This window comes from Zalophus californianus, chromosome 14, assembly GCF_009762305.2.
Source record: "Zalophus californianus isolate mZalCal1 chromosome 14, mZalCal1.pri.v2, whole genome shotgun sequence".
Lineage (NCBI taxonomy): Eukaryota > Metazoa > Chordata > Mammalia > Carnivora > Otariidae > Zalophus > Zalophus californianus.
The window spans coordinates 39,661,998-40,808,213 of NC_045608.1; the positions used below are offsets into that span (position 1 = coordinate 39,661,998).

General features: G+C 39.8%; 4 protein-coding genes, 1 long non-coding RNA gene and 2 pseudogenes across 16 annotated transcripts; 4 read left to right on the forward strand and 3 right to left on the reverse strand.

Moving 5' to 3' along the window:
- Positions 1–22,022: 22,022 nt before the first annotated feature.
- Positions 22,023–954,210, forward strand: DLGAP1 (DLG associated protein 1). 11 transcript variants are annotated; one of them, XM_027575621.2, is made up of 14 exons: positions 22,023–22,307; positions 177,248–177,404; positions 369,863–369,981; positions 644,103–645,134; positions 706,849–707,063; positions 768,098–768,275; positions 781,586–781,826; positions 840,173–840,202; positions 888,869–889,158; positions 899,835–899,926; positions 926,137–926,558; positions 943,257–943,348; positions 947,826–947,978; positions 950,812–954,210. In XM_027575621.2, the coding sequence occupies exons 4-14, from the start codon at positions 644,175–644,177 to the stop codon at positions 951,019–951,021; spliced, it is 2,883 nt and encodes a 960-aa protein (XP_027431422.1). In that variant the 5' UTR covers positions 22,023–22,307; positions 177,248–177,404; positions 369,863–369,981; positions 644,103–644,174; the 3' UTR covers positions 951,022–954,210. The 11 variants fall into 11 exon arrangements, with proteins under 11 accessions (XP_027431422.1, XP_027431420.1, XP_027431423.1 ...); XM_027575617.2 differs by having other exon boundaries at positions 22,024–22,307; positions 888,785–889,158; XM_027575618.2 differs by having other exon boundaries at positions 22,024–22,307; positions 369,868–369,981; positions 888,785–889,158.
- LOC118356249 lies at positions 213,778–214,335 on the forward strand (annotated as a pseudogene).
- LOC118356250 (40S ribosomal protein S24-like) lies at positions 839,128–839,666 on the reverse strand. The gene has a single exon (XM_035723894.1). It carries the CDS (start codon positions 839,518–839,520, stop codon positions 839,128–839,130), a length of 393 nt encoding a protein of 130 aa, XP_035579787.1. The 5' UTR covers positions 839,521–839,666.
- Positions 954,211–985,617: 31,407 nt separating the features above from the next.
- TGIF1 (TGFB induced factor homeobox 1) lies at positions 985,618–997,203 on the reverse strand. Of its 2 annotated transcripts, XM_027577016.2 has the most exons (5): positions 996,677–997,203; positions 995,537–995,751; positions 995,101–995,425; positions 989,229–989,455; positions 985,618–988,432 (listed from the first exon to the last, which is right to left on the reverse strand). In XM_027577016.2, the coding sequence occupies exons 3-5, from the start codon at positions 995,114–995,116 to the stop codon at positions 987,857–987,859; spliced, it is 819 nt and encodes a 272-aa protein (XP_027432817.1). In that variant the 5' UTR covers positions 995,117–995,425; positions 995,537–995,751; positions 996,677–997,203; the 3' UTR covers positions 985,618–987,856. The 2 variants fall into 2 exon arrangements, with proteins under 2 accessions (XP_027432817.1, XP_027432818.1); XM_027577017.2 differs by lacking the exons at positions 995,101–995,425; positions 995,537–995,751; positions 996,677–997,203 and adding an exon at positions 993,473–993,739.
- A 29,201-nt stretch (positions 997,204–1,026,404) lies between these two features.
- LOC113913332 lies at positions 1,026,405–1,028,055 on the forward strand. The gene is made up of 3 exons (XR_003517158.1): positions 1,026,405–1,026,573; positions 1,026,791–1,026,893; positions 1,027,835–1,028,055. It is a non-coding gene; the product is annotated as an uncharacterized LOC113913332 (long non-coding RNA).
- A 100,225-nt stretch (positions 1,028,056–1,128,280) lies between these two features.
- On the reverse strand, positions 1,128,281–1,144,814 carry LOC113912552 (myosin regulatory light chain 12B). Its single transcript, XM_027575858.1, has 4 exons — positions 1,144,546–1,144,814; positions 1,132,186–1,132,384; positions 1,130,213–1,130,374; positions 1,128,281–1,128,775 (listed from the first exon to the last, which is right to left on the reverse strand). Exons 2-4 carry the CDS (start codon positions 1,132,367–1,132,369, stop codon positions 1,128,603–1,128,605), a joined length of 519 nt encoding a protein of 172 aa, XP_027431659.1. The 5' UTR covers positions 1,132,370–1,132,384; positions 1,144,546–1,144,814; the 3' UTR covers positions 1,128,281–1,128,602.
- LOC113912983 lies at positions 1,130,895–1,132,162 on the forward strand (annotated as a pseudogene).
- Positions 1,144,815–1,146,216: the final 1,402 nt, after the last annotated feature.

Consider the following 1,146,216-nt stretch of genomic DNA (forward strand, 5'->3'; position numbering starts at 1 on the left):
ACTAATCCAAAAATTAGAGAAGGAAGGAAAATTTCCCAGTTCATTCTACGAGACCAGCATTATTGTGATATCAATATCAGATAGAGACAACAAAAAAGAGAACTACAGGCCAATATCTCTAATGAACATAGATGCAGAAATCTTCAACAAAATACTAGAAAACTGAATTGAACAACACATTAAAAAAAGTCATTCACCATAATCAAGTGGAATTTATCCCTGTGTTGAAAGCCTCGTTCAGTATTTACAAATCAATCACTGTGATACATCACATTAATAACAGAAAGGATAAAAACCCTACGATCATTTCAATAGATGCAGAAAAAGCATTTGACAAAGTATAACATCCATTCATGATAAAAACCCTCAACAAACAGGGTTAGAGGGAACATACCTCAACATAATAAAGGTCTTACATGACAAACCCACAGCTAATACCATCCTCAATGGGAAAAAAACTGAGACCTTTTCCTCTATGGTCAGGAACAAGACAGGGATGTGCGCTTTCACTGCTGTTATTTAGCATAGTACTGGAAGTCCTAACCACAGAAATCAGACAACACAAAGACATAAAAGGCATCAAAATCATCAAGGAAGAAGTAAAACTTGCACTATATGCAGATGACATGATACTCTACATAAAAAAAAAAACCCTAAAGATTTCACCAAGAAACTGGTAAAACTTATACACAAATTCAGTAAAGTTACAGAAAACAAAATCGATGTACAAAAATCTTTTGCATTTCTATATACCAAAAATTGAAGCAGGAAAAAGAGAAGTTAAGGAATTCATCCCATTTACAATTGCACCCAAAAATCATAAAAATTCGTAGAAATAAAGAACCAAGAAGTAAACGATCTGTATATTCTAAAAACTATAAAACACTGATTAAAGAAAGTGAAGATGACACAAAGAAATGGAAAGACATTTCAGGCTCATGGATTGGAAGAACAAATATTGTTAAAACGTCTATACTACCCAAAGAAATCTACACACCTAATGCAATTACTATCAAAATACTAATAACATTTTTCACAGAGCTGGGACAAATAATCCTAAAATTTGTATGGAACCACAAAGACCCTGAATAGACACAGCAATTTTGAAAAAGAAAAGAAACGCTGGAGGCATCACAATTCCAGACTTCAAGTTATATTACAAAGCTTTCATAATCAAAACAGTATGGTACTGGCACAAAAATAGATCAATAGAACAAAATAGAAAACCCAGAAAGGAACCCACAATTACATGATCAATTAATCTTTGACAAAGCAAGAAAGAATATGCAATGAAAAAAAAACAGTCTCTTCAACAAATGGTGTTGGGAAAACTGGACAGTGAATTACAAAAGAATGAAACTGGGCCATTCTCTTTCACCAGACACAAAAATAAACTCAAAGTTTATCAAAGATCTAAATGTGAAGCCTGAAATTGTAAAAGTCCTGAAGAAAGCACATGCAGTAATTTCTTTGACATAGGCCATAGCAACTTCTTTCTAAATATGTCTCCTGAGGCAAGGAAAACAAGCAAAAGTAAACTCCTGGGAATCCAACAAAATAGTTTCTGCACAGGAAAGGAAACACTGATCAAAACTAAAAGGCAACCTACAGAATGGGAGAAGATTTGCAAATGACATATGGGATTAAAGGTTAGTATCCAAAATATATAAAAAAACTTATAAAACTGGGGCGCCTGGGTGGCTCAGTCATTAAGCGTCTGCCTTCTGCTCAGGTCATGATCCAAAGGTCCTGGGATTGAGCCCCATATTAGGTTCTCTGCTCAGCAGGAAACCTGCTTCTCCCTCTCCCACTCCCCCTGTTTGTGTTCCCTCTCTCTCTGTCTCTCTGTCTGTCAAATAAATAAATAAATAAATAAAGTCTTAAAAAAAATTCTAAAACTCAGCCCTCAAAGAACAATTAAATTAAAAAGTGGACAGGAGACATGAGTAGAAGGCATCCAGATGACCAACAGACATGAAATGATGCTCAACATCACTGATCATCAGGGAAATTCAAATCACAACTACAATGAGATATCACTTCACACTGTCAGAATGGCTAAAATCAGCAACACAAGAAACAAGAGGTATTGGCAAGGGTGTGGAGAAAGGGGAACCCTCTTGCAGTGCTGGTGGAAATGCAAACTGGTGCAGCCACTGTGGAAAACATTATGGAGCTTCCTCAAAGAGTTAAAAAAAGAACTACCCTACAATCCAGCAATTGCACTACTAGTTATTTACTCGAAGAATATAAAAATATTAATTCAAAGGGACGCATGTTCCCTGTGTTTATAGCAGCATTATCTACAATAGCCAAATTCTGGAAAGAGCCCAAATGTCCACCAATTGATGAATGGATAAGAAGATGTGAGATATATATATATATATATATATATATATATATATATATATATCATGCATACACACATACACACACAAGCACAGTGGAATATTACACATGGAAAGAGCCCAAATGTCCACTGACAGATGAATGGATAAAGATGTGATATATATATAGATATATATAGATATACTTTTTAAAAAAATATTTTATGTACATTTAATTTTTCAATATTTTGATTCAAAATGACAAAATATCTAAACAGTGACAGAACTCCTTGTGTGCTTCGACTCCTGCTGGGAGTCTTCCTCAGTCTGCAGAGTGGAGGTGGGTGCAGGAACGGTCTTCATGGAAGTGACTGCCGGGGTCCCGGGTGACCTCGCCCCGAGGGCACATCGGGGAAAGAGTGCCGCCATCTTCAAACCCAGAAGCGGCCTCCACCAGCAGTTGAGGACAGCAAGCTGGTCTCGAACCTTTGTGGAGTTGTCCTGAGTGGTGAAACTCTGCAGGGGAGACCCTCGCCCGGGTACCATCACCTCAAACATCTTTGGCACATGAGGGAGAGAGGTTTCTGAGCTCCAACAGCGAGCTGCCGCTCCTATGTACGTGTGAGAAGGCAACGTGATGCGGCGTGTTTCTCGGGTAGGAGACTGCTCAGTGGCTTCCTGCCAGGCTTCAAGAATATCCGACACCCGCTAGCACCACGTCCAGCTCCCCACCGGGGGTGCGGGACCAACCATCCCAGCGCTCTTCGCACCAGCTAGCCCGGCTGCACCAGCTTGTCCCGGTACGTGTTGCATTCCAAGGTTTGGGAAGTAAATCGCACACAACAAGGCACCAAAGAGTTCTTTAATGGGCAGGAAGATGAAATCTCAAATAGTGATGTTTTAGCTGAAGTGAGAGTTCAAATGTGTCTCCTTTGAAGTAACAAAACACTTCCAAGAATAAGGTCTAGAATACAGTAGCCAAATTAACATAAGAATTATGAACTGTGGTTAAATATCACGCGTTACTTGACGCAGGAGGCTCCGACTTGATTGTGAGGATGAATTCACTTTGATTTCTGCCCGGAGGAACGTGTTTTTACAGCCCAATTCATGCAGAACAAGGCGGGATGAGAACCAGTCTCCAGGTTCTCTGGCTGCTGGGGCTGCTGGTCAACCCCAGCACACGTGCTTACAGGGCATCCAAGAGCTGGTGAGCTAACCAGCGAGACATGAGCTGTGATGTCTTTATATATACACACATATACATACACACAAACACACAATGGAATATTACTCAAGCATAAGAATGAAATCTTGCCAGTTGCAAAGACATGGATGGAGCTAGAGAGTGTTTTGCTAAGTGAGATAAGTCAGTCAGAGAGAGATAAATGCTATATGATTTCACTCATATGTGGAATTTAAGAAACAAAACAAATGAGCAAAGGGAATTAAGAAAACACACACAAAGAGAGGCAAATCAAGAAACAGACTCTTATAGAGTCTGACTCTTATAGAGTTCTCTTATAGAGAACAAACTGATGATTACTAGAAGGGAGGTGGGTGGGGATGGGTTAAATAGGTGATGGGAATTAAGGAGTGCACTTGTTGTGATGAGCACTGGGTGATGTATGGATTTGTTGAATCACTATATTGTACACCCACCTGAAACTAATATTATACCATATGTCAACTATCTGCAATTTAAATGAAAACTTACAAAATAAAAGAAATTGACACAGCCACCTCAACCTTTAGCCATCACCATAATCATCAGTCAGCAGCCATCAATGTGGAGGCAAGAACCTCCACCAAGAAAAAATTATAACTTGCTGAAAGCTGAGATGATGGTTAGTGTTTTTTTATCAATAAAGTGTTTTTATTTAAGGTATGTACATTATTAGTTTAGACATAATGGTACCACACACTTAGACAACTGTATAGTGTACATGCAATTGTTATATGCACTGGGAAACCAAACAATTCATTTGACTTGCTTTATTGTGATATTCATTTTATTGCTGTGATCTGGAACTGAACCCACAACATCTCTGAAGTGTGCCTGTATATGATGCAAAGAATATATCAGACTTCTGTTGGGTTTTTTTTGACATATGAATATCTATATTAATTCTTTTAATGGGACTCATTTGAGAGTCAATGTTTCATTGTCTTCTTGCTTCAAGGGCTGCTATTTTAGAAGGGTAACACCATTTGTAGGCTAAGACATGTTTATTCTTTAGAGAATACTGAGATTTTCTTTTTATCAGTGGTATTTCAAAATTTTATGATGATATTCTCTAGTTGTTTATTAAATAGCTTTTGAAGATGATATAGCCTAGTTTGAGACTTTTAATTTAATGAGCTGGATACTTGGTTGGGGACATCGATGGAGAAGATATTTCAAGAAAACCATGTTGCCAGGTGAAATGGATTCCAAGATGCTCTGGGCCAGCACATGCAAGGTACAGGTGGGAGTGAAGGAGTTAAAAGAGGAATAAACAAGAGAGATGAAAATAGGTTGGATGAAAAGCCTGGCACTTGGAGTAGATGCATTAGATGATAAGCTGCCAGAAGAAACTTCCTAGGCTCTTCTCAAAAGAATTGAGCCTCATTCTCTGGGAGAACTGGAGCAGCTTATCTTTGTGTTAGTGGTCAGAGCTCCTCACATAGTACTCTGCAGGGTGGGGCAGAGTTTTGTGCATAACCTAATCAAATGGTCATTTCCTGACCATCCTAAGCTCTAGTGATCTGCAGATGCAGCTGTAAGACGAAGATAGAATAATAGACTAGGTAGATATAGTTGGATAATTGGACAACATTAAGGACCAGTTTTGTTTAGAGATCTTCTGTTTAAAGCAAGATAGGGCAGCATGGCTGTGTCTGCATCTCCAGCCACATTCATCTGCCCAGTGTGGGTACATTACAGGTGGAGAGTGGGAGTCTTGCTCAGTGCAATTACATATATTAAGTTCTGAAATCTCATAATCATCCATTGCAATTATCTAGTTGGTTCTCATCACAAAACTTTCACTCCAGTTGTTACCCAATCTCTATTTTAGGATTTTCCCAAACCCAATCTCTATTTCAGGATTTTCTAGAACTCTCCACAAATGAATAGCCCTCTCATCTGTTCACGATTTTGCCTCCTATGTTTTTATCCCTTTCTTGATTATTTTTTTATGTAGTGGAGCCCTTTCTGAAGGGAAAGGAAAATAAAGGCAAATGACCACTGTTTGAGGGGGAAGGCTACCTCCCAGACAGGTCTGCTCCAGCAGTGTCTGAAACACACCAGCATTGATGCTAGGGAGCAAGGTGCTGGAAGGAGCCAACTCAGTCCCTCACTTGTCAAGGGAAATGAGATGAACTGACTAATTATCTGAGGAGGGGCCGAGGGAGGCTGTTGGGTTCTGGATAAGTGGCATCAAATACCCCACTGAATGCCTGAGTGCCATTTGAAGAATACTAAAAACAGAGATAGACTAGAGCCTGAATGACATTCTAGAAGCATTCCCACCTTTGCACTTTATTGGATCACTTGACCTACCATATGTATATGACCAACTTTTTGACCCCTATGCTCTTGATCAGCTTCTCTCAGAAGTCTGTGAACCGGAGCTGGTCTCTGGGTAGATAAGAACCAAAAGTAAGAGTAAACATTAAAAATAATTATAAGTTTCACACTGCTGTGACATTCAAACACATTTTGTATTTTATAAATTTATTGGTTCTTGACAGATTAGGATTTTTAAAATTAAATCTGCTCTGTTCAGTAGAACAGTGTTTGAAAAAAAAGTGCATTTTTCAGGCTATTTTAAAATTTAAAATGATTTTCTTGAAAGGCAAAAAAAGGAAAAAAGAGAAAAACATTCTGCTAAAATGACTTAAACTCGTTGTTTTAAGGACCAAACCCGTTCAGTTTTTCCTTAACTGAGGCCAGCCCAGGTGTGACTGTCAGTTAGAAATGGGTTTCCCACTGGTTGGTGTTTTATTTCAGTCTTACCAGAATCATGTCAGGAGTGGGAAGGTCTCCAAATCGCCCTTTTTCTTGATTTGATTCTTTTAATTCTCTATTTTGTATTTCCTTGCATTTTCCTATTATTGATTAAAGGAGCAAGCAAGTTGAATATTTTTCAGGACCTTTGAACGGAAACAAACTGTAAAGAATGTTGCTTTTGAAAAATTGGATTTCTTGGGGTGCCTGAGTGGCTCAGTTGGTTGAAGCATGGACTCTTGGTTTCAGCTCAGGTCATGATCTCAGGGTCCTGAGATCGAGCCCACTTGTCCTTCTCCCTCCCCCTCTGCTCCCCACACCACCTCAGGCTTTCTCGCTCAAATAAATAAATAAAACTTTAAAAAATTTTTTTCTTTTTTTTATTTTATTATGTTATGTTAATCACCATACATTACATCATTAGTTTTTCATGTAGTGTTCCATCATTCATTGTTTGCATGTAACACCCAGTGCTCCATTCAGTATGTACCCTCCTTAATACCCATCACCGGGCTAACTCATCCCCCCACCCACCTCCCCTCTAGAACCCTCAGTTTGTTTCTCAGCGTCCATAGTCTCTCATGGTTAGTCTTCCCCTCCAATTTCCCCCCCGTCATTTTTCCCTTAAATTAAAAAAATTTAAACTTTATTTCTCTCACCTTTTGGTGCTGCCATCAGTGATAGCTCATTTTTTTTCATGTCCGTCATTGTCAACTAAAACACCTCAGCAGCTCCCTGTTGCTAGCTACATCAAAGCCAAATGAATCTTGCTCAAGGAGGCTGAGACTGTGGCTTTCCTCACACTGGTGAATGTGTATACATGTACAACAGAGGCAGATAGCACTTTGGCCCCTCTGTCACTTGACCCTCTTGTTTCCCAGGGGTAGCGAACAGAGTTGAGAACCGCGCAGCAGCAAAGTCAAAGGTGTGATGTTGCGAAATAAAACCTCAGGAGCTGAGCTTTGAAACATAAAATATTCACACTTCCACCTGAAATCTTTTTCCCAGTGTCTGTACAGTATTGGAATGTCTAACACAGGAACTGTGTGAAGTCTAAATTCTCTGAGGTACTTTTTGTGACCACCTCATTATTCTTAACTTGGGTATTATCAACCAGTAAGAAAAAAAAAGGAGAAAGGAATTGGCTGAAATATCAGGAGGTTCATTTTAATTTAATATCTGCAAAGAGCACAAATCTTTGCTACTAGATGCAGACTTGACTAGAACGGGCACCTGAGATTCTAAAACTGAATAGTCAAGGTGACAGGGAAGCAGCATGTAAGGGATGCAAAATGCTTTAAAAGTGGAACACCCTTACTTCACTGGTCTTTTCAAGCAGAATCTTTTCTATGGGAAGATTCCTCCATTTATCATAGGACTAATTAAATGAAAATTACCAAATTTTCAGTAAAGTAGCAACATTTATCTAGCACCTACTTTGTACAGATTATCATCCTAGCACTCAGAAAGAGGCATCTCTATTAAGTTTAATTACTCCTGCTTGCCAAAGCAATGCTTCTATAGATTTAGCATATATATATAATTCTGTCTTATATTATCTGTTCCTATTTCTCATTTTGTACTAGACTGCAAATTGTTTGAGGGCAAAAGATGAAGTCTTACATGTCTCTGCAACCCCTCAGTATCTATCACCATGCTTTCTACATATAAGATGCTCAAAAAATGCTTGCTGAAATGAAATATTGGAGGAATAATGCACTAATTATGTGGGGTTCACATGGAGAACATGACTACAGTTGAGAAGCAGGGTTAATTATTAATTAACTCATTTGGTTCCAAAAATATTTATCTTGCACCTACTGTGCGCTAGCACAGATGCTAGGGGTCTAGCTACAAAAAAGGGCACAGATCATGTAGTCAATGCTCTCGTGGAGTTTACACTTGAATTTGAGCCCAGGACTAAATGGGTTGACTTCTGGTGTTGCACCTGTCATAACTGTGCCACTGGTATTTATGTTTCTCCCCATCTCACCCATGATTCCTAACATGTACACCTGCACCCAGATTCCCAGCATTTTTCTTTGGTTGCTGACAGACGTGAAGGTTAAGAGTATCTGATTACCACTCCCATTCTCTCTATACCCTAATAAAATAAAGACCGGGAGTTTTTCAGAACTATCTCACTCTTCCTGGTGGCAGGTTTCCTCCAAGGTTTATCGGTTTGGGCAACCCCATTAGCGCAGAAACAGAGTCAACAGCCAGGGAGGAAGGCCCCAGCATTCAGTAGAGGGCAGTGCAGCCCAGGACAGAAGAGGCAAGGGCTTTAGAGACTGGGGATCTGGGTTCAAATGTCACCCACAATACATATTACCTATGTGGCCTGATGCAAGTCTCTTGGCTTTTCTGAGCTACAAGTTTCTCAGTTGTGCCTAGAAAATAAAGATGCTCATGAAGTAAAACTAATTATGAACATGGTAGAATGGAAATAGTATGATTTTGAGCATCACAATTAACTCAAAATGGGTCACAAGCTGAAACAGAAAAGCTAAAACTCTATGACTTCTTAAATAAAACAAAGGGCGGGGGAAGGCTGTGTGACCTTGGTTTAAGCACAGTTTTCTTAGATACAACACCAACTGTATGGCCCGTAATAAATAAAATAATGAACTGGATTTCATAGAAATTAAGAACTTCTGCTCTTGGAAAGACACTGTTTAGAAAACTGAAAAGACAAACTACAGTCTGGAGAAAAGTTTTGCAAGTAACATAAAGAACTTCTACCCAATATCTATAAAGAACTCTCAAAATTCAATAATAATAAAATAGACAACCAATAAAAAAATAGACAAAAAATTTCAAGAAATGTTGCCATATATGAATGGCAAATGGGCACATGACAAACATATCCAAGATCATTAGTTTGTAGGTAAATGAAAATTAAAACCACAAGGGACTACCTCTCCACACGTTAAAATGTCTAAAATTAGGAAGATTGAGCACACTGAATATTAGCGAGGATATGGAGGAATTTATATTCTTATCCACTGATGGTGAGGATGCAAAATGATCCAAATATTTGGAAGCCAGTTTGGTAGTCTCTTAAAAATTAAACATACACTTACCATATGACCAAAGTGATTACTCTCCTGTGTATTTTTCCAAAGCATATGTCCATACAAAGACGTGCTCATAAATGTTTATAAAAGCTGATTTTGTAACAGTCAAAACCTGGAGAAAAAAATATCCATCAACATGTGAATGGATAAACAAATCATGTATATACTCAACAATGCAAAACCACTCAGATTAAAAAGGAGTGAATTATTATCAGTACACACAGCATCACACATGACTATCAGATACACTATATTGAGTGAAATAAGCCAGAAGGGAAAAAGTACACGCTATGTGATTCCTAGAAAGGAATCTATGGTGGCAAAAGGGGGAACAGGATTTGCAGGGAAAAAGTGGGTATTGGAAAAGGTGGGAGGTGATCGAGGGTCAGAGGACAATTTTGGCGGTGATGCCTATATATGTTCATTATCTTGATTCTGACTGGTTTTATGAAGATTTTACATATATAACACACACACATCAAAACTGATCAAATTGTAAAATTTAACATGCATTTTATCGTCTATCACTTCTATTTCAACAAAGCTGTTTCATAAAACTGCATAGTTCTCTGGCATCTTAAACGTTGTATAAAAATAAAATTTCCTGGGGTGCCTGGGTGGCTCAGTTGGTTAAGCGTCTGCCTTTATCTCAGGTCATGATCTCTGGGTCCTGGGATTGAGTCCTGCATCGGGCTCCCTGCTCAGCAGGGATTCTGCTTCTCTCTCTCTCTCTCTCTCCCCCTCCATCCCTCTGCCCCTCCCCACTGCTCATTCTCCCTGCCTCTCTCTCTCTCAAATAAATAAAATCTTAAAAAAATAAAATAAAATGTCCTTTTTTGTTCTAACTTAGGAACACTATTGCGTATATTAAACTTGTTTTAGGACCATAGTAGACAGGTAATGTCAGTATCTCTAAAGTGAATTAGGCCCATTTACCCATACAAATGGTCCTGAGCCTCTACGGTCTGTGAAATTTTGTTTTAGTTTTTTATATTTTATTTATTGTCTATGACTTCAGATATCAAAATTACTGTTTTTCTGATTTATAGACTTAATCTGTCATAAAAATGGAACCCTTATCACGCAGTTGTTAAAAGTCAGCCAAAGAGTCTAAGGATATGTTGTAGAAAATACAACCTTTGAGGCCAGTAAATTCAGGTTCAAGTTCTTATTCTGCAACTTCGTGACTGAGGATCCCAGGAAAGTTATTTAACTCAAGCCTCGGGTTCCCTGTCATAGAATGGGACTGCTTTTGGCTAATTCATAGGATTAGTTGGAAGAATAAATAAAGTAGTGTGTATGCAAGGTCTAGTACACAGTGGACACTCTAAAAACTTTCATTCCTTATCTCACTGTATTATTAGATGAATTAACACTAGCTCTGAAACTGATAAACTCCCAAACCTCAGTGGCTAAATGCAATAGAAATTTCTTCCTTGCTCATAGAACATCCAATTGGTAGCAAGGGATAGGTGGGAATTCTTTGGGGGGTCTCTGCCATTTTCACCACAACGCACACTCCATGTGTTCATATCCAGCCAGCCATGCAGAATGAGGTACTGGGAGAAATTATAAGACGTTTCTATGGGCATGGAAGTAGCATCCATCATTTCTACAGGTATTCACTTGCCCAGAATACAGTCATATGGTCATAACTGTAGGGTCATCTGGGAAAGGCAGAGGAGCTCTGTGCCCAGGAAGAAGTGGGAATCAAGTTTTGATGAATAGCTAGCATGTTTCTGCCACATTCCTTGTATAGATTAAGAATGAATGAGGAACACTCAAATGAGCTTTAGGATATAGCCTTAGAAATACCTATTTGTTGTGCAGAGCTTATGTTATTGTATGTCTCAGAGAGTTCTGGTTGCGGGAATGTGACTTCTTATGCAATGTGTCCTCACTCTAAACATTAATGCTTACAAAACCGTAGTAACAATAATCACTGTGCACGTCATCAACTACCTTTTCTTGAAAGCCAACTTTCCAACAAGCATCACTCTATGTATTTTATTAATAATACTTCATTAGTTTCTGCTTTAGAATGAAGAATTCTTAAGGACAGAGACATACCTTGTTTTGTTTTATTTTGTTTTGCTGCAAGTCTCCTGGTGTTGAATAGAGTAAAAACAGACTATAACATTTTTTGAAAGAATGAATATCAGAAACAGAATCTTAACCCTTAGGAACTCTACCTCAGTCATTTTAGCTTCCCAGACATGAATGTACACTACCATAGTTTTAAATTTATCTTAAAATGTCTTAGATTAACATCAATATTAATAACGCATGTCTGAGGGTTATGCTTCTGAGGATTCTATAAATTATATCTTGTGAAAAATTTGTATCTAAAGAAACTGATTCTTAAGAGAATATGACTTATTCACAGGATTCTTTGTGTATAACTTATCCAGCTATTCATGCAATCACTGGAAATTCACTGCTGACTTTCCCTAAATTATACCTTCTTTTACAAGAAAAGGAAGATGTTTTCCATCTAAACCAGCTGAACACAATAGTAAATGCAAAATAAAACTCTATACTAATAATGTGCATGTTTATTGTTTTAGTTACTAGTTTATGTTAATTTAAGTCATTCCAGTTTTATGAATTATTCTTTAATCTATATTCCAACAAGGGTCATATTTAAGTAGCATTTTCCTCCAGACAAATCAAAACCATATCTATCTTTATATGAAAAATTGAAATATGAACTGGTTTGAGAGAGTCAAATTAAGTGTAATGCAAAGACAAAATATTGAAATTAATAATGTAATTATTTACTCTTTCAGTTGGCTGGATATATTGCATATAAAAGTAAAGGTCAGACTCTAACCCCATTATTTGTTTTATAAACAATTTTACTTAATGTAGTCTGTCAAGAACATTTGTCTCTGGAGAAATGAGAATACCACCTAATTATGAGCAATTTTTTGAAAGCGTAAAAATGTCTTGCTCAATTAAAATACTTAAAGGAGAACTCTTTTTTCCAGCTTTATTAAGGTATAATGGAGAAAAATAAAATTGTAAGATATTTAAAGTGTACAACATGATTTTATATATATATATAATGAAAGGACTCCTCTCTTCTGGTTAATTAACACATCCATCACTTCCTATATTTCCTTCCTTTTCTCCCTCCCTCTTTCCCTTCTCTCCCTCCCTTCCTTCCTTCCTTCCTTCCTTCCTTTTCTCCTTTCCTTTTTTTTTCTTTCTTCTTTCTTTCTGGTGAGAACATTTAAGTTCTACTATACTAGCAAATTTCAATTTTAGAAAACAGTGTTATCAATTAGAGCCACCATGTGTTACATTAGATCCTCAGATCCTCCAATCTTATTCATTGTATAACTGAAAGTTTATAGCCTTTTAGTAACCTCATCTTATTCCCTCATTTCCAGACTCTGATTTTTCTATTTTCTGTTTCTTTGAGTTTACTTCTTTGTAGATCCACATAGAAGTAATGCCATCATGCAGTACTTGTCTGTCTCGGTCTGGCTTACTTCACTTAACATAATGCCTGCCGGTTTCATCCATATTGTCACAAATGGCAGGATATCCTTTTTAAAGGCTGAATAATATCCTATTGTATATATACACCACATTTTCTTTATCCATTTATCTAGGGTGAACGCCTAGGTTGTTTCTATGCCTTGACTATTGCGAATAATGATGCAATCAGCCTGGCCCAAGCTGTCAGTTGTCTCTCAAACTTTTTTTTTTGTGAGTGTCCAAGCTTCCTTCTCTGTTCTTAGTGGCTCCCAGTAGTTGAGAGTGTGCCAAGACCTCTGTGTCCCAAAGGGGAGAATTATAGTCAGCACCTAAATGCAGTTTGATTGGAAGTTGGGCCCTCAGACAGCAGCTGGGATACTATATAAGTAAGTCCCTTCCAGGGGGTAGCTGGGAAATGAGGATTTTGCCTGCTTCCTCTGTGCTGGGCCCAGGTGTATAGCCAAGGGAGGGGTTTGCTGCACTTGTTAAGAACTGTTTGTTTCTACAGTCCTGGGAGACTCAGGAATACAAACCCCATTGACTATTAGGGTCAGGAAATCTGAGGCCCACCCTGGAAGCAGCTGCAAAAGCTGGGGCCACAGATACGTTTACAAACTCCTTCCAGGGAGATACTGGCGCCTTGGTGTTATTATTGGAGTGGCTGGAGGGAGGAGGTGGGAGAGGAATCCACCAGCTTCTGTGGTCTCTGAGGAGGATCACAGCCAGTCCCTAGTGCCTGCTGAGTTAGAAGCCTGACCATCAGGCAGTGGCTTTTTTTTTTTTTTAAGATTTTATTTATTTATTTATTTATTATTTATTTATTTGCGAGGGAGAGAAAGAGTGCACAGGGGGAGAGACACAGGAAGAGGGAGAAGGAGACTGCACGCTGAGCAGAGAGCCTGACACCCTGACACAGGGCTTGGGGCTCCCTCTCAGGACCCTGGGATCATGACCTAAACCAAAGGCAGATGCTTAACAGACTGAACCGCCTGTTCAGTGGTTTTAAAAGTATACAGGGGTGATTAACATAACATAATAAAATAAAATTTTAAAAAAAGTGTTAAAAAAAGAAATGGTAAGAATTCTTTCCATGTAAATTACAAATTTCATGTAATTCCAATAAAAATTCCAATGTGATTTATATCTAAAAAATAAAAATAAAAATAAATAACAGTACATAGGGAAACCTCATTAAAGGAAAGACTGGGAAATGGGAGAGTCGGCCTGCTCCTTCTGTGCTATACTCTGGGAGGTAGAGGCCAAGTGATAGCTCATGCCCATTAAGAATTGGACTTTTTTTGGTTTGCCATAGTCTTGTGGATCTCATGGACATAATCCCTTTGGCTTTCAGAGCTGTGTATTTTGGGAGCCCTCCCTCTGATGGGTGTCTTAAAAGTTGGAGTGCCCAATGTGGGGTCCCACCTTTCATCCCACAGGGAGAAGCTGGGAGTTGGGGGTTCACTCCCGATGATATGCTGCGGTGCCAGGCATGGGGTTTATTGTAAGAATATGTCTCAGCTTTTCCTGTCCATTTTGATGTGGACATTTTCTCATTCATCCAGTGTATAGGAGTCACTCATCTGGTTTCTGGCTCCTTCACAAAGAAAACTGCTCTGTGTGTAGCTGTATATTCAGTGCATCTATGGGTGGAGGGAGGCTTGGAAGGCTCCTATGTCACCATCTTGATTGACTCTTTCAGTCTATGCCTTATTTCTTATTAAGTGAGGGTCCTCCATACTGTTTTCTTTAGTAACTATAGCAATTTGCATTCCTACAACAGTGTAAAAGGGATTCCTTTATCCATAACCATATGAATTCCTTGTATATATTGGATATTAACCCCTTATCGGATATGTGATTTGCAAATATTTTCTCCCATTTCATAGGTGTCTTTTCAACTTATTGATGGTTTCCTTTGCTGCATGGAAGCTTTTTAGTTTGGTATCATCTCACTTGTTTTTTGCTTTTGTTGCCTTTACTTTTGGTGTCAAATCAAAAAAATCACTCCTAAGTCCAATGTCAGCTTACCTCCTATGTTTTCTTCCAGAAGTTTTACAGTTTCAGACTTAACCTTGAAGTCTTTAATCCATTTTGAGTTGATTTTTGTGTATGGTTTGATACTGGTGCCATTTCATTCTTTTCCATGTAGCTGTCCAGTTTTTCCAGCAGTGTTCATTGAAGAGACTATCTTTTCTCCATTGTGTATTATTGGCACCTTTGTCAAGGATGAGTTTACCACAATGTGTGGGTTTATTTCTGTCCCACTGATCCATACATCTGTTTTTATGCCAGTACCCTACATTTTTTGATTACTATAGCTTTGTAATATAGTGTGAAATCAGGAAGTGTGATGCCTCTTTGTTCTTCTCAAGATTGCTTTGGCTATTCAGGATCTTTTGTGTTTCCATACAAATTTTAGAATTTTTTTTCTATTTATGGGAAAAATTCTGTTGGAATTTTGATAGGCATGACATTGAATATGTAAATTGGGGCACTATGGACATTTTAACAATATTAATTTTTTCAATCCATGAGCATGGAATATCTTTCATTTATTTGTGTTTTGTTCAATTTTTTTATCAATGTTTTATAGTTTTCAGTGTACAGATCTTTCAACTTTTTGGTTAAATTTATTCTTAAATATTTTATTCTTTTTGATGCTATTGTGAATGGGATTGTTTTAAAAGGAACTCTTAAATATGATACTTCTAGACAAAAAAAACTGGAGTTTTTTTCTCAAAATGTATACAGTAATACATTCATTTATTTTTTGTTATCAGAGTGTTCTAATTCTTTTTCTCCCATTTACTATTATGCTGATATGTAGTTGGCCCAGGGTCAGGGACTATCAGCAGTCCCTACTATATATGGGTAAACATATGTACTTCTTTGTTATTTCCTGTTTTAAGATTCATTTATATTTATTTTTAACTATGAGTTATTTCCAACCTGTTAAAATTATTTTAAAAACATTTTTAATCCAGAATGTGAAAAGTCACCTTACTCAAATGAATTATTTTGACAATTTAATGAAGAATCAGATTATGAAGGGCTTTGCATGCTCTACCTGAAGTTTTAGTATCTTAAAGGCCAGGAGAATGTTCTGAAAATTTTTCAGCTGTACAGTGAAATAGATAGCTTATTGTTTTAGGAATTTGATAAAACTTGATGACTAATTGGATGTAGTGGATAAGGTGGGAGGAAGAGTCTCAGAGTGCCTTCTATATTTCTGGCTTCAGTATCTGGGTACATGGTGGAAGGGACCGTCAGTGGGAAGGCTGTGTGGAAAAGTGCTAACGCCGGATGGAAGATGGCCCATTTGGTTTGCATCTACTGAATTTGTGAGATCTATACATTTCTTGCAGGTGGACATGTTATGTGTGTAGAAATGCTGGTTTGAAATTCAGCATCCAACAGTCCTATCTCCTAAAATTCTTTCATCCTTTGGTTTCCATGGAACTTCTGCTTAGCACTGTTTCTCTGGGTTTCCTTCCACAGTCATGTTGGGCTTTTCTGTCTTTACCCATGTGTATAGCAGAGACCCTCCAGAGTTCTGACCGAGGGCCCTTTCTCTTCAGAGATTTTGCCCTACCCGGTGGCCTCAGCTACCATCTTGGGGTCATGATAATTGCAACTTAGGAGAGGTGCTAAGAAAGCTTGGGGGCAGAGAGCTAGAAGGAAAACCTGGAAACAGTAAAGTAATGGAAGTTTCTAGTGGGAAATTTGAAAAATCAGTTATTCACAGCATAACATTGTAATTAGAGATCAAGGAAAGGGACCTGCAGATGGTCTTTTCTTGGGAAAATTAGGCCACCTTTACCTGAACAAAGTCACATTGCAGTGCACATGGCTCACACCACATTGTAATGGGTGAGGGCGGGGGTGTAGGGGAGGTGACAAGAAGAGGAGATAGTGTACATAGATTAATTTGTGAACAAAAATAAAAGAAAGTTTGGGGCAGAAGTTAAAGAAATTGTAATTCCAGCATTTATATCTTTAATACAAAAGTTAAATAAAGCATAATGCAAAAATATTCATTGAAAAGCATTTGAGAAGAACAAGACTTTTATTTCACTGTATTTAAAAGAAAAAAATAGACATAATATCTTCATATATCTCTCCTCGATATTTTTTGTTGTTGTTTAGCATGAAAAAGAAAGCTTTCCATTTTTTAAACTTGATGAATAATGGGTTTTAAAACTTGGCTACAGGTTATATTATATCACACATAGGCTTCTACTAAATTTTATTAACATATATACTGACATCACAAAACATTCTCAAAGCAATTCGGGTTAATTCAGTCCCACAAATATGTATTGATTTTCTATTGAGAGGCAACTATTAAGCTAGGTAAGGGGATCCAAATAGAGATAACTACAGTCTCAAAAATACAATGCAGATAACCTAAAACTTATTTAATATGATGTGGTAAAATCCAAGACAGTAGTAGGTACTGTGAGCATTGGCAACAGTTAATCCAACTTAATGATTCAGGCATGAGGAACAATGAAGCAAACCTTGAAGAAGAAATAAATATTAGCCAGCAAGAGCAGAGAGAGGGCATTTAAGACAGAGAGTATAGTATGAGAAAAATACAGGTATACTCCAGAGTGTGTTACATGAATGACATTATAAGCAGTGTCTGATTTACTGAAACATAATTATAAATCATGGAGTAAAGGCTGAAGAAATAGATAAAAGCAAGTTTATGGAGAGCTTTATCTGTTATTATAAGAAACTAAATTTTATAACTGTATAAGGAGCTAAACTGTAGGTAGAGCACTGGAGTAACATGGTTGGAGTTATGTTTTTAGAAGACTATTTTTGTGGGGCACCTGGGTGGCTCAGTCATTAAGTGTCTGCCTTCAGCTCAGGTCATGATCTCAGGGTCCTGGGATCAAGCCCCGCATTGAGCCCGCATTGGGCTCCCTGCTAAGCGGGAGCCGGCTTCTCCCTCTCCCACTCCCCCTGCTTGTGTTCCCTCTCTTGCTGTGTCTCTCTCTGTCAAATAAATAAATAAAATCTTTTTTTTTTTAAAGAAGAAGACCATTTTTGTTACAATGAAGAGCAGGAAAGACAGCGGGGTGGTGTGTAGGAAAGAAATTAGGAGGATAATAACCCAGAGGTGAGATGACAAAGTCTGATGGGGATATGTAATAGAAATGGAAATGTAGGAAGGATTCAAGGTGAATTCAGATGGTAAGAGGAGCCAAGAGTATTTGGTGATGGCTGAGAAGTGATGGGTGAGCACAGAAGTCCAGCATGACTTGCAGGTGTCTCCCGTTGGTGCCTTGGTGGATCACAATGCCGTGAACCCATATAGTATAACAGGAAAAGAAAGAAAATTTGAATGGAGGGAAAAGGTAGAACATTTACTTTAGAATTGTTGAGTTTGGGATACCAGTGGAAGTTTCAGGTGGATTTGTCTTTGGATTCACAAATATGAAACTTAGCCCAGAGGTCTAGGCTGAAGACACAGATCTGAGATCACCATTTAAGCATTACTTAAAACCATGCGAATGAATGAGAACGCTTTATTAATGCAGAATAAACTTGTATGTCTTTCATACTTACCATTCAGTTTCCCTTCCAGTTTATTTTCTTTAACAACTCTACTTCATTTTAATGGAATGTTACCTGTTTGACCATGTTGTGGTCTAGGAGGAACACACCCATTTTGATTTAACCAAAGACATGGAAACTTCTGAATGGTAACCCTGTCTGTCCATGGTTTCTAATGTTCTGTTCTTACCAACATATCACTGACTTAGCCTCCTTTAAGTTATCTACTCCAAAAGTAGCTCTACCTTTCTGTGTTTCATGTACAGTTAGGGCTCTCACATGTGCCTGCTACCACCAATATGCTTCAGAGAGGGTGTTGTCAGTCTTTGTTCCCTGTGGTGGCAGCTCTTACTGATCACTAGAAACTTGGTGGCTTAAAGCAACATGCATTTATTATTTTACAGTTCTGGAGATCAGAAGTCTGAAATCAATTTAACTGGGCTAAAATCAAGATCTTAGCAGACTGACATCCTTTCCGGAGGCTCTAGGGGAGAATCATTTCTTTACCTTTTCTAGCTTCTAGAGACTATATATTCCATTGCTCATGGCGGCTTCCTCCATCTTCCAAGTGCAGCAGTCAACCACCTCTGCTCCCATCATCCCATCTTTTTCTTTCGCCTTTGACTTTCTTGTTTCCCCCTCACAAGGGTCCTTGTGATTACATCTGGCCCATCAGGGTAATACAGGATGACCTTCCCATCTCAAGATCCTCACTTAATCACATCTGCAAATTGTCATGTAAGATAACATTTACTGGTTCGAGATTAGGATGTGGACATCTCTCCAGGGCTACTATTTAGCTATCACATTGTCTGTGACTAGAAATGAACACAGTCGCTAGTCCTGGATTGCCATACTACTTCTAGGCACTATAAATATAAATAAGGTAACTGGTCATACTAAATTTAAATAGCATTCCTTGATTCCAAAGAAGCATATGCAGAGTAACTACAAAATAAGTGCTATCAGTTTTAGTTGCACGGTATCACTTGCACAATATCTAAGTAATTCTAAGAATTACGTGAATTTTATAGCCAGCCAATATAACATTTCTTTTCTTTCTTTCTTTCTTCTTTTTTCTTTCTTTCTTCTTTTTTCTTTCTTTTCTTTCTTTCTTTCTTCTTTCTTTCTTTTTTCTTTTCTTTCTTTCTTTCTTTCTTTCTTTCTTTCTTTCTTTCTTTCTTTTTCTTTCTTTCTTTCTTTCTTTCTTCTTTCTTCTTTCTTTCTTTCTTTCTTCTTTTTTCTTTCTTTCTTTCTTTCTTTCTTTCTTTCTTTCTTTCTTTCTTTCTTTCTCTTTCTTTCCTCCTTCCTTCCTTTTCTTTTTCTTTTTCTCTTTCTTTTTTTTTTTTTACCTCGGGCTCAAATTCTCCTTAATAGCTCCCTGAACTTGTTTTACACTTGCCAGTCATGTGTCCTTATGGAAGGGTGATAAATCCAGGTACCTGCCTTCCATTCTGGAAGTCAAAGACTCAAATGTTTTCTCTCCCTCTCCTAGTACAGCCAGGGGATTACTGCCTGACTGAAGTTTCACAGGTCAAATGCTCTACCCTGTGACTTGAATCTTGATCCAGTAACATGAGGTCAGAAGAAACAGTTGACATTTACTTATGTTGACCATGTAGCACCAAACCAGACTGCTTCTGTCTTTCAGGCCTCCTAGATCTCCTGTATTGCCTTAAATCCTGCCCGGTTCTCAGACTGCTTTCCAGCCCTCCCCTCCATTCTGGAAGCTTTCAGTATCTTTCCAATGAATTACTTTCTCCTAAGTTAGCCACATTTGGTTCTGTCACTTACAGTTAGAAAACCCTAATAATTGTAGTGTTACATAGATATTATCATTGCTAGGTTCAATCTACCATAAGAATTTTGTAAGAAAATTGATTTTCCACTTCAAATAATTTTATTCAGTAATGTCACCTGATTTGAGTTAGGGCATTCTTATTTAGGTGACCTCATTAAAATTCTATGGATTAAACATATTTACAGATCTGGAAATGCAACGTAGTTGCTTTTTCCAGATTAGGAAGGCTATTTTTTTTACTTTGCCTTTTTATGGAATCGTAGTTGAAGCATTAAGCACCTCTGCATAACCATTCTTGAATTGCCTGGGGAATATCTTTTAGAGATTTGTTAAAGCATTGGTGATCATGATACTACATACATGCTGAGGATTTACCTCCATTTCTTTGGATGTTTCATGGTTAAAAACTTTTTTTTCTTTAATGGAAAATCACTCAGTGAAATTGCGGAAAAGCGAATATTTATCTGAGTCATATTTTTTATGGAAACCGTTTTCACTTCTCTGCATTTTTAGAAGTGTTTCTTTAAAAAGGATATTCTATTAATATTTATAATTAGATATCACACAAAGCAGATGCTAAATCTTATGCTATAACTTTATCGGTAAAATTACATAAAGAAGATTATATACTCTTTGGCATAATGTTCTCTCTGGGAGCTGTAGAACAAAAGAAATTCTCCATGAAGACACCTTTTTTTTTTTTTTTAGTAGAGGAAAACAGGAAGGCGGTGATTACGATTATTTTAACTATTATCCAGAACATTAGTACTTAATTGATTGACTTTTTTCTCTTTGATCCACATCTCAGTTCACCTATTCACACTATCTCTATTCTTACTTTGAAGCCACGAGGATTCTTCCTATTTGCAGAGCATGTTAGAGGTGCCGTCCTCAGCCTCTGTGAACCGACCTGGCTTGCGGGGGGGGGGGGGGGGGGGGGTTTTGGGGAGTTTACTGAGGTCAGAGGCCGGATGGGAGAAAAAGGGATTGGTTTTTGTGATTACCGTTAGGCCAGTGCCAAGAGAAACCAATGGTATTAATCTTGTGTAATCTAATACACACAGCCACCCAAGAGCCATCTTTGTATTAGATGGGGAAACTGAGGTTCCGAAGAATACGTGTTTGAAAGTAATGGCACGGGCTTTGCACGTCAGTTCTCGTGAGTCTAGCCTCTTTCCACTACCCCCTTCTCCTCCCTGGCAATTACTTCAAAAATTCTAGTAGGGACCCCGAGGATGGAGAGTAGAGGACAGCAAACCCTCTGTCCGCCAATTGATCTCCTGTGATAAAAACTGTTAAATGAGTTCTGACTCCCTCTTAAAAAGACAAGGTTAGGGACAACGGCTGGCAAGATAAAAGCGAAGGTTCAATTCTCTCGAGACGCTGCTCCAGGGAACGGATAGGGCACGCCCACTAATGGGTGGCCTCCTTTCCGATTCCATCCCAGGGATGCGGGGCTTTCCCCTCCGTCCGGGTTGAGTGCGTGTGAGTGTACTTGCCACCGGAAGCCTGAACGGGCAGAACCCGCAGGCCAAGAGCAAGCTCCGGGAGACGCCGGGCGCCTCCCCGCGGCCTCGACGCACGTGCCTGGGCTAGGGCCAGGGCTAGTGGCCGCGCCGTAGTAGCTGGGGCGGGTGGGAGAGGCTGGCTCCGGGCCGCGGCCGCCGCCCGCCCGCCGGCTCCGGTGGTTGGGCGGAGGAAGCGCGGGACTCCTCCTCCCCACCGTATTAACATGCACCCAGGGGCGGGTGACCAGCCCAGCCTCGCCGCCCCAGCTCGCCGCGTCCCGGCACTTAGCCTCCGTGCCAGAGGCGAGCGCTGCGCTCCGGGCGCCGCAATCCCGAGGACACGGCCTCTCCGACACCTCCAGCCGCGGAGAGTCGGCAGCATCATCGGCGGGAGAGGTCGCAGCCGCCTCGGCTCCTATCTCGAGTCCTTCCCATCACCTCGCTGAGACCCTGTCCTGGCCGCGGGGACACCTCTTTTCGTCCTGCCCCCGAGGCTCGTGGGACCGACGGACGGACGCAGGGATCCAGGGCCGGACTGCGGGCAGCGGCAAGGTAACGCCGGGCTGCGCTGCGGGGCTGGGGCGTGCGCGCTCGGCGGCGGCAATCGGAGCCCGGGCCGCCGCCACCACCGTGATCCCGGCGCGCTGGGTGTCTCTTGCCCGCCGCTCGGTCCCCGCTCCTCTCGCCAGCGGAGGGACGATGGGCTGGGCTCCCCTGGCCGCTTCTCCTTCGCCATCCGCCGCCTGCGGCGCACTCCCGGACCCCCTGGGGACCCCAGGAACACGGGCGCCAGCGCGCCCCTCTCCGGGCTTGCGGTCCTGGCAGCTCCCCATTGGGGCCCAGGGAGGGGACAGATTTCTAATTGCGACAGGGTCCTGGAAGGGGGAGGGGAGAAGAACACTAGTTCTCGTCATCTCTACCGGCCAAATTCACATCTGCCCCCGCCCCCAACCCCTGGTACACCTTGCGGTGTTGGAGGAGGCTGCCCAACTGCAGGGGAGTTCTCGACAGGCTCCTGGGTTGTTTGCAAAGCAAGTTGTTGCACTTGCTTTTTAGGTGACATTTTGGCTTTGGTTGTGGAGAGAGCCTCCTCCCGTGTGTGTGTGTGTGTGTGTGTGTGTGTGTGTGTGTGTGTGTGCGCGCGTAAGTATGTGTGCGCGCGCGCGCGCGTATGAGAGAAAGCCAGAGAAAAAGAGACACAAAGAGAGACAGAAGCACGCAGGGGGAGACCGAGATACAGAAAGAGAGACACACACAGAGGATGGGATTCAAGGGGGAGGTCACTGTCGAGTCGCCCCTCGCCCGCGGCGGGGGCCAATTCCCGGCGAATCGCGAGGCCAACCTTGAGACGCGGTATTCAGTGAATTGAATGAGCGGGGCTGGAGCCGAGACCAAACAGGGACTTCTCCTCGGGGCTGGGAGAGATAACAAATTGCACTTTCATTGAGGGGCGGCTGCAGCTGCGGGAGGGACCTTCGGAGGGCCGCGTGGAGATGAAGACCCTGCATTCAGCACTCCGGCTGCTGCTCTCTTCGAGGAAGGCGAGCTGTCCCTGCTTCACCCGGTGGCCCCCGGGAGGCCGTGGGAAGGGGCGACCCGCGCCGGAGACACTGAGTTCCTGTGCCCGAGCGCCGTTCCCGCCCGCGGCTCCCGGGGTCGCCTTCCTCCAGGGCAGTAGGGCTGCGGAATTTTCTGTTTGAAAACCGGTGGTCGTGCGGAGGGGAGGGGGTTTGAAGTGGCCAGAGGGCCGGGACAGGGACGCGGGTGGGTAGATGTTTTCTTTTATGGACTCAGGCAAGACAACATTTACCCTCCTGACACAGTGAGCCTGGCTTGAGTTCGTGAGAGATTGATGCTTCCTGTCTCCCTTGGCATAACCTGTAAAGTTATGGAATTACAAGGATGAAAGACATATAATAAAAGTAACAATTAAAAAACAGATCTTTATCTTTTCTAGTCTTCATCAATGGCTTTGTAAAGTGGTGATGGATCAATCAGAGTTGTAGTCGGACACTGGGATGAAGAATGTTTAGAACTAGGAAAGCGATTTTAGGACCGAACTCAGAAACATCTTGCAAATTATTTTTGCCAGGAAGAAGCTAACTGCCTTTTGACTGTTATTTATAACGGAATTTCAGTTTCAGGAAGCAACTTTCTATTGGCCAATGTAATTTTGCATATATAGCAATAACTCGTTCTTCCAACTTGGACAGAAATGACATGGAGGCAAGAAATGTTATAAGTATCCCAATTTCTGTAATGTCAAAAGGGTAAAGTTTTCTTTGCTTCAGTTTTTACAAAGGAAATTCAAAGCCACAAAAACACATTGAATATGTATCTATGCAAAATATGTGAAATTTAAACGTCCATTGAGGTCATCAAAATTACTCGGTTCAGAAAATCTATATCTGGCATAAATAGGAAATGGAAAAGTTCATAGAAATCTGATGTCAGTAGCTATGTTTTTGATTTCCTTTGGATTTGTCACTTCAGGTTAAAGTTGCAGCAGGGGAAAGTCACTGCTTTGAAATATTCCAAGTTTCAGATCTAAAATTCCATAACTACTTTTGAAAAATAAAAAACAGAAAAGACAACAGACTCACTTAAGAGAAAATGTTACTTGAATGAGAAAAGCCTTGAGCACATTTGCAAATATAGGATATTAAAAAAGCTAGACCTATCTCTATTTCTCTGTATGTTTCTATCAAGGTTCCTATTCTAAGATTAGTTTGCCAAATAAAATATCGTATCTCAAATATTATAGGCAATATTAATATTGGCAAACTGAACTGATTGAGAGATTCCTGAAAACGTTGTGAAGGAATTTTCTGACAAAACTCCTCAAATAACACATGAGCAGTTGCGCTTTTGAGAGATAATATGCACATGAGTTTTCCCTGTGGGGAATTTTCATCGGTTAGTATCTTTAATTTCTCCTTCAACATAATTTTTTTTCTGCCGGGACTAAAACCTTGATGAAACATATCAGTAATTATTGAAAGCAAGACCTTCTTAAAATATTACCTAGCCCCTATAGAGAACTAGCTTAAAACTAAGTGATGTTCTACTTTCTAAATCCTTCTAAGCTTAAGTATCCTATTGAATCAAACTTGGAAATATAAATTGCATACACTTTGATTTAACTCTATTAGATATGTGCACCTTTGTTCCATATAGCCATCTAGATTCATTATTTTTTAAAATCTAAAAACTGGGGGGAAGGGAACTGAATTTTTACTAACTCCTCATTTAGAGATATGTAGCATAGTAATAGTTTCAGCTACAACTTAACTGTGGCAAGTACCATATTTTTTTGTAAAGCAACTTCTAGAAACAGAAAAAATCAGCATTCTGATTTTGATTTCATATAATATTTTAAATGGAGAAAGAATAGTAAAATGCTATCTAAATGTGTGTTTTTATAGTGAAGTTTATATGATAGAGTCCAGTTCATCTTCTGGTGTCTTCTTCATCATTCCCAGAAATTGCTCCACCCTTTATCAGATCCACTGTCCTCCTTGCAGAAGTTTTCTGTTCCTCTCAGGAAGCATTGAACTGGAGGGTTTCTATGAAGATTGCATCTCTATAGAAACCACACTTGCCTCTCTTTGCTTAATTTAAGGAAACAATGTAGTTGTAAGTTCTTTTGTTTCTTTTCTCTTTTTCGTTGGTAATTATGGCTTCCTGCTAGAGGAGAAGCACCATTAAAGCAGAAAGGCTGCAAGGACTTTTCAAAAATCTCAACACTTTGCCCAACCCCTCACCTTTCACATTTACAATCTTTGCCTTACCTTTGTGGGATGTTGTTCTCTTAATACATTTTTATTTTAAAGAAATACAATCACAAGAAGGCCCTTTTCTAGCATTCCCCAAATTTTTGTGCTGCTGAGACACTTGGAGCTTCAAAAGCACCCCGTGTCTTGTGCTGTCTTTTATGCTCAGAAGATCCTGAGGGCTTATAATTCTCCATTTTCAAAAAGAGGGATTTTTCACTGGCTCCCAGATGACTTTCTCTACCCGCCCCCCAACTTTTTTTAAATCATGAGGAATTTATAGTCTGATTCCTGTTACTGCCCAATGAAGGTGACGTTCTCTAGATGTGTGGTCTATCAGGAATTGTTAGAGATGCTGTTCCTTCTACCACAGAGCAGGATTTAGAACTAGTCTTCAGGCATTTGCTTTAATTTATTAAACATCCACTAATAACTCATTGTATGAGATACTAGGTACCAGCTGGTTTTCCTTTAACACATATTTGGTTTATGCAAAAAAATAATAAATATACCTTTAATACATAAAGCATTAAAGTATTTATGCATATTTGCTACACACACACACACACACACACACACACCCCACCTCCAAAAGTTGGTATTGCATATGAGATGCGTTGACCCCTCAATTTTACATTCTTCATTCTAAGAAATGGCAGGGACCAGACAAACTGGTGTACAGGTGAGAAACTAGAGTTATTCTCTTCCTTTATCGACTTAAAGGTTGGTGTGTATTGTTTTGTTTCCTCCTTCCTGTAGGAGTTCAGGATTGCAAGGTAAGTGAATCCCACTTCAGAAGACCAACTCATACACAGAAACCCACTGGACATACAGCTATAGATCTTTGGCCCAGATTCCTGGACCTTTTCCTGGGTAGTTGAGAATCAGTAAAATTGGGATATGATTGCCCCACTTGGGATTGTTGTGAATGAGATATCAATGCTCTGCATCTGCTGTGAAGATGCAAACCCACTTTCCTCCTGGAATTTGTCCCAAACCCAACAGTTCATTTTTATATTTACTTATCATCATTTGCTCACCTGTTGTCGTGGACAATTTCTAGATTTTTCTCTCAACATTTTGTGAGATTTATAAGCAGCAACACAAAAGTAAGCCATGAAGAGTGTAGTTTGGCAGTATATTAACTGTTTAATCCTGCCAGATTTTCTTAGTATTCAGCAGAGTAGGGGCTTGGTGAAGCCCTGGTTAAGCAGTTAGGAGAGGAGAGTTTGTGGTAGGGCTGGTTATTTCCCCAGCTCTTGTGTCCCCTTCTGCACCGGGAGGGCTCAGACACATTGAAATGGCTCCCTCAGGCGGCCTGTGGGGAGGTCTCTCTCTCTCTCTCTCTCTCTCTCTCTCTCTCTCTCTGTCTCTGGGCGTGTTTCCAGCCCTGCTGCTTTACTCTGTGACACGGTTTTGGATAATTTGAAAACATCTGCTAGAGTGACTCCCCTTGTAATTCTACCACTAGAGAACATTTATTAGTATATGATGGGACGACTGGCATTAACCCTTACTCTGACTTCAAGATCATACCCTTTGTCTGGAGACCCTGTCTTGGTTTCAGTTTCAGTGGAAACTCAGAGTGAAGTCTATTTCTGGACTAGAAATTTCCCTGCTAGATATCACTGAGATTTTTTTTACAAAACACATGCTGCCGTTTCAGAGGCAAATGGCATTTTGATCTTGTCTCAGACTTTGCAAACAACTCTTCCATGATATGATTCATCCTACTACTCTAGTAAAAAAGCAAGGTACAGTAGTCGCTCCCTTGGAAGCTCCTTTTCCAGACACTAACCCAGAAGGCTAAGTAAACTTTTCATTGTTTCCAACAGGGAGGCTTTTTTCCATTAGAGCCTCAGGGTGAGTGGGGTGGGAGGGGTGGGAGGGGTGGGAGGGGGGACAGGACCTTGAAGCAGTAAACCCATTTGGAAGTTTATTGTGTGAACCCTTGCCTAGGTGATTTAGAGACTCACCTGATTCTATAGCTTCTGTGAAGCAGGGTAAGATGTCTTTCCCCCACTTTCCCTGGAACACTGTTTCTTACATTATTTCCTCTTTCCTAGAACTCAGCTGAAAAGTAATTTAATCAGTGAGGCTCTCCAGTTGAATGCAGTTTTAGTGCTTTATACTTTTTTCACAGTCCTTTCACAGTAAATAACGATGCTTTTTTGACTTTTGTGATTATCCTATCAACTGTCTTCCTCACTGCACTGTGCATTCCATGAGGTCAAGAACTAAATACAGCCTGTTCACCAGAAATCAGCAATGCCTAGCACAGTCCCAGGCATTTAGTAAGTGGTCAGTAAACGTTGGTTAAGCGAGTGGGTTAATAAACAAATGAGTGAATGGAAATCTGTATTCAAACTGTGTAAGGACCATAACTGAGGGTAGTATTATGTGGCTTTTAAAAGCCCCCCACTCCCCCCCTGCTCATTGCAATCTTAAATTCTGCATTCTCTACTCTAATAATACTTGGTAAACACAAGGCTGATCCCAGCATGGCCAACATGTGAGGGGGTAGGTTTTGCTACATTTCCCAACTAGGGAAACTGCAGTCCCCTGGAAAACAAGAGGAAAGTTCTGAAATAAGGTAAGGATTAAAAAACAGAATAAAAACAAAAACAAAAAAAGCCTCCTGTCCCTTCCTCTTCCTCCTCTTTCTTACTCAAAATAGCCGTATGAATAGCTTAATCACTCCACCTGCATGTTTATTGTGAATGGAGTGCCCCCTCCCCAGGCTTAGCACTGGCTCATTTCTTACTCTCCAGGCCAAAGGATTGAGGACTCCTTCCTACGTCTCCATGGCATCTGATACATATTTGTTTCTTATTTCATTTCTGTTTATGTGCCTACCTCTATGAGACCATAAGCTCAGAGATAACGACTAGGATAGGAGTCGCATGTGGAAGAGACACAGATGTTCACTGGACGGTGAAAGATTGAATCAGATCACAAGGATGAGAGACAAATCTAGTGGGATGGAGAGATGTGGATACAACTGACTTTGTTGCTTGAGGCTGATTTCTGTGCAAGTACTTAGAACCTACGTGGCGTGCCTCTCACTAATAGGTGACGTTGGAATCTGCTATTTTTTAAAATTATATGGAATCACAGCCTTCCAAGTAATTCCGTGATTTTTTTTTTTTAATACTAGTTTCTGGCCAGGCATGTAGTATATTCTATCCCACTCTGTGCTTCTGAGATACTCGGATTGTGCAATGAGGTGGGGGCTTAACCTACCACTTGGTACCCCGCTTTCGTTGCCGGATCCACTATTCAGCCTTCAATGAGGATAAGTAAGCCCCAACATGGACATGGCTCATGTTATTATAAACTATGATGTGTAATAATTTATCTAGATTTGCTTTTCTTTTATTGGAAATTTAAAATATCTTGCTTTGATGATAAGAATCCTAGGGGATGTAGATGATTGATGTAGATACTGGCATGGATGTAGCCCCCAAGGACGGGCCAACAGACAAACAAAATTATGCTATCTCCCGTGTACTCATCAGCCTGGAGAATACAGAAGTGCAAACATTGTTCAGATCCTTGAGTGGCTTAAAATCTAATCCAAAGGATAAGATTAAAATGTAGAAACTAATTAGTAAGAACATGTTACAGAATAAAAGTAAGGGCTCAAGTATCTGGGACCAGTCATATTTATCCTGGGCTTTTATGGAGTGGCAGAGCTCAACAAAAAATGGGATCATTGTGGAATGTTCCCTAAAGACTAAGGTCTTAAACTGGGCTTCCCTGGATGGGTAAGAGTTAAATGGAAGAAGAGACAAGGCGGAACATTTACAAAGACACGGAAACGCAAAGCGACTTGGCATATTCCTGATTCAAGGAGATCCTCATCTGCTCTGGTTCCTCCAGTGCATTTTCATTAGAGCTGGAGATGAATTTGATTGAGAAGGACGGAGAATGTTTAGAGTTGATAGGGACATTGAAGGATTTTGAATAGACAGTGATACAGAGAAGGGGCCTCTTAGGCTGATGGAAGTAAATCTGTCGACCGCCAGATTGGAACAGAGAGAAGCATTAGGAGGCTGTTCATTAATTGTGGCATAAATGATGAGAACCAGGTCTCAGGAAGTAAAAATGGGGGAAAAGGAGACATGAAATATTTTGGAAAAAATTTCAACTAATGTTTGACTCCTTCCTTTCTCTTTTACGTATAACTGTGTCACAGACTTTTTTTTAACTCTTTATCATTAATTAAAAGGTATTGTGAACTACAGTAACATCAAAAAATTAAATATTAAAATAAAACCTATGTGTCCACTCCCCAGATTATGAAATAAGTCGTTATACATACTGTTAATACTCCCAGAGTACTCTTTCTCCAAGCATGTCTCCCCTCATGGTACCCTCTCTAGAGGCAGACCTCAGAGGTATTCCACGTTAGGCTCCAGAGGACTGTACTAAAACGAATATCACAATAAAGTGAGTGAAATGAATGTTTTGGTGTCCCAGTGCATTTAAGTTACGTTTACACTGTACTGTAGTCTATTAAATGTGCAATAGAATTATTTCTAAAATACATGTATGTATTCATACCTTAGTGAAAAAATACTTTATTGCTACAAAATGCTAGCCATCCTCTGAGCTTCCATCAAGTTGTAATCTTTTTTTAAATTTTGTTCAAAATATATTAATTTCGTTGCTTTTTTTTAATTATGTCATGTTAGTCACCATACAGTACATCATTAGTTTTTGATGTAGGGTTCCATGATTCATTGTTTGCGTATGTAATCTTTTTGCTGGGGGATGGGTCTTGCCTCCTTGTGGCTGCTGAGTAATCAAGGCAGTGTTTGCTGAAGGTTGGGTGGCTGTGGCAATTTCTTTTTTTATTTTTCCTTAAACGTTTATTTTCATTTTATACTTTTTAAAAATATTTTATTTATTTGTTTGATAGAGAGCGTGCATGAGAGATCATGAGCGGGGCGGGTAGAGGGAGAAGCAGACTCCCCACTGAGCAAGGAGCCCAATGCAGGACTCAGTTCCAGAACCCTGGGATCCTGACCTGAGCTGACCGCAGATGCTTAACTGACTGAGCCACCCAGGCGCCCTGTGACAATTTTTTTTTTTTAAGATTTTATTTATTTGTTTGAGAGAGAGAGAACGAGAGCTAGCACGAGAGGGAAGAGGGTCAGATGGAGAAGCAGACTCCCTGCTGAGCAGGGAGCCCGATGTGGGACTCGATCCCAGGACTCCAGGATCATGACCTGAGCTGAAGGCAGTCACTTAACCGACTGAGCCACTCAGGCGCCCAACAATTTCTTTAAAAGAAGGTAGTTGATGAGGTTTGCCACATTGATGGACTCCTCCTTTCACTGGAAAGCTTAGAGGTCATTGTAAGGTTATTAACTTTCCTAATTTCAACATTTTTGTGTGTCAGGGAACAGGGAGGCTGGTGGAGAGGGGGAGAGACAGGGAATGGCTGGTCAGCCGAGCAGTCAGAACGCACACAACATTTATAGACATTTATAGATTAAGTTCACGGTCTTATATGTGAATGGTTCATTGCACCCCGAAACAATTACAAAGTAACAGCAGAGATCACAGATTGCAGGTCACCATAACAAATATAATAATAATAATAATAATGAAATGAAAAGTTTGAAGTATGGCAAGAATTACCAAAATGTGATAGAGAGACATGAAGTGAGCAAATGCTGTTGGAAAAATGGTGCCGATAGACTTGCTCAATGCAAGGTTACCACAGACATTCAGTTTGTAAAAAAAAATGCAATAAAGTGGAATGCAATAAAATGAGGTATTTCTGTACTGAATTCTGTGTTTATATTCCCACGCATTTCCTTGTGCTTTGCTATGTATTTATGTGTACTTAAGCAATATAGTCTCATTTTGCTCTTTTTAAACTATTTAAATAATAACAAGCTCTGTAGTCTTTTTCACCTTACTTTAATTGATTAGTATTTTATTGATACATGTAGCTCATTATTAGTCATTTATAGTGCAATATGGTATTCCATTGCATAATATATCATGATTAATGTATCAGTCATCTGTTGGTAGACAGTCAACAAGGCTGCTATGAACATTCATATGCATATTTCCTGTGCTAACAAAGGAACCTCTCCTTAGCATATCTCCTTAGGAGTGGAATTAGAGGAGGGGGGGATTTGTACCTTCACATTTAGAGGATAATGCCAAATTACCAAAAAAGCATTCTACCTCTTTATACTCCCACCAGCAATCTAGAGGAGCCCTTTTCTTTTTTTCCATATCTTTGCCAATACTTGGTGATACATTTTATTTTTTGCCAGTCTTATGAATGCGAAATGATAGCTTTTTATAGTTTAAATGTGTTGTTCCCTGACTGACTGCTAGTAATGTTGATCATTTTTTCCTCTTTTGATTGACATTCAGGTCTCTTTGGAATGCTTATTCATACATGTTGTCCACTCTCCCACAGCTTTAAAAAAAGTTATTGATTTGTAAGAGTTATTTATATATTCTGAATACCAGAGTTTTTTCTGTAATATGCATTTCAATGATCTTCTCCCAACTGGTGGCTTGTCTTTTCATTTTTATGATGTCTTTGGGTGAAAAGAGTATTTTATTTTGAATTCCAGTATAATTAACATACAGTGTTATATTAGTTTCAGGTGCACAATATAGTGATTCCACAATTCTATACATTACTTAGTACTCCTCATGTTAAGTGTACTCTGAATTCTCATCACCTGTTTCACCCATCCCTCCACCTACCTCCCCTTTGGCAACTGCCAGTTTGTCTTCTGTATTTTAGAGTCTGATATTTTTTTTTGTCTCTTTTTTTCTTTGTTTTGTTTCTTAACTTCCATGTAAGCATGAAACCGTATGGTATTTGTCTTTCTCTGACTGATTTCTTTCACTCAGCATTATCCCCTCTAAATCCATCCATGTTGTTGAAAATTACAAGTTCTCCTCCTTTTTTATGGCTTGAGTAATATTTCACTGTGTATATAAACAACATCTTTATCCATTCATCTATGGATGGATACTTGGCTTGCTTCCATTTATTGGCTATTGTAAATAGTACTGCAATAAACATAGGGCTGCATATATCTTTTAAATTAGTGTGTTTGTATTCTTTGGGTAAATACCTGGTAGTGTAATTGCCGGATCATAAGGTAATTCTATGTTTAAGTTTTCAAGGACCTTCTGTACTGTCTTCCACAGTGGCTGCCCCAGTTTGCATTCCCCCCCAGCAGCATGGGGGCTCCTTTTTCTCCACATTCTTGTCAAGTGCTGTCGTCTTGATTTTAGCCATTCTAACCCGTGTGAGGTGATATCTCACTGTGGGTTTGATTTGCATTTCCCTGATGATCAGTGATGAGCATATTTTCATGTGTCTGTTGGCTACCTGCATGTCTTCTTTAGAGAAATGCCTGTTCATGTCTTCTGCCCATTTTTAAATCAGATTATTTGGTTTTCTTGGTTTTGAGTTGTGTAAGTCCTTTTCATGTCCTAGATAGTCTGAATGTTTTACCACAAACAGGGATTTCTTTTAAAATGATTGCTTCAGAGCCCTCTCTACCCTGGAAGGCTGGTCAAATCTCACCTCTCATAGGAAGTACTCTAGGCCAGGGTAAACTCTCTTCTGAATTCCAGTTACATTTTTCTGGATCATTTACTCTATGATTTACATTTTAAACCTTTTATGTGAATACTCCTAGATTTTAAGCTCCTTTAAGGGATTCATTGGCTTAGGTACTTCTGTCTCTCTCCAAGGCCTAAGCACAAGAGCCAGAAGAGTGGGTTTTCAATGGGTCACAGTTGCTTTCTTGATGATTAGTAATTAGTTACTGGAGATAACATCGGCTGAGTGGGGATTTGGGTTGTGAGGACATTGGGATTACTGACATTGCTGGAACATATAAGAATTTGGGATAGGGACCTAATTCTTAGTGAGTAAATTGAGCTCTATTTTGTTTATGTTGACTTTTGAGACAATATTGGACATGTTCCTTCAGCAACTTGGAAAACATTAAAACCGAGTTTTAGAAAATGACAAAATTTGTGGTGTTGACTAGGGGGTTAACTGCTGGGAGGTGATCGGTAGATTCATGATGCTAACAGCTGTTTCTGTGTTCCAGATAGGGATATTCCCCCAACCCCACTCTGGATTCTACTATCCTGAGTTATCTAACTAGCTAGATGGCTTTGAGCAAGTTACTTAATTTTTCTGAGCCCGGTTTTCTCATCTGAGAAATGAGGATAACTATATTTACATATCAGAGTTTTTGAAAGGATTAAATGAGCCAACCTATGTAAAGTAATTCAATGGGGGTCACCCAATAAATGCTGTTATTAACAATATATTTTATCTGGGGGCACCTGGGTGGCTCAGTCAGTTAAGCATCTGCCTTTGGCTCAGGTCATGATCCCGGGGTCCTGGGTTTGAGCCCCACATCGGGCTCCCTGCTCCACGGGGAGACTGGTTCTCCCTCCCCTCAACCCCCATCCCCTGCTCATGCTTTCTCTGGGGATCTCTCTTTCTCTCAAATAAATAAATAAAATCTTAAAAAAAACCCAATATATTTTATCTGTAAGAACTAATCTGCCAACCATTTTTTTTCACATCAAAGTAGCATCAAGAATTTAAAAAATACTTGTCTACTCATGAAATATTTCTCCTATAGAAAATTCCTACATCTTATTTTATGTTCCTTTATTATCTGACACCGGTGACAGCAATTTGCTGAACAAGTTCAATAATAGCTAGTATTTATTCAGCACACACTGGTCTTTGTGGTCTTGCAGGATACAACTTTCAGTCTTGCCTGCATGCTCCATGTGCTGCATCTATAGGGAAAGAAGCCTCAGCCCCTACAGCCCAGCCTCGTCTGATATTGTGGTGAGAATACATTATTTACTAAGGCATATTACCAGGACAGGGGAAAAAATCCAAAGGCTACCCAGAAAGAGGAAGTTACACTGGATCGTTACAGAAGAGCATGTCCTAAAGGTCCTGAGGAGCCCTGAAGTAGTTGTACATTGGCAGGTGGAGCACACATGTCTTCTAATTGCATCCACCTTCCCTGCTCCGTGGGGTGTAACTTCTGCTTTCTCCTAGAAAGGACTCAGCAGATGAAAACCAGTACAAATCAGGATGAGAATTTTACTCATTGATTAGGTGGGAAAACTCCATTGTTTTTTCATTAAAGGACATGTTTGTGGATAATTAATCCATTAAGTAACACAATATTTCTTATCTTTGTGATTTAGGTTTAAAACCCCACAGAACATCATACAAAATACTTTTTCTCAAGTCTTTATCCTTCAGGAATTCCTTTTGGGTAGAAATGTTGGCACACATGAAATGGCATGATATGTTCCATAGAGAGATGATAAAGTCACATTAATGTAATTTAAGTGTTGGCAGTACTAATTTACAGATATGGTGTGTTCCAAAGATGTGCTTAAAAGATGAATATTTTTGGACATCAAACAGGATTATCCCATAGAAATTGCTATCTGATGGTGGCTGGCTTCTAAAGATAAATTTCTAGAGTATTTTTGACCCATTTTCTACAAACAGTATTACTCTAATGAATACCACATCTATCTAAAATTCAGGACTCTGTATCTATTAAAAAAGAGTAATTCTAAATTTTTTAAAGATTTTTATTTATTTATTTATTTATTTTTCACTGGGGAGGGTATGTGCTATGGTAAGATTTTTATTTTTAACTAAACTCTACACCCAACACGGGGCTCGAACTTACAACCCGAAGATCAAGGGTCGCATGCTCTGCAGACTGAGCCAGCCAGGCGCCATAAGGAATTCTAAATTTTGACTGGGGACACACAGTACTCCTTCTGCCACAGAGTTAGGAACTCCCTGCTTCTGCCAGTGGTCAGATGCTGGATGATGCTCAGACAATATTCACAGTGGTATGGTTTCCATTGAGCCAGGACCAGAATCCAGTGAGGGGATAAGGAAACCAAAAGCTCTTACTCATTCACACTAATAATTGTTAATTGTCTACATTTATATAAACTATTTCTCTTTACTTAAATTTGAATAAAGGAAGAATAGATCAAGACATGTATGTTATTTAAAAGTTAGATGTCAGCAGGTTAGGAGTGATAAGTAGAACTGTATTTCTTAGTACTTAGGTCATTTTTGCCAGATTTTTTTCTGTATGCATTTCAGATCCTGAAGATAGCCACTACTGGATGATGGGAATTAACCAATTCATTCATTCACTCATTTAGTCAACAACAATTTTTTGTATAATTGGTATATGTTAGGCACTATTCTAGGTGTTTTGAATTTGGTCCTGCACAACAAAAACAAAAGAGGCATGCCATTGAGGAACTTAAAATCAAGTGGGAGGAAACAGACAATAAACAATAAACATAATAAATACTTCATTTACAATGTTAGAAGGATTGACAGCTGTAAAAAAGATTGGATCGGATGAAAGAGATCATTGAAGTACTGTTCTTCGATAGATTTCTGGTATAGAAGGAAATGAGGTTTTTGTTTGTTTTTTAATTCAGACCTTCACTTGAAATGTTCTAGCTTTAGGATTTGACAACTCTCTAAGAGAGATGTGTGGTTACCTTCACTATTGTGTCATTCTTTTATCCTTTCTGTTTTAACAGGTGTGTGTATACTCTGCAGACATAGTATCTCCCGTATTGCATTATAGCTAGTTGGGTTTTTTAATCTCCCACTAGACTATGAATTATAACGTAAAGCATGTTTCTTACAAACTTCTCTTCCTGTAATAATAATAGTGATTATATATCTTACTGAATGTTTGCTATGCCCTAATGCACTAAGCACATTATGCCAGCATTATTTGGAAAGTGGTATGCTTTATAGAATATCTTCTTAGACCACAGAACTACCATGGGTAGAGCTGATAATTGAACTGAGGTCTGTTAGCACTAAGTTCTTTGTTTTGTTTTGGTTTTTTGTTAGCACTAGGTTCTGTACTCCCCTGGTGCCTAACCCAGTGCCTGGCACTTGGTGGGCATCCAAGAAATGTAGAGTGAAATGGAAATCAAATAAGCCTAATCTTGTGAAACTCATTAAGTCTCAAAAATGTGTCTCCAGGTGCCTGTAAGTTATACCCTCCTCTTGTTTTAAATTGTTTGACTTCAAGGCCTCACTGTCCCAAGAGGTGGTTATTTGGAAATTTCTTGAAGTGACACTTTGCTTTTTTTTTTTAATTTCTTCCTCCTGTTTCCATATATCTCATATGTGGAGAACACGATAGAAATAGAATTACTTCTGTTGAAATCACAACCCTCTAGTTTGAAGGCAGAACTACTTTGCCCTCTAATGTCTGTTGTAATAAAGAATCTTCATGCATCCTTTTGTTGTTGTTGTTGTTGTTTTAGTTTTACCTTGATTTTTGCTAGTACCTGCTTCAGTGGGTTCTTTCAAGATGCAGGCATTTTGATGGCATCAAGAACCAAGTGCATAAATAGGTTGTGTTTGGCTTGACATCTGCTTTCTACCTGCTTCTTCCTACTTGTCAGACAAATTTTGTGTGACAGAGGTGAATCTCAGTGGGACCTTCTAGGGGTGTGACCATCTGCTTGCTCTGAGGAAAATCAGTCCCTTCTTTCCAGGAAAGGGCCTGTTGGCCGAAAGAGAAACTTGAGCTGTCTGCTTCCTGTTGAGTAATCTATTTGAAAGAATAAATGAGAACATTCCTCAAAGACAAAGAAGCACAAACACAGATGAGGTCTTCCATAAAGAACACAACTTAGAGAACACAATTAACAAACCTGACACATCTCTTGCAAGGTTCAGATTAGGACTTTGGTGGCAAGGGGAAACAAAGATGTTAGATTATCCTCCTAAAATATCCCTGAAAGAAAGAGCTTATTGCTTCTTGCTTCTTAGGATTCTTTGCAATCCAGCATGATGGAATTAAAAAACTTCCAACTGTTTAAATACACCTTGGTAAATCAGCATTATTATACCTTAACTCCAGAATAAGGTGATTCAACTGACCTATAAAGCAGTAGAATGCTCCTATAGTTTTTTTTAACTTTAATTTTTGAGGAAAAAGGCAAGTTGACTGTATAAGTATCTCTGCCTCAGATAAATAAGTGTTGATACAGGGTGTTTAGCTCAGGTCAGTTAATAGAAGCCAAAATGAAGATAAGTACAGATAAAACTGAATGCCTTTTATGAAGTCCTTGCTGTCATGATACTGTCACAGACAACAAATGCATTTTATAAATGAAATACCTTAAATCTTTCTTCCCATGTTTCTATATAGATTATTTCTAATGTTTTTGTTCAGAATTTACAATTTACATCCCAAATGAATTTGAATGTCTAATTGACATAGGACATAAACTTAGTAGAAGTTTTAGACAGGTACTAGTAAAAGTAATGTACTAACAGTAATGCATTAATTTGTTGAAGGCAGAAAATAAATGGCCAAAGGCTTGGCTATTTTTCAATCTACAAGTGTCCTACATTGAAATTCAAATTCAATTTATATTAGACATGTTCTTAAAATTAATTTGTATACACAAGTATGGAGTATACATGAGTCAAAACATTTTATTGGAAATTCTGTAATTGAAATTGAGAAGTTCACATCACACAGTTACATATGTTCAGATAAAGGTATAAGAGTAACAAATATTTTCTAAGGTATTTTGTTCCATCTGCCTGGAATTTTGCTCCATTCCTACTCTCAACTCCTTTTCACAGGACTGCTTTTTTTTTCCTCATTAATGCCACTTATGACTACCATTTGAAAAATGCTTCAACCTGTCCCCATTTTTCTTTTTCTCAGCATCCTGGCATAGAGTTTCTCAACAAATATTTGTCAAATATTTGTTCTTAATAAAAGTTTTTCCAGAGAATGAATACGAAGTAACAAAGTTCTCAGTAATTTAAATTTCTTGCTTATAATACCAAGGCATGTTTGAACACAAAGTTTCAGTCATTTTTAGTTGACTACATGGAGTTTAAAGTTTTGGTTTTAAGTCTGAGTCCTACAAATATGTCAACTCCTTATAAGTGTTTGGAACTCATCGTCAGAAATAGAATTATCCCTATTTCAGACAGGCTATTGAGAAAGAAGGTCAGAGTAGGATTCAGTCCACTGAGGCTAGTAGGATGATGGGGTGTTACAGAATGCTGGGGCAGGACTGAGCAAAGTCACTAATTCAGCAAGTGAGTACCAGGGGAGGAGGGTTTCTCAGAGCTGGGGATCAGTGATGGAAAGGAAGTGATGGGAAGAAAGTGCAGTAGTTCTTTACTGAGCCTTTTAAGGCAGTTCACAGGAAGCTCCTTCTCTTCCTACCATCACCTTGCCAGCAGCAGTGCTCTCAAAGTCTGTCTACCCTTGTGTGACAGAGATAATTGTGTGATTTTGAGGTTCTTTTAAAATACTAATATTCTATACACTATAATTTCAGATGAGACTGGTATTCCGTGAAAGTTTCACGAAATATGAAATACACACTAAAGTTGAATGACTTTACAAATCATGTGATTATAACGATCAATAGGCTAGGGACCCAGCAGTTAATTTTGAAACACTAGGAAACCCATGGAGGGAGATTGAGTATGTTTTATGTAAACTAGGTAGGTAGTAAGTGTAACAAAGGAAGCTGAAGATGAACTAATTTCTTTGGGGAACTATGGGATATATTTTTGAACAGGGAGACTGATAAATGTGATGAAGGGAAGTTGGGAGAATGAGGGCAATGGGGTGGTGTTGGGGATAAGTAATGAGGTGATGTTGGGGAGTAAGTGAGGGGGATGGTGTTGGGGTAAGTATTGAGATAGCATTGGGGTTAAGTAATGGGGTGGTGTTTGAGGGATAAGTAATAGGGTGATGTTGGGGGTAAATGAGGGGTGGTGTTGGGAGTAAGTGAGCACTGGGAGGGAGCATGAGATATTTTAAACAGTTGTGGGGGTTGAAAATCTTGGGAATAAGATATCTAAGAAGGATTTGTAGAAGTTTTCTATGTCATACACTATAAACATCCTACAGAAAGATTTACATTATTCTTCATAATTTCTGGAACCATTTTTTAATCCATCAGATGGAGTCAGGTTTCAAGTCATTACAATTGTGTATATACTAATAAGAGTGAATAAATAAAAGTTGAATACTTTTAAGGATCATGGGCTGAAACATAATGGCCAGAATCATTTTAAATAGGGAATTAAAGTAATGTGGGATGTATTAGGTGCTAGCATCAGTCTAGTATTTCAAAAACCTTTATTGGTGATTTCTTTGCCATGTACTATGTTTGGTACTGGGGTAGAAAGGTACCAGGTCATGGAGGGATTAGCATATATGCAAAATTCAGCAATATGTTGTAATAAAGCACACAAGAGATACTGGCAGAACCCAGGGAAGATGGTATGTAAATCTTCCAAATGAAACTACGTAAGTTCTTGAGTTGTTTTTCTGAAGGGGACGGCCCATTATTTTGCTGACAAAAATTAGCCCTAGTAAAAGGAAATAAATACCCTTTCTCTGGTAATTCCTGTTTCTCTACCTCAAAATATCTTCCAACTCTATGCAGTGGGCAATTCAAAGGTTGTAAGAAGCAAGTAGAAATGCCATTTCAGTATATAATTGTTTTAAAACCATATTTACTGTGCAAGGAAGAGAAATTGGTAAACAGAACTAAGATCATACCAGCATAGTATATTATTTTATATCTTGTTAATTGATCAATTATTTAGCAATTCTGAGAAATGCAAAAGAGGTTGCAAATGTTATCCCTAGCTTCAAGCATCTCCCCTAGCTTGCATGTTAGAAGAGACTTGATTATTTTCCCTATCTCTAAAGTTTCATTAAAAAGTCTTTGTCAGTGTTTCAGTCAGTCGATATTCTTCATAAAATTTCAGAAACGAAGCAGCCCGTCTGTTCCTAGAGCACTGTCATTTCTCGGGAACTTTATCGGATTTTCCTCTTGGCTGCTTTATTGTTGTTTTGGAAAAATTGTTTTTCTTCTTTATCTTGGAGACATAGATGGAGAAAACCAAAGTCTTCCTTCCATTGTTAGAGATTATTCCTTTGTTTCCTAAAGACAAATTGAACCTTTTATAATGGTTTCTAAATTATTGATGATATTTTCTAAATACTTTATTGGCATAAATTGGACTTCGAATGAACAGAACTGTTAATAGAGTGCTTTAGGTAAACATAACCATTATTAGATCTCGTGAATTTAAACCTATGGGCCTAAAGAAAGAAGCTAGCTCCCCTTCAGAAAGTTGCCTTGCTGAATCCAAATTAAGAACTAATTTGTCATCATTTAACTCTACATGTACATGTATCAGTAATCCTCGACCATTTGGAATCATGTAGAGAGCCTTGAAGAAAAAAAAAGACTGATCTAAGGTTCTATCCTAGGCCGCCTCAATCTCCATCTCTAGGTTCAGGTATGAGCATTTACGAAGCTTGTCACATGAGTCTGGGGCACATCTAGGGATAAAAATGGATGACCAACAGCAGTGGTTCTCACAGTTCTCCGGACCAGCAGCATCACATCATCTGCAAGTTGTCAGAAATGCAAATGCTTGGGCCCAATTCAGACTTCATGAATCGGAAACACAACCATTGGCCATTAGGTTCCTGCCTCCAGCCAGGTACTGCTATTTGTATGTCTCCAGGCTACAGGTCTCAGACAATTATGCTTGGGAACTGGCTCTTTTGATAAGAGGAAAAGACATAAAAGATCACTGCTGGAAACAAGAGCTCCTTAACAGTCTCTTGAACTTGGCCCTGTTGGTCTGCTCTCAGACAACTTCCCTGCTTACTTCCAGAAATACTTCTCTGAGCTCTTGACCTTCTCTTTGCTACCAAAATAAACTTTCACGTTTTGAGCTTCTTTGCAGATTGTACTGGCCATCTTTAGTTTGGTCTACTCATTTCTAAACACCGCAATTATGATACCCTTATGTACATCGACTTGACTTTGAGCCACTGAGCAGCCTCCGCAGCTCTTCATGAACTCACAGCCTGTCCTCAACTTCCCTGGCCTCCCCTCCTGAATCTGTGACCTGTTGCTACCCCAGCTTTGGGTGCTATGCAGTTTAATCTTTTCATGTATTGAGAGACGAGAGTTAAAAAAAAAAAAGAATTCAGAAATTAGGCAGTTTCCATCTCTTCAGAAATACATTTTTGTAGAGGGATTTTATTACTGTGTTTAAAGACTTAACGAGTTTGTAGAACACCTGGAGTAATTGTATTCAAATAGACCAAAACCCTTTCCAGAGTTAAATTATGGATGCAGCTAAATCACGGGAATTTCACATCAGTGCCCTCCCTCCAGTGGTTTGGGGATCAACAAGTGATTGAATAGTGGTGGCTCTTTTGTGACCCTTTTAAGTTCTCTACTTCAATTTCCACTCTCTTCTACCTTGTACCATGTTTTCTGGGATGGTAGGAGTTACCTGTCCTGAGCCCTATTCTCTCTCTTTGCTTTGTACTGTACTACCTCTCCATTACTTAGAATGTTATGCCAGTATTTTTATGTGACTATATTTTACGTTTCATGTACATTATACATCAAATGGCACAAGCCAGAAATCTGCGGCAGTTTCTGAGGTAGCCTTCAAGTAAGTCAAAAGTGAGGTAGCATCCACTTTCACTTCCTCACAGTCACTCATCAAATTCTACCAACTACCTACCTTTCTCTCAAATAAACTTCCCTCCCACAACCCAGGAACCTCAGGCTACCTGGTCACCCTCATCATCTTTTTCCTCTACTAATCTAAGAACCTCCTTATTGCCCATTCTGTGTTCCCGCCCACGCTCCTCCAAACTGCCCTCTGAAGTAATACCAGATAAATCATTTTAAAACATTTTTATTTAGCTAAGTTTCCAAATTAAATCATTTGATGTCTAGCCCTCCGTGACCTGTAAGATAAAAAGTTGCAACTTAGGGTGGCATTTAAGCTCTGTTACGACCTGGTAAGTGTTATTTTCTGGCCTTAACTCTTAACATGTCATGTGGTTTTATGCCTCAGGCCGTCTTTGTCATTTCCTAAATGACATCATGTTTCATCATGTTTCTCTTTAAGTCTTGCCCCTATGGTTTCCTCCCCTTGGGTATCCTTCCTTTCCTGCGTGGCAGACCTCTCACCATTGTTCAGGACACCATTGTTCAGGCTTTGGCAGCTCACCTTGGAAGATTTACTTACCAACTTTCTCAGGTTCCAGCAGTAGCTCATGTGTATGTATTATAACATGTTGCAAAATTTTGCCACCAAACTAGTTTCCCCATGATCTGGTTGAGAAGAACTAGCTTCTTACAGGACCAGCAGAAGGAAGCATTCTCCGCCCCCCCTCCCCCCGCTCCCCTGCTCCGAGAGGTTGGGAATTGGGAACATAACAGGATACTGTGGGAATAAATGATAAGTATGGGGGACTCAAGGTGGGTCAACTGGGTGATGGAGGACTAGCTGCATGAGAGGAGGAAAGAGAGTGATGTGTGGACTCTTTCTATAATTTGGGCAGATTCCAGAAGAAAAAAGATTTAGGGGAAAAGTTCAGAAAACAGGGTATATCTCAAAAAACAAAGCAAGAGAAATGAAAAGGTAGAGAAAATTAGTGTATCAGTTATCTTTTGTTGCTTAACCAGTCACTACAAAATTTAGTGATGTAAAACAACTATTTATTACACTTGCAGATTCTGTGGGGCAAGAATTCAGACAGGGCATAAACATTCTTGTTGGAGAGACATATGTAGATGAGCATCTGTGACACATCTTATAATACAAAGCAGCAGAGGAAAATGCTGTTGTATGGGGACATAATGCTTTGGGATAGAGAAGACTTTATGAAAGAGTTACCTTTTGGGTTGGGCTTTGAAGGAGAAGTTACATTGCCAGGCTCAAGCCCAAGATCTGGGTGAGTAATGAAAGGGCTAAATATGTTTAGGCAGTGCATAATTTGTGGTGGCTGAAGCATAGCATGTGTGGCCAGATACAGATCTTAGAGAAGCTTGGGGACATAAACTGAAGAGTTTGATCTTATTAGTCATGCAGCAAATAACCATTGATTTTTAAATATCATTAATTAGCAGAATTATCTCTTATAGAGCCCATCCAGATTTCAATACTAGCATGTTCTGGAAATAACTGAAGAGGAAATAGATGAGAGTCAAACAGATGTGTATGGGGGTTTACATTCCCAAATCTCTAACAGGTAGATGCCTTAAGGTTCTGGGGTTGAGATTATGTAATAAATGGTCAAACTGATGAAGAGTATCCTTGCTCTCTACCCTCCAGTAGTCTTTCAGAATAGTCGCTTGGTTGGGACAGGAATCTAAGCTCCGTGAGGGCTGCTATATTTATAGTAGCTAGAACAGTGGCTAGTATATTAGTAAATATTAGGTTAACACATGAATTAGAGAATTTTTTTATGTGTCTCCATCAGTATGTACCCATTTCCCTTTAACCTCTTCAAAAACAAGGTATTCCTAGTAGAACTAGGTGGTTTTTGGAAGTTTGGTTTTGGTAGCTGATATCTACAAGCTATTTGAATGCTTTTTGTTAACAGTTGGTTATTAAGTCAAAAATAGTTCCCAAGAGCAAACTGAAATTATGTAGAATTATACTATGCTGGAACAGAAAATGTTCCCAGAGAGCTTTAGTCCATTTCCAGCATCTTATTACAGTTGAGTAAATTGAGACCTAGAGAAGTTAAATGACTTCACTGCAGTTATCTGACTAGTAAATGTCAAAGCCAAGGTTAGGAGTAGGCTTCTAATATGCAGTCTGGTGTTATTTTGATTCTATAAAGCTGTATACCCCTTTGATTTAAAAGTCAAATGTTAGCTTGAACTGTATGAGAAAAAAAAATCTCCATCTGGTTTTGCTGAATTTCCAGAGGAAGAAACCACCTCATGTGGCTGTTAAAAAATTTAAATCCTAGGGTGGAAGAACTCAGGACAGGAGAGGAAATTAACGGTGTGGTATAGTTAAATAACCTCATGTTTGAAAAGGCCTATGTGGATGTTCGTACATTTGATTAACTTCTTGTGGGCTTGTTTTCCAGAATTGAATTCAGGTAGACTGGTTTTTGTCTAGAGTAGAAAGCTCAGTGATTTATAGAATTATAAATATATAATCTAATGTTTTCTTTTTTAAATTTAAATTCAATTAGCCAACATAGTACATCATTAGTTTTTGATATAATGTTCAACGATTCATTAGTTGCATATAACACCCAGCTCTCATCACATCACCTGCCCTCCTTAATGCCCATCACCCAGTTACCCCATCCCCCCACCCACCTCCATTTCCACAATCTTCTGTTTGTTTCCCAGAGTCAAGAGTCTCATATAGTTTGTCTCCCTCTCTGATTTCTTCTCAGTTTTCCCTCCCTTCCCCTATTGTCCTCTGAACTAGTCCTTATGTTCTACATATGAGTGAAACCATATGATAATTGTCTTTCTCTGATTGGCTTATTTCACTTAGCATAATCCCCTCCAGTTCCATCCATGTCGATGAAAATAGTGGGCATTCATCCTTTCTGATGGCTGAGTAATCATTGTATATATGAACCACATCTTCTTTATCCATTCATCTGTTGAAAGACATTTGGGCTCCTTCCACAGTTTGGCTATTGTGGACATTGATGCTATAAACATTGGGGTACACGTGCCCCTTCTTTTCACTACATCTGTATCTTTGGAGTAAATACCCAGGAGTCCAATTGCTGGGTTGTAGGGTAGATCTAGTTTTAACTCCTTGAGGAACTTCTCTACTGTTTTCCAGAGTGGCTGTACCAGCTTGCATTCCCACCAAGAGTGAAAGAGGGTACCCCTTTCTCCACATCCTCGCCAACATTTGTTGTTCCCTGTCTTGTTAATTTTTGCCATTCTAACTGGTGTAAGGCAGTATCTCATTTTCTAAAGAATATAATATATACTCTCTAGAAAAGACCTAAAGTGTTGCTACCTAGGATCTGTATTTTCAGGTTGGAAAAAGAAGATTCCCAAAGAGATTAAGTAATAGGTTCAAGGTTACAAAACTATTAATGATGGTATCAGAGCTGGAAACCAGAACTCTTAATTTGGGAGAAGTAAGTACTGCTTTTCAGGTATAAAATGCACATCCTTAAAGGAAATATTTGGGTTTAAGGTGGTGCATTCAAAAATGTTTTATTTTTTAAGATTTTATTTATTTATTTTATTGGGGGGGCACCCATGGGGAGGAGCAAAGGGGGAGGGAGAGGGACAAGAAGACTCCTGGCTGAGTGTGGAGCCTAACATGGGGCTCCATCCCATGACCCGAAGCTCACAACCTGAGCCCAACCAAGAGTCAGATGCTTAACCGACTGAGCCACCCAGGCACCCCTAAAAATATTTTAACTTTTTGATGTCCATTCATGATATGAAACATAACAATTAAATACCACAAGTATGCTGCCCATAGATGATAGAACATCATCACCAGCCATGAAGTACTCCATGTGCTGATTTCCTGATGTTTGATCCCCTTTCATTTTCCACAATGGACTACTCTCCAGAGCTTCCCTTATTGTCATGCTCTCACTGTTTATTCTTATACCATTATATGCCTTATTCCTGAACAATCTGTTTTTTTGGCTTGCTTTTGAACTTTGTCAAAATGGCAGCAAAATATTTGAATTCTTCTGCAAGTTGCTCTTTTTTTGGTTTAACAATATGCTTTAAAGATCCATTCATGCTGATAGACAGTTAATATATTTTCAGTGTTGTACCAATTCTAGTTTAGGACTATTCCATAATTTGTCCATCCATTTTCATGTATTTGGTTTGTTTGACAGTTGTTTTTGTTTCTATATTTGTTTGTTTTTGCTATTACCAACCAGTCAGCCACATATATTCTTATGCATGTCTCATGATAAATCTGTGCTAGAGACGTGCTATGCAGTGTGCCAACTTCTCAACATAACACCCAGCTGTTTTATAAAGTGGCAGTGCCAATTTGGAATCCCACAGTTGGTGCATCAGAGTCCCCAGTGTTCTCAATCTTTGCCAGTCTGTAGTCTCACCAATCTTCTTACGTTTTGCCAATCTGCTGGGTGAATATTAGCATTCACAGGTTATTTTTTACTGTGATTTGGGGTCTATTATTTTTCCATAAGAAAAACACATACAAAATTACAAGAAGATTCAAAAAGAAGACATTTTATAAATACTCACTTGAGATAGAATAATTAAGAAAAACTCAACACATTTACGTGAAGAAAATCTATAATGTTTTTGTTAGAGGATAGATATTTTCACACATCAGAGTGATGGTTGTTGACAAATTCAGCAATAACACCTTCATGTTCATTAGTATTTAATGAATTAATCAAATATTATAATTAATATTAATTCAATTAATAATTCAATTAATACAAATAGTAATTGAATTAATTAAGTAAAGTTCAATTTATTCGTAGTTATTCCTTATCCTCTGTTTTAACTCATCCTGGAAAAGAATATAGCAAGATATAATAAGAATATAAGAATATTAAAAATATAGTAAGAATATACATATAAATTATATATGAATTATATATATAAAAGACTCAAGATGAAGTCATATATTGACTAAATAGATTATGTTGCAGGTTATAGAAGTAATAACACTACTCTTAAAAGCCATTTTGAGATTTTTGCAATTTAATATTTTTAAAACCCTCTTAGGCCCTTGGTTGAAAATGCTCTGGCTGTGCTTATGGTATGACATTTAATGACTGTAGTGATGTGACACAGGCTTTCCTGGCTCAGGGTATAGTTTGGGACTTGATATTGTGACACCAACTTCCTATTTTATTATTATTTTTTTAAAGATTTTATTTATTCATTTGAGACACAGAGATACAGAGAGAGAAAGCATGAGCAGGGAGAGAGGCAGAGGGAGAAGCAGCCTCCTCACTGAGCCAGGAATCCAATGTGGGGCTTGATCCCATGACCCTGGGATCAAGACCTGAGCCAAAGGCAGGCGCTTAACCATCTGAGCCACCCAGGCACCCCACCAACTTCCTATTTTAATGCGGTGGTAAAGCATTGAAAACCCTAGTACCCACTCCTGCCCTCCGCTGAGTCAAGTAAAGGCACCTTTGCTAAAATAACTTGTTACCAAAAATAGAGGAATACACTCAGAGAAGTGGAACATCTTTTTTTTTTTTTTTTTAAAGATTTTATTTATTCATTCATGAGAGACAGAGAGAGAGAGGCAGAGGGAGAAGCAGGCTCCCAAGAAACAGGGAGCCCGATGTGGGGCTCGATCCCAGGACTCTGGGACCATGACCTGAGCCGAAGGCAGACGCTTAACCATCTGAGCCACCCAGGCGCCCCGAGAAGTGGAACATCTTTTGGTGAAGACCTAGTAAGTGCCCAAAGTTAAATGAGATTTAATAAATACCTCCTTCTCTGATCACAGATCTGTGCAGTATACATTCAGGGTGGGCAGAGAAGTTTGTGTTTGTAGTATGAAATTATTTTGGAATGAGACACTAAATGTTGGTATAACAGGGTCATGTCTTGCATTACCCTTGCCATCAGGACGTGGTATGGTCACACATCAATAATCGGAAGGGAGGAATCAGGAGACCAAGTTTACTTTAGGATCCACTTGGAACTCAGCATTTCCTCTATAACTTACAGTTCAAACCTGTGACCATCCCAGAGTATCTCTTAACAGTGGATGACAGTAGCAAATTTTTTTTCTCTCTGAAGCTGGATTGAACAGGCCTAGTCACTCTTGATTCCTGTCCACCCCTCCTACTCTCTCTAGGTGAGTTCCAGCCTTTGGTGACAGCAAGGATCACAATCTAAAGTTCAAGCTGTGAAAATTGTCAGAAGCCAAGTTAACTTACAAAAGCTCCCCAAAGGAAAAGCTCTACCAATCCCTTTGTTCATTATGTAACCCCCTTCCCTACTCTACCTCCAACCTTCACCCAAGGTGGACCTAACCCATCTGCTTGTTGCTCTGTCCCATTTATTTTTGACTTCCTCTGCATGTGGTTTTTGCTCAATATGATACCACTAGTATGGGAAAGCAGTCTCTCTGCTCCATTTGGTTAATTAATCTCCGACTGTGTCTGTGGCTCACCTTGTTCTTCTGTTTATAAGATTAAAAGAACTCTGAAACTTTCCCTTCTTAGTTTTCTTTATATATAAGGCCAAACAAACTATAATTTTCAAATTCCACTACATTAAGGTCTTCTATTTCTACTAACTCAAAATCTATAATACCTCAAACATTAATAATCTCATAATCATATCTCAAAAGATGATCTTCTGAAACAAATACGTTTTATATACTTCTGGGGTTTTTAATTTTTATTATTTTTATTTAGTTGAGAGAGTAAGAGAGGGAGAGATCACGAGTAGGGGGAGGGGCAGAAGGAGGGAGAAGCACACTCCCCACTGAGCAAGGAGCCTGATGCGATGAGGGGCTTGATCCCAGGACCCTGGGATCATGACCTGAGCCAAAGGCAGAGGCTTAACTGACTGAGCCACCCAGGCACCCCTATACTTCTGTTTTTAAAATAATAATAATAATAATGGACCTCTTTTACTAAATAGCCAGACACTGTCCCCAACATTTTACATCAGTTAAGTAAATTACCATATCCCCAAGATGTGGGTGTGGAAACAGAGAAGTTGAGTGACTTGCATTGACAGACTAGTCTTTTCAAAAGTGTAGTGCAAAGGAAGAGAAAGTACAAGGAATGGGTATGTAGATGGTGGGTTTAGTTTATCATTCAACTGAATTCTTATCTGAACCCTGTCCTCTTTCCTAGAGACGATGGTGGCTCTGTGCCTGGCCCAAGTGTCGGGGAAGCACCGGAGAGGGATAAGAGATGAAAATGTCAGCTTTCCTAACTTGTTGGTGCTTATAGGCTGTTTGATGGGGGCAGGAAGTAAACATAGAGAAAAAGAGAGAATAGGTGGTGCTTTTAAAGCTGGGGTGTGAGGTAGTTGCTTGGAACTTGGCATACACTTTATGTCAGGAACTTGCTAACAATGGGTACTTTGACAGCTGCATCTATAAATGCAATTTGTCCCTTGACATGGCTGAAATCCTGTGTCTTTGTTATGAAAATTGGTATGAGAAATAATGTGGTACTAATAATTAAATGAAATGAACTATACAGTTGAATAAGACACAGGTTTTAATGCTGGTACCTGAAGAGAAGCTGGTTTAATTAGGAGTGGGATAAGGTAAGTGAGGCCTTCAGTGGAGATTTCTGAATAGGACTTTGGTGCTTTCAAAGATCTTAGAGGAGGCTGTATGGGTTCATTATCATGTTTAGTTTTACTCTAAAGCATATGGCCCTTCATTCTTTAACTTGGTTGCATTCACACTGCTCTTAACACTCATCAACCACTATTAGAGCTTTAGGTTGAATCATGAATGGAACAAAGAAGAAAATGTTAAGGTCACCATAGGTCCTTTACTCCCTAGGAAGATTTTCACCTCCTACACACCTGGCCCTTAGTTTCCATTTGGCCTGTTTCCACAATACAATGACCTAGGCCCATATCTTCCCCAATTTCTGCCTTGTTGTTTCCCCTCTCCAGACTGCTTCCTTTCCTCTGTGTACAACTCCTAGGGTGACTTCTACCCATTTTTATGCCTAGCCTCTGCCCTCTCTTATACAGTCCCTAAGTGCTGTCCAACATTGACCATAAGACGATTGCTGCTTCCACTTTCCTTGAAGTAGCAATATTTGTACTTATCATATCCCACCCTTACCCATTTTTAGAAAATGGGTATCTAATTAACATAAAATATTATAATAGTTTCAGGTGCATTACATAATGATTTGATAGTTGTGTATATTGCTAAATGATCACCACCGTAAGTCTAATTAATAGGTGGGTGGTGATGTCATTGTGGGTTTTTTTAAGTTTATTTATTTATTTGTGTAAGTATGATCTCTATACCCAACATAGGGCTCGAACTCATGACCCCAAAATCAAGTTACATGCTCTTCTGACTGAGCCAGCCAGGTGTTCCCAATATCATTGTGTTTTGAGTTGTATTTCTCTGATGATTAGTTATATTGAGCACCTTATCATGTGCCAATTTCATATACTTTTTTTTTAGTAGGCTCCACACCCACCGTGGAGCCCAACATGGGGCTTGAACGCAAGGCCCTGAGATCAAGAGTCAGATGCTTAACCAGCTAAGTCACCCAGGCGCCCCATCAATTTCATGTACTTTTAACTTAACCTATTATATTTCCTCTTTCATTGCACTGTGTTTCCTTTCTGATCACTGCTACTCAGTATTTTTGAAGGTACCCAATCACATTTTGTCAATTTTACATTATTTCAGAATTAATTGAGTAGATTTGCATATATCTAAGGGGAAAACATAATAATTTAATAATACTAGAATATATTAAGATCTTATTTTGGCCTAGGCAGATGAATCTTTGCTAAGTATGTTATGTGTATTATCCTTTAATTCTTGTCATGTGTGATATAGTAGTATTATTATAGATATGGAAACTGGAGCCACAGAATTGTCCATGGTTACAGAGGAAGTAACTTAAGCAACCTGTAGAGAGAGAATGTAGACACAAGAAGTCTGACTCTAGACCCAGCATATTTCATTACTAGTTTCCACTTTTTTTATTAACATATATATTTCATACCTATTTCATCCTCTTTAAATCCTTCCTGAACAAGATGAGTTTTAAAATTTTTTTTACTATTATTATTTTTTTAAGATTTTATTTTTAAGTAATCTCTGTACCCAACATGGTGCTTGAACTCATGATCCTGAGATCAAGAGTCACATCCTCCACTGGCTGAGCCAGCCAAATGCCCCAAGATGCTTTTTTTTTTTTTAATTAATTAATTAATTTTAGGGGGAGGGGCAGAGGGAATAAGGATTTTGGGCTTTTCGGATATGGCAACCTTCATGTTGTCAACTCAGTTGTTTTTCTGGAATCAAGTAAAATTAGACAGAAGTTTGTTTAGATACCCTTCTAAACTGCATGGATCTTACTGCATCCTTTTAGGACTCTCCACCAACCTTCACCAAGTGCATAGTAAATTTGAATGGCTTCATATTCTCTGCCCTCGTCTTCCTTCTCTCAGGAGAGAATTTCCAGAAGAATCCTGAGCCCTACATGGGGCTCAATCCTACAACCCCGAGGACGCCTGAGTGGCTAAGTTGGTTGAGCGACTGCCTTCAGCTCAGATCATGATCCTGGAGTCCCAGGATCGAGTCCCGCATCGGGCTCCCAGCTCAGCAGGGAGTCTGCTTCTCCCTCTGACCCTCTTCCCTCTCGTGCTTTCTATCTCTCATTCTCTCTCTCTCAAATAAATAAATAAAATCTTTAAAAAAAATCCTACAACCCTAAGATCACAATCTGAACTGAAATCAGGAGTTGGACTCCTAACCAATTGAGCCACCCATGTGCCCCCCAAGATGGGTTTTTTAAATAAATAAATCTGTTTCTTATTCTAAGAGTGCGGGAAGAAAGTAGAAACAAGAATTCAAGAGCAAAAGCAATCACAACCAATATTTATATTTACAAAGAAAGAGGCTTTGTGGACTTTAACTCAAAGGCATGAATGAGACAGAACTTTCAAATGATGTATCAAGACCATTTAGTGAGGTAGGAGACCTGGATTTCATCTGGTCTCGGGAATTCAGCTGAATAGGGATCAAACCATTCTGAACACCTATGAACTCAACAGGAGATTGCAGATAAGAATAGTAACAACACTCTGAACAGAAAAGCGACCACTTTCTGGAAGGTAGGACGTGCAGAGAAGTGAATCCGAGGCGATATTCAGGAAGATAGACAGCGAGGGAGGGGGCCTCCGTTGGCTGCCTCTGGCAAGTGATAGAGCCGCGGAGCACAAAATCGGACCTTTTAGAACTCGGCTGCGCTGAAGGACGTGGCTCCAGTGGCAAAGCGGGGCGTGGAACCCTCGCGGGACAATGTGGTCTCAGAACCCTCAGGGTCACAGAAAGACCAGGGGTCCCTAAGTGCAGTAGATCTCCCAGGTATCGGAGCAGGGAAGCCGGCTGCGGAGACAGAGCCAAGGCGCGGGCTCTCAGCTCGGGGTTGCCATAAACTGTGATCTGCGGCCCAGTCGGGCCACTGCTCCTCCAGCAGGGACCCAACAAGCGGCAGAGCTGGGGAGACTCCTCTTTCTCCCCCGGGAGGAGTGGTGCAGAAGCACACCGCAGGGATCTGCTGGGTTTGGAGATTCCACATGGTGTCAGGTGCCAGAGATAGAAACGCTCGGTCACAGGGCGGGTGAGCACGGAGTGCGGGGACATGGGAGTGACTGCTTTTCTCTGGGAGCGCACTGAGGAGTGGGGCCCCGAGTTCTCAGCTTCTCCGGGTCGGAGATGGGAGGCCACCATTTTCACCCTGGTCCTCCAAAGCTGTACCGAGAGCTTGCAGGGAACAAAAGCTCCTGAGAGCAAACCTGAGCAGCTTGCTTAGCCCGGACTCACGAGGGCGGGGCAATTCCACCTCCCGCAAAGACATTTGGGAACCACGGCAACAGACCCCTCCCCCAGAAGATCAGCAAGAACAGCCAGCAAGCCAAGACCAAGTTTACCGATCAAGGAGAATGGGAGAACTCCAGTGCTAGGGGAATACAGCACATAGAATTGATGGCTTTTTTACCATAATTCATTAGTTTTTCAAAGTTAATTTTTTTAACTGTTTTTTTGAATTTTTCTTTTTCCCTTTTTCAACCATCTTATCAATCCCTTTTTTAAAAAAGAAATTTTTATTTTTCATTTTTAGAGTCATATTTTTATCCCTTCATAGTAGTTACCCTTATTTTTGGCATATATGTATAAGTTGTTCCCTCTTTAAAATTTTGAGATACAATTTCTTCTAACAGATCAAAATATACCCTAAATCACTAGTGTATGGCTTTGTTCTAGTCTCCTGCCTGATCACATTCTCTCCCTTTTTTTTCTTTTTTTTTTAAATCTTCTTTTTTCTTTTTAAAAAAAACTTCTAATCTTATCAATTCCTTTTATAAAATCTTTTATAATTTTCATCTTTACAGTCATCTTCCATCCCTTCATTCTATCAACCCTTATTTTGTACATATATAAGTCTTTCTTCCTTTAAAATTTTAGCAGGCACTTTCTTCTCACAGACCAAAATGCACCCAAAATCTAGTCTGTGACACTGATCTATGCACTAGTCTGATCATATTTGATCATATTCTGTTTTTTTTTTTGTTTTGTTCTGTTTTTGTTTGTTTTTATCTTTTTCTTTTTCCTTTTTCTTTCCTCTTCGTTCTTTCCCTTTCTTGTCCCCTGGTTTCAGGTATTCTCTGTTTTCTATAGAGTATATTTGCTGGAGACGTTGTTAACCTGTTAGCATTCTGTTCTCTCATTCATCTATTCTCCTCTGGACAAAATGACAAGACGAAAAAATCACCTCAGCAAAAAGAACAAGAGATAGTACCGTCTGCCAGGGACCTACTCAATACGGACATTTGTGCGATGTCGGACCTAGAGTTTAGAATCATGATTTTAAAGATACTAGCTGGGCTTGAAAAAAGCATGGAAGTTATTAGAGACATCCTTCCTGGAGAAATAAAAGAACTAAAATCTAACCAAATCAAAATAAAAAAGGCTATTAATGAGGTGCAATCAAAATGGGGGCACTAACTGCTAGGATAAATGAGGCAGAAGAGAGGATCAGCGATATAGAAGACCAAATGATGGAAAATAAAGAGGCTGAGAAAAAGAGAGAGAAACAACTACAGGATCACAAGGGCAGAATTCGAGAGATAAGCGATACGATAAGATGAAACAACATTAGAATAATTGGGATCCCAGAAGAAGAAGAAAGAGACAGAGGGGCAGAAGGTATCTTAGAGCAAATAATAGCAGAGAAATTCCCTAATGTGGGGAAGGAAACAGGCATCAAAATCCAGGAGGCACAGAGAACCCCTCTCAAAAACAATAAAAATAGGTCAACACCCCGACATCTAATAGTCAAACTTACGAGTCTCAGAGACAAAGAGAAAATCCTGAAGGCAGCTCGGGAGAAGAGATATGTAACCTACAATGGTAGAAACATTAGATTGGCAACAGACCTATCCACAGAGACCTGGCAGGCCAGAAAGGACTGGCATGATATCTTCAGAGCACTAAATGAGAAAAATATGCAGCCAAGAATACTATATCCAGCTAGACTATCATTGAAAATAGAGGGAGAGATAAAAGCTTCCAGGACAAACAAAAACTAAAGGAATTTGCAAACAAGAAACCAGTCCTACAAGAAATATTGAAAGGGGTCCTTTAAGCAAAAAGAGAGCGTAAAAGTAACATAGATCAGAAAGGAACACAGACAATACACAGTAACAGTCACCTTACAGGCAATACAAGGGCACTAAATTCATATCTTTCAAGAGTTACCCTGAATGTAAATGGGCTAAATGCCCCAATCAAAAGACACAGGCTATCAGATAGGATTAAAAAACAAGACCCATCTATATGCTGTCTGCAAGAGACTCATTTTAGACCCAAAGACACCCCCACATTGAAAGTGAGGGTGTGGAAAACCATTTACCATGCTAATGGACACCAAAAGAAAGCTGGGGTGGCAATCCTTCTATCAGAAAAATTAGATTTTAAAACAAAGACTGCAATAAGAGATGAAGAAGGACACTATAACCTACTTAAAGGGTCTATCCAACAAGAAGATCTAACAATTGTAAATATCTATGCCCCTAACATGGGAGCAGCCAATTATATAAGGCAATTAACAACAAAAGCAAAGAAACACATTGACAACAATACAATAATAGTGGGGGACTTTAACACCCCCCTGACCGAAATGGACAGATCATCTAAGCAAAAGATCAACAAGGAAATAAAGACTTTAAATGAAACATTGGACCAAATGGACTTCACAGACATATTCAGAACATTCCATCCCAAAGCAACGGAATACACATTCTTCTCCAGTGCCCATGGAACATTCTCCAGAATTGATCACATCCTAGGACACAAATCAGGTCTCAACTGGTACCAAAAGATTGGGATTATTCCCTGCATATTTTTAGACCACAATGCTTTGAAACTAGAACTCAATCACAAGAGGAAAGTCGGAAAGAACTCAAATCCATGGAGGCTAAAGAGCATCCTACTAAAGAATGAATGGGTCAACCAGGAAATTAAAGAAGAATTAAAAAAATTCATGGAGACCAATGAAAATGAAAACACAGCTGTTCAAAATCTTTGGGATACAGCAAAGGCAGTCCTGAGAGGAAAGTATATAACAATGCAAGCCTTTCTCAAAAACAAGAAAAGTCTCAAATACACAACCTAACCCTACACCTAAAGGAGCTAGAGTAAAACAGCAACTAAAGCCTAAACCCAGCAGGAGAAGAGAAATAATAAAGATCAGAGCAGAAATCAATGAAATAGAAACCAAAAGAACAGTAGAACAGATCAACGAAACTAGGAGCTGGTTCTTTGAAAGAATTAACAAGATGGATAAACCCTTGGCCAGACTTACCAAAAAGAAAAGAGAAATGACCCAAATCAACAAAATCATGAATGAAAGAGGAGCAATCACCACCAACACCAAAGAAATACAAACAATTATAAGAACATAGTATGAGCAACTGTATGCCAGCAAATTAGATAACCTGGAAGTAATGGGTGCATTCCTAGAGATGTATCAACTACCAAAATTGAACCAGGAAGAAATAGAAAACCTGAACAGACCTATAACCACTAAGGAAATTGAAGCAGTCATCAAAAATCTCCCAAGAAACAAAAGCCCAGGGCCAGATGGCTTCCCAGGGGAATTCTATCAGACCTTTAAAGAAGAAATAATATCTATTTTCCTGAAACTGTTCCAAAAAATAGAAATGGAAGGAAAACTTCCAAACTCATTTTATGAGGCCACCATTACCTTGATCCCCAAATCAGACAAAGACCCCATCAAAAAGGAGAATTACAGACCAATATCCTTGATGAACATGGATGCAAAAATTCTCACCAAAATACTAGCCAATAGGATCGCACAGTACATTAAAAGGATTATTCACCATGACCAAGTGGGATTTATCCCTGGGCTGCAAGGCTGGTTCAACATCTGCAAATCAATCAACGTGATACAATACATTAACAAAAGAAAGAACAAGATTCATATGATCCTCTCAATAGATGCAGAAAAAGCATTTGACAAAGTACGGCATCCTTTCTTGATCAAAACTCTTCAGAGTATAGGGATAGAGGGTACCTACCTCAATATCATAAAAGCCATCTATGAAAAACCTATAGCGAATATCATTCTCAATGGGGAAAAGCTGAGAGCTTTTCCCCTAAGGTCAGGAACACGGCAGGGATGTCCACTCTCACCACTGCTATTCAACATAGTATTAGGAGTCCTAGCCACAACAATCAGACAACAAAAAGATATCAAAGGCATCCAAATCGGCAAAGAGGAAGTCAAACTCTCACTCTTTGCAGATGATATGATACTGTACGTGGAAAACCCAAAAGACTCCACCCCAAAACTGCTAGAACTCATACAGGAATTCAGTAAATTGGCAGGATGTAAAATCAATGCACAGAAATCAGTGGCATTCCTATACACCAACAACAAGAAGAGAGACAAATCAAGGAGTCGATCCCATTTACAATTGCACCCAAAACCATAAGATACCTAGGAATAAATTTAACCAAAGAGGCAAAGGATCTGTACTCAGAAAACTATAAAATACTCATGAAAGAAATTGAAGAAGACACAAAGAAATGGAAAAACGTTCCATGCTCATGGATTGGAAGAACAAACATTGTGAAGATGTCAATGCTACCTAGAGCAATCTACACATTCAATGCAATCCCCATCAAAATACCATCCACTTTTTTCAAAGAAATGGAACAAATAATCCTAAACTTTGTATGGAACCAGAAGACACCCCAAATAGCCAGAGGAATGTTGAAAAAGAAAAGCAAAGCTGGCGGCATCACAATTCCGGACTTCCAGCTCTATTACAAAGCTGTCATCATCAAGACAGTATGGTACTGGCACAAAAACAGACACATAGATCAATGGAACAGAATCGAGAGCCCAGAAATGGACCCTCAACTCTATGGTCAACTCATCTTTGACAAAGCAGGAAGGAATGTCCAATGGAAAAAAGACAGTCTCTTCAACAACTGGTGTTGGGAAAATTGGACAGCCACATGCAGAAGAAGGAAACTGGACCATTTCCTTACACCACACACAAAAATAGACTCCAAATGGTTGAAAGACCTACACGGAAGACAGGAGTCCATCAAAATCCTAAAGGAGAACACAGGCAGCAACCTCTTCGACCTCAGCCGCAGCAACTTCTTCCTAGAAACATCGCCAAAGGCAAGGGAAGCCAGGGCAAAAATGAACTATTGGGATTTCATCAAGATCAAAAGCTTTTGCACAGCAAAAGAAACAGTCCACAAAACCAAAAGATAGCTGACAGAATGGGAGAAAATATTTGCAAATGACATATCAGATAAAGGGCTAGTATCCAAAATCTATAAAGAACTTATCAAAGTCAGCACCCAAAGAACAAATAATCCAATCAAGAAATGGGCAGAAGACATGAACAGACATTTTTCCAAAGAAGACATCCAAATGGCCAACAGACACATGAAAAAGTGCTCAACGTCGCTTGGCATCAGGGAAATCCAAATCAAAACCTCAACGAGATACCACCTCACACCCGTCAGAATGGCTAGAATTAACAAGTCAGGAAATGACAGATGTTGGCGGGGATGTGGAGAAAGGGGACCCCTCCTACACTGTTGGTGGGAATGCAAGCTGGTACAGCCACTCTGGAAAACAGTATGGAGGTTCCTCAAACCGTTGAAAATAGAGCTACCCTATGATCCAGCAATTGCAGTACTGGGTATTTACCCCAAAGATATAAATGTAGGGATTCGAAGGGGTATGTGCACCCCAATGTTTATAGCAGCAGTGTCCACAACACCAAACTGTGGAAAAAGCCAAGATGTCCATGGACAGATGAATGGATAAAGAAGAAGTGGTATATATACAGAATGGAATATTATGCAGCCATCAAAAGGAATGAGATCTTGCCATTTGCAACGGCGTGGATGGAGCTGGAGGTTGTTATGCTGAGTGAAATAAGTCAATCGGTGAAAAGACATGTATCATATGACCTCACTGATATTAGGAATTCTTAATCTCAGGAAACAAACTGAGGGTTGCTGGAGTGGCGGGGGGTGGGAGGGATGGGGTGGTTGCGTGATAGACATTGGGGAGAGTATGTGCTATGGTGAGCACTGTGAATTGTACAAGACTGATGAATCACAGATCTGTACTTCTGAAACAAATAATGCAATATATGTTAAGAAAGAAAAAAAAAGAATAAGACAGCAGGAGGGGAAGAATGAAGGGGAGTAAGTCGGAGGGGGAGACGACCCATTAGAGACGATAGACTCTGAAAAACAAACTAAGGGTTCTATAGAGGAAGGGGGTAGGGGGATGGGTTAGCCTGGTGATGGGTATCAAAGAGGGCACATTCTGCGTGGAGCACTGGGTGTTATGCACAAACAATGATTCATGGAACACTACATCAAAAACTAATCATATAATGTATGGTGATTAACATAACTATAAAAAATTATTAAAAAAGTCTTGAGAAAAAATTAAATATCAGCAAGATCAACAACAACAAAAAAAAGACCATTTGGTGAGAGATTTTTAAGGAGAGGACATCTACTTGTACAGTGGCCTCAAGTCAGGCTATACTAATTTCCTAAATGCATTAAAGGTGTGGAGATGGGAGTTAGGGTGGTGGGGGGGAACCAGAAATGATCGGCGGTTGATATGTATGTGGAATGTCAGTTGCATTGTTACATGACTAACCCAGCCATCACACAGGCACCCTGATCCACTGAGAAATTTTACTGTATCTGTGCTTCACGGTTCTGAACAGGGGCTGTAACTTCCCTTTGCTATTGCTTTTCCCTGGAAGATAATAGGATCTTATCCATTTTGTAGGAAAAATGCTGGGTCAATGGGAACATCTAGGCAACTGGGTGTTACAGGAGTTCATAAAAATTTCTATGATGTAGGGTTCCTGCCCTTAAGGAAATTATTATCATGTCAGAGAGAAAAGACCAGTGCAACCAAACTCACCAGGGGGAAAAATTAGTGGAAGACGTTATGGAAGTAACTATGAAACCATTATAATGTGATGATATTAGGGGGTTGCAGATGCAGAGAGGAAAGGAATAGGGTTGTTCCTTTGCCTTCCAACCTACCCTTGGTGAGTCTTATTGTTTAGATTACATGAAGGCAGCGATCATGTCTACCTTGGTCATGACAGTGTCTTCAGCACCTGACATAATGCCTAGCCTTGTAGCAGATGTTCAGTAAATGTTTGAATGCATGAATGAAGAAGCATGTGATGGTTGAAAAATACAGGGGGAAGTTTTCTGCATGCCTGAAAGCAATATTTAGCGAATTGACTATCCTTTGTGTCTGTCTTTAAGTAGATGGGCAAGCATCCTTGGCACTGGTTCAATTCTATTTGCAAGGCTGTGTTAAGTATGCCCTGTCTTAGTGGCTGTGCCATCGAGCCAGTCCCCGGGAAACGGAGCTGACACCTTCCTTCACCTTAACTTCAGCAGTGGGACAGAAGGTGCCTGAGCTCAAATCTGCCTCAAATTAAGAGCATGAGCATGAGCAGTCACTGGTGTCCAGCTTCAGTACTTGTGGCCAAATATTAAATAGTTGTTCAAAAACAGTGTACAGTGTATTGTTATGCTCAAATATGAGTTAACCACGTTGCTAACTCTCTTGTAGTAATGATTTGTGAAACCATTTATTTTTTTAAATTTAATACTTGTGCTGGTTTTGAAAGATTTTCCTAGATTTGGAGCTTGAAGAAGTAATGCCAAAATTAAATACAATGCCCACTTAAGAATATGTAGTTATGTTTCATTTCCCTGGACACTTGCACGGAGTTTGCTGTATATTAGGCATTACAAACGTGTGGGAGTGAATGGGTAGATGGACATAACTCTTTTTTAGATTTAAAAGGAGTTTTTTTTTCCAGCAGAATAAACAATAGCAGTAAATGTTAAATCCATGCTGCTAGGGTAATCTACCAATAAATTGGTTTTGGGAAAGTAAATGGAGAATAAGGTGAATATTTAGTCATCAATTTCACCAGCTCTTGTATTTCACTTTCTTTCCAAAAATAAAAAGGAAAGAAAGAAAAAAGGAAAAGAAAGTCTTCTAAGAAAAAACTACTTAAGCAAAACTGCTTTCTTTTTCTTTTTTCCAATTTGTGATTAATAACTTTGCACTTTCAGATATGCAACGAATTGAATCAGAATCTCACAGAGAACAGTATGCTCAATATTTGGTCACAGTTTGAAGGCATTCCCAGATGGCTTTAGAGAAAAACTAATTTTAAGAGAATGCAGTATAAATGACTTATTTTAGCCTGGAAATTATTAAAGATCCCTTTATCTCAATGACTGTGGTCACCTGGTATTATCTTCATATGAAATGTACATGAATTTAAATTTATATCAAAGAATTTGGATAATAATAAAACTGGGAAGATGGTATAACAACCAGAAACAGAAGAGATGGATTCTAGCAAATGTTTGTTAACATTTTAAGCTTTCTCCAAACTGGAATGAGGATTTTGGGCTTCTGGGATATTGCACCCTGCATGTTGTCAACTCAGTTGTTTTTCCAGAATAAAGTAAAATTAGACCGAAGTTTGCTTAGGTACCCTTCTGCCCTATATGGATCTTACTGCATCCTTCCAATAAGACTCTTCACCAACCTCCCCCAAGTGCATAGTAAATTCGAATGGCTTCAAATTCTCTGCCCTCTTCTTCTCCTAGGCATTGATGATATCTCTTTTGGCCCCCTCCCACTTGCTACTGTCTCACACCTTCAGGGACTTGTGGTATATCACCCTTCTAAGGATATCTATAGATGTTGTTCTAGGGTGAACAACCTTTTAAGAATCCTATGAACTGACACAATTGAAACAGATATTTCGTGATTAGCTTCTGTGTTAGAAGAGGCTCATTTAAGAAGTACTGATTTCTCTCAGTGACAGAAATGTGAATGAACATTTCTACCCTAACTTTCTATCAGACCTTAGAATTATCTAGCAACTTCTACTGATGAAATATGAATTTGGAAAAATTTTCTCTTAGGTACTTAATGATGTGAACAAAGTTGAATTATTTACTATACTTTGTTGTAGGAGGTTGAGGATTCCAACCTACAGTAACAATTTAGGGTAACCATTCTTGTAGCTTGATGTGAAATGCTTTGCATTTAGTAGGCAAACAGATAGTCCTAGAGTGAATTTAAAAAATTAACAACGTAATCATTTTCAGTTGTTAAATGAACTGGGCACTACTTCTTCCTTAGTATTAATGCAAATGTTCTGGTAGTGAACACTGCACAATTTCCATTATTCATTTTATGGAAAGCTACATAAAGTTCTCCATAAAGCCTTAAGAGGACATTTTTTGATTAATCCATTTTCCAGATGAGGAAGCAAATACCAGTGGAAGTGAATATTTATTGGTTTTGGAAGAATTGGTGGATCACATTTAATGATAACCAAAGAGCAATTTCATGATATTTTTTAGGTTTGAGCTATAAAATATACCTGTACTGGTACTATATAAAAGATCATTCTTTTATGAGTTAAATATAAATCAAATTAAATATTGAAAAATGCATTTTGTGGACAACCATATCAATAATCACGACACTTAATAAGATTAGAGCCTCTTCCAGAAACAATTAAGTTTCATAATTTATGTGTATAATTTAAGTTTATAGATGTAATTCATTCACAGTCTCATTTACCAGGGGCACATACATAATTGGCTTTTAAATGGCTTGTAGAGTATATTTACAGCCATAGGATAGCTTTTTCTTAAATAAGGAATATTTATTATACTCAGGAATAAAAGTTTTACTCTTCTTTGTTATGACATAAAGAGATAATATTAGTATTAACATTTTTACATAGGTGGTTCAAATGTTTTGACGTTTGGACTTTGTAATATTTAGAAAACAGATATTTGTTTTTTTTATGAATTCATTTGTAAGTATATCTGTATAGTTTTCTTTTTTATCTATCAGAAGATAATTTATGGCTAAATTAAATTGAAATATCTGAACGTTTAAGAAGGGTAATATATTTTTGAAGAAAAGTTAATACATGTCTAACAAATTCACATTTTTGTGGTTTAAAAAATATTGTAAATAAGCTCATTGAAGAAAAAATTAAAAATCATAGATAAAAATGAGTAAAATTTCATTGATCTTACTAATATTAATATATGTATGATCAACTCATCCAGATTCTTTTATTTTTTATATTTTTTGTTTATTTTGAAAATATTTTATTTATTTTTTAATTTTTGTTTTAGAGAGAGAGAGGATGCATGAGCAGGGGGAGGGGCAGAGGAAGAGGGAGAGAGAATATTATGCAAGCTCCACAAACACAGAGACTGACACGGGGCTCTATGTCATGACCATGAGATCATGACCTGAGCCAAAGTCAAGAGTCAAATGCTTAACTGACTAAGCCACCTAGGTGCCCCTAAAAGATTTTATTTTCAAGTAATCTCTACACCCAGTGTGGAACTTGAACTCACAACTCTGAGATCAAGTCACATGCTCTACCTACTGAGCCAGCCAGTCGCCCCTCATCTAGATTCTTTTAGATGTCCTTTTATACTAAAATGTGATCCTACTATATATACTGTTTTATAATCTTTTATTTTTTTATATTGCATATTTTTTATTATGTTATGTTAATACCATACATTACATCATTAGTTTTTGATGTAGTGTTCCATGATTCATTGTTTGCATATAACACCCAGCGCTCCATGCAGAACGTGCCCTCTTTACTACCCATCACCAGGCTAACCCATCCCCCCACCCCCTCCCCTCTAGAACCCTCAGTTTGTTTTTCAGAGTCCATAGTCTCTCATGGTTCGTCTCCCCCTCCGATTCCCCCCTTCATTCTTCCCCTCCTGCCATCTTCTTCTTCTTCTTCTTTTTTAACATATAATGTATTATTTGTTTCAGAGGTACAGATCTGTGATTCAACAGTCTTGCACAATTCACAGTGCTCACCATAGCACATAACCTCCCCAATGTCTATCACCCAGCCACCCAATCCCTCCCACCCCCCACCACTCCAGCAACCTTCAGTTTGTTTCCTGAGATTAAGAATTCCTCATATCAGTGAGGTCATATGATACATGTCTTTCTCTGATTGACTTATTTCGCTCAGCATAATACCCTCCAGTTCCAGCTACATCATTGCAAATGGCAAGATTTCATTCTTTTTGATGGCTATATAATATTCCATTGTATATATATATACCACATCTTCTTTATCCATTCATCTGTCAATGGACATCTTGGCTCTTTCCACAGTTTGGCTATTGTGGACATTGCTGCTATAAACATCGGGGTGCACATATCCCTTTGGATCCCTACATTTGTATCTTTGGGGTAAATACCCAGTAATGCAATTGCTGGATCGTATGATAGCTCTATTTTCAACTTTTTGAAGAACCTCCATACTGTTTTCTAGAGTGGCTGCACCAGCTTGCATTCCCATCAACAGTAGGTGGGTTCCCCTTTCTCCACATCCCTGCCAACATCTATCATTTCTTGACTTGTTAATTTTAGCCATTCTGACTGGTGTGAGGTGATTGTTTAATAATCTTTTAATTTGATGATATTGTAAGTCCTTTTACATGCTATAAACATGGAATTATATTACCAATTTTAATGGCTACACCTGATGTCATTGTATGAATCCAATATACGAATTATGTATTACATTATGTATATATGTGTGTATATACATATACATGTATTGCATATATGTCTATATGTTTACACACATATATAAAAATATAATTTAAAACCCATTTTAACCCCTATTGTTCGGCATTTTAGGTTAGATCCAGCTTTTCTTTTTCAAATATTAAAAAGATTTTGTTGAACACACTTGTGCGTTCATGTATGACCAAATATCTTCTTGGGATAGACTTCTAAAGTTGTAATTACTAAATTAAAGGCAATATGCACATTTTAAAAGACCTTTCTCTTGACCTTGCTGAATTGCCCTCCAAAGAGATCATACCAGTTTAACTTTGTCAACAGTGTATGAATACCCTTTCCCTCAGACCTTTCTTTTTTTTTTTAAGCTTTTATTTATTCCATTTGAGAGACAGGGAGAGAGAGCGAGAGAGCATGAACAAGGGGGAGACAGAGGGAGAAATAGACTCCCCACTGAGCAGGGAGCCAGATGTAGGGCTTGATCCCAGGACCTGGAGCTCATGACCTGAGCTGAAGGCAGATGCTTATCCATCTGAGCCACCTAGGCGCCCCTCCCTCAGACCTTTCTAACAGTGATTTTTATTATTTTAAATTTTTGACAAAGTGCTTGAAGTAATCTGAGTAGTGGTCTCTGAAAACATGAGTCTACATCCTAATCTTAGTGCCTGTCAATATCACATAATATGGCAAAAGAGTGAACGTGACCTTATAATGCAGAGATGTAATTAAGTTGATGATCTGAGAGGAGGATTTATCCTAGAATATGTGAACTCTAAAAAAAAATGCAATCACATATATCCTTATAGGAGAGAGGCAGAGGAAGTGTTGAAATAGATACTTAGGAGGGGAAAGATAATATGAAGACAGAGCAGAGAGAGATGCAGCAATAAGTTGACGAATGTTGGCAGTCAATCACTAGAAACTGCAAGGGCAAGGAATGGATTCTCTCCTAGAACCTCTGGAGGGAATGTGGCCCTTTAGACACCTGACTGGCCTTCAGAACTGAGAGAATAAGTTCTTGTTGTTTTAAACCATTTGTTTATGGTTACTTGCTACAGCATACCCAGGAAGTTAATACAGTGCCATACAGAGCTCACTATGTATGAAGAGATATTATTATAGTTTGAAGGGAAATTTTCTGATCAAAATTCTCAAGTATCATCAATACCTAGTCAAGTTCCCACTTTGTCTTTAATATCTATTTATAGTTCTCTTTTCTCATCACCTCAGTTGCCCCCAGCAGGTCCTAGAGTTACCTCATTGACTCTATCCTTACATAAGTTCTCCTTCCTTGCTTGGAAAGCCTCTTTCGTGGTCCAGACTTCAGTTACTACAGTGCACTGTTAAGTCTCAAATTCTTATTTCTGCCTCACCTCTCAGGGATCAGACGTAGGCACTAGACAGTTGCTTTCTGGATCCCTTATTAGTACCTCAAACCAAGCAAATCTATTGCTAAACTGCACATCTTGCTCCACTGTGGTTCCTACCTCCCTGCACCTACTTGTTTAAGCTAGAATCGTACATCTTCTCATGTATAACCTCCACATGAAACCATTCCCAAGGTATTCTTGGAATGACAAGGGAGGTCTTTGGATCTCTTATTCCTGCCTACCTACCCATCTGCCATGCTGGCTTTGGAAATCTATGCTCTAGTATTGGAACCAATAGCAGTTTTCCAGTTCGCATATGCTCTCACAACTTTCCTGCTCTGGGACCTGCTGGGGGCAACTGAGGTGAACAAACCATTCTCTCCCTGGATGTTTCCTTTCAGTTAGGTAACTACTAATTCTTTAAATCTTAATGAGAGGTCTCCTGTATCTGAGAAACTTGGTTAATTCTCTTAGTCTGGTACAAGCAGCATTTCTCCGTGGTCTCCATTTTATGTTGAGTAGTAATTTTTGTAAATCCTCATTAGACTGTGAGGTTCTTGAGGGTAAGGATGGTTTGTCATCCTTATCTCCAGTTCCTACAAAAATTGTTTACTAATTATTGGAAATTAATAAGAAAATTAGCTGAGATTTATTCGATACTTAACATATGCCAGGCATCGTGCTAAGAGTTCTACCTATTTCTAATCTAATCTAATTCTTACTATACCCCTAGGAAGTAAGAATTATGTTATCTTCGTGTTAGTGATTAGGAATTTGACCCACTGAGAAGTTAAGCAAATTGCCTAAGAACATATATTTAGCATGAAGTGGGCCCATATTTAAATACTGACAGTCTGACTTAAGAATCATTATTTTTCTGATATAATCATTTTAATAACTATTCTTTCAAGCATTGCTTTAGCCACATCCCACAAATATTGCCTTCTTGTATAAATTGAGTTTTTTATAATTCCATTTATCTTATAAACTTGTTATTTGTTAATTTGTATTAATTTTTAGTGTTTGCCCTATGATATGCAGTACACCTCTTTAATTACAGCCCACTTTCAAAGATCTTTATATCACTTCATGTAGCATGTAAGGACCTTATATACTCAATTCTTCCCTCTCATCTTTTGTGCTATTGTTGTTATAAATTTTACTTTCTTTTTAAAGTTTATATATTTATTTATTTTTAAGTAGTCTATATAGGCACAGTGGGTCTCAAACTGATGACTCATGATCAAGCACTGCATGCTCTTCTTGACTAAGCCAGCCAGGTGCCCCTATACATTTTACTTTTACATATGCTTTAAACACATAATATGTTGCTACTAATTTTGCTTTTGACTGTCAGTTATGTTTTTGATCAATTAAAAATAAGAAAAAAATGAATTTTATTTTATATTCATTGATTCCATTTTCAGCATTCTTTTTCTTTCTTTCTTTCTTTTTTGACCATGTGAGATAAGTTTCTCTTGCTCTTGCTTTATTTTTCTACAGACCCTTTACAACTTTTTATATCAATTCAAGTTTTTTTTTCTCCTTTCCTCTTTCTCATTCTGGAACAACATTGATTGACTGATTGATTGATTGATTGCAAAAGGTGATTTTATTAAAGCACGGGGACAGGACCCGTGGGCAGAAAGAGTGGCTGCCCATTCTGGAACAACACTTAAACAATCTCTAAACAACTACTGTAGGACAAAATTATTCTTTTTCCCCCTTCATAGAAACATATCTTACATTCCTTGAATTTTTTTTTTTAAGATTTTATTTATTTGTCAGAGGGAGAGAGAGCACAAGTAGGCGGAGTGTCAGGCAGAGGGAGAAGTAGGCTCACCACTGAGCAAGGGGCCCAATATGGGACTTGATTCCAGGACCCTGAGATCATGACCTGAGCAGAAGGCAGATGCTTAACAGACAGCCACTCAGGTGCCCCAGTACTTGTGTGTGTGTGTGTGTGTGACCTTCAATTTTCTTTTTTAAATTTAAATTTAATTAATTAACATATAGTGTATTATTAGTTTCAGAGGTAGAGTTCAGTGATTCATCAGTCTTATATAATACCCAGTGCTCATTATACCATGTGACCTCCATAATGCCCATCACCCTATTACCCCACCCCCAAACCCCCTCCCCTCCAGCAACTCTCAGCTTGTTTCCTTATGATTAAGAGTCTCTTATGCTATGTCTCCCTCTCTGACTTCATCTTGTTTTATTTTTCTCTCCCTTCCCTTATGATCCTGTTTTGTTTCTTAAATTCCATATATGAGTGAGATCATATGATAATTGTCTTTCACTGATTGACTTATTTCACTTAGCATAATCCTTCTGGTTCCATCCATGTTCTTGCAAATGGCAAGATTTTATTTTTCTTATGACATTTTCAGCATCCTTCATTTCTTTGTGTAGATGTTAAGTTTCTGTTTGCCATCATATTCCTTCTGCCTGAAGAACTTCCTTTGCCATTTTTTGTAAAGTAGTATGCTAGCAATGGATTATCTCAGTTTTCTTTGAGAATATCTTTACTTCTTTATTTTTGCAAATATTTTCACTGGGTATAAAATTCTGAGTTCACTTTTTTTTTTTTTTAGCATTCCATTGTCTTCTAGCTACAAGTCCACTATAATTTTTATCTTTATTTCTCTGCATATAATGTGTCTTTTGTAGCTGTTTACAATGTTTCCTCTTTGCTTTTTTTTTCGTCCATAGTTTGAATTTGATATGGCTAGGTGGATTTTGTAAGCTTTTTTCTTTTTTCTTTTTTTCCCCCTGCCTCACGTTCCTGAAGTTCTTGGATTTGTGGTGTCTTTACTTTTGGAAAATCCTCAGCCATTATTTCTTCAGATATTTCTTATGTCCTATTCTTTCTCTTCTCCTAGGATTTCAGTTACATATGTTAGACCATTTAATATTGTTCCACCAATCTTGGATATTCTGTTGTGTTTTCCTTTTTCTCTTCACTCACTTTTCTTTCTGTATTCTAGTTTGAGTAATTTCTATTGATGCATCCTCAAGTACCTTGAGTCTTTAACTGTGTTGAATCTACTAATAGACATGTTGAATACATTCTTTGTCTATTTTACTGTGGATTTTTTTTAATTCTAGCACTTTCATTTGATTCTTATTTTTCCTGTCTTTCTGCTGAACTTTCCAATCTGATCTTATATGCACCTTCCTTTTCCATTAGATTCTTTAATACATTAATCATAGTTATTTCAAATTCCCTATAAGATAATTCCAACATCAGTTTCATAGCTGAGTCTGGTTCTGCTGATGCTTTGTTTATGGGGAGTGTATTGTTTTTCTTATTTTTCCATGTGCCTTGTGTTTTTTTGCTGTTGTTATTGAAAACTGGACGCTGGTGTAATTCAATAGAGACTGAGATAAACAGTTTTTATGCTTAGAAATGGGCATGCTTTGGGTAGAAGACATGAACAGACATTTTTCCAAAGAAGACATCCAAATGGCCAATAGACACATGAAAAAGTGCTCAATATCGCTTGGCATCAGGGAAATCCAAATCAAAACCTCAATGAGATACCACCTCACACCAGTCAGAATGGCTAAAATTAACAAGTCAGGAAACGACAGATGTTGGCGGGGATGCAGGGAAAGGGGAACCCTCCTCCACTGTTGGTGGGAAAGCAAGCTGGTGCAGCCACTCTGGAAAACAGTATGGAGGTTCCTCAAACAGTTGAAAATGGAGCTACCATACGATCCAGCAATTGCACTACTGGGTACTTACCCCAAAGATACAAATGTAGTGATCTGAAGGGGTACGTGCACCCCAATGTTTATAGCAGCAATGTCCACAATAGCCAAACTATGGGAAGAGCCAAGATGTCCATCAACAGATGAATGGATAAAGAAAAAGTGGTATATATATACAATGGAATATTATGCAGCCATCAAAAAAACATGAAATCTTGCCATTTGCAATGACATGGATGGAACTAGAGCTTATTATGCTGAGTGAAATAAGTCAATCAGAGAAAGACAAGTACCATATGATCTCACTGATGTGAGGACTTCTTAATCTCAGGAAACAAACTGAGGGTTGCTGGACTGCTGGGGTTGGGAGGGATGGGGTGGCTGGGTGATAGACCTTGGGGAGGGTATGTGTTAATGGTGAGTGCTGTGAATTGTGTGAAGGGTGGCAAATCGGAGGGGGAGACGAACCATGAGAGACTATGGACTCTGAGAAATAAACTGAGGGGTTTGGGGGGAGATGGGTTAGCTTGGTGATGGGTATTAAGGAAGGCACATATTGAACGGACCACTGGGTGTTATATGCAAACAATGAATCATGGAAGACTACATCCAAAACTAATGATGTAATGAATGGTGATTAACATAACATAATAAAATAAAATTAAAAAAAAAGAAATGGGCATGCTGTTACTTTTTCTGATTCTTTAGTGCAGTGGTTTGAGTAAGTCTAGTTAGGAGTTGGGTTAGCTTTGAAGTATGTTGTCACTGGCATGAACCTCAGTGGACTCTGCTTCAAATCCCTCTAGTGACACCTTGTGCTCAGGATTGGGTCTGAGTTTTCTGAGGGTTCCCCCCCTCAATATCTGCTTCATTTTTAGCTTTAGGTCTTCCTTTTGCTCTGAACCTCAGAGAAGGTATCCTCCCACACCTTTGTTCCTCTCTGAGTAGTGTTTTCCACACATGTAACTTGAGATGTATTAGCAAGACATGGTGGTGACAGAGTGTTTTCTGTTGTTTTCATTTACCCTTACTATTGGGCAGATACTATATCCTTGGGTATTCAAGGTGTGTGGCTTCCTTAGTTCTCCTGCCCCTTCTCCACCTATAATTCTGAGCCTAGCATATGTATTTTCCCTTTTCTCAGGAGTAGGTTGTTCATTGTTTTGTTTCTGTTTTCTTCCCGTAGCTGCAGTGGGTTTTTTTCCAGTGCCCTAAGGTGTAAGTATTAGTTGCCTTTTTCCCAACAGATTAATGCTTTATTTCTGTAGGGGAGATAGGGAAGAAGGTTTCAGGTGGAGTTCTGTGACCCTTTTTTACTGTTCCTTTCCCCCAGGTCTTTTCTCATCTTTCCTTAGATGTTGAGCCAGTTGTTTGCACACCCCACCACCTCAGCTGTCCAGTGGGTACAAAAAGTTCATGAATTTTCAACTTGTCCAACTTTTCATTATAAGTTTAGGAGTGATCTCTCCCAGCTTTTCATATGCCTAGGTGGAAGTTGAAAGTCTCCAGAGCTCTTATTTTTTACTAAATCGTTACAATGAGGTATTCAGGACCCCTTTACACAAAATTTATTGAAAACTTGAAAGATCTTTTGCTTGTGTAGGTTATATATATTAGAAATTAAAGCTAAGATATTTTAAGTAATGTATTAATTCATTTAAAAATAAAAATAAGGGGCACCTGGGTGGTTTAGTCAGTTAAGTGTCTGACTCTTGGTTTCCACTCAGGTCATGATCTCATGGTCATGAGATCAAGCCCAGCATCAGGCTCTGTGCTCAGCTTGGACTCTGCTTCAGACTCTCTCTCACTCTGCCCCTCTCCCCCGCTTGCATAGATGTGCGCGCTCTCTCTCTCAAATAAATAAAATCTATAAAAAAGGTTATGTTAATATACAATGGACTTATCTTTATTTTTTTAAGATTTTATTTTTTTGAGAAAGAGAGTGTACACGTGAGAGAGAGCAGGAGCAGTTGGAGGGGCAGAGGGAGAGAGAGAGGCAGACTCCTCACTGAGTGGGGAGCCCGATATGGGGCTTCATCCCAGGACCCTAAGATCATGACCTGAGCTGAAGGCAGATGCCTAACCAACTGAGCCACCCAGGTGCCCTGTATTAACATAACTTTTTTTGAAAATTAAACATTTTATAGAACAAAGTATATTTAGTGATATTTTATTGATTGTTTTATAGTTTTCCTAATCTATTTACTGTCTGATTAAGACAGAATGCAGCTGGAGTTTCATATCTCCTTTCTGTATTCAGTGGATTGCAATGTCACATAATATAACTTCTGGAAAATTCCACTGAAAACTCATGAGAGAATGAGAATGGAAAGTGGAAATGACTTAATTCTTAGCATTATTATGATAATAGTTTTGATCTTGCAGACCCCCTGAACAAAACAAGGATTGAGCACCTCCAATGGGTATAGGATCACTGAAATAAGTAATAAATGCAAATATGCCCTTGACTTCTGATCCTCACAGTGATGAGTATAAATCAAGTCCCGGGGTGTTAGGAAGTATAGTTTTCTTAAAATATACTACACTTTTGAAATTTTGAGAAAGAGAAACATATAATGGCAAAACCAGGTCCAGTAAGTGACTGAACTCATGTTTGAACCCAGGTCGACCTGACTGTAAAGCCTGTGTCTGTCTCCCATGCCATTATGTTTTTGATGGATTGAAAAACAGGCAAATCAAAAGGCACTTTGCAATTAGTGCATATTTCCTATAGCATGTTATACTGGTCTTCAAAAAACTGATAACAGCATTTCTTACCTTCTATAGCTATAAGTAAATATTTAGAAGATTACTGGATCTTAAAGAAAGTTAAGTAATGAGCATTACCTTTGGGCATTTAGAATTAATAGGTGTATGTGTATATAGGTAATTTGTAGACTTCTTAATGTTTCAGATATTAACCAAACATGTTTAATATTTTTTCAAAAGTCACATTCTATGTTCTCCAAATGTCTTCTGGTAAAATTCTTACTTGAATTAGAAAATGGCTCATATCAGTAAGTAATTCTTTACATTTCATGAATGTAAGTGTAGAATTTATTATTAATGAAATGTGTCTATTCTGATATTACCTTCTAGGGTAGCATAACTCAGATTAGCAGCCTATTAACAGTCTGAACTTGGTATTAGCTTATTATGGAATTTGAAATTATTATAAATTATCCACAAAGGACACAATTGCCAGGACATCTGACAATAAATAATGACAGAATAGACAATATTTTGTGATGAAGTGCGAACATATGCTTTGTTCATTCTTAAAGGCCACTGCATCTTTGTAGATGTTCATGATGTATTAATATGTCACTACACAGTTAAGTCCTGAAGCATAAGATATATTCTAGCCAGAATGCTTGCCAAGATACTAGTGCCAGAATTGAAATACTGTAATGTGTTTATTGAACAGCATAAACATAATGAATAGGATTGCAGGTTTGTATTTTACTGTGAAACCTCAAAACAATTAAAAGAGAAAGAACTGACAAGTTCTGTAAAAATTAAAACTAAATCAATTCTCAGGGACTCACCAATAATATAATTTGTAATGCAAAGCTCATGACATAAATAGCCCCCTTTATTTATTTTTTTATTTTATTATGTTACAAAACCCCTTTTATTGAATTCCTACTCCATTTCAGTGTGTTAGGCTCTTTCCTGACTTTGCTTCTATTTTTCACAACTACCCTTGGAGGCAGGTGCTACTTCCATTCATAGATGAAGAAACTGAGGCTCAGATAGAGAGATAAGATAAGATAAGATAAGAAACGGCTTAAGACACAAAGCTAGTAAGGAACAAAGCTTATATTTGAGCCTCTATCAGCTGAAGTACAAAATTTATACATATCATTTACATTCCACTAAGCTTAGTTTTACAACAGTAGAGTAAAGGTAAATCAAACTTATAGTAAAAAATATTACTATTTGTTCTTGGAATATTGAGTTATTATTACTTTCTTAAAAGACAGTTCAGTATGTAGAATTACATTGTAATGGACTTTACAAATCTGTAACCTAATATATTACACACAAGTTTTCTGATTTAAAAAATAATAATTTCTAATGCAAGTAACAATAAATTTCAGTACTACAAACTAATTTTTTGTGGCTTATATTTTATAAAACATTGTCATATTATCACATTTAAAAAATCAATTTCATAATTCAAGTTGTAAAACGCTAATTGGGAAAGTTGTCCAGAACATGATACTGTGGTCTAAATTATGGATTCCATTTTCATGCAACTTTTTTTAATTTTTTTATTGTTATGGTAATCACCATACATTACATATTGAGTTTTTGATGTAGTGTTCCATGATTCATTGTTTGTTCCTAACACCCAGTGTTCCACGCAGAACGTGCCCTCTTTAATACCCATCACCAGGCAAACCCATCCCCCCACGACCCTCCCCTCAAGAAACCTAAGTTTGTTTTTCAGAGTCCATGGCTGTAATGGTTCGTCTCCCCCTCCGACTTACTCCCCTTCATTCTTCCTCTCCTGCTATCTTCTTCTTTCTTTTTTTCTTAACATATATTGCATTATTTGCTTCAGAAGTACAGGTCTTTGATTCAAACGTCTTGCACAATTCACAGCGCTCACCACAGCACATACCCTCCCCAATGTCTATCACCCAGCCACCCCATCCCTCCCACCCCCCACCACTCCAGCAAACCTCGGTTTGTTTCCCGAGGTTAAAAATTCCTCATATCAGCGAGGTCATATGATACATGTCTTTCTCTGATTGACTTATTTCACTCAGCATAATACCCTCCAGTTACATCCATGTTGTTGCAAATGGCAAGATCTCATTCCTTTTGATGGCTGCATAATATTCCATTCTGTATATATACCACTTCTTCTTTATCCATTCATCTGTCGATGAACATCTTGGCTCTTTCCACAGTTTGGCTATTGTGGACAGTGCTGCTATAAACATTGGGGTGCACGTACCCCTTCGGATCCCTGCATTTGTATCTTTGGGGTAAATACCCAGTAGTGCAAATGCTGGATCGTATGGCAGCTCTATTTTCAACTGTTTGAGGAACCTCCATATTGTTTTCCAGAGTGGTTGCACCAGCTTGCATTCCCACCAAGAGTGTAGGAGGGTTCCCCTTTCTCCACATCCCCGCCAACATCTGTCGTTTCCTGACTTGTTAATTCTAGCCATTCTGACGGGTGTGAGGTGGTATCTCGTTGAGGTTTTGATTTGGATTTCCCTGATGCCGAGCGATGTTGAGCACTTTTTCATGTGTCTGTTGGCCATTTGGATGTCTTCTTTGGAAAAATGTCTGTTCATGTCTTCTGCCCATTTCTTGATTGGATTATTTGTCCTTTGGGTGTTGACTTTGATAAGTTCTTTATAGATTTTGGATACTAGCCCTTTATCTGATATGTCATTTGCAAATGTTTTCTCCCATTCTGTCAGCTATCTTTTGGTTTTGTGGACTGTTTCTTTTGCTGTGCAAAAGCTTTTTATCTTGATGAAATCCCAATAGTTCATTTTTGCCCTGGCTTCCCTTGCCTTTGGCGATGTTTCTAGGAAGAAGTTGCTGCGGCTGAGGTCGAAGAGGTTGCTGCCTGTGTTCTCCTTTAGGATTTGGATGGACTCCTGTCTCACGTGTAGGTCTTTCAACCATTTGGAGTCTATTTTTGTGTGTGGGGTAAGGAAATGGTCCAGTTTCCTTCTTCTGCATGTGGCTGTCCAATTTTCCCAACACCAGTTGTTGAAGAGACTGTCTTTTTTCCATTGGACATTCCTTCCTGCTTTGTCAAAGATGAGTTGACCATAGAGTTGAGGGTCCATTTCTGGGCTCTCGATTCTGTTCCATTGATCTATGTGTCTGTTTTTGTGCCAGTACCATACTGTCTTGATGATGACAGCTTTGTAATAGAGCTGGAAGTCCGGAATTGTGGTGCCGCCAGCTTTGCTTTTCTTTTTCAACATTCCTCTGGCTATTTGGGGTGTCTTCTGGTTCCATACAAAGTTTAGGATTATTTGTTCCATTTCTTTGAAAAAAGTGGATGGTATTTTGATGGGGATTGCATTGAATGTGTAGATTGCTCTAGGTAGCATTGACATCTTCACAATGTTTGTTCTTCCAATCCATGAGCATGGAACGTTTTTTCATTTCTTTGTGTCTTCTTCAATTTCTTTCATGAGTATTTTATAGTTTTCTGAGTACAGATCCTTTGCCTCTTTAGTTAAATTTATTCCTAGGTATCTTATGGTTTTGGGTGCAATTGTAAATGGGATCGACTCCTTGATTTGTCTCTATTCTGTCTTGTTGTTGGTGTATAGGAATGCCACTGATTTCTGTGCATTGATTTTATATCTTGCCACTTTACTGAATTCCTGTATGAGTTCTAGCAGTTTTGGGGTGGAGTCTTTTGGGTTTTCCACGTACAGTATCATATCATCTGCAGAGAGTGAGAGTTTGACTTCCTCTTTGCCGATTTGGATACCTTTGATTTATTTTAGTTCTCTGATTGCTGTGGCTAGAACTCCTAATACTATGTTGAATAGCAGTGGTGAGAGTGGACATCCCTGCCGTGTTCCTGACCTTAGGGGAAAAGCTCTCAGGTTTTCCCCATTGAGAATGATATTTGCTGTAGGTTTTTCATAGATGGCTTTTATGACATTGACGTATGTACCCTCTATCCCTATACTCTGAAGAGTTTTGATCAAGAAAGGATGCCGTACTTTGTCAAATGCTTTTTCTGCATCTATTGAGAGGATCATATGAATCTTGTTCTTTCTTTTGTTAATGTATTGTATCACGTTGATTGATTTGCAGATGTTGAACCAGCCTTGCAGCCCAGGGATAAATCCCACTTGGTCATGGTGAATAATCCTTTTAATGTACTGTGCGATCCTATTGGCTAGTATTTTGGTGAGAATTTTTGCATCCATGTTCATCAAGGATATTGGTCTGTAATTCTCCTTTTTGATGGGATCTTTGTCTGATTTTGGAATCAAGCTAATGCTGGCCTCATAAAATGAGTTTGGAAGTTTTCCTTCCATTTCTATTTTTTGGAACAGTTTCAGGAAAATAGGTTTTAATTCTTCTTTAAATGTCTGATAGAATTCCCCTGGGAAGCCGTCTGGCCCTGGGCTTTTGTTTGTTGGGAAATTTTTGATGACTGCTTCAATTTCCTTAGTGGTTATAGGTCTGTTCAGGTTTTCTATTTCTTCCTGGTTCAATTTTGGTAGTTGATATCTCTCTAGGAATGCACCCATTTCTTCCATGTTATCTAATTTGCTGGCATACAGTTGCTCATACTATGTTCTTATATTTGTTTGTATTTCTTTGCTGTTGGTTGTGATTTCCCCTCTTTAATTCATGATTTTGTTGATTTGGGTCATTTCTCTTTTCTTTTTGATAAGTCTGGCCAGGGGTTTATCCATCTTGTTAATTCTTTCAAAGAACCAGCTCCTAGTTTCATTGATCTGTTCTACTGTTCTTTTGGTTTCTATTTCATTGATTTCTGCTCTGATTTTTATTATTTCTCTTCTCCTGCTGGGTTTAGGCTTTATTTGCTGTTCTTTCTGCAGCTCCTTTAGGTGTAGGGTTAGGTTGTGTATTTGAGACCTTTCTTGTTTCTTGAGAAAGGCCTGCATTGCTATATACTTTCCTCTCCGGACTGCCTTTGTTGTATCCCAAAGATTTTGAACGGTTGTGTTTTCATTTTCATTGGTTTCCATGATTTTTTTTAAATTCTTCTTTAATTTCCTGGTTGACCCATTCATTCTTTAGTAGGATGCTCTTTAGCCTCTATGGATTTGAGTTTTTTCCAACTTTCCTCTTGTGATGGAGTTCTAGTTTCAAAGCAATGTGGTCTGAAAATATGCAGGGAATAATCCCAATCTTTTGGTATCGGTTGAGACCTGATTTGTGACCCAGGATGTGATCAGTTCTGGAGAATGTTCCATGGGCACTAGAGAAGAATGTGTATTCCGTTGCTTTGGGATGGAATGTTCTGAATATGTCTGTGAAGTCCATTTGGTCCAGTGTTTCATTTAAAGTCTTTATTTCCTTGTGATCTTTTGCTTAGATGATCTGTCCATTTCGGTCAGGGGGGTGTTAAAGTCCCCCACTATTATTGTATTGCTGTCAATGTGTTTCTTTGCTTTTGTTATTAATTGCCTTATATAATTGGCTGCTCCTATGTTAAGGGCATAGATATTTACAATTGTTAGATCTTCTTGTCGGATAGACCCTTTAGGTAAGATATAGTGTCCTTCTTCATCTCTTATTACAGTCTTTGTTTTAAAATCTAATTTGGCTGATATAAGAATTGCCACCCCAGCTTTCTTTTGGTGTCCATTAGCATATAAATGGTTTTCCACACCCTCACTTTCAATGTGGGGGTGTCTTTGGGTCTAAAATGAGTCTCTTGCAGACAGCATATTGATGGGTCTTGTTTTTTAATCCTATCTGATAGCCTGTGTCTTTTGATTGGGGCATTTAGCCCATTTACATTCAGGGTAACTCTTGAAAGATATGAATTTAGTGCCATTGTATTGCCTGTAAGGTGACTGTGACTGTGTATTGTCTGTGTTCCTTTCTGATCTATGCTGCTTTTAGGCTCTCTCTCTGCTTAGAGGACCCCTTTCAATATTTTTTTAGGGCTGGTTTGTGTTTGCAAATTCTTTTAGTTTTTGTTTTTCACGGAAGCTTTCTACCTCTCCTTCTATTTTCGGTGACAGCCTAGCTGGATATAGTATTCTTCGTTGCATATTTTTCTCATTTAGTGCTCTGAAGATATCACGCTAGTCCTTTCTGTCCTGCCAGGTCTCTGTGGATAGGTCTGTTGCCAATCTAATGTTTCTACCATTGTAGGTTACAGATCTCTTGTACCGAGCTGCTTTCAGGATTTTCTCTTTGTCTCTGAGACTCGTAAGTTTTACTATTAGATGTTGGTTGTTGACCTATTTTTATTGATTTTGAGAGGGGTTCTCTGTGCCTCCTGGATTTTGATGCCTGTTTCCTTCCCCACATTAGGGAATTTCTCTGCTATTATTTGCTCCAATATAACTTCTGCCCCTCTCTCTCTTTCTTCTTCTTCTGGAATCCCAATTATTCTAATGTTGTTTTGTCTTATCGTATCGCTTCTCTCTCGAATTCTGCCCTCGTGATCTTGTAGTTGTTTATCTCTCTTTTTTTTCAGCCTCTTTATTTTCCATCATTTGGTCTTCTATATCGCTGATTCTCTCTTCTGCCTCATTTATCCTAGCAGTTAGTGCCCCCATTTTTTATTGCACCTCATTAATAGCGTTTTTGATTTCGACTTCGTTAGATTTTAGTTCTTTTATTTCTCCAGAAAGGGTTTCTCTAATAACTTCCACGCTTTTTTCAAGCCCAGCTAGTATCTTTAAAGTCATGATTCTGAACTCTAGTTCTGACATCGTACTAATGTCCGTATTGAGTAGGTCCCTGGCAGAAGGTACTACCTCTTGTTCTTTTTGCTGAGGTGATTTTTTTTTTTGTCTTGTCATTTTGTCCAGAGGAGAATAGATGAATGAGAGAACAGAATGCTAACAGGTTAACAACATCCCCAGCAAATATACTCTATAGAAATCAGAAAAGACCTGAAACCAGGGGAAAAGAAAGGGAAAGAAAGAAAAAAGAAAGAGAAAAAAAAGAAAAAGATAAAAAACAAAAACAGAACAAAACAAAAAAAACAGAATATGATCAAATATGATCAGGCTAGTGCATAGATCAGTGCCACACACTAGATTTTGGGTGTATTTTGGTCTGTTAGAAGAAAGTGCCTGCTAAAATTTTAAAGGAAGAAAGACATATATGTATAAAATAAGGGTTGATACAATGAAGCGATGGAAGAAAACTTCCAGTAAGTGGTCACTTCTCTGTTCAGAGAGTTGTTGCTACTCTCTTCTTCGATCTCCTGTTGAGTTCGTAGGTGTTCAGAATGGTTTGATCCCTATTTAGCTGAATTCTGAGACCAGACGAAATCCAGGTCTCCTACTCCTCTGCCATCTTGCTCTGCCCCCTCTCCATGCAATTTTTATTCATCCATTTTAAGTATTAGTTAATAATATGTTATTATAAGTCTCTGTGCTAGATACTAAGGTTTATATGGAATATGAAAGATGGTACTTGAGGGCGCCTGGGTGGCTCAGTTTGTTAAGCGACTGCCTTCGGCTCATGTCATGATCCTGGAGTCCCAGGATCGAGTCTCGCATTGGGCTCCCTCCTCGGCGGGGAGTCTTCTTCTCCCTCTGAGCCTCTTCCCTCTCGTGCTCTCTATCTCTCATTCTCTCTCTCTCAAATAAATAAATAAAATCTTTAAAAAAATAAAAAAAAGAAACATGGTACTTGATTTAAAATTTTTTTGAGAATTATTTATTGATGAAAGATTATTCCTCTAATATCAGCAGCCATCATGTAAACATGTCCTTGACCATAAATAGGAAAAGGAATTAGAACCATTTCAATCAACCCAGTGTTCTAAGTACAATGTTGCCTTATATAGTATAACAGAAAACCCTGTAAAGTGATCATCATTGTCTTTATTTTTAAAGATTTTACTTGTTTATTTGAGAGAAGTGGAGAGAGCTCACAAGCAGGCAGAGGGGCAGAGGGAGAGGGAGAAGCCTACTCCCCACTGAGCAGAGTTTGATGTGGGACTGGATCCCAGGACCCCAAGATAATGAGCCAAAGGCAGACGCTTAACTGACTGAGCCACCCAGGCATGCCTCATCTTTATTTTAGAGATGAAGAACTAGGATTCAAAAGAGAAATAACTTGTGCAGGTTGTTGCAGCTAGTAATTGATAAAGTTAGAATTCGAGTATGAGAATATCAAGTTATATAGCCTACGTTTATTGGATAATATGAAGATACCACTGACTCTCACTTTGCTGAGAGAGAATATAGTCTCTGTTACTTACCACTATTTTTGTAACAGACTAAATAGATGTCATAATAACAATGATTATTTATAAACTGAGCATCACATAAATATAACTCTTCAGTGTACTCTAAATCAGGTAACTTCTATTTATTTTTTTACGGCTAAAACAAAACTATCTCATCTTTATTTTGAAAAGCAATTTCCAGAGATGTTGTAGAAATAGTTTAAACACACTCTAATCCCTTCATAAAAAGGAACCATGATTATTGACATGTTTCTAAAAGTTTACTATATTCTTAGTCTTCTATTCTTTAAATGAATCGTCTTATTTATTAATTCACAGCAATTCCATATGGTACTATTTTCATTCATAGGAGAATTGAAAAAACAGGGTTAACAGGGTTGAAAATCTGATCAGTTTTATATGGTTAGTGAGTATATAAGTCTGGCATTGAATACAGATTGTTGAATTCAGAGCTTAAGGATGAAGGGTGATAATTCATATTTATCTTGATCATCTTGTGGCACCTCAAAGGTGAAATCATTCCTGAATTGTCAAGGGTTGTGAAGTGTGGATTTCTAAAAAACATTATCTTGAAGTACAGAATATATAAATAAAATGCTAGCAATCATAATTTCTAGCTTGATGAGTTTTCAGTGACCATATCCATGTCATTAGCCTCCATTAAGAAATAAAACATTATCCATTCTTCAATAGCCTCTTATCTCCTCTTGGAGCCATTGCTGCCCTTCAAAAGAAACCACTGCCCTGATATCTAACACTATATTTTATTTTTGCCTGTGTTTGAGCTTTATATAAATATGGTTATACTATATATGTTCTTCTGTGTTTAGCTTCTGACTTAGATTAGCTTCCCTAGAAAAGGTGATGGAGATTGACATGCTGGAAGTTTACTGGGGAGTCCTCTTGGCATCATTACCTGTGAGGGAGTGAGGGCAAGGGTGTTTCAGTAGAGAAGGAAGTTGAATTGAGATGCAGTTGCACCAAAGGACTCCAGAGATGGGTGACCCAGATGGGCAAGGGGGCTGAGCCCTTATAGCCCCACTTTCACCATCTTTCTTGAAGAGGAGATTGAAGAGGTACACTTAGTATCTACTTAGTACCCACACTGGGCTAATGAGATTCACTTGATTCATTTAATCTCATGGGGGAAATGTTCTTCCAGGATTTTAGTTTGTCTCTTTTCCTGGGAAACCTTGCAAGAGGAGGGCTAGTGGGGTAAAATAAAGCCCTGCTATAGCAGTTGGTTTCTGGGTCACAATTAACACTCATCATCTCCTTCCTTTCCTACTAGGGTCCCCTCATTCTCAGCCCCTCTGCTTGTCTAGATGGATTATCATGTAGAGTGATCCAGACCATCTTCTCTAAGAGGTCTGAGTTCCTAAACACCTTGTCCTTCTCAGGTTGTTGCACTTCACCATTTACCATCGGTCAGGAGGGTATCAAAAATGCCCTAGTGAATTACCTGAATATTAAACATGATCATCACCCTCTCATAACACATCAGACTTATCTCCTCCTGATGATCAGAATTCCTGCAAGAATTGTGACTTCCCTGTTTGCTGGTCTGTTGATACAAGATGCTCAGAGTCACTAGGTGGCAACTTTAGCATAAAATTTCATTTTTCTTGGGGTGCCTGGGTGGCTCAGTTGGTTAAGCATCTGCCTTTGGCTCAGATCATGATTTCAGGGTCCTGAGATCAAGCCCCGTGTTGGACTGTGCTCAGCAAGGAGTTTGCTTCTCCCTCTCTCTCTCTCTCAAATAGATAAATCAAATCTTTTTTAAAAAATCATTTTTCTTGATGTATCCTCTTTGGAAGTGTTTCCCCTCTGGGAAACTTTTAGACCTTCAGGGCCTAGGGTTTTGAGTATGGGAAGAATATTTTTCCTACATGGGTCACTGGGAGAAATGGCAAATGAACCACTCTTATATTTGCCCTTGGTTCTTAAACAATCTTGGTGTATACTGTATCTTACCCCATGTTGGCAAAGTATCACTTCAAGCTGGCACCTCAGTTGCAAATTCAAAAGGCCATTCCATCACTGCTAGGCTAGCAGCTTTGGGGTGTGATAGCATTGGTGGATCCTCGTAGTCATATGTCCACCTCCATACTTCATTTAATGTAGGTGGTGCCTTGGTTCAATTCAATCTTCGTAAGATCCTATGCCAATGGATTAAACACTTCGTAAATCTGTGGACAGTGGTGCTGGCTAAGATCCTTTGGGCAGCAAAAGCAAACTCACACGTGGAATATGTATCAATTTCAGTTGAGATGAACCAATTCCTCTTCCAGGATGGAAGTTTTCCAGTGTATTTCAGCTTGCCAAGTGTCTGGTTGTTCTCCCAGAGGGATGGTGCCAAATCAGGATATCGGTGTTTGTTTCTGTAGCTGGCAAATATGATGTGTGGCCTGGGCAGTAGGTAGATCAGTCCTAACAAGTTGGAGCCATGATGTTGGACCTATTCATAGCGTCTGGCTCTCCTACCACAGCCACTCTGTTCATGTACCCATTGTGCTACCCCTGGAGTGGTCAGTGGGGAGTTGGCTGATGTCAGCTGACTAAATAATCTGTCTCTCTGATTGTGTCTGCCTTTTCTGTGGTGGCTGCTGTCTTGTAGGCTCCAACATGGGATAAAAAGTTCTTCAAGCTCTTCATACTTCATATTCCCAAAGGTCTTTCCAGCTCTCTCTTCCCTTGACCTCTTTCCTCTCAATCTTCCATTCATTCTCTCTCTCCAGGACTTTAACAGGGCAAATCACACACTACTGCCTAATTTTGTATACTATCTCCAGCAGTCCTGTACGTGTCTTTATTCCCCTTTTCCTAGTTGGTGTATACTTAAGTGTCTGTAAGCACTTTTGCAGGGCTGTGGGAAGCATTAACACATATGTGTGATGAGCTTCTGGGTCCTTCTTCATGAGAAACCTGGTTTTTTGTTTTTGTTTTAGTTTGTAGGCTTGGTACCTAAAAACTGGCTTGGGTCCAGAAATTAGGCAAGAGATCATGAATTTTTATTGAGGCAGCTCTTCTCAATTTCATGATCATTCACTTTAGATTTGTTTTAAACATATAACTGGGAACAATACCCTTGTTGGCTGCCCATCTATCTCTGCAAAGAATGCTGAGTTTTATTAACCATCTCCATTAGCCTATATGGGTGAACAATCCCTGGCTGCCATTATGACTGCCATTCTTGATAATAATTGTGTTCATCATTGCTATCAGAAATATTGCTCCATAACAGCATCTCCTATGATCAGCCTTGGAGGACAGCACCACTGAGCATGTCAATGTAATTCATGCCTATTTAGTGCATTTCTTATGACGTTGGCAAACCGTGTCCTCTGGAATCTTCCATAGAACATGGTCACCTGGTGGGTTTTTTTCACCTTAGTATATCCTGAAATATATACTGTACCATACTCATTTTTCTGTACCTTTTTTTTTTTAAGTAAGCTCTATGCCCAACCTGGGGCTTTAATTCACAACCCTGAGATCAAGAGTAGCATGCTCTATCAACAGAGCCAGCCAGGCGCCCCACTTTTCTGTACCTTTTGATCTTTTGTTTTCCTATTGTCTGCTCTGGTGTGTACCATTGCTCCCTCCAAATTTCCAGAAGCCATCTTAGCAGCATTTTAGCACTGTCTTCCAGGGTTATTTTCAGGGAGTTAAAGCCTATATTGTAGGTGATTGTTCTCCTATCCATAAGCTGGCCCTTATTAAACTTTATGTTCCTCCCCACTTGGTCCAGCATTCTCAGGATCCAAACTGAACCCATTCTCTCAGCTCTGGCCATGCATGTTGGCAAGGTCCCAGACTTCTTTCAGTATATAAGCCCTCTCCTCCCTCAGTGGTCCCAGCATGTACCCAGCTAGGTTATGTTGTGACTTCTGGCAGGTCAGAGGGGAAATGGGTTATATTCCAATGTTGACACTATTGTCTTGCATCATCTTTATACAGGGAGTGCTGCCAGCCTTAGAAGAGTGGAGTGAGCCACTTAGTTAGGCCTAGGGGTTTCAGGGAAATCTAGTTATAAAAAATTTTCAAGTATATTGACCGAGATATGCATCCTTCCCAACAAAGAACCTGGTCTTGGTACAGCAGACTTGCTGGGACTGACCAAGAAGTCAAATTTCCCTTGTATTTAAGCTCAGAACCTCATCATTGGCCTTTTCTGCTGACTACAGGCATGAGAACCTCTTTATATGATACCAAAACTTTTTTAACCAATTTGTACTACCATCAATAATTTATGAGTCTCATTGTACATAGTTTCATATTCCATTTTAATTTTTGGAAATATGATACTTTATACATTATATACTTTATATATGTACACATATGGGTATTTCTGATAATTCTCAATTAAAATGCTACATTATTTAGAAATATTTAGAATGCACCAACTTAAAAAAATAAGTTTTTTTTTTTGGTTGTTTTGATTATGTTAGTATTGAAAAATCTAGCTGGATTTACTGAATTTTTCACCCTATTTAATTTTTTTAAGATTTTATTTATTTATTTGAGAGAGACAGAGAGAGTGCATACAGTGGAAGAGGGAAAGGAAGAAGCAGGCTCCCTGCCGAACAGGGAGCCCAGTGTGTGGCTCAATCCCAGGGCCCTGAGATCATGACCTGAGCTGAAAGCAGACACTTAACTGAGCCACCCAGCTGCTCCTCAACCAATTTAATTTTTACCTGCTTAAAGCTTTAGCATAAAAAAAAAAAACAGGATTTATTTTCCTATCAACAATGTTCATTTTATATTTTATGATCCCTTCAAAAGGAGATCAATCTGTTGTTTTAATATTTTCTAGATATGTGTAGGCTTTGATAGAGGTAGGAAGGCCAAAGTTATTATTTCTCAACATGACCTGTTTCTATAAGGTGCCCAAATTCATGGATATCACACGGTGGTTGGTTACCTTCCACATGTGAACTTTTCTACACATTTTAACCTACTTGAAAAGAGAGGATTATAGGAACTAAAGCGGAAAGAAACAAATAAGAAATATAATCTAAGGTATCATTTTTTTCAGCATTATTTTTTTAATGACTACACTCAGTAACCACCTTTCCTCACCAAACCTTTTCATTAGGGTTATTTTCTTTGTAATAAACAAAGCCTATGAGGGAGGAGCAAGATGGCAGAGGAGTAGGAGACTTAAATTTTGTCTGGTCCTGGGAATTCAGGTAGATAGGGATCAAACCATTCTGAACACCTATGAACTCAACAGGAGATAGAAGAAAAGAATAGCAGCAACTCTGAACAGAAAAGCGACCACTTTCTGAAAGGTAGAATGTGCAGAGAAGTGAATCTGAGGTGATATTCAGGAAGATAGATGGCAGGGGAGAGGCCTCTGTCGGCCGCTACTGGCAAGTGATAGAGCGGCAGAACACAAAATCGGAACTTTTAGAAGTCGGCTCAGCTGAGGGACGTCGCTCCAGTGGCTAAGTGGGGGGTGGAACCCTCGTGGGACAATGTGGTCTCAGGACCTTCGGGGTCACAGAAAGACCGGGGGTGCCTGAGTGCAGCAGAGCTCCCAGGTATCAGAGCTGGGAAGCCGGCTGCAGAGATGAAGCAGAGGCACGGGCTCTCAGCTTGGGGTTGCCATAAACCATGATCGGCAGCACAATCAGGCCACTGCTCTTCCAGCAGGGACCCAACAAGCAGCAAATCGGGGGAGACTCACCTTCCTCCCCTGGGAGGAGTGGCGTGGAAGTGAACCACACGGATCTCCTGGGTTTGGAGACTCCAAATGGGGTCTTGTGCCAGAGATAGAAATGCTCGGTCACAGGCCAGGTGAGCATGGAGTGTGGCCGGAGACTGGAGAGACGGGAGTGATAGACTGCTTTTCTCTGGGGGCTCACTGAGATGTGGGGCCCCCACTTCTCGGCTCCTCTGGGGCGGGGATTGGGAGGCCACCATTTTCACTTTCGCCCTCCAAACCTATAAGGAAAGCTTGCAGGGAACAAAAGCTCCCGAGAGCAAACCAGAGCAGATCACTTAGCCCAGCAAGGGCAGGACAATTCCACCTCCGGCAAAGACATTTGGGAACCACGGCAACAGGCCCCTCCCTCAGAAGATCAGCAAGAACAGCCCACCAAGACCAAGCTTACCGATCAATGAGAACAGCAGAACGCTACTGCTAGGGGACTAGAGCACATAGAATTCATGGCTTCTTTTCCCATGATTCTTTAGTCTTTCAAAGTTAATTTTTTTAATTTTCTTTTTTTTTAAATTTTTCTTTTTCCCTTTTTAAACCAACACTTATCAATCCCTTTTTTAAAAATAACTTTTCTATTTGTCAATTTTAGAGTCATATTCTATCCCATCATATTAGTTTACCTTATTTTTAGTATATATATATATATATATATATATATATATATATATATATATATACATATAAGTTGTTCTCTCTTTAAAATTTTGGGATACAGTTTCTTCTAACAGACCAAAATATACCCTAAATCTCTAGTGTATGGCTTTGTTCTAGTCTCCCGCCTGATCACATTCTCTCCCTTTTTTTTTTCAAATCCTCTTCTTTCTTTTTTCAACCAACTTATCTTATCAATTCCTTTTACAAAAATCTTTTATAATTTTCATCTCTACAGTCATATTCCATCCCTTCATCGTATTTACCCTATTTTTGTACATATATAAGCTATTCTTTCTTTAAAATTTTGGGAGGCACTTTCTTCTAACAGACCAAAATACACCCCAAATCTAGTGTTTGGAACTGATCTATGCACCAGCCTGATCATATTTTATCATATTCTGTTGTTTTTTGTGTGTTTCTTTGTTTTTTATCTTTTTCCTTTTTTTCTTTTTTCTTTCTTTCCCTTTCTTTTCCCCCGGTTTCAGGTCTCTTCTGATTTCTTTAGTGTAAATTTTTCGGGGCTCATTGTTACCCTGTTAACATTTTGTACTCTCATTCATCGATTCTCATCTGGAAAAAATGACAAGATGGAAAAAATAACCTCAAAAAAAAAAAAAAAGAGCAAGAGGCAGTACCATCTACCAGGGACCTAATCAATACGGACATTAGTAAGATGTCGGAACTACAGTTCAGAATGACGATTTTAAAAATACTAGCTGGGCTTGCAAAAAGCATGGAAGATACTAGAGAAAACCTTTCTGGAGAAATAAAAGAACTAAAATCTAACCAAGTCGAAATCAAAAAGGCTATTAATGAGGTGCAGTCAAAAATGGAGGCTCTAACTGCTAGGATAAATGAGGCAGAAGAGAGAATTAGTGATAGAGAAGACCAAATGTTGGAAAATAAAGAAGCTGAGAAAAAGAGAGATAAACAACTACTAGATCACGAGGGCAGAATTCAAGAGATAAGTGATACCATGAGACGAAACAATATTAGAATAATAGCGATCCCAGATGAAGAGAGAGAGGAGCAGACGGTATATTGGAGCAAATTGTAGCAGAGAACTTCCCTAATTTGGGGGAAGGAAACAGGCATCAAAATCCGGGAGGCACAGGGAACCCCCCTCAAAATAAAAAAAAAAAATAGGTCAACACCCTGACAGCTAATAGTAAAACTTACGATTCTCAGAGACAAAGAGAAAATCCTGAAAGCAGCTCGGGACAAGAGACCTGTAACCTACAATGGTAGAAACATTTGATTGGCAAAAGACCTATCCACAGAGACCTGGCAGGACAGAAAGGACTGGCATGATATATTCAGAGCACTAAATGAGAAAAATATGCAGCCAAGAATACTATATCCAGCTAGGCTGTCAATGAAAATAGAAGGAGAGATAAAAAGCTTCCAGGACAAACAAAAAATAAAGGAATTTGCAAACACGAAACCTGCCCTACAAGAAATATTGAAAGGGGTCCTCTAAGCAAAGAGAGAGCCTAAAAGCAACATAGACCAGAAAGGAACACAGACAATATACAGTAATAGTCACCTTACAGGCAATACAATGGCACTAAATTCATATCTTTCAATAGTTACCCTGAATGTAAATGGGCTAAATTCTCCAATCAAAAGACAGAGGGTATCAGATGGAAAGAAAAACAAGACCCATCAATATGCTGTCCGCAAGAGACTCATTTTAGACTCAAAGACACCCCCACATTGAAAGTGAGGGGGTGGAAAACCATTTACCATGCTAATGGACACCAAAAGAAAGCTGGGGTGGCAATCCTTATATCAGACAAATTAGATTTTAAAGTAAAGACTGTAATAAGAGATGAGGAAGGACACTATATCATACTTAAAAGGTCTATCCAACAAGAAGATCTAATAATTTTAAATATCTATGTCCCTAAACGGGAGCAGCCAATTATATAAGCCAATTAATAACAAAAGCAAAGAAACACATCAACAACAGTAAAATAACAGTAGAGGACTTTAACGCCCCCCTCACTGAAATGGACAGATCATCTAAGCAGATTAATAGGGAAATAAAGGCTTTAAATGACATACTGGACCAGATGAATTCACAGATATATTCAGAACATTCCGTCCCAAAGCAACAGGATACACATTCTTCTCTAGTGCCCAAGGAACATTCTCCAGAATAGATCACATCCTGGGTCACAAATCATGTCTCAACCAGTACCAAAAGATTGGGATTATTCCGTGCATATTTTCAGACCATGATGCTTTGAAACAAGAACTCAATCACAAGAGGAAAGTCGGAAAGAAATCAAATCCATGGAGGCTAAAGAGCCTCCTACTAAAGAATGAATAGGTCAACCAGAAAATTAAAGAAGAATTTTAAAAAATCATGGAAACAAATGAAAATGAAAACACAACTGTTCAAAATCTTTGGGATGCAGCAAAGGCAGTCCTAGGAGGAAAGTATATAGCAATACAAGCCTTTCTCAAGAACCAAGAAAGGTCTCAAATATACAACGTAACCCTACACCTAAAGGAGCTGAAGAAAGAACAACAAATAAAGCCTAAACCCTAAGCACAGCAGGAGAAGAGAAATAATAAAGATCAGAGCAGAAATTCATGAAATAGAAACCAAAAGAACAGTAGAACAAATCAACGAGACTAGGAGCTGGTTCTTTGAAAGAATTAACAACATTGATAAACCCCTGCAGACTTATCAAAAAAAGAGAGAAATGACCCAAATCAACAAAATCATGAACGAAAGAGAAGCAATCACAACCAACACCAAAGAAATACAAACAGTTATAAGAACATAGTATGAGCAACTCTATGCCAGCAAATTAGATAACCTGGAAGAAATGGGTGCATCCCTAGAGATGTATCAACTACCAAAACTGAACCAGGAAGAAATAGAAAACCTGAACAGACCTATAACCACTAAGGAAATCGAAGCAGTCATCAAAAATCTCCCAACAAACAAGAGCCCATGGCCAGATGGCTTCCCAGGGGAATTCTACCAAACATTTAAAGAAGAATTAATACCTATTCTTCTGAAACTGTTCCAAAAAATAGAAATGGAAGGAAAACTTCCAAACTCATTTTATGATGCCACCATTACCTTGATCCCAAAACCAAAGACCCCATCCAAAAGGAGAATTACAGACCAACATCCTTGATGAGCACAGATGCAAAAATTCTCACCAAAATACTAGCCAATAGGATGCAACTGTACATTGACTGTATTATTCACCACAACCAAGTGGGATTTATCCCAGGGTTGCAAGGTTTGTTCAACATCCGCAAATCAATCAACGTGATACAATACATTAACAAAAGAAAGAACAAGAATCATATGATCCTCCCAATAGATGTAGAAAAAGCATTTGACAAAGTACAGCATCCTTTCTTGATCAAACTCTTCAGAGTATAGGGATAGAGGGTACATACCTCAATATCATAAAAGCCATCTAGGAAAAACCTACAGCGAATATCATTCTCAATGGGGAAAAACTGAGAGCTTTTCCCCTAAGGTCAGGAACATGGCAGGGATGTCCACTATCACCACTGCTATTCAACATAGTATTAGAAGGCCTAGCCACAGCAATCAGACAACAAAAAGATATAAAAGGCATCCAAATCAGCAAAGAAGTCAAACTCTCACTGTTTGTAGATGACATGATACTTTCTGTGGAAAACCCAAAAGACTCCACCCCAAAACTGCTAGAACTCATACAGGAATTCAGTAAAGTGGCAGGATATAAAATCAATGCACAGAAATCAGTGGTATTCCCATACACCAACAACAAGGCAGAAGAAAGAGAAATTAAGGAGTCGATCCCATTTACAATTGAACCCCAAACCATAAGATACCTAGGAATAAATCTAACCAAAGAGGCAAAGGATCTGTACTCATAAAACTATAAAATACTCATGAAAGAAATTGATGAAGACACAAAGAAATGGAAAAACGTTCCATGCTCATGGATTGGAAGAACAAATATTGTGAAGATGTCAATGCTACCTAGAGCAATCTACACATTCAATGCAATCCCTATCAAATTACCATCCACTTTTTTCAAAGAAATCAACATATAATCCTAAAATTTGTATGGAACCAGAAAAGACCCCAAATAGCCAGAGGAATGTTGAAAAAGAAAAGCAAAGCTTGCGAAAGCTGTCATCAAGACATTATGGTACTGGCACAAAAACAGACACATAGATCAATGGAACAGAATAGAGAGCCCAGAAATGGACCCTCAACTCTATGGTCAACTCATCTTCCACAAAGCAGGAAAGAATGTCCAATGGCAAAAAGACAGTCTCTTCAACAAATGGTGTTGGGAAAATTGGACAGCCACATGCAGAAGAATGAAACTGGACAATTTCCTCACACCACACACAAAAATAGACTCCAAATGGTTGAAAGACCTCAATGTGAGACAGGATTCCATCAAAATCCTAAAGGAGAACACAGGCAGCAACCTCTTCGACCTCAGCCGCAGCAACTTTTTCCTAGAAACATCGCCAAAGGCAAGGGAAACAAGGGCAAAAATGAACTATTGAGACTTCATCAAGATAAAAATCTTTTGCACAGCAAAAGAAACAGTCCACAAAAGCAAAAGACAACCAACAGAATGGAAGAAGATATTTGCAAATGACATATCAGATAAAGGGCTAGTATCCAAAATCTATAAAGAACTTATCAAACTCAACACCCAAAGAACAAATGATCCAATCCTTGATTGGATGGGCAGAAGACATGAACAGACATTTTTCCAAAGAAGACATCCAAATGGCCAACAGACACATGAAAAAGTGCTCAACATCGCTCAGCATCAGGGAAACTGAAATCAAAATCTCAATGAGACACCACCTCACACCCGTCAGAATGGCTAGAATTAACAAGTCAGGAAATGACAAATGTTGGCGGGGATGCGGAGAAAGGGGAACCCTCCTACACTGTTGGTGGGAATGCAAGCTGGTGCAGCCACTCTGGAAAACAGTATGGAGGTTCCTCAAACAGTTGAAAATAGAGCTACCATAAAACCCAGCAATTGCACTACTGGGTATTTACCCCAAAGATACAAATGTAGTGATCTGAAGGGTACATGCACCCCGATGTTTATAGCAGCAATGTGCACAATAGCCAAACTATGGAAGGGGCCAAGATGTCCATCAACAGATGAATGGATAAAGAAGATGTGGTGTATATATACAATGGAATATTATGCAGCCATGAAATGAATGAGATCTTGCCATTTGCAATGACGTGGTTGGAACTGGAGGATATTATGCTGAGCGAAATAAGTCAATCAGAGGAAGACATATATCATATGATCTCACTGATATGAGGAAATCTTAATCTCAGGAAACAAACTGAGGGTTGCTGGAGTGGTGGGGGGTGGGAGGGATGGGGTGACTGGATGATAGACATTGGGGAGGGTATGTGCTATGGTGAGCACTGTGTATTGTTTAAGACTGTTGAATCACAGACCTGTACCTCTGAAAGAAATAATACATTATATGGTAAAAAAAAAAAAAGAAGAAGAAGAAGAAGATAGCAGGAAGGGAAAAATGAAAGGGGGGAAATCGGAGGGGGAGATGAACCATGAGAGACTATGGACTCTGCAAAACAAACTGAGGGTTCTTGAGGGGAGAAGGGTGGGGGGATGGGTTAGCCTGGTGATGGGTATTAAGGAGGGCACGTACTGAATGGAGCACTGGGTGTTATACGCAAACAATGAATCATGGAACACTACGTCAAAAACTGATGATTTAATGTATGGTGATTAACATAATATAATAAAACAAAAACAAAGCCTATGTCATCATTTTAGTTATTTTATATATTCTATGATGTAGATATACCATTAAGTGCATTATTGCTGGGCATTTGGGTTGTTTTCAGTTTTTCTGCTCTTGTCAAAAAAGCTAACATATAGCATTTTGTAGTAGTTTGATTCGTTAACTAAGCTTAAATTCTAGAAGGAATTGCTAGGTTAGGTTAAAGAGTTTTGCTAGATATTGTCAAATTACTTCCTTAAATATTCTTATTTGATAATGTCTTACCTCCACTCCTGAGGATTCAATTTTCTTACACTTTTGCTGACAGTACTAACAATGAGTTGTCTTTGACAGTCTGATTTATGAATAATATATGTTATTGTTTTAATTTTATTTTTTGCTTACTAGTGAAATAATATTTTAGCACACTTTTATCAGATATTTTACTATTTCATTTGCAAATTGTCTTTCATCCCTTTTTAACTGTTCATCTTTTATCATTTACTATCCACTCTAAACCCTTTGCTATCCCATAAGTCAGTATGTCCTGTAGGCCATATCCCACATGTCAACATCATGTTTATGTCTTGCCATTGCTTTTCAACTCTTACTGTAATTTTGACAAATTCATTTTTTGTTTAGGATTTCTGTTTTGGCTTTATGCTGATAAAGACCTTTCTAAACCCTCTTTTTCCCCCTGATTTAGATCTTAAGTTGGACATGTTAGCCATATTGGACTGCTTACTCTTCTATTTCTATGCTCCTTCATGGTATTTTTTATTCGTAGCAGAGCACCACTACCCCACTTATATATATATATTCATACGCACTCCACTATAACTACTACCAAGAATATGCGCCTGATAAATATTGACACTTTTGTGAAGACTTAGATCAAGGATAACCTTTTCCTTGGAGCCTTTTCTAAGTCTCCTCCTTTCATCCCTTCTGTAACATTCACTTTTCTTTCTCTTATTCTTCCCTCTACCACCCCAACATAGCCATCCTAACACCTCCAACACTTTAAGGCTGTAACTTGGTAACAGATTTGTATGCTTTTATTGAGGTGTAAGTTCTTTGGACAAAATTCATATTATGTTCCTCTTCAAACCCCCAACAGGATAGCATAGTTACACACAGACGTCTGTTGAGATACATGATTGAATGAAGTGATTTGCCCAGGCTTAAGCTCAGAGAGCTTCCAAGAAGGCCAGCCGAACCTAATCCCAACACTATTCTTTTGACTGCACTGTGTTGCTGCTGGTCTACCTATGAAGTAATAAGGACCAGTGATGGATATCTTTGTGCAGATACTTAATCCAGAAAGTTCAAATTCAAATGCCCTCTTTTTCTTATCTAGTATTCATCCAGCTGGAACTTATTTAATTTACTTGTATAAAGATGACACCTCTTTCTCTTATATAAGGGAAAAACTTGAGCAGCTAAATTGTACTTTGGGGTGGTTTAATGGAAGACTTTTCCATTTTCTTTAGAATTAAATTTCCTCCCACCCCCAATTTTCTTGTTTCTTGCTGCAAGTGTTACTTTTTTCCCGCTTTTAACTAAATTGTGTTTTGCCCATTATTTTTTCTGGTTGGTAAAATTTGTATTGCTAAAGTGGGATTAAACTCAACGGTTATCATTTTGTGGCTAGAATTGCGTGGAATAAGCCCCCTTCTTACATGAAGTAAATGGATTTCATGCTTCAGCAACTAACACAAAACTAATTTAATGTGACAGGAGAACACAATTTTAAATGTAAAGATCCAAATGATCATATCATCAACTTCTTTTGAGTTGGAAGCGACCACAGAAATGGTTGGCTCTTTAAATCGCCAAAGTCAACATCTTAAGAAAGATTAATCCTTGGGTGCCTGGGTGGCTCAGTTGTTAAGCGTCTGCCTTTGGCTCAGGTCATGATCCCAGGGTCCTGGGATCGAGTCCCACATCCGGCTCCCTCCTCGGCGGGAAGCCTGCTTCTCCCTCTCCCACTCCTGCTGCTTGTGTTCCTGCTCTCGCTATCTCTGTCTCTGTCAAATAAATAAATAAAATCTTTAAAAAAAAAAAGAAAGATTAATCCAGTTTTTGACTAAGTCATCTTTTTTCCCCCCACATTTTCTCAAAGGCCACTCATTTCATATAGTTCTAGTTATTATAAGTTATTTTTTCTATTTCAGGTTTTGTTGGCCCCCTTATCTCTCCATTAAGTGCCTGTTTGTGGGCATGTACTCAGTGGCTCTCATACTTGGACTATTACAATACTCTTCTGACCGGTGTGCTTATTCCCATGTAATTCACTCTGTCCCACAACAACTTCTAATTCATATTCCACATGAATTGCAGTATGCTTGGGATGCAAAAGGATACCTGCTTACCAATGACTCTCTTCCCACCTAGTGCAAAGGTATCAGCCTCTTCCAGGCAATATGACCTTGGACATTTATTGAACTTCTGTTAAACTCAGTATTCTCAGTTACAAAGGATGAGAATATCTCTGTCACCTCACAGAGTGGTTTCACAGGTTAAATGGCATGTACAAAAGCCACTATTACAACTAAACAGACTTTGTGGTACATGGTACAATGTCCCAGAGTTCTAAACTGTTCTAGTGAACTGTCACCAGAAATGTCTAATCCTGCCTCGACATAGTCTTGTGAATGTTAGAGCCCCGCTTGCATGTCTAAGTTCTCCACGTTACGGACACTCTGTCTGAGCTCAACATCTGCAGCCTGTTCACTGCTCCTATTCATGTGCTAGTTATTGATACTGTGGCTGTTCCTGTTTATGCTCCTTGAGAGCTGTACATTTTTGTTAAGTGCCCTATTCTTTTCAACTCTCAGGACAGTGCCTTTCATGGGGGGAAACCTTGGGGTGCAGTTGTTCTCACTTTTTTAGCACTCTGGCACCCTCACTTGGAAGCCAGTCCACCATTCTTTAAAGCCAGTTTAGGTTCCCAGTGAGTGACACCATTGATTCTGTTGCTGTCAGTGAATTCATTGTATCCAGTCTCTGTCATGAGAGAAAATCTTCTGAACACGTGACATAAGCCAATTAGGTAAGAAACAGTAAAAGCTGCTTTGTATTACCTGTGAGAGTGTGAAAGGTCAACTGTGAGAATTATCATGCTCCCTTTCTACCATTTATTTTTGTTGTTATATATATTTTTTTAATTCTCAGGAGGCAACCAATTTTCTGAGAAAGAATAAGAGATTGGCACTTTGAAAATTATTTATTTTATTGTTTTTTGAATAGTGCTGACCCTGTGAAGAAATATAGGGTCTTTTTGTTGTTGTTTTTAAAGATTTTATTTATGTATCTGAGAGAGAAAGAGAATGAGAGAGAGCGAGCATGAGAAGGGGGAGGGTCAGAGGGAGAAGCAGGCTCCCCGCTGAGCTGGGAGCCTGATGTGGGACTTGATCCTGGCACTCCAGGATCATGACCTGAGCTGAAGGCAGTCGCTTAACCAACTGAGCCACCCAGGTGCCCAAAATATGGGGCCTTATCCCTTCCTTCTCCTTATGAGTAATGGTGACTATTTCTGTGTGGTGTCCGGATTACAGAAAGTATGCAGAGAAAATGATCTCATACATGCTGCTAGATCTATCACCTATGTTGTCCAACAGTGGGAAATGGACCAGGAATTTATGCTCTCATTTGGATCCCATCAAGGAATAGCTATGACATTAATACTCCTGCTTAGCGACAGCTCCATTCTGGGCACTGATGTCAAGCCAGTTTCAAGTTGTAGTTAGTAACTGCATAGAAACCCCCCCTTTTTTTTCCCAACTACTAACTACGCTAAGTCCTGGAACCACATTTATGGATGTGAACATTTTTCCACCTGTGTGTAACTGCATATATTTAATCATAAGTGGATCTCTGGTATTCTTGTTCTTTTTCTATGCAGTGTAGGTCCCAGTCTCCACCCCACTTATTCTCTATCTCAGAGATTCGTTCCAAGAACTGGTAGGTTATAGGTGTTTCTATTTTTAGCTTTTATTTCAAAATTATAGGAAAGAATAAGGAACAGTCCCTTTTTAATCATACCGTGGATATTCTACATAGTTGTCCTCTGTAAACCATGCAGGGATGTTTCCTTCTGACAAGTCTTCTATGACTTTGCTATGTTTGCCAGTCCCTTTTATGTTTTCCACATATTATTGAATCCTCTGACTTACCAGGATTTGGTATTTACATTGATATTTTTCCTTTGAGGGAATTTGAGAATAAATAGACATAATGACAAAATTATGTAGAATAAGAAAATATAGAGTCCATTACAACTTACTAGATTTATTTTAACCCAAAAAGCTATTTCCCAGGGGGTGTATGTGAAAGTAAATCACTGTTTATCTATATGTTATATTTTATATAGTAGTCAACTCACGATATCTATACTATCCACCTTACCTGTGACAGGTATATACACTTCTATTGGATAAGCTTTATTTTAACTTCTTCCTCCTACTTGCCACATTTTCTTACTGCCTCACAGAGCAGTTGGTGTGTGTTCAATAAATGCATACCTATAATAATTTTTAGGAAAAATAGCTTCACAGGAAAGAAGATCAAAATGTATTTCAAACTAAGCTAGAACTGAATTTTGGTTTATCTCACACAATTATTAAATGAGATTTCATTTGCTTACGTTCCTAAGTGCATATCTTTAAGAGTTGTCTATTCTTTCCAAATAAAATGTAATAAAACCCTCATGTGCGTGTAGAAACAAGGATGTGTTGGATACAGAACATTTTCTCCACCATCTCCAAACCTTTTCCCCTTCCTCCCTCTAGAGTTCTGAGCTGGGTGTTTGGCATAAAGCCTCCCTCATCCAACACTGGCCATCTGTGGGATCTATACAGGCCCTGAACCTAAGACTATTTAGTAGAGACGGAGTTTTGACTGGGATTGAGACACTTAAAAGTTGATGACCGGATAGTGTGGGAAGGAACAGCCAGGTTGGAACACATGGGGAAAATAGGCTTCAGAAGGGAGTCAGAGAGAAACAATAAAAGTGAGATTTGTTTGTCTTTGATATTGCAAAGCCTAATAGACACACAGCATTTTCTCCCAGAATATCGTGTCGATCCTACAAATAATCCATAGACTCTCAACTAGAGTTTGGCAAGCAAAAAGAGAGAAAGGAAGGAAAGAGGGAGGGAGGGTGGGAGGAGAGGAGGAAGGGCTATTTCCCTTCCAAGAGACAATCTCTGCCCTTTGAGTAACTTTTGCTTGAAGACAGGAAGGTTCCTCATTTTGCGATGTAACAAAACATTGATTTGCATAACTGAACCACTTCTGAAAACATAATTTAGAATTTGTCAGGGATATGGACTTAATGGGGGAGGGAAACTTTATCATCAGAATTTTTATATTTTAAAGCATCGTGAAATATTACCTCTCATTTAAGAAATTGTTCTCTTAGGAGAATTTTCAGTTAAAGACATTGCTTTTTCTTTTCCTTTTAAAACAGGATAGCATTAAACATCGTTATTATAATACTGAGCTTAAGAGATGGAAAGAATTAAATAATTAGAATTGTCAATGTCTTGGTCAAATTACATTTTCTGAGTTTAAAAGAATTCAACCTGTATGTTCCAGATATATTGTAGTTGATCATGGAGAAATGGCCTTTTTGGCAAAATTTAAGTACTTTGTTTAAAGACCAAATGAACATTACATGTTCTTGATTCCCATTAGTGACTGACAGCTCATAATTACGATGGAGACTTTTAAACGGCAGTAGGGCTTATGATTAAAAGTGAATTATAATGTATCAACTTTAAGTTTTGCTGACATTTCCAGATCAGGATTAATTGTACCTTATGTGAAGTTATTTACGAAAGAAACCTGTAGTTTGCAATATTATTCAGAAAAAAAGAAAAACGAAAAATGGAAAGGATTTCACTTAATCTGATATTGGCCTAGGCCACTTTCTACCGTAACTGATACATTGAGCCAATACCTTCCACAGTATGATATTAGGTGAGGATTTCAGAGTATGCAGTAATGTTGGAGATAAGAACGTCTAAATTCTCACCGTCACCGTCAAAGCTGGCTTGACCTATAAGCATTTCAAAGAAATTTCAAAGACAGAGACAGAAAGAGAGACAGAGAGACAGAGAGATTTTTATGGGGACTATGGTGAAAACAAGTCAGACCACATTTTCTGACAGCCCAGACTTTTCTTTATGGCCTTTAGCAGTCCTATTGACTTTCTTCTTTTTCCTTTCTCTAATATTACTTGTGAAATTTTGCCTATGGCAAACTGCTTTAAAATAGAAGTATTACATAGAGTAGGAATAAAGTGAAAAGTGAGTATGATTTACAACATATAAAAGACCTGGCTGGCTGGCATACATACAAAAGCGCTTCTAGGTATTTGAGGATGAACTTTCCCTAGGCAAGTATATGACTGAAAACAATTATAATAATTATTGTTGTAGATAGATTAATCCTTTTACAAAGCAACTTTTTACCAATTCAACGCTTTTAAATAGTAAACCAGTGCTTTAGAGTGGTGAAGTCTTAAGGTCAGAAAAGTTGGCTTAGAGGTCTGGTTCTCAGGTTCATGGGCAATGTGACCTTGGAAATATCATTTTAATCCATCTGAATTTTTATCATCTGTAAAATAGAACTAACCGTGTTTGTCCTCCCATAAGTTCTTGAAAAACAAATAAGGTAATTCATATTGTTATTTTGAAAATAACTGCTTTAAATGAATGAGATGATTATGATTTCAGTTCCTAACATTAATAATGTTAAGTGGAAATATCTGTTTCTGATTAAACTGTTTTGTTCATCAATGTAAAAATAATTTCCTCAAATTTAGTGGATTTAATAAAACATTGTAATAATTGTGAGTTCAACTATGATCCCTCATGCATCTTAGTATCCTAAAGAAATATTCAACTTTATTATCACAGCTAGATAACACAAAATAATTGATTTCTATGTAGGTACTTAATGGTATGGAGTAGCGGCTTCAGCTGTTGCTCTATGTACAATAAATCGTATCGTTCTCTAAACGCTGCAATCAATGGCCCCCTGATATTGGGCTGTGTGTCTGTGGTTACTTTCTCTCAAGGGGCCCTGGGCACATTACTTTCCTGTCTGCGCCCCTCAGTCTGGTACTTAAATCACCTGGATGCTTGTTAAAATACAGATTCCAGGCCCTCTCACCAGTGAGGTTTTGGGATTATAATTTTTTAGTAAGACCTCTAGGTGCTACTGATGAACACAGATGATTAGGTATCACTATTGATCACTAAATTCTGAGTGTCTGACAATCAGTAAATGTAATTCTTCCAAATTGTATACAGGGAAAACCCAGGGGGAAAAAAAAAAAACCCTTACCATGCCTAATATAGTGACCAGTACTTTTGTTTTAGACCTTCTTCTTACCAGCGGTGATGGCTAACCAGTCTGTTCCATTCAGGATGAGCAGCATTATTTTTGAAAAAATAAATGCAAATATGAGGTTTAAAGATTTAAACCTCTTTGACCCCTTTTGTTCGACGACAGCCTATGAGTGTTCACTGCGAAATTACAGAGCCCATTTTGGCAGAAGAGTTTTGCATTGCCAACTGTAACAGGCATTGATTTGGCTCAAGGTACAGCTGAAATAAATGGTTGAAACTTTTCATCTGACCACTGACCATGTGGGAACATTTCCCCCGCCATTACCGACAGGGTGTAAGTTCAGTTCCTGCTTTTTTACATGACTGATCCACCCTGATATTATTCTAGCTATCCTGATCATGTCTTGACTTCAAAGTAATTTGGAAGATTTGCCATTTTTCCGTTACTCAAGAACAGTTAACTGGTGGTAGATGCTGGGAAAAGGGACATCTGGTGTTTTCATGGGTAGTAAACTTGGTAGGAGGAGGTAGATGGAGGTAGGGGAAACGGGTGACTGTTCTATGACAGTGGTTCTTGCAGTGTTTGCGTTAACCAGCAGGATCCCCAGGACGCGCTGGAGCTTGTTAACAATGCAAGGGTTCGGGCTGCACCCCAGATCTACTGAATCCGAAACTCCGGGAGGGGGAGGGAGAGGGGCGCTGGCAGTCTGCGGTTCTTATGCACGCTAAAGCCTGAGAACCACTGCTTTACAGCATTGTTTGTGAGCCCTGAGAGGCAGTCCGAATACGCATCCTTCCTATATTCGCAACCCAAAACAGCTCCCAGTAGTCCGGCACAAAGCAGCTCGCCCGAAAGTATGCATGTGACACCGGAAGCGCTGGCCTGACGGTTTACTTCTATTGATTCGAGTCAGTGCCGCTCTGGTCCAATCTTCTTAGAAGCGTATGGCCATCACCCATCACTAGCAGATGCTGTAGCAGCAGGTTAGAAGGCTCTGGCCATCCATTCTCTGTTCAGAACAACAGCAGGAGAATTGTCCTTTGTGATACATGTAGGGCAAAACTTGCACGATTTTACTGAATAATCCAGGTCAACTTGTCTCTAGCCAAAGTCAAACCCGATCAGCCACCTATTAAACATCTTGTCAAAAATCTTTGATAGTCTCTAGTCCTAAAAACCACACCTGCTCCCTCTATGGGGCAGGTCCCAGATTTGTTGGCATCCCAGTGCCTTTCCGGGTAATGGAAATGATTCTGAGACTGGACATATCTAGCTTTCTGTCCAATTCAAGTCACTACTTTAGTATACAAAATAATTAAGCTGTAGTATGCACACAATTATGTATGGAAGGAGAGAATGCGGGTGTTGGGAAATCTAGGGCACTTACAGAGTAGGTGCGTTAGCTACACACAACCTGACGGTTTCTTCCTCTTTCCCCTTTTTTTCCCCTTTCCCATAGCTGGCTCTTCCTATGCCTACCTGCTTTACTACCTGCCTCTCTTAATGAATGAAGCCTGCCTTGGTAATTTGTAAGAAAAAAGTCAAGCATCACATACTATGGGATTCATTGTACTGAGTCAGAATGCTGGCTTTACTCTCAACAACCTCAACAAAGGATTTCTGAGAAGAGATGGGGATAAAGCTTTCCTAAACATTATGGCATAGAGAAAAAAAAAAACATTCAACATCAGTTATTACGTTTACATTTTTGTTTCTCTATGCATTAGCTGTTTAACTTTGGGCAAATAGCTTGCTGACCCTGTTTCATCACCTGTGAAGTGGGATAATACTTATTTTACAGGATTTTGTGTGCCTCATATAATTAATATAAAGTACATGCACATAAATGATGCTTAAAAACTAGTATCTGCCATTTGTTCCTGTTGTTACATTTAGAATTTCCTGTTGGCATCAAAAGATTAAATTGATTTGCAATGCACAAAATGGTAGTTTAAAAAATAGAACTATATTCTTTCTTTTTAATAATTTGACATTGAAATGCGTTATCAAAAAGATGTTTTGAAATCATCTTCCCTGAAGGTCTTTAAAATAGGTCACATCTGAGGTAGAATTGTCTGGCTTGTCTCCGATGACTAGAGACAAGAACTTCTTCTAGTCTAGAACTTCTTCCCTATTTAGAGGTTTAGTGGTTTATCCCTGGCCTAATGGACACATAGAAAATTGATTTAATTGACACAGATGAAAGCAAAGGGATAACAGTTGCTCTCAATTTACCAATTTCCAGTGTTTGTGAAGTGGTTCCTATATTTATCTTTTAGTAGCAGCAATAATGCTTTCAACTTTCATCCCCACAATCATCTTCCATCAGTTTCAAACATTTTCTGTAATAGCTGTTCAAGCTAATAGACATTTCAGAGTTGGTAAATGATTTGTCCAGGATACAGAGGGGCCAGGCGTCTCTAATTTCAGGTTTGTGCATCGACAGCACATCCACTGAACATAAATGTAGTTTCCCCTTTCGCTCTATTTGACTTTAATATTTAAGATAATTGGAAAATGTGAAAAGTAATATTTCTGATGATGAAAAAATTGCCTTATTAAGGTCTTTTTTTTTCTGTAGTCCTGCAGAAAAGTCGAGGGGACTGTGATATAATCAGAAATACATATTTGGTCTTGATTCCAGTTTCTGGCATAGAGCGCCTTTTCCAATTTCCCAAGTGATAAAAGCAATAAAAGTGATTTTCATTATGTTACTCAGGTGATTTTGTAAGTACTGAAGGATGGGGGCTGATTGCAGGTGGAGCCAACCAGTGATCAGGGGGCGTGGAACTTTCAGCTCCACCCCCTGACCTCCAAGGAGGGGAGAGGGGCTGGAGGTTTAGCTCAATCACCTGTGGCCAGTGATTTAATCAATCAGGCCTATGGAATGAAGCCTCCATAAAAACCCACACGGAAGGAGTTTGGAGAGCTTCTGAGTTGTCGATGCGTGGGTATTTGTGGAAAAGGGCTTGCTTGGAGGACATGGCAGCTCCTTGCCCTTTCTCCATACCTTGCCCTTTGCATCTCCTCCGTCCGACTGTTCCTGAGTTGTATCCACGGTAGTAAATGGGTAGGTAAAATGTTTCTCGGAGTTCTGAGAGTCGTTCTAGCCAATTAATGAAACCTAAGGAGAGGGTTGTGGGAACCTCCAATCTATAGTTTTTCCTTCAGAAGCACCTGTGAGAATCTGGACTTGAGATTGGTGTCTGAATGGGGGGAGTAGGATTGTAGAACTGAGTCCTTATTCTGTGTCATCTGATGCTATGTCCAGGTACATTGTGTCAGAATTGAATTGTAGGACATCCAGCTTGTAAGGAAGAACTGCTTGGTATGAGGGGGAGAAAAACCCACACACATTGGAATTGGGGTGCAGAATCTTAGGGACAAATCAGAATGTGTAGGTTGCTGTGTACTGTTAAAATAAAATTGAGCTTGAGTGAATTTTAGAAATTTTACTAGTTTTAGTCAGTGATTCGTGGATCAGGCAACATTCAGTCTAGCAGATAGAAAGGAGCACTGAGGAGCTGTACAAAACGAGAGCCGTTTATAGGTAGAAGGGAACAGGAACAAGGAAGTTACACCAGGCAAAAATGCAGGTTGGTTTTTGCAAAGTTACTTTCCTTTAGGAACTGGCTGGGGTCTGTCCCACAGATTACCTCACTAGTGCTGATTAGGCAATTCTTGTTCTGCGAGATCCAGAAACTATAGTTAAGTCTTGGTTTGGTGATGTGGGGATTGGCATAGTGATGCCAATTTTTGGTCTGTTTGCTTATATTTAACACTACTCAATGTGTTTAAATGCTGAAACATATGCTGTTCTTTTTCCACTGCTTGTTTCACATGAGTATACCTTCTCTCCCAATGATTTTATATGCCCCATGGTTCTGAACACATAGTAAGAATTTGTATTTGCTGACTTTACTATTAGTATCCAGTGACATTTCTAAAAAATACATATGGCAGAAACCACACATTTTGGTACACCGTAACTGATATTGTGGTGTATGTTCCATTTCCCCTTGAGAATTGATGCCTTAGGAAGTCATTAAACCTTAAAAATAAAAGCACACACTAAATTAGAGTAACATATTGATGAATGATCTATGAAACAGATGTGTCTGCTCATAAACCCAGCTTAATGGCCAGATAAATATGTCCCGAAAAAAAGTAGAATCAAGAAAATCTTTACCTTGAACTGATTAACTTAAATATTAAATACTATGGGCTCCTAAGATGGGAGAGGATTGAACTACAAGATTGCCACTTAGTTTATCCCCATGCATCCTAACCTTTTATTAAACACAAATAACAGGTGAAATTTACTGATTTGGGTGCTAATGATTCCAGATTTGTGATAGTTTTACCCCCACTAAAGTTGTGGGCTTGGGGCACCATGGTGGCTCAGTTGGTTGAGTGTGTGACTCAATTATGGCTCAGGTCATGATCTTCAGGTGCTGGGATGGAGCCCCGTGTTAGGCTTCCCACTCAGTGGGGAGTCTTCTTGTCTCTCTCTCCCTCTGCCCCCTTGCGCCCCACCCCCCCGCCTCTCTTTCTCTCTCTCTCTTAATTAATAAATCTTGAAAAAAAAAAAAGCCATGGGTTTTGTGGTATGCTACTTAGAGAAAAAGGACTTGGTACTTTTGGAAATGTAATCAAGAACAAAGTATTTGAATAAAAGTATTTGGGGACTTGAACATATTCCTTTATAATAAATGATATTGATAATTTCAAGTGAATGTTCTCTGTTCAAGAATGGTGAGTATAGGACCCAAGAAGTATTATGATGTAAGTAAAGTGTGGTTTCTAAGTATGCAGAAGGAAACAAAATTTTTAAATGTGACCTGGACTTTTGTAATATAAAACAGTTTCAGGATTAGTGCTCACTCTCTCTTTGACATTAAACAGCTGCCACAGACAGAAATCGGGCTCCTGAAACTGAGGAATCGAGCCTCCTGATGACTTAGAAATCATGGTTATTGAGGAAACTACTGCTAATGACTATTAGAACAGCCTGTTAGACTTGGTACTCACTAGGCATTGTGTTACGCCCTTCTCATAAGTACCCTAAGGCGGAGTACTCTACCATACCCATTTAACAGGTCAAGTCATAGACACTCCTCGTTTAAGTGACCTGCCTTGGTCACACAGCTAGTTAGTAGCAGTGGGATTCGAACTCAGTTGTGTCTGGCTCTGGAGCCCATATCGGTACCATCTGGCTCTAAATTCTATGGCAGCTTTACCCCTTTACTTTTGTTCTTTCCCCCACTTTGAAGTATTGCACGGATGACATTCTAAATAGTTCAGGGAGCAAATTAGTGCAGGTTATGCAATAAAAGATTTGGAAACAATGAGCAAAACCTAGGCAGGACCCCTTAATTGAGTGAACCACAAACTCTGTGCTCCAGCCCATTGGCCCTCTTCACCTACCTAGAAGACTTGTTACCTAAGTCAGAAGGATTGTCTTCTAGGAGATACAGGAGATGTTGCTCTTCCTGTTGGGCCTCTTTTGGCTGCCCAACCCCCAGCATGTGTTCCTCCCCAAAGGAACCAGCCAGATTGTTCTTGGAAGGAGAATATGCTTAGCTTTCTGTCAGAGATCCCCAACACCAGTGCTGCTGTCAGCTCCACGTGGTTGGCTACATGGGAAAACTACTTTGTTGATTCTTGGTAAAGGCTTTTCCTTAACGTATTTTGGATCTTACAATAATTACTAAGAATAACCCTCTCCCGTTAATTTTGCTACTTTGGAGAATGCTTTGTCCTCACCATCATGAAGGTCCCTGCCCTTGAGGTGGCAATGGAATTCGGCAGTCGTGGTCTCTTTCACAAAGTGAGGGGAAATGGGCCTTCAGATGGTGTATCCCCATGTGTATTTCAGGACTATCATCTTTGTGTCTCTGTAAAACAGACTTTGTATTATGGAAGTTTCACAGTTTGCCTTCCTTACTATTTTTCTATTTGGAATCAAGTGTTAAATTTTTATTTCTTCTTGGGAGTAACCGTGGCAAAATCCTCTATTCCAGACTAACTCATCATGTTTCACATATTTACAACCAATCACTCTGGTTCTCTTTGCCTGAGAACTATGGAGTGGGACTCTGCTAATCTGTTAAGCTCAGGATGGCACTCAGTATGTCTGTTTTGTAGGACTCATGTTTCTTGAGTAGAATAAAGCTTGAGTCTGACTCCTATAGTCTGTCACTTTTCCAATAGTCTAGGGTCAAAGTGCAAGTGATCATCAATTTGTCTTTATCCTGGGGTTTAGAAACATTGTGATAGTTCCAGCTCTCACATTCAGTGTTAACTGGGCTATTGACTCTTAGTGGTTTTAGAATTCCTTTTTGGTATTCAAGAGAAGCTGTAAAGCATCCTTGCTTTCCTACAAATTGGGGGGGCTTATAATTCAATGGGTATTGACTCAAGCAGTTTGTTATAAACTCTTAGGGTATTAAAAAATCAATAGGTTGTAAAAAAAAAAAAAAGCCATTTGGCCCTCAGAATATGCATTGTATTTCTCTATATTTGCCAGAATAATTCACCTTTTAATCTTTCCTGCATCTGTTTCCATCCTTACTCTTTAATTAATGGCAGATATTTATAGGGTACCTACTTTATGCCCATTAGAATTAGTAGGTTAAGGAATGCTCATCTGGTTGGAGATCATGCCCTGAGTTCTCTCACTGAGACAGACCGTAAAAATAGGAATCTTTAAAATGAGACAAAATCTTATTTATATTTTAAACTTGCTACTCAATTTAAATGAATTTACCTTGATTGATTTCAACCCAGGAGATGGCAATACTTGCCTCCATAATTTTTTAGAGACTGTCACAGTGGTATAAGAAGAAAAAAGGTAAGATTAAATAAGTTAGTGCTCATTTGTAATTTCATCTTCTCCTCCTCCATATTTCCGATGTTGAGAGGAGTAAAATATAAGCTCAGATAGGAAATTCCAAATGCCATATGCTAGCTCTCTTAGAACATGTGTTTTGTGTTGGAACATTTCAAAGTTAAATATAAAACTCAAATCAAAGACTGAATCAAAAACTGGAAAATTAACATTGATGTTTCTCGGTAAGTAAGATGCTTCGCTTTTTGACACTATTGAATACTATTCTGACTATTCTGAGGAAGATTTTATTTGCACTAGTGGCTTATTTTCAGCATTGTTGGGCCTAAAGAAAGTATTCCCCATGTGTATCTCAGGACTGTCATTACCAAATGGGAGGCGAAACCCCTGTAGATCAGTTTATGAAATCCTTTATGATAAAAGAAGTCTTAAAATGTCACTTTTGACATCAGAACCTTAGTAATTTTTCTCATTACCAATCTTGATTGCCAAAAATAGATTTGTTCCCACCTGCTTAAAACTATTTGATTCACTGGGAGAGGAATTTAAATTACAAAGAAGGGATATTTTAACAATAAAACTGAAGCTTTCACTTAGGAGCTCTAATTTCATGAATAACTACTTCGGAAAAGCAATGGAGGCCAGAGATTTGGGGGCTTTCTGTTTTGGAGTTTTTGTTTGTTTGTTTGTTTTCTTAATTCTTCAAAAGAATCTTTCCATTTACAAGTGCATCTTTCTGTGCTAGTTTAGATGTTATGCTTTGACTGAAGTAAGTTCTTTATAAAATGCCAATGAAATAGTGAAGAAAAAGGAAATGAAATTTCAGTTCTCACACTTTCAATAGCTCCTTGTTTCTTCTTGAATGAAGAAGTGATAATTGATATTTCCTAAAATTTCAAAAATTTATTAACCACAAAATCCATGTCTTCTAGTAAATGGATACTTCTTGAAGCTCCTGAGGCTCAGTGGGCCTTACTGTGGCTTTCTCCTTTCTCTGCATACTTCTAAAGAAAGTCAAACTTGATTGTCCCATTATTACACTCAGCCATATAGCCACTTTTGTGCTCAGTCAGTATTTATTGCACACCTTCTATGTACTGGTTATACTAGGGGATGGGACTCGAGGGCAGGTGAAACACTGTGCTTACCCCCAGAGTTCATGAGCTGGCAGTAGAGACAAAAACCAATAGAGACAAATGTTAGTCAAAATTGGGTCCTCAAGTAAACGAGCTGTAGATGGAGATGAAGAATGGGGGTGGGGGGTATTAGTTTAAATAGGTGGGGTAAGGATGGCCTTTTTTAAAGAAAGAACCTTTGAGATGGGACCTAAATTGTGAGGAAGAACCAACCACATGAAAAATGAGAGTTACAGTACATTCTAGCTAAGTGCAAATACGTGCAAAGGCAATGGGCGGGAAAGATGGGCATGCTCAGGAAACAGAGCAAAAAGACTGCTGTGACTGAAGTGTAGTGAGAGTGGGACATGGAATAAGATAGAGTCTAGCTATGCAAATAAGAGTTTAGATATAATTTTCAAAGACCACAGTAAGGAGTTGGAATTCTAAGTGGGAAGGGCACACAACAGAATGGAAGGATGCAAATGACAATCTCATTCATGTCTTAAGATTTTTCCTGTTACTTCAAGGAAACTATCTCCTAGGACTTTGACAATCATTCTGGGATCTGCTCTAAATAAGGGCAATAAAAGTCTGGTTCAAGGTGGTAGTAGAGAACATAGAGAAAAGTAAATCAAGTCTTCATGCATTTTGGGGATTGAGTGGACATGATTTGCCAAAATGGATCCCAAAGTGCACAGTCATGAACTGAAGGGGAAGGGAGGGACCAAGGACAGCTCCGATGTTTCTGGTTGGTACAGTTACTCCCTGGTGCCATATCAGAAGAGGAAGAAGCTTGGGACATGGAATAGATGAAGGTCAGGTCATTCTAAGTTTGAAACATTTTTCAAACACCTAAGATGTCAAAGGCAGTTTAAAATATTCAGCTGAATCTCAGAAATGAGACTTGGCCTGAGGATAACAATGTGGGAATCATAAAATATAAAGATATTTAAGTCCGTGGGTCTGAGTGAGATCACTTTAGACTATACAGTTATTTTAGAGAGCTCAGGAAATCATAAAATTTCCTATCTTAGCCTTTAAAACTTAAGCAGATTGATCAAGCAGGTTGATCAGCCAAGATAAGACCTCAGCAGTCTCTTTTATTAGTTGTCCTCAGGAAGACATTTTAAGTGTAATACGACCTGCAGCCAAATTCCTTTTCTTCCTGGAGCATCTGAAGCTTGGCTGTAGTCTAGAATAAAGGATAGTCTAGTAAATGGTCTATTTTGAGGAATTAATCCCCTGATGAATATCTCCTCCTGAACCAAATAGTTCAGTTTCTTAAGTGTTTGTAACCTAAACTCCACAACAAATCAGTAACAATGAAAAAATCAACTATCTCACTCTCCATTGCTATCTAAGATTTTTTTTTTTTTAGATCAGTTTAAAGAGGATCCGGTATTAAAACAACACACAAATGTGGTGGGATCAAGGTCAGAGGGCTTCTCCATTTCCATGAACTACTGTCTGGAATGTTGAGAAACTCCTTTGGTCCCAGTGAGATGACTGATCAGCCTGACATCTGTTTCTGGGTGCAGACTTTAACAAAGTGTATGGATCTGCTTCACTGTGAAACAAAAGAGTCCCTATTTCTACTTCAGCAACTGTGTAAGTTGCTGCTGTGGGGAGGGACTAGTTAATTTAAGTTGCAAGCCATAATTCAAAGGGGCTGCTGTTGGCTATGTGGTTGTTTTGTCAATTGCCTTCAAGCTAAGGTGCTTTTTATCAGTTAATGCCATAGAAGTCATCATATAGGTGGCAACCTGCTATTGGTTGGGACCAACATCACTCATCATTCAAAGTTGCAAAGAAACACCCAGTGGCAACTCTAGAGGATGGTGTAATGGATAAATAAGCCTGTGAATTGTACAAGGAATCGAGACCCTTGACATGTAAGATGGTGGTTCAAGTTGGCCAAAAGCAAAAGTATGATGAAGAAAGAAAACTTTCTGAGCGCATACATAGCAACTGGACTCTGTCATCTTTGTTGAATGAAAGAATGGGGAAAATAATCTATGTAAATTTTGCTAGCTGGAGAAGTCTCCTGCCCCATGTTGGTGGGGAGGGGAAAAGTGTCTGCATTTTAGAAAGTGATCACAGGGGCGCCTGGGTGGCTCAGTTGGTTAAGCGACTGCCTTCGGCTCAGGTCATGATCCTGGGGTCCCGGGATCGAGTCCCACATCGGGCTCCCTGCTCAGCAGGGAGTCTGCTTCTCCCTCTGACCCTCTTCCCTCTCATGTTCTCTCTATCTCATTCTCTCTCTCAAATAAATAAATAAAATCTATAAAAAATTAAAAAAAAAGAAAGTGATCACAGGAGGAACAGTCTTCTCTAGGAAATACTTAGTTTTGTGGCATACAGAAACTGTCCCTGAAGATGATGTATATCCAGTTTAAAGCATATTTGTACACAGACTTGACCAACTGTATCAGTTGGGATAGGGTGAATTAGGTTGAGGCAACAAATACGGCTAATGAGGTGTGCATTCTGGAGTATGTAGTCCTGCATCCAGCTTCTTTGTGCCTGGATGTGTGCAGGCTAATGGAACTGGCCACTTAGAGATGAGAGCAAAAAGAACCTGGAGGCACCATGAGAGAGGTCTTACAGATTTGCTCAAAAGGTGCATGCACACTAGGGCAGCTTTATTCCTAATTGTCAAAATGTGGAAGTAAATAAGATGTCCTTTGGTAGGTGTGGATAAATAAACTGTAGTATGTCCGGACAATAGAATATTACTAGTAAGAAGGAATGAGCTATCAAGTTATGAAAAGGCATGGAAGATATTTAAGCGCATATTACTAAGTGAAAAAAGCTATTCTAAAAAAGCTACTTTATGATTCCTGCTATAGAACATTCTGGAAAGGACAAAACTATGGCGACAGGAAAAAATATTAGGGATTGCCAGGGGTTAAGAGGGAGGAGAGATGATTAGGTAGAACACAGAATTTTTAGGGCAGTGAAGCTATTGTGTATGATGCCACAATGGCAGTTACAACTCATTCTACATCTGTCAAAACCCATACATTGTACAACACTAAGAATGAACCCACATGTAAAATATGGTCTTTGGGTGCTAAGGATGTGTCAGTGCAGATCCATGAATTGTAACAGGTGCACCACTCTGGTGGGAGGTGTTGATAATAGGGGACGAATGCATGTGTGGGGGCAGGGAGTTTATGGGAAATCCCTGTACCTGCTTCTCTATTTTGCTATGAGCCTAAAACTGCTCAAAAAGAATAGTTTATTGTAAAAAAAAGGGGTACTTGTTTTCACAATTCAATGGCCAGAATGGTGTGGAGAAGTCTATTTCATCAACAAGGAAAAATAATATTCTAAAGAATAATACAATCTATAAAACCTACTCAAGATCAAAAGCTCTATGATTTATTCCTATGTCTGCCACAGTAACTAACATTGTGCCTTATGTGTAGATGGTGTTCAAATAGTCAAGTAAAATTGAGTTAATTTTGTAGAAGTATCTTAAAAACATGAAGAAAATAGACTTCTAGGTTAAATGATGAAGACTATTCACAGTATTTAAACTATCCATCATTAATTACAGGTTGTAGTAATTGCACATCTTTGTGGATAGTCATTGTGTGCCACCAGCAGACTCATGACACTATATTTCATAATTCAGTTGATCAGAAGGCATGTTGAAGAAATTATTCAATATGCATATATTAGATGGTCTGGACTTAATGTAATAGCCTCTGTTTTGATTATAAAGATAAACATCCCTTTATAGTAATTTTGGATAATACATGAGAATCCATGAAAATAATAATCATTTAATGCAATCAACAATAGAATTTATAGTTAATTTTTTTACTGTCACCATTTAGTTTAAAAAATTATGGCAAAATACATATAACATAAAACTTACCATCTTAACTTTTTTAAAAAATTAAAGATTACAAAAAGTTTTAATGAATTTTTTAAAGTAATCTCTACATCCAACATGGGGAACAAACTTAAAACCCTGAGATTTAAGAGTCACATGCTTGCGGCACCTGGGTGGCTCAGTCATTAAGCATCTGCCTTCGGCTCAGGTCATGATCCCAGGGTCCTGGAATCGAGCCCCACATTGGGCTCCCCGCTTGGTGGGAAGCCTGCTTCTCCCTCTCCCATTTCCCCTGCTTGTGTTCTCTCTCTCTCACTGTCTCTCTCTCTCTCTCTCTGTCAAAGAAATAAATAAAATCTTAAAAAAAAAAAAAAAAGCTGCATGCTTTACTGACTGAACCAGCCAGGCGCCGACGTCTTAACCATTTTTATGTGTTTGGTTTAGTAGTGTTAAGTACACTCAATTACCTAATCTTCAGGAATTTTTCATCTTGCAGAACAAACTTTGTACCCATTAAACAACTTCCCATTTACTCCTCTCCCCAACCCCTCGTAACCACCATTGTACTGTTTCTATGAATTTGATTATTCCAGCTGACTTATTAAGTGGGCTCATACAGTATTTGTCCTTTTGTGATTGGCTTATTTCACTCGGTGTACTGTTCCTAAGGTTCCTCCATGTTATGGCATGTGTCAGAATTTCCTTCCTGTTTAACAAGTACTCCATTGTTGGTATATACCACATTTTCTCATCTGTTGATAGGCACTTGGGGTTCTTCCACCTTTAGGCTGTTGTGAATAATGCAGCTATGAACGTAGGTGTATAAATATCTCAAGACCCTGATTGCAATTTTTTTAGATATATACCCAGAAGTAGAATTGCTCTATCATATAGTAATTCTATTTTTAATTCCTTGAAGAGCTGTGATATGGTTTCCCAAAGTGGCTATTACCATTTTACATTCCCACAAATAGTGCACAAATGTTCCAATTTCTCTACATCCTTGCCAATGTTTACTTTGTGTGTTTCTGTTGTTGTTGTTTTTATGGTAGCCATTCTGGTTGGTTCATTTGCTTTTCTGATGCGTTTTTGAGATCTATTTTTTTCAAATTTGATTTAAATTCTAGGCAATCTATTTTGATATATTTGTATGAAATAACTTAAAATATGTTAAATACATTATTGGTTAAAATGTCTTTGGCTATAAGTATAACTTTCCCTCAAATTTACTGAAACAGAAGAGTTGAAGGCAACTACTTAGGGGAAATCCCACATTATACTTTTGAGAAATTCTGCATTAAAGTTGTACTTTACCCCAAATAATAAGAACAATCTATGGAAGAGATGTTTCAGGGAATACACTTAAATGCTCTTAAAAGGAGCAGAGTGGTTTGTAGAATTAGGACATCAGGATTCAAATCCCAGTTTTATCTCTTAAAAGCTGAATGGCCCACAGATCCATTGACTTCATTAGATCATGAAATATTTCTGCAATAGGCAAATTACAATTATTTAAGTCTTATCCAAAGATTTTTATCAGTGTCAGTTATTCCTGGGATTATTTTTTATTATGTTATGTTAATCACCATACATTACATCATTAGTTTTTGTTGTAGTGTTCCATGATTCACTGTTTGTGTATAACACCCAGTGCTCCATTCAGTACATGCCCTCTTTAATACCCATCACCAGGCTAACACATCCCCCCAACCCCCTCCCCTCTAGAATGCTCAGTTTGTTTCTCAGAGTCCATAGTCTCTCATGGTTCGTCTCCCCCTCCGATTTCCCCCCCTTCATTTTTCCCTTCCTGCTATCTTCTTCTTCTTCTTTTTTTAACATATAATGTATTATTTGTTTCAGAGGTACAGGTCTTTGATTCAACACTCTTACACAATTCACAGTGCTCACCATAGCACATACCCTCCCCAATGTCTATCATCCAGCCACCCCATCCCTCCCCCCAACCAACACTCCAGCAACCCTCAGTTTCTTTCCGGAGATTAAGAATTCCTCATATCAGTGAGATCATATGATACGTGTCTTTCTCTGACTGACTTATTTCGCTCAGCATAATACCCTCCAGTTCCATCCACGTCATTACAAACGGCAAGATTTCATTCCTTTTGATGCCTGCATATATTCCATTGAATATATACACCATATCTTCTTTATCCATTCATCTATGGATGGACATCTTGGCTCTTTCCATAGTTTGGCTATTATGCATATTGCTGCTATTAAACGTCAGGGTGCACGTACGCCTTCGGATCCCTACATTTGTATCATTGGGGCAAATACCCAGTACTGCAATTGCTGGGTCGTAGGGCAGCTCTATTTTCAACTTTTTGAGGAACCTCCATACTGTTTTCCAGAGTGGTTGCACCAGCTTGCATTCCCACCAACAGTGTAGGAGGGTTCCCCTTTCTCCGCATCCTCGCCAACATCTGTCATTTCCTGACTTGTTAATTTTAGCCATTCTGACTGGTGTGAGGTGGTATCTCATTGAGGTTTTGATTTGGATTTCCCTGATGCCGAGCGATGTTGAGCACTTTTTCATGTGTCTGTTGGCCATTTGGATGTCTTCTTTGGAAAAATGTCTGTTCATGTCTTCTGCCCATTTCTTGATTGGATTATTTGTTCTTTGGGTGTTGAGTTTGATAAGTTCTTTATAGATTTTGGATACTAGCCCTTTATCTGACACGTCATTTGCAAATATTTTCTCCCATTCTGTTGGTTGTCTTTTGGTTTTGTTGACTGTTTCTTTTGCTGTGCAAAAGATTTTTATCTTGATGAATTCCCAATAGTTCATTTTTGCCTTTGCTTCCCTTGCCTCTGGCGATGTTTCTAGGAAGAAGTTGCTATGGCTGAGGTCGAAGAGGTTGCTGCCTATGTTCTCCTTTAAGATTTTGATAGACTACTGTCTCACATTGAGGTCTTTAAACCATTTGGAGTCTATTTTTGTGTGTGGTGTAAGGAAATGGTCCAGTTTCCTTCTGCATGTGGCTGTCCAATTTTCCCAACACCATTTGTTGAAGAGACTGTCTTTTTTCCATTGGACATTCCTTCCTGCTTTGTCGAAGATGAGTTGACCATAGAGTTGAGGGTCCATTTCTGGGCTCTCTGTTCTGTTCCATTGATCTATGTGTCTGTTTTTGTGCCAGTACCATACTGTCTTGATGATGACAGCTTTGTAACAGAGCTTGAAGTCCAGAATTGTGATGCCACCAGCTTTGCTTTTCTTTTTCAACATTCCCTGGCTATTCGGGCTCTTTTCTGGTTCCATACAGATTTTAGGATTATATGTCCCATTTCTTTGAAAAAAGTGGATGGTAATTTGATAGGGATTGCATTGAATATGTAGATTGCTCTAAGTATTATTGACATCTTCACAATATTTGTTCTTCCAATCCATGAGCATGGAACGTTTTTCTATTTCTTTGTGTTTTCTTCAATTTCTTTCATGAGTATTTTATAGTTTTCTGAGTACAGATCCTTTGCCTCTTTGGTTAGATTTATTCCTAGGTATCTTATGGTTTTGGGTTTAATTGTAAATGGGATCAAACCCTTAATTTCTCTTTCTTCTGTCTTGTTGTTGGTGTATAGGAATGCCACTGACTGCTGTGCATTGATTTTTATATCCTACGGCTTTACTGAATTCCTGTATGAGTTCTAGCAGTTTTGGGGTGGAGTCTTTTGGGTTTTCCACATACAGTATCATATCATCTGCAAAGAGTGAGAGTTTGACTTCCTCTTTGCCAATTTGGATGCCTTTGATTTCTTTTTGTTGTCTGATTGCTGTGTCTAGGACTTCTAATAGTATGTTGAATAGCAGTGGTGATAGTGGAAATCCCTGCCATGTTCCTGACCTTAGGGGGAAAGCTCTGTTTTTCCCCATTGAGAATGATATTCACTGTGGGTTTTTCATAGATGGCTTTTATGATATTGAGGTGTGTAACCTCTATCCCTATACTCTGAAGAGTTTTGATCAAGAAAGGATGCTGTTCTTGGTCTAATGCCTTTACTGCATCTACTGAGAAGATCATATAGTTCTTGTTCTGTCTTTTGTTAATGTATTGTATCACGTTGATTTGCGGATGTTGAGCCAACCTTGCAGCCCAGGGATAAATCCCACTTGGTCACGGTGAATAATTCTTTTAATGTACTGCTGGATCCTATTGGCTAGTATTTTGGTGAGAATTTTTGCATCCGTGTTCATCAAGGATATTGGTCTGTAATTCTCCTTTTTGATGGCGTCTTTGTCTCTTTTGGGGATCCAGGTAATGGTGCCCTCATAAAATGAGTTTGGAAGTTTTCCTTCCATTTCTATTTTTTGGAACTGTTTCAGAAGAATAGGTATTAATTCTCCTTTAAATGTTTGGTAGGATTCCCCTGGGAAGCCATCTGGCCCTGGGATTTTCTTTGTTGGGAGATTTTTGATGACTGCTTCAATTTCCTTATGGTTAGAGGTCTGTTCATGTTTTCTATTTCTTCCTGCTTCAATTTTGGTAGTTGATACATCTCTAGGAATGCATCCATTTCTTCCAGATCATCTAACTTGCTGGCATATAGTTGCTCATAATATGTTCTTATAATTGTTTGTATTTTTGGGTGTTGGTTGTGATCGCTCCTTTTCATTCATTATTTTATTTATTTTTGGTCATTTCTCTTTTCTTTTTGATAAGTCTGGCCAGGGGTTTATCAATCTTGTTAATTCTTTCAAAGGACCAGCTCCTAGTTTTGTTGATCTGTTCTACTGTTCTTTTGGTTTCTATTTCATGAATTTCTGCTCTGATCTTTATTATTTCTCTTCTCCTGCTGGATTTAGGCTTTATTTGCTGTTCTTTCACCAGCGCCTTTAGGTGTAGGTTCAGGTTGTGTATTTGAGACCATCTTGTTCTTGAGAAAGGCTTCTTTTGCCATATACTTTCCTCTTAGGACTGCCTTTGCTGCATCCCAAAGATTTTGAACAGTTGTGTTTTCATTTTCATTTGTTTCCATGAATTTTTTAAATTCTTTTAATTTCCTGGTTGACCCATTCATTCTTTAGTAGGATGCTCTTTAGCCCCCATGTATTTGAGTTCTTTCCGACTTTCCTCTTGTGATTGAGTTCTAGTTTCAAAGCATGTGGTTTGAAAATATAGAGGGCATGATCCCAATCTTTTGGTATCAGTTGAGACCTGATTTGTGACCTAGGATATGATCTATTCTGGAGAATGTTCCATGGGCACTGGAGAAAATGTATATTCTGTTGCTTTGGGATGGAAAATTCTGATTATATCTGTGAAGTCCATTTGGTTCAGTGTGTCATTAAAAGTCTTTATTTCCTTGTTGATCTTTTGCTTAGATCTGTCCATTTCAGTGAGAGGGGTGTTAAAGTCCCCCACTCTTATTGTATTCTTGTCGATGTGTTTCTTGGCTTTTGTTATTAATTGGCTTATATAATTGGCTGCTTCCAAGTTAGGGGCATAGATATTTACAATTGTTAGTTCATTTTGTTGGATAGACCCTTTAAGTAGGATATGGTGTCCTTCCTCATCTCTTATTATACTCTTTGGTTTAAAAATCTAATTTGTCTGATATAAGGATTGCCACCCCAGCTTTCTTTTGGGGTCCATTAGCATGGTAAAATATTTTCCACCCCCTCACTTTCAATCTGGCGGTGTCTTTGGGTGTAACAGGAGTCTCTTGCAGACAGCATATCGATGGGTCTTATTTTTTTATCCAATCTGATAGCCTGTGTGTTTTGATTGTGGCATTTAGCCCATTTACATTCAGGATAACTATTGAAAGATATGAATTTAGTGCCATTGTATTGCCTGTAAGGTGACTGTTACTGTATATTGTCTCTGTTCCTTTCTGATCTGTGCTGCTTTTCGGCTCTCTTTTTGCTTAGAGGACCCCTTTCAATATTTCTTGTAGGGTTGGTTTTGTGTTTGCAAATTCCTTTAGTTTTTGTTCTGGAAGCTTTTTATCTCTCCTTCTATTTTCAATGACAGCCTAGCTGGATATAGTATTCTTGGCTGCACATTTGTCTCATTTAGTGCTCTGAAGATATCATGCCAGTCCTTTCTGGCCTGCCAGGTCTCTGTGGATAGGTCTGTTGCCAATCTAATGTTTCTACCATTTTAGGTTACAGGTCTCTTGTCCCAAGCTGCTTTCAGGATTTTCTCTTTGTCTCTGAGACTTGTAAGTTTTACTATTAGATGTCGGGGTGTTGACCTATTTTTATTGATTTTTGAGAGGGGTTCTCTGTGCCTCCTCGGTTTTGATGCCTGTTTCCTTCCCAAATTTGGGAAGTTCTCTGCTATAATTTGCTCCAATATAGCTTCTTCCCCTCTCTCTTTCTTCTTCTTCTGGGATTCCAATTATTCTAATATTGTCTCATCTTATGGTATCACTTATCTCTCGAATTCTGCCCTCGTGATCCAATAGTTTTTTATCTTTTTCTCAACTTCTTTATTTTCCATCATTTGGTCTTCTCTATCACTAATTCTCTCTTCTGCCTCATTTATCCTAGCAGTTAGAGCCTCCATTTTTGATTTTTGATTGCACCTCATTAATAGCCTTTTTGATTTCACCTTGGTTAGTTTTTAGTTCTTTTATTTCTCCAGAAAGATTTTCTCTAATATCTTTCATGCTTTTTGCAAGCCCAGCTAGTATCTTTAAAATCATCATTCTGAACTCAAGTTCCAAAATCTTACTAATGTCTGTATTGATTGGATCCCTGGCAGTCAGTACTGCCTCTTGTTCTTTTTTTTTTTTTTTTGAGGTGATTTTTTCCATCTTGTCATTTTTTACAGATTAGAATCGATGAATGAGAGAACAAAATGCTAACAGGGTAACAATGACCTGAGAAAAATATACATTAAACAAATCAGAAGAGATCTGAAACCGGGGGAAAAGAAAGGGAAAGAAAGAAAAAAGAAAGAAAAAAAAAGAATATGATCAAATATGATCAGGCTGATGCATAGATCAGTGCCACACACTACATTCTGGGCATGTTTTGTTCTCTTAGAAGAAATTGCCTCCCAAAATTTTAAAGAAAAACTTATATATGTACAAAAATACAGGTAAATATGATGAAGGGATGGAATATGACCATAATGGTAAAAAGTATAAAATATAAAAGGAATTGATAAGAAGTTGGTTGAAAAAAGAAAGGAGAGGAATTAAAAAAATAATAAAAAGGAGAGAATGTGATCAGGCAGGAGAGTAGACAAAGCCATACACTAGAGATTTAGGGTATATTTTGATCCATTAGAAGAAACTGTATCCCAAAACTTTAAAGAGAGAACAGCTTTACATATATATATATATATATATATATATATATATATATATATATATACCAAAAATAAGGTTAACTACTATGAAGGGATAGAATATGACTCTAAAAATGAAAAATAAAAGTTTTTAAAAAGGGATTGATAAGATGTTGAAAAAGGGAAAAAAATTCAAAAAAAAAGTAAATTTAAAAAATTAATTTTGAAAGATTAAAGAATCGGGGGGAAAAAAGCCATGAATTCTATGTGCAGTATTCCCCTAGTGCTGGAGTTCAGCTGTTCTCATTGATCGGTAAACTTGGTCTTGGCTATGTGTTCTTGCTGATCTTCTGGGGGAGGGGCCTGTTGCCCGTGGTTCCCAAAGGTCTTTGCCGGAGGCGGAATTGCCCCGACCTTGCCGGGTGGGGGCTAAGTAATCTGCTCGGGTTTGCTCTTGGGAGCTTTTGTTCCCTGCAAGTTTCCATGCAGCTTTGGAGGACGAGAGTGAAATGGTGGCCTCCCAGTCTCCCCCCGCCTCCCAGAGGAGCCGAGAAGTGGCGGCCCCACATCTTAGTGAGCCCCCAGAGAAAAGCAGTCAGTCACTCCTGTCTCCCCGGTCTCCGGGCGCACTCCGTGTTCACTGGGCCTGTGACGGAGAGTTTGTATCTCTGGCACCCCACTCAGTGTGGAGTCTCCAAACCCAGCAGATCCCTGCAGTGCACTCCCTGCTACTCCTCCTGGAGGAGGGAGGGGAGTCTCCCCAGATCTGTGGCTTGTTGGGTCTCTGCTGGAGGAGCAGTGCCCTGACTGCCACAGATCATGGTTTATGGCAACCCCGAGCTGAGAGCCCGCGCCTCGGCTCCATCTCTGCAGCCGGCGTCCCTGCTCCGATACCTGGGAGCTATGCCACTTAGGCACCCCCATCTTTCTGTGACCCCCAGGGTCCTGAGACCACACTGTCCCGTGAGGGTTCCACCCCCCGCTTAGCCACTGGAGCGACGTCCCTCAGCAGAGCCGACTTCTAAAAGTTCCAATTTTGTGCTCCGCGGCTCTATCACTTGCCGGTAGCGGCTGACGGAGGCCCCCTCCCCCTCTGTCTATCTTCCTGAATATCCCCTCGGTTTCACTTCTCCAAACGTCCTACCTTCTAGAAAGTGGTCCCTCTTTTGTTCACAGAGTTGTTGCTATTCTTTTCTTTGATCTCCTGTTGAGTTCATAGGTGTTCAGAATGGTTTGATCTCTATCAAGCTGAATTCCTGGGACCAGACGAAATTTAGATCCCTACTCCTTTGCCAAATTGCTCCTCCCCCCGGATTTTTTTTTTTTTTAGGATTTTATTTGTCAGAGAGAGAGCATGTGCGAGCAAGTGTACACAAGCAGGGGGAGCCTCAGGCAGAGGGAGAAGCAGGCTCTCTGACGAGCAAGGAGCCCAATGTGGGACTGGATCCCAGGACCCTGGGATCATGACGTGAGGCAATGGCAGACGCTTAACTGACTCAGCCACCCGGGTGTCCCTATTCCTGGGACTAATAAATATATTCATCACTTGGTTCTGATTCAGGCACCATTCTTTTGATATTTGCTAACTATGACTCTCTGCTATCTACTCTGAAATGTCCTATCATGTTCTTAAAACTTTCTAATGTTTGTCATCATTATGTTATCTGCTCACAGGAATGAGTTGTCTTTGCCCTAGCTCCAATCTGTTGCCTTCTCATGTAAAAACTGATGTTTTGTGGGAACAGTCTATAATGCTGTTATCAGAAAGATGAGAATGAAGAGATGAAGTTGGGGAGGCTAGTAAGGAAAGAACCAGGTAAGGATGGGTCTCTTGTGCCAAGCTTGGGGACCAGACCGTTTTCTATAGGGTTTGAGTGCTAAAGTGGGAAGTATTGGGGTACACAGTGTGGATGGTGGATTGGAGACTAGGTATAAACACCAAGGTAAGTTCAGAGATCTTTTCAATGTTTTGAGAGAAATAAAGTTGTGTATTAGGGTAAGAGCAATACTAAAGAGCCATGAAGAAGGAGAATAGAGAGGACATAATAAAGTAAGGTATAGAGAAGGAGAATGACTTCAGAATTTCTCATCAGGAGATAGTGGAGCTAATGATTAAAGAAGGTTTTGACGGAAAGAAAAAGGCTTCCATTTTGGACATGTATCCATGGAACATCCAATTTGGAGATACATAGGAGTATATGGGTATGCAGTTTTAGAGCCCAGAAGACCTGGACATATAAAGCTCTAGGGGTTTTCAGTGAGGAGGCAGTGATTGAAGCCATGGGAATGATGGGAAAGGATGAACTTGCCTAGTGAGAGCAAGTAATTCAGGTACGGAACTGTGGTCAGTAGCATGTCAGCGATTGGAAAAAGGCAGAGAAGACAGTGAAGCATAATAGGGAGGTGTAATGAAATAGTGAACTACAGCAGACAAGATGACCATGTTTTTCTTAGGGGAAGTCTTTATTAACATCAGATACCACATTAGCAAGGAAAAAATTTCTCCAAACTTCAAGTGTAACTCAAAACTTGTATGGATTTGGCACTCTGATGCCTTCTCTATATCTGGATATAATAAGAGGTAGCTATGATGTAATATAAAACACAAATCTCAAGGTAAGAAATAGAACTCCTAAAAATTGACCCAGAAGAGGGACAGTGAGATGTGGTAGAAAGAGCTTGAGGAGTAGAAGACCTGAGTGCTAGTTCATATTTTGTCACTGAACAGCTGTGTGATCTTGAACATCTAATTTAACTTGTCAGAAACTCAGTTTTATCATCTGAAAATTAGTCATGTTCTTCGTTTCCTTCCTGCTCTAAAATTCTATTCTATTATTTTAGAGACAGCGTGTGTGTGAGCAGGGGTGAGGAGGGGCAGAGGGAGAGGGAGAGAATCTTAAGCAGGGGTTTGATCTCATGACCCTGAGATCATGACCTGAGCTAATTGATATCAAGAGTCAGACGCCACCTAACCAACTGAGCCACCCAGGCGGAAAAACTTCACTTTAAAATAAAAGTCATACATTATTTTTATTCGACGTCAGAGAAATATGCCCTAGAAGATATGGTATAATATCTAATAAATTAAAATTTCCACTAAGGAAATGTCCATCTGTTATTTTCTATAACTTTTTTTCAATTTGCTTAAGCACTAAAAAGCAGTTCAACCTTTATCCCACCCTCTACTCCCCACATCTGACACCCTCTGCTCCCATCTGACACTCCCCAATCTGTTTGTATCTATGAGGGCCTATTATATATATAATATATGTTTATATAAACCACATATAAGAGATCATACAGTATTTGGTTTTTTTCTTATTTCACTTAGCATAATGCCCTCAAGGTCCATACATGTTGCAGATATTAAGATTTTATTCTTTATGACTGAATAGTGTGTTTGTGTGTGTGTGTGTGCATGTGTGTGTGTGCATAATCACCTTTATTCATTCATTGATGGACACATAGGTTGTTTCCATATCTTGGCTATTATAAACCTGCAGTGAACATTGCAGTGCGTGTTTCTTTTTGATTAAGTGTTTTGCCTTCTTCAGATAAATGCTGAGAAGTGGAATTACTGGATCATATGGTAGTCTTCTTGATTTTTATTTTTTAATTAAAAAAACTTTTAGGAAGTTACATGCTGTTTTCCACAGTGGCTGCTTCAATTTACATTCCCTCAACAGTGCACAAGGATTCCCTTTTTTCCCATATCTCTACTGACATTTGTTATCTCTCATGTTTTTGACAATAGCCATTCCCCAACAAGTGTAAGATGATAACTCATTGTAGTTTTGATTTGCATTTCCCTGATAAGCGATATTGAACATCTTTTCATGTACCTGTTGGCCTTGTGTAGGTCTTCTTTGAAAAAATATCTAATCACATCTTCTAATTTTTTTTTTTCTTAAGACAAACTCCAAGAACAATGGTTCAGGTTCGAGTAGAGGCTTTGCAACATCATTAGGGACCCAAACTTTGTCTGCATCACTCTTAGGCCTTTCCAGCTGTGGTTCTTCTCCTCTTCTCCAGCAGGTGCTGTTCAGTTGGCATCTAGAAGAGTGGTTCTCAAGTTGGGTATACACACCTGGAGAACTTAAAAAAAATCTCAACACCTGGGCTACATCCCAGAACAATTGAATCAAAACCTCTGGGGGTAAGGGTGGGGAGGCAGGGACCCAGGCATTCTGCCCATTCTAGAGCTCAACAATTTTACTCACCCACCACGGTTTTGTTTCTAATATCACATTTTTTTACCTTTTTATCATGAGTACCCCTTAACTAATTTTGTAATCAATTTTACCTTTTGTCTCTTAGCCTTCATCCTAGCTTTATAAGTGATTAATCCACTACCTTTACTATATATTTACTGTTCCAGTGAGGTTTATTCTTTAATATGTGTCAGTGATAACTTTATTTTTTTAAGTTTTTATTTTAATTCCAGTTTCAGTGATAACTTTAAAATCCTCATCTGGTCAGTGATACGGCCTTGCTTTAATGTTTGTCACATATATTTTTAAAATACAGCCTTGTGTTTTCACTCATATACCTGTTATTTCCCTATTAGCCTACTTTTTTTTTTTTAAGATTTTATTTATTTGGAGAGTGAGGGTGAGAATGGGGGGGAGGGGCAGAGGGAAAAACAGACTCCTCTGAGCAGGGAGCCCAAGACCCCGAGATCCTGAGCTGAGGGCAGGAGCTTAACTGACTGAGCCATCCAGGTGCCCCCCTATTAGGCTACTTAATTCTTTTCTACTTCCCAGAAAGGCTGACATGCCTTATAGACCTGTTTGTAATAGAGGCCCAATAAATGTCTTGTAACTGATGGATATCACCTACATTGCCACTCAACCTTGCCCCATCATTTCTCTTTTCTACCATTTTCATCTATTCCCATGGCTTTTATTACCATTCCAATGAGGATTTGAGTAGTTAGAGCGCTGTGGGTGGTCAATAAATATTTAAGAACAGCACACTCCCCTTTCTAATTTAAGTCTTGCTTCATTTATAAGACAGGTTAGAATTGGTAGTTTTACTCTTGCTTATCTGAGTATTATAGAGGCAACACTTCTACCCCAAATAGTTTTCCTCCACAGATTTTATGCCCTAATTATACCTATTCACTATTTTTCTTTTTCTTTTTTTTTTTTTTTTTTGCCTCATGTCCTTTGTTTTAACTGGCATCTACTCTATTCTAAGCATAGCCTTACGTGATGCTTGTTTTCATTCTTGCATTTCTAAGTCTTAAAGTGTTGGTCTCCCAGTTACTTATCTTCTAATGTTCTCTAAAATAATGCCCACTACTCCGTTTCCCACCAATGCTATTCATACAAGATCCTTTTCATTAATACAAGGCCCTAAGCGGACTTTTGCCCATGCTTTTTCATTCCCACGTGTATTAACTTTTAACCAGCTCTTTGACCTTGGGTAGGTCTACCTATTGGGGTATGGCTAAGTCAAGAAGGTGTGATAACTGTAGCTCCTACTTCTCCATATTGCCTGTGTAGCATTCATCACGATGAACTGCAGTTATATTTGGTAACTTGCCATATCCAGTGGACTATAAACTCCGGAAGGGATGTTTCAGTTCCCAAAGGAGGTCATAGCTATCATTGTAATCACCCCACAGCCCATCTCTGGTCATAAATATGCTTAAATATTTAAGTAAATGACCGCTTTAAGCTCTTCATCAGCCCACATCACTACATTTCCTAAATCCTCTGGGCAGTGGTTAAAGTCTGTGGTTTGTATTTTATATGTTCCTTTGTGCTTTTCTATGCTTGGAAAGCTTTCATAGGCTTTCCTCTAAAGACCTACAAAAACTTCATATTCTCTACAAAAATGATTTGAGCAACAGTATGACATCATTGTCAATTGAGGGGCGTGTTTACCCTAACTTAAGTGACGAGGGCGCCTGGGTGGCTCAGTTGGTTGGGCAACTGCCTTCAGCTCAGGTCATGATCCTGGAGTCCTGGGATCGAGTCCTGCATCGGGCTCCCTGCTCAGCAGTGATTCTGCTTCTCCCTCGGACCCTCCCCCCTCTCATGCTCTATCTCATTCTCTCTCTCAAATAAATAAATAAAATCCTTAAAAAAAAGATGAAAATAAAATATGAAATACAAATCTAATTTATTATATGTATGTTTCTCTGTATTTTTATTGTATGATTTTAGAAGTCTCTAGATGGCAAGAACCCTGAATATGCAGATTTTTTTTTTTTTTTTACTGGAACAGGGTGTCAATTCTATGATACCCTGTAATTTTTTAAAGGTCCATATGCTAATTCCCATGGTTATTATTTTATTACATAATATGGTAAATTATTCCTTGCAGCAACAAGCAATCTGCACCTCTCAAATCAGATGCTGCCTGATATCACCTGGGAGTACATATATGAAGAGTGAATAAAGGAAAGGGAAATCTAGTGGTCTAATGGTTTAATCAAGGGAGTAGTTGTTAGTGACAGTAACAATGAGTTCTATTTCTGGCTCTACTTTCCTTTCCTGGCTACAGTACAGGCTGCTGAAGCTCTCATTATTACTTATTTTATTGTGTTGTATTGTTTGTTAAAATGATTATTTCCATGGCAACAAGACACAGTTCCAGGCATCAGGGAGGCATGACAGCCACAGTGGAGTTGGGAACCAGCAAAGATAAAGGGGGTGGAGGAAAAAGGAGTGGGGTATGAAGAACTTTGAGGGCAAAGATGTAGGATGGATCTGGCAAAACACCAAAGATGTTCTAATTTGAAATGTCAGTTAATGGAAAAGTTGGGTTTCTTCATGTTTACTAAGTCTAGTGAATAACATAGCTGTTTTTATTTTTCTAGTGGTAAAAAAGTAATAGAAGACTACCCTGAGATGATATTGCTGATGCAATTATAAGGTCGCACTTGTAGACCTGAGTAGGTAGTCTTTCTTGATCTAGGCATCATTCTTATGAGCGCTCAAATGATCAGTGATAATAGAATAATTTTAGTTATGTCAGAATGAGGGAATATATACAGAGAGAGTACTTGATCTAGAGGCAGCCCCGATGTGTTTAAAAGGGGGGAAGGGCGCCTGGGTGGCTCAGTTGGTTAAGCGACTGCCTTCAGCTCAGGTCATGATCCTGGAGTCCCGGGATCGAGTCCCACATCGGGCTCCCTGCTTGGCGGGGAGTCTGCTTCTCCCTCTGACCCTCTTCCCTCTTGTGCTCTCTGTCTCTCATTCTCTCTCTCTAATAAATAAATAAAATCTTTAAAAAAAAATTTTAAAAAATGGGGGAAAAAACCTCCCAGTGTTGCCATTGAGGGTCAACCTGTTTTCCAGAGATGAAGGCATAAAATTCTTCTCATCAATAAGACACAGTATATGAAGATCGATTAATCCTTGCCATTGCATTCTGACATCACAATGGACTGTGGTGGTTCCCCAGGAAGACAAAAATAGTTAACAGAGCAGTGAGAATAGTAAAGATCGCAACTTTTTGAGCCCTTACTAAGATCTAAGCACTGGTCTAATCAATTTCAATGTATTAACTTAGTAAATTCTTTGATAAAAGGGCAATCTTCTGAAATCTTAGTGTGTGCAGTTATCTTCATAATGAAAACTTCTTTCTTAAAATGTCCTCACTGGACCCCAAGAAACCTAGATAAAGATGTTAGGTAGGTTAGATATTTCTCATTATGTCAGATAGAATATTGGATCATACATTTGAGTCCATCATTAGTACTCACCTTAAGAAACATGTACGAAGGGCGCCTGGGTGGCTCAGTCGTTAAGCGCCTGCCTTCGGCTCAGGTCATGATGCCAGGGTCCTGGGATCGAGCCCCGCATCGGGCTCCCTGCTCAGCGGGGACCCTGCTTCTCCCTCTGCCTGCGGCTCCCCCTTCTTGTGTTCCTGTTCTCGTGCGCTCGCTCTCTCTCTCTCTCTCTGTCAAATAAATAAATAAAATCTTTAAAAAAAAAAAAAAGAAACATGTACGAAGCCCCCATTGACAAGAAGAATTGCTTCAAGAAATTTGCCATTTTAAGGTATTACCATAGAACATAGTGTTTAGAAGCTTTTGAACTTTTGCACATCATATTGGCAATGAAAGGGTATTTTGTACTCATCTTGTCCTGTGCACTGAATTTCAGAGAAATGATCCAGACTTAATTTATTAGATTAAGAGTCATTGAAATGATCTCAGTGACCATATTCTCAAACTTGTGGATTGTGTGTCGGGGACTGTGGGTTCAAATGGAAATGGAAGGATTTAGTTTCTTCGCTTCACTATCTGGATACATGGGTTTTCTCCATTTGGTTACTTAAAAAGGCCACGTGGGTTAAAAAAAAAAAAACAATCCCTTTATTTGAGTACTTTGTATTGTATATAGCATAGTCCCAAAACAATTCTACTTGATCCTCATGGGTAAATATTCCTTTGAAATATTCCTTGTTTTATGAATTGGGGGTGGGGGGTGACATGTTATACAAATCCATACATAGTTCATTAAATGACTAATCCATTTAGAACCCAAGTCTCTTAAATCCCAGTCTAGTGTTAATTCTAGCACAGCCTTCTGGTGCTGAACCAGAGATATCTCATATCATAATTTTATTAAGATGATATGTTCAAAATGTAATTATATGGAAAAAGAAAATGAATGCTAATGAAAACCATGAAAGTCTCATTAGTACACTGAATATTTTGGGTTCAAGTGCATAATATTTTACTTGTTAATAAATTTGCTTACAGGGCGCCTGGGTGGCTCAGTTGGTTAAGCGACTGCCTTCGGCTCAGGTCATGATCCTGGAGTCCCGGGATCGAGTCCCACATCGGGCTCCCTGCTCAGCAGGGAGTTTGCTTCTCCCTCTGACCCTCTTCCCTCTCGTGCTCTCTATCTCTCCTTCTCTCTCTCTCAAATAAATAAATAAAATCTTTAAAAAAAAAAATTTCTCATCTTTAAAAAAAATAAATAAATAAATTTGCTTACACAGTAGTTGAATTGTAAAAGTTAAAACTCCAAAGATAATCTTTCATTTAGATGAATATTAGAACATTATTCCCCAGGTGATGTTATAATATTTTGTTTGTACTTTGGTACTATCTAGAAGATAATGCAGTAATTTTTAAGACATTTAGCCTAAGAGGGAGTGAGGCTAATTAACGTCTGCTTCTATTGCTAAATTCTGTTAGAAAGCATATCAGTAAAAGACGAAAGATTTATGTGACCTGAAGAGAAACCTCTATTAGGCAAAATACTGTGGTGAAAGGACATGGCCAGGAATCCTGTTAAATCCATTTAAATACCATTACTGAAATAGTGGCTGGACCTATACATGTTACTGGCTTCCAAGTTATTTGGTTGCCCTGGCTTTGAAATAATTCATCACGTTGCCATTTAACCTACATTGCTAGAAGGTAGTGTCAAATTCATGTTAGATTTAAAGAACTTTAGGAGACCCATTTAACAGTCTTTATTCTTGTTGGATTTGAAATACTGTGCTGAAGTGAAAATTGTACACATGTGAGATAAGGTGCTTCCATAATATTTTATGCTAAGTGCCCATCGGTAGATGAATTGAATGGATAAAGAAAAGGTGGTGTGTGTGTGTGTGTGTGTGTGTGTGTGTAATGGAAAATTACTCAGCTGTTAAAATGAAATCTTGTCATTTGTGACAACATGGATAGAGCTAGAGGTTATCGTGCTAAGTGAAATAAGTCCAAGAAAAATAGCATATGATTTCACTTAGATGTGGAATCTAAAAAAATAAAACCAATAAAAAAAAAAACCCTCAAACATTCAAACAGAGCAAACAGGTGGTTGCTGGAAGGGGATGAGGGATGGGGCAAAATAAGTGAAGGTACTAACTAGCTTCCAGTTAAAAAATGAAGTCACAGCATAGGGAATATAGGCAATAATAATGTTGTATGGTGACAGATGGTAACTATACTCATTGTGATGAATGTAAGATACAGAATTTTATTTATTTTAGTTCCAGCACAGTTAACATACAGTGTTACATTAATTTCAAGTGGGTGACATAGTGATTCAACACTTCCATACATCACCCAGTGCTCATCATGACAAGTTCACTCCTTAATCTCCTTCACCTATTTAACTCATCCATCCACTTACCTCCCCTCTGGCAACCATCAGTTTGTTCTCTATAGCTAAGAGTGTTTCTGGGTTTGATCTCTCTTTTTTTTTTCTTTGTTCATTTTTGTTTCTTAAATTCCACATATAAAAATGATACAGTGTTTTGTCTTTCTTTGACTTCTTTCACTTAGCATTATACCGTCTAAATCCATCCATGGTGTTGCAAATGGCAAGATTTCACCGTTTTTATATTGCTGAATAGTGTGTGTCTGTGTGTGTGTGTGTGTGTGTGTCTGTGTCTGTGTGTATACATAGGATCCCAGGATCCTGGGGTCGAGCCCCACGTCTGGCTCCCTGCTCAGCACGGAGTCTGCTTCTCTCTCTCCCTCTGCCCGCCACCCCAACTTTCACTCGCTCTTTCTGTCTTTATCTCTCAAATAATCTTTATAAAAAAATACTGGGATGCAGGTATCCCTTTAAATTAGTGTTTTTTGTATTTTTTTTTTTTTTTTGGTAAATACCAATAGTACAATTACTGGATTGTAAGGTAGTTCTATTTTTAACTTTTTGAGGAACCTCCATACTGTTTTCCAGTGTGGCTGCACCAGTTTGCATTCTGACCAACAGTGACAAGCTTTCCTTTTCCTCTACATCGTCCCCAACACCTGTTGTTTCTTGTGTTATTGATTTTAGCCATTCTGACAGGTGTGAGGTGATAGCTCATTGTAGTTTTGATTTGCATTTATTTGATGGTAAGTGATGATGAACCTCTTTTCATGTGTCTGTTGGCCATCTAGATGTTTTCTTTGGAAAGATGTCCGCATATTATGCCCATTTTTAATGGGATTATTTGCATTTGGGGCATTACATTGTATCAGTTCTTTATATATTTTGAATACTAACCCTTTATTGGATATGTCATTTGCAAATACCTTTTCCCAGTCAGTAGGTTGCCTTTTTAGTTTTGTTGTTTCCTTCCCTGTGTATAGCTTTTTATTTGATGTAGTCCCAATAGTTTATTTTTATTTCCCTTGCTGCGGGAGACATATCTAGAAAAATGTTGCTACAGCCAATGTCAGACATTTCTGCCTGTGCTCCCTTCTAGGATTTCATGTGTCACATTCAGGTCTTTCATCCATTTTGAGTTTATTTTTGTGTATAGTGAAAGAAAATGGTCCAGTTTCATTCTTGTGTATATAGTTGACCTGTTTTCCCAGAACCACTTGTTTGAAGAGACTGTTTTTTCCCATCGGATATTGTTTCCTCCTTTGTCAAAGATTAATTGACCATATAGTTGTAAGTTCATTCGTGGGTTTTCTATTCTGTTCCGTTGATCTACGTGTCTATTTTTGTGCCAGTACCATACTGTCTTGATTTCTACAGCTTTATAATATAACTTAAAGTCCAGAATTGTGATGCTTCCAGCTTTACTTTTCTTTTTCATGATTGCTTTGGCTATTTGGGGTCTTCTGTGGTTCCATACAAGTTTTAGGATTATCTGTCCTAGCTCTATGGAAAAATGCTGTTGGTATTTTTGCATTAAATGTGTCAATTGCTTTGCGTAGTATAGGCACTTTAATATTCTTCCAATCCATGGATATGGAATGTCTTTCCATTTCTTTGTCTTTAATTTCTTTTACCAGTGTTTCATAGTTTTCAGAGTATAGGTCTTTCATAGGTCAGGTTTATTTGTAGGCATCTTAGTTTTTGATGCAAATGTAAATGGGATTTTTTTCTTTTTTCATTTTTCTTTAAGATTTTATTTTTAAGTAATCTCTACACCCAACATGGGGCTTGAATTTACAACCCCGAGATCAAGTGCCACATGCTCTATGGTGCTCTATGGACTGAGCCAGCCAGGTGCCCCAGGATTGTTTTCTTAGTTTCTCTTTTTGCTCCTTCTTTATTAGTGTGTAGAAATGGAACCAATTTCAGCATATTGATTTTGTAAATACATAGAATTGTTGATTCACCATGTTGGATACCTGAAGGTAATAACATTTATGTCAACTATACTTGAATTTAGAAAAATGTAGAAAAGACTTCATTTTTCATACAGCCTCTTCAAAAAAAATCAGCATTCCTATCTTTGAGGGTTAGCAAGTAAATATTTAAATATGGGAGCCACAGACAGAAATTACAAAATAGGATTTTTTTTAAAGATTTTATTTATTTATTTGACAGAGAAATATATAGAGAGCACAGATAGGCAGAGTGGCAGGCAGAGGGAGAAGCAGACTCCCCGCCAAGCAGAAAGCCCAATGCGGGACTCAATCCCAGGACCCCGGGATCACGACCCGAGCCGAAGGCAGACGCTCAACCAACTGAGCCACCCAGCTGCCTCCAAATAGGATTTTTTTTTAAGTTATAAAGTAATTGATTCTCCATCAAATTATAGGTACAATTTTATTCATCATAGATGAAGGAACTTTGCAAAACAATTTCATAAAAAGAAGTAAGATTTTTAAAAATGTTATGCTATATTTTTATTGTCCCATGGTTAATTATTTCTGTATTTTGAAATTTTGCCTATAGGGGAATCTATTAATTGACCATGAGAAAATAATTTTTATTTTGCATTAGTTAGTTTCATTATCTAATGATGGGAAACCTTAATTGAATACTTAAAATTTTGAAAGGACTGCAAACCTGAGCGGTAATTCCTCTGATTTCCTATAAAAGATTACTCAGGTGCGCTGTGAAATGGAGTCCAAATGAATTCGACTACAAAGCGTGGGCTTAGTCAGTGCATTCTACTGTGTGAGATGTGAACAACTAGAAAGGTAAACAAAGTCCCTGAAAGTTTGGGATAGAAAGAGCTGCTCTCTCATTAAGAAGGAATCAAGAAAGATATCATAAAAATGGCAGTGCTTTAGTGGCACTTTGGAGGATGAATGGGACTTGAACATACACATGCTAGTGTTAAAAATCAGATTAATTACAATTCTAGTAAAAGTTTATTGTGCATTAAAGAACAGTTTATGAACTGGGAGTCTTCACACTGAAAGTAGGATGAAGCTTAAAGGTGCTTGTCACAGGACCACTTAGAAATGTGGAAGTTATGTAACCTTTAAAGTGAGTGGTTATAGCAGTGGAGGTTTTCAAATGTCAGGGATATGGGTAGAGTGCTTATCTCATACCATTTTAAGAAAATGTTTTAAATCTTGTTATTTCTTGTAAATGCCTCTAATAAAGTTTTGCTTGTGTTGTAGAATATACTATGTTCGGTTTTGCTTATGTGGATCAACTGGCTTTGTCAGTGTGGTAGATTCTCAAGCATGCTCTCCATTTTAATTGAACACAGTGAATGAAAAAGATTGAGTACAAAAGGAATAGGAAATGGGGATCTCCTACCTAGTTGGTTTCTATCTGTTGGAACGTGAAATGAGTAAGACAGAAAGTTAGAAAGGAGGTAAAAGCACATTGTGGAAGACCTGAAGTATGAAATAATAGGAAGGCATAATAGTGCCACTGATTGGGGAAACTTTGACTTTATTCCATGAAAGATTATTTTAGAGGATTTGGAGAAAATCAGATTGATCAAATATTACCTGTGGACTGACTCTTGTAAAAATATGTTCCCTACAGCTTCCAGCTATTGGTTATCATTGTGATTCTATTTTATGGTATAAATACACATCCAAATATTTGATATTTCATTTTTGTATGTCTATATCTGAAAACAATCATAGGCCTAGATAAAAGAATGGCCATACAAGGTCTTAAACTTCTAGGTCTTAGCAGAAGCATAGTAATTTTAAAATGAGAAAACCAGTAAACCATAGGTCAACCATTTCAAATAGTATCTATAGAATAGAAGAAAATATGTATAATTGAGTAGTATTTACCACCTGAGAAATGCTACATAGTAGGCTGGTGGAAACTAATGAATATTTATGAGGAAATTAAATTCTATTCTTGCTTGTTGACTAGCCCTCCTTAAATCCCAAGTTAGGGTGTGTCTTACACATTAATAATCTGCTTTAATCAAGTCAGCAGTGAGGGAAGTTATATGTATATGTATAGCAGAGTAGAATTTAACTGGTATCTGCATCCTTAATTTGCCTTCTAGAGTATATCGTGAGAGGCTGAGTCCTGATGCCAGAACAATGGATCACAGACAATGACCTATGTCATTAGTGCTATGTCAGAGTAAAAGATAAGATGGGTAAACTATACACAAGCAGTGAGCTGAGATACTGTAAAACAATAATGGGACAGACAAATAGGGAGTCAGAGTTTGGGTAAAATGAAGCGCTAGTTTATGGTGAATATCTGCTAGATTATATTCTATTCTTAGTGATATTTCTTTATGCTCAGTTCAGTGTGCTTCTTAGGATTGGGAGCAGATTTATAAAGTGATCAAACTGCACATACATCTTTAGTAATGGAAAGAAGGAATGGTTTGGGAGAAGAAGAAAAAAATGGAGCTAGGTTAATATACATCTTACTTCTTTTATTACTCTTTACCCTCCATTTGCACTCTGTTGGTAGACTTACTTTCTCCAGTCAAAGCAAATGCTTGTGCTTCTATTGAGCTTGCTGAATTGTCAGGCTTTTAAAAGTCATTGTAATTTTGAAGGGTTAGTTATTAAGTTTTAATGAAAACTAGAACAAGAATAATTTTCAAAATGAAACTGTATCCCTTTTATTTTGTAATGGATTTGGAAAATCCTCAAGGACTATATATTTGGGATGCATTGTATTATCCACTTGACTACAACTCCTTTTAATACTCATGAGTGTAATTTTACTTAAAAAAATCTTATTCATTCTATTCCTGGAAGAATATTTGTATATAAGGGTTATAACACACCAACAGCAATATTTTATTTGCATTCTTCTTCCATGAGATTGCATCTGGGTTTTGAACATGAAATTGGTGCTTATCACATGTACTTTCACTCTAAATGTTTAAGCAGTGTATATTGGCTTAACCATTTTTTCAAAATTGATTGCCATTTTCTAGTATAAAACATTTCTTTAGAGACCTCTTCCTTCATTTAAATATTTTTATTACCTCTCAATTGTAGAATATATGCCTTAATTTTGAAGTTGAGTGAGCTTCAGTTATATTTTTGGAACATAGGCTCAGCAACTTAGTTAACCTATTTATCAAATACCTACTGAGTGGTCAATATACAGAAAGTATTGAAGAAATGGAACAGTTTACCTCTGCTCTAAAGAAGGTTTCAATTTAGTTACTCATAGCCTATCAATGTCATTGCATCACAGGTGGACGTTGATCCCATGTAGGCTTACTTGTAAGGCACAGACTGTGTGGTATATTCAGGGAAGGAATAATCTGTAAATTGGAACTGTGTTCTTATCCTTTCATGTGATTCAAGAAATAATTGAAAGATGGGTAGATTTAGAATTGATATCAGCTATCTAAGACAAGACCCTGTCATGTTGGCTTCACTAACAACGTATTTATTAAAATTATGGTGGTAGGCAGTAGAACCAAAGGAGATGAAGAACTGTTGGGTTTTCTCAAGGTGCAACTAAAAAGCCCTTGGGAAGAAAGTAGCTGTGTTTGTCCCCTCTTCTCTGTTCTTCTCCCTCCACTCTTGTTCTCACTGTCCTCATTTGGTTCTTCTGCTTCTAAGTGCTTGCAGTCTGAATCTCCTGTGTATTAATTAGCACAAATAGCCCCAAGGGCTTCCATGGCTCCTGATTCTGCATGATACCAGCTCCAAGAACAGCTAGTAATTGATTTGGTGTTGGAGGCTATTGGTATCTTGGTGAAATTCTTCAGAGAGGATATAATTGATTTAAATGATGGTAGAGGGTGGACTCAGTTCAAAAAATGTGATGACACAGGATGGGAGATCACATGCTATGAATATAAAATCAGGGACCCACCCCCTGGAAGGGAAATTGTGGGAGTGGAGTTGTCAAGAACTCTCAGAAAAGGGACTGAGGAGGTAACCCAAGCACATTAAATGCAGAGGTACGTGGTAAGAACAGCCTGCTGTTGATGGAATTGTGAGACAACCAAGCTGTGAGGAAAAAGGGTCTGTCTTTGGGAAGAGTAGGAAATAAAAATGGAAAGATTAGGGGTGCCTGGGTGGCTCAGTTGTTAAGCATCTGCCTTTGGCTCAGGTCATGATCCCAGAGTCCTAGGATCGAGTCCCGCATCAGGCTCCCTGCTCGGCAGAAAGCCTGCTTCTCCCTCTCCCGCTCCCCCTGCTTGTGTTCCCTCTCTCACTGTCTCTCTCTCTGTCAAATAAATAAATAAAATCTTTAAAAAAAAATGGAAAGATGTGAACTTTAAATTGTTTAATTTGAACCCGAGAAGACAGGATACTAGCTGTCTATTAGAGAATGCTTATTATGTAGACTTTTAGGTGCTTCCATATTGTGCAGACTGCTTCCTCACCTCCTCCTAAGCCCACAAGTACATGAGGATCCGCTTTTGTTTAATTTTGCTTTTTTTCTTGAAATAAAGCTCAGACTGTAGATTCGTAGAAAGTAACTGTTGATTCCTAACTCAAGGTGTCAGACTAACTTACCAATACTCTAGGACTACCACTCCTTTCAGTTTGGGTGTTAATTCTATTTCCTCAGCATACTTCATAGATGTTTATGTTGAATTATAACTGTATGATTTTGTGACTAGAAAGTTATAGTTTATTGCATTGCTCCTATGAATTTGCCCTTTAAACTTTGAAGGGATACAGAATCCATGTTTATTTTAAAACATTGAAGCAATACAAAAGGCTAAATGTGAAATACAAAATGTAAAATATGAAAGTTCCTGTTCTTACCTCTTTCCTGGCCTCCACATTTCCCATTCCTCCCCATTCTACTGTCTTCACTACAGATAACCATAGTTTGTAGTATCCTTAGGTCTAACATACACAAACACATAAATAGGCAGGTAAATTGATAGTCTTAGTTTTTACATAAATGAGATCATGCTGAATATTTTATTTGGTAACTTGGCCTTAGATTCTTCATTGAACAACGTATCTTGAGTATCTTTCCCTGTCAGTAAATGTAGCTGTACTTCATTGTATTTAACTGCTTTGTTATTCTGTAATAGGGATTTAATTTAGTGATCTTCTTTAAGTTCATGCTCATTAAAGTTAAGGAATTATATTCTTAGTATTAATGCACTAACATATTTTCATATATTGTGCATATATCATTATGTCATCGTTTTGTGCCTCCATAATGGATGATGAACTCCAAACTGTAGAATTGTTGGATCAGAGCATATATACTCCTTAAATTTTGATACAGCCAGGTTGCCTTCCAAAAAGGCTATACTAACATCCACTCCCACCAACAGTGTAGGAGATTACCTGTTTTCTGCTCCCTCATGAGTTCTATAAAGAATATTTTCTTGATATCCTTTCAAAGGGAATCATTATATTCATTAATACCTCAGTGTGTGGGTTATACTGTATTTTATAAGAAAGCAATATATATGTGACAATATAAGGACAATGTAAGATAATTTTTAAGTGATTGAAAATGAAGTTAACTTAAAAATTCTAAGGAATGTAATCTCTTGAATGAACTTATCCTTCAGAAATGTTTATTATACCAAGCTCCATGAGAATGAAATAGGCTTCATTTTTTCTTAAACAAGAAAAAGGTGGCTAATGACTAAAGGTTTTAGAGCTTTTATAAATAGACATTTTCAAGCAATACCTTTGCATAAGAAAAATTAGCTCAGAGTCTAGAAATAAAGAACTTAGGGTAATATGCCAGTTAATTTCTATTCTGAACTTGATTTTTCTTAATGACTAGAATGGTAGTAAATACTCTCTCCAACTGCAAAAAGCAGAATGTATCATTCACCTTTTTTTTTAAGCCTCTTCTGTATTCAGATGTGGAGGGAGCATCATCTACAAATGCAGCCATCATGCCAGAATCTTTGCGTGTCTGTGCATGTGTGTGAATGGCAAAGGGATAACAAATAAATTCCTTTGAAATCCTGAACATGCCTGGGTTCCATGGCAAAGTCCAGACCTTCAAAGATCCCTTATGTTAGGAAGGGAACAGTTCTCCCCTTGATTCACTAGATGGAGTCAGAATTTATGGAATCAGAAGCCTCTGGCAAAGTCTTACTCATTCCAAATGAGTTATCTAGATAACCATTGCCAAGGAAATTACATATTAATTGTGCTCTGGATGGTTGTGGATTAATCTTATCGTGCCCCAATGCACAATGCCAAATTCAAACACTTGAAAATCTAGGGTGCTGCTTTGTTTCCAATACATGTTTAATGAATCTGTTAAATAAAATTTGTTTCACCTCTAGGATTAAAGGAGAGAAATATAGCCAACTAAGAATCACTGGCCAAGTGCTCAGAATCTTTCTTCAAATAAATCCTGACTTTGTTTTAGGACTGTCATTTTAAGACAACCATTTTATTCTTCTGTCTGAGAAAGTTTCTTGTTGACACTAGTTATATCTTGGCTAAAACTAATATTTCCTAAATCAATGGGTATTCCTTCATAAGAAATGACAAAGATCACTGTTCTCAAATAGGAACAGTAGAATTCCTATCAACTGAGATTGTGGTAAAGATACATCACTTTGGTTTCACTGAAATTCAGATGACCATTTATAACAGTATAAGGCTATGTGAGATAAAGTGGAAGGAGAAAAGACACAAAAATTGGCCATTTCTATGTGGATTCCAGTGAGGGAGTTGTGGTTTTTACATCATGGAAAATGTAATCAGATTGAAAGCTCTCGAGATAGAAGAGAAGTTACAGAACTGGAGTATGTGCCAGAAGTAATTACTGGATATACTAAAAAATAATTTTAGTAAGTTATATAGGAGAGTACAATGACATTAACAGCTGGTTATTGCCTTGAATTGCATACTGTATTTGAAATAATGCCATTATATATGCCAACTGTTATTTATGCTTATGATAATTTTAGGTAGCTATTTGATATATTTTATGATCAAATATGATCCAATGTTTTCAGTTTGTTTTCCTACTCTTCTGAAAGGTTTTTCTTATTTTAGAAACTACAGATTTTCCTTTTTACATAGATATATCAAATATAAGAGTATTATAAACTAAAACTACCCATGTCTGCCAAATTTCTATATATTAACATTTATAAATGATGAGTTTAAACTGATAAAAATTTGCCTTTGTATAATTATAAGCAATGGGCCTTATGGATGGCCTTAAATACTAACTAGAAATCAGGATTTGCTTTTTGAAGAAAGCATATATTCTGTATGATAAATTCAACTCTCAAGTCATAATTTAAAGGATTTTATCCTGTTGCTGCTTATTCAGTATAGGCCTTTGCACACATACATGCTGAGATTTCATTTCATGCCAGGTGCTGTGCTCAGTGCTGGGGTGGGCATGAAGATTCACTAACCCTGTCCTCATGGCATGTTGAGACTAGGTGTGATGCCCAAGGCTTATGATGAAGACAATAAAACAACATTTTTTTAATTGTAATGTTGTTTTATGTAATGTTGAATTAAATTGACCTTGGGGACCCTTATAAATAATGCTTAGAAAACCATTTGCTTAAGAAAGAATAATGAAGCTTTGGTCTAATGTTGGTTGGTTTCAGTTTTGAATACCAAAATCTATGTATCACAAAGGAGACAACTGGCTCCTAGCACAGTATACTGTAGTGGAAGGGTCCTGAGCAAATACTGAATTTATGATATGTTTGGTTGACTAACCTCTGACTGAATGCCAGCAATAAAATGTCTTGATGAAGCTCAAATGGGGTGAAAGTATTGACAAGATTTAAGTTTTCAGACTAATTTAATCCACTTAACCCAAATGCTGATATTGACCTTAGAATACTATACTGTAACTTCATTTGGTTCCTTATCAGTATCTATTTACGTTTCTTTAAAAAAAAAAAACATGTTTTGGACTCTTTGACCAGCGGGAAATGTTAGAGTACACTGACAAAATTGTATCTGACAAAAGAGAAATATGAACTCATAGTCAAGGAGCACCCAAACACTATTTAATTTCTGGATTTTTCTCCCCAAATTATGTGAATCAAATTTCTTTTTTGTGAACTATGCATAAACTGTTTGCAAAGCATTAGATCCTCCATTCCTGGAAGAAAAAAAGTGATATTTCAACCTTTTCTGATCAGTTTTTTTATTACTAAAGTGATCTATTTTTTATTACCAATCCAGTAGTTAAACTACAGATTTACAAATTACTCATAATTATATCACATTAAACAGTATTTTTAACTCCCTAATATGATCAATGTGGAATTCACTGTATTTTCTATTTTTTTTTTTTTTGGTTCATTAACATTTACCTTTTTACTGGTAAAAACACTTAAAGCTACCATTGTTCAATTTAAATGATCTGTGGTATCCCTGAGCTCTAAAGGAAAGAAAATGAGAATCTTTACACAGAGTTTTTAGACCACTTTTTACCTTCCTCTTTGAGTTTTTGTGACAGTATTTGCATTCTATTCCATTACTATAATCCAGAATTCATTTTAGCCTTACGGTTGAATAGATCTAATGCCCATTGGTAATCATTGGTTGTACTTTTTCCATTCATCTCTTGGATGGCTCTAATAGTTTTGATTATAAATGTTCATGGAAAGATATTACTAAATATTTTTGCTTAATAAAACATACCGGAATGGGAGTGCCTGGGTGGCTCAGTCCGTTGAGTCTGACTTCAGCTCAGGTCCTCACCTCCAGGTCGTGGGATCAAGCTCCACACTGGGCTCCAGGCTGAGGGAGGAGTCTGCTTATCCCTCTCCCTCTGTGCCCTCCCCCCACCCCATGCATGAGCACATGTGCATGCTCTTTCTCAAATCTTTAAAAACAAAAACAAAAACAAAAACAAACAAAAAAACACCATACTGCTCTGTTTTTTTTTTTGTTTTTTTTTTTTACCCACATGCTACTTGGCAGCGTATAAACCTATTTTCTTTTTCGTGTGTACGTATGTGTTTAATGAATTTTGCAAGCATTGTTCCATCATTCTACTGTGATCTGAAGTAGCCAGTGACCAGCCACCTCATTTTTTCCTTTAATATGCTTTCTTGCCTATCTTCCCAAATATTCTTTTCTATTTTTACAGTGAAGTAACTATTACGTTATGTCTTAGGGTTGACTATTTTCTTGAGTTATTTTCTTAGAAAACAATGTGCTCTTTGAACCTATAGAGTAGAATATATTTTCTTTCAATATTCTTGAATTACATTGTTAAATATTTTCTGGTTCTTTTTATTATTTTGTAGGAAGTCCAATTACTGCCTTCCTTCACTACATCCCAAGGAAAAATACTTTTCTCACAAACTTGATCTTTGTGAGAAGATAAATATCATTTATTTAAATATTAAGTCAAGTATTTATACTGGCCTCTGTTCTCTCCAGACATGTAAGAAACGCAGATCTAGGGAGGATCTGTCCTTTAGATGAGCAGAGTGATGGGAGACAAATTGAAGAAAAAAGCATAATACGGGAGAATACCCTAAAAGGGAGAAGATACATGAAAGGAACAGAAGGAGAATGATGGGTATGCGTTTGTGCCTGTGTCCGTGCCATGAGGGGCAATGCTGCCCAGAGGGGGGCACTGTGTACAAGCAGAGGATGCAATAGATGCCTAGTTAACATTTAATATTTGGATTCTCTTTTGCACCCAAGTTAGAACTCCAGAAATCTGCTTGAATTCCTCCCACTTCCTCACCTTATTTTCTCACCTCCATTGCTCCATCAGTACATCTCTATTTTCTGTTGATTCTCCTTCTGAACTAGGCTTTCCTGTTAATTAACTCTACTTGCCTTTAGTTCCTGCTTTAGTTAGGCCTTCATCCTTTAACCTTAGGTTATTCCTGGAGCCATTTTATTTTCTCTTTCTCTATAATCAGTTAACGCTATGATTAGAGTGATCTTGCTGAAATTCAAATATACCTTTCTCCCAATTAAGTTTTTTCAGCAGCTCCCTACGGTCTATGCTAAAGAGGATAAAGCCCAAACTCTTTGGCATGGCCTGCGACCTGACTTTAAATTCTTTTTTAACCATCTCCCACACACTCCCTGTGCTCTAGCCATACACAGTTGTAGGTGTTATTTCTGTAATTTATATATTTGTTCTTTCTTTGACCTGTACCTTTTCCGATGTTTTCCTCTCCCTCCCCCTCCCTCTGACCTCCTGTTTCTTTAAGACTCTGCTTTAGCAGCTCCTGAAGTTTTCCTTCATGTTGGCACAAATCACCACCAACAAGTACATCCAGTGTGGGGTAGAAGACCCTCCTAATCCTCTTTATACCCTACTTGTATCTCCAGCACATACTATTTTGAACTCCTTCCTGTAAATCTTTATTGAATATTTGTACCTTCTGATGACCCAACTGAATCTCTTACAAGGTCAGACCTTGACTCTCCATAGCTACTGCCTTCCATAGCGTGTAGTAAGTGGTAGATATGTGATAAAGGCTTGTTAAATGAAGTAGAGTTTAGGAAGTATTTGTATGAATTTACATCTGTGTTATGTAAATATTAATACTTAATGTTAGCTATGTCATGTCTGATTGTATATGCCATGTGGCCTACTAAGCTTAAACTCAAGAAAGAAACCATATATTATTTCTCTTAAACTATGTCTACCCCCATCTCATAACATTGTTTATTAAATACACTGAAATAACATGGTCTTTTAGTATATTGCTGATGTACAACTTGGACTACTGATAGAAATGTGTGCTGTATTCTGCTTTAAAGGAAGAGATTATTTTCTGTACCTGAGAGCATCAACCTGGTCTTAATAATCTCTTTAGAAAGATGAATTATTTCAGGTTAAAATATCCTCCTTCATGATAAGAAATTAAAACAGCACTTTTTTTATTTTTAATTTTTTATTGTTATGTTAATTATAATACATTACATCATTAGTTTTTGATGTAGTATTCCGTGATTCGTTGTTTGTGCCTACCAGCTAGTGCTCCATGCAGAACGTGCCCTATTTATTACCCACCACCAGGCTAACCCATCCCCCCCACTGCCCTCCCTTCTAGAACCCTCAGTTTGTTTTTCAGAGTCCAACGTCTTTCATGGTTCTTCTACCCCTCCGATTTCGCCCGCTTCATTCTTCCCCTCCTGCTATTTTCTTTTTTTTTCTTAACGTATATTGCATTATTTGTTTCAGAGGTACATATCTGTGATTCAACAGTCTTACACAATTCACAGCGCTCACCGTAGCACATATCTTCCCCAATGTCCATCACCCAGCCACCCCATCCAACCCACCGCCCCCCACTCCAGCAATGCTCAGTTTGTTTCCTGGATTAAGAATTCCGCATATCAGTGAGGTCATATGATACATGTCTTTCTCTGATTGACTTATTTCACTCAGCAAAACACCCTCCAGTTCCAGCCACATCGTTGCAAATGGCAAGCTCTCATTCCTTTTGATGACTGCATAATATTCCGTTTTGTGTGTGTGTGTCTGTGTGTGTGTGTGTGTGTGTGTGTGTGTGTGTGTGTGTGTGTGTGTGTGTGTGTGTACCACTTCTTCCTTATCCATTCATCTGTCATTCATCTTGGCTCTTTCCACAGTTTGGCTATTGTGGACGTTGCTGCTATAAACATCGGGGTGCATGTACCCTTTCAGATCCCTACATTTGTATCTTTGTGGTAAATACCCAGTACTGCAATTGCTGGATCGTATGGTAGCTCTATTTTCAACTTTTTGAGAAACCTCCATACTGTTTTCCAGAGGGGTTGCACCAGCTTGCATTCCCACCAACAGTGTAGGAGGCTTCCCCTTTCTCCGCATCCCCACCAACATCTGTCATTTCCTGACTTGTTAATTTTAGCCATTCTGACGGGTGTGAGGTGGTATCTCATCGAGGTTTTGATTTGGATTTCCCTGATGCCGAGTGATGTTGAGCACTTTTTCATGTCTATTGGCCGTTTGGATGTCTCCTTGGAAAAATGTCTGTTCGTGTCTTCTGCCCATTTCTTGATTGGATTATTTATTCTTTGGGTGTTGAGTTTGAGAAGTTCTTTATAGATTTTGGCTATAATATTCAAATATCTTCTCCCATTCTGTCGGTTGTCTTTTGGTTTTGTGGACTGTTTCTTTGCTGTGCAAAAGCTTTTTATCTTGATGAAATCCCAATAGTTCATTTTTGCCCTTGCTTCCCTTTCCTTTGGCAATGTTTCTAGGAAGAAGTTGCTGCAGCTGAGGTCAAAGAGGTTGCTGCCTGTGTTCTCCTTTAGGATTCTGATGGACTCCTGTCTCACATTGAGGTCTTTCAACAATTTGGAGTCTATTTTTGTGTGTGGTGTAAGGAAATGGTCCAGTTTCATTCCTCTGTATGTGGCTGTCCAATTTTCCCAAAACCATTTGTTGAGGAGACTGTCTTTTTGCCACTGGACATTCTTTCCTGCTTTGTCAAAGATGAGTTCGCCAAAGAGTTGAGGGTCCATTTCAGGGCTCTCTGTTCTGTTCCATTAATCTATGTGTCTGTTTTTTTGCCAGTACCATACTGTCTTGATGATGACAGCTTTGTAATAGAGCTGAAGTCCGGAATTGTGATGCCACCAACTTTGCTTTTCTTTTTCAACATTCCTCTGGCTATTCGGGGTCTCTTCTGGTTCCATACAAATTTTAGGATTATTCCATTTCTTTGAAAAAAAGTGGATGGTATTTTGAGGGTGGGGGGATGGGTTAGTCTGGTGATGGCTATTAAAGAGGGTGCATTCCGCGTGGAGCACTGGGTGTTATGCACAAACAATGAATCATGGAACACTACATCAAGAACTAATGATGTAATGTATGGTGATTAACATAACAATAAAATTTTTAAAAAAGTGGATGGTATTTTGATGGGGATTGCATTGAATGTATAGATTGCTCTAGGTAGCAGTGACATCTTCACAATATTTGTTCTTTCAATCCATGAACATGGAACGTTTTTCCATTTCTTTGTGTCTTCCTCAATTTCTTTCATGAGTATTTTATAGTTTTCTGAGTACAGATTCTTTGCCTCTTTGGTTAGATTTATTCCTAAGTATTTTATGGTTTTGGGTTAAATTGTAAATGGGATCGACTCCTTAATTTCTCTCTTCTGTCTTGTTGTTGGTGTATAGGAATGCCACTGATTTCTGTGCATTGATTTTATATCCTGCCACTTTACTGAATTCCTGTATGAGTTCTAGCAGTTTTGGGGTGGAGTCTTTTGGGTTTTCCACATACAGTATCATATCATCTGCAAAGAGTGAGAGTTTGACTTCTTCTTTGCCAATTTGGATGCCTTTTATTTCTTTTTGTTGTCTGCTGTGGCTAGGACTTCTAATACTATGTTGAATAGCACTATGTGATAGTAGACATCCCTGCCGTGTTCCTGACCTTAGGGGGAAAGCTCTGTTTTTCCCCATTGAGAATGATATTCGCTGTAGGTTTTTCCTAGATGGCTTTTATGATATTGAGGTATGTACCCTCTATCCCTATACTCTTTTGATCAAGAAATGATGCTGTACTTTGTCAAATGCTTTTTCTGCATCTACTGAGAGGATCATATGATTCTTGTTCTTTTGTTAATATATTGTATCACGTTGATTGATTTTCGGATGTTGAACCAACCTTGCAGCCCAGGGATAAATCCCACTTGGTCGTGGTGAATAATCCTTTTAATGTACTGTTGAATCCTATTGGCTAGAATTTTGGTGAGAATTTTTGCATCCATGTTCATCAAGGATATTGGTCTGTAATTCTCCTTTTTGATGGGCTTTTTGTCTGGTTGGGGATCCAGGTAATGGTGACCTCATAAAACGAGTTTGGAAGTTTTCCTTCCATTTCTATTTTTTGGAACAGCTTCAGAAGAATAGGTATTAAATCTTTTTTAAATGTTTGGTAGAATTCCCCTGGGAAGCCATCTGGCCATGGGCTCTTGTTTTTTGTGAGAGTTTTGATGACTGCTTCAATTTGCTTAGTGGTTATAGGTCTGTTCAGGTTTTCTATTTCTTCCTGGTTCAGTTTTGGTAAGTTGATAAAAAATCTCTAGGAATGCATCCATATCCTCCAGTTTATCTAATTAGCTGGCATGTAGTTACTCATAATGTGTTCTTATAATTGTTTGTATTTCTTTGGTGTTGGTTGTGATCTCTCCTCTTCATGATTTTGTTGATTTGGGTCCTTTCTCTTTTCTTTTTGGTAAGTCTGGCCAGGGGTTTATCCATCTTGTTAATTCTTTCAAAGAACCTGCTCCGCGTTTCATTGATCTGTTATACTGTTCTTTTGGTTTCTATTTCATTGATTTCTGCTCTGATCTTTATTATTTCTCTTCTCCTGCTGGGTTTAGGCTTTATTTGCTGTATTTTCTCTAGCTCCTTTAGGTGTAGGGCTGGTTGTGTATTTGAGACCTTTCTTGTTTCTTGAGAAAGGCTTGTATTGCTATAAACTTTCCTCTTAGGACTGCCGTGGCTGCATCCCAAAGATTTTGAACAGTTGTGTTTTCATTTTCATTGGTTTCCATGAATTTTTTTTAATTCTTCTTTAATTTCCTGGTTGACCCATTCATCTTTAGTAAGATGCTCTTTAGCTTCCATGGATTTGAATTCTTTCCGACTTTCCTCTTGTGATTGAGTTCTAGTTTCAAAGCATTGTGGTCTCAAAATATGCAGGGAATAATCCCAATCTTTTGGTACCGGTTGAGACCTGATTTGTGACCTAGGATGTGATCTATTCTGGAGAATGTTCCATGGGCACTAGAGAAGAATGTGTATTCCATTGCTTTGGGATGGAGTGTTCTGAATATGTCTGTGAAGTCCATTTGGTCCAGGGTGTCATTTAAAGTCTTTATTTCCTTGTTGATCTTTTGCTTAGATGATCTGTCCATTTCAGTGAGGGGGATGTTAATGTCCCCCACTATTTTATTGTTGTCAATGTGTTTCTTTGCTTTTGTTATTAATTACCTTATATAATTGGCTGCTCCCATGTTAGGGGCATAGATATTTACAATTGTTAGATCTTCTTGTTGAATAGACCCTTTAAGTAGGATATAGTGTCCTTCCTCGTCTCGTGTTACAGTCTTTGGTTTAAACTCTAATGTCTGATATAAGGATTGCCACCCCAGCTTTCTTTTGGTGTCCATTAGCATGGTAAATGGTTTTCCACCCCCTCACTTTCAATGTGGGGGTGCCTTTGGTTCTAAATTGAGTCTCTTGCAGACAGCATATTGATGGGTCTTGTTTTTTTAATCCAATCTGATAGCCTGTGTCTTTTGATTGGGGCATTTAGCCCATTTATATTCAGGGTAACTATTGAAAGATATGAATTTAGTGCCATTGTATTGCCTATAAGGTGACTGTTACTGTATGTTGTCTGTGTTCCTTTCTCGTCTATGTTGCTTTTAGGCACTCTCTTTGCTTAGAGGACCCCTTTCAGGATTTCTTTTAGGGCTGGTTTTGTGTTTGCAAAATCCTTTAGTTTTTGTTTGTCCTGGAAGCTTTTTATCTCTCCTTCAATTTTCAATGACAGCCTAGCTGGATATAGTATTCTTGGCTGCATATTTTTCTCGTTTAGTGCTCTGAAGATATCATGCCAGTCCTTTCTGGCCTGCCAGGTCTCTGTGGATAGGTGTGTTGCCAATCTAACGTTTCTACCATTATAGGTTACAGATCTCTTCTCCCGAGCTGCTTTCAGGATTTTCTCTTTGTCTCTGAGACTCGTAAGTTTTACTAGTAGATGTTGGTGTGTTGACCTATTTTTATTGATTTTTGAGAGGTGTTCTCTGTGCCTCCTCGATTTGATGCCTGTTTCCTTCCCCAAATTAGAGAAGTTCTCTGCTACAATTTGCTCCAATATACCTTCTGCCCCTCTCTCTCTTTCTTCTTCTTCTGGGATCCCAATTATTCTAATGTTGTTTCGTCTTATGGTATTGCTTATCTCTCAAATTCTGCCCTCGTCATCCAGTAGTTGTTTATCTCTTTTTCTCAGCTTCTTTATTTTCCATCATTTTGTCTTCTATATCGCTGATTCTCTCTTCTGCCTCATTTATCCTAGCAGTTATTTTTTTTTGCATTCCCATTTTTTATTGCACCTCATTAATAGCCTTTTTTGATTCAGACTTGGTTATATTTTTGTTCTTTTATTTCTCCAGAAAGTGTTTCTCTAATAACTTCCATGCTTTTTTAAAGCCCAGCTAGTATCTTTAAAATCATGATTCTGAACTCTAGGTCCAACATCGTACTAATGTCCGTATTGAGTAGGTCCCTGGCAGTCGGTACTGCCTCTTGTTCTTTTTATTGAGGTGATTTTTTTCTGTCTTGTCATTTTGTCTAGAGGAGAATAGATGAATGAGAGAACAAAATGCTAACAGGATAACAATGTCCTCAGAAAATACACTGTAAACAAATCAGGAAAGGTCTGAAACTGGGGGAAAAGAACGGGAAAGAAAGAAAAAGAAAAAGATAAAAACAAACAAAAACAGAACAAAACAAAAAAAAACAGATTATGATTAAATATGATCAGGCTGGTGCATAGATCAGTGCCACACACTAGATTTTGGATGTATTTTCATCTGTTAGAAGAAAGCGCCTCCCTAAATTTTAAAGAAAGAAAAACTTATATATGTACAAAAATAAGGGTTGATACAATGAAGGGATGGAATATGACTGTAAAGATGAAATAATAAAATTTTAAAAGGAATTGATAAGATAAGAAGTTGTTTGAAAAAAAAGAAGAGCATTTTTAAAAAAAGAGAAAAAATGGGAGAGAACGTGATCAGGCAGGAGACTAGAACAAAGCCATACACTAGAGATTTAGGGTATATTTTGATCTGTTAGAAGAAACTGTATCTCAAAATTTTAAAGAGAGAACAACTTATATATATTATATATATATTATGTAATATATATATAATACACACACACACACACACACACACACACACACACATATATATGCCAAAAATAACGGAAACTACTATGAAGGAATAGAATATGACTCTAAAAATGAAAAATAAAAATGTTTTTAAAAGGATTGATAAGTTGGTTGAAAAAGGGAAAAAATTTCAAAAATAAAAAGACAGTTAAAATTAACTTTGAATGTCTAAATAATCATGGTAAAAAAGCCATGGATTCTATGTGCAGTTTTCCCCTAGTGCTGGAGTTCTGCCGTTCTCATTGATCGATAAACTTGGTCTTGTCTGGCGGTTCTTGCTGATCTTCTGGGGAAGGGGCCTGTTGCCGTGGTTCCCAAATCTCTTTGCCTGAGGTGGAATTGCCCCGCTCTTGCCGGTCCCGGCTAAGTAATCCTCTCGGGTTTGGTCTCGGGAGCTTTTGTTCCCTGCAAGCTTTCCATAGAGCTTTGGAGGACGAGAGTGAAAATGGCAGCCTCCTAATCTCTGCCCGGGAGAAGCTGGGAACTCGGGGCCATACTCCTCAGTGCGCCCCCAGAGAAAAGCAGTCAGTCACTCCCATCTCCCCGGTCTCTGGCCGCACTCTGTGCTCACTTGGCCTGTGACCGAGCATTTCTATCTCTGGCACCCGACCCCGTGTGGAGTCTCCAAACCCAGCAGATCCCTGCGCTATGCTCCTGTGCCACTCCTCCTGGGGCAGGAAGGGGGATCTCCCTGGATTTGCCACTTGTTGGGACCCTGCTGAAGGAGCAGTGGCCCGACTGTGCCGCGGATCACAGTTTATGGCAACCCCGAGTTGAGAGCCCGCACCTCAGCTCCGTCTCTGCAGCTGGCTTCCCTGCTCCGATACCTGGGAGCTCTGCCACACTCAGGCACCCCCAGTCTTCCTGTAACCCCGAGGGTCCTGAGGCCACACTGTCCTGTGAGGGTTCCACCCCCCGCTTAGCCACTGGAGCGACGTCCCTCAGCGGAGCCGACTTCTAAAAGTTCCGATTTTGTGCTCTGCTGCTCTATCACCTGCCAGAAGTGGCTGACAGAGGTCCCTTCCCCTGCTGTCTATCCTCCCGAATATCGCCTTGGATTCACTTCTCTGCATGTCCTACCTTCCAGAAAGTGGTTGCTTTTCTGTTCAGAGTGTTGTTGCTATTCTTTTCTTCTATCTCCTGTTGAGTTCGTAGGTGTTCAGAATGGTCTGATCCCTATCCAGCTGAATTCCTGAGACCAGACGAAATCCAGGTCTCCTACTCCTCCGCCATCTCACTCCATCCCCTGGCAGTCTATAGTGTTTAGATTTATTTATTTTAGAGAAAGACCATGAGTGGGGTCGGGGATGAGCAGAGGGAGTGGGAGGTAGGGAGGGAGAAATGCAGACTTCCCGTTGAGTGCAGAGCCTGAGGCGGGGCTTAATCTCACAACCCTGAGATCATGACATGAGTCAAAACCAAGGGCTAACTGACTGAGTCACCAAGGCGCCCCAAAACAATAACACCTTGATCAGAATTATACCACTAATATCTTGGGACAGTGTTTAGTACAGCACTGAGAAGTCTTGCTGAAAAGGACAGAAAGGAGGATGATGTATTCAGAGACCATAGTTTGCCTGCTTTGCCATTTTGTCTCAGGTTAATCCTGGATACCAAATATTTACTCTGTGCAAATGGCTCCTACATTTGTAGTCTTCCTGCATTTTCTATTCCTAATTGAAATAGAGGCATAAGGCCTGATTTTAATAGACAATGATTGAAGACTCAATAATTAAAACTAGAAGTTGCAAGGGTGACAAGGCTTAGGACAGTAATGAAATAGAGCAGGAGAGGACAACATTTGAAGTGAAGTTGGGTTTGAGTCATCTAAGTCTTTGGGGGTTAAGAGGGTTGTCTGTTTAAATCACAAATGCATGTGATGTGATCTGCCCTAGTAACTATTACATGGATAAGTGAACAAAAGGCAAACTTTAAAGGCAAGATGCTTAAATGCAGGATGTCATAGTGCCATGCTTTGGCCACAACAGAGATAATGGAATTTTCTTTGGCTTGTCTTCAATTACCTCCCTTCCCTGGCCTTGCACTTGGCCATATACATTGTACTTAAGTAGGCAATCACAATAGATTTTGTTTCCCTTTCTAGACTGTAAACTCCTTAAGGATATTGTCAGTCTTATGCACACATCTCTGTATCTAGCAATGTACCCAATACAACAAATTGGGTTTTTAAGGTTTTTCATTTAATATCTTATATTTGAGAGAGAGAATAAGAGCAAGGGGATTGGCAGACAGAGCGAGAGAGAGAGAGAGAGAGAAGCAGATTCCCCACTGAGTGAGGAGCCCCACATGGGGCTTGATCCCAGGGTCCTGGGATCTTGGCCTGAGCTGAAGGCAGACACTTAACCGATGGAGATACCCAGGTGCCCCAGGGTTTTTAAGTTTTAATTTAAATTCCAGTTACTTAACATACGGTGTGCTATTAGTTTGAGGTGTACAATATACTGATTCAACACTTTCATACAACACCTGGTACTCATCACAACAAGTTCCCTCCTTAATTCCCGCCCACCTCTCCTCTGGTAACTGTTCTCTATAGTTAAGAGTCTGTTTCTTGGTCTGTCTTTTTTTTGTTGTTCTTTTGTTTCTTAAATTCAACATAGGAGCGAAATCATAGGGTATTTGTCTTTAACTTGTTTCATTTTGTATAATACTTTCTAGCTCCATCCATGTTCTTGTAAAGTGCAAGGTTTCATTCTTTTTTATGGCTGAGTAATATTCCATTGTGTAGTATATACCACATCTTCTTTATCCATTCATTAATTGATGGGTACTTGGGCTGCTTCCATAATTTGGCAATTGTAAATAATGCTACAATAAACATAGGGGTATAGGTATCCCTTGCAATTAGTGTTTTTATATTTTTTGTGGTAAATACCTAGTAGTGTGATTGTTGGATTGTAGGGTAGTTCAACTTATTTTTACCCTTTTGAGGAATTCACATAAAAATAGGTACATCAATAGAAGAGAATAGAAGACCAGGAAATGAACCCCCAACTATATGGTCAATTTATCTTCAACAAAGGAGGAAAGAATATACAATGGGAAAAAGACCATCTCAGCAAATGGTGTTGGGGAAACTGGACAGCTACATGCAAAACAATGATACTGGACCACTTTCACCATACAACAAAATAAACTCAAAATGGATGAAAGACCTGAGTGTGAGACCTGAAACCATAAAAATCCTAGAACAGAGCACAGGCAGTAATTTCTGATAGTGGCCCTAGCAACATTTTTCTCAAAATGTCTCCTGAGACAAAGGAAATAGGAGGAAAATTAAACTACAGGAACTACATCAAAATAAAAACCTTCTGTACAACAAAGGAAACAATTGACACACTAAAAGGCAACCTATTGAATAGGAGAAGGTATTGCCTAATGACATACCTGATAAAGGGTTAGAATCCAAAATATATTAAAGAACTTATACAACTCAGCACCCAACAAATAACCCAATTAAAAAATGGGCAGAAGACATGAACAGACATTTATCCAAATTAGCCCACAGATTTTTAAAATTCTAGGCCTTAAGTCCCTCTGGCTGTAAGAACTCAGGAAATTTGGCCCCTTTCACTTTCAAAGCCGAATGTTATAGGGATTGGTCTTCCCCTTGTGGGCCCCCTGGTGTGGTAGTCTGTTTCTCGCCCTTCTCCATGACCCAGCTCCCTCCCAGTGGCACATAGTCAAGGTCCATTTCACTCCCAAACCTCATCTCTTCCTCTCTATGACCTCCTCTCTACCTTTAGTTCTGCCAGTCTCCCGGTTGTTTTTCAGGTTTTTATGCTGATGTGAAGGTTTTCTAGTTGTGTCTATGGGACAAGGTGAGCTCAGGGTCCTCCTACTCTGCCATCTTCCCAGTGTCTTCCTTGATTATGTTATTTTAGATTAAAAATGTACAGTTGACCCTGGAATAACCCTGGGCTTAGGGGTGCCACCCCCCCAAAAGTCAAAACTCCATGTATAACTTCTGTCTTCAGGGGCCCCCTGTACACTCTGCTGACTGTTGTGGAATCATATGTTGTTAGAGTTCATTGATTACTTCAGATGAAGGATGCAGAGGGAGATTAGAGTTTTCTTTATTTTTTTGTATTTTCCACAGATATCACAAGCATGCCTTAGCTTTGTATGCATATACACATACAAGAGAATTAGGGAATAGAGAAACAGAATGGGAATAAAAAAAACAAAAAACACTGTACTTAGTGCCACTGTTTCACCTTTTCTTTCTGAGGTCCCTAGCAATGTTCCTCTAGCAGAGACAGAATCCAAGCTCTGTTTCCTTTCTTTTCCCAGATACATGAGATTGGAATTAGCTCTTGGTACCATTAAATCCTAAAATAAGATTAGGTAGATAATGATGATAAAAGAAATACCAAGGACAAGAGAAACTCATTGAGAAGCAATTTCCTTTTTTTTTTTTTTTTTTTTTTTAAGATTTACTTATCTTAGAGCATGACTGTGCATGAGCTGAGGGGTGGACCAAGGAAGAGGGGGAGAGAGAATTTCAAACAGACTCCGCATTGAGCATAGAGCCCCACAAGGGGCTTGATCTCATGCCCTGAGATCAGGACCTGGGCCAAAATCAAGAGTTGGATTCTCAACCAACTGCACCACCCGGGTGCCCGCCCCCCAATTTCTCTTTAAAAATGGTGCTTTGGCTGAGTGATCTCGTTAAGTACTCTAGTTTTAACTACTTGTATACCTTTGGTGCTCCAGCTTCTATTTCCACCCTGACTTCTTTCATGAGCTCCAGGCCTCCTACTCAATAGATAAGTGAACAAATTAATGTGACTATTCCACAGGAACTTTGTAATCATGTTACAGCCCTCCTACTTTTTCCTCCCCACTCCAGATTTGTTTTTCTGTCTACCTTCTCAAGCTCAGCTCAGATCTTTAGATCATTCTTCACTCTTGCCCTTTCTCCTCCACACTTGAAACATTCTGTATGTCCTGCCAATTTTGCCACTTGACATTGTTTTTCAAATCCTGCCCCTCCTTCTAGTCAGACTACCTTTGTGCTGAGACTCCAATCCTTGCCTTTGCTCTTCTCACTGGGGATACAGAGCTGGCCTTCTACTTAGTTTTTTAGCCTCCAATCGTGCTCCTTGTCCAGTCCTGTAACAGCAATTGTGACAACCGTGCGTTCATGACTTTATCACTCCCTCTACTCAAGCCTGCCCCAGCTCCATATCCTCCCCAGTCCTTCGTATGTCCATCCCCATCCCCTGGATGATTCTAGTTCATCACCTCAGCACCATTCTTTTTTTTTTTTCCCCCCCAATAAGGCAAGAGTTGAGCCAGGTTTTACTTCCTCTCAGAATTCTTCCCTGATACCATTTGCCAGACCCCCCAGCCCCGTCCACACACCTCTGTTCCCTTTCACTCTGGGCAAAACTTCTGTCCTGTTTGTTACCCTCTTGGGCATAATTCTCTGTCACTAACCATGGCATTGAAGTGGAGCACTTGTTCTTACTCTTCCAGCATTGTACCTGGCTGCTCAGTAGGTGTTTTAATTTTACTGCAGAAAATATAAGACAGTGTCCTTAGATGGGTATTATAATTCTAGGGCAATCAAACAATATTGAATTATTTGAATTAGAATAATACATGTTGTGGGTAACTAAGGGATTGGTAATGATTCTAGTTTGTTTGTTTTTTTAAAGATTTTATTTATTGGGAGAGAGCAAGGGTGAGAGCGAGACAACACAGAGGGAGAGGGAGAAGAAAACTCACCGCTGAGCAGAAAGCCCAACATGGGGCTCGATCCCAGGACCCTGAGATTATGACCTGAGCTGAAGGCAGGCGCTTGACTGACTGAGCCACCCAGGGTGCCCCTGATTCTAATTCTTGATGATTATAATCAGAGTATGAGACCGGGGAGCTCTTGTCAGCCAGAGCCAAGGTATAAGAACAGTATTTGGCTTCTTGGTAAAATATGCACATACACACAAGTACGCACACGCATACACAATTCGGAAGAATTACTCCAGCTGAGGAGTACATCTCAGCTATAGGGAGAGGCAGTTCTATTTCTGGCTCTCCCATCACATGATTTTGTGACCTTACAGATCTGTCTTTGCTTATCTGAACCTGTGTCCTTCCCTTGGAAAAACAGCTCCCGGGCTCTGTCTGTGTGTGTCTGTCTCAACTCCCCTTACCACAGAGAAATGTAAATTTTAATAGCAGTTGTATTTCAAATAGCATTATATGGGATGAATTCTTAATTAATCTGAAAATGTTTCAGTAATATTATACCACCCTTAAAAATGAAGAAAGCTTTATAACTGGTACTAGTCAGGATTCTCCAGAGAAACAGAATTACTAGGATATAAAGTATATGTATGTACATGGAGAGAGAGAAAGATTTATTTTAAGGAGCAAGCTCATGATTGCAGGGATTGGCAAGTCCAAAATCTGAAGAAGGGACCAGCAATCTGGAGACCCAGGGAAAAGCTGATGTTGCAGATAGAGTTCAAAGGCTGTCTGCTGACAGAATGCCCTCTTTTTTGGGCAAGTCAGTCTTTTACGTAAGGTCTTCAACTGATTGGGTGAGGGATATCCACATTATGGAGGGTAATTTGCTTTAGTTGATGATCTCATCTAAAAATCCCTTAACAGCAACATCCAGGCATGTTTGTCCAAATGTCTGGGTACCATGGCCTAGCCAAGTTAACACAAAACTAACCCTCATGATACCTAAGTCATAAAATTTAAATACCATTGGCAAAACTGGGAGAGAAAAATGTAATGGGTAGGAAGGACAGTTTTGTTAGAAAATTCCTAAAATTTACAATCAAAACTTTAACTATGATGGTGCCTCTGATTTATCAACATTAAAATTATGTCTTAGATCTTACATTTAAACTTTTTTCTCATGAGAATCAGGAATTTTTCCCAATGTGGTTGTATTATGTATTTTGCTCTCTGATTTAAAGGTTATTAAAGTGAATGCATTGCTTATGTTCTTTGTACAAGTACACGTTGATAAAACAAGATTCACTATTTTTTTAGCCTTTTGAGTAAAATATGTGATCAACTAAATACTAAAGTAGTACCTTTTTAAAACAACCCACTTAAGATTCCTGAAGAAACTAATTTACTATTTCTGAGTATTCCTTCTGTTTCTGTAAATCACTTTTTTTGGTATAACATTTGGTAGAATTGCTAAATTTCCTAAGGAATAATTTGATTTCTTAGTACTTCTGAAAGAAGTGCATACATTTAACTTAGTTTGGAAGCTTTGCAAACTTTTATTATAAAATAAAACTTATTTGGTAAGATGAAGGCAACTTGAAGATGCAATTAGGAAAGTGATCATAATGGATATGTTCTCGAATCTAAAAATACCGAATCAAATTATTGGGTTTATTTTTCAAATAGTTCTGAAAGCAATATGCCAGCTAATTCTTCTGAAATTATACTATGCTGGTTCCTCTAATGTATCTACACTGTGACTTCTGAACAAATAACTATAGGATGTGTTTAGATGTAATTGATGCTTAAAATTCATTTGCTGGATGGTCTTGAAGTCAGTCCTTTATAATTTAGGTCAGCCAAGAAATGCCAGTGTGCTAGATTAGCACACTTCTTGCTGTTTTTGTTCAACAGCTGCAGGGTAAGAAAACTGAATACTAGATAGGGCTGTATACCAAGTTACTATTATAGAATTTACGTATTATGAAAGTAAAGAGCAAAAAAAAAATCAAGTTTTTCCATGAGATTACTTGGCTATTTGTCCGTTTGTATTGTGTTTGATTTATGGCATGAACCATCAGAAATACTACAGACTTTTTTAAAATAACCTCTAGAAATATGCATGGCAAGTGTTTTGTATTTGTAATGTTATCTCACATTGTTAGGTAAAAAGAGTTCACTTTTTGTAAGGATAACAGACATGTTCTTAACTGTAATTAAATTTTTTAAAAAATGTGGAGGGGAGAGACAAATAAATTACTTGGAAATTATCTGTTATTTTCATCATTGTCCCACTAAGAATCTTGTATTTTTTTCTAATCACTGCCCCATGAAACTTTAATACCACAGATAACATATATCCTGCTGATGTCCTCTGGCCCTTGGAACACAAACCACAGTAACATCTAAAATTTCTCACTTTCCATAAGAAACAGTCCCCTTGTTGAAAATAAATAATTTAGCTCTTAGCTCTTCTCCATCAGATTTAGAAATAGACTTTTAAAGGGATTCAGATCTTTTTCCCTCAGAACCCTAAGTTTTTAAGAAAAACTCAGTTTCCCCAAACTCCCTTAAAATGGTTTAAATTTTTCTATTCTTTTATTTATATCTGAAAACATCACAAGAGATTGTTGAGTAATTAAGACCTAGATACTCTGTTTTCAGAGTTTCAGGATGATAGAAACCCATTTGATAATAACTAGAACTCTGGTTGGTGAAATCCAGATTTAGAGCATTTTTATTGGAGAATGTGGCCCCTGACTATATCAAATAAATGAGTCATTTGGACGATATCTATATATGTCTATAAATGTTTGGCCAAAGTTATGATTTGTTGCAATTAAATATAATTCCACTTGAAAAATCAGACTCTCTTGCTAAAGAGGAGAAATAAGATATATTTATACTGATAGGCATAGGGTTTTGATTTGTTTTATTTTTTCCCCCAATGGCCAAGCTATTCACATTCATTGTGGGAACAAAGATCTAGCTTTTGACTTAATATTTCAGAGGTAAAAAACATTGAGTTTTTAAATACAAATTTTAACTTGAAAAATTAAGACAATGGCTAAATAGTTTTATCCATTGAAAATGAAATACTTAACCTAAGAGGGTATTTAATGGCTATAAAACTATAAAGAGCAGAATTAAATAAATCTTTTATTTTTAAGTCTGCTTAGCACTGGATAGCTCAACTTAATACTGAATTCCATTTATTTGTGGTATTTACACATTTGTATATTTTTCCACTGCTGGTTAGGCCAATATTTTTTATTAGCTTTATTGAAGTAGAAATGCAATAAATTTGAATTATACAACTACAATTATACCACTCCAATCCAGTTTTAGGACATTTTTCTATCGCCTTAAAAAGATCCTTCACACTGTTCCCAATTGTTGCTCCCAATTCTAAGCAATAGGCAACCACTAATCTGCTTTCCATCTCTATAGATGGGCCTTTCTGAACTTTTCATAATGAGTCTAGGAGTGCCTGGGTGGCTCAGTTAGTTAAGCATCTGCCTTTGGCTCAGGTCATAATCTCAGGGTCCTGGGATCAAGTCCTGCGTCAGGCTCCCTGCTCAGTGGAGAGCCTGCTTCTCCCTCTCCCTCTCCCCCTGCTTGTGATCTCTCTCTCTCTCTGTGTCAAATAAAATCTTTTTTAAAAAGGGAGTCTATTTGCTGTAGGATAAGTTTGCTCTTTTTCTAGTTTTTTTAAGGTGGGACTTTAGGGTACTGATTCTTTTCTAATACTGGTGCATGAAGGTATAAATTTCCTTCTTAGCCCTGATTTAGCTGCATCCCATAAATTTTAGTATGTTGTGCCTTAGTTTTTATTCAGTTCAAAGTATATTCTGGGGCCGCCTGGGTGTCTTAGTCGGTAGAGCATCTGCCTTCGGCTCAGGTCATGATCCCAGGGTCCTGGGATCAAGTCCCACGTCTCCCTCTCCCTCTGCCTGATGCTCTACCTACTTGTGCACTCTCTCTGTCAAATAAAGTCTTAAAATATATATATATATTCTAATTTTCCTTGTAATTTCCTCTTTGACCCATAAATCAGAATTGTTTAGTTATATTTGCAAGTATTTGGGGATTTCTCAAATTTCTTTCTGTTGTGATTATAGAACACACTGTATAATTGTTGTTCTTTTAAATTTATCAAGATTATTTTATGGCCTAAAATATTGTCTATCTTGGAATATGTTCCATGTGAGCTTGAAAAGAATGTATGTTGCTGTTATCAGGTGGGGTAATCTATAGAGAACAATTACTTGATGTTGACAGTATTTGAATCTTTAATGAGTTTGATTTTTCTGTTTAGTATCAATTAGTGGAACTGGGTATTGGGGTTTCCAATGATTACTATCAAATTATCTGTTTCTAATTTTGAATTTCTAATTATGTCAATTTTTTTCTCTCTAGCAAAAAAAAATTTCTTTTAAAATCTTCTTGGTCTGATATTAGTATAGTGACTCCAGCTCTTTTATGGTTACTATTTCCTTGTTAAATCTATTGCTATCCTTTTACTTTAAACCTATTTGTACTTGGAATCTAAAATCTTTCTCAACTAGGCAGCATATACTTGAATCTTGTTTGTTGGTGGGTTTTGTGTTTGTTTGTTTTATTGGTTTGTGTGTGTGTGTGTGTGTGTGTGTGTGTGTGTGTGTTTATAATTCCAGCTTCAGTCTTTACCTTTTTTTAAATAATTTTTTATTGTTATGTTAATCACCATACATTACATCATTAGTTTTTGATGTAGTGTTCCATGATTCATTGTTTGTGCATAACACCTAGTGCTCCACGTAGAATGTGCCCTCTTTAATACCCATCACCAGGCTAACCCATCCCCCCACCCCCCTCCCCTCTAGAACCCTCAGTTTGTTTTTCAGAGTCCATCATCTCTCATGGTTTGTCTCCCCCTTCGACTTACTCCCCTTCATTCTTCCCCTCCTGCTATCTTCTTCTTCTTTTTTTTTCTTAACATATATTGCATTATTTGTTTCAGAAGTACAGATCCGTGATTCATCAGTCTTGTACAATTCACAGCGCTCACCATAGCACATACGCTCCCCAATGTCTATCACCCAACCACCCCATCCCGCCCACCCCCCACCACTCCAGCAACCCTCAGTTTGTTTCCTGAGATTAAGAATTCCTCATATCAGTGAGGTCATATGATACATGTCTTTCTCTGATTGACTTATTTCACTCAGCATAACACCCTCCAGTTCCATCCATGTCGTTGCAAATGGCAAGATCTCATTTCTTTTGATGGCTGCATAATATTCCATTGTGTATATATACCACATCTTCTTTATCCATTCATCTGTCGATGGACATCTTGGCTTTTTCCACACCAAAGGCAAGGGAAGCCAGGGCAAAAATGAACTATGGGGATTTCATCAAGATAAAAAGCTCCTGCACAGCAAAAGAAACAAGTCAACAAAACCAAAAGACAACCAACAGAATGGGAGAAGATATTTGCAAATGACATATCAGATAAAGGGCTAGTATCCAAAATCTATAAAGAACTTATCAAAGTCAACACCCAAGGAACAAATAATCCAATCAAGAAACGGGCAGAAGACATGAACAGACATTTTTCCAAAGAAGACATCCAAATGGCCAACAGACACATGAAAAATTGCTCAACATCGCTCGGCATCAGGGAAATCCAAATCAAAACCTCAGTGAGATACCACCTCACACCCGTCAGAATGGCTAAAATTAACAAGTCAGGAAACGACAGATGTTGGCGGGGATGTGGAGAAAGGGGAACCCTCCTACACTGTTGGTGGGAATGCAAACTGGTGCAACCACTCTGGAAAACAGTATGGAGGTTCCTCAAACAGTTGAAAATAGAGCTACCATACAATCCAGCAATTGCACTACTGGGTATTTACCCCAAATATACAAATGTAGGGATCCAAAGGGGTACGTGCACCCCAGTGTTTATAGCAGCAATGTCCACAGTCTTTACCTTTTGATTGCAGTATTTAATAACAGTGACACTTAATGTAATTACTAACATGGTTGGATATATATCTACCACTTTGCTCTTTTTCTCTGCTTTTTTCTCTCTTCCTCTTATACTGCCCTTTTAGAATTAAGTAGATACATTCTAATGTAAAGAAACCAACAAAGGAGTTAATATATTATTACAAGTATGTTGTCTAGTGGTTGCTCTAGGAATTACAATATGCATTATTTTAGGTTAATAATAAAATGCCAAACTTAGTTGCAATAAAGTTACATTTCCTTCCATCTGTTTGTGTTACTACTGTCCTATTTTTACATCTTTAAGTGCAACAATGGTTTCACAACTCTTTATGCAGTTAACTTTAAAATCAGTCAAGAGAAGAAAAATATATGTTCAGTCTTTCATCCTATGATCCTATGTATTGGCCTTTTTTGGTGCTTTATTTCTTCCTGTGGGTTTAAGTTACCCTTGGGCGTGCCTTCTATTCAGCTAAGGGATTTCCTTTAGGGCAGGTGTGCTAGCAGGGGATTACTTCAGCCCTTGGTTATCTGTGAATATCTTTTATTCATCTTTATTTAGAAGGAAAGTTTTGCTGGATATAGGATTCTCAGTTGACAGATACTGTTCTTAAACACCCAACATTTGAATACATCATCCTACTGCCTTCTGACCTCCCTGTATGTGAGAAGTCATTTTTCTTCTTGTGTCCTCCATGATTTTCTTTGTGGCATTTCAGCAATTTGACTAGGATGTTCCTAGATGTTGTGCTCTTTTTGTTTTGGGGGGATGCTTTGGACTTTTTGTGGATTCATGTTTGTCATCAAATTTGGAAAGTTTTCAGCCATTTTTTAAAAATTCCTTTTTATCCTTTCTTTTTGGGACCCTAATTTGTACATATGTTAGTATGCTTGATAATATCATATAGGCCTCTATTCATTCTTTTTCTTTCCATTCTCAATATTGCACAATTCTTATGGCCTATTTAGGTTCAGTGATTCTTCTTCTGCAACCTCAAGCATGCTGCTGAGCCCCTTGTGAATTTATTTCAGTTACTGTACATGGCAGTACACATTTCAGACTGCGATCAGAGGAAACTAAAAGTAGATGTAGTTGCTTCCTACCAGTTATATTTCATGCTGCTCTTGGGCTGTGGAATTCCCAGGGATAAGAGGGCAGACAGGCCTTGCCCTCCAAGGGGGCTCTGTGTGTTATTGAGTGGAGAGGTCTGTGACCGTGAAGTACTTGGCCATCCGACTGCCAGACCTTGGAGAGATGAGGTGATGTCTGCTCTGCTTGCCAGGGCTGTAAGTCATAGAGCACATGGGGTTCTCTGTGGTTCTCCAGGTCTTAGAGAATTCTTAGAGTTCGTGCTACTCCCAAATACTGCAGGCTTCTTCCTATTTGGAAGTAGAGGATTATTTGGATATTACTCAAATAAAAAATCATTCCTATCACAACTGAGCCTTACATGTTCCAGGTATGCCTTAGACAATGGCAATAAAGAAGTGTAAAAATGGACAAAAACACAAACTCTATGAAGTTTGTTTTCTAATGAGAATCCACAGATGATAAAGAAATGAATGGTATATCATATTATGATATATGAGGTGGTGATTGCTATGGAGTACAATAAGACATGGAGTCATAAGAATCCATCTTAAAGGGTAACATGTGAGTACCTGAACTGGGAAGAGAGAAAGTTATTCTTGTGGCTACCCATGCTGTCAGAACAGCAAATGCAGAGGCTCTGCAGCATGTACTTTGTATGTTCTAGAAAAAACAAGGAGGCCAGTGAACTACAGCAGAGTAAACAAAGGGGCTAATAGTAAGGCATGAGGTCTGGAAAGTAATGGTTCTTTTGGTGTCAAAGGGGTGTTTTTAACTAACTATAATATAAAAGGATTGCTTGGGTCACTGCACTAAGCATATACTGTAGAGAGCAAGGCCAGAGTAGTGAGTTGGAACACCATTTGAAGAATCCAGGGCAAAAATAATAGGGGACTCAAGTATGTCGGTAACAATGAAGGTTGTGGGAAGTGCTTATTTCAGGGTATATTGTAAAGGTAGAGGCAACAGCATTTTTGATTGGACATGATATATTAGACAGTGAAGGAAGAAAATGATGGCATCAATATTTGTGGCTTGTGTTACAAGAAAGAATTGTCTGTTTTGACATAAGAAAAATTCTGGAATGGGCAGATTTGGTGGGTTAACAGGTGTTTGGTTTGGGGTGTGTGAAGTTTAAGATGCCCATGAATTATCTACAGAGATCGGCCATGGCTGCTGCATCTAAATCTGAAGTTCAGTGAAGAGGACTGGACTAGGGATTTAAGTTTGGGAGTTGTCAATGGAAAGAAAAGCCAAACCAAGAAGACTGGTTGCATTTACCAAGGGAATGGGTCGACAGAGAAAAATCTCTGGAAAATAATAGGAACGTCTAAATGAGATTGAGGTGAACCTCACATGAGAGAAAAGGAAAACCAGGAGGATTTCTGAAGTAAAGAAAGAGTACTTAAGGGTGTATGAGATCATTTCTGTCAAATGTGGTCATTAGGTCAGGAACGATGAATACACAATGAAGATTAGCAAATGACTTCTGGACTGAAGAAGATGAATGTTGTTGGTGATCTTGACAAGAGTTGTTTCAGAAGAGCTGGTGGAGGGGTCAAAGCTAGGACTGGGACAGATTTAAAATAGCAGTGTGGGAGGGGTGCCTGGATTGCTCAGTTGATTAAGCATCCAACTCTTGGTTTTGGCTCAGGTCATGATGTCATGGTTGTGAGATTAAACCCCACATCGGGCTTCATGCTTGGCACGTTGTCTGCTTGAGATTCTTTCTCTCCCTCTCCTTCTGTCCCTCCCCCCACTAGTACACAAGCTCTCTCTCTCTCAAAATAATAAAATCTTAAAAAAAAATAGCAGTGTTGGAGAGGTACTAGACAGCAAACGTAGACAGCTTTTGAGAAGATTGCTATAAAAGGGGCAGAAGGGAAAGCAGAGAACAGTGGTTAGAAGAATATGGGGGACCCAAGAGAAGATTCCTCTTTGTATTCTTTTATTTTAAAATTATAGATTCATAGGAAATTGCAAAAAAAATGTACAGGGAAGTCTTATACAAATTAAGATGTATACTTAATTTGGTTTCCCTCAAAAGCCACTTGTATCACTATAGTACAATATTAAAACCAAGAAATGGATATTGGTATATCCAGAAGTTAAGATTTCATCAGTTACACGTGTGTGTGTGTGTGTGTGCGTGCACATGCACTATAGAGTTTCATCAGATGTGTAGATTTGTGTAACCACTAGAACAATCAAGATCCAGAACTTTCCATACTCATGTGGTTCCCTTCTGCTACCCTTTTAAAGCTTATATCTTCTATCCCTGACTCCTGGCAACCACTGTTCTCTACTTCCATAATTTTGTTATTTCAAGAATATAACATAAATAGAATCATGCAGTATTTAACCTTTGGGGATTGACTTTTACACTCAGCATAATTGTCTTGAGAATCATCCAAGCTGTTTTGCCTAACAATAGTGAATACCTTTTTATTGCTGAATGGTGTTCCGTGGCCTTTTACCCATTGAGGGGTCCTTTAGGCTTTTCCTGTTTTGGGCTCTTATGGACGCAAAGTTACTATGAACAATTGTGTACAGGTTTTGTTTTTTTTTTTAAGATTTGTTTATTTTAGAGGGAGAGCAAGCAGGGAGGAGGGACAGGGGAGAGGGAAACAGAGTCTTAGGCAGATTCTGTGCAGAACATGTCCCATCACTGGACTCCATCTCATGACCCTGAGATCATGACCTAAGCTGAAATCAAGAGTCAGATGTTTGACTGAGCCACTCAGGTGCCCCAATTGTGTACAGGTTTTTATGTGAAGATAGGTTTTCATTTCTCTGGGACAAATGCCCAAGAGTGCAATTGCTGGGTTGTGTGTTAAGTGCATGTTGAATGTGTGTATGGTTTCAATTTTTTATTTAAATTCCAGTTAACAGAGTGTAAGATTAGTTTCAGGAGTAGAATTTGGTGAATCAACACTTACATTTAACACCCAGTACTCATCACAACAAGTGCCCTCCTTAATGCCCATCACCCATGTTGAGTTTGATAAGATACTGCCAGACCATTTTTAGAATGGCTATGTAGTTTTACGTTCCCATCAGCAATGTATGAGTGACTCTGGTTTTCTACACCCTGGCCAGCATTGTGTGTTGTCACTGATTTTAGCCATTCTGATGTGTGCATAGGGAGAGATATCTTTTTAAGAAGGGTAATTGCAGAAAAGTTGGGAGCCCACTTGTACCTCCAGTCTATTCCTAAATAGCATGAAGATTGTGAAGGCCTAGCCCGAATTTTAAAAGTTTGAGCAGCTGCTGTGACCCGTATGCACATAGAGGTGATGCTGGCTTAAAAGAAGGTTATGCTTAGTAGATAAGGACGTATGGAGATCATATTGCTCTGTGACCTGAAGAGCAGGGAGCTTATGCTTTGCACAGAGCCTCTGTACCTGTCACCAGTGGGACTGATAGCCAGTTCCTAGCCTGAAAGTTTAATGCATTTGAGTAGTACACATCTGGGCACTAAGACTGCTCAGACCAGGGGTGCCTGGGTGGCTCAGTCTTTAAGCATCTGCCTTCAGCTCAGGTCATGGTCCCAGGGTCCTGGGATCGAGCCCTGCATCGGGCTCCCTGCTTGGCGGGAAGCCTGCTTCTCCCTCTCCCACTCCCCCTGATTGTGTTCCCTCTCTCACTGTGCCTCTCTCTCTGTCAAAGAAAAAAGAAAGGAAGGAAGGAAGAAGGAAGGAAGAAAGGAAGAAGGAAGGAAGAAAGGAAAGACTGCTCAGACCATATGTAGGGGGAAATGTGTGATTGTTAGCAGCAACGTAGGAATTACAAATTTGAGTTCATGCATTTTTTAAGATTTATTTATTATTTGAGATGGGAAGGCAGGGTCAGAGGGAGAGAAAATCTTAGCCAGGCCCTGCACCCAGTGTGGAACCGGAAGTGGGGTTCGATCTGTGAGATCATTACCTGAGCCAAAATCAAGAGTCGGACGCTTAACCGACTGAACCACCCAGGTGCCCTCAGTTAATGTATTTTTTTAATCTATAGATCTTTTTGTCACAGGGACAGAGAATATGTAACTTCAAAGTACCTAGATGTTGATAGAAGCTCATTAAACTGATGAGCCTAACCCTAACTACATGACAAAAAAAAAAAAAGAAAACTTGAAAAACATAGTAGGGAAAATATATTTAAATATATAAATTATTAATATATAAATAAGATCTATTTAACTATGTATTTAAAATATAAAGTTTCAAGATTTCCACATTTTAGGATATAAAATGTTTTTCACTCTTAGAAACTATTGTTTCCTCTAAGCCAAATTTGTTCATCATTTAAAAAATAAAAAAGCAAAAAAGCAAAAAGCTGCAGAGAGAGCCTTTTGTAATGAAAAGGGAATTGCCTTGTGATGGAGAAATGGAGATCTGATGAGTGCAAGTTGCAGGATCCTGCAGCCTCCTGGGGGACCCGAAGGAGGCTGTGCTTGTGGTGGTTTTGCTCGGCATGGGTCTCCCTCTCGATGCTGCTTGTAATAACTTGACTGAGCAGCTGTATCCACTTCAGGTCATTTGAAACATGTCAGCTCCAGAAGGAAGGTTGATCAATGAGGCATTGTGACTTGTTGCCCCACGCTCAGGAGGAAGCCTTTATTGAGCCAGTGCATCCCCTGGGACGTAAAGAGAGAAAGGAAGAATAAGACAAAACAAAGCAAAACAAAATAGGAGATGAGCAGCCAAGTGTTCTGGAGGCAGAGAGCAAACCATTAAAAAACAGAAAGCTTTGGTGTGTGATTTGTGTTTTAAATGCTATCAACTCCTGACTTTCAATAGATCATTTAAAAAGAGTTTTCTGAGAGCTGAAATTGTGACTCAAATGCTTGCTTTCTTTCAGTTACTTCCCCTGTACTTGATATATAGCCTTTTGGTGGTACAGTTGTGCTCAGAAGACTTAAGAGGAATGAGTAAAGGAACATCTATAATTCCAGGTGGATAATCCTCATAATCACAGAGGACATTAATGTTTAATTGTGCCAAGGACTAAAAAAGTGACAAGTGGCCCCTCTTCTCCATGAATCTATAACCACCTGTACAAAAGTAATAGCCACATACAGAGGATCATTTATAAGGAAACATGAAGTCAAATAAGAAAATGGGCTTAGATATTTCCATAAAATACTGGTCATGGGTGTATGTTTTCAGGAAAAAGGCAAGAGTGTCTACAGAATTCTGGGTGGTGGTTATTGGGGAAAGGGAATATTGGTTTCTCTTAATTCAAATGGAAAGCTTAAAGAAAAGACAAGATGTCGTGCGTGGGGAAGTGGATGTTTGCTCAGAGACTTCTCAGGCATCAGGGGCTACTTCATGAAACAGGAATCACAGGACATTTATCCTGGTTTAAAGGAAGCTGCCCTGTGGCCTATGTATATATGTGTTCCCTGTGGTCCATGTATACGTGTTTTTATCACAGCCATTTAGAGCAGTGACTTTGACTTAGCAGGTGCTAAGTAAATGGCATAAGCTTGATCGATAGGACTTTTAAAAGGCAGAAGAGATGGCTTTCCAAGGCATGGTAAGTGAAGTGTTGGTGAGAGGCTAACTTTGCACAAACATGAGGGCTAATGTGTCAAGGAAATGGAGAGATGTGGGAGCATTTTTCTCTGAAGGCCAGAGTGTTTGGGCATACATAATAAAACGGGCCTGGCATATCACAGATAGAGCCTGGAAGCATAAGATTCTCCTTTTAGGTTGCATGAGAGAATAACCAAAGTCGGGTAGGAAGAAAATCTGGCAAGAGACAAGGAGGTGTATCTTCATTTTAATGAAGTTGGCATATGCCTCTGAGTGATTAAATGCGTGGTTTGATGTTATTGAAAAATTGGGCAAACTTTTCTAGAAGCAGTATTATGAATATTTTTGTTCATTGGTGATCTTATTGTGTGGCACATTTCAGGACCTCATAGGGTTTTTTTGTTTATTATTTTTTTTAGAGAGAGTGTGTGTAAGCAGGGGGAGGGGCAGAGGGTGAGAGAGAAAGAATCTTACATAGGTTCCACACTCAGTGTGGAGCCCAGTGTGGGGCTTGATCTCACAAGCCTGAGATTATTACCTGAGGCAGAAAGCAAGAGTCAGATGCTTAACCGACTGAGCCACCCAGGCTCCCCAAGTTTGTTTGTTTTTTCCAGAATTTATTTGAGAGTGAGTGAGTGAGAGAGATAGAGAATGAGTAGGGAGGAGAGGGAGAAGCAGGCTTCCTGCGAGCAGGGAGCCCAATGCAGGGCTCGATCCCAGGGCCCTGGGACCATGACCTGAGCTGAAGGCAGACGCTTAAAGGACTGAGCCACGTTGGTGCCCCAGGACTTCATGGTTTTATTTAGGATTTGTAAATAAGTTCAGCAATTTGTAATGTACGATTCTACTTATAATAGAAAGAAAAAAATAAATACTTCAAATATGCTGACACAAACTAAAGGATAGTTTTAAATCTTAGTATAGTTCAAAGGAAATGTATAAAATAAAATTTGAACCTAGTATAATCTAACAATTCCATTTGTACATTAAATCTAGGTTATTCAGAATGAAACTCATATTTTGATATACAATTAGTTTTCCAGATTTGTCTTTACTTAAAAGGAACTGGAATAAACTGAAGCAAAAATGCATGATTTTAGATACTGATTTTTCTTCAGTTTATTTTCAAATGGTATAGATTTTTAGATATAGTTCTGTATGTATATGTATCTTTTAAAGTTGGAAACTGCAGTCTATTTACCTAAGAAACAATTAGCCAGATTTTAAGAATGACCTAAGATTTTAGTATGTGTAATAAAATTAAATTTATCTCAGAGCTACTAAAAATTTACAAATGTGACCCTCGAATGAATAAGTGTGGCTATTTTTATAAATTCTTACAAATCAGAAAACTCCTCCCCCAAATATGTCAAGCTTAATTTTCTGCTCTGTGGAGCACAGTAGTAAGGCCACAGAGCCCAGGGATGTTTTCCGCAGTGTGAGTTGCCAGCCGCTAGAAGCCTGTGGCAGTGCTTAAATCTGCAGCAAACAAGCTAACAACTGGTTGAAGGACGGATTATGTAATCCTTCAATATTTCTTTGTGTGGTGTTTACCTCACTGTCAGAATTCTGAAGGCGGAGCTTGTGACTATCAGCTAAGGTAGCATTTTAGTATAGCTATGAGCCAATGTAATCTTTGCTTTCGCACAGGCTATTTTGGTTAACTTCTCCATCTTTTGCTAAACTCCTACTAAAGAGGGCGCCTGGGTGGCTTAGTCGTTAAGCATCTGCCTTAGGCTCAGGTCATGATCCTGGAGTCCCTGGATGGAGTCCCGCATCAAGTCCCGCAACGAGTCCCGCCTCAGACTCCCTGCTCGGCGGGGAGTCTGCTTCTCCCTCTGACCCTCCCCCTTCTCATGTGCTCTCTCTCTCTCTCTCATTCTCTCTCTCTCTCAAATAAATAAATAAAATCTTAAAAAAAAAAAAACTCCTACTAAAGAAATGGGTATTTGAGTGTTTTCACTTAAGTCTGTGTTAGGGCTGTGATTTCAGTGGTCATTATTTCTGCAGCATGGCCGATATTAATTTTTAAGTCTCCTGGAGAGCATTAATTAGTAAGATAATACGCCTCTATTTGGGTTCTGATAATGCTCCGATAGTTAGATGAATCCCACAAATTGAAACATTGGTAATGGCAATGGGAAGAGTTAAATTCAGAGGAATGAAGAATATTGTATGATTAGACTTAAACAAAAGTCAAAGAGGACCTCTATAGTATAATGGACAAAAATACTTGTATGCCATAAAACTTTATTAAAGTTCTAGAAGAAATATGACTGTATATGGTTCTATTGCATTTCTTTATTTTTTTTTTCTGGATCTGTAAATGACATTTTATGTATGTGCAATAATACCTCATTTACTTGGAAATGGTGTTGAACAGAAAGGTGGTAGATAAGGACATTTTCTAGATAATTGGAACATATCCCAATTGCCAGACTTAATTTATTTTGCTTTTTAAAATTGAATATATCCAGCCTTCTCTTAATAGAAGGTGTTGATCATGACATTTTCCTTTTGCCATATGCGTGTTACCTTTTAGAATTTAGAAAAACAATATATTGATAACTGGCCTTATTGAAGGCACTGTATTATAGACACTGGGTATTTTAGAGGCTAATAGAGATCCTGAACATCTGACATTCTATTGGTAGAAATCAGTACTTGTATGACTAGGACTCGGTTCATATGTCAGTTATGATTTAGTTATAATTCTGTCTTCCATAATAGAATATGAAATCCTTAAGGGACGATATATTCATTTTTTTTAAATGGGACTTTCAGAGAAAATCATGGATGACTGCAGTTGAGATTTCAAAGTCATTACTGTTAGCAGATTGATTTGAGTCGATAGAGATGGAAAATTCTAGAAATTCTATCCTTATTGGAAGAAAATGTGATTGTCATTGCAATTTAATGTTGAGGAAAATTGAAATACATGGTTTTGCGTTAGCACCTTTATATAGCTAAGCTAGAAGTATATTGTTAGTTTAGAAAAATATAATGCCCCATTAAAATGTTTCAAAGCACTCAGTTTGGTACACAGAAATTAAAAAATATTTCCAGGCTAGCCCAGAGTGCTAACTCTGCAGTATTACCAGTATCCAATATCTCCTGCCATCTTTTGAGAAGAAATAAGCACTTCATAACGGATGGAATAGTCAGCATTTATAGTAAAAGCCAGGATATTATCTTTTCTTGCTCTACCAAGTAGTAAACAGATAACTAAAGCATCCATTTCCAGCAAAGGAGTTGAAAGATAAAAAATAGTTCTTTTCCTTTCTTTTATTTTATGGAAGAATATATTCTCAAAAATTAGTACTTGGTTTTAATTGCATCCTTTGGAAAGCTCTGAGAATATGGCGTGTTTAAACTGTGAAAATTGAGACAAAAGGATGCATTCAGGAAAAAATTCACTGAATTATTACCTACACAAAGTAAACCACATGAATCTTAAGTGTACAGCCTAGTGAACATGAAGGCTCCTGGGTTATACTTGCGTAACCCCCACTAGTATAAAGGTACGGAATATTATCTCTAGCCCAAAGAACTCCTGTGTCATACTTCCTAATTAATACCCCCAGAGGTAATTACTATCATGCAATTTTCCACTATAAATTAGTGTTATCAGTTTTTTGAATTTTATATAGCTGTAATACCCTATGCTCAATTTTTGTTTTTGTTGTTACTCAGTATTATCTCCGTAGGATTGATGGTGTTATAGGCAACAGTATTTTAATACCCTTTGTTCCTGGAGAGCAGTCAGTCTTACAAACAGAGCATAATATATTAATCAGTTCTATTGATGAAAGTTTGTCTTGGTGGTTTCTGGCTTTCATGAGTCAAAAAGCTGTGAAGATTCTGGTTCACATCTTTTGATGCACACAAATGGTCATTCCCTAGGATGTACCTAGGAGTGCAATTGCTGATCAAAAACTCTGCATTTGTTCACCTTTAGCTACACAATCTTTTAAAGTAAGTGAACCAATTTACCCTGGACCAGTCACATGTGAATTTCATTTCCTCTATCTGCTAACACTAGGTTTTTACCCAAAAAAAGCCATTTTTTCTAGAAGCTATCTCATTTTACCTTTCATATTAGTCTATAATCCATCTGGCATTATTTTTATGTTTTGGGTAAAGTGTGAGGCAGTGGTCAAGACCCATTTCTTTTTCCACATGCATTTTCAATTTATCAAGCACCATTTACTGAAAAGATCCAATTCATTGTTTTCCCCATTCATTGAGATGGCATCTTTGTCATAAATTAAGTAGCTATATATGTGCGCATGTGTTTCTTGACTGTTCTGTTTTGTAAGTTACTGGCATCAAGTTTTTTTTTCTGACACTTATTTACTGCAAAGGTGTCCTTATTTTCATGTGATACTGCTAAATTTCTCTTTTCCTAATGTCTTAAGAGTTTCTAGAAACAGCATTTGTTTTTTTCCATTATATACCTGGTTTCAACTCAATTGATTTTTGTATTCATTTTTATTCATTCTTTTTATCTATTATCTTTGAATTTAGTTTGCTAGTCTTTTTCCCAGGTGCTTTTAAAATGTTTTTAAACTTTTATTTTGAAGTTGAATTTTAAAACATTTGCCAAAGTATTAAGAGTTCTTATAAGCCCATCACCCAGCTTCACGAAGTGTCAACATCTTACATAAATAACATAATAGTATACAAATATACAAACACAATATTATACAAAATTAATATTGATACAATTCATAAGCCTTTAAATTCACATTTGCCAATTGTGCTACAAATGTCCTTTTTCTAGTTGAGGATCAAATCCAAGATCATACATTCACTTTAGCTGTTGTACCTATCCTCCCTTGAGGTGGGGAACGTAGGCTTCATGTATCTTCATGACCTTGACATTTTTGAGGAGTGCTGTCCATTCAGTTTGGGGAATTTTTCTGAATTTGTGTTGTCTGACATTTCTTCATGATTAAGTTCAGGTTCCTCTTTTTTTTTTTTTTTTTTAAGATTTATTTAGAAAGAGACCATGTGAGTCAGGGGAGAGGCAGAGGGAGATGGAGATAAGCAGACTCCCTGCTGAGTGAGGAGCCCCATACAGGGCTTGATCTCAGCAACCTGAGATCAAGACCTGAGCCAACACCAAGAGTTGCTCACTTAACTGACTGAGCCACCCAGGCATCCCTCAGGTTCCTCATTTTGGCAGGAATACTTGAGAAATGATAAGGTTATGTCAGTGTCTCATATCAGGATGTACATAATATTGACATGTTTGATTCCTGGTGATACTAAGATTGATTACTTGATTGAGGTAGAATCTGTCAGTTTTCCCCACTAACTTATATATACGAATTATATATAATTAAATATATATAAATTTTTATAGTTAATAAGTATCTTGTAGGGAGACAGTTTTAGACTATGTAAGTGTCCTCTGTTATTTCCCCAGTAACGTTAGCCTCTATCAGTGATTCTTGCTTCTGCAATAATTATTATTCTGGTGTTTGTGAGATGATGATTTTTTATTTGCATCATTCCTTCTATATTAATTTGAAATCTACTCTAAAAATAAGCTGTCTTTTCCTTATTTATTCATGTAATTGCTTTTTTGTAGTATAGACTCAAGGATATTTATTTATTCCAGGAGATCAAATCCACTCTAGTTAGTTCACTTTATTCTGGGTTTGGCCATTGGGAGCTCCTTTAGGCTGGGTCCTTTATTCTTTTGACATGCCGTCAAATTTTGAGCATTTGCTTCCTTTCTGACATTACAAGATCTTCCTGGCTCTTCTTGCCCCATTCCCTTATTCTCCTCTCTGCCTCATTCCTGAAATCAACCATTTCTCCTAGGATTTTTCGTTCATTTTATTGAAGAAGGGTATTAGGAAACCAAGATCTGGGTGTTCAGTGTGCTCACTGAACTTGGTCATTGCTTCTAGGTCCTGTCTCACCTAACTGAGCTAGGACCATATGTACATATATACAAACAAGCATATACACACATCTATTGTTTTTATATCTATTTGTGTCTATACACACAAACCCAAATATGATTTCATTGATAGATCTGACTCCATTCCCACATCACAGGGTTCATTCTGGCAAACTCCCCTCCATTACTAGTGATTTTTAACAATGAGAAACCTCACTCTAATTATCATCAATAGAGTTCATTATTAATCTGTAAGTACACAAAGTATTTTAAATTGCAATTTCATACCACTGTGAAAAACAAATCTTTAACTACAATACAGCATGTGGGTAGCCTTACAGTAAGCAAGCAAAACACTTTTTCAAAAGTTACTTAGGTTAATTTTCTTTTCCTTTCAGTGTGGTTATATTATTACTTTATAGTGCAATATATATGAAAGGTATTTCTGAATATTTCATATTCTGTTCCCTTACAGAATTATTTTATTGAGGTACTACGGTTTACTCGTTAGCATTTTCCAGATGCCACATCATTCGTAAGTGAAAAGGTTCACCTCTTCCTTATCAATGCTTATAACTTTAATTGATTCATTTTGTCTAAGATCTTTTGCTAGTACTTTCAGTACAAGAGTGAATGAGATACTGTGCATTTTCCCCCTATTTCATGTCTGAATGGAAATGCTTCTAGGGGCACCTGGGTGGCTGAGTCGGTTAAGCGTTGACTCTTAGTTTTGTCTCAGGTCATGATTTCGGAGTTTTGGGGTTGAGGCCTGCATCAGGCTCTGTGATCAGTGGGGAGTTGCTTGAGGTTCTCTCCCCACTTCAACATTATACTGGTTTAATAACAAGTTTTCTTTTGATTCGAATTTATAGTGTGTTGGAACTATTTATCTCTAATGGGGTCAATTTTGGTAGTATGTGTTTCCCAGAAAACTTTCCTTTTTATCTAGATTTTAAAACTTAAAGAAAAGATGTTTGCATAGATAGTCCCTTATAAGTGTAGATATTTGTAGAGTAGTTCCTTCTGATTTTTTTGCCTTTTTTCAACAGTTAATTAATCCTTGTCATTCCTTAATTTGCATAGTTTTACCTTTATATATATATCATATATATATTACATATATATATATGATATATATATGAATAAAGGACTCCTTTCCAGATATATAAAGAAACTCCACAACTAAAATAACTTTAAAGTGGACAACCTATTAAAAAAAATGATAAACTTTCAATTGGAACTTCATAATAGGGTATATCCACATAGTCAATAAACAGATTTAAAAACTTCACTAGTCATTGGGAAAATGCAAATTGAAACCACAGTGTAATGTCATAAGTCCCCTAGAATAACTAAAATGAAAAAGAGTGGGCACCTGGGTGGCTCAGTTGATTAAGCATCTGCCTTCAGCTCAGGTCATGATCCCAGGGTCCTGGGATGGAGCCCCACGTCAGGCTCCCTGCTCAGTGGAGAACCTGCTTCTCCCTCTCCCTCTGCCCCTACTCCTGCTTGTGCTCTCTCTCAAATAAATAAAATCTTTAAAAAAATAAAGTAAAAACAGATAATATGAAAAAGACTGAAAATCCCAAGTATTGGTGATGAGATGAAGCAAATGGTAGTTTTATATACTGCTGGGATAATAAATGTCACACACACACAACAAACAGGCATGCAGGACTGGCTGAAAAACAATTGAATTGGTCTCATCTTCAGCTTATAATTTGATAGTTTTTTTTTTTTTTAAGAGGATTTGTAGGAGAAAATGCTTTGGCTTTTCATTCTCTCTAAAGCTAAAGGTTGACAGAGGTGATGAGAAGGCACCAGAGGCTTGGAATGTTGGATGAGTTCTTCGCATAATGATCAAAGTTTATTCCCTAAGTCAACAATGAAGAATGCCTGTGATGGTGGTAGATGACAAGAATGGGCAAAACATTATAGAGCTCAAAGGCATAAACTTCATAGGCTGGAGTCATTGAAAGGCACCAGTGTGGGAGATGTGGGGTATTTCTGACTCGGGAGAAGCTGCAATGAAAGAAGAGTCCTCATGGGAGAACACCACAAGGAGTTCCAAGTCCTGCATCCTAGCAGTTGTCAATTGAATGGTGGAGCTTAGGGAAGCAAGAAGGGACGAATGAGGGGCACAGGGGTTGGGGGCAGCTAGGATCGGTAGTCAGGCCGCTCCAGGTTGGTTGGGCTTTGAAAGGAGAGCTCTTCCAGATCCACAGGACTCAGAGTTACCAAGTCTCTCCCACAGGTGTGAAATAGCAACAGCAGATGAGTGTAGTGACAAATGGGCGAGGCCATGCAGGTGAGCATAAGGAACAGGAAGATACCAGTAGACAATTGTATCTCTAACTAGGGAAAGGGTTTGCAAAGATAATTGAAAGAAGAAAAAACAAATGTGATAACAAAAATGTGCAAACATTTTCATCATCACTGTCAAGTGATGATGCAAGTTAAAAGCAAGTTACAATCAAAGCCAACCATAAAGTTAATTTTCTTCACCTGCTAAATACGAAAAAATTTAAAATAAATTCAACAATGACAGCAATGAAATCAAACTGCTTGTCATTCTCTGTCATGACTGGCACAAATATCCTATTCTAAGAAGACAGTTGTCAATATACATCGAGATCTTAAACATGTTGATGTCGTGGTTCTCCTTCTGAGAATGAAACCAGTGCTTAGGAATGTTGATTTGGGGTGCAGATGCTGGAGTCAGGCTATCTGGATTCAGGTTGTAGGTCTGTTTCCTATCCATGTGGAATCAAGCAAGTTACTGAGGCTCCTTGTGCCTCAGTGTGCTCATCTGTAAGAGGAGATTAATGACAGTATCTCCAGGGCACTCCACTGGCTCAGTCAGTTAAACATCTGCCTTTGGCTCAGGTCATGATCCTAGGGTCCTGAGATCGAGTCCCAGTTTCTCCTTCTCTGCTTCTCCCTCTCCTCCCAGCTCTGTGCACGTACTCTCTCTTGCTCTCTCTCTCTCTCAAATAAAATCTTAACTATTTTATTACCTACCTTGGGTTAGGAGGGTGTTAGGAGGGTTATTATATGTAAAGCACTTAAAATAATATGCCTGCCAAGTGCTAAGCACCCCATGAGACCTTGTTATTATTTTAGATCCACAACGGCTCATCAAAAATTCTAAAGTTTTCAGAAATCAGACCTTGTTAGATTTTTAGAAAAGTAACATGAGATATTTAGGCTATATTATATAATGGCCCCCCCCCAGGGTGTTCTGGGGTAGGCCCCAGAGTTAAACCCATTCATAATTCCATTGTGAATTATAAGAATATTCATATTGAGCATTCTAAATAATAAGTGGCTTCATATCAGTTCAGGTGAGATCAGATTTTCCTACCAAATGAGAAACAAGAAAATCCTTAAGAGAATTTTTAGAATTTGGTGTTGTCATAAGGGATTATAGATCTACATTCCGTAATAAAAAAAGTGAAATTTATCTAAAATGTGTAATGCATTATTTCTTTTAAAAGATTTATTTATTTATTTTAGAGAGCATGTGCATGTATGTATGCAGAGTGGATGAGCAGAGGGAAAGAATCTCAAGCAGATTCCCCGCTGAGCATGGAACCAGATGCCCAGCTCAATCTCACAACTCTGAGATCATGACCTGAGCCAAAATCAAGAGTCGGATGTTTAACTGAGCCACCCAGGTGTCCCTGTAGTGCATTATTTAATAAAATGTTTATGAACTATTGAAACTTTGAACTGCTTGTTGTAATGTTAAGAAAATAAACAGAATATAGTATTGTTATATATCTAGGAAAAATCTCAGCATAGAAACATAGTCTGGAAAAGATACCATATTATTAGTAATGGCAATGATGATGTGCTGGGAATATGATTAAATATTTTATTTTCTGTTGGCAGATTTTTAATAAAGATACTATTATGAAAATCTGTCAAATGGACCTTAGTACATAGCTTTAATTGTTCTGTAAATTTGGCCATAGTAATTTGAACAAGTTGTCTTTTGTCCATTATCTTTCTGTGGTGGTAAACGTCACTATAAATCTTTCATGATAGAGTTAAATAGAAAAATTTCTTTGAGGGATGACTGGGTGGCTCGTTCGGTTAAGCGTCTGACTCTTGGTTTCAGCACAGGTCATGATCTTGGGGTTGTGGGATCGAGCTCCACGCTCAGCACAAGCCTACTTTGGGTTTTCTCCCTTTTCCTCTCCTTCCCCCTTCTGCCCTTCTCCCCACTGGCACACACAAGTGGGCATGGGCACACTCGCTCTCTCTAAAATAAATAAAATCTTTAAAAAAATAAAGTAAAATTTCTTTGAGTGTTCTAATGTGTTTTATGTGCTGAATTTCACTGGCTAATTTTAGTTGCACTCAATCTACTAAAACTCAGTATAAGTAAACTTAAGGCAAGTTTATAAAAAATAGTATTTTATATGAAACCAATAGTAAAAGTTAAATTTTATATGTTTGCTGTTTTGCTATGGATAGCATCAAAATACTCCAAATGAGCCCTCCAACATGGGGGTTCAGAAAGTAGCAAAGACTGTGAAAATCAGATAAACATGATTTAAGTCCCAATTATACTGCTTTCTTGTTGTCAAACTTGGGTAAATTACTAATTCCCCAGATCTTGGTTTCCTTATTTGCAAAACAGATTTAATAATATGGCATCTGAAGATAAAGTGAGATAATTTCTATAAAGTACCACCCAGTGCTTTATATTATGTGCTCAATAAATGGGTGTTCTGTTTTCCTTTCACAAGGAAAAGAAAAAAAAGGAAGAGATAATTACTCTTTGCTGAGCCACTGTTAAAAGCACTTGTATTAATTAGTCCTTTTCACAGTCCTCTGCAGGGGGTGTCCATAGCTTGCCCAAGAGGCAGGTGGGGCCTGAAGTATGACATGAAGTCTCAGCGTTGGACCCAGAGCCAGCATTCCTGATGACTAGATTAGCCAGCAAATGAACTGTTGGTTAAAAGATAGGATGAGGCTGTTATTCATGTGGTTTGACGTGTGTATAATATTGAAAAAGTAACTACAAAGCTCTGTTAACAGATTCGTGCTTGTTTTCTGTTTCTCCCTGTGTTTCAGCACCTTGTGAATGGTGCTCTGGAGCACTTTCCATGATTACTACTCATACCTCTTCCTGAGACCCTGTTGAAAGGACCAGCAAACATCCGATTTCCTCAGATATAATCTCAGATTAATGGAGTTGTGGAACAGATTAAACTCGTCTCACTAAGATCAGGTAAGAGTTTCAAAATACATTTACTCTTTGCAGATGATATCTGACATCATGACCTGCTCAGAAGTATTTCTGCCTTGTTATAAATTGGAAAGTTATAACTAAAGAAACACATGTTGGAGGGGAAAAAAATAGGCTACAACAAAAAGGCATTTGTATGTGGCTGAAAATGTTTATTATTAGCTAAGCATATGCTGATGTATTTAGAGATATTTTTGTTAACTTACGTAAAGTATAGGGACTTAACATTTAGTATAAGGGGAGTATCATGACAAGCATTCTTCTTGTAAAACATAACTGCAATACAGTTTTATGAAACCTGTAATTGCTACAATCTACATTATTTTTATTGCTGTAAAATAACTGTAAAATGGAGAAGGCTATCCCCTTGAAATGGGTTGTGATGAAAATGTACCTATTGAGATTATCTTTATGCAGATCCTTCCCTAACTGTGATCTTCCCTTACCTGTATTCCAAATGCATGTAAATTTGCTTCTGTGTATCTTTTCCACAACGTCAAAATTTTCTGCTCCAGTATATGAAATTACCAGTCACTTCGCTTGGGATTAATTAGCAAAACAGAACTGGGATTGAAAAAAGACAGTGAAGTTGAATCAGATGGCAGAATTGAAGCCGTTACTGCAGGCAATCCTAGGACGGGGGTGGGGTGGGGTGGAGAGGAATTAAATGAGCAAAGGTGATGTGCCATCTCTTAGAAATACACTCCAGTAGCTGCCATGCATGGACACAAGCTAAATGATGAAAACAGTGCTTTGGCCATGACATGAATTTATCTTGGGTGGATAGATGTTGAGAAATATAGGTCATCCAAAGGTTTTGCTTCTCAAGCATGCAAGTTATTCTGCATCTCACATACCTGAGATTCCAGGTGAGTCAGTACCTCTTAGACATAAATGGAAAGATGCTGCATATTTAGTTGGAGGACTAGATCTCTTGGAATGCATGTTCACCTTCAACCTGTGACAACTTTTCAGGTTGTCAAGTATCTTGTGAGCAGTGTAGGGAAGGGTTATCACCAAAGTTTCCTAGTGAACAAAACCTTGTAAATGGAAACTGGGAAGACTGAAGGCATGTAAACGCCCCTTGATCATGGCAAAGAACATGAGCTTTAGGAACAGATTAATATCCGTGGTTTGAACTCAGACTCTGCCACCTTTTGGCCATGACTTTGGCCAAAAAGCTAATTTACAAAGAGTGCTTAGTACTGGTCTTAAACATAAGTGTTCAAAAAATGACTATACTTAAGTGATTGTGCAAACATTTATTAGGGTTTTTGTAGATTCACCAGTCCTTGATTTTAATACTATTTTCTCTGAGGACTTAAATTTCTCATCTGTAATTTCTCCTACCTTAAATTTTCCTTAGTCTTATCTAGTCAACTATAGGAAGATATTACTAAATTTTTCAAGAGTAGAATTTTTAAAAAAAATCTGGCATGTATTATATTTCTGAAGGTTCTTGATATTTTAAACTTCATGATTTCAAACCTGCCACTTTGTAGCATCATGATATTGGGTCAGTTACCTTCCAAATCTTTTCATCTTTGAAATGAAAACAATAGAATATCTATCTACAATAATTTTTTGTGAGTATTAAATAAGACCTAGTGTATAATAAAGAAATACCCAATGCATGTGAGCTATTACTAATACTACTGTTCGTATTGTAATTATTCTTCTTAAATACATTCTTATCTACCTCTGGTGTGATTGCTGCTGTTGTCTTTAACTGGTGGACCTTGAAGCAGGATGTTCTACAGAATTGCTAATAAAATATTAATATATGCAAATTCTCAGGTCATGGTTTAAATCTTGAACATGATTCATTATGTTCATCATTTTATACCCATAAAATATATAAATTTAGTTTAAATGCAAATCTTATTTCATGATGTTACTAAATTACCTCCAAGGACAACCACTTTTAAAATTCCCAAACTTGATTCTTTCCAGAGGAAACTACATAACTTCTATTTTAAATTGCTTCACACTTTGATGATTCTTAATAGCAGAGTTCAGCTGTTTCAACCATAACTTTTCGCTCTTTAAACTGCTGACCCAACCTATTGAATCTGTGAAATTATAAAATACTAGGTAATCAGGATACCATGACTTTCTACTCCTACTCCACCTAAACTTCTAACTTTATATGCAGTCTTATCTCTAGGAGTGCTTAGAACTTGATTCCATAATCCGGTCTTTTCCGTAATCCAATCTTAATGCTCAATTCTGACTCAGATATTATTCACCATAGTACAGTACTGGGTTTCAAATAACCAGTGAGATTTAGGAAGCAGAAAAGTTTGGCTTTCTCTCATGTGGAGACCTGATACTGACCATGGAAAACTATGTAGTAGAATTGATGATGATGTTCTTTATGAACTGTTGAAGACAAGAAAATGAAAACTTTTTTAGATTTTCTGTCCATTTGATTTTCTTCATTTTTTGTTTTTAAGATGTTTTAAAATAAGTTAATTATATGAGCAAGCAAGAATAAAAAATCCATCTTTTAATATGCATATAAAGATTTACGGCATATTATACTGGGTTAACCAATACAGTAAATTATTAATATATCTTATCTACCTTTTTATATGATCTGGGCTTAAGCCAGTTTTTTTTATAAGAACAGTATAATTAAATTATTTTACTGAAGCATTTACAACTATATATACCATTAGGTCTTTCACAGAGGGCAACAAGGCAATGTTAGACCTTAGAGCAAATTTTGTAATTTTTTTTTACTAGCCACTTATAGTATCTAGCAGAATAAAAAGTATTTCTGTGATTTTATGGAAGTTAGAAACTATGATTTTACAAAAGTTAGAAACTGTGAGTGAAGAGAAAGCAAATGTTTAAAACCATTTAGCCTTAGTGGTGTAAAATATTTCTTCAATATTTAAAACATAAGATCTTTGAGAGTGTTTATCCAAATATTTAATGTATTTTTCTACTTGAAATCCTTGAACATAATCTTGTATAGTGCAAAGATATAAATAACAAACTCAGAAATCCCATTGCCTATCATTAGAATCCAAGCATTATCAAGTTCAGGGGCTCTGTTTTAAGTGACCTCAGTGTTACTAGAAATAAATACTCAGTGTTACTGGAAACACTCCACTGCCAAAGCTGGTGCTCAGAGGAGACTTTGGCTTTTGGAATATTGTGCATTACCAGATACTTAATCTTGTGCCTTTTTAAGATCTATGGACTGGGGAAGGGAAGTAATATTTATTGTTCACGGCATGCTAAGAACTTTACTCAAAATCTGGAGATGACCTTGTGAGATGAGTCCAGATATTCCTGTTTTATTTATGGATAAAATGAAGATCAAGGAATTGAGTAACCTGCTCAAAGTCATACCCCCAAGAAATGCACAGAGGCGTGGTTGGAGTGGTCATAGAGACTAACCTATATCCATTTAAATTCAAAACTACCTTCCATTTTATCATGTTTTCCACTTTATTATTCTATCAAAGACTCTTTGAGGAAAAGTTACCTTCAAAGTTAGGAGCAAAAATCTGTTTTTTGTCTGACAGAAATAAGCAATGTCAAGAACATTAATACCACTTTTTAAAAGTTTCTAGATCGTCTGTCCTATTTCTCATATAGTTTCTGAGGATTGTTTTGATTCTTGGGCAGGAGTAGAACCCAGGGGTAGATTAGTAGAATGGTGAAGGCATAAGGGGAAACTTCAGGTATCTGATTACATACATCTAAGGTATTCCAGGTCAGTTCCAGAGAAGAAAAATTCTATTCTCCAGTGCTCTGAAGGACACTAAACATTTGGTTGTTTATTGGTGGTTAATAGAAATTTAAAGCCAACTTTAATTGCTATGACCTTTCATTAAGTCAATACCTAATCATATTTGGTATTGTTTACTGCAGTGTTCAATGATAATACAATTGTCTTGTTTAAGTTGTTTGGGAAATCTGCAGAGGCAAAAAGCTCTTAGTACCTAATTATAATTTTTGTTTTTCAAAGTATATAATACATTATGTATACTTAGTGTACATTCTTATTTAATCTTATTTCTACTTTATAAGAATACTGATAATTCTCCTCATTCACATTTTTCTTATGTTATTTGCATGTTCTCATCATGAAAATATATGGATAATAGCAGTAATTCATAATTCTTGGTATGAATAGACAGGAAAGAGCATAGAATTTCATACAGGTCTGGAATTAACTAGATTATATTTATGACACATTTAGATGCACCTGAGCTCTTAAATAGTATTGAAACTCCACTTGTCTTCAATATTTTAGAGATTTTTCTAGAAGAGTCATTTCATACATAATCTTACTTAGGTTCACTTCTATAATATGATTTCAAGAAGATTGTGGTCTAGTGAATTTTCCTTTTCCTTTTTTTTTTTTTAATAGTCAGTTTTGTCTAGGAACAGCAAAATGTTAAGTTTGTTTCTTGGCAAATTTAGTAAGATCTGCATGGGTATATTGAAAATCTGACAGTATAATTAGTTATTGGTTGTCAGGCAGAAAATAAAGTGGGTACACAAATACCTTCTACCTCTTTATATTTGCACTAAAGCTAAGTCTGTGTGAAAGAAAGAGCAGTGGACATAAAGTCAGAAGACTAGGTGACTTCACTTACTGTGAATTTTGGCCACTTTCTTGCCATCTTGAGATTGAGTTTTTTGTTTGTTTGTTTTAAGGAAAAATAAACTTCCCTGAGTTGTGGGAATTGAATGAGATAATGTTTGGAAGTGTCCTAGAATTTTAAGGCTCTATAAAAATGGTACACGTGAATGTTGCTATTGTCACTAGTGTAACATGGAAACTTTTAATGTAAGAAATTTAAATGTAAAAGTCTTTCAAATCTTCTAATTAAAAAAATTCCAAAGTTAAGCATTTTTAGTGGGCTTGTCATCACAAAGTATTTACTATGTCAAAGCATGTCTCCCTTCACTTAACATAAAATAATTTGTGTTTTTCATTGACAGGACATGTGCCTTCAGAGTAAATAATATTGACATTCAATATTTTATTTTTGTTAAATAATAAACCCCTGTTGGATTATTGAGTCATGAAGATTTGGAGATCCCTAGCACTGGTGTCAGAGAAATTTTATGCAAGGAATAATTAAGACTCTATAATTTTAGCAGTTCTGATGAAGTCAGTTAGAATTATGTATATTCCATAATATAAATTGGAAACGAGTGAATTCATTAGTAAGTGTGATTAGGAAAGATAACTTGTAAGAAGCATCCCTTTCCCCCTGTAGGCTGTATTTCTTGACTATAATTGTGGACTTGTCTATTTCTCCTTTCAGTTCTAACAAATTTTGCTTCTTGTGATATGAGGTTCTGTTAATACGTACAGACCCACTAAGGATTGATGAATTGACCTCTTTATTATTATGAAATGTCTCTTTTTTCCCTGGTTATATTCCTTGTTCTAAAATCTTATTTGACCTTAATAAAGCTATTCTGGCTTTCTTTTTATTAGTGCCTGCATAGGATATCGAATTTCCATCTTTTTACTTTTAATGTTTCACTTAAAAATTTCCACATGATTGTGTTTTCTCCATTCCTCCTCTAGTGCATCCCCATCCCATTTATAGACTGTGTGTCTGTGAATGGAACACCAGACGCTCAGTTGCTCAGACAGAAACCAGGGAAATAGCTCAATTCCTCTTTTATCTGTCAAACATATCCTAATAATTCTCAAGAAAATAACACACGTTCATCCACTTTTCTCCATATCTACAGCATGCACCTAAAAAGGTCAAAGTCTTCACTACTTCAGAGTTCTTGACTTCTCCCTAGCTCTCACCCCTGCCTACCTTTACTCCATTGTCTACGCCGCTGCAAGGGTGATCTCTGCATGCATTATATCCTACCAAACCCTGTATAAACCCTGAAGTCTCTCCCATTGCACTTAGAATGAACTCCAAACTCTTACCAGGACCTAGAAGGTCCTGTGTAATTGATGTCTTAACTCCCTCTTGAAACCCATCTCACCCTGTGGACCACACAGCTTTGGTTCCACCTGGTTTTTCTGTTTCTTGATCCTATCAAGTTTTTTTTCTGTTTGGGACCTCAGCTGTTGCTTATCCCTGTGATGAATTCACCTCAGCAGTTTGCATTGCTAGCATTTAAACTGAGACCTCATGCATGCAAAAGAGACTTCCCTGACGGAAGTCCCATAAAGTGAGCACAGCTCTATGAAACCCATAGTAAAACTGAAATAGACTGAAGTTGTAAATAGGCTTCCTTGCAGGGTTCTTTGACCATGATCTGAAGGGGGAGTAAGAGTGAAATGGCACTTTGTAAATTCAGTAGAGATGAAAAACACATTAATTGAAATTGTAGCTCATATACAGAACTATTAACAAGACACATTATGACCATTTTGATTAGACTCATCATGATTAGTAATTAGTTACAACAATCCTCAATTTGGCACAATGTGATCCTGTATCTAAAAGCAAAATTACGGGTTTATTATTTTAAATGGAGAACAATGATATTTCGTGCACCATGAGATAGAAAAGGTAAGAAAAGAGTAATGACAAGTTTTTAAAATACACATCTGATTCCTTTTTGTAAACATAATAAAATAAAAACTGACTTACATGACTGTAGAGATTATTTTCATGAAAACAAATGCTTACATTTCTAAAACCACATTTCTTATCCCTCATTTAAATACCTCAACCCAATTCTTCTTTTGACCTGGTCTTAAACCTAGAGGCAGAATGGACCAATATAAGGGACAGGAATATCAGTCTTTTGGATCTGTTTGAAATTAATATTCTCATCTACAGAGTTCTTTCTGCTTACCTATATTTACCCAAATTTTATTCATTTTTATTTTTTAAGGTTGAGCTTAAAACTAAACTTCCTCAGCTTCTGCCAACTTTAAAAGTTTCTCTGCCAGCAAATTCTGGTAATCTAAGCTTAATGATATTTAGCCATGTTACCCTGCTTTCCTATGAAACTGTTTTAAAAGCCACATTACTTTCCCATCATGTATCAGTTAACCCTTGATGTTTAATAAACCACCCCAAATCAAATGGCTGAATACAACAACCATTTATGTAACTCCAAATTCTGCTGGTCTGAGCGAGGTTCAGCTGATCTCCTAGGTTAGCTCTTGGATTTGAGATCAGTTTGAGAGTCAGCTGGGAGGTGCTAGCCCTGGACTGCCTAACTAACAGATCTGGCAGTTGGCTGGTAATTTGGACCATGTGCTTCTCATCTCCAGCAAGATGACCTCTGCCTTTTCTCGTGGTTATCAGGTATTAAAGGCATCCAGAGGGAAAGCTCCACTGTGTAAGCCTTCTTCAAGACTTTGTTCACATCACCTATGCTAATGTTGCATTGGCCAAAGCAACTGACTTTTTAGGCTGGGATGATCTGTAATGGCACTATTAACACAGGGAGGGAAAGAATTTGTGGTCATTTTTGTAGTTGACCACATCCTCCAATTAAACAAACAAAAAAACCATGTTCTTTGAATCCCTCAATCAATGCCACCCATTTATGAAAAACACAGTAATTTCTAACTGAATACCTAAGTTGTCACAGATGAAGCTATTAAATTCACTTAAGTATCAATTGACATTTTTAGTGTTAGCACATTAATGCCATTTTCATACAAGTTGAACAGAAGAAATGGGATAACACAAGTCTTGATTGAGCAGCTTGAAACCTGTGGAATCTCCTTTGATTTGTAGGCCTGATTTGTTGCTGCAAAAGCATCTCTCGGTTATGGTATGTGGCCAAGGAATCCTGCTGTGATGATGTCAGGAAGCTTCTTGACTTCCTGTGCAAAAGTGTGTGCAAAAAGGCCCTAGTCTGAGTTTAGAGATGGGTCTTTACAGCCTCGGGTCATACAGATCAACTTCAAATTGCAATCTACAAGGGGTCAACTCTATAGGATTACAAAATGCAAGAGAGTGCAGAAGTTTCCATTTCCTTAGGGCAGGGTGGGAAGAGGTTTGAAACAACAGAAATTACAACTATTAATATACCATTTCTCCCTTTCACAACTGCCTCTGAGTCAGGATCTTAGGAATGCTTTTGCTTTTTAAAAACACGTTCCTTGGAGTTTTCACTTTGTCTAAATTATGGGAAATTTGCAGTAGTCCTAGTGATACTCCAAGTCTTTGGGAAAAATCAAAGGACCAGTAAATAACTCCAGGAGGAACTTTAAAAGCTCCGTAGTGTTTGACTTTGAACAATAATTAAAAATTGAACACAAATTATATATTTAATGTAATAGGTGGATTGAGGTTCTGAAACTATTAAAAACAAATTGGTTCAAGAATCTCACTCCTAAACTGTTTGAGGGTTGCCAAAAGAGGAGCATAAGGTTGGGTGAAATGAATGAAGGGGGCCAAAAGGTGCAAACTTCCAATTAAAATAAGTTATGGGCATGTAATGGAGATATTAACCATGTCTGAAAGTTGCTAAGAGAATAGACCTTAAAAGTTCTCATCACAAGAAATTAATTTGCCCTGAAGTATTTAACAAAGTCCATAACAAACACAAGGGAACCTCTTCAGCCTGAAAAATGATATTGCCAGAAAACTTGGGGTTAATGTCAGATTTAACAGTGAAAAATACTTTCTTCCTAACATCAGAAACAAGGCATAGATGTCAAATCTCATCTTTACTCAATATTTTACTTGAGGACCTTGGCAGTGCAATAAAGCAGGAAAAAAAAAAGGCATGAGTTTGAAAAGGAAGTGAAACTTTTAATCAGATGATTCAATGTTCTTTGTAGAAACCTCTAGGAATGTACACAAAAAAAACTTCAGAAGTTCAGCAAGTTTTTAGGAAACACAAAAAATTAATTGTATTTCTCTATACTAACAATTGGAAATTGAAAATTGAAAAACTATAATTTATAATAGCATAAAAAACATTAAATACTTGGGAATAAATTGAGCACAATATATTCGATATCTGTAGGCTGAAAACTATGAACCAAAACCAGGAATTTTTAAAAGAAGTAAATGGAGAGGTAGTCTCTGTTCATAGATTAGAAAACCACTATTACTATTTTATTATCTCCAAAGTGATCTGTAGTTTCAATGTAATCACAAAGGAAATCCCATAAAAACATCTTAGTAGATTGACCAGATGATTCTAAGACCAATGAGAGATCAAGGGAAAAAAATAATTAAAACAATTTTTAAAGAAAAGAAAGTTGAAAAGCTTACAGCATTTGATTTCAACTCTTACCATATACTACATTTGAAAATTATAATACATTAATAAAGACAGTGTGGTGGGTCAAGTATATATAGGTCAATGAGAAAAATAAGTCCATGAATATGGTGCATTGACTTTTGATAAAGGGGCCAAAGTAATTTGATACAGAAATGCTACTTTTTTCAATAAATGATGCTGGAAGAATTACATATCCTTATGGAGGAAAATAAACCCCAATCATTATATCACCTATAAAGAAAACTAACTCAATCTTGATTATAGACCTATAAATAATGAATTATAACATGTAAAAGAAAACAAAGATTATTTTTGTGACTTGAAGTGAGGCAAAAAGAATTTGTCATAAAAGGAAAATGATAAATTGGACTTTTTAAATTAAGATATATTACTCTTCATAATATACTACTTAGAAAATTAAAGGACAAGCCTCAGACTGGGAAAACATTTGTAAAACATGATAAAAATTGTGCTTAGTAGAGACAAGGACTCTACAGTTTAACCTAATTATTTGACTAGACATTTCACCATAGAATATATAAGGAATGGCAAATGAGCTCATAAGTAGGTGCTTAACATCATTAGATATTTGTAAATGAAAATCACAAATGAAATCACACCCAGTGGGATGAGTAAAATGAAAGCCTGACAATAACACCTGCTAGCAAGGTATAGAGCAACTGGAAATCTCATACATTGCAAGTAGAAATGCACAGTGCTACAGCTGCTTTGTGAAACAGTTTATCAAGAAAAGAAGCACTTTCCTGTGGCTCATGACCTCAGCATTAGGTATGTCTCCAAAAGAAATGAAAATACAAGTTTACACAAAGACTTGGTTTCAAATGTTCTTGGAAACTTTATAATAAAAACTGGAAATACCCCCAAGTGCCCATCAACTGGTGGAGAAGTAAACAAACTGTAGAACAGGGATAGAATGGAATGCTATCAGCTTTTTATAAAGGAAGAGATTATTAATTCATACAACTTGGATACATCTGAACATCATTTTCAAAGTGAAAGAAGCCAAACACAAAACACTGCATACAGTATGATTCTACTGATAGAAAATTCGAAGAAAAGCAAGCTAACAGTGACAGAAAGCAGAACAATGGTTTTAGCAACTGGGAATGGAGTGGTAGTATGAACTACCATGGGCACAAGGGAACTTTCTGGGGTGTAAAGAATATTCTATATCCTGACTTAAGTGGTGTTAATACAAGGACTTATAATTTACAAATACTAAGTTGTGCATGGTTTTATTGTATGTGGCTTATGTTTTAATGAAGCACAGATAGAAATATTTGATTTTCTAAAGAGAACATAGGGGTGATTCATATTTACAATCTTGAGTAATTTCTATTACAAGATTTCTAGATTGAATAAAAAATTCCAGAATTTAAAAGTTTTTGATTATCTAAAACTTTGAAGAGTGAAAAACACTGGACAAATAGAATTGCCAAAAAACATTGGGTTTCGTGCATAAAGTATTACTGAAAAAGTGTTTCAGAGTATATTTAATTCCCTGCTACCTCCTCATTTTATTATATAATACCTAGAATCAAGAGATGTCCTAACTGGTAAAATATAGAACAGTTTTTGAATTCTCACTATTTCCAACTATTGAACTGACTTATTTTAATATTTTCCCAAATGAGCTATTGTTCTGCTCTGGTTTTTCTTGGAGTGCTCAAAAGCTGGGTTCCATGTTCAAATGGATGCTGTCAAATTTGGAAATCATTAGTGTCCTTTCTTAGAGTCTGATTTTAAAGTGAGTGTGATCTGTGGGGTGGAAGCTTCTTTAACTTAGAAGTTGCTAGTGATAAACTCTCAGTACCATACAAAGCAGCCCTGCTGTTATTAACCATAATTAAAAGGTCCCTGGCAAATTACCCCCATCCCCAGACTTGGAGCTACCGAGTGTTTTGAATAGTTGCTTCTTATCCTATCAGTATGTAACATTTCTTATGGCTAACACAGATTGACCCTGTGTAAGTTATTTCTACCAACTTATTTTATGTTAATATTTGTTTTCTATAAGTTTATAGCAAGTACAAATGCCGACAATATGAAGAATTGATTCTGCCTATTGAAAATGATTTCTGTATTCAACTGCATAGTCCTCAAACTGAGAGGAGAAAAAGGCATTGATGACATTGCTTTTTTAAATTATCCTATGGTTTCACTTATTTGTGGAACATACGGAATAGCATGGAAGACATTAGGAGAAGGAAGGGAAAAATGAAGGGGGGAAATCAGAGGGGGGGAGATGAACCATGAGAGACTATGGACTCCGAGAAACAGACTGAGGGTTTTAGAGGGGAGGGGGGAGGGGGGATGGGTTAGCCTGGTGATGGGTATTAAGGAGGGCACGTACCTCATGGAGCACTGGGTGTTATTCAAAAAAACTGACATAACCACAATAGCCGAACTGTGGAAAGAGCCAAGATGTCCATTGACAGATGAATGGATAAAGAAGATGTGGTATATGTACACAATGGAATATTATGCAGCCATCAAAAGGAATGAGATCTTGTCATTTGCAACGACGTGGATGGAACTGGAGGGTGTTATGCCGAGTGAAATAAGTCAATCAGAGAAAGACATGTATCATATGACCTCACTGATATGAGGAATTCTTAATCTCAGGAAACAAACTGAGGGTTGCTGGAGTGGTGGGGGGTGGGAGGGATGGGGTGGCTGGGTGATAGACATTGGGGAGGGTATGTGCTATGGTGAGCGCTGTGAATTGTGCAAGACTGATGAATCACAGATCTGTACCTCTGAAACAAATAATGCAATATATGTTAAGGAAAAAAAAAGAAGATAGCAGGAGGGGAAGAATGAAGGGGAGCAAGTCGGAGGGGGAGATGAACCATGAGAGACGATGGACTCTGAAAAACAAACTGAGGGTTCTAGAGGGGAGGGGGTTGAGGGGATGGGTTAGCCTCGTGATGGGTATTAAAGAGGGCACATTCTGCGTGGAGCACTGGGTGTTATGCACAAACAACGAATCATGGAACACTACATCAAAATCTAATGATGTAATGTATGGTGATTAACATAACAATAAAAAATTATTTAAAAAAACTGACATCAAAAACTAATGATGTATGGTGACATAACATAATAAAATAAAATAAAACTTAAAATATATATATATATTTTATGAATGATGACAAAGTTAGTAACCATGTTTTTTAATTGTATCTAGTGCTGCTTGTTCAAAAATAGCTATTTTTCCATCCTGAAGTTCTGGAGTTAAAAGTGTTCTAAGGTTATTTTAATGTTAGCACTCAAAAAGACTTCATTAAATGTCATAATACGTAATAGATGAAAGGAGAGGAATGGTCTTGGTAATTTTCACTTCTTTTAAACAACATCTGAGAATCATCAGTTATTTCTGCCATCGGTCTTCTATTTCAATCTTAAGGCATTTAGTTTCCTTTTGCAGGAGTATTTGTGTGTGTGTGTGTGTGTGTGCACGCGCATGTGTATAAAATTAGGGTTTCCACACAGATTTTTTTCTTAAAGCTTGGAAAGGGCAACTTTAATTCATCATAAATAAGGGCAACAATGAATTAAAATCATAGCTGTTGATGGTGTTTACAGAAGAGAAAATGGAGGGGACTTAGACCCATTGATTATGAAGCCCTGCATTTGACAGATCTCCTGCTGACGTTATGTATTTGCCTCCTACTCTGTTTTGTTACTGCTTTGGCTAAGAAGAGAGTCAGAATGTACTGTAGGGGTGTGTTCCAGAGAACAAAAGAATTGTAAGATTCTCTAGACCGTGACAGAATATATCATTTATTGAGCTATAATAAAAGAATACATGTATTTAATTCAAAAAGACCTTTAAAAAGTAGGTCCGGTTTAGCTCTTCAGCTTGAATGCATCTAGAAAGAAAAACAGAGCTCATCAAATAGGCATCTTCTTCCATATTTGGAGTTGTTGTGGTCTTCCCCTAGCCCACCAGCTAAAATGACGCAAGCAGCTCTAAAATCGTGGGAGGGACAAACACTGGAAATATGAGCAATAATATACTACCTCACTCTTCTCATAACTGCCTCTTTTCAAAGCATGCTGTGTTTAGGGGGGAAATGCCACTAGGGCTTTCTACTGTGCTCCATTATTTTTTTGAAAGTGTTTCTTCTGTAACTGAATTAATATTTGATAATGACATTCTTACCAGGAAATGTTAATGGCAAAGACAAGGTTAAAAGTAGAGGGAAAAGAGACCAGGGATGGGTCAAGTTCCATCTGGGATTCACAGGCTGAGACCTGATCAGGGGTGGATGGATTGGTCTCAAAGTTGGTGGGGAAGGAGGTAAAGACACAAATGGACAAGTGGGAAGTGCTGAAAGTTTCTCCAACTGCTGCCAAGTTCTGTTTCTAAAGTGCAAATGTGATTTTCCTACTTGGAAACTTTCAGTGGCTACTGTCTACAGTATGTAAATCAGATGGGGATTTAAGGGCACAAATGACCTCTCTTATCAACTTGTCCTCCTTCTCATTTTAATCCTGTCCCTTGAAATGCTGTACCCCAAGTATACCCAAGTAGATTTGAGCCTTTTCCAAAATATCTTTCCTTACCATGTGTTCCTGGTTATTTCTCTCAAAATCTTCGGACTTAGTTGAAGTATTTCTACCTTTCTATAATATACTCTATGATAACTACTGATAAGAGGTAAAATTAATTTCTGCTCCTGGGACCTTTTGTGATTTATTAATGCATCCATAGTACGGCTTGCTTCATGTGCTGGTTTTATTCGTTTTGGTTTCCAAACAGAGCAATGCACTACTTTGTCTTTTTAGTCTTCACATTCTTAATATTTGTCATGTAGCAAAATTAGATACCCACCAAATGGTTAAATTTATTACCCAGAAGAAGAAAATTTAAGATGATACAGTACCATGTTGAGAAAAAAATGCAGAAAAACTTAAGGGCTATGTAATACCAAACACTATAACGGTTCTTTGTTGTTCCACAGATGATGCATTTAGAACTTTAGCTTTTATAACAGAGGTAACTATTAGAAAAACAAGCAGATGTTAGGAATTTGTTAAAACACAAACAAAAAAACTCTTGGATATATCTTGATGAAAAATTCTATATTTAGAAGCTCTATAAAGTACTTTGGATATTAATAATAAAGTACTTTGGATATTAATAATAAATATAAGACACTTTAAGACCTAAATATAAAAGATTATAGTATAATGTCCTTTTTTAGGCAGGTAAATAAACTGAGTTTTTTTTTAAAGATTTTATTTATTTATTTGAGAGAGAGAGAATGAGAGATAGCACAAGAGGGAAGAGGGTCAGAGGGAGAAGCAGACTCCCTGCAGAGCAGGGAGCCCGATGTCGGACTCAATCCCGGGACTCCAGGATCATGACCTGAGCTGAAGGCAGTCGCTTAACCAACTGAGCCACCCAGGCGCCCTAAACTGAGTTTTTTATTATTATTGAAATATGGTGACTTAAGATGGCCATTCTCAAGGAACTTGCAAATTCAAAATGACATTTTTGAAAAACAAAGAAAAGAGACCTTGCTCTTCTCAGTTTTCTTTGCCTCAACATGGAACTCTAGTGTCTTCTTCAAGAAAGCCTTGGTAAGGGGGAGGAGCAAGATGGCGGAGGAGTAGGAGACCTAAATTTCGTCTGGTTCCTGGAACTCAGCTAGATAGGGATCAAACCATTCTGAACACCTATGAACTCAACAGGAGATCGAGGAAAAGAATAGCAACAACTCTCTGAACAGAAAAGCGACCACTTTCTGGAAGGTAGGACATGCAGAGAAGTGAATCTGAGGTGATATTTGGGAAGATAGATGGCGGGGGAGGGAGCCTCCATCACTGGCTACGGGCAAATGATACAGCAGCGGAGCACAAAATCGGAACTTTTAGAAGTCAGCTTTGCTGAGGGACATCGCACCAGTGGCTAAGTGGGGAGTGGAACCCTCTCTGGGACAGTGTGGTCTCACGACTCTTGGGGTCGCACAAAGACCGGGGGTGCCTGAGTGCGGCAGAGCTCCCAGGTATCAGAGCGGGGAAGCCAGCTGCAGAGACAGAGCCGAGGAGTGGGCTCTCAGCTCGGGTTTGCCATAAACCATGATCTGCAGCAGAGTTGGGCCACTGTTCTTCCAGCAGGGACCCAAAAAGTGGCAGATCCAGGGAGACTCCCCTTCCTCCCCCGGGAGGAACAGCGCAGGAGCGCACCGCAGGGATCTGCTGGGTTTGGAGACTCCACACGGGGTCGTGTGCCAGAGATAGAAACACTCGATCACAGGCCAGGTGAGCACGGAGTGCGGCCGGAGACCGGGGAGACGGGAGTGATTGACTGCTTTTCTCTGGCGGGAGCAGTGAGGAGTGAGGCCCCAAGTTCTCGGCTCCTCTGGGATGGAGATTGGGAGGCCGCCATTTTCACTCTCATCCTCCAAAGCTGTACGGAAATCTTTCAGGGAACAAAAGCTCCCGAGAGCAAAACCCGAGCAGATTGCTTAGCCCGGACCGGCAAGGGTACGGCAATTCCGCCTCCGGCAAAGACATTTGGGAAGCACAGGAACAGGCCCCTCCCCCAGAAGATCAGCAAAAACAGCCACCCAAGACCAAGTTTACCGATCAATGAGAATTGCAGAAGGCCAGTGCTAGGGGAATACAGCACACAGAATTCATGGCTTTTTTTTCCCCCTGATTCTTTAGTCTTTCAAAGTTAATTTTTTTAATTTTCTTTTTTTTCTTTTTCTTTTTCCTTTTTTCAACCAACATCTTATCAATCCCTTTTTAAAAATTTTTTTTACTTTTCATTTTATAGAGTCATATTCTATCCCTTCATAGTAGTTAACCTTATTTTTGGTGTGTGTATATATATATATATATATATATAAGTTGTCCTCTCTTTAAAATTTTGGGATACAGTTTCTTTTAATAGACCAAAATATACCCTAAATCTGTAGTGTATGACTTTGTTCTAGTCTCCTGCCTGATCAAATTTTCTCCTTTTTTTTTAATTCTCTTTTCTTATTTCAACCAACTTCCTATCTCATCAATTCCTTTTATAAAATCTTTTATAATTTTCATCTTTACAGTCATATTCCATCACATCATATTTACCCTTATTTTTCTATATATATATAAGCTTTTCTATCTAAAAATTTTGGGAGGAACTTTCTTCTAACAGACCAAAATACACCCAAAATCTAGTGTGTGGCACTGATCTATTCACCAGTCTGATCATATTTGATCATATTCTTTTTTTTCTTCTTCTCTATCTTTTCTTTCTTTTTTCTTTCCTTCCCTTTCTTTTCCCCTGGTTTCAGGTCTCTTCTGATTTGTTTAGTGTATATTTTTCTGGGGTCATTGTTACCCTGATAGCATTTTGTTCTGTCATTCATCTATTCTCCTCTGGACAAAATGACAAGATGGAAAAACTCACTTCAAAAAAAAGAGCAAGAGACTGGGTGTTATGAACAAACAATGAATCATGGAACACTGCACCAAAAACTAATGATGTAATATATGGTGATTAACATAACAATAAAAAATGAAAAAAAAAAAAGCAAGAGGCAGTACCGACTGCCAGGGATCTAATCAGTATGGACATTAGTAAGATGTCAGAACTAGAGTTCAGAATGACGATTTTAAAGATACCACATGGGCTTGAAAAAAGCATGGAAGATATTAGAGAAACCCTTCCTGGAGAAATAAAAGAACTAAAATCTAACCAAGTTGAAATCAAAAAGGCTATTAATGAGGTGTAATCAAAAATGGAGGCTCCAACTGCTAGGATAAATAAGGCAGAAGAGAGAATTAGTGGTAGAGAAGACCAAATGATGGAAAATAAGCTGAGAAAAAGAGAAATAAACAACTACTGGATCATGAAGGCAGAATTCAAGAGATAAGTGATCCATAAGATGAAACAATATTAGAATAATTGGGATCCTAGAAGAAAAAGAGAGAGAGGGCAGAGGTATATTGGAGCAAATTATAGCAGACAACTTCCCTAATTTGGGGGAAGGAAATGGGCATCAAAATCCAGGAGGCACAGGGAACCCCCCTTAAAATCAATAAAAATAGGTCAACACCCCAACATCTAATAGTAAAACTTACGAGTCTCAGAGACAAGGAGAAAATCCTGAAAGCAGCTGAGGACGAGAGATCTATAACCTACAATGGTAGAAACCTTAGATTGGTAACAGACCTATCCACAGAGACCTGGCAGGCCAGAAAGGACTGGCATGATATCTTCAGAGCACTAAATGAGAAAAATATGCAGCCATGAATACTATATCCAGCCAGGCTGTCATTGAAAATTGAAGGAGATAAAAAGCTTCCAGGAAAAACAAAAACTAAAGGAATTTGCACACACAAAACCAGCCCTGCAGGAAATATTGAAAGGGGTCTTCTAAGCAAAGAGAGCCTAAAAGCAGCATAGACCAGAAAGGAACACAGACAACATACAGTAACAGTCACCTTACAGGCAAAACAATGGCACTAAATTCATATCTTTCATTAGTTACCCTGAATGTAAATGGGCTAGATGCCCCAATCAAAACACACAGGGTATCAGATAGGATAAAAAAAAAAAGACTCATCGATATGCTATTGGCAAGAGACTCATTTTAGGCCCAAAGACACCTCCAGATTGAAAGTGAGAGGGTGGAAAACAATTTACCATGCTAATGGACACCAAAAGAAAGCTGGGGTGGCAATCCTTATATCAAACAAATTAGATTTTAAACCAAAGACTATAATAAGAGACGAGAAGGACACTATATCCTACTTAAAGGGTCTATCCAACAAGAAGATCTGTCAATTATAAATATCTATGTGTCTCACATGGGAGCAGCCAATTATATAAGCCAATTAATACCAAAAGCAAAGAAACACATTGACAACATTACAATAATAGTAGGGGATATTAACACCCCCCTGACTGAAATGGACAGATCATCGTTGTAAAATTTCAACAAGGAAATAAAGACTTTAAATGACACACTGGACCAAACGGACTTCACAGACATATTCAGAACATTCCATCCCAAAGCAGCGGAATACACATTCTTCTCTAGTGCCCATGGAACATTCTCCAAAATAGATCACATCCTGGGTGACAAATCAGGTCTCAACCAGTACCGAAACATTGGGATCATTCCCTGCATATATTCATACCACAATGCTTTGAAACTAGAATTCAATCACAAGAGGAAAGTCGGAAAGAACTCAAATACATGGAGGCTAAAGAGCATCCTACTAAAGAATGAATGGGTCAACCAGGAAATTAAAGAAGAATTTTAAAAAATCATGGAAACAAATGAAAATGAAAACACAACCGTTCAAAATCTTTGGGATGCAGCCAAGGCAGTCCTAAGAGGAAAGTATATAGCTATACAAGCCTTTCTCAAGAAACAAGAAAGGTCTCAAATACACAACCTAACCCTACACCTAAAGGAGCTGGAGAAAGAAGAGCAAATGAAGCCTAAACCCAGCAGGAGAAGAGAAATAATAAAGATCAGAGCAGAAATCAATGAAATAGAAACAGTAGAACTGATCAACGAAACTAGGAGCTAGTTCTTTGAAAGAATTAATAAGATTGATATACCCCTGGCCAGACTTAACAAAAGGAAAAGAGAAATGACCCAAATAAATAAAATCATGAATGAAAGAGAAGAGATCACAACCAACACCCAAGAAATACAAACAATTATAAGAACATATTATGAGCAACTATGCCAGCAAATTAGATAATCTGGAAAAATGGATGCATTCGTAGAGATGTATCAGCTACCAAAACTGAACCAGGAAGAAATAGAAAACTTGAACAGACCCGTAACCACTAAGGAAACTGAAGCAGTAATCAAAAATCTCCCAAGAAACAAGAGCCTATGACCAGATGGCTTCCCAGGGGAATTCTACCGAACATTTAAAGAAGAATTAATACCTATTCTTCTGAAACTGTTCCAAAATTTAGAAATGGAAGGAAAACTTCCAAACTCATTTTATGAGGCCACCATTATCTGAATCCCAAAACCAGACAACAACGCATCAAAAAGGAGAATTACAGACCAATATCCCTGATGAACATGGAGGCAAAAATTCTCAGCAAAATACTAGCCAATAGGATCCAACAGTACACTGACAGGATTATTCACCATGACCAAGTTGGATTTATTCCTGGGCTGCAAGGTTAGTTCAACATCCGCAAATCAATCAATGTGATACAATACATTGATAAAAGAAAGAACAAGAACCATATGATCCTCTCAATAGATGCAGAAAAAGCATTTGACAAAGTACAGCATCCTTTCTTGATTAAAACTCTTCAGAGTATAGGGATAGAGGGTGCGTACCTCGATATCCTAAAAGCCATCTAGAAAAACCCACAGCGAATATCCCTCTCGATGGGGAAAAACAGAGCTTTCCCCCTAGGTCAGGAACACGGCAGGGATGTCCACTATCACCACTGCTCTTCAACATAGTAGTAGAAGTTCTAGCCACAGCAATCAGAGAACAAAAAGAAATCAAAGGCATCCGAATTGGCAGAGAAGAACTGAAACTCTCACTCTTTGCAGATGATATGATACTTTTTGTGGAAAAGTCAAAAGACCACCCCAAAACTGCTAGAACTTATACAGGAATTCAGTAAAGTGGCAGGATATAAAATCAATGCACAGAAATCAGTGGCATTCCTATACACCAACAACAAGACAGAAGAGAGACAAATCAAGGAGTCGATCCCATTTACAATTGCACCCAAAACCATAAAATACCTAGGAATAAATCTAACCAAAGAGGCAAAGAATCTGTACTCAGAAAACTATAAACTACCCAGGAAAGAAATTGAGGAAGACACAAAGAAATGGAAAAACGTTCCATGCTCATGGATTGGAAGAACAAATATTGTGAAGATGTCAATGCTACCTAGAGCAATCTACACATTCCATGCAATCCCTATCAAATTACCATCCACTTTTTTCAAAGAAATGGAACAAATAATCCTAAAAGTTGTACATGGAACCAGAAGAGACCCCGAATGGCCAGAGGAATGTTGAAAAAGCAAAGCAAAGCTGGCAGCATCACAATTCCAGAGTTTCAGCTCTATTACAATGCTGTCATCATCAAGACAGTATGGTACTGGCACAAAAACAGACACATAGATCAATGGAACAGAATAGAGAGCCCAGAAATGGACCCTCAACTCTATGGTCAACTTATCTTTGACAAAGCAGGAAAGAATGTCCAATGGGAAAAAGACAGTCTCTTCAACAAATGGTGTTGGGAAAATTGGACAGCCACATACAGAAGAATGAAACTGGACCATTTCCTTACACCACACACAAAAATAGACACCAATTGGTTGAAATACCTCAATGTGAGGCAGGTGTCCATCAAAATCCTAAAGGAGAACACAGGCAGCATCCTCTTCAACCTCAGCTGCAGCAACTTCTTCCTAGAAACATCAGCAAAGGCATGGGAAGCAAGGGCAAAAATGAATTATTGGGACTTCATCAAGATAAAAAGCTTTTACACAGCAAAAGAAACAGTCAACAAAACCAAAAGACAGCCGACAGAATGGGAGAAGATATTTGCAATTGACCTATCAGATAAAGGGCTAGTATCCAAAATCTATAAAGAACTTATCAAACTCAACACCCCAAAAACAAATGATCCAATCAAGAAATGGGCAGAAGACATGAACAGACATCTTTCCAAAGAAGACATCCAAATGGCCAACAGACACATGAAAACGTGCTCAACATCGCTCAGCATCAGGGAAATCCAAATGAAAACCTCAATGAGATACCACCTCACACCAGTCAGAATGACTAAAATTAACAAGTCAGGAAATGACAGATGTTGGCAGGGATGCGGAGAAAGGGGAACCCTACTACACTGTTGGTGGGAATGCAAGCTGGTGCAGCTACTCTGGAAAACAGTATGGATGTTCCTCAAAAAGTTGAAAATAGAGCTACTCTATGACTCAGCAATTGCATTACTGGGTATTTACCCCAAAGATACAAATGTAGTGATCCAAAGGGGTACATGCACCCCGATGTTTATAGCAGCAATGTCCACAATATCCAAACTCTGGAAAGATCCAAGATGTCCATCGACAGATGAATGGATAAAGAAGAAGTGGTATGTATATACAATGGCATATTATGCAGCCATCAAAAGGAATGAGATCTTGCCATTTGCAACGATGTGGTTGGAACTGGAGGGTGTTATGCTGAGTGAAATAAGTCAATCAGAGAAAGACATGTATTATATGATCTCACTGATATGAGGACTTCTTAATCCCAGGAAACGAACTGAGTGTTGCTGGGGAGATGGGCGGTGGGAGGCATGGGGTGGCTTGGTGATAGACATTGGCGAGGGTATATGCTATGGTAAGTGCTGTGAATTGTGTAAGACTGTTGAATCACAGACCTGTACCTCTGAAACAAATAATACATTATATGTTAAAAAAAGAGAGAAGATAGTAGGAAGGGAAAAATGAAGGGGGGGGAATTGGAGGGGGAGATGAACCATGAGAGACTATGGACTCTGAGAAACAAACTGAGGGTTCTAGAGGGGAGGGGGCTGGGGGAATGGGTTATCCTGGTGATGGGTATTAAAGAGGGCATGTATTGAATGTAGCATTGGGTGTTATACACAAACAATGAATCATGGAACACTACATCAAAAACTAATGATGTAATGTATGGTGATAAACAGCATAATTTAAAAAAAATGCCTTGGTGGGTATATTCTACTGATACTCTTGGAAAGCAAGTGCACTCTGTGTAAGTGAGGACTCTCATTGAGAATTGGCTTAATGCATTGTTTCATATTTTGCCTGTGCTTGAATTGGGCTTGATTTTAATATGGTAATGACTTTCAGATTGCTTCCTGTCTTTTACACAGTGCAGTTATATGGTTCACCAGTTTATATATTAGTAACTCTTATTCTCCATAATGATTTGGAAATTTTGCTGTGTGAAGCAACAGAAATGCCCTGAATTTTCCTTCAAATGAAGAATGCCAAAATCATAAGAGAAATGTTGCTTTAATGATGTATGGAATAAAAAGAATCCTGGGATGTATTTGAGCCATTTGCCATGTCAGGATGCTGTGGTAGGTCTTCTTTTTAATGAGGTCTTTCCTTTTTAATACCAATTGCTCCTAAGCAGAGACCTATTCATTTTAAAAAGACAACTTTTAGTTCTTTTTATATATTTTAGCCAGTGTTCTATATGTTTGCAACTGCAACAGCTGTTAAAAATTCTTTGTGATCATTTGTGGGATCAAATTCTAATTACTCTTCAGCTCCCTCCCCTCCATCCTATATCTGTACTTGAGGCTCTAGAGGGAAAAATAGATACTTAAGGGGAAAGAAAATCATGGGTGAGTAGGGAGTATGCAGCTCACTTTGGCATAGCTTTTTAACTTGCTGATTTTTAGTATCAGTGAGTACAGTGCAAGAATTATTTATGAAATACTGACCTTGGAGCCCTGGAAAACATATTTTCCCTCCAATTCTTTTTATCTCAACTTCAGGAGTATAAAATAGAGGAAGAAATAGACTCCTTTATTGTTAGAGTATATAGGAAACTCCACTGAGTATATTTTCAAAGGTAATTTCATGCCATGGTATCTTTAAAAATATGATGATTCTTTTAAAGCAGTAGTATACCTATTTCCATGTGATGTTATGGTCAGGCATGGCCTATCCATTGTTATTAGAGCAGAGGAAACATGGTGATAAGCCCAGTGAGCAGACTATGATTCAGAAAATATGGTACCAGCTGAAGATTGTGAAGCAGATGAACATGTCAGCGACAGAGACCCAACAGCAAGTCATGAGTGGGTGTCCTAACTGGTGGTAGAGCAGAGCAGCAAGGAATCTCAGATCCATAGCCTGACTATGACTGTGTGTATAAAACAGAAAAGTGTGAGGACTTATTTTTATTTCCTATGCTCTTTCAAATTTTGTTTAGAAACAGTAAAACCTGGCCAGATTTCAAAATAGGCAAGTGTCCTCTCCTCTTTGGGTATCTCCTGTCTTGGGTATGTCAGTGTGGACCTGGCCAGTAGGCCTGGGTGCAGGCCATGCAGTGAAATCGGTAGGGTAAGAGAGGGATTGGTAGTAGAAAATGCCCCGCCCCCTACAATTTTTTAAGCCCACTGAATCCCTAGATGGGGGTAGTGGCAATAAACAAGACCCCTGTCCTAAATAAACTGGAAGCTCAGCAGGTATATGGGCATGGAGAAAAGTCACGGATCTAATGGCCAAATTGTGGCACAGGGTATCCAGCAGGGCTCGGAGGTTAATCCTGATCATTTAATCATAACCGGGGCACAGGGGAGAGCCAGAACTTGAGAGCTGGAGTGCCTTGAGTCCTTCCTGACATAGTCAGGACGCGGCTGCAGCCGTGTAGACAGAGAGCAGCGGCAGAGCACCGTGAGGAGGCTGACGCCATTGATCCCTGGCCTCCATCATTGTTGTCATTTGTGCTTGGAGATCCCTCTGCTAATGCCTGGTGCTCCGGAGCACAGTGGCAGCGAGGGAGAGAAGTGTGGTTTCTAGGATGTCCTGGAGGACTGTGGTAGAGTGGCGGTTGAGACAAGGTTGCTACTTAGATTTCCCCTGGCCCTGCCTGATTCCTGTCTTCCCCATCCCCCCTGTAATAGCACTTTAAGGTAGGAAGCAAGTGGAGGCCAAAGGCTCTGCTTTTCTGTATCGTACCCCTGTGCACAGTGCGTAGAACTTGAGGTATTTTTATATCCAATATAGAGTTTAAATACTACATAGTTATTTATTATGATACCTGCGTGAGATCGTTATTCTTACTGCTTTCAGAGTGCTGCCCAAACTTGATAAATAGTTAGATGAGAATATCAATATGATGGATTCCCTTGGGCACAGGAAATGTGCTTCTTCTGATTTCCCTTTAATCAATCATATTTTCAACCAGTAGAAAAAGAAATCCTAGATAGCTATGGAAAAAGATTTTTTAAAATTTTTTTCTTGTATCAGTTCTTCTACATTTCTCCTTCTATTTTTATGCCAAGTACCTATGGTACAGTTATTGGTAATATGTTTAGTAGTGACAGATCCCAATCATTCTATGAGCTGCTTAGCCCATCACATATGAAATATACCATCAGTTCGCCCATTTATTCAATCAATATTTATTGATCAGTTACCGTGTGCCTAATATCGTGCTGCTTCATTCATTCCTACTTCAGAGTAAACAAATTACGATGATCTATCATGTAAATATTAGAGACACTGTACTTATGAGTTATATTTAAAAGGTTTGTGTGTTTTATTCCTTCTGGTAACTGGGCTGAATTCAGTTTCATTAGTTTAACTTTGAAAATCACTTTATTTTAAAGTTAATTTATTGTCAGGTGGATTTAAAAGGTATAATTACAATTAATTTGGTAATTATAAGCATATTAATAGGATTCAATGCATAATACCAGAAGATTATAACTTTTCCTTTGTCTACTTAGACAAGGAATTTGAGGAAATGTACTGTTATCATGTACCTGTAAAAAAGATCTATCAAAAGCTCATTAAGAGGGGAAAGAGAGAATTGCCAGGTACCAGGGATGTTTGCTGGGGCAAGGAAGCCTTTAATTCATTGTGAAATGTCTAGAAAGTAACATGGTAGTCCATAGAGTCTATATTATTAAAAGCATATAGATAACAAAAGCAATAATAAAGCATATCCAACTTACCTTATGCCATATACTGCTGTAAGCACTTCACATATATATAACTACATTCTTATTACTATCCCCATTTTGCAAATGAGGAAAGTGAAATTGAGTGACTTGTCCATCTAACAAGGGACAGAACTGGGAAGCCACCCTAATGGTTTATTTCCAGGTTTGGGGTTCATAAGCCCTCCCTCAAATTAATAAGTTAATACCTCTATTATGGATAATATTTTAACATCATGGAGAATACATTTTATTTTATTTTATTTTATTTTTTTAAAGATTTTATTTATTTGACAGAGAGGAACAGTGAGAGCAGAAACACAAGCAGGGGGGGAGTGGAAGAGGGAGAAGCAGGCTTCCCGCTGAGCAGGGAGCCTGATGTGGGACTCGATCCCAGGACCCTGGGATCATGACCTGAGCCGAAGGCAGATGCTTAACGACTGAGCCACCCAGGCACCCATGGAGAATACATTTTAATTTAATTTCCCAAATTTAATTTTTGGGAATAAAATACAGCATTGTTCTTCAGATAAGTGTTACCTACGTGTCCCTCTGTAAACCATGAAGGAATAACAATGTTTTCAATTATTGAAATCAGTACATTTTCTTTATTTCTCCAGACATTGGGTCTTTTGGTATCTCTTGCCAACTAGCATTCCACCTGTTTGATTTTTTTTTTCTCTTGACCATGCTCCTTTGTACATCCTACTGAAATCATTGGCTACATTTTATGTCATAATCACTCTGACGCTCTGTTTTGTGGATATCCTCATTTACTCATTTGAGGAATATTTATGGTGTGCTTGTTTTATCCATATACTGGGCTAGGTGCTGGGGGAAAAATGGGAAATAAGACCAACAAACCTGGTTCTTGGCCCAAATGAAGCTTTTATTTTAGAAGGAGACACATGCTGTAAATCACTATTACATAATTACTAATTCCATTGCAGTTCTAGAAATCTTAGGAGATTGTAAAGCCAGGCAAGTTTATTTAGTAGGAGATTTGGAAAGCCTTCTTTGGGGAAGTGATAATTTGAGTTGAGAAATAATACAAATTTAGGAGCTGGCTTCTGAATTGCTATCCCAATCTCTGGTGGTTCTCCATCTGGGCTCCAGACACTCCTCTCCTCAACTGCATTTCTCTAACAGACACAACTCTTTCCATCATGGAAATCTTGTTGAGTCCTGCTCCCAGCAAGTTCTAGTCACTTCTTTGTTTTCAATTTCTTTACTGCATGTCCCTGCAGCATGCTCTCTAACCATTTGTAAGGCCTAACCTTTGGTGAAGTTCAATTTGTTATGTATTCTAGTTCAATTTATTTTATTAGTAAATGCCATCAATTCAGAGCCTACCTGCTGGCTGTCTTCTTGCTCTCACTGTTCCCAGTTGATTACCTCTCTTTTGGTTCAGAGGGAAGCCTGGTGAATTTCTTACCTCAGGTATGCTACTAGCCGGTGCCCATTGGCAGAAGAGAAATGATTACTATCTTGGGTGGTTGAATGATCAACCTACTTTTTTTAAGATTTTATTTATTTATTGGACAGAGAGAGACACAGCGAGAGTGGGAACACAAGTAGGGGGAGTGGGAGAGGGAGAAGCAGGCTTCCCGCGGAGGAGGGAGCCCAATGCAGGGCTCGATCCCAGGACCCTGGGATCATGACCTGAGCTGAAGGCAGACACTTAACTGACCGAGCTACCCAGGCACCCCATCAATCTAGTTTTTTACAGTTGAAATCTTCTCTAACAAGGATGAGATTGTACAAGCAGTTTTAAGTCACAAAAATATCCCTGACTGACCAGGATGCACTTCCCTCCTATTGCTGCATGGCTGACTCCTCCTCCTTCAAATCACCTTTCTCAAAGATACCTGCTTGGGCCACTCTCTTCAATGTTCCAGCTTACATAAACTCTCATTGCCCAGTACTTTCTATCAACCACCCCAGTCTATTTTTTTTCTTTATTCCATAGCACATGTCACTTTCCAAACTACTAGAGAAGTTATTCATTACATCTATTATTTGTTGTCTGTCTTCTGATACTAGAGTGTAAACTCCATGTGGAAATTGTTTTATTTTACTGATGTATGCCAAGCACCAGGAATCTTACAACCAACAAATAGTCACTGGATGATTGAATACAATATACAGAAAATATTACAAACATAATTCTTCAGCTAAAGAATAAGTGGGTCATTTTTTAATAAACTTTAAAAGTCTAGGAAGGAAGTGAAGTAAAATGTGGAAAAGCAAAGCTTAAATGAGTTAGTGTGTGCATGTACAGGCATGCATGCTTGTCTGGTTAATACCAAGATGTTACTATGGAGATTTAGTTAATAAATTCTTTTTATTTTTTCCTAAACAAGTTTTCTAAGGGTATTATTATACTTTAAAAGCATTTATATGGGTTAATAAAAAATTTTTTTAAGTGGCAAAATTGTGTATGTTAGTATGGAATTTATTGTAAAATTAAGTAGGAGTTTAGTAATAAAAAGTGTTGAAATAAAACTGATAGATAAATCTAAGCCTATAAATACTACAATTAAGTTTAATAGTTTTGTCAGGAATTTTAGGATTTAACTCCATTTTTCAAAATTGAAGTACCTCCTCACTTAGTGTAGGATAAACTTGGTGTAGGATGTAGTGGTTTAGACCCTACACTCTGGAATCAATGTTCAAATCCTAGATTTGTATCTTCTTTAGTTGTGAGATACTGAAAAGATTTTAAAATATGTTTTGATTTTTTTTGTATGTATATCACTTAAAACAATACCTGACAAAGTATAAGTACAAAGAATACTTACTACTGAGCTATCCCTTAGAAAAAAATTTTTATGAAATTATTGGCATTAGATCTAGAGAAAACCATATATATGATTCAAATGTAGAATTAAGTACCAGTCATACACTGCTAAAAATGTTCGAGAAGAGAAAATTCTAAATGATACACCAATGGCCTATAATTTCTCATGTTGGAATCAATATAGAAATCTCAAGAAGAAAATAAACAGAACTTGACTCTAATGTAGCCCCTAGACTATTCTAAGGATTTGTTACAAAAAGACATTAAGAACCTAGTATTAATATTTCACAAATGTTGTTCATACATATTGTATTCAGTGCTATAGATAGAAATTGCAAAGACATCCCTGGCCTTTTGGGCTTATTATCTAAATAAAGCAGACAGAAGTGAAACAATCACCGTAATTATCCCAGTGGGCACTCCAAAAAAGTGTGGCTGATGTGTAAATTAGGAGGCTTTATGAATTAGAGGGTAAAAAGATTTTGCCTTTGTCAAAGTATAGCTGTATGCAATAAAATGCTGAGTAATTCTGCTCAAGTTAGTACCCAGGAGCTGCCACAGATGGATTTTACCCAAAGGGAGAACACTTCCTTATTAAATAGGATGCTTGGGCCCGATGCACTGCAATTGTACTTTGACTCATACCTAGGCTTCCTTTGTTTAATGCTGAGAATTTTTTGAGTTGTTTTCTCTTTAGACTTAAACTTTAAAGGAAGAAATAAGTCAGCATTGTTTACATGCAAGCATAGGGTAAATGTGCATTTAATGAGCCAAGTAAAGAACTTGAAAGAATTGAACCCAGGAGAGAATTGCTAAGATGGTTTGTAGGGCAGAGGATTGGAGAAAGCTTACATGAATAAAGAACTGGGACGGGGAGGTGCTGTCTTACATTGGAGAATAAGTTGCAGAAGCATTGAAGCAAGAATGAATGAAACCTTTTGCTTTGATACATGGAATAATATTTACCATTTAAATGCTAATGCAAAGGGTGACATTTTTGTGGCTTCTAGATAAATATCTTGTGTCCTTATCTACTGAGTGCCTCATTACATGCCAGACAACTAAACCCAGGGTACAAAGAGGAGAATCAGATGGTTCCTGCCCTCAAAGATCTCACCGCCTAGTGCAGGAATGAATATAACAACACTATGCTAGGGGGAGCACAACACTAAAGATGTGTTTGGAGTATTAGGAAATCACATAAAAGGGACATCTAACCTAATGGAAGGAGCAGAATGGGTTGGGGAAGGCTCGAAGATGTGACAGATGAATTGATCACAAAGAATGAGATGGGAACTTTCCTGGGTAAGATGGCAGATGAAACTTGATGGCAGATTTTCAACTTCAAAAACACCAAATTAAGTTTACAACACATGTGTACTCATAAACATAAACACACAGAACCGTGTTAGAGAATGAAAACAAAAAAGAAAGTGTATCATTGAATTGCAATTTAAAAAAAACCCAAAATGACAGCCAAGAAAATCGAGTATCTTCTTAATGAGAACCATCTATTCCCATGGGAACGGTTGACTCTAGGCAGACCAGACCTGGTGTGAACTTGTAGCGAGGCATCTCACAAGCAAGAACAGGGACCCAGGGATTCTATCAAGGATAGCAAAATTCCTCAACTGACGCTCTCCCGTTTCTCCTGTCATTTAATAGAATACAACAAATATGAATACATCACAAAATATTTAGCCCTTAAGTGTACCTCGGGGGGGGGGGGGGGAAACACTAAACCTGATTTCACGTATCTGACAAATGTCCAAGAAACCACTCCTACCATCTCAGAGCCAATACTCAGGTCCTCCTTCTCTAGACTCTGAGAAGGGGCAGGAGGAGAAAGGAGCTAAACATTACTGTAAAAATTTTATTTTCAAACAGGCTATGAATGGAGTCTTATTGCCCCATCTTGCAGATAAGAAAAGTAAGAAAGTTCAAGTTCTGGAATAAAAATGGGCCTTCATTCCTTGTGAACCCAAACTGTTGATTTTTCTGATCATGTTGCCTCCTTGGCTTTAATAATTGTCTTCCCTTCTCCACTAATCTTGAAGATGTTGGGTAAGGAAATAAAAACGAGGTCAACTGAAACTGTTTAATTTCTCTTGGTGCTTCTCAGCTCTGTGATTCAAGTTTTGGAGAAGTCAGAGGCTAGCTTTGAGAATAAAGTGCTTAGTTCATTCTGACCCCTAACCTTTCGGAGTTCACCCACTCGTCCATGCCTGCTCTTAGACTTTTTCACATCCCATCAGAACTGCAAACCCCAGTGCAAATTCTCTCATCCCCTCTTGCTTTTGAAAAGTACCTCAGCATTTTAAAACTTTTCTCCTCTGACCCACAAAATTCAGCGCTGGCTTATCTTCTCCTGTATTTTTAGTATTCTTCCTGTGGGTACTATTTTCATTTCCCTAAGTGATTTAAAGGCCCATAAAGGTATATGGTTATGCTCTAACTTTCTCCTTGAGCACTCAAAGCACAGTGCTGAGCAAAACCCATTCTCAGTGAATGCTGTCAGAGAGCTTACTGGTCACCAAGCCCTGAATTGAGAAATGAAATCATGTATGTTGCCTTTTTTGGCTCCCTATGTCTAATCTGATCACTGTACAGGTCTATGGTTTGTGGAATATTTCTGCATGAATTATTTTACATGGCATCACAAGTATTTATATGACTTAGTTGTAATGGTCAGGAAGTGTTTACTTTTCGATTCCCTTGCTAATGAATGAAGCAATTACACTTGTTCTTCTGGCCTCTATATCATTAAAAGGCTTGGATTTCACATGTCTTACTGTTTAATAACTTATTTTAGCTTAGTTGGAGCTTTTAAAATGTGAAGTCCATTTTATTTGGCAAAGAGTGTGAAAGCAGTTCCTATGCCTGGGGCTTTGTGTTTAGTTCATTAGGTGGGTTGCCAGCTTTCACAGAGAAATGGAAGTTGTCCCTTAACTGTTCTCCTCCTTTTTTCTTCCCTTACTTGAGGTTCAGTAATAGATCTATTACTATTTGTACAAATTTAAGCCTTTTAATTTGTGAACACAGCCTGATTGTACTTTTGTAATTTTTTTGTTGAATACTCTCAAGGTCGGTCCCTACATTTTTGTTCATCTGATGGAAAGATTTTATGATTTTCCCGAACCTGGAAAAAAAAAGAGTAAGATGTTTAAAGTTATACGTAGGGCAGAAAAATAGATGATTCTCTCTTTACTTAAGGTTTTCTAGTTTGATTTATCTTCCTTAAAATTGAAAACAAGACTGGAGGTAACTATTACAGCTCACATACAGTATATGAATTATTTTACAGAGCAGATACAGTTGTTTTAATCACTATTTCATGCTTTGGGCATATTTATTAGCTACTTTTTATGTGTTTCAAATAAATTGATATTTATTAAGTACTTAGTAGAAATGAGCACACAGCTATAGGATACCTCCACATGGCTGTAGGTATTTGGTCAATGAGCAGTTTAAACATGGAACACAGGCCACAGCAGAGCAGAGAGGAACTTAAACTCAGGACAGGACAGTCTGGAGGGCACATGCCCACTTGGCCACTTGTCAGATGTGTGACCTTCCTCGGGTTACATAGTCTCAGTAGGCTCAGTTTCCTGATGTGTGTATATAAGGAGTAACAGTGCCTTGGTCATCAATTTGTGCTAAGGTCCTAGCAGGACGGCAGGTGTGTAACGTTTAATATGGGGGCTGGCATAGAGGAAACCCTCAAGTTCACTACTGGTGTGCAGAGCAGTGACGAGCCAGGGTGCAGAGAGCGCAGGCTCCCTAGCCTACTATTCCCTACTTCTGTGACTGGGCACATTATTTCTCCAAGCCTTAGTTTTTTTCTCTGTTAAGCAGATAATAATTTGCTAGAGGACTGTTATACATAAGTTAAAAAAAATATGTAAAGTATCTAGGATATTGTGTAGTATTTAGCAAGACTTACATGATGACTCTTTGAGCACAAGTGTGTATGAAGCAACGTATTTGCCAAATAAATGCACTGATGCATTTCAAAGGTGGAAATCAGAGATGGCATTGCAGAGAGGCTCTTGCAGACTGGAAAGTCTGTCCTTGAAGTGACATGAAAGAGGAGTAGGAGTTTGCTGCTCCTGGCAGTGGATATCCCAGCAGGGGGGAAAAATCTGGACTATTTCAAACACTTGTGTCTCTTTACTCTGCAACATGGAGATTCAATTCTATTGTGTTGTTTGTCTTTAGGGATGCCTTTTTCCAGGACTACCTGGACACATTCTGAAAGCATTCTGGTGCTCAAAGAAAGGCTTGCTGCATCAAATCTAAAATTCCCAATTTATTGATTTGGGTGGTTTTACTTATTAGCACTGAAATGGTTCTGTCTGTATTTGATGTTCTTGTGATTCTATTATGAAGTCAGCTGATATGCCTTTTCAAATTAAAATTATAAGTTATTGCAAAAGAAAAACAAACAAAAAGCTCCCTCATTCCCTAAAGAATCCTTTGCCTATATATAACCTAAGAACATAAATAATCTGCTTCTCTAGAATAAAATTTAACAGACTTAACAAATTCTCATGTAAATTATTTAAATTGCCTTCAGGTAGATAATTCACATCCTAGGTTTTATAGTAACATGTAATTTGAAACAAACATACCAAATCCCCAAAAGAGGCTGAGAAGAGAATTTCAGTTTATTAAACAACTAAAAATAGTCAAATCCCTAACTCCTCTATCGTTTGGGAAACTCATTATAAAATAATTGTAAAAATGCAGTAAGTTATAGTACCCTTTACATTTAATATTTAATTTTTTCAAAGCTATTCAAGGCAATAACTTAAAGCCAAATAGTTTTATAAGGCTTCCATTTTTCCCTCCTCCTTGCCTCTCCTCTGCACCACCCCCATTTTTCTCTCTTTTTAAAATATGCTTCTAATATTACATCAAAATTTTTGGAGTGACAGTAGCCTGATTGTTTGAAAGGAAACCAACTGTTTGTCTCCCTGCTTCCTACATGGACTTTCTGTCAGTCACTCTACTTGTAGCTCACTCTCCTAGGAACCTAGCTAGATCTGACATGTGAATCATCATGCCACTAAACTTTCTTCCTTCCTTTCTTTTTTTTTTAAGATTTATTTATTTGATAGAGAGTAAATGGGGGGAGGGGCAGATGGAGAGAGAGAATCTTAAGCAGACTCCCACTGAGCGTGGAGCCTGATAATAGGGCTTGATCCCAAGACCCTGAGATCATGACCTGAGCCAAAACCAAAGGTTGGACACTTAACCAGTTGAGCCACCCAGGTGTCCTGCCACTAAGCTTTCTTCACACAGAGTTGAGGCAGCAACCTTCCTCCAATCTGATAATGCTGTCACCCATCATCCATCAGTTTTCCAGATTCAAAATCTTGTTGCTCCTCTTCTGTAACTCTCTCTCCATGGTGTTTCAGAAGTAGCACACTAATGAGTCTGATATAATTGTACTCAATAACTTCCCCCAAAGCAAAATCTAAAATTCCTCTGACAAATAAACAGTAGTCATGCCAAGTTTTCCTGTACTCTCCTCCCAGTTTCTAATTAAAAAAAAAAAAATTTTTTTTTTTTTTTTTGAGAGAGAGAGAGCTCCAGCGAGAGCGAGTGTGGAGGGGCGGGTCAGGTCATGGGAAGGGGTAGTGGGAGAGAAGGAGTCTCAAACAGACTCTCTGCTGAGCATGGAGCCCAATGTGGGGCTCGTTCCCACAACCCTGAGATCATGACCTGAGCAAAAATCAGGAGTCAGATGCTTAACCAACTGAGCCACCCAGGCATCCCTCTATTATACATTTTTGTTGGCTTTCTTTCAGTATATTGAAAGTGATAGGTATTATTGTGAAGTGATTAAAAACATGAGCTTTATCATTAAAAAGGCTAGAGATGGTTATGTACTTCAAATTACCACCTCTTTGATATAGAGAATATTATGGAACCTGTCTGAACAAGACTTTATCATTTGTAAAGTTGGGACAATAGCAGTACTTAAAAAATTGTTAGGAGGATAGGGTGGGACAGCATATATAGAAAGTGTATACCATGGTGGATTCAGTGTCACCTGTGCTATTTCTTGGTATTGTTTCTTCTTGTACATTTGCTGTCTCCCTTCCCTCTTCCATCTCTGCTCCCCCTGCATGCCCCTGCACCCCACCCCAGACATGCATGCCCAGATCATGAGCTTCTTGAATTCGGGGTCTCTTCTGTCTCTTGTTTTTTTGATAGTGGCCATCCTAATGGGTGTGGAATGGTATCACATTGTAATTTTGATTTTAATTTCTCTAATGATTAGCAATGTTGATCATCTTTTCATGTGTTTTTTGGCCACTTGTATATCTTCTTTGAAGATTCTATTCAAGTCCTTTGGTCCTTTGCTCATTTTTTAATTAGGAATTCTTCATATACGTTGGAAATTGAGTTTTTTTTCTGATACATGCTCATTCTATTAACAATACATTTATGAGATGAATGCAATTTTAAAATCCTCAAAATTAAAAGTATGTATATATTTGTGTATGTGTACACACTTACATTCACTTATGCATACATACATACCTTATCTTTTCTGGACAAATTACTGATATATATTGGAGGATGGATATATATGTGTGTGTGTGTGTGTGTGTGTGTGTGTGTGTGTCTATATACACATATATATGACAGGCCAGCATTGCATGCTGATGTTAATTAGCAACTAACTAACCCATTCTTAGTACCCAATTACAACATAAATTGCAGTTGACATTATCATAATCAGTTTCTCAATTCTGTGAATTCAAAACTAAAAAATGTAAGCTTAATAACTGCTTAGCACAAAAATGTTTCAGTGAGGAAAGTTTGCATTCTCAATTGGAAAATAGTTAAAATACTTATAATTTTGCTGAGAAACAGCACAACGGTGTTCCTTTCATCTTGCTATTATCTAACTTATCTTGAAGACTTTTCAAACCAAATGCTAACATCCCGCCAAGAATGCCATTAAAATAAGCCAGAATTCCCAGGACTAAGGTGGTATCCTTGGCCCATTTGACTTTTTACCTTTCCTAATGTACTTCAGAATAGACTCCACTAAAATAATGAGGAACATTTCTCTAACAGGCATGGAAACAAGAGCATTCTACTTTACATAATGGAAGTTGTATAGTTCTAGCAGGAAATGAAGTGGTATGCCACACCAGTGTCCTTTCTCTGTGTACATCTAGTTGGTGAGTAAGCAGGGTCCTGTTTTTACTACTCAATTACATTAGCCAGTTTGGAGAAAAAACTGGAATCCCAGCAGCCTAGGCCCTCACTGTTCTATGAGATGCAAACCTGACCAGAGACCAGAAGAGAAGGGAGGTTTCTGCCTGGGCCACTCTCAGCTATGGGTTGTCAGTATGGACACAGGCAAATATCCTACCCTGATGAATGGAGCTCCATACTTGGAGCTGTGTGGCCCTCTGCTTCCAGTTTTGTTTCTTGTCTATGTTACCCTGGACTCCCAAAGTTACTAATGAAAATATAGAACAAAACCTTTCTCTTCTTTTGGCTCAGACAAAAAGAAATGTACATAAGCCATTCAACTGAACTAGCAATGTTGGACTAACTAGACTCATTCGTTCGCTCGTTCATTCATTCATTCATTCATTCATTCATTCATTCTTCAGCCTCTATGGACCAGAAACTATTCTGGGACCTAGGAATCTAGTCAACTGAAGAGGTTCCAGCTCTTAAATTCTAGTCAGACGAAACTATTACATGGATGAGATCATTTCACTCTGTGGTAGGTGCCATGAAGAAAATTAAATAGGATAAAATGATCAAGTCAAATGAATATCTTTGGATTGTGGGTGGTCAGCAAAGAAGGTGACTTTTGATCTGAGAACTGAATGACAAAAAAAAAAAAAAAAAACACCTAACTTTGGCAGTGGGAGTTGAGAAAGAGGGGTGTGTTCTCAGAAGAGTACAGAGACCCTGATGTACAAGAATATATAAAGAATTCCTACAGATCAGGAATAAACCTATCATTTGGGGGATAACGAAAGAAAATATGTTTTGACATGTCAGGACTCTATAACATTTACATATAAGATCATGATAACACATCTGAGGAACTACTTCATCTGATCTAAACATTCCCTGAAAGGGAAGACATTTTAGAGCAGAAATAGTTGTGAGCAGTAATAATGTTAGAGCTCAGAATCAAGTGTAAGCGAGTATTATTTTTAACGTGGGCATAAAGTTTTGTGGTTTTTTTAAGATTTATTTATTAGAGACAGAGAGAGAGTGTGCAGGGAGGAGAGCAGACTCTGCGCAGAGCATGGAGCTGAAGTGGGGCTCGATCTCACCACCCTGAGATCACGACCAGAGCTGAAACCAAGATCAGGCGCTTAACTGACTGCACCACCCGGGTGCCTCAGGAGTGTGAAGTTTAATGCAACTAAAAAAAGCATTTCTGGAGAAGAAGTACAAGATTTCTTAAACTGTACAGTCAGGAGGGGCATGGAGTGTGTGGGGGGGGCATATTTGTATGTGGGTGGGAAGAGGTGTGAGGAAAGCAATGTATAAAATGCTACTCAAGATTTTATCTTACATATGACATTGACAAAGTGCTTTTAAATTTATAGATAAACCCGCTCTTCCTCTTTCCCCTAAGCGGCCTGAGGTGACCTCTGAAAATGGTTCGCTATTCGCTTGACCCAGAAAACCCTACGAAATCATGTAAATCAAGAGGTTCAAATCTTCGTGTTCACTTTAAGAACACACGTGAAACTGCCCAGGCCATTAAGGGTATGCATATCCGAAAAGCCACCAAGTATCTGAAGGACGTCACTTTACAGAAGCAGTGTGTGCCATTCCGTCGCTACAATGATGGAGTTGGTAGGTGTGCCCAGGCCAAACAGTGGGGCTGGACACAGGGTCGGTGGCCCAAGAAGAGTGCTGAATTTTTACTGCACATGCTTAAAAATGCAGAGAGTAATGCTGAACTTAAGGGTTTAGATGTTGATTCTCTGGTCATTGAGCACATCCAGGTGAACAAAGCCCCCAAGATGCGGCGTAGAACGTACAGGGCTCATGGTCGGATTAACCCATACATGAGCTCTCCCTGCCACATTGAGATGATCCTTACTGAAAAAGAGCAGATTGTTCCTAAACCAGAAGAAAAAGATATCCCAGAAGAAACTGAAGAAACAAAAACTTATGGCCCGGGAGTAAATTCTGCAGAATAAATGCAAATAAAAATAAAAAGAGAAAAAAAAATTTATAGATAAACCCTAGTAGAATATAACTGGTATGCATAATTTATAAGTGGCTGAGGGAGTTTTTTAAACTTTATTATTTTAGCAAAGTGAGACAAAAAGTGATGTGCTAATAATATAGTCAACAAAGTCATAAGCAAGCTGAAGACCAAATATTGCCATTTTTGTGGATGCAATCCCCCTATTAAAAGACAAACCCTCTTTAGAATGAATCAAAAAGCAAAACTTACATGCTTTGTATAAAAGGCTCACCTGAAACAAAGAACACACTTTTTTCAGATGAAGACACAGGCAAAGCTTTATCACACAAAGGAAAAAGAAAATTTGCTGTTACAAATGAGATCATTTTTCTTTTGAATTGTCTGAGAGGATTTTGTTGGTACAGAGGAAAGCTATTGATTATTTGTAATTAAACATTTACTGATCTCTTATTAGTTTTTAATACTTTTCCAGTTGAATTTATCCTAAGGAATGACTTAGACCACTCTGTAATATACCTTGCAATAATAAGTTTAAAAAATATAAACTAGTGTACTATAGAGGATGGATTAGTTATAAACAAATTATAATTTATAAGAATATTACATAACTATTAAAACCTGATAGCTGATATTATCCTAAAGTAACTTTTTTAAGTAAAAACATTCTGAAAGAATACAGAACAGATGTTAATAGTTTTTAATTTTTTCATTCTTTTTTAATATACTCTGAGTATTTTTTATGATTAATCACAACTAAAAAGTTAATAATTATCTTTATAAAAGCAAGACATTTCAACTTAAAGACAATATGACAAAATATGATTTTCATTTTCATAGATGCTCAGTGTATATTATTAACTTTGTATCAATTAAGTGATATTTATAGTTGAGGAAACTCTTCTGAGTAGTGCTAAATCATGGTCATGAATGTAGAGTTTGTACTACATTAGAGTACAAAATAATGATAAAAATAAATATATATAAAATATAAAAAAGAATAATTAATAAAAACTCAAAACACATAGGAATGATTTCTTCTAAGAATTCCAAAATGTTTTAGAGATAGATCTGTTGGGTGTTCTTTTAAAAATGAATTTGTTAGTAAGACACTGCCAAATGGAATGATCATAACTAGAAATAAAGTATGTTTCAGTGATTCATAAATTTTATTTAGTTTTACCCAAAAGGCTTATTAAAGAGTAAATTGCTGAGCTCCAGCCCTAGCGTTGCTGATTCAGTAGATCTGGGCTGACTGACACCCAATAATTTGCTTCTCTAACAAGTTCCCAGGTGGCGCCAAGGCAGCTGGTCGAGGAAACCACTTTGAGAACCTCTGTATTCTGAAAGTAGGAAGGCGCTCAAATTACCTTGCTTGCAAGCAAGCAAGTTAGCCTGACAGTTTTATGCACATATACTAAAAGAGGACACTAGATTCTGGGTTAGAGATGCATGGTTTGCATGAAAGCTTCAGCCAGAGATCTATCTTTGCTCTGGTTCCTGTTTCCCATGCCCCACGCTCCACAGGAAGATGCTGTAAGGCCAGATGTTTACCTGCCTTTGCAGTAGGTTTGCATAATAAGAGAGAAACACCAAGATTAGGAGACTCTAAGCTTTCATTGGCTGCTACACATCCCTCTTCCCTCCATTATCCTGGAATGTAAGCAAATCTCTTCCAGGAAATTAGGAAGGAGATGGCTTGGTCTCCACATCCCTCCAGTGCTCTCTAATCTAATGGAGCCACTGTGTCTAGCTTCTAAGACTGTCTGTTATGCAAAGACCCTTCCAGCAATCTGCTCAGAAGGCTGGGGATCCTATGGAAATGTGAAAATAACCAGTGATCATTGTTTTTCAATGATGGGTTTAGAGGATATGCTAAAATGACAGCTATTTTACATTTCCAACTAAATACCTTTTTCATTTTTCTCTTCATAAATAAGCTTTAACAATAAGAATTTAATTTTCCCGTATGTATATTATACTTCAGTAACTTTTTGCCCATGGCCCAGGGCTTCCTTGGCACTATTAGGCATAGGTGCATTTCCTTCAGATCACAAGGCTGCATGGTGGAAAGAGAAGGGGTTGTCACAGTTGGATTCACGTACATGGATTCTCTTCTTTACTCCTTGTTAACATCTTACCTGGATGCTAACCCATACTTAACCTCTCCAAGCCTGTTTCCTCACTTAGAAAGTTGGCACGCTTTCCTTATTCTATTGCTAGAAGATAAAAATAATATTTAATGCTTTGTATAGCACCTACTCCATAACAGGTGTTCACAAATTGTAAAAGTTATCAGGTATGCCCTGCGTCCCCTGTACAGGTATCACCTGTAATCCGAAGTAATGCACAGGCCTGTTCCATGCCCAAGTCGGGCGAAGTACGAGTGTCATTACCAGGAAAAAAACTTCAGATATTGCACCATTTATGGTGAAGTGCTGTTTGGTGATTAAAGATGGTGGAAGTTTAAATCCATCCTCTGAGCAGGAAACAGCTGCTTCACCAGGTATAGGAGAGCTGCTAGGATCGATGCCACCTGTTCTACCAATTAGCTCCCAGGTGATGGGAGAAGATAGGAAACTAGGGTTTCCAGTGGTGATAGCCTGGCTTCAGGAAGGCCATTCCAGGTGTTTGTTGAAGCTCTGGAAGCTGAGGTTGCCAATATGTAGAGGTAAAGAATTGCTTTGGAACACAAAATGTTTCATCCAGCAGAGAATGCAGACATTACAGAGCTATGAATTAAGGCATCCAAGCGGAAAGTGGCATTAACTGCAGGCTTGAGGAGAGAAGGAAACTGGAATGAAGCTATAAAATGATGCAAGATTAAAGGAAGATGAACTAACCAAATTACAGATTTTAGGAATGCAACAAATTGTATCAGAGAACGTGTAACTCTGCGCCTGCATTCTGTTTGGGTGGTCTGATTCATCTGCTCATTGCTAGCGTTTCAGAGGCTGTCCTTTCCCTTAATCTACTGTGCCCTCCCCACCTTCACGTGGAGGAAGTTTATCACCTTCTCTACATTTGTGTGTTCTGAGTGTGTGTGTGTGTGTGTGTGTGCATGCACTCCACTTTTAGGGTAGGAGAGCTAGCAAGGTGACTGACACAATCTCTGTCCTCAGTGACTTCACGGTTGACTAGAAAAGTAAAGGAAATGATAAAGCAAAGTCTAGGAAAATCCAGACATGGGGGGACTGGGTCATAATGCATGACTGTCTTCAGAGAAGTTGGCTTGAGTATTGCCTATTTGGTAAGAGCCTGGATAATAAAGTGGGAATCTCAGTATTTTTTTTCTTTCTCCCTGATTAATCTAAGACTGTTATTATACTATTTTAACTTATTTTTCCTTGCTAAATTATACAATATAAGTGAGTTAACGGATGATGGACCCATAGTAAGCACTCAGTACTGGCTTAACTGACTCTCTTATTACTTTAATCATTAGCATCTTTAAGCACAATTAATAGCTTTTCTTAAGGAGTCCAGGCGGAGGACTCTTAGCACTATATGATGAAAATAACATTTTTCAAACATCAACTTGTGTTTCAGGCACTTGCTTAAGCACCTCACCTACCTTTCTTTGATTTTATGAGTAGTCCTAAGAGCATGATACCTTTTTTATCCCAGATGATGCAATAGAAGATTAGAGAGTGTATGTAATTTGCCTCAGGTCGTACAGCTAGTAAGTGACAGAGCCAGATGAAGTGGGTACCAGCTCATACAGGCATTATCTCCTTTCTTTCTTTCTTTCTTTCTCTTTCTTTCTCTCTGTATCTATTATCTATCTATCCTATTATTCTGTCCCCACCCTTGCACACTGATTAAAAAAAATCAATCCTCTGGATATCTACCCTATCTATTACTACTAAATGCTAGACATTGTGCTCTGGGGAATAAGAGACAATCTCTGTTCTGGAGACACAATACAATGCAATGCAACAAATGTTTATTGAGACCCACCTAAGATCAGTCACTGAGGCCACCATTAGTCTACAGGGAAAGCCAAATGTATAACCAGATAGCCACATTACAGTGCAGTAAATGCTTGTCATTCCAGTGAACATAGATTCCTTTGGAACAACAGTGGCGGAGGAGTACAGAAATGGAAATGTTTTAATATCTGCACAATGTTGGATTCTACACATGCCTCGTCTAGTTCACTCCTTACACCAAGCTTTGAAAGATCACAGAGGACATGTGTGGTCTTCACACAAAACCCTGACTCTTATCCTGTGTAAACAGGGATGCCATCAGGGAGGTTGGGACATTGGAGCTGTGTCTTCTAGACACATTTTAGCTGGGAATATAGGCTAACAAGTATGGCTCATCTAGGAAGAATGCAGTTTGGCCTGATTAGAAAATAGGCTCTTTTTCAAAGGATGAGCAGGAAGTGAGGTGGGGAAAATTATTTCAATAAATTGATGCCAGAGTCTTTGAATGTCATGCCAGAGAAGGTTCTTGATTCACCAGTGAAAAACAAAAGCATGTCCCAAAGGATAAAAAATTATGGATTTGAGATACCAGTGTTTGGCTCAATTTACACCCTTAGAATTGATAATTCACTGATTTGCTTGTATTTGAAAATGGGAGGAAACAGGATGGGGTCAAAGAAGTAGAAAATACCAAGTAAAGAAATGGAAGATACCAAGACATACTTTTTTTGCCATGCGCCCAAAATTAAATTATTCTGTAATCTGAGAGAATGCCTCATGCATCTGATTTTCTCTGATTTTCGACAGTTGGTAGAAAAGGGGTATAAGTATATCATTTTTAAGTAAATGGTGATTTTTTTCAATATGTATTCCTAAAGTGGGTTAGGCTTTAAATAAGTTTGTATTTGATTTGTCTTTGAAAATGGACTCAAAGTTCTGCAGTTTCACCCACTCTAGTAAAAACTTTTCTGCATTAAGTTTTCAGTCTGCTCTTTCCTGGGAATGTAGGAAAGTCCTTTAGACATGGATTAAATTTAGGAAGTGAAGTGGGAATGTATTATTTTAAAGTGATCCATTTTATTCTTAAAGCTTTGAATTTTCTCCTCTGTAGGGAGTTAGGGTGGAGGGTCAAGGGGCCTGTAAATGGGCTGCAGAAAAACATTGAAATGCTTTTAAAAACAATACGGGTTTCTCTGATATGAAGTGTTTTTGTCATAATGATATTGATTTTAGTATTCAGTAAAACACATGCAAACATACCCTCTCTAACAAATGCCAAATGGTCTTGTACATATCGGGGGAAAAAATGAGTATTACTAGTGACATGTGGTCTAGAGAGTTTGGTATCCAGTGATATTCTAATTGTTTTGTATTTGCATGCAGAATCCTGTAAGAGGTCACTCTACTTTTTTTTAAATAATTTTTATTGTTATGTTAATCACCATACATGTAGTTTTCCATGATTCGTTGTTTGTGCATAACACCCAGTGCTCCACGCAGAATGTGCCCTCTTTAATACCCATCACCAGGCTAACCCATCGCCCACCCCGCTCCTCTCTAGAACCCTCAGTTTGTTTTTCAGAGTCCATCGTCTCTAATGGTTCGTCTCCCCCTCTGACTTACTCCCCTTCATTCTTCCCCTCCCGCTATCTTCTTTTCTTTTTCTTAACATATATTGCATTATTTGTTTCAGAAGTACAGATCTGTGATTCATCAGTCTTCTACAATTCACAGCGCTCACCATAGCACATACCCTCCCCAATGTCTATCACCCAGCCACCCCATCCCGCCCACCCCCCACCACTCCAGCAACCCTCAGTTTGTTTCCTGAGATTAAGAATTCCTCATATCAGTGAGGTCATATGATACATGTCTTTCTCTGATTGACTTATTTCACTCAGCATAACACCCTCCAGTTCATTCCACGTCGTTGCAAATGGCAAGATCTCATTTCTTTTGATGGCTGCATAATATTCCATTCTGTATATATACCACTTCTTCTTTATCCATTCATCTGTCGATGGGCATCTTGGCTCTTTCCACAGTTTGGCTACTGTGGACATTGCTGCTATAAACATTGGGGTACACGTACCCCTTCAGATCCCTACATTTGTATCTTTGGGGTAAATACCCAGTAGTGCAATTGCTGGATCGTATGGTAGCTCTATCTTCAACTGTTTGAGGCACCTCCATACTGTTTTCCAGAGTGGTTGCACCAGCTTGTATTCCCACCAAGAGTGTAGGAGGTTCCCCTTTCTCCGCATCCCTGCCAACATCTGTCGTTCCCTGACTTGTTTATTTTAGCCATTCTGACGGGTGTGAGGTGGTATCTCATTGAGGTTTTGATTTGGATTTCCCTGATGCCGAGCGATGTTGAGCACTTTTGCATGTGTCTGTTGGCCATTTGGATGTCTTCTTTGGAAAAATGCCTATTCATGTCTTCTGTCTATTTCTTTATTGGATCATTTGTTCTTTGGGCGTTGAGTTTGATAAGTTCTTTATAGATTTTGGATACTAGCCCTTTATCTGATATGTCATTTGAAAATATTTTCTCCCATTCTGGCGGTTGTCTTTTGGTTTTGTTGACTGTTTCCTTCGCTGTCCAAAAGCTTTTGATCTTGATGAAATCCCAATAGTTCATTTTTGCCCTTGCTTCCCTTGCCTTTGGCGATGTTTCTAGGAAGAAGTTGCTGCGGCTGAGATCGAAGAGGTTGCTACCTGTGTTCTCCTTTAGGATTTGGATGGACTCCTGTCTCACGTTTAGGTCTTTCAAACATTTGGAGTCTATTTTTCTGTGTGGTGTGAGGAAATGGTCCGGTTTCTTCTGCATGTGGCTCTCCAATTTTCCCAACACCATTTGTTAAAGAGACTGTCTTTGTTCCATTGAACATTCTTTCCTGCTTTGCAAAGATTGGTTGACCATAGAGTTGAGGGTCCATTTCTGGGCTCTCGATTCTGTTCCATTGATCTATGTGTCTGTTTTTGTGCCAGTACCATACTGTCTTGATGATGACAGCTTTGTAATAGAGCTGGAAGTCCGGAATTGTGATGCTGCCAGTTTTGCTTTTCTTTTTCAATATTCCTCTGGCTATTCGGGGTCTCTTCTGGTTCCATACAAATTTTAGGATTCTTTGTTCCATTTCTTTGAAAAAAGCGGATGGTATTTTGATGGGGATTGCACTGAATGTATAGATTGCTCTAGGTAGCATTGACATCTTCACAATGTTTGTTCTTCCAATCCATGAGCATGGAACGTTTTTTCATTTCTTTGTCTTCTTCAATTTCTTTCATGAGTATTTTATAGTTTTCTGAGTACAGATCCTTTGCCTCTTTGGTTAGATTTATTCCTAGGTATCTTACGGGTTTTGGTGCAATTGTAAATGGGATTGACTCCTTGATTTGCCTCTCTTCTGTCTTCTTGTTGGTGTATAGGAATGCCACTGATTTCTGTGCATTGATTTTATATCCTGCCACTGTACTGATTTCCTGTATGAGTTCTAGCAGTTTTGGGTGGAGTTTTTTGGGTTTTCCACACACAGTATCATATCATCCACAAAGAGTGAGAATTTGACTTCTTCTTTGCCGATTTGGATGCCTTTGATTTCTTTTAGTTGTCTGATTGCTGTGGCTAGGACTTCTAATACTATGTTGAATAGCAGTGGTGATAGTGGACATCTCTGCTGCGTTCCTGACCTTAGGGGAAAAGCTCTCAGTTTTTCCCCATTGAGAATGATATTTGCTGTAGGTTTTTCATAGATGGCTTTTATGATATTGAGGTATGTAGCCTCTATCCCTATACTCTGAAGAGTTTTGATCAAGAAAGGATGCTGTACTTTGTCAAATGCTTTCTCTGCATCTATTGAGAGGATCATATGATTCTTGTTCTTTCCTTTGTTAATGTATTGTATCACGTTAATTGATTTGCGGATGTTGAACCAGCCTTGCAGCCCATGGATAAATCCCACTTCGTCATGGTGAATAATCCTTTTAATGTACTGTTGCATCCTATTGGCTAGTATTTTGGTGAGAATTTTTGCATCCATGTTCATCAAGGATATTGGTCTGTAATTCTCCTTTTTGATGGGGTCTTTGTCTGGTTTGGGGATCAAGCTAATGGTGGCCTCATAAAATGAGTTTGGAAGTTTTCCTTCCATTTCTATTTTTTGGAACAGTTTCAGGAGAATAGGTATTAATTCTTCTTGAAATGTCTGATAGAATTCCCCTGGGAAGCCACCTGGCCCTGGGCTTTTGTTTGTTGGGAGATTTTTGATGACTGCTTCAATTTCCTTAGTGGTTTATAGGTCTGTTCAGGTTTTCTATTTCTTCCTGGTTCAATTTTGGTCGTTGATACATCTCTAGGAATGCACCCATTTCTTCCAGGTTATTTAATTTGCTGGCATAGAGTTGCTCATAATATGTTCTTATAATTGTTTGTATTTCTTTGGTGTTGGTTGTGATCTCCCCTCTTTCATTCATGATTTTGTTGATTTGGGTCATTTCTCTTTTCTTTTTGATAAGTCTGGCCCGGGGTTTATCCAATTTGTTAATTCTTTCAAAGAACCAGCTCCTAGTTTTGTTGATCTGTTCTACTGTTCTTTTGGTTTCTATTTCAATGATTTCTGCTCTGATCTTTATTATTTTTCTTCTCCTGCTAGGTTTAGGCTTTATGTGCTGTTTTTTCTCTAGCTCCTTTAGGTGTAGGGTTAGGTTGTGTATTTGAGACCTTTCTTGTTTCTTGAGAAAGGCTTGTATTGCTATATACTTTCCTCTCAGGACTGCCTTTGCTGTATCCCAAAGGTTTTGGACAGTTGTGTTTTCATTTTCATTGGTTTCCATGAATTTTTTAAATTCTTCTTTAATTTCCTGGTTGACCCATTCATCCCTTAGTAGGATGCTCTTTAGCCTCCATGGATTTGAGTTCTTTCCGACTTTCCACTTGTGATTGAGTTTTAGTTTCAAAGCATTGTGGTCTGAAAATATGCAGGGAATGATCCCAATCTTTTGGTACCGGTTGAGACCTGATTTGTGACCTAGGATGTGATCAATTCTGGAGAATGTTCCATGGGCACTAGAGAAGAATGTGTATTCCGCTGCTTTGGGATGGAATGTTCTGAATATGTCTGTAAAGTCCATTTGGTCCAGTGTGTCATTTAAAGTCTTTATTTCCTTGTTAATCTTTTGCTTAGATGATCTGTCCATTTCAGTCAGGGAGGTGTTAAAGTCTCCCATTATTATTGTATTGTTGTCAATGTGTTTCTTTGCTTTTGTTATTAATTGGCTTATATAATTTGCTGCTCCCATGTTAGGGGCATAGATATTTACAATTGTTAGATCTTCTTGTTGGATAGACCCTTTAAGTAGGATATAGTGTCCTTCTTCATCTCTTATTACAGTCTTTGTTTTAAAATCTAATTTGTTTGATAGAAGGATTGCCACCCCAGCTTTCTTTTGGTGTCCATTAGCATGGTAAATGGTTTTCCACCCCCTTACTTTAAATGTGGGGGTGCCATTGGGTCTAAAACGAGTCTCTTGCAGACAGCATATAGATGGGTCTTGTTTTTTAATCCAATCTGATAGCCTGTGTCTTTTGATTGGGCCATTTAGCCCATTTACATTCAGGGTAACTCTTGAAAGATATGAATTTAGTGCCATTGTATTGCCTGTAAAGTGACTGTTACTGTATATTGTCTCTGTTCCTTTCTGATCTGTGCTGCTTTTAGGCTCTCTTTTTGCTTAGAGGACCCCTTTCAATATTTCTTATAGGGTTGGTTTTGTGTTTGCAAATTCCTTTAGTTTTTGTTCTGGAAGCTTTTTATCTCTCCTTCTATTTCCTAGCTGGATATAGTATTCTTGGCTGCATATTTTTCTCGTTTAGTGCTCTGAAGATATCATGCCAGTCCTTTCTGATCTGCCAGGTCTCTGTGGGTAGGTCTGTTGCCAATCTAATGTTTCTACCATCGTAGGTTACATATCTCTTCTCCCGAGCTGCTTTCAGGATTTTCTCTTTGTCTCTGAGACTCGTAAGTTTTACTATTAGATGTCAGGGTGTTGACCTATTTTTATTGATTTTGATTGGGGTTCTCTGTGCCTCCTGGATTTTGATGCCTGTTTCCTTCCCCACATTGGGGAAGTTCTCTGCTATAATTTGCTCCAATATACCTTCTGCCCCTCTCTCTCTTTTTCTTCTTCTGGGATCCCAATTATTCTAATGTTTTTCATCTTATGGTATGACTAATCTCTCGAATTCTGCCCTCGTGATCCTGTAGTTGTTTATCTCTCTTTTTCTCAGCCTCTCTATTTTCCATCATTTGGTCTTCTATATCGCTGATCCTCTCTTCTGCCTCATTTATCCTAGTAGTTAGTGCCCCCATTTTTGATTGCACCTTATTGATAGCCTTTTTGATTTCGACTTGGTTAGATTTGAGTTCTTTTATTTCTCCAGAAAGGGTTTCTCTAATAAGGTCCACACTTTTTTCAATCCCAGCTAGTATCTTTAAGGTCATGATTCTGAACTCTAGGTCCGACATCGTACTAATGTCCGTATTGAGCAGGTCCCTGGCAGATGGTACTACCTCTTGTTCTTTTTGCTGAGGTGATTTTTTTCGTCTTGTCATTTTGTCCAGAGGAGAATAGATGAATGAGAGAACAGAATGCTAACAGGTTAACAATGTCTCCAGCAAATATTCTCTATACAAATCAGAAAAGTCCTGAAACCAGGAGACAAGAAAGGGAAAGAAAGAAGAAAGAGGGGAAAAAAAGGAAAAAGAAAAAATAAAAACAAAAACCGAACAAATAAAAAAACAGAATATGATCAAATATGATCAGGCTAGTGCATAGATCAGTGCCGCACACTAGATTTTGGGCGTATTTTGGTCTGTTAGAAGAAAGTGCCTGCTAAAATTTTAAAGGAAGAAAGACTTATATATGTACAAAATAAGGGTTGATACAATGAAGGGATGGAAGATGACTGTAAAGATGAAAATTATAAAAGATTTTATAAATGGAATTGATAAGAAGTTGTTTTTAGAAAGAAAGAAGATTTTAAAAAATAAAAAGAGAAAAGAAAAAAAAAGGGAGAGAATGTGATCAGGCAGGAGACTAGAACAAAGCCGTACACTAGTGATTTAGGTTATATTTTGATCTGTTAGAAGAAACTGTATCTCAAAATTTTAAAGAGAGAACAACCTATATATATTCCAAAAATAAGGGTAACTACTATGAAGGGATAAAAATATGACTCTAAAAAAGAAAAGTAAAAAATGTTTTTTTAAAAAAGGGATTGATAAGATGTTGGTTGAAAAAGGGAAAAAGAAAAATTCAAAAAAAAAACGGTTAAAAAAATTAACTTTGAAAAACTAATGAATCATGGTAAAAAAGCCATGAATTCTATGTGCAGTATTCTCCTAGCACTGGAGTTCTCCCATTCTCCTTGATCGGTAAACTTGGTCTTGGCTTGCTGGCTGTTCGTGCTGATCTTCTGGGGGCGGGGCCAGTTGCCGTGGTTCCCAAATGTCTTTGCCGGAGGCAGGATTGCCCCGCCCTTGTGAGTCCGGGCTAAGCAAACTGCTCGGGTTTGCTCTCAGGAGCTTTTGTTCCCTGCAAGCTCTCGGTACAGATTTGGAGGACCAGGGTGAAAATGGTGGCCTCCCAATCTCCGCCCGGAGGACCTGAGAACTCGGGGCCCCGCTCCTCAGTGCGCCCCCAGAGAAAAGCAGTCACTCCCGTCTCCCCAGTCTCTGGCCGCACTCCGTGCTCACCCGGCCTGTGACCGAGCATTTCTATGTCTGGCACCCGACCCCGTGTGGAGTCTCTAAGCCCAGCAGATCCCTGCAGTGCGCTCCCGCGCCGCTCCTCCCGGGGGAGGGAGGGGAGTCTCCCCGGCTCTGCCGCTTGTTAGGTCCCTGCTGGAGGAGCAGTGGCCCGACTGTGGCGCAGATCACAGTTTATGGCAACCCCGAGCTGAGAGCCCACGCCTCGGCTCCGTCTCTGCAGCCGGCTTCCCCGCTCCGGTACCTGGGAGCTCTGTGGCACTCAGGCACCCCTGGTCCTTCTGTGACCCCGAGGGTCCTGAGACCACACTGTCCCACGAGGGTTCGACCCCTGCTTAGCCACTGGACCGATGTCCCTCCACGGAGCCGACTTCTAAAAGTTCCGATTTTGTGCTCCGCGGCTCTGTCACTTGCCAGAAGCGGCCGACGGAGGCCCCCCTCCCCCGCCGTCTATCCTCCCGAATATCGCCTCGGATTCACTTCTCCGCACGTCCTACCTTCCGGAAAGTGGTTGCTTTTCTGTTCAGAGAGTTGTTACTCTTTTTATCTTCGATCTCCTGTTGAGTTCGTAGGTGTTCAGAGTGGTTTGATCCCTATTCAGCTGAATTACTGAGACCAGACGAAATCCAGGTCTCCTACTCCTCCACCATCTTGCTCCGCCCCCGAGGTCACTCTACTTTTAAATGAGTCAGTATTGTTTTGGAGCATGGTTTAATCTGATTTTGCCAACAGCAGTGTTCTTACTCTAGTCATTGCAACTATGATCTCTTTTGATATAATTGAATTTAACATAGAGACTAGACTTTACCTATTCCTTCACCTAGAAATTAGGAGATGTGTTTCTGAGTCAGAGTTGACTCTTATCACTGACATTTTTCAGAGGTTATTATTGCAGGTAATGTTTTCTGTATTCCTGCCTGGCATGTATGTAATAATTGCGTGCTTCATAATTGGAGCCAGTCTCTACCTTTGCACATTTGTTTGACCATCTTGCACTATGCAGAGAGAGAAAACTTCTGTAGTATCTTCTGAATATTAGAATCATAATGAACTTCATCCTTCAACAGCATCATGACACGCCTTGGGTTCTCTCTCCTTTTTCCTTTGTTCTTTGGAATAATACTGTGTATACTGTAATCACAGCTTTATCCAATTGACCAAGTAGTAATATTAGGGATTTGCAAGGGTATATCCCATACTCGGAAATTTGCAGTGGGCTGCAGCAGCTTTGTGCTCACTCATGCTGTTGGCACTCGCTAGGAACATGAGCACAGGGATCAGCTGGTGCTGCCAAGCAGCCCTAAGCCTCTTCTGCAAGGTGTTCGATCCATGTCATGCCATTCCACACCATCTTTCTAGCCTGTTTCTCCCTTCTGTGACCTCTAGTTCCCACTGGGGTAGAAAGATTGTCCTTGAAATTCTATTTGGCCTAATTTTTACGTGCAAGATGTAATATAGATGTGTGTGTGTGTGTGTTTAACCTCTAAGCCCATTTTTGGAAAATATATTAAAAGATGTAGGGAAAAAATTATCCTAAGGACCTAATCAAGGAGCAGTATTTATAATGGATATTTTCTTCTAATTTGTTTAAACAATAAGAAACAAGAAATTGTATGATAGTAGATGAAAATCATGAAATGTAATAAGACATCATTTAACAACATGCAAAATGATCATATGTTGCTACATAAAAAAACTCACTAGAATACAGTTTAATGATCGATCTGTTTTAAAATAAGTATATATATATTCAAACATCAAAAAGAATACTTTCACAGCATTAACAATCACTGAACATTTTGATAATGGATGATGATTTAGACTTCTTGCTTTTATTTCTGTTTTCCAAAACCAGCCATGTATTGTTTATATAATTCAAAAAAATTAGAAATGGGGAAAAATGGATTTCCATGAGCAGGATCAGTTTCTCATTACTCTGATCCATTTTTATGGTTGCTGGATCTGCTTAAGGACAACTCCACGTTACTTTAGCTATTCAGCTTTGAACATTGAGTTTATTAATGACAGAAAACACATTGAAAAAAACTGTTTATAATGTTTTAGATGGAAACCATCTAGCAGTGATTTCTGTATATTGTTGTGATTCTGGTAAAAATATTTATCAGTCACCTACTTAATCAGTCTGTATGTGAGACTCTGACAAATGTCTTTTAAACAGTACCCCAAGCAGTGCCTGGATGGCTGAGTCAGTTAAGCATCGACCTTCGACTCAGGTCATGATCCCAGGGTCCTGGGATCAAGTCCTGCATCGGGCTCCCTGCTCTGCGGGGCTCTCCTTCTCCCTCAGCCCCTCCTCCCACTTGTTCTCTCAATCTGCCCCCCTCTCTCTCTCTCAAATTAATCATAATCATAATCAATCATAATCATAATAAAACAGTACTCCAAGTGATTCTAATGTACAGCCCCAATTTGGGAACTACTAGCTAGAGGCAGCTTTGACAAAATATTTTCTAATTTTATTTTTATGCAATTTGAACCATTTTGCTTTTGTGGTCCTTTTCCCTCAAGGTCAATGCTTCATGATTTTTCTCAGATCTACAATTACCAATATTCCTTAAATTTCTGTGTGTATAGGGCTAGTACCTTATTAGGCTTCCTTTGCTGGGTGAGATTTCAATTATAAACTCAGTGAGACCTGCAGTATTATATTGCACCATATTTGTGGTTCTGATGGTAGATAGAACTATACCTACTTTATTGTAATAACTGAAATCTATTGGTGGCATTAAATATGATTGTATATGAAATAATTGAAAGATTTTTAAGAAAAATATGTAGTAACACCTATATATACATAATAACTGGAATTTGGAAAGCTAGTTTTTAGTTTTGGATCACTGGGTCATCTGGTTGTGGAAAGTTCTAAACAATGTGCCTAAATAAATATTTAATAGTCTCTTATGATAAGGACTACACTTACATGCATAATACCAAGCAGAAGAAGTCCTAGTCTCCCAGGGTCACCCCTCCCCTGGACAAAACCAGAGAAATGGGAGCAGCTCTGTAGTTAGTTGTATAAAGACCTTTCCTTCCTTCTGATGAGCCTTGGCATCTTCTCAGTCTGTATTTCAATTTCCATTTATATTATCTGTCTGAACTGGACAGAGGGCAGGAAGCCCAGATATCCTCATCACTGCCATCACACGTAATGTAAATATTCGAATTAGATTCCTTGTATTTTCAAAGTCTGACATCTTGGCTTGGGCTCAGAGCAAATATTTGTTTTAAAATGAAACCTTGATTCCCACATCTTCCTATTCCTCCACTTACTATGCTTTTGATTTTTAAAAAAGATTAATAATATACAACTGTATTTTAGTTTCTCTTTTCAAATGTTCATTGTGTTATTAACAAATAAGAAATATCAGGACATGCTGACAACTCCTCGTATGGCTATTTTAGGGCCATAAAAAGTACATCATAGATCAAACAGTAAGATAGACCACATATGTGGTTTTCTTTTCATGTTTCCTTAGAAATTTTCACTTGTCCCTTCCCTTTTGATATTCATTTTTTATGGTAAAAAATTTATGGGGGAGGGGCACCTGGGTGGCTCAGTCTGTTAAGCGTCTACCTTGGGCTCAGGTCATGGTCCTGGGGTCCTGGGATCGAATCTCAGCTTGGGCTGTCTGCTCAGTGGGGAGGCGGCCTCTCCCTCTGCCACTCCCCCCCACTCGTGCATTTTTTCCCTCAAATAAATAAATACAATCTTTAAAAATTATGGGATTAGGAATGTTAATCAGTAATCACCCAGATTTTTAAGGTTAACAGCTCAAGTAACGGCTTTGTTTGTTTTACTTTTCTTGGATTTTAATTTGCAATTTACATCTTCACGCTTGGAAAACCTAAAGGTGTTACCTAGACCAGCTGACTTCAGTAAATTCTAAGAGGTTCAAGAGGGAGGAACTTCATTCCTACACACTGTGATGAGGCTCAGGGGAGTTGCCCGCTCTGTTAGTTCCTGCCTGTGCTTTTGATCTCCATAGATACTGTGTTTCGCTAAGAAAGAAGGGTTCAGTGGTTAGATTCCATAGATTATCTCAACTAAAAATCAAGTTTTACACTTACATTCTATAAATTTCACCTACAGAATACTTTTTCATTTCAGTTTTTCATAATATGTATTTCTCCATCGATTTTAGAAATTGTGCACATGTCGTATATAAATACTACCTGGTATATAGATACAGTAACAACCTAGTACCTAGTATATAAAAATGAATGAATAGAAATATTTTTTGCAAGATTTGAAATGGTCACCATTCCTCTTTCTTTGTTACAAGAACAGAGACAGTAGGTCAAGCCATTGTATTTGGAAAGCCTGACTTTGGTAGGATGAAATGTAATGTTTTACCAAGTAGAGTAGCACTTCTTTTCAGTAATGCCTGACTTTCTTTCCAGCTTACATAAAATGTTATATGAGAACAATCCAAGGAGAATAGAATTTATCTTGCTTATTTTCTGTCACCTTCCCTAGAATGTAAGTCCTATAAAGGCCAAGTTTTCTGTAGGCTTCGTTCTTTCCTATATCCTTAACATCACAAACAGTGATGCTCACTGACCTCACTATTTTAAATATTTCTAAATGAGCAACTGAGGTGTGCAACTCCGAATCCTGCTCTTCTGTCTCATCCCATCGCTGAAAGATCCCACAGCAATTTTCAGTCTGTGCCCACAGCAAACTCTGTTCTTTCTGCCCTGAATTCTGGGAGCCCAAGAATCTGGTCTCTTGGGGTGGCTTCTTCTTACACCCCTTAACTTTGGGATCATTTCCGATGCCTGCACTGAGATACTAGTTGATGTTTTTCACTGCCTGTCCCCTGAGGGACTACAGACACCTGCAGTCCCCTGAGGGACTACCGCTTTGAATTGTCCAGGCTTTGAAAAGTAGTCCTTTTTGCCATATTTCTACTCATAGTGAAGGCTCAGCCTCTGGTGTTCTGTTTCCTTTCAAACAGGCTCACCTGGGCTTGCTTGCTTGCTTTTAGGTTGGTTGGTTCGTTTTGATGAACTGCTCAATTTCTCCCATTTCTCCTCTGCCATACAACACTGTTTTGCCTCACGAAACAGAAGACTTTGTCTTATGGATCCTGAAACTGTTGTTGTCAACATTTTTGTCCAGACTCTGTCCCTTAAGTGTCTGTCAGGAAGAGGTATAAAATTACTGTGTTCTGGGTTGGCCAAAGCATCATTTTTTTAAATCAATTTTGTCCACATTTCTTTCTCTGAGTAGGGAGGTTTTACCCTCTGTCCAGGATCAAGTTCCATCAGCCCCGCTACTTCAGAAGTAAACAGGATGTACATAGTTACTTTTTCCCTGAAGTCTGTCAGAACTGCCCTGTATATTCGTAACATTGTGTTAAGGTAGCTTCTCTTGTCCTCCGACCAACATTGTATCTTCTTTTCAGTTTGCTTCTTTGCCTCTGTTCCTCCTTTAGACTTCTGTTTGTAACTTTTGAGTCTCTTCTCGGGATTCTAGATCAGAAAGATACCTACAGACACGAGAGCTTTCGATTTATTTCTGAGCTTCAAGTCTATAATAACTGCACTGAATATTTCACTGTGTGGGGTTACATGTCGAAAAAGCATTGATAGGATGTCCCCTCACCCTAATTTGTTCTTGAGCATTTAGGTCCAGCACTCATACTCCAGGTCCCTCATGTCCAAATGATCAGGGCTTAGATGAGAACAACCAGTGCTACTGGAGACCATGAGGCCATCCATCACTCCAATAGCCCCATGGATCTAAACTGCCTCCTCTACAAAGAATGGCATTTATACTTCTGACACTGAAGGGCTTCTCTTGACTTGGTTGGCCACACAGGACCTTTAACTGGACATGACCTGTGGCCAAAGATTTGAATCCCATCCATATGTTCTTTTATGTGTTTCCTTTAGCAAGAGGATCATCTGTGTTTGTTTCCACATTCAAGCCCTTGAACTTTAATTCTTTTGGCCTGTTAGGACTCTGGCTGCTGGGTTTCTTGGATCAGACAAGAGCATATTGATTCTTTGGTTTGGATATGACTATATTCTGCTTGAAATTAAAATTTGGTAGAAATAGTACTTTTTTACTTACTCGTTAACTTCATTGACTAAAACCTTGTGCAGGTATGCAGATGACTTCTTGGCAAAGTCTGTTTACTAATTGTCTCCATTATGGTTAGTATGTTTGAAAAGATTCTTTACTTTAAAACTGCTTTATCTTTTCAAAATGTGTAAGCTCTACCACTGATAAAGCCTTCCATAGAGTCTGTCGTTTAACGTTGCACAAAAGTTTTTGCGAGAAAAGAAAAAGATATGTAGAGTTAAACATAATGAAATTATTTTTGCCACAGTTGGCAATCCCCATGCATTATTATTTATTTTTTAATTTATTTTTCAGGCCATTTACCCATCACTGGCAACTAATATATTTAGGTGTTGGTACTGGTTTCAGGAAATCAAAATAAGTAATCCTTCTGCTCTCATCTCACAAATATTTCCCTGTCTCATTTTACATATTAAACATCCTCATTTTCTTTATCACTCATGTTGCCAAAGTTCAGGAGCCTTTTTCTTTATTTTGAAAGCACATCAATTCATCAATGTTCCTTTTGAAAAGTGACTCCCAGAAATAAGGAATATATATGTGTGTGTGTGTGTGTGTGTGTGTGTGTGTATGTGTGTGTGTATATGATTTCACTTGACGAATTTGTCCCATTTTTAAAAAAGGTTTCAGGGGGCGTCTGGGTGGCTCAGTCGGTTAAGCCGCTGACTTCACCTCAGGTCGTGATCTCCGGGTCCTGGGATCGAGCCCCGCGCCGGGCTCCCTGCTCGGCGGGGACCCTGCTTCTCCCTCTGTTATACACACACACATACACACACACACACACACACACACACACATCTCAGGTGGGTAGGATTGTGCAAAGACCCATGAGATTATAATTTCTTTACTCTACTCAGTTCTGCAACCTAGTATTTTATTAGCTTCTTTTGACAGCCATGTATATAATAGAGCAATACTAAGCCTGCAGTGCTCTTTCCTATTGCTAGTCCCATTCATTTCATCATTTTCCACATGACCCGATATCAAAACAAATTTTCCCCATCCCGTGTGGCTAAGGTTGACACAATGAACAAGCTCATTACTATTTTTGAAACTAAATATTATAAAATGATGTAACTGAGACAAAACAGTCCAGACAGGTTGTTATAGTGTTTGCTGATGTATAACATATTTCCTGTAATTATTTGCTATCATCCTATCCATAGTCTATATAATTTAACTTTAACTTGGGGGCATGCTGGAAAGCATGTTCTTTTCTTTCATTGCTGGCCCTGTTCTATGATCACAGAAAATGTTGCTTCTACTTTTTAAATGCATAAGTTTAACAAGGCTTTCCTTTCTTAGCAAATTTAGTTAAGGATTTGCTAATGCTTTATGGCATTAATCCCTTCCATGGCAAACCCTATTTTATAGGTCTAAAACATTTTACTATTTTCTGAAATGATACAGCAGATGTGCTACTTTAATTGGGTGGGAATGCAAATTGACAAATTTAGTTAATTTATGGCTTTGTACGTATTATTTTCAGTTCTACAAGGGACTAATTTATTAGAATACATTTTATCATCAGGTACTTTATCTGTACCAGCTCAACATTTTGTCTCACCATTAGAAAAATCTGCTGCATTTATTCTTTTTATCCGTACATATTTATAGCAATTAAGGATACTAATCATGTGGATTATTATTAAAAAGCATTAGACATTTCTTAGTGGCTCAAGTACTCATAAAGTGTAGAATGATTTTTAGGGTTTATTAAATCACTACCCTTATAGGAGTTTCACTCAGAGAAAATCTCTATGATACATGGAATCATAAATATACGACGTACATCTATTTATTTGTATGTATTGTGTATGTGTGTAAGTAAACTGAAGGAAGTTGAGAAGTGAGTTCAACTTTGTGTTTTCCAGGAAACCATGAATATTTACCTTACAGAAAAATAGCTTCAATTCTCTCCCCTTAGTGATAAAATGACAAGTGGTATATAGGAGGAGTGCATGAAATCTAATTATAATTATATAACCAGCATCAATGGAAGCTTTGTAGATGGACCGCATTTTAAAATATTTGAAAACAAAGAAACAAAAAATATGCACCTGTAAGACTCTAACATTTCCCTAACTTTTACATATCTCAGAAGTAACTGCCTTCAGTTCATTGACATAGAATATAGATACGTGTTAGCACCTAAAGATATTATTACTTTACGGGAATTTCAAATGATGAAACCTGAAACTAGAATAAATTTAGGCAGAGAATTTATTCCAGAATTAGCAAACATCATTTGTGTATTTCTTATAGGATGTCTCAAGATCTAACCAAAGATAATTTAGGGTTAGAGGAAATATTTCTGCTAAGGCCGTAAAAAGAAAAATAGGTGCATTGTAGGGGGAACATGAAGGATGGAATTAGTAACAATAGTACAAACATTTTCTCAGAATTCTTTATCAGAAGTAGTTACTGAGTATTTCATACCAATTCTCTGCCCAATACGGTCAGGCTCACAAGTTATAAATTACAATGATTGCTTATTTCGTAATTGGGAAGATAAGACACATGGAGCCCCCTCCATAGAAAGATATCACAAAGGGAAATGTGTCACTGTAAATGCTAAAAATTGTATTGTTTTTATCAGACTGTAGAAGAATCTAATGCCAACATTTGATAAACTACTGTTTAAACTTACTACAAACCAATGAGGGGATGGTGAGGTAGGCAGTGGAGGGGCAGGGTGTGGAATTGTGGAAATATTCCTCATCCCAAAGACGGAAAACATGGTTTTTCAGCCCAGCTCTACCATTAACTACGTATACAATGATTTGAAGGCAGGAAGTAAATACTTGCCAGTCATAGGCTTTTGAACAAGTAATTTACTCATGCTAGACCTCAGTTTCTTCATTTGTTTCATACAAGAACTTGAAGGCAGGTATTTTATCTCTTTTGTTCATTGATGTATTCTAAGCACTAAGAACAGTGTCTGGTAAGATTTTTTCAATAAATATTTGTTGGAAAGATGAATGAGCAAATAATTGCCAGGGTAATGACATTCGTTAACATTGTATGTTGATTAATTTTTACCTTGAAGGGTTGGCAGGGCTTACACATGTGAGAAAAAAATTCTCAAAACTCACTTGTATAATGAAATTGTCATACAAGTATTGAACATCAGGAATGTGAACTACATGTTGAAGCTAAATAGCAGCCACAAGCTAAGTGCCATATTTGATAAAATCAGTGTAAATGTCGAGAAATTTTCACAATGCTACAAGAAAATAAGCTTAAAATGACAATTTATTTCATGATAACTGAAAAGAAATTGGAAAAATAATGATATAATGACCTTTTTATGAATAAATCGAATTTTTGGTTAAATAGTCATGGGTATATCTTGATAATTTTCATGGTAGTAATAAGAAATAACATCAATAAAATTACCTGGCATGGTTAATGAATGTATATAATTAATGAGAACCATGGTGTTGAGATGATATGGCTAAGTTTTACCAATCTTCAAACAGTTGAAAAATGATTTTTTTATATTTGTAAATTTGATAAAAATATTTCTGCTTTATAAGAGAATTTAGTTAAGAAAAAAGCAAAATACTTAGAATCCTTTTAATATTTAGAATGTGAAACACATTTAACTCATTTTTTAATTAAAAATATCAGCACTCAAGTGTTTGTTGAGCTATAAGGAGATCAGAAGATATGTTTACCTACAGTTATGTCTGAATTTTATCCCTCACACACTCTGGCCAGTAGGACCAAGATTCAATCAATGTTTTATTTTTAAAGTCCATTTAATCTTCACCAAATAAGAAGGCCCTTTGTCTATTACCTTACATTTACTCTAAATACTCACAGCCTCTTATGTTCACTATCCTTGTTATGGTAGACATTTCACAACATATACATCACCCTGTACACCTTAAACTTACACTGTCTCCTATGTCACTTAAATCGCAATAAATCTGGGAAAGAATAAATTAATAAATACAGCCTCTTGCGACCATGGACTCTGAGAAACAAAATGAGGGTTCTAGAGGGGAGGGGGTGGGGGGATGGGTTAGCCTGGTGATGGGTATTAAGGAGGGCACGTACGGAATGGAGCACTGGGTGTTATACGCAAACAATGAATCATGGAACACTACATCAAAAACTAATGATGTAATGTATGGTGATTAACATAACATAATAAAAAAATACAGCCTCTTGCAATCACCATACAAATACATGACTCGCTGTATCTAAAATACCCAAGACAAGGGATCCTGGCCAAATAAAAATTAGTAAATGCCAGTGCTACTTTTGTTCTTAGTCTAATGTTCAGAAAATGTATGGGTGTTTAAAGTTTTCCATCCATATATATTTTCACTGATGTTATTAAGATTACCCTGTGAAATGTTGTTATTCCTATTTCATTGAAGAAGAAACACAGACAGTGTAAGTGACCTAAGTTCAGTTATTCCACAGCTGTAGAGAACTGTTAAGGACTTAAATCCTGATGTTTGCTACTTTAGTGCTTGTTCGTGTCCCTGTCGCCCACGTCACCATGGCTCACCGTGTCACTGCCTTCACAAAAGACTGCTTCCAGTAGGATTCAAGCTTGATGGAGCCAGCAGGTAGACAGAGGATGCTGGTGTTTACAACAGCATCAACCATTAAGGAATACTTTTTGTTTGTTTTGGGGAGAAGAGATGATAGAAGGTTTTCTTGTTGTTTGCTTAGGAGGATTACAGCATTCTTTCAAATGATCATTCTGAGAAGAGAAGTTCTATATCAATATAAAAATAACCCTTCCATATACATATTTAACCGAGCATGCCGGATTTTAAAAACTATAGATCTGTGATGAGAATATTACTACCAAATACTAAACAACAACAACAAAAGAATAATAAAGAGCCAAAAGTATGGGAGGGCCTTTTTTCTCTTCTGCATCAGTGTGAACATGTCCAGAAGTCACCAAAATACAGAGCTGTCTCCCACTCTCAGGTCCCCTAATTAAAGGGCTGTGCCACAGTAGGTTTGTAAGATAAAGTAGGTGGAGAAATAGGTTTTTAGGGGGGGTGGGAGCAGAGTGAGGACAGAAATTCTATTTCCAACAACTGAAGCTCCATGAAGAATAGGATTTAATGCCAATATTCTTGCTATTTGGACAAATAAAAATTCAGCAGCCTAAATACATAATGCAAGAATAGACAATAGCTTTGTGTCACCCCTGCTGAGTTCCATCACAGTGGTATCTCTGGAAATTGTCTGGGTTACAGTAGTATGTGATAACGATCCACAAAAAATAATTAGCATTAAATCACCCCCCAAAAAGATAGTTATAGCAAGTGCAGTTACAATTTTTTTTAATATAAATACAAAGCTACTTCTGGGCAGGTTCCTTTTAAGATGCAAGAAACAGTCTGTGGTTCCTGTATTAATCTACTAGATATCCTTCATGAAACGTGTGACATACAACTTCCCCCACATAAAACCCACACAAACTATTCTTACTTTCTGAATACTAACTCACCTTGGGTTCAAAGTCATATGACATCCTAAAATGATCAGAACTGGAGTTACAGCTAAACAGTGCATGCTGGCTTATACACACACATAGACTCAGACACGTACACACAAATTCTCCTTTTGTGAAATGGGGTTGCAGATAAAAATGTAAGAGTTCTGTAAACAAGTTTTATTTTTTTTAAGATTTTATTTATTTATTTGACAATGAGAGACACAGAGAGGGAACACAAGCAGGGGGAGTGGGAAAGGGAGAAGCAGGCTTCCCGCTGAGCAGAGAACCCCGATCCCAGGACCCTGGGATCAGGACCTGAGCCAAAGGCAGACACTTAATGACTGAGCCACCCAGGTGCCCCTTTAAACAAGTTTTAAATAACACCGTGTAATTCCGTGTGTTTATTAAGGTACTTTCTGACGGAAGAAACTCATAGCATTATTGGATCATGAGGACTGCCACTGCTCACAATCTCCAGTTGGAATATGTCTATTTTTCCCATCTTCTGTGTCACCTGCATGCACAGGAAGATGATCAAAAGGCCACTACATTGGGAAGGGGAAAAATACTTCTATTCTGGTGACAACATTTTATTCCAACTCTTCCTCTTTTTTGAAAAATCAGCGTGAATCAAGTTACTAAGAAAATGTATTCATGAGTTAGAACCTATATTCATTAAAGTCTAACAAGCAATTGAAATAGGAAATGAGTCAGGAACCAATATTCATGCATATTTAACAATGAACTTGACACACATTCCTTTAATGCATATATATTTATATTTATGCATATATATAATATATATTATATATATATAGCAGAAGTCAGATACATAGGAACATAATTTCTTATTTAAGTCTGACTTTTAGGTTTAAGGTATCACATAGAATTCAGGGTGCCAGATATTCATTACTCAAGTTTCTTTGACTATAAAATTTAAAAATATATATATAGCATTTGAAAATTACCTATGGTAAAATCATACTGTAAAATATGTTGTACTTGTATCATGAAATACTCTTAACTATGGGAAAATACTATTGTTTATTTTAACCTCTGTATGCAAACAGAAACTTTGAACTGATCCCAGAAGGTCAAGAACTCATTAAAATTCCTCAAACTGTAGCCAAAATAATCTGACCATAGAGTAATTATGATCATATCTCTCATGCCTCCCTACTTCCGTCCTCTCCCTAGAAACCCCTTGTCAGTGGCTTCCAATATGTCCTAGATAATGAGCAAAGCCATCATACAGCACACGAGGGCTTGACTGTACAGGTTCTTCCTACCCTCCTGCAATCACATGAACGCCTCTCTCTGTTTCTGCAGCCTACAGGATATTTGCACATGCTCTTTCCTTGTAAAATCTCTCCTTTACTCTTTCCCTGGATACTCCTACTTATAGTTCATATCTCAGTTCAAGAATAATTTTCTGATATTTGAACAAAGGCTTTCCTAACTAATGAATTCTACCTCCAAATATAGATGTTGCTTCTTTGTTACCTTTCCATAGGACTGTTTCTTTCCTTCAGAATATATATGTATCTCAATTGACAGTTGCTTAGGGGTGAATTTTGATTAATATCCATCTCCCCCACTCAAAGGCCACCAGAAGAGAGAATAGGTAATTTTTTATATATATACAATGTAATAATATGGCTAGTACGCTGGGGAGCATGTAGTGAGTGCTCAGTAAATATTTCTTGTGAGAATGAGCCAAGTTCTGTTCTGGCACTTAATGATATTCAAGAGACAAAGAAGAGCTAAAATCCCTGCTTCCAGGAACCCTCCCACACTGTTGGTGGGAATGCAAGCTGGTGCAGCCGCTCTGGAAAACAGTATGGAGGTTCCTCAAAAAGTTGAAAATAAAGCTACCATACGATCCAGCAATTGCACTACTGGGTATTTACCCCAAAGATACAAATGTAGGGATCCGAAGGGGTACATGCACCCCGATGTTTATAGCAGCAATGTCCACAATAGCCAAACTGTGGAAAGAGCCAAGATGTCCATCAACAGATGAATGGATAAAGAAGATGTGGTGTGTGTGTGTGTGTGTGTGTGTGTGTGTGTGTGTGTGTGTGTGTACACACACACAATGGAATATTATGCAGCCATCAAAAGGAATGACATCTTGCCATTTGCAATGACGTGGATGGAACTGGAGGGTGTTATGCTGAGCAAAATAAGTCAATCAGAGAAAGGCATGTGTCATATGACCTCACTGATATGAGGAATTCTTAATCTCAGGAAACAAACTGAGGTTTGCTGGAGGGGTGGGGGGATGGGGTGGCTGGGTGACAGACACTGGGGAGAGTATGTGCTATGGTGAGCGCTGTGAATTGTGCAAGACTGTTGAATCACAGATCTGTACCTCTGAAACAAATAATACAATATATGTTAAGAAGAAGAAGAAGATGATGATGATGATGATAGCAGGAGGGGAAGAATGAAGGGGGGGGAATCGGAGGCGGAGACGAACCATGAGAGACTGTGGACTCTGAGAAATAAACTGAAGGTTCTAGAGGGAAGGGGGGTGGGAGGATGGGTTAGCCTGGTGATGGGTATTAAAGAGGGCACGTTCTGCATGGAGCACTGGGTGTTATACACAAACAATGAATCATGGAACACTACATCAAAAACTAATGATGTAATGTATGGTGATTAACATAATAAAAAATTTAAAAAAAAATAAAATCCCTGCTTCCTTAGGATTTACATTCTAGCAAGGGGAGAAAGAGAAAAATGAACATAATAAGCCAGTAAATGATAGAGTCTGTTAGAAAATTATAAATGCTAGGCAATATAGAAAAGTTACTGGAGTAAGGTATAATTTATAAGAGTGCCAGGGGTAAGGACACATATGGAGACAGGTTGAAATTTTAAATAGGACTTTTAATAGATACTCCTCTTTGAAAAAGTGACATTTGAGAAAAGTTTGAAGGAAGTGACAAAATTCACCTAGTGGATCTCTGAGCATTCCTGGGAGAGGAAACACCCAGGGCGATAGTTGGGAGGGCTGCTTAGCAATGTGGCCCATGTATTGGAGTGGAATGAGCAAGTTGACAGTAGTGGTCAAAAACATTAGAGAAATGATGGGGGCCAGATACGTTAATGGAAGTAATAAAAGGTATAAGACTTTAAAATGCATTTTGATTCTGTCTCATTATTATTAACCACAATTTATAATACTGATTATAATTTGCTACCAGATAGAGATAAGTTTCTTATATCTTTCCAGATGAATTCCCCAACTGCTCAAACTAGAAGTCAGTCCTATTTCAGGCAAATTTTGGGGAAGAAATTTGTCTTAAATTTCAGAAGTATTATTTAGTTGTGTTCATCTTGAATGATCATTGAAATCTAATTTATCTTGGAACGTTCATGGTTAGGAACTGGCTTTATCATTTCTGCTTGTTAGGCACTGAGATCTCTGTTTAAATACTCAGTTGTACTTGAGGCTTCCTGAGTGATAGCCATAAGAATGAAGATTTTATTGAATTGCAACAATGGCCGGGTTCTACACTGATTTAAAATAAAGGAAGCCTGCACGGATGGGTTTTCTATGTCTACCTGGACTTTATAAAGTTTCCTTTTAATTTGAATAAACACAGCCTGATCTTAATTCCAAAGCCTCTATCAGTCAGATCCCAGTAGATAATCAGTTTTAAATTACTATAAGTAATTTTAATTTTACATAAGAAATGTTAACTATTTGACTTTCCAAAGTTAAAGGGAAATGGAACATTTTCCAGGACAGACCATAAGCTAGGCCATAAAGCAAACCTCAGTAATTTTTAAAGGATAGAAATAATGTGTTCTCTGATCTCGATGGAGTGAAATTAGAAATCAATAGCAGTTAAAGATTTGGGGAACTCACAAATGTATGGAAATTATACAACACATTTTTAAATACCAGTGGGCCAAAGAAGAAATGAAAAGGGGGGATGCCTGGCTGGCTTTGTCAGTGGAGCATGTGACTCTTGAACTCAGGGTTATGGGTTCGAGTCCCACATTGGGCATAGAGTTTGCTTAAAAATAAAATCTTAAAGAAATGAAAAGGAAAATTAAAACATACTTTGAGGTGAATGAAAATGAAGATACAACATATTAAAATTGATGGAAGGGAGATAATGCATTACTCAGAGGGGAATGTGTAGCTACAAATGCTAACTTCAGAAGGAAAAAGGAGTTTAAATCAATAACCTAAACTTCCATCTCAAGACACTGGGAAAATAATGAAATCTAAAGCAAGAAGGAATGGAGCAATGAAGATTCAAGCAGAAATTAAGGGAAAAGAGAACAGAAAACAACAACAGAGAAAAATAAATGAAACTAAAAGCTGGTTGTTTGAAAAGATCAACAGAATTGACAAACCTATAGCTATACTGCTGAAAAAGAGAAAAAAAGGCTGAAATTGCTAAAATCAGAAATGACAGTAGGATGTTACTGCTGCTTTTACAGAAATAAGCATTGTAAGATAATACTATGAACAATTGTACACCAACAAATTGGATGTGGTAGGACCTTTATTTCATATCATATATATAATTCAAAACATATCATAGTTCTAAATATTAAAAGCTAAAACTATGAAACTCCTAGATGAAAACATTGCAGTAAATCATCATGACATTGGATTTAGCAAAGGATTCACGCACCAAAAGCATGAAATTTCCAATGTTACAGGGAAAAGTTGCAACAACAACAAAAATAGGTAAATGAGACTTTATCAAAACTAAAATATTTTGTCCTTCAAAGGACACCATAAATTAAGTGAAAAGACAACCGATAGAAGGGAAAAAAATCGGCAAATTGTATATTTGATAAAGGACTTATACCTAGAATATAAAAAGAACTCTTATAACTCAATAATAAAAAGATCTTCCAACTAAAATTGGGTAAAGGTTGTTTCTAAGGCAGGTGTATAAACAGCCAATAAGCACATGAAAACATGCTTAATATCATTAGTCATTAGGGAGATGTAAATGAAAAGCGTAGTAAGACATTACTTCCCATCCACTAGAATGTCAGGTACATAATAAGTTAGATAACAAAAAGCATTAGCTAGGCTCTAAAGAAATCTAAGCTCTCATAAACTGCTTGTGGGAATGTAAAATGACAGTCCCTCAAATGATTAAACATATGACCCAGCAAGTTTACTTCCATTTATATAACTAAGGGAAATGAGAACATATGTCCATACCAAAACTTGCACACTTAATGTTTAGAGAGGCATCATTCCTTAGAGCCAAAAGGTGGGAAAAACTCATGTTGGAAAGCTTGACAAGTGGATAAAGAAGGGCATGTGTTATAGCCATAAAAGAAAATATTATTAGGCAACGAAAAGGAACAAACCACTGCTACATGTTATACCATGGATGAACTTCATAAACATTACGCTAAATGGGGCCCCTGGGTGGCTCAGTCGGTTAAGCATCTGCCTTTGGCTCAGGTCATGATCCTGGGGTCCTGGGATCGAGCCCCCTGTCAGGCTCCCTGCTCAGCCAGGAGCCTGCTTCTCTCTCTCCTTCTGCCTGCCCCAACCCCACTTGTGCTCTCTCTCTCTCTCTCTCTCTCACTCTCTGCCAAATAAATAAATAAAATCTTTTTAAAAAAAAACAAAAACATTGGGTGCCTGGGTGGCTCAGTTGGTTGGGTGACTGCCTTTGGCTCAGGTAATGATCCTGGAGTCCTGGGATCGAGTCCCGCATTGGGCTCCCTGCTCAGCGGGGAGTCTGCTTCTCCCTCTGACCCTCCCCCCTCTCATGCTCTCTCTCTCTCTCATTCTCTCTCTCACATAGATAAATAAAATCTTTTAAAAAAATAAAAATAAATAAAATAAAAAATAAAAAAACAGAAACATTACACTAAAAGAAGGACGCCAGACACATTATATGACTCCTTCATATGAAATGTCCAGAATAGAGAAATCTATACAGACAGGAGATTAATGGTTGCTTGAGGCTGGGAGGCACAGGGATGAGAGGGGGGTGGGATTAGGGAAGGTGTGAACTGAAGGAGTACAGCGTTTTCAAAGAAATGATGAAAATGTCCTAAAATTGACCATAGTGACAGTTGCACATATTTTTGAATTCACTAAAAACCATTGAATTGTACAATTTAAGTGGGAGAATTGCATGTTATGTGAATTATTTAAGAAAGCTGGGTTTTTTAAGTGATAGGAAAAGGGATTAGCATAGATAAATGGAATCAATAGCTGCAAATGTCAGTTTAACGAAATAACATACCTACCCTAATATTATACTGGGGGCTGTTGGTAAAATTAATGTGACTGGGTTTCATTCCTTAGAAGAAAATCTGACGAATAGAGTAAAGGGAAAATGATTAATCAGTAGATGGAGAAAGAAAGAGGAAAGGGTGTACCAATCCCCATCCGTGTAGTTTAACTGCCAGTTATCAGTATGCAGCTAATAAAGGCCTGGCATGCTCTGATCAGTCCGGGCCACTTGGTCTTGCAGAAGACAGTCCTTGTAGTGAATCAATCGATGCTACTGACCAACTAGGTCATACAAAGCCAATCTCAGTTCAACTGCGTAAGTGTGTGAGTATTTTCGCTAAGCCTGTGCTGAATTTCAACTTTTTCTGATGGAATATATTCTTAATAGTTGTTGCCATAAATTTGGGCATAACCAAAAAGAAATACTGTCTAGGAAATCCATTGTCTTAGACGAAGATCCTTATACAGTGTAAGACCAGGTGTGCCTTGGAGGAAATTTTGTGTTCTATCCCACAGTTTTTTCCTGCGTAACGGCCATTCTAGAAAAACTAAAAATGTTTATTGGTAGCACTTCTCTTTATTTAAAATTGCAAAATACAGCGTCTGCGATCAGACATACATATGATCTTATTATCACCAAAGCATTTCTTTTTCTGGGAAAAAAGGTATCATAAACTCTAAAAACAGTCTGTGGATATGATTGTGATGCTCGGCTTCTGAACGTATGTCAGGTAATAACTGGTGGTGTTGGGTCAAGTGTTGGAGGGATTTCATGGTCAGCCAAGACTGGGAAAAGAAAAGTGAGCCCCAGGAACAGACCTGAGGGTGCTGGGAGGCAACAGGGTGAAAACTGGGCTGGAGTGGATGGTTTAAGAGATCAAATCATTTCCCAACATAGTGGGAGGTTAACCAGGGACCGTTTTCCTTCTCTCCTCCCAAACTTGTTAGAATGGAACATATTTGTTTTGGTGCTATATTTCCCAGGACTAGCATAACAAATTACCACAAACTGGGGTGGCTTAGAACAACAGAAATGTATTCTTTCATAGTTCTGGAGCTTAGAAATCCAACACCAAGTTGTTGGCAGGTGTTGGAACCCCTCTCGCGCACGCACGAGTGACTTCCTTGACTCTTCCTAGCTTCTGGTGGCTCTTGACAATCCTTGCTTTTCCTTGCCTTCCAACTTTAATGTCAGCTTTGTCTTCATGTGACCTTCTTCTCTGGGTATCTCTGTGTATCCTGTCATGTTCTTATAAGGACACCAGTCACTGGATTTAGGGGCTACCCCAATCCAGTATGATCTCATTGTAACTAATTATATCTATAAGACCCTAACTGTGAATGAGGTCACATTCACAGGTACCAGAGATGAACATATCTTTTTGCAGGTATATGTCAACCCACTCCAAATGCTTTCTTTGGAGAAGTGTTAGGATAAGCAGGGAACCCTTTTACATATATTGAATCAGTGTCACTTTCGCTCCTTACCTCATTTGCTCTCTCAATGAGTACCAACCCTGTCGATAGAGTCATATCCCACCTTGGCCTACTGATAGCAGAAGAATAGCCTTGAACTACAAAAAGCAGCTTGGGGGCTGAGGGACTAAGTGGGATTACTTGCTCAACTTTAACATTTTTAGATGTTTTGCAGCTGAAATGACTTCACAGGGTACATAGTGATACTAGATAGAAAACCACAGTCCATGGGTGCTGTATTTCTCTGTATGTTTTATGGGGAATTTATCTCAGGGATACTATTTTGTGAAGATATATAGTCACCTCACATTGCATATATATTTCATATATAAAAACGTCCACTAGCTTTAATGCAAGCCACACAAAAAGTAGCATATACTGAAAAACTGAATACACCGTATACTGTGACTTTTTAATGGATCCTTCTAAAAGGTTCCAGATGAGGAAATCTTATATAAATTTATAAGTGAGAGCTTTTCAGGGGCACCTGGGTGGCTCAGTTGGTTAAGTGTCTGCCTTTGGCTCAGGTCATGATCTCTGGGTCCTGGGATTGAGCCCCATGTGTGGCTTCCTCTCCACGGGGAGCCTGCTTCTCCCTCAGCCTGCCACTCCCCCTGCTTGTGGTCTCTCTCTCTGTCTTTCTGTCAGATAAATAAATCTTTTAAAAAAGTAAGTGAGAGCTTTTCAGACGCAGTTCCAGTGGTCAGAAGTGGGCAAACAATTACACAGTTCTAAGAAATGATTTTAATGCTATGAATTCCATTTAATACTATTAATACTACTCACTTGCATAAAGCTGAAATACACTCTGCAAAGATCATGAACCCCACATGTTAAAAACCAAGGAAGTATGAATTGCATGTGTTTTTAAGCAATTGACATGTTTTCTCTTTGCATAAGGCTGTTTCACTTCTCTTCCAGCATACTTTTCGTTCACCCCAGTGTTTGAGGGATTGGAGCTAGACCTCATTACTAACAAGTTTGTGCAATCTAATCTGCCACCTCCAGGATTTTCCAAGCTACAGATTGGGTGCTCTTATTTGGGGTGAAATTACAATGAGAAATTATAGCACATGGGGTGCCTGGGTGACTCAGTCATTAAGCATCTGCCTTTGGCTCAGGTCATGATCTCAGGATCCTGGGATCGAGCCCCACACCGGGCTCCCTGCTTGGCAGGAAGCCTGCTTCTCCCTCTCCCACGCCCCCTGCTTGTGTTCCTGCTCTCGCTATCTCTCTCTCTGTCAAATAAATAAATAAAATCCTTAAAAAAACAAATTATAGCACAGAGAATATCAGTATAGTACTATGTTGAGGTAGTACACGTGGACTATGAATTTGGTAACTGCAACAGGTGTTACTTTTCTCACCAATTTTGGAAACTCTAGTTGGAAGAATTGTTGTGTTTCTCTATTTTATGAAATGTCATCTCTGGATGTCTTCTCTGTTTTTACATTTCTAGCCATTTCTCTTATTTGGATCATTTTGCAATCAAATGGATTGCAATATATCATGTAGCCTCCTGGCCAGTTTATCAGACAGAATGATTCTTAGGGTTAGTGTGCATTTAGGGAAGAGAGTGGTACTTTGGCTCATACTCAGGGACATCTCCTCACTATCAGAAACTTTCACCCATCTCTCATTCAAATCAAAGCTCATTTTCTAAATATTGTAGATTTTTATTATAACCTGTTTATCTAACATTCAAACTTCTGCCAGTTTGAATGGTCCCGAGTACAGTCATGAAAGGAAAAACACTGTTAAAAGAATCGCAAAGGGAAAATTGGTTGTAGTGTTCACATGCTTTCCTTTGCAGGAGAGCAGACATCTCTATGTCCTCACAGCAGAGCCTACTGACCATGAATTACATGCATCATCAAAGTATTGATTTAATAAGCATGATTATGCAATCTCTCAGGCATTCAGGTCTCCTCAAGTTACATTCAGCCATTACAGCATAATCCATATTGGCATTATTAGATTAGAAGCAGGAAGGGCAAAAGCAAAGGGAAATGGGTGGGTGAGGTCAGCCAGTTAAAAATACTAAGAAGTAATCATTGAGACTGATGGATGACAAGAATCATTACTCCCCAAATTTTCAAAGCTGAGACCACTTAGTGGAGGCACCTAAATATCACAAAGACAAGATGGCGCAACCGCAGGTGTCTATAATGATGACATTGAACCATCAAGAAAACATGGAAGTACATTTGGTACATTTTCTCCAGGGCAAGGAATTACATAGTATTTATTTAAAAGGTTTCCAACAAAAGTGTTTAAATTTTTTACTGTCTCAGCATTGAAAACCAGAGTTCTGTTTTCTGTAGAATTCTCTCATTTGTAATAATTGTTCCCTAAGGGTAGCAGATAAATGATGTGTTTCTCTAAGATTGCCTTATTTCCTGTCAACTCATATATGAGAAATTATATACTATTTTAAAAGGCAAGATCACTATGGTAATGTCTTTGTAAATCTCATTCTTACTAGAGGTTGGCAACTGTGATCACATATTAGAAACACCTGGGGAGTTTTAAAATACTGCCCCACTCCCCTTCCCCACTCCAGACCAATTAAATCAGGATCTCTAGGCTTGAGTTCTTTGTAAAATTTTCTCAAATGATTCTAATATGCAACCAGTTTGGAGAAGTTCTGATCTAAATGAATAGAAACCTTATCGTACCCCCAAGAATCTCAGACCACTTTCTAAATTGGGAAGATCCCCAGTTAAGATGAATCTGGAGACAGCTAGCCTTTATACCTTCTGGAATGAGTCAGGATGAGAGCTGCCTCTGAAATCCTGTGTCTCTGCTTAAGAAAATAGTCCACAGGGAAAGGAAGATTCTCTTATGGTAACCATTACTTCATAAATGTTAGAGTGATCAGATCAAACAGTAAAAGGACATGGCGAATAAGGAGTATTATTCACCATGAAAACTTTAAGGTCTAATCAACATCTGAGAATATCATCTGAGACCTGCCCACACAAAATGAATGACATCCGTTCTACAGAAAATTGCTCTTGGAACTTTACTTTTGGAAAGTAAGCTTACAAATAAAGCATCTGATGACTGAATAGAAAAACCCAAACCAACTACTGAATAGCCACTGAATTCTTCTCAGAGGTTTTGGAAGCTCAATTTGGGGGAGGTGGGCAGGCAGGGTGAGGAGTTTCCATTTTCCAAGTGTAACAAATAATCTGAAAGATATTTTATTAGTTAGGAAAAACACTGAATCCCTTTCTGTGCTATAATTTTTTAAGTGTCCTTCATTTTCAGTAAGAGCTCCTCTTAAGAAAAACCTATTACAAATCTTTAAAAATGTTACTTTTGTGGTGTGCCTGGGTGGCTCTGTCGGTTAAGCGTCTGCCTTTGGCTCAGGTCATGATCCTGGGGTCCTGGGATCAAGCCCCATGTCCGGCTCCCTGCTCTGTGGGGAGTCTGCTTGTCCCTCTCCTTCTCCCTCTGCCCCTTCCCCTGCTCATTCTCTCTCTCTCAAATAAATAAATAACATCTTTTAAAAAAGTGTTATGTTTGTGTGATAAAACTACCAAAATATTCCATTTTGGTGGAATATTAATTTATCACAAAATTCACTGTTATGAAAAATATTCCCTGAAGGTTTTTTTAAATTTTTTATTGTTATGTTAATCATCATACATTACATCATTAGTTTTTGATGTAGTGTTCCATGATTCATGTTTGTGCATAACACCCAGTGCTCCATGCAGAACGTGCCCTCTTTAATACCCATCACCACGCTAACCCATCCCCCCACCCCCCTCCCCTCTAGAACCCTCAGTTTGTTTTTCAGAGTCCATCATCTCTCATGGTTCGTCTCCCCCTCCGACTTACTCCCCTTCATTCTTCCCCTCCTGCTATCCTCTTTTTTTTCCTTAACATATATTGCATTATTTGTTTCAGAAGTACAGATCTGTGATTCAACAGTCCTCAACAATTCACAGTGCTCACCATAGCACATACCCTCCCCAATGTCTATCACCCAGCCACCCCATCCCTCCCACCCCCCACCACTCCAGCACCTGAAGGTTTTTTTTTTTTAGGATTTTGTTAATTTATTTGTCAGAGAGAGCATAAGCAGGGGGAGTGGCAGGCAGAGGGAGAAGCAGGCTCACCGCTGAGCAAGGAGCCTGATGTGGGACTCGATCCCAGGACCCTGAGATCAAGACCTGAGCTGAAGGCAGATGCTCAACCCACTGAGCCACCCAGGCATCCCTTCCCTGAAGTTTTAAATTAACATTTATCCTCTGTTACATATTTTGTACTCCTTTGAAACAGCGCTGTTTGAGATTTTGGGACACACACAACATAGGAGCTTCAAGGAGGAAAGTGTCCCTGAGAATAGATGTGTCCCTCCAGATGTCTCTAGGATACTAGCAGATCGAGGCTTTGCCTTGCATCTTACTTTACCTAGGCTGCAGCCATGAGGAGGACAAAAAGAAACAGCCATTGCAAACGGTCTACCAGGAGAGGTGCCACATGTTAATGAATCTGTCCCGTATTAGTCACCCAGTAATGCTTGCTCAATACAGCTGTGTGTCCCATCGGCAAAACTGATTTTCTCACAGAGTGACATCTGGTTCCACTGGTGGGAGAAATTTTGACCTTTTTGTCTAAAACTAAATTTTAACACAGAGCTTTTGAGCACTTAAAATTGTATTATAAAATGTGAAGGATTCTGTCATGAATGACATGCTTGTATTTTAATCATTATCTTCCTAACATGAAATTGGCTGCAGTCGGGAAGCCAAACTTCTAAGGAAGAGCTAGCAAGAAAACACTGGAAACAGAATTTAAATTGAAGTTCAGAATACGATTATTTCAAAAGGCAGGTTTTCCAGCTGGTCCTCATGCTTAAACCTAGATGTTCAATACCTCGACTTCTCATTTGGCATTTTTCTTTCATAGCTGTAACAGTGATTCTAGACTTTGTCAATGCTTCGTTCTAATATTTTTATTTCTGGGTGAAGATAAAATATTAGAACATGAATGGCATTGTTATTTTGCTTCCGAAAGGGAAATTATTTCTATTTTCAGCATGTTCACATTATAGTCAACATCACATGAAAATTAAATAGGCATGTGGAAAGGTCAAGCTGGTATTTCTTGGATACACTTAAATGATATCTGACTGCAGTTTGTCAGCAATTCAATAAATTAGCAATAGACTTATAAAAAGAATTTCCTAATATTATAACAGTTAATATTTATTATGACTACTCTGACTTACCAGTTTTTAATAATTATCAATCTGATATATTTTTGGCATATCATAAAAACCTTGTTCAAATTAATATCCAAATAACTGCCAATCACTAAGCAAGAAAAAAATTACATAAAACCCAACACTCATGAAAGAACTCTTTAAAAATCATTATTTGTATCATTGATCTTATTCTTCCCTGATCTCTAATGTCTAATTTCTTAATAGTTTTAATATTTAATATCTCAAAAATACTAACAGATACTAAAGAATTTTGCCATATTTTGGTACAAATGGAATAAATGGTACTATAGTCACAGTACATGAGAGTGGATCCAATTCAGAACCATTACTGCTAACACTAGAAATAGAAGGTTAATCCCATACTGTGAGGAGAGAGGAGAGGGTGAACTGTGGTCAGTGTGGCAAGAGTAGTGGGCTGAATTATTATCCTAACACCCACTTCAGCACCAAATAAGCATTTACTCCTGTCTCTATCCATCTCTGCTTCATTGGTTATGTTTTCTTCCCCGGTATATTTTCTATTTAGCCATGCTATAGAATAAAATTATCCAGGGCACCTGGGTGGCTCAGTCAGTTGAACATCCAACTCTTGGTTTTGGCTTGGGTCATGATCTCAGGGTCATGGGATGGAGCCCCTCATCCAGCTCTGCACTGGGCAGGGAATCTGCTTGAGATCCTCTCCCTGCTCACTTGCTCTTGCTCTCTCTCTCTCTCCCCCCACTAAATAAATAAATATTTTTAAAAAATAGAATAAAATTATTCAAAAATGCTATGTTCCCTTCTAAGAGTTTCAAAAATAGCAAATTAAAACTTTCATATTTTAATAATTATATACATATGTATTTATAAGCTATTAAAATCAAGTGAATTGTACTTGTTTCTGTCCCTTCAACTCTTAGGAAGGTGAATTTTGGTCTCTGAAGAGTTTGTCTAACAGTTTTAATTATACAGAAATGGAACAGACTGCCATATGAGGTCGTAATCATCTTGTCAGAAGCTGAACAAACATTTGCAGTAGGCAGCCTCCAATTGACCCCCACTTCTTGGTATTCACATTCTTGTGTAGTCCTGTCCCAAATTTTAGTAATTATGTGTGACCAGTAGAATATGGAAGAAGTGATAGACTGTCACTTCCAAAATGAGGTTGGAAAAGACACTGCATCATCTATTTTGGTCAATCTGTCCTGCTCTCTTGGATCACTTACTCTGGGGGAAGCTAGCCCTATGGAGAGACCTGTGTGGGGAGGAACTGAAGCCTCCTACCAGCAGCAGCCATCTGAGTGAGTTTGGAAGTAGAGCCCCATATCCCAGGTGAGCCCTCACATGTCTGCATCGTCAGCTGACAGCTTGACTGGAATCTCATGAGAGATCTTGAGCTAAGTGGTTGCCAGATTCCCCAACCTCAAACTGTATGACATAATAAATGTTTGTTGTTGAAGGCTGCTGAATTTTGAAGTAATTTGTTGTGTCGCTATAGATAGGTAACACACCATTTGACAGAAATACTTCCTTTGGGTGCAAGGATAGAATTTATGATTACAAACATGTCTTCCAACTCTAGCATTGGTTTAAAAAAATGTAGGTGGGGAGAAGTTTCTCGCTAAAATATTAGGGTTGTTCAGCTAATTCACATATCAGTGAGTGAGTTGAGGGGTGTTGCTAATGGGGTGGTTTTATTCTATATAATATACTTTGGAAAATCAGATTAAAGAAACATGGGTCCCTGGTCAAATGATCTCTCATGTATTCTACAAATTTCAGGTTCTGTTAAATCATTGAGGTTAGTAATCACATTTAAAGAAGCCAAATGTCACAGGAGAGTTCCATATAGAAAACAATTGAGTTTTAATTCTACTAACCGGTTTAAGGGATCTTTACTCTTTGAAAGAAAGAGTCTTTTTTTAAATTTTTTATTGTTATGTTAATCACCATATATTACATCATTAGTGTTTGATGTAGTGTTCCATGATTCATTGTTTGTGCATAACACCCAGTGCTCCATGCAGAATGTGCCCTCTTTAATACCCATCACCAGGCTAACCCATCCCCCTACCCTTCTCCCCTCTAGAACCCTCAGTTTGTTTTTCAGAGTCCATCGTCTCTCATGGTTCATCTCCTCCTCCGACTTACTCCCCTTCATTCTTCCCCTCCTGCTATCTTCTTATTTTTCTTTTTTCTTAACATATGTTTCATTATTTGTTTCAGAAGTACAGATCTGTCATTCAACAGTCTTGCACAATTCACAGAGCTCACAATAGCACATACCCTCCCCAATGTCTATCACCCAGCCACCCCATCCCGCCCACCCCCCACCACTCCAGGAACACTCACTTTGTTTCCTGAGATTAAGAATTCCTCATATCAGTGAGATCATATGATACATGTCTTTCTCTGATTGACTTATTTCACTCAGCATAACACCCTCCAGTTCCATCCACGTCATTGCAAATGGCAAGATCTCATTCCTTTTGATGGCTGCATAATATTCCATTCTGTATATATACCACATCTTCTTTATCCATTCATCTGTCAATGGACATCTTGTCTCTTTCCACAGTTTGGCTATTGTGGATATTGCTGCTATAAACATTGGGGTGCACGTACCCTTTGGGATCCCTATATTTGTATCTTTGGGGTAAATACCCAGTAGTGCAATTGCTGGATTGTAGGGTAGCTCTATTTGCAACTGTTTGAGGAACATCCATACTGTTTTCCAGAGTGGTTGCACCAGCTTGCATTCCCACCAACAGTGTAGGAGGGTTCCCCTTTCTCCACATCCCCGCCAACATCTGTCATTTCCTGACTTGTTAATTTTAGCCATTCTGACTGGTGTGAGGTGGTATCTCATTGAGGTTTTGATTTGGATTTCCCTGATGCCGAGCAATGTTGAGCACTTTTTCATGTGTCTGTTGGCCATTTGGATCTCTTCTTTGGAAAAATATCTGTTCATGTCTTCTGCCCATTTCTTGATTGGCTTATTTGTTCTTTGGGTGTTGACTTTGGTAAGTTCTTTATAGATTTTGAATACTAGCCCTTTATCTGATATGTCATTTGCAAATATCTTCTCCCATTCTGTCGGTTGTCTTTTGGTTTTGTGGACTGTTTCTTTTGCTGTGCAAAAGCTTTTTATCTTGATGAAATCCCAATAGTTCATTTTTGCCCTTGCTTCCCTTGCCTTTGGCAATGTTTCTAGGAAGAAGTTGCTGCGGCTGAGGTCGAAGAGGTTGCTACTGTGTTCTCCTTTAGGATTTTGATGGACTCCTGTCTCACGTGTAGGTCTTTCAACCATTTGTAGTCTATTTTTGTGTGTGCTGTAAGGAAATGGTATAGTTTCATTCTTCTGCATGTGGCTGTCCAATTTTCCCAACACCATTTGTCGAGGATACTGTCTTTTTTCCATTGGACATTCTTTCCTGCTTTGTCAAAGATTAGTTGACCATAGAGTTGAGGGTCCATTTCTGGGCTCTTGATTCTGTTCCATTGATTTATGTGTCTGTTTTTGTGCCATACTGTCTTGATGATGACAGCTTTGTAATAGAGCTGGAAGTCCGGAATTGTGATGCAGCCAGCTTTGCTTTTCTTTTTCAATATTCCTCTGGCTATTCAGGGTCTCTTCTGTTTCAATACAAAGTTTAGGATTATTTGTTCCATTTCTTTGAAAAAAGTGGATGGTATTTTGATGGGGATTGGACTGAATGTGTAGATTGCTCTAGGTAGCATTGACATCTTCACAGTTTGTTCTTCCAATCCATGAGCATGGAACGTTTTTCCATTTCTTTGTGTCTTCTTCAATTTCTTTCATGAGTATTTTATACTTTTCTGAGTACAGATCCTTTGCCTCTTTGGTTAGATTTATTCCTAGGTATCTTATGGGTTTGGGTGCAATTGTAAATGGGATCGACTCCTTGATTTGCCTCTCTTCTGTCTTGTTGTTGGTGTATAGGAATGCCACTGATTTCTGTGCATTGATTTTATATCCTGCCACTTTACTGAATTCCTGTATGAGTTCTAGCAGTTTTGGGGTGGAGTCTTTTGGGTTTTCCACACACAGTGTCATATCATCTGCGAAGAGTGAGAGTTTGACTTCCTCTTTGCCGATTTGGATGCCTTTGATTTCTTTTTGTGGTCTGATTGCTGTGGCTAGGACTTCTAATACTAGGTTGAATAGTAGTGGTGATAGTGGACATCCCTGCCACGTTCCTGACCTTAGGGGGAAAGCTCTCAGCTTTTCTTCATTGAGAATGATATTCGCTGTAGGTTTTTCATAGATGGCTTTTATGATATTGAGGTATGTACCCTCTATCCCTATACTCTGAAGAGTTTTGATCAAGAAAGGATGCTATACTTTGTCTAATGCTTTTTCTGCATCTATTGAGGGATCATATGATTCTTGTTCTTTCTTTTTTAATGTATTTTATCATGTTAATTGATTTGCGGATGTTGAACCAACCTTGCAGCCCAGGGATAAATCCCACTTGGTTATGGTGAATAATCCTTTTAATGTACTGTTGGCTCCTATTGGCTAGTATTTTGGTGAGAATTTTTGCATCCATGTTCATCAAGGATATTGGTCTGTAATTCTCCTTTTTGATGGGGTCTTTGTCTGGTTCGGGGATCAAGGTAATGGCGGCCTCATAAAATGAGTTTGGAAGTTTTCCTTCCATTTCTATTTTTTGGAACAGTTTCAGGAGAATAGGTATTATTTTATTTATTTTTTTTAATTTTTTTATTGTTATGTTAATCACCATATATTACATCATTAGTTTTTGGTGCAGTGTTCCATGATTCATTATTTCTTCATAACACCCAGTGCTCCATGCAGAATGTGCTCTCCTCAATACCCATCACCAAGCTAACCCATCCCCCTGCCCTCCTCCCTTCTAGAACCCTCAGTTTGTTTTTCAGAGTCCATCATCTCTCATGGTTCATCTCCAGGAGAATAGGTATTAATTCTTCTTGAAATGTTTGGTAGAATTCCCCTGGGAAGCCATCTGGGCCTGGGCTTTTGTTTGTTGGGAGATTTTTGATGACTGCTTCAATTTCCTTAGTGGTTATAGGTCTGTTCAGGTTTTCTATTTTTTCCTGGTTCGATTTTGGTAGTTGATACATCTCTAGGAATGCACCCATTTCTTCCAGGTTATCTAATTTGCTGGCATAGAGTTGCTCATAATATGTTCTTATAATTGTTTGTATTTCTTTGGTGTTGGTTGTGATCTCTCCTCTTTCATTCATGGTTTTGTTGATTTGGGTCATTTCTCTTTTCTTTTTGATAAGTCTGGCCAGGGGTTTATACATCTTGTTAATTCTTTCAAAGAACCAGCTCCTAGTTTCGTTGATCTGTTCTACTGTTGTTTTGGTTTCTATTTCATTGATTTCTGCTCTGATCTTTATTATTTCTCTTCTCCTGCTGGGTTTAGGCTTTATTTGCTGTTCTTTCTCCAGCTCCTTTAGGTGTAGGGTTAGGTTGTGTATTTGAGACCTTTCTTGTTTCTTGAGAAAGGCTTGTATTGCTATATACTTTCCTCTTAGGCCTGCCTTTGTTGTATCCCAAAGATTTTGAACAATTGTGTTTTCATTTTCCTTGGTTTCCATGAAAAAGCGAAAAAGAAAAATTCAAAAATAAAAACAATTAAAAAAATTAACTTTGAAAAACTAATGAATCGTGGTAAAAAAGCCATGAATTCTATGTGCAGTATTCCCCTAGTTCTGGAGTTCTCCCGTTCTCCTTGATCGGTAAACTTGATCTTGGCTTGCTGGCTGTTCGGGCTGATCTTCTGGGGGAGGGGCCTGTTGCCGTTGTTCCCAAATGTCTTTGCCGGAGGCAGAATTGCCCCGCCCTTGTGAGTCTGGGCTAAGCAAGCTGCTCGGATTTGCTCTCAGGAGCTTTTGTTCCCTGCAAGCTCTCGGTACAGCTTTGGAGGACCAGGGGGAAAATGGTGGCCTCCCACTCTCCACCCGGAGGAGCTGAGAACTCAGGGCCTCGCTCCTCAGTGTGTCCCCAGAGTAAAGCAGTCACTCCCGTCTCCCTGGTCTCCAGCCACACTCCGTGCTCACCTGGCCTTTGACCGAGCATTTCTATCTCTGGCACCCGACCCCATGTGGAGTCTCCAAACCCAGCAGATCCCTGCGGTGCGCTCCCGCGCCGCTCCTCCCGGGGGAGGAAGGGGAGTCTCCCCAGCTCTGCAGCTTGTTGGGTCCCTGCTGGAGGAGCAGTGGCCCGACTGTGGCGCAGATCACAGTTTATGGCAACCCCGAGCTGAGAGCCCACGCCTCAGCTCCATCTCTGCAGCCAGCTTCCCCGCTCTGATACCTGGGAGCTCTGCCGCACTCAGGCACCCCCAGTCTTTCTGTGACCCCGAGGGTCCTGAGACCACACGAGGGTTCCACCCCCGCTTAGCCACTGGAGTGATGTCCCTCAGCAGAGCCGACTTCTAAAAGTTCCGATTTTGTGCTCCGCGGCTCTATCACTTGCCAGAAGCGGCTGACGGAGGCCCCCTCCCCTGCTGTCTATCCTCCTGAATATCGCCTCAGATTCACTTCTCCGCACGTCCTACCTTCCAGAAAATGGTCGCTTCTCTATTCAGAGAGTTGTTGCTAATCTCCTCTTTGATCTCCTGTTGAGTTCATAGGTGTTCAGAATGTTTTGATCCCTATCCAGCTGAATTCCTGAGACCAGATGAAATCCAGGTCTCCTACTCTCTATTCATTCCATTCTAATGGTAAGCAGATCTAGTTGCTAGAAAGTTGTTCCATCACTGAGAATGGGTTTCTGCTCACTTCTTATTTCTTTAGTATTAGATAACTTAGCGCACTGCTTTACTGCGTGGCCCTTAATAGGAGTCCAGTATATATCTGTTTGATGTATCCTTGTTCATTCACCTTTTAACACAATGGACATTCAGGTCAATTTAGCAAAAGTCTGTTCACAGCCACTAGCAGATAGATAGACTCTCTTTTTTGTAGTTCACCTGCTAGAAGAGACCGAGTCACACACGGATCACTTTAAACATGTACTACAAAATATGCAAAGGATGCCTCAAGGTTACGCAAGAGAGATTTTGGATGGGCCAGGGAGATGGAAAGGAGAGGAGGAGTCACACAGTGTATTCTGGAATAAATCAGTTTGAGCTGAGTCTTACAGATGAGGAAGAGTTACCCCTGATGAAGGAAAGCAGAGGTGACAGGACACTTGAAGAAGAGGAATAGAAGCAAAAGACCAAGGAGACATCATGGTTCAGAACAAGAGAAGCAGCTCCATAATGTGGAAGTATAGATTAAAGCAAAGAGCACCCTGCAGGCTGGAGGGGTGAGTGAAGGCGGGCCATTGAAGGCCAGGAGTACTGTGTGTGGTCACTTTCTGTTTGTGGCAGGTGGGTATCAAGGGAGGCACAGGGTCACACATGAACAGCTATCCTCTTTTCCTTAATTTGGCTTCTTTTCAAGCAAAGCAGCTAATCCTTTTTTTTTTTTAATTTTTTATTGTTATGTTAATCACCATACATTACATCATTAGTTTTTGATGTAGTGTTCCATGATTCATTGTTGGTGCATAACACCCAGTGCTCCACGCAGAACGTGCCCTCTTTAATACCCATCACCAGGCTAACCCATCCCCCCACCCCCTTCCCCTCTACAACCCTTAGTTTGTTTTTCAGAGTCCATCGTCTCTCATGGTTCGTCGCCCCCTCCGACTTACCCCCCTTCATTCTTCCCCTCCTGCTATCTTCTTCTTTTTCTTTTTTCTTAACATATGTTGCATTATTTGTTTCAGAGGTACAGATCTGTGATTCAACAGTCTTGTGCAATTCGCAGCAGCTAATCCTTTGACCCCTCATCCTCCAGAACATATTTTCTGTCCTGTTCCCATCATGGGCATTGTCTGAATATCTTCTAGATACCAATGTACTACTTGAAATGGGGACTCCAAAACTGAATTGACTATTCTGGTTGTTTCCTGACAAAATCAGAGTGTAGAGAAATTTACGTTTTTCTTTTGCACAGTCTAATCCTATTAATGCACTCTCTTTGTGTTAACTTTTTGGTAAGCATGTCATACTGCTGATACACTTGAGTGTGTAGCCAATTAAATTCTAGGTCTTTTTCAGATGGCCTACTTTGTAGGTAGGACTTTCTAATCCTTTCTTGATGTCTTTTTATTTTATTTAATCTTTGTGCATTTCTTTGCATTATTAAATTTCACCCAGCTCACCATGCCTTATCTTCCTTATGAGATCACTGGAATCCAGACTATGTCTCCCGTATAAGCACAGATTTTGCTTTTTGCCATTAACCTCTCTAATAAGCATGCTTTTAATCTGTTTGTTCCTAAGAATCTGATGCTATCTAAAAGGAATGAGAAAGATTCTCACTCATCTCCCCCCACATAAAATATATATGTAACATTTATCTAGAAATATGAGTATTAAATAAGTGGTTTAACCATATAAGATATTCATTTATACTTCATATGTGCATGCATAACAAAATAAACTGAAACACATGCCCCTAAAGAAGATAATGCTCCTTTGTTTTCTTTCCTGTTTCAGACAAAGGTAGAGACATTATTAAATATTTAACCATAAAATAAATGATCCTTGTTTTCAACTTATATGACCCTGAAATTACATGTACTCATTCCTTGATTTTTAAGATCCATGTCCTCTTTATTATATGGAATTGTTTCCATTTTCAAGAGTTCTTGTCCTTAACATTAAAGACTGGAAAGTATACAAAGTAACAGACAATTTAACACATAAAATAGAAAGCAGTAGATAACACAGATTATTCTGACGGACAGTAGATGCTTCTTGGGAAAGTCTATCTTACCAATCTATTTGTCTTCTCTTTAAGGGTAAAAATAGCCCTTTGATGAAACTTGACTATTTTTGTTCTTTATATTATATTATCATCACAGTGCATATCACAGTGCATTAACATTTCTGCCAAATATTAGGTGTTATACTATGTGATGACACATAGGTCAGTACCCAACCCAGTAAATCTCAAAGGACTATTTTAGTTTTCTTTGGAATTTGATTTATTTTGAAAAATCCCAATACTTCTCCTCCAGTGTGATGCAGAGCCAGGAAGAAACGGAGCCTCTCCACTATCACCACTGATTATATAATGTCAGTAAACAGTTTCCAAACAAAATCTCTCTGCCATTTGGTAGGGAGAAAGTTGCTGGACTTAATTAATGGATAAATTATCTTTCCCTTTGTCCTGCTCCCCAGACTATCCAATTTGTGTATGATTTAGGCACAAATCAAATATATTGTTTTCCAAATGACTTTTTAAACAGATAACCTATGTGAAAACAGTAAAGAATTATTTCTTTGGGTTTGTTCCACATTCCGTATCCACACCCCCTGGTCTCGTCTCACTACCATCTCTGGTACTTCCCTTCTTGCCCCTCTCTCTCCTCTGCCTTTTCCAGTTCCAATCAAAGCTCCCCACTGCAGTGGTTTGCTTGTCTGCTGTATAGGAGTCCTTGAATTCATTTGTGTGCAAGACACTGTCTGAAACAAAAATCACCGATGCCTTGCACATATGTATGACTGACGTGTTCAGACGTGTGTAGTTGTTTTCATGATGGATAACACACAACGTCAGGTACAGGCCATGCTCAGTTTGCTTGGCTGTATTCCTAACTTGAACACAGCGGTAAGATCTGTGTTTCATGAGATTTATATTAGGGGCATAGGAAGATAAAGGGTTTGAAGTCTCTGCCAGGCTCCCGCTCTTCCCGGTACCACAATGTTCAAGATCACACAGGGTTCCAAAAACAAGGAAAAAGCAAATGCCTAGGAAATTAGTGCATCCTCCACTCTTGCATTCTGTTTGCTCTGTGATCATTTTCATTTCGGAATATGCACTAGGATAAGAGAGGTATTGCTATAATGAAGTATCAGTTGGGAAATTATTCAAATGAAGTCAGTTAAATTTTATTTTTTCCAAGTGACATTATAATTTGGTTGTGGTATATACTGTTTTAATATACATATATATTATTTTCAGTTTTCCCACTTAATTTTGGTATTTACATTATTCTTCCCTTTGGAAAGGAAAAGGAAAAAGTGATGGTTGATAAGTCTTTCTGGCTGGGGGGGTAGGAAATGAAATATAAAACAGAATGTGAATCTAAAACTATCTTGTCCTTCAAAAATGGAAACCTTAGAGTAATCTATCAACACATGGTCTTAACAGTTATTTTGAAAACAGGGATCTTTAGGGGTGCCTCAGTCGGTTAAGCATCTGCCTTCAGCTCAGGTCTTGATCTCAGGGTCCTGGGGTCCAGCCCCATTTCAAGCTCCCAGCTCGGCGGGGAGTCTGCTTCTCCCTCTCCCTCTGCCCCTTTCCAGTGTTCTCTCTCTCTCTCTCCCTCAAATAAAGAAAATCTTTAAAAAAAAAAAGAAAATGGCGGTCTTTATTTTGTCTGAATACATATTTGACTTTTCTAGGGAACATTCTCAAGGCTAATCCTAGCCCTGAATTTGGGGTGATAACATGGATGGGATGAGTCACATACTTCTCCAAGTTGGGGGGGGACCCTTGCTTTTAGCTGACAGACTTTGACAGTTTTTTTTTTAATATATGTATAGCTCCTGTCACAATCCATAATAATTTTTTAATAAGGAAATGAAAAATGAAGTGGTCAATTTATAATTTGCTATAATTCCCTTTCATGTTGATGATCATATTAATTCCTAAGGGTTTACCTATTGCTGGATTAGTTTATCTTCTGGAGGGTAGGAAGTCAGCAGGTATCTCAGTAACACAAAATCCTGAAAGTAAATCAATCAGGGGAGAGTAATAGAGCTTTGGGTCTTTAAACTAGAGTATATAAATATTCTGGGAGACAGTTCATTGAGAGAAATAAATGATTAGACTGTCAAATTTCTTTGATGAATATGGTTTTAAAGCAAGTTCTTGTTAACAATTGTGAAATGCAACCATTTCCATATTAAACCCTAACTATTTAGCCAGATGTTGCCAAGGAAGGGGATCTATAAGTTAGTGTATATGACAAACCCCAAGTTGCAGGTTTAACAACCTAACAAGTTGGCATCAGTCTCTGTTTTCCCAACTGAAGACTTTAGCCAAGTGCCCTCCTCCAGCTCCTAAGTCAGACAATGGTCCCTCTTGCTATGTCAATGATTTTGGCATCCCACATACCATTTTGACATTTTGCTCAATATTTCTCTCATTTTCTTATTATGGATCACGACACCCCTCTGCTTACCCTGGCAGTTCAGTATCCTGCACTTAAAAGGTTTTCAAAGTGTCAACACGACTAACCTCTCTACTCTGCTTTCTGCAGGCTTTTCTCCTTGAAGTGAGAATAAATACATAACCATCAGGGTCCTTGGCAGCATGTTCTTTCTGCTCTGTTAGCCAATCAATGCCACCATGGCCTTGTGGGAGCTTTAACCGTGCTCTTAATATCCACTCTGTCCTGAGGAAAGGACCCAGACATTGCACTCCTGCTTCTCCTTTCTGGTCATCTTCATCCTTTCTTTTGGTCAAGACCCATTTTTTTGTGTCTTTGTGCTGCCAAGGAAGCCTTGCCTTATAGAGCAAGAATAGTCCAATTGTGGTCTTTGTAGCACACTGTGCTTTTCAAGGAGGATACTTTTTTAATGATTTCTACAGTTTTAGAACTTAAAAGTCTCTCAGGAGAGAATAAAAGCCAGAATATTAGTATAGTCCAAAATATTTTTTCAAGGCTTTTAGCATTAAAGACACTCGTATAATAATAAAATGAAAACCGTTGTTCATAATGATGTATGTATGAATACACACACACACACACACACACACACACACACACACACTCCCAGAGGCATATTTTTCCCCTAAGGATTCTAAGTTGAGTAGATCAGAGTAAATGTTACAAAACACATTGGAGTAAAACTAATTTTTTTGAAGTAGCAAAAGTTGTGTACAGAAGTATAATTTTTATTCCTAGTATTGCTTTTGACTAGGTGTTGCCCCAGGACTGGCCAGAAGAGCAGCACATCAAGTGATTTGATTGTAATAATGCAGATAGGCAGTGGTTCAACTTGGATTAGCATTTATGTGCCTGCTTGTTGCCTTGAGTGGTCAGAGCGCTCCACATCACTCAGTCCTTGTTCTTCAACATGAATATTAAATAAATTATCAGATGGGGCATTAACATCTGATCTTTATTAACTCTGTTGCTAAAGAAACCAAAGAAAAATTACAATGAATTAATTACCTTGGGAGTAGTTGAACTTTTCTAGGTCAAAAGTCCGTAGTATTTTACATTAAACATGGTTGCCTTTGTATCTTTTTTCTTTGCTTTGGCACAAGTCAAAAAAATTAAATTTATATTTAGCTTATTTGGGGGAAAGTTTAATTTATATCACCTTGGTAGAGGTTTAAGGAGTAATGCCTCTCAGCCTTAGTTTTAGAACTGAGGCGTGGGGGAATGATTTATAAGAAATAACCCAAACTTCAGGATAGATCTAACTATGGCAGAAAGATGCTGAGTTTCATTGGTAGGGCTCTTTCCATGCTCAGAGTTGGCAATTTGCTGACTATGGAAAACAGTGGTCACTAATAAGTATAGTTAAATACACACACACACACACACACACACACACACACACACACACACACACACACACACACACACACACACACACGTAAATAAGTAAAGTCAGCTTGAAAGAACCCAGAACAAAGGGTGAGGAAAAACAATTTCCTTGGGAAGATGGTAGAGAGGCCATATCCAATTAAGTCATGAGTTGAGAGCCCAGAAATGTGCAATTTGGGACCAATGAAAACAGGTTGTCATAGTCATTTGTCAACCCTCTTCTTTCCACCTCCCTTTCCCAGATAGTTTCCGTAAATTGTGGCAAAAGGCAATCTAAGGGACAAATGAACTTGACTGTGTACTCTGTTCCATAATGCACTGAGTCCAAACCTCTGTGCAGGGGCTTTAATCTGGTGTGTCTGACACTAATTCCTGCAGTATTTCCCACTATGCCCCAGTGCCTCTTCTCTGCTTTGACCAGGTTGGTTTGATCTCTTCACTGGTCCATCAAGCGAAGGCTGTGCCTTTGTTTATGGTTTCTCTCTCTCTCTGCCTCTTAAAGTCTCTGCATGTCTTCCTAGACTTTGTTCCACTGAAGTCCATGCTATTCCTTGCAGTATAGCATTTGACTACAGGCTGTCTTGATTCATCCTTCTGTATGTTAATCTTTCCTCTTCAAGTAAGCTACTTCAGGTCTTGGCTTACTCATGTGTGTTTTTACACCTATCAAAGCACCAAGGGTCACTGTGGAACATTCCTTGATTCAGTGTGTCTCTGTGAGAAGTAAGAAGTAGAGTCAGATGGGAAGGAAATGTTTGCACTTCAACCTTTCACCAGTTTCCATAAACTGGGACAGGCCAAGATGCATGTATTTATGTAAAAAAAAGATGCTAAAATTTTTATGCCTTCTTAGTGACCTCAGAGTGTGGTCTGATTGTCTGCAGGGAAATACAAACAATGTGACTGGAAGCATTATTTTAGATTCTGGATGCACTTGCACATGCAAGACTAGAGGTAAGAGTGATGTCTTAGATAAGTCATGATGGAGTCTAACAAAACCTAGATATTAGACCTGCCTCAATTGCCAGTGGATAGGCACTTCAGAATTAACATCTTGAGCTATCAATTTTCTTTTAACAAGCTGGGTGACCATGGCCATGGTATTTGTCTTCTCTGGGTATGAATGTCCTTATTGAGGTTCAAGGCAGTTTGGACCAGTTGATCTATCTCTAATTCAACCTTGCCAGGGCCAGAGTTTCTATTTCCATTTAATTGTTGATAACTGAGGTCATCAATCAAAAGAAGCACCTTTAAGATTTTATTTATTTTAGAGAGAAGGAGGGTGTGCAAGTAGGGGGAGGGGCAAAGGGAGAGGGAGAGAATCTCAAGCTGAGTGTGGAACCCACTCCATGCTGAGTGTAGAGCCCAACTCGGGGCTCAATCTCAGAGCCCTGAGATCATGACCTGAGCTGAAACCAAGAGTTGGTTGCTCAACTGACCAAGCCACCCAGGTACCCCAACAGAACCACCTCTTAATGCAAAATAGGATTCCTATGGCTCATGGCACTTAGAACGATCATTTCTAGGAATTAGGATTCTAAATTCCACGTCTTGGGAAGGGTCCTCCTGGGAATCATTTGCCATGGGTAAGCCTTTTCTCTCTCCTACAACAGCACCTGCCTTACATAGCACAACATAGGCACAATAAAGATGTGCAGATCTTCAAAGTTATTGCGTATCACGGGGTGAGGAAAGGATGAGATGTTATCTACCAAAGACTTACTTTTGTCCTCTCTGATGCATGAAAATTTTAGAAAGGGATTGGCAGGGGAGTTGGCACAGAGGTGGTAGATGGAGGGCCAAACCTGAGAGCAAGGAGAGGTGGACGCAACGGACCAGTACAGATGTAAGTGGAGGGGACTGTGGGAATTTCATTGAATTCCAAAGGAATTGAGTCTTGTCTTGAGTGCAATCTACCAGAGATTGGGTAGCTTTTTATACTTATTCCAGCCCAAAGCTATTAGTATCCATACCAGCCTAAATTGTGATCACCTTAGAAGTAGGAATAATGACTTTTGATAATAATAGCCGTGAGAAACATCTGTCTTTTTTGCCATGTTCCTGTATCTCGGAACACTATTTTCTCCTTCTCACTGAAGCTTCTCTTTGGGGTAAATCATAATTGTACTGGTTATCCTTTTGTAACTTCATAGCATCCTGCCAAAGGTCAGTTAGGGCTGAATGAATGGACTTGATTAGCCACAAAATCCTAGTGCATAGTGCGTTCATGTATTTCTTGGGATTTTTCCTTCATGTGACTTGGCTGAGTTAATGATCCTTTGCTACTTCCCCAGAAGCAGAGCATGTTGGGAAGTAGCTGATATATCACTCCCTACAGTTCACACTGCAGCCGTTGCCTGCATTTATCCTCTTCCAGAAATTTCAAACGCCAGCCACCAGCACTAGGCCTATTGATAACAATCTTTAACTGCTACGTTCCTTGGAATCTAAAGATCAATCTCCATGGATCTTAAAAGCATTCAGCTTCAAAAATTCTTGAAAGTGAGAGAGATGTGACTTTAAGAAAGAAAGGTGGCTCATGATTAGTGGTACAGCTATTGTGATAGATGAATCAGTTTCTGATGTTCAGTTCTGTGGTGATAAACAGCACCGACATCTGGGGCAATGTTCTCTTGTCTTATCATCAGCAAAGGTTTTATCCTCAATGGCTACATTTGAATTCAGCAAAAACTGTTATTTTTGGATTTGAAGGTAAACCTAACTGCTTTGTTTTGAATATGCAGCTTTCCCTTTCTTAGCTATTAGATTTAACAGAAAGCACAAATGTTTTAAAAACCCATTGCTGGAAGAGAGTTATGAGTGCTCTTTTGTGCAAAACAAAGGAGTCTACAATTCAGTGTTTCATGGACATGTTGCCCATTTTCCTTTTTTCCTTTCTAACTCCTCAATATTAGTGAGCTCAGTTTATTTTCAGTAGATACAATGAAGCCATTTGCCAACCCCAACTTTAAATATTTTTCCCAGATCCCCCTATTGATACTGAATACTGTCAATATTTCAGAATATATCCCCTCCAAATTGCTCTTGTGTCAGGCTCCATTTACAGTGGTCTAAATGAATAGACATCATTTGCACATTCACAATAATAGAATGACAGAAATGAGACAAAACAGAAACGCAACCCACTCAAAATTCTACAGAATTTTCCTCTCTGTTGCCCATGAAGATGTCGCTTCTCCAGTGACATAGCACTGGTAGACTCTCCCTGAATGTTCCTCATGGCTTGAGACAGCTCAGTGTAACTCCTTGTGGGGACACACACTTCAGTTCTAGGTGCCTGGATTCTTGTTAAGCTCTAGAGTTCAGAGCTCACAGGAGCTAGGGTGGTGCCTGGGACAGAGTAAATGCGCAGTGCGTCTGTGTTACCCACCTCTCTGATGATGCCAAAATAAATGTGGGGCTTGAAAAGAGGAGCCATAGGGATGATGGATGCTTTGGAAATAGATGAAGAGGTTAAGTTATTTGTCTTCAAGACATCTGAGCTGAAAGTTAAACCACTCTTCTTTCTCCCCTGGTAGCTTTGAGTGTATGTCCAGGTTGTTCTCCTCAAGCTCCAGTCTGGAATGGGATCAGGAGATCCTCACTCACATTTTCTTTAGCAAAGCTCAGCTTCCATCAGTTTTAATATTGGCTTCTGTGTTGGATTTTCTTTGAACCAGGGGCTGTGAGGCTACCAAATATTTTTAAATCCTCTTTTGTTGTATAAAGAAAAGTAGTGTGTGGTCAACAAATAATACTCTGTTTTCACTGTATTTTAAGTGATACAGAGCACTCGTGGGCATCTGCTTACTGATCTCTCAAGTGAGACACTGAAGTTTTAGTCTTCTTAAACTTTAAGCAAATTCTGTACTTCTCCAAAGAGGCCCTACCATGGGGGATGGTCTCCAACTTGGTTACTAAGAAAAACACTGGGGGCAAAATAAGGACCCCCTTGGTCCCATCTGGCCTGACCATGACTTAGTGTGCCCCTTCTGAGCTCAGTGCTCCCATCTCTAAGGTCAAGTTCTCAAACTAAATGAACTTGACAGACCTTCCAACTTGAAAACTTACACAGCCCCACGTCTGGAAAACTTTCTTTGGTGGGGATTTATGTCTATGAGGTTTTTAAAAAGAAAGACAAATACCCATCCCTCTCTCTCTTTCAATGCACCTAAGTGTGTTTTCCTGGAGGCTGGGGCCCTCTTAAAGTCCCTTTCATGTCTGTGTTTCTAGAAAGTATTTAGTATTCTAAAAGTCCAGTTGAACTTGGTTGCCTGGGGCAGTATAGATTTTACTTGTGTAAATTCTACCATGGTTTTGTGATCTCTTTCAACCAGAAATGGTGCGGGGGGTTGGGGGGGGGGGAATTGTGTTTTTATTTATCAACTTGTATAGTTAGATCTTCTTAAACCCATTTTAGGATTTTGTTTTATTTTTTCAGTATGACATGGATCTGCTTTTAAATAAATGATTGAAGTAATCAAATGCTTTAAAACGTCTTGTTTTATAGTTCAGCTCTACATGGGGAGTCTATATAACAGAAGTGACACATTGTCACTCCCCTTCATAGTGGGAAGTTACATTGAACCAGGTACAAAGACTTGGCTTCTCTCCTTACTTAAAGGAAGTTTCTCAGTAAAAATGCTGCTTCCAAATGATGGTGACAGGCACGAGAAGGTGCAATGCCACCACACAGGAACATAAAATTATGAGAACAAGTATTTCTGGGCTGAAAAAAAAATTAGCCCCTCAGACATTTCATTAAACATGAAATATAAAAGAGCAAACTCTTCTTTAACGGTGATCTTCAAAATCATTGGCATCAGGACTTTCTCAGGTACAGAGAAACAGTGTGACACTGCAGCTGACGAGTTTATTTTTTGCTGCTATGACATACTCAGGGAGGTGACAGCTCTGAGTGTTGTACCTAATAGCAGGACTGAGCTCACCACAAATTATAAACACTGAGGTTAACCTAGTGATAAGTTCTCCCACCTAAATATTGTGCCCTCTCAAATAACAAAACCTTCTGTTTTTTCTAAGGCATAAATTTTTCTTTTGAAGCTGCTATGTGGGCTAAGGGCAAAGAAAGCATCTTTGAGTAGAAGGAAAAAGAGCAGTTTCCCCAAGATACCTGCAGATACTGCCTCTACCTGCAGTGAACCTCCAGGAATTTCTGCCAGATTGAGATGTACAGTTTGCTTGGTGGAACTTAAACCCTTTTCTCTCCAAAGAGCCCTGGTGGGTGACATTTCCCACTCACAGGCATGTGACTGAAGGATATCAGCTTAGAGACTTTAGATGCAACTGTGGACCATAGAATAGAAGGACGAGATAAGGAATGTTTGCAAATGGCCTGGGGTTACCGGAAGATTGAAAGTTGAAAACCAAATACTAAAATCCCTCACTACTGAACAGCTACTGATGAGACTTACAAAGGCTCACTGTGTTGCCTGACTACTTTGGGCAAGGACATCTAGAACCAATATTCACTGTTTCTCTTTGCCACAACATCCAACCACATCAGGCCATGAACTTGAGAGGCTCCTTAGTGCTTCCAAGCAGTCAGGAGCACATCTTTAGTCTGTTGTGCTTATTTTATAAAATGAACTCCATTTGTACTTCATTCATTCACTCCTTTATTCATCAATTCAAGAAACACACATGGAGCATTGACTATGGCCAGGTGGTGTTCTATGCATTGGAAAGAGAGTATGGACAAAATGGACCAAGACTTCTCCTCATGCCGTTGATATTATAGAATAGGGAGCATACAACAAGGAACGGAGTAAGTTCTGACAGCACAAACAGTGTCTGATACAGTGATAGGGGCCCTGGTGGGAAATAAAGCAGGGCTTTATTCCAGCAGAGTTGGAACTGACAGTACAGGAGTAAAGGAAAGAAAGCCTTGCTGAGCTGGTCATATTTGGGCAAAGATAGGAAGTAGACAGGTGCTCTGTGGACATCTGGATGTTCCAGAGGGGGACAGCGCCCAGGGCCCTAAGTGGGAGGCTGTCTGGTGAATCTGAGTGCGCTGATGCAGGGGGTTTGCTGGGGAAGGCTGAGGCCGGAGGGTACAAACACACAAACGTGGAGCCCACCGCGAGGACCTCGGCTTTACTCTCAGGGGGCAAGGAAGCTACTTGGTAGGCTTTGAGAAAGGAGTGACACAATTTGACTGACAGGTTTTTTTTTTCTTGAGGTATAATTGACATAGAAAATTTATAATAGTTTCAAGTGTAATTGACTGATTTTGTAAGAGTCTCATTCTAGCTGCTGTGTTGAGAAAAGGCTGAAAGGGAGGGACAAGGGGGAGTCATTTGTAAGCTTGAGAAGGATAATAGGCATCCAGGTGGTGATGAAGAAGGACAGCTTGATATATGAGTCTGGAGTTCAGGGGAGCTCTCCGTTGATATTTCTAGCTCTCCTTTTTCTACATTCATGGAATAATGTGTCTAAATGTCTCCCCTCTTCCCCCTTGAATAATTAAACAGATTCAGCAGCTTCTGTAAGAAAATGATATAAACGGCAGTTAATTAAAGTAGAGAGCCATTTGTGAGCCTGATTTGCAGGAAAATAATAGGGAAGAAAAGAAAGTTTTACTTCAGTATAAAATAAATCCTTATGCAGTGAAATATTGACAAATATTGAGGACTCCAAGGAGTAAATATCCTGAAGGAATTGAAAATATGGTTAGGGCTCCTGCACCGAGTTCTTCAATTCACTGTGAAGGTCATTGTTAATTGTTTCCTTTGAGTTTTAAAGTCAACACTGATGCTTGTTTCTTCAGGGTTTTTTTTTTTTTTTCTTTTTTCCTTTCCCCTGCTAGGCTAATTAATGCAGTTATAGGAATCCAGGATAGGCTTGTGGAGAGGCAGCATGAGCCTGCAGCTGGAGCCCCTGTGTGAAGAGCAAGGAAGCCAAGAGTGCCCTAACTCTGACATTTGAGGGTGACTTTGATTAAAATCACCAAGGTTTTGTTCATCTCTCTTTCCCCTGGTGCCAGGTTAATACCCAAGGAATTAAAGTAGTTTTGCTATGTTTGTCGCTGGAATATTGAATTTTGAGATCTTTGTATATACCAAATTCTTAGATAACAGGGATTTAATTATATATTAGAAACAAGAGTGAAAACTCAGTTGATATTCCCACATCTATCATTGAGTGACCTTGGAAAAGGCATTTGATCCTCTTGACTGCAGTATCTTTATCTTTCAAAATTCTGCTAAGAAAAATGCAAGATGACATTTCTAAGGATGCTTTCTTTCACAGGCATGGGGCATAGAAATGAGTTAGTAGATCATAGTCATTAAAACCATGAAAGCTGAATCTAGACTCTCCGGTTCCAGTTTTGGTTCCATTCTTTACCAGCTAGATGAGCTTGGCCAAGTATTTTTTAACTTCTGTGTGCTTCAGTTTTGTCATTTGAAAAATGGGACTGATAGTATTCTGTCTCATTTAACAGTGATTCTGAAGATTAAATGCCTTAATCCATACCAAATGTTTACAAGTGCCGAACACAGGAGTGTGCCGAGTACTGGTTTGCAGTGACTCTTCCCACCATGATGGCCAGCAGTGCTGTGCTGCTATGTTCCTCTTCCCTTCCCCACCCCCGGTATTACTGTAGGTAACTTCTAAACGTAACCAAAGCTGCTTAGAGGGGTACTGGAATCCCAACACCTAATTTTGGAAGGAGAGACCTTATTTCATTGGGCTTCACAGCTTTGAAAGAATTGGTATCTCTCTCTTGCTCTTTTTTTTTTCTTTTTCCCTTGAATGGAGAAATGAAGTTCATACAAGTTAACAAGTGCCATGCGGAGTTGACAAGAAAGCTAACTAACTTTGAGCCTTCTCATTCCAAATCAGTGAAGATACTTGACAATCTATTGTACAGGCCGCAACAATTCTTAGACACCCTTTGTTGCTCTTTTTCATCCTGTGATGAACTAGAAAAATCTTGTTTTCTCTTCCAAATAATGACCTTTAAGACTGAAGGGCTGATTCACAAGAAGGAGATGGGGTGCAGTCAAATGGCAGGGGTGCGGGGACATGCGCTGTGGACTGTGGGACTCGTGCTGGCCAACTCCTCTCTGGAGCAATGGGTTGTGGCTGGGTTTATTGTCTGCTGGATCCTCAGCACCCCCAGAAGTGTGGAGCAGGGAGCGGACACACTCGGTGGGGGGAAATGGGAGTTAGAGGTTTGGCAACGTCCTAGATACTGCTTTAACATCTCACTGATGGAAATGTTCTCAAGCTCTCTGTGCTCAGCAAACAGCCCACTTTGCTTTTTTAAAAAGCAAAAAGCACCTCCAAACAGAACACTGGTAATAGAGACATTCTAAGTCAGTGAGTAACAGAAAACAAGGGTGGGGTGGTGTGAAATAATAGATACATAATACTTACTTAAAATTAAATATATATTTTGTGGAGTTAGCCATATACATACAAGTGCTAACAATACAATTAGTGTGTACTTTTCTGTTACTGCCAAATCATCCAGTTGTGTTTCTTCTGAAACTGTTATACGTAAATGTTTTGTTCTAAAAATTCTGATTAAAATGTGTTTGGCCTTCTGAAATAATACCTGCCATGGCTTTTTTTTTCTCTTTTTTTAGATACGGGAAGTGAAAAAAATAATTTAGAACATTTCCTTCCCCTTGTTAAAAAAAAATTCAACTGAGTAAATTTTAAAGATCTTATTGGCTTTATTCATGATTCATGCATTGGGCAGCATCCAATCTAGCAGATAGAAAAGAACACAGAGGAGCTGTACAAAATGAAAGACTTTTATAGACAGAAGGTATAACCGAACCAATGTGAGTTCGCTCCTTGGTGAGTCAGAAATTGCACCAGCTTAAGCTGTCACAAAGAAAACTTTTATTTGCAGCAAATAAGGAGATCACTGGAATGGCTTCCAAAGCCATGACTCTCCAAGCAAGGGTGAATGGGTTCCTTTGGGTTAGGGTTGGGATGGATATTTACATAGGGAAGCCTTGTCATCATACCTAGAGGCAGCCATAAGGCTGTGCATTCGCCTTGAAGAAACATGCCTTTTCATATATTGTGTGTTATGTCAATGAGGCTTGTGCTCCTCCTTGGGTAGAGATTTTAGTATTACAATGAGGTAAAGGTGATTGTAGGTCCTTCCAGAGGTCACTCCAAGCTCTATTTGCGAAGGATTCTGGGGTTTAGCTCAAAAGGTCTGGGTGATCTGGGCAGGGCCATTACTATCACCTGAGGGATGGTTTTGGGTTTCATTTGCCTGAGTTAAGAGATAAGCCTGAAAGAAGAGCTTAGGGAAAAATGCAAGACAAAGGTTAGTATGAGCAGTGGGCAGTAAAGGTCAGGTCTTGGGGTCTAGCTCGTGACAGAGGGAGCAGGAACAAGGAAGTTACACTAGCAAAAAAGCAGATTGGTTGTAGCAAGGTCACTTTACTTTTAAACAGGTTATCTCACTAGTGCCGATCAGGTGATCCCTGATTGACTGGTTTAAGATTCCATTTCTGGGAGAGCTGAAACTGTAATTAAGTCTAGCTTTGGTGATGTGGGGCTTAGCATAAGTGACTCCATTTTGAGACTGTAGTCCTCTTTTAAAAAAATCTCGATGTTAAGAACTTCATAAAACCTAATTATGCTTTATTACATTTTATAATTTTATCATGCTCTGCTTCTGGGAATACCAAATAAAGATCCCCTAGACACACATGCACACAAGTACAACACCCACTCTCTCTCTCTCTCTCACACACACACACAAACACACACACAAACACACACACACACACACAAATTAAAAACTAATAAACTGTTCAGTAATAAGAACTAAGACAAAAAAATACAGGGGAGTGGGAGTTCTTCCTCATCAAGTGGTGCTAAAATTGCAGGTTTTCAGTGGTAATGTTTGCATATGTATTTAAGGTACTGGATTTTTATGAAAAGAGTCTCCCATTCCATGAGGATGACTTAAAGGGAAGCTTTGCATATGAAAAACCGACGAATCTGAACCCTGCCCCCCAATCTTGCTTTCTTTTCAGGAGGTAGGTGTGATCATGTTAGGTGAATAAAAGAGCATGTTTGCATTTCATTGATATAAATGCTCTCAGGCTCTCTAGAAATAGCAGCAAAATCAAATCTTACTTAAAAAGGAAGCCTAATGCTCTTGGCAAAGTGATACTGCCCAAGTGGATTCTGATGATGCATCATTATTCCCTGCTGTAGGGTCAATGAATTGCTCTGGGACTCTGTGTTATCTCTCTGCTGCTGTTCTCCAGAACTTGCTGCTCATTTTGAAATCTAGGCCTATTGCTTATAAAGAAAAATAGCTTTGCTAGGATTAAGACTTTGAAGCCATTGGAATGTTTGTTTTATTGCATTAAAAAAAAAGCAGTAAAACTGCTAAAACAGCAAGCTTTGCTTTTTTTCTAAAATCCCTTACTTTACTGAAGAAATGTGCTGGAAAAATCTCTTCATAATATTAGCTCCTGGATGAGAACATATGTCTTTTGTGGGTTTCAGGTCACATTTGTAACTCATCACAATAGATGTCTCTGTAATACTGATGGAAGAAAGGGTGTGCATCAAATGTTGGAATTGGAATGCCACAGCAATTAATATGGAAATGTTTGGACTTGACAAAATTAATAGCCATAGTCATAGCCCTCATGAATGCCATGTGCCATGTGTTCTCCTAAGCATGTGTAGGGGCATACACAGTTTGAATACTGGGGTGATGTTTTGAGTAATAACAGCAGTTGTTAAAATAGTAGTAAACTGCAGCTCTCACAGCTGCCAGGTTGTACCAGAGGAAATTGCTAATATTAGATCACTCTTAACCTATGAAGTGGTAATTGCATATAATTTAATATGACTATACTTATAATAAGAATAGCGAAGAACTGAATGTTTATTGAATTTTACAAACTGTTGAGAAATTGTATTACCAGACACTTGCTACATCATAACAAAAGTTCTAGTGATTTGTAATGTTGTCACAGTGTACTTGCTGAAACCCATTACATTATACTGGATTGCAGCAGATAGGGAGATGCAAATAGCTCGGATTTATATTGTGCCCTTTGGCCTGTGAACTAAAAGCAATTGCATCCTATATTCTTTATCCTCTTAATATCCTTGTGATGTGGATAGTGATAGGATCCTTCCTGTTTTATGGTTGGAGAAAATGATGCAGAGATCAAGTAACCTACCTAGAATCACTTAAATATACTGGCTTGGGAGGGGGACCAACATTTGATATGGAATCAGCAAACAGTGACCAAATTTATTGTACTGTCATTTCCATCTCTCCTCTCACTAACTTGGCGACTCATAGCAATACGATTATCCTGTCACACTTAAAGCAGTATTTGCTCCAAAAGCAGTATTTACTCCAAAAGCAGTATTTACCACATGATTTTCTATTAGGTTTATTGTGTAAATTAGGTAGTTCCATTTTTTTTAAAGGATTAATTTATTTCAGAGAGAGAGAGAGTGAGAGAGAGCAAGGGGAGGGGCAGAGACAGAGGGAGAGTGAGAAAATCTCAAGCAGACTCCCCACTGAGCACAGAACCCAACATGGGGTTCAATCTCATGACCCCGAGATCATGACCTGAGCCAAAATCAAGAGTCAGATGCTTAACCGACTGAACCACCCAGGCGCCCAAGGTAGTTTTTATTTTTAAGAGGTTGGATTTAATGTTATAGTGATGTCGAAAATCTCAAATATCAAAATCTAGGAAAAAGGAAGTTATTGGATGTGTAAATTTTTTTAATTAGAAAACTAAAGTTATTGGTTGAATTCTTAAGAAGTGGCACATTAATCTGATGAAAGCATATTCATCTTAAGTATTCTCTCCTCCTACAGAGGATTTTTAGGAGGAAACAGGATCTTGTTAGCCACACTTCTGCTGGCATTCTTATCTATGAAAATACACTTCAAATTATGGTCCTAACTGCATATTAGATAATATTATTGTATTAAAATGACATTTTTTTAAAAGTTTATTTAATCTCTACACCCAATGTGGGGCTCGAATTCATGGCCCTGAGATCAAGAGTTGCATGCTCTTCCAACTCAGCCAGCCAGGCATCCCTCAAAATGGCATTTTTGATGTACTTCAGATAGTATGATTATGTAGGAGAATGGCTTAGTACTTAAGATACAATGTGACATGTTTAGGGATAAAATGTCATGATGTCTGCAACTTCAAATGATACAGCAGAAAAGAAACAAAAAGATAGCAAGAATGAGCAAAATAATAATTGATTAAATGAGATAATGGGTACACAGATGTTTCTTATATTATTAATTTTTCTGAAGGTACGAACAATTTGGAAATATCAATATAGAGAGAAAACATTCCAAAATATAGATGGCCTAATTTTTAAAGTTCATTCACATGTTGCTTACCTTTTAACCACAGTGTAGGGTAGCCCATCTAGGAAAAAACAAACAAAAACAAAAAGATAACTGGGGTTCCTTTTCCCAAAAAAGGAAAGCTACACACCTGAATGAGATATCCCACTTTGCTTATTTTAAAAAATGTTAAGTATTTCTAATGCCAAGGGGAAATCCCCAAGTGATAATATTTATCATCCAAGTAAATGGGCTTAGACATAAACATTGTGGGATGTGGAGGTATCATGGGATGACACACTGCTGTGGAATTGTGTTTGGTATTTAAATTTGTGTTATCATGGGTTTGATAATGAAATCTAAAACATATAATCATGTACTATAAAGTGACCTTGAATTACCTCTGGATCTGACAAGATCAGTGATGCCGAATATCTCCTCCCCTGGGGATGGATTCTCTTCTCATGATGCCCCTGCAATGCTGAGCCTTGGGAGAACCCGGCAGTAAGTTTACTGAAGCAGAACTGGGGACAGGACTGCCCTAGTACTCTGTGCCCATCAGTTCTCAATTTCCTCCACAGTCCTGAGAGATGACCACAATAATGCTACTTATTGCTTCTGTTACTCTTATTTAAGGAATACTTACTATATGCCAGGCACTTCCTACCAGGAAAGAACTATTATTATATTCATTTTACAAATGAGGAAATTAAAACTGAGAAAAATTTTAAATAACATGGTCCAAGAAACCATTTTTTAAATTGTTTTAGACAGACTTTAATGCACACGTGTATGAGTCCGGAACTACCCACTTCACAATTACACTGTAGTGCATGAGCTTCGCAAAGTGTTGCCTAGTGGCAGTTTCATCGACAAAATTAGTTTTGGGTTTGGGGCAGCCAGGAAGGCAGGTGTGTTGGCAGGTGTGTGCATATTCTCCCTTTACTCTCTGATATATTGTCACCATGCTTTCCTGCTTTGCGGCAGCTGAGCAGCTCATGGGCACATTGCATCAATGCGTCTCTAACCTTGTCGTGTGTACTCCATGCGTGATTTGTAGGCAGCTACCTAATTCCTAATGTTATTGCCTGTCCTTCTCCTTTGTTTTCTGCCATAGTGTCCTAATGTTCCAAAAAGAATGTTTGAATGGTCATAATAGCAAGCTATTTTTGCTCTGCTATTTCTCAAAGGAAATCATGACTTGTTTCTAAAGTAGAAAATGTTTCTTTAAGTTTGTAGTTCCAAAACCAGATCTACCCCCAAACTCTCCTGAATGTCTAGCTACTTTCATTCTCTTTTCATTTCAAGTCTGTCTCCCAGAATGCTGGGTATGTTTGCCGATACACGCTGGAGCAGTCAGCTGTGGACAATGGATAGTGTCCTTGAAAGGGCGATCCATGAGCAAAGTTAATTCCTGTGGATTAAAAAAAAAAATAGAACGCATAAAATATTTCCAGATGAATCTTGATAAACTTGTCATACAGAGAATACTCCTTTGGCCTCTAAAAAAACTGGGGAGGAAGCTGGAATCTTCCACAATGAAATGGAGTGCACTTTATTGTTATGAAAGACACATTCTACAAAAAAAAAAAATCAGAATCATGCATTAAGAGGTCGAAAGCTGTGATGAAGGGGAACCACTTTTGAATAGCAGGTATGTTTGGCACTTGATGGTTTCCATGAGGAAACCAAGAAAATGCATCATTTTTCTATAGAATGGCAGATGACCATCCCACAAAAATAACTATAAGGGAGAAAATCCCAAAATAGTATCACTGGCCACTAAATATACAAACAGAATCTTTGATGGGCTTCTTTCCAAAATATTCAGGAGCACACCAATGTGTGGCATATAATGGCAGTCTTCAAAACCCATGGTTTTTAAAAACAGAATAAAGGAGGTGAATGGGGCTTCATACTTTCTGCTGGAAGCATCCCATGTCTAACAGGCAGGGATTCGGGATTTTGCTTTTCTATTTGTTTAAGATAGGTGGCAAATTATTTCCTTTTCCACACTCATCCATTCAACAAAGATTTCCCTCTTTGTAGGTGCTGTGTAATTTCTTTTTTTTTTTAAGATTTACTTATTTGAGAGAGAGGTGCTTGTGTAATTTCTATCGTATATTCGTATTTCATATGAAACCATTCTTTCGAGAGTTGTTTTCTAAGCTGATACAGTACATTTTGTCTAATTTTCTTAATTTGGTGAGATTTCATCATAATGACATAATGATAGTGAAAGACAGCCTATGAAAATTCACAGGCTGATTTCACTCACAGATGCCATAACCAGAGTGCAGTTCCAAGTCCTAGGATTAGCATCACCTGAAAACTGTTAGAAATGCAAATTGGAGCCCCGACCCTAGACCCACCAAATTGGGCATCAGCAATTAGCATTTGAAGAAACACCATGCATCAGAATCCCTGAGGTTTACTCCATCACAAAATGCTGAGCCCCATCCCCACAAAGCCTACAGAAAGAGCCAGTAACAGAAGTTTTTGAACAGTGATGGAAGACTTGACCCAAGGCCTGGTAACATATTGCTTTGGCTTTTAATAGACAAGAAATGAATTTCTCAAGTTAACCAAGAGAAGAGATGAAAGGCCATTGTTTTTTGTCTGCCTTACTTCTCAGAATCTCCATTAAAAGAGCGAAGTGATAGTGAATGATGGACCCATTAACTGTGAGATCAAAGGGCATGTGTATCTTTTTAATATCCAGTATCCATCATCATTGAGCCAAAATGAAATTGTGTAAGTTTGTATGATTGCATGGAAACCACATGGTACTTATAAGAAGCCCATCAACTGTTGATTGTTTCAACAGAAACACAGCATGTCATAAAGCAGATCTGAAAATTTTGCCAATTTCTAACAAAATGATTTTATATTCCATTGTTCCCAGCAACTCAGTTCATATAGATGTAGAAATGTTGAAGTTCAGAGCCAAGGGCCACGAAAGAATTCTTGAGACGTCTTCGGTGCAAAAAGGTGGTTTTATCAAAGCATGGGGACAGGACCCGTGGGTAGAAAGAGCCGCACTAGGGTCGTGAGGAGCGGCCCATTATATACTTTCAAGTTGTGAGGGGGTTAGGGATAGTGTAAGCCTCTAGGGAATTTTGGAAACAAGGTTTCCTGGGCCTTGAGGGGGCTAGCTATTGTTAGGAAAATGTCATTTATTACAGCTAAAAACTGTAATGTCATTTATTACTGTAAAAATGTCATTTATTACTGTAAAAACTCAGGAGACCCTTCAGATGTCTATCAGTGGGTCACGTGCTTGGAGGATGATTGCCAACATATAACTTGGGGCGCAGAGATAAAGGAAGTTTCCAAAGGAATCTGTATATGTTAAAGTAGATTTAAAGGATCCTGAGTGGTCAGGCTAAGATTGCCTTTTGCCCTTAGCAGAGTGTCAGCAATGAGGCAGCTGAGCAACTACAAGGTCACTCTCCCTGTTTCAAGGACTTGTCAACGGGTTCTAGACAGTAAGGAAATTCATTTTTTTTTCTTTTGCTTTTGTTTCCCACATCAACATCATAAAAGATAAAGTTATTTCTAGGGATCATACAGGAATTACCCAGAAGTCTCTTATCATGTGAGTCATGTAAGGACACTTATGAGTCTATTCTATTGGCTTCATTTTCATACTCACGATATATAGGAAGAGAAAATTATTACAGAGCTTAGTCTTTTTTTTTTTTTAGGTTTTCAATCTGGTCTTATATAAATTCTACTCTTATCAGAAAATTTGATTTCAAGAGATTACTGTTAGTCTGATATTGATTATCTAGGAACTTCCTATTATCAAAAAAGTTATTTTGTGAGGATCCTATATCCTTTCTCTCTCAACTTTAATTTTTTCTAGGACAATATGTTTATTTTTTCTGTAATGGTGTATTTAAATATAACTTTTAAATTTAGTAACATTTAAATAGCTGTAGTATATTTGTAAGAGCATATAATGAATGAAGTTACCACATCATGGTGCTCTTTCTAACCGATAAAATATGCCAGCTAGATTTTGATGCGTAAGTACATGTGATAACATACATTGCCAAGGCTATAAGGAAAAGAAAGTACACATTTTTTTCACAAAAAAATACATATAAATGCTGTGGAAATCAAGTGAACAGTAATCACTCACACTGGGATTTCCTTGCCTATTGAAAACAACTTGTATCCAATAACTGGTACTGCATTTCAGTCTATGTGGTTGAGAATTTCTAATATAAGTAAATTACAAAATATAGGAAACGTCTCTTTGGAGGGCAAACTTGACATGCTTGAAGGAATAAGATGAAAGATGATATTTAAATAAACAGAGCATAGAAAAAGGATAAGAGATATGGGTGAGGAAATGATATTAAGACAGTCTTAATGGATTCAGTGTTGATTTGCTGAACCACATCCAAAATTGAAAAAATATGCTCTTGAAATTGTATCAACTTGGGTGACCTGCACTGAGAAAGGTGATGATTTCACTTTTTAACCTTCCAAAACAATAACATTTTAGACTCTGTTACTGAAAATATCCATGAACATGCAGATAACTAAGGAGGCTTGTATGGTTTGCTTTTATTTTATTTTATTTTATTTAGGTTTTGAGAGAGAGAGAGCACAAGCAGGGGAGCAGCAGAGGGAGAGGGAGAAGCACACTCCCCACTGAGCAGGGAGCCAAATGCTGGGCTCCATCCCAGGACCCTGGGATCATGACCTGCTTAACTGACTGCGCCACGCAGGTGCCCTTTGTATAGTTTGTTTTTAAATTGAAGATACTTTGCTTAATATTTGATTTGAGAGAATTGGTGTTGACATGCTACAGTTCTGACTCTGTCTCTTGCTGCAACACCTCACTCTGATTATCACTCAACTATATCCCATTGGCTAATTTTTATAATGTAAGACTATTTTCTAAAGACGGAAATCAGCTTTTGGTACTATTTCCAAGGGAAGAAATGGATTTTTTTAAAGAGATTTTTTTTTCTCTCTCTTCAGGAATGTTCTAAGTGTAGACTAAATAACTACAAAGACTGATAATTCTCATTAGGATTTTTTCTTCTCTAGTTCCTTGGTTTAAAAACCTAGACTCCCATCAAATAAATGATGGAACAAATGGAATTTTCCAAACAATTTTAATAATTTATTACTTAGGGGGTAGATCAAAATATAACCTTTGTACATCTCATACTTAAGGACATTGATAACTGAGGCTTTGAAAGATACAAATGGAATGGATTCTCTCAGTCACTCTTTTAGTAACTACTCCTTGGTCATTGGAAGATATGAATTAAGTCTTGCAATCAGAGCCGCTGCACTATAGACTGTGACATCAACAGCACCCTCCAAAGTTGTCCAGTGTACAACTCCAGCATCACATAGTTACCCTACTTTTCCTTCTGTCTGCTCAGTGATAAAGTCTACCTACACTATTGTTCTCAAATTTTGGTGCATGAAAATACATGGAACATTGTGTTATCAATGTTCTTTTTTTTTAACTCCTTAAGAAATTGTAATTCAGCAAATTGGAGGAGTGGGGGACATTTCACAAATCTACTCTATAAAAATGTTACTCCATAGTAATTTGGATGTAGGTGGTCCATAGATTACTCTTGGAGAGATCTTTGCCTAAGATTACACATTTCCAACTATCTAAAATCATGAAGCAGCCCCCACTGCTGATTCATTTGCTTTCAGCAGCGTGAAAGAACAGTTACATATTGTGATTAGAATTAATGGTGCCACTATAAATGTATAATCCCTCATTATCTTGTATCATCATGTTCTTTTTTACTGAATAAACCTGCTCAATAGTTAATACATTTTTTGAAGGAAGGATACCAAAAATGAAGAGTGACAAGGAATATAATTTTTCAAATTTCTATTATATATTTACATAGTTGAAAAAAAATTTTCCCAACACCAAGAATGCTTTTCTGCTTCTATTTAATTAAAAGAAAACAGTTTAGCAAAATGTCAGGAAGTTGTCAAATTGACTACATCAAAAAAGCTAGATTATGTGATCTGAATGACTTCAGATTTCAGCACCTTTTTTCTACTTAACAAGGGCATAAACTTGACCTTTGGTTATCAATAGAACATAGTTTGGAATTGCCATTTAAATTTAGGTCACAATTTATGGAAGGTCTTCGGAGAACTTTCATATGTATAATCTCATTTCACTCATGATACTTTAAGGAAGGTGGTATTCTCTTTCACCAATGAAACAAACTGAGAGGAAATCTACCTTCTGCAAATAGAGGCACACCATAACCGAATATTTTACATGGTAAGTGCCATTTATAGATTGTTTTTGTAGTTAAGGAATCCTAGTGAGTCATAGTATTTTTATTACAGCTTTATAACTCACAGTAACTTATTTGACACTAGTTATGATCAGTGATATGGAGTAATTATAAAGAGATTGATGTTAACATAACTCAGTTTAAGTTTAAGAATTCATGTGTTACTGGAGCCATTTGTACATAATGAGTTTCATCTACTCATAACTCAGGCCACAGTTGCTTCCTTTTTTCCCCTTTCCAAATGGTATCTATTATTGCTGCAAACAGAAATTAACTCTATGTAGCATAGGCATATCAGGAATTTATTAGAAGTATCTTGGGGAAACTAAGAAATTTGAAGGGAAGGTGACAGAGCCAGTCTTAGAAAAGGCAGGAACCTAGACACTCCAGGACATGTGGTGGCAGGAAGAGTGGGACTGACGTACCCAAGTGTCTGACTTTCCCTGAAGCCAGGCGGTAACCTTAACCATGCCTTCTGTCTTTGGTTTCTCCACTCAGTTCAAATTCCTAAAAGAAGGAGGCTCCAGGGACCCCTCTAGCTTCCAGAACTTGTCTCCCCCAAGAGTACACCTGTTGGAGGAAAGGGAGTTCCACAAAATGAACTAGGTGTAGTTTTGAGAAGGGGGATGAGTATTAGCTGACAAACAACAGCAAGAGAGCAAATCGCTCTCAATTTGGGGGAAACAATAATGATGTGGTTTGAAGTGTTGGGGCTCAGAGCCAATAGCCAAGAAAGAATTCTTGACATGTTTTTGGTGCAAAAAAGTGTTTTTATTATACCATGGGCAGGACCCATGGGCAGAAAAAGCTGCCCTTGGGTTGTGAGAAACAATTGATTATATTCTTTGGAGTTGGGGGAGGTAAAGACAAAGTGAAGTTTCCAAGTGGATTTTCTTCCTTCCTTCCTTCCTTCCTTCCGTCCTTCCTTCCTTCCTTCCTTCCTTCCTTCCTTCCTTCCTTCCTTCCTTCCTTCCTTCCTTCTTCCTTCCCTCCCTCCCTCCCTCCCTCCTTCCTTCCTTCCTTTCTTTTCTTTCTTCCTTTCGATTTATTTGTTTATTTGTTTATTTCAGAGGCGGGGGTTGGGTGTGGGGCAGAGAGGCAGTGGGAGAGGGGAAGCAAACACCCCGCTGAGCAAGGATCCTGATGTGGGGCTTGATCTCCTGAGTGGAAATCATGACCTGAGTGGAAACCAAGAGTCCCACTCAACCCCTTAACCTACTGAGCCACCCAGGTGCCCCTCCAAAATGATTTTCATATGCTAAAGACTTACAGGATCCTGGAAGCCTGGCTATTGTCAGGTTTAGGTTGTTTTTCCCTCAAGCAAGGCATTGACATTAAGATTGGGAGTTCCTGAAGGAATGTCATACTCTGCCTGCCTCCAGTATTTGTCAGTGTGCTGCAGGTTATAAGGAAATTTAATTTCATCTACATTTCTTTCTGCCTTTGTTCCCCACATCAGTAATACATCACCTCCTTACTCTCCTGAATTCAGTCATGCACACACACACATATGCATATATACACATGCACACACATACACAAACACCTATGAACAGCAAAAAAGATATTAGAGGTGACCATGTCACCTCCTTAAGTCACAGTCTGACTGGAGAATGGGGTGTTAGAATGGCATCCATCTGGGCTTGTCAGACTTGACCTCTTCCTGAGACAGATTCACAGGCAGGCACTGGTATATCTGGGCCCTCCAGCTCCCTTGGGGGAGGCCTCTGACCAAATGGCAGCCTGCAGTCCCTCATGTGGCCTCTTCCTTGGCAGGCAAACCCCTGAGAAAGATGCTGACCTGAGCATGCTCCACTCCTTCCATCCCATCACCCACTAACTTGCCATGGGGGGAAGTGAATAAAAAGACTAGATTCTAGCAGAAGTGTCTTCATAAAAACACCAGGTAGGCAAATTTAGGGCCACCCACCAAACAATGTCCATTATAGCTTTAATTTTTGTATCATAAAGGTAATTCTTGCACAGTGTAAAAATCCGGTCAACAAAGGAAGGTATAAATAACAAAATTAAACTTCCTCCTAATCCTACCACCTCACAAAACCGGTAAACATTCTGATGCTCATGGTTCTCTCATTCCAGACATTTATGTACATTTTTAACATATATACCTTAATTCCCATGTCTTAACACACACACTTAAGAATGATTTTTTTTAAAAGATTTATTTATTTATTTTAAGAGAGCATGCTGGGGGAGGGGGGAGAGGAGAGGGAGAGAATTTCAAGCAGACTCCCCACTGAGTGCAGAGTCTGACACGGGGTTTGGGGCTCGATCCCTCCACCCTGAGATCATGACCTGAGCTGAAATCAAGAGTTGGTTGGTGCTTAACCAACTGAGCCATCCAGGTGCCCCAAGAATGAATTCTTAACTGTGCTTTGTGTATGGCTTTTTGGAGAGCATTTAATGACAATATTTTACCCTTTGGTGAAGATGCTGGGGGTATAGATATACATAGAGAGAAGCCCAGAGGGTTTCCAAGGATGATTACTGAGTTCCTCTAGAGTTCCTCTAGAGTAGTCTGGCCCCAAGTGTTTTTAAAACCATGATATTATACTGGAATTCATTCCACACATTTCTGAGTATGGAAAAATAAAGGATAGAAACCCTGATACCTCACTCCTATCTGGAAGAGGTATCTAGCTGCTAGTAATAAGTCAAGAAATGCTGGTCATTATTATGCTTTACATTTATGATATTATTTGCCTTTATTACAAATCAACAAAGTATAACATATAATCATCTAAAGCAAAGAGATTAAGCAATTTCCTAGGGTTGCACAGCTGGAGAATTCAAGAGCTGTGTTAGAGTCTCTCCACTTTGCCTCTCAGATCTACTGGTAAAGTAATGTTTCAAAGCAGATGCTTCAGCAAATTATTAATTATATATAAATTGAAAGACTTTCCAGTGGAGGAACTATAAGTATCTTGTCTTAGAATTAACAAAGTGGTAAGGATCATAGCTGAATTTGGTCATTGATGAGTGCATTCAGGAGCAGTAGCAAATCATGTTTCTCACTAGGGCTTCCTCTATCTTAAGACCAAGCCATTCACTTGACCGTGTCTTCTGGGAATGTTAGTGGAGTTTACATAGTTTTGTCTTGCTCTGTGTAGGATAAATATGTCTGGACAAGGAGGACTAGTAGACATGATTGACTGAACTTTCAAGGATAGGAAAACTACTCATATGTTGGTCTACCATGCTAAATTGCACCACCAAGCAAATCTCTGGGAACTTCTCAATAAATGTTTGCTAAATAAAAATAAGGGGAAAAGAATAAGGGACTCATATCCAACAGTTGGTTATTCAGTGTTCTAGAGATTGGTAGGAACATAAATCTTACATGTTTATAAATCATCTAGAACAGAAAATTGTCTAGATAGTGTTATTTTCTTTCATGTAGTAAAAATCATTACCTCAAAGATACATATCTATGAAAATGACTCAACATGGGAAATAAACAATATTTCATTGAAGTGTTAAGATAATTCATTTTAGGGTGTGGGGGGGTGCTACAATTTATTTCTAAAACATAGAGGGTCTGAGCTATAAAGTGGAACCTGAGAATCATGGTGTCGTTTTTGATTTGTTTTTGAAAATATTTGCTATGTACTGCCATGGCATATGAACCAACAAATTCCTGAGCATCACTAGGAAAAGATACAAAAACACAAGGGAAAATATTATAACACTCTTACATCATTCAAAGCTTTGCCATTCTCATGGACATGAAGATCAGAGAAGGGAAAGTTCAGTGACTAAAGGCAATATGGCATTTTTACTAAAATAATTATATTAATTATATGCAACACTGCCTTAGTCCTTACTTGTATGCCGGTCCAAGTGGGGGCTCCTTTACATGTATTTATGGATTGGGTCCTCACAAAATCCCATGATGCTGGTAAAAGTATTTTCCTCCATTTTATAGGGAAGGTTACTCATGATCACAGAATGTAAGTGACTCATCCAAGTCCTCCAACTAGTAGTAAGTAGCTGAGGGAAGATTTGAACCCAGGCAACCTGGTCCTAAAATCCATGCTCATAACCATGACACTAAACAGGGAAGGTCATGGATTCTGTTATGAGAAGAGGAAGGCAGAGAAAAGACATTATGGACATTTATAAAACCGTAATCATTCCAACAGACTTAACTTGGATGTGTCCTTCATCTATCAAAACACTGAAAATCAGTTATATTTTCAGACAAATAAGAGAGAGTGTTTAGACAGTGCAAACAAAAACAAACAAAAACGTTAACACATTATTCTAAATAATGCTAGGAATAAAATACCAGCAAGTTCAAAAAAGGCTTAGATAATTTCATGGATTATACATCCATAGCCAGAATAACTGCTATTTCCCCAACAAACATTAAAAATTTTCATGTATTTCACATGCTGGTAATGTCATGATGTCACTCCTGGCCCCCTATTTGGGGGAGGGGAAATACACCAGTTCAGAGCCTTGTGTTGCTCCTCTCCCTTCTTAATGGGTGACTGACTATCATGTGCGATAATGTCATTTACTTTCCCTTCAATCCCATCTCATTTTAACAATTTTTTCGTACTGGCGCATCATAAGTCTTGCCATTACTCAAACAACTCCATGTCTGAAATTGCTAATTGTCAGTAAATCATTCTTATATTGATGTTCTTCTTTATTCTTATTATCCCTCTTCTTTTGAAAATCTGAGTTCCCCATCCCAATCACTCAAATCTTTCTTTATTTTTCTGGACTTCCAGTCTCTTCTGGATAATTTCATTTCCTACCTTGACTGGTCAGTCATTTCATTTTGATCTGTATCCACACCTTCAATTCTTTAGCCCATAGTCACTGAATGCACCATGCCATGATCCCAACCTAAATCCAACCAAAATTTCTCGTCTGCTTCTGCTTTTTTAGCCGCCTAGAGGGTATCTAACAAATACATTTCCTAATTTGATGTAGAGATATTAAATATATGATAAATGAGTCAATAAATGCATGAGTCATAGAACATCTATTCTAACTGGCTATCATGCATTTGTGATTTCCAACCTCAGATGGTTCATTAATACCCATTGGCAAGTAGCACTTACAGCCCTTTACAATACCACGTGCTGGTTGAGAAACTGACACTGGAGCTACATTCTTTTTTTTTTTAAGTTCCCTTTTTTTGTGTGTGTATTACGTTTATCACCATACATTACATCATTACTTTTGGATGTAGTGTTCCATGATTCATTGTTTGCATATAACACTCAGTACTCCATTCAGTACATGCCCTCTTTAATACCCATCCCGGGCTAACCCATCCCCCTACGAGCCTCCCCTCTAGAACCCACAGTTTGTTTCTCAGAGTCCATCATCTCTCATGGTTCATCTACCCCTCCGATTTTTCCCCCTTCATTCTTCCCCTCTTGCTATCTTCTTCTTTTTTTTTTAAACATACAGGTATTATTTGTTTCAGAGGTACAAGTCTGTGATTCAACAGTCTTAAACAATTCACAGCACTCACCATAGCACATACCCTGGTGAATGTCTATCACCAGCCACCCCATCCCTCCCACCCCCCACCACCCCAGAAACCCTCATTTTGTTTCCTGAGATTAAGAATTCCTCATATCAGTGAGGTCATATGATACGTGTCTTTCTCTGATTGACTTATTTCACTCAGCATAATAACCTCCAGTTCCATCCACGTTGTTGCAAATGGCAAGATTCCATTCCTTTTGATGGCTGCATAATATTCCATTGTATATATAGACCACATCTTCTTTATCCATTCATCTGTCGATGGACATCTTGGCTCTTTCCACAGTTTGGCTATTGTGGACATTGCTGCTATAAACATTGGGCTGCACATACCCCGTTGGATCCCTACATTTGTATCTTTGGGGTAAATACCCAGTAGTGCAATTGCTGGATCATATGGCAGCTCTATTTTCAACTTTTTGAGGCACCTCCATACTGTTTTCCAGAGGGGTTGCACCAGCTTGCATTCCCACCAACAGTGTAGGAGGCTTCCCCTTTCTCCATATCCCCGCCATCATCTGTCATTTCCTGAATTGTTAATTTTAGCCATTCTGACTAGTGTGAGGTGGTATCTCATTGAGGTTTTGATTTGGATTTCCCTGATGTTGAGCGATTTTGAGCACTTTTTCATGTGGGCATTTGGATGTCTTCTTTGGAAAAATGTCTGTTCATGTCTTCTGCCCATTTCTTGATTGGATCATTTGTTCTTTGGGTGTTGAGTTTGGTAAGTTCTTTATAGATTTTGGATACTAGCCCTTTATCTGATATGTCATTTGAAAATATCTTCTCCCATTCTGTCGGTTGTCTTTTGGTTTTGTTGACTGTTTCCTTTGCTGTGCAAAAGCTTTTTATCTTGATGAAGTCCCAGTATTTCATTTTTGCCCTTGCTTCCCTTGCCTTTGGCAATGTTTCTAGGAAGAATTTGCTGTGGCTGAGGTCAAAGAGGTTGCTGCCTATGTTCTCCTTTAGGATTTTGATGGACTCCTGTCTCACATTGAGGTCTTTCATGCATTTTGAGTTCATTTTCGTGTGTGCTATAAAGAAATGGTCCAGTTTCATTCTTCTGCATATGGTGGTCCAGTTTTCCCAACACCATTTGTTGAAGAGACTGTCTTTTCTCCATTGGACAGTCTTTCCTGCTTTGTTGAAGGTTAGTTGATTATAGAGTTGAGGGTCCATTTCTGGGCTTTCTATTCTGTTCCATTGATCTATGTGTCTGTTTTTGTGCCAGTACCATACTGTCTTGATGATGACAACTTTGTAATAGAGCTGGAAGACTGGAATTGTGATGCCGCCAGCCTTGCTTTTCTTTTTCAACATTCCTCTGGCTATTTGGGATCTTTTCTGGTTCCATACAAATTTTAGGATTACTTGTTCCATTTCTTTGAAAAAAGTGGATGGTAATTTGATAGGGATTGCATTGAATGTGTAGATTGCTCTAGGTAGCATTGACATCTTCCCCATGTTTGTTCTTCCAATCCATGAGCATGGAACGTTTTTCCATTTCTTTGTGCCTTCCTCAATTTCTTTCATGAATAGTTTATAGTTTTCTGAGTACAGATCTTTTGCCTCTTTGGTTAGATTTATTCCCAGGTATCTTATGGTTTGGGGTGCAATTGTAAATGGGATCGACTCCTTAATTTCTCCTTCTTCTGTCTTGTTGTTGGTGTATAGGAATGTCCCTGATTTCTGTGCATTGATTTTATATCCTGCCACTTTACTGAATTCCTGTATGAGTTCTAGCAGTTTTGGGGTGGAGTCTTTTGGGTTTTCAACATAAAGTATCATATCACCTGCAAACAGTGAGAATTTGACTTCTTCTTTGCCGATTCGGATGCATTTTATTTCTTTTTGTTGTCTGATTGCTGTGGCTAGGACTTCTAGTACTATGTTGAATAGCAGCAGTGATAGTGGACATCCCTGCCATGTTCCTGACCTTAGGGGGAAACTCTCAGTTTTTCCCCATTGAGAATGATATTTGCTGTGGGTTTTTCATGGATAGCTTTTATGATATTGAGGTATGTACCCTCTATCCCTATACTCTGAAGAGTTTTGATCAAGAAAGGATGCTGTACTTTGTCAAATGCTTTTCTGCATCTATTGAAAGGATCATATGGTTCTTGTTCTTATTAATGTATTGTATCACATTGATTGATTTGTGGATGTTGAACCAGCCTTGCAGCCCAAGGATAAAACCCACTTGATTGTGGTGAATAATCCTTTTAATGTACTGTTGGATCCTATTGGCTAGTATTTTGGTGAGGATTTTTGCATCCATGTTCATCAAGAATATTGGTCTGTAATTCTCCTTTTGGATGGGGTCTTTGTCTGGTTTTGGGATCAAGGTAATGGTGGCCTCATAAAACGAGTTTGGAAGTTTTCCTTTCATTTCTATTTTTTGGAACAGTTTCAGAAGAATAGGTATTAATTCTTCTTTAAATGTTTGGTAGAATTCCCCTGGGAAGCCATTTGGCCCTGGACTCTTGTTTGTTGGGAGATTTTTGATGACTGCTTTGATTTCCTTAGTAGTTATAGGTCTGTTCAGGTTTTCTATTTCTTCCTGGTTCAGTTTTGGTAGTTGATACATCTCTAGGAATGCATCCATTTCTTCCAGGTTATCTAATTTGCTGGCATATAGTTCATATATTGTTATGTCTTATAACTTTGTATTTCTTTGGTGTTGGTTGTGATCTCTCCTCTTTCATTCATGATTTTATTTTTTTGGATCATTTTTCTTTTTGATAGGTCTGGCCAGGGGTTTATCAATCTTGTTAATTCTTTCAAAGAACCAGTTTCTAGTTTTGTTGATCTGTTCTACTGTTCTTTTGGTTTCTATTTCATTGATTTCTGCTCTGATCTTTATTATTTCTCTTCTCCTGCTAGGTTTAGGCTTTATTTGCTGTTCTTTCTCCAGCTCCCTTAGGTGTAGGGTTAGGTTGTGTGTTCGAGAACTTTCTTGTTTCTTGAGAAAGGCTTGTATTGCTATATACTTTCTTCTTAGGACTGCCTTTACTGTATCCCAAAGATTTTGAACTGTTGTGTTTTCATTTTCCTTGGTTTCCATGAATTTTTTAAATTCTTCTTTAATTTCCTGGTTGACCCATCCATTCTTTAGTAGGATGCTCTTTAGTCTCCATGTTTTTGAGTTCTTTCCGATTTTCCTCTTGTGATTGAGTTTTAGTTTCAAAGCATTGTGGTCTGAAAATATGTAGGGAATGATCCCAGTCTTTGGTACCGGTTGAAACCTGATTTGTGATCTATTTTGGAGAATGTTCCATGGGCACTAGAGAAGAATGTATATTCTGTTGCTTTCTTCCTTCCTTTGTATATTCAGTGAAGTCCATTTAGTCCAATGTGTCATTTAAAGTCTTTATTTCCTTGTTGATCTTTTGCTTAGATGATCTGTCCATTTCTGTGACCAGGGTGTTAAAGTCCCCCACTATTATTGTATTTTTGTTGATGTGTTTCTTTGCTTTTCTTATTAATTACCTTATGTAATTGGCTGCTCCCATGTTAGGGGCATAGATATTTACAATTGTTAGATCTTCTTGTTGGAGACACCCTTTAATAATGATATAGTGTCCTTCCTCATTTCTTATTATAGTCTTTGGTTTAAAATCCAATTTGTCTGATATAAGAATTGCCACCCCAGCTTTCTTTTGGTGTCCATTAGCATGGTAGATGGCTTTCCACCCCTTCACTTTCAATCTGGGGTGTCTTTGGGTCTAAATGAGTCTCTTGCAGACAGCATATCGATGGGTCTTGTTTTTTTATCCATCTGATACCCTGTGTGTTTTGATTGCGGGCATTTAGCCCATTTACATTCAAGATAACTATTGAAAGGTATGAATTTAGTGCCATTTATTGCCTGTAAGGTGACTGTTACTGTATATTGTCTGTGTTCCTTTCTGGTCTATGTTACTTTTAGGCTCTCTCTTTGCTTAGAGGATCCCTTTCAATATTTCTTGTAGGGCTGGTTTCGTGTTTGCAAATTCCTTTAGTTTTTGTTTGTCCTGGAAGCTTTTTATCTCTCCTTCTTTTTTCAATGACAGCCTAGCTGGATATAGTATTCTTGGCTGCATATTTTTCTCATTTAGTGCCCTGAAGATATCATGCCAGTCCTTTCTGGCCTGCCAGGTCTCTGTGGATAGGTCTGTTGCCAATCTAATGTTTCTACCATCGTAGGTTACAGATCTCTTGTCCTGAGTTGCTTTCAGGATTTTCTCATTGTCTCTGAGACTCATAAGTTTTACTATTAGATGTCTGGTTGTTGACCTATTTTTATTGATTTTGATTGGGGTTCTCTGTGCCTCCTGGATTTTGATGCCTGTTTCCTTCCCCAAGTTAGGGAAGTTCTCTGCTATAATTTGCTCCAATATACCTTCTGCCCCTCTCTGTCTTTCTTCTTCTTCTGGGATCCCAATTATTCTAATGTTTCATCTTATGGTATGACTAATCTCTCGAATTCTGCCCTCGTGATCCAGTAGTTGGAGCTACATTCTTGAGCAACTTAACATCTCTAAACCTCAATTTCTGCATCTGTAAATGGGAATAACAATAACGCCCACCTTAAAAGTTGATTTTTTTCCTTATTGTGTTTCCTCGGTTTTCTCTATTGAATATATGCAATATTGAATTTTTCAAAGAAAATATGTGTTTTTTTAATTTAACAAATATTTAATAGATGTTCACTGTGTTTTGGATACTATGAGGTTACGAGATGAATGTGCTATGGCTTCTGTGATTCCAAGGACATCATTAGATGTGCTCTTAGTGAAAATAGTCTTAAGTAGGCTAAGTGTTATAAGAGAGGGACAAAAAATGTTCTGGGTGAAGTCTATAAAGGGAAGTAACAACACTGACCTGGGCAGAAGTCAGGAAATTGTTCACAAATGAGGTAAAAAGTGCTCTAAATTTGTCTTTTTTGGGATATCTATGTGGCTCAGTCAGTTAAGCGTCTGTCTTTGTCTCAGGTCATGATCTTAAGGTCCTGGGATTGAGCCCAGCATTGGGCTCCCTGCGCATTGAGGAGTCTGCTTCTCCCTCTCCTCTGACCCTCCTCCCCACTTGTGCTCTCTCTCTCTCTCTCTCAGTGTATGTCTCAAATAAAGAAATAAAATCTTTAAAAAATATTTTAAAAATAAAATTGTCTTTTTCATCCCATATTAAGAAAAAAAGTTCAAAAAATAAGTTTTTCTGTTCCATCTTCAGTAAACACCTTAACTCTTTTAGATTTATTTTTGTGAATTAGAAAATAGACAAAAAATGTCTAGATCTATCCATATTGCCATGAGTAGAAAGGGGTGTAGTGAGCCTAGAGGCTAATGCTGTTTTTCCCTCTTACATAATTATTAGTTATCAGAACAGGACTAAATTTGTTCACTTATCATAATTCTTCTAAAGGAATACATATTTGCTAAAATATGATTCAAAGACGTGCTACTGTTTTGATAATTTATAGAACAAAAGAACCGGATTATATAAAGTATTTTCCACTTGATATATTCTCTCAATCAAGGTTAAAAACCTTAAAGAAACCTTCCAAAGGAAATTATTGCTCTCAGAAGGCACAGTGGAAGAGTTTATGATTTGGAAATTAAATTGGCTGAGTGAATAAGAACAAACTGGAAACTTACAGCACTTGAACTGGGTGGTGTTACAATACCAAATCACACGTTTTCCTTAGATACTGTCAAATGAAAATAGAAATTAAAATTAAACAGAGCTTATTAAGAATTCTTAGTCTGAAGAGCGCTTCATCAGTCCTGAAGTATATGTAAGTGTCATGGCTAATTAAAATTAAATTTTAATGCTACTAATATAATCTGCAATCTTAAGAGTCTGCTATCTGGGAACTTATCCAGTATTTTGTCAAGATGTTCTTGGTACCATTATTAGTATTCATTGGGGATCATTATAGTTATATCTAGTTGACCTTCCATCCAAAAAACTCAACAACAAAGCAAAATAAGAAGGTTCACATTTCTTGTGTATAGAGAACAGATTTTTTGGTGTAAATGTAGATATTTGGAATTCTCAAAATGAATTGGGGTAAAATTGAAATATTTAGACTTTTAAACCATACTTATCAAAACCTTTTTTTTTAAATGTTGATGTTATATATTTATGACAGGAGGAAGATGTAATTTATGTGGATTATTTTTACTCATATTAAAGTAAGTATAGGAATAAAGAAATAATGAGAGGCTTAAGAGTATTCTGAAGGAGAAATATTTTGAAACAAAAATACTTTCCCAGATGTCCTATGCAATCCTTTATTTCCATCAAGAAACTATCTTCTATCTCTAATCATTAACTACCTGAACACTTCTTTCTTCCTTTTTTCTTTCTTTCTTTCTTTCTTTTTTCTTTTCTTTCTTTTCTTTTCTTTTCTTTTCTTTTCTTTCTTTCTTTCTTTCTTTCTTCTTTCTTTCTTCTTCTTTCTTTCTTTCTTTCTTTCTTCTTTCTTTCTTTCTTTCTTTCTTTCTTTCTTTCTTTCTTTCTTCTTTCTTTCTTTTCTTTCTTTTCTTTCTTTCTTCTTTCTTTTTTCTTTCTTCTTCTTTCTTTCTTTCTTTCTTCTTTCTTTCTTCTTTCCTTTCCTTTCCTTCCTTCCTCTTCCTTTCTCTTCCTTCCTTTCTTTCTCTTTTTTTTCTTTCTTTCTTCTTTTCTTTCTTTCTTTCTTTTCTTCTTTCTTTCTTTCTTCTTTCTTCTTTCTTTCTTTCTTTCTTTCTTTCTTCTTTCTTTCTTTCTTCTTTCTTCTCTCTCTCTCTCTTCTCTCTTTCTTTCTTTCTTTCTTTCTTTCTTTTCTTTCTTTCTTTCTTTCTTTTCTTTTTTTCTTTTTTTCTTTTCTTTTCTTTTTTCTTTCTTTTCTTTCTTTTCTTTCGACAGAAGTGAGCATGTGTGAGTTGGAGGGGGGAGGCAGAGGGAGAAGGAGAGACACTTAAGGAGACTCTGCACTGAGCCCAGAGCCCAACACAGGGCTCAATCTAACTACCCTGAGATAATGATCTGAGCCAAAATCAAGAGTCAGACATTTAAACAACTGAGCCACCCAGGTTCCCCTGCTGTGGTGGGATTAATATATATGCACAAATTCTTTGATAATATTCCCTCCAGGTGGTGGATCTTAACTCCTCTCACCTTGATTGTGGGCAGAACTTAATGACTTGCTTCTAACAAATAGAGTATGCACAGAGAAAACTGGTAACTATAGTAGAGAAAATTGGCATTCATCATCTTAACCAGGTTAAGGTTAACCACACTGGTGACAATTCATGTCAATATCAGGTACCTTAATATGATGTGATAAGGTGATAAGAAGGGCATTTCGCCTTCTTCTAAATTCGTACCTCCAGTCTACTTGTGAGAAAAATACCAGAAAACTCCAAATGGAGAAACATTTTACAAAATATCTGACCAGTACTCTTCAAAATTTTTAAGGTCCTGAAGGACAAGGAAAAATACAGAATGGAGGGGACCAAGGAGTCAAATCAATAAAATTCAATGTGCTTTTTCTGGCATAGATCAGGACCAGAAATAGAACATTAATGGAAAAATAAGAAATCTAAGTAAAGTCTCTAGTTTAGGTCATAGTATTCTACCAGTGTTTCTTAGTTGTTAATTGTGCTACGGTTATGTAGGATAACTTTAGGGAAACTAGACGACAGGTATAGGAACTCTCTGCACTAACTTTTCAACTCTTATTAATACCAACTGTTATTAATGGACACAATGGGCTAGGTATTGTGGAAAAGTAGCTACATAGTTCATCTACAGTGCTTATACCCTATCCCCTACTAACTCGTATATTTTATGGGCAATTAATGTCCACTTCTTGTCTACTAATATTCTGTCTTCTAAATTGGATATTTTAGTTATGGTTCAGAAACCTTTTGTGTCACTCATGGTCCTGGCAGGAAATAAGTTGCAGTCAGATGATTTAAATAAAGGAACTTAAGAAGAATTTACTTACTAGCAGGACTAGAAAACAAATTAAAGGTTGTTGAAGAACCCAGAGAATAACAATGGTAGGAAAAAGTTATTTCCATTAAAAACTAAGAAACAAGAGAATAAGCCCAGAGAGGACAGGAGCCCTAAAGGGAGATCATTCAATGGGAATTAGAGTCTTCAAAAGTTAAAATTGTTCCTGATAATTTTGCCAAAACAATAAAGATGCAGGGAGAAAAATATCTCTGTCTCTTTCATCCTACTTCCTAATCTCCTGCTTTCCTGAAGATGTTTCCTGTAGGCAAAATCCAATCAAAAGCCTGCTAGTTTGACAACATGTCCTAGAGATTAGCCACAAAGGCCTCCAGAACAGGGCAGAGCACTATGGAGAAGGGACCTTGGAAAGGTAATAATGGAGAAAAACCAACATACCTACATAATATAAATTGAAATAATTAAAATATTCCTGAATATGACATGGATCTTCTTCTAAGATAACATATCTGGCAATAAATAAGCAATAAAAAGGGCCTGGTAGATAATCTTGAAATTAATTTGTATAAGTACAGACCATTTAATGAAACAAACACTGGTGGGTGGCTTCTTCAGGACCATGGACAGATTCCCCCACGACTGCTGTCTGGTTTTCAACAGTATATATTATGCATTTCTTCTCTAGATAAAATTTCCCAAGTTATATTGAAAGCTATGTATTGAAGCTATTATCTTACTGATTCTATAAATATTCTATGATATTACAGCTAAAAACTTAGTTAAAATAATTAGACTCTTCAGTATAGACTTTTTCACTCATATGGCAGCCCATATGAGCCATCTCTGCCACAATGATGCTCTTAAGACTAATTCTCTGTCCTCTGTACAGGATGGGGAAGGATGATATTTTATGTTACAGAACCAGATGCTGGAAAAAGTGAGTCTGTCACTACTATGGCTTTACGAAAATTTGCATTTCTCGCACAGAAAAGAATAATTAGGTGTAGCTTTTAGAATTATAGTAATGCCTTTACATATCTATTGACCTTCAACTGTTGTTACATAATCTTGAAATTTATTAAGATCATTATAGATAATGAAATTCCAGATGACCTCACAAGTCACATTTTTTCAGCTATGTAAACAATCATTTCGTTAAAACAGAAACCATAGTACTGTGGGGTTTTTTCATCTTTTGGGGGGAGGAGGGTTTTTTTATGGGTTTTTGTTTGTTTTTGTTTTTTTTTTTGCACTTAGCACATCTTGTTCAGATGTCAGGAGCACCTGCTAATACCTCAGATTGCTACATAAAAGGCTGCTTCTTTTTTGGTGCCAAATCACAGACTAAGCCACTAAACTACAGATCCACTAAACATGGATTAGTTCTTGGAGTACTTATACAATTTAGGAAATATGAAGAACATTAAACTAGGCCACTCTCATTCTCTAACGAATTATAAATTTTACTTCTTCATAAACATGTGTCATGCTTAGCTGGAGATAAGAAAATACATATATTTTTATTAAATATTAGTTAAAAGAAAGCAATATTTATCAAACATTTGTAAAGTATAAAGAAAAATAATACACTGAGCACCTATGTAGCTTAAACACAGCTTTAAAGGAAAATGGTAACAGTATGCTGAATGTATATTATTCCCTTGATGTTCTTTTTGTTTCTCTTGAATTTGTCCTTTTATTTTCCTTCTACATTTTAACTCCTTGAAATTAGACATTCTGGTTTTATTCAGTAAATGTTGTATAAATTTACCCACATATTTGCCTCTTTTTTGTCCCTTACTATTCTTGCATCTCAGACTTCCATCTGTTGTCATTTTCCTTCTGCCTAAAATATATGTTTTGGAATTCCCTTTAGAAAGGAGCCACAGAACTACACACTCTTTATTTTTAATATGTATGACAAAGTTATTAATTCTGTTTTGTTCTTGAAAGGTATTTTTACTGAATATACAATTCTAAGTTAGTAGTATTTTCTTGTGCCCCTTAAGTGTATTATCCCACTAACTTCTGGCTTCCGCTGCCAGTTCTGAGCAATCGCTTATAATATAGTCAACGTTTTAAGAAGGTACCTTCTGTTTTAACTTTTAAAATCACGTCTTTACCTGTAGTTTCACCCTAATATGTGTAAATTTTATTTATTTATCTATAAATCATACTTGGAATTTTTGCACTTTCTCACAAGTACTGTAAGAATCAGAAACAGGCCAGACTCTGTGTCATGAAGCTTATAAGGAGGTGAGAGAAAATGAAACAAACACCAGAAACAAGGCTGATTTGGAGCAAAGGGTTGTGCATTACATTTTGGGTATTTTGAATATGATGTGTCTTTATGGTATTTAAGGAAAGATATAAAGTAGACAATTTAACTATGTCAGTAACTCAGAGAAGTTTGGACTGAAGATATAAGCTTAAACATCACATAAGTACAGGAAGAAAATAAAATCACAGATTGGTTGAAATTTCCTAAGATTAGAATGTAGAATGAGAAGAGATGAGGTCTTAGGATAGAATCTTGAGAAACTCCAGTATTTAACAGCCAAGGAAACGAGGAATGAGGACTGAGAGGAAGCAACAACATATTAGGAGGAAATCAGAAATAGTATGGCTCACAGATTGCAATAGAATCTTTAAAAGAGAATGTTCCTAAAGGAAGAGAATGATCAACTATTTGAAATGCTGCTTAGTTAAGATAGCAATGAAAAATGGCCATTTAAGTCACTGCCATGTAGAAATAAACAGATAGCCCTGAAGTCAGATTAAAATGGGTTGATAAGTAATAGGGAGAAAATGCAGGCAAGAAGTCATGTACAAGTCACTGTAAGTTAGAGTATGAGGCAGTAAAAAACAACCTGAAAATTTCAGTGTTAACACTATCACAGAGGCGGATTTTGTGCTCAAACTGTTTTCCATTGTGGATTGACATCAGCTCTGCTGATGCCCTACACCATTTAGGACCAGGTGAAGTGGCAGCAATTATCTGGCACAGAAGGGGGTCTTAAAAAAAAAAGAAAAGTGGCAGAACCATGCAATTACTCTAAAAGCTGCTTCTTGAAAGTGGCACATATCACTTTCACATGTATTTCATTAACTAAAGAAAGTCACATGGCCAAGCCTAATGTGAATGGCACAGCATATAGGAAGGGAATATTTTAATTAAATAAATAATCTATCATTTGTAAAGAGAGCTTTTTTCATTATTTTCAGTGTAAATGAGGAGAATGGGAAATGAGAGAGTGGTCAGATTAGTTGATTTTTTTTTTAAGGGAGATAACTGATGATGTTATTATGATGGGGAAGACTCTAACTAGAAAAGAATTATTGAATATGTTGGGAAAGAGGGGTTGGTTGATATTTTGAGGTTTCTAAGAAATAGAATCCAAATCATGAGTGGTAGCACTAGCCCTAGATAGGAAGAACTTCTCCCTCACTAATGAAATAAAAGTTAAAAAAAAAGTGAGAGCTTATCTAAATAAATTTATTCTAGACAGAATTCCAATATGTATGAGGACTTCTTTTTGTGAAGTAGAACACAAGAAATCTAAGATGAGAAAATTAAGACGTTTTTCAAAGGTCAAGAAAAGAAGTTTTGAAACATTCCATGTGGAAAAGAGAGGGTAGAACAAAAAATACAGTCAAATTGCTAAATAGTCTTGAGGGTCAATTTGATTTTGCTGATTATAAAGTTAGAGCATCACCATCTGCCCTCTTGTGAATTCTCCAGCTGTATTTGCTCAGATGTAGGCAAAATAAAACGGTTGAGTCATATTCATCCATCATTTCAGCTTTGCCTGATGGAAATGAAGAAATAAGAACAAAGATAAGTTGTAGGCAAAAGTGTAGCTGAAGTTCTGAACCATGGAAATCAAGCAGAAAAAATAATGAAGTGAAGATGAGAAAGGTCTATTGTACTGGGGTTGAAGGTAGATCAAATTGGGCATCTTGATGAGAGAGAAGAGGAAGTCATTGCACAACGAAGACTCAAAGGAGAGGAAGTGTAGGGAGTGAGTGCTTTTAGAGTTAGTGATGTGGGATTTGAAGAGTTTAAGGTATGACAGGTTTGGGAATATGAATGTGGAAGTAGAAGGGAGTAAATTAGGTAGCTTGGAGAAAGGTGACTGAGAGGTTGGATGGGTTATCCACTTGTGTGCTGAAGAAACCTACTATCATAGAAGGAGAGAGAGACTACATGCTGGTGCCACAGCTCTGATGAATAACCACTGATCTGATTATATGTAACTTCTGGTGATAAGAGCAACAGATGGCGGCCTACCAAAATATGTTCCTCAATGAACAGCCCTTTTTTTCTCCAAGAAGGTAGGACTAGTAAAGGTAGTTAGAAATGGGGAACAAATAAATCTAATCTTCAGTAAAAGCATCTGATGAGAACCAACACTCATTTGTGATAAAAAAAAAAAAATAAGCAAACTAGGAATGTAGAGAATCTCTTCAACTTGATAAGCAACATCTGTAAAATCTTACTACTAACAATAGACTTAATGGTTAGAAATGAGAAGCTTTCCCCCTAAGATCAGGAACAAACCAAGGATGTTCCATCTCACCACTTTCATTCTACATTGAACTGGAAGTCCTAGCTAATGCAGTAACCAAAAAGGAAAGAAAAGATAGAGGCAATAGAGTGATCTGTTCATAGATGTCATGATTGTCTATGTAGAAAATCACAAGAGAATTGACAAAAACAGTACTGGAACTAATAAGTAATTTCAACAAATTTATAGGACATAAAAACACAATAGCATTTGTCTCAGCACCAAAAAAAAAAAAAAAACAACTCTAAAATACTTTGATATAAATCTATAACAATATATACAGGATCTATATGAGGAAAACTATAAACTCTGATGAAAAAAATCAAAGATCTAAATATATGGATAGTCCATGTCCGCACATAGGAAAAGTCAGTATCATTAAGATGCCAGTTCTTCCTAATTTGATCAATAGATTTAGCACAATCTCAATAAAAATCCCAGCAACTTTTTAAATGAGCATCCACAAACTGATTCTAATGTTTATATGGAATGGCAAAAGACTCAGAATAGCCAATACAATACTAAAGAAGAATAACAAAGTCAGAGAACTGATTACTGTTACTACTTGACTTCAAGACCTGATACAAAGCTACAATAATTAAGATGGGATGACATTAGTGAAAGAACAGGAAAAAAATAGTTCAATGGAATGAAATAGAGACATAGACTCATACATTTATAGTCACTAATAATTGACAAAGGAGCAAAGGTAATTCAATGGAGAAAGGATAGACTTTTCAACAAACGGTGCTTAGAAAATTGGACATTCTTATACAAAAATAATTTCTGCAGCCATTACACTTTTCACAAAAATTAAATCAAAATGGATCATAGGCCAAAATGTAAATCACAAAACTATAAAACCTGTACAAAATAACATAGAAGAAAAAATCTAAGTGAACTTGGGTTTGATGATGAATTTTTAGATATAATACCAAAAGCACCATCCATGAAAGAAAATATTAAGTTAGGCCTTATTAAAATTAAAAACTTCTACTCTGTAGAAAGCACTGTCAAGAGAATTAAAAAAGGCACAGACTGGGAGAAAATACATGATAAAGACAAATCTGCTAAAGGACTCTTAATCAAAATATACAAACTCTTAAAACCTAACAGTAAAAAAAAAAAAACAAATTTAAAAATGAGCAAAAGACTTAAAACAGATAGTTCATGAAACAAGATATACAGATGGCAATTATAATATGAAAAGATGCTCCACATCAGCTATCATTAGGGAAATGCAAATTAAAACAACAATGAGATACCATTACAAACCTATTAGAATGGCCCAAACCCAAAACACTGACAACACCAAATGCTAGCAAGGATGTAGAGCAATAGCAAAAAATCCTACATTGCTGATGGGAGTGCAGAATTGTATGGCCACTTTGGAAGACAGCTGGGCAATTTCTTACAAAACTGAGCATATTCTTACCATATGATCCAGCAACGGTGGATTTATTTGATTAATTATTTGATTTGATTATTTATTTATTTTATTTTTTGATTTATCCAAATGAGTAGAAAACTTATGTTTACCCAAAAACCTGCCCAACAGATACCTATAGCACCTTTATTCATAATTAACAAAACTTGGAAGCAACCAAGATATTCCTTAGTAGGTGAATGGATAAATAAACTGTGGTACATCCAAACAATAGGATAATATTTAGCACTAAAAATAAATGAGCTATCAAGACGTGGGAAGAACCTTAAATTCCATATTACTGTGTGAAAGAAGCCAATCCGAAAAGGCTGCATATCGTGTAATTACAACTATATGACCTTCTAGAAGAGGTAAATCTATGAAGACAGTAAAAGATTAGTGTTTTCCAGGGATTGCTGGGGAGGGAGGGAAGGATGAATAGGTAGAGCACAGAGAATATTTAAGATAGTGAAACTATTCTGTATGATACTATAAAGGTAGATGTATGGCATTATAATGTTTATCACAACCCATAGTACTGTACAACACGAAGAGTCAGCCCTAATGTAAACTGTGGGCTTTAGTTAATAATAATGTGTCAGTATTGGTTCAATCAGTTATAACAAATGGACCATCTTGATGCAAGACGTTAATAATAGGGGAAACTGGGGTGGAGGATGAGGAGAGTATAGGGCTTTTTATACTCTCTGCTCATTTTTTTTCTGTAAATCTAAAACTGCTCTAAAAACAAAGTCTAATAATTAAAAGAAATTTAGTATTAACCCAATTCCTTAACCCAGCTTTATGGAGGAATCAGTTAGATGTTACCTACCCTGTTTAAGTGTCTTGTGCTTGTCTTGATAATCACATCTCACAATGATAGATGCAAGGTAAACCCGCGGACTCATTCATTGTTATACTAAGCTACAATATGTTAATGCTTGGCAAAATGCAAATGTGTCTATGTATGTTTGTGTATAGCATGCACACATTTTTCCTAAGCATTCAAAATAGTACTTAAAAAGTTTGACTCTGAACATAGATCAGAGTTAATAAGGAAGAAAATTAAAGAGAATAACTCAATCAGTTGGTAAGAGATGGTAAATTTAAAGGATGCAACATGTTTGCATATTCTAAAATTTCTTCATGTTTATTCCTTTTTGTCTCTACTTCTTTGGTACAAGCATTGACTTGTTCCCGTAAATTTCCAATGTCCATCTTCCTTCCAAAATGCATTCCTGCTCACACCTTGGCAAGGAGAAGGTCCATCCACCTTAAGTGAAGCTGAACTGCCGGTCATGTGGTGTTCTACCCTTGCTATGAAAACTACATTATTGATTGCTTTAAAAACACACCAGGCCATTACTTGAGTGTCCAATATCTGCCAATGTCCTTGGCACTGAGAGTGTGCTCCAAATTAATGCTGATCATCCTCACTTTTGGCCATTAAGTGAGCCAATCTATTTTAATGAAAGGAGAAAGAAATGTCCTTTTTTACTTGTCACCTAGACCCAAAGATAGTAAGGGAAGTATCAAAATAGTTGCTGTGCTTCTGGGTATTTACTTTTAAGGTTCATTTGGTAAATCAGTTCAATAAAAACACAGCAGTGAGGCACTGAGACCTGAGTCATATGAAAGTACTGTTCAAAGAATGAAACTCTGTTTGCCCCTTTTAACTATCTGTTAATCTGTTCACTCTTTCTTTTGAGAATCTTGGAAATTGTGTGATCCTTTCTTTAAATATAGACATGTCATTCATTGGTAGCAACATAAATGCTACATAAAATAGCATTTTGTCACACATAACGTTTATTTTAAGATATTTCATTGAAGTATCTCCCACTTAATATACATCTAGTTAACCCCATTGTGTTTTCACACTGAAGAATTTTTTAAATAATCAAGGGTACTATTTGAATGTATAAAATAAAAATTTATGCAGATAGCAGAATTTCAAAGTATTTTATTTTTTTATTTTTTTCAAGATTTATTTATTTATTTGAGAAAGAGAGAGAGCATGCAAGAGAAGGGGGAGGGTCAGAGAAAGAGGAAGAGAATCTCAAGCAGACTCCCCACTGAGCATGGAGCCCAAGGCAGAGTCTCAATCCCATGACCCTAAGATCATGACCTGAGCTGAAACCAAGAGTCAGACGCTCCACTCCAGTGCCCCCAAAATATTTTAGAGTTTATCACATTCTTTATTAGGTATGTAGAATACCAGTGGTACCAGAGTATCTTGCATCTTATATAAAGGGAAGTTGTTACAAAGTAAAATGAAATAAGTGAAGAATAAAAAATACATTTGGTATTACAATAAAATAAATTTCCACTTCCCTGATAAATTAGACTGTGCTTTTCATTTATTGTTTTCCCTAATTATTTATAGATCTAAAATGTCATCTTCATTTTGTTGTGCATTTTCTTATGAGGGGAAGGACACACTATATCAAAAATTAGATTATAATCCTAATAACTAAGGTAAAGATTTAGTGTTTATATGTTTTGTTTTATGGGGGTTCTTTCCCTAAATCAACCAGATAATTAATCACGTTTCCCAGAGTGGAAAATTGGCCTAATTAGACCAAGGTCAAAATACAATTCACTGCTAAGGTTAATTAATTCTGGTCCCCTGGCTAGGATTAATAACTAATCTAGCCATCTAGTGGTCAACATTTATGAGATTGTATTTTACAATATATTAGAGTAGGCAGACTGTTTTAATATTGGCTTTCATGTCTAAGAGAAAGGTATACATGATTTTTCTGTACCCATTTCAAGCTATACATAAAGGCAAAGATTATCCCAGACAGCCTTGGAATTAGAAATGTTCGTGTGCACCCTCTGCCTCCACCCCACCTCTAAAGCAATGAGTTCCTTGGGGCAGGGACCTTGTCTGATTCACCATTGTGACCTTTGTGCCTAGCACAGTGTCTGAACAAGATAGACCTTTGATAAATCTTGTTAAATGAATAGGAAAAATGGGCCACTGTGGGAATGAAGTCATAGTCACATATGTGGTTTTATATGCTTCCCCAAATAAAACAATAAAATGATGGACAACTCTGCCTCTTGTAACTATGTGCTCTGATTTATCTGTGATCTGGTGCTCTGATTCCCATCTCCATCCACCGCTTCATCAGTTTCCTTCACTTTCCTTTCAATCTCGAAATCGCCTTTGACCTTTTATCTATTGTCATCCTTTCTCATAGCCTGCTTATAGTTGGGTTTCTTGGAGGCATTGTCATCACTTAAAGTCTTATCTTTCTTATCTCCTGTGGCAACTGCTCTTCATTTCGGGGCTCTCTGGCCTCCACTGAAACTTCTTTGGCCCTATTAACATAAATATTTGTATCATTAATGATATTAAAAGCATATGGCAAACCCATTAGGCTACTTAATTTTCATAAAGGTCTTATGGTGGGGTGTAATCGTTCCTATTGTAAAGCACTGCACCCTATTCCCTTCTCTTACTTTTCCAGATTAATAGCAGAATCAGTCAGTTTGGGCATTTTGGACACAGTTGATGTATTTTAAGGACTAAATGACTCTGGCAGCATCCTCTGATCCAGCAAGACCATCTCAAAGTCATCCTGTTTGATGACACTTGGAGCTCAGTGTCCCTTGCCCTTCCATCAGTACCATTCATTAGGCACAAGCTGCCTGCCTTCCTGTCACAGAGTCAAGTGATGTATAATTGGAGCTTTGCAGATTCTAATACTGCAGGGAAAAATGTCTTCCTGTTAGGAATATCTGCTCTTGCAAAAAGAAACCCAGGAAAGAAGCAATATATACACAAAATGTGATAAATGAGCACAGTTTTAAAAATGTATACAAAACATGTATATGTTTATATTTTTAAAGAGACTTTCTTAGGACTGCTGAAACCTGAAAATGTGCTCGCATTCTCTTTCCCTTAACTGGGTGAATGAGCTGTGAATGATCAAAATAAGAGAAAGGGTCAGAAGGAAAGCCAAAATAGAATTCAGAAAAGCCTCATTAGTACAATAGGTTATGTTATCACAAAAATAGCATCCCAACATTCACCTATAGTGATAGAGTCATCTTACATGGTGATTCATTGCTTTATCCTGTCCGGAAGGTCTTGACCATTGTTTCCCTGCAGAAGCATATTGAGCGATTGCTGATATTTCTGGGTAAGATGAAGGGAAAAGTGATTTGTCACCAAATCTTTCAAGCAGGATCGGTGCCAACCTAAACCAGTTCTGTTGGGGGCTATCTAGGATATTCACTGAGGAAGCACTTGAAAGGACAAAAGTCTTACAGGGCTCTAATGTGATATCAAGTCGCATCGCCCTTTGCCATTTGCAATGAATAGATTTAAACTAAAGCCCCCCCCCCTTCCAAAGTCCCATTAAGCAATCTCTTTCGATAACTCTAACAATAATGAGAAGAGTTAATGCATACTTAGGGCAAAGTCTGTAACACTGTAATATTGGTCCATCTTTTTTCTTCTGTACTTAGGAGTTATAAAGACAAGATGTTTATCATTCTCTACAAGCTGCTCATGAATAATGCCATTAGTAATTCACCACCCTCCCTTATAAAACCACCCCCTGTCTGCAGACCCACTGTCATCACAAGTTTAGAAAATCTGTGAGATTTATTGTTATTTTGACTCACTAAGTAAAGTGGCTACACTGGATAGCATGGGCCCTTCTCACTCTTGAACCTCAGTGCTCTGGTGGAAAAAAAACTAGTGTCTACCTTTAACTTCAAAAATGCATTATTATAAGAGGATTAAGCTACAATTTTATTGTTCCAACTTCTGGCCAATTTTTGTGCTTCTTTGCTAATTCTAATTAATTCTAATTATTAATGCTGTGAGCTCTGGCCTCCAGGTCAAGAAACTGGATTTGTGGTCCTAGTTTGGCCAGTAATGGCCTGAGCAACGCCAACAAGTCTCTCTTGGGGTCAGTTTCCTTATTTGTAAAGGAAAGAGTTGAACTAGATCAGAGTTTTTCCTTGCACACCAGGATTGCCCGAAAAACTTTGAATGGATTCTAAGGGCTCACCCTGACCTAGTGAACTAGAATCTTCTGGGAACCTGGGTTGAGGAACTCTCTAAATTTTCTTAGGTGCTCTTATGCAGCTCTTTTCTATCTTAGAGCCACTGACATACATTTTACGTCCACCCCTGCTCCTCAATTTCATGTTCATTCTCCGAGGGGCTAGCACCCTCCTTTTACCTGCAAAGTTTACTGTTCCTCTGGCCCATTTTCCTGAGTAGTATCCTGTGCATAGGAAATAGTGAATGAGTCCAGGCAGTAAAAATCATGTTTACAAGTCTCTTTCACTTGAATCATCCTTTCCTTCTCCTACTCCATCAGTGAAAATTGGTGAGTCAGATTTTGCAATCAGTAGTGTCTGACCTCAACAACAAGAGAGCCAGGTCATACCGTGACCTGACTTTTGCTACATCTGCACCCACATCCTGCCATCACTCTCCATCTTGGACTTGATGCTTCTGGTTCTGACCCTAGGTCCTTCTTCTTCCATTCATTTATTTGTTCCTTCATCTGTACATACTTACCCAACACCTTTAATTACCATACACTTGATAGGGAAATGAGTTCGATGGTGACCCGAACTGAAATGGTGCCAGCTCTCAGGGAGTTAACAGGCCTGTGAGGTACACAGACAGATAATGACTTGACAGGTAAAAAATGTGTGAGGAGTAATAGAGGTCATAGGGCATGCCATGGGGACACGTACGAGGATTAACCCAGTCCACATCATTAGGAACAGTTTTCCGAGGAAGCACATTTTAAGCCCAGGCACAACTGCTGAAGAGAATTTAAGCTGAAGGAGGACATGCTCAAGTCCAATGAAAAATGACCTGTGAAGACTCAGAATTTTAATGCGGTAAAGCTGAAGTCAGATGGCAATAAATAAAGGAGTAGGTAGAGGGCTAGAAGTATAGACATTGAATATTTTGTCCTTCCTATTCCTGGAAATCTTCCCTCTGTGTGCTCCTTGTGCATCCACCTCAGTATTACACTGACTACATGGTAGTGGCCAAGTGCTATGTATCTATCTCCCCCTTTTACAAAACTGTGAGATCTTTTAAGGCAAAGGCAGTCTTGTTCTTTGTATCTTCAACCTCTTACACGGTGCAGTACATACAGTAAATATGCAAAATTGCCTTTCAAACTCAGCCTCCCTCTGCCTCCGTCTCCATCTTGGCTTCTCTTCCACCACCGCCCTTGTGCATGGATTCTAAGGGCTCACCCAGCATCTTCCTGATCGATTATCTTGACCCCAAACCTGTCCTCCTACCCTCCACTCTTCCCTTTATACCCAAAACAAGTTCTTTTTTTTTTTAAAGATAAATATATTATGTCTTGTGTAAACCCTTCAGAGGTTAGAGGACAGAAATTGCCCATGTGGCTTTTCTCCCTTTCTTTCTGTATCTGGCTTCTTCATACTTTTTATATCATCATGTTTTCCACAGCAAGTATAAGAATGCCTTCCCACAAACTTCCCTACACAATGAAAAAAATCATCTTCTCACAAGTCAAAGTGCAGAAGTAAAATTGTTTCTAGGCTCTACATATCGGTCCTCCAGCCTCACTTCTTTGTAATGAGTCTGGCTCAGCCTTTCTCAGTGTAATGCTTCATTCTTAGTCTGGTAGCAAAATGGCTATGGCAACAGCTGTAAGTGTCCAACTCCAAGTTGATCTGTCTAGAAGAAAAAGAGGGACTTCCATGTCTCTTGTGGTCTTCATATGATTTTTCCAGGGAAAGCCCAGCAACTCACTCTCAGACTTAATATTCAAAAATGAGAAAAATGGAAGAGTTACTACCATGATTGATGTGGTTTAATTGGAATGTACCTGCTGGTCTGGGGCTGAAGTCATCTTCTCCTGAGCCAGGAGGGGTGGATGTGTGACTGGGGTTAGGGTTCTGTTAGCAGCCACATAGGGGCAATTATTGCTGGGTACACAGCTAATGGTGAGAATTGCCCTCAATGCTTTCCTGATCTCCCCCACACCACTTCCTCTTCTAGGAATAAACCACTTTCAATAACCCAAATATCCTAGCGCTATCTGGAAGTTTCTTCCCTAGTTCCTGTTCTCCTTCCCTTGGCTAACTCCAGGCTCTGCTTTATAGTGTATTTTTAGACATATTCTTCTCTCAGAAAAGGATTTAAATTTGATATAATGTAACCATCATAAATATATTTAAATATGAAACATGCAATCTTTTTTTAATTTTACTAAGTTAAAACAGGAGTGTACATTTCAAATGTTTGATGGCTGTATCAGTATAAATTATTCAACTTGAAGACTTAATAAAAAGAATACTTTGAAACAATCAAGGCAGACGTGTTTGTCAAATATTCAGGATTAAAAAGGAAATCTCGGGGCGCCTGGGTGGCTCAGTTGGTTAAGCAACTGCCTTCGGCTCAGGTCATGATCCCAGGGTCCTGGGATCGAGCCCCGCATCGGGCTCCCTGCTCAGCGGGAAGCCTGCTTCTCCCTCTCCCACTCCCCCTGCTTGTGTTCCCTCTCTCTCTGTCTCTCTCTCTCTCTCTCTGTCAATTAAATAAATAAAATCTTTAAAAAAAAAAAAAAAGGAAATCTTTTATGCATACACACCTGGCTACTGTTCTTTAAATGAAAATGTTGTTGGGGCACCTGGGTGGCTCAGTTGGTTGAGCATCTGACCCTTGATTATGGCTCAGGTCATGATCTGAGGGTCGTGAGATCCAACCCCATGTCTAGCTCTGTGCTTAGCACAGATCTGTTTGAGATTTTCTCTCCCTCTCCCCTTCCCCTCCTATCTCTCTCTCTCTCTCAAATAAATAAAATCTTAAAAAAAGAAAATGTTTCCTTTTGTGACCCTCCTATTGTCTAGCAAGAACAACTTAAGTTTGCCTGTTTTGGCCTCTTTTTATGGCTCCAGTTCATTCTTCCTAGTAACTCCCAGGTTACCCTGTGGTAATTCACCACTGCTATTACCCTAATCCTCACTCCGTGGGCACCACAGCCAAAGGAGCTCAGGTCTCCTGCCTTCTGTTGCTGGTGGATGTGGGTGCACCATTATACTAATCAGTTTACTTCAGTGCCTGTGCATGGATTCTGGACCCTTTCCTCCCCTTTGATGGAGGCAACAGCTTTTTTCCCCCTATGTTCTTTTCCCTGGTTTTTTCTCCGCCAGAGAACAGTTACTGTTGTTTACTTTTCTTCCCACTACTTGGCAACTTAATTGTCACTGACAGCTACTGTGGTCATGTAGGAACTCTTTCTTCTGTGGTAACAGATTAGCTGACTGTTATGGCTGCCATTTTGGCTTCCGCTGAGTGCATGTCTGGATAACTGGCTTGTTCTCACAGCCCTCATTCATATTCTCTCTCTCTCCATCTATCTACCTCTCCCTCCCTCCCTTCTTTCCTCCCAATTTGTAACATTTTTACTATAGAAATTAGGATCTATATTCCAAACACACAATTTACAAGTGAACTTCCAATCACAGCCTGCAACTAAGGTGGAGACAACCTCTATAGGAAATCATAATGGCAGAGATGTTATCTCTTATTTCCTCTTTGATTGTTTCAAGAATAAGAGCAATTTCCATTTTAAAATTTGTGTGATAAAATGTCTCTATGTAGCTAAATGTTCACTGAAAATTATGAAAAATTCTTCACAGATACAGATCCTCATGGTCAATTAAAATTCTAAGTATTTGAACTGAAACATATCTGGAATCATCATTTGAATGGAAAAAGAAGAATTCCTACAAAAAATATTTGACTTCTGGTTAAAAACTCACAATTTGGGGCACCCATTCTGCTCTACACTTACCAATGATTTAAAACAAGTAACGAAAAAAGGAAAGTTTAAAAGACAGAGTTAGCATTCCAACCCAGATAAATATATCCCTGGACAGAAAATGTCCAAAAAACAGGCAGTGGTGGGTGACAGTTTGCGCTTTTGGGGTTACAAAGACTGACATGTTCCATGTAGAGGAAGGTGTGGACCGAGGCTCTGTGTTTGGTCTGTCAAGGCCAAGAAGCTGCTCCCAGGCACTCCCAGAAACCATGACTTCTATGGAGCCACATGAATAGAGAATCAATCTGCAGAAAGGCTTGTTGACTATCCCCAATGGATAATTCCTTTGAAGCCTTTAGGATTCAGGTTAGATGTTTTCCCTTGCAGGGTCTGCATTCTTGCCTCCTTTTCGTCTATGATGACGGAAGGGTGGTCCTTCTTCCACTTCAGTGCCTGTGCTTCGATCCTGTCTACTCCAGCTTTGTAGGAGGCAAATCAGAGAGGCTTTCTCTTCCGTATCTTCAGCTCCTTGGTCTTTGCAGCCTCTTTTAAATAAACACTTAAACATATTCAGTTGACCCTCATCCTAAAGAAATTATTTCTTACCTACATGTCTCCCTCTATTATTAATCGATGCCTTCTGTGAATCTTTTTGTAAATCAGCAAATAGGGATGCCTTCCAGTGAAATAAGCAGGACAGTTATGGAAAGGAATGAAGGTAGGAGTAACATTGGAGTTGGGATATTCCTCTCTTTTGTGAAGTAGGTGCCTTATTCAATGGCTAAGAATAAAGAGGATGGAAAAGAGAATTTTGGGTGTGGTGGCATGGCATGAAGAAGTAAAAAGTACAATACTGAAGCTTTGAACGGTGGTTCAAAAAGAATATCCTTATCTGATAGTAGGAAGACCCTTGACTGCTGATGTGGACCCTGTCTAGGCTCCAGGTGGATATTAAAGCCTGGTGGCCACAGTTTCTCTCCTCTGACCTAAGGAGTCCCTCAGATATGTGGGCATCACTGATCCTCAGACCTTAATGAGGGTGACACTGGGGAGCAGGAGCCATTTCCTCATACCCTCAGCGGGTGTGAATCCTTTGTGCTGCTTATTTGCTGCTTTCATAGTAAAATAAGGTGCAAAAACCCTGAAAACTAGCCTTAGCCATATATATATATATATATATATATATATATATATTTTTTTTTTTTTTTTTTGCCAATTTGAGCCTCAGCTCTCCTTTCTTGTTTAACCTACTTAGCTAACCTTTAGAGTCATGTGAAAGCTGAGAATGCTTGTTTTAGGCAATTGTGAAAGGAAGTCTATTGTAAAGGAAAAATAATGAGAAATTACTTCTCAGATACCTATTAACCCAAACCTCCTCTCTCAGTCCCCAGGCAACTACAACTCAACAGGTAAAAAAATTAACTAATCTCTGCTCTCTAGCCCACTATCATTTCTTCTAGTATCTTCCAGTTAAGACATCATCTTCCTCCCCATCATCCACACTAGGAACTTAGCCCAGGGCTCTCAGTTCTGCCCCCCCCACCTCCAACCTGCTGAAATAGGCAGCTTCTTCCATGTTCCCGCAGCTACAGTTCTAATTCTGTCTCTCAAAAAATTCCTTCTTATTGGCCCTCTACCTCCAGTCCCACCACCCCTATGCCTATCCTTCACACTATATGAGTTACCTGTTTAACCAAGTGCAGTTTTAATCAGGTCAGTCTCTTGCTTTAGAATTCGCAGTTGGATGTGGTTTCTCTTTATTTAAGGCCATGCTTTCCCATGGTACTTTCAGTGATATGGAAACATTCTGGATCTGTGCTGTACAGTATGGTGGCTGTGAGTCACACATAGTGATTGAGAGCTTGAAATGTGCTGGTACAAGGGGATTGAATTTAATTTAATTTAAATGTAAATAACCACACATGGATAGTGACTTTCATATTGGACAGTGAAAGTCTAAAGGATAAAATCCAAAGTCTTCAGCATGATAAGATCCTCCAAGGACCAACCACAGCTTTGGTGCCTTCCCTCCCCCCTCCCATCCACTGGGCACCTGTGTGGCAGACTCACACAGCTACTTATCTCCTCAGAACTGGAAAAAGGACCTCATGTGCTGACTTATTCTTTGCGTATGTTGGTTTGTGTATATCTTGTCTGATACATTCTTTCTCTTCTTAGCCTTCTGTGAACAGCTATAAATCTCATAAGGCTATGCTCAAATGTCCTTAGACATAAATTGACTTCATTTTCAGGGTTCCCATCCCAATTTGTATATTCTCTAATAAAGCATTTAACGTACTCCCTGGCAATGATTTGTTTCCTTATCTATTATCCTAAGTCTCATTTTTTCCCTTAAGTGGTCAGTTAGAAAACAAGTTTCAAAATTTATGACTTATGATAGATAACTAATATGTTGGGAGGAAAAGAGTCAAGCTAAATTTCAAATGAATTATGAAAAAGAATGAAAAATAAAGTAGGAATAGGATCATCATAGTTACCATCACTATATACTTCAGTGCATATAAGTCTTTTGAGGGAATTTAAGGGAAAGAGTTGACTTTGACCTTCACAGAACATCTAACATTTTCCTTTACAATTCTAAACTGTATTCTTTTACCTCTTACTTCGTCTGTATTTCAAATGTTTCTATTTGATCTCTTAAAACTAACTAAATGATAAATTTTCCATTGAGCACACCATATATCTTTCAAGAGTAAAACACTTTTTCCTGGATTTTCCATTGTGAAATTGATTAGAGGGAGGGGGATGATATTTTTGAAGTGGTTCACTATGGTAGGAAAAAAAACAATTGTCAGTTAAAGCTGCTAAATACAGCCAGCCTTGAAAATGTTTTATAATCATTATAAAAAATCAAAGTGAATTAATAATATTTTTGAAATTTCCTGGGAAAATAACTCCCTGCTCATTGAAATATTTTGGCAACATTCCCACCTTTTGAGCTCACTGGAGGATGAAGAGAATAGCATCTTTCTTGTCCTGATTTTATAGAAGGCAAGGTAATCTGCTATGTTTTTGAGGATGATATTACCATTTTTAAAAAAGTGATTATTTAAAAGAGTTTGCTCCTTAGTACCTATTCAAATAATTCTGGTTTCATTGACACTATTATGTGCAGACAGTTGAAAGAACTATGGCTATTAAATGAAGTTGAATGTTATAGGAAATGAATACATAATAACTGGGTTTCTGTTACTTTCTATTTTTACTATGAAGTGTTTTATAGTCAACCAGATTTAAAACTATGAACCATGAGTTATTTGACAGTCAAATCTAGAAATTCTCATAATCCTAAGCCTCTTGGTTTTGTGGGAATGGTATCAGGAAAGAATTTTGAGAATTTAACATTCTGCCTAAATGTTAACCCGGGTACCCCCTCTTTTTATTCCTTTCTGACTGCCTGAGGCTGAGTGGGAAAATTTTCTATGCTCCAAAGCACTCTGTGTACATGTACATTTATCACTTAATTTACTAGGTTACATTGCAATTAGATGTATATATTTCTGCATCCCCACTGGCCTGAACTCATTGAAGCTAAGTACCATGTACTATTAGTCATCAATGGAGTCCAGCACATTACCTTAAACTAGAGATGCACTCAGCAAATATGAAGAGAAGGAAGACAGAAAGGAGGGAATTATTTTGGGGGCAAAATTAATGATGAGTGCATTCTCATTCAATTTTAAGAGACCTAAAAGCTCCTGCTTTTAGGAGACCTAAAGGCTTTAAAGTAAGAGCCCAAATAAAAACTCAGGGCAAAACAAACTTTTATTTTAAAAAAATTAATTGACAACTACTTCCATATTAAAGATCTGAGAAATGGCACTGACGTCTACGCATTTCTGAAGTATTTCCTCATGACAAATTTGGGACCTATGAAAATATTTAGTGGATATTTCAAGAATGTATTTTTGCAGATTCGGAGTATTTTATGCTATCTGCTTTAAAATAACATCTTTTTTTAAGAGTTCAATATTTTAATGAAATGATTTAAGGACCACTTCAGAGAGACTATCTGCCAATGTCCTTTGTACTATTAGAATGTAACATCATTTCAATTATCGTTTCCCAGTCAAATAATATTTGTTTAGCATACGTCGTTTGTGTTGGAATAATTGTTGCCATGTGAATGCGGGAATGGTGTGGCTCTATGTTAATTTTGTTGCTATGTCTCTGTTATGTTTTACTGATATATGAATGCCACATTCCAGGGTCTCCTAAACTAGCGTGTCAAAATTTAATTACATTCTCATCTACATCAGTGATCTACTGATTACAGCCATGCCCACATCATCTTGATCCACCTCGGATTATGCTGGTTATATTTATTAGAGAATTGTGGTCTGATCTGGTGAATTTACAGTTGGGGCTTTGGAATGGATACCCAAGAAGTCACCATCAATTGTTTCGTTGCTAATTTTAGAGATTAAAAGATGATTTTTGTAAAGGCTTTGCCTGAATTTGCATGTTAGCAATCCCGTATGCAGCCAACTTCCTTAAGAAAACTTACCTTCAAGTGTCATGTGCAACCATTGAGCATTCAAGGACCTTGGTTGCTGTCCGTTGACCAATAGCTACTCACATGGCACTATGCTATGCTCTCTCCTTTATCTACTATCCCCAACAAATTTCTTTTTTGTTGTACATCTCAAAGCTTCGTCATCTTAATATCTAACTTCATTTTATAAATCCTATTCTGAAACATCTTAGCCATAGTTCACCAAGCAAAAGAATGGTATGAAATTTCTGGTCAGAAATGACAAAAATCTTACTTTAAAACCACTGCCATCTTTGTTCTGCCAAACAGAAGTGGGTATCTAAAATGTCATGAATTGTATTAAACATTGGTAAAGACTTAGAGATTGAAAAATTATAAGAATGAATGAATACTTGCCAGCATTAGTGTGATGTTGCATTTTCTACTTTGGTTATTATCAAGTACAAAATTTTTAGTTAATTATTTTTCTTTTAATCTTTTAGAAATATTTTCTAACTTTTTCCTGGCTTGCCATAATGTGTTCTTATCAATGTTGGTTTTAACTGGATTTTCTTTTTCTACTGGATGTGGTCTTTCTAACCAAATTTTACTCAAAGTCTAATAGAATTCAGCAGAGCAGATTCTCATTACAAAGTCATCATGATAATAATGAAATGAAATGACCCCAATTTTCCTAGGACCTTCATATTTCCTGCTTTTCCTACCTCCCTAGCATTCTGAAGTAAATCCTTTTGGAACTGTAGCTAACAAAATGGTAACACTATTGTGGGAATTGTGACCAATCACTTGCCTCACACATGGAAATTAAGGCAAGAATTGCCCTCGCTTCAATATATAGCTTATCTCCCTGCCCCATCCAAAAAATCATGTTCCAGTGAAAGCTTTCTTAAGCCAAAATAGTATAAAGTGAAGAAGCAACTTTTAATTTTTTAATTTCTTTGAAATTAATTAATTAATGTGAAAAAATTAATTAATTAATGTGAAAAAATTCCTAAGAATCCCCAGACCCAAAAAGTAACTTCCTTTAGGCTTTTCTGATACCTTTGGGCACATCTTGCTAACAGATACACAAAATCAATCACGTGAAGCACAGAGGAGGGCAGATACAGTTCAAAGCTATGGTGGCTTAATGCGGAGATGCTGAGAGTAGTTCCTGGGGACAGAGCTTGGCAGGGGCCACCCTTGCTGCTTGAGGACATTCTACCTCTCTAACAGCTCACTGCCAGACAAACACTTAATGCTGTTTTCATTTTTTTGCAAAACTCCTCTTCAGATACCTGTATACTAAAGTTAGTCAATTATAATTTACCTGTGATCTACTGGAGGCATTTGTCCTAAAATAATTACAATCATGGTGTTGAGTATCACCATAATTATCTAAGATTTTTGGAAAATTCTGATCAATACAAAAAAAAGAGATCTATAAATATTAGAAACAGTAAAATAGTGATTCTTAATCTTTATAAGCCATATTCTTAAATATCTTTTAGATCAAGAGGAATCAATTGAAGAAAACTTATTTAATGAAATGTTGGTAACTTGGCAAGATAGAAGATTCAATAATCAATTCTTGTGAACATTCTTTTAGAACACAAAATGGGAATGTCTCATTTATATTCATAGAATTATGTGATATAGCTAGTAATCACTTAAGAAGTACATACAATCCATGTGAATGGAAAAATCATGACATATTTCTATTTTTTTTTAAAGATTTTATTTATTTATCTGACAGCAAGATATAGCGAGAGAGGGAACACAAGGAGGGGGAGTGGGAGAGGGAGAAGCAGGCTTCCCATGGAGCAGGGAGCCCGATGCAGAGCTCGATCCCAGGACCCTGGGATCATGACCTGAGCTGAAGGCATACGCTTAATGACTGAGCCACCCAGGTGCCCCGAGAAGACATATTTCTAAAAGAGAATGGTACATATTGTAGATATTTCAGTTCTCTACAGTTTAACAGATTTATTGTAATCCTAACAAAACATCTTTTTTTAAAACTTTAAATATTTTTAAAGTTTGCCAGAAATATTGAGGAGGAAATAAAACAGAAAAATGGGTAAGGAGGTAAAAAGGCAGCATTGAAAGACATTTGTCCAACAATAATTAACATCATGTGTTATCTTGAGAATGGAGAGATGGATTAGTTAGCCCAGAAATAGATGCTGACATATATAGAAATTTAACATATTATTAGAATGATCATGAGTCTGAAGAAGAGAAAAATTATTCAATACATAATATTAGAATACTTGGCTAACAAAAAGAGAATCAAATGGGTATAAATCCTCATCTCATAGAATGCAGTAAAATAAATCCTTAAGAATTAAAAAGTTATTTTTTAAAAGAGTACTTGAATAAAGTTTGATCTAATATTTATCAAATGTGTAAATGGTAAAAAAAAAATCTTGTGCTTCCAAAAAATATAAAAATAATAGAAAAATATTTAATATCAAATTTCTTCAGTTTCTGGGTATCAAAAATCTCCATATAAAAAGGCATAACAGAATGTTGCATATTTATTGTGCAAAATGATTATAACAATTGAGTGAAAAGACTAAAGTAATTCAATATATAAATGGACACAGGCATGGACAGACAATTCACAAAACAGGAACCATGATGATCAAACAAATATGTAGGAAGTTATTCAGCCTTATAATTAATAAAAAAAATGCAATTAGGTTTAATTTCTCATCTATTAAAATAAAAGCCCACAATAAAAGTAAGGCTATTCATCATCACTAGAGTACTGTGCAAATAGAATTTATACTATTATATATAGTATACAAATAACTAATATACTTAATCTACAAAAGCCATAATAAAATGATTATCCATTGATGTCCTTAATCTTATTTCTTGCACTCTGCCTAAAGAAATCTTTCAAAATACATGAATCTTATAGCTTTATATTTCCAAATTTTGGAAACAATAGGGAAAACCACATGTAAATTACAGTACATTCATTTAAGAAACTATTATGCAGCCATTAAAGATGACTGTTAACAAAGGCTGGAGAGCACTCAGAAAATACATGTAATCCTATTGTAACCAAATAGACACAAGATACAAAATTGCCTATGCTTATAATAATAGTGTAGAATATGGTTATTAAAAAAGACTAGAAGGAAATGCATCCATAATATTAACAGTTGTGTTTGGGTAATGAGACTCTGAATTTATAACCTGGGCAAATATAAATGTATTGAAAATCAGAGCCTTTTGAAGAATGGAATTATTTATCTAGATAATCAAGCTATCACTATGCTGCTGAATTCCCTATAAAGCTCTTGAGGAAATGTTTGTCAATCACAATGAGACCTTCACCTTCACATCCTCTTTTTGATATCAAGAATGCCAACGCTCTTGGAAGGAAGAACTACCAATGAGGGAGGAAACCTTGTCTCCTCATCTTTTCCATGGTCTTAAAGCTAACTCATTAAAATAGTTTTCTTGTAGTTTTCCAAAAATGACTTAATACTTAAAGGCATATCTAAAAATCAGAGATTCTCCATGTATATGCGCTGATTATTTTAAGGCAATGATTAAATGGGAGAACATTTCCCCCCCAGTTCAGACATGTCAGATGATATTAACATAATTACCTCTTTTTTTTTTTTTTGAGAGAAAGGCAGAGAGAGACAGCAGGGGGAGAAGCAGAGGGAGAGAGAGAACTCAAGCAGACTCCACACATGGAGCCAGAGGTGGGGCTCCATCTCACAACCCCGAGATCATGACCCGAGCTGAAAACAAGAGTCTGACGCTCAACCTCTTGAGCCACCCAGGCACCCCAAAATAATTATCTCAATTCACCAAATTTGACACCAGTTGTAAAATACACTGTGTGTACCATTGAGTCAGAAAAAAAAAGTGTAAACTATGATATGCCATTGACTGTAAAAATCAGCATGTCTCATAGATGTTAAGTTTTTAAATGCATATTAAAATTGATGAAAACAATGTTGCCAACTTGCTTATAATCACTCCTCCTTTACCCTAATCAGGAAAAAATGTCTGACAAGCAAGAAGAGACAAGGCTATTGACCTCCAGGGTGGGCAGGAGGTCTGAGCTGATGATCAGTGCCTCTGTGCTGCTTCCTTGAGCAGCTTGCACACAAGCTCAATCTGGGTTTCCAGTTTTCCACTTTCCTGCTCACAAATGCTCCGTTATCATTCATTGCCAAAAAAAAAGGGGGGGAGGTATATGGTAGGATTTTCATCTGGAGCACCACCCAGATGTCTGTGTGCCTGCACCTCTGTTTGGGATGATGAGCACTTGAGCCAGAACATGCCTCTTGCTGACCCTCTCCCATTTAGTTTCCTGTTCCGCCTCCCAAAGCTTGATTTTGCTTGAGCCACAAGATGCTGTGCTGTTTGTGCACCATTCCAATGCAAGTGAGAATGGCATTGGTTTTTTTATTGTTATGTTAATCACCATACATTACATCATTAGTTTTTGATATAGTGTTCCATGATTTATTGTTTGTGCATAACACCCAATGCTCCACGCAGCACGTGCCCTCTTTAATACCCATCACCAGGCTAACCCATCCCCCGACCCGACTCCCCTTTAGAAACCTCAGTTTGTTTTTCAGAGTCCATCATCTCTCATGGTTCATCTCCCCCTCCGACTTACTCCCCTTCATTCTTCCCCTCCTGCTATCTTCTTCTTCTTTTTTTTTCTTAACATATATTGCATTATTTGTTTCAGAAGTACAGACCTCTGATTTAACAGTCTTGCACAATTCATAGCGCTCACCATAGCACATACCCTCCCCAATGTCTATCACCCAGCCACCCCATCCCTCCCACCCCCCACCACTCCAGCAAACCTCAGTTTGTTTCCAGAGGTAAAAATTCCTCATATCAGTGAGGTCATATGATACATGTCTTTCTCTGATTGACTTATTTCACTCAGCATAACACCCTCCAGTTACAACCATGTCGTTGCAAATGGCAAGATCTCATTCCTTTTTATGGCTGCATAATATTCCATTGTGTATCTATACCAACTCCTCTTTATCCATTCATCTGTCGATGGACATCTTGGCTCTTTCCACAGTTTGGCTATTGTGGACATTGCTGCTATAAACATTGGGGTGCACGTACCCCTTCGGATCCCTACATTTGTATCTTTGGGGTAAATACCCAGTAGTGCAGTTGCTGGATCGTAGAGTAGCTCTATTTTCAACTGTTTGAGGAACCTCCATACTGTTTTCCAGAGTGGCTGCACCAGCTTGCACCAACAGTGTAGGAGGGTTCCCCTTTCTCCACATCCCCGCCAACATCTGTCGTTTCCTGACTTGTTGATTCTAGCCATTCTGACTGGTGTGAAGTGGTATCTCATTGAGGTTTTAATTTGGATTTCCCTGATGCTGAGCGATGTTGAGCACATTTTCATGTGTCTCTTGGCCATTTGGATGTCTTCTTTAGAAAAATGTCTGTTCATGTCTGATTTGTCTCTCTTCTGTCTTGTTGTTAGTGTATAAGAATGCCACTGATTTCTGTGCATTGATTTTATATCCTGCTACTTGACTGAATTCCTGTATGAGTTCTAGCAGTTTTGGGGTGGAGTCTTTTGGGTTTTCCACATACAGTATCATATCATCTGCAAAGAGTGAGAATTTGACTTCTTCTTTGCCGATTTGGATGCCTTTGATTTCTATTTGTGGTCTGATTGCTGTGGCTAGGACTTCTAATACTATGTTGAATAGCAGTGGTGAGAGTGGACATCCCTGCCGCGTTCCTGACCGTAGGGGAAAAGCTCTCAGCTTTTCCCCATTGAGAATGATATTCGCTGTAGGTTTTTCATAGGTGGCTTTTATGATATTGAGGTATGTACCCTCTATCCCTATACTCTGAAGAATTTTGATCAAGAAAGGATGCTGTACTTTGTCAAATGCTTTTTCTGCATCTATTGAGAGGATCATATGACTCTTGTTCTTTTGTTAATGTATTGTATCACGTTAATTGATTTGCGGATGTTGAACCAACCTTGCAGCCCAGGGATAAATCCCACTTGGTCATGGTGAATAATCCTTTCAATGTACTGTTGGATCCTATTGGCTAGTATTTGGTGAGAATTTTTGCATCCATGTTCATCACGGATATTGGTCTGTAATTCTCCTTTTTGATGGGGTCTTTGTCTGGTTTTGGGATAAAGGTAATGGTGGCCTCATAAAACGAGTTTGGAAGTTTTCCTTCCATTTCTACTTTTTGGAACAGTTTCAGGAAAATGGGTATTAATTCTTCTTGAAATGTTTGATAGAATTCCCCTGGGAAGCCATCTGGACCTGGGCTTTTACTTGTTGGGAGACTTTTAATGACTGCTTCAATTTCCTTAGTGGTTATAGGTCTGCTCAGGTTTTCTATTTCTTCCTGGTTCAGTTTTGGTAGCTGATACATCTCTAGGAATGCACCCATTTCTTCCAGGTTATCTAATTTGCTGGCATAGAGTTGCTCATACTGTGTTCTTATAATTGTTTGTATTTCTTGGTGTTGGTTGTGATCTCTCCTCTTTCATTCATGATTTTGTTGATTTGGGTCTTTTCTCTTTTCTTTTTGATAAGTCTGGCCAGGGGTTTATCAATCTTATTAATTCTTTCAAAGAACCAACTCCTAGTTTCGTTGATCTGTTCTACTGTTCTTTTGGTTTCTATTTCATTGATTTCTGCTCTGATCTTTATTACTTCTCTTCTCCTGCTGGGTTTAGGCTTTAGTTGCTGTTCTTTCTCTAGCTCCTTTAGGTGTAGGGTTAGGTTGTGTATTTGAGACCTTTCTTGTTTCTTGAGAAAGGCTTGTATTGCTATATAATTTCCTCTCAGGACTGCCTTTGCTGTATCCCCAAGATTTTGAACAGTTGTTTTCATTTTCCTTGGTTTCCATGAATTTTTTAAATCTTCTTTAATTTCCTGGTTGACCCATTCATTCTTTAGTAGGATGCTCTTTAGCCTCCATGGATTTCAGTTCTTTCCGACTTTCCTCTTGTGATTGAGTTCTAGTTTCAAAGCATTGTGGTCTGAAAATACGCAGGGAATAATCCCAGTCTTTTGGTATTGGTTGAGATCTGATTTGTGACCTAGGATGTGATCAATTCTGGAGAATGTTCCATGGGCACTTGAGAAGAATGTGTATTCTGCTGCTTTGGGATGGAATGTTCTGAATATGTCTGTAAAGTCCATTTGGTCCAGTGTTTCATTTAAAGTTTTTATTTCCTTGTTGATCTTTTGCTTAGATGAGCTGTCCATTTCAGTCATGGGGGTGTTAAAGTCCCCCACTATTATTGTATTGTTGTCATGTGTTTCTTTGCTTTTGTTATTAATTGCCTTATATCATTGGCTGCTCCCATGTTAGGGGCATAGATATTTACAGCTGTTAGATCTTCTTGTTGGATAGACCCTTTAAGTAGGGTATAGTGTCCTTCTTCATCTCTTATTGCAGACTTTGTTTTAAAATCTAATTTGTCTGATATAAGGATTGCCACCCCAGCTTTCTTTTGGTGTCCATTAGCATGGTAAATGGTTTTCCACCCCCTCACTTTCAATGTGGGGGTGTCTTTGGGTCTAAAATGAGTTTCTTGCAGACAGCATATTGATGGGTCTTGTTTTTTAATCCAATCTGATAGCCTGTGTCTTTTGATTGGGGCATTTAGCCCATTTACATTCAGGGTAACTCTTGAAAGATATGAATTTAGTGCCATGTATTGCCTGTAAGGTGACTGTGAGTGTATATTGTCTCTGTTCCTTTCTGATCTATGCTGCTTTTAAGCTCTCTCTTTGCTTAGAGGACCCCTTTCAATATTTCTTTTAGGGCTGTTTTTGTGTTTGCAAATTCCTTTAGTTTTTGTTTGTCCTGGAAGCTTCTTACCTCTCCTTCAATTTTCAGTGACAGCCTAGCTGGATATAGTATTCTTGGCTGCATATTTTTCTCATTTAGTGCTCTGAAGGTATCATGCCAGTCCTTTCTGGCCTGCCAGGTCTCTGTCAATAGGTCTGTTGCCAATCTAATGTTTCTACCATTGTAGGTTACAGATCTCTTCTCCTGAGCTGCTTTCAGGATTTTCTCTTTGTCTCTGAGACTCGTCAGTTTTACTATTAGATGTCAGGGTTTGACCTATTTTTATTGATTTTGAGAGGGGTTCTCTGTGCCTCCTGGATTTTGATGCCTGTTTCCTTCCCCACATTAGGGACGTTCTCTGCTATAATTTGCTCCACTAAACCTTCTGCCCCCCTCTCTCTTTCTCCTCTGCGATCCCAATTATTCTAATATTGTTTCGTCTTATCATATGGCTTATCTCTTGAATTCTGCCCTCGTGATCCTGTAGTTGTTTCTCTTTCTCAGCTTCCTTATTTTCCATCATTTGGTCTCCTTATAGCTGATTCTCTCTTCTGCCTCATTTATCCTAGCAGTTAGTGCTCCCATTTTTGATTGCACCTCATTAATAGCCTTTTTGATTTCGACTTGGTTAGATTTGAGTTCTTTTATTTCTTCAGAAAGGGTTTCTCTAATAACTTCCACGCTTTTTTCAAGCCCAGCTAGTATCTTTAAAATCATGATTCTGAACTCTAGGTCCGACATCGTACTAATGTCCGTATTGAGTAGGTCCCTGGCAGACGGTACTACCTCTTCTTCTTTTTGCTGAGGTGATTTTTTTCGTCTTTTCATTTTGTCCAGAGGAGAATAAATGAATGAGAGAACAAAATGCTAACAGGTTAACAACGTCCCCAGCAAATATACTCTATACAAATCAGAAACGACCTGAAACCAGGGGAAAAGAAAGGGAAAGAAAGAAAAAGAAAAGAAAAAGAAAAAGATAAAAACAAACAAAACAAAAAAAAACAGAATATGATCAAATATGATCAGGCTAATGCATAGATCAGTGCCACACACTAGATTTTGGGTGTATTTTGGTCTGTTAGAAGAAAGTGCCTCCTAAAATTTTAAAGGAAGAAAGACTTATATATGTACAAAATAAGGATTGATTCAATGAAGGGATGGAAGATGAGTGTAAAGATGAAAATTATAAAAGGTTTTATAAACGGAATTGATAAGAAGTTGTTTGAAAGAAGAAAGAAGATTTATTTTTTTTATTTTTTATTGTCATGTTAATCACCATATATTACATCATTTGTTTTGGTGTAGTGTTCCATGATTCATTGTTTGTTCATAACACCCAGTGCTCCATGCAGAATGTGCCCTCTTTAATACCCATCACCAGGCTAACCCATCCCCTTACCCTCCTCCCCTCTAGAACACTCAGTTTGTTTTTCAGAGTCCATCATCTCTCCTGGTTCGTCTCCCCCTCTGACTTACTCCCCTTCATAGAAGAAAGATTTAAAAACAAAGAAAAGAAAAAATGGGAGAGCCTGTGATCAGGCAGGAGACCAGAACAAAGCCATACACTAGTGATTTAGGGTATATTTTGATCTGTTAGAAGAAACTGTATCTCAAAATTTTAAAGAGAGAAGAACATATATATATGCCAAAAATAAGGGTAACTACTATGAAGGGATAAAATACGACTCTAAAAATGAAAAATAAAAAATGTTTTTTTTAAAAAAGGGATTGATAAGATGTTGGTTGAAAAAGGGAAAAAGAAAAATTCAAAAAGAAAACAGTTAAAAAAATTAACTTTGAAAAACTAATGAATCATGGTAAAAAAGCCATGAATTCTATGTGCAGTATTCCCCTAGGGCTGGAGTTCGGTTCTCCTTGATCGGTAAACTTGGTCTTGGCTTGCTGGCTGTTAGTGCTGATCTTCTGGGGGAGGGCCTGTTGCCGTGGTTCCCAAATGTCTTTGCCGGAGGCAGAATTGCCCCGCCCTTGTTGGTCCGGTCTAAGCAACCTGCTCGGGTTTGCTCTCAGTTTTGTTCCCTGCAAACTCTCGGTACAGCTTTGGAGGACCAGGGTGAAAATGGTGGCCTCCCACTCTCTACCCGGAGGAGCTGAGAACTCGGGGCCCTGCTCCTCAGTGCGCCCCCAGAGCAAAGCAGTCTATCACTCCCGTCTCCCCGGTCTCCGGCCACACTCCGTGCTCACCTGGCCTGTGACTAAGCATTTCTACCTCTGGCACTCGACCCGTGTGGAGTCTCCAAACCCAGCAAATCCCTGCGGTGCATTCCCGTGCTGCTCCTCCTGGGGGAGGAAGGGGAGTTTCCCCGGCTCTGCTGCTTGTTGGGTCCCTGCTGGAGGAGCAGTGGCCCGACTGTGTCACCGATCACAGTTTATGGCAACCCCAAGCTGAGAGCCCGCGCCTCGGCTCCGTCCTTGCAGCCGGCTTCCCTGCTCCCATACTTGGGAGCTCAGCCGCACTCAGGCACCCCCGGTTTTTCTGTGACCCCGAGGGTCCTGAGACCACACTGTCCCACGAGGGTTCCACCCCCCGCTTAGCCACTGGAGCTACGTCCCTCAGCGGAGCCGACTTCTAAAAGGCCCGATTTTGTGCTCCGCGGCTCTATCACTTGCCAGAAGCGGCCGACGGAGGCCCCCTCCCCCACCGTCTATCCTCCCGAATATTGCCTCGAATTCACTTCTCCGCACGTCCTACCTTCCAGAAAGTGGTCGCTTTTCTGTTCAGAGAGTTGTTGCTACTCTCCTCTTCGATCTCCTGTTCAGTTCGTAGGTGTTCAGAATGGTTTGATCCCTATTCAGCTGAATTCCTGAGACCAGACGAAATCCAGGTCTCCTACTCCTCTGCCATCTTGCTCCGCCCCCGAGAATGGCATTGTTATAAGGAGGATATCGAATGTATCTTTTTTTTTTCAGATTTATTTACTTATTTGAGAGAGAGATTGGAGAGAGGGTCAGAGGGAGAGAATCCTCAAGCCGACTCTGGGCTGAGTGTGTAGACTGACACGGGGCTCAATCCCAGGACCCCGAGATCATGACCTGAGCCAAAAGCAAAAGTCAGACGATTAACCAACTAAGCCACTCAGGCACCCCAATATTGAATGTATCTTAAGTGATTTTAAGTATATCATTGCAAAACTTAAGTGTGCAACAAACCATTTCATATATACCTATAAGGAGTTTGGGGAAAAAGATTATTTGTAGCTTGAGGCCAAGTACCATAAAAATCTTGTCCTTATTCATGTTAAAGTTCTGGCAAAGTAGAGCATGTTAAAGATACAATTTTGAAAAACTGCACAGGGGAGCCTGGGTGGCTTAGTCCATTAAGCAGCTGACTTAAGCTCAGTAGGGAATCTGCTTGCCCTCTCCCTTTGCCCCTTCCCCTACGTGCTGGCTCTCCCTCAAATAAATAAATAAAATCTTTAAATAAACTGCATAATAGGAACCTTTACTACAATATGGTAACTTCAGTTTGCTCATTTGCTGATATTTCTGGCAACTCTTTCATCCTATTAAGTTTGATGGACTTCGTATTTCGGGTTAGAAAGTTGTTCTATTATCAATGGCAATCCTCATATTTTTAGAGGACTAGAAAAGATGGTATCTGTCTGAGGCATTATTTAAATATGGATTAGTCAAATACCTTCTTTAATGATATCTACTAATTGTTTACTGGCCACATTACAGTACTTAAAAGAGGAAAAATACACGTTGTCATGGCATAGAAGCTCCTGGTTTTCATTGATAAAACACTGATTCGAGGGACACCTGGGTGGCTAGGTCAGTTGGGCTTCTGCCTTTGACTCAGGTCATGATCCCAGAGTTCTGGGATCGAGCCCTGCCTCTGGCTCCCTGCTCGGCGGGAAGGCTGCTTCTCCCTCTCGCTCTGCCTGCTGCTCCCCCTGCTCGTGCTCTCTCTCTCTTTCTCTCTCTCTCTCTGTCGGTCAAATAAATATATAAAATCTTTAAAAACAAAACAGAACAAAAAAACAATAGTGATTCGAGATGCCCTGGAGCCTGGTTTCTTTCGCAGATGTGAGGTATGTCTAAAATAGGTCATGACCCTCTCTTAGAAATACAAGAATTGATTTCAGTTTCTTTCTCCTCAAAGCTTTTCAGCTGCCCACATAGTGCAGCACTTATGAGGCCTCTGAGGAAACAGTGCTGGCTCCCTACTCTGGTCAGGCAATGTTTTCTCCTTGCTCAGTCTCCAATATTCTAGGGGTTTCAGTCAACACCTGAATGTAAGTGATTTCCAGATCTTTGCATCCTCTCTTCTTTTAGAAATTCCAGTCCTGTATATTCTGCTGGCGGCTTGAACCCTGCATGTCTAAAGTGGAACCCATCATCTCCTCCACCCCCGTCCTTCATCTCTTCTGTATCTCATTTAACACATTGGGAACTTCCTGAGCTTTGTCCCCCATCCCCCTCACATTCCATTCATTCCAAGTCTTATCAGTGTCATCATGGTGTGCCTCTTCACACTGCGATCAGAATTATCTTCCTCAAATTCAGACTTGACCATCGCTGCCTTGACACTGCCAGAGATTCACGTCCAAACTCCTAGAATTCTACCATTCGAAGTCCTCTGCATTTTGAGATCAACCTATTTCTGCCCTATAGCCTCCTGAGAACCCTATAATCCAATTTGCCAGCAAGGCCTCCTTCTCCACATCCTTTATATCCCCAATCTCTGTGCCTCCTTCCATATTTGGAGAGTTCTCTCAGTCTGGAAAGCCTCGCTCTGGAAGGGTCGCGCTTCTGTTTTTCTTTTTCTTTTTCCCTGATTTTCCCTTAATATCCATTTACTTGTGCCTCTCTTTGTAAAAAGCTTTAAGATGGCTCACAAAAATACGTGCATTTGAAATATGTGAAGTTACCTGGGTGGCTCATTTGGTTAAGCATCTGACTCTTGGTTTCAGCTCAGGTCATGATCTCATGGGTGGGGTGATCGAGCCCCGGGACTGGCTCTGCATTCAGCAGGGAGTCTGCTTGAAGATTCTCTCCCTCTCCCTCCGCCCCTCTCTTGACTCATGCTCGCTTTCACTCTCTCTCAAATAAATAATCCTTAAAAAAAAAAAAAGATGTCATGAGAAAAATGACATAAATGTAGGCACCTAACTCAAAATCAGAAACCAGTTTAGTTTAAAAAATTTTTTTAAATGAAGATAGATTCCATGTACTTGCTAAAGGCAGATTCACCACTGGGATAGCCTTTACCTATACTCTATGTGGTTCTTTCTTATTCCTCTCTCCTATTCAACACATTCTAGCTTGTACATAGTAATATGTCTTTCTGTCCAAGTAGTCAATAAACACATTAAAAGTAGAAGTTCTGTCACATTCATATTTGTGTTATCGACAATGTGTAGGCACTACTCATGTAGGAAATGTGTTTTTATAAACGAACAATGAATAGTTCTCAAATAAGATCCACATGGCAAGCAGGATTGTCATTTCTCTTTTTCTCAAGTTGGGAGCAAAAAACTTTCATTTTATACCTTAAACACATCATTCATAGAAGCTTTGCCTATAACCAGGTGAAGTTGGCTCTCTTCCCTATTTCCCTTTTCTTCCCAATTTTTTCCCTTTCTTTCACAGGCCATTTCTCCATGGCCCTTTTCCAGTTTGTAATAATTTATACATTAGCATGACCCTTGACAGCTGTCTCCTTTACTGTAGGGTTCATAAGAATGGATTCCTGGGGGCACCTGAGTGGCTTAGTTGGTTAAACATCTGCCTTCTGCTCAGGTCATGATCTGAGGGTCCTGGGATCGAGCCCCGTGTCGGTCTCTCTTCTCAGCGAAGTACCTGCTGAGCCTGATCTACCCTGCCTGTGTCATGGGGCGTGAAAGACAACCCACCAATGGATAATAGCAATAACAAAGATGCAAGCAGACTGTGGGTTTTCTGCATTCTGATTTTCTTATTTCTAAGGTTTATCTTCTGTTGGCAAACTCCCTCATCTTTGAGTGTGACATCTGCTGTAGAGAATAGGGTTGTCCTTATAAAACCAGTCTTCTATGAAAAAGAAAAGTACCATCTGATCTTCCAATGATGATTGAAAAATAAAGTCATCAGAGGAAGCACACAACTTTCTTTCATCATTTTTAGAATAATGCAAACACATTGGGGGCAACAAGCATAACACATTTGAAGCTTCTTCTTACTGCTGCCTATAGAGTTGGTAAAGATGCACTCAGTCCCTCCAATGCCTTGTTTTTTCATGCGGTTGTTTTCATGAGGTTTTTAAAAATGATTTTTATAATCTTATATTCTATGTCTCATGAATCTTGGATGGAAATTGCTTAATTTAAGAATCTTCAAATGCACAATAGACTATCTGTGATATAACTTTGTTACACTTCTCTACTATATTATTGTTTCTCTAAAAAATTAGTCATTGGTGATAGGGGCAATTTTTTTTGGTATTTTCTTTCTTCAAGTGATCTTTGTGAGTTAAAGTAAAATAACCTTATAAATTCTGTTACATAATAGAAGCCATCCTAAAAATCTCAAAACTGACATAAGTGAATTTTGTTAAATATAAAGGCAGAGTTACAATTTAAAATGACTATTGGTAGAGTTTTTTTCATTGCTAGATGTTGACTCAGAAATAATATAAATCTAGAAAATATTAAGTAAAATGCTGGGACATGTTTTAAATACATACATATATATTGTTATATTGTTATATTTTTATTTTTTTATTTCTATAATAAATAAAATAATTTTATTTTAATATTAAAATATTGATTAAAATATTTAAAAATATTTTAATATTTATAAAATAATTATTTTTTTATTCATATATATATATATATAAAAGAAGCCTTTGGTGTCAGTTCTGAACAATTTTCAGATTGTGTTGACTTTGAATTTACTATTCCAATTTGATAAGATTTTTTATGTGCAGCAAAGCTAATGGTTTAATGATTGAATATATATATATACATATATATATATAAGGGATTTATATTCCTTTATTTCTGTATTTTTCACCATTAAGAAGTATTTCCAAAATTTCAGCTTCATTTTCCATCTTTGAAAAGTAGAGACCAAGAGAAACTCTTTAAAACAATAGCTGCTGAAAATTAACCTCTTCTGCATCTATATTATTCTGTTAAATTTCCAGACTTCCACATTAGCTTTTGGACCTGAGCCACTGAATTATTCTTTGTATTGATGGGAATGTTTTTGAGTTTGCTTGGAGTACAAAAATGTACTCAAAACAGAAAAGTCAAGGAACCAGTGTGGAAGAGATTATACAAAACTCTGGCTTTCAGCTTTGTTTCAAACAAATTTTGCTCCTTACATTCATTTGTTTTTTATTTAACCAATATTTATAAAACAGTAACAAAAAAGACATCTTCAAATATCCTCAAAACATCCATTTATAAAATCCTATGGATACAGTTATTGCTATAATCATGTCCTTTTTTTTTTTTGTCCTTGTTTTAATGAAAAACTGTAAAGCTATTTAATTTTATTTGTTGTTAAATTAATCTCTTCATAGATTCCAGGATTGAAATTGGTGTTAGGCCCGTGTTTGACTCCTTTTTTTTCCCCCAAAGCTCTTGTTTCTGGGCAGTTTCACAGTCATAATATTGGTTCCACTTTAGTACAACTACAAACCCTCCCTAAACCTTTATCTTTGGATGGAACAGATTGAAGGGGCGAGTTATTAGTGTTACTCAACTGAGGTTTTCATGTTTGACCTAGTTTCAATAATGAATGCATAATTTGGAAAACATAAAGAAAACATATAAAAACTGAGATAAAAAACGAACGTAGCCAGAGTTGGCAGGGCCCCAGTACTGAAATCCAGGCCAGGCCCGCATCCGGCTCAGACTGTTCTCCGCAGCGTGCCCCCAAGAAGCCCTATGGTCAGAGCAGAGAGCATGGAGACCACAGAGCCCTCAGCGCATCTCCCTGGAGTCTAACGACATCCTGGACAGCACTGACGTCCACTTCTATGCCGGGGCTGGCTTATCAGTGCAGGCAGTAGCCTGCACAAATGCCAAACAGAAATTTAAAGTGAACATCCATAAGGGGAAATGTGACAATCTCCTGTACCTTATAGCTTTACATCGCCTTTAAGGGCAAGCTGATGAAGACATCTTTTCCTGGAATTTGGATCAGTCCTGCCTTTTTCCGGTGAGAAGTTACTTTCTATCTCTGCCTTTCTTCTCACATGCAGCTCATGAACAACTTCAGGCCACTCTTTGTCCACTCTTAGCCTGAATTCCTCCCAAGCCTATATGACCCACGATCTGGTGTCTGCACAGCTTTAACCCCATCTCAGTTTACAGCGGCCACGTTGGCCTCCTTGGGTTCTCTTTTCCCACGTGAGGGAACCCTGGCTCTTCCATCGCCAGCAGCTTGCGTCCTCCAGATCTTCCCTTGGCTGCCTCCTCTTGGCTTCAAGGTTACTTCCTCTCGGGGGCACATAAAATGTTACAGGATCATAGAAATAGGGAAAATCAACAGCTTCTCCCTTTACAAAGTCTTCTCTGGCTGTGTCCCTCTAATAGGATGCCTTAAGGAGCAGTGTCAGAGAACAAAGTTCAGATTAGTCGGGGTTACAGAGTAAATGTGTTCCCAAAATAGCGTCTGCTTATAAGGATTAAATTACTTCATGTACTCTGCTACCACGTCTAAGAACTGGCTGTTTGGGGAGAACAAGTTGCAGTCATTATCAAATGATAGGCTTCTAAAATCCGCATTCCTTCTGTGAGCGGCACACTTGAGAGATCATGAGTGTTAAGGCTGAGAGCCACTCTGCTTTCTCTTACTCAGTCCACTGACTTTAGAACGAATAGAAATTCAAACCAAAGCTTTTGGGTTTTTTAATGTTTTTTCCCCCCCACTCAGGACAGTAGGAGATGAACTATGACATAGAATGCCCCCTCCCTCCCATGTAGGAAATATTATTCATCAGAGATTTTTAATAGTCAGAAACAATGTCCCAAACCAAGTATGTTGTTGAAGTTAATTTAGTTACCCAAAGTTGATTATTCCTCCCCCTCTGTCATCTCTTTGCAATGAATCCTTGTGTTACTTTTTGTTTCTCTTGTGATGATTTAGAAATATCATCAATAAGTAAATTTAAAAAATATTTATTGAGCATCTATGTGGTGTGCCCTGTGCTAAGTTTGGGGATAGATACAAGCTTTGTGCCTCCATGGAGTTTACTTTCCATTGGAAGAGATAAAAAGCAAATGGGTAATTCTCTAGATTACTGTATCACTGCAGTTGGCTAAGTGCTCTAGAGGAAACGTGGAGCATCATCTTACCAGACTATTAAGAGGTGTCCTAACCTACTCTGTGGAGCTCACAATGTGCTTCCCTAAGGAAGTACCATATAAGCTGAGTCCTGAAAAATGAAAGACAGAAGAGGGGAGAAAAGAGTAAACTTTGTGCTTGGAGCCTTTGAAGGATTTTAAGCCCATATGTGACATGATCACATTGCACTTATGGGACAGCGCTATGGGTACTCTGTGGAGAATGGATTAGAAAGGAGGAAAATGAAAGCAGAGAGAACAGTTAGGAAGCTATTAAAGTTGCCTGGGAAGGAGATGGTGGTGGTTTAGATAAGGTAAGGGTATTGGAGATGGAGAGAGCAGGTATATTTTTTAGTTATAATTAAATCTTATGTAAGTACTACATGGGGACTTGCAGAATTCTGATTAATAGTGTATCTGTGGTTTTCATCATTTAGCATTCAGGCTCTATTTAAAGTAAAATTTATATAAAAACTTCTTTGATATGAATTGTTAGGTTGAACATTTCAAAATACACTTTGGTTATCGGATCTCATGGAGTAATCATAGGATTCATGATGCAATCATGAAAGGTGTAGAAATAAAATGTAAAACTGTAGGAAAAATGTCATTTTCCATCTGTCATGGCACATGTATTTTGATGAGCTAAGTGTAAAAAAATAGTTGTTTAAAGAAAAAAAATAATTTCAAATATACCTCCATGAAGGAAAAAAAACAGAACATTTGTAACTATTGGTAAGGAAGTATATGTTAAGTAGATTCTTTCTGGATACTTCCTCTTTCTAACCTAAGAGAATAAAAAGATCCTTTTACACTATCAGTTTCTTATTTAACCTTTTTACATAAGATTAATATGCTTTGAAGCACTTCAAGTGAAAGCAGTTATTCTCAAATAATTTTCTCAATTCCAAGGATAATTTAACATTATTTCTAGAAAAAAAATTTTAAACTTGTGTTTTACAAAGAAGAAAACTTTGGTCCTTAAAACTTCTGTGATCAATAGAAATTGACTTGTTTCTTCATAGCTCTGAATCTGGAGACGAAGTTTCACTGAAAATTCATAATCTATGAAGTAAGCAACAATATTTCCTTTTTTTGTTTTATTTTTTTAAGTTTTTATTTAAATTCAGCTAACATACAGTGTAGTATTTTTAAGTAGATTTTGCTTTTTTAGAATAGTTTTAGATTTGCAGAAAGCACAGAAAGTTTCCATATACCCCCTCTTTCAGACATAGTTTATCCTGTTATTAACATCTTGCATTAATGTGGTACATTTTTTCACAATCGGTGAGCCTTTATTTATACATTAATATTAATTAAAGTCCATAGTTTACATTAGAGTTCACACTTTGTGTTGTATATTATATGAGTTTAGATAAATGTATAATGTCACGTATCCACTGTTAAAGAATCATACAGAATAGTTTCACTGCCCTACTTATCCCTGACCCTTTCCCCCTGAACTCTTGGCAACCACTAGTCATCTTACTGTCTCTATAGTTTTGCCTCTTCCAGAATGTCATTATAACTAAAATCATAGTGGCTTTTTAAGACTGGCTTCTTTCATTTAGTGATATGTATATAAATTTCCCCCATGTCTTTTTTGTAGCTTCACAGCTCATTTCTTTGCATTGCTGAGTAATATTCCACTGTATGGATGTACCACAGTTTGCTTATCCATTCACCTACTGAAGGACATCTTGGTTGCTTCCAGTTTTAGATCTTAAGAACTTCTGTGCAGGTTTTTGTGTGGACATTACTTTTCAACTATTAGGTGGATACCTAGGAGTGCAGTTGCTGCGTGGTATTGTGAGACTGTGTTAAGCTTTGTAAGGAATAGCTAGACTTTGTTCCTTTGTAAGGAATTGCCACTCTGCATTCCATTCAGTAATGAATGAGAATTCTTGTTACTTCGTAAGGTCTGTGTCTAGATGCATTTGTTTGCGTGTGGACAACCAGTTGTCTCAGCACCATTTGTTGAAAATCTCTCCTTTCTCCATTGAATTGTCTGTGCTCTTTGTCAAAAGTCAGTTGACTACCTTTGTGCAGGTCTGTTTCTGGACTCTGTTCTGTTCTATTCATCTGTTTGTCTCCTCTTTTAGGAATACTGCACTGTCTTGATCCCTGTAGTTTCATAGTAAATCTTCAAGTCAGCTAGTGTCATTCCTTCAATTTTGTTTCTCCTTCAAAATTGTGCTATCTGGGTATTTTGCATTTCTATATAAACTTCAGAATCTGTTTGTCACTATCCATAAGATAATTTGTTAGGATTTTGATTGGGATTCTTTTGAATCAGTAGATGAGATTGGGGAAAACTAACACCTTAATATTAAGTCTCTTATTTATTTAGTTCTTCTTTGATTTCTTGCATCAGAGTTTTATAGTTTCAATGCTTACTTTTTAGATGACATATTACAGAAGTTAAAATTTCTCAACCTGAATGTGATAGAACTTTATTAAGACATACTTTTAAACTACTACTACTTTTAAGTAATACTCTCCAATAAACAAAACAGAATCAGAAGAACTTGTTGCAGCATCTGGGGAGGTCTTATGGAAATAAAAATTATATCAATAACAAGAGTTAACAAAAACAGTTTCAATAATTTTTATGTGTAAAATACTACATAGTAATTGATGACAAAAAGGCTAGTTGCACCGCATTTATGATATGAAGATGTCTTTCAGAAATAATGCAATTTTTTATTTTTGGTGGTATGATTCCTGGATGTTTATAATATTTAATCCCCTGCAAATTGGAAAGGAACCAAAAAAAGAAAGAAAAAGTAATAGTTCATAATTTTTGAGAGTCTTTACAATGAGATAAACTTTAATATGACTAAATGTGAAATAATAAATCATTGACAGTCAATGACATCAATGTCATTTAAAAATATCTGCAAAGATATTATTTCTGCCAAAGAAATTCGGTGACTTCAAGTTCTACCAAGTGAATTTATTTGATTTAACTTAACCTGTCAATAACTTTAAATGATGTTTTGCACTGTTGCAAAGAGAATCTAAGGTAACCTATATGAATGAATCCAGTTGGAAAATACTGCCTAACATAGGTTGGTTTTCAATAAATTTTTGAAATTGAATGAATGACTGTATTTTAAATTAACAAGTAAATAGAGACAAAGGAAGGTATTGACACAGAAATAATCCAAAAATGCATACCATAATTTTTTCTGAAAAATTAGCTTATCGATTAGCTTTTTATTGATCAGAACAAGGAGGAAAGATAGTCAGGTACCAGTGTCCTTTAGCTATAAGATCTAGTTACACAATGTATTCTAGAACACAAACTGTTGATTTAGTTTAAAAATAACTTTAGTTATTTCATAAGGTTAGTCTCTTCATTCAAATTTTCAGGAAAATAATTGTGCATTAGCCCAAATTTCAGAACAACAATATAAAAAAATGAATGGTGAGAATTATACTTTGCTTCTCATTTAACTGAATTCATTTATGTATTCATATGTATGTATATGTATGTATTGTGTGTATATTTAAACATAATTTTCTATACATCATGTTATAAGTTGCGAATATATATTTATGCATATAGCATGTGTGTTTTATATACATACAATATTAACGTAGTAAGACTTGAAAAGGGGAATTTCTCTAAAAATAGTTCTAGTTCTTAGTACTTCAGCACCTAACATCTCTATATAAAACATAAAGTAAGACACTTTAAAGAGAATTACAACAAATACTTGTTTGGTACATATATGGGAGCATTTATAGGAACATTCATTCACACCTTATATACATTCACTAAATATGGATATAATAGTATCCAGCAGGCACTGTCCAGGGCCCTGGGAATAAAAAGGTAAATAGGGAAATGATGACTAGGAGAATATACAATCTAGTGGAAACACAGGAATGTATACAGATCATCAAAATAAACTAAATTGAGTGATCTGATATACATATGTTCACAGACTGTCAAAGGAACCAGGAAGTTGTCTGCAGGGAAAAATCTCTGAGTGACAGTACTGGAGTGGACTCTGAGCACATATGTTCAGGCCTCTAAATATCCTTGACTTTTTCAGGGTACTTAGAATTACACCAGTAAAGCTGCATACACATGATAGCTTTCATTAAAGCATAATGGGATCCCAGGATGAGGGTTCTATGTGGCAAAATAGGTAGAGTCCACTCCTAGCACTAAAAGAAGCACATATGGTTTCCCTTTTATATTAAAAAAGAAAAGGCAGAGGACTGTTGATATTTAACACCACAACCATTGGACAAAATCAGAGTGTCTGTTGCTGAGGGTTATGTATAATCCCAATTTATTGAACAGATTTAGAATAATGACCTAATATTTGCATCAAAAGGTTTGTCTTCTCTGGATAAAATAAAATTATGGTCTGCCAAAGTCCAATGGGAGAATTCTTGACTTCTGAAAAAGTCTATTTTCATGTGTCATTAGCCAGTAAAGACAGCTATCTGGTCTCCCTGCCCCCCCCCAAAAAAATGATCCTCGTCTCCATATTAACAAATATAAATACTTATTCTTCTATTTGGTAATATTAGGATGGCTGTGAATTTTCTTCCCCCAGGGTTTTGGTTCCAGTACTTAATGTTGCACTATAAACTGCGCAGAAGCAAATTTATGTCTTGATCAATATGAGCAATTAAAAAGTCTTTGTAAAGTGGCTAAGCCTTTGAATTTATTTAATTATCTTAGATCCAATGGGAGAAAAGAAAAGGTTACTTTTTCTCAAATTTTTAGCCAGAATTATTTCAAACACTTGAAGAAATTTGTTCTTTTTGCTGTACAGATTTGCTTTGCGTAAACCAGTTCTATTAGCCTAAAAATAGACTCCTCGTAGAATATTATTAACTCTTCTGTGTGGGCACTTCTGCACATTCTGTACTGTCACTCCCTGTAACAAGATGAGAAAATACCTCCGGGTCTCTTTTTTACTGTGAAAGCTTTCTTGAAAAATAAAATTCTGACTACTCAGACCATATTTGATGTGACAAAAAGTAAAGTGTTTTCAGAAGACCAAAAGGCAGAATAAATTTAGAGGTATGACTAACCCCTAGCATTATTAAGGAAATGATTCTACATGAAACACATGTAAAGATTATTTGGTTGTCTTCCAAGGAAACTTACATGGAACTTAGTTCTTGGATTCTAGAAGAAAGGATGAAATCCATGAATCTTACTTTTTTGAAGAAAAGAGGATGTGGACTACCTAAGGTAGCCACAAAATTTTAAAAGAATAATAGTTTACAAAGCTAAAAAACAAGGCGAAAAGCTGAGGAAAGTGAAATGACTGTGCAAAAGGTATTGGAGACTTAGGTTGATAATATGGCTTTTACCTTGAAATAATTTTTGTTTCTCTAAACTGCCTACTTTTGGTAAATATGCACACATACACAAATATATAAAATATATATAAATATATAAAATATATATGATATATAATAATGTTTAATATATAATGTAAATACATATATATGAATAATGTACAAGGGAATCTTCTGTTTGATCTATCAGTCCTCATATCATCTATGAAATCTTGATATATCCCTCTTCTTTCTAAATACTTACTTCCTCAGTTAGCCTTTCACATTAAATCAATTAACAGTCATTCAACTTTGTGCTACAGTTAATGTTGTCTACTGAAAAAAATAAAACCTGAATTAGGGAAAATCATTTGCCTGGTAAACACTAAGTTACTTACAAAAGGAACTGATGGCTTTCAGCATGACATGTGTATTCAACTTTCTTGTGTAATCAGCATGCCAAGAATTTGATTTAATGTATTTTTTTCCCTAAAGAGGTTTTCTTGTTTGTGGGTTCTTGCTTTATTTTAGTCTATCTTGGCAGCTCGTGTTTCTATAACCATTAACCATTAGTTTGTCTGTGAAGTAATAGAGATTTGTTTATAGTTGCTATTTCTAAGGGCCCAACTATGATCATCTTGATTGAAAATCCCTTCCTTCCTTGTCTCCCATCTTCTCCAAACCTTGTTCTCTTCCTCCTGCTCTTTATGAGGTGCATTCAATGTTATCAACTATTGACAGACAACAGCTTATTGATGGAAAATAGCTCAACACTTATTTACTCAGTGCTCTACCTGCGTGTGATCCAGTATTCATAAAGCCAGAATCATAACCCGAAGATCTTCTATAGGCAGTGTTTTGCTGGTAATGTTTCATAATCAACTTTCAGAATAACATGTGTGGTATTGGCCAGCTTCTATGGTGTGTTTACTTTGTCCACAGTCATCTTCAAGCTACACAGATCCCTGCTTTGGGAAAAGAAGAGCACAATCTCTCCAACCACTACTAGCAGGCTCCAGACCAACCCTAGAAAATAATTCCAAGCATGAGATTCTGCAAACCCCAACATCATCTTCTCTTGAATTGGCTGCGCTTAGCACCACAAATTGGGATACACGTCTTGCTCTTGGTGTTTGTTCTAAAGGAGGACAAGAACCCCGGTATTACGACTATCGCTACTATCGTCTCAGTAAGAACTCCCCTGATCTCTTTCCTTGGAGCAAACAGAACATTATCTACCCCAAAGTGGCAGCTCTAGATGTGTTTGTTTATTAGAAGAACACATAAATAAGGCCCATGTGAGAAGCAAGAGTGCCAAAATACCAGACACTTCAAAAGGAGAAAAAAATCCAAAGGGATTTTAACAAGGGACTGACAAAGTAAATTAAAGGTTGATTTTTTGTCCAGACACAGTAGTAAAGATGCTGAGTGGGCCCTTGAAGTTCTCTAAGAAGATCAGATAGGGGAGCTTTGGGTTTTGTTACGTATAAAAGTGTTTTTGACCAAAATGATAGTGCTGCTTCTCATTTACTGATATATATTCTTATGTCCCAGATAGCCATTACTGAATTTTCTGCTTTATACTGCAGTAGTATATTTTTCACCCAACTGTGAAATTAAAAAATTCTCCCTGTAGCAGTTGGATACAGTTTGTTAGTTCGTATCTTATCAAAAACTGCTTAAATGTATCTCTGGTGGCATTTCAATGATAATTAAAAGCAGAATTCCAATGTTTCAGGAGTGAAGAATATATGCAGTTACTCCTTAACTCCTCTGGTGAGAAACTTGTCCATCACACAAAGTAACAGGAATCTGGTTCTTTCCATGGTCTTTAATTTGTCCCACCATTTATGAATAACCAAGGTTAGAGAATGGATTTGATAAATGGGTCTATATTTTTAGAAAAAGGGCAAAGAATCTAAGACATAAATCATCTTATTAAGTCAGGTCAAATAGTCAAGGAAATGCGAGGCACTATTATCTCACTTGGGCAGTAAAAGAATAGTGTTTGATTTTTACTCAAGCCCATCAGTAGCTTCTGTCCATCGGCAAAGGTTCTTGGTGCAGGAACTGCTCAGCCCCCTGCAGAATATTCTCTGTCTCCAGGCTTTTCTTCTTTCTAGACTTCATTGCACACCCTTGCAAATTGCTTCCTAAAGCAGAGCTCAGAACATTTAACTTCCCAGTAACTCTTTCCATAAGGCCAATTCCTCCATTATTTCTTTCTGGTTAGAGGTGATTTCTCCTGCCTCTGAACATACCTAGACTATGTTTTTTAAAAAAAGAAGAAAAAAAAATCACCATGTTAAAAAAAAAATAGAGTGAGAGAGAGAGAGAGAAAGGGAGGGAATGCAAATGATAAAGCAAAGGAGGAAAATGTATTAACATTTATACAGGTGAATCTGGGTAAAAGATACGAGTATTCTTAGTACTATTTGTGTTCTTGCAAGTTTTTTGGATTTAAATTTTATTTCCAAGCAAAGAGTTAAAAAAAAAAAAACCTCCATTATCTGATCCCAATCCAATGAACTCAGTTATAATTCTCTTCTAGGTGCCATCTGTTCCATTCATGCCACGTGATCCAAGTGATGGTGGTATTGTGTTTGGATTAAGCCTTGCAAGGTGTCCAGCTCCTGATAGAGCAATGCAGGGGAAGAAGTCAAATATATGGGGACTTGAGAAAGTATCATTCCTCTGAGGTAGGGTGACCAGCTCTTCCTGTTCCCTTGGGACAGAGGGGTTTCCCAGACATAAGAATTTCAGGGCTAATCCCAGGTAAATTGGGATGAGTTGGTCATCCATCTTACTTTGGGGAGACTGAATAGATGAGTTTAGCTGATACCAAAAACAGGTTTCAGGAATGCTGGGAAATGAGGCTTGAGCAGAACCTTAAATTACAAATGAAGGCATTTCAGCTTCATTCAGTGCACAATAGGAAACCAAACAGGCACATTGAACTACAACGGAACAGAGTTGTATTACAGGAAGTCTAAGTTGTGTTAAAATAAAATTAATCGTTGATACACATGTGACTGTTCTATAGGAAGACTATGTCAAAGATCTGTGTGGCTTCATTTCATTGTTCAAAGATTCCCATTGTCTATTCAGTGAAGTCCCAATTCCTCAGCTGAGAATGAAAGACTTATTTATAAGAATTCCCGTGTATCCAGGGCTGTATTATTGAGTCTCCCAACAATTTGTAAAGTTTGTGTTATCATGTCCAGTTTGCAGATATGGGAAGTGAAGATCAGAGAGATGAAGTGCTTTCCGCAATTGGAAATTATACCAATATCTGCCTCCAGATTCTTGCTGTTCTGTCCTAGTTAATCAGCCAGAGCCTCCCCATAGAAGGCCATGTCCTCTAGCATCACAGCTCTCACCACCCCCTGGATGGGCCCAGGCTCTCCTCCGGTGGGTGTGTCATCCTCAGGTTCCACCTATCCAAACCCTACCCATTGTTTCGTGATCCTCTCTCCATGCAAATTCCTTGATATTAATCCAGGTAGAAAATATTTGTCCCCCCTCTGAACACCTGGCATATTTTGTTTGTCTCATTCACATAGTCCTTACCTTTTGGACAGTTACATGAAAAGCAATGTAATGGGTTACAGAGTATAGATCATGTTTTCAGACAAGATCTAGGTTAAATTCCAGATCTACTCCTATCGTAGGTCGTATATAATCTTGGTCTGTGGCCCTGTGCTGTTTGAGTTTCAGTTGCCTCATTTATAAAATCAATAGAAGATTACATTATTTATAGGATTACCACAATAATTAACAATATAAGTGTCTACAAGAAGACTTACTGTAATATCTGACCATTGTCACCAATTAAATTTTAAAGCTACTAAAGGCAATAATTCACCTTGAATTTTTTTCTTATTTGATTCCAAGCCCTATGTTTTGAACATATAAGGTACTCAATGAAGTGTTTGTTTAATGAATAAAATAAGGGTTTTATATAGGGTGGTAGCATTAGACTGGAAATTATTTTTCAGGGAGAATAATGGAAATAAAATTTAAATACAAAAATGTTACAAGAATATGAATAGTACAGAGAATACTCACATACCTTTTATCCAGATTTACCTGTATAAATGTTAATACATTTTACCCCTTTGCTTTATCATTTGTGTTCTTTCTCTCTCCCTGTCACACATATTTTTTTACACAGTGAAGGTTTAAAAGAATTAACATAGTATAGATATGTTTGGAGGCAGGAGAAATCACTTCTAACTGGAAAGAAATGGAAGAACTGGACTTAAGAGATTTTATAAAGATTTAATAAATGGTTTGGTATGTATTTGACAGGGCAACTGGGGGAAGAATAGAACACCTGAAGTCTTGATTCTAGGATTTATGTAGTAAAAGGAAGTGTTAATTTTAATTTTATTAAGGATAAAATTATCAAGCTATTAAAGCCAGATTGGAGAGGGTGAGGCTTCTAAAAGTTAGAACTTGGCCTGCGTATCATTCTAGGCCAAAGTGCTGGTCATAACAGCAGTGTGACTTCAAATAAATTACCCTGGGCCTCTGTTTCCTCATCTCTCCTAGAATGATGATACTTCCTATAATGAATGTGAAACATTTACCATGGTCACCGCTATGCAATCAACACTGAATCAGTGAGAACAACAAAAGCTAGGACTACTCTAACGTTTAAAGGAAATGGTCTAGGAATTGGTGGAGAACAGCCTAGGAAGTTTTAGCTCCGGGGTGACTATATATGTTATAGTGACTATAACACTCTGGCCTTGAGTGTTATAGTCAAAGCGGCTTTTACCCGACATTGAAGCATTTGCAGCTGCTAAGGAATCGTATCATTTAACACATGCACTCTCCTAAGCTTTTTTCTAGCTGCCGTTGCTATGCCATGAGCTCTGTTGCTATGGGGAATGCCTTGGGTGTTTGCCAGATTAGGATTGGTTATTTCGGCACCCTTATGTTCACAGTTGACAGTTTTCTTATGTTGAATCATGCTATCTTATCTTAATTCGATGGGTAGGCTCAATAATTGTGATCAGCTCTGAAAGAACTGAAATTTGTTATAAAGGAATCGGACCATGTCTCTCCGTAGAAAACTTAGATTAACAATTCAAGCAGTACGTGTAGGAAACATGCACTTACACACGTACGTGCAAGACTCAAAGGTGATATATTTAGACGGTTGCCTGTGTTTAAGACAGGTGACTCTGAAGTCATGAAACTCAGAAAAATCAAAAGGGATGATACACTGGCATTTATGCAGGTACCATGAAGAGAGAAATGACTTCCAGTTGGAGGGGACCACATCCTATCAACTTCATTGACAACTGTCAGGATTCACATAACTGCCATGTGGCATGGGAGTCATTCTCCATAAATGTAGTTCTGCTTATGCTTTCAGGATGTTTGTCTTTGGTGAAGCTTCTCTACCATCAGATCAACTTTCTAGTGAGCTGTCCTTGCCTCTGTAACATGGCAATGCTGATTGACTATTTCAGACAGTTGCCAAATTTCAAATTGCCAAAATTTGAAACTCTTTGAAAAGAAAAAAGAAAGTCATTACCACGATGATTGTCTCCCTTCTTGATCTTCTTTATCTCAATGCGAGGAGAAGTAACCTTTGGAAAATAAGACCTGGGAGTTTCTGTACGCTGATTGCTTAGTCACTAGTCTATTTAAAGAGGACAAGACCTGAATTTCTGATTTTTCCAAATATATATTCACAAATGGGCTTGTAAAAGGGATATAAGTAAGTCGGCTTAATACTGGAAATCAAGATTTTGCTACTTAGAAGCATATGATGAGCATATTTTGTAATATTTTATGGCATTTTTTACTCATCAACATTAGAGAACACTGGAAGCTGGGTTCATGAGCAAATTTGACATTTCCACAATAAAATTTATTTTAGCAAATAACTTTGAATCATTTCCTGAAAGAGCTTATTTTCAACTGCTGAGTGGAGTTTTTATCTCAATAATTCCTCTCCTAAAAAATACTGTCTTTACCCTTAACTCTAGAGAACAAACTGAGAGTTACTGAGGGGAAGTGGGTGGGGGGATGGGTGAAACAAGTGAGGGGATTAAGGAGGGCACTTGTGATGAGCACTGAATGATGTATGCAAGTGTTGGATCACTGTATTGTATGCCTGCAACTAATATTACACTGTATGTTAACTATACTGGAATTTAAAGAAAAACTTGAAAAACTACTGTCTTTAACAATTAAAGAGGCTGTACACATTTGGGTTGCACAGTTTGAGGTTAATTTCAAGGAATTATATAGATCTTCTTAGACTAGTAAGATATATATATATAAATGAATACAGATATTATGCTCTTGAATAAAAGGTAAGATTTTTAAAATTCTAAATAGAAAATAAGTGAAGAGGACTTCAAAAACATGAATAATTCCCATGACCAATTCATGTTGTTATAATATGTATACTTTATGCATATTTAAGCCTTAAAATTGTGACATATTTAGCAACAGAGCTCAGTGAAGCCCAAAGAACAGAAGCAAGCACATGTTCTTATCTTCATCTCCCCCTTCCATTTATCCCCCCTACCAAAAGGAAACAAGCAAATATAAAATCGGAATGAACAATTCTATTCTGTTTCAAGATTTGTAAAATAATTTGAATTATTCTTTTTTGGGGACATTTGGGAGGATAATAAGTAATGTCATTCTTTTTTATTGTTTATTTGAGAGAGAGAGAGAGAGAGAGCACACATGGTGAGGAGGGGCAAAGGGAGAGAGATCTCAAGCAGACTCCCCACTGAGCATGGGAGCCCAACATGGGACTTGATCTCAAGACCCTGAGATCGTGACCTGAGCCAAAATCAAGAGTAGGACGTGGCTCGCCTGGGTGGCTCAGTCAGTTAGGTGTCTGCCTTCGGCTCACGTTGTGATCCCGGGGTCCTGGGATCGAGTCCCACATTGGGTTTCTTGCTCCATGAGGAGCCCTCTTCTCCCTCTCCCTCTGCCTGCTGTTCCCCCTGCTTGTGCTCTCACTCTCTGACAAATAAATAAATAAAATCTTTAAAAAAATAAAAAGGGTGGGATGCTTAACCAACCAAGCCACCCAGGCACCCCAGTAACGTCATCTTACTTAAATCTTCAAATGCTTTTAGATGGCCTGAAGTATATGAGATAGGTAACATGGCAGAATAACACTTGCAGATTTAAAAAAAAAAAAAGGAACAATTTGCTTCATGTTGTATTCCATAGGCATTTCTGACCTAGCTACCTCACAGATACCTAGGTAGCTCTCTAGCGGACCTGTTTGTACACATACAACATTCTGTTCTTACTGTCATCACTTTGTTGCCTGTTCTTCCCAGTGACCTTCTTAATGGCTGGGCCTTATTTTATGTCAGTTTGTAGCTGAATGACCCTGGATTGGTGATTGCTGTATATTTTAACTCATCTTTCCCTTCCCAACCTTGCTCCTTCCCACACTGTGTTCAACTGCTATCTAACATCCCATGCCAGACATCCTGGGGTCACCTAGGGGTACCCCATCTCTTTTATTGCATCTCCAATCAATCATCAAGTTCTGTTGAACTCCTTTAGATCCCTCACCATTCATTTCTGGCCACTGCCATATTAGGCCATGCCTTCACTCATTCTTGCTGAGACTGCACCAGTAACTTCCCTCTGACCCCGGTGTCCAGTTTCACTCCTCTCCAAGAATTTCCCTAAAACACAAATCAGGCTTGTAACCCACCATACTTATTTGCATGTCTAGTAGACCTTTTATGAACTTAATATGTCCAAATCTAACACTTGAGCTTCCTTACCACCCCAGACTTTTTCAACCTCTCCATCAAAGTAAATGGTACTCTATTATTCCCATTCCTGAGACCCCAAACCTTGGAATCTCTCTCTTCTCTTTCATGCCAGGTATTCAAACAAACAGCACATCCTATTGACTTTGCCTTGAAAATATGTGAAGAATGTTACCATTTCTTCCTATGTGCCCAGCCACCAGCCCACTAAGCCACCAACCCCTGACATCCAGACCTCTGCAATAGTCCCTGACTGTCTGCACCTTTGCCTTCTGTGGTACCTAATTGGACTAAGAAAGAGGTGAGTGTAAGGTACAGTGAGTGGATTATTTTCACATTTGACAGATAAGGAGTCTGAGACACTAAGAGTTTGACTGTGAGTGATAGAGTGAGGATTTCCTCCATTCCTAAACTCATCTTCTGTTCACCTATGGCAACTGAGGCCTATAAAGGGTTAAGAGACAGGTTTACAAGGACTACCTATATGGGAAGAACAAGGATTGGAACTAGACACAGTACGCTGCCCATCCAAGTATTGCATAATTCATGCAGTGAAACAAACACTAAGGATGCATTTATTTTGAATAATACCATTTTAAAATGAAAATATGCCTGGGTGTTCAGCAAATTGAGCTTTAGTTAATTCTGTAGGGAAACATAAACCCTTTTTTTGAGAGCTGAAATTAGGTCATTGAGAAAACTGAAAAATTTTTAATGTATTTCCACAACAAACAGTATGTGTTAATAACAAATGCAACAACAGTAGATAACTTGAAGTTTCCGTATATATTTTATAAGGTTATCTTCCTTGAGTGTGACATATATGTGGATATATATATTCCATAAGATTCAGTGGGCTTAATATAAGTGACTTCATTTTGGCCTCTTTTTTATTTTTAACAATTGAGAAAAAAAGTGCATTGTTTATGCGTTCCTTATTTGTTCAGTCTTCAGAGTGCCTGTAAAGTGTCTTGTCATTCAGGGCTGTCTTAAAATACAGCATATTAATAAAAAACTTGAGTTCTAGTAAGCCCAACAGATCAGGAAATGACCACCATTGAAAATACATTAATAAAAGAAAGAACAATAACCATATGATCCTTTCAATAGATGCAGAAAAAGCATTTGACAAAGTACAGCATCCTTTCTTGATCAAAACTCTTCAGAGTATAGGGAGAGAGGGTACATACCTTAATATCGTAAAAGCTATCTATGAAAAACCTACAGTGAATATCATTCTCAATGGGGAAAAACTGAGAGCTTTCCCCCTAAGGTCAGGAACATGGCAAGGATGTCCACTATCACCACTGCTATTCAGCAGAGTATTAAAAGTCCTAGACACAGCAATCGGACAACAAAAAGAAATAAAAGGCATCTGAATCGGCAAAGAAGTCAAACTCTCACTGTTTGCAGGTGATATGATACTGTATGTGGAAAACCCAAAAGACTCCACCCCAAAACTGCTAGAACTCATACAGGAATTCAGTAAAGTGGCAGGATATAAAATCAATGCACAGAAATCAGGGGCATTCCTATACACCAACAACAAGACAGAAGAAAGAGAAATTAAGGAGTCGATCCCATTTACAATTGCACCCAAAACCATAAGATACCTAGGAATAAATCTAACCAAAGAGACAAAGAATCTGTACTCAGAAAACTATAAAGTAGTCATGAAAGGAATTGAGGAAGACACAAAGAAATGGAAAAGCATTCCATGCTCATGGATTGTAAGAACAAATATTGTGAAGATGTCAATGCTACCTAGAGCAATCTACACATTCAGTGCAATCCCTATCAAAATACCCATTCAGTTTTTTCAAAGAAATGGAACAAATAATCCTAAAATTTGTATGGAACCAGAAAAGACCCTGAATAGCCGGAGGAGTGTTGAAAAAGAAAAGCAAAGCTGACAGCATCACAATTCCGGCCTTCCAGCTCTATTACGAAGCTGTCATCGGCAAGATAGTATGGTACTGGCACAAAAACAGACACATAGATCAATGGAACAGAATAGAGAGCCCAGAAATGGACCCACAACTCTATGGTCAATCTTCGACAAAGCAGGAAAGAATGTCCAATGGAAAAGAGACAGTCTCTTCAACAAATGGTGTTGGGAAGATTGGACAGCCACATGCAGAAGAATGAAACTGGACCATTTCCTTACACCACACACAAAAATAGACTCCAAATGGTTGAAAGACCTCAATGTGAGACAGGAGTCCATCAAAATCCTAAAGGAGAATGCAGGCAGCAACCTCTTCCACCTCAGCCGCAGCAACTTCTTCCTAGAAACATCGCCAAAGGCAAGGGAAGCAAGGGCAAAAATGAACTATTGGGACCTCATCAAGATAAAAAGCTTTTGCACAGCAAAAGAAACAGTCAACAAAACCAAAAGACAACCAACAGTATGGGAGAAGATATTTTCAAATGACATATCAGATAAAGGGCTAGTATCCAAAATCTATAAAGAACTTATCAAACTCAACGCCCAAAGAACAAATGATCCAATAAAGAAATAGGCAGAAGGCATGAATAGGCATTTTCCAAAGAAGACATCCAAATGGCCAACAGACACATGCAAAAGTGCTCAACATCGCTCGGCATCAGGGAAATCCAAATCAAAACCTCAATGAGATACCACCTCACACCAGTCAGAATGGCTAAAATTAACAATTCAGGAAACGACAGATGTTGGCGGGGATGCTGAGAAAGGGGAACCTCCTACACTCTTGGTGGGAATGCAAGCTGGTGCAACCACTCTGGAAAACAGTATGGAGGTTTCTCAAACAGTTGAAAATAGAGCTACCCTACGACCCAGAAATTGCACTCCTGGGTATTTACCCCAAAGATATAAATGTAGAGATCCGAAGGGGTACATGCACCCTGATGTTTATAGCAGCAATGTCCACAATAGCCAAACTATGGAAAGAGCCAAGATGTCCATCAACAGATGAATGGATAAAGGAGATGTGGTATATTTATACAATGGAATATTATGCAGCCATCAAAAGGAATAAAATCTGACCATTTGCAAGGACGTGGATGGAACTGGAGGGTATTATGCTGAGCGAAATATGTCAACCAGAGAAAGACATGTATCATATGATCTCACTGATATGAGGAATTCTTAATCTCAGGAAACAAACCAAGGTTTGCTGGAGTGGTGGGGGTTGGGAGGGATGGGGTGGCTGGGTAATAGACATTGGGGAGGGTATGTGCTATGGTGAGCACTGTGAATTGTGTAAGACTGTTGAATCACAGACCTGTACCTCTGAAACAAATAATACATTCTATGTCAAAAAAAAAAAAAGATAGTAGGAAGGGAAAAATGAAGGGGGTAAATCGGAGGGGGAGACAAACCATGAGAGACTATGGACTCTGAGAAACAAACTGAGGGTTCTCGAGGGGAGGGGGTGGGGGGATGGGTTAGCCTGGTGATGGGTATTAAAGAGGGCACATACTGAATGGAGCACTGGGTGTTATATGCAAATAATCATAGAACACTACATCAAAAACTAATGATGTAATGTATGGTGTTTAACATAACAAAACAAAAAAATGTTAAAAAAAAAAAAGAAAGAAAATATAGCTTGTTTTTTATGGTACCCAAGAGGAGGGGGCATGCCATGGGAAGGAGCATACAGGAAAACACCGGGATAGGTCAGGAGGCAGAGAGAGAAAGGAAGTGTGGACAAGAGTCTTTACTGTGGTCTCTAAATGAAGTGTTGAAAACAAGACAACAGGCCCAAAATGGAGTCACAAAATGGTGCCAGGCACCATGTCACCAAACCGAGTTAATTGCAGTTTTGTCTCTACCGGAGATGGACTCTTAAACCAGTTAATCAGGAATCATGGGGTCAGCACTGATGAGATAATCTGCTTTATAGATCCCTGCCATCCCCTGGGGGAAAGTGACCTTGCTACACGAATCCACTTTTGCTGGTGTAACTTCCTTGTTCCTACTTCCTTCGGCCTACAAATTCCTCCTTCATTTGGTACAACTCCTGGGAGCTCCTTCTATCTGCTAGATAAGATGTTAATTGGCTTCATGAATTGTTGACTAAGACCATTAAGATCTTTAAAAAAAAAGATTCAATGTAATTTATTTTTCTAATCATAAAGGGTAGAACAGTTTGTGTTCTTTCACACTTAAATAAATGTGTCTTTTAAAAATTATTGTCCACAGTAGGGAAATGCAAATCAAGACCATAGTGATATACCACTTCACACCCATTAAGTTAGCTGTTATATTTTTTAAAAAAATATATAACAAGTGTTGGTGAGGATGTGAGGAAATTAGAAATCTTTTGTATTGTTGGTGAGAATCTAAGTGGTGCAGCCATTATGGAAAATCATATGGATGTTCCTTAAAAAATTAAACACAGAATTACCATATGATACAGCAATTCCACTCTAGGTATATACCCAAAAAATTGAAAGCAGGAACTCAAACAGCTACTTGTATACAAACATTCATACTAGCACTATACATAACAGCCTAAAGGTGGAAACAACCCATGTGTCCATGAACAGATGGATGGTTGAAAAAAAAGGTGGTTTATGCATATATAGGAATATTAGTCAGCCTTAAAAGGGGCTGAAAGTTTGATACTTGCTATATAGCATGGATGACCCTTAAAAAATACCATGCCAAGTGAAATAAGCCAGACATAAGATGGCAAATACTTTATGTTTCCACTTATCAGGGTATCTAAAATGGGCAAATTCACTGAGACCATAGTAGAATAGTGATTATTAGGAACTGAGGAGATGGAGGATTATGGAGTTACAATTTACAGGTATAGAATTTCCGTTTGAGATGATGAAAATGTTCTGGAAATGGATAATGGTGATAGTTACACAACATTGCAAGTGTGCTTACTGCCAAGAATTACACACTTAAAAATCACTGAAATGATAATTTTATGTTATATATACTTTACCACCATGAAAAGTATGATTCAAGAAAGAAATTAAAATGCAAATCAGAAACATAGTGACTTTATGATGAGCTTATTACGTACTGTATTGGAAATACAAATTGTATGTTTTGCTGTCTTTCATGAATATTATGATTTTCATTGAACCTTGAATTTACAACCAAGCTTAATGTATTTTAATTGAAAATCTTATTGAGATTATTGTAGATTCACATACAGTTTTAAGAGCTAATACAGAGAGAGAGCCACATACATTTTACCCAGGGTCCTCCAACATTTCAAAAAACTATAATATAATATCACAACCAGGATATTGACATTGATAAAGTCCATCAATCTTAAGACTTCCACAATTTTACTTGTATTCATTTGGAGTGTGTATGTTTATGTACTTAGTTCTATACAATTTTATCACATGTATTTAGGTTCATGTATCTACCATCACAGTCGAGATACTGAACAATTCCATCACCACAAGGATTCGTGGTTTGACCCTTCCATAGCACACCCACTTCCTCCAGAACCTTCCCTCTCCACTTATCCATCCCAACACTCATCCCTAAACTCTGGCCAAGCATTAATCTGTTCTCTGTCTCCGTAATTTTGACATTCAAAAATATTACATAAGTGAAATCATTTATAAATGATATGCAATTTTGGGGGGATTGGCTTTTATCACTCACACAATTCCCTAGAGTTTCATCCAAGTTGTTGTTTGTATTAATGTCCATTCCTTTTTATTGCAGAATAGTTTTCCATTGTGTGAATGTTTATTCACCTCTTGAAAGACATCTGGTCTTTTTCCAGGTTTTGGCTACTTTGAGGAAATCTGCTATAAACATATTTCGAGTTTTTGTGTGAGCATGTTTTTATTTTTTGTGGAATAAATGTGTAATTGCTGAGTCATATTGTAATTGCATGTTAGTTTTATAAGAACCTGTCAAACTGTTTTCCAAAGTCCTGATGTCATTTTACCTTCCCACCAGCCGTATATGAGTGATTCAGTTTCTCGGCATCCTCATCAGCATGTGGTGTTTGTCACTAGCACTTAATTTAGCCATTCTCTTATTAACAATACTATTATTTTAATTTGGACTTCTCTGACCAATAATTTGAATATTTGCATATGCCCTTATTGCCATCTGTATACACCCTTTGGTAAAATATCTACTCAAGGCTTTGCACATTTTCTTTTTTTTTCTTTTTTTTAATTTTTTATTGTTATGTTAATCACCATACATTACATCATTAGTTTTTGATGTAGTGTTCCATGATTCATTGTTTGTGCATAACACCCAGTGCTCCACGCAGAATGTGCCCTCTTTAATACCCATCACCAGGCTAACCCATCCCCCCACCCTCCTCCCCTCTAGAACCCTCAGTTTTTTCAGAGTCCATCGTCTCTCATGGTTCGTCTCCCCCTCTGACTTACTCCCCTTCATTCTTCCCCTCCTGCTATCTTCTTCTTTTTCTTTTTTCTTAACATATGTTGCATTATTTGTTTCAGAAGTACAGATCTGTGATTCAACAGTCTTGCACAATTCACAGCGCTCACCATAGCACATACCCTCCCCAATGTCTATCACCCAGCCACCCCATCCCTCCCACCCCCCACCACTCCAGCAACACTCTTTTGTTTCCTGAGATTAAGAAATCCTCATATCAGAAGGCTTTGCACATTTTCTAATTGAATTGTTTTATTACTGTTAAATTTGAGTTAATTCTTTATTCTAGATACCAAGCCTTTGTTGGATATCTGATTTGCAAATATTTCCTCTTAGTAGCTTTTCATCCTGTTCACGTGGATGTCCACAGAGCAATAATTTAAAATTTTGACCATATCTGTTTGTCAATTTTTTCCCTTTTAAGGATCATGCTTTTAGTATCAAGTCTAAAAACTAGTCCTAGATCCCAAAGATTTTTTCTTTTTTTTTCCTGAAAATTTTATGGTTTGGCACTTTATATTTGAGTTCATGATCCATTCTGAGTTAAATTTTGTATAAGGTGTGAGATTTAGGTCAAATTTTATTTTTTGCCAATGACATCCCCTTGTTTCAACACTTATTTGTTGAAAGGCTATCCCTTCACCATTGAATCACATTTGCACCTTCATCAAAAAAAGGTTCAGCATATTTGTGTGCATCTATTTTGGGGTTCTTTTGTTCCATAGAATTGTCTGTATCTCCAGAAATACTATGTTGTCTTTACTGAAACTCATATTAAGTAATATGAGTAGATTGATTTCTCATTTTTATTCTTTGTCAAAATTATTTTAGCTGTTATGGGGTCTAGTCCCTTCTATATAAATTTTAGAAAAAGTTTCTTTATGTCTATAAAAAACATTGCCAAGATTTTGATAGGAATTGCATTAAGCCTTAGATCAATTTGGGGAAAACTGACATCTTTACTATGTTGAGTCTTTCAATGCATGAATGCAATGTCTTTCCATTTACTTTGATCTTTTTTGATGTTTTAATCAATATTTTGTCATTTGCAGTATGTAGATTCTGTATATGCTTTCTTAATTGTTTCATTTTCTTTGCTACAGTTTTACATGGTATTGTGTTTTTTGTTTCCAGGTGTTCATTGTTAGTGTATAGTAATGTAATTGGCCTTTGTATGTTGATCTTGTTATCCTACAGAATTTCTGAGATCACTTATTAGTTCTAGGAATATTTTTGTAAATTCCTTGGGATCTTCTATATACATAATCATCTCCACGTAGAGATAATTTGATTTCATCTTTTCCAGTCCGTATGCTATGTATTTCTTTTTCCTGGCTTAATGCAGTAGCTAAAACTTCCAATACTATGTTGAAGAGAGAGTGGTGAGAACAGACATCCTTGCCTTGTTCTGGTCTCGGGGTAAGCAGTCAGTATTTAAGTATAATCCTGAAGTATGATATTAGCTTAGATTTTTTTTTCTAGATATTCTTTATCAAGTTGAGGTGATTTCCTTCGACTCCTAGCATTCTGAGAGTCATTTTCATAAATCTTTGTTGGATTTTGTAAAAAAAAAAAAATTCTGTATCAGTTGATGGGACATTGTGATATTTTCTTCTTTAGGTTTTCATACATTGATTTCATTTGATTTTTTTAAGATTTTATTTGTAAGTAATCTCTATACCCAGCATGGGGCTCAAACTCAGAACCCCAAGATCAAGAGTCACACACTCCACTGACTGAGCCAGCCAGGCACCCCACATTGACAGATTTTAGAATCTTGAACCAACTTTGCACAATTGGTGGTGGAATATAATTTACTTTATGTGTTGTTGGATTTAATTTACCAGTATTTTGTTGAGCATTTTTGCATTTAAATTCATGGGGGCTAACTGGTCTGCAGCTTTGTTATTTGGGGTTTTTTTTTGGTCAGGTTTTGGTATCCTAAATGAGTTGAGAATTGTTCCCTTCTCTTCTATTTTCTAGAAAAGATTATGAAAAATAGTGACAATACTTCTTTAAGTATTGGGTAGAATTATCCTGTAAAACCATCTGAATTTGGAGATTTTTTTTTCCAGGAGGTTTAAATTGTCAGTTCAAGTTCTTTGATAGTTATAGGGCTATTCAAATTATCTATCACACCTTGGTTGAGTTTTGGTAGTTTGCAGTTTTTGAGGAATTGGTCTATTTTTCCTACATTGTCAAATTTTTGAGCATGAAGTCTTTTTTGTAATGTCCTCTTATTATCTTTTTAACAAGCACAAAATCTATAATGATGTTCCTTATTTGGTTTCTGCAACTGTGATATGCATCTTTTCTCTTCTTAGAGATTTTGTTCATCCTCTCCTCGTTACTTTTGGTAGGAGCTTAAGTTACTGATTTGAGATATTTCCTCATTTATAGCGCTATATGTTTCTTTCTTATCATGGCTTTAACTGCATCCCATGTATTTTGAGTTTTCATTTTCATTGCTCTTTGACCCATGTATTATTTAGTAGTCTGTATTTTAATATCCACATATTTGGAAATTTTCTTGTTAGCTTTCTGTTACTCATTTCCAGTTAGATTCCATATGGTTGGAGAACACATTATGTTTATTTCAATACTTTTATTTTTGTTGAGGTTTGTTTTATGGCCAAGGAACTGATCTATCTTGGTAAAGGTTCAGTGGGTGTTTGGAAAAAAAAATGTATACTCTGCTGTTGTTGGGTGTAGTGTTCTGCATATGTCACTTAGAGTCTGTTGATTGTGTTATTCAGATCTTCTATGTCTTTGCTGACTTTCTATCTAGTTGTTCTATCAGTTTTTAAGAGGAAAGTGTTGGAGTTTCTAATTATATTTGTGTATTTTCTACTTCTCCTTGAAACTCTATCAGTTTCTGTTTCATGTATTTTGAGGTTCTATTGATATACATCTTTAGGATTAGCATTGTTGGCTTCCCAATATACTGATCCTCGTATCATCGTGTTATGTCCCCCTTTTTTCTCTAGTTACATTTCTTGTTTTCATGACTATTTTGTCTGTTATCAATACAGTCACCCCTATTTTCTTAAAAATTACTGTTTGCAAGGTATTTTTTTTCTGTGAATTTGAAGTGATTTTCTTACATCATATTTTGGGGTCATGTTTTATTTCATGCCACCAATCTCTATGTTTTAATTCATGTAATTAGGCCATTTATATTTAAAGTAATTACTGAAATGTTAGTATATAAGATGGCTACTTCATTATTTGTTTTCTGTTTCCTCTGACCCCCTTTTTTTTCTGTTTCTCTTTTTTCGCCTTTCTGTGCGTTACTTGAACAGTTTGGGGGAGTCTGTGTTGATTTGGTTTTAATGCTTTTTATTGCACTATAGTACACATAACAAAACATACCATTTTAACTATTTTTAAGTGTAGACAGTTCAGTGGCATTAAGTACATTCACACTGTTGTGCAGCTATCATCACTGGCCTCTCCAGAACTTTTTCATCATCCTAAACTGAAACTGAGGACCCACTAAACAGTAAGTCCCCATTCCTAGTTCCTGGTAACCACTATTTTGCTTTCATTCTGTATGAATTTGCTTATTTTAGGAACTTCATTTAAGTGGAATCTTGCAGTATTTGTCATTTTATGTCTGGCTTATTTCACTTAGCATAATGTCCAGTTTCGCCCATCTTACAGCATGTATCAAAATTTAACAAGGCTGAATAATATTCCATTGTGTAAATATTATGTTTTGTTTAATCATTCATCTGTCAATGGACATTTTGAGTTGCCTCCCCCTTTTAGCTATTGTGAATAATGCTGCTATGAACATGGGTGTACAAATATCTGTTTGAGTCCCTGCTTTCAAATATTTTGGTTATATACCAGAAGTGGAATTGCTGGATCATATGGTAATTATACGTTTAGTTTTTGAGGAAGCACCGTGTTATTTTCCATAGTAGCTATGTCATTTTATTTTATTTATTGTATTTTTTATATATTTTTCTAGCTTTGTTGAGATAAAATTGACATGTAACACTGTGTAAATTTAAGATGTACAACATGTTGATTTGATGCTTATATATTTCAAAAGGATCATCACCATAGTGTTAGCTAACACCTCCATCACGTCACATAACTACCGTTTCTTTTTTGTGGTGAGAACATTTAAGATCTACTCTTTCAGCAACTTTTAAGTATACAATACAGTATTATTAACTATAATAATAGTATTTTACATTATATTCATCTTATAACTGGAAGTTTATACTCTTGTACCAACATCTCTGCACCTCTCTCACCTCCAGCCCCTGGTAATCTATCTCTATAAGTTTCTATAAGTTTGGCTTTTTTAGATTCCACCTATAAGTGATATCAAACAGTAATTGTCTTTCTCTTTCTGACTTATTTCACTTAGCCCTCAAGTTCCATCCATGTTGTCACAAATAGGATTTTCTTACTTCTTGTAGCCACATAATATTCTATTGTGTTTGTGGTTGTATGTGTGTGTTACACACATAGGTACCACTTCATCATTCAGCCATTGATGAACACTTAGGCTATTTTCACATTTTGCTTATTGTGAATAGTGCTGCGATGAACATAGTATATCTCAAAGATATCTACTTGGGATCCTATTTTCATTTCCTTTAGATATATAGCCAGAAGCAGGATTACTGGATCACATAGAAATTCCATGATTAATTTTTTGAGGAACCGCCGTACTGTTTTCCATAGTGGCTGTGCCAATGTACAGTCCCACCAACAGTGCACAAGGGTTCCCTTTTTTTCCAAATTCTCACCAACACTTATCTCTTGTTTTTTTGATGATTGCTCTTCTAACAGGTGTGAGATGATATCTCATTGTGGTTTTGATTTGCATTTCCCTAATGCTTAGTGATGTTGAACATCTTTTCATGTACCTGTTGGTTGTTTGTATGTCTTCTTTGGAAAAATGTCTATTCAGTGCCTCTGTCCCTTCCTAATTGGATTATTTGTTTGTTTGTTTGTTGTTGTTGTGAACCCCACCAACAATGCACAATAGTTCCAATCCTTCCACATCATCATGGACACATCTTATTTTCTGTTTTGTTTGTCTTAAAATGGACAACCTAATGGATATGAAATTATATCTCATTGTGGTTTTGTTTTGCATTTCCCTAATGATTAGTGATGCTGATCATCTCTTCATGTGCTTTTTGGTCATTTGTATATATTCTTTGGAAAAATGTGTATTCAAATTCTTTGCCCATTTTTTAATTGGGTCATTTGATTTTGTCATTGTTGATTTATAGGCATTCTTTTCTTGTTCTGGATCAGATATCAGATATATGATTTGAAAGTATTTTCTCTATAGTGATTTGGAGTATACCTGTTTGCATAGTTTTCATAGTGGTTGCTCTAGGTTTTACAACATATATATGTAATTTATCACAGTCTATTGGTACCAACATTTTACCACTTTAAGCATGGAAACTTTAAGTCCCTTTACCTTCCACACTTTTAGGTATCATTTTCTTAAGTCTCAGATTATTATTCCATTTCTTTTTCAATCATCAAATTAACTTATGAAACTCATAAGTAAAAGGATTGTATATATCTGGGTTTCTGCTCTTTTCTTATTCCTTCTTTCCTTATGTGCTAGGATTTTTTTTTCAATTTCCTTTTTGTTTGAAGATTTTCCTTGAGACAGCCTTTAAGGATAGGTTTGCTAGTGAAAATTCTTTTTTAATTTTTCTTTGTACAAGAATGCCTTCATTTCCTCTTCATTCCTAAAGGATAGTTTTTCTGAATACAGACAGAATTTGCAGTTGACGTTTCTTTTACTTCATCATTTGAAAAAAAATGCTTTGACACTTCTTTCTGGACTCCATGGTTTCAAATAAGAAATTTGCTGTTATTCACATCGGTGTTTAAATACTTCAAAATGCTTGTTTCTCTCTCGTTGCCTTCAGATATTTTCTTTCTCTTTCATTTTCAGAAGTTCAGTTATAATGCGGATAGGTGTGTATTTCTATGGCTTTTATCTGTTGGGAGTTTTCGCAGCTCCTTGGATCTGTGATTATGTCTGTTTTATCAAATTTGAGAAGTATTCAGCAACTATTTTTCTCATCTTTTTCTGAGACTCCAGTGATATGAATGTTGGATCTTCTGTTATTGCCCTATGGGCACCTGAAGTTTCTGTTCATTTTTTTTAAAAGATTTTTATTTATTTATTTATTTGACAGAGAGAGATACAGCGAGAGAGGGAACACAAGCAGGGGGAGTGGGAGAGGGAGGAGCAGGCTTCCTGTAGAGCAGGGAGCCTGATGCAGGGCTCAATCCCAGGACCCTGGGATTATGACCTGAGCCTAAGGCAGACGCTTAACCTACTAAGCCACCCAGGTTCCCCAAGTTTCTGCTCATTTTTAAAATACCCTACTTTCTCCCTGTTGTTCAGATTGGGTGGATTCAATGGATCTGTCCTTTGTCCTCTTCACTCTTCTTTCGAGTTCATCCACCAAGTTGGTTTTATTATTATTATTATTATTATTATTATTATTATTATTATTATTTCTGTTATATTTTTCAGTTCTATATTTTCCATTTGTTTCTTTTTATAACTTCCATTTCTTTGCTGAAAGTTTCTATTTTTTCAGATATCCCAGAAGATTTTGTAATGGATAATTGAGTTTTATGATGGCTGTTAAAAATCCTTGTCAGGTATTTGAACCATCTGACTCATCTCAATGTTAACATCAGTTGATTGTCTTTCTCATTTAAGTTGAGATTTTTCTTGATTTTTTGGTATGGAAAGTGATCTTTTATTGTATCCTGGACATTTTGTCTGTTAAGTTAGGAGACCCAAGGTCTTATTTAATTTTTTTCATTGTCAAAGGCAGTCACAGATTTAGAATGGCTACTTTTGTGGGCCATGATTCCAGTGGCAGTTTATTTTTCAGTGCCTTTCCATTGTTATTTTGGTCAGCCAGGTTTATTTAATGCTGCTGGGCCTTTTCACTGGCCTCTGCTGGCACTACCTGAGGGAGCTGAATGGATTTTGATAGCCAGGCCTTTGCTATACAAGAAGACTTTCTAGGCTGGGCCATGTATTGCCAAGTGTTAGAGTTTTAATGAAGGAAACTTGAATAACAATATCTGAAAAAAGACATAAAACTGGAAAATAGATGTTCAGAAAAAAAAGACACAAGGTGCTGAAAAACCACATGAGTCTCCTTTATTATATAGGGATGGCCCTGTATAATTCCCATCCATGATGGAGGTAAAGGAAACAACAAGAGGGTCCCTCCTATGTTTCAGTACCTTGATTTTCTGGAATAGGCTGTCTCACCTAATTATCAAGAAAACTAGCATTATTGCACTGTGTTTTAGCAGACATATTACTGTGATGGCATTACCTATGGGAAGTATGTGCACAATTTATTTCTACTGAAGTGACCAAAGAAGAAACCAAAGAAATTAAGTTACCACAAATGGCATTATTTGGGAACTGTACCGTTCATGGCATACTTTCATGTAGGTTAGCTAACAACCCTCCTAGGTGAAACCTGTTTTCCTCACTGGGTCTTCTAAAGGCACCATGAGAAGGGTGGCTGTGTGGCTCAGTCAGTTAAGCATCTGCCTTCCACTCATATCATGATCCCAGGGTCCTGGGATTGAGCCCCACATCTGGGCTCCCTGTTCAGCAGGGAGTCTGCTTCTCCCTCTCTCTCTGCCCTTCCCTCTATTCCTGCCCTCTCTCTCTCAAATAAAAAATAAAATCATAAAAAAAATAAAGACACCATGAGGAATGTAGGTATGAATAATGAAAGTAGTAGTTCAACTAATTGCTAACCCTTTAGATTTTTCTCCAACACTTGTCATTCAGAATATTTTCTGAGTGTGAATTGTATTTACCTCTCAGAAGTTATGAATGGTGGATATATACATATTACCAGATACATCTTTAGCAGTTCAGCACTTAAATAAGTATATGAGCAAATGTGGTTATAAATTTGTAACTGTAAGTCATATTTTGGGTTCTTATGTCTTCCTATTGCTGGATTTTCATCAAGCAGAGTCTTCAGGAGACATGATATCAACTACATCTACTTGACATTAAGTGGAAGAGTCAGAATGAAGAATTTAATATCTTGGAAGACACTAAAGCATAGTTTGTTATCAGCACAAAGCATAACTGTATTTTTAAAAACCCTGGTTATTGCAGATAATGGTGCGTATTGACATTGCAAAATATTATAATTAAAGAATAGGCTTAGTATAGTACATTAAACTGCATTGCCCTGTGTTTTCCATTATGAAATAGCTTTAGGGTGACTGTTTCCATTCAGACTAATAGCAAATGCAGCCAGCCTTTGTGACCAAGGGCTCAATTTTTTTACTTCATTATAATAATTATTGGCAAGAGGATGCAGATGTATATTGATTTAGAGGCAAACTTACATTTTATTATTGTTATTTCTCTGCCACTGGACAAGTTGACACAGAATATGGTATGCATCATTTAAAAAAAAGACTCGAAATAGATAAATTTCAGAAAATTTAACTGGGGTTTTGGGATTTCAGATTATTCACTTAATTATAGTTTTAATTCTTAGCAGCTATAGAGAATGATTTTTTAACTGTCACAGAGTAAAAGATAATTTTTCAAATGTTATGGAATTTGCTTAAAGAAGTTTAAGTTGAGGGGAAAGCATTTCCCCTCATCTACGTGACTCATACATCTCAAGCTTAAGCTGCTTGGGAGCATGGACCTTCCTGACTTTCTCCATCTTTCCATGGGTACCACAGAACCCATGCCACCCCTGTTTATGTAATGACTGGGCTTTGATCATATGTATAAACTGGTATATGTAATAATAAGGTCTTCTGTCTATGAGGTATTATAGTTTTGGATCATCCATAATTTCAAGCCAGTGCTTCTTAAGCAATCACTTTTTTACCAGTGATTAAATTTAAAATAACTCAAATTCATATGACATTTTCTCATTTAAAACTTCAGGATGTTTTACCATCACAGTGCCAAGTCGTAAAGCTCCATGAAGGCAGCAATTTTTGTTTGTTTGTTTGCTGCCCTATCCCTAGCAACCTAGAATAGTGTCTGGGACATAGTAGCCACTCAATATCTGTTGAAAGTATGAACACTTTTCTTTTAAGATTTTATTTATTCATTTGACAGAAAGAGAGAGCAAAAGCATGGGGAGCAGCAGCAGAGGGAGAGAGAGAGAAGCTGGCTTCCCACTGAGCAGGGAGCCCGATGCAGGACTCAATCCCAGGACCCTGGGATCATGACCTGAGCCAAAGGCAGATGCCTAACCAACTGAGCCACCCAGGCACCCCTAAACACGCTTTTTAAGACACTGAAAAAATAGCCATTATAGGCTGCCTTTGTTGATGGGATGAAGACCTCAGATTTAGTGTCAGGAAATCTAAATTACTGTCCTAGTTCTATTACTGATTTCCTGTGTGATCTCAGGTGTTCTACTTAAACTCTCTGTGCTTTTCATATCTGTGAAATGAAACAATGAGACTTGATGAATGATAAAGTTCAATCCATATTTAAATGTGTTTAATTCATGGATTCATGTTTAGCAGCATGTGGTTGGGAAGTGACTGGCTGGAAACAAAGTTACAGTTTGTTGGCCATGGAACCAGTGTTGCCAACTGGCATATCTGGGCTTGGAACTAAAACTGGTCTCTGGCTACTAAAATTTGGCTCTACCATTGAACTCATCACCAACTTGATAATAATATTAAGGCTTTTCTATACTTTGGCATAGAAAATTTACTTTTAGGAAATAGCAAAATCTGACACAGAAGAGTGAAATGTAACATAATAATAAAAAGAACTAGATTTAAACCCTAGATCCAAAATTTTCTGAGATTTTGGCCAAGTAATTTAAATCTCTTTGTGTCTCAATTTTGGCATCTGTAAAAGGGGATAATGATAATATCTAAATGAAGCAACTTATTTCAAGTTCCTAGGACATGGTAAGCTTTGGAAGCCTTACAGCCCAGCTGATATAAATGAATTAGATAGGTGAGTGAAATGAATTCATGAAAAATAAATCTGTGTTTTTGGCTTGAAACAAGCATGAAGAGGCGAACATGTTGCAGAGTGCATGGCTGAGACTGACTGTGGGCCTATGTCCCCTACTGACCAGCTGTCAAAATTTGGTCCGTCTCTTAACATCTCTGCATCTCATTCTTCTCATCTGTAAAATGGTGATGATAATATCACCTACCTCATAGAGTGATTGAGAATTTTAAATGAAACAATCTTAGAACAATGATGGCATACAGTAAGCACTCAGTGAATGTGGCCACTCTTAACTGTGTTTCATTAAGTCCATCTAAGGGGACTAGGGTTGGAATTGAGAGAGTTGTGGAAGACAGCCCAATGAGTGAAGAGAAAGCAATGTGAATTCACTAGAGCCAAATAGGTTAGGATAGTCTACTGTAATTTTTTTTTAAGTAGGCTCTATGCCCAGTGTGGAGCCCAATGTGGGGCGTGAACTCACGACCCCAAGATCAACACCTGAGCTGAGATCAAGAGTCTGACGCTTAACTGACTGAGCCTCCCAGGCACCTCTCTACTGTAATTTTTTTTAAAGAAAACTACTTGAAAACATATTAAAGCTTTGAGATTATTAGAAAGAAAGGCTATACAGATGCAAGATGTTGAAAGTCTCCCCTTAAGTCATTGACAAAAAAATACCAGTCTCCAGTTTATTTTCAGGCAATAAGCCTTCTTTTTAACCAAAAAGATATGCCCAAGGGAACAGGTCTTTTAGTCTCCCGCCACATGGATTAAAAGATATTTCTAACTAGTGCTCTCAAAGTTGTAAATAGATTGTCAATCTTTTTGTACCAGGGCAACAGCTGATATCTCAATGAGTCACTACCCACCTTCTGTTCATCAGGGAGACCAAAATCATCTTGTCTGTAGAAACGTGAGTTGTTGTTGGAGTGTGTGTGTGTGTGTGTGTGTGTGTGTGTGTGTGTATGTATGTATGTGGGGAGGGGGCAATGCCTTAGAATTTCAGCAGAGTCCTTTAGCTAAATTCCTGAAGCTGCAGAGTCACCACAGATGGACTAATATAGGACAGAATTGGAAAGGGAGGCTGTCTCTACTACATGTTTTAAAGTTCAGTTCTTTTTGGTGATTAAAGTGACATGAAATAAGTCTATATATTTCATGATTGTGAAGTCTTTTTTAATTGGAAATATCTTAGTACATATGGCCATAAGTTACCTAATTTTAAAAAATCACCTGTGGTTGTTGAGAACTAGAACATTACCCTTTCTTACAAGTGCATTGGGGTCTAACGGCCCTCTTAGCAGAGAGTAATAGAAAGTTTCCTCCTTTAGGAGCATTGTTTCTTACACACTAAGGTCATTTAGACTGAACTAAGTGCTTCTTTAAAATCTAAATATCCCTCAAAAGTGTCAGGTGGCTTTATTACTCACACTTTAAAGTACATTACTTTTATCACTGATTTTTCTGTCTTCACCAACTGAGGATTTGACCTTGCAGGCAGTGGAGTTTCAAATGGAAGATTAAAATTAAATTAAATTAGAAATTAAATAAAAAAACTGAGGGTCTTCTGAGGTGCTCAAATTAGGAACTTTGGTCAGATGTCCAAAGAGTCATTTGGGAAGGAAGGAGAAGACATTAGGAGGTTTGACGAGAACAGAGACTAGATTAATTTAGTTTGTAATTATACTAGGATTTTCAGAAGCAGATTGTCTATTTCCAAAAATCCTATATATGATACTTAAACTGCAAATTAATAAGGCTTGAAGCACTTACTAAAGTCTGTGCTAGTTAATTACAACAGGGTGAATGTTAATGGCTACAGAATTAGCAGGGCCCAGAGCAAAATGAAAATGCAGGCTCCTTGTTCAGAAAGCAGGACAGAAGAGTTGTTAAATGTACTAAAGTATAAAATTGTTTCCTTTTTTCTGCCATCTCTCTCTCAACTCATCATAGTGGTTTTTATTTAATATTTAATGTGGTTCCAAAAAAAGAAAAAAATTTAAGTTATTAGCATGCATTTTACCATTCATCTTTATATTATATAATGAAAATATGGGATTATTTAACTTACATGAAGAATCACCAAAATTATACAATTTGTACGTTGTAGATCATGCATATGTATGTTATTCCTACCAGAACAATGGAAACGCTACACAAACCTTCTCTACCATTTTTATTTCACTTCTTGATATATGCACACTGTACCAACACTCTCTCCCTTTGGCTCACTGATGAGTAAGGAAGGGCTGCAGCAAAAAGAACTATGGCTTTCCCTTTTTTTCTCTTTTTATGTCTTTATTTTCACCATAAGCAGGCTACTAATTCAGGGGGAGAAATGCAAAAAATAAAAGATATGATAGGATTTCTTGTGTTGGGGAGGAAAATTTTTTCCCTCTTCTATTCTAGGTTCTTTGGCCAGTCTAATAATTAAATCAACATAAGACAGAGTAGCAGGAGAAAAACAAATTTAATTTCATACAAACAGTAGCCCATAAAAATATGAGACTCAAAGAAGAAACTAAACCAGGCAGCTTTTACATGTTTTAGACAAAAACAATAAGTTCGTGAAAAATTGACAAAAAGAAGGTCAGGCTTTGGGGAGTAAATTAGTGAAGAAATAACAGGGCTTGTTGATAAAGCCTTCTCTGAATTCCCTGTCTCTGATGGTAAGGATGTCTCTTTACCTCCTGTACAGGAAGAGTATCATTCACGTGGGAGATTTATTTCCTGCTTTCAGGGGACAGAAGAGCCTCAGAGAGTCCTTCGTGTACTGGCTGTTTCCCAAGTAACTTTAATTCAAGATAATCAATATACCGAAGTGGCATGTTTCAGGGTGGCCTTCCCTGAACCCCATCAGTTGTCATCCATGTTTCTTAGAATACAGTTGCCTTCTTGTGAAGTTCAAAGCAAATTCTGGCTTCCGTGGAAAGCATGGCCTCTTGGGATTGTCAGCTTCCTCACTTAGTCATAGACAGAGCATACTTAACCTCACTCACACCGAATCTCACTGAACTCCCAGGAATTGTGAGTCCACCAGAATTCACCATTATGCACATTATATGCAAATGAGGCCATAAGTGAAGGCTGGGGGCGTGCATATGGTGCAGATACCCCTCCTCACTCACACGCTCCACTACCCCATTGGACTTCACCTACAAAAACACTGGCTCAAATTATTAAAAAAATTAAAGCAAGGGTCTATTCTGAACATGGGCTCCTGGGCAGTCACCCAGGTTGTACACTCATGCATCCAGCCTGCCTTGAAGTTTTTTTTGTTTTGGGGTTTTTTTTTATACACAAATGGCAAATCACTTAGCAACATGATTTGCAAAAGTGGAAAGCTTTTTTTATGTGCACTAACACTGTCTCAGACATAAGAAGTCAGAATAAATAAAGATCTTGTTCTGAAATTCTTACTTCATCATCTGCAAGGAGGAGCCCAGGAGGCAGAAAGATAGTTTAACTTTGTCTTCAAACAAACACGATGTTTTATGGACTATAACATTTCAGTAAAACATTAAGATAAGATGTGAGATTTCACAGAAATGATGCTGCTTATTAGGTACAAGAGATAACTGAGTAAAACAAAAAACAAAACAAACTGAAAAGAAACTGAATGGAAAGACAGCTATACTGAGAGTTAGGGGGTCCAAGTCTAGTCCTTGCCTTGTTATTGGCTAGCTGTGGCCTCAGGCATGCTGCTTCACCTCCCTAGCCCTCATTAATATCCATAAAAAAGGGTTCAAACTCAGATGGTTTCCAGGTTAAAATTGTTCAAATGAAGACACATTTATAGGGGTGCCTGGGTGGCTCAGTTGGTTAAGCGTCTGCCTTCGGGTCAGGTCATGATCCCAGAGTCCTGGGATGGAGCCCCACTTCAGACTCTGTGCTCGGTAGGGAGTCTGCTTGTCCCTCTCCCTCTGCCTCATGTTTCTTTTTTTCTCTCTCTCTTGCAAATAAATAAAATCTTTAAAATAAAAAAGAATGAAGATACATTTATAAATTAAGAAACCTATTTTAAAGATATACTTTTAGACTTTAGAGAATTCTTTCCAGAATTTCCAGAGGTCCCAGATGTGCCTTCAAGCACATGTGCTTCCTCAGATGTACACTGGGGCCTGCAGTTTGAAGAATCACCTTTCCCACATTCCTGCATCTTCTTTATCCTGAAAGACTGTTAATCATTGCCAAAAATCCAGGAAGATTTGAGAGACGTTGAGGGACTTATAGGTCCATGAATTAGTTCAGTCCTGTTTTCATTTTTTCTTTAGACCTTTCAGCTCATGCCCAAATGAAAATTTACCTTGCTACCTGAAAGTTCTACTTCATGACTTCTTTAGTAGTAGTATTAATATTTTATCAGATTATTTTGCTATATTTTTAAAAGGGCTGCCAAAACATAAAATATGATTTTTATTATGTCTTGTGGAAAATTGTTTTTCTTTTTTCACAGAAAAATAGACTCAATCCTATAGTCAATAGAGAACTAAATATTTGGAAATGAAAGTGGGAGACAGAGGGAATTACAGTATGTTGAGTTCCTATTATGTACCAGGCATTGTGCTTTCCATATATTATTTTATTTAACCCCTTCATAATCACTATGGTAGGAGGCAATAAGAATATCAGCCATCACCTATGCTAGACCAAAAAGTCTTCTGGAAGCTTTTAATGCAAACTCCAGCCACACTTCTCTCCCACATTCCAGTATTGCCTGACCCACTACCTGCAAGCTCACTGGGCATTGACGTCTCAAAATCAGTATGGCCAAAGTAAGTTCATCCTCTTTCCCAAAAAGCCTTTTTGTAGCCACAGCCCTTCTCATCTCAAGTGATGGTGGATGTACTCTTCCAGTCCTTTGGCTAGAAGCCTTGGGACCATCCTTCTCTCCCTCTTTTCTCTCCATGCAGTACATCAGGAGATCCTGTTGCTCTCACTTCAAAATAAGCCCAGCATGAATCTGACTGACCACTCCTCATTAGCTCCTCCTGAGTCTGAATCAGTGCCTCTCTCTACAAACTTTCCTTCTGCCTCTACCTAGACCCCTACCCACCCACCCCCTCGCCATGGTCTGTTTCCAACTGGCAGCCAGTTTGAACCTGTTGAAACATAAGCATTGTCAATTCTAAGCTCAGACTCCTGCAGTAGCCCCTATTTCACACAGCGTGAAAGCCAAGAAGCTGGGCCACCCTTGATCCATCCCTCCCTCCACCTCCCCACAACACTCCCCGCTGTGCTGCCATTTTCTCTACTAATCTCCCCTTTCTCCTTTCACTCCATCCCTATTGACTCACAATCCCAAGAACCACCACACATACTCCCACCTTCTGGCCCTAACCTTGGTGGTTGTGTCTGCTTGGAACACCTTTCTCTTGCACATGACTCACTCCCTCACATCTTTCAAGTGTTTGGTCACATCTTACTTTCTTAGTGAGGTCTCCTCACCTCCTAATAACCTCCAACCCATGTACTCCAGATCCCCCTTAACTTGGTCTACTTTTCCTTACACCCATAGCATGTTTCACATTCTAAAGTACTCTGTACTTTATTCCTTCACCATGGTTATTGTTTATTTTCTATTTACTCACCTTCACTAAAATGAAATGTTTATTATTCCAAGCACCGATCATAGTGTTTGACATATGATAAATGCTCAATAAATCTTTGAGACATGAGTGAGTGAGTGAGTGAGTGAATGAAGACACAAATGGCCTCATTTATTCCTCATACTAACCTGACTAAGGTTTCCTTGCCTCCATTTTACAATGAGGAAATTGAAACTCACAGAGGCTAGGTAACTTTCACAAGCCAGAAGTCCTATAAGAGGCAGAGCTGAGATTAAAAGCGAGCTCTCTGATCTGGACCTTTCCCCCTTTATCACACTGTGTACTTTATGAAAATATCAGTATTCCATAAAATGTGATGCATTTACAGTCTCCATTTCCCTTTCTCCACACTCTCAGCCAATATTTTTTTAAATGAACCTCTTAAAATGATGTAACTAAAGTGACTGGCTTATAAAATAACTTACATGACAAGAATGATAGGAGGTATTTTAGTTGGGACTCTGGCTGCAGAGTCATAGAACAAAACCACTTGAGCTAGTGTGAGTCAAAAAATTAAATGACTTGAAAAATATCAAGTAGAATGTGTAATAAAGCTATATGAGCTCATGAAAGCCACAGGAAAAAATAAAGAAGTAAAAGCAGGAAGCAGATGAGTTTGGAGAGCTCTCACTCCACCTTCCATCCGTGTCTTTTTCACTTTTCTTTTCCACAGATTACTAGTATTTGCTCCCTCTGCCCATAAAGGACAAGGTGACCACTCTCCAGCCATAAGTCTTTCACCTAAATGAGACTGAAGTCTCCTAGTCCCAGATTAGAAGCTCAGCCTAGGTGAGGCCCCCCTCCCCATCCAAGTAACAATGGCCAGAGATCAGGACTCACTGACAACTGATGAAGGACATCTTTGAAAGTTGGGGAATGAAGAGAAACGAGCTGAGCAGACACTCCAAATGCAGATGACTGTAGAACCCAGTGGAACCATGGAAAGCACACTATTGAATCAAACAGTTTAAGTTCAAATTCCAATTTTGGCTTTTTGTTGATTTTGTTTGTTTCTTTTTACTTTCAGTCTTGTTCTTAGATGTAGGGACTGAATATTGGTTACTTGGTGATAGGAAAGAGGAAGAAGAAAAAGAAAAGAAAAACCCTTGGAATAAAGGAAAACAAGAAAATAAAAATAAAATAAGATAAAATACTAGAAAATCCAGAAATTCTGCATTCTAACTTCAGTTCTGTCACCAAGGAATAAATGCGTTGGGCAAGTAATTCCCTGGTTTCAGGTTCCTTATCCGTATAAATAAGGAAATGAGGCAAGAATCAGTAGGTTTCCAAAACCAACGTGATCAGGAGAATGAACTGGGGGCCCAGTTCAAAATGCAGATTACCCTGATTTCACTAATGAATATTCTGATTTAATAGATCTTGTATGACATTCTATAATTTGTATTTTTTGGCAGGTTTCCAGACAATTGTGGCTCAATCAAGTATGGTGATCAACCATACTTGGAAACCATTAGACTAGATGATATTTGAAATACCTCCCAGTGTTTGCGATATTTGTTTACATTAAGATTATCTAACTTACAAAACATTCCAGTTGTAATAAAATTGATTTCTTATTGTATATCTGGGTGTGTTTTTGAGAAATTCCATAATCTTTTCATTTTGTTTCTGTAGAAAATTAAGAACAATATCCAGCACAAAATAGATTCCCAATTAATAGAGTATCATTTTTGTCTTTTATAATGTGGATAAATGAAATACATATATAAATATAATATCCCCAACATGTTTTATATGCTATGAAAATACATGATATTGTTGTGTTATTGTAGTTCTTCCATTTTACCACCCATAGCCTCTTATTCTTAATCTATCAACTTTGCCTGGCTCAAAATAATGCTCGGACAAGTTCTACAGAGAATTGTATTAGCCCTAGTCTTTTTGAATGCCAGGTATTCTTTTTGGAAACAAATACAGTTATGGGTTTCTAAAGGGGTTGAACTTCAAGGCAGGGATTCTGGAATGTCATTCTGCCTTTGTGCCTCTTAGCTGAATAAAAGTGGGCAAAACACATCACCTCTTTGGGCCTCCAATTCCTCTTCTGTGAAATGAATTCCATATTCATTCAGGTACTGTAATTCCTATAAATAATTAGGAGGTAAAAAAAAATTATTCACACCAGTATTCTTAATTCTGAATGTCACTCTATCTCTGCTTAATACTTAGATCTACTCTTTTTCTCATTCCCTATGGACACTCTTTTAATATGCTACTGCAAAATGATATTGCTTAAACAGAACTTCTGTTGATACTTACACTTTCCAGCACCAGATCATTTTTGTGTGTGAAACAAGTCTCTTACCATGTGAACTATCAGAGGAGAAAAATCACAGCTCAGCATAAAGCATGTGATAGGATTGGAAAAGTTACCTCCCATGACTCTAGGCCTAGTTACAATTCCATCTTGTCACTTTCTTCAAAAAGCATCAATAATTGGGGGTCATGGTTTGTTTTGAGCATCAGCAAGCCCTTGGTAGTGTGCTTGGGAAGATTATGCCCTTATTTGTGTCCTCCTGTGATGTCAGAAGAACCACCCTGTGATACCTTTTAGCCCTTTATTTACAGCTGCTTAGTTGCAGTGATGATAAAAGAAAGAATGCACAGGAAGTGAATAGTCTTGTATGTACAGTGTATCCTACAAAATCAAAAGATCAATGCATGCACTTTATTGCTTTTTAGAGAAGATAAAATCTTTAATAGTAGAAACATAGATTGTAGAATATCAAACCTATTTATTGTGGTAACATTACTTTTTTTTGTGGTGGGTTTTATTTTCTGGAAAGCATAAAAATACAAAGTATAACATCATGCAGAAACACATTCATGTAAATTTTCTATGGAACTCCCTTCTCACATCACTGAATTTAATGTTTGTCAGAGTAGTTCTTAAGAGATCTTAAGTATCTTTTTGTTTCAGGCTAGTAGTTACATCTAATCATTGTGTTTTGTTATGTTTCAGAACAGCTGAGCATCACATACCAAGAGTGACAGCCAGTTTAAAAAAAGAGAGAGAGAGCTGCAAAGTTTGGATCTTTTCCTGCCTTAGAAGCAAGAAAAATGGAAAATTGATAATTAAAGGTAAAATTGTGTCATTTCTCCTTATATAACACAAACCTTCTTTTCCAGCTATCTTCTGCAAAACAATTTCTTTTTTTTTTTGCAGCATAGTATATTCGACTATAAATATTTTTAGCTTGTAATTCCAGTCATATTAAGAGGCTGCTGAGTCTAGTCTGTGATTTTTAATTCCCTAGTTGCTTGTTACAGAATGTGGACGTGACAAGTTTTATATGTTTAATCTTCATTCTTGTTGTTAACCTAGAATAGCAGATGAGGCAAATGCCATTTTCCTGACTGTGGACCAAAATAGTGTACTTTAGGTTAAGCATAGAATTATGAAAGTAGATGGCATCATATCAGCTTTTAATTTTTTTTAGTGTTGTATACAGGTTTGAACTTATTAGGACAATGTGTCCAACAAGATCTACATGCTCTAAGAAAGGCAGAGGAAATGCAAAGCTGTGATCTCCACTCCTTTCCTATCATTATGGAGTTTTGATAAGGGAAAAAAGGAGGGTCTTTATCACGTCCGAATCTGAAACACCACATATGAGGTGTCCGACAGAAGGGGGTTAATATTGCTGAATATATGAATAAGCTGTCATTTTTCCTGGGTTCGCTTGCTTGAGACAATGATTTGGGTGTGGTGATTAACTGGGAAACTCATCCCAAGGATGGGAGTCAGAGGTCAGGGAGAGTGAATTGGGGAAGAAGCCGAGGCCAAAATAAGGGGGGAGTAGAACAGTCCTCGGCGTGGACTGCAGGAGCGCAATTCCCTGGGACCTAAAGGAGTGGGGGGGACCTCCCAGAATTTCTGCCTGCAGGATGTGTGGCAAGAGGTTTATCTAAGGGCTTTCCCCTGTTGGTTGTGGATTGCTCCCAGGGACATTGACTTCGCCTACAATGCTGGGCTGTGCTGGCACTGCGTGGGGCCTGTAGACACTCAGTGGTCACTTGAAGTTGGACTCTAGAAAGGTGGAGAGAAGCCGAGTTGGTGCAGAACCATCTGTCTGTGCAGCTGTGGCTGAAATCACAGGTGGGCCAAAGGGCATGATGCAGGGAACTAGAGGCATCTGTTATACTTCCTTTTACTTTATTTTAAATCCTAAAATAAATCCTCCTCGATGAACTATCTCCAGGAAGAAAATGTTTTGTTTTAAAGACCCAGAAAGTTATATCCAAGTGTCATAGAACCAGAGTGAACTCTGTTTCAAAACTAATTTCTTCATCAATGAATTGTCTATGTTCAGAGTGAGATGCACATCTTGGTCAACAGGTACATTTGAGACATTATATATTAAAATTTGAAGTATGACCCAAATGTTGGAATAGTTAAAGACAATAGCATTTCACTGTATCAATACTTACTATTCACTGTCGATGGTTTTATGTACAAGAAGGTGTCTGATACTCAAAAAAAAAAAATTGTCATCTTCCCTGTTTGGAAACAACCCAGTTAACAGTGTCATCGTTTGTGTGAAAAGGGTGACTTAAATTATGCATGTCTGAGCATCATGGTACAAGGATGGCCCACTGGTGAAACAGATTTAACACATTAAAGTGAATCAGGGGGGTTTTGGCAGATTTAAGTAAAGTCAGGTGAAGGCAGCAGCTGTCTTGAGAACTAGTAGATCCTATGTTCAGAGGAGGAGTGTCATGTGTGAGCTCTCTAAGAAGCTATACAAATAACCAGCAGCAAATATTTAAATTGATGTGCATTAGCATGCAAATCTCTGGTGAAGGAAATGAAATGTAGGAGTAGAGGAAAAAGAGCAGCAGAGAGACTTAAGGCAGGGGAACAAGGGAAGTAGTGGCAGATGTCAAGGCAGAAATAACAAAGGGTAGATAGAATCAGACTCTGGGATGAAGAGGACCCTGTGGTATTGGAGAGAGATCTCTTAGAACCACAACCTGAGCCCAGAAGGCAAACTGAGTGAATGGTCCCAGTGAATATTTGAGGCTGACAAATTCGTGAGTCATCAAAGATGCAGTTACTTTGTCTTCTCACCTGAACAATGCAGTTGCCTCTCCGTGGTCTCATTAGGCTCTAAAATCTTCCAAAATAAAAACTCTGACCATGGCTGTGCTTTGCTCAGAAAATATTCTCTAATTTACCAATCTATCATTGTCCAGGCTTCTTAACGAAACATGTAAAACCTGCCACTCTAATTTCTCAGACTTACTTCTTCCTTGGCTTCCCTCACCAGTGGTCTAGACCATTGTGGAGTCATGCAAATTCTGTAATTTATCAAGTCTTCCAAGTGGTTGTGACGTATTTTGGCTCTCAAACATAGATTGGTCTGGCACAAGACCCAAGAATTTGCATTTCTAACAAGTTTCCATGTGATGCTGCTGGTCTGGAGACCTCACTTTGTGAACCACTCTGTAATCTAGGCTCGCCGCTAATTCCTACATCACAGTTTCAGTCAAAGACAGACTGCAGTAAAAGGGCTCACATGCCAACATCATCATTGTGGGAAGGTGCCCTAGTTAAAGGACAGAGTCTGAGTCTTCTGGTCAAATATCATCTTCATGTCATAGAATTCCCAATAAAAGCTTTGTGATACATTTTTATATCCCCTCCTGGGTTATAGACATTGTAGACCTATACATACTTGATGGATGGATGCATGGATGCATGGATGCATGGAAGAAAAGATGGACAGGTTTGGCAGCCAAGGGTTAGTTTCAGGAAGAAACTTACCTCCTTGCAAAGAAATTGCTCTGGCATAGCCATTAGGGAAAGACGAATTTCCTTCACATGAACACCTTCTTATCACATAAGACTGTACTCAATATATAAGACATTTTAATTAGATGGATTAACTCTATGCATTCAGAGCCTGAGTGTCTGGCATCAATCGTATTGTGCTCCTTAATAAGCGGAGTCTTTCACAAAAGACTTTTTTGCTATTTGATTGAGTACAACAGGGGGCAAATGTCATTTATATCAAGGAAAATTGTACATTTTAACTTTATAAAAGAACCACTGGGTATGTGAAACCAGGAAATCACATCTATTTAATAAATTTCTTTGCAAATGACTCTTCCTTGAGTTTAAATTTTGCAGCTGCAGCATAATTTGAGTGTTTATTCACATGTAGGACAATTGTGCTTTCTGGGTCTTGCTTTCTCGCATTCAAATGTGTTCATATATCAACGTTGCACATTTTCCTTCTGCATCTCTTATCTGTGTACATCGTCCCATGATTGGCTTGGTAAATTTATCCTACTTTTCTTGCTAAAATAACTGTTCCTGCTGTCTGTTTTCTGCCTACTCTTTGATTTATTCCAGAAATTGGGCTCAATGCCGACTTTTATAACTCAGTGCGAAATTTATTCTGTATGTTTTTAAACCAAGTTCCCACATATTTTTTCTCTGTTTTGTGTTCCTTAGTGGTGTCAACTTCGAAATGCACCCTTGAAAAAGCCTATTAGGGCTATATATTAGCATAAATAAGAACAAGAGATGATGACATGAATCTTGAAAATTTCTTTTTGAGGATTTGTTTCTTAATTCACTTTAAGAGTAGAAAATTCAAATTTTCATGTCATGTTACAGCATACCTAATATGAAGCTTAAAGGAAAAGTCTAGTTTCAATTTTTTTGCTTTGGTACATGTCCTTGGCTGAGTCCTATCACCTCAGTAACCTCCATTATAAAAAGAAAGATTTATGATCACCATCCCTGGGATTCACTCCAGTGTCTTACCTTGCAATGTCAGGATGCAGATCATATGAAATGCTACTTAAAATCAGGCCCAGAAGTACAAAGGAGTCAGTCAATCAACTTTCAGCATATATTTGACAGTGAAGTTGAAGGAGCAGGGTTTTTGATACAGAAAGATCTGAGTTCAAAACCTCTTTCCCTTATTACCAATATGAGCTTGGAGAATTTCCTGAACCCCTCTATGTATCATCTCTGAAATGGGGGGCAGAGTTAGTAGTACCTGCAAGGTTGCTTTCAAGATTAGAGATAATCCAAAAAATATCTAGCACTTCTAGGCTGAACATGCATAGCTCTAAGGATATGGGCAGGCCTCTATGCTGGCCAGAGCCCAAACCATGGTCTTAAAAGTTAACAGAAGATTACATTCTTTTTCTCCAATATAATTCTGCCAGGCTAAGAAATTTTTCTTTGTGACTCTGAAAAATGAGCAGAATTTAGAAAATGTATCCATAATTTAGTCATCTGAGACTGGCAACACTAATGGGAAAATTCAACATAGTTTTGCATCTAGACAGGATACCTGGTTCTGTACATTGTAAATAATTACACACAGCAAGCAAGCCCCTTGTCATCAAGAGTGACCTCTTCGGGGTCAAAGCATGAAGTTTGCATGAAGTTTGCAAGTTGCATTCTGTCTCCTGTCTTGTTATCTAGCCACACTTTGGGCAGAAATTAAAATAAAGATTCTCCAAGACATAGGTTTAGCCTGAAGGAATAAATGTTCATATACTCTTGATTTATATCTGATTCCAGTAAGTTAAAAGGTATTCCTTTTTTTCCCCTTTCTTGTCCTCTAACAAAGAATTTTATAGCCAATTTGCCTGATGCAGCCTTTTACACAGAAGCAAAAGAAATCAAATTTTAGTCAACAAAGGATTCATTTACTATAGTATTTATGCAAATATTAAATATTTTTCTGCTCTTTGTGTTTTTGAGGTTGAATTGTCATTTTGATATCGATGAGCTGCAGTGCTTTCTCAGCAGTAATTCAGATCTGCCTACTTAATAGGAATAGATCAATAAAATTTTGGTGGAATATTTCATCAATCTTCGCAGAAGACTTAATCCTATTGTTGTTTTCCTCCATTTGAATATTCTGTAATTCCTGTGCAAGCTGATGCATTTTGAGATAAATCTTACTATTTACTCTTGTATACTTTTTATGTCAGAAATAATTTAGGAGCTAAGAACTACTGGTGCTATTTGAGTACTTTGATGACTTCAGACACTGTAAGAGAACAAAAATCAAATTGTGGAATGTTGTGTTTATTTGTCATATCTTAGAAACATATCATAGTCAAGATGAAACTCATCATACTGATAAGGCTGCTTCAAGCCCTAGGAAGGAGAGAAAAAAAGAGAGAGTGACACACACACACACAGTGTGTGGTGGTGGTTGTGGTGGTGGTGATACTGTTTACTTAGATACTCTGGTCCTTTCACGGTAGTACAGTTATATTTAACTAGCAATAACTAGTTAAATATGTTGTATACATTTTATATTAATGTACAAATATATAATATTAAATGTTAATATTATAATGATTAATAATATTGATACTATTATGATTAAGTTATTTCTCTATAGATCAATTATTAATGAAGACATTTTTAATGAAATGACCTATTAAGTACTTGGAAAGAAACATAAATATTCTTTACTGTATGATAGAATATCTTCTTTATAAATGGAGTATAATAGAGTTTATCACAATTCACATTTTTGAGTATTCGTCAACACTGTAAGAAAACCCAAGGACAATGCTTACTATGGTAGTAAAATAATACAGCTTGACAAGAATTATCTTAAAAGAAAGAAAGAGGAAAGACATGTTGGCTGAGTTTATTTGATTCTTGTTGTATTATCTTCGTGAGCTAGAAGTTTTCATCTAAAATATCTTATTTATTTAAAAGCTAAATTTAGGGAAGAGATAATACTATTTGAAACAACCCAGCATTACCAGTGGGATCCTTTTATCCTCTCTATAATCTAGGAATTGTAACTCAAATAAGGTATAGATTTGAGAAAATGATCATGTTAGTGATGCACACTGCCCATCTCTCCAGCAATTCAAATAGTTGAGGCCATTCTTGGTGCTTCTTTATGATTAAAAATATAATAGCAAACATAGATTAAATACTTAGGTATGTGCCATAAAATGGATTAACAGCAGAAGAGCACTCAAATGTATTTACGTGTAATGTGACATGGGAGCCTTCATGAGGAAATGAAGAGCCAAAGAAGTGGCAAGACCTCAGTGTTTTTATAGTAGGCTGAACAGAGAGAAACAGTAGTGGAAACACAACTAAACTGTATGGGGAGGTAAAAGGAAGATAAGAGGTACTTTAACAAGGTCTGTTTGTACAGAATTCTTCCTGTCTCCACTCCTTGCTTTGGTGGTAAGAATGTTTCTCCTGGTACAGGAAGGACATCTTTCACATGGGAGCTTTATCTTGTACTTTTAAGAAACAAAGAGGAGGTCAGATTGCAAGATGTTCTTCTCGTACCTATTTTTCAAGTGCCCTTGGCTCAAACTAATCCTTATGTCAAGGTGGCAGGTTTGGAGGCAGCATATCCTGCCCCCTTCACCAGACAGTGTTTTAAGCACTTTACCTGAGTTACCTCATTTAATCCTTACTACAACCCTCTGAGGAAAATTGTATACAACCATAGGAAGAAATCAACAAATCCACCACCATAGTAACCAATTTCAGGATGCTTTCCTCAATGATCGATGAAGCTTCCAGAAAATTCTTTGGAGGCAGTGTGGTGTTCACATACCCTCTCTATCACGTAGAGGATATGAACAACACACAAAGTGTCACTTAGTGGTTATGTATAGACATCCTCATTTGATAGCTGGAGAATACCACTTCTTCCCAAGTGAATGTGTAATATTTCAAAATTATGTACGAAGCCATACATCAATTCTAAAATGTACTTTTCATGTCACAGATGCAGACACTGAGAGAGGGAGGAACTAAATAACATGGCAAAGGACACAGAGCTAGTACGTAGCAGTCTGCTATCAGAGCCACTCAGCTCTAGCACTCTCTGTCCTTATTGGTCATCACACAGGTGGAAGACACAGAGCTGATCTTTAGGACATAATTAATATATCAGGAGAAGAGAGGCAGAGAGTAAATCCAATTCATTATGTAATGTTTTGAAGCAAGGATGTTGTCAATTTGGGATTAACCAATTAGAATGTTATGCCACCTAGGAAGCTTAGACTTACAAGAAAACAATCCAAACCATACATTAAAAGTAGATTTAAAAAGTTGCTAAGTGTTCAAAAGTGAAGCAAAGCAAAAATGGCATAATTTTTATTACCCGAAGTTAATTTTTTCAGAACTCAGACCTGAATTATTGATCATGTTTAGGGCCTATCTATGAAATGTGAGGACAGCCACTGGTGTTTTCACAGTCACATCAAACTCATGACGAACTCATTTCACTACCCTCCCCCTTACCCACAGGGCACACATCCCAAGACCCCCAGTGGATGCATGAACCACGGATGGTACTGAATCCTATATCCACTATGTTTTTTTTCTTAAACATACACACCTATGATAAAGTTTAATTTATAAATCAGGCACAGTAAGAGATGAACAACAATAACTAGAAATAAAATAGAACAAGTATAACAATCTAGTATAATAAAAGTTATGTGAATGTGGTCTCTCTCTGTCAAAACATCTTATTGTGCTGTACTCACCCTTCTTCTTAAGATGCTGGGAGATGGTAAAATGCCTACATGATGAGATGAAGAGAGGTGAATGACCGTAGGCGTTGGGGCACAGCATTAGACTACTATTGACTTTCTGACAGTAGGGCAGAAGGAGGATCGTCTGCTCCCAGACCACAGTTGACCATGGGTAACTGAAACCACAGAAAGCAAAACCGTGGATAAAGGGGACTCCTGTATTTCCAGAACTGAACTCATATACGCCCCCTCCCATCTGCTCCTCCCTCTTGTGCTATTCTCTGGCCCCATCTATGCCGCCACCACCCACACACCCAACTGCTTAAGTTAGAAACCTGGGAGTCATCTATGAAATCTCTTTGCCCCCAACCCTTCACAAATTTGAATGAATTTGTTGAATGAAATTCCATATTCTCCTTCTAATATTTTAATGCCCAAGGCGTCAGATGGTGACCATCAGAGAGTGTAGAGATGAGACTTGATGCTGTTCTAACGTGTTTTGGTTTTTCTGCCCACACTGTTCAATTCTCCTGTATGGTTTTGTTTGGGGTTTTGGGGTTTTTTTTCGCATTTTATTGTTGGTGATGGTATGGCTGTTGAGTATAAGTACATTCGTGGAGGATTCACAACAGAACAGTGGAGATGTTTTGTCCTTTCCATGAAGTATTATGTCTGTTGATAAATACAGCGCTTTGCCTTTGGCACACACACACTCTCAGTGGTATTGGCCTCTTTAATTATGTCCCCTGGGGGGAAAATCAGTTTCCTGGCAAGGCAGCTTTCCTAATCAAAGATTTCCTGGGTCTTGAGTAATAAGAAACTCAAATGTTTCAAACTGAAACTTACACTGGGGCTTAACAGGGCATGTATTTTTTTTTAAAGATTTTATTTATTTATTTGACAGAGAGAGAGACAGAGAGAGAGGGAACTCAAGCAGGGGGCGTGGGAGAGGGAGAAGCAGACTTCCAGCTGAGCAGGGAGCCCGATGCGAGGCTCAATCCCAGGACCCTGGGACCATGACCTGAGCCGAAGGCAGATGCTTAACGACTGAGCCACCGAGGCACCCCTGGGCATGTATTTTTATCTCCTTTGGGGATCAAGAAACTTTAAATGTTACCTATTTAGAAAATACTTCATGAGGGACACAAGGAAGGTTTCACCCAGTTTGATCCATTTTTATTTAAGAGAAGTTTCTGGTAAATAATGTATGCCTTGGTATTAAAAGCTTGAATAATTTATCTCTTCCTTGACTTTTAAATGACTGCTTACCAGATAATTTTATTATCATTTTTCACTTGAATGTGTTTCTAGGTAGGGAAAATTTTGCATTGATAGAATATGAAGGAAGGTGCCCTGGGCAGGTAAACTGGAGGCCCGAGTTCCAATTGCAATTTAACAGTAAGATGAAACCTGCCCCTCGAGGGTATGTGCTACGGTGAGCGCTGTGAATTGTGCATGACTGTTGAATCACAGATCTGTACTTCTGAAACAAATAATGCAACATATGTTAAGAAAAAAGAAAAAGAAGAAGATAGCAGGAGAGGAAGAATGAAGGGGAGTAAGTCAGAGGGGGAGACGAACCATGAGAGATGATGGACTCTGAAAAACAAACTGAGAGTTCTAGAGGGGAGGGGGGTAGGGGGATGGGTTAGCCTGGTGATGGGTATTAAAGAGGGCATGTTCTGCCTGGAGCACTGTGTTTCATGCACAAACAATGAATCATGGAACACTACATCAAAAAAAAAAAAAAAAAGATGAACCCTGCCCCTCAACCTTCCACCCCAGGGAAAGAGTTAACAGAAAAAGGGAAGAATTATGGATTGGACTTCAGGGAAGCCACTCATTTAATGGGCAGGAGAGGAAGAAGGAATTAGCTAGGAAGTCCAAAGAAAATCAGAGCTGAACAATAGTGAAATAGTTACAAACAGATTCTACTCAGGACTATTGCAGTAGGGAAAAAGAGACCCCAGTAGAGAACGGGGTTCAATTCCAAATACACCACAGACAAGTAGGGATTTATAGCCAGAGTGTGGAGTGGGGGTTAAAAGATGGAAACGACTAAGGGGAAACATCAGCAGTAAGAGAGGATTCTGGTGAATCAGACCTAACAGGATTCTTGCTGAAGGCAGACCAGGGCGATCAGATACCAAGGGAGGAGAGCGAAGAATTTGACCAGATATTGAGGGTGACCAGTTATGGAGGGTGAGGGGCTCTCTAAACCGATTTAAAAGTCTCACTACAACAATGCAAGCCCAGCAAGGACAGACGCTGAGCCTGAGGTGGAGTCCCAGCGGGCTCAGAGGAGCCTGAGAAAAGTTCATCAGGGACACAGTCTTTGTCAGAAGGACGCACAGCCAGGAGAACTGGGGTAGTTTTTGTCATGAAAGCTAAAAACAAAGTTCGAAGATTCAGACTAGCAAATTTAATTAACAAGGTCATATCATAATTTTAAACTCAGAAATTTCTTTCACCTATGACATCTATTTGATAAGTTTTTAGGATTATAATTTGTAAAATTACCAAGTCAGTCATCCCACCTCACCTCTCTGACTTTTCTAGCTTTTAAAAATAGGACCAACATTACTTCAGTGTCAAAATCTTGGGGTCATCTTTGTCTCTCCTCATCGCATTCCTACTGTTGCAGCCCTTCCTAGGTCTTCGTGGTTTTTTCCCCCTGGTGCTTTCAGATCCTTCCCTTCCCAGCATCCTCTCCACCACCCTGGGTCGGGCCCTCACTGCCTCACAACCCAGTGGCTACAGTAGCACCCCTACCAATATTTGCCTCACACTAACCTCATTCTACAATCCATTTCACAAGCCATCCTTAGATTAACCTCCCCAAAATACCATTTCTGATATATTTTTAATAATTACTGTTTGTTGAGTCCTTATGGACCAGACACTATGCTAAGTATGCTATTCCATTTAATTCCTAGAATCAATTTTTGTTTGTTTTTTGAGAAAGAGAGAGAGCATGGGGGGGAGGGGGGAGAGGGAGAGGGGGAGAGAGAATCTCAGGAAGTCTCCACACCCAGCACAGAGCCCCACAGGGAGCTCGATCTCACAGTCCTGAGACCATGACCTGCACCAAAATCAAAAGTCCGATGCTTAACAAACTGAGCCATCCAGGCGCTCTTAGAATCAATTTTAAACAATAGGTTTTATTATTTCTACTTAGCAAATGAGCAAATTAATCTTTAGAGAGTTTGAATAACTTACCTAAGGTTGCAGCAATTAAATAGAAAATCTGTCTGACTCCAAAACCTGAGCCCTTAACGATTGTCACATAGTACCTTCTGTGACCACGTGTAGAAGGAATGCTGGCCACTCCAGGCACATACAGCTAGGTGAATTACAGTTAGATTGCGAGAGATCCCCTTGATCTCACCAAATGGACAAAAGCTTACTCAAGATTGTTAAGCAGGGGATGGGGAGGAACATGTTTAGATGGTGAATGGATTAGAGCGTTTAGAGCCTGGGGAGTGAATCTCTGCCCACCATGAGCCCTGTCATGAGCCCTAGCCTCAAAGCATGTGCTGTCCACTCTGCATGGGATGTTCTTACTGAATTTCTCTTCCTCACAGATCTGCTAGACATTCCTCCAAGGTCACCTTCCTGGAGACAGAGTGTGTCTCTCCTCCATACCCCTATAGCCTCTACCCAAAGCGCTTAGGGTGTCAGGAGCCTATCGTGTTGCAGACCATTGTGCAATGGTTCACATTTAAGTCTCACAATCTTGTCAGCATGTTTCTACCCTTATTTCCTAGGTGAGGAAAGTAAGGCTCATGGATTTTACGTGACTTGCCTTTAGAGATTGTATCTGAATCATCTTTGTGTTACCAATGCCTGGTACCTAGTAAATGCTCAATAAATGTGTAAGGAATACGTCCATTACCTTTATCTGTTTATATATTTTATTTCATTAAAAATATTTAAAACTCCTAGGTAATAGGACTTATCTTTTCCATGTTTTTGTATTCCTCGTAATACTTAGCTGTTTGTATTGCACAGAGCAAATACAAGTACTTCATTTATTTATCTAGACAGGTCTTCATTTTACATTATTCCCCTCATTTGATTTTGAAGGCAACACACTTTAGAGTAGGGTTTTAAGTGAATGCTGTTTTGCCAGAAATTAGTATAATGCCAGGTTCTCTTGGAAAGCCATTTCTGCCCTAGAATTATATGATGTTTATGTGCTAGGTAACTATCGTACCCAGTAGAATGAAACAGAGGTGGAAATATTACCAACTCTTACTGAAACTTGACTATGTAACAGGCACTATGCCATTCACTTGACATACAATGTATCATTTTATTCTTATAATGCCTTATGGAGTAGGTATTATTTTTAGCCCCACTTTATCAATGAGCAAGGAAGGCACAGAAAGTTAAGTCATTTCCTTAAGGTCACATAGCTCATAAGTGGCAGACTGGAATTTGAACCCAGACACCATGTCTCAGAGTCGATGTTTCCTCAGTTAATAAGTATATTTACACCCTCGTATATAGCAGTCTTGATTTTAGGCTCTAATAGTTGGTCAATGAATGTGTATCTGATTGTATGAGGTCTAGCAAGGGCATTCGCTGACTAACGTGTAAAAGTGGAATTATTTTTTAGTGGTCGATGGCTCATTTCAATGAAAAAATTATTTGTCTAAAGCATCCATTTTTAGTTTTCACATTTTACATGCTGTACCAATTCATCCTCAATTAAAAGAAAGCACTTGCAAAGTGACTAGGAACTAGTCAATTATTGTATGAGCTGCCAAGCTTCAGGAATTAGCATCCTAGAATTTACACGAATGTTAAGCCAGGAAAAAGAAGTCCTAAAACACCATTTCAGCGCTTTTGAAATTCTGTCAGATATTGGTAATTGTATTATAATTTAAATTTTGGCATCATAGAATTTTAGAGTTGGATAGGAACTTTGAGATCATCTGTGCCAACCTTCTACTTAATGCCAGAAGTGTTCACACACATTTGGAAAATAAAACATTTGATAAATATTCCTCTAACATTTGCATAGAGTTGATGGAAAAAATCCAGGGCAGTTTTTACACTATTATATAACTTTGTACCTTTGGCTAGTAAAATATTACAATATTTAGCCAATCCAGTCCAGCAGGGGCTCCTGGCACTCTTTTCTGGGTCTTTCCCATGCTTACACACCTGGCTCTTTGAGAAAAAGTTTGCCAACCTCTGCTCTGAAGTATGGCAGCTCTTTATGTTCTATTTTTAAGTCTTATTTCTCATTTCACCCATCATGTGGAATAAACTGATTGACAGAATAAACAACGCAAATACAAAGAGCCTACACATGGCTTGACTTTCTTCCCACTCTGTCTCATGAGTAATTGTTCTTTCTCAGTCCCTCTCCTACCTCCAACCTGCCCCCCATTTCCCTCTCTTGCACACCCACTTTTTCCTGAAGCTGATTAACTGGGCACAATCATGGTCTTTCTTTTTGTGACGTTCAGTCTGAATGTCATCAGTTGCTCTGGGATACGAATGACATTGTTGCATAATATATTTCTAAAAAGACATAGTAATGCTGTTTATGATCATTTAAAGATATCATTCATTGGTATCGTGTGTATGATACTATGACTTTTTTTTTAATAGAATTAGGTGCAAGTAGTCACTTTTTCAGTAAATCCTTCTCCATGTGGCCCTGCCTGCTTACTGTCTTTCTCATGATCCCTCCCACTGGCTACCTCCTCATCAACCAAGGCAATCAGCTTTCTTAGAGGTTTTGCAAAAGGCCACCTCTCACTACTCCTTCTGCTCACTCTGGTCTTTTTCCTGCTTCCGGAGCCCTCCTTGGGGTCTTTGTTACAATATCATCCTCTCTGCATGGCCTTCAGTGACACTCTATAATGCCTGCCTCAAGCTCCTTGTTTGTGACATGCATGACACTCATCACAATATATAGTTTTCTCATTGTTTACATTTGGGTTACGTGTCTACACATGTGTGTGTGCACACATGCGTGTGCGTGCATGTGTGTCTGTGAGGTGGTACCAGTCCTCTCTACTGGAATGTGAACTTCACAAGGTCAAGGACTGGATCTGTCTTGTTCACCACTGTTTTTCTAGTGTCTAATATAGTACTCAGTATATAAATATCAAATAAATGAATGTCCTGAAATTCTAAGTGTCAAAATGCTCAGAGATACTAGTGCATATCCAAGTGTCATTGAGACTTTTACCTGATTTTGCTGATGCCATTTTTTGCATTTTTTTTACTAATAGATTATCACTGAATAGTCATTATTCCAGATACTGTGTACACATATCCCTTTCTTCTTCACTAATGGTAAGATGGGTATATTTGTCTCAGTGATGCCTCTGGAATTTACATGTTCACAAAATTTGGGAAATTGGAAATAGTCATCTGTCTATATAACTGAGAAGCCTTTTTTCGATCACATAGAACTTCAAGAACAGCCTGAAAGACCAACAGGAAGGGAAGGTATTTAATGTTTTTATAATGAAATTGACTGTAACCATTTTTATCAGAGCATTCAGGAAGGCTTATAGTAGAAAGGCAATCAAAAGACTGTGTGATTAAGCTTTTCTAAGAAAATATGGTGAGACATCAGTTTAGCACGCTCTGGATGGTGCCTAGAATGTATTACTCACATATGTAATAAATAGTTCTGGAAGGTACTGATTATGTTGGAATTGTTGGAACTAATTGTTGGAACTAATTGTTTATCTGGCAGTTAAAACTCTTAGGCACATTATTTTACAGATGCTTACATCATTCCTTCCAGTCACTATTTCGGAAAGAGGAGATTATTTGCCTTAGGAATCACACCTGTTTATTGAATTGTGAGAGACTGAGTTCCATAGTCCTAAGGCTCGTAAGAAAGCCTTTGCCAAAGTTGGCATTGGGTGGAGGGGTCAAAGGCAATTTAAAAGAGTCCACAACTTCCCATTTATCCTTCCTTACCTTCCTGTAAACCAAAGGGAAGCCTGCAGCATTCTTTGTAGTCATGGAGAACTAGGTCAATGAGAATACAGACTGGCCTCTGAGAATGATGGACCAGTGTACCTGACAACTCCCATTCTGGGAAGTACCCCCATTTCCTACCCTCTTCTTTGTGATTGCGGAAAAGTAGGAGAGTTGTACAATGTGACCTAACAGGGTTTTTATAGAGCATTTGAAGGACAAAATGCTAAGGTATTTACCATAAGTGGTGCTCCTTCTGTCAGCTGCTTGGTTGCCCAACCTACAACATATGTGCTTAATATTCTCCCCTAGACTGGAAATCCCAAGGTCTTCGTGGGTTCTTCTCAAGCATACGGAAACTTTAAAGGCTCTTTTTTTAATTGAAGTATAATTGATACACAGTGTTATATTATTTGCAGTATACATTATAGTGATTTGGTATTTTTATACACGAAAAAATGATCCCCACAGTAAGTCCAGTTACTGTCACTGTACTAAGTTATTACAATGTTGCTGACTATGTTTCCTATGCTGTACTTTCCATCCCTGTGATTTATTTTATGCTTGAAAATTTGGACCTCTTATTCCCTTCACTGGAATTCGGATATCGCTCATTTTCTCCAACTCCTCCCCCTTCTGGTAACCAACTGTTAATTTCCTGTGTCTATGAATATGTTTCTGTTTTATTCTGTTTGTTCGGTTGTTTTGTTTTTCAGATTCCACATACAAGTGAAATCATGTGGAATTTGTCTTTTTTGACTTATTTCACTTAGCCTAATACCTTATAGGTCTATCCATGTTGTTGCAAATGGCAAGATTTTATTCTTTTTTATGGCTGAGTAATATTCCTGTGTGTGTGTGTGTGTGTGTGTGTGTGTACATACTACATCTTTTTATTGGTGTACTTTGTGAAATAGTCACCACAATAAGTCTAGTTACAATCTGTCACCTTATAAAGTTAATACATTATTGACTATATCCCCCGTGCTGTACATTACATCCCTATGACCTATTTATTTTATAACTGGAAGTTTGTACTTCTTAATTCCTTTTACCCCTTTCACTCTTCCCACCCCTTCCTCTGGCAACCACCAGTCTGTTCTCTGTATTTATGAGTCTAGGTTTTTTGATTGTTTTGTTTTTCAGATCCCACATGTAAGTGAAATCATGGGGTACTTGTCTTTCTCTGTCTGACTTATTTTACTGAGCATAATATCCCCAAGGTCCATCCATGTTGTTCCAATTGGCAAGATTTCACTCACTTTTATAGCTGATAATATTACATTGTATCTATATACTACATCTTCTTTATCCATCCACTGATGGACACTTAGGTTGTTTCCATATTGGAGATTATAAATAATACCACAATGAACATAAAGGTCATCTATCTTTTCACATTAGTATTTTTATTTCTTAGGATAGACATCCAGTAGTGGAATTGCTGGATTATATGGTAGCTCTATTTTTAATGTTTTAAGGAAACTTCATACTGTTTCCCATCACATGTGCACAAATTTACATTCCCACCAACAGTATGCAAATGTTCCCTTTTCTCCACATCCTTGCCAACACTTGTATTTGTTGACTTATTTGTAATAGTCATTATGAAAGGTGTAAGGTGATGTAACATGATTTTGATTTGCATTTTCCTGATCAGTGATATTGAGTATCTGTTCATGTATTTGTTGGCCATCTGTATGTCTTCTTTGGAAAAATGTCTGTTCAGATCCTCTACCCATTTTTTAATTGGATTGTTTGTTTTTTGTTATTAAGTTGTATGAGTTCTTTATATATTTTGGTATTAACCCCTTATTGGATATATGATTTATATATCTTCAATATCTTCATTAGGTTGCCTTTTCATTTTGTTAATGATCTCCTTCACTGTGCAGAATGTTTTTAGTTTGAATCAGTCCCATCTGTTTTAGCTTTTGTTGTCCTTGCCTAAGGAGTCTGATCCAAAAAAAGCATTGCTAAAACCAATGTCAAAGAGCTTACCATTTATATTTTCTTCTAGGAGTTTTATGGTTCCAGGTCTTGTTGTCAAGTCTTTATCTCTTTTGAGTTAATTTTTGTATATGGTATAAGACAGTGGTCCACTTTTATTCTTTTGCATATAGCTGTCCACCTTCCCAGGATTATTTATTGAAGAGATGTCCTTTTCCTGTTATATATTCTTACTTGCTTTGTCATGAATTAATTGACCATATATGTGTGTGTGTTTTTCTGGACTCTTTGTTCTGTTGATCTGTGTATTTGCTTTTATGCCAATACCATACAGTTTCAATTACTACAGGTTTGTAGTATAGTTTGAAACAGGAAGCATGATAATTCTGGCTTTGTTCTTTTTTCTCAAAATTGCTTTGGCTATTCAGGCTCTATTTCCTTCCATATAAATTTTAGAATAATTTGTTGTAGTTCTGTGAAAAATGTCATTGGAATTTTCATACGCATTATATTAAATACATTGTATTAAGGGGTACCTGGGTGGCTCAGTCTTGACTTTGGGTCAGGTCATGATCTCAGGGATGTGAGATCGAGCCCCATGTCAGGCTCCACGCTGGGTGTGGAGCCTGCTTAAGATTCCGTCTTTCCAGTCTCTTCAACAAATGGTGTTGGGAAAATTGGACAGCCACATGCAGAAGAAGGAAACTGGACCATTTCCTTACACCACACACAAAAATAGACTCCAAATGGTTGAAAGACCTCAGTGTGAGACAGGAGTCCATCAACATCCTAAAGGAGAACACAGGCAGCAACCTCTTCGACCTCAGCCACAGCTACTTCTTCCTAGAAACATCACCAAAGTCAATGGAAGCAAGGGCAAAAATGAACTACTGGGACCTCATCAAGATCAAAAGCTTTTGCACAGCAAAAGAAACAGTCCACAAAACCAACAGACAACTGACAGAATGGGAGAAGATATTTGCAAATGACATCAGATAAAGGGCTAGTATCCAAAGTCTATAAAGAACTTCTTAAACTCAACACCCAAAGAACAAATGATCCAATCAAGAAATGGGCAGAAGACATGAACAGACATTTTTCCAAAGAAGACATCCAAATGGCCAACAGACATATGAAAAAGCACTCAACATCGCTCGGCATCAGGGAAATCCAAATCAAAACCTCAATGAGATATCACCTCACACCCATCAGAATGGCTAAAATTAACAGATGTTGGCAGGGATGCGGAGAAAGGGGAACCCTCCTCCACTGTCGGTGGGAATGCAAGCTGGTGCAGCCACTCTGGAAAACAGTATGGTGGTTCTTCAAAAATTTGAAAAGAGAGCTACCATACGATCCAGCAATTGCACTACTGGGTATTTACCCCAAAGATACAAATGTAGGGATCCAAAGGGGTACATGCACCCTGATGTTTATAGCAGCAATGTCCACAATAGCCAAACTGTGGAAAGAGCCAAGGTGTCCATCGACAGATGAATGGATAAAGAAGAAGTAGTATATATATACAATGGAATATTATGCAGCCATCAAAAAGAATGAAATCTTGCCATTTGCAATGACGTGGATGGAACTGGAGGGTATTATGCTGAGTGAAATAAGTCAATCAGAGAAAGACATGTATCATATGACCTCACTGATATGAGGAATTCTTAATCTCAGGAAACAAACTGAGGGTTGCTGGATGGTGAGGGGTGGGAGGGATGGGGTGGCTGGGTGACAGACATTGGGGAGGGTATGTGCTATGGTGAGCGCTGTGAAGCATGCAAGACTGTTGAATCACAGATCTGTACCTCTGAAGCAAATACATTATATGTAAAAAAAAAAAAGAAGAAGAAGAAGAAGATAGCAGGAGGGGAAGAATGAAGGGTGGGAAATCGGAGGGGGAGATGAACCATGATAGACTATGGACTCTGAAAAACAAACTGAAGGTTCTAGAGGGGAGGGGGGTGGGAGGATGGGTTAGCCTGGTGATGGGTATTAAAGAGGGCACATTCTGCATGGATCACTGGGTGTCATATGCAAACAATGAATCATGGAACACTACATCAAAAACTAATGATATAATGTATGGTGATTAACATAACAATAAAAAATTTTTAAAAAAATGATTCTGTCTCTCCCACTCTCAAAAAAAGAAAAATACACATATATATATAAATGTATATATATGTATGTATATGTATATATATAAATAAATACATTACATTAAATAAATAAAGATTGCTTTCAGAAGTATGGACATTTTGACAATATTATTTTTTTCCAATCCATGAGCATGGAATAGCTTTCCATTTATTTATGTCTTCAGTTTCTTTCATCTGTGTCTTATACATTTCTTTCACCTCCTTGGTTAAATTTATTCCTAGGTATTTTATTCTTTTTGATGCAATTGTAAATTGGGTTATTTTCTCAATATCTTTCTGATATTTTGTATCCTGAAACATTACTAAGTTGATTTATTAGTTCTAAGAGTTTTTGTTTGGTATGTGTGTGGAGGAGTCTTTGGGTTTTCTATATGTAGTTTCATGTCATTTACAAATAAGGATAGTTTTATTTTTTCCTTCTCAATTTGGATGCTTTTTCTTTTTATTGCTTAATTGATGTGGCTAGGCTTTTCAACACTGTTGAATAAACTTAGGGATAGTGGGCATCCTTGTCTTTTAGCTTTACACAACTGCTTATGATCATAGCTGTGTGTTTGTCATAAGGCCTTTATTATGTTAAGGTATGTTCTGTCTGTACCCATTTTGTTGAGAATCATTATCATAACTGGATATTGAATTTTATCAAATGATTTTTCTGCATCTATTGAGATGATCATAGGATTCTTATCTTTCATTTTATTAATAAGGTATGTCACATTAATTCTTTTGCAAATGTTGAGCCCTCCTTGCATCCCTGGAATAAATGCCACTTGATCATAATGTATGATCCTTTTAAGGTATTATTGAATTCAGCTTGCTAATATTTAGCCAAGGATTTTTGCAGCTATATTCATCAGGATATTGGCTATTTATTTTATTTTGATCTATGCTTGTCTGGTTTTGGTATCAAGGTAATCTGGCCTTATAAAAGGAGTTTGGAAGCTGTTTCTCCCCTTCAATTTTTGGAAGAGTTTGAAAAGTATAGGTATTAACTGTACTCTGAATGTTTAGTAGAATTCACAAGTAAAGCATCTGGTCTTGGACTTTTACTTATTGGGAGATTTTGATTACTGATTCAATCTCTTTACTATCAGTTTTTCTATTGAAATTTTCTATTTCTTCATGATACAGTCTTAGAAGAATTTCTAAGAATTTATTCATTTCTTCCAGGTTGTCGGATTTATTGGTATATTAGTGTTCATTGTAGTCTCTTATGAGCCTTTGTATTTCTGTGTCAGTTGTAACTCATCTTTTATTTCTGATTTTATTTGATCCTTCTCTTTTTTTTTGATGAGTCTAGCTAAAGTGCAGTTAGTTTTTTTTGTCTTTGCAAAAAACCAACTCTTAATTTCACTGATCTTTTCTATTGTCTGTTTAGACTCTATTTCATTTATTTCCACTCTGATGTTTATCCTTTCTCTTTACTAAATTTGGGTTGTGTTTGTTATTCTTTATCAAGTTTTTTTAGGTGTAAAGTTCAATTGTTTATTTGAGACTTTTCTTGTTTCTTGGGGTAGACCTGTGCCACCACGAGCTTCCCTCTTAGAACAACTTTTGCTGCATCACACAGACTTTAGTATGTTGTAGTTTTCATTTGCCTGTAAATATTTTTTTTAATTTCTTCTTTGATATGACCCAGTAGTTGTTCAGTAACATGTTGTTTAATCTCCACATATCTGTAGTTTTTCCAGTTTTCTTCTTGTAATTGATTTCTAGTTTTATACCATTGTGGTCAGAAAAGATGCTTGATGTGATTTCCACCTCTTTGAATTTATTGAGACTTGTTCTGTGGCCTCACAATTGATGTATCCTGGAGAATGTTCCACGTGCACTTGATAGAATGTGTATTCTGCTTTTGGACAAAATGTTATATATATATATATGTATACATATATATATATATATATATATATACACACATACCTATCTAGCTAGCTATATATACAGATAGATATCCATATACATACATACCTACCTATATGTATGTATATATGTAGGTGTTCAATGTTTATAAATTATATATATATAATATGTATATATATATTTGTTTATAAATCATATATACATAATACATATATATCTTATGCCCATCTGGTCTAATGTCCTGTTAAGGCCAATAGTTTCCTTATTAATTTTCTGTCTGGATGGTCTATCCATTGAGGGTGTTAAAATTCTCTACTATTGTATTACTGTAAATTTCTCCCTTTTGGTCTGTTAATATTTGCTTTATATATTTTGGTGTTCCAATGCTGGGAGCATATATATTTACAAATGTTGTATCTTCTCGCTGGACTGACCCCTTTATCATCATGTGATACCCCTTTTGTCTTTTATTACACTATTTGTTTTAAAGTCTTTTCATCTGATATAAATATGACTACCCCAGCTTCTTTTCATTTCCATTTACATGGAATATATTTCTTTATCCCTTTACTTTCAGTCTGTGTGTGTCCTTCTTAAGTGAGTCTCTTGTAGGCAGCATATAGATGGGTCTTTTTTTAAATCCATTCAGCCATTCTGTGTCTTTTGATCTAAGAATTTAGTCCACTTATATTTAAAGTAATTTTTGATAAGTATGTATTTATTGCCATTTTGTTCATTGTTTTCTGGCTGTTTTTGTAGTTTCTCTGTGTTCCTTTCTTTCTTTCTTTCTTTCTTTCTTTCTTTCTTTCTTTCTTTCTTTCTGCCTTTGTGATATGGTAACCTTCCTTAAAGTTATATTTAGGTTGCTTTTTCATTTTCTTTTCTGTATTTACTATGTTTTGTTGTTACCATGAGGTTCACATAAATCATCCTAAGTATATAATAGTCCATTTTAAGTTGATAGGTTAAATTTGAATACATTTCAAAATTCTACATTTTTATTCGCACTCTTTCTACTTTTTATGTTTTTGATGTCACTTTTCAATCTTTTAATTGTATGTATCCCATGACAAATTTTTGCAGTTTTAGTAATTTTGCTACTTTGGTCTTTTAACCTTCTTCGTAGCTTTATAAGTGATTAATCCACTGCCTTTACTATATGTTTACCTTTTCCAGTGACACTTTTACTTTCATGTGTTTTCTTTTTATAAGTTAGTTCCCTTTCTTTTCAACTTAAAGTCCCTTTCATATTTCTTGTATGGCAGATTTAGTAGATGATGATCTTTTGTTTGTCTATGAAACTCTTTATCTCTCCTTCTATCTGAAAGATAACCATACTGGATAGGGTATTTTTGGTTGTAGGTTGTTTTCCTTTCAGCACTTTGAATATGTCATGCCACTTCTAACTTGCAAAGTTTCTCTTGATAAATCTGCTTCTAGTCTCATGGGGATTCCCTTGTATGTAAAAAGTGATTTTTTTTTCTTGCTGCTTTTAAGATTCTCTCTTTATCCTTAACTTATGACATAGTAATTGTAATGTTTCTTTGTGTGGGTGTCTTTAGGTTTGTCTTGTTTGGAACTCTCTGAGCTCCCTGGACCTGGATGTCCTTTTCCTTTATTAGGTTAGGGAAATTTACAGCCATTATTTCTTCAAATAAGTTTTCTGCTCCTTTCTCTCTCTCTTCTCCTTCTGGGACTCTTAAAATGCAGATGTTATTGTATCTGATATTGTTCCAGTGCTTTCTTAAGCTATCTTCATTTTTTTTTTTAATTCCTTTTTTCTTTTTGCTGCTTTGGGTAGTTTCATTGCTTTATCCTCCAGCTCACTGATCCATTCTCCCGTGTCATCTAATCTGCTGTTGAACTCCTCTAGTGTGTTTTCAGTTTGGTTATTATGTTCTCCAGGTCTATAACTTCTGTTTGGCACTTTCTTATGTTTCTATCTCTTCATTAAAGTTCTCATAGTTTTCATCCCTTCTCCTGAGTTCAGTGAACATCTAGATAGCCATTACTTTGAATTTTTCATTAGGTGGATTACCTCTCTCCATATCATTAATGCATTTTTCAGAAGTTTTGTCATATTCTTTTGTTTGGAACTTATTTCTCTATTTCCTCATTTTGCTTGACTCTCTGTGTTTGTTTGTATATATGAGACATAACAGCTACCTCTCTGTCTTGAGGAAGTGACCTTGTGTAGGTGATGCTTCTTCTCATTCAGCCCTGCCCCAGCTCTTGGTTGTTTCTCCAGCATGATTATCTAAACTGCCTGATTAATTCTTGATAGGTCCAAATTGTTGAGAGTATGCCAGACCTTCAGTGATCCAATGGGAGGAATTTCATTTAATACCTAGTTTCAGGCAGATCAAAGCCAGGACCTAAAGCAGCAGCTTTGGAAGTGTGCAAAAATATACAGTCTCATGGGGCTAAACTTATAATTCTTGCAGGCCTCTAAACCAGGAGATCTGGAGGTGCCTCCTGAATGACAGCTGCAAAATCTAGATGAATGTATAAATTACTTTCTGGGAAATTTCATCAAGCCTAACAAGGTCGAGGAGGTTGTGCAAGTTTGGTGTGCCCTACTAACATTCCCTGCGTGTGTCTGCTTAGCCTCTAGATGTGTGGGAAACCTGAAGCCTGTCCCTCAGGCTGAAGCTCTAGGCTATGTAAAAAGACCTTTTTCACAGGAAGACTGAAGTTGTGTTTCAGTCTGCTATCCATGCAGTGCCCTGGGTGTGGTGTCCTGCTAGCTGCTGTCTTTCTGATTGTTATGGATCCATGTATGTCTGGAACAGCAGCCCTCTTGGCCACCAGAGCCAGGCAATCTAGGGGTGCCCCTTGTGTAGAATGTGCATGCCCAGTGGCTTTAGCTAAGCAGCTGGAGAATGTAGGGGGTGGGGCACTCTCACTGCCTTCAGTGAGGCAGGAGAAAAATGTATTGACTGCTGTGTCTGTGGTCTACAATGCGGTATGAGAGACTTGTCTGTGCACTCACACTGGCTTTAGGCTGGGAGTGGGAGAATACCATAACCACTCATGCTCATCAATTCCAGTCAGGGAGTAGGGGAGTATCCCAACCACCAGTGCTGGCAGACTTTAGCAAAGCCAGCAGGAGAATGCTGCAACATTTCTTGCTCACCTGCCCCCCCAGCCAAGGAGCAGGGACGCACAGCAAGCACCTATACTCTCCAGCCTCACCAAATACCATGACCACTTGCCTTCACCCTTTCCAGCAAGCAGAGGGAGGATGCCCCATCTGAGCTTGTCCGCTTGTGCTAGCAGACTATGTGGAGAGTATAACAATGGCACTCACCAGTGCCTCAGTCTCTAAGGAGTATCTCAACTCTCCCCTAACCTCCCCAGATCAACAAATGAATCTCCCCACATCTCATCCAGGTGTTTTTCAAAGCACTATTTTTTTCACTGGGTCTTGAGTGAGCAAGACCACGTGTGAGCCCTGCCAGAGAGGAAATTCAATTTCCTTTAGCACTTTGGGACCTCTGAACATCAGCACCAGTGATTTTCCAAATAGACATTCTGGCTTGTCTTTCCAGTGCATTTCCCAAGGGCCAGGGTATCCCATGCGGAACACCAACCCCTCACTCCTCCAGGAGAAGCACCTTTCTGGTGAGCTCCCCCCCTATTGTGTATACCATGCTGGGGATGTGATTTTTCTGTGAGACTCTATTTCTTCCTCTCCTACTCATCTCAATATGGTCCTTTTATCCTTGTTATGGAGGGAAGTTCATCGAGTGTCCAGATCTTTTTCAGAGCAAAATGATACATATGAAGCTGTAGATTTGGTGTGTTTGTGGGAGGAGGTGAGTTCAGGATCTCCCAGTGCCACGTCTTGGACCACCTCCTGGGTTAAGTATCTTTAAAATCTATCTTTCATATCTTAATTTTTTAGGTGGGGGAGGGGGAGAGGGACAGAGAAAATCTTAAGCAGGCTCCACACCCAGTGTGGGGCTCAGAGCTCAATTTCACAACCCTGAGATCAAGACCTGAGCCAAGATCATGACCTGAGCCGAAATCAAGAGTTGGACTTAACCACCCACCCAGGTGCCCTTCACATTTTATTTTCTTATTTGCTACCATGTTAGAAGAGAAATTAGCAATAAAATAGTATTTTATTTTATTTTTTTAAAGATTTTATTTGTCAGAGCAAAAGAGAGAGGGAGACAGCACAAGCAGGGGGGAGGAAGAGGGAGAAGCAGGGGGATCAAGCAGGACTTGATCTGAGGACACTGGGATCATGACCTGAGCTGAAGGCAGACACTTAACTGACTGAGTCACCCAGGCATCCCAGCAATAAAATAGTATTTTAATATCTGTTTTCCAATTTTGTAGCAAATATGTGATTCTTATAATTGTGCTTAATTGTGCTTTTCAGACAATACTTTTTTTTTTTCTGAAGCACCATTATCAAGTCAATTCCTAGTGAGTACATTAGTGTGGTAGTACCAATTTTGCTTCTTTTTTAAGAAACTATTTTATTTGTGAGAGAGAGCACAAGTGGAGGGCAGGGGCAGACGGAGAGGGATAAGCAGATTCCCCGCAGAGCAGGGACCCTGAAGTGGGGGCTCTATCCCAGGACCCTGGGATCATGGCCTGAACTGAAGGCAGATGTTTAACCAACTCAGCCACTCAGGTGCCGCCTCCCACCCCGATTTTACTTCTTAATGTCAATTGACATTTTTTTGTTTCATCAATGAATCAATTATATAAATGTTTCCAAATGTTTTCTCAATTTTCATTCCTCTGAATCTTAGATCTTCCTTTTACTTATTTTTCTATCTCCCTCTTTTCCCTGTTGCACTTCCCTGCCCCTCCATTTTTGCAGTAAAATTTGAATAACGATTATACGTAGGGTGTCAATAGTCAACACCCTGATATATCAGGAAGAAGAGATTAAATGATGTTTCTTTTTATTTTTGACAAATACTTATCCTTTTGAAAATACATTACTAGCTTCTTATCTATTTTCTCAGCTATACAGTACCACATCCTACTTTGTAAAGAGTGAATATATTAGGTAGGTGTACAGCTTTGGAATAATCTTGAAGATGCATGGTAACCTATGTTGATGATCAAAATTTTCACCTTAGTTATATTTGGATCGGATGGTATCTTTTAGTTCCTCTTCTGAAATGATTGTTCCTAGAAATTTCAACTGATACTACAGTATTCTGAGTCAAATGACTAGAAATACAAAAGTATTGTTATGCAAATATGTGTCTTAAAAGTAGAACCAGAAGGCTACCTGTGTAAATGGACAGAAAACTCGTGTGAAGGAAATTCATCTTCTGGACATACTGTTATGCTACCTTTTGCTATTTCCTGTAGGATGTTCCTATTTTCCCTTGAGGGGAAAAAATGGTTTCATTAATCTGGGCCAGCTATCTGTAGAGGTTTTATCCGTTTTAGAGGTCTTTGAAAAGTTTCTTTGATATCTATATATTTGGGTTTCTGTGATTTAAAAATAAAAACTCCTTCAACACCATATGTAACCACTGTTAGAGTAATGCAGTTGCTGCTGTGAGGTTTCGCAACAGACTTGCGGCAGGTCAGGGGAAAAAAGTCATTTTAGGGTGTTAAGCATCTTGTATATCCTTAAAAGTATCTTTCAAGAAGAGAAGTGTCCCTATTTTTTTAGAACTATAAATGCATGACTGAAATATACAGATGCATAAAACATATGACATATTTATACTAGATGTATATATATTTACATATACATGTGTATATATGTGTAGATATAAATGCACACACATATTACATTTGGACAACTAGATAATTGAAGCAAATAGCTATGGAGATGTTTAAAACCATGCTATGTAAGTACTTTAAACTATGCATTTGTGCGTGGTATCTAACAGGTCAACCCTAAGCTCGCTCTTTCAAAAGCTTTGTATTGTACAGAGAGATGATCATAGAAGTTATCGCTTCATAATTGTTGAGCAAATGAGTTTGTGCACAGCCGAGATCCCTACTGCCATCTCTGCACTTGCGGGCAGTACAGAGTCAGCTAAGAGACAAAGTGTTTAATAATGGAAAAGAGGTCACTATATCTATCGTTGCAATAGATTTTATTTATTTTTTTAATGTGATGCCCCTCCCCTACCCAGGAGAGGGTTCACTTACAAAAAGCTACAGCTGTGTCCAGGCTCTGTGTGCGCTATCTTAGCCAGGTGCTTCTAATTGCAAGCTTCCGTCTGGAAGCCTGAGCCCAGCTGTGCTGGGATTGATTCCTGCCACATAGGAAACCAAAGAGAAAGCCTGAACTAGGTCAGAAAACTGCCTCACTCATCAAGTCTCACCAGCTCTGGCCTGTGCCCTTATTTCCTTGTTTGCGGCCGCCTTGTACATTGGTCTCTGTGGTTCCCTGGTCTTCTGGCCCTGAAAAACTGAGAGCATCCACCTGTGGACCCAGCTCTGTGCTCTGACTCTGGGACAAGTTCTTGGCCCCAGACCAAGACATAAAGGGCAATACATCTCTGGCCAAGAAACAAGTCCCTCTGTATCTAGTCTCACTGTTTTGTCAACTTGAATCTAGTTTCTTCAGTTTTCCTCAGTTTTCCCTGTGATTAAGACTTCATGCCCTGTGTTGACTCCTTTCTGTTTTTGTTTTTTGAGTCCACAGCTTAGCCTTTCTGGGGTTACCACACTGCCCTGGGCCTGGGCCTGTCCATGAACCATGTACGCCTGCTGCTTGAATCTTCGTGATTGCCACACAGATAGAGGGTCTGAGTCTTTTGCTAATAGTGTTTGGGTCTCTGCAATGTATTGCAAAACAGTTTGAGACCATTCTATTGTCCCTAATGATTGGAATTCTCCTTTCTGTGCTCTGTCAATTGCTCTGCATCTATTCTGACTCAGCTCAGGTAACAATTCATGAAGTCTTCTTTGGCCTCACCCTACACCCCCACCGTCCCATTGTCAAGCTGGCCTAACTGCTCTTTCACGGTGATCTCCTGTTGGCCTGGGCATATTTCAAATATATGCATTGATTTATATTTATAATAATCAATTTATGTATCTCTTATCTCTCCCTCCCCCACTCCCCGCACTGGTCTGTGTGTCTTCGGGTGCCTGGCACAGTGTGTGCCTTCTAAATGTTTCTTGGATGAATGAATGAATCTCACACTTACACTCCTATGTGCTAAGTCTACATACAATAGCCCCTCCTTTATCTGAAGGAGATATGTTCCAAGACCCCCAGTGGATGCTTGAAACTGTAGATAGTACCGAACCCTATAAATGTTAAGCTTTTCATATACATACATACCTATGATAAAGTTTAATATATAAGTTAGGCACAGTGAGAGATTAACAACAATAACTAATAATAAAACAGGACAATTATAATAATGTACTATAATAAAAGTTACGTGAATGTGGTCTTTCTCTCTCAAAATAATTTATTGTACTGTACTTGCCCTTCTTGTTGTGATGATGTGAGATGATAAAATGCTTATGTGATGAGGTGAAGTGAGGGGAATGATGACGGCATATGAGATAGGCTACTACTGACCTTCTGACAATAGAGCAGAAGTAGGATCACAGGTTTTTGGATCATGGTTGACCAAAGGTAACCGGAACTGCAGAAAGTGAGACCACAGATGAGGAGGGATCACTAACCCTTTGTCTTGCTACTCTATTAACCTCCAAAGCTTCATCCAACTATCACAAGCCTTCACTGGCCATCGTGTGTTCTTAAGCTGTACTGTTCGACCTCCATCCTAGACCACATGCTGGCTTGCCTGATGCCCTATAACCTGATTCCCATGTGCCTTGTCATGCTCATTAAGTGGCCGGTCTCCAGGAAGGTTCATTGAAATATCTAATGATATTAACAATGACTACAAGCTTAGGTAGGATAGATGTGTTCTCTGTCTCAGGCTGGGAAATAATCCATATCAAGATAATGTGATTCTATAAATGCTGAACCTTTGAAAGAACATGCCAAGCACTAGAATATTCTCCTTAAAAAGAAAATTAAAAGTATTGAATGAATCACCTTTAACATTTTCATGGTTAACAAGATTTCAAAATATTTTATGGTAAAGGGTTTCTAAAAATTCAAGGCCATTATTTCAGTGTGAGTGGATGGTGTCTGCTGAGACCCTAACTCTGTCTGGGATCAAAAGCTGTTTTGGACTTTGTGAGCCAGAGGCTCTCTTCTGTCGTTGTTTCAAGTTCTGGGAGATCTTGGAATGCTGGAGATCTCCTTTTCCTCAACATACCAAAATTCAGTATCCTAAACTATATATGGTGAGAGATATGACTACTTTTAGAGACAGTATTCAATGATTTTTCCCCCAATATTATTATATTTTGATAATACTCATTTTGGGGACAAAATCATCCCACACATTGTCATCAGAAATCTGTCGCATACACAGCATTCTGTTGGAATTTTGCTCAAAATCTCTGTGAGAAATTGTGCTTAGATTAAGACACCAAGGAAGACGGAGAGAGTGGCCTTCCCTTTTGATATCCATAAAGCAGAGCCTGAGGAGGGTCCATGGTCGAGGGTCCATGGTTGTCTCATAACTTTTATGTCATAATCTGTTCAGTCAGTGACGATAGTTATTTCCTTCAAAGTTAAAGAACAGAATCAGCATTTCTAATTGCTCAACCCTCCTGGGTATTTAGGATCATTTGATGATGTTAGATAAGCATTATTTAAGATTATCATTTTTTGATACATTCCTACCAGAACATTGTTTCTTTCCCATATTCTTTTTTTATTTTAATTTTTATCGTTATGTTAATCACCATACATTACATCATTAGTTTTTGATGTAGTGTTCCATGATTCATTGTGCATAACACCCAGTGCTCCATGCAGAACGTGCCCTCTTTAATACCCATCACCAGGCTAACCCATCTCCCCACCCCCCTCCCTTCTAGAACCCTCAGTTTGTTTCTCAGAGTCCATCGTCTCTCATGGTTTGTCCCCCCACCAATTTCCCCCCTTCATTCTTCCTCTCCTGCTATCTTCTTCTTTTTTTTTTTTTTTTACATATATTGCATTATTTGTTTCAGAGGTACAAATCTGTGATTCAACAGTCTTGCACAATTCACAGCGCTCACCATAGCACATACCCTCCCCAATATCTATCACCCAGCCACCCCATCCCTCCCACCCCCCCCAGCAACCCTCAGTTTGTTTCCTGAGATTAAGAATTCCTCATATCAGTGAGGTCATATGATACATGTCTTTCTCTGACTTATGTCACTCAGCATAACACCCTCCAGTTCCATCCACATCATTGCAAATGGCAAGATCTCATTCCTTTTGATGGCTGCATAATATTCCATTGTGTATATATACCACTTCTTCTTTATCCATTCATCTGTCAATGGACATCTTGGCTCTTTCCACAGTTTGACTATTGTGGACATTGCTGTGATAAACATTGGGGTGCACATACCCCTTCGGATCCCTACATTTGTATCTTTGGGGTAAATACCCAGTAGTGCAATTGCTGGATCGTATGGTAGCTCTCTTTTCAAATTTTGAGGAACCTCCATACTGTTGTCCAGAGTCGCTGCACCAGCTTGCATTCCCACCAACAGTGTAGGAGGGTTCCCCTTTCTCCGCATCCCCGCCAACATCTGTCGTTTCCTGACTTGTTAATTTTAGCCATTCTGACTGGTGTGAGGTGGTATCTCATTGAGGTTTTGATTTGGATTTCCCTGATGCCGAGCGGTTGAGCACTTTTTCATGTGTCTGTTGGCCGTTTGAATGTCTTTGGAAAAATGTCTGTTCATGTCTTCTGCCCATTTCTTGATTGGATCATTTGTTCTTTGGGTGTTGAGTTTAAGAAGTTCTTTATAGATTTTGGATACTAGCCCTTTATCTGATATGTGATTTGCAAATATCTTCTCCCATTCTGTCGGTTGTCTTTTGGTTTTGTTGACTGTTTCTTTTGCTGTGCAAAAGCTCTTGATCTTGATGAGGTCCCAATAGTTCATTTTTGCCCTTGCTTCCCTTGCCTTTGGCGATGTTTCTAGGAAGAAGTTGCTGCAGCTGAGGTCGAAGAGGTTGCTGCCCGTGTTCCCCTCTAGGATTTTGATGGACTCCTGTCTCACATTGAGGTCTTTCAACCATTTTGAGTCTATTTTTGTGTGTGGTGTAAGGAAATGGTCCAGTTTCATTCTTCTGAATGTGGTGGTCCAATTTTCCCAACACCATTTGCTGAAGAGACTGTCTTTTTTCCACTGGACATTCTTTCCTACTTTGTAGAAGACTAGTTGGCCATAGAGTTGAGGGTCCATTTCTGGGCTTTCTATTCTGTTCCATTGATCCATGTGTCTGTTTTTGTGCCAGTACCATAGTGTCTTGATGATGACAGCTTTGTAATAGAGCTGGAAGTCCGGAATTGTAATGCCGCCAGCTTTGCTTTTCTTTTTCAACATTCCTCTGGCTATTTGGGGTCTTTTCTGGTTCCATACAAATTTTAGGATTATTTGTTCCATTTCTTTGAAAAAAGTGTATGGTATTTTGATGGGGATTGCACATCCTTTGCCTCTTTGGTTAGATTTATTCCTAGGTATCTTATGGTTTTGGGTGCAATTGTAAATGTGATCGACTCCTTAATTTCTCTTTCTTCTGTCTTGTTCTTGGTCTATAGGAATGCCACTGATTTCTGTGCATTGATTTTATATCCTGCCACTTTACTGAATTCCTGTATGAGTTCTAGCAGTTTTGGGGTGGAGTCTTTTGGGGTTTTCCACATAAAGTATCATATCATCTGCAAACAGTGAGAGTTTGACTTCTTCTTTGCTGATTTGGATGCCTTTGTTTTCTTTTTGTTGTCTGATGGCTGTGGCTAGGACTTCTAGTACTATGTTGAATAGCAGCAGTGATAGTGGACATGCCTACCATGTTCCTGACCTTAGAGGGAAAACTCTCAGTTTTTCCCTATTCAGAATGACATTTGCTGTAGGTTTTTCATAGATGGCTTTTATGATATTGAGGTATGTACCCTCTATCCCTATACTCTGAAGAGTTTTGATCAAGAAAGGATGCTGTACTTTGTCAAATGCTTTTTCTGCATCTATTGGGTGGATCATATGATTCTTGTTCTTTCTTCTGTTAATGTATTGTATCACCTTGATTGATTTGTGGATGTTGAACCAACCTTGAAGCCCAGGGATTAATCCCACTTGGTCATGGTGAATAATCCTTTCAATGTACTGTTGGATCCTATTGGCTAGTATTTTGGTGAGAAATTTTGCATCCGTGTTCATCAAGGATATTGGTCTGTAATTCTCCTTTTTGATGGGGTCTTTGTCTGGTTTTGGGATCCAGGTCATGGTGGTCTCATAAAGCAAGTTTTGAAGTTTTCCTTCCATTTCTATTTTTTGGAACAGTTTCAGGAGAATAGGTATTAATTCTTCTTGAAATGTTTGATAGAATTCCCCTGGGAAGCCATCTGGACCTGGGCTTTGGTTTGTTGGGAGATTTTTGATGACTGCTTCAATTTCCTTAGTGGTTATAGGTCTGCTCAGGTTTTCTATTTCTTCCTGGTTCAGTTTTGGTAGCTGATACATCTCTAGGAATGCACCCATTTCTTCCAGGTTATCTAATTTGCTGGCATAGAGTTGCTCATACTGTGTTCTTATAATTGTTTGTATTTCTTGGTGTTGGTTGTGATCTCTCCTCTTTCATTCATGATTTTGTTGATTTGGGTCATTTCTCTTTTCTTTTTGATAAGTCTGGCCAGGGGTTTATCAATCTTATTAATTCTTTCAAAGAACCAGCTCCTAGTTTCGTTGATCTGTTCTACTGTTCTTTTGGTTTCTATTTCATTGATTTCTGCTCTGATCTTTATTATTTCTCTTCTCCTGCTGGGTTTAGGCTTTAGTTGCTGATCTTTCTCCAGCTCCTTTAGGTGTAGGGTTACGTTGTGTATTTGAGACCTTTCTTGTTTCTTGTGAAAGGCTTGTATTGCTATGTACTTTCCTCTTAAGAGTGCCTTTGCTGCATTCCAAAGATTTTGAACAGTTGTGTTTTCATTTTCATTGGTTTCCATGAATTTTTTAAATTCTTCTTTAATTTCCTGGTTGACCCATTCATTCTTTAGTAGGATGCTCTTTAGCCTCCATGGATTTCAGTTCTTTCTGACTTTCCTCTTGTGATTGAGTTCTAGTTTCAAAGCATTGTGGTCTGAAAATATGCAGGAATGATCCCAATCTCCTGGTACCGGTTGAGACCTGATTTGTGACCTATGATGTGATCTATTCTGGAGAATGTTCCATGGGCACTAGAGAAGAATGTGTATTCCGTTGTTTTGGGATGGAATGTTCTGAATATGTCTGTGAAGTCCATTTGGTCCAGTGTGTCATTTAAAGTCTTTATTTCCTTGTTGATCTTTTGCTTAGATGATCTGTCCATTTCAGTCAAGGGGTGTTAAAGTCCTCCACTATTATTGTATTGTTGTCAATGTGTTTCTTTGCTTTTGTTATTAATTTCCTTATATAAATGGCTGCTCCCATGTTAGGGGCATAGATATTTACAATTGTTAGATCTTCTTGTTGGATAGACCCTTTATGTAGGATATAGTGTCCTTCCTCATCTCTTATTACAGTCTCTGTTTTAAAACCTAATGTCTGATATATGGATTGCCACCCCAGCTTTCTTTTGGTGTCTATTAGCATGGTAAATGGTTTTCCACCCCCTCACTTTCAATCTGGGGGTGCCATTGGGTCTAAAATGAGTCTCTTGCACACAGCATATTGATGGGTCTTGTTTTTTTATCCAATCCGATAGCCTGTGTCTTTTGATTGGGGCATTTAGCCCATTTACATTCAGGATAACTATTGAAAGTTTTGAATTTAGTGCCATTGTATTGCCTGTAAGGTGACTGGTACTGTATATTGTCTGTGTTCCTTTCTGGTCTATGTTGCTTTTAGGCTCTCTCTTTGCTTAGAGGACCCCTTTCAATATTTCTTGGAGGGCTGGTTTCATGTTTGCAAATTCCTTTATTTTTTGTTTGTCCTGGGCACTTTTTATCTCTCCTTCAATTTTCAATGACAGCCTAGCTGGATATAGTATTCTTGGCTGCATATTTTTCTCGTTTAGTGCTCTGAAGATATCATGCCAGTCCTTTCTGGCCTGCCAGGTCTCTGTGGATAGGTCTGTTGCCAATCTAATGTTTCTACCATTGTAGGTTACAGATCTCTTCTCCTGAGCTGCTTTCAAGATTTTCTCTTTGTCTCTGAGACTCGTAAGTTTTACTATTAGATGTCGGGGTGTTGACTTTTTTATTGATTTTGAGAGGGGTTCTCTGTGCCTCCTGGATTTTGATGCCTGTCTCTTTCCCCAAACTAGGGAAGTTCTCTGCTATAATTTGCTCCAATATACCTTCTGCCCCTCTCTCTCTTTCTTCTTCTTCTGGGATCCCAGTTATCCTAATGTTTCATTTTATGGTATCACTTATCTCTCGAATTCTGCCTTCATGGTCCAGTAGTTGTTTATCTCTCTTTTTCTCAGCTTCTTTATTTTCCATCATTTGGTCTTCTATATCACTGATTCTCTCTTCTGCCTCCTTTATCCTAGCAGTTAGCACCCCCATTTTTTATTGCACTTCATTAATAGCCTTTTTGATTTCGACTTGGTTATATTTTAGGTCTTTTATTTGTCCAGAAAGGGTTTCTCTAATAACTTCCATGCTTTTTTCAAGCCCAGCTAGTATCTTTAAAATCATGAACCTGAACTCTAGGTCGACATAGTACTAATGTCCGTATTGAGTAGGTCCCTGGCAGTCGGTACTACCTCTTGTTCTTTTTGTTGAGGTGATTTTTTCTGTCTTGTCATTTTGTCAGAGGAGAATAAATGAATGAGAGAACAAAATGCTAACAGGGTAACAACGTCCCCAGAAAATATACTCTAAACAAATCAGAAAAGATCTGAAACTGTCTCCCATATTCTGAGTATAAATCTACCTATCTTTTTGTCCATCCATTTCAGGGAGTTTGGTCTTGATGTTTCCTTAGCTTACACTATTCTCACAGGCAATTTCTTCCTAGTCTCTAGTTTCAGATGTACATCTTCAAAAAAACATTCCCTACTGGCTCTTTCTGAAGTGTCCCCAGTCTCCACCCCACCTACCCCATCCCTGTTATAGGCATATTCTGTCACATCAACCTATATTATTTCTTAACACATTGTAGCCTGAAATCATCCTGTGTTTACTTGCCGTCTATTTGCATCTCTTCCAACAACTGCCATTAGAATGTGAGTGTTGAGGATGGGGACTGTGTTTTCTTGTTCTCTGCTGTATCCCCAGTTTCTTTCAAACTGCCCAACCTATGGTAGACATTCAGCACATATTCGTTGAATGAATAAAAGAAAGAAAAATAAGAATGGATAGGTAAGAGAAGGAGGGAGAGAGGAAAGGAGAAGACAAATGAAGAAAGGAAGGAGCGAAGGATGGAAGCCAGACATGATGAATAATCTGTTTGTGTGACTGCGTACTTTAAATTTGGAAAGAAAGGGATCCTGTGGAAATGGTGACCAATAACTCTGCCATTTTTTTTATCTCTCCTTTTATCAGGAGAAACCTTCATACCTCCCTCGCTGCTTTGAGCACAGATTTCATCCTTACCTGCCTATCATTGCTCAACTGACACTGCAGATTTTATAATTACCAGTTATCTCTCAGTGATTCACTTCAAGATTAAACTGTGGACAATGGTTATGAAAAGTCAAGAGTGGTGTGAAATTCACCTTTTCATATTGGATTTCTGTCATGACATGGATTACATACAGAACTCATATTGTCTGATTATTTCCTTTGCAATGAAGGCTTTAACTTCAGCCTTTTCACCAGTGACGCCATCTGATGACCTGTAAAAATTTAATTGGGCACTCTGATATATTTAGTAGCAGCTCACTGCTCTTTTTAACAGTTGCTAACATTGTGTGAACAACTGGGCGCTTAATTTTATGGGTGTTTTTGAAACAAATGATGGTTTTTAATGGTCTCTTAAAAATAGCATTATAATTAATCTTCATTAGTTTTCAGTCAAGATAAATATTCATGTTCAAAACAGTGATTGTTTTGAAGAGAATCTGTTAGATTGAAATGTAATCCAATGCATTCTTCTTTATTAATTCAGCCAGCCCCCTCTGCTGTTAAAAGGTATTTTTTCATTTTTAATAGCTTTTCTTTTTTTTTTTTACCTCAAAGAGATACTTAAAATTCAGTCATTGTACCAAATAAAGAAGAGATGCTTATGTCAAGTAATTTCACCAGTGAGAATATTTCTGTATCCAAATGATGTCTCATTTCATAGGAAATCTTAGCAAAAGCACAAGTTTCATCACATTGTTACTGAATTAAAATATGGTAAGAGAAAATTTCCAGTTTAATGATCTAAATCTTTGTGGGTAGATAAGCTACTCATTCAAATGGAAAATAAACAGATTTTTTTTTAAAGAGTACTTTTTTTTAATGAAAAGAGTGAGAGTTGGAATTCAGAAAAAAAAAAACCTGGATTCTAGTGTAGCTCTGCCACCAATCACTGCTGTGCCCTTGAGTGGTTATCTTCCCAATAATGCCCTTATTATAAGAATGTTCTATCAACCTTCCAATGAGTACAAAATGCTTTACAATCTTAGTAGCATTACAAAACAATAAAATGCAATTTAAATTAAAGCAATTTCAGAGGGTATAAGCTTCTCCCTATCCTATAGTATACTAATTATTGGTGGCTCTGTCATTTAAAATACTAAGATAAAGTTATTGGTATTTAAAAATATGTATAAAAGTAATAGAAGTTACCATCTTTGTCATAAAAAAAATTAAGGTTATCCAAAAGAAGGTGTCAACATTTGCATTTACATCATTTATAATGCAGTGGAAAAGATGTCTTCCAGAATGGATCACTGTAGATTCTCTTCCCAACAAGCAATCACTTAACTGGATAGAATTACATTTTTAAATAATTATTTAAAGAGAATTGTCCTAAGGACATATAGCAAATAGAGAAGTGTCCATTCATTTTCTCACTTTCTTATACTAAACCTCCTTTAAGTCAGGAGTCTGTAGCATTTCGACTATGACCCTACCTCCCACCCCAAGATTAAATTGTGCTCTAATACAGGCAAATACAACTATGAAGATGAGGCTTTTTCATCCCTCAACTCCCATTCTGGGGCCACAGTTTCATCTTGGGAAAGACAGCCTGCCAGTGTTCTCATTTCTGCCATTTTACAAAAAGTAAAAGGCAGGTATGTCTAAGAGGTCCAGGGCTCCTTTCCTCTACTTAACCACTATTTGAAGACAGAAACTTTGCCCTTGGCATAGCAAAAGAAGAATACTAGTGTCCTGGTCACTCTCATCACAGCTCACTTATAAGGCCAGGGTTCCACATGGGGAAAAGCAAGCTGAGAAAATGGGTACCATCTCTGCTACCATCCATTGGTGAGGCAGGGTATCACTCTGAGAAAAGTGAGTCACTGTGTTCTGCCCCCAGCTCTTGTGTGGTGGTACAGAGGTTATGCCAGGAGAAGAGGTAGGTCTCCAGGGGTGATGATGTCTACAGCTCTGCCTGAAGGAGCTGACTTTATTTGGAACAGAGCATGGAGAATTCTATCCCTAAGGACGTTGTCAAAAGCAATGAACATCTTGGTATAGTACAATTAGGAAGGCACTCATAGCTCCATGATACAAGCAACAACAAGCAAAGTGGCAGAGCAATAAAAAATTTAGGAAAGAGACAGCAAAGTAGATCATGGTGGTCAGGAAGGCTATGTACAAATTCTAGGCTGTACTTACTCAGGAGCAATCAGAGCTGGATGTGGACAGACTTGAAAATATCCCCTAAGCCACACCAGATCAATAAACAAAGGGCAGAAGCCTCACTGGCACTAGGGGTTTTACCAAAAACTGGGTGAACAACAACCTGCCTTGACCCAGAGGCAACTCCTAGGAAAGGAGGCTTAAGAATGAAATCAGATGTGGTCGCCTGGGTGGCTCAGTTGGTTAAGCGACTGCCTTCGGCTCAGGTCATGATCCTGGAGTCCTGGGATCGAGTCTCACATCGGGCTCCCTGCTCAGCAGGGAGTCTGCTTCTCCCTCTGACCCTCTTCCTTCTCGTGCTCTCTGTCTCTCATTCTTTCTCTCTCAAATAAATAAATAAAATCTTAAAAAAAAAAAAAAAGAATGAAATCAGATGTGTCCTTGGCAGTCTAAAAGACTGGGCACATGCTAATAACTGTACATTCTCAGTGCTGGGAGATGAAAAACCGAAGCTAGTAGTCCCTGACTAAATGTGAAGGCAACCACATATGAACTATTTAAACCATGATAGCAAATGTTAAGCCCTACACACATCAAATAGTAAAGAGTACAAATATACTGGCTAATACAGCTTCAGCACCTTTGACCAATAAGTGGCTTATGCTGTCCTGAGAGAAATCCCTCAGTAGCCAGCCTAAAACATAAAATAAAAGGCTGCACACTGTGGGAGAAACAGATTCCAAGTCACTAAATACATAAACAAGTGGTGAAGAAAACTATCAGCCCATGTGGGTAGGAAGTGGGGCAGTCGGTATACAGAATTGCTACAATATATTACTCAAGATGTTCACTTTTCACCAAAAAAATCACAAGACATGTAAAGAAACAGGAAAGCATATCCCTGTATTAGTTTCCTGGGGCTGAGGTGCCTGGGTGGCTCAGTTGGTTAAGATCCTGCCTTCGGCTCAGGTCATGATCCCAGGGTCCTGGGATCAAGTCCCATGTTGGGCTCCCTGCTCAGCGGAGAGAGCCTGCTTCTCCCTCTCTCTCTGCCTGCTGCTCTGCCTACTGGTGCTCTCTATCTCTCCAACAAACAAATGAATAAAATCTTAAAAAAGTAAATAAAGTTTGCTAGGGCTGCCATAACAAAGTATCACAGACTATGTGGCTTAAACAACAGCCATTTATTTTCTCAAAATTCTGGAGACTAGAAGTCCAAGATCAAGGTGTCATCAGAGTTAGTTCCTTCCAAAATCTCTCTCCTTAACTTGTAGATCATCATCTCCCTCCGTTGTCTTTGCATGGTTCTTCTGTGTACCTGTCCTAATCTCTTCTTTTTTTTTTTTTTTTTAAAGATTTTATTTATTTATTTGAGAGAGAGAGAATGAGAGATAGATAGCACAAGAGGGAAGAGGGTCAGAGGGAGAAGCAGACTCCCTGCTGAGCAGGGAGCCCGATGCGGAACTCGATCCCGGGACTCCAGGATCATGACCTGAGCCGAAGGCAGTCGCTTAACCAACTGAGCCACCCAGGCGCCCTGTCCTAATCTCTTCTTATAAGGACATCAGTCACATTGGATTAGGGCTCACCCATATGACCTCATTTTGCCTTATTTACATTTTAATGACCCTCTCTCCAAATATAGCCATATTCCGAGGTACTGGAAGTTAGGACTTCAATATAGGAGGGCTTTTTCAATATAGAAATTTTAAGGGAAAACAATTTTGCCCATGATGAAAAGTGCCTCTGAAAAATGTGGGACCCCATTCAGCATAGCAGTTTATGTATAATGGAAGTACCAGGAGAGGTAAAAGAGAAAGGGGAAGAAAAAAAATTAAGGAAATAACGTCTAAAAACTATCTAAATTTTACAAAAAGCATTGATTTACACATCCAAGAAGCTCAGCAAACTCCAAATAGGAGAGATACAGTAGATCCACACCTAGACATATCATAGTCCACTGTTGAAAGAACGAGAAAGTCTTAACAATACGGTAAAATGACTTACCACACTCAAGGGAACCTCAGTAAGATTAACAGTTGACCTATTATCAGAACAGTGGAGGCCAGCAGTCAGTGAAATGATATATTCAAAGTGCTAAAAGTAAAAACAAAATACAAACAACAAACTGTCAGCCAAGAAACTTTAGCAAAATAATCTTTGAAAAGTGAAATCAAAATAAAGGCATTCCCAGACAAACAAAAGCTGTTTGTTGACCTGACTTAAAAGAATAATAGTAAAAGAAGTGTTTCAGGCTGAAAACAAATCACACTGGAGTATAACGTGAATATACATGAAAAAATAAAGTGCTAACAAAGGTAATTGTGTAGGTAAACATAAAAGACAGTATAGTTGAATGTTTATTCCCTGTTCTTCTCTAAACTTACTTAAGAACAATTGAATAAAACAATATGCATAACATGCTATTGTTGGATTTAGAACATACAGAAATTTAATATATTTGACAATAATAGCACAGAAGGTGGACAGGAGCAAAACTGCAGTGGAATAAGAAATGTCACCAGATGATGGCTGAAATCCACAGGAAGAAATGAAGAGAATTAGAAATGATATAAAAGAAGGTTAATATAACAAATCATATAAAGATATAATTGCTCTCCTTTTCTGAATCAGTTTCTTTAAAAGGCATAACATATAAAATAATAATTATAACAATGTGTTGTTTGGTTTGTTACATATGTTTAGCCCAATCTATATATATATATATACATATATACGTATATATATATTGGAATTAATTTTGTATAAGTCTGAAGTAGATTTTGGTAAGTTAAGATGTACTTTGTAAGCACTAGATCAATGACTAAAAAATACAAATATATACAGAGAAATAAAAATTATTAAAATGAATAAAATATTACACTTAAGATAGCTATTTAATACAAAAGAAAACTAAAGGAAAATGGAGGAACAAAACATATATGAGACATTTAAAAAACATAAAAAAATGAAATGGCAGATAAAAATCCAAACATTACAATAAAAATATTAAATACAAACAATACAATCAAAAGGCAGAAATTATTAGATAGGATAAAATGATAGCTCCAACTATACACTGTCTATGAGAGACACAGTTTACATTCCAAGAGTCAAATAGGTTGAAGATAAATGAAGGGAAAGGAAATACCATGCAAACAGCAACCTTAAGAGACCTGCAGTGGCTATATTAATATAAAACAAAATAAATTGACTTTCAAACAAAAAATGTTGCTAAAGATAATGAGGGAAATTTCATAATGATAAAAATATCAGTCCATAAAGAGGATATAACAATCATAAACATATATGCAACTAACAACAGAGCCTCAAAATACAAATAAAACTGACAGAATTGAGGGGAAAAATGGAAAACTCAGTAACAGTAGTTGAAGACTTCAGTACTCTACTTTCAATAATGTATAGAACACCTAAACAAAAGGTAAACAAGAAAAGCAAAGACTTATAAGCCAACTAAACCTAACAGTTATCTATCAAACTCTCCAGCCAACAGCAGCAGAATAAACCTTCCCCTGAAGTGAACATAAAACATTCTCAAAGATGGACAATGTGGTCCATAAAGCAGACTTTAGTAAATTTAGAGGATTAAAATTATACAAACTATTTTCTCTGACCATAGTGTAATTAAATTGGAAATCAACAACAGAAGCAAGTTTGAGGAATTCACAAATATGTGGCATTAGACAACATATCCTAATTAATGGGTTAAAGAAGAAAATCATAAATTAGAAAAGAATGAAAATTAAAATAAACCAGAACTTATAGGTTGCAGTTAAAGCAGTGCTCAGAGGGAAATTTATAGCTGTAAATGCTATATTAAAAAAGGGGGGGCGCCTTGGTGGCTCAGTCGTTAAGCGTCTGCCTTCGGCTCAGGTCATGATCCCAGACTCCTGGGATCGAGCCCCCCCATCAGGCTCCCTGCTTGATGGGAAGCCTGCTTCTCCCTCTCCCACTCCCCCTGCTTGTGTTCCCTCTCTCACTGTCTCTCTCTCTCTTTCTGTCAAATAAATAAATAAAATCTTCAAAAAGAAAAAAGATCTCAAATCAATAACCTAAACTTCCACCTTAAGACACTGAAAAAGGAAGAGCAAACTAAATCCAAAACAAAGAGAAGGAAATAATAAACACACAGCAAAAATAAGTTAAATAGAAAATAGAAAACAATAAAGAAAAAGCAATGGAATCAAAAGTTGATTCTTTGCAAAGATCAATAAAATCGATATCTATTAACTAGACTGATCAAAGAGAGAAAACTCAAATTGCCAAAATAAAAAACTGAACATCACCACTGATTTTACAAAAATGAAAAAGTGTAAGGAACAATATAAATAATGTATGCCAACAAATTAGATAACTTAGATGAAATGGACAAATGTCTAGGAAAACACAAACTACTAAACCTGACTTTAAAAAAATAGAACATCTAAATAGATTTATAATAGAATTTTTAAATTTTAAAGTTTCTCATAAAGAAAATCCCTGGCCCAGATCCCGTCACTGTTGAATTCTACTAAACATTTTATGAAGAACTAATAGCAATCACTTATAAACTCCTCCAAATGATTGAAGAAGAAGGAACACTTTTAACTCATCCTATGAGTCCAGCATTACACTGATACCAATCTGGCAAAGACATCACAAGGAAAGAAAACTGTGGACTAATATCCCTTATGAATATAGATGCAGAAATCCTCAGCAAAACGCTAACAAACCAAATCCCAGCATCATATAAAAAGGATGATACTCTTTGACCTGTGGGGATTTCTCCCAGGAATGTGAGGTTGATTTAATATTTGAAAAGTAATAATATAAAATATTATGTAGTAGACCAAACAACCAAATTCATGAGATCATCTCAACAGACATGGAAAAATATTTGACAAAATCCAACAGCCTTTCCTGATAAACATCCAGCAAAGTGGTAATAGAAAGACGCTTCCTCAAGCTGATAAAGGGCATCTATGGGAAACCCACAGGTAGCATCATACCCTTTGGATGAAATCAGCTTCATGAAGTGAACACAGCTTTGTTTGCATTTTGAAAGAAAGTGATCTGTAGTCAGAGAAGATGGTTGGAGAAGGAGCCAGCCTGGGATGGGGAGCATGGCAGGCGGGGTGGACTGGTATGGCAAGACAGGCAGGAGAAATATCCTGGGACTCTAGGGGCAGAGGAGTCCCTAAGGAATAGTAAAGGGATAAAAGTAAATTAAAGAAATGTGTAGCAAAGAGTGTTTGAAAGGTATCAAAAACAATTTCAAAATATTCCCTCAAATGACTCAACTAAAAGGAAAAGAGGAGACAATTTTATTTTCCTTCTCTCCTTCCTCACATTCTTAGGATCCTGATTACTCGTACTATTACTACTATAATTTAGTTTCATTGTGGGCTACATAAACCTGTAGGGAACCTGGACATCTAACCAGCATGATATATTATATTATATTCCCCCAAAATATAGTATCTCTGGGGCTGGGCTCTAAACAACCGACTGAAATGAACTTTGGGAACCTGACATAATTATAATTTGGAGACTGCTTGTGCACAATATTTTTTTTACAGATGATTTGTTTTCCTAATTATGGTTCATTAAAGTTACTTCTACAGTTTCCATTCCCTGAATACACACTGGGGGAATTAATTCGTTTGAGAGTAACCACCATAACCACACACACACACACACACACACACACACACACACACACACACACACACACAGTATTTGCTTTTTTTTTTTTTCTTTTCTGGATGCAACAGAAATCTTCTAAATATGTGAAATACGCATTTGACCCTCAAATAATATTAGTTTGAACTTAAATGCAGATTTTAAAAATAATACAGTGCAGCACTGTAAGTATATTTTCTCTTCCCTGTGATTTTCTTAACATCACCTTTTCTCTGGCTTCCTTTTTTATCAAAATACAGTATATAATACATGTACAGAATATGTGTTGATTGACTGCTTATCAGCTTACTGATAAGTAAGGCTTCTGGTCAACGGTAGGCTGTTAGTAATTAAGTTTGGGGGGAGTCAAAAGTTGTACATGGATTTTCAACTGTGCATAGAGTCAACTTCCCTAACTAACCCCTATGTTGGTCAAGGGTCAACTGTATATATTTAATATTTCAAGACTTGAATGATTCCCTCCAAAAAACAACCTAGAAAAGTAAAAAAAGAATTAAACGGTAAGGAATTAAGAAGAAAAATAATTTTCAGAATGCTCTTGAGTTAAGATTAATGGTAATTAGACTCATTTGAGTTGCATTTGGATTAGTTCTGAACTTGCTGTAGGCAGGGCTTTTAGAGCAGGATTCCAGGAGTGAGTCGAGGGAGGTGAGAAATCATTTAAACAGTAGCAGCTCAGGAGATTCTTTACTGGTTTCAGCCTGGCAATTGTGGTTTAGGAGCCAAAAAAACAATGTAAGCAGCCAAGTAGTCAAGCAGGGGGTCTAAAATCAGTTGGCATTTTAGCCTTCTCTGAACATTATAGTAACCATGGAATATTTTAACCCCAGGTACTCTGTGATAGTCAGATTCCTGTACATGACCCCCCATGAACCCTGATCTTGTGTAATCTCTTCCCCTGTGGGTGTGGATGGGACCTGGGAGCATGAGAAATACTGTCCCTTATATAGCAAAAGGGATATGATTTCAGTTGACCCATTTAATCACATGAGCCCTTGAAAAGCAATCTTAGGTGTGATCTGGCAAGATGGTCCGAACCCCAAGTGATACAGCTCAATCCATCCACATTTTAGTATATTCATTCACAATGTTGTGCAACCATCACCATCACCTGTCCCCCCAGAAAGAAACCCTGCAATCCCTTTATTTGTAATGGTGAGGAAGAAGACACTGCCATCTATTTGGGGTCATGGAAACAAGTAAACTGGAAAAAGGGAAAGGATTAAAGGGGGCAAGGGATGGGTCAAGGAAGGTCTGTCCTCTCTGTAGATCTAGACTCCCGTGTCTCTGCTAGAAGGCAGTCATCTTCAAAACAGTTTTCCCTAGTAAATACAGCTTGTGGAACGTTCCCTGTGTGATTCCATTTAAACCTAATGGGAGTGTCAGGGCTTATAAAACAGCTGAATTGTGAATTACATTCCTCACCACTGGGCTCTCCCTTTCCTTTCAGAAGGGGTTCAGGCTGAAGTCGAATCTAAGTGCAGTGTGTGTTTTGCTTCAGCAAAGAGGCAATTGTAATCAAGTGGTGCAGTGTTTCAGCCAGGCAGTTTTAAAACAAGTACTGGCATTGGGTTGCTTTTAATAAGGCCTATGTGATTTTCTTTCATTTTCTTTCTAAGTTTCAGGCACAAGAGTGTTAGAGAAAATCTAGAGCATTTTATTTTTGAATTGCCAGAATGTGACTTGAATATTCATTAAAAGCAAATAGCAATCACAAAATGCACGAATCTTGTCCTTCCTGAAAGCTATAAACTCTGAATTCATCTAAGAATTGACTCAAATTTGAACAGTGGCCACACCGGCTGCTCATCCTGATCTGTGGCGCCTCCTCTCAGACCCAGTTTGGGTCTATCTGGAAGTCTTTATATCAGAAACATCAAGTCCTAAATTAGATCTATTGTTCTGATAGCATAAGCTCTGGTAAATGTCTTTCTTCAAAAATGCTATTTTTTCTAGGTACGATTTTTCTAAAGAAATGTGGGAAAATAGGGGGTTTGGTTTGGGTTTTTGTCTGTGAGGATAAGCAGTGCATCCCTAGATCTGTGAAATTCTGTTCCTCTCTTCCCTCTGCCGGCTGAAAAGAAGTATTGCTGGTCCTTCGTGTTTTCTTCCTGCAAGTGTGGGAGCACGTTTCTGGCCGGCATGATTCAAAGAGCTAAAGGAAATGCAATGGTCAATAGTAAAATTTCCAAAGACAAATGAAAGTTCTCCTACTTCTTCCTTTTCCTGATCTCTTCCTACAGCCTCAGGATGTAGAAAGGTGACACATGCAGGGCTTGGGGCACAACAGCTGAGAAGACAGCTTATTTCTTCCAATAGGATGTTCAGGTAATGGTTATAAAAAGAAGTGAATTCCAGAGAAGGGTGTGTGTGTGTGTGTGTGTGTGTGTGTGTGTGTGTGTGTGTGTGTGAGTTGGGGGTGGGGGTGGTCCTCAGGAAGTTTCACGATTCTGTATGACCTATAATTATGTCAGTAATTTTTCAATATCGTAGGTACTTCGGCACTGAATAGGCTCATCTCTTAGTTGACATAAGGAATCTCTTTCTTTTCCCTGTCATATGCTACCTCTACTGCTGCTACTGTTGTTTTAAGTTTTTTTTTTAAGTTAAGCAGTTTTTTCGTTTAATTACTGCTTTTAAATCTTCCTTTCCCTTGACATTGGGGTTAAAGAGGTAATGAACATTGTGAGAAATAGATTGTATTTAAATTATTTTAAGTAGTGATGACTTTCTGTCATCTACATGTTTCTTTGGGTTAACCAAAAGTTCAAAACTAAATCTAAATTTCTGAGTTGAATTAAATACATTACGCTCACAAATTCAATAATAAATGAATATGACTTCAGGAAGCATGACTGAAAGTCTTGGAAGTAATTTAAAACTTGAGATTTAATTTACAGTTTAATTTAAATGGGCTTTCTACTTCTGAAATCACAGACTTTTATTTCATATTGTCTATTCTTAAGCATTATTGGTTCTCCTTTCCTCCCAAGAAATGATACCTAAAATTCACAAGCATATGTGACACTGGGGACTTCACCATTAGCATTTAGAGTTTACCCTGTCTCCCTTACTCTGTCACGTCAAAGCTGGAGGAAAGGCGCACTACACATGGTTATGAACTAAGGCTGTGCACCTGAGTACCACTTCTGTGCTTGGTATTTGTTTCATCCACCCTTCCATCACTTGGTCACTCAGGATGAATGGTGCTTTCTGAGCACCCATCCTCTGACACCTCATCTTGGCTTTAGAACACTGAGTACACCCCTTGGCTGAAAGCAGAGTCTCAGAGCATTCCATACCATGTGTGTTCTTCTCCACCACCCCAGTGGAGGCTCCTTTTATGAAGGGGCATTGTTTCAGTCGCTTGCGTGTCCCCCAGCACCCAGCACAGTACTAGCATTCAGTGTGTGCGCTTGTGTGTTTCAACCATTGTTCATTGAATGAGTATGTCCAAGAGCTAGACAGTTTGATAGTCTGTTTTATGATTTCTCTAGGAGTTAAAGCAAAGGAAGGGAAGAAGATTGGACAAACCTAATAGAAATAGAGTGGTTACAGGAATAGTTGTAATAACTAGGAAGACTTGCACCTTAAGCTATTTTACTTAAACTAGAGAAGGGAAAAAGATTGGTTGAGTCACCAAGACCAATCTCTCATAATTATCTTCTTATTTTCTACTATATACTGTGGGATGAGAACTAGACAGAGTAGATAGGAATAATATACATAATCTGTAATCTAAAAACAGAATGTATCAGAAAAAGAATGTTATCATAAAAGCAGTATATTTGAAGAATTTTCAAAAATAAAAAGCATAGGAGACAGCAATGAAAAATGAACAATACTAAAGATGGAACAATAAATCAAGCCTGGTTCCTTAAAATGCCCAGTAAAAGTGGCACACCCTTTGCAAGGCTGATCAAACAGAAAAGGGAAACTAAAAATAAATGATGTTAGAAATAAAAATAGGAATGGGATGCCTGGGTGGCTTAGTTGGTTAAGCATCCTACTCTTGATTTCGACTCAGGTCACGATCTCAGGGTCATGAGATAGAGACCCTGGTCTTGGGCTCTGTGCTCAGCAGGGAGTGTACTTGAGAGTCTTTCCTTATCCCTCTTCCTCCACCCCTCCTCCCTCATTCACACTAAAATAAATAAATAAATAAATCCAAAAAAATTAAAATAGAGGTATAACAATTTGGGAGGCAGATTCAAGAAAGCCTAAGAGATTACCTTATACACATTGGAAAATTCTGGATGTAATTATTATTTTTCTAAAATATGTACATTTTCAAAATTGACTAATGGAATAGAAAATTTCAAGAGAACAATCACAGAAGAAATTAAGGTAGTCAAAAATATATCCATAAAATAAGCATGAAATTCAGAAAATTTTATACATTATTCCCACACTTTAAAAAATAGATAATTGTATACTTAAAAATAAAAACTATATTATTTCTTATTCATTGTTAATATAATATTGATGATATATATGATGTCCATATAATTATACTTATATAATACAAAGAATAGATGTTTATAAGTTATTTCTGTTATAAAACCATATCCAGATAATAGAAAAAGATCGCAAATATCTTGGCTAATTAGGAAAAGCAAGCAAAACTCTGATACCAAACTAGATGAGAGAAGACACATGCAAAAAGAAAAACTGATCCAATCTCACTCATAAAAAAACGGATGCAGGAGTGCCTGCCTGACTCAGTCAGAAGAGCATGCGACTCTTGGTCTTGGGGTGGGGTCATGAGTTCGAGCCCAACATTGGGTGCAGAGATTGCTTAAGTAAATAAATAAATAAACTTTAAAAAAATGGATACAAAACTCCTAAACAAACTGTTAGTGATTAAAATATAGCAATGCATCTAAAGAATAAAATATGCTAAAAAAGAATTAAATATGCCGACAGAGTGTGGTTTATATTAATTATTCCAAGGTAGTTTGATATAGATATCCATTGTTATTCCCCATGTTAACAAAGAAAGGAAGAAAAAAATGTATAGTTGTTGCCAAAAAAAAACAAACACACGATTTAATATAAAACTCACTGCTGATTTTGAAAGAAATAGTGAACAAACAATAGAGAAAATGTTACCAAACTTGGTGGAGCAAGCATCATAATCAACGGTAGGACATTAACTGCTTACCAATGAAAATTATTAACACCAGGATGTATCAGCTTCTCAACACTATAGAATTCCTAGTCAATGCAATTAATCCAAGAAGTGTAGTGGGATGAGAAGAACAAACTTTTATTACTTAAGATAATATTACTGTCTTTGTGGAAATCAAAGGTAAATAGACAACTAATTATTAAAACTAATAAAAGATTTAATCAGGTTGGCCAGAATAAAAGTCAATAAGCTAACAGTGGTTTTCCTATACACCTTCACTAACCAGTTAGAAAAAATGTCTTAAATGCCCTTCACTACGGTAATCAATATCCTAAAATACCTAGGAATAGATATACAAAGATAAGCACATTGAAGAAAACCATTAAACATTTGGGAAGTACATAGACGCTCTGAGTAAATAGAAAAATATGCCAAGCTCCTGGATAGGAAAGCTCTGTTTAGGATACAAGTTCTTCTAACATTACTCTATAAATTCAACACCATACAATCTCAATCAAAGGTCCAGTAGGAGGATTGTTTGTTTGTTTGTTTTTTTAAGATTTTATTTAATTATTTGAGAGAACAAGCACAGGTGGGGGGAGGGGCAAAGGGAGAGGGAAAAGCAGACTCCTCGCTGAGCAGCGAGTCTGACTGGGAGCTCGATCCCAGGACCCTGAGATCATGACCTGAGCCGAAGGCAGATGCTTAACTGACTGAGTCACCCAGGTGCTCCCAAGAAGGAGTTTTCGTCAATTCTGAAAAGTTGGCCTGAAAATTTTTCTAAAAGAGGAAATGGGCAAGAAGAACCAAGAAAATTGGAGGACAAAGAAGGAAAAAAAAAGAAAGGAGGGACACTTTCTCTACCAGGTGCCAAAACACACTGTTGAGGGTTTTCAATGCCAACCCCCAGGCATCTTTCCTAATTATGAAACAATTGTGAATAAATTCATGAGCTGGTTAAGAATTAAAATATAGTTTCCTTCACTGGCAATAAAGCCAGAATGGAGAGTACAGCCTGGGCTTCCTGGTTCTTCCCTCAAGTTTAACTTACCCACTGGGTCACGGGCAGAACCACTGGGGAAAGTGGATTGAGCCGGAAAGCTTTGCCAGGACTCTTACCTCAGAAGGTAGCAGAGAGAGAAGTCACCTGCTTGCTGGATCTGCAGGTCCCACACACAGAGCAAGAGCTTCAGTTTCTCAATCAAATAAATCGCTTCTCCTCCCAAAGGAATCGGTAAGTTAGTGTAAAGAGAGAGGAGGGGGAATCCCTATTAGGAAACATGGTACTGAGTAATAGAGTTTCCTAACACAAAGGATAAAGCAAAGAAACTGAAACCGATTAATGTTGACACAAGAATGGACACAGTACTTGCAGGAACAGAAATGAGTACCCAACACATTCAGGTCTATGTCGATGTGCATTATATAATGAAAATAGCTGTGTCAGTTGTGATCATTTCAGCTGCCAGTAACGGAAAATCTAATTTGTATTAGCTTAAAATTTAAAGGAAATTAGTTGGCTTATGTAACTGAAAAATCAAAGGGAAAAAGGAGGCTTCAGGTAGGACTGAAAAATCAAAATTAAAAATGGAACTACCATAGGATCCAGTAATTCTGCCCACTTCTAGATATATATCTGAAGGAAATGAAATTACTGTCTTAACCCAAGTTCATTGCAGCATTATTTATAATAGCCAAGACATGGGGGAAAAATCAACAACAGCAACCTAAGTGTGCATTGACGGATGAATGGATAAAGAAATGCTATGTGTTACCCAGTGAAATATTATTCAGTCATAAAAATAACAAGAAATCCTGACATTTGCAACAACATGGATAGACCTTGAGGGTATTATGCTAAATTGAATAAGTCAAACAGAAAATGACAAATAATACATGATCTCACTTATATGTAGAATCTCAAAAAAAAAAAAAAAAAATCTACAGGAAGTAGATTTGTGGTTGCCAGGGGCAAAGGGAGGATGAGCAATAGGTCAATGTGGCCGGGGGGGCGGAGCAAGATGGCGGAGGAGTAGGAGACCTAGATTTTGTCTGGTCTCAGGAATTCAGCTGAATAGGGATCAAACCATTCTGAACACCTACGAACTCAACAGGAGATCGAACAGGAGAGTAGCAACAACTCTCTGAACAGAGAAGCGACCACTTACTGGAAGGTAGGACGTGCGGAGAAGTGAATCCGAGGCGATATTCGGGAGGATAAACGGCGGGGGAGGGGCCTCCGCCGGCCGCTTCTGGCAAGTGCTAGAGCCGCGGAGCACAAAATCGGACCTTTTAAAAGTTGGCTCGGCGGAGGGACGTCGCTGCAGTGGCTAAGCGGGGGGTGGAATCCTCCCGGGACAGTGTGGTCTCAGGACCCTTGGGGTCACAGAGAGACCGGGGGTGCCTGAGTGCGGCAGAGCTCCCAGGTGTCGGGGCGGGGAAGCCGGCTGCAGATACGGAGCAGAGTCGCGGGCTCTCAGCTCGGGGTTGCCATAAACTGTGATCTGCGGCCCAGTCGGGGCACGGCTCCCCCAGCAAGGACCCAACAAGCAGCAGATCCGGGGAGACTCCCCTTCCTTCCCGGGGAGGAGCGGTGCGGGAACGCACTGCAGGGATCTGCTGGATTTGGAGACTCCGAGCGGGGTCGGGTGCCAGAGATAGCAACGCTCGATCACAGGCCGGGTGAGCATGGAGAGCGGCCGGAGACCGGGGACACGGGAGTGACTGCTTTTCTCTGGGGGCGCACTGAGGAGTGGGGCCCTGAGTTCTCGGCTCCTCCGGGCGGAGACTGGGAGGCCGCCATTTTCGCCCTGGTCCTCCAAAGCTGTGCCGAGAGCTTGCAGGGAACAAAAGCTCCTGAGAGCAAACTGGAGCAGCTTCCTTAGCCCGGACCGACAAGGGCGGGGCAATTCCGCCTCCGGCAAAGACATTTGGAAACCACAGCAACAGGCCCCTCCCCCAGAAGATCAACACAAACAGCCAGCAAGCCAAGACCAAGTTGATCGATCAAGGAGAATAGAACTCCAGCGCTAGGGGAATACTGCACATAGATTCATGGCTTCTTTTTTTTTTTTTTTTTTTTTTACCATGATTCATTATTTCATCAAAGTTAATTTTTGTTGACTTTTTTTTATTTTTCTTTTTCCCTTTTTCAACCAACATCTTATAAATCCCTTTTTTTTAAAAAAAAAAATTTTTTTTTTTTCATTTTTAGAGTCATATTTTATCCCTTCATAGTAGTTATCCTTGTTTTTGGCATATATATATAAGTTGTTCTCTCTTTAAAATTTTGAGGTACAGTTTCTTCTAACAGATCAAAATATACCCTAAATCACTAGTGTATGGCTTTGTTCTAGTCTCCTGCCTGATCACATTCTCTCCCTTTTTCCTTTTTTTTTTTTTTCCTTAAATCTTCTTTCTTTTTTCAAACAACTTATCTTACCAAGTCCTTTTATAAAATCTTTTATAATTTTCATCTTTACAGTCATCTTCCATCCCTTCATTGTATCAACCCTTATTTTGTACATATATGTCTTTCTTCCTTTAAAATTTTAGGAGGCACTTTTTTCTAACAGACCAAAATACGCCCAAAATCCAGTGTGTGGCACTGATCTATGCACTAGCCTGATCATATTTGATCATATTCTGCCTTTTTTGAATTGTTTTGTTTTTGTTTTTATCTTTTTTTTCTTTTTTTTTTTCTTTTTCTCTTTCTTTTTTCTTTCTTTCCCTTTCTTTTCCCCTGGTTTCAGGTCTTTTCTGATTTGTATACAGTATATTTGCTGGGGACGTAGTAAACCTGTTAGCCTTTTGTTCTCTCATTCATCTATTCTCCTCTGGACAAAATGACAAGACGAAAGAAATCACCTCAGCAAAAAGAACAAGAGGTAGTACCGTCAGCCAGGGACCTACTCAATACGGACATTAGTACGATGTCGGACCTAGAGTTCAGAATCATGACTTTAAAGATACTAGCTGGGCTTGAAAAAAGCGTGGAAGTTATTAGAGAAACCCTTTCTGGAGAAATAAAAGAACTAAAATCTAACCAAATCGAAATCAAAAAGGCTATTGATGAGGTGCAATCAAAAATGGGGGCACTAAATGCTAGGATAAATGAGGCAGAAGAGAGAATCAGCGATATAGAAGACCAAATGATAGAAAATAAAGAGGCTGAGAAAAAGAGAGAGAAACAACTACAGGATCACGAGGGCAGAATTCGAGAGATAAGTGATACGATAAGACGAAACAACATTAGAATAATTGGGATCCCAGAAGAAGAAGAGAGAGAGAGAGGGGCAGAAGGTATATTGGAGCAAATTATAGCAGAGAACTTCCCTAATGTGAGGAAGGAAACAGGCATTAAAATCCAGGAGGCACAGAGAACCCCTCTCAAAATCAATAAAAATAGGTCAACACCCCGACATCTAATAGTAAAACTTACGAGTCTCAGAGACAAAGAGAAAATCCTGAAAGCAGCTCGGGAGAAGAGATATGTAACCTACAATGGTAGAAACATTAGATTGGCAACAGACCTATCCACAGAGACCTGGCAGGCCAGAAAGGACTGGCAAGATATCTTCAGAGCACTAAACGAGAAAAATATGCAGCCAAGAATACTATATCCAGCTAGGCTATCATTGAAAATAGAAGGAGAGATCAAAAGCTTCCAGAACAAACAAAAACTAAAAGAATTTGCAAACACGAAACCAGCCCTCCAAGAAATATTGAGAGGGGTCCTCTAAGCAAAGAGAGAACCTAAAAGCAGCAAAGAGCAGAAACGAACACAGACAACAGACAGTTAACAGTCACCTTACAGGTAATACAATGGCAGTAAATTCATACCTTTCAATAGTTACCCTGAATGTAAATGGGCTAAATGCCCCAATCAAAAGACACAGGCTATCAGATTGGATTAAAAAACAAGACCCATCAATATGCTGTCTGCAAGAGACTCATTTTACACCCAAAGACACCCCCAGATTGAAAGTGAGGGGGTGGAAAACCATTTACCATGCTAATGGACACCAAAAGAAAGCTGGGGTGGCAATCCTTATATCAGACAAACTAGATTTTAAAACAAAGACTGTAATAAGAGATGAGGAAGGACACTATATCCTACTTAAAGGGTCTATCCAACAAGAAGATCTAACAATTGTAAATATCTATGCCCCGAACATGGGAGCAGCCAATTATATAAGCCAATTAATAACAAAAGCAAAGAAACACATTGACAACAATACAATAATAGTGGGGGATTTTAACACCCCCCTGACTGAAATGGACAGATCATCTAAGCAAAAGATCAACAAGGAAATAAAGATGTTAAATGACACACTGGACCAAATGGACTTCACAGACATATTCAGAACATTCCATCCCAAAGCAACGGAATACACATTCTTCTCTAGTGCCCATGGAACATTCTCCAGAATTGATCACATCCTAGGTCACAAATCAGGTCTCAATCGGTACCAAAAGATTGGGATCATTCCCTGCATATTTTCAGACCACAATGCTTTGAAACTAGAACTCAACCACAAGAGGAAAGTCGGAAAGAACTCAAATACATGGAGGCTAAAGAGCATCCTACTAAAGAATGAATGGGTCAACCAAGAAATTAAAGAAGAATTAAAAAAATTCATGGAAACCAATGAAAATGAAAACACAACTGTTCAAAATCTTTGGGATACAGCAAAGGCAGTCCTGAGAGGAAAGTATATAGCAATACAAGCCTTTCTCAAGAAACAAGAAAGGTCTCAAATACACAACCTAACCCTACATCTAAAGGAGCTGGAGAAAGAACAGCAAAGAAAGCCTAAACCCAGCAGGAGAAGAGAAATCATAAAGATCAGAGCAGAAATCAATGAACTAGAAACCAAAAGAACAGTAGAACAGATCAACGAAACTAGGAGCTGGTTCTTTGAAAGAATTAACAAGATTGATAAACCCCTGGCCAGACTGATCAAAAAGAAAAGTGAAATGACCCAAATCAACAAAATCATGAATGAAAGAGGAGAGATCACAAGCAACACCAAAGAAATACAAACAATTATAAGAACATATTATGAGCAACTCTATGCCAGCAAAGTAGATAACCTGGAAGAAATGGGTGCATTCCTAGAGATGTATCAACTACCAAAATTGAACCAGGAAGAAATAGAAAACCTGAACAGACCTATAACCACTACGGAAATTGAAACAGTCATCAAAAATCTCCCAAGAAACAAAAGCCCAGGGCCAGATGGCTTCCCAGGGGAATTCTATCAGACATTTCAAGAAGAATTAATACCTATTCTCCTGAAACTGTTCCAAAAAATAGAAATGGAAGGGAAACTTCCAAACTCATTTTATGAGGCCAGCATTACCTTGATCCCAAAACCAGACAAAGACCCCATCAAAAAAGAGAATTACAGACCAATATCCTTGATGAACATGGATGCAAAAATTCTCACCAAAATACTAGCCAATAGGATCCAACAGTACATTAAAAGGATTATTCACCACGACCAAGTGGGATTTATTCCTGGGCTGCAAGGCTGGTTCAACATCCGCAAATCAATCAACGTGATACAATACATTAACAAAAGAAAGAACAAGAATCATATGATCCTCTCAATAGATGCAGAAAAAGCATTTGACAAAGTACAACATCCTTTCTTGATCAAAACTCTTCAGAGTATAGGGATAGAGGGTACATACCTCAATATCATAAAAGCCATCTACGAAAAACCTACAGCGAATATCATTCTCAATGGGGAAAGGCTGAGAGCTTTTCCCCTAAGGTCAGGAACGCGGCAGGGATGTCCACTCTCACCACTGCTATTCAACATAGTATTAGAAGTCCTAGCCACAGCAATCAGACAACAAAAAGAAATCAAAGGCATCCAAATCGGCAAAGAGGAAGTCAAACTCTCACTCTTTGCAGACGATATGATACTGTATGTGGAAAACCCAAAAGACTCCACCCCAAAACTGCTAGAACTCATACAGGAATTCAGTAAAGTAGCAGGATATAAAATCAATGCACAGAAATCAGTGGCATTCCTATACACCAACAACAAGACAGAAGAGAGACAAATCAAGGAGTCTATCCCATTTACAATTGCACCCAAAACCATTAGATACCTAGGAATAAATCTAACCAAAGAGGCAAAGGATCTGTACTCAGAAAACTATAAAATACTCAGGAAAGAAATTGAAGAAGACACAAAGAAATGGAAAAACGTTCCATGCTCATGGATTGGGAGAATCAATATTGTGAAGATGTCAATGCTACCTAGAGCAATCTACACATTCAATGCAATCCCCATCAAAATACCATCCACTTTTTTCAAAGAAATGGAACAAATAATCCTAAAATTTGTATGGAACCAGAAGAGACCCAGAATAGCCAGAGGAATACTGAAAAAGAAAAGCAAAGCTGGTGGCATCACAATTCCGGACTTCCAGCTCTATTACAAAGCTGTCATCATCAAGACAGTATGGTACTGGCACAAAAACAGACACATAGATCAATGGAACAGAATTGAGAGCCCAGAAATGGACCCTCAACTCTATGGTCAACTTATTTTTGACAAAGCAGGAAAGAATGTCCAATGGCAAAAAGACAGTCTCTTCAACAAATGGTGTTGGGAAAATTGGACAGCCACATGCAGAAGAATGAAACTGGACCATTTCCTTACACCACACACAAAAATAGACTCCAAATGGTTGAAAGACTTAAACGTGAGACAGGAGTCCATCCAAATCCTAAAGGAGAACACAGGTAGCAACCTTTTCGACCTTAGCCGCAGCAACTTCTTCCTAGAAACATCGCCAAAGGCACGGGAAGCCAGGGCAAAAATGAACTATTGGGATTTCATCAAGATAAAAAGCTTCTGCACAGCAAAAGAAACAGTCCACAAAACCAAAAGACAACCGACAGAATGGGAGAAAATATTTGCAAATGATGTATCAGATAAAGGGCTAGTATCCAAAATCTATAAAGAACTTATCAAACTCAACACTCAAAGAACAAATAATCCAATCAAGAAATGGGCAGAAGACATGAACAGACATTTCTCCAAAGAAGACATCCAAATGGCCAACAGGCACATGAAAAAGTGCTCAACATCGCTCGGCATCAGGGAAATCCAAATCAAAACCTCAATGAGATACCACCTCACACCCGTCAGAATGGCTAAAATTAACAAGTCAGGGAACGACAGATGTTGGCGGGGATGTGGAGAAAGGGGAACCCTCCTACACTGTTGGTGGGAATGCAAGCTGGTGCAACCCCTCTGGAAAACAGTATGGAGGTTCCTCAAACAGTTGAAATTAGAGCTACCGTTCGATCCAGCAATTGCACTACTGGGTATTTACCACAAAGATACAAATGTAGGGACCCGAAGGGGTACATGTACCCCAATGTTTATAGCAGCAATGTCCACCATAGCCAAACTGTGGAAAGAGCCAAGATGCCCATCGACAGATGAATGGATAAAGAAGATGTGGTATATATACACAATGGAATATTATGCAGCCATCAAAAGGAATGAGATCTTGCCATTTGCAACGACGTGGATGGAACTGGAGGGTGTTATGCTGAGTGAAATAAGTCAATCAGAGAAAGACATGTACCATATGACCTCACTGATATGAGGAATTCTTAATCTCAGGAAAGAAACTGAGTGTTACTGGAGTGGTTGGGGGTGGGAGGGATGGGGTGGCTGGATGATAGATATTGGGGAGGGTATGTGCTACGGTGAGCGCTGTGAATTGTGCAAGACTGTTGAATCACAGATCTGTACTTCTGAAACAAATAATGCAACATATTTTAAGAAAAAAGAAAAAGAAGAAGATAACAGGAGAGGAAGAAAAGGGGAGTATGTCAGAGGGGGAGACGAACCATGAGAGATGATGGACTCTGAAAAACAAACTGAGGGTTCTAGAGGGGAGGGGGGTAGGGGGATGGGTTAGCCTGGTGATGGGTATTGAGGAGGGCACGTTCTGCATGGAGCACTGGGTGTTATGAACAAACAATGAATCATGGAACACTGCACCAAAAACTAATGATGTAATATATGGTGATTAACATAACAATAAAAAATTAAAAAAAAAAAAAAAAAATAGGTCAATGTGGCCTAAGGGTACAAACTTCCAGTTATAAGCCAAATGAGTTCTGGGGATGTTTTATACAGCGTGGTGACTATATTTATAATACTATACTGAATATTTGAACATTGCTAAGAGAGTACATCTAAAAAATTCTCACCACACACAGACACAAAAATTGTAACTGTGTGAGGTGATGGATGTGTTTACTAACCTTATTGTCCCTATTGTGGCCATTGTTTTGTAATGTATACATACATGAAATCATCACACAGTGCACTTTAAACTTACACAATATTATATGTCAATTACATCTCAACAAAGCTGGAATAGAAAAACCACACTACTAAATAACCATAGATCAAAGAAAATATCCCTAGGGCAATTTAAAAGCAGTTTGGATGGAATGGAAATAAAAGGCCAATACATCAAAACTTGTGAAACGCAGTTCAAGCCATATTTATAGGAAAATTTATAGCACTAAAATGCTTATATTAACTGAATGATTAAGTTATTGGTTAATTCAACTAAGTTAATTAGTAACATCATTTTTACTTGGCATTTTAGAGTTTAGAGACAGCTTTACTCATACTTTGTTATTTGGGCTTTGCTCTGAAGAGACAGAGAGCCGTCGAATGGGGAAGTCAAACCACGTTTAGTGGATGCAGACAGCCTATATTCTTCAAAGCACAGTGTTCATTGGAAAGCCTCTCTGTCTCTGTCTGTGATGCTAAGCTAGATCCAGCAGCTTCCCCCCAAGTCCTTCCCCACCCTGCCACATGGTGTCATATAGTTGTCCTTGTACCGTTCCACAGCTCAGATGGACCCCAGCAGAGAGAAGCAGAGTGGAGCATTCTCTAATCTCTACCTGTCAAAAATAAACAAAACGCAATTATTTAGCACAAATGGCCTTCTTTTCCTGTTTCTGCGCAACGTAAGTTTTATTTCAGTTACCAAATTATTCAATCAAACCAAGCTGATAGCAAAGTCAATAATCACTTTTAAAAGAAGTTCCCGCAGTATAGAGCTAATCGAGAATTCAAAAGGGAGTGGAAATAGAAAGACGTCCCAGGCATTGAAAGAAGGGGTCAGGTCAGAAAAAATTGCAGGACTTAATTTCAGGTTGTTTGACTGGACCAGGTAATTATGTTCTGAGGTCATCTAAGAAAATCCCTCTGTGTTTAAATGGAAAAATCCATTTTGTTTTCTTTTGGGTCAGGGACTGAGATGAAGCACGGTGAGTTGCAAGTAGGAAGCCCTATGACATAAAAGCTACAGCAAAGAAACACAGCTTGTAAAGTTTGTAAAAACAGAAATTGACAGAAAGTTTTGCTCTCAAATGATTTTCATATGTTATTAAACTCTAGATCTAGACTAAGTATAAACTGATAGTCTTGTCCTGAGTGTAAAGAAGTTTCTTCTCTGATAAGGAGAGGATAAAGGTTTTCTGAGTAGCAAGCTTCTGATTTAAGCTGGTTTTGCTGAATTGAAGCAGATTCTTCAATGAAGATAAAGCCTCTAATTAGCATGTAAGTGAATCAGATGCTGATGCATATAATCACTGCTTGGGGAAAACAATCAAACCTCCAGAACATCCATTTTTTTTTCTGCCTTGGTGACTTGTCTGTGCAGTAAATAATTAGCTTCTTGATTTTTAAAGGGCATTTGAAAAGATTCTGCAAATAGTATTTTTCCCTCTTTTCTTCATTTACCCATTTAATTCTACCATTCATTTACACCAAGACTGCCTGGACTGCCACACTAATTTTCTTCTAGTACATATAGAACAATATAGAATGATCTCTTCTATATTTACACCCTGTGAGTACAGAAAACCCTCCGGATTTGTAGACGTGTACTCTGCGGGTTTGAGTGTGCAGTGTGTTCTCCATTAACCATCCTGATACCTGCCCCTTGCCTTGATAATCAATTATTAAAAAACAAGTTTTAAAAAGAAGAGAACATACTTATTTTTAGCAATGGGGAGATTGTTAAACAGGCTCTTGTGAAGAATCATTTCTCCCATAAAGGAAATCCTCAGGATAAATTAAATGAAAAAAAGAAAACCACCAGATTCAAATTCAAATCATGAATTCTGTGGTTCCAGAGACGTGATAGGTTTGGGAGAATCCTAACTGGAAACAGGCCATGGAAGTGAAGGGAGCGATCTCATTTGCGGGGCCCAGTGGAAAATGAAAATGAGGGGCCCCTTGCTCCAAAAGTACTAAGAATGTCCAGGCACCTACAGCAGAGCATGAGACCAAGCGTGGGGCCCTCCTAAGTGCGTGGCCCCAGGGGAGCATGTAGGTTGCCCCTCCGTGAAGACAGCCCCAGAGAGAGTATGTGCTCTTGGAGCCAGGCAGGTCTCAGTGGGAATCTTGTTCTGACACTAGCTGCCTGACTGTACCAAGTCACTAAATCTGTGAGAGCCTCAGTTCCCCCATGTGCAAAAATGGAGGCAGTCTACAGAGGTCTTCCATGTGAAATCTAGTGCCACGCCTGCTGTCAAAGACCAACAAAACTAGACAGTAGCTAACACAGTAAGGACAGACTTTATTCAGTAATACAGTATTGCAATCAGGAAAAGAGTCCAGTGTAACTGAATTCAGCTTCGATTTGTACAAAGGTGACTGGTCATTTTAAAGGAAGAATGAGGGGGTAGGATGGGGGCAAATGGGGGCTGGGTGCTCAGGGAAGTGAGAACTTATCAGAAGTTGGTCCATGTAAAGACAGTCTCTTCAACAAATGGTGTTGGGAAAATTGGACAGCCACATGCAGAAGAATGAAACTGAACAATTTCCTTACATCACACACAAAAATAGACTCCAAATGGTTGGAAGACCTAAACGTGAGACGGGAGTCCATCAAAATCCTAAAGGAGAACACAGGCAGCAACCTCTTGGACCTCAACCACAGCAACTTCTTCCTAGAAACATTGCCAAAGGCAAGGGAAGCCAGGGCAAAAATGAAATACTGGGACTTCATCAAGATAAAAAGCTTTTGCACAGCAAAGGAAACAGTCCACAAAACCAAAAGGCAACTGACAGAATGGGAGAAAATATTTGCAAATGACATATCAGATAAAGGGCTAGTATCCAAAATCTATAAAGAACTTATCAAACTCAACAACCAAAGAACAAATAATCCAGTCAAGAAATGGGCAAAAGACATGAACAGACATTTTTCCAAAGAAGACATCCAAATGGCCAACAGACACATGAAAAAGTGCTCAACATCGCTCGGCATCAGGGAAATCCAAATCAAAACCTCAACGAGATACCACCTCACACCCATCAGAATGGCTAAAATTAACAAGTCAGGAAACGACAGATGTTGGCGGGGATGTGGAGAAAGGGGAATCCTCCTACACTGTTGGCGGGAATGCAAGCTGGTGCAACCCCTCTGGAAAACAGTATGGAGGTTCCTCAAACAGTTGAAAATAGAGCTACCATACGATCCAGCAATTGCACTACTGGGTATCTACCCCAAAGATACAAATGTAGGGATCCGAAGGGGTACGTGCACCCCAATGTTTATAGCAGCAATGTCCACAATAGCCAAACTGTGGAAAGAGCCAAGATGTCCATCGACAGATGAATGGATAAAGAAGAAGTGGTATATATACACAATGGAATATTATGCCACCATCAAAAGGAATGAGATCTTGCCATTTGCAACAACGTGGATGGAACTGGAGGGTGTTATGCTGAGTGACATAAGTCAATCAGAGAAAGACATGTATCATATGACCTCACTGATATGAGGAATTCTTAATCTCAGGAAACAAACTGAGGGTTGCTGGAGTGGTGGGGGGTGGGAGGGATTGGGTGGCTGGGTGATAGACATTGGGGAGGGTATGTGCTATGGTGAACACTGTGAATTGTACAAGACTGATGAATCACGGATCTGTACTTCTGAAACAAATAATGCAATATATGTTAAGAAAAAAGAAAAATAAGAAGATAGCAGGAGGGGAAGAATGAAGAGGAGTAAGTCGGAGGGGGAGACGAACCATTAGAGACGATGGACTCTGAAAAACAAACTGAGCGTTCTAGAGGGGAGGGGGTGGGGGGATGGGTTAGCCTGGTGATGGGTATTAAAGAGGGCACATTCTGTGTGGAGCACTGGGTGTTATGCACAAACAATGAATCATGGAACACTACATCAAAAACTAATGATGTAATGTATGGTGATTAACATAACAATAAAAAATATTTTTAAAAAAGTTGGTCCATGTGACACCCATGTGGTTTGCTAACTGGCGCTTATCAATGTTAAGGTGCTCCCATCTTCCAGAGGCTGAGACACTGGGGCCCTGTCTTCAAGTGTCACTGGAACAGTTTTCTCAGGCAGGCTCTTTCCGGGGTCCCGGTCACCTAGGGATGCAACCTGGAGTGGTTAGAAACCATCCGTGTTTGTTCAAGTCTTTACAGGCCAAGGTTGAGGCCTAGGGGAGGAAGGGCTCAGGGGAGCCCGGCTGGGGTTTGGTCACAGAGACAGTCTTTGTCACTTTCTACTTCTCCAAACATATGTTTCCTCCATCATATCAAAAACAAGAAAAATAGCCATCTGGAAAAGTCCAGCTCGTTTCCCTAATTTATGTTTTACTTTAAATCATTCCAGTTATCTTTAATAAGAGACTTCACAAAGAGCAACAGTGTGGCACAGTGAAGTGGGATTTAAAATTAAATCCAGGTTCCTCAAAAGCAAATTTTATAGAGGAAAGCATTACCATATGTCTATTTTTAGGCATAAAAGAGAACTTGGAGTCTATTGTTCCTGGTAGATAGGAATGTAGCTCTTTGACTAAATGTCATAAAGCATTTCTAATAGAACAAAATTGAACTTGAAATTCCCTTTAAAATTGGAATTACCTAAAAAAGGGGAATTAAATGACTCCTAATGTAGCTTAAGGTACTTGCTTTATTTTTGTCTTGTTTCTTAACGTTTTTAACAAAGAAGAATTTGATGAGCATTTAATTAAACTATGACAGGAACTCATTATGAGAGGTACGTCTGCTGGTTAGTGGTTGGTTTGAAGAAACGTCCCCTGTTTCTTCAAAATGTGTAAGGTGTACTTGAGGGAGATTGTTTAAATCACAGATTCCTGGCTCCACTCACATTTACAGAATCGGAGACTAGCAGTGAGATTCAGAAATCTCATTGTTAACAAGCTAGTGAATCTTACCTACTTCAAAGTTGGACAAACACACTCAACTCACCTCTGATTCATGTGGAAATAGATGATAGAAGAGTCCTCAGGTTATAAGGAAACACATATATGTACTTCCATCCCTATCTCCACCTTCTTCCCTTAAACCTCCATTCTTCCAGTCAACGAACATTACTGAATATGAAGTTGCCAGCTCATGTAAAAGTACTTCCAAGTAAGTTAGAAAACCCATCCTTGTCTTTTAAAATTGTGGCACAGGTACTACCATAGGCAGTTATATGTTTCAGATGGAAAAATGGAGACTCAGAGGATTTAATCAGATCCAATGCGTGAAATATGTCGGGCTTTACTTCCCCTTGACACTTTCAGCTACACTGGAGACGGTCAACCCAGATTGCTCATGAGTCATCGTGGGGAAAAACTGAAAATACCAAACCATGAGTCTCTCCTCAAAAACTCGGAGTGTGCTTTATGACCACTGGTCTTAAACTGGGCTAGCTATTCAACTGATTTCTTTTATGTATAAATGAGTGTAGCTTGGCAAGTGTGTCCTTCAGAGCTTCTTGAGTCAAAGCAGCTGATCTAATGCTGGTCCTGCTTGCCTCAGTTATTGATTGGAGGTGTTTTAATCTCTTGATATTTCAGTGTTAAATGCATTAGCTATATAGAATAGCCTTTCTTGAAGGATCTGTGTGAGGATAGTAAAGATTAGATTTCACTGTTATTGTCAAGCCTCAAGCTTTCGATGACTTATTTCCCTAAAAAAATGTATTCAGCTTCCCTTAAACTTAGAAACCTAAAAAGGCACCTAGGGAAGTATCTTGTTTTCAATGCATAGGAACTCTTCTAATGTTGAAAACCCCATGACCCATTTCACAGTTGTCACACCATTGCGCTCAGTGTCTAGCGGTAATCCCCCATGGGCGGCTTCACATTCTGTGTGTTTGCATGGCCTGTTTAAACTGCTGTTAGGTAAACTTGCCACTTCTTATGGTTCAGAGCTCTTGACCAAATGCTTTCCTTCACAGAATGCCTAAATGACCTGCAAAGATAATTTAATAACTGGCTTAAATTTCCATATGGCTTTGGCATCTATATACTCCTAAATAGCTTGCTTTTCCTGGCATCATCTATAAAATTTAGGAGGTTAAACATCAATGAGAATGTTGATTTCAACCATGGCTCTTCTCTACTTAGAATTGAACACCTTTTAAATTAAGTGTTAAAATATCACTGGCTACTTAACCGATTTATTTAATTCATTCCCTTGACATATTTGCATCAGTTATGCATTTAGATGATAAAATACCTAAAGGACAACATCTAACTCTTTTTTATTTATTTATTTGACAGAGAGAGACAGCAAGAGAGGGAACACAAGCAGGGGGAGCGGGAGAGGGAGAAGCAGGCTTCCCACCGAGCAGGGAGCCCGAATGCGGGGCTTGATCCCAGAACCCTGGGATCATGACCTGAGCCGAAGGCAGTTACCTAACCAACTGAGCCACCCAGGCACCTTCATTCTTTTTTTTTTTTTTTTTTTTTTTAATTTCCTTAAGTAATCTCTACAGCCAACATGGGATCAAACTCATGACCCCGAGATCAAGTCTTGTGCTCCACTGACTGAGCCAGCCAGGTGCCCCGGGACAAAATCTCATGCTTTAACCATGGACCTTTGGGTAGCAGAGCATAAAGGTAATCCATTCATACATTGATTCAACCAATATCTATTGGAGATCTGAACTGAGCAGAACCAGTTCCTGCTCTCACACCCTCCTTCACTCCTGTGAAAGAAACAAACATCAGCAAACAATCACTCACTATATAATAAGAAATCTTGGGGGCACTTGGGTGGCTCAGTCGTTAAGCGTCTGCCTTCAGGTCAGGTCATGATCTCAGGGTCCTGGGATCAAGTCCCACATCAGACTCCCTGCTCAGCAGGGAACCTGCTTCTCCCTCTCCCTCTGCCTGCCACTCCCCCTGCTTGTGCTCTTGCTCTGTCAAATAAATAAATAAAATCTTAAAAAAAAAATCGTGATAAACACTATGAAGAAATAAAGAAGACAAAGGTGTGTGAGAGAGGAAAATGGGAGGATGATGTAATATAAATGCAAGAGGGCCAAGTATTTACATCAAGTCACATTAGAAATGATGCCTCCAAACAGATTATGAAAACCCTTCATTTTCCAAACGTTAGCTCTTTCACATTAGGGTTTTTTTTTCTTTTGTTTTTCTCTACTTCATCATTTTAATTCCTCATTTTGCATCTATTCTACACATGAAAATACAGTTTTAACACTTGCAAGATATAGATTAGGTTTTGAATGCCTTGGTAGATGAGGCCTTTACTTTTGTTAACTCTCAGTTCTGGCCAGTTTATGCCAGATCCAGTCAAATGTACCAACTACAACGAGCTCTCTTCATTACACATAATTTTTTTAAAAATAAAATACAAGAAGGTGTTGAAGGCAACAAGAAAAACAGCATATTTGAGGGAAATTACACTGAGCTGAGAACCACAAAAATGAAGGTTCAGCTCTCTCTTCTGCACCTCCAGCCATGTGGCTTCATGCAATGAGTCCTCCACTCATTTCTAAGGGAATGCAGGAAGGAGGGAGAAAGGGGGAGGTGAGCTGGAGAGGAGAGAATCCCTGGAACCCAAGAGTCTTAGAAATGCAATAGCTATGTCAGGGAAAGAGAGAGGGAGAGGAGGGGGACGGGAGGAGGAGGGAGAGGCAAAGAAGAGATAGTAAGAGTTAACTGTGGAAGGAATCTTAGAGCTCTGGTGGTTTCAGATCTAACAATAAGCTCCTTTATTAGATACAGACAGCAGATTCTTTAAAAAAAAAACTTTAGATTCCTTTTAGATTATCAACATATCCCTTGTAAGGCATTATAAACTCATGTTTCATTTAAATACAACCAAACAAAGAACAGTTCTATAAAGAGAAACAGTGCTTGACTTGTTGCTGTTGGAAAGAAATAATCAAAGTTAAATCTGTTGTCTCATTTAATGCTATTGTTAATACTTATGCTCTAAATGACTGAATAGCATTCTAAGCTTGCTGTTGTTTTCCAGTCTAATGATGCCAGACAAAACAAACTGCCTCTGCTTTTGTTCCATGAGATCCTTGTCACTCATTGTTTACTGTACACATTTTAGAAACAGTTACCTGCGAATGAAATAAACTAATCAGGGGCCCAATCACATTTTTCACATGTGACTGTAGCCATAAGGAAACACAGGTGCTTTCAAATCGTGTACAGTCGCTAAAATTCTCTCTAGTTATTAGAGATTCAGGTCATTTTCTATTCCTGTTGCTTGAGTGTTTTTTATTTTTTTGTATTTGTTAAGAAAGGTAGGAAAAGAAAGTATTTTTGTTTCCTAGTTATTTCTTATTACACAGTAAGGGGAAAAAAAAAAAGGTTGACCCAGTCACAGCCCAGAAGCCAAGAACTAGCAAACTTATCAAAATGCTGTTATGCCCAAATCACAGATCTGTACCTCTGAAACAAATAATACAATATATGTTAAAAAAAAAAAAAAAAGAAGAAGAAGATAGCAGGAGGGGAAGAATGAAGGGGGGGATATCGGAGGGGGAGACTAACCATGAGAGATGATGGACTCTGAAAAACAAACTGAGGGTTCTAGAGGGGAGGGGGGGTGGGAGGATGGGTTAGCCTGGTGATGGGTATTAAAGAGGGCACGTTCTGCATGGAGCACTGGGTGTTGTATGCAAAAAATGAACCATGGAACACTACATCAAGAACTAATGATGTAATGTATGGTGATTAACATAACAATAAAAAATTTTAAAAATGGTATTATGCTGAACAAAATAAGTCAATCAGAGAAAGACATGTATCATATGATCTCACTGATATGAGGAATTCTTAATCTCAGGAAACAAACTGAGGGTTGCTGGAGTGGTGGGAGGTGGGAGGGATGGGGTGGCTGGGTGATAGACATTGGGGAGGGTATGTGCTACAGTGAGTGCTGTGAATTGTGCAAGACTGTCGAATCACAGACCTGTACCTCTGAAACATAATACATTATATGTTAAAAAAAAAAAAAGATAGTAGGAAGGGTAAAATGAAGGGGGGGAAATCGGAGGGGGAGATGAACCATTAGAGACGATGGACTCTGAAAAACAAACTGAGGGTTCTAGAGGGGAGGAGGGTAGGGGGATGGGTTAGCCTGGTGATGGGTATTAAAGAGGGCACATTCTGCGTGGAGCACTGGGTGTTATACGCAAACAATGAATCATGGAACACTACATCAAAAACTAATGATGTAATGTATGGTGGTTAACATAACATAATAAAATTTTAAAAAATAAAATAGTTGAAGATTTCTTGCTATTACGCACTGGCACCATATGGAATTGAAACAAGAAAGCTTATCTTGAAAAACTATTGCCATTGATTTTTTTTTTTAACATAGTGATGTTGACAAAGCTGCTTAATATCAAGTGGCCATCCCCATGAAGTAAACAAGAGGAAAATTCCCATTGGTAAAATGTGGGGATTCTGAAGTAGAAAAGGTTTAAAGTCCTTTTACTGTCAAGAAAACTAATGGAACTAAGATTTGACTTTCAAAAGATTAGATTAATGGAAAAAGGCAAAAAATGTTCTGAGCAAGAAACAAAATCTCTTTAGCAGAACCTGGAAATTTTAATACTCTGATTTGTCCTATGTGTGTTAGGTGTGGTGACTCATCCATTTATTCAGGAAACATTTTCTGAATGCCAACAGTATGCCAAAAAAAGATATGCTCAATAAAAACTAATGTTTGCACTGACGGGACAAGAAAGGATAAGTTCGATGACACACAAATGGTTTTTATCTGAAGTTTTCAGAAAACTGCATGTTACATTGGTTCGATTAGGAGTTTATGATATTGGTTAAGCTTGGCAAACATAGATTAGCTGTGATTTGATACTTTAAATAAAATGCTAAACAAAATTCTTGCCTACGGAGGAGAAGACATCTGGCATAATAATGTACATGGCCAAACTATTTTTAAATAATATATTAACTTTTTTAGATATTTGGCAACTGGTTTGCCTTCTAAAATTAAGACTAACATTAACATGAGTTTCTGGGGGTCATGCTGCAATTATAGAAACCTGGCAGTGATGAGACTTTAGATTTATTTCTGTGATAACAGATTCTCCCTCCTTCCCTCCCTCCCTTCCTTCTAAGTAGAGCAGACAGCCATTTTTATGGAAATTTAGATGACAGAAACTTGCTGAACCTCTTCAAGCCCTGAGATAATCTAATTAAAGAGTGTCTAGCTAGAGTAGTAGAGGTAGAAAGAACATTAGACATAAAATATCCACCCAACGATCTGACCCAAAAAATGTTACTGATGCACCAAGAGATGACTACTTACGTCAGTTTGGGCAGATAGTAGAACTAGATCTAGAATCCTATCTTATAGCTCCTAGTTCAAGGATTATTACTTCACATGAACCATCTTCTTATCTTTTGCATGCATATCTCTTGATAAGTATTTCAAGTTTTATAAGTATTTGGTTGTAGGGAAAAGATGAATTTTATTTATTTTCTTCAAAATAAGCTGTTCTATAAATAAAGTTATTGTCTCATAAATAAGTTCTAAAGAATGTTCTTTGATGCCTTCACCATCACCTTTTTGTTGAAAACCATTGGCCTTGTTTTCAGCTCCAAAATGTCTTATTGGGTTGTTTGTAGTGTTTAAACTCTGGGAGTTTAAGCCGTGAACTAAGAAAATCTTTGCTATAAATAACCTGGTTTTTGTTGACTCATTTGACTAAGGAAGTCTAAAATTGGGTGATAGCTAATATCTAAATGTCACTGCCTCTTAGGGTCAAAAGAGATTTTTTTTTCCCTCTATTTCTAATGAAGCAGCTGATGTTTAAAGAAAATCATTCACAGGACATTACTAGAATTTCTGTCCACTTAGTTTTCTATGTGTAAAGAATCTCTTTGCTTATTTATTTTATTTCTGGCTAACATTAAAATAAGGTCACTTTGATGCAATAAAACACTGTGTCAGGATTTTTAGATTTGCTTCTTTCTCTTTTTTTTCCCCTTCATTATCCTCAGATAGCACTGCCTGAAGGTGACTTTCATGATTTGAAAGTGTAAAGTTGGAGGATTAAAATGAATAAATCTTCCCCCTAGAAAAACATGCTATCTTAGTGATGACAGGATATTTTAATATCTTCGTTCTCTCCCACCAAAGTGTGAACTCTTAATTCTATTTTCCTCTCAGATAAATAGTTGTGTCTTCTCGGGTCTGTATGGATTTTCACCCTTGAGTCCACTTTGTGTAAGAAACTGGCATTCACCAAACCCTGCTCTTTATTTTTGTAATTTGGTTATGTATTAAGAACCTGGTAACTTTGACATCTGTGGTAACAGCATGAATATAAAAAGTGCTTATGCCACCCTGTTTGCCCAGTCTTCCCTCTTTCTACTTGATATTTCCCTTCCTCCCCCTTCCATCTTAATCTTCATGGTGCATATCTGTTATTATGCGCTGCTTTTAAGGATGAGGAACCTAAGATTCAGGGAGGTTAGGAAACCTGCCTCCAGTCCCACTGTTTGTAGTGGGGGAGCCCGGCTTCAAATATAAGCAGACTTACTTAATAGAGTAAGTTCTGAGCCCAAGTTCTGACTCCAACCTTACTAACACTGTGAAGATGTGCAACTCACTTAAATGCCCTTGCCTTAGTCTCATCTGTCAATTCAAGGTGTAATAATAATACCTCCCTCATGGGGTTGAGAGAGTTAAGTGAGTTAACACTTATATGTAACTCATAATGCTAAAAATATCTATAAAGATAATGAAAATTAAGAAAATGATGTTGATGACAGTGAAGGTGAAGAACATTGATTTCTAATGTAATTAATACATTGACTATTTAGGACAGATCACATCTTAGAAAGGCCAATCTCAATCTGGGGGGGGAAAATTTTTTTTCACCTTCCCAATGAAGTCAGATTTCAGTTAAAAATACAGTAAGAGCTTCTTTCTTGCTTTGTGCTTCTAAAATATCTTGGCTCAAGAGAATTGTTCTAAAGAAAAAGTCTGCAGAAAAACATTGACTTGGAGTCTTTGTTCTATGATGCTGAATGTCTACACAGAACCAATGTACCTGTTTAATATTCATCATCTGTTCTTCTGGGGTATGTAACACAGACAGGCAGAGCATATGCCCTCAGTCTTTATTAGGCAGCTGCAGGAACCAAGAGATATTTAAAATGTAGACACAGGTGTGTGAACACACCCTTAAAAGCATATATGTCCTTGAGTCAAACTGAAACTCTTCTCTTGCATTGCAGCTGGGGCTGCAATATACTTAGGAACAATGGAAATTTTGAATTACAAAGTTGACCATTCTTCCTGTAACATGAACGGATATTTGAATGGAGAGAAATCATAATGACAGCCTCCAAGTAAGAAGGCAATCATTGCCTCTTGCTCTTCACCTTCAAGATAGCTTAGACAAGCAGGCCCATCTTTTTAGACCTATTATGATGTCAGAAAAAAAATTTTTTGTGGAAGGGATTTCAAAACAGTGTCATCATTATTCATTATGAAATATTAATCATTAATATAATGGGACTATTATTAGAGATAATTCTACCTTGGAATGTGTTGGCAGCCATGTCATTTTCCTGAAATAATGCTGATGGACATTTCTTGGGGTTCTGGGAATGAGTGCTGTGCTGGGCAGTCTCAGATTTGGTTAGCTGTGCTTCACATCATTAAATTATAAAGCATTTGAAATAGCAAATGGATAATTGACCAGGAGAAATTTAAACAGTCATAAGATTTATCATTTAGATGTACATATTATTCTCTCTCTCTCTTTTTTTTTAAGTAATTTCTACACCCAGTGTGGGGCTTGAACTCATCACTCTGAGATCAGGAGTTGCATGCTCCACTGACTGAGCAAATCAGGCATCTCTATTATATTCTTATGAGAAAATGTTTATATTAATATTTAATTGTCCTAAAGAAAGACTCAAATAGGGACCAAGGATTTCCCAATAATTTTGCTTTTCCAAGAAATATTTTAATCAGATATTTGAATATATATATCAATGTGTATGTATATATGTACATGCACACTAGATATATAATATATATACACTCAAATATACCCATGTGCATATGTATATACTTATATTTAGTTTTCAAATTAAAATTTTCCATTTCTAAAAATCAGTCCTAAGAAAATAAGTCAAATATTTATGTTCATATTATAGAATTAGGCATAATAGTAAATTTTGAAGTATCTAAAATAGGCAAAAATAATCTCCCACATTAGCTTAGATTCTCTGATAAAAAATCACATTCCTCATAAATTATTAGGGGTCCCCAAAGAAGCATATCTTGATTGAATAGAGATAAGAATGAAGATTATGGCCTTACAATAACACTAGTTTTTTATGTAAGACTAGTTTCTGATGATACTTATAGTCACTAAACTCTGAGAAAATGCTTTTATTCTTACTTTAAAAAAATTTTTTAATCACTTAGGTAGATTTCTGAGAAGCATGCATTTAGGTCTGCTTTATATAGATATATATTTGCTTTATATATTTAAAAAGCTCTATTATATATGTTTATGATTATTATACCATCTTTATGCATTAAACCTTTTTGTCTATACAGATGTATCTCTTTTAGTCTTGTTCAGTGCTCTTCGTCATGCGTTCTGTTTTATCTCATATAATTTCCTTGCCTCCTTTCTTGTTATTATTAGTCTGGTTTACTTTTTTTTTTTAAGATTTTATTTATTCATTTGAGAGAGAGACAGAGTGCAAGCAGGGGTAGGGGCCGAGGGAGAGGGAGAAGCAGACTCCCTGCTAAGCAGGGAGCCCAGTGCAGGGCTCCATTTCAGGACCCTGAGAGCATGACCTGAGCTGAAGGCAGCCGCCTAACTGAGCTACCCAGCCGCCTAACTGACTGAACCACCTAATAGTCTGGTTTACTTTTTAAATCCACTTAACTATCGACATTTCTGTCATTTTGTTTCAGATATGTCTGTTGTAAGCAGACGTTTTGTTGTTTCACATTATGCAAGAGTCTCTCTTAAGCAAGGGATTTTGTCCATTTGAATATGCTGTAATAACTCATGTTTGGAATAATGACCAATTTTGTTTGTAATTTTTTTCTTACTTTTATAGTTTTCACCAATTTTTTCATTTTTTTTCCTCCTAATGTTCAAGAATGTTAGTTCTAGCCCTGTATGAGTTCTGTTTAAATCTTTAGCATACTGATCGATGTATTGATTTGTCAGTATCTATATTCCCTCCACAATTTAAGATAAGAACATTAACATGTTTTCACTTTCTTCTGACAACCTTCTTCACTCCCCTTGCCTGCTTGATCCCACATTGAGATCATCTGGGATCTCACCCCAATGTTATTCTTGTTTCACATTGTACACCAACTACTTACAGTTATATGTGTTTAAATAGTTGTCACTATTTTCCAGAGTCGGTTTTATTTTTCTTAGGTAGATGTCTTGCTTCACCAGAATACAAACCCTTGCCTCTTTCAAGATAAAGGCTACTTTAGCTAAGCATAAAATCATAGTTTCAGTAACAGTTTCCATCTGAATTTTGAAGGTACTGCTCCCTGTCAGGACCCTTAAGAAGGAAATTCTATAGAACTGATTCTCCTTCTTAAGTCAGAAGCCTACAAGAAAGCATGTTTTCCTTACTTTCTGAAACATCAGCATAATGTGTCATTTCAGCCTCTTCAGTCCCTCTTTTTGACACTTAGAAGATCCTCTCTGCTTAAACCCTTATGACTCCTAAGTTCTGGATATGTTGATTAAATTATTTACTCTCCCACTCTCCTCTTTAATATGATTTTATAAAACAAATGTTGGAACTTGTAGAACTATTTGCAATTCTCTTACCTTTTTTCTTATACTTTTTATCTCACTGTTTATTAATGTTATATTTGGGGAGATTTCCTCCCCTTTATCTCCTGTCTCATTAATACACTGCTTCTCTTACATCTCAGTTATAAGACCAATGATGCAATAATATTTAGCCACACTATTGATTCTTTTTAATACTCATGATTTAAATGTACTTCAAGTGCTTCAGATACCATCTCTATATTTATTTGTCTAATTAATGTATTCTTGTTTAGTGCATGTAATACTCTAAAATGTGTAAGATATTAGTCATTTACTATACCCTTTCCTTTGCTCTTTTATACATGTCTCCTAGGGTATTCTCTTTATTGTTGAGTTTTGTCTTTCTCTTTTGATGCTATTGATTTTTAGCAATGGCTTGATTATTCTTTGTGGTCTACTCTTGTTTGCATTTGCCAGTGTCTGTTTCCACCCCTAAGGACACAAGTTCTGATTATGAGATCTGGCTTAGGGGAGACACTCAGGCTCATTGCAGTCAGGTGTGCCTCCATCTTGCCTTCTAGGTAACACTAGCTACCTGGACCCTTTCTATTCCCAGAGCCTATGTTCACTCCTTTATCCTGGAGGCTAAACATGCTTACATTGAACCTCTCAGCCACTGCATAAATAGTTACCCAGTTGATCAGCCTGGGGATTTCCTTCATGATTCCTTGTTGATCTTGCCTCTGTTAACACAGGAAAGCCTCATTCTCATCTCTCCCACAGTCAGCTGTGGGGATGTATTTATCCAGCCTGTTTCTTTCCCTTTCTCATGACTTATGCTTTATATCTTTCAGAGATTTTGTAAATTAACTCTTTTCTGATGGTGGTAGTCTTTTCTTCCTTTTCTTTTTTTTTCTTTTGGCGATTTTTGTGAAGGTTTTAAAAAATACATTGTTTCCAGGGGCGCCTGGGTGGCTCAGATGGTTAAGCGTCTGCCTTCGGCTCAGGTCATGATCCCAGTGTCCTGGGATCGAGTCCCGCATCGGGCTCCCTGCTCCTTGAAAGCCTGCTTCTCCCTCTGCTTCTCTCTCTCTCTCTCCCTCTGTCTCTCATGAATGAATAAATAAAATCTTTAAAAAAATAAAAAAATACATTGTTTCCAAAAAATATATATATATATTCTGAAATCCATATTCTCATATATATATGGCATATGTTGTTTCCATAATTTTCCAGGGCTTGAAGCAAAAGAGTAGACAAATGTGACAAGTTTACCATCATTACATCAATACCAATTTCCTGCCCACCCTTTGACAACTTGCTTTAAAGGGTATAAATTCTAAATTTAAAACCCGAATAATGTAAAATTCTTTTCCAGCCATCCATTATCCATTTTATAAGCACTCTCCTGCTTACTCTGTTCTTAAATACTTCATCAGATTTAATTTTAGACTCCATAAGGAACCCACAGAATAGATTACAAGATAATATTACTCATACCAAAAGAAATAAGATTAGAGAGGGACAAATACTATATTTCGGATGCTTATGGCTGTTCTGTCACCATTCACTGCCATCCTCACTGTCTTCTTGCTATTATTGACCACAGATGTTTTAACATCTGGATTGTTACTCATTAATTGTTAGTCAGAGGTTAATTGATTTTTTTAACTGGGCTCTCTCTCTTAGCTAAGATTTTGGAAAATGAGGAATGGTTTCATAAATTGTTACTTGAAACTACTTATCTTTATAAGTAACTTTCATATAACTTCTCAGTATCCGAATCACATAATTTTCCAAGACTAATAGTCTTCTTTCAGAATTATGATTCATCACAGACATATGGTTTCTGTGGAGGTACTAAACAAGTCTGATATTTAGCTGTTGTGAAAGAAATTGGGGTGGAAAATGTGGAATTAAGCATTTGCCTGTAAACTCTGTTTGAATCAAAATGAATATTCTGAAATAGAACTAGAAATTATGAAACACACTCACACATTCACAGGTTAGGTCACTTCGTGAAAAGCAAATGAAGAGATAAATTAGCCAGTATAACTTGTACTTTACAACACAGATTCATCATTCCCGGTATATGATTTCCAGTGTAATTTTAATAAGATGTGAGGAACCTCCCTCTTTCATTTATTCAAGAAATATTTACTAAGTACCTATTATGAACCAAGTGCTTCAGATACTCTCTCGCTGGGAATTTAAAGACAAAATGCCTTTGCCATGGAAGAGCTTACATGCAAGCAGGATAATAATAATTGCTTTTCTTTTTTTTTTTTTTAAAGAGAGAGAGTATGCACATGCAATGGGGAGGGGCAGAGGGAGAGGGAGAAACGGTCTTAAACTGACTCTGCGCTGAGTGTGGAGCCCAACGCAGGGCTCGACTTGGGGCTCGATCTCACAACCCTGAGATATGATCTGAGCAGAAACCAAGACTTGGATGCTTAACTGACTGAGCCACCCAGGCGCCCCAGTAATAATTACTATTTTGTAAACACAGCAGTCATGTGTGTGGCAGGTGATATAGATATCATATATCTATCACATTTAATTCTCATGTAAATCATATAATGGAAATATTATTAACCCTAAAAGGACATTGAGACTTAGGGCTAAGTAACTTGCCAAAGGCCATGTAGCCAAAATGCTAAACTAAATCTAACTCCAGAACTAGTTTTTGCCACTGAACAGCACTTCCTGCTCTGCTAATAACAAAACAGACAACACATTTGCAAGTCACCGAATTTCTCACGTCTCTTTTTTCTCAGCTGTACATATGAAAGTTGGTTTCAGGTGGTTATTCTAGAGTCCCAGCTGTCAAGTTGTAGACGTTTGATGTGTTCGCTGTTGTGTTACCAACACAACAGCAGATGGCAATAGAGAGCAAAGACCAGCTAATCCAGTTCTCTCTCTTTAGGCCCCTCTGATTCTAAGGATTCTTTTTCCTTTCTGTTACTAGATTTTCTACAGTCACTAAAACTGTAAAAATACTCTTATACTATAGTGTATACTGTGAGGAATATTTTATCGTATGTGTTAAGAACAAATAGTTGCTCATCATAGTTATCAATATCTGCAAATAACCCAAACATCTAAATCTGCGTTATTGATATTTTAAATATCTGGAAATCAAAAGATTAAAGTTATGGTTTCAAAATGTAAACATACATGAAAATACATAACTATATATACTATATTATACATATGATATACATATAAATATAAACATGGAACACATTAATATGTATGATTTAAATTTTATACAAAACACAAAGCATATAATTCACTAATTCACTCAATATTTATTAAGCAGCTGTTAAATAGGTACTATTAGAAGCCTAGAGATCAGTAGTAAACAATTAATCCAACCCTGGCCAAGCCTATGTTACTCTGAAGAGTCAGCAGACAGTTACATAAAAAGAGAGGATGTTAATATATGTAGTATGTCAGTTGGTAATAAATGCAAAGGAGAAAAAAATCAGGGAAGAATATGTTTATGTGAGGAGGGAGGGTGTGTGCATGTATACATTTGTGTGAGTGTGTGTATGTATGCACACTGATTGGAAAGTGTAAAATATATACAGGATACTATTCTTTTACTCCAAGTGGGAATCTGCTAGTGAGAAAACCAAGGTAGTAGAACACAGACACCAGATATGTAGTATAGGAAACATCAGATCAAGGGCAGCAGGGCTATGAAATGCTGATGCTAACCCTTAAAAGAGAAGATGTTAGGTCCATAAAGGTGTTCCAAGTGGGTGAGATTACACGAGGAATGCTTGGATTTGACAAGGAATACAAAAATCCTCTCTCTTCTGACCCTATTTATTCAGATAAATAAAAGAGACTTCCCTCCTATGCAAAATTGCCTTACCCAGGTTCATATACAGATAGTCTTCCAAATCTTTGGACTTGAGATATGCAGTCATTCCTGCACAGCAAAGCCAAAAACCATCCCCTCATATCTTGTAGCAAATTCCAATTCGAATACTGGTAGGAGAGTGAAAGGAATACTGCTTCAATGACATTATTCTGTTTTCTGTATAAGCCATCAGTTTCCCCCCATGACAGCAATTCTACTTTCATTTCTATCACCTAGAAACTTCTATGTGCATATCACATGTTCTTAATGTATAGACTCTGAGTCCCTAATTTTCTATTTTTATTTTCTAGTGGTTTTTGGTTGATTTATTTTTCTAAACTTAGGAAAGCATTAAGTAGGGGCGCCTGGCTGGCCCAGTTAGTAAAGCAGGCCACTCTTGATCTTGGAGTTGAATTCAAGCCCCACATTGTATGTAGAGGTTACTTAAAAAAAAAAAAAAAAAAAAGTAAAGAAAAAGCTTTAAGTATACCTGAAAGAAGATTTCCAAAGACATATGTACAGTATGTCAGATGGTAAAATAAATGCAAAAGAGGAAAAAAGGAAAGCTCCTAGCCAACTTCTCCAAGCTGCTACCAAATGTAGCCCACAATTAGTCTAGTTCTCATCTGGCTATGCCTGTCCATTAGGGAGATAAGAAGGTAGAGTGGGCTTAGAATGGCCTGGAAAACCCATTGAAAATGAAAGTATTTTATAGACTCTTGGGAGGTCAACCTTGGCCTGAGATTGGTTTGGATATTGGAAACCACATCAAACTCCCATGTATTTTTTTAGTGAACATCTCAGTTCCTAGGTGGCCTAGGGGTCTCAGCCTCTCTGGAATTTGCCAGACTATACAAGGCCTCAAGACAACAGCCCTGTACTTTGGTCTCAATGATGAATTAACATTTCTTAACCTCTAAGGATTGCTTATAATATACCAGTTGTTAGTTTTCTTTGGAATCATCCAAGTAAGAGCAGTCTTGAACGTCAGATGTGGTGGTCATAAAAACATACCACTCACATTTCTTATTGCAGGGGCATAATTGTCTGCAGGCTCAGCTGCCCACCTTGCTTCTTCCACTACATTTGTGTCAAGTCTGTGTTTGTCATGGGCTGCTCCCAGCCAGTCACTAAGCACATCAGGAGCACAGAGACAGACCCATCCCAAGAACTGGGGGGCCCCTCCTGTGGGGGGCTTTGGCTTGTACACCTCCCATCAGCCTTCCCAAGAAATGCTTTGTAGTCTGAGACTTCTCCTTCCTTCCCTCTCTCCTTCTACAGGTAGCAAACCCACTTCAAAGTCTGAATGCTCTCCTCACCTTCTCCAGCTCCCTCCTCCATAAATCTCTTGCATTTTCAATATCACCTTTGGCATCTGCTTCATAGCAGACCTGAATTAGGACATCATGTGGCTGTGTATCTATCTTTACCGTGAAGACCATCTGTCCTTTGTTTTTCTACCTTCTTGGTATTCCCACACCCTTTATAAGAGCACTGTTCTGTTCTGTGAAAGTCATCAATCTGACATTGAGAGACTGGCAACAGTGGGGTGAGGAGGATGGGTCCATCTGTACATCTCACCTTTTCATTGATGACAATGCACTTGTAAGCAATCCAGGGCATTCTGATGTTTCTCTTAAAATTCTATGACAGCCCATTGAACTGGTATCTCTGATGGCATTAGGGACACTTGGCGGCACACACATCTCATTATTCTGTGGTAGCATTGATGTGGTTTTGGACTGTAGGTGAGGTCCAGTGGGGTGAGGTCTGGAGCCAACAACCAAGAAAGAATTCTTGAGACATCTTTGGGGCAAAATGGTGGTTTATTAAAGCACGGGGACACAATCCATGGGCAGAAAGAGCTGCTGCACCGGGATTGTGAGGGGTGGCTAATTATATGCTTAGGAGTTGGGGGAGGTAAGGAAAAGGGGAGGTTTCAAAAGAACTTTCATATGCTAAAGAGGACCTACAAGATAATGGAGACCTTGACATTTTCAAGTTAAGGTTGTTCATGCCTCTGGTAAGGCATTAACATTAAGATAGTTGGGAGATTCCTGGAAGAATGTCACACTTGTCCCACCCAGGAGTAGGGGGTAGGGAGAGGTTGTAGGGTGTCAGCTTATGCTTTCTTCAGTAAGCCTTCTGTTCCCTCATCAGCATTAGTGCTGTTCACCAAATATTGCCAGTTTTCTCCCTCCCCCACTCCCACCCCGAGCATATGGTAGAATTACATGTGCCCCCTTTAAAGCTAGATGTGATCATAGGACTTGCTCTGGCCATTAAATATGAACAGAAGTGCCATGTTGCTGCTCAGAAGAAACTTTAGGAACCAGTGTGTGGTCCCGAATCTCTTCCCACTATGCTCTGGTGAACTTGGAAGCATGTGTCCTGATGAAGCCCTCGTTAGCCTGTGCCAAAGCGCCTCCTGCCAACCTCACTGGTCATGTTGTGTCAGCGAGAAACAAACTTGTGGTATGTTAAGTCACTGGAATTTTAACAATTATTTCGGAATTATTTGCTTCTACAACATACACCAACACAAACCTTTTCCCACTAGAAATCCTTGAGAACACAAAGCATCCTTATCAACTTTTTGCTCCCAAAGCATGTAAAATAATACTGCATGATAAGTAATTCTTGAAATAGTGTTTAAAACAAAATCTGGGGCGCCTGGGTGGCTCAGTTGTTAAGCATCTGCCTTCGGCTCAGGTCATGATCCCAGGGTCCTGGGATCGAGCCCCGCATCAGGCTCCCTGCTCAGCAGGAAGCCTGCGTCTCCCTCTCCCACTCCCCCTGCTTGTGTTCCCTCTCTTGCTGTCTCTCTGTCAAATAAATAAAGAAATAAAATCTTTTAATAAATAAATAAATAAATAAAAAGTAAAACATAAAATCTGATCTCCACTTGATTCAAGGTTTTGGTGGCTAACTCTTAAATATAAAGAGAGTTTTCTTTTAGCCATTTGAAGAGTATGCATTTCCAAAGCCAATGCTCAATATGAAAACAATGTTCATTTTCTTTGAGTAAAATGTTACTAAAGAAGGGATGTTGTGAAGGATTTGCTACTGTGGCTGAAAATTGAACTAAATTTGGCATGTTACCAAATATGAACAATCCCGATTCAAATTGTCATCATCTAGCATGATTGTCTTGGGTGTGTTTGGGTCTTCTACTTTTACAGTGAAAGTTGAGAAAACAATTAAAAAGAATAAAGTTACAGGGGATTTTCAGTTAATTAAATTCATGCTAATACTTAAACCAGGGTTTGTTTCTCCTCCTGAAGGAACGATACATCCCTATGTCTGGGTGTACTATTGTATAGTTATGATTTATACTTGTTGATTTTCTGTAGTTATTTACATGGAGCTATTACATGAACTGATCAAATCCATACAGAATAGAGAGTCTTCTCAACTTGGAAGAAATAGCAGTTTCAAAGACAGACTAACAGCTTACTTTGCCACCCTGTGACGGCTTTTGATTAAATCCCTTGAGAAAAAAAATTAATTTTAAAAGAGCCATATCATTGGAGAGTTTAAGGTTTTGTTTTTTTTTTCCTCTCTCTCCCTATCAATACAGTATTCCCCCATGGGGCTTCCATGGTAACAAGTTTATATACTACCACTCAGAAAAATCTTTAGAGAATGAATATTTATACCTAGGGGATCAGAGAGCATGTGAGAACCATCAGGAGAAAGCGCTCCATTCTATAAAACCAAGTGACAGAATCACCTGAGGATAAATGGCAAAGAAGGAACAGGGTGACAGTCACAATTCCCTTTGACCTCACTCCAGTGGATCTCAGGTTGCTCTCTGCTTAAAAAAATTAAGGAGTTATGGGGTGCCTGGGTGGCTCAGTTGGTTAAGCGACTGCCTTCAGCTCAGGTCATGATCCTGGAGTCCCGGGATCAAGTCCCGCATCGGGCTCCCTCCTCAGCGAGGAGCATTTTCCTCCCCCTAACCCTCCCCCCTCTCATGTACTCTCTCTCTCTCTCATTCTCACTCTCTCAAATAAATAAATAAATCTTTAAAAAAAAATTAAGGAGTTATGAAGTGGCTTTTTAAATTTTTTATAATACTCTTTCTTCAAAGTGATCCTGATGCCATAAAATCACTTTTAAGGTTTATCTGCATTTGCAGAATCTACATAAAAATGAAAAATTGCATATTTTAAATATATTTTTAAGTATCCAATGCTGAGTACCAGACTTTTCTCATCATTCCAGAAATAAGGTAAACAGAAAACTGGATTAGCCAGGATGTGGTAGGGTAGGACACCTTTAAATGTTTCCCAGTAGCTTGGCATCATAAAAGCTTACTGACTCTGATGGGCTGAAGGAATCCAACCCTTTTAGGAAACTTAACTGCAGTCTCAAGGACACAGGCTGTTTGGAGAAATAAAAGTCATACTGGTATATGAATTTTAAAAAAGAACCAAACCACATATAACAGCACATTCTGATGACTCTAATTAAATATGATAACAGATGAGAAAAGGATGAGTCTTTGCCATAAAGGGTGGTGAGAGGAAAATGCCACAGTACAGCTTTAGCCATGAATCAAAGTTTCCAAGTGCTCTTTGGAACATGTCTCAAGAGCTACCTGCTGTTTTTCTGAGGGTTCGGTAATGATCTCACATCTTTCAAAGATAAGAGACAAATGATTTCATCTCTCTACCTCCCTACTTGGGTTCATAGATTAAAGTAATAAACATTTGATGGAAGATAAATCAATACTTTAGAGTTCTCTGTGTTATTTTTTGTCACTTTTTCAGAACAGGTGACATCCAAGGCTAACCTCTGGGCATTTACCTGTCTCAAAATGTAGATAGTAAAACCTGGACCTAACATTACTAAGATGGTAGAAACTGTCCAAGTCTCCATTGGATTATTAATAAAGTGGATAGAATTTCATATTAGCATTAAAAAGGCCTGTTTTTAGTGTCAGCTTTAAACTTTGCTAAACCTACTTTCACTTCTATGAACCTTAGTTTCTTTTCCATAAATGAAAGTGAAAATAATACCTACCCTGCCTGCACCTCACAGGTATCCTCTGAAGATGGAGTAAGATCTGTAAATGAAAGAATTTGTGGTAAAACTCCATATAAATCTGAAGGCTTATTATATAAATACGAATATAATATTAGTGCTTGTTTTCTGACTTGAAATGATATTTTCTCCCTAAATTTTTCAATAAGAAAACCAAAAATATTAGCCTATTTGGCCTCAGCAGGGTTTAGCTATATGTCCACAGAGACACAGGGCCATAAAGAATGTATGGGAACTTGGCATTTGACCCACCTGCTCAGGTAGATGTGTAGAGAGCCACTAATCACACTTTACTATAAATGTTTAACTATCTGTCTCCCCTGCTAGAGCAGGGATAATGGTCTGTCTTGGAACCACTGTATCTCCAGCACTAGGCATAGGGCCCAGCATAGAGTAAGCCTTTAATAAGTAAGGATGAATACATGAAATACAAAGATGGATGAATGGATGGATGGATGGATGGATGGATGGATGGATAGATGAATCATCCCAGAGACAATTATGACTACACTCAGAAGAAAGCCAAAACTTAGTCCAAATGCATGGTTACAATAGTATCCTAGAAGAGTACAGGGTAGGCAGTCCACATGTGGGCAGTCTGTCCTTGGGTAACATGCTGGAGATGGAGACTGACCAAGAGCAAGAAAGGCCTCTGACAGATTGCATGTTAGCAAAGTCAAACTCAGAAATAGGACTAAGGCAGATAGCCAGCTCACAGAAGGGAGTTGGAAGGCTTATCAGTTTACCAGAAAAGGATTTCCATAAGGGGACCGAGGCAAAATCCCAGACAAAGGAATGAAAGCCACCAGAGAGCTCAGGTTTTGGCCAAGCAAATAATTTTGAGAGCAGGGAAATGATGGAAGACTGGACCAGGGGAATCATTGCAGGAGCATATGCCCTAGATAGGACAACCAGCCTGAGTAACTTGGCCAAACAGCAGGAGGAGACCTGAAGCCAGCCAGCCAGGACTGACTCGGGAATTAGAACAGTACTGGGTTGGCATGCCGGCAGCATCAGTGAGCCCAATGACACTGAGCTAAATATAGCCCAGGCACTGGCTGTCATCTGTGTAGCATGATCATCCATCCCCACGTGTATCAAGTTTTTAATATCCATATGAGATTAAAGCTTACATGTGGATTAATGGCTTGCAAAGAAACATTTTAAAGAACTCTTTATACAAGTAGTTCTCAGATTATAGAGTACACTCAGAAAGGTGTTGTTATAGAGAGACAGGGACAAATGTCAGTTCTTGTTTTTCAACTCCCAGGCAGCATTTTATACCCACTTTTGCCTTGGCAACTAATATTCAGACTTTCTGTAATTGTTGGCATTTATAGTCAGAATTGTCCCTCCCCTGGTTTGGTGCAGGATTGGCCCAGCAGAGACCATAAATTTTTCAGTTTCCAGTTTCTATCAGTCCACCCACATTCTAGAATTTGTTTGACTACCAAAGGAAGAAAAGAATAAAATTATCAAAGCCCCCCTTAAATCTTAGATTTTTATACAATATGGGTGAGTGGGTACTGCATGACTGACAGGACTCATCAAGATCAATGCTACTTCTGACCAAAAAAAGATTTGCCAAACCGCATGCTTCATGCTTTGTCATGCCGGGAAAAACGCCCAAGTAATTTAGAATCAATATGGTACAAGATAAGTATAAAAGGCAAAATTTGAATTTCATTACTTTAAAATGTCAGGAATGGGCTCTGTTGGCTTAGATTAATGTTGCAATACTTCCTCCTAAATGTGAGTAGTCACATTTCTTCAAAAACTAACACATTTCTTGAAAATGGCTGAATAAGAGCTTTTAAATATCTCTGGTATGAAGTAATTCACCAATTTTCCATTCTGTTCTTCTAATAATCTATCCAGCTGAATGTGGGATAGTTGGGATGAACAGTGTCCTTCTAATTCAAATAGGGATTTTTTTTAAAGAATTTATATATTTATTTATTTTTAAAGATTTTATTTATTTATTCGAGAGAGAGAGAATGAGAGAGAGAGAGAGAGAGAGCACATGAGAGGGGGGAGGATCAGAGGGAGAAGCAGACTCCCCGCAGGGCAGGGAGCCCGATGCAAGACTCGATCCCAGGACTCTAGGATCATGACCTGAGCCGAAGGCAGTTGCCCAACCAGCCAAGCCACCCAGGTGCCCCAAATAGGGGTTTTTGTTCCTCGTTAAACCTCAGCAATATAATGGGAGAAGCTATTTTATAGGTGATAAGCAGATGCATGCAACTGTAACAACTCGATTCTTGATTTGGATGAAGGTGATTGACCACCATTTTTTTTCTCCAGGGAATGTGTACCTTCAGACATGATACAAATGGATGAAAAGTAACTTTGACATCCACCCCTAGCTACTGACACCTAAGTCACATTGGACTTGGTTTCTAGTTTGTCAACTAATCTTATCAGAGATAGATAACCTTTGAAAGAATGTTTGGGGAGCACCTGGGTGGCTCAGTCGGTTAAGGATCTGCCTTCAGCTCAGGTCATGATCCCATGGTCCTGGGATGGAGCCCCTGCTCAATGGGGAGTCTGCTTCTCCCTCTCCCTCTCCACCCCCTGCTTATGTTTGCTCTCTCTCTCTCTCTCTCAATTAAATAAAATCTTTAAGCAACAACAACAAAAAGTATGTGTGGTAGCTAGTCTTCATCTCACAAATAGGATCTGGTCTGTTTCTTGGATCCTTTGTATTGCTATTGGCTTCCTATTCATAAAGTTTGATCATATCCCCAAACACAATTTGGGGATATAAACTAAGTAGTCTCATTATATTCACCTCGGCAGTATTTATAAAATATCGTTCTAAATAAAAATGTTTAGATAATCTATAATTTCTTATTCTACTATTATCTACATGCAGATTAATATGCTAATTATGCATCTGTTATGATAAAGTAAGCTATTTTATTTCCCTGCAAGATTGCACGAGCATTTCTTATAAAGACAGGGAGCTCTAGGAGAATTTAGAAATGGTTACATTAACAATGAAAATATTCATTCTGCTTTCTTTCAGAGGAAGTTAGGGAAGATTTGACTTTAATTTTCTTCTGGAAATCAGACATTGGAATAAGTTACTAGAATAGGCTGGAAAATATGCTTTATAGCAGAGCATCCCTTGTTCCAGGATCAGGTACCTGGAGCAAAGAGTAAGGGTCATTAGAATCTCAGTCTGGTCTTATCAATATTCCATTCAAGATTTGTCATACCTCTTAACTCTGGCCTTCTGGACTGGCTCAGCTTAAAGACCAAAGGTGAAGGCACTGTTGTCTCCAAATTTGAACTCCAGACCCATATGTCCAAATATCTTCATCTGTATATTCCACAGGTACTTCAAACTCAGTCTCTTCAAGAAGGAACTTTGTATCAACCCCATATCCTACAAGGCTATATAGTCCCAATGCACTCTTTTGATTACTACTGATCTAAAATCATTTAATCAGTCATTTTTATATTGTTTTTCTTTCAAGAAACATTTGTTGAGAACACTTCAGGCACTGTGTTAAGTGCTAGCTAGGGATCCAAAGAGATAATGCCCTGATACACATAATTATGCATTTCCTTTACTTCAATCCCAGCATGGTACACAGACCTATTTTTTAACCATTTATAATTATTCATTGATCTGCATGATTTTTCATGAGCCTATGAACCCCCTGGGATATTTAAAAATTTCCTTTTTAAATGTTCCAAGATTTATTCAACCAACATTTATTGGATGCCAAGATGATGTGGAAAGACACCCAGTTTTCCTAGGCTAGGAATAGTAGGTGTGATGAATCATTTATCAGCATACTCACCCCAATTGATCTTGCTCACTTCTGGTCTATAATTAGGTAAATATTATTATTGAGATTTGGGCAGTAGCTCATATGCAATCTTTAGATGCTCTCCCAGGAGGTCAACAATTGTACAACCAACCACGAGGAGTAAATTTTGCAAAATTCCATGTATGATTTTATTTATCAGAATTGAAAACAGCTTATAAGTCAGTTCTGTTCTTGTTAGTGCCTTTGTAGAGTCAGTAGGCAAATGCCAGAAGGAGACAAACAGATTGTAGGTAAACGGAAATTCCATGTGGAATCTTCTGTGTTAGTGCAATTAGGTGAGTGTGGTTCCTGTGAGGCCCCCACCACTCTTAGTAACTATTTAAAGTAGTGCCTGGTTTACATATATTTTTTTAAAAGTTTCAAAGATTCTGAAAGAATATTAAAGGATTAACCTCTTTAAACAGAGAATGCTAAAATGCTAAAATATTATAGATGGCATGATCAACAACAAAACATTCTAGTTAACATACCCATTAAGTGGTAGGGAGGTGATGTAGTTATAAGATTATGAAACTGGGGCACCTGGGCGGCTCAGTTGGTTAAGCATCTGCCTTTGGCTCAGGTCATGATCTCAGGGTCCTGGGATTGAGTCCCGCATCAGGCTTCTTGCTCAGCTGGGGAGCCTGCTTCACCTTCTCCCTCTGCTGCTCCCCTGCGTGTGCTCTCTCACTCTCTCTCTTTGTCAAATAAATAAATAAAATCTTTAAAAAAGAAAAGATTATGAAACCAAAAATATTGTTCTTAATTATGCAGTATTTGCTACAATCTGAACTCCATTTCCTAGAAACTCAAAATATAGATAACTCTAGAAATTGGAATTCAGTTATCAAGAATTATTGAAAGGAGTTTGTTCCCTTTTTCTTTTATTTTAGACACATATGAAACTAATGGTTTTTTCCAATGGGGGAGGGAGATGATTAAAAGGGGGTTTTATGGAGTGTGACTAAGTGGCTAAGTTCTTGTAGTAAAGGGGGATGAGGTAGGTACCTGAGTGAGTAGGGCTGTTAAGAAGAGATGAATATGCCATTCTGGAGTATTGGTACCCAGTAAAGTAGACCCATCCCTTAGAAGGGATAAAAGTACAATGTTGACTTGGGAAGTCAATTTGTGTTATTATAAAACTTCCATTAGTTATTCATCTCTTATGGATACAGTTATTTCATTTATAATGGTGTTTATTACTGTTTGTTTTCTTTGTGGGGCGAGGAGGAGGCAACATGCAGAGTTTCCCCAGACCTGTCCCATGATAAGAGGCAACAAGACCCTTTCCTAGAGATCACTACAATCACTACAATTCTTTCCTAGAGATAACCCTCATTTTACATGAGGTCGAGACTTGGAATTTGCTTTTTTGACAAGTGTGCCTGCTGATTCTCAACATTGGACAATCTGGGGAAATGTCAGCTTGCTTAATTGTGTGCCCATTGATTGCAGTGTTCAAAATAGGGGTGTGTAGATACATTTTCCATGGCTTTTTACTATTGGAAGTTACACCCTTTTGTGAGGCCCTAAACAGCATTTAGAGAGAGCCCATTCACTCTTGGGTGTCTCGACCATGAATATCCCCAAAAAACAGGCATTAGGTAAAATGATTGACCTCCTTAGGAAAGAAACAAGCTTTAGAAGATTCTGTGTAAGAAGTATCACTAGTCCTTTGTACTTTGCCCTTTTCTCTTATAAGAAATTTGTTGTCCTTTGATTTTTAATTGTTTGAAAAAATTCTGGCTTGCCAGAGATGAACTTTGCCTTCTTTTTCTCATTTCTCACTTATTCATATTCACTGACAGTGCCTGCTAAATGTCTTGCTAATTATCTTTGAAGTTTCCGCATTTAATATACAGTACAGAAGAGGTATTCTCTATTACTTGGTTTGTGTTTCGTGCTAATTTTACTTTTAAAATATATAGTTGTGACATTTTTTAGTCTTCAATACTCACTGGTAAGACAGTGTTTAAATGTCCTCTCAATTAATCCCCACTTGTTTTTTTTTTTTTTTCATTTACTAACACTTAAGAAAATAATAAATTAAAATCTCACCACCAAGTTTCTGCTTCAGTTCTTTTTTTTCCCCCCTCAGTAAGTTTCTCCTGAGATTTGCAGTCCTGTTGCTCCAATGTATCCTAAAAAGATACACACAAAGGGAAAAAACAAATTGCTTCTTTGGATATTAAAAATCAGAATAGTGGTCCATAAAAGCTTAGTGTAATTGACTGCTTAAAGCTAGGGATGTTGAATTATAAAATAGAAAATATGTCTTTTCCAAGACAGTCTTCAGAAATGAAAGGCACAAAATAAGATGTAGGTTACATCTAAACTGATCAGACTTTTGAACTTCCCCATAGAGTATATTCTCTACCTGGAGATTTTTACATGACTGAGCTAAATATAAGATATGGTCTGTTGGAGGATTTTAATATCAGTAAATGCCAGTTTCATCAGAACACAGAAAAGGATCTGTCCAAGAACCATTGAATTAGATACTGTTATGACTCATACATTTCTGCCTTGACAAATTTCTGTTTTAATGTCAGACATTTGGTGATTAATTCCAGGTTTGTCATTTTCTGTATTTGCATAAGGTCCAGCCAGAGTGACTATGTAAATGCTTTTCTTTAATTGAATTTGAATGTATTGCCTATACTGGCATAGAAAGTATGTTTATAGTAAATATTTCCAATAGAAATTAAGTATGTGCAAATATTACTACAGTAATGAAAGTTGTATGAGGAGGTCTACCTCTTCCTTCTGCTTCCAAAAATAAAAGATCAGGAGAAAAGTTAAAGTCTAGATTTTTGGTGGATAGATATATACATATTTTTAGTGGTTGGAATATAAAATATTACATTTTGTGTCAAATGATTTCAAATGTTTTGAATAAATCTTTTAGAAAGAAAAAATGGTTCTCTGTTCTGCCATCAACTATTAATCATCTATAAGTTTTGAGTATTTTATGATATTTCTTTTAGCCAACAGTCCAAAAACTATTAAAAATTAAAAGAAGTGCTGGGGTACCTGGGTGGTTCAGTTGGTTAAGCATCTGACTCTTGGCTTCAGCTCAGGTCATGTGCCTCAGGTCGTGGGATCGAGCCCCATTGGGCTCTGAGCTCAGTGCAGTATGCTTGGGATTCCTTCCTCTCCCTCTCCCTCTCCCTCCCACCCTTTTCCTCCCTCCCCCACCCCGGCTTGCTCTCCCTCTCTCTCTCTGCCTCTCTCAAATGAGATAAATAAATAAAATCTTTAAAATTTTTTTCAATATAAAAAATTAAAAGGAGTTTTTACATTGTTGCTTTGAACCATATTTTTATTTTTTTTAAAGATTTTATTTATTTGACAGAGAGAAAGACAGCAAGAGAGAGAACACAAGTAGGGGGAGAGGGAGAGGGAGAAGCAGGCTTCCCGCTGAGCAGGGAGCCCGATGCAGGGCTCGATCCCAGGACCCTGGGATCATGACCTGAACCAAAGGCAGACGCCTAACGACTGAGCCACCCAGGCACACCTGAACCATATTTTTAGATAAATTAATAATCATAGGGGTATCAGGACCTATATTAGTTTTTTTATCATGGCATAACAAATTACCACAAATTTTGTGGCTTAAAATAACATCAGTTATCTCAGAGTTCCATAGAAGTCCAGGTAGATTTGGCTGGGTTCTCTGCCTTGTGTACCACATGGCTAATATCAAGATAATATCAAGGTCTCATCTAGCCTCGGCTTATATGTGGATGATCTGGAACAAGAATCTGATTCCAGGCTCATTCACATCATTGGCATAATTTGGTCCCATACAGTTATAAGACTGAGGTTTCCTCTTCCTTGCTAGCTGTCACCTGGGGCTGTTCTCAGCTTCTAGAAGACATCCACATTCCTTGGCTCATGGCCACTTCCATCTCAAAGCTAACATTGGCATGTAAGATCTTTCTCGTGCTCCCAGTCTCCCTGGCTTTCCCTTCTGCCTTCTTCTTCTGCCTTTTAAAGGCCTATGTGATTGGATCAAGTTTAGATGATAATGCCCATAGCTCAAGGCCACCCTCATTAGGACTTTAATTACAACTGCCAAATTCCTTTACGGCAGCAGCTACATTAGCGTTCAAGTGAATAACCTAGGAACCTGGGGACCATCTTTAGAATTGTGCCTAGCACAGAACTCTTGTAATACAGCTCCCTGAAGGCCATCTTCATCTTGCTGACAAACTGCCTGTGAATTCTAGTTTACAGATATAAACATCATAACGTTTCAGAAAATATCACGCAATACAACATTAACAAGGAATTTAGAAGAGTTTGAAGTGTTTTCTTGAGCCACAAATATGAACTGGGTTACATTTTATGGGGAATGAAGAAGAGAGTATTACTCACCTTAACTAGCACTTTAAAGGCATTTGACTTTTGCAAATTTTCTAAGTGACATCAGTGATTACAATAGTACATTATGAAACTCACAAATCCAAAACTGTCTACTCTAGTACTATGGGAAGAATGGCAAATCTGTTTAAGAGACAAAAAAGGACACCAAAAAAACCCACAAAAAATGCACATCAATTATAGGAACAGCTATTTTATCTCTTTCTTTGAAGAGACACATAATTATTAGAAATATAGGTCTTATCAAGACATTTATACAACACAATGGAATGAAATATATTATTTTCCATAAAAATCAGTTCACTTTATGCTATTTGACATACCTACTCAAGGCCACAGTTAGATCAACCTGTATTTCCAATACTTTTATTTAAAAGAGCTTATTCACAAAATAAGATTTCAAGCCCTCCATTGTCAACCTCTTTCTACTTAAATGCCCTTTAATATGTTGGGAAATTATTATTTAAATCCCTAATAGGGATGAAGATAGTCATCATCCTTTGTAGGAGGGTCCTAGGAGGAAAAAAATTCTTCCCCATGAATAGAACCACACGACAATGGAACTAGTAGATTCTCCATTGCTAATGGTCCAAGTGGAAGGGTGGGATACTAAAGAAAGGAAGGACGCACGGTTGAAAGTCGGTACAGTCCCATCATTCCTCTTTCATTGTTTTGTCATAATAGCAATGCTAATATAATAATGTCGCGGCGGGGGGGTAATGTAAAAATACAGAAGATACCTTCAAGTTAGGAATAGGATAATTATAAGAGAATACTGCACAAATGAAACACGGACCATTAGATAAAAAGACACTGGCTGGGGATTCCATAGGGATGCCACATTTTGACATCAAGAACGTTTTTTAATCTTTTAACAATCTGACCTCTGTACCTATAGTCTCAGGAGGCCTGTCTCCCCACCTATGTTCTTCATCTAGACAAAGTTCTAAGGACTGATATGATAAACCTTCTGTAGAAGAATTAACCTTCATCCTCCAGAGGCAAGAGGATTAGTAAGTACCGTGTAATGTTATGATGAGGCTGAATGTGGATAAGGATCTTAAAACCCATTGGACATTTCCATTTTTACCTCCCTAAAATGAGTCCTTGCATCAGCCAACTACAGGGAAATCAAATGTGTTTTACACTGCCATCTTCCCCCAATTTGATTGCAAAGCCAGATTTCCATAAAATTGGGGAAACCCTTTGGGTTCTCCATCTGCTCTATTCTACGGCTGTTTCCCCTCCAGCTCATGAGTATGCACCCGGACAGTGGAAATGCAGACCCCGTGTCTATTTGGCCATTCCTTTAAAAGCTTCTCTCTGGGCTTCTGTACTGTGGAATGAGATATATGGGGTTCCATTAAGTAAAGGTGTGGAGCTCTGAGAATGATAGCTATCTCACTATTAACATCAAGCCTTGTGGGAGCAGACCTGTGACAGGTTGCTCACTGGCAAGCATGTGTGGGTACTTCTAGCCACAATAAGAAAGCTGTCCCTTGATACAGGAAACTGAGCAGCTCTTTATCTTGATGAAACTTGCCTAAAAAGAATACAGCGTTGAAACCCGAAGCCCATCTGAGATTCCAGTTCTGTGCTGTAGCCTGCTGCCATATTCTTATGCTGGCTTCTCAAATAATACATTTTCTTCTGGAACTTCATCTCCCAAGCAGTCTGCTGGTGAGCACCATGTATTTCCAGTCTGTGATATCTTGGCTGAAATCAGTCAAGTCATGCAGATTTTTTATGACATGTCAGGACGTGTGTGAAAGGAACAAAAGAGAAAAGAAACTGTACTTAGTCTTACTTGGTACATCTTTGCCCCATTGTGAAAATGGGGGATTTCTTTTTTCTCTTTTACCTGAGTACAGATGAAAAATCTCTCTGCTCTTAAATGGATTCCTATATCTTATTATGGATAAAATGTTTTAAAATTGTATAGAAAAAAGCTATCCACTGAGCTGAATAAAACTCCATTTATAGTGTATGCATTATAAGTATTTTTTCAACAACAAAATCCAACTTTATCTTTTTTAAATTTCATTTTGATAGAACATTTATCCTCTTAAGTTTCAAATGTACAGAACATTATTGTTGATGATAGGTACCCTGTTACACAGCAGATCTCTAGAGTATATTCATCTTAACTGAAACTATATGCCTCTTAATTAAGAACTTCTCATTTCGGGCGCCTGGGTGGCTCAGATGGTTAAGCGTCTGCCTTCAGCTCAGGTCATGATCCCAGGGTCCTGGGATCGAGTCCCGCATCGGGCTCCCTGCTCCTTGGGAGCCTGCTTCTCCCTCTGCCTCTCTCTCTCTCTCTCTCTCTCTCTCTGTCTCTCATGAATAAATAAATAAAATCTTTAAAAAAAAAAAAAAAAAAAGAACTTCTCATTTCTCCTTCCCCAGCCCCTGGTAACCACCATTCCAGTCCTCTGACTTTGTGAATTTGATTATTTAGGTACCCCATGTAAGCGGAATCATGCAGTACAGTACTTTTCTTTCTGTGTCTGGTTTATTTCATTTAGCATAGTAGCCTCAAGGTTCATCCGTGTTATCATATATTACAGAATTTCCTACTCTTCTAAGGCTGAATTGTATTTCATTGTATGTATATACCACATTTTCTTTATTCAGTCATCTCTCATTGGGCATTTAGGTTGTTTTCACATATTGGCTCTTGTAAATAGTGCTGCAGTGAACGTGGAGTGCTAATACCTCTTCAAGATCCTGATGTCCATTCTTTTGGATATTTACCCAGAAATGGAATTGCTGGATCAGTTGGTGGTTCCATTTTTAATTTTTTGAGGAACTTCCATACTGTTTTGCAGAGTGGTTGCACACATTTACATTTCTACCAACAGTGCATGAGGGTTCCCTTTTCTCCACATCCTTGCCAATACTTGCTTTTTTCTATTATCCACTCTGACAGGTGTGAGGTGACATTTCATTGTGGTTTTGATTTTCACTTCCCTGATGATTAGTGATGATGACCTATATGTACCTGGCAGCCATTTGTGTGTCATCTTTGAAGAAATGTCTATTCAATTCCTTACCCCATTTTTTAATTGGGTTATTAGGGGGTTTTTGCTGGTGGTGTTGGTACTGAGTCATATGAGTTCCTTACATATTTTGGAGATTAACCCCTAGCCAGATATATGCAAATATTTTCTGCCATTCTGTAGGATGCCTTTTCACTCTGATAGTTGTTTCTTTTCCTGTGCAGAAGCTTTTCAATTCAATGCAGTACCCCTTGTTTTTGCTTTTGTTTCTTGTGCTTTTGGGATCCTATCCATGAAGTCATTGCTAAGACATGAAGCTTCCCCCGCGCCTCATTTTCTGCTAGAAGTTTTATAGTTTGGGGTTTCATGTTTAAGTCTTTCATCCATTTTGAGTTGATTTTTGTATATGGTGTAAGAAAAGGGTCCAATTTTTATTCTGTTTTATATGGATATCCACTTTTCCCAACACCATTTGTTGAAGAGATTATCTTTTCCCCATTGTGTATTCTTGGCACCTTTGCTGAAGATTAGTTGACTACATGTAAAATCCAACTTCACTTTATAATGATTATAATTATAGTAGCCTGCTTCTTCCTCTCCCCAACTGCTCATGTGCACACTCTCTGTCTCAAGTGGATATTATTATAAATAAATAAAATCTTTTAAAAAAAAAGAATACACATTATAAAATGTCTATAGCCACAAGTGGAGCGATTTACTTTTCAAATTGACCCGAAACATTGTTTCAGGTCCCTTTAACAAGGTGGCTACGATATTTTACAACTGATATCTTGTTGCCCTTTTTTCTCAGCTATTCTTCTCTCCCTCAAGTACAATTTTGCCAGTTCTCCCCATTCAGTAAACAAGGAGAGTTTGTGGGCCTGTCCTGTATGGAATCTGTTAGTAATGAACTGACAGAAATCATGATTACATTTACAGGATTCTCAAAGGAATTTATCATGCAAAAGCAATTTCATACAATCTGCCCATATTAACAGAGAAAATGTTACCAGGTAGAATATACTGAAGAGAAAATAACGGCACTTTTGTTTTATTGACTACTTATATTGAGCTTTATTTATTTTGGTTCTGAGTTTCATTCTGATTTTTTTTCCTGTCTCATTCTTAAGCATAAGAAATTTACAATTCCCTCTGTTCTTCCACTTCAGTCCTGAAAAAAATTTTAAATCATAATGGATTTAATGGTACCCAGCTGAGGCTTTAAATGTGTAATCTGTATTGAGAGAGTAAACAAGATAAACACACTCTTTGTGTCAATGTGACAATCTTAAATTCCTCATGAAAAAAGTATTTAGAACAAAGATGTGCGGTGATGCAAATAATCACATTTTGGGGGAGGGGTGGGAAAGAATCTATGAGATGGCATCCCTGTAGTTCTAAGGATTCTGGAGAAAGAAATACTGATGCGGAAATGGAAAATATTCTACTCAAGTTAAATGAGCTGTAAAATTTGAGGGAGAGGCCACTATAGCAATTTTTTGCTGTCTCTGTGTATCATGTTACAACTACATTAATTTGTTCATTTGCAAAGGGAGAAGTTAAGCCAAATGCTCCTCAGGATCTGTCCCCAGCTACTGCAATTCCAAGTGCAGTGCTCTTGCGCCAAGATTAATTTGCATGTCACCAAAATTGGGCTGACGCTTAAGAATTTTCGAAACAAAAAAAAAAAAAGAATTTTCGAAACGGAACAGAACTGAGTGCTGCATTTTAGAAATCAGATTGGAGAGTGGACTGTAATCGATTTGGAAAGAGGTGACCCCTTGGAGATGAAGACAAAGAAAATCAAATCCTTAGGCAGAAACCATTAACAACCTATACAGTGTCAAGTGAGTAGGTGGCTCTGTGGCAGCAGGAAAGCTTTTGAAGTGTCTAAGTGGCAATTTCCTGTTGTTCTCAGGGCTACAGATTTATTTCAGGAACATTCCTAAAGCCCAGAGCCTAGTGAGGTGGAGATACATGATCTCCCCTCATCTAAGATGAGATATTATTTTCTGTGGAGTAAATGACCAATTTTTGTGTCTTTCCATCCCTGAAGATTTTTTTAAATCATTTTTTTTCATCAAGAGTCTTAAAACCTGAAATAGGCCCCAAACACAGCGTTTGACTTACATTCTTTCACTTAATGGCATTTCAGTATCTTTACCACTGACTCAGATACCTTCTAACCTGTAATTTAATAGGTATTCTTTTCTCTGTAATTGCAAAGAAAGTAAATTTTAATTCAGTGGAGTAAGACAGCTAAGTGGAAATTTGTTTGGAAAACAGAAATAGTCTCATCCTCATTACATTTTTTTTATTTTAATTTTATTTATTTATTTGAGAGAGAGAGTGAGAGAGCAAGAGAGAACAAGTCAGGGGGAAGGGCAGAGAAAGAGGGAGGAGCAGACATCCTGCTGAGCAGGGAGCCTGATATGGGACTTGATCCCAGGACCCCAGGATCATGAGTTGAGCCAAAGGCAGACACTCAACCAACTGAGCCACCCAGGTGCCCCGACATTTTGGAAATTATAAGCACAATATTTGTTGCCAGGTTGACTGGGGAGACCCCACCCTGGGCCCTGAGGCCTCCACCCCACAACACTCCCTGGGATGTCACTGGACGCTCCTGGTCTTGTAAGAAAGAATTCAAGAACAGCCCAGACACCACGGCTGAGGGTGCAAATAGGAGAGTTTATTGAAGTGAGAGTCCATTTTGGAGGTGGGAGAGTATAAATACTGTTAATAGAAGTTAGACTTAAAAACTGGCTTCTAAGAGCCAACATACTTCAAAATCTAAGAATAGCAAATATTACATAGCCATGTAGCTAGTTAGTAAAAAATAATAGTTTGTGTTATTCAAGTATGTATCTCTGATCATATTGAAAAGTCCCTGAGTAGGGACTAGAATAGACTCTAAAGACATGTAGTATTCTCTCTAGCGGCTTTCATCTCAAATATACTAAGGCTATTTCTCTCTGATACTTTCTGCTTCTAAGCTTCAAGTCACTTTCCTTTATCTAAGTGCTGGCAAAAACTGTTCAGAATTTTACAGATTCCTATCAAAACCTAATTAGAATCACAAATTCTTCAAATGGGTACAAAGGCACGGTTATCAATTGGCAAAGGCTTCTTTAGCTCCCAGCCTGGCCCCTTCCTCTTTCATTCTTACCTACACTCCATTCTTTTATTTACCTAATGATTTTTCACCTCCTTTGAAGCTATTACCCTGCTTCCAATGCTCAAGTTTTCCTTTTGTCTCTTGTCAAAATTAAAAAAAAAAAAACCAACTATATTCAAAGTCGATCTTTGAAACCAAGCAGATCATTTAATTCTGTAGGCTTCTGCGTCTTTAATGTAAAATGGAGAGTTTTGTAAAATAAGTCCCATAAAGAGGCTGAAAACTTTCTCTGCCTGATAGCAATTCATGTTGCTCTACCTCCACCATCCTCTCCTGTGATTCTCCTTAACAGCAAGCTGGTGGGTTGTCCCAGTCTGGGGTCTTTGGGAGCTCTGGCTGAGTGGAGAATTAGACAAGACTGGTGCCTAACTGCCTGTGTAAGCCTATAAGAATCCAGACTCCCTGCCCTTGGTAAAGCAGCCTAGCAGAGAAAGAATTACTGAAATTTCAAGTCTACCAGGAAAGTGAGGAATAAAATCTGGAGATGAAGAGAGAGTATGCAAAGATGCTAAGGTTAGAATGATTGAGTTGTTGTGGAGGAAAACCTTCTTCTGCCCTTCAAGGTCCTTTTAGCTGGATTTAGAATCAAGTTGACATGGGACAGAATAACAGGAAAAAATCAAAGTTAATAGGTGTATATACAAGGAATCCATACAGACATGAAATTCCAAAGACATGAGGCAACATGAAGCTTATATGAGTAAAGGGGAGGGGTCAGGTCTGAAGATACAAATGGGAGGAAGGCTACAGCACGAAGGTGAAAGGACATGTTTTGAAAAACACAGATTGCTTATTATGCAGATAAGTTTTTTTAATTTTTATTGTTATGTTAATCACCATACATTACATCATTAGTTCTTGATGTAGTGTTCCATGATTCATGATTTGCGTACAACACCCAGTGCTCCATGCAGAACGTGCCCTCCCCAATACCCATCACCAGGCTAACCCATCCCCTCACCCTCCTCCCCTCTAGAACCCTCAGTTTGTTTTTCAGAGTCCATCATCTCTCATGGTTCGGCTCCCCCTCTGACTTACTCCGCTTCATTCTTCCTCTCCTGCTATCTTCTTTTTTTTCTTTTTAACTTATATTATTTGTTTTAGAGGTACAAGCCTGTGATTCAACAGTCTTGCACAATTCACAGCACTCACCATAGCACATACCCTCCCCAATGTCTATCACCCAGCCACCCCATCCCTCCCACCGCCCACCACTCCAGCAACCCTCAGTTTCTTTCATGAGATTAAAATTCCTCATAAGAGTGAGATCATATGATACATGTCTTTCTCTGATTGACTTATTTCACTCAGCATAACACCCTCCAGTTCCATCCACGTCGTTGCAAATGGCAAGATCTCATTCCCTTTGATGGCTGAATAATATTCCATTGTGTATATATACCACATCTTCTTTATCCATTCATCTGTCGATGGACACCTTGGATCTTTCCACAGTTTGGCTATTGTGGACATTGCTGCTATAAACATCGGGGTGCACGTACCCCTTTGAGTCCCTACATTTGTATCTTTGGGGTAAATACCCAGTAGTGCAATTGCTGGATTGTATGGTAGCTCTATTTTCAACTGTTTGAGGAACCTCCATACTGTTTCCCAGAGGGGCTGCACCAGCTGGCGTTCCCACCAACAGTGTAGGAGGGTTCCCCTTTCTCCTCATCCCCGCCAACATCAGTCGTTTCCTGACTTGTTACTTTTAGCCATTCTGACTAGTGTGTGGTAATATCTCATTGAGGTTTTGATTTGGATTTCCCTGATGCCGAGCGATGTTGAGCACTTTTTCATTTGTCTGTTGACCATTTGGATGTCTTCTTTGGAAAAATGTCTGTTCATGTCTTCTGCCCATTTCTTGATTGGATTATTTGTTCTTTGGGTGTTGAGGTTGATAAGTTCTTTATAGATTTTGGATACTAGCCCTTTATCTGATAGATCATTTGCAAATATTTTCTCCCATTCTGTCGGTCGTCTTTTGGTTTTGTGGACTGTTTCTTTTGCTGTGCAAAAGCTCTTGATCTTGATGAAGTCTCAATAGTTCATTTTTCCCTAGCTTCCCTTGCGTTTGGCAATGTTTCTAGGAAGAAGTTGCTGTGGCTGAGGTCAAAGAGGTTGCTGCCTGTGTTCCCCTCTAGGATTTTGATGGACTCCTGTCTCACATTGAGGTCTTTCAACCATTTGTGGTCTATTTTTGTGTGTGGTGTAAGGAAATGGTCCAGTTTCATTCTTCTGCATGTGGCTGTCCAATTTTCCCAACACCATTTGTTGAAGACTCTGTCTTTTTCCCATTGGACATTCTTTCCTGCTTTGTCAAAGATTAGTTTACCATAGAGTTGAGGGTCCATTTCTGGGCTCTCTATTCTATTCCATTAATCTATGTGTCTGTTTTTGTGCCAACCATACTGTCTTGATGATGACAGCTTTGTAATAGAACTGGAAGTCCAGATTGTGATGCTGCCAGCTTTGCTTTTCTTTTTCAACATTCCTCTGGCTATTCGGGGTCTCTTCTGGTTCCATACAAGTTTTAGGATTATTTGTTCCATTTCTTTGAAAAAAGTGGATGGTATTTTGATGGGGATTGCTTTGAATGTGTAGATTGCTCTAGGTAGCATTGACATCTTCACAATGTTTGTTCTTCCAATCCATGAGCATGGAATGTTTTTCCATTTCTTTGTGTCTTCCTCAATTTCTTTCATGAGTATTTTATAGTTTTCTGAGTACAGATCCTTTGCCTCTTTGGTTAGATTTATTCCTAGGTATCTTACGGTTTTGGGTGCAATTGTAAATGGGATTGACTCCTTAATTTGTCTCTCTTCTGTCTTCTTGTTGGTGTATAGGAATGCCACTGATTTCTGTGCATTGATTTTATATCCTGCCAATTTACTGAATCCCTGTATGAGTTCTAGCATTTTTGGGATTTGGGTCTTTTGGGTTTTCCACATAAAGTATCATATCATCTGCAAACAGTGAGAGTTTGACTTCCTCCTTGCTGACTTGGATGCTTAGATTTCTTTTTGTTGTCTGATTGCTGTGGCTGAGACTTCTAATACTATGTTGAATAGCAGTGGTGATAGTGGACATCCCTGCCGCGTTCCTGACCTTAGGGGGAAGGCTCTCAGCTTTCCCCATTGAGAATGATATTCGCTGTAGGTTTTTCATAGATGGCTTTTATGATATTGAGGTATGTACCCTCTATCCCTATACTCTGAAGAATTTTGATCAAGAAAGGATGCTGTACTTTGTCAAATGCTTTTTCTGCATCTATCGAGAGGATCATATGATTCTTGTTCTTTCTTTTGTTAATGTATTGTATCACGTTGATTGATTTGCGGATGTTGAACCAACCTTGCAGCCAGGGGTAAATCCCACTTGGTCATGGTGAATAATCCTTTTAATGTACTCTTGGATCCTATTGGCTAGTATTTTGGTGAGAATTTTTGCATCCATGTTCATCAAAGATATTGGTCTGTAATTCTCCTTTTTGATGGGGTCTTTGGTTCTGGGATCAAGGTAATGGTGGCCTCATAAAATGAGATTGGAAGTTTTCCTTCCATTTCTATATTTTGGAACAGTTTCAGAAGAACAGGTATTAATTCTCCTTGAAATGTTTGGTAGAATTCCCCTGGGAAGCCCTCTGGCCCTGCGCTTTTGTTTGTTGGGAGAATTTTGATAACTGCTTCAGTTTCCTTTGTGGTTATAGGTCTGTTCGGGTTTTCTATTTCTTCCTGGTTCAATTTTGGTAGTTGATACATCTCTAGGAATGCACCCATTTCTTCCAGGTTATCTAATTTGCTGGCATATAGTTGCCCATAATATGTTCTTATAATTGTTTGTATTTCTTTGGTGTTGGTTGTGATCTCTCCTCTTTCATTCATGATTTTGTTAATTGGGGTCATTTCTCTTTTCTTTTTGATAAGTCTGGCCAGCAGTTTATCAATCTTGTTAATTCTTTCAAAGAATCAGCTCCTAGTTTTGTTGATCTGTTCTACTGTTCTTTTGGTTTCTATTTCATTGATTTCTGCTCTGATCTTCACTATTTCTCTTCTCCTGCTGGGTTTAGGCTTTATTTGTTGTTTTTTCTCTAGCTCCTTTAGGTGTAGGATTAGGTTGTGTATTTGAGACCTTTCTTCTGTCTTAAGAAAGGCTTGTATTGCTATATACTTTCCTCTTAGGACTGCCTTTGCTACTTCCCAAAGATTTTGAACAGTTGTGTTGTCATTTTCATTGGTTTCCATGAATTTTAATTCTTCTTTAATTTCCTGGTTGACCCATTCATTCTTTAGTAGGATGCTCTTTAGCCTCCATGGATTTCAGTTCTTTCCAACTTTCCTCCTGTGATGGAGTTCTAGTTTCAAAGCATTGTGGTCTGAAAATATGCAGGGGATAATCCCATTCTTTTGGTACCAGTTGAGACCTGATTTGTGACCTAGGATGTGATCTATTCTGGAGAATGTTCCACAGGCACTAGAGAAGAATGTGTATTCCGTTGTTTTGGGATGGAATGTTCTGAATATGTCTATGAAGTCCATTTGGTCCAGCGTTTCATTTAAAGTCTTTATTTCCTTGTTGATCTTTTGCTTAGATGATCTGTCCATTTCAGTCAGGGGGGTGTTAAAGTCCCCCACGATTATTGTATTGTTGTCAATGTTTTTCTTTGCTTTTGTTATTAATTGCTTTATATAATTGGTTGCTGCCATGTTAGGGGCATAGATATTTACAATTGTTAGATCTTCTTGTTGGATAGACCCTTTATGTAGGATATAGTGTCCTTCCTCATCTCTTATTACAGTCTTTGGTTTAAAATCTAATTTGTCTGATATAAGGATTGCCACCCCAGCTTTCTTTTGGTGTCCATTAGCATGGTAAATGGTTTTCCACCCCCTCACTTTCAATGTGGGGGTGTCTTTGGGTCTAAAATGAGTCTCTTGCAGACAGCATATGGATGGGTCTTGTTTTTTAATCCAATCTGATAGCCTGCGTCTTTTGATTGGGGCATTGAGCCCATTTACATTCAGGGTAACTATTGAAAGATATGAATTTAGTGCCATTGTATTGCCTGTAAGGTGACGGTTACTGTATATTGTCTGTGTTCCTTTCTGGTCTATGCTGCTTTTAGGCTCTCTCTTTGCTTAGAGGACCCCTTTCAATATTTCTTTTAGGGCTGGTTTCGTGTTTGCAAATTCCTTTAGTTTTTGTTTGTCCTGGAAGGTTTTTATCTCTCCTTCTATTTTCAATGACAGCCTAGCTGGATATAGTATTCTTGGCTGCATATTTTTCTCATTTAGTGCTCTGAAGATATCTTGCCAGTCCTTTCTGGCCTGCCAGGTCTCTGTGGATAGGTCTGTTGCCAATATAATGTTTCTACCATTCTAGGTTATATATCTCTTCTCCTGAGGTGCTTTCAAGATTTTCTCTTTGTCTCTGAGACTCAAGTTTTACTATTACATGTCAGGGTGTTGACCTATATGTATTGATTTTGAGAGGGGTTCTCTATGCCTCCTGGATTTTGATGCCTGTTTCCTTCCCCACATTAGGGAAGTTCTCTGCTATAATTTGCTCCAATATACCTCCTGCCCCTCTCTCTCTTTCTTCTTCTTCTGGGATCCCAATTATTGTAATGTTGTTTCATCTTACCGTATCGCTTATCTCTCAGATTCTGCCCTCATGATCCACTAGTTGTTTATCTCTCTTTTTCTCAGCTTATTTTCCATCATTTGGTCTTCTATATCTGTGATTCTCTCTTCTGCCTCATTTATGCTAGCAGTTAGTGCCCCCATTTTTGATTGCACCTCATTAATAGCCTTTTTGCTTTTGACTTGGTTAGATTTTAGTTCTTTTATTTCTCCAGGAAGGGTTTCTCTAATAACTTCCATGCTTTTTTCAAGCCCAGTAAGTATCTTTAAAATCATGATTCTGAACTCTAGGTCCGACATCATACTAATATCCATATTGAGTAGGTCCCTGGCAGACGGTACTACCTCTTGTTCTTTTTGTTGAGGTGATTTTTTTCATCTTGTCATTTTGTCCAGAGGAGAATAGATGAATGAGAGAACAAAATGCTAACAGGTTAACAATGTCCCCAGAAAATATACTCTAAACAAATCGGAAAAGACCTGAAACCAGGGGAAAAGGGAAAGAAAGAGAAAAAAAAAAGAAAAAGAAAAAGATAAAAACAAAGAAAAACAGAACAAAACAAAAAAAAACAGAATATGATCAAATATGATCAGGCTGGTGCATAGATCAGTGCCACACACTAGATTTTGGGTGTATTTTGGTCTGAAAGTGCCTCCTAAAATTTTAAAGGAAGAAAGACTTATATATGTACAAAATAAGGGTTGATATGATGAAGGGAGGGAATATGACTGTAAAGATGAAAATTATAAAAAATTTTAAAGGAATTGATAAGGTGCTTGAAAAAACAAAGAAGAGGATTAAAAAAAAAAGAAAGAAAGAAAGGGGGGAGAGAATGTGGTCAGGCAGGAGACTAGAACAAAGCCATACACTAGAGATTTAGGGTATATTTTGATATGTTAGAGGAAACTGTATCTCAAAATTTTAAAGAGAGAAAAACTTATATATATATGCCAAAAATAAGGGTAACTACACTGAAGGGATAGAATATAACTCTAAAAATGAAAAATAAAAAAGGTTTAAAAAAAGTGATTGATAAGATGTTGGTTGAAAAAAGGAAAAAGAAAAAAAGAAAATTAAATTAAAAAAATTAACTTTGAAAGACTAAAGAATCATGGGGAAAAAGCCATGAATTCTATGTGCAGTATTCCCCTAGTGCTGGAGTTTTGCCGTTCTCATTGATCAGTAAACTGGGTCTTGGCTCTTGGTTCTTGCTGATCTTCTGGGGGAGGGGCCTGTTGCCATGGTTCCCAAATGTCTTTGGCGGAGGCGGAATTGCCCCGCCCTTGCCAGTCTGGGCTGAGTAATCTGCTGGGGTTTGCTCTCAGGAGCTTTTGTTCCCTGCAAGCTTTCCGTACAGCTTTGGAGGACAAGAGTGAAAATGGCAGCCTCCCACTACCTGCCCGGGAGGAGCCAAGAACTCGGGGCCCCACTCCTCAGTGTGCCCCCAGAGAAAAGCAGTTAATCACTCCTGTCTCCCCGGTCTCCAGCCGCACTGTGTGCTCTCCCAGCCTGTGACCAAGTGTTTCTATCTCTGGCTCACGACCCGGTGTGGAGTCTCCCAAACCAGAAGATCCCTGCGGTGAGCCTCCGCACCAGTCCTCCCACAGAGGGAAGGGGAGTCTCCCCAGATCTGCTGCTTGTTGGGTCCCTGCTGGAGGAGCAGTGGCCCGACTATGCCGCGGATCATGTTTTATGGCAACCCCGAGTTGAGAGCCCGCACCTCGGCTCTGTCTCTGCAGCCGGCTTCCCCACTCCAATACCTGGGAGCTCGGCCACACTCAGGCATCCCTGGTCTTTCTGTGACCCTGAGGGTCCTGAGACCACACTGTCCTGCAAGGTTTCCACCCCCCGCTTAGCCACTGGAGCGACGTCCCTCAGCGGAGCCGACTTCTAAAAGTACCGATTTTGTGCTCTGCTGCTCTATCACTTGCCAGAAGCGGCCGTCGAAGGCCCCCTCCCCCGCCGTCTATCCTCCCGAATATCGCCTCGGATTCACTTCTCCGCACGTCCTACCTTCCAGAAAGTGATAGCTTTTCTGTTCAGAGGGTTGCTGCTATTCTTTTCTTCGATCTCCTGTTGAGTTCGTAGGTGTTCAGAGTGGTTTGATCCCTATCCAGCTGAATTCCTGGGACCAGATGAAATCCAGGTCTCCTACTCCTCCGCCATCTTGCTCCGCCCCCTGCAGATAAGATTCTTAGGTAAAGGAGAGCCTCTGTCACTAGCTGTCTTCCTGGTACACGCTCTCCTTTGCAATGTAAATTTAGGCAGTTGAGGTCCTGGAAGAGAGCTTTTCCTGCAGCTGCTGGGTTTTGATTACTCTTAACTCAAAATAATGTTCATGCCAAAGTGGCCCATCTTGGGGCAGCCTGCCCTTGGCCCCTACAAAATAGACATGAAACGTAAAGCTTGGAGAGACCTGGGAGGTATTTGCAGAGGTGAAGGCAGAAGTCTTCCAAAGAACCCTGTAAACTGAGTCTCTGTGAGAAAGAGGAAGGAGACATGAAGATGTTGAGTCAATTTTGACACATTAAGCATGAGTCTTTCTGGATATCTCACCAGTAAGTCCTTTCGGTCCTCAACCTTTTGCATTTTAGAACATAAAAATCTCCATAGACTTTTGTCCAGCCGTTAGTTGACACTGAATGAGTGTAGGGTCTACAGTATATAAATATAAATAAAGGAAACAGGCCAGATGAGGCTTAGGTGAACTGAGAAATCCATGCTTCATGGGTGGACAGGTGTGCTGCTGGTTAAAACGTAGGACCCATGGACTCATGTCACCAAATAACTCAGGACTTCAAGAAACTCTTGAAATATTTACCTTCATGTGAAACCTCTAAAATAATTTTTAATTTTGGAAGACAAGTCAAAGAAATTGAGTTTGCATCTCTCAGTCTGGCCAAAGTCATTGTTTTACTCAATAAGACACAAAAGTTCAGAAAAATAATAACCACATAAATTGTGTCAGTGACACACAGATGTTTAGTGTTAGAGCCCCAGATATGAACACAGTCTCCTGATTCTCAGTGAAAACTCTCTCTCACATGATTATGAAATTCAGAAAGGTTTTTTTGTGAGTGATCGAGACTGAAAGAATTTCAGGTTAAACAACACAGTAAAACACAGTTCTCTAAAAATACCTTAAGTAAGACAAATTTTCCTCAATCTGAAATTATCTCATTTATTTTCCTCAAATCACTGAATAATGAGTGATTTCCAGTAATTTTTTCTTATGCTTACTAATTGAAAGTTACTTTGATAGAAAATAAAAAGGAAAATGAACTACGTCAGAGTCTTAAGCATTAAGTCGCCATACAATGGGAATTTGCGGTCTCCTTGTTAATGATCTTTTAGTTAAAAGCAAACCCATTTCTTTAACAACAATAGAATTGTTCATGACGAATATGGCTTGAGAATAATCAAGAAGAGCTGTAAGTTTCTTTCTGTAACACTTTTCTTACCTTAATAATCCATTTTCCAAAAAGATTAGTTCAAAAAATATTTTGAACTACTATTCAGGCTGTGTGTGTTTGTGGATGTGGGTGTGGTGTGTATTTAAAGTACCTTAACTAATCTCTCCAGCAATTCTTTTACCCAAGCACTGTCTATACCATTTAGTTTTACTTATAAAAAAGAGAGATTTTTACATGCCATAATTCTCAGATAATTCAACTGATAATTTTTTACCATTTGATCACAGTCTTTTCTGCCCGTAATCATGAGTATGCTATTTGACAGCATAAGAAGATTCTGTCATGTCTTTTTTTTTTCCCCAAATGATGGCAGAATTAGTTCAGTGTGGGGGAAATAAGACCAGCTTGTTAAATCCATTACAATCAATGTACCTAACACTGTGCTAGCCACAAAGTCCACAGAATTATAAACGTATCTGTCCTCAAGAAGGTAATACTAGTGAAGGAAGAGTCACTTACAAAGCACAAAAATGATGTTTTCTTGAAGTTAAGGACTGTTTGTCCAGAAAAGTGACCACCTTGGTTATAAAGGTGGTGAGCATTGCAGCCCCCTACTGAAGATTATAAAACATGTAATGCTACAGATCTTTTCAGGAGCCACATGAATAGACCATTGTATGTCTGTGAATAATTCAAAGGTACAGTTTTGCTTACAATAATTTGTAACAACACTAGATAATTTATAGCAATGACATGTTTTGGGTTGTTTTTTATTTATTTTTTAAAGATTCTATTTTTTATTTATTTGAGAGAGAGAGAGAGAAAGAGAAAGCAGAGAGGAGAGGGAGGAGCCAGCTCCCCACTTAGCTTGATGTGGGCTGGATCCCAGGACCCTGAGATCATGACCTGAGTCAAAGGCAGATGCTTAACCAACTGAGCCACCCAGGCATCCCTGTTTTGTTTTTTTTAGATTGACTAAAATTAATACAGTGACAAATACTACATGGAAGTTGGTAAACGTCAGTACTAATCTGGAAAAGACAAAATAAGATACCATTTTTTCACTGAAATTATTAGAAACAAATTTGATAATAAAAATATTTTGGTACAAAAGAAAAAATATTGTGGCACAAATATAGAAAATACATATGCTCTACATTGCTGGTTGGAATGTAAATTTGGTGATCATTTTTTGGTTGACAATTTGCCAGTATTTCAGTTTTAAAATTTATGATTAAACCATTTTGTTTAATATCTAACTAGGATGCAAGAATGTTCGTTGCTGTATTTCTTAGCAAATCTTGGTAACATTCTAAATGTCTACCAGTAGGGGGAAATTAAATTTCTTATGGTATAACCATTTTATGGGATCCACTGCAACTACTGAAAACAATTTTAAGTAATCCATATTTCCTAAAATAGACCTCAAAAAACAGTGATCTTGTGTGCTCAACCAACTATAAGGTTTCCAGCCTAGCTGTTGATAATTAAGAGGGGAGTTAGCTTTTTCTGAAATGTGTGAATGTTTTACAATATCCTGTATTATAAAATTAAAAATAAATATGAATTTTAAACTAATAAGCAGAGCAGAAATTAGGGAAAAGTTGAAAACTATTCTTCTAGCACTTTCTAATCTAATCGAAATATAGAAGGTTGATTTAGAACTATTTTATTGAAGAGCTACACTTGGAAACAATTTGAGTTCATCGGATCCAACATTCTGTAGAGCACAAGAACATTCATTCATTCATTCACTCTTTCTGTTAATTCAGTGTGCATTGATTCAGCACCAAGTAAGTCCCAGCCACTGTGGATACAAAGGTGACCATAATGGTTGCTGTCATCAAGAAGCTTACTGAAAGAGGCAGAGAGAGGGGAGGGAGGGAGAGGCAAAAGGAGGGAGGGAAGAAGGGGCTCGCAAGCTCTTGGGAGCAATCCCTAAGAAAATTAATAACACTGTAATTGTGAGCAGTATAAAGTATGATGGGAGTACCTGGGTTCTGGAAATGTCCTAGTAGCTCCTAACTCGATTCTATATCCCCAAGACTTGGGCTCATCTGCCCGTGGAATGGAATCAGTCCTGCTATAAAAGGTCTTTATGGACAGACTTTTATTTAGCTGCTTCTATTTTTTTTAAGATTTTTTTTTTTAAGATTTTATTTATTTATTTGACAGAGAGAGAGAGAGCACAAGTAGGCAGAGAGGCAGGCAGAGGGACAGGGAGAAGGAGGCTCCCCGCTGAGCAGGGAGCCCGATGCGGGGCTTGATCCCAGGACACTGGGATCATGACCTGAGCCATAGGCAGCCGCTTAACCAACTGAGCCACCCAGGTGCCCCAAGATTTTATTTTTTTAAAGTGATCTCTACACCCAGTGTGTGGCTCAAACCTACAACCCTAAGATCAAGAGTTGCATGCTCTACAGACTGAGCCGGTCAGGTGCCAGGCAGCTTCTATTTTTAGAGAGAAGTTTCCTCTTTGTCTCCAAATTCCAGCAATTAGATGCAAGGTCAGTCTTCCTCAGACAGCTTTCAGAGATAAAGCAACTTGGACCCAGTTACTCAACCTCTTTTTTTTTTTTTTTCTTGCTTTCCTCTATTTTTCAAAGCTTCACTGGAGAAAAACCAAGGTAGCTGTAAGCTTAACATGCTGCTTCCTAACGGTACTCTGCAGAACAGTGGTGTTTCTCAGTATATCCATAGGTAGACTAGGAAAAAATGGCAGTTGGTCAAATAATTTGGGGAAAAAATAAAGTGTAATTGAACTGTTTATTTTACTACAGAAATCTTTAGAGCCTTGAATTATTGTATCATAAAGCTCCAATAGGAGTAAAATCTTGTTTAACTTCACATTCCTTTTTGTGAGGGGTGATGTAGCTATTATCATCTGGAAAATCTTGAAGACATAGTTTGGGAAATCCCTTCCAAATGTTAGTCTGAAAATATCATCAATTGCCTCCCATATGAACTGACTGTTCTTTAGTTACCTTAGGTAAACTGCTATCACTTTTGCTCCATGGTCACTATAGTTATCTTTACATTATTTTATTAGTTATTATATGACATTTCAAACCTGGGAAAAGAGAGAAAAGAAATTATTTTGCTTATTACTTATAATGTCACATTCAAGTTTGTCCACACACATCTTTTTACATGGCCTCAGTCACTACATGTGGTTTCTGATATGGAAAGAATCGAGTAGTATCTCTTAAGCTTTTCTAGGTTGCTCTGTGGTCTCCGAGTCAACTTTTTCATCGAAACAACATTTTCCAATCAGCAATTACTTATTTCCTTACTGTTAAACCTTTGGTTCCTTCCAATTACCTCTCACTATAACGCTGCAAAGAACTTCTTAACATTCATTATATTTTTCATTTTTAGACAGATCCCTCAAAGACTCACCCGCCCTTGAAACTTACCGTCGTGAAGCTCTTTGATGTACCTTACTGAAAAGAACTCTTTGAACTACCCAGCTACTTCTAGCATTTTTACAAATGATTCTTAGACACTGTTGTTGACTTCCCATCAACTAGCTTTAACCTGAGCTCCCTGGAGAACAAGCAAGGCCACTTTGGGGCAGACTGACCATGCACCTACTGGGCACACTTAGGATTTTCATAAGCAGGTCATCATTTTACTTTCTCCTAAAGATTTTATTTATTTATTTATTTATTTATTTATTTGAGAGAGAGACAGGGAGCAGGAGCAGGAGCAGGAGGAGGAGGAGGGTCAGAGGGAGAAGGAGAGGCGGACGCCCCGCTGAGCAGGGAGCCTGACACGGGACTCGATCCCAGGACCCTGAGATCATGACCTGAGCTGAAGGCAGACGCTTAACCGACTGAGCCCCCCCCAGGTGCCCCAGTAGGTCATCATTTTAGTTCAAACTTTAGTTTCATTGATGCCACAGTCATCAATGCTTTCAGAAGTTGGGTACAAATATATTTGTAAGTGCGACATATATTTTATCATCTAAAAAGAAATCAACTTTATGCTACAGATTAACCAGCTAAAACTCAACATTAGTTTTGTTTGTTTTTAACCAGAGGACTTCCTTTAACAAATAATTTTTTAACCTTCTCTACCAACATGGAAACAAGCCAGAAACACCCATGTTATTAACATGATAGCACCTGGCTTATTCAGAAATCAAACTTCATCAAGTTTTACTCATTCAGACCAGTAATGTCTTTAATAAATATTTATCGACCCCCTATTAGTTGCCAGGCACTGTTCTACCACTGGGGACACGGTCATGAACAAAACAGACAAGAAACTTTTCTTCGCAGAGTTTACATTTTAGTGTGAGGAGAAAGATAGTAAAGAAAATAAAGTAGATCCCATATATGTAAGGTGATAGATGCTGCAGAGAAAATAAATAAATCAGAAAAAGTGAGAACAATGTCAGGGCAGAGGGACGGTTATACATTTCAATAGGGCCATGAGTGAGGACCTTACTGAAAAGGGGACAGTTGATGAAAAACCCTAAATAGGTGATAGAGGCATGTGTGAATCTAAGGGAAGAAATACACAGCAAGGGAAGTGACAAGCCAAAAAATACAATATAATTGGGAGTTATTGAGCACAAGAAAGAGCAATAAAGTTGGGAATTAGGAAACCTAGATTTTAAGGTGAGCCCCTGTAGTATGCACCTAGTATGTGTCTGTTAGCAAGTCGCTCAGCATCTTGAAGTTCAAGTATACAATATGGCATGAGCCTGGGGAATGGAATCATGTCTGAGTTTCTTACGTTCTCTATTTGCTAATAACAGAGTCCTTAAGAGGACATTAGATGGCATTTAGCATATTTATTTCATGAGGCATAAAAACACATGGTGCATTCAAGAAAACTCTCCATCGCAAATGCTTAAAGTAAAAGGGTTCAGTGCTTAAATGGTAAATTTCAATAATCTGGAAAACAAAACTACACCCAATCCCTTATTCCCTGAAACTGATTGGTGGGATGATACTAGGAACAAGAAGGGTAGAGGGGCACTACAGTAACAAATTTCACTTTTCACATATTAGAGGCACCAACAGTTTCACTACAGTTCCTATTTAGTTTGATATGACATATCATTTCAACGCATGGTGTGGTGTGCTCTGTCCATGCATTTTTAAAAACTGTGCAAGAGGGCGCCTGGGTGGCTCAGATGGTTAAGCGTCTGCCTTCAGCTCAGGTCATGATCCCAGGGTCCTGGGATCGAGTTCCGCATCGGGCTCCCTGCTCCTTGGGAGACTGCTTCTCCCTCTGCTTCTCTCTCTCTCTCCCTCTCTCTCTCTTCTTCTGTCTCTCATGAATAAATAGATAAAAATCTTTAAAAAAAAGTAAAAAATAAATAAAATAAAATAAAAACTGTGCAAGATCTGGTAGTAACTTATTTGCTGCCAGTTGAAAATAGGTTGAATTCAAGTTAGGAGACCAACATCCCATAGAACAGAGCAAGGTAATGTGTTCAGTGTGTTAAATTTATGATCTGCCATGGGCTTTTTTATATTTCCTTAAAAAAAAACTGCATAGAAACACAAAAGGAATAGATACGTATGTCAACAAAAAGAGATGTTTCCCTGTATATTTACTTGCTTTGGGTGAACTTTGGTGGTGTCACAGAGGAAGAATTCCCTCTGCCCTTTAAGCTTGAATTAAATTGATAAGAGACACATTAACAGGAGAAAATCAAACTTAATACTGTAGGTAAGGGGAATCCACACAGACATGGAAATTCCAAAGACAGGCAGCATCACACTATACGAACTAAGGAGAGTGGTAGGAGTCTGCAGATACAAGGGGGAGAATGACCATTAGCAAGGAGGTGTGTGGAAAACAAAGGTTGCCCTATTATATGGACAAGTTTCTTAGGTAAAGAGGAATCTCTATCGATAGCTCTCTTCCTGATACAAGCAGGTAGTTGGGGGGAGGTAGAGAGCTTTTCCTAAATCTGGTGGGGTTTGATTGCTTTTCAATCAAAATAATCCTCATGCCAAAGTGGCCCATCTTGAGGTGGCCTGCCCTTGGCTCCTACAATGGTTAAAAACTCATAGGCCTGAGACAGTCTGCCTGGATAGCATCTCATAAGGGACAGAGGAGCTAAATTTTTAAAATCTTCTCAGCTGTTTTGAGTTTATTTCTAGATTTTTCTATTTGGTTCTACTGTACAGCTGTTTCAAGGAAAGAGACACTCCTTATTCTTCTCCAGATTGAAATTATTTTTTTCATTTTTGTTGAACTAGATGAGACTGAAACAGATTGGCTTATCAAGAGCCATTTAGGGAAGGCATGGCCATCACATGCTACCTAAGCAAAACCACTGGGAAGGCACCACAAAGAATCATTTTAAAGTTCAGCTCTAAGTGAAATAAATGAGATCCAAGGTCATTTATTACTCAAGCTTTGCCCAATGCTTCTGACCTGGAAAGTAAGTTATTTTTGTCACCATAAACTGAGGTGTGTTTTATATTTTGCTAGGTCTGTGTTTTCACAATGATATTCTAAGTTGATCTCAAACCAATTAATATTTTATATAACAAGTGAATCTGTATTAACAAGAACCTCCTCCTATTGTAACTGAACTAATGTGTGTTCATTCCTTGCTGAGTCACAGATAGAAACTACATCAGATGAGTTGTCACTCAAAGGAAACTTTATTTGCAGCAAAGAAGGAGATCACAGGGAGTAACTTCCAAAGCTGTGACTCCCTGAGCAAGGGTAGGTGGGTTCCTTTTATTTAGGGTTAGAATGAATATTTAAGAAGGGGATCCTTGTCATCATTTCTAGAGGCAGGCGTAAGGAAATGCACCTTAAGGAAACATGCCTATACATAAGATGTACGTTATGTAAATGAGGTTTGTGCTCCCCTTTGAAGAGGGGCGGGTTTTACTATTATAATGAGATCAAGATGTCAGTCACTCCATGGTCTATCTGCGCGAGCATGAGCTCTAACTGGTGTGAGTGGTCTGGGCTGCCAAGCTTTTTGTCTGGACCATCCTTCTTGCTTGAGGTGTCGTTTTGGTTTCCATCATGGGATGGTAGGCCAGTCAGGTCTTTTGTGTGAGTTAAGAGATAAACTGGAAAAAAGAGCCTAAGGAAAAATGTGGGACAAAGGTCGGTGAGTACAAGCAGGTGGGCAGTAAAGGTCAGGTCTTGGAGTCCAGCTGATGACACCATAGAGAGGGGAGGGAGTATGAGGGAACTAAGTTTTTTGAATACTTACTTATTTGCTCCAGATTCTGGACTATAAAGTTTAATATGCCATTTAATTTAACCTTAATACAGTATATTGTTATTCTTATTTTTAAATGGGGAACTGAGACTTAGAGAAGTCATACAGTAAAACCTCCCAAATCTCCATGCCTCTCCCAAAGAAAGCATGCTGACTTGCGTTATCTAGCCAGATTCACCAGTATAGTGTGCCCTTGGCATTAAACCCAAAAGCAGCAGTGTGGTTGCAGTAGAATCAGGATGGACCCAGGGAACAAGTCTGTACCCCCAAGACATGCTCTGCTTCTGCACTGCTGGGGCAGCTAGCTTTTTCAGGCTGAGTCTCCCTGGGGCTGAGCCACCACCCCTACAATTCATATCTTAATGACCGTTCTCATGATTAATAATTAATAATGATGCCTTGGGAAGTAACAAAACTCTCAGACTCCCAAGATCAAATGCCAAATGTATTTTGTGAGATATCCCAGGACTAAGCCAAGGAAAAGATGTTTGCATCCCTTTTCTGAGAGATCATGTCACTGAGTGGTCTGTATCACAGCCCAGAAAGTCACTGTGTAACCAAAGAATCAGAAATAGGGCAACAGGCACTACTAAATGGATAACAGTCGAGCTAGTAGAGTGTGGTATGAACTCCCAGTGCTTTTTCCAATCTGAAGAACCAGAAAGAACTGTTTATAATCAGAGCTCCTTCCTCTAGATGGTGTACAGACTCAGAAATTCTTATTCTCTCAACTATTCTCTTGGTACTTTTTTAACCTTTTGGTAATACTCAATTCCTAAGTATTTATTATGCAGTAGATTATGAGAGTTAAGTATTCTACCCCGAAAAGCACAAAAAAACTATTGCAAACTCAGGAAGGTAGATTTGGCTTCATTATTTTCTTGATGCAGCACATTTAATCTTCTTTACTTCCTGTTCAGAATGGCTTGTGAGAATCTGGACACCTCAAAGTGAGAGAGCTAGGGGCGTCGTGTGTGACCCTTTTAGACAAAAAGCCACCAACTCACCCCTAGAATGGTTTTCAACAGTTTAGAAGCCTTAGCCTAGCACTTGTTAGGCTAAATTCATCTTAAGCTAACTGGTGTGTGTGCGTCTTTGTGTGTGGGGATGGCGGAGGTCAAGAGGAGTCAGTTGGAGAGCCATCTCTGCCTTTCATAAAACAGAAGCACTATTGCGGCCACACGGGCCTGACAGTGAGTTTCAACCTAACCCTGTCACTCCAGAAAGTCTGGGAAGAGCACACTCTGTTTTGACACTGAGACTCACTTCCCACAACAAGGAAGCAGATTCGGAGTTACTCCTCTTGTGGCTGTCTGTATTTGGCTATTTTAGAGATGGGACTGCTTGAATCAGAGCAAGAGATTGTTTCAAATCAAAGTAACAGTTTTCTAAAAATACTCCTGATTTCCTTGGTAACTGAAAATGTCAGTTTGAAGAGTTTTAGTGGTCATGTAAAGAATCCAAGGACTATCATATATATATATCTATATATATATATATAGATATATATATATATATACACACACATATGCGCTAATGAATGCATGCACGCATGAATAAGGTTATGTTAGATTAACATTCTATATATAGTTCCTTTAATTTGTAATTGCCAGCTATAAATCGGACTTGGGTGCCAAATGCCAACTGTAGAAAGTAAAGATCTAAATTCAGGAAACTTTTAATTTGATACTTGTGGTCTGGTGAGAATGACAGTGTCATAGTCCAAAAGTAAAGTGAAAAGGGCCTCTGGAGTCAGAGAACCCAAACTTGAACCAATTACGTGACCATGGGCCAGTCACTTTACCACCCTGCAGAACTGTTACCATGTTGGTAAATGGTTATAACAGCAATACTCACCTGAGTTCCTGCATGTATCATATGAGATGTGTATATGACATAGTGACTGTAGAGTGCACACACCTGACTTTGGACGGGGTCGGAGCTGTCTCCCTGTACACACTCCAGGCCTCAGATGTCGTTTCTGTCATTTTCCCTCTGATTGTCTTAGTCAGTGCTAAAACTCTAAAACCTGGAATTGTACTTGCTTCTTAGTGCACAAGAAGTAATTGAGGAACACAGGAAAGCAGTTAGGTTAGGTGGTGATCTTATCCAATTTGCCCAGTGTTTGTGTCTCACTCTCTTTGCCTGGTCCTTTCACTTTGATGACTCAGTAGCACTGCCTGCCCCACTCTTGGTTTCTGTTTTATTCCTGGATTATAGTCTCATGGGTCAGCCATCTGGGTCTCGGACACTACAGCCCCCAATCAGACCCATCACCCTCTCCCATCTCCAGATCTGCCTTGGGTGCTCCATGATTAGACACAGCAATACTCTAAGAGCACAGAGAGGGTCATTATCATCATCCTACCATCAAAGGTGAGGCTTTCAGACGGTGATAGTCAGTGGTATACTCTTCACCAAATACTTCTAGTCTCCCCTTTCCAGTACCTAAAGAGTTGTAGTCCCTTAGCTGCCCTGAGTTATCTGTGGCCACATGAGTTGCTTTGGCCAAGGACACGTCAACATGATGGCTGTGTGGCTTCTGCACCAAGCATTCAGAGCCGGGGAAAATTGGACATACTCTTTTTCTTGTCTTGGTGAACACAGAAGCAAATCACTTAGTGAAAAACCTTAGTATTGACATTGCCAAGGGGTGATATTCACCTGATCCAAGTCAGAAATAGTGGACGCCTTCCCAGCTCTGGTATTCCCTGTCTGCTCAGGCCTTATCAGGGAAGCTGGGGTTCCACAGGGACATGAAGTCAGGGCTCCATCATTGGAAACTCTAGACTCCACCACAACTTTCCCTTCCAGTCCTAAAATTGAGCAAGGATCTTTCTGATGTGGATACTTAATCTAGAAAAGGAGTAATTCAGGGATGATTCAAGAACAGAGCCAACACCCAAACAATTAGCAAGTAGGATGATATTTTTATATATGGACTATCTCAGAGATTACCAAAGAGAGGAATTGAAATGCAACTTCCCAAATAAATAAATAAATACAACTTCCAAAATGTGACCTGTAATTTTGCACTTCTGGATTAGATTTAAAATTTATAAAAAGCTTTTGGAAGATGGGAGAGGTACAAGATCAGAATCCTCCCCTCAATCACATAGAGATAAATGCCCAAGACGAATAAAAGAAACTCATGAGTTTTACAAAATACACACTTGCACAAAGCTCTACATACACATGAACACATGTCCCCATATGTGTACCTTTTCTGTTAAGCATAAAATGCAAAATAATTTTTTTAAATAATTTGATAAATAAATGAAAAACCACCTGTGGTGCTAGGCCTTTCCAGTTTTGTCCCTACCTGTACAGCCTTAATGAGTTCAGATGACCTCTACCATCCTCCCTCTCCTACCTAAAATGTGTGTTCGAACCAGATGCCCTCCAGAGCCTTATAATTCTAATCGCCTCTTATCGTTCCAAGTGAGTGGGAACATACTCTGTCATAGTACAAGAACAATTAAACCAGTACATTTTGCAAAAATAAATGTATTGATTCACTTCTGCCTGACTCCTTCAAGACATCTTTTTGAGTTAGGTTAGGACAAGAAATATAAAAAAGGTAATAACATTGAAATAAACTGGGTTCAAAGAAAATACAAGAATCAGCACAGCACAGTAGCTGTGATTACATGTTAGGTGGCTGAAAGCCATGGCAAAAAGTTCACTAGGAGAGTTTTATAGCTTTCCTAGTATTAAAGGCTTAAAGAAAAAATTTTCTACATAACACATTTTAAAAAGGGTAAATTGGATAATATTCTTGTTAGGATCAGTTATGGCAGCCATGCTCCTACAAAGTGAGAAAAAAACAAAATGAAAAATAGGCAACATCTCTGAATAGGCAATTCACGGTAAGAAAACCCTAAACAGGTAATAATTATTATGACATGGTCAAACTGTATAGAAATCAAGAAAATACTAGTTAAGCCCTCAATAAAATGCTGATCCATAATCATAACACTGACAAAAACTAAAACATCATGTAATACCAAATGCTGGTGAAGATGTAGAAAAATGGAGACCCTAATGAAGTTATTTAGGAAAATAATTTCACTGAATTTATTGAAATTAAATATGTACACATCTAACAATCATGTACACACAAGCAATTATGCTGTTGGATATTTCTTTGATAAGTCAGGTACTCAAGGAAAAAGTGTATTGATACTCATGACAGCTACTATCATTGGTAAGCTTACCAGTGTATGAATAGGATGGCATGTTGTGGAGTATAAAGCCAGTAACTTAGATGTATATGCAGTAACATGAGGAGATCTCTAAAAACCATGTTGAATAGAAAAAGAAAGATATTTATACCACAGTATCATTTATGGAAATTAAACATGCTCAATGCCAAAATTGTTCAAAGCTTGTGTATGTGTGTGTGTGTGTGTGTGTGTGTGTGTGTGTGTGTGTAAAAGTAGAATAAAAGAACATACTTTAAATATATTGTAAAAACGGTCTAAGTGGGAGCGGGGTGTAGGATTAGTGACCACCGATAAAAGAGAAAAAAGTTGAACTGAAGGGAATTACATAAAAGGGCATTCTGTGGATTGATAATGACATAAATTCAAGTCTATGATCATCTTAAACTTGCTTACCTGAGGTCCATATTTTAAAAAAATTAAAGCTTTAAAAGTTGAGAAGAACAAAATTAAGAACATTTGAAGAACAACCATAGAAACAGCAGCTCTATTCGAGAGCCTTTGTGAAAGCTGGGCTTGAATCTCTCACACACAGTAAATTTACCGTAGTTTCAAGGGTTGGGCATTCTCACTTGGGGAAAGCACAGGCGATAAAAACTGGCTGCAGGCACAGCCGTTGAGGGTGGACTACATGCCAGGGTCCCCTGCCCCAGCACAGGACGGGGCACTTCACCCATACTCAAGTCTGTAGAATGAATGAACTTATATTTTCAAAAGAAATAGTATTCTTGTGGCTAAGCCTTGGGACAAATCTGAACACACGAGAGAGGTTTTTCCATTAAGTAAACAGTAAGGGCTGTATCAATTATACTCAGTCCTGCAGATAAGGGGCTTATCATGACAGTCACCGCAACTCGAGACCAGTGCTGTTGTTTGGGTGCTGATTTATATTACTGTTCAAACCTTTCAGACTAGGAATCCAGCTTCTTTGCTTCCTTTCAACTGAAGCTGGGCTCGGCAAGGTTTAGCCACACAATGACTTCATAAATGCGGCAATGAAGGTCCATTCCAAAAAAGGAATGGACCTATTTTAAGACTTCATCATTCTCACACTTGAAAATAGAGTGCAGATTACTGGCACTATTATAAAAGGAAAAAATCGACAAAATCATTAAATGACGTCACATTGCTGTATCAACAATTATCTTGTATGCCTAGCTTTAAAAAAAATTGTATTATATGCCTTGTTACTATCTGTCCATAAAAAATAATGTTAAATTTTCCATTATTATTTTTGCATTATTTTGGATTATTCTAAATTTCTTCTGGGGCTGATTCATACATCAGATCTGTGTCTTGGCAAAATTTAGCACTTCTTCCCTCTAACACAGGAAACAGACCTATTACTGTGCCTCTGCCTTCCCCCATCACTTTAATGATACGCTGTTTAGGAATATTTTAACAGGAGGCCACGAGAAGAGCTAATCTTAAAACAAATGGTATATAATTTACTGTTGGCGGAAAGTCAGGCTTTGGGGGAGAGGCACATGCGTGTGTGGTGGGTGTACAGGTGTGTTCCCGTGTGTCTCCTGTCCTAGATCCCCCTGCAGAGACATAACTAGGGATTCTGGCTAACTGGCCAGTTCTGCAAGATAGAAGCATCTTATTTAATTACACTTACATAGTGTAATAATGCCAGGAAGAGACCTGACTATCCTTTAAGCTAAAATAAACTAATTCATGAGGTGGCCAAAAAGTTACGTTTGTACTTGGAGACAGAATAATCTTCCCCCAATACTTTGAACTGAAGAGTTAAACAGGCATGTCTGGAAAATACCCATTTTACATAACAAAATTAAAAGCACTTCTTATTTGAAGAAACGACTTGCTCTTTTGCATAAAAATCAGTTCTAAATACATTTAATATGTTTAAGTTTTTAAAAAATAGTTTATTTGAAATATTGGGATTCTTTTAAAATACATGGAGGTGCCAGGAGCTTTTGGAATCTACATAAAAATGATTTAATCTTCATAGGAACAGATTGGTGAGTCATATTGAAAATTTTTAGTTAACACTTTGAATTTGTGCATTTTTGTTAGTGTCATGATAGCTTAAAGATATTTAATAAATTATTTTAAGTCTTTCACTGGATAAATCTTGAGCGACATAAATGCTTATGGACTGTTACAATCTACTTTAGTTTGAAGACCACTGAGAAAAGAAGGTGAAGCGTCTTTGAAATTACCATGTAAGTCCCTGGATAAAACTCATTCAGTGCAAGCATATTATTTTTACACTTTTTTTTCTTTTTTTAATGTGGATGTTGGGTAAAGTAGGGGGCATCATCTAATGCAGGAATGTGTAATGTTGGGGAAATATCTTTGTGATTAAATTGCTGGCTTACAAGTGAGCGGGTTCTAACACTCAGAGGAAGGTGCTAGATCATTAGATTGTGCTCAGAAAGGACCTTCAAGGTGGAACTTAGGTGATGATTATGTTAGGTGAAAAGGGCTCAAAGCAGAAAGAGTCATTAATTTTGGAAAGTTTCAATCAATGATGCTTTTCGCTTCACTCTGCTGCTTCACAAAAGACTTTTTCAAAGATATGAAATTTCCTATCAAACTCATGTAGTGGAGTAATTGCTATTTTACAGTATGGCAGGGTTGGGGGGGCTCACTTGAACCTTGATTCTCTAAATCAGAGTCCCTTTTGGAACTCTTCCTTCTACTTTCCCCCAAGGCTTAAAAATTCAGAATCTGAATCATTTTAATGATTTAATCAAGTGACGAACTCACAATATAGATATCTGAGCTGGAAGTTCTTCTGGTTTCTACATGGTCTATTATAATTGTGTATTTTCCTGTAGCCTAATTTAACTCCCTTCTGATGAAGTTTAAATCCATTGCTTATCATTTTTCCCTCATAATAACCACTCTTCATTTGACAAATATTTAATAAGTGTCCTTTATATGCAAATTATGTCTATTACTCTCTCTTAAATATATTGTTAAACTTGCTAGTTTTAAATAAAAATAAACAAACTTGCTAGTTTTACTGGATGCTGTAATGAGCCATCCAAATACCCCTTTAGAACCAAGGTCTTTATTCCACTCCCTACCGGGAGTATTGGCATGGATGCCTCTCACCCACATCCCTTCTGGGGAATCACCTTTGGTTGAAAGGACCTGCCTCACTCAAGATTGTGCTTCCTTTCCAGAGTAGTCCACATCCAATGACTAGTCAGTGAGGGGGGATAGAGAGACCCAGCCCCCTTTCCTTAATTTGGGAAAATTCCAAAGGGCCATCCCAGCTCCAAAGTTCAGCATTTTCCTTCTTCACCCAATCCTTCTTCCCTTGCTACTTCAGTGGTGGTTTTTCCCAGTGCCAGCCTCCACTGACCCTCCTGCTCTCAAATCCCCATCTCAGAGTCTGTTTTCTGGGAACCCAAACTAAGACAAGAAAAACTATAGGGTATCACCAGTCAACCATTCTTCACAGTTCCTTGTCATTTCCATCATCTCTGTTAGCATCCAGAGCAGCACTGTATTTCTGTCTACCAGAATTTCCACTGCTTATCAGATTCTCGCCGTTAAGCCACCATATTGCTGCTTCTTCATTATCAGTGCATGCATCATTATTCCTACAAATAAAAATGAATTTCTTATTCACATTAACTTTTCATTGTTGATGTCTAGTGTTAGTAATAGAGATTGACAATGTGTTGTATCATATAAGACAATATTGAGTAGGTACTGACAGATATTCATCTTTTAAACAGATGATGTAATATATGGTATCAGTAAGTATAGGGCAGTACGGTAAATATATTTTCTTTCCTTTGATTTTTTCTCTTCTTTATTGTAAGAATAGAATATATAACAGATCTACAAAATATGTGTTAATAGACTGTTTATGTCATTGTTAAGTCTTCTGGTTGGCTATCTTTGTGAGTCAACAGTTAAATGCAGATTTTCCACTGTGCACAAGGCTGGTGCTCCTAATTCTTAACATTGTTCAGGGCTCAACTGTACAAATAAACCTACTGAAAGCATAACATGCTATACCAGAAAGCTGAGTCAATAGAAGATCAACTGAAAATACTCTGCTGGACCAGTTAATGATTGTTTGCTTTATTTTTTTAAGATTTTATTTATTTATTTGAGAGAGAGAGAGCACATGGCAGAAGAGTGAAAGGGAGAAGCAGACTCCCCGCTGAGCAGGGAGCCCGATGCGGGATTCAATCCCAGGACCCCGAGATCATGACCTGGGCTGAAGGCAGACGCTTAACCGACTGAGCCGCCCAGGTGCCTAATGATTGTTTGCTTTAAAAAGAAAAAAGAGGGACACCTGGGCGGCTCAGTCAGTTAAGCGTCTGCCTCTGGCTCAGGTCATGATCCCGGGGTCCTGGGATCGAGTCCCGCAGCAGGCTCCCTGCTCAGTGGGGAGTCTGCTTCTCCCTCTGCCTGCTTCTCCCTCTGCTTATTATTCCCCCTGCTTGTGCTCTCTCTCCCTCTCTCTGACAAATAAATAAATATATATATATATCTCTTAAAAAAAAAAAAGGAAACCTAGCATGGAGAATCCATCTTCTCGCCCTCTTTAAGTATAATCTGGACACTGGTGGACATACTGGCATGCTACCAGTTTAACTGCACAGTTTTAGGGTAAAATCCAGTAATTTTGTTGTTGTTTGATGGCAAGCATCTGATAAGCAGTGGAAGTTCTAGTAACCAGAAAGTGCTGCTCTGGAGACTGACAGAGATGATGGAAACAGCAGAGGAAACTGTGAAAAATGGTTGACAGGTGATACCCTATGGTTTGGGGGATTCTCTTCTAGAACACTGAACATCCTTTGCATAGAGTACTATGTGAAATGAGCCCTGAAAGTCCTTAAGACTGATCTAGAGGCTAAATTAGAGATGTTGTGTTTGGGGGCAAGTAGACCAGTTTGACACCTTCAGTTTTGAACTCATGGGGCTCTGAGTGGGCAGCTGCATTGTCCAAGATCAAAAATACTTTAAAAGGCAGTTTTCTACTGGCAAGGTACTTCCTGACTTCAGAAAATAGCACTGATGGATCCAGTTCAGAAAAAGGGTTCTCATTGCCTAAACCTTCTTGTTGTACAACCAAAACTCTGGCAGCTGGTGTTTATCTTTTCCTTTCAAGCCTGGAAAGTTAGCAGCTTTAGAGATGAGGGCAGTACTGATCATAAACCCAACTGCATTTGCACAAAGCAGAAGAGGTTGCCTATCCTTTCCTGCCTTAAAACTGGTGCTTAGTTCTCTCCCTTATTAATAAATGTGTTTTTTGTGGCATTTTTTTTAGAATAGAATACTTTTGTCTGCCTCAAAAACCTGTTCAAGCAGATATCCTTTCTTGTCAATGGTTTTCTTCATGGCATCTGGGAACTCATCTGCCTCTTGGTTGGCAGAAGCTGCTTCTCCTGTTGTCTTGACATTTTTTTTTTTTTAAGCCAAACCTCTTTCTAAAATAATCAAACCATCCATTGCTGGCATTAAATTCTCCAGCTTTAGATCCTTCACTTTCCTGTTGCTTTAAGTCACCATATAATAATTTCACTTTTTCTCAAATCATATTAGAGTCTTTAGGTATGCTTTTCTTAGAGCAATCCTGCACCCACATAAAAAGCTGCATTTTTAGGTCAAACAGGTATTTCACAAAAAGTGCAAGGTTTTCACTCCTCCTGGTATAGCTACAACAGCTTCCGAATTTCCTTTTCTTAAAATGGTCCTAGGGTGCCTGGGTGGCTCACACGGTTAAGCGGTGGACTCTTGGTTTCAGCTCAGGTCATGATCTCAGGGTCCTGGAACAGAGCCCCGTGTTGAGACTTCATGCTTGGGGGGGGGGGGGGCATGGTATGCTTCAGGATTCTCTCTCTCCCTCTGCCCCAGGCTCTCTAAAATAAATCAATCTTTAAAGAAATGGTCCTTATACTGGACTCATTTATCTATCTTGAACTGGCGGGCAACCAGAGCTGCAGACCTCGATCTATGGTACTTATCAAGCAACTCAAGTTTTTCGTGTAATGTCAGGACTTTGCTGTCCTTCCTGGGAGCACTTCCAGGGTCACTAGTAGCATCTCGTATGAGTCCTGTGGTGGTATTCAAGGTTTTTGGTATTATGCTAAACATGATGAAAAATATGTGAGAACCAGGAGAGATCACTTTTTACTGTGATAATTTGCTAGCAGGACTAACTGCTCATGTGGAGATGATTAGCATCATACGGTGTTTTAAGCAGATACTCGCAATGCTAGTGATCACAAAGGCAACCGGAAGGGGCTGCAAAATTATTACAGTAGTGCAGTATGGACTACAGTTAATTTTATGCCGTTATTTACTACTACGTTTTTACGTTCATTTACATCTCTCTTAACTGCAAATGATACCATGTATGTTCTGTATGTGTGTAAGTTTTGATAAATTCTAACTTTTTATAACAGATCTGTGTATATTTTATGGTAGTAAATGATAAAATAGAATAATATCTACATATATTTTATGCATTCGTGACACACCTTTTTGTCAGTCTTTTTTGATATTTCTAGGCTAAGCAGTTCATCTGCAAGTTTTTTTCAAATTGTCACAAACCTGAAAAAAAATTCCAATACATTTATTCAAAAACATCCTCATATAAATGGACCTGTGTATTAGTGGACCCACACAAAACTGTAGAGTGTTTCACCAATCAGCAAATACTGAGTCCTAACAAAGCAGTTCCCCTGAGCACCTGTGTTTATAATGCAGATGAACTGCTTTGGCTTATGATCAGACATTGCACCTTATACTTAAGTCGAAGCTGGGTCAGGAGAGCATGAGAGTCCTCCTAACTGAGACCACTCTTGGCTTGATCTGTAAACTCTGGTTACAGTGGGGTCACAGAAGCAGCTTATGGGTGTCTGGAAAATTAAACTTTCTTCTGTTGCTTGTTAGAAATAATTATTTTTGTCTCTGAACTCCAGGGAAAACGGAGTATTCAGTCCCAGAATGTACCTGTTTTCTTTCTCACTATTCAATTATATTTATCAAGTATTTATAAATCATCACTAATTCATATGAGGGTCCTGGGTTATGTACTTCGGCTAGATCAGTGAATAAAACAGGCACAACTCCTGCCCCTCAATTCTTACCTTTGTTCACTCTCTTGAACATATTACCTATGAGGGAGAGAAAGAGAAGCTAGGAAAGCATGTGGTGGATGATATGTAACATATTTTCAGGTTTTCTGCACACACAGGCCTTCTTTTAATTCTCTGTTCAGAGCACATGGCTCATTGATTTGCTTATATCATATGGTCACTTTACCAAAATGTGATTTTTTTTTGGATGCGACTTAAACTGAAAATTCTCTGCCCTTTTTCATCATCTGTAAATATTGTTGAAGTGATGAGGGGCTGGGAAGATAAAAGGAGGAAATACTGAGCATTTAGTACACTCCATGTGCATGGTACATAAGATAGGGCATTGTATCTGCACAGTGATTCTGGGAGTTGGATACTATGTTTATCTCTATTCTGTGTATGAGAAAACAGAGACTTAGAATTTGCAAAACTTCCTAAAGATCACACTAATAGTAAGTGACTGACCAGGACTGAATCCAAATTTATCTGCCTTGTCCATGCTGATTCTGCAGGTAGAAACTTCACGCTCAGGGCTATCTAATCTATCATTATACCCAGAGCTGGAGAAGCAATTTCCCTAATTCAGTAAACATTTTTAACATTTTGGAATAAATGCTTTTAAGATGAATTTGAGCAATAGAGCTTGGTGGGCATAAGAAATTCAGAAGAAAAGTATTGCAAAAAGATTGGTGCAAGGGGGCCTGGCTGGCTCAGTTGTTAGAGCATGTAACTCCTGATCTCAGGGTTGTGAGTTCAAGCCCCATACTGGGCACAGAGATTACTTTAAAAAGACTGGTGTAACATTTGAGGCCTTCTTCATGTAGACTGCCACATGTCCGCTCACAGGTCATTTTTAAGTATGAACTCTAGCTATATTTCCTCACACATGTGCTCATCTTAGATTCTTCCACAGAAGCTTCTCCAAGAGAACATACAGAGAAGTTTCTGAGTAACCTGCTCCTCCATCCACCTCTGTCTCAGGTATCTTTGAAATGGGAGTCATTTCACACTTAAATATCGGTCGAGGGGGCTGGGGCACAGATTGAAGACTCCAGGAAAGCCTAAAAGTGCTGGTCTCAGCCTATCAATAACAAATGTGGGGGTTGGACCAGCCTTTGTGGTTCCTATGATGATTGCAAGATGCCCTTCCACAACAACCATCAGGAAACTATTAAAAAATAGAGGTTGATTACTTACAAGAGCTGGCAATTACACACCACACCTGCGGCTACACAGAGAGGTTGCAGAGAGAGGAAGAGCATGCACAAGCTTGGGGTTCTGCTGCTTATTGGGGCCGAGGCCTACAGTTTTATGGGCTTACACTTCTTTGGTGAATTTAAAACATAAAAGCAGGAATTTAAAGCATGAGAAAAGATCAGTTATCAAAATCAAACAAAATCTCTAAAACAAAGGAGCATCAGTGGGGTGAGGTGGCCTAGCTCTATCTAGTCTTGTGGCTGACTATGTGTTTATTGGAGATCATCATCTTTGAAGTGGATGCCTTAGCAATTAAAGCTTTAAATCAGGCACTTGCATAAGGAAAAAAAGAAAAAGAAAAACTGTCAGGGCTTTACAATACAATCTACCCTCTAACACCCTGGGTACTTGATAAGCTCAAAGTCAGAGGGAGGGCGTGTTGTAACTCAGTACATATTGAAATAGGATTATAGTAGCAAATCCTATATTACACAAGCAATAGTCTGAAATCCACTCAATAGCTATTGTCCCAAACTTGAAGGGTCCCACAATGAAATGGAGTCAGTGACCCTGGGGGCCCTAGGAATCTGGTCAAAGCTTTGGGTAATACTGTGAAATATTTTAACATCTTGGGCCATCTGGTGTAGGTAGATATGAATCTGTCCTGAGTTGTTAGATCATTCCCTATGTCATCTAAACCAGTCTCTCAGTCCTCAGAATAGGTCAGTTCAGGAAAAGGTTGAGTTTCATTTCAGGAAACTTCCAAAGTTAGGTCTATGTGGAACAAATATTTGCATCAGGCATTTAATAATATTAAGAGACATTTCTGTAGAACAAAAAGCAAGTGGTAATGGAGCAGATTATAACCCAGTTTCTGAGTTCTGAAAGCCACCAGTCGAGATTTCCAGCATCTTCAGATGGAGGACAGATGGCGGCATTCTGATAGAATCTCTTGGTTTGCAGTTTGAAAAGTCTCTGGTGATCTTCCTGAGGGGTCCACACAGCAACAGGCAGGAAGACCATCTGTACAGGAGTTGGTGTGATTTCTCTGAAGTTTATAGCAAGTTCTCCCCCTTTAGTCTACATGGCTTTAGGAAAAGGGCAGTTTTAGTTCTTAATGATTGCAAATCAAAAGTGGAAGAAAATTGGAAATGTTTGGAGAGTTGTAGCCAAATACTGGAGGAAACTGGTAGAATTCAGCATCCAGTCCAGTTTACAGGTAGAAAACAAAACTTCATACAATTAAGAGCACTGGAATCTAATATCCACACACGTGTATTTGTTTCTCCTGAAACGCATTTTTTTCTCTCTACAATTACCCCTATTTCTGTCAAAGATAACCACAGTAAAACTAATTTGTGTGCAAATTTAGTCTAGTTTCAATAAACTTGACCTGATTGTTTAATAGCAAGTGACCATATAGAATTTATTGTCTGCTTTGCTGGAACTTTTCATAAGAAATCTCAGATTGGATTTGTATCAGACTTGCCTGCAATACCTATAGACTTGGGTTAATTCCTCTCTTTTTGAGGTCCCCATACCTGCCAGGAAGTAACCTTCTTTACTTAATGGGTAAGGCCGCTGGAAACCCTGTATGGAAGGTGTCAGGCAAATATTTCCAAGGGGATATAGTGGCTTCTAGCAATTCAACCTTAGTTTCCTGAAGTCATGTGGTTATACCTGTCTATGTATGTCTCTGTCAAATATGACTTTCCTGTCAAAGCCTTGGTGATGGAACCAACTCTCCAATTCTATCCTGTTTAAAGGGCGACAGATTCTTATTGGACTTAAATATGTTGCCATAAAAATAAGAATACTCGCTTTCTGAATTCTGGAGGGATCAGGTAGGAGAAAAAGATAAATGTTTTAATTCTGCTTGCCAAGGTATAATTTACCAAATTGCTATGAGAGTTAGCCTATTTTCCTTATATCTGGAAAACAAAAGATTAAAGAACCAGCAATATTTCCAACAAAAGGCATAAAAATTATAATCTTCCTTCTCCATTTATTCAGTCCCATGTAATTGATTCTTGTGCTGCTTGAATTCAATTTTTCCATTAGTTTTGGAAATTTTTTCCCAGTTCAGTTTTATGATCCTAAAATTATCAGAAACCTGTATATTCTAGGGTCTTTTTCATGAATCTCCTTAAAGATGAGACATTTTTGCAGGAACTCTAATGTAAAAGCATCAGAGTCAAAGAATAACTGTAAATGACAAAAGACTTAAAAATGGCACGGTTAAAGGTCAGAACAGAGTCTATTACAATGCAATTGATAAAAGGAAATTTGGTTATTTCTGTGACATACAACATTTTTAGTTTCAGGTGCACAGTAGAGTGATTCAACACTTCCTGACCTGGTGCTCATCATGAGTGTACTGCTTAATCCCCATCACCTAGTTCACCCACTGCCCCCTCTGGTAACCATGAGTTTTTTCCAGGTAGTTAAGAGTCTGTTTCTTGGTTTGCTTCCTATTTTTGTGTCTTTGTTCATTTGTTTTGTTTCTTAAATTCCACATGAGTGAGATCATATGGTATTTATCTTTCTCTGACTTATTTTGCTTAGCATTATACTCTCTAGCTCCAGCCATGTCATTGCAAATGGCAAGATGTTTTTTTGTGGCTGAGTAATACTCTATTATGGGTGGATATACGTACACACACACACTTTATCCATTCATCAATCATTGGACATTTGGACTGTTTCCATAATTTGGTTATTGTTGATAATACTGCTATAAACATTGGGGTGCTTGTGCTCCTTCAAATCTGCATTTTGGTATCCTTTGGGTAAATACCTGGTAATGCAATTGCTGGCTGATAAGGTAGTTCCATTTTTAACTTTTTGAGGCACCCCTGTAATGTTTTCCAACAGAGCAACAGTTTTCCCCTTTCTCCACATCCTCACCAACACCTGTTTCTTATGTTGTTCATTTTAGCCATTCAGACAGGTGTGAGGTGATATCTCATTGTAGTTTTGACTTGTATTTCCCTGATAATGAGTGATGTTGAGCAGCCTTTCATGTGTCTGTTGGCCATCTGTATGTCTTCTTTGGAGAAATGTCTGTTCATGTCTTCTGCCCATTTTTTTGACTGGATTATTCATTTTAAGATAACTAATTACAAGTGGTAACATACAACATATGAGGTTGCTAGGAGTTTCATAAAGTTCCTAGAACATTTTTTATTATGTTATATTAATCACCATACATCATTAGTTTTTGACCTAGAACATTTCAATAACCTATATCCAGATAAGGTAATCTAACAAAGTTTGACATCACCTGTTTGATGATGCTTCCCAGTAATTTAACATACATACCAAATAAGCTTAGTTGGTTTAATAAGTCTTTTGAGATGTTCCAGAAACACTCAGGAATATCCCAAAGTCCTCCTGAACCCCAAGTCAAAAAGACTTCATTTAGAATTTGGGGGAAGTTTGTCAAAATAACAAAAAGGTTTTAAAACACTTAGTCAAATAGAATCATAGGTCACTAGGAAACAATACCTAGTTTTCTGTTTAACCAAAGTGACGAAGACTTCACAGTCAAATAAAGAAGGTTACATAATTCTAAGCTAAACTCAGGTCTTTTAATATCAAGAGGACTGGGGTTATTTTAGGAATCAAACACAGGAAATTATTTTGATAGAACACAGCATCACAGAATCCTTGTTTTTGAGGCAGATAATTTTAAAAGATAAAAAACCCTTTACAATCTCTTATCAAGAGCAGACCAATAGTTCAAGAATACTTTATCCTTTTAACAAAGAAAAAAACCTAATTTTAAATTTGCACCAATGTACTTTCCATATTAAAACTAATTTAATCAAATTTATTCCACTCTTAGCCAGTCCTGACCATACATAAAATTCCTTCCCAAAGATTCCTTTTCCATAAACCTTCAACAGCTTTCTTTTTTGCATTCAGATTTTATCCTACCCTATCCCTCTTTCCCAGCCTCGCTTTAGAACAATATTTCTTTTCCCTCAAGAAAGATGCATTTCCATTCCTCATACCGTCTTTTACCAAAAGCACAAAACTTACTTTGCTTGCATAGAGAGGTTTCCCTTATGATTTTTAGTAGTTTTAACCACATATATTAATTAGAATTCTTAATTCTTAGGAAGCTTGACTAAGAAATACACAACTGTGAACTGTCTTTATATCACCGTTCTGTGAATTGGCAAACCGAGAAATACTTTGTACTATAAAAAAAGCACATATTTCTAGAACTCATAATCTTTCAATAAAGCATAAAACATGTGCTAACAGACCCAAATTTTATCTTTAGTTTCTCTAAAAGTAGAATAAAACACCAAAAATAGATAAACCTATGTACAGTAATTAATGTTCATTATTCTATCTTATTTGGAGATGATCTAGGTATTCAGTGAATTTAACTTAACTCATCATTTAACTTAACAAAACTTTAAAGTTTCAGATTACAAAAAAAATTGGGGGAGACTACTTTAAAATTTTTATCCGAAAACCTTTTATCTTATTTACATCTATTCAGTGTACTTGTTCCTAACAATTATGTTTAAATTCCCCACAAAAAACTTTGAGACATTAAACAAAGTCTACCATTATTCTAAATTTTGCTGACACATTTTGCAACAGAGATAACATGAATTCAACTAGTAAACCCAGATAGTTACTTATCTGCCTTATATTTAATATCAATAATTTGAAGACGTCTGTTGTAATCAAACCAACAACCTTAAATTAGCTTTAATACCAAATGCTTTCCCAGATCACATGAATCTGAAATTCATTTGGATTGTTTTCATTTTATTTTTGAGAATTTTTATGAATACTAAACTTATAGATGCACTTAGTTTTCTTAAACCCAATTAAATGAGCTCTTTTACAAGTTAATTTTGGCAATAACATTCAGAGGTAGAAAAATACCATACATCTACAACACATGAACACACAGGCAGATGCATACAGAGACCCTGTAGTTATGGTTCTTTAAATGTTTAGCCATGAGATGGGTACAATAATGCCAAACTCACTGGTTTACAAAAGAACAGTTGGATTCAAACTGTTTTTCTGGAAGATGGACTAAGTTAAGCTTACCTGCTCAGGTGGCTACCCTCCTTCTCTATTTGTAGAGAACATTTTTACAATTCGTATCTGTCCCTGGAAGCAATCTTAAGGAGACTGTGATCTAGAGTCTGGGCAAAAGAGCCTTTTTTTGCAGCTTGTATTTTTACAAGGCCTCTTTTCCTTTTCCTTTCTTTCCTTCTCTTCCTTCCTCCCTCCTCTTAGGCCAGTATGGGCATTGTTTTAGAGACCCTTCTGGGTGTTGACATTCAAAGACATGGTAAGACTTACATCTTCAAGGGGCAGAGAAAGAGTGGTTTTCTCCTAGGAGTTTTAGTGCCTTTCAGATAGTTTTGGCAGCCCCAATTAAAATGTAGCAGTGCTGTCGTGTAATTAGGGAGTGTGCCCTGTAAAGAATAATTCTCTGGACTCAAGGTCAAATGGGGCCTCTTCGGGGTTGGAAACGATGATGTGGTCGTGGGGGTCCCTATGATCTTGGAAACGACAAACCCGTTGGATTATGCCAGTTTTGCACAGCAGGAGATGAGCCTCATCTTCATGTTTTCCACTCACTGTGAGCCTTAGCCATGATCACTGTGTTGGAAGGAAATGAGCGTTTGCCTGGATGGATCTTTAAGAAAGTTATAGATTTCAGAGTCATTGGAGATACCTACCAGTTGACCCATTTTAAAGGCATCTGTGAATAAGAATCCGGAGCCTTTTCAATCAAAAAAGAAAACCCATGGGAGCCAATTAGTTCCCCTCTCTCCTTCCTGTTGTATACAATCTTTAAGGAAGAGTTAAATTTCAGTTAGAATATAGTTTATTTTCAGTTTCTATTTCTTGACTTTTTTGTTGTTACCTTAATCTTGGGTATTGTTACTGGAAAATTTGGGATGACATCACCATGAGGCCTCGTTACAGGTAGCTGCTTTTCTTTCCAGGGTCCCAGGAGACCCCTCTGGGATTGGGCTCTGCCTCCGCTGGCGTAAGAAAACCCCTAGGCCTCTAGAGCTTAATACCAGAGTCTTAGCATGCTGGTGTGCCTGGCATTGAGTAACACCCAGGAAGCATCCCTGGGGTTTTGCATTTACTGAGCAGCTGCTAGACCTCCTCAGGATCCTTAGGAGGTGCTGGCATCAGATGTCCAGGACATTTATATTTTTCCATCAGTTTTTCTAACAAACACCACCAGTAATCAGACCCATAATATTCTATTGGATCAAGGGATGAAGAGTGACAGCAGTGAGTGAAGTGGTGACCCAGAAACCCCCATGGCCTCTGTTGTGTTTTCCCTCTGGTGGTGTCATTGGTTTCTTATTGCAATAATGCACTTGCAATCCAATCTGCCCTTCTTAGCTCTCCTTGGTCTTAGGTGTGGCAGACCCTTTCTCATGTTAATCAATATGTCTCATCAGACAATATGACCTTGGTCACGCTGCTCTGGGGAGACTGTTCATGACTGTATTGTGACTTTTTGGGTTGGATACTGCAGGCAACACATTACAGGGGCAATACGTGAGAGCACATAGAAGTGCCTCAGACCCCCAGCAAACATGCTCATTTCCCACATAGGGTTACCCCGAGTTAGGCAGCTGGTAAGCAAATTACAGGTAAAGGGCATTCTCCTCTGTTAATTGCAAGAGCAACCATGCAATCCTGCTGACTGACTACATCCCTTGTTTCGTGCCAATCTCAGTCTATCCATAACTAGTCTTGTAGTTGGACTGGCCCTTGTGGTTCTTATGATTGCAAGATGCTCTTTAGCAACAATTATCAGGAAACTTTGAGAAAATAGAGGTTCATTACTTATAAGACTTGGAAATTACACAGCACACCTGGGGCCACACAATGAGTCACAGGTAGAGTGAAAGCATGCACAAGCCAAAGGTTCTGCTTTTACTGGGGTGGAGAGTGGGGGCCTAGAGTTTCATGGGCTCACTCTTTAGTGGTGGATTTTACAAAGCATGGGAAGAGAAAAGGCAAGTGGCCCAAATGGTCAGTTCTTGAAATCAGTATCTCTAAACAAAGGAACCTCAGTGGGGTGGGGTGGCCTGGCTCGATCTCTGTGGCTGACCATGTGTTAATTGGAGATCTCCATCTTAGATGACTTGGCAATTAAAGTCAGGCATGTGCATTACAAAAAAAAAAAAAAAAACTGTCAGGGCCTCTCACTAGAGTCTGTCTCTAGGAAAAAGAAGTTTTTCGTCATAGTGGAGGGAACAGGAGACAAAAAGAAGACCCTAACTGTATACTAGTTACTTAGATGGATATAATAATCTGTTAATCGCATGTGTTTATTATTCTTTGGTCTTAACGCTGTAAAATTAATGGTCTGAAGCTAAAAGAGGAGCACTGTTTTTCACATTATTTGTTAATTATCCTGCTTTGTTCCACCAATGATTTGAAGTGGCCTATAAGGATAGTTAGATCCGTGGAGAGATGGATAGATCTAGCAGTAGATAAACAAATAAAAATTAGCATTATTGTCGTCTGAATTTAGGCCCCTGGATGATGACTGACATCAGGTTGATATTCCTAAAAGCTGAAGCAAAAAGGAACTGTCTATTAAGTCATTCATATATATTCATGGTCATGAAAGATAGCATTCTCTAATGAAGCAAAGATTTTCTTGACACCTCAGTTTGACAAGGACTTCTTATCTGATGGGTGGTGGCCAGTATTTTTTATGACATCCTGAGAACAAATTTAATTTTTAAGCAGGTCTCGTGGGAAACTTTAGTTTTTGGGAGTTCTTTTCCCCCTTAATACAAGATGAGGGCCTAACGCCCGAATCCAACTCAATGGAAGCAGTTTGCTGGAGAAATGGGAAAGCCTGGGGACAACATCCACAGCTTTTTGACAGTGTCCCTTTGTCACCAGAAAAAAGGATGCCACAAACATCCCTCATTACCGGGCCCAGCAGTTTCCTCACCCACACATAGTGTGTAGGTAACTAGGTCATCTGAGTCTTTTCTGCTAAGGCCCAAGTGGGCTAAGATTTTTGAAACAAGTGCCCTTGGCCATCACTACCCATTTATTAGAATTGACAAAATTGAAGTCTATTTGTCATCATGGGCTGGACTCTCTGGGATCAATATGTGCTTCAGAGAGTAGTATTATAGACACCATTTTCTGTGTGTTTTTTTAAGTGTATTTTTCTAGGGAACGACTTCAGAGCTTTCAGTCCATGAAAGGGTCACAGGAAGGCATGCATTGACCACAGGTCCTTTAAACACTTGTCCTTCAATATTTCTGTCAAGAGCTTTCAATAAAAGGTGAGCAGCAAACTGTTCAAAGGCCTACTCTCTGGCAAGGACCTGGGGCCACTGTTCAGTGCTGCTGATTAAAGGCAGAGCCATGAGCACTAATGATCAAACCCACAGTCGGCCAGGGCAGGCTTGTGAGAACTAAGAGCCTCACCCGGCTGGTGCCACCCACCTGTACATGGAAAAGGTGAGGCACAACCTGTCAAAAATGTTTGAGTGTCAGCTGTGTGCCAGAAAATGAGGACACAGTATTGAACAGATTCCTGTCCAGATTGTGCTTATTCTAATGATTATACAATAATTAACTACTATTTTTCTTATTTGCTATAAAGGACAGAGGGCTAAAATTGTCCTTAAAAAATGAGCTGAGTATTTTCTAGAACGCCAAAGAGAAAACATGTCTCAGAGTCTCACCAAGCATAGACAAGGATGTAGTATTTATTTTCAGAGTCTTCTACAGATCTAAAATCATCACAATAGTTTAGGGGTATAGAAATACTTATAATTGGATCTAAACTCATTTTGCTAGCTTAAGACTATAGAAATACACTGTTTATAACTTTGGCCATAAAATAGGTTACTCAGACAATAATTACAAGTAGCTTCCTTAAATTTGTGTACATATTTAATGTCTACCATGAAATGAAGCCACATGTTGACAACTTTTTTTTTTTTTTAGAGAGAGAGCATCTTAAGCAAGCTCCATGCCCAGTGCAGAGCTCCATCTCACAACCCTGAGGTCATAACCTGAGATTTTTTTCTAACATATTGATAACTTCTAAGGATTTTCTTATTTCTTAATTTTGTGATTGGTTAGCAGTATTCTATAGAATTGTGCAGTGGATCCCATTGGAGGGCTTCTCTTTCTCCATGAACTCTGAGAAAGCTGCATGGAGCATGGAAAAGGAGAAATGTCAGAGTAGAACACATTTAAATTATCATTGCGGTTTGACCTCATACACAAAAGCAGAAGAAACCTCCGTGGACTACCTAAATTAATCAACTTAATGCTTATTTTTAACCAGGAACAGATAAACAAAATGCACTACACATTTGAAAAGTAGTATACCCTAAGATTTGCAGTTCAGAATGTCTGGATTCAGAACTAATGACCTAGCTGTGTGATCTTGGACAAGTAACAACACTCTGTGTCTCAGTTTCCTCATCTGTTAATAGGACCTACCTTAGAAAGGTGTTTTAAATAAATGACTGATATGTGTAAATGCTTACGGTACCTGCTACATAGTAAGCAGGTGTTGTCAATAACTAGTGTCTTGTGCTACTGGTTTTCCTTAAAGCTAAAATGAACATTATTTCCATTGGGGTCACTTATTCTTAAATTTTTAAAAATTCAAATTAAAAAAAAATCCAGAAATTAGAATTTACCATTACTAAATTAATATTTTCATAAAACAATTATGACTATGAAATAGCAAAGAAAATTTATGGCATAAAAAGTGAAAGGACAAAGCTGAAAAAGGATCTCTAGGGCAGATTGCTTTCTGCTCAGCAAAACTGGATTTCTCATCCTCGTATGCCCAAGCCCCCTTTGCAGTTCGGTGGGGCCAAAGGGGTGGCTTCTGGCCAGTGGAACCTGGAAAATGCTGTGTGTCCCTCCCAGCCAGCCTGTGAACACCTCCCTGGCACAGTCTCTGTGCTGTGAGACCAGGGCCAGTATTTCACGGTCTGTGTCCCTAGCAACACAGGGGCTGGGAAGGTGGACAGAGGTATCAAGAACCATCTGTACTGTGCTAAGGAATTTGAACTTTCCTTGGAGCATGGGATCTCCAGAAGTGTTTGTTTTGTTAATCAGGTAAGTCACTCCTTTGGCTGGGGGTACAGGATAGACGCAAGAGAGCAGGAGAGGTGGGCTGGGAGCCAAGGCTGGAAGCAGTTAAGAGACTTGCATAACCAGCCCAGTGGGATGTAAGGAGGAGATGGACTCCAAAGGAAATTGGGAAGGGAGAGTCAACAAGTGTACTGGGTGTGGGAAGTTGAGATACCGGGGTAAGAAATAAAGGTGGATGGAGAGGGGGGGTGATGGTTATGCCTCATGACCTCTGGGTTTTCTGAGAAGTGAGAAAAGCCTCATTAGCACCTTCTCCTACCATCACATCTTATTCAGTCTCTCCGTCTCAAGCTACATGCTGGCGGCTTCATTCATCCCTGCCCTTTCAGGTACTGTGCTCTGCCTGGAAGACAGTCTAGAAAGTTCTCCCATACCCAGCAACACCTCTTCTCTGAGGGCTTCTCTCCCTCCTCCAGACATGCTTCATTGCTCCTCCTTTGCTCCCTCTCTCCCCCAGTCCCTCTCATCTCTTTAGTACTTAGGAAAATGTGCTCAACATGCTTACTTGACATCTCCACCACTAGATGGGAAGGACATTGATGGGAAAGATCTATTTTTTCATCTTGGTATTTCTTATTACTAGCAGAAGGCCAGAGATAATGGGTTCTCAATAGATGTTTAATGAATGAGCTAGTTACTGGAGAATAAGAGGACAGGGAAAAAAAAAAAGTAGGGATCCTAAAATAGCACAATCCTTACCTCTGTTCTCATAAGAATCTAGGAGGCTACATAGCAACACCTGGGTGGACTGACGGTATTGAAAAAGGTTATAATTAAGGTTGAAGCAAAAAAACCCATGCAGTCCACATAGTTGTAAGAGTCTTGTTCCTTTAGAACAAATTTATCAATTTATAAGAAAACTCTGCTGAGGAGAAGGAGCATGTAAACACACTTGCGTGTGCAGCAGAGAGGAAGGAAAAAAAATACCCCCACTTTTCTAACACCCAGCATTTTCCAGAATGGTACAGATACAGCATACTCAAATGAACATCACCTTCACCTTCACATAGTGAAATGAATGATGGGTACCTTCTACTCTTAATACGTATAGTTTTCCATTGGTTATGGAGTCTAGACTTGCTGTTTACCTAGTAGTCTCTCCCTTTTTCTTAATTATCAGAATTCCAGTTTTATTTTAAGTAGCAATCTGGCCAGCTGAAAGCCCACATTTACCAGCCTGCGAGGCAGTGAGATGTGACCATTTAAATAAGTTCTGGTTAGTATCAGGGAAAGGGTAGCATGGGACATTACCCGGCTTTTCAAAAAGCTGACTCAGCTGGGAGATTTGCCCCTTTAACCTCCTACGTAGCTGCTAGAATGCCAGCCCTTAGACACAAGATCAGAGGAAGCTATCTTGGAACATGAGGTGGCCTTAAACTTGGCGGTAACTCTAGAAAGAAGAGCATAAAGATAGTAAGCACTGGAGTCCCTGACAACCAAAGAATCAAAATACCAGCTTGTTTTTCTTGAAAAAAGTTACAGCTCAATGTTTACAATGGAAAAACACAGTGATGGCCTAAAAAAACCAAATCTAGTACTGTGTACTAGGGCTTAACTTCTGGTAACTAACATAAGTGCACTAATGATTCTTAATCTAATTTTACTATGATAGCCACATACTGCAGTGGAGGCTCAGGTGGTTACACATTTTTACCTCCAATGCAAAAACTGGCAAAATGGTATAAGTCTGCATTGTGTTCTGCAATGTCTGAAACAGCCTGCAGGTGAAATATAGCATAGTCGTACTCCCTGAATATCACAGATAAGCACACATTCTGGGATGTGGTGCAAATCATTTGCCTTTTGTACATCTTCAGTCTTTAGAGAGTCAGTCAGATATGACAGTCCAAAAATCCTTTTCTCTCTTTTAATGCTTCTCTTCTTCTTTTCCACCATCCTGGCCTCCCTACCTGCTACAGCTCCTTGTGCTCTCATGGGGGTACTCATTGCCCAGTAGTTCCTATTCTTGGGAAGGTGACAATGGACCTTGGCATATTTTTCCCCAGCTGTATTGATATATAATTAACATATAGCACTGTATAAGTTGAAGGTGTATAGCATGATGATACCAAAATATTATATCTTAAATAGTCTCACTACACACACACACACAAGTTAACCATGTGGGGTGATAGATGTGTTAATATTATTGTGGTAACTTTCAACTATATAATACAGTATTTCTGACTAGTTACCATGCTGTACACAGCAGGCACACCTTGGGGATATTGCAGGTTTGGTTTCAGACTACTAAAGTGAGTATCTCAACAAGGCTAGTGAAATGAATTTTTTGGTTTCTCAGTGCATATAAAAGTTAATGTTTATACTATAGTCTATTAAGAGCAATAGCATCGTGTCTAAAAAACACAACGTACATGCTTACAAAAAAAATCTTAACCATCATCTCAGCTTTCAGCATCTTTTAGCTGGTGGAGGGTCTTGCCTTCATGTTGGTAGCTGCTGACTGATCAGGGTGGTGGTTGATGAAGGGTGGAGTGGCTGTGGCAATTTCTTAAGACAACAATGGAGTTTGCTACATTGATGGACTCTGATAGCATTTTACCCACAGAACTTCTTTCAATACTGGAGTCAATCCTCTCCCACCCTGTCACTGCTTTCTAAGTTTAAGGAATATTCTAAATCCTTTCTTGTCATCCAGGAGTAGATGCTATCTCACAAAACCACTTTCTTTACTCCTCCGTAAGAAGGAACGCCTCATCCATTCAGATTTTATCTTGAGATTGCAGCAATTCAGTCACATCCTCAAGCTCCACTCCTAATTCTAGTTCTCTTGCTATTTCACCACATCTATAGGGACTTCCTCCACTGAAGTCTTGAACCCTTCAAAGTCATCCATGTGGGCTGGAATCAATTTCTTCCAAACTCCTGATAATATTGGTATTTTGACCTCTTCCCATGAATCATGAATGTTCTTAGTGGCAACTAGAATAGTGAATCCTTTCCAGAAGGTTTTCAGTGGACTTTGCCCAGATCTATCTGAGGAATCACTATGGAGGGCAGTTATAACCTTATTAAATGTATTGCTTTAATATTAAGACTTGAGAGTCAAAATTACTCCTTGATCCATGGGCGGAAGAATGGATGTTAGCAGGCATGAAAACTACATTCAGCTCATTGTACATCTCCATCAGAGCTCTTGGGTGACCAGGTGCATTGCCAGTGAATAGTAATATTTTGAAAAGAATCTTTTTTTCTGAATAGCAGATCTCAACAATGGGTTTAAAAATTTCAGTAAACCGTATTGTAAATAGATGTGCTGTCATCTAGGCTTTGTTGTTTCATTCATAGAGCACAGGCAGAGTAGATTTAGCATAATTCTTAAGCACCCTAGCCTTGGCTTCAACTGTGACCAGCTCCATTAGCCTCTAACAAGAGAGTCAGCCTATCCTTTGAAGCCAGGCATTGACTTCTCCTTTCTAGCTGTGAAAGTCCTAGATGGCATCCTCTTTCAATAGAAAGCTGTTTTGTCTACATTGAAAATCTATTGTTCAACGTAGCCACCTTCATAAATTATCTAAGCTAGATCTTCTGGACCACTGGCTGCAGCTTCTCCATCAGCACTTGCTGCTTCACCTTACACTTTGATGTTATAGAGACAGCTTCTTTCCTTAAACCTCATGACCCAACCTCTACTAGCTTTAAGCGTTTCTTTTATAGCTTCCTCACCTCTCTCAGCCTTCACAGATTTGAAGAGAGTTAAGGCCTTGCTCCTGATCAGGCTTTGGCTTATGGGAATTTGGGGGCTGGTTTGATGTCCTACCCACACCACTAAAACTTTCTCCATGTCAGCAATAGGCTGTTTCACTTTCTTATCACTGTGTGTTCACTTGAATAGCACTTTTAATTTCCTTCAAGAAATTTTCCTTTGGCACAAGAAGTCTAGCTTTCAGCCTATCTTGGCTTTCAACCTATCTTCCTCACTAAGCTTAATTATTTTCAAATAAAAATTTGAACGGAGAGATGTGTGACTCTCACTTTCACTTGAACACTTAGGCCAACTAATAACTGCAATGGCCTCTAATTTTAATATTATTGTGTCTCAGGGAATAGGAGAAGGGGCAGAGATGGGCAGCAGTTTGGTAGAGCAGTCAGAACACACACAACTTTTAAGTTCACTGTCTTAATATGGGCACTGGTGTCTGGTCCCCCCACTTACCATAGTAACATCAAAGATCGCCATAGCAAATATAATAATGATGAAAATGTTGGAAATGTTACAAGTATTACCGATATGTGACCCAAAGACATGAAGTGAGCAAATGCTTTTGGGAAAATGGCACCGATATGGCTCAATAGAGGGTTGCCACAAACCTCTTTGTAAAACACACAGTATCTATAAAGTGCGATAAAGTGAAGCACAAGGAAACAAGGTATGCCTGTACACCCTGGAACTTATTCACCTTATAACCAGAAGTCTTCACCCTCTGACCAACATTTCCCCACTCCTCTCACCCTCTGGAGCACCACTGTACTGTGTCATATGGAGCTCATCTTTTCTAAATTCCACCTGTAAGTACAATCATACAGTAGTTGTCTTTCTCTGATTTATTTCCCTTAGCATGACAATCTCAAGGTCCATCAATGTTGTTGCAAATGACAGGACTTTGTGTTTTTTTATGGCTGAAAATATGCCATTTTGTGTATTTATGACATATTTCTTTATGCAGTCATTTGTTGATGGACACTTAGGATTTTCTATATCTTGGCTATTGTGAATATTGCTGCAGTGCAGGTATCTTTTCAAGATCATGATTTTATTTCCTTCAAATATATACCTAGAAGTAGAATTGCTGTATCATACGGTTCTTTTTTTTTTTTTTTTTGAGTAACCACCATACTGTTTTCCATTATGACTGAACCAATCTATGTTCCTACCGACAGAGACTGTCATTCTTTAAATGGGAGTAACTACAGGTCAGTCCCATATCAATCATGAGAACATTAATCACACTCATAGCATAACTTACATGTGTTATTATTCAACAGTTTTCCAATTTTAAGAGTGAGGAGAAGAAGAAAAGAGAGGAACAAAGAGTGAACCATATTCGGTCACGGGCATATTATTATTTGTCCATTAGACCTTAGATTCCTTGAGGGAAATTATTACTCTTTATTCCTCCTCTTTATGTCCAATATCAAGGATAGTGACAGGCACATTTTAGCTGTTCTGTCGTTTACTTGTTAAATGAGTGATAACTACGCAAATGTTTGCTGCTGGCATGGTGGTTGTCCTAGCATCAGCTGTAACAGAAGGAATAATGGATGTCACTGAATGCTTGCTCTGCTTAATGCAGTTCACAAAAGATTACAAATGCCAGAGAGTTAAAAGAGCGACCTGGCCATCTGCATCCACGCATTCACGGAAGGGGTCAAGAGAGGTTTGGAGCATAAGTGGAGTTAAATGAGAATTGGTGGCTAGCATTCCCTTCCTATTTCCTATAGCAGGCTTCATCAGCATTTGTTCTACTTTGAATAACCCAGTTTCCCATTTTGTGCATTGGCTCAAAAATCAAAAAAGTTAAATAGAACCCCTGATAAGCAGCATGTTGAGCACTCATGCTACCTGAATGAAAAGCATATGGTAATTATATAGAAACTGTGATCATTATTTTTCCCCATCACTGGTTTTGGTTTGTCTGCCTTTCACAGCATAAAACACTTTTACAGAACAATTCAGAAAATTAGAAAATGCTGGGCATGAAAAATGATTTTCGTTTTTAGACAGATGTGATATATCTTCAAGAAGCTATTTATAGGGGCACCTGGGTGGCTCAGTCATTAAGCATCTGCCTTCGGCCTGGGTCATGATCCCAGGGTCCTGGGATCGAGCCCCACATCGGGCTCTCTGCTCAGCAGGGAGTCCGCTTCTCCCTCTCCCTCTGCCTGCCACTCCCCCTGCCTGTGCTCTCTCTCTCTGTCAAAAGTAAAATTTTAAAAAAAAAGCTATTTATATCCAACAACTGTACTTGTCTTTAAAAAACTTTATTTTTAAAAAAATTGTAGCATGATGAAAGACTACAGGTTTCTGCACAGTCTCCTTGGTAAGACTGCTTGGATTTACAGATAGTAACTAAGAGAATGAGCAAACACTTTATAATTAGGTGTGTCATTTTGTAAAGAGATGAGAAGTTGCTATCTTCATTTCACACAGTAACTGGACATTTGTACTTGTTATATCATAAAGTTCTACTGAAAAATCCTAATGAGTGGCCAGATAGAGGGAACAGTGCAGGATTTATTAGTAACTCCACTTTTAAAAATGGTTTATGTGACAATTAAGCAAGTGAATAGTCACATTTTCAAAATTTGAAGTCTTACCATCAACAGAATGAGCAGCAGTAAAAAAGGGAATCATAACAGAAGCAGTAAAAGGTAAACTTAAGACAATCTAAAATTAAAGATAGAAAATAATTTCAAATAATTCAACCTAAGTGAACATTGACTCAGATTAGTGTACGTTATACATGTGTATTGCATAAGGCCTTGAAATAAGTCTGTAATGACAGAATAGCAAACTAACACACAATCACAAGATATCTTACTAGGGATGAAATTAATAATATGCTATCGTGATTGTTCTTATATTGAGTACATGCATGAGCCAGGTGCTATGCTGAATGTTTACCATGTCACTCCATTTATTCTTCAATAGAGCCCTATTTCCATCCAATTACTGTATGTCTTTTTAATTAAATTAAAAATTGCCACTACCAGTATTTCATAGAATGGGAACAGAAGGGTGGGTCTAGTTCAAAATGAGCATATAGGAGGACCCTGAACCTACAGCTACATATGGAACAGTTTCCTTAAGTAGGAAAATACTAGCTGAGCAACTTCTACACACTGGACATATGAGAAAAAAAAAATCAAAGCAGCTAGGAAAGGCTCAGACAAAATCTCACTATAAACTCAACCCTGGCTCAATGACCTGCAATCAGGAAGGAACTCTAACTCTGAGCTTCTCCCTGAGGAGCAAAGGGTTTAAACTGCACATCTGGCACCCTAACTTTTAAGACATGCACTTGAGAGACAAAGCATCTAGCTTTGAAAGTCACAGGGGGCTTGCATCTACAAGTCCCACAAGGCAATCACAAACTGAGAAATAATTCCTAAAGGGGTTTTTCAGACTGAACACTCCAAGACCCAGTGCAGAGATAGCCCAGGCTTCCCGTGAAAGAGACTTACTTGCCTATCTTAAAGCTTCAGCTGGAGGAGCAGGCATCTAATTTAACAGACATCTAGAAACCTACTGAAAGAGGGCAGGAGTCCCCACTGCCTCATTCCAGCCCTGGTATCTCTTGGAAAGGAGCTGTACACTCATCTGGCACTCCAATTTTTGCCACTCCCCTCCAAGGGACACCTCTAGATCACCTGGCTTTGGTGGACAGTGGGTCTTGCACATGAAGGTCCTACAGTGCTGTTACAAATGGAGAAACACTTCTTAACTGGCTACCCCACCAAAGGCTCAGCAGAGAGCAGACTGAAACAGATCTAGGAGCTGACTACAATCCTCTCCAGAGACCTCAGAAAGTGGGCACCACCTTCACACTTTGCCACTGCCCTGCCCCACATGGTTCATAAAAGGAGCCTGTGGCTGGTGGCTGGCCAGGCTTGTGTTCAAGGGTTCAATGGATAGTAGCAAAGAAAGAGTTCCTAACTGGTTATCAGCCAGGACTCAGTGCAGAGGGAGCAGACAAATGCCTATTTACCAGTTTTCCCCTGAATCAGGTATATTTGCCTACATTAAAAAATGCTTACTTCCAATCAGCCTGAAACTAGGTGCTGACTGAGATCTTTCTCTTTGAAACTATGACAGGTCTTGACAAAATCTCAACTACTGGGAACCACTGAAAACAAAGTAGGTTGCTTATATAATCAAAAAGGTTTGAGAGACAATGGAAAGCTAGCAGCTGAATGGTCAACTCCTACACAAAACCAGTCCTTCAGAACTGGGAGGGGTGGCTGTTGTATCTAATGCACAGAAACTAAATAGGGAATCAAGGAAAATATAAAACATCAGAAAAAGTCCTTACTGAAATGGAGATAAGTGATTTACCTGATAAAGAGTTCAAAATAGGGGTTATAAAGATGCTCCCTAACCTCGGGAGATGAATGAATACAGTGCGAACTTCAACAAAAAGGTAAGAAATATTTAAAAGTCCAAAAAGAACTAACAGAGCTGGAGAAATACAATAACTTAACTAAAAAGTACAATAGAGGGAATCAATGACCTTAAAGATGGGTCAGTAAAACTCACCCTTAAGTTTACCACCTAAGGAAACTGTTCCATATGTAGCTGTGGGTTCAGGGTCTTCCTATATGCTCATCTTGAACTAGACCCACCCTTCTGTTCCCATTCTATGAAATACTGGTAGTGGCAAGGTTTAATTCAATTAAAAAAACGTACAGTAATTGCATGGAAATAGGGCTTCATTGAAGAATAAATGGAATGACAAATGGAGTGTTTCTCCATTTGTAACAGCACTGTAGGACCTTCATGTGCAAGACCTACTGTCCACCAAAGCCAGGTGATCTAGAGGTGTCCCTTGGAGGGGAGTGGCAAAAATTGGAGTGCCAGATGAGTGTACAGCTCCTATCCAAGGGATACCAGGGCTGGAATGAGGCAGTAAATGGACTAAATTCTTTAATCAGAAAAACATTGAGTGGCCAAATAGATACCCATCTGTCTACAAGAGATTCACTTCAGACTCACCCACTAAGAGTAGAAATAATTTTTAAAAATGATGAAAAAGAGTGAAGACAACTTAAGGGATATATGGGAAAATATCGTATATGCCAGCATTCCTTTTATAGTGGTCCCAGAAGGAGAAAGGAGAGAAAAGAGGACATGAAACTTAATTGAAATAATGGCTGAAAACTTCCCTAACCCAGGGAAAGAGACATTCAAGTCCAGGAAGCCCAAAGAATCCAAGAAAGATGCCTCAAAGAGACCCACAAGACCAATTATAATTAAAATGTCAAAATTAGAGGCAAGAGAAAAAGAACTTGTTACATACAAGGGACACCCTCCCCCTGTAAGATAGAAACTTTTCAAGCCAGAAGAGAGTGGCATAATATATTCAAAGGGCTGGAAGAGAAAAACCTGCCAAACAAGAGTACCCAGCAAAGTTGTCCTTCACGACTGAAGGAGAGATCGTTTTCCAGACAAGCAAAGGCTAAAGGAGTTGATCACCCACTAGACTGGCTTTATAAGAAATGTTAATGCTAATTAATAACATGAAAACATAAAAGTGTAAGTTTCATGGCTAAAGGTAGATATATAGGAAAATTCAAAATAATCTAATGATGTAAAGTTGGTAGGTTAATCACTTATAAAGCTGTTATGAAGGTTAAAAGTAGTAAAACTATGATGAAAATAATTTGTTAAGGGATACACAAGATAGAAAGATGTAAATTGTGATTTCAAAAATATAAAATGCTGGAGTAAAAATATTGAGCTTTAAATACATTTAGACTTAAGTTGCTATCAATTTAAAATAGAATGTTATCAGTAAGTTATTTATGTAAGCCTCTTGGGAACCACAAAACAAAAACCTATAGTAAATACACAAAAGTAAAGAGGAAAGAAATCTAAGCATACCACTACAGAAACCATCAAATCACAAAGGAAGAGAGCAAGAGAAGGAGCAAAGGAATTTTTAAGACAGCCAGAAAACAATTCACAAAACAGCAATAAGTACATATTTATCAATAATTATTTTAAATGTAAATGGACTAAATTCTTTAATCAGAAAGACATTGAGTGGCCAAATAGATACCCATCTGTCTACAAGAGACTCACTTCAGATATAAGGATACACACAAATTGAAAGCAAAGGGAGGGAAAAAGATATTCCATGCAAATTGAATACCAAAAGAAAGCTAGGTAGCTACACTTATATCAGATAAAATAGGCATTAAGACAAAGATTTGTAATAAGAGATAAAGAAGGTTATTACATAATAACAAGGTCAATCCAGCAAGAAGATATACTATTTATAAATATTTATGCAACCAACATAGGAGCATCTATATATAAAGAGTAAATACTAACAGACATAAAGGGAGAAATAAAAAGCAGTATAATAATAGTAGGGGACTTTAATCCCTCACTTTCATTTATAGCTAGATCATTCAGACAGAAAAATAAGGAAACATTGATCTTAAGTGATACATTAGACCAGAAGGGCTTATGAGACATACAGAACATCCCATCCAAAACCAGCAGGACATACATACCACTCAAGCACACATGGCACATTCTCCAGAATATTTTCAGGTACAAAACAAGTCTTAATAAATGTAAGAATATTGAAATTATATCAAGCATCTATTCTAACCACAATAGGTAGCAATCAGTTACAAGAAAACTGGAAAATTAACAAGTACATGGAGATTAAACAGCATGCTAATGAACAACCAATGGGTCAAAAGAGAAAAATTTTTAAATTACCTTGAGACAAATGGAAATACAACATACCAAAATTTATGGGATGCAGAAAACCATTCTAAGAAGGAAGTTCATAGCAATAAATGCCTATATCAAGAAACAAATATCCTACCTTAATGCCTCAAGGAACCAGAAAAAGAAGAACAAAGTTCAAAGTTGGTCAAAGGAAAGAACAAAAATCAGTGCAGAAATAAATGAAAATAGACCTGGTTCTTTGAAAAGATAAACGAAATCAATGAAGTGGACAACCTAGAAGACATGTCTGAATTTTTAGAAACTTACAACCTACCAAGACTGAATCATACAGAAGTAAAAAATCTGAACAGACTGATTTTTAGTGAGGATATTAAATCAGTAATCAAAAATCTCCTAAAAAATAAAATTCCAGGATCACATAGTTTCAATAGTGAAGCCTACCAAACATTAAAAAAAAAAAAAAAAAGAATGGCAAACTCTTCCAAAAACAGAGGAGGAAAGAACACCTCCATGAGACCAGCCTTACTCTGATACCAGTGCCTGACAAGAACACCATAAAAGAAGAAAATTATAGACCAATACCCCTAATGGACATAGATGCAAAAATCCTCAACAAAATATTAGTAAACCAGATTCAACAATACATTACAGGTAGCGCCTCCTTTCTAAAAGTTCATGTTACACCCACTTCACTTTTACAGAAGACCTACATTAACAACTATTTTATAAAAAAAAGCCATTAACATAGTAATATAGGTCTTTCATAAAAGCAAAGTGGCTTAACAATCTTTTGGAAAGCATGAAATACTCCATTTTATTGCATTTCAGCTTTGAAAGGTTTTATAGGAAAGCTCTTTCAGAGAGTAGGGGAAACCTATAAAAGGATCATATACCCTGATCAAGTGGTATGTATTCTGGGCTGCAGGGATGGTTCAACATTTGCAAATCAATGTGATATAACACGTTAAAAAAGGAAGGTTAAAAATCTTATGATCATCTCAATAGACGCAGAAAAAACACTTGACAAAATTCACATCTACTGATGATAAACTCCCAACAAAATGGGTATATAGGGACTGTACCTGAACATAATAAAGTCCATGCATGACAATTCCATAGCTAATTCATACTCAGTGGTCAACAGCTGAAAGTTTTGACTCTAAGATCAGGAACAAAACAAGTATGCCCACTCTTGCCACTTTTATTCAACATAATATTGGAAATTCTAGCCAGAGCAATTAGGCAAGAAAGATAAAAGGCAAGGTTCCTTTCTAAACTGGAAAGGAAAAAGTAAAATTCTCACTATTTGCAGATGACATGATATATATAGGAAACCCTAAAGTGCACCAAAAAAATAACCTGTTAGAACTAAAACAAATAAAACTGCAGTATACAAAACCAATATACAAAAATTGGCTGCATTTTATACACTAATAAACTATCAGAAAAGAGGAATTAAACAATCCCATTTACAATCATATCAAGAATTCCTAGAAAATACCTAGGAATAAATTTAACCAAGGAAATGAGAGATCTGTACACCAAAAACTAAAATTGATTAAAGAAATTGAACAGGACACCAATAAATGGAAATATATTCTGTGCTTATGAGGAATAATGTCATTAAAATGTCTGTACAACCCAATCTATAGATTCAATGCAATCAAATTTCCAAATTTTATCAAAATATCAATGGCATTTTTTACAGAAATAGAACAATCCTAAAATACCTATAAAACCACAAAATGCTCCAAATAGCTAAAGCAACCTGAAGAAAGAAAGAAAAAAACTGGAGGCATTATGCTTCCAGATTTCAAACTATATCATAAAACTATAGTAATCCAAAGAGTATGGTAATGGCATAAATCAGACACATAGATTAATGGAACAAAATAGCACAGAAATAAACCCATGTTTATATGGTCAAATAATTATGACAAAGGAACCAAGAATATACAAATGAGAAAGGACATTTTCTTCACTAAATGGTGTTAGGAAAACCGGACCTATATATACAATAATAAAACCAGACCACTCTCTTACACCATACAGAAAAATTAACTCAAAATGGATTAAAGAACATAGACAGTAAGCAGCTTGGTAATGATCTTGGCCATGATTTTTTGGATTTGTCACTAAAAGCAAAAATAATCCAGTGGGATTACATAAAACTAAAGAGCTTCTGCACAGCAAAGGAAACCATCAACAAAATGGAAAAGCAGCTTACAGAATGGGAGAAAATATTTGTAAATCATATATCTGATAAAGGGCTGATATCCAAAATACATAAAGAACTCCTACAACTCAACAGCAAATATCCCAAACAATCCATTTAAAATATGAGCAGAGGATCATGAATAGACATTTTTCCAGAGAAGACATCTAGGGTCACCAGGTATACAAAAAGGTTCTCAACATCACTAATATTCCAGGAAACACAAATCAAAACCACATTGAAATCATCTCATACTTGTTGGAATGACAATCATCAAAAATACAAAAATGCCGGCAATGATGTAGAGAAAAGAGAATGCTTGTGCACCATTGGTGGGAATGCAACTGATGCAGCCACTATTGGAAAACAGTGTGGAGGGTCCTCAAAAAATTAAAAATAGAACTATTGTCCAATCCAGCAATTCCACTTCTGGGTAAATTAAAATGAAGGTAGGTTGAGATCACAATGGTGGAGCAGGAAAATCCTGAGCTTATCTCCTCCCACAGAAACATCAAAACTACAACATATCTATCTCTCTGGAAATGACATGTAAACTAACATAACAGCTCTTCCACAACTAAAGGTACAAAGATGAAGCCACATTGAGATGGGTAGGAGGGGCAGAGATGCAGTCTGGTCAGGATCCACTCCTCTAGCACAGCAACTCTCAAGTGGGATGGATATCACAAGTGCAGAGGTTCTTCCTGAGGAGAGAAGAGTTCAAGGCTCACATCAGCATTCCTATCCTGCGAACCTGCAACAAGAAATGAGCTCCTATAATTTTTGAAAATTAGTGGGGCTTAACTGTGGGAGAGCCAGAGGGCTACAGAAAAGAAACTCTGCTCTTAAAGGACCCATGCACAAACCCAATATAGACTAAGCACAGAGGCCTCAGTTTGTAAAGTGTCAGGGCTTTATGTGAAGGAGATCTACTGACTAATTTTAGAGTGTGTTCTGGAGGGGTACATCTTTCCCCAGGAGCATAAGCACAGACTGGTACCATTTTTCTTAATCTCCTTCTATCTAGCTGGCCCAGCACCAGCAGACACCATTTCTGGCACTCTCCATCTACCTTCCTAGTACCATTCACTCTGCCCACCAGTGATCCTGCAGCTTTTAGAGTAAAGCATCACAGCCAGCCAGACTGGGGCCAGCCCCACCCACCAACATGCCTTTAGCAGCCCAGCCATAACAGGAGGGCTCATACAGCCCAAATAGGACACTACTGGAATCCCTGGTTCTGGTGACCAAAGGGATTTGCACTTCTGAGCCCCACAGGACACCTTCTACATAAGGCCAATCCTGCAACACTGGGAAATACAGCTGATCTACCTAATACACAGAAACAATCACATAATGTCAGGGAAAATGAGGAGAAAGGGGAATATGTTCTAAAATGAAAAAACAAGACAAAACCTTTTTTGAAAAGTAAATGAAATGGAGATAAGCAATCCACCCAATAGAGTTCAAAGTAGTAGTCATAAAGATACTCACCAAACTCAGATGAATGGTGAACACAGTGAGAATTTCAAAAGAGATAGATTTTTTTTTTTTTAATCAGACCTGGGGGTGCCTGGGTAACTCAGCATCCAACTCTTGGTTTTGGCTCAGATTACAATCTTAGGGTTATGAGATTGAGCCCCATATTGGGCTCAACATGGAGTGTGCTTGAGATTCTTTCCCTCTCCCTCTATTCCTCCCCCCACTTGCACTCTCACTCTCTAATAAGTAAATAAAATCTTTAAAAAAAAATTAAAAATCAGACCTGAAGAATACAATAACTGAAATGAAAAATACACTAGAAGGAATCAACAGCAGATTTCATGATGCAGAACACATCAGCAATCTGGAAGACTGGCTAATGGAAATCAGCTAAGCTGAACAAAAAGAAAAGAATTTTTAAAAATGAGGATAGTTTAAGGAAACTTTGGGACAAAATTAAGCATACCAACATTAACATTATGGGGGTTTCAGAAGAAGAGAAAGGGGCAGTAAAGTAAAGCTGAAAACTTTTCTAACCTAGGAAAGGAAACAGACATCTGCGTCTAGGAAGCACAAGGATTCCCAAACAAGATGAACCCAAAGAGAGCCATACCAAGACATATAATTAAAATGTCAAAAATTAAACACAAAAGGAGAATCGAGGAGCAGCAAAAGAAGAGCAACTAGTTAATACAAGGGGACCCCCGTAAAGCTATCAGCTGCTTTTTCAGTCAAAACTGAATATCTTAAGGTGACTCCTTCTAGCCTACAAAGTGCTGAAAAGAAAAAACCTACAACCAAGAATACTCTACCAGGTAAGTTTATCGTTCAAAATTGAGGAAGAAACAGAGCTTCCCAGACAAAAGTTAAGAGTTCACCAGCACTAAACCAGACTTACAAGAAATGTTAAAGAGACTTCAAGCATAAAAGAAAAAATAATCTGAAAGAAAAGTTCTTACTGTTAAAATCACAATGTGGTGGGCATCTGGGTGACTCAGTTGGTTAAGAATCCAACTCTTGATTTCTGTTCAGGTCATGATTTCAGGGTTGTGAGATCAAGCCCTGCATTAAGCTCTGTACTGGACGTGGAGCTTGCTTAAGATTCCCTCTCTTCTCCCTTTCCCTCTCTCCCCCCATCTCTCCTCCTCTCTTAAAAAAAAAAAAAAAAAAAGGCAAAATGTGGTAAAGATAGTGTATCGACCGCTTATGAAGCTAGGATAAAAGGTAAATGACAAGTAATAAAATCAACTATATCTATAATAACTAAGGGATGCACAGAATTAAAATATGTAAAACATGTCAAATACATATAACGTAGGGGTGGAAGAATAAAAATGTAGTTATTTTTTAATGTGTTCACACTTGAGTGACTAACAACTTAAAATAGACTGCTATATCCATAGGGTGTTATATATGGACCTCATAGTAACCACAAACCTATAATAGATACACAACAAATAAAGAGAAAGGAATCCAAACACAACACTAAAGAAAGTCATCAAATCACCAGAGAAGAGAGCAAGTGAAGAAAGCAACAGAGAAGAACTACAAAAACAACCAGAAGCAATTAACAAATTGGCAATGAATACAAATCTATCAATGACTACTATAAATGTAAGTGGAATAAATTCTGTAAGCAAAGGGTATAGGGTAGCTGAATGGATTAAGAAACAAGGCCTATATCTATGCTATCTGTAAAAGACTTGCATCAGACCTAAAGACATATACAGAGTGAAAATGAGGGGATGGAAAAGATATTCCATGCAAATGGTAACAAACAAACAAAAGCAATACTATATCATACAAAATAGACTTTAAAACAAAGTGTCAGAGAAAGACAAATACCATATGATTTCACTCATATGTGGAATTTAAGAAACAAATCAGTGAAGGGGGAGAGAAAGAGAGAAAGGCAAACCAAGAAACACTCTTAGCTATAGAGAACAAAGTGATGGCTACCAGAGGGGAGGTGAGTAGAAGCATGGGTTGGATGGGTGATAGGGATTAAGGAGTGTTCCTGCTGTGAGTACAAGGGGTTTATGGAAGTGATGACTCACTGTATTGTGCACCTGAAGCTAATATTACACTGTGTATTGACTAACGGGAATTTAAATAAAAACTTTTTAAAAAGATAAAACAAAGACTGCAACAAGAGAAAAAGTAGGGCATTACATAATAATAAAGTGATCAATCCAACACAATATAAACAACTATAAATATGTATGCATCCCACATAAGAGCACTTAAATATATAAAGCAAATATGAACATACAGAAATTGTAATACAATAATAGGAAGGAATTTTAACAGCACACTTACATCAATGGAGAGATCATCTAGACAGAAAATCAATAAGGAAACCGTGGCCTTAAATGACACATTAAGACCAGACGGGCTAAATATATAAATACAGAATATTCCATTTAAGACAGCAGACTATTCATCCTTTTCAAGTGCACATGAAACATTCTCCAGGATAGATCACATGTTAGGCCACAAAACAGGTCTCAATAAATTTATAATAGAAATAATATCAAGCATCTATTATAACCACAACAATATGAAAGTAGAAATCAATTACAAGGAAAAAATAAACCCCATAAATGTGGAGGCTAAACCAAATTAAACAATACATTGAAAGGATCATGTACCATAATCAAGGAAGGTTGTTCCAATATCCACAAATCCATTAACATGATACAGCACTTTAACAAAGTAAGGGATAAAAACAATATGATCATCTGAATAGATACAGAAAAAGCTTTTGACAAAATTCAACATCCATTTATGATAAAACCTAACAAAGTGGGTGAAGTGGGAACTATCAACATAATAAAAGCCATGTATGACAAAAACCACAGCTGACATCGTACTCAGTAATGAAAATATCAAAGCTTTTTTCTAAAATGAGGAACAAGACATGATGCCCACTCTCACCACTATTATTTAACATAGTAGCAGAAGTCTAACCCATGTCAATCAGACAAGAAAAAGAAATAGAAGGCATCCCAATTGGTAAGGAACAAGTGAAACTCACTATTTGCAGATGACATGATACTATATATAGAAAACCCTGAAGACTGCCCCCCAAAACGATTAAAACTAATAAATGGATTCAGTAAAACTGCAGGACACAAAATTAATATACATAAATGTATTGTTTCTATACACTAATAATCAGGAAGAGACATTAAGAAAAACAATGTTATTTACAAATGCATGGAAAAGAATAAAATACCTAGGAGCAAATTTAACCAAGGAAATTAATGGAACTTGAGGACATTATGCTAAGTGAAATTAGAGAAAGGCAAATACCTTGTATCATTTATAGGTGGAATCAGAAAAAGAAAAAGAATTCATAGAACAGAGTGATGGTTGCCAGAGGCAGTGGGTTGGGGAGGTGAGTGAAATGTACAAACTTCTAGTTATAAAATAAATCCTCAAGATCATGTACAACACAGTGACTAGCGTTAATACTATATTGTATTTTCAAAGTTGCTAGAAGAGTAAATTTTGAAAATTCTCATCCCGGGACGCCTGGGTGGCTCAGTCATTAAGCGTCTGCCTTCAGCTCAGGTCATGATCCCAGGGTCCTGGGATTGAGTCCCACATTGGGCTTCTTGCTCAGCCAGGAGCCTGTTTCTCCCTCTGCCTGCTTGTGCGCGCTCTCTCTCTGTGTCAAATAAATAAATAAAATCTTAAAAAAAAGAAAATTCTCATCCCAAGAAAAAAGAAATTTGTAACTATGTGTGGCAATGGATGTTAACTAGACTTACTGGGATGATCATTTTGTAATATACACAAATATCAAATCATTATGTTGTACACCTGAAACTAATACAGTGTTCTATTTCACTTATATCTCAATTTTTTTTTAAAGATTTTATTTATTTGACAGAGAGAGACACAGCAAGAGAGGGAACACAAGCAGGGGGAGTGGGAGAGGGAGAAGCAGGCTTCCCACCGAGCAGGGAGCCCGACTCAGGGCTCGATCCCAGGACCCTGGGATCATGACCTGAGCCGAAGGCAAGCGCTTAAGGACTGAGCCACCCAGGCGCCCCTATATCTCAATTTTTAAAAACCACAAAGAGGTAACAGAGGTACTGATCTTTCAGGGGCATATAATTTGAGAAGGTTGATAGGTTAAGATGTTGACAATTACAACTACTACAGCTGTGACTGTAAATATTCAAGAAAAATTTAGAGCTGGAGTAGCATTCTCACAGTGTGTTCCCATTCACATTAAGGAACTGAATTAACTTTATGCTGGTGGGTGGGAATAGGGTAGTATTTTTCCTGGGGGTGGAGAAGAGAGTGTTCATGAAGAAATCACAACTGGTAAGAGTCATTCCCAGGGAGAGAAGGGAATGCTAGAATTCAGGCGCTTCTTGGGCATTCTGTCATGGAATATTGGAATAACTCATTTTCTGTCTTTTCAAACACACTTTAGCCCTGCTCTTTCCCTAGAAGACAAAGAGGGTGCGGGAGCTTTGTTAGTCCCTAACAAATAGTTGCTATTTTCCCTTTCTCCGAAATGGCAAGAGACAAATACTTGATAAAAAGAAAATGTATCAAGAATTCACCCTGTATCATTAGGCATTAAAGATAGGGCGAAAGGAATCAGTAGTAATCGCACACAGGTGAGTCAGGTAACATTTCTTGGTCCCATGGCTCTCAGTCTAGCTGAGGGGACAGAGCTGCCCAGGAATAGTGGCATAAGCAGTGAGAGTTCAACATGTAGGACGACAGACACACAGTGAAGGCAACAATTGTCTCTTGTCTAGGAGCCCAGGGAAGATATCATTCAGAGATTACATGTGAACCAACCCGAAAAGATGAGGGAGGCTTTTCTGGATGAAAAAGGTGGCAGGGTGTTCTAGACGGAGGTACTTTGAGGACACACAGATGTGAGAGAGGCAAGGCTCATTCTCAGAGCCTTCAAGTACTCTTAAATGGTGGGAGCATCTGCTGCTCGGGAAGAAATTCCTGGAGAGGCTATGGAAACAAAAGATGGGACCCAGATTTTGAAGTACTTTGTGCATCACGTTAATGGTTCTTTAACTGCGGTCACTGGGTACCATTGCAGGCTTCTAAGTGGAGCTCTGACACAATTGTTTTACAAAAATTAACACTGGCTGTAGAAGGAAGACGGACTGAAAAGAGAAGAATGTGGTGGTATGGCGGGGAGGAGGGGTGCAAGCACAGCCGGGCACAGCGGGGGGAGGGGGGCAGTGCTACCGTCCCCATCCCCATTCCAGACCACCCTGCAGTGCTGCCACAGAGTATTCTCTACAGCAAAAGCAGTGCTGGCCCTATGTTCGATGCCTCCCAAACCACAGGCTTGAAAACCACACATCTGACGCTCACACGCTAGAGCTCTGCCTGTTCTACCACATCATGCTAGAATCTTGAGCTGCAGAGCCCAGCTCTGAGCTACTACCCTGCTCCTGCTATAGGTGCTCTTGAGCTGTGTTGTCTTGAGAAACCACTTAGATTGTACCAACCTCAGCATTTTTTCAATCTATAAAATAGGAAGAGTCATATTCCTTGGCTATTTGGAAAACTAAATAACATTTATGAATTTCTTTTACAAATTATAAAATGGGTTCCATTTACTAATATAGTGTAGGCCTATTACATAGGGATTTCCACAAGAACCATGACTTTAAAGGATATTCTGGTGAGGGACTCAGTTCCTGGATTTTAGGAGGAAGCTCATGGCATGGCATGACATGGTACCAGCCTACTGAGTTTATCCTGGCTCTGACCTGTACATGCCCAGGATCCCAAACCAATTAACTGAATTCTCTGTGCCTTCATCTCATCCGGGTTATAAAATGGGGGTTTAAAAATACCTCCCACCCAGGGTTACTAATAAGGTTAAATGAATTCATATAGTTAAGAACTATCACTGGCCAAGAGTGACTGGCTGATAAGGGGTAGCAATCACTCTTCCCCTGTGACTGAAATTTAGGACTTGAAATTTTAGGAGTTCAGTCATTATCTTTACTATCATGGATACAGCATGCAAAGTAATGGCTGTCCACAGGCATCCAAGTCCTAATCCCCAGAACCTGTGAATACGGGACATTTCATGACAAAAGGTAATGCAGATGGAATTAAGGTTCTTAATCAGCTGACTTTAAAATGAGGAGATTATTCTGGATTTTCTCAGTGAGCCCATTTTCATCACGTGGGTTCTTTAAAACAGGATTTGACAGTTGGGTGAGAAAGAGGAGATGTTGAAAGATTTGGCCTGCTATTGCTAGCTTTTCAGGTGGAGGAAAGGGGCCCTGAGCCTAGTGAGACGCTTACGTGCTGTGCAGAGTCTGATGTGCAAGGGAGCAAGAAGCTACAAGGTGTTCCCTACTCCCAGTGAATGTACAAAATAAAAAATGTAATAGAAAATAACAAAGGAACTTAAACTGAGTTCCTTTAGGGGTTCAGTTATGAACTCACTTGTTCAGAAAAGGAAGAGGCTTCTCAAGACTTTAAAACCTAAAGTATGAAGACTTGAAACATTAAAGAGCAGGTGAGATTTAAGCAGGGCCATGCATCTTGCCGGGGGCGGGGGGGGGGGGGGGGCGGAGGAAAGACTGTCAACTCTCCTAGGTTCAATAGCTGGGTCTATGAAATAAACTGACAACAGGCAGATTGACAGGAGAAAAAGCATACAAATGTTTAATATTAACCTGTCTGGGGGCATTAGAGGGGGAAAAAATGAATACCCTGAAAAGATGTGAGATTTGAGAACTTATAGATTATCTTGATAGGGAAGGCAGAGAGATGAGGGAAATGTAGGCCACTTAAGGGACTGTAAATGATGTTTGGGAAAGAAGAACAGACCCTCAGAAGAGTAGATGGGAGGCATGATAAGGTGTGACCAAGTTTATCTGGGTATGGTGTCCACTTCTAATCTCTTCTCCTGTGGTAAGAGTCTGTTTTTCCTGATGATAAAACTCTGGGGAAAGGATGGATGACAACTGAGTTCCTTTTTGGAAGATCTGTCTTTAGGCAGGTAAGGGGAGTTCAGAGAGAACCTCTCCCTGTATATGCTGTTTTTCTAATGCTTTCAGCTCAAAATAACTCTTATGCAAAAGAGGTATCATTTAGAATGTCATATTCTGCCACTCTTCACCTTCAACAAACAGTTCTTAATCCCTGAAAGAGTCAGAGATGGATATGGTATGGTGTTTGCCCTTAGGGCTGGAAGGAAGACTTGAGGGCTTTGATAAGAGGAGAAGCACTAGCTGCTGAGTGGAGCACAGACTCAGAGGCAGGGGTGTTGTGACATTTGTGAAGAATGGTAATTGTGGATCTGGCCAGGCTGTATGAGGTGAAGGTTCACACGGGTGACCAGTATGAGACTACATCAGTCTTCAAATCTGGCTGCACATCAGAAACCCCAAAGGGAACTTTACTGAATCATATGCTCTACAAGTGGTTCCTAGATCACTATGTTAAGAATAGACTGACCAAATACAATTACCAATGGATTTTGCTGCACAACCAGAGTTGAGAACTACTGGAACAGGTCACACAGTGGAAACTGGATTATAGAGGCTCTAAATTTCAGATTACCTGAAGCCAGTGAGCAGTAGATTGCTGTGGACCAGGCATGATGGAGGGGCTCCCTATCCAAGTGGCTAAGTATGGATGGAAAAGAAGACACAGGTACACTGATATAGTCATGGTGAATGGGTAGGAGGGAAGGAGTATGTAAACAGGGGCTAGCTAAATTGTCAACCCCTGAGGACACAACGACATTCACTGCCCCACCCCTGGGTGCCCAGCACCTCAACTCACACAACATGAGAACAGGACAGCTATTTGTTGAATGAATAACTGAATAAATATATGGAAAAAAATCTAGAAAACTGGCAGCTCAGATTATGGTATGACCCAGACACAATATGGAAACTCAAGAGGATAAATATTTAGAGGAAATAGTGTGAATTCAGTTTTAGACCTACCAAGTTCAAGTAAACTGATGTGGTAATAAGGGTTCTAACCGTTGGTAAAGCCTATCTGGTATATCAAGGGAAGTCCTAGGGCTCCTGAGTTTCAAATTTCTGTCACCCGCTCCTGTTTCATTTGTATATGACAAGGGAACTAAAATAAGCATTATATTTCTAAAAAGCTAAATCTACCCTGAGATCCACTGAGTGGCACTAAAGGCTGTGACATCCACTTACAGAGCTTTTTTTTTTTTTTTTTTAAGATTTTATTTATTTGAGAGAGACAGAGAGACGGTGAGAGAGAGAGGATGAGGGAGGGGAGAGAGAGAAGCAGTCTCCCCTCCGAGCAGGGAACCAGATGTGGGGCTCAATCCCAGGACCCTGAGATCATGACCTGAGCTGAAGCAGACGCTTAACCAACTGAGCCACCCAGGTGCCCCCCACTACAGAGAATTCTTGACTGACAAAGACACTAAGAACAGTCACAATGGAGAAGCAACATGGAAACCATGGAGCCTAGGAAGTGCAGCCATCCTAAATTGAAACAGGAAAAAATTAAGGCTATAGGGAATGTATATCTTCAAAACAAGCAGCCAGCTTCCCAATATGCCTCCCCAATCCAGCATATCCCAACTAACAACACACATACCCATAAAGGCAATTATGGATCCAAAGAGCCTGTGTAGTAAATTCCTAACTTTTGTGGGAACCATAATATCATATGCCAAAGGGAAGAGGTCAATGCACAATCAGAAATCAACGCTATCTCTGATTTCTCCAAGATCAACACCAACATTTTAACTTTAAAAATACTCCCGATTACTGGAGCGCCTGGGTGGCTCAGTTGGTTGAGCATCTGATTCTTGATTTTGGCTCAGGTCATGATCTCATGTTGTGGGATCCAGCCCACGTTGGGCTCCGTGCTTTATGAGGAGCTTGCTTAAGGTTCTCTTTCTCCTCTCCCTCTCCCCTTCTCCTCGCTCTTGGGCACACGCTCTCTCTAAAATAAATTTTTAATAAATAAATAAAAATGTTCCCCATTACTTATAGCTTGATTTTTTAAGTGATTTTATATAGGTTATTTTGATGAAAGCTGAAAATCTTGGTTATTATGTAGCTGAAATTAATAGAACAGACCCTCTCTTTAGTGACGATTTTTCCTTTCATCCTCCCCACTCAATATGGATCAGTGAGGGGGGCCTGGGTGGCTCAGTCATTAAGCGTCTGCCTTTGGCTCAGGTCATGATCCCAGGATCCTGGGATCGAGCCCCACATTGGGCTCCCTGCTTCTCCCTCTCCCCCTCCCCCTGCTTGTGTTCCCTCTCTCGCTGTGTCTCTGTCAAATAAATAAATAAAATATTTTTAAAAAATATGGATCAGTGAATAGTCTGGTAGTCTAACTCATGTATATGTCAGGGCTAAAAACAGAACATTAACATTGACTGAAGGTTGGACTGGCTAATGTTACTATCTAGGTGAAGAAGAACAGGTTAATTAACAAGGCAAGAAGGGAAAAAATGGGACTATGGAGAGAGAGGAGGGAAGTCCTCCTAGCTTTTCAGTACTTAACCCACCTGATTCATCCATCAGAGTCAGGAAACAAGGAAAAAAATATTAATAGCTTAGAGAGGAGAACTGACTTCCAGTTACCTCCAGGTCTGTGATCCTTCTTTAATTATGGAAGAAAAAGCATCTGAAACTGAGAAAACAAAAGCAGCTCAGAAATATAAAGCTACTTATCCTTCTGAAGTCAAAATGATCAATAGTCTTGCTTACAAATGTCTTCTTACTAATTTATGAACTTTTATTTTTGTGAATTATTTAATAACAATATGACCTTAAGTTACTGATACTCCCTAGAAACTGTAGCTTCTGTAGATTCCTCAGAATTTATCCTGAACATTCTATGCAATTATGCTCTTAAATCATCCACCAGGACTTGTAAGGCCATCAGTTCCTTGACCCTACTCTTCCTTCAAACCCTGTTACCAAATACTTGGTGATCTTCCTTCCTAGAACCGGAGGCACTACCAGCCCTGGCCTCCTTCCAAACCATTAATGCATCCACACGGCACCTCTATTTGTGCAAATGAAGTTAAACACATTTATTAAGTTGTCAGGGCATATGACCATTTCCAGTGTCTTTTTGCTGATCCCTGTCCTTGTCTTGGGAATTCTCTCCATAACTATGATATCGTTTCCCAACCTCTCTGCCTCCCTGTGTTCTCTCCCTCTGTTAAAACAGGAACAGATTTGCTATCATCAGTTTGTCTTTGATAGAAACACTGTGAGACAAAATGCTACCTCTTTCAAACAAGCCCATTCAATGCCTGTATAAACCAATCTCTACCTGTATTAACAGATTTTTTTTGTTTGTTTAGAGTTGAAAGAGTTCCTAAGCTAAACATTTAAAAGGGATGACTTTAAATGCCTTGAAGATTGATTAAATAATTAAATGCCCAGAAGATAAATCTGCTTCAGATGTTAAGCTGCCTGAAGAAGAAAACACCCCCAAAAGCCATTAAATCCTTGGACCAGAGCCTTTTCTTTCTTTCACCCCATCTCTTAATCTCATTCTCTTTCCATTCCTTTGCCCACGGCGGCCTGTAGATGGTCTAGAACCAGGACCAGTTCTCACAGTGCCCTCTGTCTCTCCCACCAAGAGCAGGGAACCCAAATACAACCCTATTAGAGGTCTATTAAAATCTCTTGGGAGGCTTTCTATCAAACTGCTACTTCCTTCTGGTGTCGTCCCTCTTCATTTTTCTACGTTCCCACTGGCGCCATGCTGCTCTAAGCCTTATCTTCTACCACCCCAATTAAGAATCAGTGCTAATGCCCTGTTGGGGGAAGAAAGGAAGAAGGGATGTGTATGACCATTCCACAGCCTGGTGACCATGCAGGAGAACTTCAGAAGAGCAATCGTTTTAGCATCCAGAACACTCAGGACCTTATGGAGAAGGAGATGTTCAAGAGATTCTGCATGGACTGAGGATGGGGAGCTAGCAGCCTGGCAGTGTGAAAAGGCATCCATAGATCTCTGAACCATGGGGATACACACCATTGAGAATTCAGGTATTAACATACATGGACACCAATATAACCAGCATGATTAGAGTACATCAGAAAAACTGCTAACATACACAGAGGCATACACAAAGCAGAACAGAAAAAGACTACATGTTTGGCTGTTTAAAAGTGATCTGCGGGGTGCCCGGGTGGCTTGGTGGGTTAAGCATCCAACTCTTGGTTTCGGCTCAGGTCATAATCTCAGGGTTGTGAGATGGAGCTCCAATGTGGGCTCTGTGCTCAGCGGGAGTCCTCCCTCTGGCTCCCCCTCTGTTCCTCCCCACTCATGTTCTCATGTTCTCTGTTACTCTAAATAAAAAATAAAAAGTAATCCAAAAAATGGTGACAAGGTGGCATTTTTTGACCTCTCCAAATCACCACCTAGAAACAGAGCAGCTAGGGAGCAAAAGCAAACTCCCACAGACATTTTCAATAAAGTGGTGGGAAAACATATCCCTATGAACCCCTAAATATGTGTGGGCTGGAACAAAGTACTGATGATATTAAAATCTTCATGGTATCAGCAAACATGTTAAAGGGAACAGAAAGAGAGTTAAGAGTGCTTCCAGTGGCCCCGAGAGGCCGTAGAGTCTTGCCATCTCCTTCTGTGGGTAAACACAGGAGAACCAGTTAGGTCAGATTGCACTTGAACTGCCTGGGCCCATGGGCCCTTAAGAGAGACCCTTAACAGACATAATTGACTTTTGCCTCCAAGACAAAGCCCCTTGTTGAGAATAAACAGCTGTGAATAGAATCCAAATTGAGCAGAAAAGAGACCAGGGGCAAAGGAAAGAGAAAATCTAGATAAAAGTGGGGAGGGGAAAGAGGCAGCAGATCTCACACACAGTATGCCATATTTTGAACACTTTCGGATGATAGATGCAGTTGCTGCTGAGACTCTTCTGGCCCACCCTTCCCTTCTTAGGGCCCAAGAAAACTCCTGCCCCTCAAACATTAGTAAAGAAAACACTGCAGAGCTGTCATAAGGGAAAAAGGACTGAGAAACACAATAATGTCTCTTCGGACACTAAACACATGCCAGAAAGACATGCAAACAAATTATAACAAAATTATAATCTAATATTTGACATAAAAAAATTTGGAAAACAATGATGGGAGCTTTGGAAAAAAAAAAAAAGAAACACATCATCCAGGTTTAGAAAAACTCAAAGAGAAGGTAACTGGAAAACACAAAGACTTAAAAAGGGAGTTTGTAAAATTTAAACTATTTGAGAAGAAAAATTCATCTTAAAATTTCAGACTAAACAAGAAACAAAACCATGACTGAATACCACAGAAAATGCCTTAAGAAAAATAGGAAAGAATATTTTAAACAAAAACATTTTAAACAAAAATATTTATAAATATAAATTATAAATACACATTTACATAAATAAAATATAATGCATATTTTATATATTTTATATAATATATAAATACATATATATTTATATTAATAAAATATTTTATATATATAAAAGAGACAATATACATAAAAAAGACAATGAGATCCAGGATACACATAAAAGAAATCCCTTAAACAAAAGAGAACAAATACTATGAAATATAATTCAAAACTACTTTTCTGAGATTAAAAAAAAGGCACTACATTTTAAAAAGACACGCCTGGCAAAATTGACCCAGGACAGCCTACACCTGGCCATCTTAGTCTGCTACAACTACCGATCTTTAAATAAAAATTCCTCTTGGCACACAATTAAAAGGTCACTATCCTTTATAAAAGAAAGAAAATAAGACTGTCATACTTTTAGATACCAGTGCAGTATGCCAGAAGACAATGGGGTAGCACATTTAAGAAATACGAGGAAAGTGAATGTGAGCTAAGGATTTTATATGCAGCTACAGTGATCTTTAATGTGTAATGGTCACAATTTTTATGCACCTGTAAGAAGAACTCGGAGTGTATTGTGCTGACAAGGTTTTCCTGAGGAAATTACTGGAGAACAAGTTCAAACAACCAAAATGATTGAAAAGACCTCAACAGTAGAAGTGGTAGTAAACATTAAACATATATTTATTTGTATAACTCAGAACAACTGTATATTCTAAGGGAGAGGTTATAAAATGTAATAGTAATTTGCTATATATATATATATATATATATACACTGAATTAAACTATCTAAAAACAAAGGAAGGCAGATTAGAAAAAGATGAAAAGTACAATACGCTCTCTGATTGCCTCAAAGGTATCAATGGAGGCTAAAAAAATTAGTTGAAAGTAGATTCTGGGATCTGGGGGGCAAGATGAAGAATGAATCACTAGCTAATCTCAATTTTATTCATAGTTTATTAAGAGAAAGTAGTTAAAAGGGAATTAAAGTCATCACACAGATATTAATAAAATCATAAATTATAATTCATATAAAGAAATAAAAGCCATCAGAACAGAAACAACTTTTCTCAATACAAAAAGTTATGCAAAAGAGTGCAAGCAAATAATAGAGACAGGTGCTTCTCAAACTCTGTAGTGGAGGACCAGTTTTTCACTTTTCCAGTCAATTGCACCTTAGTACTTTTGCAAAGTACAAAATCACGTGCTTGGATTTGTCATGCTTAGTGGCATGGCAAATTAAATATTTTCAAATGTTTTCTTTCACTTTCTGTACATATATCATGGCTTGGTAACAAGCAGTCCATGGACAAGCACTGGTATAGACCACACAGTGAAAAAACAGGAGTGTAAGAGCAATATAGACACAAATAAATAGATATGTGTGTGTGCTGTGTGTATATGTGTACATATACATCTATATATATGGAAATATGTGTAACAAATATGACAAAACTGATTTAAATAAAGAAGCTCATCTGACTAATTCCATGGTGGCCTATGTAAGTAAACCAAAATCTAAGCCTGTAAATGCCTCAAGGTTACAAAATTGAAACCTAAGGACAACCAATCACAAAGAGCCAGCTGGGCCTAAGCATTAGCCAATCAGCAGTTTCCTTACTTTGCTTCCATGCTTACTCTATGGTAGTCTCTCTCCCTGTTACTCCTGAGGCTCCTCACCACTTCCGTTTTGGTGCTGCCCAATTAGAATGGAGTGTTGCTAAAATAAACTCTTAAAATTTTTAATCTGCCTTAGATCCTTTAACACAGCAACCATTTAGATCCTATCTATAAATGTAGAAGAGCTTAATTCACCTACTTTTTAGAAAGGATTTTCAGATTACCTAACAAAGCAAAATCCAAAACTCCAGATTACTAAATATATTTATATTTTTTTATATTTTTATATATTTTGTATAGATTTTATATTAATTTACATATTTTTTCTCCACGTGGAATAATATATATAATTATTTCAAGTGGAGTGAAATCTACAAATCATGTTACTATTTACCTAATAAAGAGGAGAGAGAAGATATGTGATATATATGTATTAATTTTATATACTTATATATAAACATAGATTAAAATATTGTTACAGGATTTCTTTCCCTTCAGTGCCCATGGTTCTTGGTCATGCTGCTTCAAAGAATGAAGAGGTAGACCAAGCGAAGAGTGGTAGGCAGCAAAGCAGTTTATTGAGCAATAGTACAAAGCTCCGGAACAGCGAGGGGAACCCGAGGGGGTTCCCACCAGAGTTTCTAAGTCTCGGGGTTTTTACAGGCCTGTTGGCTGGCTGTTTTAATCCGATTAACCCTCCATGAGCCTGTCACCCAATCAGGTTTTTGTCATCTACCTATCACGTGGGAAAGGGTGGAGGGTTCCTTCCAGGGTGGTGTAAAATCCTTTTAACGGTGGTTTCCTCTTGAAGAGGGGGTAGGAGGGTCCTCCTTCCCTGCCTGCCTTTCTTCCAACTATCATTCATTAGTATAAGTGAAAGAAGAAATCACAGCATTTAAAAACAAAATAGTTGCCTAAAGACAGAGACAGGAAAAAGGACAAAGAAGATAGGGAGAGAAACTAGATTTATGTTGAAAATTTGACTTTAGAGTCATATAAAACTGTTCATAATTATAAAACAGAATTTAAACTTAAAGCACTCCCTATCAAAAGCCAAATGAGATGACTATGCCTGTGTATCCAGTAGGTGGTGTAACAACACCAAGAGGACTATTCCAAGTGACTAAAACACAGTGATTTGACTATTAATCGTAAGTGGAATGTTATCAGAAGGACAAAACAACCACAAAGAAACTTCAACTTTTTAAATTATTTTTTTGGTGGTAGACTTAATAACTATTCTGAGACTGTTGTGTGTATTATGGATCAAGTGAATGAGTAATTACATTCATGATGTGAAAAACTTTAGTATTTGACATGGAAGAAGGACACTCAGAAAAATTCCCCTACACCTAAAAGGAACCAAGGGCTCCTTGAAGAAATAGCTGATTACAGATCTGTGGCAGGAAATGTACAAGATAAGCCTAGAATATCAAAGGCTGCTTCGGTGATACCAAGTTAAAGAGGCTCCCAGGGGCCAACGATGGGAAAATTTGAATAACAAATATAGTAGCTGCAGTAGATCGAAAACACATCAGACGGGTTAAAATTCATGAATTCCTAATGCTACCGTGAAAATAAAATACTAATGATCACCCTTGGAAAATCATTTTACAAGCTAGCAAATAAAGGGACGAGATCATTTATTCTGCCTTCTCTATACAAACTATTCCAAGCAACTAAGTAGTTGATGAGATGTTTCTCTAATAGAAGTATTCCATCTAATAAACAAAGGAGTTTTTAAATTCCAATATCACCATTTTACAACCTTTAATTACTAGATCTAGACAATGATAATCAACAACAGTATCACAAAATATCTCACACACACACACACGCACATACACACAATCACAAAAAAGCCACCAGACAGGTGCTTCTGGAGGGAGGTATACACTACCACCTATAGCATATTTGTGCCAAAAATTGAACCTCAATCTGAGAACATCCCTACAATTGTCCAACACTAACCACATGTGGCTACTGAGCATGTGAAATGTGACCCGGCCACATCAAGGCATGCTGTAAGTGTAAAATAGACACCACATTGCAAAAACTTAGTGTATATTAAAAAAAAAGGTAAACTACCTCAATAATTTTTAATATTGACTACATACTACAATAATACTTGGATATAGTAGGTTAAAAATTATATCATTAGAACTTATTTCAACTAATTTTTTTTAAAAATGTCTTATTTTAGGGGTGCCTGAGTGGCTCAGTCATTTGGGCGTCTGCCTTCAGCTCAGGTCATGATCCCAGAGTTCCAGAATCAAGCCCTGCATTAGGATCCCTCTTCAGCAGGGAGTCTGCTTCTCCCTCTGCCCTCCATCCTGCTCATTATTTGCTCTCTCTCTCTCTCTAGTAAATAAAATATTTAAAAACAACAACAACAAAAAAAATAAAATGTCTTATTTTAAAATACCTATGGCTCATATTCAATTTCTATTTGGACAATGAGTCCTGCTCTAGTTCTAACTACCATTTATAGGAAACACCTTGGACAGAAGAACATGTTGGATGACACCAGAAGAATGGAAACAGAAAAATGCAGCCTTTCAGAAACTCTGCAATTCACATTTCTCATTTGTTTTATTTTTTTAAGATTGATTTATTTACTTGTCGGAGAGAGGGGGAGAGAGAGAGCATGCACACAAGCAGGGGGAGTGGCAGGCAGAGGGAGAAGCAGGTTCCCCGCTGAGCAGGGAGCCCAATGTGGGACTCAATCCCAGGACATTGAGATCATGACCTGAGCCAAAGGCAGACGCTTAACCAATTGAGCCACCCAGATGTCCCTTCTTGTTTTAATGAGTCAAAATAACTAAAAACATATGAGCCTGAGCATTGTGGTTCATGTGTAAGGTAGTTTTAAATATTAGTATCTATGAAATCACGGATTTGTGGTTACATTTTCTCCATCGCTTATAAAAATAAGTGCATGACAATTAAAAACATATATATTAGCATTGCATAAAATAGTTTATCATCTGTAGTATGTGCACTGCATGATGGAAAACAAATACATAGTTCTTTCTTACTATTAGAAAACCTTTGTTTAGTATTCCCTATATTCTAAAACTCTAAATCTCATTTCTACCTCTCATGAGAATGAACTTGCTTTAAATAATTTTCTTGGTTAAAATCTAATACAGAAACAACTTGGATATGTAAAATTTTTAAATGCTCCCTGGTCTCTCTTCTTTCTTATTTCCCCCAAATTAGAGATCAAATAAATGTATTATAAAATTTTGGAAACTGCAAAAGTTACATATTAAGGTTACACAGAGTTCAGTTTTAATATGGTATTTCTTACATACCTAACATAATAGGGACCCAAAAATCTTAGATATTTGTCTCTCAGTTCATTGAATCAGAAATTACATAATGGTACCTAAACTTTTACTTCTATTTTTACTCCTTTGTAAAAATTATGTGACTTTAGCATACTTTAATACTTTTATCAGGACAAGTAACAAAACATCTAACCCACAGAAAGATATATTACACACCCACATAACAATACACTAATAAAATATATATATTGAAAATAAATCTTGGAACTTTTTTTCCCTTTACTGACACTGCATGAAAGCGAGAGAACACTAGGTGGCAGTGCTGTCAGCTCAACCATCTCCCCTGGGATTGGAAAGAAGCGTTCACAGAAAATTACCAACCACTACTGCGATAAATGGAGTATAATGGCGACAAAACTTGTCTAACCTTCCTTTTCTAAAGTTATATGGAATACACACACACACACTAATTACAGTCTCTTGGAAGTGACACTTTAATTGACCACTGAGCCCATTAGTTTGGTGACAATCTCAGTAACATCCTCAATGCAACTCAGTTGAATTCCAAGTCAACAAAAGTGTATTAAGAAATTAATCTATAATGCCACCTACTACCTACAAAAAGAATAGGATCAAAATTGAAAGGTCAAAACTAAAATAAATAGATAAATAACTATGAAAGCCTTTTCACATTTTCTAAAATTGAACTTTTTGTCTATTTTAACGGCATAAAATTCTTGTGAGCAGGGATTTGATGGTACATTTTGTGTAGTATTGGGCAGAGTCTACAGATGTGTAATATATGGTAATAAGATAAACATTTACATGCCAGACTCAGAACAAGGAGATGACTAAGTCTCGATGCCTTTTTAATACACACTGAATTTTCTGATAAGCAAGAAATCCATTTTTTTTAGAATATTAGAACCTATCAGTACTATATGAGCTATACTCTGAATAGTGGGTTTGACCTACTTAAATTTTCATAAATCATTCTACAGAGGCACATTAGTTTTGAACAATTCTTGAAATCTGTTTGGAATATACAATTTAGCAGCAGGTGGTTCAGGTGATTATAAAAGTGCATGATTAATATAATTAATACTAGTTGATTCTGATTCATTTCTTCAGATCTTTTTGGCTTTGAAATTGTACCTGGAATTTCTATAGCCTATTTATTTTTGGATTTTATGAACAATAAATGGCTCACCCTCTTTTATACAGTGATAATCTCCTAGCTTTTGCAACTAGAAATTGCAGCTCACCATGGTTTCTACCAGATTTGAGGTATCTTTAGTCTCTTATCAGTCAGAATCCCATGGGAAAGAGACCTCACTTCAAAGAGTTGAACTGAGAATTTAGAGAAAAGACTATTTACAGAGCAGTGGGCAGGGTGAAAGAAAGCAGCCCCAGAGCTGGGCAGGGAAGGGTGGACAGCTCGGGGGTGAGAGTGGCCACAGCAAATGAAGAATCACAGGACCACTCAATGTGCTGACTTAATGATAAAGACAGTCTTTTTTTATTTTTTTTTAATTTTTTTATTGTTATGGTAATCACCATATATTACATCATTAGTTTTTGGTGCAGTGTTCCATGATTCATTGTTTGTTCATAACACCCAGTGCTCCACGCAGAACGTGCCCTCCTCAATACCCATCACCAGGCTAACCCATCCCCCCACCCCCCTCCCCTCTAGAACCCTCAGTTTGTTTTTCAGAGTCCATCGTCTCTCATGGTTCGTCTCCCCCTCCGACTTACTCCCCTTCATTCTTCCCCTGCTGCTATCTTCTTCTTTTTCTTTTTTCTTAACATATGTTGCATTATTTGTTTCAGAAGTACAGATCTGTGATTCAACAGTCTTGCACAATTCACAGTGCTCACCATAGCACATACCCTACCCAATGTAAAGACATTCTTCTTATGGGAGGTCGTCTACGCGGTTTCTTCCTTAGCTTACTTCACTCACCACATTCTTACCAAACCAAAGAGAAAAACGTTATTTTAAGGAAACCCTTTCTTATAAATGTCAAGCTTCTAGATGGAACTTTGTATTCCCTACCTCACCTGTCTTGTCTTTTGTGTCATTCAAGAGCAAGCACTTTCCAGGATATAAAAATCTAGAACTTTTTCTTCTCATCTTCTCAACATGACAAGCTTTTGGGTGGATTCAGTGACATCTCTTCTCCCTGAGTTTGGAGGGCTCAGTGATCCAGCAAGAAGGGAGACTGGATTCCTGCTCTCCTGTATCTCTAAGGAGTTCCCGTTAAAACCCTAGCTACACTGATCACCCCCAGCTTGAACCACTGGAATCTCAGACCTTCTTGGGTGGCTAATTTATAGCTTTTCCTTTCCTTCTTATAATCTACTTTAAACTCTAGCAGGAAAAAAAAAAATTCAAATGCAAAACATGTTATCACTTTCATAAAATGCTATTCTGTGTCCCACCCTCCATGCCTCCCCACCTCCCCCTTCCTGGTTTTTACTGAGAGGACAGAAGGAAAGGAAATCTTAGTGGTTTTGTTCAAATAACACTAACAATTATTAAGTGACTGATTTTTGGCCCAGATGTATAGACCAAGCTCTTGAAGAAAGCAGTTGATTAAAGCCAATGACTTTCTTGCAAAACGCATATTCTGCCCCGAAATTTAATCAGTGAATGAACATTTATTGTGTTATTTTTCTCTTTCCTAAGAGTCCTCTGCATTATTTAAAGGGAGCCTTGTCTTATTTTGTTTCCAGGCTCCTTTCCCTTTTCTTTCCCCTGCACTGTCGATTCCTGTCTTCTTCCCGCTTGCAATACTGGTGCACTGAGTGGGTCCTGGGTGTGTGGGCTTTGCACATGTAATCTTTGCTTCTTCATCTCCTTGAAGATAAATCCTTCGCAGAAATGCAAAACAAATGGCTTTGTACATTTCTGCCAGGGGTGAGGCTATTTTGTGATATTTTACAGCCTTCCCTATATGCCACCGAATCACAAAACTGACTTGAGTATCTTCTAACTATTCTGACCAAAATTAAAAACTAGATTCTGTTACCTGCATTGACTCAGATTTTAATATTGCTCAATCCTCTTGCGATTACCAGGGTACACCCCCTCACAGCATTTACAAATAGGTCTTAAAGGTCTCTCAGGGACCACTTGTTAGCTAAATAATCTTGAGAGTTATTACAAAGAAATTTTAATTTTTTTTAAATGTGTGCAATTATCAATGCCAATATCTACAGTTCAGCTTATTTGTACAGGTTGTACAAGTTATGAACAATAAGACCTAATTTAAATAAGGTGGTAGCTTTTATGTGAATTTTTATTTTTGGAAAGAATGAAAGGAAAAGCTAACAGATCTGTGCCCTAAAACCAATACCTGTAACCCCAGTTTTAGGAAACAAGCAAGGCGACCAGATCTCCCTATTTTGCAAAAGAGTTGCCTGGCCATGGATATTCCAAGCAAGAAATCATTTGAAAAGAGGTTTTAAATCACTAAAATAGGGGAAACAAGTCTAAGGAGATAAACCAAAAAAAGTAGGAATTTTTTTAATGAACATTTTTAAGGCATATAGAAATTGCAAAAAGCGAATGGATTTTTTGGCATCTACTGTCTTATTAAGCCAGATTTGTCCTATTTATTGTGGAACTACATGATTGGATTGGCCATCGGGGTGAGAAATACTCTGTGATATAGAGGCCCAGTCTCTAATTTATCTTCAATATATCATTTTTAGAAATATCACAAAGAAATGCAGTTTTCCACAGTCTTCAATATAAACAGTATGTCAAGGCCGGGGAAAAAAGGGGAAGTTAAAATCGTTATAATGAGATAACCAACCACCCTACTCAAAAAACTACACGTAACACAGTTTTTGTGGATAAAAGGGTAGAAGATCTTAGAACCTACTCTGGAAGTTAGGTGTAATATTAACATGTTAAAGCAGGAATGTGCTAGAAAACATGTGATGTGTATGGTTAGTTGGCTGAGCCCAGATGGGCCAAGGTCTGGGGAGAAGGGAGAAAGACAAAGCCTACCAGAAAGTATCTTCCTGATTCTCTAGGCTGCTCAGTCTGTAGCCTCCAGGAGAGACCCCCACAGGGGTCTGGATGCTCCAGGCAGTGACTGTAGGAATCAGCAGGGTAGCTTACTGCCTCTACTGTGTAGTTTCAAGGACCCCAACCCCTAGATTCCCATGGCTCCCACTGGCCAAATCCTGGAAATTCCCCGGCGAAGCTTTCTTGCCTAGCTTAAGGCTTTGACTCCTGATATAAGGCAACAATGCCTCTTACCCCTTCTTTTCAACTCTACCCCATCACCAAATATAGAGGGAGACATACCAAAACAAGGTGTCTGAGAGTCCAATTTAATTCTAGTCATTCGAATATTCATGGAGAAAGCCTGAGCAAGATATTAGGTAAAGTTCATGAAGTCTCAGAATGGACTGATGCTTTAGAGATTCAGGAAATGAGGTTCTTCACCTAAAATCAGGATTATAAGTCAATGCATACTTTTGGGATTGGGGGGGCAGAATAATTGGAGTCTGGGATGGATAGTGAATGCTATATAAGGCTCATCTGGTCCTGTTTAAATTCATTTGTCATCCCGGGCAAGGTTTCATACAGCCTCCATGTGGCTACATCCCGTGGCTAGCATTCTCTTCATCTGACGACATCGAGCTGCTCATCAGCTTAACTCCTGGCCACAGCAGCTGCAGGAATCGGTGCAGTTCCTTGCCTGTGTGTTCCACCACTTTAATAAAATACAGGATCCCCTGGAACCTTCTCCTCCTCATCCTGGACAGGTTTAGTCTCTATTCCCCTCCTCTGCTGGACTCAGAAAAGTCCCTGCTGACTGCCAACACGGGCCCAAGCTGCACTGATGATAGAAACCACAGCCAGACTCCATCCCTCCCAGCCAGACGCTGATTTGGATGGGGCTGTTGGATAGAGAAGCATAGGAAGATACCGAGCACCCAAGGACCTAAAAAGCACTACAATGGGGGAGGGGTGCGTGGGTCCTGGTTCTCTTCCATAAATTCATGGGAAAAGGGCAGCAATAAGGAACTTCAGACCAAGGTTTGCCTCCACTTGTTTATCCCAGTTGAGTAGTGAGAGTCCAGAACTGGTGCTCAAGAAATTTCCAAGCACATTAAAAGCTCCCCTGACCCATGTCCACGGGGTCATTAAAAAAGGATTTCCAGGTCTTGGTTGAAAGTGAAGGAACACTGTACAAGCTGTAAGGGAAGTACATGCACAGTTGCTGTTAGTCTAATGATATTCCATGAGTTAAAGACAAAGTACTCCTTAAAATGCATCTAGAAATCTCTAGAGTACATAAAGACAATATCATGATTTATCTTTCATTAGTCATTGTAGGATTATTACCTTTGAATAAATTATGACTTGAAATGTATCTAAGGAAATTACCACAGTGAAAATAGATACATCAGAACGTATGCTTTTTAAACTTTAATAGTTATAATAATAATTACGACACTAGCTCATCTTGTTGTTGTGTGGATTGAGTTTAAATATGTAAAGTACTTGGAACAATGCCTGGCCCAGAGTAGGCCCAATATAAGTACTTGCTATTATTATGCAGACAATTTTTAATAATTATGGTTATAACTGAATTTTAGAAATGTAAAATAGGATGAAAGATTAGAAAGATTACCATTTATTTGAATCAGTGGCTTTCGATTTTTTTTTTTTTTTTTGTAACAAAAGCCAATTTTCAAAGATCCTTTTTGCAAACAAAGACGGCAGAGTGGATCCCAGTGAGTAGGCCAGATAAAGAGGAACCTCTCTGCTTAAGTGGGGCCCAGATCTCCATTATCAGCAGTCTCCCCTGCAGGGAACTCTGGAACCCAGTCTGAAAACTAAGCCGGGGTACCCTACCATTTCACAGATGAGGGAAGTAAACCCTAGGGAGGTAAATGCCCTCATTCTCAAAGCTAGAGTGCTTTCCAGAAAATAAATAGTACTTAATCTACCTGGAAACAAATGCTCTTTGCAGGACAATACTCAAAATACTTAACCAGTAACCAGTAAGAATATCTGTGCCACTCCAGCCTGGTTCTGTTGATCACTCTGGCATTAACTCTTTTGTTGCCAAATTAGAGGGCATTTTCGTGGGAGGCAGGTTGTTACAGAGGAAGGACTGGGGACCCAGGGGCTCAGGACAGTAGTATACAGTTGACCCTAGTCTTAACAACCGATTTCGACATTCTGAAAGCCAGCCCTGGGTGTTTGAGAGAACTTTTGCAGGCTGGAAAAAAAGCCACGTCAGATTGGAACCCTGCTGAGTAAAGCTATACTATAAATGGAAACTCTGGAGAATGGGATCTCTTTCCTATCATTTGCTCTTTCTAGAAATTAAAGTTCTTCTCCTCTTCCAAGGTATTTAGGCATTTATTGTCTTCCAAAAGAAAGAAGTCCTAATGATGTTCACCATGTTTTAAAGAAGGTAACAGTATAAATCACCTCTCTTCGATGGGAAAGAATGCTGTAAACCAAATATCCATTGCCATAAATGAATTTGTACTAAAGAGGCATTGTTAAAATTCTTAAAACCAGGTCATTCAAGGCAGCTGAACAGTAGTTGTCTGGGGTAGAAAATGTAAGTGATTACTCTGTGTGTATCATCCAAAATAAGTTGAAGAACCCAAAGTGATAGCTGAAAGCTACTAATTATAAGAGTTGATCTGTAGCTTTTTAAAAAAATTACAAAAATGTCATTTCCTTGTACTTATTGAAATAATGACTTCTGCTGGTGGTTCTTGACACAGACTCTCTACCTACATAATAGGCAGGTGATAGTGATGGGAGAAAACAAGAACAAAGACCCTGCAGGTGTCCCGAAGGAGAGAACTGGTAGGTTGGATTTGAATGAGAAGGAGGATGTTCCGGAGGTGCGTGGGGAGAGTGTAGAAGGGGGAGATGAAGCGTTGTGTGTGCTAGTGGGACAATCGAAGCAGACACAAAGACCTTATTAATTTGAGCTAGGATAGCTTCCTGCCACCTCATGATGTTTAGACTACCCCATATCAAAGGCAGAGCTATACCTCTTTAGTATTCCAGAAAAATGTCTGTGCATCACTTTCTGGCTCCTGGGGGAAGGAGAGAGGCATGGGAGAAAATTAAGTGTATGACTTAAAATGAAGAGCATTTGGCTAATGAGTAAGCAGCTGTTTGGTTAAGCAAATGACTCATCCTGGGATATTTATGGAGCACAACTATTTTTCAAGACTGTAAAAATGTGAAGTAAAAAAAAGTCTCCCTAAGATCCAAAAACAGATGTTTCTGCATTTATGAAAAAAGTACTACTGAACAGTAAGCTCTTCCGTCAGGTTTGTCAATTTATCTGTGAAAACATGGGAGTCTTAAGCACTACATTTATTTTCACTGAACAGAGAACATTTGCAGATTGGTTATTTTATGCCAAGCCATTGTTCTATACCAAAAGATAAATAAATAAGAAAAGCCCCTTTAAGGAGTAAAGTCTGATAGGAAAGTTATGTATCCCCAAAATATAATGAAAAATGATTTTTTAAAAACAACAAAAAATAAAATGACAGCATATATGGCCACAGGCTATAAATGACCCTTTTCTTTGCTTATAATAGTTAATAATTATATACAATTATATAAATATGTTATAGAAGTCTATATTAATGTGTTGTATATAATGAACATAGTTATTAATAGCTCATAATTAATAGTTGATATTTACTGAGAGGTTACCATGAGCCAAGCCTTGTGCATCTGCGGCCTCCTGTTAGAAAAGCATGTGTTGGGGCACATGGGTGGCTCAGTAGGTTGAGTGACCCACTCTTGGTTTTGGCACAGGTCATGATCTCATGGGTCGTGGGATTGGGCCCTGCATCTGGCTCCGTGGTCAGCGTGGAGTCTTCTTGAGATACTCTCTCCCCATCTTTATCTCTCCCCCCATACTCACTCTCTCAAATAAATAAATCTTTAGAAAAGAAAAAAGAAAAGCATGTGTTCCAGGGCACCTGGCTGGCACAGTTGGAAGAGCATGAAACTCTTGACCTTGGAATCATAAGTTCGAGCCCCACGTTGGGTATAGAGATTACTTAAATAAAACTAAAAAGAAAAAGAAAAGCATGTGTTCCAAAGAAAGTTTAAAATCGAACTGAAGGAAATAGAAATCATATTGAGAAGAGAAGTGTGTCTGTAGCCTGAGAGAAGAGATGACTCTTGGGATAGAGCATTGTATTTGGCTCAGAGGTACTTGCTAATCAAGATAAAAAAGGAAACAGGATATGTTACAGAAGCTCAAGGAGGCAGATCATCTAGCTGATGTCTTTGAATAAAGGTCCACACAGGAATTAGATCTGAAATTACCCTTGAAGAATGGGTAATATTTGAAAAGTAGATGGGATTTTTGAGAAGAGAAAAAGAGCAAAAACAGTGAGGCAGAGGGGCACCTGGGTGGCTCAGTTGGTTAAGCATCTGACTCTTGGTCTCAGCTCAGGTCTTGATCTCAGTGTTGTGGGTTTGAGCCCCACGCTGGGCATGGAGCCTACTTTAAAAAAAATAATAAAACAAAAAACAGTGAGGCAGAAACAGGAGACACTCACTGCTCACTGAGCACAGGGATGCTCAGATCAGAACATAGACCCATTTGATTAGGATGGAGGACACACATGGGGAATAAAGGGTAGCAAGAGTGGTCAGGAGTCAGAGGTAGCAGGGCAGGAAAAAGCCTCAAAGACAAATGGAGAGGTGGCAGGAAGATTATTCTGGCTGAGCACAACAGGCAGGGCTACATGATTAGGTCTGGAAGTGGGATTCTGGTCAGGAGCTTACTGTAGACGGGTCTGGGGAAAAGGTGCCACAGGGCTTACCAAGGTTGAGGAAGACAGAATGACGATGATTGCTATGCTGTGAGAAGCACTGAGAGAAAACAACTAAAGATGCTTCAGCGTCTGAAGCCTCTGTGAGCGGGTGGACATGCTAGTAGTCTATCTGTCTCATTGGACAGACCATTCTTTCAGACACGGAGCTTAGAGAGCCCGGTAGTGACGGACACATCGAACAGTCTCGCAGGCATCTAAAATATGTGGAACTGCACCTCAGTAGCTACGTGGAGACCTGGGATAACTGAAGGGATGAGATGTCCAAGAGAATGTTGAGGAAAAGCATGCTGACTTGAGGGGACTCTTGAAGATTACTTGCACTTAAGAGACAGCACGTTTCTAGGCCTGCTGTAACCAAGCACCCCACAATAAATGGCCTGAGCAACAGAAATAGATTTTCTCACAGTTCTGGAGGCTAGAAGTCCAAGATCAAGATGTTGGTTTCTCCTGAGCCCTCTCCTTGGCTTTTCATCCCATGGCCTTCCCTCTATTCATGTCTGTGTCCCAATCTCCTCTTCTTCTAAGAACACTAGTCATTTTGGATTAGGGCCCACCCATACGACCTCATTTCAAACATAATAACCTATTTAAAAGCCTTTCTCCAAATACAGTCATATTCTCAGGTACTAGGGGTAAGGAATTCAATATATGAATTTTAAAGGGACGCAATTCCATTTAGGAGGTAAGAGAACTCCTAAATGGGGAAAAGGTGGAGCATTAAAGATTTAACAGAAGTACAGGACCAGAGAAATGCACACTCCTCTTTTTGTTTATATTTTAAGTGGTACCAGAACTGGCCTTCTCTGAGATCTGGCCCAATTAAACATCTCTCATTATATAATAACATTGCAAAGTTAATTTTTAACATCACGTTTGTTCTCAGTTCTGCATGCCATGGAGCAGAGTGCTTGTATTGAGCCAAAAAGACCTAAATAGACTGGCATGGGAAGATGGCAGAGTAGGAGGATCCTGAGCTCACCTCTCTCACAGACACATCAGGCCTGCAACTACATCTAGTGCAACTCAGTCTGAAAATGACCCAAACACTAGCGAACAGCTCCTCCACAACTGAAGATATAAAGAAAAGTCCACATTGAAAAAGGTAGGAGGGACAGGGACACCATGGGCAACTAAACCCCCAGTGCAGCAATCCACAAGCAGAAGGGTTATCACGGGTGTGGAGATCCTCCCTGAGAAGCAGGGATATCACCCCGCCCTGGGGATCTATACCAGGAACATAAGCCTCCATGACATCTGGCTTCAATCATCAGTGGACCTCAACTCCAAGAGAGCCTCAGGACTATGAAACTGAGAAACTGCTCTTAAAGGGCCAGTGGATAATAGCACTCACCCCAGGATTCAGCACAGAGGCAGCAGTTTGAAAAGTGTGTTCTATGAGAAAGAGATTTAATTGGTTTGAGGACATGTGCCAGAGAGCAGTGATCCATGTGAATTTTGTGTAGGAATGCAAGCGTGGACAGGTGCCATTTTTCTTGTCCTCTTTTAGCCTAGCTGGCCCAACGCTGGTGGAAGCCAGTTCTGATACTCTCCATCTACCTTGCTAGCACCATTTGCCTCATGTTGGGTAGCCCCTGTGGACTCAACTCCCACCTGCCATACATGGTGGGCAGATTGCTAGAGACCAACTATCCCCCAAAGCAACTACCACTCCATTATATGTGGCAGGCAGCCCTGGCCAAGACCAGTATCCCTCCCAAAGTGTTTCCTACCCTAGGGAGGGTGGGGGCTGGCCCTGCCCCTCAGCAGGCCCACAGAGTTGTGGCCAGGCCTCTCATCCAGCTGTACTGGAGGTTAACCCCAACCACCAGCATGCCAGCAGCAATTGCAGCTGGACCTTTCAGCCAGCCCTGCCCACCAGTGTGTTTGCACTAGTCACAGCTGGTCATTGCTGACAGCCGGGCTGGGAGCCAGATTTGCCCACAGTGCTTGCAGCAGTCACGGTCCAGTCACAATAGAAAGGTGCATGCAGCCCACACAGAGGACACCCGCAGAGCACCTGATTCTGAACAACTTGGGGGATGCACTAGAAGGACCAACAGAAAGACCTCCATATTAGGCCACTTCTTTCAAGACTGGGAGACCTAGCTGACCCACCTAATACATAGAAACAAACACAGAAAGACAAAATCAGAAGACAGAGCAATATGCTCTGTATGAAAGAACATGACAGAACATCAGAAAAAGAACCAGAGACAACGGAGATAAGCAATCTATCTGACAAAGAATCCAAATGAATGATCATAAAGATGCTCACCTGATTTGAGAAAAGAGTAGAAGAGCTAAGACTTCAAGAAGAGAAAAATATTTAAAAAGGATCTATCAGAGCTGAAGAATACAAAAACGGAAATGAAAAATACACTAGATGGAATCAATAGCAGATTAGAGAATGAAGAAGAATGGATCATCTGGAAGATGGAGTAGTGGAAATCATTCAAGACGAATAGCAAAAAAAAAAAAAAAAAAAGCAAAGAACTTAAAAAATGAGGCTAGCTTGAGGGACCGCTAGGACAACATTGGATATTAACATTTGCATTCTAGCTGTCCCAGAAGGAAAAGAGGGAGAGAAAGGGGCAGAAAACTTATATTAAGAGATAATAGCTGAAAGAAACAACAGCTAATTTGGGGAAGAAAACACATCCAGGTCCAGGAAGCAAAGAGAGCTCCAAAAAGATGAACCCAAGGAAGTCCCCACCAAGACACATAATAATTAAAATGGCAAAAATTAAAGATAAAAAGGGAACCTTAAGGCACAAAAGAAAAGCAAGTGTTAAATACAAGAGAATGCCCATAGGTTATCAGCTGATTTTTTTTTTTTTAAGGAGAAATTTTGCAGGCCAAATGATACAGTTAAAGTGCTGAAAGGAAAAACCTACAACACTCTATTCAGCAAATTTTTCTTTCAGAATTATAGAAAAGATAGTTCCTTACACAAATAAAACTTAAAGGAATTCATCACCACTAAGCTGCCCTTCCAAGAAATGTTAAAGGGACTTTTTAAAACACAAAAGGCCCAACAGGGATGTCCACTCTCACCACTGCTATTCAACATAGTACTAGAAGTCCTAGCCTCAGCAATCAGACAACAAAAAGAAATCAAAGGCATCCAAATCGGCAAGGAGGAAGTCAAACTCTCACTCTTTGCAGATGATATGATACTGTATGTGGAAAACCCAAAAGACCCGAATCCCAAAAATGCTAGAACTCATACAGGAATTCAGTTAAGCAGCAGGATATAAAATCAATACACAGAAATCAGTGGCATTCCTATACACCAACAACAAGACAGAAGAGAGACAAATTAAGGAGTTGATCCCATTTACAATTGCACCCGAAACCATAAGATACCTAGGAATAAATCTAACCAAAGAGGCAAAGGATCTGTACTCAGAAAACTATAAAATACTCATGAAAGAAATTGAGGAAGACACAAAGAAATGGAAAAACGTTCCATACTCATGGATTGGAAGAACAAATACTATGAAGATGTCAGTGCTACCTAGAGCAATCTACACATTCAATGCAATCCCCATCAAAATACCATCCATTTTTTTTTCAAAGAAATGGAACAAATAATCCTAAAATTGGTATGGAACCAGAAAAGACCCCAAATAGAGGAATGTTGAAAAAGAAAAGCAAAGCTGGCGGCATCACAATCCGGACTTCCAGCTCTATTACAAAGCTGTCATCATCAAGACGGTATGGTACTGGCACAAAAACAGACACATAGATCAATGGAAGAGAATAGAGAGCCCAGAAATGGACCCTCAACTCTATGGTCAACTAATCTTCAACAAAGCGGGAAAGAATGTCCAATGGAAAAAAGTCTCTTTAACAAATGATGTTGGGAAAATTGGACAGCCACATGCAGAAGAATGAAACTGGACCATTTCCTTACACCACACACAAAAATGGACTCCAAATGGTGGGAAGACCTCAATGTGAGACAGGAGTCCATCAAGATCCTAAAGGAGAACACAGGCAGCAACCTCTTCGACCTCAGCCACAGCAACTTCTTCCTAGAAACGTCGCCAAAGGCAAGGGAAGCAAGGGCAAAAATGAACTATTGGGATTTCATCAAGATAGAAAGCTTTTGCACAGCAAAGGAAACAGTCCACAAAACCAAAAGACAACCGACAGAGTGGGAGCAGATATTTGCAAATGACCTATCAGATAAAGGGCTAGGATCCAAAATCTATAAAGAACTTATCAAATTCAACACCCAAAGAATGAATAATCCAATCAAGAAATGGGCAGAAGACATGAACAGACATTTTTCCAAAGAAGACATCCAAATGGCCAACAGACACATGAAAAAGTGCTCAACATCGCTCGGCATCAGGGAAATCCGAATCAAAACCTCAATGAGATACCACCTCACACCAGTCAGAATGGCTAAAATTAACAATTCAGGAAATGACAGATGTTGGCGGGGATGTAGAGAAAGGGGAACCCTCCTACACTGTTGGTGGGAATGCCAGCTGGTGCAGCCACTCTGGAAAACAGTATGGAGGTTCCTCAAAAAGTGGAAAATAGAGCTACCATATGATCCAGCAATTGCACTACTGGGTATTTACCCCAAAGATACAAATGTAGGGATCCAAAGGGGTACGTGCACCCTGATGTTTAAAGCAGCAATGTCCACAATAGCCAAACCATGGAAAGAGCCAAGATGTCCATCGACAGATGAATGGATAAAGAAGAAGTGGTATATATACACAATGGAATATTATGCTGCCATCAAAAGGAATGTGATCTTGCCATTTGCAACAATGTGGATGGAACTGGAGGGTGTTATGCTGAGTGAAATAAGTCAATCAGAGAAAGACATTGGGGAGGGTATGTGCTATGGTGAGTGCTGTGAATTGTGCAAGACTGTTGAATCCCAGATCTGTACCTCTGAAACAAATAATACATTAAATGGTAAGGAAAAAAAAAAAAAAAAGAAGAAGATAGCAGGAAAGGAAGAATGAAGTGGGGGGAATCGGAGGGGGAGACGAACCATGAGAGACGATGGACTCTGAAAAACAAACTGAGGGTTCTAGAGGGGAGGGGGTTGGGGGCATGGGTTAGCCTGGTGATGGGTATTAAAAAGGGCACGTTCTGCATGGAGCACTGGGTGTTATGCACAAACAATGAATCATGGAACACTACAGCAAAAACTAATGATGTAATGTATGGTGATTAACATAATAATAAAAAAATTTAAAGGAAAAAAGAAAACACTAAAGGCCATAATTAGAAGAAAATGATGAAAGAAACAATTTCACTAGCAAAAGCAAAAATACAGTAAAAGTAGTAGGTCAATCATTTATTAAGCTAGAGATGAAGGTTAAAAGACAAAAGTAGTAAAATCAACTGTATCTACAATAACTAAGAGATACACAGAATAAAAAGCTCTAAAATAGCATATAAAATATGTCATATACATAAAAGGTGAAGAGGGAGTAAAAATGTAGTTCTTTCTTAATGTGTCCAAAAGTCAGCAACTATCAACTTAAAATAGACTATTACATACAGGATGTTATATATGAACCTTATGATGACCACAAACCAAAACACCTATAAAGTTACACAAAAAATAAAGAGGAAAGTATCCAGGCATAACACTAAGGAAAGTAATCAGATCACAAGGGAAGAGAGTAAAAGAAGAAAAAAGGAACAAAGAAGAACTACAAAAAACAGCCAGAAAACAATTAACAAATCAATAATTACTTTAAATGTAAATGGACTAAATGCTCCAATGAAAAGACATACAGTTATTGAAGAAAAAAACAAGACGCACCTGTACACTGGGTACAAGAGACTCAGTTCAGACCTAAAGATATGAACTAAAAGTGAAGTGATGGAAAAAGATATTCAAAATAAGGGGTAGCAATACTTATAGCAGCCAAAATTGTCTTTAAAATAACGACTGTAGTAAGAGAGGAAGAAGGATATTACATAACAATAAAGGGATCATTCCAACAAAAGGATATAACAGTCTTAAATATCTAAGCACCCAACATAAACACCTAAATATAAAAAGCAAATATTGACATATAAAGGGAGAAATTGACAATAACACAGTAATACTACCGGGCTTTAACATACCATTTGCATCAACAGATAGATCATGCTGACAGAAAATCAATGAGGAAACAGTGGCTTTGAATGACATATCAGAATAGATGGACATAGCAGATCTAAACAGAATATTCCATCCAAAAATAACAGAATACACTAAAAGAGATGGCTCTTGGGATGGAGCATTGTATTTGGCTCAGAGGTCCATTTTACATTGTTTCATTTTACATTGTTTTCAAGTGCACATGGAACATTCTTCAGGATAGATTACATGTTAGGCCACAAAGCAAATCTTAGCACATTTAAGTAGATTAAAGTCACATCAAACATCATTTCCAACCACAACTGCATGAAACTAGAAATTACAAGAAAAAAACTGAGGAACAAAACCACAAACACTTGGATGCTAAACAACATGCTACTAAACAAGCAATATGTCCACAAAGATAACAGAGGAAATAAAAAAATAATCTTGAGACAAATGAAAACAGAAACACAACAGTTCAGGGGCACCTGGTTGCTCAGTTGGTTAAGCGTCTGCCTTTGGCTCAGGTCATGGGATCGAGCCCCGCATCGGGCTCCCTGCTAGGTGGGGAGCCTGCTTCTCCCTCTCCTGCTCGCCCTGCTTGTGGTCTCTCTCTCTCTGAAATAAATTTTTTAAAAAAAGAAACAACAGTTCAAAATCTTTAGGACACAAAAAAGTAATTCTAAGAATGACAGTTACACAACGCGTCTACCACAAGAAACAAGAAAAATATCAAATAGAGAATCCTTAGACCTTAAGAAACCAGGAAAAGAAAAAAAATAAAACACAGTAGAACAAAGGAAATAATAAAGATCAGGATAAAAATTAATGAAACAGGGACAAAAAAATGATCAGTGAAACAAAGTGCTGGTTCTTTGAAAAGATAAGCAAAACTAATAAGGCTTTAGCTGGACTCATCAAGAGAAAAAGAAGAGAGAGTGGACTCAAATTCAGAAATGAAAGTTACAACCAACACCTCAGAAATATGAAAGATTATGAGAGACTACTAAAATAAATTATATACGAACAAACTGGACAACCTAGAAAAAAACAGATAAATTTCTAGAAACATTCAATCTTTCTAGACTGTATTAGGAAGAAACAGAAAATCAGAACAGAACAATTACTAGTAATAAGATTGAACTAGTTATTTAAAAAAATCCCAACAGGGGTGCCTAGGTGGCTCAGTTGGTTAAGCGACTGCCTTCGGCTCAGGTCATGGTCTCAAGGTCCTGGGATCGAGCCCCGCATCAGGCTCCCTGCTTGGCGGGAAGCCTGCTTCTCCCTTTCCCACTCTCCCTGCTTGTGTTCCCTCTCTCGCTGTCTCTCTCTGTCAAATAAAGAAAATCTTAAAAAAAAAAAAAATCCCAACAAAGGAAAGTCCAAGAACAGATGGTTTCACATGTGAATTCTACCCAATATTCAAAGAAGAGTTAATATCTATTCTTTTCAAATTATTCCAAGAAATGAAGAGGAAGGAATGTTTCCAAATTCATTTTACAAGGCCAGCATTACCCTGATTCCAAAACCAGACAAGGACACTACAAAAAAAAGTATAGGGCAATATACCTATGAACATAAATGCGAAAATCCTGAGCAAAATATTAGCAAACCAAACTCAATAATACAATAAAAGCATTATCAACACGATCAAGTGGGATTTATCCCAGGGATGCAAAGATGGTTCAACAACCATAAATTAAAGGATGAAATTAACAAAGGATAAAAATCATATGATCATTTCATTAACAAAGGATAAAAATCATATCATCTCAATAGATGCAGAAAAAGTATTTGACAAAATTTAACATCCATTCATGATAAAAACTGTCAACAAAGTGGGTTTGGGGGGGAACATACTTCAACATAATAAAGGCCATATTGGAAAACCCAGAGCTAACATCATACTCCAAGATAAAAGCTGAAAGCTTGTTCTTTAATAACAGGAAAAAGACAAGGTATGCCCACCCTCACCACTTTTATTCAAACTACTACTAGAAGTTTCTAGCCACAGCAATTAGAAAAAAAGAAAAGGCATCCAGATTGGTAAGGAAGAAGTAAAACTGCATCTGTTTATAGATCACATGATATATCCATAGAAAATCCTAAAGAGTCCATCAAAAAACTATTAGAAGTAATAAATGAATTCAGTAAAGTTGCAGGAAACAAAATTAACATACAGAAATCCCTTGCATTTCTATACACTAATAACAAATTAGCAGAAAGAGATATCAAGACAACAATTTCATTTATAATTGCACCCAAAAGAATAAAATACCTAGGAATAAACTTAATCAAGGAAGTGAAAGACCTGCACTCTGAAAAATATGAAACATTGATTTAAAAAATTGAAGATAACACAAGCAAATGGAAAGATATTCCATGCTCATGGATTTGAGGAATAACATTGCTAAAACATCCATACTACGCAAAGCAATCTACAGATTCAATGCAATTCCTAATAAAATACCAATAGCATTTTTCACAGAAGTAGAACAAATTTGTATGCAACTACCAAAGACCCCAAATAGCCAATGCAATCTTTTTTTATGTTATGTTAATCACCATACATTACCTCATTTGTTTACGATGTAGTGTTCCATGATTGTTTGCGTATAACACCCAGTGCTCCATGCAGTACGTGCCCTCTTTAATACCCATCACCAGGCTAACCCATCCCCCCACCCCCCTCCCCTCTAGAACCCTCAGTTTGTTTTTCAGAGTCCATCATCTCTCATGGTTCGTCTCCCCCTCTGACATACTCCCCTTTTCTTCCTCTCCTGTTATCTTCTTCTTTTTCTTTTTTCTTAAAATATGTTGCGTTATTTGTTTCAGAAGTACAGATCTGTGATTCAACAGTCTTGCACAATTCACAGCGCTCACCGTAGCACATACCCTCCCCAGTGTCTATCACCCAACCACCCCATCCCTCCCACCCCCAACCACTCCAGTAACACTCAGTTTCTTTCCTGAGATTAAGAATTCCTCATATCAGTGAGGTCATGTGATACATGTCTTTCTCTGATTGACTTATTTCACTCAGCATAACACCCTCCAGTTCCATCCACGTCGTTGCAAATGGCAAGATCTCATTCCTTTTGATGGCTGCATAATATTCCCTTGTGTATATATACCACTTCTTCTTTATCCATTCATCTGTCGATGGGCATCTTGGCTCTTTCCACAGTTTGGCTATGGTGGACATTGCTGCTATAAACATTGGGGTACACGTACCCCTTCGGGTCCCTACATTTGTATCTTTGTGTACCACATCTTCTTTATCCATTCATCTGTCGATGGACATCTTGGCTCTTTCCATAGTTTTAGCCAATGCAATCTTGCTAAAGAACAAAACTGGAGGTATCACAATTCTACATTTCAAAAAAATTACAAAACTTCAGTAATCAAAACAGTATGGTCCTGGCACAAAAATATAGATAAATGGAACAGAATAGAGAGCCCACAAACAGGCCCACACTTATATGGTCAGTTAACTTCTGACCAATAAATTAAATGACCACTTTCTTACACCATACACAAAAATAAACTCAAAATGGATTAAAGACTGAAACATGAGACCTGAAACCATAACTCTCCCAGAAGAGAATATAGTCAGTTATTTCTTTGACATCAGCCACAGCATCATTTTTCTAGGTATGTCTCCTAAGGCAAGGGAAACAAAAGCAAAACTAAACTTTTGGGACTACAACAAAACAGAAACCTTTTGCACAGGAAAGAAAACCATCCACAGAATGAAAAGGCAACCTACTGAATGGGAGAAGATATTTCCAAATGATATATCCAATAAAGGGTTAATATCCAAAATATATAAAGAACTCCTGCAACACCGATAAAACAATCTGATTAAAAAAAAAAAAAAAGTAGGGCACAGAAGCCTGAATGACATTTTTCCAAAGAAGACATCCAGATGGCCAACAGACACATGGAAAGATGCTCATCACCACTAATCGTCAGGGAAGTGCAAATCAAAACCACAATGAGCTATTCCCCTACAGGTGTCAGAATGACTAGTAGCAAAAAGACAAGCAGCAGCAAATATTGGCAAGGATGTGGGAGAAAAGTGACCCTCATGCATCATTAGCAGGAATGTAAGTTAGGGCAGCCACTGTGGACAACAGTATAGAGGTTCCTCAGAAAGTTAAAAATAAACTACCATATGATCCAATAATTTCACTTTTGGGTATTTACCCAAATAAAATGAAAACACGAATTGGAAAGATATAGTCACTCCTATGTTTATTGCAGCATTATTTACAATAGCCAAGATATGGAAACAACCTAAGTGTCCATCAATAGATGAATGAAGTGGTGTATCTATATGCAATGGAATACTATTCAGCTGTAAGATGAGATCTTGCCCTCTGCAAAAACATGATGGACCTAGTGGGTATTATGCCAAGTAAAATAAGACAGAAAGATAAATACTATAGGATTTCACTTATATGTGGAACCTAAAAAACAAGTGAACAAACAAAAACAAAAATAGACTCTTAAACACAGGAAACAAACTTACTAGAGAGAGGAGGGAATGGGGGGGGGGAGATTCAGATGGGAGGGAATAGGTGAAGGAGATTCAGAAGTACAAACCTCCTGTTATAAAATAAGTCATGGGGATATACTGTATTGCATAAGGAATACAGTCAATACCGTAATAACTTTGTATGGTGACAAATGGTAAATAGACTTGGAATCATTTTGCAATGTTTAAGAATATGTAATCACTATGATGTACACCTAAAGCTAATAGGATATTTTATGTCAATTATACTTCAGTAAAAAGAAGTATGAAAAGTATGTGTTTCAAGAAATCCGAGGAAGGAAGCATCATTGGATTGGGATGAATAAGGAAATTCTTGTGAAATATAACCTGTCACTATATCATATCTGTATATGGTAGAGTATACCACAAATTCTCCCTTCATCCTAGGAAAACCAGACAGTATTCAATCAGTTCTTTATTTCAATTTAAAACTCTTTATTCCAGCCCATACAAAATCCAAAGGGTACTAAAGATTTAGAATAAGGCTTTCTGACCTAGTCAACTCATTCTCTTTCCAGGCTCCTGCTCTTAGCTATTGGACCTTCTAGAGCATGACAGACCACCCCTTAGCAAGGGGCGGAGAACATTCCCAAGGAACTCATACATCCTTCCCCTCCCATGTGGTTCCTAAATCTTTTTGTAAGCCTTTTAATTCCCTCATGCCAAAGCCCTGCCTCCTCCTGTATAGCATTCCAGTGTGGGTTGTTCATTTCCCTGCTACTTTTGAGTCCTATCACAAAAGGTGACAGAGGATGAGGTGGGGAGGAAAACCAAGCCCTCTCTGAAAACAACTATGATCCCAGTCTTTTAAAAAGGTGTTTTCCAGGTTAATAAAATACATTTTGCCTACAGGGACAAATACCCTATACTCGGCCTATCCAGAAATATGGGGCTCTTGTAGGCAGGCATTTCTAATTTTTAATTTTCTTGTATTTTGAAACTTCACTGTTTCCAATGTGCTATTTGAACATCTTTTAAAAATAGGAATATATGTAAAAATGAACTAAAATCTTGCCTTTTAAAAATAACCTCAGAAAATGGGCAGTAGTGAACATATGGATATATTATCTGGACTCTAGAGCAAGAACAATGCAATGCAAGTTGCAGAGACTTTTTTTCCCCCTCAGATAGGAATAAGAAAGACAGTGGCAGTAACACCTGCACATCTAATGCAAACCTCAATTATTCCACTAGAAATCAGTAAAATGTCTTTCCTTTTGCAAACACAATTTAAATTACATTTAACCAAATCATCATAGGCACAGATGAAAATCCTATCTCATTTTAGACAGAAATTATTAAGACATAAGCACTTTCTGCTCCTGCTCATCAGGCACTACTCCAAAATCTGGTTATCTCCAATTTGGCAAAATCTTTCTTATCTAACTGAGGTTCCTATTAAAGCTGGGCCCCTGCTCTCAGGTCCTGCTGCCTCCAATTAGCCAAGACCCGTTTGAGGCAGTGTGTGCCACCTTTAGTAGGGCTGTGATGCATCCGATCAGCTGCTTTTGCCCATTCCTCTTCTCCCTTCTCACCATTTTTACCTCTCATTTTATCGTCAATACTCAGTGCAACCACCCCACCTAGACAAATGCATTTACATTCCACATATCTTTTTTTTTTTTTAAGATTTTATTTACTTATTTGACAGAGAGAGACACAGCGAGAGAGGGAACACAAGCAGGGGGAGTGGGAGAGGGAGAAGCAGGCTCCCCCCACAGCAGGGAGCCCGATGTGGGGCTCAATCCCAGGACCCTGGGATCATGACCTGAGCCAAAGGCAGACGCTTAACGACTGAGCCACCCAGGCGCCCCCCACATTACCCTTCATTTGAATCGACTACTAGAATTTTGCTGTGCTGTTCCCTGAATTTATATGCCCTCCCCTGCCTCCCTGCCCATCAAAATCTGTCCGAGATGTATCACAGTAAATTCCAAATGGAAGAGGAGTTCAGTGTGCGAAACTAAACCATAAGAAAACCAGGGAGAAGAGAATGAAACGGTCTTCAAAAGTTCTAAAGTGGGAAGAACTTCTAATTTTTGAAGAAACCATAATTGATTATAGGATGTTTTAATATTTCAATACAACTTTAAAATAAAGTCTTAATAAAAAGCTATGTAAAAATAACACATGTCAAGACAATTTTAAGGAGAGGAAAGATAGCTACTAAAGAGTAATATATGAACATGTTAATGATTTGGTGTCACTACTAATTTACAGAAATACAAGCTTAAATCATGAGATGTAATATTTTATTAAATTATCATTGTGTCATCAGAGATTTGGTCTGATAATAGTACCTTTATATCTTGCTGCCAGCATTATGACTTAATACAGATCTCTTGAAAAGCTATTTGGCTTATACATTAAAGGCTAAGAATGGATTCATGCCTTTGACTCAATGATTCCATTACAAGAAATTATCCTATAGAAATAATATAGTCTCTTCAATAAATGGTGTCAGGAAAAATGAACAGTCATAAGCAAAGGAATGAAACTGAGACACTATCTTACACCACACACAAAAATCAGCTCAAAATGGATTAGGGACTTGACCTTAATACCCGAAACCATAAAACTCCTAGAAGAAAATATAAGGAGTAAGTTCTTTTACATCAATCTTGGCAATGATTGGGGGGGGGGGGGGCGGGGGGATTTCAAACCAAAAGCAAAGACAACAAAAGCAAAAATAAACAAGTGGAATTACATCAAACTAAATAGCTTCTGTACAGCAAAGATCATCAGCAGCAAAATGAAAAGACAACCTATGGGAGAAAATATTTGCAAGTCATATATCTGATAAGGAATTAACATCCAAAATATGTAAAGAACTCATACAATAGAAAAATCGGATTTAAAAAGGGGTAGGATCTGCATGGACATTTTTTTCAAAGAAGAAATACAGATGTACAACAGGTACAAAAGATGCATGCCCTTGATTGATGAGCAAAACCACAATGAGATATCACTTCACACCTTTTAGGAAGGCTAGTTTCAAAAAGACAAGAAATCACAAGTGTTGGGAAGGATGTGAAGAAAAAGGAACCCTCGCATACACTGTTGGTGGGAATATAAATGTAACAGTCACTATGGAAAACAATGTAGGTTCCTCAAAAATTTAAAATGACAACTACCATATACTCCAGCAATTCCACTTCTGAGTATATATCCAAAGGCAAAAAAATCACTATTTTGAAAAGACATCTGCATCCCACAGTTCACTGCAGCATTATTTACACTAGCCAAGCAACCTAAATGTCCAATGATGAATGAGTGGATAAAGAAAATGTGATACACACACACACACACAATGGATTATTCAAGTATGTAAAAGAACATCCTGCCATTTGCAACAACATGACTGGACTTTGAGGGCATTATGCTGAATAAAATCAGACAGGGAAAGACAAATGTATGATCTCGATTACATGTGGAATCTTAAAAAAATGGATAGATCTTAAAGACGTTATTTTAAGTGGGATGTGTCAAACAAAGACAAATAGTGTATGATAACTCCTATGTGGAATCTAAAAAGCCAGACTCATAAAAAACAGTAAAATGGTAGATAACCAGGGAAGGGGGGTGGGAACGGAGATAAGACAGACGGTGTTTAAGTGTACAAACTTGGAATGAATAACAAGTCAGTCCAAGAAATCTAACTCACAGTATTGTAAATATAAGCAGTATTATAATTATCAAATTTACTAGAATAGAACTTAATCATTTCAACCCCTAAGAGGAAATAATTATGTAATATGATAGAGCTGCTAATTATTGCTTCAGTGGCAATCATATTACAGTATATAAATGTATCAAATTAACTTATTGTACCCCTTAAACATTTATACAATGCTGTATGTCAAATGTATTTCAACTTAAAAAAACAACCACCAGTGAACTCATAGAAAATATTGGTGGTTGCCAGACATGAGGGGTGGGGGACGGACAAAATGGGTGATGGTGGTCAAAATTGGAAGTTTATAAGATGAATAAGTCCAGGGGATATAATGTACAGCATGACAACTATAATTAACAATACTATACTACATAGTCATACTATACTACACATCTCAAGTGCTTGTATACTTTTTATTTATGAATTTTGGAATCCTACCCAGCCATATGAATCTCTTACTGACCTCGCCTTTGTTTCAACCATTTATACCCCCTTTTCTATAGTAGGTCTTTGACATTGAATTTTTTCAGTGTCGTGCTCTCATTTACCTGCTTAATAGAAAGTTCTTCATGTTTCACTTTTAAACCAAAGCAGGAGCTCAAGGACAATCAGCCCAATAGAGAAGAAAATATCTGTGTTCATACTGGAAAAGAGACAAATCCTGCTGTGTTCTCAGAAAGACTGGACTTTTTCTTCTCTTAAAGTGAGGCTTTTTTGGTTGAAGGATATTGAAATCTGAAGCTTCCCTTAGAAAGCTGCAGTTTTTCAGAAAATATTTTAAAACCCTCAATCAAAAGATCCTAATACATTATCTTCTCCTGTAGACTCACTGCTACTCAACTTGGATACAGAACCCTGGGCCTTCCTGAGAACTTTCCAGCCTAGATCCAGTTTTTTAGTTTTCAGAAAGAACAAAATCATCCAAACTAGAGCAGAAAACCACACCAACAACAAGGTAGATCATGAAGCCTACCAACAGATTGCCTGTGGTGCTCACTCAGGAGGCAACAGGTGAACCAGGAAAGGCCATTGCTCCTGACACCTGAACCAGACCAGAGAAGCTCTTGCCCCAGCTCCCTCTCCTAAAAGAGAGATTGATCCCTAAACCGGGCTATTCGATGACCAGCAAAAGAGGCACAAAGCTAACAGAGCTCTTCCTAAGGGAGAAGAATTGCAGCTTCCAGGAGGGAAAGAACTAGTAGCTTATTTGTCATTGATACCAGCAAAACCTTATAGCCTAATTAAGAACAAATTTACTGCCTACTTTTTACAAAGGGCAAAGTGATGGTTAATGTTATGTGTGAACTTGACTGGGCCACAGTTCTTAGGTCATTCCTAGCCTAAATAACACTGTGAATATATTTTTTTAGGTGAGATTAACCTTTAAATCAGTAGACTTGGAGTAAAGTAGATTACCATCCATAATGTGGAGGGGTCTCACCTAATCAGCTGAAGTCCTTAATAGAAGAAAGATGGAGATCTCCAAAAAGGAGGGAATTCTGTCTCCAGAGTGCTTTCACACTCAAGCAACATTCCCTGGATCTCCTCTCCTGCAGATTTGGAACTTGTCACAGCCTCCACAAACATGAGACATTTCCTTAAGATAAATCTATGCGTGTATGTATATACACACACTCACTCACTGATTCTATTTCTGTGGAGAACTCTAATATAGGCAAGAAAAACCTGGTCATTCTCTTTGCTGTGCCTATGCTCCTGTACTGAAAATTGCCTTTTCCAAATTGGATATAAGCAGTTTAAAGGCAGGACCCAATATTAACGTTTCTCTGTGTTCTTTATAGAATCAAGAAAGAGCTTTGATTGCAGTAGGTATTCAATAAATATTTGATTACTCAGTTTGAATAAAGAGCCAGATAATAACTTAATATTGCCAAAATTAAGCCTTCCTGGGGAGTGATTTGTTGAAGTCTTCTTTTTCTTTTCTTTTTTAAATTAACTGTAGACATGACAAGACTGCCTACTTTAGTTCATGGTTCATTTTTACCATTTTAGAGCACCAAACCTAATTAATGTCGACGCCCAGAGTCTGGTTCAGATTTTGGGTCATTGCTACAGATTGAAATCTGGGTGGAGAAAGCAACTTAAAGTTATCCTCTGGCTACTGAAAGAAGGTGGGTGAAGGTAGCTCTTCTTTGGTGATAATAATCTGGAGCAGACGTAGGGTACTACAGGAGGTCAGATGTGTGTCAAAGGCTAATGCAGCCATCCCAGGGCTCAGTTAGGCCTGAAGCCTGTATCCCAGCTTTCCTAGATACAAGGAAACAACGTACAGCTAGACCAAAGTGTAGAACAGAAGCAAACCTCATCGGATCAGGATACAGGACTTCTGTGGTGTCCTCTGACCAAGGGAGCAGACTTATATTTACTTTCTGAATCTCAATTTCAAGTGAATTTTAGTCACATTGGAAAAAAATCTTTTGCATATTCTAATGTTGATATTAATACCGAGATACCTCTAATCGAATTTAATAAAATATCCTTGGTTCTAAATTTCATACCTGTTTATGGGTTAACAGATTAAAAACAGACTAGAAATTGTGCTACTGTCAGACTGATAACAGGTCAAGATATTTATTTCCCCCTTTGCTTCCCTTAAGATTTTCTAAAAGGTGCACCACTTGATGTGTTTCATTGGTTAATCCAGTATTTCTTCCTCATTTTCCATACGTTTGCCATACATATTTGCTGTAATTTGTAGCAATGACATTTGTGTAAAACAGCTTTTAACAGTTGTACCTGAGTTAAAGTACGAAGTATGTTTATTGCCAAGGCACTCCTTCTTTGGAGGACTTTTTATTGTTATTGCTACATAATTGCATCTAATGGCCCCAATAAGAACACTAGGTTGAAGTCTTTCTGTAGTTACCACATTTTCCCGGAGCCCCAGGACTTGAAAAATGCAAACAAATGGTCTCATATTTTCCCTAAGAGATTTGAAACTAAAGTGCTGATCACTTAGCCAAAATAAAAATTCAGTGAAATCATATCTTTATGTGAAAGGGAAGGGTAAATTGCATAAGTACAATAGCACTCAACTCATCTTAAATTCCGCATTTCATTTGTGTAATATGTTTGCTTCATCCTGCTCTGAAAAACTGTGTTGTTTCTCTTCTTACAATGCCAAACATTAACCAAACTTGCCATTATTACCTAGCACTGATTAAACGCCCACATCCCAATACAACAAATCTGCTTGCTTCTCTGTATGTGCTTTCCATCTTAACACATATGCAGACTGACTTCAGGGGACCTTTGATGTCAGAGATATTTACCCCTAGAGTCTTCCCATACATATTCTCCACATGAAAGGCCCTTTATACGAAGCACCTGTCAGTGTATTAATGGAATAGAATGTGCAGCAGGATATTTTATAAAAACCAATGGTGCTTTTTCATTATGCTTCTCTACCATATGGTATTCACAAAGGAGTAATTAAAGACTTTCTTTTTTAGGCGAGAATTGGATGTTTTGATTGACCAATAATGACATTTCTAATATAGCTCTATAATATTAGCATACTGTAAAATTTGGTGCATGGAAATTAAAATATTTTGACCTGGAGAGTTAAACCACCTTCATCTTCAATGTTTCCTCTAAACCCTTTCATACTAACGAAATGATCATTATTTTCTTTGAATATTATTAGGAAAAATAGTATTTCTCTTTCAGAACATACTCCTTATCTTCCCGATGCTATTCATTACTTCTTTCTTCTTTCTCCTTGTCTCATTGCAACACAGATCTCTTAAAAGCAAGTTGAACTTGAAAGTGGCTCTTCAAAAAAATTCCGTTGTTTTATCACTAGTTCCTATTCATTACTTGTCTTGATGCAAAATGTTATGTTTTTCTGATTATTAGCTCAATAAAGTTGTGCAGGTAAAATAAGAAATAAAAGACTTCCTTTACATATTACTTATTAGCTGTCCCAGGAAAGGTTTGATTGGGTATGATGATTTAAAGTTTTCAGGAAAGGTATTTTCTTTGAATTTCAGTTATCTTTTTTTCTAAATAATATTTGCCATATTTAGAATACCCATTCTAAATAATCCTCCAAACATTACTCTGCTCTTCCCAAAACTTCATGAAACTGTTTTGTGTCTTTGGAAGACTAGGAATATAAAGCTGTTAACCACATAAAACTTCCATGATGCCTTTATTTAGGTAAAGAGATGACAAATGACATTTTTGGGTAGCTTTCTATATTTTCAAGTTTTAAGATGTATATTGAGCCATTTTAATCAGCAGCTATAAGTTAACTGCCCACTATGGGCCAAATGACATGCTGGTCCATGGGCTCATAAAGAGAACAGGGATACACAGGTGCTAGAAATTTTCTGCACAAGATAAAAGACTGAGATCCACAGTTTGAAAATGATGTAAAATTGAGACAAAATTTGGCTTTTCCTTTAATGAAGAAAGATCCCCTTTACATGTTTAATTCCTTAACAAAAGATGACTATGGACAGTGAAGGGTTTAGGATTATAGGAGAAAAGTTTTGGGGGCCTGGCAAACTTATGCTCCCACCCAGAGCAGATACATCTCCTCCATGGAAATGGTGTCAAAGGAGAAAAGATGTGAAGGAGTTAGGTAAATTTTCAGAATTAGTGTCAGGAACTTTCTCCAGTAAGTCATTTTACCTGTTCATTATTCTTAAATCACAGAAGGCATAATTCCAAAGACAGATGTGTGAGCTGCTTAAAAGAGGTCACATGCCATTGTCTTTATGTTGTCTTAAGTATTTAATTTTAATCCAGATCACAGACTGTGCTTTTAACTCAACATAAACTCCTTGTGGCTAGTATTTTTCAAAATATTACAAACAGGGTCAAGTTTCTCAATTCATGGCCTCTAGAATATTCTAGCTAGACTTCAACTTAAGAAGTACTAGATGTTTCACGGCACCTGGGTGGCTCAGTTGGTTAAATGCCCGACTCTTGATTTCAGCTCAGGTCATGGTCTCAGGGTCATGAGATTTAGCCCCATGTCAGGCTCTGTGCTCGGCAGGGAATCTGCTTGAGACTCTTTCCCTTTCCCTCTCCCTCTGCCCCTCCCCCAACTTGTGTGTGTGCATGTGCGCGTGCTCGCATGCTCAAATCTCAAAAAAAAAAAAAAATTAGTGGAAATTTCAATATTGACCCACAGCCTCAGCTCAAATATATTTGACAATGAGTACATACTTTGTGGTGTTGTTCATTTTGTGTACCAAATTTAGGCCACAGAAAAGAAAGAAAGAGAATCCATGCCTCAAGCTATTTACAAAGTTGTTTTTCCCCCATGTTTAAATTCTATTACTATAACTTTAAAAACCACAGGAATCTCTGCTTGGCCAGGTACTAAGGATTTGAAACATCATTTTACTACGCTTCAGATTTGGAGGTAACATAATTTGGTCACATTCCCTACCATGGTCAGCTAAGTCTCTAGTAGAATCTTTTGTAAACATGCAAGAATAAGAGCAAGATTCATTCATCCTAATCTAAACCAAGAAGAGACTCCCTTGTTTCCATGGCAAACTCCCTGTGTTCACAGGTTTGCACTTTCTCCTCATATTTATGTGCCACCTCTTCAAAGCCCCTGACTGATAAAAGCTTCCACTGGTTAAAATATACCTCATTCCGTACTAACTCCCGAAACACCAAATGTATTGAAAGCTACTGTTGGCACCTTAGAAGTTAAATTACAAAAGTGTCCGCCGGAGGCCTACCTTGTACCATCACTATGCTAGATTTTGGAGGATGCAAATTTATCAATGTTCGTCTTGCCAATACCCCCTCCTCCTCATCAGCCCAGCCCACTCTTAAATGGTGGGTTTTCCAAAGTACCACCATTGATGTGAACACCCCTGGGTGATTTCACCCACCACGTGATGACCTCCATCTACTTATCCTTAGCCCCATGTTCTTTTTCCAGCATTGCTCCTGCTCCCAGCTATCTATTGGACTTGAGGATAGCCCAGGGATGACTCAAATACCACAAATCCAAAACCAAACTCATTATCTTCATACCTCCCCTGACATATCTGCTCTAACTCCTCTCTTCCTGTATGAAAATCCCAATTCACAGGATTAACAGGACTATTACTGACCCATTTCCCCAAACTGGAAACATTTCTTTTCTGAGCTTTCTACTCAAAATAAACTGACCACTAAATCATATAGATTATAGTAAAGAATATACCTCTGGTCTGACTTCTCCTTTCCATCCACAATTTTCCTTTAGGAGCATAATTTATATCACTCGGTGTTTGTGAGATCTTGAGCATGGATGGGTAGTCTATATACTTATTTGGCTCATCATCTTGGCCCACTCCTCCTAGTTTTATGTTAGGAATGGCTCCTGCACGGTGAGCAGCACTGTCTAGGAGAAATGTAACATGAGACACGTGCAATTTTACATTTTTCTAGTGACATTATACATGTAAAAAAGAAACAAGTGAAATTAACTTGAAGATTAATTTAAGCCAATACATATAAGATATTAAAATTTCAAACTGTAAATAATAATGGATATTTTACATTTCTTTTTCTTTGTACAAAGTCTTCAAAATCAAGTGCTAGTGACCCCACGTGGCTAGTGGCAGTCATATTAGACAACATAGACGTAGGGGTGAGCTGTGGGGCTAACACTCATGTAGATAGATGTACCTAAAGCTTCAGGGAGAGATGAGGCCATCCATTGAGGTACTGGCAATGAAAAAGACTCAATCCATAACCACACTGAAAAATAGGAAGGCGAGCTATTAGCAGAGAACTTATACAGCAGATGGAATCAAGTTGAGATAAAACCACAGCCCAAATAGAGGAGATGTTTAAGGGTACAAACTTGCAAATAGAAGATGAATAAGTTCCGGAGATCTAATGCACACCATAATGATTATAGTCAATACTATAATATATACTTCAAAATTGCTAGCAGACTACATCTTAATGTTCTCACCACAGAAAAGAAATGGCAATTATGTGACCCAATAGAGACTTTAGCTAATGCTATAGTGGTATTCATGTTGCAGTATATGTGTGTCAAATTAACATGTTGCACACGTGAAACTTACACAATGTTATATACCAATTCATCTTAATATTTAAAACAAAAAAACCGCAGCCCAAAATACAAAGAGAATGCACCTTCACAGGTAAAGTAAAAAACAGATCCCAATAGAGAAGCTCAGCAGCCCAAACACAATCAAGGGCTCAGGGGCAAGTGCATCACTAATTCACAAATGGCCTTCAGAAAAAGTAAGGCACCTCATCATCACACATGCCCCCATGCAGCTGTGATACTTTCCTCCAGGTTAATGGCCCAAGAACTATTCTCTCAACAAAGTGAAAGGCCCTCTGTTGGTTTATCTTGGAAAGAAGCAGATGAGAACATGTCTTGGGGGGGGGGGGGCGCGCGTGGGGAAGGGACAAAATGGCATTGGTTCCCAGGGTAGGGCCCCAAGTATGTATTCTCAAGTGGGGACTCCAACCAGAGAGGCTCCCAGGGCTATGCTGCAGGTAAGGAAACATTCCCTCTTCTGCACCCCCAAAACAAGGCAGCTCCACCTATCCTGCCTTCCCCGCAACTGTAGACAGCAGACTGCAGAGATCAGAACCCACATTAATAGAAAATTTAATAGGGTTTCTGATTTGAGCTGACAAGATTCAGTCTTCAATCCAATCTTTCAACATAAGTGTGAACAGACAACCAAGAATTGCCAAACTTTGAAAGAAAAATCAACACCTTCAAAGAGAAACATCAAATTCAACCAACTGAAAACCTAACCCCCAAGAAACACTTAATAGAAAAAACTAAGACAACTTAATATATAAAAATATATAACCCTTGGGGCACCTGGGTGGCTCAGCATCTGCCTTCGGCTCAGGTCATGGCCCCAGGGTCCTGGGATCAAGCCCCGCATCGGGCTCCCTGCTCAGCGGGAAGCTGCTTCTCCCTCTCCCACTCCCCCTGCTTGTGTTCCCTCTCTCACTGTGTCTCTGTCAAATAAACAAATAAAATCTTTAAAAATATATATAATTCTTATCCTCAAATATTCAATACTTAATAAGACGACACCTTTTTTTTTTTAATTCTCAGGAGTTAACCATATGATCAGGAAACAAACACACACTCTCAGTCTAAAGACTGAACAGCAGAATGAATCCAGCTAAAAGAATGAATTTTCTGGAAGGATTCTCTAAAATATCATGTAAACAAACATAAGGATGGAAACAATGAGAAGAGTCAAGATGTAGGAACAGAGAATAGAGCCAAACCTCAAACATCCGTCTGATAGGAGTTTAAAAGCAAAAACTGAAGAGAAAACACTGAGCAAATTAAAAGAAAATTTCCCTCAAGGACAGAGCATGTGTCCAGAACACTGAGACAAAAATAAACATGTGAATAAATAAAAGATTCCGGGTTGGGGGTGGTGAACACAGATTATACACAAAGAAGTGTGGAACCAGTAAGCCAGACCCTTCAGTGATTCTTTGTGCAGCAGATGTGGGATGCATTTGCCAATGTGCTAGGGAAACTGAACACTAGCTTGTATTTAATTCATACTTAAATTTAATATGGGAAGACAAAGGGTGCTTTGAACCAAGTTTACCGAATGAAGTCCTTTCTGAAAAGTTAACTAGGAAATTTCAGCAAGTGAATCCAAGGAAGAAGAAAGAATAAGGTACTAGAAATGGTACTAAAAGAAAAATCTTACCACTAAGGTTCAAATGCCTAACTGCATATAATACAAAAATAGAACCTCAAAAATTCTCAGATCTTTTCAAAAAGCAATACACTAGGGTATTATCTCATTCCATAGAAGGATCAAAGTATCAGACATGGCCTGTTACTATACAGCCATGGAAGCCTTCACTCTATGTGACTCAGTCTGAGAATCTACGCAATCATATTAGCATGACCTGAGCAACTGGGGTCCCAATTCTGGGGGCCCTGCTTTAGGAGACCCACTGTGGACCTCCCCTGACCCTGCCCCCTCACAGCAGCATGATGCTGGAATTCCCCATCAAGTGCCCTGAGCCCACTTCCAATGCCTGCATGGCTTTTGCCTGGGTCTGCAGAAAACCCCTGTCTTTCTACTGTCTGCCCTTCTGAAGCTGACCAGGCATCAATGTGTGTACTCCTCAGATGAAGGAAGGCCAAAGGGTATGGCTTGCAGGGAATTGGGTGTTATGGCAGAGCTTGGATACCACCCAGGTGCCTGCTGCTCGTGGCGTGGCATGATCCAGATGTGGAAAGAGAAACGGGCAAGGCCACACAAGCTAGGACCCCTCAGTTGTGTTCCCGACCTAAACCTCAAAAATATTGGAGATTGGCTTGCCCTCATCTTTGATAGTAGAAAGATAAGGAAGGAAGAGAGAATTCAGTAAATAAAGAAGTGGGGTCAAAAGCTGACTTAATAACACCCAACCAAACATAGCAACTGGAGAGAAGAAATGAAACCTCTAAGAGGGAATTGTCAGGGGGGTTCTGCAGTAAGTGACAGAAAACTCAGTTGAAGGTGGCCTAAATGATATGTATACTTGTTATTGCTCATACATCAGGAGGAAGGCCTCAGGAAGTCTTTGGTGAAATCCTCAATAACCTGTCTCCCTTCCATCTTTCATTCTTATGTCCACAGTCGGTGCATGGCTTGGTCTCTTTGGCCATTCCCCTCAGGGGCTTAAGGTGATGACCATCTCTCTGAGGAAGGCACCTAGTCAACAGTGTCCAGGAGCAGGTAAAGAGCAAGCCTGTCTTGTCACCTTTTTATAGAATATGAAAAGCCCCGAAAAACTCCTCTGCCCCCTACCTCCCAGGTCTCATCTTCCAGAACCCATCACTGGCTAGAGAAAGTGTATTTACCATCAGCCAGCACAGACTCAGGCTGATACAAGGTCGGCCCTGATACCTCTAAGGGCCAGCAGACCCTGAAACAATCGTGGGCTCTGTCAGCCAGAGGAGGGGGCATAGCTGTTGAGCAGACACCTCTGGGGAGAAAGGCTAGAGTGCGAAGCACTGAAACTTAGAACAGTGGTTCTCCAAATTGGGTCCCCAGATCAGCAGCCCAGCAGCAGCACCTGGGAATTTATTAGAAATGCAAATTCTCTGGCTTCACCTCAGATCTCTGGAATCAGGAACTCGGGAAGTGAGGCCCAAGAGTTAGTGTTCCAACAAGTCCTCCAGGAGGCTCCAAGGCACTCTGAAATTTGAGAACCACTGCCAGTCCTTGATTCCCCTAATAGGATGAATCCACAAAGAAGAAGCCAGAAGGGGAACAAGTAGATACCTGTAAAAGCAACCCTGGGCGGGGAAGGAGAGAGGTGTCAGCAGTGTCTAATGCAATAAAGAGGTCCTAGGTTTTATTTAAAGGGCTTCTCAGAGATAGGAAATTGGGAAATAGAACTTAAAGCAGTTATAATTCAAGTAAAGAGCTTTCAGGGGAAGCCTGTACAATTTAAAGGCAGAGGGGAAAAAAAGTCCAGTGGAAAGCTGAAGATACTGGAAATAAATACTCAGGGAGGAGTTTCCCTGAGGACTGTCAAGAGAGATTAGACCACGCTTGCCAGTATGTGAGCCAGCTGCCATGGGTGGCTGTGGAGCACTTGGAATGAGGCTTTGTCTAAATTGAAACATGATGACGGGGTGCCTGGGTGGCTCAGTCGGTTAAGCGGCTGCCTTCGGCTCAGGTCATGATCCCAGGGTCCTGGGATCGAGCCCCGCATCGGGCTCCCTGCTCGGCGGGAAGCCTGCTTCTCCCTCTCCCACTCCCCCTGCTTGTGTTCCTGCTCTCGCTATCTCTCTGTCAAATAAATAAATAAATAATCTTTTAAAAAATAAATAAATAAATTGAAATGATGTGGATGGAAAAGACACACTGGATTCCAAGCCTTAGCATAAAAAGAAAGGACAGATGATAACCCAGTAATTATTTTGTATTGATTACATGTCAAAGTACTTTTTGATATGTGGGGTTAATATTAAAAATTTTTTTTTCATGCAGCCACTAAAACTTTCAATTACACTTGTGGCTCACACTATGTTTCTGGTGGAGAATTCTGGTATACAGCAAAAGAAAGTCTAATAGTTTTGGAGAAAAACTAGGTGAAAGAGTTTAGAAGTTTCAGGTCAATCTAAGGGCCTGAGGAAAACACCACGTGCAATTCTTTCAAGATTCTTCTCATTGTGTCTTAAAATAGTGAGTGAAAAATGTTTCTGCCCCTTCAGGGGAAAAAAAACTAATTATAAAGATACAAGTTAGCCTGTAAAAAAGACTGGCTACAAATTTAAAACTGTCAAGAGTTGAGTTCACTGAATGAGGATATGATTTGGTGCTGAAATTTCTGGGTTTGAAAGAAGTCTTCAGTAGGTTGTACTGAACTTTTGGTGGGTGAGGGAAGAAAAAGGACCAAACGTCATCCCTTGCCTTTTTTGGTTTCATGCTTGAAAGGAAAAGGTCAAGGTATAAGAATAAGATGTTGAGGTCTCCATTGCGGTATGATTTCAGAAATGCACCAAATGTCTAAACACAGAACATGTCTAGGAAGAATCTGGTACCGATGACTAAAGCAAACAGGAGGAGGGTGCTCCATGGGGACTTCTGAAAAAGGCCTCATGTTACCTCCTGAGAAACTGTCACTCAAAAAAATTCCTCTCAATGCTTGGAGCAACATAGGTGAGGGAAATAGTGCTGAAAATCCTATTTATAACTCCATATTCTTAAATGCCACAAAACCTGCCACAAAGGCATCTTTCCTAAAGAAGGTTAAACTGCCTCAGTGTCTGTTTCTAAAACTGTAAACTCTTCATTGCCTTTTTCTGAGCTTCATTTGGTTTTTTGGCCAATCCTAAGTACTTGTCTTGGCTACGAGAGGACTTCTTGTTCATTCTGTAGGGTCTTTTTGCCTCCCCCAAATTACATTCTCTGAATAATAGCATTAAAATCCCAGGTACAAAACCATATTGCCCCACTCTCCTACATCCTCTATCTACTCTTCCCATATAACCACATCTTCCTCGTTGTTTAAAAAAAAAAAAAATGTGAAAGGGGCAAGAATATAACAGTGACTTCACTGGAGAATGTACTCCCATCAAATACAGAATATTGTCATACTGGGATGCACATGATTTAATACGAAGGAGATGAATGACTAAGCTAGTAAGAAGGAAATTCCTTTCATTAGAGCTATGAATTTAACTGCTTTGCTTACAATGGCAAAAAGCTTTTAATGGTCAGATTTCAAATTTTCAAGTAACCAGTGTCCAAGAGAATTTTGAAGCAAGACACATTGAATACATTTTCAAGGTTAACAAGATAAAGAATTATCAGTGTGGTTATAAATGAGTAGGTAAAGGTTTGGAAATATCTGACACATGTAAAATCTACCTGGTTAGTCACTTACAACACAAATGTCATCCCCTGAACATAAACGCATTAATTTCTTATTGCTGCTGTAACAGATTTCCACAAATTTTGTGGTTTAAAACAGCACAAATCTGTCATCCTACATTTGGTCAGAAGTCCAAAATGGGTCTCACTGTGCTCAAATCAAGGTGTTAGCTGGGCTGTGTTTCTACTGGAAGCTCTAGGGGAAAGTCCTTTCTCTTGTTTTTTCCAGCTTCTAGAGGTCAACTGCATACCTTGGCTCATGGCCCCTTCCTCCATCTTCAAATCAATCTCTGCCTGAGACTCTCTTTTCCTCTTACTTACAAGGACACTTCTAATTACACTGGGCCCACTTGGTAATCCAGGATAATCTCCTAATCTCAAGATTTTTATCTTAATCCCTCCTGCAAAATCTCTTTCACCATGTAAGGTAACTGCTATGGATTGAATGTTTGTGTCCCACCCCCCCCCAAACTCATATGCTAAAATTCTAACCTCCAATATGATACTACTGGGGAGTGGGGCCTTTGGGAAGATGGGATTAGTGCCTTTATAAAAGAAACTCCACACAGCTCTTGAGGTCTCCCTCTGCCATGTGAGAGTACAGTGATTAGTTAATATTCTACAACTTGAAAGAGAGCTCTCACCAGAACCAAACCCTCCTGATCTCAGACTTAGATTTCCAGAGCTGTAAGAAATGTTTGTTGTTTAAGCCCCTAATCTATGGTATTTTTGTTATAGCAGCCTGAACTGACAGTAACATCCACAGATTCTGGGGATTAAGACATGGACATCTTTGGTGGCCATTGTTCTGTCTACACAGTAGGGCTCTAACAATTTTACTTGCTGGAAAATAAATGAGTAAATATTAGAATTCCTTTAGAGTGAAACATCTTTATTTCACCTCCACTTTTGAAAGGGATTTTCTGTGGGTATAGATTTCTAGGTTGATAGGTTTGTTTTGTTTTGTTTTTTTCCCCCTTTTCAGTACTTTAAAGATAGATCTTGGCTACATTGCTTCCGTGAGAAATTTGCTGCCATTTTATCTTCATTCTTCTGTGTATAATATCTGCTTTCTTTGGCTGCTTTTAAGATTTCCTCCTTATTACTGGCTTTATAAAACTTCATTATCATGTGCCTTGGTATAGTTTTCCTATTTCTCATGTATATAATATTTCTCTTATTCATTGATCTTAGTGTTGTAGTTTTTATTAAGTTTCAGCCATAATTTCTTCAATAACCCCTTCAAGGACTCCAAATACACATACAGTAGTCTGCCTACAATCCCAACTTGCCAATGCTTGTTTTTAAGGGATTCTTTGTGCTCTATTTCATTTTGGATAGTTCCTATTTCCATGTCTTCAAATTCACCAACCTTTTTCTTCTGCCACATCCAATCTGTCGTTAGTCCTATCCAGTGTATTTTTCATCTAACAGTTTTGTCTCCAGAAATTCAGTTTGGGTCTCTTTTATACCTTCTGTATCATTAACTTTATTTGATTTTATCTTGTTGGGTAATGGATTTTTTTGTATTCCTTAGTATTCCTGAGCTTTGTTCTCTGAAACAAATCGCTTTGAAACAGCTTGATCTTTTTTGGGTCTTACTCATAATTTTTTAGGCAAGTCCAGAGTGGTGCTCAGTGTAAGGCTAGTTCTTCCCACTACTGAAGCAAGACCTTCCTGACTCTACCCAGTGCCCCATGAATTCTGAATTTTTCCAGTTTGCCTGTTGTGAATAGGCACTACTACCAGCACTGAATGAGGACGATCCACTGTTTGCTCATCTTTTTTGATGAGCCCCAGCCTTGGGTAATTTCTTCACAGGCATTTACTGGTCAGACCCCTTGCAGATCTCTGGGATTCTCTGTGTAGCTCTCTCCTCTTTGGTAGTCTGTCCTGAGAACTCCATCTGTCTTGGTCTCCCTGGACTCTCTCTCCTAAACTTGGAGTCAGCTGGGCTCTGCCTAGATTCCCCTCCCTGCACCAGAACATGGAAACCTCTTTGGAATAAGTGGGAGCAACTGTCAAGCTCACGTCCTTTCTTTTCCATCTCTCAGGGATCACTGTCCTTCCTTGCCTGATGGCGAATGCTCTGAAATCTGTTTCATAGATTTTTTTTTTTTCCAGTGTTTTTGGTTGTTTCCAGAAGGAAGTAAATCTGGTCCCTTGTGACTCTACCTTGGGCAAAAGTACGTCATCCCTTCAGCCATTTGTGATCTCTTTGAGAAGATCCTAAACTCAAGTATTATCTTCACATGTGTCTTATAGACAACTGAGACTTTCCATTTATTTGAACACAACACTGTGCCGCTAGAGATAATTATTTTAAAGCAAAAAGTTATTTGACTTAAGTGTGACTGGAACTTTCTAGTGTGAAATAGTTTATTGTACTTATTAGTAAAAATATTAACTTTTATTGAAGTACAATTCACTGATCCTTCACTCATCCTATTGCCATCTTCAAATGTGTCAACTAAAATAAAATATGTTCACACCACTTAACATCAAAAGTTGTATTTTGACAGTTTAGAATCAGACTTCTGAATGGAGACAGTGCCCTACAGGGCGTTTTATTTTCATCCCTTGAGAGGTGTCATATAAACGTGGTTCTAATTTATGTAAAATGGGAAATGTTATTAAGATAACATCTTTTTAGGAAGATAGCTTTACCCTAAAATATATTTGATCTTTTAATTCTTTAAGTCTTTGTCTTTTCTACATTGGACCACTTTCTTTCTTAAAATACCTGTGTATGTGCCAATGATAAACAATTGCTATACCTTTTATATATTGAAAAAAATATTTAAATATTAAGGTCAAGAGATGAAGTGTCTTCTAATAATGTTAAAACTAGTTTTCCTTCTTCAGTACAATCTGACAATGGTGGAGATAAAAATTTCCAAGCAAAAAGCCCTGGATGAAATAACTTCATCCAAACCACTGAGTTCCCTTGGCCATTTTCTTTCCATCAGACTGAAGCCTAATTTATGAGAATTACCGAGAGATGACTACAGGGTTCTACACCCAATTTCAATATGGCAGGCGGGGTATGGAGGTTTCTCAACACCACCAAGCAAGTCTTTGACAGCTGGGTGTCCTATAGGTTTGCTCAATTCTGACACTATTAACATGGAGATAGCATCAGACCCCACAAGTAAAGGGTTCAGTCCCACAAGACTATTCTCCTTCCTCCCCTGCTTCACATATCAATTCCCAGATACCTGTACTTCTGACCGATTGGCTATCAATCAGAGGTTCCCACAACCCCTTTCTTGAGCTCGATTAATTTGCTAGAGTGGCTCATAGAACTCAAGAAACCACTTTACTCGGATTACCAGTTTATTACAAAGGATATTAAAGGAGCCCAATCAATAAGCAGATAAAGTGATACATCGGGCAAGGTATGGGGAGAGGGCGCAGAGCTCCCATGCCCTATCGCAGTACTCCATTCTCCCCAAACAGCCATGTGTTCACCAAATCCTGTCCTTCTGGGCTTTGTGGAGGCTTCATTACATAGACACAATTGATTAAATCTTTGACCATTGGTGATCTGACTCAGTCTCCAACCCCTCTCCCCTCCTTGGAGGTCAGAGAGTAGGACTGAAATTTTCAACCCTCCAACCACATGGCTGGTCCTCCTGTCACCCAGCTCCCATACTTAGGTGCTTTCCAAAAGTCACCTCATTAACATAACAAAAGACATCTTTATAACTCTCATCACTTAGGAAATTCCAAGGGCTTTAAAAGCACTGCCAGGAACCAAAACCAAATATTTCTTACTATAAATCACAGTATTACAATGACATAAAAGCTTACTGTGTGTTTTATACTGATTGAAATATCACACTATCATTTAAGCATCAATATTTCAATGGTTAAAATGTTCCCATTTGGAAATTACAGAACACTAAGGATTGTTTATTCAAAAATCTGAGATAAAGCTTTTTTTTTTTTAAAGATTTTGAGAGAGAGAGAGCATGCACAGGCACAGAGGCAGGGGTAGGGGAGGAGCAGAGGGAGAGGGAGGGGGAGAGAATCTCAAGCAGACTCTGTGCTGAGCCCTACTTGCAGCTCTACGCAGGACTCGATCTCATTACCCTGAGATTATGACCTGAGCCAAAAACCAAGAGTCTGATGCTTAGTCAACTGAGCCACCAGGCCCCCCCAAGCAAATTCTTAGGACAACTAATTTTAAAAGATTTAGCTTATTTTCTATGTTGTGTATTTGGTTTACACCCAAGACTTGGAGGAGAGGACCTTCATTCTTCTAATGGCTGAACATAGAGCCTAAACTGTATGTAGATGAATCCTTTCATGGTTAAGTAGGCCAGTGCCCTGGACATCAAGAGAGCAACATGTAGAATCTGTCCTGAATGGTTTAAAGAGATTCCAAGTACTTCTTTACTTACTATAAACTCTCTCCGGCCTTAAATTTTTATTCCATTGCTTAGGATTCTGTAGTAATCAAGACAAATTGCTCAGTATCCTCCAAAATCTTTCATATACTTAAGGGTATAATTATTGACCTGATAGTAATCTTTCTTTATGTAAGATAATCTCATTGAAGTTTGATAAATGAGTCTATGTTCACTTAAATGATCAATATTAATTTATCCTCTTTTCTGTGAACATTTGTGGTTTTTTTTTTTTTTCCTATTCTCAGAACACTCTTGTGTACCTCTCAACTCAGTTGAAACACAAGACTAGTGGGGTCCAGGCTGCATGCTTAGTGGCCAAGGTCGGCCAGTTCACTCATTCGAAAAATCAGTCCCTTGAAGTGGTCATGGGGCCACCCAGTTATCTCCACTCAGGTACCTGGTTAATAAGTAACAGGGGGGACTAGACAGTTGTGTGGAATTAACTGGGAACAGCCTTTGCCCCCAAAAGGAAAGCCTGCTCCAAAAGTGTAGAATTGGTCACAATGCCAAAGCACCATTATTTGACACATCATAGTGGTAAAAAAAAAAAAAAAAAGTTTAAAGGAAACTTCCTTGGTATTTTTCCATCTGGCATTAAAAAATAAAAGCAGTAAGAAAAAAAATTCTCAGGGATAATTTAATTCCCATATAAGTATGATCTGAGTCAGTGTTAGTTGACTTCAGTCAAAACCTCCACACATGGCACTGGAATCCATCTTAAAAGCCAAATGATCATTAACAAAAATGTAATATATCATTGGTAACTGTCTCACTGTAGTATAGCAATTTCCCTATGTTTTTCTACCATCCCACATTTCCTATAAAAGATCTTAATTCTAATAACCTGAATCTTCAAGGAAATGCACACTCCATTAATAAGTTTCTCCTTTGTAAACCAGAGATTGTTGGAATTACAAAAGATTTAAGTGGAGGCATCTGAAATTAGTTGGAGAGTTGGACTAAACAATAAACCAATAAGCGAAAGAAAAATTTTAAATGAAGGACCTGTACACCAATTTCAAGATATTTTGACAACTATGCTCCAAAAATTTTCTAGTATACTCGTCATGAGACACATTTTACCCTAACATTTAAAAACCAACCATTTAAAAATTATAAAATGCCAACCTAAGTGTAATAGATGTCCACTTCCACTGCATTATAGTCATTTCGTCCCCCCTAGAAATATTTCCGTATGTATTTGTACATGTGTAATTTGATGCCTTTAACACCGAAAATGCAGAACCACTACAAAACCACTGTCAATCACATTTTAAGTCACTCATTTTGTTCTGACTGGAAAATTAATGCTTGAATAAGCTCCAGATAAATTGCCTTTATCTGAGAGCATGGGGCACACATCTGGGAACTCTTAGCTTTCTTCCATTGCTGTCTAGGGTCTGAAAACCCTTGTTTTTTTTAAATGAAGGACAAATAAGGCAACTTCTTACTTGAATAGTTATTTGCCTTCATGTACTGCTGTTTAAGGAACACTTTTATTACCTTTTCTTCCAGGTTTGGAGTCCTTACCAATCTTTCCATTTCTCAAACATGGATAGCTGACATCCTATGTAATTTATCACATTTATATCTATTTTTTTAATATTGGCCTATCAAAATTCTTTCAGTTTTAATACAATTGGAAAACACAGGGAACAAATAGTCCCTTTTGAGGACTAGTAGGGATAAAATTATCTTTTCCAAGTGAATTTGCCTCAGGCTAGCGCAAATGAAAGCAGCATTCAGCAGAGTCACCTGGAGCTTCAAGTAGAAGTTGGGGCCAGTTCCAGTGCCATCACTACTTCCTAAGCTTGAGAAGTTCTGTGCCTATTCATTGTTCATTAACTCATTCAGTTGGTTTGCATTAAGTATTACCATGTGCTGTTCACCAGGACAAGAGGCACAGACAACATGAGAAACAGCCCCTGCCCTCACAGAGCTTCCTGTTGTAGTGGGAAAGAGAGAGGCTTCTAATAATTCAGCCAACAAGTATAGTGTGATGTGTGCTGAGGGCAGGCATAGTCTGTGTGAGGGGATTTGACTCCATGAAGAGGTAGGTACCAAATGATTGCAGATTTAAAGGATGAGAGGAGTTAACTAGGCAGAAGATGGAACATCATTCCAGGATAGTGAACTTACCCCTTAATTTGGGACCAACAAAGATGGGGATGTGACTTTCCACAAATGATGAAATAATTGGCTTCTGTCTCATTTTTGGAGTATTTGTCCTGTAAGGTTTATTAACTAATCCTATAAGGTCTTTAGGGATGCTCAAGTAATTGTGTATGAAGTGGTAAATCTAATAGGCAAAAAGCCCCCGTCAGCTTGTTCCTGAACATGAAAATATTTAATTAGTGGCATAAAAAACCAGAATAATGTGGGATTCACTTCTCACTGTGCCTTCAGATCTCAGATATTGTTCTAAAGCTGCATTTATTCTAATGTTTCTCCTAGCATATACCATCTGTTTTAAGATTTAAATAAAGGAATTTGTTTTCCTTAAAGAAACAAAATATCATGTGGACTACAAAACATGCAGGCAGGTGGTCTTCAGTAAGATATGTTTCTCTAATGTGATTTATGCTTACTATTTAGTCCCCAATTATTACTAACACCTCACCCATCTTATGAATGATCTTCTAAGATGGAAAATAACAGGTTTCTTTTTGAGAACAAAGAATAAACTATTTATGCCAACTGTTTTATCCATGTGATATTAAACGCAAGCAATTAAATGTTATATTGGGTCAACCACACACACCCAATTCAGTCCTACATAACTCAGGAGATGATGCTGTCCTCTGTTAAAAAAGAAAAAAAGATGTTACCTAATAAAATACAAGAAAACATGTTCTGACCAGTGAAATCCTCTGTAGTAAGACAATAGAGAGAGGACAGCCATAGTCCTTTGAAGAAAACCGAACCCCTGCCACATGATTCAATGGAGATAATTGAATATAGGGAATTGGTTACAAAGCTGGTGGCAAGGGTTGCAAAACAGTCGCAGTAGGAAGCCTGGGGTGGGAGAAGGAAACACAGAGGAAAGGTATGTAACCAGAACTCAAAGCCACAACTGGGTTCCTCAACCCTTGAGGTCCGTTGAAGAAAAAAAAAGAGAGAAATACCCTGGCTTCTTTCTTGCTCCTGCCCTTCAATTTCCCACTGATTCAACCTACCTCTAGCCAATTGTAAGGGAGGCTGGGAAATGGAGTTTGCAACCAGCCCCATATTGCAGAGCAGGGAAAAGGCAAGAAATGAACCTGTAGGCAGACAGATGACTGGCACAGAGCCAAAAACAATGCTGCATGGTCCCAGGCATAAAGCTGCAGGGCCCTACAACCACCGGTGCTTCTGTTCTTAAACTTTTCTTCAAAACAGTCTTTCCTCAGAGCCATTGCTAACTCTTCCTTACTGAATGTGTTATTTTTCCTTCTATACTGTCACCAGTGTTAGACACTCATGTTTGGCTAATCCTGTATAAAAGACGCCAGACTAACAAGCTCCACTAACCCAGTGCTTGAGAAGCCAGGCTGTAGGCAACATACACAGCCACACGCATAGGGCAAAGAAAGAATTCTGGGAAACTAACGGCAGGTGGGGAGTGGGGAGGAGTAACTAGTCTATACACAACCCAAAGTGTGCAGACTCGAGTGCGGTGGTTGGCATGGGAGAAAGAATGGTGGGATGGTGGGTTTAGGGATTGGGGGGCGGGGAGCAGAGCATGGAGGCCCAACCTGGAGGCATCTCTCCTACCCCCCAGTCTGCTGTCTTTATCGTTGAAGATCCATCCAAAGAACAAAACAGGGACGCCCGTGTGGCTCAGTGGGTTAAGAGTCTGCCTTCAGCTGAGGGCATGATCCCAGAGTCCTGGGATCAAGTCCCAAAGCCGGCTCCTTGCTCAGCAGGGAGCCTGCTTCTCCCTCTGCCTGCCACTCCCCCTGCTTATGTTTTTTTTCTAATAAATAAAATCTTTAAAAAAAGAAAAAGAACAAAGAACAAAACAAGGAGCTTTATCCCATTCATGACATAAGACTGATTTCTAACACTATCAAGAACTTAGTGCAAAATTGTATATATATCTTCAAATTAAAGAAGTCCAAAAACATGTCAGGGTTTAAATAAAATGAGACAAATGATTCTTTTTTTTCAATCAAAATTTGATGTTAATTTTAGCAGTGACTCAGCTCATTGCTGGCATCCTTTATTAGCAACAAATCAGAACCTTTCATTATGAATAACTTCAGTCCACAAAAAAATGATAGGATTTTTCCGAGGAGGTTTTCATCAGTTACAGACCAAATCATTCTAATGCTTGACAGTTTTCTTCAACAGAGGAAATATTCATAAGATTTGTTGTTTGTTTGCTTGTTTTAAATCTGGTAAATTCCCAGAAAAAAAAGACTCTTTGCAGATATAGTAATGTAAAGAATTTGAGATTTGCCCAGGCAATAGAGCACATGTAAATTTGATCAAATCTATTTTGATTTGGCTTGGGAAATGACTTAATTTCTTAGTGTTAGACTTTGTATGTAAGATGTTGATTTCCTTTTCATTAATTCCTGTTGCTTGTGGAAACCATACAATTGACACATTAGTTAAGGCCCTGGACTAATCTGGTTTAATAACTATTAGGAAGTGTGGCAAGCAAATGAGCCAAGCCATAGTTTTCTTGATTCATATTTACCCACCACATTGTTAGACTGGGCCATCCCCTCGTCAGAGAAAATCCAGTTACACTGCCATCTGAAACAGCAATGGAGAATCAAGAGGCTTTCATAAGAGAAGCTCATTACTTTTCATTCTTTTTAAGTCATTTGTGCAACCAAAATATTCAAGGAAAAACAAGGGAATAAAGTAACCTAGGCTGTGAAATCCCTAATCAGACAAAAGTCGATATTAAGTATACATGCTACAGCTTTCTACCAAAGTCAAAACCATTACCCAGCATTATTAAGATTCAAATTTTGAGACCCCATTTCCTAGAAGATGAGGTTGCTGATAGTATTGTCCTCAGTCTTGGTTTATCTAATAATTTTCGTCTACAGAGATTCTAAATATGTAGCCTCAAAGCATCTTCAGCCTTCATTCCTGGAACTGTATGTTAATATATTCATTATACTTGAAGGAAACCTCATTATTTGAAACCATTGCTTTAGAGAACATATTAACTCTTGAAATTCTATAAGATGCTTTTGTCTTTCTTTTGTATAAAAGATTCTGAGCAAGTATATTTAACAACTCTTGGAGATGCTTTTCTTCCCTTTAACCCGTTGACCTTTTTTATTTCTATTTCTATAAGTGTTAGAACCAACCCTAGTGCTCAGTGATACTTCCAAGGCTTGTATCCTGCTCCAAACAGAACAATTCTTAAAATCTTATATATTCCCAGTGAAATATGAAGAGATCAAAGTGTGATATAGATTTGTTGCCTCAAGTTTGCTTCTGTAAGATGGCTCACACTTTCGATGGTGAGTTCTATTTTCTTCCTAAAGCACACTATTACATACAATTGGAGATGTTCTATCGGAAGTAATGTTTGTGAACTCACATTCCAGGCACTGTTCTGAGGTTACATGTATTAACTCACTTAATCTTATATCAATCTGATGGTGCAAACATTATTCTCAGTTTAGAGACAAACTAAAAGCAGGGAGCATGTGGGATTCAGACCCATGATCTCCCCCCACAGAGCCTGGCTTTCAATGGCTGGAGAAACGGCTAAGAATGAGATTCTTACCCTAGATGTAAGGAATTCAAAGTGTGCTTGATATGAAAACAAAGTTAACAAAAGGCCACCTGATTGCTTATTAAAAACAACGAAGCTTGGTTCTTAGAACACGAGCCCCATCCACCATTTTCTCCAGGGATACCATGGGCAGACCTCCAACCCCACCTCGCCTGGGCAGAAGGCTCTGTAGGTCCCTCTGTCCACCCCAAAGGCCCAAGGTAGAAGCACAGCAGAACCTTGTCAGTGAAAAGAGGGTTCTTAACTTCTTGATGTCTTCACACCCTTCTGAGGGGAAGACACTTTCTTCAGTAGCCGTGTTAATTACAGGCAGTAATTCTTAAACCAGGGATGTCCATGGTCCCTGGAAGTGGCATCTGTCAGTCCCCTGCAGCCTTGGTCCCAGCTCATACCATCAGCAAAAAGTTGGTTGGGGCAGCTAGCATTAGAAGTGCTCTTAGGGAAGGGGGCACTCCAGCTGTTTTTTTGGAGTAGCCAAAATCTACTTTTTTCATATTTTCATGGGGGGGGGTTACAAAACAGGAAGAAAGGTAAAGACCTATTTCTTCCATCTTCTCCAATCATTTGTGTGTGTGTGTGTGTGTGTGTGTGTGTGTGTGTGAGACAGATAAAAGTGATGAAATATGCATGAAAGACTATTAGTTGGCTGGGGCTGCCAAAACAAAGTACCACAGACTGGGTACTTAACAGAAATTTATTCTCACAATGCTGGAGACTACAAGTCCAAGATCAGGGAGCTAGCAGGCTTAGTTTCCTCCAAAGCAGCTCTTCCTGGCTTGTAGATGGCCATCGTCTGTTTCCACTTGGTGACCCTTGTGTGGGTCTGTGTCCCCCCTTTTTTTTTAAAGATTTTATTTACTTGACAGAGTGAGAGAGCACAAGCAGGGGAAGCAGCAGGCAGAGGGAGAGGGAGAAGCAGGCTCCCTGCCGAACAGAGAGCCCGATGCGGGGCTCGATCCCAGGACCCTGGGATCATGAACTGAGCTGAAGGCAGCTGCTTAACCAACTGAGCCACCCAGATGCCCCTAGACTCCTCTTCTTATAAGGAAGCCAGTTATATCCAATTAGGGTCCACCTTCATGACCTCATTTTACGTTAATTACTTCTTTAAGGACTATTTCCAAATACGGTCCCCTTCTGAGGTACTAGAGGTTAGGACTTCCAACATGTGAATTTGGGAGGGACACAGTTTGGTTCACAACAGACACCTAAATCCAAGCACTGTGATACTGAGGAGATAGGAGCCACACATACAAATTTGAGAAGATTATACAATATCATTTTAATTGCTTTATTACATTAAATAGAAGAAAATTGGGATGTGGGTTGTTATTTGAATTTGGGTTTATTTTTAATGCCAGTTTTTCTTAGGTACAGGTTGCAGTCAGAGTTATCTCCCCTTTCCAATGGCTGAGCAGTTCTACCGATTTGCAAATTCACAAAGAGAGTAATCCTATGTTAGGCCCAGACTGTTTCCTGGCAGCGATGTTCTTTTGCTCATGCCAGAAAAAAAAAAAAAAAAAACTTTCACAGTAGATAATCCTCCATCTTTGTAGTTGATCACCTTTAAAACCTTAACATGAATAAGTTCTTTGATGAGGCAAAAAAAAAAAATCAAAATAGCATTTCCTAATTAAGTCAGCAAAGCCTGACCATCTGTGAAGACAAACCTCCCAACATCCAAGTTTTTTTTTTTCCTTCCCTTCCTTCTAAAATTTCTATTTGCCAGTTTAACCTCTTTGATCCTTGGAAAATGACAGAGGTGAACAGAGTCAGAAATGGGAGATGATAGGGCTCAGTTAAATTAAGACAGAAGATTGATCCCAGAGAACTAAATAACCAGAAAAGAGATGTGGGATAGAAACCTGACTGGAGAGCAAGAAGGAAAATGGTAACTGATTTTCCTTGAAACCGACCGGTAAAAAAAGCTGAAAATGAACCTCCCCCCCCCCCCCTTTTCTTTAATGCAGCATCAAGAGAGACCTTAGGTAGAAAAAGCCCAAGAATGTGACCAGTCTCCAGTCATTCTCATCCTTAGGCTGAATCCCTCCTACTAAGTGCCACATCTCCCAAATTTGACCCAAACCGCAGCCCCCTTACCCAAACCCTAGAGGGTATTTTAGGGGTAGAAAAAATTTCTTCATAGTTTGGACGAAACAAAGAACTTCATTCGAATTTTGAGAACTCATTTCCATTCAAGAGATGTTAATGATCTACTAGTAGTAGGTACTATATAAAAGTAATTTCTGCCCTCCAGGCGAAAAGAGGCCCCAAACAGAGGAAGTTTCTGGTCTTCCCTGGCTGCAGACCATCCTGGCTCACTGTGGGGGGGTGTTGGCACCCCTTCCTCCTCTTCAGGAAGGAGGTGACCCGCAGAGGCTCCAGCACTTTCCTCAGGCGGCTTTGGCGATCATGGCTTCAGATCGAATGCCTTTGTTCCTTTCTCATTCTCTGAGCACTCAAGTCTGAATAGGAGAACTCCAAGTCTGAGGAAGATTTTCCCAGATAATCATTTCTGTCTTCAAGTCCTGCAGAACTTACTATCTTCTGTAGCTTTGTCATCCGGGGAAGGGCATCTAACAGAGATGGAGAATTCAGTCAGATGCCTGCCTTCGAACACGGGCACTTCTAGTTCGGAGTGCTTGGGCAAGTGACTAAAAGCTGCTCTTTTAGTCTCCGTTTCCTCCCTCATAAATTGGGAAGATCATACCCAGAGGGTTGCTGTTGGAATGCAGCATGGACGTGTGTGCAGATCCCTGGGCACAGAGCCTGACTTATGTTACTATTAATTGGATGGGTGATCCCTGATGACTCTTCTCTTGGGTAAAGAAGGTTTATTTCTCTCTGAATCTCTAGAGTCTTCCAGCCTTCTGAACTGACAGCTTCCCCCTTCACCCTTTCTAGAATTGTCTCCAGATTCTGGGCATCAGCCTTCTCTCTCAATCTGTTTACCTCCAGCCTGTTGCATTTATCATCCAATTGTTAAGACTCCTTCCACCTCTACTCACTTTGGCTCCTGTCCCCGAGGCTCTCAGCCAGCACCTCCATTTAGGCCAGGGGCCCCGTGGGAGAAGTAACACATCCCTGGATCCTGAGCTTATCCCAGAAGCCAGGGCACATCCTTCTCCTTGTCTCACCAGGCTCCATTTCCATTCTGAGCCTAGTGTTCGCCACCATGCTCCATGTTGGACAAGTGCAAATCACTGGCCGAGTAGAAATCCCTGGCAAATTCTAAGTTCAGTCCAAGCTAAAGGTTTTTGCTCCAGGTTACAAGTTCCATTTACATCCTCATCTTCTGATTTACTAGAATTTAATCATAGTTTTTCTTTACTGCACACTTGAAGTATTATGGCGAACAAGTAGATATCATTTACAACAAGGGAAGAAAATGCTATTCCCACTTCATAGCCTCTAGCTTTCTCCACTGTGATGGACTAAGGTGTTCATTTGTTCCTGCCAAGTTCCTTAATAGACTAAAGGGACCTTTCATACACCATTCTCTGTCTCTCTCTCTCTCATCTCTGTGGGAAATTAAGTCCTTACTAAAAGTCAGGAAATACAAAATTATTTCACTCGTTTAAGCTCATTTGTTCATTATGTTCTATATATCTGCCTTAAGAGGCTCTATAAAGAGAACAGAAGAGGTTTCAAAGCAAGGTGAGGACTTTTCAGAAATCTGGATAAAGAAAAGGAAGCTTTAATGAAAACAGCTGTGCAATTTTAGGATTAATTTGTCCATTTAAAGATGCTGAAGTTGACTGCAGTGCCCAACACTTGATTTACAGAGACCAATTTTATAGGATTTGATTTTACCTGATCCACATGGTTCCTTTTTCCTTTTTTTCTTTTTTTTGACTTAAGTTATTGCTTTTAGCACCTTTATCAATAGGTGGGAAGGAGGAGCTGACAAGAATCAATTAATCCCAACCCAGATGTGATTTTACTCCTTAGCAACTCTTAATAAGGCAGTTCTGAGTGAAAGAGTTCAACATATCGACTAAAATAGGGTCCATTTCATCTATTGTTGTATAACAATTTACCCTAAAGGTTAGCAACCTAAAACAATGACCATTTAGTATCCACATAGTTCCTGCCGGCCAAGAATTCCAGGAGTGGTTTATCTGGATGTTCTGGCTCAGTCTCTGACAAGGTTGCCCTCAAGGTATTGGCACGTGTAAGTCATCCGTTAACTTCACAGGGACGGCGGGATTTGATGCTGAGATGGTTCACTCACATGACCAGCAAATTCATTCTGGCTGTTGGCAGAAGGCATCAGTTACTGGCCATGTGGACCTCTCCACGGAGCTGCCTGAGCATCCTTACGATAGCCAGTTTCCCCTAAATTGAGTGATGCAAGAAAGCAAGGCACAAGCCCAAATGTTGTTGATCACCTAGCCCTGGAGTCAAATCATGCCATTCACCCGCTCCTGGCCTCCAGCAGCCTCCCATTATTCTCAGAGCCACACCAAAGTTCTTGCTATGGCACACAGGGCCTTACGTGGTCTGAACCCTATTTTGTTGACCTTCTCTTCACTTCTAATATGCCAACTACACTGAATTCCTTACATTCATTTATTCATTACAGAAAATTAATTCATCCAATACTGACACGCAACATTCTCCTCCTAGTGCACAAAACAAATAGGCCTGCCTCATGGAACTTTCGTTCCAATGTCTGAACCCCCACCAGGCACACCAAGTCTCCCTCCCTCCCTGGCACCCACTACTCCCTCAGCTAGAATGTTCTCCAGATTTTCACAGTCGCTCCCTCCATCATTTAGGTCTTAGCCCAACCTCTCCTCAGAGAGGCTTTTTCTGATGCCCTCACCACTTTCTCCACACTCTGCTTCATTTTCTCTCAAACCATCTATCATACCTGATATTCTACCTTCATCTACTCAAGGTCCAGCTCCCTGGGCATACTCAAAGATCCAAGAAGACAGCGGAGTCCGGGGGCCAACAGCCCCAAAGCATTGACCTTTTTAAGGTGTGTGTTTTGTTTGATGCCCACCCTGCTGCCAAGACTTCAGCTGACTGCTCTCAGCACATCTGCCTTAGTAGCACCATCTTACCCCCCCTTCTACCCCACTCTGAGCTTAGATGCCAGATAACCACACTTTAGAGTAGCCAGTGTCTGTCCCACGTCTTCATTCTCACAGCAATCACATCATGCTCTATTATTCTTTCCATTGTATAGTTCAGGAAACTGAGGCACAGAATATAAATACCTAGCACATGGTGACTCAGGTAATACATGTCAGAGCCAGACTACAACGAACGCAGTCTGGCTCAAATGTATTCACCCTTTGCCACTCTAATACCTTCCTATCCTTTTCTAGAATTGCATGGAAAACAAAGATAAACTGGCTCTGAACATCTGAGGGGACCTCCTAGGAGTCAAGGGCATAAATGTTAATGCATGGATTTGGAGATATACCTGTTTAGGTTACTTCTGATCCAGCACTGCATCTCAGAGAGGTGAAAGTGTTAAGTGGCTCAATTCCAGATATGCACATTGTTAACATATTCTTAAAGCGGGGATTGCAACAGAATGCACACTAACTTGAAAGCATATGTACAGTAATACAGTCTAGAGCATACTCTAGACTCCCTCCACACATTATTTCAGAAGCTGGCCTCTCCAGGGCATACCCACGTTTCAACCTCCATTCAGAGCTCACTGCCTCATTCTCTTCATTCAGAGTTCATAAGCCCTCCATGTGCTCCCTCCATGACTTCCCTGCAGACTCGTTTTTAATAAGAGCAGAGGCCTGTAGCTCACGTGTCAGAGCTGACTGACTTCAAATGCCCATGCAAAAATCAATCTCTCTCTTTCCGCCCACCTTCACTGGCTTTTAACGTGCAGATTAGAACTCTCAGTCAGGGATCATCATTCCTGGTTTTCTATTCGTGGATAATCTAACATTTACCACATCACCCCATACAGGTCTCCAAATTGTGAATCGTTTTATACATAGTCAATAGCATTTCACAAAGGTCTCAGCATTCCAAGAGCATCTTATTCATTCACTCACTCACACATCATATTTAAATTCTTACTGCAGACCAGAAATCTTGCAGGGGTTATCAGACAACACAGCCTTTTCTCAAGGCATTCACAATCTAATAGACAGGAATGTGCCCAGATTTCAATACAGTGTTGGGGAAATAATGGCAAAATGCATATGGAATCATGGAGACGCTTGGGGGAGGAAGGACCTGTCCTGGAACAAGGGGGAGTTAGGCCAGTGAAAAGCAATGGGATAAGGCCCAGCACCAGCCAGAAATGACATGATCTGTGGGGAAAAACTACAGCTGACATGTCCCTGCGGTGGGGGGTCGGGGGGGATTGTGGAACAAGAACAGGAATGGAATAGAGAGAGGCACAGGTCAGATCCTAGAGGCCTTCATGCAGGGAAGGCATGTGGACCTGAAGGCCCTCAGCACATTCACATGAGGATGAGATCATTGTTGAAAGTGGTCTAAAGTCTGTGTGGACTCGCAAAGGGAAAGCGGTAGGAGGCACCTCCTGAGTGTCAGCAGTGCAGGCTCTGACCCCATAAGGGAGCACTTTAAGATGGTGGCTTGACTCTAGAGGATGATCCCAGGAGGACTCCAAGCAGAGAACTATGTATTATGGGCTGGTTACGCCTCTTATCAAAGTACTTACTGAAGCTAATGTTGAAGGTTTGATTCTTATACAAGGTTTGTATGGATAAAATCTTTTCTCTGGTAAAAGACAACCTCCCAAAGCCTGATGAGGAAAATGGCAGAATGGAAAAGGCTTGGACTTTCAGTTGAGCCCTGGGTTCAAATCTGTGTTCTAACACTAGCTGTGTGACCCTAGATAAGTTCTCTCTCTGATCATGGCTGTCGTCGTCTGTACTGTTTCGCCATATATACACTGTTCTAATACGCTGTTGGTACTCAGACCCAGTAGTTATGTCATTGGCATTACTGTTATCACCACTGTTGCTTTTGCAAAGAGGTAGGCAGGAGCAGCAGATGGACCACTGCACCTGTCTTGTTGATAGGAGGAAATGTCAAACTGCATCATCTGCCCATCCTTGGGTGTGGTAACCTGTTATTCAATAAGCAACAACAAACACCAAGATACTTGCTTGAGTCATTCTTGAACGAGTGCTTCTCAATTCATTTTGCCCACCACGGCCAGATTTACCTCCCCCAAATACTGCTATTCTGTTTTAGAAAGTTCAGTGATATCTTATTACCCATGGAATTAAAACCCCAACATCTTGGGGCACCTGAGTGGCTCTGTCAGTTCAGCGTCTGCCTTCAGCTCGGGTCATGGTCCCAGTGTCCTGGGATGGAGCCCCGCATCAGGCCCCCTGCTCAGTGGGGAGCCCGCTTCTCCCTCTCCCTCTGTTGCTTGTGCTTTCTCTCTCTCTCTCTCCTGCCTTCTTTCAACTAAATAAAATCTTTAAAAACAACAACATCTTAACTACTCCTCCAGTCTATGTTTGATCTAACCATAGCGTACAGTTGCATTTCTATTTCCCTAAGGAGTGGTGGCATAGAAATCTCTCGTATAAAATGAGGGTATTTGTACCTGCTTTTTCCATCTCACAGCTTGTGGTAAGGCTCACATGAGATAATATCTATGGAGTGTTGTATAAACTGTTAAAAAAAAAAAGAAAAGAAAATAGCACTTACGGAGGGCCTACTATATGCCAGGCAAGTACGTATTCTTTCTTCTAGTCATTGTAGTAACTATTAGGGTGTTTTTTTTTTTTTTGTCCCATTTAAAAAGATTAAAAATAATCTGAGGCTCAACGAGATTAAGTCCCTTGGGTAAAGATGCATGGCTCTCAAGAATGAAATAGAGGTTTGATTTCAGAATGGGTTTTTTGATTCCTTATTAATTTGGTTTCTTCAGAAAAGACCCCCCTTCACTCTAGCCAGAGGAATCTAGTTACTGCTTCATGAAACCATGTTCTCTTTGCCATTTACCCAAATTATATCCCCTCCTCATGGCTCTGCTTCAGACCTACCCTGGCAGCACCCCAAACAACCAGTCATGTCCCCTTCACCTCACCTCTTTGGCACAAACTCCTAATACAGACAGCATAAGGGATCTTTTGTACTACTGTTTTTGATTAATTCTAAAAAGCTTATTTTACTCTGTATATGATCTTATGTCACCAATAAATCTTTTAAGTTTTTTGAAGGCAGAGAATACCTGTTTCTATAATGTCTAGCATTCGAACTATTGATCCATCCATCTATCTTCACTAGCATAGAGCCCATGCCCTTAGATATTTACACAGGTACTGAATGAACAGAGGAATGAAGGAATCAATGACAATGAGTTTAAATCATCTGATCTTTTAAGTCTCCTCTGGAGCGCCTTCTCTTTCCAGGGAGCCTACTAGCTCATCTCCTATATATAGACCTTGAAGGCATTCTGTTCAGGACCCTTGAGGGAGATTCACACAGCTGTGATCTGCTCTTACAGAGTCACAGGCACGCTAATTCAAAAGGATGACCTACAACAGAAATGCCTGTTCTTTGTCACTGCCTCCTTTTTAGTAAATGCAGTTCCATTTTTAAGTGACTAGGCAGTCACTCAATAAAAGTAATACTTAGCTAGCATATCTAACCCAGAGAGACCGCCCTTCCTGCACAGCTGCTCCCTGCCTAGGACAAATCATAGATCATACCTGTAACTTAGTGTTTAGGAGTCCACTTGACTGCTTTTAATGACTTCCCATGACCGAGACTCAGCAACCTGCTGTCTTCAGACCACAGGGTCTATGGGAGACAGTTTTGGAATCCTGTGCAGGAAGATATGATCTCTTTTCTGAAGACTATAATGTGAGGAGTCTCCCAGCTTTTCTGTTTAATTGTTGCCCCTGGAAAACATTGTACTAGGTCCTCTCTTTCTAGCCTACTCCTTCCCAGTGTCCCTCGATTCTGTCTGAACAAGAGATCAGGTTCCAAACCAATAGAGTTGTGATAAAGGGAGCACTCACACCAGCTCATCAGTTCCTCTCTCGGGGTGGCTGGACACAGGCTAAGCAGGCTGTGAGTAAGGCTAGTAGCCAATGACCAGGAGGGCCAGGCTTTCAGAAAGAAGACAGTAAGCAGGCAGAAGGAGCAAGCGCCTGGCTGGGGCCGTACTCTCTATTCCCAGAAGCAGAGGGAGAAAGAATGGAGGAGATCCTTTCCACTTAAAGAGCAGAGTTTAAACTTTGGATTAAACTTGATTTCTAAATTAACTATGAAATTACCAAAAACGTTATGAAAAAGACTCCAACTCCTTAGCAGAAATGGGTTCTTGAGAACAAATGGAGTTCAGATATGGAAAAACAACATGACATTTCTGCCACCTAAATTGTGCCTATAAATTGTGGCTCTGCTGCATGCATTTGATGATTTTATTCATGTCCATGTCCCTCAGCAGACTATAGGCTACAAAGATGACAAAGGCCGTTGTATTTTCCTCTTTTATCCTCAGCTCTGAGCTCACTGAGTGCTCTCCAGAGTAACAAGAGACAAAGTGACAAAGAGTACAGTCTCTGAAGATAGAAGACTGGAGTCTTAGAATGTTAGTTGCATAAATGAATTCCCAAGTGCAGTGCATCACCCAGTGATCTATCTTGAACCCACCCCAACTCCCAAGGTCAAATGTTTCCCATTCATCATCTGTATGTTGTAGAGCCTACCCACACAGCCAGCTGAACCCCTCATCCCTCTCCTCCTCCCCCCTGCCCCCATCACCTCCCAGACTTTCAAATGTCCCAAAAGAAATCAGGCTGAGGCCCAGCTTACTTTACCTGACTTCCACACTGCACCCTGGGTGCGTGTTCTTGAAACTGGATTTTTTTCCCCCCTTGTGACCTGTACCATTGATTTAAGTGTTTTATATTTCTGGCCAGTAAGTGCATAGCATCAAGTGGTCGAATGGATATGGAGTGAGAGTTTAGGGACAGGGAAAGCCAGTGCTTAAAGTGATTTTGTTCAGCGGTCCTATTCCTGTTGCAGGTATGCCCTGGATTCCATTTTTCCCCCATGACATGCTCTGAACAGAGAGGACACTTTTCCTCCAAATGGGGCTCAGTCCTTGCTACCCTTTGTCACCTCCCATACTTTAACTTCATTTCAGCCATCTCCCTTGTGCCCCTTAGGGATCCCAGGAGGTGCAGACTTGCCATCTGCTGGGGAGCAGGGCCTGAGCTCTTCTCAAGGCTATTTCTGCATCATTGCATCTTAGAGGCAGATACCACAGCTTCAGTCTAGCATAAACCCTTGGGAGATGGTGGGCAGTTCCCACCTGCAACTGAGCATATGAAGATGCCTAGGAGGCACTTTTTGTTGTTTTTGGCTAGATCTGCAGGGGAAGCAAAAGAGCATAAGAGGACTTTTTGACCCACAGTCTGTGGGAGGTGGGATGTCATGAATTCTTTCGTTTAGGCTGTATCCATTCATTCAACTACCCACCTTGAGGTACAGGGACAATCTCCATCTGCCCAATAGCTTTCAGTGGCCCTTCCCAAAGGGACAGGGAGATGCCAGATCTCTTTAGATTTAACCATGTGGGATTTAGAAAGGAGCATTATTAGGCTGTTTAAGTCATTCGGGATACTCAGATGCAACCTTTCTGCTTCTATGACTGGGCCTGTGGGTGTTTGGGGTCTGCCACAGCAGCTCTCGTTAAGAGAAAAGTGCACATGAGGAAGCAATCTGAGCAGCAAGATGGGAGGGAATGCTCAGAGACCCAAGGTGCACTCCCAAGGGCATGTAAGCTAGAGGATGGCAGATAAATCCACCCTGCCATTGTTGGAAGAGGAAATGAGTCACAATGAAGGCCAAGATAATGTATGAAGCAAAATGTGAACTCCTAAATGACTTCCTGACTTCCTGTATGTTGCATTTATAGTCTATACTTCCAGAAGCAAAACAAAACCTATTTCTTTAAGTGCAATTAATTATTGCCATAATCACTTTACATTTTGAAAGAATCCTCTGTCCAAAAGTAACACTAAACTGCTGTTGAGATTTGTGGGAAGGAGGACATTCAAAGTGACTCACGTTTAGATTGTTTTGGCCGGGATGAGTGAATGTCCCATTCTGCCCCCAGTCTTTCCTTCCCAAATTCCAGATGTGCTATATTAGAATTACCTGGGAATAATTAATTACAAACCCAGACTCCCAGGCCCTACCCAGTTCTATGCAATAAAAGGGGAAAAGGCCACAGAAATCTAGATTTTAATAGGTACCCAATACATTCTGCATCACATCCCACTTGACAACTACTCTGTGGCCACGGTCCAGCCCTGCCCCTCACTTCCAGTCCCCGAGGAAGGCATGTGCTCAGAGAGGAAGATAATGGCTCCTCATTTCCAGGCTTAGAACTGAGTGAATGGGGCAAGACTGCAGGAAGAACTCCTTTTGAGTTCCATCCACCTATGGAGCCAGAGCCAAAGTAGACAGAAGAACTGCTGTTGTCTATTTCAACCCCAACCCCTAAGCCCAAAGCTTGCATCTTGCCTCCCCATGCAAGGAAAGGCAGTAACTACAAGTAAGATCCCAGCATGAGTCTGGAGGGAGCACAGGCAACAGTGATTTTGCCACCAAAATGAGTGAGCTGGGAGACGCAGGGAGCAGTTCATGGAACTGGCCCAACCTTTAGCTTGGCTCAGTGTCTGTACCCAGAAGCCATGCTGTGTCCTTAGGGGGAGATAGGGGCAGACAGTAGAGAAAATGGTGAACACAGTGGTTAGGCCCCTTCCAAGAAGCTAACAGAGGAGCCATTGTAGATCGGCTTTCACATAACCATGACAACAGTGTGGACAGTTTCCAAAACCACAAAAAAGGAAGTGTCTAACTCATGATATGTCAAGGGCCAGTGGGTCATTGCCGTTCCTCCTTGATCTTAATATGGTTTCCTACACGTGCTGGGCTAAAAGTCCAAGAGCTCCCTAAACCGTTCTTCACCCATATTTTAGTGTCACTAAGTGAAAAGTGGCATCATGATCACCTCATCATGCCTGCTCTTGGGATTATGTCCCTTTGGGATCCATGGGATGTGCACCGAGCGTGGAGGACTCTTACCACCAAGAGTCACAGGCCACAGCATCCGGGGCAGTGACCACGTGTACACCCTGTCAGGCCGGGGCCTTTCTAATGAGGGACACGTTTGGAGCTGCAGAAAACTCAGGGGCAGCCTACACAAGCTCTGCATCTCAGTCCCCCACTCAAGATGTTAAATGCTAAAAATGAACTAATGCAGACTTCTAAAACAGGCTGCTCCAAAAACTGCCTCAAGAAATAGAAGTCATGATTTCATTAGAGTATTTTAAAATATGAGCCTCCTGGGAAAATTTTGCCGTGTATTTGACAGCAGTGGGCTCAGCACAGTGTCAGGCACAAAGTAACTACTCAAAAACTTCTATTATTTCTGCTCTTAAAATAAAGTCCATAGAAAAACAGGAAAAGGGTGTTCATAGCAGGCCATTCACAAAAGAGGAGGTTCATGTGGCCCACGAAGCATAGGAGTCATCCTCATTAGAAATCAGATCTAAATTAAAATAAAACGCTTCCCCACACATTGAATTGGCGAATTTTTCTTTCCATCCAGTGTTGGCCCGAGGATCAGCCTGACTTTCAACCTTTCCATACTATGATCTGCCAATTCATCTTACAAGATTACAAATTTCAGAAATGTTCATGTATACTTTGGGGCAATAAGCCCTGGTATGGGATTCATTCTAAGAAAAACATAGAACAGACGCAAATATTTATCTATAAAATGTTCTTCACTGTTTATAAAAGCAAAAAAAAAGAATTATCTAAATATTCAACAGAGATTTGACTAAAAATATCATACAAGATATTCAAACCTATCTATGATGTTGCAGACCATCTTTCTATTATCATGTGAAGGCAGTCAGAATAGCCATTCTTGGGGAAAGGAGCTTACAAAAACCTGAATTAAGGTGTAGGAAAAGATAACATGTAATAACTGATTGTTTATGCTTGGTAAAATTATAGATTTATTGTTTTGTTCTGCTTAACAGCATTGCCTAATTTTTCTGTAGTCCATTACATTGTTTTTGTATGAAGAAAAGTAATAAACAATTTTGCCTTTTAAGACTTTAAGATGTAGTCCCAGACTTAAATGCATGTCTGAATTGGGATTCTTCTTTCATCCCACTAATATTCAGGGTACTTATATATGCCCAGCTCTGTGCTGGTGCTGGAAATAAAAGTATACATGTTAGCTCTTAACTGCTGGCTTAGTACTTGTTTTACCATTAACAATATTATTTGCTTTCATGCTAGCATCAAGATGAGTAGTACTATTATTAAGGTAGTGAATATAGATACATAAACAGGTCATTGCAGCATAGTAGTTCAAGCACAGGGATATATAGAAGGAGTCACCATCCCAGACTTCAGGGGCCAGCAAAGGAAAGGCTTCCTGGAGGAAGCGATAATTGTAAGTTTAAGCCAAGGAGTGGCTAAGGGAAGGAAGAGAGAAGGAGCAATGTTGCTGGCAGAAGGAAGAGCACATGCAGAGAAGTCAGTAACTGAGCTATGGGACAGTAAAGAACCAAAGTTTTTAGTTCAGCCTGGATGCTGAGAGTTAGGAAGGGAAGGAACTGGAGATGGGGCAGGAGGAGTTGTCAGCTGTGCTAGGGACTCTGAACTTGACTCCGAGGTTTTGGAGAAGATTTGCTCTATGGAAATGGTCCTTGGCATGTGAAGAAGGAGCTTGAGGCCAGCAGGACTGGAGTCATAGAGCCTGATCTCTCATCTTCTTTTTACTCTGCCACGTACTATATATTCCTCATCTGCACATATGTGGTCCACCAAAGATGTTAGTCTTTGTCAGTTCAAGATACCTCTGTTAGATCTTCCATTATACCTCTGACTTTCTGAAGAACCCACTGTTACAGTTGAATTCAGAGAACACTGCCCCTGCCCCGATTCACTGTTATCGCCCTTAAAACTCCTTCCTGCTTCTCTGGAGAGAGATCTAATTACTGAAACTATGGGAAGTATTCCAATTCATTAAAAGCTGCATCATTCAGGTCTCTCCTCCACTTTTCTGGACCTGTTAACTTTGTCCCTCCCAGTCCATTTCTTTTATAGTTTTAAACCCCAATGTCACACCCCAGGTTCTCTCTGAGCCTTCCTTACCAACAGCTGAACACTTTCCCTCTGCCCAAGAAACTTTGATAAACACAGTAAGGTAGTTTTGCTATGGGTAGACATCAAAAATCCACAGCATAGAATTTAAAGTTCAGTGGAGAAAATAGTTTGGTCCATATTATCGGTGCTTCCGCTAAAATACATCATAGGGATAAAAAATGTTTACATGGATTCATCTGTCCCAGGGAGAAATCTGGGGAGCCTTTTCTCAGCACACACTTGGAGACTGTGCAGTTCTGGGAGACGGCCTCCGAGGGACACATGGCAGGGCACTTCATAGCCTCTAAATATCCTAACTGGACAAGAGGTGATTATGGCAGCAATTCCCAACATTGCCATCAGTTTTGCACTTAGCTACATTTGTGGTTTTCTGCTTTGATTTAGGTGAACCACACACCTTGGCCCCGTGGGGTAAAGGGGAGGCGTCCCCTCTCTCCTGACACAGATGCAGTGACCCAAAGCTATTGCTGGAATGGTCAGGACTGTGGGATTTGCTTTGTCAACTTATTTCAAATTCATTTGCAAATCCATGAGGATAATATGCTATGCCTTAATAGTCTCAGACTGCCATATCTGGCTTAGATTGATTAGATTAAATGAGCATGATTAGTCTGACGTTCTTTCTAAAAATGAAATCATATACAAAAACAACCACAAAACAAATTGGCAATAAGTACATACCTATCAATAATTACTTTAAATGTAAATGGTCTAAATGCTCTAATCAAAAGACACAGGGTGACAGAATGGATAAAAAAAACCGTCTATATATGTGCAAGACGCTCACTTCAGACTTGAAGACACATACAGACTGAAAGTGAAGGATAGAAAAATGATGTTTCATGCAAAGGAAGCTGGGGCGAGCAGGGCTGCAGAAACTTGTATCAGACAAAATACTTATATCAGACAAAATAAACTTTAAAATAGGACTGTAACAAGAGACAAAGAAGGGTATTGCATAATGATAAAGGGATCAATCCAAAATGAGGATATAACAATTATACATACCTATTCACCTAACATGGGAGCACTTAAAGCAGATATTAAACATAAAGGGAGAAATTCAAAGTAATAATGGTGGACCTCAACACCCCATTTGCATTAATAGAACAGATCAACCGTAGACAACCTATAAGGAAACAGTGTCTTTGAACAACACATTGGGCCAGATGGACTTAAGTATATACAGCGCATTTCATCCAAAAACAGAATACACTTTATCTTCAAGTGCACATGGAACATTCTCCAGAATAGACCGTGTGCTCGGCCACAAAACAAGAAATTTAAGATTGAAATTGTATCAAGCGTCCTTTCAAATCACAATGGTATGAAACTAGACATTACAAGAAAACTGGAAGAAAAAGAAACACACACACACAACCCATGGAGGCTAAACAACATGCTACTAAACAACCAGTGGGTCAACAAAGAAATCAAAGAGAACATTTTTTTTTTTTTTTTTAATGTTGAGAGATGAAAACACCAGTCCAAAATCTTTGGGATGCAGCAAAAACTGTTCTAAGAGGGAAAGATATAGCAATACAGGCCTCAAAAAACAAGAAACATCCCAATCTAACCTTACACATAAAGGAGCTAAAAACAAAACCATCACCAAGACACAAAGTAAACGGAAGGAAATAGAGATTAGAGCAGAAATAAAGAGACAAAGAAAATAGAAAACATCAATGAAATCAAGAGCTAGTTCTTTGAAAAGGTAAATAAAATTGATAAACCTTTAGGCAGACTCCAAGAAAAAGAGGACCCAAATAAATACAATCAGAAATGAAAGAAAAGTGATAGTCCTTTGTATTGTGTTGTGTCAGCATATGATTTTTCATTGTCTCTGACAACCTAGAAAAGAAATGGATAAATTCCTAGAAATGTGCAACCTTCCAAAAGTACATCAGAAATAGAAAATCTGAAATACTAGTAATGAAATTGAACTGATAAAAAAAAACTCCCAACAGAAGTCTAGGTCCAGATGACTTCTCAGGCGAATTCTACCAAACATTTAAGGAGTTAATATCCATTCTCCTCCAACTGTTCCAAAAATTAGAAGAGGAAGGAAAGCTTTCAAGTAAATTCTACAAGACCAGCATTACCCTGATACTAAAACCAGACAAAAACATTACAGAGAAAGAGGGGGGGGAGAGAAAAAAAATGGACATAGATGCAAAAATTCTCAACAAAATATTAGCAAACACCATTCAACAACACAGGAACAGGATCATTCACCATGATCAAGTGGGATTTATTCTGGAGGTGCAAGGATGGTTCAGTATCATTATCAATGCCACACATTAACCAAATGAAGGATAAAAATCCTATGTTCAACTCAATAGATGCAGAAAAAGCATTTGACAAATTCAATATCCATTCAAGATAAAAATTTCCAACAAAGCTGGTTGAAAGGGAATATCTTATAATAAAGGCCATATATGAAAAACCCACAGCTAACATCATACTCAATGGGGAAAAAACTGAGCTTTTGCTCTAAGGAACAAGACAAGGATCTCTACTCTCACCACTTGTATTCAACAGAGTACTAGAAGTCCTAGCTGCAGCTATCCAACAAGAAAAAGTCATCATCCAAATCAGTAAAAAATAAAAATGTCACTATTTGCAGATGACATGATTCTCTCTCTCTCATGTATATATATATATAATATATATATTACATATATAAACCCCTAAAGACTCCACCCCAAAACTATTAGGATACATAAATTCAGTAAAATCACAGGATATAAAATTAATACCCAGCAATCAGTTGTGTCTTTATTCACTAAAAACAAAGTAGCAGAAAGAGAAATTAAGAATCCCATTTACAATTGCATTGAAATGGGGCACCTGGGTGGCTTAGTTGGTTGGTCAACTGCCTTTGGCTCTGGTCATGATCCCAGGGTCCTGGGACTGAGTCCCACATCAGGCTTCCCTTGCTCTGCAGGGAGCCTGCTTCTCCCTCACCCTCTGCCTTCCACTCTCCCTGCTTGTGCTCTGTCAAATAAAATCTTCTAAAAAAAAAAATTGCATTGAAATGAAAATACTTAGGAATAAACTTAATCAAGGAGGTCAAAGACTTGTATTCTGAAAACTATAAAACACTGATGAAAGAAACTGAAGACAACATAAACAAATGGAAGATATGCCATGCTCACGGATTGGAAGAATATCATTAAAACCTCCATACAACCCAAAGCAATCTACAGATTCAATGCAATCCCTATCAAGTACCAATAGTAGTTTTTACAGAACTAGAATAATCCTAAAATTTGTATGGAACTACCAAAGACCCAAGTAGCAAAGCAATCTTAAGAACAAAGCTGTAGGTATCTCATTCCAGATTTCAAGATATACTAACAAAAGCATAATAATCAAAACAGTGTGGGGGTACCTGGGTGGCTCAGTCGTTAAGCATCTGCCTTTGGTCAGGTCACGATCCCAAGCTCCTGGGATCAAGCCCTGCATCAGGCTCCCTGCTTAGCGGGAAGCCTGCTTCTCCCTCTCCCACTCACCCTGCTTGTGTTCTTGTGTTCTCTCTCTCTCTCTCTCTCGCTCACTGTGTCTCTGTCAAATAAATAAAATATTTTTAAAAAAATCAAAGCAGTGTGACACTGGCACAAAAATACATATAATGGATCAATGGAAAAGAGCGAGCCCAGAAATAAGTCCACATCTATATGGCCCATTAATCTACAATGATCTACAGTGGAGAAAAAGACATCTCTTCAATTAAGAGTGCTGTGAAAACTGGACAGCTACATGGAAAAGAATGAAACTGGACCACTCTTACCCCATACACAAAAATAATCTCAAAATGGATTAAACACCTAAATATGAAACTTGAAACCATAAAACTCCTAGAAGAAAATATAGACATTCATCTCTGACATCAACCATAGAAACATTTTTCTAGATGGGTCTCCTAAGGCAAGGATAACAAAAGCAAAAATAAACTATTGGAACTACACCAAAACAGGAAGCTTTTACAGAGCAAAGGGAACCAACAAAATGAAATGGCAACCTATTGAATGGGAGAAGATATTTGCAAAGGATGTATCTGAGAAGGTTAATATCCAAAATATAGAGAAAGAACTAATATATCAACACCAAAACAATCCAATTAAAAAATGGACCATGGACCTGAAGACATTTTTCCAAATAAGAGACAAATGGCCAGACAAAAACATGTTGAACATCACTAGTCGTCAGGGATATGCAAATCAAAACCACAATAAGGTATCACTAAACATTAGTCAGAATGGCTAGTATCAAAAAGATAGGAAATCAGAAGGGTTTGGTAAGAATGTGAAGAAAACGGAACCCTCACGCCCTGCTGGTGGGAATGAAAATTGGTGCAGCCACTGAAAACAGAATGGATGTTCCTCAAAACATTAAAAATACAAATACTATACAATCCAGTAATTCCACCACTGGGTATTTACCCAATGAAACCAAAAACACTAATTTGAAAAGATACATGCACCCTTATATTTATTGCAGCCTTATTTACAATAGCCAAGATATGGAAGCCAGCCAAGTGTCCATCAACAGATGGATAAAAAAGTGGTATAAAGATACACAAGGAAATATTACACAGCTGTAAAAAAAAGGAGATCTTACCATGTGTGACAACCTGAATGGACCCAGAGGGTATTACACTAAGTGAAGTAAGTCAGAGAAAGACAAACACCGTATGATTTCACCTTCGTGTATAAACTAAAAGAAACTAAGACAAATGAACTAAGCAGAAACAGACCCGTCAATACAGAGAACAAACTGGTGGTTGCCAGAAGGGAGGGGGGGATGGACAAAATGAGTGAAGGGGAGTGAGAGGTACAAGCCTCTAGGTATAGAGTGATTGAGTCACAGGGATGAAAGGTGCAGCATAGGAAATCTAGTCAATGCTATTATAAGATATCATATGTTGACCGATGGCAGCTACACTTGTGAACATAGCATAAGCACATATAAAGTCACTATGCTGTATACCTAAAATATTATGTGTCAACCATACTTCAGTAAAAACAAACAAAAAAAAAAAATTGGGGGGGAATAAAAAATGAAATCATCCAAAAGGGTGAGAAAAGAAAATTGTGTATGGAAATCGTAACATAATTTGAGTAAAGCAGGTAAGGGCCCAAACTCTAGAGCCAGATGCCTGTATTTAGCCAAGGCTCCATAATTTACCAGCTTTCCTAACTTGAAAAATGTTACTTCTCCGCAGCTCAGTGTCTTCATCTGCAGTGGGGGGATAATTGTACCTACTCCATGGCATTGTTGAGGTGACCTGAGCTAATTTTTTATAAGATAATAAATTAGAGTACTTAATTCCAACCTCCTTTCCCACCTTTTTAGGGGTGTTTTTAAGGTACATAATGAACTTTCAGCGTAATGACCAAAGAAACACTTCTCTACACTCAAATTCTCCTCCAAGGAGAAATGCTTAAGTGCATTTCTTGGCATTTCATTACATGGCAACTTCACTGCCAAAGGGGTTGTCAATAGGTCTTGATCCAAAAACTGGACACCTAGCTCCTCAACGACGAAAAACTGCAGCTGTGTCCTTACTGTCAAATTTGTTTAACAAACATCTTGAGCATCAGATGCTGTGCTAGATACACAGATAGAATATGGTACAGATAGGCTCCAGGAAGAAGAAATAGTGATGTAGATGGGGGTGGAAGGAAGGGGAGATCCAAAAAGTTCACCCATAGAAACAGGAGCTGCTAACTGAGAATGTAGGGAAAAGGTCATTGGTGGTACAGGCCATGCAAGAGAGGAAAACCCCCAAGCAGGTCAATCTGCGAGGTCTTTCAGCTTTACCTGACTGGTTTGCAAGTCAGATTAGCCCAGCTTTTTGAAAAAATAGGGAAGAATGTTCTCATTGGTGTACAACTCAGCAAAAATCAAATTATTCTAACATTTTTTAAAATATATTCACACTGCTCAATGATGTCATGTACAATGTACATTTACAATTTGTATTACTTAATTTCAGTTGCCGGTATCCCTATCAATTATTCCAGTGGACTTCATAGTCCAAATACAAAATATTTTTCAAAGACCAAATACAAAATAATTCCAATTTACCTTTCTTATCCATTACCAGAAATGTTTTTCAGTATCAAAACTAAATCATACACATAAGCTAGAAGCCCAGCATTTCAACTTCTATGCTAATGTGATGAAAATTTATTTAGGCTCAGAAATCACAACTGGCTGCTTCCCTCCTATGCCACAATGGCACATTTCTAATTCTTATATTGATGCGACAACTATATGTTATACTTAATGGGGATGCATCATTCATTCAACAAATATTTATGTAGTCAGACACTGTTGCTAAATGTAATTATATATGCTCATTTGAATCTGCAATGTACCATAATTTAGAGTTCTTTCAACCTTTCAATAAAAGCATTTATACAAGAATTCAATCATATGCTCTTCAATCAAGCCATCGGTTTTCCAAAAATTTTAAGATGTAAATATGCTGTTACACTGTTACTCATCTACTTTTGTCCACTAGTTTTAGTACCCATTAATTATTCTTGCCTGAATCATGACCAGCCTTTGTGATCTTCTAATAATGGAAACAGCATCACTTCTAGATTAATTCATTGATATTCTACTGCAAAAAAAAAAAAAAAGCAGCTTTGTCTCTTTAGTATAAACCATGTATTCTTATTTTATTCTACCATTTTGTTGCTCAGATTTTCTGAATCTGTTACCCCAGGATTTGGTCAGAGGGAACACCTTCAAGCAAGCTGTTTTGATATGTCCAACATTTTTTTGAGCTTTCTCTTACTTTTTGATATAAAAAGATTTTCCAGGATCATCTTGTATTTTCCCCAGCCCCAGTGCTGGACAAGATAGAGAAGCCATTTCTCCAAGGAACCCAAATTCCTTTTAGTCAAGAAAGGTACTCCTAACCCAAGACCTGCATATTAGATGTACTCACTGCTCCTACAGTATCATTGCTCCCAAGTCTTCTCAATAGTACTAGGAAATACATGTACGTGCACATATTTTCATGCTTATACACACATCTGTATCTTAAAAACCATTATCTTAGACAAATCATACTCTACCAGGGAGATTTTGGTCCCAAGGGACATTTAGCAATGTCTAAAAAGGTTTCTGGTTGTCAGAGCTGGGGAGGGTACTACTCACATCTGGTAAGTAGAAGCCATAGATACCACAAAATACCCTACAAAGCACAGGAAAGCCCTCCACAACAGAGCATAAGCTGACTCCAAATGTCAATAGTGCTGAAGTTGAGAAATCCTGGTTTATATGGTTAGCTCCAATTTCAATCCAGCACCACAGCGTTTGGCTCTTGCATTTCCTTCCCTGACGGTGACAAACATGGCCTCCTGTGTGCCTCCTTATGTGATCAATCCCCAAACACACGGAGAGCACTTTCTGATTCTGTCCCATACCTCTGCAGAAAAACAAACCTACTTATTATTTGTTTAGATGGATTTTTTTTGTCGTCTTTGTGTATTTGTCTTTGTTTCTTTTTGGTCTTTAGCCTGAAGATAGCCAAAATATCTTATTCAAAGTTACTTGGGTTGTTTTTCCCCCCCGAATCTGATTTTTTTTAAAGATTTATTTGAGAGAGAAAAAGTACGAGAGAGCATGGGGATGGGAGGGTCAGAGGGAGAGAATCCCAAGCAGACTCCCCGCTGAGCGTGGAGCCCAACACGGGGCCTGATCTCATACCCCGGAGATCATGACCTGAGCCAAGAATCAAGAATTGGATGCTTAACCACCTGAGCCATCCAAGCACCCACCCCCTCCCGAATCTAATTAATGCATGAGATCAACTTGACCTTTACTGGTTCCCTCTTATCTATATGTGTAGCTTTAAAAATAAACTAGGTTTTACCACCAGGTCCATATGTCCTGGAGTATGGGGAGAGCTTTAAAAGTATGGCCCTATTAGCCTATTCTCTGGCTTAACTTCTTATATGAAGGGAGGTTATTTTCCATAATATTGTTCTTTCCTTATGCATTTGCCTTAAAAGAGCAGGTTAAATTTGATTTATGACAAGCTGTAAGTATACTGAGACTGTAACAGGCAGAGCCACGGCATCCTGAGGCTGAGTCTAAAAGTGACAACTCAGGGTTAAAAACCAGTGGTCAGCCTTCATGTGTAAGTTAGAGGTAGATGGGCACTCCTTAGCATAGACACTACTCTTAAGGCTAGCATAGAGGGAGTACAAAATAAAATTTCCACATTTTCAGATGACCTGGTTTTGGGGATCTTCGTAAAAAAAGAAAATGACATAAATCTTATTAAATAGAATTGTAACAAAAAAATGTAAAATGATGCTACTGGGCCAGTTTCCTCAGGAATGATGTATTTTAAACTCCCATTTACAACTCAAGATTTTAGGTCTCATCACAGAGTGTGACCTAAAGCAGGTAAAGCAAGCAAACACAATAAAAAAAATAAAAGATTTCCAAACCTATGTTTCTCAGTAGACCACTCTACTGAACTCCAGAACCTCAAATCGAACAGTAGGCTGAATATTTTCACCAAGGCCCCCAAGTCACCTACTCTCAAAATATATTGTGGTTTTGACTCCAACTTACTGTCAGGATGAACTGTAATGACGCTGATGCAGAAAGCAGGAACATGCTCATCTCCATAGCAGGGCTCAAACTAGGTAAGGAGGTACTGCCTCTGACTTATTTAATTCACTAGCAATATGTGTTGATGTGCTCATGACCCTCAATAAAGACCTATGTGGGTTTTTCTATTTATTCTGACATTTAGATATTCACAGCTTACAGTGTGGATTGACAAACATTTTGTACTTGTCTCTGCAAAAATCCATCTAACCCCTTGCCCCCTACCTTTTTTTTTTTTAAACAAAAAGCTCATTAAGTTTAACAGAATTTGCAGATTCACACATATGGAAATTTGAGAAAGCCTAACTTCAAATGTCTATCTCCTGACTTGGAAGTCCATGTTCTTTCCAGCACATCTGCTCTCTTAATTAACGCAAAGTCCACACAGCTAAGTTTCCCTGGTCATTTTACCATCCTGCACAGAGAAACAGTGCTTGTGTACACACACATCCATGGTTTTTCTCAGATTCTTGTAACACTTCATAGTCGTCCCATGTTACAATTGGGGAAACAGATTCCGAATATGGAATTATCTTGCCCATATAACACAGATAGAAAATGACAAAACCAGAATGATAAATCAGATTACAATTCCTAGTTCAGTTTTCTTTACATTTGTGGCTCATGAAAGATACTTCCTGGTACATGCTTTCTACTACTCTTGGGATGTACAATCATCCTAGATTGCAACAGCATACTGGGAAATCAAATCATCCGTTTTGCCACATAGTGATTGTAAAGGCAGCACAACTATAGTTTTAGAAACCTGCAAGGTAAATTTTTGATGGCTTGAGAAATTGTTGAAAATGCAAAAAAGCGTCTAATAATCCTCTCTAGCAGCTATCAACACTGAAAGTTTCACTTTTGCCAGAGGAAACAGACAACCGACCTAAGCTTACTTACATGAATCAAGTTGTAGCACTCAGTGTTTACTTAGACTCTGAGAAAGGGGAAGCAATTGACAAGAAGTGATTTCTTCCTTTAAACAAGATGTAGCTATTGACTGCTATCTGGTCAACAAGACCTTTTACATCAGTACATATTGTTCCCCGTGTACCTGGACATGGACTCTTGGGCGGGGTGCAATGGCACAAAGAATGATAGGCTCTAAAAGCCCAATATAAACATTTACCTGGGAGCTATGAGGGAGGAATCCAAGGGTGAGATATGGGGCCATGGGCAGCACTAAATATACCCTGGAGAAGAAATGGGTCATTAACCAGACGTGCCAAGTGGCATCAGTGGGAAGGCACAAGAATTGAAAGAAATCCACTACAATTTTCATAAGCTTAATGGTAGCCTGGGTTATAATGCATCAGAGAAATAGTGAGAGCAACTAGCATGGCAGAGCTACTCCATCCTACTAGTTCTGCCTCAAAGCATTTGTAAAAAGAAAGGTTTCTTTTCTCAGGCCAGTAACTTCTGCAGAAAAGCCATCTGGGCAAGGACTCCCCTCCCGGGCCACTTCATCTGTGTGCCTTCCACTCCACACTGCTTCCTGCACTAGCTCTTCTCTGTCATTGTCATTTTCTTATTTATTGGTGAAGAGCACAGGTTTGAAGTCAGACAGGTCTTTGTCATGAGCCGTAAGCCTTAGACAAGTACCCTAAATTTTCTGAGTCTGTTTACTCTTCCATAAAATGCAAGTGATGAACTTGTAACATTACTATGAGGATTAAGTGAGAGAATACAGGTTAACCGCTATAGTACAGTGCCTGGTATGTCAGAACATTCAATCACTCACTGCTATTACAGTCAATATCACCTTATATCTGGTAAGTTCAGATATTAGGTGATATTCGTCTTCCCATTTTATAATTGGGGAAATGGATTCCGAATGCAGAATTATCTTGCCCATTTAACACAGATCGAAAATGACAAAACCAGAACGACAGTTTTGAAGCCAGTTCCTACTTGATAGCAGGACTCAAGAAACCTACCATTTTTCCACCACTGCCCTATTAGCTTGCTAAAGGAATACCACGACTATGGTATCCTCCTGTGCAAAACCCATCAATAGCTTCTCCCTTACCGATCCAGTGAATTCACCATTTAGTCATTCACCACCTAACCTCAGCCTAACTTTCCAGGCTTCCTTGCCAATTCAACTCACCAGGAAGCTCTATGGTCTGCACCTGATGGATGTGTGCAACCTTCAAACAAAGCTAAGGATGTGAGACGTGTGAATTACAGGTCTTTTCAAGTGCCTACCAGGGAGACCAAAGTTATTCAAGATGCCTACAAAACCCAGTACCGGAGAAAGGTCAAAGCCTTCATCAGTCTTTCCTGTTGATCAGCTTTAGGTCCAGAAATCTTCAACATGGCATGTAGATTATTTTGGCTAAACTCTCATTGAGCTGGGCAGGTCACAAGTTACCCAAATTTGTGGAAGGGTGTGGGGAACTAGCTGTCCCAGTGGGAGGGGGTGTGGATGGAGAAGAGGGAGGGAAGGTAGGAAGAAAGAGTAAGAAAGGTCAAAGTTTTCATCCCTTTGCATCTTTAAACCGTGCATAACTCTTGTGCCTACACTGCAGGTCCACGGCCAGTATTTGCAACTTCCTTCCTGAGCCTGGCCTTTGTCCTAATTCAGCTTCCCAATATTTCTTCCATCTGCCCCTTCTTTTCCAGTCCTCCACTCTGAGCCGGCCTAGTTCAGGGCCTCATCACTCATAACTGTGGCCTATTGCAGTAGACAACCTCCTGGCCCCTCTCCTTTCACTTTTTCATATTGTCCCTGTCCCCCAGGAGGGGTAGTCTCTGCTCAGAATGCCAGTCTCTGGAATAAGCTGCAACATAGGTAGAAAGCACTCTCTCAGAGAAAACTTGTGGCGAAAGGCCTTAGAGACACCAATTCAATGGCCTTCCCAGGGTGCACCTCTAGTTCCTGAGCCCAACATCTGGGATCCAGTCCCCTGTGGCATTTTCTCACTTAACCCCCTTTAATGCCCATGTTAGGCTGGTTAGTACATGGCTGGTTGTCTCTTCCCACCTAACTGTTAGAGACTAAAGAGAACCTGGGACACATCTGAAGAAACGGGCTCAAAGAGGTGAAATGACTTATTTGGCATATATTCACTCAAAACTAGAATTATGCTGTGTGTTGGTTTCTACTGTATGCAGCTTGTGTATTTCAAATCTGAGGCCATGCTTCATTTTCATCACAACAGACAAGATATTAAAACAGCAGCAGAGCCCACAACCAAGTCCACGAGCCTGATAATAACAGGTATGGTGTGTCTCAAAGCTCAGCTTGAATAGAGATGATCAGGAAGAGCCAAAGGAATGCAAATGTGTAAGCAGCCTCTTCATCCTCCAGAATGTTAATATCCTAGCACTTGCGTCTCTATCCCATCCTTTGGCTTATTGTCAGAGAAGAGAAAACCGGTACAATTGTTTCCTTTGGATACTGACTTTCCCATATAGACAATTTTCACAAAATTAGTAGGAATATTATTACTCTAGCAGAATATTTGTTATGTATTCTTACATAATGCTGCGTTAAGAACCACCCAAAGTATGCTCAACTGTCAAGCCAAAGTCTTACCTTACTTATGCTGTTCGGTAGCAAATGACGGGTCAATGGGGCAGAGCCCTGATATTGTCCAGGTGGGTCTGTCTAAAGACTTGACAAACTCTCCCATTTATAAGTACTAGTGTAGCTCACTACTCCATAACATGATGTAAAATTATATGTCCTGCTTTAGAAGATTCTTCCAGAAATGAGGACATACAATAAAACTGACAGAAATAGATATTTGAATACTAGCTGGGCTTGAAAAAAGCATGGAAGTTATTAGAGAAACCCTTTCGGGAGAAATAAAAGAACTAAAATCTAACCAAGTCAAAATCAAAAAGGCTATTAATGAGGTGCAATCAAAAATGGGGGCACTAACTGCTAGGATAAATGAGGCAGAAGAGAGAATCAGCGATATAGAAGACTAAATGATGGAAAATAAAGAGGCTGAGAAAAAGAGAGAAACAACTACAGGATCAAGGGGCAGAATTCGAGAGATAAGCAATACGATAAGATGAAACAACATTAGAATAATTGGGATCCCAGAAGAAGAAGAAAGAGAGAGAGGGGCAGAAGGTATATTGGAGCAAATTATACCAGAGAACTTCCCTAACGTGGGGAAAGAAACAGGCATCAAAATCCAGGAGGCACAGAGAACCCCTCTCAAAATCAATACATATAGGTCAACACCCCGACATCTAATAGTAAAACTTACGAGTCTCAGAGACAAAGAGAAAATCCTGAAAGCAGCTCAGGAGAAGAGATATGTAACCTACAATGGTAGAAACATTAGATTGGCAACAGACCTATCCACAGAGACCTGGCAGGCCAGAAAGGACTGGCATGATATCTTCAGAGCACTAAATGAGAAAAATATGCAGCCAAGAATACTATATCCAGCTAGGCTGTCACTGAAAATTGAAGGAGAGGTAAGAAGCTTCCAGGACAAACAAAAACTAAAGGAATTTGCAAACATGAAACCAGCCCTAAAAGAAATATTGAAAGGGGTCCTCTAAGCAAAGAGAGAGCCTAAAAGCAGCATAGATCAGAAAGGAAGAGAGACAATATACAGTAACAGTAACCTTACAGGCAATACAATGGCACTAGATTCATACCTTTCAATAGTTACCCTGAATGTAAATGGGCTAAATGCCCCAATCAAAAGACACAGGCTATCAGATTGGATTAAAAAACAAGACCCATCCATATGCTGTCTGCAAGAGACTCATTTTAGACCCAAAGACACCCCCAGATTGAAAGTGAGGGGGTGAAAAACCATTTACCATGCTAATGGACACCAAAAGAAAGCTGGGGTGGCAATCTTTATATCAGACAAATTAGATTTTAAAACGAAGACTGTAATAAGAGATGAAGAAGGACACTATATCCTACTTAAAGGGTCTATCCAACAAGAAGATCTAACAATTATAAATATCTATGCCCCTAACATGTGAGCAGCCAATTATATAAGGCAATTAACAAAAGCAAAGAAACACATTGACAACAATACAATAGTAGTGGGAGACTTTAACACTCCCCTGACTGAAATGGACAGATCATCTAAGCAAAAGATCAACAAGGAAATAAAGATTTTAAATGACACACTGGACCAAATGGACTTCACAGACATATTCAGAACATTCCATCCCAAAGCAACGGAATACACATTCTTCTCTAGTACCCATGGAACATTCTCCAGAATTGATCACATCCTAGGTCACAAATCAGGTCTCAACCAATACCAAAAGATTGGGATCATTCCCTGCATATTTTCAGACCACAATGCTTTGAAACTAGAACTCAATCACAAGAGGAAAGTCGGAAAGAACTTAAATCCATGGAGGCTAAAGAGCATCCTACTAAAGAATGAATGGGTCAACCAGGAAATTAAAGAATTAAAAAAATTCATGGAAACCAATGAAAATGAAAACACAACTGTTCAAAATCTTTGAGATACAGCAAAGGCAGTCCTGAGAGGAAAGTATATAGCAATACAAGCCTTTCTCAAGAAACAACAAAGGTCTCAAATACACAACCTAACCCTACACCTAAAGGAGCTGGAGAAAACAGCAAATAAAGCCTAAACCCAGCAGGAGAAGAGAAATAATAAAGATCAGAGCAGAAATCAATGAAATAGAAATCAAAAGAACAGTAGAACAGATCAACAAACCTAGGAGCTGGTTCTTTGAAAGAATTAACAAGATTGATAAATCCCTGCCCAGACCTATCAAAAAGAGAAATGACCCAAATCAACAAAATCATGAAAGAGGAGAGATTACAACCAACACCAAAGAAATACAAACAAATATAAGAACATATTACGAGCAACTCTATGCCAGCAAATTAGATAACCTGGAAGAAATGGGTGCATTCCTAGAAATGTATCAACTACTAAACTTGAACCAGGAAGAAACAGAAAACCTGAACAGACCTATAACCACTAAGGAAATTGAAGCAGTTATCAAAAATCTCCCAACAAACAAAAGCCCAGGGCCAGATGGCTTCCCAGGGGAATTCTATCAGACATTTAAAGAAGAATTAATACCTATTCTCCTGAAACTGTTCCAAAAAATAGAAATGGAAGGAAAACTTCCAAACTCATTTTATGAGGCCACCATTACCTTGATCCCAAAACCAAAGACCCCATCAAAAAGAAGAATTACAGATCAATATCCTTGATGAACATGGATGCAAAAATTCTCACCAAAATACTAGCCAATAGGATCCCACAGTACATTAAAAGGATTATTCACCACGACCAAGTAGGATTTATCCCTGGGCTGCAAGGCTGGTTCAACATCTGCAAATCAATCAACATGATACAATACATTAACAAAAGAAAGAACAAGAATCATAGGATCCTCTCAATAGATGCAGAAAAAGCATTTGACAAAGTACAGCATCCTTTCTTGATCAAAACTCTTCAGAGTATAGGGATAGGGATATGATCAATATCATAAAAGCCATGTATGAAAAACCTACAGCGAATATCATTCTCAATGGGGAAAAGCTGAGAGCTTTTCCCCTAAGGTCAGGAACGCGGCAGGGATGTCCACTCTCACCACTGCTATTCAACATAGTATTAGAAGTCCTAGCCACAGCAATCAGACAACAAAAAGAAATCAAAGGCATCCAAATCGGCAAAGATGAAGTCAAACTCTCACTCTTTGCAGATGATATGATACTGTATGTGGAAAACCCAAAAGACTCCACCCCAAAACTGCTAGAACTCATACAGGAATTCAGTCAAGTAGCAGGATATAAAATCAATGCACAGAAATCAGTGGCATTCCTATACACTAACAAGACAGGAGAGAGACAAATCAAGGAGTCAATCCCATTTACAATTGCACCCAAAACCATAAGATACCTAGGAATAAATCTAACCAAAGAGGCAAAGGATCTGTACTCAGAAAACTATAAAATACTCATGAAAGAAATTGAGGAAGACACAAAGAAATGGAAAAACGTTCCATGCTCATGGATTGGAAGAACATTGTGAAGATGTCAATGCTACCTAGAGCAATCTACACATTCAATGCAATCCCCATCAAAATACCATCCACTTTTTTCAAAGAAATGGAACAAATAATCCGAAAATTTGTATGGAACCAGAAGAGACCCCGAATAGCCAGAGGAATATTGAAAAAGAAAAGCAAAGCTGGCGGCATCACAATTCCGGACTTCCAGCTTTATTACAAAGCTGTTATCATCAAGACAGTATTGTACTGGCACAAAAACAGACACATAGATCCATGGAAGAGAATAGAGAGCCCAGAAATGGACCCTCAACTTTATGGTCAACTCATCTTTGACAAAGCAGGAAAGAATGTCCAATGGAAAAAAGACAGTCTCTTCAACAAATGGTGTTGGGAAAATTGGACAGCCACATGCAGAAGAATGAAAGTGGACCATTTCCTTACACCACACACAAAAATAGACTCCAAATGGTTGGAAGACCTAAACGTGAGACAGGAGTCCATCAAAATCCTAAAGGAGAACACAGGCAGCAACCTCTTCGACCTCAGCCACAGCAACTTCTTCCTAGAAACATTGCCAAAGGCAAGGGAAGGGAAGCAAGGGCAAAAATGAACTATTGGGATCTCATCAAGATAAAAAGCTTTTGCACAGCAAAAGAAACAGTCCACAAAACCAAAAGACAACCGACAGAATGGGAGAAGATATTTGCAAATGACATATCAGATAAAGGGCTAGTATCCAAAATCTATAAAGAACTTATCAAACTCAACACCCAAAGAACAAATGATCCAATCAAGAAATGGGCAGAAGACATGAACAGACATTTTTCCAAAGACATTCAAATGGCCAACAGACACATGAAAAAGTGCTCAACCGCTCGGCATCAGGGAAATCCAAATCAAAACCTCCATGAGATACCACCTCACACCCGTCAGAATGGCTAAAATTAACAAGTCAGGAAACGACAGATGTTGGCGGGGATGTGGAGAAAGGGGAACCCTCCTACACTGTTGGTGGGAATGCAAAGCTGGTGCAACCACTCTGGAAAACAGTATGGAGGTTCCTCAAACAGTTGAAAATAGAGCTACCATACGATCCAGCAATTGCACTACTGGGTATTTACCACAAAGATACAAATGTAGGGATCCGAAGGGGTACGTGTACCCCAATGTTTATAGCAGCAATGTCCACCATAGCCAAACTGTGGAAAGAGCCAAGATGTCCATGGACAGATGAATGGATAAAGAAGAAATGGTATATATACACAATGGAATATTATGCAGCCATCAAAAGGAATGAGATCTTGCCATTTGCAATGACGTGGATGGAACTGGAGGGTGTTATGCTGAGTGAAATAAGTCAATCAGAGAAAGACATGTATCATATGACCTCACTGATATGAGGAATTCTTAATCTCAGGAAACAAACTGAGTGTTGCTGGGATGGTGGGGGGTGGGCAGGATGGGGTGGCTGGCTGATAGACATTGGGGAGGGTATGTGCTATGGTGAGTGCTGTGAATTGTGCAAGACTGTTGAATCACAGATCTATACTTCTGAAACAAATAATGCAACATATGTTAAAAAAGAAAAAAGCAGGAGGGGAAAAATGAAGGGGAGTAATTCGGAGGGGGAGACGAACCATGAGAGATGATGGACTCTGAAAAACAAACAGGGTTCTAGAGGGGAGGGGAGTGGGGGGATGGGTTAGCCTGGTGATGGGTATTAAAGAGGGGACATTCTGCGTGGCGCACTGGGTGTTATGCACAAACATGAATCATGGAACACTACATCAAAAACTAATGATGTAATGTATGGTGATTAACATAATAAAAAATTTTAAAAAAGAAATAGATATTTGACAATTTGGACTGAACTCCAGGGCCTCCCCAATCTTCTCCTTTGGTGCAAGGGGAGGATCCTGTTGGCCCCCATCTATGCATCCTCAGCCCCTAACGCAAACCCCTTGTTCTCTACAGGTGCCATAGTCATTCTGTGGGAAATTCACTGTAGTGTCTATAAAACAGGGAACATCCTGCTGTATCCTGAGCTCTTTCTTCCTACTGTTCCCACCCTCTCCTCCATCCACACTCCCTACTAAGAGACCAGTGAGTTCCCCACACCCTCCCACAAGCATAGCTCCTCCACCAAGTGGGAGACAGTGAAGCCTAATGGTTTTAAGCACAGAATCCAGAGCCCGCTTTTCTTCACTGGCATCCTCGCCCCATCACTTACTGTCTGCATTATTTGCGATAAGTTACTTTACTTCTTTGTGCTACAATTTCCTCATTTGTAAAAAGTGGAAATTAATAGTACCTACACCATAGAATTATTACCAGGATTTGAGAAATTCTGATACATAATTAACAGGTCATCTAAAACAGAAATGTAGTCTTTCGGGGTGTCCTTCTTAAGAAGTAATTGAACTTTGGAAAAAAAAATAACTCAGGAGTTTGAGTCCATAGTATTTAATTTGGACAAGCTTTTAATAGAAACCATCACCATAACCTCATTAGGCCATCCATGACCATCTCCTTACAGAGAGTGGTCACATTAACAATAGGTTTTTATATGGTTTCATTTGGTCATTTATAGATGCCGGTCCAAGTCAGAAGGAAGAGTAGGATTTTCAGGGTGATAAAGGGAGATGCTGGAAAAGTCGGGAAGCTTTTGTTCCTAATAAAAGAAAAAATCCCTACTGTCATTTTCCTACTTTACCAGTTAGAGCACAACAGAAATGGAAGAGAGCGATACACTGGGTCTCAATTTCACCAAGAAGGAAATCACACTGTGTGCCAGTTTTTAGAAGTTAAATGGGAATCACTGGACAGCAGTTCCGTCAATGTGATTGTTTAGAACGATCATATAGCAAGTGAATGAGCATCCAAGCTCTGTAAACGCTGAGCAGTGGGTATAGATTTTCTCCCCCTCAGAGTCCTATAGTTTGACCCACAAGAGCTTTGGGGGAGATCTGAGAGAACAGGGTTGTTTCTGTTGTGTGGTTTCTCCCCGTTTGAAAACTGTTCTTATGGGAGGCCAGCAGATCCCTCACTGTGAAAAACTGCTGTCTCCCAAGCCTCAGTGCTGGTTGGGATTGCATGTGCCATCCTGCCCACTCTTGACAGACGGCAAGGAGCCCAGCCCTTCCGTATGCTCCCCTGTTCTCTGGGAAGGCGCGGGCGCACGAACAGATTTGGCTGGTGCAACTGACCGTGGGTGTCTCTCAAGCAGCATCCCTGTCCGTAGGCTACTTAGCACCAAGAAAGGCTCCAGCAATTCAAACATATTCCATGGTGGATGGCAGAGCAAGCAAATCAAGTTCTCAGAGGTTTGGCTACAAGTCTACAGATCTCTCCAGCGGGGTTAATTAGCTCCCTTGAGCAAGGGCAATAGGGTTTACGGTAGCATCCCTTTCTACAGAATTTTTGGGCATCTTGCTATAGTGGACAATAAGGAATTTTCTGTTTTCACTGGCCTACTCTCACGTAAGATCTAAGTCTTGTCACAACTCCCTATTCTTTCACGATGGCAGTAAAAGATCTTCAGAAATGACATTCTCCCAACAGAGGACTTTGCAAATTTTGCATCCAAATGGTATTTCAGAAATAGTCTTGTTCTGGGCTGGTATGCTTTTTTCCTTGTTTTATCTTTTCATCCCCCTTGCGATCATTATTTTCAAAAACCCAAAGCTTAATTGAGTTTGAAACTCTCCAAGTTTACAAAAGAATTCCCAGGAACAGATCAATCACATGTTGTTTGTGATTCAGTTCTACAATGCCTTTTCCAGTTGCAATTAGCAGTTTTGATTCTTTGTGCTTTTCTTTCCAGCTTTGTTCCTTTTTAATCTTGATTACCTCCTTAGCTCAGAACTGGGCTACTCATTCCTTGAGCTATGGTGCTGTGAATTGCCATTTTATTCACCGGGTCACCCACTACTTTACATCTTGTGAGGCTCACTTCAAAGGGCCTCTGACTGGGGCTCAGTTAGCATGCTTTAAGTATTCAGTTATCCTGGCAAGTAACTGCCATAGCTGAGCTTCTTACACTCTGCTTATAAAACTATTAAAATTCTTTTAAAAGCAGCCATAGTGACCATTGGAAGGGTTCTTAATTAAAGAAGAGTTCGTAAGTTGTTATCCAAGTAAAGCATGTGAGTTTCAGTCCAAACTAGTCATGCATTTCCCATTGGTCATTTGAGTACTATTCTCTTGGTTTCTGTTTGGGGAGAAAAAAAAATCTCATTGTAGTGTTTTTAAGTTACCAAGACATATGGTAGATTAGGGAAAGAACATAATTTCAGTCATTGTATATTCATGACTAGACAAGAGTAGAATTTAACAATAAGACCGTGAACTTGAAGATTTTTCTTCTTTCAGTTGGGATTTTAATCTACTTTGAAATTGTTGTCCAAGTCCAAAACGGTCTATATTTCAAGTCTCCCACTAAGAAAGTGTTCTGTTCTTAAATTGCAACAGAAAGTAGGAAAGGTAACTATATGCCTCTTAAAGAGAACCTTGAATTTTCATTTTCTAACCCATTGAGTGATAAATATTTCTATTAAACACAGCTATTTATCATTTCACCTGGATATTCCATTACAACTTCCTATAAAGTATTCAAGATACCTCTTCCTCCTCATGAATCCTCCCAGGACCTTAAGAAGTAGAGGCCATAGAACCAGAGATAGCTGGAACAAACCTGAGATTATCTAGTTCAGAAGTTGTTCTGGTTTTTTTCCTTCAGCTGTGGAAACCCTTTTTCAAACACTTACATGGGGGCCTGATATATAAACAGAAACAATGGATTTTCTGGAAGAGAAGACACAGAGTTTCCCTAATTTGGCTTTCTCCAACCCCCAATCCTTCAGAGTCAGCAAGGGGCCTTTTCAAATCACAATTCTTGCCCCCCACCTCAGGCTATTTTAAAAGCTGTTTGGGGGCAGGGGTGCAGCAAAGGCACAGAAAGGGAACTGGCTTAGATTTGGGCAAACTCACCTGCCTGTCACAAGGCTGAGGCTTCAGTCTGGTCAGGCCCTTGTAGACCCAACAGCATCCCAGAGCATATGTGTTTCTATTTAAGGCTCAGCCCCATTCCCTCCCTGGCTTTGCCTTCCTCCATATATTTTATGCATTTATAAATTTAAATACCCTCCCCACCTAGATCCTAAGACCCTGGAAGGAAAGAACTGGCATTACCCATGTTTGCTTCATATGGAGCAGGTGCTCAGGCCAGTTATTGATGTGAACTGAAGTTGCCCCACCCGAAATGATAGGCCCTGCTAGGTAATAGCACTAGAATTGCTAGGTATACAAGAAATCTGAGTTTAGTTGGTTAAAGTTTAGATATCCATACAGAATAGATTAATATGTAACAATCTTTTATTTTCAAAATAAAAGTGGACCTAAGAAGAATAACCCTTATTCGTCAATTGGAGTGTTAAATATCCTAGATCATTGGTTGCAAAATATTAGCAGGTATCTGGGGCACCTGGGTGGCTCAATTAGTTAAGCGTCCGACTCAGTCTGGGCTCAAGTCGTGATCCCAGGGTCGTGAGATCGAGCCCGTTGTCGTGCTATGTGCTCAGCGCAGAGCTTGCTTGTCCCTCTCCCCCTGTTCTCCTACCCCCACTTGCACTCTCTCCCCCTAAAGCAAATATCTTTAAAAAGTGTTAGCAGGTATCAGAATCACCTGGAGCACTTAAGACAGTTTCTGATTCAATAGGCCTGAGGTGTGAGGATTTGCGTTCTAAAAAGTTTCCGGGTGATGCTGAAGGTCTGGGGACCCACTTTGAGAACCCACCACCACTGACCTTTCCTTGTCCTACTCTAATTTAACATTGAATACAGTTTCAGCCTCTGCAATATGTCCAATCTGTCCCAGCTAAGTAGATGTTATCAATTAACCTCTTCGGCAGCTCAGCTACAAAAGGAGAAAAGCCAAGTACTGAGATTTAGTAAAGGGCATCGGGACTTCTTTCAATTCCTGCTAAGAATTTCACAGAGGAGCCATCAGTCAGTTCATTAAGAAACTGACTTGGGTTGCAATTCTATAAGGCTGAAAATGTATGTAATTTCCTTGCTAGGTGATTCAGTAAGCTATGGCACTCTATACCCCACAATGCCTCATACTCCGGTCATTGAATTTGCAAATTACAACACCTTGCTAGTTATCTAAGTGTTCTAATCCATGTACCCACAGAGTCTTTAGAATATATTTCTCCTGATAACCATAAAATGAGGTAAAAACAAAAACTTGCTTTCAATAAGGATTCAATCTTGACCTTCTTTACATGATTACCACACATCATCCCCTTCACCCACCATCAGAAAAACACACACACTTTCCTTCCTATGTAGGAGTTAATTTATGCAAAAATTCAGTTCCACAAATATTTGTGTACTGATAAGTCAATCACTGTGCCAAGAATAATCAAATACATACAAGATCCAGCCTTCATCTTGAAGGCCTACCCAGTATGTTTAAACCTATGAATTTATCCCCAGTGATTCAAAGTAGGTGCCCAGTAAACTTTGTCTTCAACAACCAAATTTACCTGATAGACATTTACCATCCACAACTTGCTTATAGGAGTTACATATTTGCTCTATTTGTACTCCTCTAATTATGCTAGGGCTTTCTCGGTTCCAAGCTGGAGAAATGCAACTCTAGAGGGTTTAAACATCTATCCTCCAGCAATTCCTGGGCCAAAACCAGGATTAGAACTAGGACTCCTAATTCCCAGTGAGCAATCACCCTGGCAGGTTTTGTAGAAAATCTCCCACTTCCACCTAGCCTTTTCTGTTAGCACTGTTTTTTTTTTTTTTTTTTTAAAGACACTATTGATGACATCAGAAAGATCCCTAGTCTCATTTTCTTCAATATTTTCCTATGTTTAGAAAATGAGATATCCCTTCTCAATCCCTTATTTCTACCCAGGAAAGGAGGCGGGTCGCCCCCTGAAGCTTGCTACAAATACAGCTCCAGGATCACCATCCCCCGGATGCTGCAAAGGCTGGAGCAGGCGGATGGCAGCGATGCCTAATTACCAGTTGCGCCCTTCTTGCAAGCAGGCATTTCTGGAGTTTTAATTGCTCCAGAGTCCCCCGAGATGGTAAAACTTGACTCCACCCGAAGTCACTTACCCCAGTGTTCTGGTTTGTTATCTAACTGGCTATCCAATTTGAATTTGGCCCATAAGAAGCAGCAGATTGTGATGGATGAAATTCTGGTCTAAAACTACTTGATTTAAAAAAAAAAAAAATTTCAACCCCAGTCTGCATGCTTTGTCTTCAATCACTACATTTCTCTCAGTTTACGCTCATTTGCCAGTGGATAACAGCACAGAAGTTGCCAGCAAATGTATTCCATTTTCACTTCTTTGAAGACGGGGGTGATGGGGGAGAGCTGTGGATAGAAAATAACCTCCCCACGTTACTGCTTTTGTGACTCTAGCATTTGCGTTAAGGGTATAATGCCCACGCTTGTTGGAACGATGTTTTAAGTATTTTTTATTAGCTAAGAATACTCGATAGCTGACAGCAGGCACTCAATTTTATAGTCAACTTGTAGAAGTTTTTAACCATGGGGAAAAAAGATAGCAAATGATTACTTCCTATACTTAAGCCACTGAAAGTGAGCTCCGAGAACCTCCAATCGAAAAATTTCCCGTCAGGAGCGCCTGGGTGGCGCAGTCGTTAAGCCTCTGCCTTCGGCTCAGGTCATGATCCCAGGGTCCTAGGATCGAGCACCGCATCGGGCTCCCTGCATAGCGGGAAGTCTGCTTCTCCCTCTCCCACTCCCCCCGCTTGTGTTCCCTCTCTCGCTGTGTCTCTCTCTGTCAAATAAATGAATAAAATCTTAAAAAAAAAAAAAAAGAAAAATTTCCCGTCAGAAAATAATGCTAAAAATCAAGAAAGCTGCAGTTTATGTGAATAAGCCTTGAACCGAAGTTGACTTAAAAATAGAGAGAGGGGTGCCTGGTGGCTTTTGGTTTCAGCTGGGGTCGTGATATCAGGGTCCTGGGACCCAGCCCCGTGTTGGGCTCTGTGCTCAGCGGGCAGTCCGCTGGAGATTCTCTCTCTCCCTCTGCTTCTCCCCCTACTCTTTCTCAAATAGAACCTTTTAAAAAAAATTGGGGAGAAAAATTGTGTTTTTTCTAGAAAACCAGTTGAATATGCCACAGCTATCTAGGTAAGAGAAAATCCTGTATGGAGTTATCTACTTCTAATACAAATTTCAGTGTTCTGGTAAAGAGAAAGGCAAAAATTACACAGAAGTTGTCTTTTAAGGCAGGCAGTCAACAATAACTGAACACCTTCTGTTTGCAGTACACCAGAGAGACGCCAAAAATGGAGCATATGGTCCCAGCTGTTCAAGGAGTTTACTATTAGCACTTTTACTGAAGAACCAAGGGAAAGAGAAGTCTATAGATTTTTACAGTTACCGGTTTTTTTATGCAAACACTCTCAGAGAAATAGAATTATCACTAAAGAAAAATCAGGAGCAAGAAGAGATCCATAGTCAGTAATAACAGACTAGTATCCAGGATTCATGGGTGTCACTACTAGAGAGCTGGTCCCTTTAAAATTCAGTCTGAGACTACAAGTTGCAGTTCATGGTTCATTGAGATGGTGTGGCCAATGACAATAACTTGACACCACAGTGTGGATTAACTTTGTTACTAAAACCTCAATTTCCATCCAGTCATTTGGGTCTTGAGTAAGAATGTTGGTGCTATAAACCTGTAAGCCATGATTCCAGCAAGTCATTCTTGCCTATGGCCAAAAATCTCACTTTTAAGGGCCTTCAGCGATTGGTTTCAGCTGTTTGACAGCAACTCCTTTACCGCCTTTCGCCTTCAACAGCAAAAGGCTGTCAGGCAATGAACACCCAGGTGGTTTTAAGTATAGAATTATCACTGTACCTTAGCGTTTCCAATGGAAAGAAAAGCTCATTTGTAACTTGTGCTCCCAAATACAACCACCATATTTTTAGATAGTATGCTTGTGATTTCAGCAACTCATGCTAGGATTACCTAAGCAAACTATACCTTGCCACCTGAACTCTGAAAAACGGGAGGCTTCCCATTATTGTGGGTCAAACATCTTTAAAACTGAAAAATGCAAGTCTTTGCCTTCTAACAGTTACTCAAGATTTAGGAGTAGGCTCCCCCTAAGCATAATGCTTCAAACATTGTTACAAGTTTATTACTTTTCACATAGTTCATTAAAGTGGGTTCTAATTAACACAGAATTTGATGTCACGTGAGATTTAAGGATGTTTTCTCATGGAGAAATTTTTGTGAGCTAGCATAAATGATTTCTTTCCCCTTAAGAATACCACCGAAGATAATTACACACAAGCAGAGACTCTATAAGAAACACATATAGCTTTTGATAGCAGTGGCTACTACCATTTGGAGCTTTACGGCAGAATCACCAACGGAACATTCTGAAAATACAGATGGCCCAGCCAAAGCCCAGGTTTTCAGAAGTCGGGGCCAGAAATCTTTTTCAAGAGTGTGACGGCTGATCCTGAATCACAGCCAGCCAGAGTTGCCACCAAAATTCTATAGTTACCCACTATTTGAGATGTTTAATAGGTGACTTAGGAGGGTACAATTATCATCCCATAATGACCTCTAAATAATACATATTTATACTTCCTAAACATGCATATAATCATGCATATATCCCTTCCCCCATCCATGTCTTTGTATATTGTGTTCCCATTTTTGCCTGTGAGCCAAATGAACAGAAATTATGTCTGATTCAGTGTTCAGTAAAGTGTCTAGAACACTGGCACCGAATATGTGTTAAAAAAAAACAAGAACTACATGTTGCCTTCATACACCATTCTTTCAATGCAGGTTTTTCAGGTTTAAAATACACTGTTAACAAATCATATGTGCAGAAACAAAACTTAGTATTTTCCACAAGTAAGTTAAGCTTACCTCTTGAGACGCCAATTCCGGTCGAGACCAAGAACTTGGATTACTGGTGCCATGAAGGGAATAGTCGCTCCGTGTGAAGTTCTCTTTCAGGCAGATATATGGTCAAACGAAATAGTCTTTCATCCAGCCGAGAGGCTTACCTGGCGTCCGGAGTGGGGCTGTCTCCTCCCAGCCTGGCCTTGTGGCTTTTAGCTACAGCTTATCCCTCCTCATCATCGGTGTCCGCTGAGAAGTAGGTACACCTTCCTCACATCCCCTGTGTTGTGATTATCGCTGACACCTGTGGCCTTTACCACAGCCTTTGGTCAGGAAGTGGGTGCATCTGTGTCCTCCACACCCCAACTTCAAGCTTCTGGTTCCTTTAGCACCTCTGCAACTGCTCAGGATGGCCACCTGTTTCTCCCTCCCCCAGCCAAGGGAGTGAGGGGTCTCTGAGGTCACTTTTCCACCGAGTCAGCCCTCTCCCTCTCCCTCTGTGCTCTCTCTCAAATAAATAAATAAAATCTTTAAAAAAAATACTTTCCTCAAACTTTTAGTTTTAACTTAAAACATGTACATATGTACTTCATATACTAACCTTTTCATGAAGGGCCAAGGCCTTTTTTATTTTTGAGAGTCAATCTATTGGTTAGAGTTCCAAGATGTCTTTCTCGCATGAGCTGCATTCCAACTGTGTATCTATAAATTCAAGTTTGTTTTCTTTAGATTTGGACATGCAAAACAATCTGAATGCAGACTCCTTTGAAGTTGTCATGACTCTTCTCTATTACTTAAACTTGTCTCCTCCACAATTCCTTTGGCCGCAATCTTTCACCACCCCTGTCTATTCAATCTTCACAAAACATTCTAAATGCAAAGAGGAACAATGCCTTTTAAAAAAGATTTTAGAGGCGCCTGGGTGGTTCAGTCAGTTAGGCAACTGCCTTCAGCTCAGATCATGATCCCAGGGTCCTGGGATCAAGCCCTGCATCGGGGGTCTCTGCTCCGTGGGAGCCTGCTTCTCCTCCCTCTCCCTGATGCTCCCCCTGCTTGTGCTCTCTCTCTCTCCCTGTCAAATAAATAAATAAAATCTTTAAAAAAAAGAGAGAGATTTTAGAGAAATGACTCTCATGCCCTCATATTGCAATGATTAATGAAATTACATCATTGTAATTCCAAGTTTGACTAAAATAAATAGATTTAAGGAAAAGTCTGGGAGAGCCCTAGAGTGCTTCAGAATGTGAGGATTCTTTGGGCTGCCAGTTGGAATGCAGCTCATGCAAGAAAGACAACTTGGAACTCCAACCAATAGATTGACTCTCAAAAATAAAAAAAGGCCTTGGCCCTTCATGAAAAGGTTAGTGAATGAATTACACATGTACATGTTTTAAGTTAAAACTAAAAGTTTGAGGAAAGATTTTTTCTTTTAAGATTTTATTTATTTATTTGAGAGAGAGAGCACAGAGGGAGAGGGAGAGGGCTGACTCGGTGGACAAGTGACCTCAAGAGACCCCAGGCTGCAGACTGGCTGTTTGCAGAGAGAGCAACAAGTGTCCATGAAGCTGGGGGGTGGTTTAGGGTAGAGTTTTATTAAAAGGGCCTCTACGGTACTGAGAAAAAAAAGGCCCAACATCAGATAAAACAAAATGCAAGGTATAATAATTTCAGAAAAACGCACTCGTGTAGTGGAAAGAGCACTTTTTCAATGAGGGAAGGAAAAGGCAGAAGTGAGGAAATTCTAGATTCTAGACAAGGACATTGCTAATTGGGGACTTTGGGCAAATCAGTTACACTTCCTGGAGTTCACCTTTTCTCTATTATAAAGGTAGGCTAAGTTCTCTTCAGCTTCAAAGCCTTTTATCCACACTTACCCACAGTTCCTGCAGGTAAATATGGTGTAGGTGAATGGAGAGTCAATCATGCTTAACTTTCTCATCTGTAAAATGAGGAAGGGACTTAAGCTTCAATCAGCAATCCCTCAGCTATGTTCTGCAGAGTGATCCTCCTCAGAAAGGGCAAAAGATGGTCTTCAAAATCTCAGAGACAGTTTTACAAAATGCTAGGGTACAAATGTAAAAGAAGGTTTCTTTACTGCAAAACTTCACAGTCTTTAATAGGTGAAAGGGTGTTGTGACTCTCTAAAGAGAGGATATAACAGCCAGCTTCCACAAAATATATTGCACCAAATCTCTCTTTCTCTCTCTCTCTCCCTTTTCTCTCACTCTCCCTCTTGCTCGCTCTCTCTCCCCCATAAAATCTCTCCCAGGACTAGAGATCCACAAAAGACACTTTGGGGAAATTCTAGACAGCTATTTCTTTGGTCCCTTCTAGCTCCAAATTCACATTTTGCTGGGGTCTGCATCATTGATTCACTGAGACTTAACAAACAAGGTATTGGAAATGGCCAGAGAGATAATGGAGGTCATTTTTAAAAGACAAAACCTTGAATAAGGTCAGGAAGGGGAAAGTTACCAGAACCTTCTTTTGATGTTTTCCTTGGTACCAAGTAATGATCACCACTGAACTTTGTCATTACAAAGAAATCTGTGTACAGCATTGGCATATGATGGAGGTGACTTCCAGATTATGTTTATTCATGCTTTGGTCCCTCCCTTTATGCACATACATTTCAACTCAACTGATTTATTTTTCTACTATCAGTGAAGGGACTAGATACAGAAAATAGAACAGAAAGTAAAGATAATAGTAATGAATAATAATGATGTGTAAGAGAGTTGGGCCTTTCTATCAAGAAACCTTGCAAATTCATGCACCTTCAACAGTCCAGAAAATGTATTTATCTGTACCAAATGCTGTTTTTCATTCAACTTATATTTTATGTACAACATATAAGTGAGCCAGAACAAAGGTGTATCTTGAAAGACAGAACAATCTGAAGACTTATTATGGAATGAACAGCACTTTAGTGCATCATCAGCTAAGAATTGTATAAATTATACTCATAAAAGTGACCCACCTCCCTGAAAGTTCATGCAAATAAAGGCCCACAGAGGCCAACTGCCGGCCACAGCTTTGTCTCTTTTGTTTTTGTTTTTTTGTGTGGTGTGTTTTGCTGAATAGTGCTGGGCATATTCATGTTACTAATGTTACTGGCTTTACTAATGTCACGACATTTCATTATTTCCATTTTTCTAATGAGACATCTGGTATGAAACAAAACAAGTTAAAGGTTAGAGGCAGCTAGTGTAGAAGATCTTCTCTGAAATGTTTTCAATGATAATATCACTTTACCCTGGAAGGAATGGTCAGCCTAAATAGCCCACAGACAGCTTTCTTCCTTGTTTCTATAAACATCCAACATCTATTAGACCCAGTGGAGTAGACTACATACTACAAATATGGCTGTTTATGTTTGTATGTTTGTATCTAAAATTTAGAGAATTTGAAAGGGTATAGTTCCTCTGAGGTTTGAACCATATGCTGCAAAGAACCAAAGGACTGTTTTTACCCATGCATATTTGCAGTGTGAACATAGTGCTAGTCACATATAAATTTATATATGTCTATGCATTATATTTGTAGTGTTATCTCAATTTTCTTGAGTCTACAGTGGAAGGATTTGGACTAGATTGTAAATAATATCAATTTGAAAAGTAGTTTTTAAAATTATTACATATCAGTTTTTTAAAGGAGGTAGATTTTTCACAAATCGGGTGAATTACCACATTCACATTCCCAATGAGCTTACCCTTCTGTGAGTTTGTGGTCCACTTCTTCAGCTGAAATAGCATTTGTAAGCAGTGCACTGATTTCCTACATTTCTTTCCTTCAGAATATCCCCAAATATCTCCATTCATGTATGAATTTAGTCAGTAGATATTTAGCCAATAAAAATAGAATGGGGATAGAAAGCTGTACAAGAATTGGTTCTTGCCTTCCCGGAGCCCGCAATCTGAAAGAAAAACCAGGACACTTAGAAAAATACTGAAGGAATGCCTTCACTATAGTATACACATGATGAATATTTTCCCACAGTCGAAGTGCTGCTATAGCTCTAAGGAGAGACAGATCACCCCCAGATGGAATGAGCAAAGGAGCCTTCAAAGAGGGAGGAGGATTTGAATAAGACTTGTAAGAGATGAGTAAGACTCTGAGGACTTTCCACTGAAGCCAAGTCCTGGAGCCAAAACGAGACCAGGTATTGCCTAGGATTCATAAATGTCCACAAGGTCTATGCAAAGGAACTTGGGCTGACGCATTTGGAAGGACAAATTTGAGCCAGTTTCCAGGGAATTTGAAGCAGCTTTTCGGGAATTTCTAAAGTCAGTGCTTTCTTGCTAGGCGAGAAGAAACCATGGCACATTTATGAGTAGGTTGTGCTAGTGCATGGGGGAGCTGGGCAGAAGGTAGAGGCAGGAATATAGCTCCAGGATATGAGATAATCACAGTAATACAAACTGGAGGCAAAGCCAGATCGGTTGTGGAAGCAATCTTCATGAGCTTCGGCTTTTACCGTTTTAGGAGAGCAGCCAAAAGAAGGGAGAAGATGCAAGAGACCTTCAATTATCCATTACGTTAACATTGATTGAGCACCTGATGTATGTCACTGTTTCCCAAACATTCATCATTTATATACCACTATCATGACTTTTGCCACATCTGGCTCTACTGGTATTATTTTTTTATTTAATAATTTTCTACAAATAGACTCATTTTTTTATTTAAATACATTTAATAAAAGAACAACAACTTGATATCCCTTCCGTTTGCCTTGCCTCCAAGAGAAATTAACCATGAAACAAGAATTCTAGTTCTAGGAGTGCCTGGGTGGCCTAGTCATTAAGCATCTGCCTTTGGCTCAGGTCATGATCCCAGGGTCCTGGGATCAAGCCCCTCATCGGGCTCCCTGCTCGGCAGGAAGCCTGCTTCTCCCTCTCCCACTCTCCCTGCTTATGTTCCTTCTCTCACTGTGTCTCCCTCTGTCAAATAAATAAATAAAATCTTTAAAAAAAATAATAAAATAAAATTTAAAAAAATAAATTCTAGTTCTAGGGTTTTAATTTCATTCCGACTCCCTATGTGTGGGCTGCTTCCCCCTAGCTGCCGAGAACAAGCATAAGAACCTACCTTTATTTTTTGAGAAAACAAAAGGGAGAGATTTTTTAGGATAAGCAGAAGTGGTCGAGTACATTGGGAAGCACTTCCATGTAGGCAGTAGAATATTGCCACCTCGGAGGATCTGGGAGGCTGAGGGTCAGGGGTCAGAGACATCTGGGTCAGAGCCCCACCTGGAGATGAATCGACCGCCTAGAACAGATCAGGATCATGTCTCTGATAGCAGGGAACATGGTGGCCCCTGTCCCTAGGCAACCAGCTCCTAAATTCCTTCATGAGCGTCGGCCTTTACAGTTTTAGGAGATTGTAAAGCTTATTATTGATGAACAGCAGACTGGACGTAAACTGGAAAGTGTATCGGCCTTAAGTGTAACCATAACTGGCTCCCAGCAGAAGGGATCACTAGAGAGGAGGAAGATGGGTGCAGAAAATAGTGGCAGAGCTTTGTTGGCGGTGACACGTGAAAGGTGAAGGGGTCATGATGGGGCTGGGGGAGCAACTGCATTTTGAAAGATGAGGAGGAATCACGCGGCCGGGAAGGGCATTCCACCAGCGGAGCAGGTCGTAAAGAACGGTGGATAAGGAAACTGCAAGTGGCCTCGTGGCTGTAGCCCGGGGTTTGAGGCTGGAGGAGGTAGAGGTGAGGCGGGAGGAGAGAAACCGTGAGGCCAGGAGGGACTGTACAGGCTGTGCGAGGAACTGGGTTTTATTTTTAAGGAACTGGAGAGTTTTGTGCAGGGAAGTGGTGTGATCAGATTAGGAGATTAGAAAGATCATTCTGTAGGAATGCGGAGGGTGAGGTGGACAGAGCGACACAAGAGGCAGTGAGACTTGGACAGAAAATCTGTTCTATTCTTTTTTTTTTTTAAGATTTTTATTTATTTATTTGACAGAGAGAGACACAGCGAGAGAGGGAACACAAGCAGGGAGAGTAGGAGAGGGAGAAGCAGGCTTCCCGCGGAGCAGGGAGCCCGATGCGGGGCTTGATCCCAGGACCCTGGGATCATGACCCGAGCCGAAGGCAGAAGCTTAACTGACTGAGCCACCCAGGCGCCCCTGTTCTATTATTTCTAAGTCTCTTCCTCCTTTGCCCATTTTGCTGTTATCAGTAGCTGCAACCCGAACAAGGGATCTCCAAGGCAGGATTTTGTTACATCAAACTCCCACATTGCAGAAAATAGCTTCCTGAAGTCAGATTCCTTTCTTCTCTTAACCAACTCGGTCTAATTGAACACAATCACGTGTGGCTCTTTCCGTCTCCCGAAGGCCCAATGTTCCTCTGTTACCAGTCTTGGAGTATCCACTCAGAACATTTATGGGACATGCAAGTGAGCCAGCAAGCTGATGGGGCTTTTTGGGTTTGTTTGTTTTTTGGTTTGGTTTTTTTTTTTTTTTTTTGGCCTCCTTTTGTTTTATGCATTTAACATTTATTGAGCACTTACTCAGTGCCCGGCATTGGGCTAGTTGCTGAGCAATCAAGTCCCTTAAGGATTTCACATTTGGAAGGAAGACAGAATAATATGCAGATTAACTACTCTTCAGTGAGTTAAATGCTCAAAAAGTGCCACAAATGCCGTTCTTTCCAAAGGGCCATGAATGCCCAGATCCGGGGAACAATGGTGGAGGTGGGGAGGGATACTGAGCTGGGGATCTGCAGCCTTGGGTGAAGAATAACAATGTCCTGTATGGGTACACATGTAAATTACCTCACACTTACAGCAACCCACAGGCGAGACAAATTGTGGCACCCATAACGGATTCCCTCTCTGTCTCCCTTTCCAGTTCTCTTATCCTGTGGGAGTGCAAAAGTAGATTCCCTCAGCCCGGCCCCCCACCACCCATGGAGCCAGCTTGATGTGATTATTAGTTGCCACTGGGTTCCAACCTTTGTGCGGAGGTCATGCTTGTGTTTAGAAATGTTTTTCTTCCCCAATTTATTTTTTCAGGTTTTTTCCGCATACATTCAGTGACCCAGAGTAATTCTCAGAGTCTAAAAATGAAAAAGGAATCTTGATAGCAAGCTTAAGTTAAACAATTCTAAAGGGATTTCCTCATCCAAAGGACACAAAATGCTGACCATGTTTAAAACTGGGGATGGAGGGCGCCTGGGTGGCTCAGTCGGTTAAGCGACTGCCTTCGGCTCAGGTCATGATCCTGGAGTCCCGGGATCGAGTCCCACATCGGGTTCCCTGCTCAGCAGGGAGTCTGCTTCTCCCTCTGACCCTCTTCCCTCTTGTGCTCTCTATCTCTCATTCTCTCTCTCTCTCAAATAAGTAAATAAAATCTTTAAAAAAAAAAAAAACTGGGGATGGAGCTGTCAGTCACATGCCAAAGACCTTTGCAGGAGAACCCTTGCACTTTATACAACTGATTTTTCCTTAAAGAGCATCATCTCTAAAGGAGAGAGAGGGGGAAGGAGAAAGAACAACACATTTCAAAGGCCACACAAGCAAAAAGTAGGATAGTAAGAGAAGACGCCTATTTCTTGTTAAAGATGCTAAGTGCTGGAATAAAGGTAGGCTCGAGCTTGAGGCGACTGGAAGGACGTTTGCTGAAGTGTGATCCATCCTGCGCATCTTGCATACAGAGAATAAGAAATAGGGCAAAAGCATCCCGGTTTTGAATCTCAACTCCTAAGTGAGAATCCAAAAGTTGTGTTCAAATCTCAAGTGAACCATTTCCCTACAGCCAACATTCCTTTAACATTCCCGTCCCCATCTGAAGCCACTTGTCATCCCACTTACGCCCTGAACACTCACCACCAGTCGCTCCTGCCTGGATCTGGTCTGCCGGGATTTTAGGCTGCCCGTGTAATTTGGCCGGGAAATGAAACTTGTAACTCCACTCACATGGAATTTTGTCTTGATGCAGATTTGGGAAGAGGAAACAATACCCCTCAGTGGTCAGAGGGAAATCTGCCACAGACAGTGGTCACCATTGAAAGTTCTAGTGCAGACTGTTCATCAGGTGCCACCCTAATGAAGTCTTTACTGTGGCTTCTCTCCCCACACTTCTTTCTTTCTTTGGCTTCAGGTCCTTACTTATCACTGTAGGAGAGGATGGCTCCCTGAATGGTATGAATTAACCCCACAGCCCATGCCAAGCATTAGCAGATAGTGAGGAAAAGGGGCCTTGGCAAAACTGAAAATGTCCAGGTTAAGTTCAGAGAGGTGCAGAGGAAAAAAAAAAAAAAAGGCATTTTGTATGGAGAGCTTCCTAAATTATTCTAGGTTTCTAGCATTTCCCCCCTTTAAATAGCCCACCTAAAAGTGTAGATAAGGTATATATATGAAGTACATGTCTATGTCCCTGAAATATGTAATTTCAATTATTGTTTTATTAGGTAATAGTAATATAATAATAGATGAATAAGCCTATTTCAATTTGATGTCAGAATGCATGGTTTTTCGCCAGTGTCTTCTTTGCAATTCTGCTGATATTCAGTGTTTTAAATGGAAGTACATTCTTTGTCGGCACCTCAGTGACAGCAAAGCGACAGAGCTGCTACCCTACACGTCAGCCTGACCCCTGTAGTTGTGCTGTGCACAATTTAGGCAGCCATAGGCTGCAGCCTTGCTGGCATCTCATCAATAGGGTGAGTGACAAAGACAAACTTTGTCATTGATAGGGTAGCGGTGCCTAGCTTGAGCTCTGGGGTCCAACTTCCTGGATTAACTCTGAGCAAACTATTTAACCTCCCCCTGCCTTGTTTTCCTCCTCTGGGAAATGCAGATAAGTGTACCTTCTTCATAGGGCTGCCATGATAGTTGGGTGGGAAATTACATACAAAACACCTAGGACAGGGCGTGGCACACAGACATATCTATTTAACTAATATTTGCTGAAATATACTAACAGGTATAAACTTTATTAAACTACCTCTTTGGGGTGCCCAGATGGCTCAGTCAGTTAAGAGTCCGACTCTTGATTTCAGCTCAGGTCATGATCCCAGGGTGTGAAATCGAGCCCCACATCAGGCTCCACACTCAGCAGGAAGTCTGTCTCTCTTCTCTCCCTCTGTCCCTACCCCCCACACCGCTGCTCACACACTCAATCCCTAAAAAAAAAAAAAAAATAATAATAATAATTATTAAAATAAAATAAACTACTTTTTTTAAAAGGTTTTATTTATTTATTTCACAGAGAGAGACACAGAGAGAAAGGGAACACCAGTGGATGGGGGGGGGGGGAGAAGCAAGCTTCCCACCGAGCAGGGAGCCTGATGTGGGGCTTGATCCCAGGACCCTGGGACCATGACCTGAGCCAAAGGCAGATGCTTAACGACTGAGCCACCCAGGTGCCCCAAATAAACTACCTTTTTAATAAATAAGCCAGTATTTTTGTATAATTTTCAATGTGTCCAGGTCAGCAAAGAATTTACAAAATACTAGTTATGAAAGACATTCTATATGTCATCACCTGGCAGATTATATGATACAATTATCATCATTTTATACCATTATATATTGGTTTGCTGTCTGTCTCCCCACACAAGAATGTACTTTCCATGAAGGCATGGAGTTTTTGAGTTGTGTTCATTACTAGATCTCTGGTCCCTAGACTGTACCAGTCATTTGGTAGATACTCAGTAAATATTTGTTGGGAAAAACAGGAATACACAAATGTTAGCTCTTTTGTAGATAACTGAAAGGTGATTGTCTACACTGGCTCACTTCTATTTTGAGGCTAAAAACATTATCCACATTTTATATAAAGGTCTAGGTGGTGGGGAGAAAAGCATATGAGTATCTATGGCCTTAGGATCAGCAGCATTTACAAACCAATATCTTTGATTTGTACAAAGTCAGAGTTATAAACAAGATCTCAGGATCACCTATCCATACCTAACAGAAGGAGCACTCTGCTAGGCAGCTTATTAAATGCTTAAGCTGGGTGGCCTTCTTCTATCAAAAAGAGGCAATCTGGGGCTCCTGGGTGGCTTAGTCGGTCAAGCGTCTGCCTTTGGCTCAGGTCATGATCCCAGGGTCCTGGGATTGAGCCCCGTGTTGGGCTCCCTGCTCACAGGAAGCATGCTTCTCTCTCTCCTTCCTTCTCATGCTCTCTCTCTCTCACTATCTCTCTGTCTCTCTCAAATAAATAAAATCTTAAAAAAAAAAAGATGCTATGTAACCAAGTGTGGCGGTATTATCTTTTGGTTTTTTCCATTTTTTCTTTTAACAGCTAAACTTTTCTTCAAAGGAAAGTCCAAAAGATGTGGATTGCAGGGTGGTCCCTGCTGGGCTGCCCCCAGCATCCTGAAGTTTCTTGGAGCTACTAATGGGGCAGGAAGAACATGTGCTTTAAGTCTTACAGACCCCTCAAGTCCTAGCTTACCTGCTTACTGGTTGTGCTCCTTGGGCGAGATATTTAACTTCTATGGACCTCAGTTTCTTCATCTGTGCAAAGAGGAGAGAGCATGCCACACTTGCAAGCGTTCCAAAGAGTGTATATTGAGTTTCTGATACATAATAGGCAAAGCTTGTATTTCAGTGGATGCAAAAATCCCACTGAGATAACGCCAGAGCCTAGCGAGAGTGTTAGAGCCCACTCCAGAAAACGAAAACGGCCTTCCTTCATGACATTCAGTTTCTTAGCAGCCAGGTTCCAACCCAAAAGTGTCCCTGACTTCAGAGATGTGCAGAGAATTTGACCTAGAATCTTCTTTGTTTCTACAAATCATTTCCACTGCAGCTCAAGAGCCTCTAATTGCTGAAAAGCCTGAAGAGGTATGAATGGGCCACAGGACAGATGAAACCTGTGTGCTGGGGATTGAGGCAGCCAAGCAGGCTTCTTTCAGCAAGTTCCATTCCGCACCACTCCACTGCTTACCCAGGATCACGGTGCCGATGTCGAAGATGCATTATTCCTGGGATAAAGATAGTCATTTTATTTCTAAATTACTACATTTATTCCATGAAACTATCATGTTTCCCAGGCAGGAGACTTACCATTCGTGTATTTATTTGGCTACCATGCATCGAGCACGTACTGTGTGTCAGGGACCTTCCCAGGAAATGGTGAGATGAAAATGAGTGAGACCTGCTCTGCCTCCTAGAATCTCGGAGCCTCCTGGGACAGATATGCATGTGATACAGCAAGCGCTTCCGGTGCCTGGTGGGGGTATGAATAATGTGCCGTGAGAACCCACAAGATGGTCATTAACTCTGCCAACTGGGTTCAACAAAGGCTTCCCCCTAAAAGTGACAACGGAGCTGGTGAGCGAAGGAAAAGTATGACTTTAAGTCTAATGGAGGCAAGGAAGAGGTGCGTTCTGGGAAGAATCACAGACATGAGAAATAGATAATCTAGTTCAGTAGTTCTCAAAATGTACTTGTTGGATCAGCATCACCATTGCCAGGAAATTTGTCAGAAATACAGATTACTGGGAACCACCCCAGAAACTCTGAGGATGGTATCCAGCAATCTGTGTCTCAGCAAGCCCTCCAGCTGATTCTTAGGCTCACTCAAGTTGAAGAACCATTGTTATAGTCAAGTGATGGTATCAAGTAAAAGAAAAAATATGTTAACAAAGTATTTATCTTTACATAATACAGAGATATCTGGATAGATACAGGTTTTCCACCCCTACCCCAGCTTTTCCACAAAGGATGGGTTAATAAGATATGTAGCTCATGAAAGGAGATACAGGATATAGCCAAGCGAAACATAATGAAAGTAGAATAAAATTAGAAAAGTAAGAAAACCATTACCATTTTGTCATACATTTCCCAATAAATGTCCTGATACTCAAAGCAGGTGGAAACACATTCATCTTCCAAGAGTCACAGTACCTTCGAGATTAAACAGCAGCTGTTAAACACGCAGCCTTGCAAACATGGAGACCTGAGAGGGGTCCCCGCCATGGCCCTTATTCAGAAGACACTCTGCCGAGGTGGATGACATCCAGACAGTAAAAACTATGCAAGTATAAACACCTGTTTCTTCTTACTCCCTTCCACTGGCCTTATATCAAATGGAAGGAACCCAGAAAGAGGCCTGAATATTGAGGCCATGTTCGCAGCTCTCAGACCATCCAAGTCACATCTGGATAGTATCATCAAAGACAAAAGAGAGCGGAGGCAGAAGTGCCAGAGGGGAGATGAAATAGTCAGGTTTGAACAAAATACAGAGTAAGCATTGTCCATCACCCTGAGAACCTCGTCTTTGAAGGAGGTGCTTCTCTGGACTGCCTGAACCTCCTAGGTTGAGATATCTTTGCATTCCTTACCTCTTGCAGCTTCTACATGTGTTTTTTTCCAAAAGCTTTTTCCTTGGTGCATTACAGATGCAACATGCCCCCACACCAACTAGGGCTTGATTACAATCTGACCTGTATTATTCTCTGATTGTTTCACGCTTACGCAGTTTATTTCCTCAACTAGGTCAGAAATGAGAAGGCCTCTCACTTCCATGAGGAAGCTGTCTTTGTACCTCCTCTGGAAGGAGGAATGAGAATTGGCTCCATGAGCAGAGATGAATGTTTGAGAGAACACAAGGCACAAGGACACTGGAAAGCATGGCATGTGGGGAAGTGTACATGGAGCCCAGTGTTGGTGGCGTAAGGGGTGTGGGGGACAGTAGAAAAGGCTGTCTGGTAGGTGAGGTCTAGATCATGAAAATCTCCCACTCTGGGTCATATGCAAAGGTTTAGATTATATTGTGAAAGTGTAGGAAGTCTGGAAAGAACTTAAAGTGAAAAATGTCCTGATCAGATAATAAAGATCACATTACAAATTATACTGTTAGGATTATGGGAAATGCCGTGAGGTGTGTGTGTGTGTGTGTGTGTGTGTGTGTGTGCGTGTGCACTAGACGGGGTGGGAACAAAGTCATTATGACTTAGTGTTAAGAGCAGGGTATGTTCAAAATTTACTCTATGTATTCTCTCAGGAGAGTTGTTTAATCTTCAATAGTCTATCTTCTTATCCAGAGAAGAGTCCCTACCACATATTGTTTGAGGATGAAATGAGCTAATGCATTTAAAGGGCTCAACATCGGCCTGGTATATAGGAGCTCAAAAATGTTTCTAATTATTGTGGTTACTAGAGGCAGAAGGACCATTCCTTTTTTATTCACTTAGTATTTATTGGTTACTGTCTTTGTTTTTCCAACCAAGTCCAGATGAGACTCGAGCAAGGGAGTCAAGGGCTTGGAATAGTAGCAACAGAAGCAGGAGACCCACCATGTTCTTCCTGATCAGCTTTGGGACTGGAGCAGAGTTTGGACACTGGGAATTTGTCATGGCACCAGTCACATCCCCAGTGACATTCAGCAGCCCCTGTGTGGAAGAACAGAATGATGGTGACGTCACTCCTTGGTTTTATGTTGTCCAGAATAGATGAGGCAGAAAGAATAATAGAGCAAGGAGCTGGGGGTGCTTACAAAAGAATGTTTGATGTGATGTGTCTCCTACGCCAGCAAGGGGAAGGAAGCAAGACCCTGGGCGTTGACAGAACTAGAGAAAAAGGAGTTGTGGAGGAACTGGAGAACAGAAGAAACTATCCTGAGAGCCATCAGAGAGCTGGAGTGGGGAGAAGGGAAGGAGGAAACGTGAGAGATGGGAAGTGGGGGAATAATAAGAATCCTTAATTCTTTTTACAGTGCCCAGAGCACTGCATGTAATTCAATACATGCAGTTATTCAATAAATAGATGTTGAATTCAATAAACAGATGTTGAATTAAATTCATATGCATAGATGTGATTTGACTCCACGCCCAGTACATTGAAAGAATATAATCTGCGATCTTACAGGCTAACACCCTTATCTGTCAAAACTAAGTGATTTTCATCCAGGGACAGCGAATGTCCTTATGTTTTCTTCTCTGTCACAGCAATGGTGTTTCAGAAAGTTTCGTGGAGAAGGATTTGTTTGTTTAAGATCAGGGTTAGAAATCTAGAGGGGAAAGAACAACCTGTTCCGAAATGAACAAATAAGGATAATAAATGAAAAGGAGTCTAATTGCTAGACATGTGAAGAGTAAGAATGAGGTCCTATAAAAACGATGCGAACAGGGAAACAGCAGGAGTGGTGTTTGAGAAATTGTGAATCTCATGCCCATCCATAGCAGCCATTGCAGGGGCGGGAGTGGGGAGGCGGGTGGAGAATCACCTGCAGAAAAACACTCCAGGTGCATGGCGTTGACAAGGTTAGCTGCAGAGACTGCCCATCTCACCCTCTGGGTGCTGACCACCTCTCTCTCTGATGATAGCACTGAATGAAGTTGAAATCTGAAGGACTATGCACAGGCAGTTGAAGCCAATCATACTTAAGGTGGTAAAAACCATTTAAAGATGCCTCAGCCAGTTCTGAATGGGCTGCTTCTGAGACTCACATTTGGGCCCCCTGTGACATAGAACACTTTGGTGGTGCTTCTCTTATGGTTGTAGTTGGCCCAGCGGGGCAGGAGGGTCTCTTTCCTCGGATAGGGATGCTTTGGGGGGCCTGCCATGGTTCTGCCACAGACCGCTGGGGCCTGGCCATTCTGGGCAGGGAGCTGGGCTGGACTAGGTGTGGAAGGTCGCTGGGCAGCTTCTCTGTTTCTTTACCTGGGGCTACATGGATCTGCTTCTGTCTGCATATCTACTCCTCTCCCCTCCCCTCCCGGCTTCCTCTGCAGGGCCCTGTCTCTGTGGCCCCACAGTTTCAAATAGCACTTGACTTCTCCTTCCCGTGGTGCCAACACTGGCCTTTCCTCAACTTGACTTTGCAGATAAGCTCACCAGGGTTCAGTGACTCTAGGAACATTTCCATTTAAATTTCCGGGAGCCAGCATCTGATTAACTCAGCTAAGCTTCTGCATGGATGGCCCTAAGTTGGGTCTTCAAACCCGGTGCAATCTGCTCGCAGGAGGAAGTAATCACCGTCAATGTTCCTGGCCTGGACAGCAGCCTTGGAGGCTTCAGGCAGGGGGAAAAAAAATTTCCCCAAAGCAGGTGTCCGCTGAGGAGCTCCCACAGAAGGGACCACTATAGGTACTTTTGGAGCCTCAGGCCTCAGTAGATTTGTACAGCAAACTTGGGAAGAAAAGCAAGCAGCATATAAAAGAAGGAAATTTATGAGAAAAAAACAACCTTTGATTCAGGTAAAAAAAAAAAATACACAGTCTGGCTCTGAAGCAAGTTGTCTAGAATGTGCCAGAACATGTTCACAGGACTATTTAGCTAGTTATGAGAGATGTAGACAAAAATAACTCCACTTTCATCAGAGGCTATTTCCACTGCTTCTTTTCAAGTTGTATTGTGCTGCTTTGTCACTGGTTTTGCATTTTTCCTTCTCCACCATGGCTGTCTTTATATCCCATTCAGGAGTTTTATTCTGTCATCATTCCTGTTTCTCCTACATTGATCAGTGGCTTGCATATCTTTCCCAACATTGTTTTCAATAGACATTGACAGTCTTAGCTATTTTCTCTGAAAACTTGGCAGACGTGTGTTTTACTCCCATAAGATAGGGTCTCCCCCTGCCACAGTGCCTCCCCAAGAGCTATTGTCATGGCAGGTCAAGGCAATCACGTTCTGTCCCAGGGAAATCCATCTATAGGCATAGCTGAGGTAACCAGAACCTCTCCTAGAAATCCCAATGGGGTCAATTCCATGGAGAACATATAGAGTCAGAACAGTAGCCTTCCAAAAATCACCAGTCTAAAATAATGCTGTGAGGTTTTTATAATGTACTGCTCAATTATCTCCACAATAAAAATCTCCTCCTAAATTCTCTGAGATTTTACTCAACCGGCAGTAAGTATATACCAATATTAATGAGGACTTACTAACCATTTCTCAAGAAATATCACCCTCCACCTTTTTATGCTCAAAAGTCAAAGTGAAACCACTTTTTAAAAGCTTTGTATGAAGACAAAAGCAGTTGGAATTGTGCTAACTACAGGGACCAAATTGGAGGAGGTTTGGGTTGTTGCTTTTTTGTTTTGTATTGTTTTTTTTTTTTTTGTACAATAACATATCTTTTGAAAGGGAAATGCTTGCAAGGCATTTATTTGTAGAAGCAGACTGACTGAAGTATTCACAAACCAAATCCAACTGCAGATGATTAGAATAGCAATTAATGTTAAGGAAAAGCCAGAATACATTCTGTGTCTGTAATACGGCTTAGCATTATAATATGGTGTGTTTCAGACTGTGCTTATTCAAAGGTGCTCCAATGGTATTTATATGACTTTAAGTATAAAACACATGAAAATCATCAAGTAGGGAAGTCTGGAAAATTGAAAGAGAATGGCATTCAGCCATCTTTTGTAGCTACAGATTCAGAAGGTCAGAAAATGTTTGAAAAGTGGGCCTTAACTTTGGGCAATGTTAACTCACACCCTCCCCTCTGCTGGGTTTTGTGTTTACTTTTACCCTAAAATGGAATAGCTTTGTTTTTCAGTAGTGTATTAGTGAGAACCATTCCTCCATTTTTTGTAATTTTTTATTTAAAATCATAAGCCCATTGAGCATTCATAAAGTTCTTCCTTCTCAATCCCCATAGAACTGGGATTTATTACTAAGAGAATAAAAAATTGCTGATAGAAAACCTGAATCCATTTTTATTTAAATTCAATTATTTAACATATAAAGTATTATTGGTTTCAGAGGCAGAGGTCAGTGATTCATCAGTCTTATATGATACCCAGGGCTCATTACATCATGCGCCCTCCTTAATGTCCATCACCCAGTTACCCCATCCCTCCACCCACCTCCAGCAACCCTCAGTTTGTTTCCTATGATCAAGAGTCTCTCATGTTTGTCTCCCTCTCTGATTTTGTCTTGTTTTATTTGTTCCTCTCTTCCCTTATGATCATGTTTTGTTTCTTAAATTCCACATATGAGTGAGATCAGACGATAATTGTCTTTTGTGATTGACTTATTTTGTTTAGCATAATACCCTCTAGTTCCATCCATGTCGTTGCAAATGGCAAGATTTTTTTTTTTTTTTTTTTTTGGATGACTGAGTACTATTCCATTGTACATATATACCACATCTTCTTTATCCTTTCATCTGTCGATGGACATCTGGGCTCTTTCCCTAGCTTGGCTATTGTGGACATTGCTGCTATAAACATCGGGGAACCTGCATCCATATTGCATAGAATTTTGTTCTGTGCAGAAAGTACCCTCTGTGTTTAGACTGTGGCAGAAACACACGTGTGAGCAAAGAGGCCTGCAAAGGGAGGCACTGCCCCAGCGGGCCACAATCTCACCCTCTTCAGAGGTACTCTTTCCTCTTCAGTGTCCTCCTGAAAGGCCCAAGCAAGAAATGATTGCTTCTTTTAGATTCCCTTGCCTCTCTCCACCCCTAGATCTAGTCTGTAGCTAGAGCCAGGGAAATCTTTAGTACGTGGATGGCCATGTCATTATCTGGTTTCAATTGCTCTCATGGAACCACCACCTGCAAAGCCACATCCTGGTACTAGGATAGCTTATGAAAGCTCCTTGGGATTTGGCCTTGACTTCCCACCTTGCTTAAGAATAGGTTCAGAGGCAAGCATCAGAAAACAAAATAACAGTGGTGTAGGCAAAGATAAAGGTCTCTTTCCTCCGGCATAAGCAAGATGCAGAGCTGGGCAGGCACAGCACTCCACTGTGGCCAGAACCTTTATCTTGCGCTGCTCCAATGATAACTTATACCTCATGCATGTCACATTCCAGACAGGAAAGGGGTAAAGAGATATTTAGAGACGTTTTCTAGAAACTGCACGTGCCATTTCCAATCATATTCCATTAGCCAGAATTAGTCACCTATGCACATCTAGGGAGACTAGGAAACATAGTCATTATTCTGAGACTACTTTATACTCTTCAGTAAGGGAATCCTTTCTCTCTCTCTTCCATTGAATGTTACAACCTGGCATGGGCAGGTCGCATGGAGGAAAGCCAAGGCCACTTAACCCTGAAAAAATTTGCGGTGATTTCTTCATCCCGATTTCTCCCCAAACCAGAACACAGTGCTCCCTGTTCTCCTGGGCAGGGTCCCCCACATTGTTCTTTCTAAAGCAAGTCGTGATGGTCTGGCTGTCAGTCTTCACTGAATGAGAGAGTAGAAGCCCTTCCCTTGGTTCTTCTATCTGCATGTAAAGAAAAGAAAGAACAGTAGCTCTAAATAAAGACATGCACAGAAATCGAAGTGATATAAGGACTTGCCAGGTTTGCAAGACTATTTTCCCCTTGTCAGCATCTTCTAATATGTGGTTTGTTTGTTTCTCCCTCGGGTCAAATAAATTACCTACCTTGAGAATTTCCTTTACAGTGCTGGATCATTCTTGCTTTAGTCATCATTGGTACAGCAATGCTTCTGCTCCAGGTGTGGGAATTCTGTAAAAACCAGGCACATCTCAGGCACCTGGGTGGCTCAGTCAGTTAATCTGCCAACTCTTGGTCTCTGCTCAGGTCATGATCTCAGGGTTGTGGGATCAAGCCCCACATCAGGCTCCACGCTCAGCAGAGTCTGCTTAAGATTCTCTCTCCCTCTCCCTTTGCCCCTCCCCCACACCATTCCAGCTCTCTCTCTCTCTCTCTCTCTCTCTCTCAAAAATAAATAAATAAGTCTTTTTTTAAGGTGTTAAAAAGAACAGATACATCTCACACCTCAGGGCTCATCTCACGGTGGCCAATATAGTCAAGAAATTTTCCAAGCCAAAAATCAGGACATATGGTCTGACAGTAAAATCCGAACTTAGGAGGACAACAAAACACAATTTTGAAGTCATAGTGAAGAAAAATATCAGAGATGATCACTGTAGTCATAGAAACCCTTATGAAGGCATGTTGACCCACACTTCCTACCCTTGTTCAAAAAGGAAGGCATGAAAGGCAATTTCCCTTTCTATTTTGAGAAATCTTTTATGACCACTTAAAATCTAATTCAGGGGCTAGCAGCTTCCTTTTCCAAGAATACAGAAGATAATAGGAATTGTTATTCCTCTTTTTTCATGACTAGGTCATGTCTCTCTGAGAACATCATAAGCCTTTTGTCCATTAGGGATTTGCTATATGCATTTCGTTGTCTGCACATGAGGGATGCTCAGTTAATTCTTCCCGGTTACACTGCAGGATGGAACAAGTGTTGTCCATGGACGTCATTTATAAACCTTAATAGGAGAGGGGAAGAAAGAAGTGACAGAAAGAAGTGCATGGAAAGGGAGTTTAAGAGTAAGGGACGGGAAGAATGAGAGAAGGAAGAGCAGGGGCCCCCAGGAATTGTTGAGCCATTGAGGGCTATGGATCATCTGCCCCCACTCCCCAGGAAGCCACCAAATGTGTCGCTTTACCTTATAATCATAAGTTGATCGATTGCCCTTTTCAAATGACAGGAGAGTAGGAGTGTAAGATTTCCTATAGAAAAATATAACTGGGACAAATAAGTTGTTTATTTGGCCTGGACCAGAAAGACAGATTGATCATTTAGAAATGTTTATGATTGTTTATTGCCATTTTTTCATGACCTTGTTTGCCCACATCATAGAGAAAAGGGATTAAGATCTCAGTATCCTTTTTACAAATATTAAGAGGAGGAAAGCTAACTTATTTATCCTTGCTGCAACTTATAACCCTCTAAGAAAATCTAAGTGCTTGGCTCTATGTTGAAAATGGCCCACTTACATTTTAGTAAAATGCAAGCTGTGTATGTTTAATTTACAAAACTTATCGTTGGCTACATCATTTAACTAATTCATCATGAATGGCTTTGCAAAAGCTCTTCATTTGCTCTGCTAGTCCTCAGGTAACATTATTTTATGTGAAATGCTGTTGTCATATTAAAGATAACTAAATATTGAATAGTGATTGAAATAATTTTGTTCATTTTGGAGTAAATATGTATAATTCATGTTTTTCAGCTCTTGCCAGTTTCACATTTTACTTAGCAGAAAGTATCTACCTGAGACCTGGCTACTTCAGAAGGAAATTCTGAAGCATTATTTCATTATTATTTTATATATGGGGATTCTAATATGTGTAATCATGAGGCTTTTTATGTGACTATAACCCTACTTGGTTGTTACTTTTGTGGGCTTCTTTTTTTACTTTTAAGTCCATATTTAAAAGGCAAAAATGTCTTCAACAGGACCTGTTTTATATAGAGAGACTCCCTCATGCAATGGATTTTCCCATCTAAATTAGTTTGTGCCACAGTTTTGCCAAAAACATGTATCTAATCTTCTTAAATCCCTCCTTGCAACAACCCAATCGTAGGATCATAACTTCATACAAAGCAGTCCCAAAGTATTTTATGCAAAAATCTCCTTCATTAGTCTCTCTTCACTGGGCAAGTTTTGATTTAGCTGACCCACAGGTATCATGAGTCCTTCTTGCCTTTTTATCTCTTCCAGTGTCAGTTTCTTTCTGTCCTTCAGACAGACTGTCTTCTGTCTAGGCATCACGTAGTTGGTAGGGCAGGCAAGCTCCTCAGACTTTGGCGTCAAGATAGGTAGAGAACTTCAAGAGGTAGGATGTTCTCTGATGAGCTGTGGAGGCTCAGAAGTCAAAGGTTCACAGAGGCAGGAGCATCCATCTGCCTGCTCCTCCTGCACTTTTAAACCACTGGTCTCTGGACTACCCATGAAATGGTCCCTTCCTTGTACATGGCCCTTCTCTCGTCACACAGTCCTCTTTCCACTAAATACACCTGACTCAAATCACAGTCTGGACCACACTGGTAAATTTTGCATTGAATAAATATTTTACCCACTTCACACCATTAGCCAAACATTTGCTGGGCACATAGCCCCTGCCCTCAAGGAGCTCATAATTTAGTAAGCTAACCAATTTTGAAAGATTCCAGTGATTAAAACCCCCCAATCAGTTTTGCTGAGCTATTAATGCAGAAGCTGAGAGACTAGGAGAAAAAGGGGGAGTCATAAAGTCTGGATCAAGATTTTCAACACTGTCAGGAAGTCCCACATACAGGACAGCCCACAGAATAGATGAGACCTGACCTCTCAAAAGTACGCATTTTTCTTCATTAGGCCATGCGTGTGTGTTTTATTTTGTTGTGGTTGTTTTTAAATTAAACCATTTATCTCTCCCTCTCTGAATATCTGAAATGACATTAGTGATATTTTGGACAGTCATGTTGGCTTTTCAAGACAACTCCTAGGGCGCTTGGGTGGCTCAGTTGGTTAAGCGACTGCCTTCGGCTCAGGTCATGATCCTGGAGTCCCGGGATCGAGTCCCACATGGGGCTCCCTGCTCAGCAGGGAGTCTGCTTCTCCCTCTGACCCTCTTCCCTCTTGTGCTCTCTATTTCTCATTCTCTCTCTCAAATAAATAAATAAAATCTTAAAAAAAAAAGACAACTCCTATTATGACAATTTTTGCTATAGGAAGCTTTCAAAATAAATCAGGCTGTTAATAGGAACCCAGTCAACTCTCAAAGAAGTTAGAGTCAAAAGAACATACTCTGTCCTGTGGAACAGCAGTCTCTGCTACTAAAGGGAAGACCTGTGCTTGGGATGAGCTGAGTTCCCACAGGTGGATCTGTAGGAGTCACTTCTCTCTGAGGCAGATCTGCTTTCAGGCCCAGGTCCTTTATGTCCTCAGGAACATTTCCAGGGCCTTTCCTTTGGCTATTTTGCTATCACTTGTGAACATTTAACCAGAAACCTTTAAACCAGGAAAAGGAGATGCCATGATATTCAAACTAGCCAATTCAAGTTCTTCAACAGCTCTCTGTTTGTTAAGAAGAAGCTCTTGGAGCACCTGGGTGGCTCAGTCGGTTAAGTGTCCGACTCTTGGTTTCGGCCCAGGTCATGATCTCAGGGTTGTGAGATGGAGCCCTGGGTCATGCTTCCTACTCTGCTTGGTGCCTGCTTGAGATTATCTCCTTCTGCCCTTCCTCCCATTCTCCCCTCCATGCTCTGTCTCCTTCTTTCTCTCAAATAAATACATCTTTAAAAAAAAGAAGCTCTCGATCCCTCTAATGACAGAAAACAGGGGCAGATTTTCTCTATAGCTCTGATTTATTTGCCACCATTACTGTTTTCAACTCTAATTACTGTGGTGTTGGGGAGTGGGTATTTGCGAGCTATAATTGTTACTACAGAATTCTAATGGGAAAGCATGTGACAGAAGATAGAAAGATATATCTTCAAGTTATAAGGGGCCAGTCGCTTCTCTTATTTTTTTCCATCCACATTTATTTTATTTACATTAATGGAGTACTTACTATGTGTTTACCTAACTGGCCTGGGGCTAGGTAGGAGGATAGAAAGGTGACTAAGAAGTAAGGTGGCCTGCAAGAGATGAACTAAACCAGCCCAGGAATGCCTGAGACAAACAATTCCACAGGAGCTGAGAGAGTGTGCAGTAGATGCCATGGAAACACAGAGGGGAACTAATTCTCCCTGCAAGGGGGATCAGCAAAGTCTTCCCAGAGAAACTGAGCCCTAAGGGGTTGCATGCTTTACGCTTAACAGACAGTTAAGACTAAAACCAGAAAAGCAAGGGAAAGATCCATCCAGTTATTGGAATCCTGGGGGCGGGGGGGGGGGGGGGGGGGGGGGGGTTGCTTTCAAATAATCTTAAAACAATTTAGCATTCCTTTTCCAGGTTTACTAGCTTTCACCCCTCCCATCCCCGGGTATCTGACTGGAGTGGGGTTTCCCACTCTACAGAGGTGATAGAGCTTTTCCAATCACGTATTAAAACTGCTTTCAAGGACCGTGCTGAGTTCTTCTGCCAGAAAGGGAACACAGTAGCAGACACTCAAAAGAGCAACATCTATTTACCCAGAGAAGCGTTAACCATTTTCCTTGTCTTCTTCTTCCTTGCCCCCAGGTCTTTGCAGAAGACGGGTCTGGAACCTAACCACGGGGTGTCCATGACCCCCGAGGTTGCCGCCCACCAGCAATGAAAGGCTTATCAGGCAGCCGCAGCCACCACCACGGCGTCACCTGTGATTCGGCCTGTGACTCGCTGTCGCACCACTCCTCCGACCGCAAGCCCTACCTGCTGAGCCCGGTGGAGCACCACCCCGCGGATCACCCGTACTACACCCAGCGGAACTCCTTCCAGGCCGAGTGCGTGGGCCCCTTCAGCGACCCGCTGGCCAGCAGCACCTTCCCGCGCAGGCACTACACGTCGCAGCAGGAGCTGAAGGACGAGTGCGCCCTGGTGCCCCGCACCCTGGCCACCAAGGCCAACCGCATTCCCGCTAACCTCCTGGACCAGTTTGAGAGGCAGCTGCCGCTCAACCGCGATGGCTACCACACGCTGCAGTACAAGCGCACCGCCGTGGAGCACCGCAGCGACAGCCCCGGCCGCATCCGCCACCTGGTCCACTCGGTCCAGAAGCTCTTCACCAAGTCGCACTCCCTGGAGGGGCCGTCCAAGGGGAGCGTGAATGGGGGCAAAGCCAGCCCCGACGAGACGCAGACGGTGCGGTACGGCAAGCGCAGCAAGAGCAAGGAGCGGCGCACAGACCCCAAGGCCCGCCCCAACGCCTCCCCTGGCTGGTGGAGCTCCGATGATAACCTGGACGGCGACATGTGCATCTACCACGCACCATCGGGCGTGATGACCATGGGCAGATGCCCCGACCGCTCGGCCTCGCAGTACTTCATGGAGGCCTACAACACCATCAGCGAGCAGGCGGTCAAGGCCTCCCGGAGTAACAACGACGTCAAGTGCTCCACCTGTGCCAACCTGCCTGTCAACCTGGACGCGCCACTCCTGAAGAAGAGCGCGTGGTCCTCCACTCTGACAGTCAGCCGTGCCAGGGAGGTTTACCAGAAAGCCTCGGTTAACATGGACCAGGCCATGGTGAAGTCAGAGTCATGTCAACAAGAACGTTCCTGCCAGTACCTTCAGGTACCATTTATGTCAAGTGATGGATGCTTAGAAATTGTACCTGCTAAGTGTGTGGTGTTTTCTCCTGGGCCCTAGTCTTGGTCCTGCTGTGAATTGTCTGCATGAACCTGAGCAAATTATTTAAGAGTTTCTCTGGCCAACTGCTCTTATCAGGAAACCGGCTACCCAACTCCATCCAGTTATCTTGAGACACTAGATATAAAAGTGCTTTGAAAAGCACGCCTACATAAAGGCAAGGAGTTATTAACGTTTAGCGTTCCTCTTTCGTCTGAGGGAACATGGGATAGGGAGGTGAGAAAAGGGGAGTCTACACAGAATTTTAAAATAAATCCACCTTTTTTCTTTTTCTTTCTTTTTTTTTTTTTTACAAAAGTCAACAATGATCTTTTGAATTTTGGAAGGAGTTTTATTAGATCTATCCAGAGGGTGGGTTTTTTTTTCCTTTATTGTAAAATTCTGCCTTAAGCTATTTGTTTGGGAAACTTGATCTATCTCCTCACCATTGTAATTGTTATCACCACCTCCAACACTAACCACACTCCCACCCAAACCCCCACCCCCACCCCCCAGAGCACAGGGCATTGGAACACTGCCCCGGGCCCTGAGGAAGTGGAGGTCAGGCCAGTTTGGGGACCTGACAAGCACGGCTGCCGAGACCCAGCAAAACGGAGAAGAGGAGGAAAAGCAGGGGGAAGCAGCCACAAAATAAAATGCAATTAGTGTCAGTGTGTAAATCCCACACACGTATAGACCCGAGGCAAGCCGCTCCTCCTGTTTCAGTCTCCTCATGTCTTTCGCTAATGCCCTTCCATTCACTGAACCTAGATTCCCCTGGATAAAAACGTCAGGAGCAGAGTCTTTTTCTTTTCCCCCTCCCCACCCCACCTTACCCCCCTGCCCCGGGGCCAACTCCTCTATCTGGTAATTGTCATTTTTCCCAAGATAATAATCCTCCCTGAAAAAGGACCCTCATATTTTTCCTTTTCACGGTGCCTTTTTTTCTCTTTTCTCTCCTGTACACCCATCTTTTAAAAAAAAAAAGAAAAGTTTGTATTGGACTATAAAGGCATGCCATAATCATTTCTCACTCTCATCCTAAGAAGAAATGCAAGGAAAAAGTCTTGCACTGAGAAATTCTACTTTTTGCTCTCTGAATTGCTCCTGACAAATCTGGCTCCCTTGAGAATGCTTCTGCCAAGCCCCGAGAGTATGCCAGGTGGGCAGTCACCGGGCAAGGACATCCCAGTGTTCAGAAGAAGCCACCAACATGCGGATAGTTTTCACAAAGAGCACACAATTCCAGTAGTCAGTTTTTCCCACTCAGAGTGGTATTGACTCATTTACTATAAGGTTGCTAGAGGAGTTAAGCCATCAAGAATTATTAATGGAATTTTAGAGCTAAAGAGTACATCTATTCCAACCTCCTCACTTAGTATATAAAAAACTAGCCTCGAAGAAAAGTAAAGGCTTAGTGGGTTATTCTGTTATATTGTTAGTATAGAGGGAGAAGAGAATCCAAGTTCACTTAATTTATAGAAATGACTATAACAAGGGTTACAACTGAAGCTTTAGAAATTCCTTAGGCATATCAATCTTACCCACCACCTAGAATAAAGTATTTTGATTAGAACATCTGTCCTGAAGAAAGGATGGGTAATGAGATAGGAGCCCTAGAACAGGATAGTTTATCTATGAAAGTTCTGTAATGGGTGGGAAAAAAAAAAAAACAACAAATTTAAAAAAACCTAGACTTTAATAAGTAGTGATGAGATTAGATAAGAAATATTAGATTAAGGAAGAAAACTCTACAAGGATCCAGGAACAGCCTTTGTTAGTGACAAAATGCCTTTTATATGCTTGCATGATTGCCTACGTTCTTCTTGCCTCAAATTCCTTTTTCTTTCTTTTTTATGCCTTTTTGCAGTAAAAGGCTCAAGTAGTGGAGAAAAGTGGAAGGATAAGGAAACTGATATTGATTGAAAATCTCCAGTGTATCAGATGCTATAGCAAATGTTTTCACATTGGTTATTCCATTTAATTTTTAAGATAATCCTGAGAGCTTGATATAATAATACTCTGATTTTACAAGAAAGGAAACTGAGATGAGAAATATCAAGTGATTTTAAAGCCACATGGCCAATAAGCTGCAGAACTGAGAATTAGACTTATATCTATTTGATGCAAAATAGCTCTTTCCAGTACATCCCAGCACAGCCCTGGAATCAAGGGCATGAAAATAGTGAACAGGAGGGAAAAAAATCTGTAGAGCAAACATATTATTATTAAAAGCTTTTCAGTAAAATGAGGATGAAAGCTTGAAGATTTAAGTATGAGATTTAGTATCGTAGCATTATTAGATCTCATATTCAAAAGATTTGGGAATTCTATTTTCAAGGTATTTACCTTCTTTTAAGCCAGTTTTTTAATGAAATATCTGGGGCTTACAGAGAGGTATAAAGAAAAATAATAATAAAACAAACACCCAGTTATACGTAACCCAGCTGGAGAAATAAAACATTAATTACAATGGATCACTTATATACCTTCCCCAATCCCATTTCCTTCCCTTCGTCCCCAGAGTAACAGCTAATATGACTCACTACCCAAAGGACCTTTGCTTTTAATTCTGAAGTTATTGAAAGATTGAAAGAAATTAATATTTTCTATCATACATTGGGCAATAATTAACACTGGGCCAAGCTAGTTAAACCCTCTAAATATAAACTGAGCTCAAAGGCACACCTTCTTTAATAAATATTGACATTTATTGAGCTCCTATTCTGTGCAAGGCTTTCAGACTGGAAAAAAAATTTCCGTATTTCAGTGTGAGCAAGTAGTGGGCCTAGCAGACAAACTATATGTACAACAGTGTGTTCTTCCCACCCAGCATGCAGAGTTAGTTAAAGGGCTCCTCGGAAGAAGGGGAAGAAGGAGGTGCACGTTCACAGGGGGAGGGAGGAGAACAGGAAACTCCTGAAACTGGACTTTCTCTCCAGCTCTCTTCTTTCTTTAGAAAAAAGAGGGACTCCACCATCGTACCGAAGCTCCTCTCAGGAAGACAGGTGTAGCCAGCCCCTGCCCGCTCCCATGGAATGATTTCATTTATAAGCTCATTCTTAGAAGCAAATTTGGGGAAATGAAGAAAAAAATATTTTTCAGTTCTATTATCTTAATTACCAACTAATAGTGAAACTGGATTTACAAATGTTTGACTTCAACCTCACAAAGTTTAGTGGATAAAGCACTGAACTTCAAAGGAGAGGGTCTACGTTCTAGTCACTGTTTGCCATTAACGGGTGAGCGGTCACTGATTAACCAGTGATCATCATCTCAGCTCTCTGGGTCTCCTTCCTCTGCTGTAAGATGAGGCATTTGGCCTAGAGGACCTGCGATCTGAGTTCACATTTTTAACCTCCTTAGTTACATATGAGGAGTACTAATTAGAGCAATTTTCAAGAGTTGCAAGGCCTGGAAACTCTCATTTAATACATGTCTACCAAAAGTACATGTTTTTCCAATGTTATCTAATTGGCTCTGTAAAACTCTGTGAAGTATTTTACAGTCGAAGAAACTGAGATTTAGTAAATGAGGTTAAGTAGCTTGCCTAAGGACCCACAGTTCCAATGCGGCAACATGGAGGGTCAGAACAGACTCATCTGCCTTCAAAGCCTGGGGTTTTCTCTCTACCATGACCAACCCCGGCCCCTTCCAAATATAAAACAGAGGGAGGAAGTGGCATGTATCAAATACCTGTTATGTGCCAGAAACCACACAGTATCTCATTTCGTACCTGAAATAACTTTGTGAAGTATTATGTTTACTCCAGCTTTGCAGGTGACTAAACTAAGGCACGAACAATGAAATCACTTACCCAAGACGGCATAGATAGTAAGTAAAAGAGCTAAGACTTGCTCCGAGATCCGTCTGAGTCTAAAATGTGCTCCAGGAATGGAAATAAATGCTTTTTACTTTCATTTTATTCCCTGCTTTATTCTGTAGCAAATGTACACGCTCCCTTGACCTCATCTCTGTACGTGCAGTTAGGCACGCAGGTACAGGAAATGTGACCCATCTTAGACAAGCAACCGAAGGACTGATTTGATTCGAGACCGCACAAAGGTTAAATTAATAGTCACCAATAATAGAATCTAAATACGAGTAAAGTTCTGATTCTCTCTTTGGAGAATTACCACTTGGAATTACTTTAACTTCAGCCATTGCCATGGTTATACAGAAAATGAGGAGTCTGTAGGTATTTGGCCTCTGTTTGACATTGATTTAGAAATAAAATACTGTAGCTTGAAATTAAGGCAAGATCCAGTTAATACAGTCAATTGTGATCTGTGCTCACTCAGAAGCTGTTTGTAGTTAATAAAAAAAAAAGACTCCCTTTTTTTCCCCCCAATATTGTTATTTTTAAATGTCAAGAATCAGATGTCGGCTGTTTAGAATCTTGTACCCCTGCCAGGGACTGGTACAGGGTTTGGAGCAGGGACATGGATTTGAAGACATTAAAACTGTTTAATTCTCAGTTGAGATGTGGTTGGCTTTTATACATTTGGAATAGAGCATTTATGGCACATCTCCGGGTAAGTGCTAATAGTTAAGTAAATAAAATAGGAATGGGCTGGAAGGAGTAAAAGGAGTTTTTGTTGTTGTTTTGTTTTGCTCTAAATGAGCAGGATTCTTGGTTCTGTATATGCCTCTTTATGTGAACGGTTCTGTGTTGAGTGACTAGCATCTAAAGCCATTCAGAGGAGCAAGATTTTAGATTTCCAACTGTTAACCTGAAAAAAAAAAATCCCTTCAATCATGTATTTTGCATTCATCCAGCACCAGAAACAGGAAAAGGGAAACAAAACCCTCTCTCCGGTAGAAGTAGAGACACACAGGGAGAGAGAGAGAGAGAGAGAGAGAGAGAGTGCAAGACAGAGACGGAGAAAGAAAGCCACTCTCAGAGATGAAATTTTAGGAGAGCGAAATGATCGACCTTTTTAAGGCTGAGTGGGTTTCTTCAGTTTGTGTGCAAGTTTCAAGAAATGGAAGGACTGACCAGGTTTGGGTACAACTCTTTTATTACTTTGTATTTGGTGATAGTATGTTGTTGGTTTGAGAGGGGTTTTCTTTTGGGGGAAGGGAATAGTTTTTGTTATTTTATGTCTTCTCTAAATAATAGCTGGTAAGACTGAAAGAGCTAATAAACTAATGTATATACAGATGGTAAGTAAACAGGTTGAGACATTGGATACCTACAAATCGGTGTCTCCAGAGGCTTCATAAAATCTTTCATGGACACATTTGATCTAAGATGCTAGGTGCTATTAGAGGTAATTGTGTGGCTAGTGATTGAAATGTGATCAGTTGTTTTCTATGACAAGGATCCTGAATGCTTCCTGAATGCTTACGATTCCTTTGCAAAATTAAAATTTCCGGAAGGCTGGGTTTCTGGGTTTTTGGGTTTTTTTTTTTTCCTTTTTCTTCCTTTTCCTTCCTTCCTTCCTGGGGTTTTTTTGTTGGTTTTTTTTTTTTTTTTTTTTTTTTTTGTCTCTTGGTTAAATTAGACTCCACAAAAGATCACTGAAGAATCATTCATAACATGCATGAAGCCAGGATTTTTTTTTCCAGTGGAAGTACAACTATTTTTCAAATTTTGTTCAAGATTATTTCAGTCTTTGCCTAGTGAGAGTTTTTCTTTCCCTGGCTGAGGTTTTCTTTCCTCTTGTTTTAGAACAATTTAAATTATATTAAATCAATTAAAACTATTTATGTGAAATGTGTGACAGTGCTGAGCAATTCTGCTAGTGACTTTGGTTACTTGGTTACTGCGATGCTTGCTTGCTGCCTTTTAAAAAAAAACCGTCAACCACATTAATTAATAATTTTCTTTATTTTTAATTTAAATTGCTTTAATAATCCATTAAGGAGTGTCAGGATTCTTGAATGTATTTCCTTCTTGGCTTACACAATCTTCTCCCTGTTTTTTCACTGATCTTAGTAAATATATCCTCTTTGTTGATAGAAAAAAAAGGTTACTCCTGCCTGATCCTAACTTTGAATGTAGAATCAAATGTGCAGCTAGCAGAATCCTGGTAATTCTCCCTCTGAGTCTAATTATCACTATTGCCCATATCCAAATAATAGGGGAGATGTGGGTGAGACAATTGGCAAAACATTGTCAGAAAGCAGGGGTCCAGAAAGAGTCAGTGGTAGCCAAAGGAAGCTCGAAAAAGAAATAGGGAATCCTTCTTGAAATTTGTTAAAGAAACTTTATGATTCTTGGTCTGCAATTTCATTATTCTAAAGTACTTGGTTAGCCACCATCAAAGGTTCCGTAACACATGTTTTCTGATCAGACAGAGTCCAATCTACTAATGGAAGGTATAGCACAGCACTGGTTAGCATAGAAGAAGAGAAAAAACTAGCCTTGGATCTCTTCATGGCCAGTGGCCTTTATTTCCTCTTTCTCTATCCTCCTTAGAAAACAGGTTGCTTGGTTGCAAATTAAAGGCTAAAGCTCCAGGTAATCCTTCACATTCTCTGGAGAAATATTCATCCATAATCTCTTGTCCACTTGAGATCATAGCTTTGCACAACTTTCCATAAACAGTGATCTGTGAATGGTAGAGCACACTGGTCTTTTGTTTGAGAGTTTATAGGGGCTACTAAAAAATATATGCAGTATTACCAAGTTGGCTTTGATTTGGTGATTAGATTAGGTTTTCATTATTTTGTTTTAGGTTCAAAGGCACCAACCTCTCTTAGTAGGTTATTGTGCTTCCTAGTATGCTGTTGAATCATGGAGAAATTCCATCTTTTTAGGTCTAAACAGTTGAAACTAGAACTTCACATGGTTCAAACCATAATACCCCTTGGTCAGATTTTTTTCTGTCATTTGCCAGCTTAGTAGAGAAAAATTAAAATTGGCCTTTTCAAGTAAAACCAAGTTACTAATGATATCTGCAAAGAGTTATGTGACCTCACTGATTTTCATTACTCATTTGAACTTTGAACCCATAACTTTTCCCATTGGATAAGAATAATATGTGTGTGTAACTTCCCATCCAGGGCTCATTTATCTGATTCTCATGATCATCTTGCTCATCCCCTATCATTAGGTTCTGTCCCTAGTAACTGCCATTTGGAACACCGTTTTGGCACAGGGAAATTTTTTTTTATTTTATTTTTGTAAATGCATATTTAAATGTTTTTATAAATTCTTAGACTGAAACCACAGTGGGGGTAGGGGGTATGCTTTAATTTTTTTTAATGAATGATTTATTCTCCTTCAACCCAGTCCTCTCTCTAGCTAAAAGATAGATATAAAGAATGAATTAATTGCTGTTATACAATTTAAAAAGGTAAAGGAGGGAATATAGTGTAAAGAGAAGCATGTCATCTTGCTCCTTGTGTTGCTTTTGACCAGTTTTTTATTTCTGGTATTTTTTAACTCTTTTCTTTCTTCGAGAACATTTGTATGACCAAGGAAATTCTGATTCTTTGGTCTTTTAAGTATAAGAATATATAAAACTATCTTTAAAAAGCAGTTGTTTTTTTATTTGCTCAAGTTAAGCAGTATACCCTACTTTGTTTCCATTTCTAAGATAAACTCCTAATTACATTTGCAAAATAAGATGTCTAGACAAGTAGATTTTTTCTTTCATGCACTTGAAGTCACTATCCTCTATCAGTTGAAGTTTCTACTCACTGTTCTCACAGAATTAGGAAATTTCCTACAAATTCAGTCTTGTGACATCACAGAACTGTCTGGGAAGCAGAATTACATGGAGTCCATAGTTACCATATGTAGTATGCATGTGTACAGGACTATCTATACACGTTATACCTGCATAGACATCCCTGCACCCATACTTCAAAATTTGCATTTATATGTATGCTTTCTTTGATCTCTGATTCATGACATAGGATCCATTTTAAACACACAATTTCACAATGTCCATGGAAGAAGAATGACTATAAAGTGGGGAATCACATTTTTCAAAGATCTCACTAGAAAACTCATTACTTTGCCTTTACACTGATTTTATTGAATTTCATCTCAGACCATTAGTATAAACCAGTTAGGGGTGTCGTACTTCCCTGGTGTGAGGAGAAATCCCTTTCATACAAAGAGACATCCAACAACAATGAAAGGAAATGACTTCTGCTCCGCTTGCCTTTTTTTTTTTTTTCTCCCACTGTTTAATATTGGCTTGCAAAATTGTCTAACTCCTCCCTGATTTTACTCTCCTGGTGCCTAAAATCTGTGTAAAGAATCAAGCAGGTTTTGGTTTTTTGTTTTTAGAAAAATGATAGTGTTAGCATTTTAGAACCTCCTCATTGGAAGACCATCTGGTATACCTTCTCATCTACAAATTTCTCCTTGCAAGGTGGATATAGCAATTTCCTGCCTACCTATTTCTCATCTAATAATCACCTTATGGAAGAATTCTTTGAGATTATTTAGTCCAACACCCTCTTTCTAAAAATGACAAAAATAAACCCTAGGGAGACACCTTGGCTGATAACAAGATCAGTCATCTTTCGGTAGCAGGCTAAAACCAGCATACTCACTGTCCAGCTACAGCCCTGTTCTTTTTCCCATTATGTCTCACACATCTGTGCAAACCTTTAAGGCTCTTTTCAAAGACTAGTTTACCCATCCTTACCACATCTTTTTAAGGCAGCGGGGTCAAGGCACAAGGAGACAAAGGGAGGAAAGAACTGATCTCAAATTTAGATTTGAAGCATGTTTGTGGCTTAAAAGATTCACAAGAGATGAAAACAGTTGTTGACTAAATGATTACCTGCAATTTATAATTCCGTGGTTACTAATGGGGCAGGGTAGTAAATTTTTAACTTCTGAAAAATAGAAATAGGTGTATTTCTCCTGTTATCCCTGTCAGTCCTTCCTGCATCTCAGTGGTCTCATTATGAAAAAACCATGTACCAAAGGAGGACAAATGGAGCAGAAATGCCCCATGTTTGGATATGTCATCTTTAAGCACTATACTCGGAGCTCTGGGACTAGTCTCTGAAGACCATGTACTTTCTCTGGGTCTTAGGCTATCTTGGTAGCCAGCTCCCCACACCTCTCACCTTACTTTTCTGGGATAAAAATTGTTAACATAGCTGGGACCATAAATATAAAATGCTTATGGTCATATATATGCATAGCCACTTGCTCTTTCCTGGAATATTTAGGACAATGATTCCTTAACTTTATGTGCACAAGAATCACCTTGAAAGTGGCTAAAAAATGAGGATTTCTGACATCAACCTAAAAGATTCTGAATCTGTCGTTCTGGGGTGATTCCAACACAGAGATCAATCTAAGAGCCACACTGTAACCCCAGTCTAGGGAACTATCAGATTACATTTATCATTGTATTTACTGAAGGGGGCAGTAGAGTCTAACAGATGAAAACGAGGGCTTCAGGTACCCCATTAGCTTTACTATCGCTGCTGACTTCCAACATGATTTTGGCCTCCCTTCACTTAGTACTTCCATTTATGTACCTGTAAAATGGGCATGATGAGATGACTCTTTTGTTTGCTCGTGTCCTAGAAAAAAATTCATTTCTGATTCGGGTAATAAACAAAAAACAGTGTGAAATGTTTTGGGTTTACAAATCTTCAGACATCAAAATGCTTCACCGCTTCTTCCTTTGTTTCCTGTGCCATAACACTTTTTATATTTTGCTTGATGCAACTTTCATTAAACCAGGATTATGTTGAGCACATCTGATTCCCTGGTAAAGGAAAGCTCTCTCCCAGCATCGGATGCCTGTCAGTCTTCATCCCCATATGGGTTCAAGGCTCCTTTGCCCGTGTTCCAACTGAACACACGATGCTTTTGTCCACAGAAGAAAAGATCACAAAGGGTAGATCTTTTGCCAGCTCAGCATCAATGGGTCAGGTTTTCCCCATGGCTTATATTTGGCCACAGAACACCAATCCTTCTGGCTTCCTGAAGCTTTCATTTGTTCACGGAAGACCTGCTTTTGCTTTCATACCTTGAGTCTGCCAAGACTGCCTTATTCCAAGCAGCTTTGGTAAGTCAACAGGACAAGTGTAATCAACAGCTATGGAACTTGTCTACAAGGGGACTCTATCCATTTGCCTCCCTTAATGACTCATCCAGGTGTTCTGAGGAGTATTTCCAGCACACGACTTTGATGGGTGGGCGTTCTTCTGCCACTGCTAGCAGATGACCACAGGCCCTTGTCCACCTCTCTTTTTTGCTCAGGCCCAAAGTCCCAGATGAATCGCCTCCATTCCCAAGCCAGCACTGGTCTGACTGGGGGCCCCTCCAGCAATAAATAGGTACAGAGAGAGGTGCGCCTTTCAAGTCCCTTTACAAATCCCAACTACTTTTAATCTTTGGAGAATTCATGTCTTTTTTTTTCTTTTTCTCTCCGTAACTAGTACAAGTTTAGCTGGCTTTTCGGTAACTCAGGGGGTGTCAGTGAAAGTAACTGTCATTTGTTTGCAAATGTAACCTGAGCTTTCTGAAAATGATTCCCATGTAAAATGTTTCCCCCGTAACACTCCTCCAGCCTTCCAGTTGATTTTAGATAGTTTCCTGTTCTCCCACCTCTTGGAAGTATTCCATGGCACGCTGAGCAGACACTTTTCGTCAAAAAAAACCTATAAATAGCTGATTTTTCCTGCGTGCTGCCTTCTCTCTAAGGCTTTCACAAAGGAGGTGAAACAAATCCACCAAAAACAAGAACCCTCTGCAAGGGGTGTGTGGTGAGGCTTATAAAAATTCAGATCCATAGGCCGAAAATTGTCGTGTAGGTCGCTTTGCCATATTTGGCTTATGCAATTGCTGCACAGAAAAGGAAACATTTTATTTCATGCCAGATGATCTCATGAACTGAATAATCAATCAAAAATGTCTCCTATGAGCTTTCATGCTTCTTTAAAAATACATATTTTGACTTTTCATGCTGCTTTTAAAAAAAAATCCCAAAGCCAACTGTTATTAGATTCCATTGGTAAATCTAGATAACCTGTGGCCATTCCATGGCAGGAAATTGGAAACTCCATCCTTGTTTCTCCTCCAAACTGACCTTGCTTGCCTTCTCTTTGTCCTCTATGCCCCACCCATCAGGAATATCACCCCATCTCGCAGAGTGGTGTTATGGAACTCCCTGGAAGACTGTGTGCATGCTGGGCAAGACCTTAATAATGCCCTTCACTGATCTTACTGCAGAGACCCTCAGAAATCAGTTATGTGAGGTTAATTATACTGCTTCCTACTTCTACCTCCCCATCCCCTGAACCCTACTGAGCACAAGAGAATTGGGCTTAGCTGTGCTTTCTCTTGTTCCTGTCTTCCTCGTCTCTCTTCTTCCCTGATTTTTTAGGTAGCTATTTTATTATATAATTGGGATGAAAGACTACCCCAAAACCATACTTACAAGGAGGAAACTGAGGCCTGGAGAAATTAACTGGCTCGCCCAGGACTCCTCAGGTGTAGAGAGCAGTGCAGAAGCAGGGCCAGCAGATTTTTCCCAGTTCCTCTTACCTCAGGTTAGTGCTCCGCAATCATGTAGCACCAGGTGTTCATTTATCGTGGTATTCTGTGTGTTCAAGAAATTCTGCCGCCTGCCCCACCCCTGCTTTTCCCACTCCAGGCACTGACTAGGTCTAATTTTGTTGTGGTTTATTCTGTGGCTAGAGTTTCTGGAGAGTGCATCTCTTCTTTATGAATTCCCAGCAAGCGTGCACAGTCAGTAGAAGCAGGTGTCAGAAAGAACTTCAATGGCCAGTTAGCCCAGTGCTTTTTGCACTTCTGAAACACGGAATTCCTTGTTCAGATGCAGCCAACTTTAAGAAACAATTTAAAATAGAAGCAAGAGTAGGAGGATTCAAATCCAAATCCCTTCCGCCCTCAATCCACTGCCCTGCTAAAACCCTGATCAAAGTCCAAAACATGTTAGGTAGCTATCCCAAGGTTGGTAAGTTTAATTAGCAGCAACGGCTCTCCCCGGCTGCAGTCCTGGTGCCCCATCCATGAAAACAGCCGATCATGGGGCACCCAGAGTTCCATATTGAGTCACGCTATAAAATCACTTCTTGGCTTTGACAGGCAAATTCTTGTATCACCTCATACCTTCTTCCTTGCCTGTGACCCAGAGAGAGGAACTGACATTTTGGAGAACACACAGGGCCCTTGATTCCTTTCCATAGCACCATACTGAGCATCTTCTCATCTCCATTACATGCCAGATGCTCTTGCATGTGATAACGAATGATGGCAATGAGAAAAAGAAGGCAGAGAAAAGGCGATTGAAAAAGTTCTACGGGCCTACGCTTAATATATATTGTCCTTATTTCTGAAAGTTACTGGGGTGGCCCTTCATACCCTCATTATACACAAAATGGGGTAACTAATTTGCTTGAGATTATACTACTCGTATCTGACATAATGGAGATTTAAACCCTGCTCTGATTCCAAAATCTGTTCACTTTCCAGCATATCATGCTGCCTCTACTTTGGAAATATTCCATTTGTTCTTTTCCTGAAGGATTGTTTCTTGATGAGAATCTATTTTAATAACAATTTTAAAAATGATCAGCTATGGTGAGGGGCACCTGGGTGGCTCAATTAAGTGTCTGCCTTTTCTCTGTCTCCCACTCCCCCTGCTTGTGTTCCCTCTCTCACTGTGTCTCTGTCAAATAAATAAATAAAATCTTAAAAAAAAAAAAAAGAAGTGTCTGCCTTGGGGTCAGGTCATGAACCCCGGGTCCTGGGATTGAGCCCTATGTCAGGCTCCCTGCTCAGCGGGGAGCCTGCTTCTCCTTCTGCCACTCTCTCACCCTCTCAAATAAATAAATAAAATCATTTTTTAAAAAAGGATCAACTATGGTGAAAAAAGAGAACCTGCCTCTAGGATTGGCTATAAAGTTAAGTCTAGTTTGGAAAGTGGCCATGTTAGAAAGCAAGGAACATGTGAGATTTGTCTACAAAGTCAGATAGACAAATTGTTAAATTGTAGTAGAACAATATTACTTCATGTAACTGGAAAATTATACCTCAATCTATGAAACAACCATCTCTCAAGGTTGTTTTGATTGTTATATGTTTCAATGGCAAACAACATTATTGACCCCTGGAGACTGCCAACCTGATTGTAGTTATGATGTTGTTGATAACACTGTAAAGTTATGTCCAAATAAATGCAGTATTAAATGCCCATTTAATATCCTTTGCTTGGTTTAATGTAGGGATGTTTGCGCCCATGAGAAGTGATTTCACTGAAATGATGAGGAAATGAACTAGGAATCCCCAAACCCAATTCCTCTGTAAGTCACTGTGACTTTATATTTTGTCCTTTTGGGAGACCAGAGTGTTATTTCTCAGGCATATTGTGAGTCAGAATTCTGCTTTGGTGCATGAGCTCCATATATCCCAGGTTGTTAACTAAATATTTAAGAAGTTCACCAATTTTACTCTTTGTTAAATTATTACTCTAGATCTTTAGGAAAAGATAAGTTCCCCTGTAGGTCTACCTTTAGAATGCTTCTTAATTCCCTATAAATGTATACTTAATTGAGTCGTATGATATACAGTGCTGCGCACTCATGTATGTCACCCTAGAGGTGGCTGCATATATCCAATAAATATATGCTGTTCGAGGATGTTAGTAGAGTTTAAACTAAATTCTTATAATAGGTAACAATATGGAATGGTCAGACTTCAGAAATGCATCAGTATAAAAGAACTGATAAAATGCAGTTAAGTCATGAACTTGGAAGTCAATGTAGTCTGTATTATCCCACTTCTCAACTCATTTGGGATTTTTCCTCATGTACCTATATCTCACTGCAGGTAATTCAGTGTTCTAGGAAGCCCTTACTTAATGCACTCCCGTCTTTGTTTAAACCCAGATGAAATTCATTTGAAGGAATTGATATAGTCTTAATATGTCCCATAGCCTCCACCTTCTCTTGGTTCAATATTTTATAAAATACCCCCATGCATAGGAATGAAATGTTAAGAATTCACTAAATTAAACCACACCAATTTGATTGCATTTAATTAGATTAATGGATGAATAGAATGTAGCATTGTATTTCTTAGCTTCAACCAGGGATGAATCCACCCAACTATCAAAATATGTAGTCCCTTTGCATTATCTAGATCATAAGCGTATAATAAAAATTTTTGTTAAGTGGTTTAATAGAATTGCCATTCTCAACAGCCTTTCATTCAACCAAGATTTATTTAGCGACTGTGTGACCCAGACTGAAATCTGGGAGAGGTGCCTAGATCAACGTGGGAAAGGAAAGACCAGTTTGGGGAAAGGGACACAACAGATAAGGTAGCCGCCCACCCAGCTTGTGAAAATAAGTAAATGCAGGACAGGATTTGGCTTGTAGTTGACAAAATGATATAGAATATTTTTTTCTAAAATACTCAAATTTCCCAAAGATGAAGGATACATTTAGCCTGGAGGCCAAACTCAAACAATTTAACTCTCTGAGCAGTATTTCTAAGGATGAGCAATGGTACGAGGGAAGAAAGAACAGGGAAAGACTCCCCAGAGAGGCCTAGGAGGCATCAGATATCAACCAGGCTGAGCCCAACTACCAGGCTTCTGGCCCCGGAGGCAGTGGGGCTGCCCAGGCCCTCGAGAAGAAATCTGGGCAGAGAGCAGAGCACTGGTGGTAAGGGGAGGCATCCTCCCATTCATTCCGCATCTGGTGCTCAGCTCAGCCACAGGCCAGCAAGACGGGATGGTGGGATTCTGTAGATGGCCATGCAACACCGTGCACCCAGAGAACAGAGATGCAGCTGGGGCTGCCCTTGGAGACCTAAAAATTCACAGGCACAAGAGGAGTTCTGAGAGAGCATATGAAGAGATAGCCCCAGGGAATAATGAATGGGTTTATCATGCCAAAACTGAACTGTATCCCCAGATCATATATCTGAAGGTGCTACTGTTAGATTAGGAAGATTTCTTCCTAACAAAGGCATCAGATCCCAAGTTAGGGGGAGAGCTTCTTAAAAAATGTGTAATGGGAGGCTAGATTAACATGTCAGGGATAGAGCAAAGGAAATTTGGGCAGATGGTCCTTTTAAAGCACATAGTCTTAGTTCTATACTGTCCAATATGGCAGCCGCTAGCGACAAGTAGCTACTGAAATTCACATTAATTTAAGTTAAATAAGAACACAAACTTCAGTACCTCCGTCACAAGAGGCCACATTGCTAGTGCTCAGCAGTCAGGGGTGGCTGGTGTTTACCCTATGGGACAAACAGATATAAAATATTCCCATTGTCACAGAAAATTCTATTGGACAGCCTTGTTCTAGTTGTTTTTAATATAATGACTTCTAGTAGTTGTTTTTAATATAATGACTACCACTAGATTTGGGCTTTGCCAAGAGAAGGTAACATCCTGTTGGGATAGCTCATGCTTAGAGGTGTCAGAACCAGCCAGTCCTTTTCCACTCACACACATGGGCCTGGGGAGGCCCAGGGAATGAGGGCTGTCCTGCGTGAACGCTGTCCTCCACTCACTCACTATGTGGCATTAAGTAAGCCACTTCCACACATCCTCCAGCCCCTCTTGCAAAATACTTACCTCAGGAGTTATTTTGAGGAGTAAATTCTATAAAGGAGCTAGTTTTCAGTAAGTAAAAGCAACTTTCCACTAGAAACATGACGACAAGCTTGGGATTTGCCCAGATTTCAGCTACCATGTATCCATCAGTCATTGTGCACAGGACATTGTGCTGGGCACCTCACGCAGTTTCCCTTGCTCTTCCCCTCTGCCCTGGCGCTGTCCCACCTGGGAGCCCTACTCTGCTCCCACTCTGCATTGTGTACCTGGCTCGCCATTAGCCCACCAGGTAGTACCTAGAATATTTCCACTCATGCTTTTGGAGCTTTGGGCTGAAGCTTTCCCCTGGGCAATGCAAAATTGTTTTCCCATTCACATTTATTTGTAAATTATGATTGTTGGCACCTCTAGGAGCTGCATCTGGGTGCAAATAGATCCAGAAGTTGGCAATGCATAGTAGTATGTGCATGGCCGTTCACACAGCAGGCGCCAATCAGCCTCCCCTCCCCACCAACAGGTATGGTTGGCATCATAGTTGCACCTGAGCCACTCCTGACCAACTCAGATTCTTCTGCCTTTGATCAAAGGGCAAGAGCTTTCTAGAGAGGCCCTTAGAGTATTCATTATGGGTTATCAGGGCAGTGTTTAATTTAACCCTATTCACTGAGATGAGCGAATCTCACACCTTCCCACTGCACACTAAAAAATTAATGTACTGATCTATGGGTGTCAGTGTGAGACTTATGCACACCATTCTGATTTATAAATAATAATTACCTACTTGGATAATAGGCAGTAGTCTCATGGAATGATAACCACGATGTACTTTCTAAAGTAGGCTTCTGTTTTCAGGGAACTGGTATTACCAAAAACATGCTGTCTGGCCTCATTTGTTTATTTACCTAACTTGAAAAGCCCTATTTCCTCATACTACTCTCTGAAAACAAGTGTTCTTTGGCCATCTTTGAGGCCTGGAAAGAAAGAGATTGCTTCAGCCCAGCAGGCCAGAAAAATGCCATTGGTGGCAGGCCAGTTGGAAAGCTCACTTTCTGGAAAAGGCCATTCTAGAAGAGCTTCCTAAGGCAGAACTCCTTGATTCAGACCCTCAGAGGAAGAGGGGTCCCAGGCATGGAGCATCTGCAGGGAGGTCATTCATGGGACTGAGGTAGCCCAGAAGCAGAACTGAGGAATAGCTTGACTGATGACTGAATTAATCCTACCTTGAGAAGACCCGTTAGTGGGCAGGGTGGGGGGTTTAAGGAGAACTCGGATGAAGAAAGGCAGGGCATACCTATCCCCCTTCTTCAAGGGTTCTTAGCCTGGGGCTATGGACATTTAGACCATGCAAGAGTGCACTCTATGGGGTCAGTGAACTCTAGGACTTAAAAAGCCAGGGAGGAAAGGTATTTGTGTTCATTCTGCTGGGGAGAAAAGTCCACAGCTTTTATAATGTCCCCCAAAGAGATAAAGATAAAAAGCCACTAACAGGGGCATCTAGGTGGCTCAGTCAGTTAAACATCTGCCTTTGGCTCAGGTCATGATCCTAAGGTCCTGGGATGGAGTCCCGCATTGGGTTCCCTGCTTCGCCGGGAGTCTGCTTCTCCCTCTGCCTGCCACTTCCCCTGCTTGCGCTCTCTCTTCTCTGTCTCTCTCAAATAAATAAATAAAATCTTAAAAAAAAAAAAGCCACTAACAAGTTTAAGTTATGGTATCATTAAAATTAGGTCATTTTCCCTTAAAAACTTAAAATGGATGACTTCCTTTTTTCCTTGTAATAGTTCATTAGAAAAACCTTTTGGGTTATAATCTTAGACTAATTTGAGGAATGTGCAGTTTTTAAAGAGTTGTCATTGTGGGTGCATATTACCTGAAATAAGTAATTCCTCTGTTGGAACTTGGAGATCCTATTACAAAGTCAAGTTTGTAATACGATTTATTTGTAAAGGAGCTTTTCCTGAGTGATTGAATGACAAAAAAAAATGAGGATTTCCCTTCTATAAGGGTTGAGGCTGAGAGGAGAGGGAAATTCAAAATTTTGTGAAAGCAGTTCCTACTCTCATAGCCCAGTGGAACTAGATCCTTAGATAAATATAAAACAAAACAGGGATGCCTGGGTGGCTCAGTCAGTTAAGCATCTGCCTTTGGCTCAGGTCACGATCTCAGGGTCCTCGGATCGAGCCCCGCATCAGGCTCCCGGCTCAGCGGAGAGCCTGCTTCTCCCTCTCCCACTCCCCCGGCTTGTGTTCCTTCTCTCACTGTGTCTTTCTCTGTCAAATAAATAAAATAAAATCCTTAATAAAAAAAAAGTAAGAAGAAGCATAGACACTTGAACTTCAACTTGAACACAGAATATGGGGGCTTAATAGGAAGAAGGATTTCAAGCTGTGGTTTAGAAAGAAAGGATAGAAAAGAAAGGTTTCCCCATTTGAAATGCTCTCTCTCTGAAGCTTTGGAGCCAGACAGCTGTGCTCAAACCCTGTGTTTACTGATCATGCAACTTTGAGTGAGTTACTTAACCTCTCCTGTCCTCTGGAATATGAAGATAATACCTATCACATAGGGGGTTTGAAGGGATTAAATGAGTTAATGTAGTGTAAAAGGTGTGGAACAACGCTTGGAAAGGGTTATTATGTAATGCCTCAATAAATGCTATGATTTGTATTAAGCCTAAAAACATGGTTTGAAACGAGAGACCAGATTTAAAGGCACCGAGGAAATCTTACCACTAGAGATCACAATGATATTTAGTCAGGCTTTTGATGAAATCCTAAGTGTCCGTGTTAGTTTCTTATTGCTGCTTTAACACGTTACTGCCAACCTAGTGGCTTAAAAAGACACACACGTATTACCTCATAGTACTGGAGATCAGAAGTCTGAGATGGATCTCACTGAGCCAAGGTCAGAATCAGCAGGGTTGTGCTCCTTCTGGAGGTTCTAGGGGACAATCCATTTGCTTGCTTTTTCCAGCTTCCAGGGGCCTTGCCCATATCCCTTTACTCCCGCTACTTCTTCGATCGTCAAAGCCAGCAAAGCCTCACTCTTCTGTGTGTCTGTGCTCAGGGCTCCTTCTCTGATTCTCCTTGCTTCCCTCTTTCCTTTACAAAGACCCTTGTAATGACTTTGGGACCACCCAGATAACCAAGGATAATCTCTCCATCTCGAGATCATTACCTTAATCACATCTGCAAAGTGCCTTGTGCCGTGGAAGGTCATGTCTTCACAAGTGCCATGGATTAAGACGTGAGCATCTTCGGGGAGCCCCTATTCTGCCCGCCACACAATCTACCACCTAATACATGATATACTTCTTAAGCCTAACCATTTTGTAAACTTTGTGTGAAAAGTACATGAAAGCATCCATCCAGGGAATATCAGCTAAATGAGACCACTGTATATATGCAGTACTCCCTGAAGACTTCTTTTATGTGGACATGGAATTTTCAATTTTTGTATCTGTTAGATTCTTTAAACTCTTAGACTATTTAGACTATAAAATGATTAAGTTAGTCTATTTTAAACTAAACTATTTTTAACTGTTGGGTCTAGCTTCCCTTTTGCCTATGAATTCCATATTTGCTGTTTCCTTTTCATTTAAAATGTTTATTAGTCACTTTATAGTAAAACACCAATTCTTTATATACTTGAAATCTCCTTCCAATATCTATAAATGTAAACAAGTACATTTTACACATTTGCAATCAACGTGCTATACATATTTTTGCCTTTTGTGGTACGTAATACAATTTTTAATTCAAACCCTTGTGAGCACTAACTATAATTTCGGCACTCTGTGAAGGACTAGGAATACAAAGTTGAAAAGACATGACTCCTGTCCTCAAGGAGCTCTTACTATAGTGGAAGGGGGAGGGGTACTGATGATAAGAATTTTTAAAAAGGAGAAAACATTTTTAAAATATATAGAATTACCTAGACTTGGACACTGAACGACTGAGGTGTCAGGAAAGAAAGAGTAATGATGATCCGTCTATGGTTTGAAAAACTGGGGGCATGTCAACATGTCCAATTGAGAGAGATAATATGGGAGGAAAAATAGGATGCGGAAGATGATTTAGTTCTAGACATTTTGAATCTGATGTGCCTTTAGAATATCCAGTTGAAGATGTCCCATAGGCAAGCATTCGTTCATTCAAATACAACTTGGAAGGTTCTTGCAATAATCCAGACAAGAGATGACTGTGATTCAGACTAGGGGAGAAGCAATAAAGATGGAGGGAATTCAAGATGATCTCTCTACCTGACCTTAAAGGTGTCAGATTGGTCAAAAATCCTCAGATGAGGAAGATAGAGTGGAGGCAGCTGAACATATGATTCTGGAGTTCAGGATGATGTCAGGACTGGAGAAAGGTTTAACGGGGTTATCATGTGGCAGGTAGAGCCAAGTTTGAGAGTGAATGAGATCACACTGGGGCATGTGTAAGTTAGAAGATGAGGCAATACAGGCCAGTTTCCCGGGCTACACAGATGTTAACGCACAGACCGGAAGCAAAGAGACGCAATAATAAAGAGCCGGGCGCCTGGGTGGCTCAGCCGGTTGGGCATCTGCCTTCGGCTCAGGTCATGATCCTGGAGTCCCGGGATCGAGTCCCGCATCAGGCTCCCTGATTGGCGCAGAGTCTTCTTCTCTCTCTGCCCTTCACCCTGCTTGTGCTCTCTCTCTCAAATAAATAAAATCTTAAAAATAAAATAATAAAGAGCCAGAAAGATAGGAAATCAAAACAGCATGGAAGTAAAGGGAGAAGAAGATTTCAAGAAAGGGAAAGTTCAACAAGGTCAACTACCAAAGAGTGGTCAAGTTGGACAAGGAATAAAAAGTCTATAAAGGAATCTGGCAATTAGGAAGTAACTACTGGATGTGCCAGTAGTTTTCCTAAAGTGTTAGCGTAAAAATCGTTTTGTATTCATCTGTATGCATACATGTGCTTATCATTTTAACAAGTGCTTATTTATTTTAATGTCTATCATTTTAAAGAAAATATGCGTAGCTATTGAAGTATGCTAATACACCATGATCAGAATACTCATTTCTCAATTATTTAATATTCGAATTTTTTTAAATTTTTCACCATTATGAATAATGCCATAAAAATCTTTTTCAATAAAATGTAGAAACTTTTTTCCTGGTTAGTATTTCCAAATGTTATGCACCATTCTTCAATTCAAGAAAAAAAGTACAAGTAAATCTTCGTATCTCAAAATAATTTAAATATTCTAATTTGGAATAATTATTCTGCAGAGATTTTTTTCGCTCTGTCATTTTCAGATGGAGATAATCACAAATGTCTGGACTATTGTCAAACCTCAAGTGCACACTTCTAGAACAAGCATCTCCGTAGCAACTACATGCTGAAACCCTCTCGATGTAGCAGTGTAACATAATAATCTGTACATGAATCCATTTTCTTTCTCTACGTTACAAACAGTTTAACACCCATTTGTAATAGGTTTCTTCACTTTCAAATGACTAATTTCCCACCTATTAGCTATTTTTGTTGACCTCACTTTACTAGAGATCCTCAATCTGAGTTTTATTTTAGCAATCACAATTCTCTCATCTAATTAACAAAAAAATTGGGCCATTGCCTCAGTGGCCTGCATTCAACCTTATTTTGACTGGCAATTTTCTAATAATATCTCACTGTCCTTCCCACCCCCATCTTTAGAATAGTAGTTTCTGTTTCATGGAGTTCATCCTCTCCCCCATTCTCTTTTGCCCCATTCTATTTCTCTCTCTCTCTCTCTTTGCCTTTCCTCTTTTTTATCTAGTAACCTGTCCAAATCTTTTACTGTTACAAATAACTCAAGAAGTATCAAATTATTCAGTAGAAATTCCTAGAATTAGATTAGCCCGGCCAATGGGTGTGCAAAATGTGAAGGATTTTTGCACATATTACCCGTTGACCTCTAGAAAGACTATCTGAATTTTTACCCAGTACCAGTTTCCATTCTTGACACCTTTTTAGAAGATTCTCCTCTGTTGTAATACAAACCCACCTCCCTTTAACCTGGATGTGAGTGCCATATGAAGTAAATGAATTACTCTTTCACAGGGCAATCAGTCAAATGCTTCATGATTTATTATTCGCTCCTAACTTTTCATTGTTCCATCTTCAAAAGACTAAGTTCCTTCAGCAATTCTTCAGCAGTCCAGAACTGGACTTTAAGCACTTTCAGCATCCCAAATGACAAATCATATCTAGTTCCAAGAAAAGCAACATCCTTCTTAACTTGTGATATAATTGTATGAACAATATTTCAGTTGGACTTCACAACGTTCATTGAAAATCTTTGGATACAAACACTCTCCTTCTATCAGTGCACTAGCTTGTCTAGCAGTCATGCCAGACCCTGTCTTGCCCTTGGGTAAAATCTGTATGCCATTTTTTCATGGAAAATCACAGTGACATGTTTCTCCTACCCTGAGCTGTGCACTTAAATGGTTTGACATAATGTAAAATATCGTATTTCTCTTTATTAAATGTCACCTTATAGATATGAATATATCTTTCTAGCTCAGGGCCAGCCCTCACTGTTGTGTAGGTTGTGCATTATCTAACTCCAGGAAATACTGTTTATATTAGGAGTTATCTTAGTGTTATTTATTACTATAATTTTCCAGCAAGTGGTAGTAGAATCTTGAGGAAGGGACAGCTTGCTTCCAATTCACCCACCTAAAAGTGCCATTTGGACTACCAAAAAGAGTTTTCACCGTCGAAATTAGAGAATATGAAATCTGACATACAATATTTTAAATATTTTCCCAAGATGCATTATATTTTAAATCTCATAATAGTGTCTAATATATCATCATCAAAGTTGATAATTGATAATTAAAAAAATGTTCAGAACAGGGTCAAAAACAGAGGCTTATGCATTCAACTACAGACCATCCTATAGTTTTTCATTCATTTCATTTCATTATGAACCTCCTATCCAGTCTATACTTCTTCATTATATTTACAAGTTTTTCATCTTATTAAATGATACTAATCTGTTCTTTGTACCTGTTAGCTCATTTCTTTTTTAAAAATCAAGTATTGGGGCACCTGGATGGCTCAGTCTGTTAAGCATCTGCCTTCAGCTCAAGTCATGATCTCAGGGTCCTGGGATCACGCCCCGCATCGGGCTCCCTGCTCAGCAGGGAGTCTGCTTCTCCCTTTCCCTCTCCCCTCCCCATCCCCACTTATGCTCAATCTCTCTCTCTCTCTCTCTCAAATGAATAAATAAAATCTTTTTTTAAAATCAAGTATTATGGGGCAGGTTCATACAGTTAAGATACATTTACTGGGGAGATTTTTTAGACTACATAAGAAAATAAAGAAGATCATAGAAATCACTCAGACATAATCACTGTGAATATTTCTGTGCTGTTGCTGTTCTTTAAAATACTCATAATATTGAGCAACCTCTGAGTAAACTCACCAAACAGAAAAAAAGAAAGCATCACATAGACACTAGTAGGAATGTAGAAAAGAACAAGGACAAATATACAGTAGATATTAAAGCTATCGTATGAATAGAAGAGAAACAGACATCATACCAATCTATGAAAAACTTAAGTGATTAATTTCATAGGAAATTAAATTCTTCAAAATGTGATAGAAACAGAAACCATTAGGTGTATAAATATAAAAGTACCCTGTCCATTTCTTAATTCCATCAAAAAGATTGTTTAAAGTAAAAATTATAACATTTTACTATGGGGTTTATGATGTATTTAGATATAACATATATGACAATAATATAAAGGATGGGGATATAAATGGAATTACACTGTTCAAGGTTCTCACAGTTTGCATGAAAAGATGGGCTATTAAGTTTAAGTAGACACTGATATGTAAAATCTTTAATCAGTTTTGAGTTGATTTTTGTGTATGTTGTAAGATAATGGCTCAACTTTATTGTTTTGCATGTGGTTATCCAGTTTTCTTAATGTCATTGCTTAAAGAGACTATCCTTCCCCTGGTGTTAAAAAAAAAAAAATGAAACCATATCCATGACAATTTATGAAATTGCCACATTAATTTAAAATTTACTCAGAAAAAAGACCAGACCCAAAGAGTTCTAGGAAATTTGCAAGGAAGAGGTAATCCCTGTCATACAAAAGTTCTTTTAGAGATCTGAACAAAAGAGATGCCAAATTCATTTTAGGATTTATATAATCTTAGACAAGGGCAGTTTGAAAAAGGAAAATTTTAATGCAATTTTTTCCACAAATCTGATGCAAAAATTCTTTGTTTTAGAATTTTTTTAAAGATTAATTTATTCATTTGGTGGGGGGAAGGGGTAGAAGAAGAGGGAGAGAATCTCCAAGCAGACTCCCCACTGAGCATGGAGCCAGACACGGGGCTCAATCCCATGACCCATGAGATCATGACCTGAGCCAAAACCAAGAGTCGGACACTTAAACAACTGAGCCACCTAGGTGCCCTGATGCAAAAACTCTTAAGAAGTGTATCAGTAAAATAAATAATTGTAAATAATTTAAAATAACATGACCAGATGGGATTTATTTCGTAATGAAAGGAAGGCTTAACATTAGAAAAGATACTCATGTAATTCACAGCCTTAGGAAATTAAAGGAGAAAACACATGACTATCTTAATATGTACAAAAAAGATATTTTGTAATATTCAACAACTATTAATGATTTAATTAAAAATTATAACAAATTAGAAATAGAAAAGAATTCTTACAGTGTATCTACAGATAAATAGCTCACAGGAACTTTGTGCAATGTTGGATCATCCCTTTTAAATCCATGAAGAAGATGACAAACCTCCTCTAAGATGTATTAAACTACATGTTGCCCGGTTATTATTATTATATGGTTATATATAATTGACATATAACATTAAATTTGTTTCAGGTATAAGATATAACAATTTGGTATTTGTATATATTATGAAATGATCACCACAATTAAGTCTAATTGACATTCATCACCATACATGATTACAAAAAATTTTTTTTCTTGTGACAAGAATTTTCAAGATCTATTCTCTTAGCAGCTTTCAAATACGCAATGCAGTATTATTAACTATAGTTACCATGCTGTATATTACATCCCAGGACTTACTTATTTTATAACTGGAAGTTTGTACATTTGATCTTCAACAATTGCATCCACCCCCAATCCTCCACCTCTGGCAACTGCCAATCTGTTCTCTGTATCTATGAGCTTGCTTATGTTTTTTTGGTTTTTTAGATTCCACATATAAGTGAGATCATACAGTATTTGCCTTCCTCTGTCTATTTCACTTAGCATAATGCCCTCAAAACCCATCTATACTGTCCCAAATCGCAAGATTTTTATGGCCAAATAATATTTCATCGTATATGTACCTCATCTTCTTTATCCATTCATCCATCAGTGGACATTTAAGTTATTTCCCTATCTTGGTAATTGTAGATAATGCTGCAATGAACATGGGGGCGTTGGCCATTGGTTCTTTGCTGACATTTTTCTGTTTGCCTCCCATCTGTATATAGCTTGTCCTCTATTGTTTTTTCCCCTAGAAAGTTTCGTTTGAGCAATATAACCCAAATTCTCACATGTTCAAAGCTATATTTTTACTTGAGTCTTTACACTTGAAGGAGAGCTTGACTACTAGATAGAAAATCCTTGACTCCTGCTCTCTGGGTTTGGTACCTCAGAGATGTTGTTCTGGTATGTGCTGAGGTTAAGTGTTTCTGTGGGCTATCTGATGTCAAACCTCATTTTCTCTCCCTTAACCTGATTTTATCTTTTTGCCAAAGGGTTCTTTCCAATAGTTTTTCTAGGCTATGTCTTTCTGTTGACCCTTCTGGATGCCTTTTCACTGATAAAATGGGTACCTTTTCATTAAATAAATTTGAGCCTTTTTTTTTATTTCACAAAACCCTTATTGAATTATTTTAAGATAATTATTTTATGCTATTGCTTTGCTTTTCTTCTTCAGAATTACAGCTATGCCCATGTTGGATATATTTCCTTTTTCTCTAATCCTTCTCTATCTTTTTCTCTCTGCGCCATTTCTTTGCTCTTTTTCATTTTTATCTTTTATGTCCCTTCCCTTCCTTTCCTTCAATTCTGTCAGTTCCTATTTACATATCCTCCAGCTGTCTACCAGCAATCTTTTGTTGTATTCTCACTTCTTCCCCGAGTTCTTATAATTCTTCTTTGTGGTCTTCTTTTATAGCTGTAAGTGCTTCATTAATTATTCTTTTGAATTTGGGTTATGCTTTATGGCACATATTTTCCCAGTGCATTTTTACAAGATATCCTTATAGTACCTGTATGTGTATTCCTTTTATGTTACTCCTATTTGAGTGAATTTTCCTAGAGAATCAGAAGGTTCCTTTGGAGGGAATGGTGGGCAGTAGCTTCCCAAGAATCAAGGGCTTCCTTTTCTGTTGCTACAGTTATAAACTGTTTCTTTATAATATGATGCATCTATGGAGTCACACATCCTCCGACTCTCAGACCAAACCTAGTTCTTTTTGCCCTCAATTACTTCATGGATGACCTCACAGGCTGCCTGTCACATGGGGACACAAATGATATAGTCATTTTTAGAAAGAATTGTTCTGGCCCTTAACGAGATTTGCCCACTTACTCCCCACCACCTACATTAGTCCCAGACTTTTCCACAGCTCTTTCCTTTCAGACTGAGGTCCTTATTGTGGGGGACTGTACGTTTGACAGAGCTTTCTGAGCTCCACTACATCTAGGTCCCTTTGGTCCCTCTTATTTACCTACCACATTATTATGACTTCCTTCCTCGGCTTTCTGCTGGACTCTGGCTTTGGAGTTTGTGGATTTTCTGCTGGTTTTGCTGAAAATGTGATTTGTGGGCTTGTCTTCATTTTGTTGTATTGTTTTTGTTGTTGCCAGGAGGAGAAGAGAGAAAATTCAGTTTCTGTGAAAACCAATCCTGTTAACATTTAGAAATATTTTCCTTCTGTTTTCTTTCTGCAAAGATGACTTTGCATAAGAAAGCTCAGAGCATGTGTTTACTTATCAACCAAGTTGATTTTCTAAAATAAAAATAAAGGGAGGCGCCTGGGTGGCTCAGTCGGTTAAAGCATCTGCCTTCTGCTCAGGTCATGATTCTGGGGTCCTGGAATTGGGTCCCGTGTCATCTGACTCCCTGCTCCCTGGGGAGTCTGCTTCTCCCTCTCCCTCTGCCCACCCACCCCCCAGCTCGTGTTCTCTCTCTCTCCCTCTCACTCACTCTCTCGTGCTCACTCCCTAATAAATAAATAAAATCTTTAAAAAAATAAAAATAAATAAAAACAAAGCACAGTCAGCTTAGCGTCCTACTTCATAATCCCAGGCTGCTTTTTCTTGTGCTCAGAGACCTTCTATTTAACAGCCTATTCTAGGATGATGCTGCATTATAAATTCAAGCCCATCAAGCTGTTATCTTTTGGTTGATTCAAAAGCCTTGTCCATCTTTGTCTTACTGCATTTCCTTTAACAAGCGTCAAGATTCGCCACTTTGATTCTGGAGTCCTACCAAAAGTTCCTTGAGTACAGAAAAATGTCATTTGCGTAGGCGCAAAAACTTAAGCTTAATGTTTATAGGTGTGTCCTCTTTTTAAAAAGGAAAATGTTTTTCTTGAGAAAATTTATTAATCTATTAATTTATTAATCTAATAAATCTTATGATATTTTAAATTAACATCCTGCAAGCAAATTTTCTAAGCAAAATGTATGTGTTGGACTAATGGTGGATCTACCATGGAGTAGTGACATCACAGCCATGTTGACCAAGGAAAGAGAGAATGGTCGGATTTTATAAACAAGAAGAATAGCCCTGACTCCGAACACCAAATACATGCCTTAAATTATTTTGCTAGTAGCAATTATACCTTCATTACCCTCTCACCACAGTCTGCCAATTTAAGAGCTCTTTCCTATATTCATTAAAAAAAAAATGCTTATTAAATGTCTACTATTGCCAGGCCCTGTGTAGTTGCAAAGAATAAAATGATGATCAGAAACAGACATGATTCCTCCTCTCATGCTCCTTATTATCTGTCAGTGGGGAGATAAATATTACTAAATTCAATTGCACAAATAAATTTGAATTTACTGCATGACAGAGCTACTGTTGACCTGGTGGGAACTCCACCTTGTCTGCAGTCAGTGCTGTCCTTTTCTTCACTGGGAGGAGTTGGCTGAATTCCGCTTGCCACAGGACTAGGGCCGCTATGGATTCTAGGGAATGGGCAACTGGTATTTCTTAACACTCTTAAACATCTTGCACCTAAGATCAGACTGCTGGGTCCCTGAGCCCAGAATGTTTATTCCCTGCCTTTCCTCCATGCAGTGCATTCTCCATATTTGCCTTCGTAGAAGAGTGATCATTGGAGAGGCAGGTCACTCCATAGTTCATTTAACTAAGAGACTCAACCCTAGCAGGTCTCTTCAAAGATGCCAAGAGTGTAGGGGCCCATGCACCTTCTGAGCCTACTGCAAACCTATCCCAAGGGACCACTTTGCTCGATACCTATAAAGGAGATTATGATACTCTAATAACATATTGACTTAAGAAGTTCAGGGAAGCATGTCGTAAGAAGTAATGGTTGAGATTAGGTCTGAAGAAAGAGCTAGAGTAAATTAGACAATGAGCCAAGGGAATCATGCAAAGGCAGGAAAAAACAAAAGGGTCAGAGATAAATCTAGTGTGGCTAGGTCATGAAGATGGTGCAAGATGAGTGTGGGAATATAGGCAGGACTCTATCACTCAGGGCCTCAGGGGTCATGTTTAAAATTTGAATCTTTATATCCATGCTTTTGTGTGTGGGGGTAGACACAGGGAAAACTGGTATAAACTGATACCCACTTTGCCTTCTGAAAACATACCTTTAGATGGAATGAAAAGACAAGTAAAGCAGCAGCAGAAGAAACAAAAGGTAAATAGAGTATTCCAGGTGCAAGACAATGGTGGATGGCCTAGGGCGGTGATGGTGATACTGAGGCAGGTGGGATAGTGTCCAGAGATTCCAGATCTACGGGACTTGGTGATGTAGAGCGAGAGGGAAGTGTCCAGAATGAGACCTATGTTTCTGACTTGCACGAAAGACGGGGCTTCCATTCACTGAAGTGGGGGGAGCTCTGGAAGAGCTGCAGTCAGGAGTGGCCAGGGGAGGAGGGAGAAGAAAGTGAACTTGATTTGGTAGGTGCTGCTGTAGATGAAGTGCTGTGAGGTATCTAAGGGAAGTTGTCAAGTACCAGAAGCTCCTATAGGAAATCTGGAAGGAGAATATAAACTTATGAGCCATGCACATACAAGAGGTTTTCCTGGAATTCAAAGCTCTCTTCACTATGCTGCTTCTTCTTCTTCTACGCTTTCCACCTTGTAGATCATTTTCTTTGATAGAGAAAATGAGAGAGTTTGAGAGCTTAATGTTTTGTCGTCATCTTCCCTCCCCCCACTGCCCCTCCTCGCCTTCCTCCACCTTCATCATCATCTGTTATACCATGATGCCATCTGGACTTATCCTTGCTCTTCTACTTGTTTCAATTCACATCTTTTTAAAAGGCCTCTCTTTTAAACTGTCCTTGGCTTTTTTTTTATTCCTTTTAATGTTTTCTTCTTCCTCCTCCTCCTCCTCCTCCTCCTCTTCTTCTTCTTCTTCTTCTTCTTCTTCTTCTTCTTCTTCTTCTTCTGCAATTTATGAACTTCACTTTATTTGTGCTTTAGCCCTCTTGGTGCAATTCTTACAGACGCCCATCACTTACCTGTATTCGTCCTTGATGGAGAACCCATCTCTCACGTCTGTAACAGGCTCCTTTAATATGAACGCTTTAAAACTGTCCTTGTACAAGTTCTTGATTTCTTTAAAGAGCTTACTTTTATTCTCAAACTAGATCATTTGAGAGTGTATCAACAGAACTAAGATCTGTGATCCTACCTTCTCTCTTGAATCATCCGCCCTTATCAATCAAAAACAAGTCTGCCCCTTATTCTCCTCTTTTCTTCTTTCCTCTTTCTTCTCTTTCTTCTTCTCTTCCTTTATTGTCATCCTCTTTCTCTTTTTCCTTCTGCTCTCACTCTGTCTGATTGGGGTGGGTTTTTTTCTTTATTGAGAATTAGCTTTGACTAAACACCAGCACAAATGGTTCTTTTGGGTAGGTCTACGGCTCATAGGTCCCCAAGGGTTTCCCACGTTTGGTATCATCGTCACACTCTCCCAGTTTCTCCCGAGCTACCTTCTGCAGAATTTATTTCATATACTTAATTCTTATCATTACAAACACTATATGGCAGTGTTTCCATAACAAGTTAATAATTTTATTAATATGTGTATTGAGGTATAATTTACCAACCGTAAGATTCCCTTACATAAAATATACAATTTGATGGTTTCAGTACATTCAGAGAGTTGTGCAAACATTACTACAATCTAACATGAACATTTTCATCACCCCAGTAAGAAACCTTTTCTTCATTAGCATTCTCCTCCCAGTACTGCTACCCCATGCCCAGGGTGACCTCTAATCTACTAGCTGTCTCCATAGATTCTGCCTATTCTTGGCATTTCATATAAATGGTATCAGACAATATGTGATCTCTTGTGACTGGCTTTTTCAACAGCATACTGTTTTCAAGATTCAGCCATGTTATAGCATATATCAATACTTAATTTATTTTTAATGCCAAATAATATTCCATTGTGTGGATAGCTCACATTTGTAAAAGATTTATTTATTTTAGAAAGAGAGAGAGAGAGAGAGCAGGAGCAAGCACAGAGAGGAGGGGCAGAGGGAGAGAGAGAAAGAATCTCAAGCAGACTCCCCTCACTGAGCACAGACCCAGACACGAAGCAGGGCTCAATCCTGAAACCCTGAGATCACGACCTGAGCCAAAACCGAGAGTCAGATGTTTAACCCACTGTGCCACCCAGGCGCTCTGGATATACCGCATTTTCTTATCCGTTCATCAGTTGATGGAAATTAGGGTTGTTTCCACTTCTTAGCTATTGTGAATAATGGTGTACAAGGTTTTCTGTGGACACATGTTTTTATTTCTCCTGGACAGATGAATAAGAGTGGAATTGCCGAATCATATAGTAACTCTGTTTAACATTTTGAAGCAAATCCATCACTTAGTTATTGCTTTTTCTTTATCATTTTTCACTGGAGGCAGCCATGTTCTTATTAATTGAGGAGAGGAGAATTTTGGGGTCTGGTTTTGCAATGTGACAAAGACCGGAAAGGCTTAAAAGACTTTAAGCTAAAATTTCTTGGTCAGTCAATTGACAATCTTGGACGTGTCTCATTGTTATGATCACACATTTTACTTGGTAAAGGTTGGATTTTAATAAACGCTACCTGTTCAAATTCCATGAAGTGAAACACCTGGGAGAGGACACTGTGCAACACTTCCTTCGCCCATCTGGGAAGGAGGCTCACACTTGAATTAAATGAGATTTTTCTGGGATGTTTTCTATGGAAGTCATTTTTTAAAGAAAGAAAAAGTGTTTGCCCAAAGGTTTCCAAAACAAGCTTAATTCATTTAAGGAAAATTAATGAATTATTAAAGAATATGACTTATTTTTTAAGTGAACCTGACGTCCAGAGGACAGATGCCTATTGTTATTTTCCTACTGGAACCCTAAAGTCTCTCTCTTCATTAGCTACTAGAAGGTTGTATCCAATTTATGTGTGTCTGCACACTTATCATCAAAACTGTAAAACGCATCTGTCTTTCTGTCTCTAGTCAGACAACCAGATATTTTTTTTTAGAAAATTGCAGAGATCACTCCCCCACATGTATTTCTCCTTGACAGAATATACATTAGCCACTGTATGTACTGCAAAGTGAATCAATAGCCTAAGAATCTACTGAGATAATGAAAGCGAGCAATGTAATTTTGCTGGGACAGCGAGCATGCAAGACTGTAACTACAGAACTGCTAGGCAAAATTGCATGGGCTTGAAAAATCCACACTATTTACTTAAGTGTTATTCTGCAGTTATAAGATTTGATTTCATTAAGTATCTTCATCTGAATGAAAATGTAAAGTTGCAAGTCTAGAGTTGTGAGCCATGGCCAACGACTCCCCACCTCCCAAGTTCTGTGTTTACTGCCTTACTCACCCACTTTGCATCGGCAAATCATAGAGAGAAGCTAAATGCTCTCAGCTGCACTATACCAAATCAAAGCTGAGATGAATAATGAACTTAATTTTCCATAAAGACATTCTGTTTGGCATTTCAGCTAATAAGGTAAGCTAATGGCAATTCGGGGCTATGGAAAAGAAAATGAATAGTCTCTCTTTGTGTTTGACTTCTGTGCTAATCCATAATTTTTCTTTTAACATGCTGGAGTTAATTTCATGTTTCACAATGTATGTGCATTTGGGATGAACGGTTTTATAAAGAGTACCCCCAATGCACCCCTTTTTTAAAATTAGGCTGCTTGTGGTACTAGAGGGGCTAAGGGAGAAATCAGCTTTTTAGTAAGAGTGGCATCTCTGTTATAATATTTTTATCATCTATAATGCAAAATGAATTTACTTAAATGGCAGAATATTTAGATGCAGCAAAGACCGACAAAATTATTTAAGCACTGCTTATTGAATATATTTGGCATGATATATTGTGAATTGATGTTGAACGTGCTCTAGAGAAAGCAGAATACATACATCATTTTGGTTTCTGAGTCATTTTGTTTCTAGGTACATGTTATTCTAGAGAAGGTAGTAATTTTCAGTTGCTAAAATTATTCCACAGCTTCGGGTTAGGTGGGTTTTATTTTGTAAGATTGTATTTTTAAAATAGCAGCATACTGGTAATGTGAATTTTCGTTATTATTACTTACTTGATTTACCACGGCGGCTTCGGTGATTTCAGTTCATGTAGAAATGTGCTTGTTTGTCCATTAAAGTTCAGGGGACTAAAAACCATCAGACCTCTCTGAGACTTTCATTGCTACCTTGGCTACCACGTAGCAAAAATAAGGAATAAAACAATTACTGGTTGGCTTAGCTTTTTGTGATACAGTTTTTCAGTGTTTAAAACAGGGATTTTTATTTCAGTCAGTTCACAGCACAAACTAGCAAAAACTTAGCAAGATGGGGAAGAAATACTCTTTTCCTTTTTATAAGAATAACAAAAATGAAAAATGCGATTAAGATTTATGTTTCCTGGGCTCACTGCCGTGTCACCTGAAAAATCCAAGACTCTATTTTCTCAAAGTAGGTGACCTCAAAAGAGATTTCAGAAGTTCTATGCAAAACAGCCAAAGTATGTGGGAAATTTTGGAGAAATGAAAAGGAAGTGTTTCTTCTATTCCTACTGTCTAATCTTCCCGTTCTGTTTTTACGTGTGGGAAATGAGCTGTGGGCACCGGATATTTTTGTTTCGTGGAAATCTTTAAACATCACAATCAGACTTTTATAGAAAACGAAGAACTTTCATCCTTCCTCCCTTTAGAATGTTCCCAGTGTCTGTTTTCCCTTGAAGTATAAACGGGATGCTAAGTCTGAGCATGACTCTGGCTACTACTCATGACTTAGTCCCCCTTACTGATCACCCATGTTTCACCTACAAATTTTAGGCATTTCTTTTGAAAAGCCTCTAATTTAGTAAACCTAGGAGGAGGAGGAATGCGGCATTTTAGTCTATCACAGTTCGTTTTTAAGAACACCAAGACAGACATATGTTACTCTTCATCCTTCGAAGTTTTAAGATACATTCAATTTCACGGTTATTCTCTGTTTGCAGAACTCTGTTGGAAGCCCAAATATGGTGGATTGTTTGGGATTTGTAAGGTGTTCATTTTCTTTTCCTCTTTTCCCCCTTTCCCTCTCACACCTCATCACCCCAGGCCATTCTTAACTGCCCCATGCACTGTTTTGCTTCCTTAATTCTGATATGTTCCCCATTCCCCTTCTCCTCAGTATCACTGGCCCAGAACCTATGCATTGCACCGTGTCTATTTTAAAGCTGGAAGAAACAAACTCAGAAAGCAAACATTTGCAACCACCAAGTTGTTGTTTTCTATTCCCTGTCATTCGTAAACTAAGAAAACTTTTATACCAGCACACCTTTTTACCCACAATTGCTATCTAAAACCAACCTGGTGATGAAAATGCGCAAGGCTGTTTGACCAGCAACCTTTTCGGGATTCTTTTTTCTACAGTGGTCAACCCACTCGTGCTTCAAGATGAGATGCAAGGTTGTTAGTCCTTTCAGACATTCTTAGCGAGGCCAACTGCAAGGCATGTGTTATTTACAGACTCCCATGTTAACTCGCTGTGCTTGTTAATTTATTAGGGAGAAAATCTAGTGAAAAGGGCACCACCAACTTCCCTATGCCTGCGGGCGCGTGCACACACGTAGGCACTCCACGAAGACCACGGAGCAGCCATCGACTGGGGACACTCCTAACTGAGCAGCAGCTTTGTCACAGATGGCCCACCATCATAAGAAGTTCTTGGCACTGTGGCAAGGAAGGCTGAGCAGGAGGCAGCCAACAGATTTGTTCCCAAATACACTGGAAACCCATTCTTGGGGACAGTCAGGATTAAGTGGAGGAGGGGCAAAGATGAGAGGGGACTAAAATATCACCGGACTTGGTTATTAATTGTTAACATTACCTCATTTCTGCTCACAGCCTGGGGGACCCCAGGATATCTGCATTATAAAAATAAAGGCATTACTCCAAACCAATCATCTCTAAAATGGGGCTCAGTGTCCTTCCTCCAGGCCTCCTTGCTCTGTGTTTCCTACCCCTGTAAAAAGCACCACTCGTTATTTTCAACCCAGAAACACAGGGGAAGACTTTGATTTTTCTCTCTACCTCACCCTTACATCTCCAAGGTAGACCCAAAAGCTGGTTGGATGAATGAACGGATGGATGGATTAATCCCCAAGTCCTAGAAATTTTATTTCTATTCACTTCTCTCTGTTCTCTCTGCCACTCTCCTAGTTAAGTCCGACAGTTTCTTAACTAGATGGTTACAAAGACCTCCTAAGTGGTCTCCCTGCCTCTAGTTTTCCCTTAATCCAGACATTTGTATATTCCAGCTCAAACGATCTTTCTAAACTACAAAATGAATCACTAAATCTTCCGCTTATAGATCCTTCAATGGTTCCTCCTAACCCTCGGGATAAAGTCCAAACTCCTTATGGTGACTTACAGGGTTGGACAAAATCGGGGAACTTTTTCCTCCACAGCCTCACTGCTTCACATGCCCTCTGTTGACTCTGAACTTCGGCCACACTGATCTACTTTTAACTTTCTCATAGGTGCAGTGTTCTCCTGCCCAGGGCCTTTGCACGAGCTGCTTCCTCTTTTGTCTCTTCTATCCATCCAGCTCAAACTCCTTTCTTCTCTACTTAGCCTCTTTACAACTTTCTCATCTGGTCTGAGACGATGCTTCCTCCAGGAAGCCCTCACTGACTGGCCAAATTTGAGCCCAGTCCCCTCTCCCAATAATTCTCTTAGCACCCATTATTTCCCTATCATGCTTCTGCTCTTTTATATAGGATTGCCTGTTCCACTAGCCTGTCAGTTCTGTGAAGATATCCAGCCTCTTAGTCACAGCTGTGGCCATGAACAAGTGCAAAGTCAATTCCATCTGAATACATGAATAGATACTTGGACTCCTTAACAAGCTTCATTACCTTTTGTTCTGATGAGGTTGCAGAAACCAACTGCAATGATTCTTTGTTACTCATTCCTCCAAAGTACTGTGCTAAAGCAGTTCCCATACATTCTTCAGTCTTGTTCTTATTCCCATTTTATAAATGAGACCCCTGAGGATCCAGTTGCCATAAATGAGCCTGATATTAAGGCGCGGGCCCCTCACTCTGATTCTAGGGGCCAGCTCCTTCTATTCTGCACAGGGTCCACTGCCTGCTTCATGTGAGAAAACATTTTAACCTTAGAAATGAATTATGGATTGTTCATAGGCTTTCCAACCTCCAATAGTCTATAGTCTGCTCTGAATATATTTTTTCCTTATCATTAATCTGAAGGTAACTTTCTTTGTGCCATATTCTTTATTCTCAAGCTTTTTTCTACAGGCCCTATGTCTGCAGCATTTTCTGCCTTTCTTGTTCTCTCTGTAGTGAGAATAACTGGACCTATTATTTCTGTTTCATTTCCATTGTCCTTTTTTGGGGGGGGGCTTTTTTTTTTGAGGGAGAGAGAGAGGGCATAGAGAAGGGGAGAGGGAGACAGAGAATCTTGAGCAGGCTCCATACCCAGCACAGAGCCACATGCAGGGCTCGATCTCACGACCCTGAGATCATGACCTGAGCCGAAATCAAGAGTCAGACACTTAGCTGACAGAGCCACCCAGGTGCCCCATTTTGGGCTGTTACAGGCTATAAAAGTATCCAGAAAGATAAACAAATGTGATGTAATTATATATATCCTAATATGGAGAACTTTATTTCAGTACATTGTTTTTCTTCACAGTAGTCCATTGTCCTTTTCAACACGGATTTTTTTCCTGGTCCTGCTCTATGATTACTCTTTCCATGGTGCTTTTCCCTGAGCTCAGTTATGCCTTAATGCTTGTCAGCCGCAGCCTGATGGCAGACTACTTAGGGGGGCTTCCACTGGTCCTTCATGGGAAAAGCAAATTTCTTCTTGTTCCTGCCCAGCTGCTTAATTAGCAGTACTCTCTATGGAAGAAATATCCAGATGTACAGCTAGAGAAAGAACATACACAGTTTCTGGGAAACAATCCATTTTGTGCGACCATGATCGTCTATGGTGCTTGTGATCCAAACCAACACACAGATGTACACAGTCCCAAAATGTGAGAGGTGATTCAGCATTGTGTGCACAGCAAATGCTTTCAGATTGGACAGACTTGGGTTTGAACCCTCTTTCTACCATGTCTCTATCTATGTGTCCTGGAGCAAGTCAATTACCCTTTCTGGGCCTCAATTTCTTCATTTGTAAAACAGAGATAATAATGGTGCTTCACTCATCAGAGTACGTATTCACCATGATGACAGTGTGGGTGCTTGAGGTATCTGGAAAAAATAGCCCCAATATGGCCACATCTCAATCCCAGGAAGTTGTGAATATTACCTTCTGTGACAAATGTGGCTTTGCAGATGTGATTAGTCAAGGGAGTTGGGAAGTTGGGTTATCTGGGTGAGCCCTAAATGTAATAAGTATCCTTATTAAGAGAGAGGAGAGAGACCTGACCACAGAAGAAGGCCACATGACCACGGAAGCAGAAGAGAGACTTGAAGATGCTAAGCTGCTGGTTTTGAAGACAGAAGAGAGGGCCTAGAGCTGAGTAATGCAAGGAATGCAGCTCTAGAAGGTGGAAAGGCAAGGAAATGGATTCTCCCCTAGAGCTTCCAGAGGGTGCTCAGCCCTGCCAAGAACTTGGTCTCAGCTAAGTGAACCAATTTTGGACTTCTGGCTCCAGAACTGTGAATTGTTTTAAGCCACTAAATTTGTGGTAATTTGAAGCCACAGCCTCAGGAAAGTAACACAATGGTCATATTTTGGGAAATGAAAGATGACTCCAAATGAGCTGATAACATAAGAAAAAAGACATTACAAAGGCTGATATGTGGGGTGGAGAGGCCCTCCGAGTATTCAGTGTGTGGTTGGAGGTACGGCAGTGTGTGTGTCTGAGAGGGGCCAGAAAGAAAAGGGCATAGGGTGAAGCCATGTGCGGGGATTTAGATGTGAGCAGAAGCGAGGTCATGCAGAGAAGGGAGTGCCGGCTGGTGGCTGGGGGTGGGATGTGCTGGTGGAGGGCGGCTGGGCAGATGGTAGAATGCCCTGTTCAGGCAGGAGCAATCAGTTATGAAGGAAGGCTGGTGTGGGGACTCTCCCTGGGCCACCAGGCATGCTGAGGGAAGGAGGAAAGGCGGATTTAGAAAAGAGAACCTGTGTCCCGGAAACAAAACAAAAGAAGCCATTTTCTCTTGTTCTTGGCACCATATTCCCGATCGAAAACCACAATCCCAGGAAAGGAATTCTGAAAAAGATTTGTTATGCTTAAAGCCAAGTCAAGACTATTAGCAGTCAGTGACTGAAGGCCTTCTACCTCATCTACTTCTAGCCATACCCAGGGAGGTGTAGGCCAAAGCGGAGTGCATTTGCACTCTCCACATGTTGTACATAATCTGGTATTTCCTACAGAACACACTGTGCCTTTTCACACAGCCATGCCTCCCTGTGCGCCATCTCTCCTCTCCTGTAAGACCTCCATCTGCCTGGGCCCCACTGGCAACATCTTGCCCATCATTCAAGTCTTGAGTGAAGTCTGACCTCCTTGAACCAGCTTCCATTTTAATTGCACTATCTAGGGTGTATTTGCTAGCAATTTCTGCACTTCATTGTAACCACACTTAAATGATTGCTCCCTCCCCTGTACTGATTCCACCTTTCCCTCAGTAGACAGGGGGCAAATGCCAGTCTGTTGATACCACAGGGCTTGGCATGTAGGAAGCATTCCATAAATGTGAATGGTTGCTAAGAAGGTAGATCTTAAATGTCCTCCCCACAAAAAAGGGGGGGAGGGGATATTTAATTGCTGGGATGAGGTGTTATATAAAGCTAGGTGGTAATCGTGTTGCAATATGGAAGCATATCAAACCAATACGTTGTATACCTTAAACTTACACAATGTCATATATCAATTATATCTCACTAAAAGTGGGAACAGGGAAAAAAGAAGATTTGAGGGGGCTTCAAGAACAAAAAAATAAATGTCAATGAATGGATGGATGAATTGATTCACTAATTTGTACCCTACAGGCAGAATTATCATGGGATAAGGAAAATAATAAAATTTATGAATCCCAGGGTCAGTGTCTAAAGGAAGAAAGACCTTCCACCCAGTTCTCTTGAAAGTAAGAAATTATAAAAGTAAGTAACACCAGAACTGTTCCATGCATGATGTAGGTATTAATTCCTTTATCATCTATTGTATAGTTCAAATCACAACTCAATATTTGATCTAGAATTTAAGAACAGATTTTCTTCACCTTCCAGATTGAATTTGCCATTTCCTTTATGACATGATTTTTTTTTTTAAATCAGGGCAGGCTACAAAAGGAAAATAAAATATCATGTTAAATGCACACTAATTTATTTTCAAGTATAATAAAGCCACAGGTTGATTTTTACCTATTGTCTTTCACATTTGAGGGCAAATTGTCTAAAATTCACAATTGTTTTTTGTTTTTTTTAATTTTATTTATTTGTCAGAGAGAGAGAGCACAAGCAGGGGGAGTGGCATGCAGAAGGAGAAGCAGGCTTCCTGCTGAGCAGTGGGCCGGATGCAGGGCTTGATCCCAGGACCCTGGGATCATGATCTGAGTGGAAGGCAGCCACTTAACCGACTGAGCCACCCAGGCATCACCACAATTGTTTTCTTAAAAAAGGATAACTTTATCATGTGCAATGGATGCTACTATTACTTATGGTTGCTACTATTATCTTTTTATTACAAACATAAATAACAAGAGCAGTAGTAAAACATGTCACAGTCACATTTGGAATAAAATGACCTTATGTGAATTAAATACATCACTAAGAAATTATCAAGTGACTGAACGTGTACAGCATCTACCTACAGCAAGCAAGCAACTCAAAAGGCACAATTAGTGTGCCCAAGTCTCAGGGACAAATTATAAACTACTTTATCCTCATTGTACATCCATCTGAAATATTTAGTAAATTTAGAATGACATAGTTAATACCCGGCTCTAAGAGTTCACTCATTCTCTGAGCAGAGAAAGTGGCGGCTCATTACCAAATAGAGTAACTTTGGTTGGGGGGGGGAGTGAAATCCTCTACTTCTCATCTACGGGAAGCACGTATAATGTGAACACTTCCTATGTGTGGAAGGTACAGTGCCAGGCATTGTAGACAATACAAATATGCGTACCAAGCATGCCCAGTCACTGTGCTTGACAACTGTTGAGCATTTCTAGTTACACTTGTTTATAAGCCACCCAATGGGGTATTTCATAGCAACTGAAAGACCCTGAGCAGCATGACTGAAACTGATGAATGGCTAAAAGAAAAGTTGCCTTGAAAAAAGAGCAACTAGCATGTTAGGATTTCCTTAGGTCAAGTAGCCTAGTTATATTTTTGCTCGCTTTCATTACACCAGAATCAAGTCCTGTGCTTGTGGAAGGAGAATGATTTTGTTGGGCTAAAACACCAGGAAAACTGTTCTTTTACCCATTCACTGAAGATTTCTTACCACAGATGGATGACTATTATTTCCGCCCTCTGCCTCTTTCCCTCCCCAGTTTTAATTCCATGGCTCCATCCTAATCTACATTGTTTTTAAATTGCTAAGAAACAAGAGGTCATCAACAAGTGACATGCTGGGTAAAAAAAAAAAAAAGAAGAATGTCTCTTTTCCAAACTATCATAGAATCTAGAAAGAGAAAAAAGTGGTTAGTACTTGCTGCATTCCTCCCTGCACATGACTTTAATAATCTGGGATATTTTGCTTTCTTAAAATGAAGTGATAGGTGTGGCTGGGTGGCTCAGTTGGTTAAGCGTCTGCCCTCCGCTCAGGTCATGATCCCAGGGTCCTGGGATCGAGTTGCCCATTGGGCTCCCTGCTCAGCAAGGAGCCTGCTTCTCCCTCTCCCGCTCCCTCTGCTTGTGCTCTCCTCTCTCTCTGCCAAATAAATAAATACAATTTTTTTAAAAAGAAATTATAATGTTTTTAAAAGTTTGGTATTTTTGGAAGTTTTATTTACAAAGAGTATATGTTTATATAAAGTATAAGATTAATAATGTCCCTTGCTTGCCAGAATCAATATCTTCATGCCAGAGTCAAAAATCACATACAAATAGAGCTGAAAAGAGTCATAAAAGGGGATATACTTAAATTTCACATATGTCTAAGTGCTTCATTTTTTTTAAGGTTTTATTTATTTATTTGAGAGAGAGAGAGAGAATGAGAGATAGAGAGCACGAGAGGGAAGAGGGTCAGAGGGAGAAGCAGACTCTGCTGAGCAGGGAGCCTGATGCGGGACTCGATCCCGGGACTCCAGGATCATGACCTGAGCCAAAGGCAGCCGCTTAACCAACTGAGCCACCCAGGCGCCCTAAGGGCTTCATTTTTATAGAAAAGAAATAAATACTCGAAGTTATTGAGGAGGGAGAGCTAATTCATTATAGTGGAGGTTTAAACATAAAAGGAAGAAAACAACACATGCTTGGATTCCAAAATCCTGTTACCTCATAACACCCCAAAATGGAAAGAAGATGGAAAACATATCTTGAAAGCCTCGTCCACATGCTTGGCACCCCCTCACAAAACTCCTGTGCCATTTTATTAACACACTTTTTCACATGTAGCTGCTGGATCTAATGAGAGGCTAAATCTTGCTTTGTGGTAGAAATTGATTTAATTTTCCCCCTCATTCTGAGTTCTCCTGTAGCCAGCCCCAGGGCTTCGAGAGCCTGCTTCATTGTTCATCATTAGTATTTATCACTTTTACAGAATGCCACGGGGTACTCAGAACTATACTTGCCTATTCAAAAGAAAACACAAAATCCCCGGCTCTCAGGAGGAGTGGTGGGCGGGGGACCATTAAAAGCATTCGCAGAGTCTAAGAAAAGGAAAATACAATAGTGATGAAACAATATGCCCAGTAGGAGGGCCACTTGGGCTACCTCTGAGAGGTAGATTCCAAGGGGAGAGGAAAGAATGTGCGGTTGAGGACTCTTTGCTTTCTTACTCTGACCCCCTCCACGCTGACTTCAGGTCAGTGCGCTATCTCGGAGCACGAGCAGGGGGCAAGCTGGAAATGGAGCAAGCCAGGTATTCCGAGTCACGTAACAGGAGGGGAGAAAAAATGCAGTGCCTCCTAGGTGGGCCGATACCATTCACCTGCCATCTGTGTGACCGCATTCAGAGTTGGGAGGATGCTTGAGAAGGGAAGAAAGAGAACCTAATCCCATTACCTTTTATGAGTACTCAGAGAAAACATCTATAAAAACAGAGGATAAAAATGTTGCATAGTAATAACGTGCATCCGTGGTCTCACACGGACCTGATTTCCTCTTTCATATTACCCAATAAATGCAATTTCCTCCTGAGGTGTATTTTTTTAAATAAAGAAAATCAGTAGGATTCTACGATAGGTGTATTTTTCTGGGTGGGAAAGTAATGCATTTGGTTTCATTTCCTCCTGGTGTCCTAATCCTTTGCCATCAGCAAAGCTACCAAGATTGGAACACTGATTTTAATATTTCATACTTTAATTGACTATAGTTCTCCCGTATATCTATTCAGTTTGAAATTTTGGATGACAGTATATTTTCAGCTCAAACTATTTTAATTCTTATTCCAGACTCTGTGGAATCATACGACAGCCGGTTTAAGGCTGATATTAACCACTTCCTATTTTTGGCAGGTTGGTATAAACATTACTAAATAGGTCTATAAAGTCAGGTAAAATATACTCAAAATCACATTTACGTGCATTTTCATAACCACAGTGGCTGCCTCAGAGCTGACACCCAATAGATAGCCGCTGAAGGAATGATGGGGGAAAGTACATAATTAGAAGGGTGAACCAAGAGACAAGCCTCCATCTGCAATTATAAGAAACTCCTTCCCTCCATGTTTAGGCTTCCGTTAAATTAATTACAATCGCCGAAAAGTAAAACTCAGATGAGATGCCCTTCTACGCCCAGTGACGGTGATGGGTTCCAAAAGTGCTAGAGTTTATATGTTAGAAAGGAGAATAATTCATGTGAGGTCCTCCTAACATAAAACTTGTCTCTTATATAACATCAACGGTAAATGTGGCATTAGAGTTCTGCTTCTTTCTCCAAAGGATATTTTTTTTAAAAAAACACCCACAAATGTCATCCCATCTATTTTTAAGCAGAGTGCTGCTGGGTAACCAGCTGAGTCGTCTAAACCCAATGGGAAAATTCTACGTTTAAATAAGCTGTTTTATCTCATTGAAAATAAGTGGTGCAGACTGACACAGAACATATGGATTTTTGCATACAGTAACATGTAAATTTTCTTAACTTTGAATATAAAACTCTAGCCCAAGCTGAAAAGAAAGGAAAGCAAAATATATTCTTTAGTAATGGCTCTTTAACGATTCCAATTTCTGCTTCTCCCACCCAACTTTCATCGATTTCCAGTGAAAAACCTGTTCCTTGGGTTTTCTTTGCAGGTGACGAAGTAATATTTGTAGACTGAGATACTGTAAAGACAACACAAATTCTAAAACACAGACCTAGATGAGTTATAAATTTTTGATTTTTTCATAGATTTCATTTTTGTAATGGATTTGGGGTTTGTCCACAGAATTTATTTTTCAATACAAGTTATATTTGTTAATTCTGAAAAAAATACTGACAGTACAGAGTGGTATAGAGTTAAAAGTAAAAGCCCTCTGCTTCCCAGCTCCCCATTTCTACTTTCGAAAGAGAACCACCACCATTATCATGTTAACATTTTCCTTCTGATGTTTTATGCATGTATTCAAACACAATATGTGCACGCATTTCCTTTCTTTCTTTTCAACGAACCGGTTTCATACTGTAAGTTACTGTTCGGCGCTTGGCCCTTTTACACTTTATATTTGGTCTTCTTTTCATGGCAGTACATTCAGATCGCCTCATTCTTTTTAATAACTGTGAAATGCTTCATTATAGGGGAGTGCTCATCCCTTTTGCAAATGTTTAATGCTCATCCACCATGTGCCAGGCACACTTCCAGACACTAAGAATACAGAACTGAATAAAACAAAATCCCTGCTTCATGAAGACCACATTCTACTGTATTTTAACATTTGAGGAACTGGCATATTAACAATACATAGTGAGCAGCATTATTCATTCTCACGGTTTTAACTGTTACTAAGAAATCACCCAGTAAATAAATCTTTATACTCATTTGTCAGGTGAATAAATTGCAGATATTATTTTTATTCACTCAGCCTTTCAGTCAATTCTTTCTTCCTATCATCAACTTCTCTAGGACTGGATTGTGAATGTTTTAGTCTTAATTAAATTAATGCAATAATAGAATTTTTACACTTAGGTACTTGACCTTTGTAAATCTACCTCCTTAAGTACCTTAATAAAGATACTAACATTCATCTGAATTGAATCCTCTGAACCAGCCTATGATAATTCTCCAAAGGGGAATTAAGCCAGATGAACCACTTTCCCTCCACTTTTATTGATCACATGTGCTGAAAACTTCTAATTTAAATATTTCATGATAACCAAATGCTTCCCAGACACAATTTTTATGTCTCCTTTTAGCTTCTGTGTGGCATAAGAACAAATGAAAGATGTTTTGTAAATCAAAACAAAACGAGTAAATATATTTCTCCATTCATAGAAAATTCAAGAAAATTATGCCTTCTACAAAATTGGGCAAAAAAAAAAAAATCAATTGTTACTTAGGTGATTCTTAGTCAAAAACCCATCCCTCAGAAACCCCAGAGAGGAAAACTCATGGTTTCTACTGTCTTTATGCCGCATATATTTCTTGCAACTGAAATCAGGTCAAAATTTACATCTAGGAGCACCTTGAACGAAACTAGAGAAGGAATCCACGTTGCCAGATGGGGGCTGTACCAGGGAGAAAGTAGTCTCACCCCCTCTACCTCAGTGGTTGGAGGGGAGGGTCTCCCATTCCTGCCTCCTACTCCCATCCCCAGAAAGTATTCCCTATGTTTCAGACTTCCAGTGATATCAGGAACATTTAACTGGTTTGGGTAGAAACGAGGAAGCTATCTAATTTTTTTTTTTTTTTCTGATTTAAGAACTATGTCCTCGGTAGGAAAAAAGTTCCCTGTGGACATTCTGACACAAAACCATTTTGTTTTGTTTCATCCAAATCTGTCTCAGGGAAAACAAAAATAATTTCGTTTTGTCAAATGGGATATCATAACTGGAGCTTAATTTAATGTTTTGCTATTAATTCAAAATTTTTTACTCTGTACAAACAACTGCCAACTTGAGTGGGAGGTTAAGGGCCCACTCGACCAGCTACAGTGAGGGGTGTGTGAATTTCAGAAAGCTGCATGGTTACTAGGGGAGGCATGAATATCTGAAGAATCTGAATCAGGTCAGTTTGACTTATTACCAGAAAGGTAAAGAAAGAAAAAAGGCCAAAAAAAAAAGAAAGAAAGAAAGAAAGAAAGAAAGAAAGAGAGAGAGAGAGAGAGAGAGAGAGAGAGAGAGAGAGAGAAAGAAAGAAAGAAAGAAAGAAAGAAAGAAAGAAAGAAAGAAAGAAAGAAAGAAAGAAAAAAAGGCCCCCCAAAAAAGCACTTCTCAAAAGAAACATATCTGCATTGTTACTGTCTGTAGGTAATTCGCAACTTCTGTAATAGGATAAACATCACCCTCGAATATGAAATCTGCCTGTGTGTTCATGGATGTGCGAGAGATGAAACACAGAAGACTGAATTGCAGTCAGTATTGGCAATAGAAGGGATAATGGCTGTGCATGCCATCCACAGAGATTCTTTTATAACCAAGATAATCATTTACCATCTTGAGTAAGACACTTTTACCTCGTTACAGTTTTTACTATAAAAGGTTGGCATGATCTAGGTTCATGATAGAAAATGCAAGCCATGTGACACATACCTAACCTTATAGATTAATGCCACTTTCATTTCTCTGTTTACTGTTTTTCATTTGCACAGATTTCTGGAGTGAAACAAATAATGACATAGACTTGACACAAAGTCTAAGCTCCCAGAGCCTGCATCTTGTTATGGTTCTTCCCTTCTACACATGGAGACCACCCTCCATTTGTCCTCTCCATACCCAGATAAAACCATTTTACAAACTATGATAAGCACTCATTTAGATTAGCCATTTTTTTTCATCTTGTTGAGTCCAGTGGATAGATAAGTAATTGCAATTATAATGGAGCCGAAACACAGGTCCAAGAGAGAAGAGACCTGAATTCTAGCCCAATTCCGCCACTTAATTAGCCATATAAACTGTAATTTAGATTCTGGGTGTCAGTTTCTTCATGTGTAAATGATGATATGTATCAAAACATGATGTGAATAGATCTTCAGCTGAAGAAAAGTTATAGAATTTGATAAACTAGTGACATACTCAGCTTTCTTAATTGGCAGACATCCCGTGATCTTTACAATGCTGATATGGATGGCAACTCTCCAAGAGAACAATGCCGTATAGAGCATCTCCCAAACCTCTTCCATCTTGGAACCCTCTTCCATGAAGCATTTCTATGGATGAGTGATCCATGAAGTATGTTGTAGAATACACTGGGTGAGATGACAATTTTAGGATTCTGCTTGACTCGTCCTGCCACAATCTGGTGATGGGGCTGTGTGGGCTTAGTGGAGTTCCATCAACCCTGCTGTGGAATGTGGTTGTGGTTCCCTGGAGACCTTCACAGAAACATCCAACTTCAGCTCCCTGGAGGCCACTACAGCCTCTCCTGTGGATGCCAATTATACGTCCACTCCCTACCAAACCCACCACAGATACTACACCCATCCCCATCAGCGTCTTCATGGACAGGGCCCCTCCCGACCTGTTCTGCTGTGGTCCCTCCTGCTTGCCCACATTGGATGCCACGTTTCTTCCCTGCATTGGTGGAGAAAAATCCAGGACTAAAGATTCCCACAATTACTTCTCAACCATTTAGTAAGTCAGGTATATCTCAGGTGATAGAATAAAAGATTTCATGAGCACTTTTATTTTGTCTTATTTTCTTATTTCTTATTTGATACTCTGCTTGGAACTGGGTATATAGACATGAATAAGACATAGTTTCTGCCAGACAAATGATATCACCCCCCTCTCAAGTTGCTTACAGATTGGTGGGTAAGAAAGATTTGTAAACAAGTGGTCTTAAAATATTGTGATAGTGTCACATTAGTAGTATGTGCAGGTTGTTACAGTAGATCTTAATCTTTTTAGGTTAGTTCTATATTTGTTTTATTAAGGCAGGTCCTGTGTGGACCTTCTGAACAGCTGATTAGGGACTTGGTGTTTACACTTAGGTTTTTGGCCCAAATTAACTCCCTAGAAGAATAAATGGAGCATATACAGCCCACAACTGAAGAGAATCTATATAACAGTAAGCACTGAGGAGGCCTCCGGAGTCCCATGCCCACTACCCTGGAGGCTGCCACTTGGTACTTCTGTGTGGCCACCTGGCTAGAGTACCCAATTATTTAATCAAGCATGAATCCCGGCGTCACTATGAAGTAAGTTTCTAGATATGGCTAATATCGACAATCAGTTGCCTCTAAGGAAAAATTACCCCCTGATAATGTGGGTGGGCCTCATCCAATCAGGTGAAAGGCCTGAGTACAAAGCTGAGGCTTCCTAGAGCAGAAGAAATTCTGCCTCAAGACTCAGCTCCAACCTAAGTTTGCAGACCACCAGCCGTCCCTACAGATTTCACACTTGCTGCCCCCACAACCATGTGAGCAAGTTCTGTAAAACAAACCTCTTTTTTTTCTGCCCTCCTCTGAGAACATCTTTTGACCCACTTTCCCTTACACACCAGCCTCTGAAGATTTTCCCGAGTGCACTGATCTTCCCCATCCCAAGCCCCTTCCCACCCCCAGGCTGAAAGAGCCTTGAAACTATTGCATATTCCTCTATCACAGTTCAGCTCCGTTATGAATTAAATAGGCAGTAGGGGTTGGCCCCATGAGGGAATTTAACCATCATGGATGACATGATTTCTACATGAAAATACCTTTTGAATTCCAAAAAAAAACGAGCTTTTATCTAATAGGAATTTTATATGCATTTTTTACATCACTTATGTCCTTGTAGTTAGTTCCTGATACATGTGTTACAATCCTCATTTTGTTTGAGAACACTGAGGTTAAAAGATGTGAAGGTCATTGGACCAAAATCACACATCTGGGAAGTAGCAGAGTCAAATTTGAATCTGTGTTTACCTGATTCCAAACTCTATACTATATTCCTTGCACCATGCTCCTTCCCTGTAAGTGAAAAACTACCTGGGTAAGAATTACCTTGTAGGATAATATTCCATTTTTTTCTGTGACACTTTTGTAGGAGTATTGTATGCAGAAGGATTGAAACATTACCTAAGTGACAGATGTTTCATATGGACATCAAATACCATATCAATTATAATAAAAAGACAGGATTGTTCTAAGGTGAATGAAAACTTTTAAAAATCATTTTAGCTTTTAAAAATGTTTTGAACCCCACTGCTCCTGGCCCTCAGAGGCTGATATATCAAAAACATGCAAAGGCATTTCAACCCTCAGGCTGCCTTGACCTGGCCTTGCAGAGTTGGTCCTAACCCAACTGATGGATTCCCTCCATCTGCTTAGGCATGCCCGCCCTGGGCCAGTGCATTCTCCGACTCTTGGCTACACAGGGGCCCATTCAGAAAGGACACTCCTGTTGTCCTCATTCTGAAGTTGGAGAGCTGTTAAGAATATTCTTCTACAGATAGGAGGGGAAGAATGAAGGGAAGTAAGTCGGAGGGGGAGATGAACCATGAGAGACGATGGACTCTGAAAAACAAACTGAGGGTTCTAGAGGGGAGGGGGGTGGGGGGAATGGGTTAGCCTGGTGATGGGTATTAAAGAGGGCACATTCTGCATGGAGCACTGGGTGTTATGCACAAACAATGAATCATGGAACACTACATCAAAAACTAATGATGTAATGTATGGTGATTAACATAACAAAAAATTTTTTTAAAAAAGAATATTCTTCTACAAAATTCCAACTGCTGAAAGTAAAGGTAACTAAGAGAGAGCTCAATTCTAGAAGTATTACTTTAGGGTCTCAAAGCTATTCGTTCAACAAGCACATATTAAACATTTACTGTACAGGAGGTACTTTGGGAAAAACAAAGATGAATCACATTGTCCTATGATTAATAATGAATGGCGGTGCTCTGTGCTAGATGCTCTAAAAACAGTGCTTTTCAAGCCATTTATAGCAACCAATTAGTGGTTCACAAAATCAATTCAGTGGGTCACAAACAACATCATTTTTAATTAAGTAGAATACAATAGAAGAGAACAGAAAAGAAGATAGAGTACATAGCCACAGAGAGGTTAAGTCTTTCTTTCTTTCTTTCAGTTGTATATGTGCATATACTGGTTTCCAAAGGAAGATGTATCCCTTACTGTGAAACGTAGTCAAAACGTATTTAAAAGCTACTGCTCTAGAGAGAGCAAAAGAAGAAAACAAAAGCTCTGCTCTCAAGAAGCTTGCATCTTGCTGGGAAGATAAAGCTAATTAATGAATAGTAGAATCCTTTGTATAAAGCAGCTAATGACTAAAGGGTACAATGAATGTTGCTGATTTAGTGTCCCCGTGAGATTATGACCAGGGAAAAATCACTGTGACAGTTCATTAACTCCTTCCTCCTTGAAAAATTCCTTACTTGGCTTTCAGGACAACACACCTCACTGATCTTTCTCAGAATCCCTCGCTTATTCCTCCTTAGCTCCCCATCTCCTGTGGTTGGGTCAATGCCAAATGGGCACAGCTCTTGGGCCAATTTTCTCTCCTACCGATACCCATTTCTTAAGTCACCTCCGTCATTATCTGAGGTTTAAATACCATGTGAGGGCCCACATTTGTGTTTGCAGCCCCGACAGCCTGAACTCCCAGCCTTGCATAGCCAAGGCCCTATTAACCTCTCTACTTAGATGTCTCGTGGGCATCTCAAAGTTAGTATATCCCAAATTGAACTCCTCATCTTGGTCACCCCAGTCCACACCTCCCTTAGGGTTTCTCATCTCAGCTAATGGGAATTCAATCCCTCCAGCTGATCAGGCCAAAATCATGGTTTTGTTCTTGACTTCCCTCTATTCTCAATTCCCATGCCCAAGTCATTGTTGAGAAGCCCACTGGCTCTATCTTCTCCTCACCTCCTCCACTACCACCATTCCTCACCTTCAACCCCAGTCTGGATTAATGCGTGAGCCTCCAAACGCTTCCCCAGATTCTACCTTATCCCCTCTAGCAACCTCAACTCAGCAAGCCAAATGATCTTTTAAACCACAACTGGTCATATCTCTCATCAGAGCCTCTGAGCTAGTCCTATGTTACCAAGGAAAAGCCACAATCCTTCCAATGGCCTGTGAGGCCCAGTGATCTGGACCCCATGCCCACCCATCACCACCCTGTGCTCACCTTATTCTGTCTCTTCTCACTCCCCTGCCCCGCGGGGCGTCCGCAAGGCAGGCAGCATGGTAAGCAGGTCTCCCCAGTGGGACTTTCTTATTCTTCTTTCTGCTCCAAGCACTTGCCCTACAGATCTCCCGGCTGATCCCCTCCCCATTTGATCTTTACTCAAGGTCACCTTCTCAGTGAGGCCTCCAGGGACCATGCTCTGCAGCACTGCAAACTCCACCGCCCTCCCTCCTCCACGGCACACTCTGCCCCCTCTCCTGCTTTCTTTTTCTCTGCGGTACAGCTCACCATCTAACTAATGTACATTTTACTTAGTTTATTCATGCCTGTCTTCCTCCTTCTCATTATACCTTCTGTATCCCCAGTACCTAAGGAGCACCTGTTTCACAATAATAAGCTCAATAAATAAGCATCGAATGAATAAATCTTTTTAAAATATTTTGAAAGAGGGGCGCCTGGGTGGCTCAGTTGGTTAAGCGACTGCCTTCGGCTCAGGTCATGATCCTGGAGTCCCCGGATCGAGTCCCACATTGGGCTCCCTGCTCATCAGGGAGTCTGCTTCTCCCTCTGACCCTCTTCCCTCTTGTGCTCTCTATCTCTCATTCTTTCTCTCTCAAATAAATAAATAAAATCTTTTAAAAAATAAAATAAAATAAAATATTTTGAAAGAGTCACTAAAAGAAATGGTACTTTTAACTCCACCTTAACCACAAAGTAAAGAAAGAGAAGACCATAATAAAGTTTGGTCTAAGAAACCTCACCTCAAACTCTACAATGAAAATTCCAGTTGGGACATTTCCTTTTGATGGAGCCTGAGCTAGTTTGGAAGTACTGGTTCAGACAGCTACTGAATGTGTCATACTCATCTGTGCACATGTGTGTGTGACAACTCCTGTTGGTTCTGTATCATGCTGCCTAGCGGAAGTGGGTTGAAATATGGCCTTAAAGTGCAAATCCTCAAAAGGCCGTTTCCCCATATGGTAACTATTAAAGTGGAATTTTGTATTACATGTGTGCATTAAGACACCCAAAATAGTATTCTATTCTTTCTGGATGTCAAGAACTACATTCACATCATTTGAAAGATGATGGTTTCATTGAATTAGAATGGACAGTGTTCATGAAGGAAAGATTCTATTTTGGCCCACTTAAATACAGTATACTTTTAGGTGTCATGAATGTAACTTGGAGTAAAAAATCCAAACAGCACCAAGGTGCACTAGTAATTAGATAAGAGTGATAAAAAAAAAAAGAAAAAGCAGGCAATTTTGAGCTGTATCTCTTCTTAAATCTTTTGTTTTATTCTAATAGACACCAAATGGCTAAGTTAATGGTCACAAGTGCAATAATTTATGGCCCATTTGAGAAACTTAGTATCTCAAACTTAGTGGTAAACTAAGGGAAAATATTTGCTGAAATCTATTTCAAAATTTGTAATTTCGGGGGCACCTGGGTGGCTCAATCAGTTAAGCATCGGCCTTCTGGCTCAGGTCATGATCCCAGGGTCCTGGGATCGAGCCCCAAATTGGGCTCCCTGCTCAGCAGGGAGTCTGCTTCCCTGCCCTTCCCCCTGCTCATGCTCTCTCTCTCTCTAATAAATAATTTTTTTAAAAATTCTTGTAGTTTTGAAATTATTAATAATAGAGATGATTGATTTGATGCAAACTAGCTGTTCCAAGATCATCAGACTTTAAGTTCTAAGGGAAAAGATCCATACTCATAAACATTGACAAGTAGTGGGGTCTCAGAACTGCTGAGGGATTTAGAAGATTTTAGCCAACACCAAAATTTAGTATCGATGAATGGTATTTCTACATCTGGGTTTCTGTTGACTTCAGGAAGACCACTAACCTTTCCACCCGCATCTCTGCTTTTGAACACCAGACACAGAATTCAAATTTGCCTCAAGGAATTCAATTTTTGGAATTATAGCTCCAAATAACGGGGGCTACAGTGGACAGATGCCACCACACGTGACTAAATCAACGCTGGCTCGCCTAGCCTTTGCTAGCCAAGGGATATGCCTCCAGTGTGCCAGAAAGACATGTGAGAAATGAACAGTTGCATTAAAAAATAAGAAAGGGCTCTAAATTAGCATATCTCCTAACTGGTCAATGGAAATAAATGTAAGATGCTTACTATGGACCTAAACCTCTGTTTTTTTAATCTTGCTGTCTTGTAAGGATGTTTGTGTTCTTGCTTATATTTCACTAAAACTTGCAGCCAACTACAACTGCTGGATGATGGGTACTCTGTGGTTCTTTCAAGCATCTAACCCTCCCTACTTGTTACAGTTGTCAAAATGTTAACAGCATTGTAGCTCCCAGTAACTTAATACTTGAGTTTTATGTTTAATGGAAAATTGCTAAGTTTTGAAACTTACAGCGAATGATATGTTGAAAAGAAAGTAGAAATTTGAATCAAACCTGCCCTTCAATTCTGAATATGATTTACTAGCTGTACAATTTAGTGTAAGTTATTTAATAGCACTAAGTCTCAATTTTCTCGTCTTTGCAATGGAGTTAATAACAACATAGGGTTTTGTATCACCATGAGATAATGTTTGTGTGTTGGGATTGTAAAATGGCTACCAGCAAGTCCTAAAGCTAATTACTTTACTATGGATGTACCAAATGAGAGAGGAAGTATCTTTGACTCAGCATTCCAAGCAAAGGTTGAGATGCTTGCTTACAGATCAGGCTTAAATCACATGGTGAGCCCTGAGCCAAGCAAGGCAACTGGGGAATGTGATGTGTTGATTGGCTAAGCCAACTGCTGTGCTACTCCTGAGACACATGGACCTCAGGTGGGTTTCCTTCTGGGGAGGAAGGGTTCTCCAGAGCAAAATCATGGAGATGTGACTACAAGAACCAGAATTAGAACCAGGGTGGCAAAACCCACAGACGTCCCCTACAATCAAAATGCAGGGCAGACAAGAAAGAAAATTAATTTTCCTCCCCTGTCCTCACATTATACCAGCATGTGGTATCTTAGTTAGTACTTCTTGATGTGGAATCACAAAGCATCTTCACGACAGACAGCAGCCCCTTTGTTGTCAGCTGTCACCTCACTAACATTTTCTACCAGCCCCCAAAGGCTCATGGACCACTCCCCTCCTTTGAGGCGTCACAGACCTTGTCCCTTACATTTCTCCCACAATGCCTTTTCTCAATGGCATCCATGCACTTCACACATAGACGTTCAACTCCCAAGGAATGGTTTTATGACCAGGGAAGATTTTTAAGAACAAAGTACAAACCCAGTAGGTGAATCAAAGGTACTGAAATACTTCACTCAGCTTGACTTGCTTTAAAGCTATTTTTCCATTTTCCTTCATCTCTCCCCCAGATTTGTCCAATCACTTAAAACTTGTAAACCCCTTTGAGACCAGAGACTGTGCTTTATAAAATGCTTTTGGTGTATTTACCCAGCACCTACTATCGTGCTAAGTACCCTGTAGATACCTATAAATGTTGGTGGGTGAGAATAATTCCATAGGTTCACAGTGACCGAATCACTATTGCATTGTACTGTCAATAAAGTTTTGTTTAAGAGTGTTGAAACATTTTTATTTGGAGGGAGATATAGCAAAGGGACTAAGCCCTATTTAAAAAGAGGTAGGTATTTACTCTTGTCCTAAAAAGGTCATGTTTAAGCAACCTGAAGCAAATTAAGTTTTGCACCCCCCCCCCACCTCGGGCTTCATGGGGAGTTAGAAAGGGCGGTTGCCAGGGAAATATGATTGGAAAACACCAATCAGACCTTGGAATCTGCACATCGCGTAATTGTAATTTTCCTATTCTTGCTCTTTTTTTCTGCTTTTGCTATGAGAAGAGCAAGCTTAAAAGGCTACAGGGACATTTATGCCAAGTCGCATTTGTCAAGTTGAAAGCTGTGTGGAGCAGAAAAGCAGTTCTCCCAGCTGTAAAGAAGATGCAAAGGACCCGAGTGAGTAGGGAATCTGAGAGCTCACTAAAAGTGCTTAGAAGGCGGAGACATTCACGCCATTTCTGTAACGTAGTAGGCAGGCACTTGAAATCCAGGGGGAAGCCTCCTTACCACTGGGGTGTGTGCAGGCCCCCACAGCCATCCTTGAAAGATGTGGCTGTCCTGCAAGTTTTCTAGTCCCCCCAACTGTCCCACAACAGTAGTTGCTAAGGGCACCAGGAAGACAGCAAATGCTGTTTTACTTCTTAATTATTTTAAGTATTTATTATTGTAAGCCCTCTTCAACAGTGCTGGCAAATTAGTGACAAGATAATACTTATGCTGATTTCAATAGCTACATTTTATGTTTATTTTAAAAATAAAGTACAGTTGAGTGGGAGCATGCCCTCCCTTCCCCAACCCCATTTATTTGTTCAGTGACTTACTCAATGTACTTTCATCAGAGGCAGGGTGACATTAAAGCTTTGATGTCAGGCAAAGCCAGACTCCTACTCATGATTACGACCTTGAGATAGTCATTTCTGCTTTTTGAGTCTAAGTTTTGTAGCAGTAAAATGAACAGAGTAATACCTATCTCATAGGACCGCTGGAAGTATTCACGTAACAAAGGTATCTCCTCCAGCCCTCTGAGATTATTCCAGAAATGTCAGATTATTCCATAAATATCAGCCTCCTAGCTCTCCTTTCATAAATACAGTTTTTCCTCCTCATATTTACCCTTCTTCATCAAGCTCAGGTAAGACCCAGTAGGTTGACCCCCTCAGCCATAGCCAAGCACCCTCATTTACCTGGTTGCTTTAGTAGAAACACTAAATTGTTGAAGAGATCCACGGCTGCTGAGGAGAGCCTTGCGACGATCAACCTATTATTGATGGCCACCACTTTAATCACTGCTCTAACTTGCTAGATTGCTTTTATTCCTATCTCGTCAATTAAATGCCTAAATTATTTCTCCCCATTTCTCTGGTTCCTGACGAATTAGAGCTTTAAGTCCCACCTCAGCCTTAGATTCGCTGGTTTTCCACCCCAAACCTCTGCCATCCAGAGCTGCTCACACAATTGCACTGGCCTCCCCTGGTGTATTTCAGGACATACACTCCATTTCAGCTGTCCCAGCTTTCTAAGGGTCTGCATTCCTTTTGTGGCTCTCAGATTTCCCAAAATCTCACACATTTTCATCCCTCCAAACCTCACCATCCAACCTCCCATCTCGAGATAATCCGCTCTGCAGGAGTCACTCCCACATGGCTTCATCTCTCAGACCATCATTGACACAAAACGTCTGACTCTCTCTACATGTAGTTACACTATACTGAGTGCAGCCCAGCAAAAGTGGGGGGCTCAAACCCCAAATCTTGTGGAAGAGCCTTTTAAAAGTAAGCCTTCCCATGCCTGAAATTGTATTTCTTATAACTTCTACTTCAAGGCTTGTAATCCTACCTTTGTTTTATTAACATTTTTTTTCCTCCAGACAGGTCTTAAAACCATAGGGAAGTTTTCTTTTTTTCTTATGTGAAATATGTATTCTTTAGGTTACCATAAAATAACAATTGTGACTCAACAGACAGCCAAGATCTGAACACAGGAGGGGGGCAAGGGGGAATCGCTGTCTGTGAAGAGTAGACCCTATTTTGGGTATAGTGTCAACCTGTACCAACCACTAAGTTCTCTGGACCTCGATTTCTTTATTTGACAGGCTAAGATTAAAATAATTCTTCTTAGCCTTCAAGGTAGTTGTAAGGATGATGAGACATTATGTGAGCTTATGCATTTGCAAAAGCATGACACAGATGAATGCTAATTATTATTATTAATTTGGTCACCATTAAATAGGAACATTAAGTTCTGTGGTTACTACCCCAGAATATATCCATTTCTTGTTTTTATTTTTGCACATGTTCTTTAAAAGGCATCTGATTCTAAGACATATGTTTTGCATTTTAGCATCTCTGATATTGGAATGAATCATATAATCTAGGAAGAGTCAGAGTTTAGTTGGTGGCATTGATTTCTTTCTCAGTGGCACAAAAAAATATTGAGGGTTTTGCACTAGTATCTTCGATTCAGGAAAATGTGGCATTTGGATACTAGAGGAAAGCTGCAGATTAGTCAAAGTAAGAGTACTTCATCTAGTCAAAATGGAAACTTTGTTAACCAAGTGGGGATATGACCCCCCAAAATCAGCAAACTGAGACCCTCAGAACATAAGGCGTTATCTTGGATCATATAACTTTTAAGGGTTTCCCATGGGAAAGATTTTTTCAAGGACCTCTAGTTTATCATAGCTTTTGCTCACAGATCTCCCAGAATGAGTGTGATCCTCTTTCAACTGAGTTTGGGGAAACCTAAAGGGGAAAAAAATTGGCAGCACCAGAAGACAGTCTACTTTCAAAGATCCTAAAAGAGACAAAAACACATTTTTGTGTATGAAATTTTTATATTTTTATATAGGATAACATGTATATTCCATCTGCTTATATTCTTACACTAGAACATCTACTTTAATAAGTAGAAGATGGTCAGCTAAAATGCCACTGCTTTTTTAATCCCCAAGTTATTTATGGCTGGCCATACTTTAAAAGTAGCCATGAAGAGACAGATTTCTAACCTTTTTCTCAGATTTTTATGGTGCTTTGAAGTTCACAAACTATATTCACACACACAATTCTACTATCATGCCCATTTTAGAGATGGAAAAACTGAATCAAGGAGGTGAAGTGACTTATCCAAGGTCACACACATTGAGTGAAAGCAAAGCTGGATTTGTAGTAGGTCCTAGAAATAGCCAGGTAAACCTTAAGAAGCTTGCCCTCCTTTTCCTTTACCTTTTCAACCTCTCCCCCACCTCTGTGACTCTGAGCTGCACAGAGCAGAAACTTCATGCAGCCCAGAGGCCCCCAAACTCCCACTCTTGGTCTGGACAGTTCTCATACATCTGGAATACACAGCTCACGGGTCAAGGTTTTAAAACAAAAACAAAAACCTTCAAATACAAATATAGTTCCCAGGGAGGCTTTTTCCCCCCTCTAAGTTTTCTGCTTTGTGAACCAAAAAGAGGCATTTGGGATTCAATCACTTGGAAGCCAGGCAAGATTCTGGTGGCTCCTCTCTTGGTCCTGCAGAACAGCGATGAGACCCCAGGACAGAGAGCTGAGAGTACTTCCTGATGGGAACTCTCACTTAAAAATTATAGGAGTAGACAGTATATTAGGACTTTATGTTTTTGCTTAATCTATTTCAGTTATGTCCTCTCCTCCTTTGAGGAAGAAGATTGGAAGCAGGCATCAGAGTCTTCTTGGAAAACCAATGTCATCCATCATGAGGGAGCACCTGAGTGCTAACAATAGGGCAGAGCTCCCCTAAAAGAGCTTTACTGAGCATTCCCTATGCACTTGTGGGCATACCTTATTTAATCCATGCCTAACTCTCTATGGGGTAGGAAACAGACAAGAAAATTGAGGCATATGCCTAGTTACTGACACAGCAGGAACTCATATCTGGATAGTCTAGATGCAGAGCTCACACCCCTGACCCCCAGCAACACTGCTTCCACCATTTCAGTGAGCTTACCCAGTAATTAGAGAGATGACACAAAGACACATAAAACAAGTAGTGCATATAAATGCCATTGTGTGATTATGCACATTTAAGTACACAAAAGGACGATGTGGATTAGTTTTGGGGCCATAGAGTCTCCAATACGACCATATAACTCAGCCCTTGTAACGTGACATCAGTCACAGCCAATGCATAATGAACGGGCAGGGCTGTGTGCCAATAAAACCTTATTTACAAATACAGATGGCAAGCTGGATTTAGTCTGTGAGCTATAGTTTACTGACCCCTTATGTAGAGATACATGCTAGAGATTTCATTAAAAAGATCAATTTAATCTGGAGCAGTTGGAGGGAGCTTTAGAATTGTTGAGTTCAGCCTGGAAGGAAGATTTGAGACAGATTTACAAGACCCTACATGACCTGGCTCCGCACCCCTGGCCTCTCCTTGTAACCCTTTCCTCTTGCTGGGTACTCTCCGGTCACACAGGCATTTTCATTCCCAGGCTTTAATTACACACCAATCTCATTCTTATTCTAGAGACTCCGCACTGGCTGATCCTTTTGCCTGGGAGCTCTTCCTAGCTCTCCTCCAGGCTGGCTCCTTTGGGCAGCAGATCTCCTCTGGAATATTACCGCTTTCCTAGGAGCTTCTCTAAGGAACAGGCTAAAGTAGTCCCCCTCTGGCCACATTATTACATTAACCCATCTTATTTTCCTAATGGCATTTATGATTCCTGAAATTATCTTGTTCACTTATGTGTGTGCTTGACTGTTATCTATCTCTTCCTGCACTGCTTCCAGAATGTATGCTCCACAGCATGAGATCAATGTTTGTAACTGTTCACTGCTGTATATTCCCAGCACCCAGACCATGACTGGAAAAGAAACAAGCAAAAAATACTTACTGATGTGACGGAAGAGGGAGAGAGGCAAAGAGAGAGAAGGGCAAGGAGATTGAGAAAAATGCAAGCATGCCCCACTAGGTCATGTTTCATTTTCTCCTGTTCTGTAATTGAATAGACTATGGCTATGATTAGAATGACCCATCATTCAGTGCCCATACACTATTTCAATTAAGAAAACATCCTCGTCCTAGAATTAGAGGATGATAGCACTTGGTTATGGTCATTCTTTGGTCAGAAGCAAGTCTTCTGTATTTCTGAACTGTGACAAGTGGTCTAAGTTATAGACTGGCTCTTCCTGAAATAGAAAAATGCACACAAGTCCTCATTTTGTTTGATCAAAAATAAAGCTCTCTATTGGAGTTTAATGCTTAAACATATGCATTAAAAAGGAATAATCCTTTTTCTCTAGCTCATAACTATTGTTACATCTAAACCTTTATTATATTGATTTTATTATTGTTTCTTTAACATTTGTTGGGTCCAACCACCTCCAAGGTTGGTACAGACATGCAGGACATCTGGCTGGTCTGTCATGAACAAGTGTCTATTTGCTCCAGCTTCCCTTCCTTACTAAGACTTCTATTCCCTTAAACTGCCAGGACCAGTAATACTGAAGCCTTTCTCAGACAGCTGTAAGGTCGTTTCTTTGGATTTCCCTAAATTTTTTCTTTCTGTGCAACTGAGGCAGAAAGACACATCAACTTTTGGCTAGATCCCAGTGGTAGCTGTGGCCCATGATTCTCCTCTCTTCCCTTCAAAAGGGAGTAACATTTCACACTCGGGCCCCTTACAAATTGGTATGCCTTCTTTGAAAATTATACACCCGGTCACTGTCTCCCCTTTTGCTTTAGAGTTTAAAAGAGTCAGAATTAAAATTCTGGCTCAGTTGTAGCAACTTCAGCAACATTATTTTTCTTCTCCAAGATCTTGATTTTCTGTTTCTTTACATTTTTTCCTAGAACTGATTTCTGTATTATTTTATAGGTAATCTTGTTGTAGGCTACCTTTAGGTGTATGAATAATGCATTAATTTTTAAATCCCATTCCATACAGCTTCTTAGCTGCTATCATTTGAAAACTGTTTCATTGAGAGGTATACAGATTAAATACTTTCCAGTTGGTTCCCTTAGCAACAGTTGCAACCCGTTTCTAGTGCCAGCTCAAGTTTCTACCATAAACTAACTTTGGGAAAAACATCTAAACAGAAATTTGCCATGTTTTGTTTCATGATTGACATGACCTGATATAAGTTTGTCCTTAGTCCCTGACATATTCCAGAGACTAATGCTTATTTATGAACTGTGCATCAGTACCGAGAAATGGCCAAGTGCTGTATGCATCATCTATGACCCTCAGGTGTACCAACGTAATTTATAAAATATAATTGCTAAGCCGATAACGAGGTTCTGAACATGATCGTATCTTTGCAGTGAGTCACCTTCCAGCTGAAGGAAAACAAGACTGTTCTAAACATCTATAATTTCACTAAGAAATCTTCCTTGTTGCTATAGTGATTTTGATGCTTTTCAGCTAAAAAAATGAAAACTCTACATTGCTATTACTATGATCAACAAATAGCAAATGGATCAGATGCAATGGATTACAAAGGTGACAGGGGACTACAGTTGTTTGGTTCCGTAGGTGTCAAAGATCATAGCTCAGAAAGAGAGACAGCATCACATAGGGGTCAAGAGTAAGGCCCCAGGAGCTGCCAGGTTGGAACTCTGCCCCTTCGTAGCTGAGACTTATGTATCCCCACACGGGGCTTGATCTCACAACCCTGAGATCACGACCTGAGCCAAAATCAAGAATTGGATGCTTAACCGATGCTGAGCCACCCAGGCACCCCTCTCTTGTGTTTTAGTGGGACATCTATTCTTACTTCCTAGAACCTATAACATTTAGAAACCTGTGTCTAATATGTGTAGGTGTCATTGTGGACAACTTTATGAACCCTTCAGAGTTAAAATTCAAATATTATTAACCATAAAATTTAGGTTAAGTAAATTCTAATCTTTGGAGTCAAACCAAAATGCTTTGAATGCCAGTGCCGTTATGTGTTCTTTTATTACTTGTGTGTTCTTTGGCACATTCCTTAAGTTCTCTGAGTTCTTGTTTCTCATCTGAGAAATACAAAGAAAAATTATGCAGAGTTGTTACGTTGATAAAAAAACATACTGTAAGCAAAACCCTTAGCATAGTTAAATGTTAATAAGAAAGAATGTATTATTTGATGGATAATCAATAAGTGGTTAGCATCAAAATATTAAATACCTGTTTACCTTCTCAATGAAACTTGGCCAGTTCCCAGGAGCCCCTCATGGCTACTCCTTCCCCAACACCATTACTGATAGCTCCTACTTCTAGTCTCTCTTCGGTGCATGTTCCATTTATGGCACCCTATCTTAAACTTGCTGATGGGTTGATCTGGAACTGTTCCCAAATGTGTTTATGCTCTGTCTTCTCATTGCTGTTAAAGCATGTTAAGGGCAAAAACCAGCCTCCTTTGTTTTCTGGTTTCTTTTCATTAAGCCCTATGCAGTGCTCTATGCACCATGGACTGTTTGTTGCTTCTTAATCGATAAAAAGAGTGGTCATTATGCATTTCTTTTACTAAATGGAGGAGTAATGAGATCCTAGGTTGAGTCCATGTTGAAGTGGAAAATCTAAGTGGAACTGAAGAGAAAGTCATAAAGAAGCCCTCTAGAGCATAGTGTAGTGCTCTGCTGGATTCAAAGGAAATGACTGTAGAAAAAAAAGGAGCAGTGTACTAAGAACATTATCTTATGTGGTACCTCCAAGTGGGGACTTAGAATAGGATCCAGCAAAGCAAGAGGAAAAGAACAATTCAGATAAGTAGCTCTACCAGGTAAGTAAAGAAACTCTTCAGGGGTTGGGTGTGTGTGTGTGTGTGTGTGTGTGTGTGTGTGTGTGTGTGTGTGTGTGTGTGTATTCAGAGGCCAAGGAAAATGTAAATTAAGAAAAGGCCACTAGTTTTCATGAGATCATTGGAAACCTTTAAAGACTGCTTTAAGCAGATCTATGGAGGCTGAATTCAAATTAAGAGGGGTTCAGAAAGAATAGGTTATTGGGAAGTCAATGTAGCTGGTTTAGGAAGAAGAGAGATTCAATACAAGACAGTAGAGTTGGGAGGTGTGAGGAAGGTGGAGATAAAACTGAAAGATTCTTAAGTTTTAAATGACAGTTGAAAACAAATAATTGAAAAGTTCAAATAAAACTGTTCTCCTTTCCAATGGCACTCTTATTGGAATTATTTCTTGGAATTCTTATTCTTGTTAGCATGAGAAAAATGAGAAGTAAATCAAAGCCAATGGTTTTAATTTTTCCTAAGACACAGGATGTTTTAAAGATTAGGATGTGGATTTGCATGGATTAAAATGTTTTCAAACCAATTATTACAGTAAAACACCATTATTGAGAAATGAACGTCTGAAGTTTTAGATAATTTATCTCTATTACCCACATTCAGGGTCATACCAAAAAAAGGGGAAAAAAAGGGAAAGCAAAGTGTAGGATTTTATTAAAAATGAATTATCTGTTTTCTCTGTGAATAGGTTCCTCAGGATGACTGGACAGGGTACACCCCTCGAGGTAAAGACGACGAAATTCCATGCCGGAGAATGCGGAGTGGCAGCTACATCAAGGCCATGGGAGATGAAGACAGTGGTGACTCCGACACGAGTCCCAAGCCTTCTCCCAAAGTGGCTGCACGAAGAGAAAGCTATCTCAAGGCTACTCAGCCATCCCTTACAGAACTCACCACACTCAAGTAAGTGTTTCCAACGCTCTACGTCTGGTAGTCCAGCTCCTTGTTTTAGCACCTAGAAGCAGGTGGTGTGACTCCTAGAGTAACCAAGGCAGAGTCCACCCTACAGATGGAGCAGTGCAATGCACTGAATGGCCTACTGATTTTGACCTGGTGTCTGACTTGTGTATCCAGTGCCTTCAAAGACACGGGCATCCAGGTGTGTTCTGCAGAAATCATAAACTGAACCCCAAAACCCAAGAAGAAGAGTTTGAAACAATCCAGAATGGCTTCTGAAATGAATTAAGGCCCCTGGTCAATGAGAAGGTCTATGTCTCTCAACTCTTGGATGTTTTCTTAACCACTAAATCTGCAGGTCAACTCTTCCTTTTAAGACCCTTGAATTTTTCAGATAATTGAGTAATATAATAGAGCAGATGATCTTGGAGAGGCTTATAGAAAGTGGCTAGGCTTAAAAATTGGGTCATATGTGAAGGTTCTTGATAAAGGTTTTTAATTTGGACACTAAATACATATAATTTATAAGACCTTAAAAATGGTTTTGGGGTGTTCCTGACTGGCTCAGTCAGTGGAGCATGTGACTCTTAATCTTAAGGTTATAAATTTGAGCCTCACATTGAGTGTGGAGATTACTTAAAAATAAAATCTTAAAAAAAAAAACGATTTGGGGTTTTGAAAAATATGATTATACGTAGTCCTTACCTCCATTTGTGCTATTTGTAAATAGAGAACAGCACTACAAAAGAAACTACTGAAATTGATTATTTTAAACAAGACCTGATTAAATTTTTAATATTATTTATGGAGAGTAAATCAGAACCTTGGAATATATCAGGGCTTGAATCATCATTTGAAAAATATGGGTAATTCGTATTTTTAAGTGCCTTTTCCCATATTTTGAGGAAATACATACTACTATTCATGTATTCATATTATGCCACAAAATAAAATATTAAAAGACAAAATAAAATAGAAAAAGGCCAAAGCTGTCAGGCTAAGGAAAACAAACTAGATTATTAACAGAGAACACTGAAAAACAGTGGATTATTTTACGATGGAAACATTTAAATAGCAAAATGCACTATATCTTAAATAAGTGGACAGAGGGAGTCCCCTCACAAATTTTTCTTCAGGGAATCATGTGGGCCCTCTCCAGATCGTTTCAATAAAAAATTAATACCAATGGCATTAGTGAACCAACCCAAGAAACGCGCTCTTCTTTCTTTCCTTTGGCTTCCAGTTGCCCTTCCTCTTTGCCTTCATTACTGCAGGTATTTGTTTTCTAGGGCTGCATACCAAAGTCCCACAAACTGAGTAGCTTGAAACAACACACTCCTGTAATGTCACAATTCTGGAAGCCATAAGTCTGACATCCAGGTATGAGCTGGGCCACGCTCCTTGAGAAACTTGTTGAGGACAATCCTTCCAGCCTCTTCCCAGCTTCCGGTTGTGGCTGGCAATCCATGGCGTTGTTTGGCTTCCAGCAGCCGCACTTCAGTCTCTGCCTTTGTCATCACATGGCGTTCCCCCATCTGGGTCTTCCCACAGCTGTCTTATGACACCACTCATATTGGATTAGAACCCCCCCCCTTAATGACCTCATCTTAATTTGATGAAATCAGCAAACCCCCTTTTTCCAAGTAAGGTCATGTTCACAGGTACTGGGAGTTAGGACTTTGATCTATCTATGTGGGGAATGTAAGTCAACCCATAACAGTGCTACACAAGGTCAAAGTGGATCAAGGATATGAAAAATAGAAATAGGTTTTTGTTGTACTTTGACACACTTCACAGAGGCTCAGAAAATTAAATATATATCCATTCTGAAAAAAAATAAAATAAAAAAAAACTGGATTTGTAATAAAGGCAGTCTGCCAAGGTGGTTTAAAATGAGGGTGGCCAGGGGCGCCTGGGTGGCTCAGTTGGTTAAGCAACTGCTTTCGGCTCAGGTCATGATCCTGGAGTCTCAGGATCGAGTCCCGCATCAGGCTCCCTGCTCAGCAGGGAGTCTACTTCTCCCTCTGACCCTTCCCCCTCTCATGTGCTCTCTCTCTTTCTCTCTCATTCTCTCTCTCTCAAATAAATAAGTAAAATCTTTAAAAAAATAAAATAAAATAAAATGAGGGTGGCCAGGGATAACTTCTGGCAAATATCTTCTATGGACTTTAAAATATCTCTCCACTAGAGACAATAATAAGCAGACACAGCCATGGTGTTAATTAACATCCTCCAGAGGACACAAAAGAGGAAATGCTTTGGGCAAGAAAGTCACTTAGACCTTCAAGAACTCAGTTTCCTCAACAAGCAGTGGGATTCCGTAACCTCCAGAGTCCCTTCTTCCACTTTCATATCCTGTTAGTTGATCTATCAGCATGCATTTGTCACACTGGCTGAATGACACGTTAGGTCTCGGGTAATGAGACACAGTGATTGCCACTACTCACAGTGATACCCAGGTATGAGGAGAACAGAAAGGAGCGGAGCACAAGAAAGCTGAGGGGAGTGCTCTAAGGAGGCTGAGGACAGGGGTAGGTGCAGAAATCACCTCTCACAATTATGCCTTGGGCTAGTCTCCTCACAGCTTCAGGGCTGCGGGGGATCTGCTCTGAAGTCATTAGAACCTTTTCTTTTTCATTTTGCTTCCTACAAAGTATCATCTTCCTTCAAGCCCCGGGCCCTATTTTTACAAACATCATATATTCCTTTGACTGCTTCGAGGCTTTAAGAGCAGCAGTTTTTAAGAGTTTTAAGAAAAAGACAAACATGGATAGTGGCTAAGCTATTGGTAGAGAAGGTCAGCTACTTCAGCCACTGAAAACAGTCACTGAGCTGAGTTGAGTTAGTGACTATTTTCTTCCTCCAAACCTACAGAAATTCAAAATGGCAACCACTTTATTGGGGGATCCCTAATAGATTGAGAAACTTCTTTATTTACTCAAGAAGGAATTTCACCAACCCGTCTCTATTCTTTAGCAAGCAAGACAGCATCTGACCATCATTCAAATATGCCCTTATTCTCTTTCCCACCATCCCATTCCCCAGGCTTATTTCCCATAGATCTGTTTGTCTCCATTCATTCCTCCTTGACCTGGTTTAGGGATTCCATTCCTCACTACAGTCTACGTATTACGCTTCCATCATACTCAACTACAGATGAGTCCTAGTGAGTTCTAGTTTAATGGTATTTAAAGAGGCACACAAGAAGACAAGGGAAATATACTATGGAGGCAAAAAATTCAAACATGACATGACTTATAATCACTGCTGTCTTTTATTCCTTAATGATGTTTTGACTCAAGACCATTATTTCTCTAGAAGTTTGAAGCATTCAGTCCCTCATGAGAAAAAAATAAAGATCCCCATATCCTGGAATTCTAGTTCCCCAAAAAAGAAAACTATATTTTTGTTCTTACTTCTTTGACATTTAAGTCAATTTTTTTTCCTCCTTCCTCCTCAGCAATTCACAGCTTTAGGGATGAATCATAGCCATGAACTAAGATAACTAAAATTAGCCAAGTGAGATTGGGGCAACATTTTGTTTGAGGTTTTCAACTCCTATCTTCTGTCAGAAATGTTGGAGAGAAAGCACTCCTGTACTTTCTTACATTGTTTTTCTCTTTTCTATTTTTAAAAGGCATCTTGAGGGTTTATTTATGTCACCTACTCAAGGTTAGTTATTATGTCCTAAGGTCAGTTGAATATTCCAGAGTCCTGAGGAGGCTTCAGACAGTGAACTCCATCTTTGGGCCACAAAATTCCTGTAGCTACTCACTGAGAACGATTATATCTTTCATTGCCTTGTTTCCCTCCACAGCAGGTAACATATCCCTTCACCTCACCACTAGCTTTGCTTTCTTCCTTTGGTATTAGCTAACAATGAACTTGAAATGAATTATCACCCAAGAATATTAGTATTTTCAAATAATAACTTCTGGATGCTTAATAGTGAATTCTCAGGCAAGTTGAGGAGAGGTTTAGGGGCCAGAATTCCCTTGTCACCACACCTTGGCTCTGCTGAATTTAAGTCTTAGTTGGATTTGTTATGATTTGCTATTTATTCTAGCATTGAGACTACTACCCACAACCCTAATTAGCTAAAACTATGCCCAAAGCCCATCTTGGACTTTTCCCTCCCAATATTCTGTAGAAATAACTTTTTAAAAAGTGAGCTGGCATTTAAATTCAACTATCCATTAATCCCAGGCAAATAACACTTTAAAATTTCTTCATACTTCTTTATCCCTTCATCCAAACACTAAGAAAAATTTTCTCCTGGAGGAAATAGGCTCTAACATTATAGACCTCTGAAATTGGCAAGGAGGGCTCCAGGCTTCTGTGCATGTTTGGCTTTGGGGGTGACAAGTTAGATAGAGGTCCTAGCAATTTTGATAAACTATCTAACAAAAGGTTTCAAGAAGGTTCATATTCAGTCCTAAATGTCTTGAAGGTAGATAGTTTTCCATTTTCAGGATGGCTAATCCTCTTAATCTTCATTCTTTTCCTGATCCTGAACGCTTTTTTTTTTTTAACATATATTGTGAAATACTAAATAGCTGTGTGACTTCGGCAACTGGTTTAATGTCTCTCAGCCCTACCCCCCAACACACACCCAAATGAAATGAGAGGCTTAGGCTCTTAGCATGGATGGTACCATTAAGATAACTCCCATCACAACTCCCCCACCCCACCCAAACTTCCAGGCCTGTGGCAGACCAGCATCAACCAATCCCAGCATTAACGGGTCCCAGCACGCTTCCCACTGAACACAGACCCGGTTTCAGAACTCTTCTCAACACAATTCTCCAGCCCCCACTTCCCATTGACTGGTGGCCACGGGGTCCTGCCTCTCACCCACATGGTCTCTGAGAGACCTTTCAGCCCTATGGAATATAGTTGTAAGGATGAGCCCAGAAGATCTGGGAGCTCACAGTTTAAAGACAGAAGGAGCAGTATTGGTAAATAAAATAATTTGAGAAGAGATAGATGGGGTGCTCTCCTACAACTTTAATTCTGGAAATTTAAATGAAAATCAATTTTATATCAGGAACCCAAAACAAGCTTCTTGCTAGAGTCTCTGTTTTTGGTTATCTTTGTATAAACTTCTTGCTCCCTTTTTCCTCTGTAGACATACTGTGTCCTCTGCCAGTTCCTCACATTCCACAAGCTCCTCCTGCCCACCTACAGTTCCTCAGTTCCTTCTCTCCCCAGAAAAAGGGGAGCTGGGGTATATGAACATGAGAGCATTGAAAATCTTTTTCCTAAGGATATAAACCATGTTTAAGAACATAGCCACATATAACATCCCCTCTTTGTCCTAAGTGGTATGAAATGTCTTGTTTTCCTTTGTTGTCTGTTTTCCCCAAATGCTTTGACATTTCTCTCCTACCTGACCCTCAGTATAATTTTACACATAACAGTAGATGCTCTTTACAGTGGAAGAGAGAACAGAATAATGCAACCCGACACTACAATATTGTAACTATAATTCAGGGATATAAACTCAAAATAGGTTCCCATCCTTTCCCGACCACAGTACTTTCTTCTATTACATTCTATCTTCCCAACTCCCCCACCCCCAGCTTCCAAAATGATAACAAATGGAAAACATTTAAAACTAAAACTCAGGCGCCTGGGTGGCTCAGTTGGTTAAGCGACTGCCTTCGGCTCCGGTCATGATCCCGGAGTCCCAGGATCGAGTCCCACATCGGGCTCCCTGCTCAGTAAGGGAGCCTGCTTCTCCCTCTGACCCTCCCCCCTCTCATGTACTCTCTCTCATTCTCTCTCTCTCAAATAAATAAATAAATCTTTAAAAAAGATAAAAAATAAAATAAAACTCATTCACTTGCTCATAGAGAAATTATCTAAACATGTTTCAACCCCTTGCTAGAAATAAACCTCGTTGAAAAACAAAAACAGTAACTGGTACAAGAAATTGCCTGTTATATTCAGCTCAGATCACCATTCCCAGCTCAAGAAAAATCAATTCCTCTTTCGGGTATGAGTGCTCTCCTCCAAATGAGATGGATGTGTGTGAGCACTGTAGTCTGTACCATATCTTGGTCTCTTGCGATATAATTGTTTCTAGAAAAGCCTGTTTGGTAAGGAAACTTGCATAGATTGGCCTGTCCCTACAATGATCATGACCCCAAAGGAAAGAACTACTTCTGTATCTGTGAAGGAGGTGAAAGAATGAGAGGAAATTCAGACACATTTTAGAGAAAGGAAGATTTTAAAACATTGAAGAGAGATTTAAGTTTTAATGTTCTAAATGCCTGACTGAGTGCTAAGGGCTCTACATTCCTTTTTTTTTTTTTTAATCATCATAACTCTAAAAATGAGATTTTCTCCACTTTACAAATGAGGAACCTACATCTCAGGGAGATTAAATAACTTGTCCAAGGTTATATGTCAACTAACAGTCAAAGGGAAGATTGGAGGCCAGGTGTCGAAAGCAGAAAGGATAAGAAGCTGGGTGGCATGATGGGCTTCCCCAGACCACAGAGAGGAGCTACATAAGAGGGGTCAGCACGGAGGAGAAAAGGAAGGTCGCCCAGGTGTGGACACCTGAGAAGCAGCATCCAGGAAAAGAGCTGAACAAGCAGAGTAGATTTGGGGGCTGGGGGCGGGGGGGAGTGGTGTCAGAGGCTGCAGTGAGGTACATCCTGGCCCAGAAGTGCAAGCAGGCTCACAGGCAGCTCAAACACGAAGGGCTTTGAGAAGGTTTTGACTCAGGCTTGCCCTGGGGTGAATGAAGAAAGGACCAAAAGACCGATGGATCAGAGATAAAGGAGGTGTTGGCTGATGGGGGTTACAGGGAGAAGTGATAAGCTCTTAGGAGCCTGGGTTCGGAGGCACTGGGACTATGTAATAACAAACCCTGTCCCTGTATCCGTTCCGTGGCTGTGCGGTATTTAACCTGAGCTGTTTTCTCAGGACCTGGCGAGGCTCCCAAAACTGGAGAGTGTGAGCAGGGGAAAACCCCTGAAGAGGGTTCTGGAAATGAAGATTCCCCAGTCCCCTCAGGTGGTACTGATTGGAAATGCTACCCACTAGCCTGCCAGGAAGACTTGTGTTTGCAGAGAGCTTTAAAATTCTTTTACATTGCCTGTCTACTGGCCACCATGCCTTCAATTTAATATCTACATTCATTATTAAAGCGCAGATAACCAGGTAACAGAGAACACCCTGATTATAATCAGAAATGGTATTCATGTAATCACTCACTCATTTATTCAATACCATTAATATTGAAGTACTGTGGGAGACATTTGTACTTGGTTTCAATAAATTTATTAAATGCTTTACTAAAATCTGGTTTTCCATGGTCAATTAGAAAACACATATATATGTTTTTATTTAGACATATTTTTATATAGACATATTTTGTTTTTAAATCTATATTGTATATAGATAGCTATGTTTTATATAGGCATACATATTTTATATAGACATTCTATTTCTACATATTTATATAGAAATACATATATTTTTAGAGATATACCCTAAAAGATACTCTATATAGAGTATAGACTCGAGTCTATATATAGTGCTCTAAAATCTAAGAATGGTGGAAGAAGGCACTACAGAGAAGTAAACTTAAAATTCAGAGGCTGAAGGTATTAAAGTTTACTATTTTGTTCAGAATTTTTTCTGGTCAGAACAAATCCACTTTACTTGAGAGTGTTTTCTTTTTCTTTTTTTCATTGCACATTACTGTTGTCAGCATAGTCCATGTTATTAGTTTTGCTTTCATTTTATATCATTAAAGCAATCCTCCTCATGCCCCTCAGATGGTAGCACACTCTGAAGGAAATAGAAAAGCTACTTTAAAGGAAGCCTAGGCAGACATATTAGGAACTGCCTCTAATCCTTTTTGGAGGCCGGATGTGTATGAGTCCTAAATAAATGTGCCTTTACAGAGAATGCATATGGAATAGCAAAACCATTGACATTCTTGTATATAAATAAGAGGAAATGAGATCAAAACTACAACCCAAGGATTTAGGTTAGTTGCAAGGAGAAACTTCTAATTGCAAAGTTATTAATTATGGAATAAATTCATTTGGGAAGTTGGAGAGAAATTTTTCCAGGCACTTTTTTTTTAAAGATTTTTATTTATTTACTGAGAAAGAGAGAATGATAGAGAGAGAGCATGAGAGGGAGGAGGGTCAGAGGGAGAAGCAGACTCCCTGCTGAGCAGGGAGCCCGATGCGGGACTTGATCCCGGGACTCCAGGATCATGACCTGAGCTGAAGGCAGTCGCTTAACCAACTGAGCCACCCAGGTGCCCTCCAGGCACTTTTGAAAACAACCTGAACTGTCTCTCTGAGAGCTTGATAATTCTGCTGGGTGCCTTGGGTGGAGTTGAACAGAATCTCTGTGTGAGATTTTCCCGACCTGTGGAGCCTAAAATTTCAGCTGAAGACCAATACCATGTTCTTATTGTGTATATTCATCCTGTATTTTTAAGTGAAGCATGCAGGAAGATGAGATTTCTAGGCACCCACGACTCGCTGAGAACATCACTGTTCTTCCTGACTCTTCCCCTTCTGTCACCTGAGTTACCATTTTCCTAAATTCAGTCTTGAAACATTGCAGCTCAAACTCTCACCTCTTCAAGCTTTAGGGCTTCACGCCTCATTTGTATGATCACAAGGACCAATCTCTCCTGCTGCCACAAGCTTGTCTCTACAATAACTCCTTCTATAGACTCTACCAGGTTACTGAGACATCAGCTCTGAATCCCATTGTGTCTCTGAACATAGTCTTCAACAGCATTCAGTGTCCCAGTAAGACTCCATTCTTGTTGGAGATCTTCTTTCTGCTGTTCCCTTACACATGTTCTATGCTTTGATCAAACTGAGCTACTAATTGATCTTAGGATCTACTTTGCTGGCTCCAGACCCATGCTGGTCAGGATAGGTTAGATTATGCTAGGAGTAAAAGAACAACTCCTAAATAACAGAGGCTTCCAATGACAAAAATGTATTTCTTGCCCATGCTACATGTCCATCTTGGGGACATCAATGGGGAGATCTGGTCACTGTGATCAGTCAGGGACCAAGTTGTGAATACTCTATATCAACAAAGATTTCCAAAGTCACCAAGGCAGGACAAGAGCACAGCATCTTAATGCTTGCATCCTCAAGTGAGACAAATCACCTCCATTCCCATTTCATAGGCAAAAGCTAGTGGCATGGCAATGTCTATCTTCAAAGAGGGCAGAGAAGGCAATCTTACCATGTGCCCAGGACATGAACACACAAAACAGTATTTGACAAGCAGCACTAATGACTACTGAAGTCTATCCTTCTGAGACCAAATATCTGGCTCTCTCCCTCTCCTGCAGGCAAAATATATTCATGCCCCATCACCGCCATCAAAGGGAGAAAACCCAAATCCTAGTCCTATCCTAAACCTCGAAGTTTATGATGTGTGGGTGATGAATGATAGTCTGTAGAGCAGAGAATAATACACTATCATATCTACATCTGATTCAGATGCGGCTCCTCTACACACCTGGAGACCTGCAAACTCTCACAGAAAATGACCTGCCCCCTACACACCCCATTTATCATGGTGGAACAAGGACAAAACATCCACAATAAGGACTTCCATTCAAAGAGAAGATGGAAGACAACAGTAGTCTTTGGTCCATATCAATTCTTCAGTCCTACTGGGGAAGATGTTCAGGCTCCCTACCGTAGGGGACGCAATGTGTTTTGATTAGGCTACAATTCTGCTCCCTAGGAGCAACTTCCTTGTACACTGTTCTGTCTCCTAGCTCCCTGCTCTGGAAGAGTCTTCCATTTCTATTATCCTCCTTGACCATATCCAAAGTACACATCTGGAAATGTGTGCTCCTTGGACCCCAAGAGACATTTTAGGACTCCTCTTGTTACTACATCTTTTAATTTAGGCTTTTGGTTCTTTTAGCAGTATAACTCTCTCACAACTGTAGCTTCTTATCTATGGACTCTGATGAGTTCCCTGTAAAAGTCATCACACTCATAGAACCCTCGTAGATAAAACGATCGTCTTTGTTCTATTTGTTTGCCCTCCCACCCCCATACCTCTAAGATACTTATCAACTTATTAGCTGCTTCCCTTTGAATCATTTTGTCTAATCAAAGTTTTTGTCTAATCAGAGTATTTATCTAATTGCATCTTCATTCTAAATCATTTTGACTCCATTCAAAGGTTTGAACAGTAGGGTGAGGTAGTCATATCCTTGACTTTAACCTTGGCACCAGTGCTAGTTTTCACCATACCTTCTCAGGTTTACCTTTTACAAATTGGGTTGAAATCAGTTGCTTCTTCCAAACCCTTCAAGTCTTCAAATGTCTAGCCTCTCCTTATATAACCTAACCAATTCTTTCTGAATTTATTTCAAACTGCATAATACCTTGTTGAAGGCTGCCAACAGCAACCAACACAGGCTATTAACATCGTGTTTTGTAACTACCTCCACTAGAGTTATGAGTTCAGTTATTACATCATCTACCTTCCAAGTTGTTGCAGACAACAGTTTACCAAATGATTCACCACTGCATAACCTAGATCAGTATGTTTCCAGCCTTTAATAATTACTTGTTGTTTGCTACCAATTCCTGAAGCTATACCCATATATTTTAGGGTATTTTGTTGTTGCTATTCCATGAGTACCCCACTTCTGGTACTAATTTATGTGCTAGTTAGGCCAGACTAGGTTATGCTCTGTTGATAAACAACCCCCAGATCTAAAAGTTTATTTCTTGCTCACAGTATGTGTCCATTGTGAATTGTCAGGAGACTCTGATCATTGCAGTCACTCAGATACCCAGAAAGACAGATGGTATATGTCAATAGGTGCTTCCATGGTCACCAAATCAGAAAAAGGGAATGTGGTGAATTGAGCACTGTTTCCTGGAAATGATGCATGTCATGTTTGCTCACGTTTCATTGCTAAAACCATCCACATGACCACACTAATTTCAGAGAGACAGAGAAGTGCAATTCTACTATGTGGCCAGAAAATGGAGAGCTCGGTGTATTTGGTGAATAGCAATAATGGTACCTCATGGTCTTTGTTTACGTGGTTCCCCACCCTATCCCCCAGGAAAGCCATCTCCTCTTCATCTATTCATTCAATTAAGACTTACTACAGCATATTGCTAAAGAGCACAGGCTCTGAGAGAAGATTACCTGGGCTCCAAATCATAGCTCTGTCACTTCTTGGTGTGTCATGGTGGGAAAATCATTTAACCATTCTGTGCCTCAATGTTCTCATCAGTTATAAGGGATGATAATATTTCCTATCTCAAGAGTAATTGTGAAGATTCAATAATGTAACATATGTGAAACACTTTGAACACTGCCTAGCACATGGTAAGCACACCATACATGTTAGCTATTACCATCATTATTATTATTTTTGGCCACCTACTGTGTGCTAAGCATTGGGATACATTAGTAATCAGGATTGCTAGTATAATGGAACTTACAATGTAATGGGGGAGAAGAGTAGGAAAAAAAACTTCATTCTTTTCAATCTTCCTCTCAAATGTAACCTCTCCCTGTTGGCTGTTATTTCTTCCTCCTAAGAATTCCTGAGGCACTGTCTTCAAACCTTTCTCAAGGTAGTTGTAGCCTTCTTACATATGTTTCTATTTTCCCTGTCCCCACACCAAATGCTATCTGAAGTAGTGTTTGCAGAGTACTGGGCACAGGGTCAGCCCCAAGGAGGTGCTGAATGAATGCTAACTTACTACTAAACAATCCCTATATGCCTCAGGTGGCTTGAACAGTAGCTTTGTAGAGTGGCTTTAACCCATAGCTGTTGAGTTGAACTTCCATCTGATATCTGCCCGTCACCCTTTGCCTGTGTCTGTGCTCAGACTCTTTACCCTCCCTGTGCTTCTGAATCTGTGGTTCTCTGCAAAGTTCCCTGTTCCTTCTCAACCCTACTTGGCATCACCAGCCCACCTGGAGGCTAGGAGCTCAGTCTGGCGGGTACACATTAGCATGTTAAAAATACCTATGCAGCCATCCCGAATATTGTCGTCCACTCTGCACTTTAGCATATTTCTGTTAGTTCATCTGGGGAATCCCTGTTCATTCTATTTCTCTTAGGAGGAGGGGAGAGGCTATAAGACCAACATTAACTAGTCCTTTAAAATTGGAGAAGGATTCTCTGCAATAATCACATTAATGCTTCGCATTCTTTCAAATTGATTTGCTACCCAAATAAACCAACAAGGAAGAAATATATTTGATCATCTATCCTGATAAGTAATATTTTAATTTTCTTTGAAGCCTACTTTTCAAGCTAAAAATTACAAGTAATAATTTATCAAGTATTTTCAATGTATCTCATTTGATCCTCCCAATGGTCTCAGAAGGAATTCAGAATTGATCTTTACCAACACTTAACCAATAAGCCAAGGGTTCCATATGGTTATGAGCCTCAGGAGGTAGAGCCCAGCTTGGTCTTGGGTCTTAGGCTCCAGCCATCTGCTTTCCACTCTAACTTTCATCCTTCTGCTGCCTCATGGAGCTCTGGGAACTTTTCCCCAAGTAAGACTATCTTCACCATCTGGACATTGTTCCAGGCTTCCAGCTCAGAAACTTCTTTTAGTTCTTTGGACCACTTCTCTTTCTCAGAAGAGGCAGAGCTGAGAGCTCTAGGCATAGATCCAGGTTACCACCTGCATATGAAATTGCCACCACCTCGGTAGCATCATCCCTGGGCCAGATTTTAAGAGAGATGGATGCTGTGCTATGGGTTTGGGCTCCTGAGGAGACTGGGCTGATCCTAGAGCTCATGTCTGGAGAGCCTGAAATTAAAAAGCCAAGACAGAACCGCTTTCTTGTATTGTTTCCCTTGCTTCCTTTGAAGTGAGGAAAGGTAATGTCAGGGTTTCAGAGTAAGAGAAGCTAAGAATTAAAATAGCCACATTAAAAGACCACAAATTAATTAATTAATTAATTAACATAAAATAAAATAGCCACGTTCTGTGCCCTCATCACTGAAAGAAACCGCTCGGCATTATTGGCTGGTCCAGTATGCCAGTGAGAGCCAATGGTGTGCACCTCTCCTCAAATCCAATGCCATTGGCCAAGATGGGACTGTTTACACCACAGAAATCAATAGACCCTACAAATCAGAGATTTTTTTTTTCCTTCTCAGAGAGCCAGTTTTTAAGCATTTACCTGTATACCACTGCACAGTATCTTCATGTAGCCATCCTTCAGAAAAAGGACAAAAGGAAAATCTTAGAAGCAAAACCAAGAGGAACCTCAGAGATCATTCCAACCCAGTTATATTACAAATGAGGAGGTGGAGGCCCAGAGAAGAGCAGGGACTTGCTTAAACTATTTGACAAATTTTAGGATCCAAGTCTTCTCACTTACAACTAAGAATTCTTTCCAGAGAAATCAAAGTTTTCGAGCTGCTACATTCCCTGAGGGAGACAAGAGAAAGATAAAGCTCTGTCTCTACTACACATATATGATTAAGTGCCACCAAAATGAAGAAAACAATTGTGTATAATTATTTGTAAGTTTCAAAATAACATTATGCATGTTGCCTCAGACTAAAAGTGCTGTAATTGTTCAGAAAATACAAAGTTATTACGATAGAAACAGCAAGGGATAGCTTCATGAAAGAGAAAGGATTCAGCCTGGAATTTGAATGATTACCCAGAGATAAGAGACTGGGGAGGGGGAATGTAGGGGGAATGTGTCTGAATATAAAGGAACCAAGCTGACTGACGCAGGAGAAGGGGTATTTAAAAATGGGAAACTATCTAGGGAAAGAGAGTGAAGACTTTTACAAGCAAGATCCTTAAATTAGAGTATTCGTTTTGTTTGAATCCAGTTAGTGATAGGGAATCATTGATGACAGAGGAAGAAAATAATGTCAGTGTTGTTTTAGAACAATGGCCTACATAGCATGGAATTTTAAAAAAGCCAATTACAGGAGAACTTTTCTCCCATCTAGATGAGAGAATGTTCTACATTATTTACATGGGGATCTACATCTGGAACGATGTTTTCTAACAAGTCATTCTCTTTGTGAGGAGAGTTTATGGGTAATTTTTTTTCCCTGTCTTCTGCTTCTCTCTATTTTTTTTTTCTTTTTGTTTCTTTGGGGGTTTTTTTCCCCTAATTCCTATGTTGCTAATTTTAACAACAAAAATCACCTCAAAGGATAATGACTAACAACTAGAAGCACTTCGAATACACCAGTACATATAGTAATTCTAATGGTACCTCAAGACAGGAATTATTATTATCCTGAATTATACAATGAGGAAACTGAGACACAGGAGGTTAATGGACTTAACAAAGGTCACAGAACTAGATGTCCATAGCCAGGATTTAAATCCAGAGCCCATACCATTAACCACTATTCTACACTGCCTCTGGATGTGAGAGACACAGGCACACAGTGTGCAATCAAGTAAATGAGCCTAAGGAGAGTCATACTGATCCAGGCACGAAGCACAGAAGTATAGCCTGGGATGATGCCAGAAAGGCCTGCTAAGAAGATAAAGATACTAAAAATCAAAAGTCAACCAAGAATGGGTCATGTCCCTTGTTGTTTTCTCTTGTATGTTGTGGTAATACTCTACACCACCACAGATTTTATGCCTACACACATCTCTTTTCTGTTTAGGAATAATGGGAAGATTTCCATTTTTACTATTATAAAAATATTTGTAAGAATTTCAACAGCACTGAGTATTTTAATAATATGTAAAAGTCTTCCTCCCTCTCCATCCCTTTTTACCCCTTAGAGGTAAGAATTTTAACCAATTTTTGTGTATCCTTTCAGAAATGATCTATGCAGACATTATATAAACATATGTCTATACTATACTTTCTTTATATGCATGGTTCTGCAATTTGCCCTTTTTGCTTAAAATTATTTCTTAAACATTGTTTTATATACGTGCATGTAGATTAGTTTTTTAAGAAATTCTTCTTGACAACTGCAAAGTATTCCATTGTATGGGTATACAATAACTCAGGTAACCGCTTCCCTTTTTGCATGGAGAATATTCTTTATGCAAAGCCAAAGAAGGCAAAAAGGCTTAGTTTTAAGAAAAAGAGATATTTACAACATATCAAAATGATCATTAGATTCTAACTCTTTGGTAAGAGGGCAGGAATGAGTAAGAATTTTAAAGTAATTTCCATAAACTTGAAGGCTTAGGATCTCAAAGCACTTGATCATTAGAAGAGAATGAAGACAAACAAAAAGCATGATGTAAAATGAAATGTTCCCAGCCATCAAAATCAAAGAATATAATCACAAAGGCTGCCTTTTCAATTCCTTGCAGGCAGGACTGGGTTCTAAGACTATGCCACTCAGAAGGTGAATATAAACAATCTACCGTTGCAAAAACAATCCAAGGGGCCATTGTAAAAATAAGTGAATTTTTGTTTGTTTGTTTTTGTGACTTACAGTCATAGTGGTATTTGATTAATAGCCAGAAACTTCCAGGTTATTTTCCTTTTTGAATATTTTGAGATCAGCTAAGCTGTTTAGAAAACAGATTAAAATCTTCCTATTTTTCTTTCCCTGGCTGTCATGGGGAAAAAAAGAAAAGAACGAGCAAAAAAGCAATCATCTTAGGTAAAGGAAAGTCTTAGTATTAGCAGGAAGGAAAAGTGACCCTTGGGGGGGAGAAAATCTTAGGTTTTCTCATTTTGTTTTCCCAAAATAAGGTAAATCCATTAGAAGCCTATGCTGCTTGACCCCCCTGGACTGTCCCTGAGTTTATTTAAGAAGTTACTATGGCAACCACCCACGCTTTAAGTAGCTGAGCTAAGCATTGTGGAAAACAGGTTGGTGAGCCTCTGTCTGGTTCTTATGATCATTTCCTGTACGCTGATGGTAACTACATTATAGCTAAATGACAATTTAAATATATTAATAATGGTTTTTGTTCTCCTTTAGTTTTCTTTAAAGATTTATATATTTATTTGAGAGAGAGAGAATGAGAGCAGGGGGAGAGGCAGAGGGAAAGGGAGAGGGAGATAAGCAGACTCCCTGCTGAGCACAGAGCCCAACTTTGAAGGGGGGGGGGGCTCGATCTCACCACCCTGAGATCATGACCTGAACCAAAATCAAGAGGTGGACGTTTAACCAACTGAGCCAACCAGGCACCCCTGTTCTCCTTTATTTAAAGAAAAAAAAAAAAAAAACTTGGGTGCCTGGGTGGCTCAGATGGTTAAGCGTCTGCCTTCAGCTCAGGTCATGATCCCAGAGTCCTGGGATCGGGTCCCGCATCAGGCTCCCTGCTCCTTGGGAGCCTGCTTCTCCCTCTGCCTCTCTCTCTCTCTCTGTCTCTCATGAATAAATTAAAAAAGAAAAGAAAAGAAAAGAAAAAAAAATACTACTTTTTAAATGACATGATAAAATAATGAAAATATAACATTGCCGTTTGAGTCTGCTGGCCGCCCTCAACACTGTGAGAGATGGAACAATCTCAGGAACCAGAGAAATGCAGTGAAGACACCCCAGCAGGGACAGCACACTTGGCCACCGCCCCCACCCCCCACCTCCTTCCCTTTCCCGTCATCACAGTGCCCACTCCTCAAGCGCCTACCATGATAGTCAGATCACAGAGTTGCTGATGTTGAGGCAGCCCAAAGTAATAAGAAAAGGCAGCTCTTGGGGTGCCTGAGTGGCTCAGTTGGTTAAGCGGCTGCCTTGGGCTCAGGTCATGATCTCAGGGTCCTGGGATTGAGTCCTGTGTGGGGCTCCCTGCTCAGCGGGGAGCCTGCTTTTCCCTCTCCTTCTGCAGCTCCCTCACCTGTGCTCTCTCACTCTCTCTCTCAAATAAATAAATAAAATCTTTTAAAAAAATGAAAGGAAAAGGAAAGAAAAGAGAAAAGAAAAGGCAGCTCTGAGGACAGATCTGGACTTTACCACTTTGCAACCTTAGACAAGTTACTTAACTTCTCAAGGCATGGCCTTTGTTGTTGCTTTGTGGGGTTTTGTGCAGAGGGGGTTCTCATTTTTAAAATAGTTCTGATTATTCATAATTAAATAAATATTGTGAGAATTCAATGAGCTAACAAATATTAAGCACCTTATCTGAGATGTTTTATTCAGTAAGCATGTCTTTAGTGTTTCTTAGGCACAAGATACAAATTTTACTTAAAAATAAAAAAACAAACCAACCTAGAAGGAAAAAAAAAAACTGGAAAACCATAAAAACAGATACATTTACAGAGAATAGATTACTCATACATGTGCAATGTGCCAAGCCAATTATGTAGACCCTGGCCGTCTCTGTGAGATTCTTCCTCCTTCCAAGTCGGTCCTGGACTATATTTTTCTTCTATTTTGTATCTGCCCTTGGTCTTTGATCCCTGTAGGCTCATCCCTGGTCTCAGGCTCCAAATGGAAGGTACTTCCCCGACTGACCTGAAGGCTCCTTGGCTGAAGGAGCAATCTGCTTCTACCAAGCCCTCCCCATGTAGACCTATATGGCTGAGAACATATATGCCTTCCCTGGAAATCCTGTCTCTGTCCTTTACCCACTTCTCACTGATGCATCTCCTCTGTTGGAAGATTTCACTGGCAGGTAGCTGAGACTGATCCGTGGTTTGGTGAAGTTAAGTGTTTTACTTATTGTTCTAAATGAATATCTTTGCCTGGGTTTCCAAAAAATCAGTGTTTGAGGAGTAGGGATTACAGTGGATCAGATCCTTTGGCTTAGTACCTCATGATGCACAGATTCCTTGACTCACTTGACCAACCTGGGTGAAACCCACCCCTCTGATAGTTTATGGGACAACCTACCTGATCTACCACTAAAAATGTTAAGAATGTCCTGTTTCCAAGCTCACTAGCCTTTAATAGTAAAAAAACCAACTTTCTTTCTTCTCTTATTATTCATATTTTCATCCTCTGATCTATATTGTCAGGTAGATTCATTGTCTGCCTCTGAGTACAATAGTTAAAGAAACTGTGCTGTTGCACCACTGGAAGAAGAAACTACTGGGAAATGCATTTTTTAATTATTAAAAATGAATTCTGGTGATTATTTTTACCAACAAAGCACCTGTGGCTAGAATTTGCTTGAACAGCATGATGAGAACCCACCCACTCCCATTTCCAAGGTGACTTCAGTTCTTAGCTTAGTGGCTGAGAGCTTGTGACTGATAGGTCCATACCATATCCATACCAAGCTCAGGTGACCTATTTTGGTCTCTTCCCAGGATCTCCTGGATGGATTGTCACTCAGTCACCTTTTCTCTCTTCTAGGCTCCTCAAGAGAACACACTACCCAAATCCTTTCAGTGGAGTGTCATAACTATTAGAAACATTTTTCTTATGCAGTAACTATAAGAGTATTTCATTTTTATATAGTTTCTATAGTTTAAAAGTTTGTTATTTATGATCTAATTTGATCATTAAACAGCCTCCCTTCTGCAAGGAGAATCTACTCCACCACTTACAGGTCATGAGCAGAACTGGGGCTTAGCTCAGGTCTTCTTACTCTTCAGCCAGGAAATTTTCTAAAATATTAAATGTCAATGAGAAACAAGTAAGGGACAGAATTTTTAAGAAGAGAAAAGCATTGTTTCCTCCAAATCTTCACTATGAATAAGTTCCCAAGACAACTTTGAGTCTAGAGTTCTAAGTGCTGCGCCTATCTTAATCACAAATTAACTTACCTCTCTCTATCTCTACCCTAGAACCCAGGACAGATGCAAAGGGAGGACATCAGTAGTCAACCTCAGTGATGATATTTGCCTGAGGTTGCTGGGGAAACCCAGCTGCCAACTGGCAATAGCCCAATAGCCCATGAGTCTTACCTCCTTAATCATGTTAACCCTTTTATCATCAGATGAGGTCTCTCTATCCTTGACCAAGTCCTGTAGCCCTGCTCATTCCACTTGTTCAGCCTTTTAGCATTGCTACAGGCCTAAAGAGATCATATAATGAAAGAATAATGAGTTTTGTTGTGGGTTTTGTTTGGTATGTACAAAGAGAATGTGTGTGTTATTTTGGGTAATTTGCATTCAACAGGCCATGCAACTCTAAGGGGTAAAAATAAGGGTGAAAATATTTTTTAAAGATATCTAACTTTGCCCCCAATAAGAAAATCCCCATCTGTTTCAAGGGATTGGGGACTTCTTCCGAGTTTCTCATGACATCCAGCTTCCCTGTCCCTTAGGACACTCCATAAGTAGCTCCATGATCCTCCTGATACAGGAAAGTTATATCATGTCCAAAGAGTGTTAAGGGTGACAATTCAGAAATAAGTGGGTAACTCATGAGGAATGAAGTTGGCTGAAGTTACTTCCTCCTTACCAACAAAGAAGTTTTCATTGGATCATTCTACAGTCTCTAAGATATTCTGTCTTCTCCAAGACGCATTATTCCATCCCAAGGAACAAACGTACAAGCCTCCCAGTGGGACCCAAGGCGACAGCAACTTTGAAGAAGACAGCCGTGGTGGGAGAAGAAACTAGTGACGCACTTTCTCTCCACCATATGTTATCAAATTAGCCAGATCCTGTGTGCTCAGAATTGGCAGAGCTTCCTCTGTTGCTGGATATGTTGGATGGTAGCTCACAGCTACGCAGTTACCTTGATAATTATGTGGCATCCCTGCCAACTTTTGCAATCTGCCCTCCAGGAGGCAGCCAGCCAAAGCATGCCACGCGGGAGCCCATGCACATGATTCCACCCCATTGTTCTAGGTGAGCCTTTCCTGCCCCACACAAAATCCCCAAGTGTGAGAAGCTCTCTTCACACATAGCAGAACCTTCTACATTCAACCTAGTGGAAGTGCCAAATGGGGAACATCCTGGGTTGATTACTCGTGGGCTCCTCTTTAGGCATCACTTCCCATTGCCATAGTCATGTTCAGTAAGGTGTTAGGAGCACAGTTTTTGGTTTTGTTTTGTTTTTTTATTTTTTTAATTTATTTATTTGACAGAGAGAGAGAGTTAGGAAGAGCAGGAACACAAGAAGGGATGGTGGGAGAGGGAGAAGCAGGCTTCCCACTGAGCAGGGAGCCCGATGCGGGGCTTGATCCCAGGACCCTGGGATCATGACCTGAGCCGAAGGCAGATGCTTAATGACTGAGCCACCCAGGCGCCCCAGGAGCACAGTTTTTAACATGGAGGGTTGTGAAGTCAGAGAAAACATACCAGTGCCTATAATTGAAATGGGCTTCAAACATATATCGCAATAATGCATGTTGTCAACTACTCGGAGTCTCTTATTTATATGTTATGTCCTGTCTTATTGCTGGTCCCTGAGCTGCCTCCTGTGCTGTCATGGTTAGAAAAGGATTAAAGGAGGAGCCAGAGAGGGGCGGGTATGAGGGCAGGCAGTAATAATAGGCCACCTGGGACCCAGCCACCCATACCCCACCATTCAAGGGAGAAAGGAAGAGATGTGTACGGTTAGGAGTGAAACATTCCAATGTGTGGGATATCTTTGTTTGTTCATTTATTCATTTATTCAACAAGTACTTAATACTTGCTGGATATCAGACACTCTTCTAGGTGCTGTGGATACTGCAGGAAGCAACATAGATAATAACCCCATGGAGCTTGTATTCTAGCAGGGTAGACAAAAATAAGTAACATAGATAAGTACAGGGCAGGTCAGATGGGGATAAGTGTTGGGAAGGAAGAAATTAAGCAGGGGAGGTGCCTTTCAGACAGAGTGACCCTGGAAGGCCACCCTGGGAAGAGATATTTGGGAGTAAGGTCTGCAGCTGTCCAAGGGAGAAGGATTGAGGCAGGGAGCAGTAGGTGCAAAGTCCCTGGGGTGCACCTGGTGTGTTTGAGGCATAGCACGAGGGCCTCTGTGGCCAGAGCAGGGTGACGGGTCCCAAAGGGAATGGAGCCAGACTGATGACAGGCCTGAACGTCACTTTGGACTTTATTGAGGGAGATGGGGAGGGAGATGGGGAGATATTTGAAGAGAAATATTTAAGAAGAGAAAAGCAGGAGGGAGGGAGATGGGGGAGATGGGGAGATATTAGAAGGCTTTCAGAAGAATGGCCTTTTCCGAGACTTTCCCTGGCTGTTTTTTTTTTTTTTTTTTAGAAGAAACTAAAGGGGAGCAAGGTATGGAAGCAGAGGAAAGTGATGGCAGTATTCCAGAGCGTGGGTCACAAGGGCTTGGATAGGTGGCAGCATCAGGAGGCAGTGGATAGACGCTGTATCTCTTCTGAAGGCAGAGCCAGTGGGGATCAGATAGGGATCGGATGGGGATCAGATAGGGATCTGAAGAAAGAGCCGAGGCAAGAGTTCTGGCCTTGGGGTGGAGGGGCAAGGTGAGAAGAGCAGATGTGGGAGGAAAGGATGGAAGGAGCTTTTTTCTGCATATTAAGTGTATAAAACCAATCAGAAATCCAAAAAGACATTTACTGGGCATCCTTGTGAAAGGCCCTGCACCATGCCGTGACTTAGGCCAGGGGAGATGATGAATGAGAAGTGCCTCCCATTGGGTATCCTACCTGCAGTACCAGGGACTCCTCGAAGCCCACAGGAGGCATGTGGAGCCAAAGATCCCCACTGCTAGCAAAGAGTGGGGACAGTCCCCAAAGAGCGTTTTTTTTTTTAAAGATTTATTTATTTATTTATTTATTTATTTATTTATTTATTTGAGAGAGAGAGTATGGCAGGGAGGGGCAGAAGGAAGAAGAGAGAATCCTCAAGGAGACTCCTCGCTGAGCGCAGAGTCTGACATGGGGCTCGATCCGACAACCATGAGATCATGACCTGAGCCAAAAACCAAGAATCTGATGCTTAAACGACTGTGCCACCCAGATGCCCTCCCCAAATAGGTTTTAATGGGGTTTCCTTAATGCCTTTCTTTCACAAAACTGCCCACAGAGTATATAGGAAAAACACAGCAACTTTTAAAAACATGAACCAATAGTTATTTAAGAAAATTGTAAATGCTGTAATAATTTCTTACAAAAAAGGTCCTCATGCAAAATCAAGGCTGTGCATCACTTTTTCTTACTCTCTTCCCAAGCTCAGTCACTAACCCAAGGTTAATCTCCTCTACAAGGGTGCCACCAACTTACCACTCCTAAGAGGACCTATTCTGTTTGGGGATGCTAAAAATTAGAAATATCAAGCCAAAACCTATTCTTCTTAGTCCAGGCCCCACAGAACGTGACCTCGCAGAACAATTATCAATATATCTAAGAATCTGCCCATTTTTAGCATAACCCACCTGGCCACAGATGTGAGACAGGCTGGAACCTCCACCATAGAGCAGCAGGGATCAGAGAAGTTCCAAATGTGTAGAGTCAAGCCTAAGTCAGCTGGTCCTTCTGCAAGGCCATCTTGCTGACTAAATCACATTGTCTGTCTTAACCCAGTCCCCCAGAAATGGAACCTGAGGTAATGCTTCCATGAGCTCCATGGAGGGAAGGAGGTGTGAAGCTGGCAACAAGGCAAAGCAAACACAACGTGAGACAGTACCAGGCTGGCCAGAGCTGTGTGGGAAAACCTAACTGCTTATGTGGTTACCTCTCTGGGGAGGCAATATGGAACCCCCTCATGCTGGAACAGTCCATCAGAGAGAGAAAGGCAAGCAGTTTGTCTGCTACTTCCTTCCAGTTCTGGTCTCTCATTGGTCAAAACATGCTCCACAGAGTATTAACTGGGCCACACTTTTTTTTTAAGATTTTATTTTTATTTGTTTGAGAGAGTAAGAGAGCACAAATGGGTGGCAGAGAGGGAGAAACAGACTCCGCACTGAACATGGATCCCTGCGCAGAGCTCGATTCCAGGACCCTGAGATCATGATCTGAGCCCAAGGCAAACGCTTAACTGACTGAGCCACCCAGGCTCCACATGGGCCACACCTCTGAGTTGCAATATTTGGCCCCTCCAATCACCCAGTAAGGAAGCCTGAGTGTCCACAGGCCCAGTGGTTGGTTTCCTGGGAGCTGAGGCCAAAGGGTCACCTGGGAAGTGCATCAGCTGCATCCAGTACATCGTCCTAGCAGTTCAGCTAACTCAGGCCCAATCTGGGCTGCCACCAGAGCCACGGAATCCAGTCTGCATGCTGAGGTGTGGCAGGAGCAATTGCAGGCAGGGGTGACACACACTGTCAGGTCAGTGGCATCACCGTGACCCTTCGGGTCTGCAGTGGATGCTGGGCCAGCAAATGAGTTACAGAGCTCAGCATCCCACTTCCAAGGCGGAAGGGGGTGAGAGGAGGGAGGTGAGAGGTCAGAATCTTCATCAAAGAGATCAGTATGACACCAAGGCAGAGTGTCCCATTGTAGGGATGCTTCGGTGGCTCATTCAGTTAGTCAAGCGTCTGCCTTCAGCTCAGGTCATGATCTCAGGGTCCTGGGATCGAGCCCCACATCAGCCTCCCTGCTCAGGGGGGAGCCTGTTTCTCCCTCTCCCTCTGCCCCTCTCCCCTACTTTTGCTCTCTCAAATAAATAAATAAAATCTTTAAAAAAAACAAAAAGGAACGTCCCATCTTAATGTCCTAGGTACATACAGCTCAGCTAAGGGAAGAAGATTGCTGCTCGGCAGACCTGTCCGTACCCAGGGCCAGCCCGTCGTGTAGCTGGGGCATGGGCTCCTGGGATAAGATACCACCATGTTGGATATGGGTTGAGTTGGAGCTCTAGCTGGCTAACGGTGGAGGGTCCTCTGTGCGGAGGTAAGAGGGAGCAGTTAGGAACTGACACATTGCTTTGCCATTAAAAATGATAAATTGCCTGTTTCCATTTTAATTGTGCTTCATTTTAATTGCTCACCCTGAGCAATAGGCTTTAAAATGCTGAGATTGTTATACTTTCTAGGAAAATAGATTTTAATCCATGTAAGATACATGGCCATTTATGTATAATACCGGATATTACATAATGAGTATCATTGACACCTATGTCAATAGTCTATGTGTTTGTGCATGAATAAGTTTTAAGGTTTCTATTAATATCCACCACCACCTCCCACTTCACACACAAGTATGCACACACATATATCACCTTGTTTCAATAAATGGAATCGTGAAACACAGACTAAATTTGACAGCTCTGGATTCAAGCCAAAATTAGGGAGTCCATAGCCCACTGCTCTTATGAGCCACTTTGTGTTTTTCTGAGCCTGTTGTAGTAACAAATGTGTATGAAATTATAAGGAAAAATGCTATTTTTCACAGTTTTCCCATCTATGCTGATTTCTAGTGAGTACCACGGTGCTATACCGAGCCAGTTTTGATTAGTAATTATCATCATGCCTTGCAAAGTTGCTAGAAGATAAGGTGCTTGTCAAGTATATTATTACAATGCCTGTCCCTCCTTTTCCAAGGGATATCATTTTTCATATCCAGATGAGCTGCCACTGATTCCCCACCTATTCTCCAGAAACATCATCATCATTGACAGGTCTTTATTGCCTCAGCCCAAAAGGCATGCCCACGGCAGAACATGGAGGTGGACCTGCACTAATTGATTCTGTCATTTCTAAGAGGCAGAAACCACATCTGCAGGAGCCTGGTTGGTTCTTTTGTTTTAATGAGGCAAATGTAGCTTCCATGTTTGTCTATGCCTGTCTGCAAAGTGACAGTGATTTATCTCATGATGAAAGCAAGTTCAGGGGCCTCCTTGAGAAGTACATATATCTACCAGCCCCCAGTGACAGATGTTGAAGCCCCGCCAAATACCCTCACAATGAGTCCTCCGGAGGAAAAGTTGCTCACCTCCCAAATGCCAGAAATTCATGCCCGATTCGCGATCCCTCTTTTTTCCCCAGATGCCCTTTCCAAATTCGGTCGTGGACACATCGCATTTAAAAGAAATGCAAGCAAATGCACTTCCTTCAGTTAAATCTAGTGTCTGCCTCCTGCGTTCTCTAAAGCAGCTAGATAATAATCACAATCTATTCCAATGTCCTCATTTTAGAGACTAGAGAAACAAAGACTCGGGGAGATTTTGAAACTGTCCATACAGAGAAGTGGCATCCTTCATCCAGGCACCTGTTTGCTCTACCACTAAACAAAGAGAAGGAAGTTCATTCTAAAATCTCTTTGGAGAGTTAGAATTTAAAATTTTTCTGCTGATTCTAACATATCATTTGAGGCATTTTTCCCAAACTAAAAACAAACCATACTTAGTAAGCATTTAAAAGCCATGAGAGACTTATCAACATTTGCCTTATATTTGGGCTAAAAGAATCTTCTTTGACTCTGAAATAACTTATGTACTATACTTACTGCTTATAATAGTTTCCAAAGTACAGCTTCTGACAAGTAAAAATATTATTGCCTATTACCTTAGTATGGTACCTAAATTCTGATATTTCCTTCTTATTGTTTTTTATTCATTCAAACCTATTTGTTTCTCAGTGTGACACTGTATGTCACCTCTTTTGTATTTGTCATTAACTCTTTAATCCTCATCACTCTTGAGATCACTCGTGTCTTCCCAAATGCTACAGGCAAGGGACATTTCTGAGTTCTCATCTTTTTTGACCTAATATTTTACACTGTTGACCATGATCTTGAAACTCTTCTGTTGGCTTAAGTGATACTCTTCTCTCTTCTCTCTCCTAAACATCATGCCATTCCTTCTTGGTGTCTTCTAGAGGCTCCCTTACCCTGCCATCCCTTCCGTTCCTGCCATGCCCTATGCTTCTCCCTTAATCATTGTCTCTTCTCAGGCAATGCCCTCTTTATTTTTTTTTAAGATTTATTTATTTATTTTAGAGGGAAAGAGAGCACACGTGAGCTGGGGAAGGGCAGAGGGAGAGAGAGAGAATCTCAAGCAGGCTTCTGCACCGAGCACAGAGCTTGACAGAAGGATCACCACAGGGTTCAGTCCTGAGATCATGACTTGAGCAGAAACCAAGAGTCAGCCATTTCACCAGCTGAGCCACCAGGCACCCCAATGCACTCTTTAGACAATCTCAGTTAGATTTGCAGATTCGCCCATTGTCTTTGGTTTTCATTCTCAAGACCCAACTCTTCAGCCCAGTCTTTCCTGAGTGGTACAACTTTTAGAGGTTTCCAGTTACCTCTGACTGACTCGCTGGCAATTCGGTATTGAAAGTTTTCACAACTGGGTTCTTCACTCTCACAGATCGCACCTCTCCCCTCCTCACTGCTTCCTACCTCCATGAATGACATGTGCATCCCAAGCCTGCCTGAGGTACACACCCAGGCTCCTCTTCGCCATCTCCCTTTCTTCTAGTTTCTATTTCAGTAGGTTGTAAAGGTCTGTTAATTATGTCTCCTAAATATTTATCTAATAAATTCTCTTCTTCATAAGATTCTTCTTCAAAGCTTTTGCTACAGGATTTATCTCACTGTGTTGTGACTATGTGTCTACATGTCACTCTCCCCTACCAGACTAGAAGCTAGGATAAATTGGTAGCTAAGACTCTCATTCCCATCTGTTTCTTCGAGGACTAGCACGTAGGTGTTGGCCCACAGTAGATACTAAATTAATTCTTGTGTGAATGAATGAAACAATAAATGTATCATCAATAACATTAAAAGATTTTTGAAAATGGGGGCGCTTGGGTGGCTCAGTCATTAAGTGTCTGCCTTCGGCTCAGGTCACGATCCCAGGGTTCTGGGATCGAGCCCCGCATTGGGCTCCCTGTGCAGCGGGAAGCCTGCTTCTCCCTCTCCCACTCCCCCGCTTGTGTTCCCTCTTTGGCTGTCTCTCTCTGTCAAATAAATAAATAAAATCTTAAAAAGAAAAGATTTTTGAAAATGGAAAATATTAACTATAATATCACCACATAACAGGGGTGACTTTGTTGTTCTTTGTTATCAGGTCTTTTCAATGTTTTGTCTGTAGGCACACATTTTTTTGGTAGTTATAATAATAACAGACATAATTTTGTGTTCTGTTTTTCACTGAAACATTGGTTCATAACCATTTCTCCATGTGCTTATATGGGCTTTATAGTTATCTTTTGTAATGGCTACATTATATGGCAAAAGTAATTCTAGAATGATAGTGACAGGATTGCCAAACCAACCCATAAGGATTATATCTGATAAACAAAGCTGAGTGCCAGAGGAGCCTGCCAAAGTATAATGACCTTGAAAAACTACTTATCTCAAAGCCCAAATTTTCCCATTTGCCAAATAAACCTAATCATAGTTGTTTGCAACCTCAAAAGGTGCCATACAAGTAGAAATTATTTTTAGTATCTTATAGGCTTGAAATATGTTTACAGAAAAGAAATAAGTCACTTTTCCTTTGTCTCTGCCTTCGAAGGCAGAGCAGGGTAGTGATAACCTACCTTTCCAGAGCAGCAAGGGTTGAGAGGATTAAGTGGGGAAGGCAAGGCAGAAACATTTAATTTCCTTTGCTGTTTTGGTATCATTATTTTCATCTTTTAAAAGTTTTCTCCCTGCCTTCCCCCACAACATTATCATCTTTGCCTGGAATGATCCAGTTTTAGGGTGCCTGGGTGGCCCAGTTGGTTAAGCGACTGCCTTCAGCTCAGGTCATGATCCCGGAGTCCTGGGATCGAGTGCTGCATGGAGCTCCTGGCTCAGTGAGGAGCCTGCTTCTCCCTCTGACCTGCTCCCCTTTCATGCTGTTTCTCACTCTCTCAAATAAATAAACAAAATCTTTAAAGAAAAAAAAGATCCAGTTTTAGCTAGGAGTTATCCCAGTCCAATTCTCATGTTTCAGATGAAGACAGAGAGTTTGGGAAACCTTAAGCAACAGAAAAGTCCACACATCCTTCCTCTCCATGCCCCTTCCAGAGTGGCTTATTTCTGGCAAAATTTTGGAGTCAAAAAAGTGATCTTCCATGAACTCTTCAGGAGAAATGAAGACCAGTAAGAATGGAAAAACCTCTCAGAGGAGAGTGAAGTCCCCACTGTCCTCATAACAATACTATATTCTTATGACTCATCTGTTAAATAATATTAAGCACAGTGAAATTACAAGGAAATCCACCATGTTACTATAAGTTCATAAAACTTATAGTTACTATAAGTTCATAAAACTTACAGTTACTATAAGTTCATAAAACTTACAGTTACTATAAGTTCAGTAAACATATAAGTTCTTGTTTATTTAATGTGACAATACATATCTGCCAAAAAAGGACAAAGCCATTTTGTGATGTTCCTGCTTTGATTATCATTAGCATTTTTCCTAAACTTTGTTTCAGAAACATAAATTGCCTCGCAATGCTCATTACCTCTGCTTGTTGCATAAACAACCAGGCTTAATTCTCTGATTTTTGTCTCAAAATCTACTCTATTATAATAGCCATTTTCATTTATGACAATGTGAAAGTGCAAATGATACACTCCATGAAATCTCTCTTAAGTTGCTTTCCCCGTTGAAATACACGTGTTTGCCACTCTTTTTTTAAATGACAATTGTATATATTTAAGGCAGACAGCATGATGATTTGATACACATATGCATAGGGAAATGACTTCAACAGTCAAGCTAATTAACATATCACCTCCTCACCAAGTTACCATTATTATGTGGTGAGAACACCGGAAATCTACTCTTATTTCTGGTATTCAAGACACGGTTATTAACCATAATCATCATACTGTGCATTAGCTCTCTAGACTTATTCATTCCACATCACTGCAAATTTGTACCCTCTGACCAACATCTCCCCATTTCCCTCACCCCCAGCTACTCCACTTCTAGGAGTTGACTTTAGATTTCCACATGTAAGAGAGACCATGCAGTATTTGGCTTTCTGTGCCTATTTTGCCACTATACTTTAACCTTAAGCTACAAGCCAGAGTTCATCATTAATATCAAGCTTTTGGTAACTATACAAGACATCACCTAAAAACGTCTTGAGCTCAAATGCCTTGTGTTACGCAAATCACGCAGTGCCCGAAAGTAATTTACAAATGAAAATTGTGTTAATTTACTCACGTTGTCTATTATCTTAGCTTATTTTTGAGGGACATCTAAAAGGCTTGGTCTCAGGATGCCTGGGAGTCTCAGTCGGTTAAGCGTCTGCCTTCGGCTCAGGTCGTGATCCCAGGGTCTTGGGATGGAGTCCTACATCAGGCTCCCTGCTCACCAGGGAGCCTTCTTCTCCCTCTGCCTCTCCTCCCTGCTCCTGCACGCTCTCTCTCTCTCTGACAAATAAATAAAATCTTTTAAAAATAAAATAAAATAAATAAAAGGCTTGGTCTCTGTTGAAGTAGGGCCTCAAGTTCTCACCTGTGACAGATGATTACTCAAATGCTGATACTTTCTTGTTAGACTCAGGCACTGTTAAAGTCTGTGGATTTCCTGTTGGCGCACAGCTCAGTTAGTCCGAACCTTTCCTTAAAGAATTTCTCCAGTTGGACAGCACCCAAACCACTGATAGCCTTCTGCACTGAGGACACCTCTCTTTATCAGAGATTTACTCACTGAACACACATCTATCTCTTTGTAATTTTTACTCATTTGTATCTCATTAGATATTTTAGCATATTTTAACACACAGACACAAAAAAAATTCTAAGATCTTCTAGCAAATGAGTAACCTTTATGCTCTACTTTTCTATAAGATCAAGTTTTATGTAACATATCAGACTTCAGAGATTCGAGGTTTCATTTGTCCCATAAAAACCTATCAGACAGATATTAAGTAAATTTTCCTATAGCTGGGAATCAGTACTGAGGTACATTGTTAATATTTCTTCTGGGTTTGTTTCTATTAGCTGTAGCTACTTTTTGTTTTCTAGTATTAAATATGTGACTACCTAGTCATCATCATAAAAGTCAAATGGCAGCCTTCAGCTCAAAATAATGCCCTGGAACCATGTCAGCTGTTAACCTCTGTGGAAGGTAGTATAATGACCTCCAAAGATGTCCATGTCTTAATCCTCAGATCCTGTGACTGTGACCTTACATGGCAAAAGGGACTTTGCGAATGGGATTAATTTATAGATCTTGGACAGAAATGTAATCACAAGGGGTCTTACAAAAAGGGAGGCAGGAGGACCAGAGTCAAAGAAGAAGAGGTCAAGAGAATCAGAGGTTAGAGAGAAAAAGAGGGATTGGATGCTAACCTTGCTGGCTTTGAAGATGAAAAAAGGGTCACAGGTCAAGGAATAGAGGCTGCCCCTAGGCAGCGAAAAGACAAGGGACCAGATTTCCCACCAGAGCATCCAGGTGACAGCAACTCAGCCCTGCTGATACCTTGACTGTGGCCCATAAGACCCACTTTGGACTTTCCACCTCTAGAACTGTAAGATAATAAATTCATGGGATATTTTTAAGGTCACTTATATCTAATGCAATTATTGATATGACTGGATGTAGGTTTATAATGTTATTATGATTTTGTTTTTCTCTGATTTTTGTTCTTCTGTGTCCTCTTTCCTGCCTTCCTTTGACTTATTTGAATACCACCAGCATTCAATTTGTCTATTGGCTCTTTACTCCATATGTACGGAGAAAGTAATGTCCTATATTAAAGGATTACAGATTATAAAATACATACCAAATTTTCTATATTCTACTTAATTAATATTAATTAATATTTCCCCCAATAATATGACACTTGACTCTCCCCTTTTTGTTAGAATCATCATGTATATTACATTCTCATACACTAAAAATCCCAATTTCATACACTAAAAACCATAAATCATTCTACATTTGCTTTCAATATACATATTTTAAAGATCTTAAGAGATAAAAACAATAGTCTCTTTAGCCAGATTTTAGTTGTTCTTCCTGAATTCTTCATGTTCCAATTTTCCCTCTGGTATCAGTATTGTTCACTCTGAAAACCTTCCTTTAGCTTTTTTTTTTTTCTTAAAGCCGATCTACTAGGCATGCATTCTAAATTTGTGGCTTTTGAAGCCACTAAGTCTGTGGTGATTTGTTACAGCAGCCACAGAAAACTAATATAAGCTCTCATTCAGAACAATTTACCTCAACAGACACAAATAAAACGAAAACACAATTGCCGCACAGATTATGAAGAACATGAGAAGGGGAGTGGCCATTATTTTCTCAGTTCATCAAGTGAGGTGGATATTTAAAAAGGGAGGCGGGGGATTGGGATTCACTTTATAAATATGGAAAAGGCCTTGAGGCAGGAGGGCAGTCATCCCATTTGAGGAACTGCAAGAAGGCAGATGGGTGGCAGGAAGCCAGGAGGGCCAGTGGTTGGCCATGAGACCAAGGAGACTGGCAGAGCCCCCATCATGGGCAGTTTACAGGCTTTACTGAGAACCTGGAATTTTAGAACGATTCTAGGGCTCATTGTCTTCTGGATTTAGTTTTTCACAAGATAAGATTTCCAGAATGGCCCTCCCCTAGCTCTGGCACAGGGCTCTGGCTCCAGGTCTGGCCCCAGCTCTGCACATTTTCCTTGTCAGCTGCAGCCTTGTGTGGGCGCCCTGAAGCACAACGTGGGGGTGGTAGAGTTGGGCAGGAATGGGGCCCGTCATTAGAGTCCTAATCACGGAACACACTGACACTGTGGGTGGCTTGCCATTGATTGGAAGAAAATATCTTCATCGTTTGGACACCTGAACAGATGAGTAAAAATAGAATCTCCAGGATTTTTAAAAAATAACACACACACACACACACACACAGCAGATCCAAATCTCTCCTGAGACTATAACCACTTGAGAAAAAAAAGAGGAAGAAAATGGAGAACAAACACTGATAGAAAACTAGGGAAGAGGATCGTAATTCCACGTACCCTAGGTTGCTGCTGGGGGTGGAGGGAGGGAGTGGGGGTATTGGAGGAGGAAGCAGCCTAGGTAGACATCTTGTTCTGCTGCCTTAAATGTGGAACAAGCCATTTCCAGGAATGCCAGGGTGTGGTGCCCAGAGACACACTATGGTTTGGAGACCTGGTACTTCTGCCTTAATCTACCTCCTCACACACGGTGTGCAAACATCCACACACAGTTTCTTTTTCCACTCTGGTCTTTGGCGAGGATTCCCATTGTGGATAAGAGACCATTTATGTATACTCAAGATCTAATTACAGAAAGAAATGAGCCCACCAGGAAGGGGGCCAAGGCAGGAATAACCTTACCTCAGCGCTCAAATCATCCATTTTACATAAGAGAACACATAGTATTCCCACCTCCACCACCATCACCACACCTTCCAGAAACTGCTTTGGGATCCACAGGAAGGGAAGAGCCATCTTCACATACAAGCATGTATGTGAATACAAATAAGCAACTTTAAAAAGATATTACTCTTTTAAAAAGATTTATTTATTGGGAGAGAGAGAGAGAGTGAGTGGAGGGAGGAGCAGAGGGAAAGAGAATCTCAAGCAGACTCTCTGCTGAGCCAGGAGCTTGATGCAGGGCTCGATCTCATGACCCTGAAATCATGACCTGAACCAAAATCAAGAGATGGATGCTTGAACAACTGAGCCACCCAGGCACCCCAAAAAGATATGACTTTTTTTATAACAGTTATATTGAGATGAAATGTACATATACAATTTGCCCATTTTAAATGTACAATACAGTGGTTTTTAGTACATTCACAGTTGTGCAACCACCACTGCAATCAATTTTAGAACATTTTTATTATCCCAAAACCCCATGCCTTTTAGCAGCCGTGCCTCACTTCCCAATTCTTTCTCCACCCCTATACAACCCCCAATCTACCTTCTGTCTCTATGGATTTGTCTTTTCTGCACATTTTTGTTTTTGTGGTCCTTGGTGACTGACTTCTTTCATTTAGCATGTTCTCAAGTTTAATCCAGGTTGTAGAATATATTAGTATGTCATTTCTTTTTATGGCTCAATATTACCCCATTGTTTGAACATACCACATTTTATTTATGTATTCATCAGTTTATAAACATTTGGACTGTTTTCACATTTTGCTTGGCTATATAATGCTACTATGAACATTTGTGTATAGACTTATATATAGGCATATGTTTTCATTTCTCCTGACTATATGCCTAGGAGTAGAATTGCTGGGTCATATGGTAACTTCATGCTTAACTTTTTGAGGAATCACCAAACTGTTTTCTAAAATGGTTGCACCATTTGACATTCCCCCAGGTGTGGATGAAGGTTCTCATTTCTACACATCCTGGCCAACACTTGATATTATCTATATTATTGATTATAGCCATCCTAGTAGGTGTGAAGTGGTATTTCATTGTGGTTTTGATTTGCATTGCCCTGATAACTAACCATATTGCGCATCTTTTCGTGTGCTTATTGGTCACTTGTATATCTTCTCTGGATCTTTATCCATTTTTAATTGGGTTATTTGTCTTTTTATTATTGAGTTACAAAAGTTCTTTATGTATTCTAGATACAAGTCTCTTAGCAGAGATATGATATACAAAAGTTTTTATCCCATTCTATGAGTTGTCTTTTCATTTTCTTGATGGCATCCTTAGAACTGCAAAACTTTTTAATTTTTATGAAGTCCAATTTATCTATGTTTCCTTTTATTACTATCTTTATTACTGTAGCTCTGTAATAAGTTCTGAAACGAGAAAGTGAGTCCTCCAACTTTGTTCTTTTTCAAGATTGTTTTGTCTGTTCCAGATCCCTTGAATTTCCATAGGAATTTTAGGATCAGCTTGTCAATTTCTGCAAAGAAGCCATCTTGGATTTTGATAGATCAATTTGTGGAGTTTTGCCATCTTAACAATATTAAGTTTTCCAATCCATGGACATGGGATGTCTTTCCATTTATTTAGGTCTTCTTTAGTTTAACAATTTTGTAGTTTTGTGATTTCAGAGTATAAGTTTTGCACTTCTTTTGTTAAATATAGTTCTGAGCATTTTATTCTTCTTAATGCTATTGTAAATAGATTTTTCTTAATTTAATTGTTGGTTTGCTCATTGCTACTATATAGAAAGCTAACCAATTTGTGTATATTGATCTTCTATCCTGCAACCTCCCTGAATAAAAGGATACCACTTTTGAACTGGGATTAAAATATACAATTTTTTTAAAACAAGAAAAGTCACAATAAATGAGGTCAAATACATTTTAAAATAAATTTATATCTAAATTTAAAAAAGAAGTGAAGTCATGTTCTTGTTCATAAAAACAAAGGGGAATAGTACACTGAAGGTCTGTAAAGAGGTGATAGTTTAGGGGAGCCTGGGTGCTCATCATTAGGCACCTGCCTTCGGCTCAGGTCATGATCCCAGGATCCTGGGATCGAGCCCTGTGTCGGCTCCCTGCTCCGCGGGAAGCCTGCTTCTCCCTCTCCTGCTCCCCCTGCTTGTGTGCACTCTCTGGCTGTCTTCTCTCTGTCAAATAAATAAAATCTTTAAAAAAAAAAAGAGGTATGATAGTTTATCACTGGAATAAAAACATTGCCATTGTTTTTGTTGAGATTTTCACTTTTAGATTATTTAACATAAAGTTCCCTTGGTTCTGAAGGGATCCATTTCCTTGCCACCTCAACACTTGTACAACATAAGCCAAATTTCCAGACTTGTTTAGCATCCTAGGTTAGAGGCCACTTCACAATGGCATAGTTGGCACACAACTAACTTAACCAAAACAAGAGGGGCAAGATTTGGTGAACCTTCATGAATCACTGACCTTGCTTTCTTCTTTCTTGAAAACAAGCTATGCCATTCAGAAGGCATTCTGAATCTTTGCCCATATTCTCCCCAAGCTAACCTGATGCATATGCCATAAGCATCAGCAAAGTCCCTCTTTGATGACTAGTCTAGAGCAACTGGATTGACCTAATGTTTCATACTTAAAATCTTGTAGCAAAAGTGAACTTTAACGACCACTGAGGCATCCTTTGCACCTTCAGACCAAGATGGTTATCAGGGAAGCTTGGGATACATAGATTCCATCCAGGAATCTCTTACACAGTGTTTAAACAAATAAGCAAACAACAGGAGCAACAAGGATAGGTGTGTTATAATTAAATGAAGGTACACAGATGTGCATCTCCCACATAGATGAGTAGTTGAATCAATTAGTCCAAAAAAAGAAAAGATGTGCATTTATTGAATTTATAAGAATTTGAACAGCAAACAATCTGTTTTAAAATTTTGACTTTATTTAATGATATGTAATGGGCAAATATATTTTAAAACTTTAAAATGTCCTTTGAAAATACACATATATCCTTTGCTCCACTCATGGACATCTATGCTGTAGATAGTCTTATCTAAGGGCACAAATATTCAAGGGTAAAAAACTGAAAGCTGCTTATATGTCCATTAATAGGATAATGTTTCAATAAACTATGAAACACTTATTTCATGGGATACTATGCAACCATTAAAAATAGTGATAGCCTCTAAATGAACAGACATAAAAAGTATACAAGATAATTTCTAAAAAACATATAAATATATATATCACATATGCATGGCATCTGACACTTCTTAAAATCATATATTAAAAAATTAATATCTCTCCATAAAGATATTGATATATAAAAAATACATGAAAGGATCTCGTGGTAAGATATCCCCCAGAGATGTCCATATTGTAATCCCAGAACCTGTGACTATGTTGCTATATGGCAAGGGAGAATTTAGGTTATCAATCAGCTGACCTTAAAATAGGGTGATAATCCTGGATTACCTGGATAGGCTCAGTGTCTGTATGCGTAACTGTCCTTAATAAATGAAAGAGGAGGGTCAGGATTAGAATCAGAGTGATGGAACCTGCAAAAGACTCAACTTGCCATTGCTGGCTTGGAAGATGGAGGAGGGGGTAAATCAAAGAATGAAGCTGCCTGTAGAAGCTAGAAAAGGAACCAGATTCTCCAGTAGAGCCTCCAAAAAGAAACCACCCTACTGACAACTTGATCTTAGTCCAGTGAGATGTGTTTCATACCTCTGGCCTCTACAACTATAAGATCACAAATTTGTATTGTTTTAATCCACTTAAACTTGGACTAATTTGTTACAGCAGCAATAGAAAATGAATATAGATGCATCATGAAGAATAAGTTATCTTTCAAGGAGTAGAATTAAAGTGTGAAAGAGAAGATACTTTTGGGTTTTTACACTTCACAGTTATTTATCTTGTTTTTATATGAACATATATACCCTTTGTAATTTAAAAGATTTGCTTAAGCCCGTGGGGTTGCTCATGAGAGAAGAGTGACATACAACTCTAAAAAAGAAAGTGTGCACTCTCTCCTCTAAGTAATGTCCTATTAAGGATGTTGGAGAGAGAAGGGATAACTTCATTCCATTTGCATCAAAGCAGGCTTCCTGGTAGAAGTGGGATTTAAACTGGATCTTAAAGAATAGATATAATATTGGGGTGCCTGGGTGGCTCAGATGGTTAAGCCTCTGCCTTCAGCTCAGGTCGTGATCCCAGGGTCCTGGGATCAAGTCCCACATGAGCTCCCATGCAGAGAGCCTGTTTCTCCCTCTCCCTCTGCACCTCCCACTGCTAATGCTCTCTCTCTCTCTCTCTCTGTATCTGTCTCAAGTGAATAAAAAAAAAATCTTAAAAAAAAGAATAGAATATTGACAAGCAAAGACAGAGACATCAAAATGAAGGGACAGTGCGAACGAAGGATACACCAGGCACTTTGGAAGTCCACCAGGTTTCATTCTCATGGTATATAGCAGAACAGTAGGACTTAAAGCCTGCAAGAGGGTTTCAGCCTGATCCCAGAGGCTTGGATGAGCTCCAGTGCACATAGGCTTCATTTGCAAGGTGATATAAACCAGTGACAGTGTTGGCATGGGGGAAATATGATTGCATTACTTTTAAGATGAATCCTTCAGTGTGGAGGGATAAAGGGAGACTGGACAGGAGAACCCACCAGGGCTAGGCCTTGAGATAAGGACAAAATGAGAGGGGGCAAGGCTAGTAATGGGAGACACTGCGGAAGCCAGGTCTGGAAGGCTTAGTTACTCACCAGCTGTGGACTGGCAAGAGAAGGAAGCAAATAGGAAATGTGCGCATGACAGCAGGTTGGACTATACTGAGTTTTTGATGCCAGGAGAGTCTCCTGCGTAGATGCCACGTGGGCGGTGGGAGAAGGGTGACTTATACAGCTCCAGGACTGGGCGGGCCATGGCCGAAAACTGGACAGCAACCAGGTGCATCTCCACAGCAGATTCACCTCTCTGCCACATCCTCGCCCCTTCTCTTGGCCGAAATGTTTCCCCTGCCTGCTATCCCAATGAAATTTTATCCCTAGGATAGTGGTCATTTGTTCTTCCCATACCTGTCCTTAGCGTTTCTACTTCATGGATGGAGTGGCTCTGAAGTCTCGCACGCTGGAACATTCTGAAGGGTGCGTGTCTCTCTCCATGTGCGGCAGCTGTGCACAGGTCTCTCCCTGAGCCTTCCAGCTAGAAATTCCCCAGCATCCCTGAGCAGCCTGCGCTCACGGCCCACACTATTTGGAAATCTGTTTTTATTCCTCACTTGATCCTTCCATTAGAAAGATCTTTTCTTCCCTACATCTGCTAAAAAGAGAGGCATGACCTGCTTTTTATATGCCTCAAAAAGGTAATTAGTTCAAGACTCCAATATGCACAATTAAATATTTCTTTTATGGACATTATGTCTTTAATCTGAAAGCCTTCTCAAGTCTCACTGAAAATAGTGCTAAGTGAGCGACTGGTAAAAAGGAGAAATCAAAGAATGGACAGGACAGACTGCTTCCTTTGGGAGGATTCACTCCATTTGAGTTCTGCAGACATGTGCACACCAACAGGGTCCCCCTGATCCCAGAAGAGGATCTCCCACCCCAAGACTCTTACATTAGATCTGAAGAACCTGTTTCTCGTAAGCCTTTTCCTCTTAGTACTCAGGGGGAACAAGGGACCAATTATTATTAGCTTAATTGTGCTATTGTACCAAAAGAAGTATTTGATATCAAAATGCAAGACATTTTTCTGACCACATCCTGCTGACCCATTCAAACTTATCCCTGATTTGGGGTTTTTGAATTAAACATGCTTGGGGTCTACCCCCAGCCATCCTTGGAATGACATTCTCATCTCTTTACTTTTACAAAAGGAGAGGACCATACCAATATTGCTTTAAAAATTCCAAGTAAGAAGGCTGAGAATTGCCTTCTTTCCCTTACTTTCAATATGAAATAATAACCAATAGGATTCTAGGGAATGTAAAGTTTTATAACCCCCACTAGCCTCTCTACTCAGCCTTGAATGCATATTCTCCATCATCTCCACTTCTATGAAATTATCCCTATTTTTTTTGTCTTCAATATTTTTCCTTCAGTTTATTCTCTGGATGATCACTTTGGATCACATGGGTTGATACTGAAATGGCCCCTCCTTGGTAAGGATACATTTCATCATGGAGTTCCTGGTCACTGTGGAGTATTTCTGAATTTCCCTCTGAACATCCATGTATGTTCCCTTCCGCATTCTCTGCCAAAATACCCAGCCACATTTATGAATGTGTATTTAAAGGGAAACTGAACTATCACTGTATTTAAAATACTAAAACCTGTATTTCAACAGGTTTTTAAAATGTATAGGACCTTACTAACTGTATTAAAGTTAATGTGTTTACCTTTTCAAAAAAACAAAACAAAAAGAAAAGTGAAGTATAATGTATAGGGCCTTGAAGATGATTCCATGAGCACACATACAAAATAGTTTTTCCAAGGATCTCTTTGAATCAGTTTCTTGAAATGGCAACTGAGCAAATGCTACATAATTTCCCCTTCATCACCTTCAGGGTTAGAGAAATAACGTGATGTCCCCAAACAAACATGCTGGCACTGGGGCAGAGGGGGTAAATAGGAAAAGCATTTTCACTTTTAGGTTATGATGGAGAGTCAGCATAGCCCCAAGAGTTGCCAAGGTCCCTAAGCAAGAAGCCAAGAACCGGGTCGGTTCTCCTATCAGTGACCATTACATATTCTTCCTAATTACCTTGTCACTAGAAGGAAAGGGATAATGACAGACTCGAGCCATTGACCAGACCTTTATTAAGGCTTAAGCAGGAGATCTGAGCTTCTTGTATCCTAGCACTCACCAAGAGGAAAATTCTGGCAAATTTGAAGAGTGTACGGATGCTACCAAAACCCAGAATTTGGCAATTGCTGCAAAACGTTCTTCAGACAGCTGCTGAAAATTATTTCTAATAAGTAGGGATGGATGGAGGAGATACCAGCTGCTGGGAGAGTGGGGGAGGGAAGCAACCTAATTTCGGGATTGGAGACTAAGCAAAGAAATCTTACTTCCCAGCTTGGAGTCCCAATAACAAATACACACACACACACACACACACACACACACACACACACACACACACACACACACACACACACACACACACACATGATTTCTGTTACTTTTTGGCAATTTATAACTTGGCAGTTTATAACATCTAACATCTGACTGTCAGGCTACACAGAAATATTAGCAGAGTCTGAATCTATTTCCCTCTCTCATCTGCTTAAGTTAATGTAGCATCAGTCTTTGGGGCTTCCAAAACACAGCATATTTACTATTACGGAGCATATAGAGTCAGTTTAAAATAAATAACATTTAGCAATTCATCAAAATTATTTAACTAGATTTTTATGAGTAGGGCAAGAAGTTATTCCAGAGACCTGTGTAGTTAGTTACATCAGAATTTGGGCTACCAGTTCTCACCTTCATCTCCAGAAGATCAATAATCATCTTATCGAAAAGCAAACAGGAAAGCTGGAATCATCAATTCACACTGATGTTATAGAACTGTAGACACTATTATTTCTATAATAGTATCTACATTATAATAGTATAATAATTTATACTATATAATTTATACTATACTTATAATAGTACATTTATACTAATAATTTATATACTATACTTATAATAGTACAAAAAAAATTTAATATTTTTATTTTAATTTCTCATAGAAATTATTATATTTCTCACAGAAATCTTTATCCAAGTATTTATCATCCAGTATTTTTATTGTCCATTTACTTGTCTGTTCCCTCTGAGGACTACAGGCTTCCTAACACCAAAGATTTCTTAATATAAGCTCTCCCAGCAGAGTATCCGGCATACAGCTGGTAGTCAACACATTCTGCTGAATGAACAAATACGCGTGTGTGGCTAGTAGCGTGGAGAGAGAACGGAAGTGCTGATTGATTCAGCTCAGCCCACGTGACCAAGGTTTGCTCACCAGCTAGTTTTGATCATCACTGCTGTCCACCGAGCCTTGGAACACAATGATCCCAATTTTTCCCAGACTTTCTCATCCTTTCTACATTTTTAAAAATAGACTTCACTTTCTTAGAGCAGTTTTGGACTCACAGCAAAATCGGGCAGAAAGTACAGAGTCTCCATCAACCCCTACCCCCTCCACACACAGGCACAGCCTCTCCCACTATTATTTTTTGTTTGTTTGTTTTACATCCTGTTCCACAGTAGTACATTTGTTATAATCAGTGAACCTACACCAATACATCATTATCACCCAAAGGCCATGGTTCACGTCAGGGGTCACCCTTTGTGTTGCACATTCTATGGGCTTTGAAAAATGTATAATAATCCACCATTGTAGTACCCCTACCTTAAACATTTTCTGTGCTCTGCCTTACTCATCCTTCCCTGCAACCCAACCCCTGGAAACTGTTGATATTTTTTATTGTCTCCATAGTTTTGCCTTCTGCAAATGTCATATGGCTGGAATCAAATAGTATGTAGCCTTTTCAGATTGGCTTCTTTCACTTTTCATGGCTTAATAAGTACTTATTTCTACTAGTTCTCATTCTTTCTGGGGAGGAACCTACAAATTCATTGTCTCAATCCTGACTGCAACTACAATCGTCTGGGCAGATTTTAAAGACACAGATGCCCAGGTACATGCCAAAGACTTATTTAATCAGTCTGGGGTGGGTCCAGGCCATCAGTATAATGTAATATCTCCCTAAGAGATGCTCCCCAAGTGATATGACCAGAGTTGAGGACCACGACTATAGTTGGTGCATTTGTTCTAAACACCTCAGAGTTGATGAGTGTCTCTAACAAAGGAGGCTGTGACTCTGTCCACCACATGTCCCACATATAATACCTTATTTTAAAATAATTACCAGGGACGCCTGGGTGGCTCAGTAGGTTAAGCGGCTGCCTTCGGCCCAGGTCATGATCCCAGGGTCCTGGGATCGAGTCCCACATCGGGCTCCTTGCTCAGCAGGGAACCTGCTTCTCCCTCTCTCTCCCTCTGCTTGTGCTCTGTCAAATAAATAAAATCTTTAAAATAAAATAAAATAAAATAATCACCAAAGTTATTGTCTCACATCATCTCTAGCACTGCCCAATTTTTTTTCACCTCTGCCAGCTTGTAGTGTCATTAAGAGTGTAGATGACTTGGGGCACTCAGTCAGTTGAGCGTCCAACTCTTGATTTCGGCTCAGGCCATGACCTCAGGGTCATGAGATTGAGCCCCATGTCAGGCTCTGCGCTTAGTGGAGAGATTCTCTCCCCTCTGCCTCTTCCCCTGCTCTCTCTCTCTCTCTCAAATAAATAAATCTTAAAAAAAAAAAGAGTATAGCGGCTCTTGGGTGGCTCAGTCAGTTAAGCATCTGCCTTCAGCTCAGGTCATGGTCCCAGGGTCCTGGGATCGAGCCCCGCATCGGGCTCCCTGCTCACTCTCCCACTCCCACCTCCCCCTCACCACCACCACTTAGAAACAAGAGAACAAGGCAAAGGGGAAGAACTGTCACCTGGCATCTGAGGTGGGACCCTAGAAATCTACAGGGAGGTACCAAAGATTAGAGGCTTGATACAGCAGCTTCCTCCAGAGCCTGGGCCCTGACAGGCAGGAAGTTGTCCTCTATTGCTTTTTCAAAAGCTAGAGCAGTTCAAGCCAGCCTGCATAACGCCATTCTCTACTTGGAATAGATTCTTTGCATTTCAAGGTGATTTCATGGACTTGATAAGGTTTTCTCATTGTATGTATCATTTGACAGGAAAATACCCATTCCTGATAGAAAGATTTAGAGAAATTGAATGCTTTGAGAATTTTAAGCCTGTGTTAAAAAACAACTAATGTCTTCTGCAATTCTGACTCAAAATTTGAGGACAAATGGACAAACTAAATGGACAGGTAATTTTTATCCTAAGCGATGAATCATAAAATGCCTCCACAAGAGGTCTCTCTCTCTCCACCTCTCTATGTCCCTCCCTTCCTTCCTCCCCCTTCTTTCCAGCATTTGTAATTACTATATATACATTTATGAAGAAACTTAGAGTTGCATTAATCTTGACAAATTCATAGAGCAAGGACAGCAGCTTCTTTTTATAAAACTCTTCTAGATAAATCTATTTTTATAGATATTTTATACGCAATCCAAAGATGTTGCACTTATTTGCTTGTTGAGATAGTCCATATTTTTCAGCTTTTTGATTTAGCATTTTGAGATAGCAATCCACGGTCCTCCTTTATGTCATATGGCATATGCCCAGTCCTTCATACGGCCATGTTCACAACTTCATGGAGAAACTTTAGTCCTGATCCACATCAATCTGCGGTTGACCTGAGTGGAAAGTTTCACTATTTTATCAGATGGCTTGGGTCCACAATACCTAATCAGATAATGCCATGTTATATTAGGAGATCTACAAAGCCACTCATTGCAAGAGTTTACATAGAGAAATATCTGTGAATAAGCTTCTCTGACAAAAACTCACCTTTGACTGAACCTCATTCTTCACACACATTTTTTTTTAAGATTTTTTTTTTTTATTTATTCATTTGAGACGGAGAGATACAGAGAGAGAGAGAGAGAGAGAGCATGAGCAGGGGGAGGTGCAGAGGCAGAGGGAGAAGCAGGCTCTCCGCTGAGCAGGGAGCCCGATGTGCGATCACGACCTGAGCCGAAGGCAGAGGCTTAACCATCTGAGCCACCCAGGCGCCCCCCCACACACACTTCTAATTCACATTCATTTCATTGATCTTCTTCATAAAAATATTTCTAACTCAACATTAAAACAGTCATCACAAAAGATCTTAATTAATAGCTAAATGCCATCATCATTACAGATATTTTTTTCATGGTACCATAACATTCCTGTGTTGAATATGAGCATTAAAAATGTTACTTATGGGCGCACCTGCGTGGCTCAGTTGTTAAGCGTCTGCCTTCAGCTCAGGTCATGATCCCAGGGTCCTGGGATTGAACCCTGCATTGGGCTCCCTGCTCAGCAGGAAGCCTGCTTCTCCCTCTCCCACTCCCCCTACTTATGTTCCCTCTCTCGCTGTGTCTCTCTCTGTCAAATAAATAAATAAAATCTTTAAAAAAAAAAATCTTACTTATGCATAACTGTACCACCAGTTTCTCTAAGCTTCAGAACAGGACACAGGGGACCTTCTTTTCATCATTACCTGCAAGGACACTGAAAATGTGGGCACTGGTGCTCCACACCACAGACTGCTGAGGGGTATGGGCTGATGGTAAGCGGCTGTGTGGGCCCCCCTACCCCACCGGAACCAGGCCTCCCAAGTGAGGGGCCTAGCAGAGGCAGCCTGCCAGGAAAACTGGCAAGTGAGGATTTGAATAGTTCTGGAAGATCCCAATCTACTATTTGGAAACTTCTGGACAGATAATCTCTCAAGTCTCCAGGTCTAACATGCTATGATTTGAATAAAGTATGTGTCAAAACACTGCTAAAGTTTACTCTTTTAAGCATGCCAGCATTTACATCATCAATTTTCTTAGCATAGAATAAACCAACAAACCTGAGTTCCAGTCCACAAATTCTGAAATCCTTAAGCTTAAAAGCACTTTGATTTAGGAAGTCATTAGTCCCCAGAACTGATAATTCTCTGGGAATATGTGAAATAAAGGGATATATGATTTTACGTATGGAATAGGGTCATCAGAACAGCGTAATCAAATATGTTCTACCTACACCCTTGCCCTGATGGCAATATAGTATTAACTACTTTAGCGAATTAGGAAAACATTTTGACCTAAGACAATAGTTTGTGCATAATGGGTACTCAGTAAATATTTATCTACTATTACTATTGTCAAGGATAGTTAGGCACCTCATATGCAAACACAGTTTTATCCTTGGTGAAGGAAGGAAACAAAACAATGAGAAGATAAGGTCTCTGAGAATACTAGTTCATTAACAAGCGTTCTTATATTCTGGGAACTGACAGAGTTCATGTGCCTGTTAGGGTGCTCTCTTGGATTCCTAGCCCCAGTTCCGATGCGTGACGAGGAGGTTTCACCACACCAACAAGCGATTCTCTGAATATCCGCAGGGTGTCCTGTCATTCCACTCAATTCTGACACTATCTACTCAGTCATAGCATCAGATCCCACAGGGTAAGGGATCAGTCCTGCAAGACTCCCCCCACCTACCCTTGCACCCACTTCAGACCCCGGGCACAAGTCCAGGTTTTCACCTGTGCTTCTGATGAACTGACTATAGATTAGAGGTTCCAATGACCTCTTCCTTCTTTGGGTTTGATTAATTTGCTGGAGAGGCTTATAGGACTCAGAGAAACATTTCACAGTACTTACGAGATTACTGGTTTGTGATAAAAGAGTATAACTCAGGAAGAACCAGATGGAGGAGATGCATAGGGCAAAGTATGTAGAAATGGGCACAGCTTCCATTCCTTTTCCAGGTACACCACTGTCTCCACACCTCATTGACCCAGAGGTTCTCCAAACCCAGTCCTTTGGGGTTTTCACGGAGGCTTCAATATATAGGCATGGTTGATTAAATCACTGGCCATTAGGAATGATTCAACCTCCAGCCCCTCTCTCCTCCCAGGATGTCAGGAGGTGGGACTGAAAGTTCCAACCCTCTGATCACAAGGTTGGTTGCCCTGGCAACCAGCCCCCAACCACAGGTAGGATCCAAGAGTCATCTCATTAAAATAGTAAATGAACTAGCAACCTTTGTTGCTTTTGTCACTTAGGAAATTCCAAGGGTTTTAAAAGCTCTGCCAGAAATGGTGATGATGACCAAATATATATCTATTATAAATCACAGTTTCACAAGCTCCTCATTACCAGTGAGTAAGTCAAGCACTGGGAATGAAGCCCCCTGAGATACTGTTTTGCGTTTTTTTTTCCAGCTCCCATGAGTTTTATATTCAAACTTTCAAACCTCCCTTGTATAATATGTAACATCATTGTGCTCTTTCACATAAAAAAGTCCTATGGAATTCTGCTTTCAGCTTAATTTTAAAGCAGAAGTAATAATGTTGTCTTTCTTTAAATGGGAGAGGCGTAAGTTCATTTTTGGGAGGAACACCCAAGTAAGGACTAGGAGCCTAATTCAACATAAGGAATGAATAGGGGAAGCCCTCTGCCACTTGATACTGGAGTTAGAGAGGGCTCCCAGTTATTCTTTTCAAACCTTAATGCACATAAGAATCACCCGGAAATTCTGTTAAAATGCAAATGCTCATTCAGTAGGCCCAAGTGAGACCAGTGAGTCCACATTTCTAACAAGCTCCCAGGTGATGCCCTTGCTGCTGGTTCTAGGACCAAATTTTTTAGTAGCTTGCTTTTAGAAATACACTGAGAGCCTAAATTAATTGTTCTGGGATGGGGCTCAGAGATAGAGGAGGGGTGAAATTTAAAATAAAATTCCCAAAATGATCACATGAATGTGTAGTTCGGGGTGGGGGGGTAGTTTCTGTTTCTAAATATACTTAAAGACAATAGGAAGATAGGCCAAAAAAAAAGTTTATTAACTGTTTTTACCATTAGCGCCTATGGCTGTTCTAAAATAATCAGATCTTGCAATATATTCACAATTCTATCTGATTTCAAATTTGTTCTTGTTTTTTCCCTAACGAGCTTTACCACTTTCAGCTTAAATCCTAAAAATGCTAATCAGAAGGGAGGAATGTTCTTTTAGCATTAGATATTTATCTTGTACATAAAAGCAGACAGGGGCCACCTGCAGTTTCACAAAGAGCCCAGGGGGAGGCTATTAATAGAGGTCAATTCTGGTTAGCTCCGCCTAACTAGCTAGCCCACTGAGCTCTTCTGAACCTCCATTCCTCATGTGTACAATGAGAGCCTTAGAAAGGATGACCACATCCATGCAGACCTGACACCCTTTGATTCTTTGATTAAGTCACCAATGGCAAACAACACCTCGATCTGTGAGAATTATCTTGTCCTTTAAGGTACCTTTCCTGCAGACTTGCATCATGCCCGTGCTACAAGAGATGCGCGAAATCCTGGCCAGAGCGAGCCTCTGTTCATTCCTCAGTGTCGACCGCCCCCTGCAGGCGCTCCCCGGGACTGACTCTTCTCGCGGTCAGGGCTCGTATCCCTAGAAACACAGACTCGCTCTTTCCTTCATTTAGACCATTGGGCACAGGGAAGACGAGGACAGAGCATAAGTGCCTTTTTCATTAGAGAAAAGACAAAGACCAATTAATAAAGACCCAAGAAGAGGAAGGGCACTCAGGGGTTAGAAGAGGGAAGGAAATGAGCCGAGTCTGAGCTGTCTGGGCAGCGGCCTCTGAAAGGGGAGCTTTGTTTTTGTCTAATCCCCTAGCTCCCTCCTTCCTGTTTCATACACATTACTTGCCAGAATCTTGGGATTTTTCACAGCAGAATATGTATATTCTATTATATTGCTACCATAATACATTTTGACCAGAAAGCTTTTATCCCTTTTTATGTGTTAGTAAATGAACGTTCAGTGCTTCTCTATGGCAAAGTTAAACCATCCCGGATAGGGAGAGTATTACCTTTCCATTCCCTTTCATTCAAAGCATAAGAAATTCCTATGATTTACCACAGTGCAAGGGTAATAAAAGTGGGTAGAAGTCATCTTTTCAACATCTAAGCATGTATCTAGAAAAGCTTCTGACTGCCAACAGTCCTAATTATTACTTTGTACCTAATCAATTTAATCAGAGTACATGTAGTCATCTGAATACTATTTGATTCTGGTGATAATGGAGGTAAGGCACATTTCCATTTTGCTCACGAATGCCTTAAAATATGTGTCTGCCTTATATCGCGGATGATTGTATTTTCTGCTCAGAATTCTGTGAAGTTAATGATTCTTCCCATTTCCCGGAAAACCTTTTTTCCCTTTTGTTTGGATGAACGAGTAGTTATTTTCCCTAGATCTAAGTTTCAGAAGTGGTGCATTTCTACATCTAAGGCCGAGTAACACATAGTCAATGAATGTACATTCATGTGTGTTTCATGGGACATCAACGTTGTATCTTAAATGCCTTTTCCTATGGTCATCTCCAGGCTTCTTACGCCTTAATTAAGGCATCAGGATGGCTATATGGAACTGTAGTAGCCAGTGATGTGTTGGAAAGGCAGGGGACAATATTCAGAAGAGGAGTCTAGTTATTATAAACTACCTGCGTTTCCCAGAGAAGCAGAAAACAACAAGAATGCTGCATTCCGGGGCGCCTGGGTGGCTCAATTGGTTAAGTAACTGCCTTTGGCTCAGGTCATGATCTCAGGGTCCTGGGATCGAGCCCCACGGCGGGCTCCCTGTTCAGCTGGGAACCTGCTTCTCCCTCTCCCTCTGCTGCTCCCCCTGCTTGTGCTCTCTCTCTCTCTCTCTGTCAAATAAATGAATAAAATCTTTTTTAAAAATGCTGCATTCAGAGAATAACATGAGTCCCACCACCTCCCTTGGCTCCTGCCTGCCTTCCTTCCTCTCTAATGACAATAGCGCTGACCTGGAGGGCAGGGAAATGGAATATCCCGGGGCTCCAAACACAGTGACACCTACCCAGGTCCTTGAGCCATGGGTACGTTCTGAATGTGTACATTTTTTTTTTTTGCTCAGTGCCACAAACAGACCCTGGTTCATTGCGACAGAAGTTTTAAAATTTGGAGGTTAAATTAACTCTGCTTGCCCTTAGGTATGAACTCAGTTCCAAACATCTAGCTTTGGACCAGGTGAGGAGTACATTGTTTCGTTTCTTTTTACCCAGTTTCTTTCTAACCCATTCATCGTCTGAGGATGGAATTATTTTTCATTAAATTTTTATTTTGATATAATTGTAGATTCACATGTACTTGTAAAAAGAATGCAGAGAGATTGCATATACCTTTTACCCAGTCTCCTCCCAATAGTAACATCTTACAAAACTATAGTATCACAAGCAAGATACTGACAGAGCCAAGATACAAAAGCTTTCCATCACCACAAATAGCCCTCAATGTTGCCTTTTTATAGCTACGCTCACTTCCCTTCCACCCCCACTTCTTTCTTTACCCCTGGCAACCACTAATCTCTTCTTCATCTCTATGAATTTGTCATTTCAAGAACATTCTATAAGTGGAATCTTGTAGTATGTAACCTTTTGGAAAGTACTTTTTTCACTTAGCATAATTCTCCAGAGATCTTTCCAGACTGTTGCTGAGTAGTGTTCCATGGCATGGATGTACCACAGTTTATTTCACCTTTTACCCATTGACAGACAACTGGATTGTTTCCAGTTGGAGACTATGAAGAATAAAGCTGCTATAATGTTCCTATATAGGCTTTTGGGGTGAACACAGCCTTAATTTCTCAAAGATAAATTCCCAGGAATACTGTTGCTGGGTCATAGAGTAGTTGCGCATTTCATTTTTTAAGAGACACTTTTTAGAGTGACTGCACCATTTTACATTCTCACCAGCAATGTATGAGGGATTCTGTTGTTCTAAATCCTATCAATGTTTGCTGTCACTGGGGTGTCTGGGTGGCTCAGTCGTTAAGCATCTGCCTTCAGCTCGGGTCATGATCTCAGGGTCCTGGAATCGAGCCCCGCATTGGGCTCCCTGCTCCGTGGGAAGCCTGCTTCTCCCTCTCCCACTCCCCCTGCTTGTGTTCCCTCTCTCACTGTGTCTCTCTCTGTCAAATAAATAAATAAAATCTTTTAAAAAAAATTTGCTGTCATTATGTTTTTAGTTTAGCCATTCTGAGAGGTATGTAGTGCTACCTCATTGTGGATTTTATCTGCATTTCCCTAATGGTTAATGATGTTCATCATCTTTTTGTGTGCTTATTTGTCAAATGTCTGTCTCTTCAGGCCTTTTGCCCATTTTCTAATTAGATTTTTTTTCTGTTGGATTTTGAGAGTATTTTGTTTATAGCAGCTACTAGTCCTTCATCAGATATGTGATTTTTAAGATCTTCTCATCTCTAGTTTGTCTTTTCATCTTCTTCATAGAGTCAAAGAGCCAACGCTTTTAATTTTGATTACATCCAATTTATCAAGTTTTCCTTTTATGCAACATTCTTTTAGTGTCAAATCTAAGAACACTTTGCCAGGCTTAGGATCCCAAAGATTTTCTCTGTTTTTTCCATGTCTTATATTTAAGACTATGATCCATTTTGACTTAGTTTTTTTTTTAATTTTATTATGTTATATTAATCACCATACATTACATCATTAGTTTTTGATGTAGTGTTCCATGATTCATTGTTTGACTTAGTTTTTTATAAGGGATGAGACTTAGTTTTAAATTTTGTTTGTTTTTGTTTGGAGTTTTGCCTATAAAAGTCCAATTACTCCAGTACTATTTGTTGAAAGGACTATCTTTCCTCCATTAAATTGCTATTGCAATTGGCAATAATCACTTGGGCATATTTGTGTGGGTTTATTTCTAGATTCCTCACTCTGTGCCATTGATCTACATGTCTATCCCCGGCCAGTACCACACAGTCTTGATTACTGAAGCTATACAGAAAGTCTTCAAATTGAGTAGAGTGAAAAATAAATAAGTAAATATTGAATAAAGTGAATCCTACTTTATTCCTCAAAATTATTTTAGGGGCACCTGGGTGGTTCAGTCAGTTAAATGCCCGACTCTTGACTTCAGCTCAGGTCATGATCTCGGGGTTGGGGGACTGAGTCCCATGTCTGGCTCGGTGCTCAACACAGAGTCTGCTTGTCCCTCTCCCTGCCCCTCCCCCACCCTCAACCCACCCCGAGTATGCACACACATTCTCTCTATAAATAAAATCTTTAAAAACATTTTAGCTAGGGCGCCTGGGTGGCTCAGTCATTAAGCGTCTGCCTGTGGCTCAGGTCATGATCCCACGGTCCTGGGATCGAGTCCCACATCGGGGGAAGCCTGCTTCTCCCTCTTCCCTGCTTGTGTTCCTGCTCTTGCCATCTCTCTGTCAAATAAATAAATAAAATCTTTAAAATATATATATATTTTAGCTATTCTAGTTCCTCTGACTTTCCATGTAGATTTCAAAAATAATCTTGTCTATATCTAAAAACATGGAAATTTGATAAGAAATGCATTAAACCTTTCTATCAATTTGGGGAGAATTTACATTTTTACTACATTGAACATCTCCATTGATCTAATCTTCTTTGATTTTTTTTAATCTTCTTTGATTTCTTTCATCGGCATTGCATAGTTTTTAGCACACGTCTTGAGGATGCTTTGTTAGACTTACACCTAAGCACTGAATTTTTTTAAACAGTTGTAAATGGTATTGTATTTCTAATTTTGGTATCCATGTGTTCATTCTAGTATACAGAAATACAATTGATTTTTATGTGTTGATCTTGTATTCTGGTACTTGGCTGAATTTACTTCTTAGTTCAGGAATTTTTTTTTTTTGTACATTCTTTGGTATTTTCTATGTTGGCAATCATATCAACTGCAAATAGGACAGTTTTATTTTTTCCTTTCCAATTTGTATGCTTATTTCTTTATTACACTGACTAGGACTTCCAGCACTATGCTAAATAAGAGTGAGATTGAACATCCTTCCCTTGTTCTAATCTTGGAAAAATTCAGTCTTTTGCTATTAAGTATAATGTTAGCTGTACACATTGTGTATTATTTCAATTCTTTTAAATCGGTTGAGGTTTCACTTTATGGCCCAGAATATGGTCTTTCTTTATATAGTTTCCATGGGTATTTGGAAAGAATGTGTATTCTGCTGTTCTTGGGCAGAATGTTCTTTAAGTGTCTATTTGATTCTATTGGTTGATATAGTTTTGAGATCTTCTAGATCCTCTTTGATTTAGAGGATCTAAATCTGTCCTAGTTGCTCTAACAATTGTGGAGAAGTGATTGTTGAAGTCTCCAACTGTATTTGTGGATTTTCTGTCTCTTTCAGTTCTATCAGTTTTTGCTTCATTTGTTTTGAGATATTTAAGATTCCTTTGTGTTCTTAATGAATCAGTTCTTTAGTTATTTTGTAATGTCCCCTTTGGGCATTTTTCTCTACCAATAACCTTTACTAATAAAATTTCTTTATCTGATATTAATAGAGCCACTCCTGTTTTCCGTTGTCTGTTTACATGATACAATTTTTTCTATCCTTTTATTTTCAACTTGTTTACATCATTATATTTGAAGTGAGTTTCTTGGAGACAGTAAATAGTTGGGTCATGTTTTTTAATCCAGTCTGCAAATCTCTGTCTTTTATTTAATGCATCGAGACTATATATTTAATGTAATTATTATCTTAGGGTTTAAGTCTCCCATTAGATTTTTTGTTTTCTGTTTGTTCTGTTTTTGTTTCTCTGGTTTTGTTTCCTGCTTTCTTATGGGAAACGAATATTTTTCAGAATTCTATTTGGATTTATCTGTAGTGTTTTTGAGTATGTCTTTTTGGTATAGCTTTTTTAATGGTAGATTTAGGAATTATAATTTATCACAATTTAATGTTATCATCTTACCTGTTTGAATAAAATATAGAAATAAAGAAAGACAAATACCATATGATTTCACTCATATGTGGAATTTAAGAAACAAAAAGATGAACATATTGGGGTGGGGGAGAAAGAAAAAAGAGGAAAACAAACCATAAGAGATTCAAACATAGAGAACAAACTGAGGGTTGGTAGAGGAAGGTGGGTGGGGGATAGGCTAGAGGTATGAAGGGATTAAGGAGGGCACTTGTGATGATGAGTACTGAATGTTGTATGTAAATGATAAAGCACTAAATTCTATTCCTGAAACGAGTATTGCACCATACGTTAACTAACTAGAATTTAAATAAAAATTTGAAAAGAAAAAATAAAATAAAAGTGTTCTGTCTTAGACTCATAAATACAGAGAACTGGTAGTTGCAGAGGGGTGGAGGTGGGGGTTGAGGAGATGGGCAAAATAGAAGTGAAGCAGATTGAGAGGAACAAATCTCCAGTTATAAAATAAATCAGCCGTGGGATGAGAAGTAAAGCATAGGAAATAGTCATTAATATTGTAATAACATTGTATGGTAGCAGATGGTAACTAACTGTGGTGAGCACTGTATAATGTATAGAACTGTTGAATCACTACGTTGAACACCTGAGACCAATACAACATTGTCAACTTTTTGGTTCTGGGTTGGGCTTATGTAGTTGGCCATATTTTTTATGTATACCAAAACCAGGTAACTGCCACAAATAAGAAAACTTGGAAAGCCATGAAAATTTAGTTTCCATCTAAAGGAACTCAGATATAATTGTAGAACCACTACTGGTAATATTTTAGAAACCATGGAAAAAGTACCAGGAGAAAAGTAAATATTATCTCAGTTTTCAAAAGAGAAGACTCCAAAAGTTGCAAATAGTTAATCTAATGTGAATTCTTGGAAAAATTCCAGAAGGAATTTCTAAACAGATGGTTTGTGATGATTTAGAAAATAAGAACTACCAAGATTTACTAACAAGGCATATATAGAACTACCTCTATCTCCCTCTTTGAAATGGTTGAGACAGACACATCAGAGGAGTGTAATTGCATTTAGGATAGTATTTAAAACAGTAGATCACTATAGGCTTGCATTAAAGAATAAAGATCAGAAAAAAATTAAAAATAAAAATAAACATTATAGAAATATGGGCTGGGTGATAGGGGAATGTCTGAAACAGCCTTAGAGCAAAAACTATATATATTATTGATGGACTGAGTCAGCTTGGAAGATCACTGATTCACCCAATCCCAGTCAATAATTTGACAAGTAACTGGGTAAGAAAACAGATGGCATCATTACAGGGAAGGTACGAGATGATTAAGACTATAGAAGTCATACAGATCTAGCCTTTGTTTCTGAGTTTACAAACTTGTCAGCCTCAGCTTCCTCGTTTGTAAAATAGAAGTAATAATGCTTCATAATTACTACAATAATACAGAATATTAGTGTGATAGGTAAGACATTGTAAGTAAAGTATTTAAATGCATAGGACCTTGTAATACTCACTGATTTGGGGTATTGCTATGTTTGCTTCTGTTATCACATATGCTGGTGACACATAACTGGCAAGAACAGTTGATCGATTGCATGTATTTCATGGGATTAATCTTTGACTTCAATTTATTTATTAAAGGGTTTTATTTATTTATTTGAGTGAGAGAGAGAACATGAGCAGGGGCAGGGGGAGAGGGAGAAACAGACTGCCCTGCTGAGCAGGGAGCCCAATGCAGGGCTCAATCCCAGGACCCTGGGACCATGACCTGAGCCGAAGGCAGATGCTTAACTGACTGAGCCACCCAGGCATCCCCCTTTGATTTCATTTTAATAAGAACTAAAGTGTCAAAAATTGGAATGACTTAACATCATTTGATATGAAGATCTAAACGTTGTCCAAAGGGAGCTTACCAGAAGTTCAGAGTGTGCTTATAGGCCGAACAATCCAGAGCTTTGTCAGGCCATATCCCAGAAGGATTTTCTCTGTAAAATAGATGATAACAGCCATTCTGTATTCTGCACTTGTCAGCCCACATTTGAAGTTTAAGTTTGGTTCTGGGTGCTTTGTTGTCAAAGAGAAAGTTACAAACTGGCCCAACTTTAGAGATGAATTGTCAAGGTAGTGGACAGCCTGAAGTCTTGACACAAGAGGACGAGATAAAGGGGGCATGTTACCTGGAGAAGAAAAGGCTTAGCTGGAATAGACAGCTGTGTTCAAAACAACTGAGGACTATTGCATGGAAGAGATGTCTTTTTTGTGACCTTTTGGCAAGCCAGTAGTGAGGGTAGACATGGAGCATTTGACAAAGGGGATTAGAAGAAAACCAACATTATAAGAATTATTGAAGAGTCTGTCTTTAGCTGCTTTTTGTTCTTCCCAAAGTGAAGTCAGAATATGAAGCACTTTGTGAAAAATCGATCAGAACTCTTTTACATGGGTTTTAACCACTCCAATTTGTCAATGTCAACTTACATCTATGAAGGACATCTGCTCTGCCCTGACACTTTTTAAATTGAAGGAAACACTGTACTCAGCTCAAAGCAGCATTTAGGTCACTATTCCCCCTGCCCCCCTCCACAGCATCACGGTCATGGGCTTTCTACTAAGGACTACACTTAAATTGTCATCACAGCTTTCTTCGTGATGACATTTTTTCTTTCCTTACTGGTTCATAAACTGACACTATTGGCAACCGTATTTCTGCAATCTCTAACTGCTTATGGAATTACTTTTTTGGATGTCTTAATTATTTCGATGCAATTTGTTCTCAATGCTATATCGAGTTTTAATTATATTACTGTTTTTGCAATTACTAGAGCAGTAAAATTAAACTCACATTTTTACTGTACTTTCCACCAAATAATAGAAGTATCATTTTACTCTTTTCAACCATAGCAATAATAGTCCCTGAAATACTACTATATTATTTAGTGTGCTTAAAACTTACCCTAAATGATAAATAGTATGTCTTTCCAAGAGGGAAAAATGTGACAGTTTGTTTTTATTATGTTGGTACCCAAATTTGTTGGGAGTTTAATTGCCAAGAAATGAAATAGGGAAGATTAAGTACTTCTCTTAAAGAGAGATTTTTATTTCTGGGCATATCCTCCCAAGAATTGGAAGCAGAGACTCAAACAGATATTTGTACACCCATGTTCACAGCCACTTTATTCTCAATAGCAAAAAGTGGAAGCAACCCAAGTGTCTGTCAGTAGATGAGAGGATCAACAAAATGTAGTCTATACACACAATGGAATCTTATTCAGCCTTAGAGGAAGTTAGTTCTGCCATGCGCTGCACCATGGATAAACCTTGAAGACATTCTATTAAGTGAAATAAGCCAGGCAAGTACTATATAATTTCACTTGTATGAGATACATCTACAGTGGTCAAACTCAGAGAGACATAGAGTAGAAGGGTGGTTGCCAGGGGCTTGGGGTGAGACCGCTTAAGATCTACTCTCAGACAAATACCATATGATCGCACTTACATGTAGACTCTAAACAAACAAAAACTGAGCTTATAAATACAGAGAACAGGTTGGTGGTTGTCAAAGGTGAGTGTTGGGCGTAGGAGAAATGGATGAAGGGGGTCCAAGGGTACAAACTTCCAGTTAGAAAATGAAGAAGTCCTGTGGCTGTAATGTATAGCATGGAGACCATGGGTAACAATACTGTAGTACATGTTTGAAAGTGTTAGGGGCGCCTGGGTGGCTCAGTCAGTTAAGAGTCTGCCTTTGGCTCAGGTCATGATCCCAGGATCCTGGGATCAAGCCCTGAGTCGAGTCCGGCTCCCTGCTCAGTGGGGAGTCTGCTGCTCGCTCTGCCCCTCCCCCTGCTTATGCTGTCTCTCTGTCAAATAAATAAATAAAATATTTAGAAAAAAAAGTCTTGAGACTAAGTCTTAGAAGTTCTCATCACAAGAAAAAACTCTGTGTGGTGCTGGATGTTAACTAGATTTATTAGGGTGATCATTTAGCAATACTCACAGTGAATCATTATGTCCTACATTTGACACTGTCAATCTTATATCTCAATTAAAAAAAAAAGATCTACTTTCTTTGCAAATTTCAAGCACACAGCACACTATTATTAGCTATGATCACTATGCCGCACATCACATCCCTAGAGTTTATTCATCTGATGAAGTTATACTTTTAGTATTCTATTACAAAGTTAATCATTTTCACTTCAAGGACACTGGTTTCAAATTTTGCAGTCTGAGTATTATTGCATTTTTCTCTTCTTTGGCAACCTTACTGATACACTGGGCCAAGCTTGTGTACGTGGTTGCTCCATGACTAACATAAGGGTGTCCTATCTTTGAGTGCGTTAAAGGACATGATAATGAATGGGATTCGGCCAGGCCAAAATCTCGGTTCTGCTAAGCCACAAAACATTAACTGAGCCTAAGCAATTTAGGGAGAAAAGTGGAAAGAGATAGATGTCATGTGAATAGGCCAACACAGAAAAATAATTAATCTAACATGAGAACTAATATTTCTGAATATGCACATACCCTTTCTTCTTGGCAAATCACCTTTCTTTTGAGGTGAAATGAAGTAATCATTACACTATTTCCTGGCATTTCTTTAGTGTTTCTACACCAGCAACACATATCCATACTGTACATTTTATGTTGAGAGCTGTGGGCTCCACTAAGCGGACAAGGTAAGAGTTCATTTCCTTATATTTAGTGTATGATTAAAGTATGTATTGTTTTATCAGAAATGACTCACCAAAATAGACTATTCAATCCTTTCTGAATGATTGTTCACTTAGAAATCTGGGAATTATGCTTTATTTCATAACAAGTGACCAGGGTAAATGATTGTTGCAATGATGCCTCATTTCCCCATCTCAGCCAGCAGACACTCATTTTTCAAAACACTGGACTTTTGCTTCTTCTTTTGAATATACACCATTTATGAAATAGTCACCACCCCATTGCTGCCCCCTAACCATTGGGCACAGCAGCATCATTTATGTTGGCAATATCGTTGCCCTAGGTCAGGTTGCAAAAGAGCCAAAGAAACACATTTGTCATCTAATTCTCAAGTTCTAAGGGGACATGAACTTTAGGTTATAAATGCTTCTAGCTAAGTCTCTCTTTTTCTAGAAGAGATCTTAAGGGGGAAATGAATTCTTTGGTTCGTTGGTTGGTTGGGATTGGGGCCGTGAGCATTTATAAAGTAACCCCATGTGAATCATCATAATAGCACGTAACACATGGCAAATATTTACTTGAGCTGGCAGAACAAATAATTCATGTTTGATAGCTACTTGTAGGATCCATAAAGAACATTCATTTTTAGAACCATTTCCCTTTTGTAATAATGATGTGGGAGGTTTACTTTTGCTGTTAAATTCCAGATCTATTTTAATTTGGCCTCTTTCTCAGTGCAATTGCAAAAAGTAGCTGCTCGTCAAATTCCCAGGTTTTGGTATTATTGAGTCTATCTTTTTTGACTATTGTGTTTAAGTAATTCCATACAAACTTCAAGAATGAGTGCAATCCTATACACTGCAAAGAGGATATTGGGATTGTAGAGATTATCTTTACCATCTATGGATGTGGACCTGGGTGTGCCCGGATCTGATGTGCAAATGGTGTTCATATTTATCAACATTTCTCTAATTTACTGAGCCTCTGTCCATTTTTTATTGAGTTATTTGCATTATTCTTTAATTTGCTAAGTCCACTTTAAATGTTATAGGCGTGAACCCTCTTCATTACATCGGGTGGTACTGCAAATATGTTTCCTACCCAGTGACTATTATTCTTTTTTTTTAAAGATTTTATTTACTTATTTGAGAGAGAGAATGAGAAAGAGAGAGAGAGAGAGAGAGAGAGCATGAGGGGGGGGGAAGGTCAGAGGGAGAGGCAGACTCCCTGCCGAGCAGGGAGCCCGATGCAGGACTCGATCCCGGGACTCCGGGATCATGACCTGAGCCGAAGGCAGTTGCTTAACCAACTGAGCCACCCAGGCGCCCCCAGTGACTATTATTCTTAACTTTGCTTACAGTGTCTTCTGTTGAACAAAAGTTTTAAATTTTTATGTAGTCCTACTTGTCAATTTTTTTTTATGGCTTTTAATTTCAACATCCTGTTTCTAAAAACCTTTCTCCACCACTTTCTTTTCATTTCTTAGGCTTTCTTTTTTGTCCTCCATAAGGTTTTATAGTTTTTTCCATAAAATTCTGATAGTTTAAAAAAAAGTTTTGGGACACTCAGTCGGTAAGCGTCTGCCTTCGGCTCAGGTCATGATTCCACAGTCCTGGGATCGAGCCCCGCATCAGGCTCCCTGCTCAGGGGGAAGCCTGCTTCTCCCTCTCCCACTCGCCCTGCTTGTGTTCCCTCTCTCGCTGTGTCTCTCTCTGTCAAATAAATAAAATCTTTAAAAAATAAATAAATAAAAATTAAAAAAGTTTTTAAGTATAGACATTAAGATTAAATAGGACGCCTGGCTGGCTCAGTCAGAGTATATGACTCCTGATTTTGGGGTTGTATGTTTGAGCCCCACGTTGCACGTAAGGATTACTTAAAAATGAAATCTTAAAAAAAAAATTATAGGGGTGCCTGAGTGGCTCTGTAGGTTAAGCAGCTGCCCTTGGCTCAGGTCATGATCCCAAGGTCCTGGGATAGAGCCCCACCTCATGCTACCCGCTCAGGAAGGAGTCTGCTTCTCCCTCTCCCTCTGTTCTCCCCTCCTCCCCGCCCACTTGTGCTCACTCACGTGCTCTCTCTCTCAAATAAATAAAAGGATTATAAAACACATTCTTCTATAACATACTAGACAACTTTAAATTTGTAAATATTTGATTTTTAGTCTTTTAATCTATATGGATAGTAGGAATCCATTTTTTTCCATGTGGACACACAGCTCATCTAACACCATTACTAAGTAATTGATCTCTTCCCTGCTTATTTGAATTACCACCTTTGCAATATACTAAATTCAGATAGACACTCAGTTCTGTTTCTGGAGTCCTTATTTTATTCCACTGATTCGTCTATTCCTTCGCTATACCACACTGTTTTCCTCTTTGTAGTTATAAAGTATATTTGAGATCTGATAGGATATTTATCTCCTTTTTTATTTATTTTTTTTATTTTCTGGCTGTTTTTAGACCCCCTCCTCTTAATCATCTTCCATATTTAATCTTCACGTGGGCTCTTAAATCCATCTGCTCAAGTTCCGCTGCTACTTAACTCAGTCCTATCACTGGTTATTTAAATTATTGCTATATTGCAACCCCTTCACAGGCTCTCCTCTCATTGTGCCAACCACAGTGTGCTCTCTGAACTCCCTCCGTTAGGAAATTTGATTATTTTGAGGCCTCGTATAATTTTTAAAACAGCTTGATTAAGCTATAATGTACATACCAAACAATTTACTCATTTAAAATGTGCAATTCAATGGTCTAGCATATTCAGATTTGTGCAACCATCACAATTTTAGAGCATTTTCACCACCCCAAAGAAAAAAGTCATACTTTTTAGATATCAACCCCCAACCTTGCCATCTTCCTCCTCCTCCTAGACATTCCAGTCTAGGCAACCACTAATCTACTTGCTGTCTTTAGAGATTTTTTTATTCTGGACACTTTATATAAGTGGAATTGCATAATCTGTAACTGGCCTTTTCCACTGACCATGACGTTTACAAAATTCATCCCTGTTGTAGCGTATGTCAGTGCTAAACTCTTCCTCACGGCCAGCTAATATTCCACTGTATGGATGAACCACATTTTACCCATTCATCAGCTGACAGACATTTAGTTTGCCCTACCTTTTGGCTCTTATGAATAATGCTGCTATGAACCTCATATAAACTTTAAAATGAGTTTGTTACACTCAAATAAAAAAAAAATCTGTGAAAATTTTTATTGCAATTGCGTTAGGTTTGCAGAATAATTTAGGAAAATTTTAATTTTTTTCTTACAATATTACTTCCATCAAGGAAAATTATCTTCCTTTGCATTTATTTAGGCCTTGTTTATTGCCTTCCATAAAGTTTTATAGCTTTCTTCATAAAATTCTATTGCATTTTTTTATAATTTGTACTGATTTTATAACGTTTTGCCATTTTGAATGGATTTTTTTTAGATTTCTATTTGGTGGTGGCAGTAATAGAAAAGCTATTAATTTTTGTGTTTTTTAACCCTGTATCTAGCTATCCTATCGATCTCTCTTATGCATTCCAATAGTTTTTCAGATTTTTATCTTCCAGATAATTATATAATCTGTGAATACACAAAGCTTATGTCTTACTTCACAATATTTATATTCCCTGTATCTTTTTATTTTCTAATTTCATTGGCTTTGATCTCCAGAATGATAAATAATAGCAAAGATATTGGGTATACATCTTTCTCATCAACTTTAACTTTTACTGCAAGCAAGGTTTCAGCAAAAATAAAAGAAATTTAACAATGAAAGAAAAATCACCCTGAATCCCATGTGAAAGTAAGCTTGAAAAATACTGAAAATAAATGGTTTGTATATGTATATAAAGGCAGGAAGTTGGGCACCGCAGTGGCTCAGTCACTTAAGCGTCTGCCTTCGGCTCGGGTCATGATCCCAGGGTCCTGGGATCGAGCCCCGCATCGGGCTCCCTGCTGTGGGGGGAGTCTGCTTCTCCCCTCCCCCTGCTCATGCTCTCTCACACTCTATCTCTCTCTCTTTCAAATAAATAAATAAAATCTTTAAAAAAAAATAAAAAGAAGAGGAAAGAAAAGACAGGAAGGATATACACCAGACTGCTACCGGTAGTTCTTTTAAGGGTGTGGGATTCTGGAGAAACAGGGGTGGAGAGGGAGACCCACTTTCTGTTTTATGCACTCCTGTATAGCTTGGCAATGAGCCTTTCCTACTTTGATGATTTTAAAATACATCTTGAAAAAATCCACAGAGTACAAAGTGTGTAAAGACTTTCTTTACATATCAAGATTTAAAGATGTGTGCATTGTTAACGGCTAAAATTTAAGGTTTGTACACTAAGTTCAGTCTCAACTAAATGACACAAAGATTAGACAGACAAGTAAATGATAAGATTGGTAGAGATACTGATATAGTTGCAGATGTATACCAACTGTCTGTTACTAGAAAGTCCAAAAACAAAAAGACGGCCAGAGAAAGGAAGTGGGTAAAAGACAAAGCTTACAGACCAAACAGGACATTTCCTGGGATGGGGCAATCAGAGCTATTATCTCCCTCCTCCAGATGCCTGGGAAAATGTGAATGGGGAAATTATTTCGTGGGCTGAAGAGAATTTTATTGCTCTCTGCATCATCAGACCTTAATGATTTCCTGTCAAAAGTTTTTCCTTCTGAGACACCATGGGGGAGTCTAGTAATCATAGGAAGCCATCTATATTATTCATCCCAGTGTTTAGGGTGCCACATCAATGATAGTGCTCCCACATCTTAGTACTGCTTACATCTTAGAATATGACTAAATGTGCCCCTTCTCTTATTCCCTTTCAGGATTTCCAATGAACACTCCCCCAAACTCCAGATCCGGAGTCACAGTTACCTGAGGGCAGTAAGTGAAGTCTCCATCAACCGAAGCCTGGACAGTCTTGACCCTGCCGGCTTGCTCACATCACCAAAGTTCCGCTCTAGGAATGAGAGCTACATGCGAGCCATGAGCACCATCAGCCAGGTGAGCACCATGGCTGTGGGCCATTACCTGCATAAGGGTTAGTGGACACGGGGCATGAAGTGAGGGGGTGGCCACTTGCAGAGTAACCCACTGATGGATCAGCCTGATCTACATGCTATGCACGTTCAGCTACAGCAAGCACCTGGTATCAGCAGTCTACCAGGGAGGGGGTTCTCTGCAGATGGATAAAGGACACTGCAGAGAGTCCTTGGAAATTCATCAGCAGTCAGTCAGTACCAGCACACTTGCCATTAGGAAGTTGATGGATGAGGTTATAAAGAAGCTTGAAGGATAGGTCAGGGTAGACATCACTGGCAAAAACCACAGCAGTGTCTAATCATAAAAGTTCAAGTATTGAGCAGGTCATTAAGACAGGGGCCCAGGGACAGGAAGTGACAATCTACTTATCTCACCGGGGTCCCAGGTGAATATTGTATCGTGGTAATGAGACAAAAGCCACCTCTAAGAACCAGGGATTAAGACTCAATAAAGGCAACTTAATGCTATATCCAAAATATTCAGCTGAAGGTCCTCCAGGCTCTCCCATTAAAGGTCAGAGAGTGTGGGAGAGGGCGAGGCTACCTAGGATCAAGGGCAGAGAGGACCTGGACTCTTAGAGGACCTGACCCTGCAGCGTTTTGGGGGCTACCAAATGAACCGAAGATACCCCAGGGGCTGGCTTCCTCTGGGAACACAACAAGAAGAGTGTTTTTTAAATAATGTGTAGGAACTCTGAATAAATTGCTATCACAAAAATAACTATTGTACAATTAATTCAGCTAGTATTTATTGAGCAGAACACTGGACCAGATTATACAAGTTATTCATCGATGAACAAAACAAAATCCATTCCCACTAAGAGCTTACAAGAGTACAAATAAGGGCACCTGGGTGGCTCAGTCATTAAGCGTCTGCCTTCAGCCCGGGTCATGATCCCAGGGTCCTGGGATCGAGCCCCACATCGGGCTCCCTGCTCCGCGGGAAGCCTGCTTCTCCCTCTCCCACTCCCCCCCGCTTGTGTTCCCTCTCTCGCTGTATCTCACTCTGTCAAATAATTAAATAAAATCTTTAAAAAAAAAAAAGAGTACAAATAAGATAAAAGTGCTATCATTATTATTTACTTGAACATCACAAGACACTCTGAGGTAGGCAGGGCAAGTATTAATAATAAGAGGCACCTTTACCGGGTCAGACACTTTGCGAATTGCTTTATATTTTCATAATATTATTTTACAAAACACCCTGTAAGGTATGTAAGGAACCAGATGTTAAATGGGACTTTGTGGTCACAGAATAATCAACAAGATCCTGAAACTAAGGAGAAAACAGTGCTAAGAACCCAGGATTCTAAAGAGAGAGTTTCCAGGCATGCAGTCTAGAAATATACATTTTAACAAATATTCCAAGAGATTCTAATAAAGTAGTATTTGATCTGAATTTTGAAAAATGCTTCCCTAAAGCATATTCAAGGAATAGTGAATGTTTTAGTTTTGGTGGAGCTCAGAATACTTGTAGAGGCAGCAATGGGAAATCTGTCCTGAATTTTGCCCTGGATATATATTTTTTTTTTAAGATTTATTTATTTATTTATTTATTTATTTGAGAGAGAGCACAGAGCAAGAGAAAGAGAGAGAGCACGAGCAGGGGGAAGGGGCAGAGGGAAAAGAAAAAGCAGGCTCCCTGCTGTGGGACTCGATCCCAGGACCCTGGGATCATGACCTGAGCCAAAGGCAGATGCTTAACCTACTGAGCCACCCAGGCGCCCCTCCCTGGATATATTTCTTAATGCATGGCTTTGCATGCCAGGCCCAGGGGACTGGACTTCATTTATTAGGAATGGGATTGATTAAAGATTAATTAAAACTTCAGCTTTTAAGCAGGCAAGAGATATGATCAGAATTTTGATATGAGATAATTTATATGGAAAAAATAGAGGAAAGATGAGAAAGGATGAATGGCTAGAAGCAGCGAAGCTAGTTTGGAAGACACTGTGAGCACCAAGGAGAGAATTAATGCTACTAGCAGTGCTGCTGCAAAGTGTGGTAGTGGTGGTGAGGAAGGTGTTGGTGATGGGGATGGTGGTGATCGTGGTGATGAGGAGGAGGATGGTGGTGAGGGTGGTGGTGGTGGTGGTAAGCCAAGCACTGAAGTTGAACGGTAGGCTGAGAACCGATGCATCTCTGATCTATCAGAGTGAGACCCTGAAATAGGACCACGCTCTTGCTTTGTCCCTATCATCAAAATAGAGCTCTTTACTCTAAATGCAGTCTTTTTTTTTTTTAAGATTTTATTTATTTATTTGACAGAGAGAGAGAGAGAGAGCACAAGCAGGGGGAGCAGCAGGCAGAGGGAGAGGGAGAAGCAGGCTCCCCGCTGAGCAGGGAGCCCGATGCGGGGCTCGATCCTAGGACCCTGAGATCAAGGGCAGACGCTTAACCGACTGAGCCACCCAGGTGTCCCTAAATGTTTAGATTTTAAGTGTTCAAGACAGGAGAAACATGTCACTTCCCTCATCAGGACATTGCGTCTACACAGCTGCCTGGCTTGAGTCCCTGTGCCACAGATCTGACCTTCCTGAGACGCTATCATGTCCCAGCGACAGCTTAATGAGATAGCAACAAATCACTGAAGAGGCACATGTGGGCCCTGATGCTAGGACAGGTCAAGCTCTGCAATTCGGTGGTATAATCATTTAGCCTTAAGTAAAATACAGAAAGAATAGCTATCCTAAATGGATTCCTAATGATACATCATTTTTCTAGTCCCCATATTCAATTTTCAAGTAACACAATATCTTTAAGGATAATTTCCAACTATTGCAGTCCCAACACTGTCATTATTCAAAGGAGACTAGTTTCTTCTTCAAAGCAATACTACCATATATATTCTAGACTTTTCAAAAAGTGGTCAGCTTTTCTGATGTTGGGGATATTCTCTTACAGATCTTTAGTAGCAGCCCTAATAGTATAGAATTTAAATGCATTATATCCTATTCCCCTTTAAAACCTGATATATTATTCATCAAAGGCTTTGAAAGATCAAAGTAAAATGTTATAAGCCAAGATATTGGTCTAGAATAAATAAATTGTTTATTTCTGCCATTCATACCTCATAGAAGTAAAATACCCCTAAAAACAGATTGTGCTTGCATGGTAGAGAAAAATTGAACTTTTTAATATTTATTCCCTTTCTATATTTTGTACTATATATACATCTAATAAAAATAGGGGCTTTTATAAAATGAAGCTTCAGAAGAAAAAATTTTTAAAAGTCACATTTAAAAATATATATATTTGGTATAATAAAGTCATTTCCAAATTAGCCTAATTTATGTCTTCATTTATTTCAAGTCCAATTCTCAAATATCTTCATCTGGCGTGGTAAACGAGAAGCCCACAGACATTTTTGGCTGGCAATGTGTTGGATTTCTACATCATTTTTTTAAAAAAGTGAATAGGCAGTTATTATGCTCAGTGGTAATAACAGCAGTTTAGCTGTGACTTGTGACCTAGACCATCCCTTCATTGTATATATACAAAGAAATAAAAACTCAGATGAATTAAGTGTCTATGAAGACGGCCAGTAAGAGAACCTAGAAACCCAAGTATCCTGACTCCTCACTGGTAAGTTTCTTCAGTACCTACTGGTATGAGGGTATTGACGGCAACAATATTGCTAATAATAGTAGTAATAATGGAAGTGATAACAGTGGAGTAGTCATCACGCATTGCTTACCTGATACATACAAGAAGATTTTCATATTATCTCATTAATTTCATATCAACTATAAAAAAGATCATTCCTTAATTTTTGAAATTCAGTCTTAGACAATTGGGGTAAATTGTTTCATTCATCCCACTACACTATCTCACAGAATAACATCCACTATTTGTGGAATATCTACCATGTGCCTAGAAATATAATATGCATTTTGAATATTTTATTTTTATCCTTAAAGCATCCATAGGAAATAAGCATCATTATACCCATTTTACAGATGAGGAAAGTAAAGCTCAGAGAATTCAAACAAATTGCCCATGGTAGAGTAGAAAGAGCATTAAAATATAACTGGGGCACCTGGGTGGCTCAGTCAGTTGAGCCTCCAACTCTTGATTTCAGCTCAGGTCGTGATCTCAGGGTCATGGGATTGAGCCCCAGATCCAGCTCTGCACTCAGTGTGGAGTCTGCTTGTCCCTCTCCCTCTGCTCCTCCCCCCAACTCATGCTCTCTCTCCCAAATAAAGAAAATCTTTTTAAAAATAAATAAACTACTCCTTCCCATATAATAAATGCAAATAGATCTCAAATCTAAACAATAACACAAAATGACAAAAATTAAGATTAGGAGAATATGTGTATGATACTGTGGTAAGAATTATATAACTTTTAATAAAATAAGAACTCCAGGAAACATAAAGTAAAAGATTGACATCTGTTCTAACTAAAAACTATTTCTGTGTGGCAAAAGATATCATAAAGTTAAGATGCCATTGATGGGGGGGAGGATATTAAACATACAAAGGAAAGCTTCCAGTTGCCTAACGTATTTCTACCAATAACTATGAAAAGATAAACAACCTAAAAGAAGGTGGGGGCAAAACTTATAAAATAGCAAATCAGAGGGGAAAATATAAAGGCCAATAAATATGAGGGAAAAAATGTTTATACACAGTAGTGGGCTGATAAAGACAAATTGAAAGAGCACAGTATCATTTCTGACCTATAAAAGTTGCAAAAACAGCTAATATCCAGTTCTGCTGACCATACTGAGAAATGAGCTCCAGCTTCTTGCTCTTTAGAGTGAACTCCTGCAGTTGTTTTAGAAAGTAAGTTGATAAAATCTACAAAAATGTAAAACATATCTTTTGACACAAGAATCCCACTTTTGGAACTCTGTAATACAGAAATAAAAGCACCAGTATATAAAGATAAATGCACAAAAATGTTGGTCATAGCACAGTCACCAAGGACACATCTGAACCATCATTCACAAAGGAGTAATTGAATAAATTATGGTACCATCATACTATACGATTTTACGGTGGTAGTGACTTAGCATCTCAATTTCCCTGAGTCTCCATATAAAAGACAGAGCAACTAGGTAGAAAAATCCAAAAGTCTTGGAGAACATTTACAACAAAATGAGGTATATCAAGGTATTCCATGAACCCAAAATATAAGTGGATGAGAAAAAACCACAAGTAGCCATAAGCCTGCACTGTATCCACATCTGCGTAGGAAGACATAGAGGGAAACAATGACTTTTGTGACGAACTTGAGCGCAGCAAAACAAAACAAGCAACACGTATTCACTGGAAAGTTCAGGGCACCTATTTGAGAATAGCAGCTGACCCTGGAAGGGATCTGCCTTCTCTAATAGCAGATCAATTCCGGGAGCCTGCAGGAAGGTCAAAGAAAACTGGAGCAGTCTGAACCCATCTGTACACTGGAAACCAACCAACCAGTGTCTCCATCCAGGACAGGGCCCAGGGGGTGAGAAGAAACAGATGGGAGGAGAATGAAGCGTGAGCAAGATAGAGACAATAGCAAAGAAGAAAGGAAAAGGCCCCGGTGAAAGTTAGGGACAGGAGCAAAAGAATCAGGGACTCTCAGAAAGCCAAAAAAAAGGGGCACCTGGGTGGCTCAGTCGGTTAAGCGACTGCCTTCGGCTCAGGTCATGATCCTGGAGTCCCGGGATCGAGTCCCGCATCGGGCTCCCTGCTCGGCGGCGAGTCTGCTTCTCCCTCTGACCCTCTTCCCTCTCGTGCTCTCTCTCATTCTCTCTCTCTCTCAAATAAATAAAATCTTTAAAAAAAAAAAAAGAAAGCAAAAAAATAAAATAAAAAACGAAGTCCTGGGAATTTGGGGGGATATATATTGAATGCACCACCCTCTCAAGGTCAGAAGAACTAATTTTACATTCAAAGTCACTATAAGAAGAAAAGACAGTAAGGAATGGAGTAACATTCCTACAGAAAATGAAAGCATGCAGAAAGACATACCCACAAAATAGATCAAAACTGTTAACTCACTACAGTTGACCTTGAACAACAATGTTTGAACTGTGTGGGTCCACTTATATACATGGATTTTTTTTTATAAATACAGTATAATACTGTAACTGTATTTTCTCTTCCTTATGGTTTTCTTAATAACATTCTTTTCTTTAACTTACTTTATTGTAAAAATATAGTGCGTTATACATAAAAGATGAAATATGTGTTAATCAACTGTTTATGTTGTAAGGATTCTGGTTATTAATAGTTACACTTTTGTGGAGTCAAAAGTTGTATGTGGATTTTTTTTTTTTTTAAGATTTTAGGGGCACCTGGGTGGCTCAGTTGGTTAAGCCTCTGCCTTCGGCTCAGGTCATGATCCCACAGTTCTGGGATCAAGCCCCGCATCGGGCTCCTTGCTCAGCAGGAAGCCTGCTTCTCCCTCTCCCTCTGCCTGCCGTTCTGCCTACTTGTGATTCCTCTGTGTGTGTCTGTCAAATAAATAAATAAAATCTTTAAAAAAATAAAATAAAATATTTTATTTGAGAGAGAGAGAGTGCATGACCAGGGTGGGTGGGTAGAGGAGGAGGGAAAAGCAGACTCCCGGGTAAGTGCAGAGCCTTACACAGGGTTCAGTCCCAGGCCCCAAGATCATGACCTGAACCAAAACCAAGAGTCAGATGCCTAACTGTCTGAGCCACCCAGGCACCTCTATGTGTGGATTTTTAACTGTGCAGGGGTGGGAGTCGATGCCTCAAAACCCCATGTTCCTTGTTCAAGGGCCAACTATATTTTAAAATGCACTAAATGACATTAAGAACATGATATAAGACATGAAAGGAAAAGATATATCTGAATTTCAAAACCTTAAATATGATGTCACAAAACTCAGGAAAGAATTAGAAATAAAAGAAAAATAATTTCAGAAATGAAGATTAGACTAGAAAGAATATAGGAGCAAGTGAATAAGACATGTCATACACTAAGAAAAATAGAATCTAAAAAGGAAGGACGTTTTTAAAATCAAAAAGAAGGGGCACCTGGGTGGCTCAGTCAGTTAAGCATCTGCCTTCGGCTCAGGTCATGATCCCAGGGTCCTGGGTCTGAGCCCCACATCAGTCTCTCTGCTCAGTGGGGAGTCTGCTTCTCCCTCTTCCTCTGTGCTCTCTCCTCTGTTCTCTCTCTCTTGCTCTCTCTCTCTCTCTCAAATCAATAAAATCTTTTTAAAAATAAAATAAAAAAGAAATGAGGTAAAAAGGATTCAAGAGACATGGATAAATATTTTGGACAGAGATTGAACATATATATAATAGAAGTCTCTGAAGAAGAAAAAGCAAAGAACCAGAATGAATAATAAAAATAATAAAGAAAACTTTAATGAAACAAAAAGATGTTTCAAAATTATATACCACATACCTGAGACTGACCCAAAACAATAACTAAGACATAGTCTAGTAAAATTACAGGACTCTGATTTCGAACAAAAAAAAATAAAACGAAGTTCTTTGGACTTCTAGACAGAAGAGCAAGTCACTTAAAAAAGAACAAAAATTGATGAATCACTAAATTCTACTCCTGAAACCAATATTATACTATATGTTAACTAACTAGAATTTAAATAAACATTTGGAAAAAAAATTCTCGTCAGACTCTTTAACAATAATAGTTTACGACAAAAGACAATTGAGTGATGTTATTATATTCAAGGGGGCAAAATGTGAACAAAGATTTTATAGCCCCCAAAAACTGACTTTCATATAAAAGGCATAGACAAACTATTATAAACATGAATGAATATAGGAAACGTCACTTCCATGAGCCCATCCTGAGGAATCAACTAGACAATGAGCTTTAGACAACCCCAATGACAGACATACGAACTAGTGGTGAATAGGTGTATGGACTTATTTCTGGACTCCCAATTCTTGTTCCATTGGTTTATATGTCTGTCCTTATGTCAGTCCCAAACTGTTTCGATTATTGTGGCTTTGCAGTAAGTCTTGAGATCAGGAAGCGTGAGTCCTCCAGCTTTGTTCTTTACCAGGATTACTTTGGAAATGATGATGTATCAATGTATTTTTCTTTGTTTTTTTTTTCCCTTGGAATTCTTCGAGCTTCTTGAATTCTAACATCTGAGTAGTGGGATTTCCAGAAAAAGTAAATAAAAGGAAGGCAATTACTAATGAAATAATTCAAGAAATGGTCCCAAAACTGAAAGACATGATTTTGTGGATGGAGAGGGCCCACCCAGTACCTACCACAATTGATGGAGAAATATCCACATAGGGAACATCATAGTAAATTGTTAGCTCATTTGGGACAAGATCCTAAAGGGCTTTCAAAAGGGGGTGAGAAAAAACAGTTTATATGGAAAGGCATCCACTTTCCCAAACTCTAGCATACATGGAGACTAAGAGACACAGAGCAAAGCCTGAAAACATGGGAAAGAAGAAGGGATGCAGGTTAGAATCCTGAATGCAAGCACACTCTCCCTTAACAGTGGGGGTGGAATGCAGACATTTCCATCAATGCCAGGTGGCCACCTTGTCCAGGAAAGCACTGGAAGATGTGCTCCACCAAAAAGAGGAAATAAAACAAGGAAGAGGAAACAGGGACTCCACCACAATCAAGATAATGAAGGGCACCCCCACAGTGATAGGGAAGAAAGATCCCAGGACAGCAGTGGGCTTGGCACTCATAGATTGCAATAGGAGAACAGAGGCTTCAAGGGCAATGCTTTAAGGGCAGGGAGGAAACCAAGAGGTTACCAGAAGTCTACGAATGTATCAACAGATTCAATTCACATAAGCAAGTTTTTGGAAATACAGATGCAAATACCGTAAGATCCAGCTGGAAGAATTGAAAGTTCTTGCCTCTGGGGAGGGAGAATTTTGGCAGGGGGAGAGAGGGAGTAAGGTGGGTTAGGGGTTTGCTCTTTTTCTTTATAAGCCATCTAGAACTATTTGACCTATATCTGTAGAATTTTGATAAAGAATAATTTTTTACGGGGCACCTGGGTGGCTCAGTCGTTAAGTGTCTGCCTTCGGCTCAGGTCATGGTCCCAGGGTCCTGGGATCGAGCCCCACATCAGGCTCCCTGCTCAGCAGGAAGCCTGCTTCTCCCTCTCCCACTCCCCCTGCTTGTATTCCTGCTCTCGCTGTCTCTCTCTCTGTCGAATAAATAAATAAAATCTTAAAAAAAAAAGAATAATTTTTTACATGAAAAAAGTAGTGGCAAGCATTAAATATGCAGTTATGTATAAGAGACTAAAGGAGGGCTAAAGCAGGGAAAAACATATAGGTTATGTGCTCGGCAGTGTAAATATAGCACAACTATTTTAAATGAGGAAAGAATAGAGAGTGTATATGCAAAAAATAAGAGGAATTGTTAACTGTTTTCAATAATGACATGGATATGGTATTATTAGTATGCTATTCTGAGATGGTTGTGCATATGTTATAGAAGAAACAAATGAATAATTGCAGAATACCCCAATTCTATCATCTCCTATGCCCCCTGAGAACGCCTGAGGATTTTTAGTATGGAATCAAGATATAAGTATAAATATAACATAGAAGAGGTTCCATTAAAACTCTGCAGTCTGAGGGGTGCTTGGGTGGCTCAGTGGGTTAATCGTCTGCCTTTGGCTCAGGTCATGATCCCACGGTCCTGGGATCGAGTCCCATATTGGAGCCTGCTTCTCCCTCTGCCTCTCTCTCTCTCTCTCTCTCTCTCATGAATAAATAAAATCTTAAAAAAAAATTCTGCAGTCTGAATTTTAATTGGACATACTCACTAGATCTGCCCACCAAAAAGCCTAGTTTTGCCCACTGAACAATGACCAAACGTAGCAATGACAACAAAGCTTCCTGGGGCCCAGACTGCATTCTTGTGATACCGTTTACCACTAAAAGAAGGACTTTTTGAAAAAAATACTGACTCGGGCGCCTGGGTGGCTCAGTTGGTTAAGCGACTGCCTTCGGCTCAGGTCATGATCCTGGAGTCCCAGGATCGAGTCCCGCATCGGGCTCCCTGCTCAGCAGGGAGTCTGCTTCTCCCTCTGACCATCTTCCCTCCCGTGCTCTCTATCTCTCATTCTCTCTCTATCAAATAAATAAATAAAATCTTAAAAAAAAAAAAGAAAAAAAAGAAAAAAATACTGACTCCAGGACTGAGCAGAAAAGGTAGATGAGTTTGGAATACCTTGACATAGCTTCGAGGAAGCTATCAAAGACTACTCATTACATGTCAAAAGGATTCAGGGAAAAAAAAAAAGGATTCAGGAGCCAACCTAAGAGGCTCCTACTAGTTAAAGACCAGACAAATGTGAGTTCAAATTTGAAGTGAATTTAAAACCATCATATATTTTTAAATCTATGAGTTCATTTTGATATTTTTAAAAATTAATTGATCACTTTTGGTAAATAAGAGGGAACAAATTTATTATCTTGAAAATAAGAAGGGGGGAGAAAAACAAACGTTTATTCTGCCATTTCTACAGGACCTCAACCACTGAATAACCAAATAATGGGAGAGGAAGCATTTATTTATAAAAATGTTCCAACTAGTAATTGTAAAAGTAATGATGGAATTAGAATATCACCATTTTACAACTCCCAGTGAATTAATGGATCTAGACATTGAGCACCAATGACTCCTATCAACATCAAAAGAAAACAACCCAGACATAATATGTCTCCTGATAAAAGAACACATGACCTCTAGTCTTGCCAAAGGGATTGAACCTGAGTCTTATAAAGCCCGTGGGTCTAGCTTACAATTTTCAGGAAATACAAAAGACAGAGGAAGATGCTAAATCCTACCATTAGTATGAAATCAGCAAATCCAGACTGTGGGAAGCTTTACAGGTCAAACAACCCAGATGCTTCCATAAATAAATTTAAAAATGGGTGGAAAGAGGCCTATATGTTAAAAGTGAATTGAAAGATATATTGAAATTTTTAAGTGGGTGTAACTAAACTATAGGGTCCAAGGATGTACATGGGTGAAAAAACACTAACAATTCCTTATGAAAATAATTCTTTACATTTACATAATTTATAATTTATAAAAATTTGTAATTTATAATTCCTATAAATAATTATAAAGATAAAACTCAGAGTGGCAGTTACTTTTGGAGGGAAGATGGGATTATGGGCTACGGTGGGGCAAATAGAGGGGTTTCTGGGGTGTCTGGAAAAATCTGTCTTTCTTGATCTGGGTAGTGGTTACAAAGGTGTTTGCCTTATTATGATTCATTAAGTTATACACTCACTTTGTGTGGTTTTTCTGTATCTGTATATAATAGAAACAAAAGGTTAAAAGAGAATGAAGGAGAATCCTGTTAAGATAGAAGTCTAAACTATGGACTCTGAGAAACAAACTGAGGGTTCTAGAGGGGAGAGGGGTAGGGGGATGGGTTAGCCTGGTGATGGGTATTAAGGAGGGCACGTACTGAATGGAGCACTGGGTGTTATATGCAACAATGAATCATGGAACACTACATCAAAAACTAATGATGTAATGTATGGTAATTAACATAACATAATAAAAAAAAGAAAAGAAAAAAACCAATGATGTAATGTATGGTGATTAACATAACATAATAAAATAAATTTTTAAAAGATAGAATTCTAATATAGAAGGTTAAATGGAAAAAAAAAAGTGCAGAATTATATTTACTCTATGGTTCAATTTTTTATGAAAAGTAGGGGAGGGGGCATATATATTCTCTGAACAGTCACCCAAGTTTAATAGTTATTACCTTAACAGGGATAGATATTTTACCATTTCTTTGCAATGTTTGACATATTGATTAATAGGGGAAAATCTAATAAATGATATATATATAGGAATATATATATGCACACATACACACATGCAAATATAGTTTTACTTTTTACTTTGAAATTATTTCAAGTTTACAAGAGTTCCTTGTAAAATATAAAGAACTTCTGTATATCCTTGACCCAGATTCATATTCATATTCCTTTTGGCTCATTTGTTCACTTTCTCTATTTGATAATTAGTTACAAATATCATGTCCCTTTACCTGTGAAAGCACTTCCAAGTATTTCCTAAAAATCAATGATATATATCCATATTTAATTTTTTAATATGGACATATATAATTATTAGCCTTGAAAACATACAGGGATTTTATGTCAAATTAGATAAAGTATGTGAAAATGCTATTTTAAGCTGCAAAGAACCATTAAAAAAATGGATGTCTTTTCCACTTGATATGCCTTAAAGTAATTCATCACTTCTATCTGAAGTTTAAAGAAATTTGCCGTTATCGGAGTATATCCTCAGAATACACAAAATGAAGAAATAGTCAAAAGTTGCAATCATTTTCAGTATTTGCACTAAGCTTATTTGTAGTTTAATCTTAAGTTTTTTTAACTGCTAAATTCTTAATTATTCATTAATTTAATATTAGGGAAATTAGACATGAAGTTCTAGAGGGTGGCAGATATTTGAAGAATGTTCCCATGTCTCTATCAAATCAGCTACAAAGTGAGAAATTAACGGGAGCACCTGGTTGTTGTTTTTTTTTTTTCTTTTTTAGGTGGTGCTCAAACCCAATGTAAGTTATGTACAGAGGAATGTAAGTAAATAAAAATTGATTTCCTCAAAAAAAAACACGAAGACTTCATTTGGAAGATTTTAAAACACATAAACAATTTGTGGACTCTATCAGCTTTTTATAAAGAAGAATGAAACCTTCTTTAGAGTGTATAGATTGAAAATCTCCATAGTGCTTTTCAAAATTTTGACGTATCTGGGTTTGGTCTATTTTTGTGCAGAATGAGAGTATCTTGCCAGAAAATATAGGGCCTGTTTCCATACTTTGCACTAAATTAAGCTGCATTCAACACTGAAATTATTTGACAAGCTGGTCAATTCCAAAAAGCACAATAATAAAAATACTAGCTTCTAAAATGTTATACCAAAAACTGTTGCACTGAAACACCCAAACTCTGACCATGGACTAGAAGCTGTTCCCTAGGTTTGCATTTATAAATAAGGAGAATTAGCACCTGGGCAGACACTGGAAGAAGACTTCTCAGCCCCACCCTCCTTTCCTTGGGAAAATAAAGCTCTTTTTCTTTAGAATTGATTGTTTGGGATTACAAACAAGATGCAGTTCAATTATGGGTTGTAACACAGAGGAAATAAGATGCATTGGAGTTTAATGGAATCAGAGGGGGCTCTCTTGGGGAAGGATGGGGGTGAAGTTGGGAGATGCTTAAGGGAGAGGGTGCTTCTCCACCAGGTAGAAGGAGTTATGGTACCCCACCTCTGCCCGCAGGTGAGCGAGATGGAAGTGAACGGGCAGTTTGAGTCTGTGTGCGAATCGGTGTTCAGCGAGCTGGAGTCGCAGGCGGTGGAGGCGCTGGACCTGCCCATGCCCGGCTGCTTCCGCATGCGGAGCCACAGCTACGTGCGGGCCATTGAGAAGGGCTGCTCCCAGGACGACGAGTGTGTGTCCCTGAGGTCCTCCTCCCCACCGCGCACCACCACCACCGTGAGGACCATTCAGAGCAGCACCGGTGAGTGAGCAGAGCGGCTGTCCCCCCGGGCCCCCTGTGCCACCACAAGCCTGGCCTCCGAGCCCGAGGCTACAGAATGTCCCAAAAGACTGCCCCCGGTGTCCTCGCTGTTATTGCACAGTCGCCAGTAACATAATACCACCCATGCCCTACAAAGAATGGTTGTGCCTCCCTGCCTGCCTCTGTCCCCAGGCTCTGGCCACATGCACAGTCCTCCCTGCCTCCAAGTTCTGGCATCGACAGAGAAACTTCAACTACAGGTCCAGAAGGGACAGCACCGAAGAGGGGCGGGGTCTTTCCAGGATCCCCACACAGCAGCATCCTAGCAGCCAGCAAACTCATCCCACCAGCTCCTACCGGCCACGGTCAGGCTCTTTTAGGGGTGACCCTTAGGCAAATTGGTCACTGTGATTGCTGAGCGCCACACCGTGAGAATGCCTTTTATTTTTTTATTCCAAGATATCCACAAAATGACTATCCCAAAACACCTAAAATATCACTGTAAGAAAATAAGGAAGAAACAGATGATCCAGATATATTAATCGAACATCTTACGAGTTTTCTTTCATTATAACAAAGACAGATTTCACTATTTTAAAACCTTTTGTCATATGTATACAGCACCTCCTTTTCCCTCTAAAGTGCAGTTAGATTTATGCAGTTAAACTATGTTTTTATCAGATTTTAAGCAGAGAGGCACAGAAGAGCTTCGCTGGTTTCCATGACACTGAAACCTGCATGGGAATATAGCCAGGGATTAGATCTGACTATGTGTGTGTGTTGGGTTTTTTTTTTTTATATATTTATAACATTTGGGTCCAAGAAGAAAATCCCCTCCATCTTAACTAGGCTTAACTGTATGACTGATTTCAGTATAGTTCCAACAGAGAGTAGTTCTACAAAAAGATCATCAAACCTCGAGTCATGGTAAATAATAATGAATCAATTAGAAGGAAAAGCCTGTGCCAGAATATTGCGGTATTCAATGTTAGTTCTAGGTGCATCAAATGCCAGTAATTATCATTGAGTCTAGAACTTCTGCAGGCTTGAGAAGTAATAGGTCCTCAAACCGGAGTTAAACTCCTACTAATTAGAGATATGGAATTGAGGTAGCAACTTGGAAGAAACCATTAGAGGTTAAACATGAGGAGTTCATTCCTGACCAGTGCAAACTAAGGTATCAGAATCAGGGAAAGGGATGCTTCTAGAGGGCTCCGCGGCTCTGCAAGGAGCCCAGCCACTCTGGCCTCGGCTGGCTGGCTCCAGCCAGATAGCGGATGTGCATTCTGTCTCACCAGGAAATTCTACAAGAACAGCCACAGATGAGGTTAACAAATAAGGTTGACTTATCAAATGAAAAACAAATTTTCAATCATCCATGGGCATATTTCTGTGTGTGTTTGTGTTCATGCAGTCAGTGTAATTTGAAGATCTGCCCTGTGCCTATAGCATATTGCTGTGTCTTACTGTTCCCCATATTCACCACCCCCACCCCGCCCTTTCCCAGTGTCTAGTCTGCCACTTGCTCTGACAGTCTCGCCGCCTACCAGCTGGTTTCCTGTGCTGAAATCGCTCATTAGATACACAGTATGCGCGTCCTCACCCAGGTGTGCGAGGGGAAGGAAAAGGGCCACCAGCTGACTCCTTCCCCCTCAAGGAGCAGTTCTGTGGATAAAGTGGCAAAAGACTCCTGATTGGCTTTTTTCTGCTCACCTCTCAGAGGATTTGTGCTTTTGTCAGTGAAGAGACAATTTACTTACACCTCCCACATCCGTTCTCGTGCTGTGTTCTTCACCCCACACACCAGGATGTCTGAGACCTTTCCCAGATACTCAGGGAGTTTCCTGGAGTTCAAACAATAGGGTTGCTAGATAAAATCCAGGGTGCCAGTTAAATAGGGAATTTCAGAGAGTCAGTAATTTTGTAGTGGGAGGATATCTCAAAGTTGCACAGGGTATACTTATGCTAGAAAATGATTTGTCCTGTTTGGAGTATTTGCTAAATCTGACAAGCCTATCAGAGAAGAGGAGTAGAATCTGGGAGGGTGTCCTGTGGTTGTTCCTTTTAGAATATAAATTGACCAGAGGGTCTTTAGCTGGGGGCCCTATGCAGGAGAACACACCAAAATAGAGAGAGGTAAATGAAAATACCAGAGGTGATTACATCACTCCTCAGGCTCCATGTGTCTCATCGTAAGTACTGGGCTACATCCACCTTCTTGCAGCTCTCAGGGTAGGAAAGCTCCACTCTTGGCTGCAGCTGCAGGAGGTCAGGGGCAGGAAGATGTGAGGAAGCATAAAATACCAGATTTTTGCACAGGGCAGCTGGTGACGTCACCTTGCCTCACACTAAACATGATAGATGATCTTTACAGTCATGGAAAAATTAACAAGTTAAGGACTAAACCATGGCAGTATCTTCTAAGTAAGCCCATCAGACATTTTATGAATGTGACCTTAAGAATTCTAATACCACCTTGGGTGCCTGGGCGGCTCAGATGGTTAAGCGTCTGCCTTCGGCTCAGGTCATGATCCCAGGGTCCTGGGATTAAGTCCCAAATCGGGCTCTCTGCTCAGCGGGGAGTCTGCTTCTCCCTCTGCCTCTCTCTGTCTCTTATGAATAAATAAACAAAATCTTTAAAAAAAAAAAAAGAATTCTAATACCACCTTGCAGTTTCTCTATGCCATAGATCTGTCCTTTTAAAAAGTCCTTACTTTATGATATAATAAGGTTCTCCATTCATTCTACCCCTCCCATTACTCCTGTGTGCTTTTCTCTCTTTCACACACACACTTTTCCTCTTCTCTCACAGGATCTCAGTACTCTCATATTAATTTTCTTCTTCTACTGGTTTCCTTACATTGAATCAAATAGAATTTCCTGTAGAAAACACAGAAAATCTACTTTCTCACACAACTTACAAATTTTTGAAAGAATATGCTCATTTGTAGAAATCAGAAAATTACTTTGCTCTAATTTTAAACATTTCCCCCATGTGTACAGGTCAGATTTGCATCCGTGTTCAGTAGGATGTGACGTAGATTTTTCCTTTTGCTTCTCTTCCTTTGCTCATTACTCTTGGATACTCACAGCCAATTCTCTTTTTCCTAAACTTCCCTTTGCCTGAAAAAAGTTCTTCCATTTTGTCAACTGCAGTTATTAGCTGTAACTTTTCCCCCACAACAATGCACATGCTGCGTCTTTGATTTTTGTTCTAATTGTTCAAAATTTCCACAAAATATATTAAGCTTTTCTCTTCCAGCCTTGTCCATTCTCCATATTAGCAAGATGAAATCATAAACAAAAATCCACATGTGTCTGTTACCACGTGAGAGTGTCATGAGGATGGGCTCAGCCCTAGGTGGCCCTAAGTGTCCCCTAGTGACGTGAGCAAGAATGGTGACTCATCCTGGCAAATCAGGGCAAATTAGGAACTGAGTTAGAGAGTGACTTATAGTTCTGCTTCTCTTGCTTTATTGACTTTTTGGCTTGTGTAACTATGATAGAATCTTATATTCTCCAGCCTGTAATCTGCTTCCAGCACTCAGATATCTCTCCATCTAATAAATTCGACAAAGCTTTATATAAAACCACTGTACCCAGACTATTAAGCTAGGATTAGAGCTACTGTAGGAAAGTACAATTTAACAGTGGAGCAATTAACCTCAGGACTGAGAAAACAAGCACCCTTACTTCAGTTGCCTGAATATTTTAGGTAAAAGTGGAACTAGGTGCTGAAACTATAGCCACACGTCTACTTCCGAGTAGTGGATTAAACTTGCCTCATGTGGAATATACCAACCCAATTGTATGTGTTTAAGAAGAATTTTTCTTTTTACTTCCTACACTGAGCATCTAAGACCTATCAAAAGCATTAGCATGTTGTAGCTAAGACAGACAGACTTGTATCTGGTGAACAAGCAAAAACATTGTAAAATAATCATCAGTGGAGACAGCCGTACAGATATAGACACACACTTGGTCAGAAAGGACAGAAAATAAGCCGTTTGTAGTGGTTACCCAGCAAGTAGTAGGTGAAAGACTCAGTGGGGGCGGAGAGAAATATTTTTAAATGAGCATTGCTTTTTATGATTTTAAAAGCCAATATAATGCTTGATTAAAATAATACTCTGACAGAAATTGGCAAACTATCATGATATAGAATTCTTCTTTTTTTAAGAAAAGCATTAATTTTGAAATTACAAGCTTTTCAAAGAAGCTTTATGTAACAATAACACAAATTGATAAAGAATAAGTAAGTTCATTTGCCATATTGTGGCTCTTAAAGTTTGGTGTATGCGCTCTACTCTTTTTTTTATTAGGGGAAGCATTAAAAGTTGATGAAGTTAAACTGATCTTTCCTTCAAGAAGCCCCCAGAGGGGCACCTGGGTGGCTCAGTTGGTTGAGCAGCTGCTTTCAGCTAGGGTCATGATCCCAGGGTCCTGGGATCGAGCCCCACGTCAGGCTCCTTGCTTGGCAGGGAACCTGCTTCTCCCTCTGCCTCTCCCCCTGCTTGTGCTCGCTCTCTCTCTCCCCTCTCTGTGTCAAATAAATAAAATCTGAAAGAAAGAAACAGAGAAAGAGAAGAAATTGTAAACAAAAAAGAAAAAAAAATTTTTAAGCCCCCAGACAGGTCAATGAGGCCCCAGGATAAAGCATCCCCCAGGCCAGCAGCCATTGTCCCCCAGCCAGTGAATCAGCACAGTGTATCCTCCTGGGTGTGGCTTGGGGCCACAGTAACACCAATATTTATACTTTTTTTGAACGAGATATATTCCCTTAAATTGAGACATGCTCTTCCGTAATCCTACTTCACAGTCTATCATTGCTGTCAACTCTGACCTACCTACTCGAATTCTTGCTCAGTTTAGCAAAAGCAGGTACCCTTTGATCAGCTGAGGTCAGGGCTCATGTGCCGAGAGTTCGCCCACTGGCTTGAGAACCCCCAATCAGCCATCCCATCCGGGATACCCAATCCAGGTACCTTCATGCACCCTACCTGCATGCCCCTTCAGTCCCATATACCCAGCTCCCCACCCACCCCCAATAACAAAAATCCTTAACACACAAGATCGTGAGCAGAAAAACATTAAGGCAATAATTTATATTTGCAATACACATAGTAGGCATTCAATAATGGAGGAAGAAAGGGGAGAGAAGATGCAAAAAAAAAAAAACTTGTTTTTATTGCAATATAATTGACATATTACACTGTGTAAGTTTAAGATGTGCTACCTGTTGATTTGATATGTTTATATATTGGAATGTGATTACCACCATAGCATTAGGTAACACAGTCTTCAAGTCACTTAATTATCATTTGTCTTTTGTGGTGAAAACATTTAAGATCTAGGGGCACCTGGGTGGCTCAGTTGTTAAGCGTCTGCTTTCAGCTCAGGTTATGATCTCAGGGTCCTGGGATCGAGCCCCTGCTCAGCGGGAAACCTGCTTCTCCCTCTCCCACTCCCCCTGCTTGTGTTCCCTCTCTTGCTATCTCTCTCTCTGTCAAATAAATAAATAAAATCTTTAAAAAAAACATTTAAGATCTAGTCTTTTAGCAACTTTGAAGTATATAATATACTATTGTAGACTATAATCACAATGCTATGCATCAAATCTCCACAACGTATTCATCTGCTAACTGCAAGTTTGTGCTTTTGACCAACATCTCAATTCCCCCACCATCCCCAGCCCCTGTAACCACTATTCTACATTTACCACTAGTTCAGCCTTTTTAGATTCCACATATATGTGATATCATATATATTTGTCTTTATGTGACTTATTTGGCTTAGCATAATGCCCTCAGGGTCCCATCCATGTTGTCAAAATGGCAGGATTTCCTTCTTTCTCGTGGCTGAATAATATTCTACTATATATATAAACCCCATCTTCTTCATTCATCGATTGATGGACTTAGGTTGCTTCCATATCGTGGCTACTGTTAATAACAAACAGCAGAAAAATTCTTACATACCTCACAAACTGCACGTTTGATGATTGGATAATCAAGATAACTTTCCTAGGAAAATAGCGTTGCTACTAAAACAAGTTGAATCATAAAATATTAGCAGAAGAAACTTCTACATCATCTAGTCTGAGGGTCTACAAACTACCATCTATGGGCCAAATCCAACCCTCCACCTATTTTTGTAAAGTTTTATTGGCACAAAGCCACACTTATTTGCTTACATATTGTCTATAGTTGCTTTCACTCTTTAACAGTAGAATTGAGTAGTTGTTGCAGAAAACCAAAACTATTTACTATCTGAGCCTTTATTGAAAAAGGTTACCACCCCTGATCTAATCCACTGACCCCCACTTTATTTTTTTTTAAAGATTTTATTCATTTATTTGACAGAGAGAGACACAGTGAGAGAGGGAACACAAGCAGGGGGAGTGGGAGAGGGAGAAGCAGGCTTCCTGCAGAGCAGAGAGCCCCATGTGGGGCTTGATCCCAGGACCCTGGGATCATGACCTGAGCTGAAGGCAGACGCTTAATGACTGAGCCACCCAGGCACCCCAACTGACCCCCATTTTAAGATAAGAAAACTAAGGTGGGCTTCTGTCTGGAGGCAAAGTCAGAATAAAACCCCCTGATCTCCCAGCCCTTTTGCTTGTTTGGGTCCCAGCTCTTGAAGTTATTTATTGCATGATTGTAAAGTTAATCTGAACTCATTTTCTTCATGTGTAAAATGAAATTAGAGTGTTGCTTCTCTTGCCAGCGTTAATGACCATTTTTGGAGCATCCTTAGAGTTCAGAGAAAGCACACTTCTTTCTACGAGACACTAATTCAATTAATAGGTTGTTTTTATAAAGCAGTGAAGAAAAGGTTCAGAAGTCCAAGGGGACAGACAGCAGCCAGAAGTGTTTTGAACAAAGAGCCTTTCTTTTCTATTCAAGATAAGATCAAGTAATAAATAATCAGATATTGCCTGGACTGGTTCCTTGTTCCGCTGCTAATGAGGTTCCCTTCCTTGAAATTCTCCAACCATCCAAGTAAAACTTGAGACCAGCCACTTACCCCCATCTGAGGAGGCAAAAAAAAAAAGCAAGATTGTGGCACAACCTTATGCCTCTTATGAGGTCACTTGTCTGGGTTTTTATATCTGAGAAAACTGACAGTGGTAACTTTTGGAAGAATTTTGGCTATAACCTTTCCTTTCTTCTGTGGGACACTTGAGTTGGAATTCCTCTGTATTCTAGTAGAAATAGTATGAAATCATAAGATGCAAAAGTCTTACTAGATAGAGAAAGAAACAAAGTCTGAAGAACTTCTTAGGCTTTCATCTCCTCCAGTTGTTTTGCTGTATATAAATCACCTCTAAGGGGAGCCTGGGTGGCTCAGTTGGTTAAGCAGCTGCCTTCAGCTCAGGTCATGATCTCAGGGTCTGGGATCAAGCTCTGCACTCAGAGGGGAGTCTTCTCCTTCTTCCTCTGACCCTCCCCCTGCTTGTGCATTCTCTTGTGCTCTCTCTCAAATAAATAAAATCTTAAAAAAAAAAAAAATCACCTCTCAGGAATAGAGTGGCAAACTTTGAGATGTTGTGCTATATAGACAGTCCTAAAGTCCACCTTTGCCCATATAAGGTGTTGTCACATGGCCAATTGTGAAGGGGCTCCAAGGTTTTCTGGCCATTAGGGTTAATGTGAGGTTCAAATCAATAAGGAAGTAATAAATCAATAAGGATGATTATTAAATCATCAGTAAGTATTATGTAAATTACACATTAAAATGCCTCTATCTGGCTTTGATTTTAGATCTCTCAATCTGGCTTACTTCATTAACAATGATAATGGCTAACCTTTTAGCACATGCTATTTGATAAGCACTTTGAACCAGCTGCATAGACTCTCTTGTGTAATCGTAATGAATATTCTAGGACATGTAATATATTATCATTCTCATCATACAAAAAAAATTAAGGCTGGAGCGCCTAGGTGGCTCAGTCGTTGAGCATCTGCCTTCGGCTCAGGTCATGATCCCAGGGTCCTGGGATCGAGCCCCGCATCGGGCTCCCTGCTCAGTGGGGAGACTGCTTCTCCCTCTCCCACTCCCCCTGCTTGTGTTCCCTCTCTCGCTGTGTCTCTGTCAAATAAATAAATAAAATCTTAAAAAAAAAAATTAAGGCTTATGAAGTTTACACAACTTGAGCAAGGCCTTACCCCTAGTGAATTACAGAGTGGACTCTTAAATTCTCTTTACTGATCAATGAATGTTTAGTATAGTATACCTTGAAATAATTTAATACAAATCTGTCTGTGATCTAGAAGCTCTTCTTTCATTCTTTCTTCCCACAAATTTTTATTTAGCTCCTGCCATGTTTGAAACTTGTGTCTTCCTTAAATTTTTCTTTAAAAAGAAAAAAAAAACTCTCCTTTTTTTAAAAAAAACTTTTGTCCATGTATTATTGACATGGTTTTTCATGTTGGTTTGTCTAAATGTGAAACATCTGTTTAAAGTTAAAGATGTGGGGAAAAAAATAAATAAAGTTAAAGGTGTAGGGACACCTGGGCAGCTCAGTGGGTTAAGCATCTGCCTTCAGCTCAGGTCATGATCCCAGGATCCTGGGATCAAATCCCGCATCAGGCTCCCTGCTGAGTGGGGAGCCTGCTTCTCCCTCCACCTGCTGCTCCCCCTGCTTATGCGCTCTCATTCTCTTTCCCTCTGACAAATAAATAAATAAAATCTTTTTAAAATAAATAAAGTTAAAGATGTAAAAAAATAGGAGAGGTGGCTCAAGATGGCAGCATAGGAAGATCCTGACCTCATCTCCTCACACGGACACAACAAATGTACAAGTACATATGGTGAAGTACCCTCTGGAAAACACCTGAAAACTACCTGAACAAGCTCCTCCACAACAAAGTATAAAAGAGCTATGTCAAGACCAGCTGGAGAGGCAGAGATGCAATCCTGCAAAAAACCCACCTCTGGTGCAGCAGTTTAGTGGGAAAAGATATTACAAATATTGAACTTCTCCCTGAGGAGCAAGGGATTTGTGCTCTACATCAGGCGTCCCAACCTTGAGACCTGCACTGGAGAGATGAGCCCCAAAAAGTCTGGTTTTGAAAACGAATGGGTGCACTTCCAGGAAAGCCATTAGGCTGTAGGGAATGGAGACTCCACTCTTAAAGGGTTCGCTTGCAGACTCCTTCACCCCAGGATCCAGTATAGAAGTAGCAGTTCATAAAGTAACTGTACAATATAGGAAGGAAATTTATTTGCTACTCTTAAAGCACCTGCTAGAAAAACAGGAGCCTGTTGGGACTCTCTCCAGGGACAGAGATGCTGGCAGTCAGTATTTTTGGTATTCTCCCTCTATCTTGCAAGCGTGGGCACTGGCAGGGGCCATTTTTTTCACTCTCCTCTAGCCTGCTAGCCCTGACATATGTGTCCCATCCTTGCACACCACTCCAGCATGACCACATCTAAGCCAGACAGCTGAGAGCCCTGGCCCTGAGCACTACACCACCACAGCACTGCCATAGTTGGTCAGTGCATGCATCCCAGACAGGGGACATCCCTTCAGCACCTGGCTCCAGTGGCCAAGGGGGATTGCATTTTGGACCCTATGGGTCTGAAACAACTGGAGAAACAGTTCTAGGCAGGCTTCCACCCCCAGGGCACTGCACCAACAATAACTGAAACACACCCCCAGTCCTTCTGTGAAAAAGGCCTATCTACTTGACCTGCAGCTTCAGCCTGACAGGCATGCTTCCACACATCTAGAAACTATGGAAGTGCTCTCAGGGAATGTAGACTGAGGAATACCATCTTTGAGCTCTCACTTGGCCTTGCTATAGCTTACTAGTACTGCCGAGAAAAAAACTCATACACTCAGAGTCCAGAGTTTTCTACTGTCACTAAGGGGACACCTCCAGATCACTGGGTCTGGAGGCCAGCAGGGTCTATGATTGCTGTCCCACGGGACCATGTATATTTGTCTACCTTAAAATCTGCTGCCTGAGGGTCCACCTCCAATCAGCCTGAGACTAGGTGCTGACTGAAATCCCTCCCTCTGGAGCACTCACAGATCTTGGCACACCCTCAACAACTGGGGCCTATCAAGAAAAAAGGCTGCTTAGACAATCACAGAGTTTCTAGAGACAGCCAGGAGCTAGAGCACGGTTATAGGATAGGATTTATCTCCTACACAAGGCCACTCCTGTAAGACTGAGAGAGAGAGAGCTGTTTCGCCTAATACACAATAACAAACAGAGCTTCAAGCAAAATGAGGAGACAGGGGAATATGTTCCAAATCAAATAAGATGAAGTCTCAGAAAAAAATTAATGAAATGGAGGTAATTAATATTGCCTAATAAACAGTTCAGAGTAATGTTCATAAAGATGCTCATGAAACTGAGGCAAAGAATTGGTGAACACAACAAAGAGATAGAAATATAAGAAAGTACTAAACAAGTCACAAGACTAAAGAACACAATAACCAGGGCACCTGGGGGGCTCAGTTGGTTAAGCAACTGCCTTCAGCTCAGGTCATGATCCTGGAGTCCCGGGATCGAGTCCCACATCGGGCTCTCTGCTCGGCAGGGAGTCTGCTTCTCCCTCTGACCCTCTTCCTTCTCGTGCTCTCTATCTCTCTTATTCTCTCTCTCTCAAATAAATAAATAAATCTTAAAAAAAAAAACACAATAACCAAACTGAAAAACACACTAGAGAGGTTCAACAGCAGACTAGATTAAGCACAAGATAGAATCCATGAGCTAAAAGACAGGGCAGTGGAACTCACCCAAACAGAATAGCAAAAAGAAGAAACGCACCAAAAGGTCAAGACAGTTTAAGAGACCTACAGGAAAACATCAAGTGGAATATTTGCATTATAGGGTTTCCAGAAGGAGAAGAGAGAAAGGGAAAGAAAATTTATTTGAAGAAATAATGGTTGAAAATTTCCCTAACCTAGGAAAGGAAGCAGACATCCAGATCTAGGAAGCCCAAAGAGTTCTAACAAGATGAACCCAAAGAGACCCACACCAAGGCACATTATAATTGTCAAAAGTTAAGGATAATGAGATAAGGGGCACCTGGGTGGCTCAGTCGTTAAGCGTCTGCCTTCGGCTCAGGTCATGGTCCCAGGGTCCTGGGATCGAGCCCCGCATCAGGCTCCCTGCTCAGCGGGAAGCCTGCTTCTCCCTCTCCCACTCCCCCTGCTTGTGTTCCCTCTCTCTCTGTGTCTCTCTCTGTCAAATAAATAAATAAAATCTTTAAAAAAAAAAAAGGATAATGAGATGATCTTAAAAGCAGCAAGAGAAAATCAGCTTGTTATGTACAAGGAAACCCCCATAAGACCATCAGATTTCTCAGCAGAAACTGCAGGCCAGAAGAAGGTGGCATAATATATTCAAAGTACTGAAAGGAAAAAACTTTCAACCAAGAATACTCTACCAAACGAGGTTATCATTCAGAAGTGAAGGAAGGAGAAACAGCTTTTCAGACAAACAAAAAGGAGTTAATGATAAATTTTTAAAGGAGCTCTTTAAGCTGAAAAGGGAGGCACTAATTAGTAACAAGAAAAAAATATCACAGTGAAAACCTCACTAGTAAAATTAAATATATAGTAAAGGCAGTGGGTAAAATGTGGGAGAGGTAAACCTGCTGTCAACTTTAAATACTTTGTTTTTTATATGGGCTGTTATATATGAGCCTCATGGTAACCACAAGCAAAAATTCATAATAAATACACAGAAGATAATGAGAATGGAATCTAAGCATAACATTATAGAAAGTCATCAAACCACAAGAGAATAAACCAAGAGAAGAAGAAAGGAACAGAGAACTACAAAACAGGGGGAAAAAAACAATTAAAATAGCAACAAGTATATACCTATCAATTATTACTTTAAATGTAAATGGACTAAATTCTCCCATTAAAAGAGTGACTGAATGGATTAAAAAAAAATGAGACCCATCTATATGCCACCTACAAGCAATTCAAGTCAGACATAAGGACACACACAGACTGAAACTGAAGGGACAGAAAAAGATAATTCAAGCAAATTGAAAACAAGAAAACAGAAGTAGCTGTACTGATACCAGACAAAAAAGGACTTTAAAGCAAAGACTGTAATAAAAGACAAAAATTGGCATTACATAATGATAAAGGGGTCAATTCAACAAGAAGACATAACACTCATAAATATTTAAGAACCCACCATGGGATCACTTAACTACATAAAGCAAATACTAACAGATGTAAATGGAGAAATAGACAACAATATAATGATAGTAGGTACTTAATACCCCACTTACATCAATGGATAGATCATCCAGACAGAAAATTAATAAGGAGGGGCCCCTGGGTGGCTCAATGGGTTAAGCGTCTGCCTTCGGCTCAGGTCACGATCTCAGGGTCCTGGGATCGAGCCCCATATGAGGCTCCCTGCTTAGTGGAGAGGCTGCTTTTCCCTCTTTCCCCCTGCTTGTGCTCACTTGCTCCCACTCTCTCTCTCTCTCAAGTAAATAAATAAAATTTTTTAAAAATTTTTTAAAAAAGAAAATTAATAAGGAAATACCGAACTCAAAAAACACATTAGTGCAAAGGGACTTAACAGATACATGCAGAACATTCCATCCAAAAGCAGAATACACATTCTTCACAAAAACACATGGAGCATTTTTCAGGACAGAGCATATGTTAGGCCACAAAACAAGTCTCAAGAAATATGAGAAGACTGAAATCATATCAAGCATCTTTTCCAACTACAATAGTATGAAACTAAAAATCAATTGCAAGAAAAAAATGGAAAAATCAAAAATATGTGGAGATTTTTTTCAAAACTATGTGGAGATTAAACAACATACTACTGAACTAAAAATGGGTCAAAGAAATAAAAGAAGAAATTTAAAAATTCCTTGAAACAAATGGAAATGGAAATACAACATTCCAGAATCTATGGGATACGGCAAAATTAGTTTTAAGAGGCAAGTTCATAGTGATGTAGACCTACCTCAAGAAACAAGAAAAATCTCAAATAAACAATCTAACTTTATACTGAAACAGAACTAGAAAAACAAATAAATGCTAAAATTAGTAGAAGGAAGGAAATAATAAAAAAAAATCAGAGTCTTTTCTAAAAAGAAAAAAACAATAAAATTAAGAGCTGGTTCTTTGAAAAGATTTTTTTTTTTTAATCAAGAAGCCTTTAGCTAGACTCACTAAGAATAGAAGCGAGAAGGCTCAAATAAAATCAGAAATGAAAGAAAGTTACAACTCATACCAAAGAAATACAAAGGATCATAAGAGACTACTGTGAACAATTATACACCAAACTGGACAATCTAAAAGAAGTGGATAATTCCTAGAAACTTACAGTCTTCCAAGACTGACTCATGAAAAAATAGAAAATCTGATAAAGCAATTACGGATTATGGATATTAAATCCATAATCAAAAAACTCTCAACAAATGAAAGTCCAGGACCCAACAGCTTCACTGGTGAATTCTACCAAACTTTCAAAGAAGATTTAATACCTATCCTTCTCAAACTCCTCTAAAAAATTGAAGAGGAGGCACCCCTTCCAAATTCATTCTATAAGGCCAGCATTACCTTGATACCAAAACCAGATAAAGACACCACAAAATAAGAATGTTATAAGCCAATATCCCTGATGAACATAAATGCAAAAATCCTCAAATATTAGCAAACCAAATTCAATATGATCAAATCGGATTTATTCTAGGGAGGCAAAGATGGTTCAACATCCACAAGTCAATCATCATGTACACCATATTAACAAAATGAAGGATAAAAAACCATATCTCAAATACAGAAAAAGCATTTGACAAAATTCAACATTCATTTATGATTAAAGAAAAAAAACTTCAACAAAGGGGTATAGAAGGAACATACCTAAACATAATAAAGGCCATATATGACAAGCCTATAGCTAACATCATACTCAATGGGGAAGAGCTGAAACTTTTCCCTTAAGATCAGGAACAAGACAAGGATGCCCACTCTTGCCACTTTTTTTCAACATAGTATTGGAAGTCCTAGCCCAAGCAATTAAGGAAGGTGGGGGGGGGGGAATGCATCCATTTTGGAAAGAAAGAAGTAAAACTATCACTACTTGCAGACAATATGATTTTACATACAGAAAAGTAATCCTAAAGACTCCACCAAAAAATGAAAAATGAATTCAATAAAGTTGCAGGATACAAAAATCAATATACAAAAATAGGTTGTATTTGTATACACTAACAAACTATTGCTAACAATTGTAATCTTTATAATTACATCAAAAAGAATAAAATACCTAGGAATAAAGTTAACCAAGGAGGTGAAAGACCTGGACTCTGAAAACTATAAGACACTGATGAGAGCAACTGAAGAAGATACAGATAACAGGAGATATTCCATGCTCATGGATTGGAAGAACTAATACTGTTAAAGAGTCCATATTACCCAAAGCAATCCCTATGAAATTTTCAATGGCATTTTTCACAGAAATAGAACAATCCTAAAATTTGTATGGAACAACAAGAGATCCCAAAGAGCCAAAGTAATCTTAAAAAAGAAGAACAAAGCTGGAGGCATCATGCTACCTGATTTCAAACTATACCTCAAAGTTATAGTGATCAAAACAGTATGGTATCAGCATAAAAACAGACACACAGATCACTAGAACAGAATAGAGAGCCCAGAAATAAATCCAGGCACATACAGTCAATTAATTTATTATATTCATATAATTTAACAAAGGAGGCAAGAACATACAGCAGGGAAAGGACAGACTCCAATAAATGGTGCTGGGAAAACTGAACAGCCACATGAAAAAGAATGAGACTGTACCACTATCTTACACCATATGCAAATATTAACTCAAAATGGATTAAAGACTCAAATGCAAGATGAGAAATCATGAAACTCCTAGAAGATAAGCTCCCTGACCTTGGTCTTAGTAATATCTTTTGGGATCTGACTCCAGAAGCAATAACAAAAGCAAAAATAAACAAATGGGACTATCAAACTAAAAAGTTTCTGCACAACTAAGGAAACCATCAACAAAATAAAAAGGCAACCTACTGAATGGGAGGTTGCAAATCACATATCTAAATAAATGGTTACTTTCCAAAATATATTTTAAAAACTCATATAGCTCAATAACCAAAAAAGGAAAAAAATCCAGTTTAAAAATGAGCAAATGATCTGAATAGACCATTTCCTAAAGAAGACACACAGATGGCCAACAGGTATATGAAAAGATGTTCACCATCACTAATCAGGGAAATGCAAATCAAAGCCACAATGAGCGATCACCTCACACCTGTCAGAATGGCTATTATTAATAAGACAAGAGGTGTTGGCAGGATGTGGAGGAAAGGAACCATTGTGCACTGTTGGTAGGAAAATAAGCTGATGCAACTACCTTGCAAAACAGTAGAGAGGTCTCCCCCAAAGTTAAAAATAGAACTACTATATGATCCAGCAATTCTACTTCTAAGTATTTAAAAAAAAAAACAAAAATAGTAATTTGAAAAGATATATGTACCTCTGTGTTCATTGCAGCATTATTTATAATGAACCACATATGACACACACAATGGAACACTATCAGCTATAAAAAAATGAATTAAAGTTTGCCATTTGCAACAACATGAACGGATCTTGAGAGTATTACACTAAGTGAAGTCAGAAAGAGAAAGACAAATATGATTTCACCTATATCTGGAATCTAAAAAACAAAACAAATGAACAAAACAAAACTCATGGATACAGAGAACAGATTGGTGGTTGCCAGAGGGCAGGAAGTCTGGTGCGTCACAATGAATGGGTGAAAGAGGAACACGTACAAGCTCCCGGTTATGTCAGGAGGTAATGTATGTTCAGCATGGGGACTATAGTCAATAATACTGTATTGCAAATTTGAAAGTTGCTGAGAAAGTAAATCTTGAAAGTTCTCATTACAAGACAAAAAAAGATGTAGAAGAAGTAGCAATTAAAATGGATAGTGTCCAACTCTTGATTTCAGCTCAGGTCATGATTTCAGGGTTGGGAGATGGAGCCCCATGTCGGGCTGGGTGTGGAGCCTGCTTAAGATTCTCCTTCCTCCTATACCTCTGTCCCTCCCCTCTCCCCTCTCTAAAAATGAATGAATGCATGAAAGAAATGGATAGAGAAAAAGCCTATGAAAAGTATTCTGGGTTGAAAATTCTGTATTATGTTTTCTCATTTTAACATTATGACAGATTTAGAAGATCAGATATTCAATCCCTTGATCTAGTTCTAGTGTTGTCAGACAGCACTGAATAGAAAAAAGAACTTTTGCCAACTCATGTAAACTGCTCTGCAAACTGAGTAGGTGGTAAATTCTGTGTTAAGGCTGATAAAATGAGCAGAGGTAGTATTTTTTTGCTTAGCCTAACAATAGTTATATGTCAATTTTATCTCAATAAAGCTGGACCAAAGTACTACAATAATGTAATGCTAATCTGACTGGTCTTTTGAATGAATTGTGATCATTCACAACTCAGTTACAAAGGTCAATCAGAAAACAATTTAGAAAATCAGATTCCTCTAAAATGTGTATTTATTAAATGGGAAATTTCTCAAAAAAATTAATGACATGACAATATAGAACCTAACAATGCACTTCTTTATCTTTAGTTATAAAACAGTGTCCATGGAGGTATCATAAAGAAATTGCCATTTTTAAAAGCCTTTATAATAGTTCAGAGTTTTCTGATCCAATTCATATTAAACTTTAACAAATAGAGCAATGTAGTAGCTATTAAAAACCATATTGTAACTAATGCTGACAGTCGGATGACCCTACACAGTCACTTTCACGGCATTATTTAGCTCTAGGTGGTAAATCCAAGAGCAGAGGTTTTATGTTTGTCTATTACTCTTGCTACTGACATTCAGTTAAGCTTTCTGTACAACCTATAAATGCTGCCAAGTGTCTTTATTTAGGAACAGATCAAAATGAATAGTACCATAATTTTACTATATTGGCAAATAAGAAACAATCTTATATACATTGTAATGATGAGTCAATGATCATATAACTATTAGCATTCTGAAAGCTCTCTTTGCCATCTGCTGGTGTCTTACTGACAGACAAATTCTACCAACATATAAGTAGCTGGTAGAAAAAATTCAAAAAAGAAAAATTATCAGTATTTGAGAATTCTAATAACCTTTCATTTAACTTACAGAAGAAAAGAAGTAGTCTAAATTATCTCTAAGAGTGTGAAAAACTCAAAATTTAGTTTTTACCCCTACAATATGTTATAGTTTTATGGTTTCAGGGGATACATAATATTACTAAAATTAACTTTGCTTAGCCAATTTCGTACTTTAGAGATATATCCCTGACAAGAGCTGTGATCAAGACAGAAATTCATGAATTTCTGGATAGGATTGTCATCTAGTCTCTCTTAAAGGCCAACCTTGCATTTCTTTTCCAGCTGATAGTCTTATTCTGTCACATATTCTCTCCCACAATTTTAAAATTTAAGGAAAATTGATGGGTCCATATCATCTACTGCTTTGCTTCGGAAAAATTTCTCTCTTCCAAAATGTTGATTATGGCCAAACAATCATAATGAGACAGTTTGTATCATTTTCAAAGAACTTCTTTCCATCAGCATTTTTAACTTTTTATTTCAAGATATAAATTTACAGGGGCTCCTGGGTGGCTCAGTGGGTTAGAGTCTGCCTTCGGCTCAGGTCATGATCCCAGGGTCCTGGGATCGAGCCCTGCATCAGGCTCTCTGCTCAGTGGGGAAGCCTGCTTCTCTCTCTCCCACTCCCCCTGCTTGTGTTCCCTCTCTCGCTGTGTCTCTCTCTCTGTCAAATAAATAAATAAAATCTTTTTAAAAAAAAAGTAACACAAACCTCCAGTTCTCACACAGAATTGTGTCATGAATATTTGTTGATAGTTGATTGATAGATAAAAATGTCGGATTGCCTCAGGAAATTTTCTGCCTCAATGAATGCTTACGTTTCTGGGATGATTCTAACACCTCCACAGAAGCAGAAAGTTCTTTTCTTTTTTCTCATACATCTGAAAATAAACCACTTCATTTTACAGTGAGTGGGATAGTCACATGTCTCCCCCACACTATCTTGAGAAATGAAGTTTCAATAATTTCTTATTTGGGGAAAGAATTTCTAGAAATGGGTGATAGCAAGAATCAAGGATACTGGTAAACATTAACTTCTACAAATAAAGGCCTCCACTTTATTCTCTGGCTGTTAATTCCACTTCATATTCTTTCTCCCCCTCCTTCCAGCCAAAGCCCCACAGAGGTTACAACCCTACCTTTTCCCTCTCCGTGTCTGTAAATAAGGAAATCATGCTAATAGTCCTGATGTGGTCTCAGAGCTCCGTTTCATCTATGGCACCTTGAAGCCCTCTTCAAAATTGTATATGTGTGTATGTACACCCAAACACATTGTTTAGAACTATGTCAAGAAATTGTACCCGGGGGGGGGGGGGAACTGAAAGGAAATGCACCAGAATATTACATGGTGGTTCTCATTGGCATTGAAACCCAAGATCTGGTTTCGGGTTTTCTTTATACCCTTTTTTCCAAATACTCTATAGTGAACTTGTTTTATTTTAATAAAAGAAACTTTATTTAAAAAAAACACAGCTAACATTTCATGGTGAGGGCCCTGTTTGGAAAAAATAATACATCTCACATCAGCAGATCTTGTGATTTCACCCTTTGCCTTTTTGTTTTTGTAATTAAATGAAGTCTCTTGGTTTCTGTGGTTAAATTGGATAACTAAAGATGATCTCTGGAAAGACGCTGCTTTGTGATTGTTATTTATCTAAGCATATGATATCTCCTAGAAAGGAATTCTAAAACAATAAAGTATTTAAAAAAAAAAAAAATCCTCTTGTTTTCCCTGACTCTCATTGTGGTAGCAGGTGAGGTTTCTGCAGATTTTGCAGGGTTTTCTTTTCTCCCTTCCGATGTCAGAGGCAGTTAATTTGCAAACGACAGTTGCAGGTGGTTTGCAAGGAGAAGGGAGCGGAGGACAAAGGAATAAAGCTACATAAAACCAGCTTATGGCATCTTTAAAACGAGAAATCCATGCCTTTGTAGCTCTTACTCTGACAAAGCTCACCTCTCAGAGGCATGCTTTCAGCTTTTCCTTGTGTTCCAGCCAGAAAAGCTCCCCAAGCAATTATGGAGAGAAAAGATTTGTGCCGCGGCCGCAATCTCCTATAATAGTGTGGGCAGCCCACCTGTGTTGTCAGAAAGGCGAGAACCCTGTGGAAGGTAGACAAAGCGAAGTGCTGAATGGGACTGTGGAGTCATGGAAAACATTCATCATCATTGTTCACAAAGAAAGTGATGTTGACAAACTTGGACTAAAAAAGTCTGAGGAGCTCTCACCTCACGAGAAGTGTCAAAGCAACGAAACAAACGATAGTGCCTTTTGGGATTCTTGCAAACTTCAGCACAGCACTCTGGTGGAAACAGAGGTTTACTGCCTTAACTGGTGACATTTGTCGTTGCATCTGCCTTGCCTGCCTTTTCTTTGCTTCCCCTTTCTCTTGTTTCCAGAGAGAACTCAAAGGCACCTGGTCATTTCTCACCTATTCTCACAAGAGCTCTAGGGGAAACATTAGGAAAGGTGGACAGAGCCATGCTAACCGATTCTTTCTTGGCTCACGTAAGTTCTTCTGAAGCCTGAGAGCACACAGCATGAATGAGAGTCCAGAAACAAGGGACTGAGTTCCTTCATTCACATGGTCACCCTGCACGGACAAGAATGCTATAGGCTGGCGTCTCCCAGCCAAGGTCTTGTAGGACACACACTTCAGGAGCATTGTGAAGCCTTCATCTAAGGAATGAAAGAAAACGTCCATCTGCTTTGTCTGCTGAATTTTAAAACCTACATACACCAGGGGCTCCTGGGTGGCTCCATCGGTTAAGCATCTGACTCTTGATTTCAGCTCAGGTCATGATCTCAGGGGTCCTACATCAGGCTCTGCGCTTAGCAGGGAATCTCTTCCCTCTCTCTCTCTCCCTCTGCCCCTCCCCCTGCTCATGCACTCTCTCTAAAATAAATCTTTTAAAAATAAAATAAAACCCATATACATCAGCTAATACTTTTATACCTGTTTGTAGATCTGTGGCATTCAAACTGAATATGTGTAACAGGAGGATTTCAAGAGATGATGAGCAATCATCAAGAGATGATGAGCAAACCAAAGCTTATTTCCTGCCTTGTGCCTTAGGGTTTTGCCATTAAACTTAATGATAATTATATGTGTTAATTCAGAGCCCGCCTTCTGGGGTTGTATCTCCATCCACTCATACACAACCTCTGGTTCTGTTTGGAAAACAATGGACTGTTTGAACCTGCGTGTAGTCTGTAATGATCCTTCCAAATATAACTCTTTTTGCTTTTAATTCCATAACGGGGAGGGCTTTAACTGTCTTAGAAAATCATGCATGGCTTTGTTTTACTTCCAAAGAAAGACTTAACAGGATTATATTACTAAATAGGATACCCACACTTCTCTCCCCTCAAATTGGTTCTGAATCAAAAAATTTTTTTTAAGGGGATTAAGAAACTTGTGGTTCTCAGATAAAGTTCTTCCTTAATTAAGGAGCTATTTCTGATCTTAACACCACACCTCCAGAGGCATTTGGGCATTTCAGAATAGGGCAGAATCTTGATAGTGTCCCTGCTTGCTTGCCTGTGTTTTCCTATATAACTCAAAATGGTATGTCCTCCTCAAAACCTTTTATTTTTGGATTTCCCCAAATGTTAGTTTTCTCTCTTTGCACACAGGCTGAAGAAGAGGCCCAGGCAAATAGGTGAAGCGTTAATGAAATGGGCATATGGATCAATGCTGCTTCCTGGCACTTCCTTTAAGGTGCCAAAAGCAAATGTGGATACTCTGCACTGCACGTCCATCCAACCTTGGGTGTCCGCTGAACGCCCAAGGCCGCCAGGTTTTCCTGCGTGCTGTTTCACAACCAACGTGTTTTTGTATTGCCCCCATGTCACACTGCGTATCAGGGGAAGGACCCCCAAATACTTATGATGTGCTAAAGGTTGTGATGAAAGCAAACTCTGAGTTTTGAGAATAGAACTATAAGTGAAAGCATAATTCATCAATTTGCTTACTTTCCCTCCACCAAGCATGCTTCTATCCCATACCACATGCCTTCGGCTCATCCCAAAAGGCAATTTGCACATACTAAAATTGCTAACAAGCTACCGGAAAATTTACTCATCTTCCCTTTTCAACCAAAGCCTCCTCCAACTTGACATATGTTTCCAATTACTGCATAAACCTCAATTATCTAAGTTATGTGTCCACAAGCTTCCAACCTCATCCATCTTGGATTTACCCTGTTCTCATCCTTATCATTCCTTGCCCCTAATCTTCTCACTTGCCTGGTTCATATCAGCTTTTGTAAGTTTGGGTACCTAGTAAATGATCTGGAAAAGGTGATGGGGAGTTCAATCAGCTGCAGCTGTGCAAACTCTAGCTCAGCTGACAAAGCCGTGAATGGCTGGGGGGAAAGGAAGGCAGCAGAGAAATGGTAGCATGGCCTTGATTCAAAATTAACCCTGGTTGTACTTGGTGGCAGCTCGGGTTCTGCCCTGTGTGTTGAGTTCTCCCAATGGCCAATGTCCGATTTTGCACTCAACCCTGTCGTATGAGTGTTAAAGATCAGAACAGTTTGAAACGCTAATAATGAATCTTTTGCAAGTATTCACTATATCCCCCCCCACCCCGCCGCTCTGTCGACCCACCCCACACCCATCCATCGGAGCACATCTAAAGGATAACTCCACAAGGAAAAGATTATCAATAGGACTACTTCACGATCTTACAAATTTGGCTTTTTAAACTAGCAGATGGATTGAGAGATAATTGTTCCATTTAGAAGAATTGCTTCTATCTTCGTGTGTCTGCTTAAGCTTATTGTTCTGCAAGCTGCAAACAGTAGTAATGTAATCATTTGAACTCAAGCTTGTTAGCACCTCTTTCGCCTTTCCATTTTCTCTCCTTGGAAACCCCTACGATTTCAACTACAGAGGATAAAGGAGTGATTAGAGGGGCAGTTTTATGACTTGACCGAGCCCTTGCCAATAACCAGCTGGTCACTCACCTGCCATTTGACACCCTGTTTGGTTCCCTTTAATAGACCTGATTAAAACCAAAGCCTGTTACTTGGAGGAAGTAATCAGCTCTTAATAACGGAGCCAAATAAAGTAAGTGGTCAGATGTTAATTATGCTTGAATAAAAAAATAAATAAGGTGGTCAAATGTTTCTCTAAGGAGAGCCCCAGGGAGGTGAACAGGTACAGGGAGAAGCAGAAGCCCCAGGTAACACTTCCCAGTGGGAAGCCCGGGGTTGCCAGGAAGTGGAGGGCCTACCCCAGGCGAAGCAGACACCAGTGCACGAACCCCACAGCCCACACTGCTGGTGCCCACAAAGTCCAGTCTGCTGGAGACCACAGAGGCTGCCGGTCCGACCCCTGCTGCAGTCCACACTGTCACCCACCCCCTAGAACAGTCAAAAGATGAAGGTGGGGATGCATTTCTCAAAAAGGGCCAGGGGGGAGAGGGGGCCAATAATGGCAGTGAGATTCTCCATTTAGTAAAATTCCTTCTGGGTTTGCAAGCTCAGCCTTGAGGACTGCAGAATGAAAACCAAAACTTCTAGCCATTAGCCCACCATTCTGCCTGCCTCCCCCAGGCCCAGTGTGAACTTACCCAAAGGCCTCCAACCATCCTCACAGCCTATCCTCAAAGCACCGTGGTTACAGTGAGATGGGTTTACGTCTTATTCCCAACCACACTCAACACAGCGGATCATGTATGTGGGCTACCTGAACTGCTTCTCAGGTGGCTGGTCCATAGAAGTCTCTCTTTTCTGTTTTACTTTTCATTTTTGCTCCAATAGACAAATTGGGCATAAACATTTCATAAATAGGCCAATTTACCCGGCTATTTTTTAACTTGATTTTCATAATTCACAGAGATATGATCTGACTCACTTTTATAATAAAAAAATTGATCAATGGCGTCATTATGTGAAACATCAGGCTGTAGCATTTATCATCCCAGTTATCTGCCTTTTATCATATTTCAATGCCTGAAACAACAACTGATATGCTTTTTTACTTACTTTTGTGTTGCCTTCTTACACTCTGGGGACTGAGATCACTGGATTCACAGCGCAGGTCCTGCCTGGTGTGGCCCCTCCCACCTCTCGGATTTCTGCTGTTCTTCCGGAACTCTCCAGGCACAAGGCCTTCTTGTTACCACTTTCTCGGCCTTATTCCATCAAGGCTACCCTGGCCCTGCCCTCAGGACTCTGCTTTAGTTCATGTGCTGATTTGCAAAGGAAACCAGATCTGGGCCTAATCTGGGTAGGAAGGCGGCCCTGCTATTCCCACACCACCTGCTTCTGATGTCTGTTATTAACAAAGCATGGCAGGCAGTGGGAATAAGGAGAAAAAAGGAAATCAAGTATCGTCAAATTCTTCGGTTCAGCGAACACTGAACACCTCTATGCCAAACCCAAGTTCAGGGCTAGGAACACCAACAGCATAAGAAATTATCCCTGCCCCGAGAACCTTACAGTCTAGCATGGAAGCCAACACTTTTAATTTTAACATCATCTGCTCGGTTCTCAATTTTTGCACTGTTCTTAACAGTGGCAGAATTCTCCAGGACCCAGTGCAAATGCATATCCTCTGTAGACTGAAAACCCTGGTGTGATCTGTCTCCCTAAATTACTACAGGCTTTACACAGCTGATGTGTGCAATTATTTCAGCTCCATTGGTGTTAGGAATTCTCAGTTGCGGCTCAAAAGTGGTAACAGTACAGCTTACATTCGAACAGAGCTTATCAGATCAACGGAGCTGGCTTAAGACTGCCGTTGATTTATCCATGTAGAGCGAAGGATTCTCAAAATGCATCTTTCTCAGTCTTAGGAGGACTTCTAAAGGAGTGTCTTTGGGTGAGCAGCGGGATGCTGAATGAGACTAGCACGGGGTGAAGGAAGGTGTCCAGGAGGTGACATGGATGTTAGGTTGAACCGCAGTTTTCTACTTTTATTTGGTCTGAGACTTGGATTTGAGTCTATTTATATGTCATTTTCCTGCATAGCACTTAACGTCATTAGTAAATGCATATTTCAATGACCCCCTTTAAAGAAGATACTATGTATTCCCATTATTTTATAGCCAGTGGCTAGCATATAATAAGGTCTTAAAACATATCTGTTGATAAATTACCTAAACCAGATAGACTTTATAAAGTTCCTGTACACCATTCTCTTTGGTAAGTAGACTCAACCAGATACGGCATCTCAAAGACAAGGATCTCACTTCTGTACTAAAAGAAACCTGGTTCCTCTCTCCTCTCTTCCTTCCACCTGATGATAACCAGAAGGGGAAGCTTAAAAATGCTGCATCTGAGGGCGCCTGGGTGGCTCAGTTGGTTAAGCGACTGCCTTCGGCTCAGGTCATGATCCTGGAGTCCCTGGATCGAGTTCCGCATCGGGCTCCCTGCTCGGCAGGGAGTCTGCTTCTCCCTCTGACCCTCCCCCCATCTCATGTGCTTTCTCTCTCTCTCATTCTCTCTCTCTCAAATAAATAAAAAATCTCAAAAAAAAAATGCTGCATCTGAGGTACTGATGAGCAGCCTGGGTGAGCCCCCTCTCTGAGTACTTTCAGGTGCGCTCTTGAGATTTTTTCTTCTCCAAGGAAAGCTCATCCAAATCCTTTTGTATCCTTTTGTTTCATCACCATTTCCAAGCTTTGGATCACTTCGCTGTGTAAATTCTTATTGGACAGCAGGCAGCAAAACTAAAAGCCATGCTGGTCCAGATGCCCACCACAAAGAAGTCCCATTCCCCTCTGCCCTGCCTGAAGGTGCGCTGGGGGAGGGGGAAGCAGAGCAGGGAGGGGCCCTCCGCTTGAGCGCTGCAGGACCTTGGCAGTGAGGCAGAATCCTGGGTGCTGGATGACAAGCCATGGCTTGCCCATCCCCCTATACTTCTCACACAAAATGGGTGAAGACCACCCCGTATAATCCTCAAGTTGGGGAATTCACAACTCTGACCTAAAGACCTTGCCTCACAATGTCAGACCTGTATTCTCTCTCAGGAAGTACAAAGAAGGAGTTGTACAAGGTATCTCTGCCACTTTCTCGCAGAGGGAGCAATATCATTCAGAATTTCAAGAGAGATCGGCACCCTTGAGGTTCCTCTGCTCCATGAAGGCCCTCTGCCCTGAGCACCATGTCACGCAGTGGTCCCAGCATTGATTCTTTCGAAGGACTTGATTCCAGGGCCCCTTTCGCGTGACCAAAGGGCTCGAAGGGGACCCTTTCAGTGGGACAGATACAGCCCTTGCTATATACAATTCTCACCTTCCAGAAATGCACAACCAGTGCAGGAGAACAGACAAATATGTCAGTGATTACAGCGCCTTGTTATAAGCACAAAAGGGAACCTGGGGTCCATCTTCTTCACCTCCATCAAAAGCGAATGAGAACATACTCTTCCAAAGACTTAAACCTGCACACCAGTCTCCTCTTCTTCTGTCAGACTGACACGCGGTTATGGCAAGAGAACTTGCAAAGTCATGAAATATTGAGACATAAACCATATTCAGATAGGAAGACTCACACGGGTAAATAAGTGATAAGCAGACAGATGCTAGATCTTGGCTTACTAATTAATCAGGCTTTTAGTAACCTGTTTCTCCCTTTTATTCCCACACAGCCAACCCACAGTGTCTCCTGCAATCCCTGGTGACCCTCAGCTCTCCCTTCCTGAGCTCAAGTCTTCTCTTAAATTTCATCTCAGAATGCCTTTTTCCCCTCCATTCCCAAACTCAGTGGTCCCAACATCCCCTGGATTCTTCTGAATACCTCTCCACCAACTTCTCACTGAGGGGACTTTTCTTCTGCAGGGACACATGACTTTAGTGTCGCCTCCTTCCCTTGCCGTTTCTTGCTTCCTTGTCCCTGGCCAAGGAAGTTAGCATTGTCCTCTGACAGGAGAACCAGCTCTGGGATCTGTATCAAATCACTGCGTCATCTCTTGTGTTTCTCTCTGCGTCCATGTCATGACATCACCTGACAAATCCCCTAATGTCATTCATACGTGCTTTCATTGGGCCTTATGTTCAACACTGGGCACCGACATACATATTTTCAGAGCCCAGCGAGGTCCTCATACCTGCAAGCACTTTGGGTAAGAGAATTGTTATCATGTTTTCCATCATCTTCGGTCTTTGCCCGGGGGGTTGTTGATGTGTGAACTTCCCAAGGAGGATGAAGGGAGGGGATGCCGCCTGTGCCCACTGGGTGCATCGGTGCTGTTCCTGCGCATGGAGAAGGAATGTCCCAACATGCTCATCATCCTGTGCGCTCAGGGACTGGTATTAAATGAAGGGGGTCCATTTAATTTATCGTCCAAACTGGGTCACTTTGGAGAACAGAAAAGGCACCATTAATAATTACACTGGGATATATGGTCACCCTGCTGAAATGGCATTTGGAGTCTGGGATTAGGCTGTGTCCTAATGTTCCTTTGCTGATGGATCAGGCAGAGCAGGCTCTCACAGAGAAAGACACAATGGCTAAGGTGTGATACGTCCAAGAGACAAACACAAATAACTCATTCCAGCTGCAGTATCATATGAGGAAAATACTGATGTACAGGCAGTGTACAGAGCAAAACAAACTGCATTTAACCCACCCCTTGAAGTTTCCAGAGAACTAGTCTGAAAAGTTTCCATGTTTCTTTCCAAAAAATAAACTGAAATAACCCCTTCATTTATTTTAGATTCCTTTCAGATAGCCTTGCAGATGGTTTGCTGAAATCACCACGCCAACAAAATCTGTTTGGTTCAAAAAATTAAAATAACCCTACCAAATTATCTGCATTTCTCTGTAATAAAAAACAGAATTTCTTACTTCTGTCTATGAAACTTATTCCCACTCTGCATTTTGTGAAATGAACTACATAAATAATTTCTTAAAGGCCCACACATTTGTCCTTTATTACCCAGTTCTGGAACCCTGAAGTAGAGTATCATCAACACTCACTTTTTCCTGTTTGCTTTTCCACGTATTCACGTGTCTTCTCTTTACACAAGGCTCCTGTCAAAAATACCCCAAAGACATTAAAGACCAATATTTATAAATCCTAGAAGTGTTCTTTCTTCCTCTAATTGCATGCATCCCAGCTAGTCTCCATGACATCAGCTCAGTAACAAACAGATAAAGCTCAAATTAAAAATATGTCCCTCCAGGCAAGACACCAATGACAAAAGGGCCACTGGGTTGAAGAACAAGGGCATGAGTCACTGTGTTCTCTCAGAGGTTTTAATTCAAAGTTGTTCTGAGATTTTTTTTTAAGATTTTAAAGTAATCACACCCAACGTGGGGCTCGAACTCATGACCCCAAGATGGAGAGTGGCATGTTCCACCGACTGAGCCAGCCAGGTGCCCCTGTCTTGACAAGAAGTGAAAGAACACTAGCAGTGGACTCTCAAAATGACCATTTCTCATTTAGTCATGAAATAGAATTTTTTGTTTAGTGTGAGAAACAGAACTGCCTCCCCCTACCCAAGGGAGCATGGTGTCTGTGCAAAGCCAATCCTGCCAACTTTTGGGTCCGTCGAGCCCAGCACACAGCCCTCTCCGGGTCCTCTGCAGAAGCACCGCCTCGCAAATATGCGACCTGGAGAAATGCAGTGAGGTTGACTCAGCTTCCGTAATCCTAACTGCTGTCACCGCCGTCTTGTTTTTACAGTTTTTAAAGCATCTGTTCCTGGGTGCTTATGGTTTTACAAAGCAGTCTTAATGTTCCCAGTGGTATGGCTGCCCAGATAGAGCCATGCCTGCTGTTCTGGGGGCTGTCAAGGTTAGAGGCTCAGCATATGAAGGCGAACTTGGGAGGAATTTGTCTCATGTAGGGCACGTTGATCCCCAGGGGAATGCTCTCTACTAAAAGCTGGTGGGTAAAGTCTCCCCCTGGTGGCTGCCGAGGTGTGTTCCTGGGGGACAGACGGAATACAGGCTGTAATGCATTCCGTGTACCGCACTGTTGCCACTAAGACATTTCAAGAAAACAGGGGTTTCATCCACGTGAAAAACAGCCCCTCACTCTCCTCTGAACATGTGTCCTCCCCACACGTCCACTTCTTCAGCGGAGATTAGGGCCACCATCTTCTCACACTTAAAGCAGTTCTGGCAATTTCTATCTTGTTTTTTCTCTCTCTAACTCGCTACCAGTCCCGTTTATTTGTCCTTTATAATATTCTCACGTTTTCTGCTCTTCTCATCAGTATCCCCAACCTATAACCATACAAACGTCCAAAGCATTTGAAGAGAATGTGATAAAACTCCAAGCACGTGAATCAAAGGCTCTCACTGACATAGAATTCCGATTCCTTGTCAGGATAGCTCCAAACATCCATCCCGGGGACCAGCTATTTCTGGGGATCCTGAGCCACAGCCTCCACACCATTTCGAAGACCCTGGAACCTGGAATAAGAGATTTCTCGCACCGTAATGTGCCTGAATTCCTATCCTCCTTCCTAATCTGTCTTTTCCCCCAAATGGTCTTGTGAACAGCCCGCATCATCAGACTGCACGTTCAGGAGCTGGGGTTGATTCTGCCTTTGCAGAATTTAGGACACCAAAATGACCCTTTGCTTCCCTTTGTCCTTGCAAGTTAGTTGCCTGTCCATTTCTAACACCAAACTCCCATCTAGTCCTCTTTTCTAAGACTTGCATCCCTGTCCTCTGTCTTCTTACCCCGTTGCTGATTACTGCCTGGGTGAGCTGCCTGCTACCTGAGTAGCTGCAGGAGGGAGAGGCTACCTTTCTCTTACCTGTCCTTCCCCTCAACCCCAGTGGCAAGGGCCCGGCAGACAGGCTTCTCTGACTTTTCGGTTAGTTCCTGTTCCTAATCCAGCAGGTATGTCCTTCCGGGTCTAGGACCTCTGGCCGCCCATGGAGTTTTACTTAAGTTCTTCCAGCTATGTGAATTGCTCAGACGCCAGCTACCTTGTTGAGACCAGTTGGTTCTAGGATGGTGTATATAAGACCCCACAGCCTGCCTCCCTCCACTGGTTATCAGATCCGGCAAGAGAGTTTCAGGAAGAGACTCAGCATCTCCAGAGCACCTCTGCACAGAAGGTCCATTCCCCTGCCAGGCTCCACTCTAAGCGGTCCACCGTGCCTCTCTCGGGAAGTTTTGTCCTGCCATCCCATAGGAAACATGACGAGGGTGGCAACTTGTGCGCCCCCAGTTTTGACTTCTGGGACGACCTTTTCCAGCCTCGTCTATGCCAATGAAGTATTCACAACTGAGTGCCGTAAAGCACTCCTGCTTGGTTTAAAATTCAAGACGATCTCAGTATACTCCTCTATCGAGAATGAGATAAATGCACACATCTCAGCATTGCCCTGGTACCTTGCCACGCATTTAAAATCTTCAACAGTCACTTGTGGGAACTCTCAGTGTTTCTCGGCCTCTCTCACACACGACAGCCCACCCAGCGACTCCTCCGTGGTTCTTGAGATCATATTGCAATTTCTCCTTCTCGGTCTACCTGTCAGCTCCTGGCCACGTTATTTCCATTTATCCTGGTGAAACAGATTCCTGTTTGCTCCGGGCCCAACACATACCAACACAGCTTCAGATGGAACCTTCCCCCTTCTTTATCACCCTCAGTCCAAACTGCCCCCTGGACTCAGCCCCCCAGAGCTTCTCTGCATCAGCTTCTTCCCTTCCCGGGCCCCGGTGGCCAACCACAGCACGTCAGCCACTTCAGCCCCTCGGCATCCCCAGCTCCACGGACTGGCATGGAATTCATCCTGTCGGTGTGCCTAGAATCCTCCTTCTAGCTTGCCCTGCTATCTTGTTTGATGTTATGGCACTATCATTTTCCTAATTGCATATTATGACTTAACGTTCTTTAGAAAGCAGAGTCTTCACCTGTTTGTGGGGAGGGTGTGATTGCGTCACGAGGCCCCCACACAGGGCACCCCGCCCTGCCTTTTCACCACTGACATTACAGAATGGAGACTGCCTGAAGAATCCTTGAGCCTGGGGATCCACGAGGCCAGTTTGGTTATTTCTCCTTGCTTCGTGTGGCAGCTTGCCCCTCTGATAAGATCAGACAATTTGTACGCCACCAGCAACTGACATGGACGCTACCAACCCTGAGCAATAGGGTAGCACTAGCACTAGTCAGTCGACATGCAAAAAGGAAATGCTCCTCCTAGCAGCCTCCTCGCCCAACATGTATTCCCTTTGGTACTTTTCAAATAAATTTTCAGTGAAGGAAATATTTCTGTCTTAAATGTATTGGGACACTCTGACTTAGGCTGTGAAATCACAGAGGTTTCGTGGCCCTGAGTATAATCATGTACCAAGTTGCCCAGAGTCCGTTCCCCTGGACATCTGACCTGCCCTTTGTCTTTCTCTAATCATATTCAGCAAGCAGCTCTACCACTCCTCTAACACACACCTATTGCCTTCATGCTAAAAGAGGTTTGCTGACAAGTTTCTGCCCATGCACAGTATAATGAAATATTTTGTATTTCTTCAACATGCAAATTACTGTACGTAGGAAAGAGAAAAATCAGGTGTTAAAAAACTACAGTTTGCCTCACGTTTGCTCCTTGGGATTGGCAGTGCACATAAATATAATGGCTTTTACACTGAGAAACCCAGATGCCTGAAGCAAGGAGTAGAAGAGCTCTGAAAATGATCTGGGGTCCTGGCTTCATGAAGGTGTGCGTGCCGCCTGCCCGTCATTACCACGAGCCGGTCCACAGTTATTAACCTAGATCCTAGCTCCGCATTGCCAGCGCGCCAGTCCCTTCCACTAGTTCTCGAACACTAGAAAAGCTGGTTGGATTTCTAGGGACACAGTTTCTTGATTTCCTAATGGAGGAGAAAAGTTAATAAAGAAGGTTGGTTGATGATAGTAATTCAGCACTAATGTCCATCTCCCCCTGACTCCAAGAGGGGAACTCAATAACAGACAGAGTTTTGAAGCTTTAAAGTGCTGAATAGTTAGTAAACAACTGCCATATGCAAATCTCAGCCAGCTTGATCATCTGGCCCTAGCTCGAGAAACAGGGTTGCCTTCCTGGGCCTGAACCACTGCCAATGTGAATAAATGCTGTTAGGTACTGAGTGACCTTGGAGAGCTAATGTCTCCCTATTCCACTGTAAATTGGGAGTGGTGGAGAGGGCATAGTGATGCCTGGTAAAAGAATAAACTGCTAATTAAAATGATAAAATTGTATTTGAACTCTGGAGACCATGAGAACTTTATAATTGACTCTTATAATGTGCTTTGGATGCCCATACGCAACTATTAATGGTTTGTAGGGAGGGGTGGGGAGTCCATTTCATTTTGTATTAACAATAAAAACATTCCAAAAAAATACACATAATGGAAGTGATTACTTCTCTCCTCTTGGGAGAGACACTTAACCTTTGATCTCAAGCTAAATTACATTACCAGAGGCAGCTTATAAACAGCCAGGAATTTGTTTCTTTTGGTATTGTTTTGATGACATGTAAAATGATCAGTAAATTTTTCAGAGTTCTCCTAAGGATAATTCCTCATACATAAAGATGAACTAAAAAACAAAAAAAAAAACAAAAAAACCTTGACTTGAGCAAATATATAGAAAAGTAGGGGCTACCATTATGTCCCATTATCAGGATTTTCTTCCTATCATTCTTTACTTGAAATTCCTCAACGCTTTTTTAAAATACTATGGTATGGTGGAATTATGGAATTATTTAGGCCAGCATTTATTGTTAAATTGTTACAAACAATAAATGTAAATACAGGCCAATAAATTAAAAGATTTAAAAAAATGTTTACTTGCTTAAAACCAAACTCGTGTTAATTTAACCTTTCTGAGTAATTTTTGTTCATCTGACTCCTGTTTTCAAATTAGCATAGTAGCTATGGGAATCATCTAGCCCAAATATTATAGGGAGTTTCCTTTATCAGGAATGGTCTTTATGTGGGTGCTTTTGAGGGTCCCTACTAAACCAGACCCTCATGCATGCCTTTGATCTATACCAAGTGGTGTTTTGTGTGGCGTGCCAATATCGCTCCATGTTCCCAACTTATATTTTTTCCTTACATCATTAAAAGCCAGCCACTCCACAACTGATGAATTTACTGAACGCTACATCTGAAACCAAGGATGTACTAGATGTTGGCTAACTGAATTTAAATAAATAAATAAATAAATAAATACCACTCTGCCTACACCTGAACCACAAGTCTTGGTCTCAGTGAATAATGGCATGAGATGTAGAGCTTAATTCTGTTGGTGGTGGTAGAAAAACTAATAAATTAAGGAACTTGAAGGGGGAAAAAATGAAAACTAAAACAGAATAGACGTTATAAGGAAATTCCCTTAAAAAGAAATACTGGAGGATAAAAATGGGCAAACCAAAAGATCAATCACTTCCTTTTCTCGCTGCTTCTTGAATCGCCCTTCTTCTCTAATGTGCTCCTACCAGCCTGCGCTTCCTCTGGACACCCGCTTACTTCATCTCCTACCGCAGCAGCAGAGATCCTGCACCAAGCTGGCCATTCCAGGCCACTCACAGACCTTGGTGCTGCAGACTCAAAGGTCCCAAGGCCATCTGGAATCCCCAAATATTTTTCCAAGAGCTAAAATCAAGGCCAAGTAAATCTCTCCTTATTTGGTATTGCCCATTCAAATCCTGACCCAGCCCTGGAGATACCACCAAGAATCCTGGAGTTAAGAAATTCTCAACAATGCTTAGGAAATTCACAAAAAAGCAGGCAGGGGTGAGGCTTGTCTGCATTTCTCAAACTGTGTTGCAGAATTTTATGAGGTGTTGTAGAAAAAAAAATTAAAAACAAAAAAATAAGTAGCTCACCTATTGAGATATATTTGGGTATACCTCACATGTTATCAGTGCTTATTACCATATTGAAGACTCCAAGAAACCCTACAGTAAAGGAACCTCTTTGATTCTAACTGATTCAGATTTTTCCAAATTGCTTTAATCACAAAATCTCATTTTTTTCTCAAAAAATATTTTTAGCTCTCTTAGAACTGGTCTTCCAATGCTTACAATCTGGAAGACATTTGAACAACTATGCCACACTGACCTGGATGTATTTCTGTGGGTCCAAACTCCAGACATAGAAAGATGTTACCTTTAAATCCATCACCTGTGTTTTGGTTTGCTGAGGTGGGTAGCAACTCTCAACATGTATCCGCTTCCCACTGAAATGGTTGATTACCCCCTCTTCTTAGTGATGATGTTTAGAGGAAGAAAATGATAGGCCCACTAAAAGGGACACATGATACATGTTTTCTGGAACACACAAGGACAGAGCTTGTTTTTCAGACATTCAGAGTACCTTCAAAATGAGGGCAACCTGACCCTGGCTGATAGAAAATCCTAAAATTACATTTCTGAAACCTATTAAAGGTCAAATGGAGAATAGAACTTATTTGGCCACTAGGTTTTTAACTTTGTTGATCCAGCTGATGAAAGGGTTTGTTGTTTCAGGATATCAATTATAGTCTGTGATTTGAGAGCATTTGGAGCATTTAACATGAGCAGGGATAAATTAATTTCTGCCTGACCACTGATCCTGCTTTGCAAATAATACAATAATACAAAGAATTTTCTTCAAAGATTCATTTTTAATTTAGTAAACATTTGTTCAGTCTGCAAAAACACTTGTGCCGGGAGGAAACAGAATACAGGGGTAGGACCTTAAGTCTTTCTCAGGAGACATATACAGTTGACCCTTGGGCAAGGTAGGGGCTAGGGGCACTGAGACCCACATAGTCAAAAATCCACTAACTTTTGGCTCTCCGAAAATTTAACTACTAGTAGCTTACTGTTGATTGGAAGTCTTACCAATAACATAAACAATAGATTAATACATATTTTTATGTTATATTTATTATATACTGTATTCTTATAATCAAGCAAGCTAAACAAAAGAAAATGTTATTAAGAGAATCGTAAGAGGAGGTGCCTGGGTGACTCAGTCGTTAAGCGTCTGCCTTCAGCTCAGGTTATGGTCCCAGGGTCTTGGAATTGAGCCCCACATCAGGCTCCCTGCTCAGCGGGAAGCCTGCTTCTCCCTCTCCCTCTCCCCCCACTTGTGTTCCCTCTCTCGCTGTGTCTCTCTCTGTCAAATAAATAAATAAATAAATAATCTTTAAAGAAAATCATAAGAGGAGGCACCTGGGTGGCTCAGTCGGTTAAGCATCTGCCTTTGGCTCAGGTCATGATCTCAGGGTCCTAGGATCAAGTCCCCGCATCTGGCTCCCTGCTCAGCAGGGAGTCTGTTTTTCCCTCTCCCTCTGATTCTCCTCTCCCCTTGTGCTCTCTCTCTGTCTCAAATAAAATACTTAAAAGAAAAAGAAAATCATAAGAGAAAACACATTTACAATGCTGTAGTGTAAAAACTCTGTATATAGGTGGACCCATACAGTTCATGCCCATGTTGTTCAAAGGTCAACTGTGTGCATATATACACAACCAAGGGCAAAGTGGGGGCCTGCTGAAGGTATGCTGGTCATGAATGAGTTCAACTCAGGCTTCTAAATTGCTGCTTGACTTTATCAGATAAACTAGCAGATTATGCTGCCTTCTCTTAATATTTTGGTTGCAATGTTGCCAGCTAATAATGACCTTGTATGTATGGGTGTAGTTTAAATGAGTGATTGTATCAGAAATCATGGTTTTCTACACAATTGCCTCTGATTTTCTCATCCTGCTCCATCAGAATCTCAGCAACTTTTCTGCTAAAGAGAAAAACCCCCTTCCCCAGGTTCTGCCTACTATCTCTCAGAGAAGGCCTCCAATTGTTCCCAGCCCCACCCCCACCATTGTCTTTCCTTCTTCAGCTTCTCATAGACAATTAGATGCTCTATCAGATCATAGAATCTTGGGTGGATTACTTTTCCTGTATGAATGAGAATGAGAAAAGGATTCACGCAAAGTGGAGGATTCCAACTTTCAAGAAAATAATGGCTTAAATAAAAATGCCTTACTCATGGTATTTTAACGAGCTGTCACGGGTCCTAGAGAACATCTTTCATGTCAATGATAGAATACCATTGTTTGACCAGCTGGATCAAACATCACCTTAACTAATAATAGGCACCAATTATTGACCCCTTTTATGTTTCAGAAACATCCCTATGTGCCTTACATTTGTTACCTTATTTAATCTTTGTGTCCCTTCAGTGATGGAGATATAACTTGCTCCATTTTACAGAGAAAAAATTAAGAATCTTGGAGAGCAAATAATTTGCCAAAGAACATATACCTAGTAAGAAACCACAATACCATACTCCTTCCCAAATACTGAGTTTATTTCATTCACTTTTTCTCATCATCATTTCTCAACAATATGGCTAACAATGTTTGCCTTTTATAGTCTCACAAGTGTTCTCTGAGATGATTTAATACTCCTTAATTATTTACTTCATGCCTCACTTCCTCTCTGTGATGATAACCCTTTGTCTGATCCTCATTACTGCTATACACCCCTCATATGGGCAAAGCTGTGACTATTATTATTACTAGCCACTTAAGCACTTTTTATTTCATCCTTCGCTTTCACTTGGGCCTCCAGAAGTGAAATGTATCATTTATCATCTTGAATAGAGAGGGGGAACAAAATGCTCCTCTCTTAACAAATTTGGAGGTTTTCTGGTGTAACCTTTCCTCCATAAAACCTTAGGCTAGGTTTCAATAAAGCTATTTCTTTTTATAGGGTTGTATCAGAGCAGTTCTTGTTTATAGATTGTTGATATTTTTAGCTTGAGTTGTTTATTATGGAGAGAAATTAAATTGATCTCTCGAGGTTTTCTATATCTTTGGCCTTTTCTCACTTGACTTCAGCTAACATCAGCATCTTCTCTGTATTTTATCAGTTACAACACTCAGTAAGAAATATACTTTCAATGTATTTTTTGTCAGGACTTTGGACACTACTCTTCAATCAAATAATGCTGAGTGGAGAATGCACCTAGGGAGTTCCATGTTAGGAGAGCTTTTACAAGAACCCAGTAAGAAGTCCTGTGTTTCAACATCACACCAGTCCTCAGAGAATGAGAATCCAAATTCCACAGTTGAAAGGGACTTTGAGTTCCTCTGGAGAAGCTGCCTCATTACAGATGAGGCAACAAAGATGACATAACTTAACAGTAGTCAAATACCTTGTTAGAGAAGAATCAGGATTCAAATCCAGGCCTTCTGACTCATAAATTAATAACATCTTTTTAAAAATTAGAAACCTGGAGACAATTGGACCCAACTTCTGCTCATGTATTTCCTTTACTACATATCTAAAAATTGGTGAGCCAGCCTTGGGCTTTAAATCTAGAGCTTTTTCCAGAAAATCATGGTCTCCTAGTCAGAACATATTGGCTTTTTGAGGGGTAAGGATATAAATATGAACTCAAGCAAAGGAATCTGCAATTTATCCAGCAGTATCAATTGATGTAAATACTGTATATGCCATTCTCAGGGGAGGAAAATAAGCATTTCATTTAGTCATTATCTTCTATCATGTAAAATAACTAGAGATCAGAGTTCTTTGAAAAAGATGGTTATAAAAAAATAACCTTGAACTTTAAAATGCCTCCCCTTTTTATCAGCATCATACAGTGAATATGTGTCAGTCTATGGAACCGGAAACAGTTTTCTCCCTGAAGATCCTGGCAAGAGAAATTCTTTCCTATAGAAGCTCCTGGTCACAAATCAATTTGAGAAATGCCCTTTGATTAATCCCTCTAAGACATCATCTCTGATCCTAAGAAACCAACTGAAGAATATGAGAAGAGAGTGTTGTTTTCAAGTCCACTTAAACCCTTTGAAACTTCTCTAGCAAAATGTCAACTTCTAGCTCCCATGCTGCTGCTGGAAATGGTGGTTACATTGAACCCTGATGAGCCTCCATTTTATGTTAAGAATGTTTGCACTCGTAAGCAGAGTTGAAATCGTCCTCTCTTCTTTCACCAAGACAGCTAATGCCACACTTTCTTAGGTTCTTAGGTCTCACCAGATCCCCTATGATTCCAGTCTTGTCTCATCCCATTGGGACTAGATCATCTTAGTTTGCTCTGAAACCAGAACTGGTAGCATAGGTTCAACAAGACCTTCTCCATTCTTCCCAGGCCCGAGTGTGTGAATGGTAGCATTTCTTTGTGGAGAAAATGACCATGGGTAAACAATATTTTTTTTCTCCTGGATTTTCAATGACTAAGCTTTGAGGACAAAAGAACAGAACACACTTGACAACTGAATAGAATATTTAAAATCAGGACTTTTCTCATAAAAATCAGACTCTGTGATCACTGTACCAACCTGTACAGCTTTCTTCTGCCCTCAAGCCTGTGACATCACTGCCATCCTTTCTGAATCATAGATAGCTATGCCTTGAAGGCAAGGTTACAGCTGGTCATCTTGTGGTTTCCTTCATTTAACCCTAAGCAATTTGAAGTGATGTTTTGATTTTATTTTGCTCCCAGTTCTGCTGTCACAATCATAGAGAGATAACAAATGGGGATCTCCAGCTCATCTGCCCTGTCATGTAATGGCATACCTCTACCAGAGAACATGAATATTGCACTGTCAACTAGAGATAGGAAATCTACAAGTATTACACAACCTCAACCAAGATGTTTCGTGAGGAAATGCTGTGCCCTTCTCTTGGAGAATAGTTCACTATATACTACTCTCTTGGGAAACAGCTCCCTGTTAGATCCCTAATAGATGTCAGAAAACTGTAATGATGCCTCATGTCCTGAAGTTGGCTTTCTTAGCCAAAGCAGTGTTGAGCTCATAGGCTGCATCAAGTCTCCCATATTCTCTATAATGCCCACTGCACATGTGTCTTAGGTGATCAGTAAGGGATTGAGCACAGGGGTGACTGAGCTGTGGCGAATGATTAAAAACTGTAGATGGTCATCACATGCTCTTTCCTGGTGGTTTATAGTCAGTCCTTCCCGGTGAGACTCCATGTGTCAAGTGTCTCAGTCCAGAGCTGTGTTTTTCTGGAAGTAAAAGTTGATACTAATTCTCATAACAAAAAGAATGATAAGGTTGTCACACAGGCACTTTTATGATTACAGAGATCTCACTCTTTTTTAAGTTGGGAAGGCCAACTGGTACAGAATTAAGGAATAAATATAGGAGAATGGGGGTTAACAGAGCTTCTGTGAAAAGGTAAAAATCCACTGGAGAGGAAAATGACATTTGCTGCAAAGACATGGGGGTCTTGTTGATCAAGAACAAAATAGTCACAATTTAAGCACAGACCACCAGTGATGGTGATAGCTTTCTTGTTCACTGACCATCCTCTGTAAGCTAGGGATTGCCCCCCAACATACGGAAACACAGGACACATCCCACACATGCATGTGTCATGCAAATATCCTACACACTGTAATGTATGGCAGAAATAAGTGCTTACATTTTCCTTTACTGGACTCTTGTTGTATATTTAGGTAGAAAAAGAACAATTTCAAAGACAACTGGAGGAGGGAAAAATCCTATTCTGTTTTCTATAAATTTGGGAATAAAGTTGAGTAGTATAATAACCTGTCAGAACATTGTAATATTGATCCTGCCCTGTTTTGATTCTAGATCCTTGGTAGTTCTTATAAGGAAAAAATTAAAATATATTCTATCCAAATGTATAAAGCAATTATTTAATGTTGTAGGGATTACAAGGATAAAAGCAAGAGTCCTCAAGTTCAGTTTATTAGGAAGATAAGACACAGAAATATGGGCGCCTGGGTGGCTCAGTTGGTTAAGCGACTGCCTTTGGCTCAGGTCATGATCCTGGAGTCCCAGGGTCAAGTCCCACATCGGGCTCCCTGCTCAGCGGGGAGTCTACTTCTCCCTCTGACCCTCACCCCTCTCATTCTCTCTCTCTCTCTGTCATTCTCTCTCTCTCAAAAATAAATAAAATTAAAAAAAAAAAAGATTGTGGCCAAAGGAGTACTTTTACTCCTCAATCACTTAGGGGTGAAGTTGTTTTGAGAAACGCTGATATCTGAGGTACAGCTGGGCTGATGGTTGAAGAGCCAGAGCGGAGATAAAGATCACTAAAGTTGGGGAAGTTTTATGAGGCCATATACATGAGTGTTGACAGCTCAGAGGATGGGATGGAAAGGTCAATTGAACAGGGGCTAACGTCACTGCAGAAGATGAGAAATATCCTGGAAGTTAGTAGATACAGACAGAGAAGATGGTATAAGTTATTTACCCTCAAAAGAGTCTATAGGGTGGTAGTAACAGAAAAATTATCGATAAATGACAGTGGGAAGTATGATGATACACAAAAAAAAACTGAGAACATTGATCACATCCAGGGAGAGAAACCTGACAACCGGGAACACAGAGAGGAAAGAGACTTCTCTGGCTACCTGCTGAATCTTGAAGTTTAAACCATAAAAAGGTGCTACCTTTTCTAATTAATTAATGTATTTTTCTGTGTATGCTGACCTTAGCATCTCTTCTCATGAAAGGGTAAGGAGAAGTGGCTTCAAGTTGGCAAGGGCTTGAAGGCAATGGGATTAACAAGGAAAAGTCAGTTTCCTTGAGACAGAGATATGGAAGGAGGGAGTGGCTCATGGTGGAAAGGGGTCCCACCATGGTGCATACTGGTACATATTGGAGCTCATACTGGTTCAGGACAGCGAACTGTGAAATTTTCAAGCAAGTTGATGTCAAGTTGGTAGCTTCCAAATAGCCATGTGGTAGAGTTTACACCTTGGAAATCGTCAAGTAAGATAAATTAGAAGCCCCTTTCCCTTCATTCAAAGAGCCTACTGTTCAACTTTACCAGCACGCCTCTGCATAGGCATCATGGAAATTGCTGTTAGCTGGTAAACGGTGTGAGTCCAGAGGAGCTGGGAATGGGCAGGTAACTGCAGTATCTTATTAGAAGCAGGGAAGATACAATTTATTCACCCGAGTTCCCACTGAAATGCTGGTATTCTGACCCAGCCCCTGCAAACTGGCCTTCCAAATGTAAAACTGTGTCTGTCCATGGCCTGCAGCTTGGCGATATGCAGGAGTTGTTCTCAAGATATGGAAATGAAAACAAAAGCACGTAAGACTCCTTTTGCAATTTCTTGAGCATTAGGTGACATGTATAGGACTCATTTTTTCCTGTCAGCTCCTTCCTTCCTTCCTATCTTCCCCTCATAGTCTTCTTTTGTAACCACATTTTCAGACATAGACATAGGCGTCTCCAGTGGGAACTGAGATTACCCTTTCCCTTGCCTTGCTAGCTTAAACCAAAAATTCCATGTCTTGAATTCACTATGAGGAGCAACATGGACTAAAATCAAGTTCCTGGTTTTGAAATGGAGACTTTATGAGAAATATCCACACCAATTATTCATGGTATGATAGGTCTTTTCCATTAAAACCACACACACTCAGTAAGCAAGCTAGATGTTACGTAGGCTACCAACTTTTGCAACCAGTACTGAATTTCAACATTTATTATATTTTCACCATGTGAAAAGCACTGAAAGTAGTTAAAAAGTAAAGAAGAAAAAAGAAAGGAAGTTAAAAAAGAAGTGCAAAAGGAAGTCAAATGCACAGCCTTTGGTCCCCAAGGAATTTGGAAGGTAAGAGACATTTTGCCTAGAGATGAAAGACTCAGACTCAAGTCAGAGAACCCCAAACTCTTCTGCCTGGAACTGTGTCATCACAGAATGTTCCTAATCTCTCTGGGCTTCAGTATTCTCATTGTCTCACTCTTCAGGCTGCTATAACAAAATACCACAGACTGAGTAGGCTGTGAGCAAGAGAAATTTGTTTCTTAGAGTTCTAGAGGCTGGAGGTCCAAGATCAGAGTGCCTGTATGGTCAGGTTCTCTATCTGGTGGGGCCCCGCTTCCTGGTTCATAAACAGCCTCCCACATAACCTCACCTGGCAGGGGGGCCAAGGGAGCTCCTTCTGGCCACTTTCAGAAGGCACTAATCCCATTCATGAGGGCTTCACCCTCACTACCTAATCACCTCCTAAGGGCCTCATCTCCTAAGACTATCATACTGCATATTAGGATTCCAACATGTAAATTTTAGGGGGCCACAAACATTCAGAACACAGCACCCATCTTTGTTCAGATTGTGGAGGTGAAATGAGATCACATATATAAAAGTCAACCCAGTGCATGGTATTTGGCAGTTGCTCAATAAATCCACTGGGGGCAGTGGTGATAGTGGTGGAGCTGGTAGAAATGAAAGTGATGGAAGTTAGTGGAGGTGGGAGAGGTGGAGGTCTTGGGGGTGATAGTGAAGAAATAGTGGTGGAGACAGGGACAGTGGTAGTGGTTGATGATGGTAGGAGTGAGAGAAGAAGCAGTGCTAGTGGATGGAGGTGGACATGGTAGAGGTGGTGATGGTGAAAGAGAAGATGGCAGCCGTGGGAATGGTGATGGCAGCAGCTTTCATTCTAACAGTCATCCTCCTCTTCATCATAATTCAAGTACTAACCACAGTAGTATTTTACTAGAACGGCTATTTATGAGTATCCTATCAACAGGGATGTTTTATCCATTAGCAATTCTAAAGAGCAAGAGTATAAGATGACCAATGGGAATTGTGCTCTAATGGAATGCAGAGGTCACTGAGTGTGGCCGAAATGCATATAATTAAAATACCGTGGACGTGGACTAAGGGCCATCAGACAGACATACAGAGTGCTAAAGGAAGACCAGAGAGGAATAGATTTGTGCCTAAAGAGGATTGGGAAGGCTCCACTGTGAAAGGCAGTGAGTTGTTTCCAGAAAATGGCAAGAAATTGTTCACATGGAAAATGATTTCCAGGCAAGAAGGCAGCACATGCAGAGGAGTGGAAGCACAGAAGTCTGTGGTGTGTGAAGGAAAGAGTAAAGCCAAAGACTGGGGAACATGGAGAAAGTGAGGGAAGAAGAGGTTGGATCTACACTGAGAGGGGGCCTTGAACTTGATCCTTTGGACAAGAGAGCCTTGTTGACTGTTTTTAGGTAAGGAAGTCACATTTATGGAGAATGAATAAAAGAGGGAAAAGACTGAAGACAGAAAGACCAGTTGGAATACAACAGAAAGGGTCCAGATGAGAGGACAGAAGGGCTGGCTGGGCGTGGCACTTGGGGGTAGGGAGAGGAGAACGGATGTGAGGACAGGAACTACGGGAAAAGGAGTGGGCTTGGAGGAAGGTCTTCCCAGCTTCTCTGCATTTAACCTGCCCTGACGTAGGCGATATGCTTGCCACACTGTCCATAAGCAGCTGAAATTAAGCCAAGAATGAGAGAGAACCCAATGACGTTAAAAGAAGACAGAGTAAGAACTAGAACTTAGTAGCAAGTGGTCTCTAAAAGTCTTAAACACTCCCTAGTTCTCATTGACCTTTAAGGAAGAGAAATGAAGGGCGCCTGGGTGGCTCAGTTGGTTAAGCGACTGCCTTTGGCTCAGGTCATGATCCTGGAGTCCCGGGATCGAGTCCCACACCGGGCTCCCTGCTCGGCAGGGAGTCTGCTTCTCCCTCTGACCCTCTTCCCTCTCGTGCTTTCTATCTCTCATTCTCTCTCTCTCTCAAATAAATAAATAAAATCTTAAAAAAAAAAAAGGAAGAGAAATGAAGAAGAAATGTCAAATTCTTTCTAGTGTGTGTGTGTTTCTCCAATCAGCAATTGAGTAACTAAAGAGTAGTGACCATGTTTCCCATTAAAAAAGAAAATCTTCTGAAAAAATCTGGAATCTTCATAACTGATTTTTTTTAATGATTTATTTATCTGACAGAGAGACACACAGCGAGAGAGGGAACACAAGCGGGGGGAGTGGGAGAGGGAGAAGCAGGCTTCCTGCCGAGCAGGGAACCCGCTGTGGGGCTCGATCCCAGGACCCCGGGACAGGACCGTGACCTGAGCCAAAGCAGACGCTTAACGACTGAGCCACCCAGGCGCCCCTGCTCTTGCACTCTTGTATGCTCCTTCAATCTCTCTCTTCCTCTCAAATAAATAAAATCTTTTAAAACTAAAAAAAAAAAAAAAAAAAATAGAAGTGGCAGGGCGCCTGGCTGGCTCAGCTGGTGGAGCACGCAACTCTTGATCTCGGGGTTGTGAGTTCAAACCCCACAATGGGTGTAGAGATAACACAGAAATAAAATCTGTAAAAAAATATATATAGATATAAGTAAATCAATAAAACTAAAATGGAAAGTAGAACTACTTCATCGACTGTATTTGCTTAAAATTTCCTACAGATAATACTCCCATCAGTCATGCATGAGTATGAGTGGGAGAAAATAATTGTTTAGAAAGTTAGCTCCTTGGGAAGGTCAAGTTCAAAATCTGTTTTCTACCTTTATAAAAATAACTGGCTCTATCTCAGACTTAAATAATCAACTTCCAAAACATGGTTATCATTTCTGCTCAAGTACAGCCATGAAGCAGGAAATCATGAACTGCCAATTTAAGAGTGAAGAGAATTTTTTTTTAAGATTTTATTTATTTATTTTGACAAAGAGAGAGACAACGAGAGAGGGAACACAAGCAGGGGGAGTGGGAGAGGGAGAAGCAGGTTTCCCTCGGAGCAGGGAGCACGACACAGGGGGCTCAATCCCAGGACCCTGGGATCATGACCTAAGCCAAAGACAGTCGCTTAACAACTGAGCCACCCAGGCGCCCCAAGAATGAAAAGAATTAAGAATCCTTTTCCTTATTTAGCAAGCTGTTTATTGAGTATCTACTGTATGCCAAGCATGAGCACTGCCCCTAAGGACATAGCAGGAACCCTGACCCAAGCTCTGCCCCAACTTCAAGGAGCAGAGAACTGAGACTTTTTTTTCTTTTTTAACACTTATGCATATAATCGTTTCTGATGGTTACAAGTGCTATAAAGAGAGAAATAGCGTGTGAGGATCCTAGGGAAACCGTGAAATACGTGAACAGGGAAAATTCACTGCCCTTTGATGGAATTTGATTTCAATGTGCTTAGTAATGGAAAAGTTAACATTAGATGACTTATCAACCAAATAGCGACCATTTCACTTACCTGATAGGGGTCAAATATTAATTTCAGGATATGGTTAATACAAGCATGGATAATCAGAACGGTTATTTACATTTAGAGACATTGAAATAGAAATTATTTAGAAATTTCTCAGAAACCTAACCCGATGTTAGGCTTGATTGCATTTGTAGAAAATAGGCCCTTGCATTTTTGCTTTAGGCTTAAAGAATGACAATCAACATTTTTGAAAATCATTTGCCAGGGGCACCCGGGTGGCTCAGTTGTTAAGCATCCGCCTTCGGCTCAGGTCATGGTCCCAGGGTCCTGGGATTGAGCCCCACATGGGGCTCCCTGCTCAGCAGGAAGCCTGCTTCTCCCTCTCCCACTCCCCCTGCTTGTGTTCCCTCTCTCCCTGTGTCTCTCTCTGTCAAATAAATAAATAAAATCTTAAAAAAAGAAAAGAAAATCATTTGCCAAATGAAAAGGAAGACCTATGAGATCAATTTGTTTCTGCAGGGTGGAGATTGCACTCACGTAAAGACTTAGCTGACAACCAGCAAAAAAAGAATATGGGGGGCGCCTGGGTGGCTCAGTCGGTTAAGTGGCTGCGTTTGGCTCAGGTCCTGGGATCGAGCCCCACGTCCGGCTCCCTGCTCAGCGGAGAGCCTGCTTCTCCCTCTCCCTCTGCCTGCCACTCTGCCTACTTGTGCTCTCTATCTCTCTGTCAAATAAATAAATAAAATCTTTAAAAAAAAAAGAATTTGGGAAATAAATGGCAGCAACGCTGTCTAGGAAGGTATCAGTTGCCAGGTTTGCTTGGAATGCAGTGGAATTCCCAGGCCTGAGTGTGCTCTGCCGGCGTCATTTAGCTCATTGATGACTGTAGGCCCTTTGAAAATCACATTAGAGTGCCCAATTTTCTAAGTCTCATCTCCTCTTGAAAAGGAATATATATTTCTGGGCTCCCACAGGATGCCTGATTTTGTACCATTGTTAGTGGGTATTACCGCCATTTATCTTTCCAAGTCATCCACCCATTCCACTTCGTGTAAGTCTAAATACGCCTCGCACACATTTAAAAATGCCATTCCTGCTTACACTTCAAAGGGCAGAAGTTGGTTAAAATGATCTCACTCCGATGATCTTATTCCAACAATAAAGAGTTTTAGCTTTCTTAATAGAATTTATTTCTTACATTATCACATATATAAGATTACAAAGATGCAGTGTGAAATAAAATATATATATATATCTATAATTTTGTTTTGTCTTAAAGATTGGGGTTGTGCAAGACAGTGAATATTTTTATTTAGCAAATACTTATCTGGCACCTGTATTTGAGCTATTGTTCAAAGAAGCTGTACAAATAGGAAGACATCAAATATTACATGGGGCATTCTATTTCTGATTTATGGCAGACTTAAATTTACCTCAGTTCTTTAAAACTGAATATATCCTGTTGCAAGGCATCAAGCTAGTTCTGAAGACCTGAATAGAGATTTAGCATAGTGGAGTCCAATATTTGGCCAAAGCCATATTGGAATGTGTTGGGGAGGAAGAACTTTTTCCCTAGCCTCTTGTGTTTCTCTATTGAGGCCTGCAAATTAAATTTACTCAAAAGACAGATTAGCAAGAGAAAAGACAGATTTTTATTCACATACATGTACAAGTTTACAGAAAAATATGACTCAAGGAGGCAGTTAGATGTACCATCTTAATAGGGGAAGGGGAGGGAAGGCTCTTACAAATGATTTTTTTTTTTGAGAGAGAGAGAGAGAGAGAGACCACACACCCAAATGTGCACAGAGGGTGGGAAGGGGCAGAGGGAGAGGGAGAGAGAGAATATTAAGCAGGCTCCAGGATCAGCACGGAGCTGACGCAGGGCTCTAGCTCACAACCCTGAGATCATGACCTGAGTCAAATCAAGAGTTGGACGCTTAACTGACTGAGCCACCCACGCATCCCCACGAATGACTTAAGAAAGATAAATGGGCTCTTGGAAGACAGATGAGGCATGTGATAGTTTTGTGATAATGTCTGCTTAAATATGGTGACACTTCTCCTCCCTAGTGACAAGAGTCAATCTTCCCTGGTTGCAGAAACTCCTGGGAAATAGATTTATGACCAGTGAGGTCTTTTAGGAGTCTCTGCTTTTAGACAGATAAGGAAGTTTAGGGGGGAAAAACCTATTCTCAAATGCTATCAGCTCAAAATAGTTTTACGCCACTTTGTAGTATTCCAGACACCTTCAAAAGGAACCAAGGTCAAAGAAGACTGCCCTTGATCCCCCATTGCTGGTGGCCATTCGGGCTCTGGGCTAGCCCTGAGGATAGAGCTCTCCACTGGAATAGGGCAAGGATGGACACTTTCAGGTCCCAACATACTCTCAGGGGTCCAAAGTGTCAGAGATATGCTTAATTCCAGATTTGCACTGAGGCCAGTCTCAGAGACAAGACCAGAAATGGAGAAGTCCCATTACCTAGAATATTCCTTTGTATATGGGGATTTTTAATAATGTCTCAGAATAGACTTGACCAAAAGCCAGGCTTAATCTCCCCCACTCTACCATAGTGGGAAACTCATATGGTTCCCCTCATCAACAAACACACTTTACCAGGGACCAGACAGTACGTACTATTAATGGCATCCTCATTTTGACCATTGAGGAAACAAAGACACAGCAAAGTTTAGTAAGTTTTCCAAGGTCAAACATCTGGTCGGTGGCACAGTCGATATTTGTACCTATTCAATTTGACTCCAAAATTCAAGCTCTTAACAACCAAGCTCTACTGGGCTAGGCTTCTTCCTTGAAAAGTTTTATTTTAACTGAACAAAAGTATAACAAATGGCTTGAGGGAGCTTTTATTTATAGTATTAATGTGACAATATCATAACCTAAAAATTGCTAATAATATCAACCTCCTGACCCATCCTAGTGCAACAGATTCTTCAGATCTGGCCATTTCTCCTGCCATGAGATAGTATCTAAAGCAGAATAACACTGTGCACATTATACATAGGGGAGCCTGACACCTGACTCACAGCGTCAGTTCCTTTGCAGTCTGCCCCTCCCTTAATACCCATAACCTGCCCCGGACCCCAGTGTTTCCTGCTTATTGTCACTTGGCTCAGGATCGGGGGCCTCCGCCAATACGCCACAGTATCTTCAATCACATTACACAGAAGCTTTACACTTACTCCTAAAAATGCCTGCTCCAAAGAAATTTTAAGTACAGTGGTGATGATGGATATACTCATGATTTCTCTAGAGTAGAGGTTCACTTGGGGAAGAAACGGAAGCTAAAGTTTGAATACGTTTCTAGATTCCTAGAACTAGATAATCCTAGTTTTAGGTTATTCTTACGACTCTCCCCTGTTGTTGGACATGGTGCCTGCCCAGTTTCAGGGGCTTAGGACTCTCCAAGCCCATCTAGGGACCATGTTCTCCTGCCTTGGTTCTGTTACTACACTGACTTTCAGATGCTATTGATTTAGAGGTGTATTTGATCCCTTTGTGAACAGCATTGTTAGAGGCAAGCAACACATTTTTACTGGACACATGCTGTCTGCCAGGCACCCCACCCCGTTAGTCACAGTGGATACAAAGATAAGTCAGGTATAATTCTCACTTTCAAGGTTCCATCAGAGAGATAAGCACGAAGGCAGAGAGGCATGACAATTCAGGTGTGTACGATATGCCAAGGAGAAGTCAGGAAAGGTTTTATAGCCCAGGAAATACTCGCGTTGGCTCTGGGTAGGTGTACAGCAGCCGCTCACAGGACCATTTGTATACTAAAAATTGGCAGATTCGTATGTGATCAATTTCTTTTAAGAGCTACTGAAAATCTCCGGAGATTCTACTGAGGTTGGAGAAGAAAGAGTCTTAATTTCAAATGTTCATTCCATGTCCTGTCAAACCATGTCTATACTTGAGGGTTAAAACTGTATTCTCCGATCCCGGATAAGACTGGAAGCCGCATCCGGCCACGGCTTGACCGGCATTCTCTGGGCTGTCTACGCGATGGCGCAACAATGGCGCGCAAACGCCAGGGGGCAGTGCAGTTTCAGCAAAACTCCTAGGATACGGTCCGGGTGTCGTTTTGACCAAGAAAGTTGACAGCATCCTGGGGCAAAGGTGAAACCCTTAATAAAAACAGTTCTACTAAGAAGAAAAAAATTTTTTTTACAAATCCTTTCTTTAAAAGCTTCCTGAATTGCCATCCAAACTGCCTTTCAGCATTTATCCACCAAAAGTGGTGTCTCAGGGTTCTCAGAGGGAGTAATCCAATTGAACGTTTTGCAATATTATTTGCAAAAGAATTACTGTTTTTCTCAGTACATTTTTTCTCAGCACAGCTGCCTGATCTTTCCAGTCCTCCGCCTAAGAAACGGTTACTCTAACCAACCCCTTGCTAGCCGGAGTCACATTGTTGGGACTCTGTTTTGCCCTCTGCCCAACCGTGGGCTCTCCTCCCTCGGGGCCCATTCAACGCATCCAGCTGCCTCTTTGGCTGGCGCTGCGGCTCCCTTTAAGGTAATTCCAGTCCGGGCCTGTGTTTTGTTTCCAGCTCCGGAGCCGCCAGGTGTCTGCCCTCCCTTAACCCACAAGGATGAGAGATCAAAGGTGTGCCTCCATCTGCCTCCTGACCAGCTCTTTAATCTGTTACATGTTCAAAAGGGACAAGTGCAGTATTATGCACTTAGGGAGGGAGGACGAATCAGGGAAATGGAAATGGGCAGAGTCCCAGAGTGTGTGAACTCACTAAGAGGATGTGGAACATGTCTGTCTACATTGTAGCCCTGCCATGTGGGAGTGTTTTCTTTTAAAAAAGAGCAAAAATATTTCGGGCAAATGGAGATCCTCGTTTTCCTGACTGGAGCCCTACTAAACCCATTTAATGATTGTACAGACCCATTTGGAGACCAGCGTTAAGAGAAATCTAACAAGGCAAAGGAAAATACTTTTTAAATTATGAAAAGGAAATGATAAGGACATTTATAGCAATTTGGGCTTATTTAACTTACAGCAAAAAATGGACTAAAGACTTAAAGAGAACCGAAAAATTCTAAGAAGTATTATTTCCAATGGATCTTCTACTTTCCACATCCACAGGACTAAACAAGAGGGGAATTGCATTTTTTAAAACAGGAGAAAGCAAATTCAGTATTAAGAAAACAATTCTGGGAGCAGTGGTTATGGAGGGGTAGGGACTCTTACCTAGACATGCGCGCTCACGCACACAGACCCTCCTCCGCCCACGGTTTTGGTTTCAGGGGTAGGGTAGAAAAGAGCGCACAGTCTAGTAAGGATTATTTCTGAACTTAAACTTGGGAATAATGTAGACAATTGGAGCACCCACAACTTTCTTTAGATTCCGAGGAAGGCTTGTTGATTTCCACCAAAAACAGAAAAGTGAGCAGGCACTGATTGGTTTTTTTTCTCTCCGTACTCCTGTGCTGCGCGTGCCGGGAAACAACCTTCCGCTTCCCCTTCTCCTTGCCCGGGGCTTCCAAAAGGAACTGCGGCCGCTTCAGTGATGCTGAGCTGCCTTCACAGACAGACTTCGCGAGGCAGCAGTGACCTAATATTAAGTCACACTGTCCTTCCGCAGTTACAATGGCTTTGAATCAAATTTATCCACAGTACGTGAGAGGAAAGAAAAGTGGCACAGTTATTAATGGCTACGGTAAGGAGGGAGTCCTTATCAGCGGCATCAAATGTTTCATTCATCTACTTATCAAATGTTTACTCAGCATTACGTCCAGTCACACTGCTGGGACTCCGGGAAATCAGTGATGATCAAAGAGTCTTGCTTTCTGTTCTTAAGAGTTTATGGTCTAGAGGTGGAGACTAGCATTGATGAAATACTCTCAGAGATAATTGCTCTGAAAGAAAGAAAGACAGGTCTTGTGGGAGAGTCTTCTGTAACAATGGAACTAATCTAGAGGGTCAGGGAGAACTCTGAGAAAATCCTCATAAGCTAAGAGCTGAGAGATCAAGAAGGGTGAGGGAGGACACATGTTACTATTCAGAGAACTGAAAAGGTGGGGTGGCTGGGGAACATGCAATACAAAGTGAGGCCAGAGGACTGAGGCACACAATTGTTTCAATTGCTACATAACATATTATCTCAATACATAGCATAGCAGCTTCAAAACAACCACTTTATTATACCCAAGATCTTAGGGGTCAAGAATGTAGATAGGGTTCCACATTCAGCTGGAGGCTGGTCTGGTCTAGGGGGTCCAGGATAGCATTATTCACACGCCTGGCACCCTGGCTTCCGTGGCTGGACGTGTGGGCTCAGCTGAGACCGTTGAACAAAACACCTGTAGGGGGCACCTCCAGCATTGCAGCTTTAAGACTTCTTATGTCACAATTCACCGCCCCCGGGGATAGAGTCCAAGAGATAGGAAGTCTTAAGGCCTGGGCCCAAATACTAGCAGAGCATCCCTTTCACCATCTTCTATTGGTTGGAGCAGTCAAAGAGACAACCCCCCAGCCCCCAGATCAAAGAAAATGACAGAGATGTCACCTCTCGGTAGGAACTGGTTCAAATAATTTGTGGACATCTTTAGTCAGCCACAGTTCATCCTCTGGATAATAATTATTTAGACTCTTCTGTAAGGCAAAATATACTCCTAAAGCCCTCCAGAAATCTCATCTCCTTATGGCATGAAGTTCAAGTTTGAGGTCCAGGTTCTCACCACTGAAATAAGTTTCAGGTGTTGCTGAGGATCCTTTGATTCAGTTCTCTAGTATACTTTTTCTCAAAGGAAGACTTGTGAACTAAAATGAAAAGCTATCTGCTCCACACACACCAGCATATACTGATGATACAGAGATGAGGCCAACGCAATGAGCACTCTCAGTCAGGAGTGGAGGAAGGAGGGGCACAGAGCAATCACTGGTCCATAGCAATTCTAAAGCCCACATGTTGCCAGTTCCTTGACTGGGGGCCCTGGTCCTGTTGCCCAGGGATGACTCTTTGGCAGCTCTTATCTCCTCCTCCTAAACTCTTGGTTGCACCTTCTGAGTCATCTGTCCTGTTTCCTTAATGTCTTAGTCAGCTCAGGGTGCCATAACAAAATACCATAGACTGGGTGGCTCAAACAACAGGTATTTATTACTCACAGTTCTAGAGGCTGGAAAGTCTGAGATCAGGGTGCCAGCATGGTCAGGTTCTTTTTTTTTTTTTTTTAAAGATTTTATTTATTTATTTGAGAGAGAGAATGAGAGATAGAGAGCACGAGAGGGAAGAGGGTCAGAGGGAGAAGCAGACTCCCCGCTGAGCGGGGAGCCTGATGCGGGACTCGATCCCGGGACTCCAGGATCATGACCTGAGCCGAAGGCAGTCGCTTAACCAACTGAGCCACCCAGGCGCCCCTGGTCAGGTTCTGGTAAGAACTTTCTTCCTGTCCTGAAGATGGCCTCCCAAAGGCCCCATCTCCAAATACCATCACACTGGGGATTAGTTAGGGCTTCAACATATGAATCTGGGGAACAAGACTCAGCCTATAGCACATAAGATGTCATTTGCAGCTGATTAATTTTGTCAGTCTATTCCCTGCCCACAGAAGCTTGGAGGCTTTAAAGATTCTCCCTCTGAACTACCTCTGCCTATTTTTGTCCACGCCGATAATGTATCCACTAATACACTTCTCTTGAAATTTTCATGGGCTTCCTATGAATCCTATTAGACTTCACTCTGTTAGACAAAACACATCCACAGTTTTCCTACAGACAGGCCCTTCTCTGGCCTGGGCTCAGAGTCAGAGTGCTATGGGACCACCCTCTTAGGGTTTTTAGAAGCCCTTTCATCTCTTTATACGTTTTTGAGGCACACACTTAAATCTTTCTAAAGTCATAAAAAAGGGTCTTACAGCTACACCCCTGAGATGATCCTCAGCCTCAATTTCTTACTTTGGGAGGCTTTGGCCTTTGGAAAGGCTAGGATTGTGAAACCCTGTTACCTTTTTTAAAAAACCAACAAGTCTTAGCTCTATATCTCCTCTAGATTTTGCTTTAAAACTGAACAGTCCCTTTTTTTAACACACCTTTATCTGTACTTTATTATATGCAACTGTTTAAAAAAACTGGCACTCTACATGTTCTTCCTGGAAAGCTTATTAAAAATTTGTAAACTCATTAGGTATATGAGTTTATATATATCTAAATACATAATTTATATTAGGTATATTTTCTGTTTTTCCATGTTACTACAGGTCATAATGTTGCCAAATTTCCCACCACTACATTGGATGACTTGACTTTCCTTCCAGGCTCCAAGCATAGCCTTTTTCCTGTCCCCTCAGCCTCCACCAACAGTTTCCCCAGGGTCTCCTAGCTCCTTCCCTCAGCTTATATTGTTTGTCAGAATATCTACACATGGCCTCCATCAGAGTAGTCTCAGGACTTGTAACGTGGTGTCTCAGGGTTCTCAGAGGGAGTAATCCAAGAGACAGGAAGAGGCTGCCAGGTTCATGGGCCTGGGCATAGACACTGGGAGAGCATCATTTCCACTTTGTTTTGAAGATCATAGCAGTCACAGAGTTTGCCTGAATTCAAGAAGTGGGACACAACCTCCATCTCTTTGTGGGAGGTAAACGGAAGAATTTGTGGGCATTTTTATTCTGCCACAAGTGACATCATGAAGGGCTGTGCAAGTCCTATTAAGGCTTTTGATCTTGGTCTTAAGAATAATGAAAAGCCATTTAAGAATTTTAAAAGTTAGAGGGATATGACATAATTGGGCTTGCCTTTTGGAAAGACCACTCCAGCTGTAGTATGAGAATGCATTGGAAGGAGGACATAAAAAATTGAATGGTCCTTTGTTAGTTCCTCTTTCTCAATCCATATCATATTATACAGATTCGTGTGAGCATTGCAGTAGAGATAAAAGAACTGCAGATTCTTGAGATATTTGGATATAAAATCAATTAGCTGATATTTCCTGAAGTCCATTTACAGCATAACCTTGTCTCCAGCTAGTTAATAAAATTACTTCTTGGGAATCTTTTTAACAGTATAATCCTGAAACCTAAATATTACTGTAACTTATGTATATTTACTCCACACGGCAATGTTCACTAACCTCCATAAAGACCAGCCTCCGAGTAAAATAGACAGTGGTCAATATAATGAAATCTGAGGATTCCGCCCAATAGTATCCACAATTAAGACAACATGTTTGAATTACATTTGCAGGGATTGATAAAATTCTCTTTTTAGGATGTCGGGAAACACTTGGGAATGATCACTTATTCATTAGATAAATATTTGAGTATTTTCTCTACACCAGGGACAATTCTAGCCAAGGGAGCTATAGCAGCAAGCAAGACAAACCAGGTCTCTGCTCTCATTCTGCTTACATGTTAATGAGGCAGACAGATATAAACAAGGAACCAAGTGATAAATCAGTGACATAATCCCAAGTAGTGATAACTGCTATAAAAGAAATGAATAAGAGAGAGGGTCTACAGAGTTCTTACTGGGTCTGCTCTAAATACAGCAATCAAGGAAGTGCTCTCTGAGGAAGTGACATTTGAAGTAAAATCTGAATGAAGAAAAAGGGCTAGGTGTAGGAAGATCTAGCAGGTCAGGGGAAAGCTCTCAAGCCAGAGGGAGCAGCAAGGGGCACCCCAGGGGCAGAAAGGAATTAGCATTGCAGGGCACCCAGAGAAGACCAAAGTGGCCAACGCATCTTGAAAAAGGGAGAAAGTAACATAACAAAATCAGCAGGAATATATGACATAGGGCCTTGACAGCTAGGGTTAAAAATTTTATTACTAATTCAACAACAGTGAGATGTCACTGGAAGATTTGAGTGAGCCCTGGTCATTCACACTTGAGCATGGATTATTTTAACTTGACTCTCTCAAAATTATTTTAGATCATCCGAAATTAATAATTAGGTGAGAAATTAGGCAGGAAAGAAGGTGGAATAACTTTGGAATTGGAGAACTGTTGCAGAACGCATACCCGTGTAGTGATTTGCTCTGGAAGACAACACACGGTCTGCATGAATCACCCACAAGATTAGGAATTTTGCTACACTAAAGATACCAAGTTGAGGGAAGAACAGTTAGCTTTCTTCTCCTTTTCTCTCTTTTTTTAAAGTTTTTTTTTCAAACATTTGCCGACGATGAAACTTGAAAGGGGGCTGCTGGGAGGAGTAGAATCCATTGTGTGTGTTTATGCATATATGTATGTGTTACGGCTTACCCTGAGTACCCGGTCAGCCACTCACCAGATAACATCTACCGTGTGTCCCGGAAGTCAACAGTGCTACGTGTAGCTTTTCAGCATCAACATCAACCATTTCTTAAATATTCAAATTTTTAAAAATATTCATATTTTAAAATAAAATATTGTTTTCCCCTCATTCTACAATTTTTGTATAATATTAAAAGTAGCTATCTAGGGGCGCCTGGGTGGCTCAGTCATTAAGCGTCTGCCTTCGGCTCAGGTCATGATCCCAGGACCCTGGGATCAAGCTCCGCATCGGGCTCCCTGCTCCGCGGGAAGCCTGCTTCTCCCTCTCCCACTCCCCCTGCTTGTGTTCCCTCCCTCGCTGTGTCTCTCTCTGTCAAATAAATAAAATCTTAAAAAAAAAAAAAGTAGCTATCTAATTAGATTTGGCTAATTCTATATTTTCACTACAACATAGTTACTTTGCAGTATCTTTATAAAGGCCTGTTTTACTCTAAGAAAAAGCCTGGTTTGGGATTTAAAAAAAAAAAGTCTATATGGAGTTGATGAATCACTAATGTTTTTATTAATATAATGTTAATAATTAGAGCTCTAAAATCAGACTATTTGTTTTTTAACTTACCTTTTTGCCCTTATTCAATAAATGTATTACTGGGCTCTGGTCCACCACCGCCCACAAATCCCATAAAAATTTGTTTAGATTTTCTTGCTTTACCAGCATAAAGCCTGATCAGAGCACCTCGATTAGAGCACACTGTTGTCCTTTTATCTGAATGGCCATTGCTGACACCATGGTTATACACAAAAATAAATATGGCTGAAAAAAAATCAATATCATGACCTGATTTCCTGTATAAGAATTCTACAGTTTAAAAAAAAAGACAAGATCGTTGCTTAATAAGCCAGTGACTCATCCCTCTTGGCATAAGTGGACTTGGCAAGTCCATTTAGGTTATGTTCGTGGTTGATTGTCAGTGACTGTTATTTCCCAGATGATCTGTGGATAGTATATTTTTACGTATGACAGTTTTAAAAGGTTTTGAAAGTACTGGGAAAATAATAGCAAATGCTAAGCTTACTTACGTGTGCCTCGTTCAGTTAAACTACAACCCCCTTTATGAATAGCTCAGAAAGTATTCTGAAGATCAAGATTTTCTTCTCTGGGCCTAAGTGGAAAGAAACATCACTGATGACAACATTATGCTAGCCCTGATTCATACCAACTTGCAAGAGCGAACTCTTATATTTTGAGGTGTTTTGTGAGCCCATTATCAAACACAGCCATTATTATAAAAGATATAAACTTCTAATTAAATAATTATATTAAAAACAAAGGTAATAAATACTTAAAACTCTATCCTTCCTCATCATTTGACTACAGTTTACTTTCCATACTCTTGAGGTTGTTTACAACAACTGTACTTGCATGGTCAAAATACTACCAAATGGTATTGCTCCTTGCCCATCTCTTTTCAACTCCACATTCGCGACATCAGCCTGGTAGCTTGAAATAGGCCATGGTGGAAGTATTTACCTAGTGTTAAAGTTGAAAGCATTTTAATTTAATGAAAATAATTTATATGACAGTGTGGAAAATGGTTCAACAGTAAACCACAGAAGAGATGTAATGATAATAAATTTATTGGGGAAAGAGCCGATTGGGATGAAACTCAATGCGTGATTTTGTCAAATCATGATTGACTAGCTAGCTATGAATACAAGAGTTGGACCAAACTCAACAAAAGCATTCTGTGTGAATCAATTGACTATATGGAACTTGAAATAAAGAGCATTGTGTATTTTATTATTTTTAGATTTTTTTATACCAGTAAAAATCATGATAAACACACCTACATTTTTATGCATACTTTTTGCCCTGAAGAGTCCCTTGTTAAACATTAGCCAGACATTACTGGTTCTACAGGAAAGATGAAATTTGATAGGTAACTTAAAAGCAGCTGTTTTTTTTATTTATTTATTTATTTATTTTTAAAGATTTTATTTATTTATTTGAGAGAGAGAGAATGAGAGATAGAGAGCATGAGAGGGAAGAGGGTCAGAGGGAGAAGCAGACTCCCTGCCGAGCAGGGAGCCCGATGCGGGACTCGATCCCGGGACTCCAGGATCATGACCCGAGCCGAAGGCAGTCGCCTAACCAACTGAGCCACCCAGGCGCCCAAAGCAGCTGTTTGAGAAAGTTGTAGTGGAGAGCAAGTTTGTCTCTTTGTTAACAGTCTGTTAAAAGCAGTGTTCACACTCATACCAATTTGGCTTATCAATTTTGTTTTTTTTTTTTTAAAGATTTTATTTATTTATTTGAGAGAGAGAATGAGATAGAGCATGAGAGAGGGGAGGGTCAGAGAGAGAAGCAGACTCACTGCTGAGCAGGGAGCCCGATGCGGGACTCGATCCCGGGACTCCAGGATCATGACCTGAGCCGAAGGCAGTCTCTTAACCAACTGAGCCACCCAGGCGCCCTGGCTTATCAATTTTGAAAAGGGTTTTGTTTCCATTTTTAATTTGAAACTCCTCTGATTGGAAAGAGAACCAGAATGTCAACCACATGAAACTGTAAATAGACACTTTTGCTCAGCCTAAAGTATCATGGCTCTCACATAGGGTTTGGGGAATATTATTTATTTATAACTATGACCTACCAAAAAAATGATTTTTTAACCAAATCACTGGACCCAGTCTAATTTATCTCAGCTGAGTATTTTCACCTTTTTTTTTTTTAAGATTTTATTTATTTGAGAGAGAGAGAGCACATGAGAAGGGGGGAGGGTCAGAGGGAGAAGCAGACTCCCTGCCAAGCAGGGAGCCCAATGCAGGACTTGATCCCAGAACTCCAGGATCATGACCTGAGCCGAAGGCAGTCGCTTAACCAACTGAGCCACCCAGGTGCCCAAGTATTTTCACCTTTTTTTTTTTATATTAACATTCTTAGTTTATTGATCCTCTCATGAAAAATCTGCACAACCACCACAGATAAAGCCACTGCAGCATCTTTACTCCTTCTGTTGTCCAATCTCCAGCTCACTTTTTGCCAGCACCAACGTTGGCTTTTGCAGTCCCCCTGACTTTCTTCATTCTGTTCTTACGTTCCTTTCGCTGTTTTCCTGATGTCTTTTTCTTCTCATACAGGCCATGTCTTGCAAGTCTGTGTTTGGGTTCATTTTTCTTTGCATAATCCAAAGAATCATAAATCATGCCAAAGCCGGTTGTCTTGCCACCACCAAAATGGGTTCTGAATCCAAACACAAATATGACATCTGGTGTGGTCTTGTACATTTTGGCTAGTTTATCCCGAATTTCTGTCTTGGGTACCGTTGCCTTTCCAGGGTGAAGAACATCAATGACCATCTGTTTCTGCTGAAGTAGTCGGTTAGTCATGAACTTCCTGGTCCAGATAGTTACTGTGTCGTTCATGATGGTGACGAGGCTTCCCAAGTATTTTCACCTTTAAATGCACCACAAGGGCACATGAATATCCAGTCAAGAATAATGTCTACTTGCTTCATGAACAATTTGACACACTCGGGGAGCCCTTTCACTGACCTGCAGGGAGCGGGATTGCTGAACACATCCAACCAGTAAATGGCCTGTGGCCCAACCACCTCAGAGAAGGAAGTTGCCAGATCCCACCATGGTTTTTAACCACCTGTTACATATTTCGACAGAAACCCTGCCCCGACATGTATCAAATGATCTCTGTACATAGCAGTAATAGAAAGTACTAGACACTGGTGTCCTGTTGTGTGAAGTTTCATCAATTCATTATCCAGTATGATTTATTTACAGAAATAGTCATTCAGACGGACTTGGCTGTTGTTTTATCCAAAAACATGTCGGATCCCTTAATCTGCAAAAAACTCCCCCAAATGGTTTGAGTAGGGGAAATGAAGACACCATTTAGTCTAATCATGGACTGAAAATTACTTTGTTCTCAAAGTTGTTTGTTTAGTTAAATCCCCAAAATGCCAGCAAAAACTCTAGATCGGAAGCATGTGTGTGTTTTGAGAAGACCAGAAGAGGTCATTTGGGTCCATTATATAACTGCCACTTTTTGTTTTTATTCAAGGTGTCATAAAACTGAGTTCTGCAGTTGAAGGTACGTTCTCACCACCACGAAACCAATACTGTTTTGCTTGAAGGTTGCCTCGCGTGGCTTTGTAGGCAGAAAGCATCTGTGGCAGCGGTGTGTGGTGCCTGTTCTAATCGCCTGCTGTCAGCCTTCTGTCTGTGTCTCTCCTTGTTCTGGTCATTTTATGCCATTAGTCTCTCAGGCCTCCACAAGTGGCATGAACACTGACCCAAGAGGGCGCCTTTAGGAGAGCGAACGTGTCTGGTTCTGTTCCCTGGTGTGATTGCCTCCGATCCAGGGCTCTTTACAGATCCCCTTGCTCTCCAGCAGCCTTATTTGAGGCTGAACATGGAGTCTTGCCAAGAAACTTGCCCCCCATTCTCTCAGCAGGGCCTTCTCTCTACAGTGTTCTGGTCCCTCATCCCAACATAGCCAACGTGCTTGCCCAAGGAGGTGGCGCGGTTGCTGTTCAAGCTCCCTGACGAGAACACTAAGTGGCGAAGGCATTGACAAAGCCTCAGATACAGCTTTTTCTCGGGCAGTGCGATCCACCAGCCCCAGGAGGCATTGGGAGGACCAGCTTCCTTCAGTGGAATCTTTGCATCTCCCATATCTAGCGAGCGGCAATCCCCTTAAGTCGTGCATCTGGGAAGCTAAGAACAGGGGGAAGGGGGTCCAAGGAAAGAGGACTGGTGTGGGAGAGGACAGCAGGGTTTTGCTAACCCCCAAGAATGTTAAAAATAGCCCGTCGTCTGAAATGATTGGTTATTGGTATAAAATTGATCTCCTTATCCTCGTAGAAGCACACAATCCGCAAGTAGCAAATGTGTCATTTTCCCTTCTTGTGAGTTTCTGTGTTTGCTTTGGGTGTGTGTGTTCTCATTTATCGGGAGTCTGTCAGTCATGCTTCAGAGGTTCCTTCACCCCTACTTAATCAGGGGAGGCTCCTTGGAAGAGGTGGTGGGCTTTCAGGTGAGTCTTCACATTTAAGGGGAGCTGTGGCTTGATGAATGGGCAATGCATGGAGGTGGGAAGTGGAAAAATGCCAGGGGGTAGGAGTGGTGAGACCATCTGCTTAATTCAAGCAAAGGGATTGGATGGGCTGGGGTTTGAAGACTGGGAGATGAGGGAGGAGCACAGTCACATACCCACGGGACTGGCAGACCCAAAATGGGGAACTCTGTGCCTTAGGTAGATATAGTACCTTCACATTTTACAAAACAAAGTTGAAAAGGCTGTATTTCTGACAGTCACAGTGGAAAGGATGCCGCTCTTCTCAAGTAAGCAAAGGACCAGGAGAAGGTGCAGGCAGTGGTGTTGCCAGGTTGAGAAAGGGGCAAAATGATGTCACACTAAGGGCAAGGGAGGGTACTGTGTGAGTTCCAGGCCTCCGTGAGGCCAAAGCAGGAGTCGAGTTTCCTCGGCATGGGAACATGCAGTCTTACTGAGAGACTATCCAAACCTCTCCCGGCCTAACAAAACAGAAACACAGCAACAAAATGAAGCAGGTCCCTAGAATGGCCTTGTCTGCAGAAACTCCCTGTGGCAAGGGAGCCGCTGAGTTTCAGTTAATTATCTGTAGAATTCCAGATAACAGTTGGTCCACCCTGGGCTGTTTTGATGTTTTATCAAGGAATGGCTTTGAAGTCCGAGCTTTACGTTGCCTGTTTGGCTTAAGCACCCTATTCCACTTGCAACAAAAGGATGGAAAGACAAAATAAATGTTTTAAAAAGCCAGGAAGCCATGAGAACTTTAGATAACTTAAAAACTCTTGTTCTGCTGGAACTATTATTCCGTTCATCATTTTGCTAGTAACTCCTGTCACTACTGGGTAGCATAGCCTAGCTGAACCCCCCAAACAGGTTTGTGTTGTCCAGAGAATGATGAGAGGCAGGAAAAACAAGGCAAACAGCAGAATGACTACTTGGGGCTTTTTCAGCAACCTCCTTATCTCTTGGCTTCCTCTGAGCCCCTGGGGCTCACGGGAAGTGCGCTGGGGCAGCTGTGGGTATCAGAGGTCGGGCCCACTTCGACTGCTGCTTGAGCATCTTTGGGGCAGCTTCTTGGCTGAGGGCTGTGGAAGCTGGAAGGCTTGGGAGCATGCTCTGTTGTAACTGTGTTAGAACACGTGTGCTCAGGGGGCTGTCTGGAGTGCAGTGTTGGGTGGGGGATGTGTGTGCGTGTGTTCAACGCATGCATTCTTGGTGCATCTGGAATGTGAGATTTTTGACCAGCATGCTTAGTGGAATGCGTGTGAGACTATCTCTTGGTTCGAAATCAAACCTCAGACAGTAGTCCTTATGAATGCTTAGCTGATTACTCTACTTGCTATTTTCCATCTGTGGTATGAACTTAAGGCAGCTTCCTCCAGCTAATCATGTCAAGGAGTATATAAATCAGTGGAGGGGATCCATGCCCAAAATGAAACCTACCTTTTCTTTAGGAATGACTTTGTTTTGGGATTATTGTAGAACTCTAAAAATAGCAATTAATTATTTTAGGAAGCTTGTCTTTTCTTTTTAAGGAAAAACAATTCTCAAAGCTGTAAGAGAAAAATCAACAAAGATTCCCTGTGCTACTTCCCACCAAGTGTTTTTGTCATGCAACTTTCTTCTTTCTTTCTCTGACGCAGGGGTGCCCCCTTCAGCATTTTGCAGCTTCACGTAAGCTTTTTAAATCAGCAGAAAGAAAAAAGCTATTTATATCGCATTAATGGTAAGGTTAAAAGTCAAATGTCCTTTCACGTTTTAAAGACTGAAAGTTATGCTTAAACAGTAGCACACATCAATGCTGTCGTGATTTTGCAATGAAGAAAAATATTTGACCAGAAAAAAACTTAACTTTGAAAGAAATAGTTGCAGAGTTTTATCGATAACACCGATGAATTCCCGATTCTAATTTTTGATTGATAATCCCACTGGGAGAAAATCAGGGTAAGATAAAAAAAATCCAGAAGCAAACTAGGAGAAAGGGGAGGTGGGAGGTGTTTGGGGCATGGTAATGGGAGAACTTTTTCATCCAATGGGGGCAAAACCGTTCTGTACCACGAATTCCGTGATAGAATCTTCTACATATTCCTCTTAGAAGGGATTTTCCCTCTTGAAATTGAAGCAGGGAAAAGGCAGGAAGCCGGGCACATATTTCCACAAATAGGACCAGCACACCACCTCATCAAGGAGAAACGAGAACGCAGGTCACAAAGAGCTGAGTCATGCCTGAGTGAGGCCTGCCCTGACATTCTATAGGCAGCTCCTTCTTTCCAGGGAGTAAGGGTCCAGCCCCAGCCAGCAGACGCGCGGTGTGTTCAGACATGCGGCAAGGGGAGCACTCAGGAGGAGGCATCCAGCCTGCAGGGACAAGATGAGACAGCAGAGGCTGATGACAGGCCCTGGTGACTGATAACCAGGGTGTGTTCTGCGAGGAGAACTTGCCTCAAAAGTGATTTGTTTAGACCACATAGGTAGGTGAGAATCCAAAATACCAAAATGGCATCAAATTCTTTTGAAAGCCTATACAAGGGAACGAAGTTTGGCTTTTTTGGAAAAGTTCCACATCTTCACAAATGGGAACAGATGAGCCACTATGAAAAAAATCTAACAGACAAGATGGTTCTCCAAGCCCTGGCCTGCGATCATCTCCTGTGTGGGCATGCTGTGGGGCTTCAGTTAGCGGTAGAAGTGAAAACTGTGTGAACAGTAAAATCTCCTATGTCTCCATGACCAGCTTCCACTTCATCAACAAAAGCTCCCCTGGCCATGTGGAGCTTTTGTTTTCCTTTTTTCTTCTTATCACTTCATTTTATTTAGATAGGTTTTAAGTATCTTACTTCTCCATGGTAATGGCTCATGAGTCACAATCCCCTTCAGGGCGGGGGGCCTTAGGACTTTTGTCACATTCGAGATGGTGCTTTCTACGGCCTCATAGCCTCTGACCCGGAAAATGAAATGACTCTTCAGGCATAGGAAGAAAATAAGTAAAAGCTTTAGTCAATCTTTGTTCCCATTTTCAAAATTCCTAATACCCACAGCTTAATGTCTGTATTGTAAATCTATAAAAATTGGAGCTGTGCTTCCGACACGAAGCTATGATCTGGCTTTACCTGCATGTTGAATAGTGAAATACTGTTTTCCATAGTATGACATGCAGTGTATCTCAAAATATCCCTGTCAGAGTTCATTTGGGCTGCTGCAATTTGGTGGCTTCCACAAGAGATTTCTTTCTCACCGTTGAGAGGGCTGGAAGTCCAAGATCAAGTCACCGGCAGATTTGGTGTCCGGTGCGGTCCCTCTGCTGCTGAGTTCTCACTGTGCCCTCACATGGTGGAAGTGGGGGAAGCTCTCTGGGATCCCTTTTATAAGCGCCCTAATCCCATTCATGAGGGCTCCACTTTGTCTTATTCACCTCCCAAAAGCCCCACTTCCTAATACCATCACCTTGGGGGTTAAGGTTTCAACATGTGAATTTGGGGGGACACAAATGTTCACACTATAACAACCCCAAATGAATTTAACATTTAAAATATATTCCAAATTTATTAATGTCACTTCCTCCCTAGCTGAATTTTGTTGTCATTGTGTCTATTTTTTGAGCAAAGCCCGTATGCTCAGTTGTCAAGTTAGACGGGGGTAAATCCATTAACAAATAGATAGCTGATGGACCTATTTCTAGTAATAAATTTAGAATGAGGTCTCAACATTTTTACCGTGGGAAATCAAAACCAAACATCTTTTCAGACCTTTAAGTCAGACAGCTACAGGGATAGGGAAGGGCTGCCTGGGGGAAGGGGTTCCTCCTGGTTCCACCAGAATGAAAGGCAAAAAGCAGTGTGTCAGGAAGCTAAAAATGGAATATTGTAGAAACTGAAATCAATACTCAAGAGAGTTGTTTCTTTTTTTTTTTTTTTAAGATTTTATTTATTTACTTGACAGAGACAGAACGAGAGAGGGAGAGCACAAGCAGGGGGAGTGGGAGAGGGAGAAGCAGGCTTCCCGCTGAGCAGAGAGCCCAATGCGGGGCTCAATCCCAGCACCCTGAGACCATGACCTGAGCTGAAGGCAGATGCGTAACAACTGAGCCACCCAGGCAGCCCCAAGAGAGTTGTTTCTGCAAAGAAACCCAGACCTGCTTACAAGGCTAACTTGGAACCTGGATCACCCCACTGAGCAAACAAATGTTCTCCTCTCAAATGTATTTTGCTGAGACTTATCATACTTTGGGTGAAATTTTCCTATTACATAGCAATGTCTCTGGGCAGGATGAGCATTAAGTCGAGAATTTACCAAATAGCTTCCAAAAACTAGGCTCCTCCTGAAATGGCAAGGATGACTCAGTTTGACCCAGAAACTGGCAGAGGAGTCAGGGTGTGCCTAGTTTCCAGTCTTTCTTGGGGTTACCCTCACTTCAGATAGCATTAACCTTGAATAACCCCTGGCAGAGGTTCAGAGCTCTCTCACATTCATCCTTTTTTTTTTTTTTTAAGTTTTTCTTTCTCCTCTCCTCCAGCTACATTTCTTTTTCTGCCCTGTGGTAGAAAGTGAACAGGGTGCCCCCTCAGGCAATAGAAAGCCAACCACTAACTTGGATGAGTTTGGCCACTAACCACCATTTGCCTTGTTGTCCAATAAAATGGAGATCTCTATTTCTCAGGGCAGCTGTAAAGACCGAACAAGTAGGTGCTCAATAGGCTCTTGTTCTCTTCTTTACTTTTGCTCATTCTCTGCAGTCGTCCCAAGCCTTCCTACAGCACCCCCTCTTCCCAGTGCCCAAAGATCTCACAAACAAATAATCACTTCCACTAGGATTATACCGTAGCCTGTGGCTGAAAGTCAGTTTGATTTGGGGCAAAGCCACAGACAACCAACCAGCCTAAACCTTTGCTTTCCCACTTTGGGAGAACTTAGAGAGAAGCAGCTAGGAATAGGGTTCCCTGATTACCTCACCAGGAGTCATGACATCTCTGTGGAGAGGGGAGCAGCTCCCCGAGTGAGCAGTGCCAGGAGCCAACCCCAAACTGGGGATGTTCTCATCAGATAGGCTTGTCCCCTTACCTGCTCTTCTAGTCATGGGGGCTGGGAAGAAAGGAAAGGGTTTTCAGGCTGGTTCAACAGAGTGTTAAAGACTAATTTCATCAATATTAATATTTTCTTGGGTGCCCGGGTGGCTCAGTTGGTTAAGCGACTGCCTTCGGCTCAGGTCACGATCCTGGAGTCTCGGGATCGAGTCCCGCATCAGGCTCCCTGCTCAGCGGGGAGTCTGCTTCTCCCTCTGACCCTCCCCCCTCTCATGCTCTCTCTCTCTCAAATAAATAAATAAATAAAATCTTTAAAAAAATTAATATTTTCTTATGAAGTAGTTTATAAAGTCACAGTGTTCCTGAGTGTGCCATTTGTCAACACTGGAAGTTTTTGAATAAGGAGGACTAAAGTGATTACAACCACAGCTATCCAGAGAGTAGCCTTCTGTAGCCAAAAACTATTCTCTGCTGAAGAAGAAGCCTTGAGCACCTGGCAAGAAATTAGCATAACCCAGAAAACCACTTGCATCCAAAGCGCCATAACCTAACCTTCACCACCCTCTCTGGGGTAGGAAATAGAAATTTATAAATCAAAATCAAGCTGTAAAGGAAAATCTACCAATTTTAGACAATGGCTTTTCTTTCTCTTCTGTTTTTTAAGTGTGTAAGTTTCAATGTCTCTATGTCTGTTTTTATTACTTTTAGCAATCTACCAGAAGTTGTCAATGTAAACAAAGCTCCTCCTTTAAAAGAATACCTAAGTCTATTAAGCTATGTAAGAAGGCAGCTTTTAAGGACAGTGGTCTAATCATCAGTCTTTGAAGCCAACTCAATAGGGGTATCAGAGCCACTTCTAGGTACTACGATCCCGAATTTAGAAAACGGCTTTTACATTTTAAATCTACAATTATAGTCTGAACTTACTGTTCATTTTGGAGCATACCGTAATTCAGACAACTGCCAAAATCACTTGATGCTGGGGTTTGGAGTTTGACCTTGGAAATTACACCCTCTTAAGTTATCCATCACACCCATTAAAATTAACTGTAAAATCAACTTGAAGATGATCCCATGTATATTTGGTATTTAACTAAGATGTTTACATACCTAAATATTGCGCAGGTGTATATACAACAGCTCTGCTGAAGGCATGAATGCTTTAAGTTGAAAGAGCACGCGTACAACTTTTGTTTGGTTTCACTGACAAAAAAGCCGAAGCATTTTTACAATAATATGTCAGTGGAATGCAAAATCGGATGCCAGTCCCAACGCCTTACAGATCAGAAATGTTTTGGACATATGTATGGATGTTCAGGTGTTTCCTAGTTTTAACCAACACGTATGCTTAGGTGAACACAAGAAAGCTACCAGATATGGCTCTGTGGAATGGAGTGTTGGCTGAATATATGCCCATCAGGAAACAGAGGCTAGTTTAATTTCAAGTATTGATTTTATAGATGGCCTCCTCAAATATAAACTCCTAACACGAATTTGGAACACACTATTTTGGAAGAAAGTACAGGATAGTAAAAAAGACATTTCTAGTTTCAAACTCTGTAGCCATGACTTCTGGACTGTGCTATAATCAGAAGCAAAGTGACTGAGCCACACTGGCCTTATCTGTAAAATGGGGTAAGAGCTACTTAGCACTCCAGATGGTTAAAGGCTTAAATAAAATGAGATAATGTTGAAGTATAGTAAAGTGTTTGGCCTACAGACACGCAATATATTTTAGGTGTTTATTTACGTTGTTTGGTTTTTACTTTTATGACATTGGCTCAAAACTCCTAGAAGTTGAAGAGTGCCTGGCTGGCTCAGTTGGTGGAGCATGCGACTCGATCTCAGGGTTGTGAGTTCGAGCCCCACATTGGGTGTAGAGATTACTTAAAAATAAAAAATCCTCAAAAAAAAAAAACCCTCCTAGAGGTTGAACTGCTGGGTCAAAGGGTAAATGCATACATATTTGTTCTAGACATTGCCATATACCCCTCCACAGGAGCTGTGCCTTCTCACTTGACCGGCAATATATAATAATATATAAAATGCCTATCACCTGGGTATGCTTTTTAAGTCCTGGACAAAGAGCTAGACTATTGATAAGAAATGAAGGCAAGTAATAATACAAAGAGCTCACATTTGTTGAGCACTTTATAAACTTCATAGTTATAGCAAGCAAAGAGAACACATACATTATCTCATTAAAACTTCACAGTAACTCAGTAGGTATTTTTATTATCATCTGGTTTTAGAAAGGAAGAAACCGAGGCATGGAGAAGTTACTAACTCAAGGTCATAGAATTTTTCAAACCCAGGACTGAGTAACAATTGAACCCTTGAAGTCATCTGCCACACTACCCTCCTTTTCTACACGCCTGCATCTCTGGATAGGTTAAAAGTCATTTTATTTCAGTTTGTTATAAACTGTCCAAGAGATACCGCACACAGTGAAATCTCCAAGTTTATATATAGTACCAACGGCTTCCAGGCACAATTTCACAAGAGTCAATGAAAGAGCAGCTGGTTAGTTTTTGTAAATAATTACAGTGGAGCATATATAAGTGAACATAATCCAGAATATGTGTCTATCAGTGACAGGCATTGGTTTGGCTAGTCCTATTTAAGAAGGGGATCTAGAGGTTGATGGAGACTGCTCCCTGGAGACCCTGAACAGAAAGGATACCATGGCCTGGAGACAAGGTTTGAGTTTCACCTCCATACTTACCTACCTGCTTGCCTTAAGCAAATCAGTTCTCATCCTGCAGGGGAGTAATGAGGTGATATAGGAGCTTCATAGGCCCAGGAATCAGCTTCTTTTAGAAAATCCACCCTGTAGGGGTGACTGGCTGACTCAGTTGGTAGAGCATGTGACTCTTGATCTCAGGGTTATGAGTTCAAGCCCCACTCTGGGTGTGGAGCCTACTTAAAAAAATAATAAATAAATAAATAAATAATAAAACAAGGAGATTAATGGGGCACCTGGGTGGCACGGTTGGTTAAGCAGCCAACTCTTGGTTTTGGCTCAGGTCCTGATCTCTGGCTCGTGAGATGGAGCCCCATGTCAGGCTCCGTGCTCAGTGCAACCTGCCTAAGACTCTCTGCCCCTCCCCTGCCCCTCTGCAATAAATAAGAAAGTCCACCTGGCACATTTCAAAAATTTTACAACTATCCCCATTCCCATTAATGAGCTTTCTGTAAACATTCTGAAAGAGTTTTTATCTACAATTAAAATTACACATATAAAACTCAATTCATTTACAATTAGCTCTGATTCCTTGGCAACTGTACATATTTCAGAATTTCTCATAAAATGAAAAATACCTAATCCACAAAGTATGTATTTTCAAATGTAATGGTATTTTGTTACAATTAGTGATGCTAACATAATGGTAGGTTAGAACAGCATTTCATTAAATTTTTATTAATTTTGATTTTGCAGTTTTTATTCATGGTTTAGTGCCAGTCACTCTTTTTTCAAGACTCAAATATTTTATATCCTCTTGAAATTCTTACAAGGACCTAATAGGAATACCTATTCTATGACGTTATGGGATTCCTGTGGGATTAAGTGCACTCTCTCTGTCAAATACATAAATAATCCAAATAATAATAATAAAGAAAATCATCAAGAAGAGAAAATACATTTCTAGTATTGTACTATATTTATCCAAAAAATTCAGGTGTGGGGCACCTCACATGTGAGGTTAAGAATCCAACTCTTAATCTCATTTCAGGTCTTGATCTCGGGGTTGTGAGTTCAAGCCCCAGGTTGGGCTCCATGCTGGGCCTTGAGTCTGCTTTAAAAAAAAAAAAAAAAATCCACCTATAAGTGGGCCTGCACAGTTCAAACTCTTGTTGTTCAAGGGTCAACTATATATAATATACTGGTATATATATGTATATGTGTATATATATATATATATGTGCGTGTGTGTATATATATAATATACTATATATATATTTTATATATAATTTTTATATATCACATATAATTTTATATATAATATATAAGGTGTATATATATTATATATAGTACATTATCTTATTAAAACTGCCCCTAGAATCTTTAGTAATATACATTAATAGCTATTTGTTAATATATGATATATAGTAATTATATATATCTCTCTATATAATATCTATATATATGCACAGAGTAGTATTATATAGAAACATGTCTTACTTTTATAGAACACCTGTGTAATCGTCTTTGCTGTGCTTCATAAAGGGTATGTTTCAGTATAGGGTAGTTGTTAAGAGTTTAGTTCTAGAGTCTGACTGCCTGGGTTTAAGTCTTGACTCTCCTATTTACTAGCTGTGTGACTGTGGGCAAGTTAACTAACTTCTCTGGACTTCTCTTTCCTCACTCACAGTTGAAATGACAATAGGTAATATATAGCAAGTTGCATATACTCAATAACAGATGACCATACTAGTAATAGTAACAGTAGACCTATTAGGAAAAAGGCTGAGAATGATTCCGGACATAAGGGTTTGGGGCAACGCAAAGAAGCCGTCAGGTTGCTCTGCTTTGAGTGGTAGTCATGACTTGGCTCTCAGCTGGGAAAGGTCTTTTAAATTTACACATCAGTGTAGGAAGAAGGCAAGCACGGGCGCCAGTTTGTCTTCCCTCAACCCTGTGTCTTCGGTGGAGAATGTCACCCGGGGAACACGACTGAGTCTGACTAACCAACCTCTCAGCGCGCTGGGTTCTTTCAGTTTGGGAGCTTTGTCAGTTTCCATTACTTGTTCAACCAAGGATTCATTTCAGACCCCAGTCAAGGGACCCCCTGCTCTGTTTCTTGACATGGCAAGTCCTAACTTTCCTACTTACTTTGAAGTGCTTTTGAAGATCGTATCCCAATATTGCACATTAGAAAGAAATACGGTTTTGATCATGGGAGTGGGCCATTTTGCCTTGCTTGGCCCAGAAATCAAGGATTTCGGCAGAAGGCTTGGAGGAAGAGCCCCTTGGCTTTAAGAACAGGGCAACATGGCTCTCAGCCCAGAGCAGGCCTTACACAGGACTTTTATGCCAAGTTACTCCATTTCTTTCTCGATGTCTATTTTTTTTCAACAAGTATTTATTAAGCATCTATTGCACCCAAGATACTACTATCCTAAGAGCTATAAGGGATACAAAAAAGAAATATCATCATGTAATCTATCTCATTAGGCTAATCAATTTAAAGGTCAACTCTATGAATAGCAGTAGTACAATTATGTCAAATGGTATATTTATCTTCATCAAACTGATGCCTCATCATCACATGCATCCAAGATTTAAGAGTGACCCTTACCTGGGTCACTATGGTAGACATTATGCCAAGCTGACTCTTCAGCAACCTCACCTGTAAGCAGATTTTAGGCAAAGGGGCTGTGCTTCCTACACAAAATTCTAGTCCTGTGATAGTCCATGACCTTGGGCTGTCTCCACAAGATAGCACATTCAAGCTCTTCCTATGCTTTTGTACGGGTCCCTCTGGACACAGCTGAGAGCACCCAGGCCACAGACCACAGCTTGGGGACTTCTCTATTTGAAACCAATGAAAGTCTAAAGCTGTACTAGGAAACAAAGGTACAGTATAATATCAGTTTTTACGTTCTTGTGGGGTTATTACTGAATATGGAGATGAAATAGATCAAATGAATGAGACATTATACAACCACTGCTGCCTAGTGAATAGCCTCTTTGATACCATACACTGATGTGACAATTGTAGCATCTTGGCGAACTTTATGCTACCATGAGACTTGCTTAGAGCTGTTCTCTTGATAATATAGGAATCAAATACTGACAGTATCAAGTACTGATGGAATAGAATGTTGTGCTGATGTTAAAAAACAGCAAATACCCAATGCCTCAAGAGCTTGACATTACTCTTTAAATTTTCCCACTCCTGAAAATGTAAGATTAACAGAAGAGTCACTGGGATCTCTATAAAGTACATTAACACAATGACATTCAGAGCAGTGAAATGCACATCAATATGACTGAGAGAAGAAAACAGAAGGATGAGATCACAAGACAGAAGAGGGGGGAAAAGGTGTCTAGCAGGAAAACAAACACAATGGATAGTGAAACACCAGGTGATTTGTGAGTTGAAAATGTTTAAAAGCGCTAGCACAATGTAAGGATCAGATGGGTCATTCTTTTTTTTTTCTTTTTAAGATTTTATTTTATTATTGAGAGAGCACAAGAGGGGTAGGGTCAGAGGGAGAAGCAGACTCCCCGCTGAGCAGGGAGCCTGATGCCGGACTCGATCCCAGGACCCTGAGATCATGACCTGAGTCGAAGGCAGTCGCTTAACCAACTGAGCCATCCAGGTACCCTGGGTCAGTCTTTCTAACCACTGCAATTGGTCTTTACCACAACTCTATTGTATTAACATATATATTTTTAAGATCTATTTATTTATTTGAGAGAGACAGAGAGATAGTGAGAGAGAGCACGACTGGGGAAGAGGGAGAAGCAGGCTCCCCACTGAGCAAGGAGCCCCATGCAGGGCTCAATCCCAGGACTCTGAGATCATGACCTGAGCTGAAGGCAGACACTGTTTAACTCAAGTCTTTCTTATTTAATAGACCCTCCTTACATTTAATTCTACCATTCAAAAATAAAGAAATTGGCAATATCCGATATGTAACCCCACATTCCTCTTCCTCATATCCATGTTTAAATAGTCATCAATTTCATGAATCCAATCTCTTTCATCCCATAGATTTGCCTTGGTCTTGACAGGGTCTTCCAGGCGCCCCAGTCTAGTTTTCTTTTTAAGGAAAGATCAGTCACCTTAGAAAGACATTTGAACTGGTTTCAGATACACAACATATAACTGAAAAAAAATCGTATTGAGCCAGGCACTGTGGAGGTACTGGATTCAGAGATGGTTAAGACACAGGGTCTGTTCTCTTGGGAAGACATAAGTCTCCGATTACAGTACAGTGATGAAAGATTATGAGAGGCACCTTCTCAAAGTTAAGAGAGGGGCACCTGGGTGGCTCAGTTGGTTAAGTGACTGCCTTCGGCTCAGGTCATGATCCTGGAGTCCCTGGATCAAGTCCCACATCGGGCTCCCTGCTCGGCAGGGGGTCTTCTTCTCCTCCTGACCCTCTCCCCTCTCATGCTCTCTCTCACTCTCTCTCTCTCAAATAAATAAAATCTTAAAAATAAATAAATAAATAAATAAATAAAGTTAAGAGAGGACAGGGACAGGGTAAACAATTCAGGAAGGTTTTACAGGACGGATGATAAAAGATATGAAACTTAAAAGACAAGTAGGAGTTTGCCAGGTAAAGAAAGAGGACAAAAAATTACAGGCAGAGGAAACAGCATGTGTCAAGCTGCAAGCAGGAAAATAAGAAAGGAGCAAAAGGTATATAGGGAGACAATAGTAAGAAGCAGAAGAGAATGGGTCCAATTATAAAAATCCCAACACAGAGTTTGGACTTTATCCTTAGGAAGTGAGGAGCCATTGAAGATCTTAAAGCTAGTGAATGCAATGATCAAGTTTGTCTCTTTAAAAGACAATTCAGAGTCCACAGACTGAGGGTTCTGGAGGGGAGGGTGGTGGGGGGATGGGTTAGCCCAGTGATGGGTATTAAGGAGGGCGCGTTCTGCATGGAGCACTGGGTGTTGTACGCAAACAATGAATCGTGGATCACTGCATTGAAAACTGGTGATGTACTGTATGGTGACTAACCTAATAAAATAAAATTTAAAAAGATTAAAAAAATAAAAGATAATTCAGAAGACAGTGTAGGGAATTAATTAATAAGGGTTTTGACTGAAGGCAGAGAATCCTGTGATTATTATGGAAGACCCTGTCAAGACCAAGGCAATCTATGGGATGAAAGAGATTGGATTCATGAAATTGATGACTATTTAAACATGGATATGAGGAAGAGGAATGTGGGGTTACAAATTGGATATTGCCAATTTCTGTATTTTTGAAAGGTAGAATTAAATGTAAGGAGGGTCTATTAAATAAGAAAGACTTGAGTTAAACAGAAGAAAGTTGTCAGCAAATAACCAATTGAAAGACAGAGATGGTGGCCATCTGTTGAAGGGGGAATCCCCATTAAGGTACATCCCAGGAAGCTTCTCGCATCCGAGGGAGGTTATCTTCAGCCAATCATCTACCTTCCGCACAGGAGAGGCCACACTCACTGCTCGCATGTGAATGCATCAATTGGCTGCATCCGTGATGTAGGTCTAAAAACTTCTAAGTGGATGGAGCCCCATTCATTGACAAAAATGGAACAGACAACCGGACTCCTGACTAGTTTGTATATGAAACTTTGTGATCAACAGGCTAGAACAGTTGGACTTTATATTGTAGTAATTTCTGTGATTTTTTTTTTTTAGTAAAGCAACAGAAGTTTATTAAGTGAAGATACAGAAGGGTATCTTCCAGGGTTGCCCAATTTCTGTGATTACCATACCCGTTTCTCAAATTCATTCTAAACCCTACTCTAACTGAAGCCAGGAAAAGTGTCTTTTTTCTACTGTTACCCAAAATGCCTCATTTCAGAAAATAAAATTATAAAATTTGCTCTGCTTAAAAAAAATTAGGACATAATTAAATTGAAATAGCAGGTGAGAAATTTAATATCTGGTAAAGATTAGAATTACTTTATTCACCCCCAATAAACCCATCGGTGCAAGTATATAACAGATAGAGTCCCTTAGTATTTTTTTTAAAAGATTTTATTTATTTATTTGAGAGAGAGAGAATGAGAGATAGAGAGCACGAGAGGGAAGAGGGTCAGAGGGAGAAGAAGACGCCCCGCTGAGCAGGGAGTCCGATGTGGGACTCGATCCCGGCACTCCAGGATCATGACCCGAGCCGAAGGCAGTCGCTTAACCAACTGAGCCACCCAGGCACCCGAGTCCCTTAGTATTTGAGACAAAGCTCATCATGTACAAACATGGTAGCTTTCCAATTACCTCATTTCATGTAGTTGACTATAATAGCATAATTTGAGTTAACAATTCATGGAACGTTTTGTATAAAAATCATAATGTATGACTTAGTAGTTCATGAAATAAGAGAATTCACGTAGAAATTCAAGCAATATTCTCAATATAATTTACAAATGTCTGGATTTCATTCATATATTACACATAAACAAGAAATTGAAAACTTGGAGAAGCAAAAGCAAGGTAATTGGACAATGATAATGAAGTCAAGAAGGAAAGTCCAAAAATGTCTTTTAACCTTTTAGAAAACAAAAAAAAAGGAAAGGGAGATCAAAGTTTTCAATTAGAGGAAAGGATCTCATTTGGATAGCAATAAATACATAATGTTTTTTTTCTTTGGAATAGATTATAAAGACTATAAAACACTTATTTTAGAAGAATGGTTCATCTTTTTTAACTGAATTTTTCTTCATAATATATACAAGAAATACAAGTCTATGGTGGTAGGTCCAAACCTTACTTTGTTTAAAGAAAAAAGTCTCCACAATACTCATCCAGTCACAATGTCAAGGTTTTGTGTATCCCTGCAGATATTTTCTACACATATACACAAATGGAATCATAATTACATAGTGTATACACAAACAAAATCATTCTCATCTGTTCAACTTTTTTCACTTGACATTGTATCTTTAGCATCTGTCTACATTAGTATACATAGAGTTGCTTTCTTTTTTTCTTCTTAAAAGTAAGCTCTATGCTCAACATGGGGCTTGAACTCACGACCCTGAGATCAAGAGTCACATGCTCTACCGACTGAGCCAGCCAGGCACCCCAGGTTATTTCCTTTTTAATATCTGCATAAAATTCTACTTTTATGGATGGCCATAGGTTATTTAACTTATTCCTTTATGGAAATTAAAGTAGTATTTAGTATTTTTAGAGCTGAAATTCTTAATCTAGATCAATGAATGGGCTTTAGAGGGGTCCCTTCGACCATCTGAAATTATAATCTCAATCTGTATATGTGTACATGTGTGAATTATCTCTGGAGAAGAGCATCTATAGCTTTCAACAGATTATCTAAGAAGTCAAAGACCGCAAATGTAAAAGGGCCTCTTCATTATAGAATTTGTAGAATTGCAACTTTGGTGAAATTTTAGAAAACAGGATTGAATAGTTACAGAATGGTGTTTCTAAACTTTTTAAAAATCCAAACCACCTCTTGATATACTTTACATACATACATATACATGATCACCATTAGCATAAACTGCCTCTTTCCACTCAGAAATTCTAATAAACTTCCCCAAAAGAAATAAAGCATCCCCCTTTCCCTATTCCTTTTTGTGCCCCCTGCCTCAGTCACAGGAAGAGTCATAGCACCTCCAGCCAAAAAGATGTGCCCAGGCTTCACTTTCAGTCACTGTAATATAAAAACCAATAAATATTTCATCTTACAAATTTAAAATTATGTTCTCGTAGGGTTTCACTTGTAGTAATATGTCAGAATCCATATATCTGTAACTATACATATATATCCTTCAAAACATCCAAGATCTAATGAGTTAATAAGGAGTTACTGGAAAGCGGGAAGTTAGGTAACTAAAACAGTAAAGGTGCTTCTTCTGCACGGAGGGCATTTGCTGAATCAGGCTGATCACAAGTTTAGGTTCTGATAATATCCTAGAGTAGGAAGAAGGAAGAAGAGCAGACGTTAAAGCCCCAGTCTTCCCAAGGAGACATCTAATAAGAAAACTATCCCATAAAACTTGCCCCCCAAAAGATTACTCTATAGGTAAGCATGAACCAGAAGGTAAGTATATCCCTATGATCCACTTCCCCTTCCCCCCACTCCAAACAAAACATAGCAAAATAAAACAGACATACACCAAGAAAACTCCTACCTTGGTACTAAAGTATTAAAGCTTCATGAGAAGCTGTAACCACACGTGGACTTCTTTCACATCCTGGGCCCAAAGTTACATCAGCTGAGTGGTTCAGAGGACCTCAAGCTATGGATATTTCCATGATAATCCTTTACAGAAAAAGGAATATTTTTCTAGGCCCCAAATAACTTTGCAAAATAATTTTGCAAGGAACGTGATCTTCTCGCTGTCAAAAATGACTAAGCACACAAGGAAACAAGGCACCATGAAGAAGAGAACAGTTGCAATCAACGATTAAGATGTTAAATTATTAGAATTAAAATAAACAGGCTTTGGGCACCTGGGTGGCTCAGTCAGTTAAGCGTCTGCCTTCGCCTCGGGTCATGATCCCAGGGTCCTGGGATTGAGCCCCATGTCAGGTTCCCTGCTCAGTGGGGTGTGTCTGCTTCTCCCTCTTCCTATGCCCCTCCCCCTGCTCGTGCTCTCTCTAATAAATAAAATCTTTAATAAAAATAAAATACAATAGGCTTTTCCCTTCTAGGAAAGGTAAATCTTAAAGTTTGTGGGATTCAGATGTTATAAATATAGTTATAATATACATATACTGGCTATGTGTAAATAAAAGACAAGCTTTAGAAGATCTACAGGGAAAGAGAAACTAAAAGTGATTAGGAGATTTGAAAAAGTAGTTACTTCTGGGGAAAGGAGAGGTGGTTTATAATGGGGAAAAGGTGCAGAGGGGGCTGGGAGCTGGGTGCTTTTAGGGTGCTGATCGCATTCCAAATCATGATCCTGGATTGTGGTTTGTAATTATTCTTTAAGAATATTATGTAGAGAAAGAGCCCCTTGATAAAATAATAAAATAAATACATTATAAGGCAACCTATCCTTTTTTATTTTAAGATTTTATTTATTTATTTATTTAAGAGAGCGCATGGGCGCTCCCACTCTCTCTGGTCGATGGCTGGGGGCGGGAGCAGAGGAGGAGGGAGGAGAGGGTAAGAATCCCAAGCAGACTCCACACTGAGTACTGAGGCTAAGGTGGGACTCTGGGCTCGATCCCACAAACCTGAGATCATAACCTGAGCTAAAACCAAGAGTCGGAAGCTCCACGACTGAGTCACCGAGGCATCTCTAGGCTTTACAAAAACTACCCGTTTTTCCGTTTCCCCCTGAAGAGCCTGTTATGCCCTCCTGTTGGAGGATCAGCTGGATGATGTTTGAGGTTGTAGAGCACAGGGGAATGATTACAGAGATAAGGCAGGAGGAAGCACGCATGCTCAGACAGACCCTTCTACCTCATGGATCTGTAATGGGGGAGAACGTAAGAGAAAAACTAACGAACATTCAGACTGAACAAATCCACTCCCCACATTTTTGTGCTTGGGACCTGGCCCTTGTCTGAAGCCCTTCTCCAGTCTGTTTGTCCCAAGAGCATACGTAACCTAAAGTATTAATCATCACACACCAGAAATAATTGGTAAAAAAAAAAAAAAAAAGTTAATAATGCTAATAAAATATTAGGACTATTTTTATAGACGATGTAATTCTCTCAGAATTAAATGTTTAACAACTTGAGACGGAATTCACATACCATAAAATTCACCCATTTAAAGTATGTAATTAGATGTTTTGGGGTTTTAGTAGATTCAGAGCTGTGCAACCATCACCCACAATTTAAGTTCAGAACATTTTCATCACCCCAATTAGTCACTCTCCACTCCCTACCCCCAAACCTAGGCAACCACTAATCTACTTTCTGTGCCTCAGAATTAAAATTTATGCTTCTGGTTTAACTGCCTTAAAGCAAACTATTTTGTATCATGAATCCTTGAAGCTGTTCCAATTCTAATCTCCTGAAAATAATTGCTAATTCAGCCTCCAACTGTTTCCTTTGGGGCATCTGTGTGGCGCCACCTTGAGGAACATTACACATGCCAGGCAGCTCCATGTCAAATGCTTGACCGGGAGGTGGTCTCTCCCCACCACCATAACGCACTCAGGCCCAAACACACACACAGCCTCTAACAGGGTGTGAGGATAGAAAATGCCAACACAGCAGCATATAGATCTTGGCCACCAAAGCTAATAGGTGGAATATATCCATTCCTAAGATAACCTCATGAATAGCTGTAGAATTTGGCAGGCATGCAATCATAGGTGTATAATGGGCTAGAGCTAGATTTCCATGGAGGAGGAAGTGAAGCCTGCTTGGGAGAGAAAATGGAGAACCACCTCCTTCAGGAAGCAGGCCAGTAATGACCGCTGCCAAGAACGCTGGTTAGGTGGCAGGAGAGGCTCTGTGAGGTGGGCACTGAGCGGATGCAAGGGCTCCTTGTTTTGGTTCTTCCCTTTTGCACACTCTGTGCATGTGGTGGTAGATTTTCTTCTACAAGCATCTGTGAAAGACCATGATTTTGTCTTTTGGGATGGGAGGAGCACCCAGTAAAAGCTGCCTGGGGCTCTGTAGTCTATTTCTTGGAGTTTAGATTATTTTGCTCTTGAGGCACTGTCTCAGTCTTTGGAGGCTGCTAGAAAAAAATATCAGAGTCTGGGTGGCTTCACAACGGACATTTGTTTCTCACTGTTCTGGAGTCTAGAAAGTCTGAGATCAAAGCGCCAGCAGAGTCAACGTCTAGTGAGGGCTCACTTCTTGGGTTGCAGGTAGTAGCCTTTTTGCTGTGTCCTCACATGACCTTTATATGTAGTGAGAGAGAAAGACTGGCATCTCTTCTTATAAGGACACTAATCCCATCATGAGGACCTCTATCCTCATGACCTCATCTAAACCTTATCACCTCCCAAAGGCCCCACCTCCAAACACCATCATTTTTGGGGACAGAGCTTCGACTTAAGAATTTAGGGAGGACACAAACATTCACCCTTAGGTGATAATGGCCTAAATCAGATGTAATATTGTGACCAATCCTTCCCTTGGCTTACACAGAATAAATAGAATAAACTTGAATTAAAAGGGAGCAGGATATTCTTCATCTGTTCATTTCCCCTGTTCTTATAGTCTTTATCATGACCTTTGGGGACATCCTGAATCTTTTAAAAATTAAACTGTCTCTGTGGAGGTAAAAATCAACAGGCTTTTCCCTTCTAAGAAAGGTAAATCTTCGTTTGTGGGATTCGGGTGGTGAGTGAGCTAGCCACAAAGTAGTGCCGTACAACTCAGAGAAAATGACAAGACAGAAATGAACGGGCAGCCAGGCCAGGCTGTTCCCCTTGAAATTCCAGGGGCTCCCTGAGCCCCTCTGGTTCCTGGAATGCTGTCACTCAGCTGCCTCTGGCAGCCGAGGAAAAACCCAGCAGCACCCCTAAGGGAGCTGGGACAATACCTCATCTGCCATCAGGGGCCAGATCCCCAAAGTGATGCCCTCAGAGCCCCCTGCACGTGCTCGGTGGCACAGGCGAGCACAGAGTGGCCTGTCACATTCTGGCAGCGTGTCTGCCAGTGAAACCCCCGCTCACAAAGGGACCGTTCACACCCTGGTCACCGGTGCCCACTGTCTTCACAGAAAAGGCTGACGCGACCCGATCAGCCGGGCTCCTTTTGTGTGTCCTGAGAAAGGAGGGGTAGAGGTGACAGGGGGAAAGCCTGGGTTCCCCTGAGCGCCGGCATTTTATTAATCTCATCTCAAGGGCTGTCACTCACCCAGAAAGGTCCTGAAGGTGCCTCACTTCTGCTTCTGAAGCAGCGGGATGCGGCGGCGGCTGTCTGGGTGCCCTGGAGGCCCCAGGAGGAGGGAGGTAAAGTATCGGAGCTGCCCGGACCAGGCACTGAGGGGGACATGGGAACACCAGCTCGGGGCCAGCCACATCCCCCCCCGCCCCGCTCCTGCGGAAAGTTCCAGCAGCTGGGAAGCACCGAGAAACGCCCTCACGTTATAGGTGACTTTTCCTCATCACCGAGCCTTGAAGAACCTGAGAGAGAGGTGTTAGCAGCACTTAAAATGGGCTGAATCCCTTATAAGGATGAACTTGTGATTTGGATCCCTGATACATGTGAAGCCTGGAAATAGACTAAAATCAGGGCTGGAGTAAATAATAGCTCTTTGTTGCAATTAGCAACATGAATTACAATTAATGACATTAAGTAACACTAGTATAAGCATTGACTTCGTTCTAAGCCCTGCCCTAGGACCTTGGCATACATTATTTCACTAAATTTCTCACCACTTCTATCAGAGAAGTACTTTAGCATGCCCAGTTATAGACATAGAGAGATTCAGTGCCCAAGATCACCCAGCTGCCTCTAGGAGGCAGAGCCAGGACTGAAACCCGTGTCTGTCTGATTCTAAAACTTTAAGCTGTGCCTGGAAGGGATGACGTCACTCAGGCTTTCAGAAGCGAGTACTTTTTCCAATTAGCCAGGTCAGGATTGAGCAAGGAGTTGGTAGGAAATAGCCACCCCTGCTGCCGCCCCAGGCTGGGCCAAGCGTAAGGCCCTGTCACCACGATCTAGCCTTATTCTTGGCCTTTCCCACAGGCACAGGCTGTGTGAAGGGGGTGGGGACCTGTAAGGACATGGAAACTGAACTCTGGGCTCCCCCTCATCCCACTTTCCCCTGCAGACCCCATCTTGGGGTTGAGAACTTTGCCCATCCTTCCCAGATTCCAAACCAAGCATAAATCACAAAATAACTAATCTAAGTGTAGATTCAACAGGAACACATCCACTTTCGAGGGTCCCCAGGTACCCGTCACTCCCTTAAGAACCAGCCCAGGTCACTTACTTTTAAGGTGAACCTTGGTGTGCACTGGAGCCACCTGAATGCTCACAGAGCCCACCTGGGGGGGTTTCTCCATCAGTAGGTCTGGGGTATAGCCAGAGTCTGAGCCACAATTTCCAGGTGCCCTGACACTGCGGGTTAGACCACCTTTGAGAACCACTACTTTAGGGGATGGAAGCTTTAGCTGTCATTTCATTGTGGGGCACTTACCACTGCCCATGTACATGTGATAGCAGCTTTTCCCAAGGACTTCCATCCTCACCACCTGGGCTGGTTTCCCGTGGCTGCTTAACAAGTTGCCACGAACTTGTGACTTAACACCAATCATCTTACAGCTTTGCGGTCTAAAATAGGTAGGCAGGGCTGCGCTCCATTGTGGAGGCTCTAGGGGAGAATCCACTTCCTTGCCTCTTCCAGCTTCTAGAGGCTGCTTGGCTGCTTGTATTCTTGGCCTTGTGGCTGATGCATCTCCAAAGCCAGCAGGATGTAGCATCTTAAAACCTCACGTCCCCCATCCCCCTCTTCTCCCCCACCCGTGTCCACCAACACCTCTCCTCTGATCCTGACCCTCCTGCCTCCCTCTTATAGGGACCCTTGTGACTACACTGGGGCCACCTAGATAATCCAGGATCATCTTGCCATTTTAAAATCCTTAATCACATCGGCCAAGTCCCCACCGCTGTGTAAGGTAACACATTCACAGACTTCAAAGATTCAGAGACCATTGTTCTACCCATTGCCACACCCATCCTACCACCTGTTTAAACAGCAGGTGTCCCTCCTTTCCACAAAAGAACACCAAAACAGTATCGGGATTTGAGCGATGCAATCCTTCTTACTTTCCGGGTAATAAGGGACAAGAGGGAAGAAGTTAGTAAAGTGCCCATCAAGATGAGCCTCTTAAGACCATGCCCCAAACACCAGCTAAGTCTCCCTATACTTGCCAGACTTTTTAGAATCCAGAGCCGCAGTGCCTCCTCTTCAGAGCCAGGAGCCTCCGGTGGCCCCCCTGGACTTGTTCACTCTGGGCTCAGTCAGAAGCACCACCTTCCAGACCTGCTAGCAGGCCGCTTGTGAAAGACGCAGAAAGAGCAACTGAATTAAAAGTCTTTCTGGCCTTTTGATTTTCTGATTATTACCTTCAGAATTTCTGGGCTGAGGTCCCAACCTCAAGGCTGTGAAATTTCTGTTGGTGGGTGTATTAATTTGCTGAAGCTGCCATAACAAAGTACCACAGATGGGGTGGCTTAAACAACAGAAATGTATTTTCTGACAGTTCTGGAGGCTGGACGTCCAAGGTCAAGGTGGGGGCAGGTTGCTTTTTCAGAGGTCCCTCTCCTTGGCTTGCAGATGGCTCCCTTCTCCCTGTGTCCCCACATGGTCCCTCCTCTGTGAACATGTGCCCCTGGTGCTTCTCTCTCTCTCTCTTTTTAAGATTTTATTTATTTACTTGACAGAGAGTGAGAGAGCTCAAGCAGGGGGAGCGGCAGGGAGCCCGATGTGGGGCTCAATCCCAGAACCCTGGGATCCTGACCTGGGCCGAAGGCAGGTGCTTAACCTACTGAGCCCCTCAGGCGTTTCCTCCTCCCCCCACCCGGCCCCTTCTCTCTCTTCTTATAAGGACACCAGTCTTATTGGATTCAGGCCCACCCTAATGACCTCATTGTAACTTAATCACCCCTTTAAAGACCCTGTCTCCAAATACAGTTGTTCTGATGTCCTGAGAGTTAGGACTTCCACATATGAACTTGGGGGTGGGCGTGGAGACGCAGTTCGGCCCATATCAGTGGGCTGGGGCCCTGGGAGATTCCGGAAGATTACTTCTGGTGTATCAGGTGGGCTAGACGGAAGGAGCATGAGGGTCGGGGAGAGGAAGGCCAGGCTGTTGAATTTAAGAGAGTGCACCTCAGCCCAGAACTGCCTTTTGGTCTTAGATTAGGGGTGGGAGGAACGCAGAGAAGGTCAAAGTAGCCCCCAAAGGCTCAGTCTGAGTCTGTGTGAGCAAGCAGCAGCATTTAAGGCCCACCTTCCCCAGAGCCAATTCTCTGCAGAAGGTTTTTTGCTTGATACATAATTCACAGCTAATCACAGAAAGTCCACCAAGTCCTTACACAGCGCTGACACAGGGGAACCCAAGGCGCAGACACAGAGTGTTTGTGTCTGAGGCCCTGAAAGGGCTGTGTGAGAGAAAGTGATTTCATCCTCCAGGCATGGTTCTGAGAGGGAAGTCAAACCACCCACAGGCTGGAACAAACCAAACAGCCTTATCTTAGTCTTGATGACCTGCTCCTCTTTCTTCAAGCCATTTAGACGCAGGACACTGTGAATTGTCATTGTCAGAGTAAGTGCCATTGCAAGGTCCTTCCCAGGACATGTCGGGTCTATGACTCACAGGACCTGGAATCTCTGACATTTTTCCTCGACAAACCTTCGTTACTGGCTGGTCAGACTCATTAACCAACACAGGCTTAAAATATATAAGACTTCTGGAGCCTGCTTGCACAACAATGTGAGTGTACTTATTGAACTGTAGACTTAAAAATAGTTAACATGGTAAATTTTGTGTGATATATATTTTAGCACAGCTTTTTTTTTTTTTCCTTACAAAAAGGCTGCTGGAAGCAATCATATAATGGAAAAAACACATGGCTGAGGTCAAGCCAACCTAGGTTAACCCCATCTCTGCCACTCACTAGTTTGGGGGCAATTTTCTGTTTTATTTCCATGTAACAAATCACCCAAAAACTCAGTACCTTAAAGCAATAGCAATCATCTTGTTAGTCCTGTTTGTAAGGGCCAGGAATCTGGGAAGACCTTCTGCTGGGTAGTTCTGGTTCAGGGGCTCTCCCAGGCTTGCAGTTGGTGAGGCGCTAGAACTGGGGGCTCGCTGAGCATCTCTCTCTCTTCCAATAGCCTCAAGGCTTCTCCATGTGACTTTTCCACATGGTTGATGGTGGTTTTGGGGCAACTGGATGGCTCCTGTGGTGGCTCAGGGCTTCGGGCAGGCAGCTGCCCTGGGGAGAGAGGTAGAAATTGCATCACCTTTTCTGATCTAGCCTCAGAGGTCATACAGGTCACTGCCTTCACACTCCCTCAGTCAAAAACAAATCATACACCCCCCAGATTCAAAGGGAGGGCAACTAGACTCCACCTCTTGACAGGAAGTGGCAGAGTTCCAGAACAGGGCTTGGACAGCTATGCCCTCAGACCAAATCTGGCTCACCTCTCCAAAACAGCCACGCCCACTCATTTGCATGTTGGCGTTGGCTTTGGCTTTGCCACGATGGCAAAGTTAAGTGTTTGGGACCAGAGACTGCATGGTCCACAAAGCCTAAAATCTTTTTTTTATTTTTTTTTATTTTTAAGATTTTAGTATTTATTTGTGTGAGAGAAAGAGCACAAGCAGGGGGAGGAGGGGCAGAGGGAGAGGGAGAAGCAGACTCCCCACAGAGCAGGAAGCCCCATGTGGGGCTTGATCCCAGGACTCCGGGATCATGACCTGAGCCGAAGGCAGACACTTAACCAACTGAGCCACCCAAGCACCCCAAATATTTACAGCTCTTGATAGAAAAGCTTCCTGACCTGTTCTGGAAGAACCTGTCAGAAAATACGGTTGCATCCACCTCTGGCAGGTTACCAGCCTCTCTGAACCTCACCTCCATCTCCAAATCTGTAAAATGGAATGAAGGTCATGTGGAAAAAGTACTTAGCACAATTCCACGCCTACACAGGTAAAGTATAAAATGTAGTTCTTCCCTTTCCTGGCCTTATTATGATTTGAGAGCCACAGAATGATGTTTGGCCACAATAGGTCTGTTAGCAGTGTCAAGAAATTCCCAATTTTAGACACTCCTTGGAATTAAGGCAGACTTTACAGAGAACTTTTTAAAATACATTTTTATTACTCTGGAGGAAAGAAATGGTTGCAAGAATTTTTCTAAAAATTCAATGCATTCATTTATCAAACTTGCTAGAGTTTTACCCTTCAAAGAGGGAGCATCTAAGGGAATGAAAGAGATCTAGAAAATTTGGAATTGATTGAGTGGGGAAGAACAGGGTGGCAGCAGATCTCCCTTTAGCTATGGAGAGAAACACTCGGGAAATTTTACCTACTTTACATTTGTGCTCAGAGCTGCCTCTGCCTCAGACAAAGGAAAGACAAACGTTTTCTTGGCCTCCCCTTACCCATCACCCCCCTTTCCCATTGCTCAGACTAGCTAGCTCCACTCCAACTGCCTCCCACCTGCCAAGGTCTCCCTTGGATTTTTCTCTCATCTGGCTATTGCCAAGGCCAGTTCCCCAGCAACTCCCTCAAAGATTATCTGCGCACGACCCAGCTCTCCTCCTTGCACCAAATTCACAAAGGGGCATCATAGAGCCTATTTATTAGGTGCCTCCGGATTCTATCTCTTTATAAGTTTCTATTTAAGAAAATAGAGACCCCCAATTAGCACTTACCATGGTAACATTAGACCTGCCAGTCCCAACTTTTCTACTCATTTATTCAAAACCATCAGTTATCAACTCTATTTATGCAGTGTATGAAAAATTATTTTCTATCTCCTCTCCAAGTTTTGTTTGATTCCCATCACTTTTAAAATCCACTTAGCTTCACCCTAAGCAATGTTGGAAGAACTGTTCCTTTTTAATGCAGCTATTTGTTGCCATGTTATTTTTATATCAAATATTATGAGTGTTTTGGGGTGGGTGGGAGGGGAAGTATTAGAGACCATTCCCTTTGGCCCTATTAATTTTTACAGCATTTCCCCCCTCCTATTTACCTAAATTTGCAATTTCATGTAAATTTTATAAAATTATCCCCAGAGCTCCAACTCAACATTAGCCAAAGGCCAACTCAACTTATGCCCCAGGAAGAATTGTGGTTTGGGGGACGCCTGGATGGCTCAGTTGTTAAGCATCTGCCTTCGGCTCAGGTCATGATCCCAGGGTCCTGGGATTGAACCCTGTGTCAGGCTCCCTGCTCAGCGGGGAACCTGCGTCTCCCTTTGCCTGCCGCTCCCCCTGCTTGTGCTCGCTCTCTAATAACTAAATAAAATCTTAAAAAAAAAAAAAAAGAATTGTGGTTTGGAAAAATTACTCAGCTGGCTCCCAAAAAAGTAACAATTGTTAGGACTGCTGCTGTTGTTCCTACTACATCTGCAGAGCACTTTGCAGTTTACAAGGGCTTTCACACCAGCTGCCTCTTTCATGTTCACCGTAACAACTACCTTATAGTCATGGTCCCATTCTACAGATTATTATAAAATGAAACAGAATGCACTCTACAGATTGTTATAAATGAAGCACAGGATACTTAAGTGCATTGCCCGAGATCACAGACCTACCAATTTACAGAACTGGAATTCCGAAGACTTTTGCTTCATCCAGGCATTCTGTTCATTTATAAATCCATACCTTTTTTTAAAAAAAAGATTTATTTTAGAGAGAGAGAGCAGGGCAGGGGTGGGGGGGAGAGGAAAAGAGAGACTTAAGAAGACTCTGCACTGAGGGGCGCCTGGGTGGCTCAGTGGTTAAGCCTCTGCCTTCGGCTCAGGTCATGATCCCAGGGTCCTGGGATCAAGCCCCGCATCGGGCTCCCTGCTCTGCGGGAAGCCTGCTTCTCCCTCTCCCACTCCCCCTGCTTGTGTTCCCTCTCTCGCTATGCCTCTGTCAAATAAATAAATAAAATCTTAAAAAAAAAAAAAAAGACAACTCTGCACTGAGCATGGGGTCAGACACAGGGCTCTATCCCATGACCCTGACATCATGACATGAGCCAAAATCAAGAGTTGGCCACTTAACCAATGGTGCCACCCAGGCATCCCATAAATCCATACTTTCCAAGTGTCCTAGGCACAGGGCCCTCTCAACCAACACTGTTCCTTTTAGTCTTTTCTCCAGAATGCCAACCCTTTTTTTTTCCTGAGAAAGGTTAGGTTGATTTTTTTTTTTAAAGACTTTTATTTATTGGAGTGCTAGGGTGGCTCAGTCGTTAAGCGTCTGCCCTCAGCTCAGGTCATGATCCCGGGGTCCTGGGATCGGCTGCATCGGGCTCCCTGCTCAGCAGGAGGCCTGCTTCTCCCTCTCCCACTCCCCCTGCTTGTGCTCCCTCTCTCACTGTCTCTCTCTGCCAAATAAATTTTTTAAAAAATCTTAAAAAAAAAAAGATTTTTAGGGGCACCCAGGTGGCTCAGTTGGTTTGGCGACTGCCTTCGGCTCAGGTCATGATCCCAGGGTCCTGGGATCGAGCCCCGCATCGGGCTCCCTGCTCGGCGGGAAGCCTGCTTCTCCCTCTCCCACTCCCCCTGCTTGTGTTCCCTCTCTTGCTGTCTCTCTGTCAAATAAATAAATAAAATCTTTAAAAAAAATAGATTTTTATTTATTTATCTGAAAGAGAGAGCATGAGCCGGGGGGCTGGGGGGAGGGGGGCGGGCGGCAAAGGAAGAGGGATAAGCAGGCTCCCTGATGCAGGGCTGGATCCAGGGACCCTGAGATCATGACCTGAGCCAAAGTCAGACGCTTAACCCACTGAGCCACCCAAGCACCCTGGTTTGATTTTATATCCAAGACCACTTATAAAATAGAGTGCTACCCACATTTCACTTAAGCTCAAAATTTTTTTCTCAACAACATACTTCCTAATCTAATCTCCCTTTTGTTAGTAACAGCAAAATGGGACTAAATGACGGACATTGAGATATCTTTGTTTTTTTATTTTGTCCTTGGGAAATAACTAAAAATGAAAATATGTCTGAGATTGTGTTTCAGAAGTACTTTTATGACTGAAACTATGAATTTAAAGGTCACATGAAATCAGAAGTTTGAGGGCATCTCTGGCAGGAGCACTGCTAGTGAATATACTGAACAACAGCTTTAGCCTCAGATTGAGTTTTGTCTCATCACATACCACCTACCTGGCACTAGACAAGATAAATAAGACACCTAGTTGTCATGGAGATGGGCTGGCATAATCTCACCACCTTTGCATGGAACTATCGCTTCAGAGTGTCACAGGCCTTTTGCACAGGATGCACCTGGCTTAGTAGCTGCTAAGACAAAAGGAAGGGATTTCTCTTATAACATTATTGTTGCTGTTAACTGTATACTATTTATTGAGCACTTACTATCTGTCAGGGAATGTGGTGAGCATTTCTCATATGTTACTTCATTTTAGTCTCCCAACAACCCCCTAAGGAAGGTATTCTAATCCTCATTTTACACAATAAGAAACTGGTATTCAAAGAGAGTAAGCAACCTTTCCCAGGTGACACACTTTTAAATCAAGGTCCCCCTCTAAAACTTTTTTTTTTTAATTTTTTCCCCAAGATTTTATTTATTTATTTGACAGAGAGATAGCAAGAGAGGGAACACAAGTAGGGAGAGTGGGAGAGGGAGAAGCAGGCTTCCCGCGGAGCAGGGAGCCCGAGGCAGGGCTTGATCCCAGGACCCTGGGATCATGACCTGAGCCGAAGGCAGACGCTTAACAACTGAGCTACTCAGGCGCTCCTAAAACTTACATTTTGAAACATCATGCAATATTGTCTCTCAGGCATGGAAAGCAAAGAAGTTGTTGTTTAATAGATTTCTAGTAATTGAAGTAGATAATTTTAGGGCTGGTATCTTACCTTATTACCCTAGTAAACTAAGGAAATCCAGTTGACAGGCCTTAAGCAGAGTTTGGAGAGGGTCTGCAACTTTCTCAAGTACTTGAACTTAGAGTAAGCAGGTCTGCATATTCTGCCCTCCCACCCTCTCTGGGTGGAGATCATGAGTGTTGGTTATGAAGGCAAAGGGAAACATTACTGCAAGTGCTTTTGTTTTTGTCTTTTCTGAACTCTAGAGAGCATGAAAAAGTTTTAAACCACTAATAAGGATCTATCCCGCAAGACATCAGAAATTCATGGCAATTTCTGCCTCTTCCAAAGGTCAAGACAGCAGAGTCTGGAGGTAGTCACACTGTGTGATTTGAACAAATGGTGGAAGGTGGAGGGGTGCAGGCCCTCTGGAGACAGCCCCAGCTGGAGGCTGCAGAGCTGCTGGGATGGGGTACAATGGCAGAAGACTGGTAAGGACTCAGATGAAGAGCAGAATGGGCAAAGGACAACTCTGCACCCTCGGAAAGTGTGTCTAGCTTATAAAAGATGCATCACCTTCATGGTCAATTACATCTCTGTGCATCTCCTATTCGTAGGTGGTTATTGGGCTGCCATGGGAGAGCATGGAACTGCTTGAAACTGGGCAGTGAAGGAAGGCTCTCTAAAGAGAGAATTTATGAGTTGAGACCAGAGTGATAAGATGAAGTGTTAATATTAGACACCAAGGAGAGGCATCTGAAAATGTGTGTTCATGCCTGTAACATTTGTGCCAGGCCCTTCATGTTATGGAAACCCACACATCTGAAAAGTATAGAATTTCCCCCCTTGGGAAGTTTGCAAGATGGTTTTTGTTATATTTGAGTATTTTTGTATCCAATAATGTAGGAAGGAGAGGAAGGGCAAAGAGCCTACTTCCTGGGTGTCAGACAGAAGTGCCACACTGTGTCACCTTACACTATATTCACTTCCTCATGCATCTCATTACACTGTGAGATCATCAGTGTCATTGCCCCACTCAGCAGATGAAAAAACAGAGGTCAGAAGAGTTCAATCCTATGAGGTCATGTAGCCTCTAATTGGCAGGTCTGGATTTGCTCCAGGTCTGGCTGACTTTGAAGAACCTTTTCCAGTCGCCACGCTACTGTGGATGAAGTTGGGCCACCAAGGCTGAGAGTCTTTCAGAAATAGAGAAATCTTGGTCTGGTGATATCTCGTGTAATAGAATTTGTCATATAGAATCATTTAATCCAAGAAGTAAATAGCGTAGTAAACAAAGATCTACCTGATCACTAATTTTCCTCATTCTCATCCAAGAGCATTGGAATAGTACTGCAAAAAGCACTGTGATGAGGTTTTTTGTTTTGTTTTGTTTTGGAGAGAGCATGCGTGAGCACAGGGGGTTGGGGGCAGGAGGGGCAGAGGGAGAGAGAATCCTAAGCAGGCTCCGCACCCAGCACCAAGCCCAACACAGGGCTCAATCTCATGACCCTGAGCTCATGACCTGAGCTGAAATCAAGAGTTGGATGCTTAACTGACTGGGCCACCAGGTGCCCCTGTGATGAGTTTTATAATAAAGATAAGTAGGAGCTACTAATGGAACACAAACGAAGTGAACCTTGATGAATGAACAGAAGTGTTCAAGGACACTTAGCATATATAAATCCATTTGCATAAGTCTAAATCAAATAAATAAATAAAATTTTAGAAATAAAATCAAAGTGACTTAGATGGGAAAAGCATTCGTTTTCTCAAATAATAGCAAATCTAGAGGTAAGGCAGCCAATGACTATATCCAAACCAGCTTCCTGCCATCTTTCCACCCGTCATCCTCAGTGTGGGTTTGTCTGCTCAGGCAGATGCCCCTTGTGGTCCCCAGACAGCAGCCACACTTCAGGGTATCTCTTGCTGATGAAAACGTCCAGAGGAAGAAAAGGAATGTCCCTGCCTCGTGTTGCTTTAACTAGGGAGGTAAACCTTCCTAGAATCATTCCTATCAGATGTCCCTTCAACGAAGATTCAGCCTCCAAATCTAGGGCAGGGGCTGACTTCCCAAAAAGTCACGGCTGCTTGGAAAAGTTAACAGCATTGAGGTCCTGTTGGCAAGAAGGGTAGTGATGAGAGAGCAAACAGTAATGTGTGCCACAGGCAAGAAGACATGTAAAAAGATGGCATTCTGGAAACAATAAGCTGTTAGGTGTGAAAACATCAGGAGTTCTATGCCAATGTTCATGGTATCTTATGGGTCAATGTTCCTTAAGCTCCTAAAGACAGTGACATATCAAACAATATTAAGAGGCTTTCATTTTTTTAAATGTGAGATTCATATAAAATTTCCTTCAAAACCGGGGTGCCTGGGTAGCTCAGTTAAGCAGCTGCCTTTGCCTTGGGTCATGATCCCAGGGTCCTGGGATTGAGCCCCACATTGCATCGGGCTCCTTGGCTCAGCAGGGAGCCTGCTTCTCCCTCTTCCTCTGCCCCTCCCCTGCTCCTCCTCTCTCAAATAAAATCTTAAAAAAAAAAAATCCTTCAAAACCAAATGGTTAAAAAAAAGAAAAAATACACAGCAATATATACGGTAAAAATGAAATTAATTTAGTCAGGTGTCACAACAGTGATGACATAATAGTGTATCCAGTTGGTATTCTGACATGTATATGTTTTTATGATTACAATAGTAATGATTTTTTTAATTGGAAAATTTAGATAAGCCCAAAGAATAAAGTAAAAATCATCCATAAGCACATCACATGGCTCTAACTGCTTGATGTCAGAGTACACAGTTTTATACAAAATTACAACAGTGACTTTTTTTCTTTTTTAGAGTGCACTTTCACACCAATTTCTTCTTATCATAATATTCTGCCAAATTTTCTGCCAAACAAAGGCAAGCTACTGCTCATCAGTTTAGGGAAAAGAGCAACAGACTGGCTTCTAAATTATAGAATTTAAAGTTGCTGTTTTTGTTTCTTTTGTCCCCCTAAAGAGGTGAATTTCTGTAGCCTTTCTACTTAATAGAGCAGGTTCTCTAAATCCAGACTCTGTAACATACGTAAGGCAAGCGGCAAAGTGCTGGCGTGGGATGCTGGGAGAGCAGCTGCAAGCACTGGAGCAAGGTCTCTCAGCGAGATGCAGAGTGGTTTATGAGTCAAGGTGGCAGGTCCCAGCACTCAGAAAGGGGTAAGGATGTGCTGGTTGGAACCTTCAAGAAGGCTGTGTCTGTCCCGTGGGCTTTCATGGAATGACCACTACAAGGGGTCGTGGGGATGTGCAGATTTCTTTACTTTTTCATTTCCAGTATAAAAAGGAAATCTGAACATCTCTCCATATAATAGCAAACAACAGCAAGACTTCTCTTCTAAATGTGGGGAACTGCCTGGGCTGGACTCCATTATTAGAGGTTGCTATTTTAAGTCCCCTTTTTCTTTCCAGGGAACTTGATGGTTTTAATGACAGAGTAAAAGCGGTCAGGAGGATGCAGAGTTCCAAGGCCCTTTTGAAAAGTGAGCAGGAAACCCAGTTATTCAGAATCTCCAAAGCCCTAGACTTCATGCGAGACACTCTCCTGTGGGCAGACCAGTCAGCTGGAGAGTTGACAGCTTCTGTTCAGTATCTTCAACCCTTGCTCCAAGTGTATCCAGAAGCGCGGAAGCAGGCATAAGGACAGACCCAATGAGACCAATTAGAAAAGTATTTCTCAGAATATTGTGGCAAACAAAACTCATTTTTACCTGTTACCCAGAACGTACACAGATCCGGATGCACACACAAACTGAAACAAGTCTCACGAAACAGTACTTACTTTTTCCTTTGACGCAATCTCACATTTTCTAATCTGCTTCATTTTTTAAATGGTGAAACTGCATGACCCGCCTCAACTGATTTCATGACCCCTGAATAAGTCACAACTGGTAGTTAGCGAAACGTGAGTTAGGAAGTTGCTGTGATCCTCCAGAGAGGAGATAATAGGATCTAGAAAGCAGAAAGAGGGCTTGTAGGAGGTAGAAGGATTCCAGACGGATTTAAGAGGGAGGACTCAAAGGCATTAGAGATAATGCCCAGTTTGGGCTTGAGCTCTGGGTAGATAAAGGGATCATTTGCAGAGATGGGTAACGTGAACTGCAAGACGTAGTTTGAGGGTCAAGATAAGGAGCATTTGAGGAATGCCCCTTTTGGGGGTAAACACAAATGTATCCCTGAATTTGAAGCAGAGTGAAGAAAAACTAAGGACCACATTACATAACTCCAGAGTGTTCAACTTTTGCTAAAAGAGAGAGCAAAATGGGGTGATGGAAAAAAGGCAATCATTAATGGGGAGGAGTGGGCTCTGAGCCTGGAAATTCTACTTGGAAAGGACAGTCCGGCTCCAATTCCCAGGGAAACAGCCCAGATCAAAGCCTCACCTGGCGCTCTGCTATTGGTGCGCACAGGGCTTTTGTAAGGCTGAGAATAGGGTAAGGATAGCCTATGGCTTTTCATTTAGCAAACCCGTTGGCAGGAGTTCACTTCTTTACGCACAAAGTTGGCGTCAAATTTAGAATTCCCCATCACCAGTTCAGAAACTTAACAGGCATTTCTTAGGCACTTCTTAGAAAAATGGAAATCCATTAACTTTATTCTTCATGCACGCTCTCTGACAGCATCGGGTCAAAGGGACTTTTTTCCTTCCCCTTTTCATAGCTTCCACAGTGGCAATCCTTCTCCTTCTAAATCTTTTCTTTTACAAAACAATAAGGAGTGGTGGTAGCCTGTGGCTAGTTGAAGATTTCGAACAATAGGTGTTTCTGAGCCGGGCTTATTGAAATGGTCTTGTCTGTGTCCTGGGGGAGATTGTAAATGAGATGTCAACAGGAGCTCTTTTGTGCAGATGGCATTCAGCCTGAAAGAGAGGAATTTCCTTACTGTGCTAGTATTTAAAGTAGATTTGTTGCTGCTTTTGCTAAAACTTTTTATCCAACTGCCTGAGCTAACAGCACTGAATGAGTCACTCGGTGTGATTCTGACTTCCTTCCCTCCTTAGCAAAGCCCTGACTCAAGTCATTTACATTTAGAAAGGAAGACTCCTAAGAAGATTTCTTGGATTTTCATCAGCTTGAGCCTCTTTTCTAGACCGTCACGTGGACCTCAGCTGTCAGCAATCCTGTTACCCCCAGGAGAGGGCAGCCTGGCCAGGCTGTTTTTCTCACTTCCGGGAAAACTCCTGGCTGTTTTGCTTGCTTTCTTTTAAAATCCAAGGAGAGAGAGAGACAGTTTCCTGCCTTAAGCCTTTTCCTTTCTCCCTCTTTTTTTTTTTTTTTTTGTAAATGACAGGCAATTTCAGTTTACTATAATTACCACGGAGGTTTGACTAACTCCACCCTTAGATGATAAGGCAACTGTTTTATTACCTCTCAGCCAGGTGCCTGAGGGTGACAAGACTTGCCTTTATCTGGAGACCTGACAAGGTATCAACAACTGCAAATGGGCTGAATCTTTGAGCAGTGGCCATCCAAATGCTTCCCTTCTCTGTGATCCATTCCCCGGCTCTTTATTGGTAGTTACTTTCGATCCAAACACCAGCACTGGTTTGCTCTAGTTTTTCCGCATTCCTGCACTTGGCACATCAGCCGTCATACTGCTATGGCAATTACAAATGGTGTAAATTACAAACCCCGGCCCCAAGCCTACAAGAGACTGTATTAACATCCTCTGGCTTGGTAGATTTGCAGTGGTAGTATAGTTGCCTTTTCAAAGAATTGAGGCTTGATATAATCTCTCACCTATGACCAGAAACCCAAAATAATCAAATCGTTTTGCCTTTACTTTCTCTGGTTCTTTTTTGAAAAGGAGAATGTTACCCACAGCAGGAGGGAGTGCAGTGCTTGTTTTAGATACTGCACATTTCTAGTGCTTGATCTATGTATGTCTGCTGCTCTATAATGTGTCTACCCGCCCCTCGGTTTATTCTTTAATTCAAGCTCTTACATGGATTATCTCCTCTCAGGTTAGAAATGTGGTGTAAAAATGTGCATTTTGAAAATAATTTTGGTGGTGCCTAGGTGGCTCAGTCGGTTAAGCATCTGCCTTTAGCTCAGGTCGTGATCCCAGGGTCCTGGGATCCAGTCCCCATGTGGGCTCCTTGCTCAGCGGGGAGTCTGCTTCTCCCTCTGCCCTGCTTGTGCTCGCTCGCTCTCTCAAATACATAAAATGAAAGAAAGAAGGAAAGGGAAAGGGAAAGGAAAGGAAGAAAGAAAGAAAAGAATTTTCAAACTGTGTGTATTAGGCAGGGCTCCAGTGAGTTAAGAGTGCCTTTGCAGAGAAACTTCTAGGTGAGTGTTCTAAGCCGCATGTACTTAGCATGGTGCCCAGCCTGGACCTAGCACAGAGCCACCCTCCTGTGAGTACAAATTATGGTGGGTCAAGAACATTAGTTTCATTTATTTTACTGGGAAGTAACTATAGCCTGAGGGCAGGGGGTGAGAATGAGAAAGAGAATGACAGAAAAGGTGAGTGAAAACATATTCACGCAACCTTGCAAATATGAGGTGTTTATCTTCAAGAACACGTAAGACTATCCCATTCTGTAGTTTATGTACACATCATTCCACCTTGTGGGGAAAGGTTACTTGAAAGCCCCTACTAGCATCCCAATTACCATTTTCACAAAAATCAAAACTAGATGTTTCTGAATACAGTGTGTGTGAAACCAGTGAACACCCAGAACTCCAACACGGTCAAGAAAAGAGAGACGATGTCAGGAGTATCATCAAACCTATCTTGGATTTCTCTTTTCCTTAAACATATGGAAACCTTGCCCGCCTAGACGCAGAGTCCGCCACCACCCCTCCGACCCATCCACAATCCCCCCATCCCTTCTGTAGGCTTTGTTGGGACACAGCTCCAGGCAGGGCCTGAGATGCCTCTGAAGGAGAGAGTCTCCAGCTGGAGCACTTACTGCTCCAAGGCTTCCAAAAGGAGCAGGGAAACATCATTCCTTCATCTGCAATTCTGAAAGCCATTGGCCAAAACCTGACCTTGGAACTGCTTGCAGTGTGACTGGTCTACCTTCTGGCAGACAAACAGGTTAGAGTACGTGATTAAGAGGCACTGCCCCAGATCCCCGGGGTATGGCAGGTATATTAGCTTTCTACAATCCAAAAAAGTTCTGAATTCCAAACACATTCAACCAAGAGAGTCAGATAAGGGCTTTTAGACACAGCCAATATTCTCGTAAGGGTTCAAAGGAGAATCTTAAAGACAAAACTAGAAGGCAGCTCTTTCAAATCTAAGTAAGAAGGCTTAGGTGGGAAGAAGTCAGGCTCCAGCCAGACTCCACCCTGGAGAACCTGGGCAGCTCACCCTCTCCAGCCTCCTTGTCACTTGTGGAATTGGGATTCTAGGTACAGCGCCTGGCTCTCTTGGACACAATGAAGGTGGACGATGGTGGGGGCAGGTAGACTAGTAAATCGATACCAATTTTAGTGCCGGTCTCATCAGTCTTCTAGGTTATTTTTATTAAATTTTTGCCAAATGACAAAAACCCAACTGTAAAGTAGAATTTGTAATGCAATCTTTCAGGGGCCCTTTCCATACCAACTGTAAAGACTGACTGGAGGACCGAAGTCCTGTTTGGAGCGTAGTATAGACAGGCCTGGGGACACCTGGGCAGGTCCTTCTCTGGATCTGTGTTCTCATCTGTCAGGGATACAGTTGGATAAGGAGGTGTCATTTTAAGCGCTGATTCAGTTATTTGAGACTCAGTAGCAGGCTGGTCTCCTTCCTGGGCCGAGTTGGCTAACAGAAAACTGTGTTCTACAGATTAACAGGCAGTTTTCCTGTTTTTCCTTTGAAAAGGGGGGTTTCAGAGAGGAAAGAAGAATGGAGTGGGATGAATAATTAACTGCCTAACTACACACACCAGGGCGTCCTGTGGCCTCCCACATGCCCTGCTCTCCAGACCCGGATAATTACTCCTCATCATGCTGAAACCAACAGGAAGGAATGGTGGATGCATTTTCTTTCTTCTACACTTCCCCACACATCCTGTTTTCCCGGGTTGGGGGATTTGAGCTTGCCTTGTGCAAAAGCTTCTGCTCCAGGCCAAGCTCTCCCTGCAGACACCCCCCCCCCCCATCCATAGGGCAGCAGAAGCAGGCAGCTGATAGGGCTGCCCCCTCTCCAAAGCCCAGGCTTTGACAATGAGCAGGGGCTACCGACACATCCAGCTGGAAGTTTCAGTCAGGACTTAGCCTGACTGGACTCGTGACACATGCTGGTTTGCACACAGGTCACTCGCCGCACAGCCAACTGACTTTCTCAAGTGGGACAAGTTGGCAATACGTGCCTGATACCCTGTTCCCACCGACTGTCAGCTACTCCATACAGACCCGGGGTGAGGTAGGCTTGAGTTCTACTTTGTTTACCAGACACCGAACAACATGGCAAGAGAGTCCTGTTTGGTTGTGTGATTCCACTCCAGATTTTTCCCTTTATTCTAGGCTCCAGGTCCCACTGTGCAGGTGCTACCAATTCTCATGAAATAAGACCAGGAAGTAAAGAAAGTTCTTGACTCTCAGATATCCACCTTGTGCAAGCAGAGAATAGCAGAATATTAAGAGGGCAAAGAAAGGCAGATGCACGGGAAAAGAGCAGTTAGCATCATGGGCCCCTCCCGAGGCCATTTGCTGAGGGCCCCTGGGTAAAACCAAACAGAGGATAGAGGAAGTTAGGTGAATAATCCATAGGGCCAACTGCTTTCAGGTGGTATTAGTTTGGGCTTTTGCATACTAGCTCATGGTGAGAGTTGGCCAATCACAATCACACTCTGCCAGCCCTTGGCCAATGCCAAACAGAAGTGGGCATCGGTGACAGGAGATTCAGTTGTAATATCCAATGTCACAGAGAATGGCTTCGCCGAGTATTCATTTCACTTCTACCCCGGTGACCTCCCTTTCCAGATTAGTAGTCCTTTTTTCTTTTTCTCCAGGAAATGTGTTCTCATCCCTGTTCCTTCCTTCATGTAACAAGTACTTTACTACAGTACTCCCATGTGCCATGCATATTCCAAGCACTGCGGTCATCATGAATAGAACGGACCACAATGCCTGACCTGCTGGTTCTTACATCCTTAACTATACTCCTTTCTCAGAATTCCTAGTCAGGAAAAAAAAAAAAATCACCTACAGAGTCTATAGGAAAGTATCACTGTGAAGTGACACCTGACAAGAAATGAAAGCTAGCTGATGAGAAGCTTAAAAGAAAAATTTCCTTCCCCACTCTTGGCACCATCCTTACCCCAGGCCTTGTAGTCCTTAGTCTGCACTAACCTGAGGAGTTGGTAGACCAACTGCCCAAACAGGAAACCTTATATAATTTGGTAACCCTGACCTTGGGCCCTGAATCTTCCCCTCCTGTAAACAATCCATTCAATCCAGGAAAACCTGCAGCCTGGCTGGGACAAATTTTGAAAAACACACACAATGTTACAAACATTGAAAAAAAATCCCTAAGTCCTAGAGGAAGTGACATATCTGACTCAATGGTAGAAATCACTTCATAAAGTGATGGAACAAATGGAAACTTAATCCTAACAGATGAAACTGCCAGGGCAGTCACTTCTGTACATGGATGACTCAACAGCACCTGTTGGAAAGACTGGGAAAATGAGCCGTGAAATCCTGATCACATTCCCTTCTGGAAGCAATGGCCCTGCCTTGCAAATTAGTAAGCCCCATGTTCTCAACATCCTGCCTTCAGTATTTGTGCCTAGATCTTAAGGAGGCTATGACTCACCGTGGCTACTGGTCAAATGATTCTTACTCAGAGCTGTGGGCTTTTAATCTTTAGTATTAAATGGTCTAGGCAAATACTAGCCAAATAAATGTCTGTCTACTTTCAAGATGTGCCTTTGAAATGACTGATTTCAGGCAACAACTGGTTTTCCATATGGTAACCCTCAATTTCTAATATTATTTAACTTGCTGCCAAGCTTCATTAAAAGTCCACATTAGAAGTTTTAGACCTCAGTCCCCGAACCTGGGCCTTCTAAAATGACTTTTCTCCAAACATCATTTAACTTCCTTTAATTTTGGGGCGCCTGGGTGGCTCAGTTGGTTAAGCGACTGCCTTCGGCTCAGGTCATGATCCTGGAGTCCCGGGATCGAGTCCCGCATCGGGCTCCCTGCTCGGCAGGGAGTCTGCTTCTCCCTCGGACCCTCTCCCCTCTCGTGCTGTCTCTCTATCTCATTCTCTCTCTCAAATAAATAAATAAAATCTTTAAAAAAAAAAAAAAACAACTTCCTTTAATTTTGTTAATTAATGGAACTTTCTGAAAAGCACAGTTACTTTGATCTAAACCTCTTGCTTAGTTTCCAGTTAACATTTCCAGAGGGAGAAAGAACGGATGCCTTCACAACTGGCGGGAGCTATCAGCAGCTCACAACTGTAGCCTTCCCCCCAAATCAGAGACATCAGAAGGGGGAGTACCTGAGAGAAAGAAGACTGGTTAAAAATAGTGCCCTTGGCACTTCTGTGGCTGTTTGCCCCACACAGAGAATAAAAGCTAAACTGGTACTGCAGACCCTACTCTCTGGGAAGCTGGGCCTGCAGTCTGGGAATCCTAAATAATCCTTGCAAGTAGATTAACTGGAAGACAGAGGTGTGAATTAAAAATGTTCCTGCCCCAGAGAAAGGTTTCTGCATAGAAGTCACAAAATCACATAAAAATTACAAATGCAAAATGCAAGTCCCGCCCGGCAAGAATCCTCAGTTTCGTGGCTGTTACTCCTTGCTGCCACCCACCTAACCAACCGGCTACAGCAGTTCTTGCTTTTCAACTTGCCGCCATAGAAAATGTTACCCTAGCTGCTGTTGAAAAACAACAAAAAACACTTCAACCCAGAGATCTTATGCTGAAGCTAGGGTAAAATTTTTGGTAAGGCGAGAAGTTAAAAGGCAAGACGTTCTGAATCTTGACTAGCGCTCTTGATGTCTTTTTGGAGGACAAGTCTAGCAAAGACGTCCTGCCCTTTCCCTAGCCTGACTTACCTCGGGTCTGAGCCGCGGATTTCACGGTACCTCGGTGATGTTCCGAGCTTAGCCACAAGGCGGCACTCGAGAGCAGGGCTGCCCGCCGCAGTACCTTTTTCTCAGCTTCTTGGCTGGGGGGTGGGGCGGGGTAGGGGTGGTGGTGGCGGGGGGAGATGCAGCTGGTTTTAAAAAAATCCATTTGTTCTCTGAGATGATGCCACTTGCCATTTTATAAAGCAAAGGTTGCCACGTTACCTGTTGCCAGGTTCCTGGGAGGGCTTGGGGGAAATGTGGGCGAGAAAGGTACAGCACGAAGCCCTCCAGCTTGGTGCCTTTCAAGCTCTTTGGACCGGGCCGGCGCTGACGTTTGGAGAGCAGCTGCCGCGCATTGCCTGAGCATTGTTTGGTTGTAGTTCTAACAGAGGAGTGGCTGCCTGTTACATCATTTCCAGGCATGAAGTGCCTGGGGCTTTTTTCCCCCGTTTTTAATGAGTAACTCTGACCCCTCCCTCCCTGGATTTTGGTACAGTGCAGGCACTGTGCTCCACAGCCTCACCTCAGGAAGCCCAAGTTTTGTAGCAACTTGTTAAAACAACTTGGGGGCCTCTTAGAAAAGGAAAAAAATAAAAAGCTGTGACTCTGAAACAAACCTTCCCATTCTTCCCTGGGAGAACAATGTTGTGTTTGATTAGCAGCGGAGCGCGGCTGCCCCCGAGATCTGGTCTCCCGCAAGAGCCGGGCTGCTATCACATGAATAGATCTCCAAGCCAGACATGCCGAGGCTTGGGGCATTTGTCTGGCATTAGGAAGTGTCTGGAATACTAGTAACTACCAACTGGCAAGTCCTATGACTAAAGAGTTATTACACCACCCCTCCCTCTCTGTCCACATTCCCTGCCCTTCCCTACACGCTCACACAAGCGTGCTTTTTTCTACTTCGGCGGAGGAAAGGTTACCTAGTCTCTGTGGTTTCCGTGGAGGCCGGCTTTGGTGGAAACCGTTCTCATGGCCACGGCCCTGGAGCCAACACTAACCCGGAGAACAGGCGAGAAGCCGGGTCGCGCTCCCAGGAGCCCCGCGCGGGCCCCGCCCTCTCACCGTGGGGCCGGCTCTGAGCCGACCACTGACCGCCGCACTTCGGGTGGCCTGGAGATGTTCAGCTGTAAATATTTTGAAACAAGGGGGCGATTTTTCCATGTGTTATTTTGTGGAGTTTTTTTTTTTTTTTGCAGTATTTTTATTTTTATTTTATTTTGAGAGAGAGCGCGCACAGAAGAGCGGTTGGGAGGGGTGGGGGGGGCAGAGGGAGAGGGAAAGAGAGGATCTTAAGCAGGCTCCTCGCCCAGCGCCGAGCCCACTTTTGCAGTATTTTTTTAAAAGATGCGGCTGGTGCAACCCTTGTTGACCACTCCAAATTTGTTCATTCTCCATGCCTTTGACAGGTTCCTGCAGGGTGCAAAGTACAGTGCTGGGGGCCGTTTGGGGGCATTTTCTCCTGGGAAGCATCACGCTTTACTGGATAAGGTATTTAATCTGAGGTTTAATGGGCAGATGAATACAGGTGGTTTGAAGAAAGGAAAAGAGCTGGGATTGAGGCCTCTGAGTTATGCTAACTCCACTACTTAGTAGCTGTGTAAGACAGAGACCTCAGTTACCTGCTCTGAGCCTCAGTCTTACCATCAGACAAATGGGGAGACTAAGAGCTTCCTCTGTCATGAGACCATGTCTATTAAGTTCTTAGCACAGTGTGTTAGAGAGTAAGGATTCACTCTCTGGTGATTTGATCTAATGGCACTCGTGGAGAGTCTGAACTAAAGGGGCACCCTGGGGCTCAGCTGGCGGAGCACACCATTCTTGATTCCTGCAGTCCTGAGTTCAAGCCTCACCTTGGGTATAGAGCTTAAAAATTAAAAAAAAAAAAAAAAGTCTGGACTAATGTTCCATCTTATCATCTTTGTTTTCCCTGGGTTTGTGCTTTCACCCGGTGAACGACTCAGGCCGGAACGCTGGTTTGTCTGGCACTTGGTGGGGGAGTCGTCCAGCCTGCGCAGCAAATCACCGCGGGGAGGTGACCTCCGATTGTCAGTTCAGCACTTCTCGGCCTACTTGATGCCAAGCAGCAATCTGATTCGCAGCTTTGCCCTGGTCTGCGCCAAAATGCATTCCCAGGATGCCAGAACACTGGTCATTGCTACCAAACATCCGTGTTGGTAACGCTCCCTAACCTCCCTTGGCTTCCTTCTTCAGCTTTTTCACTTCACTCTCAATGGGTCTCTACTTCTCAAAGTCTTTTCTAGCTTTTTTTTTTTTTTTTTAAAGATTTTATTTATTTATTTGAGAGAGAGAGAGAATGATAGAAAGCATGAGAGGGAAGAGGGTCAGAGGGAGAAGCAGACTCCCCGCTGAGCAGGAAGCCCGATGCGGGACTCGATCCCGGGACTCCAGGATCATGACCTGAGCCGAAGGCAGTCGCTCAACCAACTGAGCCACCCAGGCGCCCTTTTCTAGCTTTTATTAATATTCATAAAACCATGGGAGCTCCAGTTTGAAAGAAATCTTGTCACCTACTTCAGGCTCCCATCACACGGTGGTACAATTTTAATAACTTCCCAGCCAAAAGATGAGCTGGCCTGTGCTTAACACCTCTGGAGACCAAGAAGCTCATTACCCAGCAAGAGCCCCATATTCCTCCTTTGAACAACTGAACTAGAGAATTATTCTTAGTGCCTCTCTGAGCTCTTCTTACCTTGGTGGTTTCCCACCGTGCCTTATATAAAGCTAGTCCATGCCAACCTCGACACAAGAGGCTTCGAAATCATTGGAAATTCTTCTGTCTTCCTTCTCTTGCAAACTAAACATCCTCTCTCCTTAATCCACTCCTCCTAAGATATGGTTTTTCTTTCCTTGGAGCACTCTGCAATGCCCCCTTAAAGAGAAGAAGCTAGAATGAAACGCAGCACCACAATCCTCTGGTTGTTCTAGATGTCACACTTGGTACTCAGATACACCCTCTTAGAAAGAGGCAGCTTACCTGGTGCTAAAACCACAAGCTTGTATTTGTGCACTGGCCCCTCTCTGTCTAAGTTTATGTCTTCCACATTTCTTTTTTTTTTTCTTTTGGCCTCTTCACATCCTTTTGCTTTCTAAAATAGCCTGTAGTTTCAAGTTACCTCCCTCGTATGTTCTTATCCCACACTACCTCTGCCCTTGCCGCTGGATTAGCAAATGTTTCCTGTCAGTGCTTCTCAAACTATCTCTGGGGATGGACCAGTTTGTTTGGTGTCCAATCTGTTGCAGATCGATATTTTGGTAAAAATGCAGTAAAATGAATCACTGGATAAAGGGAATTAAAAAAATGAGACACCCAAAACCAAGCCCTGGTCTTCTTTTTGTTAGATTCAACCAATGAAATAGTCTTTAGGATTGCTGTAAAGGTGGCTAAAAGTTTACTCTCAGTTTTCATGGCATATCTCAAGATACGCTCATCGAATAGTTTGTGACTTGACACCTACCTGTCTGTGGACCACACTTTGACCAGTGCCACACTACGCATACAGGTGCGCTGGAAATGCTTCACAACTGGCTCTCTCAGGCAGGGGTAGTATTTCCCAATTTCCATTGTGTAAATATTCACACCAAGGTCAGTTTCAAGCTATCAATGAAACGTCACTAAACAGAGACCTGGGAAGAGTTTTGCAAAATTAGCTAGCAAGCTGACAAAAGCCAGTTCCAGCATCCCCACTCTTAACCCCATTTGATTTTTTTAATCTTTCGAGGGCTTGTTAAACTGTTGTTGGCCAGACCAAATTACCCAAATCAAGAGACCTTTGCCCTCCACAGAAACTAGACAGTGGGTTGAGGCAGGCCTTCTCTCTCTGGTGGTCTTCAGCTCAGTAAGTGCAGACCATCTGATAACAACTCAGCAAATCCAGGATAGCTTTGACCATGACTTCTGTATAGAAGCCAGCCACTACTAAGTGCAGATCAACACAGCTTGCTTCATGGTTAATAATGTCTGAGGGTAACTTGTTTACGTCAAAAAGGTGTTGTTTGACTACTGTACGACTCTATGTATATGTATATTTTGGAATTCTTTCATTGTCCTTTTGTGGTTTTTATCTGTAGTTCTTATGGGCTTGTATTTGAAAGAGTTTCTAAAAAGTAACAAGGAAGTGCTAAATAATTCCTCAACGTAGCTTTATGGTATATGACACATTAGCTTAGCCCGTCAGAAGGTCTTATTCTTTTGAAGACTTTATTTATTTTATTTTATTTTAATTTTTAAAGATTTTATTTATTTATTTGACAGAGAGAGACACGTGAGAGAGGGAACACAAGCAGGGGGAGTGGGAGAGGGAGAAGCAGGCTTCCCGCCGAGCAGGGAGCCCGATGTGGGGCTTGATCCCAGGACCCTGGGATCATGACCTGAGCCGACGGCAGACACCTAACGACTAAGCCACCCAGGCGCCCCTATTTGTTTATTTTAAAAAGAGAAAGAGAGCACCCACATGAGCAGGGGGAGAAGGTGGAGAGGGACGAGCCGACTCCACGCTGAGCTCAGTCAGTTGAGCATCCGACTGATGCCCCAGCCAGACTGTGTATTATTAAGAAGCTAGAACATGTGGGTTTGAGCCTCCATCTGTTTTGTGGCCGCCTGACACTTGTGTGCTCTTGATCACAGAAGATAACCAGAGTGATAAGAAAGTCTAGATTTTTTTCAGAAAACCTTCACCACTACAGAAAAAAATAATTCCTGGCACAGGTCTTCCTGAGGCTTTCAACACTAGCATTATCTTCCCATGCAAAGAGAGACAATATTGAATCGTTGGCTAGAAGCTGAAATAGGATAGGAATTTGTTCTCATTTTTTTTTTACTTCTTCTTCTTTTCCTCCTCCCCTCCCCCACCCCTCCCCCTCCTCCTTCTTCAGTCATTTCTTAACTTGATGTAAAAGCCGGTCTCCCGTCTCTATGCTCTGCAGTATCCTCTGAATCAAAGTGATGCCATCAAAATGGGTAACTCTGCTCTTGCTGACTCTTCTTATAAATTAGGAGTCCTTTCACCAACTTTGAGCTGGGGCAGTAAACCATCGGGATCCAAACAAGGAAAAAAAATCAGTTTATTTGAAATGAACATATAAATACATCAAGCAAAGGAAAGCAATAATAATGGTTAAAGTACAATATCTTTTCTTTAAGTTCCAATTGAATAAAAGGAGCACTTGCATTTTTTAATCACTGTTTTGAGAATGTTACTCTCAAACAAAAGTATTTCACTGATGGCATATAAGCCACTTATTTTCTCTTTCTGTCTTGACCAGACAAGATTTATTTACTTGTGTTTCATCTCCTTGAACCTCACTCTACTACACCCCTCTGGGCGCTCAGACTCCAGTGGATTCTAAATTATTCACGGTGCTGAATCATGAGAGTAGAATTAGGAGAATAAAAAGATCTTAGGAGAGAAGAAAGAATTTGGCCTACAAAACCAGGAAAGAGTGATGCTGGGAGAAATTGGGAATTTGGTTGTCTGATTTCTGGAGCAGCCTCGTATGCGAAAGAATTGGGGCATGAGAAGGAAGGGGGTTATGGGAAATGTGAGCTGTGTCTTGGATCTCCTTTCTTCTCTGGCAGAGGGCATTCTTAAAGATTGGAATTCCTTTTAGATTTCTACTTGATAATTGATGGGTGGTGCCTCTTTGAATGTAACTCTGATAACTGTGGCAGATTTGTGCCAAGCCCCACACAGCAGTGAAATCTCATAATGAAGCCCCTTGAATCTAACACCATAGCAGGTGATTCCTGTCTTCTGTTCAGCTCCCTTCTTCGAGGTGAGGCAATCCCAAATTCTTACCTCCTTTGGGCACTGGGGCTGGGTCAGCCTATTGGGAAAGCCACGTCCTCAGGATTCTCCCTGTCCAGTCTAACCCTAGTGGATTCCTAGCATTGCCGCTGCGGTCCTGCACATCCCCATTGATCGAAGTACTCAGTTATCCCCACTGATCCAGGAGGGGAGCTGACAACAGCCACCAGATGGCACCAAATTGCAGTTGGCCCTGGGGAGTGTCCCCAAACCCCATCATTACGCTGGAAATACTGTGACACCCTCCTTTCTATATTTCCCATATCACACATCACATCATGGCAAAATTTCTACCGTAAATCACAGCAAAAGAAAGAATACTCTATTTGGCTGCATTGTGCAGTTTTGATTGTCCACACCGAAAGAGGAAACGGTAACTAACAAGAAGCCATAAACAACCCCCAGAGATCAGACCTTTCTTTGTTAGAATGGGGTATTTCATTTCTTTGGAATACGAGTGGGCCGAATGTCCTGAGCATCCATTTTCAACAAACTAATGAGTTCACACTGTAATGACTTGTCTTAAGAGAAGTAATAAAATGATCTGGTTTCCCACTAGATTTGAAGTGACTGACCCTGTCCTACCTATGGTCACCCCTCCTCCCACCCAGTCTGAGCCTTGGCCTGAGCAGGGTTATCCCTTCAAACCTTCCCAGGAAGCAGGAAGCAGCTCCTCAGTAGGCCGGTGCATGACACTAAACTAAACTGGGTGAGGCAAAAAATCATTAGTGCACGGGTTTGCATGACTTAGCCCGGGGCTTCGCTGTAGCCTAGTGGGGGAACCTGAGACCAGTGTGGCTCTGCTCCTGGCTCTGCCCCTCGCAGGTGGGCACTGTGAGCCTGCACTGCTTGTATTACCTCTAAGGCACCTTAGCTGAAAACTCTAGATGTTGGGCTGGGAATTGCCGAGAGCCCTGTTCAAACTGAAGGATGTACAGAGTCCACGCACCAAGCTTAGGTGGAAGGTTCTCCCAGGGTGAGCCTCAGGCAGTCATTCATTCTGGGTAACCGAGCGGTGGCCACATTTATATTGTTTACGTTACCCCCCACCTCCAGGGCATATATGTTCCATCAGGTAATCCCTAGGAAGTAGCAAAATATTTCGGTCCCTATCTCTTTTACGGTTAAGGAAATTACTCCCAATCACAAGCCAGTGGCACCACAGGACAGCGTAATAGGATCCTTCTGTTTATTGTTCCTTATAGGACACTGTCTTTGAGTGGCCTCAGGAAACATCCAAATATTAAAGCAAGTTATCTCAATTTAGTGAGATGGCCCCAGTGGCAGCTCAAACGAGGGTTGAGATGGTGTGGTCAGGAGTGGCTGATTTGGTCTAACAGTGACCGCCTGCTGTGAATGGGCAAGGCATGGGGGGAGGGATGTGCCAGAAACACAACAGTTTGAATCATTGTTAAGAGGACTTAACAAAAGTCTTTAGAAAGCTGGTTCAGGAATTGTTCTCTTCTGGCAGGGAGTTCACTTGAAAATGTAATCATTCTTTCTGATCTGTATTTTGTACATCATGCTCCACAAATGGAAAGCTGAAAACCAGTGTGTAAATCTTCTTCCTATAACCTCAGAGTTGTGATCAGGTAGTTGGAGAGAAGAGCAAAGGCTACTTTAGCCAGAGCCTCTGGGAGGATCTTGACTAAACTGTACAGGTCCAGAAAGGACCCCTTTCTGCAGAGACCCAGGCCCCTGAGTCGATTAAGTTGCCTTGAAGGACAGCATTTTACGGAGTAGGCTCATACAAGCCCATCTCCCACCCCTCCACCCCCCACCACAGATTTAGAAAAGACGGAGACTACATTAGGATACTTTTGTGCAGTATATTCCCTCTTAGAGGACAATTCTGCTCAGAAATAAAAACAAAAAATTTCAGAAAAGAAGTTTATACAGTGAGCATCTATCCAGAGGAAGGAAGGTGGGAAGGAAGGAAGGAAGGAGGAGGGGGGAGGGGAAGGGCGCTGGGAGGAGGGGAGACAAAGACAGGAAGGAAGAGAGGGAGAGAAGGAGGGAGGGAGGGAGAAAGAAAGGAAGAAACAGCCCAGGAAGCTGGGACAGCTCTGTGCGCCGCCCTGCCCACCCCCGGGCACTTCCCACTGTGGTTAGGATCAGACCACACTTGCTCACAACCTCTTTGCTTTCTTTCCACCACTGCAATCTTCTCCAGCGAGTTATGTTGTTTAACATTAGCTATATTTCGTATTTTCCTGAGCAGGCAGAGACAACCCTGGGTCTATCTACATGTATACACATTCTCTCTCAGGGTGTACTGTTGCCTGGGAAGATTTCTACAGATGGCTATCTTAGGTTAATTCATATTAACTTCCATTTCAGAAACGTCCATCTCAGAGGGTGCTGTTTTCCGGTCTTTTTTCCCCTCAGTCTTGTGGGAGCGTCCCCTCATAGGAGGCTCAACTATACCCCCGAAGCAGGGATCTCACTTACTCTATCAACAGGCTTGTTTTCATGCTCAATATCTTTGTGTGTTTCATGTGCCCTGATTTCCAGTGGATGTTAGTTACAATACAGAAATTAAAACCCACACAGAAATCACAGTGTCTCTGTTTTCACTGTCTTCCAGTGTCATCTTGCATTACAACATATAAGAAGACACCACCTCCAGTCCCACCCAGAACTACCACGAAACCTTTCATTTCTATCACAGCCCAGAGTAGCACAGAGTCTGCCCAGGATGCCTACATGGATGGACAGGGCCAGCGAGGAGATATTATCAGCCAGTCTGGACTGAGCAACTCCACGGAGAGCCTGGACAGTATGAAGGCTCTGACAGCCGCCATCGAAGCTGCAAATGCCCAGATCCACGGCCCTGCAAGTCAACACATGAGCAACAACCCTGCCGCTGTCACTACCACGACCACCATAGCCACTGTCACTACAGAGGACAGGAAGAAGGATCACTTTAAGAAAAATCGATGTCTTTCTATTGGGATACAGGTAACAGCCTCCCTTTCTGTCCTTTGAAATAGGGACCCCAAAACTCAAGAAATTAAGTACTTTTATTTTTCCAGAAGATTTGCCATCTGGCCATTTTGGGTGATAGGCCATGTGGGGGACCAGATTTTCAAATGATTGGCTCTGGAATTCCTACATTGTTAAATGTGACTTAAAAATTATGAAGAGATTTTGTCTGTAGGCATTATTAGAGGCTGCTATTTTTGTCCTCTAAATTAAATGCGTGACTCAAAGCACTGGGATAGCTAAACGAACATGAATACAATCACCCACAAAGTGCCCTCAATTCCTGATGCACATTTTGATTCTCAAAAAAGGAGTGGACATCCAAGAATAACCTGGGTTACTGAGTTGTGTTATAGTATGTTCAACACTATTGAGTAACCATCTGAGAACAAAAATGTGAATCACTTCTCATACACGTGGGAGTGAAGGGGAGCAAGACCAAAGTGACTGGTAGTGTAGAAAGCAATCACTCACATCACAGCTTCATGAGCAAAGAATGTGCAGTAGTTTCAGCATAATTGTTGGTTATTTAATCATGCATTTCAAAAAATGGTAGATAATTCAGCAGGCTTCTCAGTTCAGCCCAGTGTTTTCTGCTGCTCAAAGATAAGATCAAACTGATTCTTGTTTTTCACATCTGTTCAGCTTGGCTTACCCTGTTAGAAATTTCCTTCTCTCAGTGGAGAAGAGTCATGCCTTTCTCCCTTTTTTGTTGTGCCGTATCATGCAGGTGCCCTTTGAATAATAACTTCCTGACGTGGCAGCCAATAAATCTATTCACAATGAACCAACTCTAAGGCACATCTAAAAGCCAGGCGTGGGGTAGGTTTTCACAACGATGATGTATTTTCACAGTGCATTCTGCACAGTGCACTTCTAAAGGGCAATTAAATTTTGTCTAGTAGCAATGAGTCAGATGGTTTTATTATTTTTTTTAATCTTTTTTTTTTTTATTTGACAGAGAGGGAACACAAGCAGGGAGAGTGGGAGAGGAAGAAGCAGGCTTCCCGTGGAGCAGGGAGCCCGATGCAGGGCTCCATCCCAGGACCCTGGGATCATGACCCGAGCCGAAGGCAGACTCTTAATGACTGAGCTACCCAGGCGCCCCCAGATGGTTTTATTTTATTTTATTTTTAAGATTTTATTTATTTATTTGACAGAGAGAGAGAGAGAGAGAGAGAGAGAGAGAGCACAAGCAGGCAGAGAGGCAGGCAGAGGGAGAGGGAGAAGCAGACTCCCCGCTGAGCAAAGAGCCCGACGCGAGGCTCGATCCCAGGACCCTGGGATCATGACCCGAGCCGAAGGCAGCCGCTTAACCAACTGAGCCACCCAGGCGCCCCGGTTTTATTTTATATATATATAACCTACAGGTTACCATAGCACAAGCTGTCAAGTTTCCTAACAGAACTTGTGGCATTGGTGCCTGGTACTAGAAGACACAGCAGGAGGCACATGCACAAAGCCAGCCTCCACCCCCATGCCCACTCCCACTTCCCCCTAGAAGCTAACTGCTCTCCCAACTGCCCAAGGGATTTGGAGGAGTAGGGAAGAGCAGAGGCTGGTTCTCTGTGCCGTCCCAGGTAAATGATGCCATCTTCCTGAGCCTGTTTCCTTAACTATCCCTCACAGAATTATTTTGAGATTGAGTTTACAAATTCCAGCTTCATATGGGGGTACAGAATTTCAACTTGGGATGATGAAAAAATTCTGGATGTGGATGATGGTGATGGTAGCACAGTATTGTGAATGTACTCAACACTGGCTGGAACTATACACTTAGAAGAGGTTAAGATGAAGAATTTTATGTCATGTATATATTACCCATGATAAAAAAAAAAAAATCTACTTTCCTTATCTGGCCCATAGCTGGCACCGGACCATGTTAGTTTACTTCTACTTCCTTAATGTTCAGTTAAGTTTTTTCTTTATTTTACATTATTTATTTATTTTTTTAAGATTTTATGTATTTACCTGACAGAGACAGTGAGAGAGGGAACACAAGCAGGGGGAGTGGGAGAGGGAGAAGTAGGCTTCCTGCTGAGCAGGGAGCCCGATGCGGGCTCCATCCCAGGACCGTGGGATCATGACCTGAGCCGAAGGCAGACGCTTAATGACTGAGCCACCCAGGCGCCCCTACATTATTTTTCAATAGATAAATATTCCTCTGGCTCAAAATTTGAAAGTTACAAAAAGACGTTCAGTGACTAGTCTCCCTCCCATTCTTATTTAATAGCCTGTCAGTTCTCCTTGCTGGAGAAAATTAATATAACCAACATTTGCATCTCCATACAGAGATACTTTGTGCATATTCAAGCAAATATATATTTTAACTTATTCCCCTTTTTTCACCCAGATGTTAGCATATACCTCACCCTATTCTATATCTTGCCTTTTTACTCTTAATAATAGCATATTTTAAAGATAGTTGTTTGTCAGTCTTACTGTTCATTTTATTTAAAAGCTTCTATATATCCATCTTAATCACCTCCCAGACTGCCGGTTGATCTCATAGGTTCTTCTCCAAAGAATTCTTTTTTTTTTTTTTTTTTTTGAGTAATCTCTACACCCAACGTGGGGTTGGAACTTACAACCCCGAGATCAAGAGTCACAAGCTCTACCAAGCCAGCCAGGCGCCTCTTCTCCAAAAAATTCTTACTCAGAATAAAGCATTCATAGACATGAAATCCACCTTATATTACTGTCATTTTCACCCAGTCAGATGGAACTACTCTGAAATCCACATGTAATGTTGGGGAGAAAGTTTTGTTGCAGACACCATCCCGCCACTTAAATATCTGAATATTTTAGTGAGTGGAAAAATTGCTCTAACTCTTCCTTCAATCACTGTTCACTACTATAGAAACTATATGGAAGGACTGAGTACTTTATGTGGTTGTCTCATTTAGCCCCTACAACAACCCTATGGCATAGGTGGTACGATTATCTCTACCCTATAGATGAGAACACAGAGAGGTTGAGTAACTTGCCCAAGGCCACGCATCCTACATTGACAGCCTAGATTGTACCTTGATGCTTAATGTGACCATGCTATACACCACTTCTTTGATGGAGAAGAATAAGTAAAAATTCAAAATGCAAAACAGTCATCAAATTTTATTATACTGTAACCCAATTTAAATCCTAATCCCCAAAATATATAACACTAGGATCTTGAACTCTCCCACCCTTTACCTCTTTAGGGTCAGAGTTTCCAAACCTTACCCAACATTTTTAATTTAATCCATGCCCAAAAGCTAATATTACAATCATTTACTCTACAACCTGTGTGAGTTTAGGCTAATTACTTAATGGTTCTAGTTTCCTCATCTGGAAATTGAGAATAACAGTCACTATTCCACAGGGTATTTTATTATAGGTTGTAGTAAAAATGGGCTGATACATGGGGTACCTGGGTAGCTCAGTCGGTTAGGCATCTGCCTTCTGCTCAGTTCGTGATCTCAGGGTCCTGGGATCAAGCCCCACAGCTGGGCTCCCTGCTCAGCAGGGAGTTGCTTCTCCCTCTCCCTGTGTCTCCCCTGACCCCTGCTCATTCTCTCTCTCTCTCTCTCTTTCCTCAAATAAATAAAATCTTTAAAAAAACCTGACGGATAGAATATATGTAAAGTTCCAAGTGTAGTGGGCTCACTAAATAGTAGATCTAGTTATTATTATTACTGTCCTTTAAAATCATAGCCAAACTTGCTGCAATTTTATCCGCTAAGGGTTTTCTTAATTTTGTTCAGGACAGAGATATAATTACTATGCAATTTCTTGAAACATTCTAAAAGTCACTTCACAAATTTAAATAGATTACCCTAAGTACTATGTAAGGGTGGTGACATTTGTGCATTTTTGTCACAAAGATAAATTTACATACAAAGACTAAAGCTTGGAAGATAAACACTTGGATGCGAAGCAGCTGTAGGTTTAGATAGGCGGGGTGGGGCTCGAACACAGAGTACAAGGTCCTCCATCCACAGACTGCAATGTCCTCCATCCTCGTCCTTGAAACCCATGCATCCTTTCTTTCTCCCTTTCTCATGGTTCTTAAGGGAAATACCTACCATGCGTCATTGGGCAAAGTTTCATTGGGTAATTTTACTACTACCCCATATTGTAAAGCTGTAACATTCCTACTTTGGCTGACACTCTAAGCCTTTTTCATTGACATGAGTGTGTAGCCACATGGAACCAGTTAGAATCCCATTCAGGAAAACAGAAACCGTGCTCAGTTCTCAAACAGAGGCCGTCTGATACACAATGTTGGTTCTACAGGTATGGGAAGGTTGAGAGAGCAATAACACGATGCACTAAGCAATTACCACTTCTAGGACTAAGGCAGCAAAAAGGGAAAGGTGGGGTTCCCAGAATTGAGGAGCTCAGGGGAGAGTCCCCAGTACAGCCAGCCTTGGACCACCATGGCAGGTGTGGTCAGCTGGTGCTGGGATGTCCAAGGGAGCAGCACCTCTGGTGCATGGGTCAAAAGGGCTAGAAGCTAGAGCACAGCTGCCCTGGTACGCTGGAGCAATGCCCACAGAAGGTGGGAACAGAAAGAAAGTCCCTTCCCTCCTCCCGCCTTCCTTTGTTAAAATATAACTGGAAGCTGGCCAGCAACGAAGCCTGGGAAATGTAGTTTGCAGAGTCCTGGTCCCAGTGCCACAGAGCAAATGGGTATAAAATGTGGGCCTGGAGCTGCTAGACAATAAGTAAGTCACCAGAAAAAGTCATTTTGTCCAATAAATAAATAAACCATAAGCATGTGTATTAAAAAACTTGAGATGGCTAGGGTGAATCTGTAGTCTTAGTTCACTTAACTCTTAAGTCTTAGAATACTTAGTTGGCATTCTAGTGAGAACGTTTCATGGCACTAAATATGATTCTAGAATATCTTGAAGTATGTATTGTTTATAATATGGTCCAAAATTCAAGTCAACTACTTTATCTGGTGCTTTTTCTGGTGGTCTAGTGCTGGGAGGGTCGGGGGGAGGATAACTGGTTGCTTCGGATTTAGAGCAAAGTTGTATGTCTTTCTAAAAAGTCAAGGGTCACGTTAAGGTTAATTTGTTTTTCTTAAAATTACAAAATAAGTAGTATATGCATACGGTATTGTCATAAAGGATTCATACGGTATGAATGGATACAGAACAAAATATGAAATGCCCCTGTCTTTCTACTTCTGACTCCTACTCCCTTCCCCGAAGGTAGCAGGGGGTTACACCATCTTTTAGTCTCTCAAGTGTAATTTTTTTTCAAGTACAGATGAGTTTCATGTAGCTTTAGACCTTAACCTCTCCACCTCCGGATATTAGATGGTGAATTCCCTCCATGATCATTGAACTCATGTGGCAGAACAACCTAAAAGAGCTTTAAGCTTGATCTTCACATTACGTAAGATGTGGTTGCTTTCTCATTCTTTGAATTAAAAAGAAAAGAAAACTAAGTTATCTGAGATTGCACTCCTAAGATTTACTTATCTATTTCCTTTAATGTCTATCCAAGTGTACAGAAATACATGTTATGACCCATGTGAAGAGATGAGTCCCACTGCCAAGTTGAGTGAACTATTTCAGAGAATGATACAAACCAAGTGAGTTGTTACTATTAATTAAAAGAGGACCTTGAGAAATAAAAAAGTCACCTCATCTCTGATTCGTAATCAAAGGACTTAAACCAATGAAGGAAAGCCGTAGAGGTGGTATTGATAACGAGCCTCTCCTTGGTCTGACTCTAGTCAGGCTGCTCTGAATTCTCTTCCTGACTGGGCCTTGACTTTTGTACTTGTGTGTCCATGTTTGTATTGACCAATTTTAGTGAGAATCCTAAGTCGGTTTAGCCAGAATGCCCCAGGACTGGTGTCTGGTCATGTTCCTCATCTGATCATGTTCCCCATCCTCCATCATCCCCCAGCTGATGTGCCTGATCACCCTGGCCTGCTTTCAGCAAGGACCCTTTGAGGTCCCCTCTTATGCCTGATTGTCTCCTCTCTGTAATTTTCTACCCACTGCCACCCTCCCACCCTGCTCCTTGGCTGTAAATTCCTACTTTTTCCTGTTGCATTTGGAGTTGAGCCCAAGCCCGCTGTGGTCCCTATGTCTATCACAATAATCCCCCTGAATAAAGTGTACCTTGCCAATTCTTTAACAAGTGTCATGAATAGTTTTTTCTATAACAGTACTCAGTACATTCAGACTTTGTAAACTTTGTTTTGATGTCATTGAAATCAGAATCAGTGCATATTCAGGAAGAGATTTTTTAGGGGGACTTATCTCAAGTCAAAACTCCTGAGAAATTTTAACGGATTCCAAAAAGAAGAGATATTACAGTCATGGTTTCCAACCATTACACATTAAAACTAGAAATTAATGCTAAGCAGATAACAAAAGCTTACCATCTAAAAATATTTTAAAATATTCTAAAAATATTTGGATGAAGGAGGAAATTCAAGATTATTGTGAAATAAATGACAAAAATCCTATAAATCATCACTATGGGTTGTGGCCCCAGCTGTGATCTCAGAAGAATTCATAGCCCTAAGTTCTTTCATAGTTAAGCAAGAAATATTACAATATAAACAAAACATTCAATTTAAAAAACTATAAACAAACAATAAGTTAAAAGGAATTATTAATGATGAAAGTAGAGATATATGCATTGGAAGACAAAAACAGAGCAACAGCAATAAAAACTAAAGTAGAATTGATACATTAAACCAAAATTGGTTCTTGGGGAAAAAACAAATAAGTCTGATTGAGAGGGAAAACACAAATCAATGATATTAGAAATGAGAAAGACTTTTTTAAAATTATAAAAAATTCTTGTAGGCGCCTGGGTGGCTCAGTTGGTTAAGCGACTGCCTTCGGCTCAGGTCATGATCCTGGAGTCCCGGGATCGAGTCCCACATCGGGCTCCCTGCTCAGCAGGGAGTCTGCTTCTCCCTCTGACCCTCTTCCCTCTCGTGCTGTCTCCCATTCTCTCTCTTAAATAAATAAATAAAATCTTTAAAAAAAAATTCTTGTGACAATTTTATGCTGTTAAATTTTAAGGTCAAAATAAAATAGTCAGACATGTAAATTAGTAATACTAATTTAGTAAAGAGGAAATATAAAATCTGGGAGGGACACCTGGGTGGCTCTGTTGGTTAAGTAGCTGCCATTGGCTCAGGTCATGATCCCAGGGTCCTGGGATGGAGCCCCGCATCGGGATCCCTGCTCTGCGGGAAGCCTGCTTCTCCCTCTCCCACTCCCCCTGTTTGTGTTCCCTCTCTCACTGTGTCTCTGTCAAATAAATAAATAAAATCTTTAAAAAAATAAAGAAAGAAAAAGAAAAATAGGGGTGCCTGGGTGGCTCTGATGGTTAAGCGTCTACCTTCAGCTCAGGTCATGATCCCAGGGTCCTGGGATCGAGCCCCGCATCAGGCTCCTGGCTTAGTAGGGCGCCTGCTTCTCCCTAACCCTCTGCTCTCCCCCTGCTCATGCTCTCTCTATCTTATCTCTGTGTCTCAAATGAATAAATAAAAAATCTTTAAAAAAATAAAAATAAAATAATATGTCAGTACCAAATAGTGCATGTTACAGAAATTCAAAGTTATTTTAGCTGTAAGGGGGAAAATATGATATCAAGATGCATGCTAAGAAATATATTATTGAGGGATGCCTGGGTGGCTTAGTTGGTTAAGTGTCTGCCTTTGGCTCAGGTCAAGATCCCAGGGTCCTGGGGCGGGGAGCCTCCTTCTCCCTCTACCTGCTGCTCCCCCTCCTTGTGTGTTCTCTCTCGCTCTCGCTCTATCTCTGGCAAATAAATAAAGATAAAGTCTAAAAAAAAAATATAGTATTGAATAAAATTCAGAAGGCATTCCAACTATTAATATGATATTAACATGATATAAGACAACTATAAGACACCTAATTAAACATATTTAAAGGTGAAATGGTAGAGACATTCCAATTAGATTCAGAAGCTAGATATAGGTGCCTATTTTCACAGATTTGTTCAGTACTATTTGCCCTCATTAGCCAGTACACAAAGCAAGAAAGTGAAATGTGGTCTAAATATTCCAAAGAAAGAGTAAAATTGCTTTTATTTGTGGATAATATGTATGTCCTCTTAGAAAATCTAATGGAAACCACTGAAAAATTATTAGGATTCACTAGAGTGAAAGAATACAATATAAATACAGAGATATCAGTAATGTTTCTGTATATTATTTTTTTTCAAGATTTTATTTATTTATTTGACAGAGAGAGACACACAGAGAGAGAGGGAACACAAGCAGGGGGATCTGGAGACAGAGAAGTAGGCTCCCCGCTGAGCAGGGAGCCCGATGTGGGGCTCAATCCCAGGACCCTGGGATCGTGACCTGAGCAGAAGGCAGATGCTTAACGACTGAGCCACGCAGGCACCCCTATTTATATATATGTTTTTTAAGATTTTGTATATTTATTTGAGAGAGGGAGAATGGGCATGAGGGGGGGAGGGTCAGAGGGAGAAGCGGGCTCCCCGCTGAGCAGGGAACCCAATGTGGACTGGATCCTGGGACTCCAGGATCATGAACTGAGCCAAAGGCAGTTGCTTAACCAACTGAGCCACCTAGGCACTCCCCTCTGTATATTATTAATACACAGAAAATGTAATGGAGCAAAACAAGCCCATTCACATTAGTAACAAAAACTGTAACAGGATTGAGCTTCACAAAGAATATATAATAACACCTATTTGAAAACAATCTAAAAACTTTCCCTTAAATAAAACATAAGAGATCTGGGCGCCTGGGTGGCTCAGTTGGTTAAGCGACTGCCTTCGGCTCGGGTCATGATCCTGGAGTCCCGGGATCGAGTCCCACATCGGGCTCCCTGCTCAGCAGGGAGTCTGCTTCTCCCTCTGACCCTCCTCCCTCTCGTGCTCTCTATCTCTCATTCTCTCTCAAATAAATAAATAAAATCTTTAAAAAAAAATAAAACATAAGAGATCTGAAAGTGGAAAACTATTCCATTCAATATTCCTGCACAGGAATACTCCATAGTATAAAGATAGCAATTCTCTCAAAAGTTATACACTGAATTAAAACACTAATAAAAATTCCAACGTGAGTTTTATCACTAGGTAGAAGCTGGAAGGAGAGATTTGACAATTTGATGTTAAATTTATTTAGAAGTTAATACTCCAATATAACACAGGAATTTTAAAAATTACATTAAAAAAAGAATTACAGGAGGAGTCATGCCATAGAAAATACCAAATTTATTTAAAATTAGATTAGGAAAAAAAATGGGAGGAGTAATAAGACCAGATCAGTAGACCAAAAACAAGGCTATATACATGGGAATGTATAGGTGAAGTTTGGTAGAACATAAAGTTGGCATCTCAAATTAAAAAAAAATTGAATTAGTTGATAAAAGGAGCCAGATCAACTGATGATCCATGTAGGAAAAAAAATGTTAAATCTCTACTTTGTTTCTTAAGCACAAACATTTCAGGACAGTGGATTTAGGAACTAAATATGAAAAAGAAAAATGACAGCATAAGAGTAAATACTTTTAAAAATATGTTCAGGGTAAAGAAGTCTGTTCCAAGCCATACAAAATTCACTATATAGTGATTTCAGGATTCTGTACAAGGAAGGGCAAAGTTTAAAAAACAAATAATAGGGGCACCAAGCTGGTTCATATTAATAGATGTACAAATGTGCTGCAAAGTTTGAAAGTGATTCTTAAGGGGCTTTATCTTTCTACATTTTATATTTATGTATTTTAATTTCATATTACTTAATTAAATTGTTTTTATTTTTAGAAAAAATAATTTATTAATACACAGAAAAAAGAGGAAAAAATCTAATTGCTCTCCATAGTCATAAGATTTATTTCAAATTTAGGTTTGTCCCATAGGCTCTCATTTATATTTATTTTAAAGATTTTATTTGACAGCGAGAGACACAGTGAGAGAGGGAACACAAGCAGGGGGAGTGAGAGACAGGGAGAAGCAGGCTTCCCGTAGAGCAGGGAGCCGGATTGGGGGTGGGGAGGCTCAATCCCAGGACCCTGGGATCATGACCTGAGCTGAAGGCAGAGGACGCTTAACGACTGAGCCACCCGGGAGCCCCTAGGCTATCATTTAAATATAGACACATTTTCTATGTGAACTGTAGTCTATACATAGCTATTTAGAAACCATGGCATGATATTCAAAGTCGATTTCTTAGTTTAAGGGGGAAAAAATGAAGATACTATATAGTTTATCTTAAAAAGTTAGTACCTAAATCTCTCAGTATCAACAATTCTAACTACAATAAATGAAATTTCTTCCTTCTTTTGTATTTTGTTATCTGCAAATTCAAAACTTCCAAGAACCCATTTCCATGCAGTGCTCCTTTCTAATATAGTGTTTACAGGTAAGCACATACTCACAAATCTATGGAGTAATCATAGACATTTATCTTAAGAGTGAATACAGTTTCATTTTACTAAGATCAGCAGAGTCAAAGCACATGCTAACAGTGTAGTTGATGGCCTTCATCAATACACAAACACTGAACAAAAAGGCTACAAATCACCAAACATTCCAGTAGTACTGCAGATGTTTCTGATAAAATGTGACATTTGTTTTTCAAGCAAGATGACTAAAATCGGGTACCTCTGACTATCTGATTATTTCTTCAGGTGGATGATGCTGAAGAGCCTGACAAAACAGGGGAAAATAAAGCACCCAGTAAGTTCCAGTCCGTAGGAGTGCAAGTAGAAGAAGAGAAGTGGTGAGTCCATTTGCATTTGTCCTCTTTCATCTTAATATTGGCAAGTATGGAACCAGTATTTTCCCCTGACATAAACCTACAAGATTCAGCGATATTTTCCATTAAGTTTGGAAGCACTTAGCTGATTCCCTCCTCTACTTTAATACTGGAACCACTCAATTTAAGTTTCTGCTAGAATATTAGAGTAAACACGTCACATCCACATACACATAAACACTGTGTGCAGTACTGTTGTGTTGCCAAACCATTCTTCAAAAAACCTTCCCATTTTGGACTGTAGACTTTTTAAGAGAGGAGGACTTATCTTATTCCTATTTTTATTCCTAGCACTTGATTGTGTTTGGTGTTTAGTATGCACTCAATGATGAAGAGGGAAGGAAGGAAGAAGGAAGGAAGGAAGGAAGGAAGGAAGGAAGGAAGGAAGGAAGGAAGGAAGGAAGGAAGGAGAAAAGAGAAGCTCTATCATTATCTTGAATCACCAGTTCCTTTAGATTGCTCTTTAAAATAATCTTACTCTAGAGTCTTAATATCTAGAATTGGGAAGTTTAGAGTTTCAGAAACTAGAAGGAACTTCTGAAGTCACTACATTCATTTTATGAATGAGAACTTGTTCTAGAGAGGTATGTGAGTTTCTCAATCAAACTGTGAGGTACATGATGGGTAGAACTATGTTTTATTGATAGTAGTACCCCCAGCATCTAGAACTCTGTTTTCACATACTAAGTATACAATATATATTGGTGAATGAAGTAGAACCGCAGTTAAAGTAGGAGAAAGAGCTCTATATTATAAATTAGAGTATCATCTCAACTTTGCCACTCACTTTCTGTGTGTTAATTAGAAGGAATCAGTTGGAGGTCATCCCTCCATCCATCTATCCATCCAATAAATATCTACAGACTGCCTCCCACATGCAAGGCTGCATGCAACATAAACTGAGTATCTGGAAAAAGGTTATGCATCCGTTTATAGAAGATGTGTAATTTCAGATCCGTCTGGTATTGACACTGCACTTGTATCTAAGAGGTTTTCAATATATGTATATAAAATATTTTCTATAATTTCATAAAATTATACAATGTTGGAAGCCCAGAAAATCCACACAACCATTGTGGAAACTAATATGACAAAAGTCAGCAATAGTTATATATGTATCCATACCCAGTGACCCAATACACACATTCATGGAGCTGTCCTGAATGAAATTACTCAAAGGAAGGAAACCAATTGCGGGACATTATCTATCATTGTAAAAGAAAAATAATAATTATCAAACGTCAAACATTAAGAGAATATTTTTATAAATTTTAGCACATCACCAAGGTAGAATAAATAGCTATTAAATGTATTTTGTAAAGAAGATACAGAAACATGGGGAAATCGCCATGATACAATGTTAAGTGAAAAAGCTGAATACACAATATCCACGTAGTCCATAAAGATGGACACCAAACCGAAATGTAATCTGTAAAGATGGTAGGTTTAGGAGTGATTTTTTTTTTAAAGATTTTATTTATTTATTTGACAGAGACAGAGATAGCGAGAGCAGGAACACAAGCAGGGGGAGTGGCAGAGGGAGAAGCAGGCCTCCCGCAGAGCAGGGAGCCCGATGTGGGACTCTATCCCAGGACCCTGAGATCATGACCTGAGCCGAAGGCAGACGCTTAACGACTGAGCCACCCAGGCGCCCAGGAGTGATTTTTTTTTTTTACTCTAAAGTATTTACTCACTGTATCTACTTCAAGTTTTAGTAATCATTATTTTCAAGCCAACCATTCTGATACTTGTTCCTTTAAGTGTTTTGGAAAATTTTTTGAAAATGTTAACGTAGGAGACACGAATGACTCATGATAAGAAAACATATTCTTCCTTTCCCCACTGGCCCAACCTGCTTGTTGTCCTTAATGGTGTGGTTGTTAAGAGCACAGACTCTTGAGCCAGAACACCTAGATTCAAATCCTGGCTCCACTGCATGCCAGGTGGGGCCCTTGATCAAATTAATAAATAGCTTTGTACCTTGGTTTCCTTCCATGTAAAAAGAGGGATAAGAGGTGGTTTCTGGTCCAGCACGCAAGGAATTTAGAAGCTGTCACTCTGTCCTAAAAAGTAAAAAGGTAACAAACTGAAAAATCAACAACTCTTCAATCAGTCAGAGAAGTGAGAGCACAGGGCAAACCCCTGCCCCCAAAATTGGAGAGACAGACATAGAGATATAGAAAAAACCAGAGTAGGGGCGCCTGGGTGGCTCAGTCGTTGAGCGTCTGCCTTCGGCTCAGGTCGTGATCCCGGGGTCCTGGGATCGAGCCCCCCCCATCGGGCTCCCTGCTCGGGAAGCCTGCTTCTCCCTCTCCCACTCCCCCTGCTTGTGTTCCCTCTCTCGCTGTGTCTCTCTCTGTCAAATAAATAAATAAAATCTTTAAAAAAAAAATAAATAATAAAAAAATTTTTTTAAAGAAGAGCATCTGAGAAAAAAATAAGTAAAGGCCGAATAAAGACTTTTTTTTTTTAATGTCTTTTATCTCATAAGTTTCCCAACAAACCAGTGAGACTCTCAACTCAAACACAGAGCTTGTCCAAAACCAAAGAGTTAATAAGACAGAGAAGCCTGACTTGGAATCCCAGTGTCCACACCTACACTCTGAAATGTTTGTGACCCCCCGCTCCTTAGAAGAGGCCTAAGTCATATGAGTGACTTGATCCAGAGGATGTATTCTGTCCTCAAGTTGAAATGATGGAGACATCTGGAGATGCGGAGAGCTCTGTTCTAAAGGTGTCTTATAGTCCATCCTTTCTCAGCCCGAAAGGCTATGGAACTACTTGAACTAACATAGCCTTTCTTTAAAACTAATCATCACTAGCTGCTATGGAATCAGTTAATTGTAATTAAGTCCTCATTAATGTACAATTAAGATGCTTGCCACTCCTTAACTAGCCAATAACCAGAAATCAATGAGAACATAGCTGATGAGTCTTTCCAAACCTCCAGGGTCAGGATTAGGTACCTCTATCTGAAACTTGTCAAAACGCTCCAGGAACCTGTTCCACGGTCTTTTCCAAAAACACAATGGAGCGCTTTGCAGGTATGTATATGTAGCCTGTTTTCCATACATATGGAAGCAACAGAAACCTGTTAAGAACTCAGATAGAGCACTTCTGCTACTACAGACTTCAGGGTAATGGAAAGCCCCTGAGGGCTGCAGCCTGGGCTGGTCCTTAGACACCATCTTATCCCTCAGGCACACAGAGAAGTGTCCTGCCCTGACTTACACAGCAACCTGGTATTGAAACTAGGAGGCAGCTCCAGGCTCCACATTTCAAGTCTCATACCCTCTCTGCTCCATTCTGCTAACATTCAGATGTACTATCTGAAGTCAGATGTACTTGTCTGTATTCAAAGTCACTTTGAATACAAATTGCTTGTATGTAAATGGATTGAATAACAGCAATGATACAAAGGATAGGAGGGAGGAATTAGGATTATTTAACTACACGGTACTTGCACCACTCCCCAAGTGGTATAGGGTTATTTGAAAGCAGACTTGGGTGAGCTGTAGAATGTTTAGCGCAAACTCTAGGGCAACCATTAAAAAGAGTAAAAAAAGAAACACAGTTGACCCTTGAACAACACAGGTTTGAACTGTGCAGGTCCACTTACACGCAGATTTTTTACAGTGTAGTATTGCTAAATGCATTTTCTCTTCCTGATGATTTTAATAACATTTTCTTTTCTCTAGCTTACTTGATTGTAAGAATACAGTACACAATAGGTATAACATACAAAATATAGACACAATCCATGAAAAAAAGTAATTGATAAACTCTGGACCTCATTAAAATTGAAAGCTTCTGCTCTGTGAAAGAGCGTCATGAGAATGAGAAGGCAAGCCACACACTGGGAGAAAATACTTGGAAAAGACACATCTAATAAAGGGCTGCTATCCAAAATATACAAAGAACTCTTAAAACTCAATAATAAGAAAGCAAACAACCTGATTTTTAAAATGGGCAAAAGATCTTAACAGACACCTCCCCAAAGAAGATACATAAATGGCAAGTAAGCATATAAAAAGATGTTCCACATCATATATCATTAGGGATTTGAAAATTAAAACAATGAAATACCACTACTCACATATTAGAATGGCCAAAATCCAAAACACTGACAATACCAAATGCTGGTAAGGCACCATTAAGTCTCATTCATCATGGCAAATGGTCCATCCACTTTGGAAAACAGTTCGGCAATTTCTTACAAAACTAAACATACTCTTAACTTACAATCCAGCAATCGAACTCCTTGGTATTTACCAAAGGAGTTGAAAATGTATGTTCACACAAAAACCTGCACGCGGATATAGATATAGATAGCAGCTTTATTCATAATTGCAAAACTTGGAACCAAGCAAGACATCCTTCTGTAAGTGAATGAGTAAATGGGCTGTGGTACAGTCAGACAATGGAATTTTATTCAGGATTAAAAAAGAAATAAGCTATCTGGCCACAAAAAGACATGGAGGAAACTTAAATGCATATTACTAAGCAAAAGAAGCCAATCTGACTGTGGGATTCCAACTACATGACATTCTGGAAAGAAAGAAACTATTGAGATAGTAAAAATAATGATTAAGAGAGGAAGAGGAATGTTAGGCATAGCAAAGAGGATTTTTAGGCCAGCGAAACTACTCTGTATACTACACTACTACAATGGTGGATGCATGTCATTATCCATCTGTCTAAACCCAAAGAATGTACCCCCCACCAAGAGTGAACCCTAACGTAAACTATGAATTTTGGATAGTACTGATGTGTCAATATAGGTTCAGCATTGTAACAAATGTACCACTCTGGTGGGGGATGTTGATAAAGAGGAGATCCGGGGGTGGAGGAGGGGCAGAGGGTATATAAGAAATCACTGTACTTTCTGTTCGACTTTGTTGTGAATCTAAAACTGCTCTAAAAAACAAAGTTATTAATTAAAAAAAGAGGAGTGGTAGATAATAGTGTTAGCCTCAGAGTGTTGTCTTAGGGTGTGTGGTTTAATATACATAAAACTTTTAGAAAAATACCTGACATATAGGAAGCACTGTAAAAGTGTTTACTATTCTATTATGTACCCAACTAGAATCTCTCTAAAGAGCAAAGTCTCAAGAAAGCAATTATACCATCTTTTCTGAAACAATGAGAGAAAATTATCTCAATTTTAAAATTTTACTTTAAATATTTCCCCTGCAGTCAACTATCCTGTTTTAACAAATAAACACCCTAACATGTATCCAACTACAGGAATGCTAAATACAGCATTCTTTGGATACACCAAATAACAACCCCAAAATTTTGAATGAGCCACTTTTACCGTGTTTTGAAAAAGTTGAACATTTAATGAATTACTGAAGTTTGTAGGATGGTCAATTTCTCAGTACTTTGAATGGTTTATTTCAGAGTCATCTCCCAAAAGGACTGGCAACCCCAATTTTCCTGCTTAATTTTTCAAAACATACGCTTCCTCAAAGGTCACTTTATAGTTAACTGCTGTAAAGTAAATAAGCATTTAAATTGATGTTAATGATTGTTTTCAACCTCTCCAAAAGAAATCCATTGTCAAACAGGGATTACTTACAACTTCTGTCTCTAATTAGGATTCTTTTTTTACAGTTCTGCTGGTAGTAATTCATTTAGATAGGATCTTAAAAAGCAAAACTGGGCAAATGAGATTATCTAATAACAGCTAAGGGATATATTTTTTTTAATTATCTTGCGATAAGTTGTTTTAGGGTTGAATAACTAGTACGATCCATCTCTTCCTTCCCCAAATAGACTGATAAACAACTGTAACCTAACAAAAAGTGAGAGAAAGGAAATAGAGCCAGCAAAAGAAAGACATCATACAAAGAGAGGAAGATTAACTAAGACTTTGTAAGAGGCCAAGAAACTCATTATCACCTTCTGAATCCATCACAATTTAGGAACCAAAACTAACACACCGAAGTCCACCTGGCTGATTTGTCTATGAAGGGGTAGACTTTTAAATCTAGGTGTTCTGCAGTGCTACAAATTAAAACAAAAGGAATAAGTTAATAACTCATTAGTAAAATGTACTAAGTAACCAATCTGCTCCAAAAAGAGGACTCTAAATGGAGTATTCTAAAAATCTCCCTGGTGTATTTGCAGACCACCATGATGTCCTCAAAATGCCATCCATAGCAGACGTGCCACATCCCTTCTCCAGGGCTACCTCGTGGTGGGGACTGTGCCTTGAGGAATGCTGTCTAAAGGTCACTGGTTTAAATGCCATGGCAGCGCCAAACCAGGGATAACGAATGCATGCAACAAGACTGTTTCTCTTAAGCTAGTGAAGAAATTCCTCATCTCCATCAAAGATTAGCTGTCTTTCCCCAATTCCTGTTTCAAGGGTCAGCTAGCAGCCCATTGGATAGGATCCACACAGCATACAGTATTTGTTGATATGCGGAACTGACTGATCTCAAGCAAAGCCGGCCAGTCTTGCCAACACCTCCCGCTGTCTCTGCCCTGTATCCCAGCGCCTCCTAGCATCCTGTGCCCATTCTCTCTCATCCTTCTGACTGCTCCCCAGGAATTTGCATGAGGTCTCCTTGTCTTTCAAGCTGATAATTAGCAAATCCAGTAAACCAATCCTTCCTTCCTATTTACTAAGGTGAGAAAGCTAAGAGGCTCCCAGGGATCTCCCCTTTCCTTCTAAGTAACAATTGTATATTAACCATGGTTCATACAGGCTTTTTTTTTTTTTAAGACTTTCTTACATGATCCCACTAGTGACTCTAAGACTAACAGTGGACACAAAAAAAGGAAGAATATATTTATTTTCGTTATAAAAGTGGTATGTAAATTTACTTGGAGGAAAACATAAAGCAGCATGTGGGCAGTTTATACTTCTCTGATGGGCTTTGGAACAATGAAAAAACCATATGTGTATGTGTGTATCTTAAGTATTATCTATCTCTTCCATAATAATTATGTATTATTAAATCTAATTAATGATTTAAAAGATACTATTTATATATTATGAACATTTATAAATTACAGAAGTAAAATTCCCCATAATTTCACTCATTAACCATGAATTAATAAAGGGATATATTTTTTACCCATACTTTTTCCATAAACATTTTAAAAGTTACTGAAATTGTTCTATGTATAAAACTTAGTGGGGTGCCGGGGTGGCTTAGTTAGTTGGGCGGCTGCCTTCAGCTCAGGTCATGATCTCAGGGTCCTGGTCGTGCTCCCTGTTCAGCGGGGAGTCTTCTCCCTCTCCCACTCCTCTGCCCCTCCTCCCCTGTTTGTGATTTCTCTCTCCCTCTCTTTCTCTCAAATAAATAAATAAAATCTTAAAAAAAATAAAATAAAATTTAGTAATAATTTGGAATACCTGGCTGGCTCAGTCAGGAAAGCATGTCACTCTTGATCTTGGGGTCATGAGTTTGAGCCCCACGTTGGGTGCAGAGATTACTAAAAAAAAAAAAAAAAGAGAGAGAAAAACTTTAAATAAAAATAAAATAAAATCAACTAATGTTATAACAAAAGCTTTCTCATTACTAAAACTTCACAACAAATATTTCTTTTGATGGTTATACATCGAAAGTATGAATCATAATTTGCTTACCCTGTCTCCCACTGTTGAATATCTCCATTATTTCTAGATTGATTTCTGGTTAAAGACAGTGAAAAAAGTACATACATCAGGGTGCCTGGGTGGCTCGGTCAGTTAAGCGACTGCCTTCAGCTCAGGTCATGATCCCAGGGTCCTGGGATTGAGCCCCGTATCAGGCTCCCTGTTCAGCGGGAAGCCTGCTTCTCCCTCTCCCAGTCCCCCTACTTGTGTTCCCTCTCTCGCTGTCCCTCTCTATTAACTAAATAAATAAAATCTTTAAAAAAAAATACATCATCTTTAGACCTTCTGAAACTAAATGGCAGTAAACTGATTTTTTGCTTGTTTGGGCATAAACTGCCAACGATGAAGAGAACAGGAGAGAAAAAAAGAACTGTGACATTTAGGAAGCTGGAAGGCAGATAGACAAGTGATCGCTGACTCAACTGACCAGGGAAAGCAGAATCTAAAGCCAGTGATGCAAAAACCCAAGATTCACAAAAGGCATGGGGCCGGACAGCATTGGGCGATCTGAAAAGTAGGGACGAAGAAGCTAAGAACTCTTTGTACCTGCAGAGCCCGGTGACAGCCCTTCTCCACTCTGGCTGAAGACTAGAGGTTTCTCTTGTTCAGCTGCTAAAACAAAGGGTCTCAGAAATGGAGGACAGCAGCACAGTTGAGGGCACCATTACGAGCCTGAAAATAAAAAGATAAGTGAAAATTTACAAACAGAATGCTGAGCCACCCTGCCCTGAGCCTTCTTATGCTCACACTGCTCCCAGAATCCTGGCAGCCAGGCTTATTCCCTCTAAGCAGAAGTATGGAACAATCTATTGTGGGGGTACTGACCAAAGACACACTGACATCAGGGATTTTGCAAGGTGAGAGCCCTGTGAGATCACCTACACTGCAGATCATAGGGGATAAGCCCCTCCCTACAGCACAGACTTCTGAAGAGGCTTTTACTGTGCCTTTCAAGCATGAGCAGACAGCTAACAATCAGCAAGCTCAGATCAGGGCTGTAAAAAAAGAACCAAAAGTTTTAAGGAACATTCAGAAAATTAAAAAGTTATTTTTAAGAGAAAAGAAGGGAAAGGTGGGTAAGAAAAGCTCCATGACAGAAGTGAACATTGGTATGTTTTCTAGGGTGTCTGGGTGGCTCAGTCTGTTAAGTGTTGGACTTTCAATTTTGGCTCAGGTCATGATCTCAGGGTTGTAGGATCCAGCCCCACATGGGGCTCTGTGCTCAGTGTGGAGTCTGCTTGTCCCTCTCCCTCTGCTTCTCCCCTGCTCATGCTCTCTCTCTCTCTCTCAAATAAATAAAATCTTTTAAAAAAAGAAAAAGAAAATTGATACAGTCTCTTACAGAGCGTCTTATCCCCCTGAGGAGGGGAGGAGGCGGTGGGGTGCAAAGAAAAAGAAAAGTGCTCTTAGAAATTAAAAACTGAATAGCGACACTGGAAAAACCCAATAGAAGAGTTGGAAGATAAATTGGAAGAAATTTCTAGAAAAAGTACAAAAGGGGAAAAGCAAAGAAGTAATCCAGGAAACAAGTAATCCAACCCAAGAAAGGGGGAAAGGGAGGCCTCAAGATGATTGAGAAGAGAAATCTCCTGACAACAGTTGTGAAGCAGGCCTAGGGAGTGACCAGCTGTGGTGGAGCAGGTCAGAAGCTCTGTGAAAGATTAATTCAAGAAGACTCGTAGCATACCTATGTGTTTGTTTCAATGCATGCAGAGAAAACTACACATCTGGGGGAATTTTGAGGATTGAGTTAAGTGCTAAGTACATAAAAAATTAAGTAAATTTTTAAAAAGGAAAAAAATGTGGTAGAAAGTAGAATATAAATATGGCATGGTAGTTTGCTAAGGCTGCTATAGCAAAGCATCACAGACTGGGCAGCTTAAACAGCAGAAATTTATTTCCTCACAGTTCTGGAAGCTAGAAGTCCAAGATCAAGGTGTTGGTGGGGTTGGTTTCTTCTGTAGGTTTTGGCTTGTAGATAACTGTCTTCCCCCTGTGTCTTCAGGTGTTTTTTCCCCCTCTGTCAGTGTCCCAATTTCCTCTTCTTATAAGGTTATCAGATAGTGTATTAAGGCCCACTCATATGACTTTATTTTACTTTATTTACCCCTTTAAAGCCCTGACTCCAAAAACAGTCACATTCTGCGATACTGGAGGTTAGGACTTCCACATCTGAATTTGTTGGGGGAAAAGTGCACAATTGAGGCCATAACACACAGTCAGCTGTATACACTATTTCCTGCTCATAATAATGTAGTCATAAAAAGCAAGTTCTAAATATTGATCCACATTTACAATGTAACTATATCAGGAGAATGGAAAAAAAATACTGGGGCCGACCAGAGTGCATGTGTGTGTGTGAGAGAGAGACAGACACATAGACACACAGACAGACACAGAGACAGGGACAGAATCGGAGACAGAATGAAGAGGAGTGAATGAAGATGAGGTGAGAGAAATCTAAAGGTTTATCTTTCCTAAAAACAAAAACTAAATTATTAACAAATAGCAATGTTTGTTATTTAGAAGTAGTATTTAAAAGTGGCTGCCTGTGGAACAGAAAATTATTACATCAGCAGACCAGGAATTTCTATTTTTCATAGCCAGCCTTGTAGAACCACTTGATATTTTAAAATTGTGTGCATGGGGGGCACCTGGGTGGCTCAGTTGGTTAAGCGACTACCTTCGGCTCAGGTCATGATCCTGGAGTCCCGGGATCAAGTCCCACATCAGGCTCCCTGCCCAGCAGGGAGTCTGCTTCTCCCTCTGACCCTCTTCCCTCTCGTGCTCTCTATCTCTCATTCTCTCTCTCTCAAATAAATAAAATCTTTAAAAAAATGTTAAAAAATAATAATAAAATAAAATTGTGTGCATGGGGAGCCTGGGTAGCTCTGACGGTTAAGCGTCTGCCTTTGGCTCAGGTCATGGTCCTGGGGTCCTGGGATGGAGCCCCACATGGGGCTCCCTGCTGAGCAGGGAGCCTTCTTCTCCCTCTCCCTCTGCCTGCCGCTCCCGGCCGCTTGTACTCTCTCCCTGTCAAATAAATAAGTAAATAAGTAAATAAATAAGTAAATAAATAAAATCTTTAAAATTGTGTGCATGTACAAACTTTGCTAAAAATCAAAAGTGACTGATCAAAATAGTGATGTATAATATTGTGATAAATATTTTTTTTTTAAAGATTTTTTTTTTCTTTTAAAGATTTTATTTATTTATTTGACAGAGAGAGAGAGACACAGCGAGAGAGGGAACACAAGCAGGGGGAGTGGGTGAGGGAGAAGCAGGCTTCCTGCCAAGCAGGGAGCCCGATGCGGGACTCGATCCCAGGACCCTGGGATCATGACCTGAGCTGAAGGCAGACACTTAACGACTGAGCCACCCAGGCGCCCCTTTTTTAAAGATTTATTTAGTTGACAGAGAGACACACAGCGAGAGAGGGAACACAAGCAGGGGGAGTGGGAGAGGGAGAAGCAGGCCTCCTGCTGAGCAGGGAGCCTGATGTGGGGCTCGATCCCAGGACCCTGGGATCATGACCTGAGCCAAAGGCAGACAATGACTGAGCCACCCAGGTGCCCCTGTGATAAATAACTTTGTGCAATAAGTATTTTTGCTATTTCAGATTATTCCATTTCTGGGTTTAAGAATTCAAATATTTTTTAATGTTCTTGATACCAATTTGCAAATAGCTTCTGAAAAAAATCTGCACCCACCACTTTACACTCAGAGGGAGGCACTTGAGTGCACAGATACCTGTCCTCTTTAAATCCCCTTATTGTTGGGGCGCCTGGGTGGCTCAGTTGTTAAGCACCTACCTTCGGTTGGGGTCATGATCCCAGGGTCCTGGGATCGAGCCCCGCATCGGGCTCCCTGCTCAGCGGGAAGCCTGCTTCTCCCTCTCCCAGTCCCCCTGCTTGTGTTCCCTCTCTCGCTGTGTCTCTCTCTGTCAAATAAATAAAATCTTTAAAAATAAAATAAATCCCCTTATTGTTTTAACAGCTTTATTGAAATTGACATACAATAAACTATACAAACTATACAATTTGATAAATTTATATATATTTATCAGAAATACATATATATGTATGTATACATATATATAATGGAACTATCACCACCATCAAAATAGAGAACACAACCATCACCTCCAAATGTCTCCACTTACCCCTTCATAGTCAGCCCCTCCTGCCCTCCCACCTCTTCTCCCCTACGGCTTTCCCCACTTGCTGCCACTTGTTTGCATTTTCTAGAATTTTTTAAAGATAGAATATCCTTTTAAAATATTTGTTGATATATGTATATGGATGTGTTTTTGTGTTCTCTGTGCTGTTCCATAGATCTAATTGCCTATCTTCATGCCAATACCACACTGTTCTAACGATTGCAGCTTTATAGTAAATCTTGAAGTTAGATAATGTATGTCCTCCAACTCTTTTTTCAAAGCTTTTTTTCCTTGCAATTCTACGTCCTTTGCCTTTCCATAATGAGTTTTAGAAAGTGTTTGTTGTTAATTTCTATTAAAGACCTACCCGATTTTGATTGAGACTGCACTGAATATATACATCACTGCCAGGAGATTTCACATCTTAACAATCTCTTTATTCATTCATTCATTTATTTATTTAAAAGATTTATTTATTTGAGAGAGAGAGAGAACATGTGAGCAGGGGGAGGGGCAGAGGGAGAGAAGCAGACACCCTGCTGAGTGGGAAGCCCTTCAGAGCTCAATCTCACGACCCTGAGATCACAACCTGAGCTGAAACCAAGAGTTGGACGCTTAAACAACAGCCACCCATGTGCCCCTCTTCTTTTATTTAGCAATATTATGTAATTTACAGTGTAAATGTCTTGCACATATTTTGTCAGATTTGCCCATAGATATCTCTTTTTGTCCCTGATATTATAAATGGTATTTATTTTTACTTCACTTACCAACTGTCTATTGTTAGGTCATAGAAATACCATTGATTTCTGTGTGTTGATCTTCTATCCTGTAATGTTCCTAAACTAGCCTACTAGTTTAGTGTCTTTTTTGTACAGTCCATGTGATATTCTAGACTACCATGTTATCTACAAAAAAAGATTTCTTTTCATCTGGATGTATTCTTTTCTTATTTTATTACACTGGCATACAAACTCCAATACAATTTTGAATAGAAATCATGAGTATGGTCACCCTTGCCTTATTTCTGATCTTCCGTAAAAATATTCAATCTTTCACCATTAAGTATTATCTGAGCTTTATGTTTTTTGTAGATGCCCTTTATTGAATTGAGGAAGTTCCTCTCTATTTCTAGTTTGTTGAGAATTATGATCAGGAATGGATGTTGGATTTCGTCAAATGCTTTTTTTTTTATATCTAATGAGATATTACAAGCTTTTTCATTTTAAACTATAAATATGAATTGCGTTTTTTTTTTTAATTTTATTTATTTATTTGAGAGAGTGAGAGCACAAGCAGGGGGAGTGGGAGAGGGAGAAGCAGGCTTCCCGCCGAGCAGGGATCCCGATGCGGGGCTTGATCCCAGGACTCTGGGATCATGACCTGAGCCAAAGGCTTAACTGACTGAGCCACCTAGGCGCCCCTTGACTGATTTTTTAAATTATGGTAAAATACATATAAAATAAAATTTACCATTTTAACCATTTTACGTGTACAATTCAGTGGCATTAAGTCATTCACAGTGTTATACAACCATCACCACTATCTAGCTCCAAAATGTTTTTGTCACTTCAGACAAAAATCCCATATCCATTAAGCAGTCACTGTCTGTTCACCCTTCCTCCCAGCCTTTTGAAACTGCTAATCTGTTTTCTCTCTTTATGGATTTGCCTACTGGTTATTTCTTATAAATGGAATCACACAATATGTGGCCTTTTGTGTCCGGTTTGAGGTTCATCCATGTTGTAGCATGTATAGTATTTCATTCCTTTTTATGGCTGAATAGCCATTATATGGTTATATTACATTGTTTATTCATTCATCTTTTCGTAGCCATGTTTTCCATTTCGGCAACTATGAATACAGCTACTACAAACATTTGTGTACAAGTTTTTGTTTGAACATCTGTTTTTAATTCTTTTTGGTATTTACCTAGGAATAGAATTGCTGGGTCATATGGTAATTCTATGTTTAGGATTCCTTTTTGAGGAAGCACCAAATTATATTCCACAACAACTATACCATTTTACATTCCCACCAACAGCATATGAGCATTCCAATTTCTCCACATTTTGGCCAACACTTGTTATTTTCCATTTTTAAAAATTATGACCATCCTAGTGGATATGAAGTGGTATCTCATTATGGCTTGAATTTGCATTTCCCTAATGACTACTGATGTCGATTATCTTTTCATGTGTTTATTGGCCATTTGTTTATCTCTTTCGAGATATACCTATTCAAGTCTTTTGCCCATTTTTTACTTATTTTATTTTTTTGAAATATTTTATTTATTTGAGAGCATGCACGCGTTAGCCAGGGGTAGGAGCAGAGGGAGAGGGACAAGCAGACTCTGTGCTGAGTGCAGAGCCTGACGCAGGGCTCAGTCTCATGACCCTGAGATCATGACCTTAGCTGAAATCAAGAGACGCTTAACCAACTGAGCCACACAGGTGCCCCAACTTTTGCCCATTTTTTTAAATTAGGTTGTTTGTTTTTATTGCTGAGTGCTGTAAGTGTTCTTTATATATTCTGGATACCAGACCCTTATCAGATATATGATTTACAAATATTTTCTCCCCTTCTTTGGGTTGTCTTTTTACTCTATTGATAGTGTTTTTTGATGCAGAAAAGTTTTTAATTTTGATGAGTCCGGTTTTTCTCATCACTTATGCTTTCAATGTCATATTTAAGAAACCATTGCCAAAGCCAAAATAATGCAGATTTGCCCCTATGTTTTCCTCTAAGAATTACATAGGTTTAACTCCTAAATTCAGGCTTTTGACCTATTTTGAGCTAACTTTTCTATTGGTGTGAAGTAAGGATCCAGCTTCATTCTTTTACATGTGGATATTTATTCAGTTGTCTGGCATTAACTGATTTTTTTTTTAAAGATTTAATTTATTTATTTGACAGAGAGAGAGAGACACAGTGAGAGAGGGAACACAAGCGGGTGAGTGGGAGAGGGAGAAGCAGGCCTCCTGCAGAGCAGGGAGCCTGATGTGGGGCTCAGTGTGGGACTCAATCCCAGGACCCTGGGATCATGACCTGAGCCCAAGGCAGACGCTTAATGACTGAGCCACCCAGGCGCCCCATTAACTGATTTTTTAATGTTAACCCAACTTTGTATTCTAGGGATAAGCTCAATTTTGTCATCATGCATAATCCATAAAGAAAGTTTTTGGATGTGATTTGCTAACATTTGGTTGAAAATATTTGTATCTGTATTCATGAGAAATATTGTTCTGTAGTTTTCTTGTATTGTCTTTGTTGGCTGTTGTTAGAGTAATGCTATCCTCATAGAAAAACTTAGGAGGTATTTTTCCTCCTCATTTTCTAAAAGTGTTTGTGTGACATTGTTAAAATTTTTCATTAGATATTTAATTGAATTAGCCAGTGAAACTGTGGATCTGGAGTTTACTTTGTGGGAAAGATTTTTTACTACAAATTCAATTCCTTTAATAGGTACACAGCTATTTAAGTCATTGATTTCTTCTTAGTTGATCCTTGGTAGTTTGTCTTTCAAGAAATTTGTCTATTTCATCTAAGTTATCCAATTTATTGGTATAAAGTTGTTCATAATATTACTTTCATATCATTTTAATAGCTATAGAATCTGTAATGATGTCACTTCTCTCATTTCTGATATGGCAATGTGTGTCTTTTCTTTTTTTTTCCCTCATCAGCCTGGATAAAGGATTATTTTTATCAATTTTTTAAAAGAAAAAGCTTTGAGGGGCGCCTGGGTGGCTCAGTCGTTAAGCGCCTGCCTTCGGCTCAGGTCATGATCCCAGGGTCCTGGGATTGAGTCTCGCATCAGGCTCCCTGCTCTGCAGGAAGCCTGTTTCTCCCTCTCCCACTCCCCCTGCTTGTGTTCCCTCTCTCGCTGTCTCTCTGTCAAATAAATAAATTCTTTTAAAAAGAAAAAGAAAAAGCTTTGATTTCACTGATGTTTGTTTTTCTGTTTTCTATTTCATTGATTTTTTGCTTTTATCTTTTTCATTTCCTTTATTCTATTTACCGTAGATTGCATTTGCCCTTCTATTTTTCAATTTCTTAAAGTAGCAGTTGAACATTGAATTGAGACCTTTATTTTTTTGTATTATTGGTGTCTAATGCTATAAATGTCCCTTTCAGTACTTTTAACTACATCCCACAAATTCTGATTATTGTGTTTTCATTTTCATTCAGTTCAAAATACTTCCTAATCTCCTTTTTTTCTTTAACCCATAGTTTTTGTGTTATCTAGCTCACAAATATTTTGGGACTTGGTAAACATCATTTAGTTATTGATTTCTATTTAATTCCATTGTGGCCCGACACCATACTTTATGTCTTGAATCCTTTAAAATTCACTGAGATCTGTTCTGTAACCCAAAATACTGTCTATCTTGCTAAATAGTCTGTGTGCACTTGAAAAAAATGTATATTCTTCTATTTTCGAATGGAGTGTTCTATAAATGCCAATTAGGCCAGGTTAGTTTTTTAATTTCTCCATAAATTTCTGATTTTCTGTCTATATATTCTATCAATTATTGAGAAAGCAATGTTGAAACTTCTGACTGTAATTGTGAATTTATCTATTTCTCCTTATTCTATCAACTTCTGCTTTGTGTATTTTGTTTTTTTGTTTTTGCTTTGTGTATTTTGAAGCTCTTTTATTAGGTGCACAAACATCTAAGATTGCTATGTCCTCTTCATGAATTGGCCCCTTTATGATTATGAAACATCCCTCTTTCTCCCTAAGATTTTTTGTTATGAAATCTACCTTGTCTGATATTGAGATAGCCAATTAAGCTTTCTTTTCTTTCTTTCTTTTTTTTAAGTAAGTTCTATGCCCAACGTGGGGCTTGAACTCATGACACCAAGATCAAGAGTCACATGCTCTACCAACTCAGCTAGCCTGGTGCTCCTGAACTTTCTTTTCATTAGTGTTAGCATGAGGTAGCCTTTTTCATTCAAATTATTTATGTCTTTATATTTAAAGTGGTTTTTTTTTTTTATGGGTAGCATATAGTTGGGTCTTGCTTTTTAACCCAATCATACAACCTCTTCCTTTTAATTGGGATACTTAGACCACTTACATTTAATGGAATTGTTGATGTGTTTGGGTTTAAGTTACCAGTTTGTATTTGTTTGTTAATTGTATCTCTTCTTTGTCCTATTTTTCATTTTTTCTACCTTCCTTTGGATTATCTTTTTATGATTCTATTTTATTCCCTTTGTTGTCTTATTAGCTATAACTCTTCATTGTATTTTTAATGGTTGCTATAGGGATTATAATGTATATCTTTAATTATATTATACCTTCAATTGAAATTAGATCATTTCATATGTAAGAAACTTACAACAGTATGTTTCCATTCATCTACTACCCAGATTTGTGCTATTGTTATCAAACATTTTACTTCTACATGTATTAAAAATCCATAATATAGTGTTATTATTTTTACTTTAAAAGTCCAATTATCTTTAAAATGATTTAAATAGGGGCACCTGACTGGCTCAGTCAGTGACTCTTGATCTCGGGGTCCTGAGTTTGAGCTCCATGTTAGGTGTAAAGATTACTTAAAAATAAAATTTTAAACTAACTAAATGATTTAAATAAAAGGAAAAAAGTCCTATTCATCCACAAAGTTATGATTTCCAGTGTTATTCATTTCTTTGTATACAGCCAAACTTCCATCTAGCATCATTTTCCTTCCTCTTGAAAGACTTCTTTTAACCTTTCTTATAGTACATGTCTGCTCATGATGAAGGTTTTCCGCTTTTGTATATCAAGAGTCATTATTTTGTTTTTATTTTTTAAAGATATGTTTTTTTCAAAGAGGAACAAAGATACCCCAGCTGTGGGTAGGTTTCTTACCCCATGCACTGAATGTTGATAAATACTCTACTAGGACCCTGTAGATCCATGGGTTCTCTCTGTACAGTTCTCTCTTCCTCCACACTCTGCCTTGCAAACTCCCACTGCATTGCCCTCCTGGGACTCCCAGCAATGTCTCAACAGCTCAGGAAGACTGCTGGCACCACACAGAGACCACTCCCTGGGCTGCTGCCTGGAAACTTTCTCTAATCAGTAAACACGGGCAATCATAGACCTTGTTTGTTTCCCACATGTCAGTGATCACTGTTCTTCATTGACTGATGTCAGGTACCTTGAAAATACTTTTTTCATACATTTTGCCTGGTTTTTTTAGTTGTTTCAAATAGAAGAATAAATTCAGTCACTCTTACTCCATCTTGGCCAGCAGCAGAAATCATCCATATAGGTTTTATTTGGCCTACAAGTGGGATGAGGCCTGTTATTGAGTGTTGCTCTCCGGCTCAAAAGTCATAGAATGTATGGGAACATACTGAAGACTTGGGGGGAAAATATTCCAGTCATGAGATCCAAATTGAAAGTAACTTTACCTTTCTGTCTTTACCATGTGGGAGTTGGATATAATTAACATCAATAGCCTCTTTTAGGTGTAAGTTCTCTGAGTCAACATTCCAGCAGTGTTTCCTCAAATTTAGAGTAGCATTATACCTAGATGGAGATTCTTTGTTGAGGTCCAGGCCTAATCTCCTGGGTCTTGCCTTTCTGCTTATTGTCATATTTCCCAGGTGGCTGTGTTGCTGTTCTAATCTGTAGTTCAGAAACAAGAGAGAAGTGTGGATAAGTCTGTGATAAAGGTTCAGGCTACCTGTCCCTCTTGTAACTCAGCTACCTTTCATAAGGGTAGATATTTATGTTAAATTTTGGGACATTTATAAAGAAATCATCTTTAGTCTTTACAAATGAAAATGTTAGGGAGAGTAGAGGCTTTGAAATTATATATTCTTGCTTATTTATTAACAGTGTCAAACTGACATCTGTCTTTAGTGGTTGCATAGAGAGAAACTACTGGTCTAACAGCAATTTTCTGGAAAGGAAATTCCAAAATGCTATTTTTCTGATATGTGTATATTAATTTTTTAAGATTTTTTTTACAAGATAAATATTATTTATCTATTTGAGGGGGGACACGTGAGAGCAAGCGGGGGGGGTATCAGGCGAGGAGCAGAGGGAGAGAGACAATCTCAGGCAGACTCCCTGCTGAGCAGGGCCCCTGACAAGGGGCTTGATCCCAGGACTCTGTAATCATGACCTGAGCCGAAATCAAGAGTCAGATGCTTAACTGACTGAGCCACCCAGGTGCCCCTGAAAGATTTTATTTTATTATTTTTAAAAGATTTTTTTATTTGAGAGAGAGAGCATGAGTGGGGGCCAGGGGGAGGGGCAGAGCAGGGAGCCCCCTGACACAGGGCTCCCCCTGACCCAGGGCTCCATCCCAGGACCCCAGGATCGTGACTTAAGCTAAAGGCAGACACTTAACCAACTGAGCCACCAGGAGCCCCTAAAAGATTTTAAGTATCTCTACACCCAACGTGGGACTCGAACTTACAACCCCAAGATCAAGAGTCGCATGCTCCACCGAGTGAGCCAGCCAGGCATCCCTTAATATTTTTATCTGTGTCTTTGTAAACTACTTCTTAACTGGCTGGGATCTTTAGAGATCATCCAAGTGAAAGTCAGTGTTACTGCAAGGACTATTTGCCTTCAGCATCCAGGGAATTAGAGGAGAAAACTTTTCCTAGAGTAAATGGGTAGTAAATAACTTTGTGACCTCTTTTCTTTCCTCATCAACCGCCCTCGTGCCTGCCATTCCTTTATTAAATCGGTGAAGCTGGGTAACAGTGAATTGTCTAGAGCAAGATCTGTGTGTTTGGAGGAGCGGGTATGCAAAGGGAAAGCCAAGATCTTTCCATTTATACTTCATTTACGGGATGAGAATGGGAGCGGATGGATATTTTGATGATTTGCATAAATGTCTCTTGTCTTTCTTATGTCCATTTGACGGAGCCATCACCTTCTCTCCTGGTATACCTTTTGTACATTATGAAATGTACAAAATGCTGAAGTGTCAGGACACTTCTAACGCTAAGGGGGAAAAATGCTAGCATCGAAATGTGGTTGTGAATGACACCTGCCATTTCAGCAGGTCTGTGAACAAACACACTGAGTCACAGGTGCCGAAGGCCCCTTCAAGCTATTATCAAAGTTGCTCCCCATTTCTAGAAACAAATGCCTCAGTGAATAAGGATAATTAGACTCTTGTTTTTTCACCAACATTACCTCTATTTCCAAAAATTTCTAAGTTGTTTTTTTTAAAGATTTATTTATTTATTTATTTATTTGAAAGAGAGAATGAGAGAGAGAGAGAGAGAGCACATGAGACAGGGGAGGGTCAGAGGGAGAAGCAGACTCCCCGCCGAGCAGGGAGCCCGATGCAGGACTCGATCCTGGGACTCCAGGATCATGACCTGAGCCGAAGGCAGTCGCTCAACCAACTGAGCCACCCAGGCGCCCCCAAAATTTCTAAGTTTTAAAAATTTTCCTTGCTTCACACATTAAAGCTCAGGGCTTCATAACTGGGTATAACAAGCATGTGCAAAGCTAGCATTGTTTGTTCTTTTGGCATAACATCAACTACTATAAAAGATCTCTTTTGATCATAAATGACTTAAATACATAAACATTTGGGTTGTGCCTTTTCAACTAAGCAGGATGTGAAAACAAGAAGCCCAAATTGAGGTATCTTCTGACAGCCAGTTCAGGGACCACAGACTTAAAAAGACCGTTGGCTGTCAAAAACATCTCTCCTTTGCCAACCTGGAAGCTTTGGATCAATTCCCACTCCTCACAGCTTCCTTGGAGTACTGCATAGCCTAGGACCCATGCTCAGTATTACATTTGGCAAATAACTTCTTTTCTGTGCCAAGTTAACAATACCATGACCTAGCCAAATAGTCCTTACAATACACCTGAGTTTTAAAGGTGTGGCATTCATGCATTTCAAATTGTAAAAGCCTGAAACTTGGCATGATTCCTGATATGCCTCATACATTTTTTCCTCCTTTTCTTCCTCCCTTCCTTCTTCTTTCCTTCCTTTTTTCTTCTCTCTCTCCCCCTCCCTCCCTCCATATCGCCCTCCCACTTTCTTTCCCTCCTTCCTTCTGTCTTTCTGGCTTCTCTCCCTCCCTCTCTCTTTCTTTCTTTTCACGTTTTTTACAGATAACTTAGTTTGCAAAAGAAAAATGATCCTCCGACTCACAAGCCTATGGCCTCCATATGACCCCAAAATAAGACAATTAAAATAAATTATGGGTGAGACCTCTCAGGCTTTTGTTAGTTACCTGGGGTCAACAGTCAAGGAGTGACCTAATGCTCCAGTTGCTGGGGCGCAGTCAGTTCGAGGATGTTTTGTTGAGACTCCTAACCAAGGTTCCTATAGTGATAGCCCATCAAGGATACTAGCACCTGCCCAGGGGGCCTGAAGGAGGCTGGCCAAGTGCTGGGCCCTCTCCGAAGAGATCCAGCAATAACAAGCCCACTGTCATCAATGTCTGTTCCTTCCCTTTCTTTAATTGGCAATTGCATTATGATTACTTGGAACAGAGTTGTTATATAGAAAACTTCCTCTATTTTCCTTTGCTTAAAGAAACGGCTGGGTAAAAGAGCGATGAACGTGGTGGCTTTTGGATAATGAGTGGACACTTGTTTGGAGGTCGTTTTACAATCTGTCTCAAGGACAGTGCTGACCATTATGGGAATGGGGAGCAGGAGAGCCACTTCCGCCTGCATTTGTGACCAGGGCTGCATCCTGCCTGGGTTCCTCCGTTCACTATTCTAACTGCGAAGCTGATCTGACAAGAACGAGAGAATCTCTTTTTTAGAAAGTTTTAATTCTGGATCTTAATCTCCTCTCACCCCCATACCTTGCTTTTGATCTATCTTTTATATAATGAGACGTCTTGGGCTTTTGCATCAGTTAAAGGGTGCCATTTCACAAAATACCCAGATGGTTGCACTTTTGAAGAGTAGCATTTTCAGATCCCACATCTATTCAGCCTTGACAGCAGGCTTAGTGAAGAATGTCTAAAGCCTCCTACGAAGAAAGCAAGCACAGCACAGAACTAGTGTTTCTCCCTTTGAAACCAGAGTTAGCCCTGAAAAGCAACCATTATGTGAATAAGAGGGATGAAGAAGATAACCAGGGGCCAGAGGGTTCAGTAACAGAATGACTGAGTTCATCTCCTCAAGATAAATTTATGCCTTGGGTCTCCCCTGAACGACTTACAAGGCTAAAGCATGGACGTTCTAAAGATACTGACTGCACTCTGGTTTTTTGCTCATTTTGCTCATTAAACTTTGTTTAAATGCAGCCCCATCAGACGGAGAACGAGAAGGGCCTCTGTGATATACCATCTATGTGTTGATTTTTAACCCACTGTACAGAAAAGTCGTAGCGGGGTGGGTGAGGGGGGCAGAAAACCCTCTAATTACACATAAAAACTTGTTTCACAGAAGGGGCACATGGGGTGCCTGGCTGGCTCAGTTGGTAGAGCATGCAACTCTTGATCTCAGGGCTGTGAGTTCAAGCCCCACGTTGGGCAAGGAGCCTACGTAAAATAAAAATTAAAAAAAAGGCGGGGGGGCGCTTGGGTGGCTCAGTCGTTAAGCGTCCGCCTTTGGCTCAGGTCATGATCCCAGGGTCCTGGGATCAAGCCCCGCATGGGGCTCCCTGCTCCGCAGGAAGCCTGCTTCTCCCTCTCCCATTCCCCCCTGCTTGTATTCCCTCTCTCGCCGTGTCTCTCTCTCTGTCAAATAAATAAAAAATCTTTAAAAAATTAAAAATTTTAAATTATTAAAAAAAAAAAAGGAGGGGCACAAAGCAATAGCAGAGGTGAATGCTACCAAGTGACTTTCCTCTTGCTGTTCAAAACAGACAGGTATTGTGTCCCATACTGGTTGATCCAGTCTTTGGTTTCATGGTTTTCTGCTCCTTAGGCCAGAATATTGGCCAGTCCTTTTCAGGAGTTGTAATTATTACACATTGTGCCTTCAGGGCATGAAGTACTGAAGAAGCTTCGAGTCTGGGGATTGTGGGTTTGGAAACGGTAAGCCACTGGATTCAGCTTAGAAGTTTATTCCATCTACCAGCAACTGATCTATTCTTTTTAAAAATACAGAAATTAATCCAATGACTCCTTTTGTGTTCCTATCAGAGTTTTAAAACAGCAATAACAACTTGATTGTACTCTTCACTCAGAGGGAACTTTGCACTTGAAAGACATGAAACGTTTTGTAGAGCAGACATTCTTTGAAAGCTCTGGGTGGAAGAAAGCACTTGCTTAAGGAACTTAATTGAGAGAAACAGTGCAGCCTGGACAGTATTGCCTGAGTTCAAAGGCACCGCTTTTAATCCCAAACCTTTTTAATTTTACTTAACTTTTATTTCTTTCTGGGTGACTAAACTGCAAACTTCTATTAATCTACTGCCAAGTAATTTTTCTTAAGAAGGTGGATACTTTACAAGATTCATAGCCAGGAGCCCTCTGTCAGGAATGCTGGTGGTACAGTTTCGTGTAGGTAAAAACAGAGGCCCAGAAGAGGTCACTCTGTTTTTGTTTTTTTTTTTAAGATTTTATTTATTGATTTGAGAGAGAGAGAATGAGAGAGAGCATGAGAGGGAAGAGGGTCAGAGGGAGAGGCAGACTCCCTGCCGAGCGGGACTCAATCCCGGGACTCCAGGGTCATGACCTGAGCCGAAGGCAGTCGCTTAACCAACTGAGCCACCCAGGCGCCCACTGTTCTGTATGTGGAACAGACTCTATCTCTGGCAAGTTTGCTGCGATTGAAAACAATAAGGCACTCCTTTAAGTCTGGAAAATGTAGTGCCCCTGGCAATACAGGATCTTGGAGAGTGAAGCCTAGTGTTTCCATAGTTGAGATTTTGTGTTAGTAGAACAGCCAGAATGTCAACTGTTGCAGGGAGAGTCATCCAACTCACACATATGTGTCTGGAAAGAAAGCTGAGCTTCAGGAGGTGACATTTAACATTTTGGGGGCGGCGGGGGGGAGGGATGAATAAGAAGAATGCAGGAAAGGCCTACTGCAGCCAAGAAGTAAGTGGCTATTGGAAGAATCACATTAGCAAAACTGCTCTTCCTTTTGCTCTAGTATAAGACACCTGGTAACACGGCTTTCAGACTTTCACACTATGTGATTCTTTTTTTTTTTTTTTGGATGGCCCATTCTAGAGTTAAAGAACTTATAAAATGACCAGGTAAAATACCCTCAACAGAAGTTAATTTCTTGAAAACAGCAAACAATGAGATGGGCCAGCTTTTTTTGGCCGGTCTATCTTCATAAAATGAATCATACTATATTTGATTATTCTGAGATCAACAGTGCAGCCACCTTTTTTCTTGACATTTATTTTCTAGGGAAAAAAATGGATTTATTGTGATGATTGTACTCTCATCTTTTTGTAACTTCTAGTCTTTCTACAGTCTTACAAATAACAACTTACCTGTATTGTTCTGCTCCCTTTTTCTTTTCCATGGACCAAAGTATTAATATTAATTGGCTTTATTAAGTGTTCCAGGAAAATTAAGAAAAAAGACATAATCTGGTTTATTAAATGTTATATTGACATTGTTTAGCACACCGTCCTGGAAGACTGGCACTATTGAATAAGAAACAGCAATTGAAAATCAACTGGCAAATCAACCAACTTAACATGGCATGATCATGAGCCAGTAAAGAAAATGTACCACCTCATACCCGTTAGGATGTCTACTATCAAAAAGTCAAAAAATAAGTGTTGGCAAGGATGTGGAAAAATTGGAACACTTGTGCATTGCAGATGAGAATGTAAAATGGTAATAGCCAGTATGGAAAACAGTATGGTAGATCCTCAAAAAATGAAAAATAGAATTACCATACGATAGAGTAATTTCTCTTCAGCATTTCTACCCAAAAGAATGGATGATAGGGTCTCAACGAGATATTTGTACACCCATGTCCAAAGAAGCATTATTCAAATAGCCAAAAGGTGGAAGCAACCCAAGCGTCCATCTACCGACAAATGGATAAACCAAATGTGGTATATACATAAAATGGAGTATTATTCAGCCTTAAAAAGGAAGGAAATTCTGACACATGCGGCAACACAGAAGAAGCTTAAGGACATTATACTAGGTGACATAAGCCGATCATAAAAGGACAAATACTGCATGATGCCACTTCTATGAGAGACCTAGAGAAGTCAAATTCCATAGAGACAGAAAGTAGAGTGGTGGTTGCCACAAGCTGGGACAGTGGGGAACTGCTGAATGGGTACAGAGTTTCAGTTGAGAAAGATGAGAAAGTTCTGGAGATGGATGGTGGTAGTAGTTGCACAACACTGTGAATGTACTTAATGCCACTGAACCGTACACTTAGAAATATGGTTAAAATAGTACATTTTATGTCATGTATATTTTTTCACAAGGAAAAATAAAAATATTAGATCAGGAAGTTAGTTACCTTTTAAAAAAAAAAGTACAGAGTAGGGTAACAGGCACATGATGCCTCCTTCAGTGGACTTATATTCTCTGTCATTGTCACTTGCCTGCTGTAGGAGCCAGTGAAGTTTTTTGTTTGAGTTTTAAATTACTTCAGGCCCACACCTTTCCCTTGCCCCTTGTCTGAGAAAGAATTCACTGCTCCTCTGTTCTTCTCCACCCCTCTGACCTTCATTGTAGGGGTCAACCAGAGATGTATAGAGTCATCTGGTTGAGAAACATCGATTACATGAATATCCTTATAAAATGCTCAGACTGAATCTGTGAACAAATTGTCTTTTATCATCTTGGTGCAAGGACTGTGGGAATGGAAATTAAAGGTGCAGAGGAGAATGGGACCAGAGAACTCTAGAACTGTGAACTGTTTTGCCCCAGAGGCTTTGCCCCAAATGATAACAATGACCTACTCGATCAAGAAACAGGTGAATCCTTACCAGGGCAAGGAGTTTTAATTTTAAGAGGAACCTCATGACGTTTTAGTTTGTTTTCATAAAGTCTTACCTTGTAAGAGCTGTCCCTGGAAAAAAAAATGTAATTATGCAGGATTCACAAGAGGTTTGGGCTAGGTTGGGTTGGTTTTGTCTCCCCGATTTCTAGGCAAATGATGCAGACTAAGATAGAAGTGAATTGTTTCCTCACCCCTCAGCAACCTGACTACCAGAATTCAAGCCACCCCAGACTTGAGGAGGAAGTTGAACATGGGACATTATACTGGCTTCGATAGCTGTACACATTGTTCTGCCTCTAAAATGTCACTAGATATGCTTTAATATGGTATTGAACAAAAATGAGAGGTCTGTGATTCCGTATATTAGAGCTATGGCAACTGGTATGTTTGCATCAGGGGCCTACCTCCCCAGACTGAAAGGATGAGGCCTCCTATGGTCACACTCACCAGGAAAAGTAGAAATGCTTTTGCATGGAGAAAGAGCCTTGAACTAACTCTCCTTTGTCTATTCCTCCAAGCTTCCGCAGGTTCACTCGATCCAACAGTGTGACGACAGCTGTACAGGCCGACCTGGACTTCCACGATAATCTGGAAAACTCTCTGGAGTCTATAGAGGACAATTCGTGCCCTGGCCCAATGGCCAGACAGTTCTCCCGGGACGCCAGCACCTCCACGGTCAGCATTCAGGGCTCAGGAAACCACTACCACGCCTGCGCTGCCGACGACGACTTTGATGCGGATTTTGACCCTTCGATTCTGCCTCCCCCGGATCCCTGGATTGACTCGATCACTGAAGACCCCCTGGAGGCCGTCCAAAGGTCAGTGTGCCACCGGGATGGCCACTGGTTTCTGAAGCTTCTCCAGGCAGAGCGGGACCGCATGGAAGGGTGGTGCCAGCAGATGGAGAGAGAAGAGCGGGAAAACAACCTGCCGGAAGACAGTAAGTAATGGCCGCTGTGCACGCCTGCGCACCCGGCGCTTCCGGGCTGGGCTGACGCGGCGTCTGTGGACGTCGTGGTTCCTCCCTTGCCTGGTTCGCTTGTCGAGCTGCGGTTCCACACTCCCGCTGCGACGTGTGGGACAGCGGGGCGGTTCTGGCTGCGAATCCAGCCGCCCCCACCCCGCGCTGCCCAGTGGAAAGAAAACCAGTGGGCAGAGCCTTAGCTAGCTCTAGCCGGGTGCCCGCTAGCTCTGGATCCTTTCTTCTCTGAAAAGGACCAAGCTCAACGTGGGGGTGGCCTCCAGTTTCTACACCGGTTCCTCTTTCCCAAGAAATTTCTGAAGGGGCGCAGATTCTCAGGGAATTAAATGCCCAATGCATCGGTTCACGTATTAGAACAAGGCCAATAATGCATACGTCAGTAGAGACCATGCTATTAACATTCATAAACCCGTTTAGCATGCACTTTCTCTCATGGGATTCAGGGAGGCAAACCTTCAGCCACTAAATGAACTAACACAAATTTCAACTTACCGGGGTTGAAATAAGTGATAAAATATGATGAATAAGTAAGATAAGTAACGGAGGCCTTGCACACCATCATTTACAAACTTTGCTTTTTAACACAACAATCATTCCTATTAACAATTGACAGCAATAGTTAGCTGGCTGGCTGGTTGGCTGGCTCAGTTGGTAGAGGGTGGGAGTCTTGATCTGAGGGTCGTGAGTTCAAGCCCCACGTTGGGCATAGAGCTTACTTAAAAAAAAAAAAGTAAATAATTGACAACAAAATGACCAGGTTACCTCAATTCTGAGGCATGTTTTCCACATTTTCAACAATTCTGAAATTGGGATATAGTTTATAATCAGTGTGTATTTTAATGCTGTGTGTTTGTTTTCCTCTGAAAAACTATTATTAAATGAGTGGTGGATCTTCCAACTGATGATATTTTTGAATCAAAGAAATTTAGGCATTTAGGGGTAGGTATTTAAGCCTGCCTTCATTTTTGCATGGGAACCACCTAGAAGAGTATTGTCATGATGTGACTTTGGGGGCCTATTTTTTAAATCATTTAACTTTTTCTTGTAAAAAAAGAAAAACATGCACAAAAGTATAGAGTTTAGTACAATGAACCCTCATGTACCCATCACCCAAAACAACGGGCCAGTCTCCTTTTCTTATCTTCCCCACTTGTCGTTTTTGCCAGATTATCTTTAAGTCCAAGGCATGCATCATGGCACTTTACTATGTATCCACTGATAAGGATTTTTTTTTTACATAATCATCATATATTATCATCCCTAATAAAAATATCAATAATTTCTTAGTAATTACACCCTGAGCCTACGTTACATAGACTTACTAAATGAACCAAACTAATCGTGTCAAGGGCCAGTGAGTTTTCCATAAAGGAAGTATTTCTTATGAAAACTGAGTCTGGAAAATAACAATTAGCATGTTGTGGGATTTCCTTGCTGTGTCTTGCTCTCAGCTCTTATGTGCATTCATTCCTCCTGTCTGAACCCTATCCACTGGCTGACTAGCTTATGTGTTGTCTTTATGAACAGGTCAGAAAATCCATAAGTAGTTTTCGGTAATGTTCCTTTTGTCCTTTCATGTTATAAATGCAAACAACTTAGCAGTGGAAAAGTACATCTCCTTGACACTTGCCCCTAACAGTCAGTGCCTCTGCAAGTTCACCTGAGTGTTGATCCACAAGCAGAATTAGCTTTTTGCCCTGGTGACAGGTGAAGGAGGCAACACTCAGCAGCAATGGATGGGGTAATTTTCAGTAAGAAGTCTTAGCAGTTGCATCTTCTTATTCTCCTTTCCCCTTGTGGGTATACCCAAAGCTTATTAGATTTTCCTAGGAAAAATGCTAGTGTCTAAGGAGCAACAGCCTCTTGTGCACTGCTCAACAGAACAAGCTGATTTTCAGATTTCAGTGCCTTCAACTCATTAATTCGGGACTCATTCTAGTTTCCTGGTTGACTTCCAAAGGATCCAGGAAAGCTGCTCGTCTGTTTTCTTTTAATCTGTTTTTTTTTCCCCCATCTAAGACTGTATCTACTTCTCTCAACCCAGCTTTATAATGATGCATGAGAATAGTCATTGTATAAAAATTTAGGAAAATCTTATGTGATGCTAAAGGAGCTATGAAAACAAGTTAATATGTTTTGACACAAACACATGTCTTTGAAAGGTGAAAATTTTGTCAGAAAACCAGATTCTCATCTTGTGTTTGGGATGGAAGAGAAGCATTTTTGTATTTTGAAATGTACACTATTGGAAAAGTCTCGAGGTAATGAACATGAAGGAGCAACCCATTCATTCACTGTTATAGAATTTTACTTCACGTGTTACTTAAAATATGGATTTATGAAGAGGACTTAACAAATCTATCCCATATGAAGGAATTTTGCTATAACAAGATTTGTTCTAAAGAATAATAATTGCTGCCTTTGCACATGAAGTTTCCACCATTAATAAGCTATACACCTGAAGGACATTTTCTTCAGAGTAGTGATACATTTTCTCAGATCTACCACTTTATTTTACGAGGTTGCTGCCTGCAGGGGGAGGTGCAAGTGATCATGGTTGCAGAACAGGCAGAGATAACTAGGGGTGGGAGTATTTTTTAGTACTTTGCTTTAAAAGTACTGAACTGAATCAGTCTTAGATGGCAAGTATGCAATGAAACCTGCTTCATTGGGGCATTGGTCTTCCTTTGTAGTATGAAACATATTTTAATATCAGAACCCTCTTTTCTAATTAAAAGTAATTACACACAACACCACAACACCAATAAATATAACAGAAAGAACGGTGAAGCTGTCTTGGTGATGGTCTGAGTTCTGTCTGCTCAGCCTCTACTGTCCCTTGGACCAAGGTCCCTAACAACCCCCCAATCCCCTCCCTGGGCCTCAGAAAGATCCTAGGGTTTCTAGAATACAGTTTTAAAGCCAATGGTCTGTGGTGAAAAGTCCAAATTATTAATTTTTCTAATATAATTTTATAGCTATAGATCAAACAGCTAACACAAAGTTTAGGTGTAAATGCCCTTTATGTATGCTTTTTTAAATGTACAAAACTGATTCAAATTAGTAACATCTACTCATATAAGCCCATCTAGCCTAGAAAATATGAGTCTCAAGCTTGGGCCTCACCTTCAAGTCTCAGCTTGGGCCTCACCTTCTGGAAGTCTGCGGAATGCCTCCCCTCAGGCTGAATTGGGTGTGTCTCCCTGGTGATTCCATAACAGCCTGTACAGTTAGTTGTCTATCAGCTATTTCTAACACGATTTTATGGTAGTCTATGTGTCTCTCTCCTCCACTGAAAATGAGCTCTCTGTGGACAGAAATTCTTCTTATCTCATTCATCTTTATATCCACCACCCCTCTGATGGTTCCTGGTATATAGTAGGGGATCAGGGAATATATATTTGAGTCCTGGAAATATTTAGGAAATTCTGTTTTACAAAAGTATTTTATCTTGCAAAATGTTTCCTCCTCAAAGAGTGACAGAATACTCAATGAGTAACTAGTGGTTGTTTTTGCCAAAAGTAGGAAGGGAGCTTTGCTGGTGAGGTGATGAGCTCTTCTGATGGAAGCAAGGATCTGACAGAGAGAGATGAGCACCTGCCACAGAAATGGTAGAAAGGACTTCTGTGTTGGTCAGCCAAATAATCTAGATGAACCCTCTATGTCCCATCCCTTGGGACACGATTCCATTTGACAAGCACTTGAAAGCTTTCTCCTTCATCCCCAAGAGCTTCAATCTACCAGCATTCCAGAATTCTAAAGAGCACAGAGTTAACTTCCCAGGCCAAACTTCCCAGGGCAAAGAGTTGCCAATTTCAAATGAGGCAAACTCGAATCAGTGAGTGTCTGACCAGAGAGCTGTAGCCACCCTCCATGGGAAGAAGGGAGACTAGAAGAACATGAGAGAATATTCATCTTGTCCTTACAATACTCCTGGCAGTGGGCTGGAGACTTTGACAGGTGTTTTATTTGCCCTCAAAACAGCTCTCTGGCAGTATCTTGTCCAAGGTCACAGAACACAGAAGTGTCTGATGGAACAGATACAACATGAATAACAGTTGACAAGATAATAATACTCTGTGTGTCACTTGGTGCTGTCCTCTAAAGCTCTCCATACATATCTGTCCCTGGCTCCTTGGCAACCACAATTCTGTTCTGATAACTGGGCCTGGAGCTGTAGAGGGCCTTTGTTTTACTCATTCTCTAATTTAGCCTTTTCTTTTTTATATTAAAAAAAAAAGAGGAAGAGAGGCCAATCCTTTCTGGTAGTCACAGCCAATGTCGGAGTAACCAGCTTAAAAAAAAGAAAATTTGTGTACACCCAGAAAAATAGCTTTGACAGATGAGTCGAGCCCAGATACATCTATCTCTTGGCCAAGCCACCTTTTGTGTTTTTGGGTCCCCTACAAGGAGGTACATTCAAGGTATATGATGAAGGTGACTCCTTGATAGATCCCTCCCAGGAGACATAGTCTTCAAAATCATCATGGAAGGAGAGGTAGTTTAGAGTAAGAGAAAGGAAGATTTTTTTTTTTAAAGATTTTATTTATTTATTTAAGAGAGAGCAAGCAAGAGAGAGCACGAGCAGGGTGGAGGGTGAGAAGGAGAGGGAGAAACAGACTCCCCGCTGAGCAGGGAGCCTGATGCAGGACTAGATCCCAGGACCCTGGGATCATGACCTGAGCCAAAGGCAGATGTTTAACTGACTGTGCCACCCAGGCACCCCAAGAAAGGAAAAGTCTGATCATATTTGCTTAATTTATTTTGGGGGGGCACCAGAATTATCCCAGTTCTTTTTTTTTTTTTTAAAGATTTTATTTATTTATTTGACAGAGAGAGACATAGTGAGAGCAGGAATACAAGCAGGGGGAGTGGGAGAGGGAGAAGCAGGCTTCCCACAGAGCAGGGAGCCTGATGTGGGACTCGATCCCAGGACCCTGGGATCATGACCTAAGCCAAAGGCAGACGCTTAATGACTGAGCCATCCAGGCGCCCAGAATTATCCCAGTTCTTAAATATTCAAAAATGTTTGGTGAATGCACTTAATGCCTCTGAACTGTGCACTTCAACCTGGTTGAAATGGTAGATCTGATGTATATTTTACCACACACGAAAAATCCTGCCCCCCTCCAAAAAAAGTCTGCAGCAGCTGAAAGTAGTGGAGCAAACACTCTATCATCATGTTCATAGTTATTCATCGCGCTTATAAGAAGATATTTCATTCACTATCTTCCTGAATTTGAAATACTCTGTGCTGGTGGAGGATAAAAAAGAAGTTAGGAACACAACCTATTTGCTCAATGGGAGCATGAGGTCCAGATTTAGAGTGTGGGGCGGTTGCAGTCATCTTTCTTGACTAAAGCGTTAAAAATGAAAGGAGCCGTCAATTTTAAATAATTATTCAGTTACCAACTATTTTATGATGCCATTGCCCTGACTCTGACAGCTGCTTCCTAGGGACGCTGTTTTTGGCATTCCGGGACTGGAAAACACTTTCCTAGTTTACCCAAAGCGGTTAAATGTGCGTGACAAGGGGCAGAAGGAGAAGGGGCATTTGTGGTCACCTGGTAACGTCGGATGATCTTTGCACAGTGTAACCATACATTCTTTGGGTGTGTGGAGCTATTATGTGCCCTGATAAAATAAAAGCAGGGCAAGGACTTCAGTTCTTGTTTTAAATGTTGATCCCGAACAGTCCATAGTAGGGTTTTGGCTTGGTAACCAAATAATGAAAATCTGCAATGAGTGAGGTTTCCTCCAAGCCCTGGCAGCTGACAGAATGCTTGTTCCCCCAGCACTTGAAGTAAAATGATACAAGCTTTCCTTAGACAATGAAGCCCTTGTGTGAAACAGCTGTCTCGGGGAGATGGCTCAGTGCTATTTGACAGTGGCTTGTATGTTACATAGATACGTCTGGTATTATCTGACCGGGAATGAAATGGCCAGATGGAACCAAATGCTCCTAACTAGGAATGCAGTCTAGCAATGCGGATGAAAAACAGAGGCTCAGGTTTCAGTGGCCCTAGGATGAAATACTGGTCGACTGTGCTTGGAAATCTATCTTTGCCTCCTGAATTGTGGACAACTCATATGCGGAATTTTCAGGCTTTATCTGGAATGAACTGATAAACCTAGAGCGTGTGCAGGAGGCAGATTAATTCCACTTTAATTTTGCCTGGTAATAGCATCCAAGTTAGTGAAACTTGGCCTTGGGTCCCCCAGAAGGCTTGTGAGCCTTGGCAGCGAATGCGGGACTGGTAATGAAACCTGCAATGGGGTTTGCCTAGTTTCAGGTTGAGTTACGGAAGCTGTGCACAGTCATCATTGTGACCGTCTATCAGTGAGATCACCAGGGTTACTCTGCCAAGTGTTGCCTGTGGCGTGTCCCTGCAGCCTGTGGGTGGCAAGCAAAGGAGCTCTCTCTCTGATTTCATCTGCCTCAAGCCTTGTGTATTTCTAAGCAGGGCAAGGTGGGTGCATCCTAGTTCCTTTCTGTTTTATTCTCATCTTACTTTTGAAGTGACCTTCAAAATTCCCTCCCTTGGGGCGCCTGGGTGGCTCAGTCGGTTGGGCGTCTGCCTTCGGCTCAGGTCATGATCCCCGAGTCCCGGGATTGAGCCCCACATCAGGCTCTCCGCTCCGTGGGGTGTCTGCTTCCCTCCTGGCCCTCCCCACTGTCATGCTCTCACTCACTCTCTCTCAAATAAATAAATAAAATCTTTAAAAAAAAAAAATTCCTTCCCTGCCCCAGCCCTCATGCATGCGCTTACGTGCGCTGCAAAGTCTCTTTTTTAAGGTCTGGCCAACCTGAAATTACTAACCACAGAGGAAGTGGCAGTAATGAAAAGGAAATCATGTATAATGTGCCTTATGTTTAACCCTCTGGAATGCTCAGTTTACTTTCCTCTGCATGGCACTGGGCACAAAGAGGAAGGTTTTGATGCCAGAAGGACATCACAGAGCATCCTTTTGTGGGTGTGTTTCATTGGGAGTGGTCTCGAGGCTGAGGAGGGTGCAGAGGCAAGGAGAGGTGGAGAACGTGGCAAAGGGAAGGCCAGGCCAGCAATGGATCTCCTGTTGTCCAGGCCGGTGGCATTCCATTATTCCAGACTCCCTCTGTGCTGCAGAGAGGCAGAGATTTCAGAGGGAGACAAGGGCAGGATCGGGGGAAGATCTCCGATGGTTTTCTCCAACAGTAACTATTTATGTGGAATATAATTGCAGTGGACTTCAAACACAGTATTCAGTTCTTTTCTTCTGGATTACCAAGGGAAATGTTAACTAATTTCATGTCATTCAGCTTTCAAAGGCTCAAGAACTATATTTTTCTATGTGATGTGTATGATGTTATTATTTCATAGGTCATGTAAATTGAGATATGGATTGAAGCATAACCATCTTTTATGAGTAAGACTCTTTTTTTTTAAAGATTTTATTTATTTATTTGAGAGAGCGAGAATGAGAGAGAGAGAGAGAGCACATGAGAGGGGGGAGGGTCAGAGGGAGAAGCAGACTCCCTGCTGAGCAGGGAGCCCGATGCGGGACTCGATCCCGGGACTCCAGGATCATGACCTGAGCCGAAGGCAGTCGCTTAACCAACTGAGCCACCCAGGCGCCCTATGAGTAAGACTCCTTGAGTATGGACTGGGAGAAAAAATTCAATTAGCTGAGCTTTTGAAAACTTGCTCTTTACAAACAAAGCAATATTTCCCCCCGTGTTTTAATCCTGTGGAAGCTTTTAGCCTATGGGGTAATTTCTCCTTGAGAATTTATTCTCTATTCGTTAACCCTGAGTTTTGGCTCCAAAAAAAAAAAAAAATGCACTCTTATAAAATGCAGAGCAAGCACTGCCAACCAGGAATAAAACAGATCCATGTTTTCTATGGAGACCCTTTGTTGACAGTAGGTCTGGATCACAAATGTGTTTGAGGAGCAGCTGGGCAATTGGTTGGAGAAATTCTTTTCCATAAGGACACACTTGTAAATAAGAATGTCTCTACGTGAATAATCCCAACTTGAAATCACACAGATTTGGTGTGGCAAATCCACATGAATTTAAAGTAAGTGGGTGGATTTTTAAAAAATTCCTTTTTCTTTTCCTTCTCCTTCCCCCCCCCCCCTTTCCCTCTTATCCTATACAACGTGGGCGGTGGGGGGGAGAAAGGAGAGTAAAAAGAAGTCAGCCTAAATCAGTCCAAATAGTATTATAAACAGAAACCCAAAAGGAATCATAGCCCAGCTAAGACTGTATTAGCTAATTAATTAGTCAGGTCTGTAGCTTAAAAAGTTGATGCTAGACATGGTAAAACCTTAAAGAATCAGAATGCATAAGGCCTGGAATTCTGTGGCTAATTTATTTTTCTGGTTAACATAAACTTTGTAGATGAGTCCATTGGTTAGTTTCAGAACTTATTCCTTGACCAAGATACCAGGAATTACATGGGCACAGTGTGTGCCATTGAAGGGCTTGAGGTCTGGTGAGAAAGTCAGACAGATAAATAGATCACACTGGAAAGAGTGTGGAAAGGGCAGAGACAGCTCTACACATGGGGAATTTGAGGAGCAATGGGGAGGGAGAGGGGAAAGGAGATAGGGCTTTCTGGAGGAGGTACACCTGAGGAAGGGGGTGGGGCATGGGCTAGTGGAGGCATGGAGGCAGGAGGCATCCCTAGCTTAGTGTTTAGCCTGAGCAAAGGCACTGCAAAGAGAGACAGCTTTTAGATTTGGGCAGCTGGGGACCCAGAGCACTGAGGGAGGGAGCAGAGGTAAAGGTGAACAGGTGGACCTTGGCCTGCAAGCCATTGAAGAGAGTTCCCCACTTACCCCATGGATGATAGGGAGCCATGGAAAAGTCTTAAGCATGGAAATTATATGAGATAAAAAGACCCTCTAGCTCCCCTACTAAAACCAAACCTCCAGGATCGGCAAGGGAGTGAGAAGAGCCACACTGTGGATGGGGTGATGAAGCCTTGTCGCCCTAATGGTAATCAACTAGGAAATCCTGAGGGAAATATGATTTGGGGAGACAAGAGGTGTCGGCTGGCTGTTTAGCTATGCAACACTGAAGCTTGAGGGGTTGCTATACACTGGAGTTACAAATTTGGGAAATATAAACAAATTTCCAAAATAGCTGAAACTGGGAGAGTGATGAGCACATTCAGAGGGAAGACAGAAAGCATGCTCTGGGCTGAATTTTGTGTTCAGCATTTACAAAGTGAAGAGAGAGAGCCCTAAGGAACAAGGAATGCAGGGTCAGAGCCCGAGACTGGGGGAGGGTGGGGGGCCTTGGTGCCAAATGCAGAGCTACCCGGCAGGGGAAGGAGGGTGAGGAGAGGCCAGGCGGCAGAGGTGGGGGAGACAAATGGTGGCTGAGGAAGTAGAGGAGCAGAGGTGTTCCATCCTTTCGAGAGCATTCTCAGGAAGGTATGACTCCACCAGGCCTGCCATTACAAAGTACCACACACTGCTGGCCTGAACGACAGAATGGTATTTTCAGTTTGGGAGGCTGGAAGTCTGAAATCAAGGTGCTGGTTTCTTCCGAGGCCTCTCTCCTTGGTCCGCAACGGGTCTAACCTCTGTGTTCTGATCTCTTCTTATAAGGACACCAGTTACATTGCATTAGGACCCCCCACTAATGACCTCTTTTTAACTTAATTACCTAAGCAGAGGCCCTATCTCCAAATACAGTCAGATTCTAAGGTATTGGGGGTTAGGACTTCAGCATTTGAATTTGGGGAAGACACAGCACAGCCCAGGACAAGGAAGAAGAGGAATTTTATATTAGCTGGAGGGGACCTTGAGATTGGGGAGGAGATCCCCCCCTCCCTCAGAATGGGAGAGATGGGAGGATGCTCACAGGCATCCCCGGTAGAGTTACAGCACAGAGAGGCAGAGATTGCAGAGACAGGAACAGACTTATAGAGCACATTCTCAGAGCAGCTAGGAGGGAATCAGACCAAGGACACAGGTAGATGGGAGGAATGAATGTAGAAAAGTCTTTAAGGTGGGAGCAGGTACTGGTTGTAGCAAGGTGACATTAGGAATGAGCGTAAGTAATTCTCTCTTGGCACCTGACATCTCTCTGTTACTCAAGTAACCAGGAGGGTCTGCTGCTTGCCCATCATGGAGAACCCCCACACTCTTTAGAGGCTTAGGGGACTAGACAAGTAGTAGGAGAGGAAGAACACTGAGAATATTCCTGCCTGATTCTGCTTTCTTCATCATATTGGAGGCAAGGTTATTGCTGAAGACGAGGAAGCAGGGTTGAGTTGCAAGTGAGTAAGAGTCAGAAAGGGAGGATCAGAGAGGGTGGTAACAAAGATCACCTCAAAGGACTAATGAACAGCCGTGAAAAATCAGCTCAGTTTGAAGATTATGGGTTTAGAATGGCACTGAACCACATGACTAAACACTGTTTGGAACACAAGATGGGCATCTAGCACTCCAGGCTAGCAGGATTTACCCAGCATGCTCTGCTGGTCCATCCTCAAGATGGACCTTGTTTTGCAGGACAGCTGCTTCTCATGAGGAGGGTTCTGGCCCTTCATTTTGCAGTGAGCTTGTTTTTTGCACAAGCCCCCAGCTGGGTAGTATAAGTGTCTAACACTGGTTAGAGTTCTGTCTCCTCTGTGTATCTCCATCACCCAGCAACCAGTTGGCCATTGTTCTAGCTCTGATAGGTGGGGGAACTATGCCAGACTATGCCAGAAAATCTGGGCCCCTGAAAAATTGTTATAGATGCCTTAGATACACAGACCAAAGAAATTATTGACACTCACCTAAATCTGCCTGAGTGGAAAGCCACCAAAAAAAAAAGAGAACATTCAATCAGTCCACACTACTGGAGAGAGAGGTTGGGGTATGAAGATTAGCAGGAGAAATAATTCCCTATTTTGGCCAAAGCCACCTTTTAATTTCCCAGGTAAATGCCCAAGAACTAAAGAATGTCGATAGAATAGAGGAGTTACCGTTTCTGCTACATTCTAACAATTTTTGTGTATCATTTCATTAAATAATCAGCAATCCTATGAAGATAGTATTAGGATTACTTGACGGATAAAGAAAACAGAGTCTGAGAGTACCATAAACTCTCCCAAGATCAGCCCCTTGTAAGTAGCTTTCCTGATTTGCCCACCTATGCTCTTTCCAGTACACTACTCCGAGAGAAAAAGTTAAGCCTGGAAAAGGAGTATACTGGGTGAATTACAGTGTAGGTGACGGGGCTTGGTGAGCGTCCTGCCCAGCATGTCCGCTGGACATCACCACTGGTAGGACAGCCAGCCACACACCTTATACTGATCTTTAGCCTCCAGGTTTCAGGGACATGCCATCGAGGGTATAAGAAATATATCTGTTCTCTGTTTCCGATGCCTAATGTGGGGGCCTGATGATTGTGGAGTTGGGCCTCATAGTTAAGAATCAGAAGCAGTGAGAAAAACCACGGCTTCTGCCTTTTCAGTTCTAGGGACTTAATTCTTCTTGGAATATTGAAGGATGCATATGTTAATTACACTTAAGGACTTCTTTTTTCAAATGAAAGTTCTCTTGTGTTTATTACTGAGCCAACCTACCAGGGCAGAAACATAGAAACAAAGAGCAAAATCATTTTTCCCTTAACATACGTCCAACTGTCCAGACAGTGGTGATGCTGGTGACCTTGAGCAGCTTAAATCCATGTGCTGTCTCACGTGTGAGTCCTGACAGACCCAGCTGGATTCTTCTTTAGCGTCCTGTTGGAGTTGTGCCGGATTTTATGACCAGTTCTCATCCAAATCCACTGGGGGAACACTTCTTGGCCAAAAAGTGCTTGATCCTGAAAGCCTTGTGATCAGGGAAGACATGGTGAGGAGCTGTCAACCACACACACACCCCGCCCCCACCCAGGGTGGCGGAGAAAGGGAGAGAGAGCTATGCTTACAGATACGAGATACTGATTTGGACAAAGCAGAAAGTCAGGTCTAGCCCCAAAGGAAGAGGTCTTTGCTTTTTGCTGCTACCACAGCACACTTGCAGCTTTGCCATGGACCCACTTGCAGGATTAAAAGAAATTGCCATTCCCTTCACCTCTGTGCCTTTTATACCACCTCCTTGTTCCCCAAATAAAAGTCATCCCCCACGGGGGTCAGTGGGAGGGAGGAGGTGTGCTCTTTTCTCAATGTCTGGGGTTTTATCTGTATGTGACCAGATTTAAAATCAGAGTTTTCCTAAGAGACCCATCTCACGCCCCAAAATAGTCTTTCTCTGCGTCTAGTATGATGTATAATCTTTAAAAGCAAAACCCAGACTTAAACTTTACATCCACTAGCATCTTTTTTCAAAGGATCCCTGGTTCCTACATTCCTTTCACTCCTGAAATTTCTGTGTGCAACAATTACTTCGAGTACATGTGCTTTGCTCTCCCATCTGGGTGTGGGACAAGGAGGGGGTTTGCTGAACTTCCCCATTCTTCCGTCAACTTCCTACAGCTGTCCCCCTTCTATCCAGTGGCACTGGCTAGAGAGTGTTGATCAAGGAAAGAAATCACCCTCAGATGGCTTCATGTAAGTAGATTCAGACCCAGGTTTCAATACGCATTGAGAGAAAAGAGCACAACTGGACAGGGAGGGAGAAGACGGGGCCCCGGGCACCCTGGGGCCCCAGGAAAGGCACTTCTTAGTTTGAGCCCAGATTTTCTCACATGGAATGATGGTATCTGTCTTGCCTCACAGGGTCCTGAGGGGATCTGATTCAATGTACATGTGAAACACAAGGCAATAATATAAATGGACAGATACTTGCAAAAACCAAACAGTGATGACCTTCCAAAAGATCTCCCTGGCTTTATGTGGTGAACTAACCGAGCCCTGTGCTCTCTATTATGATCCCCCATAGCCATCTACTGCAGGATGAGAAGTTTCTAGAATTATAAGTGGGGGAGTTAGTATGGAGGTGTCTGTCTCTGAAATGGAAGGAATTTAGTTCACCAGTGTTTTGGGTTGTTATTTTGTACGTCCACTGAGGAACAGACTCACAGCTTAGGAGGAAAGGATAGGGTGAAAGGAATCTTAAAAATGAACCATTAGAGGTTTTATAAGACACCTAGGGAGACCAGGCTTACCTACATAAAAAGAGTGGTGCAGCAGAACAAGACCTATAATATGATTAAATATTACACGAATAGATGGTATAAATCTTGGTTAAATGGCATGCCTGAGGAAATACAGCAGAGAAGCATGATTCCAGAAGCTGCAATGAATGAGGGGAGATGGATGGTACAAACCATTGACTACATTTGAGTTGAACAATCTGGAAAAGGTACATGAACCAGAGTGTGAAGGAAACCAACTAAATGTAATCCTAGGAGCACATCCTCTTCATTAGCTTTTTTCTTCCTCATGGCCTACGTAACAAATATGAAATTTACCTTCAGGAAAGGGAGTGATCTCACACATCAAGCATATGTCTAATGGAAAAAGAGAACAAACTCCATTAGAGATTTCTTCTTTCTTTTTTTTTTTTTTAAGATTTTATTTATTTATTTGAGAGAGAGAGTGAGAGAGAGCACAAGTGGGGTGGAGAAGGAGAGAGAGAAGCAGACTCCTAGCTGAGCAGGGAGCCCAACGTGGGGCTCGATCCCAGGACCCTGAGATCATAACCTGAGCTGAAGGCAGAAGCTTAACCAACTGAGCCACCCAGGCGCCCCCATTAGAGCTTTTTTCTTAAAAATTAAAGTGAGTTTTTAGGGGGTGACTCTTGATCTCACGACCCTGAGACCATGACTCAAGTCCTGCATCGGGCTCCGTACTCAGTGGTGAGTCAGCTTGAGATTCTCTCCCTCCCTCTTCTTCTGCCCCTCCCCACCACACACACACACACACACACACACACACACACACACAATCACACACACTCTTTCTCAAATAAATAAATAAATCTTTTTTAAAAAACTAAAATGAGTTTTTAGTTCTCTAGAAACAAAAGTGTGGAAGGCAAAGAAGTCGGAATTATTGTTTGCTTGCCCCAAGCCCTCCTGTTGTGTGGTTTCACTGAAGGCCCACATCAGCATCTCCCTTCCCTGAGCCCAGGCAAGATTATCACTCAGACACTGGAAATGCACACAACCCCAGAGCCAGCAGGGAATTTCCACTCAAGGAACATGATGGCAAAAACCTGGAAAACAGAAGGGCCATGACTCCACCCCAGTTACTTTTGCTCCAAATCTATAGCTCTCACCAGAGCATGCTGAATGAAGACAGATATCCCTTGTTTTACTTTCAATAAGACACCCATCCAAGTTAACCCCTACCTACCCGGTTGGGTGTTGCCTGAAATACTGTTTGGAGCAATGCTTTCTTCTCATTTGAGAATCACTGTCTTACTCAGCTACTCTTATTTTGGTAGTCTATCCTACAGCTCAGGTATTTGGGTGCAATTGAGAACCATTAGCTCAAGGGTCTGAGGAATATCAGAATAGCTTGAGTTTCTGTGACAGTTTTCAGGAGTTATGCAAATTTCCCAGCCAGCAAACTGGAGACCCCTCAGTACTAGGTTTAAGCTCCCAGGATTCAGTCTGAGATTTGCTGGTGTCACCATCCGACCCATCAGCAACGTAATTCAGAGATGTTTCCAGGGACCTGAGAGTTTGCCTAAAGCCACATGGTCACTTAGGAAATGCCTCCTCAGAACTGTCTCTGATCTGGGACAGGTCATTTAAAGCATATACCTGTCCCAGACAACCAAAAATGTGTGGTTTTTCGTTTTTTCCTCTTCTCTTCCTGGCAGAGCAAGTGTGGGACACCCAGAGAGGCAGAATAGTGTCCTGGCCCTAGGTAATAACAAACATTTATTGGTCATTTGCTATATATCGGACACTGTCCTAAGCATTTCTGTACTATGCATTACTGCTTTCAACCTTCACAACAACCCTACAAATAGGTACCATTAGCCCCACTTTACAGATGAGAGAACAGAGATTAAGTGACCTGTCCAGGGCAGGGGCTGGGAAGTGTGGGAGCCAGAACCCTCAGCTGGCTCAGGGCCTGAACCCTTAGCAACGATGATGCCCTGTGTCTCCACGTGCTCTTTCCTTTCTGCTTCAGGGGTGTGAGAAAGCGAGAAGGGCCTCACACCACAGATCCATCGGTGATGGTTAAAAATACCCATCCCAATAGATGTTAAAGGCAGCCTGGAACAAAGTAAACACTTAGGCCTGAGGACTTGCTGTGCTATGGCCGTCAGGGGAACCCCCAGCTCTCCCTGAGGAGGCAATTTCTGCACGGGGGCTGTTTGCTGTGACGGGTGACAGAGAGTGCATGAACGCCCTGACTTCCATGCGCCAAAATTTTTGAGTCATGCTGAGGTATAATGTGCATTATAAACCGTTATCTAGCCTGGCAGTATTCTGTGGTTTTAGGGTTTGTTTGTTTGTTGTTGTTGTTTGAGCCTGGCAGTTTTAAACAGAGAAGAAAATTACTAGAAAACCTTGCGCCAGCATGAAGTTTCCTTTTCTTTTGTTTCCTTCTCACACTTTGTGGGGACTGAGGTTGAGAAAGGGAGACCTCATTCCGCCCTGGGTCTCAGGCTCTGTCAATTCACAACCAAACAACAAGGGCACAAACACCTCTTCGATCCTTTAGGACACATCCCCGTGCAGATTTCCACGCGGGGCAAGTGCCCTGCTGAGGAGTCTCCCTGTCTGGTTTACAGTGCGGGGCGGGGAAGGGGTGAGCAGGGCGCCTTCTCCCCTTCCTTCCCGACAGGGAGGGCGTGTTGAGAACTGCCTGGTGGCAGCGCTCCAGCTGCGCAGCTGTGCCCCGGTCCCCACCGGGTGGAGGGAGGGCCTTGGGACAATGCAGACCTCGGGACAGCTCTGTGCAGCGCGGTTCCGCCCGTCTCAACACGCCCGTCAGTTGAAAGGTTCTTGCCTTAGTCTGCGCGGAAGACAAGAAGTAGCTTGCAAAGGAGATTTTCAGCACAGTGCATAGGGAATTAAACCTATATTAACAATAAAATTGGTCTGTGGAGTGGAAAAGCTGGAACGGTGCTGGCGTTCCCTAGGCAACAGGCTGAAAATGTTCATTCCTTAGAAAATCTTTCAACTAGCCATGGCGCTTTCCTCACAGTCCCGGTGGCTGGGCTCCGGAAAAATACTGAAGGCTATGGATAGGATATGGTGAGTGCCAAGAGATCCCCAACCCCCCAGATCAGGATTGCTTTCCTTGTGTTTGGATTTGGATTTGGATTAGAAAAGCAGACTGTGATGGCTGACAAATAAATCCATAACTATATTGATAAACTCCTGAAATTCATTCTTGCCCTAAAAGGGAGGGGAAAAAAAAACCCTATTTGCCTCTTCTCTTGTAACCTCCAGCGCTGTGATAGAAAACTCCGTTATTCCTAAGAAATATGCAGGATGAACATATGTTGTTGTTTTTTTTCCAAGTCGATTTTATACTTTATCCTAGGAGCCTCTGTTCCATAGACCGGAGAGTAACAAGGGCAACTGGGCAGTGTGTGTGTGTGTGTGTGTGTGTGTGTGTGTGTGTGTGTGTGTGTTCACCTGCTGTATGTGTGCTGTTTTCCCTAATTATTGCAGCATAACTTCCTCTTTGCTTTACCAGTCTAAATCTCAACCATGAGACATAATGTGTAAACTTCTTGTATGTCTGCTTTTTTCAGTTCTAGGGAAAATCCGAACCGCAGTGGGCAGTGCCCAACTTCTCATGGCCCAGAAATTCTACCAGTTCAGAGAACTGTGTGAAGAAAACCTGGTAGGTAACATTCCCCATCACTACCAATTCCTAGTCAGGAGGAGAATGTGTTGTCAAGACTGGCGCCACTAAAGTAAAACTGATTTTGAACCAAATGAAAGCCCATTGGACTCTCTCACCTGGAATAGAGTTTTCTGATGAATCCTATTTCCTGCTTTTCTTAAAATTAGAAATATTTATTTTATACTTAAATAATCTTAGGGAAAAAATCCAATCAAGTTGAAACTCCATTTCCTGTTTTTTGTTTTTTTTTGTAACGGAAATTTTTGCGTTTTCCTGGCTTTCCCATGGCAGCCCTGATTTCATTATTCTTACCAAAATACGGAACAGCCTGATATTTCAAAAATAATACTACAGAGAACTATTCCGGATAATGATTTTCCTTCTGAAATAGCCCTCGGTGCTTATTTCATCATCAGGTCTCTCAGTTTTCATTCAAGGCCAGAGGTGGACGGCAGGCCAAAGTGTAAATTTGATCTCCTTGAGACATATGAATCATTCATCCTTCTTGGACATACCAAAACCAAATAAAGCAAAACGAAGAGACAAAAACACCATTAGCATCAACAACATTTTTTAAATTGGCTGCAAAATGCAAGGGCAAGAGCTTCCTCACATACACATGCCTTTTTAAAAATTCTGCCTACTATGTCTGCAAGTGTCGTTCCACAAGAATAGCTTTTATTGGTCAATTGTTGGTCAAGCTTGCTCTAAAATAAAGAACATGAAAAGCAACATGTTTTTCTTGTGGAAAGTAAAAACGTGATTATTTGCAATCTAATTGACTATGATTTTAGAGTTTTAACCACATCTTCTTGTTAACAAGGACAAATATAGGCCGAATGGGATTTATCAGGAGAGGGCTCTATCAAGAGAAAATAGAAAGCATGCAGAATTTGGTGCTCTCCATCCCTCTTCATCAGTCTTCGCTTTCTGAAACCTCCTTTGGGGGATCCTTTCCCTCCTCCTCACACCCACCAACCACATCTGTAGTTTGTTTTCCCCTCCCTCCACAAAAAAATTACCTGGTCCTTCTTCCACCTTCTCAGAAATTCCATTCTGCATTATGAGATAATATAGATTAGTAAATGCATTGATAAGTGAATTCAACAAGTATTTTATTGAGCTTTACTATGAGCCACGATCAGAATTCTTGCTAATTTCTAAACTTGCTAATGTGTCACAGATCTTAATTAACATGATTCTTGGCTCCTTAAATGTACAAAAGTTCCAATAAAGCTATATTTCTCAATCTGGCTAAAGGATACAGGGAAGCCAATATGTACACACAGTAGGGCAAACACAGCACACTTTTTAACAGAATTATAGAATAAGGGAGTATATTATGAAGTAGAACACAAACACTGCAGATTTTTTTTTTATTTTAAAGATTTTTATTTATTTATTTGAGAGAGAGAGAGCACATGAGAGGGGGGAGGGTCAGAGGGAGAAGCAGACTTCCTGCCGAGCAGGGAGCCTGATGCGGGACTCGATCCAGGGACTCCAGGATCATGACCTGAGCCGAAGGCAGTTGCCCAACCCACTGAGCCACCCAGGCGCCCAACACTGCAGATTTTGAAGATGAAATCGCAGACAAGACGTTTTTGAGAACTTTGCAGATTTCTAGGAAAGGTTGACTTTGTCAAAGCCAGCTTTTAACGTTTCCCAGCCCCTGATGGGCTCACGTGCCTTAGCCAGTAGAGGACCTTAGTTGGAAATGTGGGCGAGACGTTACAGGTAGGAAGCGGAACCGCACTTCCGGCAGAGAGCCACTGATGGCTGCCTCAAGTCCCACCCCAGAAGGGAAGCCGGAGAGCCCGCCACGTGCGGGACGCCATGCTGAGGGCTTTTAATTTTATGATCTGGTTAAATCCTCAGAGCGACCCTGTGGAGCAGATAGCAACATTATTTTGATGACAATTTTACAGTTGAGGAAAGTGAAGATGGAAAAGCTAAATAACTTGGCCAGGAATAAAAAATAATAAATACATAAATAATTTGGCCAGGGTCACAGGGTAAGAGGCAGAGCCAAGATGCAAATCCCAGTCCGTTTGACCTCTGTCCCTATTTGAGCTCCCCTCAACCCCCAAGATGCCCAAGATAGGAGTTCTATTCCTCCCCCTCCTAGAGGGACATGGAGCTGATCAGTCAGCTCCACCTCCTCTGCAGCAAGAAGCATGGTGGTCGGATGGTGGCATTACTTCGTTCTATAAAGCTGCACAAAAGTGCAGCTAAGATTGGCCACAAACGAACCCAGCTCTCCTTCCTTGAGTTCTTACCCTGAGGAGGAGAACACTTGAAAACACTTGCATATTATCCCAGACTAGACTCTCAGGCATAGAATAAATGGATGAGAATTACTTTTTCCCAACAAAACTAAACTAAGGAACCCAGCCCCCCTCATCCTTCCACACCCTCCACCACTTCTGACCTACAAGTCTGGTTCAGGCTAAGGCAAGAGCTGCAACTCCTTGTGCGTGGAATGTCACATGACCCACAGATTCTCTTTCTCTCTGCTTCCCCATCTGTCCCCTTGACGATTCAGGGGCAGAGAGATTCTTGGCGAGGAGGGAACAAATTGCCCATCGTACAGAATTAAACAAACTCTTCAGGCCTACCCAACTATCATTTCATGCATTGCTGCACTGAAACATTTTTGCCAGTAGGGCTTGTAACCTAAAACACTTTAGTAAACTCCAAAATATGAACAATTTAGTTCTTAGTTACTGGTGAGATAAAGAAGACCATAAAACTCCATTTGTGATATGCTTTGTTAAAGCTATTGTCTATTCTGAACCTAGATGTTGAGTTAACTTACTAAATGAAAAAACTCCAGAAAAATTCTTTAGTTTAATTCACATGTCAGTAGACTAGAGTTTAAACCAAATACTTACAAACTTCAGAAATTACATCTTCCAATGAATTCCAGAACTATGAGTAGTTTGAGAAGTGTAAGTTTATAAATACATTTTTACTTGTATTCATTTTGAAACCAGACCAATAATGTTAGTCCATCAAGGGCTAAAAAGTTCTTTCCGACCTATTAACTTTGATGAGCACTGACCTTGCACTTTCTGAAAGTTGGTTTTTAATGGCCTGAGGTTTCATAGTATATCAGATTGGCTTGAATACCCACAGGTAACCAAAACTGACCCAGATGAAAGCCTCTGACATCTGGATGCTCCCACCCACCTAACCACGAATGCCTTTAGCTACCATTGGTGGTAGTGATTAACAATGAGCATGACCCCTTCAATCTCTTAGTTAGTTAGTTTTGTCTGTTTTACATCATATAAACTAGTGGCTCATACTTTGTAGTACCTCTCAGGGGTATATGGATGGGGCAAAAAAAAAAAAAGTCAATCCTTAGACACTGAAGAATGTTTAATATTATCTAGAAAATGGGTCATTACAGATATCTATGTATGTTTGTAGATATGTGTCTTCACATTTGCTATTGTATGTTATGGTTGATTTAAAATGAATTCATTTCCAAATGATTTTGTCAAAGTACTTGTGTGATAAAATGACTTCCTGCATTAGCAACATCATGATGGTTAAACACATAGTACTTTAAAAATCCGATTATTTTATTACTCATCATTTGTTTACCCTATTGTTTCACTCAACATGATTGTTAAAACAAATCTTATTTTAGATTCCTTATCTGTTCTGTGAATAAGTTGAATGGCATGGAGTCGGATTCCAACTCTGATAATAACATATTGTATTTTTTCCCCAGAGACTGTATCTTCATTTAAATATGTTTTAAAATATCTTGTCATAGTTTTTTGGAAAAGTCTGGACTCTCTCCCATACCACATTGATAGATGTTGTATTACAAAAGAAGAGTTTTACATCCTTGACACTTGAGAATCACTGACTCAGACAGATGAGTGTATAAGATTACCATTTGAAATGGAAACTTTAAAAAAGCATCAAACTCATAGAAAGAGTAGAAAAGTGGTTGCCAGGGGTTTGGAGGTGGGGGGAAAGGGAGAGATTGGTAAAAAGGTACCGATTTTCGGTTATAAGATGAATAAGGTCTGAGGATTTAATGTGCAACATGATGACTATAGCTGATAACACTGTATTGTATAACTGAAATTTGCTCAGAGTAGAACTTTAAGTGCTCTCGCACAGACACAAAAAGATAAATATGTGATGTGATGGATGTGCTTATTAATTCTATGAATGAGTCCTTACACAATGTGTGCATAGATCGAATCATCACGTCGTACACTTTAAATATCTTACTGTTGTTATTTGTCAATTATTCCTTAATAAATCCTTTTAGATAGATGGTAGATAAATAGATAAGATTACCATTTCTAGCCTCGCTTTTATCTCCTATTTGAAAGCCGAAAGGAACTCATGCCCCTTATGTTATTTGAAATATTTGAAAATACGCTTTGGTCCTGTACTTCCTGTCCCAGACTGCCTCTGAAGCATGAATGTTTTTCTTTCTCTTGTACAGAATCCCAATGCTCATCCAAGGCCCACCTCCCAGGATTTGGCGGGGTTCTGGGACATGCTGCAGTTGTCCATAGAAAATATTAGTATGAAATTTGATGAACTTCATCAGTTAAAGGCCAATAATTGGAAACAGATGGATCCTCTTGACAAGAAGGTAGAACAATGTAGATTTTGTATGGTTCATTTAAAAACCTGCACAAACACTGGACAGTCTAAATAGGCTTCTGCATTCAGTCTTGCTGTTTACAATGTGAAATGGAGCTGATATCATATTAATCTCATTGTAATGACAATGTTTACATAGTAATCATTTGGGATATTATCTGTAATATGTTTCAGGCATATTTTTAAAGAAAAACCTGTCTTTGTGAATTGGAAAATGGGAATGTGGCTTTTTTGTTAATTAAACTTTAAGTTAAACCATTTTAGTCACTGGAAGGAACTGCCTCCATTTTGCTTTTTAAACTAAAATAAATGACATCTTCAGTGCATGATTACATAGAGCAAGAGTTCAACTTCCTTACACCCCTAGGATGTGTTTCGGAGAAAAATAGGAAGCCCTGAAAACTAACTGACTTTGATAATCATTTCATAAATATAGTAATAAAGAAACCACTGTTGTTCAAGTTTAAAAATATACACCATAAAGTTTCACAGTAATCATAAATGTTGGGATTTTTTTTTTTAAGAGTTTTACTTTGGGTTGATTTGCCTTGGGGACTATTGCTCACTGGGTTCCTCATTCAACAGTCTAGAAATAAAGACTCAACTTCTCTTACTTTAATGAATAAACTGCAATTTTCACATTTGATTATTGTGGCTCTACCAGGCTCACACAAGTATCCAATATCCACCTCCCTAGGCTGGCCTGTCATGCTTGACTTTTTTAACCCTTTGCTTTCCTATGGCCTGAGGTCAAACAGTTCCGAGAGATTCATCTTCTAAAAATTAGGCTTGGCTTTTCCCATGAAGCACTGGTAGCCATGCCCTTTTCGGATGTCCTTACCTATCAGAGAGCTAACAGTAATCCAGTCCATTCTGCTGCTCTCCATCATAGTATCCAGGTTCATAGGGCCAGTAGACTCCCAGGAGAACTCCAGTGCCCAGGGCCATGCATAATTGACAGGAGGGTTATTGTCATTGTTCCTCCTCTCCAATGCTGTCACCATCAACCTTGGGGTTTTTAGTGTTAAGCATTAAAGTACCATTGATATATGTGTGGCCTCTCACTTGGGAAGCCAGACATTCGCACTCCATCTAGTTTTCTTTAATCTGTGTTTAAAACTGTCTACTAAATAAGCTTTAAAATTGTTCTTATTTTAAGAAAACACTACAGATGTACACATATACTGGTAATTTAGTTTCTAGAGCTGATCCTTCTAATTTCTCATTCACTGATTTTTTTTCCAATATTACTGTTTTTTTTTTCTAAAGTACAAGTAAAGGAAGATATGACTAAACAGTTTCCAATATTCTTACTTTTCAAAATATCACAAGTTACCCAACAATGAAGATTTAAAGTGTCCAAAAATTGTGATGCTAAGAATTGACATATGTACCCTATTGATGTTTACACAGTGAGTCATTAGTGAACTGGATTTCTAAATTTTTATACACTTTGCCTATGACCAGAGCTTTTCAGCACTCCACGAATTTGCGGGGAAGACACAAACGAGCACAAAGCTGGCCAAATATCGTTTGCACTCTGTACTTCCCTTATCTGTCCACCCAGACTCCACTTTAAACAGCCTGCGGGCAACTCCAATGTAATAAATTTATCCAGGCACTTCACCCAGGCGAGTGAGGAGGATTTGCGGCAATGTGTGTAAGTGTTAAGACACGAAGAGTGCCCCCTGGAGAATCATAGAAACCCTATTTTAAGATAACCTTCACAGTTGTGTCATGAGAATTGAAGTATTTCACTAAAAATGAAAACAACAGATTCACGTGGACCTTTTTTGGAGCCTGAAAGCTCACCAACCTTAAAAATTCCTTTGTGGTTTAATGTGCTTCTTTCCCACTGCATTTTTTTTTTCCTGCGACCCAAGTGTTGAATGGCTTTTGTTTTTGCAGTGGCATTTAAAAATATCCAACCATTTCATAGTTTGCTGATGCTGAGGGGAAACTTCTTTCAGTCCTGTGTTAAATTTTCACAGCACAGTGTCTGTCCCTGTGATTGGAATTGCCTTCTGGGCCACCACAGCCATCCTGAGGCCCCTAAGGAGCGACATCCTACCGGGATGTCTTAGAAGCTATCTTGGAACTGATTCCAGCCCTCCCGCACCCCCTTCCCACCCCCCACCCCCAGAAAAGGAACTTTCAGTGTCCTCTCTCCAGGGTGACCCCGGAAAGTATATCTCTGTGTGTTTGTGTGTGATGTGCAAACGGGTATTATAACTCACTTTGGCATCAACAAAGCTAAAGAACACAATCTTATCATCTCTTCTTCCTCATTTGGCCATTCAGGTTTGGGTGGGCCCCGGGAGAGGGCGGGGATGTTTTTAAACTCTGAGCCGAGCTTGCGCCCGCTGCCTCGCCTCCTTAGAGGGGACGCAGAGTTCCCGGAGGCTGCTGCTGCCGCTGCCGCCCTAACCCATCTCTGGCACCCGGAAGAGTCTGGAGCCTCCAGAGGGAACCACACTAAATGTGCTGGGAGCCGCAGCCTTTCAGCAGGGGGCATTTTAAATACCCACATCCTTACCTTGGAGAGACTAGTTCTGCAATTCAGCCTTACCCTTGGCCTTAAGCTAACAGGTATTCTCTTCTTTTTTTTTTCCCCCGCAACTTTTGAATATCGAAGCCAGAATGATAAAGAAAAAAAAAAAATATATATATATATATATATAAAACAGTGTGCAGATCAGAACTAACCACCCTTAGGTTAAAAAGAAAAAAAATGTGCGTGTTCTAACTACTGACCTATCCCAGTTTTCCCCAAGCTTGTCCTGAGAAGCTGTGTAATGTCCTGAACCTTCTGCTTTGATCAGGAGAGAAGGGCCCCTCCTCCAGTGCCAAAGAAGCCGGCGAAGGGCCCCGCGCCGCTGATCCGGGAGCGCTCGCTGGAGAGCTCGCAGCGCCAGGAGGCCCGCAAGCGCCTGATGGCCGCCAAGCGCGCCGCGTCCGTCCGCCAGAACTCGGCCACCGAGAGCGCCGAGAGCATCGAGATCTACATCCCCGAGGCGCAGACCCGGCTCTGAGCGCCCGGCCCCGCCGCGCGCCCCGCCGCGCCGCCTCCGCGCTCGGTCCTCCCTCCGCCCCCCTGCCCGCCCTCCGAGCCCGTCCGTTCCGGAGCTCAGTGACTTCCACTGTCGCGGTGTAGTTGTCGGTCTTGCAGGAGCCGTCCCCCAGTAGCCCCCCGCCGCCCGGACCGGTTTGCCCATGTTCTTCTCTTCTCCACCGAGCTTCGCCACCCGTACTGACGCGTCACCCTGCCTCATCCGGAGAGCCGGCCCTTTCTTTTCTTGCCAGAACCAAACCCACCTGTGTAGAAATGGCCCCTTTAGGTCGCCCACCAGCCTCAGTTCTCCCAAGCTAGTCTGTCCCTAGAGCTCAGCAATATAAAATCATAGGGTATTTCAGAAATCCAGTATCACAGGGTGATCCTTTGGGACTTAACCGTCTTCCACGTGAAAGAAACTAGGGCTCCGATTCCCTTTATTTCCCCTAAACGGTTATTATTTTGTAAAGCAGATGGAGCACTTTATTTCCAAGCTCAGAAATCACGCCATCTCACCGGAATCGATGAGTGACAATCCAAGAGGGGACCAAGTTGGGCCGGGGGTGGGGGACCTGGATGAGTAGTGGGGAAGGGAGAAGCAAAATCAGCAGGTGCTGGGGGTACCTGCTTCACTCACAGCTGCACAAACTGCCTCACTGTTACTCCATCAATCACTGCTTCAAATGTTTCAATCAGCAGAAGATTGTAAATTCGATCTTTCAGGGAAATTAATCTATTCTGAAAGGCAATAAAATGAAGAAAGGCAAGGAAGCACTGATAGTTTCAGATATACTACGTAAGGGGGATTTTCTTTTTGTCCTATTATTAAGGAAATTTAGACCTGAAGTGTTTTATCAACTTTTATTGTACTATGTGTATTATACTGTTATTGTGGTGGGGGTCTTTAAAGGGGAAAGTGTTGGTCCTCTTAATTTGTTAGTGTCCATCCTGGGGGGCCTACCTAATTACACATATATAAGTACACATTTGCTTAAGAAGTCCTGTAAATGGCAGCTAGGGTGTTTTCAGAGAGAAGTTTGGATTTTCCCATCATCCCTTTGAATGCTATACATCCATCTGTTGTAACCCAGTAGTTTGTAATGCCAGACATATTTTCTCCTTTGGTCTTCTCTCACTACTATCCAGAGCCCTATCACACCCCAGCATAAGGATTGTGTCCTATGTCAAACAGATAAAATCAATTTCCTATCCAAGTAGATATGCAGCCTCATTCCAAAGAGCTGCCCCTCATCTTGAGGTCCCAGGTAGTGAGAGAAGAAATTTGGCCTGAAATGTTCAGCAACCACCAGGAAGGGGGGAAAAGTCATGATCCACAAGCACTGAAAGAAACCCAGGCATTTGGCGGAGAATGTGGATTTACGCTTTTAGTCATGACGGATGGGCAGTGTGCACTTTGCATCTAGCTGAAGTTATCTTTAAATGCCCTTACTCGTAGCAGTTTAAACATTTAGGATGTGGTGATCTTAAAGTATCACTGGCATTTTATGCCCAGCTCCCACCCCAAAGCATTATAAATTATCATTGAAAACTGACAGACTAAAAACACACATCTAATAAGCTTGCACCAGAGCTCTTTTAAAAAATACACTCTCGTAGCCAGGTGCTAATTTAATTTTATTTATGAAATTAAGAGAGGTGATGGGTTCTGGCAACAACTATTTTCACAGACATATTCTAAAACCACTAGGGAATTCGCTACCTCTCAGAGCCATTGATGCTTTGAGCTATCTTTATAAACAGGGCACAAATGTTTACTGCTGTGGTTTACAAGAAAAGGGCTACTAACTTATTTAAAAACCAACCAACCAACTTTTAACTGGAGTGAACAAAGCACCTTGAGTGCTTTACACAATTGGAGCTTACAGAGATTTTGAACTTCAAGTGTCCGCTTGTGTTAAAAAGAATATACCTTTTCTTTGCTTTGTAGCAGCAATGGAAGGTCACACAAAGTTTGCATCAAGTAAGGCCAACTGCCGCCTTGGGTAGCCTCTAATCACATTCAATCCCGAAAATGACTTGGCACTCATAGATTAACGTGAAGGAAGCGACATCCACTGGAAGACCCATGTTCCCAACTACAGCTCCATGCCCTGAAGTAGAGATGAGATTGGGATTAAGAAATAGATTTCTAATATGATTCAAGATCATCCTACAGTATTTTCTTTGGAAACTGGTTTAGCCCAGGATATTTTAAAGAGAGACAAGAGAAGGCCTATTTATCTTGTCTATGTGAATGGTATTTGTATATTCATAAGCTATTTTTGGTAAGAATTTTAAATCTTTTAGCTGAATGCCTACAGGCATCATGACCTTTGCCTTCCTTAAAAACACAAATTGTACAAACACTTTATAAGAAGCTAATTACTGATCTTAAAACATGACCCCACATAAAGCTGCTTGTTAACCACTTGCCCCCTTAAGCTGACATCCATGAGCATAACCTTTGTTACATTGTTCTTTTTGATGTATTTGTAGAAATGTTTTTTAGTTCATAATGGAAAATGTATGTACCCTGAAAAATTACTTATTTTGTTTAACTTTGGTATAAAGCTGTTTGGGCATTTTCTTGGGGAGGGGGGTATTACAAAAGAAGTTTGTCTCCCACATCAAAAAACGTTCAAAGAAATTAAGTATTTATTATATTTTTTGCAGATGTTTCCATACAATTCACATAACCTTTTTGTAAAGAGAGATGAAGAAATGGATTAAAGATTTTTAATATTTGAAATGGTAAATAGAACTAATTTATTTGTAATATATTTCTGTTATTTATAGATGTTTCCTTAATGTTTTACTGTGCATTACCACTTTAATTTGAGCCTTATCCTTGTGAATTTACCATTTCTTTTTTAAAACATGTCTAGATGCATATTTTAAATAACTGGAATGTAAATCACTAGCATATCTGAATTCCCGATGTAATTTTTAAAAATTATTTTGGTTTGGGAAAAAAACAGATTCATTTGAAAGCCTTCAGATGGAGGGGTGGGGAACGTTTTTATGGCTTTATGAAGTGGAATTTCATAGGCTTATTTACCTAGATTGTGTGTGGACAAAAAAAAAATTGTAAATAGATGAATGTTTCCCATAATGTAAAAAGAAGAAATTAATAAAATAATAATGCACTGCTTTCAGGTCTGTGTGTTTTCACTACAAAGCCCTGCTTCTTCCAAAATATAATTGTCTTTGGAGGGAATAATTAAGCAATTAAGAAACATCATTCTAACTTTCATTGTAACAACACATATGCTAGCCACTGTTGTCGGTAGACCTTGTATCCTATGTAAGGGATCAAAACACTGAAAACCATGGGTGCCTGGGTGGCTCAGTTGGTTAAGCGACTGCCTTCGGCTCCGGCCATGATCCTGGAGTCCCGCGATTGAGTCCCACTCGGGCTCCCTGCTCAGCAGGGAGTCTGCTTCTCCCTCGGACCCTCCCCCCTCTCATGCTCTCTCTCTCTATCTCATTCTCTCTCTCAAATAAATAAATAAAATCTTAAAAAAAAAACACTGAAAACCAAAAGGCCTTTTATTATGATGATCACATGCATATGAAAGTTTCAGGTCGGGAGCTGTATATTTCATGAAAGAAATTATTAGCCTCTCAAATATGTGCAAATTTGTGCCTATTTTACCCACTTGGATCTCTTCTCAAACATTTCATCCATTTTGTTTCCTATACAGCTCCTACACTTGGAAGATCAGAATAATGCTTTGTGGTTTATATTTCATCCCCGAAGTAATGAAAAACTATCCTCACTGAGGCTTAGTGACTTGCCCAGTGGGACACAATTATTAAGTGACAGATTTGGGTCCAAAATCTAAGCCTTTGTTCAGCCTCCTCTTCAGTGGGGTCTCTGTCCTTCATCCCACATTTAGAATTGATAATTATTTGCCACTGTCCCATTTCCTCTGGTTTTCATCTCGGTCATATTCATAAACCTTACTTTATATACAAAAATACAGATTTACCCCTCAAAAGGTAAATTAGAATGTTTTATGAGAAGTGGACTTACACATCTCTGAAAATGCCAAACTCTGTAACCTGTGTCCACAGTAGTTCTTCCCCACCAAGTTCTTGGGCAAACCCACCCATGTATATGCAACAAACGTGGAAATTAAGCAGATAAGCCAACATAAGCAAGAACTTTGCCTATTTCCAAAATAACACGATGTACTTTTGAAACTGTTTCAAAAGAGGATCGATCAAGTGGCTCAATCTCTGTGAAACCTCAAAGATCTCATTACCTGGGTTCATGCACTGACTATTCATGAAGTGTGAACCGCGATTATACTTCTTGCCTTTTACCAAATTAATTCTTATATTTCACTGGGGCTTCTTAAACATTTTGGCCAATCCCAAAACAAAACGAGTTTGTCTTCGTCTGTAAAACTTTGAATTTCAGTAAAGCAAATTTCAACTTCTCATGTTACAAGGTCCATTCCCCCCAAAAAATGTAATTTTATTTTTTATAGACATTGAACAAAATTGTTTGCTCTAAACATGAATTTTTTTTAGTATCTTTGAAAGCTACCCCTTGAAAATACAAATTGATTTTGGTTTAAATAAATGGCATGTTAAAAATCATAGCGTCTGAATGTGTTCATTCTCAAATGTCAGTGATACTAAAGGGTCTGAAATGTACCTGAGGTTTGCTCAATAGGCTGTTTGACTTTCAGCTGCTAAACCAAGATCAGATCAGCTCCTTTTGCAAACAAACTGGTGACCGTGTCTGAAAACCCTCTCTGGGTCCCAACTCATTTACTGTGAGTTTACATAGTAGGTCTTAAATTCCTCTGTAAGTCACTCATTATCTCCCCTAAAGCAAAGAGAGGAAATTGTGTGCTGCTTCCTGGTCCCTATGCTTTCCTCCGGGCTTACTGCTGGCTTAGGGAGACATCACCAGACAGTCACAAGAATGTGAAACCCCAGTACCGGTGGTTCCTGATTCCTGGTTCTCCATTTAGCCTGAGAATGGATTATTTCATTATGTTTCTATGAAAATGAGCACAAGCCTGAATTTATAGAAAATGGCTGAAAGCAGGAAAGCCCTCTGATAAACACCAGAAGTCAAGCTCTGCCATGTAGCTGATTCAACTCGCTATTCATTGCACCCAATGTTTTCATTAGTACGTTTGAAGACTGCCATTCTTCCTCTTCACACTTCCTTCTGGGAGAAGTAGATGCTAATTTCCTCCTTCCAGATTACTTGATACGCAAAGCATTGTCACAGAGAGCTTCCACAGAGATCACAATAAAGAGATTTTTCCATAGAAAAATTCACCTTTTCACTTTGGAAAGAGAGAAAGGGAAGCAAATAGTCATAGTTTCCTCTTCTGTTACAAAGGAGGAAAAAGCGTTCTCCCTATTGACACTAAGGAAGGTGATATACAACAATTACAGGTTTTGTAGGCTTAAATCCTGGTGCTTTCACTGCTTCTGGGGGTCAGTGCTCTGCAAATAGAAAATACTCCTGCTGAGCTAGCCTTCTGAGATTTGCAGACATAGTCATCAGTTGATGAGCCCTTCCTTCTTCCGAGGGCTTTCAAATCCAATGCCAGCCAGCAATATCTATTACGAAAAATGAGGAGAAACATCTGGGGAGTTAGATAATACTATACGGATGGCCCCATAAAGTATAGCGGAGGAAACATCTCTCCAGATTAAAATAAAAACATTTTACTAACTTTCAAAGAGGGCCAATTTGAAAGGATTTTTGGTCCTAGGGAATAACCTCTTGCTATTGAAATGTTTATTTACTTCTGTAAATTATTATTATTATTATTATTATTATTATTATTATTATTATTTTGGTAATCTCTACCCCCTAGGTGGGGCTTGAACTCACGACCCCCGGGATCAAAGGTCCAACTGAGCCAGCCAGATACCCCATAAAAATACCAGCTTTGTCACATCATTTCCTTTCCAGAATAAGCCCTTGGCCAATACAAGGTCTGTCTGTAACTCCCAAGTGTGAGAAGAAGCAGACCTCAAAGGCAGAACTTAAACAAAGGTAAGCAGGAGATAGGTTAAATAATTTACTCTTAGATTCCTTTCCAGTTTGATTTAATGTAACACATTGATCAACAGCCTCCCCGCTCCCCAGCATGCTCAATGAGGAGCTTTTCTCTCCTCTACAGCCTGGCCTCTCGCCAGAGCAGTACCTGGGAGATCTTGGTGAGCCTGGCACTTCCAATGTTGAGCTTGACAAGCATGAAAGAGCAACTCAAGGACTCCTGAATTGTTTCTTACATCAGTCAAGCAAGGCAATGAGTCTGAAATGATTGAAGGACGATCCTTTCAAAAGAGCTGGTGTCTTCGTGTCCAGGCTTGAGTTGGTACACCAAGGATCCCTTGGGTAGCAGACTGTTCAGAATGAAATCTTACAGAGAAAGGAAAAAACTGATCGATAGTTTGGAAAATTAGAACAGTGGAGAGATGTTGGCACAGGAAAATGGGTTTTTTTTCTTAATTGAGTGTGAGTGAGTGTAAAGTGCTTTGTAAATAGCAGTAAAGTGAGGTATAATTATTCAGATAATTCTGAGTAATTCTAGAGACAAAGAAAAAAGTAAAACACCCTAACCATGCAAGCCTAAGATGTCTCAGCATTAGACTCTTCAGGATCCGCCAGTGGCTGAATTCATCATGTAGTTGTTCTCAAGGGCCCTTCATTTTTTTTATTATTATAATGTTATGTTAATCACCATACATCACATCATTAGTTTTTGATGTAGTGTTCCATGATTCATTGTTTGCGTATAACACCGAGTGCAAGGGCACTTCATTTTAAAGTAGGTTAAGAGAAAGCCAAGGACTAGCTATTCTTCCAGCAAAGGCAACACATTTGAATTGGGTTAAATATTCAACTGAGAGAACTTGGGTTAAATATTAAGGAAATGCTTACCTGAAGGAAAGTACGAGGTCTTGACTACCCTGAGAACCTTAGTGTATCATCCTGAGAGAAGTTACTCTGACAATGGTGTTGCCTCATTAAAGAGGGCAAGTCCCCGAATGGCTCTTAGTATTTAAATTTGTTTATTAGGGGCACCTGGGTGGCTCAGTCGGTTAAGCGTCTGCCTTCAGCTCAGGTCATGATCCCAGGATCCTGGGATGGAGCCCGATGTGGCGCTCCCTGCTCAGTGGGGAGCCTGCTTCTCCCTCCCTCTGCCCTCCCCCTGCTTCTGCTCTCTCATTCTCTGTCAAATAAATAAAATCTTGAAAACAAATAAATTTATTAGATAATAAATGCAGGTCTCTCACCCCCTCCACACCTCATAATCCCTGTTGGCTTCAGCCCAAAGTAATAATTTCCAAGCAGCGTTTCTGTCAGCGACTCCAGATTCACAAGCAGAGAGGATCCAGGTGGGAGGAAACAAGGGCAGAGGGAAAGTCCCCACATCCTCCAGGGGAAAGACCCATGTGACATTTTGATTGTAATATTCTGCCGTGGGGTGGGGTAGGAACATGTTGCCATAGGCTTACAGATGTTTCCAGCATTTCTCTTAGAAACTAGACTGACTCTCTGATCTGCTTCAGAATTGTGCCGTGAGTGGGCCTGTCTGTCCAGCAGGGACAGGGCCATTCTGCAAGTGGGAAAGAGCTCAGGTTGTGGCCAGACCACCTGTGTTTGAATCCCGGCTGACAAGCTGTGTCTTTGGGGGGCAAGTTACCTAACTTCTCTGTACCTCAGTTTCCCCACCTGTATGATTAGGATGCAAATAGCCCTTACCTCATAAGGTTGTTCTAAGGATTAAATAAATCAACACATGAAAAGCTCTCAATATGGTGCCCGGCAAATGGGAAACACTCAAAGGTTCACTCCCCTTATTACCATCATCACCATTATTATTACACATTTACATTTGCTGGGAAAGTGCCTTGTGTCCTGGCTATATTGCTTCATATGCAGTTCGCAACTTAATCTTCAAGTAACCCTCAGAATGAGGTAGTCACTACAAGTAACTTACAGAGACTTTAGGGGGCGCCCCAAGGTCCCTGGTAACTGACAGAGCTAGGCTTTCAATCCCATCTAACTCTAGATTCTTTGTTCATACATGTATGATTTGTGCAAGCAAAGCCACGTATCTGTCGTTCTTTTACCGGTGGAAAAGGTACACATATGAAAATACAAACAGAACAAAAGGGTAGACGTTGAAAATAAGCCTATTTTTCGCTCCAGTTCTTTTCTGCAACATTCAACATCTTTGAACAATTTATTGTTTTTCCTTTTGAAATTTATCTATGCATACTCAAGCATATGTATTTTTTATTTCCCCACAAACATGAAGCATACTAGACACATTCCTTTATTGTTTGCTTTCCTTCATTTAATGATGTGTTGCTTCATTTCAGATTATGATCCACCTATTGTCTTTATTGGCTCCATAGCATTCCATTTTATGGATGAACTATAATATGGTATTTAGTCCCCGGCTTGATGAACATTTAGGCCATTTCCACAGCTTACTATGGCAAAAAAAAATCTGCAGTAAAAATCGTTTTACAATGTATCTTCAGTACATGTGGAAGGTGTATCTACAGGTTTTACTCCAAGACAATTGGACGTGTACTTTGTTTTTAAATATTGCTAATGAACTTTCCAAGAAGACTACCTTGATTTTCAGTTCACCAAACATGGATGAGTTTTAGCACCTACTTTTGCAAACAAGGAAACAAATCGTTCATAAAGTGAATTCTGAGGCATGTTTAGAACAACAAAAAAAATCCCCGAATCTTCCAGTTGGCTTTCAACAAGGAAGGAAAAAAACCGTTTCTGGAAATGTGGAGGTGGTTCCAATGTAATCTTTTATGTAACTCCCAGAACAAAGGTGCCAGAACTGAAGGAAAAGTTAAGCATAGTGTCAGCCCTAGGGTGTGAACTCATCTGGGAATTGGGTCAATTTGCATATACCTGAGATGATAAGCCTAAGAGCCCAACAGGCTCTGACAGCAGGGTCTAGGCTCACCCTGGGGCTCTGTCTGCATTGGGGCAGAGCACTTTGATGATTAGTAGGTTTATACCACAGGACATCAACTTCCACGCAAGGAAGGTTTTTTTTCCTTAGTTTTTTTTTTTTAATGAAACTCCTAAAAAGGCTTTAAGATGATTTACAGAATTAAAACATAAGGCTCCAAATAATTTTTTTTAAAGATTTTATTTATTTATTTGACAGGGAGAGAGAGAGGGAACACAGCAGGGGGAGTGGGAGAGGGAGAAGCAGACTTCCCGCCGAGCAGGGAGCCTGATGCGGGGCTCGATCCCAGGACCCTGGGATCATGACCTGAGCTGAAGGCAGACACTTAACGACTGAGCCACTCAGGTGCCCCTCCAAACACAAAAGAAAAAAAGGAAAAATTGGTGGATGACTTCACCAAGCTCTCAGGCCCCCAGGGTCCTGAGTTGTCAAATAATTTCTTTCTAGGCTTCCTGATAGCCAAGGCAAAGTGGTCAGCATTTTAAAGTTTCTCTTGGGGAGCCTGGTGGGCTCAGTCAGAAGAGCAGGAGACTCTTGATCTCAGGGTGGTGAGTTTGAGCCCCACGTTGGATGTAGAGATGATTTAAAAATAAAATCTTTTAATAAATAAATAAAGTTTGTCTTCATTCAGTTTGGAGACTCCAAAACTTTTAAAGTTCCTTCCACGCTGAAAGAGCTACCAAAATAATTTTGCATATCTTGCAAACCTAACGTGTGAAGACAAGTGCCTAGCTAATCACAGCACTGACAAATGACCACATAGAAATAAGTACAACTACGGGGCGCCTGGGTGGCTCAGTTGGTTAAGCAACTGCCTTCGGCTCAGGTCGTGATCCTGGAGTCCTGGTATCGAGTCCCGCATCGGGCTCCCTGCTCAGCAGGGAGTCTGCTTCTCCCTCTGACCCTCTTCCCTCTCGTGCTCTCTCTCTCTCTCAAATAAATAAATAAATAGAATCTTCTTTAAAAAAGAAAAAGAAAAAAGTACAACTACTACTGTGTCTTTAAAATCAACCCTCTTTTACTTAACTGATTTGAGTGACTTTTGGTTCTTGGCAAACAGTCCCATAAGAAGACAGAGTTAGTTCGGACATCCTCACTGAGACCGACATCCTTTGGAGTTCAGTCCAAGAATATGTCCTTCCCTCTAGGAAGTAAGCAATATTTTAGTGGGTACTTTTTTTTCTTTTCTTTTCCTTTCTTTTTTCTTTTCAAGTAGACCTCCTGACAAATAAGACCTCCTTTTCCTGTTCAGACGGGCCTATATCAGAGCGTGTGACTTTCAAGACCTATTTGTCTGTGAGCAGGAACTCTTCATTTCCCCAAAGCATCCTTTTGTCTTGATAAAGGCTGCAACCCTTTCTTCCCAGCAGGCGAAGCTGCTCTTGCAAGGCGGAAGTCACTGCTCTCCCTCGGGTTCTTACCACCTGACGCTGGTGTTCATGCTGTGACCGGGAGGGCAGTTTCAGCAGCATTTAGGCAAACAGCCCTGTGCCTTTTAACACACATTAGGACAGAGGACTCTTCTTCAGTGTGGGAGAGCCATAGAGGACTTCACAGAGCAGCTACGGTTCTAAGGTCTGGTTAATATTTCAGCCCCAGTACTGGAAAGACTATGCTTGGACATTGCATTTAAACGACCATTTCTTCATTAAGTGTAAAAGACTGGGCTGAACTGTCCCTACCCTCTCGTGGCCACATTCTACTGTATAGAAGGTGGGAGAAGGGAAGGGAAGAAGACACACACTGCAAATGCAGAAGAACACCAGACGATAACATGAATATAGACCAAAGCATTTTGCCTTTGACAAAGTTTATCAGGTGATTAACTGCAGGGAAGGAGGCAAAGATTTATGGAAGGTGGGGTTTGACCCGCAGGCTTTTAACAGCGTCAAGAACAATGGTTCTCAAACTTCAGTGTGCCTAAGAATTACTCAGGGATCACTTAGGCATCCCAACCTTCCAAGCAGATCTTGACACAGTAGGTCTGCTTTGGAAGCCAGTTCTGCATTTCTAACAAATTCACCCTGTGAATCTAATGCTAGAGTTCATGAACCACCCTCTGAGAAACTGTTGCCCAACAGTGGTCTTCCACCTGGGAAGCTTTAAGAAATCCTCACAGGAGATCAATTACAACGGAATGGTGTGGGAGGGGTGGGGAGGCCCAAAGTATCCACATCTGGGTGAAGCCAAGGTTGAGGACCCCTACTGCAGAGGCATTTTAAGCAAAAGGAACAGGTTGAGCAAAGGCATGGAGGAGGGCGGAAAGCAAGTGGGTGTCTGAGGAATCAATTACAGGTAATTAGGTATGGCTAGAATGACAGGTGCAGAGCGGGGCTGTGTTTTAACTCATACACGGGGCAAGGACAAACAAAAACTAGTGTACTTTGCACAAGGGGGGAAAAATCTATCCTTATCTAAAGCATTACTAGGAATTTTATGATCCACTTACTCGAAGAACACAAACAATATTTCCATTTGTATCTAAGGGGAATTTGTCTGGAGCATGAAGATGTCAGTCAAGTGCAAGGTTTCCCACTGAGGTTCAATATCTCTGCCAGTCTGGCTCTTCAGCAATCATTCTAAGAATTAGAACACAGGGGGCACCTGCGTGGCTCATTGGGTTAAGCAAACAAAGCACTCTTGATTTTGGCTCAGGTCATGATCATGAGATCTACCCCTAGTCAGGCTCTGTGCTCAGCAGGGAGTCTGCGTGAGATTCTCTCCCTCTACCCCTCCCTCCACCCGAGCTCAAGCTCTTTCTCTCAAATAAATAAATAAAATCTTAAAAATCACCCAGGGGCAACTGGCTGGCTCAGTCAGTAGAGAGAACATGTGAATCTTGATCTTGGGGTTGTAAATTTGAGCCCCAAGTTGGGTGTAAAGATTATTTTAAAACATTTAAAAAAAAAAAAAGAATCACCTAAAAGGACAGTTTTCTTATGTCCCATTGTCTAGCAGCCCACAAAATACTATAGAGTAGATGGCTCAAACAAACATTTCTCACAGTTCTGGAGGCTGGGAAGGTCAAGATTAAGACACCAGTAGATTCAGTATCTGGTGAAAGTTCACAGTATCCTCAAAAGGCAGAAAGGAGTGAGGCAGTCCTTTGTTTTATAAGGGCACTAATCCCATTCATGAGGGCTCCACCCTTAGAACCTAATCACCTCCCAAAGGCCCCACCTCCAAATACCATAACTTTGGAGATTAGGTTTCAACAGAGGAATTTGGGGGGTGCCTGGGTGGCTCAGTCGGTTAAGCATCTGCCTTTGGCTCAGGTCATGTTCTCAGGGTCCTGGGATTGAGCCCCAAATCAGGCTCCCTGCTCAGCGGGGAGTCTGCTTCTCCCTCTCCCTCTCTCTCTGTGCTCTCTTTCTCTCTCAAATAAATAAATAAAATCTTAAAAAAAATAGGAATTTGGTAGGGGTGGGTGGATGACACAAACACCAACTGAATCTCTAGTAACCACCTTGCTGCTTTTGGATAGCCCCAGAATCTAGAGAATATTGGCCATGTGTACTCAATTATTTACATAGTAATCATTGCTCTCCTCCTATAGAGGCTTAAAGTCTGAGAAGTCAAATCCTATACAACAACAAAAAAAACAGTGACCATTTGTGTCATAAAAATATCCTTAAGATCTGGTCTATATACTCCTTTCTTTTTTCTTTCTTTCTTTCTTTTCTTTCTTTCTTTCTCTCTTTCTTTCTTTCTCTCTTTCTTTCTTTCTTTTTCTTTCTTCTTTCTTCCTTCCTTTCTTTTTCTTTTTAGGTTTTATTGATTGAGAGAGAGAGCACGAGCAGGGAGGAGGGAAAAAGGGAGAAGCAGTCTCCCTGATGAGCAGGAAGCCTGATGCGGGGCTCGATCCCAGAACCCTGGGATCATGACCTGAGCCGAAGGCAGCCGCTTAACCAACTGAGCCACCCTGGCACCCCTGAACTCCTTATTTCAATCAACCTTCACAACAGTGAATTTCCTGGACAGATTTGAGATTTCTCTCTGGATATTTCATATAAGAATGAAATTTGAACTATAGTTGACCCTTGAACAGCATAGGTTTGAACTGCATGGGTCCACTTATACATAGAGGTTTTTTTGGATAAATACAGTACAGTACTGTAAATGCATTTTCCTGTTGGTCATTTACATATGTACATGTGGTCTTATGTATATATAAATATCAGTGATTATACTGGCTTTCCATGGCCCTGGAAATTATCTGGGGCCATCTACTCTGTTCTTCCTCCTTCCCACCCCAATTCGTGACCTGTGGAAGTCCAAAGTAACAGCCCTAGGTTTCTTTTAATTTTGAGAAAGCGGCTTAAAGTGTGTGGCCTTTGTAGCCTTTGGGTTCCTGTTTACAGATACAATGCTTATATTTGGAATCATGTTGAATCAGCCTCAAATTCAGCCCCTTTTTCGTTTTCCATACACATCCACACACCCACAATCCAAAAGGCTTCATGAATCAGGATGTGGGCCATGAGAAGACAAAGTGAGTGTCAAAAGCATAAAAAAGTACTTGGCATAAATGTTTCTTAAAGTATAGCAGGATTCTCAAGTATCCTTCAGCCATGTCTCCTCCATGGAAGCCTGAGGACCAACTTCCCAGCAGTCACAAGCACTGTCTCCTTCTTCCCTACATTGTTTTTCTCTATACCTCTTTTCACTATCTATCTTATAGTAGAAGATGCATAAATAAAATGTCTTCTTTCCTTCTCCCAACTAGAATGTAACCCTCAGGGTGCCTGGGTGGCTCTGTTGGTTAAGCAACTGCCTTCGGCTCAGGTCATGATCCTGGAGTCCCGGGATCGAGTCCTGCATCGGGCTCCCTGCTCGGCGAGGAGCCTGCTTCTCCCTCTAACCCTTTCCCCTCTCATGTACTCTCTCTCTCTCTCTTTCATTCTCACTCTCTCAAAATAAATAAATAAAAAAATCTTAGAATGTAACCCTCAGGACAGTAGGGATTTTTTTGTCTGTTTTATTCCTTTCTATATTTCCAAGCAACCAAACAATGCCTTGCATATACAAGGCACTCAATAAATATTAATCGAATGGATGACACTTGAAGTTATTTCTTGCCTATTCTGTAATAATCTGTAACACATTATTCTGTAATATTTGTAATAAATTAGTCTCATCTCTTCTGTAAAAAGTTGCTATTGCAGTTGGGTTTTTGTGTTAGTTTAGATAAAGAGGAATTATATCCAAAGGGCATGGGATGATTTGGGATGAGGAGAGGGTATTAAGTGTAGGAGGCAGGTGGGTGATGGGGAGAAGGCATTAAGTGTAGGAGGCTGGAGGGGGATGGGGAAAGGGCATTAAATGTAGGAGGCAGTTGGCCCTTAGGTAAAATCAGTAACTCAGATTAAAGGACGACAATTAGTATGTAAGCCCCTGGCTCCTCTTTTCTGAAATTCTCAGAAATGTCGGTTGGGGCGAGTAAAAAAGCCCCCATCAGATGACACAGGAGTTGTAGTACTTATTTATTTATATTTATTTGAAGTAGGCTCCATACCCAACACGGGGCTTGAACTCATGAGCCTGAGATCAAGAGTCATATGCTCTACTGACTGAGCCAGACAGGCGCCCCTGATTCAACTTTATAAGGTACATCACAAGCATTGGTTTTACCATTAATCAGTCCTGCCCTAGTTCAGGAGCTGGGGGATTTGCTTCTCCACCACCACTGAACCTGTCCTCTTTGGGAATGCAAGAGTTGGGGTGTCCACAAGGGCCCAGTTTATTTGGAGTTTTATCTGCAGGGTAAGGCACGGGCAGTGTGTCCTGGCAGCTGAGGGAACTGCTGTCCTGATGCCTCAACAGCACAGGAGAATGATTTTCTCCACAATGGAGCCCGTGGTCAAGTGCAAATGGTGCTTCTCATGGGCCTGGCTTGGAGACTTCGACTGCATGACCCTTTCTCTTCTCCCTCCCTGTCGGTACCTCTCATTGACAGCCCCAGCCATCTCCAAGGCCACGATGCCCATGTCCCTCCCCCTCTCCATGGCAGCCATGATGGCACCTCACCTCATTATCTCATCTCACCACACCTACCAGCCCTTAGTCTGGTCATCCCTTGCTGATCTTCAACTGTTGGTAGGGCATAAACCCCATGCCTCTCTGTTCCTCTCTCTCTTTTGATTCTCAAAAGTGTACTTTGAGGGTGCCTGGGTGGCGCAGTCGGTTGAGCATCTGACTCTTGGTTTCCCTTCTGGTTGTCATCTCAGGGTCATGGGAGAGAGCTCTGCGAGGGGCTCCCCACTAGGCATGGAGTCTGCTTGAGACTTTCTCTCCCTCTGCCCCTTGGCTCCTCTCCCTCTCTCTCTCAAATAAATAAATAAATCCTTTTTTCTTTTTAAGTGTACTTTGAGAGTAAAACCAATCAACAAAATGTATGTGTTTTTCTTTGCATTTCTGCCATCACACTCCTCATGGTCCTTAAGGCCTGTAGATGCTTCAAGCTAAACACAGAAGCTGCACAAAAAAAGTGTGAGGAAGGAAAGCACATAAAGTCTTACTCCTTTTTTGGGGTGCCTGGGTGGCTCAGTTGTTAAGCGTCTGCCTTTGGCTTGGATCATGATCCCAGGGTCCTGGGACTGAGCCCCACATCGGGCTCCCTGCTCCACGGGAAGCCTGCTTCTCCCTCTCCCAGTCCCCCTGCTTGTGTTCCCTCTCTCGCTGTGTCTCTCTCTGTCAAATAAATAAATAAAATCTTTAAAAAAAAAAAGTCTTACTCCTTTTCTTACACAGGTAAGTTTTGTTGCCTCCATTTACATATGAAGGCACTGATGTGCAGAATCGTGACTTGTGCAAGATCACAGCCAAACCATTCTGTGCAGCAGAACTGAGAATAAGGCTCCCAACCCTCACACATATGGGCAGTGAGCGTTTTCGTCCTCAAGATGTCTGCTCAAAAGCACGCTGAAATCAAAAACTAATGATGTAACGTATGGTGATTAACATAACATAATAATAAAAAAAAAGCATGCTGAGGTTGGCGAATATATTCCATATGTATAACCTTAATTTTCCTGTCTACTTCATGGCAGAATGTCAGGAAGATTGAAGCAGCAGACTGAGCAGGACAGAATACTGGTCAAGAGCAGTCAGGGAGACCAGTCAGCCCAGAATTCAAACCCCAGCTCAGTCAGTTAACCACTCCATGAGCTAGCTCCAATGAGCCAACTCCATTGGCTAGCTCATTTCTTGCTTAGTAGGCCTCAGTTTCCTTGTCTGTCAAAACCAGATAATAATACCTATTTTACCGACTTCAGAGACAGTTGTGAGGATTCAACTGGATGACATGTTTCACAGAAAACATTCAACAGAACAGGAAACGAGTGTTGGCGAGGATGTGGAGAAAAAGGAACCCTCGTGCACTGTTGGTGGGAATGCAAACTGGTGCAGCCACTGTGGAAAACAGTATGGAGGTTTCTCAGAAAGTTAAAAATAGAATTACCCCACAATCCTGTAATTGCACTACTGGGTATTTACCCAAAGAATAAAAAACACTAATTTAAAAGGATATATGCACTCCATGTTTATAACAGCATTATTTACAATAGCCAAATTATGGAAGTAGTCCAAGTGTTCATTGATTGATGAATGGATAAAGATGTGGGGTGCGTATATATATATATATATTATTCAGCCATAAAAATAATGCATGCCCAAAAATAATGAAATCTTGCCATTTGCAATAACATGGATGGAGCTAGAGAGTATAATGCTAAGCAAAATAAATCAGTCAGAGAAAGACAAATACCACATGACTTCACTCTTATGTAGAATTTAAGAAACAAAGCAAATGAACAAAAGAAGAAAAAAGAGAGAGAGAGAGGCAAACCAAGAAACAGACTCTTAACTATAAAGACAAACTGATGGTTACCAAAGGGCAGGTGGGGGGTGGGGATGGGTGACAAAGGTGATGGGGATTAAGGAGTGCACTTGTCATGATGAGCACAGGCGGATGTATAGAATTGTTGAATCACTAGGGGGCCTGGTTGGCTCAGTTGATGGAGCGTGCAACTCTTGATCTCGGGGTTATGGGTTCAAGGCCCACAATGGGTGTGAAGATTACTTAAAAAAAATAAAATCTTAAAAAAAATTGTTGAATCACTATATCACACACCTGAAATTAATATTAAACTGTATGTTAACTATACTGGAGTTAAAATTAAAAACTTAAAAAGAAAAAAGAAAACATTTAGCAGAGTCCTGGCACACATAGTAAGCATTCAATAATTTTTAACTTAAAACTATCACAATAGCATAAGTTTTGAACTTCTGTTTCTTTTTTTTAATTCTTTTTTTAAAATATTTTATTTATTTATTCATGAGAGACAGAGGGAGAGAGAGAGAGAGAAGCAGAGGGAGAAGCAAGCTCCCAAGGAGCAGGGAGCCCGATGCGGGACTCGATCCCAGGACCCTGGGATCATGACCTGAGCCGAAGGCAGACACTTAACCATCTGAGCCACCCAGGCGCCCTGAACTTCTGTTTCTTAAACAAAGGCCTGAAACTTTTTAGTTACATCTAAGATTAGCTATTAAATCTAACAGCTTTTTAACCAGTTGAACAGGTTATTTCATGTTGTTCATTTCTTCTGCGTTAGTCATGAAGACTGGAGGCCCAGTCACTCATCTTTTTCCCAATGTAAAATTTCAAACATGCAGCTAAATTGAAACACTTCTACATTGAACACCCCAACATAGGCTCCCTACTGAGATCTTACCACTAACATTTTACTGGACTTGCTTTATCACCTAGCTACCCATGATCCATTTGTTTCTCCAGCCAATGATCTTTCTTATATTTTATGCATTTCAAAGTAAATAGCAGACATTTCCTTCTGAATAGTTCAGCATACCCTCACTTCCTAGAGTTTAGTGTTTGTTTACATTTTCTAATCACTGCATTATGATATAGAAGATATATTGGAGATCAGTCTGTCCCACACCCTTTACTCCACAGATGTGGAAGCTGAGCCAACCATGCATCTCTGAAAATGGCATGAGCTTTGAGAGTGGTGACCCCAAGCAACACACATAGCCAGGTTTTAAGATTTTCTCCATTTCATTTTTTAAAAATAGTCTTTGTTTCTTTTTTTTTCTTGATACTTTTTTTTTAGAGCAGTTTTTTTTTTATTTTTTAAATAAAATAGAGAGAGACAGAGCGCATGTGAGCACAAGCAGGGGGAGTGGCAGGCAGAGGGAGAGGGAGAAGTAGGTTTCCCACTGATCGAGGAGCCAGATGTGGGGCTTGATCCCAGGATCCTGGGATCATGACCTGAGTCGAAAGCAAATGCTTAACCCACTGAGCCACTCAGGCACCCTTAGAGCAGTTTTAGGTTTGCAACAAAATTGCAAGGAAACTACAGAGATTTCCCTTAAACCCCCAGCCCCCATATATGCATAATTTTCTCTATTATCAACATCACTTACTAGGATGATACATTTTTTATCACGGATGAACCTACAACGACACATCATAATCACCCAAAGTCCATAGTTTACCTTAGGATTCACTCTTGGTGTTGTACATTCTACGAGTTTAGGAAAATGTATAATGACATATATCCATTGTTATGATATCATACAGAGTATCTTCACTAGCCTAAAAATCCCTTGTGCTCTGCCTATTCATCAGTCCTACTAAGCCCAGACCCTGGCAACCACTGATCTTTTTACTGTCTCCATGGTTTTGCCATTTTCAGTATGTCATATAGTTGGAATCACAGTAGGTGACTTTTCAGATTGGCTTCTTTCACTAATGATATGCATTTAAGGTTCTTCCATGTCTTTTTATGGCTTGATAGCTCATTTCTTTTTAGCACTGAATAATATCCCATTGTTTGGATGTGCCACAGTTAATTTTTACATTCACCTATTGGAGGCCATCTTTGTTGCTTCCCAGTTTTGGCAATTATGAATAAAGCTGCTATAAACATCCGTGTGCAGGTGTCTGTGTGGACATAAGTTTTCAGCTCTTTTTAGGTCAATACCAAGGAGCACAATCACTGGGTCATAGGGTAACAGTGTGTTTAGCTTTGTAAGAACTGCCAAACTGTCTTCCAAAGTGGCTGGACCATATTGCATTTCCACTAACAATGAATCAGAACTCTGTTGTTCCACATCTTTGTCAGCCCTCAGTGATAATCAGCATTTCAGATTCTTGCCATTCTAATAGCTGTGTAGTGTTATTTCATATTTGTTTTGAATGGCATCATTTGGTTTGTTGAAGTCCATCTTGGATACTTCTAGGTGGTGCCATGGACTGATTTGTGTCTCCCCAAAATGTGTATGTTGAACTCCTTGCCTCCAATGTGATGGTTATTTGAACATGGGGTCTTTGGGAGGTAATTGGGATTAAAAGAAATCATGACAGTGGGGCCCTCGTGATTGGATTAGTGCCCTTATAAGGAGAGACACCAGAGACCATGTTTGCTCTCTCTCCCATTTGAGGACACAGCAAGAAGATGACCATCTGCAAGTTAGGAAGAGAGGTCTCACCAAAACCTGACTATTCTGGCACCATGATTTTGGACTTCTCAGCCTCCAGAACTGTAAGAAAGAAATTTCTGTTATTAAAGCCACCATCTATGCTATTTTGTTATAGCAGCCGGAGCTAAGACCAATGTATTGTAAATATATTGAAACTATACTATTGACTGTAAATTAGTGCCTTGCAGAAGAGACTAATGCAATTTCAATTTGTTAGAAAATATGTTAGATAAAAAATTATAAATAAAAAATGCGATGTATTTACAAATCATGTATCTAATAAGAGGTTAATATCCAGAATATATAAAGAACTTCCACAACTTAACAACAAAAAACAAATAACCTACTTAAAAAGGAGCAGAGGACTTGAATAGACAACAGCGCCTGGCTGGCTCAGCTGGTAGAGCATGTGACTCTTGATCTCAGGGTTGTGAGTTCAAGTCCCACTCTGGGTATGGAGCTTACTTAAAAAAATAATAAATAAATAAATAATAAAACAAGGGAAATTAATGGGGCATCTGGGTGACATGGATGGTTAAGCAGCCAACTCTTGGTTTTGCTTCAGGTCGTGATCTCTGGCTCCTGAGATGGAGCTCCATGTCGGGCTCCGTGCTCAGTGCAACCTGCCTAAGACCCTCTCTGCCCCTCCTCTGCCCCTCTGCAATAAATAAGAAAGTCCACCCCCCAGATTTGAAAAATTTTACAATGATCCCCATTCCCATTAATGAGCTTTCTGTAAACATTCTGAAAGAGTTTTTTTTTAAGATTTTATTTATTTATTTGAGAGAGAGAAAGAATGAGAGATAGAAAGCACGAGAGGGAAGAGGGTCAGAGGGAGAAGCAGACTCCCTGCTGAGCAGGAAGTCCGATGCGGGACTCGATCCCGGGACTCCAGGATCATGACCTGAGCCGAAGGCAGTCGCTTAACCAACTGAGCCACCCAGGCACCCTATTCTGAAAGAGTTTTTATCTACAATTAAAATTATACATATAAAACTCAATTCATTTATGATTAGCTCTGATTCCTTGGCAACCGTACATATTTCAGAATTTCTCACAAAATGAAAAATACCTAATCCACAAAGTATGTATTTTCAAATGTAATAGAATTTTGTTAATAGTAAGTTTAACAATTAGTGATGCTAACATAATGGTAGGTTAGAACAGTATTTCATTAAATTTTTATTAATTTTGATTTTGCAGTTTTTATTCCTGGTTTAGTGCCAGTCACTTTTTTTTCAAGACTCAAATATTTTATATCCTCTTGAAATTCTTACAAGCTTGGGCCTGCCACCTGCAGCACATAGGACCTAATAGGAATACCTATCCTATGTCCTTATGGGATTGCTGTGGTGTTAAGTGCAGTGAGGGACTAGAAGTACCTCTCATCTCTAGAGTGAAGTGTGATATTTGCTATCATGAATTTGTTGCTATGTGTAGAAAAACCAATCTACTATTGATACCACAAAGGACCAAGATATAAAGCTGACCCTCAAACAGCGTGGGGTTTTGGGGCACCAACTTCCTGCATAGTCCAAAAGGTAAATATAACTTTTGACTCCCCAAAAACTTAACTACTTATAGCCCACTGTTGACTGGAAGTCTTACCAATAACATAAACAGATAATTAATACATATTTTGTATGTTATATATATATTATATACTGTATTCTTACAATTAAGTAAGCTAGAGAAAAGAAAATGTTATTAAGAAAGTCATCAAGGGAGCACCTGGGTGGCTCAGTCGGTTAAGCGGCTGCCTTTGGCTCAGGTCATGATCCCAGGATCCTGGAATCAAGCCCCACATCGGGCTCCCTGCTCAGCGGGGAGCCTGGTTCTCCCTCTCCCTCTGTTACTTCCCTGTTTGTGCTTGCACTCTCTCTCTCTGTCAAATAAATAAATAACCTAAATAATAATAGTAAAGAAAGTCATCAAGAAGAGAAAATACATTTCTAGTATTGTACTATATTTATCCAAAAAATTCACGTGTGGTGTACCTCACATGTGAGGTTAAGGGTCCAACTCTTAACCTCATTTCAGGTCTCAATATCAGGGTTGTGAGTTCAAGCCCCACATTAGGCTCTGTGCTGGACATGGAGACTACTTAAAAAAAAAAAAAGGTTAAGATGGTAAATTTTATGTTATATGTATTTTACCACAATTCCCCCCAAAATAAAATATTATCACATAATAACTAAGTACTCTAAGATAGGAAAGAAAGAAAGAAAGAAAGAAAGAAAGAAAGAAAGAAAGAAAGAAAGAAAGAAAGAAAGAAAGAAAGAAGGAAAGAAAGAAAAAAAGAAAGAAAGAAAGAGTTTTATTTTTTGGTGAGTGTATACAGGTCTTTAAAAAATGCTCTACCAAAAAAAATTTTTAAATAAATAAATAAATATTGCTTTACCAATAATCTGCCGTGTTCGCATACAATGTTTATGGTTTAGGAAGCTCATCAGCATCTACTACCTCATTTATCCTTACAAAATCTCTGTGAGGCAGATAAGGTATATGTTATTCCCACTTTATAAGAGAAGAAACTGAGGATCAGACAAGGTCATGGAGCTAGGAAACTGCAGAATCAGCTATTAAAGGCTGGTCTTCTGTCTCTAAAACGGTAGCCAATCCACTTACAGAAGCAACTGGCTGCTTCTAGAATCCTTTGTGGGAAGCCACCCCCATATCTCCTGGGGCTTGTGGTATGTCACAGCACGGGTGGTTTTAACTCGGTTTGTTCATAAGCCTCACCAACTGGCCAGTGTCATGGGTTTGTTTCCTGTATAGCCCAGTTCACTATACTGTACCTCATGGTCAGAGAGGGAGCCCGATGAGGGGCTTGATCCCCGGAACCTGGGATCATGACCTGGGCCGAAGGCAAATGCTTAACCGACCGAGCCACCCAGGGGTCCCATCAAATGGATACTCTTAACAACAATTCTATATGGATGGAAAATTTGGGTAGATTTTTCCTTACTGCTACTGGAAAACTCAAAGTACTTGCTGGAGGTGCATTAGTATTAGATGTGCAAGAGAATCTGAACCTGTTAGAATGCAGCCAGTTACAATTAAGAGGAAAGGTAACTAGACCTGGTTTAAACAATAAAATAATTTTGTTGGTTCCCATAAATGCCAAGTTTAAAAACCATATAAGCCTCAGGTCTGGAATTACCTACAGGTTTCTGCTAGAATCAGGGCTCCTGGGCTCTATTCACTTGCGGGGCCCTCTTTCAAGCATTGACTTCCTCTGCCTGGCTTCTGTCACGATGGCTCGGTGGACACAGTGGTGGTCTCACCTCCACACTCATGGTGTCCGGAAGAGGAGAGATTGCTTTGTCCCAGCATTCTAGGCATGAGTTTCATTCTGATTGGACTGGTGAAGTGCCATGTCCCAACCAGTCCCTGAGGCCAGGGCAGTAGGTTCACCAACTGACTTAGCTCAAGTCCTGTGCTCACCTCTACGGGCCAGGGTTAATCACTTTTCCCTTAATCTTCCGGAAATGGAAAACTTATGCCATTAGAAAGGAGAAAGGGGAAATGGCTTTTGGGAAGGATCCAACAGGTGTCTACCGCAGCAGAGCTTCGCATGCAGTGTGCTTTGGCCCTGGAGTGGCCAGGTAAGGTACACTGAGTACTCAGCAGGCCTTGGGGCCCCAGGCAAGGTTAGGGGCAACTGGAGTTCCCACAGACGCTCTCCAGCCTGGAGCTGAGCCTAGCTGTGTATGCTACACAGTGTGACCGCTTTTTGTGTCTGCCATGGGAAGAAAGGATCGAGAAATACTGCGCTCCCAAGTCATTTGAATATTTCTCAATCCATGAAAGCAATTTATCAATCACGTTAATAGACTTAGGCAATCTTCTGAAAGCACTACCTTGGTGAACTGCAATCCTACCTCAAATTTCCATTTCCAGAAAAGACTGTGCAAAAACTAGTTTGGATACTACCTAATCTAGGTTTGGGTCTGAATATAGGGTAAAGTACAGAGAGCTTTGATAGCAAGAACAGAGTATTCTTCAACATTCCCTGTACGTGGGGTGTAGGACTGATCCAACTAGATTTGATTGTAAACGATAGTGGATCTAGACCAGGATTTCCTTTTTGGGGGTTTAATAGGTAAGCCCCTGACCTCAGCCTTACTGTTGTCATGGTCCTTTGACTTCCAAGGGCTGAAGGCAAAATGCAGGGTGGGAGGAGGGATATATCCCTCACCAAAGCCACACATGGTCCCATCTCTCTCTAATTCTTAGCGTTACAAAATGTTGGCACCTGTTTGGAGTTTCTCCAGTGCTGGTCTGTGGCTTGGTTGCAGTGAACCCTTCAACATACACTCACAATGAGGACATAGAAGAAAGGGGAAAAGAAGGGGAACCCAGAATTCCCTTTCCTTCTGTCTCTTCACCCAGACCTTTAGCAACACTGATGGAGCCTGGCTCTTCCTCAGTTCCCTCACCTTGCCTTCATTTCAGAGGCCCGGGCCATAGAATCCGGTAACTTACCAGTTAGAAATAAAGTATGGGGTGGGAAATATGGAAGTGAACATGCAATATGCACTTGCAGGGGGCTCCATGTTCAGGAGAGCCCTGTGCTTGGTTTAAGGCTCTATTATAGGGGCACCTGGGTGGCCCAGCTGTTAAGCATCAGCCTTCAGCTCAGGTCATGGTCCTGGGGTCCTGGGATCGAGCCCGAAGTGGGCTCCCTTCTCAGCGGGAAGCCTGCTTCTCCCTCCCCCACGCCCCCTGCTTGTGTTCCCTCTCTCTCTGTCTTCCTCTCTGTCAAATAAATAAATAAAATCTTTTAAAAAAATAACTTTAAAAAAAAATGCTCTGTTATAACCATCTTAAAATTCTTTTAATTCTTTTTTTTTTAAGACTTTATTTATTTATTTATTTGAGAGAGAGAGAGAGAGAGAGCACAAGCAGGGGGAGCAGCAGAGGGAGAAAGAGAAGCAGGCTCTCTGCTGAGCAGGGAGCCCAATGCAGGGCAGGCTCCATCCCAGGACCCTGAGATCATGACCTAAGCTGAAGGCAGATGCTTAACCTACCGAGCCACCCAGGCACCCCAACCATCTTAAAATTTGTAATAATTGTACCTCTGCATTTGTGTTTTGGAGGTGAGGTCCAATGGCACAGCAGTGGATGTTCATAAGCAGAGGAATTAGGTGTCACTTGTGTCCTTGCTGGCTCATTCTCATGGAGTGTGCAATCCCCATGCCCCAGGAGCACAGGATTTCAGTGGACTCACTGGGGATCCCCACTGGAGATAGCAGGAGGTCGGGGAGACTCAAAGTGGGTGCAGGTAAGGTGCTAGGTCTACAACTGAGTAACTGGAGGAGCACTCCCCGCCTCAAGAAGCCATGCCTTCTATTCGAGCCCGAAGCAAGCAGTGGCGTTCTCAGAGTCATGAATGAAAATAAGGAATGCTATCAGGGTTTTTCTTGCTCTTGTTACTTCCCAATATTAGCCAACAACTTACTTTCAAGATTTTATTTATTTATTTCATTTGAGAGAGAGAGAGACAGAGAGACAGAGCATGCATGCAAGTGGGGGGAGGGGCAGAGGGAGAAGGAGAGAATCTCAAGCAGACCGGGCACTGTACCCAGAACCTGACGCAGGGCTCGATCTTACGACCCTGAGATCATGACTGGAGCCAAAACCAAGAGTCAGATGCTTAACCTACTGAGCCACTCAGGCGCCCCAGTCAACCACTTACTTTGAAGATGGTGATATAAAAGGAAAGGGAAGGGAAGGGAGACCCATACATAGTTCCTTCTCCTTTCAGTCCTTCCTTGCTCAGTAAGCCAAAGGTAGAGAATGTTGGTAGGACATGGGCATATTAAGAAGTGAAAAAACAATGGTGCGCCTGGGTGGCTCAGTTGGTTAAGCGGCTGCCTTCGGCTCAGGTCATGATCCCAGGGTCCTGGGATCGAGCCCCGCATCAGGTTCCCTGCTCAGCAGGGAGCCTGCTTCTCCCTACTTGTGCTCTCTCTCTCTCTGTCAAATAAATAAATAAAATCTTTAAAGAAAAAAGAAGTGAAAAAACAACAAATAAACAAGAGATTAGTTACTTCTACACAGCGTTTCCTCTGTTCTAGCTACAGCAAAATATATATCATGTACAAGCTATGAAACAGAAACGGTGTGATTTGGATGATTCTGTGTATGTTGCATGCTCTTATATTTCCATTTAAAACTGGCATTCGTGATATAAAGATGAGCAGTAAAAATTCATGCTGATAATGTAAAATTGTAGTTTTTCTTTACTTAAAACAACATTAAATAGCAAATGGAAAACACCATGACAGGTCAACAGAAAGGAAAAAGCATTAGATGTTAGCAGCTTTCATGGTACTTTTTTTCTTGTTCTTTGAAGGGGCCCCACACGTGTGTTTTGCCCTGGGCCCTGCAAGTTATGGGGCTGGCCCTGGCTGGAGCCCAGGTATCTGTATTTGAAAGCTCCCTGCCAGAAGATTCCAAAGCACAGCGGAAAGTAGAATCTGGTATCTCTTTCCCTGACTTCCCAGGGCGCTATTCCTGCCAGCCTGCTCCTGCACTCTGCACTCCCCCGCAACCACTGCCCCTCCACCTTCGCATCACGGAGTCCTGAGCACAAAGTAAGATTCTCTGTGCTCGAGTTGTCTGCGCCGCGGCTCCCTTTCTCTCAAGTAACGTTTACACCCGGCTTCAGAGAGCCTTTTTTTTTTTTTTTAAGCTTTTATTTATTTATTTGATAGAGAGCGAGAGAGCACAAGCAGGGGGAGCAGTGGAGAGAGAGGGAGAGGCAGGCTCCCCGCGGAGCAGGGAGCCGGATGTGGGGCTCGATCCCAGGATCCCGGGATCATGACCTGAGCCGAAGGCAGACGCTCAACCATCTGAGCCACCCAGGCGTCCCCGGGCCTCAGAGAGCCTTAACGTGAAAGCCGACAGTTTACCAGTTGCCCAGCTTGCCCAGCTTGCCCAGCTACTCTGAAGGGACAGCTCAGTTTTTAAAAAACCACTACAGAGGCACCTGGGTGGCTCAGTTGTTGAGCGTCTGCCTTGGGCTCAGGTCATGATCCCTGAGTCCTGGGATCGAGCCCCGCATCGGGCTCCCTGCTCCGCGGGAAGCCTGCTTCTCCCTCTCCCACTCCCCCTGCTTGTGTTCCCTCTCTTGCTGTGTCTCTCTCTGTCAAATAAATAAACAAATCTTAAAAAAATAATAATAATAATTTAAAAAAAGATTTTAAAAAACTACTACATCCTAACTTCCAGAGGCGCCACATTTTTATTCCCTGGAGTCATAAGGTTCTTTCCTATCTGGTTTCCAAATCCCCTCTGACTTCTCACAAAGTGTAGAATTACAGCCATTTTCCTAATCAACCACAGGTTTTCCTGGAGCTCTGTAGTCTTCAGGAACTCCTTGAGATCCTCCCCGCTTCTGTCTCCAGGGGAGGACATAGCACCTGGGCAACTGGGCAGGCCTGGCACTCTGCCCCTCTCTGCTCACCGCCACCTCCCTCTCAGGGCACCAGCCCAGTCTGTCTCCCCCCACTTCCCTCCCCTCCCCCCCACCCCGCTGCGTCACTGCTACCAGAAACAAAACAGCCTTTCCAATTTAATAGTCTTTTTTTTTTTTTTTAAGATTTTATTTATTCATTTGAGACAGAGAGATACAGAGAGAGAGCACGAGCAGGGGAAGAGGCAGAAGCAGGCTCCCTGCTGAGCCAGGAGCCCCATGCTGGGCTTAATTCGGGGCTGATCCCAGGACCCTGGGATCATGACCTGAGCCAAAGGCACACGCTTAACCTTCTGAACCACCCAGGTATCCCCCAATTTAATAGTTTAATGTAGGCTTTTCTCCTCCCTGGACAGCAGCATCATCCCCCTTGATAGTTTCGCCCAAGGAAAAGAGACATTTCATCATTTTGAGACGCCAGTCACAAACTTTTTATTTGCACTGTCACACAGTCAATCTTTTACTCATACTATGATGATCAGTATCTTGTGGGCCTTTTATTGATTTCAAAAAAACTACATTGTTATCAGATCTATAGGTATTATTGCTTAAGTCCTTAGTCAGTGCTCTCAGAGACAGGGCAGAGCATCTTTCCAGAAGCCAGTGTTGTGCTGGCCTAGTACAATACTTAGTTCTTCTGAAATAGAGCTCAGTGCTCTTCCTCCCGGGTCGGGCAGCAGCTTCAGTTGTGAATCAAAGTCACAAGGGGCGGGCGCCTGGGTGGCTCAGTTGGTTAAGTGACTGCCTTCGGCTCAGGTCATGATCCTGGAGTCCTGGGATCGAGTCCCACATCGGGCTCCCTGCTCAGCAGGGGGTCTGCCTCTCCCTCTGACCCTCTTCCCTCTCATGCTCTCTGTCTCTCATTCTCTCTCTCACAAATAAATAAATAAAATCTTTAAAAAAAAAAAAAACACAAAGTCACAAGGGGCAAGAAGCCTGTAGGTTGGTGAAGACATGCGCACATGGTAGCGCCCCCGCCCCCTGCAGGTCCGTGGGGATGGAAGCTCCTGCATTCCGCCCCCTTCTGGACCTCATCCAACGTTACTCCTTCACCTGGCTGTTCATCTGTATCCTTTATAATGTCCTTTATGATAAGCTGGCAAACAAAAAAAGGGGGTAAAGAAAGAAAAGGAGAGCAAAGAGCAAAGATAGAAGAGTTGAAGGAGAGACATTGTCCTTGAGTAACCAGGGAATGAAGCAAAAGGAATACACCCAAGAATAGACAAATGAGGTTCTATTCGACCAGTTATTATTTCTAGTAAAAGACTGACTGTGGTATCTTAAAAATATTGTCTAGAGGATAAACGAGAGATGAGGGGACTCAGGCTTGGAGAGATCACGTAACTCGAAAAGGTTAAGAGACAAACCCAGTGTTTGCGTCTCATCTAAATGATCCAGAAAAGACCTTCTGCCTCCAAGAAAACAATGAAAAAGTATACCTCTGTTTCTGTTCCATGGTCATCATGAATTTCACATCTTTTACAAGAACAACAACAACAGAATCACAAAAGGCAACACGAGATCTCTTCAGAGTGTTTTTCTTAAGGGACCCCAGAGGGAGGAGAAAGCAAACCTCTCTGGATGGTCAGCCGCTTAGTAAAGAGAAACTGGTATTATTTTGAATTTTGCAAGAATGATGCTCTGGTAAAAATTCAAACAGCTTTGAGACAGAGAAAGAGGGAGAGAGAGGATTACCTTGTCTTCAGCAGAAGGGCCACCACTCTCTCCAGCCTACAACCCATTTCTGAAACTTTCACACCACTTCCTCGTATAACAAGAGAGAAGGAAGGAAGACAGCATGAAGAGTGGGGAAAGGAAACTGACCTGCTGCTATTCTAAGACAGGGAGAAAGGCAGCCAGGAGGTGGGAAGAATAGGCAGGGTTGGGTCTGGCAGGACAAGATCAAAGGCTGCAGCCGGATTAGGAGCATTCACCTGCCCGGAGGCAATGTGGAAGCAGGATTCTGAACCCCACCCAGGTAATGGTGGCTGTGTAGAGGTAGGTTCCATCTATCTAACATGCAGCAACCACATGTATTTGTAGGTCAGTCTGCTTTGCTCTAAAACTTTTAAAGGGTTTCCAATTTAGGTATTTTTACCAGATTTAGAGGTGATATCCAGGCTTAGCCAGATGCCAACTAATTTCCCTGAAGCTTCACAAGTTCAATTGTCTTTCACCTCCGGCCCCAGTTGTTCTAAAACACCTCTCAATGCAATGTCAAAAAAAAAAAAAAAAAGCATTAAAAATAAATCCAAATGCAGAGGGACAAAATCTTGGCGGCCAAAATTGTATGGGCTTTGAAAGAGAAATGGAGCCCACGGTCACATATTGACTTGTAGTTGAGTGCCAAAAGGATGAGAGACCAATTAAAAAAAGAAGACTGGATGTTATCTGACCATTCACTCTTGAGCTGGCGGTACAGTCTTGAGGTCTGAATATGTCTCGGGATCCCTCGGTAAGGGACATTGCTGTTTGTAACTCAAAGTTCCCAAGCTGTCGAAGGCCCAGTTAATATCACCCAGACCTGCTGTCTGGGGATCATCTCCATGGACAGAATATGTTTGCACGTCCTAGCTGCTTTACGGCGACCAGAGTTCCCCTTCCAGTTACTTCCAGCACCAGGCCAGCAGGCACTGATTTACATCATCACATACATGGCATTGCAAATGAGCCTCAGAACCCTCCCTGACTCTCCATTTGCAGAGACTGAGTTACAAAAAGGAGTCACCCCCTGTACCTGGAAGCAGGTTTGACCTTGTGACAGTCAGTCTAATCGTGGCAAACACCCTTCAAGGAAAACATGCTGTTATGTGAACCCAGTGGGCAGACACAGAAACAGGAAGGCTGAGATTAGAGTCTGCTTTACAGTTCTTTTGATGTTTCCGGAGCCAACTCGGGAAGCTCGTGAGGTTCTCGGGGAGCTGATCAAAGGTACCTCTGCAGGTTCAAGTTAACACGGACTTGGTGAAGCAGGGCAGCACCTGCCTGCAAATAGCAACACATTTCACCAAATAAAGTCAACCTTTGAGTCAAGCTTGGAGGTTGCAGTCCATTAGAGAACCTGCACAAAAATTTTTCCCCCCAGCTGTATCTGAGGTCTCTGAAAGGGAAATAATGCTCAGCTTTCCTTTCTTTGCTCGGAGGTATTTATTTTAAAGCCGGTCTTTGCCCCCTGGTGTAGACCATTTAAGACCTCTGGCTCTAATAAGCTTACATGGCCTTGTTTCAAAAAAAGGTGATATTTTGGGGTTGGAGGAGAGACGAGTGGAAAGGCACTGTCATAAATCTTCACACTCCTTTTAAATGTATTACTTCTTGAAGCTGTGCCTTCGGCCCAGGACAGTCCCTCATCTCTATTTGGGAAAAAACAGTTTCCCCAAAGACTTAACTTTTATAAAGGAGGAAATTGAAAGGAGCAGCACAGAATAACTACAGACACTAGGATAAGTCTAAAGTTTCTCTGGGTCAAAAAACAAACCAAAACACCACCCCAAACAGACAGGTACTAAAAAAAAGTAGTAGCCCCAAGGTTGCAGGCTCAGAAAGCTGATACTTAGAAAGGGAAATGAAATGCACTGAATCAGAGATTAGATGTTAAGACTTACACAGAGAAGCTACCAAACAGATTTCTTGGCATTGGAGAGTTCATTATTTCAGGCCCTGGCTAGTCTTAGGACTTAGGAAATCAAGAGGATGTGTCAGATCCTGTAAGTCTCCCTGAGAGGCAGAGGTGGCCAAAGGGGAAAGCAATGGGGGACAGCACAGAGTTTGATAGCAGAAAAATAGAGGTACTTAGAAAATAAAACTTGTATATATGATCATCTGCCAAAGCAACCATCAAATCTTTGTTGAACAACAGTATGATAAAAACGGGACAGGTCCAAGTTGTTTAATTTCAGGCATCGTGTGTGGAAAGAGTGGGAGCTTGCAGAATCGCCTAGTGAACACAGGCTCTATTAGCCAGAAACAACAGATAACTTGAACTTGGATGAGTCCCAGTTTCCTTAGCCACAGAATGGGAATAACATCTCCCACCAGGGTTGTGAGGACTAAATGAGATATGTACATAAACTGTTCGATAAATATGATCCTAATAAAATAAATCACAGAGTGTTCAATAAATATTGTTTCTTTTCCTTTCCTAACTAATCTCACATTTTTCATTGCAACATTGGGTTTACAGATGATACATTTATAGAAAACATTACAACTTGAAGGACTGTTGATTAGAGAATTTAAAATAAGTAATGTTCCAGATTGTGGAGATTTAATATACACATAAGCTGGCGGGGGGGGGTAATGTTAACTAATGTGATAACACATTGACTTTTCACAGAATTATTTGAGTAAATCAAATTTCAAAACAAAAATTTATCTTGAAACCCCTCTATGGTTTCATTTTCCTCACCTGTATGTTATTTAGTTAAATGTCTGGTCTATATATATGTTCTCTCCAAGTCTGAGTGAATTCCCACCATGGAGTTTCATTTCATTTGCAAGTCAACCAGACAGCGCTTCAAAGGTTGTACATTCTATTGATGTCTATAAAACATTTCATTCAAAAACTATTTCCTTGACATTTGATGAAATCCTTTGTCATGCTTTCCTCATTTATTAGCGGTCCTCCTGTGACCATCAACCATAAATTATTGCTATTTCTTTTTTTTTTAAGATTTTATTTATTTGTCAGAGAGAGAAAGACAGGCTTCCTGCTGAGTAGGGAGCCAGCTGCCAGGACCCTGGGATCATGACCTGAGTCCTGGGATCCTGACCTGAGCCAAAGGTAGACGCTTAACCAACCGATCCACCCAGAGGCCCCAAATTACATTTCTTACAAAAATTGTCTAATACCTGAACAAAAAGCAAAAAAACAATTTTTTTAAGGTATGGAAGAGAACTCCTAGTTTTCTACTTATGTAGAGAAACTGGCTAATGAGCCAAGTCACGGGTTTTTGTTTTTGTTTTATGTTGTTGTTTTTAAGATTTTATTTATTTGAGAGAGAGAGAGAGAAACAGGGGAGAGAGCACAGTGGGGGAGTGAGAGGGACAAGCAGATTCCCCGCTGAGCAGGGAGCCCAATATGGGATTTGATCCCAGGACCCTGAGACCATGACCTGAGCCAAAGGCAGACTCTTAACCGATTGAGCCTCCTGGGTACCCGTTTTTGTTTTTTTTTAAGCTTTCCAGGGGATTCCAATTTGCAGGTAAAGTTGAGAACTCGTGATTTAGCATTTAAAAGTAACTATAGTAAAATTCTAGTTTCTAGTAATGATGGAGTCATTTCTTTTCAGACTAACTTCCCTACAGGTAATAATAACAAAATGTGAACAAAAAAATAAACAAAAAGCTACTTGAAGGGCTGGAGAATGACCAACAGCAGCAGGTAGAAACTGGAGGGTTGTTTACCATTAAAGGAAGGGAACTTGCAGGAATAAGATGCACAGGTTGTGGCTTGATGCTTGAGGGCTCTCTTCTTCACTAGAGTGGGAGAAAGCTGCAGCCTCAGCGACCTGAGATATTAAGGACAGAGTTGGAGTTGGCAGAGCAGATGGAAAGTTAGGAGAGGAATCCTGCAAAGGAGGGAGCAGCAGAAGGAGCAAACCTAACTCTGAATCTAAACTCTGTCCAAATCCTTGGCCCGCTTGTGCAGGGAGATCCCCGTGGGCCCACTAAAAGGCTACAGCTGGAAACTGAAAAAACTGATCAGACATTTGAGCTACTATTTATGACAGGGAAGACAGATTTTGAAGTTTCAGTCCTGCCAAATGAACTGCCTGCCAGAACAAAAATAACACTCTTCAGAGGAATGTAGCAGAATCCAGAATCCTTATTAAGATATCATCTATAATGTCCAGCATAAAGTAAAAAAAAACAAACAAACCACTAGACAAGCAAAAAAATAATGTGACCCTTGCTGAAGCGAAGTGCAGTCAAACTGACTGATTATGACATGTTAATAGACAAATACCTTAAAACACCTATTGTAAACAGCTTACAAGAAAATATACTTGTAATTAATAAACTGATGGGGAAATCTCAACAGAGAAATAGAAATAATAAAAAAAGAACCAGATGGGAATGATACATGTAAAAAATATAATAACTGAAAAAAAATATAATAACTGAATGAAAATCCATTGGATGGGCTCAATAGCATATTAGAGACAGAAGAGGAGTTAGTGAATTAAAAATTACTTAATACAGAGGCACCTGGCTGGCTCAGTCAGTTAAGTGTCTGCCTTTGGCTCAGGTCATGATCCCAGAGTCCTGGGATCGAACCCCGAGTCAGGCTCCCTGCTCAGCAGAGTCTGCTTCTCCCCCTGACTCTGCTCCCCAACCCTCACCCGTGCTCTTTTTTTCAAGTAAATAAATAAAATCTTTTTTTAAAAATTACTTAATACAAGTTATTCAATTTGAAAAATAAACAAGATTGACAAAAAACAGAGCCTGGAGACATGTAGGACAATGTCAGGGGATCTAATATAAATCTAGGGAAGTTCTAGAGAGAAGAAGGCAGAAAACAAAATTTAAATAATGGCCAAATTCTCTCAAATTTGGTAAAAACAAAACATCAACTTACAGATGCTGTTAAGTTCAACCCCAAGCAGGACCAATACAAAGAAAACCATACCTAAGCACATCATAGTCCAACTGCAGAAATCCAAAAAGAGCCAGAGAAAGACATTACATACAAAAGAACAATGAGACAATTGATGTCTCATCCCAAACAATGGAAGCCAGAAAACAAATGCCTTTAAAGTGATGGAAAAAAAACAAAAAGCAAAAACCATCAACCCAGAATTCTATCTTTAGTGAAACTGTCCTTCAAAGATGAAAGTAAAATAAATCATTTTCAATGAACAAAAACAGATGATTTGTCAGTGGCAGGCCTGCACAATTCTCAAGGAAATTCTTTAAGCTGAAGAGAAATGATAACATGTCATTTGGAGTCACAAGAAGGAATGAAGAGCACCAGAAATGATAAATATTTAACAAAAATAAAAGACTATATATACATTCTCTTTTAATTTTTTTTTTAAAGATTTTATTTATTTATTTGACAGAGAGAGAGACAGCGAGAGAGGGAACACAAGCAGGGGGAGTGGGAGAGGGAGAAGCAGGCCTCCCGCGGAGCAGGGAGCCCGATGCAGGGCTCGATCCCAGGACCCTGGGATCATGACCTGAGCCGAAGGCAGTCGCTTAACTGACTGAGCCACCCAGGCACCCCTCTTTTAATTTTATTTTAAAGAGACATGGACTTGCTTAAAACAAAAATTATACCATTGTAGTTAGATTCAGTATATATCTAACTATAACATATATAAAAAACAAAGGGAATGAATGAACTATACTGTTGCAAGGTTCCATAATTTTATGAAGTTGTAAAATATTAACCCTAGATTGTTGTAAATTTAAGATGTATGTTGTCATCCTAGCACAACCATTAAAAGAAAGTATAGTTCATAAGCCAATAGAAAAATTAAAACGAACACTAAAAATATTCAATTAACCTGAAAGAAGGCAGAGGAGGGAAAAAAAACCCAAAAAGACACATATCAAAAATTATGTTAAATATATAACACTGTATGTTAACTGGAATTAAAACTAAAACTTAAAAAAAAGTAAACAAAAAATTATATTAAACATAAATCAAGTATATACACCAAATAAAAGGCAAAGATTGTTAGGCTAGATAAAAAAGCAAGACCCAACAGTATCTTATCGAAAAGGGATGAACTTTAAACACAAAAACACAGGGCTAAAAGTAAGTGAAAAGAGTTCATGTAAATACTAAGCACGAAATTCATTTCTATTTGGCTTCAATATGAATAGTTATATGGTCTTTTACATTTCATGTTCCAATTATATTTACCTGGGTTTTTTTTAATGGTTTACATTTATTACACACCAGTTATTATCAACCAGGATCTGTATCAACCTCAAGAGATTAAAAAAAAAAAACAACAACAACACAGGTAATTTTGGACAACTCTTTTTTTTGTTTGTTTTAAACCTTTGGGCTTCATTTGACCCTTGACATTTCTCTTTCAAAATCACTCAAATGGCTCCTTCTCTCTCCCTGCTAGTACGATTAATGAAACCTCTTAACAAGGGAAGCCTTTCAGGACTCACAGGTCTCCCTTATCTCTATTCAAAGAATTTTCGTCTTTGATCTAGCTATTAGAGCAGGTAATGAGTCTTAGTCATCTTTGTTTATTTCACTTACATTTGATAGTCTTTCCTTTTATTCACTTTATTATTGCTTTTTCTGGTTTATATCTACTTCTGTGACCCTGTGGTTGAGATGCCCTTCGGCGCTGTACCCGTCACAGGCCAGAGCACACCTTTGCCTCACGTACTTGAGGTCCACCTCTTCGTTTTACTTATCAGCGTTGCTTTTCTATTTACAAGACTTTGAGTTTAGCTCTTTCTACAGTAGGGACTTTCCTAAGAAGTTGACAAAATTAGACAAGCTTAATTTTGAAAGAATTTTTCTACATTCTTTAAGCCGTACTAAAGCTCTGATATTGCCTCAAACTCAGCCAGTTCCTAGCTGGAGTGGGGCTGGAAAGAACAGGACTGTAATAACAAAGAAACCTCACACTAAGCATGACTACAAAGAATGGTTTTGTGGCATGTGACAAATCTGGTCAACCATGTAAGTGAAAGGAACACCCTCAACTCCCTTCTGGCTATCCTGGCTTCGTAAGTAATTGTCTATCCCAACAAACTCCACTTGTGTATGGCACCAGCTTTCACCCACTGTGACCTTAGAAAATAAACCTAATACATGAAGAATCCCATGGCAGACAGAACCCCACTGTTTTAATCACTTTAGAAAATGTTTTAAGAGGTGACTTCTTTACAAATTCAGGCCGTGTTTGAATGTAGAGGCCTAATGTAACTGTAGCACTTGATAAAGTTTCTTTTAAAGGGTGATGTTAAAGAGGGGAATACAGAGGGACCCCTTGGGTTGTTGTTTACTTCTGAAAACTTATGCCCTAATGAGGTGTTTTGAGACCTTTTTTCAACACTGGCCATATCTTAAAATATGCAGGACAGATCACCAAGGGATTTGGTGGTTAGCTAAACACTGATAGAATGAATCATTTCAATTTGTCATGCAGTTTTAAGTCAAGATTTAAGGGCCTGCTTACGCCTCCTATCAAGAGTAAATATCACACATCCTGTTTATAAGTACTGGCTTGTTGTCCACGGTTCTTCAAAGAGCTCGTGATACCCCCCTAACTCACACTCCACCCTACCCCCAACTTCCTGCTCATTGGGTGCTATAATCCTACTCATTTTTAATGCCTCCCTCAACAAAATACTCTGTATTACAATAAATTTTAAAGAAAATACTTTATTACATCATGAAAAAAAGGGGGATCAATCAACTAGATTCATACTTGTTTGAAAAAAATCGAAAATTTATTAATTAGACAGTATGTGGGCATCCTGTTCCACATGGGAATGAGAAGATGCTATAGGTTCTCTAAGTATTGCACAGTCTGAAAAAAAAAAAACGAACAAAAAAAGGGAAGGGGAGAGAGTGAGAAAAAAAATAATCACATGATCTTGGGAACCATCTCACATTATGAATACTCTACCAAGAAACATTTAAAAAAGAAAACCCTTTGTTTCTACAGTAGCTTTGAGTTTGCAGTTCTTGGAATGACTGTATTCCATTGAAGACCTCTCAGTAACAGGAAGCTTCACTTTAGCAATCCCATGTGCAAATATTAATAAAAAAATATATAAAATAATGCAGTTCGACTCTTGCCATCACCCCGACAATCATAACACCTGTGAAAACTTTTCTTCTTGAAAATGGGTTAAGCTGTAAGTTTAGCCTGAAGCTCCATCTCCGCAGCCCGTTTGAGTGCAACATCCACTAGAAGCTGAAATCCACTAAAATCCTGGTTGAGGTCCGGCGGAGTAGGGGGCGGAGTGTTGAAAAGACCACTCTGTGGATTTGCACTTGGTCCAGATTTACACGAGTCCTCCGGGTACAGGAGGGAGGTGTCTGTGAAGCTGCCCGCCGCTACCCGCTGTCTGTCTGTGTTCTGTCCCACACCTACCGGCTGGCAGAGAGGGAAAGGCCCGTCTTTCAAGGCAGTCACAGTGGTATGACAGATCACTGACGGACGCGCCAATATCGATCCTGGGCACGACGGCTTGGGAGACAGCGGCCTCCCCAGCGCTGGGTTTGGTCCAGCTGTACAGGAGTGAAATGGGCTCTCCTCTAGAGCTGGTATGAAGTTTTTGATGCCCATGGCTGACTCCACAGAGCTAGCTTCAGAAATCTTGGCCCCACGGCGGGAAATTGTGAACTGATTTGGATCTTTGCCATCTTTTCTCAGCATGTCTGGGAGGAGCCTGCGGCGGGCGTTGATGAACCAGTTACAGACCTGAAATCATACGGGTATGCTTCAACACTCGGCAGACACGTTCTGAGAACCTTCTGTGGGATGCCTAATTGATCTCTCTCTTTGCAGTAAAGAAGGCATGAAAGGGCTTATTGGAACTTCCAAAGTTATTTCAAGGTATTCGAGCTCGGCCAAGAAAGAGAGCTATCTCCTGCCGTAAACCTCCTCCTCTTCTAATACAAATTCCCTTTTTTTAATCTCATCATCCTTAAGCCTTTTCAGGAGGAAGAAAAGGATAAAAATTCTCAAATGTCTGAAAATGAGTTTAGGGAGGGAAGTTTACCCTTTAACGCTCCCCCTTATTAACCTATTACCTACTGCCCCAGCATTTAAATTAACCAACTACAGGAGAACTTTTCCTGTATGAAAAGGGCCACTCCTCCCAGTTACTGATTTTTCCCAAATCCAATGACTGTGTCAACAGACATAACATGAATTACCTCACTGAAGTCTGTCCTTGTTTAAATATCAAACCAGTTTCCTGGGCAACAGAGGAAGATTTAACCTCCTCTTTATGTTTGGTGAATAAAAGAAGGCCCTTTTAGGCATTAAAGGAAATGCTATTTGACAGATGACTGTCAAGTGTTTCTGTTTCTCTAAATAGCCAGTTATTAGCTTTTAGTACTTTAAAGTTTGCAAGAGAAAATTCTTCTTTTTTTTTTTTTTTTAGTGGGTGGCATTTAATGATTTGATAAACAAGAATGCTATATATAAAATGTCTTCGGAAAGGAAAAGAAACCACGCCCCGTGCAGACACCTCAGAGTCCTTATTCCTTACCTGTAGTGTAGACAGGTGTGTCTGTTGGGACAGTAATGCTTTCTCTTGCTCCGAGGGATAGGCATTGTATCGGTGCTCATACAGCCAGTCGCGGAGAATCTGAACAGACTCCTTGGGCAGGTTGCCCCTTCGCCTTCTCTTGCCTGCACCAGCAGAGGAGGAGAGGTCCAGGGGGATGTCCATGTTATCATCATCCTCCGTCTCACTGCCTGATGCCGCAACAACACCTGGTCAAGGACAAAGGCTTTTGTCAGGGGAGCACCGAATGCCCAGCTATCTCTTCCGACCATTTAGCGTGCAACCAGACTGTCTTGACTCCTGCGAGCCAAGCGAAGGACCAGTGTTTGCTATTTTGATGTTCAAACCACATGTCAAAGTCTCAAGGGTAATCTGACCAGTGGCATGTTATAGATTCTCAACCAACTGTCAGAAGCCCTTTCATACCCACTTTGCTGTAGAATATAACTTCTCACATTCCTTTTGAGTGATGCTCAGAAAAGTCCAGTGCAGCACAGGGAGGCAACGCTGCACCCAAAGTGAATAGTTTGTTACATGTGAAACAGGAAAGGTGCTACAGCACATGGAATGTATCTAACAACCTTTTCTTTGAGGTCATTGCTAATTTAGGAAAAACAATCCAAGGGTCCTAATGTACATTTTAAATGCTACTCTGCCTCCTTCTTCCATTGAAAGCTGGAAACAAAAGGGCAGAGTCATACATTTTTCCCCACTTATATAAGGAGGGAAAATTACACAACCCAGTTTATATATATATATTTTTAAAGTAAGCTCCACATCCAGTGTGGAGCCGAAAGAAGGGCTTGAACTCACGACCCTGAGATAGAGAGCTGAGCTGCAACCAAGAGTTCGACACTTAACCGACCGAGCCATCCAGGCGCCCCAACCCAGTGAGATTTCTAAAGGTAAAATGTATGTCAATTTTTTCTGCCAACTCCATGGTCATTTCTTTCTCATTGCTACCTACATTTATTCAAAAACTAGACACCTACTTTTAATGGCCAACACTACCGGTCACGTTTTACTAAATACAAACAACCACTGAAGTTTTCAGTTTCGTTACACAAAAATATTTTTCTACTCCTAATACTTGAGTAAGAGGTCAAAAGATGCTAATACTGAATAAACTTTTTAAATTTCTATAAATTTCAACTGGCAGTTTAGTCAGAATCTAGAATACTAGATACCAAGAAGTAGAGTTCAGTCTTAAATTATTACATGACAAAGAAAACTGAATATGCACCCCCCAGAGGAAACTCTCTTTTGTCTTTAAGTACTTTAATCCTACCAGAAATTTTAAGAATTCACAGCCATAGAGAATATTTACATCACATATAATAGACTGGGGTCAACAAAAATTCAGACCTGGCTCCTTTAACATTTAAACATAATTTTGAGAACTTTAAAAAATTTAAATTACAAATGCTACAAACCCTCCCCCCTTTCAAAAGGACAACTGGCAACTCTGAATGACTGAAGGAACATATTCTCTATTTTGAAGACAATCTAGAATGTTTAAAATGTAAATGAATTACAAACTATCGCATGCTTGAAAATACCAAGTATTTCTATATAAAGACAATTAAAATAACATGAAATTGAAAGAAAATTGAAAGTTCTTAACTTTGTTGATGCAATTCAGAGTGGTTTACCTTGATAAAAAATAAAAAGAGAAATATTCCACATAGTGATAAACCATTCGATGCATTAAAAAAAATTTTTTTAACCCATGCTTGTAAAGCATTTTAACACTCAAAAAGCTACTCATTCCAAGATTGTTGATGAGCTAGCTCACAGTTAATTGAATCTGACTTTACTTGGGGACACATTTTTAGTTTTGGACTGCAGGGGGCAGATGGTGCAGGAGGGAGTGTCCACAGAAAAGGCAGAACCTTCCAAAGACAAAGTAAAGCAAGTTCTAACAAAAGAGCAGGATGATCTTGCAAATTCACTTTAGCTCAAGGCTTAACAAACAGCCATCAATAAACAGCACAAGAATCCGAAGTTTTAACCGCCATGTATTTGATGTTCCCTTTCCCAGAAGTTTTCATTAAACTGCTTAAAAAAAAAAAAAGTTAAAAAAAAGAGGCACATTTAAAACTGAAACTGCTTTCGCTGTAGAATAGATGAGAAACTTTTAAAACCTATATTGAAATTTGGGTAAAGAACTATTAATAGATACCTTAAGAAATTAGAAATGAGTTCCTGTTTTACATTTATGTTAATAAATAAAGAAATCTAACTTTTAAAAAAATGTGTCAAGTAATTGAATGACTAAGGCAAATTTGAATAAAGCAATTTGTTTAAACTCTTCAATGTCTGAAAAGCCAGACATTCTTCTCGAGGCTATAATCCCCCTCCCCCACCTTTAAACTAGAAAAGTGTGAAAATTTCCTCAGTGAACAAACAGTGAATTCCCAACTGTAAGTTGATAATAACAAAGAGTTTGAGACAAACAAACAAAAAAACCCCTGAAGCCTGCCCTTTGATCTGCTTGCTCAGTTTGACAAGAAGCCTGATCTTTCAGAATAGGTTAGTGACACACAAAAGCAGGTTTCAGTTAAGCAACACTAAACTGCAGTGTGTGACTTTACTGTGTTCTCAGTTCATTTAAATAAATGAATGCCAGGCCTCTGGACCTCTTAACAAATATTTCCAATATGTGCACAAAAGCTGAAGTAACAGGAAGTTAAGACTTCAAGTTCCTTGGCCACACCAGCTGATACTTCACTGCAGCAAACCACGTTTGCTGCTGTCAGGACTGTTTTCATTAAAACTCTCCCTCCGGATTGTGGCTCAACTTGGAAAAACAAAAAGACTTTTCCACGTTACTCATTTCCTATTGTAACAGCTTTTGAAAAGTTTCCCGGTTACCACTTGTTTCCAAAGGTCCTGCTCTGCTTACACTTTAAAAAATGTGGTGGTGGGGGAGGGGGATCACAAGCCTCTTACTCCATCCACATACAAGGAAATGTTCAGAAAGCCACAAGATGGCCTATGGATCCCACAGCGCGAAAAATCAATCTTTTCTTAATAGGACCTGGGGTTGGGGGTGGCGAGGGAAGGCCAGAGATCGTGGTTGTTAAAGTTGGGACTTTTTAAAAATATCTGGAAGATGCCAGAGAAGGATCTAGAAATAGGAATAATCGAAGGAAAAGTTTAAGTATACAATTAGGAAAAATGGAAACCTAACAAGTTTCCTGATTAGAGTATCTCAGGAGATGTCACGGGAATCGTAGTTAACACCCCAGGCACAAACTCCAAGGTGCGCTTGGCTGGGCCCAGCTGGAGAGTAGTTCTAAAGCAAGAATTCCAAACTGTCAGAGACTAGGAGTAAAAAGACGTCGGGGATATTCCTCACTGAATCTTCTCTGCTTGTTTTAAAGCCATTCGAGGGGTGAGAACATTTTGAAATCCTCAGCTTTCTAAAGACAAGACACTATTATCACAAACCAGGGTTACCAAATCTCGGGCCCTGCAACTGAGTTTAAAGTACTTTTGTCTCCAAGAAAACCTGAAAAGATTTTCACAGACTTTTTATAAAAGACAATAGTCCAACTCCACAAGCCAGGCAGGACAGATTTCTTCCCGGCTCCTGGCTGAGCAGACCCGGAACGCGGGCCCCCTCCAAGGTAGTTTTAGGAAAGGGGCGGGGAGGCAGGACGCAGGGGGACAGGAGGAGAGGGAGGGGGCCGGGAGGGAGGACAGCCAGGGAGGCTTTTGTTCTTGCGAGTTTCTCAGCCTCAACTGAAATCCGCCCCTCCAACTACACGACTAGAGGACTTAAAAGAGTTTCAGATTACAAGAAGAAACTAGAAAACGGTGCTGTGAATCTCAACATCCCCTTATTCTGAGGGGTCTGCCCACCCTCAATAGGATTTACCGGGAAAACCTAAAAAGGGAAAGAAACTGGGCAATCTCAGCAGTCTCGGCTCCCCCGCACAAACTGTGAACCAGTCGCAAAGTTTCCCTTCCAACACGTCACCTTTCATTGTTTCCATGAGTCGGCGCTCGGTAGCAGGCAGGACCTTACCCGGCGCGCCCGGGGCCGCTGACCCCGAATATTCCCACCCCGCGGCAGGCCGGTCCCAGCCTAGTTCCTCTACTGGGGGGGGGGAGCGGGGTGGGGGGAGAGGGAGACCGGGAGGTACTCGAGGGGGACTCCGGGTAAGGGCGAGGGGCGCTGGCGGTGGGGGAGGGGGACGAGGAGAGCCGCGGGAGCTTACCCGAGGGGCTGCGGGGGAGGACCTGCGAGGCAGATCTGCGCTTTCCCCATCCGAGCCCGAACAATGGGGGGAGTCCGCCCCAGGCGGAAACCCAGCTTTGGTTTCGGCTCCCAAGAACCACTCTACAAAAACAAAACCCCCAACTGATCCCCGTCAGTTCCACCAGGAGAGCGAGAACGTCTTCCAGTAAGGATCTAGACCCGTCAGTCCTCGTCGAGGTGACACAGCCTCCCAGACGCCACCCCGGGCGCTCCCCGCGTTTGTTACCGAGTCCTTTTAAACATCCGAACCTCTAAACCCTCAACGTTCTCACTGTCCCTTGGGGGAGCGTTCGCTGGGAGTCCTACCACCAACTACTATGAATGTCCCGGGTGTTGACATTTAATTTTACTCTCGCTGGGAAAGCATGGGTTGAGAAGCTCCGCGTGTTTTGAAGCCACCGGCCCAGAATGAAAGGAACAGAACTCCAAGGTGAAAACGTGGCCGAAGGAACCCTCTGGGGTTGAAAGCTGCCCCACTAACAATATTGAGTTTTGACGGTATCCGCTGGACGAGTCTGAAAGAATGTGGTTACAAAAACTCCGGGACGCTCCTGGGCATGCGCAGCAGCCGCCCCCCCCCCCCCCGCCCCCGCGCTGGCTTCCCTGAGCGATTAACTTCTGTTTTGAACCACTCCACATAAATCACAACAGAAAAGCCAACTCTGGCTCACCACGGAACGTTCGGGGTACCTCCTAGTCAGGGACTCAAAAAGTTAACTTCAAAAGGGAGTTAACATTCTTTGACCTTTCGTGGCGGTGGGTTTTTTTTTTTTCTGTGTATTTTGTTTTTAAACCAGACTGACGGCAAGTTTTAGTTGTAACGCTTCCAGAACGCTTCGTGGAAACAATGACAGACTCACTCTGTGCAGTTACAACCAACCCTGCTTGTCACACTTGGACTCATTCTGACTACACGCCGCTTTAAGCTGCTCGCCGTCAGTCCTAACTCTTCATCTTGCCCCAAATTCATCGTGGGAAAACTTTTAGAACCTAGGAGTTTTTAAAAGTCTACCTTTCCAAGTCTACCGACACCCTCGGGCGGTTTGGGGGCCAGAGTCGCATTCCTTGATTGTGAAAACACCCCATCCCCAGCGAAGAGAGTGCCCGGGCCCAGCTGGGAGGGAGTGGGGGCCCGGACCACAACTTTCAGACAAAGGCGCCGCCGCTCCGCGGTCCGGGCCGGGAGAATTGGGGCGGGGGTCCCCCCGACCCGGCCCACACCTCCGCCCGCAAGAACAAGCGAGAAGCCACGCGGCGGCTCCGCGGGGCGTGGGGTGTCCGCTGAGACAATGAAACTTGGAGGCGCACAAACAAGGCGCTGAGCGTGTTTCTTGACAACGTGCCAGCAGCGTGGACAGGCCCGTCTCCCCACAACAGCCCCTCGTGTTGTGTCTAGAAGGAAAACAGCAACTGCCATTTCAGACGCAGCCTCAACAAAGAGAACCGCGGCGGTTCCTGCCTGAGAGCCCCGGGCTGAAAAGTCCACTAAGTCACTCTTGCGCCAAGCCCGAAGGGGCCCGGTGGGGCCCGGCGAGCACGTTTCCCCGGGACCCGCGCCCACGGCGGGCACAGCCCGTCAAGCCTTACCTTTCTTGCTTTTCATTCTGGAGGTCCCCTTCCAGCGCGAGGCGATGCTGGGGTCTCGAGGGGCCAGGAGCGGGGGCGAGGGGGGCGCGCGATTGTCCTCCTTCCGGACCGACTCTCCCGTAACTTTAGGACGCGCTCCAGCCGTTATTGCTAATCAAGGCGCTCGGATCCCAGGCGCCCGCTCCTTGGGTGGAATTCAAGTGACACTTGGGCTTCCTCCTGCCGGGATCTTCTGGCAGCCGGCTTGGGGACTCTCCCTCGCCCAACTCGCTCCCCTCCCCACTCCTCTCCTTTGTTCCCCGCTCCTCCTCGTCGTACCTCGGCGCTGTCAGAGTGAGAGAGGCGAAGAGGGAAGGTACAGGAGGTCCTGCCTCCGCCCCCAGCCGCCCGCCCCGTCCCCCGCCCGCCCCGCCGCTCCTCCGCCCCTCCCCCGCACCTTCCAGTTGGGGAGGACAGCACCGAGCGCTCGGGCCGCGCTGCCTCACTCCGCGCCTCTCCGGCCGCTGTCACCCGTCCCTCGTGAGGGCGGCTGGGCCCAGAAACCCGATCCTTCCTCCCTGCTGCGCGCACGCCGCCCGCATCCCTCGCTCCGCGGCGGCAGCGACACCAGCCGGGCGCCCGGGCTTCTCCTTTGGGCCTTTCTTCCTCCGGCTGGCGAGGGTGCGTTTGGTTAGGAAATTGCAACAGATGGAAAAAGGCTGCCCCCTCCTCCACCCCGGGGAAGAAAAGGCTCCCCTCTCGTTTTTGACAGCTGCCCCAAACTCCACAGTCCCGGCTCTAGCCGCAGGAGAAGACAGCTGCTTCTGATTCAAGGGGCGGGGCACCGTAGGAAAAGTATTCAGAACAAGAACCAACTTCTTCCAGAATGCGCGGCTGCCATTGACACGCGGGTGCGGCTCGTCGCACCCTGCCCTTCCCGGGGGTCTTCCTCCAACCCGGACGGCAGTGGGTGGGTGGGGGCGTTTGGGGGAGGAGAGTGAGACACAGACACCCCAGGCAAATGTCTGTTACCTCGGGCTAAGGCTGTGAGTTCCGGACTGGATTGCAAGGCAGTTTCAAAATCTAACACGTTGCGGACAGACACTTGTCATGCTCACATGCTCTTTAAAAAAGTCTCAGCCTGGGGACTGCCCGGGCGCGCGCCCGCCGCACTGCAAAAACTCGGCCTGAAACCCCCACCCTCGGACCCAGGCGGCTGCCGCCTTTAAGGAAAGGGGGCGACCACACTGGGGCTGCTCATCTGTCGGGAAACAGTCTACTTTTAGGACTTAAGCCCTGTTAGGGGACCCCTTCTCCCCTCAGGTATTTCAAACAGAAACTACCCATTGAGTAAACACATGTTCCTGTTGGTTTATTTTGGTTGAGAGTTAGGGCTCCAACAGGAGTTCCTTGATGAGATTACCCTTTTAAAAGACCAGATGCTGTTTGGCTGATTTCAAGAAACGCCTGCCCCCTCCCCGCCCTCTCCGCTGGGTCTAGTTTTCGCGTGTGTGTCCCGTTGTTTTGAAGTAAACGAACTGTCGCATGCCGCTGTAAGACTTTCCCCATCACTTTAAAAAAAAAAAAAAAGCCAAACCGTAAATAAGCCTAGTAGAGACGTCAGCGCCCGAGTCTGCCTCCAGTTTCGGCTCTGTGCTGTTTTTGTTTTGTAACTTCGATGGAGAAGCCGGCAGGAAAAGCTCCGTGGAAATAAGGTTAAACCCGAAGAGGACTAAGGCAGCCAAACGATGACTAACTAGACTTTGGAGCCTCTGTTTTAGGATTACACTGAAAATTAAAGCCAGCCTCCCACCCACTCGCCCTCCCAAAAAAAGACACCCCAGCCTCGCGAGTGAATTAAGGCCAGAGTTTACAAAGCTTGGGTGGTTTTACCAATTACAGAACTTAAAATGAATAAACAAGGAAAAAAGCGTCATACTAATAAGGCAGCAGCCTTACAATTTTTTTCTTCTGTGGTTTGCCGACTGCTCGGCACCTAAAAGAACACACATCTAAAACGGCAAAGGGGGGGAAACATGGTCCTAGGGGAAACCACCAGCCTGGAAGCTACCCTGCAACTTGCTGGAGCGCAGTTCCTTCCCCGGGCCTGGCTGGAGATGAATCAGCTGCTGCGCCCGAGTGCAGGACAGATGTGGGGCGGGGTGGGGGTGGGGGGCCGCCCGTTAGAGGGCCGCGGCACTCTTGCATTTGAAGGGTTGTTTGTTGCGGGGATTGGTGGCTCGTATCCGTTGGGGAACTGGGAGGAGGGAAGAGAGACGCAGGGAGGAGGAGCCGGGGGCCGGCCGACGCTGCGACTCCGCGGTCTGAGTGGCAGGAGCCTCGTCTGGAACCGGGCGGTTACTGGGGAGACGCTTTGTTTGCTAACTTCGAAAGCTGCTTCGGCTGCCTCGGCCGCTTTCGAAGCCACTCCACAAAACACGCCTTCGGGTCGGCTTAACCCTCCCCCTGCCCGTTTACAGAAGCCCGAGACAAAAATGTTTCCTTCTGCGTGGTTATCCTTGGCCACGCGGTGGCTCTCATTAGGTACACAAAGGTATCTTTTTCTTCGTGTAAGTGAACTTGGCCAATTCCTGCGATTCTCAGGCAACCGGGATGGAAACCGAGAGTTGAAGCGACTTTATAGCTAGAAAACAAACTTTACAGGGGGAGGGGGAGGGGCGGGGAGAATTAGAAATCTCTTTCAAATTGCGAGGAGGAAAACAGTCGAACTTTAAACTCTCTTGCTGGAGGGTCCGCTTGATCCGGCGAGTGCTCACCTTTTGCTCGAGCGAATCATATCAAAGCTGCATTAAATCTGGCGAGATGCACCAAAGAGGAACACCGGCACCACTCTGTGTGATGGCTCTCCCACCCCCACCCCTACCCCTACCCCTACCCAAGGCTGGTCCCAAACTTGTTTGGAGCTTTGGATTGTGTTGCACTCTGGGAAGAAAGTGCCTGGAGTCTGCATAACAGGGAAGAAAAACAACCCGAGAGAGTGGGCTCGAAAAACCAGCAATTGCTTAGGATATTTTTTATTTGCTTTTTTCAAGGTGGAAAAACAAGTTTCATTTCTGGCTCTGTCAGTCCCCTAATGTCCTAGGCTGGGCTTCTCGATTAAACTGATTTAATGACTTTTGGGTTTCCTTCCAGTGCTAAAAGAAATGCTATGGATTCACTTTTGCTACATATTATTTGCTGAATTCATATGAATGTTAAATTGGGAAATTACGTGAGTAAAAGTGAGAAAGTGCTTGGTGCTGGAGAAGGCTGCTGATAAACATTTTTCACCATTATTTATTTTTTCCCTCTAGGCACACATAGTTCCATTTGGTGTCATCTTTTGACGCTGCCTCAAGGCCAAGAAAAGACACAGAGTTGTGTAAGTTAAGTTACTTTTCAAAGCCTGCAAACCCTTCCCAGGCAAAAAGTCAACAAGAAACATAGAAAAGCAGGGGCGCCTGGGTGGTTCGGTCGTTAAGCGTCTGCCTTAGGCTCAGGTCATGATCCCGCGGTCCTGGGATCGAGCCCCGCATCGGGCTCCCTGCTCCGCATCGGGCTCCCTGCTCCGCGGGAAGCTTACCCTTCCCTCTCCCACTCCCCCTGCTTGTGCTCTCTCTCTGTCAAATATAGAAATAAAATCTTGAAAAAAAGAAAGGTAAATAAGCCAGGAAAGTGTGTCGATAGGTGCAGTTATTTTTTTTTTTTTAAGATTTTATTTATTTATTTGACAGAGAGAGACACAGCGAGAGAGGGAACACAAGCAGGGGGAGCGGGAGAGGGAGAAGCAGGCTTCCCGCTGAGCAGGGAGCCCGATGTGGGGCTAGATACCAGGACACTGGGATCATGACCTAACGACTGAGCCACCCAGGCACCCCGGTGCAGTTATTTTTTATATATATGCCAGGTCTGTCAGGTGATCAGAGAGTGTATTTATTTCATTCATCTCCTGGACCACCACTGATTAAGCATGATTTCCCTCCAGCAAGAATGATGACTCACACAGTTGCTGGATCCCTTTGGCTTCCAGTCTCTGGGGAACAGATACTTTTATAAAATATGCAGACTGCCGGGCTCCAAACAGTGCGGGAGGATTCCATAATCATCTTTTCACATCTCAGGTCAGAGGGTCTTCAGCTGCTTGAGGAGAAGCTGGCCATTGTCTTTCCAAGGGCTTGGGCTACAACAACCATCTTGTGGTGATTTTATCCACCCGGATTACTCTCCTCTGCTTAGTTGCATGAATAATGTAACTGGGGCTACTACTTTTGTTTGTAATCACTTTCCTCCTGGCCTGCACTTCCTTTCCCAGGCTTTTGCCCTCTCTAGTCCAGTCCTCATTGCTCTTTACCTAGAGGGGGTTTAGAATCAATGGAACAGAGCAAAAAGATTTATTAGTTGAGCACAGCCTCTTCCCTTTTATTCGCAACAGTGTGTATCTATATTGTGTTTTCCAGTTTATGAAACACTTATTTAAATACACAAACTGTAAGGTGGGCTATTTTTCCCCCTTAAAATCAAGATAAATAACACATCAAATATAATGAAACAAAAAGGTATAAAACCAAGTATTGGACATAGATATTTGGCTTTAAATCAGGTGATCTCTGTCATTCTTTGGGGGAAAGTCCATTGGATTTAGAAGGTGGTTAAGAGCAGAGACTAACCACAGATGATACACCAGGGCCTCCTGAACAGGTGGGGCATACTCTAAGATCTCCCTCTGTAGTTTTACAAGAGGCTGTCTTCCAATCTGCCTGCTTTTTGTATTCCCCCTTCCCCATTTTAAATTTAAAAAGAAGAAAAAAACTATTCTCCAAAATTCAACAAGACAGCCATACACAGTGAAACATGAAAGAGCTCTTAATTTGCCCCCTTTGCTCTCCGTAGGGGCCTATGTATACTACACACTAATGTAAGGGATTTTTCATTGTTATTGTTGTTTTCAAGTCCGCTGTGCCCAGGATGGACCCACACCACTTGCTGCAAGTCTGGCTCTTTTTCATTAGTCAAAATTTGGCCTAAATGTCACTCCAGAGAAGTCTCTGTGACCTCCTGACCTAAATTCATGTACTCCCCCCCGCCCCCACCATCTAGCTCAGGGTTTCTCAGCTACAGCCCTATTCACATTTGGGGCTGGCTAATTCTTTGTTGGAGGGGCTGTCCTGTGCAATATTTATCAGCATCCATGGCTGGTAACCGATACTTGCCAGTAGTACCCTCTCTACCAAGTTGTGACAAATAAAAACATCTCTAGACATTGCCAGATGTCCTCCAGAGGGGATAGAAATGGTGTGTGTGGGGGGGGGGGGAGGGGGCGGGAGGCAGGGGTTACCTCTGGTTGAGAACCACCGGTCTAGCTCAACCCTTTATTTCTTCCATAGCCACAATTTTTAATTATTTTGCTTATTTGACTGTTAACTTGTTTTCCTTTGACTCCCCTCCTAAATAAAATGTATGATCATTATTAAATCTTCATGCACTTAGCAGAATGCCTCACACATCATAGATACTCAATAAATATTTATTAAACAAAATAATGCATGAAAATGAGACTGTAAGGGGATGCGCCTGGCTGGCTCAGTAGGTAGACCATGTGACTCCTGATCTTAGGGTCGTGAGTTCAAGCCCCACGTGGGGTATAGAGCTTACTTTTTTTTTTTAAGATTTTTATTTATTTATTTGACAGAGAGAGACACAGCGAGAGAGGGAACACAAGCAGGGGGAGTGGGAGAGGGAGAAGCAGGCTCCCTGCTGAGCAGAGCCCGATGTGGGGCTCAATCCCAGGACCCTGGCAGGATCATGACCTGAGCCAAAGGCAGGCACTTAAGGACTGAGCCACCTAGGCGTATAGGTGGTATAGTGCTTACTTGAAAAAAAAAAAAAGATGAGAGCATAAGAATCATTAATAAAAAGAATACAATCATTTGTTGAATATAACATTCCAGGCAGTGTCCAACACTTCACTTATTTAGTCTTATTTATTCCTGAAAACAACCCTAAGAAGTATTCCTTATTACCGCATCTGACAAATGAAGTTTTCAGAGTCTAGGGAGGTTGAATAATTTATCCTGTCACTCTGACAGGATATTCTGCAATTTGCTTTTTTCACTGATAATGATATTCTGCAATTTGCTTTTTTCACTTATGTAACAATTTGCTTAGTGATGAGTATTTAAGTAGTTTCTAGTTTGTAACTAAGCACAAAAAAATAGTCCAATTATATCTGAAATACTTAACAATTGAGAGAACATTGGGGTCACCATCCAAATTGAAGGAGCTCCTCCTGATTGTAAACTAGTGTGTCTCAGCAGAATGTCAGCTTCTATGCAGATTTTTGGGGGCTTGAGTACATTTGTAGGGTCCCTGGGAAGTGGAATGGCTGGGTTAAAGGTATGTGTGTTCAGAATTTTCATAGATATTGCCAAATGGCCCTCTAAATCATCTTACCTATTTAAAATCCCACCAGGGGCGCCTGGGTGGCTCAGTTGGTTAAGTGACTGCCTTCGGCTCAGGTCATGATCCTGGAGTCGCGGAATCGAGTCCCGCATCGGGCTCCCTGCTCAGCAGGGAGTCTGCTTCTCCCTCTGACCCTCTTCCCTCTCGTGCTCTCTATCTCTCATTCTCTCTCTCTCAAATAAATAAATAAAATCTTTAAAAAATAAAAAAATAAAAAAATAAAATCCCACCAAAAGTATGTGAGAAACCCTCTTGCTCTACGCCCTCACTAATACCGCATATTCACAATCAGTTTCATATTTGTCAATCACCTGGGCCAATAAACGGCACCTAATTTTTGTAAGGTTCACATTTCTTTGTTTGAGAAGGTGAGCACATTTTAATGTATTTATTGGCAATTTTTAATTCTTTTTCCTATTCATGACTTGTGTCAAATATTCTATTTATTTGTTGTTTTCCTGTTCTTTCTTCTTTTTTTAGAAGGGTAAGTAAGAAACAGTCTGCTTTTGCTCATCTGACAAAGAAATAAAAAGAGTGAATTAACGTTGAGGGAACAAGGTTAGGTGAACCAATAATGAATGCAGGGAGGCGACGTGTCCGTTTTTAAAAAATATGTGTCATTTGGAATAAGTACCATATTTATGCAGTAAGAATAAGACTTTCAGAATATCATCCCCGTTTTTAACTTACTCCCTTTCTCCTCCTTCCGTCAAAGGGTTAATTCATTCATGTGTTTCCATTTATCACCATTACCTCTTCCCAACGCTGTGGAGGACCCATTTATAATCGCAATAAAATGATGAAATATCTAGGAATAAATTTAACAAGAAATATGTGCAAGTTTTATGAAGGAAACTTTAAAACCCTACTGAGGGACATAAAGGAAGACTTAAGTAAAATAAAAAATGTAATTTATTCTTTCTAGCAAGATTCAATAGTGAAAGCATAAAGATGTTTATTTTCCCCAAATCAATCTTTAAATTTAAAGCAATTTCCATTAAAATACCAACAGGATTTTTAAAAATTGCCACAGTTCATCAAAATTAAAGAGCTCACAATAGGCAGGGAAATTCTAAAAGAGAAAAGTAGGGGATGAAAGACAGCAGGGGAAGCCCCTCCAAGTATCAGAGTATATTATTTTTTTAAAGGTTTTATTTTTAAGTAAACTCTTCACCCAGTGTGGGGCTCATACTTACCACCCCGACACCAAGGGTGTCCCACTGACTGAGCCAGCCAGGGACCCCTAAACTATATTTAGAAGTTGATAATAATTAAAATGTAAAAGTTTTGTACTGAGAGAAAAGGAAGAGAAAACAAAGAACAATGAGACACATTAGAATATATATGGAGACTTAGACTTTTGGCAAAGGTGTCTTTTCAGATCAGGGATAAGCTCAATTGGGACAATTGACTACTCTTAGTTAAAAATGAAGCCGGATCTCAATCTCACTTCTTTAACAAAAATAAAATTCACCTGAATCAAAGATTAAAATGTTGGGGCGCCTGACTGGCTCAGTCAATAGAGCATGTGACTCTTGATCTCGGGGCTGTGGGTTCGAGCCCCATGTTGGCTGTGGCGATTACGTAAAAACAAAATCTTTAAAATAATAATAAATAGGGCGCCTGGGTGGCTCAGTCGTTAAGCGTCTGCCTTCGGCTCAGGTCACGATCCCAGCGTCCTGGGATCGAGCCCCGCATCGGGCTCCCTGTTCGGTGGGAAGCCTGCTTCTCCCTCTCTCGCTCCCCTTGCTTATGTTCCCTCTCTTGCTGTGTCTCTCTCTGTCAAATAAATAAATAAAATCTTTAAAAATAAATAAATAAAATAAAATAATAATAAATAAATAAATAAAATAAAGATTAAAATGTTAAGGTAATTAAAAAGGCACCTACGCATGTTCTAGAACAGTGATTCTCCAAGCACAGTGTGTGTGGCGATTTTTCCTCCCAGGAGACATTTGACAATCTCTGGAAACATTTTTGGTGAGCTTAACTGGAGAGGAGGGGGATGCTACTGGCATCTAGTGGATAGAGGCCAGGGATGCCGCTAAGCGTTCTACCATGCCCGGCCAGACCGCAGCGAAAGTTACCCTGCTCACGGAGCCTGGAGTGCTAAGGTTGACACAACCTGTTCTGGAAGAAAACATAAATATGATCTTGGGGGGTGCCTGGGTGGCTTAGTTGGTTAAGCGACTGCCTTCGGCTCAGGTCATGATCCTGGAGTCCCGGGATCGAGTCCCACATCGGGCTCCCTGCTCGGCGGGGAGTCTGCTTCTCCCTCTGACCCTCTTCCCTCTCGTGCTCTCTCTCTCACTCTTTCTCTCAAATAAATAAATAAAATCTTTAAAAAAAAAATATGATCTTGGGAGTGAGGGAGGCCTCTCTAATCAGGACATACAATCAAGAGACAATAAAAGATATAAACATTTATAAACATTTTGTGTTTTCAAAGAACTTATGTTTGAGGGAAAACACTTTAAATTTTCCAAAAGCAAAGAAAATGGGAAAAAGATATTTGCAGCCTATGTCAGGCATAAGACCAATTTATCTAATTTATGAAGAACTCCTACAGACCATAGGAAAGAAGAACTCTGTTTAAAAAGTTGGGCAACGGGGCGCCTGGGTGGCTCAGTCGTTAGGCGTCTGCCTTCGGCTCAGGTCATGGTCCCGGGGTGCTGGGATCGAGCCCCGCATCGGGCTCCCTGCTCGGCGGGAAGCCTGCTTCTCCCTCTCCCACTCCCCCTGCTTGTGTTCCCTCTCTCACTGTGTCTCTCTGTGTCAAATAAATAAATAAAATCTTAAAAAAAAACAAACCATGGAAACCTTATGTAGCAGTCATTACAACAAAAATAGTAAATTAGACTGATTAATAATATATATTGATAAGGTTAATAATATATTAAAGATTAATAATATATAGTGATAAGGTTTTTTAAAGCAAGGTACAGAACAATTATCCCTTTTGTGTAAAATATTTTATGCCTATATTTTTTGGAATGAAACTCAAATATTAACTCAAGGAAATATTCACAATGGCTACTTTTGAAGGAAGAAAAAGAAGGGAATAAGATGCATAATAAAGGGGCTTTTACTTTTTTTCATCTTGTAATTTTTTAGGACAAGCCTGAGAAGAGAGAGAGGCAAGTATCCCATCATAGGTGGGTGCAGGGGGCCTACATACTTTTATTTTACCTTCACTTACTCCTTCTGTGCTCTTCCTTTATGTAGGTCTGAGTTTCTGACCTGTATTATTTTCCTTTTCTCTTAAGAACTTCTTTTAACATTTCTTGTAAGGTATGTCTGCCATGATCATTTTTAATGACCAAATAATAGTCCATTGCAACTGGGGATATAATTTATGTACCAATCCCCATTTATTGGACACTGAGGTTTCGTTCTGGTTTGAGTTAGAGGGGATTTTTGAAGATCCTATATAAAAATAAGCAGGGATCTAAAATAGGAGTTTGAAGTTGTATTTGGGGCCTTTAAGTCTGGCTCTGCGGGCCAGGAGCCATGGGTGGTTAATCATTAGCAAGTGCGAATAACCTTCAGTGACACCCTGGGAGCTCATTATTCATTGCCTTTTTCAGGACACAATAACAAAGGCTGTCAAACCATTTACATTGTTGAATTGGATGACCAAATCTGCAAAATTAGAAAGGTTAACCCCGATGCAGGTAATTTTTAGAGAAAATTTGGCCAAGTATTCCAACATGTAAAAATAGGGCAAGATGCTCTCCCACAAAACAAATTCATACATGCTATCAACGTACGGAGGGAGTCAGCATATCCCCCGAAAGGCCTGGAACATTTAAGTAAAGGCTTTCTTTTCTCCTGGCATATTTGTGAAAGCGAACAATCTGTTATCTCCTGAAGTGTTTCAGCAGGCCTCCACAGGATGTCATGAAAAAGCCAAAACAACTCTCCCATATTACCTTAAAAGGCAGGAAAACATCCTCATGTCCAAGCTACTTGGATATCCTTTATTTTTAAAACTCAGATATATTTTATTTTATTTTTCCAACCCGTTTTGGGAGCTGTCCTCAGCCACACATTTACAGAGTAGATGATCAGGGCTCCTCTTCAAGGGTGAAATAAATGTTTTAATCAGTCCCTATTTTTCTCTCCCCTTCTGCTTGTGCTTGGCAACAATCCACACCCATATGTACTAGTCCCGAATACATTTTTTTAAAAGACCTTAAAAATAGCCAGGTGACCTCAAAAAACAAAGACTCTGTCATGCCTAGAATGTCTTTCTTTGTTTTGCTTTTTTACTTTTTATTACGGAAAAATTTAAATATCTAACATGGAGATCCTAGTATAATGAATCCCCACATACCCATCACCTACATGCAACAGTTATCAACCCAAGGCCACTCTGGCTTCAAATTCACACACTCCCTTTTCTCCTGTATTATTTTGAAGCAAATACCAGACATCATATTATTTCTGGATAAGCTCTTACAGTTAATATCCTGGCTGGTAACTCTTTATTCCCTAGTCTAAGTGGTCTGTTTACTAATGGGGCTGAGAAGAAGTCCCGTAATGATGCCCAATTGTAGTTTCCTTTCTAGCTATTTCTGTTGCTATGACTAAACATTTTCTTCTTGCCAGGGAGAATAATTACATTTTATCTGTAGATGGCATTTTAAGGCTTTTAGTTCTCCTAGTCTCTTTTAGACCAATAATAGAGGTAAATTTTCCTTTTTGGACAGTTCTATCTTCAAATAGTTATTTCCATTTCTCCTATTTGAATAGTCAGACCATGTGTCCTGATTTTTTTTGGTTCAGGCAACATATTCACCAAATCAGTATCTCACTTTGAGATTTCTAGAACTACTGTTTTACTTTGCTGGCCCTAAAGAAATAAATTGCCTTTTTTTAAAAGATTTTATTTATTTATTTGACACAGAGAGACACAGCAAAAGAGGGAACACAGCAGCGGGAGTGGAGGAGGGAGAAGCTGGCCTCCCGCTGAGCAGGGAGCCCGATGCCAGGACCCTGGGATGGAGCCCAATGCGGGGCTCGATCCCAGTACCCTGGGACTGTGACCTGAGTCAAAGGCAGACGCCCAACGACTGAGCCACCCAGGTGCCCCAAGAAATAAATTACTTTTAAAAATTAATGGCTACAAATGTGTTTAAGGCCAATTATTTCCTCCTTGGGCATCGTGTGTGTGTGTGTGTGTGTGTGTGTGTGTGTGTGTGTGTGTGTGTGTGTCAAGAATAGGAAGATGGGGGAGGAAAGTCTAGAAAGATTTGATACATCTAGTGTGGAGTTGTTTTCAGCCAGGGCAGCCAGATGGTAACATGAAAACACACACAGGCCTATTCCACAGTGTAGAAACATGACATTCTGACCGTAAAGTTTGAAAAAAGTAGAATTTCAGATAGCTAAACTGTTTTTACTTCCGCCCTCCCTTTCTCCTTTGCTTCCTTCCTTCTCTCTCTGTCTGTCTCATAATTCTTAGACACACTATCCCTCATTGGAAATCAGAAATCTGTGATTTGTTCTAAATGTTTTGTACTTAGCAAGAATCCCATTTAGTTTTATTTATTTATTTAAAAGATTTTATTTATTTGACAGAGAGAGACACAGCAAGAGAGGGAACACAAGCAGGGGGAGTGGGAGAGGGAGAAGCAGGCTTCCCGCCAAGCAGGGAGCCCAATGCGGGGCTAGATCAGGAACTGAGCCGAAGGCAGACCCTTAAACGACTGAGCCACCCAGGCGCCCCTATTTATTTATTTTTAAATTTTAAGTCGGCCCCACGCCCCAACGTGGGGCTCAAACTCACAACCCTGAGATGAAGAGTCACATGCTCTACGGACTGAGCCAGCCAGGCGCCCCTTAGTTTTAAAAACTAAACAAAACAACTGTTTCAAAAAAAGGTTTAGATTTCTTGAATTAGGTTCACTTTGTTTTCATCTAATAAAATCATATGTTCATCTATCAGCTTCTTTATGGGAAAGAATATAGAAAAAGGCTACACAAACTTCTACTTCATCAGTCACTTGTCACTTCCTATTTGTCTGATTGCAAAGTGCATTTTCCAAACGGATTAATGTTTCTGTAAGCACAGTGCTTTGCCTTCTGTCGACATTTTGTTGAGCCTCCAAGAATTCTTGAGATCCCCCACCCCCACCCCCAGTCTGAGATACACGCCCTTCTTTGTAGCTTTGAAATCCAATTCACAAAATAAAGTCCCCGTTTTTCATACTAATGATATTTAGGAAAAGTTTCCTCTCCAATACAACTTAAATGTACACTTGCTTTTCCCATTTCTCCACAATACATATCTTATTTTTTAAATTGTAACTTGCATGAAAAATGCAAAAAACCCTCTAATCCAGGGAAAATAATAAGACAAATTTAGTTTGTTGGACTTCAAGCTATGAAAAGGTTTAACGATGTTACTGTTAAGGAATCCTTATCTGGTAACAGGCGGTCTAAACTGGGGGGAAAAAAAAGCTTACAATGCTGGAATGGGAAGTTGACATTCATTCCTCATCGATTAACTGATTAGCTGTAAGATTAGAGGCCTCGCCTCCTCCCCCACCGCCGGCCACTCGCACAGAGCCGTTGTCCCAGCTATAGATTGTTCTTTAGAAATAAAGCCAAGAAAGTTTGGAGGACTTTCAAGAGTTTGTACTCTTTCTTCCAGGTTAATGAAATTGAAGATTTATTTTCTTTTAGCTGGGGGCCTCTGGACCTACACTATAAACTTCATTCACTCCACACACAATGTCCATAGAAACAAAACAAAAATAAAATTATGTACTTCTAGGTTTCAGCTTTATCTGTTGCATCAAGTCTGTCACCCTCAATGTAAAATAACGCCTATGTCCAAGTGGTGAGAGTATGCCTCCCCTCTCTCTTGCAGATTCTTTCTTTCTTTTTCTTTCTTTTTCTTTCTTTCTTTCTTTCTTTCTTTATTTCTTTCTTTCTTTCTTTCTTTCTTTATTTCTTTCTTTCTTTCTTTCTTTTTCTTTATTTCTTTCTTTCTTTTTTCTTTCTTTCTTTCTTTCTTCTTTTTCTTTCTTTTTTTTTAAGACTTTATTTATTTGAGAGAGAGAGAGCATGAGCAGGGGGAGGGGGAGGCAGAGGGAGAGGGAGAAACAGACTCCCGGCTGAGCAAGGAGCCTGATGCAGGACTAGATGCCAGGACCTGGGATCAGGACTTGAGCCAAAGGCAGACACTTAACCGACAGAGCCACCCAGGGGCCCTCTTGCAGGTTTTCTGCAGTGAGCTTGGATTGACTTACTTTTATCATAAAAACCAGTAGGTGTTATTTTTTTTAGTTAAAGAGACCTTGGCCTCAGGTTCTAGGTACAATGAAAGGTTCTGCATGAATGAAATAGTGATATTAAGTCACTTGGCAAACATTGACAAATATTCTTGAGTGCTTACTATGTGTACAGTGTGAAGCTGGTTGGTGTGAAAATTAAGTAAACAAAGAACAATAGATGAATGTGCCCAGGAGTTCAAAGGAGGAGAAAAGATGAGTAGTTGAGTGAATTTCAAGAGCTGAAGAAAGTAGGATTGGCAAGGATTTGAGGAAAAGGAAGCCTCGTGTTCAAAGCTGGTGAGAGAACAACTCACCAATGTATATTTAAAGTCTTGAAAATGGGGGCACCTGGGTGGTTCAGTCGTTAAGCGTCTGCCTTTGGCTCAGGTCATGATCTCAGGGTCCTGGGATCAAGCCCCACATTGGGCTCCTTGCTCCGTGGGAAGCCTGCTTCTCCCTTTCCCACTCCCCCTGCTTGTGTTCCCTCTCTCGCTGTCTCTCTGTCAAATAAATAAAATCTTTAAAAATAAATAAATAAAGTCTTGAAAATGGGTGCACTCTTTGGGGGATTCATTGTAAGGTTTGGTGGTCTAATTTGGCAGATACATGGAAGATAAACCTCAAAACATATATTGAGGTCAAACTACTAGGCTGAGGTGGGGTACGGGGCCTTATTCTGTAGGAAATGGTGACTATTTGGCAACACTTTTGGAGGACAGAGTTTGCCATTTTCTCCAGAATGAATTAGGGGCAAAGAGTCTGGTTAAAGGGGTTTTAAAAAATTGAAGGCTTGGAAAAAAAGAAAAAAAAAAATGGAAGGCCTGAAATGTCATTGTAGCTGTGAAAAGGGAAATGATGTTTTTCACTTGGTACTCGAAGTTTCTAAAAAATAAGACAGGATTTATGGTGCCTTGATATTTGATGCTGTACAGGCAATTACTACAAACACTTTAAGTATAGAAAACACTTTACCATTGTTGATACTATAAAAAAATAATGAGTAACCTAGATGAGAACGTGGGCCTACTTCAGTCCAGGCCAGTGCCCGAATTCAGACTGCAGAAGTCAGCAATTTCACTTTGCTTTAATTTTCCTGTTCACACAGCAGAGGTCAAAGGGTGCAACAGGCAAAGGCTTGCAAAATGCTTGGTTTCTTGGTCACCATCCTTGGGATGCCTACAAACAGGCTGTTGGCTCATTACTGCAGTGACTGAGATTACTTCCTGAGCCAGCTCATAACTATTATTTAATAGGCCATTTCTTACTGTGATTGGCAAGATGTTACGAGATCTCTGGTCTGGAAGGAGGCTGTTCCTTAAAGGTTTTGTTGAATGAATCTGCAGTTTGTAATCAGTTCTGGGGAAGGAACGCTGGTGTTGTGGGGTTAAATAGAAATCTGGGGCTGTGAATCCTCATTTACTTTTTTTGTATGTGTGGTATATTCTACATAATGTAAAATGGTACATGGTACATTTTTAAGTGTACAATTCCGTGGCATTAAGTAACTTCACAATGTTGGGCAACCATCACCAGCATTAGAACCTTTCTCATGACCCTAATGGAAAGTCTATACCCACTGAACACTAACTCCCTGTTCCTCCCTCTCCCCAGCCCTGAGCAACCTCTCTTCTACTTTCTGTCTCTATGACTTTACTACTCTGGATCCCTCAGAGAAGTTAAACCACACAGTATTTGTGCTTTTGAGGCTGGCTTATTCCACATAGCATAACGTCTTTAAGGTCCATCCATGTTAGAACATGTGTCTGAATTTCCTTACTTTCTCATTTACTTTTGTTTTGTGATTTTTTATTTTAACATACTTTTGACTTTATAAAAAAGTGGTAAGAATAGTACAAAGAACTCCCACATACTCTTCACCACCCAGATTCTTCAGGTTTGGTTCATTATTTTAAACACACACACACACACACACACATACACACACACTCAATCCACAGATATGTCCCTTTTTTCTTGAATTGGTTAAGAATAAATTGCAGATATGCTGCCCCTTGAGCTCCAAATACTTGTGTTTTATTTCCTAAGAACAATGACATCCCCTTACATAATACAATGATCAAAATTAGGAAACTAACGGGGCATCTGGGTGGCTCAGTTGGGTGGCCGCCTCTTGGTTCTGACTCCAGTTGTGATCTCGGGGTCCTGGGATCGAGCACTCTGTCAGGCTCTGCACTCAGCGAGGAATCTGCTTGAGGATTCTCTCTCCCTCTGCCCTTCCCTCCTGCTCAAGCTCTCTCTCTCTCTCTCTCTAAGTGGGTCTTTAAAAAAAATTTAGGAAACTAACATTGACATAATGCTATTACCCCAAATATGGACCAGATTCATATTTTGCTAGTTGTCAAATAATGTCAAATAATGTTTTTCATAAGAAAGCAAAAATTTCTAGGCTAAGACCCAATCTAGAATCACAAGCTGTATTTAGTCAGTGTATCTCTTCAGTCTCCTTTCATCTGGAACAGACGGTCTTTGTCATTTTAGAGCAGCACACTCACTCTGGCATTGTCTCATGTTTCTTCATAATTAGGTTGCGGCTGTGCATTTTTGACAGATCACAAAAGTGACATTATGCCCTTCTCAGTACATTGTATTAGGTGGCACTTGATTTCAGTGTTGACTTGTCCCCTTACTGGTAATATTAACTTTAATTACTTGGTTACGGTGGTGTCCAATCCATTGTGATTCTAGCTTGAATCAAATATGACTATAATATTTACCTTTTTTTTTAAGATTTTACTTATTCATCTGAAAGAGAGACAGAGCACAAGCAGGGGGAGAGGCAGAGGCAGAGGGAGAGGGAGAAGCAGACTTCCTGCTGAGCAGGGAGCCCGATGCAGGACTTGATTCCAGGACCCTGGGATCATGACCTGAGTTGAAGGCAAATGCCTACCCGACTGAGCCGCCTGGGCGCCCCCATATTTACCACTTTCTAACACCATTTCTTTTGCATTTATTTGTTGGCATCTACTATTGTTGGCATTCTACTAAGAGCTTTTCCTTCCCCATTTGTTTGTTTGCTTGTTTATATCAGTATAGATTTGTGGAATCCTTCTATCCAGTGAGCTATAACTGATCACTATTATTTATTTTGATGCTCAAATTGTCTCACATTTGGCCAGTGGGAGTTCCTCAAACTGAGTCCCATATCCTTTTGACTTGACTCTGTCATTTTTTGAGGACTTTCTATTTTCTGGTATGGGAAAATATTCCAGACTCATACTGATTTTTCCCTGTCCCAGCCCTGGAATCAATTATTTCTCCAAGGAATGCTGGTTATTTTCCGTAGAGAAGGTATTTAAAAATCAAGACTTGGTTGGGCTCTAGGTGTGCTTATAACTACTGGAGTATCATTACTTTTAGGACCTATCAGAGGGGGCAGAGGTGGGCATGTGCATACACACACACACACACACACACACACACACACACCTGTATCTGTATGCTGAAAACCATGAATTCATGGTTTCAATCCAACACAAGACTCATTTCAGTCTTCCTGGTTTTCATAGTTGTAACTTTCTTCTCTGACGGGGAGAAACCTGTGTCCCCTTACTCTCAAGCAATTAGCACATGTTCAATTCTAGAATATATCAACCATACCTCTGCAAAGAACAAACCTACTATTATAATTCAATATTTTTTTTCTTTAGTCTGAGGGTATAAGGTCAAAATACTATCTTCAAAAGTTACTTCAGTTAGTTCTTTATTCTACCCTCTTCAATATGACTGTTATTCTTTTGAAATACATTTAGGTTTATTTTTAAATTTTTTATTTTATGGTTGCCCCACATTCTTTTGATTTTGTCATTATTTTTTTTATATTTAAAACAGTAGCATAGGGGCACCTGGGTGGCTCAGTCAGTTAAACGTCTGCCTTCAGCTCAGGTCATGATCCCAACACCCTGGGATCAAGTCCTACATCAGGCTCCCTACTCAGGGGGGAGTCTGCTTTTCCTTCTCCCTCTGCCACTCCCCTTGCTCATGCTCTTTCTGTCAAAATAAATAAATAAAATCTTAAAAAAACCCAAACAAACAAACAAAAAAACAGTAGCATGGTTCCAAAGTCAATACTAAGTGTAAGGTTTACCTAAAGAAGGGCCAGTCCTGTAGGTTCCTCCCACCATGTAGGTAACCTCTCTAGGTAACCAAGATTATTAGTTTCTAGTGTCTCCTTTCTCTGTTTCTTTTTGCAGAAAAATAAGTCAATATATGTATATTTCTTTATTACATGATAGTACACTATAGATCACCAATTCTCAAACTTTGTAATCTCCGGGTCTCTTCACACTATTAAAAATTACTGAAGAAGTGGGGCGCCTGGGTGGCTCGGTTGGTTGGGCGACTGCCTTCGGCTCAGGTCATGATCCTGGAGTCCCGGGATCGAGTCCCGCGTCGGGCTCCCTGCTCAGCAGGGAGTCTGCTTCTCCCTCTGACCCTCTTCCCTCTTGTGCTCTCTATCTCTCATTCTCTCTCTCTCAAATAAATAAAATCTTTAAAAAAAAATTACTGAAGAAGCAAAGAGCTTTTGTTTATGTGGGTGAGATTCATTATATTTACTGTATTAGAAATTAAAACTGAGAAATTGTAAAAACATTTATTTACTAGTTCAATTAAAATTAACAATAATAAACTCCTGAAATGTAAGCATATTATAGTTTTGTGAAAAATGACTCCACTTTCTCAAATAAAAAAAATAGAAAGAAGATGGCAATGTTTTATATTTTTTGCAAATCTCTTTAATGTCTGCCTTAATAGAACACAGCTGGATTCTGTTTCTGCTTCTTCAAGTGATCTCCTGCAATATATTGTTTTGGTAGTAGCATGTAAAGAAAAGTTAGCCTCAAATAGACGTGTCTTTGGAAAAGGGAAGAGTATTTTAACAGTCTTTCCAGGTTTTGTGCATCTTCTTTGATATTTAAAACACAATAGTGATAGTTTCTTAAAAGTTAGTTGCCATGTGCAATCTGAAGCCATATCAACAAACTTTTAAAAATTCTATTGCATTAAAATCTATTGATCTACTTTATACTTTGATAGTATTTTTTTTTAAGATTTTATTTATTTGACAGAGAGAGACACAGTGAGAGAGGGAACACAAGCAGGGGGAGTGGGAGAGGGAGAAGCAGGCTTCCCGCTGAGCAGGGAGCCTGATGCAGGGCTTGATCCCAGGACCCTGGGATCATGACCTGAGCCAAAGGCAGACACTTAACGACTGAGCCACCCAGGCACCCCTATACTTTGATAGTGTTTTTTAACCAGGCATGATTTTGTACCATCATGTTTTGGTCATTTGGAAAATTATGGTTCACTTAAGTATATGGATCTCCCAATGTTGATACATTGTATTGTACACTATCGAAAATTGTTTGATTTAATATCATATCTGAACCCATCAGAAAAGTCTTTAAGCTGAAATCAGCTGAAAACCCCATAGTAGTAAATGGGATTTTTTCCAAAATTCTAATTTTTGACTTGAAAGTTTGAATTTTACCACTAGTAACATATACTATCAGTTGTTTTACTTGAAGCAATAGGCTCACTTCAGTCATAGCTGAGAAGAAAAAAAGAAATTGTCGGGCGCCTGGGTGGCTCAGTCGGTTAAGCGACTGCCTTCGGCTCAGGTCATGATCCTGGAGTCCTGGGATCGAGTCCCATATCGGGCTCCCTGCTCAGCAGGGAGTCTGCTTCTCCCTCTGACCCTCTTCCCTCTCGTGCTCTCTATCTCTCATTCTCTCTCTTTCTCAAATAAGTAAATAAAATCTTTAAAAAAAAAAAGAAAAAAAGAAATTGTCAAATACCCATGTCTGAATAACAATAGTTTGTCTATCATCTGTTCTTTGTAGTAGAAATGGTGTTCCATGAAAAAGTGGCTAGTTCAGCTTGTAACTCAAACAATAGCAGACATACTTTTCCTTGAGATAACCATCATTTTCTGTGTGCATCAGAAGTGATTCATATATACTTCCCATTTAGTCACACAGAATATTGAAAAGACATGTCCTTAGGGTCAAGTTTCAATAATATTACCAATTTTTATTGCTTCATCAAGGTGAAATTGTCCCCCTCCTGCCCCCAAGAGTATGTTGCAGTAAGTGCACTTGTCACAAACTTGATTTGTGGTGGCACCAACAGTTTTATCGTCATTGTCTTTGCACCATCAGTGAGATGCCAACATAGTGAAAAAAGACAAATGATGGCTTAGTAAGTAGTATTAGGAAAATAGTTTTGATTTTACAGAGAGTCTCAGGGACTCTCAGGTTGTGGACCACATTTTAAGAACTACCTTAGATATTTTTTTGTACTTTCCTTTTTTCACCTAAGAAATATAAATATATGGAAATCACTCCATATCAGTTTATAGAGATCAACTTTCCTACTTTTTTTTTTTATACTTCCATAGTACTCCATTGTATAGATGCACCATACTTCAATTACTTTCTTATGTTTGGACATTTAGACTGCAGTTACAAACAATTTTGCAGTGAACAATCTCGTGCATATGTATTTTCATAGTATTGAAGATGTATCCTGAGGACAACTTCCTAGAAGTGCAATTGCTGTGTCAAAAATAAACATGTGTGGTTTTGTTAAATGTTGCCAAATTCCACTTCACAATGCAAATTTGCATTTCTACTAGCAATGAATAGGAGTTCCTGTTTCTTTACACCTTATAACAAAGTATAATGCATAAGATAGAAACATAAATTAATCATATATTAGACCCATAGGTTATCTATGAAGCTGACACCAACTTTTCTGAGAACTTTCTTCTCTAATACCAGTCTAGGGGATGACTGATTTAAGTAGACCCTAGCCAAAGCTGGGCCAGATTCCCTATCCTGGGACCTCTGGAATTAGAAAGGAGGTCCCATTCTGTCTCTGTTAGGAAATGAAGTAAAGCTGGGGCCAGTTCAATTATATTGGGTCATATGCCAACCAACGTAGAGAAGATCTGCTCTGTAGAAGCAGAGATGAGAATTACCCCATTTCCTGATATCTTCTCTAATTCCTGTTTTAGATCCTGCAAGGGTTGGTTAAACTTCCAGCTCTTGGATTATAGTAGAGACCTGTTACATGTTATTACTCCCAGATACTCTTCGTATTATTACTGATTGGCTGCTTATAATAAAAAGAATCACAATTGAGAAAAAGTTACAATGTAATAAGGTATGATACTTGATCATAAACCTGCATTAATTAGGTTATAAGCTTTAGTTGCTTTAACAAAGACCCAAATAAATAGGAAAGAACTTTATTTCTTTCTGTGTCAGTCTGAATATAAGCACTCCAGGGCTAATATGGCAGCTCTGAGGTGCTGAGGGTCACACTCCTTCTATTTTGTTGTTCTACCATAGCTGCTCTTGTTTTTGTTTCTTTTCTTTTAGACATGTATTTATTTATTTTAGAGAGAGAGAGAAAGCGCATGCAAGAGACCATGAGTGGTGGGAGGGGCAGAGGGAGAGGGATAGAGAGAAATCTCCAGCAGACTCCCCACTAAGCAAGAAGCCCAACATGGCTTGATCCAAGGACCCTGAGATCATGACCTGAGCCAAAATTAAGAGTCAGACACTCAACCAAATGAGCCATCCAGGTACCCCTGTGGCTGCTCTCTCATAATCTAAGATGCCTGCTTTAGCTCTTGCTACCTATCAACTTTTTTTTTTTTTTTTTAAGATTTATTGAGAGAGCGAGAATGAGAGAGAGAGTATACGAGAGGGGTGAGGGCCAGAGGGAGAAGCAGGTTCCTCGCTGAGCAGGGAGCCTGATGTGGGACTCGATCCCGGGACTCCAGGATCATGACCTGAGCCGAAGGCAGTTGCTTAACCAACTGAGCCACCCAGGCGCCCAACTTTTTTTTTTTTTTAAAGATTTTATTTATTTATTTGATGGAGAGAGACACAGCGAGAGAGGGAACACAAGCAGGAGGAGTGGGAGAGGGAGAAGCAGGCCTCCCGCTGAGCAGAGAGCCCCACATGGGGCTCAATCCCAGGACCCTGGGATCATGACCTGAGCCGAAGGCAGACGCTCAACGACTGAGCCACCCAGGCGCCCCCCCCATCAACTTTTCAGACACTAGAGAGAGAGAAAGGAACAGGCAGGCATGCCTATTTCTTTTAATAGCTTAAGAATATATGATATATATGAATTCTCACATCCCAATAACCAGAACCAAGTCACATAGTCAAACCCAGCTGCTAAGGAGGTTGAGTTGAATATAGCCTTTGGCTGAATGACCATGTGCTAATCTAAAATTTGATAATTCTATTGCTAGGGGAAGAGGGGAAAATGCATACAGTCCCAGCTACAACCCACCCCCTGATCAGCCAATTATACATGCTCAGCCTTCTTCCTACATAGAAAACACACTTTGTCCCCTGTTCAAGTGAAACAACACAAATTTCCATCTGACCACTTCATTCAGTTCAAAATCTAGGATTTCTGTGACATACATTCCCCCATCAGGACACTCTGTGACTCTTTCAGGTGAGCATCTTCTGAAAAACAAATTATCTGTGCCACTCACCAAAAACAATGGTGAATTAGGAATGGGATCATAAGAATCCTCTTTCAGAAAAAGAGGGAAAGAGCAACCATTGAACTAAGGCAATCGTGTAATGCTTGCTAAGGTGAAAGGCTCCCGGCCCTGGCAATAAAGGGTGTTTCCCCATTAGACCCCAGCTCTGCCAGGCAGTCTTGATTCATCACCCACTGTGGTTTTCGGCTTTGCCTCTGGAAGGTTCTTCAATCAACTATCTTTCATAGCCACATCTTAAGTGGTATTGAAGGGTATGCTCCCACATGGGTTCAGTTGTGGGGGCCCTGGGGATTGCTTTAGGGGTTGATGAATTCTAAGTTCTTGAAGATCAGTCTCGTGGATTCTTAATATATTATTTCTGGTATATTTCCTTCCATTCAACTCCTTGGTCAAGTAACCACAACCACACATGGTGTCTGGAAAGCCTGAAGAGCCTCCTCTTTTACTCACTGGCTGGTACATGGCTCATATCCACACTCAAAATATCATGAAGAATAACCTGATGCCATGTGAAGCAACTGGCTTAGGTTGGAAAGCAACCAGACTTTACTAATCTGGCTAGCTCCTGCTGACTGGTAAAGAGCACATGAGAAAGGTTTTACCAAACATCCTTAGGGGAAATGTATTCCATTTCACTCTGCTCTCAAACCTGACTAACTCTTGCCTGGACTCATTCCTCTCATAGGACTTAGCTAAAGACAGAAAAAAACAATCAATACACATAAACATTCTGACTTTCCTCAAACACTTCTCCTAGAGCTATGAGCCTGACTGGCATGAGTACTGCCTTCCAAGGTATTGGAAGAGATAATCTGTCTGAAATTAATATAGCTACTGCCACTTTCTCTTGGTCAGTGTTAACGTGGTATATCTTTCTCTATCTCTTTACTTTTAATCTGTCTTTATATTTAATCTTGTAGACAACATATTGCTGGGTCTTGTTATTTTTATCCACTCTGATAGGCTCTGTCTTTTAATTGCTATATTTAGACCATTCACATTTGAAGTGATTATTGATATACCTGGATTAATATATGCCATATTTATGACTGTTTTTACTCACTGTTCTTGTTCTTTGTTTTTGTATGTCCATGGGTTGTTTTGTTTTTTGGGGTCTTCCATTCTTTTTCTGAGTCCTCTGTTTTTAATTGAGCATTTTGTATGATTCATTTTTTCCTCTCCTCTCTTAGTGTATCAATTATACTTCTTTAAAAGTTTTTTTTTTTAAGTCATTGCCTTAGAGTTTGCAATATACACTTACAACTAATTTAAGTCCACTTTTGAATAACATTATACCACTTCATGGGTAGTGCATGTACTGTGTTAACAGGATATCTCTAATTCCTCCCTCCCAACCCTTATGATATTGTTGTCATACAATTTACTTATCCATAAGCTAGAATTGTATTATATATCGTTGCTCTTATTATTCTGAACTTTTATCTGTTAGATCGGTTAAGAATAAAAAAAATAATAAATTATTTTATTTTACCTTCATTTCTCAATGCTTCATTTCTCAGACTCTCTTTCTTTATGTAGATCAGATTTTCTGAACTTCATCATTTTCCTTCTCTCTAAAGACCTTCTTTTAACATTTTTTACAAGGCAGGTCTATTGGAGAAAAATTCTCTCAATTTTTGCTCATCTGAGAAACTATTTCTCCTTCACTTTTTTTTTTAAAGATTTTATTTATTTATTTGTCAGAGAGAGAGAGAGCACACACAAGCAGGGGGAGCGGCAGGCAGAGGGAGAGGGAGGAGCAGGCTCTCAGCTGAGCAGGGAGCCCGATGCGGGACGCAGTTCCAGAACCCTGGGATCATGACCTGAGCCGAAGGCAGCAGCTTAGGCAACTGAGCCACCCAGACATTCCTCTCCTTCACTTTTGAAAGATAATTTTATTGGATGCAGAATTCTCGGTTGCTGGCTTTTTCTTTTATTGCTTTAAATATTTTACTCCAAAAATAAATAAATAAATAAATATTTTACTCTACTCTCTTCTTGCTTGCATGGTTTCTGAAGAAAAAGCCAATGTAATTCTTATTCTTGTTCCTTTATAGATAAGGTGTTTTTTTCTCCCATCTCTGGTTTCTTTCAGAATTTGCTCCTTGTCTCAGATTCTCAGCAGTTTGAATATAATATGCCTATGTATACATTTTTTTTAAAAGATTTTCTTTATTTATTTGAGAAAGAGAGAATGAGAGATAGAGAGCACGAGAGGGAAGAGGGTCAGAGGGAGAAGCAGGCTCCCCGCTGAGCAGGGAGCCTGATGCGGGACTCGATCCCGGGACTCCAGGATCATGACCTGAGCCGAAGGCAGTCACTTAACCAACTGAGCCACCCAGGCGCCCCCTATGTATACAGTTTTTTGTTACTTATCCTGCATGGTATTCTCTGAGCTTCCTGAATCTGTGGTTTTGTGTCTCATAAATTTTGGAAAATTCTCAGGTATGATTATTTTAAGTCTTTCTTCTGGTTTTTTTCTTTCTTTTCCTTCAGGTATTGCAGTCCCTATATGTTACACCTTTTGTAACTGTCCCACAGTACTTGGATATTCTGTTCCATCTTGTTCATTCTTTTCTTCTCTTTGATTTTGAGTTTGGGAAGTTTCTACTCACATATCCTCAAGTTCACAGACTTTTTTTTCATGTGTACTCTATTGATGAGCCCAAAAAGGCATTCTTCATTTCTGCCACAGGTTTTGACTTCTAACATTTCCTTTTGATTCTTAGAGTTTCCATCTCTTTGCTCTTATCACCCAGCTGTTATGTTGTCCATCTTCTGCATTAGACTCCCTGACATATTATTCATAGTTATTTAAAATTCCTGGTCTGATTATTTCAAAATCTCTGCCAAATCTAGTAGTTCCATTAAAAAAAAAGTAAAAGTCAAAAGAAACAGGTAAAATTAAAATTTTTTTTGAGGATGGAAGTTGCAGAGGGAAAGGGAGAGAGATTCTCAAGCAGTCTCCACACCCAGTGCGTAGAGCCCAAATCAAGACTTGATCCCATGACCCTGAGATCATGACCTGAGCCGAAATCAAGAGTTGGATGCTTAACTGACTGAGCCACCCAAGCACCCCTAAAATTAACTTTAACAATATACCAATATTATATTAATATATTAATAATTATTAATATTGATGGTCAATTAATTATTAATATTATTATATTAATTAATATATTAATATATTTTTACTTGAAGCACCTGAGTGGCTCAGTCAGTTAAGTGTCTGACTCTTGATTTTGGTCATGATCTCAGGGTCATGGGATCAAGCCCTGCGTGGGGCTCCATGCTCAGCAGGGAGTCTGCTGGAGATTCTCTCTCTCCCTCTCCATCTGCCCCTCCCCCCACTCACGCACTCTCTCTAAAATCAATAAATCAATAAATCTTTTAAAAAATGTATTTTTACTTAACCTAGTATATCCAAAATATTATCATTCAACATGTAATCAGTATAAAAGTCATTGGATATTTAATATTTTTCTGTACTAGGTCTTTGAACCTCCGTGTATATTATTATTTATTTTTTTAAGATTTCATTTTTAAGCAATCTCTGCACTCAACATGGGGCTTGAACTTACAACCCCAAGATCAAGTCTCATGCTCTTTTGACTGAGCCAGCCAGACATGCCCTCAGTGTGTGTTATTAAGTTATAGCACATCTCAATTAGGAATAGTCATTTTTAAGTGCTACATGGCCATATATGGCTGGTGGCTACCATGCTGGATGGCTCAGATACAAGAAATCTCTATTTCTGATTCTTGCAGTGTGAAACCACAAATTCTGTGATGAGATTAATTTTATTAGAAATTATTGTAAAAAACATATAACACAAAAATTTACTATCTTAACCATTTTAAATACATAGGTCAGTGGTGTTAAGTATACTAACATTGTGCAACCAGTCTCCAGACCTCTTTTCTCATTGCAAAACTAAAGCTTTGTACCCATTAAACAATAATTCCCTGTTTCCCTCTTCCCCCAACCCCTGGTAGCCACCATTCTACTTCTTGTTTCTATGAATTTGTCTACTTTAGATACTTCATACAAATGGAGTCATACAGTATGTGTCTCAGAAGTGGGATTGCTCGATCATATGGTGTTCTATTTTTATTAATTTTTTGAGGAACCGCCATACTGTTTCCCACAGCAGCTGCATTTCCACTAATAGCACGCAAGGGTTCCAATTTCTCCATATCCTTACCAATACTTTAATTTTCTGTTTTGTTTTGTTTTCTAATTTTTAATATTAGCTATCCTACTATTAGTGGGTAGAATGTGGTATGAGGTGATAGCTCATCGTGATTTTCAGTTGCATTCTCTATGTTTTTTTCTTTTTTAAGTAGGTTCCATGCCCAATGTGGGGCTTGAATTCATGACACTGAGATTGTGAGTTGTGTGCTCTACTGACTGAGCCAGCTAGGTGTCCTTCCATTCTCTAATGATTAGTGATGTTAAGCAAGTTTTCATATGTTTTGGCCATTTGCATATCATCTTTAGAGAAATGTCTATTCTAGTCATTTGCCCTTTTTTTTTTAATAGAGTTTTTTGTTGTTATTGAGTTGGAGACTTCTTTTTATATGCAGAGAATACAATCAGATGCACTTAGGGTAGTCTCAGGTGGAAACTGGAAGTCATTATGTGGATTACTAGTGTTATGTATTGTATTTAGCAACACATAAGGTGGACATAAAGGAAAAAGAATCAAAGAAAGGATACAAACAAACCACCACCACCAACAACAACAAAAACAAAGTGGAAAGCACTCTTCTGACCTAATACAAACATGGCCTTCCATGTGGCATATGACTTGAAGTTCTGGTTGCCAAAGGTCAAGGAAGAGATAATTAGGCTCAATAAGGCCCAGAGATCTGTGGAATGGGGAACCAACTAAAGCAGAAGTACAATCTGGTCACCATTTTCATCAATTTTTCCCTATAGCACTTTAAGTATTTAAGACATCTGGAATACATTTTGTTATTTAATCTAATTTTGTTTTTTTTTCCAAATGGTTATCCAGTTCTCAGCATCACCAATTGAATAATTCATTCTGTCATCCATCCTAATTTGAAAAGCTACCTTTTTTTAAAAAATATGCTTAAATCTTAAATGAATTTGAGCCTGTTTCTGGTTTACCTGGTCTACTCCATTATTTTATTTATTCTTGTACCACAGTATTACAGTATTTTAACTATTGTAGCTTTACAATATCTGGGGGAAGTGTTTATTAATTGATTCCTAGTATTCATTCCTCCTTCATTATAGTAATAATTCCTCACCCTCAAATTTAGCGGAACATGTATCTGTGGCAGGGAGCTATAAATCACAGCCTGCCTTGTAGACTGGTGTGGTCATGTGACCAGGATGAAGCCCATAGTGAATGGAAATGAAGTGTGCAGCTTCCAGGTCATCTCCTTATAGACAAATCTACTTGTCCTGGACTCTCCAGTGCGCTAGAATATGGATGTAGAAGTTAGCCAGCTTCTACCAAGTGGAAAGGATAAAACCCAGATAACAGCAGCACGAGGTGAATGAAATCTAGCTCCTGAATAACTGGAATACAGCTTCATCATAACACTGAGCCACTCATTTTGAGATAGTTTGGGGAGATTTAAGAACCCTTCTATCTTATTTGAGCCCTACAGTTTGTGTCTTTTTGCCAAAACCTAATTAACAAATGGCTGTTAAGAATAACTTTTTTTTCCTATTCTGAATGTAATGTATGTCAACTGTAGAAAATTCAGAATTCAGTAAGCAAAAAGAAGAAATATACCATATTTCTTCATAATTACACAATGACACAAGTATTACAAAATTTAACATTTGGGGGTATATATTTCTGTTTTCTGTAGTGATTTCTATAGTGATACATAAATATATAGACAATAGATATTTATAGTCACATAGTTATAGAAAAATGAATATATCTTTATATAACAAAAACAGGATTATACTCTATATGTTGAGTAGTGTTATACTTTTTGCACATAACAGTGTATATTGTGAACTTTCCCATGTTATGAAATATTCCTCTGGATGTAGTATAATTTACTTAACAAACCATTCATTGTTGGACATCTAGATTCTACAAATTTTTAACCATCATAAATAATACTGAAATAAAGACCTTTATAGAAATATATTTGTGTTCATCCATGATGACTTGGGATAAATTCCAACAAGTGTGATTTCTTGGTCAAGGAATATGTAAAATTCTATTTTTTTTTTTTTTTTTTTTTTTACCATGCACTGTCAAGTTGCCCTTTAGAAAGAATATGGAAGTGTAGAGTAGAAGAGTATCACTTCTCTTTATTCTTCCTGACATTAGGTATGGTGAGTTTTTAATTAACAAAATGATCTTGCTAATTCCTCTTTTTTGTTGTTGTTTTCAAAGATATTTTAAAGGGAAGTTGGAAGAGACTTTGATCGTGTATGTTGGTAAAAGGAAACTGTGGGCTTAAATAAGATGGGGTCTTGAGGCCTAAAGAAGATGCAGAGATGGGCCACCTCTTTATTTAATTTCATTGGTAGAGCCAAGAGACCATTATTGGAAGACCATTTTGGTACAAGAAAGTACCAAATAAGATCCCAGGGTAAACAGGATCACCAGTCCAACTGGGGCTAGACTTGGAGATAAAGCCTGGCTACAAAGCCAGGAAACTGGGGGGAGATGGTAGAAAAAAAGGCTGAAGCATGAGGATCATGCTAGAGTGGCACGGAACATGCTAGAACAGGCAAGAGTAGTTCCTGAATTAGTAACAGGGTTGAGAGCATCAATTCTAGACTCAGATTGTCTTGGTGTGCCGTAAGTGTCAGGGATTCTTGTTATCATTACTGCAGCTGACTAGCATCATACATACTCATGTCCACTCAGTGTATGAGGCTTCAGGAACATTTAAGAGATGATATTTAACGTTTTACTATAATTATGACCAGTTCAGTGCAGTATGAAACAAAAGCAGGAGACAGAACTCTTGGAAAGGAGTAGACAAAATTCTCATTTTGTATAAATGATATGATTGTGCATCTAGAAAACCTAAGGGAACTAATTATGTGCTCAGTAATGAACTGGGTGACCCTGGGCATGTTACTTCATCTCACTGAACTTCAATTTTTTCATTTATAAATTAGGATAATAATGGTAAGTAATGATAAGGCTACTGTGAAGATTCAACAGGAAAATACATATAAACACACAGCATAGTGCCTGCCATTTGGCAACTGTTCAATACTAGTATAATTTTATCATTTATTATTGCTATTTTTATTATGGCAACTATAGGACAAATTTTTAGGAGCACAGTAACTTTCCTTTATATCATTTATAAACAGCTAAAATATGATGCAGAGAAGTCTCTTTTATAGTATGAAAAAAACTTATAAAATTCTTAACAAAAAATACACTAGACTCTATGAAGAAAACTCCAAAATATACTCAGAGGGGCGCCTGGGTGTATCAGTCCTTAAGCATCTGCCTTCGACTCAGGTCATGATCCCAGGGTTCTGGGATCACGCCCCGCATAGGGCTCCCTGCTCAGCGGGAAGCCTGCTTCTCCCTCTCCCACTCCCCCTGCTTGTGTTCTCTCTCTCTCTCATGTCTCTCTCTCTCTCTCTCTGTCAAATAAATAAAATCTTTAAAAAAAAAGTATTCAGACAAAAATAATAATTTGAGTAAGTGAATCAAACTACCATCTTCCTGAATGAGAAGGCTCAGTATTCTAACAACCAGGTTTAACAAAACTCTAATCAAATCTCAATTCAAATTTTGGGGCAGAATTTTACCTAATGATTCTAAACTAATCTTGTTGTTAGAATGAGTGTCGAGCAAGATGAGCTTTGAGCAGTAATTAGCAGACTTGACTGCATTAAGAGCCAGATCTCAAAGAATAAAAATGTTCACCTGACACATTTCTCTCTCTCTCTCTCTTTTTTTTTAAAGATTTTGCTTTTAAGTCATCTCTGTACCCAAAGTGAGGCTGGAACTGACAGCCCCGAGATCAAGTTGCATGCTCTACGAATGAGCCAGACAGGCACCCCCACATTTTTCTCTTTCAATATGAAAATAGTTATATTGATTTCATGAAGAAAAAAAACCAACTTACATTTTTTACTCTATTAAAGAATGCCAATGAGAAAAGAAGCATTTATTTTTAGTCACTACCCTATTACTATCTGGGGGTATTGAAGAATTAAGAATCTTTTATCCCTACATTTCTGAGTTCACCAAGTGACATTCAATATCATCTCTTTTTCACACTTGAAAAAACCTTGCGAGGTAGGTTTTATTTATTATCAGCCCCCTTTTTTTTAAGATTTTATTTATTTATTTGAGAGAGAGACAGAGAGCACAAGCAGGGGGAGTGGCAGAGGGAGAGGGAGAAGCAGACTCCCCACTCAGCAGGGAGCCCCACACCAGGCTGGATCCCAGGACCCTTAGATCATACCTGAGCCGAAGGCCACGCTTAACGGACTGAGCCACCCAGGCGCCCCTATCAGCTGTATTTTATAGAGGGAAAAACAGATACTTACCCAATAAAGCTTGACAAAGCCAAAGAGTGAATCAGTGGCAAAGGCCAGAATTAGTCCACTCCATTGACTGTAACATTCCCTGCCAATCTAATGAGCCGGATCCGGCATAGGGATGCAGACCTCTCATACCTGGGTCCTTCCTGACCCAGGTTCCTCCTACCTCTGCTGGTAAGGGCCGGGCAAGCCCTGTGCAGCGACCTGAGCACCCAGCCCCCTCAGTGAAGGGCGGTCTCTTCCACCAGGTCCTAGCTTCTCCCAGCTGAGGCAAATCGTTGTCCTAGAGACTTCTTTCCCCCTTGTAACAGATAAAATGTTTTTGAACGATTCCTGGCCTGTGCTTCCTCACGATAAGCTGGTTTCTGTTTCCTGAACCCTTTCCACTCTGGTGGCAAAGGCAGGACACACCTCCGGAAGAAAGAGGATATGATGAAGGGGAATGTTCTGTCAGACAGGAAGGGGAGGGGCAAAGTCTGCCCTTTTTCATAGGGTCGTTGGAAACCAGAGAGGAGCTGGAGGTATGAGAGTGCACGTTTAGGTGTGTTCCACTGTTCTTTCTGGGGTCTGAGACGTGGTCACATACTCTGTTTGGGACAGAGGAAAATGGAGTATGGTTTCCCAAGCTGCTGTTGATTCTCAAGAAGTGGTACCAGACCCAGACCCTCCCGGAGGTGGGTATCATGGATTGGGGAAGCCGGATAAGTGGTTGACTTGAGAACTGGGAGCCTTGTGAGTCCCAAAGGGGCTAGAGTGGGAGGACCTGGCAGCAGAGGCTTGGGTGGACCCATTGGGCAGGGGCACGGTTGGAGGGTGAGGTATAGACTCAGGAGGTTGACTAGGAAAGACAGCCCGCTGGGCACTTGACCAAGCCCTAAACTACTCTAGCAGCAAACTTCACCAAGCACACATGGGACATTGCCTCGGAGGCCAGCAGAGGCCTGGACACTGCACCATCCAAGCACCTTTTATCTGAAAGCCATCAAGAAGATATGTAAGTCCTGCCCATTTTCCCAGATCAAAGAAGAAAGGGTGGATGAGACAACATTTACGAGATAGAGTAGATTTATCTAAAGACATTTACTCAACCAAATAAAGATTTTTATCACCCCTAATGGGAAGCTGAACTTTGGACCAGTTGCTTACACTGACACAAACCTGCATAAATGGGAAGAAATGGGAATAATGTGAAGAAACAAAATCAAGCTTTCCTCTTGATACCTGAGAAATAAAGAGGGTGGAGTAGAAGGAAGTCTGCTTGCAAATGAGCGCTCAAAGGGAACAAACTTGAAATTGTTTTTGCACATCTGAGTTGTATAATTTTACAACCTTGCTGCATTCTATTTCCTCCATGTTGTAGAAACTGAAAGGTTGAATTTAAAATAAAGTGGGCCTTTGGGAGCCATGGATTTCAGGATGATTATCACTATCTCTAGAGAAATTAATTACAGCAAAATAGCAGTTACCACTGTGGCTACTTACAGGTTTCTTCTGTGTATGCAATTTAATACAAATTGGGGGGAAAGGGGGCACCTGGGTGGTTTAGTTGGTTGAGCATCTGATTTTTTACCTCAGCTCGGTCTTGATCTCAGGGTTGTGAGTTGTGTAGAACTATTATCTCCATTTTGCAAGTCTGGAAATGCCCCTTGGCATTGAGATTCCAAATTGAATATTCCATAACTTGGGACAGCATCCCCACGTTTGCCCCACACCTTTACATTTTGTGTGTCCTGTCAAGTATTATGACAGTGCCCATGGAACACAGCCACAAGTTGGTGTTACATGGGCCTAAAATTCTAACCCAACTCCAGACCCTGAGAGTCATTTTGGAGGACGCCTGTGTGCGGTGTTTTAACCTTATAAAACTCATGAGAACAAAGGGCAAAGAAACCTATCGTAAAGCACATAAACATAGAATCTTCTTCTGTATCCCAGGTGTGGCTTCTTCCACGGACCAAGCTGCGATGCCGTATTGATTTGACAGAGCCTCCTTTTCAATGATGTCTGTCTCAAATGCCTCCTGTGATTTTTGTAGTGCAAAATAAAGCCAAACTCTGGAAACAAATAAACAAAAGTCATAGGATTACTCATGATTGTAGAGCCATCAAGAAGATGAGAGAAATAATGTGCAAACCCAGACCCTTCTGATCGCTAGTCCAGTGTTTATTTCATAGCGCCAGTGAGTTCCAGGGTGTTATTTCTGGAACCTTCTTTCTCCCAAAACATAAGACAGGATAGGATCAGCTACTCTGATTCGAGTGAGAATGAGGTGGAATCCAGAGTCCTGGATACTCCCTCCCACTCCCTGGAGCGCCACCATGGAGGTGTCTCTGCAGCACCCCAGGACGCCACTGAAAACAATCTGAAAACCATTGCCCTGTGCCATGCTACTCCCAAACCGCTTCAACCTCCCCCATTTCCAACTATAATTACGTGGTGTTGAGAACAGAGAGCCTGACATCAACTTGTGAGACAAGTAATTTTGGGCACAGAGTAAATCACAAAGATGACAGTATGGTGAGAAGAAACATGCCAACTGAATTTAAAGATACAGACGTGGTTTAATTGCTCCTCATACAATATACGGTCATTACTGTCTGCTCAAGTGCTTTGGGGCAATTGATTGTTGAAATATTGTGACTTTCCATGATGCGAACACTCAGTTGCCCAATCAAAACTGAAACTCATGAGGACGAATCTCCTAGTGCAAACATCCGTTACCCATTAAGGCTGTGTGGCCCACATTTGAATGAGAAAGCGGGGGTGGTCAAGAGAGGAAATTCTACAAAAGGTGGCAGCAGCAAGACCACCAACAGACCACTCTGAGCTGGTTCTCCTTCAGTCTGGCCGCATGTGAACTCTGTACAGCAGTCCAAAGGATGATGCCAATGAAGAGAGGGCCTTTTGTCAGAAACCCTGTCCCAATCCAACCATTTTTAAAGCTGCCTCACAAGAAAGGAGAGACTTGGGACTCTGCACACATTCTGGTGACCCTACTCCTGAACAAAGACTTTTACAAAGGAACTCTTTGTAGGAGGACTCTGTCCTACCTTGTGTATACCACCTCTGCAAACATAGTTTTTAAGGTTTTCATCATTGGAACACATTCCATACATTTAAAAAAAAAAAAAGAATTGAATTGTAGAGAAGGGTTAATAACGAAAAGCAGTCCCCACTCCCAAGAGGGAAAATTATTTTTAACTATTCTAGTCACTTCTGTTTTTATTCTTATGGTGATTGCCTCATGTCTTTAAATAATGTGCTAGCATTGCTATTTCTTGATGTAGTATTTTCTGAAATTATCTGTTGACTCCCTACTATGAAAGATGAAAATTAAGCTCGGCTCTACCTCTTCCCCAGTCTCTTTCCCAATAGATTTGTGTTCTTTTTTTTTTAGTTTTTATTTTAATTCCAGTTAGTTAACATACAGTGTTATATTAGTTTCAGGTGTAGAATATAGTGATTCAACAACTCTGTACATCACCTGGTGCTCATCATGACAGTCACTCCTTGATCTCCATCACCTGTTTCACCCTTCCCCTATTGCCCTCCCCTCTGGTAACTCTATAATTAAGAGTCTGTTTCTGAGCTTCTCTCTCCCTCTCCCCCTCTCCCCCTCTCCCCCTCTCCCCCTCTCCCCCTCCCCCCCCTCTCCCCCTCTCCCCCTCCCCCCCTCCCCCTCCCCCTCCCTCCCTCTCCCTCTCCCTCTCCCTCCCCCTCCCTCTCCCTCTCCTTATTTTGTTTCTTTTTTTTTAAGATTTTAGAGAGAGAGAGAGAGAAAAGGAATGAGCAGGGGGAGGGGTAGGGAAGGGGCAGACTCCCCACTGAGCACAGAGCCCAATGTGGGGCTTGATCCTAGGACTCTGGGATCCTGATCTGAGCCTAAGGCAGAAGCTTAACCAACTGAGCCACCCAGGTGCCCATTTGTTTTGTTTCTTAAATCCCACATATGACTGAAAGCATATGGTATTTGTCTTTCTTTGACTTTTTCACTTAGCATAAGACACTGTAGTTCCATCCATGTTGTTGCAAATGGCAAGATTTCATTCTTTTTTAAAGATTTTATTTTAGAGAGAGAGCAAGAGAGAGTGGGGGAGGGGCAGAGGGAGAGAGAAAATCTTCTGTGCTGAGCATGGAGCCCAACGCGGAGCTCAATCTCAAGGCCCTGAGGTCATGACCTGAGCCAAAATCATGAGTTGGACACTTAACCCGACTGAGCTGCCAGGTGCCCCAATTTCATTCTTTTTTATGACTGAATAATATTCCACTATACACATCTACCACATCTTCTTTATCCACTCATCAGTCCATGAACACTTGGGCTGCTTCCAATTTGTGTTATTTTGAGTTCTTCTCTTGGTTATAGTTATAATTTTATTTTATTTTATTATTATTATTTTTTAAAGATTTTATTTATTTGACAGAGAAAGACACAGAGCAGGAATACAAGCAGGGGGAGTGGGAGAGGGAGAAGCAGGCTTCCCGCTGAGCAGGGAGCCTGATGCAGGCCACATCCCAGGACCCTGAGATCATGACCTGAGCAGAAGGCAGATGCTTAACGACTGAGCCACCCAGGCGCCCCTACAGTTATAATTTTAAATGAGCACCTTCATTTCCTGTTCTGTCAGCTATTGACTTTATCTCTTTTCTCTCCATTTTCTTTCACCTCTCTTGATTTCCATCACTTAGTCTGTCATCTGTACTTTCGTGTTCTCAATGGCCATGACCTTTACATTCTGCTCTGAAACTAAAGTTGACCCTTGAACAATACAGGTTTGAACAGTGCGTTTTTTTTGGAAAAAAAAATACTATAAATGTACTTTCTTTTCCTTGTATTATTTTATTAACAACATTTTCTTTTCTCTAGATTGTAAGAATACAGTATATAATACATATAATGTATAAAATATTATTAATCCACTGTTTATGTTATCAGTAAAGTTTCCAGGTGACAGTAGGCTGTTAGTAGTTAAGTTCTGGGGGAATCAAAAGTTCTATAGGGATTTTTGACTGCATAGGGGTTTGCACCCCTAAGCCTCATGTTGCTCAAGAATCAACTCTATAAGTAAATCTTTAAATTAATTTTAAGAGTTGAAAATCAGTTAACTAGGGGCGCCTGGGTGGCTCAGTCGTTAAGCGTCTGCCTTTGGCTCAGGTCATGATTCCAGGTCCTGGGATCGAGCCCCGCATCGGGCTCCCTGCTCGGCGGGAAACCTGCTTCTCCCTCTCCCACTCCCACTGCTTGTATTCCCTCTCTCGCTGTGTCTCTCTCTGTCAAATAAATAAATCTTAAAAAAAAAAAATCAGTTAACTATATTTATTATAACAATGGCACATGCTGTTGGTTGCCTACCTAGCATCCATCCCAACCTCACTAAACAGAATCTAACAACAACAAAAAAACCAGAATCTAACAAGACCCTGAGTTTTTCAAGTGTCTACCCTCATCCACTTAGCCAAAATTTTTGGGAGAGGTCAGCCCTATTTTCAGCCAGACAAAGGATCCCAGATGGGCTATTCAGTGTTTCTCAAACTTGGGTCTGCATTAGAATGACCTAGAAGGCTTGTTAAAGCAGACTGCTGAGCTACATTCACAGATATTCTGACCCTGTAGATCTGGGGTGAGGCTGAAGATTTTGCATTTCCCGCAAGCCTCTAGGCCAATGCTGATTTTGCTAGTTTGGGGACTATACTTTGAGACCCCCTGGTCTACATGAAGTGTGGCCACTGCAGTAACTAAGGTATTGCTCTGGCTGCTTTAATAGTGATCAGAATAAATGGACAGAAGTTTACTTTTCTATCACATAAAATTCAAAACTAGTAGAAGTATAAGAGGGTTAGCTTCGTGAAAATGCCTTGGGTCCCAGGTTTCCTTCTATCTGTTGCTTTGTCATCTCTTTAGGAATTGCCCTCATTTTCATGTTTGAAGCTGACTCACTACTACCAAACCTTCATGCTAGCAAAAGGGAAAACATGAGGTAGCGGAGAGCCTATAACTTCTTTTTTTTTTTTTAAGATTTTATTTTTTAAAGATTTTATTTATTTTTGTGAGGGAGAGAGGGAGCATGAGCATGGGGGAGGGGCAGAGGGAGAAGCAGACTCCCCCCTGAGCAGGAAGCCTGATGTGAGACTCAATCCCAGGACCCTGGGATCATGACCTGAGCCAAAGGCAGACTCTTAACTGAGCCACCCAGGCGCCCTAAGATTTTATTTCTAAGTAATCTCCACACCCAATATGGGGCTTGAACTCACAACCCTGGGATCAAGAGTTGCATGCTGTACTGACTGAGCCAGCTAGGTGCCCCCATACTACTTCTTTTAAAGGAATAATCCAGTAATTGCCCACAACATCTCCAATCACATCCTATTGGCCAGAACTTAGTCACATGGCTACACCTAGGAACAAGGGAAGCTGGGAAAGGTGGTTCCTAGCTTGGTGATTATGTGTCCAGATAAAATTCAGGGTAGTTCTGGTATAGAAAGGAATCGGAGAGAATGGATATCAAGTGGCAATTGGCAATCTCTGCAACAGTGGTTCCATTCTCCTTTCCAGCAGTTGTTTAGAGGAACACATGACACACCTTTAGCCCATGAGAAAGGAAAAGATGGCTGCTGAGGATTTCCGGGAAAGTACTCCTCTCTCCAGGAGAGACATAGGATCTTCTTTGGGGTTCTATCATGTTGGATGTGAACCTTAAAAAAGAGCAGTGGGAAGGTGCCTGGCTGGCTTGGTCTGAAGAGTGTGTGACTCTTGATCTCGGGCTTATAGGTTCCAGTCCCCCGTTGGGTGTAGAGATTACTTTAAAATAAATTCTTAAAAAAGAGAGAGAGAGAGCAAGCAGTGGGTTTCTTGCTACTGTGAGAAGACCTAGCCTTTGGACAAAGCTTACAAAGTAAAGCTGGCAGAGAGAAAGATGGAGAGAATTTATGTGCTTGATGAAAACCCAGAACCACTGAGTTAACCAACAACCCTGAAGCTTCCTTGCCTATAGTGCCCTTGTTATGTCAGATAATAAATTCCTGATTCTTTTTAGCCACATTGGTTTTCCTGTAGTTTGCAGCCAAATCATCCAAATGTATAAAGTGACTTTCTAATTGTTTTTCTTTCTCTTTATTTTTGCACTGTAGGCCTCTTTATGTTAGCCCCAAATCTCAAAGTTAGTATGAGATACTCAGCCCCTTCCCCTTTTTCCCCCCAGATAATTTCCTCCTAGCCTCTTGCTTGCTGGCCAGGTCTGCTACACAGCTGTCACCCTGAGACTCCCCTCAATTACTTTTCTCAGTGGAAAACCACCGTTTCCTGCATGCCAGTGCTTTCTTTTCCTTGGTTTATTCTTTTGTCTTGCTGAGGCATACTGCCAAGTAACTTCCTAAGAAAAGATATGGGGAAGTGAATTTTCTGAGTCCTTGCATGTTAAGATCTGTAGGCGGATTGGCTTCCTTCTCAGGTCTGGCCTCTCCATGCATCCTTCAGGATGGAATTGCCTCCACTTTACCACTTTCTTCTTTGTCTTCTGGAAATTTATTGAAAGATTTAGATCACTGATGGCCCTTTCCTCCTCTCTTGATTGCTCCTCAATTATACCTCTTTATTTCTTTATTGTCATTTTAATGAGGTCTTAGGAAGAAGATCACATAAATATGTCATTCCTCCATCTTGAACTAGAAGTTTTATCCCCTTTTAATATGCCTAATAAATAATTCAGACTTTGAAACTGAGTCATTAGATTGGATACTTCACATTTCAGTACTCTGTGAAAGAACATCATCTTACTCTTTCTCAAAAAACAATTTTTTTTAGCACATTCAAGATAAAATTAAATGAACAACTGTATTTACCTGGGAATTTTAACGCACTCACTTTCCTGAATGTTCGTCAAACTATAGTTAGGAACTAGAGTTTCTACTGTCTACTTTACATTAGTTATGAAAAATTCTTTTTTTTTTTATCGTTAATGCCAAAAGTATGACTGAGCATCCAGGCCAACAGAAATTTACAGTTCCAAAAGAAGTTTGCAGATTTTTTCTAATAATTTTTCAATAATTCAACTGAAATTCAGTAATTTGTTTTCAATAATTAAATTGAAAAGAAAGAAAAGAGCTCTTAATTTCCATAACCACATGAAATAAACATAAGAAAAAGCCCATGACAACAGGTACAATGGAAAAAGCATGTAAACAATAACGTCAAAATGACTGAATGTTAATGGACCACTTAAATGTGCTCAGATGTAACAAATGCAAATTAGCCTTTCTTGAGAGCCTACTATGCAGCTTGTAACTTTCATATATTTAATAATTAATGCCCTCAATCTAGCAAGGATCTTATTTCTATTATATTGCTAAAGAAACAGACTAAAATAATTACCTTGCATAAAGTCACCGACAGGAAGGAATTGGCTGAGTTGGGTTCAGTTCCACTTTTGCTGAACCCCGAAGTCTGGGCCCTTTGCACCTCTTCATCAGTCTCTAAGATAGGTGGGTACATACATTCCCATCTATATTCATTTCCTTGTGCCTCTGTAACAAAGTGCCACAGCTGGTTGGCTTAAAATAACAGAAATTCATTGTCTCAGTTTTGGAGGTTAGAAGTCATAAATACAAGGGCGCCTGGGTGGCTCAGATGGTTAAGCGTCTGCCTTCGGCTCAGATCATGATCCCAGGGTCCTGGGATCGAGTCCCACATCGGGCTCCCTGCTCAGCGGGGAGCCTGCTTCTCCCTCTGCTTCTCTCTCTCTCTCTGTCTCTGATGAATAAATAAATAAAATCTTAAAAAAAAAAAGAAATCATAAATACAAGGTGTTGGCAGGGTCATGATCTCTCAAGACTCTAGGAGAGAATCTGTTCCATGCCTTTCTTTTAGCTTCTGTTGTCATAAGTGATCCATGGTGTTCCTTGGCTTGCAGCTGCCTCACTCCAATCTTTCCTTCTGTGGTCACATGGCATTCTCTCTGTGTATGTTTGTCTCATATGGTCATCTTCTTTTTTTTTTTTTTTTTTAAGATTTTATTTATTTATTTGGCAGAGAGAGAGAGTACAAGTAGGGGGGAATGGCAGGGAGAGGGAGAAGCAGGCTCCTGCTGATCAGAGAGCCCAGTGTGGGGCTCGATCCCAGGACCCTGGGATCATGACCTGAGTCGAAGGCAGACGCTCAACCAACTGAGCCACCCCCATCATATGGTCATCTTCTTATAAAGATATCAGTCATAATGGATTAGCACCCACCCCACACCCCTAGCTCAAGTATGACCTCATCTTAGCTAATTATATTTTTAATGACCCTATTTCCAAAGAAGGTGACATTCTGAGGTCCGGGGAGTTAAGATTTCAACATGTCTTTTTAGGGTGACACAATTTAACCCATAACACTATCTAAACCCATAACACTATCAAAAATTCCTTCTCAGAGCTCTATTTCAAATATTTCTCGATGAATAAAAGTATTAGTAGTGTTGAGGAGGAGAAGTTTTTCACTACCCTTCAAGATTCTTTCAGCTGGTCTAAAAATTAAATTGACATGAGACAGATTAATAGGAGCAAATCAAATTTAATTACCTATGTACATGGGGCTCTATAAGAATATGAGGCCCACAAGAAGTTAGATAAGTGAGGCTTATATGCCTTCCAGAGCTAAGGAGAAGGAGGTAGGCACCTGGGACCTGAAAGGGAAGGAAAATAATTCACAGGGAGATTAAAAAAAAAACAAAAGAGTAAATGGGGGTACCTGGGCGAGTTAGTCGGTTAAGTGTACAACTCTTGGTTTCAGCTCAGGTCATGATCTCAGGGTCATAAGCTCGAACCCTGTGTTGGGCTCCTGGCTCAGCAGGGAGTCTGCTTAAGGATTCTCTCCCTCTGCTCTTCCCCGCCCCCCCCCCACTCTCTCTCCCTCTTTCTCTCGCCCACTCTCAAATAAATATATCTTTATTTTTTTTTTAAAGATTTTATTTATTTGAGAGAGAGAGAATGAGAGATAGAGAGCACGAGAGGGAAGAGGGTCAGAGGGAGAAGCAGACTCCCTGCTGAGCAGGGAGCCCGATGTGGGACTCGATCCTGGGACTCCAGGATCATGACCTGAGCCGAAGGCAGTCGCTTAACCAACTGAGCCGCCCAGGCACCCAAATAAATATATCTTAAAAAAAAAAAAAAAGAGTAAATGCTCAGGAAACAAATGTGGCTGGGTCACACAGAAACAATGGAAGATAGAATGGAATTTTAACAGACTTTGCTAAGCTCCTCCCTGTCTACCACACCTAGTTTATATCATACTGTAATTATCTACGGCATAGCTTCTTTCCAGGAGCAGGTCCTCTAACTAAATTGCTTCAGGCAGTTATGGGGAAGATCAAGGGTTCTTACTGAGCCTTCTGTTTTTTATTTTTGTTTTTTAAATAATCAGTCTAAAACAATCCATATACTAGAGATACACTTTGAGGTGGCAAAGTTTGCTCCCCTACGTTAAGTAAAAGTTCTAACACAAAATTCGCTCACACAATACCCTAAAAATATGGTAAAATTACTATTGAAGGAAACCTGGTTTTTAAAACTTAAATCTGTATTAGAATCATACTATTGAAATATTTCATTTCAATGGATCATTTTTCTTTGTGTTAAATTTTTTTCACACATTAAAATATACACTGGAGTTATTATCACATTAGGAGTAATTGAACAATTAATTCCTCAAAAAAGTCTCACTAAAAGTGATTTCAGGGTATTAACCAATGCATTGTGATGACAACTAGGTCTTTTAGAATTTAAAGATTATCCTCAGAGGACTGCCCTTTTTGTAGACTCTGAAGCATGACTAAAATAAGTTTGGAGCTCATCTCAATGCCAAGCCTAATTATTATCACTTAAATATTTATGGTGCTCTTGTTTCATTGCTGATGGTTCTTCCAGAAACATCTAGCTGCCCATTAAGACTAGATGTACCTGCTGTGTACTAATGTTTTATTTATTTGAATAGACAGTAGATTATACAAAGATATAAACAGGAGTATTTCACAAATGCAAAAATTTAAGATTATTTTTGGTGATTAAGATACCTACTGTATTCTTTATAAAAGGGAATGTCTACAGAATTTGAGTTCCCCTGGCCAGAACAGTGATCTATCTAAGCTATAGCACAGGGCCCCTTTCAGGTGTCTAAAATTATCAAGAGGGACAAAGTCATATTTGCAAAGGGGCACACATTTACATGTGGCTTGCATAAATCATTTTGCTCATGCTGCAGTTCTGTTACTTCTGTGGTTTCATTTCCCTTAACTTACTATCGATCACTGGCCCCCATCTTCCAGAGAGACAGTTTAAGTGGGAGGCATTGTCATTTTCTGGTTATCCATGTTGTTATTCTAAGATTCCAGACATGTGTAAGTTCATTCGTTTAACAAAAGTAACCCGACTCCTCCCCAGAGGAGGAGTCCAGCTTTTCAACTTAGGAGTGTGTGTGTGACTGGGAACGTTTCTATTTATACAAAACCTAAACACACAGCCTGAAGCTCCTACCCTGCTCATCTGCAAGTCCATTTCCTCCCCAACTATTTCAGAGTATCCTTGGGTTGGATGAGAATTGCTTCTGCTTTCCATACTCCTATTCTGGTCCTCACTTCTCACCTCCTGCCTACCATTGTCTGGGCTTCTTTGTCATTCATCTCTGCTGTTTCACAGACATTTCTCCACACCTTGTTCCTCTCTCTAATCTCTACCCCTCTTACACCACGTGCAGAGCCTTTTCTCATTTTTCCCAAAGGATGTAAGGCAAAGCTGCCATGTTTAACACACCTTATCAAGGTTTGAAATTAACACAAGGGAACTATTTTGCAGAAAAGGGAAATTTAAGGCTGGATTACCTATTCTTACTGTCAGTGGCATCCATTGACCACACGCTTCAGTTGGGGTTGCCTGGGGCCATCTGTCTTCTAACCTCCCCCAAGCCCCCCACCCCCTGGCCCACCTCTGTGTTGTCTGGGCCCACTTCCTTCTTTTCAACTGCCTCACCTCCACCACATTCAGATAAAGGAAACAGAAATCTGGGCGCCTGGGTGGCGCAGTTATTAAAAGTCTGCCTTCAGCTCAGGTCATGATCCCAGGGTCTGGGGATCAAGCCCCGTGTTGGGCTCCCTGCTCAGCGGGGAGTCTGCTTCTCCCTCTCCCACTCCCCCTGCTTGTGTTCCCTCTCTCGCTGTCTCTCTCTGTCAAATAAATAAATAAAATCTTAAAAAAATTAAAAAAAGGAAACAGAAATCCCCTAAAAAAATAAATAAATAAAAGCTGTGCTCCAAATGAAGACCCTCCTTCTACATTCCTGAAAGGCACATTAATAACAGCATTACATTATCAAACATCACCTACCATCCCATCCCAGTCTCAAACACATACCCTGGGATTACTCAACTGCTAGCCTTCCCTGAGAACAATGGACAGAAAGGACACAGGGAAGGTCCCTCCTGGAACAAAATAAAGGTCTCTTTCAAGCTCATAAAGCAGAATACAGACACTACTCCAGTGTTACATCAGAACTTTAAAATTCTTCCTGCTACCAAAATGTGTCAACACTTACCCTGTGAAGATCTATTATGGGTTACGTATTAACACTTTAGTGACGTGAGAGGTCCCAAAGAATAGGAACTTTCCCTGGCCTCCCAACCTCCATCACATGGGGACCACTCACTGAAAATGGATTCTCCTCCTGGTTTTGTCACGTGTTAGCTCTGTGTCCTTGGATAAGTCACCCGAACTCTCAGAACTGTAGTAATCCTACCTTTAGAATGGGGAGAATAATACCAGCCTCAACATGCTTTCAGGACTTTGCAGGAAGTGAGAATATAAGAAAGTAAGTACTTATAAAATTGTACACAAATGCACACTGTTATAATTACTAAATCTTAGTCCATTCTAAGAGAGTCTTGTGATGAACAGATATCCTGTAGAAAGTAGTTTTTGTGGATTCCAGGATGTTTCTAGAAGCTGGTTGGCAGCTGGAAGGAAGGAAGAAAGAGACACATTTAAATACAGTCATTCATAATATCCAAATTTATTATGCCAGGCTCCTGGTGGATGGAGGTATTAAAATAAAATAACAATAAAAAATTTTAAAAATAAAGTAAAATAATTAAACTCAAAAAGGAATGCCAAGGAGTGAGCTCTACAGGTGAGTGCAGTGCATGAAAATAGGAGTTCCAGGCTCCTGGATGCAAAACCCAGGTATCCCGGGTGCAGAGCCTTCCACTAGCAGCAAGACCTTGATGGAGATATTTAGGCTTTCTTTGCCTCAATTTCTTCATCTGTAAAAAAGAAAAAAAGGGGGGGCTGTTACAGCTCCCATTTCATAGTGTTTCTGTGAGGCTTACGTAAGCTAATACATCTCAAGCCTGTAGAAGTTTGCATGAGAAATGTCCTAACACAACAAATATTATTAACCACTGTTGTATCTTGATAGCCTAATGATGGTCTACCCCAGATTTGAGGAGACTTTTCTACTTAAGTTCAGAATGCTTAACTGAAACCTTTGAGTTTGAGGATTATACTTTGTGTGTCTGCTAGTGAATGATGTGAACTAACTCCCATAATCCTCCCCATCTCACTCTACCTTTCAAGGTCCTTCAATATAAGTACTTATACGTTTATAGATTACTATTGCACTGCTATGAAACATCTCAGTTTTTATTCACTCTCTCCTCATTTGTGCACCAGATTTCATGCTATCTTTGTGGCTCTCTTTGCAACAGTATTCCCCTTGGTTCTTCAGAAGGGGGCAGAGAAAGAGGCAGAATTGTCTTATAAACAATGCTTTCATTGAACATTCTCAAATGCTGTGTATGTACGTGTGTGTGGGTGTGATGTGTGTTTTCTGTTGTTTTGTTGACTCAGAGCCAGCTGATGGTCTGCTTTTCTTCCTAGACTCTCTTCCTTCCATCTGACCAGTGGTTTCCCAGTTTGTGTGTTTATGGAATTCATTCATTCCTTATCCACAAAAATCTACCTCCATGACCTCAAAATGTATGTGGGTGTGCCTGTCAGGGACAAACAGTAGAGCCGTTGTATCTTGGAGCCAGCCTATATTCTGTATGAGATCCCAGGACAAGAGAATTTACTTTGGGCCAAATGTCATTTACAAATACAAAAAGCTGGTCCCTTAGTTGAATGATCTCAAAGCTGTCTGGGGTGAGGAAATGGGCAAGGTTAGTAGGCAGTTTCAGGTTGAACCTGTTTGGTTTCTTTTTGCTGAGGCAAGTGACCACGGTTGAGGGTTTTGCTTTCTCTGCTCTGAAGTTTCACAGCTTCCCTGGTGAACTCCAAGGTGAATGAGGTAACTGTCTCACTTTATCCAAACAGGGGCTGCTTTGTAACCCAGACAGCCAGACTAGTATTCTAGTGAGACAGGGGCATGTTCTCAAAGAGACAGACAGATTCCTGAGAGCATCACCTTCCCTGCGCCAAAGTACCTGGTGAGCTTCAGAATCATAAAGCCGCCGTGTTGAATGCCAACAAAGGGAGCTAACTTTGTGACTCAGTATTTTTAACCAAAGGCCGGAACCTGTGATGTGTTTGTCTGCTCTGGGATCATCTGCCTCCTGATCTTATGCAACAATGATGCTGAGAAGCGTACGCTTTCTTGCTTTTCCTTTCTTGTTTCTAGAACTCTGTTGATTGGCATTTTCCAGGACTCCACCCATTCCCTTCTTTTCTTCTTGTCTTTAGTTTTAACTTTATTGTTCCTTCCTTTAAAAAAAAAAAAAAGATTTATTTGAGAGAGAGACTGCGTAAGTGGAGGGAGGGGCAGAGGGAGAGAGAATCTCAAGCAAATTCCCCACTGAGTGCAGAGCCTGACATGGGGCTCTATCTCACAACCCTGAGATCATGACCTGAGCTAAAACCAGGAGTGGGATGCTTAACCCTACTGAGCCACGCAGACACCCCTATAGTTCCTCCTAATCATTTAAAAATAGACATTATATTCATACAGTATGTGATGTATTTAGAAATTTTATCCTGCTTTTTTAAAAACATACTATATTTTGAGCATTTCCCCCATGCCATTACATTTTTTTGTAAACATGAATCTTGATGATTATATAGTATGACAACTTATGTCCTATAATTGCTTAACCTTTTTTTTTTTTGTCATTTGGATTGTCACTTTTCAATATTGCACTTGATTCCAATGCTAGCCCTTTTATCTGTGTGGGATGAGTCTGGGTGAGTACCCTTCTCATGATGACGCAAAATTCAATAAAATGATATTAAATAATAAATTAATAAAAGTGTACCATTCAGGTATGCCTACTGTAAAGAAAGAAAAAAAATCTTTTTCCCCTATCCATCTTAGTTTTAGTGGCTGGGCCCTGCAAATCAGACACAAATTGATTAACAAGAAAAACATGTTTATCAAGGCCTGCATGGTACAGCGTGGGGTACTCCGGGATGAGTAACTCAAAGAGGGGTTAGGCAGTATCTTAATAAAAGAACAATAATTTTGTAGAAATATGACAGGACAAAAGAAAATGACTCTGAGCTTCTAGGGGTGGCACATTGTGAGAAGGCAAATGTATGGGGAAACTAAGGAAGATCTGGGCTAGTTAATAAAGCTTGTTAAGTAGATTCCTCTGGTACCATCTCTAGGCTGATAAGGGTCTAGAGTTGTCTCTGAGGGTTCATTTCTGTCCTTTCTGGTAGAGAGGGAAAGGGGGGGGTACTTTTACAAACTTATACCTTGCTTTTTGGCAAATAGGGGGAAGGCATAGAGCTTTTCTTGTATCTGCTTTTCCTCAGTTGTATTCAGCTCGAAATAATCCTTATACCCAAGTGGTGCATTTTAGGGCATGTCCTGCTACTGTTCGCCATGCTTCATGTCTGTCATCTTCACCAATGCTGTCATCCTCTTATAAGGAGACTTCTGCCTCCAATGGCCACTGCTGCAGAGACCAACTTAGGGGGCCTTATCTGAACCCCATGGGCCTTCCGTGCCAGCCACAACTGATGGGACCAGGTGGACGCCAAGCCAGAGGCAATGGTATGGGCCAGTGGGAGAGGACAGCTGGGTCAAACTGAGAAACTGTGAGATCAGAAGGCAGTTACCTGAGGGAGGGAAAGGGAAAAGATGCAGAGAGAAGCCTTGAGGGAGAAAACACAGTGGGAGGGGCGCCTGAGTGGCTCAGATGGTTAAGCATCTGCCTTCGGCTCAGGTCATGATCTCGGTGTCCTGGGATCAAGTCCCACATCCCGCTCTCGCCTCAGCAGGGCATCTGCCTCTCCCTCTGTGCTCACATGTGCTCTCTCTCTCTCAAAAAAATAAGTCAATAAAATGTTTGTTTTTTGTTATTTTTTTAAAAAAAGAAGAGAACACAGTGAGAGACAGACTGGAGATTTGAGTTCCAAAACTGACTCTGCCACTTGACCTTGAGGAATTTATTTAATTCCTTCAAACCTCACTGTTCTTATCTTTAAATTGGACATAATCATCACCACTACCTCATAGGTTTTGGGGGAGGATTAGCGATAGAGTGTGTATAAAGGGTATATAACAGAATAGGACCTCATCAAATGGTAGCTATTATTACGCATAAAAGTATTTTTTAGAAAGGAAATAAATACAATAGAATCTTTCTAAAATCATCACTTATAATGAAGAATAAAGCATATGGAGGAAGTAAAATATTTATACAACACAATAGCTAGATTTTAAGTTCTTAAGACACAGTCTGTTTTAATGACATGTTTATACTCTGTACTTAGCACAGTGCCTGACAAATCTTAAGTGTTTGATGAATGCATATTGCTTTCAGTAAATAGCTTCAGAGCAAGATTTTTCTTTGACTCTAGTACCACTCAAATACCCAGCTGATTGAGCATTTTTACCAATGGAATCACCTTGCCATGACTTGCCTCAGTGTAACTCATTGAGTGCCTTGCATGTGGAATCATTGCAACAATGTTTCCCTTTGAAAGGTTGGGGTTTATGAGGCCATTTCTTCCTTCAGTCTATTCCCTATTCCTTTTAATTCTCAATTGCTCTTTAGTTTCTACCATATTTCACAGGCAGGCAAAACAGAGCAAACAAAAGACCTTTCATAAAAGTAACTTCCTACTATAACTTCTCTCCATGAAATCTGCTGAGAAGACAAAAAAACAATCACAAAAGAGATGAAAACATAAGCCAGGCTAGTTCCCCAAATCTTTCATAGGGCACCAATATTGATATTTAAGTGAAAAGTTTCTGCAAGATCCTGGAAGTAACCCTGAACTCAAGGAAGGATGAGCCGGGGAGGGAAAGGGAGCATTTCCATACCCAAGAGTGTGAGGTGTGGTAGACACCTGCTATTTTTGTCCTCTCTGGGCAGCACTTCTGTCTACAGGAGGGAGCTGCTCTTCCCAGAGCCCATGGGACTGGCGGTGGGGGTCACTACTCCATCCAGTCATGACTCCCCAGCCATGTTAACACAATACAATTGGGCACTGACCCAAGCAAATCTGATTTTATTTCTTCCAAGGGATTTGATATATGAAATATTGGGAAAGAGAGGGAGTCACTTATTTTTACACCAGGAATTATAAGGTTATATAGACGATTGGCACTACCAGTAGCCATATTTCCTACTACATGTAATGAACTTATTTGTATCAGAAGAGAATTAGGTCACATAGAAAAAAAAAAGCAGAGACAAACATAACCTGAGAGGAAGAGTGGGAAATATAATCTTGATGACATCATTTGGACACCTGAATGCACCTGTGACTAAAGCCTTTGTTTGATAGAACAAATTGTAAGAGTAGAAAATGAGTTCTCCTGTCCCCACCCCCGCTGCACTTCTAGCTCCAGGCTTGGTAAGTTGGTAAAAAGGTTTTAAAGAAAGAGGGAAGTTACTGGTGCACGAATACAGGGAAGAATTTGGAACTGAACAGCCAACCAGGAGGGAGGGGATGAGGGGCAGAAGTGGAGGAAGAGTAGAGAGAAGGAGATGATCCAGTCCTCTGATAGAACTGCTCCTCGTAGCTTTTCAAATTTTAAACAAATTCAACTAAAGATCACTAAATATTGATGTGTCGGTCGATTTCTTGGGGAAATCCATTTTTTTTTAAAAAAAGGTATGTAGTTTTGTATGCTCATAGTTTTATATCTGTGACATATGGAGAAGAGAGGCATAGGATTTAGTTGATAATATGAGGTGTTTGGCCTTTCATAGATCCTGAAGTTGGTTGGGGACTAAACTAGTTATTTCAGTCTTCAAAGGACCAAAAGGCCTTAGCTAACATCTGAATTATAGATATAAAAAGAAACAAAGAAGATTCAACACACGCATAATAGGTGTTCCTAGAGAAGAAAACAAAACAAAACATAAGCAAAAACAAAAAAAAAAGAAAAAAATATTATTCAGAGTTAATACAAAGAATTTCTCCTGAAAGAAGAGATCTAAATATGCAGGTTAAAACAACACATCAAGAAAAAAAGTAATAAGATCAAGGCAAGATCAAAAAGTGATCAAAATCAAGACATATCCTGATAAATTTCAAGGATGAAAGAAGTGTTACAAGCATCCAGACAGAAAAGACTTGCCACCTTTAAAGAAAAATAATATATATCAGGCGGCCATAGATGTCTATCCACAGAGACACTAGAAGCAAGGTAATGGAGCAATGTTGAGAAGAAAAAATATGATACAGAATTCTTAGCCTAGCCAGGATATCTTCCAAATGTAAAGGCTTGAAAAACACAATCCTAAATATGTAAGAACTTTGTAATTTTAGTAATAAAATCTTTCTTAAAAATCTACTTAGAAAATTAACCCTGCTACCTGAAAGAATAATCAAATTTAGAATTTATAAGTTAAGAAGTTGTGATAGAGATAGATTAGCAATAAATACTGTGGTCTGTTAAACAGAATTAAATCATTTATAACTGTGGTGCCTATTGCTTCTGAATAATGTGCCTATGGCTTCTGAAAGAAATGTGTTTTTATTATTTTACAAAGTGAAAATATAAGGACAATTTGGCAATGATAGACCGAGATAAAAAAAAAATCCCAGAACATGCCAACAAAAAGCAAAAGATTTGTAGTTGGTTCATGGTGGCACACTAAATGGTATGTGCCCTTCTGCCCCACATTCCTTTGAGAAGGTGGAAAAGAAGCCAAAGGACATCAAATGACAAGAGGGCTAGAAAGCAGAGCAAGAGTACGACCACAAAGTTGGAAGTATTCATGCAGACAGTAGACAAGTTTACAGGGACAAAAAAGGAAAGTGACACCACAGCCCCAAATATCAGAAGTAAGAGAGATTTTTTCCCCAGGGAAGCACCTAGAGAGGCTCTGAGCTCAGAGTCAAGAAATCCAGCACACTGGAGAGGGGGTGACATCATGCCAGTTCCAGGCCTAGCCTTGAGGGGACTGGCAGCTTCTACTTTCCTTCCTCTTGGAGCTCTTGGAACCCAGCTACCACTCAGAACCCAGAAGCCACTCTGTGAAAAACACGGGCCACATGGAAAGGTTAAGTGAAGATGCCAGACCCAGCTGAGCTTCCAGCTTACAGGCAAGCACCAAATGTGGCCATGAGAGTGAGCCATCTGAAATAATGCAGCCTTAGGAAGCTCAGAAGAAATACAGCTCTGCCCATATCTCATGGAGCAGAAGATGACCCAGCAGAGCCCAGTCAACCCACAGGAGCATGTAGTACGTACATGTTGAAAATACTGATAATGAAAGAGAATACTATAATCGACAAATATTGAGAGCTGAAGAGGGAAGGGGATAGAAAAGATAAAGTGTATAGAGCCTTCATCCTTAACGGAAGGAATCAAAACACAGCAATATGCTTTAAAGTGTTAATTATAACCATCAGAAAAGCGAACCTAGAAAATCTTAAGTTGTTTCTGGAAAGCAGGACTAAGGATAGGAATAATTCAGAAGGCAGTTTAGACTCTTCTTTGTTTTTTGCCATGTAAATCTACTTCCTTATTATTTTCAAGAAACCAAGTTAGAAGGTTATATTTAATGCATAAAAATAAAAAAATATATCAAGAAATTATCACTTCATCATAGAGTTTTTTCATTTTTTAATTTTATCAACATATATATTATATATATGATAAATATATAAAAATACAAAATGTATTTCAAAACCAATTTATATATGTAAAGACTGATTAGATGAAAATACAAAGCCCAACCACATGTATACTGAAGATAAAAGACCTCAGAGAGACCAAGAATAAAAGAAGGAACAAAAGTGTAGCCAGCTGGGGCACCCAGATGGCTCAGCCGATTAGGCGACTGACTCTTGAATTTGGCTCAGGTCGTGATCTCAGGGTCATGAGAACGAACCCCTATGTTGGGCTCCATGCTCAGCTCAGCGGGGAGTCTGCTTGAGATTCTCTCTCTCCCTCTCCCTCTGCAATCCCCACCTCCTGTGTGTGTGTATGCGTATGCTCTCTCTAAAATAAATAAATCTTTTTTTATAAAGATTTTATTTATTTATTTGAGAGAGCAAACAAGCATGAGTGGGGGGGGAGGGCAGAGAAAATAATAATAGAAATAGAAATAGTAATAATACAGGTTGAAACACATGAGGCAAGGTCAAGGTTATACCAAGAGAAAACTTCCTGACCTCTAATACCTTCATTCCTTATCATGGTAAATGAAGAATATTTTTAATGAGTAAACTACTAACATAGTTGTTTAAAGAGTGACAACAATATTCTTTAAAAAGTTGAGAGAAATAATAGCAACAACACAAAGGAACTGGAACACTTGTTAAATCACTCTAGCCAGTTCTTGGAACATAAGAACTGAAACAAAACCTATCTTATAAAATGGAATAAAAGCTAGGTGGGCTATCATGGGAAAAAACTGAAGAAAGCATAAAGAATTCTTAATCTCAGGAAACAAACTGAGGGTTGCTGGAGTGGAGGCGGGTGGGAGGGATGGGGTGGCTGGGTGATAGACATTGGGGAGGGTATGTGCTATGGCGAGTGCTGTGAATTGTGCAAGACTGTTGAGTCACAGACCTGTACCTCTGAAACAAATAATACATTATATGTTAAAAAAAATAGTAGGAAGGGGAAAATGAAGAGGGGGAAGTCAGGGGGGAGACAAACCACGGGAAACTGTGGACTCTGAGAAATAAACAGGGTTCTAGAGGGGAGGGGGTGGGGGGATGCGTTTGCCTGGTGATGGGTATTAAAGAGGGCACGTTCTGCATGGAGCACTGGGTGTTATAGGCAAACAATGAATCATGGAACACTACATCAAAAAAAATTAATTAAAAATAAAGAAAAGAAAGTATAGGATTTTTTTTTCTTGGAAAAAAAAAACCCAAAACTGAAGAAAGCATAAATATACAGAAAACGAGGATGGAGGAAAATCCAGACTGGCCCCAGCATTCCACCCCACTCATCTGTGATTCATGGTTAGGACTCCATTTCCTCAGGTGTTTCATTCGTGAAAGATAGCCCAGGAGACTCTGGAACTAACCCTAACAGATGAAAATTCTGAGAAATGAGTGGAGACTGAAACAACAATCATATTAATATGAAGTCCTCAGGGCAGGATGTTTCTGCAGTAGTGCTTAAGATTAAGAGACACACAACAGTTAGTAAAGAAAAGTTGACTGCAAGTAACAGGTTTTGTCATGGAGAAAGTTCAGATCCTCATTTGATTAGCCATCAATCAATCAGACACCCAGGCACCATTTGAAATGGTGGATGAAGCTACAATTGATGTGCTCAGCAGTAGACAAGAGGTGTCTACTCAAAATCAAACAAACAAACAAACAAAAAACCATACTACTTCTTTATTCCAGAATAGGATGTCATTATAGTATTCTCATGTTGGGAAAATATCATTTAATTCAGCCATATCTTGGCAGGTTTTTCTGAACATCACTTTTATTTCTCTATAGTAGATAAATTATCTGGTATATGTGCATAAGCAAAGTGCATTTCTTTTGTTTTTCTTTTATTAATTTAAATGTTCACAGTGGTAAAGATCAGCCAAAAAAAATCCACTCTAGGAAAATGCTGCTCCTTTCCATGAGTAGCATGCTCATTCAACTCGTTATAATGTCATTAAGGTTAACAACAGCAAAATTTACCTGCCTTCTTCACAAGATAAAAATCAATGTTTTCCCTGTATCATCGTAAAACTAAGGTTCAATTCATAATTTTGTGTGTATATATAGGTCTATCTACGAGAGAAAAAAAACGCTTGAGGGAAATTGATTTTAGAATCTGGATAGTCTTTCCTACATATTATCAATCTTCATGTTTAGATACATTTCTACTTTCAATTTTGGTTATTTAGAATTTAAAATTTCGCTACTAATTTTTTATGTTAGAGCATTGTGCTCAGAGAACGTGCTCTGTATAATTTCTGCTCTTAAATTTTATCAGTAGTTTCTTTGTTGCCTGATAATAAATTCCATTGATGCTGGAAAAGTATATTATCCATGTGAAAGGTTTAACGTTCAATATGCAGCTATTAGGGTAATTTTGTTCATTTTATTACCACACCTCCATAAGCTAGCTTATTTGTTGCCTGTGTGATATAGGAGAGACTGAGAAAAGTATTTTAAAATATCCTGTATCTATCAATATTATATATATTAATTTCTTCTTTGGTTATTAGATATTTTGACAGAATATTATTTATACTTTAAGGAAGGGCATTATTAACATATTTGATAGTGACTTCATTTCGGGAGTACAACTGCGTTCACGGCCAGAGCAAATGCAAAATTAAACTTTTAATTTTATAATATTCTGTATTATCTCTGCTTCCCAACCCTGTCCATGTGTTGTTTCTATTTTTCAAAGATAAAGAAATAAGCAAAACATAAAATAAGACAGTCTTTTATATCTCAGTGCTTTGTGCCTTCACCTCTATACCATATGATATTAGTATTATTCTTGCTTTATGTATTTATTTTTTGTTTAGGATTGCCTGATAAATAATTGGCCATCTTTTCTTTAATCTTTTTTTTTTTTAAAGATTTTATTTATTTGACAGAGAGAGACACAGCGAGAGAGGGAACACAAGCAGGGGGAGTGGGAGAGGGAGAAGCAGGCTCCCCGCTGAGCAGGGAGCCCGATGTGGGGCTCGATCCCAGGACCCTGGGATCATGACCTGAGCCGAAGGCAGACGCTTAACGACTGAGCCACCCAGGCGCCCCTCTTTTCTTTAATCTATATCAAAACTATAGGGGGCGCCTGCGTGGCTTAGTCGGTTAAGCAGCTGACACTTGGTTTCAGCTCAGGTCATGATCCCAGGGTTGTGACATGGGGGTGGGGAGCACCATAGGACTTCCTGCTTAGCAGGGACTCTGCTTGAGATTCTCTCTCCCTCTGCCTTCCCCTCTCCTGTATGTGTGCCCACATGCACATTCTCTCTCTCTAAGATAAAATAAATAAAATCTTTATATTAGAAACTATAGGATCATCCAATATTAGAAAGTTTGTTACTATAATGTAATATTGTTAAATTAAACAAGGAGGTCATTAGATTGATGCCCTGGCAACCTTCACAAGTAAACCAAAACCTAAGCCTGGAAATGCCTAAGGACAGCCAATCACAAACAGCCAATGAGGCTTTCCACTATAATCTGTGATTTCCTTTCTTTGCCTCTACACTCTCTCTAGGTAAGTCTTTCCCTGAGTTCCTTATGGAGTGTCCCTAACCACTTCTTGTTTGGCATTGCCTGATTTGAACTGATTTTTGCTCAATAAACTCAACATTTTTTATATGCCTCAGTTTATCTTTTAACAATATTAATAAATCCAATAAATCTTTTATTTTTATTTTTTTAAAAGGACCCCTTTAATTCCAAAGAATCATGATTGTTTTTTTTTTTTTTGAGTAGGCTCCACACTCAGTGTAGGGCTTGAACTCACAACCTTGAGATCAAGAGTCGCATGCTCTGCTGACTGAGCCAGCCAGGTACCCCTCTAATAATTCTTTTAAAAAGCAGTATATGCTAGGGGCGCCTGGGTGGCTCAGTCGTTAAGTGTCTGCCTTCAGCTCAGGTCAAGATCCCAGGGTCCTGGGATCGAGCCCCACGTCTGGCTCCCTGCTTGGTGGGGGAAGCCTGCTTCTCCCTCTCCCACTCCCCCTGCTTGTGTTCCCTCTCTTGCTGTCTCTCTCTTTCAAATAAATAAATAAAATCTTAAAAAAAAAAAAAAAAAAGAATCGCATGCTCTGCAGACTGAGCCAGCCAGGTATCCCGTGGAAGAGCTGCAGGAGGAGCATGAAGAACTCCCTGGTACCCATTCCCTTGATTCACAAATGCCCAACATTTGGTTGCTTTTGCTTCCTCTCTCTCCTTCTCTTTCTCTGTCCCCTTTCTGAGTTATTTGGAAGTACCTCAAGGACATCATTGCACTTTATTCCGATCTACTTAATCCCTAACTCCTAAGAAAAAGGACCATTTCCTATAGATACTGTGATCATATTCAAGAAGTTTAACATTTGTATATTATCTAATAATCATTTACTATTAAAATATTAAGAATAATGGCCACAAGGGAGGAGAAAAAAATCTTTTCCTCTACCCCTCCTAGGTTCTCCAGGTGGGGCCTTATAAATTAGATTGGCCAAAGACAGACCAACAGGAGAAAAATGAACAGAAGTGTCTTCACATGTATGCTGCTCATGTCCACATGGGAGCACTTGCAGCAATGAGTAATCCAAAGGGATGTTTAGAACTCAGGCTCCTGTACCGTTTTAGGCTAAACAAAGGAAAGGTGGCTTGGCTTTTGGGCAGGGGAGGCAAATTATGAGAAGGTGACCCAGAAAGTATGGTAAAGTAGGGTTGTTTAGTAAGGCCTCTTATGCAGATAAGGTCAGCACTTTCTCCTGAGATGAGAACTGGAAGAGACTTCCTTTTCCTGCTATTGGGAGGGAGAGGCACCTTTACAAATGGAAATTTCCATTTCTTTGACAAAAGGAAAACTTGTGCCTTATTTTTAGAACTTTTCTTGCATGTGCCATTAGCTGAAATAATCCATGGGCCAATAACGGCGTATTTTTGGGTGGCTTAGCCATTAGCTGAAACAATCCATGGGCCAATAGCGGCGTATTTTTGGGTGGCTTAGCCACAGCCAGAAATCCAGTTTCCCCAGTTGTCCCAATAGTGTCCTTTATAGTTTCTTTTTTCCCCTCTTTTTAATTCAGGACCCAATCTAACAGCATGTATTGCATTTAATTGTCACGTAGCTTTAGTTTCCCTTAATTTCAGTGCACTGCCTTTCCCCCCTCCTTTTAAGATACAATATGTGAGGCGCCTGGGTGGCTCAGTCAGTTAAGTGTCTGCCTTCGGCTCAGGGTCCTGGGATCAAGACCCGTGTGGGGCTCCCTGCTTAGTGGGGAGTCTGCTTCTCCCTCAACCCCTGTCCCCTGCTTGCGCTCTCTCTCCTCAAATAAATACAATTTAGGGGCTCCTGGGTGGCTCAGTCATTAAGTGTCTGCCTTCGGCTCAGGTCGTGATCCCAGGGTGCTGGGATCGAGCTCCGCATCGGGCTCCTTGCTCAGCAGGAAGCCTGCTTCTGCCTCTGTCTGCCACTCCCTCTGCTTGTGCTTGCTTGCTCTCTCTCTCTGACAAATAAATAAAATCTTTTAAAAAAATTAAATTAAAAAAAAAAAGATACCATATGTAAAGAGTCCAGGCCTATTATTTTACACAATGTATCAGAATTAAATTCAGATTAATCATTTCAGCTGGCCTCTTACGTCCTCAGCATCTTTTAGTAGGCTCCTGTGCTTTTTGACTTGTTCCAAAGCACTTTTAAACATTTTCTTACTTTCTGGATCAATAAGATGACGATGATCCAGGCCGACCTTTTGCTTTTCCTACTCCAAAGCTGAAATCAACCAGGGAGTTGGTTATTTTCAGTGGGAATAGTTTTTTGATTACTGTGTTTTAATACACAGCATTTGTATGCTGTGAGAAAAAAGAAAAGTAGTCCTGGATAGGTCGGAGAACTGTGATAATGTATCCCATGATCTACTTCCTCCAGCAGATATCAATTCCTTTATAGTTGCTAATTATGGAAATAATCTCTGACAATTGGTTATTTAAAAGATTATCATCAACCATGTTTAATTAAACAAAGAGGCCACTAGACTGAGGTGGCTTTGATACCCTAGTAGCCTACAGAAGCAAACAAAACAGACACCCAAAATGCCTCAAGCTTAAGAAATCAAAAACCTTAGGACAACCAATCGCAAACAGCCAACTGGGCTATAAGCTGTAGCCAATCAAATGATTTCCCGGCTTTGCTTCTGTCTTTATAAAAGTCTTGTCCCAGCTCCTGCGGGTGGAGAACTCCTTAGCACTTCCAGTTTGGCACTGCCTGATTCATATCAGTCTTTGCTCAAATAAACAAAATTTTTAATATGCTTCAGTTTATCTTTTAACAGCCATCTCTTGTCCTTCAAGTCATCTGTGGAACTTTGATAAAATACTTGTTCACAAGTTTAAAATAGATTGTTCAAAGTAATGAGATTCATAGGACTTGTCTAAAAAAAGAATTTGTATTCCAGATGAATAATCTGATTTTATGATCTTAAAGTTTTCTTCTAAATCAATGTTACATGATTGTGCAATGAATGGCAGTGACCCCTACTGGGATTGGTCATGTAATGATTTACTTAATTGAATGATTCATTGACTATGACACACCAGACAATTATTTCTGCTACATTATGATATTGTCTGTCTAATGCAGTGACTGAGCTGTATTCAGTGCATGAGAAATCCTTCAGTGCTGAATCATGAAAGCAACTGTACAAACTCTTGTAATTATTTTTAGTCTAAATATTTAAATATTTAATAATAATATTTCAGAAATTTGCCCACTTACCCACTTCACTTTTGTCTTTTGGGGGGAGGGTTGGGAAGCTATTGATTTCTTAATGCATGAGGAAATTAGGAAAAAAGAAACCATTATTAAGAAAAGAGTCTACATTAATGATACCATCCCCGGATACACATATGGCATCTTTCCAGGATGAACATTTTTTAAGCTTTTTAGAAAATTTGTCTGTGCTAGAGATGTTTATGAATCTAAAATCCTACACTTTCAAAATCCACTTCAGCTTGAAAAGGTATGTTTTTGTTTGTTTTATTGTAAAATAAACATAATGAAATTTATCATTTTAACCATTTTCAGTCGTGCAGTTCAGTGGCATTAAGTGCATTCACACCATTGGGCAAAGAAGAAGGTAGGACTGTAAGTTGTGGCCTTGGCCTGTTCAGGTCTGTTTTAGATTGTGTCAGGCACAGGGGGAAGCCTGTTTGAACATACTTCATTCTGTTTTACACACAGCAGAGACAGGAGTCGAGGTGCATAACATGCCATCCTATTGATAGGTACTGTTTTAATGAGAACAAATACTACATATAAAATAAGGAAACCTTAAGTAGAATTCACTTTTTATTTCTATAAACTCACATAAAAATAGACAACCAAGGGGTGCCCCGGTGGCTCAGGTCTCCATATGAGGGTCATGAGTTCAAGCCCCATGTTAGGCTCCATGCCCAGCGGAAAAAGAAAAAAAGATAGACAACAAAATCTTTTTGAAACTAATATATAAATGGATAAATGATATAAACAATTCATAAATTATAATAATAGTAGTAGTAATATGAATAACAAAAGAGCAAAAACTTATTGTACTTTATTATATGTCAAGCACTGTTTTGGTCAAGAAGCACCTCATTTCTATTTTCTATTTTGTTACTTTTTTTTTTTTTTATTTGACAGAGAGAGACACAGCAAGAGAGGGAACACAAGCAGGGGGGTGGGGGAAGGAGAAGCAGGCTTCCCGCCAAGCAGGGAGCCCGATGTGGGGCTTGATCCCAGGACCCTGGGACCATGACCTGAGCCTAAGGCAGATGCTTAATGACTGAGCCACCCAGGTGCCCCTCTATTTTGTTACTTAAGCCTCATAACAACCCTATGAGGTGGACACTTGTACATCAGAGAAGCTGTGCAGTGTTAAGTACACTGCTACTGGAACCGGAGTTCATAACCTGGGCGTAAATCCTGGTCTGCCATTTACTTGCTGTGTGGCCTTGGGAGAGTTACTTAACCTCTCTGTGCCTTAGTTTCATTATTAGAAAAATAGGGACTGTGCTAATAGTCGTACCTTCCTTACAGAATTGTTGTGAAGATTAAATAAATCACTATTTATAAAGCACTTGAAACCATGAACCAGAGCTGTCTGATTTCAAAGCTCTTAACCACTCCATTAAGCTCTTCCACTCCCTTATTCCACAGATATTTACTGAGAGCCTATTGCAGGGCTAGGCCCCATGCTAGGTGCTGTGGATGCTGTGGCGATTATAAGAAAGCCCCAAATCTTTCCCATCCTAAAACTTAAATATGAAAATTGTTCAGCCTCAATGTATTCAAAAAATAAAAATGAAAACTGGTAAATGCTAAAAGGCAATATCAACATAAGTTTACCAAAGTAATATTCTCAGGTACTATAAAGAAATGTGAAATTAGCATGGTTATTTTAGCCAAAAAATACAGACAGAGGCATTTAAAGTCATAAAATTATTGGCATCATTTATTCCATGAATGTCAATGAAAAAATCCAAAATATAAAACCATATTTACGAAAGTGTTTAATTAGAGTATCATTTATTAAAGAAAAAGAAAAAAATCCAAAGAGTTTATCAACAGGGAAATTTTAAATAAATTATGATGTGATGCAGCCACTTATAGCATAGGTATATAAGAAAATCCCTCATAATAATTGTGTCAGGCAGCATAGTGATTCCCCAAAAACATCTACATCTGATCCCCACAATCTCTGACTCTGCTAGGTTACATGACAAGGGGTAGTTAAAGTGGCTACTCAGGGGACCAAAAACAGGGAGATTGTCCCGGATTATCCAGGTAGGCCTAACATAACCACAAGGGTTGTTAAAAGCAGAAGGGGGGGCAGAAGGGTCAGCGTTAGTGATATGTTGTGAGAAATATTTGATTGGCCATAGCTGGCTTTGAAGATGAAAAAAGGGACCATTAGCCAAGGACTGTGGGCAGCCTCTAGAAGCTAGAAAAGGCAAGGAAATGGAAGGAAAAGGAAATGCCCTCAAGCTTCTAGAGAGGAATGTAGTAGCCCTGCCAGTCTTTTGATTTTAGCCCAGTGATACCCATTTTGGACTTCTGACCTCCAGAACTGTAAGATAATAAATTTGTGTTGTTTTAAGCTACAAAATTAGTGGCAATTTGTCACAACAGCAATAAGAAATTAATAATCTTGGGTGGAAAGGTGTCAAAAATTGCTCTATGCTCATAGGCTGTATCCCCACTGAGTTTTCTTTTCTTTTTTTTTGAAGATTTTATTTATTTATTTAAGAGAGAGAGAGAGAGAGCGTGCGAGAGCACAAGTGGTGTGGAGGGGCAGTGGGAGAGGGAGAAGCAGACTCCTCACTGAGCAGGGAGCTTGACCCTGGGCTCATCCGATCCCAGGACCCATGACCTGAGCCGAGCCGAAGGCAGACGCTCAACCATCTCAGCCACCCAGGCGCCCTCCAACTGATTTTTCAAAGGCAGTGCAATTGTCCTTGATCTAAGCTGTGAGTCTTTTAACAGATGCTTGGAAGAGGGGAGATGGGGGCACGAACACAGCAGGCTCCTGGAATCCATTTGTATTTTCTGATAAATCCTCTAGTTTCCTTCCTTTACAGATAACTATCCTTAGTTTGTCAGATAATTTGGTTTTCAAATTCTGGCAGGCTTCAGACAACCAAATATATATACAACAATTTTGGATTTCCTTCTGGAAACAGAAAGGACATCTGTAAGGAAAGCTATATGATTTCTTCCCCCCTTTTCTTTCAGATGGCCCTCCTTCAGCTAAATCTGTCTTTACTGTAGCTCTTTTCCAAAGGCTAAAGATGTATCTAACAGCTTGAGTTTTTCCTACTAATGTCACAAATGCTGCAGTCCCAGTAGACAACAAACCTCAGTTTAACCAACAGTTCTGCTACCATGTGCCAAGAATGGCCAACTTCCTGGCCCAGAACCGTGGCACACTCAGCCTACCTCCAACCCCAACTAATTCCATATATACGATTTGTTGCCTGCCACACTCCATGCCAAATTCTGTATAGATTAGGATTAACTAAAAACACGTACTAATTCAGGGGCACCTGGTTGGCTCAGTCAGAGCATGCAAGTCCTGATCTCGGGGTTGTGAGTTCCAGCCCCACACTGGGTGTAGAGATTACTTAAATAAAAACATTAAAAAAATAGTAATAAAAATAAAAACATTAATTCAAACTATCTTAAAAAAATTAAAAGAATCTACATGTTAATGATAGAGGTGACATTACAAATCAGTATGAGGAAGTTTCCTTTAATAGGATATCGATTTTTAGTAAATAATCTCTTTAATAAATCCTACTAAGACAACTGATTAGCCATATGGAAATTTAAAAAAACCAAAACTAAATAAGGCCCTACCTCCTAGCATATACAAAAAGTGAATTCCAGGGCGCCTGGGTGGCTCAGTTGGTTAAGTGACTGCCTTCGGCTCAGGTCATGATCCTGGCATCCCGGGATCGAGTCCCGCATCGGGCTCCCTGCTCAGCAGGGAGTCTGCTTCTCCCTCTGACCCTCTTCCCTCTCGTGCTCTCTATCTCTCATTCTCTCTCTTTCAAATAAATAAATAAAATCTTTAAAAAACAACAACAACAACAAAAAAACAAAAAGTGAATTCCAGGTGAGCTAAAAACCTAAATGTAAAAAGCAAAATTTTTAAAATTTTGAACAAAATAGAGAAGAATTTCTTACTTGAGATATAAAAATCATAAACCATGAGGGAAAAAATTGATACATTTAATTAAATTAAAGCTTTAAAATTCTGTTCAACAAAAAGATGTATTTTAAAAGTAAAAAAATAAAATGAGTCATATGTGGGATAAGATCAGTTCAATATATTTAGCTTACAAAGAATCAGTACACAGAATACATTGAAAAACAAATCTCAGAAATTAATGAGAAAAAAACAAATAATGCAACAACAACAACAAAATGAGCAAAAGCCATGAATAAAGAATTCACAGATGGGAATGGAAGGAGGCCAGCTGGAGACTTGGCCGCCCCAGTGCAGTGGCTGATGAGCTAACCCAAGAACAGATGATGATGTCAAGAAGCTTTCTTCCTATTTGACAAAGATGACCATGACCCATCACAACAGAGGAAGTTGGACCTGTCATGAGGTCACTGGGTCAGAACCCAACAAAAGCCGATTTGCAGGATATGATCAACAAAGTGGACGTTACCAATGGAGCATCTTCCGACTCTGTTTTTAAAACCTTCTGAAACATGACTTGGAGCTGTGGACTTCAGCATGACCATCAACACTGCTTTTTAAAAAATTTCAATTTACATCCATTCCAAATTGTAAATGCTAGTCTTTTTTTTCCCCAATAAAAGGACTATTAACTTAAAAAAAAAAAGAATTCACAGATGAGGAAACCTACATACTGATAAACATGAGAAAATTCTCATCCTCATGGTAATCAGGGAAATGCAAATTTAAAACACAAGATCCTGTTTTATGCTCATGGAATTGACAACTGTTGGTGAGGGTGTGGAGCCACTAGAACTGTTGGTGAGGGTGTGGAGCCACTAGAACTCTCATCTACTCTTGGTAGGAGTACAACTTTGTAAGACCAGAGTGTGGTAGGGGTCCAGGTTGAGGTTGGGCATAAACTATGGCAGGCACAGTGATTCTTAGCTTAGCTCAGGCTGGCTTCCCTCAGCATTGTGACATGAATGGTGGTGGAAACTGGGGTTTTGTGCTTCCATTTAAAAATCAAATGGTAGGAAATGGTACCAAGAAGAGAGAAGAGACCTCTCTTTCCCATTGTCTGTAAGTGTGGAGGTGAGCTCTGCTTGGCCCTGCTTGAATCACATGCCTTCTCTAGGTATGTTCCCAAGGACAGGGGGTTACTATTATCAGCTCAGTCAGTCAGAGTCATGTACCTGCTCCTTTGACCAGACAGGGATATTACGCTTTATGCTTGACAGTTACATGCAGACCACCCAGAATAAGGGAGGGGCAGACTCTCAGAGGGAAAAGAGGGTTTAGGCAAATTCAAACCACAGATGTCCACTGTAGGATCAAACTGAGCATGCTGTTTTGTGGTCTTTTTTCCTTTACCCACAATTACTAATATTACATAAACATTTCTCAGGGAGGGATTTATTTTTAATTTTTTTTTTTTTAATTGAGCTTGTCAAGAAAGAAAAACTTCTCCTCTACCCATTTAGGTTCAGTAAGTAGAGACCTTTGATTTAAACCAACAAAAGACAGATTAATAGGGGAAAGGCATATAATTTTAATTAATATTCACATACACAGCCGTTCAGAGAAAAACAAGGAAACTCCAAGAAGTGATTAGATACAGGATTTATATTCCCTTTTAAGAAAGGAAAGAGGCTTTGGGCTTCCAGGGATGATAAATCATGGGGGAGTGATGAGCAAATATATGGGGCAAATAACGGAAGATACAGGTTATTTTTAGTAAGGTATGTTTGCACAGACTCATCTCGGTGCCAACCCCCCATCCACAGTGATAAGAGTCACTCTCTTTCTGGTGGAGAGGAGGGGAGACACGTTCACAAAGGGAAATTTATGTCCTGCTTTATGCAGATAAGGGGAGGGCAAGAACTCTTCCTGCATCTGTTGATTCTCAGTTGCCTTTAGCTAAAAATAATCCCTATGCCAAAGTGGCATATTTTGGGGTGGCGTATTCTGATCCCTTTTGAGGTATAATTTACAGATAGTAGAATTCACCCTTTCTGGTATTTAGTTCTATGAGTTTTGACAAACAAATTCAGTGGTAACCACCATCACAATCAAAGTATAATTTAGTGACATGATGCGGTCTTGTGGACTCAGCAGATCCAGGCTGATGGCCCCCTTTACAATCACCATTACTGGTGGCTGGGCTACCCTGCCTGGAGCACATCCCCAGTCCTGGGGTCACCTGGTGAGCAGTGAGGTGCCGGGACTGATTGCCCCAGAATGATCACACCAAGTGAAAAGAGAAGGCTCCTTCAAAGGCACGGAGGGCTGGACAGAGGAAAGTTACAGCTTCCGTGACAGTGTCCAAGGAAACAGATTTAATGTAAGTAAACTCATGGACTTGAACAGGGCCCTTCTGATATCTGGGATCAGGGCCAAAATGCGCATAGCACCTCTCGCTTCCTAACAGCCCTGAGCCTGGCCTGCATTCCCCAACCCCAGAAGGTATGGTGATTCAGGGGTCCCACCGTCACCCAGCTTTCTGAGGGGTTGGGCGGTGAGAGTCTACCCTGTGCAGAGCGAGGGTGCAGGCAGCACCAGGAAAGCCCCATAAGAAAGTTTAATTGTGGGACACCTGGGTGGTTCAGTCGGTTAAGCGTCTGCCTTCGGCTGGGGTCCTGATCCCAGGGTCCTGGGATCAAGCCCTGCATTGGGCTCTCCGCTCAACGGGAAGCCTGCTTCTCCCTCTGCCCCTCCCCCTGCTTGTAGGCTTGTGTGCTGGCTCATTCTCTCTCTCTCACAAAAAATAAATAAAAATAAAACCTTAAAAAGAAAAAAAGAAAGTTTAATTGCTGTGTCCCCAAGGAGGGCTTTGAGGGATAAAGAAAGAGCCTGGCCATGGACAGGGAGGCAGGCTTTTAGGTAGGTTTCCTGGACAGCAGCTGATGGCAGTGACCCTGCTATGTGGATTAAAACTCCAGTACAAAGTAGCACCCAGTTTGTCCAAAAAAGTTTCCTGGAAGCTGGATGTCCAGTGGTGTGTCCAACTTCAGACAATGTCATCAGGATGCCTTTTTTTTTTTCATTGCCTCCTGTTTGGGGCTCCTTTCTTCAGAGTCTCCTCATGTGGCTCGGAAGATGACTGTCCATATCCTCCAAATCACTCTCTCGCAGTTTGCTGGCCAGAGCCCCAGACAAGCCCTATTCCAGCTCGCTTAAGTACCTTCCGCTGAACGAGGTCTGAGTGTCTAAAGCAGGCTTGCTCAACACATATGGCAGAAGGTGGTGGCTGAAACCAATACAAATTAAAGCAATAGTCTAGAACAATAAGAGGCATTGTTCATAATTATTGAAATGGTTATTTCAGTAATACTAAGAATAACTGAAATAATTATTTCAATAATAATAATATATTGAGTTCTTAATAAGCACCAAGCGCTGTCCTTTACAAAGAGTCTCTCCTTTAATCCCCACAGTCCATTAGGTAGGTACTATTCCCATTTCACAGGTGACAAAACTGTCCTCCCCTCCAAGTTTTGTATCTCTAATGCCTGTAGGGCCGTCAGATGCAATGGCTCTCTCACTTGTGTGTGGCAATCAGTTCTTACTTTCCAATCCCACTTCTAGCACTCAAGTGTCTCTTTCATAATATATCCTGGCCATTGTCCCTAGATCTAGAAGACACTCATCTGCAGCCCTCTCCCAGGGGAGTCGCTTTTGCACCAAACTTATGAGTTGACTTGTGAATTTTTATTTCAGACGCTGACCTTTTAATAACCTCGTCTTCAAACTCTACGCATATCAAGAAGCTGGTGCTAAAGATAAGACTGAGTCTTCTCCACAGAAGTGAGAGAGAGGGACATCTCAACAACTGGCTATCCTGTAATGGGCTCTAATGGAAGTGTGCCGCTCGGGAGGGAAAGACCTCATTCTGCAGAGGAAATCAGAAAGTAAGATTCATTAAGCTACATAGAGATTTGATCTGTTTGTTCAATGTGGTATACCCCACTCCTTAAACGGTGCCTAACATGTGGGAGAGATCTGTCAAAAACTGAACAAAGCAAGTGGTATTTGACTTGACTCTTGACCAATGAGTACTGTCCCGGCAAGATCAGCATTTGCAAAGGCACAACAGGATGAAGAATTTGCTGCTCTTGAGATATCTGATGTGGTTCCCTGTCCTTAGCCCCCGACAGAAAAATCCTGTCTTTAAAAGGTGATCTCTGGCAGTAGTATGGACTACAGAAATTAGTTCTTCAGGAAGTTAGTAAAAATAATTGTTGGAATAACTTCTGAAATACTCTCTGATTTAGACCTTCACGATGTTCATCAAATATTTCTTGCATTCCACCTTTCAGACACATGGTAGGATTGCAATTCTTCACTCCTGCTGAAGTTTAGGTGTGGCCATGTGACTTTCTTTGCCCCCCTCAAATGTTAAAAGGAACATAATGGAAACTTTAAGAGTCCCTACTCTGCTCAGCGGATGTGTAGTATAAGCAAGAAATGAGCCTTTGTGTTATAAGCCACCACACCTTCACATTCCATTGGTTTAGTGAATCTTCACCAAAGCCCTATGAGGAAGGTAGTGTTCCAATTTTCCAGATAAGGAAAATGAGGCTTGTTCATAGCCAACACACCTCTGGACTTGTGCTCTCCACTATGACGGCCACCAGCCGTTTGAGGTCGTGACAGCACTTGAAATGTGGCAGGTCCAAACTGAGATGTGCTGTAAGGGTAAAATACATACCAGATTCAAAATGGTATGAAAGAAAGAATGGAAAATGTCTCATTAGTAGTTTATATTGGGTACATGATGAAATAATATTTTATTATTTTTAAGATATTTTATTTTCTTTCTTTCATTTTATTTTTTTAGAGAAAGAGAGTGAACAATCGGGGGATGCGCAGAGGGAGAGGAAAAGAGAGAATCTTAAGCAGACCCCACACCCAGTGCAGAGCCCAATGCGGGGCTCGATCTCACAACCCTAACATCATGACCTGAGCCGAAATCAAGTCAGTCGCTTTCAGACTGGCTTAACTGACTGAGCCACCCAGGTGCCCCAGGAGTTTTTATTTTCGATTAATCTCTACACCCAACATGGGGTTTAAACCCACAACCCCAAGATTAAGAGTTGCATGCTCCACCAACTGAGCCAGCCAGGCACCCCTATGAAATAATATTTTAGACACATTGGGTTAAATAAAATATGTTATTAAAATTATTTTCAGGGTGCCTAGATGGCTCAGTCAGTTAAGCCTCCGACCCTTGGTTTTGGCTCAGGTCATGATCTCAGGGTCGTGAGACTGAGCCCTGCGTCAGGCTCCCGGCTCTGCTCTGGGTCTGATCAAGATTCTTTCCCCTCCCTCTCCTCTCCTCCTCTGCTCCTCCCCTTGCTCACCCTCATGCACTCACTCTCTCTCTCAAATAAATAAATAAAATCTTAAAAAAAAATTGGTTTCACCTTTTTATTTTTACCTTTTTCTTTCAATTTTTTGTTTAAACTCCAGCTAGTTAACATAGAGTGCAATATTAGTTTCTTTTTTATTTTTATTTTTTAAAAAATAGAGCTACTAAAAAATTTAAAACTACATAGGTAGCTTGTGTTAGTAGCTTGCACTAAATTTCTTGTGGATCCTACTGGTTCAAAGGTTTCAGATTAAGGAAGCAGAGACTAGTTCTGGTGGCTCTAAATTCAGCACTCTCTCTGGTATACCTCCCTTCCTGTCTGGAGTGGTTTTATTTGGTGAAGGCGGTTTGACTGACAGTCATCTACTGTCCATTATTATTTACAATCCATTTATTCATGGATTCATACAACAAATATTTATTGATATATGAGGACTGTTGATACATGCAAAGCATGTAGGAGAGTGGTATGATTTCACTCTGCCCAGAGCTCCTAGTCCTGCTGAGGACAGAAGTCTTGTGCTTGGAAAACTGATAAATGGCCAAGTTGGAAGGTAAATGAGATGCTAAAATAGGAATGCTGTTCAGGAAGGGAAATATGAACTGGGTTGGAGTAATAAAAAAAAAAAAAGGCCTGTTTAAAGACCATCCTGCCAGCTTTAAAGCCAATGTGCCCCATGAATTTTCCTAAATAACCATAACCTAGGGAAACTAAGAAAGTCTGGTTATTCCATTTCTTCTGCTCCTCTGCTTGTTGATACTTTAAAAAGAATTCAGCCTGTGCACTTTATTTATTTATTATTTACTTTTATTATTGAAGTATAGTTGACATACAGTATTACATATTAGTTTCAGGTGCACAACATAAAGATTCAACAATTCTATACATCACTCAATGCTCACAGTCTGTGCAATTGAGATGCAAGTCCTTACCATTGGGGGAAAAAACCCACTAAGAATTCTGCTTCATATTGTCCCAATTAGACTGATGGAAATAACAAGATTGATGCCATATGTCATAAGTGAAAATAACTGGACAATTCTAAATTTTCATTCTTTTTTTTTTTTGCGAGAGAGAGAATTCGAGCATAGCAGGGGTGGGGGGCAGAGGGAGAGGGAGAAGCAGGCTCCCCTCTGAGCAGGGAGCCCAGTGCAGGACTCAATCCCAGGACCCTGGGCTCATAACCTGAGCCAAAGGCAGATGCTTAACCGACTGAGCCAACCAGGCACCCCCTAAATTTTCATTCTTAAATGATTAATTACTGAAGGAAATATTAAATCTAAAATGTGAACTGATAAACAATGATCACATTTTCACTTCTTAACAATTGGATGCTCACATCAAACCCTTTGATTTTTATATGTCTTTTAATTCAACCTTGTATATAATAAACCATTTTCTTTATCTTTTATAAGACAAGTACCCTCTGCCAGTGATTTCCACAGTGTGATCTACAGTCAGTATCGTCAATTGTCAATATTGGAGATAAACCTGCCTCAGCCCAGAGTCGGAGTTTCAGGGAGTGTGGCCTGAGGATCTTTTTTTTTTCTGGGCCGTTCCTATGCACCGTAAAGTTGGAGAGGCACTGTGGCTAGTCGCCTATGAACAACTTGCTATCTTGACTTCTCCTCGACAAGATCAAAGGGCAGGAGGGGTGAGGGCTAGAAAACATTTTGCGAGGCCTCCAACTGTCAAGGGGAGTGGAGAGGATTATTCATAACCCCTTGCTGCCAAGAAATCTGGAACTTCCGACGCTCTGGGCTAATGCATCTTGCATGAGTTATTTAGCATGCGGGAAACCCCCCATCCATGGTGCCAGTGGCACAAAGCGTCTTGGCACCTTAAAGAAAATAAAGTTGGGAGTTTTTCAGGTTACCCAGGGACTTCTGACTTCCTGCTTTGTTATCTGAAAGTAGGCACAATGATTATACCCCTTTCCTTCTTCAAGGTGGGTGACTGTACCTAATAATTTTTCTTAATGGCAAAAATAAAATAGTAGTTTGAAGAGACATACTGAGCAAGTAGCTCAGGAAAATGGATCTGCTGAAAGACCATTCCTCCTTGGCAAGAACAGAGCAGCCTAGAAAGGTGTAGATACCTCATTTCCTTGTAAGAACCATCCTGTGTTCTTTCAGGGTTAACAGTCTCCTTGCATCCCAGATGTAGCTTGGGTTCTCTTTCATTTGGGGCATTGATTGGGTCTGGATACTTTTATTTTTTAACTTTTTGTTCTGAATTAATTTTAGACTCACAAGAAGTTGCAAAAATAGTACAGTGAATTCCTGTGTCCTTCTCATCCAGCTTCCCTCAATGATAACATCTTATATAACCACTGAGTATTATCAAAACCAGGAAACTGAAATTTGTACAATGTTATTAATTATACTACAAACTTGGCCTTTTTTAGTGTGTGGTTATCTGGTCAAGATGGCTCGGGAGCATCTTGTCCTACAAGACACCCTAGATATGTACCCAGCACACAACATGAAACACTAGCTTCACTTCAAACTCCACAAACATTCACAAGAGCAGCTAAGCGCCCCGTGGAAGGTAGCAGCATTTTCTTTTTTGTAAGAATTAGCCATGACATCTCTGCATAGCAGTAGTGTTTGGTTCGAGTTTTCTGAGGGATGCAAACAAGTTCCAAAGAGCCAGCTGTTTATTTGTATTAAACTAGTTTTCTTATGCTGCATTTTGCCTTGTACACTTAATAAATACAAGTCCTTACATTTCTATAGAGTTTTAGAGTTACAAAACCTTTACACATAGCTGACTGTGTTTATCTCTTGCCATCAATCCAGGACGTTAGGATCCACACTATAATTTATATTTTATAGGTTAGGAAACTGAGTGTCAGAGAGGTTAAAAGACTTGGACCCATGCCTAGATTCTGGGGATCACTTCATTCTAATGCCTCTTTTATTTTTACTACTCTCCAAATATTTTGTTGTTGTTTTAACTTTTTTACTGTGCATTTTAATGTATCAAATAATTCTATAAGGTTTATTGTGAAAAAAAGAACAGTCCCAAGCACGGCCCTTGCTCCCCTGCCCTGGCTAACAATCTCCAGAAGGAACCACTTGAACTTTTAGCTACAACTTTTGGTCCTTATCTTCCCATCTCTGATAACATTCTTATACCACTGTTTCTTGATTTTTCACTTTTAAGCATTATCTACTGATTTCCCACATTGGAAGGTGAGGACTTTATTTTCTGTCATTAACTTTTCCACTGCTCCCATCTCATATACATATTACTTGACCACCCCCCAACACAATCCGGATATATCACAATTTGGGGTATGTTGGGATTTGGGGATTTCTTTATGTGACTATAAATGCTAGTCACTGCTGACTAGCTGAGTCATATACACTGTGCTTCCTCCTCAACTTTATATTTTCCCTGAAGTTAGTAATTGTCAAGATTTTTTCTTTTGCTTAGTGTTCTAAGCAACTTACCATATCTAATCTATTTCTATAATTTTCCCTGTGGCCTGAATCTCCTGTCAATAAAACTGATTTTCTATCAGTGTCATCTGTTTGGAATTGTCTCTCCCCAACTGTTTTGACCTGCTCCTCAGAGAGGCTGGTTACTCTCTAGGCTCAAAATAAAGCTGTCGTCCTGTATTTCCCTCACCTTTTTCGTAGGGACTCCTTTTACGACTCTCTTTGGCTGGATTGCCTGAATTCTTTCTAGGTTTATTCACTCATTTTGGTGGAGTACCTCCTCTGATATCTTCCTCTAATATCTTACAAGCGTAGTTGGAGATACATTTTTTGAGATTTTGCGTGTCTGGAGGCTTCTTTATTCTAGTCTCATATTTGATAATTTGGCTGGAGATAGAAATTTAAATCTAAATCTCATTTTCCTGAGAATTTTTACATTATTTTATTTTCTTTGTTTATGGTGTAGTCATTAAGAAGTCTAGAGTCGTTTTAATACCTGCTTCTTTATAAGCAATCTGTTTTTTCCTTTTGGAAGTTTTCAAGGTATCTTTTCCCTCTCATTTTACGGTGATGTTCCTTTGAGTATTACAATTTTCATCCATTGTGCTGGACACTTGGTGAGCCCTTTCCATCTGAAAACTTTTGTATGTTGGTTCTAGGAAATGTTCTTGAATTATTTCTTTATTGTTTTCTCCTTCCATTTGGTCTGTTCTCTCTTCTTTCTCAAATTTCTTACATTCATTTGCTGGACTTTCTGTATTCAGTCTCCAATTTTCTTATCTTTTCTCTTTTATTTTTCCTTCTCTGCATCTTCTTTACCCCCTTATTTTCTGAGAGATTTCTTAAGTCTTCCATCTCCTCCAGTGAGTGTTATTTTTTTTTTAATGTTCTTCATTGATATCAATGTGCACCTTTTTTCACATTTTAAAGCCTCTAAATTCAGGATTTAATTCATAACTGATGGCCCATTACAATGACTGTTGTCCAGGCAGGTGTCATGGCATCGTTGTCCCTGCCTATGCCTTTACAAACTTGTCATCTCACATGAGTTATAAGCACTGTTGATACCACAACATGTCAAGATATGTAGTTAGAGGGGCGCCTGAGTGGCTCAGTCGTTAAGTCTCTGCCTTCGGCTCAGGTCATGATCCCAGGGTTCTGGGAGCAAGCCCCACGCAGGGAGCCTGCTTCTCCCTCTCCCACTCCCCCTGCTTGTGTTCCCTCTCTTGCTGTGTCTCTCTCTGTCAAATAAATAAATAAAATCTTTAAAAAAGAAAAAAAAGAAATGTAGCTGGAGGCAAGAAAAATGCCAAATGCCTTGGAATAAATGAAAGAACTTCCAAAGCAACAAGCAGCTGGCGTGACCAACTTGTACCTTGTGCAAGATCATCACTGAAGCGTCGAACCTCAATTGGTCAGAATTTTCTGCTGACTTTGAAGAGAAGTGCATGACATCCAGTGATGTACAATTCAATTGAGAGAAGGTGAAACTACAGTATAAGTGAAAATAGTGCTAGATTTAAAATTTGAAGAATGGGTATCAGTAGCTTAGGAAAAAAAATCCCTAAGATTCTAGTGGAGTAATTGGCTAAGAAATGATGCATAATCTGGGGCACCTGGGTGGCACAATCAGTCAAGCCTCCGACTCTTGGTTTCAGCTCAGGTCATGATCTCAGGGTCATAAGATCGAGCCCTATGTCCAGCCCCATATCAGGCTCTGCACTCAGCGCAGAGTCTGCTTAGAGTTTCTCTCTGCCCCTCCTCCTCAAATAAACAAATAGATCTTTAATAAAAGATGCATAATTTGTACTCTAGTGGCACAAAAAAATTCAATGAAGGAGAAAAGATGTCGGTGATTCTGAGTTGAGAAGTGGTTTCAGAAGATTCAGACTCTGAATGTGAAGATGTTTAGGAAGTAATACATTTTTCTTATATTTTCATACATACACACAATGGTGATGAGGTATAATGCATCTGTCTCTAAGCCATATTAAAAATTCTTCAGTAGGTAAAAATAAAAATTGTGCATTTTAAAATATCGTACAAAAAATGATATGTCTTATGGTTGATGCCATCTTAAGAGAGTGGGTATTTTTTATTTCTAAGAGTTAGGTTTTTTCTGAAATTTTTTTGGTGACATCCTGTTCTTGTTTCATGGTTAAAATGTTTGATCATCACTGTGAGGACATTAATGACTGTTTTTTTAAGTTTTCATTTAAATGTATAGTCTGGGTTTCCTCTGAATCTCCCCCCCCCCCACACTCTTATTTATTTAGCACCTCATTTTTCATATAAGTAATTCCCCCTCAGATGTCTGATAACAAAAATTTAGTACTAACAAGCTATTTGGACTCTCTGTAAACTAGAGTAAGTCTTGGGCTTTCCTAAAGGCTGAGGACCTTTTCTTCAATGAGGATCATTCATTGCTTCAGAATTGTTTAGGTATTTTCTCTTGAGTTGTTCCCTGCCTGGGAGGTTTATGCCTGACAGTCAGCGTTTAGGAAGCAACTTTGGTCCTCTGACAAGGTGGGGGAGGGTATTCATCCAGCTGAAGGTTTGGGGAGGGGGCTTAGGATGTGACCCTCCTGTCTTCATTATCTCCTGTATTCTCAGACTGGGGCAGCCATTTTCCCTCTCTGGAAAACCCTACTCTTCCTTTTATGGAGGGCTAAGTCAGTTCATTCTTCTGCTTTCTGCCTCCCCAAATTTTGTGGCTATTGTCTTCTCTCTTACTCTCTTTCTTCTACAGGTTTATGGCTTTTGTTTGTCCCTTTGCCACAATTTCAGTTGTATTTCCGGAAGGAGAAGCAGTAAATGTGTGTGTTCTGTCTTTAAACTGAATCTCTCCATATTCTCCTGCCTATCTGGAATATTTTCAAAATAAGTTATATAATTTTCTTTAATGTTAATATTTCTAGATGTTTCTTTTCTTTTTTTTACCTCCTTACTTTATACTCTCAAAACCGTAATCATTTTGTTTTGTTTTGATTTGTTTTGTTTAAAGCAGAGAAAATAATTTAATTTAGGAAAGAGGAGAAGGAGATGGAAGGGAACGTGACTTTAAGTGGTATTTTATTTAATTCCCACAAAACCCAGCAAGACAGGCACAAGCGTCCTGTTCCATGGAAGAGAAAGGTCAGGGAGGTTACATACCTGCCTCAGAGTTTCATTAGGCGGATCCTGAAGTAACTCTCAAATTTTGACTCTGATTCTCATTGCTCTTCTGTCACTCTATGCTGAAAAAGACGAGAACTATTAGAAGCACCATGTCAAATGTCTTTGGTATCTGAGACAATATTCTTCATGCCACATTCTAGATCCTTCCATTCATTTCACAGCTATGGCAGAACACATTCTCTTCTTCCTATACCCTCAACCAGAAGCAACTCCCATAGCATTTTACCAGCCCCTAGCTCCCTTCAACCCCTGACACCAACCAACTAGTTGTAGATCACCAATCTTAGTCAAGACTCTTTATGATAGAAACCTTTTTTGGTTTTGTTTCCCCACTGAGAAATGGAAGTGTTGATATATAGACGTTTCCAGTGATCAACACAGGTGAAAGCCTGCCCTGACTGGTAAGCCTAAAAGGGAGTCATTCATTCTGATTATCAATGTCAAAGTGAGCTGGGTCAGTGGGGCCTGGAGCCAGACTATCCTCACGAGTTCAGTTGGGAGCAGAGTATGACAAAGGCTGGGCCTGAGGGACAGGGGTCAACAGACTGAGATCTGAATAGGGAAGGGTTGCCGCTAAATGCTTAAGGGGCAATTACCAAAAGGGATCAATTAGACAAGGCAATCTCTGAGGTGCCACTTTGTCAGGCTCTGGAGTGGGAGAAAGGGCTGTTGGTTTATTGGGAGTGGACGGGCCTGGCCGATAAGATACAGGGCACTGAGTTAAATTTGAATTTCAGATAAGCAACTGATCATTCTTTGGTATGAGTATATCCTATGCAATATGTGGGATGTGCTTATACAAAAATTATTTTGTTGTTTATCTGAAATTCGAATTAATTGGATATCATGTATTTTTATTTACTAAACCTAGCAACCTTAAGTAGGGAGTAGATGTGAGTAGCCTAAGGAGATATGCAAACCACCTTGAGGCTTTCTTGCAACAAAATCTTATATGGAAGCCAACTACATGTAAAAGGGCAATGAATCCACTCAAGCTAAAGCAGGGAGAGGGGACCTCTCTCCCATAAGCCCTCTTTCCCACTCCCTCTTTCCTGCAATGGCTTGAGGCACCACCACCAAAAGTGAACATTTACTGAAAGGCATGCATAACTTCTTCCATTTAGGGGGAAATAGGTTTCTTGGGTTATTTCTGCAGGCCCTTTAGGAAGGTACCACCATGTCCATCAGTGGAAATGTTAGAGTAAGTGTTGACCAGCTTTGAAGGTAGTGAAGGCCTTACTTGCAGGAGCCCACGGCATCAGTACTAGGTGACAGGACTCTGTCCCCCGAGGAATGGGGGCTCAGGTGGTCAATACAGGTGTTCAGTTGGCTTGGTCCTGGGAGGGGCCAATGTGGATGGTTTTGCAGGGCTTCTCTGGTACCCATGGGATCTGACACATAAGCCACTGAATGGGGTCTAGAGAATACCAGTATAATCACGGAGGGCAAGAAGTATATACTTTCCTCAACTGGCACCATTTAATGGAGAAACTTATGGTATCATTTAGTGCATGACATTTATTACTTCTGATATTTATACTTTTAAAAATCTTGTTTGTAATATATGCCAAAGACTCAAGATTAGTTCAAGACTCAAGGGAGTAGCGAAAAAATTGAACTATATTTGAAATTCCTGAGTATATTTATGACACAAATTATGATCGCCTATCAATGGATCTTAGAATCAGCAGGGGGGGATCACTACAGGCCTGGATGGTATATCTTGCCTTCAGCTGATAACTACTTGATGAAATTTTGCGGCATAAAGGATATTCATGACAGCAAATAAAATTTTGCACTGATAGGACCAGGAAAGATGATCAATGTAAATGAAAAAAAGTGCAAGGTATATGATGAAACTGCACAAGTTTGTCTTCTGCCCCACGCAGAAAGATCGTCAATCCAAGACAGATGCAAAAAGAGCATCTAGCTGCTTCAAATGAGAGCAAGGCTGTTGGCTTAGATAAATGACACCCCAGAGCCCTGAAAGAAGTTGCAGATGTGATCACAGGGCAATCCAACCGGGAGGGATCGGGGAACAGAGAGACAGCAAAAGACCGGAGATGGGCAAATGAGTTCCAGATTTTCCAGCACAACAGGAAAAGTGACTTATGGATCTGTGCCCTGGTTAAGTTTAATTCTGAGCTTCAGCAAAACTCCAGAATGAATGATTAAAGGGGCTTTGTGTGTATTTATTAAAAAAAGTGGTGACTGCGAGGCACTCTCTTGAGTTCCCTGAAATCTGAGCTCAGGCCAACCAACCTTGTTCCATTTTGAAGCACTTGACTGGAGGAACAGGAAAATATTATAGTCAGGAATGACTTATGTTAGCAAGACATTTGCCAGGAGTCTCTCATGACATCCTTGTGCACAGAGAAATGTGGACCGCTGATTCTAGGGTCCTCTTATATTCCAGAATTCACCACATGCGACCTCAATCACAAGGGTGCAAGGAAATAAAACGATCATAACAGAAACACAAACGAACTTTCTTAAAACTAACGACTTTTTGAAGTAAGATAGTCACACTCAAATCTTTCCTCACTTGTGTTAGTTTGCTAGGACTGCAATAACAAAATACCACAGACTGAATGGCTTAAACAACAGAAATTTATTTCCTGAGGGTTCTGGAGGCTGGAAGTCCAAGATAAAGGGGACAACAGGGTTGGTTTCTCCTCAGGTACCTTTTCTTTTAATTTTTTTTCCCCCCTCAGGTACCTTTTCCTTGGCTTGTAGATGACTCTCTTCTCCCTCTGTCTTCACATGGTCTTTCCTCTGTGTGTGTGCCCTAATCTCTTCTTATTATTTTTTTTTTAAGATTTTATTTATTTATCTGAGAGAGAGAGAGAGAGAGCACACAAGCAGCGGAGGGGGGGCGGGGAAGGGCAGAGGGAGAGGGAGAAACAGGCTCCCCGCTGAGCCGGGACCCACCCCGGGACTCGATCCCAGGACCCTGAGATCACCACCACCTGAGCTGAAGGCAGACGCTTAACCAACTGAGCCACCCAGGTGCCCCCTAATCTCCTCTTCATATAAGGCTACCCTAATGACCTGTTAAAGATCCTATCTCCAAATACAGTTACTATCTGAGGTACTGGCGGTTAGGACTTCAACATATGAATTCTAGGGGACACAATTTAGCTCATACCGTCACTTTATACTAGCATCTGTGCCAGCCTGAATTGCCAGTTTTTTTGTTGATAGCTTGCTGATTTTCTTGCATAATACAATAATAAAAAGAGGCACTATAACATTAAATGCTTACTATGTGCCAGGCACTGTTTTACCTCCTTTACCCATATGTACTCACTTAATACTTACTAAAACCCTATAAGGTAAATATTATTCTTATTCATTCATTTTAGGGAATTGAGGCTCTTGGTCAAGTAGGATTTCAACCTGGGTGAGCTGGATCCAGAATCCATCTAAATAGCTATCTTATTTGAAGGAATTCAAATCAATTGCAAAGTGAAATCATAAATCTTGCAAAAGATATTGGATTTCCAGAAGTCTTTCAGAGAATTGTTTGAATGAAATCCAAAATAGAAAACAAAAAAATGATATGGAAGAGTCAGACTGTTAATTGAGGAAGAAAAAAATCATGAAGACGTCAAAGGACCACCGAAGTGAATTATTTGAATATAAAAGGAAAAGTAAGGACAATGAATCAAGCCTTCTAATATTTTTGCAGAAATGACAATCTTTACGATTATAATCTGAATGTCAAAAATAAAATGAAGATGATCGCACCTTGCTATCATAGTTTTGTCGGAAAATCTCCTTCCTCCCGTAAAATAACAGGGCTTGAGCCATATTCTATTTTTGTTTTCAGAACTGACGCACTATTGCCATCATAGCTGACAGCTTGTTAACTTGAAGGTAAAATGAATTAATTTGCAAGATGTTTGGTTTTATTTTTTAAGATCCATTATAATAAAACATTATTTTCAATGTTTAATGGACTTTTTTTTCCTGTTTTAAACAGTTTAAGTGGGGTTTTTTCAGGATTAATTATGCTCTGCTAATGACCTTCTATATTATTTCAGCTGATTAAACAATTGCACCCAGAACGAATTAAGTGATTAGTGTGTTTAATTTGGTGAAGAACTATCAGACACGCTTATTTAATAAATTGGTGTTGAAAACCTGGGAGGGAGGGGCACCTGGGGTGTCTCAGTCAGTTAAGCGTCCTCTTGATTTCAGCTTAGGTCATGATCTCAGGGTCCTGGGATTGAGTCCTACCTCAGGCTCAGCACAGAGTCCACTTGGGATTCTCTCTCCCTCTCCCTCTGCCCCCTCTGCTCGTGCTCTCTCTCTGAAATAGATAAATAAATTTTTGTTTATTTTTTTAAAAAGATTTTATTTCAGAGAGAGACAGAGATAGTGACAGAGAGAGCAAGAGAGAGCAGGGGTGGGTAGGAGAGCGAGAAGCAGGCTTCCCACTGAGCAGGGAGCGTCACATCAGGCTCCATCCCAGGACCCTGGGATCATGACCAGAGCTGAAGGCAGACGCTTAACCAGCTGAGCCACCCAGGTGCCCCTAAGTAAATCTTTAAAAAAGGGGAAGGAAAGGAGAGGGGAGTGGAGGGGAGGGGAGAGGAGAGCTGGGAGGAATAGTTCATATGAGAGATAACAGCAAGGTTCACAAGGATTTCAGGGCGAGAACATGAATTTTAACTAGAAAAAAATGCATTTAGGTTAAACAGTATCTATTTCATAAATACAAAAGAGAAAAGAACTGGCTAGATTACAGATTCAAAAGAATGATTTAGATATTTGATGACATTCCTAGATTAAGCTGAATAATCCTAGTTTACCAGGATACATACTTAGCTATTGTCTGGGGTCTTACAATCCTTCCTAGGCATCAATAAAAACAACAGCAACAAAACTGGTGTAAACCTGAGTGTATCCAGGATATCAAGATATTGTAAAACAATGTCCTATAGAAAACAGTTGAAGAAAATACCAAATCTTTAGGAAATGATACAAAGAGATACAGAGGAGCCTTTTTCACGTGTTTGTCAGCTGCTCTCAGGTATTTGGAATGTGGAGAAGAGAGTAGCTTGAGGGTTGCTCCAGGGAGCCCTGGGTGAAATAGCCACGAGGTATATTTGGGTTTAACATATTAGAAGAGCCTGTAACACTTAAAGGAGGGCAATAAATGGGCAGGAAACTGACCTTCCTGTCCCTCGATTTCCTTCAGCCACGTTTTAAGGTTTTCAGTGTCTTTTGCCTCCTTGGTTAAGTTGATTCATAAGTTTTTTATTCTTTTTGATGCTATGGTCAATGGAAATGTTTCCTTAATTTCTTTTTTGGGTTGTCTATCTTTCTCCATGAGAGATTAGCTTTGCTTGTTCTGGAATTTCATATAAATGCAATCATACAGCATGAACTTTTTAAAAAGAAATATTTTATTTACTTGTCAGACAGAGAGAGCACACAAGCAGGCAGGGGAGAAGCAGGCTTCCTGCTGAGCAGGGAGCCCAACATGGCGCTCAATCCCAGGACCCTGGGATCATGACCTGAGCCGAAGGCAGATGCTCAACCGACTGAGCCACCCAGGCGCCCCGGACAGCATGACCTCTTGTGTAAGTCTTCTTTCAATCTGCATAATTGTTTTGAGTTTCATCCATACTGTTGAGTATATCAGTAATTCATTGCTTTTTATTGTTCAGTGGCATTGCATTGAATGAATATACCCCAGCTTGTTTAGCCAGTCTCATAGTGATTGGATGCGTGGCTACTTCCAGTTTGAGGTTATTATGAATAAAGCTGCTATACACATCCTCGTACAAGGCTTTGTGTGGTTGGATGTTTTCAGTTCTCTTGGGCAAGGACCTGGGAGTGGAATTGCTGGGTCATAGGGTAGGGCTATGCTTAGTTTATAAAGACATGGTCAGACCTTTCCCCCAAGTGGTGGAGGTAAACGTATTTTTTAAGTTTTAGTAATGTTTTTCTTCCGTTTTGTAAGGTGGGTCTCTTAATGGCCACCACCTGCCAGCCAGCGCCTGTATGTGCTGGTGAGTGCTAGCCCCTCGCCAGGGGAAGAAGCTGCTGGCCTCAGGGCCATGAAGTTAGGGTGCAGCACCTCTCACAAAAGGAGGGCTCTGGTCACAAAAGTTTATTACTCAGGCGGTCCCAGGGGTTCTTCCAGGCTCATTCACACTGCTCTGCTCACTGCACTTCATCTTCCTTTTTATTTGGTCTGAATTGCCTTTAAAGCACTTTCCTGTTCAAACACACATGTTCTGAAGGATTCAGTGAAGCCCTTTTCATTATGAAAGTAGTAGCGGGCGCAGCCTTGTGCATCATGACATTCTACTTGGCCCTTGTGAGCCAGGAAAAGGGCATTTTTATGTTTCGGCTTTAAATCTTAAAAGTGAAAGACAGTGTGAACCTCTAGTCTTGTAGAAGCGACATTTTCCCACCCACTGAAGCACTAGGCAGTAGGTAGTTTGGGGCAATTGAAATACAGTGAGATTGATTCTCTCTCAATGAGGTGTTAACCAGCCTTGAGAGAGCTCCCTTCTCAGAGTTACTCAGTGAGTCAAAAGAGTCTTTGTGCGTGTAGAACTTAGAACATTTCTAGAGGACAGACCACAGGAAGACAGGATGCTGGAGAGGACATTGTCACAAAGTATTTTCCAAGGCTTCCTGCTGCAGACTGTGACTAATTTTGTTGTAGGCCAAAACCATCTTATGGAAGGACATTGTTTAAGATTAGGCTCAGAAAAAGCTCAGAATATCAATAATGTAACCAAGGCAGAAGTCCATTTCTCTCTCACAGAGGAGTCCAGAAGCCAGCAGCAGCCCAGGGCTATGACAGCTCCGTGATGGCTCTTCACGGCTCATTCCATAGACGCAAGAAGGCCAAAAACACTTCCTCCCAGAGCTCAGAGAGCTGAGTGTGCTCTTTTTTTAAAATCAATATAGACGATACACAATGTTACATTAGTTTCATGAGTATAACAGTGATTTGATGAACCCATACATTATTTACTCTTGCTTAAAAAAAACAAAACAAAACTTGTTTCTCCTAAGCCAGATGTTAAGCACAGGTAGTGTTAACAAAGAATATGTGTGTGCCTTTTGCCCATAAGGAGACATCTCGGCAGTACCAGCTACCGGTTGCTTAACTCGATTGGCCTGAACTCTTGGTTACATGGCCACATTGAACAGCAGGGGAGCCTAACATCTAGAACCTGAGAATTGGGATGCTGGTAGTTAAATTAAAAGGGGAAAATGAACGTTGGGAGGTAATTATCAAGCTCTGCCATAGCAGCACTGGAGTGGGTAAATAAATTAGTCTCTGCATCTGCATTATCCTATATGGTAGCCACCCACCAAATATGGCTGTTGAGCAACTGAACTGTGGCAGGTCCAAATCGGGATGTGCTGTAACTATAAAATATACACAGGATTTCAAAAACCTAGTGTGAAGGAAAGAATGTAAGATATCTGTTTTTATATTGATTCCACATTAAAATGATACTATTTTGGATATGTTGGGTTAAATAAAGGGTTATTAAAATGAATTCCACATGTTTCTTTGTACTTTTTTTAACGTGGCTACTAGAAAATTTAAAATGATCCGTAGACCTCACATTATATTTCTTTTTTTTTCCCCTCACATTATATTTCTATTAGACAGTGCTGCTCTAGAAAAACCAGTTAAGGATCTTCTGATGGCTCCAGGCTTGGGAAATGGGACTAACATGGGAATTTTAGCAAGGGCAGAAAGAAAGAGAGACCAGTAAGTTCACAAAGGAAAGCAGGGAGGGAAAGTAGGAAGGAGGATGAGAGGGAGAGAGGGAGGGAGGGAAGGAGAAGTGAAGGATTAAGTCACGGAAGAGTTCTAGTTTGCAGGGTTGATTTCCCCGAGGCTGAGCTGCAGAAGAATTTGGGGAGAACTCGGGATGGAGGAGAAGGACTGAAAGGTGGCTGTGTGGAGTGAACCAAAAGAAAAACCATTTTTCTGATTTTTTTTCTGGCCTGGATGCAAAATGCTGAGCTCTGGGCAGCACATTGAAATTCCAGGACTGAAGCACTGGCATTCTAGAATCTTTTGGAGCGATCTCAGTAATTCCTGTGTGCCTGTAATTTGTCTACACCTCCTCCCTTCCTTAACCTTAGGCAGTGGCCATGGGAGCCTGGCAGGAGGCATAGCTGGGAGCTCTCTGCAGTAGTTTGGCACCTTACCACAGACCCCTGATGTTTCTCTGCTGGAAGGGGCTGGTCAGCACACTGGTAGGTTAGGACTACTGCAGTAGTCACAGCAACCCTGGGGATGGTCACACATTAAGCCTGGCCCCTTGGGAAAACCTGGCAACAGCTGAAAAAAAGGCCCACAATCCTCTTCTCCTTCCTAGACATCCAGAGGAGAAAAGTGAGCTTATTCTTTTTTTTAATAATATTTTTATCCCAGGCCATATGTTAGGCACAGGTAGAGTTGAAAAAGAATATGGAAGAACTGGCAATTATCTGGTGAATTTAAGCTGGATAGACAGCTACCCTAGATCTGGTTTGGGAACTAATTTATCTTGGTTAGTTATCCATGTTAATTCAAAAGGAAAATAGAGAAAGATTTTCCCCCTTGTTTTGAGCACCAATCTAGAGAATCTCTGTGTTACTTTATAATTTTCACCATCCACAACTCTATTGTCAAGAGGATGAGTAGAATACAGCATTTTATTAAGTACTTCAAGTTATTACAGACAAGGGATGATTTAAGGCCAAATGATTTTATAATAATAATAGTAATTATTATTATTATTATTAATGTAATTTTAAAGGCAATCCAGTTTTTCCAACTTGAAGTCTTTCATTTACAATTCAGTAACTTTTTTTTAAAAGATTTTATTTATTTATTTGATAGAAAGATAGCGAGAGAGGGAACACAAGCAGGGGGAGTGGGAGAGGGAGAAGCAGGCTTCCCACCGAGCAGAGAGCCTGATGCAGGGAGCCTGATGCGGGGCTTGATCCCAGGACCCTGGGATCATGACCTGAGCCGAAGGCAGATGCTTAATGACTGAGCCACCCAGGCGCCCCTCAATACCTTTTCAAAAATGCTATTAAAAATATACTTTTCCAAGATTTGGAATTTTGAGACAAAAGTCTTAAGTTTAGGACACCTGGCTGGCTCAGTCAGTAGGCACATGACTCTTGATCTTGGGGCTGTGAGTTCAAGCCCTAGGCTGGGTGTAGAGATTATTTAAAAAATAAAATCTTCTTAAAAAAGTTTTTAAGTTTAGATTCTCTAAAACTTTGTATATACAACTCAACTGTATTTGGCTATGCCTGGCCATATGTAAATAGCCATTATGTTTTATTTTACACATAGTACAAAATCAACAGGAATTACAGGATTTCTACCAATTTCAGTCATCTACTAATAGATCTTATTAACATTTAGAGTTAAATAATCAAGGTACAAAATATAAATGGGGGTAAGGAAAGAATTACTACTTGCCCCGTGGACAGTCGTGGGTTGGAGATGTAAGTACCTTTTTTGATGGAAGCCTGGGGAATGTTGTCATTACTAATAATAGTAAGCAAGTAAGCACAATGACTGTGGAAGTCTTTTTGCACCTGGGAAGTGGCCCAAAAAAGGAGTAATATCATAACACTCTGAACCTGCTTAGACAGGTAGGGGTAGAAATTTTATGATTATAATTTCTTACTCCTTTCCCACTTGGAGTGTGAATATGCTTGTGTCATGACTCAAAGGGGTTAATTTTCTTTTAGAAGGAGTGTGGTGAACTAGGGCCTGGAGGCAACTGCCTTTGAACAACGTTCCTTTGGTGAGTTTTGCTTAGTGCAGGAGAATGAATGTCACTGTTATTTAATGTGGATTTTTTCCCCCTACAGTTTAGCCTTTTTCATTTTATGATGGTGTTCAGTAGTACAGCTGGAGCTTTTTTGTCCCTCAGCTGAAACCAGTTAAGTAGTGGTATGAATTCCCTTTTCTAAGGTATGAAATTCCTGCAGCCTACAAAAGCCCATTGAGGAGTTGTCACGTTGAAGAGTGCTGGAACAGGAAGAGACTTAGAGTTGTCATTCCAGCTCTGCCCTGTCACACGTTGAAGAATGTGACCCTCAGAAAACAATCTGACGCTGGGAACTGTGGCCAGGCTGGACTGACAGCCCATTTCATTCTAGCCCTTTCTTGAAGGACAGATGTGTATCATTTTTACTTTTAACTAAAACGACAGGCAGACATAACATGGATATAATAGTAAAATATCTCGTTATGTTAATGAAACAATGTGTGCTTTTAAAGACGAAGTTAGAGTTTGTTCCAAAGCTGAAGTGACACAAACATACACAAGTCCTCAGCTCCCCACCTGTCTTCCTCCAGGCTCCACCACTAAGCGGGCACCAAGGGAAAGAAACTCAGTGCTCCCAGTTCCGAAGGGGAGGAGATGGGCTGGAGAGAGGAGAGGACAGAACTGGGAGGCTGGATCAGGCACAGAGCTAGAACCCGTTTCTCCAAATTCTCAGCCCTGTAGTTTACACTACTTTTAATTGTTGCTTTCACTAGGTAAGAACAATAATAAAATCCACTTTACACCCTGGTACTCTGATTTGATTTATACCAGACATGTTAAATTCCTTACATCGTTTCACATACAATTTTTTTCTTTAGAGAAAGAAGTTCAGCTCTTTGATATGAGATAGGAAGGCTAAGGCATCTAAGGGATTCTTTCTTTCTTCTTCTTCTTCTTTTTTTTTTTTTTTTTTAGTTTTGGGAGTAGGTTTGCCAGATAAAATACAGGACGCCCAGTTAAATTTGAATTGATAACAGAGACATACTCATAAAAAACATTATTCATTGTTTATCCGCAATGCAAATCTGACTGGGCGTGCTGCATTTTTATTGGCTGTCTCTGGCAGCCCGTTGGGCGGCGCCCAGCTGAGCTCCCCTCCGTGGAGCAGAGCTCAGCTTCTGGAAGCAGGTTATTTGCCAGGCTTGCTTTGGGAGTTGGTTTGAAGTTACTTGGATTTGATGACCTTCTTCTTTTCTCCTTTGTGCAGGAATCCACTTACCAAGACAACTAGAGGAAGTGGTAATCAGATACTGCCTTCTAGAAGCTATTAAGTAAGCAGTCGCGATCTCTTTTTCTCCACCTTCCTTCAGTCTTGGTGACGCGATCACTGGGATATAGTCACTTTACCTCCTTATTTTAAAATTCTGTTTTGCATACCCTTTACTGGAGTAGCGTTCTTTAGAGAGGTGTTTAGTCAAAAGCCCCATTATTCGGTTATATTAAACATTTAACTGCCTGATGTTTTTCTGGGACATGTGAGCAGGAGGTGAGGAGCAGTCTCTCTCTCTTAGCAGCTGGGATTCAGAGCATTTCTGCAGATAGAGGCGGGGCCTTCCTGGCTGTCTCCCTGGTATTCCCAGCTGGGCACAGCGCCTGGGCACCCAGGGAAGCTGGACAGTGACAGGCACATGACCTCCAGCGTCTGACGGCTCTGCCGCCTGCTACCTGTGCAACCAAATGCAGTGACTTCACCTCTCCGTGCCTCATTTTCACGTCTATAAAGTACGGATAATGTTATTATTGTGAGGACGGCAGGAGTTAATAAAGGTAAAGCCCTTAGAACCGTGCTTGGTAAATGTTAAATCAGTAGATCAGCCTCCTAGGCGGTTCCTGTTCTCTCTCGAAGCCATTAAGTTAAGTGGTTATAACTGTTCAACCCAACCAAAAGATTCCTAAAGGAATGACTTAATAACTCGGCAGGAGTACAGGTGTAGAGAACTTGGCCATTCTGTATGGGAAAAATATAAATTGTTATCATCAGGGATGGGTGCTTTTTAAAAATCTGGGAAATTTCAAATCACAAAGAAGGACCTTGGGGAGGCAGAAGTACCCTTTGCACTCCTAGGTAACAGAGGGAACCAGGCAACTATTGGCGAGGATGCAGAGAAAGGGGAAGCCTCCTACACTCTTGGTTGGAAGGCAAGCTGGGGCAGCCACCCTGGAAAACAGTATGGAGGTTCCTCAGAAAGTTGAAAATAGAGCTACCATATGACCCAGCAATTGTACTACTAGGTATTTATCCAAAGGATACAAAAATAGTGATTTGAAGGGGCACCTGCACTCCATTGTTTGTAACAGCAATGTCCACAATATCCAAACTATGGAAAGAGCCCAAATGTCCATCGACAGATGAATGGATAAAGAAGATGTGGTAGATACACACACACACGATGGAATATTACTCAGCCTTCAAAAAGAATGAAATCTTGCCATTTGCAACAATGTGGATGGTATTATTATGCAGAGGGTATTATGCTAAGCAAAATAAGTCAGTCAGAGAAAAACAAATACCATATGGTCTCACTCAGATGTGGAATTAAGAAACAAAACAGATGGACACAGGGAAAGGGAAGGAAAAATAAAATAAGATAAAAATAGAGGGAGAGGCAAACCATCAGAGACTCAACTACAGGAAACAAACTGAGGGTTGCTGGAGGGGAGGTGGGTGTGGGTATGCGGTAACTGGGTTATGGGCACTAAGGAGGGCACATGATGGAATGGGCACTGGGTGTTATATACAACTGATGAATCACTAAATTCTACCCCTGAAACTAATAATACACTATATGTTAACTAAATTGAACTTAAATAAAAATTTTTTTAAAAATTAAAAAAATTAAAATCTGAGAAATTTTAAATCACAAAGAAGGACATGGGGGAGGCAGAAGTACCCTTTGCACTCCTGGGTAACAGTGGGAAACAGGCAACTCCACAGTACTGATTCAGCGCTACTCTGCGTGAGTGATCCATGGGGGCTACTCTGAGGCTGGGTCGTTGCAATGGATCCTGCTTCTCTGCAGAGCTGATTACCCAGTCTCAACCTGCCTCTCTTCCCTTTATGATCTTATCACTAAACTGGCAAAGAGAGGATTTGATAACACATCTGAAAACTCAACAAGCACAGCACTAATATAAGACCATCGATCATGTTGTTATGTGCCAGCAGGTGTGGAGAGATAGGAGGAGCAAGCTTCTATATCAGGATCAATGAAATGTAGATAATGGCAAGAAGTATCTAGAAAATAAAAAATAAATAAAAATAAAAACACTGTAGCACTAAATTAACATAGGAGCTTCACACTAACCCTTGGTGCAAGCGTCTGCTTTAAACACTAGGAGTCATCCCTTCATAGGCCCTTCCAATGGTGGTGGGTGTCCAGTAGGAATAGCGTCTGAGCACAGATAGGTTTTGTTGTTGTTGTTGTGCATTTTTTGTTTGTTTGTTTTTAGAGAAGGAGGTGGGGGAGGGGCAAAGGGAGAGGGAGAGAGAATCTTAAGTAGGCTCCGCAGGAGGCTCGATCTCACAACCCTGAGATCATGACCTGAGTCAAAATCAAGAGTCAGACCCCTAACCGACTGAGCCACCCAGGCACCCCTGAGCACAGATAGTTTTAAAAAGCTCTAGGGTTTAGGCATAACTAAGTTGGTACATTCTAAATCCCTCACTTAACATTATTTTATTTAATCCTAGCAAAAGTCCTACTTGTTAGTTTCTGTCTTTCTTAACTATGAGAAACTGAGACCCAAGGAGGTTGAGAGCTTGCTCATGTCACACAGCTCGTGTGGGCAGGACCTCACTGTGAGCCTAGGCCTGTGTGGCTCCAAAGGTCAGATTCTTACTGTAGACACTGTTATCAACCCCTAAGTGCTTCCAGCTGCTCAAAGAGGGTTCGAAGGTCTGTGCCCTGCCTTGGGGTTCTGCCTTAAAAAAAATGTTTTTTAACTGTTGCAAAATATACATATAAAATTTTACCATTTTAACTATCTTTAAGTAGTATGCAATTCAGTGACATGAAGTACACTCACAATGTTGTGTAGCCATCATCACTATCCATTTCAGAACTTTATTTTTATCAGCCCAAACAGAAGATTCTTCTTTCTTAATAGGAATTTTCTGGCCACAAATAATGAATCATGTGGTTGGATGCAAGAGGCTTTTCTTTTTCTTTTTTTTTCTTAAGTAGGCTCCACGCCCAACATGGGGCTTGAACTCATGACCCTGAGATCAAGAGTCTCATGCTCCACTGACTGAGCCAGCCAGGCACCCTAAGAGGCTTTTTAGAAATTTTTTATTTATAAAACCCAGTGAAAAAACAAAACACGACAAAAATAAATCACATCTTAATGACATCTTTAGAATTGTAGGGTTAAATATAATTGAGAATTATTAGATAATAAAAAAGCAGGATAATTTAGAATGATCTCAGTTTGATTTGTGCTTCACACAGTTCTCAAACCTCTAATTCCACTCCACATCTGGCCACAATCTCTCCAATCCCCTCAGGCTACTTGACCTGACTGTGACAGGACTTCTCCCATGCAGAGCGCAGCCTCACTTGCCCTGTCAGTTCCTCTCAAAACTTGCCTCCCCTGAGAGCCTCAACTCATCAAGCAAAATGTGAGTTATCACATGCAACATCCACCAGTGGAGTCCTAGCCAGTGATTCCTTGTGAGACCTTAACATGAAATGCATGGGTTTCCCACTCTCTAGCCCAATGTTGGTCCAGATGGGAGACCAAGAAAGAAGATCGGGATGCTATGTATATGAGGCTCAGGACCAGAAAGTAAATATGTCCCTCTCTTTATTTTAGCCAAAAGGGACCCAGTAGTAAAGCACAGAGGAAAGAATGAGGTGCTCGGGGCTGGATGGTGGAGAAAGCCATTTACAGTTTGGGCCCTAAATAGACAATCTTCCCCATAGCGAGAAGACGGTAGAAACCTCTGTCTTGTTGTACTGTGGGAAGGATCCTTAGAGTGGCTGAGGGAGCTCAGAGAGAGGCCAAGAGCCAACAGGGCAGGAAACACAGATTAGCTTGTTCCTAGGCAGATAGTATTCCACAAAATCATCTCCAGACTACTTTCTGAAAAATCCCTATCTTTAATTTTTTTTTTTAGTAGGTTCCATGGCCTGAGCTGAGATCAAGAGTTGGATGCTTAACAGACTGAGCCACCCAGGTGCCCCACTGAAAACTCCATCTTAAAATCTACACTTTAAGCAGTTATAAACAGAGATGGAAAATTGGTGACATAAGGAAACAGTCTTCCAAGAGTGGACAGTAGGACACTGTTCCTGACACAGGGCTCCTAAACCCTGGTAATTTCCTAAGTGATAAGAACACTAGGAGCATCTTTTGTCCTAATCTTTGACCTTGGTTTCTGACACAAATTCCTTGGAATTTCCTGGGTGATAGGAGTGTCTTTTGTTCTAACAAGGCAACTCTTGATGGGCTCCTGGGTGGTTTCAGGATGGGGGCTGGTCACCAGAAAGACCAAGCCAAGATTAGAGGCTTGGACCTTTCAGCCCCACCCCCCATGCTCAGGGAAGAGGAGTGGGCTGGAGATTGAGTTAGTGATAGATCATGCCTACGTGATGAAGCCTCCACAAAAACACCACAAGTATGGGGGTGGGAGAGTTTCCAGGTTGGTGAATGCATTTATGGGCTTGGAGGGTGTTACATCCTAACTCCAAGGGGATAGAAGCTTCTGTGCTCAGAGTCCTTCCAGATCCTACCTTATGTACCCCTTCATCTGGCTATTCATTTGTATCCTTTATAATAAATTGGCAGTAGTAAGTAAACTGTTTTCCTGAGTTCTGTGAGCCATTCTAGCAAATTATTGAACCTGAAGATGGGGTCATGAGGACCTCTGTAGCCAAGTCAGACAGAAGTTGGGATAACTTGAAGACCTACCACTTGCACCTGGTGTCTGAAGTTGGGGGGGGCAGTCTTGTGGGACTGAGCCCTGAAAGTATAGGGTCTGTGCTAACTCATTTACTATTGGAATTCACTGAATTGTAGGACACCCAGCTGGTGTCAGAGAATTGGGTGATGTGGGAAAAGCCCACACATCTGGAGTCAGAACTATTGTGTCTGAGAGTAAAGGAAAATATGTGTTTTTCCTAGAAAGACACACAGAAATAGGTCAACGGAACCTTGACTACAGAAGAAAAATAAAAGGCTAAAGGATGCTCGAACTGTAGTAGAACAAAGACAACTCTCCTAAAGTAGTTTCAGTGGAGACAAATTGGAAATTGGCACAAGAAAGTCACACTGAATTATAGTGTGTTGCACATTTATATTAACTGTACAATAAGCTGTAGATTGTGCTTATTCCTGGGTGTGCATTCATTCCTGACTAATTCCTTTTGTTGCTTTATCAAGTCTGATTTAAAGTTCCTTCTAGGGACACCTGGGTGGCTCAGTTGGTTAAGCATCTGCCTTTGGCTCAGGTCATGATCTCAAGGTCCTGGGATCGAGCCTCACGTTGGGCTCCCTGTTCAGTGGGCAGCCTGCTTCTCCCTCTCACTCTGCCTCTCCCCTCTGCTTGTTCTCTCTCTCAAATAAATAAATAAAATCTTTAAAAAAAATAAAAGTTCCCTCTAGATATTCAGTCTAGGTAACTCTCTGGATCAGATGGCTCCCTCTAACTGTGAAAGCCAAGAGGATAGTTTCATAAGTTGGGAGGTGAACGCAGTTCCTCTTATATTCTGCCCAGTCAGCTGTGTTTTTTTCTTTCTGGCTGAACTGCATGAGGTGCATGGTTGGAAGGATGGGTAGCTTTAGAAGCGTGTCTGAAGGTGTTGGGACAAGTTCATGAGCATGCCAGGCATCATAAAGGTCTGGAACCCTCAAAACGAGGATCACCATATTCAAGTATGAAAACCATAGAGAGCTGAGCTCTTGGTGAGAAGGCTGGAAATTAAGGCCTTGCTCTTCCAGTTACTGAGCAGGTGACCCAAGGACAAAAGCTTGGAGTGGATTAAGCTGTCAGAGCCACAGTTATAACAGCACCCTTCCCAACTTCCTCAAGGAACAGATGAGCCTGCAGCCTGCACACATCTGAAAACTGTGAAGCCCTATCTAAATGCAACATGTTGTTAAATAAGCACGTGTGTATGTGAGTATTTTTTCTAGGTTTAGCTGGCCCCTGAGTTGCATTTGTTGCATAGTTCCCAAGGGCAAGGATCGATTCTCTACTACATGATACAAATGTGTGCTATGTGTGACTTAGCTCAACATGATTCTTTAATTGTTAGCCCCTAAGGTTTACAAAGGACTTCACAATACAGGCAGTGCCAGCATCCAGAAAGATCATTGTTGTCTTTATAAACTTCTGTAAGCATTAGATTCTCCCAAAGGAATAGTCCCCTTACAGCATCAGGGAACTGGCTGCCCTCTGTCCAGTCTGGGCTCCAGTTTTTGTAGAATTATGACATTGTCGGGGCATCCAAAGGAACGGTTTTTCAGATTCTGATTCACACTGATCAGATTCACAAGAGGTAGGTGTATAAAATAGAATATCAATTAATATCAATTGATTAATTGATAAATAGGATATCTAACTGATAGAAATATCAGTAGGGCAGATACTCATGTTTGCTGATTGGCATGTTCGTTCCCTGAAGATAAAACTATGAAGAAGCTTAAAGCACTAAGCCTCCCTGCAGAGCAGAGAATCAGAACAAAGGCGGGTAGGGAAGTATGTAGCGCCACTGAGCTCTCAGCCTGCGATATCCATTTCCAGCTCAGGGTGACCCCATCACACACACCAGCGGGGACCCACTGCCTCCCTCCACCCTTCCCGCCCTGTGAGGTGGCTAAATGAGTATCGCAGGTCAGGACCAGAAGGTTTTAAAAAAGAAAATAGAAGATTAAAATGCCAGAACAAATTGTATCTAGTAAAAGCAAGATTTGTTTTATGAAATTTTTGTCTTGGGGCACTTGGGTGGCTCAATCATTAAGCATCTGCCTTTGGCTCAGGTCATGATCCTAGGGTCCTGGGATCAAGCCCCACATTGGGCTCCCTGCTCCGCAAGAAGCCTGCTTCCCCCTCTCCCTCTCCCTGCCGCTCCCCCTGCTTGTGCTCTCTCTCTTTCTCTGTCAAATAAATAAATAAGTAAAATCTTAAAAAAAAAAAAGAAATTTTTGTCTTGGTTAGACAGATACATAAATGGAAGGAAGGAAGGAAAGAAGGAAAGATGGAAGGAAGGGAAGGAAAAAAGAAAGAACTGGTCCTATTTGAAAATAAAGTGTGTTCCTTATAGTGATTACTTTCCCCAAAATGTATGAATGTCGCTTCTATTGAGACCCTGACATCTTTTATGTATTTAATAAATATTTATTGGGTGCCTGCTCTGTACCAACAATTCTTCTCATAGAGATTACAGTGGGGGGAGGGGTTCCGGGAGAGATTAAAAAAAAAGGAATAAATGAAGAGACAGGTGAGATAAGACAGGTACTAAATAAACAAAGTACCCCTTGGGTCTCCCCTTTCTCTAGTCCCAGTGTATCTGGTGACAGCCACTCTTGTTCCAGGTACTGCTGTCGATGGGCTCATTCAGTTCCGCCGGCCTGGCATTATGCCTGGCCCGCTCGCTCACTGACGCGTCGCAGCTTAAATGGATCCTTTGCAAAGCCACTCCCTATCCCATGCTCCTCTCCTACCTCTCTCAAATCCTCATGGTGCATATTACCCACCTACATTCTTGAAATAGCCCTGTGATTTTTTTTTTTTATTCTCTAAAAAGCGATCTAAAGATAATCAGGCAAAATATCACATAAATGTACATTGCAAGGGCCTGAAGGAAGAAAACTAGCAGAATGTGATAGAGCTGGAAGAAATCCTGGAGCCGGTCTTCTCAATTCCCTTATTTTCTGGTAGAGACACTGAGATCCAAAAAGCCCCTTACTTGTTCATGGTCAAAGTCATTCGAGAACAGATCTAGCTTTAAAAACCTGGGTCTTAGACCCCCCTCGCCCAGTGCTCTGTCACCCTGTCATACAGCCTGTTTGTTATGGGCTGAATGCTTATGTCCCCCTCAAAATTCACATGTTGATGCCCTAACACCTTATGTATTTGGAGGTGGGGTCTTTGGAAGGTCATAGGGGTAGAAGAAGTCATGAGGGTGAGGTCCCCATGGTGAGATTACTGGCCTTATAAAAAGAGAAAGAGATCTCCCCCCACCACCTGAACATGCATGCAATATGGAAAGGTCATGTGAGGACACAGCAAAAAGAGGGCCATCTACAAGCCAGGAAGAGCGTTTTTAACAGAAACTAAATAAGCCAGCACCTTATTCTTGGACTTCTATCCTCCAGAATCATGAGAAGTAAATTTCTGTTAAGACACCTGGTCTATGGTATTGTGTTATGGCAGCCCAAGCCCACTAAGACACTGCCTAAAAGAACATCACACCAAAGAGGACGTAGAGATGCTTCTTTCTCAGGTTTTTGGATACATCGTCATCCTGTTATTCTGTGGTTCTATAACATAGCAGGTATGGGGCAAACCGATTAAAACATTTTCATGATGGAAAGAGTGAAGGAGTTCTATTATTCACTGGGGTAAAGTTTTTCACGCATTTTGTGCATAGATTTAATGAAGTCTTCAATCTAGTAACTGATTTCATTCATTCATTCAATCAACAGGTACTGAGCCCTGCTAGGAACCAGGCTGTGTTCTAAGTGATATATCACTGATTATTAGAAAGTAAGTGCCTGCCCTCATGGAGCTTCATTAATACAGGGTTGGGGATGGGTGATAGATACAAAGATGCCCCCTCTTGAAGGAAGAGCTTGCTGCCGAGCTGTGGGGAGTGGTTAGCAGCAGACTCCAGCTGTTGGCTCTTTCAGGGTCAGTGCAGCTTCAGACTGCTGTTTTGCCCACGGTCACCCCATTCCCAGGGCAGCCCATAACCAATGGCTGAGCATGGCAGGGGTATAAAGGCCTGGTCATTTCAGCCCAATACAGGACAATTCTTTTTTTTTTAAGATTTTTTTTTTTATGTATTTATTTTAGGGATCGGGGAAGGACAGAGGAGGAGGGAGAGGGACAAGCAGATTCCACGTTGATCCCATGACCCTGAGATCATGACCTGAGCCGAAATCAAGGGTTGGACATTGACCTGACTGAGTCACCCGGCACCCCAATTCTGGACAATTCTTACTCTAGAATTCCCCGCCAAATTGGCCAATAATTTTTTGTGCCTGCATCACAATTTGACTTCACTGTTTGCCCTCCTGCTTCTCCTAGGTCTTCCTTTCACAAGTGCTGATCTCTAATAAACATCCTGCATCTCAAACTCTGTCTCAGTGTCGGCTTCTAGAACACCCAACTTGCCCCAGGGACTATTCCCTGTAAGTGTGACTATTTTATGTAATTGCCAGTGAAGGCTTTTTAAAATAATCATCTCAGTAAAGACTTGGAGAATATCAGGGAGTGAATCCTGCAGAGATCTCTGAGGGAAGAGCGTCCTAGACAAAGGGAACAGCTAGTGCAAAGACCCTGAGGCAGGAGTGCATTTGTCAATTTGAAGAACAGCAAATGAGCTAAGGAGTTAGAGCAGATGAAGGGAAGCAGGAAATGAGATGCAAAAGACATTAGGAGTGAGGGTGAGGGGTGATAGAGTCCCATCATGTAGGGAAGTTTCACATACAAGGAGCTGGATCAGTTGCTGTGGAGAGAAGACTGGTTAGAAGTTGTAAGAGATCTACAGAGGGAAAGAACATGCAGCAGACGGGTCAGACAAAAAGAACAAATCAAAACACATTGCCTCATATTTTGTTGAATCCGTCCCCCAGTCCTGAACATTTAACAAAGGGTATTCCTATCAAAACAAAAAGAAAAAGAAAAGATGAATTGTTGGAGTAGTCAATAAACCCCATTTTTGAGTTCAGAGTGCAGCCAGCCAAGAAGATTTCTAGACATTGTGCTCAAAGCACATTTAGGTGGTGGAGTGAGGCGATCTGACAGATTTCTCTCAAGTCACCCAGCTTCAGCTTGCAGGGTTTCAGGAAAAGGGCAGTTAAAAGACAACCTAGAAGCACCAATAAGGATCTGGGCAGTCGGGTGTTGGGTTTTGGGGATGCCACATCAGGAAGGTGGGAAAGAAATTGGAAACATTAATTTGGAGGGCTGTAACCTGGTATTGAAAGAAACTAGAAGAATTAAGAATTTGGTAAGGACTGACAAAATGTGCAAGATGGCAGGATTCAGCCCAGTTTACAGGTAGACGATAAACCTCCAAGACAGTGAAGAGGACTGGAATCTGATAACTTGCAAGAGTGGGTTATAGTTTTCCACTGAAACCTAAAATTCACCTCTAGAGTAACCCATACTTTTGATCAAAGATAATCAAAGAAAGATTATTTTTGCAAAATAAGTCTAGTCTCATCTAATTTGGCCTAATTATCTCTATAAGCACAACAACAATGGCAGTTGACCCCATAAGCCTTTTTTTTTTTTTTTCAAAGTTTGCTTTGCTGGACCTTTCCATAAGGAATCTCAGATTGGACTTTCCAAAGCTTCTCAAGGGTAGGAAGTCTAGCCAAGAACTCACTACCAGACTCCATCTGCAGTACCTATAGATTTGGGTGAAATCCTCTTTCCTTGAGGTCCCCAAAATATCCTGTTTCCTGAGCCTACCAGGAAGTGACCTTCCTTACCCACCTGTAAGACTGGGAACCCCATAAGCCAGGCTGGTTTTTCCAAGAGTAATTTGTAAGCATTGGATCCATTTCTTAAAACTGTCTGGACGTACCTGATTCTATGCATATCATTCTCAAATGACATTCCAGTAGAAGCCTTGGTTATCTAATCAATGTTTCCAGTTATGTTCTCTTATACAGAGAAACATTCTTATTGGACTTATGCCCTTTTTGGCTTTAGGTGGTCACTTATGGTAACTTTTTTGGTTATCTTTTGTCCCTCAAGAGCTCCTGATCAGGGTGAGGGGGCCTAAAGCCTGAGTGGCTGTAGGGAGATGAGCAGCTGGAGTAGAAAGGGAAGGTCTGGCAGTAGTGGGCAGAGGGATGGAGAAGGTAAGCATCTGAAGGGGGACATATCAAAGGAGCTGAAGGGAAGATGGTAATTGGTCAAAGGAGGAGGAAGGAGTGGAGATCATAAGGAAGGAAAGATCTCAGAGGGACCGATTTGGGGAAATCTTAAGTTTCCCAAAGGAACCACTGAAGTCCCAAATGATCTTTAATAAAATCACACCAATGAGAACAGAAGAGGACAGTTAGCACCATAGAGGTGGATCATGTAGTCAGCAAGGGTTGGAGAAAGCTGAGGGTTTCAGTCAACTGAGAAGTTCCCGTGAAAGGCAAGTAGGAAAAACAGAGAAGTCTCCAAAAAAGTCAGAAAAAAATTTTCAGCCCAAGAAGTATATTGCAAAAAAGCCTGGGACTCTAACTCAACTTCAGAGAGTATACTCATTTCCAACATGACTTAAGCCAATAAGCTTTTTTTTTATGGCTTAAACATGGACACAAGACATATTCCCAAAGAAGGCACAGAAGATGCAGCCCCCATATCCAAAGATAGCCAAGGAGAAAGAAAGCAGGGACTCTCCCTGCCATAAGCAGTAAGAATGGCATTTAGGTATATGTGACTCGGACCTCTTACAAAGACGAGACACCTCCAATCACAGATTCACTAATCCATGATACTGAGAGGAGAATTCTCAGTGCTCAAAGGCAATGGGGAAGGAGACAATAAGGGTCCTAATGGGCTGGGATCCTGTAGGACTTATACTTAGACAAACCTCCTGAGAGCTGGTAACAGTTGGTAGGAAAGTGTTGCTTGTCTTCCTCCTGTGTTCGCCCCCAGCCCAGTGGTTGGTCACCTCTGAACACGAACTCAAATATCTGTGCTGCCCAGCAGGTGGAAAACCAGAGAGAATGTTCTCTCTGGATCCAAGCCAAGCTCTCAGGACATAAAATCAAATCGGAAGAACCTCACCCAGTTTTATTGGTGACCCACAGTGAAGCTTATCTAAGGGGCCACCAGTCTGGTGAGAACTGTAAACTAAGTGGTCTGTGAGGCTCAAACAACAGGCTTATAGACAGCTATGCCCGTGTTCTACCCTATGATTTATGACAAACAATGACACAAAAGACAGAGACAAATGAACAGGACAAAATGGATATCTAAAACAAGAGTCGTAATACCCAAAAATCTGCAGGCATACCTCAGAGATATTGCAGGTTTGGTTTCAGACGACCACAGTAAAAGTGAATATCACAATAAAACAAGTCAAATGAATTTTTTGGTTTCTCAGTGCATATAAAAGTTATGTTAACACTGTGAAGTGTACAATAGCATTATTTCTAAAAAACAATATACATACTTTTATTAAAAATATTGCTAAAAAATGGGGTGCCTGGGTAGCATAGTCAGTTAAGTGTCTGACTCTTAGTTTGGCTCAGGTCATGATCTCAGGGTTGTGAGATCAAGCCCGGGTCAGGTTGTGAGCTCAGCCAGGAGTCTGCTTAAGTTTCTCTCTCCCTCTCCCTCAGCCCCTCCTCTCTGTGCATGTGCACGCACGTGCTCTCTCTCTCTGTAAAATAAATAATTCTTTAAAAAAATATATCGCTAAAAAATGCTAGCCATCATCTGAGCTTTCAGTGAGTCATGATCTTTTTGCTGGTGGAGGGTCTTGCCTCCATGTTGATAAGGGTGGTTGCTGAAGTTGGGGTGGCTGTGGCAGCTTCTTAAAATAAGATAAGAATGAAGTTTGCTGCATTGATGGACTCTTCCTTTCATGAGCAATTTCTCTGTGGCCTGCAATGTTGTTTGATAGCATTTTACCTAGAGTAGAACTTCTTTAAAAATTGGAGTCAGTTCCCTCAAAACCTGCTGCTGCTTTATCAACTAAGTTGTTATGTACTATTCTAAATCCTTTGTTGTCATTTCAGCAATCTTCATGGCATCCTCACCAGGAGTAGATTCCGTCTCAAGAAACCACTTTCTTTGCTCATCTATAAGAAGCAACTCTTCATCTGTTAAAGTCCTATCATGAGATTGCAGCAAACCAAATATAATAATGAAAAAGTTTGAAATATTGCAAAAATTACCAAAATGTGACACAGAGTCATGAGGTGAGCAAATGCTATTGGAAAAATGGCACCAGTGGACTTGCTTAATGGAGGGTTGCCATAAACCTTCAGTTTTGTTAAAAAAAAAGTATCTGTGAAGCCCAATAAAGGCAACAGCAATAAAACAAGGTTAGGTAGTTCTAACCAAAAAGTTTTATCATATAAATCTAAAGTTTGGAAAATCCCTTTTAGAAAACACAGATTAACAGGACAAAGACAGGGTTTATTTACATGTGCACATGGGAGTGCTCGTGATGAGTACCATAGAGAGAGGTAAAGGTTTATGGACTAACTTAACAAAAAGGGGATGAATTTTGGTTTCAATGGGAAAATATGGAAGGTTTTATTAGACTTTTTGATGCTAATGGTGGCTGAATTTGTACTTCCTGGTGCTAAATGTCAGTCTGCTCCCAAAAGGGAAACTCCCTCCGAGGGGGTCAAGGGCAGCTGTATTTTCAGGAGGCTTTGCTTAAGTTTAGATATTGTTTCCTTCTGTGTCTGCTGGATGTTCAGATGTTTAAGTTTATTTTTTTTTAAGATTTTATTTATTTATTTGAGAGAGAGAGAAAGAGAGAGCAAGAGAGCACAGGCAGGGGGAGCCTGATGCAGGGCTCAATCCCAGGACCCTGAGATCATGACCTGAGCCCAAGGCAGATGCTTAACCTGCTGAGCCATCCAGGCACCCCTGGATGTTTTAGGTTTAAAGTGATTTTCATACCACTTTGGGGCGGGGGGCAGGTTGTAGTCCCTTCATTGGTTAGTTTTGTGAGCTGGGCATAACTATTCTTTAACCCCTGGTAAGAGAGTCATAGGCCATAGAAAGCTTGCTTTAAGAGAATACCCCATAAGGTTGAGAACCCAGCCACAGGATTTCCAGGCAACTTGTCTAGCATAAATCATGTCAGTTGAATTACTTTGGAAGTTGTAAACCAAGTCTGACAAATAGAGAATTCAAATGAACATCATTTTAATACCACAAAAGAGTTATGAGATCCTAAGAATAAAAAAGAATGTAGGAATCAAGCAAATTCAAAGTTCTTTAGAGAAATGAGGAAATTACAATTATATATCTTAAAAGCCAAAGAAATGCAAAACCTAATTAAGTGGTGTAGGGCGGGCAAGACTCCTCTTAGGCAAGAATCAGAGAGTCTTTGTCTTGGGCTATTTGATCCATGCTCTCCTGAAATTAAGGGTAATTGATACAGCAACTGCAAATACAATTCAGTTCCTCACAAGTAAGAATTCAATTAGCATCCTGGCTTAAATATTTGGTGTTTGTGCAACCTCAAGCAATAATTACATGGGAAAATCGTAGATTGTATGGGAAGTGCCTTATATCCCCGAAATGATTTGAGGGAACCAAATTCATGGTATTCATATTTTTGTTTTAAGGAATGTGCACATATTTGGCATCTTATATACTTGTCATGTTTGCAGGTAATTGAACTATTAAAGTAACTGCCTCATCAATCCAATTTAAAATGTGCAAATACATAATTGATTTGGAGATGTGATTAAGTATAGATCCAGAACTGAATTATTTAAGAGAACTTCACATTCAACATGTTATAAGTTTAATTTAACATATGAAATTTATAAGAATTATTTAGTTTACGTGGCCATACAAAACGATGAGATCATGCCGTTTAGATAGACCTAGAGGGTATTATGCTAAGTGAAATAAGTCAAGACAAATAACATATGATTTTACTCATAGGTGGAATCTAAAAAAACCAAACGGGGCGCCTGAGTGGCTCAGTCGTTAAGCGTCTGCCTTCGGCTCAAGTCATGATCCCAGGGTCCTGGGAATGAGCACTGCACCGGGCTCTCTGCTCAGTGGAAGCCTGCTTCTCCCTCTCCCACTCCCCCGAATTGTGTTCCCTCTCTCGCTGTCTCTCTCTCTCTCTGTCATATAAATAAATAAAATCTTAAAAAAAAAAAAAAACCAAATGGGGTGCCTGGTTGGTTCAGTCATTAAGCATCTGCCTTCGGCTCAGGTCATGATCCCAGGGTCCTGGGATTGAGCCCCATGTCTGGCTCCCTGCTTAGCGGGAAGCCTGCTTCTCCCTCTCCCTCTCCCCCTGCTTGTGTCTCTCTCTCACTGTCTCTGTCTCTCTCTGTCAAATAAATAAATAAAATCTTTAAAATAAATAAATAAAAATTAAAAAAAAACAAATGAATGAATAAACAAACAAAAAGTAGCATCAGAATCTGACCTGTGAATACAGAAAATGAACTGATGGTTGCCAGAGGGGAAAGGGGGTGAGCAGATGGGCAAACTGGTTCACCCAGGCGGGGGAAGTTACAGGCTTCCGCTTACGGAATGACTAAGTGACAGGACTAAAAGGCACAGTATAGGAACTATAGTCAATGACATTGTGATAGTGATGTACAGGGACAGATGGCAGCTACACTTGCGGTGAGAACATGACATACAGGCTCGTCAGATCACAGCTGTACACCTGAAACTAATGTAACATTGTGTGTCAGACTCAGAACGTTTTAAAAGATTTTATTTGTTTATTTGAGATAGAGAGAGAGCACAAGCAGGGGGAGCTGCAGAGGGAGAGGGAGAAGCAGGCTTCCCGCGGAACAGGGAGCCCAATGCGGGACTCAATACCAGGACCCTGGGATCATGACCTGCGCTGAAGGCAAACATTTAACTGACTGAGCCAACCGGTCGCCCCAGCTTTACTCAAATTAAAAAAAAAAAAAGAATTATTTAGTGCTCAGGAATATTTTATTTATTAAGTCAGATGATTATTTAATATATACATTAAATTTATAAGTGCAGTTTAAAAGGTCCTAAATATTTGATTATGTTTATAAATAGGACCATTTCAATCAAAGGTCTTTTTATTTTATTTTTTAAAGATTTTATTTATTTATTTGACAGAGAGAGACACAGCGAGAGAGGGAACACAAGCAGGGGGAGTGGGAGAGGGAGAAGCAGGCTTCCTGCTGAGCAGGGAGCCTGATGCGGGCCTCCATCCCAGGACCCTGGGATCATGACCTGAGTGGAAGGCAGACACCTAATGACTGAGCCACCCAGGCGTCCCAATCAAAGGTCTTTTTAAAATCATTGCCAAACTTCTTAGAGTTGTAAAAATAGAATTTGTAAGCTAGACTTAAAAGCCTAAGGAAGGATTAGATTGTGAGATTTGTATTTTAATATATTGAATATTAAGATTAATTTTGGGGGGCACCTGGGGGCTCAGTCTGTTAAGTGTCTGACTTTCTGGGATTGAGGCCCACCTCAGTCTCTGCACTCAGCGGGGTGGGTGGGGAGGTGGTGGGGGAGTCTGCTTCTCCCTTTCCCTCTCCCTCTGCCCCTCCCCCTGCTCATGCTCTATCTCAAAATCTTTTAAAAAATTAATTTTTTTTCCTGTACATAAAACCACCCCCAAAGGACACCCCCGAACTCACATTTGACATAGATTGTTGTGAAGCTCAAAAGCAATAACCACCATGAAACAATTCTGAAAACTCGGACATGCTCTGTAAATATAAGGGGTGAAGGAGGCAGCTGTTGGCTTTCAAGCACCCATTCTGCTCCTCCAGTAGCTCTTGGTGATCCCATTCCTTGGAAGTGATTGGTTAGGAGAAGGCCTATTGTGTCTTGGTGTGATTCCCACGATCTCAGTGACCATCTAGTGAGAGCACCCAACCTCAGGATGAAGCCCACACAACGCAGAGTGAAGAGCGGAGAAAGGGAAGACAACTAGAGCAGCAGTTAATAAGAGATTATTAAAATCCATAGGGCAGTGCTTCTCAACCAGTTAAACAGGTAAGTAGCAGAGCTGAATTTGATTTCACTTATTAGCCTTGTGACCTTGAGCAAGTTTGGCCTCTGAGGTTTACTTTCTTACAAGGTTGTTGCAAAGATGAAGTAAAATAAGTAAGGTTTTAGTGTCAATTTCTTCAGTTGTAATATAAAGATATTAGCAGCAAATAACCCAACTTAAAAATGGCTAAACGACCTTAATAGATATTTCTTATAAGAAGACACACAAATGGCCAATTAGTATACAAAAAAATGCTTGACATCACTAACCATCGGAGAAATGCAAATCAAAACCACAATGGGATATCACCTTACAGCAGTTAAAGTGGTTATTTATTTTATTTTTTTCAGATTTTATTTATTCATTTGAGACACACAGAGAGAGAGAGAGCATGAGCAGGGGGAGAGGCAGAGGGAGAAGGATGCTCCCTGCTCAGCCAGAGACCCAATGTGGGACTCGATCCCAGGACCCTGGGATCATGACCTGAGCCGAAGGCAGATGCTTAACCATCTGAGCCACCCAGGCTAAAAATCCTAGAGTGGTTATTATCAATAAGACTAAAGATGACAAGTGTTGGTGAAGATGTGGAGGAATTGCATAGGGGTTGGTGGCACAGTTGCTATGGAAAACAGCGTGAAAGTTCCTCAAAAAGTTAAAAGTAGGGGGCTCCGTCAGGAGAGTGTTGAACTCTTGATCTTGGGTCATGGGTTCAACCCCACATGGGGCATAGAGATTGCTTAAAAAAATAAACTTTTTTTAAAAAGTTAAATATAGAACTACCATAAGATCCAGCAATCCCACTTCTGGTACATACCCAAAAGAATGGAAATCATGATTTGCATTCCTACATTCATTGCAGCACTCCTTACAATAGCTTGAATGTGGGAACAATCTACATTTCCATCAATACTCACACACACACACACACACACACACACACACACACACAATGGAATATTATTCAGCCTTAAAAAGAGGAAATTCTGTCATTTGAGTTAACATAGGTAAACCTGGAGAATGTTATGCTGAATGAAATAAGCCAGACACAGAAAGACAAATAGTGCATGATCTGTTATATGTGAAATCTAAAAATGTTGAATTCACCATGTATACATATAACAAAATATCACACTGTACATTTTTTTAAAGATTTAATTAATTTATTTATTTTAGAGTGAGATGGAGGGGCAGAGGGGGAAGGAGAAAGAGAATCTCAAGCAGACTCCACTCTGAGCACAGAGCCGTACGTTGGGGTCAATCTCACCACCCTGAGGTCCTGACCTGAGCCAAAATCAAGAGTCTGCCCCTTAACTGACTGTGCCACCCAGGTGCCCCATCTTAATACATAATTTTTTGTTTGTCAATTATACCTCAATAACGTTGAAGGAAAACAAGATCTTAGAACAGTGGCTGGTACATAGCCATTACTATTATTATTTTCAGAATATCAAAATTGACTGCAAAAACCCTAAAGGAATGTCTCCCAACAGTTGGGCCTAAGGTGGATTTTTACAGCCTTGGACATTCCCTCCAAGCTCTCCACTATCACTCATCTCCCCTGCCAGGTCTGTGGTGGAGCATTTGGAGAATTTATGGGTTTTTGGAAATATCCCCCCAAGGGATTGTGGAGGTTTAAACCAGAGAAGATGGAGTCCTTGTAGTAGTTTACGTCTGTCCCGCCTTTTCCCTAGCAATGTTTATTGACACGGAGGATACATAGATGAACCTCACCCCCATAAACTCCCAGTCCGGTGGAAGCAGAAACCAGTCCATGGAAAAAGTTCATTAACTCACGCCAGGTGCTGTGAGGGAACTCTGCAGAATGAATAACGAGGCACAAAGGAGAGAGGATTTTCTTCCTGGGGAAGCCGGAAAATGACTCAGAGGTGAGGTGATGGTGGGCTGCCAGTGGAATGTTGAGTAGAAGTTTGCTAGTTGGATTGGAGGGGGAGGTGGAACAGGGGAAGAGCTTTTGCAGAGGAGGCAGGGTTCTAAGGCAGTGGTGGCTTTCAACACTGGCTGCACTTTAGAATCACCTGGGAAACTCCAAAAAAAAAAAAAAAGAAAGAAAAAATACTGGTGTTTGGGCCTTACCCCAGAGCAGTTAAATTAGAAAATTAGAATTTCTAAGGGTGGGGGTATGAGGGGGGGAGGGGACAGGTATTAAATCCTTAAAAACTTTTCACGTGATTCTAATTTGCAGCCAACATTGAGAACTAATGATCTAAGATGAGGATTTTTAAAAAGGAGGGGCATGGGACACCTGGGTGGCTCAGTCAGTTAGGCATCTGCCTTCAGCTCGCGTCATGATTCCGGGGTCCTGGTACTGAGCCCCAGGTTGGGCTCCCTGCTCACTGAGGAGCCTGCTTCTCCCTCTCCTCCCCACTCGTGTGTTCTCTCTTTGCTATCTCTGTCTCTCTCTCTCAAATAAGTAAAAAAATCTTTTAAAAAAATGATGTGAGGTTGGGGAGCATTAAGGGGGAGACAGGTTTGTGTTGGCAAGACTGGCAGAACTCACATCATGGATGATGGTAAAACATGCCGTATAGGTAGTTTTGTTCCAGATTAAAAAAAAAAAAAAGAAAAACCACTAGCTACTAAGAGGCTACCTTCATGGAGATGGTACAATCAGATCAGCAGCTGTAGGAAACTCTTCATCTTTATTTATTTGAGTAAGCCAGAAGCTCAGTCTTTACAAATTAGACTACTTTAGAATCCTTACCAGTTTCTCCATTCTTCCAGTCTTCCAATCAAAAGTCTGGCCAGCTTTGCTGTGATAGTCATCAGTGAACAGTATTCAGAATTTTGCTAATTCTATCTAGAAAGACATTTTCTCATCAACCTTTGACCTTGGATCAAGCTATAGCTCCTTCCAATTTCAGCAGTTCAGATTTCAAAGTATCTGAGTAACTAATATTTTCATTTTGTTAACATTCCCCAAATCTTTCTATGTCTAGTATGTAATTTGAGGAAGCAGTTGGGCTTTTGAAGTGCTTGGCAGCCATCTTGTCTGGTGAATATTTTAGTACCTTCAGTAACCCTTCAAAACTGGCAATACTCTCTCTAAAGATTTCAAGTACATGTGATAATCTGAAATTAAAACACTGCCAGATTTTGCATTTGCAAAAGTAACTTTGATAGTACAGGGCCAAAAAATGGATTTTGTCAGCCATGAATGCAGCTGTTTTCTTTACTCCTAGGAAGGACAGAAAACTAAAATTATAGGGTAACCTATGGGCATATGATTTAAATTCTTAGGCTGACTCTTCTAAACTGGAAAAAAATAATTATATTTTATTGGGTTAAATAAAATACATTGCATTCTATGGTAAAAAAAATCAAAAGTTTTAGAGTATAGTTGTCCTACTAACTTCCTAGAATAGTCAATACTGGTAAATAAAAGAAATGCCTGAAGCTATTTAACAGATTTATTTAAAATCCTTTATGGGGGCGGGCACTTGGCTGGCTCAGTTGGTAGAGCACACAACTCTTAATCTCCAGGTCATGAATTCAAGCCCCACATTGGTATAGATTACTTAAAAATAAATAAATAAAATCTGTTTTTGGGTAAAAAGAAAAACCCATAGATCCCTGAAATTCTTAATTTAACAAAACCTTAAGGCATTCTCTGTTTTGGGTTTTATTTTTCTTCTCTCTCTCTCTTTTTTTTTTTACTACCTATTCAATTCATACAAAAAGAAAAATATTCTCAAAATATAATCTGTAAACCTACTGGTAAAATCTTTCCTAATTAAACATCAGATAGAAGATAAATTTCATGCCTGTTTCTGTAGTTCATTCATTCACTGCTTCATAGTATTCTATTTTATGAACATGCTGTACTTTATTTCTTTATTCAAGTTTTGATAAAATTGGGTAGTGATTCCTTCTGCTTTATTCTTTTTTTTTTCAAATTTGATTCAGCCATTGTAGTTCCTTTGCCTTGTTTTATAAATTTTAGACTAATCTTGTCTATATCTACAGAAATCGTACTGAGACTTTGATTAAGAATTGTGTCAAACCTGTATATCCATTTGGGAAGAACTACCATTGTGCTCTGTTGAGTATCCAGCCCATGAACACAGTACAAGCTCTAGAGTGTTTGATTATGCGGCTCCTCACTTGGTCCTTTGACTGGAGAGAATAGGCTTTTATTGTTGGTTTTGTTGTTCCCTCTATGCCTGTCGCCATTTCTGGGTTGGTGGTTCCTTCAGCTGCAGGTGTTGGCTATCTTAGGGGAAAAGCAAGCCCACCCAGGGCTTGCTCATCTTGAGGTCCCTGACTGATCTGCCTTCCTTTCTCCACTTCTCAGAGCTTTCTTCTGTATGTTTTACATATAATATCCAGGGCTTGGGGTGGTACTTACTGGGAGATTGGGTAAAAGTACATCTGCTCTACATTTCCTGACACAAATAGCTCTCTCCCATATTTTTAGCACGTATTGTAAGTGTTCTCTCAAGGTCTTGGTGGTAATATGGATTCTGTTTTGCAGACCTAATAATCCTCAGAGAAACTTTTAAATTGACACATGTGACCTTGTATGACTGATAAAATAAATTAGGCTGGACTGACATAAATTTGAAAATAATCCTACCCCTCCCCCCTTGACCCAGCTGACCTTGCGCTCCAGCCCCCCCCCCCCCCCCGCACCACCTCCTTTTCCTTTCTTGTCTTCCTCTCCTTTTCTTCCTTCCCTGCCTCTCCTCTTTTCCTTTCTCTCTTTTTCCCTAGGTTTCATTGTGGTTATTTCAAAAACGATGCCTATGGCAAATATACTCTCAGATACTTTTTAGAGGGCTTAAAGAACAAACAATATTTATCAGCCAACTCCAGAGATTTGCTCAGGGCAGAGAGATGCTTATTTTTGTAGCTCAAAGGAAAGTCGTAAAAATGCCTAGAGATTTTTAGGATTTCTTGTGGGAGTAGTGAAAGGTAGCTGTGTGGGATAATTTCTAAAGCAGGGAAGGGCTTCAAGTCTGAAATTGTATTTCAGGTGTGCCCCAACCTAATGACCTTGAATTCATCACTAATTATTACTGAGTGTCATTGTTCCTCTCTGTAAATAGACTTGTTCCTACCAGCTGTGTTCAAGGAAGTCTGGAAAGCCAGATGCAAAATAACATGGTTGATATTCAACAATTATATTTCTGCCTGAAGCAACATCAAGATAGGGTATTGCACTTTGCCCTTCTTGAAGGATTAGCAGGTAGCTGTTAGGAGGAAGCCTCCTAGATCAGAGAGAAAATCTACATGACTTAACTGGAGAAAACTGTGCATGTTCTGCCAAGCATAATCTGTCTTTCCTTTAAAACTGGTTGCTCTGGGAGCTGCCCACTCACTGTTCAAGTCTCAGGGCACAATGTAGCCAGTGAAGTGCACATTGTGTTTTCATCTCTATCAGTTAAATTGCAGAAGATGTGCCCATTAGGACATTTTTTTTTCCTGAAACTAAATGAGGGACTGAAACACAATGCAAATGTAAGATGCATCTTGATAGTCATTAGTAGCATAAGCAAATCTCGTTAATTGTTAAACTTCCAAAGTTATCATAGAATAAAATGACAGGCTGATAAATGCAAAACACCAAACGCTTAAAAGATGAAAGGGACCTCTCTGTGAAGCCAAATACAGGAAAGTACAGTAAGGCTGGTAATCTTACATCATTTCATTCTGATCTTAAAATCTACCTCTTACCATATTTTTACATATAATTGACAAAAATGTAAAAGATTTGTAGTGCCCAATGTTGGCAAGGGTGGGAGGAAATAGGTCCTCTAACATGGTTGGTTGGAGGATAAATTGGTAAACCTTTGAAAAGGTAATTTAACACAGTCTACTAAAATTTAAAATTCACTCATCGGGGCACCTGGCTGGCTCAGTGAGTAGAACCTGTGACTCTTGATCTCAGGGTCACAAGTTCAAGCCTCACGTTGGTCATGGAGCCTACTTAAAAAAAATGCACAGAGGCACCTTGGTGGCTCAGTCGGTTAAGCATCTGACTTTGGCTCAGGTCATGGTCTCAGGGGTCCTGGGATTGAGCGCCTCTTAGGTCTCCCTGCTCGGCGGGGAGTCTGTTTGTCCCTCTTCCTCTCCCTTTGTGCCTCCCCCGCTTTGTGCTCTCAATCTCTCTCTCAAATAAATAAATAAATAAAATTTTTTTTTAAATGAACTCATCATTTGACCCAGTAATTCTACTACTGGAAATATCGTATGGGATATATTTGCAAAAATATGTCTATTTATATGCATAGAGAGTTGTTCATTATAATATTAATCGTAATGACAAAACCCAGGAAATAACCTGAGCATCCATTCGTAGGAGACCTATTAAATACATTATGATGCGCAATGTTGAAGACTGAGGTAAATTTGTATATTTCATATGAAAGATCTCCAAAATATGTTATCATGTGGGAAAAAAAAAAGCAAACTATAGACAGCATCTAGTATGAGGTAATTTGTGTAAACGTTTTAAAGTCTTCATACATATTTGCATAAACATTTCTTAGAGGATAAGTAGTTATTGACACTAATTATATTTGGTCAATATAGTCTAGGGGACTAAAATTTGTGGAGAAGGAGAGATCATTTTATATCTTTCTATACTGTTCGAATTTGCTTCTATGTAATTTCTTATATATTTTTTAAGATTATTTATTTGACAGAGAGAGAGTGAGAGAGCACAAGCAGGGGGAGCGGAAGGGAGAGGGAGAGGGAGAAGCAGGCTCCCCGCAGAGCAGGGACTCAATCCCAGGACCCTGGGACCATGACCTGAGCTGAAGGCAGATGCCCAACCGACTGAGCCACCCAGGCACCCCGGTAATTTCTTATTTTTTTTTTTTTTAAATCACCTCTCTCGGTGGCTCAGTCGTTAAGCATCTGCCTTTGGCTCAGGTCATGATCCCAGGGTCCTGGGATCAAGCCCCACAGGTGGGAAGCCTGCTTCTCCCTCTCCCGCTCCCCCTGCTTGTGTTCCCGCTCTCGCTGTGTCTCTCTCTGTCAAATAAATAAATAAAATCTTTAAAAAAAAAATCACCTTTCCCTTGGGGACAGGCAACTGTCCAATTCATCCATTCAAAGAGTTTACAAAATTCACATTTTTATAGTCTCATAATTTTAGAGCAGTGGCCTCTTACCTCACAAATAAGAAAAGTGAGGCCCATAGTGTTCAGGTGACTTGGACTAAGTGAGTAAGCTGGTGCAAGGCCAGGAGGAGAAGTCAAGTCCCCTGACCCCTGGTCAAGTGACTGGCCATTGCACTTTGCTACCTTGGTATGTCGACTCTGGGAGGTTGCTCCAAATGCACCTGACATTTCACTCAATTTAGATCTCATTGCTAAATACCATATGAAAAATGGTATGAAAAATACCATACTTCACATATATTAAACAATGGCCTCGTAATTATTAAATATTTTTTATTTAATAAGTTTGAAGTAGCCTAAACGCATCAAAATAAACAATCCCCTCCAAACTGAGGTGGCCGGAGACCCACCTGATTCGCTGGTACCTGGATCTACTTGCAACATGCAGTATGGGAGCCCCCCACTGTGCCCACCAAACACAGTGTGTAAGGTGTCAGGCAGCCCAGTCAGTGCGCTGTACCAAGGGGACTAGAATTGCCCTTTGGACCTCTTCATAAGCTGGCTTAGGTCAAATCTTCACTGATTTTTAAATTCTTTTTCATGAAGTGCTTGCTTCGACAGCACATATACTAAATTCTTCTTCATGAAGATGTAACTTACAGTTAGTAATGGGCCCCAGTGCTTAGCTTGGTGAATTTTCTCACATGCACACACATGCGCACACCCTGTAGCCATCACCCAGCTCAAGTACCCAGCAGGCTCCCCTGGATCACTTCGCATCAATGTCCCCAAAAGGTAACCCCTATTCTGGCCTCTGTAACCAAACATTAGTTTTTAAGCCTTGATTATTAAAACAAAACCAAACAAACAGAAAGCATAGCTGATGATACGGGGTGGTAAGCTGGATAAGCAAGAGGGGTCAAGAGTGCTTTAATCTATGCCGTTTTTTTTTTAAGCATCTTGTTATCTTTTTTTTTTAAAGATTTTATTTATTTATTCATGAGAGACAGAGAGAGAGAGAGAGAGAAGCAGAGGGAGAAGCAGGCTCCCAAGGAGCAGGGAGCCTGATGCGGGACTCGATCCCAGGACCCTGAGATCATGACCTGAGCTGAAGGCAGACGCTTAACCATCTGAGCCACCCAGGCGCCCGCATCTTGTTATCTTTTAATTTATCTTCCTTGTTCACAGTGTTCTTTTAAAAAATTATTGTGTGAAAGATTTAAAAAAGAGACTTTTTCCAGGCCTCTTTTGTTGTAATTTATTTGTGCTTGAACTTTGACATGCTCTAGAGATCAGAGAAAACAACGCGGAAGGAGGAAAAGAATTACAGAGGGACAATGATTTTTTTTTCTTAAGTTCTATTTTTCAGACTTGCTGTATTTCTCACTGCTTTTACTCAGAATCAATGCCTACCTCTACCTTCCCCAAAATGTGGGTATTATATCTATTATATTACATATTGTATCTATTATATATAAACATCTATTATATAACATCATATACTGAAAGATTATTGTTTCTTATTTAACAGTTAAGAATAACTGCAGTAAGATTATAGAGTTTGATTATAAAGACTAGGGAGAGAACCGGTCCTTAAATGGACTTTGAAGTTTGGGAGTAATTAGTCTGGAGTCCCAAAACACTGACTTACAGGATGCTGAAACTGGATCCCAGTCCAAAGGGAGCGTCTGGTGTGGGATACCAATGTGTTGGGGGGGTGGGGAAACTCCCAACTGAATACAGCACAGCCCAGAGTTTTGGTATCTGACCATCAGCTGACCTCGTGTGATCTCACCTACCCAGAGCAGATCCCCTCGGGGGATTCAGGGATGCTGGGCTTGAGAAAACTCCAACACCCTTTCCCCTGTGTCAAAGGGAGCTAAGAAATACCTTTCAGGAGAGACGGGAGAAGGCAGTGACAAAGACAGCCATGCCTCCTGTAGACAGTGACACTTAGGGTCGGAGAGCTAGGATTTGAAAAGAAAAGCTTCGAAAGCAACTGGTTATAAACTTCCTGTAGTGTTGTAGCAAAAGGCAAAGCTCAACTTCACCACTGATCTAGTACTTGGGTAGTTCTTCAGTATAAGTCCGAAATGTTGAAGTAAAAATTATAGTTGATACTTCTTTAAAATCGATGGTTTCCCAGGGCACCACAGCCTTTAAACTATTCTTTACAAATATCTTTTGACATGTTTAACAACATATATAAACATTCTGGGAATGGCAAAAGAAAATCAGAATCCTGACGATTAAGAGTAAAACCTCAGGCTGACAAAAAATGATATTCTGCTCTAGAAATGGGAATCTGGAGGTGAGAGCCTAAGACAAGTCCCATTCTTGTTTCTGCTTTCACAGAGGGGTGAAGCCTCCCCAGTTCGAGGCTTGATCATGGCAAGAGCTTGAATTAATGGCTGCTGTTCTTGCAAGGGTTCTGATGCTATCTGATTTCCTGTAAATTGGGATTTCTGAGCTTGGGGGAGAGCAAAGACTACAATTCATGTCCCATGACCTGGGTGGGCATTCAAATGAAAACCAGAATCAGCAAACATTCCCCTGGGATTTACATTTTCTGGGGAAAAAGAAAAGAAAAGTCTCTGCCTACCCAAGATGGATATAAAATGAAAGTACCCCCCACCCTCCCCTAAAAAAGCAAAGCTACTGAATACTGTTTGTAAAAGATCAAATTGCCACAGTCACCAACCATGTTCTGGTACATCTGAGGGACCCAAAGGGTTAGTTGAAGTAACAGAAATAGAAGCACGTAACAGGGCAAATGCAGTGTTGTCTTCCTCGCAGGGACATGAGCTAAAGAGTGAGTCATCAATATGTAACAGCTTTCTGGACACTGAGGCCAGTATTATCATGGGGGGGTGCTGTTCACAACATAAGTGTCCTATGAAAACAAGGAGGGTAAAGGAAGAAAGGAAATTTTCACACTAAAGTGTAGGAATCTAATTTTGAAATAAATACTGTATTTCTACTCCCGTGTAGCACTAAGCTGTACTTGAGCAAAGATATTATTGGTAAGAGCTCAATAAATGTTAGTTATAACTACTCTATTTATCATTATTATTCACTCTAATCAGGCCTTTTAAATGAGCTGAACATCATTATAGACCAGTCTGATTTTTTTAGGAGACTGCTGTCTAAGGAGAAAAATACAAAAGATGTGTATCATGAAATAAAAATCCATCAGTAAGATAGTTTTTGAAGCTTCCCTGAGAGTCCCTTTTAAAGTATCATAAAATGTCTTCATTGACTGAGTAAAAAGTACTTTTTGGGCTACCATAACCAACAGAGTTAGGAGCAGAAAAATAGCAGCACAGGAAAGGAGAATATTATTAATATTATAAGTAATCTGGTACTTCGTTTTCTAAGAAAAATGTCAGTGTATATCTTCGGGTAAGTAAGAGTCATTACAGGTCATCCTGGATTACTACGGTGTCCAGCACAGGGACATGGGAGCCACTAAAGAGATGAGTTTTTCCTCTTCTGTTAAATTTATCCACCCAATTTACAACTACATATTTTGTCTCCATCTAGGGATATTTGAAGAGGACTTTGGGATAAGATAAAAAAAATGGTAAAGTTAGGTCACAGAGTCTCCCCTAAAATTAAGTGAAGGGAACAAAAAAGAGGAAATGCACAGCAAGCTACACAGGAACCCCCTCCTTACCCCCGGCACACTGTCAAAGCCCACAGGCTTCATTTATCTTTTCTTTCCTCCGTTGGCAAGGGAGTGGTGTGGCTGCCAGGGAGTGGCAATTGGCAAGTGAAGCAGAGGGGAAGAGGAGGGAATAAATGCCTGCATTTTTCCTTAATCAGAAACAAAGGCTTCATGGTCCTACTCTTAATTGGAGAGCCGCTGGAATCTAAGAGTAAATATACTCTACCGATAAAAGTGGGATGGATTTTAGGACAGGAGTTTTAACCCAAGTACAGCAAAAAGAGCAATGACCAGATCTCCCAACATGAGAGCCCGCGGTCTCTGCTGAAGCTCCTCCTCTTCTCCCATCCCAAACCCCAACCCTGTAGACACCAAGAGTTGCACCTACTGTCTGTTCTTCCCTTCCTCCTTACTTAAAAAACAAACCAAAACCAAACAAACCTCATATTTTTACTGAGCACAGGGACTCAGAAAAAAGATATTTCTAAGCTACCCTTGGAGTGAGGTACTCATAGATGTTAAGTCCTGGATAATAGGATATAAGCTGAAGCAATTGTGTACAACTTATGGGAAGGTACTTAAATGGAGTGGACATTCCCCATTTCCTCTTCCCTCTTCCTTTCTGGCTATAAAGCCGCTATGATAGCTAGAGCTAGAGTTCACATGGTGAACTTGAGTTTGCGACCCTAACACTGCAAAGTATCATATCAACTGTGATGGTTGGCATAGACTGCTAAGTGAGAGACGAACAAACTTCCTTCTGATTTAAGACACTGTTACTTTGAATTTTCTCTCCTGCAGACAAGTCTAATTCTAGCCAATAGATGCTCCCTTCAACCTGTCCTCAGGCAATGAGAGCTAGAACACAAAAGGCTCAGTCTCAGACTGATTTCCTAAAGGAAGAAAAACAGGTCTCAGATCATTGTGAAAAAATTTGTAATAAGAATTCATCCACACCATATCTGTGAAAATAGGAAATCTGGATAGGACCCCCCATGGTAAACAGTAAGATGGAGAGGAGGATCGAACAAAAACAAGACAAAAACACTATGACAGAAAAAGAACATGAACAAAAGATTAACTGTATCTGGGAAGAAACATATATTCTACAAAATTCTACAGCAAATGCTTTGTATTCTATAAAAAAAAATTAGAAAGTGTATAAATGCAATGAAACAAGAAACCAAAGGTGAGCTAAGGCAATAGAAGGCTAAGATTGCAATGTGTGATAGTTAATTTTATGTGTCAACTTGAGAGGGCTCCAAGATGCCCAGTCATTTGGTCAAACCATATTCCGAGTGTTCCTGCAGGCTGTTTCTGGATGAGATCAACATTTTAATCTGTAGACTGAGTAAAGCAGATTGCTCTCTCCCATGTGGGCCTCACCCAATCAACTGAACACCCGAAAAGAAGAACAAAAGGGCTGAGTAAGAGACACTCCTCCAGCCTGACTTCTTGTGGGACATTGTTCTTTTCAGGCCATTAACTCAAACTGAAACATTGGCTCTTATTGGGACTTGAGCCTATCGGAACTTATGCCATCTGCTCTCCTGGTTCTTAGGCCTCAGACTTGGACTGGAACCACACATCAGATCTCCTGGGTCTCCAACTTCCAGCCTGCAAATCTTGGGATGTTTCAGCCTCTATAATCATATAAGGCAATTCCTTAACTCTCTCTGTCTCTCCTAACCAACAGGATATATATAGATATAAATGCCTTGTGCTTAGATATATATGTATCCTGTTGGGTCTGTTTTTCTGGAAATCCCTGACTAATACACAATGCTAAGTAGGAAAAAAGAAAAGAAACACCACAATGCATTGTTTTGTTTTGTTTTTGTTTTTCACCAATGCATTGTTTAAGAAATTGATTAGGAAGAGCAAGGAATGGAACACACATGGCTGAAAACTAATTTAATAACATGAAGGAAAGGTCTGCAGTAATCACAGAGAATGCAGAGGAAAAAGACAAAGATATTTTAACAATCTTAGAAAAGAAATTAGATATAGTGTAGACAATAACAGTCTGACATCAGGATGACTGGTATCCTGAACCAGAGACCACAATAAATGGAATAGAAATCATATTCAAAGATCCCACAGAAGAAAAAAATTGAAACAAAGAAATACAACTGCATGTGGAAAGGTCTACTGTGTTCTAAGATAAATTGCTTAAGAAGGATGGACACTAAGCAATATCCTAGCTAAGTTACTAAGTTTTAAAACAAAGAAAGAATTCTTCAAGCTTCAGGACCACAAACAAAGCTAATCACCAACAAAAGAGAAAAATGGGACTGGTGTCAAGCTTTTCCAGATAAGTAAAAGACTACAAATTTCTAAGAGGGAGAAGAATTTGACCTGAGAAAGGTAAACTGAATCACATTGCCTTTAACCATAAAGGCAACAGACAAACATTTTGCACTTGTAAGACCCAAGGAATATAAAATTTATAAGCCCTTGATTTAAAAAAACTCTGATGAGTAAATGAAGCTAGCCCAGAAATGAATCAAAATATAGGAGCACAGATAGAGTAGTGATTCTCAGAGTGTGGTTCCTGGACCCACAGCGTCAGCATCACCTGGGAACTTGTTAGAAATGCAACTTTGGGACCACGACCCCAGAACTATTAAGTCAGATACTCTGGGGGTGGGGTCCAGTAGCCTCTTTCAATAAGTCAGCCCTCCAAGTGATTCTGATTCACACTGAAGTTTGAGAACCACTGGAATAGAGAATCTGTGGTTACAGAAGAGATCATGGGCATTGAATCCATTTAAATAAAGAAGTCTAAACAACTAGGGGAAGTTAAAGAAGAGGATAAAAAAGTTATTTTAAAAAGACACTGAGGGGCACCTGGGTGGGTCAGTCGTTAAGCGTCTGCCTTCTGCTCAGGTCATGATCCCAGGGTCCTGGGATCGAGCCCCATGTCAGGCTCCCTGCTCCGTGGGAAGCCTGCTTCTCCCTCTCCCACTCCCCCTGCTTGTGTTTCCTCTCTCGCTGTGTCTCTCTCTGTCAAATAAATAAATAAAATATTTAAAAAATAAAAAATAAATAAAAAGACACTGAAAGGGGTGCCTGGTTGGCTCAGTAGGTAAGCATCCAACTCTTGATTTTGGCTCAGGTCATGATCTCAGGGTCGTGATCTCAGGGTAGTGAGATTGAGCCCCACATTGGGCTTGGCATGGGTCTGCTTGAGATCCTCTTTCCCTCGCCCTCTGCCCCTCTCCCCACTCACACATGTACTCTCTCTCTCTGAAATAAATAAATAAAATGTTAAAAAAAAAATAGGGGCGTCTGGGTGGCTCAGTTAGTTGGGCATCTGCCTTCAGTTCAGGTCATGATCCCAAGGTCCTGGGATCGAGCCCCGCATCAGGCTCCCTGCTCATTGGAGAGCCTGCTTCTCCCTCTCCCTCTGCCTGCCACTCTGCCTACTTGTGCTCTCTCTCTATCTCTCTGTCAAATAAATAAATAAAATCTTAAAAAAAGAAAAGAAAACCATAAAAAGATAGCTGGCATCAAGATCAGTCAAGGATGAATTCAACAAAAAAAAGGTGAGAAAAGATAAAGAGGGGGTATTTTACAATGATAAAGGAGTAAGGATATAACTGTCATAAATCTTTATGGATCAGATTTTATATTATTGAAATACAAGAAGAAAATTGCAAATGCAAAGAGAATGGGGGAAAAGACAGTATTACTAGGTGACATTAACCCTTGGAAACTCATTTCCAATTCATCTTTGGAAAATAAATATACAAGAAATAGCCAGGAAACAGCAAGGAAAATAAATATGCAAAAAAAAATGCTAAAAAAGAAGAGAATTGAGGGAGACTAGTCCTACCAGACATTAGCATCTATTAAAAAACTTCCATTCTTGCCTTACTCCAAAAATAATTCAAGACAGAATTTAATGTAAAATATAAAGCAATCAGATGCTAGGATAAAATATGGGAACATTTTAAATAAATAATTTTTGAAGAGGAGCTTCTTTCTAAGCAGAGTGTCAAAACATAAAAGACATGCATTTAGGGGCCCCTGGCTGGCCCAGTCAGTAGAGCATGTGACGATCTCAGGGTCGTGAGTTTGAGCTCCATGTTGGATGTAGAGATTACTTAAAAAGAATAAAATCTTTAAAAAAGAAAAACATGCACTTAATTTGATAAAAATGTAAGATTTCTATTTAGCTAAAAATCACATAAATACAGTTTGTAAAAAACAAGCAACAAAATTGGGGAAATATTAGCCACACGTAATCCTGAGAAGGGCTAATTTCAACAACAGATTTAAAAATTCTTACTAAAAAAAAGAGTTTGGTAAAATTGAATTTGTGGAATGGTGTGAGTAAACATACGATCAACTCCTAAAAACTTTTGTTTTGTTTTTTAATAGCTTTATTGAGATATAGTTGACATATAATAAAGCGAACAGATCTAAACAATTTGGTCAGTTTTGACATAGTATAAACTGTGGCCACATGAAAATAATGAAGGTATCTGTCACCTCCGAAGTTTCCTTGTGTCCCTGTAATTTCTCCCTCTGTTCTTCTTCTTCCCCATCCTCAGTCCCCAGGCAACCAGTGGTTTTCTTTTTCATCCCTATAGATTAGTTTGTATTTTTATAATTTTATATAAATGGAATTATACAGTATATACTGTATGCTGTATAACAGTATATACTGTTTCATTGTCTGGCTTCAACTCAGCATAAATATTTTGAGATTTATCTATGTTGTTGTGTGTATCAATAGTTCATTCTTTTTTTTAATCATTGATTAGTATTCCAGGACACCATATATTTTTAGATGATGTCTTATATTGTTGATTAGCATTCCATTTACAGATACGATTTGTTTAGCCATTCACTTGCTGATAGTCATTTGGGTTGTTTCCAGTTTGGGACTATTACAAATGGAGCTGCTGTGAGCATCAGTGTGTAAGTCTGGTATGGACATGTGCCTTTATTTCTCTTGGATAAATAACTGGGGGTGGTATATCCTGATATTTAAGGTTATCCAACATGCATTACTCATTAAAAATTAAATATAACATGTATACTTTGATCTCATTCATGTACATTTTAAAAATACATACACTTTTATATGTACTTCAACACCAACTTCACAGTTTGGCTGAATCCAAATGGCTGGCTGTTAAAATCAATATACAGTTAAAACTGAGACTGAAACAGATTATACCACTATAGAATGAACTTCTGGGTTACTACAAGAATAAATCTGAATTTTTATTTGAAAATTTAAAAATTATGGGGTGCCTGGCTGGCTCAGTCAGAAGAGCATGCAACTCTTGATCTCGGGGTCATGAGTTTGAGCCCCACGTTGGCTGTAGAGATTACTAGAAAACATAAATAAACTTTGAGGTACCTGGGGGGCTCCATCATGGAGTGTCTGCCTTCGGCTCAGGTTGTGATCCCAGGGTCTTGGGATCAGGCCCTGTGTTGGGCTCCCTGCTCAGCAGGGAATCTGCTTCTCCCTCTCCCTCTGTCCCTCCTACCCACCCCCAGCTCGTGCTCTTTTTCTCAAATAAATAAACAAAATCTTAATATAAATAAATAAATAAACTTTTAAAATAAATAAATAAAAATTCAAATATTAGTTAAATATTTGGTAGTCACATCTTTAAAGCTTGCCATCATGGTTCAGGAACAGTGGTCCTCGGCAGGGTCAGTGGGTCAGCAGGTCCTGTGGTGATAGCACTGCACATTTACAACAGGTGAATTAGGTATCTCTTTCAACCAGCTCCTTTAATAACATCGTGTGTGTGTGTGTGTGTGTGTGTGTGTGTGTGTGTGTGTGTGTTTAGAGCAGAATACAATTCAGGAAGTAGTTTTTCAGTAGCATGTTTTCTAGGAGGAACTTTGTACCTCAGATTTATATATTGGGTAACTCCAGAATCTTTTTACTTCAATTAGGAAGATGGTTGACAATCAATAGGAGTCATTTCAACAAGGTTCTGTTTAGATTTTTTAGCTCAATTGACTCAAAGCTATAAAGCAATTGTCTTGGGGTGCCTGGGTGGCTCAGTCGTTAAGTGTCTAACTTCAGCTCAGGTCATGATCCCAGGGTCCTGGGATTGAGCCCCGCATCGGGCTCCCTGCTCCGCAAGAAGCCTGCTTCTCCCTCTCCTACTCTCCCTGCTTGTGTTCCCTTCTCTTGCTGTGTCTCTCTCTGTCAAATAAATAAATAAAATATTTTTTTAAAAAAGCAATTGTCTTCTTAAAGTATTCTCATAGAATCTTTTTTTAAATTGTGGTAAAATACACATGACATAAAATTTACTATCTTAGCCATTTGTAAGTGCACAGTTCAGCAGCGTTAAGTACATTCACACTGTTGTGCAACCATCGCCACCATCCATCCACAGAACTTCTATCATCTTGTAAAGCTGAAGTCCTCAACCCATTAAACAATAACTTCCCATCCCTCTTTCCCTGCAGCCTCGGACAACCACCATTCCCCTTTGCATCTGTATGAATCTGACTTCTCTAGGTACCTTGTAAAAGTAGAATCACACAGTATTTGCCCTTTTGTGATTGGCTTATTTCACTTAGCATCATGTCCTCAAAGTTCATCCATGGTGCCTGCCATTTTGAAGTTAAAAGAGTGAGAACAAAATGTGTTTGGGGTACCCCCTTTTTCTCTATACCTCTATGTAACTTCATCATGTCTAAATGTGTCACAGTTGTTGTTACATGTGATATTGGAGTTTTCCTTCTTTGGAAAATCTAAAGTGATAACAAAGCTGCATTTAATTCATCTTTAGAAGATGCGAGGAATTCTCAAATAGAATTTTTTTCTTGAAATAATCATGGCCTAACTGGAATTAAATAACAAATAATCAAAATTCTTTTTTTAAAAGATTTTATTTATTTATTTGACAGAGAGAGACACAGCGAGAGAGGGAACACAAGCAGGGGTAGTAGGGGAGGGAGAAGCAGGCTTCCCACAGAGCAGGAAGCCCGATGCGGGGCTCGATCCCAGGACCCTGGGATCATGACCTGAGCCCAAGGCAGACACTTAACGACTGAGCCAGCAGTCGCCCCAAATAATCAAAATTCTTAAGAGCTATTTTATTCGCTCATTTCACCAAACAAGTCTGCAGATTCTAGCCTTTTGATACTCTCTGATCTTAATTATTGTCCTTTGTATTAATGCTTAATTTTTTATAAACATTTATGGACTCAAAAAGGACGTTTTATTCTTTCCTAAAGTTCTCAAACTCTGTCTTACTTATTTGCTATCTATTGTCTTATTTAAACTCTGAAAATTCTCAATGATGGCTTTTGTTTACAAACTTAACTTTTACATCAATTATTACAACACTTTTTTTTACAATGGCAAATACAAACTTAACACTTTAACTGAAAGAATTTCAACATAAAACACTTGGGGAGATATTTCTCTCCAAATTATATATAGAATGCCTCCTCTGTTTACAAGTGATTGTTCATATATTAGCAATCAATGTCTTCGCTTCTTTGGATAGTGGGTGTTATCATGCTGATTAGCTATGATGATAGCTTAATTAGAAATGGCAGACCTTTTCCCTAAAAGGCTGGAAATGAAATACTTTCGGCTTTGCCGGCCAGTTTCTGTTGCAACTACTCAACCCTGCCCCCTAGTGTGAAAGCAGCCGTAGACAATTATATAAAGGAATGGACGTGGTGGGTTTCAATAAAACTTTATTTATAAAACAGAAGAGAAACCAGATTTGGCTGCTAAGTTGCAGACCACCCCCCTCCACCCCTATCTGCCCAGATCTAGATGATAAATGATCTTGCACAAGACTCAGAATGCCAGGGCTGAAGGTAAGTTGGCATTTGACTATTCAGTCTTCCACAGGCCAAAGTTGAAGCCAAATAGTGATGCAGGAGAGTTGGAAGAAAGGCAGGCGGCGACAAGGGGCCCTGCCCTAAGAGGAAACCACCCTCAAAAGGATATTACACCACCCTGGAAGGAGCCTTCCTCCCTTTCCCATGTGCTTGGTGTACACCTGAAACTAATATAGTGTTCTATGTCAATTATACCTCAATAAAAAAATAAAATATAATAAAAAAACTCATAGAGTAAAAAAAAAAATCAACCTATTATGCCAGTCCATGTGTTCAAAAGGTTATAAGAAGCATAAATAAGTAACATATTGGACTAAATAAGATCAAAAGGTGAAAAAGTTAATTTGGTTCATTGATTATGTTTTTAGTCTTCTCTTACCACAGTGATCATATTCTTCACAATTTTTTTTACCAAAAATGATTTTATAATTCATGATAATACTGTGCTGTAAATCAGAATATTTATCAACAAACCTTGGAGAAATATTAATGACTGAAGTGTCTTGAATACTTAAAACGAGCCAGACATTATGTTAAGTGCTTACCGTGAATTATCATAAACAATGCTCACAACATCCCTCTGAAGTGGGTGCTAGTGTTATCCTTATTTTACAGATGATAAAAAATTAAGCTTAAGGAGGTTAACAATTTTGTCCAAAACAAGACAGTTAATAAGTTCAACTAATAAGCTAGTAAGCTCTGAGATTTGAACATAAGCAGCCTGATTCGAGTCCTTCTTACTCTCAGTGTTCGACCCATTGAGGAGAAGATGGAGTGGATAATTCAGGAAGCCTTTCAGATGGGCTGTGGAATGCACTCGACCTCCCAGTGTATAAGGGGTGAGAATATGGGAAGAGTTGCAAGCAGTACCAGAGTCACCTCCCTAAATGTTATTGACCTAGGACATTGACTACAGTTGGCATTCCATTTCTGACCAAATGTCATTTGGGCTCAAGGGGAAAGCAGTATTTTTCATAGCATCCAGAAAACTCATTCAGGTTTTACAATTTATTGGCATTGCTGGACTTGCTAACTGAAAAGTAATTGTAATGAAAAGAAATCAACATTGCTAATTCCATTCCTCCTCTAACCTAAATGTTTTAATGCAGTGAAAACACAACAGGGTTTCTCAAAACTCTTAGGAATGCCAATAAAGACACACTCAGAAGAAGACTGAACTTGGGTGAGGGCCAGATGTGACAAAAGAAAAGAAACAACAGGCAAGATCAGAAGGAAGTGATGAGTGCCGAAGCCAAGGCGAGAGGAGCTGGAATATTCTCTGCAGAGCACAGAGGAAATAATGTAAACATTTTAACAAGGAGGCTCCCTCAAATCCTTGAAATCCTGTGTTTGCCCTCTGAATGACCGAAGCCCATATAAAGATAATATCCACAACCAAGCCAGTACTTTGCTGCAAACCAGGGCTGTGTGAGACAAGCCGGCCAAGGAGATGGGAAGGTCAAGGCCATGTGGATCATGATGGCCCAGCAGGCTCTTACCATTGTGCTTGAACGTTACACTGTTTTTACTTTTTCCTCTTTTTGGTGCAGTCTGGCTTCATAACAAAAAACAGAACACTGAAACTTGTAAATATTTTACAAATTTTACTTCAAGTTTTCTTGTCCAAGGTCCAATTTCTTCAGAGCCTGGTGACTCTATGGTCATCTAATTAATCTGAAAATCCAACATAATTGGTCTGTGAATGGTGCCATGTATTAAAGTGTAAACACCACACTCCTCCCCAGAGGGTAAATTCACTGGAGTGCTTAAACCCACTATGCTCTAATGTCTGGGCCATTAAACGAAATAACACAGATCCAGATTACCCAGTGCCCACCAAGAATGAAAGTACACTGCAAACTCCCACAGTGACTGGGGTTTGCTGTGGAAGCGTAAGGCACTGGATGTAGTTCGGTGGTTTTTATAGTCACTCTACGTCAGGATCTCCAGAGGTTTCCTATGAAGCATATTCCCGGGCTCTTTCTCCAGAGATTCTGATTGGAGGGGTCAGAACAAGAAACTATTTTTAACAAGCCCACCATGTGCTTCTGAGATTTGGGACTGGCTTTTGAGAATTGCTGTTTGCAATTGATCTTCACAACTTCTGCCCCCACCCGTATCACCAGGTCTTCCCTTGCCTCATGCCCCTGCCCCAGGGCCTGCCTTTCTATAAGGAAATCTTGTAGCTGTTTCTCTTCTTATCTTCTGCCCAATTTAGGCCTTCTTCCCTGTCATACGGGCATGTCTTCCAACTTCACAACTACCAAATGCACTCCCTCCCGTCCCTAAAAAGTATTTTTATGGAGTGCCATAGGTATAAATTGGGCAAAAGCTTTAAATTGGAGGGAATATAGAAGAGGTGGGAGGGCTATAAGGATACCAGTAGAAACCTTCCAGAGTGCTTAAAATATACATTTTGGAAGGAACATTGAAAGTTAAACAAGAAGTGAAAATAATAAAAAAATAAAAGTTACACAAGAAGGTCGCTTTGCATACGAGGGGCCTCCACTTAATCCAGAAGATCTAACCCACCAGTTGAGAAGGGGACACAGGAACAGAGTTTTGACGTCATGGGGTGTAATCATCAAGATCCAGACAGTAGAGAGCTCTACAGTTTGCTAGTCTGTGGTCTGTGGTCCAGCAGCATCAGCCTCACCTAGGAGCTTACTAGAAATACGATCTTGGGCTCCCTATCAGATCTTCTCTCTAAAGCAGAATCTACTTTCAAAATAAGATTTCAAATTGATTTGTGTGTACTTTAAAAGTTTGAAAAGTGCTACTGTACTGAATAAGACATTCAATATCTTCAACAAATAAATTGCAAGGAAAAAAGAGAGAAGGAAACATATGGATTGGAAAAGATTAAGAAATCTCTCGACAAGGGCGCCTGGGTGGCTCAGTCGTTAAGCATCTGCCTTCGGCTCAGGTCATGATCCCAGGGTCCTGGGATGGAGTCCCACATCGGGCTCCCTGCTCAGCGGGAAGCCTGCTTCTCCCTCTCCCACTCCCCCTGCTTGTGCTCCTGCTCTTGCTATCTCTCTCTGTCAAATAAATAAATAAAATCTTTAAAAAAAAAAGAAATCTATCGACAAGATGCAATGTGGGGATTTGTTTGGATCCTGATTTGAACAAACTAGCAGTAAAAAAGATTTTTTTGAGATGCTTTCCTTCTTCTTTTTTAAGCTCTTAATTTGAATTCCAGTATAGTAAGCATACAGTGTCATATTAGTTTCATGTGTACAATATAATGGATTCAACAATTCCATACATTACTCTGGGCTCATCACAATAAGTGTAGTCTTCATCCCCATCACCTATTTCACTCCCCCCACCCCCTTGGTTTGTTCTCTATAGTTAAGAGTTTGTTTCTTTGTGGCTCTCTCTTTTTTTTTTCCTTTGCTCCTTTGTTTTCTTTCTTTTTTTTAAAAAGATTTTATTTATTTATTTGAGAGAGAGAGAATGAGAGATAGAGAGCACGAGGGGGAAGAGGGTCAGAGGGAGAAGCAGACCCCCTGCTGAGCAGGGAGCCCGATGTGGGACTCGATCCCGGGACTCCAGGATCATGACCCTGAGCCAAAGGCAGTCGCTTAACCAACTGAGCCACCCAGGCGCCCTCCTTTGTTTTATTTCTTAAGTTCCACATATGAGTGAAATCATATGGTATTTATCTTTTTCTAACTGACTTATTTCACTTAGCGTTATACTCTCTAGCTCCATCTATTTTGTTGCAAATAGCAAGATTTCAGTCTTTTTGTGGCTGAATAATATCCCCTTGTGTGTGTGTGTGTGTGTATATACACACACACTATATATATATATATATATACACACACACACATATATACATATATATATTCCATTGTATATCTTCTTTATCTATTCATATATCAATGGAAACTTGGGCTGATTCCATCGTTTGGCTATTGTAAATAATGCTTACGATACAATCTACCTGAAGTTAGGTCAAGTAACAGTGTAAAGCTACAATCTCCCACAAGATTGCCCTCCATTGACAGAAGCCCTTGGGGCCCACCATAACCAGATACAGACAACAAATGAAATTCTGTGGAAAGTAGTTCAGTGTAGCCAAATTGATATATTACAGGGCCACCACACCAATTAATCAGTGCCTGGAAATAATTATTTAAGGGCCAAACAACTGCATAAAGAAACCTGAGACATACATGGTAAACCCAACCCACATGGGAAACATACTTGCTTTGTCCTGCATTATTCCTTCTCCCCTCTAGTGTAAGAGCATGAGATCTCCCACCAATTCTCTCTGATCTGGAGTCCATCTTTTTATGCTCTCCCAAGGACCATGCTCCTTCAATTAACCTCTCAGAAATGTTCTCAATAAGAGCACCAGCTACTTCTCTATTGTCAAATCCAGTGGACACCTATTTTATTTCACTGAAGCAACGGACATTGCTTCTTCTTTCTTGAGACTCTTTTCTCTTAGTTTCCACCACATCTCTTTATCTAGATGCTTTCCAGAGTGCATGTGGCCCCAGATGGCCATCAAGCACCTAACATTCAAAAAAGTTCAAAACCGAACTCATCATCTTCTCACTAGAACTCTTTCTTCCTGAACTCTCTGCCTCTCACTTTTGTACCTCCACCCACCCAGCCACGCAAGCCGGGAAGTGAATGACCCTAGACTCCTCCCCACTCCCATAGATGTGTCCTATGTTGGTTCCTTTAGGACTTCCAGAACAACCGCCAGCAGCTGCAGGTGTTCCACAAAATCAAGCTACTGTGGTAACTACTTGCACTTTCTCACCTCACGTTCTGCCCCACCTGGCCTTATTCCTTAGTTCCCTCCTCTTGGTTAAGTTTGAACTACTTCCTTACCTACGCCTTGATCTCACATATGCTTCGATGCTGTCTGGTTATTTCTCCTAAACTCCTTTCAGGTTGACCTGCAGTGACATCCTAACCCCTTGTGGTCAGGGAAGGAAAATCAGAGTTGTCCCTACTCTGTGGGTTTCATCTCCTTTCGTCCCTTTTCTGGCAAATGCTGCTTCAGTTTACCATCTCGTCCCTCCTCTGCTGAAATGCTGCAGGGGCCACTTACCAGCTCTCTGGCCTCTAATGTTTCTACCCTGATACGTTCTCTCTGCTGCCTTCAGTTATCTTTACAAAACACAAATCTTCTTAAACCACCTCATTCTCCAGCTTTGGATCTATTCAAATGCGTTAGTTTGACGTTTAAAGCCCTTCATCTTCCCTTGATATTTCTGTCCTGTCTCAGATTTTATGTTTTCAATATGCTGGCAATTTGTAGTTCCTGATGAGCTGTGGTCATTTCTCATTTTATATACTAGCAACTCTTTCTGAAGTACCCTTCACTCTTCTCAACACCCACTTTCCTGCCAGCAGCCAGCAACCGCACACACACCCATCCCCACTCCCCCACACGGCCTGACGGTACACTCCCACATGCCCTTCCAGTCTCGACTTGGTCACTTCTTTGATCAGCACCAACCCTAGGCTGGTTTGGATGCTCATGGTAGATGCCCCTATGTTACCCTAGCTTAGGTTATATAAACACTTACCAGATGATCACAATCATATACATTTTTTAAAAAGATTTTATTTATTTATTGGGGGGGCGGGGCAGAGGAAGAGAGAGAGAGAATCTCAAGCAGACCTCACACTAAGTGAGGAGACCGATTGCAGGGCTCCATCTCACGACCCTGAGATCATGACCTGAGCTGAAATCAAGAGTCAGACGCCCAACTGACTGAGCCACCCAGGGGCCCCTAATCTTATATATTTTGTAAAAAATCTATTTTTCCCACTAGATTGTGAACTTTTTATGGTCTTGCATCTCTAGAGCCTAACACAGCTTTTGGCCTATGGTAGGTTTTTCATATACATTTATTAAATGAATAACTAAGTAAGTAACCTAACAAGGTAAATGACATGGGATATATGGCATATGTGCTCTGTCCTGTCACCAGTCTCTTTGTTCTGGACCATGTGCAGACAGGGAGAAGTGATTATGCTGGAGAATCTGGAAGGAATTGGAGAAAGCCCTGGATTCATGTTCCAGAAAAGTAGATGAGTGCCCATCTAGTGGTGGCAGCAAGAAGTGAAGCAAGATGGCATAACCAAAGGGTCATATGCATCTGGATGTTCCACCTGCCTGGCTGCCTGAGGACGGGGAGGAAAGAGGGCCTCCACAACCTGCTTCTTCAACATCTTCTAATTCATTCATTTTCTTAACCCCCACTACTCTAGCCTTAGTTCAGGTCCTTCTAAGAATATGGGCCTTTCAGCAACAGGAGCAGAAAGGTGTCATCCAGGCTCAACCAACATAGACACCAAAGTCCTCACCATATTTTCCGTAGCACTGTTATCAGGAGCCCCCCCAGTCCATGGTATTCAAGAGCATTTTGCTACATGGTAATATATCTTTGGCACATCTTAACCATCTCTGTAGTAAAATGATAGTGTGTAAACATGCCACATCCTTCCATCTGAGGTAACATGTAGGATTTTATTCCTCCCGTGCAAAAGGAGAATGGGGGGACTACTTTTAGACTTACCAAGGCTTATAGAATATATTCTCTTGTTGATCATCAAAGTTTTAATTTGTAATGGGAAATGCAAGCATGAATTCCAAATTTTCAAAAAGGTGTTTACAGTGAAATTAAGTCTCCCTCTCATCCCTGGCCTATAACTACCCAATTCCCTCCTCAACAGCAACCAACTTCTTGTACATCTTTCCAGAGACATTTGATGCATAAATGTTTGCATGAATACACATGGGTGTGCCCACAGATGTAGAACATACATTCTGAATACGAATATGATTTCTCAATGTGTTATGAACTCTATCTGGACTCTACCTAAAACCGAGGCCACCGATTTTCATATCTGTTTGCCATTCCCGGCCTCTATGACACAATGAAGCATAAAGGTTGGGGAAATGCATTTGACCTCTGCCTATGCCACCCTGACCACCACTCCGCCACAGGCCGTGGTCAGTCTGTTGGCCAGCATCTCTGCCACGAGTCAGAGGTAACCCATTTTGCTTACTACTTCCAATTTAGCCCAGATGCAAAGAAAGTAGGGCAACCTCTTCATATTTTCTAAATCAAACACATCTTTTCAAATAAAAGAAAAATGTGCCATGAAAGAGTTTAAAAATTGAGGTCAGTTTTGAAATATTCCAGCCAAGTAGCAAAGTGGTGAAGGTGACAGGCATCTGGAACACGGATGGAAAAAGAAAAACAAATCCACAACAAAAACCATATGCATACAAAGACAGATATATACTGAAAAGATAAGCAAAAATACTAACATTTTCAATCCCCACGATTGTGGAGGGATAGAAATGTTTGTTTTTTGTCTCTTTAAAATGATTTTGTCTGTTTTCTCTTTGTACTAATTTGATTGCATCCATTTACCTCCATTTCACTTTACTCACTCAGTTCTTGGTCAATCCCACCAACTTGAAGGGCCAGCCTGGATTTGCACATCTTTTCCAATGTGACCATCTCAGACTGGTGATGGGTTTTCCTTTACTTGCTTTCTGGGGAGTACACGATGGATTTGCTTCAGATCAGCCAGTCAACGACTAATCATGGATCGCCCACTCGGCATGGCAAGCCTCTTGAAGGGAGGTTCCTGCTCTGGTTGGGTTGATGTTATGGAAGAGGTTGGGGCTCTCGACTCTTTCTCTCTTTTAACAGGGAAATAGCCAGACTCACAAACAAGGTAGGGGAAAAAAAAAAAAGATTCCATGAATGTGATATAGGTCAAGAAGGGTGCTACAAAACACTCCCTGGTTCTCTTAGAGACCTGAAATGAAGTAGGGAAAGAGACTGAGACACAAATCTTTTTTCTTGGGAAGTTTCTAAGAATCACTGATTAAAATTTGCCATTATGATTGTTCTCTGAGATTGCTCTGTTTATTCCCAGGAATGTAGGCATCATTCCCTGTTTGTGTCTCTGTTTACAGATTTTTCTCTTTGTATGTACTTTCAAGGTTTGGGCCCCAAAGGTGTAAAAACTCGGTGCGGGGGGGGCAGTAAGAGGGAGGGTGCTGAGCTCAAGAGCAATTTGAGAACAAAGGGAAAAGCTCTTGAGATGTGCACAGACAGCAGCCAGTTCTGCGCAACCGACTGGGTGAGGGGAGGAGGCCATGGGAGCGAGGGAGAGGCTGGAGTAGGAGGCTACCTCTGCCCACAACTGGCACTGACGCCCCCAGGCATCCTTCAGATCGGAGGCCTTCATCTTCTGACCCGAGAAGTGGGAGCTTCTCTGGAGGTGCTTTCAGCAAGTGGACCCACCTTTCAACTGTTTATAACCTGGTAGGGACCTAACATAGAGAATATGCTGAATTTCTTTAACTATCTCCAAAATAAGCAGGAAATCTTGAATATTTTCCATGTAACTTTTAAAATTGAGGTTTTTCTTTTTAACATGTTTGCTTGAGGTTTTTTTTTTTTTGTGTGTGTGTGTTTTAAAGATTTTATTTATTTATCAGAGAGAGCACAAGCAGGGGGGAGCGGCAGGCAGGAGGAGCAGGCTCCCCATTGAGCAGGGAGCCCGATGCGGGGCTCCAACCCAGGACCCTGGGATCATGACCTGAGCCCAAGGCAGACGCTTCACTGACTGAGCCACCTGTTTGCTTGAGTTCTTAGCTACCATTGTTTCCTGATTTGAAGGCAAACAATGGTAGTGCTGGGAAAATAAGCATCATTGTTAGAGCATTGTGTAAAAACCATCTTCGACCTCTTTGGTGAGCTGTTAGGCCATCAGCTGTAGCCCCAGCAAAACCACAGAGCACAGCTGTGTTTGGGGTTCTGGGAAAGGGAGAGAAATAACCTTTATTACCTGCATCCAGAGTGCTAGGCAGTCGGACACTTCTAGAAAGTGGGCTCAGAATCTCTATGTTGCCCACAGCACTCAGAAATAATGTCCACTTCAGTAAATAAGAACTGAATAAATAGGTCACACATAAGATAACTTGAGAAAAAGTACAATGAGCCTAACCTAAAATGAGCCATTAATTTACACTCAGATTATTACAAAACATGAATAAAGTATTCGCATTTAGTTCTGCTGTGCTGGTTAGCAACATCCACGAGGAAATATGCTTTGTCATCATGTTCATTCAGAACGGGTGTCTGAAAGGCAGTACTGTATGGGAGCAAAATCAACTGCACACAAGCAGGAGCAGTAAAGATTAGGTTAGCTTCCTGCAAGACTTGTGGAAACAATTTTTATACTTAAACACACCCATTCATACACACCGCACAACATATTCCTGGTATCCTTCGGCCAAAACACTTCAGATCTATTCATTTTTGGTTCTGACAGTATTTCCAAGAGATAGATAGAGGCAGGGAACAGCTACACTAAGAAGCTGTCTCCTGGTCATTTGTGTTGGGGCTGATCTTAATAAGCTTAGATTGTGTGACTTAACAGAGTATATTATATAGAACTACTAATAGAAACAGCTCTCAACATTCTTGAGGTAGTAGTAATATTCATATATAGAACATGATTTTACAAAGTATTTTCATACCCGTCCACTGGCTCTGTGGCTCAGTCTTCTCATCCCTAAAACAGAAGTGATAATAATACTGACTTGCACAAGATGACCCTGTCAATAAATAGAGGACTCAGGGCTTACGAGAGCAAAAAAATCTTACTTTCTTACTTTCAACAAAAGTCCTTACTTCAGTGTGAAAATAACCAGAGCTTTGCTGAGCTCTTGGCATTTTCTGGACAGTCAAGTATTTGTAAGTGGATGAATGATTGATTGAATCAATGAATCAATGAATGAACGAATGATACAACATTGTAAAAAGGAGTCTGAGAGATTGCTCCCTGGATTTTGGGGTTCACAAAATAGTATGAATTTCACTGCAATAGACTTTGTTATTAATTCTTTCTCTTGAAGAAACAATTTTGACAATGTTACAGCATTGTTAGGACTAAAACGCTGCATATTCATACTCTTGCTTTATCACTCTCAAGTTCATTAAGGAAGAAGTTACGACAGCACTAAGAATATAGTGCCATCTAGTGACACTTCTGGTTATTGTCTCTAAAATTGCATATGACAAGGGAATGTGATGTATGCAATCTGCGATCCTCAGCATTTTTCAGTCCAAGAAAACTTTTCTCAAAATTTCAGTATGTGATAGACTTTCACATCCTCGTTCATATTTCCCAGATGACATATTTACAGAGGCTATTCATACCAGATTTTTCAGTAGTTTATACGTTTATATTTCAGACTGTTTCTTATCTTTTAAGACCTATCAATTTTGAGTGGCAACACTGATACAATTATTTTTCAGGATAAACAATATTAAAATATATACATTGATAAGACATCCTGTTTTCAAAAACATTAAAATATTTTTTTAAAAGTCAATTTACAATCAAGGAAATTCATTATTCAAGTATTTATTCATATATGTATTGCTGAACTTTAAAATTTACTTCAATGCAATTATTAGAAAAGATAATCCATTAAATGTATAATTAAATATAATTTCATTTTATAAACATTAATGGCTTTCATATATATGATATATGGTATACATAAATTTACAGATTAGAAAAAAACTTTGGTCAGGCTACAGATGTTATTTAATTAGGAAACCATAGGTTTAATGAGAAGCCCTCTAGCTCTCAAAAAGCTCAGAAGCTAGTCTTAGCTCTGATACCATCTAGTTATCTCAAGCTGAGCAAGTCAGGGAACTTCTGCCACTCAGTATTCTCAACTGTAAAATGGGTTAACAATGCCTACCTGATCTACCTCCCAGAGTTTTGAAACCTCCTTATGATGATAAGAAACTAATGCTGTTATTTCCAATAATCATTTTCCTGGGAGGGCAGGTTCTGGAGCTGGACTGGCTGGACTCCAAGTATAGCCCCGTTTTTGCCCCCAGCTGTGTAACCTTGGTAAGTTACTTCTCTGCTCCTCAGTGCATTTGTAGGACAGGTATAATAAAAATACCCACCTCAAAGGGTGGTAGGGTAACATGCTTAGTACATAGTAAATATTCAGTACAGTTTTAACTATGTGATTAAACCACACATCCCTAGTGTGATAGCCAAAAGATCAATTGTCAACTTAAGAGATCATCACCATGTGGTTCTCAAAAAAGGTTAAGATACTAGAGAGTTTTCACCATCATCACCAGTATTTATTGTAAACACCAAAAAGGTACAAGGTCCTAACCCTTATAGTACTGGATTCCACAACTCTCTAAAATTCAGAGATCCTATAGACAAAACAGAATGGGATAGGTCAGGTCAACGTAAGATGTTAAGAAACCATCGCATTTTTTTATAATCTTGAAAACTTCTTTTCCAGTCTTTCAAATCTGCCCTTAAGCAGAGCAACAGAATAAATCAAAATGATGGCAGCTGGAATGATGCCAGAGACAGCAGCCAGACAGGGTTGCAGCAGAGGAACTAGACCGGGAGAGGCATTTTACAGCCACTCCCTCTACTATTTCTGGAGCCCAGGCCACCCTTGCGTCTTACCTGGGTGATAGCAACAGTCTCCAAACTGGAAGCCTTCTTGCTTCTCATCTTGCCACTCCTTTCTATACACAATGGCAAGGTTAAGTTTCCAGAACCCTAACTCACCTTTCTTCCCTCCCTAAGCCCTATGATTCCACACTTCAACTAAGCAGCAAATACCATCCTATGTCCTCGTCCAATGCTCTCCCTGTGCTCCTGCCACAGAATGCCCTGAAAGGAGCCTTCTGAGTGGAAACACAGGGACCTCTTCTTGTCCTGCACATCTCTGCCGAATGTCACATCTCCGAGGCCCTCTGCCACACTTGCTCTGTTCTTCATCCCACAGTACTTGTGTGCTATGGCTCACTGATCCTGGCTCTCACCAGAGAACATGGACTCCAGGAGGGCAGACGGCATCTTTGTCCTGCCTCCGTTAACCCCAGCACTTACAACAGTGCCTGGCACATAACAAGTGGCTGATCAGTCTCGGTTTAACGACGATCAAGATTATCATGGTAGATTCTCCCTTTTCCTTAAACATACAGTGACTCTCCACCTGGTGTGATGCTGCATGGTGACTTGAAGCTTGGACAGGTGCTTTGGCTTGTCTAAACTTCAGTTCTCATTAAAAAAGCAGGAATAACACCTGCCCTACCTACCTCATGTGCCGTGAGGATCGGATAATAAAGGTGAAAGCTCTTATGAAGTGTGAGCACTTTGGACCATCACAGTGGAACTGCTCTCTCGTTTTAAAGACGATGAAAAGGAAGCCCAGAAAAATTAAGTGGCAATACGTGACCAGGACTTGCCTACCACACCAAGCTCTAAGGCACAAATATTAAATGATATGAAAATGCATTCATTTGAAGCAGATAAAATACCAATACAACACTTTTAAGAGAGAGAACAGATGTTGAACAAGATGGGGAAAATTTTGGTTTTTTTCCTTTTTTAGCTTTTTCTCTCGTACTTTGCACATTGGCTGGCCTTGAGAATTTTAAATGAGCTCTGTAACAGCCTTGTCTGTTCTAGTCCTTGCTTTAGTCTAGTCTATACACCACATGAACTACCTTCAAATATAATCTTGCTTAAAATTGTTTGTCTTCTATTTTTTAATGGGATACTTTTCTGAAATTCTGTTCAAATAATTTCCACAAATTATTTCAAATTTTAATGACTACAAAATTGTGTTAGAGTGTAATGGAAATGTCTTGACCTTTTAGGCATTTGGGGCTTTTTGCAAGGATAGCACAGGGTTCCAGGACTATAAGCTCTGGAATTAGGCACCCCAGGTTGGAATCCCACCTCTCACTTACTCTAGTGACTCAATCACTCAACACTGCAGAGCTCAGTTCCCCCACCTGAAACACAGAGCTAACAAAACTCTCACAAGGTCATTGGGTAGATTCAGTGGAAAAATCATTACAGTAATGTTAGTAATAACTATTCTTTTCTTCAGAATTTTGCCTCATCTTCTCAGACTCTAAGATGCATAAAATGTTAAATGTTTTCTCAGATATATCCGCTTTTTTCATTCAATAGTTTAAACATCTGACTTATACTAAAAGCATGAACAAAGGCAATAAGTAGTTTTTACTGCATAATGATGTTAATATGTACTTAGCTCTTAAGAACACTGTCCTACATAGGTGAAAAATCAGCTTGACCATGAAATTTGAATTATGTAAAGTTGAAAATCTGAAAGAAAAAAAAGAAGACTACCCCCAACTACCACTTATTTGTTTAACTTTCCATTATATTCCATTTGAGTCAGCATAATCTTTATTTCAAAATAGTGTTTTTATTATATAAAAGTGTAAAAATCCAGCAAAACCAGAAATACCGGATGTATTTTCCTGGGCTTTCACATTTGTTGATTTTTATTCGCAATCTCTTTTTCAGCACAATTTACAACCTCAACCCCATTTGCAGTTTGATTATACAAGTGCTAAGTGGCAGAAAGGTCTAGAATAAATACATCAAAAAAAGAGGCCAAGCTGTGAAACTAAGTTGCATGCAACAGGTCTATGAGGGTGGGGGAAAGTGTCTGGGAAATAAAACGGAGTAAGACAAAGCAATTGGAAGGTTTTAGCTAAAGTTCTTTCAATCATCTTTGTCTTTTGCTCCATGTTTAAGGATGCGCGTGAACTCAATATAATTGAAATTTCCCTTTTTGTCGATAGGCGCTTCTCTGTACAGCTCATCCACTTCCTCGTCTGTAAAGCGATCTCCCATGGTTGTCAGCAGCTCTCTCAGGTAATCTTCCTGGATGGTGCCTGGAAGGCAGTAGAGAGGAGGGGGTCACGAATACTTCCTGGCACTTTAATGGTTCGTTTCTAAACTAGGTCAGTGTTACAAAGTATTTCAGAATATCCACATTTACGTGTATAAAATAAATTAGTGAACTAAGGCAATATGTAACTATTTCATTATGTTTGCCTATTACTTTTTTTTTTTTAAGATTTTATTTATTTGAGAAAGAGAGAGAGAGAACGAGCCAGGGGATGGGCAGAGAAGCAGGATCCCCGCTGAGCAGAGAGCCTGATGTGGGGCTCGATCCCAGGCCTCTGGGATCATGACCTGAGCCAAAGGCAGATGCTTAATCGACTGAGCCACCCAAGCTTTTAGAATTATTACTTTTGGAGTTCTTTCAATACTTTTAGAGTTCTTTTAGAGTTATTGCTATTACTTGCCTATTACTTTTAGAGTTCTTTCATTTTAGAGGTTTTTTTTTTTTTACAGCCACCCCCTCTACTATTACTGGAGTCCAAGCCGCCCTTGTGTCTTACCTGGGTGACAGCAACAGTCTCCTAACTGCCTATTACTTTTAGAGTTCTTTCATTTTAGAGGTTTTTTAAAATATTTTATTTATTTATTTGAGAGAGAGAGTGTGTGAGCAGGGGAGGGGCAGAGGAAGAAGGAGCGAATCTCAAGCAGACTCTGCACCGAGCACGGAGCCTGACAAGGGGCTCAATCTCACGACCCCGAGATCATGACGAGCTGAAACCAAGAGTGGGATGCTTAACAATGAGCCACCCAGGTGCCCCATCTTTCATTGTAAAAGCTCACTTAATACATTATAATGCTTACAAAATTAATTTGGAGCAAGTGTTTTCTAGAGGAGGAAAAAAAACCCTCTATATTTCAGAGATGCAAAGAAAAAAAAAGGGCAGCTGCCCAGGAAAAAAAACAAATGTGCCCGAGGGACGGTGCAGTTGTGACAGGTAGAGACAGGAAGCAGGAAGAGGGTGCAAGGTATCTCCGATGAGGTGTGCGGGTGGCTGAGGAAGGGGTTGAGAGAGAAGGAAAGGGGAAATGAGAGGAGTTAGAAATGTGAATAGCTAGGCTTTACACTCTTAAAATGAGGAAAAAAAAAAGATTTCACTGTTCAAGTTAGTTAATTATACTTTTTGGTGAGATTTACAGTCACTTGAAGAAGTAGTTTTCATTGTCTAGAAATACTATTTAACAGACATTTCTCCGTTTGGCTTTCAGGAAGCTCTGAACCAAATTCAAAGATTAACACCACAAACCGGGCAGCTTTCTGACCCATATACCTGTGACCTCCCCATTCTCGGTCATATTATCCTATTATAAATGATAGTTTATTCATTTTTTTTTTTAAGTTCTATTTTTCTCATCTTTTTCATTTTCTTTTTCATTTTCACGTAGTCTGGAATGAGGGTGGGCATGAACAAACAAAGAGCACTTACCAGTTGCTTCTTCATCAAAGCAAGCAAAAGCGTTTCTGATGACATCTTCTGGATCTGTGCCATTTAACTTCTCACCAAACATTGTGAGGAACATGGTGAAATTTATGGGCCCTGGAGCCTCATTCATCATGGCCTCAAGGTATGCATCAGTTGGATTCTTCCCTATAAGATTTCACATTTTAACATTTAAGGACAAAGAACTAATTTCAATACATAATTATTTTGTTATTATGCTCCCCAGTATATTTTTAAGTTACATCATCCACATCATGGAACTATTTTTCCAATTAACTTGCATTAAGAACATTTTTATTTTTTATATTTTTTTAAGATTTTATTTATTTATTTGACAGAGAGAGACACAGCGAGAGGGAACACAAGCAGGGGGAGTGGGTGAGGGACTCAATGCGGGGCTCAATCCCAGGACCCTGAGATCATGACCTGAGCCAAAGGGAGACGCTTAACCAATTGAGCCACCCAGGTGCCCTGAGTGTTCAATCTTTGTAATACAACTAAGTCCTTCAATATTCCTCCACGGCCTTCTTCAGTAGTGACCCACCCAAAAGAGTACACTTAGCTATTCTAAGTGTGAAAAACACTGGGATCCAACCTACCTCCAAGTCAGTAACTTAGTTCAGTATCCTCATTCTACTCTCACTCTGAATAAAGAAAATGTTGCAAAATGTTAAGAATTGGTGTATCTAGGTAAAAGATGTATGCATGGTCACCATACTGTTCTTTCAACTTTTTGTAGGCTTAAACATTTTCAAAATAACATGTTAGGAAAAAAAATAGAGGAACAAAACTGTGTTCTGGTTACTAAGAGGAAAATAACAACCTCTCTCTTTGCCCTCTGGCCCCTAACTTCCCTTTCTGGCTAATAGTCAAGCACAAGAAAACTCCAGAGAGTAGAGCCTAACTGACCTGCACCCCTTCCCTGCCCAGTCTACAGAGAACTCCTAGGCTTGCCATTCCCAGTGTAAAATCACTGCTGACTTGGGGCAGAACGTGGAGGAACCTTCCCTCTCATCCTTCTTTTTAAGATCACAACAAACCAACAAAATCATACAAGGAATAAAAAATTAACACCCATATAACCAAAATGACAAAGGGGCAGTTTCTGTTTGCTTTAAATCTTGTATCTTTATATTTTCTTTACCTTAATTATAAAAAAATTATAAATAAAATCCTCTTATGACTGGCCAACCCCAATATGGCACTTCCCACCCAGACATCTCTCACTAGGCCTTTGAGATAAGGAGAGAAATACTTACACATCACACAAAAAATAATTCATAAAACACTGAATTATTATTTTTGGGAGGTGGGCATATTAAGAATATAAAAACCTGGCTGCTGTGGACTCTAGGCCGCCGGGGTCGGTGAAGGATCTCAAGGTGGCTGCGTGAAAACTTGCTCTAAAAACCATTGACTGGGTAGCTTTTGGGGAGATCATACCCCAAAACCAGAAGGCCATTGCTAACTCCCTGAAATCCTGGAATGAGACACTTACCTCCAGGTTGGCTACTCTCCCTGAGAAACCACCTACTATCGACTGGGCTTACTACAAGGCCAATGTGGCAAAGGTTGGTTTGGTAGATGACTTTGAGAAGAAGTTTAATGCCCTGAAGGTTCCTGTGCCAGAGGATAAATATACTGTTCAGGTAGATGCTGAAGAAAAAGAAGATGTGAAAAGTTGTGCCGAGTTTTTGTCTCTCTCAAAGGCCAGGATTGAGGAATATGAAAAAGAGCTGGAGAAGATGAGGAACATAATTCCATTTGATCAGATGACCATTGAGGACCTGAATGAAGTATTCCCAGAAACCAGATTAGACAAGAAGTATCCCTATTGGCCCCACAAGCCAATTGAGAATTTATAAACTTGAACTGGGGAGAAAGCTCTGGCCCTCGTATTGTAAATGCTGGACATTAAAAATAATGATATGAAAAAAAAAAAGAATATAAAAACCTACCTAGAGAAGCAAGCATATCATGCAAATCCTCCTTGTCAATGAAACCATCTCTGTTCTGATCAATCATGTTGAAGGCCTCTTTGAACTCCTGAATCTGCGACTGGTCAAACATGGCGAATACATTGGATGTTGCGCGCTGGGGGCGCTTCTTGGTGGTCTTGGTCTTTGCCTTTTTGCTCGACATGGTGGCTATTTAATTCTAGAGTTAAAAAGAAAAAACATAAACCAAAAAAGAACGCATAAAACATAAAACAAAACAAAAAAGAACCTGTAACACTTAAAGTTAGTGAGTAAAAATATCTTAATGCAGAATTATTACTTTAATTGTGTAGGAATAAATATACATTTCAACTTTATTTCCAATGTGACAATTAGATGGTTAGGGAAAAGCAGTTTTGAAAATTTTAAGAAACAGAATAGAAATCATTATATAGCTAGCCTCCGAATTTCATGAGACTCATTTTTATTAAGTGGAAATTAATTTAAAAATATATAGCAATAGCTAGCATTTACTGAGTACCTTACTATGTGCTAAGCACTGTTATAAGGGTTTGGGGCTTCCCTAAAGAGAAAGACTCCAACGTTGACATTTCATCTTACTTTTTACGAGGATTATCCCACTGGATCCTCCTAACAATCCAATGCAATAGGCACTCTTTTTACTTCATTTTATTACCAATATTGCATAACTTCTCTGAACCTCGGTTTTTCAAAACACAGTATGAAAACCAGGGAAGCTCACACAATCCTCAGTCTTATAGCCAAACACAGCCTCTATTTCAATGCAAGTGAGACTTAAATGAGACAGCATTCACAAAGGAACTAGTATAGTCACGGTATGGTACATGTTCAGAAGGCTCTCATCTTAAAAAAATTATCAAAACCTACTTTTTTTCTTTTTTTAAAGTAATCTCTACGCCCAATATGGGGCTTGAACTCACGTGAGGCTTGAACTCAGGACCCCGAGATGGAGTCACATGCTCTACCAACCAAGTCAGCCAGGCACCCCAAAACCTACTCTTTAATCTTTCATCCCTTCTATCTTCATACTCATTTCCCCTTTCCTTTGACAAAACTTTCAGAATAGCAGTCTGATACTCAACCATCTCATTTTCTAATCTTTCCAATCACTCCTCAATTCTCGATAATATGGCTTTGATGGTAGCCTCCAATACTCTACTGAAAGCCACCAATAATTTAGATGCCAAATAGGAGGTGCCTGGGTGGCTCAGTCAGTTAAGTGTCCTACTCGTGATCTCAGCTCAGATCTTGTTCTCAGGGCTATGAGTTCAAGTCCCATGTTGGGCTCCACACTGGGCATGGAGCCTACTTAAAAAAAAAAAAAAAAACAAAGTAAATGTCAAATAGAATGAACACATTTCATTCCATTTTTTATTTGCAGTTTTAAATAAACACAATGCAAAAATACTATCAGCTTTGGATTAGAAGTCCTGAGTTCAAATCTTAGCTCCACCATTACTAGCTACATGTAACCTTGGAAAACACAGAGAAACCAGAGCAAATTTGCCATCCAATCTCTTATTCAATCTTCACAACTGTCCTATGAGATAGGTATTATGGCCCTTTGGAGTAAACAATTTTGCACAAAGAGAGGCTTGGCCTTTGTCCTCTCTGCTTCTGGGAGGTAATCTCTAAGCCTGTGGAATGTCCTGCCTATATCTGGGGTCTTGGGTCACATCAGACAATCTAACAATGTAATTTATTGTGGGGGTTATGGGTCATGTATTACCAGTTTGACCTCTCGAGGGGCTAGAGACTGAGGTCGGTCACAGAGCAGCTGACAGTATCTATGTGACGGAGCCCCAATAAAAACAATGGCTATCAAGGATCAAGTGAGTTTTCCTATTTGGCCATACTCCCTGCATAGTCACATCTTGTTGCCAGGAGGAGTCAACACTGTCCATGAAAGAGGACAAATGGAGCTCTGCATTTGGAACCCTCCTGGACTGTGCACCACACATCTCTTTCGTTGGCTAATTTTAATCGGAATTCTTTTACTGCAATAAACCATAACCAAAAATATAACAGCTTTCAATGAGTTCTGTGAATCCTAGCAAAATTATCAAACCTGAGGGTTGTCTTGGGGACCCAAACTTGCGATTGGTATCAGAAATGAGGGTGGTCTTGGGGACTGCTGTTTAACTCTGCAGCCCCATAGTATGAAAGCAGATGACTAGCTGGGCAATAGCTGACCGAGGTAATTTTGGACTTTGTTCTCTAGGACTTTTAGTCATGAACTTTTTTTTTTTTTAAAGTAAACTCTACACCCTACATGGGGCTGGAACTCACAGCCCCGAGATCAAGAGTTGCATGCTCTACCAACTGAGCCAGCCAGGCACCCCTAGTCTTGGACTTTTAATCTACATTGCTTATTTCTCTATCTTCAATTAAAAAAAAAAATTACCACCACCAACAACCCCCACCCACAGGTATTCTGAAACTTGGCTTAGTGGTGTAGGTTTGAAGTATACCAGCCTTAGAGTTCTTATTCTAATATTGCAACTCCTCTACCTCATATAAATGTTAATTTTCTCCTCTGTCCTCTAACTTAGCTTATTTGAGTTTAGTTATACTGAAGGTTAAATCAGAGACAGAATGTGGTCCACCAGCAAGGCACTTGTCTAGGCTTTAATTCTTCTTCCTATTCCAGAACTGTTGATTAAAATTTTTTTTGTGCTAAAAATTCTATCTATTCAAGATATAATACGTACAAAAGACGGTAAATCTGAAGGCAAGAATTAGTTCTTTCAGTATCTACAAATTATGTTTGTAATAGAGTCATTTAGAAAAACCTCCCAGAGTAAATTTTATTTATTTATTTATTTATTAAAAGATTTCATTTATTTGACAGAGAGAGAGAGACAGCGAGAGAGGGAATACAAGCAGGGAGAGGGAGAAGCAGGCTTCCCTGCTGAGCAGCAGGCCCGATGCAGGGCTCGATCCCAGGACCCTGGGATCATGACCTGAGCGGAAGGCAGACGCCTAACAACTGAGCCACCCAGGCGCCCCTGGAGTAAAAAAAAAAAAAAAAAAAAAAAAAAAATTTTAAATAATCAGTCAATTATGTCATGCTAACCTTTAGCTACCCCAAAAGTCTATTGTATTTAAACATTTCAGAAGCTTGGTTGGGGTTCTCCAAGAAGCTGATGCCAAGATGGGATTAAACATGCAAAGATTTTTATTAGGGGCAATGCCCGTGAGAGAATGGGGAGGTAACCAATAAGGCCACTAGATGGTAAGACAAGTCTGACCCCAAGAGTGAAGGCAATAGGGAAGGAAGGTAAAAAACAATCAGGAGAAATTCATACATGGCCCTAATCAAAATAGGTTACAGCACAGATAATAGGCTCAATGTAATAATACCATAATTTCTTCTAAAAAAAGTTTTTCTTACTTCACTTTAAAACTGTATACATTTACATACATATATGGTACCTATACACTATACACATATATACAAAATATCAGCTGAAAAGCAAGGCAAAGTTAGAGCAAAACAATCAATCTGAAAAGAACTCTACCCCCAAAAGAAACTACCATCCTCTCTCTCCCCTTCCTTCTGAGATAAGAATCTTGGCTTTCTCTACTTTCTTACTTCCCACTCACTTTCAACCCACCACAATCTGGCTTTTTTTCCTCTACTGCAACTGCTTTCAAACTGCCAAATCCAGTCTAACTCCTTGGCTCACTCTGCTGTATTTAACACCATCTTATCCCTCTTTTCTTCAGAGTCTCAACAACTCTTGGCCTTGGTGAACAGTAACAATAGAAATGAACTGTCCAAAATGGAAAGAGAGTGCAAGGTTCCCAACCTTGAAGACATTCCACTCTAACAAGGGAGACTTAAAAACAAAACAAAACAAAACAAAACCCAATTTTATTTATTTGAGAGAGAGCACAAGCAGGGGAGAGAAGAAGAGGGAGAAGGAGAAGCAGACTCCCCGCTGAGCAGGGAGCCAGACGTAGGGCTTGATCCCAGGACTCCAGAATCATGATCTGAGCTGAAGGCCGATGACTTAAATGACTGAGCCACCCAGACACCCAAGGGAGACTCCTAGTGATATTGGAAAGGTTGGTTTATGTAAAATGCTACATTTGACTTGGTGAGACCAACGTACTCTTCTCTCAGTTCTATGACTGGTCCTCTTCCATTTCTTGTTAGGCTTTTATCTTCTCCACTCACTCAACATGAAAAAAATATTCATGTTTCCCAATATTCTAGCGGTCCATGGCTTATTAAAATTCTTTCCATTCTGCTTTCCTCGGATGATTTCATCAACTCTCACTGGTCTGACAACACTGATGCCTCCCAAGTCTGTATCTCCAGGCCTGACCTTTCCCTTGGGCTGCAGACTCTAATATCCACTTGCTTGTGAAAGACACCCATTTGGACACCCCATGGACACTCATAATCAATGTGCTGAAAACTGAATTATCTTCCTGTTTCTAAATTTTCTTAGCTTTCTGTCTTCTCTCAGTTAATGACACCATCATTTACCTATTCACCAAGCCAGAAACCTAGGAGTCATTCCCAACTCATCCCTCTCCCTGGTGAATCAAGCCCTGCCTCTTGAGTATTTCTCAGACTTGCTCATCTTCCTCATTCCTCTCCCACCACCCTACACTGGGCCTTCAGTTTTTCTGTGTAGAGTATTTCTATAGCCAACAAACCTATCTTCTTGCTTTTTCTTCCCTCTAAACTGCCCTTTTAAGTTCCAGCCAGTAGTGTCTAACTCATGAATATGATCTTACCTTTCCCTTAAAAATTGTCTTTGGCTCTCCACTGCATATAGTACAAAGTATAAGTTCTTAAGCATGGTATACAAGATGCTCCTTTCCATACACTAGAATGACCTTTCCAGCCTTATCTCTAGCGATTCTTTGCTTTGTACTTTTCCTTCAGCAACACCAAACTGCTTGTATGTGTCCATGGCACCATGCAGGTTCTTACCTTATGTACTTTCGTTCTTGCTACTTTTCCAGCCCAAAATGCTTTAAGACCAGAGAGAAAATTAAAGGTCTAATCAACTTATGGCTCCACTACCATTTACTGAGTGACTCATGTGCTAGGCACACTATGTGCATTAAACTTAACATACCGGGGCGCCTGGGTGGCTCAGTTGTTAAGCGTCTGCCTTCGGCTCAGGTCATGATCTTAGAGTCCTGGGATCAAGGCCCACATGGGGCTCCCTGCTCAGCGGGAAGCCTGCTTCTCCCTCTGACCCTCTCCCCTGCTTCTGTTCCTGCTCTCGCTGTCTGTCTCTCTGTCAAATAAATAAATAAAATCTTTAAAAATAAACTTAACATACCTGCTTTACAAATATGAAAAAACTGAAGATCGAAGCTATTAAATAACTTTCCCAAGGTCACCTAGTGGCAGAGCTGGGATCCAAACCCCATTTATTAAAGGTTATTTCTACCTTTATATTTTTTACTTTGTACTAAATGTTCTTCTAGTCATTTTACCACAATTTTTAAAAACTTTCAATACTGCCAATGTAATCCAACACTGACCATTTTTTTTAAAAGATTTTATTTATTTATTTGAGAGAGAGAAGGAGTGCGTCCAAGAGAGTAGGGGAGAGGTATAGGGAGAGGGAGAAAGAGAAACTCAAGCATATTCCCCGCTGAGCAGCAAGCCCCATGTGGGGCTCAATCTCACAACCCTGAGGATCATGACCTGAGCCAAAATCTATTTGTGGACACTTAACTGACTGAGTCACCCAGGCGTCTCCCCAACCCCCACCGCCCCGCAATGATTTCTGAGCAGTGACTTTCCTCTGAATTCAAATCCTCGGGTTTTCAAATAAATTCAGACTATACTGGGGAAACCAATGTACAGAATAGAACTGCATAGTAGAATGGACTGTGTAATGTAGGCTTATTTGAGTGACAATATTTCCTATGAGACATGGCCTTAGTTTGACATCATAAAGGCTTGAAACCTTTACCTAGGGCTGTCAAGTTAATGTTTAACCTATACATGTTAAAGAGAAAAGAACAATCAAACCCTACCCTTAAACTATAATTACAGAAAAAAATCCATATAAATCAGCATATAATTGTAATGAAGAACCCTCAATAGCAGTAAAAACTTCTTACTTCCTCTTCAAAATTTTTATTTCATTATTTTTGTAAATTTCTCATGTAGAGTGAACTAAAGGTTATATGTACTGTTCACAGAGCTTACAAGAAGGGCAGGGATATAGGAATACTGGTATATGCGGTTGTGGTGTCAACATATTTAGATAATAATCTACATGTCTGCAAAACACCTGCAATACTGATGTATCAATCAAAACATGGGCACGATAATAAGCAGAAATTGCTTGTGAACTTCATCCAACCTATATGACTATTGGCTTTTATGGGACATATTCTGTCAGCTGCCTAGGACTTCGACATTCCTTTGAGGCTTCTTCCTTTAAGTGTCTTTTAAGTCAGTTGTTTGCTGTCACCACATGGCAAGTAAACATGTCTCTCACAGCAGTTAACCTTCTGGTCTCAATCTGGGCTGCACATTAGAATCATCTTGAAAGTTTAAAAAAACCTGATACCTAGGTCCTAGTCTGGTCTAACTGAAACTGAATGATGATGGGTGGGGCCCAGCAACTTCTATTTTAAAAAGTGCATCAGGTGATTCCATGCATGAGAACCAAAATTAACCATTTAGAAGGCATTATATATGCACTGAGTTCCCTTTAGTTTTTAAAATTTGGTCATTAGGTTTTTAATAGAGATGCTAGAGACCTGTATACTAATTTCAGTTCTGTCATTCACAAGATACATGACCTTGGGTCATTTTAGCTTTCCTGGGCCTCACTGTCCTCATCTATAAAATAGGATAAGTAGATCAGAAGTCACAAACTGGCAGCTACCACACTATATGCAGGTTGCAGGGAGGTTCATTTAATTCTCCCAGGGACGACCTTTTAAAATGTCTTTTTAAGCAACTGAATTAGTTTGCCAACATTTTAAAAAACTGAATAGTTACTTTAATAAAAACAAATTTCAGACATCTTGAAAAACTGTATGATAAGGAATCACTTGACCAGCATTCCCAAGTTCCTGTAGATAATGAGTATTCAGTGAGCAATTCCCACTACTCCCCACAGCTTCCTGTCAGAGCTGGGATTTGTTTATGTGACTGAGAGCCTCTGAGAGCTATGAACTTGTTCCTTGGCCTCTGAGAGCATCTGAACTTGTTCCTTGGCCTTGAGAGCATCTGAGCTTGTTCCTTGGCTCCGGTGATAGCCAAATTCCAAGATGGCCCTCAACATTTCTCATGCCCTTGTGCAATCCCATCCAACAGTGAAAAGGGCTGACCTGTGTAGGGAGGTAAAATAATTTTCCTTCTACCCTTCTGAGTTCTTGGCTGACACCTCTGTAATTATAGATTCACAGGAGAAAAACAGAAGTTTATTAACATATATACATGGGAGATACCTAGGGAAAAGCCAACTCAGAAAGGTAACTTAGAATTCAGCTTAAATATCATCTCCAGCTAAAGACAAAGAAGGAAGGTGTGTGTGAGGGGAAGAGGCTAGCTGTGTGGAAGTTGCACAGTAAACAGGGTAAGGCTTGTCATGCAGACTAAAGTCAGGGCTTTCTCCAATGATAAGAGTCTAAAGTTGTCTCCAGAGAGTAACCTTTGTTCTTCCTCGTATGGAGGGGAGGAAGGACACCTTTGTAAATTTATGTCCTGCTTTTAGGCAAATAGGAGGATAGAGAGCTTTTCCTGTGTGTCTGCTTCTTCAACTGCCTTCAGCTCAAAACAATCTTTAGGCCAAAGTAGCATATTTTGGAGTAGCATATTCTGCTACTCTTCATAACCAATAGGATATTGCAGAAATGATGGGTGTGCGACCTTGTAACAGACACTATATCTTTTGCCCTGCTCTTCCTCAAACCACTCAATCTGGGGCAAGCCAGCACCAGGACACAAGGGCCCAGAGGGCCCTATGGAAAGGTCCCTGTGGCAGGGAACTGGGGCCTCCTGCCAAGAGTCAACACCAACTTGCCAGGCAGTGAGTCAGCCATCTTGGAGGTTGATCTTCCTTCAAATGATTGCAAACCCAGCTGACACTTGGACTGCAACCTCATGAGACTCTAAACCACTAGCTAAGCTGCCTTGGAATTCTAGACCCTCAGAAACTGTTTGTTTTTTTTAAGATGCTGAATTTGGCGTAATTGGTTATACAGTACTAGAAAACTAGTAAAGGCACGGTGTTTCCTTGGCCTCTTTAATATTAAAATAGGACAATGATTTATTTCAGAATTATGGCCACAGTCGTTTGTATTAAGGAATTTTGATTCCAGTAGAAAAGAAAATTTTAATTCCTTCTATTCAATTTCTCCAAGTTCTGTGGGCTCCTCTATTTGCTTTTTAAAAAAGATTTTTATTATTTTATTTTTTAAAGTTAATCTCTATACCCAATGTGGGGCTCGAACCTACAATCCCGAGATCAAGATTTGCACGTTTTACCAACCGAGCCAATCAGGCACCCCTCATTTTTGCCATTTTAAAAATATTTTTCTAGTAATTTATAACCATTTCATCTAGGTTTTTAAATGTTAGCCCATAGTTACTCATACTATTTTTACTTTTTCTAAAGTTTATTTATTTATAAGTAATCTCTATCCCCAACATGGGGCTCAAACTCACGACCTCCTGAGATCAAGAGTCCCATGCTCTGATGGAGCCAGCCAGGCACCCCTTCTGTGGGTGCCTCTTTGAACTGCAACAGAGTCACCACTTCCTCAACATTCCCATCAACACTATCCCATTCTGCTGCTTCCTATGCTGATTTGCTAGTTCTTCTTGCTTCCTAATTGGGTTTTTTTCCAAAGCTCTATCCTTGAACTACTGTGCTTTTCTCAGGTACTGGTTGAAAAACCAGGAGCATAAAGCTACCTCTCAAGAATGAGGTAAATAGGGAGGGAAGAGGAGCTGGTTTTGTGAGCAAAGGGATGATGGAAGAGTTCGAGTTTTAGCCAAGCTCCAGTAGAATGGTAGTAGAGAGGCCCAGGGGCAGGATGCTGAGGGGGTCTCCTTTGGCAAGGCCAATTTGTAAGCAGAGGGACAAGGTGAGGCCTAACAGTAAATGAATGCAAAAAAGCAGAGAGCAGTTCTGCCAAAAGTTAAGGTCATTTCTGATTTAATTCTCATGCTCACCATGGTCTGCCAGAAACTTTAGAAATTTTTCATGGATTCCCATGGTCATTATTATAGTCAAGACTAATGTTAGTGCTAATCAGGAGGATCAAATGACTGGATACATAAGCAACAGTCTGAAAACAGGAATCATAAGGAGAATTTAGTATATAATCAAGCTAAAACAGTTCACAAAATTAACCTCATACACTTAATGACATATCACTGTTTTTATGCTGCATATTTAGGCCAATACGTAATCAGTTCTATAAGTTATTATATCTATTATTTCTTTTACAGAGCCAAACACAATTTTTACAGCTTTCCTCTTAGTAACCAGCTAAGCTTTCCCCATAGTATACATATTTTAATATTTACCACATACATTATAATGTTGTCATTTTTTAATTATGGGTTTTAGGATCATCCCAGCTGGCAGTAAACTTTCCATCCCCTGAACTCCCATATCATTTTGTTTTACTGCAGTGAAATTTATATATGGTGAAATGTACAGATCTTAAAAATGAGTTTTTATAAATGTGAACACCCATGTAACGACCATCCCAATCAAGTTACAAATGTTAACATCACTCCAGAAAGTTCCTTCCAAGTCAATGACTCTCTACCATAGGCAACCATTGCTCAGATTTCTATAAATCAGAAATTTATTAATTATAAATTAGTTTTGTCTTTGACATTCTTATAAATGGAATTATACAGTGTATATTCTATATGCCTGACTTCTTCCACTCAAAATAATATTTTTGAGATTCATTTATCTTGTTGCGTTTATCAGTGGTTTATTCTTTTTTTACCGCCCAGTAATATTCTCTTGCCATGCCATTTATTTATACATTTTTGTGGCATTTAGCCTTTTTATCTTGGATCATATGGTAGAGCAGCGTGCCTTACACTTGGTAGGTGCTCCATAAATATCAGTAAAGCAAATACATACATATACTTCCTTCCTATCACAAACAGAATTACACATACATATATAAGGTAGACCCTGGATCTGACTCCCAAAATAAATCTTTTCTCTATGGTCTACCCATGGTTCAGCATTCACTCTACTGGACTCTTCCCCAAGAGGTCCTCAACAAAACTTATCAGTTAACCCCTGTTCCATATCCGAAGAAACAATGCTGGTAATAGATAATAACTGAGTGCTAAATGTGTGCTAGCCACTGGTCTAAGCATTTCACATGTATTAACATATTTAATCTTCAAAATTTATGATATAAGTGCTGTTATCCCCATTTCTCAGATGAGAAAATTAGGGCAAGGAGAATAAACAATTTGCCCACAGCCACACAGCTAGAAAACGGTAGTTTAAATTCAGGATTTGTACTCAGGAAGTCTAGCTCCAGAGCTTGTACCACTGGCCCCTAATATCCTATATACAGACAGCTGAAATTCTCTATCATGAAAACATGGATAGCTGGTTGGGGGTACCAAGCAATGTCACCACACAGCTAAAATGCAGACTAAGGAAGACACCAAAGCTACTGGCAATGAAAATCATCCCCAGATACCTGGCGTCTTTGAATCCTAGAAGAGAGGGACAACCAGCCCCATTTACCAGCTCTTTTCTTTCCTAATCCCACAACCCTCGCATGGGGATCTATCCTTCAGAAATTTCAGTTCACCCAGCTGAAACTCAGTCTCATTAAAACATAAATGAATATCAAGCCAGTCATTATAAAAGTTGTTTCATTCAACAGAGCCTGAACAAACAAAAAGCTATGCACTTGGTTATGAGGTCCAGTGGGGTCCACCTAATGCTTACAGAGAAAATGGATGGCACCTGTGAATCCTTCAAGTGACCTTGGGCCAATTATCTCACTTCTCTGGGTTTCAATTTCCTCAATTATAAAATGAAAAATAATCTGTAATACAGATAATCTATAAGGTTCTTTTGAATTCTAAAATGCTATGATTCTTCTCTTACCAAAAGACCATTCTAAATCCATCTTAAAAAAAGACTGGCAAACTAATCCCTTAAACACCCCCTTTCTTCATGTTACTCCCTTTCTAAAGAATCCAAAATGACTGCCTAATGACTCTTACATAATCTTTTATTTCTCGGTCAAGTTTTGAAGACATCCATAGAAACGCCTCACTGATTTACCTACCTACCCTTATATCCAGCTATTATTCATTTTAGATCTTGTTCCATTCAGGCTGGTCTCCCCACTGTCTCCTTTTCACACAACACAATTCCCACCTTTCCAGCTTTTAGTCTTGTTACCTCCTACCACAGCTCCTGCCCGAAACAATTAAGTTCCACCTCCCAGGGCTGAACCCAAGGTCTTCAATGAGGTCATGATTCTTTCTCCAGGAAATCTTTCTTGACTTTTTTTTTAAGATTTTATTTATTTATTTATTTGACAGAGACAGCGAGAGAGGGAACACAAAGCAGGGGGAGTGGGAGAGGGAGAAGCAGGCTTCCCGCTTAGCAGGGAGCCCGATGCGGGGCTGGATTCCAAGACCCTGGGATCTTGACCTGAGCCGGAGGCAGACGCTTAACGACTGAGACATCCAGGCTCCCCTCTTTCTTGACTTTTATTATTCGTCCTTTTCTTCAACCAACACGAATGAACTAAATCTTTACAAGATGCAGGACACAGTGAGAGTCACAACTCTTACGAAAATCATTACATTTTAGCCTGCACCAACCATGCACTACGGTATAGATTCCTCCGACACTTATCTAAGGCAAGAAGCAAGCACCGGTAGACTCCTACCCACCAAAGCACCTAGCACCGTGTGGGGGCACAGAGCAGGCGCTCAACACCCTAATCGGTCGACTGGGCCCGCGAGGGCAAGGCGCTGGCACCTGGGCCTCCGACCGCCCGGAGGCACCAGGTGGGTGAAGTCAGCCGGGTGACGCCGGGCCGGTCTACCGTCTGCTGGGGACCCAGCCATCTCTTCCCAACAGGGCGTCTCCCCAGCCCGGCTTCATCTGCCCTGGCGCTGCTCGGCCTCTTAACTTCCAGGCCCAGGCCCGGCCGCTGCCAGGACCTCCTCGCCCACCCTCCTCGCCCAACCTGACAGGTCCCGCAGCCCCCGGACCCCGCGCCCCAGCCCCCTGGGGCGGGGTTCGGCGGCGGGCGCGAGGCCGTAAGGGAGGAGGAACGGGCGCGGCCCGAGGGGTGTCGTGCGCGGGGGCGAGTGCCACTCACCGCCGCCAGACACCAGAACCCGGGCTGCCCTGCGCGAGACGACGAGCGACGGCGACGATGGCTGGGCTGTGGCGCGACAGCGGCGGCGGCCGGCACTTCCTGCCTCGAGAGGTGGACCGGAAAGCGCACCGGAAGGCGCGGCTGGATCCAACTCGGGACGGGGGGATGCGAGAGGGGTTCTCGCTCAAGACCGAGCGAAGCCCGTTGTGTGGGCCGCGGAGCCGGGCTAGGGCCGGCGAACACAGCCTGGGCTTCAGTCGTCTTCTGTGACCTGTAGGATCTGCTGCTGCATCCCCTCCTGCAAGCGGCTGTAGTCCCCCGGCCCGCCCTCCTCCCCCGCCTTCCGCGGCGGGTTCCCGCGGCCCTTCCGCATTCCTCGGCCGCGGGGCGCCGGGCCGGGCCCGGAATTTGACCGGGTGGGGAAGGGCGGGCCGCGCCGCGATCCCTCAGGATTTGGAGGGCCCCGGGCGTCAGAAGCCGCCCACCCTGGACTCCCAGAGTTAGCAAGGGAAAGTACAGCTCGCGTAGTTCCATTTGAACTTGAGGTAAAACAAGTAATTGTTTAGGGTGCGTCCCACGTAATATTGCGGAAGGTAAGAGGGCGGCGGCCGGGAGGACTGGTGCCTGCTGGAAAACCCTCTTTTTCAGCTGAGCTCCAGCCGGAATTATATCATTTACCCTCAAATTTTAAGGTTTACGGCCTTACAGACCACGGCCAGCCTATGACCGTCTCACTCCCCTTCCAACCACAAGAAAGTTTTATTCAAAATATTTGCTTTCCTTTGGGTCAATAGATGACAGAATTGCACACACACATACCTACAAGCGCTCACACATTCTAAAATGCTCGTCAAAACCGGAAACCACGAAACTACATTATTCAAGTTTTGTTCTAGTGTTTGTGCCCATAACCTTCCCTTCCCTCGCTTGGAAATATAGATGAATACCCAACTATTGCTGGGTAATGGAGGATAAATCAACTTAATACCAAACCTTTATTGAGCACTTGTGATTGAAAGTGTGACAGATGGGGAGGGGAAGAAAAATGGCTTTTATATTCTAGAAATCTTTGATCAGAAATTCCTAGATAGTAGGAACCATGTGTTCAGTATTCTTGAGCAGTTCTTAAACAGCAGCACTGTAAGCAAAACCTGGAGGGCTTTGTAAAAGATTCTTGAGCCCCGAGCCCAGATATTCAGATTAAGTAGGTCGAGGGTGGGGTGTTAATTTGCATTTCTAATAAGCACCCTAGGGATGCCGATGCTGGGGTCCTCATCTGAGTAACACTGTCCAAGGTCCAGATCATTACGGAATGCATTTTCTCATAATTTGAAAAGCAATTTCTGAAAAGTCACACCTGGTTCTAAAAGATTTATTCTTTCCCTTGGCTGCAGTCTGCTCTTTAGTCCAATAGTATAATTTTTTTTATTCCACTCAAAATCAAAAGATTTTGGCTTCCTTAGGTCTGTGTCATAGAGCTCTTCAAGAGGTCTATTACCATCCCATAAGCCCTCACCTTGGTCACCGTAAGACCATAGCTGAGGGACCCTGACTGTATTTTGATCTCCATATTTGTTTATAGAACTGTGCTTTTCAATACAATAGTCATTAATCACATCTGGCTATCTAAATTGAAATTAAAAACTCTGTTCCTCAGTTATATTAGATACA

Excerpts from the sequence above, each read along its gene's own strand:
- DLGAP1 (XM_027575617.2), top strand. The coding sequence starts at position 644,175 with ATGAAAGGCTTATCAGGCAGCCGCAGCCACCACCACGGCGTCACCTGT. Across the intron at positions 768,276-781,585 it reads CCATGAGCACCATCAGCCAG|GTGAGCGAGATGGAAGTGAA; the intron begins GTGAGCACCATG and ends CTCTGCCCGCAG. Across the intron at positions 840,203-888,784 it reads ACTGAGTTCTGCAGTTGAAG|TGTCATCTTGCATTACAACA; the intron begins GTACGTTCTCAC and ends ACTGTCTTCCAG.
- LOC118356250 (XM_035723894.1), bottom strand. The coding sequence starts at position 839,520 with ATGAACGACACAGTAACTATCTGGACCAGGAAGTTCATGACTAACCGA.
- TGIF1 (XM_027577016.2), bottom strand. Across the intron at positions 988,433-989,228 it reads CACACCTGTCTACACTACAG|GTCTGTAACTGGTTCATCAA; the intron begins GTAAGGAATAAG and ends GTATGATTTCAG.
- LOC113912552 (XM_027575858.1), bottom strand. The coding sequence starts at position 1,132,369 with ATGTCGAGCAAAAAGGCAAAGACCAAGACCACCAAGAAGCGCCCCCAG. Across the intron at positions 1,130,375-1,132,185 it reads TGATATGCTTGCTTCTCTAG|GGAAGAATCCAACTGATGCA; the intron begins GTAGGTTTTTAT and ends GAAATCTTATAG. Across the intron at positions 1,128,776-1,130,212 it reads CTTTGATGAAGAAGCAACTG|GCACCATCCAGGAAGATTAC; the intron begins GTAAGTGCTCTT and ends ACTGCCTTCCAG.